At 35.2% G+C, this 1,015,741-nt stretch overlaps 5 protein-coding genes, 1 long non-coding RNA gene and 1 pseudogene across 21 annotated transcripts in view; 3 read left to right on the forward strand and 4 right to left on the reverse strand.

The window, feature by feature from the left end:
• Positions 1–107,494: 107,494 nt before the first annotated feature.
• mRpL37 (mitochondrial ribosomal protein L37) lies at positions 107,495–116,932 on the reverse strand. Its single transcript, XM_073956254.1, has 5 exons — positions 116,600–116,932; positions 116,203–116,544; positions 109,218–109,498; positions 108,984–109,150; positions 107,495–107,821 (listed from the first exon to the last, which is right to left on the reverse strand). Exons 1-5 carry the CDS (start codon positions 116,758–116,760, stop codon positions 107,567–107,569), a joined length of 1,206 nt encoding a protein of 401 aa, XP_073812355.1. The 5' UTR covers positions 116,761–116,932; the 3' UTR covers positions 107,495–107,566.
• A 206,361-nt stretch (positions 116,933–323,293) lies between these two features.
• Positions 323,294–448,959, forward strand: LOC141387151 (uncharacterized protein CG45078-like). 5 transcript variants are annotated; one of them, XM_073956376.1, is made up of 8 exons: positions 323,311–323,540; positions 328,013–328,039; positions 382,337–382,810; positions 382,903–383,015; positions 383,074–383,198; positions 411,871–412,069; positions 447,837–447,935; positions 447,990–448,959. In XM_073956376.1, exons 1-8 carry the CDS (start codon positions 323,466–323,468, stop codon positions 448,786–448,788), a joined length of 1,911 nt encoding a protein of 636 aa, XP_073812477.1. In that variant the 5' UTR covers positions 323,311–323,465; the 3' UTR covers positions 448,789–448,959. The 5 variants fall into 5 exon arrangements, with proteins under 5 accessions (XP_073812496.1, XP_073812477.1, XP_073812486.1 ...); XM_073956385.1 differs by having other exon boundaries at positions 447,837–447,932; XM_073956395.1 differs by lacking the exons at positions 411,871–412,069; positions 447,837–447,935; positions 447,990–448,959 and adding exons at positions 383,423–383,605; positions 385,842–386,104 and having other exon boundaries at positions 323,294–323,540.
• On the reverse strand, positions 436,660–857,449 carry tw (Protein O-mannosyl-transferase 2). 4 transcript variants are annotated; one of them, XM_073956337.1, is made up of 13 exons: positions 857,284–857,449; positions 857,136–857,219; positions 746,803–746,887; positions 655,728–655,832; positions 587,918–588,026; positions 587,588–587,862; positions 586,193–586,492; positions 545,103–545,303; positions 544,806–545,046; positions 495,739–495,887; positions 495,446–495,668; positions 495,234–495,380; positions 436,660–436,971 (listed from the first exon to the last, which is right to left on the reverse strand). In XM_073956337.1, exons 1-13 carry the CDS (start codon positions 857,352–857,354, stop codon positions 436,778–436,780), a joined length of 2,184 nt encoding a protein of 727 aa, XP_073812438.1. In that variant the 5' UTR covers positions 857,355–857,449; the 3' UTR covers positions 436,660–436,777. The 4 variants fall into 4 exon arrangements, with proteins under 4 accessions (XP_073812438.1, XP_073812430.1, XP_073812449.1 ...); XM_073956329.1 differs by having other exon boundaries at positions 495,234–495,389; positions 857,284–857,442; XM_073956348.1 differs by having other exon boundaries at positions 495,234–495,389; positions 857,124–857,219; positions 857,284–857,426.
• Positions 639,359–655,721, reverse strand: LOC141387167 (phosphoglycerate mutase 2 pseudogene; annotated as a pseudogene).
• A 6,974-nt stretch (positions 857,450–864,423) lies between the features above and the next one.
• On the reverse strand, positions 864,424–957,943 carry LOC141387119 (uncharacterized). 6 transcript variants are annotated; one of them, XR_012408484.1, is made up of 6 exons: positions 956,296–957,943; positions 955,270–955,469; positions 946,175–946,231; positions 945,717–946,094; positions 869,816–870,079; positions 864,424–864,811 (listed from the first exon to the last, which is right to left on the reverse strand). It is a non-coding gene; the product is annotated as an uncharacterized lncRNA (long non-coding RNA). The 6 variants fall into 6 exon arrangements; XR_012408487.1 differs by having other exon boundaries at positions 869,816–869,990; positions 956,296–957,940; XR_012408486.1 differs by lacking the exons at positions 864,424–864,811; positions 869,816–870,079 and having other exon boundaries at positions 945,585–946,094; positions 956,296–957,743; positions 957,824–957,881.
• Zip102B (Zinc/iron regulated transporter-related protein 102B) lies at positions 869,105–936,137 on the forward strand. 2 transcript variants are annotated; one of them, XM_073956277.1, is made up of 3 exons: positions 869,105–869,370; positions 869,424–869,745; positions 871,908–874,232. In XM_073956277.1, exons 1-3 carry the CDS (start codon positions 869,272–869,274, stop codon positions 871,913–871,915), a joined length of 429 nt encoding a protein of 142 aa, XP_073812378.1. In that variant the 5' UTR covers positions 869,105–869,271; the 3' UTR covers positions 871,916–874,232. The 2 variants fall into 2 exon arrangements, with proteins under 2 accessions (XP_073812378.1, XP_073812367.1); XM_073956266.1 differs by lacking the exon at positions 871,908–874,232 and adding an exon at positions 934,760–936,137 and having other exon boundaries at positions 869,110–869,370.
• A 44,689-nt stretch (positions 957,944–1,002,632) lies between the features above and the next one.
• Positions 1,002,633–1,015,741, forward strand: part of LOC141387172 (uncharacterized) — a 141,951-nt gene continuing 128,842 nt past the window's right edge. For all 3 annotated transcript variants that reach the window (XM_073956444.1, XM_073956429.1, XM_073956436.1), the window contains exons 1-2: positions 1,002,633–1,003,059; positions 1,003,115–1,003,264. In XM_073956444.1, the coding sequence (XP_073812545.1) occupies positions 1,002,917–1,003,059; positions 1,003,115–1,003,264 (293 nt within the window). In that variant the 5' untranslated portion in view covers positions 1,002,633–1,002,916. The remainder of the gene's footprint in view (positions 1,003,060–1,003,114; positions 1,003,265–1,015,741) is intronic.

Raw genomic sequence — 1,015,741 nt, forward strand, 5'->3', positions numbered from 1 at the left:
ACTAAATTTAGTACAATTTAGATTTGGGTGAACGTAAAGAGCTGGAAACCTGAAATTTGGAATTAAGGTTACTGTTGTAGTGTAGGATTGTGATATGAGGGTAGTTTTGGAAATTCGTGCTTATGTGTATGAAAAGTACTAAATGGTACTAAATTTGATACAATGGGGATTTGGGTGAACGGATAATAGCTGGAATCTCGATATTTGGAATTGAGATTACAGGTGGGGTGTAGGATTGAGGTAGTTTTGAAAATTCGTACTTATGGGTACGAAAAGTACTAAATGGTACTAAATTTAGTACAATTTGGATTTGAATGAACGGATAGAGCTGGAAACCTGAAATTTGGAATTAATATTACTGTTGAAGTGTAGGATTGAGATATGAGGGTAGTTTTGGAAATTAGTACTTATGTGTACGAAAAGTACTAAATAGTACTAAATTTGGTACAATAGGGATTTGGGTGAACGGATAGAGCTGGAATCCTGATATTTGGAATTGAGATTACTGTTGGAGTGTAGGATTGAAGAACTTTTGGAAATTCGTACTTATGTGTATGAAAAGTACTAAATGGTACTAAATTTGATACAATGGGGATTTGGGTGAACGGATAAAAGCTGGAATCTCGAAATTTGGAATTGAGATTACTGGTGGGGTGTAGGATTGAGGTAGTTTTGAAAATTCGTACTTATGGGTACGAAAAGTACTAAATGGTACTAAATTTAGTGCAATTTGGATTTGGGTGAACGTATGTATGTAGCTGGAAACCAGAAATTTGGAATTAAGATTACTGTGAAGTGTAGTACTGAGATATGAGGGTGGTTTTGGAAATTCGTACTTATGTGTTCGAAAAGTACTAAATTTGGTACAATAGGGATTCGAGTGAACGGACAGAGCTGGAATCCTGAAATTTGAAATTGAGATTATTGTTGGAGCATAGGATTGGGGAAATTTTGGAAATTCGTATTTATGTGTACGAATAGTACTAAATGGTACTAAATTTAGTACAATTTAGATTTGGGTGAAAGGAAAGAGCTGGAAACCTGAAATTTGGAATTAATATTACTGTTGAAGTGTAGGATTGAGATATGAGGGTGGTTTTGGAAATTAGTACTTATGTGTACGGAAAGTACTAAATGGAACTAAATTTTGTATAATGGGTATTTGGGTGAACGGATAGCTCTGGAATCTCGAAATTTGGAACTGAGATTACTGGTGGAGTTTAGTATTGTGGAAGTTTTGGAAATTCGTACATAGGGTACGAAAAATACTAAATAGCACTAAATTTGGTACAGTTTCGATTTGGGTGAACGGATAGAGTTTGATTCCTCAAATTTGGACTGAGGATCACTGATGAAGAGTAAGAAATATGCACCAAACGGTTTTTGGAAACTTGAGTGTACGAAAAGTACTAAATGGTACTAAATTTAGTACAATTTGGATTTGGGTGAACGTATAGAGCTGGATTCCTGAAATTTGGAATTGATATTACTGTTGGAGTGTAGGACTGGGGAAGTTTTGGAAATTCTTACTTATGTTAATGAGAAGTACTAAATTTGGGACAATGGGGATTTGGGTGAACGGATATAGTTGGAATCTCGAAATTTGGAATTGAGATTACTGGTGGGGTGTAGAATTGAGGTAGTTTTGAAAATTCGTACTTATGGGTACGAAAAGTACTAAATGATACTAAATTTAGTGCAATTTGGATTTGGGTGAACGTATGTATGTAGCTGGAAACCTGAAATTTGGAATTAAGATTACTGTGAAGTGTAGGACTGAGATATGAGGGTGGTTTTGGAAAGTCGTACTTATGTGTTCGAAAAGTACTAAATTTGGTACAATAGGGATTCGAGTGAACGGACAGAGCTGGAATCCTGAAATTTGAAATTGAGATTATTGTTGGAGCATAGGATTGGGGAAATTTTGGAAATTCGTATTTATGTGTACGAATAGTACTAAATGGTACTAAATTTATTACAATTTGGATTTGGGTGAACGGATAGAACTGGAATCCTGAATTTTAAGTATTTTAATTTTATTTATTTTAATTTAAAGTATGAATTTTAGTAAACGGAAAGAGTTAGAATTTGAAACCCGTTCGCGGTAGGCTATAGAGTAGAATTTGGATTTGGGTGACGGATAGTGTTTGAGTCCTGAAATTTGAAATTAGGATAACTATTGGAGTGTAGGACTGAGGTAGTAAGGGTACGAAAATTACTAAGTGGTACTACCTGTGATACAATTTGGAATCCTGGAATTCGGTCAGACTGCTGTTGGAGTATAAGATTGAGATGGAAGTAGTTTTTGAAATTCGTACTTATGGGTACGAAATGTACCAAATGGTACAACTTGGATTTGAGTGCACGGATAGCGCTGGAATCCTGTTATTTGGAATTATGGTTACTGTTTAAGTGAATGATTAAGGTTGTTTTGGAAAATCGAATTGTACAGAATTTGGTTCAATTTGTTTTTTTGTAAAGGGGTTTTTGGAAATTCGTCGTAGAAAGGTACGAAAAGTGCTAAAGTGTACTAAATATGGAATCCATTGTATTAGGCAAACGCGAAGAGCTAGAATTCTGAAATTTTGAACGAGTGGTCATTGGTGGAGAGTTAGGAAGATGTACCAAAGGGTATTTAGAAACTCGTCCTATAAGTGTACGAAAAGTACTAAAAGTTTCTAAATTTGGTACCAATTGCATATTTTTAATGGATAAAGTTAGAATCTTCAAATTTGGTATGGGAATCAAGGTTGGGGAATGGCGTTGAAATAAGGATATGGTTTTGGAAGTTCGTTTTTATGATTACGAGCAGTAATAAATTTGGATTTGGGTGAACGGATAGAGATGGAATCCTAAAGTTTTGAATTAAGATTACTGTAGGGGTGTAGTATTGAGATAGTTTTGGAAATTCGTACCTTTGGGTACGAAAAGTACTAAATGGTACTAAATTTGGTACAATTTGGATTTGGATGAACGGAACTAAGATTACTGCCGGACAGTAGAATTGAGGTAGTTTGGAAATTCGTACTTATGGGTACGAAAACCACTAAATTTGGTACAATTTGAATTTTAGTAAACGGATAGTGTTGGAATTAAGATTACTGTAGGAGTGTAGTATTGAGGAAATTTTGAAAAGTCGTACGTATGGGTACGAGAAGTACTAAATATGGTACAATATAGATTTGGGTGAACGTGTAGACCTGGAATCCTGAAAATTTGGGAATGAAATGGTACTAAATTTGATACAATTTGGATTCTGGTGAATTAATAGAGCTGGAATCCTGAAATTTGGAATTACGATTACAGTCGAAGAGTAGGATTCAGGTTGTTTTGAAAAAGCAAACTTATGGTACTAAATTTAATACAATTTGTATGTAGGTGAACGGATAGCGGTGGAATCCTGCAATTTGAAAGTATGATTATTGTAGCCCTGTTGCGTTGAGGAAGTTTTGAAAATTGGTACGAAAATTCTAAATTGTTCTAAATTTTGTACAATTTTAATTTGGTTTAAGGGATAGAGTTTGAATCCTGAAATTTGGAAGTAAGATTACTACTAAAGTGAAGGATTGAGGTAGTTTTGGAAAATCTTACTTATGGATACGAAGAGTTTGACTTGATACTAAGTTTGGTACAATTTGGAATTGGACGAACGGATACAGCTGGAATCTTGAGATTTGGAAATACTGTAATTATTATGGAATTTACTGTAATTATTTTGTATTATAGGCCGTTTACATATAACCGGGTTAACCCAGTGGGTCTGGGTTTCAAATGCCATTTCCATTGTGTATACTTCAAATAAATCCTCATAAAGAAGGTTAACCCTGCAAAAAACTATAATATAAACGCCGTATTAATGTCAGTGTATGGATGAGATATATCGTCGAAATACGTACCATAAGTATACGAAAATTATTTAATGGTACTCAATTTGTTTTTGGGTGTAGGGACAGTGCTGGAATTTTTATTTTTTGGAGTTAGGGTGTGTATTGGTGTGCAACGTTGATCTCGCTGTTAATGTGTAAGGGTGAGATACGGCTGATCTTTTTGAAAATAGAACTTAAAGGGTACGTACAGTACTAAGATAAAAATAAATATTGATTAAAATTGGTATTAGTGCGACCAAATTTTCAGTGTTTGTCATTTCCATATTATATATTGTTTATTTGTTTTTTATATGCTTTCCGCATACGAAGTAGCGGGCATTTTGCTAGTATATGTTTAAGCTTGATTGTATGGGTTTCCCATCAATATTCTTGTCATGGATACGTTCTTATTTACAGGACCGTACCCAAAGGGTTTCTTTTAATGATATTCTGTCAAAAAATATAACTCTGAATTCTGGTGTTCCTCAAGGTAGCCATTTAGGTCCATTACTTTTTGTACTCTACTTAAATGGCCTTCCATCTGCTATTCGTTACTCTAAAGTATTAATGTTTGCTGATAATGTTAAACTGTTTAGCAATCATAATTCTTATAATCAATCAATTAATCTTCTACATGATTTGTATTCTCTTTCCAACTGGTGTAGTGTCAACGGTATGTCATTAAACTTAAAAAATGTAAAAAATTGTCATTTTATAGATCTCGTCCTGATTCTTGCGATTAGTTCATAGGTTCGCACAAATTGGATAATGTAGATTCGTTTTTGGATCTTGGAGTTATTTTAGACAGTAAACAGCGTTTCAACTTACATATAGAGTCTTGTGTTAATAAAGCCAAGTCATTACTAGGCTTTATAAAACGCTGGTCTAAGGAATTTCACGATCCATAAGTGACCAAACGCTTATTCATTAGCCTTGTCCGACCAACATTAGAACACGGTTGTGTACTTTGGGGTCCTTTTTACAAATGTTATTCTGATAAGATAGAATCAGTACAAGTTCAATTTCTTTTATTTGCTCTTAAAGGCTTAGGGTGTAGCTCAAATGAATCTCTTCCACCATATGAAAACCGTCTAAAGTTAATTGACCTTCCAACATTGGGAAATGCTCAGATCTATATTCATTATAAAACTCTTGCGTGGACAAATTGAATCACAGTTTTTAATAGGCGAAATAAATTTTAATGTACCTTCACGTAGTACTCGAAACTACATACCACTTAAATTAACGTTAGCGAAATCTAATTATGAAATAAGTAATCCACTACGATCTTTATGTGATGAATATAACAAGTTATATAATAGGATGTCTTTATCCGAACCTCTGCTTGTCATAAAAAACTTTATCTTACGTCCTTAGAATTGTTGCAACAGTTGCCAGGCAATATGTTAGATTAGACCTATTTATTTTTTGATGTGTTTGTCTTTAAAATGTAACTTTCTAACCGGCTGATGTTTTGCTGTAACTGGTTTTCCCTAGTCTACTAACCCCCATATTTCGGAATATGAGGTGTACGCGCTCCCTACGTTAAGGGGAGGTGGCCCTCTCGGTCGGCAAGGGTGGGAAAGTGTAGTTAAATCTTATAAAGTATCATTTAGAAGTATTTCTATATATCATTTAGAAGTATTTTTGTCACACCTTCCCTTATAAGTGCCACCACTCTGCACTGTTATGAGAGTACTAATATGTGTAATATTACTAAAATGCTACACACCAAAATACTCATTCAACATGGTACAATAACAACCAGGTAAACCATTGCCCTTAGCTGGTTTATTTTTCCTGTTGGTGTCATTTACTTTAAAATCAAAACACACAATTTGTATATGTGTGCGTAGAATTAATACAAGATAGGAAAATATTTGAAAAATAAATAAATATACATGTATGCAAGGCACATTTATACAAGGTAGAAGTGACAATCAGCTGTATAATTACTTTTTTGTAAATTTAGTTTTCAACATATAATAGGGTCTACTCATGATATTTGGAACTTCGAAATTTGTTACCATAAAATACTGTTTTACATCCTAAAAGTGTAATAAAAATTACCTACGAGAGTTCTGAATGCGTTATATTTACATTTTGATTCAAATTTGTTCTTTTTTAGATGATTTTCAAAATGTATTTATGTTTTTCCTGAAAAAAATTTTGGAACGACCCTAATATTCAATATTTTCTTTTACAATTAATTTTCAATAACAACAATGTTGTTTTTGTAAATTTGTTAGTTGTTGTAATTCATGCACATACCTTATATGAATTTGCCTTGCATGTATGGTAGTACTGAATGGATTCCCAGCCAGCATTTTTGAAAATTTAATCAAATTCAAGTCTTTTCTGATCCCAAAACTCATTTGTCGGGAGAAAAACTTAACCTCGCGCGGCTCTTCTAAACAAATCACATATGAGCCTTCCTCTGCATTAATTTAGAGTCATTTTCTGATGGCTTTTTCGAGTCGCGTTTTAATCATTTATTGATGTTTTTGTCTTAATTTGTGACTTTTTTCGAGTATTTTTTGAGTTATGTTTATAATCGTTAGCGAGTCATTTATCAGATGAATCATATGAAAGATCTTTAGAAGAAGAAAATATCAAGAAAAAGTTAAAGGAATTTTCTTTTGTATTCTTCTTTTTGTTTCAGTCATTTCTTTTGTTTCTTCTTTCTTCCATTTGTTTTGTTTTGATTTTTTTGTTCTGCTTTGTTATGATATTTAATTATGCCTTTATGTTGCGGTGGTCTTCATTCACTTTCTTCATTTCACTTGGCAAAACCTGAATATTATACGTATAATATTATACGTGACATTTATATCAAACTTATGTAGAAAGTGTACGAGAATTATCGTATATGAGAATTACTAGCAAAATGCCCGCTACTTCGTATGCGGAAAGGATATAAAAAAACAAATAAACAATATATAATATGGAAATGACAAACACTGAAAATTTGGTCGCACTAATACCAATTTTAATCAATATTTATTTTTATCTTAGTACTGTACGTACCCCTTAAGTTCGTTTTTAAAAAAGATCAGCCGTATCTCACCCTTACACATTAACAGCGAGATCAACGTTGCACACCAATACACACCCTAACTCCAAAAAATAAAAATTCCAGCACTGTCCCTACACCCAAAAACAAATTGAGTACCATTAAGTAATTTTCGTATACTTATGGTACGTATTTCGACGACATATCTCAGCCATACACGGACATTAATACAAAATAATTACAGTAAATTCCATAATAATTACAGTATTTCCAAATCTCAAGATTCCAGCTGTATCCGTTCGTCCAATTCCAAATTGTACCAAACTTAGTATCAAGTCGAACTCTTCGTACCCATAAGAAAGATTTTCCAAAACTACCTCAATCCTTCACTTTAGTAGTAATTTTACTTCCAAATTTCAGGATTCAAACTCTATCCGTTAAACCAAATTAAAATTGTACTAAATTTAGAACAATTTAGAATTTTCGTACCAATTTTCAAAACTTCCTCAACGCAACAGGGCTACAATAATCATACTTTCAAATTGCAGGATTCCACCGCTATCCGTTCACCTACATACAAATTGTACTAAATTTAGTACCATTTAGTGCTTTTCGTAACCATAAGTTTGCTTTTTCAAAACAACCTGAATCCTACTCTTCGACTGTAATCGTAATTCCAAATTTCAGGATTCCAGCTCTATTAATTCACCCGAATCCAAATTGTATCAAATTTAGTACCATTTCTTTCCCAAACAAAAATTTCAGGATTCCAGCTCTACCCGTTCACCCAAATCCACATTGTACCATATTTAGTACCATTTAGTACTTCTCGTACGCACACGTACGACTTTTCAAAATTTCCTCAATACTACACTCCTACAGTAATCTTAATTCCTAATTCCAACACTATCCGTTTACTAAAATTCAAATTGTACCGAATTTAGTGCTTTCTGTACCCATAAGTACGAATTTCCAAAACTACCTAAATTCTACTGTCCGACAGTAATCTTAGTTCCAAATTTCAGAATTCCAGCTTTATCCGTTCATCCAAATCCAAATTGTACCAAATTTAGTACCATTTAGTACTTTTCGTACCCAAAGGTACGAATTTCTAAAACTATCTCAATCCTACACCCCTACAGTAATCTTAATTCAAAACTTTAGGATTCCAGCTCTATCCGTTCACCCAAATCCAAATTTAGTACTGCTCGTAATCATAAATACGAACTTCCAAAACCATTTCCTTATTTCAACGCCATTTCCCAACCTTGATACTTAAAATTCAGGATTGCAGTTCTATCCGTTCACCCAAATCCAAATTGTAATAAATTTAGTACCATTTATTACTTTTCGTACACATAAATACGAATTTCCAAAATTTCCCCAATCCTATGATCCAACAGTAATCTCAATTTCAAATTTCAGGATTCCAGCTCTGTCCGTTCACTCGAATCCCTATTGTACCAAATTTAGTACTTTTCGAACACATAAGTACGAATTTCCAAAACCACCCTCATATCTCAGTCCTACACTTCACAGTAATCTTAATTCCAAATTTCAGGTTTCCAGCTACATACATACGTTCACCCAAATCCAAATTGTACTAAATTTAGTACTTTTCGTACCCATAAGTACGAATTTTCAAAACTACCTCAATTCTACACCCCACCAGTAATCTCAATTCCAAATTTCGAGATTCCAACTATATCCGTTTACCCAAATCCCCATTGTCCCAAATTTAGTACCATTTAGTACTTTTCATTCACATAAGTAAGAATTTCCAAAACTTCCCCAGTCCTACACTCCAACAGTAATATAAATTCCAAATTTCAGGAATCCAGCTCTATCCGTTCACTCAAATCCAAATTGTACTAAATTTAGTACCAATTATTACTTTTCGTAGACTCAAGTTTCCAAAAACCCTTTGGTGCATCTTTCTTACTCTTCATCAGTGATCCTCAGTCCAAATTTGAGGAATCAAGCCCTATCCGTTAACCCAAATCGAAACTGTACCAAATTTAGTGCTATTTAGTATTTTTCGTACCCTATGTACGAATTTCCAAAACTTCCACAATATTAAACTCCACCAGTAATCTCAGTTCCAAATTTAGAGATTCCAGCGCTATCCGTTCACCCAAATCCCCATTATACAAAATTTAGTTCCATTTAGTACTTTCCGTACACATAAGTACTAATTTCCAAAACCACCTTCATATCTCAATCCTACACTTCAACAGTAATATTAATTCCAAATTTCAGGTTTCCAGCTCTATCCGTTCATTCAAATCCAAATTGTACTAAATTTAGCACCATTTAGTACTTTTCGTACCCATAAGTACGAATTTTCAAAACTACCTCAATCCTACACCCCACCAGTAATCTCAATTCCAAATTTCGAGATTCCAGCTATTATCCGTTCACCCAAATCCCCATTGTATCAAATTTAGTACCATTTAGTACTTCTCATACACATAAGTACGAATTTCCAAAAGTTCTTCAATCCTACACTCCAACAGTAATCTCAATTCCAAATATCAGGATTCCAGCTCTATCCGTTCACCCAAATCCCTATTGTACCAAATTTAGTACTATTTAGTACTTTTCGTACACATAAGCACGAATTTCCAAAACTACCCTCATATCTCAATCCTACACTACAACAGTAACCTTAATTCCAAATTTCAGGTTTCCAGCTCTTTACGTTCACCCAAATCTAAATTGTACTAAATTTAGTACTTTTCGTACACATGATTGGTAATTTTCCAAACCATTTCCTTTTAGAAGCACCACTTCCCAACCTTGATTTCCATACCAAATTCCTATATTCCTATATTCCTGGGGCCTATTATTGATTTCATTAATTATTTAGCGATTTCATCAAATTAGAGATTTTGAAATTGAAAATTGAATAGTTATGACTGTACATCTCCATATACGATAAAATTCTTAATTGCAAATAAATCGTGGTAATATGCACAATTCTATTGCACTTTCATTGATTTGCAAACATTTAGTTATTACCAAAAAGTCAGGTCCATACAGTTTTTAGTTGTTGTTATTTCTGGCCGATTTCTGAATTTATTCCCCTAATGTTGTCTTCAACAGCAACTCATTTGTTCATTTGCGTAATTGATGTTTATACACCATTATCACCAACTGCGACATCTGTTGCAATGGAAGATAACAAATGTCTTGTCTTTCTATTATTTAGTGGTTTACGATAAAATAAGTGCGCCTAGAAGTAAACTACAAAATTTGAAATTATGTGTGATCTCTTACGATATCAAGAAGTTATGGCATTGTTAATTTTACACATGTCTTGCAGAGGGCCAACTAAGTGAATAAGTACGTAATAGTAATGAAAAATAAGGATTTTTGTTGTTGTTATTTTTTGTGGTTCCAGGACGAATTTTCTTAAACCCGGCCTTATCTCGCACATTTGCATCAACAGTGACCCACTGGTAAAATTTCAAGCTCCTAGCTTTAGCCGTTTTGGCTGGGCGTTGATGATGAGTCAGTCAGTCAGTCAGTCAGTCAATCACTTATCACCAAGCTCATTTATATATATATATAGAGACTAGCAAAATGCCCGCTACTTCGTATGCGGAAAGCATATAAAAAACAAATAAACAATATATAATATGGAAATGACAAACACTGAAAATTTGGTCGCACTAATACCAATTTTAATCAATATTTATTTTTATCTTAGTACTGTACGTACCCTTTAAGTTCTATTTTCAAAAAGATCAGCCGTATCTCACCCTTACACATTAACAGCGAGATCAACGTTGCACACCAATACACACCCTAACTCCAAAAAATAAAAATTCCAGCACTGTCCCTACACCCAAAAACAAATTGAGTACCATTAAATAATTTTCGTATACTTATGGTACGTATTTCGACGATATATCTCATCCATACACTGACATTAATACAAAATAATTACAGTAAATTCCATAATAATTACAGTATTTCCAAATCTCAAGATTCCAGCTGTATCCATTCGTCCAATTCCAAATTGTACCAAACTTAGTATCAAGTCAAACTCTTCGTATCCATAAGTAAGATTTTCCAAAACTACCTCAATCCTTCACTTTAGTAGTAATCTTACTTCCAAATTTCAGGATTCAAACTCTATCCCTTAAACCAAATTAAAATTGTACAAAATTTAGAACAATTTAGAATTTTCGTACCAATTTTCAAAACTTCCTCAACGCAACAGGGCTACAATAATCATACTTTCAAATTGCAGGATTCCACCGCTATCCGTTCACCTACATACAAATTGTATTAAATTTAGTACCATAAGTTTGCTTTTTCAAAACAACCTGAATCCTACTCTTCGACTGTAATCGTAATTCCAAATTTCAGGATTCCAGCTCTATTAATTCACCAGAATCCAAATTGTATCAAATTTAGTACCATTTCATTCCCAAATTTTCAGGATTCCAGGTCTACACGTTCACCCAAATCTATATTGTACCATATTTAGTACTTCTCGTACCCATACGTACGACTTTTCAAAATTTCCTCAATACTACACTCCTACAGTAATCTTAATTCCAACACTATCCGTTTACTAAAATTCAAATTGTACCAAATTTAGTGGTTTTCGTACCCATAAGTACGAATTTCCAAACTACCTCAATTCTACTGTCCGGCAGTAATCTTAGTTCCGTTCATCCAAATCCAAATTGTACCAAATTTAGTACCATTTAGTACTTTTCGTACCCAAAGGTACGAATTTCCAAAACTATCTCAATACTACACCCCTACAGTAATCTTAATTCAAAACTTTAGGATTCCATCTCTATCCGTTCACCCAAATCCAAATTTATTACTGCTCGTAATCATAAAAACGAACTTCCAAAACCATATCCTTATTTCAACGCCATTCCCCAACCTTGATTCCCATACCAAATTTGAAGATTCTAACTTTATCCATTAAAAATATGCAATTGGTACCAAATTTAGAAACTTTTAGTACTTTTCGTACACTTATAGGACGAGTTTCTAAATACCCTTTGGTACATCTTCCTAACTCTCCACCAATGACCACTCGTTCAAAATTTCAGAATTCTAGCTCTTCGCGTTTGCCTAATACAATGGATTCCATATTTAGTACACTTTAGCACTTTTCGTACCTTTCTACGACGAATTTCCAAAAACCCCTTTACAAAAAAACAAATTGAACCAAATTCTGTACAATTCGATTTTCCAAAACAACCTTAATCATTCACTTAAACAGTAACCATAATTCCAAATAACAGGATTCCAGCGCTATCCGTGCACTCAAATCCAAGTTGTACCATTTGGTACATTTCGTACCCATAAGTACGAATTTCAAAAACTACTTCCATCTCAATCTTATACTCCAACAGCAGTCTGACCGAATTCCAGGATTCCAAATTGTATCACAGGTAGTACCACTTAGTAATTTTCGTACCCTTACTACCTCAGTCCTACACTCCAATAGTTATCCTAATTTCAAATTTCAGGACTCAAACACTATCCGTCACCCAAATCCAAATTCTACTCTATAGCCTACCGCGAACGGGTTTCAAATTCTAACTCTTTCCGTTTACTAAAATTCATACTTTAAATTAAAATAAATAAAATTAAAATACTTAAAATTCAGGATTCCAGTTCTATCCGTTCACCCAAATCCAAATTGTAATAAATTTAGTACCATTTAGTACTATTCGTACACATAAATACGAATTTCCAAAATTTCCCCAATCCTATGCTCCAACAATAATCTCAATTTCAAATTTCAGGATTCCAGCTCTGTCCGTTCACTCGAATCCCTATTGTACCAAATTTAGTACTTTTCGAACACATAAGTACGACTTTCCAAAACCACCCTCATATCTCAGTCCTACACTTCACAGTAATCTTAATTCCAAATTTCAGGTTTCCAGCTACATACATACGTTCACCCAAATCCAAATTGCACTAAATTTAGTATCATTTAGTACTTTTCGTACCCATAAGTACGAATTTTCAAAACTACCTCAATTCTACACCCCACCAGTAATCTCAATTCCAAATTTCGAGATTCCAACTATATCCGTTCACCCAAATCCCCATTGTCCCAAATTTAGTACTTCTCATTAACATAAGTAAGAATTTCCAAAACTTCCCCAGTCCTACACTCCAACAGTAATATCAATTCCAAATTTCAGGAATCCAGCTCTATACGTTCACCCAAATCCAAATTGTACTAAATTTAGTACCATTTAGTACTTTTCGTACACTCAAGTTTCCAAAAACCGTTTGGTGCATATTTCTTACTCTTCATCAGTGATCCTCAGTCCAAATTTGAGGAATCAAACTCTATCCGTTCACCCAAATCGAAACTGTACCAAATTTAGTGCTATTTAGTATTTTTCGTACCCTATGTACGAATTTCCAAAACTTCCACAATACTAAACTCCACCAGTAATCTCAGTTCCAAATTTCGAGATTCCAGAGCTATCCGTTCACCCAAATACCCATTATACAAAATTTAGTTCCATTTAGTACTTTCCGTACACATAAGTACTAATTTCCAAAACCACCCTCATATCTCAATCCTACACTTCAACAGTAATATTAATTCCAAATTTCAGGTTTCCAGCTCTTTCCTTTCACCCAAATCTAAATTGTACTAAATTTAGTACCATTTAGTACTATTCGTACACATAAATACGAATTTCCAAAATTTCCCCAATCCTATGCTCCAACAATAATCTCAATTTCAAATTTCAGGATTCCAGCTCTGTCCGTTCACTCGAATCCCTATTGTACCAAATTTAGTACTTTTCGAACACATAAGTACGAATTTCCAAAACCACCCTCATATCTCAGTACTACACTTCACAGTAATCTTAATTCCAAATTTCTGGTTTCCAGCTACATACATACGTTCACCCAAATCCAAATTGCACTAAATTTAGTACCATTTAGTACTTTTCGTACCCATAAGTACGAATTTTCAAAACTACCTCAATCCTACACCCCACCAGTAATCTCAATTCCAAATTTCGAGATTCCAGCTTTTATCCGTTCACCCAAATCCCCATTGTATCAAATTTAGTACCATTTAGTACTTTTCATACACATAAGTACGAATTTCCAAAAGTTCTTCAATCCTACACTCCAACAGTAATCTCAATTCCAAATATCAGGATTCCAGCTCTATCCGTTCACCCAAATCCCTATTGTACCAAATTTAGTACTATTTAGTACTTTTCGTACACATAAGTACTAATTTCCAAAACTACCCTCATATCTCAATCCTACACTTCAACAGTAATATTAATTCCAAATTTCAGGTTTCCAGCTCTATCCGTTCATTCAAATCCAAATTGTACTAAATTTAGTACCATTTAGTACTTTTCGTACCCATAAGTACGAATTTTCAAAACTACCTCAACCCTACACCCCACCTGTAATCTCAATTCCAAATATCGAGATTCCAGCTATTATCCGTTCACCCAAATCCCCATTGTATCAAATTTAGTACCATTTAGTACTTTTCATACACATAAGCACGAATTTCCAAAACTACCCTCATATCACAATCCTACACTACAACAGTAACCTTAATTCCAAATTTCAGGTTTCCAGCTCTTTACGTTCACCCAAATCTAAATTGTACTAAATTTAGTACCATTTAATACTTTTCGTACACATGATTGGTAATTTTCCAAACCATTTCCTTTTAGAAGCACCACTTCCCAACCTTGATTTCCATACCAAATTCCTATATTCCTGGGGCCTATTATTGATTTCATTAATTAGTTATCGATTTCTTCAAATTACAGATTTTGAAATTGAATAGTTATGACTGTACATCTCCATATACGATAAAATTCTTAATTGCAAATAAATAGTGGTAGTATGCACAATTTTATTGCACTTTCATTGATTTGCAAACATTTAGTTATTCACGACATCTGTTGCAATGGAAGCAGTGTTGCCGTTTTGGGCATTTCGGCCCAAATTTGGGCCGAATAAAAAATAATTTTTAATTTTGGGCCGATGGGCGGCCCAAATCCATTTTTGGCCGTTTTCATGCTAATAATTTTAAACAATATTTTATAAAATATCAAATATTAGTCTTTGGGCTACTATTACATGCTTACTTTTACTATTGGATGGATTTGAAAACGTAAAATAAAGCATTATAATTTTCACATTAAAACTTAATGCCTAGTAGTTTAATGGTCACTTTTAATTTTTAGTTACCCGGGTTTTGAAATTTATTTTTCATGATACTTAAGTATTTGGTAAAGATTCATGCATTGTGTTCATAAATAAAAAAAGTTCATAATAAATTGGTGGCAACGGAATCATGCCAAGCTAGAGGTTTTTTCTATTTTTGGCCTATATTTTACCTATAATTAAAAACCTTAAGAATGAATTTCAAGCATATAGTTCAGGTTTATCCTATTTATATCCGAGTGTCAACTCAAATTGTCCCTTTAAATAAAAAAATAATAAAAAAAATTTAATTAACAAAAATAAATCGTACCAGCTCGAAACTTCATAAATATTTGTAGGCACAAAAACAGACAATTACATTTATGCACACTTACTTAACAGAAAATGAAAAGTTTGAAATAAAATTTTCTGTTTTGGAGTTTTATATTTAATTACTAGATCAAAATAATAAGAGAATATACTATAACCCAAATACCCCATTTATTAGAACTCTTCTTTTGTTATAGTTTGGATTTTGCGTACAGATTTATAGCGTTTCGGCTAACTTAAAGTTGAAAGTAATGATTAAAATTGAAGGAGGACCTTCTTTGTATAAACGTTTAGTGTGAAAATGACATTTTTAATGCATCCGAGTTGGTTTTTCTTTTTGCGTTTTCAAATCCATCCAATAGTAAAAGAAAGGATGTTATATTGACCCTTAAACTACTAAAGACAATAACTCCATATAAGGTAACCTCAGACGAAGTTTTGTAGAATGTGACCCCTATTTAATAGTAACTGATTGGAATTTGCTAAGACTCGGTGAAACTATACTTTCTTTCATCTCAAATAGCACATCATATAATACGATTGGAATTTTTGTTCATGAAAAATAGTGCATATTCTTGAGGTAAATGGCTATCTGCGAAACCATCTTTTTGTAAAAGCGTTTTGCGGTGCCAACGATAGCTCGAAAACGGATGGGCCGATCATAGCATATTTTTGTAAGCGTTTTAGAAACCTCATAAAACAGAATTAAAAAAAAATATTTTTAAAAAAATTTTGAGCTGTCAAAATTTCGATTTTAACGAAAAAAATTGAGTGTTTTTGTCAAAAAATTGGACAAAATAATTGTTTTAATCTGTCTCCCTTAAAGGCAAGCGTTTTATGTATTTAATAAGCTCACATGGATAATATAATAAGGTCATATGAAGATCGGTAAATTTCTTTTAGAGCTATCGTTGGCACCTACTTCAAAAACGCAGTTTCGAGAAACACGCACTTAAAGTTTATATGCTACATTCAAATCACAATAAATTGTTGCCTTCCAATTATATCTCAGACAATTTTTTGCGACATACTACCTTTACGTAAAAATAGACAATATTTTTTGGATTTTTCTAAAAGTAATAAAAAGTAGGTATCTATGAGAAATATATATTTTTGTTTTAATTTTTAATGTTGGGCCGTTTTGGGCCGTTTTTAGGAAAATTTTGGGCCGAAAAATTTTTTTCGAACGGCAACACTGAATGGAAGATAACAAATGTCTTGTCTTTCTATTATTTAGTGGTTTACGGTAAAATAAGTGCGCCTAGAAGTAAACTACAAAATTTGAAATTATGTGTGATCGTTTACGGTATCATGAAGTTATAGCATTGTTAATTTGACACATGTCTTGCAGAGGGCCAACTAAGTGCATAAGTACGTAATAATAATGAAAAATAAGGATTTTTGTTGTTGTTATTTTTTGTGGTTCCAGGACGAATTTTCTAAAACCCGGCCTTATCTCGCACATTTGCATCAACAGTGACCCACTGGTAAAATTTCAAGCTCCTAGCTTTAGCCGTTTTGGCTGGGCGTTGATGATGAGTCAGTCAGTCAGTCAGTCAGTCAGTCAATCACTTATCACCAAGCTCATTTATATATATAGAGATATACAACCAAACTTAGATAAAAACCAAACAATCAGTGTTTAATCACATATCGTGTCAAAATATGGTCAAAAGATACATAATTATAATCACATTTCAAACACATGTATGATCTGTTGTCGATAAAGCATTTTTTCATCTTCAAAAGATGAAGATATGACAATATATTACGGAAATAAAAGTCACATTTTAAACGCTTCAATGATTTATTTGCGATTGCTATACATTTTGTTATTGTATTTTAATTGAATTCTTTTTACTCATTAGTAGGAGTCAGTTATTATCACGTGATTTTTGAAGAAAAAAAAAAACAATCTTAGAAATGCTGGATGGGTTACTATAATTCAGGACTGTGCACACAAATACATACATATTGTGTTTGTTTGAAAACGCAAACATTTCCCCTAGTTTCCAAACATACTATTTTGTGTAATTTTATGAAATAACAAAAAATATTTATAAACATATTCTTCTTCTACACAGTTATGCCAGTGATTACACATACAGCTGCGAAAATATAATAGGAATATGAAGGAATTTGCATTAGAAAACAGTTTGCCAAATTATACTGAAATTGGTTCAGATTTGGATATGGCTCCCATATATAGTTTGGCCCGATTTGAGGTATTTGGTGCACCAAACACGCAAATTATGTCTGATTTTGATGGAATTAGGAAAATATCATCGAATTGGGATTAGAAATAAGTTTGCCAAACTGTGTTGAAATCGATTCAGATTTAGATATAGCCCCCATATAAAATTTGGAATATATGACGGAATTTGCACTAAAAAACAGTTTGCCAAATGGCCCATTCCCTTTCCTATACGTGAGTCTTTCATGACAAAGGATGGCATATGAACTAATTTTTTCAAGAAAACCAAATTTTCTAATGTCCTTTAAAAAGATATTGGTTTTTATAGTGTGTCATTTCCAAAAAATTATTAAAAAAAAATAATTAGGAGGGTTGGCGTTTTTTATTTGGGATGACGACTTCTATTTTGTTTTTCAAAATAGTCAGGCTTATTATATTGGCCGTATCGTATAAATAAACATTTTGGTATTTTTATATGATTTTTGGATTCAAGTGACTTTAGCCCAAAGTTGTTTCAGGGGTCTGCCACTTAAGTTTGTGGTAAATATTGCTTTCTAAACTCGAAATAATATTAATTTATGAAATTATTTTTTTTGTTTTTCAAAATAGTCAGGCTTAATCCCATAGTCGTTGTATTAATATTTTATTAAAACAACTTTAATTTATTAGTGGGAAAAAATTGGCGATGTTTATTAAGGGGGTAAGGCAGGGAAGACTATAGTTTCAGATCTCGCCACAGATCTTCATCAGTTCCCTTGTTTCTTGTTTTTTCAACAAGAAACTTTTTATACCCAAGTGTCAATTGCCCGCTCAAATAGATAGGTGTGCAAAGAAACACTCTGATCGAGAATTTCTTTGGCCTACCTTTCCCACTAATAAATTAAAGTTGTTTTAATAAAATATTAAAACAACGACTATGGGATTAAGCCTGACTATTTTGAAAAACAAAATAGAAGTCGTCATCCCAAATAAAAAACGCCAACCCTCCTAATTGTGAGACCGGGCACCGTCAAAATGTTGTTTATTGCTGTAGTATGCATACCACAAAAATAGTTATGTGATTTTTCGTCGAGAAAAAGTGAAGTTGCTCGAGTTTAGGTAGGCCAAAGAAATTCTCGATCAGAGTGTTTCTTTGCACACGTATCTATTTGAGCGGGCAATTGACACTTTGGTATAAAATGTTTCTTGTTGAAAAACAAGAAACAAGGGAACTGATGAAGATCTGTGGCGAGATCTGAAACTATAGTCTTCCCTGCCTTACCCCCTTGGTAAACATCGCCAATTTTTCCCACTAATAAATTAAAGTTGTTTTATAAAATATTAATACAACGACTATGGGATTAAGCCTGACTATTTTGAAAAACAAAACAAAAAATTTCATAAATTATTATTATTTCGAGTTTAGAAAGCAATATTTACCACAAACTTAAGTGGCAGACCCCTGAAACAACTTTGGGCTAAAGTCACTTGAATCCAAAAATCATATAAAAATACCAAAATGTTTCTTTATACGATACGGCCAATAAATAAACCTTTAAACATTTTGAGAAGCTTAACATAAGACAAAATTTAACGCGACGAAGAAATGGACCTGGCCTTTGATAACAACTTTAAACCAAAAAACCATTGGTATCCTAACAATAACACATCTTGAGTGAAATTGATATAGGAGCATTTTTCATCATAATCCGACTGAAAAAGAGCTGTATTCTATTTTCAAATATATTCTTTTATGTTTTCTATCTTTAATTTAATGTTCCTCTACAAATTACATGCAATTTTTAGGATGTCTATGGCTTCTTTGTCTGAAGTACATTTTAAAAAAAACAATTTGTTATATTTTAAGCTTTAAAAAATTTCAAAAGGTATGTTTACAGCCAAAATAAAAATTTGGCGTTTTTGAATGCATTTTTGACTCAAATAATTCTTGCCCAAAGATGCCTCATGGGTCTGCCTTTGTAATTTGAGGTGGATTTGTTTTCTGTACACAAAATAAAGAAACAATTAAATAAATTATATATTAATTTTTAATTAGTTATTACAAATAATGTCCAATATTTTATATTATTAAACAATTTTTGTGCAAAACTTAATTTTTTTCAATATCATCTTAAAAATGAGGGTTTCTTGAAAAACACATTTCATATGCCATCCTATACCACTAAAGGATCACATGTAGGAGATTCTATTCCGTATAATAAAGTTGGGAAAATAATCCTTAAACTAAATACATTAGAAGACTTATGGAAGTTTCCATTGTTTTGCAGAAGCAGTTTTAGGTATGTTTTGCTGATATTGCATAAGTATTTATTTAAATTATTATTATTTCGCATTGAACTTTTATTTTATGCAACACTATGCACGAATATTTGACTTAGGAATAAATGTACTTCGTCAAAAATAATTATACTTAGTTTCAATGTTCAATGTTTCCATTGATATTTAAATAAATAAATAAAATACAACATTCATTGTATGGCTTCCATGACGTAGTCTTTGCAAGTTATGAGTTTGGCTCTGAACGCTAACACGCCGTAACAAAACTTTGTTCATGTGTTTTCCAAGGACTTGGGTTCAAACCCCAGCCTGGCTCAAGCTGATTTTTATTTAATATTAAAAATGATCTTTGCCTTAATGGGCCTACTTTTCAAATAAAAAATTTCAAATAAATTTATTTCAGGTTGGTATCCATTTGGAGGCTATTGAAGACAAGGTGGGCGAAAATTTGAAAAATACTGTCATCAATGACTAAGTTCAAGACAAAGACGTTATATACTCATCATCGACAAGCATTAAGACTATGTCGTTGAAGACAACGACACGATGTTTGCAACATTTGTGTTAAAATGTCGTCAATGATCACAAAGGGCCGAGCCGTCTTCATTTGGGATACCTTTGAAGACAATTTCCAACCGGGTTATTGTGTATGTGTGCATGTGTGATTGTGTATGCGCAGTAGAAAGTGTCTTTAAGACAACATTGATGACTCGTGCACGACATTTCCAATTCGTTCACGACTCTTTGCAGACATCCCTTTGGGATCGTTGACGACATTTTCACACAAGTGTCCCTGTATTCATGCACGACAACTTGGGCGGTAGGGTAAGCGAAGTTGTCGTCGACGACGATCTAGATGACTAAAATCCCCGTATTTCGTCGATGACTGTTTCACTGACCCTGTCTTGCTACTAGTCATCGATGACCCAACTTAAGACAATTTCGTTTATGTTGTCGTGTGTCAAATTTTTATTTTTATTTAATTTTAAAATATATGATTTTTACAAAATAAATTAGTTAAATAATTAACAATACTTAGCCCCCGTATGTTCTGCAATCCACCATTTTTTCCAGCTTCACCACGCCTTACACTTCTTACCCCAGCCTACCGAAAAGCGACCTCCCTTTATTTTTGGATTCTGCAAACAGAAATGATTTTAAATGAATATTGTCAATATCCCCTAAATATTCTAAAATCTTACCATATACCACAGGCGTTGTATTTCATAGTCGCTGGAATTTTCAATGTTCTTCAACCTAAATGCACCTATTCAAAAAATAACTACAATTAATTTAAAGTATTTAATTCCATTTATTCTAACGTACCGTACATAATTCAGTTTCTATAAATAAAAATTGTTTAACCAGTAACGCGGTTTCAGATTTGTGTGACTTTATAATTTTACATTTATTACAAATCAAAAATTTTATATTTGAATAAATATGTGTACAATTGTTTCAAAGCACACTTTTGAGCATTTTTCGGTTTGTTGCCAAGACCCAATGCAAGACATGGTCATGCAAGTTGTCGTATATGACAATTTCAGCATATTCGTCAACGAACCGTCGACGAAAATGTCATCGAAGACTCGATTTTCTATTGGGTGTATGATTGTGCAGTTGCAAAAACCAAAATTTTAGAAAGTTTCACATTAATCTTCATTTATGGCAACGAATTATGTAAAACTTATACGGCTTTTGTGCAAATCAATCAAAACAATACTGCGTCAAAATATGCAACGTTTTTTTTTTTTGCAATTTATAATAACTACGGCCACAAATAAGAATTACCTACTACTTCAAGCTACTTCAAGGTGTCAATAAAAGTATTTGTCTTTGTGAATTACCAAAGTTGTGTTCCTTAACGATTTGTCTTTACACTTTGGACATTCATTTGAGCTTTAATGAGCTTAGTTAACCCAAAATTAAGGCTCGGCATGTTACACTCAAAAGGTAGAAACACAATGAATTTTTCTTGATTGCGTGGCTTCATTTCTGGTAAAATAATAAAGAACAGCCAAGACGAATTTGAACTAGGTTGCGTTTTTCATTTATTATTTTACTAGAACAAAACAAGCTGATTGAGTTTTGCCCTTAAGGAGGATTTTTCCGGACAGCGAGAGAAGATGAAGAAAAACGCTTTTAGTTGGCGGGTAAGTTTCAACACAACTAAATTCATTTTATTACATCATTTTCTAAATCCTATTTTGTTTTCCTTACAGATAACTTAATGGAGATTTTACATACTACGTTAATTTGCATCTAAGGCATTCATATTAAGCTACGTTAACATTAAGGAAAAAAATCAAATCAAAATGTAAAAAAAAGATATCAATAAAGATAAATAAATTAACAAAAGTAACAAAATGAAAATTCAAAAAATAAAAACAATAATAAAAAAGAAAATTCAAAATTCAAAAATAAAAACCAAAACTAAATGTTCATCACGCTCCAACATATATTTTGACGGAATATTGTTTTGAGGACTAATAGCAAGAAAGTTGCACAAAAATCGTATAGTTTTTACATAATTTGTTGCCAAAAACAAACAATATACAATTTTCTACAATTTTAGTCTTTGCAATTCATTTATTGCCTAACTGTATGTAAATACACTTTATTTGTTTCTATTTGTTTCTAATCTCACCGTGAGTTTTTTTCATACTCGCCTCCTCCCTTATTATAAACTCACGCTCGTGAGAAAAGTAGCTATTATAAATGTCAAAAAACTGTTATAAATGTCAATTTTCTTCTGAGATAGCTGAAAGTAACTAATACTAAATAATTAGAAATTATTTTGGCATCCGTATTAGTCGGCCATTTAGAATGCTTTTGAAAATTTTTGGTAAAAAGCGTAATAAATTCTACATTGTTGTAATTTGCTTTTCTTTATAGTTTAAATCAGAATATGTCTGTTCCAGAACCTTAAATTAGATTAGTAGATTCTTGCAGTTCTGGAACAGACCAATTTGATCGACAACAAACATAATAATCAGGTGGGCTTATTGGCCGATCTTGTGTAGGCTTTGATATGTATCAATGAAGGAAGGAAGACCTAAATCGAGTTTAGCGTAATTTGGAGGCGGAGCTGATATCAGCGGGCCCATCATCCAAAATCATCGCAGAGTAGATGAAAGTACATTTTCAGGTATGGACCGATCAGAAAGGTACGTACTGCAGAGAGCGGCTCACAATCATAGGATGGCATCGGGAGGAAGACGCAAGCAGGAGCAACCCCTCTCTGCGATTGTTTTTACTAGATAGAATAATGTGCATATTAATTAAATGCTCAATTTAAAAAAGCCCATTTTTTGTTTCCGGTAAAATTTTAGTATAACTGTATTGTATGGTAGAACAAGAAAAGGTAGCAGCAATACCCAGCTGACTGGAATTGCCCGTAACGTTAGTGTCAAATTCGATATATCGTTTTGTCACTTTTGTTTTGTGTTTTTTGTCATCCAGTATATTACTTTTTTCAAAAAGTAAATATAACACAGAAATATAAATATTCAAATAGAATTTCTCAAACGTGTAACGTGCCGTTTCCACGGTACGTCGTTCGTTCTCTATTCGTTGTTCGACCCATAACTACGAATAAATTACTTATTTCCCCACACAAAATTCTATGAACGAAAGACGATTTTTCTACGTTGTTCGAGTAAAAATACTCTTTGAACGACGAATAAATATGTCCCATCCCTAACAAATGAGAGAATTTATCGAAAAAAACTAATTATGACATGTCTAAATTCAAAATTAAAAATTGAAAAATTTGTTGAAAACACAAAAATTTTTAGAAAAAAAAAGAAAAAGTTGTATGAAAATTAATGAACTAAAATTTGCATCTATATGCAGAAGGAAGAAGGTTGTGTTTCCTTCTTAAATCCACACCCATTTCCTGTCCATTAGTTCAAAATCGCGTAAAAAACAGAAACAAAAAAGAAACAAATAACTAAAAGACTGTATACAAAAACATTGTTTTGACATGTCTCTCTCTCTCTCTTTAATTTTGAAAATAGAAACATATAAAAATATATGGAAAATGCAAAATTATTCAGAATTTATGGAAAAAAAGAATGAAAAGTGTGTAGTTAAATATAGATGACACATTTGAAGGAAAATCTATTGCTTTTCCTGTTTATTTAATGTATATTTTATGTGTTTTTGGTTCAAATTTTAGTGAAAACAAGGAAACAAAAATGAAGGAAATTTTGTTTATGTTTCTGTTAATTACGAATGGTGTCGTGGAAACGGGTTAATTCGTGTACGTCGTTCGATAGGCGAACAGCGTAATCATGAATAATGCGCAATTCACATACTGAGGGTATACCTCTGTCGGCAAAGATGACTGATAGTTTTTTACTTGTTATATTCCTTTTTTGCCTCGGGCTCAAAACCGACAAAGTCGATTGCCTTGTTGATGATATCTTCGAAATTAGTGGCATATTAAGTCAAAGATCGCCTCTAACATGTTTGTTATGTATTGTGTGTAGGGTTTTGGGTAGGGAAATCCCGCACCGGGATTTCCCGGGAATTCTCGGTTTTTTGATTACGGGATTTTCCCGGGAAACGAAAACATATTTCCCGGGAAATCGGGAAATATCTTTTTAAATTTATCGCAACTAATATTGAATTAATGAATAAACTCTGTCCGTCTCTTTTATACCATAGAATCAGAATTCTATTAGATTTTACAGAATCAATAAATTACAAAATATTTGGAAATATCTTTAATCTACAAACCTGTTTTCAGGGATAAAGTTATAAGAGCCGCACCAAAAACATGGACTATAACGACGGATTTTTATTCTTTATTATTTTCTATTTTAAAGTCCCTCAGTCATTGGGCTAAAGAGGGTCCGGCTTGCTGGCTGGTGGCCACGATAACTTTTGAACTTTGAACGAAGCCACCGATAACGTCAAATATTTAGCATTCCCCACAAAAGTTCAACAATTATCGCTAAAATGGTGCGCACGATAACTCTCGAAGGGAATAACCGACCGATTCGGTTATAATTTTCATATGGTAATATTAGTTCCAGGCATAGATCGGGTTCCACACAAAATTCGAAAAAGTGAAGTTTTAGAGCTCCTCTCGGATCGATTTAAAATTTTTTTCAGCAATTTGTCTTTACGGTCCCCTTTACGTCGGTACAAATTTTGTCGGCGGCAAGTCCATACTTCCTGAGATAATGTCTTAAACCAAGAAACCTTGACGGCAACAACTAAAATGAAAAATTGGCATGATAACTCCTGCAGGAAGTTACTGATTGGTCCTAACTTTGCATATCGTATTATATCATCTAGTCATGTATGAGTTTGAAATATGGAATATATCGGTCCAGCCCTTCTGGTACCTCCAACACAAAATTTAGGAAAAGTGCAGTTTAACAGCTTATCTCGAATCGTTTTGAAATTCTTTCCAAAAAGTTTTACTTGAAGGCCCTGTTACTTTTGTTGGGAGGGCAAGTCCACTCTTCCTGAGGTAAAGGCACAAAATCTCAAAAAAGCCTGCCGATACCAACTACATTGTGTAGTACGTAAGATAACTGTCGAAGGGTGAAATCTCCCACACTCTCTCTTTTAAATGTTTGGCAACATGTTATGTGCCCTAGTTACAACGGTAAAAAAAAATTCGGGTCAAATCCACACTTCCTTAGGAAGTGGCTCGAAAACTCAAAAAGTCCCTAGAAACGTCAGAAGTATTGTGTTTGCTTCTTTTCTTTAGATCCGAGGCTGAGGGTATATCTCAGTCGGCACAGCTGACTGATACTTTCTTACTTTTTTCAAGCAATCTTAAGCATAAGAATAATAATACGATTTGGAATTTCTAATCAATAACTTAATTGTTTGAGCCAAATAACTTTCCATAAAGCGATTTCATTAGCTTTGAATAATGGAAATGGTCAGTGTGGGCAAAATCCGGGCAACATGGTGCATTTTTCCATATTTTTTCGATTTTAATCGATAGAGCGAAAACGTGTCCTCCATTTTTGATCCCGAAACTCTTTGAAAATATTGTATTTCATATAAGTTACGATGGAAAGATAAAAAATCACGAAAACATTGATCCACTCTGGTATTTTAAAATTTCCCGGGAAATCCCGGATTCCCGGGAATGGCGATTTTTGGTTTCCCGTTTCCCGGGAATGATAAAAACCGGGAAAACCCAAAACCCTAATTGTGTGAGATCGTCGGGGCAGCATGCTTTAATAAAAACACTAGTGATTGATGGAATTAGATGTGCTTGTAATCACTAAGGTACTTGCAATATCATTCTACAATTTTTCCAGAGATTTTCATTCGTTCGATCGAGTTGTATGGGAGAAAAAAAAATAAATTTCTTCAATTTTCTTCACATGTTTGTGTTTCAGAACAATTTCCTTCTTTGTCATCTTCGACGACCCTTTACATAATGCTACAGAACAGTTCCGCGTTCTTGGAGACAGTCGATGCTCGTGGAGTACAAGGTTTTAACTACAGGCCAAAAATATGATGTTCTTTTCCGGAATTAACCGCTGACTTTCTTTGTGCACGACGTGGGGACAAACAATTGAACATGCATTATATTTTAATTTATGTACAGCTTGCCGCGAAAACGGTTTAATATTTTTAGCTATTGCTTCTTTCTTACAAGATGCATGCGAACTATCGAATGTCACATCGACTGGATATCCATTCGGTTCTATAAAATATTTTATCATGTTCACTGTTTTTTGAGATCTACACTTACTGCATGTTATTTGTCTAAAATTCCGAAGGTTTGATACCATAAAAATTGCAAAATAAATGGTTTCTCATTCATTTTATGATTTACATTACAACAATATTTGAAATAATATTTATGAAAGTTCAAAATATATCTTGACATTTTGTATTTTGTTTACATTTTTTGAGCATTTGTCGATGACGCTAACGTTCCAAAACAAAAACAATTTTCCATGTGGTTGTTGTTGAGTTGTATTTGTTGTAGTATTTACTTTACCTGTTTTGTTCTACAATGACTGTATTGTAAATTAAATATTTTTCTATGCCATCTTAAAGAAAACTACAAAATTATATTTTAAATTGTTAAAAATCTCAACTCGTTTCGCAGTTATCAACGATTACATTTTTTATTTTATGTTGCATCATTTTCAGTGACAGTCACTGTACTTAGATATATGTTTTATACGTACATCCTAAGTTCCTCTACTACGTCGTCAAGAAGATTTTCTAGTACAATAGTGACGATATTGGGTGATAAAGGGTTTCCCATCGGCATAACATACGTCTGTTGGTAAAAATTGCCGTCATATTGAAAATAATTGTTTTCCATTAAACAAAATTTGAGGTTATTTAGAAATTTGTGCTTTGGTATCGAAGTATGTTTGTTAGGTTCTTCCCATTTTTCCAAAATATTTTTATTTGCGAGATAAATCGGTATATTCGTGAAGAGTGATATCACGTCAAATGAAAGTAGGATCTCGCCCTTTTCCAAAACTATGTTGTTTAAATTGTTTTTCAGTTCTTTGGAGTTTTTAATTGTATATGATGTTGAAATCAAATTCTGTAGGCTATTTCCAATGTATTTGGACATGTTATTTTGTGTATCTTTGGAAGACCATATAGTTCTGGTACTTCAGACGCATTACTTGTATATTATTATTCAATGTTTGAAGTTTTGTAGTAGGATCTATCCTTATGAGTTTGTACGTGTTTTATCATCCAATAAGTGATTCATTTTGTTCTTATTCTGTACACTGTGACAGTTTTATTACCTTTGTCCGCAGTCGTTAACATTATGTTGTTTTTGTGTTAATTCAGAATTCACTTTCGTGAACTCCCACAGCAAACCTCTCTATTTCGTTATTGAAGATGTTTCTACGATGATTCGCAACCCTCCCCGCTATTTTCGCCCTTGTAACCTCCCTTTCTTCGTCATTTTTTACAGTTTAAGTTAGAGAATCGCACTACAGAACTAGTTCTAAGCCGTGCTAGTACAAAATCGTCTCCCAAGTAATGCGAAGCGATCCAATTGACCCTTTTCTTATCACCAAGATGCCTATAGGACTTGTTGCGATGATGCTATGGCACGGCACGCATATGTCGCCAGCCTTGGTACTCGTCGATAGGGGTGGATTGTTGCCAAAGACTATCAAATATTCCTGCCAGCTAACAGCTTTAAATTTATAATGCGTGCGCATATCGAATAATAGGAAGATTGAAAACTGCACCATTGAAAATAGAGGAAAAGGTATCCATAGCCCTGAAAGAAGCTATTGAAGCAATCGATTCTAGACAAGGTTTGGTTAACACATGCGCAGGTGACAGTTGCATGTTGGCCCTACCATCCTGATCCCCTCATCACTCCTGCATTAGTGAAGTTCTTAATTTAGTTGGTGATCCTATATTCCTTTGGTCCTACAACCTTCCCCGACTCCTTACAAATCAAACATCAGACACGAATTAGCACATTTTAGAAAATTCAAACATATTTAATAAAAAATAATTCAATTTATATAATCATAATTAATTCAATTTATATAATTCCAAAGATATTAGATATTAGTCATTATTGAATAAATTCGTTGGTATCTCAACGAAAGTAAACTAAATAAACACTAAAATGTTTGCAATAAATATGAATGAGTTGTTATATCGGCTTATGTGCCGAAACTTAAATTAACATAGTTTATAATTTTTTTTTTTACAAATCTGTAATCTTATTTTACTAACAACAAACCTTCAATGAAAAGTAAGACCATAATAATAAAAAAATTTAAGAGGTTCTGAAATAAGTTGAAAAATCAATCAAACTCATGTACTGCAAATTCTAACTGCGGCTGTGGGGCATTGACCCCACAGGCACAGTTTGAATGGCTAATGAAGTTATTTCGATGATTTCAATGCAGTTTCTCTTAAGTAATAGCCAAGCATTATGCCAACAAAAATCGTACTAAATACAAAATAAAACTCTCACAACCAGAAGGTAAATGGATATGCTAAAGAAGGAATCAAAAGAGTGATAAACAAAAAAAAAAAAGATCAGCCGAAGCTTCCCAAACCTGGCGCTCTTTTGCAGTAAATAGTTGATACATACTGCAGGGTTTATGTTATCAATCACTCTTTAGCATGTCCATTTATTAGTGTGAGGGGTGATCAGACCAATACCAAGACCTCGAACTATTTAAGAGAGGTTAAATAAGACACCAAGTAATTTCAAATGAGACTGAATAAAAAAACAACTACTCTGTATCAAAAAAACAAATGTTGCACACTCAGGGAGAACTGACAAACATTCTTTCCCTCTGAAACTGGAGATTTCTCGGTACTGGTTTGATCCACGTTTATAAGAACGACACTTACTTTGACCTGGATGACGCTCCCTCGTAGAAAGGCCTTTCGCTGGGGTGAACTGCTGCATCCACTACAATTTCCAAATATAATTCCTTGAAGGTCAGATGCTTTAAACACACCAAATTAGCAAAGAAAAATTAATATTTGATCAAAGGTAGCTTTATGCTATGTTTTTTTTTCACGGCACAATCCAAAAACCATTAACAGCATTGATCTCTCGATTGTTTAGGCAACGTTGTTTCACTACCACCTGTTTCTTTCTTACGACACTGGTGGGGATGATCAAACAGAATTTTAAACACACAGCATGCAAATACTAATATCTGATCAGTAATATTAGAATTTTTCCACAATAAATATATCCGTTCGGCTATAAATAAATGGGGTATTTCAAACTTTTTCCACTTCCACTTTCCGCACGTTTAATTTGGATCCTCTACAGTGTTAAAGGGCCCCGGCAGGAAAATCCCCGATAAACTTTTTCTTTTAATGCAAAATCGTCAACCTTCCACTGAAACACGCAATGACAACTGAGCAGCCAGAATTCCTCGTACTGTATTTCTCTCTGATATTTAAAATTTATGAAGACAAATTCTTTGTTGTGTGGACGGATGGGTCTCCTGCGAGGAAAGAGGTAATGGTACAAAATGCCATTAGCTATGCATAATAAAGGGGAAAAAAACTTGCAAGCTTACCAATCATAATCCAATCACCTACATTTCAATACCACTGACAAAAAAAAAAACAACAGAACATTCGGAGCTTGGTCAAACATGACAGCTGGCAATCAAACTTCCTCAGAGTCTGAATAAGCTCAATACACCGATCAGTTTACGACACCATCCAATTACTATTCCAATATAACAATGGTGTAACCACTTTCATTGGGAAATTAAAATCTTTCAGTGCCAAACGAGATTCCTCCTGGGCAGTAGCAAGTTTATATCACTCCAACTGTAGGTTACAACTTTAAACGGTATTGATTGGGTAAAATACGGAAACCAAATCCAGTGAAGCAACGGTGCCAAGACTACGGATGAGAAAAAGCAATGTCTCCCCTGAAACCTCCTTTTGTAACCTCGGTGGAAGTAGAATCTAAATAGCTGAATAACAACCACCAATCCAATCTCGAAAAACTCAATATGGCTTCACTTGTACACCTAAACTTCACAGAAACTATGAAGATGTTAGTTTCCATACAGGAGCGGCGATTAGAAAGAAAAAAAAAAAAGAAAATGGCTATCAAGGGGAAATTCAATTTTCACCTCACCAAGGAGCAGGGGAAATTATAGCAGGTTTAAACCGATAAACCATACCAACACAGGCAACCAAAATACCAAATCGATCACCACAAAATAGGCACATGCATCAAATTATCAAAATATGCGTTAAATGCAAAAAACCGAATATCCATTTTAAAAGTATAAGACAATGAAAAGCCAATTGATAATTCCCTTCGCCGGGATGAAATCATGATATTGGTAGCGATCAGTAAATTTTGCAAGCTGTCAGTGCGTTTTGTAAACATTTTTCTCTGCAAAGAGGAAAGTGATGAAGTTAAGCCAATGGGGGAAACTCCAGACTTAGACAATCATATGATTGAATCTTCAACTAAAACAAAACAAACAAAAAACAGCGAAGGCTCGCGCAAAACGGAATTTTGTAAATAAAATTCCAACGACATACTCACAGGTAACTGTGTTGATGTTATTTCAACTTAACAGAAATCGATGATTTCTTAGTTGAATCGTGCTGTCAGCTTGCAAATATTTTGTTCTGGTGTTTTTTTGGGAAAGCCGAAAAGTGAGCATCATTCTCATTAACATGAGAATACTCGATGCTTAAAGAGTTCAGGTTTTCACTAAAAAATCATCATTTCAAAAACTGAAAAGCCAATTGATAATTCCCTTCGCCGGGATGAAATCATGATATTGGTAGCGATCAGTAAATTTTGCAAGCTGTCAGTGCGTTTTGTAAACATTTTTCTCTGCAAAGAGGAAAGTGATGAAGTTAAGCCAATGGAGGAAACTCCAGACTTAGACAATCATATGATTGAATCTTCAACTAAAACAAAACAAACAAAAAACAGCGAAGGCTCGCGCAAAACGGAATTTTGTAAATAAAATTCCAACGACATACTCACAGGTAACTGTGTTGATGTTATTTCAACTTAACAGAAATCGATGATTTCTTAGTTGAATCGTGCTGTCAGCTTGCAAATATTTTGTTCTGGTGTTTTTTTGGGAAAGCCGAAAAGTGAGCATCATTCTCATTAACATGAGAATACTCGATGCTTAAAGAGTTCAGGTTTTCACTAAAAAATCATCATTTCAAAAACTGAAAAGCCAATTGATAATTCCCTTCGCCGGGATGAAATCATGATATTGGTAGCGATCAGTAAATTTTGCAAGCTGTCAGTGCGTTTTGTAAACATTTTTCTCTGCAAAGAGGAAAGTGATGAAGTTAAGCCAATGGGGGAAACTCCAGACTTAGACAATCATAAGACAAAAAAAAATAGAAGAACTTCGGTTGAGATTCGAACCCGGAACTCACGACCAGACCACCACAACGTTATCCTCTGGGCTATCAAGCTTTGCATTTGGCTTCGATTAACATATCAAACTGATCAACTAATTCACACATCAGTATGATCGTAAACACAATGAACTGAACTGAAACAAGCTGTGCTGAAACGAAAGGGAAATGAAACAGATAGGCAATATCATCCTATGCGGCTGGTAAAACCAACTCTAAAAATAGATCCACCCTAAACAACACCTACTAGCAATACACAAGTATTAGCCACAATGAATTTGCCCTACATGCAAATACACATGCAAAACAGAGGTGTGGAAACATTAAGCGCAGGCGTGCCATTAAAATATGTAATTTTTTGCCTATCTACATGCGCCTCCGACATACTCTTAAATAAAATCCATCTCTTTTTTAAACAACAACAGAAGAGAGGAACAATACAACATACTGGTATATGATTGTAAACTTCGAACTAGTACAATATCACCCACAGCTAATGCATAGGAAATCAATTGGTTACCTCCTATGATATCCCCATGTTTAAGTTTACAGTTGATTGCACTGTGAGGGACCTAAAGTGGAACTAGTTACTGTAACCCTGAGAATCGACAAATTTCCGATACCGAACTAGTTCATCTTGCTAGCGGGCACTGTCCGCTATCAATATGATTGGCTTGAAGTCTTTTCGATGTATGGGTAAAGAGAATTGTTTCCCCACCCGCTAGCAACATGAACTAGTTCGGTATCGGAAAATCGTATATTCTCTGAGTTGCAGTAACTAGTTCCACTTAAGACCCCACAGAGTACAATTGACTGAAAACATTTACAAGGAGATCTCCGTAACCAATCGACTCTCAAAGAATTACCCGTAGATAGTACGGTACTAGTTCCTAGTTTACAATCATATACCAGCTTATTTAAAAAAGTGGTGGATTTAATTTAAGAGTAAATAGTCGCAACTGACGTCTCGTCGTTTACTTTGGGATATAAAGGAGTCAATTGGTTCCCTTAGCATTTCTTAGGGGTCAATTGTGTACTAGTACCGCTTAGAACTAGTTCTGGACTAATTAAATTGCGACAATTGGACTTTTTATTTCCAGTGGGCAGTGACAGAAGCCATTTCATTTCTCTGGTGATTTATACATTTGTATGATTTATGGACCAGTCTTCATTGAGTGTTAAGTTAATTTTCTCGCATTTTTGGTAGTTTTTCCATTTTGGGCAAGTGTGTCTTCTTTGTGTTTTTCTTAATATTTAAAGCTCTATTCCGTTTTTTCTTCTTAAATTGTGTCAGCCCTCTGTTTCGTTCAGCGTATTATTTATTTCTATTTCTATTCGCTCTGTCTCCTTTTTGGTTTCTCTAATTTCTATATTGAGTAGTTTAAGTTGGAAGTTGTATTCAATCTGTTCTATCTCTCTTATTATTTTTGCGGTATTGAAAAGTTTTGTGATTTGTTTTATTTTATAGTTTTTGAGTTTATTATTTGGTTGACTTCCCTATCGTCAGTTGCATTGTGTTTTTTAAACCTCGTCAAAATATTTTGTTTATCGCCGTGAAGGCGATGATTCTTGGCTTGCAAACTAGCTCTTTTCGTCTCAAACGGTCATGGGAACTCAACCCGCCGAATCCATCTCAGAGGACTAACACGATATTTGATCGATCCAGAATAACATGCCTTTTCACTCTTCATTAACACGGGGACCATGATTTTCCAGTCCCACACTGGGACGTACTTTCCATGGTCCGAAGGCTCCTAGAATTTCCTGTACGGACCACAAAAACCACACACTACGCTCCCACACTTGCCTCATTCAATCACCTTCCACGCAAATCGATTTAAACAACCATATTTATATACTTTCACAGAACATCAAACATAATTTTTTTTTATTGAAAAAGAAAAAGCAATTAATTTTATAGTTATTGGACAAATTCTTAAATCCTATGCTGTTAACAATCTTTCCAACTAGAAATAATACTATCTTTCGGAATATTTTCAATAATGACTCATTTGGAGTCAATCATAGATCCTAGAATTTCCTCTAGTCCTGCAAACTCGCCTTAATTTCTCGGCGCACTTTAATTACTCAACCTCGACTAATGAAACTCGATTAGACGGAACTGCAACCACTATGTTGTCAAACAGAATTTATCTGCAGTCCTAAAACTCTCCTATTTCTTTGATTCACTCAGCCGGTAAACTACTTCTATTTTTTGTGTAGTATTTTTCCCTTACAAAAATAAACAATTGATTTAAACGAACACTTAAACACTAAGATTACATTAGTTAGTATGGAATATATTGAATTTGTATTACCAATAACACTTTGTTATTTTCATTTTACTTTTAATATTATAATCATAACAAGCTTTGCAAGTGAGTATTTTTTCTCATCTTCTAATAAAGCCATTGAATTGAAAACAATTCTTCAGATTCTTCGTCTTCTTGCATTAGCTAAACCGATATTTAATAGGTTATGGGCCTATGCTAAAATCTTTTCGGAAAAAGAACATTAATCATCAAAGGAAAATTATAATAGAAAACTACAATATGGATTTAAAGCTAACATTTCACAAGCTAAATACCAACAACTCATGGTAGAACAAATATAAGGTAAAGTAAATACTACAACAAATACAACTCGAACAACAACCACAAAGGAATTTGTTTTTGTTTGTAACGTTACTGCCAGTTGTATTTGTAAACAAAACAAGGAAATGTCTATAAATTATTGGAATTTAAAAAACTAATAATTTTTCACATTTGGTTAAATAATTTGGAAAACATGAATGAAAATTCGTTACATTTTAAATTTTTATGTTTCCTCATCATTCCACTAAATGCATAAATTCTCGCAGAAAGTAGAATTCTTGCAGAAAAGTTTGGGGTCGCTGGAAATTCATAGAAAAAGGAGAAGCTGTTTCAATGTTTTGTTTTAGAAATCAAAGAAGCACATGTTTATTAGGGCTTTATTTTTTTAATTTTAACAAAATACCTCACATATTAACAAACGTTGTATCGCCTCTACAAGCGGGGATTTACTGCGCGGCTTATCGTTCGAACTTGGAGGAGGTTACATATCATTGATATGAAGAAGTCTTTCTGGGAAATGGTTTTTCCGAATGATATATTTTTTTTTTTCTCAAAAAATATATGTCCCTAATGTACATCGAAATAGAAATAAATGTATAAAATGTCATATGAAATTTGACACTAACGTTACAACCCAGTTCAATCAGCTGTGTATTGCTGCTACCTTTTCTTATTCTACCATGCCAACAACTACTATTCCTGGAAATTTAATGTTGAAATGGTTTTGCTGGAAAGGGAATTGTGGAATCACGTTTCGAACGCAATTTGTGAGAAGCCGGATGCAGCATGGACTCTAAAAGATGGTAAAGCTAGTGCTGTGATTGGTTTGTCCATAGAAGATTCGCAGAAAATTCATATAAGAAAGTTAAAAACGGCAAAAACATATTGTGATGCTCTCAAAACACAACATGAAAAGTCAAATTTGAGCAATCGGCAGCTATCATCGAAGCGAATGAACGAAAGCCAGTCGATGGAGAGTCACATCTCTGAATTCTTGGAAATTGTGAGTAAATTTGAGAATCTCGGGGAGGAATTTCCCGACCATAAGGTCGTGTCTTTCCTTCTTGGAAGCTTGCCGGAAGATTATAATACCTTGGTGTCAGCTTTGGAAGTTCGTGATTTAACGCTGGAAATGGTTAAAGAAAAATTAGTGCAAGAGGCAAAGCTAAGAAATGAGGCATTCGTCGGACAAGAAGCTGTGTTAAAACCAAAAGCAAGAAATCAGGTTATAACCCGAAATGTTATCAGTGTGGAAAGAATGACCATGTCAAAAGCGGATTCAAATGCGTGTTTTGTTGCCGCTTCATGTCGAAACAAAAATAGCTGGTTCATCGATTCTGCTGCTACTTGCCACATGACATGTAACGAAAGTTTTTTCACGGAGCTTGATCAAAATTGCTCTATTGATGTGTATCTGGCTGATGGTACGAATTTGAAGTCCAATGGAGTAGGCGATGGAATATTCTTTGGTTTACATAAGGAAATTAAGATGAAAAACGTTCTCTTTATTCCGGAATTGGAGGGAAGCTTGTTATCTGTCCCAAAGATGACAATTCAAGGTTTCTCAGTGAAATTCGAAGGCCAAAAGTGTTTGATTACTCTGAAAGGTGAGTTGTATGCTAGTGCTACATTAAACGGAATTCTTTTTGTTATGGAAGAGAAACATATGGCAATGATGACGTCATGTATTCATACCTGGCACCGTCGATTTGGATACCGTGATATGGGTGCAATAAAATCTGTTGTGAATAAGTCGCTCGTGAATGGGGTACAGTTGGAGAAATGCAATTGTGAAAGTAAGTGCGAAGTTTGCTTAAAAGGGAAGATGACCCGGAAGCCCTTTCCGAAAATTGCGGAAAATCGCGCAAACAGTACACTTGATTTAATACAGTGATTGGTGTGGTCCTATGCAAAATTGTACTCCAACTGGTAACCGCTATACTCTAATTGATGACAAGAGCAGATATTGTACAGTTTATTTTTTGAAAAACAAAAGCGAAGCAATAGATAAAAGGCCTCTTCGATAACTTTGCAAGTAAAAAGTATTTGCAAGTTCTTACAACTACTTGCAACTACTTCTCATTTCTCTTTTACTGACAAACAAACAAATTTGTACAAACTTTGAGTTATCGTACAGACCTAAAATCAAAGACTTTGTGGCATACGCTGAAACAAAATTTGGTAAGCGTATGAAAACGTTGCGTACAGACAGAGGCGGTGAATTTTTTAGCAAGTTTTTCTAAAAGGCAAAGGTATACATCATCAGCTAACTGCTCCGTGTATATGGGCAGAGCAGAATGGTGTAGCTGAAAGGAAAAACAAGAGTCGGATAGAAATGGCAAGATGCATGCTCTTTGACGCAGATATGGATTTTAAATACTGGGTAGAGGCAGTCGACACCGCAAATTATTTACAAATTCGACTACCATCGTCGGCAACGGTATGAGGAATGGCATTTGTAATAGCTAAGCATGAAGCATATCAAAATTTTCGGTTCTGTTGTACATGCTCTCATCACAAAGAAGAAGCGACAAAAGCTGGATGCTGTTGCAAGAAAATACATATTTGTTGGTTATTGTGATGAAACAAAAGGGTATCGTTTACTGGATCTCAGTAATAACAACATTATCATCAGCAGAGACGTTGTTTTTCTGGAGGAAGATAAGTCAAAGGTTGAATTTCTGGAAACTGCAGTCGAAGAACACTGTGAAATCGGAGAAACGTCAAATGACAACGAGGAGGTTATAGAAGATATACCATATAACACCGAAATTGTGTCAGGAGATGATGAAGATAGTCCAGCTTTCGAAACTGCAAGTGACTCAACTACTTCCGAAGAAGAAAATGCTGTTATCCCAATAAGAGTTTCATCAAGGTCTACAAAAGGTAAGAAGCCAAAGATTCGATTTAAATCTGACAACAGTGGAAACAGAACCTCAATCGTACGAAGAAGCTATGAACCATACAAAGAAAGACAAATGGATTCTTGCGATGAAAGATGAAATACAGTCTATGTACAGCAATAACACCTGGGACTTAGTAGAATTGCCAATAGGTAAAAAGGCTGCAATTTGTAAATGGATTTATAAAATAAAAATTTTGGCTGAAGGAGGAAGTCGGTATAATGCACGACTGGTAGCCAGAGGGTTTTCGCAGAAATATGTTCAAAACCATATTTTTGATCCGGTTGTTAAACACACAACATTTCGAATACTACTTGCAATTGCTTCATAAAAATTTGAAAGTTCACCACATTGATGTAAGAACGGCATTTCTTAATGGGAATATTGACAAAGAAATTTTTATCAAACAGCCAAAAGGTTTCATCGAGAAAGACAAAGACAATATGGTTTGCAAGTTAAACCGAAGTATTTACGGGCTTAAACAATCTGCTAGATGCTGGAATCAGAGAATTAATGATGTACTCACAAATTTCGGATTCAGAAGGGGAATAGCAGATAATTGTTTGTACGAAAAGGAGATGTCTGGTAATTACGTATATGTGCTAGTGTACGTAGCTGATATACTTGTGGCGGCCAACTCCGATGATGCTGTGCAAGAGGTTATATCTTATATATCGTCAAAATTCGAATGATATGGATATGGGAGAACTTAAATTGTATCTTGGAATGGAGGTATCAAGAGATGATAAAGGATTATTTTATATATCACAAACTAGATATGTTGACAAAATCGTAAGCCAGTATGGCATTGAAAAAGCAAAACCATCACTTATACCGCTATATACAGGCTACTTTAAAGATACGAAAGATGAAGATATATTGGAGAGTGACAACAAATATCGTATGGCAATTGGTTCGCTACTTTACTCGGCTGATAATTCTAGGCCAGATATTTCAGAAGCCCTTTCCATTTTATCGCGCAAAGTAAGCAACCCCACAAAAAAGGATTGGAATGAAGTGAAACGAGTGCTCAAATACCTAAAAGGGACTCGTTGTGAAAATCTTTGCACAGGCACGAAAGAGGCAATGTTAACAGGTTATGCAGATGCCGATTGGGCCGGCGACAACACAGATCGCAAGTCAACAAGTGTATATTTCTTCAAACTTGGTCAAGCTACTATTAGTTGTGCCAGCCGAAAGCAAAACATCGTGTCACTTTCATCAACTAAAGCGGAATTAGTTTCACTTGCAGAAGCAACACAAGAGTGTATATGGTTGCAGCAATTGCTAAAATTTCAATATTGATCTTGTTGAAATGCCACTTATATTTGAAGACAATCTGTGGTGTTATCGTTTTATTTATCGATAAACCCATCTACTGATCCCAAAAACATATCAACTGTTCAGAACTCAACACCTTTTAAACACCAGCTATTTAGAACTCAACAGATGTTTAGAACTGAACATCTGTTTATAAAAATGATTATTTTTAAGGATAACGTTTAAAAGAAAATAGAAAGTAAGGATACCGTTATGTTTTATATAAATATAAGAACATTTTAGAAAATAAATCAATTCAGTTTTTACTGCCGAATTATTGGCATAGTTTAAAAATAACTTCTTTTAATTTAGCACTGTTGAGTGCTCAAAAAAAGGGATTTGCTTTGGCGCTAGTGAGTGCCAGCAATAAAGGAAAAAACCTTTTAGTGCCAGTGGCATTTTAAAGCGCCGGCAACAACCTTAGGCAGGCCTTTCACCAACACCCAACTTACATCACATGGCGATCCTGCCAACCAATAGTGAAATTCCAGCTGAACCTGCTATTCCAGCCACTAGCCAACCTGGTCCCGCACGTCTGTCCATCAGGGAATATTTGGCTAGGCATATGAGAGCCCAAGAAGAAAGGCTTACCAGAATTCCAGCCACCGAAAAGCCAAACACAAACGAGGCGGAAAACTTGTCAGACTTCGCCGTCAGTTAGCTGATTTGAAAGCCCGCATTAACTCCGATCCTCCTCCACCATGGAACATCGCTTCGGAGCTGTGGATTTTAGTGCATGAAATTGAATCTCAAATGCCTCAAAAAAAAAAACACAAATGAACAATAAATAAAGAAGAAGAAAAACCAAGTTGTTTTCCATATTTTTTTTATTTCTTTTGAAATATATTTTATTTCACACAAAATCACACACTTAAAACTATAATATTTACAAACAATATGCTAAATCAAACAATATTTTGCTAGAAAAGTTAAAAATAATATTAAATATTTAATACACCACAAAAATATATAAACAAACGAATTAGAGAACACGAGCAGAGAGCGAAGCCGATCGGCTCGAAGCCGGCTCGCAGCCGCCGCCGACGTTTTGGGCCACATCTGAGCCGCCGCCGATGTGAGCGGCTTTCAACAGCTGTTATTAAGAGCCGACTACATCGGCTTAGTCGTTATTTTGGTATGTTGTTAGCATAAAAACAATAAAGTTCAAATGTTGATAAAAACATTTATCTTCAAACAACCACTAATTTTGTTAAACCCATTGAAGAATATATATTAAAAAATAATAACATTTTATATATGATATATTGACGATACATGGCAACCCTCTAAAAGTTACTAATTTTAAGTGAGATGGCAATCCCATCTTAAACCCGTTTTATTTACAATTGTGAGCTCAAGTGAGAAAAGGAAAAGTATTATTCTAATAATTTCAATAAAATGCCGCAACGAGATATTAGTAGCTATTTTATAGCTAAATCCGCACAACACTGGATTCAAGCAGACTCTGACTCCGATGAATCAGATAACAATATCCCAAATGTTTCGTTTCAAACAGATGTGTCCGAGTTTGAAGATCTCCTCAAAAAAAAAAAATGATTTGAAAAGAATGCTAAAAGTCGTTCTGAATGAAGCTGGTGTATCAGTATGTTGGAAATATTTTGGTGATGTTTACTTCAACAAAAAACATTTACTTCAGGAGTATAATTTTGCAAGGTCTGTTTAGAGGAAAAAGATAATTTAAAAAGGTAAGAACGCGTCGATTTTATTATAATAGATAACTTATTGTTATTCTTAAGTTTTGGGAAGAGGACAGCAACATCGAACTATTTAAATCATCTACGGGATGTGCACAACATGGATGTAAAATCTTTAAGCAGCAAAAAAACCACTATGATGACGAAAAATGCTTTGGAACCTCTGTCAAGTGGCAACAACAAATATAAAATTGCTCGTCGAGTTGCTGAAATGTGCTGCTGGGTTCAGCCGTTTAAAATTGTGGAAAGGCCTGGCTTTAAATTTGTTCATTGTTTAAACCCCAAAACGATACTTCCTACTGACAGAACTGCGGCCACTACTGCGTTAAATGATGTATACGATCTATACTTCGAAAATGTAAAAAATGCCTTGAAAATACACCAAAAAAATTGACGTTGGTTACGTATATGTGGTCCGATCGCTATAAACGTTTGTCATATATCAATATAAAAGTGCATTTCTGCAAAGATTTTAATATGACAAACAGGACGTTGAAAACTGAAATATTTCCGCGATCACATACTGGATTGGCAGTCATGGACAAAATTGAAAAGGCATTATCAGAGTTCAACATTCAAGACAACAAAATTTGCGCAGTAACAGATGGAGGATCAAACATTGTAGCAGCTTTGAAAATGAAAAATATTACCAGGTATGGATGTGTGGCGCATTCATTGCATCGATTTTTAATGCACGACGTACTAGAAAACGAGAGCTTCCAAAACGTTAAGCAAATAATGGCTAAATTAAAAAAGAAATTACGGAACTCTCGTTTATAGCCACGAGGAAATTTCAAACCTTCAAAATGTCGAGGAACAGGGCGCACTTTCTAAAATATTCTCTGAAGCAGAGACAATTTTGGAGAGCTTGGATTGTTCCGAACAATTTACAAGTGGAGATGACTATTTCAACGAAGAATACGAAACCTCTATTAATACTCCGCAACGCAAATCTTTAAAGAACTCTGTGCCAACAAGATGGAACTCTCTACTAGCTATGGTAGAAAGCTGCACTAAAAATATTTTTGTCATAAATGTAGCTCTGGTGAAGGCAAAAGAAGATGCGCTTATCATAGCAAAAATGGAGGGGGAACAAATAGAGGAATTTGGCAACTTTTTAAAAACATTTGAAGAGGCAACGAAGCATCTTCAGGGACAGGAATATCCAACGATATCATCATGCATATATTTTTTTTGAATGCATCTTATCTTTATTAACTAAAACCGAAGAAAAGTCATGCTTCAAGTTGTCAATAGATTTTTGCAATTTCGCCCTAGACAACTTAAAAAACAGATTTAAGAAATATCGAATATATGTAGTTGCAGCGTTAAAGGACCCCTCGCAAAAAAACTGGAAAGTTCTAAAAAAATATTTTAAAAAAATTCCGAAACAATCCCCGAATTCTATGCAACTTCTACATGATGTCCCGGATCCCTTAACAAAAGTAGCATTGATTCTGGAAGAAGTTGGCAAAAATAACAAGCAAGTCTGCCGAACAAGCCGCAAAAAACAGGTACATATTATGATGTATTTATTGGATGTTTTGACATTGTACTAAAATTATTGCTCTCGTAGAAATTATCAGTGAGCCGTCAAAGAATGTTGGAGTTCATGGGGTCATCAACTAATAGTTCTCAAAACGACATAGAATCCGAATTAAACAAATATTTAGAGACTAAAGGCCTGCGTACATAAGCTGCCTTGCCTGGTTACCTTGCTTTTCTGCTTCATTTCTGACATAATTAAAATAAAAGAATAAAGAAGGCCGAGCAAATTTCGAACTGGGTTGCCCTTTTCTTTTTTATTCTTTTATCAGAAGCAAGCAAGGTAAGCAGGCGAGGCAGCTTATGTACGCAGGCCTTAAAGTCGATGCTGTAGAGCCTTTAGATTGGTGGAGAGAAAACAAAGTTGTAAGTCGAAGATGAATATATTTGATCGCATTTATAATTTGTTGTTTTTTAGATCTTCCCGAATGTTGCATTAGTGGCAAATATGTGCTTTGGGATTCCAGCGTCATCATCATCATCCGAACAATCCTTTTCATTTTCCGGAAACTGTGTAAATGCAAAGAGGAGCCGGTTACACCCCGCAACAATTAAAAAGCAATTATTTATACATGATAACATGACTATAGTGGAATCTTTATTATAGGAACGTTTGAAAGTGCATTTATTTTTACCAATATAAATGTGATATATGTATAAAATACAATTTAATCACTATAAAATATAAAAAATAAAATGAAATTAAAGTTAAAGTAAAGTTTTTTCTGTAACAGCCGATTATTTCAGTCGATTTTTCGTAGCTGCTGCGAATATATCGGCTAAGCCGACGTCGAAAATCTTCCTCGGCTTAAGTCGACTTTTAGCCGCCGCCGGATGTTTGCATGGCAGCCGCCGCCAGCCGCGAATTGACATCGGCTTCGTTCTCTGAACACGAGTACTGAATCAACTGTTCTATACAAATACCAAGCCAGCAAATTATTCTTGACGGCGCCAAGATAAATGTACTACTGGAAATTAATGGGGTTCACACTCCATCATATGTTGATAGAATCAATAATTTGTGAAACCGTTAAATTTTGAAATTTTCAGTTGAAATTAAAGAGGGTTTACACCCAAAGATTTATTGAAGATTGTTATTTTAAACCATATCTAATGTCTTGAATTTTATAATTGAATTAATATAAATAGATGGAAAGATTTATATCGTTCATAAACGAATTAGATACACTTAAGTCGAATTTAAAGAAAAGTATAAACAAAACGTTTACACAAAAATACATAAACGACAAACTTGATAGATTAAGATTTATTAAAGATAAAATAAATGAATTCGTAAATATTGAAGAATTAACACAGTCAAGAGTAAAAATTGAAGCATATTGTACTGAAATAGAAGAAATTTTAAAGAAACAAAGAATTAAGGGTACGAAAGGAATTTCATCAAGTATGGCGCAATTTGATATATCGGTTGTGGGGAAAAACCTGCAAATATTCAAGGGTGCCTACAAATTTTTGGATGATTTTTTGGCACAGACTGAGTTACTGCATGATATGATAATTGAAACTGATAGAGACATTTTCATTAAGTACGTCTACAATTTCAAGTTGTCAAGCCAAATTAAGTACAATAGGACGGTCTAACAAACCAACTACGTTTGCTGAATTACGAGATAGTTTGATAGAGTCATACCCAAATCCGCGATCATTATAGCAAGTTTTATCGGAACTAGGATCAATAAAGCAAGGAAATTCGTCTGTCACAGATTTCAGGGAACAGATCTCAGAATTAGCTGATCAACTAAGCACATTTGAAATAAATAGTTTAATTAAGCCTAGTAAGGAAACTAAAGACGCAATTTGCAAGGTTAGCGAAAACATGGCTTTGAATGTATTTGTCAAGGGTATAAGGTCTGAATACCAGACTATTCTACAAGCCAATCCCCCAATGAGTATAAATGAAGCTACCCAAAGATGTTTAAATGCTGAGAAAAGCTTAGATCTCGAAGAAAAAAACGTGTACGCGGTAAATAAATACAATTTTGGTAAAAATAGAAGTACAGACTCAAATAGAGGCTTTAATAACAGATATAGAGATGAAATGGAATACAATAATGACAGGTACAATAACAGAATTAGAAATTATAATGGTGACAACAATAAATATAATAACAACAAAAGATATTACAATAAAGTCAGATATAATAATAATAATGAATTAAACAACAGATATGATAACAATGAATATAACGGAAATTATCGTAATAATAACAGAAGCACGACAAGGAGCAATGAACGTCAGTATAGTAGAAGAGAAAAAAAGAATGATGATTATAAAACATATGCATATGAAGAACAGGGAAACTTCGACGGCCAGGAGACAGAGGAATATGTCCCAGAAGGCCAAAAATAAGAATTTTCAAAATGAACATGAAATCGAGCGCATTTGTTACATTACAATGTAAAAATATAAATAAACAACTAACATTTTTAGTTGATACGGGTGCAGACGTATCAATATGCAAAAACAAAAACTTCAATAACATAAACATACATGAAACGGCAAGACTTACAGGTATAACGGAAAGTGCTGTAAATTGCTTAGGAACATCACAAATAACTCTGCAAACTGACTCGGTAGAGTTTACACATGGATTTTACATAGTTAATAATGATTTCCCAGTACCAACAGATGGAATAATTGGACGGGACATCTTAACAAAATATCTGTGTAGAATCGACTTTGAAACCTTCACCATTAATTTCACAATAAACGATAAAGAAATAATTATACCAATAAATACTAAGCGACAGTGTCATAGAGATATCATAATACCTCCAAGAACTGAAATAATTCTTCCTGTTAACATAGACACTGAGGAAGAGAGTTTGGTACTTAATAAGGAAATTATTAATGGAGTTTTCATCGCAAATTGCATTATACCACAACATGGTTTGAAACATGTGAAAATATTGAATACCAGAAACGAAACTGTACGATTGGATTCTATAAATTTAGAAACTCACAAGCTTAAAGAGTACTATGTTTTTCAGGCAATGCGTCAAGATGAGGAAAATACCGACAGAGTTCGAATGCTCCTAAATAACTTGGACATTGGAACAGGTGAACCCAATGCACGAGAATCAATAGTTTCAATTATAAAAGAGTTTCATGACATCTTCCATTTGCCTGGAGATAGACTAACAGTGAACAATTTCTATTCGCAACAAATACAAACAAATGACAACACTCCTGTATACATAAAGAACTACATTACCAGAAGTTCAGATGCAGGAAATCAATAAGCAAGTAAAAGAATTACTCGAAGACGACATTATTGAAAACTCTGTTAGTCCCTACAACTCACCATTGTTAGTGGTACCCAAAAAATCAAAGGATGATAAACAAAAATGGCGACTTGTAGTGGATTTCAGAAAGCTGAATACAAAAATTATAAACGATAAATTTCCTTTGTCTAGATTGGTAGATGTCTTGGATAGACTTGGACGTGCAAAATACTTTTCCACGTTAGATATGACTAGTTCTTTCCTCCAAATCAATCTCATAGACAAATCGAGACCACTCACAGCATTTTCAACAGGAAACGGTCATTACCAATTCAAACGCCTACCTTTTGGATCGAAAATATCGTCTAATAGTTTCCAGAGAATGTTAACCATAGCATTGAGCGGTTTAGATGCCTCCGCTTTCTTATATGTTGATGACATAATTGTATTTGGTTGCAGTTTGCAACACCACAATAACAACCTAATAAACGTGTTTTCACGATTGCGGAAATACAATCTCAAATTAAATGCAAGTAAATGTAGCTTCCTAAAACCCGAAGTAATTTACCTAGGTCACCTCATTACCGATAAAGGCATCACAACTGATTCCATGAATGATGATATCATCAGGAAATACCCAATCCCTAAGAATTCTGAAGAAGCTAGAAGATTTGTCGCGTTCTGCAACTACTACAGACGATTCATACCAGACTTCGCGAATATCGCGAGGGGCTTGAACGCATTATCTAAGAAAAATAAAACTTTTGAATGGACTTCAGAATGTCAGAATGCATTCGAACAATAGAAGAACAAACTATTATGTCCGCCAATTTTACAATACCGAGACTTCAAAAAACCGTTTCTATTAACAACTGACGCCTCAAATTACGCACTCGGAGCCGTTCTATCACAAGGGGACATTGGTTCGGATTTACCGATATCCTATGCGAGTACAACTTTATCGAAACATGCCAAGAACAAACCAATTATAGAAAAAGAATTGCTCGCAATACATTGGGGAATAAATTTCTTTAGACCTTACCTTTATGGTAGAAAGTTCACAGTGGTCACAGATCACCGACCACTAGTGTCCCTGTTTTCTCACAAGAATCCATCGTCAAAAATGACGCGAATAAGAATGGATCTTTCGGATTATGACCTTCAAATAGTATATAAAAAAGGAAAAATCAATACAAATGCAGATGCTCTTTCCAGAATCAACATAAATAGCGACATGCTGAAGGCCATGATTCCAAAAAGGGCTGATGAAAAGCGAATACTGGCAATTACTCGAAGCATGCAAGAAACTGTAGATGGTAATCAGAAACAACATGATACTAATCAAAATGAGACCAGCAGCCAAAAAGATCTGGATGATGTTGCCGTTTGGGAGTGCACCTCAATAAGAGACATCAAACATGCAAAGAAACTTTCATTCAGAACAGATAAAAACAATATAACTACTAGAGTAAAAATATTTCACAACGAAGCATTGTCAATTGCAACAATAATCCGTGCCAAATCAAGATAATTATGGAAAAGCTAATATATGAAATGCGTAAGTCGGGAACGAACGAGTTAGCATTGAGCTTAAAAGATGGAATCTTCAAACAAATCACCATTCACGAATTCACAAATCTTGTCTCGCATATTCAAAAGGACGCTGGGAAGAAAATCAGAATTCTGCTTTACAGAGAACCATTGCGAATATATAGCGAAGAGAAACAAGTGGAAATAATAAAAGAATTCCATAACTCTACTCATGGTGGACATTTAGGAGTCCGAAAAACTATACTTAAACTAAAACAAAGATTCATATGGAAGAATATGAACAAAATGGTAAAGCAGTATGTGCTAAACTGCAGAATGTGCAAATTAAATAAACAAATAAAACATACAAAAGAAAAATATACTTTGACCGATACGCCAAATACCAGCTTTAAAGTGGTATCCATTGATACCGTGGGTCCTTTGAGAATTTCAAATAATTATCGTTATATATTAACAATACAATGCGAGCTAACTAAGTATATTGTAGCATATCCCATGGAATCAAAAGATGCTAATACTGTAGCCAAAACTTTAGTAGAACAATTTATCCTTATATATGGCAATTTTAAGATACTCAAATCAGATAAAGGTACAGAATTTACAAACCAACTCATGTCAGAAATCTGTAGGTTACTTGATATAAAGCAAACTTTTAGCACCCCCTACCATCACGAAACTTTGGGCTCGATAGAACGGAATCATAGAGTACTCAATGAATTTCTATTAAATTACTCCGAAGATGATGAATGGCACTCTTGGATAAAGTATTTTGCATTTGCGTACAATACAACGCCAAATGTTGACATTGGCTACTCACCATACGATCTAATATTTGGAAAACTTCCTTACTTACCTAATGAAGAAATAAATAGCGAGAAACCATTTTACAATGTTGATGACTATGCGGCTGAATTAAAAGCCAGATTGATGTTCTCTTTAAGAAAAGCCAAACAGTTTTTGGAAATATGTTAAGTTAAGAGAAATCAACATCAAGGTTATTATAATCCACTAAACTTAAAAGTAGGAGATCAAGTTTTGTTGAGGGTAATAAATAAAAGGAAATTTCAAGCCCCATACCAAGGACCATATAAAATAGTAGAACAAGATGGTGTTAATTCTTCAATATTAATCAATGGGAAAGTAAAAAGCTTCCATAATAATATGTTAAAACAATGGAACATAGTTTAAGTATATAATACATTAATTGTCTAACAATAAAATACAGTTTTTTTAATTATAATAATTTTTATTGCATAAAAATTATTTTTTGAAAGGGAGAGGGTGTGTTGTTATCGTTTTATTTATCGATAAACCCATCTACTGATCCCAAAAACATATCAGCTGTTCAGAACTCAACACCTTTTTAAACACCAGCTGTTTAGAACTCAACAGATGTTTAGAACTGAACATCTGTTTATGAAAATGATTATTTTTAAGGATAACGTTTAAAAGAAAATAGAAAGTAAGGATACCGTTATGTTTTATATAAATATAAGAACATTTTAGAAAATAAAGCAATTCAGTTTTTACTGCCGAATTATTGGCATAGTTTAAAAATAACTTCTTTTAATTTAGCACTGTTGAGTGCTCAAAAAAAGGGATTTGCTTTGGCGCTAGTGAGTGCCAGCAATAAAGGAAAAAACCTTTTAGTGCCAGTGGCGTTTTAAAGCGCCGGCAACAACCTTAGGCAGGCCTTTCACCAACACCCAACTTACATCACAATCAAAGCTGTCTCAAAATACTAGACTCAGAGAAAATTAATCCACGCTGCAAACATATTGATGTGAAATACTTTTATATTAAAGATGTTAAGAATAGTACCAGTACTGTCCAACGGCTAATATGAATGCAGATATGTTGACTAAGCCATTGGGTAACATAAAATTGAAAACCCTCAAAGGACTTGCCGGTTTAATTAATAAAAAATTATTATGTTATTGAGAAGGGGTATTGAATTTGTATTAACAATAATATTTCATTTACTTTTACAATATTTTCATTTTACTTTAATATTATAATCATAATAAGCTTCGCAAGTGAATTCAAACATTATTCATACGTTTTTCATTTGTGAACATATTTTTTCTTTACTTCTAATAAAGCCTTTAAATTGGAAACAATTCTTCAGATTCTTCGTCTTCTTGCATTAGCTAACCCGATCTTTAATAGAATACTCCTTTTTTATAATAAAATGCTCATCTTTCATATCGACGCCTCCAAACAATAGTATGCTAAGTCGACTTAGCATGTTTTCAAGTTCTTTACATTTTTATATTTAACGTCCTTTAACTTAAATTCTGTCAAATTTTGGTAATAATCGGACAATCCGAACAGAAGTTATAAACAAATATTAACTTAGCATAGTACTGAAGGTCAAAGAAATTTCCAAACTTTTAGAGCTTGTCCTGCAAAACTCACTGTTCAGAATTAGCAAACTATTATTTGGAGGTGTCGAACGTCCTTTAACTTAAATTCTGTAAAATTTTGGTAATGATCGGTCAATCAGAACAGAAGTTATAAACAAATATTGACATAGCATAGTACTGAAGTTCAAAAAAATTTCCACACTTTGAGAGCTTCTCCTGCAAAACTCACTTTTTAGACTTAGCATACTATTATTTGGAGGTGTCGATATGTAAAAATATTATTTCCTCTTTCAAACAAATTTTTTTCTAATCGTTACTTTTTCTCTTTTTGCAGCTGAAATAAACGTTCCAGCTTGTTATACTCTTTCTACACGCGACCAACAAGGACGGATATACACATTAACAGTAAGACACCTTACCTTATAATCGCCTCTTTTGGTATACTGACTGGTTTGGGTTTTTATTTTTAGCGCAGGAGAGGCTATCACGTACGAATGGAGTGGTTCTTTTCTCGCACCATAAACTCCTCGGGCCAATAAATAATGCCTTCTCTCTGATCCTCACTCATAGATTGTAATTTTTATCTGCAGTCGAATAAACATCAACGGCCCAGATTCCTACAGGAAATACAGCTGTGCGGTCTCACGCATATGACGCTCTCTCGCTTTCTCCACAAACAGTGTGTGCGTTAATGAATTGCTAAAACTAAAAATCATTGAAACAAGCGACAGCAGAACCTTCTTCATTGACTTCTGAACGAAGACTGAGTGGTGGTTGTTCTGTTGTTATTCTCATCAAGGGCACGTGTGCCCCCTTTTGCCGGATGCTGGATTATGGTATGCGGTTAAAGTTTATGCACTGTCCTTTGTCAAAAACAATAAGAAGGCCAGTGCAACACCATATGTGTGTACGATAACTTTCCCAGCAATAATTACTCAGTCAGTTCCAGCAACCTCTCTCAGTGAATTTTTCTCTCTCAAGCAAGAAAAATTGCAGAAAGTTATCGAACAGCATTTTGCAAAAACTTGCAAGAAAGTCAGATGTTTCCGAAAATGTATGAAATTTGTTTTTGTTTCTTTTGATATTTTACACCAAACGGAACAAAAACATAAATTTTAAAATTGTAGTTTACTTATTTAATGCTTTAATCCAGTCCACAATGCTTTAGAATCTAAAAAAAGTGCAATTGTGAATTTTTTGGTCAAAAATGTTAACATTTCGAGTTGTTTACATCCCACCAAAAAATTTTTGGAAGTTGTGCAATTGGAGTTATGATTTCACAACATCTTTCGATGTAGTCCAACAGAGTTATGAAAAATGCACTCCGTTCGATACATTTTATAAGCAGTTGCTGTAGAGGTCACTACAGAAAAAACCAGTTGGTTGATCCCTACACATTTCTTCAAAAGAAAAACAAGAGTATACATTTCGGAGAATTTCTTATAAAATAAAGAAATAAAAACTTAAGTTGCGAACATTTTTGCGGTAATTCACGAGACGGAAATTTTTAATTGAGCGGAGTTGGAGTCCATGTCGAAAGCTGAACTAGTGATGGGAAGACAACATAAAAAACCTTATGGATGATGAAGCAAAATCAGATGCGCTTGTATTAAATTGAGAACGGAGGATGTAAGCTCAAATGTGATTGAATTTAATGGAAACTTTTTTTAAATTTGTGTTTATATAATAAATTTGTGTTTATATAATAAATATAATAAAGTTCTTTGAGTTATTGTTTTACACAAATAATAAATGCATTTTATTGGGATATTCCGCAAGGGCTTGAATTTTCATTGCATCTTTAGACTGACTAAAAATGCAATCCGAAAAGTGCCTTTAAATTCAATTCAAAACACTACATCAAAAACTGTGATTTGGATCGAATATGGAGTGCATCCTAGCTGTGTGCTGTGGAAGCAAAATTGAGTGCATCCCAGCTGCGCGCTCTCTTGTAAACTTCATAAGTGAATTCATAGGAAAATATGTACTCCAACGGCAATTGTACTGTACACTTGTACTGAGTAAACTGCATCCACGGATGCAAACTTTTTGCTGGGATTGAACAGGTGATTAAAAGTCAGCTGATCAGACAAATTTTCCCAGCAAAAAGCATTTCATTAGAGTGTAATTATTGAAATACTTACTCAACACAAATGTAAAAATATGTTATTTATACATGTATAATAGAGTAATATTACTTGATGAATCTTGAATTCAGTTGTAATAAATGGAAATAATAAAAAAAGCATTCAGTAAAAATTTGTACGAATTTTTACAATTTTTTGGGTTATCGTACAGACCTCATATCAGGAGTTCCACGGCAGATTAATAAAACGTTTATAATTTTGAACTCAACAATTTGTTTACTTTGTTATGTTATTGTCACTCTTGGTTATATATTTTTGGCTCTTATTAACACTGACGAGGATTTGTTATGTAACGTCCGCTGTTGCAAAATGACCGTTTGTCTATCTCTCGTCAGCTATTTATAAGGGTAGAATATTCCCGCCAAATGATATTTTTCCCGAGAAAAACATTTTTATTACCAATTTTCCTTTACCTTTTCTTTTCATTTAGAATTTTCATGGCGGTTTTCCATTTTTAATTGACATCAATTGTCAGTTTATTGTGAATGGTCAAGATACCCTCCATAAAACAAATGAAAAAAGTAACTGACTTCCAACAAATCGTACGGTTTCATTCGAATTTTCACTCTCATGCGCCTAACGTCTGCAATATATGATATTTGGTGAAAATTCTCTACTACGGAATTATTCCCATCATTACATGTATATTATTATTTTTATATATGTGGGAATTATCGCTTCTTTGCAGAAATTTCGCTTTTTCTAAAAAAACTATAATTATATTTATATACGCCTACGTTTAAGCCGCAATTCACGCCACGTTCCGCTTGAATTTAGAGTGTCCCTAGCATTTATAAGTACTCGTACACATAGAGTTGTATTTTTGAACGCACACGCAACGCGCACAGCTATAGGTTTGGCCCTAATACATATTCCCTTGGTACAGTTACCTAGGTAGATGCCTCAGCCCAGCTGATCGAATCTAAAACGTAAAAAACTAGAAATTCACCATGAAAAATCAAAACAAAAAGCATATGATTTGGTATGAGATAGAATGTGTTCGCTTTATAGACAAACATATGCGATAAAAAGAGACAACAAGAGACCATTTCGTCGGTGTCATGCTTAAGTGTTCCATACGCCATTTGCCTGTTTTGAGATAATCGCATTTTAATGTTTTGCGTCACAACTGTGTGGAGCTGGCTAAAGCAAATATTTATATTTTTGACTTGAAATATTAATAATAGTGTATAGAACATATTTGCAAAAATTTAGAGGAATATGTATTGGAATATGTGAAATATTGTAAATCACATGGAACAAAGTGACAAAAAAATTTCCAACTTTGCCTCAATAAATTAAATACTTCTAAAGCTGAAAACAGATACAACGTTTGATTTAAGTTTTGCGTTGGGCGTCGAGAAAAAAACAACAACAACAGGGCGACGACGAAACCAAAGTCCAGCGTTTGTCGTTTGGCCGTTGTGTCGTTTTGGCCGTTTTTACACTGTTGGGCATGATGCCGAAAAATTCAAATTCATTTGAAATATATGCCGGCAAACAGATAAACGCTGGACTTTGGTATCGTCGTCGCCCTGTTGTTGTTGTTTTTTTCTCGACGCCCAACGCAAAACTTTAATCAAACGTTGTATCTGTTTTCAGCTTAAATCGAAAATTAAAATTCTGATTTTTGAATTGTGTTTTTAAATGTGTAAGTTTTTAAAATATTAATTTTATAACTGAAAAAAGTTTATGCTTTCCCATCGAGGCGTGGATATCTCGGAACCTAGAGCAGATAGGAGAAAGCCGACTAGAAATTCAGAAAGAGCATACCGGAAAACCGTAGAAACCACCTGTATCTCAAAAAGTAAAAAATGGCGTATGGAACACTTAAACATGACACCGACGATTTGGCGAAATTTTTAAAAATTTTACATACGTTTTGGCCGTTTTTACACTGTTGGGCATGATGCCGAAAAATTCAAATTCATTTGAAATATATGCCGGCAAACAGATCAACGTTGGACTTTGGTGTCGGCGTCACCCTGTTTTTGTTTTTTTTTTCTCAACGCCCAACACAAAACTTTACTCAAACGTTGGATGTGTTTTCAGCTAAAGTAATTGTTCCATGCATATTCAACATCACTCTTTGTCAGAATTTTCTGGCCTCTTGGAACAATCAGCACGTGCAAAGTATTAATAAGAATTCTACAAACGATGCTAAGGGGTCGATTATGGATAGCAACTCAACTATAGTTGCTTTGCCAGATCTGGTAACTCTATACCATGCAGGAGTAAAAAATACAGCCGCTGACTATTTCGCGTTTTTTAAGTATATCTTTGAGTTGTATTGCACCTGTTTTGCATTTAATATCTCTAAATTTTGTATCCGGTGCTCGAAAAACATCGATTCATATTGTTTTTCGCAGACAAAAGCTATAAACTTATCAAACAAATTATCTGTGGCCGGCATTGCTTCGTTGCTGTTTTTTTCTTTGCATTCATTCATGTGTTGTCTTGTAACGTGGCTCCTTCAACAACAGCTGTATGCCCATCGTGTAGTGAGAGTGTAACAAAAACATCTGGTGGAGTTTGTTGCTATATTTGCAATGACTGGTATCATCGAGGCGACTGCTCTCAAGTATCAGATGAAACCTTTTATATTTTGGCAAAAAGCAACACATTAAAATGGAGGTGTAATGATTGTTCAGCCCTTAGCATTGTTAATGATGATGATAAAATGTGGAAGGCGATAGACCAACTACCCTCCAAGCTGGATGAATTTATTTCAACGTTGCCTAGAACTATTAAAAAAGAAATTGATACCAGTCTTCTTCAAATAAAGCAGGAGATTGGCAACAGTATATCTGTGTTAAAAGACGCTGTCGAAAATGAAGAAAAACATTGAGTTTCAAGCCGCTGTAGAACAAAAATTGGAAGCGTATGATGATGAAATTTATAGATCTGGATATCAACGTTGCAGAAATGACATATTAGTTAATCGTCTGCCCCCCACTACCGAACCTTTTTAAATGGCCTTAAACATATCAAAGGCGGTTTGGGGTGAACTTGGAGGTTTCCGATTAAAGACTAGCAAATGTGACATTGAATGAATTGTGATTTTTTTAACATACAGACTATGTTGTGCCAATCATGTGCTGAGTATTTAATAAACATAGACACACGACAACAGTACCCACTTTAATTGATGTGTGTCTCTGCTTAAGGGTTGTCCGTGACATGGCAAGACATGAAGATTTGCATGATGTTCTCCAAAAAGGCAAGAAGTCTACGATAACATGAAACCATGTCATGTAGCTGTCTTTTGTGTGCGTGTGTGCTGAAATTGAGGAAGTGTGTGCTGCTGTTGCGAAGATATGTTGCTGCAGTGTACAAATATTTCAAATATTATAAATTAAATTGAATTAGTAATAAAAATGTAGGAAACCGAAAAAATTACTATTGTAAACAATTGCCGGGAAATCTCAGAATTATCGTATCCTTTACTGATTTCATAAAAACAGGTATACATTTTCAGCCTGTTTTACTCTAGTGTTCCATTTTGGGAAACCATTGTCAACCATTTGAATCTATAATTACGGAAGCGCGTAGGGAAATCCAATTGTCATAAATACAGGTAATGTATTTAATGTATTTCGTGTAGAAATTATGAAAAGACTTCGGGAAATCTTACTTCAAAGGTGTCATTCAATATTTTTGTCAAAAAAACAGGTAAATTTTCCCGTTTTCATTATTTGCCAATTTGAAAATGTGTATTTTTTGCAAATTTCAATCTTTCAATCGTGTATAAGTGTTAAAAGGTCGTGTCCTTGTAGTTTCAATATTGAAAATTTCAGTTATATAAAAGATAACATAAAATGAGGAGAATATACGACAGTAAAAAGAGTGGCAAGAAGTAAAGTTTTTAACATATTTATGGACATAAAAGATGAAAATGGAATCGTTTTAAAAGATACAGTGGTTTGCAGCAGATGTAAGAACGTATGCAAGTGTAATATGAAGTGTACATCAAATGTATTGAGGCATAATTGCTATAAGAAATATAAAAAGGACGATGTATCCGATAATGTCAATGTGGACCCAGATAATGAACTACAGAAGAAATTAGTGGTGCAGTGGATTGTTGACAATTGTAGACCATTTAATACCGTATATGACCAAGGTCTACACAATTTTATTGAATTCGTGTTACAAACCGGTCACATATATAGTCAAAATATTGATATAAAGAAGCTACTCCCCCTTTCAACTACAGTTTCTAGAAATATTGCCTCTCTGTATAAAGAACCATCTTGGAATGGTGGGATTCTCATAAGAATGAATTTCCATAACTCCATAAGTTATGTGCGTTGATATTCGCTACACCTGCTAGTTCAGCACCATCAGAAAGAATATTTTCAAAAGCCCGTAATTTGCTATGTGAGAGGAGGTCAATTCTGGGAAAAGATAAGAATATTCTGTTTTTAAACGATAACATAAATGTACAAAGTGAAATTTATAGATCTGGATATCAACGTTGCAGAAATGACATATTAGTTAATCGTCTGCCCCCCACTACCGAACCTTTTTAAATGGCCTTAAACATATCAAAGGCGGTTTGGGGTGAACTTGGAGGTTTCCGATTAAAGACTAGCAAATGTGACATTGAATGAATTGTGATTTTTTTAACATACAGACTATGTTGTGCCAATCATGTGCTGAGTATTTAATAAACATAGACACACGACAACAGTACCCACTTTAATTGATGTGTGTCTCTGCTTAAGGGTTGTCCGTGACATGGCAAGACATGAAGATTTGCATGATGTTCTCCAAAAAGGCAAGAAGTCTACGATAACATGAAACCATGTCATGTAGCTGTCTTTTGTGTGCGTGTGTGCTGAAATTGAGGAAGTGTGTGCTGCTGTTGCGAAGATATGTTGCTGCAGTGTACAAATATTTCAAATATTATAAATTAAATTGAATTAGTAATAAAAATGTAGGAAACCGAAAAAATTACTATTGTAAACAATTGCCGGGAAATCTCAGAATTATCGTATCCTTTACTGATTTCATAAAAACAGGTATACATTTTCAGCCTGTTTTACTCTAGTGTTCCATTTTGGGAAACCATTGTCAACCATTTGAATCTATAATTACGGAAGCGCGTAGGGAAATCCAATTGTCATAAATACAGGTAATGTATTTAATGTATTTCGTGTAGAAATTATGAAAAGACTTCGGGAAATCTTACTTCAAAGGTGTCATTCAATATTTTTGTCAAAAAAACAGGTAAATTTTCCCGTTTTCATTATTTGCCAATTTGAAAATGTGTATTTTTTGCAAATTTCAATCTTTCAATCGTGTATAAGTGTTAAAAGGTCGTGTCCTTGTAGTTTCAATATTGAAAATTTCAGTTATATAAAAGATAACATAAAATGAGGAGAATATACGACAGTAAAAAGAGTGGCAAGAAGTAAAGTTTTTAACATATTTATGGACATAAAAGATGAAAATGGAATCGTTTTAAAAGATACAGTGGTTTGCAGCAGATGTAAGAACGTATGCAAGTGTAATATGAAGTGTACATCAAATGTATTGAGGCATAATTGCTATAAGAAATATAAAAAGGACGATGTATCCGATAATGTCAATGTGGACCCAGATAATGAACTACAGAAGAAATTAGTGGTGCAGTGGATTGTTGACAATTGTAGACCATTTAATACCGTATATGACCAAGGTCTACACAATTTTATTGAATTCGTGTTACAAACCGGTCACATATATAGTCAAAATATTGATATAAAGAAGCTACTCCCCCTTTCAACTACAGTTTCTAGAAATATTGCCTCTCTGTATAAAGAACCATCTTGGAATGGTGGGATTCTCATAAGAATGAATTTCCATAACTCCATAAGTTATGTGCGTTGATATTCGCTACACCTGCTAGTTCAGCACCATCAGAAAGAATATTTTCAAAAGCCCGTAATTTGCTATGTGAGAGGAGGTCAATTCTGGGAAAAGATAAGAATATTCTGTTTTTAAACGATAACATAAATGTACAAAGTGTTTCTGTTAAGCATTTAAATATTGATTTTTGATTTATTTTTTTTATTTTTTATATTATGTTTTTTTTAGTAAGTGAAATATTTTTGTTTGTTATTATTTAGTTTTACCATTTACATTTTTTAATTTAAACTTTCAATCAAAACTAAATGTTTCTGAATTAACGTATTTATTTATGTTTTACTATTATGTACTTTAAATGTATTTTTTCAGGTAAAAATGCTTAATTCACGCAAAATGTGTAAAAGTGGTAAAAATTGTAAAAACTTTTTAGTTCTGGAACAGAGCTATTGTTAGGCAGAACATATTTATTGACGCACCATTCAACATTCGTTTTGGGGATTAAATTCTTGTGCTGTTGCCGTGTTTAAGCTTACGCGACATGGCAAGGCAATGAGAATTTGGTTACACGTCACGCACTGTTATGTTGTTTGATACAACAGAACATAGCGTAGCATTTGTTTACGTGGAAAGGCATAAATACGGAAATATGTGACAATTGCAGATGTTTATTTCCGATGTGGATTGTTGTTTCTGGCTTGGCAAATCGAAGAAAACCATGCTTCTTAAATTCGGTTCTTCTATCAAAAGGGACGAAATTATGAAGAATTATATGTCGAAGAAGAATTTTAAGTTGAATCAAGTTGTGCCTACTGACATTGAGTCAAGGATTTTTCTCAATGACAATCTGCCACCTGCGGCAATGAAAATAAAGAATATGTGTCGCGAGTTGATGAGGAGAAAGGAAATTAAGGGCTTTCGCTTAGTCCCATCGGCACCTGCTGCTAATGTGTTTTTCGACATTGGTGAGAAATCGTTCTGTCGTTTGCGCCGTATTGAAGCTTTGATCCGTGATGGTGAAGGAGGCGATTTAATTCATCGCAGATTGGGTCGTAAAAGTAATTTGCAGACTGTTGCCCAAACGGTTACAGCAAGGTTTGGCACTCCTCATATTTTGTGATAAATAGCCTAATTGTTATGGATGGGTGGGTGGGTTAAGTGCTTAGCAATATAAATACATACGTATGTTAAGTACTTTATCCCTGCAACAATGCGCCGGATATACGTTTTAATTTAGGGTGGGTGGGTGAGTAATCGGATAAGATGGCTTCTGTCATCGAATCCGATTATTGCATTCTAGGTTCTTAACTCTTTTTGTTTTTTAGACAGCTATATTAATGTTAGTTTAAATGTTTTATATGTTAATACCGTTTGTCTTTCTAACGGAAATTTTTTTGATTATTCCTAATGACTTCGGGTAGTTGTATTGGTGAAATTGTCAGTGACGACTCTTATATTAAGAGGTTCTGTCCTACCCAGGCGAACCCAAATGTTGGTTTTTTTCAATGCACAATATTTAAAGCCTAGTAATTTGTGTACTAAATTTGATGAAATTAGCAGGTTATTGAGCAGTGGCATCTGAACATCGTTGGTTTGACTGAAACATGGCTAAAATCTTACGTGCCCAGCAGAGCCGTAAACATTCAAGGCTATATACAAGTCAAAACTCGATTCCGAATTTTAGATTCTTCCAATCAAAGAATCGAGGAATCGATTACTCGAAAATCGACTTGCGTATCCCTACTACTTTTAAGACGGAATTTACGCCACGTTCCGCTTGAATTTAGAGTGTCCCTAGCATTCATAAGTACTCGTACACATAGAGTAACCGGTACCTGAATTTCAATTAAGGGCCAAGCCTATAGCGTTGCGTGTGCGTTCAAAAATACAAAAACAAAATACATGTATTTCAATATGTATTTCAATTTGAAATACATGTATTTTGTTTTTGTATTTTTGAACGCACACGCAACGCGCACAGCCATAGGTTTGGCCCTAATACATATTCCCTTGGTACAGTTACCTAGGTAGATGCCTCAGCCCAGCTGATCGAATCTAAAACGTAAAAAAAACTAGGAAGTCACAATGAAAAATCAAAACAAAAGCCATATGATTTGGTATGAGATAGAATGTGTTCGCTTTATAGACAAACACATGCGATAAAAAGAGACAACAAGAGACCATTTGGCGAAATTTTTAACAATTTTACATTACAAAAAAAGTTGCTTTGTTGTAGCCATTCGCTGATGCATCTACCTAAAGCTAAAGTTTTGTGTCGTTTTGGCCGTTTTTACACTGTTGGGCATGATGCCGAAAAATTCAAATTCATTTGAAATATATGCCGGCAAACAGATCAACGCTGGACTTTGGTGTCGGCGTCACCCTGTTGTTGCTTTTTTTCTCAACGCCCAACACAAAACTTTACTCAAACGTTGGATGTGTTTTCAGCTAATTGTACCATGCATATTCAACATCACTCTTTGTCAGAATTTTCTGGCCTCTTGGAACACTCAGCACGTGCAAAGAATTGATAAGAATTCTACAAACGATGCTAAGCGGTCGATTATGGATAGCAACTCAACTATAGTTGCGTTGCCAGATCTGGTAACTCTATACCATGCAGGAGTAAAAAATACAGCCGCTGACTATTTCGCGTTTTTTAAGTATATCTTTGAGTTGTATTGCACCTGTTTTGTATTTAATATCTCTAAATTTTGTATCCGGTGCTCGAAAAACATCGATTCATATTGTTTTTCGCAGACAAAAGCTATAAACTTATCAAACAAATTATCTTTGGCCGGCATTGCTTCGTTGCTGTTTTTTCTTTGCATTCATTCATGTGTTGTCTTGTAACGTGGCTCCTTCAACAACAGCTGTATGCCCATCGTGTAGTGAGAGTGTAACAAAAACATCTGGTGGAGTTTGTTGCTATATTTGCAATGACTGGTATCATCGAGGCGACTGCTCTCAAGTATCAGATGAAACCTTTTATATTTTGGCAAAAAGCAACACATTAAATTGGAGGTGTAATGATTGTTCAGCCCTTAGCATTGTTAATGATGATGATAAAATGTGGAAGGCGATAGACCAACTACCCTCCAAGCTGGATGAATTTATTTCAACGTTGCCTAGAACTATTAAAAAAGAAATTGATACCAGTCTTCTTCAAATAAAGCAGGAGATTGGCAACAGTATATCTGTGTTAAAAGACGCTGTCGAAAATGATAAGAAAAACATTGAGTTTCAAGCCGCTGTAGAACAAAAATTGGAAGCGTATGATGATGAAATTTATAGATCTGGATATCAACGTTGCAGAAATGACATATTAGTTAATCGTCTGCCCCCCACTACCGAACCTTTTTAAATGGCCTTAAACATATCAAAGGCGGTTTGGGGTAAACTTGGCGGTTTCCGATTAAAGACTAGCAAATGTGACATTGAATGAATTGTGATTTTTTTAACATACAGACTATGTTGTGCCAATCATGTGCTGAGTATTTAATAAACATAGACACACGACAACAGTACCCACTTTAATTGATGTGTGTCTCTGCTTAAGGGTTGTCCGTGACATGGCAAGACATGAAGATTTGCATGATGTTCTCCAAAAAGGCAAGAAGTCTACGATAACATGAAACCATGTCATGTAGCTGTCTTTTGTGTGCGTGTGTGCTGAAATTGAGGAAGTGTGTGCTGCTGTTGCGAAGATATGTTGCTGCAGTGTACAAATATTTCAAATATTATAAATTAAATTGAATTAGTAATAAAAATGTAGGAAACCGAAAAAATTACTATTGTAAACAATTGCCGGGAAATCTCAGAATTATCGTATCCTTTACTGATTTCATAAAAACAGGTATACATTTTCAGCCTGTTTTACTCTAGTGTTCCATTTTGGGAAACCATTGTCAACCATTTGAATCTATAATTACGGAAGCGCGTAGGGAAATCCAATTGTCATAAATACAGGTAATGTATTTAATGTATTTCGTGTAGAAATTATGAAAAGACTTCGGGAAATCTTACTTCAAAGGTGTCATTCAATATTTTTGTCAAAAAAACAGGTAAATTTTCCCGTTTTCATTATTTGCCAATTTGAAAATGTGTATTTTTTGCAAATTTCAATCTTTCAATCGTGTATAAGTGTTAAAAGGTCGTGTCCTTGTAGTTTCAATATTGAAAATTTCAGTTATATAAAAGATAACATAAAATGAGGAGAATAAACGACAGTAAAAAGAGTGGCAAGAAGTAAAGTTTTTAACATATTTATGGACATAAAAGATGAAAATGGAATCGTTTTAAAAGATACAGTGGTTTGCAGCAGATGTAAGAACGTATGCAAGAGTAATATGAAGTGTACATCAAATGTATTGAGGCATAATTGCTATAAGAAATATAAAAAGGACGATGTATCCGATAATGTCAAAGTGGACCCAGATAATGAACTACAGAAGAAATTAGTGGTGCAGTGGATTGTTGACAATTGTAGACCATTAAATACCGTATATGACCAAGGTCTACACAATTTTATTGAATTCGTGTTACAAACCGGTCACATATATAGTCAAAATATTGATATAAAGAAGCTACTCCCCCTTTCAACTACAGTTTCTAGAAATATTGCCTCTCTGTATAAAGAACCATCTTGGAATGGTGAGATTCTCATAAGAATGAATTTCCATAACTCCATAAGTTATGTGCGTTGATATTCGCTACACCTGCTAGTTCAGCACCATCAGAAAGAATATTTTCAAAAGCCCGTAATTTGCTATGTGAGAGGAGGTCAATTCTGGGAAAAGATAAGAATATTCTGTTTTTAAACGATAACATAAATGTACAAAGTGTTTCTGTTAAGCATTTAAATATTGATTTTTGATTTATATTTTTTATTTTTTATATTATGTTTTTTTTAGTAAGTGAAATATTTTTGTTTGTTATTATTTATTTTTACCATTTACATTTTTTAATTTAAACTTTCAATTAAAACTAAATGTTTCTGAATTAACGTATTTATTTATGTTTTACTATTATGTACTTTAAATGTATTTTTTAGACTTATGCCCGATGTTATATGTTTATGTTTTGTTTGCCTTGAGAAAGCATTCAGTATTAAAAATGAATGAATAAATATTTTACCAAAAGTATAACCGTTTTTAATTTCATTTATTTTTACACCATAAAAATTAAATTTTTGAATTTAAACCCTTTAACTACATACAAAAAAGTACATCTTCAGGTAAAAATGCTTAATTCACGCAAAATGTGTAAAAGTGGTAAAAATTTTAAAAACTTTTTAGTTCTGGAACAGAGCTATTGTTAGGCAGAACATATTTATTGACGCACCATTCAACATTCGTTTTGGGGATTCAATTCTTGTGCTGTTGTCGTGTTTGAGCTTACGCGACATGGCTAGGCAATGAGAATTTGGTTACACGTCACGCACTGTTATGTTGTTTGATACAACAGAACATAGCGTAGCATTTGTTTACGTGGAAAGGCATAAATACGGAAATATGTGACAATTGCAGATGTTTATTTCCGATGTGGATTGTTGTTTCTGGCTTGGCAAATCGAAGAAAACCATGCTTCTTAAATTCGGTTCTTCTATCAAAAGGGACGAAATTATGAAGAATTATATGTCGAAGAAGAATTTTAAGTTGAATCAAGTTGTGCCTACTGACATTGAGTCAAGGATTTTTCTCAATGACAATCTGCCACCTGCGGCAATGAAAATAAAGAATATGTGCCGCGAGTTGATGAGGAGAAAGGAAATTAAGGGCTTTCGCTTAGTCCCATCGGCACCTGCTGCTAATGTGTTTTTCGACATTGGTGAGAAATCGTTCTGTCGTTTGCGCCGTATTGAAGCTTTGATCCGTGATGGTGAAGGAGGCCATTTAATTCATCGCAGATTGGGTCGTAAAAGTAATTTGCAGACTGTTGCCCAAACGGTTACAGCAAGGTTTGGCACTCCTCATATTTTGTGATAAATAGCCTAATTGTTATGGATGGGTGGGTGGGTTAAGTGCTTAGCAATATAAATACATACGTATGTTAAGTACTTTATCCCTGCAACAATGCGCCGGATATAAGTTTTAATTTAGGGTGGGTGGGTGAGTAATCGGATAAGAAGGCTTCTGTCATCGAATCCGATTATTGCATTCTAGGTTCTCAACTCTTTTTGTTTTTTAGACAGCTATATTAATGTTAGTTTAAATGTTTTATATGTTAATACCGTTTGTCTTTCTAACGGAAATTTTTTTGATTATTCCTAATGACTTCGGGTAGTTGTATTGGTGAAATTGTCAGTGACGACTCTTATATTAAGAGGTTCTGTCCTACCCAGGCGAACCCAAATGTTGGTTTTTTCAATGCACAATATTTAAAGCCTAGTAATTTGTGTACTAAATTTGATGAAATTAGCAGGTTATTGAGCAGTGGCATCTGAACATCGTTGGTTTGACTGAAACATGGCTAAAATCTTACGTGCCCAGCAGAGCCGTAAACATTCAAGGCTATATACAAGTCAAAACTCGATTCCGAATTTTAGATTCTTCCAATCAAAGAATCGAGGAATCGATTACTCGAAAATCGACTTGCGTATCCCTACTACTTTTAAGACGGAATTTACGCCACGTTCCGCTTGAATTTAGAGTGTCCCTAGCATTCATAAGTACTCGTACACATAGAGTAACCGGTACCTGAATTTCAATTAAGGGCCAAGCCTATAGCGTTGCGTGTGCGTTCAAAAATACAAAAACAAAATACATGTATTTCAATATGTATTTCAATTTGAAATACATGTATTTTGTTTTTGTATTTTTGAACGCACACGCAACGCGCACAGCCATAGGTTTGGCCCTAATACATATTCCCTTGGTACAGTTACCTAGGTAGATGCCTCAGCCCAGCTGATCGAATCTAAAACGTAAAAAAAACTAGGAAGTCACAATGAAAAATCAAAACAAAAGCCATATGATTTGGTATGAGATAGAATGTGTTCGCTTTATAGACAAACACATGCGATAAAAAGAGACAACAAGAGACCATTTGGCGACATTTTTAACAATTTTACATTACAAAAAAAGTTGCTTTGTTGTAGCCATTCGCTGATGCATCTACCTAAAGCTAAAGTTTTGTGTCGTTTTGGCCGTTTTTACACTGTTGGGCATGATGCAGAAAAATTCAAATTCATTTGAAATATATGCCGGCAAACAGATCAACGCTGGACTTTGGTGTCGGCGTCACCCTGTTGTTGCTTTTTTTCTCAACGCCCAACACAAAACTTTACTCAAACGTTGGATGTGTTTTCAGCTAATTGTACCATGCATATTCAACATCACTCTTTGTCAGAATTTTCTGGCCTCTTGGAACACTCAGCACGTGCAAAGAATTGATAAGAATTCTACAAACGATGCTAAGCGGTCGATTATGGATAGCAACTCAACTATAGTTGCGTTGCCAGATCTGGTAACTCTATACCATGCAGGAGTAAAAAATACAGCCGCTGACTATTTCGCGTTTTTTAAGTATATCTTTGAGTTGTATTGCACCTGTTTTGCATTTAATATCTCTAAATTTTGTATCCGGTGCTCGAAAAACATCGATTCATATTGTTTTTCGCAGACAAAAGCTATAAACTTATCAAACAAATTATCTTTGGCCGGCATTGCTTCGTTGCTGTTTTTTTCTTTGAATTCATTCATGTGTTGTCTTGTAACGTGGCTCCTTCAACAACAGCTGTATGCCCATCGTGTAGTGAGAGTGTAACAAAAACATCTGGTGGAGTTTGTTGCTATATTTGCAATGACTGGTATCATCGAGGCGACTGCTCTCAAGTATCAGATGAAACCTTTTATATTTTGGCAAAAAGCAACACATTAAAATGGAGGTGTAATGATTGTTCAGCCCTTAGCATTGTTAATGATGATGATAAAATGTGGAAGGCGATAGACCAACTACCCTCCAAGCTGGATGAATTTATTTCAACGTTGCCTAGAACTATTAAAAAAGAAATTGATACCAGTCTTCTTCAAATAAAGCAGGAGATTGGCAACAGTATATCTGTGTTAAAAGACGCTGTCGAAAATGATAAGAAGAAAAACATTGAGTTTCAAGCCGCTGTAGAACAAAAATTGGAAGCGTATGATGATGAAATTTATAGATCTGGATATCAACGTTGCAGAAATGACATATTAGTTAATCGTCTGCCCCCCTCTACCGAACCTTTGCAAATGGCCTTAAATATATCCAAGGCGGTTTGGGGTGAACTTGGCGGTTTCCGATTAAAGACTAGCAAATGTGACATTGAATGAATTGTGATTTTTTTAACATACAGACTATGTTGTGCCAATCATGTGCTGAGTATTTAATAAACATAGACACACGACAACAGTACCCACTTCAATTGATGTGTGTCTCTGCTTAAGGGTTGTCCGTGACATGGCAAGACATGAAGATTTGCATGATGTTCTCCAAAAAGGCAAGAAGTCTACGATAACATGAAACCATGTCATGTAGCTGTCTTTTGTGTGCGTGTGTGCTGAAATTGAGGAAGTGTGTGCTGCTGTTGCGAAGATATGTTGCTGCAGTGTACAAATATTTCAAATATTATAAATTAAATTGAATTAGTAATAAAAATGTAGGAAACCGAAAAAATTACTATTGTAAACAATTGCCGGGAAATCTCAGATTTATCGTATCCTTTACTGATTTCATAAAAACAGGTATACATTTTCAACCTGTTTTACTCTAGTGTTCCATTTTGGGAAACCATTGTCAACCATTTGAATCTATAATTACGGAAGCGCGTAGGGAAATCCAATTGTCATAAATACAGGTAATGTATTTAATGTATTTCGTGTAGAAATTATGAAAAGACTTCGGGAAATCTTACTTCAAAGGTGTCATTCAATATTTTTGTCAAAAAAACAGGTAAATTTTTCCCGTTTTCATTATTTGCCAATTTGAAAATGTGTATTTTTTGCAAATTTCAGTCTTTCAATCGTGTATAAGTGTTAAAAGGTCGTGTCCTTGTAGTTTCAATATTGAAAATTTCAGATATATAAAAGATAACATAAAATGTGGAGAATATACGACAGTAAAAAGAGTGTCAAGAAGTAAAGTTTTTAACATATTTATGGACATAAAAGATGAAAATAAAATCGTTTTAAAAGATACAGTGGTTTGCAGCAGATGTAAGAACGTATGCAAGTGTAATAAGAAGTGTACATCAAATGTATTGAGGCATAATTGCTATAAGAAATATAAAAAGGACGATGTATCCGATAATGTCAAAGTGGACCCAGATAATGAACTAAAGAAGAAATCCTTAGAATTAGTGGTGCAGTGGATTGTTGACAATTGTAGACCATTTAATATCGTATATGACCAAAGTCTACACAATTTTATTGAATTCGTGTTACAAACCGTTCACATATATAGTCAAAATATTGATATAAAGAAGCTACTCCCCCTTTCAACTACAGTTTCTAGAAATATTGCCTCTCTGTATAAAGAACCATCTTGGAATGGTGGGAGTCTCATAAGAATGAATTTCCACACCTCCATAAGTTATGTGCGTTGATATTCGCTACACCTGCTAGTTCAGCACCATCAGAAAGAATATTTTCAAAAGCCCGTAATTTGCTATGTGAGAGGAGGTCAATTCTGGGAAAAGATACTAAAAGTGTAGGCCATATTCTGTTTTTAAACGATAACATAAATGTACAAAGTGTTTCTGTTAAGCATGTAAACATTGATTTTTGACTTATTTTTGTTTTATTTTTTATATTATGTTTTTTTTAGTAAATTGAATTCCTATGAAGTGAAATATTTTTGTTTGTTATTATTTATTTTTACCATTTACATTTTTTAATTTAAACTTTCAATTAAAACTAAATGTTTCTGAATTAACGTATTTATTTATGTTTTACTATTATGTACTATAAATGTATTTTTTAGACTTATGCCCCATGTTATAAAGGGTGTTTTTTTAAGCCCGATAGAACTTGAAATTGTAAAAAATAACACAAAATATTAAATTGTAATCAAAATTTTTTTTTATTCGAAAGATCAATACGTGACATTACATTTGAAAATGATTTCGGGCATATGGGCACCGCGGCTGTTCTTGACGAAGTGCATTCTGGACGTCCAATTTTTGGCCACTTTTTCGAGCACTGCTGGCCGTATGTCAGGAATAACACGAACAATGCTGGCCTCCAAGGCATCAATTGTTGCTGGTTTATCAGCATAAACCAGTGACTTCACGTAGCCCCACAGGAAATAATCGAGAGGTGTCAAATCGCACGACCTTGGAGGCCAATTGACAGGTCCAACTTATCGCCAAATTTTGATTTCAATAAGTCGATGGTTGCGTTCGCCGTATGGCACGTAGCGCCATCCTGTTGAAACCACATCTCCTTCGGATCAATGTCATCCATATTTTCAAACAAAAAATCATTGATCATGGTGCGGTAACATTTTTGAAGAAATAAGGTCCGATGATGCCACCAGCGTGAAAACCGCATTTTTTTGGATGTAATGGAGTCTGTAGGGTCTTTTGTGGATTGGTCTCACTCTATATGCGGCAATTTTGCTTATTAACAAACCCGTTAAGCCAAAAATGCGCCTCATTGCTGAACGCCATACAAATGACGAAGTCGTCTATAAGTTGCGCGAATCGACGACAGATTTTCAAAGTAAATTTGGATAATTTCGTAGCGTTGTTCAAGCGTGACTCTATTCATGATGATTTGTCAGAGTATACTGAAACAAACAAAAAAAGTTTCATCAAAATTTAATTTTTTGTGTTACTTTTTACAATTTAAAGTTCTATCTAGCTTAAAAAAACACCCTTTATGTTTATGTTTTGTTTGCCTTGAGAAAGCATTCAGTATTAAAAATGAATGAATAAATAAATATTTTACCAAAAGTATAACCGTTTTTAATTTCATTTATTTTTACACCATAAAAATTAAATTTTTGAATTTAAACCCTTTAACTACATACAAAAAAGTACATCTTCAGGTAAAAATGCTTAATTCACGCTTTAAAGATGTATATTTTTCATTCGTTGGTGGTTGTTAGATTGAAATATTTGGCCTGTTCCCGTACTTTGTAAAGTGGTAAAAGTCGTAAACTATTTTCATATAAATTTTGTGTACGGGAAGGCAAAATGTGTAAAAGTGGTAAAAATTTTAAAAACTTTTTAGTTCTGGAATAGAGCTGTTGTTAGGCAGAACATATTTATTGACGCACCATTCAACATTCGTTTTGGGGATTCAATTCTTGTGCTGTTGTCGTGTTTAAGCTTACGCGACATGGCAAGGCAATGAGAATTTGGTTACACGTCACGCACTGTTATGTTGTTTGATACAACAGAACATAGCGTAGCATTTGTTTACGTGGAAAGGCATAAATACGGAAATATGTGACAATTGCAGATGTTTATTTCCGATGTGGATTGTTGTTTCTGGCTTGGCAAATCGAAGAAAACCATGCTTCTTAAATTCGGTTCTTCTATCAAAAGGGACAAAATTATGAAGAATTATATGTCGAAGAAGAATCTTAAGTTGAATCAAGTTGTGCCTACTGACATTGAGTCAAGGATTTTTCTCAATGGCAATCTGCCACCTGCGGCAATCAAAATAAAGAATATGTGCTGCGAGTTGATGAGGAGAAAGGAAATTAAGGGCTTTCGCTTAGTCCCATCGGCACCTGCTGCTAATGTATTTTTCGACATTGGTGAGAAATCGTTCTGTCGTTTGCGCCGTATTGAAGCTTTGATCCGTGATGGTGAAGGAGGCTATTTAATTCATCGCAGATTGGGTCGTAAAAGTAATTTGCTGACTGTTGCCCAAACGGTTACAGCAAGGTTTGGCACTCCTCATATTTTGTGATAAATAGCCTAATTGTTATGGATGGGTGGGTGGGTTAAGTGCTTAGCAATATAAATACATACGTATGTTAAGCACTTTATCCCAGCAACAATGCACCGGATATAATAATTTAGGGTGGGTGGGTGAGTAATCGGATAAGATGGCTTCTGTCATCGAATCCGATTATTGCATTCTAGGTTCTCAGCTCTTTTTGTTTTTTAGACAGCTATATTAATGTTAGTTTAAATGTTTTATATGTTAATACCGTTTGTATTTCTAAGGGAACATCTGAACATCGTTGGTTTGACTGAAACATGGCTAAAATCTTACGTGCCCAGCAGAGCCGTAAACATTCAAGGCTATATACAACCTGCGTGAAGTTAGCGACGTCGCCAACTTTCGATAACACAGAGTTATCGAAATTCACAGGGTGACACAGAACGTCAAAAATTCACATTTAGTACTATTTTTGCAACCCTGCTGACGAAAAAAGTTAGCGACGAATATTATAATTAATTAATTTTATAAAATTATGAATGAAAAACTCTAAAAACAATCCATCTTATTATAAATAATAAAATTTAAGTAATTTTCAAGAGTTAAATGTACGTCAATGTTACCAAACCATATCAAATAACGCATTGTTTTGAACCTAAAATTGACCGGTGGTCAGGACAGAGAATCACCTCTGGTATCTTTCCTATACAAACCTCGTCCAAACTGAATGCATGGAATGAAAGATAGAGTCCCAGAGAACATTTCCTCATACTAGGAATATTCAATTTCAGTTTTTTGTAGAACAAAGTTGTCGATTTTCCGTTTTCCAACTGGTGGTCAGGACAGAGAATCGCCTCTGGAATCTTCAATATACAAACCTCGTCCAAACTGAATACATGGAATGAAAGATAGAGTCCCAGAGAACATTTCCTCATACTAGGAATATTCAATTTCAGTTTTTTGTAGAACAAAGTTGTCCATTTTCCGTTTTCCAACTGGTGGTCAGGACAGAGAATCGCCTCTGGAATCTTCAATATACAAACCTCGTCCAAACTGAATACATGGAATGAAAGATAGAGTCCCAGAGAACATTTCCTCATACTAGGAATATTCAATTTCAGTTTTTTGTAGAACAAAGTTGTCCATTTTCCGTTTTCCAACTGGTGGTCAGGACAGAGAATCGCCTCTGGAATCTTCAATATACAAACCTCGTCCAAACTGAATGCATGGAATGAAAGATAGAGTCCCATAGAACATTTCCTCATACTAGGAATATTCAATTTCAGTTTTTTGTAGAACAAAGTTGTCCATTTTCCGTTTTCCAACTGGTGGTCAGGACAGAGAATCGCCTCTGGAATCTTCAATATACAAACCTCGTCCAAACTGAATACATGGAATGAAAGATAGAGTCCCAGAGAACATTTCCTCATACTAGGAATATTCAATTTCAGTTTTTTGTAGAACAAAGTTGTCCATTTTCCGTTTTCCAACTGGTGGTCAGGACAGAGAATCGCCTCTGGAATCTTCAATATACAAACCTCGTCCAAACTGAATGCATGGAATGAAAGATAGAGTCCCAGAGAACATTTCCTCATACTAGGAATATTCAATTTCAGTTTTTTGTAGAACAAAGTTGTCCATTTTCCGTTTTCCAACTGGTGGTCAGGACAGAGAATCGCCTCTGGAATCTTCAATATACAAACCTCGTCCAAACTGAATGCATGGAATGAAAGAAAGAGTCCCAGAGAACATTTCCTCATACTAGGAATATTCAATTTCAGTTTTTTGTAGAACAAAGTTGTCCATTTTCCGTTTTCCAACTGGTGGTCAGGACAGAGAATCGCCTCTGGAATCTTCAATATACAAACCTCGTCCAAACTGAATGCATGGAATGAAAGAAAGAGTCCCAGAGAACATTTCCTCATACTAGGAATATTCAATTTCAGTTTTTTGTAGAACAAAGTTGTCCATTTTCCGTTTTCCAACTGGTGGTCAGGACAGAGAATCGCCTCTGGAATCTTCAATATACAAACCTCGTCCAAACTGAATGCATGGAATGAAAGATAGAGTCCCATAGAACATTTCCTCATACTAGGAATATTCAATTTCAGTTTTTTGCAGAACAAAGTTGTCCATTTTCCGTTTTCCAACTGGTGGTCAGGACAGAGAATCGCCTCTGGAATCTTCAATATACAAACCTCGTCCAAACTGAATGCATGGAATGAAAGATAGAGTCCCATAGAACATTTCCTCATACTAGGAATATTCAATTTCAGTTTTTTGTAGAACAAAGTTGTCGATTTTCCGTTTTCCAACTGGTGGTCAGGACAGAGAATCGCCTCTGGAATCTTCAATATACAAACCTCGTCCAAACTGAATGCATGGAATGAAAGAAAGAGTCCTAGAGAACATTTCCTCATACTAGGAATATTCAATTTCAGTTTTTTGTAGAACAAAGTTGTCCATTTTCCGTTTTCCAACTGGTGGTCAGGACAGAGAATCGCCTCTGGAATCTTCAATATACAAACCTCGTCCAAACTGAATGCATGGAATGAAAGATAGAGTCCCATAGAACATTTCCTCATACTAGGAATATTCAATTTCAGTTTTTTGTAGAACAAAGTTGTCGATTTTCCGTTTTCCAACTGGTGGTCAGGACAGAGAATCGCCTCTGGAATCTTCAATATACAAACCTCGTCCAAACTGAATGCATGGAATGAAAGATAGAGTCCCATAGAACATTTCCTCATACTAGGAATATTCAATTTCAGTTTTTTGTAGAACAAAGTTGTCCATTTTCCGTTTTCCAACTGGTGGTCAGGACAGAGAATCGCCTCTGGAATCTTCAATATACAAACCTCGTCCAAACTGAATACATGGAATGAAAGATAGAGTCCCAGAGAACATTTCCTCATACTAGGAAGATTCAATTTCAGTTTTTTGTAGAACAAAGTTGTCCATTTTCCGTTTTCCAACTGGTGGTCAGGACAGAGAATCGCCTCTGGAATCTTCAATATACAAACCTCGTCCAAACTGAATGCATGGAATGAAAGAAAGAGTCCCAGAGAACATTTCCTCATACTAGGAATATTCAATTTCAGTTTTTTGTAGAACAAAGTTGTCCATTTTCCGTTTTCCAACTGGTGGTCAGGACAGAGAATCGCCTCTGGAATCTTCAATATACAAACCTCGTCCAAACTGAATGCATGGAATGAAAGATAGAGTCCCATAGAACATTTCCTCATACTAGGAATATTCAATTTCAGTTTTTTGCAGAACAAAGTTGTCCATTTTCCGTTTTCCAACTGGTGGTCAGGACAGAGAATCGCCTCTGGAATCTTCAATATACAAACCTCGTCCAAACTGAATGCATGGAATGAAAGATAGAGTCCCATAGAACATTTCCTCATACTAGGAATATTCAATTTCAGTTTTTTGCAGAACAAAGTTGTCCATTTTCCGTTTTCCAACTGGTGGTCAGGACAGAGAATCGCCTCTGGAATCTTCAATATACAAACCTCGTCCAAACTGAATGCATGGAATGAAAGATAGAGTCCTAGAGAACATTTCCTCATACTAGGAATATTCAATTTCAGTTTTTTGTAGAACAAAGTTGTCCATTTTCCGTTTTCCAACTGGTGGTCAGGACAGAGAATCGCCTCTGGAATCTTCAATATACAAACCTCGTCCAAACTGAATGCATGGAATGAAAGATAGAGTCCCATAGAACATTTCCTCATACTAGGAATATTCAATTTCAGTTTTTTGTAGAACAAAGTTGTCCATTTTCCGTTTTCCAACTGGTGGTCAGGACAGAGAATCGCCTCTGGAATCTTCAATATACAAACCTCGTCCAAACTGAATGCATGGAATGAAAGAAAGAGTCCCAGAGAACATTTCCTCATACTAGGAATATTCAATTTCAGTGTCAAGTTGGGGAAATTACAGCAAAAATAATTTTTTGTAAAGGGACTTGACACTTCATATTCGAACAGCTGGTGTGATACCAAAACCTGGTATTTGTGCCATGGTTTTTCCTAAGAAAAATGATGAACGGCATTACATTTTCAATAACAGCAGTGTTGTTATCCTCTAAAATAGAACAAATTTGAATCAGAATTTAAGTAATATAAAGCATTCAGAACTGTCGTAGGTCATTCTTATTAGATGAGAAGAAGTAATTTATGGTTTCAAATTTCATGAGTAGATCCTATTATTATTTGATGAATGTAAACCAGCTATAACTGACAACTGAAATCGAATTTATTTCGTAACTGTAAATGTACTAAAAGACATGAATCCGCGTCCTGGGTAATTCCCGGTCCACAATTTCTATGAAAAATTTTCATAAAAGTATGTGCTTTTATAGCCCGTTTACATATAACAGGGTTAACGCAGTGGGTTTGGGTTTCAAATGTCAATTCCATTAGGTATACGTCAACTAAATTCTCATAAAGAATGTTAACCCGGCAAAAAAGCTCTAGTGTGTACGGAGTTTTAGGTCGATCTCGATATAATAGCTGCTTTACATTACGAAATTGAATCTATTTCCAACTGTCAATTCCTTTGTCCAAACTTCAAATGTAATCGAATTGATTTCATTTGAATTTTCATTTGACGCAAAGGAAATGACAGTTTGAAATCGACTCGATTTCGTAATGTAAACCAGCTATAAGTTCCAGTCCACTCTAGAGTGTTTTCATTGAAAATAATTCATGAAATAATGTGTTCATGTGCTATGTTTACATTTACAACCACTCGATTTCAACTATCAATTCCATTGCTCAACGTCAAATGAAATCCAATCGGTTTCGGCTGAGTTTTCATTTGACGTATACGAAAAGGAATTGACAGATGAAATCGAATGGATTTCGTAAATGTAAACATAGCACATAGCACAGTAGGTTTATTAAATCTGTATAAATGAAAACGCGTTATTATTTCCATTTTATAAAAATATGTATGTATGTCATTATTTGTATAGTGATTTTCGAGTCCATAAATTACAAACAAACGTACAAACATTCTTCTCTTTTACAGATATAGATGAATGCCATTATTTTTATAAAATGGATTAATTTGTCGTCAGTCATAAGATTTAAATATATCACCCTTTAGCAATTATCTGGTTTTATTTGGCATATGCTATATGAAAATGACAACTTAAATCCACTAAATTTGCTAAATCCAGTATAGTCTAAATGAGGCATTATGTGTGTTCGTAAACATAAAATTTGTACAAATTATTACTGGGTGTTGTTCGTTTACTATAGTACAATGCAAAAGACATTTGAAGATTGCAAGAAATTACTGAACTTGTACAAATTGTTGAGTAAATCACATCTCGATTTCATTTGACGTTTATCCTATGGATATGACATTTGAAATCGAGTGGATTTCGTATATGTGAACATAGCATAAAACTGTGTATAGAAGATATGCATTAATTTGTCGTAAACATAAAATTTGTACAAATTATTACTGGGTGTTGTTCGTTTACTATAGTACAATGCAAAAGACATTTGAAGATTGCAAGAAATTACTGAACTTGTACAAATTGTTGAGTAAATCACATCTCGATTTCATTTGACGTTTATCCTATGGATATGACATTTGAAATCGAGTGGATTTCGTATATGTGAACATAGCATAAAACTGTGTATAGAAGATATGCATTAATTTGTCGTAAACATAAAATTTGTACAAATTATTACTGGGTGTTGTTCGTTTACTATAGTACAATGCAAAAGACCTTAGAAGATTGCAAGAAATTACTGAACTGGTACAAATTGTTGAGTAAATCACATCTCGATTTCATTTGACGTTTATCCTATGGATATGACATTTGAAATCGAGTGGATTTCGTATATGTGAACATAGCATAAAACTGTGTATAGAAGATATGCATTAATTTGTCGTAAACATAAAATTTGTACAAATTATTACTGGGTGTTGTTCGTTTACTATAGTACAATGCAAAAGACCTTAGAAGATTGCAAGAAATTACTGAACTGGTACAAATTGTTGAGTAAACGAACACACCTATTATAAGTAAGAAAATGTTAACAACGCGCAGTAAATGGTAAACAAGAACAAAGACATAAATACAACAAGATAAGACATTTCTTTTGCTATCATTCTTCAGTGAATGGCTTTTGAATTTAACATAATGTTATGTTACGATATGGTGATATAACATTTTTTTCTTTTATACATTTTTACGTATTTAACCGAATTTACCGATCCAATTGACATGGAATTATTCTTGAATAGATCCTAGAATATATAAATTTCGTTTCTGATACCATTACATGAAATGTTCCTCCTTGGTTGCGATTTTGAATTAACTGCAACCTGTTAAGGGTAATGTTTCTATACAAAGTATCGTAAACATTTTTTTGTTGCATGCATTTTGTCAGGTCTTTATTACTTTATGTCTTTGACAAGAAGACTTTGGCGCAAATGTTGACCATCACTTGGAAACCAGATAATTGGAAACATTGTTCTAGAAATAAAACATTCCTAGTATGAGGAAATGTTCTATGGGACTCTATCTTTCATTCCATGCATTCAGTTTGGACGAGGTTTGTATATTGAAGATTCCAGAGGCGATTCTCTGTCCTGACCACCAGTTGGAAAACGGAAAATGGACAACTTTGTTCTGCAAAAAACTGAAATTGAATATTCCTAGTATGAGGAAATGTTCTATGGGACTCTATCTTTCATTCCATGCATTCAGTTTGGACGAGGTTTGTATATTGAAGATTCCAGAGGCGATTCTCTGTCCTGACCACCAGTTGGAAAACGGAAAATGGACAACTTTGTTCTACAAAAAACTGAAATTGAATATTCCTAGTATGAGGAAATGTTCTCTGGGACTCTATCTTTCATTCCATGTATTCAGTTTGGACGAGGTTTGTATATTGAAGATTCCAGAGGCGATTCTCTGTCCTGACCACCAGTTGGAAAACGGAAAATGGACAACTTTGTTCTACAAAAAACTGAAATTGAATATTCCTAGTATGAGGAAATGTTCTATGGGACTCTATCTTTCATTCCATGCATTCAGTTTGGACGAGGTTTGTATATTGAAGATTCCAGAGGCGATTCTCTGTCCTGACCACCAGTTGGAAAACGGAAAATGGACAACTTTGTTCTACAAAAAACTGAAATTGAATATTCCTAGTATGAGGAAATGTTCTCTGGGACTCTATCTTTCATTCCATGTATTCAGTTTGGACGAGGTTTGTATATTGAAGATTCCAGAGGCGATTCTCTGTCCTGACCACCAGTTAGAAAACGGAAAATGGACAACTTTGTTCTACAAAGAACTGAAATTGAATATTCCTAGTATGAGGAAATGTTCTCTGGGACTCTTTCTTTCATTCCATGCATTCAGTTTGGACGAGGTTTGTATAGGGGAGATTCCAGAGGCGATTCTATGTCCTGACCACCAGTTGGAAAACGGAAAATGGACAACTTTGTTCTACAAAAAACTGAAATTGAATATTCCTAGTATGAGGAAATGTTCTCTGGGACTCTATCTTTCATTCCATGCATTCAGTTTGGACGAGGTTTGTATAGGAAAGATACCAGAGGTGATTCTCTGTCCTGACCACCGGTCAATTTTAGGTTCAAAACAATGCGTTATTTGATATGGTTTGGTAACATTGACGTACATTTAACTCTTGAAAATTACTTATATTTTATTATTTATAATAAGATGGATTGTTTTTAGAGTTTTTCATTCATAATTTTATAAAATTAATTAATTATAATATTCGTCGCTAACTTTTTTCGTCAGCAGGGTTGCAAAAATAGTACTAAATGTGAATTTTTGACGTTCTGTGTCACCCTGTGAATTTCGATAACTCTGTGTTATCGAAAGTTGGCGACGTCGCTAACTTCACGCAGGTCTATATACAAGTCAAAACTCCAATCAAAGAATCGAGGAATCGATTACTCGAAAATCGACTTGCGTATCCCTACTACGTTTAAGACGGAATTTACGCCACGTTTTCATTGAATTTAGAGTGTCCCTAGCATTCATAAGTACTCGTACACATAGAGTAACCGGTACCTGAATTTCAATTAAGGGCTAACCCTATAGCGTTGCGTGTGCGTTCAAAAATACAAAAACAAAATAGATGTATTTCAATATGTATTTCAATTTGAAAAACATGTATTTTGTTTTTGTATTTTTGAACGCACACGCAACGCGCACAGCCATAGGTTTGGCCCTAATACATATTCCCTTGGTACAGTTACCTAGGTAGATGCCTCAGCCCAGCTGATCGAATCTAAAACGTAAAAAAAACTAGGAAGTCACCATGAAAAATCAAAACAAAAGCCATATGATTTGGTATGAGATAGAATGTGCTCGCTTTATAGACAAACACATGCGATAAAAAGAGACAACAAGAGACCATTTGGCGAAATTTTTAACAATTTTACATTACAAAAAGGCAAGAAGTCTACGATAACATGAAACCATGGATAGGCAATGTGCGCTTGCTGAGAGCAAGTGAGCATACATTTCAATGCATTTTACATTGAAGTTTTCGCTCACTTGCTCTCAGTAAGCGCACATTGCCTGACCTGGCATGAAACCATGTCATGTAGCTGTCGTTTGTGTGCGTGTGTGCTGAAATTGAGGAAGTGTGTGCTGCTGTTGCGAAGATATGTTGCTGCAGTGTACAAATATTTCAAATATTATAAATTAAATTGAATTAGTAATAAAAATGTAGGAAACCGAAAAAATTACTATTGTAAACAATTTCATAAAATAAAATAACATAACATGTACATATGATATATATAAATGTAATGTATACTATTGTATGATCGCTTTATATCCGAATAACGGATCCGCAAATAAAGAAGAAGAAGAAGAAACAATTGCCGGGAAATCTCAGAATTATCGTATCCTTTACTGATTTCATAAAAACAGGTATACATTTTCAGACTGTTTTACTCTAGTGTTCCATTTTGGGAAACCATTGTCAACCATTTGAATCTATAATTACGGAAGCGCGTAGGGAAATCCAATTGCCATAAATACAGGTAATGTATTTCGTGTAGAAATTATGAAAAGACTTCGGGAAATCTTACGTTAAAGGTGTCATTCAATATTTTTGTCAAAAAACAGGTAAATTTTTCCCGTTTTCATTATTTGCCAATTTGAAAATGTGTATTTTTTGCAAATTTCAGTCATTCAATCGTGTATAAGTGTTTCAGTTAAAAGGTCGTGTCCTTGTAGTTTCAATATTGAAAATTTCAGTTATATAAAAGATAACATAAAATGTGGAGAATATACAACAGTAAAAAGAGTGTCTAGAAGTAAAGTTTTTAATATATTTATGGACATAAAAGATGAATATGGAATCGTTTTAAAAGATACAGTGGTTTGCAGCAGATGTAAGAACGTATGCAAGTGTAATAAGAAGTGTACATCAAATGTATTGAGGCATAACTGCTATAAGAAATATAAAAAGGACGATGTATCCGATAATGTCAAAGTGGACCCAGATAATGAACTAAAGAAGAAATGCTTAGAATTAGTGGTGCAGTGGATTGTTGACAATTGTAGACCATTTAATATCGTATATGACCAAGGTCTACACAATTTTATTGAATTCGTGTTACAAACCGGTCACATATATAGTCAAAATATTGATATAAAGAAGCTACTCCCCCTTTCAACTACAGTTTGGACGAGGTTTGTATATTGAAGATTCCAGAGGCGATTCTCTGTCCTGACCACCAGTTAGAAAACGGAAAATGGACAACTTTGTTCTACAAAGAACTGAAATTGAATATTCCTAGTATGAGGAAATGTTCTCTGGGACTCTTTCTTTCATTCCATGCATTCAGTTTGGACGAGGTTTGTATAGGGGAGATTCCAGAGGCGATTCTATGTCCTGACCACCAGTTGGAAAACGGAAAATGGACAACTTTGTTCTACAAAAAACTGAAATTGAATATTCCTAGTATGAGGAAATGTTCTCTGGGACTCTATCTTTCATTCCATGCATTCAGTTTGGACGAGGTTTGTATAGGAAAGATACCAGAGGTGATTCTCTGTCCTGACCACCGGTCAATTTTAGGTTCAAAACAATGCGTTATTTGATATGGTTTGGTAACATTGACGTACATTTAACTCTTGAAAATTACTTATATTTTATTATTTATAATAAGATGGATTGTTTTTAGAGTTTTTCATTCATAATTTTATAAAATTAATTAATTATAATATTCGTCGCTAACTTTTTTCGTCAGCAGGGTTGCAAAAATAGTACTAAATGTGAATTTTTGACGTTCTGTGTCACCCTGTGAATTTCGATAACTCTGTGTTATCGAAAGTTGGCGACGTCGCTAACTTCACGCAGGTCTATATACAAGTCAAAACTCCAATCAAAGAATCGAGGAATCGATTACTCGAAAATCGACTTGCGTATCCCTACTACGTTTAAGACGGAATTTACGCCACGTTTTGCTTGAATTTAGAGTGTCCCTAGCATTCATAAGTACTCGTACACATAGAGTAACCGGTACCTGAATTTCAATTAAGGGCTAACCCTATAGCGTTGCGTGTGCGTTCAAAAATACAAAAACAAAATAGATGTATTTCAATATGTATTTCAATTTGAAAAACATGTATTTTGTTTTTGTATTTTTGAACGCACACGCAACGCGCACAGCCATAGGTTTGGCCCTAATACATATTCCCTTGGTACAGTTACCTAGGTAGATGCCTCAGCCCAGCTGATCGAATCTAAAACGTAAAAAAAACTAGGAAGTCACCATGAAAAATCAAAACAAAAGCCATATGATTTGGTATGAGATAGAATGTGCTCGCTTTATAGACAAACACATGCGATAAAAAGAGACAACAAGAGACCATTTGGCGAAATTTTTAACAATTTTACATTACAAAAAGGCAAGAAGTCTACGATAACATGAAACCATGGATAGGCAATGTGCGCTTGCTGAGAGCAAGTGAGCATACATTTCAATGCATTTTACATTGAAGTTTTCGCTCACTTGCTCTCAGTAAGCGCACATTGCCTGACCTGGCATGAAACCATGTCATGTAGCTGTCGTTTGTGTGCGTGTGTGCTGAAATTGAGGAAGTGTGTGCTGCTGTTGCGAAGATATGTTGCTGCAGTGTACAAATATTTCAAATATTATAAATTAAATTGAATTAGTAATAAAAATGTAGGAAACCGAAAAAATTACTATTGTAAACAATTTCATAAAATAAAATAACATAACATGTACATATGATATATATAAATGTAATGTATACTATTGTATGATCGCTTTATATCCGAATAACGGATCCGCAAATAAAGAAGAAGAAGAAGAAACAATTGCCGGGAAATCTCAGAATTATCGTATCCTTTACTGATTTCATAAAAACAGGTATACATTTTCAGACTGTTTTACTCTAGTGTTCCATTTTGGGAAACCATTGTCAACCATTTGAATCTATAATTACGGAAGCGCGTAGGGAAATCCAATTGCCATAAATACAGGTAATGTATTTCGTGTAGAAATTATGAAAAGACTTCGGGAAATCTTACGTTAAAGGTGTCATTCAATATTTTTGTCAAAAAACAGGTAAATTTTTCCCGTTTTCATTATTTGCCAATTTGAAAATGTGTATTTTTTGCAAATTTCAGTCATTCAATCGTGTATAAGTGTTTCAGTTAAAAGGTCGTGTCCTTGTAGTTTCAATATTGAAAATTTCAGTTATATAAAAGATAACATAAAATGTGGAGAATATACAACAGTAAAAAGAGTGTCTAGAAGTAAAGTTTTTAATATATTTATGGACATAAAAGATGAATATGGAATCGTTTTAAAAGATACAGTGGTTTGCAGCAGATGTAAGAACGTATGCAAGTGTAATAAGAAGTGTACATCAAATGTATTGAGGCATAACTGCTATAAGAAATATAAAAAGGACGATGTATCCGATAATGTCAAAGTGGACCCAGATAATGAACTAAAGAAGAAATGCTTAGAATTAGTGGTGCAGTGGATTGTTGACAATTGTAGACCATTTAATATCGTATATGACCAAGGTCTACACAATTTTATTGAATTCGTGTTACAAACCGGTCACATATATAGTCAAAATATTGATATAAAGAAGCTACTCCCCCTTTCAACTACAGTTTCTAGAAATATTGCCTCTCTGTATAAAGATCCATCTTGGAATGGTGGGAGTCTCATAAGAATGAATTTCCATACCTCCATAAGTTATGTGGGTTGATATTCGCTACACCTGCTAGTTCAGCACCATCAGAAAGAATATTTTCAAAAGCCCGTAATTTGCTATGTGAGAGGAGGTCAATTCTGGGAAAAGATACTAAAAGTGTAGGCCATATTCTGTTTTTAAACGATAACATAAATGTACAAAGTGTTTCTGTTAAGCATTTAAACATTGATTTTTGATTTATTTTTTGTTTTTGTTTTATTTTTTATATTATGTTTTTTTAGTAAATTGAATTCCTATGAAGTGAAATATTTTTGTTTGTTATTATTTATTTTTACCTTTTACATTTTTTAATTTAAACTTTCAATTAAAACTAAATGTTTCTGCATTAACGTATTTATTTATGTTTTACTATTATGTACTATAAATGTATTTTTTAGACTTATGACCGATGTTATATGTTTATGTTTTGTTTGCCTTGAGAAAGCATTCAGTATTAAAAATGAATGAATAAATACAGTAGTTTTGATTTAGCTGCCTAAACAAGTTTTGCACGCATTTTGTGGCAGCAAAGCGAATTTCGCACTTATCTTTAATATTTTTAGCTGCCAAAAAGTGGCAGTTATCCGATTCGTTCACCTGTCAAAGAATTGGCTCTTCATGTAATATTCAGCTTCAGATTTCGTGATATCCGAAAACTATTTGGAGAGGAATAGTGAAAAAATAAAAACATATAATCAAAAAGCTTATTTTTCATCAGCTGAAAGAACCAAAATGGAATTAAATAACAATTACTATCGTTATATTTGCTTCCACATCTGTCATTCAATTTCAGTGTCACCTGCAGGTGACACAATAAATATGCCTTGAACTTGCAGATGCGATATGAGAGAATAATTAATAATAATTATTAATTATTATTAGATTCATATTGGCAGTTTTGTTGAGATGTGTATTATTTTATTTTTGTAATATAATTCCAGCACAATCTCGGGTTCTTCTTGTTTTTAAATTTTTAAAACAACAAGTTTTATTTAAAGTGGGATGTAGTTAGAATTGATTTAATTTTGGGAACGGCAAAGAATACTAATTTTGTCCAACGCCACTTGGACTCATCAGTTCTCTTAGTTCTTTGCATTGAAACAAAGAACTCTTCCCCAATTTTACCAGAGCTCAAGAATAAACGTAAATTGTTAAAATGCGAATTCATCAGAAACATTTAAAAAATCTCGTAGCCGCATATGTAAACCTAAATTAAATCGATTTTAACTACAACCCACTTTAAATAAAACTTGTTGTTTTAAAAATTTAAAAACAACAGAACCCGAGATACAGCTGGAATTATTTTACAACAATAAATTAATTATTATTATATGTTCGTAGAAAGAGTTCTAAAAAGCCTAATTATTTTTTTCCATAATATCATAGGTTAGCAACTGTCGCATGACTTGATTTTAGTTTTGGCTAGTAAATACAAATTTCTCTGTGAAAATGCGTTAGTTTTTCCAAATATTATTGGTAGTTAAATAAAATTCGCACTTAGATGATTAGCAGTTAAAAGTGTAATTTGCATTGAAAATTTGACAAAAATGCAAATATTTTAGTTTTTTGACAGGAAAATCAAATTCGCACTAAAACGATTGGCAGCAAAATCAAAACTACTGTAAATATTTTACCAAAAGTATAATCGTTTTTAATTTCATTTCTTTTTACACCATAAAAATTAAATTTTTGAATTTAAACCCTTTAACTACATACAAAAAAGTACATCTTCAGGTAAAAATGCTTAATTCACGCTTTAAAGCTGTACATTTTTCATTCGTTGGTGGTTGTTAGATTGAAATATTGTTAGGCAGAACATATGTATTTATTGCCGCACCATTCAACATTCGTTTTGGGGATTCAATTCTTGTGCTGTTGTCGTGTTTAAGCTTACACGACATGGCAAGGCAATGAGAATTTGGTTACACGTCACGCACTGTTATGTTGTTTGATACAACAGAACATAGCGTAGCATTTGTTCACGTGGAAAGGCATAAATACGGAAATATGTGACGATTGCAGATGTTTATTTCCGATGTGGATTGTTGTTTCTGGCTTGGCAAATCGAAGAAAACCACGCTTCTTAAATTAGGTTCTTCTATCAAAAGGGACGAAATTATGAAGAATTATATGTCGAAGAAGAATCTTAAGTTGAATCAAGTTGTGCCTACTGACATTGAGTCAAGGATTTTTTCAAAATAAAGAATACATATGTGCCGCGAGTTGATGAGAAGAAAGGAAATTAAGGGCCTTCGCTTAGTCCCATCGGCACCTGCTGCTAATGTATTTTTCGACAGTGGTGAGAAATCGTTCTGTCGTTTGCGCCGTATTGAAGCTTTGATCCGTGATGGTGAAGGAGGCGATTTAATTCATCGCAGATTGGGTCGTAGAAGTAATTTGCAGACTGTTGCCCAATCGGATACAGCAAGGTTTGGGACTCCTCATATTTTGTGATAAATAGCCTAATTGTTATGGGTGGGTGGGCGGATTAAGTACTTAGCAATATAAATACATACGTATGTTAAGCACTTTATCCCTGCAACAATGCGCCGGATATACGTTTTAATTTAAGGTGGGTGGGTGAGTAATCGGATAAGATGGCTTCTGTCATCGAATCCGATTATTGCATTCTAGGTTCTCAACTCTTTTTGCTTTTTAGACAGCTATATTAATGTTAGTTTAAATGTTTTATATGTTAATACCGTTTGTCTTTCTAACGGACATTTTTTTGATTATTCCTAATGACTTCGGGTAGTTGTATTGGTGAAATTGTCAGTGACGACTCTTATATTAAGAGATTCTGTCCTACCCAGGCGAACCCAAATGTTGGTTTTTTCAGTGCACAATATTTAAAGCCTAGTAATTTGTGTACTAAATTTGATGAAATTCGCAGGTTATTGAGCAATGGGCATCTGAACATCGTTGGTTTGACTGAAACATGGCTAAAATCTTACGTGACCAGCAGAGCCGTAAACATTCAAGGCTATAAGCTTTTTAGAAAATTCTAACATCTCAGTCTGACCTTTCTCTTTGCGAGTCTTTATTTCTTAAAGTCAGTTCGGGAAATTATTGCTTTGTATTTGGCGTTGTATATCTGCCTAAGGGAAATTTAGAAGCTTTAGAGGATCATATATCCGAGCTTTTTGTTAGGTACCCGGATGTAATTATCGTTGGTGATTTCAATTGTGATTTGTTGAATTCCAGGAAGTATTCGTCTCTTAAGCATTTGCTAACGCGCTGTAATTTGTCTGTCCTACATAATAATATGCCAACACACTTTGATTCGTTCCAAAATTCTGCTTCTCTTATTCACTATGCACTAGTTAGCTGTCCTACTTCAGTGTTGAGTAGTAGTCAATTTCACTTTCCAGCACTAAATTCCTCTCATGCTTTTATGTTATTGCAATATAACCTTCGTAATGAAACTTTTCGTGATTATAACTCAATTGCTATGCTCTTTTTAATCATATTTGTTTCGCTAATTTTGAGTAAATTTATTTAACCAACCGTTTTGAATAACATTTTGTATAGCCTCTTCGAATGTCAGGTTCCCTTAAGAAGTGTAATTATTAATCGCAATAGGCCTTGCTGGTATAATAATATAGCTTACCTCAAGCAATTATCAATAGAGATTTGGCTTATCCTGCTACTTTAGAAAACAACTGTGATAGCTATTCATAAAGCATATAGCTCAATAGCCCGAAGAACTCTTAGACGTGTAAAACGGTCTTATGGAACGCGAATGTTTGAGGGTGTTACTGACTCCAAGGAATTTTGGTCCAGGGTTAGATCGACTGGTGGGATGGATTCTTACAATGACTGTGATAGCAACTGTGATATTGATCCGGATTTACTAAATACTTATTATACCTCTGTTTCGTCCCCTTCCGTAATTGATGTGAGTTCTGACTCTTTTTCTGATATAAGATATAAAAGCTTTTCCTTTAGAAACTTCGATCTTTTTGACCTGCACAGTGCAATATTTAGGATTAAGTCAAATGCTCTAGGCAGTGATGGGATTCCTACCCGGTTCATTAAATTGATATCTCCCTATGTTCAGCAGCATATTCTTCACGTCTTCAATACTGTTTTAATGGTCAATACCTTCCCTCGCTCTTGGAAGTTGGCTAGAGTTACTCCCATCCGGAAAAAAGGTACTTCTGGACTTGATTGTTCTGATTTTCGTCCGATATCCATATTGCCAGCTCTATCGAAATCCTTCGAAATATTAGTCAAGGATCAGCTAACTGAACATTTAAATAGGTATTCCCTTATTGCACTCTGTCAATCGGGCTTCAGAAGGTATCACAGCACAACGTCTCTTATGATTAAATTAACTGACGATATTAGGCGTGCTATTGATCGCAGGAATCCCGGTTTACACGCCTCGCTTGATCTCAGCAAAGCTTTCGATTCCATTGATCATTGTATTTTCAGCTCTAAACTTCATCACCAATTTAACATATCTAGTTCTTCTTGTAAACTCATTGCATCATTTTTGTCTGATCGCTCTCAATATGTACTATGTAATGGCCGCTGTTCTGCAATTCGTTCGATTCTGGCAGTTGTTCCTCAGGGTTCCATTTTGGGCCCCATACTATTTATGTTGTATGTAAATCCCCCGCCGGGGATAACAATCTTGAAGCGATGCGAGGCCTAGACGTCACAATCTTCTCATTTAACTTCTTGTAGTGTTGAACTGGGAGGCTGTGATCGACCAAAGGTTATCCACTCTCTGTCACGCACCAATTTTAGTGCATTGGAATTCAAAGTGTATCTCCGGATTGAGTGACATATATTTGTTAGCGATCTCCTACCAAAGTAATTGTGAGATCCCCTAACACCGGGGTGTTACGCGACCTCGTGCTCATCGGTGTTCCCAAGGTTTGCAGTTAGGGTACCAACTGTATTCGAATGGAGCCTCGCTGATACCTGGGAACCTCAGCGAGTAGTTAGCGCCCTAGTCATGGTAGTGGAGGGCTATGCCATGTCTGTCCTCAGATCCCCCATAAACTCATCTACTTATGGATAAACAATTAAATACAAAAACAAAAAACCCCAATTCCGATTCACCCTCATCATCGACCATTGCTATGCACCCGGACAATGTTGCACCTCGTGCGTCCCTGGGCGGGGACGTTAATAGAACGACACTGGACAGTGTTAGCGACGCCATAAATAAGCAGAGCAGGGAATTGCTCGAGCTCCTGAGGGATAGCGATAGTCTACGACTAAGTCAGGAGAGCCCCCTCTATGGGACTGGGAGAGTTGGGAGGATGATGAGATGGATATTACAATTATCCCATCTCATACATCACCGCTACTCTCTCTCGTGCACTGGAGAGCTCCAACCTTACGGTCGGGGATCCGGCTCCCTCAGGGGCTGAAGTGTCGGTCGGTTCCGACAAACCCCCCCTAAACAGGCAGGATGCCTTGGTGGAGGATGCTGTGGAGGAGGATACGACGACGGCCTCCCCCATGTCCCCTCAACCAAAGCCAATAAATCTCGGCAGAAGAAAGATAGACACAACTATCGTAGAGCTATTTTCTACTGCCAGAGGTTTATTGGCAAAGACCCATCCGAGGTGACCCAGTCGGAATTTAGGGAAATTGGCCTGAAGATCCGATTTGTGAGGCGTTTCGAACGGAAATACCCTCACATTGAAAAAATCTTCTTGCCAATTGACCAAATTCCGACCCCTGTCGAGGCTGCAGTCTCCAGCTCAGCGGCTGAGATAAGGGCAACCTCTACAGGGAAAAATGTAAATCCGGTGCTGTCAAACTGCTCGAGCCCTTTGCGGACGTCTTTGACGACCGCGGTAGGATCGAGCAGGTTGGCTCCACTGGCCCGAAGACGACGGAACGCAAGGGAAACACTGGTGTGATCCCTTCCGTTTCGAAGTTGGCGCAGGGAAGGTCGCAGCCACAAGCTAGACAGCCGCCAAAGGTACCGCCTATGTCGACTGTCTCGTCGGTGGCTGCCATCGAACCTGCCGGGGTAAAGAAAGCTGCAGATCTAGTAGGGGCGACTGTGCAGAGGACTGGGCAACAGACCACTGTTAAGCCATCGTCACCTACTAGACCTCACCCTTCTGATGTGAAGGGCGGTGCTGGCACGGTGAAAGGCCGTGGGGTGGTGGCGGGAGATGGACCATCGACCTCTAAGCAGAGCGGATACTCAAGGACATCTGCGCAGGAATGCGTTAAGAGGGTCAGGTCCTCTGAGGATCCGCATCCTGTTGCCAAGAGGGTGGTGGATCGTCGACCGACCAACCAAATGGACCCGCACTCACAGGGGACCGGTCATATGAAGACAGTAGGGGCTCAACCAGGGAAGGCCAGTAAAGCTGACCCAGGTCTGATGCCCCCACGGTCTTCGAATGACAGGACACCGAAGCCAGCGAGCCTAGAAGGGGTGATCGCCCCGGAGAATCTCCGAGTGGCGATCGCCAATAAGGCTGATCTAGATGGGAGGATTAGCGATACGCACTGGATCGCAGTGGAACGCCTTCTCAGGAAGGCCATCACCTCCGATGAGGTAGACGCCAGTAAGACCGGCTTCGGCAGGGCGGTTATCCAAAGGGGAATCAGAATCCTCTATTGCCAGGATGAGGAGTCGAGAGACTTCCTCATCCAGTTAATAGAGAGTGCTGGTGACCTCTGGGACGGCTGCAGGCTGGCTGCTGTCCCTGTTGATGAGATACCCAGGAGGAGTGTAGCCACAACGTGGGTGCCTCCTCCTGACTCTGATGCAGGGGAAGTAGTCAAGATGCTGAGGAAGCAGAACCGGGGTCTTTCTGTGGACGGCTGGAGGCTCCTCAAGCATTTTAAGGAGAGAGACGGCATGGTGATGCGATTCACCATAGATGATGAGAGTGCGGACTACATCAGAGACTGTGGGGGAGTGCTGTTCTTCGGGTCTGGAGGACTTCGGTTCCGGCTCTCGAGGTCGCAGTAAGGTAGTTCAGCAGCATGGCCTTCGGATGCTGCAGATCAATCTGCATCACTGTAAGGCTGCGGCTGCTGAACTCCTTCTCTCCCTCACCGACTCTGCAGTAGATATTGCTTTGGTCCAGGAGCCCTATTTATATAAAAATAGGGTTTCTGGACTAAAAAATAAGCATTTCTCATTATTCTATACGAATAATGGAGACAAGGTAAGAATCTGTATTGTAGCTAGAAAAAGTCAACTCTACAATTACAGTGATGGTGATACGACTATAGTGAGGCTAGACGAAGTTACCGGTAGGGCTTTAGTTCTGGCCTCGGTCTACATGCCGTAGTGTGAATTTATGCTTTTCAATTGTAATAAATATTTGATGGAAAGTTGAATCAAAAATTCGAAAAAAAAAAATTCAGACCAAAAAATTGTTAATAAATTCGACCAAAATGAGTGAAGGGGAGAACTGGCAACGCTAGCGTTATGGGCTAGAACTTGATAACAAATAGCTTGCTCACTTCGTCTAATCGGAGTTGTAATAAAAATTGCGGATGAGGCACCCGACCCACCAAGCGGATTGGTGCGCAAACTAGTGGAGGAGACGACGGGCAGATGCAGGTTAGTGATGGGCTGTGATGCAAATGCCCATCACTTCCACTGGGGAAGCAGAGACACCAATGCGAGAGGTGAGTCCATATTCGATTTTATTTTAGCTAATAATCTACGAGTATGTAATAGGGGTAACACTGCCACCTTCCATAATAGGGTAAGGGAGGAGGTTATTGATCTCACCCTTACAAATATGAAAGATACAGCTGGACTGGAGAGTATCGGAGGAGTGCTCTTTTTCAGATCACAGAGCGATACACTTTCAAGTCCACCATGGAAGTAAAAGGCAACCGCCTCATAGGAATCCAAGGAGGACAAACTGGGAAAACTACAACTCCCTCGTTTCCTCGAGGTTGTGTGAGTTCCCTGAACCACGCACAACGGAGGAAATAGATGGCCAAGTTGCAGATCTCACGCGTGTCCTCCAGGGTTGTTATGAGAAGTCTTGCCCATTATCTTATCCTGGTAGGAGAACTCAACCAGTCTGGTGGAACAACGAGCTAGCAAAGCTTAGGAAAAATAGCAGGAAAGCTTTTAATAAAGCTAACAGCACCAAATCTGATACCGATTGGAACCTCTACAGAGAGAATTTCAATCGGTACAAAAGTGAAATCAGGAAAGCTAAAAGAGACTCCTGGAAAAGCTTTAGTGAATCCATAGAGGGGGTTAATGCAGCAGCGAGGTTCCGTAAGGTGATCTCGAAGGACCCTTAACCCTTTGGGAACATCAAACGGGATGACGGTACCTGGACTAACTCCGCTCTAGAGACTTTAGATCTGTTGACAGGAACACATTTCCCTGGAAGTGAGGATGCCTGCTCGAGTACACCTTGTGTGGACAAAAGCAGGACCCGCACTCCGGGGGAGGTGGCTCTTGTCAATAGATTAATAAGCTACCACAAAATCTCATGGGCGATTAGTACTTTTCAGCCATATAAGTCTCCTGGATCTGATGGAATCAATCCAGCGATGCTTCAGAACGCACCGACTGTTTTGACAACCATTCTTCAGAAGATTTTTAGGGCTTGTTTACTACTATCGCACATACCGGCACTGTGGAAAGAGGTAACAGTGACCTATATTCCCAAAGCTGGGAAACCAAGTCACTCACTGCCGAAGGACTATAGGCCGATTAGTCTTTCCTCCTTTCTCTTAAAGACTTTGGAAAGGTTGTTAGACTTACAAATTAGAACTTTCTTCAGACGAGACCTCATTAGCGAATCACAACACGCTTATATTAAAGGGAAATCAACTGAAACAGCGCTACATTGTGTCGTGGGTTATATAGAGAAGAATATGGTTGAATCGAATTTCACCTTGGCTGCCTTTCTGGATATAGAGGGTGCCTTTAACAACGTGAAACTCGAATCCATCCACTTCTCTCTTGCGGATGATGTGGTCATCCTGATTAGCGGGAAATTTCTGTCCACATTGTCTGATTTAATGCAAAGAGCACTTGCCAAACTCTCACGCTGGGCTCACACCAATGGACTTGGCGTGAATCCGGCAAAGACAGAGCTGGTGCTCTTTACCAGGAGAAGAAAGACCGCCGAGTTCGTTCCACCAACACTAGATGGAGTGCAGCTAAATCTCTCCACGGAGGCGAAGTACCTGGGAGTGATTCTTGACCATCAACTTAGATGGAAAAGGAACACGGAGGAGCGCACTAAGAGGGGTCTAATTGCACTCTATTCTTGCAAGAACTCAATAGGTAGGAGCTGGGGTCTGAGACCACATGTCATACACTGGTTGTTCTTGACAGTGATATGCCCCATTTTGACCTATGGGTGTCTTGTTTGGTGGTAGGCCCTGAACAGCAAGTCCAATTTGTCCAGGTTAGCTACTGTGCAAAGATCTGCTTCAGTTCTTATTACAGGAGCAGTGAGAAGCACACCTCAAGCAGCACTGAGTGCAATACTGAACATCCAGCCTCTGGACATTTCGGTTCAGTATCTAGCATCCCGTAGTGCCTTGAGGCTCAAGGAGCTTAATCTCTGGCGATCCTCTGGGTCTGGACATGCTAGTATTTTACACCAGCTTAGCGGTCTGATCGGACTCAGTGACGTAGGGAGTGTAACTAACTACATTTCGCCTTCGCTGGATTTCGATGCAGCGAAGGTCTCTATCCCTGACAGAAGTGAATGGAGCATAGCAGGCCACTACCCGGTAGCCTCTCCATCTTTACTGATGGTTCAAAGATGGCTGAAGGTACTGGAGCGGGGGTGTACTGTGAGGAGCTGAACATTAGGCGTTCATATAAGCTCAATACAAATTGCAGTGTTTTTCAAGCGGAAGTCTTCGCAGTATTGAAGGCCTTAGAATTGGTAGTAGGACTGACAAATCAAGTAGGTAGGACAGTCACAGTCTACGTAGATAGTCAGGCGCTTGGGTCATATACTATCAAATCTAGGATCGTTTAAAATTGTAGGTCCACCTTAAAAACATGTAATTTAAGCGTTAACCTCTGTTGGGTGCCAGGACACTGCAATGTTGAAGGAAACGAGATTGTTGACGAATTAGCAAGGCGTGGTTCCCAGTCCTCTGACCTTACGGTAGAGGACTATGGCAGGCCACCGCTCTGCCACTTCCTCGGCAAACTCAGCCAGTTCTATGCAGAGAAAACCGTAAGAATTTGGCAAGACGCACCTGGTTGGAAGGTGTCGATGTCAATCTGGCCGGCAATCTCAGGGCGTAGAACTGCGTCCCTTCTCTCACTTTGCAAGTCGGAAATCAGAATAGCTACAGGGGTCATAACTGGCCACTGTAGAATAAGATCTTTGACATGTAAGTGGGATCATAACAACATTGAGTACTGTAGGTTATGCGAGGATGAGGAGGAAACGGAGACAATCGAGCACCTTTTATGTAGATGTCCTAGACTGATGGTCAAAAGGCATAGACTATTTGGTGTACATGTGATTGACTCTCTATCTTACTTCTCCTCTATTGACCCTACCATCCTGGTGGTTTACTGCAAGAGTCTAAAGTGGCTCTGGGGCGGGTCAGAATAGGCTTAGCACAGTCTAGAAATGTAATCTCTTTCTTCTTAAAACAATCTTACTCTCCTCTACAATTACTCATTCTTCTTATTCTTGTCTCTTTTGTCTTATCACTTTCCCCTTCCCTCTTTCCAATCTTTTCTCTCCTCTACAATTACTCATTCTTCTTATTCTTGTCTCTTTTGTCTTATCACTTTCCCCTTCCCTCCTTCCAATCTTTCCAACCTAATCCACAATTTCCTCCCACATAGCTCACCATATCATCATAAACAGCCTTGCATCATCATCTGCAGGCCTACAGCACCATTCAGAATACAATCTGCAGTCTCGCAACATCATACAGAATCGCCCACAGCAAGAAACACATCACACCATCTGCACTCAAACACCACCATATACCCATCAGTCACACATCACCACAATCTGTAGTCACGCAACATTATACAGCCTCGCCCATAGCAAGAAACACATCACACTTTCCACTACACATTAACATCATTTGCACTCACACATCACCATATAGCTGCATCTAACATCATCTCATCCATAGTCTACAGTGAATCTTCTTTTCAACACCATCCATCCATAAAATCCACTTCCGCACACCTCATCATCATCAACAGCCTTGTATCAACATATGCAGACAAAAGGTACCATTCAGAATATACATCATAGCTCATGACTCTTGTACACCATCATCACCGTATGCACAAATCACCATACACCCATCATGCACACATCATCATCATTATCATCATCTACAGACACGTAACATAATATAACCTCATCCATAACACACAACATATCACACTTCTACTTCACATCATCACCATCTACATTCACACTTCACCATATAGCCGCATCTATAATCACTTCATCAATAGCCGACTTAAACCCCCATCATATCACAACAACATCATCACATACAACACATATACTTCAATAGTCAGGATGATCACAATGGACCTCAAGGTCTCCGAGTGGAGTGGCTGCCAGCACGGCAGCTGCGCATCCTAAACCTAAATGACATTTGTCTGTCCGTCCAACATGCAAACTTGGCGATTTATGCTGCTGATTTGCAGCTATTTAATACTTGCCTAATATTGACGACTGTATCTCTGAACTGGATGATGATATTGGTCGCATACATAAGTGAATGGGATCAGTGTAATACAGGTATGTGATGAATTCCGAATCGATTTGGTATGAAAACGATTTGCCCAAAACGAGTGAATCGTATTTAGATGTGATAGAAACCGCACCGAATTTCTATTCACGTTGTTTCAATTTCATTAAATTCCTCCAAACAAAAAACAGTCTAGTGACCCCAAATCCTCAGATGAAAGCGGCATAAAATATTTTTTTGTTGTGGCGAAGGCAAAAACCGAAATAAATTTAATGAAAAATAAGATAAATGTGTGTTCTTATTTAAATGGGCTTATATGGAAGCTTAGTGAGGGACTACTTGTGCTATTACATGATGAGAACTACAAACAGTGCATAACAACATATTAAGCTGGTGCCTTCACCAATTTGGAGAAAACGCAGATGTTAAACGTACATTTTTTGTTCTATGATTTTTTATCAAAATATCAAAAATTTTCTCAACAAAATATGCCAAAAGTAGGGAAAATAAATCTAAATTTATCTATTTTCTATCCGAGCTTACATTTCAATCCTTTTCTCGTAATAGTCTCTCAAAATTCATTACATCGTTTATAAATCGACCACAAAAATATGACTGTTTTCAAAACGAGAAAAATAAACGATTATCGGATTGCATCACACCCTTTTTTGATCAATTTTCCATAGAACACAATGGAATATGAAACCGATATCGAAAACAATTCGAGATCGAAAAATGTACATGCATCACACATACAGTCGTTTTCGACTCGTTTTGAAATCGAAATCGATTTTCATCACATACCTGTAGTGGGATTCTGTAACTCTCTACCGATGGAATTAACGACAAATGTCGATAGTTAGCGATATTTGTCGGTAAGTGCTATTCTGTATACAAATTCTACCGATTTTTATGTCGGTAATTATCGAAAATCATCGGTCAGTTACCGACGAAAAAAAAAGGAGTCGTTAAGTCTACCGACATAAAAGAATTTTCAAATTTTAAACAAAAAAATCAATAAAAATCAAAATTTTAAGAAATGATTTTGGAATATATATTATGCCAAATAAAAAGGTAAGCTGAGATATATTTTTCTTTACGCATAAAAAAGAAAATCCTGCGACATATGGTGGATCCTTTTAGTCTAATTAATAGGAAGCTTATGACACTTTACGAATTGGAAATGGATACATTTTATAAAATAATGGATGAAATTTGGTAACCTCTAGAATTGCGCGAAAAATTTCTGAGAAAATAATAACTATTTTCAGTACGAACAAAATATGTTTAAGGATATATTCCGTAACAGTTTCTACCCATATAAAAATTTGTTGGTGGTTTCGATTAGCATCACAATAAAAGAAAGAATATCACCATGGTCGTCATATTCCCTGATAATACGTAATTCTGAAATAACAGATCAATAAAGAAAATTTAAAAAATCCTGTTCAAAATACACGTATTAAATGTTAGAATTTTACATCTTCTTTTTCACTTTATTTTCGATCTAATTAAAAATACCCCGTCACATCATAAAAGTTCTGAAAACAAAAAACAATCAACCAATTTGCCGAATATTACACCACGTTTACATTAGAACTTGTCGGGTTATGAGAATTTATACGTATACCCAATGGATTTGACAATAAAAATCCACTGGAATAAATAAAAAAATAAAATAAATATAGTTATATGTAAACGTACATTTATAGTTTTAACTACGATTTTTAATTTTTAGTTTGAATTTTTCTACATGTAATTTGAAACATAATCATTTTATATACAATTGTGATTTAAATAATTTCATTAGAAATTTGAATTATGTAAATTTTGAATAAGCATTATGTCGTTTTCCATTTTGAAATGACCTGCATCTTCTTTAAAATTCCGTCATTCTACCGAAATTCGTCGGTAAAATTTTTGTATCGTTAACATTGAAATACAGAATAGCACTTTCGGTAATTCAACCGAAAATTTTCGTTAATTATCAATATCGGTTCGGTAGAAAAAAAAAGTTACAGAATCCCACTACTGATAGATTAACTTTAATGGGCCGATTCCGTACAGCGAGGCGAGTCGTGTCGCGTTGCCAGTTGCAATTTTTCCATTACGAATGGCAAAAGTCGCACGACGACGTCAAATTTTGTCGCCGTAATGTTCATTTTCCGGCGACAACAAATTAGCTGTCGCCGTTCATTTTTACTAACGAATAAAAATAAAATAAAAAAAATAAAAATAACTTGTTATCGACGATTATTTTCTATCGCTGTACGTAGTGCATTTTTTAAATTTTGTCGCAGAGACGATAGACGACGCGACATGACTCGCCTCGCTGTACGGAATCGGCCCATAAATATTGCTAAAACCAAGTTTGTTGTTTTTAATGGTTCACGACATCGTGATGCCGTTCATAACATAGTTGTTCAATGTAGTGTCATTAATTCCAGTAAGCAAATTACATCCCTTGGATTCACGGTTGATAATAGTCTCCAGTTCACTTCTGACATTGCTCCAAGCTAAACCTGATCCTGAAAAAGTTGTATTGCCTCAATGTACTTTTGCCAAAATCAAGTAAAGTATATGTTGGCACAGTCCCTGCTGATGCCTCACTTGCTGTACGGGATAGAGGTGTTTGCATATACTACCGGAAATAATATGCAGAAACTTACGTCCTGTTTTCATAAAATATTAAGGTTCGTCTACGGTAGGCATTGTCGAAGTACTTATTCGCGTTTTACTCTCCTATTTTTAGGTACTTCGTTTGAGAATTATCTTAACATGAGGTGCCTTTGTTTTCTTCTGCTGAAACGTGGAGAACCCTCATATATTCTCCCTTATTTCCAGTTTTTGTCTACATCAAGGAATACTCAAATATGTATGTATTGAGTCTTTTTGTCCAGTACTTTTAAGAATTCTTTCAAAATGCGAGTCGGAAGATTATGGAACTCCTTACCCTCGAGTGTCAAATCATTGTATGTCTCTGTACAGGCTTTTAAAACCAATTTGATTAATTACTTCAACAATCGCCGATGTTATCTTGCCAATTTTTATAATCGACATTGACAATATTCACCTTTTCACTTTCTTCATTAAATTGTATATTTATCATTATTCAAAAAAATTTGCGTTGGCTTGAATTTATATATATGACGAAAAGACAAAATTTTTTAGTTTTCCATAAAAAAAAAATTAAAAATTTTTTTTTAAGCTACATGAATGATTTTTGGTACATAGATTGGGAAAAAAATCCCATTCTTAAATCTGTTCGAGATACTAATTTTGGTTGTTGCGCGCAAAAGTTATGGCGGGTTCAATTCTGATAAAAAGAAAAAAATCTTTAAAAGACTCTAATCATTATATTGAGAAACTCTCTTAATTAGGGGCTCCATACATACTGTATGGTTACTGAGGTCCCATAACTTTAGTGAAAAAGTTGTAAATTTTCGCGGAAATTAGGAAAGCATTCAAAACAATTGGTAGTTTATAACTTGTTCTAATAAAATTCAAGCTGTTTATGCATCTGAAAAATATATAAAAAATATGTACGTAATCTAAACATCGCGAAGATTCAAATGAAACCAAAACTATACAAATACCTTTAGCGGTTTGCATATTATAGCAAAAAACAAAAAATATATTGAGGAAATTTTTTAAAATTTTTGTAAGAGAAAATATTTATTAAAATTTATTTTGTGAGTTAGTTGAACAAAATGTAAGAAAAATAGGTCGGAGTTTTTCTTCTATTTTAGTTAAATTTCACGCAAAAAATCACATTTTTTATTCTAATCACTTCTCGAAAACACGCTAACATCTAGCAGAAGATATGGATATCTTTCAAATAAATGTTGGGTTCCTTTAAATGGGGTATAATCATGAAATAAAATTGTATCGGGTAATGTTCATTTTGAAATGCGTGTAAATCGCGAAATCCTCAAAATCACTTGATGCGCATGCGGTTTACCAATACTGCGAATTCTTCTCTTTTAATTTGTACACATTTGCCAGGATTTACTTTGGCCGCTAAGATGTAGCATCGTCTGCAGTTTAGTGTGCAACAAACTGTTTTCCGCTTACATTTTGCACAAAGTGCATACACTTTTTATGCGCATCCGATTTCACTATCAACCGTGAAAAAATACATCGATCGAATCCTATTTCGATCAAATCCATCAAGAACCGTGGATGCAGCATCACACACTATTTTTGGGATAAATCGGATACAGCTCACATGCCACTAAATTTTTTAAACCGCTGTTTTCGCAAAACCGCGAATGATGTGTCAGTTTTTTCATTGACAAGAAAAAGATCCACAGAAAATGCGACTAAATCCGCGATATTTTCAAAAACATTTTTCGCACATTTTTCGGTTTTTGCAGTTGCTGTTTTCGCCGTTCTAGGGGATGGATTTTCACGATCTATGATTTATATGATCCGGACCGCCGAAAAACTAAAATATCGCGGGGTACCAACACACTCAAAAGGATATTGTAAATACTGTACCCAAAAAATAGGTTTTTTAGAAAAAATATCGCACTAAATTTTGGCCTTTGGCAGTAGATTACTCTGCTGCTGTGTGGGCTACATACTTAATATACATATCAGATTATGCGAAATCGCGAGTTCTTTATTCCTATAATTGGTTTTTCGAAATATCCGAATGCGCGTCCCAGTTACATAAAAAATACAAAAAACACCTGAAATCCGGCTTCAAAATGTCAGCATCCATAAAAGGTAGATGCAGTGGAAATTTTGGAAAGTGATATATTAGAAGTGTAATCTTCATTTTGTGTTCTCCAACTTTTACTTTGAACAGATGTCCGTCATTTGAATGGTTTAATCAGAAATCGAATAGCAATCTAAAAAACCTGTTTAGATTCAACGTGTTTTTACCTATGGTTTTTCCTTTACGCGGTCGTAACTACCACGTAAATTAATATTTTTTGCTAAATTTTTGAGCTTTGTACAAAAACATCTAAATTAATCCAGCAATAGTCATAGTTACTGGCAAACTACAATAGTTCGCGTATTATAATAGTGCAAACCTAAACCTTGGCTTCATGGAAACTAAAAAATTTTGACTTTTCCTCATATATACAGTGCTGTACATATCAATGGAAACTTTTTTCCGAAAACTATATATAATAATTTTTTAGAAACATTGTGGCGTTTTTTATTGGGATAGCGTTTGCAATTTTGTTTTTTCAAAATAGTCTGGTTTAATCCCATTGTTGTTGTTTTAATATTTTAAAACAACTTGTTTATTAGTAGAAAAGATTTGGCATTGTTCGCCAAGGGGTAAGGCAGGGAATACTATAGTTTCGATCCACGCCACTGGATCTCATCAGTTGCCTTATTTCTTGTTTGTGGATACTCTCCACCGAAGTTATTTTTCAATAACTTCTTCAACAAGAAACTTTTTATACCCAAACATCAATCGTCAGCTCGAAGTATCAAGGTAAGCAAAGAAAAACGTTCAATGAGAAGTTTTTCCTTGGCAATCTCATACAACTCCGACGAAAGTGTCTGCGAAACAATTCAAACCTCTTCCACTAGTATGTGTCGTCGAATTTCAACGAATGCACATACCAAAATTTGGTCGGTCTGCTTTACAGCAAAAACAACACACGTCGTGCCAGTGTCTTCTATTAGAAACATTGTGGCGTTTTTTATTGGGATAGCGTTTGCAATTTTGTTTTTTTTTTTTCAAAATAGTCTGGCTTAATCCTATTGTTGTTGTTTTAATATTTTAAAACAACTAGTTTATTAGTGGAAAAGATTTGGCATTGTTCGCCAAGGGGTAAGGCAGGGAATACTATAGTTTCCATCCACGCCACTGGATCTCATCAGTTCCCTTGTTTCTTGTTTGTGGATATTCTCCACCGAAGTTATTTTTCAATAACTTCTTCAACAAGAAACTTTTTATACCCAAACATCAATCGTCAGCTCGAAGTATAAAGGTAAGCAAAGAAAAAAGTTCAATGAGAAGTTTTTCCTTGGCAACCTCATACAACTCCGATGAAAGTGTCTGCGAAAACAATTCGAACCTCTTCCACTTGTATGTGTCGTCGAATTTTGACGAATGCACACACCAAAATTTGGTTGGTCTGCTTTACAGCAAAAACAACACACGTCGTGCCAGTGTCTTCAATTTGAAGCATTGTGGCGTTTTTTTTTATTGGGATAGCGTTTGGAATTTTGTTTTTTCAAAATAGTCTGGCTTAATCCCATTGTTGTTGTTTTAATATTTTAAAACAACTATTTTATTAGTGGAAAAGATTTGGCATTGTTCGCCAAGGGGTAAGGCAGGGAATACTATAGTTTCGATCCACGTCACTGGATCTCATCAGTTCCCTTGTTTCTTGTTTGTGGATACTCTCCACCGAAGTTATTTTTCAATAACTTCTTCAACAAGAAACTTTTTATACCCAAACATCAATCGTCAGCTCGAAGTATCAAGGTAAGCAAAGAAAAAAGTTCAATGAGAAGTTTTTCCTTGGCAATGTCATACAACTCCGACGAAAGTGTCTGCGAAACAATTCAAACCTCTTCCACTAGTATTTGTCGTCGAATTTCAACGAATGCACACACCAAAATTTGGTTGGTCTGCTTTACAGCAAAAACAACACACGTCGTGCCAGTGTCTTCTATTAGAAACATTGTGGCGTTTTTTATTGGGATAGCGTTTGCAATTTTGTTTTTTTTTTTTTTGTTTTCAAAATAGTCTGGCTTAATCCCATTGTTGTTGTTTTAATATTTTAAAACAACTAGTTTATTAGTGGAAAAGATTTGGCATTGTTCGCCAAGGGGTAAGGCAGGGAATACTATAGTTTCGATCCACGCCACTGGATCTCATCAGTTCCCTTGTTTCTTGTTTGTGGATACTCTCCACCGAAGTTATTTTTCAATAACTTCTTCAAAAAGAAACTTTTTATACCCAAACATCAATCGTCAGCTCGAAGTATCAAGGTAAGCAAAGAAAAAAGTTCAATGAGAAGTTTTTCCTTGGCAACCTCACACAACTCGGACGAAAGTGTCTGCGAAACAATTCAAACCTCTTCCACTAGTATGTGTCGTCGAATTTCAACGAATGCACACATATTAGTGGAAGAGGTTTGAATTGTTTCGCAGACACTTTAAGACAACGTTGATGAATCGTACACGACATTTTCAATTCGTTCACGACTCTTTGCAGACAGCCCTTTGTATTCACGCACGACATCATGGGCGACAAGGTAAGCGAAGCTGTCGTCGACGACTTCGAAGATAAAAACCCGTTATTTCGTTGACGACAGTTTTACAGACACTTTCTTGCTATTTGTTGTTAACGACCCTACTGAAGACAATTTCATTTTGTTGTCGTGTGTCAAATTTTTATTTTTTCTACATTAAAAATTGTATCTTGCATTAATAATAATTCGTTCCTGAATATTCTCCGATCCACCTATTTTTGAACTTATCCGCTTCTCATTTTTTTATCACAACCTATAGAGGGGCGACCTCCTTTATATTTGGATTCTGTAAAAGAAATCATTATGACTGTTGTATAATAAACACTAATATAATGTCTAATCTTACTACCGCATCTTTTAAAACGGCTGGAATTTTCGGAATTTCCCATGACTTCACTACATAGATGTATTAAAAAAATAACTTAAATTATTTTTAAAGTTCCTTAATATAATGAATGTTTCAGTTTTTTTGACCTTTTTATTGTTAATAAAAGAAGAGTTTTTTCGAGCTTGAGGCCTTTGTTGTTTTATTTATTTAATTTCCAATATTTCGAATTTCCAATATTTTTCTATGAATTTTATTTTCAGGGAAATGTTCTACAAGTAAAATAAAATAAATAAAGTACGACTTAATAATTATATCACAGTTTTCCCTAATACTAACAGGTAAATAAACACAGAAAAAGATCGCTTACGTGTAAATACTAAACATAATAAAAACTTAAAAACTACTGTAGTGTTCCTACTCCGTCAAGTTCTATTATTGCACTGTTTAGTATTTATTTATTGCACGATCTCTTCCCCCGTGTAAGCTGCCTGTAGCAATAGGCTGTGTTGTGCGTGTCGGTTTTGCTGTTTATTCTTGTTGTTGTTGGGAGACTGTTTATGTGGAGCATCTCTAGCGTTAGTCTCTTGTTGTAGTGATTCTCCGTCTGTAATAGTCTCACATCATCGATATTGGGTGTATGATTGTGTTTTTTACAGTGTTCGGACAATGCGGTTTTTTGTGTTATGTTAACATTTCTTAATTTTATGTCAGATTTATGTGCTGACATTCTAGTTTTTAATTTATTTTTTGTCGTACCGACATATAATTTTCCGCATTTCTCCTCACTGTTACCACCACATTCAATTTGCTAAATTACGTTATGTTTATCCATTTTCGGTATTTTACTACTTTTTAGTTTACTGAATATTGACTTTGTTGTGTTACAAGAGCTATGAGCAGTGGTGTATTTGTTTTTATCATATATGTCTGATTTTTCCAATCGTTCTGATATATTTGGCAAATATATCAGGGATTTGTATGTTTTCTTCGATTCCTCGTGTTTTGGTGTCGGTTTGGTTGGTTTGTATTCTCGTATTAATGAATTTATTATGTGTTTTGGAAAGCTGTTTCTGGTAAGAATGTCTTCGATTTTTAATTTGTTTTAAATATGAAATTGTTCATCGCTTATATTAAGTACACGATGTATTAAGTTTCTTGCTGTGTTGATAATTGTTCGTTTTGTGTGATTTGAGTGGTAATTTATTAACCTTCCTGAAGCAGTAGGCTTTTGGTACCAGTTTAAAAGGATTTTGTTGTGGTTTCTTATTATCAGTGTGTCTAAGTATGGGATCTTTCCATCTTTTTCTTCTTCCAGAGTGAATTTGATGGTTCTGTGTAGACTATTCAATGTTTTCAACGTTTCTTGGATAGAATCTTCCTCAATTATAGCGAATAAGTCGTCTACGTACTTTGTCAATATCTTTGGCTTTTTGGGCAATATATTTAAACAATCGTCAAGTAGGGATTCCATAACCAGATCTGCAATAATTGGGGATGCAGGTGAACCCATTGGCAATCCAACCTTTTGTCTGTATATTTTTTCTTCATATTTGAAGTATCTATTTTCTTTTATGCAGAATTTTACTATGTTCAGGAACAGCGTCTTTGGTATATTCGTATATCGTTGTATTTCTTCCCACCTTTCTTCAATTATCTTTAGTCCTAAATCTACTGGTATACTGGGAAAGAGTGATACTACATCGAATGAAACCATCTTTTCGTTGTCATTGACCGTCAAGTTTTTAACCTTATCCCTAAATTGCACAGCATCTTTTATATTGTAAGTAGAGTTTTTTGCCAAGTTTTTCAAAATGTTTACAATGTATTTGCACAGTTCTATAGATGGGGAATTTGTTGACGAACAGATCGGTCTAAGTGGGTATCCATCTTTATGTATCTTGGGTAATCCATATATTCTCGGAGCTGTTGCCACATCAGTTTTCATTCGTTTTCTTTCCATTGCTGATATTTTTTTTGTTTAAATAGTTCTTCTACAATTTCGTTATTTTCCTTTTGTAAATTTGTTGTGGGATCTTTGTTGATTCGTTGATATGTCATAATGTCTGTTAATATATTCGACATTCTATCTTGGTAATCCTTCTTATACATAGCAACAGTGACATTCCCTTTGTCAGCATTTAAGATTAGTACGTCTTGGTTATCTTTGAGGAATTTACGAGTTCGTTCCACTGTGGCATTTATGAACTTGTCTCTCCCGCTCTCTCTCATTTTATTCATGTGTGTTTCTATCATTGTTGTAAGTTTCATTCTTCCCATTTCTTGTTGTTCTTTGTCAGTATTGGTTTGTATCAAATCTTCAGCATCAGCAATGTATTTAAATAAAGGAAAGTCTGCTCTTCTAATGGGTAGGCAATGTTTGTCTCCTAATGAGAGTAACCAAGTTACATCTTCGGGGAATTTTTTGTATTTTCTATGTCGTTTAGTATATCTTCGTTATTTTTTAATTCTTCGTGTTTTTGTTTTATGATTAGATTAATGGGCCGATTCCGTACAGCGAGGCGAGTCGTGTCGCGTTGCCAAATGCAATTTTTAGATTCCGTACGGCAATATTCGCCTGACGCCGTCAAATTTTGTCGCCGTAATGCTCATTTTCCGGCGACAAAAAAAAAAAAAAAAAAACCAAAAATTGAATCGTAAGTAACATTTTCATTTATTTTAAGTGAATTTACTTAATATTATATACGTTTTTGGTGTTTCAGTACTTATAATGGTGAAAATTACTACAAGACAGCAATTTGAAATGCTGGTTCAAAACATCGCTGTACGTAGTGTATTTTTTAAATTTTGTCACAGAGACGATAGACGACGCGACATGACTCGCCTCGCTGTACGGAATCGGCCCATAAGTAATTTACCTTGAAATTGTTCCATGTATGATTTTAATGTAGATTGAATGTGGTGGTCGTTGAATTGGGTCTTGAATATTTTATGTACATTCTTTATTGAATTTTTTATAAAATTGGGTATTATCCCAGTTTTTCGGCATCGAATAAGAAATGTGATGGATGATTTGATTTGCGTAATTTTGACTCGTATGTTCTTATGTATGTTGATATTGTGTCGTACTTTTTGATTCGTTTTAATTTTGTTGTATATCATTTTGTTGTTGTTAATTACGGCGGGCTCTCCGTTATTGCAATAAATGTTTCAGTTTTTTCGACCTTTTTATTGTTAATAAAAGAAGAGTTTTTTCGAGCTTGAGACCTTTGTTGTTTTATTTATTTATTTAATTTCCAATATTTCGAAATTCTGTGAATTTCATCTTCAGGGAAATGTTCTACAAGTAAAATAAAATAAATAAAGTACGACCTAATACTAACAGGTAAATAAACACGGAAAAAGATCGCTTACGTGTAAATACTAAAAATAATAAAAACTTAAAAACTACTGTAGTGTTCCTACTCCGTCAAGTTCTATTATTGCACTGATCAATAAACTACAAAAACAACTAACCAAAGAACTGGACTTACAACACAATGAGAATTGGTTTGTTAACAAAACCACCAAAAAATTCCCCGAAGATGTAACTTGGTTACTCTCATTAGGAGACAAACATTGCCTACCCATTAGAAGAGCAGACCTTCCTTTATTTAAATACATTGCTGATGCTGAAGATTTGATACATACCAATACTGACAAAGAACAACAAGAAATGGGAAGAACGAAACTTACAACAATGATAGAAACACACATGAATAAAATGAGAGAGAGCGGGAGAGACAAGTTCATAAATGCCACAGTGGAACGAACTCGTAAATTCCTCAAAGATAACCAAGACGTACTAATCTTAAATGCTGACAAAGGGAATGTCACTGTTGCTATGTATAAGAAGGATTACCAAGATAGAATGTCGAATATATTAACAGACATTATGACATATCAACGAATCAACAAAGATCCCACAACAAATTTACAAAAGGAAAATAACGAAATTGTAGAAGAACTATTTAAACAAAAAAAATATCAGCAATGGAAAGAAAACGAATGAAAACTGATGTGGCAACAGCTCCGAGAATATATGGATTACCCAAGATACATAAAGATGGATACCCACTTAGACCGATCTGTTCGTCAACAAATTCCCCATCTATAGAACTGTGCAAATACATTGTAAACATTTTGAAAAACTTGGCAAAAAACTCTACTTACAATATAAAAGATGCTGTGCAATTTAGGGATAAGGTTAAAAACTTGACGGTCAATGACAACGAAAAGATGGTTTCATTCGATGTATTATCACTCTTTCCCAGTATACCAGTAGATTTAGGACTAAAGATAATTGAAGAAAGGTGGGAAGAAATACAACGATATACGAATATACCAAAGACGCTGTTCCTGAACATAGTAAAATTCTGCATAAAAGAAAATAGATACTTCAAATATGAAGAAAAAATATACAAACAAAAGGTTGGATTGCCAATGGGTTCACCTGCATCACCAATTATTGCAGATCTGGTTATGGAATCCCTACTTGACGATTGTTTAAATATATTGCCCAAAAAGCCAAAGATATTGACAAAGTACGTAGACGACTTATTCGCTATAATTGAGGAAGATTCTATCCAAGAAACGTTGAAAACATTGAATAGTCTACACAGAACCATCAAATTCACTCTGGAAGAAGAAAAAGATGGAAAGATCCCATACTTAGACACACTGATAATAAGAAACCACAACAAAATCCTTTTAAACTGGTACCAAAAGCCTACTGCTTCAGGAAGGTTAATAAATTACCACTCAAATCACACAAAACGAACAATTATCAACACAGCAAGAAACTTAATACATCGTGTACTTAATATAAGCGATGAACAATTTCATATTTAAAACAAATTAAAAATCGAAGACATTCTTACCAGAAACAGCTTTCCAAAACACATAATAAATTCATTAATACGAGAATACAAACCAACCAAACCGACACCAAAACACGAGGAATCGAAGAAAATATACAAATCCCTGATATATTTGCCAAATATATCAGAACGATTGGAAAAATCAGACATATATGATAAAAACAAATACACCACTGCTCATAGCTCTTGTAACACAACAAAGTCAATATTCAGTAAACTAAAAAGTAGTAAAATACCGAAAATGGATAAACATAACGTAATTTACCAAATTGAATGTGGTGGTAACAGTGAGGAGAAATGCGGAAAATTATATGTCGGTACGACCAAAAATAAATTAAAAACTAGAATGTCAGCACATAAAATTAAGAAATGTTAACATAACACAAAAAACCGCATTGTCCGAACACTGTAAAAAACACAATCATACACCCAATATCGATGATGTGAGACTATTACAGACGGAGAATCACTACAACAAGAGACTAACGCTAGAGATGCTCCACATAAACAGTCTCCCAACAACAACAAGAATAAACAGCAAAACCGACACGGACAACACAGCCTATTGCTACAGGCAGCTTACACGGGGGAAGAGATCGTGCAATAAATAAATACTAATCAGTGCAATAATATAACTTGACGGAGTAGGAACACTACAGTAGTTTTTAAGTTTTTATTATTTTTAGTATTTACACGTAAGCGATCTTTTTCTGTGTTTATTTACCTGTTAGTATTAGGGAAAACTGTGATATAAATATTAAGTCGTACTTTATTTATTTTATTTTACTTGTAGAACATTTCCCTGAAGATGAAATTCACAGAATTTCGAAATATTGGAAATTAAATAAATAAATAAAACAACAAAGGCCTCGAGCTCGAAAAAACTCTTCTTTGTTCCTTAATATAATTATTCTGACTTAGCGCTCTTTGGTTAAAGCACGTTGTTTTGTATTGACGTGATTTCAGAATTTGGAGATTTTATTATCTTACAATTATTCCAAATGAAAATTGTATATTTGAATCAATATGTGAACAGTTTGTTGCCACGACACATTGCAAGACATGGTCATGCATATTGTCGTACAAGACGCTTTCGGTAATTTCGTCAACGAATCGTCGAAGTCTATTGGGATTTAAAAATGTATTTGTGAAAAACGTTTGTATTTTTGCTATTGTCTTGCCAATACTGGCATTTGTAAACGCCGGGTAATGTAAATCTGAACGGGAATACCACGGTGCGCCTGAACAAACTTTAAATGAAAGGTCAAACGTCTCTGTTTCGCATTTGAAACGCAGAATACACACAATATAACCATCAGGTAGATAACTGATGCATTAGATAAAATTTGCAACGGTGTGTATTTTAAAATACTTTTACAATGCACGAGCAATACAGTCGGACCTCGATTATCCATCATGGTCGGGACCGGAGGCATTACGGATAATCGATTTTCCCGGATAATGGAGGCAGTGTTTTTATGCAGTTTTTGAAGACATTTTTAAGTAAAAATTGCATAGTATTATACAATAATAATAAATTATGCAATTTTTATAATATTTGTTAATGTAATCCACCAAATTTTAGAAGGATACATAATATCATCATCATCAGATTCATCTGAATTGACTTTGTCGTTTGTCACACCATTAATACACATTGTGTAATATGGGAGAATTTCCAGTTTACCTTTTGTTTGTTAATCAAATTAATTGGAAGGCGTGCTTTTACTCCGGGATAATGAAGTTTATAACGAAAAATAGAGGAAATGGGAAAAATACCAACATTTTTTTTTCTATCCCGGGTAATGGAGGTTCCCGGATAATCGAGGTTCAACTGTAACTGAAACAACGCAATTTTATGACGTTTCGAAAGTAAGGCAAATCAATTAAAAAGGCTGACTTTTTAAATGCAACATGATGAGTCACGTGATATCGTCTTGACTTCATAAACGCAGTATGTCTTTTTATAGACATCGTCGCGAGTTCATAAATGCAACAAGACGCGTCTCATTGCGCAGTAATTCCAAACAGTTAGAAATAGCGGATTTGTGGCATGTAAAAAACAATTAAATTTATATTCAGTAAAACAGAATTTTGTAAAAAGTAAAGAAGGTAAAGCAATGACTGCGTTCATAAATGCATTTAAATTACATGTCTTTTTTACAATGTTAGTGTTGCCACGCATGTTTACTTGTCAATACTTGCATTGCAAACATTGCATTTATGAAGTCAGTCATTCTTTTAAAAAGTGTAAAAGCGTGCTTTGGTTTTTGGGCTTTAATAAAACAATTTGGATACACATAATTACATATTTGTATTAGAAATTTCAGTTTTCTACAAATTATTATAAAACGCAACTATGTGTCTTAATACGTTTCTATTACATCCATCTAAGCGAGGCTGGCCTTTTAAATAACAACAAACCTTATATAGGTCCATATTTTCTCCCTGGAACCAATAATTTTTTAGATGGTTTCGTTCATCTATATTCAATGTATTCAGCTGGAACACTCCAAAATCAAATATACTACCATCCGTCTGAACACTTTGAATTACAATGGGCTTAGGCAGGGCTTCTAAGTCGGTATCCTGTAAAGAAAATTAAATTTAAATACAATGTAGAAAGTAACAGTCGGTCTTTCCGACAGAAATATACCCTCGACCTTGCTGACTTTCAAACGCATAAAAACAGAATAGTAATTACTTCGTTGCAATGTTGATAATGGCGTTTTGGAGTAACACATACTTCTTAAAGAAATCGATTGGCAATTGGTTTGCAATTTTTATTCTAAATGTATATTCAGAAGCAACAAAGTGCTTCCATAAATATTTTAAAGAATAGTTTGACACAAAAGACTACATTTTGAAACATGCCTGTATTTCGACAAATAAATTAATTTGATGTATCTGATTTGTAGCTTTTGTTTTGCGCAACCCACTACTTTCATTCGTATTGTTAATTTGTAATTGTTGTTCCATCGAATGTTGACGGTTGACAGATATCTATAGGACAAAGCCCGAGCACAGTGATATTTTAAAGCCACAAGTCGGTGAGAAATACCCAATTATGTATTCCTCGTCTCACTTCTATATTGGAGAAGTCTTTTCATGTGAGAGTTGCTCGAATTTTTAATACTTTACCATCGAGGTTAAAGTTGTTCAATACATCTCTAAAATTTTATAAGGAGCATTTATTTCAATATGTCAATGATCATGGATTTTAAGCTTGTTTTTTTCTTAATTTTTTTGTTTGCTTGTTTAAGTGTTGATAATGTCATTGCATAGGTGGTTCGGATAAATTGTGTTCAATTAAAAAAATTAAATTTTGCCTATCATAAATTTATATACATTATTATATTAGTTTTAAGTTTTCGTAGTAGTAACTTTATTGTTGTATTTGCAACCGTTTTGGCCCTGTGGGCAAGGTACTGTGTTTTTAATAAATAAATTGAATTGAAATACAAATCTATCGATATTGGTGCAGGCTACAAAAATTAAAATTTTAATCGATCGAATATTATAGGGAATGATATTTCGATACCAACTTTAGCTCCAGATACATTTGTCAACAAATTCAATTAATATTCACGACTTTCTCAATCTTTGTGTGAAATATTGCTCGAGGAAGTGTTAACTCATTGAACAAGAAATATACATGTTTAAACAGACTCAAAAATCCATTATATGAGATAAATTTTCTATCAATAAAGTCATAAGGCAAGGGTACTCCGGTTTCGTTATTTTTAGTTACCCCATACAACTGTTTTGCTCTTGTTGCTGCGACGGTAAAAGCACTCAGTAATGTACGGCTCTGAAACTGTGCTAATGATATTTCTGATCCATGCAGATTTTTTAAGCGTTCTTTGTCGAAAAAAGTTATAACAGTATGTGGATGTGAATATTTTTCATAGTTTAATGCTATAAATAAAAATTTATTAGTCAACGTGTATCAAAAATAAATGTATATAATTTAGATAATACGTACGATATTTTGTTTCAGTGTTATAGCAGTTTTCTTGTTGTAATGAGATCGTGCTTTTAGTGGGATATAAATCAGGCATCTGCGAATCGAATTTGCCTTTGAATGGTTCAAGAGGTTTAGAAGATGTTATAATTTTATCTGCTTTAAGATTCATTTGAAGGCTGCATTCATTGTTTGTCAATGTAACTTTAAAAGTTGGATTGTCAACAATTCTTCGTTGCGTTGATACCTCTGTACTTGCCAGTTTTTCGCATTCATTTATTAGCTTGTTTATTAAAATTCGGCTGTAAAAAATAATAATTAGTTACACTGCGCTACAAAAGTTGACCAACAATTATTCAGGAGTTCTCAGATTCACTTTGCCAGTTTTGTTGAGATGTGTATTATTTTATTGTTGTAAAATAATCCAGATTAATCTCGGGTTTTTGTTGTTTTTAAATTTTAAAAACAACAAGTTTCTTAAATTGGGATATAGTAAAAATTGATTTAATTTCGGGAAAGGCAAAGTATACCAACGCCACTTTGACTCATCAGTTCTCTTAGTTCTTTGTATAGAAACATAGAACTCTTCCCCAATTTTATGACGACCAGAGCTCAAGATTAAACGTAACCGATGAATTCGTTTAAATAAGAGTTCAACAGAAACATTTAAAAAATCTCGTAGCCGCATGTGTAAACCAAATAACTACTTCCCACTGTTATGGTCTTTGCATTGCAAAGAAACACCATAACAATTTTGATGGTTTGTTGTAAAGCAACAATAACCTATCTTTTACCGTGCTGTGTGTGTCTATTTTCAGATTCACTTTGACAGTTTTGTTGAGATGTGTATTATTTTATTGTTGTAAAATAATTCAGCTTGATCTCGGGTTTGTGTTTAGTAGATCTGCCAGGAATACACAAATTCATGTACCGCGTTTTGACCCCTTTGTTGGAAAAATTCTTTTTCGTACGGGTTCAATAGTTTACTGCAATATCTTAAGACATTCAGTGTTTTTGTTATTGTTATATTTTCTTTAATTACATCCTGTTAATGAATTTTAATGAATTTTAAGACTATTAGATTTAATGCATTGTTAGTTTTAAGCTTGTGGAGTAGTGTATGTTTTGTAGCTTTTGGGAACGCTCTTGGCCATATGGGCTAGGTTCGCATTTATGAAAATAAATTGAATTGATGAGATTTTTAAAATAAAAAACACTGATACAACAACAACAGTTATTATGTCGCTGTCCAATGCTCACGACGCACAGTGTTACCGCTTCCATACAAAAGTGGACAAAAATAGAAGGCGTTGACATAGATTGATGAATTTTGGATAAGTACTTATGAGGGCACAGGAATGAAAAATATCAACTTTAGTCCATATCGGCTCAGATTTGGATATAGCTCCCATATATATCTTTTCCCGATTTCGCTACAACTCGTTCAAATTTGATCGAATAGCTTATATCCCATGGACATTGGAAATCAATATATGTAAGTATGTACATGGGTTAAAAGTTTATATTTCTAAAAAAACTATGCATAAATATGCACCAGTTGTAGAGAAGTTTTAGATGACAAAAGTAATTAGCAAAAAATCATCTAAATTAGGCTGGAGAAATATAAGACGTAAATTTGGTAGCCAGGGAAGCTGCTTCCGGTCTTATATTTGCTTAATATGAATTTGTTTACCTTATATGTCAGGTTATTATCTAGTAAAAGTCCATTATTGATTTAAACGTACAAAATTATATGTAATCTATGACTTTGCATGTGAATGATATATCATTCACGTCATCCTACGTCACCATGAAAATGAATGCTATAGCATTCACGTCCGCGAACGTGTTAAAATAATCACTAGCGGTATTCACTCATTGTGGTAGATTTACAACTCTTGTTAATGTACTATATGTACCAGGGTTTTTTACAACGAAGTGTGAATGTCTTCTTTGTGAATATCGTAAACGAATCAAAGCATCTAAACGTCGTCGTAAGTCTATCTTTTAGTTTCAGTTTTATTACACTTTTTTCATAAAAAAATGTTTTTTCTTGGCCTCCATTCTTTTATTCGTTTTATTTTTCCCATTTTTCTACCAAAAAACAAAACTCCGACATAACAAAGACATAAATACAACAAGATAAGACATTTTTTTGCTATCATTCTTCAGTGAATGGCTTTTGAATTTAACATAATGTTATATCACGATATGGTGATATAACATTTTTTTCTTTTATACATTTTTACGTATTTAACCGAATTTACCGATCCAATTGACATAGAATTATTCTTGAATAGATCCTTGAATTCATAAATTTCGTTTCTGATACCATTACATGCAATGTTCCTCCTTGGTTGCGATTTTGAATTAACTGCAACCTGTTAAGGGTATTGTTTCTATACAAAGTTTCGTAAACATTTTTTTGTTGCATGCATTTTGTCTAGTCTTAGTTGTATTTATGTCTTTGGACATAAATAAAACTCACAACAAAGTGACGACACAGCAATCACCTGTTTTAACCCTTGTAAAAGTACAATGGAATGTTTACAATACCTTTAGGTCGAGTAAATTAACAACCCTGTGGTAAATTAAACTTTCATTTATTTTGTTGTTGTGGTATTGTAAACACTTGTAGATCTACAATATTAACAAGATGAACAAGATCTACAATACCACTTTACCAACATGAGTGAATACCGCTACTAATATTGTGAATAGTTTCAATATTTTCGTCCATATTCAGTTTTAAATCCCTTTCGTTTGGGAACAAGTTCCAGTCTGCTAGTTATACTCTCCACCAGTCTCCGAAATTTCAGTGTCAGAAGGGAATAATGTGGGGTACACCTTGGGTCCCAAGGACTGATGGAAATTTCAGTTTTTAGTGTTTTTTTTTATCGATTTTTTTCACATGTAAACAAATTCAATAAGGCAAGTAATTCATAGAAACATCAAATAAAACATCATATTCTTGTTCATCTTTGTAAATTTGCGAATAGTGGGATGTACCCACCAGAAGTGGGCATTTGTTAAGTCTGTTGGACAGAAACATTTTCATTAAAAAACTGTAATATAATGCTTTGAGCTATTGATTTAATAATTTCTTATCCATCTGGTTTGAATTTTACCGATATTATGTCGTGATGTTCGCCACGAAAAACCTATGTTCATCTCTATGGGACCTACGCAAATTTCAATAATTTTCTAAACATAAGGCAAATGGGAGATAGTCTAGTGAGACCGTAAGATAATATGTTTTCCGGAGCTTCAAACGATTAAATTTAAAATCAATAATCCAGAAAACATTTATCTTGAATAGTATATGCCTACTTTCATGGATTTTAACAAATTTCAGCAAACCTCAAAATCCTTTATTGTTAGGAAGGGGTTATACCTTTAAACATACTCATGTGCTACGTGTTAACCTAGTGCTTTATTGACAGTTTTGTAGTGATAGGTCTTTGGTCTTATTCAGACGTGTAATTTTGAATAACAAATGGTGTTATAAATTGATCCTTCTTCACATAAGGGTGCATTTTATTGATCTTCTTTCTATAAACCCCTTCCAAATCGAAAATTTTCTTAAATGAATCATCGACCTTAAACACTTTTTGAAAAGTGTTAGCACTTTATATTAAAATTTCGGTAATCGGTTAACAATTCAAATCATTTCAGATCCGATTGTACATTTGTTTTTAAAGTTTTGGCGACTTTCTGACGTTTAAGTGTACATTACGAAAATGGTCCGCTATTGGGATATATTTTGAGATTCCGGGGAGATAAATTATTTCTTCTTTCAAAAAATAATTTGTTCAAAACGTTTTGAATATGAATTAACTTCAATATAAATTAATTTTTGTATATTAATTGAATTAAATTAAAAAATCTTAGGGTGTGCTAATTATATATCCCCTTGATAATTTGGGCGTCTTCACAAAGCTTTTATTTTCAAAAAACCACTGATAATACTATTAACATACATCATTAAATCTGTTAAATACATTATAAAAAAGGATTTTGTTTACGAAAATATTTTAATTTGCCCTATCAAAACTCTTAGCTGACTGAAATCATTTTGCCCCAAAGGGGTGTGCTAATTCTGTGACCAACACTGTATATATGGGGCTGTAACCAAATCTGAACCGATATATCTCAGAAGGTTGCAGCAATGGGCAGAATGTTTTTACACATATCACTTCAGAAGATATGTCCAATTAATGGAAATCAATAGCCAAGGCGGCAATAAGTGGCAATCAAAAGATATCCTCTACAAAATATTAAGAATTTATATTTTTGTTTATCAAATTTAAATTTTTAATTCTTGGTAACGGTACTTTGGTTATTCCAGTTGATGTCAACTTTTTGTACTAAAATTTTATATTAATAGCCCACGCATCAAATCCCCATCCAAAACTTTTGTGAACATTGAAAAATTGGATTACCAAGCAGGACTATAGGAAAAGTTTGGAATTTCAATTAACTGACATAATTTCGCATATCGTCACCATAAATGCCCGAAGACGTAACCCACATGAAAATCGAAATTCGTTTTTTGATGAAATCCGATACATAAAGCTGAAATACATGCTCTTGCAAAATTTCAAGCTTCTACGTTCAAAAATAACGATCCTATTCAAGAAATTACATTTCGGAAAATGGGAAAACATTGCAGATATTGTTGTAATGGAGGATCCCCAAATCAAGCGCTTCAGCAGTTTGGTCTCACTACATATTCCCATTCCTACAGGATTGCTAATATCCAAATATTCGCCCTTATAAGATTGATATTTTATAAAACAGGTTTTCATTTTATAAGGTTTTTGCTTCTCCTGTAAAGTTTTGGATTTGTGAGTTACGTCTTCCGGCATTTATGGTGACGATATGCACTTATCTAATGAAGTGCGATATATATACTAGTTACCAAGCTTTGCCTTCGTCCGCCACAAAAACAACATCCTAATACGCCGGAAGATCGGCTTAACCAACGTTGAAACGTAGCGTAATGGTTGGATGCGTGGGACTTCGGTAGACTCCTAATTTTTCAATGTATTTCTTAGGTCATGAAAGCTCAACTCGAAAGAGAATTAATTAATAAAATAAAAAATTCACTATAAATGACCTTCGCCTTAATATGGCAAAAATAAAACAAAACTTTTAATATTAGCAACAAAATTTTCAGAAATAATTATTTTAGTGGTCGCCTAATTTTCATATGATTATCGCTGGGAAAATATTTTTTTTATATTTAAAGAGCTACAACTTCGTCATGGATGCACATATCGACAAAAATTCTTTCAGATTCGTCGTATCTGATGTCTTTACTATACCCAGCAAAATTTATTTGAAGTTGTTCTATGTGAAGTAGTGATTGAATAGCTTTTTTAGAAGCAGTCCACGCAGAGTCATGAAAAATGCATTCCGTTCTTCACATTTTGACAATGTCCGATTTGAATCCATTTCATAACATTTTCACATTTTAGCAATGCTTACATTTATAACTTTTTGCAAATAAAATTCTTAACAACGCAAGAAACAATTTATTTTATGGCATTTTAATTGCTCAGCAAAATGTATCCAAAAAGATAATCATTGGTGCATGAAATATCAGACTGCATATTTGTTTGTAGCCAAAAAAGTAGTTGAATCAAAAGTGCAAGTGACTATGTCTTTTTACGTGAAAGAAGTCAGGATGCAATCAATTTTAGATGTTTTTCACCTATTTTGCATGACTCTATTCAAGAAGGGTTTTAAGATGTTTTTGGGTATTTTTGAGCAATAAAAGCTATCTTTCTAGAATAAAGGTTGAAGCCAACAAGTTTTTTATGTTCCCTTCCGATTTCTGGCTTAACTCTACATTTTGTAGACCTATGCCCAAAGATGGAGAATACTCCATGGGCGACATGATACTAGTGTATTGTATTGTGTATTCCGTATTCTCAGTTGCTTTGTATTCGTGCATGAAACTAGGGGTTCTTAAATCGAGTTCCATACTAGACTAATTTTATGAAATTGCAGTAGTGGGGAAATCGATTTAAGAACCCCTTGTTTCATGCACGAATACAAAGCAACTGACAATACGGAATACACAATACAATACACTAGTATCATGTCGCCCATGGAGTATTCTCCATCTTTGGGCATAGGTCTACAAAATGTAGAGTTAAGCCAGAAATCGGAAGGGAACATAAAAAACTTGTTGGCTTCAACCCATTTTGACAAAGAAATAATGTTGAAAAAATTACGATCGCTTTAACCCTGTTTAGCATCTGTCCATAGGAGTCTTAAAACCCGGCCGAAGGCCGGTTATTTTCAACAAAAATTTAGTTTTTGAAAACTTTCTGTGGAAAAAGTTTCAAATCTAGTCACTATATTCAACTTGCTCCAAATCGGTTGTGCGCATATATACCCGTCTTGTTCCATTACAAGTGTGTCTCGTCCCCTTGAACACGCCTGTGTATAAGCACCTGAGGGCCTGATATTTCTTCATTTAACTTAAGGGCATATCTTTCCTTTACCGACAGTATTCGGACAAATATGATTTATTTTCCACAGATAGTGCTTTTTATGCTCATTCAAATGCTGTATAATTTTTGTTGGGGAAATGTATACTTCCCGAGATATGGGCCTCTGAAGTTCCGAAAATTCCCTTGTTTAAAGGCCGGCTACTTAGAGAAAAATTTTAATTTCAAAAAAAAAAAATGTTCACGTTCCCGAGATTGGATCCTGTCCATAGGAGGAAGTCTCAAATCTCCGACCGAATGCCTTCTATTAAAGAAACTTACGACTTTTGAAAAAAATTGCAAACTGCCGTTAAAGGAAATTTGTTCCAACTTAAGTCCATTTTAGTGGTTTTCGAGGCCTATATCCCGGGAAGTATACATTTCCTGACCAAAAGTACGTTGGAATCAGTTCAGAAAGGGCTACTTGTGGTGAAAATGCTGATTTTTCCCCAGATGCCGCTGAAAGAAAGCAGAGTTCCGTATCCTTATACTAACAGTGTACTTACTTACGCCGTTGATACGATGGTCCGAACATTCTGGGATATTTAAAAGCTGGACGGTCCATGTTTCGTATCCTGGGTAATAACGTTTGTTCTGCGTCAAAAATGCCTGCATTCATAACAGCAAACTGAAAGTTCCGCTCAACATTACTCTGAACCTTCATATTAGCGATTGAGTCCTGTAACACTTGAGGTAGTCCGGGAATTAGAACAGTGTTTGTCAAGCGCTGTGCTTGCGGCAATCCTTCCAGCAAAACGTTGTCGTTGCCATAAACATAACAGCTTTGACCATTCCACTGACTCGAATTTTTGTGACTATTTGGAAACATTTCCTTTACATATTTATACCTAATAATTACATTTTAGTAACATTTTAAGCATCGAAAATGACTTACATACATACCCCTCTCTAACAACATCTTCAGGACTCTTTACGTTTATTCCGAATTTTTCCAATTCCCTTGCAGCACCAGTGTCACTCGGAATGCGTTTGCCTTGAGTCTGCCAATGCTTCTTGAAAGTCCATCCCAAATGCTGTGCGTATAAACGGCTTGTAAATCGCATGGTGAAATCAATTTATTATTTAATAATATCCCAAGATGTACTATTGAGGTTAATAGTTAAAAGTTTGGTGCCAGTGGTTGTTGCATTTTAAAGCCGTTAGAAAAACCTTAAAATCGACGGTGCGTCAACGGCTGTACGTCCAAAGTGTTTTTCACCACAAAAACGTAGAACATATGTATTCTTAGTCTGTGTTTAGACACACAAATTTCTCGGGAAAGTAAATTGAGTTTATGGGAGAGAGCGGAGAGGAAAGAGCTCCTCAATACTCTTTCCTACCACCCATTGCCTAAAAACTGAATTTACTTTCCCGTGTGTCTAAACACGGACTTAAGCTGTAAACAGATACAACGTTTGGGTAAAGTTTTGTGTCGTTTTGGCCGTTTTTACACTGTTGGGCATGATGCCGAAAAATTCAAATTAATTTGAAATATATGCCGACAAACAGATAAACGCTGGACTTTGGTATCGTCGTCGCCCTGTTGTTGTTGTTTTTTCTCGACGCCCAACGCAAAACTTTAATCAAACGTTGTATCTGTTTTCAGCTTTACTTGCCGTTTACACCAGACCAAGGCACATTTAATAAGTCGATGGTCAGACTAGCACGGTTTCAACATGGCGACGTCAAGTTTATAGGCGAGGGGTATGAAGTAGTGAAACCCATGTACATGGTTTTCTGTGTTTGTTGTGTTGCCTCTTCTTGTTCTTCGTTGCAAGATTATTTCTTCAATTTTCTTTCATTTTTATTTTCTCAAGCAAACGTTAACAACAAAACAAACATAAATATATTTAATAAAAACATTTAATTAATGAAATAGTGAAAATTTAACTATTAATATTAATTTAATTATTAATGTTAATTATTTTGTTGTTGTTGTGTTTTTTTTTTTTTTGGTTCATTTATGTCTTTTTTTTGTTTTTATTGGTATGAGAAACAAAACAAACGCGAATGGTAAAATAAAGAGGACACGCAAAGATCATAAATTTCACGTTAACGTGTGTGGACATTAACGAAATTTGAAAAGAAACTTTAACGAAATTGGTTTCATGAAACCTTGCTAGTCTGACCATCGACTAAGTGACCCAATGATGCAGTAAAGGTAGAATTAGACGTGACATAGCCATAACGTCGTAACCATGGTGGAATAATAAGGTGTAACGCCAAAAACAGCTGATCTTCATACCAGTTGTCAAAATGCGTTATTGTGAATAAAATCACATACAAAATGTAAACAAGCAATTCACAGTAATGCATTATTGTGAGCAAATTTGACGTTTAAAATGATTTGATGTAACACCTTCTGATTCCACCATGGCCATAACCATAAAAGACCAAAACTTAATTGGTTTCTTATGGATATGGCTACGGCATTATGTTATATTACTACTAATTAAATACATTACATTCCATAGGTTTGGTTGAATCAGCTGATTGATATGGCCTTATGGCGTTATGGTTATGTCACGTCTAATTCTACCTTAAGTTGTGTTTTACATTAACGCGATTGCTCGTACGAGAATTCGTCCCTTCTTTGTTCATATTCGTAAATTTCACCACCCAAGCCCACCTTTTGTTAAAAATACCTAATGTAAAAAGAAGACATTTTAAAAAAATATTGTATAATTTTAAAATGCTTACAGAAAGTAATAATTTTATGCCAAGTTTACACTTACGCTCCAAAATCCACTGGATTTCACGAAATCCGTAAATACACCGCGGAGTTTACACTTATTTTTTGTTGATTTCAAACATATCACAATGATCAAGGTAGATGCATATGCGCAGCTGATCGAACATGAATTTTCAAAACAAGTTGTTGTAAATTGAATTAATCATCAAAAATATACGACAATATAGAACTTTACAACTTTATTTGGAAAATTATCCTAAAATTATCCATATATCGTATTAATTGTGTATAGTACTAACAAATGAAAAAAAAAAAAAAGATTTTATCGTTGAGACTTCGTTATAATAAATATTGATAGATAAAAGTTTTGCTCAGAACCTGCACAATATTAGCACAGTTTATACAGTTGGCCATTCAGCCCAAACTAGTTAGCCCTGACTATTTAGTTTGCTGTCAAATACATAAAATACAAAGGAAATCAAATCACAATAATGAACAATCTATTATGTTTGTTGTCAAATGTTGTTAGCAGAACTCTGAATGGCCAACTGTATAAACTGTGAATATTAGTATTTGCAGTAGTTTTCCCGTTTAGTGCTAAGAATGCGTTCCTGTACTCCGAAATCTAGCAAGACTTCCACTTCTCTTTAAACAAAAATAGCGCCGAATAACAAACACCCTCTTCTCCTGTTTTCTGCCATACAATTTGGCCTAGTAGAAAATAGCAGCAAGCATGTTCATTGGCATCTAAAAGCTGCTACGTTGATTTTGATATTTATGCTGGAGTTTTTGCAATTTCCGTCATTTTTCCGTTCCCGTATTTTTTAAGAAATTTGTATGGGGAAGCAATTTTTGACAATTCGCTCTTTTTTTCTAACATTACCATTAAAAAAGTACGGGAACACAATGAAAAATAGCATTGTAACAAAGTAATTAAATATTTTTTTTTTTTTTGCATGTTTACAAATTTTATACTAAATTTTTTTGTTGCAGCAATTGACCATCTACCTTATTTATTCTGATACGTGAAAAGTGTTGCAACTTTTGGTACTTTTTTAGGCAAAAACAGTGTTGTATATCATGTGTACTGTGATTTCGATGTTGATTTCGCTGAAATCACGAAATGAGAAGATTTCATTTTCGTATGCGAAATCATGAAACGCCTTCGAAATCACGAAAAGACGCCAAATGTAAACTAAGCATTAGTCATCAATATTAAGTCTGTCTGGTTACTTTCCCAGCAAGAATTGTCCAGCAAGAACTTTCTCAGAGAGTAAGGGGTTTTTATTCCCTTTTGCTAGAAAATTGTAAAAAGTAAACAGACACTTCCCAGCAAAAACCAGCAAGCAATCAGCTGGCTTGCCAAAACAGAACAATTTGTCCGCCAAAAAAGAAGCAAACACGTTGTATTTTATTAAAAATAGAAAAGAAATTGAAACAAGTATTTTTCCACAAATTTGTTCTCCATCATGGTAGAATGATAAAAGGTAATATCATGCTAACAGCTGATTAAAATTTTTTTCATATTTTGAATTTGAAGTACATTCATTGCCAAACAGATTCTGACAAACATTTGTTGTACATACATACACACATATGTATATAGAAATGTAAATACGTCAGTAATCTTTTAAATTGAATTGAAAATTTGAAATCAAAGTCAAAAGAAAATAAGACCTTAGCAATATCTTAAACGTTGTTCTGCATTTTGGATTACACTAATATGAAGAACAATCGGGGACGATTCGCGCTTTGTGTCCAAAGAAGGTGCTCAACATTTGCAGGATATGGAATTGGGTTTAAAAATTCATGTTAAGAATAGCTGTTACTGTCCATCATCAATTCGCTATCCGGGAGGAATAGGAAACACGCCACTTCAATTAAATCGTGGCGCGACTTTGAGCTAATTGTGGACGTTGAATATTTGCTAATTGTTTTTAGGCATCTTGGAACCTAAAACACCAAAATGTGTATTCTATTCACTAAAATCTCATATTTTTCAACATTATATGTAGATTCTGCACATAAGAAACAGCTCGAGCTTTTTTATAAAGATGTATATTATTATAAATTAAACTTTATTTTTTTTGAATAAAATATTGTTGGAAAAATCGTTGATTTAGATTTTGCTTTTAATCTAGTAAGGTCTCGTGCACGTGTATTTCTACCAGTCTCAAATACAGGTTTTAATCCACAAAACTGGACCTCCTATTTTCACAATGTTCTACAATTTAGACCTGTGAACAAAGAACAATATTTTAAATGATTTCATCTTCGAAACATGCATCTACATACACAAGCAGGAACACATCGTAAAGGAGTTTTCCAATATAAAATCAGATTTGCGGCAAGACAATTGAATCTGAAAGTCGCAAGCATGCCAAAGCTTCCTCCAAATGGTGTAGAAATACATATATTTTTCTTTTGTTTTGAAATACATATTTGGATTAATAGTTTTTATTGCTGGTATTTTCAAAAAAATAAATTCAAACAATTATATTTGTTTTTGTTATTAAATGTCATATATTTTTTGTTTGTTTTGTATTTGAGACGGTAACGTACAGGTGTACAGAGTTGCATTTACATACATTTTTGAGTTGATACTACCTTTTATCATTCTGCCATGGTTCTCCATAAAACAATACAATTATACTATGTTATTTCCACAAAAAAAATTGTTTTTAATTTTCACAAACATACATCAACCACAAATTAGAAACAGATGATTGATTGTTTTCAGGAAGAAGAAGAAGAATTGCTTTGCCAGTTGCTGCTAGAAGAAATTTGTCCAGCAAGAATTTGCAAGCTCTCAGTGAAAGAACTGTCAAAATGTCTCTCTCGAATCGCTCTCTTTTGCTGGTTTTTTGTGTTAACAGACGACTTCCAGCAACAATTGGTACAAATTGTTGCAAATTTTAGGGTAACCAGACAGAGCTAATATACCACAATATTGTTACGATTGTAACTGATAGGTTTAAGTTAATCCAGTAGAATTTCTGTTAATTTAAAATTTTGAATTGTGACGTAAAGTTTTATTACGCAGTTATTTTATTTAAGCAACAACAACTACCATGTAGAATTTTATAATCTTTCCAGTTCTTACTTTCCATGTTTATTTTGTTATTGTTTTACCTTTATCCAGTCAGTTATCGTTTAGTTTGCTATTTGCATGGTTTTGTTGTCATCTTTCTGTAGTTCAATTGCGTCGTCCCTGTCTGTTGTACTTCTATATACTTGTGTGCGTCTGTGTGTTCGTTGCACAGAATCCAGGAGTTGCAAGATGGTTATGGAGAATTCCCGAACAAGAAGATTTCGGTATATATATGAGAAGGTTGACAAGCAGTGATCAGTGATGAATTTAATCGCGAAGTGTAAACGACGGCTAGTAAAGAAGTAAAGTAAAGCTGTGTACTGTAGCTTGCATTGGTTAACAAGGGCTTAAATTGCTCCCTAGATGAATGATGTTGAAGATGAGTCAATTGGCTACACGCAGTTTCACCGGCCTTATTACTCGTGGATTGGGGTGGGGTCTTGCCATTGATCATCGACTAATTTTTGCAAACCTTCAGTTTTAAATTTCTTTATGCGTGCATATTAAAAGAGATAAAGTAGTGGAAAGTGAAGAAAATATCCATAGTCCCCAAAAGAGGTAGAATGACAGAGTTATTCCAAACATAGCGGGTTCAAAACATGCAAAGATGGAATGTGCATGGAAGCCCTCCCTACCTGTTTACTATTCTGTCCAAAAACAAACCACAGCATCCATAGTAAACCCATAACCAGTACCCTACCTTGTTTTTCCGACCCCCTTTAAATCAAACTCGAAAAAGCTCTTTAGTTCATACTAACAAAAGTAAACATTTTATTAGAAATTAATTTCATCGCAGAAAATATTATAAATGGTATTAAAACTATTTTAATAAACCCCATAAGAGGTGACAAAATCAGTACTAAGAAGCTAAGCTATACGCATGAAGAATTCATACCAATTGAAATAAAACAATTATTTGGGATTCAAAACAAATTCAGAAAGATACCCAAAATATATGTGTAAATCTTTTAAACATAAAATTTAAATTAAAAAAAAAAATATTGTTACGTATGTAACTGATAGGTTTAAGTTAGTTTAGTTTAATTTCCGTTAATTTAAAAATTTGAATTGTAACGTAAAGTTTTTATTACGCAGTTACTTTATTTAAGCAACAACAACTACCATGTAGAACTCTCTTCATTATTCTAGCTGTTACTTTACCTTTCATTAATGTGCTTTTATTTTGTTTTGCCTTAATCATGTAATTATTGTTTAGTTTGTTACTTCTTTGCACTTGTTTGTTGTTGTTACGTCATTACTGTGCCTCCCCATGTATGTATGTGAGTATGGTTGTTCGCTTAGTGCGAATGTGCGTCTGTGTGTTCGCTGCACAGATTCGAGATGTTGCCATATGTGTTCTGGAGGACTCTAGAACAGGGAGACTTTGGGTTATAAATACCGGGGAAATGGCAATGACGGAGTAGTTGTGTTTTAAGCGTTGAACTGAACAGATCGGTAAAAGAATAGCTGCGTGCTAACTAGAGACTTGCTGTGTGCTTAGTAATTAAAGTCGGTTCTGAATAAGTGTAATAAAGTAAATAAAGCATTGTAGAAACGTAATCTAAAACGAACCCTGTTTTATTTGGTACAAATCGTACTGGGGAATAAAACAACGTCTACACGGAGATTAGTTAAATCTAATTCCGTAACAATTGGTGTCAGCAGTGAGATTACGATCATCCTACAATGAAGTGGAAGACTTGAAGAAGGAGCTAAGTAAGTTGGAGTTGTGTTCTACTGGCAACAAGGCCGAACTACAAAAACGCTTGTTGGAAGAGTTCGAGCGCCGTGGAATGAACATCGATGAATATGAGTTCGACGGTAAGGAGGAAGTCGAGTTATCGGCAAAGGGCGAATCCAGCGTTGAGGAAGTTTCGTCGGTAGCTGCCAGGGGTGACGATTTGAAATCAATGCTGGCTATGATGATGCTGGAAATGAAATCTGACAACAGTAAAATGATGGAGAAATTATATGCTAAAATGGAAGAAAATTCCAGAAAGAGTGAAGAATATTCCAGAAAATTAGAGGAAAAGTTAGAAGAGAACTCTAGAAAAATCACCGAAAACTTAATGGCAGAGAATTCTAGGATGTTTGAAGAAAATTCAAGAAACTTAAAAGAGGAGTTGGAAGAGAATTCTAGAAAAATTAACGAGAAACTCGAGAACATCACGATGGTGATTGAAAAGAGAGTAGAAAACGTGGAGGTACAAATGAAAGAGTTGGATAAAAAGATTTTGTCTGTTGACGAGAAATTTCTGGCCCATGACGAGAAATTTGTGAACCTGGAGAAGAAAATGTCGGCACTGGAAATCAAAGGTGGTCCAGTGAGAGCTATTCATAACACGATAAAAATCAAGCCTCCAGTGTTCGACGGCTCTACCTCTTTAAATGTGTTCAAATTACAGTTCGAGACATTGGCTGCTAGAGGTTCTTGGAACGACAACGACAAGGCGGTATCACTCCTTATGGCATTGAAGGGTGATGCTGCTGACGTATTACAGAGTATTCCCGCCGCTTCTAGGAACAACTATGGAGATATAATGGCTGCTCTTGAACGTAAGTACGGTAGTGAACACAAGCAAGAGATCTACCGAATGGAACTGAGGGGAAGAGTCCAGAAGCCAAATGAGACCTTACAAGACTTTGCGGCTGATATAGAGCGGTTGGCGCAGTTGGCATATCCAGGAGAGACACATCCATTGGTGGACCGCATAAAGATTGAGACATTTGCAAGTGGTATTAGTGATCCAGAGATAAAATTTGCGACGTATGCGGCACCGATAGGAACATTTGCAGAAACCGTGTCATTTGCCCTGGCCCAAGAAACCGCGAGGACGCTGGTGAAACCTAAAGCTTACAACGTGAGGAGGCTGCAAGTTGAGGACAACAATTCCCAGACCGTTGTCGATCCGCTAAAAGATGCACTAATGCGTGTGAAACGAGGGGCTGGTAAAACGAGAAAGACTTGCTACAACTGTCGTAAAGCTGGACACATTGCACGAGAATGCATATTGCAACGACCAAGGCTCAGATCCACCTCACCGCCTTCAAAAAGCGACGACCAACCGGTGGCCAAAAATCTGGAAAGAGAGACATCAGGTGAATCAAATAAAATGAATTCCGTCAATCACGAGGCGCCGCTGGCAGAGGATGAAAACGATGGTCCCACAATTTCTATAGCCATAGTCCAGCAGGAGAACCACAACCTAACGGTTAAAGGCTTCGTCAATGGTATATTGCGTACCTTGACATTGGACACCGGTGCAACAAAGTCCATTATCAGACCGGATTTGGTAAAAGGGAAGGTATTGCCGTTAAATGGAGTCAAATTGCGAACGGCCACAGGCGAGACTACAACGGTGCATGGAAAGGCCTACCAAAGGCTGAGCATGGGTAGAAAATCGGTAAATTTCGATTTTATAGTGGCCGATATAGTGGACGAAGTTATACTTGGTGTAGACTTCATGATTGCCTTCGATATCAACCTGGACATAAAGCAACGTGTGATGACATGGTCCAATGTGGAAATACCGATAAGTGTGGGCTACAACGAGAAAAGCAAACATCGCCCAAAGGCAGAATCCGGCGAGATCGCTGTCGATGTCCGTACGCTGAAGGTGGAAGCCGCCGACAATTGGCCCGTAGGAAAGCGGAAAAATCCAGCAACGAGGACGAGAAAGCGAAGATGTACGTCGAGGAAAGGTCCATCGAAAAGCGGCCGTACAACAAGGAAGGACAAGTCCGATGACGACCAGGTGGCACTTAGGAGGGTGACCGAGAAAGAAGATATAACGTCACGATACCTGGAGAGAAAAGAGCGAAAGTCCAAAGCTAATGGCGTAGAGGGTACATCTAAATCAGTTGCTACCACTACGGAAAAAGAACTGTGTCTAGTCCAGAGGAACAGGCTTAAGCGGGAGGCAGTGTTACCAATGCCCATACCACAGAGAGGGAACTGTGCCTATTCGGGACGAACAGGCTTAAGCGGGAGGCAATGTTACGAATGTAACTGATAGGTTTAAGTTAGTTTAGTTTAATTTCCGTTAATTTAAAAATTTGAATTGTAACGTAAAGTTTTTATTACGCAGTTACTTTATTTAAGCAACAACAACTACCATGTAGAACTCTCTTCATTATTCTAGCTGTTACTTTACCTTTCATTAATGTGCTTTTATTTTGTTTTGCCTTAATCATGTAATTATTGTTTAGTTTGTTACTTCTTTGCACTTGTTTGTTGTTGTTACGTCATTACTGTGCCTCCCCATGTATGTATGTGAGTATGGTTGTTCGCTTAGTGCGAATGTGCGTCTGTGTGTTCGCTGCACAGATTCGAGATGTTGCCATATGTGTTCTGGAGGACTCTAGAACAGGGAGACTTTGGGTTATAAATACCGGGGAAATGGCAATGACGGAGTAGTTGTGTTTTAAGCGTTGAACTGAACAGATCGGTAAAAGAATAGCTGCGTGCTAACTAGAGACTTGCTGTGTGCTTAGTAATTAAAGTCGGTTCTGAATAAGTGTAATAAAGTAAATAAAGCATTGTAGAAACGTAATCTAAAACGAACCCTGTTTTATTTGGTACAAATCGTACTGGGGAATAAAACAACGTCTACACGGAGATTAGTTAAATCTAATTCCGTAACAATATATATAATTTTAACTATGCATTAGAATATTTGAAATATAACTAATACCAAAAATTTCAATATAAATGCAACACGGTTTTAGCTGAGAGAAAATATATTATGTTTAAGTTCACTTTTTTTCAGATTATGTATGTGTTCATTCATGGATATAAATGTAGAAACGGCCAGGAAATAGAATTTGCGATTTAAAGTATAGGTTTAGTTGTTGTTGTTTATTCGACCTTTTTGGTTTTATTAAAACAGTTCTATTTGTTGTTGACCTTTAGGCCATATTGTGTATTTTATTTACTTTCCAATATTTCGCAATTGATTAAATTGCATCTTCAGGGGATCTACAAAACATACTTAATATTAATATCACGGTTTTTTATTACTAAAGATACAAACACTACACACAAAGAAATCGCTTACATGTAAAACTTAATTTAGCGTCAAAATTACTTAAAAACTATGACAGACTTCACCGTCATCGTCGAGTGTAAATATTGCACTGAGTTGCTTTACATATTGCATGATCTCTTCTGTGTTAGGTGTCGGTAGCAATAGGCTGCATTATCAGTATCGCTCTTAAAATTAATTCTCTTTGATGTGTCTATGTTGTTTATATGCAGCATCTCCAACGTTAATCTTTTGTTGTAATTATTCTCTGTCTGGATTATTTTCACTTGTTCAAAGTTTGGTAAATGATTAGTTTTCTTGCAATGTTCAGCAAGAGCTGTTTTTTGTGTTGTATTCATGTTCCTATTTAATCACCGTAGTTCAAAGAAACTGTTTTTTTTACACACACACCATGTAGCAAATTATATCGAAAATTTTTAGATTTTCTTAAGGCAACCAAATTAAATTTATATCAAAGTAGCAAATAAATAGGAATATAATCTATAACTTTTCTTTACAAATCGAATGCTAACTAACTATATACACAATCTTTTGATTTTTCTTGACGTTTTCAAAGCAATTTCACAAAAATTCCCGTCGCAAACTGATTAGCAACTTCAGCAACGCGATCATCGACAACCACTAAACATTGTTGATGCTTGACAGCTCTCTCTGGGTACGACCAATAGCTTGTAGACTGAAGGGGAAACAATGGTAAGGAACCGGGAACAAGTGTGCTCTACAAACATAAGAATATAGAAGGTTCGAAAAGAAAATTAGCTCCCACATTTACAAAAGTATTCATGTGGATGATATGAGCTTACCAAACCAGAGATTTCCAAAGAAATTTGGACAACATCTATGGGGGAAATAAAACTCCAACAATCCTGGTACAGGATCACCAATATGAAACAGGAAAATCAGCCAAACAGGGAAAATCGTAACCCGCAAATCCTTAACAGGAAAGTGTCGTTTGTGTCAACCAAAAGCAGTTGCATAAATTCACAGCAAAAATGACTTGAACCATTATGTGGAAAGCCGAACAGACACTTTCTGGATTAAAGGCACGGGAAATATTTTGATAATGTGATATATTTCTTCCTTATCAAGGATTCCAGTCAACTAGTCACAAGCAAAAATTAAATTATGCAACCGGCAAAAGGATACACTTTTTATTCTCGAACAAAATGCAAAGAAATTTAGACACTTGGATGAAACACGTTCAAGGTTAAAACAAAATGATCGCTACATCCATTTCTAAACAAAATTTATAACCTCGGCTATTTCACGGGAGAAATGGCTGAATAACCAATACACTGTAATAATTTACAAAGAAATATGGCTTCCAAAAAAAAAACACAAAAAACCCAAATTTCACTCAACAGAATAATCACATAGTAGTATGTGTGTGGATCGCCATAAAAAATTTAGAAAATGGCAATCAAATAGAAAGCATTTTTCACCACACTCTGTTAGAAAGGGAAATTTTTATTTTGCTATTGATTTTTTCCTCAATCAAGTAAAAGTGGATTTTCACCATTTTCGTGCTGGTATTTCCGGTAGTTAACAAAAACTCCAAAAATATGTCGATATCAATTAGAAAAAGAAAAAGAATAAAAATAAATGATTAAAAACGAAGAAAAAAAATATACCAGCAACAGGGGTTGAACCCGGGTCCCATGATCCGTAACCCACAACACTCCCTCTAGGCTACCAAGAGCCTAGGAGATTCACTGACCTAGCGTACACAACATCCAAGTACACTGTGCTGTACTTACATGTTTACAACGTTACATACTGGAAGAAGAAGGAACAGACTGATCTAATTTTAAATGAGGTTCTGTAAATAAAAGGTAATGTAAGCGCATCTCTGTAACCATTAATGTAACTATTAATGTAATAACATTTTGGTAGAGTACAGATTCAAGCAGAGATGTCCAATATTCAATACGAGGGGTGCCAGAAAAAACTTTTTTTAAAGAAGTAAAATTTTTTTAAATAACGAAAATGCTCACATTATCGACAGGTGCCCCTACAGTACTTAGGGGTAGTTAACACTATATGTAAATGTCATATGACATGAAATTTTCCATCGTTATATATTCGCTAATATGTGGAATATTGGAAATTTTCCTTACGCCATTTACTCTGTGCGTCCACACCACCACAAATGTAAAAAACTACGTCTCCACATTGCTTCCGTGGGTAGATATGGAATATTTTTATTTCGTGTCATATGACATTTACATATAGTGTAAACTACCCCTTAGCTATAACAGTCGGTTCCGAATAAGTGTAATAAAGTAAATAAAGCATTGTAGAATTGTAATCTGAAACGAACCCCATTTTATTTGGTACAAATCGTATCGGGGAATAAAACAACGTCTACACGGAGATTTTTTTTCTTGTTTGCACGAATAAGCAATGTATTTTATTTATTTTGTGATATTTGGAATGGCTACGAGTGGACGACTTGAAGAAGGAGCTAAGTAAGTTGGAGTTGTCTTCTACTGGCAACAAGGCCGAACTACAAAAACGCTTGTTGGAAGAGTTCGAGCGCCGTGGATGGACATCGACGCATATGAGTTCGACAGTAAGGAGGAAGTCGAGTTATCTGCAAAGGGCGAATCCAGCGTTGAGGAAGTTTCGTCGGTAGCTGCCAGGGGTGACGATTTGAAATCAATGCTGGTTATGATGATGCTTGAAATGAATGAGAAAAATGAAGAAAATGCAAGAAGACTTATGGCGGAAATGAAATCTGACAACTGTAAGATGTTAGAAGAGATGTCTAGAAAGAATGAAGAAACTTCTAGACTTATGATGGAAATGAAGGCAGAAAATTGTAGAATGGTTAAAGAAAATTCCAGTAAGATATTAGAAGAGATGTCTAGAAAAAATGAAGAAACTTCTAGACCTATGATGGAGATGAAGGCAGAAAATTGTAGAATGGTTGAAGAAAATTCCAGTAAAATGTTGAAAGAGATGTCCAGAAAGAGTAAAGAAAATTCCAGGAAATTAGAGGAAAAATTAGAAGAGAGCTCTATAAAAATCGCTAAGAGCATGGAAGAGAAATTAGAGGTAAATTCTAGAACAATTAACGAGAAACTCGAGAACATGGTGATTGAAAATAGAGTAGAAAACGTGGAGGTACAAGTTAAAGATTTGGAGAAAAATATTCTGTCTGTTAATGAGAAATTTCTGGCTCAATGCCCGAGAAGATTCTGGGCATAGAAAAGAAAATGTCTGAACTGGAAATTAAAGGCGGCCCAGTGAGAGCTATTCATAACACGTTAAAAATCAAGCCTCCTGTGTTCGACGGCTCTACCTCTTTCAATGTGTTCAAATTACAGTTCGAGACAGTGGCTGCTAGAGATTCTTGGAACGACAGTGACAAGGCTGTATCACTAGTAATGGCATTGCAGGGCGGTGCTGCTGAGGTAATACAGACTATTCCTGCCGCTTCTAGAAACAGTTATGGAGATATAATGGCTGCTCTAGAACGTAAGTAGGGTGGCGAACATAAGCAAAACATCTACTTAATGGAATTAAGGGGAAGAATACAGAAGGGAAACGAGACATTACAGGACTTCCCAAAGGAGGTAGAACGTTTGGTGCTAATGACGTATCCAGGAGAAAACCATCCATTGTTGGACCGTATGAAAATCGAAAAATTTTTGAATGGTATACGTGACCCCGAGATCAAACGTGCAACGTATGCGTCACCAAAATCGTAATTTGCTGAAACCGTGTCGTACGCCCTTGCACAAGAGACGGCAAGAATAATCACGAATCCACAGACTCACAAGGTCCGCAAGCTGGATACCGAGTTTGATGAACCCAAACCTCTTGTTAACGAGATCGAGGCAGCAGTGAAGCGGGCATTAAAAGGAACTTATACGGCAGCACCAACTAAGGCCAGGGGTAAGTGTCACATTTGCGACAAAATGGTTCATTTTGCGCATGAATGTAGAGCGAAGCGCAAGCGATCGAGGTCATCGTCACCACCCCCGTCAAAAGAAAGTAAAAGAGTGGCTCAACGTTCTGCAAATGAGTCACCGTTAAACTAAATCGAGCCAGTCCAGCAGCGCGTGAACTGGCTCCCATCGACGACGGCCCACAATCTCCATAGCGATAGTACAACAGAAAAACCACAACCTTACAACAACTGGTTACATCAATGGCGACAAGCGAACCCTGACCTTGGATACAGGCGCATCAAAGTCCATCATCAGATCAGATCTGGCGAAGGGATAGATAACGCCACTAAATGGAGTCTGACTGTGCACAGTAACAGGTTAACATGGAAATATAACCGTGAGACTAACTATTGTCAATAAATCGGTCGATTACGAGTTTATAGTGGCTGATATCGTAGACGAAGTTATTATAGGCGCAGACTATATGGTTGCCTTTGGTCTTAATCTGGATATGAAAGAACGTGTGATGACATGGTCCAATGTGGAAATTCCATTAAATATGAGCTACGATGAAAACACACCTATTAGACGTCTGACTACAGAACATCCTGAGATAATACCGCCTTGTGCCGAAACATTGATATGGGGACCAATGAATGGAAGTCGGGAAATTGTGAGTGGTGGAACCAGCAGAAAACAAAAATAGTACCATCTTAATATCGAATGCCCTGGTGAAAAGCAACGATGCTGGATTGATTCCAGTTAGAGTTTTGAACCTGTCAGACAAACAAGAACAAATTTGCCAATTTTGCGACGTTGGACAATGTACACCAGCTGAAGCTGTAATCAATTTGGAAAATAACACCGAAAAATCAGCATCCATGGAAAAGAAGCACCTCGTTTGTTACATCAAAGAGTGGACACAGAACTTGTTACCTTCCGAGAAGAACAAGGCCAAACAGTTATTATGGAAACATGCCTCTACCTTTGCGTCTACAAAAGGGCATCAAGGAAGAACACCGGTGGTGAAACATGAAATAAACACGGCAGACGCAAGACCAATAAAACAGGCCCCAAGAAGCGTTCCACTGACAAAAAGGGACGAAGTCCAGAAGTTGATAGCGAAATGGAAGAGAGTGGTGTGATCGAACCGTCGTCGAGTCCCTGTAGTTCTGGTCAAGAAGAAAGATGGAAGTACCAGATTTTGTGTGGAATACAGAAAACTAAATGATGCCATAAAGAAAGATAGCTACCCGCTCCCAAGGATCGATGACACACTAGACACCTTAGCCGGGACATCATGGTTCTCTACCCTCGATCTGCAGAGTGGTTACTGGCAGGTACTGATCGCCGAAAAAGATAAGGAAAAGACAGCGTTTGGCGTTAACGGCGGTCTCTGGCAATTTAATGTCATGCCATTCGGTCTCTGCAACGCCCCGTCCATCTTTGAAAGGCTGATGGAGCGGGTGCTTAAAGGGTTGCAGTGGAAGTCGTGCCTTATATACTTGGATGACATCATAGTCATGGGACCATGAGACCTTCGACGAACACCTCACGAATTTAAGGAACGTACTCCAGCAGCTATCGTCTTCGGGTCTAAAACTTAACAAGAAGAAGTGTAGCCAGAGAGAAGTGAAGTTCCTGGGGCACCATGTGACGACGGAGGGCATATCGACGGATAGCGAGAAGATTAAAGTCGTCAGAGACTGGCCTCCATGAGCTGCGAAGTTTTCTAGGTCTCTGCACCTATTACCGTCGGTTTGTCCCCAATTTTGCCAGCATTGCTGCAAGCTTACACCGACTGACTCAAAAAGGGCAGAAATTTCTATGGAGCAATGACCAAGAATAGGCATTCCAAAAACTTAAAGACATGCTCTGCACGGCCCCTCTTTTGGCGTACCCTGTACCCGGCGGTAAGTTTGTGTTGGACACTGACGCCAGTGCATACGGCATCGGTGGTGTCCTTTCCCAGGAAATAGACGGCCCAGAAAAAGTCATCGGGTACTACAGCCGAGCATTGTCGGAGCCTGAGAGGAATTACTGTGTGACGAGGAGATAGCTGCTGGCAGTTGTGGAGAACGTCAAACACTATCACAAATACCTGTATGGACAGCATTTCCTGCTAAGGACCGATCATTCAGCTCTCCGATGGCTGTCCAAGTTTAAGAACCCGGAAGGTCAATTGGCCCGTTGGATCGAAAGGCTTCAGAGTTATGACCTAAGTATCGAACACAGAAAAGGTGGAAAACACGGTAATGCTGATGCCCTGTCTCGTCGGTCATGCAAAATTGAATGCAGACATTGCTCGAAGGCTGAAGGCAAAGCAAGTATCGTCGATGTCCGGCTGCTGCAGGTTGAGTCCGGCGAAGATTGGTAGGCGGAACAAAGAAAAGATCGCACCCTAGGCAAACTAATTTCTGCGCCCTAGCCGCACAGAAATAGCGCCCGAAAGCCCCCTTTTGAAATCTTATTGGGCCCAGTGGAACAGTCTTCTTCTAATAGATGGGTGCCTACATCGTAAGTGGGAGAGCGACGATAAAGAAAAGATGTCCTGTCAGAGTTTCACGATGGGCCAAGTGGAGGACACCTTGGTGTGACAAAGACTGCTGAAAAGATAAAGCAGAGGTTCTACTGGGTCGGCTGTCAGAAATCCATTGCAGACTGGATTGCCAATTGTGAGAGGTGTATAAGAGCTAAACCCAACCCGGAAAAGCCGAGGCTACATGCCACAGTATAATTCAGGAGCTCCATATGAGAGAATCACAATGGATGTGGCTGGACCGTTCCCAATAAGCAACTCTGGGAACCGGTATGTCTGGGTGGTCATGGACTACTTCAGCAAATGGCCCGAGGTTTATGCCATCCCAAACCAAGAAGCCAAGACAATAGTGGATGTGTTCAGCAAGAATTGGATTTGATTCAGCGATTTTCAAAGAAATGTGTGACACGTACGGAAACAAGAAAACCAGGACAACGCCTCTACATCCACAATCAGATGGCATGGTGGAAAGATTTAATCGCACCCTGGAAGAGCATCTACGGAAGGTGGTAGATAGCGGTCAAAGGGACTGGGATGAGCATATTCCAAAATTCTTACTGGCCTATAGATCGGCCATTCATGACTCCACATCTCGAACCCCAGCCAAAGTTCTGTTCGGAAATGAATTGAAGCTACCTGGTGACTTGATATTCGGTGCCAAATCAACCTCCGAAACTGATAACAATGAAAACAGTCAAAACTCTTTAAGTGAAGTCTACGATGCAGTACGCCATCGGATAAAAATGGTCAGCAACCGCATGAAAGCGAGGTACGATCGAGCGGCAAATACTGATGGGTTCCAAGAAGGGCAACTGGTACTATTGTTCAACACAAAACGAAAAAAAGGATTATGCCCCAAACTACAAACGCAGTGGGAAGGCCCCTACAAGGTAGTCACGAAAATAAATGACGTCATGTATCGCATACAGAAGAGCGATAGCCCTAGATCGAAAGTGAAGGTGGTACATGTAGAACGGTTGGCCCGCTCCGGAACGAAGTCTGTGCCAAGTCAGGAGGAACAGGCTTAAGCGGGAGGCAGTGTTACCAATGCACATACCACAGAGAGGGAACTGTGCCAATTCGGGACGAACAGGCTTAAGCGGGAGGCAATGTTACGATTGTAACTGATAGGTTTAAGATAATCCAGTTGAATTTCCGTTAATTTAAAATTTTGAATTGTAGCGTAAAGTTTTATTACGCAGTTATTTTATTTAAGCAACAACAACTTCCATGTAGAATTTTCATAATCTTTCCAGTTCTTACTTTCCATGTTTATTTTGTTATTGTTTTTCGTTTATCCAGTCAGTTATCGCTTAGTTTGCTATTTGCATTCTTTTGTTGTCATCTTTCTGTAGTTCAATTGCGTCATCACTGTCTGTTGTATTTATATATACTTGCGTGTTGTTGTTGTTCGCTAAGTGCGAATGTGCGTCTGTGTGTTCGTTGCACATATTCCAGGAGTTGCCAGATTGTTATGGAGAATTCCCGAACAAGAAGTTTTGGTATAAATATGAGAAGGTTCACTAGCAGTGATCAGTGATGAATTTTATCGCGAAGTGTAAACATCGACTAGTAAAGAAGTAAAGTAAAGCTGTGTACTTAGCTATAACAGTCGGTTCCGAAAAAGTGTAATAAAGTAAATAAAGCATTGTAGAAACGTAATCTGAAACGAACCCTGTTTTATTTGATACAAATCGTATCAGGGAATAAAACAACGTCTACACGGAGATTAGTTAAACCTAATTCCGTAACAACATAGAACTTAACTGCTTTGTTTCGAAAATTATCTATAAATCGTATTAATTGTGTATAATACTAACAAATGAAAAACTAAAAAAATATTTTATCGTTCAGACATTATAATAATAAATTTTGGTAGATAAAAGTTGTGTTCAGAACATGCAAAATATTACTTCTTGCAGTAGTTTTCCCGTTTAGTGCTAGAAATGCATTCCAGTACTCCGAAATCTAGCAAGACTTGCACATCTTTTTGAATAACATCCTCTTCTCCTGTTTTCTGCTATAAAAATTAGGCCTAGAAAAACTAGCAGCATTTTTATTTGCATCTGAATACGATGGCTGGTACGTTGATTTTGGCATTTTTGCTAGAGTTTTTGCAATTTCCGTCATTTTTCCGTTCCCGAATTTTTTTATGAAATTTGTATGGGAAAAAGCAATTTTTGACAATTATCTCATTTTTTTAACATAACCATTAAAACGCACGGAAATACAATGAAAAATAGCATTGTAACAAAGTAATTCAATATTTGTTTTCACATTGTTTACAAATTCTGATACTAAAATTTTTTTATTGCAGCAATTGACCATCTACCTTGTTTATTGTGATACGTGAAAAGTGTTGCAACTTTTGGTAATTGTTTAGGCAAAAACAGGGTTGTATATCACGATTAATATGATTTCGATGTTGATTTCGCTGAAATCACGAAATGAGATGATTTAATTTTTGTATGCGAAATCATGATAAATTTTGCTTGATTCCGTGCGAAATCATGATAAATTTTGCTTGATTCCGTGCGAAATCACGAAACGCCTTCGAAATCACGAAACGACGCCGAATATGAACCAAGCATTATGCTTTCAATAATTTTGTATGCACAAATTCGTTGCAAAACTTCATTTTGTTTCAGTTTCTCTTATAGTAAAGTCCAATTTACATATGCACATTAAATGATTTCGTTTTACGAAATCTTATGCTTGGTTTACATAGCTCAAACGTCAAATAAAATCTCATCTGGATTTCATTTGACGTTTAACCTATGGATTTGACAGTTGAAATCGAGTGGATTTCGTAAATGTAAACTTAGCACTAGAAACAAATTAAGTGTAATTACATCTGTTTTTTTGCGTCATTTGCTTATGCCAAGTTTACACTTGCTCTCCAAAATCCACTGGATTTCACGAAATCCTGAAATACACCCCGGTGTTTACACTTATTTTTTGTTGATTTCAAACATATCACAATAATCAAGGTAGATGCATATGCGCAGCTGATCTAACATGAATTTTCAAAACAAGTTGTTGTAAATTGAATTAATCATTAATAGACATCGGATTTTGCATATTTGCATATTTTTTAATATTAAAGATACGAAGATTCTGATTGGACCAAAATTCGTTTCAAAGAAATCTAAATTCAATGGCAGGGTCATATTTCGTATTTATTTTGCATATTTGCATATTTTGCATATGCACAAAATATGTAAAAATATGCAAAAAATATGCAAAATATGCAAAAAAATATACAAAATATGCAAACAGATTTTGATCGGAAATCGTCATAAAAGTTGTAAAATTGTCATTTAAAGTTGGAAAAACGATCAAAAAATACATAACAGTGTTCTAAACTAAGACTGTTAACCGTTTAACGTCGATTTTTTCAGCAGATTATTATGTTATTGAGACCATTTACGACAGTGTGGAGTAGGGTATAAAAATATGGTATCGTAATACCATTTTTTTATTATTAAACTATTTAAAAACATAAAATTTGATAAAATATCAAACGTTTTATGTAAAATTCAATATTTTCTTTGTCTTCATTTGTAGCATTGGGCTGGTTTTAACTCGAGGGATCAAATCGATCTCGGATTTTTTAGCCGGGGAGCCGCCTAAACCTTTAGTATTGTTAGATTTTAAGATTGCCTAAGTTTGAGCACAATTGGAATATGTTAAAACGTGCTACTGGGGCCTCGAAGTTATGAAAATCCAATTTTTTTGCTATTTGGCGACTTCGACGACCCATATATGTGGAACGGTTAAAGCTATTTGCCCGTATCATGCGTTCAAAGCCATTCTGTTCTTAACATTTCTTGCTGAACAACAAAGTACGTAAGTGTTTTGAATTCGAGATAATAAAGCCAATGTCCCGAAAACGGCCTTAGGGCAAAAATGGAGTCTATTAAAAAAAAATCTTCCTATATTATCAATTTTTGGGAATGAAAACGAATATATTTTACTTTATTTGAAAATGTTGTCTATTAGGGCGAATATCTATTTTAATTTTAATTTATTTCACGTTGGAGTCGAGCTTAATGACCGGTGATGTTTGCAAGTGAAAAAGGAAAGCCGAAGATTCAAACCCACACAACCACCATGTTTCGCCTTTTGTAGAGACTCATCAGACATATCGGCCGTGGAATGGCTATCCATCAAACATTTCCTTTTTCAAATGCAATTTTGTTTTTACAAAGATGGACATTTGTACATTCATTGTATGGCCTCAATGACAAACGCTTACATTTTGTTCATACATATTTAAATTTACATAAGGGACTGACATAATGTGGGTTTGGAGCCATCTGGGTACTGATGACAACTTGGTGATGAACTCGACTCCTTGCTATGTCGCTCACAATTTTCAAGTGGTTTTTTTGTATTAAACTCAATCTATTGTCTCTATTTTTTTCAACCTATTGATAATGTTTACCCAATATAACCTATATTATATCTATATAAACATTATCTTGTTCATTATACGTTTAGTAAAATCAATAACCCAAACTCTCACTTATAACACTCAGTTGTTGTCGTGTGGGATACCAAATAAATAAATAAAATAGAAAAAACATTCTAGGGGCATTAAACCAGTCTCGAACGATTTAAACGCAAGGTGCTTCCCTCTCAACAGTTTTTCTAACAAGTTTGTACAGTGGTACAGAAGTTCTCGACCTAATATCTGCTTGAGCTGTTGAGACCCCATTATTCTAGGCATTTGTACACTGTTAGTTCTTGTTTCTCCCATGAGCTACTGTCAGTTTCAGGAACGCCTAGGAGTTGTTCTTTACCTCCATGTGATACCAGAACAGCAACCGGTTTTTTCTTCTCTGTTTTGAGAATATCTGGTAATAGTTTTCCATGCCAGTGCACGCAAATAACCTCGTTCCTTGAAGTTGTTGCGTGTATTTTTCACGGTTTATACTCCGCTGTTCACGGATGAAGCTTATAGAGATCTTATATTTGTAGGATCCTCTCCGATAGCTTCTACTGTTGCCAAAATGATACTAGTAACGTTCCTGTACACCTTACAGTTCAGCACCAATGACTGTTTTATAGTTACGATTTTCTTGAATTCACGCTTGATTGTTTTCGGGACAAATGGTTCTTCAGACTCTACGATACGTTTAGCATCAAAACAAGACCTAGACCTCATTGAAAATGTATTTAAATATGAAAACATTGACACACAAATTTAAGAAAAATGAAATAACAACATGATTAATAATCTGTGGTATCTTAGTCCTGAACTTGCTGAGCTGGCATTGTTTGATCCAACGGTGCAAAACGCCATAAAGAGCCAAAAGGCGACAAAAATCTTAACAAAGCAAAGATTCCAATTTCTTCAGAAATATTCGATCCAAACTTCCAAAAGAGCTACTGCCAAATTTCATAAAAAAGGTTGCCATAATTCTTGTTGTTCAAGAGATTAAACATTAACTCCGAATTTCCAGGAGGCGCAAAGGATGATAAACAAATTAAAAATTGCGAACTACTTAGCAGATCGTTCTTCAAGTAGTCAGCTGTACCCAGATAGCTCCAAAACCACATGATGTCTGACTCTTGAACAAATTTAAATTTGAACAAAATGTAATGTTTTCATTCCAAAAATTGATAAAAAGGAAGAAAATTTTAAAAGACTCCATTTTCGCACAAGGCGTACATAGTCACGTTTTTCGGGACATTGCACAGTATATCCACTTGCATGGAGAAAGTGGCCAAAAATATTTAGATTGTAAAAATCAAGCCATTGTGCCGGTTACAGCTTTGTGCTGCTGCGAAGAGTGTTTTAAGAAACCACGAGCGTGGCATTCTCCCCCCTTTCCCCTCTGGAGGGGTATACGGTAAGAATTGTTTTATGTTATTAATACAAAATGACACGAACAAAGGTCCCGATTACCTTATGATGCAACAATAGGCTTGTGGAAACAAAAAAATCTCCAAAACAACATAAAATCCAACCAATTTAGCGGATTAAAAAAAATCAATATTTTTGTCTGAAAATTGCTAAAATTTTTAATATAGATCTTATAGCGTTCTTCCTGGAAGGCACGTACCGCCAACGCAAGACTAATTCTGAAAAAGATTTCTTCATCTTGGCACTGATGCCAATTACGTTTATGTAAGTTATCAGATAACAGAGTTATACGCTAATATATCTATTGAAACCTTTTTCTAAGGCAGCTTTAGTCAGCGACCCACCATTTATAGTCTGGCACTAGATGGCAGCTGATTTTAATACAGAATAATCTTAAACCCATGACCTACTTTGGAAAATTATTCCCGAGGTGGGCACTGGTGGGAATCATGACTAAAACCTTAGGTCAAATTTAAGTATATGATCGAATTGGCACTACAAAATACACTAAGAAAATATGCAGCTAACTAGAATGAAAATTAAGCTATTACCTCCTCCCTCCAAATCCACTATAATATTTTGCAATACGTATTAGTTTTGTAATATTTTTAATCTACATATTTACTTGCACTTAAAATATTGGTTGCACTCACAACAAAAAATATTAGTCAAATTTTCCGACGTTTGAAGCTATTCTTAAGAAGATCGCGTTCAAATGAAGCAAAATAAATAAATATATTTTTAAAAAGGTCCATGTCAGTTTCAGGAACGCCTAGGAGTTGTTCTTTACCTCCATGTGATACCAGAACAGCAACCGGTTTTTTCTTCTCTGTTTTGAGAATATCTGGTAATAGTTTTCCATGCCAGTGCACGCAAATAACCTCGTTCCTTGAAGTTGTTGCGTGTATTTTTCACGGTTTATACTCCGCTGTTCACGGATGAAGCTTATAGAGATCTTATATTTGTAGGATCCTCTCCGATAGCTTCTACTGTTGCCAAAATGATACTAGTAACGTTCCTGTACACCTTACAGTTCAGCACCAATGACTGTTTTATAGTTACGATTTTCTTGAATTCACGCTTGATTGTTTTCGGGACAAATGGTTCTTCAGACTCTACGATACGTTTAGCATCAAAACAAGACCTAGACCTCATTGAAAATGTATTTAAATATGAAAACATTGACACACAAATTTAAGAAAAATGAAATAACAACATGATTAATAACACTGGTCAACACGACTTTTGTTTCAACCGAAGTTGTTGTTGTTTCTAAATGAAATCGGCGAGCTATTTTCAAATCTGGTCATGGTTTTTCTCCATCAGCTCTTGTTCTTGAGATATAGCTCAAAATCGGTTTTTACGAGTTTTACCCAGAATTTCGTTATTTTCGGATACAAACAAATATTTTTTGCGGGTTTTTTGACACTAATATATTAAGAAGATGTTGTACGCTCGATACAAAACGTTTTTTGAAATAATTATGGCGAATATTTATCAAAAAATATAGAAAACATACGATGAATCTTGTTGAAATTGCATATTTTGAGTACTTTAAGCTGTAATTACGTCATCGGGGGAAGTCATAGTTTTGCCCAGAATTTGGTTATTTTCGGATACAAACAAATATTTTTTGCGGGTTTTTCGACACTAATATATTAAGTATATGTTGTACGCTCGATTCAAAACATTTTTTGAAATAATTATGGCGAATATTTATTAAAAAATATAGAAAACATACGATGAATCTTGTAAAAATTGCATATTTTGAGTACTTTAAGCTGTAATTACGTCATCAGGGGAAGTCATAGGAGCTTCATATGGCATTCCGGATATGCTCAGGGTGTCTGCTATATAGTCCTGTATTCAACTATTTAATATAAAGTTCATAGCGCCCACGATTCGCCCATAACCTAAAAATTGTCATGAAGACTGCATTGAAAAGTAAATGCCATATTTGGTAATGATATCACAGGTAAATGATTTCCCTTTAGCAGTCTTCATGACGATTTTTAGATTATGGGCGAATCGTGGGCGCTATGAACTTTATATTATATATTTGAATACAGGACTATATAGTAGACACCCTGAGCATATCCGGAATGTCATATGAAGCTCCTATGACTTCCCCTGATGACGTAATTACAGCTTAAAGTACTCAAAATATGCAATTTTTACAAGATTCATCGTATGTTTTCTATATTTTTTAATAAATATTCGCCATAATTATTTCAAAAAATGTTTTGAATCGAGCGTACAACATATACTTAATATATTAGTGTCGAAAAACCCGCAAAAAATATTTGTTTGTATCCGAAAATAACCAAATTCTGGGCAAAACTCGTAAAAACCGATTTTGAGCTATATCTCAGGAACAAGAGCTGATGGAGAAAAACCGTGACCAGATTTGAAAATAGCTCGCCGATTTCATTTAGAAACAACAACAACTTCGGTTGAAACATTCAACTTTTTCAATTTTGTTGAGCAGTGTAATCTGTGGTATCTTAGTCCTGAACTTGCTGAGCTGGCATTGTTTGATCCAACGGTGCAAAACGCCATAAAGAGCCAAAAGGCGACAAAAATCTTAACAAAGCAAAGATTCCAATTTCTTCAGAAATATTCGATCCAAACTTCCAAAAGAGCTACTGCCAAATTTCATAGAAAAAGGTTGCCATAATTCTTGTTGTTCAAGAGATTAAACATTAACTCCGAATTTCCAGGAGGCGCAAAGGATGATAAACAAATTAAAAATTGCGAACTACTTAGCAGATCGTTCTTCAAGTAGTCAGCTGTACCCAGATAGCTCCAAAACCACATGATGTCTGACTCTTGAACAAATTTAAATTTGAACAAAATGTAATGTTTTCATTCCAAAAATTGATAAAAAGGAAGAAAATTTTAAAAGACTCCATTTTCGCACAAGGCGTACATAGTCACGTTTTTCGGGACATTGCACAGTATATCCACTTGCATGGAGAAAGTGGCCAAAAATATTTAGATTGTAAAAATCAAGCCATTGTGCCGGTTACAGCTTTGTGCTGCTGCGAAGAGTGTTTTAAGAAACCACGAGCGTGGCATTCTCCCCCCTTTCCCCTCTGGAGGGGTATACGGTAAGAATTGTTTTATGTTATTAATACAAAATGACACGAACAAATTTCCCGATTACCTTATGATGCAACAATAGGCTTGTGGAAACAAAACAATCTCCAAAACAACATAAAATCCAACCAATTTAGCAGATTAAAAAAATCAATATTTTTGTCTGAAAATTGCTAAAATTTTTAATATAGATCTTATAGCGTTCTTCCTGGAAGGCACGTACCGCCAACGCAAGACTAATTCTGAAAAAGATTTCTTCATCTTGGCACTGATGCCAATTACGTTTATGTAAGTTATCAGATAACAGAGTTATACACTAATATATCTATTGAAACCTTTTTCTAAGGCAGCTTTAGTCAGCGACCCACCATTTATAGTCTGGCACTAGATGGCAGCTGATTTTAATACAGAATAATCTTAAACCCATGACCTACTTTGGAAAATTATTCCCGAGGTGGGCACTGGTGGGAATCATGACTAAAACCTTAGGTCAAATTTAAGTATATGATCGAATTGGCACTACAAAATACACTAAGAAAATATGCAGCTAACTAGAATGAAAATTAAGCTATTACCTCCTCCCTCCAAATCCACTATAATATTTTGCAATACGTATTAGTTTTGTAATATTTTTAATCTACATATTTACTTGCACTTAAAATATTGGTTGCACTCACAACAAAAAATATTAGTCAAATTTTCCGACGTTTGAAGCTATTCTTAAGAAGATCGCGTTCAAATGAAGCAAAATAAATAAATATATTTTTAAAAAGGTCCATGTAATAGCTGTCAGATTTGCCAAATGTTATACCAAAATTTGACATTAATTTTTTTAGTTTGGATCAACTGTGCATTGGCTTTATTATCTCGAATTCAGTAATACATAATTAGTTTGTTGTTCAGCAGGAAATGTTAAGAACAGAATGCCCTTTTATTTAATGCTTAATAGGGACTAAAAGTTTTAACCATTCCAGAGAAATGGCTCGCCGAAAATAGCCAAAAAATCGAGATTTTCATAACTTCGAGGCCCAGTGGCGCGTGTTAACATATTCCAATTGTGCTCAAACTTTGACAGTCTTAAAATCTGACCAAACTAAAAACTTTATGCGGGTGTCGTCTTAAAAAATCCGACATCGATTTGTTTCCTTTGAACAATAACCAGCCCAATGCTACAAATTATGACAAAGAAAATATTGAAGTTTACATAGAACGTTTGATATTTTATCAAATATTCTATTTTTACATAGTTTAATAATAAAAAAATGGTATTACGATACCATATTTTTATACCCTACACCACACTGTCGTAAATGACCTCAATAAAACAATAATCTGCTAAACACATCGACGTTAAACGGCCAACAGTCTTAATTTAGAACACTGTTATGTATTTTTTGATGGTTTTTCCAACTTTAAATGACAATTTTACGACTTTTATGACGATTTTCGGCCAAAATCTGTTTGCATATTTTGCATATTTTTTGCATATTCTGCATATTTTTTTGCATTTTTTGCATATTTTTTGCATATTTTGCATATTTTTTGCATATTTTGCATATTTTTTGGCATATTTTTTGCATATATTTTGCATATTTTTTGCATGTTTTTGATATGACCCCAAATATCGAAAAATTTACCCTTAAAACGCCTAGATCCAAAATTTGAGTCCAATCGAATGAGAAATAAAAAACATACAAAAATCCGATGTCTAATCATTAAAAATATACGACAATATAGAACTTTACCTTTTTTTTTTTTGGAAAATTATGGTATAATTATCTATATATCGTATTAATTGTGTATAGTACTAACAAACGTAAATAAAAAAATTATTTTATCGTTGAGACATCATAATAAAATATTTTGATAGATAAAAGTTGTGCTCAGAACCTGCACAATATTAGTACTTGCAGTAGTTTTCCCGTTTAGTGCTAAAAATGCGTTCCCGTATTCCGAAATCTAGCAAGACTTGCACTGGTCTTTAAACAAAAATAGCGCCGAGTAACAACCTCTCCTCCTGTTTTCTGCTATACAATTTTGGCCTAGTAGAAACTAGCAGCAAGCATGTTCATTGGCATCTAATATGATAGAGGACACGTTGATTTTGACATTTATGCTGGAGTTTTTGCAATTTCCGTAATTTTTCCATTCCGTATTTTTTAGAAATTTGTATGGGGAAGCAATTTTGGAAAATTCGCTCTTTTTTCTAACATTACCATTAAAAAATTAAAGGAACACAATGAAAAATAGCATTGTAACAAAGAATTTTAATATTTTTTCACATTGTTTACAAATTTTGATACTAAAATTTTTTGTTGCAGCAAATGCCCATCTACCTTGTTTATTGTGACACGTGAAAAGTGTTGCAACTTTTGGTACTTTTTTAGGCAACAACAGGGTTGTATATCATGTGTACTGTGATTTCGATGTTGATTTCGCAGAAATCACGAAATGAGATGATTTCATTTTTGTATGCGAAATCATAATAAATTTTGCTTGATTCCGCGCGAAATCACGAAACGCCTTCGAAATCACGAAACGACGCCGAATGTAAACTAAGCATTAGAATATATAAAACAATTTTTATTATAAATTTCGACATAGGTTTTAAAAATGATATGAGTTGAGAGACATAAGCTGTGTTCCAGAACTAAAAAGTTTTTACAATTTTTACGACTTTTACACATTTTACTCGAAAAAGCGTTCCCGTACACAAAAAAGTTGTAAAATGTTCACTTCTCTTTAAACAAAAATGGCGCTGAATGACGCTCTCTTTAAAAACTTTTTACACGACAAATTTGGGCGAGTAAAAAAATAGTAACATGGTTGCCGGCGTCTGATTGGCTGATACGCCGACTTTGACATTTGTTCCAGTTTTTTTGACGTATTTTCCATTTTTCCGTTCCCGAACTATTTCAAAAAACTTGTGTGTGACAACAAATTTTTCGCAGTTCTCTCTTTTACGAGTTTTACTATTAAAAAGTACGGGAACGAAGCTATAACGGGGTTTACTCTCATCCTCCGTATTGGTTGGTACTGTTTGTGTCTGGTTGGTATGAATAAAAGAGATTGAACACTTACTTTGCAATTGGCGCTACTCCCACGTTGAAAGGCCTTTCGAGGGGGTAAGGGTGAATGCATAAAATACCCACAGCAAGCTCCAGCCACTTAACAATTTGGTATTGCAATGTTTTAAATGCCCTTTTAAGCGAAATTTAACACTTGTTTTATGTTGTCAATTTAATATGTGATCATGAAGTGATTTAGTTTTACTTTAAGATTAATTTTCATTATTTTTTCATACAATATTTTTTTTTTTATTTTCGACCGTATTAAATGTTTCTCTCGCGTTTTGGAAATATCGCTTCAATTCTGACCGTTCCTATTTAATCACCGTAGTTCAAAGAAACTGTTTTTTTTACACACACACCATGTAGCAAATTATATCGAAAATTTTTAGATTTTCTTAAGGCAACCAAATTAAATTTATATCAAATTAGCAAATAAATAGGAATATAATCTATAACTTTTCTTTACAAATCGAATGCTAACTAACTATATACACAATCTTTTGATTTTTCTTGACGTTTTCAAAGCAATTTCACAAAAATTCCCGTCGCAAACTGATTAGCAACTTCAGCAACGCGATCATCGACAACCACTAAACATTGTTGATGCTTGACAGCTCTCTCTGGGTACGACCAATAGCTTGTAGACTGAAGGGGAAACAATGGTAAGGAACCGGGAACAAGTGTGCTCTACAAACATAAGAATATAGAAGGTTCGAAAAGAAAATTAGCTCCCACATTTACAAAAGTATTCATGTGGATGATATGAGCTTACCAAACCAGAGATTTCCAAAGAAATTTGGACAACATCTATGGGGGAAATAAAACTCCAACAATCCTGGTACAGGATCACCAATATGAAACAGGAAAATCAGCCAAACAGGGAAAATCGTAACCCGCAAATCCTTAACAGGAAAGTGTCGTTTGTGTCAACCAAAAGCAGTTGCATAAATTCACAGCAAAAATGACTTGAACCATTATGTGGAAAGCCGAACAGACACTTTCTGGATTAAAGGCACGGGAAATATTTTGATAATGTGATATATTTCTTCCTTATCAAGGATTCCAGTCAACTAGTCACAAGCAAAAATTAAATTATGCAACCGGCAAAAGGATACACTTTTTATTCTCGAACAAAATGCAAAGAAATTTAGACACTTGGATGAAACACGTTCAAGGTTAAAACAAAATGATCGCTACATCCATTTCTAAACAAAATTTATAACCTCGGCTATTTCACGGGAGAAATGGCTGAATAACCAATACACTGTAATAATTTACAAAGAAATATGGCTTCCAAAAAAAAAAACACAAAAAACCCAAATTTCACTCAACAGAATAATCACATAGTAGTATGTGTGTGGATCGCCATAAAAAATTTAGAAAATGGCAATCAAATAGAAAGCATTTTTCACCACACTCTGTTAGAAAGGGAAATTTTTATTTTGCTATTGATTTTTTCCTCAATCAAGTAAAAGTGGATTTTCACCATTTTCGTGCTGGTATTTCCGGTAGTTAACAAAAACTCCAAAAATATGTCGATATCAATTAGAAAAAGAAAAAGAATAAAAATAAATGATTAAAAACGAAGAAAAAAAATATACCAGCAACAGGGGTTGAACCCGGGTCCCATGATCCGTAACCCACAACACTCCCTCTAGGCTACCAAGAGCCTAGGAGATTCACTGACCTAGCGTACACAACATCCAAGTACACTGTGCTGTACTTACATGTTTACAACGTTACATACTGGAAGAAGAAGGAACAGACTGATCTAATTTTAAATGAGGTTCTGTAAATAAAAGGTAATGTAAGCGCATCTCTGTAACCATTAATGTAACTATTAATGTAATAACATTTTGGTAGAGTACAGATTCAAGCAGAGATGTCCAATATTCAATACGAGGGGTGCCAGAAAAAACTTTTTTTAAAGAAGTAAAATTTTTTTAAATAACGAAAATGCTCACATTATCGACAGGTGCCCCTACAGTACTTAGGGGTAGTTAACACTATATGTAAATGTCATATGACATGAAATTTTCCATCGTTATATATTCGCTAATATGTGGAATATTGGAAATTTTCCTTACGCCATTTACTCTGTGCGTCCACACCACCACAAATGTAAAAAACTACGTCTCCACATTGCTTCCGTGGGTAGATATGGAATATTTTTATTTCGTGTCATATGACATTTACATATAGTGTAAACTACCCCTTAGCTATAACAGTCGGTTCCGAATAAGTGTAATAAAGTAAATAAAGCATTGTAGAATTGTAATCTGAAACGAACCCTATTTTATTTGGTACAAATCGTATCGGGGAATAAAACAACGTCTACACGGAGATTTTTTTTCTTGTTTGCACGAATAAGCAATGTATTTTATTTATTTTGTGATATTTGGAATGGCTACGAGTGGACGACTTGAAGAAGGAGCTAAGTAAGTTGGAGTTGTCTTCTACTGGCAACAAGGCCGAACTACAAAAACGCTTGTTGGAAGAGTTCGAGCGCCGTGGATGGACATCGACGCATATGAGTTCGACAGTAAGGAGGAAGTCGAGTTATCTGCAAAGGGCGAATCCAGCGTTGAGGAAGTTTCGTCGGTAGCTGCCAGGGGTGACGATTTGAAATCAATGCTGGTTATGATGATGCTTGAAATGAATGAGAAAAATGAAGAAAATGCAAGAAGACTTATGGCGGAAATGAAATCTGACAACTGTAAGATGTTAGAAGAGATGTCTAGAAAGAATGAAGAAACTTCTAGACTTATGATGGAAATGAAGGCAGAAAATTGTAGAATGGTTAAAGAAAATTCCAGTAAGATATTAGAAGAGATGTCTAGAAAAAATGAAGAAACTTCTAGACCTATGATGGAGATGAAGGCAGAAAATTGTAGAATGGTTGAAGAAAATTCCAGTAAAATGTTGAAAGAGATGTCCAGAAAGAGTAAAGAAAATTCCAGGAAATTAGAGGAAAAATTAGAAGAGAGCTCTATAAAAATCGCTAAGAGCATGGAAGAGAAATTAGAGGTAAATTCTAGAACAATTAACGAGAAACTCGAGAACATGGTGATTGAAAATAGAGTAGAAAACGTGGAGGTACAAGTTAAAGATTTGGAGAAAAATATTCTGTCTGTTAATGAGAAATTTCTGGCTCAATGCCCGAGAAGATTCTGGGCATAGAAAAGAAAATGTCTGAACTGGAAATTAAAGGCGGCCCAGTGAGAGCTATTCATAACACGTTAAAAATCAAGCCTCCTGTGTTCGACGGCTCTACCTCTTTCAATGTGTTCAAATTACAGTTCGAGACAGTGGCTGCTAGAGATTCTTGGAACGACAGTGACAAGGCTGTATCACTAGTAATGGCATTGCAGGGCGGTGCTGCTGAGGTAATACAGACTATTCCTGCCGCTTCTAGAAACAGTTATGGAGATATAATGGCTGCTCTAGAACGTAAGTAGGGTGGCGAACATAAGCAAAACATCTACTTAATGGAATTAAGGGGAAGAATACAGAAGGGAAACGAGACATTACAGGACTTCCCAAAGGAGGTAGAACGTTTGGTGCTAATGACGTATCCAGGAGAAAACCATCCATTGTTGGACCGTATGAAAATCGAAAAATTTTTGAATGGTATACGTGACCCCGAGATCAAACGTGCAACGTATGCGTCACCAAAATCGTAATTTGCTGAAACCGTGTCGTACGCCCTTGCACAAGAGACGGCAAGAATAATCACGAATCCACAGACTCACAAGGTCCGCAAGCTGGATACCGAGTTTGATGAACCCAAACCTCTTGTTAACGAGATCGAGGCAGCAGTGAAGCGGGCATTAAAAGGAACTTATACGGCAGCACCAACTAAGGCCAGGGGTAAGTGTCACATTTGCGACAAAATGGTTCATTTTGCGCATGAATGTAGAGCGAAGCGCAAGCGATCGAGGTCATCGTCACCACCCCCGTCAAAAGAAAGTAAAAGAGTGGCTCAACGTTCTGCAAATGAGTCACCGTTAAACTAAATCGAGCCAGTCCAGCAGCGCGTGCACTGGCTCCCATCGACGACGGCCCACAATCTCCATAGCGATAGTACAACAGAAAAACCACAACCTTACAACAACTGGTTACATCAATGGCGACAAGCGAACCCTGACCTTGGATACAGGCGCATCAAAGTCCATCATCAGATCAGATCTGGCGAAGGGATAGATAACGCCACTAAATGGAGTCTGACTGTGCACAGTAACAGGTTAACATGGAAATATAACCGTGAGACTAACTATTGTCAATAAATCGGTCGATTACGAGTTTATAGTGGCTGATATCGTAGACGAAGTTATTATAGGCGCAGACTATATGGTTGCCTTTGGTCTTAATCTGGATATGAAAGAACGTGTGATGACATGGTCCAATGTGGAAATTCCATTAAATATGAGCTACGATGAAAACACACCTATTAGACGTCTGACTACAGAACATCCTGAGATAATACCGCCTTGTGCCGAAACATTGATATGGGGACCAATGAATGGAAGTCGGGAAATTGTGAGTGGTGGAACCAGCAGAAAACAAAAATAGTACCATCTTAATATCGAATGCCCTGGTGAAAAGCAACGATGCTGGATTGATTCCAGTTAGAGTTTTGAACCTGTCAGACAAACAAGAACAAATTTGCCAATTTTGCGACGTTGGACAATGTACACCAGCTGAAGCTGTAATCAATTTGGAAAATAACACCGAAAAATCAGCATCCATGGAAAAGAAGCACCTCGTTTGTTACATCAAAGAGTGGACACAGAACTTGTTACCTTCCGAGAAGAACAAGGCCAAACAGTTATTATGGAAACATGCCTCTACCTTTGCGTCTACAAAAGGGCATCAAGGAAGAACACCGGTGGTGAAACATGAAATAAACACGGCAGACGCAAGACCAATAAAACAGGCCCCAAGAAGCGTTCCACTGACAAAAAGGGACGAAGTCCAGAAGTTGATAGCGAAATGGAAGAGAGTGGTGTGATCGAACCGTCGTCGAGTCCCTGTAGTTCTGGTCAAGAAGAAAGATGGAAGTACCAGATTTTGTGTGGAATACAGAAAACTAAATGATGCCATAAAGAAAGATAGCTACCCGCTCCCAAGGATCGATGACACACTAGACACCTTAGCCGGGACATCATGGTTCTCTACCCTCGATCTGCAGAGTGGTTACTGGCAGGTACTGATCGCCGAAAAAGATAAGGAAAAGACAGCGTTTGGCGTTAACGGCGGTCTCTGGCAATTTAATGTCATGCCATTCGGTCTCTGCAACGCCCCGGCCATCTTTGAAAGGCTGATGGAGCGGGTGCTTAAAGGGTTGCAGTGGAAGTCGTGCCTTATATACTTGGATGACATCATAGTCATGGGACCATGAGACCTTCGACGAACACCTCACGAATTTAAGGAACGTACTCCAGCAGCTATCGTCTTCGGGTCTAAAACTTAACAAGAAGAAGTGTAGCCAGAGAGAAGTGAAGTTCCTGGGGCACCATGTTACGACGGAGGGCATATCGACGGATAGCGAGAAGATTAAAGTCGTCAGAGACTGGCCTCCATGAGCTGCGAAGTTTTCTAGGTCTCTGCACCTATTACCGTCGGTTTGTCCCCAATTTTGCCAGCATTGCTGCAAGCTTACACCGACTGACTCAAAAAGGGCAGAAATTTCTATGGAGCAATGACCAAGAATAGGCATTCCAAAAACTTAAAGACATGCTCTGCACGGCCCCTCTTTTGGCGTACCCTGTACCCGGCGGTAAGTTTGTGTTGGACACTGACGCCAGTGCATACGGCATCGGTGGTGTCCTTTCCCAGGAAATAGACGGCCCAGAAAAAGTCATCGGGTACTACAGCCGAGCATTGTCGGAGCCTGAGAGGAATTACTGTGTGACGAGGAGATAGCTGCTGGCAGTTGTGGAGAACGTCAAACACTATCACAAATACCTGTATGGACAGCATTTCCTGCTAAGGACCGATCATTCAGCTCTCCGATGGCTGTCCAAGTTTAAGAACCCGGAAGGTCAATTGGCCCGTTGGATCGAAAGGCTTCAGAGTTATGACCTAAGTATCGAACACAGAAAAGGTGGAAAACACGGTAATGCTGATGCCCTGTCTCGTCGGTCATGCAAAATTGAATGCAGACATTGCTCGAAGGCTGAAGGCAAAGCAAGTATCGTCGATGTCCGGCTGCTGCAGGTTGAGTCCGGCGAAGATTGGTAGGCGGAACAAAGAAAAGATCGCACCCTAGGCAAACTAATTTCTGCGCCCTAGCCGCACAGAAATAGCGCCCGAAAGCCCCCTTTTGAAATCTTATTGGGCCCAGTGGAACAGTCTTCTTCTAATTGATGGGTGCCTACATCGTAAGTGGGAGAGCGACGATAAAGAAAAGATGTCCTGTCAGAGTTTCACGATGGGCCAAGTGGAGGACACCTTGGTGTGACAAAGACTGCTGAAAAGATAAAGCAGAGGTTCTACTGGGTCGGCTGTCAGAAATCCATTGCAGACTGGATTGCCAATTGTGAGAGGTGTATAAGAGCTAAACCCAACCCGGAAAAGCCGAGGCTACATGCCACAGTATAATTCAGGAGCTCCATATGAGAGAATCACAATGGATGTGGCTGGACCGTTCCCAATAAGCAACTCTGGGAACCGGTATGTCTGGGTGGTCATGGACTACTTCAGCAAATGGCCCGAGGTTTATGCCATCCCAAACCAAGAAGCCAAGACAATAGTGGATGTGTTCAGCAAGAATTGGATTTGATTCAGCGATTTTCAAAGAAATGTGTGACACGTACGGAAACAAGAAAACCAGGACAACGCCTCTACATCCACAATCAGATGGCATGGTGGAAAGATTTAATCGCACCCTGGAAGAGCATCTACGGAAGGTGGTAGATAGCGGTCAAAGGGACTGGGATGAGCATATTCCAAAATTCTTACTGGCCTATAGATCGGCCATTCATGACTCCACATCTCGAACCCCAGCCAAAGTTCTGTTCGGAAATGAATTGAAGCTACCTGGTGACTTGATATTCGGTGCCAAATCAACCTCCGAAACTGATAACAATGAAAACAGTCAAAACTCTTTAAGTGAAGTCTACGATGCAGTACGCCATCGGATAAAAATGGTCAGCAACCGCATGAAAGCGAGGTACGATCGAGCGGCAAATACTGATGGGTTCCAAGAAGGGCAACTGGTACTATTGTTCAACACAAAACGAAAAAAAGGATTATGCCCCAAACTACAAACGCAGTGGGAAGGCCCCTACAAGGTAGTCACGAAAATAAATGACGTCATGTATCGCATACAGAAGAGCGATAGCCCTAGATCGAAAGTGAAGGTGGTACATGTAGAACGGTTGGCCCGCTCCGGAACGAAGTCTGTGCCAAGTCAGGAGGAACAGGCTTAAGCGGGAGGCAGTGTTACCAATGCACATACCACAGAGAGGGAACTGTGCCAATTCGGGACGAACAGGCTTAAGCGGGAGGCAATGTTACGATTGTAACTGATAGGTTTAAGATAATCCAGTTGAATTTCCGTTAATTTAAAATTTTGAATTGTAGCGTAAAGTTTTATTACGCAGTTATTTTATTTAAGCAACAACAACTTCCATGTAGAATTTTCATAATCTTTCCAGTTCTTACTTTCCATGTTTATTTTGTTATTGTTTTTCGTTTATCCAGTCAGTTATCGCTTAGTTTGCTATTTGCATTCTTTTGTTGTCATCTTTCTGTAGTTCAATTGCGTCATCACTGTCTGTTGTATTTATATATACTTGCGTGTTGTTGTTGTTCGCTAAGTGCGAATGTGCGTCTGTGTGTTCGTTGCACATATTCCAGGAGTTGCCAGATGGTTATGGAGAATTCCCGAACAAGAAGTTTTGGTATAAATATGAGAAGGTTCACTAGCAGTGATCAGTGATGAATTTTATCGCGAAGTGTAAACATCGACTAGTAAAGAAGTAAAGTAAAGCTGTGTACTTAGCTATAACAGTCGGTTCCGAAAAAGTGTAATAAAGTAAATAAAGCATTGTAGAAACGTAATCTGAAACGAACCCTGTTTTATTTGATACAAATCGTATCAGGGAATAAAACAACGTCTACACGGAGATTAGTTAAACCTAATTCCGTAACAACATAGAACTTAACTGCTTTGTTTCGAAAATTATCTATAAATCGTATTAATTGTGTATAATACTAACAAATGAAAAACTAAAAAAATATTTTATCGTTCAGACATTATAATAATAAATTTTGGTAGATAAAAGTTGTGTTCAGAACATGCAAAATATTACTTCTTGCAGTAGTTTTCCCGTTTAGTGCTAGAAATGCATTCCAGTACTCCGAAATCTAGCAAGACTTGCACATCTTTTTGAATAACATCCTCTTCTCCTGTTTTCTGCTATAAAAATTAGGCCTAGAAAAACTAGCAGCATTTTTATTTGCATCTGAATACTATGGCTGGTACGTTGATTTTGGCATTTTTGCTAGAGTTTTTGCAATTTCCGTCATTTTTCCGTTCCCGAATTTTTTTATGAAATTTGTATGGGAAAAAGCAATTTTTGACAATTATCTCATTTTTTTTAACATAACCATTAAAACGCACGGAAATACAATGAAAAATAGCATTGTAACAAAGTAATTCAATATTTGTTTTCACATTGTTTACAAATTCTGATACTAAATTTTTTTTATTGCAGCAATTGACCATCTACCTTGTTTATTGTGATACGTGAAAAGTGTTGCAACTTTTGGTACTTGATTAGGCAAAAACAGGGTTGTATATCCCGAGTAATGTGATTTCGATGTTGATTTCGCTGAAATCACGAAATGAGATGATTTAATTTTTGTATGCGAAATCATGATAAATTTTGCTTGATTCCGCGCGAAATCACGAAACGCCTTCGAAATCACGAAACGACGCCGAATATGAACCAAGCATTATGCTTTCAATAATTTTGTATGCACAAATTCGTTGCAAAACTACATTTTGTTTCAGTTTCTCTTATAGTAAATGATTTCGTTTTACGAAATCTTATGCTTGTGCTTGGTTTACATTCGGTGTCGTTTCGTGATTTCGAAGGTTGTAGTGTATTTTAATAGTTATTTCAAACACATGGCAACACTGTTTCTATGTTATAATTTCTCTTTCTTCTTTCTATCAAAGTATCTATGCATTGTACTAATTAGTATTCGTTACATTTTGGTAACTGCCATTTTGACTACTAGTTATGATTAGCTTGTTCACTTCGATTTCAACCATCAAATATATCAAAACGTTCGACTCCATTTTCAATAGATTTATATCTTTGTTGTTAGTTATTTATTAAATAAAGTATTATTTAAATATTATCAAACGCGTGCTTATTTTCAATATAAATACACAACAAATTGGCGACGAGGATAAACTCAAGTTCAAAGAGTTTTCAATAAGATTTTGTGCAAAAAAATAATTTTTTTTCAATTTCAACAACGCATAACCTAAAATGGATGCAACACAATTGGCAAAATTACTGGATGCCATTACAACAATGGCAACAGCAATGCAAAACCAGCAACAATCTTCAACATCAACAGCTACAAGTGTTCAAATCATAACCAACTTCGATGCCTTCGACCCAAAGAGGGAAAATTTTCAAACATACAAAGAACGCTTAGAGCTTCTCTTGCAGCTAAAAGGGGTATTTGACGACAAGGCTACCAGTGCAAAGCTTTTGTTGCAGTACATCGGTTCCCCGGTATATTCAACAATAACCACGTTAGCTGCACCAAGGAAGATCAGCGATTTAAATCGCGAGGAAATAATTCAAATGCTTAATTCCCATTTTTGTCCCAAAAAGAATATTTTGGTTGAACAACACAAGTTTCTGTGTGAAATTCAAAATGAAGATCAAAATATATCTGAGTTTGTTGTGCATGTATGTTTGTGTGTGAGTGCAAAAAGTCAGTGGCCGAAATATTTCTACGCTCTCAATTTATCAGAGGATTGAGAGATACTCACATACGAGAGCAAATATTACAAACACCAGAACTGACTTTCACACAAATTGTGCAAAAAGCAACAACAATCGAAGCAGCAAAAATCAACAATATGGTTATCTCTCAAAACACATCAACACAAATCAACCAAGTTCAAGAAAGCCGCCAAATCAACAAGATTCGAAGCCGCAATCAAACCCATCATAACAACCGAAGAACACAAAGTAAAATTAATTACAGCGAATTGGGACTTAATGGTATGTGTATGCGTTGTGGACAGACAAATCACTTCGCTAATGAGCGCAAAATCAACAAATTTACATTAAAATGTCGATTATGTGGGAGAGTCGGCCATGTACAACAAGTGTGCATACAAGCGAAAATCAATCAAAAAAAATCAACAAAATCAATCGATGAGTGCAACCAGGTGATCCGCTCTCCAAGTTATTCAAGTTTGTCACACGGAACATACCCCACCGATGACTGTTTTGGCATCACTAACGTTATTGACATTTATCAAAACAAACATAAACAAATATCAACAGCAGATGCTGAAAAATTTTTTGCTGAAGTACAAAATGAAAACAAAAAGCAAATTTTCGAAGTGGATTCGGGTGCGTGCCACACATTAATATCAAAAAATCAATTTCAAAAATTAAATTTGGAAAATCCAATAAGGAAACCGAAAATTACATTTCGGTCATACACCGGTGAAGTGATCGTGCCTGTGGGTGTTGTGGATGTGCAAGTGAGGTACAAAAACAAAACGACACTGGAAGAGATGTATATTGTATATATGCAGCTAACTAGAATGAAAATTAAGCTATTACCTCCTCCCTCCAAATCCACTATAATATTTTGCAATACGTATTAGTTTTGTAATATTTTTAATCTACATATTTACTTGCACTTAAACTATTGGTTGCACTCACAACAAAAAATATTAGTCAAATTTTCCGACGTTTGAAGCTATTCTTAAGAAGATCGCGTTCAAATGAAGCAAAATAAATAAATATATTTTTAAAAAGGTCCATGTAATAGCTGTCAGATTTGCCAAATGTTATACCAAAATTTGACATTAATTTTTTTAGTTTGAATCAACTGTGCATTGGCTTTATTATCTCGAATTCAGTAATACTTAATTAGTTTGTTGTTCAGCAGGAAATGTTAAGAACAGAATGCCCTTTTATTTAATGCTTAATAGGGACTAAAAGTTTTAACCATTCCAGAGAAATGGCTCGCCGAAAATAGCCAAAAAATCGAGATTTTCATAACTTCGAGGCCCAGTGGCGCGTGTTAACATATTCCAATTGTGCTCAAACTTTGACAGTCTTAAAATCTGACCAAACTAAAAACTTTATGCGGGTGTCGTCTTAAAAAATCCGACATCGATTTGTTTCCTTTGAACAATAACCAGCCCAATGCTACAAATTATGACAAAGAAAATATTGAAGTTTACATAGAACGTTTGATATTTTATCAAATATTCTATTTTTACATAGTTTAATAATAAAAAAATGGTATTACGATACCATATTTTTATACCCTACACCACACTGTCGTAAATGACCTCAATAAAATAATAATCTGCTAAAAACATCGACGTTAAACGGCCAACAGTCTTAATTTAGAACACTGTTATGTATTTTTTGATGGTTTTTCCAACTTTAAATGACAATTTTACGACTTGTATGACGATTTTCGGTCAAAATCTGTTTGCATATTTTTTGCATATTCTGCATATTTTTTGCATTTTTTGCATATTTTGCATATTTTTTGCATATTTTTTGGCATATTTTTTGCATATTTTTTGCATGTTTTTGATATGACCCCAAATATCGAAAAATTTACCCTTAAAACGCCTAGATCCAAAATTTGAGTCCAATCGAATGAGAAATAAAAAACATACAAAAATCCGATGTCTAATCATTAAAAATATACGACAATATAGAACTTTACCTTTTTTTTTTTTTTGGAAAATTATGGTATAATTATCTATATATCGTATTAATTGTGTATAGTACTAACAAACGTAAATAAAAAAATTATTTTATCGTTGAGACATCATAATAAAATATTTTGATAGATAAAAGTTGTGCTCAGAACCTGCACAATATTAGTACTTGCAGTAGTTTTCCCGTTTAGTGCTAAAAATGCGTTCCCGTATTCCGAAATCTAGCAAGACTTGCACTGGTCTTTAAACAAAAATAGCGCCGAGTAACAACCTCTCCTCCTGTTTTCTGCTATACAATTTTGGCCTAGTAGAAACTAGCAGCAAGCATGTTCATTGGCATCTAATATGATAGAGGACACGTTGATTTTGACATTTATGCTGGAGTTTTTGCAATTTCCGTAATTTTTCCATTCCGTATTTTTTAGAAATTTGTATGGGGAAGCAATTTTGGAAAATTCGCTCTTTTTTCTAACATTACCATTAAAAAATTAAAGGAACACAATGAAAAATAGCATTGTAACAAAGAATTTTAATATTTTTTTCACATTGTTTACAAATTTTGATACTAAAATTTTTTGTTGCAGCAAATGCCCATCTACCTTGTTTATTGTGACACGTGAAAAGTGTTGCAACTTTTGGTACTTTTTTAGGCAACAACAGGGTTGTATATCATGTGTACTGTGATTTCGATGTTGATTTCGCAGAAATCACGAAATGAGATGATTTCATTTTTGTATGCGAAATCATAATAAATTTTGCTTGATTCCGCGCGAAATCACGAAACGCCTTCGAAATCACGAAACGACGCCGAATGTAAACTAAGCATTAGAATATATAAAACAATTTTTATTATAAATTTCGACATAGGTTTTAAAAATGATATGAGTTGAGAGACATAACGGGGTTTACTCTCATCCTCCGTATTGGTTGGTACTGTTTGTGTCTGGTTGGTATGAATAAAAGAGATTGAACACTTACTTTGCAATTGGCGCTACTCCCACGTTGAAAGGCCTTTCGAGAGGGTAAGGGTGAATGCATAAAATACCCACAGCAAGCTCCAGCCACTTAACAATTTGGTATGGCAATGTTTTAAATGCCCTTTTAAGCGAAATTTAACACTTGTTTTATGTTGTCAATTTAATATGTGATCATGAAGTGATTTAGTTTTACTTTAAGATTAATTTTCATTATTTTTTCATACAATATTTTTTTATATTTTCGACCGTATTAAATGTTTCTCTCGCGTTTTGGAAATATCGCTTCAATTCTGACCGTTCCTATTTAATCACCGTAGTTCAAAGAAACTGTTTTTTTTTTACACACACACCATGTAGCAAATTATATCGAAAATTTTTAGATTTTCTTAAGGCAACCAAATTAAATTTATATCAAATTAGCAAATAAATAGGAATATAATCTATAACTTTTCTTCACAAATCGAATGCTAACTAACTATATACACAATCTTTTGATTTTTCTTGACGTTTTCAAAGCAATTTCACAAAAATTCCCGTCGCAAACTGATTAGCAACTTCAGCAACGCGATCATCGACAGTCACTAAACATTGTTGATGCTTGACAGCTCTCTCTGGGTACGACCAATAGCTTGTAGACTGAAGGGGAAACAATGGTAAGGAACCGGGAACAAGTGTGCTCTACAAACATAAGAATATAGAAGGTTCGAAAAGAAAATTAGCTCCCACATTTACAAAAGTATTCATGTGGATGATATGAGCTTACCAAACCAGAGATTTCCAAAGAAATTTGGACAACATCTATGGGGGAAATAAAACTCCAACACTCCTGGTACAGGATCACCAATATGAAACAGGAAAATCAGCCAAACAGGGAAAATCGTAACCCGCAAATCCTTAACAGGAAAGTGTCGTTTGTGTCAACCAAAAGCAGTTGCATAAATTCACAGCAAAAATGACTTGAACCATTATGTGGAAAGCCGAACAGACACTTTCTGGATTAAAGGCACGGGAAATATTTTGATAATGTGATATATTTCTTCCTTATCAAGGATTCCAGTCAACTAGTCACAAGCAAAAATTAAATTATGCAACCGGCAAAAGGATACACTTTTTATTCTCGAACAAAATGCAAAGAAATTTAGACACTTGGATGAAACACGTTCAAGGTTAAAACAAAATGATCTCTACATCCATTTCTAAACAAAATTTATAACCTCGGCTATTTCACGGGAGAAATGGCTGAATAACCAATACACTGTAATAATTTACAAAGAAATATGGCTTCCAAAAAAAAAAAAAACACAAAAAACCCAAATTTCACTCAACAGAATAATCACATAGTAGTATGTGTGTGGATCGCCATAAAAAATTTAGAAAATGGCAATCAAATAGAAAGCATTTTTCACCACACTCTGTTAGAAAGGGAAATTTTTATTTTGCTATTGATTTTTTCCTCAATCAAGTAAAAGTGGATTTTCACCATTTTCGTGCTGGTATTTCCGGTAGTTAACAAAAACTCCAAAAATATGTCGATATCAATTAGAAAAAGAAAAAGAATAAAAATAAATTATTAAAAACGAAGAAAAAAAATATACCAGCAACAGGGGTTGAACCCGGGTCCCATGATCCGTAACCCACAACACTCCCTCTAGGCTACCAAGAGCCTAGGAGATTCACTGACCTAGCCTACACAACATCCAAGTACACTGTGCTGTACTTACATGTTTACAACGTTACATACTGGAAGAAGAAGGAACAGACTGATCTAATTTTAAATGAGGTTCTGTAAATAAAAGGTAATGTAAGCGCATCTCTGTAACCATTAATGTAACTATTAATGTAATAACATTTTGGTAGAATACAGATTCAAGCAGAGATGTCCAATATTCAATACGAGGGGTGCCAGAAAAAACTTTTTTTAAAGAAGTAAAATTTTTTTAAATAACGAAAATGCTCACATTATCGACAGGTGCCCCTACAGTACTTAGGGGTAGTTAACACTATATGTAAATGTCATATGACATGAAATTTTCCATCGTTATATATTCGCTAATATGTGGAATATTGGAAATTTTCCTTACGCCATTTACTCTGTGCGTCCACACCACCACAAATGTAAAAAACTACGTCTCCACATTGCTTCCGTGGGTAGATACGGAATATTTTTATTTCGTGTCATATGACATTTACATATAGTGTAAACTACCCCTTAGCTATAACAGTCGGTTCCGAATAAGTGTAATAAAGTAAATAAAGCATTGTAGAATTGTAATCTGAAACGAACCCTATTTTATTTGGTACAAATCGTGTCGGGGAATAAAACAACGTCTACACGGAGATTTTTTTTCTTGTTTGCACGAATAAGCAATTTATTTTATTTATTTTGGGATATTTGGAATGGCTACGAGTGGACGACTTGAAGAAGGAGCTAAGTAAGTTGGAGTTGTCTTCTACTGGCAACAAGGCCGAACTACAAAAACGCTTGTTGGAAGAGTTCGAGCGCCGTGGATGGACATCGACGCATATGAGTTCGACAGTAAGGAGGAAGTCGAGTTATCTGCAAAGGGCGAATCCAGCGTTGAGGAAGTTTCGTCGGTAGCTGCCAGGGGTGACGATTTGAAATCAATGCTGGTTATGATGATGCTGGAAATGAATGAGAAAAATGAAGAAAATGCAAGAAGACTTATGGCGGAAATGAAATCTGACAACTGTAAGATGTTAGAAGAGATGTCTAGAAAGAATGAAGAAACTTCTAGACTTATGATGGAAATGAAGGCAGAAAATTGTAGAATGGTTAAAGAAAATTCCAGTAAGATGTTAGAAGAGATGTCTAGAAAAAATGAAGAAACTTCTAGACCTATGATGGAGATGAAGGCAGAAAATTGTAGAATGGTTGAAGAAAATTCCAGTAAAATGTTGAAAGAGATGTCCAGAAAGAGTAAAGAAAATTCCAGGAAATTAGAGGAAAAATTAGAAGAGAGCTCTATAAAAATCGCTAAGAGCATGGAAGAGAAATTAGAGGTAAATTCTAGAACAATTAACGAGAAACTCGAGAACATGGTGATTGAAAATAGAGTAGAAAACGTGGAGGTACAAGTTAAAGATTTGGAGAAAAATATTCTGTCTGTTAATGAGAAATTTCTGGCTCAATGCCCGAGAAGATTCTGGGCATAGAAAAGAAAATGTCTGAACTGGAAATTAAAGGCGGCCCAGTGAGAGCTATTCATAACACGTTAAAAATCAAGCCTCCTGTGTTCGACGGCTCTACCTCTTTCAATGTGTTCAAATTACAGTTCGAGACAGTGGCTGCTAGAGATTCTTGGAACGACAGTGACAAGGCTGTATCACTAGTAATGGCATTGCAGGGCGGTGCTGCTGAGGTAATACAGACTATTCCTGCCGCTTCTAGAAACAGTTATGGAGATATAATGGCTGCTCTAGAACGTAAGTAGGGTGGCGAACATAAGCAAAACATCTACTTAATGGAATTAAGGGGAAGAATACAGAAGGGAAACGAGACATTACAGGACTTCCCAAAGGAGGTAGAACGTTTGGTGCTAATGACGTATCTAGGAGAAAACCATCCATTGTTGGACCGTATGAAAATCGAAAAATTTTTGAATGGTATACGTGACCCCGAGATCAAACGTGCAACGTATGCGTCACCAAAATCGTAATTTGCTGAAACCGTGTCGTACGCCCTTGCACAAGAGACGGCAAGAATAATCACGAATCCACAGACTCACAAGGTCCGCAAGCTGGATACCGAGTTTGATGAACCCAAACCTCTTGTTAACGAGATCGAGGCAGCAGTGAAGCGGGCATTAAAAGGAACTTATACGGCAGCACCAACTAAGCCCAGGGGTAAGTGTCACATTTGCGACAAAATGGTTCATTTTGCGAATGAATGTAGAGCGAAGCGCAAGCGATCGAGGTCATCGTCACCACCCCCGTCAAAAGAAAGTAAAAGAGTGGCTCAACGTTCTGCAAATGAGTCACCGTTAAACTAAATCGAGCCAGTCCAGCAGCGCGTGAACTGGCTCCCATCGACGACGGCCCACAATCTCCATAGCGATAGTACAACAGAAAAACCACAACCTTACAACAACTGGTTACATCAATGGCGACAAGCGAACCCTGACCTTGGATACAGGCGCATCAAAGTCCATCATCAGATCAGATCTGGCGAAGGGATAGATAACGCCACTAAATGGAGTCTGACTGTGCACAGTAACAGGTTAACATGGAAATATAACCGTGAGACTAACTATTGTCAATAAATCGGTCGATTACAAGTTTATAGTGGCTGATATCGTAGACGAAGTTATTATAGGCGCAGACTATATGGTTGCCTTTGGTCTTAATCTGGATATGAAAGAACGTGTGATGACATGGTCCAATGTGGAAATTCCATTAAATATGAGCTACGATGAAAACACACCTATTAGACGTCTGACTACAGAACATCCTGAGATAATACCGCCTTGTGCCGAAACATTGATATGGGGACCAATGAATGGAGATTGTGGAGTCGGGAAATTGTGAGTGGTGGAACCAGCAGAAAACAAAAATAGTACCATCTTAATATCGAATGCCCTGGTGAAAAGCAACGATGCTGGATTGATTCCAGTTAGAGTTTTGAACCTGTCAGACAAACAAGAACAAATTTGCCAATTTTGCGACGTTGGACAATGTACACCAGCTGAATCTGTAATCAATTTGGAAAATAACACCGAAAAATCAGCATCCATGGAAAAGAAGCACCTCGTTTGTTACATCAAAGAGTGGACAAAGAGTGGACAAAAGCTGGCAACCCTACGTGTGTCAAGACGTGTTTTTCTCACAGTTCGATCGCTCTCTAATAAAACGACTTTTTAATTGGAAAATATAATACCATTTACACCGAGAATTACACCAGTGAATCAATAAACAAATTTTTTAAAAGAACTGCAAAAAAATGCCTGGAAAACAAAGAAAAAGCATTGCTAAACCTATAATATTTTGTGCCCATTGCAAATTACAAATACAACAAAATGATGATTCGATGCAATGTGACGTTTGTGAAAAGTTTCTCCATGCTCGTTGTACGAAGTTAGACGAGAAAAAAATCGATGCTCTCATTGAAGACCGATCTCTTGAGTACAAATGTTTTTTATGCATGCCTAGTGAAACGTCGTTGATGAGTGAATTGAGTGAAATAAAGTCTCAACTTACTCAATTACGCGAAATAAAAGAAACTATGCAATTTATGTCAACACAGTATGACGAAATATTAAAAGGAGTTCATAAGAACAATAAGAAAATAGAGAAGTTGGAAAAGGAGAATCAAAATTTGAGAGAAGAAGTTAACTGTCTCAAATCATCTGTTAAACTTTTAAATGACGTTCGTGTAAAGAATGATTGTGTTATAAATGGTTTGGTAAACAAAGAGAATGTTGAAGCTATCGACTTGTTGTTGGAAATCTCAAAGAAAGTTGAAGCAAACATAAATAAAGAAGATGTTGATGATGCATATTTTGTAAACAAAAATAAAAACACGGGAAATAAAACATCCATGATTGTCAAATTTGCAAATTCTAAATCGAAATCCAAACTGATGAATGAAAAATCAAAACTAAAAAATGTTGATGATTTGAAAGGAGTGTACGTCAACGATTTTTTGAGTCGTGAATCTCTACAACTATTTAATTACGCCAAGTCTTTGAAATCTGTGGGATTCAAATATGTTCATACCAAACATGGCAACGTTTTTGTTAAAAAAGATGAAAATTCTAAGCCGATCCGTTTAAACTCAATGAAAGATGTTGATAATATTTTGTGTAAAAGGGTTGGAATGAGATCTTGTCAACGAAAAATTCCTGTGGATGAAGATGAAATCAGTACTGAAGACGAATGTGAAGAAGATGGAACCTTTGAGTCACCAAATTAAAATAATCTAAAACATATAGTAATATTAAAGTTTTAAACATTAAAAAAATTAATGATTTTGAACTATTTTTATAACTTAAATTCTTTCAATGAGTATTCAATCAATAAATTAAATAAAAATTCAATGAATATATTGTCTTTCAATGTGAGAAGTATTTCATCGTTGAATAAATTTAATGAATTCAAAAGAGTTATAAGTGAGTTAAATTGCATACCTTCGATCATTGCTGTACAAGAAACATGGTTTGATCGGAAAATTACCAATATATATGCGATGGATAGCTTCAAAGCGATTCACTGCTGCAGGAAAGATTCGTATGGGGGAACAACCGTTTACATAACAGAAACTATTAAATATGATGTTTTACTTAACGAAAGTGACAATTTCGTTGATGTGATAGTTTTGTCTTTGCCAGACATAAAAATAAACGGTCAACCTGTAAAAATCTTTTCTATATACAGATCACTAAAATGTTCATATAACATTTTCTTACAAAAACTGGAAATCTGGAAATCTCTTGAAAATTAACAATTCACCTTGCATTGTCATGGGAGATTTAAATATAAACTTGCTTAATTTTAACAACCAAAAAAATGGCCTAATTGACCTATTTGCTGAATCAAAATTGGAATCATGTCACAATCTTGTTACACGGCCTTCTAGCAAATCTTGTTTGGATTGCGTTTTTAGTAATGTGTCTAGATGTTTATCCGTATATTCAATTGAGAATAATTTCGCTGATCACAACATGATTGTTTGTACAGTAGAGTTAACAGAACCAATGATTCAAACTACTTATGAAAAATGTTGCTTTATTAATTACGATGATGTCGGAAAATTCCTTGATATGCATTTATTGTTTGATGAAAGTATGACATGTTCTGTTTTAAGTAAGAATTTAATAGACATTTTGTCGACAGCGATAGATCAATGCACAACAATCTCTATATCGCATGTTAATAAAAAAAGAAAGATTAATCCGTGGATTAATGATGCTTTGGAACGTTTGATTGATTATAAAAATAATCTCTTATCTAAAAGAAGGAAGAATAGGCACAACAAGGAAATATCTGAAATACTTAAAAGAACGAGCAAAATTATAAAAAAGTGCAGTAGGTTTTTAATGGAAAATTATTATAAAAATAACTTGGAAAAATGCCGCGGTGACACAAAGAAAACGTGGAAATTTTTGAACAAGCATTTAGGGAAACAGCGTACAACTGTACCTGAAATTGTTACAGAAAATGGAGTTGTTTTATCATTAAACCAAGATAAAGTTGAGTACTTAAATAAATTCTTCTCAGATTCAATAGATAAATTACGTTCGGGAGTAGCAAGTTATGCCGATGATAATATTAATGTTTTTGGAACTTTGGTTCCAACTAACAAAAGCTTTAATCTTGAACCAGTTTCCTCTGATGTCATAGAAAGTATAATGGAAAAGTTACAGAGTCATAAAGCCCCTGGTTTTGATAAAATTACTTCGAAATTACTGCTAACAAGGAAATATGCAGTAGCACAGATTCTTTCTAATATTTTTAACTCAATGACAAACGAGTCAATTTTTCCAGACATATTGAAAATGCAGAAGATAGTGCCAATTCCTAAATGCTCCAATACACAATCGATTCAAAATTATCGACCGATTAATACGCTTTCTACTATAAGCAAAGTCATTGAAAAGGTTATGTTCAATCAACTGAGTGAATATCTTGAAAGTAATAAATTCATATATGAGCGTCAATATGGTTTTAAAAAGGGTTCAGGTACAAATGAATGTGTCGTAAATCTGATTGATTGTGTATGTAGTGGTTTAGATAGTGGACATAAGGGAGTGGCGGGAGTGTTTTTTGATCTTTCGAAGGCATTCGAATTAGTTGATCATGATATTCTAATTCAAAAACTTAAAATTATTGGTTTTTCTCCCAACACACTTATGTTATTTAAGAGCTACTTGACCATGAGAAAACAATACGTACAAATTGAAGATGATACCAGCAGTATACTTCCAGTCTTATGTGGGGTTCCGCAAGGAAGTGTACTTGGACCTCTACTGTTCAAAATATATATAGATGATATTAAAAATATTAACTTTTACGGCAAATTATTTATGTTTGCTGATGATATCAGCTTAATTTACAACTACAATTATTCGAGAGTATTACAAACACAAATCGAATATGATGCCTCCATACTTTGCGAATATTTGCGGATAAATAAACTCGTATTGAATTCAAATAAAACTAAATTTATACGTTTTCGACGGTATGCTTCTAAAAATGATGAGGTTGTGAGCATTCATGTGGATGGTAATGAGATTATTGAGTCGGACAGTGTAAAATATCTTGGAATGCACCTAAGTAGAAATTTGTTATGGGATGAGCACATCGGCAATCTTAAATCCAAGATGGCATCGGGAATAGGAATATTGTATAAGTTTAAAAACAAATTTGGTGTTGATCTGAAAATGATGCTATACCAGTCTTTAATTCATTCGCATTTAACGTATCTACCAATGATATATGCATCAAGGAATACGACAGCCTTAAGATCTGTGCAGGCAGCTCAAAGCTCAGCATTGAAAATTGTTTTTAACCTCCCCCGAAGATTTAGTACAATTGAACTTTTTAAAAATTATGCTAAAAACGTACTTCCAATAAAAGGTTTATACAAACAGCAAGTAAATATGTATGTATTTAAATGTTTGAGAGGGGTAGGATCACTAACTAATAACTTTATTACAAATTTAACTGTTACACACCGAATAACAAGGCAGTCAAGGAATTTAAACATCGCTCGTTGTCGCTTAGAACTTACTAAGCAACGCATCGCACATATTGGTCCCATGCAATATAACTTATTACCAGAAGAGCTAAAAGAAATCGTGGAATTTTCGAATTTTAAACGGAAGTTAAAGGATTACTTAATAGAAAATGTTGAAATACTTCTTCCATTGTAAATATCAAAAAACATAAAACTCCATTATTAGATAACATTTAATAAATTATTATTAAAATATATATATATATATATATATATATATATATATATATATATATTATTATGTAATTATGAATTGATAATATTGTTAATATTGCCAGCTAGCCTCTACAAAGCCATTTTGGCGCTGAGGCATTTGAAACTATTGTAAATATTTTTTGAGAAATAAAGGATTATATTAAAAAAAAAAACTTGTTACCTTCCGAGAAGAACAAGGCCAAACAGTTATTATGGAAACATGCCTCTACCTTTGCGTCTACAAAAGGGCATCAAGGAAGAACACCGGTGGTGAAACATGAAATAAACACGGCAGACGCAAGACCAATAAAACAGGCCCCAAGAAGCGTTCCACTGACAAAAAGGGACGAAGTCCAGAAGTTGATAGCGAAATGGAAGAGAGTGGTGTGATCGAACCGTCGTCGAGTCCCTGTAGTTCTGGTCAAGAAGAAAGATGGAAGTACCAGATTTTGTGTGGAATACAGAAAACTAAATGATGCCATAAAGAAAGATAGCTACCCGCTCCCAAGGATCGATGACACACTAGACACCTTAGCCGGGACATCATGGTTCTCTACCCTCGATCTGCAGAGTGGTTACTGGCAGGTACAGATCGCCGAAAAAGATAAGGAAAAGACAGCGTTTGGCGTTAACGGCGGTCTCTGGCAATTTAATGTCATGCCATTCGGTCTCTGCAACGCCCCGGCCATCTTTGAAAGGCTGATGGAGCGGGTGCTTAAAGGGTTGCAGTGGAAGTCGTGCCTTATATACTTGGATGACATCATAGTCATGGGACCATGAGACCTTCGACGAACACCTCACGAATTTAAGGAACGTACTCCAGCAGCTATCGTCTTCGGGTCTAAAACTTAACAAGAAGAAGTGTAGCCAGAGAGAAGTGAAGTTCCTGGGGCACCATGTGACGACGGAGGGCATATCGACGGATAGCGAGAAGATTAAAGTCGTCAGAGACTGGCCTCCATGAGCTGCGAAGTTTTCTAGGTCTCTGCACCTATTACCGTCGGTTTGTCCCCAATTTTGCCAGCATTGCTGCAAGCTTACACCGACTGACTCAAAAAGGGCAGAAATTTCTATGGAGCAATGACCAAGAATAGGCATTCCAAAAACTTAAAGACATGCTCTGCACGGCCCCTCTTTTGGCGTACCCTGTACCCGGCGGTAAGTTTGTGTTGGACACTGACGCCAGTGCATACGGCATCGGTGGTGTCCTTTCCCAGGAAATAGACGGCCCAGAAAAAGTCATCGGGTACTACAGCCGAGCATTGTCGGAGCCTGAGAGGAATTACTGTGTGACGAGGAGATAGCTGCTGGCAGTTGTGGAGAACGTCAAACACTATCACAAATACCTGTATGGACAGCATTTCCTGCTAAGGACCGATCATTCAGCTCTCCGATGGCTGTCCAAGTTTAAGAACCCGGAAGGTCAATTGGCCCGTTGGATCGAAAGGCTTCAGAGTTATGACCTAAGTATCGAACACAGAAAAGGTGGAAAACACGGTAATGCTGATGCCCTGTCTCGTCGGTCATGCAAAATTGAATGCAGACATTGCTCGAAGGCTGAAGGCAAAGCAAGTATCGTCGATGTCCGGCTGCTGCAGGTAGAGTCCGGCGAAGATTGGTAGGCGGAACAAAGAAAAGATCGCACCCTAGGCAAACTAATTTCTGCGCCCTATCCGCACAGAAATAGCGCCCGAAAGCCCCCTTTTGAAATCTTATTGGGCCCAGTGGAACAGTCTTCTTCTAATAGATGGGTGCCTACATCGTAAGTGGGAGAGCGACGATAAAGAAAAGATGTCCTGTCAGAGTTTCACGATGGGCCAAGTGGAGGACACCTTGGTGTGACAAAGACTGCTGAAAAGATAAAGCAGAGGTTCTACTGGGTCGGCTGTCAGAAATCCATTGCAGACTGGATTGCCAATTGTGAGAGGTGTATAAGAGCTAAACCCAACCCGGAAAAGCCGAGGCTACATGCCACAGTATAATTCAGGAGCTCCATATGAGAGAATCACAATGGATGTGGCTGGACCGTTCCCAATAAGCAACTCTGGGAACCGGTATGTCTGGGTGGTCATGGACTACTTCAGCAAATGGCCCGAGGTTTATGCCATCCCAAACCAAGAAGCCAAGACAATAGTGGATGTGTTCAGCAAGAATTGGATTTGTCGCTATGGTGTCCCATCCGAGGTTCATTCCGATCAAGGAAGAAATTTTGATTCAGCGATTTTCAAAGAAATGTGTGACACGTACGGAAACAAGAAAACCAGGACAACGCCTCTACATCCACAATCAGATGGCATGGTGGAAAGATTTAATCGCACCCTGGAAGAGCATCTACGGAAGGTGGTAGATAGCGGTCAAAGGGACTGGGATGAGCATATTCCAAAATTCTTACTGGCCTATAGATCGGCCATTCATGACTCCACATCTCGAACCCCAGCCAAAGTTCTGTTCGGAAATGAATTGAAGCTACCTGGTGACTTGATATTCGGTGCCAAATCAACCTCCGAAACTGATAACAATGAAAACAGTCAAAACTCTTTAAGTGAAGTCTACGATGCAGTACGCCATCGGATAAAAATGGTCAGCAACCGCATGAAAGCGAGGTACGATCGAGCGGCAAATACTGATGGGTTCCAAGAAGGGCAACTGGTACTATTGTTCAACAAAAAACGAAAAAAAGGATTATGCCCCAAACTACAAACGCAGTGGGAAGGCCCCTACAAGGTAGTCACGAAAATAAATGACGTCATGTATCGCATACAGAAGAGCGATAGCCCTAGATCGAAAGTGAAGGTGGTACATGTAGAACGGTTGGCCCGCTCCGGAACGAAGTCTGTGCCAAGTCAGGAGGAACAGGCTTAAGCGGGAGGCAGTGTTACCAATGCACATACCACAGAGAGGGAAATTGTGCCAATTCGGGACGAACAGGCTTAAGCGGGAGGCAATGTTACGACTGTAACTGATAGGTTTAAGATAATGCAGTTGAATTTCCGTTAATTTAAAATTTTGAATTGTAGCGTAAAGTTTTATTACGCAGTTATTTTATTTAAGCAACAACAACTTCCATGTAGAATTTTCATAATCTTTCCAGTTCTTACTTTCCATGTTTATTTTGTTATTGTTTTTCGTTTATCCAGTCAGTTATCGCTTAGTTTGCTATTTGCATTCTTTTGTTGTCATCTTTCTGTAGTTCAATTGCGTCATCACTGTCTGTTGTATTTATATATACTTGCGTGTTGTTGTTGTTCGCTAAGTGCGAATGTGCGTCTGTGTGTTCGTTGCACATATTCCAGGAGTTGCCAGATGGTTATGGAGAATTCCCGAACAAGAAGTTTTGGTATAAATATGAGAAGGTTCACTAGCAGTGATCAGTGATGAATTTTATCGCGAAGTGTAAACATCGACTAGTAAAGAAGTAAAGTAAAGCTGTGTACTTAGCTATAACAGTCGGTTCCGAAAAAGTGTAATAAAGTAAATAAAGCATTGTAGAAACGTAATCTGAAACGAACCCTGTTTTATTTGATACAAATCGTATCAGGGAATAAAACAACGTCTACACGGAGATTAGTTAAACCTAATTCCGTAACAACATAGAACTTAACTGCTTTGTTTCGAAAATTATCTATAAATCGTATTAATTGTGTATAATACTAACAAATGAAAAACTAAAAAAATATTTTATCGTTCAGACATTATAATAATAAATTTTGGTAGACAAAAGTTGTGTTCAGAACATGCAAAATATTACTTCTTGCAGTAGTTTTCCCGTTTAGTGCTAGAAATGCATTCCAGTACTCCGAAATCTAGCAAGACTTGCACATCTTTTTGAATAACATCCTCTTCTCCTGTTTTCTGCTATAAAAATTAGGCCTAGAAAAACTAGCAGCATTTTTATTTGCATCTGAATACGATGGCTGGTACGTTGATTTTGGCATTTTTGCTAGAGTTTTTGCAATTTCCGTCATTTTTCCGTTCCCGAATTTTTTTATGAAATTTGTATGGGAAAAAGCAATTTTTGACAATTACCTCATTTTTTTAACATAACCATTAAAACGCACGGAAATACAATGAAAAATAGCATTGTAACAAAGTAATTCAATATTTGTTTTCACATTGTTTACAAATTCTGATACTAAATTTTTTTTATTGCAGCAATTGACCATCTACCTTGTTTATTGTGATACGTGAAAAGTGTTGCAACTTTTGGTACTTGATTAGGCAAAAACAGGGTTGTATATCCCGAGTAATGTGATTTCGATGTTGATTTCGCTGAAATCACGAAATGAGATGATTTAATTTTTGTATGCGAAATCATGATAAATTTTGCTTGATTCCGCGCGAAATCACGAAACGCCTTCGAAATCACGAAACGACGCCGAATATGAACCAAGCATTATGCTTTCAATAATTTTGTATGCACAAATTCGTTGCAAAACTACATTTTGTTTCAGTTTCTCTTATAGTAAATGATTTCGTTTTACGAAATCTTATGCTTGTGCTTGGTTTACATTCGGTGTCGTTTCGTGATTTCGAAGGCTGTAGTGTATTTTAATAGTTATTTCAAACACATGGCAACACTGTTTCTATGTTATAATTTCTCTTTCTTCTTTCTATCAAAGTATCTATGCATTGTACTAATTAGTATTCGTTACATTTTGGTAACTGCCATTTTGACTACTAGTTATGATTAGCTTGTTCACTTCGATTTCAACCATCAAATATATCAAAACGTTCGACTCCATTTTCAATAGATTTATATCTTTGTTGTTAGTTATTTATTAAATAAAGTATTATTTAAATATTATCAAACGCGTGCTTATTTTCAATATAAATACACAACAAATTGGCGACGAGGATAAACTCAACTTCAAAGAGTTTTCAATAAGATTTTGTGCAAAAAAATAATTTTTTTTCAATTTCAACAACGCATAACCTAAAATGGATGCAACACAATTGGCAAAATTACTGGATGCCATTACAACAATGGCAACAGCAATGCAAAACCAGCAACAATCTTCAACATCAACAGCTACAAGTGTTCAAATCATAACCAACTTCGATGCCTTCGACCCAAAGAGGGAAAATTTTCAAACATACAAAGAACGCTTAGAGCTTCTCTTGCAGCTAAAAGGGGTATTTGACGACAAGGCTACCAGTGCAAAGCTTTTGTTGCAGTAAATCGGTTCCCCGGTATATTCAACAATAACCACGTTAGCTGCACCAAGGAAGATCAGCGATTTAAATCGCGAGGAAATAATTCAAATGCTTAATTCCCATTTTTGTCCCAAAAGGAATATTTTGGTTGAACAACACAAGTTTCTGTGTGAAATTCAAAATGAAGATCAAAATATATCTGAGTTTGTTGTGCATGTATGTTTGTGTGTGAGTGCAAAAAGTCAGTGGCCGAAATATTTCTACGCTCTCAATTTATCAGAGGATTGAGAGATACTCACATACGAGAGCAAATATTACAAACACCAGAACTGACTTTCACACAAATTGTGCAAAAAGCAACAACAATCGAAGCAGCAAAAATCAACAATATGGTTATCTCTCAAAACACATCAACACAAATCAACCAAGTTCAAGAAAGCCGCCAAATCAACAAGATTCGAAGCCGCAATCAAACCCATCATAACAACCGAAGAACACAAAGTAAAATTAATTACAGCGAATTGGGACTTAATGGTATGTGTATGCGTTGTGGACAGACAAATCACTTCGCTAATGAGCGCAAAATCAACAAATTTACATTAAAATGTCGATTATGTGGGAGAGTCGGCCATGTACAACAAGTGTGCATACAAGCGAAAATCAATCAAAAAAAATCAACAAAATCAATCGATGAGTGCAACCAGGTGATCCGCTCTCCAAGTTATTCAAGTTTGTCACACGGAACATAACCCACCGATGACTGTTTTGGCATCACTAACGTTATTGACATTTATCAAAACAAACATAAACATACATAAATAAGAACAGAATGCCCTTTTATTTAATGCTTAATAGGGACTAAAAGTTTTAACCATTCCAGAGAAATGGCTCGCCGAAAATAGCCAAAAAATCGAGATTTTCATAACTTCGAGGCCCAGTGGCGCGTGTTAACATATTCCAATTGTGCTCAAACTTTGACAGTCTTAAAATCTGACCAAACTAAAAACTTTATGCGGGTGTCGTCTTAAAAAATCCGACATCGATTTGTTTCCTTTGAACAATAACCAGCCCAATGCTACAAATTATGACAAAGAAAATATTGAAGTTTACATAGAACGTTTGATATTTTATCAAATATTCTATTTTTACATAGTTTAATAATAAAAAAATGGTATTACGATACCATATTTTTATACCCTACACCACACTGTCGTAAATGACCTCAATAAAATAATAATCTGCTAAAAACATCGACGTTAAACGGCCAACAGTCTTAATTTAGAACACTGTTATGTATTTTTTGATGGTTTTTCCAACTTTAAATGACAATTTTTTTTTCGGCCAAAATCTGTTTGCATATTTTGCATATTTTTTGCATATTCTGCATATTTTTTGCATTTTTTGCATATTTTGCATATTTTTTGCATATTTTGCATATTTTTTGGCATATTTTTTGCATATATTTTGCATATTTTTTGCATGTTTTTGATATGACCCCAAATATCGAAAAATTTACCCTTAAAACGCCTAAATCCAAAATTTGAGTCCAATCGAATGAGAAATAAAAAACATACAAAAATCCGATGTCTAATCATTAAAAATATACGACAATATAGAACTTTACCTTTTTTTTTTTTTGGAAAATTATGGTACAATTATCTATATATCGTATTAATTGTGTATAGTACTAACAAACGTAAATAAAAAAATTATTTTATCGTTGAGACATCATAATAAAATATTTTGATAGATAAAAGTTGTGCTCAGAACCTGCACAATATTAGTACTTGCAGTAGTTTTCCCGTTTAGTGCTAAAAATGCGTTCCCGTATTCCGAAATCTAGCAAGACTTGCACTGGTCTTTAAACAAAAATAGCGCCGAGTAACAACCTCTCCTCCTGTTTTCTGCTATACAATTTTGGCCTAGTAGAAACTAGCAGCAAGCATGTTCATTGGCATCTAATATGATAGAGGACACGTTGATTTTGACATTTATGCTGGAGTTTTTGCAATTTCCGTAATTTTTCCATTCCGTATTTTTTAGAAATTTGTATGGGGAAGCAATTTTGGAAAATTCGCTCTTTTTTCTAACATTACCATTAAAAAATTAAAGGAACACAATGAAAAATAGCATTGTAACAAAGAATTTTAATATTTTTTTCACATTGTTTACAAATTTTGATACTAAAATTTTTTGTTGCAGCAAATGCCCATCTACCTTGTTTATTGTGACACGTGAAAAGTGTTGCAACTTTTGGTACTTTTTTAGGCAACAACAGGGTTGTATATCATGTGTACTGTGATTTCGATGTTGATTTCGCAGAAATCACGAAATGAGATGATTTCATTTTTGTATGCGAAATCATAATAAATTTTGCTTGATTCCGCGCGAAATCACGAAACGCCTTCGAAATCACGAAACGACGCCGAATGTAAACTAAGCATTAGAATATATAAAACAATTTTTATTATAAATTTCGACATAGGTTTTAAAAATGATATGAGTTGAGAGACATAACGGGGTTTACTCTCATCCTCCGTATTGGTTGGTACTGTTTGTGTCTGGTTGGTATGAATAAAAGAGATTGAACACTTACTTTGCAATTGGCGCTACTCCCACGTTGAAAGGCCTTTCGAGGGGGTAAGGGTGAATGCATAAAATACCCACAGCAAGCTCCAGCCACTTAACAATTTGGTATTGCAATGTTTTAAATGCCCTTTTAAGCGAAATTTAACACTTGTTTTATGTTGTCAATTTAATATGTGATCATGAAGTGATTTAGTTTTACTTTAAGATTAATTTTCATTATTTTTTCATACAATATTTTTTTTTATTTTCGACCGTATTAAATGTTTCTCTCGCGTTTTGGAAATATCGCTTCAATTCTGACCGTTCCTATTTAATCACCGTAGTTCAAAGAAACTGTTTTTTTTTTACACACACACCATGTAGCAAATTATATCGAAAATTTTTAGATTTTCTTAAGGCAACCAAATTAAATTTATATCAAATTAGCAAATAAATAGGAATATAATCTATAACTTTTCTTCACAAATCGAATGCTAACTAACTATATACACAATCTTTTGATTTTTCTTGACGTTTTCAAAGCAATTTCACAAAAATTCCCGTCGCAAACTGATTAGCAACTTCAGCAACGCGATCATCGACAACCACTAAACATTGTTGATGCTTGACAGCTCTCTCTGGGTACGACCAATAGCTTGTAGACTGAAGGGGAAACAATGGTAAGGAACCGGGAACAAGTGTGCTCTACAAACATAAGAATATAGAAGGTTCGAAAAGAAAATTAGCTCCCACATTTACAAAAGTATTCATGTGGATGATATGAGCTTACCAAACCAGAGATTTCCAAAGAAATTTGGACAACATCTATGGGGGAAATAAAACTCCAACAATCCTGGTACAGGATAACCAATATGAAACAGGAAAATCAGCCAAACAGGGAAAATCGTAACCCGCAAATCCTTAACAGGAAAGTGTCGTTTGTGTCAACCAAAAGCAGTTGCATAAATTCACAGCAAAAATGACTTGAACCATTATGTGGAAAGCCGAACAGACACTTTCTGGATTAAAGGCACGGGAAATATTTTGATAATGTGATATATTTCTTCCTTATCAAGGATTCCAGTCAACTAGTCACAAGCAAAAATTAAATTATGCAACCGGCAAAAGGATACACTTTTTATTCTCGAACAAAATGCAAAGAAATTTAGACACTTGGATGAAACACGTTCAAGGTTAAAACAAAATGATCTCTACATCCATTTCTAAACAAAATTTATAACCTCGGCTATTTCACGGGAGAAATGGCTGAATAACCAATACACTGTAATAATTTACAAAAAAATATGCCTTCCAAAAAAAAACACAAAAAAACCCAATTTCACTCAACAGAATAATCACATAGTACTATGTGTGTGGATCGCCATAAAAAATTTAGAAAATGGCAATCAAATAGAAAGCATTTTTCACCACACTCTGTTAGAAAGGGAAATTTTTATTTTGCTATTGATTTTTTCCTCAATCAAGTAAAAGTGGATTTTCACCATTTTCGTGCTGGTATTTCCGGTAATTAACAAAAACTCCAAAAATATGTCGATATCAATTAGAAAAAGAAAAAGAATAAAAATAAATGATTAAAAACGAAGAAAAAAAATATACCAGCAACAGGGGTTGAACCCGGGTCCCATGATCCGTAACCCACAACACTCCCTCTAGGCTACCAAGAGCCTAGGAGATTCACTGACCTAGCCTACACAACATCCAAGTACACTGTGCTGTACTTACATGTTTACAACGTTACATACTGGAAGAAGAAGGAACAGACTGATCTAATTTTAAATGAGGTTCTGTAAATAAAAGGTAATGTAAGCGCATCTCTGTAACCATTAATGTAACTATTAATGTAATAACATTTTGGTAGAGTACAGATTCAAGCAGAGATGTCCAATATTCAATACGAGGGGTGCCAGAAAAAACTTTTTTTAAAGAAGTAAAATTTTTTTAAATAACGAAAATGCTCACATTATCGACAGGTGCCCCTACAGTACTTAGGGGTAGTTAACACTATATGTAAATGTCATATGACATGAAATTTTCCATCGTTATATATTCGCTAATATGTGGAATATTGGAAATTTTCCTTACGCCATTTACTCTGTGCGTCCACACCACCACAAATGTAAAAAACTACGTCTCCACATTGCTTCCGTGGGTAGATATGGAATATTTTTATTTCGTGTCATATGACATTTACATATAGTGTAAACTACCCCTTAGCTATAACAGTCGGTTCCGAATAAGTGTAATAAAGTAAATAAAGCATTGTAGAATTGTAATCTGAAACGAACCCTATTTTATTTGGTACAAATCGTATCGGGGAATAAAACAACGTCTACACGGAGATTTTTTTTCTTGTTTGCACGAATAAGCAATGTATTTTATTTATTTTGGGATATTTGGAATGGCTACGAGTGGACGACTTGAAGAAGGAGCTAAGTAAGTTGGAGTTGTCTTCTACTGGCAACAAGGCCGAACTACAAAAACGCTTGTTGGAAGAGTTCGAGCGCCGTGGATGGACATCGACGCATATGAGTTCGACAGTAAGGAGGAAGTCGAGTTATCTGCAAAGGGCGAATCCAGCGTTGAGGAAGTTTCGTCGGTAGCTGCCAGGGGTGACGATTTGAAATCAATGCTGGTTATGATGATGCTGGAAATGAATGAGAAAAATGAAGAAAATGCAAGAAGACTTATGGCGGAAATGAAATCTGACAACTGTAAGATGTTAGAAGAGATGTCTAGAAAGAATGAAGAAACTTCTAGACTTATGATGGAAATGAAGGCAGAAAATTGTAGAATGGTTAAAGAAAATTCCAGTAAGATGTTAGAAGAGATGTCTAGAAAAAATGAAGAAACTTCTAGACCTATGATGGAGATGAAGGCAGAAAATTGTAGAATGGTTGAAGAAAATTCCAGTAAAATGTTGAAAGAGATGTCCAGAAAGAGTAAAGAAAATTCCAGGAAATTAGAGGAAAAATTAGAAGAGAGCTCTATAAAAATCGCTAAGAGCATGGAAGAGAAATTAGAGGTAAATTCTAGAACAATTAACGAGAAACTCGAGAACATGGTGATTGAAAAATAGAGTAGAAAACGTGGAGGTACAATTTAAAGATTTGGAGAAAAATATTCTGTCTGTTAATGAGAAATTTCTGGCTCAATGCCCGAGAAGATTCTGGGCATAGAAAAGAAAATGTCTGAACTGGAAATTAAAGGCGGCCCAGTGAGAGCTATTCATAACACGTTAAAAATCAAGCCTCCTGTGTTCGACGGCTCTACCTCTTTCAATGTGTTCAAATTACAGTTCGAGACAGTGGCTGCTAGAGATTCTTGGAACGACAGTGACAAGGCTGTATCACTAGTAATGGCATTGCAGGGCGGTGCTGCTGAGGTAATACAGACTATTCCTGCCGCTTCTAGAAACAGTTATGGAGATATAATGGCTGCTCTAGAACGTAAGTAGGGTGGCGAACATAAGCAAAACATCTACTTAATGGAATTAAGGGGAAGAATACAGAAGGGAAACGAGACATTACAGGACTTCCCAAAGGAGGTAGAACGTTTGGTGCTAATGACGTATCTAGGAGAAAACCATCCATTGTTGGACCGTATGAAAATCGAAAAATTTTTGAATGGTATACGTGACCCCGAGATCAAACGTGCAACGTATGCGTCACCAAAATCGTAATTTGCTGAAACCGTGTCGTACGCCCTTGCACAAGAGACGGCAAGAATAATCACGAATCCACAGACTCACAAGGTCCGCAAGCTGGATACCGAGTTTGATGAACCCAAACCTCTTGTTAACGAGATCGAGGCAGCAGTGAAGCGGGCATTAAAAGGAACTTATACGGCAGCACCAACTAAGGCCAGGGGTAAGTGTCACATTTGCGACAAAATGGTTCATTTTGCGCATGAATGTAGAGCGAAGCGCAAGCGATCGATCAAAAGAAAGTAAAAGAGTGGCTCAACGTTCTGCAAATGAGTCACCGTTAAACTAAATCGAGCCAGTCCAGCAGCGCGTGAACTGGCTCCCATCGACGACGGCCCACAATCCCCATAGCGATAGTACAACAGAAAAACCACAACCTTACAACAACTGGTTACATCAATGGCGACAAGCGAACCCTGACCTTGGATACAGGCGCATCAAAGTCCATCATCAGATCAGATCTGGCGAAGGGATAGATAACGCCACTAAATGGAGTCTGACTGTGCACAGTAACAGGTTAACATGGAAATATAACCGTGAGACTAACTATTGTCAATAAATCGGTCGATTACGAGTTTATAGTGGCTGATATCGTAGACGAAGTTATTATAGGCGCAGACTATATGGTTGCCTTTGGTCTTAATCTGGATATGAAAGAACGTGTGATGACATGGTCCAATGTGGAAATTCCATTAAATATGAGCTACGATGAAAACACACCTATTAGACGTCTGACTACAGAACATCCTGAGATAATACCGCCTTGTGCCGAAACATTGATATGGGGACCAATGAATGGAAGTCGGGAAATTGTGAGTGGTGGAACCAGCAGAAAACAAAAATAGTACCATCTTAATATCGAATGCCCTGGTGAAAAGCAACGATGCTGGATTGATTCCAGTTAGAGTTTTGAACCTGTCAGACAAACAAGAACAAATTTGTCAATTTTGCGACGTTGGACAATGTACACCAGCTGAATCTGTAATCTTCTTCTTCTTCTTTATTTGCATATCCGTTGTTCGGATGTTAAGCGATCATACATTTTGTTACATTCTTATTGGAAATATTTATTTTATGTGGAAAGCGATAGTTGTCTGTTTTTAGCCGCTGTAAGAAGATTGAGTTCATCACGGTATCCGGTCCAGTCTTGAATATTTTTTAGCCAGGATAGTTCTCTTCGACCTCTACAACGTCTTCCTTCAACTTGGGATTTGAGAATTATCTGCAGTATCTTATATTTATTGTTCCTCATCAAATGTCCCAAATAAGAAATTTTTCGGGTTTTGATGGTTTTCATTAACTGTCGTTGTTCATTAATTCTTCTTAAGACTTCGGTATTTGACACTCGATCGGTCCATGGAATTTTGAGCACACGTCGGTATGTCCACATTTCAAAAGCTTCCAGTTTCTTCTCGTCTGCTGATTTTACAGTCCATGTTTCAGCACCGTATAATAGAACTGACCATACATAGCATTTGATAAACCGTTTTTTAAGTTCAATATTGACGTCGTGGCTGTTTAGTACTTTTCTGTACTTGAGAAACGCTTCTCTCGCCATTTCTATCCGACATCTTATTTCTTTAGAAGACTCCCATTGCTCATTTAATTGCACTCCCAAGTATTTATACGATTTTACTCTCTCTATTTCTGATTCACTGATTTTTAGTGAGGAGTCGTAAACATTGTTGCTTTTACTAATGATCATAAATTTTGTCTTATTGAGATTAATATGTAATCCGTACGAATTACTTGTTTCGTTGAGAGAATTAAGGAGATTTTGGAGGCCACCTAAAGAGCTCGCTACTATCATGGTGTCATCAGCGTATCGTATATTGTTAATGAATTGCCCATGTATTTTTATTCCAATCCTCTTTCCTTCTACACACTCTCGAAAAATCTGTTCCGCATATATATTAAATAATAATGGTGAGAGTATACACCCCTGTCGAACACCTTTGGATATTGTTATTTCATCGGATGTTTCACCGGATACTTCTACTGATGCTGTCTGGTTCCAGTAAAGATTTTTTATGCATCTTAGTTCTTTGGGTTCAATACCTATTGATGTTAAAATTTCAACCAGTTTGTCGTGTAGAACTGTGTCAAATGCCTTTTCGTAGTCCACGAAACAAATAAATATGTCTTTTTGGACATCGCGACACTTCTGGATGAGCACTTGAACACCAAGCAGTGCTTCCCGGGTTCCCATTCCCTCCTTAAATCCAAATTGGGTTTCTCCCATTGCTGCTTCACATTTAGTGTATATTCTTTTGTGAATTATACGTAGAAAAATTTTTAAGGCGTGACTCATTAGACTAATTATTCTATAATCGTTGCAATTCCTGGCATTTGCTTTCTTTGGTATGGGAACAAATGTAGATTTCAGCCAATCTCGTGGATATTGTCCTGTGTCGTATATATCGTTGAAGAGTTTCACAAACAGTTGTATATTATTTTCATCTATTAATTTGAGCAATTCAGCGGGAATTTCGTCTGGTCCCACAGCTTTTCTGTCCTTCAGGGTTTTTATTGCATAGACGACTTCTTCTTTGGTAATAGGATTTTCGCTTTCAAGGGAATTTTCATTGCGATTATAGTCTGATCTGTTCTGATCTGTAAACAATTTTGATATGTATTCCTTCCATACTTGCTTTTGTTTTGAGATTTCAAAAACGGGTTGGTTGTTATCGTCAAAGAGTATATTTGGCGGTTTTCTTCTGTATATTCCGGCTGTTTCTTTCAGCTTTTTGTGCAAATTAAAGTCGTCGTGGAGTGTTTGCAGGGCTTCAATTTCTTCACATTTACGTTTGATTTGTTCATTTTTAGCGATGCGCGTTGCGATTCTTATTTCTTTATTGACTTCCCAATATCTTTCAAAGTTTACGTTTTTGAATTTTTTCCTTTCTAATCGAAGTTCTCTGATTTCATCAGTCATCCACTCTTCATATTTTGGGGCTGGATCCTTTTTTAAAGTATTTCTCATAGTATTTTTGATAATATCCTTAACATCATTCCATACCGTTTCTATACCATCTTGCTGGATTATTCTGAGGTCGGTGTTAATAGTATCCGCAACTGCTCGTCTAATTATGGGATTGCTTAATTTATTGATATCGGGTTTCGCTACATTCTTTTTACGTCTAATTGTTGCCAGTTTTGTCCGAACATTTGCCATAAGAAGGTTGTGATCTGATGGTATATCCGCTCCAGGATATGTAGAGCATTTTGTTATACAGGAGCTAAAACGTCTGTTAATCAGAATATAATCTATTTGATTACGAACCACATTATTTATATGGTCCCGTGGGGATTTCCATGTATATAATCTTCTTGGATGGAGTTGAAATAGTGTATTTGATATTACAAAGTTGTGTTCTTGGCAGAACTGTACAAGTCTATTTCCCCTTTCGTTTCTCTCCCCCAATCCATGCTTTCCTGTGACGCCAGTTACATGTTCATTGCCAACTTTGGCATTGAAATCACCCTGTATGATGGTTAATTCGTGGGGTTTTGTCATTTTCAAAAGTTTTCCTATTTCGTCGTAAAATTGTTCAACTTCATCTGAACTTCCATCACATGTGGGCGCATAGACTTGAATTATATTCATGTTTATTGGTTTTCCATTTATTTTTACCAACATTGTTCTTTCAGACATTGGGACATATCCAGCTTCGCAATTAGCTATATGATTCTTCATTATAATACCCACGCCTTTTCTATGTACACCGTTTAGGTTTCCGGAGTGGTATACTTTTGTGTTTTCAAATCTAAAATCACCAGAGTCTGTCCACCAAGTTTCGCTGACTCCAAGTATGTCCATGTTTAATCTATTCATTTCACATACAGCATTGTTGAGTTTTCCAGTTTCATATAGGCTTCTTACATTCCATGTTCCAATATTTAGTTTTTGTTTTGTTTTACCTCCGGGGATTCTTAGCACCCTCCTTTCGCCGGAGACTGAGGGCCATTCATTCTGCGATGTGTTATTCATTTGTATGATTTTCAAGGAAAATTACTTCAGTGGTTTCCCGTTTCCTTCTGAAGGGTTTAAAGTTTTCCATCTACATATTCAGCCGCTCCAATGGAGTACAGACGCCGTTTGCTGCCGCTTATTGTAAGACAGACGCAGCTACCTGTTGGTCCGCGGGACGTATTTGATTTCCGTCCTACCACCCATATCTGGGAAGCATTCCCCTATCCGCCACCTGGGGACGCGCCCTATAGGGGTTACAGGCTCCCCCTAGGGGAATCTGTAATCAATTTGGAAAATAACACCGAAAAATCAGCATCCATGGAAAAGAAGCACCTCGTTTGTTACATCAAAGAGTGGACACAGAACTTGTTACCTTCCGAGAAGAACAAGGCCAAACAGTTATTATGGAAACATGCCTCTACCTTTGCGTCTACAAAAGGGCATCAAGGAAGAACACCGGTGGTGAAACATGAAATAAACACGGCAGACGCAAGACCAATAAAACAGGCCCCAAGAAGCGTTCCACTGACAAAAAGGGACGAAGTCCAGAAGTTGATAGCGAAATGGAAGAGAGTGGTGTGATCGAACCGTCGTCGAGTCCCTGTAGTTCTGGTCAAGAAGAAAGATGGAAGTACCAGATTTTGTGTGGAATACAGAAAACTAAATGATGCCATAAAGAAAGATAGCTACCCGCTCCCAAGGATCGATGACACACTAGACACCTTAGCCGGGACATCATGGTTCTCTACCCTCGATCTGCAGAGTGGTTACTGGCAGGTACAGATCGCCGAAAAAGATAAGGAAAAGACAGCGTTTGGCGTTAACGGCGGTCTCTGGCAATTTAATGTCATGCCATTCGGTCTCTGCAACGCCCCGGCCATCTTTGAAAGGCTGATGGAGCGGGTGCTTAAAGGGTTGCAGTGGAAGTCGTGCCTTATATACTTGGATGACATCATAGTCATGGGACCATGAGACCTTCGACGAACACCTCACGAATTTAAGGAACGTACTCCAGCAGCTATCGTCTTCGGGTCTAAAACTTAACAAGAAGAAGTGTAGCCAGAGAGAAGTGAAGTTCCTGGGGCACCATGTGACGACGGAGGGCATATCGACGGATAGCGAGAAGATTAAAGTCGTCAGAGACTGGCCTCCATGAGCTGCGAAGTTTTCTAGGTCTCTGCACCTATTACCGTCGGTTTGTCCCCAATTTTGCCAGCATTGCTGCAAGCTTACACCGACTGACTCAAAAAGGGCAGAATTTTCTATGGAGCAATGACCAAGAATAGGCATTCCAAAAACTTAAAGACATGCTCTGCACGGCCCCTCTTTTGGCGTACCCTGTACCCGGCGGTAAGTTTGTGTTGGACACTGACGCCAGTGCATACGGCATCGGTGGTGTCCTTTCCCAGGAAATAGACGGCCCAGAAAAAGTCATCGGGTACTACAGCCGAGCATTGTCGGAGCCTGAGAGGAATTACTGTGTGACGAGGAGATAGCTGCTGGCAGTTGTGGAGAACGTCAAACACTATCACAAATACCTGTATGGACAGCATTTCCTGCTAAGGACCGATCATTCAGCTCTCCGATGGCTGTCCAAGTTTAAGAACCCGGAAGGTCAATTGGCCCGTTGGATCGAAAGGCTTCAGAGTTATGACCTAAGTATCGAACACAGAAAAGGTGGAAAACACGGTAATGCTGATGCCCTGTCTCGTCGGTCATGCAAAATTGAATGCAGACATTGCTCGAAGGCTGAAGGCAAAGCAAGTATCGTCGATGTCCGGCTGCTGCAGGTAGAGTCCGGCGAAGATTGGTAGGCGGAACAAAGAAAAGATCGCACCCTAGGCAAACTAATTTCTGCGCCCTATCCGCACAGAAATAGCGCCCGAAAGCCCCCTTTTGAAATCTTATTGGGCCCAGTGGAACAGTCTTCTTCTAATAGATGGGTGCCTACATCGTAAGTGGGAGAGCGACGATAAAGAAAAGATGTCCTGTCAGAGTTTCACGATGGGCCAAGTGGAGGACACCTTGGTGTGACAAAGACTGCTGAAAAGATAAAGCAGAGGTTCTACTGGGTCGGCTGTCAGAAATCCATTGCAGACTGGATTGCCAATTGTGAGAGGTGTATAAGAGCTAAACCCAACCCGGAAAAGCCGAGGCTACATGCCACAGTATAATTCAGGAGCTCCATATGAGAGAATCACAATGGATGTGGCTGGACCGTTCCCAATAAGCAACTCTGGGAACCGGTATGTCTGGGTGGTCATGGACTACTTCAGCAAATGGCCCGAGGTTTATGCCATCCCAAACCAAGAAGCCAAGACAATAGTGGATGTGTTCAGCAAGAATTGGATTTGTCGCTATGGTGTCCCATCCGAGGTTCATTCCGATCAAGGAAGAAATTTTGATTCAGCGATTTTCAAAGAAATGTGTGACACGTACGGAAACAAGAAAACCAGGACAACGCCTCTACATCCACAATCAGATGGCATGGTGGAAAGATTTAATCGCACCCTGGAAGAGCATCTACGGAAGGTGGTAGATAGCGGTCAAAGGGACTGGGATGAGCATATTCCAAAATTCTTACTGGCCTATAGATCGGCCATTCATGACTCCACATCTCGAACCCCAGCCAAAGTTCTGTTCGGAAATGAATTGAAGCTACCTGGTGACTTGATATTCGGTGCCAAATCAACCTCCGAAACTGATAACAATGAAAACAGTCAAAACTCTTTAAGTGAAGTCTACGATGCAGTACGCCATCGGATAAAAATGGTCAGCAACCGCATGAAAGCGAGGTACCATCGAGCGGAAAATACTGATGGGTTCCAAGAAGGGCAACTGGTACTATTGTTCAACACAAAACGAAAAAAAGGATTATGCCCCAAACTACAAACGCAGTGGGAAGGCCCCTACAAGGTAGTCACGATAAATGACGTCATGTATCGCATACAGAAGAGCGATAGCCCTAGATCGAAGGTGAAGGTGGTACATGTAGAACGGTTGGCCCGCTCCGGAACGAAGTCTGTGCCAAGTCAGGAGGAACAGGCTTAAGCGGGAGGCAGTGTTACCAATGCACATACCACAGAGAGGGAACTGTGCCAATTCGGGACGAACAGGCTTAAGCGGGAGGCAATGTTACGATTGTAACTGATAGGTTTAAGATAATCCAGTTGAATTTCCATTAATTTAAAATTTTGAATTGTAGCGTAAAGTTTTATTACGCAGTTATTTTATTTAAGCAACAACAACTTCCATGTAGAATTTTCATAATCTTTCCAGTTCTTACTTTCCATGTTTATTTTGTTATTGTTTTTCGTTTATCCAGTCAGTTATCGCTTAGTTTGCTATTTGCATTCTTTTGTTGTCATCTTTCTGTAGTTCAATTGCGTCATCACTGTCTGTTGTATTTATATATACTTGCGTGTTGTTGTTGTTCGCTAAGTGCGAATGTGCGTCTGTGTGTTCGTTGCACATATTCCAGGAGTTGCCAGATGGTTATGGAGAATTCCCGAACAAGAAGTTTTGGTATAAATATGAGAAGGTTCACTAGCAGTGATCAGTGATGAATTTTATCGCGAAGTGTAAACATCGACTAGTAAAGAAGTAAAGTAAAGCTGTGTACTTAGCTATAACAGTCGGTTCCGAAAAAGTGTAATAAAGTAAATAAAGCATTGTAGAAACGTAATCTGAAACGAACCCTGTTTTATTTGATACAAATCGTATCAGGGAATAAAACAACGTCTACACGGAGATTAGTTAAACCTAATTCCGTAACAACATAGAACTTAACTGCTTTGTTTCGAAAATTATCTATAAATCGTATTAATTGTGTATAATACTAACAAATGAAAAACTAAAAAAATATTTTATCGTTCAGACATTATAATAATAAATTTTGGTAGATAAAAGTTGTGTTCAGAACATGCAAAATATTACTTCTTGCAGTAGTTTTCCGTTTAGTGCTAGAAATGCATTCCAGTACTCCGAAATCTAGCAAGACTTGCACATCTTTTTGAATAACATCCTCTTCTCCTGTTTTCTGCTGTAAAAATTAGGCCTAGAAAAACTAGCAGCATTTTTATTTGCATCTGAATACGATGGCTGGTACGTTGATTTTGGCATTTTTGCTAGAGTTTTTGCAATTTCCGTCATTTTTCCGTTCCCGAATTTTTTTATGAAATTTGTATGGGAAAAAGCAATTTTTGACAATTATCTCATTTTTTTAACATAACCATTAAAACGCACGGAAATACAATGAAAAATAGCATTGTAACAAAGTAATTCAATATTTGTTTTCACATTGTTTACAAATTCTGATACTAAATTTTTTTTATTGCAGCAATTGACCATCTACCTTGTTTATTGTGATACGTGAAAAGTGTTGCAACTTTTGGTACTTGATTAGGCAAAAACAGGGTTGTATATCCCGAGTAATGTGATTTCGATGTTGATTTCGCTGAAATCACGAAATGAGATGATTTAATTTTTGTATGCGAAATCATGATAAATTTTGCTTGATTCCGCGCGAAATCACGAAACGCCTTCGAAATCACGAAACGACGCCGAATATGAACCAAGCATTATGCTTTCAATAATTTTGTATGCACAAATTCGTTGCAAAACTACATTTTGTTTCAGTTTCTCTTATAGTAAATGATTTCGTTTTACGAAATCTTATGCTTGTGCTTGGTTTACATTCGGTGTCGTTTCGAGATTTCGAAGGCTGTAGTGTATTTTAATAGTTATTTCAAACACATGGCAACACTGTTTCTATGGTATAATTTCTCTTTCTTCTTTCTATCAAAGTATCTATGCATTGTACTAATTAGTATTCGTTACATTTTGGTAACTGCCATTTTGACTACTAGTTATGATTAGCTTGTTCACTTCGATTTCAACCATCAAATATATCAAAACGTTCGACTCCATTTTCAATAGATTTATATCTTTGTTGTTAGTTATTTATTAAATAAAGTATTATTTAAATATTATCAAACGCGTGCTTATTTTCAATATAAATACACAACAAATTGGCGACGAGGATAAACTCAAGTTCAAAGAGTTTTCAATAAGATTTTGTGCAAAAAAATATTTTTTTTTCAATTTCAACAACGCATAACCTAAAATGGATGCAACACAATTGGCAAAATTACTGGATGCCATTACAACAATGGCAACAGCAATGCAAAACCAGCAACAATCTTCAACATCAACAGCTACAAGTGTTCAAATCATAACCAACTTCGATGCCTTCGACCCAAAGAGGGAAAATTTTCAAACATACAAAGAACGCTTAGAGCTTCTCTTGCAGCTAAAAGGGGTATTTGACGACAAGGCTACCAGTGCAAAGCTTTTGTTGCAGTACATCGGTTCCCCGGTATATTCAACAATAACCACGTTAGCTGCACCAAGGAAGATCAGCGATTTAAATCGCGAGGAAATAATTCAAATGCTTAATTCCCATTTTTGTCCCAAAAAGAATATTTTGGTTGAACAACACAAGTTTCTGTGTGAAATTCAAAATGAAGATCAAAATATATCTGAGTTTGTTGTGCATGTATGTTTGTTTGTGAGTGCAAAAAGTCAGTGGCCGAAATATTTCTACGCTCTCAATTTATCAGAGGATTGAGAGATACTCACATACGAGAGCAAATATTACAAACACCAGAACTGACTTTCACACAAATTGTGCAAAAAGCAACAACAATCGAAGCAGCAAAAATCAACAATATGGTTATCTCTCAAAACACATCAACACAAATCAACCAAGTTCAAGAAAGCCGCCAAATCAACAAGATTCGAAGCCGCAATCAAACCCATCATAACAACCGAAGAACACAAAGTAAAATTAATTACAGCGAATTGGGACTTAATGGTATGTGTATGCGTTGTGGACAGACAAATCACTTCGCTAATGAGCGCAAAATCAACAAATTTACATTAAAATGTCGATTATGTGGGAGAGTCGGCCATGTACAACAAGTGTGCATACAAGCGAAAATCAATCAAAAAAAATCAACAAAATCAATCGATGAGTGCAACCAGGTGATCCGCTCTCCAAGTTATTCAAGTTTGTCACACGGAACATACCCCACCGATGACTGTTTTGGCATCACTAACGTTATTGACATTTATCAAAACAAACATAAACAAATATCAACAGCAGATGCTGAAAAATTTTTTGCTGAAGTACAAAATGAAAACAAAAAGCAAATTTTCGAAGTGGATTCGGGTGCGTGCCACACATTAATATCAAAAAATCAATTTCAAAAATTAAATTTGGAAAATCCAATAAGGAAACCGAAAATTACATTTCGGTCATACACCGGTGAAGTGATCGTGCCTGTGGGTGTTGTGGATGTGCAAGTGAGGTACAAAAACAAAACGACACTGGAAGAGATGTATATTGTCATTTCAAAATATCCAGTAGCAGTAGTGGGCCGTACTTGGATACGCCACTTAAATATCAATTTCAATGATGCCGATTTGGAACATTCAGTTTACAATCGAAACAAAAACAACAACATTTTCAGTCAAAATTGCAATAATTAATTCGGGGAGAAAGTGAGGAAGAAACCAAAATCAACACAACCAATTCAAAATCAGCATCATCAGCTAATCAAAGTTTCTTGTTGAAAAACAAGAAATAAGGGAACTGATGAAGATCTGTGGCGAGATCTGAAACTATAGTATTCCCTGCCTTACCCTTTGGTAAACACCGCCAATTTTTTCCCACTAATAAATTAAAGTTGTTTTAATAAAATATTAAAACAACGACTATGGGATTAAGCCTGACTATTTTGAAAAACAAAATAGGAGTCGTCATCCCAAACAAAAAACGCCAACCCTCCTAATTATATCTCAACGATAAAATCCATGGTAGAATAAGAAAAGGTAGCAGCAATACACAGCTGACTGAACTGGGTTGTAACGTTAGTGTCAAATTTCATATGACATTTTATACATTTATTTCTATTTCGATGTACATTAGGGACATATATTTTTTGAGAAACAAAATATATCATTCGAAAAAAAACCATTTCCCAGAAAGACTTCTTCATATCAATGATATGTAACCTCCTCCAAGTTGGAACAATAAACCGCGCAGTAAATCCCCGCTTGCAGAGGCGATACAACGTTTGTTAATATGTGAGGTATTTTGTTAAAATTTAAAAAATAAAGCCCTAATAAACATGTGCTTCTTTGATTTCTAAAACAAAACATTGAAACTGTTTCTCCTTTTTCTATGAATTTCCAGCGACCCCAAACTCTTCTGCAAGAATTCTACTTTCTGCGAGAATTTATGCATTTAGTGGAATGATGTGGAAACATAAAAATTTTAAATGTAACGAATTTTCATTAATGTTTTCCAAAATATTCAACCAAATTTGAAAAATTATTAGTTTTTTAAATTCCAATAATTTATACACATTTCCTTGTTTTGTTTGCAAATACAACTGGCAGTAAAGTTACAAACAAAAACAAATACCTTTGTGGTTGTTGTTCGAGTTGTATTTGTTGTAGTATTTACTTTATCTTATATTTGTTCTACCATGGATAAAATCATTTTTTTATTTTTTCATTTGTTAGTACTATACACAATTAATACAATTAATACGATGTATAAATAATTTTCCAAATAAAGTTGTAAAGTTCTATATTGTCGTATATTTTTGATGATTAATTCAATTTACAACAACTTGTTTTGAAGATTCATGTTCGATCAGCTGCGCATATGCATCTACCTTGATCATTGTGATATGTTTGAAATCAACAAAAAATAAGTGTAAACACCGGGGTGTATTTCAGGATTTCGTGAAATCCAGTGGATTTTGGAGCGCAAATGTAAACTTGGCATTGGTTTACATAGCTCAAACGTCAAATAAAATCTCATCTGGATTTCATTTGACGTTTAACCTATGGATTTGACAGTTGAAATCGAGTGGATTTCGTAAATGTAAACTTAGCACTAGAAACAAATGAATGTTTGGTTTACATTCGGCGTCGTTTCGTGATTTCGAAGCAGTTTCGTGATTTCGCGCGGAATCAAGCAAAATTTATCATGATTTCGCATAGGAAAATGAAATCATCTCATTTCGTGATTTAAGCGAAATCAACATCGAAATCACAGTACTCATGATATACAACCCTGTTTTTGCCTAAAAAAGTACCAAAAGTTGCAACACTTTTCACGTATCACAATAAACAAGGTAGATGGTCAATTCCTGCAACAAAAAATTTTAGTATTAAAATTTGTAAACAATGTGAAAAAAATATTAAATTACTTTGTTACAAGCTATTTTTCATTGTTTTTCCGGATTTTTTAATGGTAATATTAGAAAAAAGAGCGAATTGTCAAAAATTACTTTCCCATTCAAATTAGTTAAAAATATGAGAACGGCAAAATGACGGAAATTGTAAAAAAAAACAATAGAAATGCCAAAATCAACGTATTCAGATGCCAATAGACATGCTGTTAGTTTCTATTCTGCCAAATTTGTATAGCAGAACTACCAGGTAGTGGTATCACATCAGCTGATCGAATAAAAAAAGTCAAATCCCTTTATAAAAAAAATATTTTTGTTGTAATTTCCCCAACAACATAAAGAAAGTTTTGACATAACATATTCAACATTTTACGATGCCACTACCTGGGTAATTGTGCCATGCAGAAAATAGAAGATGGTGTTATTCAGAGAAGAGCAAGTTTTGCTAGATTTCGGAGTACGGGAACGCATTTCTAGCACTAAACGGGAAAACAACTGCAAGTAGCAATATTTTGCAGGTTCTGAACACCACTTTTATCTATCAAAATTTATTATTATTATGATATCTCAACGATAAAATAATTTTTTATTTGTTCATTTCATAGTATTATACACATTTAATACGATATATAGATAATTTTACGATAATTTTCGAAATAAAGCAGTAAAGTTCTATATTGTCGTATATTTTTAACAACTAATCCAATTTACAACAAATTGTTTTGCAAATTCATGTTCGGTCAGCTGCTCATATGCATCTACCTTGATTATTGTGATATGTATGAAATCAGCAAAAAAAAATAAGTGTAAACACCGGGGTGTATTTCAGGATTTCGTGAAATCCAGTGGATTTTGGAGCGTAAGTGTAAACTTGGCAGAAGTGTAATTACGTCTGTTTTTTTGCCTCATTTGCTTATGCCAAGTTTACACTTGCTCTCCAAAATCCACTGGATTGCACGAAATCCTGAAATACACCCCGGTGTTTACACTTATTTTTTGTTGATTTCAAACATATCACAATGATCAAGGAAGATGCATATGCGCAGCTGATCGAACATGGATTCTCAAAACATGTTGTTGTAAATTGAATTAATCGTCAAAAATATACGAAAATATAGAACTTTACAACTTAATTTCGAAAATTATCGTTAAATTATCTAATATCGTATTAATTGTGTATAATACTAACAAATGAAAAAATATAAAATGATTTTATCGTTGAGACATCATAATAATAAATTTTGATAGACAAAAGTTGTACTAAGAACCTGCAAAATATTACTACTTGCATTAGTTTTCCCATTTAGTGTGAAAATGCGTTCCGGTACTCCGAAATCTAGCAAGACTGGTATTCTCTTTAAACAAAAATAGCGCCAATAACACCCTCTTCTCCTGTTTTCTGCCATACAATTTTGGCCTAGTAGAAACTAGCAGCAAACATGATAGCTGATACGTAAATATGATAGTAAATATGAAATTAAACGTATCAATTTAACAATTCTGCTGGAGTTTTTGCAATTTCCGTCATTTTTGCGTTCCCGTATTTTTTAAGAAATTTGTATGGAAAAGCAATTTTTGACAATTCGCTCTTTTTTCTAGCATTACCATTAAAAAGTACGGGAACACATTGAAAAATAGCATTGTAACAAAGTAATTTAATATTTTTTTCACATTGTTTAACATTTTGATACTAAATTTTTTTGTTGCAGCAATTGACCATCTACCTTGTTTATTATACATTAAAAGTGTTGCAACTTTTGGTACTTTTTTAGGCAACAACAGGGTTGTATATCATGTGTACTGTGATTTCGATGTTGATTTCGCTGAAATCAGGAAATGAGAGGATTTCGTTTTTGTATGCGAAATCATGATAAATTTTGCTTGATTCCGCGCGAAATCACGAAACGCCTTCGAAATCACGAAACGACGCCGAATGTACTTTCCATGTTTATTTTGTTATTGTTTTTCGTTTATCCAGTCAGTTATCGCTTAGTTTGCTATTTGCATTCTTTTTTTGTCATCTTTCTGTAGTTCAATTGCGTAATCACTGTCTGTTGTATTTATATATACTTGTGTGTTGTTGTTCGCTCAGTGCGAATGTGCGTCTGTGTGTTCGTTGTACAGATTCCAGGAGTTGCCAGATGGTTATGGAGAATTCCTGAACAAGGAGTTTTGGTATAAATATGAGAAGGTTCACTAGCAGTGATCAGTGATGAATTTTATCGCGAAGTGTAAACATCGACTAGTAAAGAAGTAAAGTAAAGCTGTGTACTTAGCTATAACAGTCGGTTCCGAATAAGTGTAATAAAGTAAATAAAGCATTGTAGAAACGTAATCTGAAACGAACCATGTTTTATTTGGTACAAATCGTATCGGGGAATAAAACAACGTCTACACGGAGATTAGTTAAACCTAATTCCGTAACAATATAGAACTTAAAGGCTTTGTTTCGAAAATTATCTATAAATCGTATTAATTGTGTATAATACTAACAAATGAAAAACTAAAAAAATATTTTATTGTTCAGACATTATAAAAATGTGTTCAGAACATGCAAAATATTACTACTTGCAGTAGTTTTCCCGTTTAGTGCTAGAAATGCGTTCCAGTACTCCGAAATCTAGCAAGACCTGCACATATTTTTGAATAACACCCTCTTCTCCTGTTTTCTGCTATAAAAATTTGGCCTAGCAAAACTAGCAGCATTTTTATTTGCATCTAAATACGATGGCTGGTACGTTGATTTTGGCATTTTTGCTAGAGTTTTTGCAATTTCCGTCATTTTTCCGTTCCCGAATTTTTTTTATGAAATTTGTATGGAAAGCAATTTTTGACAATTATCTCCTTTTTTAACATTACCATTAAAACGTACGGAAATACAATGAAAAAAAGCATTGTAACAAAGTAATGCTAAGTTTACATTTACGAAATCCACCCGATTTCATCTGTCAATTCCATAGCTCAAACGTCAAATGAAATCTCATCTGAAATCCATTGGATTTCATTTGACGTTTAACCTATGGATTTGACAGATGAAATCGAGTGTATTTCGCAAATGTAAACATAGCATAATTCAATATTTGTTTTCACATTGTTTACAAATTCTGATACTAAATTTTTTTTATTGCAGCAATTGACCATCTACCTTGTTTATTGTGATACGTGAAAAGTGTTGCAACTTTTGGTAATTGTTTAGGCAAAAACAGGGTTGTATATCACGATTAATGTGATTTCGATGTTGATTTCGCTGATATCACGAAATGAGATGATTTAATTTTTGTATGCGAAATCATGATAAATTTTGCTTGATTCCGTGCGAAATCACGAAACGCCTTCGAAATCACGAAACGACGCCGAATATGAACCAAGCATTATGCTTTCAATAATTTTGTATGCACAAATTCGTTGCAAAACTACATTTTGTTTCAGTTTATCTTATAGTAAAGTCCAATTTACATATGCACATTAAATGATTTCGTTTTACGAAATCTTATGCTTGGTTTACATAGCTCAAACGTCAAATAAAATCTCATCTGGATTTCATTTGACGTTTAATGCTATGTTTACATTTGCGAAATCCACTCGATTTCATCTGTCAAATCCATAGGTTAAACGTCAAATGAAATCCAATGGATTTCAGATGAGATTTCATTTGACGTTTGAGCTATGGAATTGACACATGAAATCGGGTGGATTTCGTAAATGTAAACTTAGCATTACTTTGTTACAATGCTATTTTTCATTGTATTTCCGTACGTTTTAATGGTAATGTTAAAAAGGAGATAATTGTCAAAAATTGCTTTCCATACAAATTTCATAAAAAAAATTCGGGAACGGAAAAATGACGGAAATTGCAAAAACTCTAGCAAAAATGCCAAAATCAACGTACCAGCCATCGTATTTAGATGCAAATAAAAATGCTGCTAGTTTTGCTAGGCCAAATTTTTATAGCAGAAAACAGGAGAAGAGGGTGTTATTCAAAAAGATGTGCAGGTCTTGCTAGATTTCGGAGTACTGGAACGCATTTCTAGCACTAAACGAGAAAACTACTGCAAGTAGTAATATTTTGCATGTTCTGAACACATTTTTATAATGTCTGAACAATAAAATATTTTTTTAGTTTTTCATTTGTTAGTATTATACACAATTAATACGATTTATAGATAATTTTCGAAACAAAGCCTTTAAGTTCTATATTGTTACGGAATTAGGTTTAACTAATCTCCGTGTAGACGTTGTTTTATTCCCCGATACGATTTGTACCAAATAAAACATGGTTCGTTTCAGATTACGTTTCTACAATGCTTTATTTACTTTATTACACTTATTCGGAACCGACTGTTATAGCTAAGTACACAGCTTTACTTTACTTCTTTACTAGTCGATGTCTACACTTCGCGATAAAATTCATCACTGATCACTGCTAGTGAACCTTCTCATATTTATACCAAAACTTCTTGTTCAGGAATTCTCCATAACCATCTGGCAACTCCTGGAATCTGTACAACGAACACACAGACGCACATTCGCACTGAGCGAACAACAACACACAAGTATATATAAATACAACAGACAGTGATTACGCAATTGAACTACAGAAAGATGACAAAAAAAGAATGCAAATAGCAAACTAATGGGTACTTTACTCGATATGTTTTTTACATATGAGTTGTCACTTTGCATATACATTTTGTATGGGAGAAGTGACAACGCATATGTAAAAAACATATCGTGTAAAGTACCCATAAGCGATAACTGACTGGATAAACGAAAAACAATAACAAAATAAACATGGAAAGTACATTCGGCGTCGTTTCGTGATTTCGAAGGCGTTTCGTGATTTCGCGCGGATCAACATCGAAATCACAGTACACATGATATACAACCCTGTTGTTGCCTAAAAAAGTACCAAAAGTTGCAACACTTTTAATGTATAATAAACAAGGTAGATGGTCAATTGCTGCAACAAAAAAATTTAGTATCAAAATGTTAAACAATGTGAAAAAAATATTAAATTACTTTGTTACAATGCTATTTTTCAATGTGTTCCCGTACTTTTTAATGGTAATGCTAGAAAAAAGAGCGAATTGTCAAAAATTGCTTTTCCATACAAATTTCTTAAAAAATCCGGGAACGCAAAAATGACGGAAATTGCAAAAACTCCAGCAGAATTGTTAAATTAAACGTATCAGCTATCATATTTACGTATCAGCTATCATGTTTGCTGCTAGTTTCTACTAGGCCAACAATGTATGGCAGAAAACAGGAGAAGAGGGGGTTATTTGGCGCTATTTTTGTTTAAAGAGAATACAAGTCTTGCTAGATTTCGGAGTACCGGAACGCATTTTCACACTAAATGGGAAAACTAATGCAAGTAGTAATATTTTGCAGGTTCTGAGTACAACTTTTGTCTATCAAAATTTATTATTATGATGTCTCAACGATAAAATCATTTTATATTTTTTCATTTGTTAGTATTATACACAATTAATACGATATTAGATAATTTAACGATAATTTTCGAAATAAAGTTGTAAAGTTCTATATTGTCGTATATTTTTGACGATTAATTCAATTTACAACAACATGTTTTGAGAATCCATGCTCGATCAGCTGCGCATATGCATCTACCTTGATCATTGTGATATGTTTGAAATCAACAAAAAATAAGTGTAAACACCGGGGTGTATTTCAGGATTTCGTGAAATCCAGTGCATTTTGGAGCGCAAGTGTAAACTTGGCATAAGCAAATGACCAAAAAAAAAAAAACAGATGTAATTACACTTCATTTGTTTCTAGTGCTAAGTTTACATTTACGAAATCCACTCGATTTCAACTGTCAAATCCATAGGTTAAGTCCAATTTACATATGCACATTAAATGATTTCGTTTTACGAAATCTTATGCTTGGTTTACATAGCTCAAACGTCAAATAAAATCTCATCTGGATTTCATTTGACGTTTAACCTATGGATTTGACAGTTGAAATCGAGTGGATTTCGTAAATGTAAACTTAGCACTAGAAACAAATGAAGTGTAATTACATCTGTTTTTTTTTGCGTCATTTGCTTATGCCAAGTTTACACTTGCGCTCCAAAATCCACTGGATTTCACGAAATCCTGAAATACACCCCGGTGTTTACACTTATTTTTTGTTGATTTCAAACATATCACAATGATCAAGGAAGATGCATATGCGCAGCTGATCGAACATGGATTCTCAAAACATGTTGTTGTAAATTGAATTAATCGTCAAAAATATACGAAAATATAGAACTTTACAACTTAATTTCAAAAATTATCGTTAAATTATCTAATATCGTATTAATTGTGTATAATACTAACAAATGAAAAAATATAAAATGATTTTATCGTTGAGACATCATAACAATAAATTTTGATAGACAAAAGTTGTACTAAGAACCTGCAAAATATTACTACTTGCATTAGTTTTCCCATTTAGTGTGAAAATGCGTTCCGGTACTCCGAAATCTAGCAAGACTGGTATTCTCTTTAAACAAAAATAGCGCCAAATAACACCCTCTTCTCCATACAATTTTGGCCTAGTAGAAACTAGCAGCAAACATGATAGCTGATACGTAAATATGATAGTAAATATGAAATTAAACGTATCAATTTAACAATTCTGCTGGAGTTTTTGCAATTTCCGTCATTTTTGCGTTCCCGTATTTTTTAAGAAATTTGTATGGAAAAGCAATTTTTGACAATTCGCTCTTTTTTCTAGCATTACCATTAAAAAGTACGGGAACACATTGAAAAATAGCATTGTAACAAAGTAATTTAATATTTTTTTCACATTGTTTAACATTTTGATACTAAATTTTTTTGTTGCAGCAATTGACCATCTACCTTGTTTATTATACATTAAAAGTGTTGCAACTTTTGGTACTTTTTTAGGCAACAACAGGGTTGTATATCATGTGTACTGTGATTTCGATGTTGATTTCGCTGAAATCAGGAAATGAGAGGATTTCGTTTTTGTATGCGAAATCATGATAAATTTTGCTTGATTCCGCGCGAAATCACGAAACGCCTTCGAAATCACGAAACGACGCCGAATGTACTTTCCATGTTTATTTTGTTATTGTTTTTCGTTTATCCAGTCAGTTATCGCTTAGTTTGCTATTTGCATTCTTTTTTTGTCATCTTTCTGTAGTTCAATTGCGTAATCACTGTCTGTTGTATTTATATATACTTGTGTGTTGTTGTTCGCTCAGTGCGAATGTGCGTCTGTGTGTTCGTTGTACAGATTCCAGGAGTTGCCAGATGGTTATGGAGAATTCCTGAACAAGAAGTTTTGGTATAAAAATGAGAAGGTTCACTAGCAGTGATCAGTGATGAATTTTATCGCGAAGTGTAGACATCGACTAGTAAAGAAGTAAAGTAAAGCTGTGTACTTAGCTATAACAGTCGGTTCCGAATAAGTGTAATAAAGTAAATAAAGCATTGTAGAAACGTAATCTGAAACGAACCATGTTTTATTTGGTACAAATCGTATCGGGGAATAAAACAACGTCTACACGGAGATTAGTTAAACCTAATTCCGTAACAATATAGAACTTAAAGGCTTTGTTTCGAAAATTATCTATAAATCGTATTAATTGTGTATAATACTAACAAATGAAAAACTAAAAAAATATTTTATTGTTCAGACATTATAAAAATGTGTTCAGAACATGCAAAATATTACTACTTGCAGTAGTTTTCTCGTTTAGTGCTAGAAATGCGTTCCAGTACTCCGAAATCTAGCAAGACCTGCACATCTTTTTGAATAACACCCTCTTCTCCTGTTTTCTGCTATAAAAATTTGGCCTAGCAAAACTAGCAGCATTTTTATTTGCTTCTAAATACGACGGCTGGTACGTTGATTTTGACATTTTTGCTAGAGTTTTTGCAATTTCCGTCATTTTTCCGTTCCCGAATTTTTTTTATGAAATTTGTATGGAAAGCAATTTTTGACAATTATCTCCTTTTTTAACATTACCATTAAAACGTACGGAAATACAATGAAAAATAGCATTGTAACAAAGTAATGCTAAGTTTACATTTACGAAATCCACCCGATTTCATGTGTCAATTCCATAGCTCAAACGTCAAATGAAATCTCATCTGAAATCCATTGGATTTCATTTGACGTTTAACCTATGGATTTGACAGATGAAATCGAGTGGATTTCGCAAATGTAAACATAGCATAATTCAATATTTGTTTTCACATTGTTTACAAATTCTGATACTAAAATTTTTTTATTGCAGCAATTGACCATCTACCTTGTTTATTGTGATACGTGAAAAGTGTTGCAACTTTTGGTAATTGTTTAGGCAAAAACAGGGTTGTATATCACGATTAATATGATTTCGATGTTGATTTCGCTGAAATCACGAAATGAGATGATTTAATTTTTGTATGCGAAATCATGATAAATTTTGCTTGATTCCGTGCGAAATCACGAAACGCCTTCGAAATCACGAAACGACGCCGAATATGAACCAATAATTTCAATAATTTTGTATGCACAAATTCGTTGCAAAACTACATTTTGTTTCAGTTTCTCTTTTAGTAAAGTCCAATTTACATATGCACATTAAATGATTTCGTTTTACGAAATCTTATGCTTGGTTTACATAGCTCAAACGTCAAATAAAATCTCATCTGGATTTCATTTGACGTTTAACCTATGGATTTGACAGTTGAAATCGAGTGGATTTCGTAAATGTAAACTTAGCACTAGAAACAAATGAAGTGTAATTACATCTGTTTTTTTTGCGTCATTTGCTTATGCCAAGTTTACACTTGCGCTCCAAAATCCACTGGATTTCACGAAATCCTGAAATACACCCCGGTGTTTACACTTATTTTTTGTTGATTTCAAACATATCACAATGATCAAGGTAGATGCATATGCGCAGCTGATCGAGCATGGATTCTCAAAACATGTTGTTGTAAATTGAATTAATCGTCAAAAATATACGACAATATAGAACTTTACAACTTTATTTCGAAAATTATCGTTAAATTATCTAATATCGTATTAATTGTGTATAATACTAACAAATGAAAAAATATAAAATGATTTTATCGTTGAGACATCATAATAATAAATTTTGATAGACAAAAGTTGTACTCAGAACCTGCAAAATATTACTACTTGCATTAGTTTTCCCATTTAGTGTGAAAATGCGTTCCGGTACTCCGAAATCTAGCAAGACTTGTATTCTCTTTAAACAAAAATAGCGCCAAATAACCCCCTCTTCTCCTGTTTTCTGCCATACATTGTTGGCCTAGTAGAAACTAGCAGCAAACATGATAGCTGATACGTAAATATGATAGCTGATACGTTTAATTTAACAATTCTGCTGGAGTTTTTGCAATTTCCGTCATTTTTGCGTTCCCGTATTTTTTAAGAAATTTGTATGGAAAAGCAATTTTTGACAATTCGCTCTTTTTTCTAGCATTACCATTAAAAAGTACGGGAACACATTGAAAAATAGCATTGTAACAAAGTAATTTAATATTTTTTTCACATTGTTTAACATTTTGATACTAAATTTTTTTGTTGCAGCAATTGACCATCTACCTTGTTTATTATACATTAAAAGTGTTGCAACTTTTGGTACTTTTTTAGGCAACAACAGGGTTGTATATCATGTGTACTGTGATTTCGATGTTGATTTCGCTGAAATCAGGAAATGAGAGGATTTCGTTTTTGTATGCGAAATCATGATAAATTTTGCTTGATTCCGCGCGAAATCACGAAACGCCTTCGAAATCACGAAACGACGCCGAATGTACTTTCCATGTTTATTTTGTTATTGTTTTTCGTTTATCCAGTCAGTTATCGCTTAGTTTGCTATTTGCATTCTTTTTTTGTCATCTTTCTGTAGTTCAATTGCGTAATCACTGTCTGTTGTATTTATATATACTTGTGTGTTGTTGTTCGCTCAGTGCGAATGTGCGTCTGTGTGTTCGTTGTACAGATTTCAGGAGTTGCCAGATGGTTATGGAGAATTCCTGAACAAGAAGTTTTGGTATAAAAATGAGAAGGTTCACTAGCAGTGATCAGTGATGAATTTTATCGCGAAGTGTAGACATCGACTAGTAAAGAAGTAAAGTAAAGCTGTGTACTTAGCTATAACAGTCGGTTCCGAATAAGTGTAATAAAGTAAATAAAGCATTGTAGAAACGTAATCTGAAACGAACCATGTTTTATTTGGTACAAATCGTATCGGGGAATAAAACAACGTCTACACGGAGATTAGTTAAACCTAATTCCGTAACAATATAGAACTTAAAGGCTTTGTTTCGAAAATTATCTATAAATCGTATTAATTGTGTATAATACTAACAAATGAAAAACTAAAAAAATATTTTATTGTTCAGACATTATAAAAATGTGTTCAGAACATGCAAAATATTACTACTTGCAGTAGTTTTCCCGTTTAGTGCTAGAAATGCGTTCCAGTACTCCGAAATCTAGCAAGACCTGCACATATTTTTGAATAACACCCTCTTCTCCTGTTTTCTGCTATAAAAATTTGGCCTAGCAAAACTAGCAGCATTTTTATTTGCATCTAAATACGATGGCTGGTACGTTGATTTTGGCATTTTTGCTAGAGTTTTTGCAATTTCCGTCATTTTTCCGTTCCCGAATTTTTTTTTATGAAATTTGTATGGAAAGCAATTTTTGACAATTATCTCCTTTTTTAACATTACCATTAAAACGTACGGAAATACAATGAAAAAAAGCATTGTAACAAAGTAATGCTAAGTTTACATTTACGAAATCCACCCGATTTCATCTGTCAATTCCATAGCTCAAACGTCAAATGAAATCTCATCTGAAATCCATTGGATTTCATTTGACGTTTAACCTATGGATTTGACAGATGAAATCGAGTGTATTTCGCAAATGTAAACATAGCATAATTCAATATTTGTTTTCACATTGTTTACAAATTCTGATACTAAATTTTTTTTATTGCAGCAATTGACCATCTACCTTGTTTATTGTGATACGTGAAAAGTGTTGCAACTTTTGGTAATTGTTTAGGCAAAAACAGGGTTGTATATCACGATTAATGTGATTTCGATGTTGATTTCGCTGAAATCACGAAATGAGATGATTTAATTTTTGTATGCGAAATCATGATAAATTTTGCTTGATTCCGTGCGAAATCACGAAACGCCTTCGAAATCACGAAACGACGCCGAATATGAACCAAGCATTATGCTTTCAATAATTTTGTATGCACAAATTCGTTGCAAAACTACATTTTGTTTCAGTTTATCTTATAGTAAAGTCCAATTTACATATGCACATTAAATGATTTCGTTTTACGAAATCTTATGCTTGGTTTACATAGCTCAAACGTCAAATAAAATCTCATCTGGATTTCATTTGACGTTTAACCTATGGATTTGACAGTTGAAATCGAGTGGATTTCGTAAATGTAAACTTAGCACTAGAAACAAATGAAGTGTAATTACATCTGTTTTTTTTTGCGTCATTTGCTTATGCCAAGTTTACACTTGCGCTCCAAAATCCACTGGATTTCACGAAATCCTGAAATACACCCCGGTGTTTACACTTATTTTTTGTTGATTTCAAACATATCACAATGATCAAGGTAGATGCATATGCGCAGCTGATCGAGCATGGATTCTCAAAACATGTTGTTGTAAATTGAATTAATCGTCAAAAATATACGACAATATAGAACTTTACAACTTTATTTCGAAAATTATCGTTAAATTATCTAATATCGTATTAATTGTGTATAATACTAACAAATGAAAAAATATAAAATGATTTTATCGTTGAGACATCATAATAATAAATTTTGATAGACAAAAGTTGTACTCAGAACCTGCAAAATATTACTACTTGCATTAGTTTTCCCATTTAGTGTGAAAATGCGTTCCGGTACTCCGAAATCTAGCAAGACTTGTATTCTCTTTAAACAAAAATAGCGCCAAATAACCCCCTCTTCTCCTGTTTTCTGCCATACATTGTTGGCCTAGTAGAAACTAGCAGCAAACATGATAGCTGATACGTAAATATGATAGCTGATACGTTTAATTTAGCAATTCTGCTGGAGTTTTTGCAATTTCCGTCATTTTTGCGTTCCCGTATTTTTTAAGAAATTTGTATGGAAAAGCAATTTTTGACAATTCGCTCTTTTTTCTAGCATTACCATTAAAAAGTACGGGAACACATTGAAAAATAGCATTGTAACAAAGTAATTTAATATTTTTTTCACATTGTTTAACATTTTGATACTAAATTTTTTTGTTGCAGCAATTGACCATCTACCTTGTTTATTATACATTAAAAGTGTTGCAACTTTTGGTACTTTTTTAGGCAACAACAGGGTTGTATATCATGTGTACTGTGATTTCGATGTTGATTTCGCTGAAATCAGGAAATGAGAGGATTTCGTTTTTGTATGCGAAATCATGATAAATTTTGCTTGATTCCGCGCGAAATCACGAAACGCCTTCGAAATCACGAAACGACGCCGAATGTACTTTCCATGTTTATTTTGTTATTGTTTTTCGTTTATCCAGTCAGTTATCGCTTAGTTTGCTATTTGCATTCTTTTTTTGTCATCTTTCTGTAGTTCAATTGCGTAATCACTGTCTGTTGTATTTATATATACTTGTGTGTTGTTGTTCGCTCAGTGCGAATGTGCGTCTGTGTGTTCGTTGTACAGATTCCAGGAGTTGCCAGATGGTTATGGAGAATTCCTGAACAAGAAGTTTTGGTATAAAAATGAGAAGGTTCACTAGCAGTGATCAGTGATGAATTTTATCGCGAAGTGTAGACATCGACTAGTAAAGAAGTAAAGTAAAGCTGTGTACTTAGCTATAACAGTCGGTTCCGAATAAGTGTAATAAAGTAAATAAAGCATTGTAGAAACGTAATCTGAAACGAACCATGTTTTATTTGGTACAAATCGTATCGGGGAATAAAACAACGTCTACACGGAGATTAGTTAAACCTAATTCCGTAACAATATAGAACTTAAAGGCTTTGTTTCGAAAATTATCTATAAATCGTATTAATTGTGTATAATACTAACAAATGAAAAACTAAAAAAATATTTTATTGTTCAGACATTATAAAAATGTGTTCAGAACATGCAAAATATTACTACTTGCAGTAGTTTTCTCGTTTAGTGCTAGAAATGCGTTCCAGTACTCCGAAATCTAGCAAGACCTGCACATCTTTTTGAATAACACCCTCTTCTCCTGTTTTCTGCTATAAAAATTTGGCCTAGCAAAACTAGCAGCATTTTTATTTGCATCTAAATACGATGGCTGGTACGTTGATTTTGGCATTTTTGCTAGAGTTTTTGCAATTTCCGTCATTTTTCCGTTCCCGAATTTTTTTTATGAAATTTGTATGGAAAGCAATTTTTGACAATTATCTCCTTTTTTAACATTACCATTAAAACGTACGGAAATACAATGAAAAATAGCATTGTAACAAAGTAATGCTAAGTTTACATTTACGAAATCCACCCGATTTCATGTGTCAATTCCATAGCTCAAACGTCAAATGAAATCTCATCTGAAATCCATTGGATTTCATTTGACGTTTAACCTATGGATTTGACAGATGAAATCGAGTGGATTTCGCAAATGTAAACATAGCATAATTCAATATTTGTTTTCACATTGTTTACAAATTCTGATACTAAAATTTTTTTATTGCAGCAATTGACCATCTACCTTGTTTATTGTGATACGTGAAAAGTGTTGCAACTTTTGGTAATTGTTTAGGCAAAAACAGGGTTGTATATCACGATTAATATGATTTCGATGTTGATTTCGCTGAAATCACGAAATGAGATGATTTAATTTTTGTATGCGAAATCATGATAAATTTTGCTTGATTCCGTGCGAAATCACGAAACGCCTTCGAAATCACGAAACGACGCCGAATATGAACCAATAATTTCAATAATTTTGTATGCACAAATTCGTTGCAAAACTACATTTTGTTTCAGTTTCTCTTTTAGTAAAGTCCAATTTACATATGCACATTAAATGATTTCGTTTTACGAAATCTTATGCTTGGTTTACATAGCTCAAACGTCAAATAAAATCTCATCTGGATTTCATTTGACGTTTAACCTATGGATTTGACAGTTGAAATCGAGTGGATTTCGTAAATGTAAACTTAGCACTAGAAACAAATGAAGTGTAATTACATCTGTTTTTTTTGCGTCATTTGCTTATGCCAAGTTTACACTTGCGCTCCAAAATCCACTGGATTTCACGACATCCTGAAATACACCCCGGTGTTTACACTTATTTTTTGTTGATTTCAAACATATCACAATGATCAAGGAAGATGCATATGCGCAGCTGATCGAACATGGATTCTCAAAACATGTTGTTGTAAATTGAATTAATCGTCAAAAATATACGAAAATATAGAACTTTACAACTTAATTTCGAAAATTATCGTTAAATTATCTAATATCGTATTAATTGTGTATAATACTAACAAATGAAAAAATATAAAATGATTTTATCGTTGAGACATCATAATAATAAATTTTGATAGACAAAAGTTGTACTAAGAACCTGCAAAATATTACTACTTGCATTAGTTTTCCCATTTAGTGTGAAAATGCGTTCCGGTACTCCGAAATCTAGCAAGACTGGTATTCTCTTTAAACAAAAATAGCGCCAAATAACACCCTCTTCTCCTGTTTTCTGCCATACAATTTTGGCCTAGTAGAAACTAGCAGCAAACATGATAGCTGATACGTAAATATGATAGTAAATATGAAATTAAACGTATCAATTTAACAATTCTGCTGGAGTTTTTGCAATTTCCGTCATTTTTGCGTTCCCGTATTTTTTAAGAAATTTGTATGGAAAAGCAATTTTTGACAATTCGCTCTTTTTTCTAGCATTACCATTAAAAAGTACGGGAACACATTGAAAAATAGCATTGTAACAAAGTAATTTAATATTTTTTTCACATTGTTTAACATTTTGATACTAAATTTTTTTGTTGCAGCAATTGACCATCTACCTTGTTTATTATACATTAAAAGTGTTGCAACTTTTGGTACTTTTTTAGGCAACAACAGGGTTGTATATCATGTGTACTGTGATTTCGATGTTGATTTCGCTGAAATCAGGAAATGAGAGGATTTCGTTTTTGTATGCGAAATCATGATAAATTTTGCTTGATTCCGCGCGAAATCACGAAACGCCTTCGAAATCACGAAACGACGCCGAATGTACTTTCCATGTTTATTTTGTTATTGTTTTTCGTTTATCCAGTCAGTTATCGCTTAGTTTGCTATTTGCATTCTTTTTTGTCATCTTTCTGTAGTTCAATTGCGTAATCACTGTCTGTTGTATTTATATATACTTGTGTGTTGTTGTTCGCTCAGTGCGAATGTGCGTCTGTGTGTTCGTTGTACAGATTCCAGGAGTTGCCAGATGGTTATGGAGAATTCCTGAACAAGGAGTTTTGGTATAAATATGAGAAGGTTCACTAGCAGTGATCAGTGATGAATTTTATCGCGAAGTGTAAACATCGACTAGTAAAGAAGTAAAGTAAAGCTGTGTACTTAGCTATAACAGTCGGTTCCGAATAAGTGTAATAAAGTAAATAAAGCATTGTAGAAACGTAATCTGAAACGAACCATGTTTTATTTGGTACAAATCGTATCGGGGAATAAAACAACGTCTACACGGAGATTAGTTAAACCTAATTCCGTAACAATATAGAACTTAAAGGCTTTGTTTCGAAAATTATCTATAAATCGTATTAATTGTGTATAATACTAACAAATGAAAAACTAAAAAAATATTTTATTGTTCAGACATTATAAAAATGTGTTCAGAACATGCAAAATATTACTACTTGCAGTAGTTTTCCCGTTTAGTGCTAGAAATGCGTTCCAGTACTCCGAAATCTAGCAAGACCTCCACATATTTTTGAATAACACCCTCTTCTCCTGTTTTCTGCTATAAAAATTTGGCCTAGCAAAACTAGCAGCATTTTTATTTGCATCTAAATACGATGGCTGGTACGATGATTTTGGCATTTTTGCTAGAGTTTTTGCAATTTCCGTCATTTTTCCGTTCCCGAATTTTTTTTTTATGAAATTTGTATGGAAAGCAATTTTTGACAATTATCTCCTTTTTTAACATTACCATTAAAACGTACGGAAATACAATGAAAAAAAGCATTGTAACAAAGTAATGCTAAGTTTACATTTACGAAATCCACCCGATTTCATCTGTCAATTCCATAGCTCAAACGTCAAATGAAATCTCATCTGAAATCCATTGGATTTCATTTGACGTTTAACCTATGGATTTGACAGATGAAATCGAGTGGATTTCGCAAATGTAAACATAGCATAATTCAATATTTGTTTTCACATTGTTTACAAATTCTGATACTAAATTTTTTTTATTGCAGCAATTGACCATCTACCTTGTTTATTGTGATACGTGAAAAGTGTTGCAACTTTTGGTAATTGTTTAGGCAAAAACAGGGTTGTATATCACGATTAATGTGATTTCGATGTTGATTTCGCTGAAATCACGAAATGAGATGATTTAATTTTTGTATGCGAAATCATGATAAATTTTGCTTGATTCTGTGCGAAATCACGAAACGCCTTCGAAATCACGAAACGACGCCGAATATGAACCAAGCATTATGCTTTCAATAATTTTGTATGCACAAATTCGTTGCAAAACTACATTTTGTTTCAGTTTATCTTATAGTAAAGTCCAATTTACATATGCACATTAAATGATTTCGTTTTACGAAATCTTATGCTTGGTTTACATAGCTCAAACGTCAAATAAAATCTCATCTGGATTTCATTTGACGTTTAACCTATGGATTTGACAGTTGAAATCGAGTGGATTTCGTAAATGTAAACTTAGCACTAGAAACAAATGAAGTGTAATTACATCTGTTTTTTTTGCGTCATTTGCTTATGCCAAGTTTACACTTGCGCTCCAAAATCCACTGGATTTCACGAAATCCTGAAATACACCCCGGTGTTTACACTTATTTTTTGTTGATTTCAAACATATCACAATGATCAAGGTAGATGCATATGCGCAGCTGATCGAGCATGGATTCTCAAAACATGTTGTTGTAAATTGAATTAATCGTCAAAAATATACGACAATATAGAACTTTACAACTTTATTTCGAAAATTATCGTTAAAGAAGAACAAAACAAAATTAATTTAAAATGGTACTTGACTCTCCATTTAGCTATTATTTCCAGCAAAACATCTAGGTCCATCAACTTGGGCAAGCGTGGTATTGATGTTAAGCCTTCAACTCTAGCTAAAGGATGAGAGCGATTTTATTGAAATTTTGATTTACTTAAGTACTTAGGGTGAGAAGCGAATAGTATTAGTTGTACAAAATGGTATTAAGATCAAAGATGTAATTAATAGTAATGTTTACAAAATATGTACATGGTTGCATTTTTAGCTGTTAAATTGAAATATTTAAACATATGTTGCGTAATATTAATTGAATTAGTGAAAACGTATACGTAAAGTATTAACATAAAATATGTACATAAGAGAAATTATAATAATAAAAGTTGATCCGCTTCAGTCTCCCCCTTCTGATGCTCCAATCGTCCCGATTAAGCATCAGAAACAATGAGTTGTAGAATCTGCTGCGGTAAACTGCATTATTACTATGGGTTGTTGAATCGGGTATGTCCTCAATAATACTGCAATAATGGTGTGTAGATGGCGTTGTTGTTACATGTCCAAACTATGTAACGGACTGTCATCGAAATCTCCCCCTGGAGTAAAGCTGCGCAAGTCTTGTTGGTTCTCCAAACAAGCTGGTAAACTCCTCATAATCTCCTTCTAGAGTTATTTTGCTCCACGAATTGTTGGCTCTCCAAACAACCTGGTAAAACTCGTCGGAAAAAGCTATGATATGTTAAGGTCATCGGTTGGCAGTCAACAGAATCTTGAATAACAACTGCGAATCTTCTGGCTGCTAAGGTTGTCCAAATACAGCGATAATCTCTTCAACAGTAAGTACACAGTTACAATTGTCACAAATTGCCTGGATAAACATCTTTCTGCTGGGATCTTCTAATATTCGCGTTATTGATGTTCTGCTTGCAAACACAATATGCACGACAAACACAGCAAGCGTTGATTTTCTCGGCTGAACGTTACGCACATTTTGAGCTGATGTGTGCAGACGTTGTTGTTCTTGCTTGATGTGCGTCGGTTCACCATTGTGCGTTTTCTTCTTGATGATTTGTGTGTGGTTGTTGTAGTACCTCATCACACTGTTGTTTTTCAACCCTCATTTTCATACAGATGAATGTGCCTGCGTCGTCTTTGCTGCTTGCATTCATACTTGTACGTAAATGTGTTTTTGATCAATGCCTTTGCTTGATCGAAGGAGTTGACGTTCTTGTTTACGCCAATCCACAAATTTGCTGCGTAATCCGGATGATTGTCGATGGATGTTGTTCAAAACTGATACACAACAGAGACATCTCTATGTTTCTGGGATCGCCTAGTACAAAACGCATGGGATTGCCATCATAACGCATTGCCTGGATAAGTTTTGTAAACGTTGCCAACTGATCTTCACCAGATACGTACGCTTCGCATTCAATGTTGTTGTTGTCCTCGGCTGTTGATGATAGAGTGGTCGTGTTACATGGCCACGAGTTGGGCGTCAATAAAGAAGGACAAAACATCAAAATTAATTTAAAATGGTACTTGACTCTCCATTTAGCTATTATTTCCAGCAAAACATCTAGGTCCATCAACTTGGGCAAGCGTGGTATTGATGTTAAGCCTTCAACTCTAGCTAAAGGATGAGAGCGATTTTATTGAAATTTTGATTTACTTAAGTACTTAGGGTGAGAAGCGAATAGTATTAGTTGTACAAAATGGTATTAAGATCAAAGATGTAATTAATAGTAATGTTTACAAAATATGTACATGGTTGCATTTTTAGCTGTTAAATTGAAATATTTAAACATATGTTGCGTAATATTAATTGAATTAGTGAAAACGTATACGTAAAGTATTAACATAAAATATGTACATAAGAGAAATTATAATAATAAAAGTTGATCCGCTTCATCGTTAAATTATCTAATATCGTATTAATTGTGTATAATACTAACAAATGAAAAAATATAAAATGATTTTATCGTTGAGACATCATAATAATAAATTTTGATAGACAAAAGTTGTACTCAGAACCTGCAAAATATTACTACTTGCATTAGTTTTCCCATTTAGTGTGAAAATGCGTTCCGGTACTCCGAAATCTAGCAAGACTTGTATTCTCTTTAAACAAAAATAGCGCCAAATAACCCCCTCTTCTCCTGTTTTCTGCCATACATTGTTGGCCTAGTAGAAACTAGCAGCAAACATGATAGCTGATACGTAAATATGATAGCTGATACGTTTAATTTAACAATTCTGCTGGAGTTTTTGCAATTTCCGTCATTTTTGCGTTCCCGTATTTTTTAAGAAATTTGTATGGAAAAGCAATTTTCCGCGCGAAATTACGAAACGCCTTCGAAATCACGAAACGACGCCGAATGTACTTTCCATGTTTATTTTGTTATTGTTTTTCGTTTATCCAGTCAGTTATCGCTTAGTTTGCTATTTGCATTCTTTTTTTGTCATCTTTCTGTAGTTCAATTGCGTAATCACTGTCTGTTGTATTTATATATACTTGTGTGTTGTTGTTCGCTCAGTGCGAATGTGCGTCTGTGTGTTCGTTGTACAGATTCCAGGAGTTGCCAGATGGTTATGGAGAATTCCTGAACAAGAAGTTTTGGTATAAATATGAGAAGGTTCACTAGCAGTGATCAGTGATGAATTTTATCGCGAAGTGTAAACATCGACTAGTAAAGAAGTAAAGTAAAGCTGTGTACTTAGCTATAACAGTCGGTTCCGAATAAGTGTAATAAAGTAAATAAAGCATTGTAGAAACGTAATCTGAAACGAACCATGTTTTATTTGGTACAAATCGTATCGGGGAATAAAACAACGTCTACACGGAGATTAGTTAAACCTAATTCCGTAACAATATAGAACTTAAAGGCTTTGTTTCGAAAATTATCTATAAATCGTATTAATTGTGTATAATACTAACAAATGAAAAACTAAAAAAAATATTTTATTGTTCAGACATTATAAAAATGTGTTCAGAACATGCAAAATATTACTACTTGCAGTAGTTTTCCCGTTTAGTGCTAGAAATGCGTTCCAGTACTCCGAAATCTAGCAAGACCTGCACATATTTTTGAATAACACCCTCTTCTCCTGTTTTCTGCTATAAAAATTTGGCCTAGCAAAACTAGCAGCATTTTTATTTGCATCTAAATACGATGGCTGGTACGTTGATTTTGGCATTTTTGCTAGAGTTTTTGCAATTTCCGTCATTTTTCCGTTCCCGAATTTTTTTTATGAAATTTGTATGGAAAGCAATTTTTGACAATTATCTCCTTTTTTAACATTACCATTAAAACGTACGGAAATACAATGAAAAAAAGCATTGTAACAAAGTAATGCTAAGTTTACATTTACGAAATCCACCCGATTTCATCTGTCAATTCCATAGCTCAAACGTCAAATGAAATCTCATCTGAAATCCATTGGATTTCATTTGACGTTTAACCTATGGATTTGACAGATGAAATCGAGTGGATTTCGCAAATGTAAACATAGCATAATTCAATATTTGTTTTCACATTGTTTACAAATTCTGATACTAAATTTTTTTTATTGCAGCAATTGACCATCTACCTTGTTTATTGTGATACGTGAAAAGTGTTGCCACTTTTGGTAATTGTTTAGGCAAAAACAGGGTTGTATATCACGATTAATGTGATTTCGATGTTGATTTCGCTGAAATCACGAAATGAGATGATTTAATTTTTGTATGCGAAATCATGATAAATTTTGCTTGATTCTGTGCGAAATCACGAAACGCCTTCGAAATCACGAAACGACGCCGAATATGAACCAAGCATTATGCTTTCAATAATTTTGTATGCACAAATTCGTTGCAAAACTACATTTTGTTTCAGTTTATCTTATAGTAAAGTCCAATTTACATATGCACATTAAATGATTTCGTTTTACGAAATCTTATGCTTGGTTTACATAGATCAAACGTCAAATAAAATCTCATCTGGATTTCATTTGACGTTTAACCTATGGATTTGACAGTTGAAATCGAGTGGATTTCGTAAATGTAAACTTAGCACTAGAAACAAATGAAGTGTAATTACATCTGTTTTTTTGCGTCATTTGCTTATGCCAAGTTTACACTTGCGCTCCAAAATCCACTGGATTTCACGAAATCCTGAAATACACCCCGGTGTTTACACTTATTTTTTGTTGATTTCAAACATATCACAATGATCAAGGTAGATGCATATGCGCAGCTGATCGAGCATGGATTCTCAAAACATGTTGTTGTAAATTGAATTAATCGTCAAATATATACGACAATATAGAACTTTACAACTTTATTTCGAAAATTATCGTTAAATTATCTAATATCGTATTAATTGTGTATAATACTAACAAATGAAAAAATATAAAATGATTTTATCGTTGAGACATCATAATAATAAATTTTGATAGACAAAAGTTGTACTCAGAACCTGCAAAATATTACTACTTGCATTAGTTTTCCCATTTAGTGTGAAAATGCGTTCCGGTACTCCGAAATCTAGCAAGACTTGTATTCTCTTTAAACAAAAATAGCGCCAAATAACCCCCTCTTCTCCTGTTTTCTGCCATACACTGTTGGCCTAGTAGAAACTAGCAGCAAACATGATAGCTGATACGTAAATATGATAGCTGATACGTTTAATTTAACAATTCTGCTGGAGTTTTTGCAATTTCCGTCATTTTTGCGTTCCCGTATTTTTTAAGAAATTTGTATGGAAAAGCAATTTTCCGCGCGAAATTACGAAACGCCTTCGAAATCACGAAACGACGCCGAATGTACTTTCCATGTTTATTTTGTTATTGTTTTTCGTTTATCCAGTCAGTTATCGCTTAGTTTGATATTTGCATTCTTTTTTTGTCATCTTTCTGTAGTTCAATTGCGTAATCACTGTCTGTTGTATTTATATATACTTGTGTGTTGTTGTTCGCTCAGTGCGAATGTGCGTCTGTGTGTTCGTTGTACAGATTCCAGGAGTTGCCAGATGGTTATGGAGAATTCCTGAACAAGAAGTTTTGGTATAAATATGAGAAGGTTCACTAGCAGTGATCAGTGATGAATTTTATCGCGAAGTGTAAACATCGACTAGTAAAGAAGTAAAGTAAAGCTGTGTACTTAGCTATAACAGTCGGTTCCGAATAAGTGTAATAAAGTAAATAAAGCATTGTAGAAACGTAATCTGAAACGAACCATGTTTTATTTGGTACAAATCGTATCGGGGAATAAAACAACGTCTACACGGAGATTAGTTAAACCTAATTCCGTAACAATATAGAACTTAAAGGCTTTGTTTCGAAAATTATCTATAAATCGTATTAATTGTGTATAATACTAACAAATGAAAAACTAAAAAAATATTTTATTGTTCAGACATTATAAAAATGTGTTCAGAACATGCAAAATATTACTACTTGCAGTAGTTTTCTCGTTTAGTGCTAGAAATGCGTTCCAGTACTCCGAAATCTAGCAAGACCTGCACATCTTTTTGAATAACACCCTCTTCTCCTGTTTTCTGCTATAAAAATTTGGCCTAGCAAAACTAGCAGCATTTTTATTTGCATCTAAATATGATGGCTGGTACGTTGATTTTGGCATTTTTGCTAGAGTTTTTGCAATTTCCGTCATTTTTCCGTTCCCGAATTTTTTTTATGAAATTTGTATGGAAAGCAATTTTTGACAATTATCTCCTTTTTTAACATTACCATTAAAACGTACGGAAATACAATGAAAAATAGCATTGTAACAAAGTAATGCTAAGTTTACATTTACGAAATCCACCCGATTTCATGTGTCAATTCCATAGCTCAAACGTCAAATGAAATCTCATCTGAAATCCATTGGATTTCATTTGACGTTTAACCTATGGATTTGACAGATGAAATCGAGTGGATTTCGCAAATGTAAACATAGCATAATTCAATATTTGTTTTCACATTGTTTACAAATTCTGATACTAAAATTTTTTTATTGCAGCAATTGACCATCTACCTTGTTTATTGTGATACGTGAAAAGTGTTGCAACTTTTGGTAATTGTTTAGGCAAAAACAGGGTTGTATATCACGATTAATATGATTTCGATGTTGATTTCGCTGAAATCACGAAATGAGATGATTTAATTTTTGTATGCGAAATCATGATAAATTTTGCTTGATTCCGTGCGAAATCACGAAACGCCTTCGAAATCACGAAACGACGCCGAATATGAACCAAGCATTATGCTTTCAATAATTTTGTATGCACAAATTCGTTGCAAAACTACATTTTGTTTCAGTTTCTCTTTTAGTAAAGTCCAATTTACATATGCACATTAAATGATTTCGTTTTACGAAATCTTATGCTTGGTTTACATAGCTCAAACGTCAAATAAAATCTCATCTGGATTTCATTTGACGTTTAACCTATGGATTTGACAGTTGAAATCGAGTGGATTTCGTAAATGTAAACTTAGCACTAGAAACAAATGAAGTGTAATTACATCTGTTTTTTTTGCGTCATTTGCTTATGCCAAGTTTACACTTGCGCTCCAAAATCCACTGGATTTCACGAAATCCTGAAATACACCCCGGTGTTTACACTTATTTTTTGTTGATTTCAAACATATCACAATAATCAAGGTAGATGCATATGCGCAGCTGATCGAGCATGGATTCTCAAAACATGTTGTTGTAAATTGAATTAATCGTCAAAAATATACGACAATATAGAACTTTACAACTTTATTTCGAAAATTGTCGTTAAATTTTCTAATATCGTATTAATTGTGTATAATACTAACAAATGAGAAAACATAAAATGATTTTATCTTTGAGACATCATAATAATAAATTTTGATAGACAAAAGTTGTACTCAGAACCTGCAAAATATTACTACTTGCATTAGTTTTCCCATTTAGTGTGAAAATGCGTTCCGGTACTCCGAAATCTAGCAAGACTTGTATTCTCTTTAAACAAAAATAGCGCCAAATAACACCCTCTTCTCCTGTTTTCTGCCATACATTTTTGGCCTAGTAGAAACTAGCAGCAAACATGATAGCTGATACGTAAATATGATAGCTGATACGTTTAATTTAACAATTCTGGAGTTTTTGCAATTTCCGTCATTTTTGCGTTCCCGTATTTTTTAAGAAATTTGTATGGAAAAGCAATTTTTGACAATTCGCTCTTTTTTCTAGCATTACCATTAAAAAGTACGGGAACACATTGAAAAATAGCATTGTAACAAAGTAATTTAATCTTTTTTTTTACATTGTTTAACATTTTGATACTAAATTTTTTTGTTGCAGCAATTGACCATCTACCTTGTTTATTATACATTAAAAGTGTTGTAACTTTTGGTACTTTTTTAGGCAACAACAGGGTTGTATATCATGTGTACTGTGATTTCGATGTTGATTTCGCTGAAATCAGGAAATGAGATGATTTCCTTTTTGTATGCGAAATCATGATAAATTTTGCTTGATTCCGCGCGAAATCACGAAACGCCTTCGAAATCACGAAACGACGCCGAATGTACTTTCCATGTTTATTTTGTTATTGTTTTTCGTTTATCCAGTCAGTTATCGCTTAGTTTGCTATTTGCATTCTTTTTTTTGTCATCTTTCTGTAGTTCAATTGCGTAATCACTGTCTGTTGTATTTATATATACTTGTGTGTTGTTGTTCGCTCAGTGCGAATGTGCGTCTGTGTGTTCGTTGTACAGATTCCAGGAGTTGCCAGATGGTTATGGAGAATTTCTGAACAAGAAGTTTTGGTATAAATATGAGAAGGTTCACTAGCAGTGATCAGTGATGAATTTTATCGCGAAGTGTAAACATCGACTAGTAAAGAAGTAAAGTAAAGCTGTGTACTTAGCTATAACAGTCGGTTCCGAATAAGTGTAATAAAGTAAATGAAGCATTGTAGAAACGTAATCTGAAACGAACCATGTTTTATTTGGTACAAATCGTATCGGGGAATAAAACAACGTCTACACGGAGATTAGTTAAACCTAATTCCGTAACAATATAGAACTTAAAGGCTTTGTTTCGAAAATTATCTATAAATCGTATTAATTGTGTATAATACTAACAAATGAAAAACTAAAAAAATATTTTATTGTTCAGACATTATAAAAATGTGTTCAGAACATGCAAAATATTACTACTTGCAGTAGTTTTCTCGTTTAGTGCTAGAAATGCGTTCCAGTACTCCGAAATCTAGCAAGACCTGCACATCTTTTTGAATAACACCCTCTTCTCCTGTTTTCTGCTATAAAAATTTGGCCTAGCAAAACTAGCAGCATTTTTATTTGCATCTAAATACGATGGCTGGTACGTTGATTTTGGCATTTTTGCTAGAGTTTTTGCAATTTCCGTCATTTTTCCGTTCCCGAATTTTTTTTATGAAATTTGTATGGAAAGCAATTTCTGACAATTATCTCCTTTTTTAACATTACCATTAAAACGTACGGAAATACAATGAAAAATAGCATTGTAACAAAGTAATGCTAAGTTTACATTTACGAAATCCACCCGATTTCATGTGTCAATTCCATAGCTCAAACGTCAAATGAAATCTCATCTGAAATCCATTGGATTTCATTTGACGTTTAACCTATGGATTTGACAGATGAAATCGAGTGGATTTCGCAAATGTAAACATAGCATAATTCAATATTTGTTTTCACATTGTTTACAAATTCTGATACTAAATTTTTTTTATTGCAGCAATTGACCATCTACCTTGTTTATTGTGATACGTGAAAAGTGTTGCCACTTTTGGTAATTGTTTAGGCAAAAACAGGGTTGTATATCACGATTAATATGAATTCGATGTTGATTTCGCTGAAATCACGAAATGAGATGATTTAATTTTTGTATGCGAAATCATGATAAATTTTGCTTGATTCCGTGCGAAATCATGATAAATTTTGCTTGATTCCGTGCGAAATCACGAAACGCCTTCGAAATCACGAAACGACGCCGAATATGAACCAAGCATTATGCTTTCAATAATTTTGTATGCACAAATTCGTTGCAAAACTTCATTTTGTTTCAGTTTCTCTTATAGTAAAGTCCAATTTACATATGCACATTAAATGATTTCGTTTTACGAAATCTTATGCTTGGTTTACATAGCTCAAACGTCAAATAAAATCTCATCTGGATTTCATTTGACGTTTAACCTATGGATTTGACAGTTGAAATCGAGTGGATTTCGTAAATGTAAACTTAGCACTAGAAACAAATGAGTGTAATTACATCTGTTTTTTTTTTGCGTCATTTGCTTATGCCAAGTTTACACTTGCGCTCCAAAATCCACTGGATTTCACGAAATCCTGAAATACACCCCGGTGTTTACACTTATTTTTTGTTGATTTCAAACATATCACAATAATCAAGGTAGATGCATATGCGCAGCTGATCGAGCATGGATTCTCAAAACATGTTGTTGTAAATTGAATTAATCGTCAAAAATATACGACAATATAGAACTTTACAACTTTATTTCGAAAATTGTCGTTAAATTATCTAATATCGTATTAATTGTGTATAATACTAACAAATGAGAAAACATAAAATAATTTTATCTTTGAGACATCATAATAATAAATTTTGATAGACAAAAGTTGTACTCAGAACCTGCAAAATATTACTACTTGCATTAGTTTTCCCATTTAGTGTGAAAATGCGTTCCGGTACTCCGAAATCTAGCAAGACTTGTATTCTCTTTAAACAAAAATAGCGCCAAATAACACCCTCTTCTCCTGTTTTCTGCCATACATTTTTGGCCTAGTAGAAACTAGCAGCAAACATGATAGCTGATACGTAAATATGATAGCTGATACGTTTAATTTAACAATTCTAGAGTTTTTGCAATTTCCGTCATTTTTGCGTTCCCGTATTTTTTAAGAAATTTGTATGGAAAAGCAATTTTTGACAATTCGCTCTTTTTTCTAGCATTACCATTAAAAAGTACACATTGAAAAATAGCATTGTAACAAAGTAATTTAATATTTTTTTCACATTGTTTAACATTTTGATACTAAATTTTTTTGTTGCAGCAATTGACCATCTACCTTGTTTATTATACATTAAAAGTGTTGTAACTTTTGGTACGTTTTTAGGCAACAATAGGGTTGTATATCATGTGTACTGTGATTTCGATGTTGATTTCGCTGAAATCAGGAAATGAGATGATTTCGTTTTTGTATGCGAAATCATGATAAATTTTGCTTGATTCCGCGCGAAATCACGAAACGCCTTCGAAATCACGAAACGACGCCGAATGTACTTTCCATGTTTATTTTGTTATTGTTTTTTGTTTATCCAGTCAGTTATCGCTTAGTTTGATATTTGCATTCTTTTGTTGTCATCTTTCTGTAGTTCAATTGCGTCATCACTGTCTGTTGTATTTATATATACTTGTGTGTTGTTGTTCGCTCAGTGCGAATGTGCGTCTGTGTGTTCGTTGTACAGATTCCAGGAGTTGCCAGATGGTTATGGAGAATTCCCGAACAAGAAGTTTTGGTATAAATATGAGAATGTTCACTAGCAGTGATCAGTGATGAATTTTATCGCGAAGTGTAAACATCGACTAGTAAAGAAGTAAAGTAAAGCTGTGTACTTAGCTATAACAGTCGGTTCCGAATAAGTGTAATAAAGTAAATAAAGCATTGTAGAAACGTAATCTGAAACGAACCCTGTTTTATTTGGTACAAATCGTATCGGGGAATCAAACAACGTCTACACGGAGATTAGTTAAACCTAATTCCGTAACAATATAGAACTTAACTGCTTTGTTTCGAAAATGATCTATAAATCGTATTAATTGTGTATAATACTAACAAATGAAAAACTAAAAAATGATTTTATCGTTCAGACATTAGCTTCGTTCCCGTACTTTTTAATAGTAAAACTCGTAAAAGAGAGAACTGCAAAAAATTTGTTCTCACACACAAGTTTTTTGAAATAGTTCGGGAACGGAAAAATGGAAAATACGTCAAAAAAACTGGAACAAATGTCAAAGTCGGCGTATCAGCCAATCAGACGCCGGCAACCATGTTACTATTTTTTACACGCTCAAATTTGTCGTGTAAAAAGTTCTTAAAGAGAGCGTCATTCAGCGCCATTTTTGTTTAAAGAGAAGTGAACATTTTACAACTTTTTTGTGTACGGGAACGCATTTTCGAGTAAAATGTGTAAAAGTCGTAAAAATTGTAAAAACTTTTTAGTTCTGGAACACTGCTATTATAAAATTGTGTTCAGAACATGCAAAATATTACTACTTGCAGTAGTTTTCCCGTTTAGTGCCAGAAATGCGTTCCAGTACTCCGAAATCTAGCAAGACCTGCACATCTTTTTGAATAACACACTCTTCTCCTGTTTTCTGCTATAAAAATTTGGCCTAGCAAAACTAGCAGCATTTTTATTTGCATCTGAATACGATGGCTGGTACGTTGATTTTGGCATTTTTGCTAGATTTTTTGCAATTTCCGTCATTTTTCCGTTCCCGAATTTCTTTATTGAAATTTGTATGGGAAAGCAATTTTTGACAATTATCTCCTTTTTTTAACATTACCATTAAAACGCACGGAAATACAATGGAAAATAGCATTGTAACAAAGTAATTCAATATTTGTTTTCACATTGTTTACAAATTCTGATACTTACAGCCAGTTTCTGTATGTCGAAAGAAGAATGTGTGCGAATGAAACACGTCCAAACTCTTGTGTGTTTTTCATTTTTTTTTTTTTTTGTTTTGAAGCAAAAGCAAAGGTAAAATTATTTCGAAAACTAGTTTGGGCGTGTTTCATTCGCACACATTCTTCTTTCGACATACAGAAACAGGCTGTAAATTTTTTTATTGCAGCAATTGACCATCTACCTTGTTTATTGTGATACGTGAAAAGTGTTGCAACTTTTGGTAATTGTTTAGGCAAAAACAGGGTTGTATATCCCGAGTAATGTGATTTCGATGTTGATTTCGCTGAAATCACGAAATGAGATGATTTAATTTTTGTATGCGAAATCATGATAAATTTTGCTTGATTCCGTGCGAAATCACGAAACGCCTTCGAAATCACGATTAAATGATTTCGTTTTACGAAATCTTATGCTTGGTTTACATAGCTCAAACGTCAAATAAAATCTCATCTGGATTTCATTTGACGTTTAACCTATGGATTTGACAGTTGAAATCGAGTGGATTTCGTAAATGTAAACTTAGCACTAGAAACAAATGAAGTGTAATTACATCTGTTTTTTTTTTGCGTCATTTGCTTATGCCAAGTTTACACTTGCGCTCCAAAATCCACTGGATTTCACGAAATCCTGAAATGCACCCCGGTGTTTACACTTATTTTTCGTTGATTTCAAACATATCACAATGATCAAGGTAGATGCATATGCGCAGCTGATCGAACATGGATTCTCAAAACATGTTGTTGTAAATTGAATTAATCGTCAAAAATATACGACAATATAGAACTTTACAACTTTATTTCGAAAATTGTCGTTAAATTATCTAATATCGTATTAATTGTGTATAATACTAACAAATGAAAAAATATAAAATGATTTTATCGTTGAGACATCATAATAATAAATTTTGATAGACAAAAGTTGTACTCAGAACCTGCAAAATATTACTACTTGCATTAGTTTCCCCATTTAGTGTGAAAATGCGTTCCGGTACTCCGAAATCTAGCAAGACTTGTATTCTCTTTAAACAAAAATAGCGCCAAATAACACCATCTTCTCCTGTTTTCTGCCATACAATGTTGGCCTAGTAGAAACTAGCAGCAAACATGATAGCTGATACGTAAATATGATAGCTGATACGTTTAATTTAACAATTCTCCAGGAGTTTTTGCAATTTCCGTAATTTTTGCGTTCCCGTATTTTTTAAGAAATTTGTATGGAAGAGCAATTTTTGACAATTCGCTCTTTTTTCTAGCATTACCATTAAAAAGTACGGGAACACATTGAAAAATAGCATTGTAACAAAGTAATTTAATATTTTTTCACATTGTTTAACATTTTGATACAAAAATTTTTTTTCTGCAGCAATTGACCATCTACCTTGTTTATTACACATTAAAAGTGTTGCAACTTTTGGTACTTTTTTAGGCAACAACAGGGTTGTATATCATGTGTACTGTGATTTCGATGTTGATTTCGCTGAAATCAGGAAATGAGATGATTTCGTTTTTGTATGCGAAATCATGATAAATTTTGCTTGATTCCGCGCGAAATCACGAAACGCCTTCGAAATCACGAAACGACGCCGAGTGTACTTTCCATGTTTATTTTGTTATTGTTTTTCGTTTATCCAGTCAGTTATCGCTTAGTTTGCTATTTGCATTCTTTTGTTGTCATCTTTCTGTAGTTCAATTGCGTCATCACTGTCTGTTGTATTTATATATACTTGTGTGTTGTTGTTCGCTCAGTGCGAATGTGCGTCTGTGTGTTCGTTGTACAGATTCCAGGAGTTGCCAGATGGTTATGGAGAATTCCCGAATAAGAAGTTTTGGTATAAATATGAGAAGGTTCACTAGCAGTGATCAGTGATGAATTTTATCGCGAAGTGTAAACATCGACTAGTAAAGAAGTAAAGTAAAGCTGTGTACTTAGCTATAACAGTCGGTTCCGAATAAGTGTAAAAAGTAAATAAAGCATTGTAGAAACGTAATCTGAAACGAACCCTGTTTTATTTGGTACAAATCGTATCGGGGAATAAAACAACGTCTACACGGAGATTAGTTAAACCTAATTCAGTAACAATATAGAACTTAACTGCTTTGTTTTGAAAATTATCTATAAATCGTATTAATTGTGTATAATTGTTGGCGTTTTTATTGTTGGACTGCAGAATTTTACATCTTTGTGTTTATTTCAGCTTTAGTCCATATTTTGTTGTATTCAAGTATTTGAATAACAACAAAATGTTTTACAGTGGATATGAAATTGATTAGTTGCGGGCGGAGGGTCGGGAATACTATAGTTTCAGTTGTCACCAAACAACTTCATCAGTTCCCTTTTCCGCCGACTCTGTATCGATAAACAGGTCAATAAGCCCATCCAGCAAATTAAACAAAATGAGAAATTTGCTATATGGCCCTAAAACTGATTACCCTACAATTTGAGTCGAACTAAAGAATTTTATATCCACCACTGTTTTTATGTCGTCTTTGCATTGCAAAGAATACGAACATAGTGTGTTGCTTCAATAAGCGGGGGTAAAACAACGAGAAAGTTGTTGTTTTTGCATTACGCATTGATCAACAAGGCCGTGCTGATGCCTATTATTGTTGTTGGCGTTTTTATTGTTGGACTGCAGAATTTTACATCTTTGTGTTTATTTCAGCTTTAGTCCATATTTTGTTGTATTCAAGTATTTGAATAACAACAAAATGTTTTACAGTGGATATGAAATTGATTAGTTGCGGGCGGAGGGTCGGGAATACTATAGTTTCAGTTGTCACCAAACAACTTCATCAGTTCCCTTTTCCGCCGACTCTGTATCGATAAACAGGTCAATAAGCCCATCCAGCAAATTAAACAAAATGAGAAATTTGCTATATGGCCCTAAAACTGATTACCCTACAATTTGAGTCGAACTAAAGAATTTTATATCCACCACTGTTTTTATGTCGTCTTTGCATTGCAAAGAATACGAACATAGTGTGTTGCTTCAATAAGCGGGGGTAAAACAACGAGAAAGTTGTTGTTTTTGCATTACGCATTGATCAACAAGGCCGTGCTGATGCCTATTATTGTTGTTGGCGTTTTTATTGTTGGACTGCAGAATTTTACATCTTTGTGTTTATTTCAGCTTTAGTCCATATTTTGTTGTATTCAAGTATTTGAATAACAACAAAATGTTTTACAGTGGATATGAAATTGATTAGTTGCGGGCGGAGGGTCGGGAATACTATAGTTTCAGTTGTCACCAAACAACTTCATCAGTTCCCTTTTCCGCCGACTCTGTATCGATAAACAGGTCAATAAGCCCATCCAGCAAATTAAACAAAATGAGAAATTTGCTATATGGCCCTAAAACTGATTACCCTACAATTTGAGTCGAACTAAAGAATTTTATATCCACCACTGTTTTTATGTCGTCTTTGCATTGCAAAGAATACGAACATAGTGTGTTGCTTCAATAAGCGGGGGTAAAACAACGAGAAAGTTGTTGTTTTTGCATTACGCATTGATCAACAAGGCCGTGCTGATGCCTATTATTGTTGTTGGCGTTTTTATTGTTGGACTGCAGAATTTTACATCTTTGTGTTTATTTCAGCTTTAGTCCATATTTTGTTGTATTCAAGTATTTGAATAACAACAAAATGTTTTACAGTGGATATGAAATTGATTAGTTGCGGGCGGAGGGTCGGGAATACTATAGTTTCAGTTGTCACCAAACAACTTCATCAGTTCCCTTTTCCCCGACATAAAAACAGTGGTGGATATAAAATTCTTTAGTTCGACTCAAATTGTAGGGTAATCAGTTTTAGGGCCATATAGCAAATTTCTCATTTTGTTTAATTTGCTGGATGGGCTTATTGACCTGTTTATCGATACAGAGTCGGCGGAAAAGGGAACTGATGAAGTTGTTTGGTGACAACTGAAACTATAGTATTCCCGACCCTCCGCCAGCAACTAATCAATTTCATATCCACTGTAAAACATTTTGTTGTTATTCAAATACTTGAATACAACAAAATATGGACTAAAGCTGAAATAAACACAAAGATGTAAAATTCTGCAGTCCAACAATAAAAACGCCAACAACAATAATAGGCATCAGCACGGCCTTGTTGATCAATGCGTAATGCAAAAACAACAACTTTCTCGTTGTTTTACCCCCGCTTATTGAAGCAACACACTATGTTCGTATTCTTTGCAATGCAAAGACGACATAAAAACAGTGGTGGATATAAAATTCTTTAGTTCGACTCAAATTGTAGGGTAATCAGTTTTAGGGCCATATAGCAAATTTCTCATTTTGTTTAATTTGCTGGATGGGCTTATTGACCTGTTTATCGATACAGAGTCGGCGGAAAAGGGAACTGATGAAGTTGTTTGGTGACAACTGAAACTATAGTATTCCCGACCCTCCGCCCGCAACTAATCAATTTCATATCCACTGTAAAACATTTTGTTGTTATTCAAATACTTGAATACAACAAAATATGGACTAAAGCTGAAATAAACACAAAGATGTAAAATTCTGCAGTCCAACAATAAAAACGCCAACAACAATAATAGGCATCAGCACGGCCTTGTTGATCAATGCGTAATGCAAAAACAACAACTTTCTCGTTGTTTTACCCCCGCTTATTGAAGCAACACACTATGTTCGTATTCTTTGCAATGCAAAGACGACATAAAAACAGTGGTGGATATAAAATTCTTTAGTTCGACTCAAATTGTAGGGTAATCAGTTTTAGGGCCATATAGCAAATTTCTCATTTTGTTTAATTTGCTGGATGGGCTTATTGACCTGTTTATCGATACAGAGTCGGCGGAAAAGGGAACTGATGAAGTTGTTTGGTGACAACTGAAACTATAGTATTCCCGACCCTCCGCCCGCAACTAATCAATTTCATATCCACTGTAAAACATTTTGTTGTTATTCAAATACTTGAATACAACAAAATATGGACTAAAGCTGAAATAAACACAAAGATGTAAAATTGTGTATAATACTAACAAATGAAAAACTAAAAAATTATTTTATCGTTCAGACATTATAAAATTGTGTTCAGAACATGCAAAATATTACTACTTGCAGTAGTTTTCCCGTTTAGTGCTAGAAATGCGTTCCAGTACTCCGAAATCTAGCAAGACTTGCACATCTTTTTGAATAACAACCTCTTCTCCTGTTTTCTGCTATAAAAATTTGGCCTAGCAAAACTAGCAGCATTTTTATTTGCATCTGAATACGATGGCTGGTACGTTGATTTTGGCATTTTTGCTAGAGTTTTTGCAATTTCCGTCATTTTTCCGTTCCCGAATTTTTTTATGAAATTTGTATGGGAAAGCAATTTTTGACAATTATCTCCTTTTTTAACATTACCATTAAAACGCACGGAAATACAATGAAAAATAGCATTGTAACAAAGTAATTCAATATTTGTTTTCACATTGTTTACAAATTCGGATACTAAATTTTTTTTATTGCAGCAATTGACCATCTACCTTGTTTATTGTGATACGTGAAAAGTGTTGCAACTTTTGGTACTTGTTTAGGCAAAAACAGGATTGTATATCACGAGTAATGTGATTTCGATGTTGATTTCGCTGAAATCACGAAATGAGATGATTTAATTTTTGTATGCGAAATCATGATAAATTTTGCTTGATTCCGTGCGAAATCACGAAACGCCTTCGAAATCACGAAACGGCGCCGAATATGAACCATGCAATATGCTTTCAATAATTTTGTATGCACAAATTCGTTGCAAAACTACATTTTGTTTCAGTTTCTCTTATAGTAAAGTCCAATTTACATATGCACATTAAATGATTTCGTTTTACGAAATCTTATGCTTGGTTTACATAGCTCAAACGTCAAATAAAATCTCATCTGGATTTCATTTGACGTTTAACCTATGGATTTGACAGTTGAAATCGAGTGGATTTCGTAAATGTAAACTTAGCACTAGAAACAAATTAAGTGTAATTACATCTGTTTTTTTGCGTCATTTGCTTATGCCAAGTTTACACTTGCGCTCCAAAATCCACTGGATTTCACGAAATCCTGAAATACACCCCGGTGTTTACACTTATTTTTTGTTGATTTCAAACATATCACAATGATCAAGGTAGATGCATGTGCGCAGCTGATCGAACATGGATTCTCAAAACATGTTGTTGTAAATTGAATTAATCGTCAAAAATATACGAAAATATAGAACTTTACAACTTTATTTCGAAAATTGTCGTTAAATTATCTAATATCGTATTAATTGTGTATAATACTAACAAATGAAAAAATATAAAATGATTTCATCGTTGAGACATCATAATAATAAATTTTGATAGACAAAAGTTGTACTCAGAAACTGCAAAATATTACTACTTGCATTAGTTTTCCCATTTAGTGTGAAAATGCGTTCCGGTACTCCGAAATCTAGCAAGACTTGTATTCTCTTTAAACAAAAATAGCGCCAAATAACACCCTCTTCTCCTGTTTTCTGCCATACAATTTTGGCCTAGTAGAAACTAGCAGCAAACATGATAGCTGATACGTAAATATGATAGCTGATACGTTTAATTTAACAATTCTGGAGTTTTTGCAATTTCCGTCATTTTTGCGTTCCCGTATTTTTTAAGAAATTTGTATGGAAAAGCAATTTTTGACAATTCGCTCTTTTTTCTAGCATTACCATTAAAAAGTACGGGAACACATTGAAAAATAGCATTGTAACAAAGTAATTTAATATTTTTTTCACATTGTTTAACATTTTGATACGAAATTTTTTTGTTGCAGCAATTGACCATCTACCTTGTTTATTATACATTAAAAGTGTTGTAACTTTTGGTACTTTTTTAGGCAACAACAGGGTTGTATATCATGTGTACTGTGATTTCGATGTTGATTTCGCTGAAATCAGGAAATGAGATGATTTCGTTTTTGTATGCGAAATCATGATAAATTTTGCTTGATTCCGCGCGAAATCACGAAACGCCTTCGAAATCACGAAACGACGCCGAATGTACTTTCCATGTTTATTTTGTTATTGTTTTTCGTTTATCCAGTCAGTTATCGCTTAGTTTGATATTTGCATTCTTTTGTTGTCATCTTTCTGTAGTTCAATTGCGTCATTACTGTCTGTTGTATTTATATATACTTGTGTGTTGTTGTTCGCTCAGTGCGAATGTGCGTCTGTGTGTTCGTTGTACAGATTCCAGGAGTTGCCAGATGGTTATGGAGAATTCCCGAACAAGAAGTTTTGGTATAAATATGAGAAGGTTCACTAGCAGTGATCAGTGATGAATTTTATCGCGAAGTGTAAACATCGACTAGTAAAGAAGTAAAGTAAAGCTGTGTACTTAGCTATAGCAGTCGGTTCCGAATAAGTGTAATAAAGTAAATAAAGCATCTTTGTGTTTATTTCTGCTTTAGTCCATTTTTTGTTGTATTCAAGTATTTGAATAACAACAAAATGTTTTACAGTGGATATGAAATTGATTAGTTGCGGGCGGAGGGTAGGGAATACTATAGTTTCAGTTGTCACCAAACAACTTCATCAGTTCCCTTTTCCGCCGACTCTGTATCGATAAACAGGTCAATAAGCCCATCCAGCAAATTAAACAAAATGAGAAATTTGCTATATGGCCCTAAAGCTGATTACCCTACAATTTGAGTCGAACTAAAGAATTTTATATCCACCACTGTTTTTATGTCGTCTTTGCTTTGCAAAGAATACGAACATAGGATTGTTGCTTCAATAAGCGGGGGTAAAACAACGAGAAAGTTGTTGTTTTTGCATTACGCATTGATCAACAAGGCCGTGCTGATGCCTATTATTGTTGTTGGCGTTTTATATTGTTGGACTGCAGAATTTTACATCTTTGTGTTTATTTCAGCTTTAGTCCATTTTTTGTTGTATTCAAGTATTTGAATAACAACAAAATGTTTTACAGTGGATATGAAATTGATTAGTTGCGGGCGGAGGGTAGGGAATACTATAGTTTCAGTTGTCACCAAACAACTTCATCAGTTCCCTTTTCCGCCGACTCTGTATCGATAAACAGGTCAATAAGCCCATCCAGCAAATTAAACAAAATGAGAAATTTGCTATATGGCCCTAAAGCTGATTACCCTACAATTTGAGTCGAACTAAAGAATTTTATATCCACCACTGTTTTTATGTCGTCTTTGCTTTGCAAAGAATACGAACATAGGATTGTTGCTTCAATAAGCGGGGGTAAAACAACGAGAAAGTTGTTGTTTTTGCATTACGCATTGATCAACAAGGCCGTGCTGATGCCTATTATTGTTGTTGGCGTTTTTTATTGTTGGACTGCAGAATTTTACATCTTTGTGTTTATTTCAGCTTTAGTCCATTTTTTGTTGTATTCAAGTATTTGAATAACAACAAAATGTTTTACAGTGGATATGAAATTGATTAGTTGCGGGCGGAGGGTAGGGAATACTATAGTTTCAGTTGTCACCAAACAACTTCATCAGTTCCCTTTTCCGCCGACTCTGTATCGATAAACAGGTCAATAAGCCCATCCAGCAAATTAAACAAAATGAGAAATTTGCTATATGGCCCTAAAGCTGATTACCCTACAATTTGAGTCGAACTAAAGAATTTTATATCCACCACTGTTTTTATGTCGTCTTTGCTTTGCAAAGAATACGAACATAGGATTGTTGCTTCAATAAGCGGGGGTAAAACAACGAGAAAGTTGTTGTTTTTGCATTACGCATTGATCAACAAGGCCGTGCTGATGCCTATTATTGTTGTTGGCGTTTTTTATTGTTGGACTGCAGAATTTTACATCTTTGTGTTTATTTCAGCTTTAGTCCATTTTTTGTTGTATTCAAGTATTTGAATAACAACAAAATGTTTTACAGTGGATATGAAATTGATTAGTTGCGGGCGGAGGGTAGGGAATACTATAGTTTCAGTTGTCACCAAACAACTTCATCAGTTCCCTTTTCCGCCGACTCTGTATCGATAAACAGGTCAATAAGCCCATCCAGCAAATTAAACAAAATGAGAAATTTGCTATATGGCCCTAAAGCTGATTACCCTACAATTTGAGTCGAACTAAAGAATTTTATATCCACCACTGTTTTTATGTCGTCTTTGCTTTGCAAAGAATACGAACATAGGATTGTTGCTTCAATAAGCGGGGGTAAAACAACGAGAAAGTTGTTGTTTTTGCATTACGCATTGATCAACAAGGCCGTGCTGATGCCTATTATTGTTGTTGGCGTTTTTTATTGTTGGACTGCAGAATTTTACATCTTTGTGTTTATTTCAGCTTTAGTCCATTTTTTGTTGTATTCAAGTATTTGAATAACAACAAAATGTTTTACAGTGGATATGAAATTGATTAGTTGCGGGCGGAGGGTAGGGAATACTATAGTTTCAGTTGTCACCAAACAACTTCATCAGTTCCCTTTTCCGCCGACTCTGTATCGATAAACAGGTCAATAAGCCCATCCAGCAAATTAAACAAAATGAGAAATTTGCTATATGGCCCTAAAGCTGATTACCCTACAATTTGAGTCGAACTAAAGAATTTTATATCCACCACTGTTTTTATGTCGTCTTTGCTTTGCAAAGAATACGAACATAGGATTGTTGCTTCAATAAGCGGGGGTAAAACAACGAGAAAGTTGTTGTTTTTGCATTACGCATTGATCAACAAGGCCGTGCTGATGCCTATTATTGTTGTTGGCGTTTTTTATTGTTGGACTGCAGAATTTTACATCTTTGTGTTTATTTCAGCTTTAGTCCATTTTTTGTTGTATTCAAGTATTTGAATAACAACAAAATGTTTTACAGTGGATATGAAATTGATTAGTTGCGGGCGGAGGGTAGGGAATACTATAGTTTCAGTTGTCACCAAACAACTTCATCAGTTCCCTTTTCCGCCGACTCTGTATCGATAAACAGGTCAATAAGCCCATCCAGCAAATTAAACAAAATGAGAAATTTGCTATATGGCCCTAAAGCTGATTACCCTACAATTTGAGTCGAACTAAAGAATTTTATATCCACCACTGTTTTTATGTCGTCTTTGCTTTGCAAAGAATACGAACATAGGATTGTTGCTTCAATAAGCGGGGGTAAAACAACGAGAAAGTTGTTGTTTTTGCATTACGCATTGATCAACAAGGCCGTGCTGATGCCTATTATTGTTGTTGGCGTTTTTTATTGTTGGACTGCAGAATTTTACATCTTTGTGTTTATTTCAGCTTTAGTCCATTTTTTGTTGTATCCAAGTATTTGAATAACAACAAAATGTTTTACAGTGGATATGAAATTGATTAGTTGCGGGCGGAGGGTAGGGAATACTATAGTTTCAGTTGTCACCAAACAACTTCATCAGTTCCCTTTTCCGCCGACTCTGTATCGATAAACAGGTCAATAAGCCCATCCAGCAAATTAAACAAAATGAGAAATTTGCTATATGGCCCTAAAGCTGATTACCCTACAATTTGAGTCGAACTAAAGAATTTTATATCCACCACTGTTTTTATGTCGTCTTTGCTTTGCAAAGAATACGAACATAGGATTGTTGCTTCAATAAGCGGGGGTAAAACAACGAGAAAGTTGTTGTTTTTGCATTACGCATTGATCAACAAGGCCGTGCTGATGCCTATTATTGTTGTTGGCGTTTTTTATTGTTGGACTGCAGAATTTTACATCTTTGTGTTTATTTCAGCTTTAGTCCATTTTTTGTTGTATCCAAGTATTTGAATAACAGCAAAATGTTTTACAGTGGATATGAAATTGATTAGTTGCGGGCGGAGGGTAGGGAATACTATAGTTTCAGTTGTCACCAAACAACTTCATCAGTTCCCTTTTCCGCCGACTCTGTATCGATAAACAGGTCAATAAGCCCATCCAGCAAATTAAACAAAATGAGAAATTTGCTATATGGCCCTAAAGCTGATTACCCTACAATTTGAGTCGAACTAAAGAATTTTATATCCACCACTGTTTTTATGTCGTCTTTGCTTTGCAAAGAATACGAACATAGGATTGTTGCTTCAATAAGCGGGGGTAAAACAACGAGAAAGTTGTTGTTTTTGCATTACGCATTGATCAACAAGGCCGTGCTGATGCCTATTATTGTTGTTGGCGTTTTTTATTGTTGGACTGCAGAATTTTACATCTTTGTGTTTATTTCAGCTTTAGTCCATTTTTTGTTGTATCCAAGTATTTGAATAACAACAAAATGTTTTACAGTGGATATGAAATTGATTAGTTGCGGGCGGAGGGTAGGGAATACTATAGTTTCAGTTGTCACCAAACAACTTCATCAGTTCCCTTTTCCGCCGACTCTGTATCGATAAACAGGTCAATAAGCCCATCCAGCAAATTAAACAAAATGAGAAATTTGCTATATGGCCCTAAAGCTGATTACCCTACAATTTGAGTCGAACTAAAGAATTTTATATCCACCACTGTTTTTATGTCATCTTTGCTTTGCAAAGAATACGAACATAGGATTGTTGCTTCAATAAGCGGGGGTAAAACAACGAGAAAGTTGTTGTTTTTGCATTACGCATTGATCAACAAGGCCGTGCTGATGCCTATTATTGTTGTTGGCGTTTTTTATTGTTGGACTGCAGAATTTTACATCTTTGTGTTTATTTCAGCTTTAGTCCATTTTTTGTTGTATCCAAGTATTTGAATAACAGCAAAATGTTTTACAGTGGATATGAAATTGATTAGTTGCGGGCGGAGGGTAGGGAATACTATAGTTTCAGTTGTCACCAAACAACTTCATCAGTTCCCTTTTCCGCCGACTCTGTATCGATAAACAGGTCAATAAGCCCATCCAGCAAATTAAACAAAATGAGAAATTTGCTATATGGCCCTAAAGCTGATTACCCTACAATTTGAGTCGAACTAAAGAATTTTATATCCACCACTGTTTTTATGTCGTCTTTGCTTTGCAAAGAATACGAACATAGGATTGTTGCTTCAATAAGCGGGGGTAAAACAACGAGAAAGTTGTTGTTTTTGCATTACGCATTGACCAACAAGGCCGTGCTGATGCCTATTATTGTTGTTGGCGTTTTTTATTGTTGGACTGCAGAATTTTACATCTTTGTGTTTATTTCAGCTTTAGTCCATTTTTTGTTGTATTCAAGTATTTGAATAACAACAAAATGTTTTACAGTGGATATGAAATTGATTAGTTGCGGGCGGAGGGTAGGGAATACTATAGTTTCAGTTGTCACCAAACAACTTCATCAGTTCCCTTTTCCGCCGACTCTGTATCGATAAACAGGTCAATAAGCCCATCCAGCAAATTAAACAAAATGAGAAATTTGCTATATGGCCCTAAAGCTGATTACCCTACAATTTGAGTCGAACTAAAGAATTTTATATCCACCACTGTTTTTATGTCGTCTTTGCTTTGCAAAGAATACGAAAATGGACTAAAGCTGAAATAAACACAAAGATGTAAAATTCTGCAGTCCAACAATAAAAAACGCCAACAACAATAATAGGCATCAGCACGGCCTTGTTGATCAATGCGTAATGCAAAAACAACAACTTTCTCGTTGTTTTACCCCCGCTTATTGAAGCAACAATCCTATGTTCGTATTCTTTGCAAAGCAAAGACGACATAAAAACAGTGGTGGATATAAAATTCTTTAGTTCGACTCAAATTGTAGGGTAATCAGCTTTAGGGCCATATAGCAAATTTCTCATTTTGTTTAATTTGCTGGATGGGCTTATTGACCTGTTTATCGATACAGAGTCGGCGGAAAAGGGAACTGATGAAGTTGTTTGGTGACAACTGAAACTATAGTATTCCCTACCCTCCGCCCGCAACTAATCAATTTCATATCCACTGTAAAACATTTTGTTGTTATTCAAATACTTGGATACAACAAAAAATGGACTAAAGCTGAAATAAACACAAAGATGTAAAATTCTGCAGTCCAACAATAAAAAACGCCAACAACAATAATAGGCATCAGCACGGCCTTGTTGATCAATGCGTAATGCAAAAACAACAACTTTCTCGTTGTTTTACCCCCGCTTATTGAAGCAACAATCCTATGTTCGTATTCTTTGCAAAGCAAAGACGACATAAAAACAGTGGTGGATATAAAATTCTTTGGTTCGACTCAAATTGTAGGGTAATCAGCTTTAGGGCCATATAGCAAATTTCTCATTTTGCTTAATTTGCTGGATGGGCTTATTGACCTGTTTATCGATACAGAGTCGGCGGAAAAGGGAACTGATGAAGTTGTTTGGTGACAACTGAAACTATAGTATTCCCTACCCTCCGCCCGCAACTAATCAATTTCATATCCACTGTAAAACATTTTGTTGTTATTCAAATACTTGAATACAACAAAAAATGGACTAAAGCTGAAATAAACACAAAGATGTAAAATTCTGCAGTCCAACAATAAAAAACGACAACAACAATAATAGGCATCAGCACGGCCTTGTTGATCAATGCGTAATGCAAAAACAACAACTTTCTCGTTGTTTTACCCCCGCTTATTGAAGCAACAATCCTATGTTCGTATTCTTTGCAAAGCAAAGACGACATAAAAACAGTGGTGGATATAAAATTCTTTAGTTCGACTCAAATTGTAGGGTAATCAGCTTTAGGGCCATATAGCAAATTTCTCATTTTGTTTAATTTGCTGGATGGGCTTATTGACCTGTTTATCGATACAGAGTCGGCGGAAAAGGGAACTGATGAAGTTGTTTGGTGACAACTGAAACTATAGTATTCCCTACCCTCCGCCCGCAACTAATCAATTTCATATACACTGTAAAACATTTTGTTGTTATTCAAATACTTGAATACAACAAAAAATGGACTAAAGCTGAAATAAACACAAAGATGTAAAATTCTGCAGTCCAACAATAAAAAACGCCAACAACGTAAATAAAGCATTGTAGAAACGTAATCTGAAACGAACACTGTTTTATTTGGTACAAATCGTATCGGGGAATAAAACAACGTCTACACGGAGATTAGTTAAACCTAATATAGAATTTAACTGCTTTGTTTCGAAAATTATCTATAATTCGTATTAATTGTGTATAATACTAACAAATGAAAAACTAAAAAATGATTTTATCGTTCAGACATTATAAAATTGTGTTCAGAACATGCAAAATATTACTACTTGCAGTAGTTTTCCCGTTTAGTGCTAGAAATGCGTTCCAGTACTCCGAAATCTAGCAAGACTTGCACATCTTTTTGAATAACACCCTCTTCTCCTGTTTACTGCTATAAAAATTTGGCCTAGCAAAACTAGCAGCATTTTAACCCTTTCGGTGCTTCTTTTTTGTTTTTGATCTGAAAAATATATTTTTCCAATTTTATATATACTTAAGCCCACTATATGAATAATCAAAAATAATTTTTTAACATTTTGTTTGGAAAAGTGGTTTTTGGACACTATGCCATATGGCATAGAATGTATTTAAAGGAAAAAAAACAAATCTAAGATATTCAAGTTTTTAATTAAATTTCAGCTTATAGAAGACCAGGAGGCCTTATAGAAGAGGAAGAGGTCTTCTTATAGAAGAGCAGGACGTCTTCTCATAAAAGAGAAGAAGGTCCTCTCATAGAAGGGCAGGATGTCTTTTCCTGGAAGAGCAAAAGTTCGTCTCATAGAAGGACAGGATGTTTTCACATAGAAGAGCAGGACGTTTGCATATAGAAGGGCAGGAGGTCTCCTTATAGAAGAGCAGGAGATCCTCTCCTTGAAGAGCAGGAGTTCCTCTTCTTGAAGAGCAGGACGTCTTTTCATAGAAGAGCAGGACGTTTGCATATAGAAGGGCAGGACGTCTTCTGATAGAAGAGCAGGACGTCTTTTCATATAAGAGCAGGACGTTTGTATATAAAAGGGCAGGAGGTCTTCTTATAGAAGAGAAGGAGGACTTCTTATACAAGAGCAGGAGGTCTGCTCATAGAAGAGCAGGGCGTCTTCTCGTAGAAGGGAAGAACGTTTGCATATAGAAGGGCAGGATGTATTCTTATAGAAGAGAAGGAGGTCTTCTAATATAAGAGCAGGAGGTCTGCTCATAGAAGAGCAGGACGTTTGCATATAGAAGGCGGGAGGTATTCTTATAGAAGAGAAGGAGGTCTTCTTATACAAGAGCAGGAGGTCTGCTCATAGAAGAGCAGGACGTCTTCTCGTAGAAGAGAAGGACGTTTGCATATAGAAGGGCAGGAGTTATTCTTATAGAAGAGAAGGAGGTCTTCTTATATAAGAGCAGAAGGTCTGCTCATAGAAGAGCAGGACGTCTTCTCATAGAAGAGCAGGAGACCTTATTATAAAAAACCAGATGGTCTTCTCATAGAAGAGCAGGGGCCCTTCTTATAGAAAAGCATAAGATCTTCTCATTGAAGACCAGGAGGTCTACTTATAGAAGACATGAAGGTTTTTCATAGAATATCTGGAGGTCTACTATTAGAAGATTTGGGGGTCTTCACATAGAAGGTCTATTTATACAAGATCTGGAGGTCTTCTTATAGAAGATCTAGGAGTTTTACGATAGAAGATCTGGGAGTCAAACAAAGTGAAACATTTCCGTTGCGAAAAATCTATGCCATATGGCATAGTATGAAATATAAAAAATCTGGCAGCTCCATTGAACTATATTTCGGATCTTTTTTTCGTTTCAATTATTAAGGCAATGATTATCTACTAAATTAAATACAAAAAGTTAACAAAAAAAAATATTTTTGTTAATAAAATATATAAAATTATAAGATGGTATTTTCATGCAAATTTTAAATCGATCGAGGAGCGCTTGCTCTTTGAGACATAACAATGTATAGGGTCCACCAATCAAAAATTTTTGTCGAATTATTTTTAGATAACACTTCAGGGAAAAATACAAAATTATTAAAAAGAGAGTGCCCATAAGTATTTTGCCTTAAAGTGGGCTTCAAAAACGGGTTATGCCATATGGCATAGAATCACCGAAAGGGTTAATTTGCATCTGAATACGATGGCTGGTACGTTGATTTTGGCATTTTTGCTAGAGTTTTTGCAATTTCCGTCATTTTTCCGTTCTCGAATTTTTTTATGAAATTTGTATGGGAAAGCAATTTTTGACAATTATCTCCTTTTTTAACATTACCATTAAAACGCACGGAAATACAATGAAAAATAGCATTGTAACAAAGTAATTCAATATTTGTTTTCACATTGTTTACAAAGTCTGATACTAATTTTTTTTTACTGCAGCAATTGACCATCTACCTTGTTTATTGTGATACGTGAAAAGTGTTGCAACTTTTGGTACTTGTTTAGGCAAAAACAGGATATCACGAAATGAGATGATTGAATTTTTGTATGCGAAATCATGATAAATTTTGCTTGATTCCGCGCGAAATCACGAAACGCCTTCGAAATCACGAAACGACGCCGAATATGAACCAAGCATTATGCTTTCAATAATTTTGTATGCACAAATTCGTTGCAAAACTACATTTTGTTTCAGTTTCTCTTATAGTAAAGTCCAATTTACATATGCACATTAAATGATTTCGTTTTACGAAATCTTATGCTTGGTTTACATAGCTCAAACGTCAAATAAAATCTCATCTGGATTTCATTTGACGTTTAACCTATGGATATGACAATTGAAATCGAGTGGATTTCGTAAATGTAAACTTAGCACTAGAAACAAATGAAGTGTAATTACATCTGCCTTTTTTTTGCGTCATTTGCTTATGCCAAGTTTACACTTGCGCTCCAAAATCCACTGGATTTCACGAAATCCTGAAATACACCCCGGTGTTTTAACTTATTTTTTGTTGATTTCAAACATATCACAATGATCAAGGTAGATGCATATGCGCAGCTGATCGAACATGGATTCTCAAAACATGTTGTAAATTGAATTAATCGTCAAAAATATACGACAATATAGAACTTTACAACTTTATTTCGAAAATTATCGTTAAATTATCTAATATCGTATTAATTGTGTATAATACTAACAAATCAAAATATATAAAATGATTTTATCATTGAGATATCTTAATAATAAATTTTGATAAACAAAAGTTGTACTCAGAACCTGCAAAATATTACTACTTGCATTAGTTTTCCCATTTAGTGTAAAAATGCGTTCCGGTACTCCGAAATCTAGCAAGACTTGTATTCTCTTTAAACAAAAATAGCGCAAAATAATGCCAAGTTTACACTTGCGCTCGAAAATCCACGGGATTTCACGAAATCCTGAAATACACCCCGGTGTTTACACTTATTTTTTGTTGATTTCAAATATATCACAATGATCAAGGTAGATGCATATGCGCAGCTGATCGAACATGAATTTTCAAAACAAATTTTGTAAATTGAATTAATCATCAAAAATATACGACAATATAGAAGTTTACAACTTTATTTGAAAAATTATAGTAAAATTATCTATATATCGTATTAATTGTGTATAGTACTAAAAATGAAGAAATAAAAAAATGATTTTATCGTTGAGACGTCATAATAATAAATTTTGATAGATAAAAGTTGTGCTCAGAACCTGCACAATATTAGTACTTGCAGTAGTTTTCCCGTTTAGTGCTAAAATGCGTTCCCGTACTCCGAAATCTAGCAAGACTTGCACTTCTCTTTAAACAAAAATAGCGCCGAATAACACTCTCTTTTCCTGTTTTCTGCCATACAATTTTGGCCTAGTAGAAACTAGCAGCAATCATGTTCGATGGCATCTAATCATGATGAAATAATAAGGTGACGTAAAACGTCCAGCTGATTGGTTTCAATCTGTCAAATTTTTTGTTATTGTGAAAACGTAAACAAACATTTTGACATATTGAAGAATTTTCCGCCAAAGGTGAGTTGTTGTTGTGCTACTTACGTTACCTATTAAATAGATCTTGGCATCTAATATACGTTGATTTTGACATTTATGCTGGAATTTTTGCAATTTCCGTCATTTTTCCGTTCCCGTATTTTTTAAGAAATTTGTATGGGGAAGCAATTTTTGACAATTTGCTCTTTTTTCTAACAAAAATAGCATTGTAACAAATTCAATATTTTTTCACATTGTTTACAAATTTTTATACTAAAATTTTTTGTTGCAGCAATTGAACATCTACCTTGTTTATTGTGATACGTGAAAAGTGTTGCAACTTTTGGTACTTTTATAGGCAAAAACAGGGTTGTATATCATGTGTACTGTGATTTCGATGTTGATTTCGCTAAAATCACGAAATGAGATGATTTCATTTTTGTATGCGAAATCATGATAAATTTTGCTTGATTCCGCGCGAAATCACGAAACGCCTTCGAAATCACGAAACGACGCCGAATGTAAACCAAACATAACACCCTCTTCTCCTGTTTTCTGCCATACAATTTTGGCCTAGTAGAAACTAGCAACAAACATGATAGCTGATACGTAAGTATGATAGCTGATATGTTTAATTTAACAATTCTGCTGCGCGCATACACACGGATACAATAACATATACACACACAACAATTTTAATTCCGAAAAATAAGAATTTCACAACACTAATGTTTACCAAATAACTTGACTTAATTCAAAATTAAAAAAAAAATATAACTTTTGTAAGTTTTTTAATCATTTATTTACACTTTTGTCATCGTTTGAGCATTTTTGTTTTTCTACAACACACACAAACAAACAAAGACATCATAAAACAGTTGCATTTTTTGTAGTTTATGACGAAAAAGAAGGGTTGCCTATAATAGTATGGTGTTTTCGTGCGTTGTTTAGAATAAATGACGCAGCTATCATCATTTATTTTTGGATGGTAAATGACGCAAAATGTTGCCTGTTTTAGCAAATAAATGACGAAACAGCCCTAAATTGACCATCTACCTTGTTTATTGTGATACGTGAAAAGTGTTGCAACTTTTGGTATTTGTTTAGGCAAAAACAGGATTGTATATCACGAGTAATGTGATTTCGATGTTGATTTCGCTGAAATCACGAAATGAGATGATTTAATTTTTGTATGCGAAATCATGATAAATTTTGCTTAATTCCGCGCGAAATCACGAAACGCCTTCGAAATCACGAAACGACGCCGAATATGAACCAAGCATTATGCTTTCAATAATTTTGTATGCACAAATTCGTTGCAAAACTACATTTTGTTTCAGTTTCTCTTATAGTGTAACGACGGGTTTTCCCCCCTATGGCTAGAGTAGCTAGTCGGGGTCCAAGGATCCTTACAGAAAATTTATTTATTTGAGACAGAAAGGAAAAGACAGTTGTTACCGTTTAGTGCACTTTTATTGTGCTCGTAAATAGAGCGTTTCTCTTTAAAGTTAGCTTAATCTACTTAATATAAATAAAGTGATAATTCGGTCCTCAGTCCGCACAGGAATTCTAAGCCACCAAGTTCATCACTTCGAGACCTGGATAAGTACTCGATAAGCCAGGAGAGTCGGGGATTAATAGGCCAGAGACCTGGATAAGTACTCTGGATCTCCGGGATATGGGATGGATCGTCTAAGGCTACAGGATCAGCTGATATGCGAGAGACCTGGATAAGTCCTCACGCAGGACCTACAAGGATTTTCAAAGCTACGGCTGCAAGAGACCTTAATAAGTACTCAATCACTACAAGGATATACAAGGCTACGGTTGCGAGAGACCTTAATAAGTACTCCAGCACTACAAGGATAATCAAGGCTACGGTTGCAAGAGACCTTAATAAGTACTCAAGCACTACAAGGATATTCAAGTCTACGATTGCAAGAGACCTTAATAAGTACTCAAGCACTACAAGGATAATCAAGGCTACGGTTGCAAGAGACCTTAATAAGTACTCAAGCACTACAAGGATAATCAAAGACTACGGTGGCAAGAGACCTTAATAAGTACTCAAGCACTACAAGGATAATCAAGGCTACGATTGCAAGAGACCTTAATAAGTACTCAAGCACTACAAGGATAATCACGGCTACGGTTGCAAGAGACCTTAATAAGTACTCAAGCACTACAAGGATAATCAAAGGCTACGGTTGCAAGAGACCTTAATAAGTACTCAAGCACTACAAGGATAATCAAGGCTACGGTTGCAAGAGACCTTAATAAGTACTCAAGCACTACAAGGATAATCAAGGCTACGGTTGCAAGAGACCTTAATAAGTACTCAAGCACTACAAGGATAATCCAAGGCTACGGTTGCAAGAGACCTTAATAAGTACTCAAGCACTGCAAGGATAATCAAGGCTACGATTGCAAGAGACCTTAATAAGTACTCAAGCACTACAAGGATAATCAAGGTTACGGTTGCAAGAGACCTTAATAAGTACTCAAGCACTACAAGGATAATCAAAGGCTACGGTTGCAAGAGACCTTAATAAGTACTCAAGCACTACAAGGATAATCAAGGCTACGGTTGCAAGAGACCTTAATAAGTACTCAAGCACTACAAGGATATTCAAGTCTACGATTGCAAGAGACCTTAATAAGTACTCAAGCACTACAAGGATAATCAAAGGCTACGGTGGCAAGAGACCTTAATAAGTACTCAAGCACTACAAGGATATTCAAGTCTACGGTTGCAAGAGACCTTAATAAGTACTCAAGCACTACAAGGATATTCAAGGATCAAAGGATATGTAAGGATCAAAGGATACGCGTCGAATGATGTGCTCGCTTTGCTGGTCTGTTACTGACTCCCCAATTCTAGTTTTGGTCGCCCCTTTTATACTAGCTCCCACCACGTGTTTTCTTATTGGAGTAACGGGAACTTGTTTACTTCAATTTGTCATCACAACAACATAGCCAGTGATCATCTCCACCAATGGCAGTGATGAGCTGATGCTGTTGTGATGATGCTGTGGGACTCTACGCAGGAGTAACGGTAACTTGTTTACCAGAAACATTGTCACCACAACAACAACACTATTGATCATTACCACTAAAGGTAGTGATGACGACGGTGAGTTAGGGTTACCTCGTAGTGTGTCTACTCCCTTTAAAATAAAACGCAGGATATAAAGAGAGGACATGATTTTATTAAAGATTTATGGGCAGCGACAAAAGATCACACGATTGGTGTGGGTAAAAATGACCGTAGGGATTTTTGCCGTCACACTTCCCCCCTTCCTTGGGTGGGGTCTTTTAAGACCTTGGGATTACCACAACCTGTCCTTTTCGTCCAACGAGAATCCTGAATTTTTGGCCCTGGACCGCGACCACTCTCTTGTACTGCTCCCCGGGGCGGTGCAGTGCTACTGCCGTTTTTAGGTAGGGTTGCAGTTCCCGTTCAACCTGTGCTGGTAGCTCGATGTCACAAACAAAATCGACCGCTGTCTCCACCCTATCTGGTACAACTACCGCGCTCCGGATCTGTGGCCCCTTCTCCACCGGTTGTCTTGTCCGGGCTGAGCTCTGTGGATTTGGGGTTTCCTCCATGCAGTTGTCGATGAAGATGACGTCGCTCCCAGGACTACCGATTACGGTGCTACTAGGGGTAGCCAAATTTATGTTTCTTCCTGGGGTATTAGGAAGCCCGTTCGACTTAACTGAGGCTGGGCTCGGAATCATCCAGTCCCAGTCGCCGTGGGGTGCCAACTGGGGCCCCGATCTGTTTCTCGACATCGGTGATACCGTGGGCGATGGTGTTGCGGGTGCTTCACGGGCTCGTTTATTAGGCCTTGGTGGGGTGTAGGCTTCATCATCCGAAGATATCGTGATCACCTCTGAGACGGGTTCGGCCACAAGTCCCCTGCGTCTAAGGGTGTGTAAAGCCTCCCTGATTTCTTCTGGGCGGGGGCGCGAGGTGGTCTTTAACTCCTGCATAATTTGGATGATGCTCTGGGGAGTGAGTTTCACCAATGGTACCTTGCACGGCATTGTTGTTGGGAAATTGCCACCTTGCTTCATGGCTGCCTTGGTTCGTGGCATGGTCTTGTTGGATGGCATGGTTTTAAGGTTAACTGTGAAGGAGACAAAAGAAACGTGAATTAGCTTGAGGTGAATGGTTTTAGCTCGCTAAGATGAGCTACTTTGGTCGAGCGTTCGTCTTGTCCTTGCAACCTGACGATTACCGGGGAAATGAATTCAATGACAGAGAATGGCCCATCATACTTAGGAGCGAGTTTGGCTGCGAATTGGTCGATTGCCTTTGACTGTGGGTGCTGTTTCACCAAAACGCGTTCTCCGACAATAGGTTTCCAAGAACGGCGGCGAAGATTATAGTGCCTACGTTGTTCCACTGCGGCCCGGCTAAGCTGGTTCCGTACTATTTTAAATACCTCCTGTAGGTCAGATTCCCGTTCCTCCGGTGCCTTCTTTGTGTTTCCCGTACCAAGGACTGCTTCGTCATACAGAGTGGTAGGGAGTCTCGGTTCGCGACATTGAGTGAGATACGCTGGGCTATATCCTGTGGACTCTGAGGTGGCCGTGTTGATAGCAAGGGAGATTTCTGGAAGGAAGTCGTCCCACCTGTTGTGCTTGTTTTGGCTTATTTGAGCGATCATTGTTTTGATAGTCCTATTGGCTCTCTCAGTAGGGTTTTCTTGTGGACAGTACGGTGCCGTCAATTGGTGATGAACCCCTATCTCTCGCAAGTATTTCTTAAGTACCTTACTGGTGAACTGGCTCCCGTTGTCCGAGATGAGTACCTTCGGTGTACCAAACCGAGCGAGTATCCTCTCCCGAAATGCTTTCACAACTCCCTCCGCGGTGGCTCTCCTCTGTGGCACCAGTTCAACCCATTTGGAGAAACGATCAAAAAAAACCAAGAGCATCGTGTTTCCGTGTTTCGTCCTCGGCAGGGGCCCCACGTAGTCTGTACAAACTGTTGCCCATGGTTCTTCGGGTACAGATACCAGCATCTCTCCCGCTGGAGCGACCTGATAGGGTTTGAATTTTTGGCAGGATTCACAACTTCTCACAAATTTGGTTATGTCTCTCGACATGCCCGGCCAGTAATATCTGCTACAAATTCGGTTTATCGTTTTACGTATTCCCATGTGTCCTGCTGCTACCTGGCTATGGTTTTCCCGCAACACCCTCTCTCGTTGGGATGTGGGAACGCAGAGCTTCCAGGGTGCACAATCCTCGTCATGTTTGTTCCCTGCGATATGTCGGAACAACTGCTGATCCACCACGGCATAGTCGGAAAATTTTTCTGGATTGTCCTTCATGCCAGCCATCTTCTTCGCGATCCAGGGACAGTCGTTCGACTCCACGGTAGCCTTTCTAAGATATTCCAGAGGTTGGCGGGATAGTGCGTCGGCTATGATATTATTTCGTCCTTTGCGATACTGGATCGAGAATTTATATTGCTGGAGTTCAAGGGCCCATCGAGCCAGTCTTCCGGTAGGGTTCTCAATGGAGTTAAGCCACTTCAAGGAAAGGTGATCGGTGATCACATTGAAGTGGTAACCCTCCAGGTAGGGGCGCATCTTCCGTATTCCCCAAATAATTGCTAGGCACTCTTTCTCCGTAGCGGAGTAGTTTTTCTCGGCTCCATTTAGGACTCTGCTAGCGTACGCAATGACTCTTTCGCTCCCGTCGAGGACTTGTGTCAAAACGGCGCCTAATCCGTTGTCACTAGCATCGGTTTGCAGGGTGAATGGTACAGAAAAATCAGGACACGCTAAAACAGGTGCTTCAGTCAGTCGTAGTTTCAGGATTTCGAAGACCGTTTGTTGATCTTCCGTCCACCGCCAGTGTTTCCCTTTCTTTAGCATGGAGGTGAGAGGATGGGCTATTGTCGCGAATTCCGGGACGAATCGTCTGTACCATGAGACAATCCCGAGGAATCGACGAAGTTCCTTAAGGCTCGTTGGTGCTGGTAGCTCTCTTATCGCTGCTATCTTGTCAGGGTCTGTGTGGATACCCTGAGCGCTCACCACATGACCAAGATATTTTGTCTCCTTCTTAAAAAACTCGCACTTGTCTGGGTTGATTCTAAGGTTGACGCTTCTCAGTCTACGGAACACCTCTTTTAAGTTTTCCAGATGTTCCTCCAACGTCCGACCTATGACGATGATGTCGTCCAAGTAAGCAAAAGCGTGTGGTTCCATATCGGCCCCGATTACTGTGTCAAGTGCGCGCTGGAACGTTGCTGGAGCCGAGTGCAGGCCGAATGGCATTACACACCACTGGTACAATCCTCTACCAGGTACGGTAAATGCCGTGTATTTTCGGCTGGACATCTCCAACGGTATTTGCCAATACCCGTCCTTTAGATCTAGGCTACTCACATAGTTGGCTTCTCTTAGGCGGTCAAGAATGGACGAAATCCTGGGCAAGGGGTAGGCATCGGGACTCGACTTACTGTTCAGATGACGAAAATCCATACAGAGTCTCCACGTGCCGTTCTTCTTCCGTGCTAAGGTGATAGGGGAGTTACAAGGACTCCTCGATGGTTCAATAAAGCCTTTCGCCAGTAGTTCGTTGACCTTCTCGTGAATAATAGCTTGCATTGCCGGATTTCTCGCTGCGTATCGTAGCTTAAAAGGTCGATCGTCATTCATCACGATCCTATGAGTAGCGACTGTGGAAACACCGTGCAATTCACTGAATTTTTGGAGCTCTTCATTTAGGAAAGCATTTGCTCTCTCTTGATCGCTTATGTTCGAAACACTCACTGTGGGTGGTGGACTCTGCTGCTGTGTCTCGGCCGCTTCCGTGTTAGGGCTGTTCTTATCTTCATCTGACTCGGACTGATCGGATGTAATGGTGAGATGTCGATATCTTAAGATTCCTGGTGTTGTTTCTTCGGGGATCGGGAGGACACAGCTCAGTCCGGCGCATACTATTTTGGTTTGGCTCTGCAGAAGAAAATCCAGCCCCAGTATTATGTCCTCGCGTGCATCTGGTAATACTAAGAATTCAATGTTGAGACGGCACCTTCCGAATATTACCTCCACGAGCAGGCTTTGGTGGATTTGTCGTCTGGAACCGTCGGCTAAGCTAATGGTAGTGCTTCGGGTTGTCTTAACTCCATCGGGATCTATTGCGTGTGCACAGGATTCGCTGACAAAGCACTTCGTGGCTCCCGTATCGACCGTTGCTGACCAAAGGCGTTCTCTAATGGAGATATTCGCTACTAAGCGTGAGTCTTGGAATTCGAGAGTGGTCCCTCTGTGGTAGGATATCTTGTCTTGGAGCCCGCATTTCCTACCTCTCTGGGGGCTCGTTGTCCGTTTCCCGCTCGCTGCCGACAGCACTGGATCGTTCTGACACCTCTCCGACCGCATTCCCAACAAAAGAGTATCTGGGGATTACGACAGCCAGTGGCGAAGTGTCCCTCCTGTCCGCACCTTCGACAGGCCGTGGTAGGGTTAATTGCTTGCTCGGGGTTTCTCTTAGGGTTTTCTTGCTCAATTCTTCGGTGGTGGTCCCTGGGAACGCTTGGCATGGCTGGTATACTCTCCAGGTCTTCGGCCATTTCTAGTAGGCCTGCCAGGTCAGTGAAGTCCTTTCGCCGTATGTACCACATGTATTCTGGTGATGCGTTTTGGAAAATTCGTTCCACCTTCTGTTGTTCAGTGTGGCTACTGTGACGCATGAGGTCCTGCATGGCCAACATGTAGTCCTTGAATAATTCCCGGGGCTTCTGCTTTCGTTGCCGGATTTCATCCTCCAAATTCTCAAGGAATCTCGGTGGGAGAAAGAATTTCAGGAAGTCCCTTTTGAACGAATCCCAGGTCTGCCATGGCTTACGGTTATTTCTGAACCACATCAGCGCCCGTCCGTGGAGTACCTCCGGCATCATCTTGATCAAGTCTCTTTTAGGTATCATATACATTTCGGCCCGTTCTTCTAATCTCTCCACGAATTCGAAGGGCTTACTCTCACCGGTGAAACTAACGCCCCACTTCCGAACTTGCTCAGCTGTGCTCTGGAGGTCAAGTGTCTTTTTTGCTTTTGTGGTAGGCAGCTCTAAACGCGGGGCTTCAGCACCATCTGTCTCACTTAGCGTACGTGGGGATGCCACTTTCGACTCTTTCTCGTGGACGGCTTGGAGTTCTAGCAACCTTTTTGTGACTTCTGCGTCGTGTAATTGGCCAAGGAACGCGGCGAATCTCTTCCGTTGCTCTTCCACCGTTCCCTCTACTTCGCACTTGAATTCCGCCAGGTATTTATTGAGTTCTTCCTTGCGGAGGCTGTATGCCCAGGACACGCGGATCTCTAACGCCATATTATCTCTGTTTCACTTTGTTTACTCACTTTGTCACTTCACTTAACCACTTATCTCTACACACACTGTCTAAACCTTTCTGTCCCTGCTCGGGCGCCACTGTAACGACGGGTTTTCCCCCCTATGGCTAGAGTAGCTAGTCGGGGTCCAAGGATCCTTACAGAAAATTTATTTATTTGAGACAGAAAGGAAAAGACAGTTGTTACCGTTTAGTGCACTTTTATTGTGCTCGTAAATAGAGCGTTTCTCTTTAAAGTTAGCTTAATCTACTTAATATAAATAAAGTGATAATTCGGTCCTCAGTCCGCACAGGAATTCTAAGCCACCAAGTTCATCACTTCGAGACCTGGATAAGTACTCGATAAGCCAGGAGAGTCGGGGATTAATAGGCCAGAGACCTGGATAAGTACTCTGGATCTCCGGGATATGGGATGGATCGTCTAAGGCTACAGGATCAGCTGATATGCGAGAGACCTGGATAAGTCCTCACGCAGGACCTACAAGGATTTTCAAAGCTACGGCTGCAAGAGACCTTAATAAGTACTCAATCACTACAAGGATATACAAGGCTACGGTTGCGAGAGACCTTAATAAGTACTCCAGCACTACAAGGATAATCAAGGCTACGGTTGCAAGAGACCTTAATAAGTACTCAAGCACTACAAGGATATTCAAGTCTACGATTGCAAGAGACCTTAATAAGTACTCAAGCACTACAAGGATAATCAAGGCTACGGTTGCAAGAGACCTTAATAAGTACTCAAGCACTACAAGGATAATCAAAGACTACGGTGGCAAGAGACCTTAATAAGTACTCAAGCACTACAAGGATAATCAAGGCTACGATTGCAAGAGACCTTAATAAGTACTCAAGCACTACAAGGATAATCACGGCTACGGTTGCAAGAGACCTTAATAAGTACTCAAGCACTACAAGGATAATCAAAGGCTACGGTTGCAAGAGACCTTAATAAGTACTCAAGCACTACAAGGATAATCAAGGCTACGGTTGCAAGAGACCTTAATAAGTACTCAAGCACTACAAGGATAATCAAGGCTACGGTTGCAAGAGACCTTAATAAGTACTCAAGCACTACAAGGATAATCCAAGGCTACGGTTGCAAGAGACCTTAATAAGTACTCAAGCACTGCAAGGATAATCAAGGCTACGATTGCAAGAGACCTTAATAAGTACTCAAGCACTACAAGGATAATCAAGGTTACGGTTGCAAGAGACCTTAATAAGTACTCAAGCACTACAAGGATAATCAAAGGCTACGGTTGCAAGAGACCTTAATAAGTACTCAAGCACTACAAGGATAATCAAGGCTACGGTTGCAAGAGACCTTAATAAGTACTCAAGCACTACAAGGATATTCAAGTCTACGATTGCAAGAGACCTTAATAAGTACTCAAGCACTACAAGGATAATCAAAGGCTACGGTGGCAAGAGACCTTAATAAGTACTCAAGCACTACAAGGATATTCAAGTCTACGGTTGCAAGAGACCTTAATAAGTACTCAAGCACTACAAGGATATTCAAGGATCAAAGGATATGTAAGGATCAAAGGATACGCGTCGAATGATGTGCTCGCTTTGCTGGTCTGTTACTGACTCCCCAATTCTAGTTTTGGTCGCCCCTTTTATACTAGCTCCCACCACGTGTTTTCTTATTGGAGTAACGGGAACTTGTTTACTTCAATTTGTCATCACAACAACATAGCCAGTGATCATCTCCACCAATGGCAGTGATGAGCTGATGCTGTTGTGATGATGCTGTGGGACTCTACGCAGGAGTAACGGTAACTTGTTTACCAGAAACATTGTCACCACAACAACAACACTATTGATCATTACCACTAAAGGTAGTGATGACGACGGTGAGTTAGGGTTACCTCGTAGTGTGTCTACTCCCTTTAAAATAAAACGCAGGATATAAAGAGAGGACATGATTTTATTAAAGATTTATGGGCAGCGACAAAAGATCACACGATTGGTGTGGGTAAAAATGACCGTAGGGATTTTTGCCGTCACAATAGTAAAGTCCAATTTACATATGCACATTAAATGATTTCGTTTTACGAAATCTTATGCTTGGTTTACATATCTCAAACGTCAAATAAAATCTCATCTGGATTTCATTTGACGTTTAACCTATGGATATGACAGTTGAAATCGAGTGGATTTCGTAAATGTAAACTTAGCACTAGAAACAAATGAAGTGTAATTACATCTGTTTTTTTTGCGTCATTTGCTTATGCCAAGTTTACACTTGCGCTCCAAAATGCACTGGATTTCACGAAATCCTGAAATACACCCCGGTGTTTACACTTAATTTTTAGCTTTGTTCCTTTACTTTTTTAATGGTAAGAGTGGTAAAAGAGAAAAGTGTCAAAATTGTTCAAAATTGCTCTCTCATGAACATTTTTACCAGAAAAGTAAAGGAACGGAAAATTGGTAGAACCGGCAGCAATGTCAGAAACAAAACATAAAAAAATCAATTTTCGTCTTTTATTTCACAGTTTTTAATTTAGTGTTGCCAGTGTTCACTTTTTCTTCGGTTTTTCGTCCATTTTGTGAAATAATCGTCAACAAAAGTCGAAAAATCAGTTCTGCCATTTTCTACCTGCAGAAATTTTGCTGGTAGCCTGTGGTAGAAGAGAAAGCCATTTTCGCTCTCTCTCCCCTCTCACTCTCTTAAAAATTGCTTCCAGTTTTGCCACTTTTCGGGGTTAAGGAACGCTTTGCAGGTTAAAAATGGTAACAAATGGTTAAAATGGTAACCTCAGGTAAGTAAACGAACACAGCTTTTGTTGATTTCAAACATATCACAATGATCAAGGTAGATGCATATGCGCAGCTGATCGAACATGGATTCGAAACATCCGAAATCTAGCAAGATTTGTATTCTCTTTAAACAAAAATAGCGCCAAATAACACCCTCTTCTCCTGTTTTCTGCCATACAATTTTGGCCTAGTAGAAACTAGCAACAAACATGATAGCTGATACGTAAGTATGATAGCTGATAAGTTTAATTTAACAATGCTGCTGCGCACATACACACGGATACAATAACACATACACACACAACAATTTTAATTCCGAAAAATAAGAATTTCACAACATTAATGCTTACCAAATAACTTGACTTAATTCAAAATTAAAAAAATATAACTTTTGTAAGTTTTTTAACCATTTATTTACACTTTTGTCGTGTTTGAGCATTTTTGTTTTTCTACAACACACACAAACAAACAAAGACATCATAAAACAGTAGCATTTTTTTTGTAGTTTATGACGAAAAAGCAGGGTTGCCTATAATAGTATGGTGTTTTCGTGAGTTGTTTAGAATAAATGACGCAGCTATCGTCATTTATTTTTGTATGGTAAATGACGCAAAATGTTGCCTGTTTTAGCAAATAAATGACGAAACAGCCCTAAACCTGTTTTTCGTGCTAATGTAAAAACCCTATAAGTTTACATTTACGAAATCGACTCGATTTCAACTGTCAACTCCATTGATTAAACGTCAAACGAAATCCAATGGATTTCAGATGAGTTTTCATTTGACGTATACGCAAAGGAATTGACAGTGAAATCAAGTGGATTTCGTAAATATAAACCAAGCATTACTATGTTTTGCAACTCTGCTTAATAAGAATAAAAACACAAAGAGGAGACGAATTCTCGTACGAGCAATCACGTAAATGTAAAACACCACTAAGCAAGTAAAAACCTTTTTAGATTAGCACATTATATTATTTCGTTTTACGAAATCCTAGAAATAAATGAAGTTTATTTACATTCGTTTTTTGCGTCATTTGTTTACATATACTTACGCACGCAATTACACATACTCACGCATACAACACTCGTAAACAATAATTTTATTTGGGAAAAAATAGGAATTCCCTATAATAGTATGGTGTTTTCGTGCGTTGTTTAGAATAAATGACGCAGCTATAGTCATTTATTTTTGTGTGGTAAATGACGCAAAATGTTGCCTGTTTTAGCAAATAAATGACGAAACAGCCCTAAACCTGTTTTTCGTGCTAATGTAAAAACCCTATAAGTTTACATTTACGAAATCGACTCGATTTCAATTGTCAACTCCATTGATTAAACGTCAAAAGAAATCCAATGGATTTCAGATGAGTTTTCATTTGACGTATACGCAAAGGAATTGACAGTGAAATCAAGTGGATTTCGTAAATATAAACCAAACATTGCTATGTTTTGCAACTCTGCTTAATAAGAATAAAAACACAAAGAGGAGACGATTTCTCGTACGAGCAATCACGTAAATATAAAACACCACTACTTACTTACTTAGCTGGCCCATTACAGAACATTTGTTCTATAGGCCGAACTAAGAAGAGATCTCCATTCCTCTCTATTTGTTGCTTTGCACTCTGGAATACCGCGCCTTGTCATCTCATCATCCACTTGTTTGCGCCATCTATTCCTTGGCCTGCCAATTCTGCGTGCACCGCCATGTGGCATGTATTCATACGCCTTTTTAGCGGGTTCATCATCGCTCATTCTTATGATATGGCCTAGCCAACGCAATCGCTGCATCTCGATACGTTTAACAATATTGATGTCGTTGTATAGCGGATACAGCTCGTGGTTCATGCGACGTCGATATTCACCGTCAACGCAGATTGGTCCGTAGATCTTTCGAAGAATTTTTCTCTCAAACACACCAAGCACTGCCATGTCTGCTTGCGCAAGTACCCAGGCTTCGGAGCCATACATCAGCACGGGTAGTATCAGTGTTTTGTAGAGCGTTATTTTTGTTTGACGAGATGTGGCTTTGTTTTAAAACTGCTTACTTAATCCAAAGTAGCATCTGTTGGCCAATACAATTTTTCTTTTTATTTCACAACTGATGTCGTTTGTTGTGTTGACGGAGGTGCCGAGGTAGACGAAGTCTTTTACTACCTCAATATTATAGGAACCAACTTCCACAGTCGGTCCGAGCTCAATGGACGCATTGCGCGTCGACACCATCAACTTGGTCTTCTCACCGTTTACCGCCAGACCCACTTTAGCAGATTCTCCTTCGACCTTTATAAAGGTATCAGTTACTTCTTTTACTGATCGACCCATGATGTCTATATCATCAGCATAAGCAAGTAACATGTGACTATTGGTGTAGATTGTGCCACTTCTTTTGACGTTTGCCTCTCGTATAACCTTTTCTAGCAGGATGTTGAAGAGGTCACACGAAAGGCTGTCTCCTTGTCTGAAACCTCTTTTGGTACCAAACTCTTCGGAGAGGTTCTTTCCTATTTTAACTGAGGACCTCGTGTCAGTTAAAGTCATTTTACAAAGCCGGATGAGCTTTGCGGGAATACCAAATTCAGACATGGCTTGGAATACCTTTGAGCGCAGCGGACTGTCGAAGGCTGCTTTATAATCGACAAAAAGGTGGTAGGTGTCGATCTGCATCTCTTGGGTCTTCTCCAGGATTTGCCGCAGGGTAAATATCTGGTCAATGGTGGACTTGCCAGGTCTAAAGCCGCATTGGTATGGTCCAATAATCTCGTTGACCATTGGCTTTAGTCGTTCGCACAATATCCCTGACACGATCTTGTAGGCAATAGGGAGTAGACTTATGCCCCTATAGTTAGAGCATACAGTCTTATCTCCCTTCTTGTGGACGGGGCACAGGATACTCAGGTTCCAATCGTCGGGTACTCGTTCTTCCTGCCAGATGGTGCTAACTAGCTGATGAATACACCTTATCAGCGTGTCGCCTCCGGTTTTGAACAGCTCGGCTGGTAAGCCATCGGCCCCTGCTGCCTTATTATTCTTCAGCCGATTTATTGCTGTCTTTACCTCATCTTGGCTGGGCGGTATACATTCAATACCATCTTCTGGGATTGGGACTGTGGTATCTTCGTCGTCTTCGCTGCTATTGGATACCAACAGATTTGAAAAATGTTCTTTCCATATCCTGAGTACACTATCTGTATCAGTTACCAAATTACCTTGCTGGTCTCTACAGGAGGATGTGCCTGTACCAAAGCCATCAGTTTGATGCTTGACTCTTTGGTAGAATTTTCGGACTTCATTCTGGCTCCTGTACATCTCGATTTTTTCACACTCCCGCTTTTCCATCTCTCTCTTTTTCCTGCGGAAAAGACGTTTCTCCTCTCTCCTTTTCTCCCTGTATCTCTCTCGTGCGCTACGCGTTGCTACGGATTGTAAAGTAGCCTTATATGCCGCATTTTTCTCTTCGGTGGCAGCACGACACTCCTCATCATACCATGGATTCCTTGGTGGAGGTCTCTGGTATCCAAGTATGGATTTTGCGGCTGTTTGCATGGAGTGGGCAATGCTTTGCCATTGCGCTGATATGTTATCGGGATGAGGAGGGCTTTGATTAAGCAATTGGGCTAGTTGAGTGGAATATGCTGTGGCTATCTGTTGTGATTGCAGCTTACCGATGTCTAACTTTCGTGTTGTGTCTGTTCGTACTTTGTTTGCTACGTTTAAGCGGGTGCGTACCTTTGCTGCAACAAGGTAGTGGTCCGAATCAATGTTTGCGCCTCGGAACGATCGTACATCCAACACGCTCGATGAATGTCTTCCATCTATCACAACATGATCAATTTGGTTTCTTGTTTTCTGATCTGGAGACAGCCAGGTGCCCTTATGAATATCGAGATGATTAAATCTGGTACTGCTAACTACCATGTTTTTTGCAGCTGCAAAGTCTATCAGTCTCATACCATTGTCAGATGTTTCACTGTGGAGACTGAATTTCCCGACTGTTGGGCCAAAGATATTCTCCTTTCCAATTTTGGCATTAAAATCGCCTAGAATGATTTTAATGTCATGGGCAGGGCAACGGTCATATGTTTCTTCTAAGCGCTCGTAAAATATATCTTTGGTCTGTTCATCCTTTTCTTCAGTGGGAGCATGAGCGCAAATAAAGCTGATGTTGAAGAATTTAGCTTTTATTCGAATTGCAGCGAGTCTTTCATTCACTGGAGTGAAGCTGGATACAAGATGTTTTAGTCTCCGACTAACTACGAATCCACAACCAAACTCATGCTTTACGTCATGGCAGCTATAATACAGTGCGTCACCTTTAGGTGTTGTTGTGACGCCTTTCCCAATCCATCGTATTTCCTGTATGGCAGTAATATCGGTCTTGTACTTTTCAAGTACGTCTGCCAATGCGAAGACTGCACCTTCTTTATAAAGAGTGCGAACATTCCAGGTGCAGATTCGCAGATCATGGTCCTTAAAACGTTTGCGGGGTTCGTCAACTTTAGAGGGGTTTGTTTTTCTTTTCTTTCGTTTTTTCATAGTAGGCTGTTTTTTCTAGGGGAGGGTTACTAACCCGACGCCCAAACCCAAGTTTTTAACGTTCTTATGGGTGAACGCGCGGCACATGTTAGCTCACTACCTTTAACGGGTGTTAAAGGCAGTTCCCCAGGTGACACCACGGGGAGGTCAGTGTCCACTTGGGATGAAAGAGGGACCAAGATAAATCCTGGGCTTTGCCATGTTAAAACCGGTCAGGACCCTTCCTTGGTATCTTCTATCCCCTACGTCACCCATAAAACACCACTAAGCAAGTAAAAACCTTTTTAGATTATCACATTATATTATTTCGTTTTACGAAATCCTAGAAATAAATGAAGTTTATTTACATTCGTTTTTGGCGTCATTTATTCACATATACGCACGCACGCAATTACACATACACACGCACACAGCACTCGTAAACAATAATTTTATTTGGGAAAAAATAGGAATTTCACAAAACAAATGTTTCTCAAATAATTTGACTTAATTCAAAAACAAAAAACAAAATTTTTGCAAGTTTTTTTTTAACCAATTATTTTCACTTTTCTTATTGTTTGAGTATTTTCGTTTTTCTCCATCATACAACAACAACATAAAACAGTTGCATTTTCCGGTAGTTTATGGCAAAAACAGGATTGCTTATAACAGTATTGTGTTTTCGTGCGTTGTTTAAAATAAATGACGTAGCTATCGTCATTTATTTTTGTATGGTAAATGACGAAGCATTTTGAATGTTTTAGCAAATAAATGACGAGACACCCCTAAAACCTCATTTTTGTTCTAATGTAAAAAGCATATAAGTAATTTTTATTGAGACTTTTCTTCTTCATATATCGATAACATATGGTATGTATGGTTAAACTGATAACATGTAAATAGACAATGAATATCAAAGCCTAATTAAAAATTTTCTTTTATAATCTCTAAATAATACCGTAAATATTGTATTTCAAACGTTTTTAGCTAAATAAAAGTTGTTATTTGCCGGAAAATTGTCCTTAAAGTACGTTGACTGTCAGTTTTGACTGTTTGTGTGCTCCCCTTAAAGCGGTGTACACACGATCAGTTTTGACTGCCGATTTTTCGGAAATATCGATAAGTGTCAAACTGTCCAGCAACCACAAAATATTTTGTGGTTGCCTGATGACTGACAAAAATGAACGGCCACACTGGCAAGCAACCGATTATTTGAGCAAAACTGCTCAATTTCGGCTGTCAATTCCTTTGCGTATACGTCAAATGAAAACTCATCTGAAATCGATTGGATTTCATTTGACGTCTGAGCAATGGAATTGGCAGTTGAAATCGAGTGGATTTCGTAAATGTAAACGTTGTATTATCGTGTGTACCCCACTTAAAAAACAATGATAAAGTAATACCCAGCAAAAAATTTTGGAAGTTGTGCAATTGGAGTTATGATTTCGCAACATCTTTCGATGTAGTCCAACAGAGTTATGAAAAATGCACTACGTTCGATACATTTTATAAGCAGTTGCTGTAGAGATCCCTACAAAAAAAAAAAAAACAGTTGGTTGTTACCTACACATTTCTTCAAAAGATAAACAAGAGTGTATACATTTCGAAGAATTTGTTATAAAATAAAGAAATAACAACTTAATACCCCGGTTACACTATTGAAGGTTAACCCACTGGGTTTAATAGATCCAGTGGGTTAATCTTTGCTGGTTACACTTAGCTTTTCGAGGATATAAACTGTCAGCTGATGTTTGTTTACGTATACATACAAAATAACTAATAAAGTCGTGTGTTACACTTTTACGATTTCACGTATGAGATATCGTCCCCTCTTTGCTCATATTGGTATATTTTACATAGGGATACATTTTTGTATCATGGTATCAAGCGTACTTTTTGTTAAAAAAGTGTCTAATGAAAAAAAAAATAAATAATTTTATGATTTCCAAATAACTTTAGATTTACTAACTCCATAAAATCTCATACGACCAATCGTAAACGTGTAAAACACGACAAACTCTGTTGCAAAAACAGTTGCAACTTTTGGTACTTTTTGAGTAGAGTTGGATTTTTTTGCACAAATACCGAATACAACACTGTATTTTTGGTGGATTTGTGCCGGATTTAAAATAAACCCAGTCGTGAGAGGATTTAATTTTTGTATGGCAAATCTGGTCAGATTTGACCAGATTAAGTAATAAATCCTCATAATGTGGTTTAACCCGGCAAAAAACTGTAGTGTAACCGTACTATAAGTTGCTTACATTTTTGCGGTAATTCACGAGACGGAAATTTTTAATGGAGTGGAGTTGGAGTCCATGTCGAAAGCTTAACTAGTGATGGGAAGGCAATATAAAAAACTTTAGGATGATGAAATCAAATCAGATGCACTTGAATTAAATCGAGAACGGAGGAAGTAACCTCAAATGTGATTGAATTTAATGGACACTTATTTTTAATTTGTGTTTATATAATAAAGTTCTTTGTGTTCTTGTTTTACACAAATAATAAATGCATTTTATTTACTTTGGTATATTTCACAATGGCTTGCATTTTAATTGCATGTTTAGACTGATTAAAAATGCAATACGATGAATGCATATAAATTCAATCCAAAGCACTGCATCTTAATCCGTGATTTGGATCGAAAATGGAGTGCATCCTAGCTGTGTGCTGTGGAAGCAAAATGGAGTGCATCCTAGCTGCGCGCTCTCTTGTAATATTCATAAGTGAATTCATAGGAAAAGATGTACTCCAACGGCAAATGTACCGTTCACTTGTAGTGATTCAACTGCATCCGCGGATTGCAAACTTTTTGCTGGGTAGGTCTGTACGATAACTTTGCAAGTAAGTCCCGGTCCACACTAGAGTAAATTTCATTAAAAAATTTCATGAAATAAGGTGTTCTTAGGCCGAATTCCCTATTACAGCAATTTCATGATTTTACTCTACTATGGAACTCAATCTAGAGACTCATAATTGCATGTTAAAATTTCTGTGAAATTATTCCAGTGTGGCCCGGGACTAAAAAGTACTTGCAAGTACTCAGCAAGTTCTCAGTAACTTTTCTTCGCTAATTTTAATCTCTCGAAGCTAAAAATTTGCAGAAAGTTATCGAACAAAAATATGCAAAAACTTGCAAGAAGTCAGCCGATTTGACAAACAAAAAGTTTGGCGGATTGATTTAATTTAACAATCGAAGGTTGTTAACGAAATTTATTTGATTATCCATTGCTACAAAAATAATTCTCTTTCCATATCATTCCATATCCGTTAGAGCTGGCAAACTATCGATATCTGCCCCATTAGATTTTTTCGATATTTCCGTTTTAAACTATCGATAAAATCGATACTATCGTAGATTTGTCTCCCATATTTGTTAGAAGCCAAAATGGACAACAAACGTGTTTTGTTGACATTTCGTATGTCATTGAAATGCCGTTGTAAAATTCAATTTTAAACGTCGGTATTGTTACGGAATTAGGTTTAACTAATCTCCGTGTAGACGTTGTTTTATTTCCCGATACGATTTGCACCAAATAAAACAGGGTTCGTTTCAGATTACGTTTCTACAATGCTTTATTTAATTTATCACACTTATTCGGAGCTGACTGTTATAGCTACGTACACAGCTTTACTTTACTTCTTTACTAGTCGATGTTTACACTTCGGTATAAAATTCACAACTACTGCGTCATTGCCATTTCCCCGGTATTTATACCCCAAAGTCTCCCTGTTCTAGAGTCCTCCAGAACACATATGGCAACATCTCGAATCTGTGCAGCGAACACACAGACGCACATTCGCACTAAGCGAACAACCATACTCACATACATACATGGGGGAATACAATTGGACGACAAGCACAGTAATGACGTAACTACAACAACAAACAAGTGCAATAAAGAAGTAACAAACTAAACAATAATTACATGATTGTGGCAAAACAAAACAAAAGCACATTAATGAAAGGTTAAAGAACATCTAGAATAATGAAGATAATTCTACATGATAATTGTTGTTGCTTAAATAAAGTAACTGCGTAATAAAACTTTACGTTACAATTCAAATTTTTAAATTAACGGAAATTAAACTAAATTAACTTAAACCTATCAGTTCCATTCGTAACATTGCCTCCCGCTTAAGCCTGTTCGTCCCGAATAGGCACAGTTCCCTCTCTGTGGTATGGGCATTGGTAACACTGCCTCCCGCTTAAGCCTGTTCCTCATGACCTGGCACAGTTCTCGTTCCATAGCGGGCCAACCGTTCTAGATGTACCACCTTCATCTTTGATCTAGGGCTGTCGCTCTTCTATATGCGATACACGACGTCATTTATTTTCGTGACTACCTTGTAGGGGCCTTCCCAGTGCGTTTGTAATTTGGGGCATAGTCCTTTTTTCCGTTGTGGGTTAAACAATAGTACCAGTTGCCCTTCTTGGAACCCATCAGTATTTGCCGCTCGATCGTACCTCGCCTTCATGCGGTTGCTGACCATTTTTATCCGATGGCGTACTGCATCGTGGACTTCACTGAAAGAGTTTGGACTGTTTTCATCGTTATCAGTTTCGGGGTTTGGTGTGGCACCGAAGATCAAGTCACCAGGCAGCTTTAATTCATTCCCGAACAAAATCCTGGCTGGGGTTCGAGATGTGGAGTCATGAATGGCCGACCTATAGGCTAGTTGGAATTTTGGAATATGCTCATCCCAGTCTCTTTGGCCGCTATCTACCATCTTTCGTAGATGCTCTTCCAGGGTGCGATTAAATCTTTCTACCATGCCATCTGATTGTGGATGCAGGGGCGTTGTCCTCGTTTTCTTGATTCCGTAGGTGTCACACATTTCTTTGAAGATCGCTGACTCAAAATTTCTTCCTTGATCGGAATGAACCTCGGATGGGACACCATAGCGGCAAATCCAATTCTTGCTGAACACATCCACTATTGTCTTGGCTTCCTGGTTGGGAATGGCATAAACCTCTGGCCATTTGCTGAAGTAATCCATGACTACTAAGACATACCGGTTCCCAGAGTCGCTTATGGGAAACGGTCCAGCCACATCCATTGCGATTCTTTCAAATGGTGCTCCTGAATTATACTGTTGCATGTGGCCTCGACTCTTCCGGGTTGGACCTTTAGCTCTTATACATCTCTCACAATTGGCAATCCAGTCTGCAATGGATTTCTGACAGCCGACCCAGTAGAACCTCTGCTTTATCTTTTCAGCAGTCTTTGTTACACCAAGGTGTCCTCCACTTGGACCATCGTGAAACTCTGACAAGACATCTTTTATTTTGGAGTCTGGTACGACAATCAAGTTACGGTGAGTTTTTCCATCGTCGCTCTCCCACTTACGATGTAGGCACCCATCTATTAGAAGTAGACTGTTCCACTGGGCCCAATAAGATTTCAAAAGGGGGCTTTCGGGCGCTATTTCTTTGCGACTAGGGCGTTCGCCCATTTCCATAGCAGAAATTATTTTGCCTAGGGTGCGATCTTTCCTTTGCTCCGCCGACCAATCCTCGCCGGACTCAACCTGCAGCAGCCGGACATCGACGATGCTTGCTTTGATTTCAGCCTTCGAGCAATGTCTACATTCAATTTTGCATGGCCGACGAGACAGGGCATCAGCATTACCGTGTTTTCCGCCTTTTCTGTGCTCGATACTTAGGTCATAACTCTGAAGCCTCTCGATCCAACGGGCCAATTGACCTTCCGGGTTCTTAAACTGGAGCAGCCATCGCAGAGCGGAATGATCGGTTCTTAGCAGGAAGTGCTGTCCATACAGGTATTTGTGATAGTGTTTGATGCTCTCCACAACTGCCAGCAGCTCTCTCCTCGTCACACAGTAATTCCTCTCAGGCTTTGACAATGTTCGGCTGTAGTACCCGATGACTTTTTCTTGGCCGTCTATTTCCTGGGAAAGGACACCACCGATCCCGTATGCACTGGCGTCAGTGTCCAACACACACTTACCACCGGGTACAGGGTACGCCAAAAGAGGAGCTTTGCAGAGCATGTCTTTGAGTTTTTGGAATGCCTCTTCCTGGTCGTTGCTCCATAGAAATTTCTGCCCTTTTTGAGTCAGTCGGTGTAAGCTTGCGGCAATGTTGGCAAAATTGGGGACAAACCGACGGTAATAGGTGCAGAGACCCAGAAAGCTTCGCAGCTCATGGAGGTTTCGAGGCTGCGGCCAGTCTCTGACGGCTTTAATCTTCTCGCTATCCGTCGATATGCCCTCCGTCGTCACATGGTGCCCCAGGAACTTCACCTCTCGCTGGAAGAGGTTACACTTCTTCGGGTTAAGTTTTAGACCCGAAGACGATAGCTGCTGGAGTACATTCCTTAAATTCGTGAGGTGTTCGTCGAAGGTCTGTCCCATGACTATGATGTCATCCAAGTATATAAGGCACGACTTCCACTGCAACCCTTTCAGCACCCGCTCCATCAGCCTTTCAAAGGTGGCCGGGGCGTTGCAGAGCCCGAATGGCATGACATTAAATTGCCAGAGACCGCCGTTAACGCCAAACGCTGTCTTTTCCTTATCTTTTTCGGCTATCTCTACCTGCCAGTAACCACTCTGCAGATCGAGGGTAGAGAACCATGACGTCCCGGCTAAGGTGTCTAGTGTGTCATCGATTCTTGGGAGCGGGTAGCTATCTTTCTTGGTGACATCATTTAGTTTTCTGTAATCCACACAAAATCTGGTACTTCCATCTTTCTTCTTGACCAGTACTACTGGGGAACACCAGGGACTCGACGACGGTTCGATCACACCACTCTCCTCCATTTCGCTTATCAACTTCTGGACTTCGTCCCTTTTTGCCAGGGGAACGCTTCTTGGGGCCTGTTTTATTGGTCTTGCGTCTGCTGTGTTTATTTCATGTTTCACCACCGATGTTCTTCCTTGATGCCCTTTTGTAGACGCAAAGGTAGAGGCATGTTTCCATAATAACTGCTTGGCCTTGTTCTTCTCGGAAGGTGATAAGTTGTGTGTCCACTCTTTGATGTAACCATCGAGGTGCTTCTTTTCCGTGGCTGCTGATTTTTCGGTGTTATTTTTCAAATTGATTACAGCTTCGGCTGGTGTACATTGTCCAAAGTCGGAAAATTGGCAAATTTGTTCTTGCTTATCTGACAGGTTCAAAACTCTAACTGGAATCAATCCATCGTCGTTGCTTTTCACCAGGGCATTCGCTATTAAGATGTTACTATTTTTGTTCTCTGCTGGTTCCACCACCCACAATTTCCCGACTCCACAATCTCCATCCATTGGTACCCATATCAATGTTTCGGCACAAGGCGGTATAATCTCTGGATGTTCCATAGTCAGACGTCTAATAGGTGTGTTTTCCTCGTAACCCATATTTAATGGAATTTCCACATTGGACCATGTCATCACACGTTCTTTCATATCCAGATTAAGACCAAAGGCAATCATAAAATCTGCACCTATTATAACTTCGTCTACGATATCAGCAACTATAAACTCGTAATCGACCGATTTATTGACAATAGTTAGTCTCACGGTTATCTTTCCATGTACTGCCGCAGGCTCCCCTGTTGCTGTGCGCAGTCTGACTCCATTTAGTGGCGTTATCTTTCCCCTGGCCAGATCTGATCTGATGATGGACTTTGATGCGCCTGTATCCAAGGTCAGAATTCGCTTGTCGCCATTGATATAACCAGTTGTTGTAAGGTTGTGGTTTTTCCGTTGTACTATCGCTATGGAGATTGTGGGGCCGTCGTCGATGGGAGCCAGTGCACGCCCCGCTGGACTGGCTCGATTTAGTTTAACGGTGACTCATTTGCAGAACGTTGAGCCACTCTTTTACTTTCTTTTGACGGGGATGGTGACGATGACCTCGATCGCTTGCGCTTCGCTCTACATTCACGCGCAAAATGACCCATTTTGTCGCAATTGTGACACCTACCCTTGGCCTTAGTTGGTGCTGCCGTATACCTTCCTTGTAATACCCGCTTCATTGCTGCCTCGATCTCGTTAACACGATATTTGGGTTCGTCGAACTCGGTATCCAGTTGGCGGACCTTGTGAGTCTGGGGATTGGTGATTATTCTTGCGTCTCTTGTGTAAGGGCGTACGACACGGTTTCAGCAAATGACGATTTTGGTGACGCATACGTTGCACGTTTGATCTCGGCGTCACGTATACCATTCACAAATGTTTCGATTTTCATACGGTCCAACAATGGATGGTTTTCTCCTGGATACGTCATTAGAACCAAACGTTCTACTTCCGTTGCGAAGTCCTGTAAGGTCTCATTTGGCTTCTGTACTCTTCCCCTTAATTCCATTAGGTAGATGTTTTGCTTATGTTCGCCACCGTACTTGCGTTCAAGAGCAGCCATAATATCTCCATAACTGTTTCTAGAAGCGGCGGGAATAGTCTGTATTACCTCAGCAGCACCGCCCTGCAATGCCATTAGTAGTGATACAGCCTTGTCGTTGTCGTTCCAAGAATCTCTAGCAGCCACGGTCTCGAACTGTAATTTGAACACATTGAAAGAGGTTGAGCCGTCGAACACAGGAGGCTTGATTTTTAACGTGTTATGAATAGCTCTCACTGGGCCACCTTTGATTTCCAGTTCCGACATTTTCTTCTCAAGGTTCACAAATTTCTCATCATGGGCCAAAAATTTCTCGTCAACAGACAAAATCTTTTTATCCAACTCTTTAATTTGTACCTCCACGTTCTCTACTCTCTTTTCAATCACCATCGTGATGTTCTCGAGTTTCTCGTTAATTGTTCAAGAATTTACTTCTAATTTCTCTTCCATGCCCTTAGCGATTTTTCTAGAGTTCTCCTCTAATTTTTCCTCTATTTTTCTGGAATTTTCTTCGCTCATTCGATAATTTTCTGCTTTCATTTCCATCACAAGTCTGGAAGTTTCTTCGCTCATTCGACAGTTTTCTGCTTTCATTTCCGTCATAAGTCTGGAAGTTTCTTCGCTCTTTCTGGAATTTTCTTCCATTTTAGCATCTAATTTCTCCATCATCATAGCCAGCATTGATTTCAAATCGTCACCCCTGGCAGCTACCGACGAAACTTCCTCAACGCTGGATTCGCCCTTTGCCGATAACTCGGCTTCCTCTTTACTGTCGAACTCATATGCATCGATGTTCATTTCACGGCGCTCGAACTCTTCCAACAAGCGTTTTTGTAGTTCGGCCTTGTTGCCAGTAGAACACAACTCCAACTTACTTAGCTCCTTCTTCAAGTCTTCCACTCGTAGATCCTTAAACTTCATTGTAGGATGATCGTAATCTCACTGCTGACACCAATTGTTACGGAATTAGGTTTAACTAATCTCCGTGTAGACGTTGTTTTATTTCCCGATACGATTTGCACCAAATAAAACAGGGTTCGTTTCAGATTACGTTTCTACAATGCTTTATTTAATTTATCACACTTATTCGGGGCTGACTGTTATAGCTACGTACACAGCTTTACTTTACTTCTTTACTAGTCGATGTTTACACTTCGGTATAAAATTCACAACTACTGCGTCATTGCCATTTCCCCGGTATTTATACCCCAAAGTCTCCCTGTTCTAGAGTCCTCCAGAACACATATGGCAACATCTCGAATCTGTGCAGCGAACACACAGACGCACATTCGCACTAAGCGAACAACCATACTCACATACATACATGGGGTATACAATTGGACGACAAGCACAGTAATGACGTAACTACAACAACAAACAAGTGCAATAAAGAAGTAACAAACTAAACAATAATTACATGATTGTGGCAAAACAAAACAAAAGCACATTAATGAAAGGTTAAAGAACATCTAGAATAATGAAGATAATTCTACATGATAATTGTTGTTGCTTAAATAAAGTAACTGCGTAATAAAACTTTACGTTACAATTCAAATTTTTAAATTAACGGAAATTAAACTAAATTAACTTAAACCTATCAGTTCCATTCGTAACAGTATGTTACGTTTTCGTGCTCTCGAGGTGGATCTTGAGGAGATTCGTTCCAGCCCAATTTCACGAAATCATTTTGGAGAATATTGTTTCATTTTCTATTGTTAACCGCTAGCAATGAAAATTCCAATTGTCGCAATTTAATTAGTCCAGGGGCTGGATTCTTGTTCAACGAAAATTTGAGATTTTATATATATATTATTTAATTTTTTCATTTGGCAGTTTTCTCCTCTATACAAGTTTTTATTTCACATTTTCATAGAAACAAATTTAAGCCCCAGAACTAGTTCTAAGCGATACGACGAGACGTCAATTGCGAAATCCACCACTTTTTTAATCAAAAGAATTGAGAGCTGGTAAATAAACTGGTATATGACAGTAAACTTCGAATTAGTACAGTACCATCTACGGGTAATGCATAGGAATAAGCCCGCCCTTCATCTACTTGGTATGCTGTGTCCCGGTACCATGTGTTCCGACTCTGCTGAACCTTTCTTGCATACTTATGGAATTGGGTTTGTTTCCCAAAGTTTCATCTGGCTTGATTGTGCAATTGTTGACTGGTATCAAAATCATTAAAGTTGGTGACACTCCCAAGGATCGTGCTTTGTTCAATTGTGCGCAAAAACTCTATGGTATGATTATTATCATTGGTCATACCATTGTTTATGTCATGGCTGCAATGTATGGTGATCGATCTGAAATAGGTGTTGGTGTTTGCTTGTTGTAGAACAACATTTTATTATTTTCCGTCGCACAGAGGACGAAATCATTGATCTACCGGCGCGAAAGTCAAAAAATCAAAGTATAAAATTGCGAAATGTTTTCCATTATATCGATTACAGACACTCTGCTGACTAAGATTTTGTTTTTACTTTTTTGTTGTCAGTTATTCAGTGTCAAGTGCAAGAAATTTTGACGGATCAGATTTTAATAAAATTGTTGCTAAAAACCTGATCTCATATTTGTTTAATTGTTAAATAAATTCGTAATAAAACTAAACAAAGTTTATTTTTTATTGATAGGGGAGGGTTAAAGTTTAATTATTGATTTTGTTACTTTTGGATGAATTATTGCAAACGATTATGGCTTGGGTTCCGGTATTTGTCTTTTCATCGCCACCAACATTTGCGTAACCTATGTGTGGAAGGTCTTCTCACCAATCACCGGTTCAATCCGCGCCATTGTTTTACAGCTTCTAAAAAATGTCATGAATTCGTTTACACAAAAAGCTTGTATAATCAATTGCGTATTTTAGTCCCAGTCCACACTCGAGCGATTTCATTAAAAAAATATCATAAAATTAGGTGTTTTTAGATCGAGTTCCTCACAACAGCAATTTCATAATACATATTACTCTACTATGTCCGGTTCACACTAGAGTGAATTTCATTAAAAAAATTCATGAAATTAGGCGTTCTTTGACCGAATTTGTCACTACAGCAATTTCATGATTTTACTCTACTCTGTCCAGGTCGACACAAGAGCGATTTTATTGAAAAAAATTCATAAAATTATGCGTCGCTAAGTCGTGTTCCATTGTAGCGTAGCATGATGAAATTGCTCTAGTGGGGAACTCGATCTAAGAACGCTTTATTTCATGATTTTTTCAATGAAATTGCTTTAGTGTGGACTGTGGAACTCGATCTAGAAACGCTTTATTTCATGATTTTTTCTATGAAATCACTTTAGTGTGGACCGGGAATATGGAACTCGATCCAGGCACCCATAAGTTGATGAAATTTTGTCTATGAAATCACTCTAGTATGGACTGAGGTTTAACAATTTGTTTAAAAAAATCATGGCTATTGCTTCTACGGCTCTTATTCATGATGTCAAAGTTTTCGATAGTATCAATATAAAAACCTATTCATCGATATTTCCGTAAAAACCAAATTTTTTTAGTACTTTCTAGGTCGAATTTCCAAAAACCCAGCCTTATCTCACCGCTGCACACCAACAGCAACCCACACCCAAAATTTCAAGATTCTAGCTTCAGCGGTTTCGTCTGGGCGTTGATGAATCAATCACTTTGCACGTTTATTAAAATAGATATGTATTTTGAAATATTAATGAGCACAAAACGACTGGGGACACGCAACAGTAATGAGTATTTGCATTTTTTTCGATCGTTCCCAACGCCACACTTTCCCGCCCCTGCCGACCGAGAGGGCCACCTCCCCTTAACATAGGGAGCGCGTACACCTCATATTCCGAAATATGGGGGTTAGTAGACTAGGGAAAACCAGTTACAGCCGGTTAGAAAGTTACATTTTAAAGACAAACACATCAAAAAACAAATAGGTCTAATCTAATATATTGCCTGGCAACTGTTGCAACAATACTAAGAACGTAAGATAAAGTTTTTTATGACATGCAGAGGTTCGGATAAAGACATCCTATTATATAACTTGTTATATTCATCACATAAAGATCGGAGTGGATTACTTATTTCATAATTAGATTTCGCTAACGTTAATTTAAGTGGTATGTAGTTTCGAGTACTACGTGAAGGTACATTAAAATTTATTTCGCCTATTAAAAACTGTGATTCAATTTGTCCACGCAAGAGTTTAGTAATGAATATAGATCTGAGCATTAAACGTCTTTTCTCTAATGTTTGAAGGACAATTAACATTAGACGGTTTTCATATGGTGGAATAGATTCATTTGAGCTCCATACTAAGCCTCTAAGAGCAAATAAAAGAAATTTAACTTGTACTGATTCTATTTTATCAGAATAACATTTGTAAAAAGGACTCCAAAGTACACAACCGCATTCTAATGTTGGTCGGACAAGGCTAATGAATAAGCGTTTGGTCACGTATGGATCGTCAAATTCCTTAGACCAGCGTTTTATAAAGCCTAGTAACGACTTGGATTTATTGACACAAGACTCTATATGTAAGTTGAAACGTTGTTTACTGTCTAAAATAACTCCAAGATCCACAAATGACTCTACATTATCCAATTTGTGCGAACCTATGAAGTAATCGCAAGAATTACTAATTTTCTCGTTTAGAGTTAAGCTTGATGATCGAAAATTTTTTGCAAGTGAAAAAGGAAAGCCAAGGACTCGAACCCACACAGTCACCAAATTACGTGACCTGGTTTCGCTATTAGTTGAGTAGCTCTTCAGACATATCGACTGTGGGATGGTTTCTCTGTCCTAGAACTTTTGGTTTTTCAAATGCAAATGTGTTTTTATACATTCACGGATATGTGGCCGTTGAATAGTATTTCTTCAACACAAACGCTTTTTTTGAGCTGCATTTGAAGTTATGAGTTTGGCTTTGAACGCTAACACGCCGTGACAACATTTTTTCATATGTTTTCATTTTTTTAAGTTTTGTGACGTACCGTTGACACTGCACCAGTTGGAAAGAGAATACAAATCATGTTGCAGATTAATTGATTGATTATAAGAATCATGATTGCTAAATAGTTTAAGATCATCAGCAAACATTAGTACTTTAGAACAACGAATAACAGATGGAAGGTTATTTAAGTAAAGTACAAAAATTAATGGACCTAAATGGCTACCTTGAGGAACACCAGAATGCACAGTTATATTTTTTGACAGAATATCATTAAAAGAAACCCTTTGGGTACTGTCCTGTAAATATCGTATCCATGACAACAGTATTGATGGGAAACCCATACAATCAAGCTTATATATTAACAATTCGTGTACAACGGTGTCAAAGGCCTTACTGAAATCTGCGTATATAACGTCAGTTTGACATTTATTTACGAATCCATTGTGAACGTAACATGTAAGCTCCAATAAATATGTCAAAGTAGACCTACCCTTAACGAAACCATGTTGATAAGGTGATATTATAGATCTAGCGAAATGAGTTATTCGGCGTGAGACCAGAAGCTCAAAAAGTTTAGGAATTGCACTTAGTTTTGCAATACCTCTAAAGTTTTCAATCACACATCTACTATCAGATTTATGCAAAGGAATAATAAAGCTAGATCTCCAGACAAGAGGGAAATATCCCAATGTCAACGAGTCATTGAAAATAATTGTTAGGGGACGATACAGTTAATATGCACATGATTTTAAAATAGAAGTCGGTACACCATCTGGACCTGGTAAGTTTAAATGACAATAAACCATTTAATACTTCATCCTCGGTAAGAATAATGCGAGGAACCTGGTTAAGTTTATAAATATTATAAGGTAACTCCCTTAGTTGAAAATTTGGAGTAGGTAGTTTGAAAAAAGTCATTTGCTGATCAATGTCATTAGGGTCACATGATTCTCTACAACCAAGTCTCATGCTACTAGGAATTGAAATAGCAAAAATTCCCATAGAGCTGAATTTTGGTGGAGAGCTAGGGTTTGCCATTAGAAGCAACGTCCTAAAAGTCTACATCGATCCCATGTGTGCAAAAAAAATTATTCGGGGTCAAAGGTCAAAATTTAACGGTTTTTAGGTTTTCGGATTTATTTTTTGAAAACGGTTGATCTAATCAAAAAGTGACTAAAGTAAATATTGTTGACAGAAAAATTATCTACAAGTTTGACCCTTATAATTTTTTTCTTAGAAGGAACCATTCTTGAGATATAGCTGTTCTAAAAAACACATGATTTTTATGCACTTATAAGGGAAATATGCACATATTCAGACGAACCGGCTACAATAAGCGAAGTAATCGGGTCTGTCCCCCAAAAAATATATACATATTTTCTTGAAGAGCGAAATTATAGCTATCTTTTAAACAAATCCCAACAAAATCGGAGTGTGTTTAGTAGAGTTATTCAATGTTAGAGTAATTTTATGCAAAAATAGCCCATTTAACCCACATGTATTATCGAAAGCCCAACGGGAACGACCCCAACGAAAACTCTCCGATTTTTTTCAAGTTTTGTCCGAAGATAGGGTTTGTTGCGCTGATTACGGAAATGTATATAAATGTATATATTCAACGGTTGCGGATCCGATTAGCCGGTTATTTGACCCGAAAAGCCAAATTTAAAAACCGGGTTAGACCCGGTTCTACTGAACCGATTACTGCAAAGTGGATATCGTTTGAAAGCTTACGGAAGTATCGAACACATAGTGTCGTTACTTCATAATGTACTTACGCGGCTTTTTATTTGACCTTTAGATCGAGATATCTCGAAAATGGTAAGTCTTTTTTAAGAATCATAAAGACCAATCATGTAGACAATTATTGAATCTACAACTTTTACTTTAGCGGGCTTTTGCTAAGTATTACCGTTTTTGAGAAAAATTAAAAAAAAAAAAACTGAATAATGCCTCCAAAAATGACCTTTGACCCCGAATAACTTGTTTTGCACACATGGGATCGATGGGGACTTTTAGGACGTTGCTTCTAATGGCCAACCCTAGCTCTCCACCAAAATTCAGCTTTGTGGGAATTTTTGCTATTTCCCCTTATACGCATGTCTATTTTGACCGGACTAGAAATTCACGTACTTTTCTTTTAGAGTTTACGAAGTTATAAAAGTTTTTAGGATTTCTATGAAAATTATTTCGCATCTTAATTAAGTAATTTGAATAACACATTGAATTTTCTCTGTTGAACGAAATTCTACATTTTGCATAACATGGTAAAATTGGTAAAATTTAAAGTGGAATTACATCTTTTAAATTTTTTATACATTCTACTTTTCATATTGCGCAAACTCCTGAGATGTGGAGTAAACCAAGCACTGACTGATACTGTCAATGCATCATTAAGTACTTTATAAACATTTGAAATACGGGAATCAATGTTTCCATGAGATAACCAATTATTATTTGGTAAGATATAACGCAGTAGAACCACATTAGCCTTACCAAAATTTAGTTTACTTGACTTAGTTTGCGGTAAAGTTTTAGTAGTTTTGCCTTTAGAATTATAGACAGTTCTGTTGTTGAAAAGGTACATAATCTACTATGTTGTGGCCTGAGACCCATGTTAAGTTTGGAAAATTAAAATCACCAAGACAAATCAGTTCAGAATTTGATGAATGGCGTAATGAAACTTCTTTTATTAATTCGGAATGTTTAAGATAAATGTCTATGTCTGAGTTTGGGGCAATGTAGGAGCACGTTACAATAAAGGATTGATTTAAATATTTTATTTTAACACACACAAATTCAATATAAGGGTATTCAGTAAGCATAATTCGCTCTGATGCAATGGAATAATGAACTGCAATGAATACTATACTACAATACTACAATTTTGTTTAATCTATATTTTTTGTATACTTGGTGCTGATCTGACAAAATCTCAGTTTTACGAATACCTGGATTCTGCCAAGTTTCTGTAAAAAACTAGGATTTTGAGATCACAACCAAAAGATTTTAAGTAAATATTATTAAATTTAGTATTTAGACCTCTAACATTTTGGTAAAGTAAGGATAGTGAACTTATTAGTTTTTTGAAACAGACACGACTGAAGGAATAACTACAGGATTATTAGCATTAGTTTTCTCTCTGTATATATATTCTTCAACAAGTGTACTTTCTGGCTAAAATTATTTATTTTTATAACATATAAGAAAGATGATATGACACGTGGCGTTGACGAATTATATTTCATAGTTTTGCTGTCAGTAAATTATTCAGTCTAGCTTTTAGGTAATTACAAATGTTATCTACAGTTGTATTAGGATGTAGTCTGGAAATAAAAATACCTTTTCTGGGAGGAATTACGATTAGTTCATTACTACCCCCGGACCAAGAAGGATTTGAATTTAAACTTGGATCAGTTTCCTGAATTTGAAGTGTAATTGGAACAGAAGCATTAACATTTGAACAAGGTAGAATGTTTCATTTTAATTTTAGAGCCTCGTTAAAGGACATTTTGTTTTACTTATTACGTTTCAAATAATTTAAATTTTTCCAATATTTTGAATTCTAAATGCATCGGGACATTGATTAGTTTTATTTTTCTTATTAGTTTTATTTTTCCAATATTTCGACCCTCTCCGAAGGTCATCATCAGGGAAATTGACTTTAAAAGAACATGAACAATTATTATATAAATATTGTTACGGAATTAGGTTTAACTAATCTCCGTGTAGACGTTGTTTTATTTCCCGATACGATTTGCACCAAATAAAACAGGGTTCGTTTCAGATTACGTTTCTACAATGCTTTATTTAATTTATCACACTTATTCGGAGCTGACTGTTATAGCTAAGTACACAGCTTTACTTTACTTCTTTGCTAGTCGATGTTTACACTTCGGTATAAAGTTCACAACAACTCACTGTTTGCCCGGCATCTCATATTTATATGCCCACATTTGTCGTTTGGAAGTATCTAGAGCATGCATCTGGCAACATCGAGAAGCCAACTAACAACAAACACGCAGACGCACACTCGCACCTAGCGAACAACAACAACACACATATACGGGATACGAACACAGAATACAGACATGACGTAATGGACGAAGTAAAGTACAACAAAAACAAATACTGGGCGATAATTGAACGATTATGGCAAAACAAATGGAAACAAAGGCACATTAGTAACATGTAAAGAACTAGAATGATGAAGATAATTCTACATGGTAGTTGTTGTTGCTTAAATAAAGTAACTGCGTAATAAAACTTTACGTTACAATTCAAATTTTTAAATTAACGGAAATTAAACTAATTTAACATAAATCTATCAGTTACATTCGTAACATTGCCTCCCGCTTAAGCCTGTTCGTCCCGAATAGGCACAGTTCCCTCTCTGTGGTATGGGCATTGGTAACACACTGCCTCCCGCTTAAGCCTGTTCCTCATGACCTGGCACAGTTCTCGTTCCATAGCGGGCCAACCGTTCTAGATGTACCACCTTCATCTTCGATCTAGGGCTGTCGCTCTACACGACGTCATTTATTTTCGTGACTACCTTGTAGGGGCCTTCCCAGTGCGTTTGCAATTTGGGGCATAGTCCTTTTTTCCGTTGTGGGTTAAACAATAGTACCAGTTGCCCTTCTTGGAACCCATCGGTATTTGCCGCTCGATCGTACCTCGCCTTCATGCGGTTGCTGACCATTTTTATCCGACGGCGTACTGCATCGTGGACTTCACTGAAAGAGTTTTGACTGTTTTCATCGTTATCTATTTCGGGGTTTGGTGTGGCACCGAAGATCAGGTCACCAGGCAGCTTCAATTCATTGCCGAACAAAATTCTGGCTGGGGTTCGAGATGTGGAGTCATGAATGGCCGATCTATAGGCTAGTAGGAATTTTGGAATATGCTCATCCCAGTCTCTTTGGCCGCTATCTACCACCTTTCGTAGATGCTCTTCCAGGGTGCGATTAAATCTTTCCACCATGCCATCTGATTGTGGATGCAGGGGCGTTGTCCTCGTTTTCTTGATTCCGTGGGTGTCACACATTTCTTTGAAGATCGCTGACTCAAAATTTCTTCCTTGATCGGAATGAACCTCGGATGGGACACCATAGCGACAAATCCAATTCTTGCTGAACACATCCACTATTGTCTTGGCTTCCTGGTTGGGAATAGCATAAACCTCTGGCCATTTGCTGAAGTAATCCATGACCACTAAGACATACCGGTTCCCGGAGTCGCTTATTGGAAACGGTCCAGCCACATCCATTGCGATTCTTTCAAATGGAGCTCCTGAATTATACTGTTGCATGTGGCCTCGACTCTTCCAGGTTGGACCTTTAGCTCTTATACACCTCTCACAATTGGCAATCCAGTCTGCAATGGATTTCTGACAGCCGACCCAGTAGAACCTCTGCTTTATCTTTTCAGCAGTCTTTGTCACACCAAGGTGTCCTCCACTTGGCCCATCGTGAAACTCTGACAAGACATCTTTTATTTTGGAGTCTGGTACGACAATCAAGTTGCGGTGAGTTTTTCCATCGTCGCTCTCCCACTTACGATGTAGGCACCCATCTATTAGAAGTAGACTGTTCCACTGGGCCCAATAAGATTTCAAAAGGGGGCTTTCGGGCGCTATTTCTTTGCGACTAGGGCGTTCGCCCGTTTCCATGGCAGAAATTAGTTTGCCTAGGGTGCGATCTTTTCTTTGTTCCGCCGACCAATCCTCGCCGGACTCAACCTGCAGTAGCCGGACATCGACGATACTTGCTTTGCCTTCAGCCTTCGAGCAATGTCTGCATTCAATTTTACATGGCCGACGAGACAGTGCATCAGCATTACCGTGTTTTCCACCTTTTCTGTGCTCGATACTTAGGTCATAACTCTGAAGCCTTTCGATCCAACGGGCCAATTGACCTTCCGGGTTCTTAAACTGGAGCAGCCATCGCAGAGCGGAATGACCGGTTCTTAGCAGGAAGTGCTGTCCATACAGGTATTTGTGATAGTGTTTGATGCTCTCCACAACTGCCAGCAGCTCTCTCCTCGTCACACAGTAATTCCTCTCAGGCTTTGACAATGTTCGGCTGTAGTACCCGATGACTTTTTCTTGGCCGTCTATTTCCTGGGAAAGGACACCACCGATCCCGTATGCACTGGCGTCAGTGTCCAACACAAACTTACTACCGTGTACAGGGTACGCCAAAAGAGGAGCTTTGCAGAGCATGTCTTTGAGTTTTTGGAATGCCTCTTCCTGGTCGTTGCTCCATAGAAATTTCTGCCCTTTTTGAGTCAGTCGGTGTAAGCTTGCGGCAATGTTGGCAAAATTGGGGACAAACCGACGGTAATAGGTGCAGAGACCCAGAAAGCTTCGCAGCTCATGGAGGTTTCGAGGCTGCGGCCAGTCTCTGACGGCTTTAATCTTCTCGCTATCCGTCGATATGCCCTCCGTCGTCACATGGTGCCCCAGGAACTTCACCTCTCGCTGGAAGAGGTTACACTTCTTCGGGTTAAGTTTTAAACCCGAAGACGATAGCTGCTGGAGTACATTCCTTAAATTCCTGAGGTGTTCGTCGAAGGTCTGTCCCATGACTATGATGTCATCCAAGTATATAAGGCACGACTTCCACTGCAACCCTTTCAGCACCCGCTCCATCAGCCTTTCAAAGGTGGCCGGGGCGTTGCAGAGCCCGAATGGCATGACATTAAATTGCCAGAGACCGCCGTTAACGCCAAACGCTGTATTTTCCTTATCTTTTTCGGCTATCTCTACCTGCCAGTAACCACTCTGCAGATCGAGGGTAGAGAACCATGACGTCCCTGCTAAGGTGTCTAGTGTGTCATCGATTCTTGGGAGCGGGTAGCTATCTTTCTTGGTGACACCATTTAGTTTTCTGTAATCCACACAAAATCTGGTACTTCCATCTTTCTTCTTGACCAGTACTACTGGGGAACACCAGGGACTCGACGACGGTTCGATCACACCACTCTCCTCCATTTCGCTTATCAACTTCTGGACTTCGTCCCTTTTTGCCAGTGGAACGCTTCTTGGGGCCTGTTTTATTGGTCTTGCGTCTGCTGTGTTTATTTCATGTCTCACCACCGATGTTCTTCCTTGATGCCCTTTTGTAGACGCAAAGGTAGAGGCATGTTTCCATAATAACTGCTTGGCCTTGTTCTTCTCGGAAGGTGATAAGTTGTGTGTCCACTCTTTGATGTAACCATCGAGGTGCTTCTTTTCCGTGGCTGCTGATTTTTCGGTGTTATTTTCCAAATTGATTACAGCTTCGGCTGGTGTACATTGTCCATAGTCGGAAAATTGGCAAATTTGTTCTTGCTTATCTGACAGGTTCAAAACTCTAACTGGAATCAATCCATCGTCGTTGCTTTTCACCAGGGCATTCGCTATTAAGATGTTACTATTTTTGTTCTCTGCTGGTTCCACCACCCACAATTTCCCGACTCCACAATCTCCATCCATTGGTACCCATATCAATGTTTCGGCACAAGGCGGTATAATCTCTGGATGTTCCATAGTCAGACGTCTAATAGGTGTGTTTTCTTCGTAACCCATATTTAATGGAATTTCCACATTGGACCATGTCATCACACGTTCTTTCATATCCAGATTAAGACCAAAGGCAATCATAAAATCTGCACCTATTATAACTTCGTCTACGATATCAGCAACTATAAACTCGTAATCGACCGATTTATTGACAATAGTTAGTCTCACGGTTATCTTTCCATGTACTGCCGCAGGCTCCCCTGTTGCTGTGCGCAGTCTGACTCCATTTAGTGGCGTTATCTTCCCCCTGGCCAGATCTGATCTGATGATGGACTTTGATGCGCCTGTATCCAAGGTCAGAATTCGCTTGTCGCCATTGATATAACCAGTTGTTGTAAGGTTGTGGTTCTTCTGTTGTACTATCGCTATGGAGATTGTGGGGCCGTCGTCGATGGGAGCCAGTTCACGCCCCGCTGGACTGGCTCGATTTAGTTTAACGGTGACTCATTTGCAGAACGTTGAGCCACTCTTTTACTTTCTTTTGGCGGGGATGGTGACGATGACCTCGATCGCTTGCGCTTCGCTCTACATTCACGCGCAAAATGACCCATTTTGTCGCAATTGTGACACCTACCCTTGGCCTTAGTTGGTGCTGCCGTATACCTTCCTTGTAATACCCGCTTCATTGCTGCCTCGATCTCGTTAACATGATATTTGGGTTCATCGAACTCGGTATCCAGTTTGCGGACCTTGTGAGTCTGGGGATTGGTGATTATTCTTGCCGTCTCTTGTGTAAGGGCGTACGACACGGTTTCAGCAAATGACGATTTTGGTGACGCATACGTTGCACGTTTGATCTCGGCGTCACGTATACCATTCACAAATGTTTCGATTTTCATACGGTCCAACAATGGATGGTTTTCTCCTGGATACGTCATTAGCACCAAACGTTCTACTTCCGTTGCGAAGTCCTGTAAGGTCTCATTTGGCTTCTGTACTCTTCCCCTTAATTCCATTAGGTAGATGTTTTGCTTATGTTCGCCACCGTACTTACGTTCGAGAGCAGCCATTATATCCCCATAACTGTTTCTAGAAGCGGCGGGAATACTCTGTAATACGTCAGCAGCATCACCCTTCAATGCCATAAGGAGTGATACCGCCTTTTCGTTGTCGTTCCAAGAATCTCTAGCAGCCACTGTCTCGAACACTGGAGGCTTAATTTTTAACGCGTTATAGATAGCTCTCACTGGACCGCCTTTAATTTCCAGTTCCGACATTTTCTTTTCTATGCCCAGAATCTTCTCATCTTGAGCCAGAAATTTCTCGTCAACAGACAAAATCTTTTTATCCAACTCTTTAATTTGTACCTCCATGTTTTTTACTCTCTTTTCAATCACCATCGTGATGTTTTCGATTTTCTCGTTAATTGTTCTAGAATTTACCTCTAGTTTCTCTTCCATGCCCTTAGAGATTTTTCTAGAGTTCTCTTCTAATTTTTCCTCTAATTTTCTGGAATTTTCTTCGGTCTTTCTGGATATCTCTTCCAACATTTTACTGGAATTTTCTTCCATCATTCTACAATTTTCTGCCTTCATTTGCATCATAAGTCTGGAAGTTTCTTCGCTCTTTCTGGAATTTTCTTCCATTTTAGCATCTAATTTCTCCATCATCATAGCCAGCATTGATTTCAAATCGTCACCCCTGGCAGCTACCGACGAAACTTGCTCAACGCTGGATTCGCCCTTTGCCGATAACTCGACTTCCTCCTTCTCGAACTCATATTCATCGATGTTCATTCCACGGCGCTCGAACTCTTCCAACAAGCGTTTTTGTAGTTCGGCCTTGTTGCCAGTAGAACACAACTCCAACTTACTTAGCTCCTTCTTCAAGTCTTCCACTCGCAGATCCTTAAACTTCATTGTAGGATGATCGTAATCTCACTGCTGACACCAATTGTTACGGAATTAGGTTTAACTAATCTCCGTGTAGACGTTGTTTTATTTCCCGATACTATTTGCACCAAATAAAACAGGGTTCGTTTCAGATTACGTTTCTACAATGCTTTATTTAATTTATCACACTTATTCGGAGCTGACTGTTATAGCTAAGTACACAGCTTTACTTTACTTCTTTGCTAGTCGATGTTTACACTTCGGTATAAAGTTCACAACAAATCACTGTTTGCCCTGCATCTCATATTTATATGCCCACATTTGTCGTTTGGAAGTATCTAGAGCATGCATCTGGCAACATCGAGAAGCCAACTAACAACAAACACACAGACGCACATTCGCACTAAGCGAACAACCAGACTCACATACATGGGGGATGATCAATGACGTAATTACAACAACAAATAAATGCAAGAAAAGAAGTAACAAACTAAACGATAATTACATGATTTTGGCAAAACAAACAAAAGAACATTAACAAAAGGTAATGTAACGACTAGAATGATGAAGATAATTCTACATGGTAGTTGTTGTTGCTTAAATAAAGTAACTGCGTAATAAAACTTTACGTTACAATTCAAATTTTTAAATTAACGGAAATTAAACTAATTTAACATAAATCTATCAGTTACATTCGTAACAATATTAAAAAAATGTGTATAACAAAAATTACATTTTGTTTTTCTTTTCTTAGCGACAGTTAAATATCCATATCTTATTTTTTGCACGAGTATTTTACAACCAAACGAAAGCTTTTTTGTTTCTCTATTGCATTTTGTAGTTTATACGATTTTTCACTGGCATATTTATGTGGAGCTCCGATTTGCTAGTTTTTACTCGCGAGTGGGATTACTCGAAGAGTACGAGTTTTAAAAGAAGTTTACTCTCCCCTCTTTTGTTTTATTTGCGAGCACTCGCGAGTACTCCTGGTTTAAAAATAAGAGTGGGAGTGAAAATACTCGAAATAGAGTACGAGAGTAAAGTTGAAAAATGAATTCTAGCGTTATATCACAACACACATTCAATGTGCTTGGTGGTTGCCAAAGCTGTTCAGGGGTATTTTGAATGTTAATTAATGGCTAGAAGACAAAGGCTGATTTTGATAACTTCTATTTATACAAACATTTTTACAAATTTGTAGAAATGAAGTATTTTATTGAAGTCTTTTTTCTTTATTAAGTTCCCAGCTAGCATTTGGAAGATTGTTTTTTCAAAAATCACATTGCGGAGTCTTTTTAGAGTCCCTTTGGTGATCAAAAATTGATTAAGTCGCTTGTATGATCAGAAAGGGACTCGAAAGTGACTCCCTGTAATGATTAAAAAGAGTTCAATTTAAAATACAACAACTAATGTGTAGCAATCACAAATGAATAATTGAGGCGTTTAAAATGTGACTATTTTTTCCTTATTTATTGTCACATTTTGATCTTCATGAAAATTGAAAAATGCTTAATCATAAAAGGGTCATGCAGGTGTTTGAAAAGTGATTATAATTATGTATCTTCTGATCATATTTTGAACAGATAGGTGATTAAAAACTGATTGTCTTGTTTTATTTTTGTTTGGTTGTAAATAATTCTCATATACACTTTCTATAAAACTTTGATATAAATGTAACGTATAATATTAAGTGTATAGACAAACACAACACATGTTCAGGTTTTGCCAAGTGAAATGAAGAAACAGTATACTAACCACCGCGCAACGTAAAGGATAATCAAAAGACATAACAAAGCAGAAAAGACAATAAAACAAAGAAAAGAAACAAAAAAGAATAACAAGAAAATTCTTTTAACTTATTTCGTCTAATAAAAAGACTCATAAATGACTCCCTAAAGACTCATAAACGATTATAAACATGACTCAAAAAAGACTCGAAAAAGAGTCCCAAATTAATCTACAAATCACCAATAAATGATTGAAATACGACTCGACAAAGACTTTATATACCATCAGAAAATCGGCAAAAATGACTCGAAACTAATGCAGAGGAAGACTCATTTGTGATTTGTTTAAAAGTGTCGCCTGAGGTTACGTTTTCCTTCCGACAAAGGAGTCATTTATGATCAGAAAATGAGTTCATATTCCAGCTTTTTAATCGTTCAGTCGGATCAAAAAAGACTCGAATTTGATTAAAATTTTCAAAAAATGCTGGCTGGGTCACCCTAGTGTCTTGTATAGAAATAAATTTCTTAATACATACACATGTACAATCGAAGAGGGTTTTCCTTCATGAATTGCAATGCCTACTTTTTCAGTAGTTATGACAGATTGGGTGTGGCCTAGAGCGCTAAGACCTCGACAATATTGTCTATTTGTTGGAGAGGACCCAGGTTCAAACCTCAGCCGGGGCAGCCGGGCTCTGTTGTGAATTTTTATTTTATTATTGTCTTTTTAGGTCCTTAGGGTAATTGGTTGAATGTGTGTTGTGGTATAACGCTAGAATTAATTTTTCAATACAAAACTCCTTAGGCCATGTTAGCTCGATTAATCTATAAATAATAAACTTTCATAAATAATTGGCCTTCGTCCTAAAAAGACAATAATAAAATAGAAATGTATTTATTTTTTACCATTTTTGTGTTCGTGTGTGTGGTAGCGAACAGTTTTTGATATTGCTGTGGACTGAAGGTAGAAAGGGCAAGTTGTTCGGAGATTCGGAGGAGGGTGGTCGTAAGTCCGGAGGATGTTGGAAGGAGGTTCGGTGGAGGGCGGTCGGCGGTCACTACGTTTGTAACTACTCGTAATAATCACTGTAGACCCCACAAACTATATTCTTGATCAGCGTGCAATTCTACATCGATTTAGCCATGTCCGTCCGTCTGTCCGTCTGTGGAAATCACTCTAGCGTCCGAACGGATTGACGTAGGTGGATGAAATTTTGGGAAAATCTATTATTTGTACGTAGGACTTTTGGTATTGAAAGCGGATTATGTAGGTCCACGCTTTCGTATAGCCCCCATACAAAATGACGCGTGACGCGTCGTCGTTTTAAGGAATTTTTAAGATATTTGTCCCATTTTACCACCGAATTGGTTGTAATTTGGTATTTTGTGTCTCCAGAGGCCAAAAAACATTCCTACCAAAGTTGGTTTATATAGGTCCACGTTTTGGTATAGCCCCCATATAACGCCCCATATAAAGTACGCGTCATTTTAATATATTTTGAATGTATTAGTCCCATTTGACAACAGAATCGGTTGCAACTTTGTATTTTGTGTTTCCAGAGTCTAAGAAATATTTCTACCATAAAATGTTTATATAGGTCCACGTTTTGATATAGCCCCCATAGGACGATATCTCCCGATTTTCCGTATTTTGAAGGTTGTGGCCACATTTATCCACCGAAATGGCTGAAATTTGTGGTGGAGGGTATAAAAAGTTCGGCCCGACCGAACTTAATGCTTTTCCCACTTGTTTCTACTCGCGCGAGTACTCCCGCTCGAATTTCACTCGCGAGTATCTTACCTGTGCCAATATTTCAACGTATTTAAAATTCGGCGTGTCCTGTGGTTGTACAGTGTGCTGCAATGGCTGTTTTTTTTTTATTTGTTACAAATATCTAAATATAGGTTGGAAATAAATATATTTAACAAAGGTTCATTTTGACCATGGGACGATTATGAATTCTCTCCATCTTCTTCTATCATTATTCTTGATTTGGTTCCATGTTTTGTTGTTGGCTTTGTATTCCTGTTTGACCGTTCTTATCCAGCCTTGAGGATTCCAATGTAATGCTGCTTTTGTCACGTCATCGTCAGGCCTTTGGAGAATATGACCGATCCATGTCCATTTGCGCTTCTTTATTTCTTTCTCAACTGAAAATTCGGAGTTTAGTTTTACGGCTTATGATATTGGATTGTCATATTTTGTGGAGCGCTTTTTGTTACGGTAGTTTCTTTCTATTCTTCTGGTCTGACTAGTAACCACATATTCTAATTTTCAATTTGTTTTTTGTTGTGCCAACATATATCTGAGGGCATACGTTGGATGAGTACCCATTTTATGTTATATACGACGTCCGAGTTTTCGTCTTTTGGGACCTTCGTTTTGGTCCTACTAAAGAAATTATTAGCATTGTTCCAGAACTAGCAAGTTTTTAAAATTTTTACGACTTTTACTCATTCTACCCGAAAACCCGTTCCCGTACACAAAAAAGTTGTAAAATGTTCACTTCTCTTTAAACAAAAATGGCGCTGAATGACGCTCTCTTTAAAAACTTTTTACTCGACAAATTTGAGCGTGTAAAAAATAGAAACATGGATGCCGGCGTCTGATTGGCTGGTACGCCGACTTTGACATTTGTTCCAGCTTTTTTGAAGTTTTTTCCATCTTTGCGTTCCCGAACTTTTTGAAAAAACTTTTGTGTGACAATTTTTTTCTCTTTCTCTCTTTTACGAGTTTTACTATTAAAAAGTACGGGAACAAAGCTATTATTTTTGTGTTGTGGCTTTTTAAGACTAATTGGTATTGTTTGTTATTAGTCGAAGGTCACACTAGAGTGGTTTCATTGAAACTTTTATAATAATAATTGTTCCACAAACACCCCAGATGGGACAAGGGAGACTTCTCTCAATCAATGAGTGCACCCCGATTCATATTAGCTCAATGATATGGGACCTACTGTTTATTGCAGAGTCCGAACGGCGTGTCCTAAGACACCACTTGTAGAGAAGTTTTACAAGGCTGAAATACTCAGGAAATGTCGCCAACATCACTGAGGGGTATTTTGCCACCGTTGAAAATTTGATGTTGTTTGGCCTGGGAATCGAACCCACGACCTTTAGCGTGCAAGGCGGGTGTGCATACCATTGCACCACGGTGGCACCCAAACTTTTAGGGGTTCTTAAATCGTGTTCCCCACAACAGCAACTTCATGATTTTACTCTAGTATGGAACCCTGGATTTCATGAAATTGTTTCAATGAAACCATCTAGTGTGACCAAGGACTTATATAGGTTTGAGTGTGAAAACCTTTCTTAAAAACCATGCACATTACTGAATCTTTTATATATTTTGTCTTCTCTTTGTTTTTTGTCCACATTTCTTGTGTTTGTTACGTGTTTGATTAATTCGTGGATCGTGTTGGGAGGGAAATCATTCGTTTTTAAGATATTTCTAATTTTGGTTTTGTTTTTGGCATGAAACTGTTGGTCGCTAATGTTTAAAATTGTTCTTATGAAGTTTGTTGCAGTAGTGATTTTTATCCCTCGGGGGTGTTTGACTGAAATTTATCAGTCTGCCCGAGGCTGTTGGCTTCTGATATCAATCTAAGAAAAGCATGCTACCTTTTCTATGTACAATGGAATTTATGTATGGTAAGCAATTGTCGGTTTCACTCTCCATTGTGAACTTTAATTGTTTGTTAGATGTGCTATAATTGGTGAGATGGGGAGCCCATTGGCATTACTTTGGCCGAAAGACGTTGAAATATTGGAAAGGAAAGAAACTACAAATGAAGATTTATGCTGGAGATGCTTCATATAATAAATGTGCCTACAAAATGGATTGGGAACAATGCAATAGAGAAACAAAAAAGGCTTTAGTTTAGTTGTAAAATACTCGTGCAAAAATAAGATGTGTATATTTAACTGTCGCTAAGAAAAGAAAAATAAGATGTAACTATTGTTATACATATTTTTGTTAAATATTTATATAACAATTGTTCTTTTAAAGTCAATTTCCCTGATGATGACCTTCGGGTAGGGTTCAAATATTGAAAAAATAAAACTAAAATAAAAAAAAAAAAACAAAATCCTTTAGTTTTAATTTTCTGAACTAAAGCCAAACAAATCAAGAAGTAAATTTTAAAATTTCTATACAAAGCACAATATAAAAGTACCTTGCTCTGTTCCAGAACGGAATCTACTATTATTGAAATTTTGACTATTTGTTGCTATAATGTTATATATATATATAAAGTTGACAAAAATATTAGAATTTTTAACGTTCTGGAGAAGAGCAATTATATGTTTTGATTGTTTCAATTGGATTTAGTTTTATTTTATTTTGGAATTTTTATTTATGATTTTTTAAGACTTCCGACGATTATTTTCCCTAATTCAATGGTGATTTTTGACTTGTTGTAGTAATTGTTTAAAGCTTGATTTCTCGATTTCCTCCCTTTTTATAATGTCAAAAATTAAATTTTATTTATTTTTTTTTTTTTGTCAAGATCATTTATTATTTGCGTCTTTTACTTTAGCGGGCTTTTGCTAAGTATTACCGTTTTTGAGAAAAATTAAAAAAAAAACTGAATAATGCCTCCAAAAATGACCTTTGACCCCGAATAACTTGTTTTGCACACATGGGATCGATGGGGACTTTTAGGACGTTGCTTCTAATGGCCAACCCTAGCTCTCCACCAAAATTCAGCTTTGTGGGAATTTTTGCTATTTCCCCTTATACGCATGTCTATTTTGACCGGACTAGAAATTCACGTACTTTTCTTTTAGAGTTTACGAAGTTATAAAAGTTTTTAGGATTTCTATGAAAATTATTTCGCATCTTAATTAAGTAATTTGAATAACACATTGAATTTTCTCTGTTGAACGAAATTCTACATTTTGCATAACATGGTAAAATTGGTAAAATTTAAAATAGAATTACATCTTTTAAATTTTTTATACATTCTTCTTTTCATATTGCGCAAACTCCTGAGATGTGGAGTAAACCAAGCACTGACTGATACTGTCAATGCATCATTAAGTACTTTATAAACATTTGAAATACGGGAATCAATGTTTCCATGAGGTAACCAATTATTATTTGGTAAGATATAACGCAGTAGAACCACATTAGCCTTACCAAAATTTAGTTTACTTGACTTAGTTTGCGGTAAAGTTTTAGTAGTTGAAATCTTATTGAGTTCAAGAGTTACCATAAGGGTAGGATAATACATATCTTCAGGTTCTGAGAATGGAGAACTTGCACATACAGAAGAGTTTATGGTTAAAGAAAGCACTAAGTCTAAAATTGTGCCTTTAGAATTATAGACAGTTCTGTTGTTGAAAAGGTACATAATCTTCTATGTTGTGGCCTGAGACCCATGTTAAGTTTGGAAAATTAAAATCACCAAGACAAATCAGTTCAGAATTTGATGAATGGCGTAATGAAACTTCTTTTATTAATTCGGAATGTTTAAGATAAATGTCTATGTCTCAGTTTGGGGCAATGTAGGAGCACGTTACAATAAAGGATTGATTTAAATATTTTATTTTAACACACACAAATTCAATATAAGGGTATTCAGTAAGCATAATTCGCTCTGATGCAATGGAATAATGAACTGCAATGAATACTATACTACAATACTACAATTTTGTTTAATCTATATTTTTTGTATACTTGGTGCTGATCTGACAAAATCTCAGTTTTATCTCAGTGGATTCAGCCAAATTTCTGTAAAAAATTAGGATTTTGAGATCACAACCAAAAGATTTTAAGTAAATATTTGCTCTGTTCCAGAACCTGCAAGAAGCTACTATTTTTTACTACGATAACATTTTTTCCTTTATGGTATCGGAAAAAATAGTAAATATTAGTAGATTCTTGCAGTACTGGAACATACCAATTATTAAATTTAGTATTTAGACCTCTTGTATAAGTTCCGTTCCAGGCGAAAGGACTTATAAGGTTCCAGAAAAATAAAGATATTTCAGGAACCAAGATTGACTTGTTGTTGTACGGCGCGACAAACAACAAATTGAAATTCTAGGTACAAAGCACAAGTACACACACAACACAAGTATACTGGAGATACTTACGTGTTGTTTATTGTTATTCAAGAAAAAGAGAATTTATTTCAATTCAACACTTTGACGCTGGCGGTCAACAATTTATTTCAAAACAAAACAATTCAAAGAAAAAATATATAAATTTTGATCAGTCGATCACTTCACCACTTAATCCTTTTACTTTTTATTCAAAAGTGATGATAAAAAATATCGATGATTTATTAATCGATTTTTAGGGCATTCATGTCGATATCTTCCGCCGACTTCTTTCCCCGATTATCGACATTCCGGGCCCCTTGCACTAGTGCAACTGTTAGTGTTTCAGCTAGCACCTCTAATTTTGAAATTGCGCTCATAAACAATTCCTTTGGATCTACATCGGTTTCCTTTCTCTGTTCTTTTACCCCTTCTTCTTTTGGTAATGGAATTAGTTGTTGTTGTTGTAGTGACTGATGTTGTTGTTGCTGTTGTTGTGTTTGTTCTTGCAGTTGTGGTTGTTGCTGTTGAGCCAATGGTTGTTGTTGAAGCAATTGTTGTTGTTGAAGCAATTGTTGTTGTTGAAGCAATGGTTGTGGCTCCAGTATCTGTTGTTGCTCTACTAATGGTTGCGGCTGGGATATTAGTTGTTGTTGTTCTTGTGGTAACGGTTGTTGTTGTAGCATTGGGAGTAGTTGCTGCTGTAATATTTGTTGTGGATGCTGTTGTAGTATTAGCTGCGGCTGCTGTTGCAACATAAGATGTGGCTGCTGTTGCAGAATTGATTGGTTGATTGGCAGTGTGTGCGGCTGTAATGGATACTGCTGTAGAGGTTGTTGTAGTTGTTGCCTTTTTATTGCCCTTCGTGCTTTCGAGTTGAGTCTCGTAGGATTAGTTGGATACAAATTCGCATTTAGATTCTGATACTGAAGTTCATGCTGTTGTTTCACCCTCGTATATAAATCAGCCCTTGGTCTGTTATTGCCATACATTCCTACCGTGTTACTTACAGCAATCTTTGGTGTTGGCGTTGGATGCAGCATAGTGTGATGGCGCATTCCACAAACTTCACAATTTCTTTGAGAAGAACACGAGCGTACGAAGTGTGATTTCCCCAAGCAATTTATGCAATACTTATGCACTCTAACTACGTATTCTCTCTGAACGGGGGTCATTTGTTTAAACGTTGGACACATTCGTAATGGATGATTATTAAAACATAGCATGCAAAGTTCTACTGATCCAGCATTCATATTGCGTACTTCTTAAGTCGACATGAAAATAGAAAAAGAAAGAGGAGAGAACAGCCCACATTCGCGGGTGTATTGTAATAAATATAATTTATATTACTCTCATACACGTGTATCAATTAAGAACTACTACTGACAGGAAGCACACAAAGCTTAACTATAGGTCGATATATATTACCTGTAGATGTCTTTATTTTTACCACTCTTACATGACAATCATTTCCTCTATTAACGTCGATGACTCGTCCCATCTTCCATTCATTTGGTGGTAGTTGATCTTCTTTTATTAGTACGAAATCGCCTTCTTTTACATCACCTTTTGGATTTTGCCACTTGTATCTTTTATGTAATTCATGAAGGTATTCGGTTTTCCATCTCCTGCTAAAGTTTTGATGAAGAATCTTTAACTTTTCCCATCTATTTATTATTGATAAATTATCGTCTGGGAATTCCGGTGCAAATATTAAGGATCCACCGCGAAGAAAATGTCCAGGCGTCAAAGCTTCCAAATCATCAGGATCTTCAGATAGTGGTGTTATTGGTCTTGAATTTAAAACACTTTCAATTCTAACTAGAAGTGTACTAAATTCCTCAAAGTTGAATTTATGTTCCCCAATAACCTTTTTAAAATGCAATTTAAAACTTTTAACACCTGCCTCCCATAAGCCACCCATGTGTGGAGCTCCTGGTGGTATAAATTTCCATTCAAAACCATGCGCTGAGTATTTTTTACAGATTTCTTCGGACGAACTCTTTAAAAAATGAATATATTCAGACTTCAATTGACGATTAGCGCCTACAAAATTAGTACCGTTGTCTGACATAATTTTTTTTGGTAAGCCTCGTCTTCCTACAAATCGTATAAAAGCCGCCAAAAATGCATCTGATGATAAATTGGAGCAGGCTTCTAAGTGGATTGCTTTTGTTGAAAAACAAACAAATACAGAAGTATATGCTTTCTGATATGGTGAATTTCGCAAAGTTCCACTTTTTATCTGGAATGGACCAGCAAAATCTACCCCTACATAAGTAAATGGCAATGTTAATGAAGATCTTTCAACTGGCAACGCCGACATAATCTGTGATTTTAAATTTAGTTTGTATCGGGCACATACTACACAGTTATGAACATACTTTTTTATAGTTCGTTTTAATCTTGGAATATAAAACTGTGTTCTTACGGTTGCCATCATGAGTGATATGTCTCCGTGTAATAGTGTTTTATGAACAAAATCGAGAAAAATATTACAGAAATGTGATGAATTTGGAATTATTATTGGAAATCGTTCATCGTATGTCATCTCTGTGTTAGCCAGCCGACCATACACTCTAATTACTTTGTTCTTATCTAAAAATGGGTTTAGAGATCTTAACGTGCTATGTTTTGAAACATTTCTAGAATTAATTAAATCATCATATTCTTGTGAAAAGTAAGACCTCTGTGTCAATCGAACAAGAAGCATTTTTCCTTGGTTTAGTTCTTCGTGGGAAAGCATTTTTTTAATTTTATCCCATTCTTCTTTTGTATATAACTTGTCATTTTCATTCTGTAATTGTAAATTTGGTTGTCTGTCTATACAAATGGACGATTTGTTTTTTAAAGATCTATTTAAAAATCGACTTATATAACCTGCCACCCACAGCGCCTTGTTATAAGAAGAATACCTCGATACTAGTTCACTTTCAACAATAGTAGTATTAAACACCGCAGTGTTTTTCATTTCCGGTGGCTCTGGTAAAGTTAAATTAGATTCTGGCCACTTATCTTCAGGACTTAATAACCATACTGGACCATTCCACCATAGCGAATTGTTTACTAAATCCTTTGCACTACTGCCTCTAGTACCAAGGTCAGCAGGATTACATTTTGATGAAACGTGCTTCCATTTTGCATTTTCAACATTCTGAAATATCATTGTTGTTCTATTTGCAACATATGTATTCCAGGAGGATGGGTGCTTTTTTAACCATGCTAATACTATGGTTGAATCTGTCCATAAATATATGGAATTTACATTGAATTTTCCGTTTAACATTACACTCTTTATTAAAGAAGAAAGTAATACAGCCCCACATAACTCTAACCTTGGCAAACTTATCTTTTTTAATGGTGCCACTTTACTTTTAGCCACTAACAAATGCACATGACATCGTTGCTTATTTTCTGAACGTATGTATAATGTAGCACAGTATGCTTTCTCAGACGCGTCGCAGAAACCGTGTATCTGAACGTTGTTTTCTGGACTAAAACATACCCATCTTTGTATCTTTATTAAGTGTATATCTTCGAATTCTTTTACGAAAGTTCTCCACTTCAAAAAAATGGAAGGCGATACTTCTTCGTCCCATTTTATTCCGTCCAGCCATAAATCTTGTAAAAGGATTTTCGCCTGTATAATTAGAGGTGATAACCAACCTGCAGGATCGAATAATTTTGATACTGCAGATAGTATTTTTCTTTTCGTTATAGAATTTTCCAGCTCAAATTTATCAATATTGTATGAAAACGTATCTGTAACTGCATTCCACTGAATGCCTAACGTTTTTGCCGAACTCATATCTTCTATTTTTAAAAAATCAGAATTTAATAAATTTTCCTCAGGTATTTGAGATAAAAGAACTTGATTATTCGCTGTAATTTTTTTTAGCGGAAATCCAGCTGTCTTTAATGTCAATAAAAGCTGATTTCGCGCGTCCAATGCAGACTCAAGGGTATGACCGCCAGTCAAAATATCATCAACATAAGTTTCATTTCTAAGTATTTGTGCTGCAAGGGGTTTATCAACTTCTTCTTCAGAAGCTAGCTGCAATAATGTTCTTATCGCTAGATACGGTGCACAATTTATCCCAAATGTTACTCTGTTCAATTCATAATCTTCTATTTCATTCGTAACACTGTCTCTGAATAATATTCTTTGAAATGGTCTATCAGATTTATGAAGTATTATTTGACGGTACATTTTTTCAATGTCTCCGTTAAATACATATTGATACATACGCCAATTTAAAAGTACGGACGTTAGATCATTTTGTAAAATTGGGCCTGTATGTAACACATCATTTAAGGAATATGAGCTTCTTGTTTTCCGCGAACCGTTGAACACAACTCTCACTTTTGTGCTAACACTATCAGGTTTAAAAACTGCATGGTGAGGTAAGTAATAAGAATAATACTTTCCATCATTCTTAAATTCTTTCGAACTAACTCTGTCCATATGGCCGAGTGATAAATATTCATTTAAAACCTCATTGTATGTAATTTTCAAATCACTATTCTTTTGTAATTTTTTTCCATATTTTCATACTGACGCTTTGCTATGAATCTGGATGAATCCAAAAATATTGCGTTAGGGAATTCTTCCTTAAAGGGCAACCTAACAACATATCTACCGTCCTGCCTACGATAAGTTGTTCGAGTATAATATCTCTCGCAATATTCGTCAGCTTCTGATAAAATTTGGGGTGAATGTATTTCCTCCTGTTCCCAGAATTTCTTAAGCAGTTCTATAATATTTTCTGACTCCTCTGATATTTCTATTGTTGTTAAGGAATGTTCTTGGCGTATAATTGGACCATAAATGTACCAACCGTAAACAGAGTTCTGGGCCACCATATTTCCTAAAATATTCCTTTTTACACCATCTAATATAATGTATGGTATTACGTCACTCCCTATCAGCATATCAACCTGAGCAGAAATTAAGAACCCTGGATCTGCTAGTTTTAGATTTTGAATATCTGTTAAATCTGACAACATAACGGTTTCGGAGGGTAAAAGACTTGTTAAATGCTTTACTACTATTACTTGCGTTTTCAGTTCAAAATTACTTTTATTATTACATAACCTAATTCTACATACTTTATCTGCGTTAGCCACCACTGTTCCACCTAGCCCACTCACTTTGAAATTTGCGCTTTCAGTTTGTATATTAATACGCTTCACTATTCTGTGCGTCAAAAACGTTCTTTTTGAAGCCGAATCTATAAGTGCTCTGATCGTAAAGATTTCCCCCGCATGTTTAAGTTGTACAAGTGCAGTTGGCAACATAACATCATCTTGACTCAGAGATACATGAGTGTCTACATTGGAGTGTTGATCTAACACATTTGATGAACCAGGTATATCATCATTCGTTATATGTGTACTAGTCTGATGTTCCGTACTAGAACGTGAATAATGCAAGTCCTTTGGTACCGATCCTGATTGCGATGTCATATTCGATATGTGCAATTTTGTGTGGTGTTTTCTCTTGCAGTATAGACATCTATGCATACTGGTACATTCTTGTGATATGTGTCCACTTGCTAGGCAGTTATTACACAAATGTTTCTCACGGACTATTTCCATTCTTTGACTGACAGAAAAATTGTTAAATCTTTGACAGTTTTTTAAAATGTGGTTTTTTCCACATAAAACGCATCTATTCGTATGTGTGTAATTTAAACTATGTTGTCCTGAATAATCAGAATTTACGTTTTGTAGAAGCATTTTTCCTCTAAGACTATCTATTCTTTCAAGAACTTGGTGTCTGTTTATCAAAAAATCTTCCATTTGGGACCAAAGAGGCAAATCTGAGTGAGACTCTAACGATTGTTCCCATAATGTTAGAGTTTCTACTGGTAGTTTTGTGGAACACAAATATATTATGATTGGATCCCATTGCTCTACCTTTACCCCATGTGCTTTTAGAATAGCCAAACAATCGGTAACTGTTGATTGAATTCTTTTGATGTCTTGACTGTTCTCTGTTTTTGCGGTAGAAATATTAAACAGAATTTTCAATTGATTGTCTACGAGGACCCTTTTATTTTCATACCTCATCTTTAAGGCTTCCCAGGCTAGTGAAAAGTTTTGATCAGAAAGTGGATACCTTTCTACTATTTTTGCTGCTTCACCTTTTGTTTTGTTTCTCAGGTGGTACAACTTTTGTGCCGATGTTAATTGACGATGACTACCATAAATTGCTGTGAATAAGTCCCGAAACGCTGGCCATTCTTCATAACTTCCATAGAAGTCGGGTGTATCACACGGAGGCACTTTTATGCAAATTTCTGACATGTCAAAAGTAGTATTGTGAGGGTACATTGCTGAACTATGAAAAAGTGATGGGTTTGTAAAATCACCAGCTGTATTGTTAGAAGACGAAGCTTTGCGCTTCTTTAAAATTTCCATGAGATTCGCTTTTGTTGTTTGATATTTTTCCCTTGTTATCTCAAACTCCTCTTTAGCCGTTTTCTTAAAAACTGTATCTACCAATTTGTCTTCAGCAAAGTAGACACTTTCAAACGAATTTTTTACACTAACCCAATCTTCGTCTAAAGCTTCTATTTTTGTTTCAATTAATGAATCAGAAAAATCTGTCTCGGCAGTATTCAAAATTTTTTGACACATTTGACGCATGTTGTCATTTTCGTATTCAAATCTAGTACAAATTGCAGAACCCATATTTCCTTTTTATTTAATTAATTATTTATTTATGTTTAATATTTATTACTCGCAATAACTTCAAAGATTTATTTATTGTAAAATAAAGTGGAGTTATTAAAAAATATTTTTGTTTTATTTAATGTATTTTTATTTATAATTATTTTTATTTATATATATATTTTTTTTACTTTATTCTTTGTTTCAATATAAGTTTATTTAAAAAACTTATACGAAATCGTTTATTAATATTTTTTTTTTTATTTTAGTATTCTTTTAATTCTGCAAATGAAATGAAATTATGTGTAATCCAATTTGCAGTTTTCTCTACGGGTATTGCGTTACTTTACGATTACGTTACGGATTTTACGTTACTGCGTCACTAATTAAACTTCAATTTATGTGATGTTGGTAAATGAGTACCCACAACAAGTAATCGAGTAGTTATTGAATGTAGCGCACTAATATAATAGAAATTACAAATGTAATGTAAACAACAACAATTTAAGTGAGAGGGTGTTTTTTTTTCAATTATCGTTTTTTGTTATGTTTATGACCTTTGACAAAAACATTAAACGTATAAAATGATGTTATATATTTTATGATCAGTGACAGTGTTTCGAATTACTAATTTATATTTACGTGAAGCGTTCAAGTACTTTTCAGCACAATTCAAACAACTACAACAACAAAATAACTAGAGATGCTTCTTCTTTCCAATACAAAAAATTAGTAAAAATTTCTTTTCAGAAATTGCAATTATCCTAATTTCTTAGGGTTTTTCGCTTTCTTGGCTCGAAGGACCATGTATAAGTTCCGTTCCAGGCGAAAGGACTTATAAGGTTCCAGAAAAATAAAGATATTTCAGGAACCAAGATTGACTTGTTGTTGTACGGCGCGACAAACAACAAATTGAAATTCTAGGTACAAAGCACAAGTACACACACAACACAAGTATACTGGAGATACTTACGTGTTGTTTATTGTTATTCAAGAAAAAGAGAATTTATTTCAATTCAACACTTTGACGCTGGCGGTCAACAATTTATTTCAAAACAAAACAATTCAAAGAAAAAATATATAAATTTTGATCAGTCGATCACTTCACCACTTAATCCTTTTACTTTTTATTCAAAAGTGATGATAAAAAATATCGATGATTTATTAATCGATTTTTAGGGCATTCATGTCGATATCTTCCGCCGACTTCTTTCCCCGATTATCGACACCTCTAACATTTTGGTAAAGTAAGGATAGTGAACTTATTAGTTTTTTGAAACAGACACGACTGAAGGAATAACTACAGGATTATTAGCATTAGATTTCTCTCTGTATATATATTCTTCAACAAGTGTACTTTCTGGCCAAAATTATTTATTTAATATAACATATAAGAAAGATGATATGACACGTGGCGTTGACGAATTATATTTCATAGTTTTGCAGTCAGTAAATTATTCAGTCTAGCTTTTAGGTAATTACAAATGTTATCTACAGTTGTATTAGGATGTAGTCTGGAAATAAAAATACTTTTTCTGGGAGGAATTACGATTAGTTCATTACTACCCCCGGACCAAGAAGGATTTCAATTTAAAGTTGGATCAGTTTCCTGAATTTGAGGTGTAATTGGAACAGAAGCATTAACATTTGAACAAGGTAGAATGTTTCATTTTAATTTTAGAGCCTCGTTAAAGGACATTTTGTTTTACTTATTACGTTTCAAATAATTTAAATTTTTCCAATATTTTGAATTCTAAATGCATCGGGACATTTATTAGTTTTATTTTTCTTATTAGTTTTATTTTTCCAATATTTCGACCCTCTCCGAAGGTCATCATCAGGGAAATTGACTTTAAAAGAACATGAACAATTATTATATAAATATTAACAAAATGTGTATAACAAAAATTACATTTTGTTTTTCTTTTCTTAGCGACAGTTAAATATCCATATCTTATTTTTTGCACGAGTATTTTACAACTAAACGTTTCTCTATTGCATTTCAGTAAATTTGTGCACAGTTTTCCGTACCCATTTTGTAGTTTATACGATTTTTCACTGGCATATTTATGTGGAGCTCCGATTTGCTAGTTTTTACTCGCTAGTGGGATTACTCGAAGAGTACGAGTTTTAAAAGAAGTTTACTCTCCCCTCTTTTGTTTTATTTGCGAGCACTCGCAAGTACTCCTGGTTTAAAAATAAGAGTGGGAGTGAAAATACTCGAAATAGAGTACGAGTTTTCTCAAAGAGTAAAGTTGAGTAGGAGAAATGTATTTATTATTTATGGATTAATCGAGCTAACATGGCCTAAGGAGTTTTGTATTGAAAAATGAATTCTAGCGTTATATCACAACACACATTCAATGTGCTTGGTGGTTGCCAAAGCTCGTCAGGGGTATTTTGAATGTTAATTAATGGCTAGAAGACAAAGGCTGATTTTGATAACTTCTATTTATACAAACATTTTTACAAATTTGTAGATATGAAGTATTTTATTGAAGTCTTTTTTCTTTTTCAAGTCCCCAGCTAGCATTTGGAAGATTGTTTTTTTCAAAAATCACATTGCGGAGTCTTTTTAGAGTCCCTTTGGTGATCAAAAATTGATTAAGTCGCTTGTATGATCAGAAAGGGACTCGAAAGTGACTCCCTGTAATGATTAAAAAGAGTTCAATTTAAAATACAACAACTAATGTGTAGCAATCACAAATGAATAATTGAGGCGTTTAAAATGTGACTATTTTTTCCTTATTTATTGTCACATTTTGATCTTCATGAAAATTGAAAAATGCTTAATCATAAAAGGGTCATGCAGGTGTTTGAAAAGTGATTATAATTATGTATCTTCTGATCATATTTTGAACAGATAGGTGATTAAAAACTGATTGTCTTGTTTTATTTTTGTTTGGTTGTAAATAATTCTCATATACACTTTCTATAAAACTTTGATATAAATGTAACGTATAATATTAAGTGTATAGACAAACACAACACATGTTCAGGTTTTGCCAAGTGAAATGAAGAAACAGTATACTAACCACCGCGCAACGTAAAGGATAATCAAAAGACATAACAAAGCAGAAAAGACAATAAAACAAAGAAAAGAAACAAAAAAGAATAACAAGAAAATTCTTTTAACTTATTTCGTCTAATAAAAAGACTCATAAATGACTCCCTAAAGACTCATAAACGATTATAAACATGACTCAAAAAAGACTCGAAAAAGAGTCCCAAATTAATCTACAAATCACCAATAAATGATTGAAATACGACTCGACAAAGACTTTATATACCATCAGAAAATCGGCAAAAATGACTCGAAACTAATGCAGAGGAAGACTCATCTGTGATTTGTTTAAAATAGTCGCCTGAGGTTACGTTTTCCTTCCGACAAAGGAGTCATTTATGATCAGAAAATGAGTTCATATTCCACCTTTTTAATCGTTCAGTCGGATCAAAAAAGACTCGAATTTGATTAAAATTTTCAAAAAATGCTGGCTGGGTCACCCTAGTGTCTTGTCTAGAAATCAATTTCTCAATACATACACATGTACAATCGAAGAGGGTTTTCCTTCATGAATTGCAATGCCTACTTTTTCAGTAGTTATGACAGATTGGCTGTGGCCTAGAGCGCTAGGACCTCGACAATATTGTCTATTTGTTGGAGAGGACCCAAGTTCAAACCTCAGCCCTGGCAGCCGGGCTCTGTTGTGAATTTTTATTTTATTATTGTCTTTTTAGGTCCTTAGGGTAATTGGTTGAATGTGTGTTGTGGTAACGCTAGAATTAATTTTTCAATACAAAACTCCTTAGGCCATGTTAGCTCGATTAATCTATAAATAATAAACTTTCATAAATAATTGGCCTTCGTCCTAAAAAGACAATAATAAAATAGAAATGTATTTATTTTTTACCATTTTTGTGTTCGTGTGTTTGGTAGCTAACAGTTTTTGATATTGCTGTGGACTGAAGGTAGAAAGGGCAAGTTGTTCGGAGATTCGGAGGAGGGTGGTCGTAAGTCCGGAGGATGTTGGAAGGAGGTTCGGTGGAGGGCGGTCGGCGGTGACTACGTTTGTAACTACTCGAAATAATCACTGTAGACCCCACAAACTATATTCTTGATCAGCGTGCAATTCTACATCGATTTAGCCATGTCCGTCCGTCTGTGGAAATCACTCTAGCGTCCGAACGGATTGACGTAGGTGGATGAAATTTTGGGAAAATCTATTATTTGTACGTAGGACTTTTGGTATTGAAAGCGGATTATGTAGGTCCACGCTTTCGTATAGCCCCCATACAAAATGACGCGTGACGCGTCGTCGTTTTAAGGAATTTTTAAGATATTCGTCCCATTTCACCACCGAATTGGTTGTAGTTTGGTATTTTGTGTCTCCAGAGGCCAAAAACATTCCTACCAAAGTTGGTTTATATAGGTCCACGTTTTGGTATAGCCCCCATATAATGCCCCATATTAAGTACGCGTCATTTTAATATATTTTGAATGTATTAGTCCCATTTGACAACAGAATCGGTTGCAACTTTGTATTTTGTGTTTCCAGAGGCTAAGAAATATTTCTACCATAAAATGTTTATATAGGTCCACGTTTTGATATAGCCCCCATAGGACGATATCTCCCGATTTTCGGTATTTTGAAGGTTTTGGCCTCATTATCACACCGAGATGGGTGACGTAGGGGATGGAAGATACCAAGGAACGGTCCTGACCGGTTTTAACATGGCAAAGCCCAGGATTTATCTTGGTCCCTCTTTCATCCCAAGTGGACACTGACCTCCCCGTGGTGTCACCTGGGGAACTGCCTTTAACACCCGTTAAAGGTAGTGAGCTAACATGTGCCGCGCGTTCACCCATAAGAACGTTAAAAACTTGGGTTTGGGCGTCGGGTTAGTAACCCTCCCCTAGAAAAAACAGCCTACTATGAAAAAACGAAAGAAAAGAAAAACAAACCCCTCTAAAGTTGACGAACCCCGCAAACGTTTTAAGGACCATGATCTGCGAATCTGCACCTGGAATGTTCGCACTCTTTATAGAGAAGGTGCAGTCTTCGCATTGGCAGTCGTACTTGAAAAGTACAAGACCGATATTACTGCCATACAGGAAATACGATGGATTGGGAAAGGCGTCACAACAACACCTAAAGGTGACGCACTGTATTATAGCTGCCATGACGTAAAGCATGAGTTTGGTTGTGGATTCGTAGTTAGTCGGAGACTAAAACATCTTGTATCCAGCTTCACTCCAGTGAATGAAAGACTTGCTGCAATTCGAATAAAAGCTAAATTCTTCAACATCAGCTTTATTTGCGCTCATGCTCCCACTGAAGAAAAGGATGAACAGACCAAAGATATATTTTACGAACGCTTAGAAGAAACATATGACCGTTGCCCTGCCCATGACATTAAAATCATTCTAGGCGATTTTAATGCCAAAATTGGAAAGGAGAATATCTTTGGCCCAACAGTCCGGAAATTCAGTCTCCACAGTGAAACATCTGACAATGGTATGAGACTGATAGACTTTGCAGCTGCAAAAAACATGGTAGTTAGCAGTACCAGATTTAATCATCTCGATATTCATAAGGGCACCTGGCTGTCTCCAGATCAGAAAACAAGAAACTAAATTGATCATGTTGTGATAGATGGAAGACATTCATCGAGCGTGTTGGATGTACGATCGTTCCGAGGCGCAAACATTGATTCGGACCACTACCTTGTTGCAGCAAAGGTACGCACCCGCTTAAACGTAGCAAACAAAGTACGAACAGACACAACACGAAAGTTAGACATCGGTAAGCTGCAATCACAACAGATAGCCACAGCATATTCCACTCAACTAGCCCAATTGCTTAATCAAAGCCCTCCTCATCCCGATAACATATCAGCGCAATGGCAAAGCATTGCCCACTCCATGCAAACAGCCGCAAAATCCATACTTGGATACCAAAGACCTCCACCAAGGAATCCATGGTATGATGAGGAGTGTCGTGCTGCCACCGAAGAGAAAAATGCGGCATATAAGGCTACTTTACAATCCGTAGCAACGCGTAGCGCACGAGAGAGATACAGGGAGAAAAGGAGAGAGGAGAAACGTCTTTTCCGCAGGAAAAAGAGAGAGATGGAAAAGCGGGAGTGTGAAAAAATCGAGATGTACAGGAGCCAGAATGAAGTCCGAAAATTCTACCAAAGAGTCAAGCATCAAACTGATGGCTTTGGTACAGGCACATCCTCCTGTAGAGACCAGCAAGGTAATTTGGTAACTGATACAGATAGTGTACTCAGGATATGGAAAGAACATTTTTCAAATCTGTTGGTATCCAATAGCAGCGAAGACGACGAAGATACCACAGTCCCAATCCCAGAAGATGGTATTGAATGTATACCGCCCAGCCAAGATGAGGTAAAGACATCAATAAATCGGCTGAAGAATAATAAGGCAGCAGGGGCCGATGGCTTACCAGCCGAGCTGTTCAAAACCGGAGGCGACACGCTGATAAGGTGTATTCATCAGCTAGTTAGCACCATCTGGCAGGAAGAACGAGTACCCGACGATTGGAACCTGAGTATCCTGTGCCCCGTCCACAAGAAGGGAGATAAGACTGTATGCTCTAACTATAGGGGCATAAGTCTACTCCCTATTGCCTACAAGATCGTGTCAGGGATATTGTGCGAACGACTAAAGCCAATGGTCAACGAGATTATTGGACCATACCAATGCGGCTTTAGACCTGGCAAGTCCACCATTGACCAGATATTTACCCTGCGGCAAATCCTGGAGAAGACCCAAGAGATGCAGATCGACACCTACCACCTTTTTGTCGATTATAAAGCAGCCTTCGACAGTCCGCTGCGCTCAAAGGTATTCCAAGCCATGTCTGAATTTGGTATTCCCGCAAAGCTCATCCGGCTTTGTAAAATGACTTTAACTGACACGAGGTCCTCAGTTAAAATAGGAAAGAACCTCTCCGAAGAGTTTGGTACCAAAAGAGGTTTCAGACAAGGAGACAGCCTTTCGTGTGACCTCTTCAACATCCTGCTAGAAAAGGTTATACGAGAGGCAAACGTCAAAAGAAGTGGCACAATCTACACCAATAGTCACATGTTACTTGCTTATGCTGATGATATAGACATCATGGGTCGATCAGTAAAAGAAGTAACTGATACCTTTATAAAGGTCGAAGGAGAATCTGCTAAAGTGGGTCTGGCGGTAAACGGTGAGAAGACCAAGTTGATGGTGTCGACGCGCAATGCGTCCATTGAGCTCGGACCGACTGTGGAAGTTGGTTCCTATAATATTGAGGTAGTAAAAGACTTCGTCTACCTCGGCACCTCCGTCAACACAACAAACGACATCAGTTGTGAAATAAAAAGAAGAATTGTATTGGCCAACAGATGCTACTTTGGATTAAGTAAGCAGTTTAAAAACAAAGCCACATCTCGTCAAACAAAAATAACGCTCTACAAAACACTGATACTACCCGTGCTGATGTATGGCTCCGAAGCCTGGGTACTTGCGCAAGCAGACATGGCAGTGCTTGGTGTGTTTGAGAGAAAAATTCTTCGAAAGATCTACGGACCAATCTGCGTTGACGGTGAATATCGACGTCGCATGAACCACGAGCTGTATCTGCTATACAACGACATCAATATTGTTAAACGTATCGAGATGCAGCGATTGCGTTGGCTAGGCCATATCATAAGAATGAGCGATGATGAACCCGCTAAAAAGGCGTATGAATACATGCCACATGGCGGTGCACGCAGAATTGGCAGGCCAAGGAATAGATGGCGCAAACAAGTGGATGATGAGATGACAAGGCGCGGTATTCCAGAGTGCAAAGCAACAAATAGAGAGGAATGGAGATCTCTTCTTAGTTCGGCCTATAGAACAAATGTTCTGTAATGGGCCAGCTAAGTAAGTAAGTAAGTATCACACCGAGATGGCTGAAATTTGTTATTTAGTCTTCGTTGGGGGTATAAAACTCCCCCCCAGAAATTTGTAGGTATAGGTCCGCGCATATATCCCCCATAGAACGGTAACTTCCGATTTTCCGTATTTTGAAGGTTGTGGCCACATTAATCCACCGAAATGGCTGAAATTTGTGGTGGAGGGTATAAAAAGTTCGGCCCGACCGAACTTAACGCTTTTCCCACTTGTTTCTACTCGCGCGAGTACTCCCGCTCGAATTTCACTCGCGAGTATCTTACCTGTGCCAATATTTCAACGTATTTAAAATTCGACGTGTCCTGTGGTTGTACAGTGTGCTGCAAGGGCTGTTTTTTTATTTTTTATTTGTTACAAATATCTAAATATAGGTTGGAAATAAATATATTTAACAAAGGTTCATTTTGACCATGGGACGATTATGAATTCTCTCCATCTTCTTCTATCATTATTCTTGATTTGGTTCCATGTTTTGTTGTTGGCTTTGTATTCCTGTTTGACCGTTCTTATCCAGCCTTGAGGATTCCAATGTAATGCTGCTTTTGTCACGTCATCGTCAGGCCTTTGGAGAATATGACCGATCCATGTCCATTTGCGCTTCTTTATTTCTTTCTCAACTGAAAATTCGGAGTTTAGTTTTACGGCTTATGATATTGGATTGTCATATTTTGTGGAGCGCTTTTTGTTACGGTAGTTTCTTTCTATTCTTCTGGTCTGACTAGTAACCACATATTCTAATTTTCAATTTGTTTTTTGTTGTGCCAACATATATCTGAGGGCATACGTTGGATGAGTACCCATTTTATGTTATATACGACGTCCGAGTTTTCGTCTTTTGGGACCTTCGTTTTGGTCCTACTAAAGAAATTATTAGCATTGTTCCAGAACTAACAAGTTTTTAAAATTTTTACGACTTTTACTCATTTTACCCGAAAACCCGTTCCCGTACACAAAAAAGTTGTAAAATGTTCACTTCTCTTTAAACAAAAATGGCGCTGAATGACGCTCTCTTTATAAACTTTTTACTCGACAAATTTGAGCGTGTAAAAAATAGAAACGTAGATGCCGGCGTCTGATTGGCTGGTACGCCGACTTTGACATTTGTTCCAGCTTTTTTGAAGTTTTTTTCCATCTTTGCGTTCCCGAACTTTTTGAAAAAACTTTTGTGTGACAACAATTTTTTTCTCTTTCTCTCTTTTACGAGTTTTACTATTAAAAAGTACGGGAACAAAGCTATTATTTTGTGTTGTGGCTTTTTATTAGTCGAAGGTCACACTAGAGTGGTTTCATTGAAACTTTTATAATAATAATTGTTCCACAAACATCCCAGATGGGACAAGGGAGACTTCTCTCATATCAATGAGTGCACCCCGATTCATATTAGCTCAATGATATGGGACCTACTGTTTATTGCCGAGTCCGAACGGCGTGTCCTAAGACACCACTTGTAGAGAAGTTTTACAAGGCTGAAATACTCAGGAAATGTCGCCAACATCACTAAGGGGTATTTTGCCACCGTTGAAAATTTGATGTTGTTTGGCCTGGGAATCGAACCCACGACCTTTAGCGTGCAAGGCGGGTGTGCATACCATTGCACCACGGTGGCACCCAAACTTTTAGGGGTTCTTAAATCGTGTTCCCCACAACAGCAACTTCATGATTTTACTCTAGTATGGAACCCTGGATTTCATGAAATTGTTTCAATGAAACCATCTAGTGTGACCAAGGACTTATATAGGTTTGAGTGTGAAAACCTTTCTTAAAAACCATGCACATTACTGAATCTTTTATATATTTTGTCTTCTCTTTGTTTTTTGTCCACATTTCTTGTGTTTGTTACGTGTTTGATTAATTCGTGGATCGTGTTGGGAGGGAAATCATTCGTTTTTAAGATATTTCTAATTTTGGTTTTGTTTTTGGCATGAAACTGTTGGTCCCTAATGTTTAAAACTGTTCTTATGAAGTTTGTTGCAGTAGTGATTTTTATCCCTCGGGGGTGTTTGACTGAAATTTATCAGTCTGCCCGAGGCTGTTGGCTTCTGATATCAATCTAAGAAAAGCATGCTACCTTTTCTATGTACAATGGAATTTATGTATGGTAAGCAATTGTCGGTTTCACTCTCCATTGTGAACTTTAATTGTTTGTTAGATGTGCTATAATTGGTGAGATGGGGAGCCCATTGGCATTACTTTGGCCGAAAGACGTTGAAATATTGGAAAGGAAAGAAACTACAAATGAAGATTTATGCTGGAGATGCTTCATATAATAAATGTGCCTACAAAATGGATTGGGAACAATGCAATAGAGAAACAAAAAAGGCTTTAGTTTAGTTGTAAAATACTCATGCAAAAATAAGATGTGTATATTTAACTGTCGCTAAGAAAAGAAAAATAAGATGTAACTATTGTTATACATATTTTTGTTAAATATTTATATAATAATTGTTCTTTTAAAGTAAATTTCCCTGATGATGACCTTCGGATAGGGTTCAAATATTGAAAAAATAAAACTAAAATAAAAAAAAAAAAAACAAAATCCTTTAGTTTTAATTTTCTGAACTAAAGCCAAACAAATCAAGAAGTTAATTATAAAATTTCTATACAAAGCATAATATAAAAGTACCTTACTCTGTTCCAGAACGGAATCTACTATTATTGAAATTTTGACTATTTGTTGCTATAACTGCTATATAAAGTTGACAAAAATATTAGAATTTTTAAGGTTCTGGAGTAGAGCAATTATATATTTTGATTGTTTCAATTGGATTTAGTTATATTTTATTTTGGAATTTTTATTTATGATTTTTTAAGACTTCCGACGATTATTTTCTTCTACTTCAATGGTGATTTTTGACTTGTTGTAGTAATTGTTTAAAGCATGATTTCTCGATTTCCTCCCTTTTTATAATGTCAAAAATTAAATTTTTTTTATTTTTTTTTTTTTTTTTGTCAAGATCATCTATTATTTGCGTCAAGGGGGTGTCGAGGACTATATCGGCAATTGTTGAGGATAGCGGATTTCCCATTGGCATCCCCAAACTTGAGGTGGAAGTCTCCGTCATACATAAAGTAATAAAATAAAGTACAGTATAATCTCGATAATCCGGACACCACATGTTTCGGCGGTGTCCGGATTATCGAATTGTCCGGATTACCGAGTAGCTATAAAAACACACATGTTTTTGTGTTTTAATTATAAATTAATTTAAAAATTATTCAATAAAAACATTTTATTTAACATAAAGGAGTTCTTACATAAATTAAATGCATAAGTTACCAAAAAATAGAATTTGAAAATATATACAGTATATTAAGATTTTGACTATTTGAAGCCTAAGAACAATGACATCATCGGAATCATTTATTTCTATTGACAATAAGGTGTAAAAGTTACTTTCTCTGGAAAAGTACGGCGTAATCTGCAGGAAAAATATAACACCGTGCAACCGTAGTGCAATTGTAAGTTTCCCGCCTTCCACACTTTATACCCGGGAATAATAAATTAAAGGGGAAATTGGACCTTGATGATTTTGATGAGGTTGAATGGATTTTATGTGTTCACAATTATTATTCTTTAATTCTTTGAGTAAACCCAAATTCTTAGCGGTTAAGAAGATATGTGCCTGACAAAATTTTCCCTTTTGACATCAAGGCCTCTGGTCTTTGGGAAAGTTGAAGTGATAGGGAAAAATGCCGGGACATGTGTCTTCTTATTTTTGGTTTTCTATCCGGCTGTGGTGTCAGAATTTGGTTAATCGGGTATGTTCTGAGACACACTTCAGCTCTCATTTCACGACTAAAGCTAATAAGGTGAAAAAATGCTTGAGACGTGAAGTGAGAGGTGAAGTGTGTCTCAGAACATACTCGAATAATTTTTGTGTCGCACAGTGATATAATATTCTCATCTGTCACATTTTTTTAAATTTTAGAATAAGTGGTTGGACAGAAGTACCCTTCGGACGCTTTTCTATTGCCCAACTTTCTATTGCAATTACAACCCAAAAACTCAGAAAAGGAGCTTGTATTGAAAAAGTGAATTCTACCGATCGTTTTGCTGGTGGTTTAATTCAGCTCATCAGGCACATCGGATGTGAATGGCTAGAAGACAAAGGCTGATTTTGATAACATGTATTTATACAACCATTATTAAAAATTTGCAGATATGAAGTATTTTTGAAGCCTTTTTTACCAAGTCAACCTAGTGTCTAGTCTAGATTCATTTCAATACAAAATCCTTAGGTCATGTTAGCTCGATTAAAATTCAATAAATTACAAACCTTCATAAATAATGATCTACGTCCTAATTAGACAACAATAAATAAAAATTATTTTCCTTTTGCCTTTTAAGCCAGTTGCAATCAAATCTTATCAGCACTTCGAGTTATTTTACGTTTGCCAATACCACTCTTCGAGCCCAGCTTCAACAAATATAAATTATTTTTGCTTACAACGAATTAATTTTTCATATAATATCTATTTTATCAATAAAACACCAAATTACTACTCTAAACTATAAAATAAGTAACTTAAATGACTCAATGTAGAAGAAAACGAATGAGTGTCCGGATTATCGAGTTAAAAAAATTGCCGTGTGTCCGGATTACTGAATCTGCAGTGTAAATATTTTCAGTGTCCGGATTACCGCGTTGTCCTGATTAACGAGTGTCCGGATTATCGAGACTATACTGTAAATGTTTTCATTGAGGCAGAATTATAGGATTTTTAAAAATTTTGATTTTGGTATTTGTGTGTGTTTCTCAATGTTTCCCCACTGTTGTTTATGACTAAATGTATGGGTATATTTGTGAATAATCACACCACGTCAAATGATACTAAGATATCTTTATCGTCGAGAGTTTTTCATCCAGTTTTTCATTTAGTTTGAAGGAATTTTTAATATTATATTCTTCATTACCATATTTTTTAGAAGATTTCCAACGTGCTTTGATAATTTCAGCCTGTTTTTGTAAAAAGTTTTTGCACATTCGTTCGTCGATTTCATGTACATCCGTTTCTTCATATTATCACAATTTTTTGGACAAAATTTGTTTACATTTTTTTTTATTTTTTGTTTGTCATCTATTTATCGGGGTTGCCATCAAGTAACACATATTACGTACAGATGCCTATGCTATATTCACAAAATATGTAAGTATTATGGAAACCCTGAAATATAAAAGCTTTTCTGAAATATACGAAAGCTTTTAGATAAAAACGAATGGTTCGTAAAATTTTACAAGAACCAAATTCTTGAACGTATGCGTTTTAGTACGAACGGTTCGGGTGACAGGCAAGCATTTTTATCACGGTACTTCTACCGAAGACGATATAGCTCTAGAGGCATGTTTTCCTTGAGTTTGAGTTCCTCCAGGGTTGTTATATGGTAACATGGGGCGCCTTCGCCACTGGGGCGGCTACGCCATCGCCGATTTTCTCGCAAACTACTAATGATAGAAAAATCCGTTAAAGGAAAAATTGTGAGTTTAATGTAGATCTATCATCTCCCAAAAGTTGACAGTTGTGTCATAGGTACGATAGCGGACGCATATGGTTTTGTGTTTTCAGGGTATTGGGAAAAATAATTATTGTAGGTATTTTTTGTGATATCTTCTTTACCTTTTGTGATATCAAAAACACATTTTATGCCGTTAGAAGACAACTACCATGGCACAATTACCCAGGTAGTGGCATCGTAAAATTTTGAATATTTTATGTCAAAAGTTTCTTTATGTTGTTGGGGAAATTACAACAAAAATAATTTTTTATAAAGGGATTTGACTTTTCATATTCGAACAGCTGGTGTGATACCACTACCTTGTAGTTCTGCCATGACAACTACTGAAGAATATAAATCCCAATAATTCGCATGAAAAAAGCAATTGCAATTGTCAATATATTAATATTATGAAATATGTAAGGGGTGGGGCGCCTACGCCATGATAGGGACGTGGTGGGTTAATGTTAGAAATTTGTCATGTTTAACTTAAATTCTTTATACCAAACATATCCCACACTATAATGTGAAGTTTAAATCAAATATTATGCTAAAGGTATCTTGTTTTAGTTATATTATGATTTTTGTACCTAAATTCAAGGTACCTACTTCAATTAACCGCTAGAATCGGTTACTTTTTGTGAATTTTAAAATCATTTTTGATTATTCGATAGAAAACACGTTCTTTTTTGCATAATGTTGATACTTAAGGAAGAAGTGTGGTAAATTACAGTTTAGAGTCCGTTGGAGAATGTTCAATATCGATGGCGAAGCTGCCCCATGGGTGGGGAGGCTTCGCCACTTTTTAGACATTTTGTATATTCTCAAAAATAATATTTTAAAAACAAAAATATAACTCTTTATATATCAAAACTTATAGTCAAGATATGCTAATATTTGTACCAAAAATAATATTTGAAAAAACTTTAACGATTTTGAACAAAAACGTGGCGAAGGCGCCCCATGTTACCATATATGTAGTTTAGTTTGTGTAAGTGTATGAAAAATTTATTGTTTTTCCTCCGCAATTTTTGTGTTGTATCCGTGCGCATTTTCTTGAAGGATCGTCTAGGAGAACATTTATTCCTTTTTTGTAGGTTTCTCTGTACATCACTACAGTTTTGTTACCCTTGTCAGCTTTTGGGATAATACGTCGTGTTTATACTTCTTTACAAAATTCTTCGTTTCTTCAAGACTTTTGCTGTTCTTTTATGGCCACATGCTTTCTTTACCGAATTCAATATTAGTTTTATTTATAAACCACAATTGTAACCCACTTTTTTCCATATATATATATATTTTTTTTTTTTGTAGAATAAATTTTGTATATAAGGTATTGGTATCAGCACTAGCGAGTGACTTCAAAACATTCTGAGATTCCCCATAAGTGGGGAAAGGACATCCCACTTTTCTAAAAATTTGCCATATTAGCCTGGCTAGCTAATTAGGCACATTAGTAGTAAAATCAACTTAATGTTAATTGGAACACACTTTTATACCAGAATTGTTTGTATGTAGTTAGTTAATAGCGCATTAAGATGATTTCATGCTGTACCCCACCGCAAGTCCTTGAAAGGACCGACGTATTTTTTAATCTATAATAATGTGATTTTGATAATGTTCTTATTTTCCATTAATGCACCACGAATATGCAGATTTTTTTGGCTCTTTAAACAAAAATGATATTTCTAGTAACCCCAGACATCATTCCGATCCATACACTGCAATTACCGCTCCATACTGATACTGGGTGTACATTTATCCTTAAATTACTTGTTAAAAAGTTTGAATGAGTTGCTAGAATGAAAATCCTATTTTAAGGACGAGATATGAGGCTTTTTTAAATCAAAAAATATGCTAATCTGATCATTAGCACGATGACATAATGTGTTAAAAATGTTTTACATTTATTTCAACAACTGGAGTTTTTCGGCATGGCTCTTTAAATAAAAATGATATTTCTAGTAACCCCAGACATCATTCCGATCCATACACTGCAATTACCGCTCCATACTGATACTGGGTGTACATTTATCCTTAAATTACTTGTTAACAAGATTGAATGAGTTACTAGAATGAAAATCATATTTTAAGGACGAGATATGAGGATTTTTTAAATCAAAAAATATGCTAATCTGATCATTAGCACGTTGACATAATGTGTTAAAAATGTTTTACATTTATTTCAACAACTGGAGTTTTTCGGCATGGAAGAAAATTTGTGTGTGCCATTTTAAAACAATACAATTAAATCAACTTTTTGTTTATATGCACCGGATAATTTTTTCAGCAATATAAACTTCTTTTCCTACAAAAATGTGTATTATTGATTGGTTTCGATATGAAAATGTAATTTGTTCCATACAAAAGCTAACAGAAGGATCCCTGGGGCTTCCATCAATGTTGGGTGTTTTTCAGCCTTTGTAGAGGCAAAATATTTTTTTACATTATGACGGCATGCTAGTGACCAGATAACCATATTTTGTTGCCTTAAAAAATCCCTATAGCTCATCCTTCAAATAGGATTTTCAGCCTAATGACTCGTCCAAAATTGTTAATACGTAATTTAAGGGAAAATCTACATCCAGTATGGAGCGGTAATTGCAGTTTATGGCTTGGAATATTGTCTGGGGTTACTAAAAATATAATTTTGTTTGGTGCATTAACGGAAAATAATATTAGGGATTATAGTAATACTTCGACCCCTTAAAGGACTTGCGGTGGGTGTAAAGCATGAAATCAGTTGAATACACTATAAACTAACAAATACAGTCAATTGTTGTACAAAAATGTGCATCAGTTAACATTAAAGTTGATGTTACTACTAATGTCGCTTTAGAATAAAACTTTGACTTTTTCTCCAAATAAATTTTCTGACCATTCCGACCCATGAATATTATCCAACCATCACCAAAATCAGGCTTCTTCCCCTCCGGGAACCCCATCAACAACAAACATTTGGTGACGATCCGAACCAAATTGCCGTGGTTACTTTAGGGACAGCGAAAAAATTGAACTTTGAACTTATTTTGTATTTTGTTCTGCTCTAAATTAAATGTTTGTTCTAAATTTTGAGTCATATTTTTAATAACTTTGGTTCTGGAACGTTTTATATACATATTATTGGTCTGTTCCAGTACTGCAAGAATCTACTAATTTTTACTATTTTTTTCGGTAACGTAAAGGAAAAAATGTTATCGTAGTAAAAATAGTAGCTTCTAGCAGGTTCTGGAACAGAGCATATGCCATTCGTTTGAGGGCATCATATTAGAGATGGCAAACCATCGTTGAAAATATCGATATTATCGATACTTATTTTTTTACGGAAATATGATGAATAGTTACTACTATCAAAAATTTTGACATCACTAAATAAGAGCCGTAGATGAAATAGCCAGGATTTTTTTAAAAAAATTGTTATTCAAGCTTGATTATACAAGCTTTTTGTGTAAACGAATAAAACGAATTCATGACATTTTTTAGATGCTGCAAGAAAAAGGCGCGGATTGAACCGGTGATTGGTGAGAAGACCTTCTACACATAGGTTTCGCAAATGTTGGTGGCGATGAAGAGACAAATACCGGAACCCAAGCCATAATCTTTTGCAATAATTCATACAAAAGTAACAAAATAAAACCGACGGCAAATAATAAAATGTTGTGCTACAACAAGCAAACACTAACACCTGTTTGCGTAGCAAAAAAGAAATGCTTAACCACCAAATGAAAATAAATAAAAACAAAAGAAATTTTCAGCAGTATTTTGTCCAATAGAAATATTGGCGATTTATTTAATTATGTATATATATTGTTGTAAACAATATTTACCATTTTCAACAAGAGAGTTAAAGTCGCTGTTAAGTGGACGAAATCCAGAAAACAAGTGACGTTTAAAAACAACGAGTAAGTGAAGGTGTTGCAAAGTGGCGCTAAACATGATTGTCACTCGTTAGAATTTGACAACACAAATTTGTGACGAAATCACGGTTTAGCGGTTTTTGAGTCTATAAGGCACAAACAAACAAACGTACAAACAAATTTCAATTTTATATATCACCAATATTTTTGAAAATTTAACATAGCTGAAGCCAAGGTTTACCCTTTTAGAACACGCGACAAATTAAATATTTTTGGATAAAATGAATGTTTTTGGACGTGGCAAAAAATATTGGCCTTAAAAGATAATTTGCGTGGAAGCTGTGGCTATATTTATGTTAAAAAATGGTTAAAAATGGGTTGAAGCCAACATGTCTTTTTTCGTTTTCTGTCGATTTGTGAGTAAACCACACTTCTCTCGATTTTCCTGTCAAAGTAAAAGTAGAAGCAAACTTAATAAGGATCATCTCACTAATGTATTAATTTTCAAAATTTGAGCTGCTTCTACCATTAAATGATGCTGACATTTTGAAGCCAGATTTACAGTGTTTTTTTTTGAAATTTTCTTCTAATTTCATTCCACAAACAGGTTTTTCAAATAGCATATACACTACACCCCGCTTATTTACCTCTCTGCTTAACTGCCTTTCCCGTTTAATTGAATCTGAATCCCCAAAGTTTTTCATATAAATGAGTTCAAACTGTCCCGCTTAACTACTTTTCTATAAGTACCCAATTCGGATATTTGCCCGTCAAATATTTCCCCAAAAAGAACAGGTAATAATGTTTTTCTCGGTTTATTACCCGCACTTGTGTATTTATGAGAAAATCAATTTCGACGACTACGTGAATTGTGATGAAGATGTCCAGTGTTATGTTATGGTGTTATGCTCACTGATGACTAAATTTCTTATTGATTAAATAATATAACTTATATATTTTTAGACTTTTTACTATAGACCGTTTTATATTTTTTTGGCGATTATGTTCTAATTGTTGTCATTTTTTGTAAGGATGAGATGAGATTTTTGTAACTACCCACATGAGGTAGTTATGCGGGATTTTCGTAACTGCCTTTCCCGCATAACTGCCTCATTTTTTGGAAATTTTATGAAAGGTAGTTAACCGGGGTGCAGTGTATAGGATTGTAGAACTCGCGATTCTGAGTTATTTGATATATGTGTCGTGAATGTAGTCTACACAGCTTCATAGAAATCTGCATCCAAATGCGGAAATTTTGTGTGAACATTTTTCGAAAAATCATATTTTTCGGGTCTAATATTTGCAATTGTCTTTAAAATACCTCGTACTCCATTGTACATTTTAGTTTCTAACGTTCCGGATCCAATAAATCATTCCTCGTGAAAATCCATCTACTAGAAAGCATGTTACGAGAAAATCCAAAGTAAAAAAATCACCTAAAATTGGTTTTAAAATATCGCGTTATGCACTTTGCGCAAATTAGCGATATTTTATAGGTTTTTTAATGCTAAGATGCAGCCGATGCTACATCTTAGAGTCCAAATTATATTTCGAAAAATATATACAATTTAATAGATATGGTCTTGCTGTACATGAAAATCACATGCGGACAAAATGATTTTGATAATTACGCGATTTACACGTATTTTAAAATGCATATAAATTAAAATGGGTTATTTGACCTCTATTTCCATTTCAGAAGCTTTGAGATATATCCTTATCAACCCAATTACCTTCCCTAATGGTAAAGCTTTAATATGAATGTCAATAAAGCAAAATCCGTCTATTTTATTGGGAGGTTTAAGCAAAATGAAGGAAGTATTCCTATAGATTTTTACAACATTTTCTACTACACAATGCATGTGAAAAAATATTTTTTCAAGCAAAAAAATATTTTTTGACCAAAATACTCGTATGTGCTTATTTTGGCTGTAACATCGAAACTATAACACCAATCTGTGTGATTGTAGTCTCATTTGGTTCGCCGTGAAGTTTGGATCCACAACAAATTTTTATGTAATTTTATGACCACTAAATGGGCCTTAATTTTGAAAAAAGTTGACTTATATTTAATATTTTATCAATTTTATGTACATTCCGCGAACTCTGTGTAACATTTTGCAGGTATTGTGCAATCTACTCGCTGAAGTCACTTCGAGAGAACTTTTTTGTAACAATTGTGCTCATTAAAATAATTAGCGTTTTTAACTTCAGCGACATAACTGCAGTTACTCGATATACTGGGTAGTTTGCGGAATACATGAACGCTTTATTAGACGATAGTGACCCAGCTAACATTTTTTTCGATTTGTTTCCGAATAAGAGCGAGATGCTACGTCCATGGTTCTTAAAGGTAAATAGATTTTTTTATTCTTTAAATAACATAAAACTTATTATATATTATGAAGATGTAGTAAATAACGATAACATGTTGTATTTAAACTTGATTAAAAAAGAAATAAATTAATAACAAGAATGCAAATAAACATTTCGCATAACGGCATTTTAACAAATATTATTGCACAATTTTACGTATAGTGCCATAAACAAGGTGAACAACAATACAACAAAATAATGGACCAATCGAATTTGGCAGCTTGGAGTAAATCAGCTGGTCTTGCTGTTCCACCTTGTGTATTCCACTATGATTTTAAGTATCGGCCATAGAGTACGATTACACTAGAGCCTACCATCTTGGTATAGGTTCTATCTTCATTTGTTTGACTGGTGTTTTCATTCATTTGATTTCAAACAAATTGATATAGAGTAGTTTATCATCATAATTAGCGGGATGTTTATGTGATAAAAAAATTACTTTAAATATGTATTACGGTCGATGTTCAACTTCATTTCATGTATTTCGCGCAACTGCTTGTTTCGGCCAGCCTGTAATATAAGGTCCTGGAAGGATCCATATTCGGAGTTATGGAACTTTTTGCCGGAAACTCCCAAGTCCATCTCATCTTCATAAAGATTTTCATATAAATAATCTTGATCAGGGTCTGATGTTATTTCTATATAATCGTCGTTTTCATCATCCTCATGAACTTCATCATTAAGTTCATACTTTTGATTGAATGCATTCAATAAATCGTCTATAGATGGTAAATCCGAAAATAAAGCAGCGGATTTTTTTCTTCTTCCTAGATTAAAAATAGAAGTGTCCTTGTCATCTGCTTTCAAATACACATCTTTCTTAAAATATTTCCGATAATGAAATCTATTTTGGAAATTATCCATTGAATTTTCATAGCTTTTGCCATTTTCCAAATCCGGATCTAAATGCAGAATTCTAATTAAAATTTAATAACAATAAACAATAATTAATTTTACGTACCGTTTTCTAAGAGAGTCGATTTCTCCATTCGTGCGTTCCTCATGTTCTGATAGTTTTGAAAATTCCTGTCCACCTTGATATACATAGCACAGGTAGCATGGAGCACAGTCATATATGCTACTACACAGAAAACAAAGGATGTCATTTTCAAATCAAATATACAAATTTTAAATGTTCTATTCAAATTGTGACGTTTACACCTAGCCCGCTTGAATGTAAATGAAAGTAACTCATAGCCAATATTGTTTTTATACTAAAACTACTTACATATGCCGGTACTCTAAACCTACACTTAGATACGTCATGCACACATACATATGTACAGATACTTCATTAGAGAGAAGATAATATGTATATGACTTTCTACCAAATATGTCGAAAAATAACTTCTAATTTATTACCAAAAGTTCTATAATCAAAGAATCCTGTAAATTTCGAGATATTTAAATTTTATTAGATTCAAACAATTATTACGAATAAAATATCTAATTGTCTATTACCAGTAGTAAGTCACCACTATTTAATTGCATTCTTTTGTAAATTGAAAAGTGACGTGCTGTCAAAATAACACATCTGGCAATCGTTATTTTTTTCTGCATAGCTTGAAGGCAAACAGGTAGTAAGTATGTGTATTGATGAGTATAAGCCACTGGCAACTCGGAATGTTCCTTCGCTTTCGTTTCATCGTTATGCACAGGTCATATAAGAATCAAATTGTAATTTTCGTGTGCACCGCAATTTAGGGCACTGTACTCTTTAATTAGGGTTTAAGTGGTTTTAACATTTCATTAATAGAATGCTTGTAGACAGGTAGATTATCTTCTTCGTTAAAATAAACATGTCTATATGCTGTCGCTTAACACATGTAAAACGAAATGATTTTTAATCTCAACGTCAGTGGCTACATAATATTTACGGATCATTGTTGTGATGGTTCTTAATTGTTAGGACAGTGTTATGATTAGCAGACGGAATTTTCTTAATGATGAAATGTTGTATGGCTTTAAACAAATTTAAATTAAGATAAAATATCGTGTTTCCTTGGCGAACTACATATATGTATGTATACCAGACGGTCCTCGTCACACGACCGACTAAGATAAATATATTTTAATTTACTGCAATAAGTTTCAATCTTGATAGTGGAGATGAAGTCGGCTTTAAGAATAAGTGTCAGGTAATATAAAAGAACTTTGTGTTCCTTTTAAAATTAAAAGTGCGCAGGAGGGTATGCTACACAAAAACAAGAACATTTTGACAGCAAATTCAAATCAACCAATCTGAGTGAACTTGAAATATACTGTTTTTTGCATTAAAATTGTGATTCAATATAACATTCATTGTTAATGGAAGATGTAATAATGGATCCCTGACAATGCTAACTTCATTTCTTACTTAAGGTATAACAAAAAATGAACTTTAAAGAAACGATATAAGAACGGCCTTTACCCTATTTCGTCATATAGGAGATATACATCACTGAAAAGAGTTTAAGTAAGAAATACACCAAGTTTGAGTACTTTAGAAGTACGAATAATTACAATTTCTCTCGTATTATTATCTTATGGGAGTAATATTTCCCAAGTTTGCTGGAGTCGGAATCTGAGTAGAAAAAAATAACTCGACTCCGACACGGGGCAAATTTTTTCTACTTTATAGAAATACTAGCTGAACCCGGTGCGCTTTGCTACCCCAACTAAGATAAAATATAATGGAATGCTATAATTATATAATTTTTTTTAATATTTTAACGTATACCTATAGGAGATATGAAGGTGTTCACTACCCATTCAGGACTGTTATGGAGCTACTATGGTATTTATGCATGTTTCAGGAGGTAACACTCCTCCTAAAGCCTTTTCGACTATAAGTATTCCTACGTAGGATATATACTCTTACGCTATTAATGTCTCTTTATTTCTACAGATTGGACTTGGAGTGAATTTAATTAAGATAGTTGTAATTTATTTTATACATGGGATTTTTTTCCAGGTCATATAAATATTAACATATTGTGATATCTTAAATTTATCTTAGGATAACTCCCACTGGTATTGATAATTTTTACTCAAATACTGATTTAGATATATCGTAATAACACATAATTCTTAAGAAGTCGCTCAAAGATATGATATTTAATAGCTGTAGCCTTGGTAAATTCCTTCTCAACTATAAGTACTTGTGTACATAATGATGACTTCTTCCCGTCTCACATTCCAAATTTCATTGAAATTGAAAATACATAGCGTGTTTGATGCATAAAATACAGGAAATCGGGAGCAATATCCAAATTTGAACCGATTACGATATAATTTGGCACATTTATTTCTAGACCAAGTTCTGTAACACATTCCAAATTTCAGCGAAATTGGATATACATAGCGTGTTTGGTGCATCAAACACTGGGAATCGGCCGAAAATATATATGGGAGCTATGTATATTCAAATCTGAACCTATTTCTTTTGTTGCGTTTACGGAGGTGCGAGGTAGACGAAGTCTTTTACTACCTCAAAATTATAGGAACCAACTTCCACAGTTGGTCCGAGCTCAATGGACGCATTGCGCGTCGACACCATCAGCTTGGTCTTCTCACCGTTTACCGCCAGATCCACTTTAGCAGATTCTCCTTCGACCTTCATAAAGGTATCGGTTACTTCTTTTACTGATCGTCCCATGATGTCAATATCATCAGCATAAGCAAGTAACATGTGGCTATTGGTGTAGATTGTGCCACTTATTTTGACGTTTGCCTCTCGAATAACCTTTTCCAGCAGGATGTTGAAGAGATCCCACGAGAGGCTGTCTCCTTGCCTGAAACCTCTTTTGGTAGAAATTTCTTCGGAGAGGTTATTTTCTATTTTAACTGAGGATCTCGTGTCCGTTAAAGTCATTTTACAAAGCCGAACGAGCTTTGCGGGGATACCAAATTCAGACATGGCCTGGAATACCTTTGAACGTAATGGGCTTTAGAAGGCTGCTTTATAATCGACAAAAAGGTGATAGGTGTCGATCTGCATCTCTTGTGTCTTCTCCAGGATTTGCCGCATGGTAAATATCTGGTCAATGGTGGACTTACAAAGCCGCATTGGTATGGTCCAATTATCTCGTTGACCATAGGCTTTAGTCGTTCGCACAATATCCCTGACACGATCTTGTAGGCAATGCAATAGGGAGTACACTTATGCCCCTATAGTTAAAGCATACAGTCTTATCTCCTTTCCTGCTGCCTTATTATTCTTCAGCCGATTTATTGCTGTCTTTACCTCATCTTGGCTGGGCGGTATACATTCAATTCCATCTTCTGGGATTGGGTCTGTGGTATCTTCGTCGTCTTCGCTGCTATTGGATACCAACAGTTTTGAAAAATGTTCTTTCCATGTCCTGAGCACACTATCTGTATCAGTTACCAAATTACCTTGCTGGTATCTACAGGGGACCAAACACGCTATGTATGTCCATTTTCAATGAAATTTAAAACGTGTGACGGAACTTGGTCTAGAAATAAATGTGCCTATAAAGTATATATATTATTGATCAGCATAAAATTCTATGTCGATTTAACCATGTCCGTCTGTCCGTCCGTCTGTCTGTTAAAATCAAGATACAGCTCGCAATTTTAAAGATAGAGAGTCAGTATTTGGTACAGAAGTTTTTATTACTTGCAGGATGGTTGGTATTGAAAATGGGATATATCGGTCCACGTTTTGATATAGCCCCCATAGAACGGTATCTCCCGATTTTCGGTATTTTTAAGGTTTTAGCTTCATTATCGTACCAAAATGGCTGAAATTTGGTACGTAGTCTTCTTTAGGGGTACAAAACTTTCTCACAGAATTTTTTCGGTATCTGTCCACGCCTTCATATAGCCCCCATAGAACATACCTCCCGATTGTCGGTATTTTGAAGGATTTAGCTTCATTATCACACCGAAATGGCTACAATTTGGTACTTAGTCTACGTTGGTGGTATAAAACTTTCCCCCAGAACTTTGTCGGTATCGGTCCATGCTTTCATATAGCCCCCAGAGAACGGTACCTCCCGATTTTCGGTATTTTGAACGTTGTGGCCTCAAAATTCCACCGAAATGGCTGAAATTTGGTATTTAGACTTCGTTGGGGGTAGTCAAACTTCCTCTTTAAATTTGTTGGTATAGGTCCAAGCCTTCATATAGCCCCCATGGAAAGGTACCTCCCGATTTTCCGTATTTTGAAGGTTGTGGCTTCAATATTCCACCAAAATGGCTGAAATTTGGTATTTTGTCTTCAATGTGGTATAAAACTGTTCGCCAGAAATTTGTCTGTACAGGTCAACGCTTTCATATTGCCCCATTTCCGACTAAAATTCGTCGGTATAGGTCCACGTTTCGATATAGCCCCCTTAGAACGGTGCCCCACGATTTTCGTAATATTGAAGATTGTGACGTCAATATCCCACCGAAATGGCTGAAATTCGTTATTTAGTCTTCCAAGAGTTATAAAATATTCCAGAAGACTATTATCAGCATAGGTCTACGTCTTCCTATATCCCCATAGAAGCGTACTTATTGATTTTCGCTATTTTTTAAGTTTTAGCCGCATTCTCTTACCGAAATATAGGAAATTTGGTACTTAGTCTTCTTTGAGTCTGAAAACTTTCCGTCAGAAATTTGTCGGTATAGATCGACGTTTTGAAATAGCCCCCATAGAACGGTGCCTCACATTGTTTTACCGAAATTGCTGAAATTTAGTACAGTCGAAATCGCTTATAACGTCGTTGTTTATAACGTCATATCGCTTATAACGACGAAATCCAAAAGTCCCGAATTTCTGTCCTTTATATTCCACAGAAATACATATTGCTTATAACGTCATCGCTTATAGCGTCATATCGTTTGTAACGTCGGATTTTTGTGAAATATTTGAATTTTGCTATCGGTTATAACGTCGAACCTTACGAGGATAGACAACTGAATTACGACTGTCATGTAGGCTGTTTTAAGTCAATAAAGCTTAACTCTTTACCACCCAATGCTACATCTGTTTAATAAAATCATTAAAATACATTAACGGGATCGACAGATACCCACTATCTTGGCAAGAATAGAAAAGGATGAAAGTACGAAATCAAATGTGTTGGATGCAGTGTTATTATTAGATAAACCCTGGAAAAATTTAGTGTCTTCTGTCATTGCAAATTGTTTTCATTATGAGGGATTAATGGTCCTTTGAACAATTCTGAAGGTATTTGTCTCCATTCTCATTTCTCCAAACACGTAGAAGATATTGATGAATTGGTTGTCATCAATGCCATGTATAACGACGACATAATATTGGAAGTTTTGGATGAAGGAAATTCTAGCGAAGAAATTGAGGATACTACGGCACCAGAATTTCAATTACCGCCAGTGTCAGAGGCATGCCTAGGAGTATAAACTCTTTAAAAATGTATTTACTCAGAAGGTGTTACAAGAAAGAAAACTAAGATCTGAGTTAAATTTAAACTTTTGAATTCCAAAAAAGCCAAAACTAAAATAACAGGCTATTTTAAATAAAAATATATTAACGTAATATAGGAGAATGAATTTAATGTCCTTATTATGTGTATGTATTTATTTATGTATACAGAATGAAAAAGTACAAAAATTGAATTGAATTTATATATTTACTGAATAAAACAACGTATTTATACCCAAAAGTCACTATGCATAATATAATTTGACCTCTTTTATTAATATCGTTTATAAGGACTATCGCTTATAACGTCCGATTTTAGCCGGTCCCTTGACCGACGTTATAAGCGATTTCGACTGTATTAAGTCTTCTTCATACACGAAAGGAAACTAATTATTCCATTTTACTTCAATACAACTTGTGGTGGAGGGTATAACAAGTTCGGCCCGGCCGAACTTAACGGCGTTCTTACTTGTTGTAGTTGTAGTCTGGTCTTACATGCATTCCGCTGTTTTCTTGTGCTTAGCTGATCGCCTATACTTAGGTCGTAGGTGTATTTCGAACTTCGAAGTCGATGTATGTACATCACGGATTTGGTGCTAAAGATTAAAAGTTCTGATACACAGCATTGTAAATACAAAACAGTCAAATTAATTTGACAAATTAATTATCGTTTAATATGTATAGGGATACAATTCACAACCTCTTAAAATACATATTCGTGGTTACTTGCTTAGGTGGCCCTACACAGAACATTTGTCACATCATCCCATGAAATAGATCTTCATTCTGTCTAATTTCTGCCTTCTTTTCCAATTTTGAAAACCTTGAATACCACGTTTTTCTATTTCGTTAATTATCGTTTAATATGTATAGGGATAAAATTCACAACCTCTTAAAATACATATTCGTGCTTACTAGCTTAGGTGGCCCTATACAGAACATTTGTCACATCATCCCATGAAATAGATCTTTATTCCGTCTAATTTCTGCCTTCTCTTCCAATTTTGAATACCTTGAATACCACTTTTTTCTATTTCGTTGGTAATGTTTTCGTTAAATCAGAGTACTTATCTTCTCTTCAGTATATACCTTGTAAAACTCAAATTTCATACCTCAAATATATTCACCGTTGATCTTTTGAAAATGTTTTTATTTATGATTTAAAACTATTAATGCCACAACACTATTTTCATTGAAATTGGTTCCAACAAACCATACCCTTTTGATTTTTCAAATAATCTATCAATACTGTCGATTTTGCGATTTATTCCTCCAATTTTTAATAACATGTTTTGCGATGTCATTTTCGTATGTTGTGTATTGTATTTGCTTTTCTGATGGGACTTTCTTTGGGCTAAACTCTCTCCTTTTAAGCAAATGTGCGGTTTTAATTGTTTAAAAAACGTTTAAATAATATACAAATACAATGAAAATCAAATTGATTGTAAATAACATTCATTTTTCTATACAACTTTCAAAAAATGACAAAACAGAGGCATGCAAATCACTAACACAGGTAGGGAAAATAAAATTTTCGCAAAAAAGTGTCACGATATACTCCAAACGCAAAGATAGAAAAATGTGAAAAATGGGCATTCTTCGAAATATTTTTTTTGCAATTTTTTCACAGATTTGTGCGTTTTTTAGGTTTTATCTTTTCTGCCATGAGACCATTCAGAATTGGTGCGAATTATCAAAATTAGTTCAGCGGTTCTTGATTTATAAAGGCCCGAACAGAATCAATCGTCGCTAGCTTTGCTTGCTTCCCAAATGTCAAATTATAAAGGAATGCCAGAGCCTCGTAAAGGAGAACGCAGGCGGATTTGCAAAGAGGCTCTGGCATTCCTTTATAATTTGACATTTGGGGAAGCAAGCAAAGCAAGCGACGATTGATTCTGCTCTGGCCTTAAGCGTAGTAACTACACCATTTCCTTTTATATATATGGATGTATGTATAGATATACATATTTATTTTAAAATATTAATGAATATCAGCGTTTTTTAAGCACAAAACGATTTTGGGACCCAATTTTAATGACTATTGGCATCGTGCGGCCACATTTTTTCATATAAATATGTAGAATATTTTATTTTGATTTTCGAGCCACGTTAAAGGACTTTTTGTTTTACTTAATCCGTTTCTAAGAATTTACATTTTTCAATGGTTTTAACCCTAAATGCGTCGAGACACAGAAACCATTCTTTTGGAATATTCACCTACATATGTGTTCTGGCTGTATAGTTATTAAAATGCTTAACCATAACCGAAATCTCCCCCTATATTGACGATGTTTTTACAAGTATTTAATCTCTTCAGAACGCACGAAAAACATAACATTTTACTGTACCTCTATATGGGGGCTATACCAAAACCTTGACCTATATTGACCATTTTTCTCAAGATGAATTTTAGCACTTAAAACTACGGGCTATTATTATATGTGTTCTTTTACTATCTGATGGATTTGAAAACGCTAAATAAACCAAGTTGGAGGCATTAGAAAAATAATTTGTACATTGAAAGTTAATTCCGAGAAGGTCCTCCTTGAAATTTAATGATCACTTTTAACTTTAAGTTAACCGGAACGCTATAAATCCGTTCGGAAAATCCAAACTATAACATATTAAGGGCCATTATTATATGTGTTATTTTACTATCTGATGAATTTGAAAACGCAAAATAAACCAATTTGGAGGCATTAAAAATATAATTTTTACATTGAAAGTTAATGCCAAGAAGCTCCTCCTTGAAATTCAATTATCACTTTTAACTTTAAGTTAAGCAGAACGCTCTAAATCTGTTCGGTAAATCCAAAATATAACAAAAGAAGACTTGTAATAATGGGGGTAAGACTTATAATAATATTGGGGTATAAATTGTAATTAAAACACATAATGTACTGATTCCGACCACAAACTACCCCAAAGTATTGGGTGTAACGTTCGATATCGTGTTTAAGTTGTCCACTCAACCCAAATAGCTGTGGCGATAAGATCAGAAGTAGGAACATGTTTATCAAGTCGCTGTCCGGCAGCACAAAAAAACACTGTTGACCTCTTACAGAGAAATAGGCTGGTCTTTGATAACATATGCCGAGTGGTATACAAATGTTAGTATGCCGCCCTGAGGACTGCAACAGGGTGCGTCCTAATGACACCAGTGTCAAATTTTCATTAAATAAACCAAGTTGGAGGCATTAGAAAAATAATTTGTACATTGAAAGTTAATTCCGAGAAGGTCCTCCTTGAAATTTAATGATCACTTTTAACTTTAAGTTAACCGGAACGCTATAAATCCGTTCGGAAAATCCAAACTATAACATATTAAGGGCCATTATTATATGTGTTATTTTACTATCTGATGAATTTGAAAACGCAAAATAAACCAATTTGGAGGCATTAAAAATATAATTTTTACATTGAAAGTTAATGCCAAGAAGCTCCTCCTTGAAATTCAATTATCACTTTTAACTTTAAGTTAAGCAGAACGCTCTAAATCTGTTCGGTAAATCCAAAATATAACAAAAGAAGACTTGTAATAATGGGGGTAAGACTTATAATAATATTGGGGTATAAATTGTAATTAAAACACATAATGTACTGATTCCGACCACAAACTACCCCAAAGTATTGGGTGTAACGTTCGATATCGTGTTTAAGTTGTCCACTCAACCCAAATAGCTGTGGCGATAAGATCAGAAGTAGGAACATGTTTATCAAGTCGCTGTCCGGCAGCACAAAAAAACACTGTTGACCTCTTACAGAGAAATAGGCTGGTCTTTGATAACATATGCCGAGTGGTATACAAATGTTAGTATGCCGCCCTGAGGACTGCAACAGGGTGCGTCCTAATGACACCAGTGTCAAATTTTCATGTTGACAAACTCAACGAGTTACAGCTCATTTACTACGAGTTTGGCATAATTCAACAAAAATGTTTTTTGAGTTTATGAAGCACTAAAACACTTCAAATCAAGCTCTAGCAGTGATTTTGGCTAGCTGTTTACAAAATGTGGTCTTTTTAATTTGGGAAGTCAAATTTCAATCGCGAACTTATAACGCATTTTTCTCGGAAATAAATTTTTTGTGATGTGTTAATGAGCGATATGTTCCCATTCCCTTCTCTCTTATCAATGAGTGCACGCCGATTCATATTAGCTCAACGATATGGGGACTTACTTTTTATCGACGAGTCCGAACGGCTTTTATATGAAATACTGGAATACTTAGGAAATGTCGCCTAAACTACATTACGGGGAAAATGTTGGAAGCTGATGTTTTTGCTCGGCCTGGGAATCGAATCGCAGACCTTATGAGTGCAAGGCAAACTTATTTACCATGGAACTAAGGTGGCACCTAAACAATGCCAAAACATCCTAGACGTAATATAAACTTCTGTACAAAATTATATTGTTCTATCACAAATATTTTAACTGTCAAAATCTTTATGTTCAACAACTGAGAGATTGTTGCATACATTTCATACAAATTTACAAGTGACATGAATTACACTACTGAAACGACTTCGTCGAAATAATAAACGTGCGATTGCGAAACTTGTTACCATGGGTTACTTTACTCCTTTTGAATATATTTATATATTTTACAAAGACAAGTAAAAAAGTATCAGCCGACAGAGATATACCCTCAGCCTGTGCAAATTGAAACACTTTTTTCACAAAAAACTTATGTATTTAGGGGGTTTCAAAATGTTGGTCGTATGAACCGACAAAAATGTTGATTAGGATTAAAGTTCAAAAATGTTGCGGAAAAGGTACTTAAAGGAATGGACCGACATAGACCATGGGGGTGCCATAGGGGGTTTTTACACCCTTCGGGCTGTTTTCTCAAGAAGTATGGACTTGCCCCTGAAACAACTTTTACCATCGTAATTGAGGCAGCGAATGTAAGTTGCTTCAACAAAAATCAAAGTGATTCAATAGCAGGTCTTAAAGTGAATTTATCCAAAATTTTGTGTGGGATATACGGGATGGAGTGGACAAATATAGTCTATATTCGAACCTGATCTATATCTGGTAGATATTATGAGAATGTGTAAAGTATGGACCAAATCGGTCACTCCCATCAAGAGTTATCGTGCGCACAATTTTTCCGAATATTTTTGAACATTTGTGGTACCTGAAGAAGTGGACCCATATGGCTTATCTACGAACTTAAACTAAGTTTGGAAACAATATTACGAAGGCCAAATTTTGGCCGGAATCTTAATTTCCGTTCGAGAATTATCTTGCGCTTCCACCCATAAACATGGTGTCATATGGTTTGTTTTTCAACTTTCAGGCTATTTTTTCAGGAAGTATGGACTTGCCCCTGAGGAAACTTGTACCTTCGTATAGGGAACAGTGAATACAAGATGTTACAACAAAAACCAAGGCGATTCGAGAGCAGGTCCTAAACTGAACTTTTCCGAAATTTTGTGTGGGAGGTACTCGAAGGAGTTTACAGATTGAGTCCACATTGGAACCTCATCTAAGTCTGGTAGAAATTTCATAATGTGCAAAGTATGGATCAAATCGGTTACTTCCTTCAACAGTTATCGTACGCACAAATTTTCAGAACATTTTCGAACTTTTGTGGGGGAGGTACCGGAAGGAGTGAACTTGAACTAAGTTTGGACAAAATATTACGAAAGCCAAATTTTGGATCGAATCGGCAGATCCGTTCGAGAGTTATCTTGCGCTCCAATCACTACACACGGTGTCATAGGGGTTTTTGTAACTTTCAGGCTATTTTCTCAGGAAGTATGGACTTTCCCCTAATGAAACTTACAGCGTCGTATAGAGGACAGCGAAAACAACTTTCGTAAACAAAAATCAAAGCGATTCGAGACCAGGTCCTAAACTGAACTTTTCCGAAATTTTGTGTGGGAGGTACCCGAAGGAGTGAACCAATTGAGTCCATATTGGAACCTCATCTAAGTTTGGTAGAAATTACACGATGTGCAAAGTATGGACCAAATCGGTTGTTCCCTACAAGAGTTATCGTGCGCACAAGTTTTGCGACAATTTTCGAACATTTGTGGGGGAGGTACCTGAAGAAGTGGACCTATATGGCCCATCTTCGAACTTAAATCGAATCTGGACAAAATATTTCGATACCCAAAATTTGAACCGAATCGATTGTTCCGTTCGAGAGTTATCGTGCGCACCAGCCAGCCAGACAGACAGACGGACGGACATTGCTAGATCTACTCAAAATTGTCTGAAACGGATATCGTACAAACATACTTGGGGTCTAAAACCATTATTTCGATGAGGCACATTTTTGGTCGTATCGAAGTGTAAATACCCTCTTTAGCCTAAAGGCTGAGGGTATAAAAATCACAAAAGGGAAACACTTTAACAATCGGTTTTAATGCAGCCATAACGTATTAGTGCTGAAAGTCAAACTCATAACTCCTCAATGTTGCGCTAAAAACATTTTGTCCTGGCAGCTATAGTGAACCGATAATATAAAACGCTTGTCGGTACAAACGATTAATTGTAGACTAAACTAACTTAGTCCTAACAGGTACAAAATGAAACATTTTTTCCTCAATGAATGATACAGTAAATTTTCAAGGCTGTCAGACGTTTTCTAAACATTACTCTCTATGAAGTTAAGCCATTGGGGTAATACTCCAGACTTAAGCAATCAGTGATACAACTATTGAGTATGAAATTTCTGTTGCTGTATTTTTTACTATATTTCCCCTCATTATTTATGGAAAGACCCCCTTTGATACAAACAATTTCGGAACTTGTGTAACTTTTCTTAATATACACATCATTTTACAACCTACCGCATTTTTATTAATTTAACGATTGGCCTTTAAAAACACAATGACACAAATACGTCTCTTTACATCTCCCAATTTATAATGTGTATATGTCAGCCATTTCAATAATTTTGAGAATAAAGGTCACAAAAGAGAGAGTGAGAGTACAAAAGGAAAAATATAGATTCACTCCCACGCCACGTACTTTTCTATGTGAATTGTGAGCGGAAGCCGTATAACACAATTCCTATTTGTATTCCAAAAATAATTCAGCAATGAGAGACTCTCAATATGAGATCTCATCATGAAATGTATTGCTGACAAGAAATATAAAAACATTTTCATTGTAAAACAATTTTCAGAAGATATCGAACGGGCGTTAAGCACACACACGAGACGAGCGAATCATCCTTAAAGTACATCTAGTAAATACATAAATTCAATTTGGAATATTTGTTATATTTTTTACTAAATAATTAATTCGAACGAAAATGGTTTACGAAAGTGGATTTACTACCCGCAGAACATACAGTTCCAGGCCAGTTGTGTCCTCATACTCTGTTTCGGTAAGAATCTCTTAATTGTTATTTACAAATACTGCAAACAAGGAAGCTACTATTCATAGGAAAGATTGGATATTTTAATATATAATTATATACATTAAAGAATAATATATTATATTAAGATGATTGTGTAGTGTGGTTTTAATCTACAGCATGAATACTACCCATAAAATCGTTATAACATGAATATGAAATATGTGTTAATATCTGTTCCTCTACTTTTTAAAATGGTAAAAGTGGCAAAAAATTGTGAACTGTTCTCATGTAAATTGTATACTTTTCGAGTAATAAGTGGTAAAAAGTGTAAGACTATCACACGCAAAGGATCGAGCTATAGTGAACAACGAGCAGAGAAGGTTGAGTGTACATAACCTTGAACGTTGTGTTTTGTTTATGGTTTAACAATAATGATTCCAATAAAGAGTCAATATGAATGTACACTCTCATTGATATATGTATACATGTTTGTATATATTTTTGGATTTTAACACAGATTTCATATCCATGTACGTAACTTATGTAAATGCTTTTATTATATTTAACTCACAGATCGGAATTGAAACACGTTTGAAAGTACATTTTAAATAATAAATTTGAACTCAACTGAAATAAGATCGCATTGTCATGAAAAGGCCACAAGGCATAGTAAACTTCCTTCGATATGCGCTGTTTGAATGTGTGCTTACATAGCTAATATAAATAAACAAACTGTAAAATATTACTCACTATTTTGAAGACATTAATCCGTATCCGTTATAAACTCATGAATCTTATTTTCATATTTTACCCCTTTTCTTTTAAACGATTCACAGCGCAATAAGTTTTCATTTTAATTTAATAATGAAAGGTACACGGTTCAAACTGGTTAAATTATTAGACTCATATTAGTGTTTATATGTATTTATCGGAAGGTGTATTTAAAAAATTCCTATAATAGAAATAGAAAAATAGAAAACTAAGTTGTGACATGTCAATAATTTGAAGGAAAAAGTTGATTAACCTCCACGATAGGCAAAGTTTAAGAGGCTATAAAAATTTATTTGAGTTTTTCCTTAAAAATTCATTATGATCCTTTTTTTAAGAACGAAGTAATTTGTTGTAAAATAAACTCAAATAATTTGAACTGTTGTTTACAGAAGAATGCACTATATATGCCCTTACATATGTTAAATTGCAATATTAAAATTAAAAAATGCATTTAACATTTTTTGTTTGGTCCTGCTATTTTATATTATAAATGTGAAAACAGCGGCATATTTTTTGGTTTATTGTTGTTATTATTAGATCACGGTGTCACGTAAAACCTCCGAAGGCCAAACTGTTCATAAGAATATTTTTATAATAAAAATATAAAAATAGATGTCTTACGTAATTCATGTTTGCTAGAATAACTGAGAGGGGGAAACCAAATGTAAACAAAAAATTAGCGTGGATATTATTTTATATGTTTGTATATGTCTTATCCACAGTGTCAAGAAATAACATAAACTTGTATGTACAATGTAGATAAAAAATAAATACATTATATTGGACATAAATAGGTGCTATCATATTTGAACCTATCTGGAAAATTTACAATTTTACTTTTTTATTTTAATTCAACAAATAAAAAATTATTATTAAATACAGCAAAACCATTTCAATTTGAACAATTCCAGTCGAAAATGATAATGGAAACAATAAAAATTTCATTAAAGAATGTTTTCGCATTGCGCAAGTATTTATATGTAAACATAAACATATTTTGCGTACATGAGTATTTATATATGTATGCATCATGGTATTTATACTCATAACACATCACTGTGTTCTTATACATTTGGTAATGTAAGATGCGCGCGCATTTGCAATCACATGTCTATAAATAACATTTTGGAAATTGTTTGTTCCGATGTTCGGCAATGTTATAATATTAAAGGCATTGAATATGATCATTGATCATTCAACGCCTCCATGCTAGCTAGACCCAGAATAAAACAGTGCCAAATATTTTCCATCTATATGAATGACTAATAAATGCTTATTTAAGTGCATCTATAGATGGGTGCATGTTTGTATATTAAATATGTGCATAATTGAATTATTTGAATAAACAGATATACATACAATACTGCGCAAAACAAAAGCAGCCAGTCAAGAACATTAAATTATTTAAATTTTGAAAGTTTGAACGTGGAAAGGATTAAAGTTTGATGATTGAAAATGGGGCGTGCAAAACAAAATCTATTATGTAGAGGTTGAGAGTAATATTTGTAAGAATTAACAGCATTTTTTGAGTTAATTTTGCATTATACATAATTGCAAATAATGTTTGCTCTGACTTTAAAATTGCAACTTTTTATTAATATAAAAATGGAAGTTCCACAATGTTCTTTCGGCAAATAGTTTAGTATAACGTCTCCTAAAGTTTGGTGTGAACAAGAGCCCAGGTTGTAAAAATTCTATTCCTATCCCGTTAGTAAAGTTTTCTTTAATAAAATTGCCGCAAAATAGATTAAAATTTACATATTTGTAAATGACATTCTGTCTGTCGTCAATACCAGCAGTTTGCAATTACATATTCCTTGGATCAATAGTACAAAGAATTTTGATGAACATATGCTCCATTTCTAATCTTACGATTTCGTTAGGGTTCGCAACATTGACGGATTTATTCTACAACAATAAATAACCGTTTGAAATGCTGACCATAAACCATACATCAAATCGGGAAGGACCGTCAATCTCTCTATATGCTTCTAAGTGGCATATACCAATAACAAAGCTCACAACCTGAAACCTAATAAATGTATTACTCACCCCCACACTACTACTTGCTTCAGTTTTGAGTGCACCTTCCACTTTGCCCTAACGATATTGCATTATGAAGCGGTTTAGCATAAACTGCTTCAAATGAATTGTAAATATATGTACATAAATGCACTGCTATGATTTTGTGAATGCAGGAGTTCAAAGCCTAAATATATAGATATATGTTTATATGTATATGAAGAAAAATATGAAAGCCATGACAAAAATGTTAAATTTCAAATGTATGGGCATTGCAGAGATATACTCCATCTTCTATTGACTGGGAAAAGTGTCCGTTTGTTCCGAGGCCATCATTAATTTCGGACCCAATAACAGCTTTTGGCCGTCGTGAGCCCGAGCATCTAAAACAACGAAATTCTATATTGGATCCTATCAACAAAGCAGCTATCAAGCCCAATTATAGGGTACTAAGTGAACCGATCCAACCTTATGTGCCTGCACGCGATAAAAACCGCGATCGCATTCTCAATATGGTACGAAGGCACATAGACACAGTAGAGGCTGGTGGTAACACAGCTGCTCGAACCTCGAACGACAGCTTAGATACTGTTTTACCAAGGGTCCATCGGGCAGTTTCCGAATCACTTCCTGTTCGACGCGAAACTTATCGCAATGACAAATCTGGTGCAATGGTTACCAGATACATATATTAAACCAGCTGGAAAAATGAGATTAGCCTAAACTCTTACGAACTAATATATATTTTTTAAATCTGTTTATACTGATTATTTTATATTGCTATTCCATGTAACTCAAGTTTGCCTTAGTTCGTGCAACAATGCTTTAATTCATTATGTGGCTAGTACTGCCATAACCAATGTAAATTCAAACCTGTTTCAATTACAATCAAATTTTGTGTTTTTCGAAAAAAAATATGGCATAAAAGATTTAACATTTTATGTATATTTCGACCTAATGCTACTGTGTTGTATTAAACCAATAGAAATGGTAAACTTTTACTGAATTTTACTCACAAATTCGCAGACTCCACGTTATGATTTGGTAAGAGCTGCCCCTGGCACTCATCGTTCTCGTGGATCCAGTGATTATTCTTACTCATACAAATCATCCGTCGAGAAGTCCAATTACGATTCCAGCAATCCTTATAGCAGACCAGAACGTTATGAATCTAGCTACGAAACTACATCTCGCAGCGGACCTGGCGGCTATAACTACTCCACTGAACGTTCAAGTACTCTTGGAGGGGGGCCTGGTGGATACAGCTATTCTTCTACCACATCTGGCGTTTTGCCCGGTGGTTCCCGTTACCGCCATTTCTCGTATCGCGTTTGAATTTCCAGCATATTTATCGCCAAATGTTAAATGAAATTATACTAACACCATTATTATTCACGAAATTTATACATATGGACATTTTTACTAGACTAAATGATGAACAAGTATTGACTTACATAACATATTGTCATATATCTTATTTTTAAAATAAACGTTTACTACTTTTATCAACTGCAATTTCTAGAGCTATTTTTTGTTTCTATTACTTTTTTATTGTTTAGATAAAATGATAATGCGATATTAAATAGTTTTGTTACAATTCTTCAATTTCATTCCGATCAACAGAGTTGTATTGTCTTATATGTGCATATTCAAACAATTTATATATGTATGTATAAGTAATTGTTTTTGTTCATCCTGATTTTCAGTATCCGAGTGTGACTAAGACTACACGAGTAAGTATTAACACTGTGCTCCGTAAGTAATCTATCATTATTAGCATATTTTTTATTTAATTAATTTTGATGTTTTTATTGATTTTTATCAATACTATACAGAGTTTTTAAGATTTCACATAAATTAGCATATAAATACAATTAGATATATACATATATGGGGAAAAATTCTAATATCGAATTTTCCATTTTAAAAGAAATCCAAAAAAATTTGATGCCACATCAAAGATTTTTGGTTCATATATTAAGAAAAATTGTCATTGCAAATATGTTTTTGTAACTAACCTTGATTGTTGCGCGCACAAGATATGTCCGTTTTTTAGTATTTAGAAACAATTCTAAAAAATCGCGGATTGATATAAATATATCTTATTACCGTTAACTAATTTCGAGCCGTTTGATGTAAAAATACTCCTCAAATGTCTCCATGGAAAAATCAAATTTATTAAAAAATTTTACGTATTATTTGAAAAAATAGCGCTTAAGTTAAAAAAAAATACAACAGCATCCAGCATCGAAGCTAAAACATTCATGTTATTTTCAAAAATATGAGGAAAAAATAAAAGTTATTATTGTTGTTGGCTTTGTATTGTTGGACTGCAAAATAATACTTGTTGTGTATTTATTTCAGCTAAAGTCCATATTTTGTTGCTTCAAAATTTGAAGAAACAAAATGTTTAACAGTGGGTAATGAAATTGATTACTACGAGCGGAGGCAGAGAAGACTATAGTTTCGGAAGCAGCCAAACTTCCTCATCAGTTCTCTTAACCGCTGACTCTGTATCGATAAACAGGTCTGATGAGGAAGTTTGGCTGCTTCCGAAACTATAGTCTTCTCTGCCTCCGCTCGTAGTAATCAATTTCATTACCCACTGTTAAACATTTTGTTTCTTCAAATTTTGAAGCAACAAAATATGGACTTTAGCTGAAATAAATACACAACAAGTATTATTTTGCAGTCCAACAATACAAAGCCAACAACAATAACAGGCAATCAGCACGGCCTTACTTGTTGACTACGCATGAAGCAAAAACAACATTTTGTTGTGATCTCTGCTTACTGCAAACAACACTACTTATGCTTGTCTTCTTTGCGATGCAAAGACAGCATTAAAAAACAGTAGTGGGTATATGATTTTGATTATTCTGACTCAATTGTGCGGTCAACAGATTTAGGAGGATACAGAAAATTTCTCGTTCTGTTTAATTTTCTGGTCACTCTTATTGACCTGTTTATCGATACAGAGTCAGCGGTTAAGAGAACTGATGAGGAAGTTTGGCTGCTTCCGAAACTATAGTCTTCTCTGCCTCCGCTCGTAGTAATCAATTTCATTACCCACTGTTAAAGATTTTGTTTCTTCAAATTTTGAAGCAACAAAATATGGACTTTAGCTGAAATAAATACACAACAAGTAAAAATTATTATATTATTTTAATTTTGTTATTTTATAGTTTTATAGAAAAAAGTTGAAAAAAAATTTTAGAGTACTTTCTCTATCCGTTTCTGTTGCAACTAATTTTTGTCTTATAGTTTTCCTGTTGGCGAACATTGTCAGATCATTATATTAATTTACATGGACTTCCAATTGTAGCATAAAATTGAAATAAAGTTTTTTATTATATTACTTTAAGCGCATCCGCATAATTTTCACGAAGTACATTTACACTCAATTAAAAAATCTATTATATCTACGGTTTGGAGATAGTTTATATATATATATATATATATATATATATATATATATATATACATATATATATATATATATATATATATATATATTAGCACCTTTTATTTAAGCAGAAATGACAGATACAAATCTCATTTTATTGCGCGATATTTTCATAAACATTTTTTGCAAATTTTCGAAATTTGAGGGTATCATATCCGGCGATCTAGTGGGTGGATTTGTACGCGCCATGGATTATTAGATTCAAGACTTGGATGACAGTTGTGAATTTATGATCCTAAAAACAGTTTTTTTAGAAAAATTTACGAACTAAAATTGTGACTTTGGGTGCAATTGTTGTGATCCTATGAAGATTACGCGTTCAAATCTAGTTGCGCGTTCGAATTAGACCAAAAATTCAAAAACCCTATATTTTTGCTTCAAAATGTCAACATCCTGTTACAGTGAAAATTCAAAAAATTATAGTACATATATTGCAAACTTAATTAATGTTTGATGTGTATTCTCATTCATTCTCTTTGGACAATAACAGACGAAAACCTGTTTCCGTATGTTTTACCTTAAAGTTTCCGCGCAAATAATTATTTTAACCACTCGTTAAATCGTATTAAGACAGTTAATTATATCGAAACGCGTTTAAAGTTTGTGTTGCAGAACAACATTTCACGCATTACAATACTCAAATATACTCAAACATACATATATTAAATTTCTACGTAATTGCCCATATGTATAATTATTTAAATTAATTATGCAATATTGCTTGTTTTTTTCGTATGCATTCTTTTCTTCTGTATCTTTTCTGGAATACTATTGTTTTCAAGAAATTCCAATAGAATACTAAATCCTTCTATTGCTTGAGAAAATACATATGTATGTATGTCAACTTTAGATACAATAGTATCGGCCGCGATATCATCATCATATCATATCATCATCATATTGGCGGTATTACAATGTCAGATTGTATAACAGCGGCAGACTTCCGAAACGTCAGTTGCTTTGTAGCAGTGTTCGAAAATAAACAGTACACTAAAATAACGTACCGCTCCAGGTACCGTATCACTAAAAAATATTTTAGTGTATCGTATAGGAGCAGAGCGAAAATCGTAGTGTACCGCAGTCGGTACACTAAAAAATCGTTGTGCACCGCTAATGTGCCACACATGTGTGTTTTGTGATTTATGGGGAAATATGAATTCTTTTATATGTTTTCTTGGCAAAAAGGCAAGTATAATAAGTAAAATACAAGATTATTTAAATTTATCAATCTTTAAATTGAGCAAATTAGTAGAAAATATAATGTTGGTTACCTGATCAGGCACTTAGACATATATAACTTGTAAAAAAGGGTGAACATTCTTGAATTATAAAATCACTAGCATGAACGAGATTAATTTTACATGTTCCAACAAAAAATCACAGTCGGAGTACTAAAAAGTAAAAAGTCGTTATTTATACTCTCCACCATAAAATAGTCTTAATTAAAATGGAATAATTAGTGTCCTTTCACAATTTAAGGTGGAAAATTTTTTCGACCATGGATAGATACTCCCTTTGCCTTAATTATCTAATCTAATCTAAAAAATGTGTTCAGTCAGGTGAAAGGTACCACCTACGGGGCTATATCAAAGCGTCAACCTATCTTTATAATTTTTGGTGGAAAGTTTTATAATTGCACGGAACCACAAAAAGTCAAATTGAGGGTAGTTCCATCAAACAATGTAGACCCTCAAAATACTGAAAATTTATAGGAACAGTTATATGGGAGCTATGCCAAAAAAAAAAAATTGACCTATGTTGATGATTTTTAGTGAAGTACATAGTTTCGTGACCACTGATAATTCAAATGTCAAATTACAGCTATGTAGTTCGGTAAAAATTTTAGGTAAAACCCTCAAAATACCGAAAATCGGGAGGTACCGTTATATGGGATGGAGAAGTTTCGTGGCCACTGAGGACCTCAAATGTCAAATTATAGCTAGTTCGGTTAAAAAATATAGCGAAAATCCTCAAAGTACCGAAAATCGGGAGGTACTGTTATTTGGGCGCTACATCAAAACATTAACCTATATTGACGATTTTTAGTGGAGAAGTTTCGGGCCCACTGAGAACCTTATATGTCAAATTACAGTTAGTTCGGTTAAAAATTATAGCTAAAATCGTCAAAATATTGTTATATGGGGGCTGTACCAAAACATGGACTGATATTGACAATTTTTGTTGAGTAGATTTCGTGACCACTGGGAACCTCACATGTTCTAGCTAGTTCGGTTAAAAATTGTAGTTAAAATTCTAAAAATACCGAAAATCGGGAGGTGGCGTTATATGGGGGCTATACAAAATCATGGACCTATGTTGAGGATTTTTTGTGGATAACTTTCATGACCATTGAGAACTTTTAATGTCAAATTACAGCTAGTTCGGCTAAAAATTGTAGCTAAAATTCTAAAAATCGGTAGGTACCGTTATATGGGGCCAATACCAAAACATGGACCTATGTTGACGATGTTTGGTGGAGAAGTTTGATGGCCACTGAGAACTTCAAATGTCAAATTACAGCTAGTTCGGGTAAAAATTGTAGCTAAAATTCTCAAAATACCGAAAATTCGGAGGTACCGTTAATGTGGGCTATACCAAAACATGGACCTATGCCCATATCCTTTGGAATATAGGTTTGTTGGTCACTAGGAACCCTAAATGTCAAATTATAGCTATTTCCGTTTGAAAATGTGACTGTGTCAAAATACCTGAAATCGGGCGGTACCGTTATATGGGGGCTACTCCAAAACGTGGACCGATATAGCCCACTTGACCTGCCTGCAAACAAATTACGCATCTTCCCAAAATTTCAGCGTTCTATCACCATTTTTGTGGATGCTAGAGTGATTATCACAGACGGACAGACATGTAGATCGACTCAGAATTTTACGCTGATCAAGAATATACATATATACTTTATGGGGTCGCAAATGATTATTTCAATGCGTTACAAACGGAAAAACAAACTTAGTATACCCTCCATACTATGGTGGAGGATATAAAAATCGTACTGTTTCGCAGTCGAAGAAAATGTTAACATACTTAATTAAATCCATGCTTATATAAATTAAGTGCATGAATGTGTAATATCCATCCATCTGAAACGGCATTTCTATTAAATGTTTGAAGTAAACAGCAACCGTCGGTTGAAATCAGGAAATAGCTCTCAATATTTAAGATAGAGCTTAATAATTTGTAAAAACGTTTTTATATAGCCCCCGATTTTCGGTATTTTGAAGGTTTCAGCGTCATTATCAAACAGAAATGGACGAAATTTGGTATTAAGTCTTCGATGGTGGTATACAACTTTTCTCCCGAAATTTATCAGTACAGGTTCACGTTTTGATATATGTACATAGCCACTACAGAACGGTACCTCCCGATTTTGCTGATTTTGAAGGTTTTAGCCACATTATCTTATTGAAGTTGCTACAATTTAGTATTTAGTCTCCATTGGTAGTATGAAACACTCTTGCGGAGAATCGTCCGTATAGTTCTACGTTTTGATATAGAATGGTACTGTTTTGTTGTTTCAAAAGGTTTTAGCCAAATTATCCTACGATGTAGCTGAACATGTCTTTAAAGAATTGTCGATATAGTTCTTCGGTATTTTGAAGTATTTTACCAAATAATCGCACCAGCGTGGCTTAAATTTAATACTTAGTCTTCCCTACGGGTATAAAACTTGTCCACAAGGAATTTTCGGTAGAAAACTATTTAATATAGTCCCCATATAATGTTACTACACTATTTTCGGTATTATAAAAGTTTTAGCCACATTATCCTACCGAAATGACTAAAATTTGGTATTTAGTCTTCGATATGAGAATACAGCATATCTACGGACAATTATGGGCGTAGATGCAATTTTAATACAGCCCCTCTATACGAGATACACCCGATTTGTGGAATTTTTTGGAAGATTTTTACCAATTTGAGGACTCTAACCTGTTTTTCATACAGAAAATAGTAGTATTGTTAAAATTAAATGTTTCAGGAGGTCAGACGAACAATTTTAGCTATATTTTCACATATTGGTATTACCCCCATATCACGGTACTTCACGATTTTGGTAACTTTGAAAGCTTTATTTACATTTTCCGGCCAAAATAGCACTATGCAACACTGAAAATGCAAACAACTTCTAGTATGCATTTTTTAAAAGTACATATTGAGGCTACAAAAACCCTAGTAGGGTTTTGTCCTGTCATGTCCAGTTCGGGTTAAAACTACAGTTTTTTGCATTTATCGGGCCTTTATCTCAAAAACCAATAGGAATTTAGCCCAGCTGTCATTGGCAATATTGTAGCCCTAAAGAGGTAGAACTTATCTGCTTAACATATAGTACAAGAAAAACTCGATATAGGACATCAAAATCAATAAAATATAGAAAATTTTACATAATTTCTGGAATTCTGGCCAGTAGCTGCTAACATGTTGGGAGTTGGAGCAAGTAACCTGTTGCAAAAATCGTCCAAATAATGTTCTCAACAATTCTTCGGAACATTCTGAAACTATAAAATGCTTATTTCATATTGTTTCAGTGGTATTTTGTATCATATATTTTACAACACGTATTTCAAACACAGTTCACACCAACAGTTTATATATGCAAAAACCTTATATATGCAATTTTATGACGATCGGTTAAAGTTAACAGGTGTCAACCGGGCGATCTTTGTTTCCATAGTAATTTGTATGCGGCCAAAGGCGAATTTTCACGAAAATTCTCTAAAACCCGCATGGTCCAATCGATGAAATCCACATTTTCTCAAATTTTTCAACTGATTTAGAAATACATGAATATAACATTTTCATAACGCATTAAATCTTAAATTTTGTTTTCATGTGTGATACGTTTTTTCTAGTTTGCATTTTCTTTCATTATTGTACAAAAAATTATCTGTAAAAATTAATAGTAAACATATACATGTGTCTATTTAATTTCTATAGAATTTTAATTTAATTTCTATAAGCAATATCGCCTTAGTACTGCCTTTGCATGATCACACGAGAAAATGAGTGTGAAGAAGAATCAGAAAATTGACACAAACATTATTTGCGTGTATAAACTGGAAGGAAATTTTAACAGAAATTGAGAAGAAAATTTTCCATTCCAGTTTGAACGTATAAACACGGACCTATAACACGATAGTATTAGCCTAATTCTACTGTACCGCAGTCGGTACAGTACGATTTTCGTTGTGCTCCGGTACAGTATAACTAAAATATTTTTTAGTGTTTGTGTTCCGGAGCGGACATTATCGTAGTGTACCTATCCACCTTGGTACGGTACAGAACGGTACGGTACAATACCATAGTATTTATTTTCGAACGCTGCTTTGTAGTCTTGCATGCAACTAGGGGTTCTTAAATCGAGTTCCCCACTACTCCATTTTCGTAAAATTACTCTAGTATAGAACTCGATTTAAGAACCCTTGGTTTCATGCACGACTACAATGTAACTGACGTTTCGGAAGCCACCCAGCATTATAATTCTTATCTTCATCATCTAGGGAAAGCAGGATATTCCAAACATTACGTAACTCCTAAGGTGTTACATTGTCCCAAGATATAGCAGCAGTTCACGAAACTGTGTAGATATTCAAAAACTTGGCGAAATCGTGTCTACTACCTGCAGCCAACAGTTTTTGGATGAATAATTCACGATAATTGCATTTGCCCTTGATTCAAAGACTGAATTAGGTAATTATGTAGAAGAAATTTTACTGTTAGGTTTTCAGATGTCAAAACATGTTCATCTGGGTGTGTTGGGCAATTATCTAGAAGCTAAAGCATTTTGTACTTCTTATGAAGTCTATGTTTTGTAGATGTTATCTTACTTCTGACACATACATACTCGTAGTTGTTTTTGATCCACTCGGAAAATAGTTCGAATGTTACCCAGGCTCTCTTATTAGATTTATAAACTACTGGAAGGTTGTAAGCATTTTTTAATGCTCTCGGATTGCCACTTTCGTATTACCATCAACAGCAAAACTGTTAATCTTTCCTTGGATGTATTGTACCCTTCGATGCATAATTCATAACCAGTAACTAGAAGTCTGAGGCAAACACTTCCAAAATAGCCTTATTCGTCGACGTTATAAATTTGTTCAGCTGACAGATTTTGACTTTGAATATTCTTGTAAGTAAAGTAATCTGCACATTATTTTTCCCATATTGTTTGAGCTTATGAAGCGCGGATAATGTAGGTGAAGCACGGTTAATAGATGTCGAAACCAAAAAGCACACCATGATATTAGAGCACGAATAAAAGATGTTCAAATGTATTATATAGGATTTGTAACTCGAACCTTGATTTTTAAACGAAATTTTTATATCTATAAAACTAATTGCTAGGTAAATTGTAAGCATGATATGTACAATAATATAGTTCTGCCAAGGATATTGAAAGTTTACAAACTTTTCAGTCGGATGCCCTTTATTTAAAAAAAACCATCCTACCATTCACTAATATTTTCTTATGTTCCAATGCGCTGTCGCACAGTGGATGCGCTCAGCGACAAAAATCGAAAAAGTCATATCATCATTTTAAAAATTTAAAGATGCAAATTGCTTCTAGACATTCCAAAATTTTCGAACTAAAAATATTTTTGCCATTTTTCGCGGTACTTAAGGAGAAAACAGCTTTCAAACGTAAGTAATTTTGGAGAAAAAATTTTTAAATGAGAAATAATAAAACTAATAAAAAAAGTTGAGTTACAGTGTTTTATTTATAAATGCACTAAAAACTAGAAAATAATTCTTCTCTTAGCCTCAATAAGTATATTCTTTATGATGGGATCTCTCAAATAGAACGCTTGCCTTTAATTGTCATTTAATTTTGTCACCATTTTTAATTTAATGCAAGCGTTTTATTTGAGAGGAATATCATGAAGAATATAATTATTGAGGCTAAGAGAAAATTTATTTTCTAGTTTTTAGTGCATTTATAAATAAAACACTGTAACTTAATTTTTTAATTATTTTTTATTTTTAAGTTTTAGTAAATAGATTTTACTATTCCGCGAACAAACTCCATCGAATAACCTCATCCGAATTAACTAGACCTTTCCACCTTCAACCAAATTGCAGTCAATTTAGGATGAAAATGTGTTTTTATTTACCTGAAATCGGGTGGTACCGTTATGTGAGGGCTAAACCAAAACCTGGAAAATTTTTGGTGGGGAAATTTCTGTACCATTCGGAACTCCAAATGCCAGGTTACAGTCAACTCGGGAAAAAAATTAAGATAAAAAATCGGGTGGTACCGCTATATGTTGGCTATAGGAAAAAATGGACCCATATTGGTTTCATATTCATGTATTGTCATCCAAATCTGAAAAGGGTTTTAGTTCGATTGGTCAACTGCTAATGTGTGGAAAATGAGTTACTAGATTTGAACTAAAACTTTATTATAAGCGAGATTCTGAAACGAAGGACTATAAATCAAGCCTTAACTTATGATGAATGGTTTAGCAAATTTCTTAAGCTTCGTTTTCCCATTTATAACAATTCCTCTAATTTTCAGGGGTGCCAAATATTTGTGTTATGATATATATTGGTCAATATTAATATATTTAATATACATGTATGGAATTCCTCAAAGTTTTAATTACTTTCTAAGCATCTTTCCACGATTCTTTCCACTAGTATCAAAATTAAGCCAAGGGTCTGTAGATTTCAAAACTGTTCAGCCTTTTTGCGTACATCTGCGGTTTGAAGAGTTATGACCAAAAGTTTAATTCGGTTTTAGGTGCTGAATTTATATTTTTTGGAATATTTTTAAGTAGTTTTATTATCCTTTCTTATATGTATGTTCAATATAATGTTTTTTTTGTGATATTAGCGATTTGTTTTGTGATGGTAGCTTAGAGCCGTACTGAAAACAACTGAAGGAAAAAGTTTTTTTGGGGTATTCACTTTAATAAATAACTTCTTGGGGACACCCTCATGGTGGACCCCGCCAAAACGCGGAGATTTCCCCCAAAAATACAGTGTTACAGGTAATTCTACAGAAAAAGGTAATTAAATCGTATAAAGTACGGAAAAGTGGATGGTGACCCTATATGGAGGTTGTGGTCAAAAGTGGGCCAATATCACATTTCTGTATGAGTTCATTATTAACTCTGAGTTCATTATTAAAACCCATTCCTTTTGAGTATTTGTTTAACATTTGCCGAAATAAATCGAGATGCAAATCATTTATGGAGTATACCAACAACTCATGGAGAAATTCGGACAATTTTTCGCGAGGTAGTTAGTTATGAAATAAGGTTACTTAAATAACGTCAACGTTGTTTCCAATAAAGTAAGATTATCTCATTTTGAATCGAATGCAATATCGAAATGAGATACCCTCACATGGTTTAAAATAACAACTAAAGATGTTCATCGATGTCTATGATCAATATATCATTATTTTTCATTTTTTCCGTTTTGGATTTATGTGAATTAAAAAAAAATATTTTTTTACAAAAAATAAAATTTTGAGTGGAATAAAATTTATTTTAGCCGTTAATAGACAAACGTCTATCCCATTACACATCGAATCTCTCGAATAACTCATAATAAAATAGAGTTTGTGGAAACATAACATATAAAGCAGAAAAGATAAATAACAGAAGAAACAGTAAGGTAAGTCAAAGATAAAGTTAATTCTGTCAAGATACAAAACTCAACAAAAATGTTTTTTCACCGCAATATCGAAAAATTGCCTACTCGAATTCTTTCGCCAAAAATATTATTAACTATACTTCGAAAACGAAGTATTTACTACCACAAACTGAGCGATGTATGAATCGTGTTTAATTCATTCTCGTGTGTCATTTTTGAACAAAATATCAGTAAAACCATTGAGAAACGATATTGTTTTCGATAACAATGGTACGGTGGGAATATATGTACATTAGGCCGGGGCGATTTGTGTGGAAGGAAAAAAACCTTAATGGGCCCTTCGCGTTTCTGATTCCTGGGATTGAACTGATCAAAAAAGTCTACTGGACCATATGTCAAGCGCGAAAATCGAGCCTCCTGATTTTGACTTTAACTTTTTATTGGCGTTTTTTGGATATTTTGGCATATAACAGCCAAACCATTGAGAATAAGCTATTATTTGTTCAAATCGGTTAATAAATGGCAAAATTATAGTGGTTGATTAATACCAATACAATTACTGTGTACTTAATCTGAATTTCTCATAATTTTCAAAATTAGTATTGAACAAAACAAAAAACAGTTAAAGTACTAAGTAATTGTATTGGAATGAATCAACCACTATAATTTTTCCATTTATTAACCGATTTGAATAAATAATAGCTTATTCGGAAGATATTATTCACCCCTTTCTGGTCAACTTTTGTAGCACAATGTCATTTATCGATATTTGCCGACAAATGTGCACTTTATCAAGGCCAAAACTGCCTGAAGGAGAATTCCAGTAATTTCGCGATGTACTAGAGAGTTCTTAACTATTGTGTTGGCTACAATTTCGGCCTTTGTGTTGGGTCGCAAATCTCAATGGTTTGGCTGTTATATGCCAAAAATATCCAAAAAATGCAAATAAAAAACTTAAAGTCAAAATCGGGAGGCTCGATTTTTGCGGTAGACATATGGTCCAGTAGACTTTTTTGCTCACTTCAATCCCAGGAATCAGAAACGCGAAGGGCCCATTAAGGTTTTCAAATCGCCCCGGCCTAATGTACATACATACATAGTTTAGCCCTGTCCAGAACTAAAAAGTTTTTACAATGCACTATGGGCCTAATGACAGGTTTTTGAGGCAACAAGTCACTGGAAGCAGCTGGAGCTTTCAAATTTCGTTCCGATGTTTATAATGAGCATAAAAATACGTCTGCAAAATTCTTCAGTCCTGTCATGATGTTCGAAGTACAACTCCTCTGAAATGGCTGGACCGAATTTCATAAATTTGTTTGTAGATTCGTTAGGTCTGAGAATAGATCATAAGGTAGTTTTTATATCGGGGGACCTCCCCCACAACGGGTTTTAGCCAAACGTGAAATCTCAGAGATTATTAGACGTATTGGTATAGAAAACAATAGTAATTGTGATTTCTGCGATGGCGTCCGATTTTTTAAAAATTTATAATTACAGGTTAAGGTCTCTAAATTTAGTAGGTGTTTGTAGTCCCAGTTACTAAATTTGGAGATCTCGAACATAAAAGATTTCAATGCTTGGTATGACTCGTATAAGATTACTATCAAATTTGACTACTTGTGTCATATTGACAAGTACAACTCCCCGCCCAGCCCAATACTTAAAAATATCCAAATGTTTAAGTGTAACGCTATCTATTAATAGATTATAGGTTTTCGTGGCCATACGTGGATAATTTTTTTACACATGTAGTACTCAATACTACCTTCTACCACATATATGTATATAATTTCGCGGATACGTCGCGATTCCGTGAGTTCTATTCCAAAAAACATATAAACTACAGTACACACTACACAAAAAATACATCACATGTCTACACCTACAATTTCTTATCACATCTAACTTAATTCTTTATCACAATCTTAATAAGCATACCCTTCACGTATTTTCCATTTAAAAAACGTTAATTAAACTGTACAACAAAATTAAACTTTTTTTAAAATTACAAGAAACTCCGCACAGATTATGAAAGAGTACCGAAAAAAGAAGACACGTGTATCGGCGATTTGAAAGTTTACGTCGGGAAGTAACTTAAATAGGTGCGGCAAATTCCGCCCATTTTTACAGGTTTCGAAATATTCGACATCTTATTCCTTGGAATCCTTGCATTTTAGGTATAAAGTGTCTTTGGCAATATTACTGACAACAATGCGGGGTATCTTTTTACGAAAAAATTAACCCTCATGCGAGTCACTAAACGGGTCTTTTTGATCATTTTTTTAACATTTTATTAAGTTTTGTCACACAAAACTTCATTCTAGATAGAAGACGTCAAAGTCAAAAATATTCTCCATCAAATTTCAATATAAGTCGCTGAATAAATGAAATATGTATATCATGAAAATATATACATCAATTTTACCAACAAAACACCCAAATATTTTTTGAATAAATTTGTTTTGCTCTTTTTTCGAGTTGATGCATGAAAGTAACATGAAATTTAGTTTTAGACGAAAGGTGTTAAAAGAAGAAATATTCAACACAAAATTTCACTGCAAGTCCCAGAACATACTACATATCTAAGTAAAATACTTTGTTAAGAAAATGACGTTACAAAATTAGATATTATAGGTAGAAATTATTTGTTAAACTTTTAAACTCTTAATTAAAATTTATTCCATACTGAGTCAAAATCTCCTAAAATACTTCACTTTTTGGGGATTGTGTCAAAAGAAGAAATGTTCCAAATCAAATTTCATTATGAGTCACTTAACAAAAGAAATTTGTAGCTATAGTATTTAACATCTCTAGAAGCTTTCGCTTCTTATATATGATTTAGGACCATATTCTACCCTTTTTATTCACATTTTCGTTATCTGCGGTCACAAAATATATTTTGTTGATGTTTTTTCATAATAAATTCTTTCAGAAGATTATGTGTGCTCGATCCAAACTGTTTTTAGAATATCTATGGTGAATATATGTATATAGGGAACAAATAATATAAATAAATAAATAACCCAGATCGGACTTTGTAAAATTACGTATTTTAGTACTATAAACCAAAATAACGTCATCAGGATAAGTCATATGTTCCAGATATTGTATGTGAAAATGCGGGGATAGTCTACGGATATACTCCCTATTTCATGTATTTTGAAGATTTTATCGACATTTTCGGCCCGAATTGGTTGTAATTTGCCATTTGGAGTTCTCAATGATCAAAAACCTTCTGCGCCAAAAATTGTGGTCTTAGGTCCAGTTTTCGGTATAGCCCTCATATTACGGCACCTCCCGATTCCGATTTCAGGTATTTTGAAGATTTCGTCAACATTTTCGGCCCGAATTGGTTGTAATTTGCCATTTTGAGTTCACAATGATCAAAAACTTTTTCCGCGTCAAAAATTCTGGTCTTAGGTCCAGGTTTCGGTATAGCCCTCATATTACGGTACCTCCCGATTTCAGGTATTTTGAAGATTGTATCAACATTTTCGGCCCGAATTGGTTGTAATTTGCCATTTGGAGTTCTTAGTGGTCAAAAAACGTCTCCGACTGGTATCGTGGACAGGAAAGTAAACAAATTATTCCATTTGAGGTCAGAATATTTCATGGTAGGGGATATAATAAAGTTCGGTGCTACCGAACTTTACATTTTTATATGTTTTTCATATTATATGTAGCATCATAAATATATCAAAAATATACAAATGTAAAAATGCACTCATAAGTAGATCGCTAAACAAAAATGTCCAAATCTTTAGAGAAAAAAAACCAAAACAAACAATTAAAACACAAAACAAAGAAAAAACTTAGAATACAGTAAAACGGCATATTCACTGAAACGGTCATAGGCATCGTCAGTATTTTTAATGTCACACATGGAAATGCAAATATATGCAGCTGGAACCAAATTTTTTGTAAAATTTACACTATTTCCAACATTCTTCAAAAAATTTGGAGAGTGGCGAAGGATGGCGAAGTTAGTAAAACTCAACTTCAATTTTTAGGACTTGGAAAAAAATCCACAAAAAAGTATTATAAAAAATGTGATTTCCAGCATTTTTTATGCGAATAATGTTTACAAATTTTTATGTAAAAGTAATTAGAAAAATAAAACTTCCATTTCGAAAAAAATAATTTTATCCTTTCAATTTTGAGATACTTGCCTTGTAAGAAGTCACAACCTTACTGATGTTTTTAATGTTTTTAAGAGATCATACGTAAATGTCAACATATTCTGCTTTGTTTTGTTAAATACCGTTATAAATTACAAAAACAGTGCCGGAATTTTAAAATATGATATGTTTAGAGACAATTTGCTGAATTGTCGCAGAAATTTGCTGATATCGATTTTTGTCGCAGGTTGGGACCAGTGTGCAATGGTTCAATTAGAAAGGTTGGGTAAAGTTTTGTGCCAGTTTAATTTTGGATTTCGAGTGTTCCTAAAACTTCAAAACAATATACACAATCTGTATATGTTTGAATAATATGCCAAACAATTTTAAAAAGATTTTTAGAACATTTGTATGGAAGAAATTCTTCAGTTTTACATAGGAATAAATGTTTATTCATATCCACAACTTATTATTTTCCACGTTTTTTATGCTCAAAAAACTTATATAAACAAACCCACTTATTGCTCTTGCATTTAGGTTAGGTTGAAAAGAGGGGTGATGCAGGACCGTGTGGCCTGTTGTGCGCTCTGATTTGAGGTCAGGATGAGGTTGTATAATTAAGTATATGAATTCATTAGTTAAATTCCTGTTTATTTTATTGACGTTTGTCTAGGATTTCTTTCATATTGACATAGTCTCATAATTTTTTGAGCTCAATTGTCCTGATTTGTTCGAGTACTTGTATTATGCGCTCCTTAGTAGCTGGGTTCTTGGGTTTGTGAAGGCCTGGCAATAACAGAGGTAGTGTTCCAACGTTTCGTCGTCCTCTCCGCATGCTCTGCATTCGCTGTTTTCTGCACAACATATTTTGTGCAGATGCGCTTGTAGCCCCAGGTGTCCTGTGAGGATGCCCGCCAGTCTACTAACATTTTTTTTTACTTAGTAAAAGTAGTCCCTTTTTTTGTCCTCGTCTAGGTTCCCCTATAGGATTATTGTGTTTTTTCCCTTATATTCTCTACTCCAGAGGGATATATGTACATTTGCCCATGCCTGTAGCTCTATACGCGTCGCTTTTAAGGGATTGGCGTTTTCTAGGCTCACTGTAGGTTGCTCCCTGGCTTGTTCTGCCAAAGAGTTTACTATTTCATTACCCCTAATCCCTATATGCCCTGGTACCCATATAATGTTTACAGTGCTATGTTGGGAGTATTTGTTTATAGATTGTATACATTCCAAGACAGTTCTAGATTTCACTGTATTGGTTGTTATAGCCATGATGGCTGCTTTGCTGTCCGAAAGGATGTTTGCAGTGGTTGGCTTTGTGTGAGTGTCAAACCAGTTCAGACACTCTGTTATCGCTCGGATTTCCGCCTGAAGAATCGTATTGTAATCCGGCAGTCGGAGGGAGATTTTCGTTTCCGGTTCCATGATATATAGATCCAGTCCGGTTCTCCCCTCTAGCACAGCCCCATCCGTAAACTAGTTTCAGAATGCGGTCTGATACTATTTGGTTTATAGGTATGTTTTGCTGGTATGTTTGGTGGTCTCTACCGATCCACTCGCTCATCGACTTTAGCATTGTAAACAAAATTTTTTCTAAAGCCCTAAATTGTTACATTGCCCCGCTAATGCTTAAGCAACATGTTCTTTGGACTTTTTGCAATATCCTCACCTTTCATTTTTTGTCCATAGCTGTCCACCATACCACAGACGCGTATGTTAGGATTGGTCTACGCCTCTGTATAGCCAGTGTGTCATCCTAGCATTTATTGTCTTACTAGCAGACCCGGGTCCGTGTTGCTGGTCCGTCGTATTGAGTTTTAATGTCAACTTTTTATGGACTTTATGATTTCCAATTCAAAAATGGGGGGTTGCTACCTCATTTCTTTGGGTCTATTGTCAAACCAAGTTATTCATTAAGGATTTTAAATTTATCAACAGATTTTGCTGTAATCTTTCTTTTCTCTTACGGACTTTGTCGGATGTTCGTCTAATTATAAAAGTTTAAAAATGGTAAACTCGAATTATCCCATTTGTTGAGACATATATGTTTTTAGTTTTTCATGGCTGATGGACTGTTGAACTCCCCATTAAAGACATTTGTAAAAATATAGAGTTTTTCTTAATAGGGGAGATGACGCGCCACCTCCGAAATTCATGACTACATGTACCATGGCATATTCCACATAATTTCATGAAAATAGTTTCCTTAGTTTTCGAGATATAACGTACTTAAAAAGTGGTCGGGATTTCGGTCACCAAGAAAGAACGGAGACGCAACCACCGTTGTCTCGAAAATTAATTTGCAAGTCGATGCACTCATGAGTTTAGCAAATATAGCGATTATAAAACGATAGGCCCCTGAAATTCGTCTACAAATATATAGCATTTTTGACCTCTGGACATTCCTGAACATTCTCTTAAAATTTCATGAAATTAAGTTCGATAGTTTTGGAGAAATTATATATTGAAAAGAATTGTCGTGGTCCTCAGTTTTCAAGATATAACATATTTAAAAAAGTATTCCGGGATTTTGGCTCCAAATATGTACCTGGGATTGGAGACTCCCAAAATCAATGCTGAAACCGATATAATCATAAGTTTTGCATATACATATAGCGTTTAAAAGGAAGGTATCCCGCATCCTCCGTAATTCATAAAATAAAATAAAACCTTAAGCACTTGCTGCACATTTTATGGAAATCGGTTTAGTAGTTTTGGAGATATAACACATTTAAAAACAGTAGGCGTGGTCGTATGTTTAGGCCCCGATATGATAAAGATATGGCATATTTTTTTAAAAATGGTATATGGGAGATACTCCACCCGCTTAAATAAGGGCGGAGATACAACCACAATTGTCTCGTAAATTAATTTCCAAACCGATACATTCGTAATTATTGTAAAAATATCATTTTTAAAGAAATAGAGTAGAGGGTAAGTACCCCGCCCCTTCCGAAATTCAACAAAATATGTTGCATATTTTCTCCGATGGTCATCGCTGTACATTCCCTGACAATTTCAGGTTCAGTAGTTTTTGTAGACGTAGGGGATGAATGATACCAAGCAACGGTCTTGACCGGCTTTAACATGGCAAAGCCCAGGATTTATCTTGGTCCCTCTTTCATCTCAAGTGGACACTGACCTCCCCGTGGTGTCACCTGGGGAACTGTCTTTAACACCCGTTAAAGGTAGTGAGCTAACATGTGCCGCGCGTTCACCCATAAAAACGATAAAAACTTGGGTTTGGGCGTCGGGTTAGTAACCCACCCCTCGAAAAAACATCCTACTATGAAAAAACGAAAGAAAAGAAAAACAAACCCCTCTAAAGTTGACGAACCCCGCAAACGTTTTAAGGACCATGATCTGCGAATCTGCACCTGGAATGTTCGCACTCTTTACAGAGAAGGTGCAGTCTTCGCATTGGCAGACGTACTTGAAAAGTACAAGGCCGATATTACTGCCATACAGGAAATACGATGGATTGGGAAAGGCGTCACGACAACACCTAAAGGTGACGCACTGTATTATAGCTGCCATGACGTAAAGCATGAGTTTAGTTGCGGATTCGTAGTTAGTCGGAGACTAAAACATCTGGTATCCAGCTTCACCCCAGTGAATGAAAGACTGGCTGCAATTCGAATAAAAGCTAAATTCTTCAACATCAGCTTTATTTGTGATCATGCTCCCACTGAAGAAAAGGACGAACAGACCAAAGATATATTTTACGAGCGCCTAGAAAAAACATATGACCGTTGCCCTGCCCATGACATTAAAATCATTCTAGGCGATTTTAATGCCAACATTGGAAAGGAGAATATCTTTGGCCCAACAGTCGGGAAATTCAGTCTCCACAGTGAAACATCTGACAATGGTATGAGGCTGATAGACTTTGCAGCTGCAAAAAAAATGTTAGTAAGCAGTACCAGATTTAATCATCTCGATATTCATAAGGGCACCTGGCTGTCTCCAGATCAAAGAACAAGTAATCAAATTGATCATGTTGTGATAGATGGAAGACATTCATCCAGCGTGTTGAATGTACGATCGTTCCGAGGCGCAAACATTGATTCAGACCATTACCTTGTTGCAGCAAAGGTACGTACCCGTCTAAACGTTGCAAATAAAGCACGAACAGACTCAACCCGGAAGTTGGACATCGATAGGCTGCAAACACAACAGATAGCCACAGCATATTCCACTCAACTAGCCCAATTGCTTAACGCGAGCACTCCTTGTCCCGATAACATAACAACACAATGGCAACATATTGCCCACTCCATGCAAACAGCCGCAAAATCCATACTTGGATTCCAGAGACATCCACAAAGGAATTCATGGTATGACCAGGAGTGTCGTGCTGCTACCGAAGAGAAAAATGCGGCATATAGAGCTACTTTACAATCAGTAGCAACGCGTAGCGCACGAGAGAGATATCGGGAGAAAAGGAGAGAAGAGAAACGGCTTTTCCGCAAGAAAAAGAGAGAAATGGAAAAGCGGGAGTGTGAAAAAATCGAGATGTACAGGAGCCAGAATGAAGTCCGAAAATTCTACCAAAGAGTGAAACATCAAACAGATGGTACAGGCACATCCTCCTGTAGAGACCAGCAAGGTAATCTGGTAACAGATACAGATAGCGTGCTCAGGATATGGAAGGAACATTTCTCCAATCTGCTGGTATCCAATAGTAGCGAAGACGATGATACCACAGATCCAATCCCAGAAGATGGTATAGAATGTATACCGCCCGGCCAAGAAGAGGTAAAAACAGCAATCAACCGGCTGAAGAATAATAAAGCAGCAGGAGCCGATGGCTTACCAGCCGAGCTGTTTAAAACCGGAGGCGACGCGCTGATAAGGTGTATGCATCAGCTAGTTAGCGCCATATGGCAGGAAGAACGCGTACCCGACGATTGGAACCTGAGCATCCTATGTCCCGTCAACAAGAAAGGAGATAAGACTGTATGCTCAAACTATAGGGGCATAAGTCTTCTCCCTATTGCCTATAAGATAGTGTCAGGGATATTGTGCGAACGACTAAAGCCAATGGTCAACGAAATAATTGGACCATACCAATGTGGCTTTAGACCTGGCAAGTCCACCATTGACCAGATATTTACCCTGCGGCAAATCCTAGAGAAGACCCAAGAGATGCAGATCGACATATTTCACCTTTTTGTCGATTATAAAGCAGCATTCGACAGTCCCCTCCGATCAAAGGTATTCCACGCAATGTCTGAATTTGGTATCCCCGCAAAGCTCATCCGGCTTTGTAAGATGACTTTAACTGATACTAGGTCCTCAGTTAAAATTGGAAAGAACCTCTCCGAAGAATTTTGTACTAAAAGAGGTTTCAGACAAGGAGACAGCCTTTCGTGTGACCTATTCAACATTTTGCTGGAAAAGGTAATACGAGATGCAAATGTCAAAAGAAATGGCACAATTTACACCAATAGCCACATGTTACTTGCCTATGCTGATGACATAGACATCATGGGACGATCAGTAAAGGAAGTAACTGATACCTTTAGGAAGGTCGAGGCAGAATCTGCGAAAGTGGGTCTGGCGGTAAACAGCGAAAAGACCAAATTAATGGTGTCGACGCGCAAAGCGTCCATAGAGCTCGGACCAACTGTAGAAGTTGATACCTACAATTTTGAGGTAGTTAAAGACTTCGTCTACCTCGGCACTGTCATAAACACAACAAACAACATCAGTTGTGAAATAAGAAGAAGAATTGTATTGGCCAACAGATGCTACTATGGTCTAAGTAAGCAATTTAAAAACAAAGCCACATCTCGTCAAACAAAAATAACACTATACAAAACGCTGATACTACCCGTGCTAATGTATGGCTCTGAAGCATGGGTACTTGCGCAAGCAGATAAGGCAGTGCTTGGTGTGTTTGAGAGGAAAATTCTTCGAAAGATCTACGGGCCGATTTGCGTTGACGGTGAATATCGACGTCGTATGAACCACGAGCTATATAAGCTATACAAAGACATGAATATAGTTAAACGTATCGAGATGCAACGATTGCGTTGGCTAGGCCATATCATGAGAATGAGCGCTGATGAACCCGCTAAAAAGGCGTATGAATACATGCCACATGGCGGTGCACGCAGAATCGGCAGGCCTAAGCTTCGATGGAGCAAACAAGTGGATGAAGAAATGGAAAGGCGCGGTATTCCAAAAAGTAAAGCGAAAAACAGAGAGGAATGGAGATCTTTTCTTAGTTCGGTCTATGGAACAAAAGTTCTGTAATGGGCAAACTAAGTAAGTAAGTAAGTTTTTGTAGAAATTTTCTTTGCATAAAAACCCAAGTCGGGTTATGGCGCACATTTTACAGAAAAAATTATCCAAATCGGTCCAGCCGTTCTCAACTGATGCCATTACCAACGAACGACATTTGATTTTTATTTATATAAATTTAGGAAAACTGGTTCCTCGAATTTTCCCACTTTCGTTTTCCCAGTGAATAGACATATTTCAGTTTTTTCCGGGTTGGCGTTCAGACCTCTCGGTCTGGCCCAGTTGTATGCAATTTTGAGAGCCGTTTCTGCTCTTCTGCAAAGTATGTTCAGATTATTTCTCCTTAAAAGTATTATAACGTCTGGGTCAAATCCTTCCTCGGTTAAGATCCTTAAGAGACTGTTTATGGTAGCAACTCACAAAAGAGGTGCTAGTATCCCTCCCTTGTCCGACTTTGTTTCTTATTTTGACGTCATATAGCCCGCAGCTTATCCATCTATTCCTTAGCATATGGTTAATCCAGTTCCTTAGGGCCCTGCCTACCTGAAACTCGTCTAAAGAGTGGGTCAACGTCTCGGTGCTGACGTTGTTAAAAGCGCCTTCGGTATCAATGCATACAGCAAGTGTATACATCTTCATTTCAAAGGTTCTCTCTATAAGGTGTACCACCTTCTGTAAAGCGGTTTCCACTGATCTGTCTTTAACGTATGCGTGTTGTTTGTATTTAAGCATATCGTTAGAGATTCTACTCTTTATCAAGGTGTCGACCGTCCTTTCCATTGTCTTGAGTAAGAATGAAGTTAAACTTATCGGGCGATAAGCTTTTGGTATTGCGTAGCTTACCTTTCCAGATTTGGGGATAAAAACTACCCTTGCTTCTTGCCATGGTAGAGGGGTGTAGGCAAATTTTAAACAAGCGTTGAAGATTCCGACCAGTTTGGATGCAATAAGGTCCACTTCCCTCTGTAGTAGGGCCGGAAAGATCTGGTCTGGTTCAGTTGCTTTGTATGGTGAAAAGATCGTGATGGCTCCTATGACCATAGGGCTGTCGATTTCAGGTGCATCTTCTAATGAGTAACCCCACTTAGTCGATGCCACAGTGCTAGCCGTGGTGTTCGACGGGAAGTGCATTTTTATCAGAACGCCTAGAGTTTCTTCGGTTTTTTCCGTCCTTTTTCCATGTTCATCGACCATTTGCTCGGTCTGTGTATGGGTTTTGGACACAAACTTCTTAATTTTCGAAACGTCGTTAACGCTATCCACCTGTTCGCAGAATAGTTTCCAGGAGTTTCGTTTGGCGTTCCTTGTAATTTTGTTGTATTCCTTCAGTTTTGTCTGGTAGTTGTCCGAGAATACAGCTGATTTTTTACGTTTTGCCCTATTATAAAGTCTACGGACCTGTTTGCCCTTGTTTCGAATTTCCCTGTCATCCAGCGGTTTTCGTAGGCGAAATTCCTCTCTCGAAGGGGACAACTTTCTTCGAATGACTTTACTAGTGCCTTGGTTAACTTGTGTACATTTCTATCTATGTCCTTCTTACTTATGCATTTCTCATCTGCTTGCCCTAGTCTTTATTTTACTCGTTTTCCGACCTCAGTCCAATTTGTTTTGGATTTGTTTCGGAAGGTTATCGGGTTTGGTGGTGGCCTCGCTATTTTAAATCTAATATACCTATGGTCTGAGAAGGAGATTGCCTCAAAACCCTCCACTCATGTACCTCGTTTATTAGATTTTCTGAACATATCGTTATATCTAGCACTCCCCCCCTAACTATTAACAAAGGTAGGTGTATTTCCTGTGTTAAGTGTAATCAGGACGTTAGTATTTAAGTAGTCTATAAGTGCTTGACCCCTTTTGTTTGTGTTAGTACTACCCCACGAGATGTGGTGTGAGTTAGCATCGCCACCTAATAGTACTTCGTTACCTGTTTGCTGATAATTCTCACCAGTTGCTGCAATTCCGACGAAGATGGTAATGTCGGGGAGTCGAATGGCAGGTATAGTGATGCTAGGTATATATTTCCATTCTCCTGCTCCAATACTGTGACGTCCGACGATGACAACTCTGGAAAAAAAGAAAGCATAAGTTTTTGGGGCATATAATGCAGGTCCTCGGGCGGGATCCCGTAGTTGCGAAAAAACCAAGGTTCAAGGTTCTTGGACTAAACCAATATGTATATTACCTTTAGTTATTTTTTCCATCAGGGCTCGCTCCGATGGAGGTTGATCTGGATGACCTCAGTCATTGGTCCTCCAGTATGTTGGCAGTTGCGAAAAAAACAAGGTTCAAGGTTCTTGGACTAAACCAATATGTATATTACCTTTAGTTTTTTTCCCATCAGGGCTAGTGTTGCCGTCTCTGGAACTGGATGACCTCAGTCATTGTTCCTCCAGTATGTTGGCTTCCTTGGAGTCGCTGATTTCTTCATCTGCTCCTCCCTCCTTAAAGTCTTTTGGTGGTAAGACTGGGTGGGTGGGCTGGGTGGTTGTTTTCGCATTCTCTTCATCGCCCACTCCTGCCTTTCCAATCTTGAAGTACACCTTTTTCAGATGTACGAATTACAACTAAAATGATTCGAATTACATTTGAAAAAGGTGTAAAATGATTCGAATTACATCTGTAAAAGGTGTAGTTGTAATTCGAAAATTCCATTTGTAATTCGTAACATTTTATTTGTAATTCGAGAATTCCACTTGTAATTCGAAACATTTCAATAGTAATTCGAATTATTCCATTTGTAATTTGCATCATTCTTTTTGTAATTCGAATTATTCTATTTGTTTTTCGAATTATTCCATTTGTAATTTGAATTATTCCATTTGAAATTCGAATTGTTCTATTCGTAATTCGAATGATTCTATTTGTAATTCGTATTATTTTATTTGTAATTCGAATTGTTTTAGTTGTATTTCGAATTATTCCATTTGAAATTCGAATTATTCCATTTGTAATTCGAATTATTCCATTTGTAATTTCAATTGGAATAATTCGAATTACAAGTGGAATAATTCGAATTACACATAAAAAAATTCAAATTACAAATAGAATAATTCGAATTACAAATAGAATAATTCGAATTTCAAATGGAATAATTCGAATTACAAATGGAATAATTCGAATTTCAAGTGGAATAATTCGAATTACAAATGGAATAATTCGAATTACAAATAAAATAATTCGAATTACAAATAAAATGTTACGAATTACAAATAGAATAATCGAATTACAAATGAAATGTTACGAATTACAACTGGAATGTTTCGAATTACATGTGAAATAGGTGTACACCTTTTTCAGATGTAATTCGAATAATTTTATTTGTAATTCGAGAATTCCACTTGTAATTCGAAACATTTCAATAGTATTTCGAATTATTCCATTTGTAATTCGAATTATTCTATTTGTTTTTCGAATTATTCCATTTGTAATTTGAATTATTCCATTTGAAATTCGAATTATTACATTTGTAATTCGAATTATTCCATTTGAAATTCGAATTATTCTATTTGTAATTCGAATTATTCTATTTGTAATTTGAATTTTTTTATGTGTAATTCGAATTATTCCACTTGTAATTCGAATTATTCCAATTGAAATTACAAATGGAATAATTCGAATTACAAATGGAATAATTCGAATTTCAAATGGAATAATTCGAAATACAACTAAAACAATTCGAATTACAAATAAAATAATACGAATTACAAATAGAATCATTCGAATTTCAAATGGAATAATTCGAATTACAAATGTAATAATTCGAATTTCAAATGGAATAATTCAAATTACAAATGGAATAATTCGAAAAACAAATAGAATAATTCGAATTACAAATGGAATAATTCGAAATACTAATGTAATGTTTCGAATTACAAGTGGAATTCTCGAATTACAAATAAAATTATTCGAATTACATCTGAAAAAGGTGTACACCTTTTTCACATGTAATTCGAAACATTCCAGTTGTAATTCGTAACATTTCATTTGTAATTCGATTATTCTATTTGTAATTCGTAACATTTTATTTGTAATTCGAATTATTTTATTTGTAATTCGAATTATTCCATTTGTAATTCGAATTATTCCACTTGAAATTCGAATTATTCCATTTGTAATTCGAATTATTCCATTTGAAATTCGAATTATTCTATTTGTAATTCGAATTATTCTATTTGTAATTTGAATTTTTTTATGTGTAATTCGAATTATTCCACTTGTAATTCGAATTATTCCAATTGAAATTACAAATGGAATAATTCGAATTACAAATGGAATAATTCGAATTACAAATAGAATAATTCGAATTTCAAATGGAATAATTCGAATTACAAATGGAATAATTCGAATTACAAATAAAATAATTCGAATTACAAATAAAATGTTACGAATTACAAATAGAATAATCGAATTACAAATGAAATGTTACGAATTACAACTGGAATGTTTCGAATTACATCTGAAAAAGGTGTACACCTTTTTCACATGTAATTCGAAACATTCCAGTTGTAATTCGTAACATTTCATTTGTAATTCGATTATTCTATTTGTAATTCGTAACATTTTATTTGTAATTCGAGAATTCCATTTGTAATTCGAATTATTCCATTTGTAATTTGAATTATTCCATTTGAAATTCGAATTGTTCTATTCGTAATTCGAATGATTCTATTTTTAATTCGTATTATTTTATTTGTAATTCGAATTGTTTTAGTTGTATTTCGAATTATTCCATTTGAAATTCGAATTATTCCATTTGTAATTCGAATTATTCTATTTGTAATTTCAATTGGAATAATTTGAATTACAAGTGGAATAATTCGAATTACAAATAAAATAATTCGAATTACACATAAAAAAATTCAAATTACAAATAGAATAATTCGAATTACAAATAGAATAATTCGAATTTCAAATGGAATAATTCGAATTACAAATGGAATAATTCGAATTTCAAGTGGAATAATTCGAATTACAAATGGAATAATTCGAATTACAAATGGAATAATTCGAATTACAAATAAAATAATTCGAATTACAAATGGAATAATTCGAATTACAAATGGAATTCTCGAATTACAAATAAAATGTTACGAATTACAAATAGAATAATCGAATTACAAATGAAATGTTACGAATTACAACTGGAATGTTTCGAATTACATGTGAAAAAGGTGTAGACTGAGTTCGAGACTAAATACGCCTTTCCCTTAGTCTTGGCGAGCCCGGCAAGTGAGAGGTCGTCGATCCGCATCACAAGGAGAGTGCCGTCTTCTTGCTCCTCCCTGTGGAAGACCTCCCTCCTCTTCACTTTCAAGGTCTCATTTTGGACACCAAGGACTTCGAGTATGCGCTCCGTCTCGAGCTTGCAGCCGTACCCCTTGAAGTACACCGACGCTTTGGATGAGGAATTTCGTCTTTCCTCACCAGCTATGCTCCTGACTACCTCCCCGAGAGCTGCAGAGTTTGTGTGTAGGTCCAAGTGGTACAATAGGAGATCCCCCTGGGCTCACAGCAGTCGATTTTAATTGAGACACGCCCTTGCAGGATTTGTTCCAGTTTTTTGTCGTTAATCAATTTCTCGATCTCCGACAAATGGTCCTTGTGTAACCTTCTAGATCCTTTGCTGGTGTCGAATACTGCATAGCACAGTCGCTCATTTCTTCTTCTGCTCCTCCCTCCTTAGAGTCTTTTGGTGGTTTGACCGCCTGGGTGGTTGTTTTCGCATTCTCTTCATCGCTCACTCTTGCCTTTCCAATCTTGAAGTAGACTGAGTTCGAGACTAAATACGCCTTTCCCTTAGTCTTGACGAGCCCGGCAAGTGAGAGGTCGTCGATCCCCACCACAAGGAGAGTGCCGTCTTCTTTTTCCTCCCTGTGGAAGACCTCCCACCTCTTCACTTCCAAGGTCTCATTATGGACACGAAGGACTTCGAGTATGCGCTCCGTCTCGAGCTTGCAGCCGTACCCCTTGGCGTACACGGACGCTTTGGTCAGATGAGGAATTTCGTCTTTCCTCACCAGCTTTAGTCTGCCACCTTCCCATGGAATAGTCTATGCTGCTGACTACCTCCCCGAGAGCTGCAGAGTTTGTGTGTAGGTCCAAGTGGTGCAATAGGAGATCCCCCCTGGGCTCACAGCAGTCGATTTTAATTGAGACACGCCCTTGCAGGATTTGTTCCAGTTTTTTGTCGTTAATCAATTTCTCGATCTTCGACAAATGGTCCTAGTGCAGCCTTCCAGATCCTGTGCTGGTGTCGATTACTGCATAGCACAGATCGTCCCTGTAGTACTTCTTAGCTACTTTGGCGTAAGGCGATGGCAGAAGATTCCGACGTCGCGCTCAACCTCTTCGTGTCCGAACTCGCCTCAACAGGTGAAGGATACTTTTGGCAGTATCCTCTGCGTTGGTCCTGATGAGGTTTGTCTTGGGCATTTGAAGGTGGGAAGTCCTTTTTCTTTATACTGGGTTTAACGGTGTTCTGCTTCTCAGAGACCTTATCCTCTTTGCAGCTTCCGAAGAAGTGGACGGAGTGTTTGTGAAGCCTTTGAAGGATCCCGCTGTTGCTCTCTTTTTAGTCGGGCCTGGTTCCTCTTGTATTTACGTCTCTGAGCCCCTGACCACTGTGCTCTCTTCGTTGTTAACATTGCGATACTCTTGGTTACTTCCTCCACCATCTTGTGGACTTCCTCTTCTATGGGGTTTTCCACAACAGTGATGTTGGTTTTGCCGCAGCTGTCGGATTCGGATTCAGGGTCGCTGCCATCCTCAGATGGTTGGGTCAAGTTAAATCTCTCTCTGTGCTGTCCTTTATCCTCCTCCGTTGTAACTCGAGGTTGTGTGCTAGTAGGATTACCTTCGACCACAGATGCCAAGGCACCCACATATGTGGGAGATACTTGCTCACGATCGCATGTTATCGACGAGGTGTGACTCGTAGGCAGATCACCGGTCCCCGCCGGTACTGGGTTTATTAGGCCTGCACCGTAACATTTTCATTCGTTTTTCCTCCTTCCATATTTGATTTTGTTTTAGGGGAACACCCCCGTAATCAGTTTTTTGTCCGCGGGAAACTCGAGGTTTCTAGAGGTGGATTATCCCACCACTCTGTCCCAGAATCGCCATGCAACAAATATTGGAAAGAGTGGTACGACCATCCACCTCCCCCTATCCGCCAAAATTTTTACTTTTACCATAGTTTTTAAAAATTTTGCGTTCCCCTTCACACAATTTACAAGAAATTATTTTACTATTTAATAAAATACGGGAGAAAGCCTCTTGCAAGGCGAATTTAACAAGGTGATCCAATAGTTGACGTTAGGTTGTAGTCTTCATTTGCTGTCAATTTTTTTTTGCGCGAAATATCCACAAAAGTTAGAAGAAAACGTTAAAATATTATTCGCGAAGCTTAAACAAAGATGTTGTACACAGATATTTTTTATAGAAGCGTAATATTTGTTATTTATTTTTTGAATAAAAATAGGTTTTGACAGCAAATGAAGACATAGGTTGCTATTATTGTATCACCTTCTTTCTTACACCATGGCCTCTTGTATGTACATAAAAACTGTTTATGAAAAAAAAAAAAAATAAATAAACAAATAAACATTTATCATTCATAACGTTCATTGTTTATAAAACGCTGAAGACATTCTAAATAAAAACAAGTAAGAACGGCGGCCAGTGGTTCAGAATCGTTTTTTGCTAGTGAAAGCTCTGTAACTTTTGAACGGATAGGGATATTTTCATAATTTTAGTTCGACAGATGAGTCGTTCAGTGCACACATCGATTAACTCCACTTTTTGAAAAATCTTAAATTTAAGTGTCAAATCCCTTGATATAGTCATAACTTTTTATACTTATAATAACTTTCCTGAATAATAAAGATTAGAACATTTAAATTAGAAATAAGCAGTGGTAAATATACCGATACTAGCTGAACCCGGTGCGCTTCGCTACCCCGACCAAGATAAAATATAATGGAATGCTATACTTATATTCTTTAAAATATTTTAATGCATAAATATAGCAGATATGAAGGCTTTCTCTACACATTCAGTGCCGTGTATGGAGCTTATGTTATGGTATTTTTTGAATGGTACAGGTAGTAAGACTCCTGCTAAATCATTTCCTACTATAACTACACCTAAGTGTGTGACATTTGCAAATGTCATATCGTTACCATAAATGTCACCTTTAAAGAAGAGAATTAAATTAGGAATAACGTTAAGATTGAGACCGTTTTCCAAGGGCATATGTATATCAAGCTGTTGTGACCAGGGCTTTGGAGTCGAGGTAAAAATTGGCCGACTCCGACTTCGGAGTCGACTCCGAAAAAGACAAAATTGCAGTAAAAGGATTTCTAAATATGGGATCCCTCTCGATCTGTTAAAGGATTATTTATAGGTAAATATGTGTGGAATGTGTGTTTTGTATTTGTTTAGATTTCTCTACTTGTCTCCTTCAGTACATGTAAACTGTTTACGGAGAGATATGTATGTATGCCAATATAAGGCAGGGCCTCCCTTGTGCTCTTTATTCGCGCTCACAACCTATACATTGATGTATGTACTTAACTAGAATAGTTACCACTGATCTATCAAATAAAAAGGTAAATTTTGCCCAACATTTTGCTCTGCATCAACATATCAAAAAAAGTAAAGATGTTAAATAACTCAAAAATAGGAAATGCATTCGGAGTCGCAGTCGAGCTTTTTTTACGACTCCGACTCTGACTCCAGCAAAATTTGCTAGACTCCGACTCCAGACTCCGACTCCAAAGCCCTGGTTGTGACACCATAAATTACTATTAGGGTAACTCCCACTTGCATTGACAATTTTTAATCCAATAATAATAATGAGGATAAGGACATGTCTTAAGTAAATATAGGTAACTGTTTCCCCTTCGCCCATCCCACCTAAGAAGTCTCTCAGATATATGATATTTAATAATTTTAGCCTTGATTTTCTCAAACTAAAAGTACACGCATACTATAATGATGACTTCTACTGACTTCAAAGACACTTCCTTAAATAATGAATCAGAGATTCACTATTTTATTATTATTCCTTATCTCTACTCATGTGATATATTTTAACAAAAGGATGACATGAAATCTGAACGGTTTTCAAAATATTTTTTCGAAAATTTTTTAGTCCAAATTCTGCACACAATTTACAAATCTCGGCCGATTTCAATATAATTAATATATAGTCCCAATTCCTTCACACTTAAAAACTTCATTGAAATTGGACATTCATAGTGTGTTGGAGCATCAGATACCTCAAATCGGCCAATATTTTATATGGGAGCTACATCCAAATCTGGACCGATTTCGATGTATTTTGGCACATTTATTTGTAGGCAAAATTCCGTAAGCAAATTCCAAAATTTATTGCAATCGGGCATATATTGCATGTTTGGTGCGTCAAATAGATCAAATAGATAAAAAGACTTATATTCAATAAAATATAGCTTTTTTAAGAACGACTTTTTGCCGTAATGACGAAATTAAAGAAATAACTGCTTTTTTACACCGCTATGTTGTATTTTCGATATTTGTAAAATATGTATGACCCTAGTTCACATATTTTTAATCAGCATAAAATGCCAATTCGATGTCCCTCAGTCTGCCCGTCTGTAGAAAAGTAGACAAAGCTCTCAACATTTTTGATGGAGTTTTTAATGAAAATTATACAGCTCCTAAAACTTTGGACGGGTCTGCTAGAGGGACGAAGTCTTTTGAAAGCCGCCAGAAACCGAAGGCTTTCGATAATTGAATAAAAATGTATTTAAATAATTTTAACAATTACTTAAGTTAATTATAGTAATACGAAATTGTAATTGTATAATCGGGAACATCCGAATACAAATTGGCAGATGAAGAAGAAGAGGTGATTTTGTTATTGAAGATGATTTTATCGGTCGTTGTTTTAAAATAGACTCCATAGAGCAATACTACATTTTCGGTATTTTGAAGGTTCGTAAATTAGATGTATATCACTATGTTGTAGAAAATTGTTGGTATAGACCCATAGTGTCCGTAAAACAATAACTACATTTTTTTTCGATATTTTGTTGGTGTTAGGCACATTGTACATTAAAAGCGGGTGCAATTTTTATCTTGGTGTTCGGTCGAGGTACAAACATTTCTTGTCGAAAATGTTCGGCGAAGCTCCACGTTTCGGCATAGTACCCATAGAACGACACCGCCCGAAAGCGGTATTTTTGGAGTTGAGCATCAATCACTGCGCTGTCGGTATTATTGATCACCTATATACCATTGATTGTGGTAATTTCGAATTTTCAGACTCGTGGTACCGGAATATGAACACAACCGCATAAAAAATGGTTTGTCGCTACTTACGGTTACAAAATTAACACCGGAATGTATTTGCTTTCCCAAATAATAAAAAAAAAAAAATTAAACTTGAATTAGAGTTTGGGAATTCCCGGGAAATCGGGGATGAAAATTTCTCATTCCCGGGAACCCGGGAATTCCCGGGACTATGGTAAATCGAATTCGTGGGGCATAGACGTGACAGAGAGTAAGCAAACATGAAATACCTACTCCCCACGGTGCGCCTTAACTAACTTTAAATAAAAGGTGCTTACACCTGGGAAGTTTTTGCGGATTCTGAAAATACAATGTTCATAGATAAGAGACATCAACGAAAAAATCGCCGGAGGGATTTGCAAATAAATCACGCTCAAAGCTCAAATTTTTAGAGCTTTATTATGTTTTGAAAATTTTGCTCGAAAGCCGAAAACCCTATCGAAATGATATTACAGCAAATATTGTAGCAGTGAAAATAATCAACATGATTGATCTTATTTCCGTAGGTTTTACCATTTTTGAGATATAGAATTTCAAATTGGGACAATGAACTGGCTGTATCGTCTCCTTATAAAACAATGTCATGAAGGGTGCACCTTAATTAACTTTAAATGAAAACCGCTTACACCTGAGTAGGTTTTGCGGATTCTGAAACAGCAATGTTCATAGATGAGAGAAATCCAAAAACTAGACAAAATCGCTGGACGGATTTTTAAATAAATCGCGGTCAAAGACCACATTATTAGGGTTATTTTAGGTTTTCAGGATTTTGCTTGGAAGCGGAGAATGAATGAAAATTTAGACTAGAACAACCGTGACTAACTAAAAATTAAGAATTATGTGAGGTTATACAGACTTCGAATTTCAGAAAAAAAAAAAACACCAATTATTGAGAGCACCAAAATGTACATACGTATTTTGTACGAATTATAGCGATTTTTACAATGGACCAGCAAATACGAGTAATCCGGGCACGAATTATCGCTATTCTACTATATTTCCAATAATAAATAACTATAAGGCAAATAATATATGACTTATACATAAAAATACAAATACCCGTATTCCCGGGAATTTAAAAAAAATTTCCCGGGAAATCCCGTACAAAAAATTTCTTACGGTCACAAAATTAACACCGAAATATATTTACTTTCGGAAATGTAGGTATTTTCTTACTAAGCCAATAATAATAATAATTGCCTCTCTCGAAACAACTAATAACACTGGTCAACACGACTTTTGTTTCAACCGAAGTTGCGGTTGTTTCTAGATGAAATCGGCGAGTTATTTTCAAATCCGGTCCCGGTTTTTCCCCATCAGCTCTTGTTTTTGAGATATAGTTCAAAATCGGTTTTTACGAGTTTAACCCAGACTTTCGTTATTTTCGGATACAAACAAATATTTTTTGTGGGTTTTTCGACATTAATATATTAAGGAGATGTTGTACGCTCGATACAAATCGTTTTTGAAGTAGTTATGGTGAGTATATATCAAAAAATATAGAAAATATACGACGGACCTTGTAAAAATTGCATATTTTGAGTACTTTAAGCTGTAATTACGACATCGGGGGAAGTCATAGGATCTTCATATGGCAATGCGGATATGCTTAGGGTGTCTACTATATAGTCCTGTATTCAAATATATAATATAAAGTTCATAGCGCCCTTGTTTCGGCCATAACCTAAAAATCGCTATGAAGACTGCTAAAGGGAAATCATTTACCAGTGATATCATTACCACATAAGCCATTTACTTTTCAATGGCATTCTTCATGATGGTTTTTAGGTTATGGCGGAATCATGGACGCTATGAACTTTATATTATACATTTGAATTCTGGATTATATAGTAAACACCCTAAGCATATCCGGAGTACCATATGAAGATCCTATGACTTCCCCTGATGACGTAATTACAGCTTAAAGTATTCAAAATATGCAATTTTTACAAGGTCCGTCGTATATTTTCTATATTTTTTGATATGTACTCACCATAATTATTTCAAAAACGATTTGTATCGAGCGTACAACATCTCCTTAATATATTAGTGCCGAAAAACCCGCAAAAAATATTTGTTTGTATCCGAAAATAACGAAGTTCTGGGTAAAACTCATAAAAACAGATTTTGAGCTATATCTCAAGAACATGAGCTGATGGAGAAAAACCGCGAAAGGATTTGAGAATAACTCGCCGATTTCATCTAGAAACAACTGCAACTTCGTCTGAAACATTCAACTTTTTCAATTTTGTTGAGCAGTGTAATCGTTGACAATTTGTATCTTTTTAATTTCCCTTAAATAAATTCAATGCAAATTAAATTGATTGTCGTAAATAAAACATTTTAGAACTTTCAAATATTGATAAAACTAAAATATGAAATGTCACAATTTTTGCATATTAGAAAAAGTCAGAATTGTTTAATATTCCATTTGAATTCTTTTTATTTATTCTTTTTATTTGCAATCTATTTACAAGAAGCATTCAGCAAATTTAAGAATTACTACAATATAACAGAATTGGTAAACCCCAGTGGATTTAACAATAAATACATATTACAATTCTAATTTCAGATTACATATTTTATGAAACTCATTAAATAAATGGGAGGTCTAAAACATGTCTTCGTATTAGTCTTCTAATTTCTTCTGTGTCATCTAATAGATTAATTGCTAAGAAATTCGAATGGTTACTTAATCTGTTAAGATACGTAGTACTAATTTTTTTAATTTCATCTGTAATTTTATTTATGTTTAAATCTCTATGAATCGCCTTATTATTAAGAAACCAAGGAACACCCATAATCAATCTAAGCGTCTTTGATTGATATCGTTGAAGTATCTTAATATTGGAATTGCTGGCTGTTCCCCATAGTTGTACTCCGTATGTCCAAATAGGCTTAAGAATGGTCTTATACAGTAGTAATTTGTTATTCAGGTTTAGTTTTGATTTTGGACCAAGAAGCCAGAACATTATTTTAGTCTTCAGGTCTAGTTGCTGTCTCTTATATGTTATATGATTTTTTGCAGTTAAGTTTTCTATCAAGGTGCAGACCGAGATATTTAACACAATCCGCAGAAGGAATTGTAATTTTGGAGAAGGACAGTTTCCTTTCCTTAAGGAAAATGTAACATGCACCGATTTTTCAGTATTGACTCCAATATTCCAGTTATTAAACCATTCCTCGATATCATTCAGATGTGTTTGGAGTAAGTCAGTAGCTGAAGAAGGATCATCGTTAATAGCAAGAACGGCAGTATCATCTGCATAAGTAGTAATCATAGTCTCATTTCTTACGGGCATATCTGCTGTATAAAGCGTATATATAACAGGACCTAAACACTACCTTGTGGCACACCAGCTTTGTTGACGCCAAAATTAGATTCTTTATCATTGATGTGTACATAAAATGTTCTTCCATTCAGATATGAATTTAATAATAAATAAAAAGGAGCAGGTAATAACAAGTTTAGTTTATATAACAAGCCTTGATGCCAAACCCTATCAAACGCCTGTTTGACATCCAGAAAGGCAGCAGAACAGAACTGCTTACATTCCAAACAATCTCTTATAACCTTCACTAGTCTATGACACTGCTCAGGTGTCCCGTAATTTTCTCTGAATCGAAACTGATGATCTTGCATAACATTTATATTATTTAAAATCGGAAAAAGTCGCTTTCGCAGCCTAGAGCACGAGAAAAGCATTTTCCTGTTTTTTATTGTGTTTTTGTCACACTTAAATCACTATAATTTAACCATTTGTTACCCGATTTTTAAAAATTATGGCATGTTCAAAAGGTTGATTTTCACATTTTAAATAAAAATAAGCTGTAAAACTCCGATGTGGAAAAAAGAAGAAGAAAAATTATTACTTGTTCAAAAGGCATGATATTCACCTTTTAAATAAAAAATAAGCTGTAAAAGTCCGTTGTGGAAAAAAAGAAGTTATGTCCGCTTTAAGTTGAAAATCCAAGAAACCCCGTTTTTCACTACATTTACCGTTATAAAATCAAAAAAAAAGTGACCCAAAGAAACCAAAGTTATTTTCATCATCCATGGACTCACACAAAACTTAATATATGCATCAGAACCCCTTCGAAAAAATGTTGTCAACTTTTGTAGCACAGTGTAACTGTTTCTGCATCTTCTTCTTTTTTATTTGCAAATTCGGTATTCGAATATAAGTGACCATACAATTGTAGCATATTTCATTGCAATTACATAGATTACAAATGTGATATTTTTTCATGACATTTATAAATTATTGATAATTCTTTCAAAACTGCTTCTATTTCTTGATATACTGAGAAGATTAGCCGTGTTGTTGATATTTGTCCAGTCTTCTATGTTTTTTTTTATCCAAGTCATCTCTTTTCTGCCTCTGGTACGGCGTCCTTCAATGGTCATTTTTAATATTGCCTGCAGGAGCTTATACTTTCCATGTCGTATGATGTGTCCTAAGTATGCCGTTTTTCGTTTTTTGATGACAGATACAAGTTCTCTCCGTTGGTTCATTTTTGTCAGTTCTTCGAGATTTGTGACGTGTGCAGTCCAAGGTATTTTTAATACTCTTCGATAAATCCACATTTCGAAAGCTTCTAGTCTTTTTATGTCAGCAGCTTTAATGGTCCAGACTTCTGCAGCGTATAATAAGACTGACCATACATAACATTTAATAAATCGTACTTTTGTCTCAATGTTTATATCATGGTTGGTCAAAATTTTTTATATTTGAAGAATGCATCTCTTGCCATTTCTATACAACATCTTATTTCCTTTGAGGGATCCCATTGGTCATTAATTAGAACCCCGAGGTATTTAAAACTTTGTACTCTTTCGACGTGTGCGTTGTTTATTTTTAACATTGTTTCATTGTGCGAATTTTTCTTACTAACAATCATCAGTTTTGTTTTGTGTGTGTTAATTTTAAGACCATATGATTCGCTGCGTGAAGTGAGTTCATTTACTAGTTTTTGAAGTCCGGATATACTATCGGCTAATACAGTGCTGTCATCTGCATATCGGATGTTGTTAATATAAGTACCGTTTAGTTTTATTCCTTATTTTATATTTTTGACGGATTCTTGGAAAATTCTCTCTAAGTATATGTTAAACAGCAACGGAGATAAGATACAGCCTTGCCTGACCCCTCTTGATATCGGTATATCGTCGGTAAGATTGCCGTTGACATCAATCTGTGCAGTTTCATGCCAGTCATCTATCCCAATTGACGAAAGTATTTCCATTAATTTGTCATGGTTCACTGTGTCAAATGCTTTCTCATAGTCGATGAAGAAGAAAAATGTCCTTGTTAGCCTCCCGACATTTTTGAATAAGGACCTGAACACATGCTTCCCTCGTCCCCATGCCTTCTTAGAAGCCGAATTGATTTACACCCATAGCTTGTTCACATTTTTTATAAATTCTGTTGTGTATAATTTTAAGGAATATATTAAGAGCGTGGCTCATTAAGCTGATGAGTCGGTGTTCACCACAGTGTTTCGCATGACTTTTCTTAGGAATTGCTTTAAAAGTTGATTTTAGCCAGTCTTGAGGGTAGTGTCCTGTATTATATACATGATTCATTAACCAATATTATTTTCATCTATGAGTTTTAGCATTTCTGAAGGAATTTCATCCGGTCCTGTTGCTTTCCTATTTTTCAGAGATGTGATCGCAGATTCTAACTCGCTCTTAGTAATGTTTGTTCCAGTCATCGCTTGTGCTGATTGGGTAATAAAACTTGATCTGTTGACGTCTGTAAATAGGCTTTGAATGTAGTTCTTCCAAATTGGTTGTTTCTCTGCATTCTCAAAAGCTGGTTCATTATTATTGTTATACAGAACTGGCGACATAGTTCTATGATATATACCAGCTGCTTCTTTCAATTTCTTGTGTAAATTAAAATCATCGTGTAAGTTTTGTAATTTTTCGATCTCCTGGCATTGGCTATTAATATGTCTGATTTTTGCAGCTCGAATTTTCATTTGATTCTCCCTGTTTAATTCCCAATACATTTCGTAATTCGAGTTTTTGTATCGTCGTCTTTCGCTAAGGAGTTCTTGTGTTTTGATCTTTTGTAATTTCCCAGATTGTTTTGTCCTATGGTTTGAAGAGTATTTTTGACTTCGCCCCAAATATGTTCCACATAATTCCTATTAACGTTATTCAATTCTAAGTTTATGAGGTCTCTTATGCTTGATTTAGTAGCTGGGTCGTCAAGTTTCCCAATGTCAAGTTTACGGTGTTGGTTTTTCTTCACTGGTGCACTAAGTTTGGTGTATATGTTTGCCATAAGAAGATTGTGATCTGATGGTACGTCTGCTCCAGGATATGTTGATGTTTTCGCAATTGAAGTAGCGTAGCGTTTATTAACAATAATAAAGTCAATTTGGTTTCTTATTATATTTCCATTTCTGTCCTGGGGGGATTTCCAGGTGTAGAGTCTTCTAAGTGGTAAGCAAAACAGGGTATTTGCTATTTTCATTTTAAATTCCTGACAGAATTGGATTAGCCTGTCGCCTCTCTCATTCCTTTCTCCTAATCCATATTGTCCAGTAACACCGGCCACTACTTCTCGTCCAACCTTTGCGTTAAAGTCGCCTTGTATAATGGTTATCTCATGCTGTTTTGTTAGTTGTAGCAATTCTTCGATTTCATCGTAAAATGCTTCGACTTCTTCGTTACTTTTGTCCGACGTTAGCGCGTAAACTTGGATAACATTAATTGTAATTGGCTTGGCATCAATTCTTATCATCATGGTTCTGTCTGATTTTGGTACAAATCCTGTAACACATTTTGCTATACGGTCTGTTACAATTATTCCAACCCCATTCCTATGGGTTTTGTTGAGATTGCCTGAGTAAAACATTTTCGAGTTTTGCGATATAAATTCTCCACAATCTGGCCACCACGTTTCGCATATTCCAAGTATATCAATTTGGAGTCTGTGCATTTCAGTTAAGGATTAGCTAGTTTTCCAGCTTCGTAAAGACTGCGTACATTCCATGTACCAATATTAAGTTTTGTTTTAGTTTTACCTCAGGGGATTCTTAGCACCCTTGTATTGCCGGAGACTAAGGGCCGTGTATTTTGGTTTGTGTTCATAATTGTATGGTTTTCCAGGGAGATTACTTCAGTGGTTTCCCGTTGCCTTCTGAAGGGTTGAGAATTTTCCTTTTCTATATCCAGCCGCTCCTCCTGGAGTTCAGACGCTGTTTGTGACCGCTCAATATGAGACAGCCGTCGCATTGTTGTGATCAGTTCATCCGCCGCAGTTACATATAACTTGTACCGTTGACTTCCCACGTTGTGGATTGTTCTTAGCTTCAGCGTTCACCATCGACCTTACCGACATGGGTGGCCCTACCAGTAGCTACGCTACCGCCGGTATCGCTCTTAGGATTTTCACGCTTACTAGACCTCCCCATCGCACTTGAGATGACAATCCATCGAGGAGGTCTGCATCTTCACTCTTAGTTTATTTTGATACATCTCGCTTTCATAGGTATCTTTTATGACAACTCAAATTTCAATGGTGAAAAACCACATGATGCGAACGTTTGCGGACCATAATATCTTTTGATGTTTTTTGCGCTTTAATCTCGAAGATCAGATTCACGTAAAATACTTTACGCATAGTTGCGCCAATCTGAAATAATCACATTTTTCTCAACTGAAATCATTAAAACCTTTAAATTTGTTTCTGCAGTAAAATTGGAATACTTTATGTAAAACTATTTAAAAAAATTAAAACAAATATTTTGGCAACGTTTGCCAACAGTAATTTTTGATTTTTCTTATAGTCGAGACTCTTATTTACCAGACCAAATCAAAACTTTTGATAAATGTTTGCGAAATTCGGAAAAATCATGTGTTTTGCTGAAGTAAAATTGGAATAATTTATGGAAAACAATTTTGCCAAATGTAATTTTTAAACTTTCTTTATTTATTTATTTAGTCTAAGAACAATATTCCTTACAGACTAAAGAAATCATATTTACTAATTGCAAATATTATTATATTCAGGAATTCAAAAGTTGTATTAAAATATTTTTAAAATTGGCTTTAGAAGTATTAAAATCAAGCAACTGATTATTGGACAAAGAATTTAAATAATTTAAAGCCCGAGTTAAAGGTGCATTTAATATATAGTTCCTTTGATGCAATCCAACATAGAAAATATTTCTGTGCCTTAGAGAAAGTCTACCTGGTACTACTAATTGCAAATATTATTATATTCAGGAATTCAAAAGTTGTATTAAAATATTTTTAAAATTGGCTTTAGAAGTATTAAAATCAAGCAACTGATTATTGGACAAAGAATTTAAATAATTTAAAGCCCGAGTTAAAGGTGCATTTAATATATAGTTCCTTTGATGCAATCCAACATAGAAAATATTTCTGTGCCTTAGAGAAAGTCTACCTGGTACACTAAACGGGATTTTGCTTAAAAGGTCTGGGCAATCTACAAAACCATTTATCAAATCATAAACAAATAACATAGATTGTAATTTGCGTCTTATTTCTAATGACATCATCCCTAGATGTGCACAATAAATTTTATACGACGGCCTCGGTTCCATGTGATGTAAATGAGGCAATGCAAAACGGATAAAAGATTTTTGAATTCGTTCAATTCTTGCAATATGGATATTGCAGTGGGGACTCCAGATAAAAGATCCATATTCAAGTTTGGATCTAACAAATGCACAGTACAATGATTTCAATGTGTATGGATCAGTGAAGTCTTTAGCATTTCGTTTAATAAATGCAAGTGTGGAGTATACTTTAGGAATTAATTGGTCCAAGTGAGGTTTAAAAGAGAATTTTGAATCAAACAGAATGCCCAAATCCATTGCTTCATTCACTTTGTTCAAAGAGGAATTACACAAAACATATGTGGTTTGTAAAGGAGTCCTCAATCGAGAGTATGTTACTTGGGAACATTTATTTAAATTGACTTTTAGGTTGTTATTTAGGCACCAATTATCAAAATTGATAAGGTCGTTCTGCAGTGCAATTACATCGGCAGAAGATTTTATTTTTGAAAATATTTTCAAGTCATCTGCATACATTAGAAAGTTTGCAAATTTAAAGCAATTGGATACGTCATTTATATAAATATCGAAAAGAAGGGGACCGAGGATGCTTCCCTGAGGAACCCCAGATGTCTGAATATAAGGCGGAGAGCTATATTTATCAATCCGAACAACACAAATTCTGTTTTGTAGATATGACGAAAACCAGTTAAGAACCATTGAGTGAATACCCAATGAGAACAATTTAGAAAGTAATATAGTGTGTGAAATTTTGTCAAATGCTTTTGAAAAATCAGTGTATATTACATCAACTTGCATACCTGATTCCATAGCTGACAAGCAATAGTCCGAAAAGACAGAGAGATTGGACACCGTTGACTTATTTTTACGAAATCCATGCTGTTGCGGAACTATTATAGATTTGGTGTTGAAATAAAGGATATCAAATATAGCATGCTCAAATATTTTAGAAATTGTCGACAGTTTGGAAATTGATCTGTAATTGGAAACCTCATTACGTTTTCCAGATTTAAAAATAGGACAAATAGAAGCCATCTTCCACCTATCGGCAAATACTCCATTTAAAAGAGACTGGTTGAAAATCATCAAAATTGGATGGGCCAACGACTGAGCACAGTTCTTGATAAGAAATGGGCATAAGCCATCTGCATCGGTCTTTGTAGAATTTTTAACCTTATTAATTGCATTTAGAACGTCGCATGTACTAAGTTGAATTAGACCCATGTTTAAATCATATGAAAAATCACAGCTGAATCCGCTAGCGTTTGTGTTTTCAAAATTAGATTTGAAAAAGTTTGCAAAAAAGTTAACAATAATCTCTGCTTTATCAGATGATTCATTTTTAAAAATCATTGAAGATGGAATGTCTGTTGAACGCTTTTTTGAACGAATGAAGGACCAAAAATGGTTTGGATAAGTATTAATTGTGTTTTCAATATTGAGCAAGTATTGCTTGTATAAAAATTTGTTTAAAAAATTAAACTCTTTTGAGCACAGTTTATATTGGAGAAGAACTTCATTTGAGGCAGTTTCTAAATAACGCTTATGCAGTTTGTTTCTTTTATTTTTTAACTTTTTTAAGCCTGTAGTGTACCAGGGATGAGAAATGGAAACTTTTTTCTTTAAAGGCACATGTTTGCCGCAGACATCCAAAATAACTTTGAGAAAAGCTTCATTTGAAGAATTAATGCATTTATGTGTGAGTAAATCTTCCCAGACAATATTATCAAATAAGGCATTTAATGACATAAAATTACAGTGCTTGAAATCATACTCCTTTACACTAGAGCAACTTGATTGTTTGATGAAATTAAATGATTCAAGTTCGACTATTAAAGCATTATGATGAATGCTCGATGGAGAAAATGGGATCAGACATTCATAAATTTTACTCTTAAAATCCGCTTGAACAAAAACTAGGTCCAGCAATTTATTTAATTTATTGAAGCAGTGATTGATCTGAAAAAGACCCATTTCAAAAAATGTGTCAATTAAGTTAATTTCTATTTCCTTATTGACATTGAATGGAACAAAGTCATTATTAAATTCAACCCAGAGTAGTTCTGATAGATTGAAATCACCAAGTATTACAAATTTAGCGTTTGATCCCATTTTCTCATAAAGCAAATGAATGTTGTTAACATGAGAAGCATATAAATCACTAGTACTACCAGGTGGAACATATGATACACAAATACATAGTACGCAATCCCGCATTTGAATAACAATAAACAGTTGATCCAACAGGTCATCAATTATTACTTCATTGCAGATACTTGAATTCAGCTCCTTTCTTACTGCAAACAACACACCACCTCCACGAGTAAGGTTTAATCTTTCATAATTTCTGTCCTTTCTATAGACATTATATAAATTCAAATCGAAAAATTCAGCATCAAAAAAGTCCTGGTTGAGCCAGGTTTCGACAATTACAAATATGTCAATTTCGGACGAAGTAGAGAATTGATACAGCTGGTCACTTTTAGTGTGCATTCCAGAAACATTTTGGAAATAAAATTTCAATTTAGAGGAATTTCTCTTAGTTAGTTCGCATTTTGTAGCTCCACAGGTTTTCTGGGAAAAAAGGGACTCTTGTTTATCAGACCAAATCAAAACTTTTGATAAATGTTTGCACCATTTCGAAAAATCACAGTTTATTCTCAAGTAAACTTAGAATAAATGATGTAAAAAACATTAATATGATATTTTGGCAATGTTTGCCAACACTAATTTTGTTCTGCCTTATAACAAATTTGTGCGTAAATTTGTGATAAAACCCTATTTTTTGATTCAAATTTTGCAAAATTCATACGATTTTCGCGGAAACCCGCGTGAATTTAGTTTTTATTGGCATTCTGAATATATGGCGCGTCAAAATCCTTCAATTAGGTCGGCGGATATGATACCCCTCAAATTTGGAAAATTTGCAAAACATGTTTTTGAAAATGTTTGCAAATAAGTAAAATTTTGTCATAGATTTGATTTTTTCGCGAATCCATTTTGACATTTCGGGATTAGTTTTGCGTCATCGCAAAGAGTACGAATTCAGTTAACAATAATGATATATGTATAACGGCTTATTATATCAAGCCGCGATTTTTTAGAATTTTTTTGAGAAGATGTTGTTGTCATCTGAAAGCTCACTTTCGGAATTTGTATTGTTGGATAATATTGCGCAGTGTTCTGACAAATGACCGCCTACGAAACACTGTTTTTAATGAAGCAGTTTGTGGTGCCCACTGTAGCTCCAAAACGATCAGCATATTTTTTTTGGGATCATTAAGAACCTAATAATCTTGTCCCGTTTATGCCGTTTAGGATTTATTATCGCCCATGTCCCCGGTCTTTATCCTTCAGCGATCTAATTATAAAAGTTAATCAATGGTTAAGTAGAATTCTCCCGCTTATTGAGACTTATATGTTTTAGTTTTTGAAGGCTGATGCACCGTTGAACCTCACCATTTAGGGAAATTTCAAAATATATCGTTTTTCTTGATAGGGGCGCAACCACCGTTGTCTTGAAAATTAATTTGCATGCCGATACACTCAAATTTTTTGCAAACATAGCGATTATAAAGCAATAGGCCCCCGAATTTCGTCTACGAATATATAACATTTTGGACCACGGGATATTTTTTGAAAATTGCATGAAATTAGGTTCAGTAGTTTAGGAATAATAATGTATTGAAAAGAGAGGGCGTGGTCATCAGCTTTCAAGATACAACATAGTTAAAAAAGTGGGTGTGGTTCGGTATTTTGGCTCCAAATATGTACCTAGGGTACATACAACCGAATTGCCTCTCAAAACTTATGCTGAAACCGATATAATCATAAGTTTGGCTTATACTAGGGATTGCGATCCCGAATCCCGAAAACTCTCGGTTTCTCGGTATTAGTGAAATCCCGAATAACGGGATTTATTTCTTTCGGGTCCCGGGATTTTTAAAATTACTTTTTAATAGGATTTTATCCACATATGGAAAATATTAATATTTCAAATATATTACGCCGCGATGGGTATAATTTTCAATAAATTTATAAATGTTCCGTAAAGAAATATGTCAAAGATTTATCAGGGTTCAAGAAAGATGGTGATACAATAATACCAACTGATGTCTTCATTTGCTGTCAAAAAACATTGTTTAATCAAAAATAAATAACAAATATGTATTTCTCTTCTACCAAGAATATCTGTGTACAACATCTTTATTTAAGCTTCGCGAAGAATATTTTACCGTTTTCTTCTAGCTTTTGTGGATATTTCACGCAAAAAATTTGAACAGCAAATGTAAATTACGGTCTTTTGGATCACCTGCTTAAATTCGCTTGATATGTATGTAGTTTAAATTTTAAAGAAAATTTAATTTTTCAAACAAAATCAGAAATGAGGGGGAACGCAACTGACGTACTTATCTTCAATTGTAAAGCTATTAGCATCTAAGACATCCACTAATACAGGTCATCGAAAATGCTATTCTTAAGCGATCCGCATAATAACCCCAGACCAGGTGATGGAAAATTCAGTACAATATTACTTTTTTCAGTACCATTTCAATATAAAAAGTACCGAAGTACCCCCGCGGCCAATTCAGTACCATTTCAAATACTCTTTGCTTCCAAGATTAAAATTGTTATATGTATATGCAAAATGTATGTACCTTCATATTGGGAATATACCAAAATATGAACCTTTATTGATAATTTTCTTCGTGGAGATCTTCTACTCATTGACAAACCGAAATACAAAGTAACAGTCACTGAAGTAGTCTAGCCATTTAAAAGACTTCACATCGAGCGGTATCGTAGTACCTTCCAATCTGAGAAGTTGCAATACCTCTTCTATGGGCTACATTAGTTCTCGTAAACTATCGATAGTCCGACTATCGCTTTGATTACTGACGTAATGTAAAAATGTATGTACCTTCATATTGGGAATATACCAAAATATGAACCTTTATTGATAATTTTCTTCGTGGAGATCTTCTACTCATTGACAAACCGAAATACAAAGTAACAGTCACTGAAGTAGTCTAGCCATTTAAAAGACTTCACATCGAGCGGTATCGTAGTACCTTCCAATCTGAGAAGTTGCAATACCTCTTCTATGGGCTACATTAGTTCTCGTAAACTATCGATAGTCCGACTATCGCTTTGATTACTGACGTAAAACAAAGTTAACATCGACCACCAAGACATGGGCTATCTCTTAAGAATTTTTTCAAAAATAATTTGAATAGAGTTCAATATAAACGATTTACGACAGCGATCAAAACGAAAGTTGAACTATCGATAGTTTGCCAGCACTAGCCTATATTAAAACATGCATCTATACCCACCATTTTCTATGGAATGTTTATACCCATATCGAATACAAAATAGTTATTTCGATGGCATAATGAGCCTATACCTTTAAAATGCCGAAAATCGGATATCAAATTTCTGGTAGTGAGTTTTGTAACCCCAACGAAGACTAAATACCAAATTTCAACAATTTTGGTATTAGAATATGGATCAAACTTTCAAAATATCAAAAATCGTGCGGAACGGTAGAGTCTCCGACGAATATTTTGATGTGTTAGAAAGGGAAACATTTGCGATTTTGCAACATTCTTCAATTTTCATGATATAAGCTTTTTCGTTATTTTTTTTAATTTTTGTTGTTTTCCGTAAATTTTTAAACCGATACATGTGTAATTTTTGCAAATATAGCGTGTTTTAAAAATATCGCATAGGGGAGGTACCCCGCCCTCTCTGGAATTCAATAAAATATGTAGCCTGTTTTCGGGGGCTATCCCTGTATGTTGGTGTATGTGTGCGTTTGATTGACCGGCTATGATCCGAATGATTGGACTGGATAGTGAACTACGAACTAGATTACTGAACTAGTTCAGTTAAAAGAGCTGAACTATTGAACTAGATCTTTCAAATGAACTAGATTGTACAACTCTAATGTGAATGTCTCGAAAAGCTGAGACGATCTGGCTATGCTCTCCGTCTAAATCTTGTCATCATGCTACAGGTTGCAATTTGGTCAGGCTTACTCATGACCGGATGATGGACGAGGATCGGAATCGGCAAACATAATTTTTCTATTTACAAGCTACTATCTGCGCTTATATTATTATTCCAAAATAAAAACCTTTCAGTGACCGTAGAATATCTCACCATCACATTTATGCTGTAGATTGGCGTAGGTCGTCAAATGTATCGCAATAGGCAATCCCATTCTTCTATTTTTTTGGCATTTTTTGTTTTGACATTACAACAATGTCGAATAATTGATTGAAAGTAATTAAGGTCTTATATTAAAAAAAAAATAACACAATAGTTTTTGGAGGATTTTCAACCCTTAATTAATGCAGATTTTGTTGAAATTATTGGTACAGGTCCATGAATTTACTGCATATTTGATGTACATTTTTGAAAGTATCTGAAATTCGGAGTTGTGGACTCTAATTATTTTGTTTCAGTTAGCCTTAAGTCGGCATTTGTGTGACGACGGAAATCTTCTTTTCAAAAGTATTTTGCAAATACTTATTATCTTGAAATAATAACTTTGGTTATTCTCTAAAAGGACTTTTGAACCTTTGAAACTTATACACAGTTCGCTCCCGTCCCGACTTTTAATACCAGATGACGCTATCGATATTAACCCAGATATGCCGTACACCTGCAGTACACCTATTATTTGTAGGTTTCTGTGATTATTTTATGTTAAGTTTTATAATAAACGTACTGAGGATCTTCAAAACATAACGGTGAACACAGCGTACTTTGATAAATTTTGTTAGTGTAATTTCTTGTGCGTATTATTTTGGATCAAAGATTTCAGTTTTGTTAAATTTGGAAAGGTGTAAAAGATGTCAGGTAATCGCTGCGAAAAAGTGTTATATGCATATTTTATTATTATTATTATTTTTTTTTTGATATATGTTGTTGATTTTCTGTGTTTTTTTTTTAATTACACTGTGCAACATTTTTAAGGTGATCTTGTGCAAACAATTCGAACTCAGGATTTTTTGAAAGTACAGACCCAAACGACAAGAAACCCTAGTTTGGTTTTGTTGTGTCAGATCCAGCTCGGATTTTATGGCCCCATCTTAACATGGTTAAATATTGAGTTTTTAAAGAAATTCGGGGCTATATCTCTGAAACCAATGCTAATCTTTTTCTGACCTCTGAAGCAAATTTGTAGATAAGGACAAGAATAAAATATTTGGAGAAATAATAAACTCGAAAAACTACATTTATTGCCTCAAATTTCAAAATATATGCAAAAAATACAAAAATTTTTATACATTTCGCACCGTATCTCCAAAACCGTTAATTTTTTCTGAATATTTTCTTTTGGAAAAATATTCCCTGGAATGTTATACACAACATGTCATTGTTGTAAAATGCCTCTATGCCGTTGTTTTCAGTACATTTTTCAACGACGATTTAATAAGAATGCCAATAATGTAGAAAAACCCGAAATGCGAGAAAAAACTGTTGATGTGAACTGAGTTTGAAATACGTGTTGTAAAAGATAAGATGCAAAATACCGCTTAAACAACAGGAAGTAAGCATTTTAGAGTTTCAGAATGTTCTAAAGAATTGTTGAGAACTTTATTTGGAAGATTTTTGCAAAGGTTACTTGGTTCAACTCCCAATAGTTTAGCCGATACTGACCAGAATTTCAGCAATTATATAAATTTTTCTATATTTTATAGATTTTGATACCCTAGATGGAGTTTTTCTTATGTGGTTTTCGCAAAAGATAAGTTCTACTAGATTAGGGCTACAATATTGCTAAAGACAGCAAGGCCAAATTCTTATTCGTTTCTGAGATAAAGGCCTGATAAATGCAAAAAAGTGTAGATTTAGCCCGGTTTAGATGAGGCCATAAAATCCGAACTGGATCTGACAGGACAAAACCCTACCAGGGTTTTTATAGTCTAAATATGTACTTTCAAAAAATGCACACGAGAAGTTGTTTGCATTTTCAGTGTTGCATAGTGTTATAACAGTTGTAAAAACCAATACGTAGCAAAAGTATATAAAAGAAAAACTTATTATATGTCATTTTAGTTGATATGTTTTCTAATGTACTACATGTTCGGCATTAGTGTGTAAAAAATAAAAAAAAATATTTTTTTACAGATTTCTAACATTTTTAACATTAAATTATAGAAGAACGATTTGAATAGTTTTTGAAAGATTCTAATGATATCGCAATTGTACCCGTCGATGGTGTGAATTATTGCAGTGCAAATAAAGATTCTGGAGAAGATGAAGAAAATTTTAAAAATTTACCACCTCCTTTATAAAATGATGATGCTAAGCTTTTTCCAAATTGTTGTTCCACTGTTTCAGATATCGAAGGCGAGATTGCACTTGCGTTATTATAACAGGCAAATGTGTCAAGCCGTCAGGAAATGGGTAAAGCAAGATCTGGTAGATATCGAGCCTATTATTTCAGCATAAGATCAGAAAATTTTACCTAAATGGTGATTTGGTGCATGTTACTATTCAATACTCCATGGACTATGCACCCAAATATAATAAAACTGGAATTGTATTTGTATACATACATATATGCCCAGTAGTACGGTCTAAAAATCCAATTTAGAAAATATTTTTTTATTATTTTTTCTTCAGTTTTGTAATACTATCAGTCAGAATAACGCTATTTTGGAAAACTGGGAAAATTGATGCACTAGTTTGCCCGTCGGCATATCTAGGTTAAGGTATATTCATAAATGGACATAGATTACTTAAAAGATTTCATATAGAAAACTCAAAGAACTGGACCAACAATATAGACACAATCTGTATTATATTGAAGATGGAAGTCCTCTTAGAACTACGACTAAAGAATGTAAACTTGACGAAATTGAATGTCTAGTTGTTTGATGTTTAACGTTTTTCCTCGAATTTATCAAATAAAATGCAATTAATAAATTATAGACAGTATAATGAGCAACGCGTTGTGATAGCAAAGAGATCGACCCGGCTCTTCTAGAAATTCATGTTGGTATATATAAAGGTTGGTCTACGACCATTATTATAATACCATCTGGTGGTGTAGGGTACAAAAAAAACCAAATATATAGTTATAAATCTTTAAGTACAACAGTACTGAAATAACCCAACAATTGATGTCAGAACAAAATTAAGTAGTGTCGGGTCTTTGTAACGCTTGTGTTTTTAAACTTAGGGCCTGTTTATGTATGTCGATAAGAAAATGAATACGCAAGAAAAACTAACAAATTTGAGTGTGCTTTTCAAATTTGTTTTTTGTTTTGAATCCAAAGCAACGGAAATAATATTTCCAAAACTAAGGTTTGGGTGTGTTTCATGCGCACACATTTTCGTTTCGAAATGCATAAACTGGGGGTTAAAGTAATGATAGATACATATGTATGTATGTAAATATACACTAATCTTTATACCGCGGTACAAGAAAAATCGGTGATTTCATGTTAGCTTGAAAGATTTAGTCTTTTTGGATTTGATATAGCGTTACGTAAATAAAATATTTTGTATTCTAAAATTAGATATTTTCCTTTATCTAGATCACACTCCAGAGCACAATTTTTCAAAATTTCCAGTAATGTTTTTATCCCTCCATCTTATGATTATGGTTTGTTATTCCGCTTGTAACACATGGTTTTATTCGTCGGAGATCCCTAATGCATTTATGTATATTCTTGATGTCGTTTGACTGTTGGAATCCAGAATTTTTGTTATTTAAAATGGAATATATATATATATATATATTTTTTTTTTCACATTTTTATATAGCCCTGATACATCGGTACCTACCAATTTACGGTATTGTGAAGGAAACTTTTGCCTTTAGCGGTTGGGGCAACTTATCTTCACAACAACAAAAAAAATCGAATGTGGGGTGAATTTGTCAAAAAATCCTACTACCAATTGATTAGATTTCAAAAATTCACAATTTTTGTTGTTTTACCCCACTGTGCTACACCAACAACGGAAAAAAACACAAGCGACGCAAGGAGGTTTGTGATGGACGATCTATGCAACAAATAAACCAACGGTGCGAGAAATGTGTGTTGTTATTGTATATTTGCCAATGCAAATTCTCAACTAAAGGGCTTCGTCAGAAAAGACCTTGGGAAATAATAAGAGCAACAGTTGCGAAAAAAATAATAGCACCACAATGAAGAACTTTGGAACAATGTTTTATGTAGATGTGGGGCTAAATATTTATGTTTGGAGAAAAATATTTTCTTTTCTCAGTTATGTATATGTTCTCAAATATGTACATAAGTAGACACTAGCTTCTATTGTTGTACTTCTATTCATTTTCTACAATTTTACAAGAACTTTTTAATAATGGTGCTGTTATTTTTCGTCAAATTTTTGAGGTTTTTGTGAGAATGGTTTAAATTTTAAAACAGGTTTCGAAGTAAACTGTGATTTTTGTTATGTTTGTTAAATCTGTTCATGTAAATAAGATTGCCTGCAAAATATTTTTGTAGAAGGTGGTGCTATTATTTTTTTTTCGCAGCTGTATATATGTATATATAAAAATTTTATTATGGTACTTGATTTGTTGCTTTTGTATTGCACAACACTGTACATCCAAATTTTTATCAAAATCGGTAAAACTGATCAAGGGCCTATGAAAATATCGCGTATTATATTTAAAGGTTATTCAATTAAAATTGACCGAGTTATATCAAAATCCGGGAAATATATGTATATATGGTGGTTATGGTGGTTGGAATCTTTTATTCCTATGTACATGTACACAAATTCATCAACCTACGTCAACTCCTTCTATTTTTGTCCACGTTTAAAAGGAATCAAACACATTGTGCGAAGTCGGGTGATCAGTACAAAAAAAAAAAAAAAAAAAAAACAAGTAAGAAAAGTCTATAGTCGGACGGAGCCGACCATGGGATACCCTATACCACTATCCCTGGACAATCGCTCACCACGGAACTTCTTTTCAATGATTGTGAAAATTTAATTATCAAATATCAGAGATGTTATGTATAATACTTATGACCAAAACCAAAAAGACATTTTGTAGCAGGAAAGGAAAATTTAGTTCACACAAACTAAAATGTAATGAAACCCAATTATGTAGTACTACTACTTCCGTTGTTTAACCGCTACGTTATTGAAATTTTTACCAATTTCACACAAAAGATTCATTCCAATTAACCCGCTAAGTATTATCTGATCTTCACGTTGGTTTGTATTGTACGCTTCTTCATCATAAACTCAAACTTTGTTTAAAATTTTCCGGGTTATTATTTTGATCTACAGAGCCGCTACAAAATTGGGTAAAATGTTGTTTTTGGTCCATTTCATCCCCTGAACATTTCACGATCATCACCAAAAACTAGTCATTTCCATTCTGGCCCGAACCCAACCTCCTTAAAAATCGTTACAATCGGTCTATAATTGCGGCCTTAAGCTTGTTTACAATAATGGACGGACACACATCGCTAAATCGCTTTATCTCGTCGAGATATGAATTTTGGCATACCAAATATGGGGTCTAGGACGAATATTTCGTGGTGTTACATAAACTTTTGGAGAGACAATATGTAACATGGGATAAAAATGTGGTTCTCTACACAGAACCCATTATATATTAGGCAGTAGGCCCGTTATCTAGCAAACACTTTATTGCAATTTACATCAGAGGAAAGGTCAGTAGTTTTTTCCCATATGTAGGCTACTTTGCGAAATATATATGTCTTCAAGGAATTAAAATATCGACCAAAAATTAATTTTTTATATTTTTCATACAAAAGTAGTGGTCCATTTCACCCGCTAAATAATATCAGATCATCATTCAAAAGTGTAGGCATCTTTTTCGACCTATACTCTTACCCGGTGCAAAATTTCGCAACTATTGATGTATAATTGCGACTTCTAGCGAGTTTATTATTACACTACAAACAAATAACGGAATATATTAGGCTGTAACTCTGTTATCTGATCATGCACACCAACATAATTGGCATCAATTGAAAGGTCAAGCGTTCCACTTTCAAGTATATCTCACTTGTCCGGAATGTCACTTCCAGGAATTAAGATATAAGCTGTATATTAAAAATTTTCACAATTTTCACACAAAAGTTTTGGTCCATTTAACCCTCTAAATATTATCCGAGCCATCTCATATTGCAAGCTTCTCCTTTGTGATATACTCTTACCTTATATAAAATTACGCGTGAGACCTACAGAGCCGCTAGAAAATTGGATAAATATTATGTTATTGGTCCATTTCACCCGCTAAATATTTCACGATCATCACCAATAAGAAAAGGGATCTATTCTGATCTGAACCCGACCTCCATACAAAATTTCGTGACGATCGGTCCATAATTGCGGCCTGAAGCGTGTTTACAATTTATAATGGATCGCTTTATCTCGACGAGATATGAAGATTGGTATTCGTCTCCGACGAATATTTCGCGGTGTTACATGAATTTTTACCAAAACAAACTTATAATACCCTTTTCCACATTGTGGTATAGGGTATAAAAATAAAATAAAACAGTTTTGAGTAGAAAAACGAACTAATCTCGTAGTGTCTATAATAGTTGATCAGGATTATGATTTGTATGATCACCGCAACTTCGGGCGATTAATAAAACAACGAATTCAATAAAACTTGTGTGGACTGTATAATGGGGACTATTGCAAGGAAACTAATTCGCTCGCGAAGGGTGATTGAATTTCGTCTAATGATTTTTAATGTTCAAATTAGTAACCGACAGCGAAACAAAAAATGTAATTCTGGGTTTACGTACATGGTGTTTGGTTTGTTGTTAGGGTGATGATATGATGCAAAATTGTCCAATATTTTGTCCTTCATCTACAAAACTATTGAACGGATTTTCATGAAATTCGCAGACAATGTTCAACGTTGCCCTCTGGTGAAAATAGAAAATAAATTTTGATGATTTTCATAGGAGGATGCCCCTCTCTTTGCACTATTTATGTGTACCATACACCACAGTGTGGGTGTATTATTTTTGGTGCATTAGTTTGTAAAATGAAAAAGGAAACGAGATACAACCATAGTTCCTTTTAGAAATATACATAGAATCACTATCTGAGTCGATTTACGTATGGCCGTCTGTCCATACATCCGTCTATCTGCCCATATATTTTGTAAACAAAGAACAGTTCGCATTTATTGGCCGATTCGCAAGAAAATTTGGGAAGATAATTTTTTAGCCAAAGGATTTTCGCGGCACCAAAACAAAAAAATAATAATAGCTCGTTTGGCATCTGCACTCTACGGTGTCCGCAAATGTGTGTAGGGTATTATATAGTCGACCTCGCGCGACCTTGATCTTTTCCTTACTGGTTTTAGAACGCTATAATGTAAAAAAATGTGGACGTATCGGCTTGAAAATTAATTATATCTACAAAACCACTGAACCGTTGCCGGTTAGAAAAAAAAAATAATTAATTTGAATTTGAATATTTTGCTAATCCACTCGGTTGATAAGGCATAGATACAAAAATTGTCAATAAGATTTTCAATAAAAATCATGTACACCGCACAGTCATTGTGGCAGAGCATATTGTGGACTGATAAAAATTTATTTGAACATAATTCATCTTAAAATATACTTTTCAGTAAGCTTGAGTCAAAAAACCGCCAAAAAGTTGGGTATCTTTGTGAAATAAATGTCCTTCTGATGCTATATCCAAGCCCAAATGCTCCCAGGAATCAGAATAGGCTGATCCATCATTTAAAATACTGCGATATTTAACTTTTATCGTTAATGCTGTGGACTATAATGAATATTTTGGCACTTTGAACGATATTTCATAACAAGATGGTAGTAAACTGATCGAAGTGTTATGTATTCAGTTGCAGAACACTGCTACTATGATAAGGCTGAATTTTGTGGAGCACGTTTGGAGCGTATTTCGTGTTCAAACTTAAAGTAATTTCGTTCAAATAAATCTCTTGAATATCCCTATATCCTTTAAATATCGATCCGTAAATGGGTCCATAATGGTACAGATGTGGGTGAAATATATTATTTTTACATTAGCTCAAACGGCGTAAGAAAGCAGAAGCTTTTCTCTTTAAATGTAATCTTTGTGTTATAATTGTTATTATCAAATTGTAAATGATTGTTCTTTTTGTAGTTTATCCCTGAAGATGGTTGACGAAGTCAACCGAAATATTGGAACAAAAATAAAAATTTAAAACTAAACACAAACAACGTTTTTTCACTGACCTTTAGCCGAAATATACATCAAATATAAATTACCATACAACAGGTCAACAATAAATAACAACAATTAACTGATAATAATCAAAAATATAAGTAATGCAGTTTTAATTGTTGAGGTCTAAAAATCAATAAATCAATTTTGTCAAAATACTTATGCCATGCAGTGAAATTTTATTTCCATTACAAAAGTGCAAGCGTGTATTTGAATTGATAAAATTTATTGCTAGTTATAAGTATTCTAGTAAAGGATTAGCCAGAATATTTTTCATATTTTTGTAGAAGACTAATCCGGTAACAAACAAAACACATCATTTTTCAAACTTGTCAAAATAATTATGCCATGCACTGTATATATGTATATAGTATATGTGTTATTTCTTGTTTATCTAAATATAAATTTAACTAATTTTCATATACCTTATTTCGAATATGTTTATTTAGGTTTACAAAACAAGTTATCCCATCTACTCAACGTCAACATACACTCGTGGTTCCCGTGTAATAACTTCGCCCGTTCGAATTATTTCTTCGCCGAGTCGTATTGTTACTCGTATTGTTCGATCACCTTCTCCAGTTCGTGTTGTTCGATCAACTACCACTCGCGTAATAACATCACCAGAAAGAGTGACCTCATACAGTTATACGACCCCATCGGTATACCTTCCTTCCACATATACATCGACGTACCTACCGTCATCATACACATCATATAAGTCGTATCCATCGTATTATTCATCATCGTATCTAACTCCCTCATACTATTATACACCGATAAGTCGCATATATACCCGATCTTTGTCACCAGTAAGAGTAATTACATCCCCTGTACGTGATGTCCCAGTATATTCGAAAAGATATATGCCTGGTTATGGGGACCGTGCCTTAACATCCTACTTAACCAATGAGCCATTCACGGTAAGGTTACAGTTCTTTAGCTCAGGTCCCGACAAGCCTGTTACAATTTTAATTGTTGAATACCTACTACATGTGATTATTGTGTTTTGTAGACTTTCCGTGAAGAAACTGGTAGAATACGACACAGGGCCCAATCTCTTATTCGCGATTTGCATACTCCTGTTCCACGTCGCAACCGCAGCTGCACTCCGTTTCCAGTTTGCGGGTATGTTTGGCAGACACATTTTAAAAAAATAATAATCCTTGACAATTAATTGCTTTAGATATGAGCCGGCGTCCGAATTAGCCCTTGATTCATATGTCTCCCGCATAACAAACCCTGTTCGTCACATTGCCAAGGAAGTACACCGAATGTCTATGTATCCCGAACAACCTCGCAAATATGTTGGTATGTATATATTATTAAAATGATTTTTTGTATGGTACCCCGGTATTTATATTGACTAAATTCATTGTTTTGTTTGTTCGAGATAATTATTCCAAAACTATTGCGGATTATAAAAATTCTCTATTTTAATCTACACATACATATATTATGTATTTCACTATTTTAATCAACATATGCATACATATATTATGCACATTTTCTTATAAAATTAAATAAAACTAAAGGTAAAAGCCACCTCGCATCGGTACGAATCTGTGGTAATAAGGCTTATGATATCCGAAGACCTATGTATGATTCAAGTAAGGTTCGCACTGATATTAATCTTTTGTCTTGGTACTTAAGGGATAAACACCAACAAGAAAAATCCAAGCAATCGCTCGAAACAGCATCAAAAAGTGTAGATACAGGTAAGTGCTTTGGCGGCTTTTCGAAAGATAGCAACGATTCATTCATTTCATTTTCATATGACAAATTTCCCAGAATATTACTTCCTTTCGCTGAATATTCTTATTTATGCATTGTCAATTAACAATATTTTACTATTTCTATGACTAGACATCTGGACTAACTACCAGTTTACTTAGAACTGGTTGTGTCTGGTTCCAGATCGCCACGGAAATAATGCCATGAAGAAAATATACCTGAAGAAAACAGATGTTTTTTCACATTAGATATGAAAAACTTCGTAGTTTGATTATCCGACGTTCGATCAGAAAGATGAGTATTTTAAAATTATAAAAATGAATTTAGTGTCCCTAATTAGCAGGCCACCAATCTATATGCAGAATAAATTTCAATTCAAGATACAGTGTAAGAAGTAGGGCCAAAAAATCTCATGTTGTTTGTTGTCATGAGTTTTGGTATTTTCTTGTCGTATTTTAACACTTCAATACATTATTGTAAGGTTGTTTGTTGTCATGAGATTTTTTGGCCATACTTCCTACACTGTATCTTGAATTGAAATGTATGCAGCGTATAGATTGGTGGCCTGCTAACCCAGATATGCCCAATGTCCTATATATGTATAGTACACACAAAATTACTGATGACATGATACGTTACATTCATAGAAGTACCGTTTTTTATGTTGGCACACTCAGTATTCATCAATACCTCGTGGGAGATTTACTGATCCCATTATTTGTTGCTACTATTGTTGCGTTATTGAATAATTAATTAGCGATATTTTCAAAATGAGTGAATATGGGACCACGTTTACACGGTACGTAAATTTTGACAGATTTACAAGTGAGTAAATACTATATCTTCTACCGATTTTTTTTATAAAGAATTGCTTGAGTGTTATATATAAAGATTTAGCACGGTGCTCCTGAAGCAATTTTAAATGGAAGGCGCTTACACCTGGGAAGTATAACGAACTTACCGGTAACGAATGTTTTCTTTATAACGAATACTTCTCTGTAACGAAGAGAGCTTTCTACAGTAAACCTAGGTAATGCTAAGCCTTTAAAAGTGGCGCGTCTAGAGTTAAAGGCGTGGACAATCAGAAAACCCTGATAAGGACAAAACTATTAGTGAATATAAGTTACATTAGTAGACTGGCAGGCATCCTTAAAGGACACCTGGGGCTACAAGCGTACCTAAACAAAATAGCATGTATAGATAATAGTAAATACAGAGCATGTGCAGAGGACGACGAAACGTTTGAACACTATCTCTGTCATTACCCAGCTTTCACGACCATAATTCAATTCTTGGGAAGCGACACAATATTAAAACTCAACCAAATTAGGACAAACGAGTTTGAAAACTTAAGGGTTTCTGTCAAAAGCGCAGAATATATAAAAGAATGTTATTAATAATATAATTTAATTATAACCCCTCCAGACTCCACGCTAGAGATTCACAGGTCTATTCTAGCTAAGTGTATGTCCATGCGAACATGTCGCGATTTTGCGCCATCCATCTTCTCAGCCTAACCTAACACAATATGACTGAGTAGTTTGACCTATTAATGAATCTTAGGTTCTATGTATAATCACCAAGGCGTTTCATCACCAAAAGAAATGCCCCACATCCACACTTGCGCTCGATTTTGTTGTTCGTTATTGAAACTATAAATCAAAAAATGTTAAAATGTGGATGAATACTAATACTAATCGTATGAAGTAAATTGAATATGCTCTATATGATGATTATGATCTGTATGGGAAAATATGAGTCTGAGACTAATATTTAGAGATGTGCATACTCTAATAATATCATTATATTTTATAACGTAGTTTTTTGGTACAAGAGAATTAATTAGTTCCTTTTCCCAGAGTTGTGTCTGTTATGTTAAACTGAACTGAAACAAATTTGCCTTGTATATATCTTAAGTATTTCCTAATATGCAAAATAAGCTCCAAATTCGTATATTTATGTACGTATGTATCTCATATATCAATTAATGCAAACGTGATTAGATATGTAACAATGGGTAGGATATGATTAAATCGGCACCACTAAAAGTTCATTGGCAAACCTCAATAGGTATAAAGTCTTGCTGCCCAACTAATAAATTCATTCACATCCACATTCATAGTAATAATCTCATTGCTTATTTGAAGTACATTTCGAAGATTTTTATGTTCTGTTTTAACTGTTTTTTCTTTCTCTTTTTTATAATTTATAAATTTGCAGTATGCGCTGCTGAGACAGAGGCCTGAAACAATTTCAGAAAGCATGTACACCTCTCCAAATCTTGCATCACCACTATTCTGATGTCTTTGTAATCCATTTCGAGACAACGTATATTTCTAAGTTTGTTTCTTAAATGTATCTAACACGTGTAACTCTTACGAAACCCTTTATAACTAATTTTTATATTTTTTGTTGAAAACATACACAAAACAAAGTAAAACCTAATAATATACTTTTGAACGATCTTTTGTAATTCCTTTAAATATGTGTTTTTCATTTAAATACCGTCTATGCGGATTTGCCTTAATGGTAGCAAAAGGTGGGGTTACTAACACACGGTAATATAAATAAACAACTAACTAATAACATAAGTAGTATTGTTATAAAGCATTGAAAGAAAAACTGTCCTTAACAATTAAGCCGTTAATTAACCATGAGCATAATAATCCTAATATCCACTGGCACCTAATCAAGAGTTTTGGAAAATACGTCATTTATATATTTGAGAGATAATCAAAAAAAGGGAAAACTTAAATGACGCGTTTTATTAAAACCCTTTCGATGAAAAATGCGCTATTATGCTAATAATGCTATATATATAAATTATTTCAAACACACTCTATGCTTCGGCAATAATATGTTGACATATTTGTAATTTTGCCTGTTAGGGCGAAGATGATTTTATTTTATATTTACATCTTTGTGTTTATTTCAGCTTTAGTCCATATTTTGTTGTATTCAAGTATTTGAATAACAACAAAATGTTTTACAGTGGATATGAAATTGATTAGTTGCGGGCGGAGGGTCGGGAATACTATAGTTTCAGTTGTCACCAAACAACTTCATCAGTTCCCTTTTCCGCCGACTCTGTATCGATAAACAGGTCAATAAGCCCATCCAGCAAATTAAACAAAATGAGAAATTTGCTATATGGCCCTAAAACTGATTACCCTACAATTTGAGTCGAACTAAAGAATTTTATATCCACCACTGTTTTTATGTCGTCTTTGCTTATATTTTATTAATTTCTTGGAGTAGACCTGAATGATCTAAGATTTTGTTGCATATGAAAACAGTTCTATAAACTTATCACGGAGAATTGCTATGACGAGCTGATGTAATACCGAAAATGTAAGATCTTCAAATAAAACATGTGTGAAAAATTCATTTTGTGGCTGAAAACATTTGGTGAGTATGTTAAGAAATTTAAAGGAAAATTTCGCTATAAATCAAGTTTCTGAGTTTTTACTTTTCTGATGGACTGTAAACTGCTGTGTGAAACAATTACAAGTTCAAATATTTGCTTTGGTTATGCCACCATAATATGGAGGGTATAATTACATTTGTCATTCCGTTTGTAACACAACGAAATATTCGTCGAGACCCTATAAATGATAAATTCTTATATATTGGCCGCTCCCTTGGATTACGAATTAACGAGATTCTACTGTAGTAGTATTTTTTTATTCATCAATAACTATCATGTCCCCTTCAAAGTAATCCCCCTTAGATATAATACACTTATGACAGAGTTTCTTCCAATTCTCGAAACACTTCTGAAACGTGCTTTTTAGTATACCCAGCAGCTCCTGTTTCGTTTCCTGTTGTTTTATCTCCTTAATCGTACCAAAACGCCTCCCTTTTCATCGGTGTCTTCAGTTTTCGGAAGAGGGAATAGTCAGGTGGGGCCAAGTCCGGTGAATACGATGTTTAAGGCATGATAACGGTTTAATCGATGTGTGAGCTGGTGCATTATCATGATGCGAAATATATGATTGGTTTTCGCGCAAACGGCGCATAACTTGAAGGTGGTATTCATGATGCACCACGCCATTGCAGTCAAAGAAAACAGTGAGCAAAACCTTCACATTTAATCGAACTTGACATGCTTTTTCGGTCATCTCAGCCGCCTTTCTTAAACCGGTTATACCACAATTGAACTGGTGCTCTGATATAGTAGACTCGCCAAACACAACAGTCGACATTTCAAATGTCCTTGCGCATTTAATTTAATTTTTTACACAAAACCTTATACAGTTTCTTGGATCCATTTTTTCGAATAGTTAAAAATTTAAGAGCACACCAAAAAACAACTAAGCATTTTATCTGTGAAAACCAAACTGACAATCCAAAATGGCTGATATAATACGAAAATCGAACATATATAACTCACGAAATTTGAAAATAACGGTTTATTTTTTATGAGACCTGGTATAGTCTTGATCAGCATACAATTCTAAGTCGATAAAACCATGTGCATCTGTTATTTGTTCGGAAAATCGGAATATAACATAAGAAAAATAAAAAATACAAAAAAAATTGTTTCTCTTTGAACCAATATTAAAGAAGTTATGAGTATTTCTTTGCATATAGTTAAAGTATTCGACTTTTTCAAGGCGCGATATCTCTAGAACCTTTAACCAATAAAAATCTGGAACCTTTAGTAAAAGAAAAAAAGGAAATCAGAAACCTCATTTTTAAAAAGTGTCCGATTTCACTCAGAAATCTCCATATACATACATTCTAATGCATTATAAGATGACAATATGGCCAGTTATTCCCAATTGTATATACATATGTACATGTGTATATTTACTTGTGTCATAGCAAAGAAAGCTTTACGTAATGAAAGGTTAATGAGGAATTGCTACAAAAAAATTTATATTTCCACCTATGTACATTCTGTGTAGAAAAAAATTCATTTTATTTTTTATTTAACATTTTATTCATTATTATATTATTGTTCATTTAAATTTATTGTTCAAATGTTGACTGTGGCGTTTGGCGAGTCTACTATGAGCAGAACACATGTTCAATTGTGGCATAATCGGTTTAAGGAAGGCCGAGAAAATTACTGAAAAAACACGTCAAGTTCCGTCAAATGTGGCGGCTAAGATGCACTGTCGTCTGCATTTTAGAGTGCAAGCACTGTATAACGCTTATAATTTGCATAAAGTACATAGACTTTTATGCGCACCTGATTTCATATCAATCAAGGACCGTGGATGTTTCTCAATCTAGTTTTGGGATAAATCGGATACAGCTCTAATACCACTAATTCTTTTAAATTTCTGTTTCCGCCAGTTTCTTTATTGAAAAGAAAACTATCCACAGAAAACGCTATTAAAATCGCGATATTTTCAAAAACATATTTCGCACATTTTTTCCGTTTTCGCAATAGCCGTTGTTAGTGGATGGATTTTTAAGTATCACTACTTTATACGATCAAAAAAATGATATTGGGCTTTTAGAAAAAAATATTTTTTAGTCACATTCTTGAGCTTTGTTCAAACACATCTCGTTTGGTCCAACTATAGTCATCACCCTTATTACGGTAGGCGTAGTCGTAGGCATTCAAGTGTCGTATGCGTAGTCGTAGTTTACATTTTTATGTGATGAAAAATTATATACTACGAAATTTTTTATATTTTATAGCATCTTAGATCCATAAAACATCGAAAGAAACAGATTCATCATTCCCTGGATTTCTTGGGTTATAAATAACATTTATTTTTTTTGAGACGACAAATCGGTATCACGTATGGCGTTGAAATACGAGAAAAGAGTCATGACCGATTCTGTTAACGACAGCATATAAAAATAAAAACAAATCAATTTCAAAAGAATTTTTTGGCAATGATTAACGAAATATATTGGAAAATAACTAAAATAAATTAAAATTTTACTACTTTTTGTTCATTTTCGTATGACAAATTTCGTGTTTATATCAGGTGACAAACTTTCTATTGAAAATCGGAGTCCTCGTATAACGATTCAAGCAATGCAAATTTCTTAGTTCTTGTTCAAAAGATGATTTCGAATGAACTATTATACAATTAAAAAAATTGATATTTCTGCAAAAATTGATATGTATTTCTGAACAAATCGTGATATTATAGAAAATGTGAAAAAGCTTCTAGTCATGTGAGCTCGTTCTTCGAACTTTCCTCTCTTAGATATTTTGTGTAACTCTCTTCTTACCACAAACACAAGTAAAAATTGCCGGACCGAACTTTTATACACTCCACCACAAATTGTATTAAAGTAAAATGGAATTATTAGGTTTCTTTCGTTTATGAAGGTACTAAGCTCTTTCGCCAGGTCTGAGCTTATTAGTAGGAGAAGTAGAATATGTTACACTGTTTAAAGTCTATAAGACCTCAGAGTTTTCTGCGCAGTAATAATTCGAAATATTAAATTACAGTGATTCCAGTGTCAAAACTTCCAAATACGTTAAATCGGGAGGTACCGTCACCAGAACATGTAAATACATATATTTACAATTTTCAAAATTTGACTTTTGTACCCACTGAGACCAACAATAACAATTTACTACAAATGCATAATATCATAATATGAAATACAGTAAAATGGGTCGTACCGTTACACAGTGGTAGTATCAATAAGTGGATCTATACCAAGAATCCTCTGAACAAATATTTTCTTTGTAGGTATATTTTGTACATCTAGCGAAAACTAAATACCAGCAACTTAAGTTGGATATTGTGTCTAGCACCTTAAAAATGCCTAAAATCAAGGGGTACAGTTCTATGAGGGTTATATCAAAAAGTGGACGATGTAACTCTTTTTCAATACCAAACATTCAAGATGTACATAATATAACCTTCCGTACCAAATTATATGACTTCAACTGACTGTTAGGGATAAAAGGCAGGTCAAGTAGTTTCCGGATTTTGAATATTCCAAAACAAAATAGGTTTATTGAGCAAATGCACTTATATTAAAATTCCTAAAACACAAAAAACAAATATTTAAAAATTGACATAAAATTACACAAATAAGGTCAGTCTTTATGGTATAGAGACCACTATCTTGTTAACACAGCAATTGAACTTTGATAACCACGTTAATTGCAAGACAAAATGATTTTTAAAGAAAATGGCGAACATTTTGAGACTCTCTTTGACATTAAAGAATTTCGTTAAGTTAATTTTAGTAATACATTAATTCTAATACAAATATTAAATACTGCCAGATTAATTAATTTTAGATGATTTTGGTGTTGGCGATGAGTTTTTTTAGATTCACTTTTGGCAGTTTTGTTGAGATGTGTATTATTTTATTGTTGTAAAATAATTTCAGTTTTATCTCGGTTTTTGTTGTTTTTAAATTTTTAAAACAACAAGTTTTATTTAAAGTGGTATGTAGTTAAAATTGATTTAATTTCGGGAAAGGCAAAGAATATACTAGTTTCGTCCAACGCCACTTGGACTCATCAGTTCTCTTCACTGAAACAAAGAACTCTTCCCCAATTTTATGACGACCAGAGCTCAAGAATAAACGTAACCGATGAATTCGTTTAAATGAGAATTCATCAGAAACATTTTTTAATATACAAATACTTTCTGACAAAAAGCGCCATAGGCGAAATGTAAAAATGAGAATTCGTTTAAATGAGAATTCATCAGAAACATTTTTTAATATACAAATACTTTCTGACAAAAAGCGCCATAGGCGAAAATATTTTTGAAAAATCGCACAATTTTTTACAAAAATATTTTCACTATTTAAGAAAACAAAAAATTTTCGGTATAAATATGCAAATACTTTCTGAAAAAGATAACCGCCGCAGGCGAAAATATTAAAAAAAAACCCACGATACTTTACAAAAGTACTTTCACTATTTAAGAAACAACAAAATTTTGTGAAAATTTGCAAATATCCAGAAAAAAAGTCATTGTCGAGTAATAACTTTATTAAATTAAATATTCAGTAAATATTGACAGTAATAACTAGTTACAAATTGACCGTAAAAGTAATGATTTTTACATGGGGATATCATATGAAGGAAGTACTTTCTCAAAGATGTTTTTTAAATGAATATACATATAAACACATATGGATAATCGAAAGCGGAAAGCGGTAAAACATACGTTGCATTTTTAGAACAAATTTTTGTTGTTTTTCTATTACTTTGCTCTGCTGGTTTTGACCACACGAACTTCTGATTTGTAGCCAAACACACAACAGACTATGCCACTCGTGCGAATGTAAAGGGTTGTTTAAACATAGGCATGTACATCAATATTTCTTCGTAATTTTGCTGACAAAAGACTACCGTGCCCGGTGAGCTTTGAACACACAACACTAGGATTTGTATTCGGACACACAATCTCTGGTAAAACAACCTACTTTGCATCATTGTAAAGGTGAACTTTTCTTCTTCCATTGAAAGGCTTTGCTTTCGGAATACTTCTACTATAAGCGGAGACATTCACATAAGAATAAAACCAAGGCGAATTTAGGAAGGTGATCCAAAAGGCGAATTAATGACTTCATTTGCTGTCAAAACAAATTTTTTAATAAAAAATAAATAACAAATATTTCAGTTCTATCCATAATATATGTGTACAACATCTTTATTTAAGCTTCGCGAATAATATTTTATCGTTTCCTTTATTCTTTGGTGGATTATTCGCACAAAAATGTTTGACAGCAAATGAAGAGGTCTGAATTTGCCTTCTGGATAACATTACTAAAGGCCTCGTCACATAAGAGGATTTCTGGCTTAATTCATTAAGTTGCATGTTCTTCCGGCTTTAAATCAAAAGTCAAAGTATACGAAAATCGTGTTTCAGCACACATTCAGCGGCGTTGAGTTGCCGCATCTCTACGCGGCTGAATGCGTGCTGAAACACGATTTTCGTATGCTTTGACTTTTGACTTAAAGCGGGGAGAAGAACAGGCAACTTAATGAATTAAACCAGAAATCCTCTTATGTGACGAGGCCTTAAATCAGCCTTGAATTTCCCCGCATAAGTTTTGTGCCTATTCCGACCCCTGAATTTTATCCGACCGTAATCAAAATCAATAGACTTCTTTCCCTCTGGGAACCCCATCAACACGCAAAATATCGTGACGATCCGATCAATATTGCGACCTGCAGCGTAATTATGAGATGCATTACCAACTATTGTGATATCTCCGTTATTTGACCACTTTATATCATTGCAAAGGTGTGATTTTCTACTTTCATTGTCTGTGTTTGCTTTTGGAAAGTCCCCAACCAAAGCTTTGATGTTTGTCATTACAATTAAAATCCCAAAAATTAAACATTGGGTTGGATTAGATACTATTGTGATATCTTCGTTGTCCACCTACGCCAACCTACTTTGCATTGTTGTAAAGGTCTAAGTTTCGGAGTCGAGGTATTTTTGGCTCGACTCCGACTCTAGACCAATTTTTTTCACGACTCCGACCCAGACTCCGGAGTCGACTCCGAGCACAAAATACTATATCACTAAAAATTAATTAAATGTGCACACATTTTTAGCTTCTTCCTATATTTGGGTCCATATAGGGTAATCAGTTGGTTTTCCTAACATATATTTTAGAAAGGACCTTCGTTCGAATTTTATACTCAACTGCAGAACATAAATATGAAGTAAAATGCATATCTGTATTGTTTCTTCTGAATCTTACATTGACAAATAGCCACAAAATACATGTTAGAAAGTTTTTGTCGGGGCGAACCTCAGTTGAAACCCACATTAAGAGGCATTTTTAATGATAATTTTCCAAGAAAACTACGAAACTTTTTTGGTAGATTTTTTTTCATATAAGAAAACAACTTAATCTGCTTTCTGAATTTTTTTGTTGGAAAATATTACAAAGTTTTGTGGCAAATGACCGTCTACGAAACCCTGTTTTTATTAAAGCGTTTTGCGTTGCCAACCCTAGCTCGAAAACTAATATACTTATTGTCATACATTTTTGTGAGCTTTTTACGGACATCAAAATCTAGTACTTCATAGATCGATTTTGTAGAAAAATATTAGATTTTACGGAAATGGTGGACAGAAAAAACGGACAAAAAAGTTTTGAAAAATAAAATCGATCGATGAATTACTAGATTTTAATGTCCTTCTAGATTTTTATCGAATCACCTAATAATGAAGGTTTTATTTAATCTTATGTAGAAGCTCATCAAAATATGACACAGGGATGTGAGGTTTTAAAAAAGTCATAACCCTAGTAAACATCCGAATTTCATACATAGTCAAATTATACGAAATGTACCGTAATACATAAACATACGGGGTTTTTGAAAAAGGTGCGGGTAAAACTGTTAAAGTATAATGCAAACGTGGTAATATCGATTTATTGGATGAAGCGAGCCTACATAAAATTTTCGTAGGAACATTTTTGTAAAATTTTTTCATGTAGAAAACCTGATCTCGTGGTACTTTTTCAGTTCATGAACAAAAAGGACATGGAACGAACTGAGCTAGAACGACGAAATATTCTACAATAATAATCCTCATTCTATTTAATTGAAAATATGTCATCTCAAAATAAAGGAGCAATAACGCCAAACAAAGACATAAGGCTATTTTCTCAAACATTATTGGAAGCCAATCAAAAAACCTTTACATCATAACTCAGAAACTTCAACTATGGAATCCTTTGGAGTTCTTAATATACTCAATAGGGGCTTTCATTCCCAAAGAAAAAATTCCTCCTCCCAGACCTGGACTTTCATTTTGTGTCACAGGGTAATCAGTGGGATTTCCCATAGAGAACACAATGTCTTTCATAGTAGCCCAACAGGTCCTTTAATAGAAGACAAGGATGACTCTCACAAAAGGCAAGTCGAGCAGACCAGTAGGTCTTCTGTCAGAAGACTTGTGCAATGCCCAATTATAATTCGTTTGTCATGGAACTTCACGTTTGCTTGCAAAAAATTAAAGGATGAATTGGACCAACAAATATTCTCGACATATATTTCATAATCAAAGTAGACACGAAAAGACTTGACTGGAAAGGATAGTAAATATCCTGTAAATCACCCCCTAACTTAGTATAATATATCGTTTGCTTATGTTATATTTCTATAATGTAAAAAAATTTGTCCGGAGTCGATCTCAGACTCCGACTCCAGCAAACTTGCTCGACTCCGAAACCCTGGTAAAGAGGAAGTTTTCTACTTTCATTGTCAGGCTTTGCTTTTGGAATACTCTTAACAGAATTTGCCCATTCCGACCTCTGAATATGATCCTACCATAAACAAAATCAATGGGCTTCTTCCCCTCCAGGACACCAATCAACCCCCAAAATTTCGTGACGACCAGATCGAATTTGCGACCTGTAGCGTGATTACAAAAAAATGGGATGTATTATCGACTATTGCGATATCTCCGTTGTTTGACCACCTGGTTGGGATTTTCTACTTTCATTGCCAGGCTTTGCTTTTGGTATGCACCAAGGCGAATATAACAAGTTGATCCGAAAGGGTATAATATTATACCCTACACCACTATGTGGGACGGGTATTATAAGTTGGTTTTGGCCAACAAGTATGTAACACATCGAAATAATGTTAGTAGACCTATACGCCTTTCGGATCACCTTGTCATATTCGCCTTGGTGCATACCAAAAGCAAAGCCTGGCAATGAAAGTAGCAAATCCCACCAGGTGGTCAAACAACGGAGATATCGCAATAGTCGATAATACATCCCATTTTTTTGTAATCACGCTACAGGTCGCAAATTTGATCTGATCGTCACGAAATTTTGGTGGTTGATAGGGGTCCTGGAGGGGAAGAAGCCTATTGATTTTGCTGATGGTAGGATCATATTTAGAGGTCACAATGGGCAAATTCTGTTAAGATTATTCCAAAAGCAAAGCCTGACAATGAAAGTAACAAACTTCACCTTTACCAGGGTTTCGGAGTCGAGCAAGTTTGCTGGAGTCGGAGTCTGAGATCGACTCCGGACAACTTTTTTTACATTATAGAAATATAACATAAGCAAACGATATATTATCTATCTATATATTATATAAAATAGAAAAATGCTTGTATGTTTGCTTGTGCCTTAATAACTGAAAAACCGCTGGACAGATTTTCCTGAAATTTTGAGAGTATATGTTAACATCGCCTGAAAGTAACATAGGCTATATAGATTTTTGAAAATTATCTGGAATCTAGAGATATGGCATCAGAATCGGAGGTACCTCCAAAAAATGTATTTTTTTTTATTTATTGCAACTAGTTACATTTAACTAACAAGCAATTTTAAACAAACTAACAATACATAGACTTTTATTTTTTAATGTAATGACGAAATATTGACATTTAAGTATTTAGGTTACATCAGAACTTCTAACTAGGTCGAAAGGCTTCCTTCTCTTAAGTCTGCGTTCCGAACCAATCTGTTCAGCTAGGGATAGAGTTTGGGAATTCCCGACTTTTTTTCATTCCCGGGACTATGGTAAGTCGAATTCGTGGGGCATAGACGTGACAGAGAGTAAGCAAACTTGAAGTAACTACTCCCCACGGTGCGCCTTAACTAACTTTAAATGAAAGGTGCTTACACCTGGGAAGTTTTTGCGGATTCTGAAACTACAATGTTCATAGATGAGAGACATCAACGAAAAAATCGCCGGAGGGATTTTCAAATAAATCACGCTCAAAGTTCAAATTTTTAGAGCTTTATTATGTTTTGACAATTTTGCTCGAAAGCCGAAAACCCTATCGAAATGATATTAGAGCAAATATTGTAGCAGTGAAAATTATCAACATGATTGATCTTAATGTTATTTTCGTAGGTTTTACCATTTTTGAGATATAGAATTTCAAATTGGGACAAAGAACTGGCTGTATCGTCTCATTATAAAACAATGTCATGAAGGGTGCACCTTAATTAACTTTAAATGAAAACCGCTTACACCTGAGTAGGTTTTGCGGATTCTGAAACAGCAATGTTCATAGATGAGAGAAATCCAAAAACAAGAAAAAATCGCTGGACGGATTTTTAAATAAATCGCGGTCAAAGACCACATTTTTTGGGTTATTTTAGGTTTTCAGGATTTTGCTTGGAAACGGAGAATGAATGCAACCAATAAAAATTTAGACTAAAACAATCGTGACTAGCTAAAAATAAAGAATTATGTGAGGTTATACAGACTTCGAATTTCAGAAAAAAACACCAATTATTGAGAGCACCAAAATGTACATATGTATATTGTACGAATTATACCGATTTTTACAATAGACCAGCAATTACGAATAATCGGGGCACGAATTATCGCTATTCTACTATATTTCCAATAATAAATAACTATAAGGCAAATATATATGACTTATACATAAAAATACAAATACCCGTATTCCCGGGAATTTCAGGAAATCCCGTTCAAAAAATTTCGGGAATTCCCGACCAGAAACTCTAGTTGAATATTTGTGTTAATTTAGTAATTATATTGTTTGGTAGTTGTCTAAGAACTTCGGATGTAATTAGATCAAATCCTGGACATTTTTTTTTCCTTTAAGATCGTTGTGTATGATTTGCAGAACTTCGTGTGTCTTTACATATTGAATAGCGGCATCATTAACATAATTAAGATTCATATCATCTGTACTAGCAGGCAAATTTGAATCACAGGAAAATACTTCAGCTAAGCGAATAGAGAATAAATCTGCTTTTTGAATATCGGTTTTGGCCCAACTGCCGTCTGGCATATGTAATGGGGGGACCTGTGATGTTGGCCGTTTTAAGTATTTCATCGATTTCCATAGAGAGTAATCCGTCGTTTTATCATTACTGAGAGATTGTAAATTCCTGTTGAAGTTTCGATTTTTAAATCTTTTAATTTCTAAGCTCAGCTCTTGAGTTAGTTTATTTAGCCTAGTTTTGTTTGGTGGGAATCGAGATTGATGCCATCTTTTCCGTAGCTTACGTTTATTTGATATCATTACCCTAATATAAGGGGGGTATGGTACAGTACTTTGTATTTCAGGAATGTCTGAAGTGCTACTCCATGCGGCAGTTTGAATGGGGTTGGTGACATGGGCAATTGTTTCTTCAACTTCATCGATTGAACTCGGTTCTGGATACTGTATATTAGAGTTTTCTAGCAAGAACTTAAAAAAATGTAAATTTAATATGCGAATATCTAAAGAACGGTAACCGATATAGTCTTTAGATTTTGTCACCATTAGCGGGAAGTATGTGCACGTCATCTCTTACAAAATAAGCGGGGTGGGGTCAAGGGGAGCAGTCTCCCTTTGTGCTGCTAATATCAAATATCATCAATTTGAATCACTATAAGCTTGAAATGCTTTAAACTCATAAGAAGTTATGGTCAAACGAATCTAATGTGCCACGAGCAAAAAAATCATGTTAGGAATTGGCGGGGAAGTAACCCCATTGGACTAAACAACAAAAATTAATATGTCCGCCTTATTATCGAGAATTGGCAAATATCAACACTCATCACAACGTTATAGTTTGTAATGTTATAGTTTATAATAATGATAAAGTAAGAGAGTAGCGGCATGGGGAGCGTACCCCATACTGCATTAAAATAATAAATGTAACATATCAGACACACTTTATGTTTGAGAAATATCAACCTCGGTAAGGATCAATCTTATAGTCGCGAAAAAGCCTCAGGGTAATAACAAAGAACCCAAATATCAAATTTGGCACCTTTTATTCATCGCTGTATTAAGTTTGATATACACAATTCAAATACTTAATATTATATTTATTAAGCACTATTTTCGCAGAATCATTCATAGTTGTTAGAGGTTGTCCCTTCACCAATTACAGTTTTAGGAAAATATAATAAGGAAGAAATATCCTAAATAGATATGATTCAAATATAAATCATTATTAGTTTCAGAGAGTTTTAGAGTGTTTAAACTTATTAGAATTAATGCAAAAAGCAATCTTATGTGTCACAAATAAAAACGACGAGACAAGTAACACCAATAGCATACAAGTAACTACAGTTTTATAGTGGATTCGAAACAAAATTTGGTATATAGGGATAGATTATAAGGTTAGGGTAAGTTGGACACCACATCAGACTCACTATAAGTGTGAGAACTCTTACAGGTTAAGAGTTTTTAGAATTTTATCCGCGTCGTCCTTATTGATTATAGCTAAAATATCAGGTTCCATTTTTCCATTATTATTTTAACTGCAGTGTGTATAGGGATGTTTGTGAAAAGCGAGACAACATCAAATGAGACTAAAATTGCAGAATCGTTCAGAATTTTTAATGTTGTAGTCCGTAGATACTATGTTTTTTTAATGCTAATGCTCCCAGAATTTATGGAGTCAAATACAAAAAAAAAAACATAGTATCTACGGACTACAACATTAACAATTCTGAATAATTGAAACAATATATGAAGAATACACACTGCAGTTAAAATATAAGAATGGAAAAATGGAACCAGATAACAAAGCACACAGAAATCACTAAGAAATTATTTCCCCAAATACTTCAATTTTGAATCAAAGACAATTATTATTTCATATTTGAAGACAAGATTTATAACCAAATCTTCGGAAAGCCCATGGGGAACCCACTTTCACCGACAATAAACGATATTGTCTTAGATAACCTACTTGACGACGCAATAACAGAACTTAAACAAAATGACATAAGTATTAAATATATAGAAAAATATGTAGATGATATTTTAGCTATAATAAACAAGGACGACGCGGATAAAATTCGGAAAACACATAACCAATATCATAACAAGATACAATTCACAATAAAAATGGAAGGTGGAAACTCCATACCATATTTGGACGTAAAACTGAAGAGAGATAACAACAAAATAGCATTCGATTGGTACTCCAAAGACACTTCATCAGGAAGACTTATTAATTATCATGCCACACAACCAAAATCTCAAATTCTCAATACGGCAACAAATCTAATTCTTCGAGTTTAAATATAAGTGACGAACAATTTCACCACAAAAACACATTATTCCTAACACAACAATAGTTTCCCAGTTACACATACGAACATTAAAGCCTTTTTAGATTAGCACATTACATGATTTCGTTTTACGAAATCATTTGTTTACATATACACACGAACGCAATAACACATACCCACGCATAGACTCACACAACCCATGTACGAGGGCGGTTCGGAAACTTCTTAGCCTATCAATGAAGGAGAATAGTTAGTTTTTCATAAATATTTTTATTTTTCAATATAATCTCCTGAAACTTCAATACACTTAGTCCAACGCTTTTCTAGCAATTTTATCCCTTGATTAAAATAGTTTTCCTCAAGGTCTTCAAAATAGTGGTTTACAACTGTAATTGCATCTTCATTTGAGGTAAAACGCTTGCCAGCAAGGAATTTTTTTAGATTTGGGAACAAGTAAAAGTCACTGGGAGCTAAATCAGGAGAATAAGGTGGGTGGTCAAGCAACTCGTACTTTAATTCGTTGATTTTAGCCATTGTTAAAACACTCTTGTGCGCTGGTGCGTTGTCTTGATGAAAAATTATTTTTTTGTGTTGTAAGCCAGGACGTTTTTCTCGAATTTGTACATTTAATTGATCCAAAAGGTTGCAATAGTACTCTGAATTTATTGTTTTACCCTTTTGCAGATAGTCAATCAATAAAATACCTTTGAAGTCCCAAAAAACCGTTGCCATAACCTTACCAGCCGATTGAATTGTTTTTGCCTTCTTCCTCCAGCTTCAGTCCATTGTTTGGATTGTTCTTTTGTCTCTGGAGTATAGTGGTGGATCCATGTCTCATCAACAGTTCGCTTAAAACGATCCAAACAAGCTTGAGAAATGTTCATTCTTATGCGTTTTTGATCGACTGTTAACAAATGCGGCACCCATCTTGCAGAAAGCTTTTTCATCTGTAGTTCTTCATGCAAAATTAAATGGACTCGATCATTTGAGGTGCCCATGATATTAGCAATTTCACGCACTTTTATTCGTCGATCATTTAATACCATATCATGCACTTTGGCTACAATTTCTGTTGTTGTTGCTGTTTTTGGACGTCCACTACGTGGTTTATCTTCAATGCTTGTACGACCACGTTTAAATTCAGCAACCCAATGTTTACTGCATATGAAGGAGCACTTTCACCTAACACATTCACCATATTATTATGAATTTCTTGTCCCGATAAACCTTTTTTATGTAAATATTTAATGACAGCAGGCATTTCTAATTTTTCCATTGTAAAAAAATTGCGGATGCGTCTTTTTCGAACACCTGTTTCTATATGAAGGAGTTGCCAGATCGAAACAAAATTTAACATGTGTTCATAACAGAGGTGGAAGTTTCCAAAACAGTTAACTTTTTTCTGTTTATACCGCGCTTTTTGTGCTAGGTTAAGAAGTTTCCGAACTGCCCTCGTACACAATAATTTTAATTCTAGAAAAAAGCGAATTTCACAACATAAATGTTTACTAACTAATTTGACTAAATTCATAAACCAAAAACATAATTTTTGCAAGTTTTTTAACCATTTATTTTCACTTTTGTAATTGTTTGAGTATTTTTGTTTCAACGTAAAACAGTTGCATTCTTCGTGCATTGCATTGTTTTTTATTTCTTATCTGATTTGACTCAAATTTTGGATGTAGGCGTTTTGAGGGTGAATTTTTCAATATTTGGGGCATATCAAAAATATGCAAAAAATATGTAAAATATGCAAACATTTTTTAGTCGAAAACTTCATAAAAGTCGTAAAATTGTCAATTAAAGTTGGAAAACACATAAAAATCTTCAAAGTGTTCTAAATTAATATTTTTGGTCATTTAATGTCGATTTTTTAGCAGATTATTATATTATTGAAATTTCATACGACAGTCTGGTGTAGGGTATAAAAATATGGTATTGTAGTACCATTTTTTTATTATTAAAATATAAAATGTGATAAAATATCGCGCATTTCATGTAAAGTTTAATATTTTCTTCTTTGTCTTAATTTGTAGCATTAGGCTCAAAGGGAACAAGTCGATGTCGAATTTTTTTTTTCGAGATTAGAGGCCCTATGCTCTCCAAGGAGTTAAGCGGAAAAGAAGATGACTGAATTCGAGATAATAAAGCCAATGTCCTGAAAAACGTGACTATGTACGCATTAGGGCGAAAATGGAGTCTATTTAAAAAAATACATTTTCTTCCTTTTCATCAATTTTAGGAATGAAACCAAATGCCTTTTACATTTTATTATTATTTAAATTTATCATCACACATCATGTGGTTTTGGAGCTATCTGGGTACAGCTGACTTATTGGAGAACGCATTGTTTTAATTGTTCGTCCTTTGTAATTAATTGGTTATAATCCTTGATGAGCTGGACTCCTCGCTCTGCTATGTCGTTTACAACTTTCAAGTTGTTTACCATCCTTTGCGGCTCCTGGAAATTCGGAGTTAATGTTTAATCTCTTGAATAACAAGAGGTCCCACTTATAAGTACGCCAGGTAAACCTTTTTCTAGAAATTTTGGCAGTTTATCCTCCGAATGTCTAGAATAATGGGGTCTCACCAGGTCGACAAGATGTTAGGTCGAGTGATTCTATACATGCGTACAGACTTATTAGAAGTATTGTTGAGAGGGATTTTTGACTGCAAGTTTGGAAGCACATGCGGACATCAAGCAAACATATTCATGCGATTTGTGAAAGAATAGCCTGCGATTGACAAATCCAAGTTCGATGTAGGCAAGAATGTTTTAAAACTACTTCCCAGCTGATTTCCCAAGAACAAGAGGCCGTAGAAACACTTTGTGTTTTCATCTTTCGAGCCTGGTTTAATGCCTCCAGAACGTATACATATACCCTGTGTGGATAGAAATACTTTTTTCTCCAAAAAAAAAAAAACTTATGTATTTAGGGGGGTTTTCAAAATTTTGGCCCTATGCACCGACAAAGTATGGATAGGACTAAAGCTCAAAAATTTGCGGGGATATTGATAGATACGGATTTTTTATCACACTAGCCTGCGAAAAACATAACACAGCTATATTCGGTAATATATTCAGTTCGAGCCCTGCAGCCACTACATATGGTGCCATAGGGTGTTTTACAACTTTCGGGCTGTTTTCTCAAGAAGTATGGACTTGCCCCTGAAAAAACTTTTACTGCCCTAATTGAGGCAGCGAATGCAAGTTGCTTCAAGAAAAATCAAAGTGATTCGAGAGCAGGTCTTAAAGTGAATTTATTCAAAATTTTGTGTGGGAGGTACCCGAAGGAGTGGACAAATGTCCATATTCGAACGGTCACTCCCATCAAGAGTTATCGTGTGCACAATTTTTCCGAACATTTTTGAACTTTTGTGGAGGAGGACCTGAAGGAGTGGACCGATATGGCTTATCTTCGAACTTAAACCAAGTTAGCACAAAATATTACAAAAACCAAATTGTGGACCGAATCGGCAGATCCGTTCGAGAGTTATCTTGCGCTCCAACCACTACACAGGGTGTCATACGGCTTTTTTGAAACTTTCAGGCTATTATCTCAGGAAGTATGGACTTGCCCCTTGTAAAGCTTATACCGTTATATGGGGGGCAGTTGCTATAACAAAAATCAAAGCGATTCGTGAACAGGTCCTAAACTGAACTTTTCCCAAATTTTGCGTGGGAGGTACCCGAAGGAATTGACCGATTGAGTACATATTGGAACCTCATCTAAGTCTTGTAGAAATTTCACGATGTGCAAAGTATGGACCAAATCGGTTATTTCCTTCAAGAGTTATCGTGCGCACAAAGTTTCCGAACATTTCCGAGCTTTTGTGGGGGAGGTACCGGAAGGAGTGGACCGATATAACCCACCTTCGAACTTATACTAAGTTTGGACAAAATATTGCGAAAGCCAAATTTTGGACCAAATCGGTTCATCCGTTCGAGAGTTATCGTGCGCACCAGCCAGACAGACAGACGGACGGACATTGCTAAATCGACTTCAAATTGTCTGAAACCCATTTCGCCCAAACATACTTGGGGTCTAAAACCATTATTTCGATGAGGCACATTTTGCCCGTATGAAAGTGTATATGGGCAATATTATTGAAAATTTAACATCGTTGAAGCCAAGGTTTACGCCTTTATAACTCGCGAATAGTGGTTGTATATTGTACAATTAAATGCTTTTGGATAAAATGAAATGTTTTTAGACTTGGCAAAAAATATTGCCCTTCAAAGTTGATTTGCGTGGAAGCGGTGGCTATATTTATGTTAAAAAAATGGGTAAAAATGGGTTGAAGCCAACGTGACCTTTTTTGTTTTCTCTCGATTTGTGATTAAACCACATTTTTCCCGATTTTCCTGTCAAAGTGAAAGTAGAAGCCAACTAAATAAGGATCATCCCACCAATGTATAACTTTTCAAAATTTGATCTGCGTCTACCATTAAATGATGCTGACATTTTGAAGCCACATTTTAAGTGTTTTTTGAAATTTTCTTATAATTTCGTTTCGCAAACAGGTTTTTCAAAAAATCATATGTAGGAATGAAGAACTCACGATTCTGATTTATTTGATATATTTGTCGTGAATGTAGCCTACACAGCTTCAGAGAAATCTGTATCCAAATACGAAAATTTTGTGCGAAAGCCGATGATACATCTTAGCGTCCAAATTATATTTCGAAAAATATATACAAATTAAAAGATATGGTATTGCTGTACGAGAAAATCACATGCGGACAAAACGATTTTGATAATTACGCGATTGACACATATTTTAATAATGCATATAAGTTAAAGCGATTAATTTGAACTCTATTTCCGTTTAAGAAGTCTAATGATTTATTTCAACAACCCGATAACTTTCCTCAATGGGAAACCTTCTACGTGAATGTAGATAAAGCAAAATCCGCCCATTTTCTTGGGAGTTTGAAGAAAAATAAAAGAAGTACTCCTATAGAATTTTTCCAATATTTTCAACTCTAGAATGCATGTGAAAACTATTATTCGAAACCAAAATTTGTTTTTTGTAACACCAATATTTGCTAATTTTGTCTATAATATCCTAACTACTATCCCTATGATTATAAGTTTGGTCTCATTTGATTCCCCGTGAAGTCTTTCCTTAAAACTGTTACTTTTTATATATATATTCAAAAAATTTGAATTACATTTAAAATTTTTCCAATTTTTTGTAAATTCCGCGAATGCTGAGTAACATTTTACAAATATTATGCAATCTACTTAATGACGTCACTTCGTGATAACTTTTTAGTGACAATTGTGCTCAATAAAATAATTAGCGTTTTTATAATAATTTTTTCTTAAAAGCAGAAGTTTAACCGCGATAACATTTGTCCGCAACAACCAAAAATTTGCTCTCGAGCGGATTTGTACTGGGGAATTTTTCTTAACCTATGTACCAAAAATCGTTAATGTAGCGCGAAAAGAAAAAAGTCAATTTTTTGGAAATGGAATATGAAATAATTGGCAACATTTCCCATATACCCTCATTAGCATAAATGCTGATGGTATAAAAATAGTGAAAATGATATTCAGAAATATTTTTCAGGTCCAAAACAAGAACTAAACCGCTTTGAAGATCTACTGAAATACGAAAGGCATTCACAAACAAATATCAGATAAAGGAAATAACAAAATGATAAATCATCTGTGGTATCTTAGTCCTGAACTTGTTGGCCTAATCTGATAGTTCAAACCACCGTAAAGAGCAAAATGCGACAAAAATCTTAACAAAGCAAGGATGATGGAAAAAACCAAACTAACAAAAGAACAACTGCCGAAATTTCCAGAAAAAGTCTGCCAGGAGTAATTACAGGGTTTACTTACTTGTTGTTCAAGAGATTAAGCATTAACTCCGAATTTCTTGAAAAAGATCCTGCAACTTGACCACAGAACATCAATTACCAGGAAGGGTAAGGATGGAAAACAACTTGAAAGTTGTGAACGACATAGCAGAGCAAGGAGTTGAGTTCATCATCAAGTAGTCATCTGTACCCAGATGGCTCCAAAACAACTTTATGTCCCTTGATTAAATTTAATTATGAAAAAGATGTTAAAGGCATTTGTTGTCATTCCCAAAAATTCATAATATAGGAAGAAAAATAAGTTTTTCACAATAGACTCCATTTTCGCCCTAAGGCGTTTTTTCGGGACATTGACCTTATTATCTCGAATTCAGTAATACTTATGTAAGTATTTTGTTGCTCAGAAAAAATATTAAGAACAGAATGGCCTTTAATTTAATGCATAATACGGGCAAATAGCTTTAACCAGTCAAATATCCAAAAAATCGAGATTTTCATAACTTCGAAGCCCCAGTTACACGTGTTAACATATTTCAATTGTTCTCAAACTTTAACTAAACTAAACACTTTACGGAGATGCCGCATAAAAAATCCGAAATCGATTTTTTCCTTTGAGTTAAAAACAGCCTAATGCAACAAATTAAGTCAAAGAGAATATTGAATTTTACATAAAATATTTGACAATTTAACAAATTTTATATTTTTGCATAATTTAACAATAAACAAGTAAGAGAAGGCTATAGTTGATCGGGGCCGACCATGAGATATCCTACTCCACTAACCCTGAATACTATAATAATATAATTGTTCCACAGACATCCCAGATGGGACAAGGAAGACTTCTCTCATAGCAATGAGTGCACCCCGATTCATATTAGCTCAATGATATGGGACCTACAGTTTATCGCCGAGTCCGAACGGCGTGTCTTAAGACACCACTTGTAGAGAAGTTTTACATGGCTGAAATACTCAGGAAATGTCGCAAACATTACTGAGGGGTATTTTGCCACCGTTGAAAATTGAAATGATAACTAGGCTGGTTTTAACTCAAAGGGAAAAATCGATGTCGGATTTAGGCGGCACCAATATAAAATTAATAGTTTTGTTGGATTTTAAGATTACCAAAGTTGAGCACAATAACATGTTAACACGTGCCACTGGGGCCTCAAAGTTTCAATAATATTTTGTATGCGGCCAACGGTGAATTGTCATGAAATTGCCGTCCAATCGATGAGAAGTAATCCAACCAACAATATCATAGGGCCCAAATTTCCTAAAATCTGTCAAATATACCATTGGAGCAATATCAAAATCTTTGTAGCCACAGCAATGAATTGGTAAAAATTTCTCATCGATTGGACAATAAATGGGGCCTTTAGGGCAATTTCGTGTGAATTCACCTTTGGTCCCATACAAGTGACCCAGTGGCACTTGTTAACATCTTCCAAACTTTGGCAATCTGAAAATCCAATATGACCAGGGGTGTGCCGCCTAAAAAATTTAACATCGATTTTTTAAAGCCACCCTAATGATAACATACCAGAGAAATAGCACCATTACTGGAAACGTTAGATGGTATTTTCTTTATTTTATAGGGGTTAGAAGGATTGCATGGTTAAAAAATAAAATGTATTATATTAAAATTTATTAAGAAAAAGACCTTTATAACAGTTTTCTGCGATTTTTACGGAACCGACCAATACAAAAACGACTAATATTTCTTTGTATTATATTACTTTTGCCCATTATATTACATGCAAGATGACGAAAAAAAAGAAACAAGTAAGAAAAGCGTTAAGTTCGGTCGGGACGAACTTTTTATACCCTCCACCACAAATTTCAGCCATTTCGGTGGATTAATGTGGCCACAACCTTCAAAATACCGAAATTCGGAAGGTACCGTTCTATGGGGGCTATATGATGGCGTGGACCTATACCTACAAATTTCTGGGGGAAAGTTTTATACGCCTAAAGAAGACCAAATACCAAATTTCAGCCATATCGGTGTGATAATGAGGCTAAAACGTTCAAAATATCGAAAATCGGGAGATATTGTATTATGGGGGCTATATATCAACACGTGGACCTATATAAACATTTTATGGTAGAAATGTTTCTTAGCCTCTGGAAACACAAAATACAAAGTTACAACCGATTCTTTGGTCAAATGGGTCTAATACATTCAAAATATATTAAAATGACGCGTACTTTATAAGGGGTCTTATGTGGGGACTATACCAAAACGTGGACCTATATAACCCAACTTTGGTAGGAATGTTTTCTGGCCTCTGAAGACACAAAATACCAAATTACAACCAATTCTGTGGTCAAATGGGTCTAATACATTCAAAATATATTAAAATGACGCGTACTTTATATGGGGGCTATACCAAAACGTGGTCCTATATAACCCAACTTTGGTAGGAATATTTTTTGGCCTCTGGAGACACAAAGTACCAAATTACAAACAATTCGGTGGTAAAATGGGCCAAATATCTTAAAAATTCCTTAAAACGACGACGCGTCACGCGTCATTTTGTATGGGGGCTATACGAAAGCGTGGACCTACATAGCCCGCTTTCAATACCAAAAGTCCTACGTAAATATAACATATTTTCCCAAAATTTCATCCACCTACGTCAATCCGTTTGGAAGCTAGCGTGATTTCCACAGACGGACGGACATGGCTATATCGATGTAGAATTGCACACTGATCAAGAATATATGTAGTTTGTGAGGTCTACAATGATTATTTCGAGTAGTTACAAACGGAATGACAAACTTAATATACCTCCATCCTATGGTGGAGGGTATAAAAAATTAACCCATGTAGTACAACAAAAGTAATGTGAAGCAATAACTACATGTAATGCACGCTGTCAAATGAATATTTTTGAAATGTAATTGAGGTTCCAAACGTTTTCGGTAAACACTTGAAAATGATGATATTTTATGAATTTATTCTTGCAATAGAATTAACTGCTAACAATCAACGTAAATTTGAGGCATACAATATCCCTACTAGGTGGAACATGGACCAAGGGAGTACCAGATCATGATAGATGAAAACAATGCCCAATAGGTCTCAAACCTGGAATATCTGTAAACTAAAGGCCTGCGTACATAAGCTGCCTTGCCTTCATTTCTGACATAATAAAAATAAAAGAATAAAGAGGGCCGAGCAAATTTCGAACTGGGTTGCCCTTTTCTTTTTTATTCTTTTATCAGAAGCAAGCAAGGCAGCTTATGTACTCACCCCTTAAGACGTTTTGTGAGGTTTTTATTTCACAAGGATGGGCTGGCATCTATTACAATAAATATTACCTACAGTATATCTCGATTAGGAGGGTTGCCAGATCGACTAAAAATTACTAGGATATATAAAATATAAACGAGATCACCTGTCAAAACAGGCCACCGAAGTTTTTTGTTTGCAAATTTAACTACGTATTCTACGTTTGATAGTTCTCTGTGTAGAGCTTAAAAAATCTACGGAAGGCCTTCCGCGTTTGTTACTTTCAATGCCACACACAATACTTTAAATGCAGTGTATCTTTCAAAAATAATATTTTTATAGCAAGCCAATTTGCATGATATGTATTTATAAATTGTGTTTCTTGCTCTCTTGTTTTGTATCCAGATTTTTAAAATTCTTTTGCAGATATAGTATATACGATCTGACAACTTCTGTCAGAATTACCACAACTGAATATGCAACAGGTTGTACTGTTTATTTGATATTTTGGATCATTAACTAAAAACGCGAAAAATGAATTGGAGGCTAAGTTTTCTTTACAGAGTTAGCTTCTGTATATGTTCAAAAGTTTGTTTTATCACAATGTTGTAATAAATATAAATAATAAATGTTGTAATAACAATTTTCATTTCGACTGAATTGTAATATGTATAAAATATTTTGCATATTTTTCAAAACCATACACAATTTGTGTATACTGATTTGAAAGAATAAGCAAACCAATAGAAAAAAATTGTAATCAGCTGTTTGCTATGCCCTACCTTGTAATGATTCTACCATGGTTAAACCTAAACACACATCTTTATATTATACATAGGTATAAAGTAGAGAAATGTTTGTACGTTTGTTTGTTAGTTTGAAGTTTATGGACTCAAAAACTGCTGAACCGATCTTCCTGAAAATTTCAGAGTATATCACCACATGGCCTGAAAGTAACATAGGCTATAAAAATTTCTGAAATTCCGCGTTGATCCGGAGATATAACATCAGAATCGGATGTACCTCCAAAAAATTTAGATTTTTTATGCAAATATCTATAAAATAGTAACAGGTAATGTCTCGAAATTTTGGACGTTTGAAGGAATTTGGTCTAGAAATAAATTTGCCAAATTATATTGAAATCGGTTCAGATTTGGATATAGCTCCCATATATATGTCGGCCGATTATATGTATTTTATGCATTAAACACGCTATGTATGTCCAATTTCTATGAAATTTTGAATGTTTGACGGAATTGGGCCTAGAAATAGATTTGCAAAATTATATTGAAATCAGTTCAGATTTGGATATAGATCCCATATATATTTTCGTCCCATTTCATGTATTTTATGCACCAAAGACGCTACATATACCCGATTTTAATGAAAGTTGGAATGTGTGACGAATATTGGGCAACAAATAAATGTATCAAAATATATTTTACCTTATTCGGGGTAGCGAAGCACACCGGGTTCAGGTAGTTTTTTTATAAAATAAGATCAAACAAAATGCAAAAACAACAACACAGACAGGACCTCCCGGTCTGTTCGATAACTTCGCAAAACAAGTTTATTATCGAACAGGATTTTGTAAAAGTTTGTACAAATATTTGGGTTATCGAATGTTTAAAAAATAATTGTAGAAATTGAGCCATCTATCATTTTCACCAGCGATAAAATATCTTGATGAGATAACACATTTTTATAAAAGTAGCGTATTCTAGCTCTGGATTTCTTTATAAGTAACTAGTTGAAACCGATGCTTACCCCAGCCACGACTCGAGATTAAATATAAATGAATAAAGCTTAAACATTATTTTCTAATGTCGCCATTTTTATGCATAAGAGGTGTCCTCGAATCGTTCAGTGGCTGTGTATGCAGCTTTGGATAAGTTATGTGGATATGTTGCAGGAAGTAGCACTCCTCTTAAGCATGTAAGTAGGTCACATTTGCCTACTCTCACACAATTTCGTCAGATGGGAGGTACATATACTCTGCCCTATAAAGAGAAGTATTCAAGTAGGAATGACATTAAGTTTCAGTACTTAAACCGAGAATAATTTTTATTTCTTTCATAACAACGTATGTACATCAGCAAAACCGATCGAAAATGTCTTTTTTGTATTCTGTTGGTACTTTTCGATGTAAGATACAGCAGAAACAATATGAATATGAATTTTAAATTATCAGGAATGGCACAGGAAGGAATTCCGATCGAAAGTGGAATTAATTCCATATTTTGCTTCTTTAGAAAACCAAAAACAAAATAATTTTTCGGAATAAAAACACTTTTAATTTTGCAAGTGGAATTGTTTTTTTTATGGAAACTTGTCACTTTTAAACACTCTAAAAACTCTTTAAAATAATAAATATATTGTTTAAATAACAAATACACATTTAAATTTACATGTTTTTGCATTTTTATTTAAAAAATCCCAAATTGTAGCTATTTCCCACTTATTAACAAAGTGTTCCTACATAATTAGTTTTTTCATGTAAACCACAAAATTTAATCATTTGTAAAAACTAAACAATCAGCGTTACGAATGACAAATTAACGAAAAGATAAGAACGAAACAAAATGTACTCAAACAAGGCATTTTGTACAAAATGTAAGTCTGTATTTCGAAGTGTTAATTAGCGTTTTAATCATTTAGGGTCCAAAACAGAAATTCACACTGCACAGGGATAGGACAAAGGGCCCGAAGTATCTCTCACATTTCTCCGGCCTATTTTTGTTAATATGATGTTGTTTACTTTGCGCCTCAATTACAGAAACAACAGAAACTCCCGGCATTGTGTAAAAATTTCTTTCTTTTTGCACAAAAAACTTTCTTTAAACAGAATATTTTTACAATTCCCACTTCTACAGTGTTTTCTTGATTCCTCTAATGTTGCCATACTATATAATGAAGTTTTCGGAATTCACCAAATCACTCGAAATTTGAAGAAATTAAAAAAAACGATGGAAATGTTTGTTTTACCTCTTATTAGAGGATTCATCCAGTGAAGACGAGTGATTGGACTCAGATGAAGATGACCAATTTGAAATTATCGAAATTGTATTAAAGTTATTTTTTTTGGTTTTCTTTTCTCTTTCACAACTTTTACCACTAAAAAAGTACGGGAACGAAGCTAATATTAGTCGGATGTTTTGATTGCTTGATAATTTCTATCTGATGTGTGAATATTATTATTTTTACCGCAGCTGTTTATACATAGGACTGATGTAATGGAGTTTTTTTATTTCAGATCCCGATTTGGATCCTAATCGCCCATCAAGGAAGTTCTCATCGCCTAAGCAGTTGGAAGATTCTAATGAGGAAGCCGATATGATTAATGAAAAAAAACGTTTGCGACAAGAACGTTTAAATACTGTTATAGAAGACTGTGTTGATGGTGTCTCTTTGGAAAATAAAGTGGATAAAATACGCAGTAAACGTGATACTAAGTAAGTTTTCTGTATGTAGAATTCATCATATGAAACTGAACATATCGCACCTGTTGATGCATAAGTACTTACTCTGAATACATAACGGTCTTTTTGAGGAAAGAAAGATTACGCCAAATAATAAGAATTTTTACAATGAAAAGTGAGAATTTCAAACTTTTGAATTAATACCCTTTTGTTGAACATGTGCTGTACAACGTACACTGTTATGGATACATGAACTAAATGGAATTGAATACCTTACATTTAAAATTCTCCTGTCACGGTGTTAGAACAAACAATATTCCGAAAAACTTATAAATTTGATAAAATTTTGTACCAAGATTCTGTAGACCTGAGCATAGATTGTAAGCTTATTTTATTACGCTTAATGGAGGGACGGAGGATCTCCCCCACGTCACATCAAAAACCCAAAATCTCAGAAAATAATAAATTAATTGTTTTAAAAATGTATATACAATGCTCTGGTAATTGTGGTCGCGATTCTGAATGGCTGTTTTATCCGGTCTCACCAATTTGTTAATATATACTCGTATTTTAATGATAAACTACTTAAATTTAGTAAGTGTGGTTCGCATAGCGTCGTAAGCTATTCTTGAAGTCCTAAACTGTGGTAGCGATTACGATCTAACTAAATTTCCTTCTTGATAAAAGTAAATTATTACGCAGTTTGGCGTCTTCTACGCAGCCTAGAGCACGAGGGAAAGCTTTTTCCTGTTTTTTAATGCGTTTTTGTCACACTTAAATCGCTATAACATAACCATTTGTTACCTGATTTTTAAAAATTATGATTTGTTCGAAAGACATGATTTTCACCTTTTAAATTAAAAATAAGCTGTAAAAGTCTGTTGTGAAAAAACGAAGTTATGTCCGTTTTAAGTTGAAAATCCAAGAAACCCCGTTTTTCACTACATTTACTGTTGTAAAATCAAAAAACGAAGTGACCCAAAGAAACCAAAGGTATTTTCGTCTTCCATAGACTCCCACAATACCGAATTTATACATCAGAACCCCTGCATTTTCACTGTTGCACAGTGCTATTTTAAGAAACCATCTTTCCCCTCTGGAGAGGGCATACGGTATGAATTGTTTTATGATGTTGATACTAAATGTCATGAACAAATGTACCGGTTATCTTATGATGCAGAAATATCCATGAGAAAACATAACTATATCCAAAACAACTCAAAAACCAACCAATTTAGCGGGTTAAACAGACCAATATTTTTGTCTGAAAAATGGTACAAGTTTTAATATAGATTTGATAGCTTCTTCCTGGATGATATGTACTGCCCACGTAACTCATATTTGGCAGAAGATTTCTTGATCTCTCCATTGATGTCAATTATGTTAATTTGCGTGGTCAGATACCTATACCCTAATATATCCATAGTATATGATCGAATTGGCATTATGCCAAAAAAAAATTAAGCTATTACCTCCTCCGTTAAAATCCATTATAATACTTTGCAATACGTTTAATTTCGTGATATTTAGAATATATTTACCTGCACGTAAACCAAAATCTATTGGTAAAATGCTCCGACTTTTTGAGATATTCTTAAAGAGGACGCGTTCGAATGAAACAAAAACTAATACATTTTTAAAAAGTTCCATGCCATAGCTGTCAGTGTTGCCAGTTGTTGTTGGACAATGGCTGGAACAACTGCGAAACTGTTGAAACCATCGAATTCAAATTAAAGTGGTTGTTATGACTTTGCACCTCGGTTCATTGCTATCAATGTCAGACGAATCACCTAAATTTTTACAAATATTCCTTATGGGTTTTAAAAGTGCAAACGCGCTGTGAATATCATAACCTGGACACAGTTTTTGAACGAAGAAGCGTCAGCAAACTGAATGCTCTATTACAATGAGTTGTTGGAAATATCCAAATTACATATTCACAAGTAAGCTTTGTTCCCCTACTTTTTAATAGTAAAACTCGTAAAAGAGAGAAAAATTGTTTTCACACAAAAGCTTTTTCGAAAAGTTTGGGAACGCAAAAATGGAAAAAAACGTCAAAAAAGAGAAAAATTGTTTTCACACAAAAGTTTTTTCGAAAAGTTTGGGAACGCAAAAATGGAAAAAACGTCAAAAAAGCTGGAACAAATGTCAAAGTCAACGTATCAGCCAATCAGACGCCGGCAACCTTTACTATTTTTTACACGTCGAGTAAAAAGTTTTTAAAGAGAGCGTCATTCAGCGCCATTTTTGTTTAAAGAGAAATCAACATTTTAAAATTTTTTGTGTACGGGAACGGGTTTTCGGGTAAAATGTGTAAAAGTCGTAAAAATTGTAAAGACTTTTTAGTTCTGGAACAAAGCTGTAATACGTACATTACACTACGAGTATATATATTTTTTATATGTATGACATCAGCCATCTCCTACAAAAATGAAATTTTGCTGACCGTTTCATGCGTTTTTAGAACTAATCGACTCCAAAGAATTTATTTTTATAGAATAATTTCATGTTATCTACAATTGCATTCCACCTATTCCATAAAAATTTCAAGAGTTTAAGGTTTAACCTTTTTTTTCTTAACTATTATACATTACATACACTGTGCAACATTTTTAAGGTGATCTTGTGCAAACAATTTGAACTGAGGATTTTTTGAAAGCACAGACCCAAACGACAAGAAACCCTAGTTGGGTTTTGTTGTGTCAGATCCAGCTCGGATTTTATGGCCCCATCTTAACATGGTTAAATATTGAGTTTTTAAAGAAATTCGGGGCTATATCTCTGAAACCAATGCGAATCTTCGTCTGACCTCTGAATCAAACTTGTAGATAAGGACAAGAATAAAATATTTGGAGAAATAATGAACTCGAAAAACTACATTTATTGCCTCAACTTTCAAAATATATGCAAAAATTCCACAATTTTTATACATTTCGCACCGTATCTCCAAAACCGGTATTTTTTTCTGAATATTTTCTTTTGGAAAAATATTCCCTGGAATGTACTACACAACTCTTCAGAACATGTCATTGTTGTAAAATGTCTCTATGCCGTTGTTTTCAGCACATTTTTCAACGACGATTTAATAAAAATGTCAATAATGTAGTGAAATCCGAAATGCAAGAATAAACTGTTGGTGTGAACTGTGTTTGAAATACGTGCTGTAAAAGATATGATGCAAAATACCGCTGAAACAACGCGAAGCAAGCATTTTAGAGTTTCAGAATGTTCTAAAGAATTGTTGAGAACTTTATTTGGAAGATTTTTGCAAAAGGTTACTTGGTTCAACTCCCAATAGTTTAGCCGATACTGACTAGAATTTCAGCAATTATGTAAAATTTTCTATATTTTATAGAATTTGATGCCCCAGATGGAGTTTTTCTTATGTGGTTTTTTCAAAAGATAAGTTCTACTATCTTAGGGCTACAACATTGCTAAAGACAGCAAGGCCATATTCCTATTCGTTTCTGAGATAAAGGCCTGATAAATGCAAAAAAGTGTAGATTTAGCCCGGTTTAGATGAGGCCATAAAATCCGAACTGGATTTGACAGGACAAAACCCTACTAGGGTTTTTGTAGTCTAAATATGTACTTTCAAAAAATGCATGCAAATGTGATATTGAATATATACTGTTTTGACTTAATATATAAAATTAAGGAAAAAATATAACAAAAACCTTTATGAATTTATTTTTATGAAGTAATTTTATAAAATCTCTTAAAAACTAATATAACTTATGAGACTGATTCTAAGACATGGTTATGTTGTGAATAGGAACATTTGATGTTAAAAGCGTCTATTATTTGGTTTAATTTGGCTTCTACGAGATCGATATTTGCAATATTGTGTAATCGGGATGTGGAGTAATATCGTGGCAAGCTATGTATTAATTTCAAAATTTTATTTTGAAGGACTTGAAGTCACTTTATGTGACACTTGGAAGCAGTCCCCCATACAGGAGCTGCATAAAATATTACAGCCTGAAAAATTACTTTAAATATTAATATTTTGTTACTTAAATTTAACGCTGAAGATCTGTTTATAAAAGGATATAATGTCCTAATCAGTATATTACATTTATTTATGATGTGTGAAATGTGGTTTTTGTAGCTAAGCTTTGTATCTAGAATTAATCCTAAGTATTTTACATTATTATCCAATTTAATTTCTCCATTGATAGCTATTATGTCATTTTGAGGAATGAAGCATTCTTTTCTCTTCCTTGTAAAGTAAATACCTTACTCTTATCACAATTTACAGAAATTTCCTATTTAGAGAAATAATTATGTAATGTATTTAGACCAGTTTGTAAGTTGTTTATAACTTCAGAAGCGAGTTTGTTACAGCTTAATATGCACCGATCCAATATTGGAAGATCTGAAGTATATACAGTCGAAATCGCTTATAACGTCAGTCAAGGGACCGACGAAATTCGGAAGCTACAATCGATAGTCGTTATAAACGATATGATTAAATGAGGCGAGGTTGATCTATATACTGATTTCTGGGTATAAATATATTGGTTTTTAATTAAATAAATTGTCGCCTTAAATGCAATTCCCCACCATTTAGTATAAATGACTTATAGGCATTCATAAGTTTTTATTTTAACTCAGATGTGAGTTTTCGAAGGCTTTTTGAAACACTTTGCTTGCAACATCTCCTGAGTTTATATGGTTCTGAAGTGTTTCTACAGCTAGACATGAATCTGACATAGATGGTACATGAAATTCGGCTTATGCACTATTTGCTATAATTAGCAAAATCTTCGCTAAAAATCATTTAATTAAAAACACCTTCATTTCACAAGATTTTGTGTTGAACTGAATTGCGATTTCAGTTTCTCAGCTTGAAAAATGCAACAAAAAGTAGAGCAAAATGTTTTTTCTTTGAATGGTTTGACGTTATAACTGAAAGCAAAATCCAAATGTTTCACAGAAAGACGACGTTACAACCGATATGTTGTTACAAACGATGTCGTTGCAAGCGATATTTATTTGTGTGGGGCATAAAGGGCAGAAATTCGGGACTTTTGGATTTCGTCGTTATAAGCGATATGACGTTATAAAAGACGACGTTATAAGCGATTTCGACTGTATATTATAAAGGACTGGCGACAGACAAGAACCCTGTGGGCAACTCGGAGAAAGTGGTAATAACTCGGGAAATAACTAATTTTGAGGCAACTATTTATAAAATAAACAAGGAATTGTATTCCTTTCTTAGGGTGTGCCTTAAGACAAGTGTTGTTTATTCCATCTAGTCCAGGTGATTTTTTTGCTTTTAAATTTTTAATTATAGAACAAACAGTACTGTAAGTGGTAGGTGTAAAACTGTGATTTTCTTCTGAATTAAACACATTTATTGTCTGTCTAACGAGATTTTCCGTTAAAGGATCTGAATTTCTTGACATGACCTGGTTATCCCTAAATGTTTTTCCAAGAACATTACACTTTTCAGCAGTTGTGACGAATCGAGTATCATCTTGTTTTAAAATTGGAATGTTTTTTGAAGTTTTCTTCAATATTTTTGTTACCTTCCAAAATGGAGGAGACCCTATAGCTAAGGAAGATAACAGATGATTCCATGATTTGTTTCGTAATTCACTATTTCTGTATTTTATTATAGAGTTTCACACCTTAAATTCATAGTAATCGTGTGTATCTCGATAATGTAGCCATCGTCTTCTGAAATATTTTATATTTTCTGGTAATGGTCTGTTGATGCTTTTGGCTCTTTTTCAGAATTTGTTTCCACATCTTCGCTTGAAAGAACAATATTTCTTCTTATGTAATTAGCGAAAAGCCTCCAATTAGCATTTTTGAAATCAAAACATTGTTTTGTATTCGATTCAGCATTTTTAAGTAAAGTTACTTTCACAGGTAGATGGTCTGAGCCCAAATCATTTATTACTTCAGGAAAAGATAAACAGTCTACAATATTTGTAATGTAAAGGTCTAAAACGGAGCTTTGGCGATTCAATTGTGATGGTATACGAGTATGTGTGCTTTCTGTAGGAACCCTGTAGGAAGCATGGGGACATGTGTCGACATTAGGGATATAACTTTTTGCACTTTTTTGCAGATATCGAAAATACCACCACATAGCCGCGTAGAGCATGAAAAACTATTATGAAATAAGGTGTAATTTTTTCTCTATCGCGAAAAAAGTTTCCGCACCAAATGCATTGAAGTTCAGTGATGCATTTTTTAATTTTATCTGTTATAACAACATGTTTGCTTTTCATTAAAATTTTTATTTTTTTGTAATCTAATTTAAAATCATTATCAAACCGTTCTGGACCAATTTGTTCTCAAATCGCGCCATTTCGGAGCATATTAAGATTTTTTGACACTATTGCAATTTTTGGTTTTTCTTTATAAACTCGTGAATTTTATGTTTATATTTTTTTAACCTATCGGACAAGAGAATATGGAGTCATTTGCAACTAATTCGCGAAAGTTACAGGCTGTTTTTGTTGACTTTGCCTGTGAGAATTGTATTTTTTCTATAAATATTTATTCAAACAAAGCAAATTTAAAATTATTAGTAGAAGAAATATCAAAAGGGTTTTAGTAATTGCGGTCGCTGCTGAAACTTTTTTCATCGAATCGATCTTAGAAACACGTTTTCATTATTAGGACAAAATTCTCCACATGGTACTGGTGTTGTATTTTTGTAGAAAACAAATACAATTCTCACAGGCAAGGTCAACAAAAACAGCCTGTAACTTTCGCGAATTCGTTGCAAATGACCCCAAATTCTCTTGTCCGATAGGTACAAAAAATATAAACATAAAATTCACGAGTTTATAAAGAAAAACCAAAAATTGCAATAGTGTCAAAAGTTCCTAATATGCTCCGAAATGGCGCGATTTGAGAACAAATTGGTCCAGAACGCTTTGATAATGATTTTAAATTAGACTACAAAAAAATAAAAATTTTAATGAAAAGCAAATATGTTGTTATGACAGATAAAATTAAAAAATGCATTTCTGAACTTCCATGCATTTGGTGCTGAAACTTTTTTCGCGATAGAGAAAAATTGACACCGTATTTCATAATAGTTTTCCATGCTCTACACGGCTATGTGGTGGTATTTTTTTGGTTATATCCCTAGTCGACATGTTACCACTTTGTCTACTATTATGGCGACAAAGTCAACACTTTGTCAACAGGTTGTCAACAATTGATACTTTTACCTTAGTAAGAAGAAGCATTGTTTATATCGAAAACTGATAGCTCAACGAAGCATCTTCTTATTTTTTCTTCATTTTCTTATTTGTTTGGCATAAAATAATGTGTTTTGAAAAGTCAATAAAATATATAATTTTAATAACAACAAGTATGAGCAAAGGAAATTATGAAAAGAAAATAACAGACAAGTGAAAAAATAGACAATTCTATATCAAAATACAAGTTCTGAGGCGCCTGACAACATTTGTGGTGAAACTTCGACAATTAGACATTTTATGGAATCATTAGAGAAGATTGTGGAGCCTGACAAATATATTGTCCCGTCTCTCTGGAAATGATGGACGCAACTTACATCTGATATTTTGACTCGGCATAATAATGAGTTAGAATGTTGAAGGGGTTTTTGGCAAAAATCGATTGCGAGATTTTTCCAATGTTTATACAACTGTAATAGTTTAAGGACATTTTGTTTATTTATGCATATTTATACATGTTTATTCTTTTCAGTTGCTAGATGTTATATCAATATTCAGCGAATCGCCTGTTAAAACGTTAAGTGCAACAGAAGAAGAAACATTTTAAGCAGATAAATCACACCAATTCCTATTGTCAAGAAAATAAAAACGCGATGATATTTCTGACAATGAAAACGATTTTTTATTATTGGTTAGCCAGCCTTGAAAAAATTGGCTTTATTTACTAATTTTGTGCTTATGTGGAATCTTGGGCTTAACCCTTTATAAAGATACAAAAGACTGTACTACACAATTTGTACTTTTTAGTATTTTCATAATTATATGTTTTTCTTTAATAAAATATACTACTTAAACAAAAGTATAAGTTCATCGTCTCATAAAACAGACTATATACCTTTTAAATCTAAAAAAGTTCCAGATAGGCCAAAAAACTAATTAGTGAACAATTTGGTACCAATGTCTCCATATGACCCCTTATGTACATTGACTCACTACTTCCAATGTCTCTACTGACTTACTACCTACAATGTCTATACTGACTCACTACCTCCAATGTCAACACATGGTTCCTCAGCAACTACTGACATACTAGTTCCAATGTCAGTAATGACTTTCGAATGACACGTTCATACAAAATGTCTATAGGAAATTACATTAGTTGTCTACAGTTTGTCAGTAGTACTGTTGACAATGTCAGTAGTAAGTCAGTATAGATTCACTATTGACATTTCCTACAGGGAAATAATATATTAAAGTTATAGGAATGTTGTTGTTTTTCAAACAGAACATTTCCCCAACTATTTGCCCTAGAGCAACCCCATGTATGATGACGGGAGTTAAAATCCCCTCCTAGAACAAATTGTTCACTTCTTGTGAGTTTGTAAATGTCTGTAGCGAACACTCTTTTGCGATCTCCGCCAATACCAACTAATTTCTTAAATTTTGTATTAGTTCCTGAGTTAATTTTTGCATCTCTTGCATAGAGAACATATCTGAAGTATTTTGTGTGTCCCGACCAGGAACGCTGGTATAGTTTGGATTTGGTATTCAATTCCATATGCTTGCTGCATTCGGCATAGATTGAAGCAATGTATTTGGGAAACTGTTGTTGTTTACCAATGGTGAAATTGGTTTGGTTGCTTGTCTATTGTTAGACTTGTATCGTTGTTTGATATTCAAGTATTGGGTTTTACTCGGACAATTGTCATCTGCGGATTTGTGTGGCCCTTGGCAGTTGGCACATTTGATTAAATTTTCATTGCATTCAGCTGTGTTGCGGTGACCAGCGCAGTTTGCACAAAACGTCTTCACTCTGCAACGGCTAGATCCGTGGCCGAACATGTGGCAATTATGACATTGCGTTATACGAGTCTTATTAGAAGTTTGAAAGTCCCATGTGACATTTACGAGATCAATAATTGAATGATTTTGTCGTAGTTCTTTCATTGTAATAGTTTTTCTCTTGAAATAAACCACGTATATTACAATTTGACCATACTTTGTATTTTTATGTACAATTTTGACGTCTGGTTCTTTAGTTTCCAGCCCAAAAAGTAGGGTTTTATAAGGGTTTTCGTCTTTAGTCACATATGTAAAGAATTCGTATTTCTCGTGTAATATATTACACATATCATCAAAGTCTTTTTTTGTAAGGCAATACAATTTTAAGCCAATTGAAATTTTTCTAATAGCGTAGTCTTTTATTTTGGTAATTTTACAAATTTCATGCAGTTCATCGATTTTACATTTTAAAATTGTTATTGGTGGAATGTGTGGTTTCACTTCACTTTGCTCTTGCACATCATCAACCGTTTGTAATGGGGCATAATAATTGTTGTCCGCATTAGTCGCGGTATTATTGGTTTTGGGTTTTTTACCAATCGTTGTTGTTCGATGTGAATTTGCATCATCACGGTCGCGAGTGCGTTTAATGTTGTTGTTGTATTTTATGACTTTTGGTTGGTTAAGTCTGTAAATTCTTGTTTGCAAAAACAATGCCATGTTTTAGTCTTTTACACGAGAAACGAAAGAAATGAATATACGCAGTCAAGCAGTTGGAGAAAACACGTCCGTCAGTGACAAAAACTGAACAACGACTATGTAAAGAACAACAAAAATCATAATTATTTTTCGACACTTTTGCCGAATTCCGTATTGTCAGTTGCTTTGTTTTCGTTCATGAAACTAGGGGTTCTTAAATCGATTTCCCCACTACTAAAATTTCATAAAATTACTCTAGTATGGAACTCGATTTAAGAACTCCTAGTTTCATGCGAGTATACAAAGAAACTGACAATACGGAAGTCAGCCTTTTTAAAAAAAATAAACCAATTTTTACAAAAACACCAAAAAGTGGACGAAAAAAATAATAGAACCACCATTAAAAATGATAGAAATTGGACAAATGTTTAGACTTTATCACTCAAGAATAGTAGTGAATCAAGAAAAACAAACGCCTATTGATTTACTGTTAAGTTTAATTCGATAGTAACGCATCGGGATAGGCTTGGTATCGGACAAGCGGATTCTGGTATTGGTTGCAGGATTCTTCTTAACTGTCCAAAATCAAATCAGGCGGCTACAAATCAAATCAGTCGATATAAAAATTTATTACAGTCTACGACATCAACAAAAAAGTATGCTATGAATGGTTTCAATAAAGAAAATCTATCAAAAAGAAGGAAAAATAAAACAAAAGAATGAAACGTCAGAACGACAGAAGTAAACACAAAGCACTACAAAGATAGAGTAATGAAAATTCACAAATTCACAATTTAAACGAACAATGGTTATAGATACAAATTAAAAATAGGTATTGCTCGTTAGCTGTGTTCTACTGTTCCGCAAAGGGAGTTGTAGATATATGTACATGTGCCGAGCTGTAGGGTTCTAAACAGGCACAAGGAGCTTACAAAACAATAGATTCTAAACTAAGTTACTAACAATTTAAAGATTACTTTAAAGATGATTGGCAACCTGTTTGTTTATACATTATGAATGCAATACTAATTTTTTAAAATATGTAATGGTTCAGTTATAGATATCGTATTATAAATGTTATTATATATATCACACATGAACGTAATGGGTTATTAGATTCATAATTAGTTTCCACAGTTGACAAATTAATTGGCAAGAAATTAGGGTTATACGTGAAGGAACATCTAATCTTATTTCTCCGATCAAGTACGGACAGTCAATTAAGCCACGTGACAATTTAATAAAAATAGCACTCTTAAGCTGAAAACAGATACAACGTTTAATTAAAGTTTTGTGTCGTTGTGTGTCGTTTTGGCCGTTTTTACACTGTTGGGCATGATGCCGAAAAATTCAAATTCATTTGAAAAATAAGCCGACAAACAGATAAACGCTGGACTTTGGTATCGTCGTCGCCCTGTTGTTGTTGTTTTTTTCTCGACGCCCAACGCAATACTTTAATCAAACGTTGTATCTGTTTTCAGCTTTAGCGTAAATCTTCTTTTTTCAAGAGTAGGAAGATCAATTAACATTAAGCGGCTTCCATAAGTTGGGATTAGCACCGTCGTGTCCCAATGTGGACCACACAGGGCAAACAGATGGAATAGCATTTGAACCGACTCAATCTTATCAGAGTATGATTTGTAATAAGGGCTCCATAGAATGCACCCATATTCAAGAACTGGGCGGACAAGGCTAACAATAAACGTTTCATATTTTTGGCACGTATGTATTAGCCCAGGCTGAATTTTGGGGAGAGCTAATGTTTGCCATAAGAAGCAATGTCCTAAAAGTCGGCATCAGCCCCATGTGTGCAAAAAAAGTTATTCGGCCCATAGACATACCCAATAATACCATTAGTTTAAGACGTCTCTGACAGTCACAATGAGCAAACATACAGCAGTCGTGGTACCAAATATGTTTTGGCCAGTAGACAACGTATGCTTAGAGGCATAAAGGAATGGGTTAGCCATAAAGTGTGAATTTGTGCAAATGTCTGCCCAACAACAGTATTGACGTGGTTTGAGCAGCTTCATGAAGAGTTAAACATTACTCCGAAGTTTTTGGCAGAAGAAACTTGCTCAATCTATTCATTATTGATACGTATATTGATGTTCTGAAAAAATTATCTTTTGTTTTTGTGGATGATTAGGCACTTAGACTTGTTGGGATTAAGGAAAAGTTCATTAGCTTTGGCCCACTCGTGTACCTGACGTAGGTCGTCGTTGATTTTTTCGACACAGTAGTTGATATTATTAATATGATTACTCAAAAAGAGTTGTACGTCATCGGCATACAAACGTATACGACAGTTCTTTAATTGTTGCGGAAGGTCTTTGCGTACATGGAGAATAGAAGAGGACCAATTATTGACCCTGCAGGACACCTGTGGGCCCGGTAAGGGTTCAGAAATTTTTGCTCGTGTGTACACTTATTGCGAGCGGTTCGCAAGATATGACCTTATAAGATTAGCAGATGTAATTGAAAAATTGAAAGGTTGTAACAAAGATTATTATGGTCAACGGTGTCGAACGCCTTCCAATGGTCGAGAAGAATGAGGAAACAGACTATCAGTAACAGCTGTGGCCAGCACGACATCCAGATTGCACTTCGGTTAGCAACGATTTACGATTTAAATATTCACTAGTTTGGCTATGGATGATCTCAAATATTTTGGAAAGATAGCAAAGAATTGCGATCGGGCGAAACTCACTATTTGTCTCGGGAACGGGTATTATTTTAGGGTATTTATTTTTTATAATGAAATTGGTGAACTCTTTAATCTGACAAAACACATGAAATAACCATTGTTCAGGGAGACTTTAACGCGAAGGTAGGATGCAGCGCTGCCCCAGGAATAAGTGGACAGTATGGATTGGGAAATAGAAATGAAAGAGGTGACAGACTGATAGAATTCTGCCAAGAATACCGAATGAAAGTAGCGAACACACATTTCTGCCTACCGCCCAGACGACTGTACATTGATTTCATTCTCATAGATACGCGTCACTGTACGTCTATAACGAAGGCCTCGACATACCCAGGAGCAGATGTTCCTTCTGATCATAATCTTCTTATGGCAAATATGTGCACATATATCGAAGTCAAAAAAAAAAAAATAAATAAATAAATAAAAACATTGTAAAAAACTTGATATTGGAAAACTGGCAAATCCCCTCATTAAAAATAATATAACACATTTAATATAATAATATAACACATTTAAATTTACATCTGAACACAATTAATTCGGATGAGGTTGAAAGTATATGGCAAAGAGTTAAAACTACAATAAATACCATATCTCAACATGGTCTGGGAAATTCTACAACTTATGGATGAACGGCGAACGGAGCTCAATAGAGAAATTCAAACAGCCATACGAGCTGCAAAAACCGCTTATTTAAATAATCGGTGCGAAGAAATAGAAAGATTGACAAATCCTACACGATGATTACACAAGAAATTAAAGAAAGCTGCTGGTGTATATCGTAAAACAACTTCTGCTGTACTATACAATGATAGCAATGAAATAGTGACTGAGATTAGCGTAAAAAAGATAAAAGATCATTCTACGAAAATCAACCCACGCAAATATTGTCTGAAACGAGTATAACGGACTCTGAAGTAGAATGGGCCATTAAGTTTTTGAGGGACAAAAAAGCAACTGGACCTGACGAGATCCCTTTCGAAATATTAAAACTCATTGATGGAAGCAACCTACAACTATTTACCAAACTTTTCACCATACATATATGACACAGGACAATTTCCACAAGACTGGTTGAAGTCCACGTTTATAGCAATACCGAAGAAGAGCTATGCCAAACGATTTAAAGTCAACGTAGGGGAGTTAGTAATACGTCCGTTTGCTCTCATAATGCCCTTGTCGTCAATAAATGGGTTTAATGTCAAAAGTGGACTGGTTTTAGGTAAATGTTTCTTCTGTGATAATAAGGTGTATTCTTCTTGGAAAAAGTGTGCCTGGGTAAGCAGGATGAGTTTAGATTTGCCTGTCCGAACTTCTTCGAAGAGAATATCGCTTGCAGATCCTTGAGGGTTAAATCCGTGTATTATTCGTATGGTTCTCGCTACGTATGCAAAAGAGCGATATGCCCTTGATAAGGTAGAAAAGTTTCTTAACGGATCAATTTTCTTCAGATCGTTAATTGAAGGAGTTATGAATGTCTTAACGTGTTTTCGTTCCAATAAAGTATCATCTATTGGTCGAGGTCGGGGCCAACATTCAGTTGGTTCCTGAAGCCACGTCGGTCCGTGCATCCCCTAGTTGCAATATCAGCTGGATTGTCGGATGAATCCATGTGATTCCAGTTAGCTGTTCCAATTTTATCTATGATGTCCGATACTCGATTGCCCACGAAGGTATTCCACGCACATGGTGGGTTTTTAAGCCAGGCAAGGACTATTGTTGAATCTGTCCAAAAAAAATGTATTATGTCGTTTTAGATTAAGGTTTGGTACGACGGAGAATGTCAACCTTGCCAATTAGGCAGCTCCACATAGTTCTAACCTAGGAAGTGACATTTTCTTTACAGGAGCAACTCGATTCTTTGGGATTAGAAGATATGTATGTACTTCGTTGTTTTCCTCTAATCTAATAAATAAAGTCGCTGCATATGCCTTCTCAGAATAATCGCAGAAGCCGTGTATATCGATTTTACACGATGGAGTATACTGTATCCATCTCGGGACTTTTTGATGTTGAACTTCTGGACAGTTCCGGACGAAATTAGCCCATGCGAATGACGTCAAAGGTCTAAGTGCCTTGTTGTTTGTACAATGTGAATACGATCGTTGACTTGTCTAGCCAAAAATTTAGGGCAATTTTCAGTAAGTGCATTTCCTTACACTATGGACACTGATTTTTATTAAGACCGTCACGGACTTTAGAATTCGCATCAACATTTGTTTGAAACGAGCTAATATTTCTCTCCCGTTGAAATATCGAATTTTCCTTTGAAGTAGATGGCTGAAAATTGCCTACGGACTCTAAAGTCTTAAATAGCTGCGTAAGGAAATAGTCAAAGTCAATCCATTGTGGAATAATTGAGCTATCGTCCAAGGTATTTTCGAAGTCCTGTAAGTAAGTTCGGGGCATCTTTTGGGAGCAGAGGTAGATGATAATCGGATCCCATGTGGAAATGTCAACTTCTAAGGACTTTAGCGTTTCAAGGCAGCCAATAACTGATCTTTGCAATGACTTCAGTGATGAGCTTGAGTCTACAGTTACAACAGGTAAATTGAACAAAGTCCTCAACTGTTCGTTTACTTGCATGCGTTTGTTCTCATACCTGTCATTTAAGTTTTTCCACGCGATGTCAAATCGGTCATGCGTAAGTAGAACACAAGCTATGATGTCCTTGGTTTCGCCTCCAGTTTTCTGGGTAAGGAGATACAACTTTTCTACCTTGCTAATACTCGAATTTTTTATGTTAATTGCGGTGAAAAGGTCCCTAAAGGTAGGCCAGGTTTTATAACTGCCGTAAACTTCCGTATCACATGGAGGAAGCTTTAGGGAATAGTGGGTGGCGTAGTTTGTCACGCATTTATCTAGATGCTCGGTGGATTTGGTGGTAAGAACGTCTATTTCTGCATTAATTGATCCAAGTGTTGATTTGTATGTCGTGATGGCATTTCTAAAAGTTGATCGCAGCTTCGTTAAGTCCACGGGAGCTTCCCCTTCCTTAGATATATAGTCCCGGCAATCTTCGTAACAGCGCCTTCTTCTTCTTCTTTATTTGCAAATCCGTTATCCGGATATAAGCGATCATACAATAGAATTATTAATGTGTTAATATAAGTTCATATTTATATTATAATGATTATTCAGGCATAAACAGCTCTCTATTTCTTTCAGCCGCAATCACATTTCCTTCATCTTGGCAGCCTGTCCAGTCTTGGATATTTTTCAGCCAGTTCAGTTCTCTTCTACCTCTTCCTCTTTTTCCTTCTATTTTACCTTTTATAATGGTTTGCAGAAACTTATATTTGTCATTTCTCATGAGATGTCCTAGGTATGCAATTTTTCGAGATTTGGCATGTTGCAGCAGTTGTCTTTCTAATCCCATTCTTCTTAGAACGTCCTGGTTTGATACATGGTCGGTCCAGGGTATCTTTAAAATCCTTCGATAGACCCATATTTCGAAGGATTCAAGCTTTTTCTCATCGGTAATTTTGATGGTCCACGTCTCAACTGCGTAGAGTAGTACAGACCATATATAGCATTTCACAAATCTGGCTTTTGTTGAGAGGCTTATGTCGTGGTTTGTTAATACTTGTTTATACTTGAAAAAGGCATCTCTGGCCATCTCTATACGTCGTTTAATTTCGTTTGACGAATCCCATTTTTCGTTTAATAATACCCCAAGATATGTAAAATTTGTGACTCGTTCAATATTATTATTTTTAATTTTTAGGGTGGTGTTATATTGATCGTTCTTCCTACTCACAACCATGTATTTGGTTTTTTTAATGTTTATTTTTAGGCCATACATTTCGCTCACACAAGTAACTTTGTCTATGAGCTTTTGTAGACCAGATATGCTGGCAGCTATTATTGCAGTGTCATCTGCATAGCGTATGTTGTTGATTATTATACCATGTACTTTTATTACTATTCGTTCGCTTTCAATGGCTTCCTTAAATATTTTCTGGGAATAAATGTTGAACAGCAAAGGGGACAATATGCATCCCTGTCTCACTCCTCTTGAAATTTCAATTTCGTCTGTTGGTTCACTGTTTATCTCCATCCGAGCTTTTTGATTCCAATACAAGTTTTTTATGCATCTTATTTCTTTTTCCCCAACTCCAATGTCCTTCAATATTTTGATTAACTTGTCGTGCTGAACGGTGTCAAACGCCTTTTCGTAATCTATGAAGCAGAGGAAAGCATCTTTTTGGACATCTCTGCATTTCTGCACCAGTATCAGCATGGACAGCAAAGCTTCTCTCGTCCCCATGCCTTCTTTGAACCCAAACTGTGAGTCTCCCATAGCTTTTTCACATGCAGGATATATTCTTGTGTGTATTATTCTAAGAAATATTTTTAGAATGTGGCACATAAGACTAATGAGTCTGTACTCACTGCATTTCTTTGCATTAGTCTTCTTTGGTATCGCTACAAAGGTCGATAGTAGCCAGTCATGTGGGTATTGACCAGTGTCATATACATAATTAAAAAGTTTTACTATTATTGGTATATTGCGTCCATCTACTAGTTTCAGCATTTCGGACGGGATTTGATCAGGTCCTGTCGATTTCTTGTCCTTTAGTGTTATAATTGCTTGTTCTACTTCAGACTCCGTTATTGGATTTCCAGCAATATCCATATTAACGTTTTCATTGCACGATCTGCTTTCATCAGTAAATAATTCTTTAATGTATTCTTTCCAATGGTTTTTTGTTTGTTCCATCTCAAAAATTGGCTGGTTGTTATCATCTAAAAGCGTGGTTGTGGTGGATTTTCTATAAATTCCGGCCGCTTCTTTCAATTTTCTATGAAGATTAAAATCATCATGTAAACTATGTAGATGCTCAATTTCACGACATTTTCTATTTATAAGAGTATTTTTGGCAGCACGGGTTGCTGCTCGAATTTCTTTGTTGACTTCCCAGTATTTCTCATAATCCACATTTCTAAATTTACTGCGTTCTGCTCGAAGCTGTAAAATTTCATCCGTCATCCATTCTTCATTATTTTCTCTAGTACAGTTTCCAAGCGAGTTTTCTGTTATTTTGTATATTGTACCTTTCACATTATGCCAAAGAGTTTCCACATCGTTCAAGTCGATTCTCTCAAGTTCCTTATTTAGATTATCCTTCACTTGGTTTTTAATCATTGGATCATTAAGTTTTTCACAATTAATTCGGAGCCGTTTCTTTTTTTTTTTTTTTTTGAATTGTTGCAAGTTTTGTACGAATGTTCAGCATCAGAAGGTTGTGATCCGATGGCACATCTGCTCCTGGATATGTTGAGCATTTAGTCACGCAGGTCCTATATCTTTTATTAATCATAATATAGTCTATTTGATTACGCACTATATTATTTCTGTTATCCTGCGGCGATTTCCACGTATAAAGCCTTCTAGGATGTAATTGGAATAATGTATTGGCGATAGTAAATCCATTTTCTTGACAAAATTGAATTAATCTGTCACCTCTTTCATTTCATTGATATGAGAGAAGTCTCCCTTGTCCCGTATGGGATGTTGTGGAACAATGTTTTTGTTGTTTTTTTATGTGATTTCGTCATTTTTAGCAGCTTATTGATTTCATCGTAGAATTTTTCCACCTCGTCTGTGTTTCCATCACATGTGGGAGCGTAAACTTGAATAATGTTTAAGTTAAGTGGTTTTCCTTTTATTTTGACCATCATAGTCCTGTCGGACATTGGAACAAATCCAGCAACAGAACCAGCAACATGTTTGCTAACAATGATACCTACACCTTTTCTGCGTGTCCCTTCCATATTTCCTGAGGAGTATATCGACGCATTTTGGGATTTAAATGTGTGACATTCCGTCCACCATGTTTCACTGACGCCTAATATATCAATGTTTAATCTATTCATTTCATTGATAGTATTGTTTAATTTTCCAGACTCATACAAGCTTCGGACATTCCATGTTCCAATGTTTAGAGTTTTCTTGTTTTTACCTCCGGGGATTCTTAGCACCCTCGTTTGGCCGGAGACTGAGGGCCGTGTATTTTGTTCATTGTTCATATTGTACAATTTTCCAGGGATAATACATCAGCGGTTTCCCGTTGCCTTCTGATGGGTATATAGTTTTCCTTCTAGAATTCAGCCGCTCCACTGGAGTACAGACGCTGTTTGTAGCCGCCCAATATGGGATGAGACACTACCACATCACTTTTTTTTTTTGTTCGCCCCGCATATTTTATTTTTGCGGTACCCACCATACTGATGAGCGTTCCCCTATCCACCACCTGGGGAGGCGTCCGATGGGAGAAAAAGAAACGTGAAGAAGAAAAACAACTCCGCACGGAAACAGCGCCTTAAGTGTCTCCAAATGTGGTCTAGATGAACTCGTAGGGCTTCCAAAGCATGAACATTGTCCTCTGCTTTGCTACCAACTTGAAGGTCACTGAAGTCCATTAAGTCGTTATATACGTTCGTAAATTCTTGGGTGACGTCCATGATGAGAGGATCCCAAAATATTTTTTTCGAATTAGGCTAAATTATCATGAATGCTTCGAATGTTTAGACTAGCAAGTCTACACAAAAAATCGTTAGCAAATTCCAAAACAAGGGTGACCTTTACTGTTCACTATCAGCTCGTAGCGAAAACGTCCATGTCAAAACACATATACACACAAAAGCCCTATATGTATATGTAAAAAATTTCGGTGTCACTTGTTGGTAATGTTGAATAATGGTAATTCAGCAAAATTCCCAAAAAACTAAAGATGTCAAAAACCCAGGGGTTTGAAAGATTATCACAGATGTATGCCCTGTTTCAAAGCCCCACCAAAGCGAATCGAGTGCGCAAATCCAAATAATAAGTATGGTATAACTGTTTGAATTAGAATCCTCAAACCGAAATTAAAAGCTCATAGCAAAATTCCGAACGCAGTATAAGAAAGTAGGTCTCAATGTTTTCCAAATCTCAGCAAATATGGAAAATAGCAATGTCTATCGAGTTTTTTAAATCCCAATAAGTCAAAAGGTACTTGCGTTTAAATGTTTCGCAGAAAACATCAAAAATAGATAGACACGGTTACTCTATGCATGAGAAATATAGAATTTGTATATAAGGTCTACTGCGATTAACTCTCTTAATGAGAAATGTAACAGATGATATAAATATGTGGCTATGTACTTACTGCCTTATGTACTTGCTTTTTTTTGGTTTTTGATATCTCCTTTGCTCTGCGCTGTGTTTAGTTTAGTTTAATTGTTGAGACTTAAATGAAAGAGAACACTTGGTTTGGTATTTGTTCAAAGTTCTGATTAATTGTCCGTTATATAACAGTCTTTTTTTTTTTTTGCAAGTTGACTTGGTCACAAAAAATGTTCAGTATTTTAAACGAGAAATTACGTATATTTCCCCTTTCTTTTGTTTTTGTTAAAGTCTCTAGATCTTCACTTTATTTGCAATGATTTTTGTTATCAACTTCTCTGGTTTGTCTAGTTATGGTTTAGGTCACTACACTTTATAATGACTTAATTTTTAATTGATGTTAATTTTAGTTTTGTTTTTAAATTTATGCCTTTTTTTTAAAAAAAAAAACACCATCCGGCTCGAAGTACCAAAATGTTTACTATCGGGCGTGCTGGTTCTATAAATTTAATGACACAAACCTATGTTTATTTCGTATGTCCAATTTTGTAACCCTTTACCAGGGTTTCGGAGTCGAGCCATTTTTCCTTCGACTCCGACTCCAGGCCAGTTTTTTTTCACGACTCCGACTCCGGAGTCGACTCCGAGGGTAATTTCCTATACCACTAAAAATTAATAAAATTTGCTAAATTTTTCAACTTTTCCTATACTAGGACCCTATATGCTTATCTGTTCTTTTCTCTAAGACAATTTGTAATGCAATGCGATGTAAAATTGATGTTCCTTATTGAATCCGCTGTATCTTATATCAAAAAGAACAACAACAGCAGAAAGAATTTAGAAAGTTTCAGTTGATTTTGCCGAAATATATGTACGAGTATACCCTCAGATTATCAATTTAAAACAAAAACAAGTAAAAAAGTGTCAGTCGGCTTTGCCTCAGCCTGTATATATTGAAATAATTTTTCCCAAAAAACGTATGTAAATCTGTACTTAGTTCGGCTTATGTAATAATAGGTTCTATTTAGAATAATATCCATCTAAGTAAGAAATGAGAGTTTTAAGTAACCATCATTCATTGTAAGTTTGATTTGTACATATTTAAACTTCCATGAGAAACAATGTCACATTCCAATGATAATTAATATACATACATATTCAATGTCAGCATTTAGTAATTCAAATATTATAGCATTTTTCTAAGTTGTTCTAATTCAGTATTAATGTGTTAAGACAAGGCATTCAAAACGTACTTCAATGTAAGCAATTATCACAAAACAAGTAAAAAAGTATCAGTCGGCTATGCCGACAGAGATATACCATCAGCCTGTGTATATTGAAAAAATTTTTTCCAAAATAATTATTTAGGGGTTTTAAAAATATTGGGAATTTGAATCGACAAAAATGTTCATTAGGATTAGAGATCAAAAGTTTTGCGGGGGAGATACTAAAAGGAATGGATCTACATTGACCATTATGGAAGTGGATTTCCAGCCACTACATATGGTGCCATAGGGGGCTTTTACACCCTTCGGGATGTTTGCTCAAGAAGTATGGACTTGCTTCTGAAAAACGTTTACGATCATAATTGAGGCAGCGAATGGAAGTTGCTTCAACAAAATTCAAAGTGATTCGATAGCAGGTCATAAAGTGAACTTATCCGAAATTTTGTGTGGGAGGTACCCGAAGGGGTGGACCGATTGAGTCAATTTTGGAGCCTCATCTAAGTCTGGTAGAAATTGCAGGATGTGCAAAGTATGGATCAAATCGGTAACTTCCTTCAAGAGTTATCGTGCGCAGAAATTTTCCGAACATTTTCGAACTTTTGTGGGGGAGGTACCGGAAGGAGTGGACCGATATAGCCCATCTTCGAACTTAAACTAAGTTTCGACAAAATATTACGAAAGACAAATTTTGGATCGAATCGGTTGATCCGTTCGAGAGTTATCGTGCGCTCCAGCCAGCCAGACAGACAGACGGACGGACATTGCTGAATCGACTCCAAACTGTCTGAAACACATTTGGTCCAAACATACCTGGGGTCTAAAACCATTATTTCGATGAGGCACATTTTGCCCGTATGAAAGTGTATATACCCTCGTTAGAATAAATGCTGTGGGTATAACAAGTAGAACTGCCGCGTTTGAATAATTTTTTTTTGTACGTCACCGTCACATATCTTTTTCGTTTTATTTTGTCGAAATATGAAGATGGGTATACCAACAGTAATTTGTTACTTACAGATTTTACGAAAGCGAAAATTTTTTGCTGACTCATTTTAAAGTACATGTAGAATAGAATATGTCGAACGGATAAAAATTAGCTGAGATATGAGCGTTAGAAAGAGAAAATTCATTGTGATTTGTATGTAACATCGAAGTTTGAAACACGGTTTTCTCAAAATAGCATTTTGGGATTATTATACGTATAAAAAGATTGTACTTAAGCAAGAGAATTTTTAAAAAAAATTTTGACTGATTTATGGCGAAAAAACTCTCAACTTTTTTAGGTAAAATCGAAATTTTGACTTCTACAGTTCACATTTTTCTTAAATGCATATTTTTTTATTCGTTTCGCTTAAGTACACGATTATTATGTTCTTATGATCCCACAAAAACATATGCTGATCGGTTTATTCGTTTTCGAGCTACAGTGGTCACCGCAAACTGCTTTAGTAAAAACAGTGTTTCGTAGGTGGCCATTTGTCAGAAAACTGTGCAATATTTTTCAACAAAAAAATAAATTCTGAAAGTAGCTCAAGTTATTATAAATCAGATGAAAACAATATCCTTTGGAAAAATTGGTAGATTACTTGTAAAAATTCATGAAAAATTTCATTTTTCGTGCACAATAAGTGACCATAACCCCTTAATTGTGGACAAAATAAACTTATAATACTTTTTCCACATTACATTGTGAAGTATAAATAGGTGAGATCTAAAACTAGTATTCCAGAGTGTATATAAGTATGTCATAAATGTGATGGTATGTTAAGAAGTTGATTCATATTGAAAGATGCTATTATAATTCTATTGTTATGGAACATTACTGAATATAATAAATCCTTTGCTTACAAGTTTACTCATAGATTTCCTATAAAATGAATCAACGATTTATCAAAATTTTAATAAAGTTAATCTCTCTATCATAAAAAATAAAAACTCTTTTGAAAAATGTAGAAAAAACATTTTGCCCGGAGTCGGAGTCGAGCTTTTTTTCACGACTCTAGACTCCGACTCCGACTCCAGCAAAATTTGCTAGACTCCGACTCCGACTCCGAAGCCCTGCCCTTTACTAAATTTGTATGGTGAGTTCAGAGAAAAAATTTTGGGGTTAGACTTCAAGATCCGTTTTGTTATAGAATGTTTCAATAAATTTATTGGTTTTGCGTTTTGCACAAATTAGGGTTGTAATTCTTGTTTCAATTTCAATGTTTTAGTTTTAAGATTAAGTTTGACTCTTTTTTCTTTTACTTCAGTTTATGTGGTTTTGTTTATTTTATATAGTTGTAATATACAAAATATAAATTTATTAAATTCGTATTTGTTGATTTATAACTTTAATTCACGAACTTCACATAAATTCGCTTTCTTTGATAAAACAATTTCAATTATTATAGATTTAATTTTCTTTTTCACTTTTGTAGTTTCTTCCTTTTATTTGGTTGCTTGTAAGAATTTTGGTGTTCTTATTTAGTCGAAGTTAAAAACCAACTGATTAATTCTCTGTCCTTTTGTCTGTTCAAAGCCAGCGAAAGAAGTTGCAAATTATACATAACAACAACAACCGTTACTTATGCTTCTTCATTCTAAGTGTTGAGATTTGTGTGATTGTTGTTATATTGGTTCTCACTTGAGAGACAATTAGACAAATGGATATAAGAGATTGTGCAGAAGGGAGAAACCACGAAAAGGAGAAATAATAAAATGCAATAAATAGGTCAAATATGCCTAGTATATGTGTACATACAATTATGGGGCTTTCCTAAGTATATTTTACTTATGGCAATAATCAAAATAAAAAACAATTCAATATGTATTTTTGAATGATCATATATGTAGAAATAGTTCAATGTTGGCCGACATTGAACAGTCAGTATTGCTATATGCAGTGGAAATTTGGACCATTAAAACTGTAGACAATAAAAGGCTCGAGGCATTTGAGATATGGGTTTACAGAAGAATACTAAAAATACCCTGGACAGCTCACATATCCAACAAAGAGGTTCTCAGAAGAATGAACCGCACCCGAGAACTAATAAACCATATCAAAAAGCACAAGATGAGGAATCCCAAATATAAACAACTTCAAGAAATTCTCCAAGAAAAAATGGAAGGTAGAAATTTCAAAGGTAGAAAAGAAACAACTTGGCTCAAAAACATACAGCAAAAACTCAGACTACATTATCAACACATTACGAAATAGAGAACTCTTTAGTCAAATCATAAATAACATTTAATGAATATAGAAACTATGTAATTGTATGATCGCTAATATTCGAAAATCGAATAAGCAAATAAAGAAGAAGATCTTACAAAAGTTTTCCGCACACATTTGTCAGTATATGTCCACGTTTTGATATAGCCCACATATAACGGAACCTCCCAAGTTTCCATATTTTGAAAATTTGTAGCTATTTGTCAACGTTTTGATATATACCCCATAGAACTGTACCTCCCGACTTTCGGTATTTAAAAGTGGCTGAAATGTTGTGTTTAGTTTTTGATAGTCGATTGTCAGATTGAAAGTTAAACGATATCGTACGATGTGAAGTCTTTAAATGGATATTTCTACTGAAATGGTTGTAACTTGGCATTTCGGGTTCTAAATGGACAGAAAACATTGATATCTCGTTGGTATTAAATCTTGTTTAAACGAAATTGATATTTTTATTAGCATATTCCACTTCTACTAGGAATAAGCCTTAACATGACGGAAGAGCTAAGTACTTTTATAAATGATAGGAAACTTATTTTTCAGTTTTGCTTCAATGCAACTCGTTTTAAAAATTGGCTCGACCGAACTTACCCCTTCCCTACGTGTTCAAATTTATTTATTGTTTATTCTACATTTTTATTGCCAAACTGATATGATATTTTCTGTTCACCTTTGTGGAGAAATACTTACCATCGTAAATAAAAAAACGTATTGATTGCAGGCGTTTAAAATGTATGTTTATTTAAGTATAAAAGTGAATGGAATGTATTAGGAAATTTATTCGAGTTCGACAAATGTTTTTACACATATGTATTTTCCTCAAAGTAGGCGGCTTAGAATTCCCAGGATGATAACCATCTTAAGCCGTACATAGTGGAGTTGGAATATGTAGCTAGTGGTCCCTTCATTCCGTACGAAAGCGGGGAGAATAAAATAAAGCTATAAACCGTTATACAAAGCATTATACTTAGTATAGGTAAACGAATAATACGTGGAAGACTATTTGCGATATAATGGAAGATTACACCTGTAATAGAAGAAGGTAATTTCAATCAAAGCATTGTATTAACTGATATAAATATTAATTAACTAAAGCTTTAATACAGCAATGTGCACCATCACAAGTAAAGATTAAATATTGTGCCTGTAGGATTCGTTTTTAGCCACAACAATTAACTGTTACAAACTGTTCATCGATTGGACCATCAATACGGATTTTTAGAGAATTTTTGTGAAAATGTACCAGGGATCTTAAGATATTCCAGGTTAGAATCTGAGACAATTTTTTAAGTCCAAAAGATAAAAAAAATTTTCTTTTTCACAAAAATTTTAAATAATTTTATATTATACTAGTGGAGCCGGCAAACTTCGTCTCGCAGACATGGATTAAATTTAATAATTTGAATTCAAATTTTTTTAGAGAATTTTCGTGAAAATGTACCAGGGATCTTAAGATATTCCAGGTTAGAATCTGAGAATTTTGTTTAAGTCCAAAAGATAAAAAATGTTCTTTGCACAAACATTTTAAATAATTTTATATTATACTAGTGGACCCGGCGAACTTCGTCTCGCAGACATGGATTAAATTTAATAATTTGAGTTCAAATTTCTATTCCTTGAAATCACGTTGCAGAGATCAATAGCATTTGGGAATTGAATCTTTGATTGTAAATTTTTAAGACGAAGTATAATGTACACTAATATATATGGCGAAAACCAAAAATGTTTTAAAATCGATGAATACAAGTTTCACCCATTCAGAATTTGCGAACTGTTAACATATCCTATATAGTATGATATACATTCTTTAAAATTAAGTGTTTTAGGAGGAATCCCATAAGGTCACCCATTAAAATTAATTTACGTGGAAGCTGTGTTGGCATCAATGTAGAAAAATAGGTAATAATGGGTTGATGCCAACAAGTTGTTTTATGCCCAAAGAAAGACTCAAAGAATACTTCATGGGCAATATGATACTAGTGTATCATTTTGCGATATATCCACTCCATCCACCTAAAATTGATGCTGACATCTTGAAGCCGGTTTTTTTGAATTTCTTTAATAATTCGGACGCGCAAAAAGATAATATTTAAAGCTCATAATAGGATTATAAAGCTCGTGATTTTACGTCGTTTAATGCATATCTCAGGAGTGTGTTCCTTACAGTATCCTAGTAATTGGAGTCTAAAGGCCAATATTTGATGCTATAACTTTTGCGCGCATCGTCCAATTTTGTGAACGCGTACAGATTTGAAACCAGAATTTTTTTTATCCTCTATGCCAAAAATTGTAGATGTGCTTGCAAAAAAAATTTTTAATTTTCTTCCAATGGAATTGCGAAGGATTTTTGGTTTTCGCCATATTTCGAGTAAACTGTGCAGAATGAATTTATAGTAATATCTTCTCGTCCTCATATGTTTAAGATCTTTCATCTTAAACTGAAGTAATCGTAGCTACTGTGAGTAGCAATTATGTGCGGAACTTCGTTGATGTAAAATTTTTCGTTGAAATTAAATTATTAACCCTTTTCAGGAGCGAAATTTGTACATTTGTTGTGTCTAAAGAAAAGATTTTTATTTAAAATCCCCGTGCGTCTTTTGAAATGCAAATAAAGCTCGCAACATTGATAATTAAGGACCTATTAATGAACTCCTAGCGTGTTTGGTATTGATCCATTATATCAGTCAACGTTTTATTATTTTTCGATTAGGACAACAATTTTATATAGACCGTAAAGAAAGATACATACATCAATTTTTTAGGTATTTTTATTCCCTCCACTATAAGATGGAGGGTATAATTAACTATGTCATTCTGTTTGTAACACATCAAAATATTAATCGGATACCATATAAAGTAGAATATTATTGACCAGTAGTGCGATTCTCTGACTTATTTCGGTAATTAACGATATTATTCGGTAAGTTAGTGACTAATAAAAAGTAGTAGTAAAGTTCTGCCGATAGCAACAGTGTTGTCAACATTTATTTGAATTTTCATTCATAAAATTGAGGTTTAATTTAAAATATGTTAGAGAATCGCACCACAGCATAAAACTGTCCGTTGGAATCAAGATAGAGCAGGCAATATTTAAGATAGTCTTTTATAATTTGTACTGATCCACGTTTCGGCATGGCCTCCCGATTTTCGGTATTTTTAAAGCTTTCGATTCATTATCCCAGCGAAAAAAGTTTTTGGTGCATGTCCACGTTTTTATATAACCAACACAGAGCGGTACCAGCCGATTTTCTGAATTTTTCAAGTTTTAGCAACATTATCCAACCGTAAAGGCTGAAATCTGGTTTCAATATAATTTATGGTGTAGGATATACAAATTCTGCCCAGTCGCCTTTTCTACTTGTTTTAGCGTATACAATAGAAAGGAAAAAAATTTGATAGTTGGTCTTCGGTAGAGGTACAAACCTTTCTTACACCTTTCGATAAAGCACCGATAGAACGACACCGTCCGATATTCGTTATTTTGGGTTTGTCCACCAAACTTTTGTTTTGTCTGTTTCCTTTTTTGCAGACAATTGTTGGTAAAGTTTAATGTTTTAATGCCCAAAGTATGGCTGTTTCAACATGGCGCTGCACGGTGGACGAAAGCACTGATCTAGCGGCGCGAAATTAATAACTTGCAAACGAATTGAGATACGTCACTGAAATTTTGCACAAACTCAGCTTATACCTGTGGGTAATAATGGGCGAAGTATGAACAATATCGGCTAATGTTTTGGTATAGCCCCCATATAACGGTACCTTCCGATTTTCGGTATTTTGAGGATTGAAGCCACAATTTCGTAGCAGTAATTTGGTACTTAGGGTTCCTAGTGGTCACAAAATATTGTAATTTCGCATTCCCTGTTCTCACTGCGTATTAAATCTTCTTACAAAACATTTTCAATACGGATTTATGTTTCGATGTAGCCCCTTTTATGGTAACCCCGATTCGTTAAATTTTTACTTGTTATCCCATATTTAATAACATATTTAGCTATAATATGGTATTATAGTGTCTCCGGGGGTAAAACTCCTCCTTGCAAACATTTTTCAAGATAGGTCCAGATTTTGATTTAGCTCCCATACTAATGCACAGCTAAATTTGTATGAATTTCATGCAAATCCCTTATTTTAAAAGTGCAGTCATCAAAAGAGTTGCAAATATTTCCAGCCCTAATGTGGTTATTCCTTATCCAGAGAGTCCAATTTCATTCCCCAAAAAATAATGGAACACAAGTTCGGCCGCGTTTACAAGATGCCCTCTATGGAACAAGCGCGTACAACCCATAAAAACACTAAAAATTGAATTTTTTGAAAATTTACCGCTATATAACTAAGTACCTCCAGACCCCAAACTAATTTTTATAATTTAAATCATACCCTCTGCTATTAATTAAAAACAAATATGAAGTTAATTTTTTGCTACAATTTTTTAAAATCTGATGCAACAAAAACTCTTGTATTTGATAGTGAATAACTTAGTGAATGTTTACAATAACAAAAATAAAAAAAAAATAAAAACAAAATCTTTGCCTGCAAAGTGTCGGTAATCGATACAATGGAAAATATTTCGCAATTTTATAGTTCGATTTTTTTACTTTCGCGCCGTTAGATCAGTGGTTTCGACCAGTGTGCCCTGTGCATATTCTTGGTTACTTATATACAGTTGATAGGATTTAATCGAATCTTCTCGTGGCACTGGAATATGTGAAAACATATCACAACCACATCAAAAGCATTTCTGTCGTTACTCACGGTTACAATGAATCTAGCTTCCCAAAATAATTCTCTAAAAAATTGTTGGACACGGTGTAACAATCGTTTACAATTTGGGTCTTTTTTCATTTCATTCAAATAATTTCAAAGTATATCAAATGTACTTACTTACTTAGCTGGCCCATTACAGAACATTTGTTCCATAGGCCGAACTAAGAAAAGATCTCCAATTCTCTCTATTTGTCGCTTCGCACTCTGGAATACCGTGCCTTTTCATCTCATCATCCACTTGTTTGCGCCATCTATTCCTTGGCCTGCCAATTCTGCGTGCACCGCCAAGCGGTCCGTATTTATACACCTTTTTAGCGGGTTCATAATCGCTCATTCTTATGATATGGCCTACCCAACGCGATCGCTGCATCTCGATACGTTTAACGATATTGATGTCGTTGTATAGCAGATGCAGCTCGTGGTTCATGCGACGTCGATATTCACCGTCAACGCAGATTGGTCCGTAGATCTTGCGAAGAATTTTTCTCTCAAACACACCAAACACTGCCATGTCTGCTTGCGCAAGTACCCAGGCTTCGGAGCCATACATCAGCACGGGTAGTATCAGTGTTTTGTAGAGCGTTATTTTTGTTTGACGAGATGTGGCTTTGTTTTTAAACTGCTTACTTAAACCAAAGTAGCATCTGTTGGCCAATACAATTCTTCTTTTTATTTCACAACTGATGTCGTTTGTTGTGTTTACGGAGGTGCCGAGGTAGACGAAGTCTTTTACTACCTCAATATTATAGGAACCAACTTCAATAGTCGGTCCGAGCTCAAAGGACGCATTGCGCGTCGACACCATCAACTTGGTCTTCTCACCGTTTACCGCCAGACCCACTTTAGCTTTTACTGATCGGCCTATGATGTCTATATCATCAGCATAAGCAAGTAACATGTGACTATTGGTGTAGATTGTGCCACTTCTTTTGACGTTTGCCTCTCGTATAACCTTTTTCAGCAGGATGTTAAAGAGATCACACGACATGCTGTCTCCTTGTCTGAAACCTCTTTTAGTACCAAACTCTTCGGAGAGGTTCTTTCCTACTTTAACTGAGGACCTCGTGTCAGTTAAAGTCATTTTGTAAAGCCGGATGAGCTTTGCGGGGATACCAAATTCAGACATGTCTTGGAATACCTTTGAACGCAGCGGTCTGTCGAAGGCTGCTTTATAATCGACAAAAAGGTGGTAGGTGTCGATCTGCATCTCTTGGGTCTTCTCCAGGATTTGCCGCAGGGTAAATATCTGGTCGATGGTGGACTTGCCAGGTCTAAAGCCGCATTGGTATGGTCCTTTTATCTCGTTGACCATAGGCTTTAGTCGTTCGCACAATATCCCTGACACGACCTTGAAGGCAAAAGGGAGTAGACTTATGCCCCTATAGTTAGAGCATACAGTCTTATCTCCCTTCTTGTGGACGGGGCACAGGATACTCAGGTTCCAATCGTCGGGTACTCGTTCTTCCTGCCAGATGGTGCTAACTAGATGATGAATACACCTTATCAGCGTGTCGCCCCCGGTTTTGAACAGCTCGGCTGGTAAGATATCGGCTCCTGCTGCCTTATTATTCTTCAGCCGATTTATTGCTATCTTTACCTCATCTTGGCTGGGCGGTATACATTCAATACCATCTTCTGGGATTGAGACTGTGGCATCTTCGTCGTCTTCGCTGCTATTGGATACCAACAGTTTTGAAAAATGTTCTTTCCATATCCTGAGTACACTATCTGTCCGTTACCAAATTACCTTGCTGGTCTCTGCAGGAGGATGTGCCTGTACCAAAGCCATCAGTTTGATGCTTGACTCTTTGGTAGAATTTTCGGACTTTATTCTGGCTCCTGTAGAAATGTATATCAAATGTATTGTAGTAAAAAATAGTTTTGATTTTGCTTCCAATCGTTATATATAGGAGGACGCACTTCGCTGCGTTGCGGCGGTTCCATTCTAATGATGACCTTGCTATTTCTAATGGTGGTCGCCTATGCGTATGTATGTGGCATCACTTTAACTCTGAAATTATGTTTTCAAATTATGGAATTTTTAGATATATAAAATTTGAGGCAATAAATGCAGTTTTTCCTTTTCCAAATATTTTCTTTTGATTTTTCAGTTTTTTAATTTAGCTTGTTGACCTTTTGTACTGTTGGCAAATAAAACACAAGATTTTACTGCATTGCTTCCCGACGTTTCGTCACTTTTTTGGCGACTTCTTCAGGGGAGGTTCGTCTATTTAAATAAAACATAATATTCTTAAAATCAATCACAATTATGAGCATATTAATTACTTACAATATTTCTTTAAGTAGTGTTACATGGATTTTATATTTGTAAATATATAATGACAATTATTATATATTATATTTACAAATATAAAATCCATGTAACACTACTTAAAGAAATATTGTAAGTAATTAATATGCTCATAATTGTGATTGATTTTAAGAATATTATGTTTTATTTAAATAGACGAACCTCCCCTGAAGAAGTCGCCAAAAAAGTGACGAAACGTCGGGAAGCAATGCAGTAAAATCTTGTGTTTTATTTGCCAACAGTACAAAAGGTCAACAAGCTAAATTAAAAAACTGAAAAATCAACAAATAAACACTTGACCAAACGAAAATACAAAATCATATTTTCTTTTTAGTCAAAATAGACGTGCGTATACTGGGAAATAGCAAAAATTTCCACTAAGCTGAATTTTGGTGGCAAGCTAGAGTTTGCCATTAGAAGTAACGTCCTAAAAGTCCCCATCCCATTTGTGCAAACGAAGTTATTCAGGTTCAAAGGTAATTTTTTGTGGCGTTAGTCAATTTTTTTTTTTTGAATTTTCTCAAAAACGGTAAGACCTATCAGAAATCGACTAAAGTAAAAGTTGTAGGCTTTAAAAATTGTCCACAAGAATGATCTTTATGACTTTTCAATAGGAATCACCATTCTTGAGATATCGTGATATAAGTGTCAAATTACGCATGAGAAGAAGTAAGCTACGTAAGAACATCATGTGGCGTACGTGTTAAAATAACAGCGCCATGTGTTAGGTACTTCCACAAGCTTTCAAACGATACCCACTTTGCGGTAATCGGTTCAGTTGAACCTGGTATAGCCCGGTTTTAAATCTGGATTTTCAGGTCAAATAACCGGCGAACCGGATCCGCCGCCCATTTAAATTACACATTTCCGTAATCAGAGCAACAAACCCTAACTTCTGACAAAAAATCAAAAAAATCGGAGAGTTTTCGTTGGGATCCTACTCGTTGGGCTTTCGATTACACATGTAGGCTATTTTTGCATAAAGTGACTCTAATGGAATAACTCTACTAAATACGCTCCGATTTTGCTGGAATTTTTAAAAGATAGGTATAATTTCGCTCTGCAAGGAAACATATATATTTTTGGGGGTTATTTTAGCCGTTTCACCTGAATATATGTGTATTTCCCTTATAACTGCATATAAATAAGGTGTTTTTTTAGAACGGCTATATCTCAAGAATGGTTCCTTTTAAGAAAAAGATTACGAATACCAAGCTATTCCCGGCTACGCCCATGGCTATATCAAGTTCTAATTTGATTAGACTATTTTGCATTTACTAGGCAGTGTGTCTTCAAATACAACTCTGATTTACTAACACATATCGACAATCTTCATTCATAATTTTACAACTGTTTTTGCAGTTGTCTGGACGCCTACGTCACACTGGCAAGTTTTGGGTTTTTGGCAATCAATACATGAACTCAACTGTCCTGTCATGTGTAATTGCAGGGTTATCTACAAGTTTGCTGGAAATGTCAAAACAGGATTCCTATTGGTTTCAGAGATATATACCCCATTTGCTTTAAAAGGTTAATATTTAACCATGTTTAAAATCTGAACCCTATATAAGAAAACAAAGCCGAAATAAGGTTTTTCTCTATTGGGCCTCTAGTTTCATAAAGTGATTGACAGAAGTTGGTTGCACACGATTAGTTAAAAAATGTTGCACAGCGTTATTTTATTAATTTAATTACTTGGTAAGAATATTTGGAAACATTTATGTATGTGACATCACTTTAAAATTTTACTTGGAATTGTGGTCACAAAATCGCAAAAACTTCTGAATTTCATAAGATTTTACATCAGAATTTGGACATTACAAATGTCGTTAAAATAATCAGAAATCCACAGGATACTTCGCTATAACCGATCCGGCACCAATGATTACTTCCTGCATTACCAAGCAAAGAGAGCTCATTACTCTCCGCAGTATTATGCAGGTTCATCTCCGGTTCATCTGAATAGAACCAACCAATATTTGTTTACAAATACCGTTATATCTGACGAAAGGAGAGGAATTGTAAATTATAATTTTGTGGACATGTAGAGTATATAGTAGCCGATATTTTCAATACCTAACATGTTGCACATATGCGTTATAACGGCACATATGCGTTATAACGGCACATATGCGTTATAACGGTACTTTTTACTCGCTTTATGAAAAAATTTCAAAATATTAGCATTCTTTAATGGTTCACCAGGATAGAAACACCCTAAGAATTTACACAAATCCTTTGTTAGATGTGGTAAACTTTAACAAAAAACTATTTATAATTATAAATAAATGCCGTTAGTGTTGATTGCCAACAAATATTGTGCAAACATTTGTATTAGGGTCTTGAAATTTGATGAAAATCGAGGCTTAGAGCTCTAAAAAATATTTTTATGAAGAAATCGGTAGAAAAAATTTATAGAGACAAAATTTTATACTGAATTATGTTCAAAATTTTCTATACTACAAGTTACATTTGATAGGTTTATGAGTCCGAAACAGAGGAAATATGGTAAAGATAATTCAAAATTCTACCTTTCCAATCCAAAATTTGATATTTTATCTCAAGAAAGTGAATGCAAATCGATGGGTTCCACCCAGTTTCGTTGGCTGTGGACTAAAAATAAAGACAATTCCACCGCCGAAGGCTCCATCTCACCATCAAGTCCTTGGAATTTCAAAAGGTTCTAAGAAATTTGATGTGAAGAAACAGCTTAGCGATAGGGAAAGGCAGACGTTAATTTTTTCGAAAGGAGGGGTTTAATTTTGATGGTTATGATGTTCACACATCTTTTCGTCATAGTATAAGTACCGAAAAAATATTTCTGATCCGTTATTACACAAAAAATAGCGCCTATGTTTCTGTGTTTTCCTTGTCATGCGATATCTTCTAAATCAAAGCCCTTGATGTTGACATGAAGCGTTCGGCGGTGGGATTTTCTTTATTTTTTGGATCTGTAGATGCTCACAGCCAACAAAACTGAGTGGAACCCATCGATTTGCATTCACTTTCCTGAGATAAAATGTCAAATTTTGGATTGGAAAGGTAGAATTTTGAATTATCTTTACCATATTTCCTCTGTTTCGGACTCATAAACCTATCAAATGTAACTTTTTTGTAATTTTATTGTAGTAAAGAAAATTTTGAACATAATTCAGTACAAAATTTTGTCTTTGTAAATTGTTTCTACCGATTTCTTCATAAAAATATTTTTTGGAGCTCTAAGCCTCGATTTTCATCAAATTTCCAGACCCTAATACAAATGTTTGCACAATATTTGTTGGCAATGAACACTAGCGGCATTTGTTTATAATTATAAATAGTTTTTTGTTAAAGTTTACCACATCTAACAAAGGATTTGTGTAAATTCTTAGGGTGGTTCTATTCTGGTGAACCATTAAAAAATGCTAATATTTTGACATTTTTTCATAAAGCGAGTAAATAGTACCGTTATAACGTATATGTGAAACATGTTAGGTATTGAAAATATCGGCTACTATATACTCTACATGTCCACAAAATTATAATTTACAATTCCTCTCCTTTCGTCAGATATAATGGTATTTGTAGACAAATATTGGCGGGTTCTATTCAGATGAACCGGAGTGTATATAATTGCTTACACATAATTCCTCTTATAATAACATATAATACTTATTTTCCATGGTCATAGCCAGAGAAATACAAAATATTTGTTGTACAACGTTACATTCTAAATGTTTTTTTTTATTTCTGGCTATTTTACTGGTTACCTGTAATAAATAAATACGTAGTTATTTGAAAGACGTATGTATGCTGGGTTGTAGGTACTTATTTTATTTGTTCTGTTTATGCTGTAAATTATGTACTTATTTTGGACGACCCAGTTAATGTAATTTTAAGTGGTTATTTATGGACATTTTGTATACTTAAAATAAGTGGTTAAATATGTAAGGAAGTATTTCTTTCCTATGACATCCTCTTATAAAAATAATGGGACGGACGGTCGATTTGTATGCAGTTACTCTGCCAATTACTGAATAAAGTAAGTAATATGAGTTATTTTTCTAGGGAAAAAATATCGTCAAAATGCCCGTGACCCCTACTTCACAACCCAGCAAAAATGTCATTACAAAATAACGGGTTTTATAATAATTTTCAGTAGTCGTAACTACTTCAAAATCAACTTACTAGCCCTCTATTTTAACAAAGGCATATTGCACTGAATAACTAGTTATTCCAAGGCTAAAATAAACTAAAAACATGTTGCTGGTTTACTCAAAGAGTGTCACACCTCAAAAACACAGTTTCGAGGAAAACGCGTTTTAAGTTGACTATTGAAATTTGACTTCCCAACTTAAAATGATTATTACACCAAAAATAAAGTAACTACTTTGGCCATCTTTTGTCGATGGCCACACTAGAGCGTTTTAATTGAAGCGTTTTTCTTCAATTCCCTTTTAAAGCTTCATTAGTGTCCACACACAAAGGCAGTTTCATTGAAATTTTAAGTTTGGCACGAGTATTCTTATAGGATAACAATCTACGAATAATCAAACAAAGCAATATTTCAAACACAGAAAACAACGTACAGGGGTTTCATTACTTCATACCCCTCGCCTATAAACTTGAAGTCGCCATGTAGAAAGAGCGCTAGTGTGAGCAACGACTTTGCACAGAGCTGGCCAGATGATCTGTACAAGATCAACCATGATTTGAGGTGTTTAGTCCATACGTTCAAAAAACGGTTTTTGTTGATTAAGTCAAACTCCTAGTAAATAAGCTGAAACCCATGTGTCATCAAAGATTTTGTAATTTTCTTGTAATTTTCTTTTTAGCGGAAAAACTAACAATAGTGAAGAGGAACTGCATCGTTTGGCCGAATTGGAGAAAGATGCTGAGGAGGCTCTTAAATTAGCCCAGCTACAAGAAAAGTTGTAATAATCTTGCAATAAGTAAAAAAATATAAAATTTAATATCAATCTTTTCAGGAAACTTGAGAAAGAATCTAAACAGAAAGCTAAATTTGATGAAGAAAAACGACTTGCTGAAGAAGCTAAATTGGCAGAGGAAGCTAAATTGGCAGAAGAAGCTAGATTAGCCGAAGAAGCCAGGTTGGCTGAGGAAGCCAAGTTAGCAGAAGAAGCCAGGTTGGCAGAGGAAGCCAAGCTAGCAGAAGAAGCTAGATTGGCAGAAGAAGCCAGATTAGCAGAAGAAGCCAGGTTGGCAGAAGAAGCCAAGTTAGCAGAAGAGGCCAGATTAGCAGAAGAAGCCAGATTAGCAGAAGAAGCCAGATTAGCAGAAGAAGCCAGATTAGCAGAAGAAGCCAGAGTAGCAGAAGAAGCCAGGTTAGCAGAAGAAGCCAGATTAGCAGAGGAAGCCAGGTTGGCAGAGGAAGCCAAATTAGCAGAAGAAGCTAGATTGGCAGAAGAAGCCAGATTATCAGAAGAAACCAGGTTGGCAGAGGAAGCCAAGTTACCAGAAGAAACCAGGTTAGCAGAAGAAGCCAGACTAATGGAAGAGACCGAATTGGCTGAAGAACCTAAATTGGATAAAGAAGAAACACTACTGGAAGAAACCAGTAAGGACGAAGAAGCAAAAATTGCAATGGAAGATAATATCGAAAATGCCAGTCAAGTTGTAACGGAAGATTTACAAAATAATGAACCTACCCATGAGCAGACTGCTGAGAATAATACTGATCAAGCACCCACTATTCTCTTAAACATAAGTACATCCAATGAAGATTGTATTGAAACTGCCACTGATGAAGAATCCGAGGAAGAATAATAGAAAACGAAGTTTGACTTAATTTTTAAATAGGCAAAATGCCACATGGGACCTTTTTTATAATACAAAACGTGGATTTATTGGAGATGAAATGTAATAAAATGCTAAGAATTTCGTGTCTTCTTGTTGATGTGAATAACAAATAAATAAAATCATTGCATAAAATCAAAACTAGGAGCACGCTCCCTTTTTTTGGGAATACAATATTCCATAACAGCCAAATAAAATTAGGAAGTATATATATATATATATATATATATATATATATATATATTTATATTTATTTCTATATATAACAAAATATTATTGTAGTTAAGTTTAAATAAAAACTCTAGTAATAGCAAAAAAAAAATTGGAATTCTAAGGAGACAATTTTTAGGAAATGTGCACTTCTCTAACACAAACATGGAAGGAAATACTTTTTAAATAAAGCTGCATCTACGTTTTACTACGAGGAAATCATCCTATGTGTTTGCGGAGGTAGTAAATGAAAATAAACCAAAGGAAAAACAAAACAACTGCAGTATAATGTTCGTTGTAAAAATATGTAATTCCTTCATTAAATATTGTTCATATAAACAATATTTTTACCTATGAATTTACAGTGTTGTTGTTGTCAACTTTTTATTTGCAAGAGAGAGAATAAACAAACGATAGACACATTCTCATTAGAATTTGACATCTATGCGAATACACAAAGTTCCACTTCTACTAAATGGTCAAATTCTAAAGAAAGAAAAGTAACATAATTTGTATTGTGAATAATTTACTTTGTAATTAAAAATTGCCGGACACCTTGAAATATCCAGCGACTTTAAATTCTATCTATTTTATTAGGAATACAATATGTGAGCATTTTATCATTTTCTTTCTTTTTGTAACATTTCTTATAATAAGATTGGTTCGGAAATCCCAAGTAGTCCAGAAGACCAATGCCAATTTCCATTAGCGCTACAACGACTAATACTTAGTACTGAAGCGTAGTGCAACATCCCGGATAGATCGAAACTATCACATTTTCTATATAGAAACAAAAAACGAAGATTTTTTAAATCTTCCGGATAAGAGCAACTTGGTTTTATTTCCCCAGAAGGACGCTACCGACCAGTAAATTCTTAACTCCCGGATAGGAGCCACTACTAAGTGTTTCTTTTACCTAAAAACTAAGAACTATTAAATCTCCCTGATATGAGCGACTTCGTTTTATTTCGCCAAAAGGGCGCTACCGACTACAAAGAATCTACAGGTTGTTTACAAATATTTATACATATTTACTCGTCAGTCCAGTAATAGGTGTGAGTGGGTTGTTTTATTCACGTTTTCTACTAATGAAAAAAGGAAGATACCAGTTTAAATTCAACACCAAAAATTTCACTTTGACCAGTAAAAAAATCGCGATTCAAGTTGACATTTTTAAGTGTTTTTTCGGTTTATTTATTTATTTACGATTATTCACGATTTTGCTTAGAAACCGCAAGTCCTTACGAAATGAGACTAAAGAAAATGTTGTAACTATAAAAACTCTCTACAAGATAGACTTTTATGATATCTTCGTAGTTTTTACAGTTATTGAGATACAGAAGTTCAAATTAGGACAATGGATTGGCTGTATTGCCTCCTTGTAAAACAATGTCATGTACGGTGCGCTTTAACCAACTTTGAATAAAAACCGCTTACACCAGGGAAGTTTTTGCGGATTTTGAAACTGCAATGTTTATAGGTGAGAAAAATACAAAAACAAAAAAAATCGCTGGATTTATTTTTTAATAAATCGCGATCAACGCTCACATTTTTAGGTTTCACGATCTTACTTGGAAACCACAAGTCGTATTGAAATGGGACTAAAGAAAATGTTATAGCAGTAAAAATTCTGTACAAGACTGGCTGAATGAAGTTTTCCTTGGTTTTACCATTTTTGAGATATAGTGGTTCAGATCAAACTTTCAGATTTTTTTCTTAGTTCTTTAGGATTTAGCTTGAAAACGGCAAGTCGTTTCGTAATGGGACTAAAGAATATGTTGTTGCTGTAAGAATATGTTGTTGCTTCTCTACAAGATTGGCTATCGTAATTTTTTTCTAGGTTGTACCGTTTTTGAGGTATATAAGTTTAAGTTGGGAAATTGCAGTCATGACATTGTTTTATAAGGAAGCGATACAGTCAATCCATTGTCCTAATTTGAACTTCCCCAGCAATAATTTGGATCCGGTAGTCATTACGTAACCCTTTACAAAGTAATGTAAACAAGCTTCTTTTCGCATTACAAGTAATCTGAAAAGTAATGGGTTACTTCTTAAAAAAATTTACAAGGTAAACCTACTTACTTTACTCCTCACTAAGTAATGACTATATGACTATAAATTCTACGGTTGTGTGTTCAACGCTCACCGTCGGCACGCGAGTTTTTTTTTAAATTAAAAAATAACATTTCGTGGTGCACATGTGTACTGCTCATTTAAGTTCTTAAGCAACCCTTAATATTCGTGTGCGTGACATAGTGTCTTTGGCTAGAAATCAGAGGGTTCGTGGGTTCAATTCGGGCAGACAGCCAAATAAAATAAAGTAAAAAAAAAGTAAGAAGTGTGATGAAATTAAAAACAAATTCTTTACATCAACTGTTCTAAAAATAGAATTTTTGTCACCTTACTTTGCAACTTCTAGTAGCCACAGAATAACTAGTTATTCTAGTGGTCATAAAATGACTACAAACTGAGTGCGACATGCCCTTGTAAAAATAATGGGGAAGAAAGGGGGTTTGAGAGTAGTTACGGCTGCCAAAAATCCCTTACGAAACCCAAGATTTTGGGAGGACTTTTTTTGCTGGGTCTATATCTCAATAACGGTAAAAACTACGAAAATATCAAAAAGCTCAATCTTGTAGAGAATTTTCATAGCTACAACATTTTCTTTAGTCTCATTTCGTAATGACTTGCGGTTTCCAAGCAAAATCGTAAAAACCGAAAAAACCCTTAAAAATGTCAACTTGAATCGCGATTTATTTAAAAAGCGCTCCGGCTTTTTAGTTTTTTGATTTTTCTCATCTATGAATATTGTAGTTTAGAATCCGCTAAAACTTCCCAGGTGTAAGCACCTTCCAACTAAATTTGATTCAAGAGCACTGTGCGTATGCTTATATGAACATGTGAAAAAAATAACTTCAAATATTTCTTCTCCTATCAGAAATACGTTTACAACTTTGATTTTCCTCAGGCTTACCGTACTTCTCTACAGTGGAATATACTTTTATACTTGAAGAAAATGGACAACCGAAAAGTGCATTTTGAACAATCAAAAAAATCAAAATATTAAATTCAATTCCCTCTAAAATAATTTTTCTGTATACATCAGCACCAATTGGAATATCTAATGGCCTACAGTCGAATAACTGTAGGTCAGCCAAACGAACATTTGTAAGACGCGAATATAATCCAGTACCGATGGGAGTTGTCGAAATTCTAGGAACTACTAAAGTCGTTAGTTCTATGCGAAACTAATTCTTGATTGAGGAACTAATATAGAATGAGCACATCTTGTTTTATCTCCATGAAACGGTCTGGTTAATTAGACCTGATATAGTTGCAGATGCAGATATAGTAACTTATTTACTTTAGAATGTTCACGTTTTGTCGTGAATTCGATTCCTCTAATATCCCGAAGACACGTAAGTATCAGAATACTTTCCAAAAGAAAAGCGTCTAAGTCTTTCCAAGAAGATAGGAACCATTTGTTTTTAAAATTTTGTTTCCACTACTGAACAGTGGTTGTGGGCAATGTTTGTATGCACACAAAAACCCCAATCATTGGAAATTCATAAATGTTCATAGCTGATATGCAACTATTTATTGCTCTTTGAAGGTTTGTTAATCCCGAGCATGCCTCTATATCGAGGACCGGAAGCTCGAATAATAACTTAAGTTGATTGTTATCAATAAACAATGCAGAAAATAGATCCATACACTTAGGCCATGAAAGAAAATCACCATTAAAATGTCAATATCACACGGTGGAAGGTTTAAGCTATGGAAAAGAGTAGCATTGTGTAAAGCGGATACTACAGCTGACGACCTCGTTTGCAAACTTTCGAAAAAATAGAACATTTCGCCAGAAATAGGAAATCCTGTTTGAGAAATATTAGTAGGACATTTTTCGGAGTCCATCTATTTTGCGATTGATCAGCGCAATACTGTTTATAAAGTCTTTTAATGCAACTTGATATTTACTTTCTCCCGAAGTAATGTCTTAAGGTACAGGCTTATCAACTGTTTTTAAATAATTTAGACATTCGACAAACATTTTTTTTTTACTTTTTTTCCACATTTCTCTTAATTCAGCAGCCTAAGTTTCCAGAATATAGTTATTCATATCTTCATATCGGAGGCAATTGAATTTGGAATCAAACGCAATGAGAGCATATGTAGCTCTGATGAAACAGTCTGGAGAAGTAACCAAGATTACGATGAAAAATCGGTGTGATGATTCTTAAAAAATGCAAAACTCAATATACATATGTATCAAAAAATACTCAACTTCATTTTTAATGTATCCAAAAATAAATAAATCTTTAAATCTCAAGATTTAAATTTGTAGCGGCCCGTTTATTCGACCTTATTTATAATTAGTAGTCTTATTATATGAGAACATAATTTTATTGCATTTTACTTAACATCATTACTATTTTACTTGCTTATGTTATTTTACATTTTATGTTAAATTTATGTTACGGAACTATAATGCAATTTTCACTCGAAGGAGCAACCGATAAATTACAATATACATATGTGCTTCTTCCTTCTTTTAACGAACAAGTTATTATCATTGTTATTTTATTACTCTCGCCAATACTTTCGTGTTCGCTCGTAATATAAAACTTAACGACAAATCAATTCATTTGTTACTCATTTAGTCCAATCAAATTAGACATTGTAATAGCAAAAATTCCCACAAATTTTGGTGGAGTGCTAGGGTTTGCCAGCAAATATTGTAGACAGAAAAATAATCTACAAGTTTGATCTTCATAATCTTTATCCTAGAAGAACCATTCTTGAGATATAGCGGATCTAAAAAACACATCTTTTATATGCACTTATAAGGGAAATACGCACGTATACAGATGAAACTGCTAAAATAACAGGAGTAACCGGGTCTGTCACCCAAAAATATATGTTTCCTTGAAGAGAGAAATTATAGCTACATTTAAAAAAAAAAAACAAGTAAGTACGTATCAGTCAGCTGTGCTGACGGAGAAATACCCTCAGCCACTGACCAAGAAAAAAACAACAAAACCAAACACAATAATTATGCCGTATATAAAATATATTGATTTGTTTGAGATCTTTATTGTGTAATATCAAGTTAAAGACTATATGTAAAGAGTAAAATAAATATTTCATAAGGGTTGACATAAGATTAATTCAAACTTCTATCAAACGCATGCATGTTGCATGGCGGATACAAACTTCAATACTCCTCCTCAACATGGACGTATTTTTACACTAAAAACAAAATAAACCAATTTATTTATTTCATATTCATAAGTTGTACAAAATATGTATGTTTCTGCTTTGACAATTTCTTCGTCATAATATCTGTCACCATCTCGCTTATTGGACAATACATCAATTGGATTTCGTCCTTCCGTACAACTTCTCTCACATGGTGGTATTTTATATCGATGTGCTTTGTGCGGTTGTGGTATACTGGATTCAACGCTAGCTTTATTGCTCCCTGGTTGTCCACGTTAAGTGTTACTGACATGTCGCTGAGTACACCTATCTCTGCTAACAGACGACGAATATATGTTGCTTCCTTCGATGCGTTCGACATTGACATGTATTCTGCCTCTGTTTTAATCAACTGCAACTGTTTGTTGTTTCTTTGACTCCCACGATACCAAACATTGACCAATATAAAAGAGATAACCGTTGTATGATTTTCTGTCGATCGAACTGCTGCCCCAGTCAGCATCAGCAAATCCTGTTATCTTCATCTCAGATCGTTTATATACTAAACATAAATCTTGTGATCCTTTCAGATATCTTGGTACGTGTTTACATCAAAATGTTCGTTGTGAGGATCTGAATTGAATTGAGACAATTTAGAAATAGTATGCATTATGTCTGGTCTCGTTGTTACAGACAAATACGTTAATGCACCTATAATGGACTGATACTCCTCCTTCTTCACATGTTTGCAATCACCTGAACAATTTTCCAAGAAACCGGTAGTAAGTGGGACGGACGCTGGTTTACTATCTGACATTCCATATTGTTGCAAAATGTGATTTATATAAATCTTCTGGCATATTCTAATTGAACCCAATTCTCCATCTCTAGTGACTTTCATTCACAAAAAATGACTGAGTACTCCTTTATCTGTCACTTCAAACTCTTCAGATAATTTTATCTTGAACTCTTCAATTTCCTCCTTGCCTTTACACGCAATAATACCGTTTAAATCTTTCTTATAGAGACATGGTTCGATGTCACATGCATTAAAACGAATTCGCCGAAGCACTCCATCAAGCCGTTCGTTCCAATTTCTACCTGATTGTTTCAGCCCATAAATAGCCTTGGTGGATTTTTTTCTATAAAACCCTCAGGTTGAACCATGTAAATTTCATCATTAAGTTTACTGTTGAGGTATGCGGTACTGATGTCTACTTGATGAACATAAATTTCTTGTTCCACAGCTACTGCTAATAACGTACGTACTGTTGCATATCGCACAACTGACGAGAAAGTCTCCTTATAGTCAACACCTTTGCAACCAAACGTGCCATGTACGTTTCAATGTTGCCGCCTTGGTCTCTTTTCAGAGCAAATACACACTTATTTCTAATCGGTTTCCAACCTGCTGGTAAATCGACCAAACTCCAAGTATCATTTTTCTTTAATTTCAGCTCCCATAGCTGTTTTCCAAGTACTTGCCTCTGCACAAGATGTTGCTTCATATACACTTTCAGGAATTTTGCTGTCGATAATTGTATACAATTGATTTTTAACTTTTCTCGGCCTGCCAATTTGTCCATTTCTTATTATTCGGCGTCTTCCCACACCATATTTTGGGTGTTGAATTTGATCGTCACTGCTTGTTTCTTCTTGCTCGTTGCTCTCTTCACTAGCCGTATCAAACTCATCAATTTCATCAGGATGTTCTGCCTGTTCATCATTGTTGTTGTCATTGCCGCCGAAACACAAACCATCATCGTTACTTTCATTGTTGATGTCATTGCCGCCGACGCACAAACCATCATCGTTACTTTCATTGTTGTTGTCATTGCCGCTGACCAGGGATGGAAAATTCAGTACAATAGTACTTTTTTCAGTACCATTTTACTATAAAAAGTACAGAAGTACCCCCGCGGCCAATTCAGTACCATTTCTAGAACAATTTCGATAGTTTGCCATCTCTAGGCTATAGTAATACGTGCAGTTAAATACCTTTAATAATAATTGTTCCACAAACATCCTAGAAGGCACAAGGGAGACTTCTCTCATATCAATGAGTGCACCCCGATTCATATTAGCTCATTGACATGGGACCTACAGTTTATCGCCGAGTCCGAACGGCGTGTCCTAAGACACCACTTGCAGAGAAGTTTTACATGGCTGAAATACTCAGGAAATGTCGCCAACATTACTGAGGGGTATTTTGCCACCGTTGAAAAATGTTCGATGTTATCGGAAATCTGGAGGTACCGTTGTATGGGGGCTATAACGAAACGTGAACCGATAGAGCCCATTTTCAATACCAAATATCCTATGAGTAATTCATTTAAATATTGCGAGCTGTATCTTGATTCCAACAGACAGACGACATGGTTATTTACTTTATAGGATTTCCGACAAATATTTCGATGTGTTACAAAGCCTTCGTCCACCCACTAAAAAAACATTCTAAAATGCCTGATGATCGGACTTAGCCACCAGTGAAACGTAGCATTATAGTGAATCGGTGGATTCCTAATTTTTCAATGTACCTCTTAGGTCATAACAGCACAACTCAAAACAGAATTAATTCAAATATCACTATAAAAAGAGCTTCGCCTTAATAAGGCAAAACAAAAAAAATATTTTTTTTATAAAAAAATAATAAAAAGTACCTTTTTAAAGAAAAAAAGTACCATTACTTTTTTAAATTTTTAATTTTCCATCCCTGCCTCTGACACACAAATCATCCACCTTTTTCTCGTCCGATGAAGTTAACACATACTCACTTACATCAATACGATCAACCGCTTGCTCGCTCTCGTTGCAACCACCACCACCAAGTTTGATCTCATCAAATATGACGTCACGTCATTCGACTACATTATGTGCATGCTTGTCATATAAGCGGTATGCCGTTCTTTGGTATTGTTGAAGTTACGAAGTTTTTTGTCAATTCACACACACACACACGGCCCGAATGCAACGAAAGAGCACACAAAAGAGAGTAAATGTTTTGATTTGTTTTTGTTTTGCAGCATGCGTGTATACAACCTTACTAACACACTGTCAAAAGTTGCTAATATTTAGAATTTTGTGTGCCCTCTTTTTGGTCGGCAGTGCTTTAGACCAGCGTCGCCCTTAATATTTCCATCAATACTACAGCATATGTGTATGCATTGGTGAAAAAAACAACAACCACATGATATTCATCGTTTGTTTATTTACACGTACACTGTACGTGAGAGAGAGAAGCAAATGCAAAAACAACTCAGTGGGCGCTCTCACTATACTTCTTTGCAAAGACAGCGCGTCTCTGCTTTAGACACATTAGAGTAACCAACCATAATGTATTGTTGTCCTCGAGTATCGAACTTTTTCTTCTGTTTTTTATTTAACGCAACTGCTACAGAACCAAATGTGCGTAAATGGTTAACGTTCGGTTTTTGTCCATACCAAACCTCGTATGGCGTAATATTCCCAAGAATGCTTGTTGGGCTTCTGTTTCGTAGATAAACAGCTGTGTTAATCGCCTCTGCCCACAATGACTATGGCACACCAGCGTGTAACATCATGGACCGCGCCATTTCAACCATTGTTCTGTTGGCTCGTTCTGCCACACCGTTCTGTTGAGGCGTGTACGGTGCCGTCAATTATCGCTGAATACCACATTCATTCAGAAACTCGTTAAATTCAAAATTAACGTATTCTTTGCCGTTGTCGCTGCGAAGAGTTTTTATCTTTTTTTCCTGTCTGTCGCTCTACTTGAGATTTGAACATCTTGAATTTCTCAAAAACCTCAGACTTATGCTTGAGAAAATATACGAAAATACGACGTGACTTGTCGTCTATAAATGTTAGAAAATACTTCGACCCACCAACAGAGTTAACATTTATTGGTCCGCACACGTCACTGTGCACCAGCTCTAATATTTCTGTCGTCTGAGTTGAACTTTCTTTCGGAAAGGGTAGTGTGTGTAGTTTGCTAATTATGCAAGTTCTACATTTTTCTTGAATTTCACCATTCGAAACTATCATGCCCTTTACCATCCCTTGCTTAGATAACATGTCGAGGCTCTTACCGTTGAGATGACCATACTGATGATGCCATTTGAAGTCTATAGCCAAAAGCTACTCTGAAACACCGTCAACCACAAACAGACCATTCTCCTTGTTGCTTTGAGGTAATTTACACGAGGAAACAATGTTTCCTCTAAAACGTGTGTTCCGTTTTGATTCTCATTCGTAATTGCATTTTCAGGGTTGCGCTGTTTAACAAGCGTACCTTTTGAACGGTAGACGTACGTTTTTACATAAAGTTACCAAAAATGATTATCTACATATTGTACATGAATATTCAAAAAACAATTCTTTGGAAAACTACAAAAACAGGTAAAAAGAAAGGGTTAATAATATAAATAACCATTCATGAACAATTCCGTAAAAAGTATGACACATGAGGGTAAAAAATACCTGTATTACCTGTCGTAAATTGTTAAAAAATGGGTATCAATTCATTAAGTAGTGAAATACCTTACTATAACAATTACAAGAAACATTTTTTTACAACACAAAATAAATAAATTATTATGAAATTATTATTTATTTCTTGCACATATCCATCCAAAAGTGCCTTTTGTACGTTTTTGTACAATCATTTCTACATTTGTTCCCAACACTGACCAATTTTGCGAATGAGAATCAAAACGGAACACACGTTTTAGATGAAACAAGGAAACATTGTTTCCTCGTGTAAATTACCTCTTTGAGTATGACGCTGTTGTTCTCTGTTATGTATGCAGCCGTGTTGTTAAACCAGCCAAGATCATCCATATACGTTAACGTATGTGAGAATAACAATCAGTCGTCGTTGAGCAGCCGACAAGTAAACATGTGCATGGATATACGCATAATTTTAGTGGGGACACTGAACAAAACCGCACACACCCGTCACATGTTTACTGGTCACATGTCTAGCAACCACTAAATGTTGATACACATTTTCTTGTGATTCTCTCACTACTTTACTCTCTTTTTTATTTTGAGCATCGATGTGTTAAACTTTTAACTGCTTTGCTAACAGAGATAAAATTTCCTTGCAACTCGGGAGAGAACAAAACGTTCCGGAGAATAACATCCTACTTGCTGGATTTCAATCGAACATCTCCCCTTCCAACATCAGTTATGAAGTTGTCTCCAGCCAAACTGATTTTCTCTTTGAAGTTTTCAAAACTAGCAAACATGTTCCGATTGTTACACATGTGTGCTGTGGCGCCTGAGTCGACAAACCATTGAGTTCTGTGCAAAGAATCAGTCAGCGCAAGCACAGAGAACGATTTTTGTTGTTCTTGTTTTTTATGTTCTTTCCTTTTGTCGCATTTGCTGGCGTAATGACCTACCATACCACAAACAAAGCATTTCCCCTTAAATTTTTACTTTTCTTTCTTGTGATGCGTTTTAATAGCAAATGCCTGTTGAGCGCTGTTGTCTTTTTAATTTTTTCTGCGTTCGCCATCCTCTAGGAGTTTTTGCTTCAACTCATTTAATGATGGCAAACTGTCCCCCGCTTCCATAGCAATCACGAAGTTTTCGAAATGTTGTGGCAGACTAGAAAGCAATATAATGCTCAGCAACTCTTCTTGCATTTCGATTCCAATCTCCGACAATTTCTCGGCAATTTCCGTGAATGTGTTTATATGCTTCGTCATATCGTCTGTGTCCATTGACAAATTGAGAAGTTTATTATACAGGGTTACCTTCCGTATTGGTCCTCGGGGTTTATAGACTTCTTCCAATGCCGTCCAAGCTTGACGCGATGTCTTACTGTTTTTGATGCAACTTAACTGTGATGCCTTAACACTTAGACAAATCGTAGCAAGTGCCTTTTCATCTTCCCACTCGAAATTTGCTTTAGCCTTAGCTTCTGCAATTGATTCCGCCTTTGTTGATCCGTTGACAATATGCCATTGTCCACTGTGTATCAATACACTTTTCATTTGGATCGCCCATGAATCATAATTACTTCCATCGAGTTTATCGATTTGATATAGAGATGAACTCATCCTTTCCACGATTCAATTTAAATTTCAATCAAAAAACACTTAAACTTTTTTCTATGTTAAGCACTCTGGGCGCATTACTTGTTTGAGATCTTTATTGTGTAATATCAAGTTGAATACTAAATGTACAGAGTAAAGTAAGTATTTCATAAGGGTTGAACATAAGATTAACTCAAACTTCTATCAAACACATACATGTTGCATGGCGGATACAAACTTCAATATGATTTTATATCACGCGTACCATAACTTGGGCTTATAACAAATCATTGACATATACCAAACATTTTTGGCAACAAAACTTCCTCATAAAGGACTCAAAATATTAAATTATGTTAAAATAAGTTAGTCGAATAATAACTTAAGTTGATTGTTTACGAGAATTCGTAAGTTATCCTACGTGTCCTTTAAAGCCCTCCATTGTAAATTTAAACAATATCGTTGCCTTCGCCAATAGTTTTATTCAGTAAGTGAGTAAGTGTTATCAATAAACAATGCAGAAAAAAGATCCATACACTTAGGCCATGAAAGAAAATCACCATTAAAATGTCGATATCACACGGTGGAAGGTTTAAATTATGGAAAACAGTAGCATTGTGTAAAGCGGATACTTCAGCTGACGACCTCGGTTGCAAACTTTCGAAAAAATAGAACATTTCGCCAGAACTAGGAAATCCTGTTTGAGAAATACTAGTAGGACATTTTTCGGAGTTCATCTAGTTTGCGATTGATCAGCGCAATACTGTTTATAAAGGCTTTTAAAGCTACTTGATATTTACTTTCTCCCGAAGTAATGTCTTAAGGTACAGGCTTATCAACTGTTTTTAAATAATTTGGACATTCGACAAACATTTTTTTTTACTTTTTTCCACATTTCTCTTAATTCAGCAGCCTAAGTTTCCAGAATATAGTTATTCATATCTTCATATCGGAGACAATTGAATTTGGAATCAAACGCAATGAGAGCATATGTAGCTCTGATGAAACAGTCTGGAGAAGTAACCAAGATTACGATGAAAAATCGGTGTGATGATTCTTAAAAAATTCAAAACTCAATATACATATGTATCAAAAAATACCCAACTTCATTTTTAATGTATCCAAAAATAAATAAATCTTTAAATCTCAAGATTTAAATTTGTAGCGGCCCGTTTATTCAACCTTATTTATAATTAGTAGTCTTATTATATGAGAACATAATTTTACTTAACATCATTACTATTTTACTTGCTCATGTTATTTTACATTTTATGTTAAATTTATGTTACGGAACTATAATGTAATTTTCACTCGAAGGAACAACCGATAAATTACTTTCTCATATGATTCTCCTACTATTAACGAACACGTTATTATCATTGTTATTTTATTACTCTCGCCAATACTTTCGTGTTCGCTCGTAATATAAAACTTAACGACAAATCAATTCATTTGTTATTCTTTTAGTCCAATCAAATTAGACATTGTAATAGCAAAAATTCCCACAAAGCTGAATTTTGGTGGAGTGCTAGGGTTTGCCAGCAAAAATTGTAGACAGAAAAATAATCTACAAGTTTGGTCTTCATAATCTTTATCCTAGAAGAACCATTCTTGAGATATAGCGGATCAAAAAACACATCTTTTATATGCACTTATAAGGGAAATACGCACGTATACAGATGAAACTGCTAAAATAACCGGAGTAACCGGGTCTGTCCCCCAAAAATATATGTTGCCTTGAAGAGAGAAATTATACCAACATATAAAAAAAAAACAAGTATGTATGTATCAGTCAGCTGTGCTGACGGAGAAATACCCTCAGCCACTGACCAAGAAAAAAAACAACAACAAAACCAAACACAATAATTATGCCGTATATAAAATATATTGATTTTATATCACGCGTACCGCAACGTGGGCTTATACCAAATCATTGACATACATATACCAAACATTTTTGGCAACCAAACTTCCTCATAAAGGACTCAAAATATAAAATTATGTTAAAATAAGTTTGAAAGAAATTTTTGAAAAAGTTGTAGAGTTATCTTGCGCAATATCCGACAGGGTTTTGAAGCTTTTGGACCATTATCTTAGGAAGTATTGACTTACTACGGAACAAAATGTATCATTGTAAATTAGGCTTCTCCAACAATCTACTGAAAAAGAGTCAAAAAGATGCGAGAGGAGCTCCTAAACTTCACTTTATCCGAATTTTTTGTGGGAGGTACTCGAAGGAGTGGACCGAAACAATCCATATTCCAACCTGATACATGACTGGATGAAATAATACGATGTGCAAAGCCTGCACCAATCAGAAATTCCATGCGAGGATTATCTTGCGACTTTGCCAATTTGGTTGGTGCCGTCAGGGTTTCTTGGAGCTTATAGGCCAATATCTCAGGAAGTATGCACTTCCGCAAGAACAAAATTGTACCGTCATAAAAAATTTTACCGTCAAGGAAAACTTACTGAAAAAAATGCAAAACCATCCTAGAGGAGCCCTTAAACTTCACTTTATCCGAATTTTGTATGGGAGGTACCCGAAGGAGTGGACAGATATAGTTCATATTCATATTCGAACCATCTATATCTGGAAGGAATAATACGATGTGCATAGTTTTGACCTGCCTTCGAGAGTTATCATTCAGACCATTTTACAGAAAAATTTTGAACTTTTGTGGGGGAGGTACCAGAAGGAGTGGACTGATATGGCCCATCTTCGAACTTAAACTAAGTTTGGACAAAATATTACGATACCCATAATTTGGTTCGAGAGTTATCGTGCGCACAAGCCAGACAGACAGACATTTTTCGTATCAAAGTGTATATACCCTTCTAGCCTAAAGGCTGAGGCTATAAAAATTCCAACAAAATCCTAACGTAGAGTAATTCCATGTTAGAGTAATTTAATGCAAAAATATCCCATTTAACCACATGTGTAATCGACAGCCCAACAGGAACGACCCCCAACGAAAACTCTCCGATTTTTTTGAACTTTTATCAAAAGCTAGGGTTTGTTGCGCTGTTTACGGAAATGTATAATTTTCATGGGCGGCGGTTCGCCGGTTATTTGGCCCGAAAGGCCAGATTAATAAAAATAGGTAAAAAACTTTTTAAGTTAAACGGTTTTATGTTAAACATACATTGAAATGTATGTTTTTTTAAGATAAATGTACTAAAAACCAAAAAATAATAAAATAGATACAGTCGTGGGAATTATAAACATATGCATAGACTAGACTAAAATAAAACCGTGGGGCACGTCAATTGTCTACAATCGTTGATTAAAATGTTTGTTTTGTAATGTTACACTATAATTAGGAAGTTGTTCAACCGACAACGATGGACGTGTGATAAGTAGGGCTAGAATGTGCCCCACGGTTTTATTTTAGTCTAGTCTATGCATATGTTTATAATTCCCACGACTGTATCTATTTTATTATTTTTTGGTTTTTAGTACATTTATCTTAAAGGGATGGGGACGTTTACGACGTTACTTTTAATGGCAAACCCGAGGTTTCCAACAAATTTCAGCTTTGTGGAAATTTTTGTCATTCTCCCCTTAATCATAGTAACCCTGACCAACAAAACTGACAGTCATCGAGGTAGGTTATGTTAATATCAAGCTTAACTGAATAATCTCTAGATAATACGTTATATATTATATTTCAAACATTTTTAGCTAAACATAAGTTTTTATTTGCTAGAAAATTGACCCAACAGAACGTTGACTGTCAGTTTTGAATGACTGCCGCTTTTTACGAATTTCTATTCTGACTGGACTATTCTACTCAATTCTGTTTCGGTAATATCAAACTTTAGCTGAATAATTACTTCCCTAATCTGTATACGCATAGAAAAAACAAAAGTATGAATTTTTTACTAATTCCGTTCATAATTTTTTTTTGTCCATTATTTGAACGCACCTCTTTTAAAGTGAATGGACAAATTTGTGTATTTATGTACACAATACTATTCTTGCAAAAGTATGAATGCTTTTCTAAAATACAAAAATAAATTTTCTAGCTTCCCCTACATTCACCATTATTTTTTTTCTGGCAATACGAGGGGAGTTCGGCAACTTCTTAGCCTAGCACAAAAAGCGCGGTATAAACAGAAAAAAGTTAAGTATTTTGGAAACTTCCATCTCTGTTATGAACAAATGTTAAATTTTGTTTCGATCTGGCAACTCCTTCATATAGAAAGAGGTGTTCAAAATAAAACGCATCCGCAATTTTTTTACAATGGAAAAATTAGAAATGCGTGCTGTCATTAAATATTTACATAAAAAAGGTTTATCGGGACAAGAAATTCATAATGATATGGTGAATGTGTTAGGTGAAAGTGCTCCTTCATATGCAACAGTAAAAAATTGCGTTGCTGAATTTAAACGTGGTCGTACAAGCATTGAAGATGAACCACGTAGTGGACGTCCAAAAACAGAAACAACAACAGAAATTGCAGCCAAAGTGCATGATATGGTATTTAATGATCGACGAATAATAGTGCGTGAAGTTGCTAGTATCATGGGCATCTCAAATGATCGAGTCCATTTAATTTTGCATGAAGAACTACGGATGAAAAAGCTTTCTGCAAGATGTGTGCCGCATTTGTTAACAGTCGATCAAAAATGCATAAGAATGAACATTTCTCAAGCTTGTTTGGATCGTTTTAAGCGAAATAAAATGGATTTTAAGCGTCGTTTCATAACTGTTGATGAGACATGGATCCACCACTATACTCCAGAGACAAAAGAACAATCCAAACAATGGGCTGAAGCCGGAGGAAGTGCCCCAACGAAGGCAAAAACAGTTCAATCGGCTGGTAAGGTTATGGCAACGGTTTTTTGGGACTTCAAAGGTATTTTATTGATTGACTATCTGCAAAAGGGTAAAACAATTAATTCAGAGTACTATTGCAACCTTGTGGATCAATTAAATTTACAAATTCGAGAAAAACGTCCTGGCTTACAACACAAAAAATTAATTTTTCATCAAGACAACGTTTTAAGCGAAATAAAATGGATTTTAAGCGTCGTTTCATAACTGTTGATGAGACATGGATCCACCACTATACTCCAGACACAAAAGAACAATCCAAACAATAGGCTGAAGCCGGAGGAAGTGCCCCAACGAAGGCAAAAACAATTCAATCGGCTGGTAAGGTTATGGCAACGGATTTTTGGGACTTCAAAGGTATTTTATTAATTGACTATCTGCAAAAGGGTAAAACAATAAATTCAGAGTACTATTGCAACCTTTTGGATCAATTAAATTTACAAATTCGAGAAAAACGTCCTGGCTTACAACACAAAAATAATTTTTCATCAAGACAACGCACCAGCGCACAAGAGTGTTTTAACAATGGATAAAATCAACGAAATAAAGTACGAGTTGCTTGACCACCCACCTTATTCTCCTGATTTAGCTCCCAGTGACGTTTACTTGTTCCCAAATCTAAAAAAATTCCTTGCTGGCAAGCGTTTTACCTCAAATGAAGATGCAATTACAGTTGTAAACCACTATTTTGAAGACCTAGAGGAAAACTATTTTAATCAAGGGATAGAATTGCTAGAAAAGCGTTGGATGAAGTTTCAGGAGATTATATTGAAAAATAAAAATATTTTTGAAAAACTAACTATTCTCTTTCATTGATAGGCTAAGAAGTTTCCGAACCGCCCTCGTAACTGGTTTTTGTGCTTTGCCTATAAAGATGTTGTGGTTTTGCTTTTTGTCTTTCCTCCCCTCCATCGTATCTACACGCACATTGACTCCGTGCCAACAAAGCACAACAGCCTAAACAACCACCACTACCAAACTAATAAACCAAACAGGTTTGTTGTCAGAAAACACTCACTATATCAATATATATATATATATATATATATATATATATATATATATATATATTATTTCGCATATACAATTTTTTGAATTTCTTTAATATATATGCAACATCTAATAACTCAAGCTAGTGCTGATGGACTCAATATGTACATATTGTACATATGGTTCACATTGTTCTGATTTACAAGATACATAATTCATTAGGGAAAATCAATTAGAAGAGAAACGTTTAAAAAACAATACTTACAAAATTAAATAAACCAAGTAAAAAAGTATCAGTCAGCTTCGCCGACAGAGATATATCATCAGCCTGTGTATATTGAAACTAAAAATTTTATTCTTTCGGAAACACATGTTGAAGAAAGTAAAAAAGAAATGTACGAAAACAAATTTCAAAATTTCTAAACATATTGGAGATCTGCCAGTAGGAACAGTACTAGGGGGAGATGTATTGGGGGAGAGGTATATGGAGTGCGAAATGGTCTAGAAAGAAATGGGGTTAAACATGACATACTTCAGTGTGAGTTTAACAGTTGTCGTTTTGAGATATTACCGGTGTATCTGAGAGGAGCTAATTGGGAAGATTTCGAAAAACTGAAACGGGGTGCGGAGAACAATGGAAATATGAAAATCGCTATGGGTGATCACAATATTCGGATAGGAGAGTAACAAGAATTGCCACAAGAACTCCCATACAACTTCTATTCCACAAGATATTCATATGACAAAAACATTAATGCAAATTTTTGGAGTTTTGTGATAATAGTGGTCTGATTGTTTTAAACGGAAGAACACAAGGAGATGAAGAAGGTAGATTCACATTTACAAATAAAAAGGTTAACTCAGTGATAGACCTATTTTCGGTATCGCTGTAAATGCTAAGCTATGTAAAATCTCTTCGAGTTGAAGATCAAATCTGGTCGGATCATTTTCCATTAGTCTTAACTTTGCATCTACCTAGCAGAAATCTGTCGTTGCCTAGAAATTTCAAACTTCCGCACAAAACTAAAATGGAAAGAGACAAACAAAGAGCTATACCAAACATCACTAAATCAAAACCTTTCAGTTTTACTATCCGCCTTCCAGCTTACCGATTTAATTACAGCGATAATTCAGTCGTATCCGAAAGATACAAAATCCGATACGAATTGTTTTAAGAACAAATGGTTCGACTACGAGAGCTTAAAACATAGAAAAAAGACAATGGGTATGCCCAGAAAACTAAGAAAATCGGAAAATCAGTATGATAGAAACGCTTACGTAGAGCAGAAGAAATTCTATGACCAATTAAATCAAAGAAGGTTTCTTACTACAAAAACATGGAGCAACAACTTGACTCTATCACTGATAGCAAATCTTGGTGGGCACTAGCGAAAGCAATCAAGCATGTAGATCAAGATATTAGCAGTGACATACCTGTAGAAAGTCTCAAGAATTACTTAAAAGGTCTTCTAAATCCGATAAGTATTACTGCACAGATCCTTTATGCTCCGAATTACATTACTAATCCAATTCTGGATAGAGAATTCACTCTTGATGGAATAAAAGACCAATTGAAAAAGGTGCGCAGATATGGGGTAACTCATATTACAACTACGGTGAGAAACTGTGTCGGTTCATTATAAAGAAAATGCTACACCTTATGAACCGGGATATATATACACACACTCCCTTCATATCCAGTACTTGGCAAAAGTTCTATTCGATTTAAGTAATACCCGGCTACCATATATACTTCCCCAAAAACTTGCCAACAAAAATCTGGCTTGGTTCAAGGATCATGCAGACCAATTATCAATATTTAACATTGATAATAGCAATATATTGAGGAACAAAACATACTGGATGGAATCAGGTCACAGACTTCTCATAGAAATTAGATCAAAAGCCTATAACACTTTTCCTTAAAACGCAAGCCAAAGTGAGAATCGTATATATAGATACCTTGATCCCAATATCGGAGCCATGTACTGTAATGAAAAATATTATGAAGACCAAATTTCTATGATAATGAAAGCTAGAGGTGACCTTTTCTGGCTAAACTTTAAGAAATATAGGACGCCGGAGGAGCAAAAGTGCTCGTTGTGCAACCTGGGTGAAGCGGAAACAATTTCGCATTTCATAGGACGATGTCTTGTTTTGAATAGTACTCGTATGAAATACTTCAATATGACTTCATTGTCTCAAAATGAGATTATTAATATTTTAAATTGTAGTGAAGATTTTTGCTGGTCTCGATTCATTGCAATCATTGCAATATAGAAAACAAGTGAGAAAAGGCTATAGTCGGTACTGGGCCGACTATGTGATACCCTACACCACTACCTCTGTGCATAATCTTTTCACTAGAAAACATTTCTTTTAGGGAGATACGAAAGTTTTCACCTATCTGGCTTTTATACCAAATGACTTAAGGCGAACAGAACCAAAATAATTAATATTTAATTTTATATTGGATTTCTATCGACATCACCAACATCAATATTCTTCTATCTCTGTGAGAAAATTTCGTGATGATCCGATCAAAATTCCGACTTGTAGGGTGATTGCAGAAAAAGTGGAAAAAAGGGATGTATTACCGATTATTGCGATATCTCTATTATTTGACCACCTACGCCAACCTACTTTGCATAATTTTAAAGATGGGATTTTCTACTTTCTTAGTCGGGCTTTGCTTTTAGATGGTCCCCAGCCAAAGGTGTGATATGCGTTATTATAACTAAAATCGCAAAAATGAAAAGTTGGGTTCTATTAGCGACTATTGCGATATCTTCGTTGTGTGACCGCCTACGACAACCTACGTTACATCGTTTCAAAGGCGATATTTTCTACTTTCATTGCCAAGTTTTTCTTTTTATATACCCCTTATAGACGCTGAGATATTTGCTATGGAATAAAATGTAGACATTTTCTCCAAATAACTTTTTTGCTCATTTCGACCCGTAATTATTATCCGACCATCACCAAAATCAATAGGCTTCTTCCCCTCCGGGATCCCCATCAACACCCAACATTTCGTGACGATCCGATCAAAATTGCGGCCTGTAGCGTGATTTCGAAAAAAGGGAAAAATGGGATGTATTACCGACTATTGCAATATCTTCGTTATTTGGTCACCTATGCCGACCTAGTTTGCATCGTTGTAAAGATGGGATCTTCTACATTCATAGTCAGGCTTTGCTTTTGAAAAGTCCTTAACCAAAGCTGTGATATTCGTCATTATAATTAAAATCGCAAGAATGAAAATTTGGGTTTTATTTGCCACTATTGTAATATCTCCGTTGTTTGATCACCTACGAGAACTTACTTTACACCATTAGAAAAGTGATATTTTTACTACTTTTATTCTCAGGTCTTGCTTTTTGTATACCCCATATAGAAGCTGAGATATTCGCTTTGGAAAAAAACGTTGTCTTTTTATCCACATAAGTTTTTTGCCCATTCCGACCCCTGAACATTATCCGACCATCACCAAAATCAATAGGCTTCTTCCCATCTGAGACCCTCATCAACACCCAAAATTTCGTGACGATCCGATCAAAATTGCGACCTGTAGCGTGATTACAAGGTTTAGATGGACAGACGGACGGACGGACTGACGGACGGACACACATGGCCAGATCGACTCAGCTCTTCGAGACATTCATTTTGGTATATATAAGTATGGGTCTACGACCATTATTTCGATGCGTTACAAACTTTTTGGGCAAAACCAACTTATAATACCCTCCCGACATAGTGGTGTAGGGTATAAATACTCATTGATGAATTCAATAATAAGATGAAGTAATATACTTAATACTCAATTTCCGGCAGACGGTTTTACAAAAACCATGCTGTAAGTTTCTTTATTTGTATAAAACTCTGTAAAATCTAAATATCTTTTATAACGTTATCAGAAAATAAAGAAAATTGAATTGAATTGAAAATTGAACTAAAAATGTTGGGCGTATGAACCGACAAAAATGTTAATTAGGATTAAAAATCAAATGTTTTGCGGAGGAGATACTTAAAGGGATGGATCGACATAGACAATTATGGAAGTGGATCTCCACTCCCTTCAAGAGTTACCGTACGAACAATTTTTCCGAACATTTTTGAACTTTTGTGGGGGAGGTACCTGAAGTAGTGGACCGATATGGCTTATCTTCGATCTTAAACTATGTTTGGACAAAATATTAGTAATGCCAAATTTTGGACCGAAACGGCAGATCCGTTTGATTGATCTTGCGCTCCAACCACTACACACTGTGGCATAGGCGTTTTTTTGCAACAGTCATGCTATTTTCTCGGGAAGTATGGACTTGCCCCTGATGAAAGTTGTGTCAAAGCGATTCAAGACCAGGTCATTAACTGAACTTATCCGAAATTTTGTGTGGGAGGTACCCGAAGGAGTAGACCGATTAAGTCCATATTGGAACCTCATCTAAGTCTAGTAGACATTTCACAATATGCAAAGTGTGGACCAAATTGGTTACACTCTTCAAAAGTTATCGTACGTACAATTTTTCCGAACATTTTTGAACTTTTGTGGGGGAGGTACCTGAAGTAGTGGACCGATATAACCCATCTTCGAACTTAAACTAAGCTTGGACAAAATATTACGAAAGCCAAATTTTGGATCGAATCAGTTGATCCATTCGAGAGTTATCGTGCGCTCCAGCCAGACAGACAGGCGGACGGACGTGGCTAAATCGACTCCAAATTGCCTGAAACACATTTCGTCCAAACATACTTGGGGTCTAAAACCATTATTTCGATGAGGCACATTTTTCCCATATGAAAGTGTATATAGCCTCGTTAGCATAAATGCTAAGGGTATAAAAAACTAATTTCAAAATAAAAAAAAAAAACAAAATTTTATAGAAAAAATAATTTTTTTTTGATTGCTTTTGATTGCTGGCGTATTTCCCCAATGGCTTAACATCATTTATTACCCTCTATTACAGAGAGTAATGTTTTTCAAAACGAACTGACAGTGTTGCAAAATTTTACTGATCGCCACCAATATAACGATTTCATCCCGGCGAAGGGAATTATCAATTGGCTTTTCAGCTTTTTGAAATGACCGAACTCTTTAAGTGTCTAGTATTCTCAAATAAATGAGAATCACACTCACTTTTCGGCTTTTCCAAAAAACATCAGAACAAAAATATTTGCAAGCAACTATCAGCACGTATCAACTAAGAACTCATTGATTTCTGTAAGTTGAAAAACATCATCACAGTTGCCTGTGAGTGATTGTTATTGGAATTTTGAATTTTTTACAAACTCCCTTGCGCGTGCCATTCGTTGTTTTGTTTTGTTTATTGCTGAAGATTCAATTTCATTTGATTGTTAAGCTGGAGTATTCCCCCAATGGCATAACTTCATTTATTACCAGCTTAAGCAATCAAATGAGATTGAATTTTCTTTTATTAAAATTATAACTCGTTAAAATCACGATATTTAATTGATTTTTCACAAAAACACGAACCGCAAAAATTATTTTACACCAAACAATAAGGAAGGTTATTCGTACGATGTCGTTCTTCGAGTACGGACGTGTTTTAAGCCGCTCGCGAAGAAATAATATAAACATAGTAGGTGAAAATGAAAAAATAATAATTAAGCGATTGGACGCTTCAAAACATATTTGTTGGCTTACGCCAAAGAAAATAAAAATATAAATTTATTTTAAGCTGAGTTCTACAGAAAATAATCAATACTTAGTGGTAGTGAGACAAATAGAAAAAAAATAAATCAAAAAATACCAGGTGTTTGACCTTATGGAACGTACACTTAGAAGTGGCAATGGGAAAAATGCTTACACTACAATAATAGCAGCACTGGAAAGCTCTGCCGCAACCAATCAAACAAGACGTCGTGATGACAGCGCCTATTTAACAGCTAAACCTACTATCCGCTCATACTCGTGTTCTCCGAAGTTGTTAAACATGACACCGACCAATATTAATGCCATTGAACCTGCCGAAAAAAAAAAAACAAAAGCTGACGGCCACAGCGAACCCGGAAAAACTGTTTCTACCTCTGAAACTGCAACAACTACAATAACAGAAACGAATGCAAAACAAGAAATACAAACTGGTATGGATAGATATATTACAGTGACTAAGCGAACAGCAAGTTCAAGGTCACCAAGAAAGGAACCCGACCCAAAAATGGCAAGAAGCCAAGTTGAAAGCAACCGCTTCTCAATATTGAGTACTACCGAGGAGCCTGAAAATTAAAATCAACCAGCAAGAATACAGAAACCGCCTCCAATATATCTACGTAAGCAAGCATCGAATTCAGTGGTCAACTCACTTTAAAAAACTTTGGGTAGAGGTAACTTTTACGTTAGGTCATTGAGAAAAGGAAATCTGAATGAAACAAAAATCCAGACCTATACTGAGGAAAATTATAAAAAACTTGTGAGTTTTCTAGATTTGGAGCATCCTATATATAATTTAAGATTCCTGTGTGAACACTGGATTACTGTCGAAGAACCATTAAAACGCAAAGGGCCACCGCAATGTACCAACTGCCAAGAATTTGGACACACGAAAACATACTGCAAACTACCATCTGTCTGCGTCAGATGTGGGGATATCCACAAATCCGCCAATTCCCACATCCAAAAGATGTACCCAGTTACAAGAAATTTGTAACTGTGGAGAAAACCACACTGCTAATTACAGAGGATGCACTGTGTTTAAACATGTCAAAAAAAAACTACCATTGCAAACAGGAAGCCAATCCCGATTGAAATTAAACCCGTTTGAAATTAACCCAAAACAATCTATCCCGATAGAATTCAACCCACAACAAACATCATTTCCAGCTATTAACACAAGAGGAGCGTCCCAAGAAAATGCTCCTCCTACTATCAAAAATAACGCAACTATTACAAATATATTCCATAAAAACAATCAACCCACACCCAATCATAATACAGTTGAAACAGCTATCGAAAAGCTTGTAGACACAATGAATTCATTCATGATGAACATTCAAAGCATGATGCAAGTAATGATGCGAAAGCAAAGCATCTTAGTGTAAATTGGCACAGGCAACTGTGATGATGTTTTTCAACTTACATAACTCGACGAGTTCTTAGTTGATACGTGCTTATAGTTGTTTGCAAATATTTTTGTTCTGATGTTTTTTGGAAAAGTCGAAAAGTGAGTGTGATTCTCATTTATTTGAGAATACTAGACACTTAAAGAGTTCGGTTTTTCGCTAAAAAAGGCATCATTTCAAAAAGCTGAAAAGCCAATTGATAATTCCCTTCGCCGGGATGAAATCATGAAATTGGTAGCGATCAGTAAAATTTTGCAACACTGTCAGTTCGTTTTGAAAAACATTACTCTCTGTAATAGAGGGTAATAAATGAAGTTAAGTCATTGGGGGAATACTCCAGCTAAAGCAATCAAATGAGATTGAATCTTCAACAATAAACAAAACAAATTAAAAAATTAATTTATAAAAAATATAAACAGAGATTACACTGTGAATAATCCTCATTCGATACGACTGAAGACATGTCATCTCACAAATAAGCTAAAGCAACAGTGAACAAAGATATAACGCTAATTCCTGATGGTTTGCAGGTTCTCTGGCAAAAACTTCATCACGCCATATCGCAGAAGTTCGACTCACGGCGGATCTGTCCTTCGGGGTTCTTAATATACTCACCAAGGCCTTTTTTCCCAACAGGAATTTTCCGTGCCCCAGACTTTCACCTCCATTTTGTTGCACAGTGTTATTTTAAAATGAATGAATTGGTTCATATTTTGCAAAAGAGAATAGACATATATCCCATGTTTATGTTTCATTCAAAAAACAGGAATTTTCCGTGCACCAGACTTTCAGTTTTAATCGATGTAAATGCTTATAATGATGTCCAGCTGGTCATGGAAATGATTTTTATTCTTTCTATTCTGATCGAGCTGCGAATCAATAAAGTTGGTAAATTGGAAAATGTTTGGTTTTATTTGGCGCAAAACTAATAATACGCAAGTAATGATGCGAAACCAAAGCATCTTAGTGTAAATTGGCACAGGCAACTGTGATGATGTTTTTCAACTTACAGAAGTCGACGAGTTCTTAGTTAATACGTGCTGATAGTTGTTTGCAAATATTTTTGTTCTGATGTTTTTTGGAAAAGCCGAAAAGTGAGTGTGATTCTCATTTATTTGAGAATACTAGACAATTAAAGAGTTCGGTCATTTCAAAAAGCTGAAAAGCCAATTGATAGTTCCCTTCTCCGGGATGAAATCATGAAATTGGTAGCGATCAGTAAAATTTTGCAACACTGTCAGTTCGTTTTGAAAAACATTACTCTCTGTAATAGAGGGTAATAAATGAAGTTAAGCCATTGGGGGAATACTCCAGCTTAAGCAATCAAATTAGATTGAATCTTCAACAATAAACAAAACAAACGAAAAAATAAATTTATAAAAAATATAAACAGAGATTACACTGTGAACTCAAATTTTGGGACAAAATCGATTAGTTGTCAATGAGAGCCGTTCCTAAAATTTTCTGAGCGACATTTTTGCAGAACATTTCGAAGCTGAAAAACGTCATCTTGTGGTACTTTTATAGCGGCTCTTATATAATAAAGGACGAAAAGGACATTGAAGGAAGCGAGTTAGAACGTCGAAGTGCTCTACGAAAATAATCCTCATTCGATTCGACTGAAGACATGTCATCTCACAAATAAGCTAAAGCAACAGTGAACAAAGATATAACGCTAATTCCTGATGGTTTACAGGTTATCTGGCAAAAACTTCATCACGCCATATCGCAGAAGTTCGACTCACGGCGGATCTGTCCTTCGGGGTTCTGAATATACTCACCAAGGCCTTTTTTCCCCAACAGGAATATTCCGTGCCCCAGACTTTCACCTCCATTTTGTTGCACAGTGTTATTTTAAAATGAATGAATTGGTTCATATTTTGCAAAAGAGAATAGACATATATCCCATGTTTATGTTTCATTCAAAAAAACAGGAATTTTCCGTGCACCACACTTTCACCTCCATTTTGTTGCACAGTGTTATTTTAAAATCAATGAATTAGTTCATATTTTGCAAAAGAGAATAGACATATATCCCATGTTTATGTTTCATTCAAAAAAGAAACCAGTATTTATTGATTAATGAATTAGGTTCATACAATGTAAAAATCTGAACATTGGAAACAATTTTTGAACACTATTCATAAATTGAATAAATTTGTTTTTTTTTTCTGTGTAATACTTTATGTATTGTATTTCAAAAATTTTTAGACAAACACAAGTTTTTATTTGGTGGAAAATTGGCCCAACAGTACGATGACTGTCAGTTTTGAATGATGGCGTGTAGCCCGCTTTATACGAATTTCTATTTTGACTGGACTATTTTACTCAATTCAATCTCGTATACCCAATAACTATGCAGATTGGATATGATTGCAACTAATAGTGACTCAATATTATGTAGTAGATAAGTTTTAATCGATGTAAATGCTTCTAATGATGTCCAGCTGGTCATGGAACTGATTTTTATTCTTTCTATTCTGATCGAGCTGCGAATCAATAAAGTTGGTAAATTGGAAAATGTTTGATTTTATTTGGCGGAAAACCAATAATATATAAAACATAATTTTCTCTAGGACTTTGGAAGCTTGAGGCTACAATTGCAAAGAAAAGACTGATGACAAATACTGCTTGACTTATTCTGTCCCAGTATAAATACCCTGTAGGAATCATGGGGTCATGTGGCGACATGTAATCACTTTGTCTACTATTAAGGTGTGAACAGAATGAAATACGCCGCTTTTTTCACGCTCAGTTTCATGTCATAGATTAAAGGCCAAGTACTACCTAATTCAAATGCTGTCTAATTAATTTGAATTAAGTAGTACTTTGCCTTTAGTCTTTTATATGAAACTGAGCGTGGTAAAGCGGCGTATTTCATTGTGTTTCTACCTTTGTCAACATGTTGTCAACAATTGATACTTTTACCTTAATAAGAAGAAGCGTTGTTTACATTGACAGCTGATAGCCAAACGAAGCATCTTCTTAGATTTTTTCATTTTCTTAATTGTTTTTTTTTTTCAACTACGTGTTTACTATTGAATCTTTCATTGAATGAAAATTACAATAAGTATTAAAATCTTAAACTAAATATATTTATTGAAGAGATGTATTTATTGAAGAAACGGGCTTACAAATTGGAGAAATAATTTGTAAGCACGTTTTATTTATTTCATTCCTCATATGCTGAGAGTATCCCTAAGTTTTAGACGGCTGTGTCCTTCGAATAGTAATAGCTGGCGAGCAAGATTATTTGAGTGTGTGCGTAGTTTGGCTTTATAGTATTGGCAGTACTTCTTGATTTCTTCTTCAACTGTTTGCACGTTGAGGTCTTTATGTAAATTTGAGTTTCTTATGTACCATGGAGCATCTGAAATCATACGAAGAATATTCGACTGTCTTCTTTGTAATTTACTTAAATTTGAGGCAATTCCTGCACCCCAGAGTTGGATTCCGTACGACAAAATTGGTTTTATTGTTGTTTTATATAAAAGTACTTTGTATGTTAAGTCGAGGGTAGATCGTTGTCCAATAAGCCACTGGATTTGAAAGCATTTTAACTTCATTTGTGTTAATTTTGATTCAATATGAAATTTCCACGTAAGCCTTCGATCTAAGTGAATACCAAGGTATCTACATGTTCTGTTTGTGGTACTGGCACGTTAAAGATTTTAATGGGGGGGGGGCATGAATCTCTTCTAAGTGTGAATGGAGTATGTGTACATTTGGTCCCATTTAGCGCTATTCTCCATTTTTCAGCCAATTTTCAAGAGAACTTATATGCGATTGTAACTGGTGAGTTGCAATTACGCGGTCTACGTGGATACTAACGAACGCAGTATCGTCTGCCAACGTAGATGTGTGTGTGCAATTTGTTGTAGGCATATCCGATGTGAATATAACGTAAAGTATGGGACCAAGTACGCTTCCCTGAGGAACCCCAGCCTTTATCTTTTTAGGGGTTGAAAGTATACCTTTATCTTTTACTTCAAATGTGCGATCAGTTAGGTAATTTCGAAATAGTTTGTGAGTGTTTTTTGGTAGAAACTCGCATATTTTGTGTGAAAGTCCTTCATGCCATACCTTATCGAAGGCTTGAGAAATATCTATGAATATAGCCGTACAGTACTGCTTCTTTTCGAAAGCTTCCCTGCACCTGTTGTATTGTATTGTGCAATAAAAGGGTTGATTTAAACAATTTTGATAATATCGACAGAAGAGTTTGGACGGTAAGATTTTACTTGTGTTGGTTTTTTTTTCCAGGTTTTAGTATCATGACTATTTGCGATTTCTTCTTCCCGTTCGAAATATACTATTGAATATGAACAAAATCGTTTCTACTGCAGAATATGGAAGTTCTTTAAGCATTTTTGTAGTAATTTTGTCATTTCCTGCAGAGTTTTTTGCCTTCAGGTCCTTTATGGTCTTTTCAACATCCTTGATTGATAGACGTATTGGGTTTGTAATAATATTATCTAACACCGGTTCGTTTATTTCTGATGAACCGCTGTTTGGAGTAAATACTGATTCTAGATACGTAGCAAAGGTGTTCAATTTTTTTTTTTCATTTGTATTTTTTGCCCAATTTCCATTAGGAAGACGAATGGGCGATTCACGTTGAATGGGTCCCTGCATATAGTAAGTAGCTTTCCACAAGCTGTAATCAGATCTTTCAGTTGGATCTAAGTTTTCCAAGTAATTCTTAAGGTTTCGCTCTTCGAAGGCTTTCAAAAAATTATTCAGTCATCTTTGGCAATTTTTAAAATTGCTTTTGAGACCTGGGGATCAATGTTGTTGCCACTGGCTTTTAGCATTTCTTTTCTCCGTTATAAGCCTTTGAATGTCCAAGGGGAATGATGATGTGTTGCCATTATTTTGATAGTTTGAAGGGTTTGACGGGGCTGCCGTAGCAGCAGTTGCTGCATTGTTAACTAGCATAGTGAATCTTTCCACTACAGAGTCGATTTCTTCCTCAGATCGCAAGGACATACCTTCTGCCAAATGTGAACTAACGTATTTCTTATATCAGCCAGTTTATGCGCTTGTGATTTAAAGTTTCGGACAAATTGCACTGCGATGTAATATTCATTGATAATATCGTTGGCGAAAGGTCCGATGACAAGTCGAATGATAGAAGTGATGATATTTTTCACGCTTTAAATTCTTTATTATTGCAAAATCTATTAAATCAGGAATTTTGTTGAGGTCAGAGGGCCAATAGGTTGGATGGCCACTGGAAACAACGTTCAATTTTTCGGATGTTATAGCATTTAATAATTGTCTTCCTTTGGGAGTAATAAACCAAGAACCCCAATATATATGTTTGCCGTTGATGATATTGTAGCTAGGGGGGCAGTATACCGCCACATTGTTCCGGTAATAACGATTGAAGTCGGGAAAAAATTGACGATGTTTACCAAGGGGTAAGGCAGGAAAGACTATAGTTTCAGATCTCGCCACAGATCTTCATCAGTTCCCTTGTTTCTTGTTTTTCAACAAGCAACTTTTTATACCCAAGCGTCAATTGCCCGCTCAAATAGATACGTGTGCAAAGAAACACTTTGATCGAGAATTTCTTTGGCACTACCTAAACTCGAGCAACTTCACTTGCAAACAAAACCAAATCTTCTCCCACTACTATGCGTTCGTCGATTCTCGACGAAAAAACACATAACTAATTTGTTGGTGTTGCATACTACAGCAATAAAAAACATTTTGACGGTGCCCGGCCTCACAATTAGGAGGGATGGCGTTTTTTATTTGGGATGACGACTTCTATTTTGTTTCAAAATAGCCAGGCTTAATCCCATAGCCGTTGTTTTAATATTTTATTAAAACAACTTTAATTTATTAGTGTACTAAAATAATTTTGTTTTAGTACAATTTTCATTAAGATGCTTTGGTTTCGCATCATTACTTGCATCATGCTTTGCATGTTCATCATGAATGAATTCATTGTATCTACAAGCTTTTCGATAGATGTTTCAACTGTATTATAATTGGGTGTGGGTTGATTTTTTTTTTAGAATATTAGCGTATTGAGTTTTTGTAATAGTTGCGTTATTTTTGGTAGTAGGAGGAGCATTTTCTTGGGGCGCTCCTCTTGTGTTAATAGCTGGAAATGATGTTTGTTGCGGGTTGAATTCCATCGGGATAGATTGTTGCGGTTAATTTCAATCGGGGTTGGTTGTTGCGCTTCCTGTTTGCAATGATAGTTTTTTTTGACATGTTTAAACACAGCGCATCCTCCGTAATTAGCAGTGTGGTTTTCTCCACAGTTACAAAATTTTTTGTAACTGGGTACATCTTTTTTTTTGGATGTGGGAATTGGCGGATTTGTGGATATCCCCACATCTGACGCAGACAGATGGTAGTTTACAGTATGTTTTCGTGTGTCCAAATTCTTGGCAGTTGGTACATTGCGGTGGCCCTTTGGTTTTCATGGTTCTTCGACAGTAATACAGCGTTCACACAGGAATCTTAAATTATATATAGGATGCGTTTCTCCCTTTTTCTTGATTTTGGAAGATTCATAGGTTAAACATTGGTTGCGGAACTTTGTTCCTGTTGAAAATATTGAATATCGATTTTACCTCATAACCTTGCGCTTCCAATTCGCTTCTTATGTACTCTTGGGGTACAGAGCTGTCAATGCTTTATAGCACTACCACCAAACCTCTAGAGCTTTTTAGTTGGTAGGTGTAATAACTACTTTTCTCCGAATCTAGATAACTCACAAGTTTTTCATAATTTTCCTCAGTATAGGTCTGGATTTTTGTTTCATTCAGATTTCCTTTCTCAATGACCTAACGTAAAAGTTTCCTCTACCCAAAGTTTTTTAAAGTGAATTAACCACTGAATTCGATGCTTGCTTACGTAGATATATTGGAGGCGGTTTCTGTATTCTTGCTGGTTGATTTTCATTTTCAGGCTCCTCGGTAGTACTCAATATTGAGAAGCGGTTGTTTTCAACTTGGCTTCTTGCCATTTTTGGGTCGGGTTCCTCTCTTGTTGACCTTGAACTTGCTTTTCGCTTAGTCACTGTAATATATCTATCCATACCAGTTTGTATTTCTTGTTTTGCATTCGTTTCTGTTATTGTAGTTGTTACAGTTTCAGAGGTAGAAACAGTTTTCCGGGTTCGCTGTGGCCGTCAGCTTTTGTTTTTTTCGGCAGGTTCAATTGCATTAATATTGCTCGGTGTCATGTTTATCAACTTCGGAGAACACGATTATGAGCGGATAGTTGGTTTAGCTGTTAAATAGGCGCTGTCATCACGACTTCTTGTTTGATTGGTTGCGGCAGAGCTTTCCGGTGCTGCTATTATTGTAGTGTAAGCATTTTTCCCATTGCCACTTCTAAGTGTACGTTCCATAAGGTCAAACACCTGGTATTTTTTTGATTTATTTTTTCTTTTTGTCTCACTACCACTAAGTATTGATTATTTTCTGTAGAACTCAGCTTAAAATTAATTTATATTTTTATTTTCATTGGCGTAAGCCAACAAATATCTTTTGAAGCGTCCAATCGTTTAATTATTATTTTTTTTTTATTTCACTTCTCCTATGTTTATATTATTTCTTCGCGAGCTGCTTAAAAACACGTCCGTACTCCGAGAACGACATCGTACGAACAACCTTCTTAATTGTTTGGTGTAAAATAATTTTTGCGGTTCGTGTTTTTGTGAAAAATCAATTAAATATCGTGTTTTTAACGAGTTATAATTTTCATAAAAGAAAGAAAGAGAGAAAGTATAAAACACATGTGAAAAATTGACAATTCTATATCAAAATGCTAATTCGGAGGTGGCTGACAACATCTGTGGTGAAACTGCGACAATTATACATTTTGTGGAACCTTTAGAGAAGATTGTGAAGGTGACGAATATATTGTCCGGTCTCGGAAATTCTGAACGCAACTTACATCTGATATTTGGACTCAACATAATAATGAGTTACAATATTGAAGGATTATTTGGCAAAAATCGATTGTGAGATTTTTCCAATGTTTATACAGCTGTAACAGGCAAGCAAATTAAAGGAAATTTTGTTTATTTATACATGTTTATTATTTTCAATTCCTAGATGTTATATCAACATTCCGCCAATCGCCTGATAAAACGTTAAGTGCAAAAGAAGAACAAATATTTTAAGCAGACAAGTCACACCAAGTCTTATAGCCAAGAAAATATAATGGAAACGTGTTTTTTATTATTTAAATTTTAAAATGTTTAGCATTGGCTTTAGTTACTAATTGTGTGCTTATGTTGAATATTTGGTTTAGCCATTTATAAAGATAAAAAGGCTGTAATACGAAATTTGTACTTTTTTAGCATTTTCAATATTATGTTTTTTTTCTTTAATAAAATATACTATTTAACCAAAAGTGTAAGTTCATTGCCTTATTAAACTTACTGTGTATATTGCTTTTTAATCTATGAAAAGTTCCAGATAGGCCAAAAAAGTTAGTAGTGAAAATCTGGAGCTATTGACTCACTACCTCCAATGTCTCTATAGACTCACGACTTCCAATGTCTCTACTGACTCACTACATCCCATGTCTATACTGACTTACTCAACACATGGTCCCTCAACAACTACTGACATACTAGTTCCAATGTCACTACTGACTTTCGAATGACACGTTCATACAAAATGTCTATAGGAAATTACATGAGTTGTCTACCGTTTGTCAGTAGTACTGTTGACAATGTAAATAGTAAGTCAGTATAGATTCACTATTGACATTTCCAACAGGGTATTTACCAAGATTTACTTTACAATGATTGCGATTTACCAATACAACGAATTATTTTCTTTTTATTTTGTTAAATCCAAAGACTGAGACTGCTTTTACTTCAATTCAGTTGTTTAATGTTTATTTACAAGAAGTTAACTTAAGACTAAAAAAGGCAGTTTTATTCAAAAGTAGAAAAGATTGTTCATATATGGTTGCCATATATTATGAATGTCAAAAACACAAAACAAAGTATAGAGTTGACATACTAATACTATTAGACACATTTATAAGGTAATACATAACATTTCCTCCCCCTTGTGTATGTTTATTATGGAGAGAATAGGATTCTTTGTCGTCTTGGCCTTAACGATCTCCGTGGTAAAACAACATGTTCTCCTTCAGACGTATTCGAAGTAGGTTCCATGTCAACAGATGCGAATCCATGAAAATCGGACTGCGGTGTAGAGAATCCGTCATTGTTGTTCGGCTCTTCCGATTCACTCTCTGCTATAGGACCATAATTTACCGCGATGTTTCCGCCATCCGAATTAGAACTTGACCGTTGTGGCGTTGAACCTAACCGAGGAGGTGTTGGGCATCGGATGACATTCCTTGACTCGGCAGGTGCTCGGTTCCCGTTTGCATTATCCTGGACTCTGGTTCTAATCTGGTCAACATGTCGTCTGACTTCCTTCATGCAAAATTTCATAATGCAAGTCGCCTGTTCGCCGTATTATTATACCTTTAAGCCATTTATCCAACCTCTTGTTGTTTGATAGAAAGTATACATCTTGCATTGGCTCAAATACGCGATATGACGGGGTGAACTTGATATACTGCTTTTCAGACATGCTAAATTGTAGTTCATCGGGTTTCAACAGATCGAGTCGTGTTCTCAGTTTTCTTCCAAGAAATAATGAATCGGGAGATTTGCCAGTGGTTGCATGAGGGGCAATTCTGTAATGTCGTAAATACTGATTTAACCGCAGTTGTAGGTTTTCCTTGTTCGCACCCAACGTTTTCATGGCCGCTTTAATGGTTTGCACTGATCTTTCGGCTTGCCCGTTCGTAGCCGGGTGATAGGGGGCAGAGAATTTGTGGTATTTGACTCCAATTTTTGTCAGATAATCTTTGAATTCTTCAGATGCAAATCCCGTACCATTGTCTGATACAACTGTTATCGGAATTCCATAACTCGCAAAAAGCTCATCCAAGGCATTAATCGTAGCTGCTGACGAAGTTGATGATGTAATCTTAACTTCAATCCATTTACTGTAAGCATCAGTATCAACCAGCAACATTCTTCCCACAAAGGGACCGGCGTAATCAATGTGGATACGTTCCCATGACCCATTTGGGTATTGCCAATGATGTCCTCCAAATTTCGCTGGTTCGTTTGCGAACTGTCCACATTCCTCACAAGCCTTCGCCACATCTTCTATATCCTTGTCTAGCCCTGGCCAGTATACAAAGGATCTGGCAGCACCTTTCATTTTCACCATGCCCAGGTGAGCAGCATGAAGGTCCTTAAGTACCTTGTGTCTGAGTTTCTGTGGAATTACAACACGATGTTCAAATACTAAGCAGTTACCGGACAGTTTGTAATTTACAAGTGGTGATTTGTAACCATGCGATTTTAGACATTTCCCCTCTTCTAAGAGTCTCACAATCTTACCCAACTCGCTCTATTTGTCCTATAACAAAACCATCAAAATCGTCATATTCATCTTCGATTTTGCCAATCATGTTTGTATCAATTGCCCTTGAACAGAAATCTGCCTTAACATTCGCCTTAGTATCTCTGAAAATGACCTCAAAATCAAAATTAGACAAGTAGTCCGCATAATTCGCCATTCGGCTAATACATAACGTAGGGAGACTCTTTTCAGGGTGCAAGATCTGGGTCAATGGTTTATGGTCTGTTATCAACGTGAAATGTCTTGCATACAAATACAGGAAAAATTTCTGTGTCGCCCACACAATGGCCAAAGCCTCCTTATCAATCTGGGGGTATTTCTGTTCAGTGGCCGACAATGTCCGACTAGCATATGCTATCGGCCTCTCTTTTCCATCCTCCATTATATGCGACAGCACCGCGCCGAGGCCTGTCTTACTTGCATCGGTTGCCAGTACCAGAGGCAACTGAGGATCGTATGGTATCAGCACTTGGTCTGAAATCAAGGTACTCTTCAAATCCTTATATGCCATTTCAGCTTCGGCAGTCCAATGAAATGGTTTCTTAGAGAGCACTTCTCTTAACGGTCTAGCTCTAGACGACAAATTTGGAATAAACGACCCGTAATATGTGGCCTTCCCCAGGAAAAGTTGCAGCTCATCATATGTTTTGGGTTTTGGCGCATCCCTAATAGCTTGAATGTGCATGTCCGACTTGTGTATACCTTCTCCGTCAATTCGATGACCCAGAAATTCGACTGATGACGCTGCAAATACACACTTCGACCGATTAAGACGTAGCCCCTTCTGCCGCAGTCGCTCCAATGTCGCTTTGTGCGCAATCATAAGTTTTTCAAACGTTTCTGCATATACGAGTATATCGTCGAAGAAATTGCACACATTGGGAACGCCGTGAAGAACAGCTTCCATAGCTCGTTGCCAAACCGCAGGGATATTTGCAGCTCCGTATACTGCTCTCATTGGCCGAATCAACCCGTGGGTGGGAGTGTTCAGTGTTAATGCATGGGCCAGTTCGTCATCAATTTGTAAGTGCGAGTACGCATCAGTAATGTCCAACAGACAAAATAATTTGGCCCCTTTCATTTTATTAAATAGAAATTCCGGTTTCGGAATTGGATGTTCATCTATGATAATTAGACATCGGATTTTGCATATTTGCATATTTTTTATTAATAAAGATACGAAAATTCTGATTGGACCAAAATTTGTTTTGAAGAAAACTGAATGCAATGACAGGCTCATATTTTTTATTTTTTTGCATATTTGCATATTTTGCATATGCACAAAATATGCAAAAAATATGCAAAATATGCAAAAAATATGCAAAATATGCAACTAATTTTTTCGACGAAAATCGTCAAATTAAATTTGGAAAGTCATCAAAGGGTGTTCTAAATTAAGTTTATTGTCGTTAAACGTCGATTTCTTAACCGATTATTATGTTATTAATTATTATTCCGCCACAGCAATAAATCTGGACTAAAAGACTTAGAAAATTTCCTATAACCCAGCCTTCTTATTACAACATAAGTTGCTTTCTAATACAAATTTGTTCAAAAATTCAATCAGAAATGTCAAAATGAACGTATCCAAATATGTTGATAGTTTCTGCTCGGCCAAATTGTGTGACAGAATAACAAATGAGCTAGAAATTAAGACTAAGACAATATTGAATATTACATAAAATCTTTCATATTTTACTAAAAACATATAACATATAAAAACATATAACATATACATGAATATTTCCGTCCGAATTTTCCGCACGGAAAATAATTTTAGAAAGTGAAACTCTTTTAAAATAAATATTTGTTAAAATTTGAAAGCTACTAGATTCGCTTCATGATGGCATATTCTAGTCGAATCGACTAGAAACATTCTATTCTAGTCGAATCGAAAGAAACAAATTATGCACTGAATTTTTATTCATGATTGCACTGATAACTATATTTTAATACCCTAAGGTATTTTGTCTTAGTGAATGAGTTTGCAACATGCAAAAGGAAACGAAGTAGACCCACAGTTCCTTTTGATGATCTGCATAGATTCGCACTTATCCATCTGGTCAGGTCTTTTTGAAAACAAAGTACAGGTCACATTTATAGACCAATTCGCATAAAAATTGGAGATTTTTTGGCCCTAGGGCGATCCCTGTTTATTTTAGTAAGAATCGATTCAGATTTGGATATTGAACCTATATATACAGTATAATCTCGATAATCCCTACACCAGAGGTTTTGGCGGTGTCCGAATTATCAAATTGTCCGGATTAACGAATAGTAAAGAAAATAAATTATTTTCTATGATTAAATAACTCGTGGTAGTTATATAATACTCTACGTGCTCTAAGTGTTAAAAATAGTGAGATTTTTCTATACGACAATCCGGACATTTTTATTGGCATTGCCCGTATTTGTTCCTTTCCTTACTTTTTACCAATTTACCATGCAACAAGACTCAATTTCCCAAATTACAGAAAACGCCAATCAGATTGTGAAAGTAGAGCTAGAAATATGACGTTTTTAAAGTATACATCAGGATGTAAGCAAAACACGGACAAGTGTGAAATTTAATTTTTTTGAAAATTATGATTCCTTGAAATCTTTGCCTTTTAGGTGTATAGTGCCTTTGGCAACTTTAATGACAATATTGCGGCGAACATTTTTCTTAGTATATTTATTTATATCCTAGACAACAAGACTAATGTGTTACAAAATGTGCTATATCCTTGTACTCGATTACTTTTCTAAATGTTTCTGAAAAAAAATTTACAGCAACTCCTCCATTAAACAACTGTCCAAATTCGAAATATTTGTAATAATTAGTTCAAATTATCGAGTACACGGTCAGGTATAAGTTAATTAATTGTATATTTTCTTTTTGACTGTGTTATCAAAATTGTTTTCCTGTAGCAGGAATGAAAAAACTATATTTTTTTAGCATTCCAAATGCTTTTCTAGCAGAAATATGTGAGTGGTTTTGCCATGTTAAAGATAATTCCAAGGGTTTGACTTATTTTACCACTACCACGCTATTGTGTGGTTTTTCTGAGTGATGTCATTTTGAACTAATCATTTGGTGTTCTTCGCATCAATTTTAACTATATCCCAATTAAATAAAACTTGTTGTTTTTAAAAATTTGAAAACAACAAAACCCGAGATTAAGCTGAAATTATTTTACATCAATAATAAATACACATCTCAACAAAACTGGCAAAAGTGAATCTAAAAATAATGCATTACTTTTCGCCGAGGAGTGAACATTTCCCAATTCTGCATTAAGCGGTTGTATACTTAAAATATACATATAAAATTATGTATTTTTAGTGCATTAAACTAAAACCATGTCATCAATATTAAAGCTGCAGTTAGAGCATTTTTCCAAAGAAACTTTTTGACCACAAATATAGGACTAAACACTATAAAATATATTAAAATCTATAGGTGGATATTCAAAACGTATACTTCTAATTATAGTTATATTCCAGAACCTGGAATCGTAAATGGTACTTTAGTACTTTTTCCCATTTTGCGCTAAAAAACGAACCCTTTTTCCAAAAACTAGAAAAAATTGCGCTTTTATCTAAAGAAGAATAGCGATGACTAACTCTAGCTCTTTTTTTTTGCTAGACAATTTTGGCCGATTAGACTATCACCATATTTGGACATGTTGATTTTGACATTTCTGATTGAGTTTTTGAAATTATTCCATTATCTATCTACATTTGTATAGAAGGCAAATTATGTTGTAATAGGAATGCTGGGTTATTTGACATTTTCTCACCTTGTGAAAACTGATTTAAGTCTTGTTAGTCTAGATTTATTGCTGTGGCGGAATATCTGGAGAGTCTCAATAACATAATAATCTGCAAAAAAACTATGTTAAACGTCAAAAAACTTAATTTAGAATGCGTTTTTGATGATTTTCTAGATATAATTAACGATTTTTGTCAAAAAAACACCTGCATATTTAGCATATTTTTTGCATATTTTGCATATTTTTTGCATATATTTTGCATATTTTTTGCATGTATTTTGCATATTTTTTGCATATTTTTGATATGACCCCAAATATCGAAAAATTGACCCTCACAACGCCTAGATCCAAAATTTGAGTCCAATCTGATAAGAAATAAAAAACATGCTAAAATCCGATGTCTAATGATAATTCTTGGGTTTACCGTAGGTTTATAGTTACCTGTGATTCTTATCTTGCCGTTCTTTTTAACTACTACATGGGTTGTCGACGCCCATTCGGAAAATTCGACTCTCTTGTAAAGTCCCGCTTTCAATTTATTGTCTATTTCTGCCGCATATTTATCTCTCAAGGCTATTGGTACTTCACGGGCACGTGCGAATACTGGCTTGGCTCCAGGTAGAAAGTTTGCTTTAACAGGTGGCATATCTAACTTTCCTGCAACATCACCGAAGACATCCTCGTATTGACCTAGTACATGCCGTAAAGCGTCATTCTCTTTTTCACTTAATTCTTTATTTGTCGTTTTAATTGAATTGACACCATCCGTAGACCCAAATACCGCTTTGAAATCAATTTCATCAACAAAATGTGTGATCCACTCTCTTCCCAGCAACGAATCACATTTGCCTTTGACGATATATAAGTTCAATTTCTTTGCTTTGGAACCAATTTGTGCATTGACTACTATACGGCCAAGACATTGCGCCTTGTGACCACTATAACTTGTAAATTGCCTTTCCGTCTTGATTATTTTGGCATTCTTCTTTATTTTTGACAGGGTGTCTTCGCTCACAATTCCACACGGAGACCCTGTGTCTAACTCCATTGGGATAATCACATCTTCTATCCGTACATTTAAAACGTGCTTCTTTACCTTACCATTCTTTTGAAGCATGTGATTTAAACTCTGCACAGCATCCAAATCGTCGGATTTGTCTTCAGCATCCACCTGATATGTCTTGGATTTGCACACTTTTGAGATATGGCCTTTCTTTCTACAGGCAAAACACACTGCATTCCGGAATTTACAATTTTCTCTTTGGTGCGGTCCACCACAACCCTGGCATTTCTTATCTATTGGACTCGATGTCTTTTCGCTCCGCTTGAACTTGACGTTGCTGAATCCTACCTTAAGCGTTGCTTCTTCTCCGGCATCATGGTGGTTGTTTGCTTTCATTTCATTCGCCGATTTGTGTGAAGCTTCTAACCTTACAGCAATATCATATGCATCATTAAATGTGGTAGGCTCTTTTGCAATTATTTCATCACATATATTCCGTGCCTCAAGGCCACAAAGAAATTGTCCCGTCAACATCCTGTCTAAAAATTCACCATACTCACAATGTGCTGTTCCTTGCCGTAGACGTAATGTGTAGGCCGATATTGTTTCCTCCTTTGATTGTATGATGTTTCGAAAATTAATGCTTTCTGCATATTTGTTTTTCTTGCCATCAAAATGGTCACACAGCTTCCGCTTCATTTCATCATATTCGACTTCAGTTGGTGACTTAGGACTTACCAACGTCCTGAGAGCGTTATTAAGTTCTGGTCCCATGTGAACTAACAAAAACTTCTTGTATTCACTCGTTGGCACACGCCCCAACTGCAGTGCCCATTCACATCTTTCGAAATAATCTTTCACCAATGTTCCTTCTGAACTTTTGTACTGCGAGATGGATACAGCCGCATTTGCTGTTCTTGATCCATCGCCACTGGTTGGCTTTGTCGGTGTTGAACCAACAGATTGTTGCAGAGCTTCAGCAATCAACTTTGCAAGCTGCTTATAATCGTCGTTGTCCAACGGCATTATCCCACTTCTGACAACATATGTTAAATCCAAAGAATGAGACTGCTTTTACTTCAATTCAGTTGTTTAATGTTTATTTACAAGAAGTTAACTTAAGACTAAAAAAGGCAGTTTTATTCAAAAGTAGAAAAAATTGTTCATATATGGTTGCCATATATTATGAATGTCAAAAACACAAACAAAAGTATAGAGTTGCCATACTAATACTATTAGACACATTTATAAGGTAATACATAACATAAGCTTTGTTCCTTTACTTTTTTAATGGTAAGAGTGGTAAAAGAGAAAAGTGTCAAAATTGTTCAAAATTGCTCTCTCATGAACATTTTTACCAGAAAAGTAAAGGAACGGAAAATGGTAGATCCGGCAGCAATGTCAGAAAAAACATAAAAGAATCAATTTTCGTCTTTTATTTCACAGTTTTTAATTTAGTGTTGTCAGTGTTCGACTTTTTCATCGTTTTTTCGTCCATTTTGTGAAATAATCGCCGAAAAATCAGTTCTGCCATTTTCTACCTGCAGAAATTTTGCTGGTAGCCTGTGGTAGAAGAGAAAGCCATTTTCGCTCTCTCTCCCCTCTCACTCTCTTAAAAATTGCTTCCAGTTTTGCCACATTTCGGGGTTAAGGAACGCTTTGCAGGTTAAAAATGGTAACAAATGGTTAAAATGGTAACCTCAGGTAAGTAAAGGAACACAGCTATATTTGAATATATTTACCAAGATTTAGTGTGTAAAAGACTGTACAACGCTTATAATTTGGACAAAATGCATGCACTTTTAATGCGCATCCGATTTCACCATCAACCATGAAAAAATACAACGATCTAAACGAATTTCATTAACCCTTTTTGGCCCGATGTTGTTTCCACGCCGTTTGAGATATTCATATATACTAAGTGATATTTTTAAAAACATTGTTCGAGCAGCTTTCTATTTTTGCAGTAGCAGCGGATGGATTTTCACAACTAATAGGCCATAAAAAACGAACTAACACATCTTGGGGTCCCAGCACACTCAAAAGATATTTGAACAAATTATTCCACTAAATATTGGACTTTGGCAGTAGATTACTGTGGTGTTGTGTGGTTACATAGTCAATCTACATATAAATTATGCGTATTTTAAAAACGGCATATGCAAATGTATTTGTATTGTCAATTAATTGCAACATGACTGTATAATTCCAATATATATCTATATATATAAATGAGCTTGGTGATAAGTGATTGACTGACTGACTGACTCATCATCAACGCCCAGCCAAAACGGCTAAAGCTAGGAGCTCGAAATTTTACCAGTGGGTCACTGTTGATGCAAATGTGCGAGATAAGGCCGGGTTTTAGAAAATTCGTCCTGGAACCACAAAAAATAACAACAACAAAAATCCTTATTTTTCATTATTATTACGTACTTATGCACTTAGTTGGCCCTCTGCAAGACATGTGTCAAATTAACAATGCTATAACTTCATGATACCGTAAACGATCACACATAACTTCAAATTTTGTAGTTTACTTCTAGGCGCACTTATTTTATCGTAAACCACTAAATAATAGAAAGACAAGACATTTGTTATCTTCCATTGCAACAGATGTCGTGAATAACTAACTGTTTGCAAATCAATGAAAGTGCAATAAAATTGTGCATATTAACACTATTTATTTGCCATTAAGAATTTTATCGTATATGGAGATGTACAGTCATAGCTATTCAATTTCAAAATCTGTAATTTGAAGAAATCGCTAAATAATTAATGAAATCAATAATAGGCCCCAGGAATATAGGAATTTGGTATGGAAATCAAGGTTGGGAAGTGGTGCTTCTAAAAGGAAATGGTTTGGAAAATTACCAATCATGTATACGAAAAGTACTAAATGGTACTAAATTTAGTACAATTTAGATTTGGGTGAACGTAAAGAGCTGGAAACCTGAAACTCGGAATTAAGGTTACTGTTGTAGTGTAGGATTGAGATATGAGGGTAGTTTTGGAAATTCGTGCTTATGTGTACGAAAAGTACTAAATAGTACTAAATTTGGTACAATAGGGATTTGGGTGAACGGATAGAGCTGGAATCCTGATATTTGGAATTGAGATTACTGTTGGAGTGTAGGATTGAAGAACTTTTGGAAATTCGTACTTATGTGTATGAAAAGTACTAAATGGTACTAAATTTGATACAATGGGGATTTGGGTGAACGGATAAAAGCTGGAATCTCGAAATTTGGAATTGAGATTACTGGTGGGGTGTAGGATTGAGGTAGTTTTGAAAATTCGTACTTATGCGTACGAAAAGCACTAAATGGTACTAAATTTAGTACCATTTGGATTTGAATGAACGGAAAGAGCTGGAAACCTGAAATTTGGAATTAATATTACTGTTGAAGTGTAGGATTTAGATATGAGGGTGGTTTTGGAAATTAGTACTTATGTGTACGGAAAGTACTAAATGGAACTAAATTTTGTATAATGGGTATTTGGGTGAACGGATAGCTCTGGAATCTCGAAATTTGGAACTGAGATTACTGGTGGAGTTTAGTATTGTGGAAGTTTTAGAAATTCGTACATAGGGTACGAAAAATACTAAATAGCACTAAATTTGGTACAGTTTCGATTTGGGTGAACGGATAGAGTTTGATTCCTCAAATTTGGACTGAGGATCACTGATGAAGAGTAAGAAAGATGCACCAAAGGGTTTTTGGAATCTTGAGTGTACGAAAAGTACTAAATGGTACTAAATTTAGTACAATTTGGATTTGGGTGAACGGATAGAGCTGGATTCCTGAAATTTGGAATTGATATTACTGTTGGAGTGTAGGACTGGGAAAGTTTTGGAAATTCTTACTTATGTGAATGAAGAGTACTAAATGGTACTAAATTTGGGACAATGGGGATTTGGGTGAACGGATATAGTTGGAATCTCGAAATTTGGAATTGAGATTACTGGTGGGGTGTAGAATTGAGGTAGTTTTGAAAATTCGTACTTATGGGTACGCAAAGTATTAAATGGTACTACATTTAGTACAATCTGGATTTGGGTGAACGTATGTATGTAGCTGGAAACCTGAAATTTGGGATTAAGATTACTGTGAAGTGTAGGACTGAGATATGGGGGTGGTTTTGGAAATTCGTACTTATGTGTTCGAAAAGTACTAAATTTGGTACAATAGGGATTCGAGTGAACGGACAGAGCTGGAATCCTGAAATATGAAATTGAGATTATTGTTGGAGCATAGGATTGGGGAAATTTTGGAAAATCGTATTTATGTGTACGAAAAGTACTAAATGGTACTAAATTTATTACAATTTGGATTTGGGTGAACGGATAGAACTGGAATCCTGAATTTTAAGTATTTTAATTTTATTTATTTTAATTTAAAGTATGAATTTTAGTAAACGGAAAGAGTTAGAATTTGCAACCCGCTCGCGGTAGGCTATAGAGGTAGAATTTGGATTTGGGTGACGGATAGTGTTTGAGTCCTGAAATTTGAAATTAGGATTACTATTGGAGTGTAGGACTGAGGTAGTAAGGGTACGAAAATTACTAAGTGGTACTACCTGTGGTACAATTTGGATTTGGGGGAACGGATAGAGCTGGAATCCTGGAATTTGGTCCGACTGTTGTTGGATTATAGGATTGAGATGGAAGTAGTTTTTGAAATTCGTACTTATAGGTACGAAATGTACCAAATTGCACAACTTGGATTTAAGCGCACGGATAGTGCTGGAATCCTGTTATTTGGAATTATGGTTACTGTTGAAGTGAAGGATTAAGGTTGTTTTGGAAAATCGAATTGTGCAGAATTTGGTACAATTTGTTTTTGTATAAAGGGGTTTTTGGAAATTCGTCGTAGAAAGGTACGAAAAGTGCTAAAGTGTACTAAATATGGAATCCATTGTATTAGGCGAACGCGAAGAGCTAGAAATCTGAAATTTTGAACGAGTGGTCATTGATGGAGAGTTAGGAAGATGTACCAAAGGGTATTTAGAAACTCGACCTATAAGTGTACGAAAAGTACTAAAAGTTTCTAAATTTGGTACCAATTGCATATTTTAATGGATAAAGCTAGAATCTTCAAATTTGGTATGGGAATCAAGGTTGGGAAATGGCGTTGAAATAAGGATATGGTTTTGGAAGTTCGTATTTATGAATACGAGCAGTAATAAATTTGGATTTGGGTGAACGGATAGAGCTGGAATCCTAAAGTTTTGAATTAAGATTACTGTAGGGGTATAGGATTGAGATAGTTTTGGAAATTCGTACCTTTGGGTACGAAAAGTACTAAATGGTACTAAATTTGGTACAATTTGGATTTGGATGAACGAATAGAGCTGGAATTCTGAAATTTGGAACTAAAATTACTGGCGGACAGTAGAATTGAGTTTTGGAAATTCGTACTTATGGGTACAGAAAGCACTAAATTTGGTACAATTTGAATTTTAGTAAACGGATAGTGTTGGAATTAGGAATTAAGATTACTGTAGGAGTGTAGTATTGAGGAAATTTTGAAAAGTCGTACGTATGGGTACGAGAAGTACTAAATGATACTAAATATGGTACAATATGGATTTGGGTGAACGGGTAGAGCTCGAATCCTGAAATTTTTGTTTGGGAAGGAAATGGTACTAAATTTTATACAATTTGGATTCGGGTGAATTAATAGAGCTGGAATCCTGAAATTTGGAATTGCAGTCGAAGAGTAGGATTCAGGTTGTTTTGAAAAAGCAAACTTAAGGTTACGAAAAGCACTAAATGGTACTAAATTTAGTACAATTTGTATGTAGGTGAACGGATAGCGGTGGAATCCTGCAATTTGAAAGTATGATTATTGTAGCCCTGATGCGTTGCGGAAGTTTTGAAAATTGGTTCGAAAATTCTAAATTGTTCTAAATTTAGTACAATTTTAATTTGGTTTAAGAGATAGAGTTTGAATCCTGAAATTAGGAAGTAAGATTACTACTAAAGTGAAGGATTGAGGTAGTTTTGGAAAATCTTACTTATGGGTACGAAGAGTTCGACTTGATACTTAGTTTGGTACAATTTGGAATTGGACGAACGGATACAGCTGGAATCTTGAGATTTGGAATTACTGTAATTATTATGGAATTTACTGTAATTATTTTGTATTAATGTCCGTGTATGGCTGAGATATGTCGTCGAAATACGTACCAAAGTATACGAAAATTACTTAATGGAACTCAATTTGTTTTTGGGTGTAGGGACAGTGCTGGAATTTTTATTTTTTGGAGTTAGGGTGTGTATTGGTGTCCAACGTTGATCTCGCTGTTAATGTGTAAGGGTGATATACGGCTGACCTTTTTGAAAATCGAACTTAAGGGGTACGTACAGTACTAAGATAAAAATAAATATTGATTAAAATTGGTATTAGTGCGACCAAATTTTCAGTGTTTGTCATTTCCATATTATATATTGTTTATTTGTTTTTTATATGCTTTCCGCATACGAAGTAGCGGGCATTTTGCTATTTAAAATAAAATTAATATAAATTAGAATAATACTTTACATAATTAAAATTGTTTTTGAAATTATGAATATTTAAAATAAAATTAACTTTTAAACAAATGTTAGAGAATAAATATTAGTAAGCGATACTTTGTAAGGAACATGTTTGCCATAAACGAAATAAAGAAATAAAATAATTTCTATTAAATAAAATAGTTTTAATGTTGAGACTTTCTTTATAATGTGTCACTTCCGCTAACGAAGTAGCGGGCACATGCTAGTATATATATATATATATATATATATATATACATATATATAGGGAACTGCCTAAAGTACATCAGAAAATAAAGAGAACTATACAAAGTCTATAGTTTATATACATATTTACCTGTGAGCATTGAATTAAAAACCAGTGCCGGAAAATAATGGTGGAAATACAACACTCTGCCCATTATCCAAAAGGGACAGTAGTGAATTGCCCATCCAAGGTATAACCACATTGCAGCATTAAGGAGAGGCCGATCCAAATTGTCATCTGCAATAACTTTTATGTAAGTGCTATGTATTTTTCATATTCATTAACTAGATTAAATTAGCTACCTTTAGCCGCACACAATTTATATGAAGAGTGCGAATAGATTTGTTTAACACTTTTGTAGTGAGTGTTTAAATTTGTTTTAATTTTACCCTCTTGTCGTCTTTGCTTGATTTTATTTTTTAGAAACACGAACACGAAGAAATTCAAAAAGCAAATATTACACCACCATATTATAGGATTACCCAACAAATATATGCGATATTCATTTCCAGAAAAATATTGCCCCTGGCCAATAAAATAATAATGTTAGTTAATTTTTGTAAAGTGATGATGTAAAGTGATAGTTTATTAATACCTTGTAGTTTATAGGCCACTGCCATGGCCGACTTGTTGATTCTCCTTCCTTTGGTTTAAGACCAGAATTTCCTTGGAACATTACAGCGTGTGCCTCCATGAATCTAGAAAAAAATCCGGGGGCATATACGCTGAAGTTTTCTGCAGTTACTGAAAAAGTAATAAGACTAGTGTTAACTAATATATATATACATATATACAAAATTATAATGCATATTCTATTAGAGTAATCAGTTTTTCTTTACTATCCATTTTCAATCATTTATAAATTATAATCTAGTATAAACAGAATGGGGGATCACCTAAATAGATGCATCCGGAAATAAAAAGAAATAATTGAAAAAATTAAGTTACAGTGTTTTATTTGCAAATGTACCAAAAACTAGAAAATAATTTTTCTCTTAGTCCCAATAAGTATATTCTTCTTCATGATTTTATATGAAATATAACCACAAGCGCACAAAGTATATGCATTTAATACAGATTGTCCACAATATTTTAAATATTATTTTTGGAATTTTGGTACAGATTACAATATATTAGTCCTTTGATATTTAGAATTGAAAATAATCCGTTCGTCGGTACAGTTCTCATACAAAAGTTCCGCCGATTTTAGGTATTTGCAAGTTTTTAACCAAATTCTCCAACAGAATTGACGCAAAAACTAAAAAATATAAAAAAATACCTATATACGTTCACGTTTTGGAATACCCCAGATTTTTCATCCACATTAGTTCTCATTTGGCATTTTGGGTTCTAATTCCCACAGAAAATTGCCAATAGTAGTATTAGCTTATTTTTATTAATATTTTGAAAACAATTTATTGTTAAAGCAATATCGTCGGTGTCATGCTTAAGTGTTCCATACGCCATTTTTGACATTTTGAGATAAAGGTACCTTACAAGGTTTTGAACCATGCTCTTTCTGATTTTTTGGTCGGTTTTTCTCTATCTCCTACAGTTTCAGAGATATTCAGATGCCAGTATGTTCCATATCCGCTTTGTGACCCAAAAAATCTTGTCATTTTGTTCCATATCCATAAAGCCTGGCGTATGGAACAAAACAACTTTGAACTTTTTAGTTCCATATCCATGTCGTTTGGCGTATGGAACAAAAAGAGACAAAAACGAATTGTTCCGCACCAAAAATGATGGCGTATGGAACAAAAAATTGCCCATTTTTGCGAAGTTACGAATAATGTGGCGTATGGAACAAATTGTTTTAAAGGACTTGGTTTAAAGACTGAAGAATAATAGTTTCTAAATCCAAATATTTTTGAATATTGTATTGTTATATGAAAACGAAAATTTATTAATCGTTTAAACAAAAAATCCCTAGTTTAAAAACAAAATTTTGATGTAAGTACACAAAAATATACAGTATCGGACAAAACATTTGCAACAGACACATACAATTTAGTTTTAGCGCTATAATATTTGTAAAAATCAACATTTTGTTCCATTTTTCAGCATTAAAGTGTTCTTCATACTCCAAAGGAAACACCCACAATTAGTTTTTGTACCTTATAACGGTGTTCCACTTTTAATAGCGCACTTAAAAGAAATATCCCATATTTCAGCAAGACAAAACAATTGCAACTCTCTCCGCTGCTATATAAATAAGGCTCAAATTATGATTTTTTACATCAATTTTGGGTCACATTCAGATTTTTATTAGTTAAGGGTCTCTTTAAGATTGAATACACCAATTTATAAAGTTAGAAAAGTTACATAATGAATAGAAACATAATATTGTAATTTAATTTTTATTTGGCACTTGACACGTTTGGAAAAGGATAAGGCCTAGAAAATCGTATAACGGGGGAATATAATCTAGTATTATCCCTTAAAATACCTTATAGTTGAATACGAAGTCCACTCAATATAAATGAAATGCATTTTTCACGTTTTTGTGTGATTTAGTCCGCTGAAGTCCATATAACGAGGGCCTGATGTGAATAACGGCCCATATGGGGCCCAATCTTGATCCTAGTTGATCCTAGCTCACTGTCTAAGTTCCAAAAAGTATGTGTAATGTAAAAATGGCGTGTGAAATTACCTATACGCAGTTTTTTCATACATACGATGTGGATGATTGGAACTGCGTAGTGAACTAGATCGTTCTACTGAAATAGACTGACACAATTCCAGTCTGTATATCGTCCAAATGTTATTATATTATCGTAATGTTTTTTTCTAAGTTTAATTCCGATACAAACACAACATTTGTCACTTCTGTCGTTTTAAGGAACCTCCATAAATGGGCCCGGTATGGGGCCGTTATTCACATCAGGCCCTCGTTATATAGACTTCAGCGGACTAAATCACACAAAAGCGTGAAAAAATGCATTTCATTTATTTTGAGTGGACTCCGTATTAAACTATAAGGTATTTTGAGGGATAATAGTAGATTATATTCCCCCGTTATAAGATTTTCTAGCACTTATCCAAACGTGACAAGTGCCAAATAAAAATTAAATTAAAATATTATGTTTCTATTCATTATGTAACTTTTCTAACTTTATAAATTGGTGTATTCAATCTTAAAGAGACCCTTAACTAATGAAAATCTGAATGTGACCAAAAATTAATGCAAAAAATCATAATTTGAGCCTTATTTATATAGCAGCGGAGTGAGTTGCAAATGTTTTGTCTTGCTGAAATATGGAATATTTCTTTTAAGTGCGCTATTAAAAGTGGAACACCGTTATACGGTATAAAAACTAATTGTGGGTGTTTCCGTTGGAGTATAAAGAACGCCTTAATGCTGACAAATTGAACAAAAAGTTGATTTTTACAAATATTATAGCGCTAAAACTAAATTGTATGTGTCTGTTGCAAATGTTTTGTCCGATACTGTACTTAAAAACGTCCATTCGACTTGAAGCTAGTATGAACACTAGGGTTATGACTTTTTTACAACCTCATATCCCTGTATCATAGCGTGATGAGTTTTGCCATAAGATTACATAAAATCTTAATTGTAAGGTGATTCGGTGAAAAAACCTCACGCACAAAATGATTTTAAAATTTGAATTTATCAAAATTATGGACAATTTTTTGAAGTCACTGAAAACAGATATATAATTGAAAATAAACTTTAGAGCCACATGAGATAATTAAAATGACATAAAATTTATTTCTAACTATTTTTATTCAATTCTGAGAATCGTAAAAATGTCGTAACCGCTTTTAATCAAAAATATAATTTTGTAACAAAAAACAAAAAATTTAAAATTTTTTCAAAGTGACTTTTTTCGCGGCTTTTTTATTATTTGAACGAAATAAACGTTATTATAGTTATTAGTAGGCTTATATTTATTCATTCGTGCAACAAAAAATAATTTTTTGAAAAAAAAAATTTTTTCGTTTCATATATTTTTTCAAAAAATTATTTTTTTAAAATCGATTTGTGCGTGAACTTTTTTTATATTTCAATGGAATAAACGATAGCATAGTGATTAATAGGTAAAAGTTCATTCATCCCTGCTACAGGAAATCATTTTTGAGGAAAAATTTCAAAAAGTCATAACCCTAATGAACACCGACTATAAAAATGGTATTATAAGAAAAACACGTTTAAATGTTTTATGTTACCTTAGAAATGCAAAATATCAATCGGTTTTGTCCGATCGCAATTTTTACCACAAAAAAATAGTGATAAGTTGAGGCAATCCCTTAAATAAATGATAAGGAAACCTATAATAATGGTCTTTATTGTATTTATATAAGAAAAATAAATATTTCATTTAAAGTCCTGCTTTTTAAACTCCACAGTTGCACTTCGGTGGAACACGATTGATAAAAAGTGTTTTGGTTGAAATGTGACAAAACGTGTTCCATGTGACACAAACGGCCAAAAACATGAAAAAAGATTCCTTGGAACAATTCAGCAACCTTTTACAATTATAAAAATTGGCCATAACTTCTAGACTATCACAGATATCTGACTAAAATAAACTACTGGTATATTCTATGAGTTTAGTTAAGTAGAACTGAGCTCTTAAGGTATTGGATTATTGCACCATTTTTATCCTGTATGGCCTTAAACATTAACTTTAGTTTTTCTCGAATCAGGCAAATGGCGTATGGAACACTTAAGCATGACACCGACGATATATCGTCTGCTATGCACGAAAAGGTCGTTAATCCAGTTTTACACATTTTACATTTTTACCGCTTTCTGTATTAAAGATTTTATTATTGCGCTAATAGCAGTATTCTTCGTTTATTTTATGTATATTACGACCTTTTCCTCGAATAGTTCTGAAATTGTGTTGGGACTTACGACCATTTCCTTTATTTTTTTATTTTTTTTAAGTAAGATATTTATTCATTACTATACAATATTGAAAAGGTATTATAAGTTTGTTTTGTCCAATATTAATTTAACATCGCGAAATATTCATCGCAGATCCCCGTTGCCATTATTCATATCTCCACGAGATAAAGCGATCTAACCATGTGTGTCAGTTCGTCCATTAAAATTTTAAAAAAATATATACCGATCGGCACCTATTTTTGTGGGAAGGTTAAGTTCCGACCAGAAGAGACCCCATTATTTGTTGGTGAAGATCGTAAGGGGTGAATGGACCAAAACAAAATTTGTATCTTATGTTGCAGCGGCTCTGGAGGTCGCAATGGCCGTCTGATCGGCCCGAAATTTTAGGAAATGTTTGAGTTTACGACAAAGAAGGGCTTGCGATTTAACATGATGATCAGATATTACTTAGCGGGTAAAATGGACCGAAACTTTTGTGTGAAAATTGGCAAAATTTTAAGTATAATGACTATTTCTTTATTCCTGGAAGATATGTTCCATCCACATAAGTTGTATGTAGAAGAAAAACTCTTGACCTTTCCATTGATGCCAAATATGTTGATAACAGATTTTCAGCCAAATATATATCGGGATCCACAGTTTTATTTGTTTGTAGTGGAACCATTTTATTTTAAATATATGGAAAAGAACTATGACCTTTCCATTGATGCAAATTAAAGTAGAGGTTAAATAACGGAATGCCAAATATATGTGGGTTAGAACTTCAATGCACTTATTCCCTTATTAATTTTTTGAGGTAAATTCTTCCGCTGATCCGAAAATTTCATTTCAAACCATTGATCTCAAGTTGACATGTATTTAAACCCACACAGATCCGTCACGTTTGCATCATACTCCAGATCGAATTGGTTTAAAGAATGGAGCGTTTTTAAAACTTTAAAAAATTTATGATTCAAGTACATACAAATGTATGATCATACGGCAGGGATTATGACAGACAGCGGAAACATCAATATTTTTATTTGTAAAGCACAAAGGACCTATTACATATTACATATACATACATAGAATACTTGATTTTGTTCATAATGTTAAGTAAGACATACGACAAAAAACAGTAAAAAATTGATTTTTTACAAATTTTGCAATATGCGTGATATTTGAAAGCACATCATCATCATTGGCATCAATCAAAATGCCAGGAGTCCACCTTTCGTAATCCGTGCGCTTATAAAGCAAAATAGCTGTCTAGTGTAAATTTTCGTTGCAAAATTAATAATTAAATTATTAAATATAAATTATCAGATTTTTGTGCAAAGGCGCGGTCTTTTGGCTCCGCCAAATATCATCCGATTATCGTCCAAAGTTGTAGGCTGCTTCTTTGCAATGTACCCCAACCATGGGTGACGTTTGTCATTATGTCTGAACATCATTAGCTGTAGTATTAACTCAAAATATAGTGTTTCCTGTGAACTTACGACCTTTTCATACTCAAATTTCCACACTTTGTGGACTTACGACCATTTCCGACAGGCGGAAAGCAAATAGAAAAACGCGACACAATACCGTTTTTTTTTTTTTTTTGTTTATATCATACGACGTGTTTTGACTTGTAATGATAGTACAAAAACGCGATTTCCAAGAAGTGAACTTACGACCTTTTCTTGCGTAGCAGACAATATGTAAGAATTAAAAAAAAAAAATAAGAACCGACTGCCTAATGTTGAAAGATATATCATATCATTATGAAATTTACCATTATTGCACTGGCTACAGTTTACAATATGACCATTTAAGATGTACAGTCAAACTTCTCTATAACGTAGCTGTTGGGGACCGACAAATTACTACATTATAGAGAAAATTCGTTATAGAGAAACAGGGGCAAAATGGCAAATCAGTCATTTGAAGCTTGAAGCAATTAAATGAAACTATGCATAGTTGTCATTGGAAATTGTACGTATTTTGAATCAATTTTTATTTCAAGAGCGTTTATAAATGAGTTTTGCGTCTCCTTTTAGGGTGAACTTCAATAAAAAAAAGGCTGATGACTGTGTTTTGTTTCACATTTATTGTTTTTCAAAAATTCGTTATAGAGAGATATATGTGTGCGAATTTTCACTTGTGCATTAAAAAAACTTCGTTATAGAGAATTATTCGTTATAGGGAAGTTCATTATACAGAGGTTAAAATAGGTGCAATTGTGTCGGAAAAATTTGTGTTTTCAATTTTTATTCGTTATAAAGAAAAATTAGTTATAGGGAATTTCGTTATAGAGAAGTTCGACTGTATATTAGTTCTTCTTCGGTAAGCAAAACCTGTTGGAAGATTATGAATCTGAATTCTTTTAACGATTGACAACGACATAGAAAATGCTATAGTTGGCAAACTATCGATATTATCAACATTAGATATTATCGCTATTTTGTCTTCATCATTAATTTGGAAATAAAAATGACGGTTTTGTTTTTGTTGACATTTTACACAAATACATCACAGAAATACAAAAGACAAAAATAATCGCTTTTGTATATTAGAAAGACACAACAAATTAAATAAAACCTCTTTATTTTACAAAAGTACTACTACTGCTCTTCACAACTACTTTCTCACATCAACAATACAATAATTTCTATTCATTTGAATAGATTTTAGGCTAGGGGTTTTTATTCCGATAATATCGATGGACAAAACTACCTATCGATATTGAATTTTAAAAAAGAATCGATAGCACCATCGATTTTCCCCAGTTCTAGAAAATGCTGCCGGCTTTCAACTTTCATCATATTGCATAGCGAACATAGAGCTTTTCTATTAGGTTCATACATAATACTGTAGAGCCTAAGCGTATGCTTCTTGCTTTAAAACTCCACAGTTTTCTTCAGCCTTTAAACTTGATGAAATATGTGTCCGGCTTGTAGAACCAATCGTGCGTTTTGCGGGAAAATGTGCAACTTAGTACTCAAATATATGAGTACTAAGTTGCACATTTTCCCGGAATTAAGAAAGAATTCAAAATAACTGGAACTTGTTTTAATAAAGTACAAATTGTTTATGTATCTTGGATTTTTGAAAAATAGATCCACAATCACTATCCTTATGGAATTTGTTTGTCATATTCATAAAGGTTTTATTAAAAAACATCAGACTGATGTAATATATACTGATTTTAGTACGGCATTTGATACGGTAGTGCATAAGCATTTACTTTATAAATTAGATGTTATGGGGTTCCCATCGTCTCTCTTATCTTGGTTAGCTTCATATTTAGAAGGTCGAACACAAAAAGTATTATTCAATGATTTTCTGTCCAGAGACATAATAGTGTCTTCAGGAGTTCCCCAAGGTAGTCATCTTGGCCCACTCCTTTTTGTCCTGTATCTTAATGATCTTCCACAGGCGATACGATTTTCGAACATTTTAATGTACGCTGATGACGTAAAGCTGTTTTCTCAAATAAATTCCATAAATCAATCCTCTAATTTACAATACGATTTACATTCTCTAACGAATTGGTGTTCTGCAAATGGTATGACCCTAAACCTTAAAAAATGCAAAAGTTGTAATTTTTCAGGTCACAACAAATTCATTCTGATTATTTTATAGGCTCTTACAAACTGGAAAATGTTGAATCATTTGTTGACCTGGGCATTATCCTAGATCCTAAACTACGCTTTCACTTACACATAGAATCTGTTAATAAAGCCAAATCATTGTTAGGTTTCTTAAAACGCTGGTCTAAAGAATTTGATGATCCATACGTTACCAAACGTTTATTTGTGAGTTTAGTCCGTCCAGTTTTAGAATATGGTTGCGTTTTATGGAGTCAATTTTATAAATGCCACTCTGATAAGATTGAGTCAGTTCAAATTCAATTTCTGTTGTTTGCGCTACGTGGATTACGTTGGGATACTTCAGTATCATTGCCGCTTTACGAAAGTCGTTTGATGTTAATAGATCTTCCTTCTCTAGAAAGAAGACGGTTTATGTTAAGAGCGCTATTTATAATAAAAGTTATACGTGGTCTGATTGATTCGCCATTTTTAGTCGGTGAAATAATGTTCAATGTACCCTCACGTTTAACACGTAACTTCCTCCCTATAAAGTTATCTCTAGTGAAAACTAATTATGAAGCAAGTAACCCACTTAGATCTTTATGTGAAATATATAATAACATTTTTAACACGGTAGATCTAACCAGTCTAACACATGTAATAAAAAATGCTATCTTACGCATGTAATATCATGATCAGCAGGTTTGCCAGAAGTATTATTAGTCCTATTGTAGTGTTATAGTGTAATTTTATTATATACATACATTGTTATACTGGCATCTTATCTACAACTCCTCTTAAGGAACAGTAGAATTATGCAGTAATCTTGCGTGCCGTTTCCTGTTTTTTATTTTATTATTTAAACTCTGCAATTAATTTAACTTCTTGAGCTCAGTTAATCGGCGTATCTACAACTCCTTATGCGGAAATAGTAGAAATTTGCCTACGAGCGAGGTTGTTCATTAATTGCAAATAAATCTTAATTGAATTCTTAAATATATATTGTCGGCTGATGATTCCTCTGTAGCTGACATTTATAACCACTACTAACCCGCCATGGTCCGGTCTATGGTGTGTACGCGCTCCCTACGAATGGGGAGGTGGCCCCCTCGGTCGGCAGGGGCGGGTGTTAGAGGCGTGGGACCGAACGTAAAAAAAAACAAAAAAAAATATTTACGTACTGTACCTAATCTAAACGTTGCGAAGATTCAAATGAAACCAAATCTATACAAATCTAATGCGGTTTGCAAATTTTAGCAAAACAATAAATATATTGAGCAAATTTATAAACATTTTTGTAAGAAAATAATATTTAACAAATTTATTTTGTGAGGTAGTTAAAAAAAATTTAAGAAAAATAATTCGGAGTTATTCTTCTATTTTAGTTAAATTTCACGCAAAAACGCACATATGTATATTATTGCAATCACTTATCGAATACACACTAGCATCTTGCGGTTGTGCAAATAAGTCTAGTTTTCCTTTAAATGGGAAATAATCCTGAAATAAAACTGTATCGGGTAATATACATTTTGAAATGCGTGTAAATCCGCGATATTTTCAAAATCATGCTTCGCACATTTTTCTATTTTTGCAGTAGCCGTTTCCGCCTTTCTAGTGAATGGATTTTTACTATCTTTGATTTATATGATCCGGGCCGTCAAAAAACTAAAATATCTTGGGCCCAAGCACACTCAAAAGAATATTGCAAATAATTGACAAAATTATAATAACTATCATATAAGTCCAATTAAAAAAGGATAATTCATAACACATTTGAACCTGCACTATAATTATAAGATTATATATCTTGTTGTGTAGGTTAAATAAATAAATAAATAAATAAATAAATAAATAAACAACAAAGAGATTACCTTTTGTAATCGGTGGTAGTGGCGACAGAGGCCTTTAAGTAATAACGCGTAGACGTTATTCTTCGACTACTGACTAATGACAAGTGAACGCAGAGGATCCCATGTCATATACTAATACAATTACAAGTTATTCCAGTGAGAGCAAAGTGTAACAAAGTGAGCAAACTGACAACAACCGATGCCCAGCGGCGATCTGCACACTACGGTATCCGCAGAGGGAATTGTAGAGGAGATGCCAGTGAGCCAATTAGCATCCGTGATTGATCGAGCAGGGGAAGTTGAGCGACAAAGTATCTAACTTATGCAGTGACCTTACCTTTACTTACTTAGCTGTCACATTTGTTCCATAGACCGAACTAAGAAAAGATCTCCAATTCTTCTGTTTAGTGCTTCGCTTTCTGAAATAACGCGCCTTGTCATCTCTACACTTGTTTGCGCCATCTATTCTTTGGCCTGCCAATTCTGCGTGCACCGCGTTATTTTTGTTTGACGAGTTGTGGCTTTGTTTTTAAAGTGCTTACTTAAGCCAAAGTAACAACAGTTGGCCTATACAATTCTTCTTGTTTTTTCACAACTGACGTCGTTTGTTGTGTCTACGGCGGTGCCGAGGTATACGAAGACTTTTACTACCTCAAAATTATAGGAATCAACTTCAACAGTTGGTTCAAGCTCAATGGACGCATTGCGCGTCGACACCATCAGCTTGGTCTTCTAGCCGTTTACCGCCAGACCCACTTTAGCAGATTCTTCTTCGACCTTCATAAAGGTATCGGTTACTTCTTTACTGATCGTCCCATGATGTCTATATCATCAGCATAAGCATGTAACATGTGGCTATTGGTGTAGATTGTGCCACTTCTTTTGTCGTTTGCCTCACTTATAACCTTTTATAGCAGGATGTTGAAAAGATCACACGAAAGGCTGACTCCTTGCCTGAAACCATTTTTTTGTACGAAACTCTTCGGAGAGGATCTTTCCTATTTTAACTGAAGATCTTGTGTCAGTTATAGTCATTTTACAAAGCCGAATGAGCTTTGCGGGGATATCCAATTCAGGCATGGCTTGGAATACCTTTGAACGTAGCGGGCTGTCGAAGGCTGCTTTATAATCGACAAAAAGGTGATAGCTGTCGATCCGCATCTCTTGGGTCTTTGCCGCAGAGTAAATATCTGGTCGATGGTGGACTTGCCAGGTCTAAAGACGCATTGGTAAGGTCCAATTATTTCGTTGACCATGGGTTTAGTCGTTCGGTATCTTCGTCTGGGATTGGATCTGTGGTATCTTCGCTACTATTGAATACCAACGGTTTGGAAAAATTATCTTTCCATATCCTTAGCACACTATCTGTATCAGTTACTAAATTACCTTGCTGGTCTCTACAGGAGGATGTGCCAGTGCCAGTGCCAAAGCCATCAGTTTGATGTTTCCCTCTTTGGTAGAATTTTCTGACTTCATTCTGTCTCCTGTACATCTCGATTTGTTCACACTCCCGCTTTTCCATCTCTCTCTCTCTTTTTCCTGCGGAAAAGACGTTTCGCATCTCTCATTTTCTCCCGATACCTCTCTCGTGCGCTACGCGTTGCTACTGATTGTAAAGTAGCCCTATATGCCGCTTTTTTCTCTTCGGTAGCAGCACGACACTCCATGGATTCCTTGGTGAAGGTCTTTGGTATCCAAGTACTGATTTTGCGGCTGTTTGCATGAAGTGGACAATGTTTTGCCATTGTCCTGATATGTTATCGGGATGAGGAGTGCTCTGATTAAGCAATTGGACCAGTTTAGTGGAATATGCTGTGGCTATCGGTTGTAATTGTGGCTTACCGATATTCAACTTCCGTGTTGTGTCTGTTCGCACTTTGTTTGCCACGTTTAATCTGGTACGTACCTTTGCTGCAACAAGGTAGTGGTCCGAGTATATGTTTGCACCTCGAAACGATCGTACATGCAACACGCTCGATGCATGTCGTTCATCTATCACAACGTGTTTTTTGATCTGGCGACAGCCAGGTGCCCTTATGAATATCGAGATGCTTAAATCTGGTACTGCTATCAGTCTATCAGCCTCATACCATTGTCAGATGTATCGCTGTGGAGACTGAATTTCCCGACTGTTGGGCCAAAGATAATCTCCTTTCCAATTTTGGCATTAAAATCGTCTAGTTTTAATGTCATGGGCAGGGCAACGGTCATAAGTTTCTTCTAAGCGCTCGTAAAATATATCTTTGGTCTGTTCGTCCTTGTCTTCAGTGGGAGCATGAGCGCAAATAAAACTGCTTTTAATCGAATTGCAGCGAGTCTTTCATTCAGTAGTGTGAATACAAGATGTTTTAACCCCCGACCAACTACAAATCCGCTACCAAACTTATACTTTGGTTCATGGCAGCTATAATACAGTGCGTCACCTTTAGGTGTTGTTGTGAGGCCTTTCCCAATCCATCTTATATCCTGTATGGCAGTAATGTCGGCCTTGTACTTTTCAAGTACATCTGCCAATGGGTAAACTGCACCTTCTATAAAGTGTGCGAACATTCCAGATGTAGATTCGCAGATCATTGTCCTTAAAACGTTTGCGGGGTTCGTCAACTTTATAAATATAAAAAAGTCAAACGTTTTCAGTTTTCCATACTAATTTTTGTTATTGCCACCAAACGTATGGAGGTTTCAATTTTGACAGTAAAAAAAATATTAAAAAACGCTACTCATTATATTGATCAGAAGTGTTAATATTTACTACATGCTATAGGAGTACTGAGGACCCGTAATTACAGTGCAAAAGTTGTACGTTTTCGCGGAAAATAAAAAAGATTCGCATATTATAGCAGAAGAAAAAAAGATTTTTTTTTTATTTTTGCCTTATTAAGGCGAAGGTTATTTATGGTGATATTTAATTAATTCTCTTTCGAGTTGAGCTTATTAGACCTATTATATACATTGAAAAATTAGGAGTTTACCGAAGTTCCACACATTCAACCATTACGCTACGTTTCACGGGTGGTTAAGCCGATCTTCAGGCGTATTGAATGTTGTTTTTGTGGCAGACGAAGGCAAAGCTTGGGAACTAGTATATATATCGCACTTCAATAGATAAATGCATATGCGAAATTATGTCAGTTGATTGAATCTCCAAACTTTTCCTATAGTCCTGCTTGGTAATCCCATTTTTCAATGTTCACAAATACTATGGTAAGTTTTATTCCTACAACATTAGTAATTGCTCTCCTATATCAGAAGATTTTTGATCATCAATTATTATCTACTAAAGTTTTGACAAGTTGATGGTTTGCTCATTTTGATACATAGGAGAGACTGTTCTCCCACTGAAATAATTGTACTTGTATTAGTAATAAACGAAGATCCTCTGCGATCAACACGATCCTCTGCGATCACTAAGATCCTCTGCGAGCCACGTGAACCTCTGCGTTCACTTTTGTTTTATCTTTAGAAGCGAAAGCACCAAGGTCTCTGCGCCAACCCCAGATTACAAAAGGTAATCTTTGTTGTAGAAAGAAAAGAAACACAATAAACAGCAATCATATTTATATAAAGAATTAATACTGGTTGTTTTTATTTCACTTGTTCTTTTCTCCCTCCACTGCTCATCATATACGGTAACTGAGATACATAACCTATGGATCACCCCTCCCTCACCTCAACATTTTATCCTATCGAAATGGAGAATTTGTTGTTGGCCAACTAAACAAGTTTCTTTAATAAAAGTTTGACAATACAGAAGTAATGTCATAATACATAATTTATATCGTTTTGAGTTTTAAATTATTTTTTCATAGTTTGTGTTCACATCGCCATGTCGTTTAAAAACAGTTGCAATAATGTCCAAAAAAACAGTGATAACTGGGTCAAAAATTTTAAAGCAAAAGACCGAATGAAATAGATAAGCTGTTTTGCCGCTATACCATTTACAATTGCATTTTGTGGTAAAGTAAAAACGCAATTCTGCTTATTTTTGCCTGCCCTATATGCTATTTCCACAGATTTTGAATCTAAAAAAAATGACTAACCCTAATATACATATGAAACGTTAGGATTCTACATCTTCGGTTTCACTCTCAGGGCAAACATGAATATTTCCCTCGGAATTTTCCGCACAGAAAATAATTTTAAAAAGTGAAATTCTTTTAAAATCAATAGGTGTGTCTTTTTACTTACTAGCATTTTTCTAATATTTTTCAGCAACTTTTCCTTGATACAACTGTCAAAATCTGCAACATTAGTAATAATTATTACTAATTATCACTTAAAAAGACACAGCTTATATTTTAAACCTTTGAAAACTGCTTGAATCACTTAATTATGGAATATTCTCACCGAATCGGGAGAATATCGAAATAAAAGATTGTGTAATTGGGTGCCACCGTGGTGCAATGGTATGCACACCCGCCTTGCACGCAGAAGGTCGGGGGTTCGATTCCCCGGCCAGTCAACATCAAACATTTTTCAACGGTGGCAAAATACCCCTCAGTAATGCTGGCGACATTTCCTGAGTATTTCAGCCTTGAAAAACTTCTCCACAAGTGGTGTCTTAAGACACGCCGTTCGGACTCGGCGATAAACAGTAGGTCCCATATCATTGAGCTAAATATGAATCGGGGTGCACTCATTGATATGAGAGAAGTCTCCCTTGTCCCGTATGGGATGTTGTGGAACAATGTTTGTTGTTGTATGTAATTGGAGAAAAGGAAGGATTTCCGCACGGAATTTTTATTCATGATTACCCTGTATATTCGATCGAATTAAAAATACCCCTCCACATCATAAAAATTGTGAAAAGGAATAATTCAACCATGTTTACATTAGAGCTTTTCGGGTTAACATCGTTTACGAGAATTTATACGCAATGGATTTGACAATGAAAATCCACTGGATTTACTAAATATATATATATATATATAAGTTAACGTAAGTTAACGTATGTTAATAATTATTAACTCTAATTATTTAGCCCTACCTCGTAGTAATAACACGCGCAGACAATTCGCGCATCATATTTCATCACGCCACTACCTGGTCGTTGAAATGCTGATGCGCTTATTAGTGGTGCGGGTATTCGACCAGTAAATATTCATTTTTGCTGGAAGAATGCAAGGTAAGCATTTTCACACACTTCTGTCAAATTATATTAAACCACAAAATGAAAGAATAAAATCAGATTGTATTTACACGTCCACATAAGTGGACAGCAATCCCGAAAAATCGTTGTTTTACTAATTCAACATATCACCATAGGTGATAAGCGGTAAAAACGTTAACTGGCGCCCAACAGTGAGATTTTATGAAGAAATCGCAAAAACCAAAGTGAACATCGTTTATAAGATTTTGTAAAAAATCGGAAAAGAAGGTGTAAATCGGTTATAAGATTTTATGAAAAAAATCTCGGAAAATAAATTAAGTCTAAGTGTGGAAAACTAAAAAATAAGATTTCATAGAAATCGACTAAACAGAGTGAAACACGAACGACAATATAATAAACCAAAAGAATTTTAAGTCTAGTGTGGAAAACTAAAAAATAAGATTTCATAGAAATCGACTAAACAGAGTGAAACACAAAAGACAATATAATTAATCAAAAAGAATTTTAAATCTAGTGTGGAAAACTAAAAAATAAGATTTCATAGAAATCGACTAAACAGAGTGAAACACAAAAGACAATATAATAAACCAAAAAGAATTTTAAGTCTCGTGTGGAAAACTAAATGATAAGATTTCATAGAAATCGACTAAACAGAGTGAAACACGAAAGACAAAGTAATACACCAACAAAAGTGTTATTTTTTTTTTTTGGAGATTTTTTACTAAAAAAAATCTTAACTAAAACAAAAATCAAATAAAAGAAAAGTCGGTCGGACTTTCAAAGTAAAGTCGGACAGACTTTAAAGAGAAAAGCCGGACGGGCTTTAAGGTAAAGTCGGACGGACTTTAAACAAAACCGGGAGTTATCAACTCAACAAAGCAGATACTATCAACTCAACAAAGCAGATACTATCAACTCAACAAAGCAGATACTATCAACTCAACAACGCAGATACTATCAACTCAACAAAGCAGATAATATGATGAAATTAATGTAAGTACCACTTCATTTTCAAGAAACCGGCATTATTAAGTTATTTGTCTTAAACAAAAGATACTTATTTTTAATTGTTTGTTAAAAAAAGACTCAATAAAAGTTGAACTGAAATTGGAAATCTGATAAATTTAAATTTGGCTTAAATAGAAAAAAATGGCTACTAGAGACGAAATCATAGGGTTAGTCACGGCTACTGTCGATGTTATGACAGAGGAACTTAAGGCTCAACTAAATATTATAGCGAGCCAACTTCAACAGTTGCAAATAAAAAAAGTAGAGACATACGAGCCAGTTTCATTAGGCGGTGCTACGGGAACGTCATTAGATTTGATTAAATCTCTCCCAGAATTTAAAGGGGACCTAGCAGCTTACCCTGCCTGGCGAGAAGCCGCCCATTTTGCCATTAGCTACTACCAAGAGAATACTGAACCGTACTACATAGCCATGGGTATATTTCGAAATAAAATAGTTGGAACGGCAAACGACAAGTTATCTGCCTTCAACACTATTTTAAATTTCAAAGCGATAATCGCTCGCCTTGATCAGTGTTTTGCTGATAAGAGATCGGTCCAGGTTTTAGAGAATGAACTGAGCATTTTAAGACAAGGTAAACTGTCAATTAATGAATTTTATGATGAAGTTGATAAACACCTGACATTAATAATAAATAAAAATAAAATGACTTACTCCAACAATGAGGAGATAAGCAAAGCTTTAAATGAGAGGGTCAGAGAAAATGCTCTTAGAGTATTCATATCGGGACTAAGAAAGCCACTTAGTGATATCTTGTTCTCGACAAAACCCGTAGATTTGCCAACTGCATTGGCAACAGCTCAGGAGTTAGAGTCGGACAATCGCAGACAGGAGTTTGCGAGAGTTTTCGCGGAGGGCAGCATTGCGAACAAGTCGAAACCTAGTTATTCGCAGAATAGTCATCCAACTTTCCGGCGCACAGCGCCAAATGCTCATAGATCTGAGACAAATAAACAAGATATCGTACAGATGGAAGTGGACCCAGGGTCATCAATGTTTAGACGTCCCACTGCTTTTAATTCAAATAACAACCGCAATGCGTATCAAAATAATACAAAGCGGGAGCGGGAAGTGGATTCTGGAAGAAGTGCGCCTCTCCAGAAACAGCAGAGAGTAAATCATATTAATGCGGAGGAAGAATCAGAGGACTCAACCTTTGAGGAGGATTTCCCTCAGGATGAGGACGACGAAGATCATGTTGTGGAAGAGTTGCATTTTTTAGAGTAAAACCGCTCCTACCTTTTATAATAAAGACTATAAACGGAAGGGAGCTAAAATTGCTAATAGACACTGGTTCATCAAAAAATTTCATTAAACCATTAGACGGACAAATTAATGCAGTACATTTGAGTAAACCCTTTAATGTCAAAACACTAAATGGCACGAATACCATCGAAAAAAAATACACTATGGTTTTATTCGGACATATCACGACATTTTATTTGATTGACACACTAAAGACTTTTGACGGAATAATAGGATATGAGTTTTTGAAGCAAATCAATTGCAAATTGGACACTGGAAACGACACTCTGACATATGACAAAAATAAAACAGCTATATCAAAAAATTGTGAGCAAATAAACTTTCACGCTATAGATCAGGAATCCGTACCTGACTCTGTGGTGGAGGATTTTAGCAGGGTTATTAGGGCTAATGCCAATGCCTTTGCAGATCCAAACCGGGCACTACCCTACAACACAAGCGTTGAAGCAACCATAAAAACAAAAACTGAAGAACCAATTTACTCGAGATCCTATCCATACCCAGTACAAATGGCGGATTTCGTAAACAAAGAAATTGAATCGCTTCTAAGCGATGGAATTATTAGGAAATCATTTTCCGCATATAATTCCCCGGTACTGGTTGTGAGAAAAAAGGGTACCGACGACAATGGGAACCCTAACCACAGGTTAGTGATTGACTTCAGGAAACTAAATGAACAAACTGACAACGACAAATATCCCATGCCTGAAATTCCGGCATTACTATCTACGTTAGGAAGATCGTCGTACTTCACGACACTAGATCTTAAATCAGGATACCACCAGATTCGACTAGCTGAACGCGACAGAAGTAAAACAGCGTTTAGTGTCAATAACGGCAAATATGAATTTTGTAGACTACCATTTGGTCTAAAAAATGCGCCGAGTATTTTTCAGCGCACGATAGATGATATATTGCGAGAACATATTGGGAAAATATGTCAAGTTTATATGGACGATATTATTATTTTCTCACCTGATGAAAGGAGTCATTTAGAACATATTAACATAATAATGAAAAAAATTAGTGAAGCAGGAATGAGGATATCTGCTTCGAAATCTAAATTCTTTAGACAAGAAGTAGAGTTTCTCGGTTACATTGTAACCAGGGAAGGAATCAGGACATGTCCAGATAAAGTTAGAGCTATTAAGGAATTTCCAAAACCTGAAAATTTGAAAAGCCTCCGATCGTTCTTAGGCCTTTCAGGTTTCTATAGGAGATTTATAAAGGATTATGCAGTTATTGCTAAACCTCTAACTAGATTGTTAGAGGGCGAAAATGGTAACATCTCGGCGAAGAAATCGAAGGGTGTAAGAATAGATTTGAAAGAAGATGCATTAGCAGCATTCGAAAAATTAAAACAAATTCTTTCATCAGAAGATGTTATTCTAGCATATCCTGACTTTGAAAAGAAGTTCGAACTAACAACGGACGCTTCTGCAATCGCTCTTGGAGCAGTTTTAGCACAAGATGGTAGACCAATAACCATGATATCTAGGACTTTGTCTGCAACCGAAGCAAACTATGCTGCAAACGAACGAGAGTTACTCGCAATCGTCTGGGCATTGAAAGATTTAAGGCATTACCTATACGGTGTCTCAGAAGTTCATATTTTCACAGATCACCAACCATTGACATTTTCTATGTCAGATAAGAATCCGAACTCAAAAATGAAAAGATGGCGATCTTTTATAGAAGAATTTTCCCCGACATTTTTCTATAAACCTGGCAAAGAGAATGTTGTCGCGGACGCACTCTCCAGGCAGTACGTAAACCATACTCAAGACGAGTCGGATGATGGAACAGCTCACAGCGAAATTTCTTTATCGCAAGTTATAACTTCTGTTAAATACCCAGTAAACCAATATAAAACGCAGATAATATTATCTAAGGAGCAGTCAGCCTCTAAGACAAGAAAGATTTTATTCCAGCGTTTTTTAAGACATACCATAACATATGATACTGTGGAAAATTTGATAACTCTTCTCTTGGAAATCATTAATCCAGGGACGGTAAATGCAATTTGTTGTGACCTTTCAGTTCTTGCTGAAATACAGAATTGCATAAAGACCAAATTTCCATCAGCTAAATTCATTCATACAGAAAAACTGGTCATGGATGTTATCCGGGAAGATGATCAATGGGATATAATAACGACAGAACATAATCGGGCACACCGATCGTTACAAGAAAATTATGAACAAATTATTAATGAATATTATTTTCCGGGAATAAAGAAAATGTTAAAAATGGTGATAGCTAATTGTAAGATTTGCAAAGAAAATAAATACCAGAGAAAACCGGAAAATACAGTAATATCCCCTACTCCAATACCTGAATATCCTGGTCATATCCTGCACATTGACATACTAATAACAAATAAAAGTAATTTTTTGACAGCAATAGACAAATTTTCGAAATTTGCGATTATTGTCCCAATTGCATCCAGGAATGCAATCGATATCAAAACGGCTCTTTCCCAAATACTAAACAGATTTGGAAACGTGAGACTTATTGTATCGGACAATGAGAAATCGTTCAAATCAAGTCTAATTGGTACCTTTCTCAGAGACTATTACGGTGCGGAACAACATTTTGTACCTCCAATGCACAGTCAGAGTAATGGCCAAGTTGAAAGATTCCACTCCACTTTATTAGAAATTGCCAGATGTGTTAAAGCACAGCAAAATGTAGAAGATACAGTCGAACTGCTGCTTTTGTCCACATTTAAATACAACAATACCATCCACTCTGTAACAGGAAGAAAACCAATAGACATTATTAACTTAATTCCTAACAAAGATCTAGAAGAAATTAAAGGAAAATTGAACGTTGCTCAGGAAAAAACTCTAAGGATTCATAACGAAAACGCCTCGTTTAAAGTTTACCATCCAGGTGAAAAAGTGTTCGTTAGGAGAAATCGTAGGCTTGGGAATAAATTTGATAAATGGTACGTCGAAGGGACAATTGAACAAGACCTAGGCTCGACAGTGTTGATTAATGGAAGAAAAGTTCATAAAAGTAATTTACGGTAATCTTTTTTTTTTTGTTTAATTTTTTTTCTTCTCTACTAGACTTCTAATGACATGGACAATACTGACATCGGAAACAATACTGGACTACACGGACTCTTACTTCATAGCTGTAAAAGATGGAGACGTAGCAATTTATAATGACCACAAATACATTCTGCACAGGACAAATTTAACGGAGTACGAAACGATTTTGGAAGAAACAAATGGGTTATTAAAAAATTTTTCAGACAGAAGGGAAATTGACTTTGTAACGGACCAGATGAGACAGATCCAGCGGTTGCTGCGAACACTATCGGTACATGGCCGACACGCACGCTCACTGGATTTTATAGGATCAACTCTTAAGTTCATAGCCGGAACACCAGACCGTGCTGACTTTGAGTTACTAACAACAGAAGACAATATGATTATACGTGACATCAATAAACAGACAATTATCAACTCGGCCCTTCAAGACAAAATCAACGAACTGGCGGAAAGAATAAACGAACTGCAAAAACTATCCAGGACATCCAATTCCATTAATGTTGATGAGCTAGTATTTCTTGAACTTTTGAGTGCCAGGAATAGCGAAATTATTTTCTTTTTGAGCCAAATGTCTTTATCAATAACTCTCGCTAAGGCTAACATTGTAAATCCTATTATACTTGACAATGCCGAAGTAAGTTATATTCTCGAGAATGGAATGGTACCGTTAAGTATAAATAATCTACTTAAGGCTAGTGATGTAAGCATTTACGAAAGTAATAACACTATTTACTACACTATTAAGTTGCCCCTAATTGAGCGAAAATGTAATTTTGTAAGAATTTTTCCAGTCATTCACAACAACACTATTATCCAACTAAGTGTAAAGACCTCAGCGGATTGTAACAAACAACATATCCCTGTAACTGATTGTATAAATGTGGGGAACACAAATATTTGCAAAAGTATAGATAACGAATGTCTATCTCAAATTTTAAATTCGAATTTTGCAACTTGCCCTACTGAGCCTGCTGATAACATTCCGCAAATTCAAATGATATCAGAGGGTTCAATATTACTGAATAATGTTAAAAATACTAAAGTGGTTGATATAAAACCAATGATGATTGAGGGAACCGCGTTAATACGCTTTGCAGAGAATGTTACTATAAATAACACTGTTTATCTTAACAAACGTCGTCAAATTGATTTTACTGAGCCACACCCACCAACAATTTTAAATATAACAACATCAGCTCACAACGTAAATCTTTCTTTGCCGTATCTTCATAGAATTTATTTGGATAATACTAATTTACTGCAAATAATAGAAGTTAAGATATCACACCATAAACTGTTATTCATACTTACTTTAATTTTCGTTTTATCAATTACTATTGGAATTTTCTGTTATAAATTAATTAAGAAGCAAAAACCAATTGACATAGACGACATTGTTAAGAAAATACAAAGTCGGAGTAGAGACTCTCCGATTTCAAACGGGGGGGCAGTTAACGTAAGTTAACGTATGTTAATAATTATTAACTCTAATTATTTAGCCCTACCTCGTAGTAATAACACGCGCAGACAATTCGCGCATCATATTTCATCACGCCACTACCTGGTCGTTGAAATGCTGATGCGCTTATTAGTGGTGCGGGTATTCGACCAGTAAATATTCATTTTTGCTGGAAGAATGCAAGGTAAGCATTTTCACACACTTCTGTCAAATTATATTAAACCACAAAATGAAAGAATAAAATCAGATTGTATTTACACGTCCACATAAGTGGACAGCAATCCCGAAAAATCGTTGTTTTACTAATTCAACATATCACCATAGGTGATAAGCGGTAAAAACGTTAACTTATATATAGTTTTAACTACGATTTTTTTTAATTTTTAGGTTGAATTTTTCTACATGTAATTTGAACCATAATCATTTTATATACAATATGTAGTAAATTAATAATTTCATTAGAAATTTGAAATTATGTTAACTTTGAATGCGCATTATTCTATTCAAAGTGTAATTTTCTTCCATTTCTCCTAAAAATAACAAGAAACGTTTAAAAAATTAGAAAAATATATGTACTTCTTATGGGCTATTCATTTTGCAATGACGTGCATCCTCCTTAAAATTCCGTCATTCTACCGATATTCGTCGTTAAAAATGTTGTATTGATAACTGTGAGTTACAGAATAGCACTTTCGGTATTTCAACCGATCATTTTCGTTAACTAACGATATCGGTTCTGTAGAAAAAAAATTACAGAATCCCACTACAGGAGTGAAAAAACACCGCGCGCATTGTGAAATTCGAGCCAACAGAAAAGTGATTTTCTTTCAATAAAAACAACAAGATGAGCGATGGCCGTTACAACAAACAAGCGAACAGTCAACGAACAAACAAACAGCTACCACCGTTGCAGCTACAATTAGACGAACAAGAAGTAAACGTGCATACACCACGAGCACACCGGCCTGTCTACTTAGCCTCCTTCTCCTCTGCGGCGGTGGCATCGAAATCAGTCCAGGTTCAGTGCAATTTGCCCTTGGCGATTCAGGGAATAGCAATCTCATCCGGAGAAAATGAAATAAAAATTCTCAATATTTACATCCTCCCAGACTCCGCCTGGCAAACAGTCTACAAACCAGTCATTATTCCTTACCTCCAGGATGAGAATACAATCGTCATGGGAGACCGAAATGCGCACCACGATATCTGGCACTCTGAGCTAGGCTCTGACACAGAGGAAACATCATAGCAGAACAGGTAGATGACAAAAATTTCTGCTCCATAAACGAGGAGCATCCTACCCGCATTACTGCTACCTGCCGTAGTTCCCCTGACGTGACATTAGTGAGTGCAAATTTAGTTGCTAACACCACCTGGCATGTGGACATTGCATTGAACTCGGACCACCTCCCTAACACAGTAAAAGTATGCACAACTGGAACAACTACCACATCTGAGAATAGAACTTTTGTCAACTTTAACAAAGCTGACTGGTCACTATTTACCACACTGACAGAAGCCGAGTTTGCACAAGTTGACAACTGGGCGGATTAAAAACATAAGGCCAAATTTCCCGACCGAAGCCACAAAACTTGCTGACTATCAGGAAAACAAACTCGTCGGAGGCCAGAATTCAAGGTGTTGAAGCGAGTTCAACAAACATGAAAAGTTTATTCCATATTTAATTTAAATAAATATATTTTTAGTCTGGTAACCTTTTATACAAAGAGCTTTCGCTCTACGTATAAAAGGTCCCCACTTCCATTTCATTCCCGCATAAAATCACAGAACAAATATAACTGCAAATGTCTGCAGCAATTAGATTCTAACCACTTGTACCAAAACCGCCAACACAGCAGGAGCAAATAAACTCTGCCGCATCTTTAACATCATCTTTACAAGGAAATACAAAGTGTTTTATTTTGTCTAGCTCAGCCGCATATTTCAAATTGAAGAAGTTGCCACCTCATAAGTCAACCGCTTTACAGTCCACTCTCGGCAACTATCTCTCAATTGAGCATGGTCCATTCGAGCCTCTAAGAACTGTAGAGTGAATTTCATTTCTGGATTACGTCCTCCGCCTATACTTGGAAATTTCTTAGAAGGATACATCTTGAGCAGAAGGTATGTAAAGTGATGTTACAGTTATGTGAGCATTGAGGGGTATTTTTTGTTCCTATTCCATAAGCTCTAGTCAAGTCGCAAAACAAAAATTATATGTAAACGTACATACATACATACAAATGTATTCAACCAAAAACAATACCTCAAAATTTCGCAACAAAAAAGTCAAGGAAAAGCAAAGGTTAATTAACTTTGCATTGCCATTGGTTCTCCATCTAATTATCTCCTTAAATATTATTCCGCAAATCGATTTGTTTGTGCCTTAATACACGACAAATCATCAAAACACTCAAAGAGAAATGACATTACTTGTAAAAAGAGTTTCTCTTTACTTGACAATAATATTGTCTATCCTTTTCGGCGACAAACAGCGTACCGCAAAAAACCAAGGAAAATACTTCACAAAAGAAAATACCCACCAGTAACTAGGCACTGGAAATCGCCGTAGCCTGCAAACAGAATACACATAATTTTCAAAATCTACTTAATTTTCATAATCTTAACCATTAACAGCCATTAACACAGCGGGATGTTAGGCAACTCATCATTAACAGTCATCGACTGTTATTCAGATAGTTTGCCCTTTTTTCGTTGGTTCCTTCCTATACCTAACTTACTTAATAGTATCGATTGACAGCCGTTCACAATACGCAACCAAGAAACATAAGCTCTTTTACATTGTCAACAACAAAGCTGACAGTCTGTAAGCAGCCGCCAGAGTCCACAGTCCACAGCACCCATCGACGCATGATGCCGTTGACACTCTTTCTTTGAATAAACAGCAGAGAAAATGATAATGTTACAGAGAACTCTGTACATATGCTCATGCTCTTACAATTCATCACATGCACCGATAGTGCTCGTCTCTTACTGATCTAACATCTGTCTGTCATTCCAGCATCAAGAAGAAAGAGGAATAGAAAAACAAAAATTAAAATCCTCAGTTAAATTTGACTAAGGTGGGAGAAGCATCGGGCACAAAAACAGGAACACATTTGCTACAAAAAAAAAAAGAAATAATGGAATAAAACAAAAAAAAGTCGAGACGCGACCTTCATTTTTGGTTACTGTGTTTTCCAGCATAAAAACATGTATTTCCTTAGAAACCATGTAAAGAAGTTACTAATATAAAGGAAGCAAAACATCTCCTCTCCAAGAAAAAAAAAACGCGGCGAAACTAAAAACAAACGTAACAAAAATTAGCATAGCGCAGATTTCCCCCTTTTAACAAAAAAAGGAGCGAGATTTCATTTCAAAATGACAACAAAGAAATATTTACATACGTAAAATGATGTACAGGAGACAAAAACAAACATGAATATCAGCTGTTCAAATAATACAAAAACAAAAATGTGGACCAGCATTTTTTAATACCCTCGCATCATTTGCATTATCCGCGTATTATATTTTCCCAGACCTTAGACAATGATAATAATAGTAGCTTTGTGATTGATACATGTGATGATACAGGTGCTAATTTGGGTCAGCCACAACCATTTGCAGTTTTAGGCTTAGCCACACATGCAGAAACTGGAGCAATTGGTGCGACATCAACACTTCCAAAGGCTGTACAAACGATAAAAGCAAAAATCTTTACCGACGACGGGTAATTGGTAGTCAGTAGAGTTGGGTCATCTAGTTCCTAGTTCCTGGTACTAGTTCCAAGACGTATGAGTAACATCATTAAATATAACGTGTGATAGTAAGTATACGCAGTTTGTTCAAAGAAAAAAGGTGGGCCATTGGAACTGCGAAGTGAACGAGATAGTTCCATATAGTTCCTTTGGCACAACTCTAGTAGTCAGTCTCATATGAGAGGTCTCATGTTGGCCTCGATACCTTCAAGAGTGTCATCATTATCAACAACGTAACATGAGATGAGGGTTTTTGGTTCCGGTATTATAAATCCTCTAAAACGATGATAAATCCTTACATAAGGGCAGCTATTCCCAACAACCAACTGCCAATAAACTCCTTATCCACCTCTTCATCCTCTGCACTAACTGACAATTCTGTCAATTAATTAAGTACCAGTACGGCACCATTACTACAGCAACTGCATCAGTATCCAACATCAATGGCCAACAGTGGAATCTGCCGCATTTGATCAAAATAAATCAATGTCTTCGTTGTTTGACAGCAGTGTACAACCAAAATGTTTCACAACAGAGGCCTCAATCAACTGCAGCCACAGCCCCCTTCTAAAAATATTGCAACAACTGAGGAACGTTTGGAGCAATAAATCAAAAATATTTACATACATCAATATCATTACCCACGTGTGTAACCTCCACCACCACCCCCACAGGCTTTTACCTTATGGTGCAACAACACATGTACATTATCATGAACATCGTACGTATATATGTTGCCGAACAATATGACAGGGATTCCCAGTCTCCATTCAACACATCCAACTAGTGGTGGATCATATATAGGTCCATCATTATGTGGTAAACATCCACTCTCCCGCCATACACCGCTACAACAGCAGCAACAATTGAAAAATCAACAGCAACAACAGTAGACAAAAGCTAGCTTTTTTACGTATGAATATATCTTCATAAATCGATGTCAACTAAGTATTTAAGAAAAATTCATAGATGTCATTGTTATTTGCAATTGACCGGCCTTGTTTCTAGGGGCATTTCCTGTATGGTCAGAGATTGATGACCCTTCTAAACAGACAAAATAAATTGTCGTCTTAATCATTGTGGTATTAACAGAGCTGGACGACATGGCATCAAACAAAATCGTTTTTAACTGTTTTCAAGCCCTGCTCACACGTAATAATCACTTTACATTACCTTTATTTTCAGCTGCTTTACCTTACAGAACTATCCGAAGAATGCTCATCGCCCGAAATTTGACATTCAGTTGCACTACTGCAAGAGGGCCCGGCATGTTGAAGCGAGTTCAACAAACATGAAAAGTTTATTCCATATTTAATTTAAATAAATATATTTTTAGTCTGGTAACCTTTTATACAAAGAGCTTTCGCTCTACGTATAAAAGGTCCCCACTTCCATTTCATTCCCACATAAAATCACAGAACAAATATAACTGCAAATGTCTGCAGCAATTAGAATCTAACCACTTGTACCAAAACCGCCAACACAGCAGGAGCAAATAAACTCTGCCGCATCTTTAACATCATCTTTACAAGGAAATACAAAGTGTTTTATTTTGTCTAGCTCAGCCGCATATTTCAAATTGAAGAAGTTGCCACCTCATAAGTCAGCCGCTTTACAGTCCACTCTCGGCAACTATCTCTCAATTGAACACAAGGCGTCAATAAAGAAATAAATAAACTGGTATCCAACCACAAAAAAGAAATATGGCGGAAACACATTGAGTAATCGGATCCAGACACAAAACGCCTCTGGAATACGATCCCAAACCTCTCCAACCCCAGGCGTTCCGACAACATAAATGCTGAAACACATTGGTCAACATGGTGCAAATTACCTTGCATGCACCTTTAACCTTTGTCTCAGCACCTTCGAGGTCACTGACACATGGAAGGTCGGAAAGATAGTACCAGTTCCAAAACCGGGTAATCCATCGCACATAGGCAGCTTCTACCGACCCATTACCCTCCTATCGCCGGTCGTGATGATCCTCGAGTCCATCCTCATACCGCCTGGCCGAACACCAACATGGCTTCAGAGCTGGAAGAAGCACGACAACAGCATTCAGTGAAGTCACGACTAGGATCACGGAAGGACTATATAGCAGAACACCTCACAAAAGAACGAAATTAGTGGCTCTGCACCTGTCGAAGGCCTTTGATACAGCAGCTATCTGCCCCTAAGTCCTCAGCTACTATCCTCATGGGCGTAGCCAGCTATGGGGGCAGCTGCCCCCCCCCTAGAGACGTCAAAAAAGTTTGAAAAATTATAAAAAAAAACTGCAGTTGTTCTGATATACTATTTTTTAAATTTAATAACGGCAAATGGACGACTAATATTTTTCGAATAAGCTATATTTTTTTAAAAGCGGTTAACAAATGTTTGGTTTATAGTCATAGAAGTGTAGAAACACATTAAAAATAGGAAAATGCTTTTCCTCCTGCTCTAGGCTGCTTAGAAGATACCAAACATAATTTATTATTTCTAAGTAAACTTTGAATTCTGTTGAAAAATACATGAGATATGCAATTTTTAATTTAAAACTTCTCTACAAGTGGTGCCATAGACACGACGTTCGGACTCGGCGATAAACAGTAGTTCCCATATCATTGAGCTAATATGAATCGGGGTGCACTCTTTGATATGAGAGAAGTCGCCCTTGTCCCTTCTGGCATGTTTTTGGAACAATTATTATTATGCAATTTTTATACCCTCCACCATAGAATGGATGCTATATTTTTCCGTTTGTCACGCATTAAAATACTTATTTGCAACCCTATAAAGTATAGATATTTGTTATCAGGATAAAATTCTGAGTCGATATAGTATAGATTGACTGATATAGTCTATCAAAATTAAAAATTTGTTAAAGAAGTTTTTATTATATCGGTCCAAAATTAGTTTATTTTCGAAGAGGGCCATATCGCACTGTGCTTCCGGCCGTGGACAAAAATCGAACATTTATGGCAACAAATTTGATTTCGATTGAAATAAATATTACCTAAACACATCAAATGGTTTATATGCAGTACAATTTTTGCCAATTTACAGCAAAAATGTTATGAGTGAAAAAATGTACAATTTCCAGATTTAAACTTATAGTTGATAGCATTGACAATGTTTTTACGTAAAAAGATATTCATACATAGTTTTCTAACTTCCTTAAAAATAAATTCTTTGTAAATAAATTTTCTGGTACTTTTGAAATCAGTGCTATAAATTTATGTTGAGTTTTACTAATGTTGGGAATATTTGGGAGACTCCGTGTTTTTAAAAAAATACACCTTTATATGGAGCTATACCTAAACGTGGACCTATATTGAAAATTTTTTGCGAGAATGTGAAATTTCAACCAAATCAATTGGAACTTCAAAATACCAAAAGGCAGGCATTACCTTTACAAGGGGACTATACCTAAATGTGGACCTACATCCACTCAAATTTTTTTATCATCTTGCTTTGTTGTTAAACTTTGTTTAAAATTTCGAGGCGGTAGCTCGATTAGAACTATTTTTGGCACTCCTTTCAATACAAGTGAGACCGCCTCTTAATTGGTTGTGATGTCAAAATGCAAAGTACATATGTTTGACCGATCTATGTCGCTTAAAAATATTACGATGTGCAAAGTATGGACCAAAGTGAACGAAAAAATGATTAAGGAGTAGTATAGAGTCTTCTTTGAGCCTACAAAACTTTCCCCCGGAAATGTGTCAGTGCTGGTTCACATTTTGGATTACCCCTACTAAACTTCTATCCAGAAATTTGTGAGCACTGGTTCATGTTTTATGTAGCCAAACTAGAACGGTACCTCCCGATTTTAGGGGTTTTCAGGATGTTGTAGGATAGTACGGCTATCCTACAGAAATTACTGAAATTTAATATTTAGTCTTCTATGGGGCTATAATAACTCTTCCCCCTAATTTGTCCATACATTTCCACGTTTTGATATAGCCACTGACATTTATGACAATTTCGAACAGTCAACTTTGCACATATGTAAAGTCCTGCTTGTTCATCTAAATCATCTTCTTTATGTTTTGTGAAACGGTTTTATGTATTGGTAATAATTCACCATGATTACTTTTTCAATTTCATGTCTTTTTTTAATTTTTTTAAATTAATTTAAAAAAGTATCCAAAAATACAGGCTTCGAAAATGCACCCCTACCATCGAGGTGGAGGGGAAGTTTTCAAGGGAAGATTTTTTTATTTGCTGACAGAGAAGACTTAATATACATACTAAAAGTTGTTTAAAACTTTACCTTTTTCATCCATAAAATTGTTTTACTGTTCGAAAAATCGAACACCAATTACGACGAAATGGGTTAAACAGATAAACAGAGACATCACGCATTCTTAGCGTGTTTCGATTCAAATCGTCTTTTGGATAATTCACCATGACATTACGTTATAAACAATGTCATTTTAAGCGATTTCGTGTGTACGATAAATTAAATATTATTAACATATTTTTGGTATGCTATATGTATCTGTTAAGAAATTACTATGCTCGAAACACAAGAGGATGTGCATCCAATGCCATGTGAACGAAAACTCTCGAAGGGAGCAATGGATTTGGTCCAAAATTTGCAAATCGTATTACAATATTTCATCAATAGTCCATATAAATCCAGTCCTTCGGGTACCTCCCATTCAAAATTTTTATTTTTATTTACAATTTCTCTCTAAATTGGGTGCAATTTAGCATTAAGTGTTCGTAGTGATCAAAACACTTCTCCGCCAATAGTTGCAGAAATAGGTCCACATTTTGGTATACCCCTAAACAACGATACCGCCAAATTTCAAGTAATTGGTTTACGCAATTCACCTAAAATCGTGGCCAACAGAACTTTCATAACGGAAATAAATCTAAATATTCCACATAATGGGGTAAAGACAAAGAGACCATTCTGACCACCTATAAAGCCATAGGTCGGCAGTCATGGACTACGCAGCCCCGATATGGTCTCCAGGACTAAGCTACACACAATGAAGAAATCTTCAAAGGGCCCAAAACATTGCGCTGCGCATCGCTACCGGGTGCCACTCCAAGGCCCCCGAAAACCATCTACACCACGAAGCAAAGCTTCTCACGGTGCAAGCACACTGCAGCCTATTAACAAGGCAACATGCAATAAAATGCGCGCAACAAGACCACCCAAATAACGCCACCTGCAGTAGACTTCTCTGTGAATGAGATGAGCCTATCCGACAAGACTTCCGTGAAGATCTCCCAAACCTTCCCCAAATTCCCTCAAACCCAACAAACGATGACATCCAAGAGTATTAGAAGACCATATCTTATCCTACACAAGCAGTGTAGTGCTAGGTGGGAGACTCCCACCCATACATGAAAATTATAATGGAAATTTGGAAAATTATAATGTGATACAAAAGTTGAAAAAAAAAAAATTGCAGGTGTTCTGATGTACTATTTTTTTATTTTATAACGGAAAATGGGCGACTAATATCTTTCGAATAAGCTATATTTTTTTTTTTTAAAAGCGGTTAACAAATGGATAGTTTCCCAGCAAAAAAAGTCCTCCCAAAATCATGGGTTTTGTAAGGGATTTTTGGCAGCCGTAACTACTCGCAAACCCCCTTTCTTATCCATTATTTTTACAAGGGCATGTCGCACTCAGTTTGTAGTTATTTTATGACCACTAGAATAACTAGTTATTCTGTGGCTACTAGAAGTTGAAAAGTAAGTTGAAAAAAATTCTATGTTTAGAACAGTTAATATAGAGATTTTTTTAATTTCATCACACTTCTTACTTTTATTTTACTTTATTTTAGTTCGCTCGCTGTGCGAGTTGAACACACGAACCCTCTGATTTCTAGCCAAAGACACTACATACTATGCCACGCACACGAACATTAAGGGTTGCTTAAGAACTTAAATGTGCAGTGCACATGTGCACCACGAACTGTTATTTTTTAATTAAAAAAACTCGCGTGCCGACAGTGAGCGTTGAACACACAACCCTAGGATTTATAGTCGGACACACACTCACTGTGCCACCGTCCTCATTACTTAGTGAGGAGCAAAGTAAGTAGGTTTGCCTTGTAATTTTTTTAAGAAGTATCCCATTACTTTTCAGATTACTTGTAATGGGAAAAGAAGCTTGTTTACATTACTTTGTAATGGGTTACGTAATGACTAATGGATCCGAATTTTTGCTGGGTTATAGTGGTTGAAGTGTATAAAACGCATTAAAAACAGGAAAATGCTATTCCTCGTGCTCAAGGCTGCTTAGAACATACCAAACAGTATCATTTATCTCTTCCTTATAATATTTAATTTATTATTTGTAAGTAAGCTTTCGAAAATTTGAAAAACCAATGAATTCGGTTGAAAAATAGATGGGATATGCAATTTTTATACCCGCCACCATAGAATGGAGTGCGTATTAAGTTTGTTTGTTTTTTTTTTTTTTGTAACGCCTTGAAATCCTTATTTGCAACCCTATAATGTATAAATATTTTTGATCAGGATAAAATTCTGAGTCCATATATTCATGTCAGTCAGTCTGTCGAAACCAAGATACAGCTTTAAATTTTTAAGACAGATCTTTATAATTTGGTATAAAAGTTTTATTATATCGGTCCAAACTTAGTTTATGTTTGAAGAGGACCATATCGGTCCACCTCTCAATCCCAGCAAAATGTTCGATGCCAAAGATGACATTCAATCATGGGTGCAAGTGATCTAGCATGTCATCTTTTTAGCATCTTCATCGATGAATTTTATATGAGCGTGGACCCCAAAAGATGACGTTCTTTTCTGGATCCTAAGCATGTCATTTTTACCAATGCGTTGACATGTCATTTCCACCAATGCTTTGTCATGTCATTTCCACCAATGATTTGACATGTCATTTTCACCAATGCTTTGACACGTCATTTTCACCCATGCTTTGACATGTCATTTTAACCAATGCTTTGGCATGTCATTTTCACCAACCCCTTGGCATGAAATTTTCATGTCTTGTTTGGAAAATGGAAATGCTGTATTGAAATATGGTTTTCATGAAAAACAAAGCTCTTTATTAATTCAAACGAATTCATGAAATAGCTACAATTAATTTATCAGTTTAGTTTTTCAAAAGTTTACATCCAAAATTGCAATGTAATCACCACCGCTGCAACGCAAAAGATTGCTTCCTCCGTTCTCCGCAACTGATATTCTTTCATCTTACAAAAGGTTTTTTCAATTATCTTCCCATCACCAGTTCAGATTTCAACATGGACTCCAAATGCACTCCTTTAAGTATTTTTATTTCGTAAATTACTTTTATTTTATAATTTTGTTATTTTATAACAACATTTTGGTAATTTATACTCTTTTGTTTAGTGACGGAAATATGTAGGGATCTACAACCCGGCTTGCTTTAGGGATCTCTAAGAACAAAATGTAACGAACGGGGAGGAGAGACTTTTTATGGAAAATACCATTTATGATTAATTAATTAATTTATTTTTAATTGTTTCTTTCCAAAAGTAGTTTCTTCTTTATTTTCAGATTCTTGTTCCTTTTCGTTTCGGACTTTTTTTTCAAATTCCAAGAAGCGAGATTTGATTGATTTCATTCTATGTCAGATTTAGAACAGACAAGGGAACTTTTAAAAGAGCAATGTGTGCAGTCCGATTCTATTTTTAACTCGATGGTTTGGACTTCATATAATACCAATTGTTTAGAAGTTTTAGTTGTTTGATATGCAGGAAATGTAAGACAACATCACGACGACAGTTCTAACAACTTTGGTCTGTTCCAGAAACTGCAAGAATCTACTTATTTTTACTACGATAACAATTTTTTCTTTATGTTATCGGAAAAAATTAGTAGATTTTTGCAGTACTGGAACATACCAAAATGAAAATAAACAGGTGTGTAAATAAAAACACAAACATCATCTCTATTGGATCGATGGAATGTGTACAAATGCTGATGAAAAGATCGGACCTTTCACGACTTTCTTTGCATTGGTTCAAATCCTAATGAAAAGATCGGATCTTTCACGACTTCCTTTGAACCAATGCAAAAGATGACATGAAATCACGTCATCGCAAAGAACCCCTTCCGTCAAATTTTGCTGGGATTATTTGTGATGTCAAAATGTGTTGTGCCACTTTTAAATAGATATTTTGGTTCAATAACTGAAAACGGTTTTATTCAAGAACGCATAGGCGAAATTGTTTAAAGTATGTTTGGACAATCTATGTCTCGTCAAAATATTACGATGTGCAAAGCATGGACCAGAGTTGAGGTGCGAGTGATTTTAGCGAAAAGTTTTTAACGTGTATGGGGGAGTTAGCTGAAGGAGTGGACTGATATGGTTTATCTTCGAACTTAAACTATGTTTGGACAAATATTACGAAGGCAAAATTTTTGATCGAACCGGTTGATCCGTTCGATATTTGTTGTGCGCCCAGCCAGCCAGACGGAAGTACATTGCTAAAACGACTCCAAATTGTCTGAACTAGATTTCGTCCAAATTTAATTGGGGTCTAAAATAATTATGTCGATATTGCACATTTTGATCGTATGAAAGTGTATACAACCTCGTTAGCCTAAAGGCTGAGGGTATAAATTGCCATACCAAAACGTGGACCTATGTTCGCAATTTTGAAGGGGATATTGTCTATAATTCGGCGGATACATTTTTTGACCACCTTGAACTTAGAATGCAAAATTTCAACCTTAACCCTAACTTCAAAATTAAAGCAAATATAGATGTAGATAATATCTTGAAAATAACTGAAATCATCTCACTGAGCGCTTTAACTAATTTTAAATGAAAGGTACTTACACCTGGGAAGTTTTTGCGGATTTTGAAACTACAATGTTCATGACGAGAAAAATAAAAAAAAACAAGAAACGACAGAGGGATTTTCAAATAAATCGAGGTCAAAGTTCACACTATGCTTGGAAACCGTAAGTCCTATCGTAAACGGACTAAAGAAAATGTTGTAGCAGTGAAATATCTCTAAAAGATTGACGGTAAAGGTTTTACCAATTTTGAGATATAGAAATTCAAATTTGGACAATGCACAATGGCCTCCATATAAAACAATGTCAAGTACGGTGCGCCTTAACTAACTTTGAATGAATACCGCTTACACCTGGGAAGTTTTTGCGGATTCTAAAACAGCAATGTTCATAGATGAGAAAAATCCAAAAAACAAGAAAAAATCGCTTTAAATAAATCGCGGTCAAAGTTCACAATTTTAGGTTTATCTTAGGTTTTCAGGATTTTGCTTGGAAGCAGCAAGTCCTATCGAAATTACACTAAAAAATGTTGTAGCAGTGAAAGTCCTCTATAAAATTTGCTTTAGTCCCATTTCGATAGGATTTGCTGCATCCAAACAAAATCCTGAATACCTAAGATAAACCTAAACTTGTGAACTTTGACCCTCTGGCGATTTTTTGTTTTTTATTTTTCTTATCTATGAACCTTATAGTTTCAAAATCCGCAAAAGCTTCTCAGGTGTAAGTACCTTTCATTTAAAGTTAGTTAAGGCCCACCGTGATCTGTTAAGAAATTACTATGGTCGAACAACAAGAGGATGTGCTTCCAATGTCATTAGCAGTATATTTTGCTTGTTTCGCAATATATTCTCTAAAATGGTGTGAACGATAACTCTTTCATTATTTCATCCAGTCTTGACAAATCAATCCCGTCCTACTTGTACCTCCCATTCTAAATTTGGGAAAAGTGTAGTTTGAGGATTCGTCGGGGATCAGTTTGATATTTGTCAGAAGGTTGTTTTCACGGTCCATTTTACAATGGTAAATTTGTTTCCGGATTAAGTCCATACTTCTTGAGATAATGGCCCAAAAGCACCAAAAAACCCTGCAGAGACATTCTAAATTAAGTAGTATGCAAGATAACTCTCAATATATTTAGTTCAACTTAATTTAATATTTCGAGTTCTATGTGAATCAGAACATTGCTTACTAAAAATTTTTTAGACTTTTATATGTCAATGATTTAGTGTGGCTCAACGGTACAGATTCCACATACGAGTATTTTGAAACAAACTCGTGATCAATATATTTTGTATATGGCATAATTATAGATTTTGCTTCTTTTTCAGAGGCTATAGGGTGTAGAGGAGATACACCCTCCGTTGTCAGCACAGCTGACTGACTTTCTTACTTTTTATATAAATTTTCTGTTTAAATTGGGTGCAATTTAGCATTAAGGGTTCGTAGTGACGAAAAGACTTCTCCGACAATAGTTATGGACATAGGTGATTTGGTTAGGTGATAGGTAATTGGTTTACTCAGAAAATCCACCTAAAATTGTGGGCAATGTTACTTCTTCCGTAACGGAAAGAAAACTAGTTCAGAATATTTCATGGTGTACGTTTTTACTTGTTTTTCATTAGGTAAGTACCTCATACACAACCATACTCATCACCAAAAAAAAGGTGCCCCCCCTCCTAAATTTGATCCTGGCTACGCCCTTGTCACTCGACACCTCTTCGCATGTCCTGCAAACCCGACGGACCTGACTTCGAAGTCACTGTGGACACATCCAGTCTTAGCGGCTCGCTTTCTAGGTCTGGATGTGGATGCTTAGATGTCAATCTACTAATTTCAAATTTTCTTCTCTTTCTTTTCTGTTTACAACTTTACCTGTAGGGGTTACAACAACAACACAGCGGATGACGAAATGGACCACATTGAACGTTACTTACAGAAACAGATAAGAATTTTAAAGTTAAAATAAGAGATTACACTATGTGTAATTTTTTGAGACATGTTTTATTAACCATATTCTGACTTCACAGTGTGATAGAAGACCAAAAAAGAGACGACACGTGTCTCGCCGTTTTTCCCTATCTCATCAACTTTCGCGGTTATATGCCTCCAAAGGTCTGAGGCTTTGATGTAAAAAGGGGTCAGTTTGTCAAGACTATATCTTCCAAACCATTAGGAATTTTGACTTTATGTCAGAGCCAGAGTTGTAGATCTTGTCTTAGAGAACAAAAATTGTGAACACATATAATCCATCAAACTTCATCTGCAAGGTCAAGATCACCAAGGTCAACTTTTTTAAAAAATTTTCCCGGTTTTTGGTCTTCAGCTATCAAACCGATCAAATTTGAAGCAAACAACCAACTACAAAAATGTACCTCAGATCTCAATAAACATCTTTCTAGAACATACGAACTCTGCATAGAGGCCGAAATAGCAAAGCAAATGGGATTTGTGTCCTGTTTTCTCTGGTTTTGGTCCACAGATACTAAACTGTTCAATATTCAAGAAAACAGCCAACTGCGATAATGTAGCAAAGACATCAGTGAACAACTTTGTGGGACATGCGAAATGTCTATGAACGGTTCTTAAAGGTGAAAATAGCAAAAACTTTTGAAAATATTCAGTTTTTACACTTTTCTCTCCTATTCTGGTCCACAGATACCGAACCGCCCAAAAATTCAGGATACAGTCAGCTACAAAATTCAAGGTACATTTTTGTATTTGAATGTAACTTTAATTATTGGGCGGTTCGGTATCTGTGGACCAAAATCGAAGAAAAAAGTATAAATATTGAATATTTTCCAAAGTTTTTTGCTATTTTCACCTTTAAGATCCGTTCGTAGACATTTCCCATGTTCCATAAAGTTGTTCACTGATGTCTTTGCTACATTATAGTAGTTGGTTGTTTTCTTGAATATTGGACGGTTTAGTATCTATTGACCAGAACCAGAGAAAACAGGATAAATATCCAATTTGCTTTGTTATTTTGACCTTTAAGAACCGTCTATACAGAGTTCGTATGTTCTAGAAAGATGTTTATTGAGATCCGAGGTACATTTTTGTAGTTGGTTGTTTCCTTCAAATTTGATCGGTTTGATAGCTGCAGACGAAAACCCGAGAAAAATTTTTAAAAGAAATTTGACCTTGGTGATTTTATCCTTGCAGATGAAGTTTGATGGATTATATGTGTTCTCAATTTTTGTTCTTTAACACAAGAGCTAAAACTTTGCCTCTGAGATAAATTAAAAATTCCTAACGGTTTGGAAGATATAGTCTTGACAAACTGACCCCTTTTTACATCAAAGCCTCAGACTTTTGGAGGCCTATAACCGCGAAAGTTGATGAGATAGGAAAAAATGACGAAACACATGTCCTCTCCTTTTTGGTCTTCTAACAATCTGCGGTGTCAGAATGTGGTTAATAATTTTCGTGTTGCACAGTGTTATCAAACTGGAAATAAACATGGAGAAGGGAAGGGTTGCCACGTTCGCAGAAGTGCAGTTATCCGCTGTTTTAATTGCCAGCAACCGGGCCACTACGCAATAATCTGTAAGAAGGAGAAGCGGCCAGCGCGAAGATGCTTTACATGCGGACGACCAGGTCACATAAAGATGCAATGCCCACTCCGGGCAGTAGCTATGGTTCCCCAAGAGGAAGAGGTGATGATGTGATTCAATCCGTGTGCCCGAGACCCGCTATAGGAAAGAGAAGGTTTTCAAAATACAAGGGGTTGGAAGGGAGAAAGTTTAAAATATGCGGACAAACAACGGCATCTTAGAATTCGGAGGAATCAGGAAGAAAATCAAATTCATAATTTTACCCAGTACAGCCTCATGCACATTGGTGCTCTGGCGTGATTTTTTTTTTATGCTTCAGAAAAGGGAACCCGGTCCCAAGTGGATTGAAACACGAAATTGGAAAGAAATGTATAACACTATTTTTGAAGGCGGACTCTAAACCTGGAGTAGAAAAAATAAATGAAAAAAGAAAACTGAAGTAAATGAGGGTCTTTTTAAAAAGGAAGGTATGGGAAAAATGGAAATAAATGGGGAAGATGATAGACGGGAGGAAAATTTTGACCCAGTAGTAACTGAAATAAAGGGTGAGGAAAATTTTAACCACCTGCAGACAGTGTGTGGAATAAACACTGAGGAGGAATGGAACTTTAACCCAAGTATGAATACATACGAGAGAAACAAGGTACAAGTTTTAATTAGAAAACAAGTAAAAAAGCATTAAGTTCGGCCGGGCCGAACTTTTCATACCCTCCACCATAAAATATTCTGAACTAAAATGGAATAATTAGTTTTCATTCCTGTTCCCAACTTTAAGTGGGTACGTTAAAATGGCAGATAATGTACATAAAATCGGGAGACCCTTTTTTATGGTGCCTATATCTAACTATGTATGTTGACAATTTTTGGTGGGCTAGAAATTGGGAGTTACCGTTATATAGGTGTTATAATAAAACAGGGGCCTATGTTGACAGTTTTTGAGCCTTTAATGTCAAATAACTCCTAATTCGGTTAAAAATTGTAGCTAGAATCCTCAAAATACCGAAAATCGGTAATATTATAACTAATTGGGTCTAGAAATGTGACTTAAAACGTCAAAATACCTGAAATCGGGCGGTAACGTTATATGGGGGCTATTCCAAAACATGGACCTATGTCCACTAGTTATATAAGTTTATTGACACTTAAGAACCCTAAATGTGAATTTATAGCTAAATCGGTCTGAAAATGTATATAAAAACGTCGAAATACCGTAAATCGGGGGGGGGGGGGGGGGTACCGTTCTATGGGGGCTATACCAAAACGTGGACCTATGTCCACAACTTTTGTTATATAAGTTTATTGATACTTAAGAACCCTAAATGTCAAATTATAGCTAAATCGGTCTAAAAATGTAGCTAAAAACGTCAAAATACCGTAAATCGGGGGTACCGTTATATGGGGGCTATACCAAAACGTGGACCTATGTCCACAAGTTTTGTCATATAAGTTTATTGACATTTAAGAACTTTAAATGTCAAATTATAGCTACATCGGTCTGAAAATGTAGCTAAAAACGTCAAAATACCGTAAATCGGGGGGTACCGTTATATGGGGGCTATACAAAACGTGGACCTATGTCCACAAGTTTTGTCATATAAGTTTATTGACATTTAAGAACTTTAAATGTCAAATTATAGCTACATCGGTCTGAAAATGTAGCTAAAAACGTCCAAATACCGTAAATCGGGGGTTTTATGGGGGCTATACCAAAACGTGGACCTATGTCCACAACTTTTGTTATATAAGTTTATTGATACTTAAGAACCCTAAATGTCAAATTATAGCTAAATCGGTCTGAAAATGTAGCTAAAACCTTCAAAATACCGTAAATCGGGGGGTAGCGTTATATGGGGGCTATACCAAAACGTGGACCTATGTCCACAACTTTTGTTATATAAGTTTATTGACATTTAAGAACCCTAACTGTCAAATTATAGCTACATCGGTCTGAAAATGTAGCTAAAAACGTCAAAATACCGCAAATCGGGGGGTACCGTTATATGGGGGCTATACCAAAACTTGGACCGATATAGCCCATCTTCGAACTTGATCTTCCGACGGCTAAAAAAATGGTATTCCCCAATTTTCAGCGAAATCGGTCAACAAATGCGACCTGTATGTTGCGAACGGACGGACGGACGGACGGACATGCATAAATCGACTCAGAAAGTGATTCTATGTATATCCCTAGAAGGAACTATGGGTCTATCTCGCTTCCTTTTGTATGTTACATACAAATACACTAACACATAATACCCCTTACCACATAGTGGTGTAGGGTATAAAAACTATTTCGAAAAACTTGAAGGTGGGCCAAAGACATTTGATTTTGAGGCCTCTATTTTAGTGACCTCGGGTAACGCGACCTACTGTTCGCCTAGAAGGCTTTCGTTCGCAGAGAAGCAAGAGGTGGGCAAAATTATAGCGGACTTGTTAGAAAAGGGAATCATACGACCAAGTAACTCACCCTACTCGTCACCTATTGTACTAACAAAGAAAAAAAGTGGAGAGACTAGAATGTGAGTGGACTATAGGTCCCTTAACAAAATAATAGTGCGGGATAATTACCCCCTCCCACTAACTGATTGTTTGTAGTACCTTGAGGGAAAGTCATGATTCACCATAATGGACCTTAAGTCAGGCTTCTACCTCGTAAGGTTAGAAGAAGATTCGGTTAAGTACACCTCATTCGTGGTACCAAACGGTCAATTTGAGTTCCTAAGGTTACCATTCGGACTGAAAAATGCACCAGCGGTGTTTCAAAGATTCATTGCGGGAATCTTTTAAGACTTTTTAAAGAAAAAATGAAATGGTAATATCTATATATATATATATATATATATATATATATATATATATATATATATTTATATTTATATATGGATGATATTGTTATAGCGTCGAAGACCTTAGAGGAGCACAAGCAGCTATTGGGAAGGGTAATGGAACGGTTACTATGTACGGACTGTAGATCTAAATACAAAAATGCAAATTCGCATATAACAAAATTGAGTATTTGGGATATAAAGTCTCAGAAAAGGGTATTGAACCATTGGACGGACATGTTGATGCGATCGGGAATTACCAGATGCCTAAAAATGTGAAAGAGATGCAGGCGTTTCTGGCCTTGTGCTCATACTTTCGGAAGTTCGTGAAAGGGTTCTCCTTGATAGCAAAACCACTATACAATTAACGAAAGATTGAGTTAAATATGTGGTCACGGACGAATGTAGGGAAGCTTATTCTTGCCTATTCTTGCGAACTACAACCCAAGTAGAGAAACGGAATTGCATTGCGATCCAATTGCAATAGGATTTGGGTCGATTCTGTTGCAAAAGCAGGACGATGGCGTGTTCCATCCGGTAGCCTACTTCTCTAAGAGGATGCAGAGACGGGGTACAATAGCTTCGAATTAGAAACTCTTGTGATCATTTATTCCTTGCGGAGATTTTGGGCCTATTTAGAAGACATACAATTCAAGATATACATATTAGCTCAATGATATGGGACCTACAGTTTATCGCCGAGTCCGAACGGCGTGTCTAAGACACCACTTTTGTAGAGAAGTTTTACATGGCTGAAATACTCAGGAAATGTCGCCAACATTACAAAGGTTTTTTTTTTTGCCACCGTTGAAAAGTGTTTTGATGTTGCCTGGCCGGGGAATCGAACCCACGACCTTATGTGTGCAAAGCGGGTTTGCATACCATTGCAACACGGTAGCACCTCACTCTAACATTGGCGAAGAGAAATATTAATAGCCGTATAGTGCGATGGGCATTAGGGTTAGAGAATTACAATTACACCATAGTGCATAGACCTGAAGCAAAGATGGCTCACATGACGCACTATCTAGGGTAGAGCAAACTGATAGTGCCGAAGTAGTGGCAACCATAGGAGTGGAGGATCGCCACTCGTAACACAGTTAATCTGTTCGCCTTACTACTTTCCCCTTACTTATAAGTATTTATTTAGTTATTTACTCATTAAAGCTTCTGGTTTTTATCGAATCAGAAACAAAAACGTTTGTGTTTTTATTTATTTTTGGATTGTTTTGTTTTTTTCTAATTGGTTTTCGTGTTATTTGTCGAGCCGTTTTTGGTCAGACTCCGTCTCCAGTCCAATTTTTTTCACGACTATGACAATAATTATTTAATTTCAATCGGTCAAAATGTATTAAATATTTACCAATCAGTTGGGTTTACCTCGCTGTTGTCTACCCAGTGATAATACAAAATCCAAATTTCTGTCATTCCAGTGTGAAACCATCTAGATACGTCACATCGGGAGTTGTGTCAAAACATGGGCCTATATTGTTCGTTTTCTTCGCGGAGGTTTTCTATCCGTTGGGAATCCGGAATTCAGACTAACACCCACTTCAGTATGAATATTGCTGCATATTCAAGATAACTATATCGTTATAAGGTTTCTCCACCAAAACAAAGACCTACCATTATATTTCCAATTTTCCGGATTTGACTTATGTACCCAATGACACCCGAAATACCAAATTATCGTAATTACTTTCCGATAACATTGTTTGTAATTTTTTGGGTCATGGAAAATTAACTATATTCTAACAACGCGGCGTGATAGAACACCAAAAAGGAGACACTGTCTTGCCGCATTTCCCCTACACATGCACTTTCGCGGTTATGGAAACCAATTGAGGCCTTATGTCAAAAGGTTGTAGCAGTTGTAGCTCTCCATCTTCAAGGTCAAAATAGCCGAGGTCATGTCCCTATATAAATTTGTTTGGGGTTTGTTCTGTAGAAAGGGTTCTAAATGTCAAAATAACTAAATAACATTAAACAGATACTATTTGTTATAATTTTTTCTCGGGTTCTGGTCCGTCCATAGATACTAAGGTTTTTCATATACTTTAGGAATATTTTGCTGTTATAATAAATCGTAAACCTATATATACCAACAACTCTTTGCAGGAATGTTTTATAGCCCTAGCGAAGGCTATATAACAAATTTAAGGCATGTCGAACATCAGTCGGTACCGTGTATAGGGTTATATCAAAACATAGGACCGATGTAACCCATTTTAAATGCCAAACTTCTTAAAAGTAAGGTAAATTTCTGTACCAATTTATATGCTGCGAGCTCTGTCCTGATTGCAACAGATAGATTGTTGGGAATTGACCCAACCCTCTTGAAGACATGGATGTGGATCTTATCGAACTCTATCAGTCTTTATCATCGTCCCTACTCTCATCTCTAGCAAGGGAAAATCACTCTTTGTCTTGACGTTTAAAAGTGCAGATCGCCAGATTGGTTTTTTTTATAAAAAACTGACCGTCAGTGTCATTAAAGTAGAAAAACGATTTCGATATATTTTGGCGCATTTATTTGTAGGTCAACTTCCGTCACGCATTCCAAATCAAATTGGACATACATACCGTGTTTGGTACATAAAATACATGAAGCAGCCGGAATCTGAATCGATTTCAATATATGTAGTTTGCAAAATTTATTTCTAGACCCAATTCCGTCACAAATTCCAAATTTCATTGAGATTGGACATACATAGCGTGTTTGGTGCATAAAATACATGAATTCGGCCGAAAATATATATGGGAGCTTTATCCAAGTCTGAACCGATTTCAACATAATTTGGAAAATTTATTTCTAGATCAAATTCCTTCACACATCCAAAATTTGGAGACATTATCTATTACCATTCTATAAATATTTGCATACAAAATCTAACTTTTTGGAGATACTTACGATTCTGATGCTATATCTCCTGATCAACGCCGAATTCCAAAAATATGTAGCAATATACTCTGACGATATATATATATATATATATATATAGATTTCTTATGATATGACCAAGGTAGACTGTTTTTCGTCTCTTGATGTTTATCATGATCTCTCTCTATTTCGATTCATTTCGCATTACTTCATTGTTTGTAAGTAAGGCAGTCCACATAATTTTAAAATTCCGCGGTAGAATTCTTGCAGATGTGACATAATGTCAGCTAACATTGTAGTAGCATTAGCATATCGTATGTTATTGATGTATCTACAACCAATAAATATGCCATTAGACGTTTTGTTGATGGATTTTTTCGGAGAATATATTGAATGACAATGGAGACAATATACATCCTTGTCTAACGTCTCTTGATATTAAGGTAGGTTCTGTTATATCTCCATCAATTTCAATTTGTACGAATTGATGCCAATATAAATTTTTGATACATCTGATTTCCTTACTTTCAATACCAATTGAGATAAGGATATCAATTAGTTTGTCGTGTTGTACTTTGTCGAACGCTTTTTCATAGTCGACAAAACATAAAAAATCTTTCTGCACTTCTCGACAGACTTCTAATAAAAAAACCAGAGAAGAGAAGACCAGTAAATCTTCTAGAAATTTTTTCCTAAGAAAAGGAAGGATACGGAACCATTACTCCAAAAACATTTCCGATATGCATTTTTTAATCAACATAGATATTAAAAGGTTTGTATTTAAATTATGGTCATTTAACGGATTTACAGAATTTTTTATTTAAAAAAATTTTGATAAACGCAGAGCAAGTTGTTGTTTTTTTTTTTCACGACTCCGACTCCAGGAAAATTTCCTAGACTCCGACTCCGAAACATCATTATCATCCTCAAAACATCAACAAACCAACAGGTGAGTACAGTGTTTCATTACTTGTGAGCTCGCGTAGTGGAAAAAGGTAACAAAAAATATAAACAAATTAAAATAATATCCATCGTCCAACAATTCTTTTCATTTTCTTTACAACAAAAACGTATGACTTTTTTGTTTCTAACGTTTTCGGTGTTATTATCAAACAGTGAAAACAAATAAAAATTAATTTTGGTTGCAAAAATTTTAGTCAAAAACTGTGTATTTTTCAATTAGTGTGGTGGTGTAATTGTTAATAAAATTTAATTAACGATCATGTTAAATTTTGATAATTTTATTAACGTAAATAAAGACTTTATTTTTCGAAATTTAATTACTTAAATATTTCCATCGGGTTACCACTGTGTAGTTGTGTCTAACCAAAAGAAAAAAACACAGAAAAAATACATCAAATTATTTTTTGAATATACGTATTAATATAATACACAATACATAAGCATACATACGCTATAGAGTTATATACATAATTCATGAAGGAACTAGTTCAATTGAACGATTCATTGAAAAGAGCGCATGACTAGATCAGTCGTTATATAGCTCGCTGAGCGCCGACCGAAAGATCCATGAAGAACAATCAACGAACGATTCACAATCGAGTTCAGTATGTCATTCAGATATGAATAAAGTGACACCTTTTGTGCTAAGTGATGCCTTCGTAGTGTAATGAGTTTTGTTTATGTTTTGGATCAATGTGAAGTGTAAAACCCCCATTGTGTAATTTCTACATTAAGAACGTTTTTGACATAGCTTATAGCGTCGTCGTTTATAACGTCATACCGCTTATAGCGACGAAATCCAAAAGTCTCGAATTTCTGCCCTTTATATTCCACAAAAATAAATATCGCTTATAACGTCATATTGGGTGTAACGTCGGTTTTTTGTGAAATATTTGAATTTTCCTATCGGTTATAACGTCGATGAAGGAAATTTTCTCTCAATAATTTGTTCTATGTATATTTTTTTTCAAACTCAAACAACAACAGAATACCAAATTTATGCACAACATGTTCGAATATGGCGGTCTCAACTCAATTAAGGTTGAGTTTTTGCCACCCAATGTCACATCTGTTTTACAACCCATGGACCAAGGTGGAATAAAATCATTAAAATCGCATTGCCGGATCGGCCAATATCCGCTATCCTGGCAAGAATAGAAAAGGATCAAAGTACGAAATTAAATGTGTTGGAGGCCGTGTTATTGTTAGATGAATCATGGAAAAATATAACTTTGGTAATTGTTTTCATTTAATATCGTTATTTTTATTATTTTGTTTTTAGTCATTTATACTTAGGTATATAGAAAATAAAAGTAAAAATTGAATTGAGTTCATTTACTTAATAAAACAACGTATTTATACCCAAAAGTCACTATACATAATGTAATTTTACCTCTTTTATAAATATCGTTTATAACGACTATCGCTTATAGCGTCCGATTTTGGCCGGTCCCTTGACCGACGTTATAAGCGATTTCGACTGACTTATTTAATGTGCCTTGTCGTGGATAAAATAAAAAAACATACACACACAAAGCTTTTTTCACAGTGATAATTTCTACACACAACATAAGATTTTTTTGTCAGCCACTTAAATGAAATTCTAATTAACTTTTTTTTCCGAAGGACGTTTTTTCTAAACTTAGTGAAAACATAATCTTTCTTTATGAATGGAATAAAAATCTCTATATGTAAAATTTTTGTAGTTTAAATACACTGTGCAACATTTTTAAGGTAATCTTGTGCAAACAATTTGAGCTTAGGATTTTTTGAAAGCACAGACCCAAACGACAAAAACCCTAGGTGGATTTTGTTGTGTCAGATCGAGCTTCGATTTTATGGCCCCATATAAACTTGGTTAAATATTGAATTTTTAAAGAAATTCTGGGCTATATCTCTGAAACCTATGTGAATCTTTATCTGACCTCTGAAGCAAATTTGTATATAAGGGCAAAAATAAAATTTTTGGAGAAATAACGAACTCGAAAAACTACAATTATTGCCTAAAATTTTACTTAAACCTCAAAAATTTTTCAATAGTTTAGCTGCTACTGACCAGAATTTAAGCAATTATGTAAAATGTTCTATATTTTATCGGTTTTGATACGCTAGATGGAGTTTTTCTTATGTAGTCTGTTGAAAAGATAAGTTCAACTAGTTTAGGGCTATAATACTGCCAAAGACAGCAAAGCCAAATTCCTAAACGTTTCTGAGATAAAGGCGCGATAAATCCAAAAACTATAGTTTTAGCCCGGTTTAGATGAGGGCATAAAATCCAAACTGGATCTAACAGGAAAAAACCCTACTAGGGCTTTTATAGTCTCAATATGTACTTTCAAAAAATGCATACCAGAAGTTGTTTGCATTTTCAGTGTTGCATAGTGTTATAATATTCTAATGTTTGTTCCTATTTGGAGTATGCATGTCCATCAAGCGAGCGATTAAGAGCCCGTAAACGATTGTGATCCGAATGATTGAACGGGTTAGTGAATGATGAATGATATTTGAACTAGATATTACAAATGAACTAGGTTACACAACTCTAATACGCTAGTGACATATTTACGTTGCGTAGTCAGTTGGTCGTCGGTCTATTGATTGTTATATACACACACATCATTACATTCATACCATTGGTATAGGCAGCCGTGGCTAGCCTATTGCAACCCTGCAAGAAGTCACCCTGAAGTGACCTCAGTTGTGAAGAAATGAATCACGCCCGCGTCTAGAAGATCATTTCCGCGATAGTTCTTTGAATTAATAAAAAAATATTTTTTTCTATTTATTTTTTATTTTTTCAAAGTACGCTTATAGAGAAATAGGAGTTTTTTGCCCATGTTAATTTTGCCAGCTTAAATTTTGTTTTGTTGTCTGGCTTGGGAATCGAACCCGGACCGTAGATGGTCTGTCGGAAATTATGACGTATATGACATACATTTCTGACGTATATTACATACGTCAGAAACGTCGTAAACCTTCCCAAAAAACAAGGTTTTTGACAGCATAAACAATAGAATTTTATAACCTAAAAATCGTTGTTTTTCATAATAACAAAACTCATTTTATTATTTCTTTTGAGATCCTGTTTTAATAAAAAAGAAGCAAACAGAAATAGAGTTCATTGAAAAATTATGAATTTAATGTGTATTTTTATATTATATGGGCATTATATGTTTGTTTATAATATGCCTGTTCCAGAACCTGCAAGACTCTAAAATTTTTTATTACGATAAAAATTTTTCCTTTATGTTATAAAAAATATATATATTTTAATTTAGTAGATTTTTGCAGTTCTGGAAAATACCATATTTCACCAGCAAATTCTTTGAATCGCGTGTAGTGTTCAGAATGTATTGTAGATGGCGTGTTAATCCAATTTTGTGTTCAATCATTTCAGTTATTTTAAAAAATAAAATATTAAGAAAAATGTGTTTAAATTTCCAAAAAAGTACGTAGGCTCTTCAATAATAAAGACAGGCTTTTATGGTGGTAACATAAATTTTTGAGGTTTATGACGTTTACTGCTTTTTATACGTTTTCTACGGGTATATGACGTTTTCGACGTTTACAACTTTCTGACCGTCGAAAACCTAAAAAATCATCATACAGACCATCTCTGACCCGGACCTTCAGAGTGCAAAGTGAGCATGCTTACCACTGCACCAACGAGACATATAATCATCAGATAGAAAAATGACCCAAATTTGTTCAAAGGTGTTGAATTCTTAAATAAATTTAAATAATCGTGTCTGCACACGGGATAAAAGACAATCATAATAATGTTGTAGGCATTGTTTGTGTAATTCACCAACTATCGTCTTTTATCTCCCTTGGCGTGTCTCCTGAGTGACGTCTTAGACGAGGGAGTGAGAAACTCACTTCCAAATGCTGGTAGGGAAATAATATTTTTTCGTTTCTCTTATGTTTGCGTGTACACTAGGGTTATGACTTTTTGAAATTTTTCCTCAAAAATGATTTCCTGTAGCAGGGATGAATGAACTTTTACCTATTAATCACTATGCTATCGTTTATTCCATTGAAATATAAAAAAAGTTCACGCACAAATCGATTTTAAAAAAATAATTTTTTGAAAAAATATATGAAACGAAAAAAAATTTGTTTTCAAAAAATTATTTTTTGTTGCACGAATGAATAAATATAAGCCTACTAATAACTATAATAACGTTTATTTCGTTCAAATAATAAAAAAGCCGCGAAAAAAGTCACTTTGAAAAAATTTTAAATTTTTTGTTTTTTGTTACAAAATTATATTTTTGATTAAAAGCGGTTACGACATTTTTACGATTCTCAGAATTGAATAAAAATAGTTAGAAATAAATTTTATGTCATTTTAATTATCTCATGTGGCTCTAAAGTTTATTTTCAATTATATATCTGTTTTCAGTGACTTCAAAAAATTGTCCATAATTTTGATAAATTCAAATTTTAAAATCATTTTGTGCGTGAGGTTTTTTCACCGAATCACCTTACAATTAAGATTTTATGTAATCTTATGGCAAAACTCATCACGCTATGATACAGGGATATGAGGTTGTAAAAAAGTCATAACCCTACTGACTACCGTTTCGTCAATTGCTTTGTGTTGTTTAAATTACAAAAACTACAAAACAAATCTAAATCAATCTTATTAATAGCAACGACAAACCGGCACAATTAGAATATAATAAATTTGTATTAATACTTACAATTGGCGTGTTTATTGTCTTCAATATTCCACCTTGCATTAGAATCCCGTACATTAGAATTGCATATTACTTCTTGTTGCTCAAATCCCCATTTTGGGAGTTGTTTTCCAGACGAAGATAAGGCACATCCTTGTAAAAAATGTATAAGCATGAATTTCGTTGTAACTGTATTTACAACTTCATTTGGTTTGCCTCCAACAATAACGATTTTCCAGATGTCATTTATGTCTCCGATGCCATTCTGTGAAATGAAAACAAAAAGTATTATACAGCTCCAGTTAACCTTTTAATACGCACCTCTCCGTATCCAGTCACCTGCATTTGTGTTTTAGAAATGGGGGCAGGCTCATCATGAGAATGAAGATTTCGCCGTGTCTGTACGTGTTCTAGACGAATTAAATCTCCATGTTTTAGCAACTTTAATTTTTCAGTGAATTCTTCATCGTGAGGTTTAATTATCCAGGCATTGTTTTCGTCTTTGTGAGTATATGACGTCACCTAGATACATTTGAACATGTGAGAATTTACCTTAATAGTTAAGAAGCATTTGGAACTACATTATTCATACTTATCACGCATCATTGAAAGTGACATTTATTGATCTTGTATTTATGGTAGCATGGGGAGGGTGTGCCACGTTTTTGTTCAAAATGTTCTAATATCAACACCGTTTTTTCAAATATTTTTGGAAAAAATATAAGCATATCATGGCTATAAGTTTTGATATATAAATGTTTATAATTTTGTTTTTAAAAATATAATCTTTGAGAATTTACAAAATGCCTAAAAAGTGGCTAAGCCGCCCCACCTATGAGGCAGCTCTGCCACCGACGTGGATGCCTACGCCAAGGGACTCTAAATATTCATTTACCATACTTCTTCCTTAAATATCAAAATTTAAACATAAAGGGTCGTTTTATCTATTGAATAATCAAAAATTATACTAAAATTGACAAAAGGAAATAGATCCTAGCATTCAATTGAAGTTGGTATGTTGAATTTAGATACAAAAGATATAATATTACGTCAATACGATACGTTTAGCGTAATATTTGATTTTGACTTCACATTATAGTGTGTTATATCTATAACATAAACAATATAAGTTAATCCCGACAAATTTCTCACATTAACCCACCCCATCCTGGCAAAGACGCCCCACCCCAACCTGTTTCATAATATTAATAATCTTGGCATTTATAATATTTTAATACAAAATTATTTGGATTTCTATTCTTTAGGAGTTGCCTTTTAACGGTATAAAATGTATTTTGGATATCACCAAAGGCAAACCAGATGTAACAAAATATACCTACCATGAACTTTTTTCGCTATACCCTGAAAAACACAAAACTGCTTGCATCCTCAATCATATATTTGATACAAATGCCAGCTTTTGGGATATGATAGATCTTCGTTAAACTCACAATTTTCCTTTTAACGGGTTTTTCGTAGCATTTGTAGTTTTCAAGAAAATCTGCGGTGGCAAAGCCGCCCCATGTTACCATATATTTAGATTAAAATACTGTACCAAAAAGTTATTAAAATGATTTGGGAGAAGTGATTCGGGCTGTGCCAAAGTAACTACAAATGTGGAATTTTAATTAGCGATGCAAATTGGAATTCTTGTATGTGATTTTTTTGGAATTTGGGATCATATTAATTTTTATGCGATAAATATTAATTCAAGGACGGATTTCACCGGCCTAATATACGCCTTAATCGTATGTGTATTTATTTTCGAAGTACACAACAACATGACGCGTTTGTTTTATTTTTTTCTGTTATATGCAAGCATTTAATATCGCTTGAGAAACAAAAAGGTCACTTGAAGGCGATTGTTGTATGGTCTCGAAAAGTCGCAATCTTATCCAAAAAGATAAAGACTGTGGTCCCAACCAGCGGCAAAAATCGAAGAACCGTTAGCAGAAAATGTCTTTGTTATCTCAACATAAACATATCAAATTTTCACGAACCAGCATTATTTTCATATTAGAGTGTAGTTATTAGCAATATAAAGCATATAAGTTAACGATAGTTACCCAGCAAAATTTATTTGAAGTTGTTTTTGAAGCAGTTCATGCGGAGTCGTGAAAAGTGCACTCCATTTACTACATTTTAGAAGCCATAGCGTAGAGATCCCTACCCGTTTTTCAATCCCTATCCGTTTTTCAATCCCTACAAACAACGACTTAATTTTTATTTCTTCACAAGATAAAAAAGAGTGTCTACATTTCTAACATTTTATTATAAATTAAAAAATACAAACAGTTAAGTTAATTAAAAGTTGGGAACCTTTTTGCGGTAAACCACGAGAGTAGAATGTTTGGAGTGGATTTGTAGTCCTTGCCGAAAGCTGAGCTGGTGATAAGAAGACAAAATAAAAAGACATTTTGGATTGGCGGAACATGATGACGGAGAGCAGAGGAAGTAAACACAATAGCGGTTGAATTTAATGCATACTTTTTATAATTATTATATAAAATAATAAAGTTCTTAATACTCTTTTTTACACAAATAATAAATGCATTTTATTTATTGTTTATTGTTGCATGCTTAAACTGATTAAAAACACTTTCCTAAGAATGTATCTAAATTCAATCAAAAGCACTCAATCAAAAGACGTGCCGTGAATCGAAAATGAAGTGCATCTTAGACGTTTGCTGTGGAAGCAAAATGGAATGTATCCTCGCTGCACCATGCCCTGTAAAAATCATGACTTCTTTCACATAAAAAGATGTAGTCCGAAATCACTTGCACTCATGATTCATATACTTCTTTGGCTACAAACATTTTGCTGGATAATAATATTAAATAGAAATCTTAAATGTTATTCATAATTACTAATGTTAACAATTACAATAAGGTGCTGGCATAGATGTCAATGCCCTAATTGCAACGATAAGAATATTTAATACGGCAATAAGGCGCTAACTTAAATATCAATGCCCGAATTGTCGTAATGTGTACCCTCTTCAATAAAAAATAGTCAGCAAAAAGATTATTTTGTGCTTTTTTGAAAAGAAGAAATAAATAATTAACTACAATAGTTCAAACATTTAAAAAATGTGACAATAATTTTGTATATCCGCGTAAGTGATATCATTAAGTGAGAGTAGTTATTGTATAGCTCATGGCCCTATGGGCTAGATTACTGTGTTTGTCAAATAAAATAAAAAAATTAAATTAAAAAATAACTAAAATAGTGATTTTTCGGCTAATTTTTAAATTGGTTATGATTTTTTTTATAAAAGTTTCATCCTTAAGTTTCCAGGATGAATAATAGAATAAATGGATATAATCGGGTTACAGAAAGTGAAAACTCTGTAACTTTTGAGCGCATAGATTTCTTTTCACAATTCTTTTTTTGTTCGACATAAAACACTTTTAGCTTTCCGACTAGCCCCCAAATTAGGTCAAGCGGTTGCAGAGGAATTCGAGGTCAAAGTTAAAACTATAAGTTTTTTTATATTTTGCATCAAAATATGAGTGTTTTCGAGATTTTCATATGTTCTAACTACCCTGTAGGAAGTATGGGATTATGTGTCGACATGTCACCACTTTGTCTACTATTATGGTGACAAAGTCAACACTTTGTCAACATGTTGTCAACAATTAATACTTTTACCTTAATAAGAAGAAGCCTTGTTTATATTGACAGCTGATGGCCCAACGAAGCATCTTCTTATTATACCCTCCACAATAATATGGAGGGTATAATTTAATTCGTCATTCCGTTTGTAACACAACGAAATATTCATATAAAGTATATATATTAGGGTTATGACTTTTTTACAACCTCATATCCCTGTATCATAGCGTGATGAGTTTTGCCATAAGATTACATAAAATCTTAATTGTAAGGTGATTCGGTGAAAAAACCTCACGCACAAAATGATTTTAAAATTTGAATTTATCAAAAGTATGGACAATTTTTTGAAGTCACTGAAAACAGATATATAATTGAAAATAAACTTTAGAGCCACATGAGATAATTAAAATGACATAAAATTTATTTCTAACTATTTTTATTCAATTCTGAGAATCGTAAAAATGTCGTAACCGCTTTTAATCAAAAATATAATTTTGTAACAAAAAACAAAAAATTTAAAATTTTTTCAAAGTGACTTTTTTCGCGGCTTTTTTATTATTTGAACGAAATAAACGTTATTATAGTTATTAGTAGGCTTATATTTATTCATTCGTGCAACAAAAAATAATTTTTTGAAAACAAATTTTTTTTCGTTTCATATATTTTTTCAAAAAATTATTTTTTTAAAATCGATTTGTGCGTGAACTTTTTTTATATTTCAATGGAATAAACGATAGCATAGTGATTAATAGGTAAAAGTTCATTCATCCCTGCTACAGGAAATCATTTTTGAGGAAAAATTTCAAAAAGTCATAACCCTAATATATATATATTCTTGATCAGGGTAAAATTCTAGGTCGATAACCAGTCCGACTGTCCGTCCGTCCATCCGTCTGTTGAAATCAAGATACAGCTCGCAACTATTAAAATAGAGCTTTGGTATAGGAGTTTCTATTACTCCTAGGATGTTTGGTATTGCAAATGGGCTATATCGGTCTACGTTTTGATATAGCCCCCATAGAACGGTATTTGAAGGTTTTAGTCTCATAACCACACCGAAATGGCTGAAATTTGTATTTAGTATTCGTTGGGGGTATAAATAAAATAAATAAATAATTGATCTATTTTACTTCAATACAACTCATGGTGGAGGGTAGAACAAGTTCTGTCTGGCAGAACTTAACCCAGTTCTTACTTTTTCTTAATTTTCTTAAATAATAAAAACAACATATTTTTGGCGGTTCGTGAAAAAAGTGTTTTTGTGAAAAATCAATAAAATATTGTGAATTTAACGATTGATTACACTTAAGGTATATAATTGGTGCCACCGTGGTGCAATATTATGCACACCCGCCTTGCACTCAGAAGGCCTGCGGTTCGATTACCAGGCCGATCAACATCAAATTTTCGACGGTGTCAAAATACCCCTCAGTAATGTTGGCGACATTTTCTGAGTATTTCAGCCATGCAAATCTTCTCTGCAAGTGGTGTCTTAAGACACGCCGTTCGAACTCGGCGATAAACAGTAGGTCCCATATCATTGAGCAAATATGATTCGGGGTGCACTCATTGATATAAGAGAAGTCTCCCTTGTCCCTCCGGGGATGTTAGTGGAATAATTATTATTATATAATTTTAATAACAACAAGTATGAGCAAAAGAAGTTATAAAAGACAAGTGAAAAAATAGGTAATTCTATATCAAAATGCAAATTCTGAGGCGACTGACAACATTTGAGGTGAAACTTTAACAATTAGACGTTTTGTGTAACCTTTAGAGAAGATTGTGGAACCTGACGAAAATATTGTCCCATCTCGCTGGAAATGCTGAACGCAACTTACATCTCATATTTGGACACGACATAATAATGAGTTACAGTGTTGAAGGATTTTTTGGCAAAAATCGATTGCGAGATTTTTCCAATGTTTATACAGCTGTAATAGGTAAGCAAATTTAAGGACATTTTGTTTATTTATACGGATTTATTCTTTTCAGGCGAATCTCTTGATAAAACGTTAAATGCAGCAGAAGAAGAAATATTTTAAACAGACAAGTCGCACCAAGTCTTATGGCCAGAAAAATAAAAAATGAAAGCGATTTTGTTATTATACCCTACACCGCTATGTGGGGTGGGCAATATAAATTGCCTTTGGTCAAAAAATTTGAAATTTTGGGTGTTGCTGAGGGTTCCGGAGGGAAAAAGCCTTTTGATTTTGGTGATGGTCGGATAATATTCAGGGCTCGGTATGGGCAAACAACTTATTTGGAGAAAAAGTCAACGTTTTATTTCAAAGCGAATATCTCCGCTTCTATGTATAAGGGGTATATTAACATGAAAGTAGAAAATATCACCTTTGCAACGATGAAATGTAGGTTGTCGTAGGTGATCAAACAACGAAGGTATCGCAATAGCCGCTAATAGAACACAACTTTTCAGTTTTGCGATTTTAATAGTAATGACGAATATCACAGCTTTGGTTGGGGACCTTCCAACAGCAAAGTATGACTATGAAAGTAGAAAATCCCATCGTTACAATGATGCAAAGTAGGTTGGCGTAGGTGGCCAAATAATGGAGATATCGCAATAGTCGGTAATACATCCCATTTTTCCATTTTTTGTAATCACGCTAGAGGTCGCAATTTTGATCGGATCCTCACGAAATTTTGAGGGTTGATGGTGGTCTCACAGAGAAAGAAGCCTCTTGATTCTGGTGATGGTCGAATAATATGCAGGGGTCGGAATGGGCAAAAAACTTATTTGGAGAAAATGTCAACGTTTTATTTCAAAGCGAATGTCTCTGCTTCTGTAAGAGGTATATCGAAAGCAAAACCAGGCAAGGAAATTATAAAATATCACCTTTACAACGATGCAATGTAGGTTGTCGAAGGTGGTCAAAGAACGATGCAAAGTAGGTTGTCGAAGGTGGTCAAACAACAGAGATATAGCAATAGTCGCTAATGCATCCCTTTTTCCATTTTTTGTGCAATCACACTACAGGTCGGAATTTTGATCGGATCGTCACGAAAGAAGCATATTGATGGTTGGCGTACATCCCACTTTACCATTTTTTATTTGTCAAAAGCAGGGTTTAAAATGCTGATGCTATTTGATATTGTCGCTAAAATAAAAAAGCATCGGATACGCATACTCATATTTTGAAGCACACATGATCAACACATATCAGAAAAGAGAATAAGCAACAAAGTTTCAGCGGCTTAGCCATGTTTTCAGCAAACAAATGTTTTTGAGATCAGGTTTATCCGTGAAATTCATTAAAAATCACGATATAATTATTTCCACTTTTTCGTTCAAAGGATATGTGAATTTTTGGTGAAAGAATTAGTATTCTTTAGGTTCTACCATGGTAGAACAAATATAAGGTAAAGTAAATACTACAATTAATGCAACTCAACAACAACCACATTGAAATTTGTTTTTGTTTGCAAACCTTAGTGTCAACGTACATGTAAACAAAACAAGGAAATGTCTATAAATTATTGGAATTTAAAAAACTAATAACTTTTCACATTTGATTAAATATTTTGAAAAACATGAATGAAAACTCGTTAGATTTTCAATTTGAATGTTTCCATATCATTCCACTAAATGCATAATCTCTCGCAGAAAGTAGAATACTTGCAAAAATGTTTCGGGTCGCTGGTAATTCATTGAAAAAAGAGAAGCTGTTTCAATCGTTTGCTTTTGAAAACAAAAAAGCACATGTTTATTAGGGCTTTATTCTTTTCAAGTTTAACAAAATACCACACATATTAACAAATATTGTACCGCCTCTATAAGCGGTGTTTCAGTGTGCGGCATGTCGTTCGGACCTGGAGGAGCTTACATGTCAATGATATGAAGCCGTCTTTATGGGAAATAGTTTTTTTTCTGATGAATAAATTTGTTCTTCAAAAATATATATCCCTAATAAACATCGAACACAGAAATAAATACATAAAATTACGTATGGAATTTGGCACTAACACTACAACCAAGTTCAGTCAGCTGGAATTTGCTGCTACCTTTTCTTGTTCTACCATGAGGTTCTACCATATGATGGGGGCATTTTGACATTAAATGACACCTTTTTTATTACTGCGTTGGCAACCCTAGTCATAAAAAACACTCTCTGCGGCTAATTCGCTGCGAATATTGTGTAGCAGTTGAAGTGTACAGCTAATGCTAATGTTTTTAGATGCTGGCTTTTAAACCCTGGTCAAAAGCATATGCAGAGGGGTAGTGATGTACCCTACATCACATAGTCGGCCCCGTCCCGACTATAGCCTTGGCTCACTTGTTTCTTTAATAAAATATACTATTTAAACAAAAGTGTAAACGTATTAAACGTGATATAAAGCTTTTTAATATATAAAAAGTTCCAAATAGGTATGGAAAACAGTATGGAAAACACACATTTTTACCCATGTAATTTAAAAAAATCTAAAAAAGTGTTAAACGGACGGAATTCGACGTGTACAAAAGCATATTTGGGCTGAAAGAGGACACTCTTGGGAATCATTCTGTGGAAACGGTATGTTAATTTATTAAAACGACACATAAAGACAACAATCTAAGTTTTGATGTTACATGACCGGGGAATACGAACCCATGACCTTCAGCGTGCAAGGCGGGTGTGCATGCCATTGCACCAAGGTGGCCACCTTCCAATATTTTGATCTAATTTTTTGCTTTCCTTAGTTTCAATATTTTTCCTTTCGAAACCCATATAGAAATTAACAATTGGTGACAAAAATGGGAGTTCGGCCAGGAAAATCGATTTCTGAACCACTGTGAGGCCGTTAGGAAATTCAATTTGGCTACAGTAATACCTCGATATAAAGACCTGGGTACATAGGCTGCCTCACCTTCTTGCCTTGCTTTCCTGCTTCATTTCTGACATAATAAAAATAAAAGAATAAAGAATGCCGAGGGCAAATTTCGAACTAAGTTTCCCTCTTCGTTTTTATTCGTTAGCAAGCAAGGCAAACAGGCAAGGCAGCTTATGTTCCCAGGCCTTAAGTTAGCGATTGTTAATAATATTAAATGCAAATGGTAAATATTATGTTTATTAAGCATTTCTTTCATAATTACTAATAAATGTTAACAGGTACAATAAGATGCTGGCGTAGATGTCAATGCGCTAATTGTAATAAGATGCTGACTTAATATCAATGCCCGAATTGCCGTAAGATGATTACTTACCAATTAAGTTTGGTGACCTCGTTAATACAAAATAGTCTCCAAAAAATTAAAAAAATAAATAATACTATTTGTATGTAAGTCGAGCTTAATCTCATATTTGTTGTTTTCAAATTTAAAAACAACTAGTTTAAAGTGGGATGTAGTTAAAATTGATTACTTTTGGGGATGGCAGAGAAGACTAGTTTCGTCCAACGCTACTTTGACTCATCAGTTCTCTTAGTTCTTTGTGTTGAAACAAAGAACCCTTCCCCAATTTTATGACGACTCGAGCTCAAGAGTAAGTGTGATTGATGAATTCGTTTAAATGCGAATTCAACCGAAACACCTAAAAACTCTCGTAGCCGCATATGTAAACCAAATTAACTACTCCCACTGTCATGTGTCTCCACATTGCAGAGAATGCACATAACTATTTTGATAGTTGCCGAAAAATAACAACAACCAATCGTCCACGGTGCCCTGTGTCTATTTTTAGATTCACTTTGGCAGTTTTCTTGAGATGTGTCTTTTACTTACTATTTGTATGTAAGTCGAGCTTAATCTCATATTTGTTATTTTCAAATTTAAAAACAACAAGTTTAAAGTGGGATGTAGTTAAAATTGATTACTTTTGGGGATGGCAGAGAAGACTAGTTTCGTCCTACGCCACTTGGACTCATCAGTTCTCTTAGTTCTTTGTGTTGAAACAAAGAACCCTTCCCCAATTTTATGACGACTCGAGCTCACGAATAAATGTGACTGATGAATTCGTTTAAATGCGAATTCAACCGAAACACCTAAAAACTCTCGTAGCCACATATGTAAACCAAATTAACTACTCCCACTGTCATGTGTCTCTACATTGCAGAGAATGCACATAACTATTTTGATAGTTGTCGAAAAATAACAACAACCAATCGTCCACGGTGCTATGTGTCTATTTTTAGATTCACTTTGGCAGTGCAGTAGTTAAAATGAGTCCAAGTGGCGTTGGACGAAACTAGTCTTCTCTGCCATCCCCAAAAGTAATAAATTTTAACTAAATCCCACTCTAAACTTGTTGTTTTTAAATTTGAAAATAACAAATATGAGATTAAGCTCGACTTACATACAAATAGTAAGTAAAAGACACATCTCAACAAAACTGCCAAAGTGAATCTAAAAATAGACACATAGCACCGTGGACGATTGGTTGTTGTTATTTTTCGACAACTATCAAAATAGTTATGTGCATTCCCTGCAATGTGGAGACACATGACAGTGGGAGTAGTTAATTTGGTTTGCGGCTACGAGAGTTTTTAGGTATTTGGGTTGAATTCGCATTTAAACGAATTCATCAGTCACACTTATTCTTGAGCTCGAGTCGTCATAAAATTGGGGAAGGGTTCTTTGTTTCAACACAAAGAAGTAAAAGAACTGATGTGTCCAAGTGGCGTTGGACGAAACTAGTCTTCTTTGCCATCCCCAAAAGTAATCAAATTTGACTACATCCCACACTTGCTGTTTTTAAATTTGAAAACAACAAATATGAGATCAAGCTCGACTTACATGCAAATAGTAAGTAAAAGACACATCTCAACAAAACTGCCAAAGTGAATCAAAAATAAATAATAATAATAAAAAACTACAATAGTTAAAACATTAAAAAATGTGACAATAATTTTGCATATCTGCGTACGTGATTTTTAGGGTGATTTTTAAATTGGTTAAGATTTTTCTTTCATGAAAGTTTCATCCTAATTTACTCGTCCATCATTAAATAAATGGATATAATCGAGTTTCAATCCGTCCATTTACGAATAACTTAAATAAAATTAAATTCATTCCTATCAAATTATTTTTTCTAAACTATCGTCACATTATGCGAATGATTCATAGAATTTCTCCAAAATTTATTATTTGTTGGTTGAATTAATTTTTTGGTAAAAAAATCCTTTTTTATTGCATCTTATATAGCCTTTTTGGCCTTGTCGCTGTGATTTTCCTAAGCTAAAAAAACTAAACAAATATAATTCCCAAGTTAACTAGGGGAAAAATTTCAATTCAATTAAATGAACATTTGAAATGCTAACAAAACGTGCGGAACACTTCATAATCGATCTTTTTCGGCAATATTAGTTTATATTTTAATAAATGTGAATAGAACCTTTGTTCCTGTGTGTAAAAATATTATTTAAATATGAATGGATGAGGAAAAATACAACCATAAAAATAAGAGTGAATATCGTATAAATAAAATACAAAAGTAGTATTGGAAGTGTAACAATGCAAATATTTACATACCTGAATATGCTGTAAGATGTATTCATATAAGTACCTGTACCTATTGTAGAATTATCATCAGTTGTGAATAAACCACCAAAGTGTACAAAAGTGTTCTTGTGTTTTTCCTCGTGTATACCCAACAAGTAGCTACATTTATATTTAACCAGTAAATATGAAAACATTTATTTATTTTATAAAAACTTAACAAATATATAAAGGTCTGGGTACATAGGCTGCTTTGCCTGGTTGACTTGCCACGGTGCCCTTGAAACAATTTTAAATGGAAGGTGCTTACACCTCGGAAGTTTTTGCGGATTCTGAAACTACAATGTTTATAGATGAGAAAAATCAAAAAACAAAAAAAAAAATAGCCGGAGCGCTTTTTAAATAAATCGCGATTTAAGTTGAAATTTTTAGGGGTTGTTTAGGTTTTCACGATTTTGCTTAGAAACCGCAAGTCCTATCACAATGGGACTAAAGAAAATGTTGTAGCCATGAAAATTATCTACAAGATCGACCTGTATGGTATTTTCGTAGTTTTTACCATTTTTGAGATATAGCAGTTCAAATTGGAACAATGCACTGACTGTATCGCCCCCTTATAAAACAATGTCATGAAGGGTGCGCCTTAACTAACTTTTGATGAAAACCGCTTACACTGGGAAAGTTTTTGTGAATTCTGAAACAGCAGTGTTCATAGATGAGAAAAATCCAAAAACAAAAAAAAAATCGCTGTAGGGATTTTTAAATAAATCGCGGTCAAAATTCACATTTTTAGGCGTTTTTTAGGTTTTCACGATTTTACTTGAAAACCGCAAGTCCAATCTAAATGGAGCTAAAGAAAATGTTGTAGCTGTGGAAATTCTCTAGAAGATTGACATTTATCATTTGCTCCCAGCTTGTATCATTTTTGAGATAAAGAGGCTCAGTTTACATTTTTAGGTTTTTTTGTTAGGGTTTCGCGATTTTGCTTGAATACGGTAAGTCTTATCGATATGGGACCTGAGAAAATCTTAAAGCTGAGAAAATCCTCTACAAGACTGGCTTATGTAATTCTCCCTAGGTTGTACCATTTTTTAGATATATAAGTTTAAATTGGGAATTTGCAGTCATGACATTGTTTTATAATAAAAACAAAATATTTTTGGCGGTTCGTGAAAAAAGTGTTTTTGTGAAAAATCAATAAAATATTGTGAATTTAACGATTGATTACACTTAAGGTATATAATTGGTGCCACCGTGGTGCAATATTATGCACACCCGCCTTGCACTCAGAAGGCCTGCGTTTCGATTACCAGGCCGATCAACATCAAATTTTCGACGGTGTCAAAATACCCCTCAGTAATGTTGGCGACATTTTCTGAGTATTTCAGCCATGCAAATCTTCTCTGCAAGTGGTGTCTTAAGACACGCCGTTCGAACTCGGCGATAAACAGTAGGTCCCATATCATTGAGCAAATATGATTCGGGGTGCACTCATTGATATAAGAGAAGTCTCCCTTGTCCCTCCGGGGATGTTAGTGGAATAATTATTATTATATAATTTTAATAACAACAAGTATGAGCAAAAGAAGTTATAAAAGACAAGTGAAAAAATAGGTAATTCTATATCAAAATGCAAATTCTGAGGCGACTGACAACATTTGAGGTGAAACTTTAACAATTAGACGTTTTGTGTAACCTTTAGAGAAGATTGTGGAACCTGACGAAAATATTGTCCCATCTCGCTGGAAATGCTGAACGCAACTTACATCTCATATTTGGACACGACATAATAATGAGTTACAGTGTTGAAGGATTTTTTGGCAAAAATCGATTGCGAGATTTTTCCAATGTTTATACAGCTGTAATAGGTAAGCAAATTTAAGGACATTTTGTTTATTTATACGGATTTATTCTTTTCAGGCGAATCTCTTGATAAAACGTTAAATGCAGCAGAAGAAGAAATATTTTAAACAGACAAGTCGCAGCAAGTCTTATGGCCAGAAAAATAAAAAATGAAAGCGATTTTGTTATTATACCCTACACCGCTATGTAGGGTGGGCAATATAAATTGACTTTGGTCAAAAAATTTGAAATTTTGGGTGTTGCTGAGGGTTCCGGAGGGAAAAAGCCTTTTGATTTTGGTGATGGTCGATAAGGGGTATATTAACATGAAAGTAGAAAATATCACCTTTGCAACGATGAAATGTAGGTTGTCGTAGGTGGTCAAACAACGAAGGTATCGCAATAGCCGCTAATAGAACACAACTTTTCAGTTTTGCGATTTTAATAGTAATGACGAATATCACAGCTTTGGTTGGGGACCTTCCAACAGCAAAGTATGACTATGAAAGTAGAAAATCCCATCGTTACAATGATGCAAAGTAGGTGGCCAAATAATGGAGATATCGCAATAGTCGGTAATACATCCCATTTTTCCATTTTTTGTAATCACGCTAGAGGTCGCAATTTTGATCGGATCCTCACGAAATTTTGAGGGTTGATGGTGGTCTCACAGAGAAAGAAGCCTCTTGATTCTGGTGATGGTCGAATAATATGCAGGGGTCGGAATGGGCAAAAAACTTATTTGGAGAAAATGTCAACGTTTTATTTCAAAGCGAATGTCTCTGCTTCTGTAAGAGGTATATCGAAAGCAAAACCAGGCAAGGAAATTATAAAATATCACCTTTACAACGATGCAATGTAGGTTGTCGAAGGTGGTCAAAGAACGATGCAAAGTAGGTTGTCGAAGGTGGTCAAACAACAGAGATATAGCAATAGTCGCTAATGCATCCCTTTTTCCATTTTTTGTGCAATCACACTACAGGTCGGAATTTTGATCGGATCGTCACGAAAGAAGCATATTGATGGTTGGCGTACATCCCACTTTACCATTTTTTATTTGTCAAAAGCAGGGTTTAAAATGCTGATGCTATTTGATATTGTCGCTATAATAAAAAAGCATCGGATACGCATACTCATATTTTGAAGCACACATGATCAACACATATCAGAAAAGAGAATAAGCAACAAAGTTTCAGCGGCTTAGCCATGTTTTCAGCAAACAAATGTTTTTGAGATCAGGTTTATCCGTGAAATTCATTAAAAATCACGATATAATTATTTCCACTTTTTCGTTCAAAGGATATGTGAATTTTTGGTGAAAGAATTAGTATTCTTTAGGTTCTACCATGGTAGAACAAATATAAGGTAAAGTAAATACTACAATTAATGCAACTCAACAACAACCACATTGAAATTTGTTTTTGTTTGCAAACCTTAGTGTCAACGTACATGTAAACAAAACAAGGAAATGTCTATAAATTATTGGAATTTAAAAAACTAATAACTTTTCACATTTGATTAAATATTTTGAAAAACATGAATGAAAACTCGTTAGATTTTCAATTTGAATGTTTCCATATCATTCCACTAAATGCATAATTTCTCGCAGAAAGTAGAATACTTGCAAAAATGTTTCGGGTCGCTGGTAATTCATTGAAAAAAGAGAAGCTGTTTCAATCGTTTGCTTTTGAAAACAAAAAAGCACATGTTTATTAGGGCTTTATTCTTTTCAAGTTTAACAAAATACCACACATATTAACAAATATTGTACCGCCTCTATAAGCGGTGTTTCAGTGTGCGGCATGTCGTTCGGACCTGGAGGAGCTTACATGTCAATGATATGAAGCCGTCCTTATGGGAAATAGTTTTTTTTCTGATGAATAAATTTGTTCTTCAAAAATATATATCCCTAATATACATCGAACACAGAAATAAATACATAAAATTACGTATGGAATTTGGCACTAATACTACAACCAAGTTCAGTCAGCTGGGATTTGCTGCTACCTTTTCTTGTTCTACCATGAGGTTCTACCATATGATGGGGGCATTTTGACATTAAATGACACCTTTTTTATTACTGCGTTGGCAACCCTAGTCATAAAAAACACTCTCTGCGGCTAATTCGCTGCGAATATTGTGTAGCAGTTGAAGTGTACAGCTAATGCTAATGTTTTTAGATGCTGGCTTTTAAACCCTGGTCAAAAGCATATGCAGAGGGGTAGTGATGTACCCTACATCACATAGTCGGCCCCGTCCCGACTATAGCCTTGGCTCACTTGTTTCTTTAATAAAATATACTATTTAAACAAAAGTGTAAACGTATTAAACGTGATATAAAGCTTTTTAATATATAAAAAGTTCCAAATAGGTATGGAAAACAGTATGGAAAACACACATTTTTACCCATGTAATTTAAAAAAAATCTAAAAAAGTGTTAAACGGACGGAATTCGACGTGTACAAAAGAATATTTGGGCTGAAAGAGGACACTCTTGGGCATCATTCTGTGGAAACGGTATGTTAATTTATTAAAACGACACATAAAGACAACAATCTAAGTTTTGATGTTACATGACCGGGGAATACGAACCCATGACCTTCAGCGTGCAAGGCGGGTGTGCATGCCATTGCACCAAGGTGGCCACCTTCCAATATTTTGATCTAATTTTTTGCTTTCCTTAGTTTCAATATTTTTCCTTTCGAAACCCATATAGAAATTAACAATTGGTGACAAAAATGGGAGTTCGGCCAGGAAAATCGATTTCTGAACCACTGTGAGGCCGTTAGGAAATTCAATTTGGCTACAGTAATACCTCGATATAATGACCTGGGTACATAGGCTGCCTCACCTTCTTGCCTTGCTTTCCTGCTTCATTTCTGACATAATAAAAATAAAAGAATAAAGAATGCCGAAGGCAAATTTCGAACTAAGTTTCCCTCTTCGTTTTTATTCGTTAGCAAGCAAGGCAAACAGGCAAGGCAGCTTATGTTCCCAGGCCTTAAGTTAGCGATTGTTAATAATATTAAATGCAAATGGTAAATATTATGTTTATTATGCATTTCTTTCATAATTACTAATAAATGTTAACAGGTACAATAAGATGCTGGCGTAGATGTCAATGCGCTAATTGTAATAAGATGCTGACTTAATATCAATACCCGAATTGCCGTAAGATGATTACTTACCAATTAAGTTTGGTGACCTCGTTAATACAAAATAGTCTCCAAAAAATTAAAAAAATAAATAATACTATTTGTATGTAAGTCGAGCTTAATCTCATATTTGTTGTTTTCAAATTTAAAAACAACTAGTTTAAAGTGGGATGTAGTTAAAATTGATTACTTTTGGGGATGGCAGAGAAGACTAGTTTCGTCCAACGCTACTTTGACTCATCAGTTCTCTTAGTTCTTTGTGTTGAAACAAAGAACCCTTCCCCAATTTTATGACGACTCGAGCTCAAGAGTAAGTGTGATTGATGAATTCGTTTAAATGCGAATTCAACCGAAACACCTAAAAACTCTCGTAGCCGCATATGTAAACCAAATTAACTACTCCCACTGTCATGTGTCTCCACATTGCAGAGAATGCACATAACTATTTTGATAGTTGCCGAAAAATAACAACAACCAATCGTCCACGGTGCCCTGTGTCTATTTTTAGATTCACTTTGGCAGTTTTGTTGAGATGTGTCTTTTACTTACTATTTGTATGTAAGTCGAGCTTAATCTCATATTTGTTATTTTCAAATTTAAAAACAACAAGTTTAAAGTGGGATGTAGTTAAAATTGATTACTTTTGGGGATGGCAGAGAAGACTAGTTTCGTCCTACGCCACTTGGACTCATCAGTTCTCTTAGTTCTTTGTGTTGAAACAAAGAACCCTTCCCCAATTTTATGACGACTCGAGCTCACGAATAAATGTGACTGATGAATTCGTTTAAATGCGAATTCAACCGAAACACCTAAAAACTCTCGTAGCCACATATGTAAACCAAATTAACTACTCCCACTGTCATGTGTCTCTACATTGCAGAGAATGCACATAACTATTTTGATAGTTGTCGAAAAATAACAACAACCAATCGTCCACGGTGCTATGTGTCTATTTTTAGATTCACTTTGGCAGTGCAGTAGTTAAAATGAGTCCAAGTGGCGTTGGACGAAACTAGTCTTCTCTGCCATCCCCAAAAGTAATCAATTTTAACTAAATCCCACTCTAAACTTGTTGTTTTTAAATTTGAAAATAACAAATATGAGATTAAGCTCGACTTACATACAAATAGTAAGTAAAAGACACATCTCAACAAAACTGCCAAAGTGAATCTAAAAATAGACACATAGCACCGTGGACGATTGGTTGTTGTTATTTTTCGACAACTATCAAAATAGTTATGTGCATTCCCTGCAATGTGGAGACACATGACAGTGGGAGTAGTTAATTTGGTTTGCGGCTACGAGAGTTTTTAGGTATTTGGGTTGAATTCGCATTTAAACGAATTCATCAGTCACACTTATTCTTGAGCTCGAGTCGTCATAAAATTGGGGAAGGGTTCTTTGTTTCAACACAAAGAAGTAAAAGAACTGATGTGTCCAAGTGGCGTTGGACGAAACTAGTCTTCTTTGCCATCCCCAAAAGTAATCAATTTTGACTACATCCCACACTTGCTGTTTTTAAATTTGAAAACAACAAATATGAGATCAAGCTCGACTTACATGCAAATAGTAAGTAAAAGACACATCTCAACAAAACTGCCAAAGTGAATCAAAAATAAATAATAATAATAAAAAACTACAATAGTTAAAACATTATAAAATGTGACAATAATTTTGCATATCTGCGTACGTGATTTTTAGGGTGATTTTTAAATTGGTTAAGATTTTTCTTTCATGAAAGTTTCATCCTAATTTACTCGTCCATCATTAAATAAATGGATATAATCGAGTTTCAATCCGTCCATTTACGAATAACTTAAATAAAATTAAATTCATTCCTATCAAATTATTTTTTCTAAACTATCGTCACATTATGCGAATGATTCATAGAATTTCTCCAAAATTTATTATTTGTTGGTTGAATTAATTTTTTGGTAAAAAAATCCTTTTTTATTGCATCTTATATAGCCTTTTTGGCCTTGTCGCTGTGATTTTCCTAAGCTAAAAAAGCTAAACAAATAGAATTCCCAAGTTAACTAGGGGAAAAATTTCAATTCAATCAAATGAACATTTGAAATGCTAACAAAACGTGCGGAACACTTCATAATCGATCTTTTTCGGCAATATTAGTTTATATTTTAATAAATGTGAATAGAACCTTTGTTCCTGTGTGTAAAAATATTATTTAAATATGAATGGATGAGGAAAAATACAACCATAAAAATAAGAGTGAATATCGTATAAATAAAATACAAAAGTAGTATTGGAAGTGTAACAATGCAAATATTTACATACCTGAATATGTTGTAAGATGTATTCATATAAGTACCTGTACCTATTGTAGAATTATCATCAGTTGTGAATAAACCACCAAAGTGTACAAAAGTGTTCTTGTGTTTTTCCTCGTGTATACCCAACAAGTAGCTACATTTATATTTAACCAGTAAATATGAAAACATTTATTTATTTTATAAAAACTTAACAAATATATAAAGGTCTGGGTACATAGGCTGCTTTGCCTGGTTGCCTTGCTTTACTGCTCCATTTTTGACATAATAAAAATAAAGGAGGCCGAGCAAATTTCGGAACTGGGTTGCCCTTTTCTTTTTTATTCTTTTATCAGAAGCAAGCAAGGCAACCAGGCGAGGCAGCTTATGTACGTAGGCCTTAAAAGTTTCACATGTGAAAACATATGTAACAGATTATATAAAATACTACAAAATTTTGAATTTGACAGGAGAAAGCTCAACTTTCATAATTGAAATACCCTTTGACTTTTACCATTAATATATGTTCAAGCTTTATTGCTGACATGTGGTTGCCCTGATCAGATAGAATGTACTTCATAGCAGAAAATAAACGTTCCACGCTAACTTGGGTTGACGGTATTGCCTGTACAATATTAGCAATCTCGCTGATGATGGTTTTCCGAGCGTTTTGGTTGCATGTGGTCTGCTTGTTGATGGGGTTTCCTCTTATGATTTCAGATAATAAAAATAGGTAAAAAAAACATTTTAAGTTAAACATACATTGAAATGTTTAAGATAAATGTACTAAAAACCAAAAAATAATAAAATAGATACAGTCGTGGGAATTATAAACATATGCATAGACTAGACTAAAATAAAACCGTGGGCACGTCAATTGTCTACAATCGTTGATTAAAATGTTTGTTTTGTAATGTTACACTATAATTAGGCAGTTGTTCAACCGACAACGATGGACGTGTGATAAGTAGGGCTAGAATGTGCCCCACGGTTTTATTTTAGTCTAGTCTATGCATATGTTTATAATTCCCACGACTGTATCTATTTTATTATTTTTTGGTTTTTAGTACATTTATCTTAAACATTTCAATCTATGTTTAACATAAAACCGTTTAACTTAAAAAGTTTTTTTACCTATTTTTATTTTCTAGTTTTTAGTTTTTATTTCGCATTCTGTTTAATTCGTTTAGTGCTTCATTATTGCAAGGTTTCTTGCCCGTTAGTTTATTGCAGTCCAACTCCTCTATACGTAGTCCCTGCAAAGATCTTACTCTACTAAGAGCCACGTAGGCTTGACCTTCTTCAAACAGTTTCGCACCTAAGTATACGACTGCGTGATCCACAGTGCTGCCCTGCATTTTATGTATAGTAGAAGCCCATGATAGTATTAAAGGCAACATTCTTCTTTCAGCCGTCCCGTAATTGTACTTAGCTGGAAACTGTATGGCTTTCGGGTGTATAAGATGTACTGTATAGTGCACTGTATTCTTCTTGTCAAGCCCTTTTATTTGATACCCATATTGGTGGGATTGATAAAAAATTGTTATCAGCCATTTTGTAGCGGCCGCCATCTTGGATTTCAATTTTTTATAGTATATTGTATTCTGCTAGTTGAGCCCTTTCATTTGATACCCATATTGATGGGATTGATAAAACCTACGTTATCCGCCATTTTGTAGCGGCCGCCATCTTGGATTTAAATTTTTTATAGTATATTGTATTCTGCTTGTTGAGCCCTTTCATTTGATACCCATATTGATGGGATTGATAAAACCTACGTTATCCGCCATTTTGTAGCGGCCGCCATCTTGGATTTAAATTTTTTATAGTATATTGTATTCTGCTTGTTGAGCTCTTTCATTTGATACCCATATTGATGGGATTGATAAAACCTACGTTATCCGCCATTTTGTAGCGGCCGCCATCTTGCATTTCAATTTTTTATATTATATTGTATTCTGTTTGTTGAGCCCTTTCATTTGATACCCATATTGATGGGATTGATAAAACCTACGTTATCCGCCATTTTGTAGCGGCCGCCATCTTGGATTTAAATTTTTTATAGTATATTGTATTCTGCTTGTAGAGCCCTTTCATTTGATACCCATATTGATGGGATTGATAAAACCTACGTAATCCGCCATTTTGTAGCGGCCGCCATCTTGGATTTAAATTTTTTATAGTATATTGTATTCTGCTTGTTGAGCTCTTTCATTTGATATCCATATTGATGGGATTGATAAAACCTACGTTATCCGCCATTTTGTAGCGGCCGCCATCTTGGATTTAAATGTTTTATAGTATATTGTATTCTGCTTGTTGAGCCCTTTCATTTGATACCCATATTGATGGGATTGATAAAACCTACGTTATCCGCCATTTTGTAGCGGCCGCCATCTTGGATTTCAATTTTTTATAGTATATTGTATTCTGCTTGTTGAGCTCTTTCATTTGATACCCATATTGATGGGATTGATAAAACCTACGCTATCCGCCATTTTGTAGCGGCCGCCATCTTGAATTTATAATGATAATGAATAAACATAATTGTATTGTCACCAAAATCCAAAGTGTATACAAAATTTCAGATTAATCGGTTGACAGGAAGAGGGTGAAATTTGAATTACTAAATTTGACCCAAGAATAAATAAAAAAAAAACAAACGGGGTGAGCTAAATAAAACCATTTAAAAACGATCAGGTACTTTATAGTTTTAGTGGGAATTGTTACTTATACAAACATCTCCATGGTAGATGCATGAATTACAACAACTAACAACATTGGTGTTATTAAAAATTAAATGTAAAAGAATAAATTGAATAATAGGGTCGTACTAAAAATTTTCTTAGGAAAAACATAAATATATTTTGAAAATCCTTTATGATAGAACAAATTTGAACCAAAATGTAGTGCATATAAGGCATTCAGAACTGTCGTAGTCATTTTATTACACGTTTAGGACGGAAAGAAGTATTTTATGGTAGCAAATTTCGAAGTTTCAAATTTCATGATTTTTGAAAACGAAATTTACAAAAAAGTAAAAATGCAGCTGATTGTCACTTCTACCTTTTATAAATGTGCCTTGTTTCTACCTACTTTTCGATGATTTTCAAACTATACCTATACAATAAACTGTAAAAATAGAGCAGACCCAAAGAACGGATGATGAATTCATCGCTAGGTATCAGTCCTTGAGTACATCAACGGCAATTCATAATTTGGAAAAACACAAAAAAGTAATTCTTATAGTGATTTAGAATTTATTTCTATTCTGAGATAATAAAACAACAAAATATTTTATTATATTAGTGTATTAGTATCAAACTTAAAATAAATTATTTCCAACTTTTCTTCTTGGCATTGCTAAAAAATATTAAAAATAAAACAATTTGCCAATTGGAATACATGCAAAACGTCGGACAATATGTATAAGAATATTTTGTAATTATGGTTCCACTTGTTTTCACAATACAAATGGAACAATTTTAACCCAGATATGCCCATTGCTTGATCGTGATCATTTTAAAAGTATTTTTATATTATTTTAGAAGCAAATGTGACATAATAACAGTATATTTTTTGAAAAAAGTGGTTTTTGAGGCCACTTTTGGACACAGGGTTTTATCATATAACTAGGAGTTATGGGACACAAAACATTTGACATATAGTCCAAAGACACCTTTTCGGCATCTAGTTAACGTTTTTTCGTAGTAGGCTCCACATCGTGTATGTTTTCGTTATAAAATTACCCAATAATTAATCGGTCATAACGCAAATCACTGCAAAAACTAAGCGATCGGTGGCAACTTCGATGAACTAGACCTCAAAACTCAAAAATAGTAGCTCAAAATAGTGGAATCACATAATATCCCAAGAGCTACAGATGTGTACTGAGTATATCACCAAAATAAACGGTACTTTGATAAACATAACATATCAAATTAGCAAGAATTTTGTGTGTCCTAGGACGCTGGGCATATCTGGGTTAATACTCTTCGTACCCTTAAAGTTCAAATCGTCAAAAATATACCTCTATCACCCATAGCAACCATTTTACAAATTGTTAAGATTTTAAAAATTAGATAGGAGCGTTTTGCTTAGGCATTACTAAATTCTTCCATGTGTATTTATGACATTTAAATAATGTCATTATAGTCCCAATAAATAGAAGATAAATATTCATTTATATTTAATTATAATTTTTTTTGTATTTATTCCACAAAAAAAATAAACCTAATATTTTCTAATAATTTATTAACCAAACAAATGTAAGTGCACCCTACCACCACTTCCTTTCTAAAGGTACATTATGATGTACACTACATGGTTTTTTAATGTAGGCGCTTCTGTACCCAACCATTTCGGTTGGGTACGTGGTTGTTAGATTACGATCATGGTGGAATAAGAAGAAGAATGATGTAACACCATCAAATCATACCAAACGTCAAATTTGACCGCAATAATGCATTGCTGTGAATTGCTTATTTACATTTTGTATGAGATTTTATTCACAATAATGCATTTTGACAACTAGTCGGACAATCAGCTGTTTTTGGCGCTGTACCTTATTATTGTGCCATTATTACGATGGTGGTTGCGTACCAAATATGTGTGTTTGACGAACTTTTCGATTCTCGTGGGGTACATGTACATAAACGCTAAAATGGATTTTTAAAGTTTGTGTACGTGTACATAAATTTTATAATTTTTTTAGTGTTTCTGTAACATGTACGGTAACTTATGATAACGTACTGTTTGTTTCCGAACACTGCTTTGAATTATTAATTATGTTGTTCTGTTTTCTTCAGTTTTCTAAATACAATCGTTGAGTAAAGACGGTAAAGTGAGTGTTTTGGCTTTCTTAAAGAAATAATGCTTTTTAGTAAATTAAATGCCCAATACATTTTAAATATTATATGAAATATTTTATTAGACAAGAAAGAAATAGCATTTAATATTGGCAATTACATCAATACATTTTTCATATACATACATACATATGTATATATGAAATATGGATGTATCTATTTGTTACGTTATATAATCATTTGATTACAGATTTTTACTTTATCCAAAAATTTTTAAATTTTGTATTTTTTGTGACAAATTGTACGTATGAATAAAAGGATTTAATATCATTTTAAATTGTGAACGTTGAGTTCTGTCAAGGGAAAATTTATGAAGGAAGTGTAATCATATGTTTACATGACTCTACCTATATTATTGTGCCTTGGATAAAATTCAGCAACTTAATTTTTTAATTATTTCTTTTTTTGACAAACGAAACACACATTCTGCTTTTTGTGTCAAATGCTGTTTGTTCGTGTGCGATAAACAAACGAAACTTTTGGTTTTCATAACAAAAATGCAAACGAAAACGTCCAAAAAACGATTAAACGAACCCAATGTTTTGGGCTGAAATTTTGTTTTTTTCGAATTTCGCTGGAAACGCATGTTTATGATGGAAAGTTGATTTATATATACATATATGTAAAAAGCGCCATTCAGGCCAAATATCATCATCTTTCAAAAAGGTTTTTGACATTTTCTGAAAATTATTTTCAAAATTTGTCGTATATTGAATATTTTTGGGATTGCCACAAGGAAAACAATTTTCAATGAAAACAATTCAAAACATGCATAATGGAAACACTGCGGCCTAAATATGTGAATCGATATCGAGTTGTTTCGAACCGAATACTCAAAGTTGGGATGACAACATTCGTTATCGAGTTGTAGCTAAATTGCCTATCGTAAACAAGTAAAAAGGAAAACTTCTTTCTTATTGTCTTTTTGTTTAAAATGTAAAAATTGTTGTTTGTTGTCGGTTTATAGAAGAAAAATATAAAATTAGTCAATAAATGCCAGCATTTTCTTAAACAGAATGACAAGAGAAATTGAAAAGTCCTTTGTAGTCGTTTGAGAAATATTAATAAAATTAGAATTAAAATAAATATACAAATGTATTTACTCAAATACAAATGTATTTACTCAAATACAAATGTATTTAGCCAAAATTTAATGTTTGAAGTCGTTAAAAAATAAGCTGAAAAAAGTAATCATTTCTGAAAAAAATAATTAATATTATGTGTGTTACTCAACAGTTTGTATAAATTTGTACAAGTCCAGTAACTTATTGTAAACGACTAAAGTATTTCGCATTGTACTGTAAAGTAAACGAACAACATCAAGTAACAATATGTACAAATTTTGAGTAAACGAACACACATATTAGGTCTGTTCGATAACTTCGCAAGTAAAAAGTACTTGCAAGTACTCAGCAAATTCTTAGTAGCTTCTCCCAATGACTTTTACTCTCTCGAAGCTAAAAATTTGCAGAATGTTGTCGAACAACAATTTGCAATCACTTGCAAGAAGTCAGCTGATTTGACAAAGAAGTTTGGCGAAAAAAATTTAACAATTGAAGGTTGTTAACGAAAACTATTTGATTTTCCACTGAAAATTAAATAAATATTAGCAACAAAAGAAAACAGATCTAGTGTTTTCTCCAGGGACGTCTACATGGTGTTCCGCATTTTGTAAAAGTTTGTACAAAAATTTGTACAAACTTTTGGGTTATCGAACATTATCTAACATTTATTTTAAAGGTGGACAACATTTAATAGAATAAATTTTAAACATCTGTTCCACATTAGCTTATCAAAGAAAGACTCTCTCGGAGAGGCTAATGCAAAAAAAAAAACACCAAATCCTCTCATTTATTTTGAGAGAAAATTATTAAGGCAGATGTATTAGCAATATGTTAAAACAATGTCAAAAAGGTTTTGTAAACATAAATTATTTTCTCATTTTCTTAGCACAACTTCATTCCGAAATTATTACGAGGGCTGCACGAAAACTATCTGACCTAAGCAACACCGCGTATTGCCAGGCGCAATTTGAAATTTTTGGAAAGTTCGACAGTGTTGTGTTGTTTACAGTGACTTGAAAAAATCACTTTGTTGGGCATACACGAGAAAAACACAAGAACACTTTTGTACACTTTGGTGGTTTATTCACAACTGATGATTTTTCGTCATTCGGTACATTTACTTATATGTGTACAGATAACTACATTGATTATTTCTTACGTACTACGGACTATCAATTACTAATACTCCTCCTCAATGGAAATATTTACATTTCTTTACTTTTACATATTAAGACTATTTGCATACATTTACATTCGTAACATTTTCTTCGAGCCAAAACTCCATTTGCATCCTATTGATCGTTCTGCTCCAGGTAGATTATCGTTGCTAGCCAATTCTCCGTAATCGGCGTCAGGATTAATTACACCACCAGGGCACATACAATTTACTGTGTTCTAAACCTTTGTCGGTCTGCCTGGTCACCCACTTCGCACAATACAATTCTTGGTCGTCCAGGCCCTATTTTACTTGTGGCATCTTCAACGGCGTTATATTCGTTTTCACTTTCGTTGGCTGACTCATAATCACTTTCATCGTTGTGTTGTTGAATAATCTGGCTCACATTGTCCTTTAGCTGCTGCACCGGCTTCGGCAATATTTCAACTTGTACGTGTAGCTTCTCTTCTTTTCCTTCTTGGTGCTCAATTTGCTACTCTGTTTCTATTTGCTTCGATGTTGTTGGCAATAACTCAAATTGCACATATTCACTCTGTTCTGCCTCAACGAAATATACGTCTCTGCTTACGATTATTCTCCCTGTTGACTTCTCATACAGGTCATAGGCTTTTGACGTATCTTTTCCCTTTGGCTTGAATTTGCTGTGTTGTTTCTTGTCAAGGGCTATAGCTGTTGATCCAAACACTCGCATATGCAGGCTTCCGCTGGAACCACATTTCATAGGGCGTAACATCTTCCAATGCCTTTGTTGGTGCTCTATTCCTGTATTGATTGGCCCACTCACATCAGTATGCACGATTTCTAACAGCTCTTTCGCTCGGTTCTCTGATGATTAGAACGGCCTTACTGTGCATTTGCTCTGCATACAAATGGTACAATTGATGTCTTCTGGTTTATAATGATAATGAATAAACATAATTGTATTGTCACCAAAATCCAAAGTGTATACAAAATTTCAGATTAATCGGTTGACAGGAAGAGGGTGAAATTTGAATTACTAAATTTGACCCAAGAATAAAGAATAAATAAAAAAAAAAAAAAAACAAACGGGGTGAGCTAAATAAAACCATTTAAAAACGATCAGGTACTTTATAGTTTTAGTGGGAATTGTTACTTATACAAACATCTCCATGGTAGATGCATGAATTACAACAACTAACAACATTGGTGTTATTAAAAATTAAATGTAAAAGAATAAATTGAATAATAGGGTCGTACTAAAATTTCCTTAGGTGTAAACGTATTAAACGTGATATAAAGCTTTTTAATATATAAAAAGTTCCAAATAGGTATGGAAAACAGTATGGAAAACACACATTTTTACCCATGTAATTTAAAAAAAATCTAAAAAAGTGTTAAACGGACGGAATTCGACGTGTACAAAAGTATATTTGGGCTGAAAGAGGACACTCTTGGGCATCATTCTGTGGAAACGGTATGTTAATTTATTAAAACGACACATAAAGACAACAATCTAAGTTTTGATGTTACATGACCGGGGAATACGAACCCATGACCTTCAGCGTGCAAGGCGGGTGTGCATGCCATTGCACCAAGGTGGCCACCTTCCAATATTTTGATCTAATTTTTTGCTTTCCTTAGTTTCAATATTTTTTCTTTCGAAACCCATATAGAAATTAACAATTGGTGACAAAAATGGGAGTTCGGCCAGGAAAATCGATTTCTGAACCACTGTGAGGCCGTTAGGAAATTCAATTTGGCTACAGTAATACCTCGATATAAAGACCTGGGTACATAGGCTGCCTCACCTTCTTGCCTTGCTTTCCTGCTTCATTTCTGACATAATAAAAATAAAAGAATAAAGAATGCCGAAGGCAAATTTCGAACTAAGTTTCCCTCTTCGTTTTTATTCGTTAGCAAGCAAGGCAAACAGGCAAGGCAGCTTATGTTCCCAGGCCTTAAGTTAGCGATTGTTAATAATATTAAATGCAAATGGTAAATATTATGTTTATTATGCATTTCTTTCATAATTACTAATAAATGTTAACAGGTACAATAAGATGCTGGCGTAGATGTCAATGCGCTAATTGTAATAAGATGCTGACTTAATATCAATGCCCGAATTGCCGTAAGATAATTACTTACCAATTAAGTTTGGTGACCTCGTTAATACAAAATAGTCTCCAAAAAATTAAAAAAATAAATAATACTATTTGTAAATTTAATAATAATTTAAAAACAACTAGTTTAAAGTGGGATGTAGTTAAAATTGATTACTTTTGGGGATGGCAGAGAAGACTAGTTTCGTCCAACGCTACTTTGACTCATCAGTTCTCTTAGTTCTTTGTGTTGAAACAAAGAACCCTTCCCCAATTTTATGACGACTCGAGCTCAAGAGTAAGTGTGATTGATGAATTCGTTTAAATGCGAATTCAACCGAAACACCTAAAAACTCTCGTAGCCGCATACGTAAACCAAATTAACTACTCCCACTGTCATGTGTCTCCACATTGCAGAGAATGCACATAACTATTTTGATAGTTGCCGAAAAATAACAACAACCAATCGTCCACGGTGCTCTGTGTCTATTTTTAGATTCACTTTGGCAGTTTTGTTGAGATGTGTCTTTTACTTACTATTTGTATGTAAGTCGAGCTTAATCTCATATTTGTTATTTTCAAATTTAAAAACAACAAGTTTAAAGTGGGATGTAGTTAAAATTGATTACTTTTGGGGATGGCAGAGAAGACTAGTTTCGTCCAACGCCACTTGGACTCATCAGTTCTCTTAGTTCTTTGTGTTGAAACAAAGAACCCTTCCCCAATTTTATGACGACTCGAGCTCACGAATAAATGTGACTGATGAATTCGTTTAAATGCGAATTCAACCGAAACACCTAAAAACTCTCGTAGCCACATATGTAAACCAAATTAACTACTCCCACTGTCATGTGTCTCTACATTGCAGAGAATGCACATAACTATTTTGATAGTTGTCGAAAAATAACAACAACCAATCGTCCACGGTGCTATGTGTCTATTTTTAGATTCACTTTGGCAGTGCAGTAGTTAAAATGAGTCCAAGTGGCGTTGGACGAAACTAGTCTTCTCTGCCATCCCCAAAAGTAATCAATTTTAACTAAATCCCACTCTAAACTTGTTGTTTTTAAATTTGAAAATAACAAATATGAGATTAAGCTCGACTTACATACAAATAGTAAGTAAAAGACACATCTCAACAAAACTGCCAAAGTGAATCTAAAAATAGACACATAGCACCGTGGACGATTGGTTGTTGTTATTTTTCGACAACTATCAAAATAGTTATGTGCATTCCCTGCAATGTGGAGACACATGACAGTGGGAGTAGTTAATTTGGTTTGCGGCTACGAGAGTTTTTAGGTATTTGGGTTGAATTCGCATTTAAACGAATTCATCAGTCACACTTATTCTTGAGCTCGAGTCGTCATAAAATTGGGGAAGGGTTCTTTGTTTCAACACAAAGAAGTAAAAGAACTGATGTGTCCAAGTGGCGTTGGACGAAACTAGTCTTCTTTGCCATCCCCAAAAGTAATCAATTTTGACTACATCCCACACTTGCTGTTTTTAAATTTGAAAACAACAAATATGAGATCAAGCTCGACTTACATGCAAATAGTAAGTAAAAGACACATCTCAACAAAACTGCCAAAGTGAATCAAAAATAAATAATAATAATAAAAAACTACAATAGTTAAAACATTATAAAATGTGACAATAATTTTGCATATCTGCGTACGTGATTTTTAGGGTGATTTTTAAATTGGTTAAGATTTTTCTTTCATGAAAGTTTCATCCTAATTTACTCGTCCATCATTAAATAAATGGATATAATCGAGTTTCAATCCGTCCATTTACGAATAACTTAAATAAAATTAAATTCATTCCTATCAAATTATTTTTTCTAAACTATCGTCACATTATGCGAATGATTCATAGAATTTCTCCAAAATTTATTATTTGTTGGTTGAATTAATTTTTTGGTAAAAAAATCCTTTTTTATTGCATCTTATATAGCCTTTTTGGCCTTGTCGCTGTGATTTTCCTAAGCTAAAAAAGCTAAACAAATAGAATTCCCAAGTTAACTAGGGGAAAAATTTCAATTCAATCAAATGAACATTTGAAATGCTAACAAAACGTGCGGAACACTTCATAATCGATCTTTTTCGGCAATATTAGTTTATATTTTAATAAATGTGAATAGAACCTTTGTTCCTGTGTGTAAAAATATTATTTAAATATGAATGGATGAGGAAAAATACAACCATAAAAATAAGAGTGAATATCGTATAAATAAAATACAAAAGTAGTATTGGAAGTGTAACAATGCAAATATTTACATACCTGAATATGTTGTAAGATGTATTCATATAAGTACCTGTACCTATTGTAGAATTATCATCAGTTGTGAATAAACCACCAAAGTGTACAAAAGTGTTCTTGTGTTTTTCCTCGTGTATACCCAACAAGTAGCTACATTTATATTTAACCAGTAAATATGAAAACATTTATTTATTTTATAAAAACTTAACAAATATATAAAGGTCTGGGTACATAGGCTGCTTTGCCTGGTTGCCTTGCTTTACTGCTCCATTTTTGACATAATAAAAATAAAGGAGGCCGAGCAAATTTCGGAACTGGGTTGCCCTTTTCTTTTTTATTCTTTTATCAGAAGCAAGCAAGGCAACCAGGCGAGGCAGCTTATGTACGTAGGCCTTAAAAGTTTCACATGTGAAAACATATGTAACAGATTATATAAAATACTACAAAATTTTGAATTTGACAGGAGAAAGCTCAACTTTCATAATTGAAATACCCTTTGACTTTTACCATTAATATATGTTCAAGCTTTATTGCTGACATGTGGTTGCCCTGATCAGATGGAATGTACTTCATAGCAGAAAATAAACGTTCCACGCTAACTTGGGTTGACGGTATTGCCTGTACAATATTAGCAATCTCGCTGATGATGGTTTTCCGAGCGTTTTGGTTGCATGTGGTCTGCTTGTTGATGGGGTTTCCTCTTATGATTTCAGATAATAAAAATAGGTAAAAAAACTTTTTAAGTTAAACATACATTGAAATGTTTAAGATAAATGTACTAAAAACCAAAAAATAATAAAATAGATACAGTCGTGGGAATTATAAACATATGCATAGACTAGACTAAAATAAAACCGTGGGCACGTCAATTGTCTACAATCGTTGATTAAAATGTTTGTTTTGTAATGTTACACTATAATTAGGCAGTTGTTCAACCGACAACGATGGACGTGTGATAAGTAGGGCTAGAATGTGCCCCACGGTTTTATTTTAGTCTAGTCTATGCATATGTTTATAATTCCCACGACTGTATCTATTTTATTATTTTTTGGTTTTTAGTACATTTATCTTAAACATTTCAATCTATGTTTAACATAAAACCGTTTAACTTAAAAAGTTTTTTTACCTATTTTTATTTTCTAGTTTTTAGTTTTTATTTCGCATTCTGTTTAATTCGTTTAGTGCTTCATTATTGCAAGGTTTCTTGCCCGTTAGTTTATTGCAGTCCAACTCCTCTATACGTAGTCCCTGCAAAGATCTTACTCTACTAAGAGCCACGTAGGCTTGACCTTCTTCAAACAGTTTCGCACCTAAGTATACGACTGCGTGATCCACAGTGCTGCCCTGCATTTTATGTATAGTAGAAGCCCATGATAGTATTAAAGGCAACATTCTTCTTTCAGCCGTCCCGTAATTGTACTTAGCTGGAAACTGTATGGCTTTCGGGTGTATAAGATGTACTGTATAGTGCACTGTATTCTTCTTGTCAAGCCCTTTTATTTGATACCCATATTGGTGGGATTGATAAAAAATTGTTATCAGCCATTTTGTAGCGGCCGCCATCTTGGATTTCAATTTTTTATAGTATATTGTATTCTGCTAGTTGAGCCCTTTCATTTGATACCCATATTGATGGGATTGATAAAACCTACGTTATCCGCCATTTTGTAGCGGCCGCCATCTTGGATTTAAATTTTTTATAGTATATTGTATTCTGCTTGTTGAGCCCTTTCATTTGATACCCATATTGATGGGATTGATAAAACCTACGTTATCCGCCATTTTGTAGCGGCCGCCATCTTGGATTTAAATTTTTTATAGTATATTGTATTCTGCTTGTTGAGCTCTTTCATTTGATACCCATATTGATGGGATTGATAAAACCTACGTTATCCGCCATTTTGTAGCGGCCGCCATCTTGCATTTCAATTTTTTATATTATATTGTATTCTGTTTGTTGAGCCCTTTCATTTGATACCCATATTGATGGGATTGATAAAACCTACGTTATCCGCCATTTTGTAGCGGCCGCCATCTTGGATTTAAATTTTTTATAGTATATTGTATTCTGCTTGTAGAGCCCTTTCATTTGATACCCATATTGATGGGATTGATAAAACCTACGTAATCCGCCATTTTGTAGCGGCCGCCATCTTGGATTTAAATTTTTTATAGTATATTGTATTCTGCTTGTTGAGCTCTTTCATTTGATATCCATATTGATGGGATTGATAAAACCTACGTTATCCGCCATTTTGTAGCGGCCGCCATCTTGGATTTAAATGTTTTATAGTATATTGTATTCTGCTTGTTGAGCCCTTTCATTTGATACCCATATTGATGGGATTGATAAAACCTACGTTATCCGCCATTTTGTAGCGGCCGCCATCTTGGATTTCAATTTTTTATAGTATATTGTATTCTGCTTGTTGAGCTCTTTCATTTGATACCCATATTGATGGGATTGATAAAACCTACGCTATCCGCCATTTTGTAGCGGCCGCCATCTTGAATTTATAATGATAATGAATAAACATAATTGTATTGTCACCAAAATCCAAAGTGTATACAAAATTTCAGATTAATCGGTTGACAGGAAGAGGGTGAAATTTGAATTACTAAATTTGACCCAAGAATAAATAAAAAAAAACAAACGGGGTGAGCTAAATAAAACCATTTAAAAACGATCAGGTACTTTATAGTTTTAGTGGGAATTGTTACTTATACAAACATCTCCATGGTAGATGCATGAATTACAACAACTAACAACATTGGTGTTATTAAAAATTAAATGTAAAAGAATAAATTGAATAATAGGGTCGTACTAAAAATTTTCTTAGGAAAAACATAAATATATTTTGAAAATCCTTTATGATAGAACAAATTTGAACCAAAATGTAGTGCATATAAGGCATTCAGAACTGTCGTAGTCATTTTATTACACGTTTAGGACGGAAAGAAGTATTTTATGGTAGCAAATTTCGAAGTTTCAAATTTCATGATTTTTGAAAACGAAATTTACAAAAAGTAAAAATGCAGCTGATTGTCACTTCTACCTTTTATAAATGTGCCTTGTTTCTACCTACTTTTCGATGATTTTCAAACTATACCTATACAATAAACTGTAAAAATAGAGCAGACCCAAAGAACGGATGATGAATTCATCGGTAGGTATCAGTCCTTGAGTACATCAACGGCAATTCATAATTTGGAAAAACACAAAAAAGTAATTCTTATAGTGATTTAGAATTTATTTCTATTCTGAGATAATAAAACAACAAAATATTTTATTATATTAGTGTATTAGTATCAAACTTAAAATAAATTATTTCCAACTTTTCTTCTTGGCATTGCTAAAAAATATTAAAAATAAAACAATTTGCCAATTGGAATACATGCAAAACGTCGGACAATATGTATAAGAATATTTTGTAATTATGGTTCCACTTGTTTTCACAATACAAATGGAACAATTTTAACCCAGATATGCCCATTGCTTGATCGTGATCATTTTAAAAGTATTTTTATATTATTTTAGAAGCAAATGTGACATAATAACAGTATATTTTTTGAAAAAAGTGGTTTTTGAGGCCACTTTTGGACACAGGGTTTTATCATATAACTAGGAGTTATGGGACACAAAACATTTGACATATAGTCCAAAGACACCTTTTCGGCATCTAGTTAACGTTTTTTCGTAGTAGGCTCCACATCGTGTATGTTTTCGTTATAAAATTACCCAATAATTAATCGGTCATAACGCAAATCATTGCAAAAACTAAGCGATCGGTGGCAACTTCGATGAACTAGACCTCAAAACTCAAAAATAGTAGCTCAAAATAGTGGAATCACATAATATCCCAAGAGCTACAGATGTGTACTGAGTATATCACCAAAATAAACGGTACTTTGATAAACATAACATATCAAATTAGCAAGAATTTTGTGTGTCCTAGGACGCTGGGCATATCTGGGTTAATACTCTTCGTACCCTTAAAGTTCAAATCGTCAAAAATATACCTCTATCACCCATAGCAACCATTTTACAAATTGTTAAGATTTTAAAAATTAGATAGGAGCGTTTTGCTTAGGCATTACTAAATTCTTCCATGTGTATTTATGACATTTAAATAATGTCATTATAGTCCCAATAAATAGAAGATAAATATTCATTTATATTTAATTATAATTTTTTTTGTATTTATTCCACAAAAAAAATAAACCTAATATTTTCTAATAATTTATTAACCAAACAAATGTAAGTGCACCCTACCACCACTTCCTTTCTAAAGGTACATTATGATGTACACTACATGGTTTTTTAATGTAGGCGCTTCTGTACCCAACCATTTCGGTTGGGTACGTGGTTGTTAGATTACGATCATGGTGGAATAAGAAGAAGAATGATGTAACACCATCAAATCATACCAAACGTCAAATTTGACCGCAATAATGCATTGCTGTGAATTGCTTATTTACATTTTGTATGAGATTTTATTCACAATAATGCATTTTGACAACTAGTCGGACAATCAGCTGTTTTTGGCGCTGTACCTTATTATTGTGCCATTATTACGATGGTGGTTGCGTACCAAATATGTGTGTTTGACGAACTTTTCGATTCTCGTGGGGTACATGTACATAAACGCTAAAATGGATTTTTAAAGTTTGTGTACGTGTACATAAATTTTATAATTTTTTTAGTGTTTCTGTAACATGTACGGTAACTTATGATAACGTACTGTTTGTTTCCGAACACTGCTTTGAATTATTAATTATGTTGTTCTGTTTTCTTCAGTTTTCTAAATACAATCGTTGAGTAAAGACGGTAAAGTGAGTGTTTTGGCTTTCTTAAAGAAATAATGCTTTTTAGTAAATTAAATGCCCAATACATTTTAAATATTATATGAAATATTTTATTAGACAAGAAAGAAATAGCATTTAATATTGGCAATTACATCAATACATTTTTCATATACATACATACATATGTATATATGAAATATGGATGTATCTATTTGTTACGTTATATAATCATTTGATTACAGATTTTTACTTTATCCAAAAATTTTTAAATTTTGTATTTTTTGTGACAAATTGTACGTATGAATAAAAGGATTTAATATCATTTTAAATTGTGAACGTTGAGTTCTGTCAAGGGAAAATTTATGAAGGAAGTGTAATCATATGTTTACATGACTCTACCTATATTATTGTGCCTTGGATAAAATTCAGCAACTTAATTTTTTAATTATTTCTTTTTTTGACAAACGAAACACACATTCTGCTTTTTGTGTCAAATGCTGTTTGTTCGTGTGCGATAAACAAACGAAACTTTTGGTTTTCATAACAAAAATGCAAACGAAAACGTCCAAAAAACGATTAAACGAACCCAATGTTTTGGGCTGAAATTTTGTTTTTTTCGAATTTCGCTTGAAACGCATGTTTATGATGGAAAGTTGATTTATATATACATATATGTAAAAAGCGCCATTCAGGCCAAATATCATCATCTTTCAAAAAGGTTTTTGACATTTTCTGAAAATTATTTTCAAAATTTGTCGTATATTGAATATTTTTGGGATTGCCACAAGGAAAACAATTTTCAATGAAAACAATTCAAAACATGCATAATGGAAACACTGCGGCCTAAATATGTGAATCGATATCGAGTTGTTTCGAACCGAATACTCAAAGTTGGGATGACAACATTCGTTATCGAGTTGTAGCTAAATTGCCTATCGTAAACAAGTAAAAAGGAAAACTTCTTTCTTATTGTCTTTTTGTTTAAAATGTAAAAATTGTTGTTTGTTGTCGGTTTATAGAAGAAAAATATAAAATTAGTCAATAAATGCCAGCATTTTCTTAAACAGAATGACAAGAGAAATTGAAAAGTCCTTTGTAGTCGTTTGAGAAATATTAATAAAATTAGAATTAAAATAAATATACAAATGTATTTACTCAAATACAAATGTATTTACTCAAATACAAATGTATTTAGCCAAAATTTAATGTTTGAAGTCGTTAAAAAATAAGCTGAAAAAAGTAATCATTTCTGAAAAAAATAATTAATATTATGTGTGTTACTCAACAGTTTGTATAAATTTGTACAAGTCCAGTAACTTCTTGTAAACGACTAAAGTATTTCGCATTGTACTGTAAAGTAAACGAACAACATCAAGTAACAATATGTACAAATTTTGAGTAAACGAACACACATATTAGGTCTGTTCGATAACTTCGCAAGTAAAAAGTACTTGCAAGTACTCAGCAAATTCTCAGTAGCTTCTCCCAATGACTTTTACTCTCTCGAAGCTAAAAATTTGCAGAATGTTGTCGAACAACAATTTGCAATCACTTGCAAGAAGTCAGCTGATTTGACAAAGAAGTTTGGCGAAAAAAAATTTAACAATTGAAGGTTGTTAACGAAAACTATTTGATTTTCCACTGAAAATTAAATAAATATTAGCAACAAAAGAAAACAGATCTAGTGTTTTCTCCAGGGACGTCTACATGGTGTTCCGCATTTTGTAAAAGTTTGTACAAAAATTTGTACAAACTTTTGGGTTATCGAACATTATCTAACATTTATTTTAAAGGTGGACAACATTTAATAGAATAAATTTTAAACATCTGTTCCACATTAGCTTATCAAAGAAAGACTCTCTCGGAGAGGCTAATGCAAAAAAAAAAACACCAAATCCTCTCATTTATTTTGAGAGAAAATTATTAAGGTAGATGTATTAGCAATATGTTAAAACAATGTCAAAAAGGTTTTGTAAACATAAATTATTTTCTCATTTTCTTAGCACAACTTCATTCCGAAATTATTACGAGGGCTGCACGAAAACTATCTGACCTAAGCAACACCGCGTATTGCCAGGCGCAATTTGAAATTTTTGGAAAGTTCGACAGTTTTGTGTTGTTTACAGTGACTTGAAAAAATCACTTTGTTGGGCATACACGAGAAAAACACAAGAACACTTTTGTACACTTTGGTGGTTTATTCACAACTGATGATTTTTCGTCATTCGGTACATTTACTTATATGTGTACAGATAACTACATTGATTATTTCTTACGTACTACGGACTATCAATTACTAATACTCCTTCTCAATGGAAATATTTGCATTTCTTTACTTTTACATATTAAGACTATTTGCATACATTTACATTCGTAACTTTTTCTTCGAGCCAAAACTCCATTTGCATCCTATTGATCGTTCTGCTCCAGGTAGATTATCGTTGCTAGCCAATTCTCCGTAATCGGCGTCAGGATTAATTACACCACCAGGGCACATACAATTTACTGTGTTGTAAACCTTTGTCGGTCTGCCTGGTCACCCACTTCGCACAATACAATTCTTGGTCGTCCAGGCCCTATTTTACTTGTGGCATCTTCAACGGCGTTATCTTCGTTTTCACTTTCGTTGGCTGACTCATAATCACTTTCATCGTTGTGTTGTTGAATAATCTGGCTCACATTGTCCTTTAGCTGCTGCACCGGCTTCGGCAATATTTCAACTTGTACGTGTAGCTTCTCTTCTTTTCCTTCTTGGTGCTCAATTTGCTACTCTGTTTCTATTTGCTTCGATGTTGTTGGCAATAACTCAAATTGCACATATTAACTCTGTTCTGCCTCAACGAAATATACGTCTCTGCTTACGATTATTCTCCCTGTTGACTTCTCATACAGGTCATAGGCTTTTGACGTATCTTTTCCCTTTGGCTTGAATTTGCTGTGTTGTTTCTTGTCAAGGGCTATAGCTGTTGATCCAAACACTCGCATATGCAGGCTTCCGCTGGAACCACATTTCATAGGGCGTAACATCTTCCAATGCCTTTGTTGGTGCTCTATTCCTGTATTGATTGGCCCACTCACATCAGTATGCACGATTTCTAACAGCTCTTTCGCTCGGTTCTCTGATGATTAGAACGGCCTTACTGTGCATTTGCTCTGCATACAAATGGTACAATTGATGTCTTCTGGTACGTACAATTTCAGATCTTTCACCATTTGTTTGTTCGCCAACTGCCGTAGACTTGTAAAATTTAGATGACCATACCATTCCATGACGTCATCACTCGCATTACAGGCAAAGAACATTTCCTTGTTTGCAGCACCATATAAAAACAAGTTGCCTACTTTTTTCGCTTCGAGCATACGGATTTTTCCTTTTTTGATGGTCACCTTCTTGTTTTCGAATGTTACAACGCAACCATTGCTTACCGCCTTTCCAACAGAGATGAAGTTAGATTGTAGACACGGTATGTAGAGGACGTCTTTTAGCGTGATGTCTGCTTGCCTGATGTGCACATCTCCTTTACCGGTTGACTGGATACGGTCTCTCGAGCATAATTTCTTCCTTGTGTTCCTCAAAACTGCTGAACCAGGTTCGGTCACAACATAAGTGAGCCGTCGCTCCACTATCAACACACCATACATCTCCGTTGATTGCCCTTTCCGTCATTGAAAACGCTCTATTTTGCTCTCTGCTGTATTACCTTTTGCATCTCGTTCTCTACATTGTGCGGCGTAATGTCCAGGACGTCCACAATTGAAGCATTTGAAGTTGCGATGTTTTTCTGCGTACTGGTATCTGTGCCATTACTTCTGCCCTTGTTGCTGTTGTTGGGAGGCTTGCTGTTTCTGCTTGTGCGTGCCATAAAATCTGGACATCGTCATCTCCTTGTGCGCTGTTGTTGTTGACTTTTCGACGATCGCATTCTTCACCCAATTTGATCTTCAGGGTACTTAATGTCGGCAGCTCATCTCTCGCTTTCAGTGCAACAACAAGATTTTCGTATGATTGTGGCAGGCTCGCTAACAGCATTATCACATACACCTCCCGTAGAGCTATTCCCGTTTCCGCCAATTTTTCCACAATGGTCACAAATTTGCAAATGTACTCATGTACATCTCAACCATCTGCCATGCGCATCTGAAGTAGTTGCTTGAACAGCGTGACTTTTCGTACCGGTCCCTTTGGCCGAAATACCTCTTTCAACGCTTCCCACGTCTCTTTGGCTGTTGTGCAGTTCTTAATATGAGCAATCTGCATCGGTGTTGCACTCAATATGATGGTTGCTGTAGCCTGTTCGTCTTTGCGCTTCCATGCTGCAAGCTCGTTGGCATTCTTTTCATCTGGCACATGCTTTTTCATATCTCCGTTACCTACCGACCACAAGTCTTGATGAATCAGGACACTTCTCACTTGTATAGAGTATACATGAGTCATAGTTGGTATCATCCAATTTAGCAATATTGCACAACGAGTTCATTTTTCTTGCTGTTTCACTTTTGCGTACAATTCAACTTTTTAGAATTCAAATATTGTTCTTTGCACAGTTTTCTTGTTGTCCTTATTTTTCACTTTGTTTGAACACACAGACTTTATTGCTGGCTGGGCCCATAACCTGTTGGACATACACGAGAAAAACACAATAACACTTTTGTACACTTTGGTGGTTTATTCACAACTGATGATTATTCGTCATTTGGTACAGGTACTTATATGTGTACAGATAACTACAACTTCAAGTAAATATTTGCATTGTCTTACATTGATTATTTCTTACGTACTACGGACTATCAATTACTAATACACTTTGCAAAAAAAAAATATAGAATTTACTTGTGAACATTTCGTCGGATCATTTTTCACAACCTTCGACGTAGATGATAACGGCAAGAGTGCATCAATCAAATCAAATCTTTGTATGTTTAATGAATTCAATCGTGGCCGACACTCGCCAATAAACGAAGGTCATGAGGGTCGTCCAAGAACGGCCGTTGTGACAGAAAAAGATTAAGCCTTGCGTGAATGGATAATGCAAGATGGCGATGTTATATACCGTGATATAGAGGCATCCTTGGGCATTTCTTCTACCACCTAACCTTTGATATTGCATGAACACATGGCCGCAAAAATAGTTTTTCTCGTTAGATCCAGCAAAATTGGACAATCGCTCAAAAAAGGCTCTTATGGATTGGAGCAAAGAAATTGTGAATAAAAACGATTGCGGTGCTTCAAACGACGTTTATAAGATCGTCACAGATGACGAATCTTAGATCTATACTTAGGAGCCCGAAACAAAACAGGAATCGGCCGTTTAGCTGTTCGAAACCGAGCCAAATCCAACGAAAGCTGGCAAAACAGACCGAGTGGTGACTATACAGCTTGATAAATGTAGGGCGGTTAATTCTGAGTGGTATATTACAATTTGTTTGCCTGAAGTCTCCCGACAAATCCCAAAAACGAACTAGAGAACACGAATCATTCTGCATCATGACAATTCGAGCTCCCACACATCGATTCAAACCAGCCCCTGTTTGACCGGACAAAACGTAGAATTGATGGGTCATCCGCCGTACAGCCTGACTGGGGATCCAATGACTTCATTTGCTGCCAACATATTAAGAAAAAAAGCGTGGTCGACGATTTTCGTCGCAAGAAGACGCAGTTGTAACGTTCAAAACCCATGTTTTCGACGTTTCTCAACCGGAGTGGAAAATGTGCTTGAACAAATGGTTTGAGCGCATGAAAAAGTGTATAAATCATGCTGGATACTACGTAAGAAAACGATAAAACTATTTTTATGGTAAATATTCGCGTTTTCATTGTTAGGACAGGTATTTTTTATTCATAATTTTGTTTTTAGCTTTTGTTTTAAAACAAACACATTTTTGGCATTTACCTTCATAATGTTGCTTGAAGAACACAAAGGTTTCCAGTACTGCAAGAATCTACTATTTTTTTACTACGATATTTTTATCGTAGTAAAAAATAGTAGCTCCCTGCAGGTTCTGGAAAAGGCTTATAGTTCGATTACTGGTTACTATCGAAAAAGTCGAAACATTGTTTGAACGATTTTGATCGAGTCTTAAGCGTAGTACACGTTGACGCACAAAACTGACAGTCATCGAGGCCTTTTTCTTTAATATCAAAGTTTAGCTGATTACTTTCCTAATCCCTAAATAAAACTTTTCATATTGTATTTCAAAAAAATTTAGCTAAACAAAAGTTTTTATTGAGCTGATGGCCTTTGTAGCTAATGCTCTTGTACTCCTTTTTGTAATTATCCTTATATTAGCTTTAAGTATAATTCTAAATAAATAAATAAGTTTTTATTTGAAAGAAAACTGTCGTAAAAGTACGTTGACTGTCAGTTTTGAATGATGGTGTGTACTACCCTTTATCATGCCGATTTTTTAACTTAAACTTATTTACGAGCAAATTCTCGATTGTTGACACGAAAGCGATTGTTGAATCGTCTGCAAAATTCCCAAAAAGCTAAAGGTAGAACTATGCAACGTTCGCGGTACAACTTGTGCGTGTCGCTTTCGTCACTACAAGATATTACTTAAGCCACTCAGAAGTAGTATCGCTGAAGTTAAACCTTTCCACCGGTGGTCTTTATATTTTTGGTTAAGAATGCGACTGTTGCAGGCCATTTTATTTTCATCTTCAAGTAACTTTTTGGTTAGCTAAACCAAAGTAAATTATCATTAATTATCAAAAATTTAAACCGTTTAAAAGAATTGTTGTTGCCAATCGTTTTGTAAACATAATGCATCATCAATTTTACTTTCTAAAAACTAATTTCCAAATGCTTGCATGGTTCATTTTCGCAATGGAAATATTTGTATATGGATATTGACATACCTGTTGTTGTTGCGGTCCTACACCTTTGGGATATAAATGCAAATGTGAATGTAAATAGCCACCTCCGGTTTTGTGGTTCTTTATGGAAACTATACTGCCAAATGCCACATCGCGCGGCATTGTTGCATTGTAAAGGGAATTGCCAACTAGGCGAGATTGGAATTCCGAACTGTAAAATCCGTCACCATTTCCACTGCGATTCAAAATATGTAAATGGATATAAAATAATGCCAAGTATAAGCATATGGGCCATAGAATTAAGGCTATTGAACGACTCCCCAGTTGTTTAAATGTCTCTTTCTGAAATGAAAAAATTACACTGGTCAACACGACTTTTGTTTCAACCGAAGTTGCGGTTGTTTCTAGATGAAATCGGCGAGTTATTTTCAAATCCGGTCCCGGTTTTTCTCCATCAGCTCTTGTTTTTGAGATATAGCTCAAAATCGGTTTTTACGAGTTTAACCCAGACTTTCGTTATTTTCGGATACAAACAAATATTTTTTGTGGGTTTTTCGACATTAATATATTAAGAAGATGTTGTACGCTCGATATAAATCGTTTTTGAAGTAGTTATGGTGAGTATATATCAAAAAATATAGAAAATATACGACGGACCTTGTAAAAATTGCATATTTTGAGTACTTTAAGTTGTAATTACGTCATCGGGGGAAGTCATAGGATCTTCATATGGCAATGCGGATATGCTTAGGGTGTCTACTATATTGTCCAGTATTCAAATATATAATATAAAGTTCATAGCGCCCATGATTCGGCCATAACCTAAAAATCGCCATGAAGACTGCTAAAGGGAAATCATTTACCAGTGATATCATTACCACATAAGCCATTTACTTTTCAATGGCAGTCTTCATGATGGTTTTTAGGTTATGGCGGAATCATGGGCGCTATGAACTTTATATTATACATTTGAATACTGGATTATATAGTAGACACCCTAAGCATATCCGGAGTACCATATGAAGATCCCATGACTTCCCCTGCTGACGTAATTACAGCTTAAAGTACTCAAAATAAGCAATTTTTACAAGGTCCTTCGTATATTTTCTATATTTTTTGATATATACTCACCATAACTATTTCAAAAACGATTTGTACCGAGCGTACAACATCTCCTTAATATATTAATGTCGAAAAACCCACAAAAAATATTTGTTTGTATCCGAAAATAACGAAAGTCTGGGTAAAACTCGTAAAAACCGATTTTGAGCTATATCTCAAAAACAAGAGCTGATGGAGAAAACCCGGGACCGGATTTGAAAATAACTCGCCGATTTCATCTAGAAACAACTGCAACTTCGTCTGAAACATTCAACTTTTTCAATTTTGTTGAGCAGTGTTATGCATTGATTTTCGAAGTAAATCTTTTCAACTTACTATAGGTATGGTTAAGTCTCCCAATATGCACCATATTTCAGTAATCGTATAGAGACCAACTAGCAGAATAACAAAGAGTCCAACAAATTTTACACTAATGGTGCATGCTAACGCCGTCCCCGTGAAAAACAGACAACTCCACCATTTCACGGAGTACGATCGTCCGGCAAAAGTCAGTTTTGAGACCTTTACCATTCCCCAAACTGAGGAAACCATGAAAAAAAGTAGAATTGGATCCAATAGAATGTATTGGTTTAGCGTCAAAATTCCAACGTCTGAAAATATTAGAACATACTTTAATTTGCTTCAGTAAAATCCAATTTTTCTTACCAAATATAAGATAAAATGCTGCCACTGTAGCTGCTTCGAGAGATTGGGTCATGTCATGGACTGTATCGAAAGCCATTGGTATAATTATAGCCCCCAGAGTTGTACAAAACTAAAAAGATCAAATATATGGATACATTTATGATTAAAGATTATTTGTACAGTAATTCAACTTAGTCACCGCTTTCTTCTAAATTTAAAGCAAATAGTTTTTTTAAGTGGGAAGAAGTTAAATAGATTTTATATCGGAAAGGATACATATGTGGATGTATCCGAAAACATGCTCGTCTCTCCCTTTCCCGAAAGCAAATTAATTTACTAAAAACGCAAAATACCAGTGAAATTATTTTAAAAATATGCGTAAAAAGAAAAAATATTTCAAATACGGGTATACCCTTATATGGGGCTATACCAAAAAGTGGAACGTATAATGTACCATGACTCTATAAGCAATTAAAAGGTCTCTTTCAATTATTTTATCATTTGATCCAAAAACCTTATATATAACTTTATGGTGATCGGCTAAGGTTAACCCGTGCCACCGGAGAGATCTTTGTTTCCATAGTAATTTCTATGGGTCCAAACGTAAATTTTCACGAAAATGCTCTAAAGGCGGCATTTATGTTGCATTCGATGAAAAACTTTACCAGTTCATTGTTGTGGCTAAGAAACAATTTCTACAAAAATTGATGATATAGTCAGATCAAAACGTTTTTTATGTTCTCAAGTCATAAAACAAACATACAAGAATGGACTACAGATGTGCTATGTCAGTATAAAAGTCAGTGTTATCATACCCTTTGTTTAAAATTTTAACTAACAATTTCGATGCTATTTGTCGCCTAAGAGGCATTCTTCCTGACCAATTTTCGAGCATTTATGATACATGTGGTCAACTGTTGTGGAGTTCTGAGCATTCTAACGCTTAAACGTAGTATAAGGAGGATAGTTAAATTATGCAAATTGAGCCAAAATATTTCCAATGACCTTTGTAGTTTATCAATCCTAATATTATGGCTAACACTTTGTATTGGCTCTCAGACAATTTTCAAAGCTTAGGAGGGGTCTTACGAAATCAAAAAGTCATTCAAAGCTGTCGTTAGGATATATCTTGATTTTATATATAAGTTCGTGGTAAATTTTCCAGGTTCAGATTTGAAATTACCTTCCTAATAAAGTGGGTCAAACTTTTTAGGATTTACCGGAATATTTCATTTTACTAAATTAAAGGAAGAACTGAGCAAAATTTGCATTGGCAGTATCTTTTATCAATTTTATTTGATTAGATGTTCAGATGAGCCAAAAAATTGAGCACTTTTTGGTCCATTTTTATTATAACGGGGATATTTTCCATATATATGGCAACACCGTTATGATTTTTCATGTGAATGTTGGCACAGTATAGGATCATAGACTAATTAATGTATAGACGGAGAAATTCTCATATTATACAATCAACCAAAAAAGTCTACATACACCCTTTAAATCTCGAGTTTTAAGGGTAAGAAGCATTTTTATGAAAATTCAGGTACATAGGTCTATTTCATATCCCTAATAAACAATATTACATACAACAAAAATATATTCCATAATACGAATAACGGTAAATTCTATAAACATTAAAAAATTAATAGGGAAAATGTGTACATACACCCAATGAAATATTAAGATTACCGTAAAATGTATGGAATAAGCAATACAAATTTTACATTTTATTGTCTTATCGAATGTCTCTGGTTGTCTATGATATATTTTAGACGAAATAGGAACATATTTGTGCTTTAATTGACGTTATTTAAGGTCAGACTTCGCGTATAGCTCGGTAAGGCGGATCCTTGCAGATATCTTTGAGTTTTTCAGTCTGGTAGTTTATGAAACCCAGGAAATACAGTGGGACTAACTATTTTGAGATCCTAGAACGCTTTGAAGTTGTTCTTATGGATAATATATGCTCCTGAGCTTCGCTAAATATGCGAATTCCTGAGTTTTTCATAAATTTTATAGTTTTCACAGCATTCCAAGGGTCAAATTACAAGCAAGAACCTTGGAATTACCTTGTAATACATTTTTGGACCTTAACTCAATCAGAAATGTACAACATTATTATACAAACCCGCTCCTAAAGTTTCCAAAGTATCAAAATAAAAGCACCACCAAAGAATGCATGCAATTTGTATGAAATTTACATTGTTAACTAGTATGCTCTCGTATTATGATCGTTAGGGTCACGTGAAGCGCTTTAAATCTCGGATACTTTTACATTGCTTATTCAATGGATACTCGAGGATTGTACCAGACCTTATTACGAGGTAATTCGAAGGCTTCTGCATGTAATTTGCCCCTTGGAATGTTGTGAAAACTATAAAATTTATGAGAAACCTCAGGAATTCGTATATTTAGCGAAGCTCAGGAGCATATATTATCCACAAGAAAAACTTCATAGCGCTCTTGGATCCCAAAATTGTTAGTCCCACTGTATTTTCTGGGGTTTCATAAACTACCAGACTGAAAAACTCAAAGAAATCTGCAAGGGTCCGCCTTAACGAGCCATACGCGAAGTCTGACATTAAATAACGGCAATTAATCCACAAATATGTTCCTATTTTGTCTAAAATATATCATAGACAATCAGAGACATTCGATAAAGCAATAAAATGTAAAATTTGTATTGCTTACTCCATAAATTTTAAGGTAATCTTAATATTTCATTGGGTGTATGTACACTTTTTCCCTATTATTTTTTTAATTTTTATAGAATTTACCGTTAATCGTATTATGGAATATATTTCTGTTGTATGTAATACTGTTTATTAGGGATATGAGATAGAACTATGTACTTGGATTTTCATAAAAATGCTTCCTTACCCTTAAAACCCGAGATTTATAGGGTGTATGTAGACTTTTTTGGTTGACTGTATATAAAAAACATAAAATATCGAATATAAAATACTAGCTGAACCCGGTGCGCTTCGCTACCCCGACCAAGATAAAATATAATGGAATGCTATACTTTTATTGAAATTATTCTTTAAAATATTTTAATGCATAAATATAGCAGATATGAAGGCTTTCTCTACACATTCAGTGCCGTGTATGGAGCTTATGTTATGGTATTTTTGTATGGTGCAGGTAGTAAGACTCCTGCTAAATCATTTCCTACTATAACTACACCTAAGTGGGTGACATTTGCAAATGTCATATCGTCACCATAAATGTCACATTTAAAGAAGAGAATTAAATTAGGAATAATGTTGAGATTGAGACCGTTCTTCCAAGGGCATATATCAAGCTGTTGTGACACCATAAATTACTATTAGGGTATCTCCCACTTGCATTGACAATTTTTAATCCAATAATAATAATGAGGATAAAGACATGTCTTAAGTGAATATAGGTAACTGTTTCCCCTTCGCCCATCCCACCTAAGAAGTCTCTCAGATATATGATATTTAATAACTTTAGCCTTGATTTTCTCCAACTAAAAGTACACGCATACTATAATGATGACTTCTACTGACTTCAAAGACACTTCCTTAAATAATGAATCAGAGATTCAATATTTTATTATTATTCCTTATATCTACTCATGTGATATTTTATAACAAAAAGAATGACCTGAAATCTGAACGTGTTTCAAAATATTTATTCGAAAATTTTTTAGTCCAAATTCTGCACACAATTCACAAATCTCGACAGATTTCAATATAATTAATATATAGTCCCAATTCCTTCACACTTAAAAACTTCATTGAAATTGGACATTCATAGCGTGTTGGTGCATCAGATACCTCAAATCGGCCAAAATTTTATATGGGAACATCCAAATCTGGACCGATTTCGATATATTTTGGCACATTTATTTGTAGGCAAAATTCCGTAACAAATTCCAAAATTTATTGCAATCGGGCATATATTGCATGCTTGGCGCGTCAAATAGATTAAAAGACTTATATTCAATAAAATATAGCTTTTTTAAGAACGACTTTTTTCCGTAATGGCGAAATGAAAGAAATAACTACTTTTTTACACCGCTATGTTGTATTTTCGATATTTCGATCTGCATAAAATGCCAATTCGATGTCCCTCAGTCTGCCCGTCTGTTGAAAAGTAGACAAAGCTCTCAACATTTTTGATGGAGTTTTTAATGAAAATTATACAGCTCCTAAGACTTTGGACGGGTCTGCAAGAGGAACGAAGTCTTTTGAAAACCGCCAGAAACCGAAGGCTTTCGATAATTGAATAAAAATGTATTTAACTAATTTTAACAATTACTTAAGTTAATTATAGTAACACGAAATTGTAATTGTATAATCGGGAACATCCGAATACAAATTGGCAGATGAAGAAGAAGAGGTGATTTTGTTATTGAAGATGATTTTATCGGCCATTGTTTTAAAATAGACTCCATAGAACAATACCGTATTTTCGGTATTTTGAAGGTTCGTAAATTAGATTTATACAACTATGTTGTAGAAAATTCTTGGTATAGACCCATAGTGTCCGTAAAACAATAACTACATATTTTCGATACTTTGTTGGTGTTAGGCACATTGTACAATAAAAGCGTGTGCAATTTTTATCTTGGTCTTCGGTCGAGGTACAAACATTTCTTGCAGAAAATGTTCGGCGAAGCTCCACGTTTCGGCATAGTACCCATAGAACGACACCGCCCGAAAGCGGTATTTTTGGATTTGAGCATCAATCACTGCGCTGTGGATATTCTTGATCACCTATATACCATTGATTGCGGTAATTTCGAATTTTCAGACTCGTGGTACCGGAATATGAACACAAGCGCATAAAATATGTTTTGTCACTTATTACGGTTACAAAATTAACACCGGAATGTATTTGCTTTCCCAAATAATAAAAAAAACAAAAAAAAAATAAACTTGAATATAAACATTTTAAGACAATCGCGAAACAAAACAGTTGTAAATGGGTCGAATTTTTGACCCATGTACGAACGACATTTGAGTTTTATATAATAGAAGTCGCGGCACTGAAATATGATAGAACATGTAGCAAGCACATTGTTGGAGATTGTGCATGAAATGCAACCATGCACAATAAGCAACACATATATTAGCGCCATCTGTTTATTTAATGTAAAACTATATGGATAGTTTTACATCGATTATGCAAAACTTCTTAGTATCGATATGTAGTAATTAGATATTCTGTTATCGATAGAAAGTTCTAGAGTAAGAACGTTTTGTAATATAAGCGCCTGTAAAGAGGCATAAGTCGCCAGTTGAATAAAGTAAGAGTTGCTGCTAACATCCCCTCAAGACTAAAGTGTTTCATTCCTGGTGGTAATACTCCGCCAAACAAAAATACTTCCAATACACATAATAAGCTTTTGTCGCTACTTACGGTCACAAAATTAACACCGAAATATATTTACTTTCGGAAATATAGGTATTTTCTTACTAAACCAATAATAATAATAATTGCCTCTCTCGAAACCACTAATAATCGTTGACAATTTGTATCTTTTTAATTTCCTTTAAATAATTTCAATGCAAATTAAATTGATTGTCGTAAATAAAACATTTTAGAACTTTCAAATATTGATAAAACTAAAACATGAAATGTCACAATTTGTGCATATTAGGAAAAATCAGAATTTTTTAATATTCCATTTGAAAAAATTAAAAAAAAAAATTGTTTGACGCTACATGAACGATTTTTGGTACATGGATTGAGGAAAAATTCCCATTCTCAAATCTGATCGATATACTAATTTTGGATATTGCTCACAAAAGTTATGGCGATTACAATTATGATTATTAGAAAAAATCTTATAAAAAACGCTATTCATTATATCGAGAAACATTGTTAATTTATGGGTTCCTACATACTATATGTTTACTGAGGTCCCATAACTTGTGGTGAACTTTGTTCGGGTACACTTTGTCACTAACCGTACTTCACAATGTTTACTGGGATAATACTGTTCCCAACTCCATTTTTAGATCGACTTCCATTTTATTCCAATTTTAATTTGGAATAATTCTCCTTAATTGGAAATTGTTTCCCCTCAAACCATTTGTTACTACACCCAATTGCCAAATAAGCAGCCAAGATCCCGATCGTGCTGTAGCCTAGAGCTAGTGTTCTTGGCTGTGGTGCGAAGCGGTCCGGGTTCGAGTCCAGTATCTGGCGTTACTTTTTTTGTTTATTTTTTTAATTTTTCCTTTGTTCAATAATATTTTTCCTTATTATTTTAGCCCAATCCTCTAGATTTTTTTTAAGAAACAAAAAAAGAGAATTATAGATGAAAAAAAAAAATTAAAATCCCTAGTTTTCGAAAGATACAGTTTCCTTGGTTAAGAGTTGAACTTGGGTCTCTTGAGTAAAATTTGCTGAATTGATTAGCCAATCAGTATGCAGTTTTTTCTTATAACCCTCTCATTTGTAGTTTCGTTCGGAACTCTCACGATGCAATCGACAAACCAATGCACGGAACCTCTGGTATGCAATGACAAAAATGTTTCTTTCTTTCCTATTTTGATTGGCCGGCGAACAGAACATAAGTTGTGAACAAACTCAACTGCATATAAAAAAATTCTTTGAACAAATACTTTCAATTAAAGTTTTGAATAATTTCTATTTTGGCAAACTGTCTTTCGATAATATTTTAAGCCATTGAGTGGCCTAAGAAATTTCTATTCTCAAAAGAACAAAAAGAAAGAACAAATTTGGTAAGAAAATGTGAACTATAAAATATAATTTTTAGTGATTGTGGAAAAAAATTATTACAGAGTCCAAAGAAAAGCACGGAAAATTCGATAATTTTTAAATCCTCATTTGCGGGAATTTCCAATTACCCGTAAATGAGGTCTTCCTTTGATGATTGTCAACGTAATTATACAAATTATATTCCGCATCGATATTATCAAGATAATTGAGAGAAGCTCAGGTTGAGTCAAAGAAAGTGTCCGTAAAGCTATCAACCACAGTGTAACCTCCAGACGGATTATCCACGTGGTTTCTGTCCCCTCCTTTCCAATGAGAACCAAGACGACACGGTTGTAAATGGAACCCAGCTTTTCTCCTCTTTCATGTATTAAAGCCTAGACGCATAGGAACGATTATTATACCTCTATTGACAACCTCACTTCAATACCTGCTATAGCCCAGTGGGGCGAACGGCCGTCATAGCAACTGCTGCCAATCTAGCATCCCAGGTTCAATCCCTAACGCCATCGATGGAAAACTTCTAAAGTATTAGAATTGATTTTTAAAATATTTAAACAATTCACCAAATAACCAAAAGCAACGAAAACACAAATAAGTATAACAACGAACAAAATAACATAACCAGTATCGTAAAGAGTCAAATTTACTCCTAACCCTAGAAATATGCAAAGTTTTATTAATAATTGAATCTTTCCCCCCAAAATAGCATAAAACAACATTATTCACACACACACACAACACAGCCAATTTACTATAACGAACCGATCCTTGACACACACACTGTAGTGTTTAATCCACAACTAAACATAACTGCAAGGATAATGATCCTGAGGCCTCGGCGAACATCATCTCTCTGCTGTACTGCAAAAGGACAATGAGTAAAGTAAATCTGGATTGTGGTAAGAAACAAGAAGACGTGTAAGTTAATCCTTCGAAAGATCTTTTATTCATTTAAAATTTTGCATATCGAGGTTTTTTTTTGTTATTTTTTTTTAAATCCAGTTATTTTCCTAAATTAGACGCTAGCAATTCATCTAATTTACTATAACTATATGATCTGTCCTGTTATGTCCGTCCAAATGGGAACTCGTTCCCCACCCATTAACCCCATTTTCTACTCATTTTATGATAACCTTTGAATTGCTCAGGAGTTAAGTTAATATCCTAGAATTGTTATTGTAACCGTATAGTTATGATTAGTTTCCTATTCAAAAAAAAAAAAAAAAACATATACATATATTTTGAACTAAGTCACAAAAGAATACGAGTATATCATACTACTTATCAATATTTCATTATCTGAACTATTTGTTGAATAAATATTCTATCAATATGAACTGCTAATTTTATAATTCGGCTTACGTGGTGACGTAATAAAAAAGTAGGTATGGAAGTAGAGATTTTAGTAATCGATGTGCCACTAAAATCATGGTTGGGCAGGGTAATGAGGCAGGGATTTCCAAACAGCTAGAAATCCACTTCGTTAGATGATGACTCAATCTTATTCATAACTTATATTATTTCCCAGTTAATTGTAGGGGTTTTTCTCATGACTGGATCAGTTTTTGTTCTCTCCATTTCAACTTGTAATTTCTTAGGGAGTCTGTAATAAATTTTGTTTATGTACGATGGAATGGTCAAGAGTTCAAGATAGACCCGAACCCCCCGCCCGGCTGAAGCTAGCGTTTCAATGGCTCCCGTTTATCTATCTTGTCCTTGTCAATCTTTACTTCCCTTCCCACCTTACCATCCATTCGTAGTCAAAAGTGTAGCCTGCATAGTTAGTCACTGCTTTTGGACATTACAAACTTTAGTGAAAAAGTTGTAAATTTTCGCGGAAATTAGGAAATAATTCACAACAATTGGTAGTTTGCAAATTGTTTTAATAAAATTCAAGCTGTTTATGCATCCGAAAAATATATAAAAATATGTAAATAATCTAATCATAGCGAAAATTCAAATGAAAATAAAAACTATACAAATCCGTTTAGTGGTTTGCATATTATAGCAAAAACAAAAAAATATATTGAGGAAATTTATAAAATTTTTGTAAGAGAAATTTATTTTGTGAGTTGAAGAAAATTTAGTAAAAAGAGGTCGGATTTACTCTTCTATTTTAGTAAAATTTCAGCAAAAAATCACATTTTTTATTATATTCACTTCTCGAATACACGCTAACATCTAACGGAAGATCAAGTTCAAATAGATTTTGGGTTCCTTTAAATGGGGTATAATCTTGAAATAAAACTCTATCGGGTAATGTTCATTTTGAAATGCATTTGAATCGCGAAATCCTCAATACACCGAATTTTTCTCTTTTAATTTGTACACATTTGCCAGGATTTACATTGGCCGATAAGATGTAGCATTGCCTGCAGCGTGATGTGCAAAAAACGGTATAACGCTAATAATTTGCACAAAGTGCAGACACTTTTTATGCGCATCCGATGTCACTATCATTCAAGAAAAAATGCATCGAGCTAAACCTATTTCGATAAAATCCATCAAGAACCGTGGATGTAGCATCACACACTATTTTTGGGATAAATCGGATACAGTTCCCATGGCACTAAATTTGTTAAACCGCTGTTTTCGCAAAAACGCGAGTGATGTGTCAATTTCTTCATTGAAAAGGAAACGATCCACAGAAAACGCGACTCGCGAATCCGCGAGATTTTTTCAAAAACATTTTACGCACATTTTTCGGTTTTTGCAATTGCTGTTTTCGCCGTTCGGATAATATAAATAATAAATCGTGAAAGTCCATCCACTAGGGATTTTCACGATTTATTATTTATATTATCCGGACCGCCAAAAAACTAAAATATCTTATGGTCCCAGCGCAATCAAACGGATATTGTAAATACTGTACCCCAAAAATAGGGGTTTTCGAAAAAATATCCCACTAAATTTTAGCCTTTGGCAGTGGATTACTCTGATGCTGTCTGGGCTACATGGTCAATATACATATCAAATTATGCGTAAGGGGGATGCAGTGGAAAATTCGAAATGTGATACATTAGATACATACTTTAGACAGATATCCGTAATTTAAAAGGTATAACCGTCAATCGGATAACAACGTAAAAAACCCGTTTGCTTCAACGTGATTTTACCATTTACGTGTTTTTATTCATTTACGCGGTCATAGCGTCCGCGAAAATTAACTTTTTAGATGTTTGAGCGTTGATTAAAAACACTTCGTTTGATGCAACTATGGTCATATTTCGTGGTACACTGCAATATTTCGCGAATTATAACAGTGCAAACCTTGGCTTCATCAATGCAAAATTTTTTTGACTTTTCGTCATATACACTTTTCGCTAAAAATTTGAAAAAGGTGGAAATAAGCAAGTCGACAGCAAATGCCTCCAACAAAATGTGAGGAAACAATTAACTTTCTTCAAAATATATTTTTGCAAATTTTTGCGGATTTTTCGCCTAAAATATTTAAAAAAGGTGGAAATAAGCAAGTCGACAACAAAAGCCTCCAACGAAATGTGAGGAAACAATTAACTTTCTTCAAAATATATTTTTGCAAATTTTCGCGAATTCTTCGCGATATCTCAAAATAAAATATGTCAGATCCTTCCTTGGATAAATGCTAAAATTTTAAGACAAACGAACATTTTATTACAAACGCGAGACAAATCGGTTGAAAATTGGTCGAGTTTTTGATTCACGTACGAACGCCATTTGAGTTTTATATAATAGAAGAAGAAGATAAAATGTCAAATATATAATATTAGCTGAAACCGGTGCGCTTCGCTGCCCCGAATAGGGTAAAATATATTTTGATACAACTTTCATTAAAATCGGGTATATATAGCGTGTTTGGTGCATCAAATACATAAAATCGGAAAATATATATGGGAGTTATATCCAAATCTGAACCGATTTCAATATAATTTGGCATTTTTTTTTCTATACCCAATTCCGGCACACATTCCAAATTTCATTGAAATTGGACATACATAGCGTGTTTAATGCATAAAATATATGAAATCGGCCGAAAATATATATGGGAGCTATATCCAAATCTGCCCCGATTTCAATATAATTTGGAAAATTTATTTCTAGACCCAATTCCGTCTCACATTCCAAATTTCATTGAAATTGGTCATACATCGGCCGAAAATATATATGGAAGCTATATCCAAATCTGAACCGATTTCAATATAATTTGGCAAATTTATTTCTAGACCAAATTCCTTCACACATCCAAAATTTGGAGACATTATCTGTTACCATTCTGTAGATATTTGCATACAAAAATCAAATTTTTTCGGAGGTACATACCTCCGATTCTGATGCTGTATGTATCTCCGGATCAACACGGAACTTCAGAAATTTGTTTAACCTCTGCTACTTTCATGCAATGTAGTGATTTCAGGAAGATCGGTTCAGCGGTTTTTGTGCCCATAAACTTCAAACAAACAAACGTACAAACATTTTTCTGCTTTATATATATATATATATAGATAAAGTATAAGTGAGTGGCATGTATGTATGTACATATATCATCGCCCAGACGAATCCGCTGAAGCTAGAAACGTACAAACATTTTTCTGCTTTATATATATAGATAAAGTTAAAATATAAAATATAGAATATAAAATATCATATATAAAATCTATATATATAAAAATGGTGTAAAAAATGTATAGTAATTCATAAAATGAGAACGGCTAGGCCGATTTCTGTAAAATTTTTTGTCAGTTATTCGTATTTTCGAGTAGAAGGTCTTTACGGAAGAAAATTTTGGAAAATCTCTCTGGAAAAGTCGGTAAATTGGAAAAATCGAAAATTGAGTTTTTGTATGAAATTTTATTCCTTAATAGCGAGACGAAGTTCGCCGGGTCCGCTAGTGTAAAATAAAAAACATAAATTGTAAAATATGAAATATAAAGTAGTAAAGAGTAAAGTAAAAGAGTAGAGTTGGGCAATTTAACGACCTAGTTCACTGTCCTAGTTCAAAAACGTATGAGTAACATCATACAAACTAACGTGAGATATTAATTATACCCATTTTGTTCATACAAACAACCGATGCCCAATGGACTAGATTGTGAACTAGGTTGTTCAATTGCCCAACTCTATAAAAGAGCTTAGTGATAAGTGAGTGAGTGACATGTACATATATTAGAGTTGGGCAATCTCCTTCAATTGAACGATCCGGATCACTGTCCTAATTCAAAGACGAATGAGCAACATCATAAAAACCAACGTGTGATATTAAGTATACGCGGTTTTGCCAAAGAAATTACCGGTGTCCATTGAACGAGATAGTGATCCGGATCTTTCAATTGAACGATATTGCCCAACTCTAACATATATCATTGCCCAGACGAATCCGCTAAAGCTAGAAAGCTGACATTTTGACTGTGAGTTGCGTGGTTTTTGGAAATTCGACCTAGAAGGGTACGAAAAGTACTAAAAGGTACTAAATATGGTACCCTTTGTATTAGGCAAAAGGGGAAAAACTAGAATTCTGAAACTTGGAATGAGGGTAACTGATGGAGAGTTAGAAAGATGTACCAAAGGGTTTTTTGGAAATTCGACCTCTAAGTGTACGAAGAGTACTAAATTGAATACCAATTGTATATTTTGAACGGATTTAGCTAGAAACTTGGAATTGTATATTTTGAACGGATTTAGCTAGAAACTTGGAATTTGGTATGGAAATGGAGATTGGGAAGTGGTGTTTATAAAAGGAAATGGTTTGAGAAATTCATACTCATGTGTACGAAATGCACTAAATGGTACTAAATTTAGTACAATTTGGATTTGGGCGAAAAGATAGAACTGGAAACCTGAAATTTGGAATTAAGATTACTTACGGAGTATAGGATTGAGAAATGGGGGTAGTTTTGGAAATTCGTACTTATTTGTACAAAAAGTACTAAGTGGTACTAAATATAGTACAGCTTGGATTTGGGTGAACGGATAGAGCAAGAAACCTGAAATTTGGAATTAAGATTACTGATGGAGTATAAGATCGCGATATAGGGGTAGTTTTCGAAATTCGTACTTATGTGTAAGACAAGTTCTAAATGGTACTAAATTTTGTACAACTTGGATTTGGGTGAATGGATGGAGCTGGAAACTTGAAGTTTGGAATTAAGATAACTGTTGAAGTGTACGATTGATATATGGGGAAGCTTTAGTAATTATGTTTACGAAAAGTACTAAATGGTACTACATTTTGAAAAAATTGGATTTGGGTAGAGCTAGAAACCTGAAATTTGGAATTAAGATTACTGACGGTGTATATGATTGTCATATGGGGGTAGTTTTCGAAATTCGTACTTATGGGTACGGAAAGTACAAAATGGTAATAAATTTGGTACAATTTGAATTTGGGTACGGAATTCTGTGGTACTAAATTTTGTACATAAACTATAAAATATTTGTGTGATCGGATAGAGCTGGAATCCTGAAATTTGGAATTAAGTGTGGGGTTAATATATGGAGGTATTTTCGGAAAATCGTAATTATGTGTATGAAAAGTTATAAGTGGAACTAAATTTGGAACCGTTTGTTAATAAGGAACTGGAGTTTTGAATTTTAGTATTCGGATCAGTGTTGGTGTGTAGAATGGAGATAAGAAAGACATTTCGGAAATTGGTGCTTATGTGTACGAAAAGTACTAAATAGTACTAAGTTTTATGTTGTGTTAAGGAATAGAGTTGGGATTCGAAAATTTGGTATTAAAGTCGCTGTTGGTGCGCTGGAATTTTAAAATTTGGTATTAGAGTCCCTGTTCTTTTGTGGGGTTTTAATATCGAGGAGGTAGAGGTGTAGGGTTGAGATATGGAGGTTTTGGAAATTCAATAAGTACTAAAGGAGTTGAGCTTCAAATTTGGGATAGCAGTTGGTGTATAGAGTGGAAATAAGGAAGTTTTGTACCTATGAGTACTAAATGGTACTAAATTTGGTACAGTTTGGATTTGCGAGAACGGAAAGAGCTCGAATGCTGAAATTTGTACTTAAGGAAAGTACTGAATGGTACAGAAATTTGTATAGTTTGTTTTTTTGTGTGAACTTTCCTGAAAGCCGTTGAACGAATCAGACGTGTTTTTAAACTTACGGAAAAGTACTAAATCAATTTTTAAAAAATAAAGAATCTGAGCAAATTTTATTTCAAATCTTGAAATGGATTTGAATTCATTAGGCAGTGTCGCTCGCGATCCTGCTGAAAGCATACCTCCTGATAAAGGCAACCAGATATCGAAATCAAAATCTAGAATAGGTACGCTTTTGCATGCAGCTTGTTTCAATGAATATGTTGTAATACAAGTTGCAATCAACAATGATTGCACACAATCGAATTAGGCCTATACACATCGAAGTTAGCATTTAGATATGTATATATAATTTTGTATTTGAGAAACATGTCATTCTAAAAAAACCATACTTCGAATAAAACCTATTTTTCCTTTGCTTAAAAATATTTCCTTCATAAATCCGTGTGTGTGTTTTCAATTACAAGAGGTTATGGGCGATACAAATGAAACACATGGAATTCCTCAATTTAAAAGAGAGGATTTTGACGACTGGCAGTTCCGGGTGAAAATACATCTGGACTCGATGAATTTAATGGACGTTCTAACCGGCTATCCACCATCTGAAGCGTCTGCCAGAACGGAATTTATGAAAAAGGATAAGAGAGCTATGGAAAGGATTGTAAGTTCTGTACATTCTGACTGCTTAAATTATATGTATACGAGAAAAGGAAACTGCAAAGGATATGTGGAGCAGATTACAGAAAACGTTTGCCAAGAAATCGGTAGTTAATCAGTTGGTCTTGAGGAAGAAATTGGCCAAACTGCGAATGGACGATAGTGACAGCATTGTGACTCATTTTCTAACGTTTGATAATCTGGTAAGGCAATCGAAACTGGCTGGGGCTACAATGGAAGACTCCTATGTCTTGGCCCAACTGTTTCTAACACTTCCAGAGAAATACGATCCGCTTGTAACTGCATTGCAAAACATGGACGGCGGAAAAGTAGATATGAATTTGGTCAAAGAACGTCTAATAGCAGAAGAGACCAAATTAATGGATCGGAGCGATGGAGTTGTGGATGATAAGAAGGCTTTTTCAACTGGAGCAAGTGATCACATGGTTAAGGATAATTCGTGTTTCCCTTCGATGAAGTTATTGCCGAACAGCGTTGAAATCAATGTAGCAAAAGATAACGAATCAATACATACAAATCAAATTGGATATATAAATGCCACTACAAATAAAGGTGTTGATGTTTATATCAAAGATGTTTTATATACTCCAGAAATTAGAGACAATCTGATGTCAATGCGGAAACTCGCAGAATCAGGATTAGCAGTGAAATTTAATGGGAATGTTGTATCGATTGTAAAAGGCACTCAACAAATTGCTACTGCTTTCCTTCATGGTAATTTGTACGAACTAAAATTAAGGAAAAGTAATTTTTCAGCTTTGTCAACTAATAAAAATGAAACTGAATTATGGCACAAACGGCTTGGACACATTGATAGTTCGGGACTTGAAAGTCTTAAACGATTTGGCAACATACGGCCCAAAGAGCAAAGTTTCTGCGATGTCTGTGCAGAGGGGAAGCAATCAAGGGATCCTTTTTCGGCGGTAGACCACGAGCGACAAGAATCCTTGAAAGAATACATTCAGATGTGTGTGGGCCGATATCCCCTGGTTCCTGGGATGGATGCTAGTACTTTGTATCATTTATTGATGATTATACCCATTTTGCGGTTATATACTGTATTAAGACAAAATCTCAGGTCTGTAACAAATTTAAGGAATATGAAGCAATGGTGACTGCAGTGTTTCCTGCGTCAAAGATATCCAGTTTAACTATTGATCAGGGCAGCGAATATCTGTCAAATAATCAAAAACAATGGTACAAGGAGAAAGGAATACAAGTGGAAACAACTATCGCCTTTGCCCCTCAACAAAGCGGTGTTTCTGAACGATTTAATAGGACTGTTGCTGACAAAGTGCGATCAATGCTAATTGAATCAAATGCTCCGAAGTACCTATGGAACGAAGCGGCTTTATCTGCGGTGTATGTAATAAATCGATGTCCAACAAAGGCTGTTGAGAGTGGTTCAACACCTGCTGATTTATGGTTTGGTAAGCAACAGAATCTCCAGAAAATACGAATTTTTGGATGCAAAGCTTTTGCGTGGGTACCAAAAACAAAAAGTCAGAAGCTTGACCCTAAAGGAAAGAAAATGGTAATGGTAGGATATGCTCCTAATGGCTACCGTTTGTGGGATTTAGAAACTAAGAAAGTAGTATTGGCTCGTGATATACAATTTGACGAAACTTCCTACCCTTTTGCGGTCCAATGCGATACGCAAGAAACAACAAAAGTAGTAATACCAACCAGCCACCAGCAAGAGGGGGAAGAAGAAGAAGAGTGTGATGCTGTCTAATTTGAACGAATATCTGAACATTGGCTCTCAAACTGAAAACAGTTTTTCTCAAAATCTCTGAAGGTGATAATGTTGTACAAGATTTGCCCACCTTGACCAAAAATCATGAAAATTTAAAATGTTGTGTAGCGTTACGGAAGGCTGTTTTAAAGGTTGTTATTTGATTTTGTATGAAATATTGGTACAAAGTATTTAAATTCAATAGAGTTCACAATATTTACATACAAAATTGTACAGAGTATAAAATATAATCGGACCACTTTCTGTATAGTCGCCATGTAAAAGTTACGTCCCGTTTTCAGTATTTTAAAGTTTTTAATCATATAGGACCACGTTATGGTATATCCCAGAATTTTACAACTACAGAGAATTATACAGATTTGTGATTCCTTTTATTTGGAGAACCTCCATGCAGAAAGTGGTCGAACAGAGTTATACAGGGGTTTGATGTGTTATGTTTGACCCGAACATAACGCCCTTTTTCTTCTTTATCGAGACACATAAAGGACTTCTATGAACTAACTTTAAATGACAAATGCTTACACCTGGGACGTTTTTTGCGGGATCTGAAACGACAATGTTTATAGATAAAAAAACATAAATCACCGGAGCTATTTTTAAATAAATCGCAATCAAAGTTGACAATTTATGGGTTTTTACGATTTTGCTTGAAAACCTATGGAAATTTTATGAGATCCTACCGATATAGGGACTAAAGAAAATGTTGTAGAGAATTTTCACTGCTATAACATTTTGTTTAGTCCCATTTCGATAGGGCTTGCGGTTTCCATGCAAAATCCTGAAAACCTAAAAACCCCTAAAATGTGACCTTTGGACGCGATTTATTTTAAAATCCCTTCGGCGATTTTTTTTATGTTTCTCATCTATGAAAATTGAGGTATTGTCCCTCAGTCTGCCCGTCTGTTGAAAAGTAGGCAAAGCTCTCAACATTTTTGATGGAGTTTTTAATGAAAATTATACAGCTCCTAAGACTTTGGACGGGTCTGCAAGAGGAACGAAGTCTTTTGAAAACCGCCAGAAACCGAAGGCTTTCGATAATTGAATAAAAATGTATTTAACTAATTTTAACAATTACTTAAGTTAATTATAGTAACACGAAATTGTAATTGTATAATCGGGAACATCCGAATACAAATTGGCAGATGAAGAAGAAGAGGTGATTTTGTTATTGAAGATGATTTTATCGGCCATTGTTTTAAAATAGACTCCATAGAACAATACCGTATTTTCGGTATTTTGAAGGTTCGTAAATTAGATTTATACAACTATGTTGTAGAAAATTCTTGGTATAGACCCATAGTGTCCGTAAAACAATAACTACATATTTTCGATACTTTGTTGGTGTTAGGCACATTGTACAATAAAAGCGTGTGCAATTTTTATCTTGGTCTTCGGTCGAGGTACAAACATTTCTTGCAGAAAATGTTCGGCGAAGCTCCACGTTTCGGCATAGTACCCATAGAACGACACCGCCCGAAAGCGGTATTTTTGGATTTGAGCATCAATCACTGCGCTGTGGGTATTCTTGATCACCTATATACCATTGATTGCGGTAATTTCGAATTTTCAGACTCGTGGTACCGGAATATGAACACAAGCGCATAAAATATGTTTTGTCGCTTATTACGGTTACAAAATTAACACCGGAATGTATTTGCTTTCCCAAATAATAAAAAAAACAAAAAAAAAATAAACTTGAATATAAACATTTTAAGACAATCGCGAAACAAAACAGTTGTAAATGGGTCGAATTTTTGACCCATGTACGAACGACATTTGAGTTTTATATAATAGAAGTCGCGGCACTGAAATATGATAGAACATGTAGCAAGCACATTGTTGGAGATTGTGCATGAAATGCAACCATGCACAATAAGCAACACATATATTAGCGCCATCTGTTTATTTAATGTAAAACTATATGGATAGTTTTACATCGATTATGCAAAACTTCTTAGTATCGATATGTAGTAATTAGATATTCTGTTATCGATAGAAAGTTCTAGAGTAAGAACGTTTTGTAATATAAGCGCCTGTAAAGAGGCATAAGTCGCCAGTTGAATAAAGTAAGAGTTGCTGCTAACATCCCCTCAAGACTAAAGTGTTTCATTCCTGGTGGTAATACTCCGCCAAACAAAAATACTTCCAATACACATAATAAGCTTTTGTCGCTACTTACGGTCACAAAATTAACACCGAAATATATTTACTTTCGGAAATATAGGTATTTTCTTACTAAACCAATAATAATAATAATTGCCTCTCTCGAAACCACTAATAATCGTTGACAATTTGTATCTTTTTAATTTCCTTTAAATAATTTCAATGCAAATTAAATTGATTGTCGTAAATAAAACATTTTAGAACTTTCAAATATTGATAAAACTAAAACATGAAATGTCACAATTTGTGCATATTAGGAAAAATCAGAATTTTTTAATATTCCATTTGAAAAAATTAAAAAAAAAAAATTGTTTGACGCTACATGAACGATTTTTGGTACATGGATTGAGGAAAAATTCCCATTCTCAAATCTGATCGATATACTAATTTTGGATATTGCTCACAAAAGTTATGGCGATTACAATTATGATTATTAGAAAAAATCTTATAAAAAACGCTATTCATTATATCGAGAAACATTGTTAATTTATGGGTTCCTACATACTATATGTTTACTGAGGTCCCATAACTTGTGGTGAACTTTGTTCGGGTACACTTTGTCACTAACCGTACTTCACAATGTTTACTGGGATAATACTGTTCCCAACTCCATTTTTAGATCGACTTCCATTTTATTCCAATTTTAATTTGGAATAATTCTCCTTAATTGGAAATTGTTTCCCCTCAAACCATTTGTTACTACACCCAATTGCCAAATAAGCAGCCAAGATCCCGATCGTGCTGTAGCCTAGAGCTAGTGTTCTTGGCTGTGGTGCGAAGCGGTCCGGGTTCGAGTCCAGTATCTGGCGTTACTTTTTTTGTTTATTTTTTTAATTTTTCCTTTGTTCAATAATATTTTTCCTTATTATTTTAGCCCAATCCTCTAGATTTTTTTTAAGAAACAAAAAAAGAGAATTATAGATGAAAAAAAAAAAATTAAAATCCCTAGTTTTCGAAAGATACAGTTTCCTTGGTTAAGAGTTGAACTTGGGTCTCTTGAGTAAAATTTGCTGAATTGATTAGCCAATCAGTATGCAGTTTTTTCTTATAACCCTCTCATTTGTAGTTTCGTTCGGAACTCTCACGATGCAATCGACAAACCAATGCACGGAACCTCTGGTATGCAATGACAAAAATGTTTCTTTCTTTCCTATTTTGATTGGCCGGCGAACAGAACATAAGTTGTGAACAAACTCAACTGCATATAAAAAAATTCTTTGAACAAATACTTTCAATTAAAGTGTTGAATAATTTCTATTTTGGCAAACTGTCTTTCGATAATATTTTAAGCCATTGAGTGGCCTAAGAAATTTCTATTCTCAAAAGAACAAAAAGAAAGAACAAATTTGGTAAGAAAATGTGAACTATAAAATATAATTTTTAGTGATTGTGGAAAAAAATTATTACAGAGTCCAAAGAAAAGCACGGAAAATTCGATAATTTTTAAATCCTCATTTGCGGGAATTTCCAATTACCCGTAAATGAGGTCTTCCTTTGATGATTGTCAACGTAATTATACAAATTATATTCCGCATCGATATTATCAAGATAATTGAGAGAAGCTCAGGTTGAGTCAAAGAAAGTGTCCGTAAAGCTATCAACCACAGTGTAACCTCCAGACGGATTATCCACGTGGTTTCTGTCCCCTCCTTTCCAATGAGAACCAAGACGACACGGTTGTAAATGGAACCCAGCTTTTCTCCTCTTTCATGTATTAAAGCCTAGACGCATAGGAACGATTATTATACCTCTATTGACAACCTCACTTCAATACCTGCTATAGCCCAGTGGGGCGAACGGCCGTCATAGCAACTGCTGCCAATCTAGCATCCCAGGTTCAATCCCTAACGCCATCGATGGAAAACTTCTAAAGTATTAGAATTGATTTTTAAAATATTTAAACAATTCACCAAATAACCAAAAGCAACGAAAACACAAATAAGTATAACAACGAACAAAATAACATAACCAGTATCGTAAAGAGTCAAATTTACTCCTAACCCTAGAAATATGCAAAGTTTTATTAATAATTGAATCTTTCCCCCCAAAATAGCATAAAACAACATTATTCACACACACACACAACACAGCCAATTTACTATAACGAACCGATCCTTGACACACACACTGTAGTGTTTAATCCACAACTAAACATAACTGCAAGGATAATGATCCTGAGGCCTCGGCGAACATCATCTCTCTGCTGTACTGCAAAAGGACAATGAGTAAAGTAAATCTGGATTGTGGTAAAAAACAAGAAGACGTGTAAGTTAATCCTTCGAAAGATCCTTTATTCATTTAAAATTTTGCATATCGAGGTTTTTTTTTGTTATTTTTTTTTAAATCCAGTTATTTTCCTAAATTAGACGCTAGCAATTCATCAAATTTACTATAACTATATGATCTGTCCTGTTATGTCCGTCCAAATGGGAACTCGTTCCCCACCCATTAACCCCATTTTCTACTCATTTTATGATAACCTTTGAATTGCTCAGGAGTTAAGTTTATATCCTAGAATTGTTATTGTAACCGTATACTTATGATTAGTTTCCTATTCAAAAAAAAAAAAAAAAAACATATACATATATTTTGAACTAAGTCACAAAAGAATACGAGTATATCATACTACTTATCAATATTTCATTATCTGAACTATTTGTTGAATAAATATTCTATCAATATGAACTGCTAATTTTATAATTCGGCTTACGTGGTGACGTAATAAAAAAGTAGGTATGGAAGTAGGGATTTTAGTAATCGATGTGCCACTAAAATCATGGTTGGGCAGGGTAATGAGGCAGGGATTTCCAAACAGCTAGAAATCCACTTCGTTAGATGATGACTCAATCTTATTCATAACTTATATTATTTCCCAGTTAATTGTAGGGGTTTTTCTCATGACTGGATCAGTTTTTGTTCTCTCCATTTCAACTTGTAATTTCTTAGGGAGTCTGTAATAAATTTTGTTTATGTACGATGGAATGGTCAAGAGTTCAAGATAGACCCGAACCCCCCGCCCGGCTGAAGCTAGCGTTTCAATGGCTCCCGTTTATCTATCTTGTCCTTGTCAATCTTTACTTCCCTTCCCACCTTACCATCCATTCGTAGTCAAAAGTGTAGCCTGCATAGTTAGTCACTGCTTTTGGACATTACAAACTTTAGTGAAAAAGTTGTAAATTTTCGCGGAAATTAGGAAATAATTCACAACAATTGGTAGTTTGCAAATTGTTTTAATAAAATTCAAGCTGTTTATGCATCCGAAAAATATATAAAAATATGTAAATAATCTAATCATAGCGAAAATTCAAATGAAAATAAAAACTATACAAATCCGTTTAGTGGTTTGCATATTATAGCAAAAACAAAAAAATATATTGAGGAAATTTATAAAATTTTTGTAAGAGAAATTTATTTTGTGAGTTGAAGAAAATTTAGTAAAAAGAGGTCGGATTTACTCTTCTATTTTAGTAAAATTTCAGCAAAAAATCAAATTTTTTATTATATTCACTTCTCGAATACACGCTAACATCTAACGGAAGATCAAGTTCAAATAGATTTTGGGTTCCTTTAAATGGGGTATAATCTTGAAATAAAACTCTATCGGGTAATGTTCATTTTGAAATGCATTTGAATCGCGAAATCCTCAATACACCGAATTTTTCTCTTTTAATTTGTACACATTTGCCAGGATTTACATTGGCCGATAAGATGTAGCATTGCCTGCAGCGTGATGTGCAAAAAACGGTATAACGCTAATAATTTGCACAAAGTGCAGACACTTTTTATGCGCATCCGATGTCACTATCATTCAAGAAAAAATGCATCGAGCTAAACCTATTTCGATAAAATCCATCAAGAACCGTGGATGTAGCATCACACACTATTTTTGGGATAAATCGGATACAGTTCCCATGGCACTAAATTTGTGAAACCGCTGTTTTCGCAAAAACGCGAGTGATGTGTCAATTTCTTCATTGAAAAGGAAACGATCCACAGAAAACGCGACTCGCGAATCCGCGAGATTTTTTCAAAAACATTTTACGCACATTTTTCGGTTTTTGCAATTGCTGTTTTCGCCGTTCGGATAATATAAATAATAAATCGTGAAAGTCCATCCACTAGGGATTTTCACGATTTATTATTTATATTATCCGGACCGCCAAAAAACTAAAATATCTTATGGTCCCAGCGCAATCAAACGGATATTGTAAATACTGTACCCCAAAAATAGGGGTTTTCGAAAAAATATCCCACTAAATTTTAGCCTTTGGCAGTGGATTACTCTGATGCTGTCTGGGCTACATGGTCAATATACATATCAAATTATGCGTAAGGGGGATGCAGTGGAAAATTCGAAATGTGATACATTAGATACATACTTTAGACAGATATCCGTAATTTAAAAGGTATAACCGTCAATCGGATAACAACGTAAAAAACCCGTTTGCTTCAACGTGATTTTACCATTTACGTGTTTTTATTCATTTACGCGGTCATAGCGTCCGCGAAAATTAACTTTTTAGATGTTTGAGCGTTGATTAAAAACACTTCGTTTGATGCAACTATGGTCATATTTCGTGGTACACTGCAATATTTCGCGAATTATAACAGTGCAAACCTTGGCTTCATCAATGCAAAATTTTTTTGACTTTTCGTCATATACACTTTTCGCTAAAAATTTGAAAAAAGGTGGAAATAAGCAAGTCGACAGCAAATGCCTCCAACAAAATGTGAGGAAACAATTAACTTTCTTCAAAATATATTTTTGCAAATTTTTGCGGATTTTTCGCCTAAAATATTTAAAAAAGGTGGAAATAAGCAAGTCGACAACAAAAGCCTCCAACGAAATGTGAGGAAACAATTAACTTTCTTCAAAATATATTTTTGCAAATTTTCGCGAATTCTTCGCGATATCTCAAAATAAAATATGTCAGATCCTTCCTTGGATAAATGCTAAAATTTTAAGACAAACGAACATTTTATTACAAACGCGAGACAAATCGGTTGAAAATTGGTCGAGTTTTTGATTCACGTACGAACGCCATTTGAGTTTTATATAATAGAAGAAGAAGATAAAATGTCAAATATATAATATTAGCTGAAACCGGTGCGCTTCGCTGCCCCGAATAGGGTAAAATATATTTTGATACAACTTTCATTAAAATCGGGTATATATAGCGTGTTTGGTGCATCAAATACATAAAATCGGAAAATATATATGGGAGTTATATCCAAATCTGAACCGATTTCAATATAATTTGGCATTTTTTTTTTCTATACCCAATTCCGGCACACATTCCAAATTTCATTGAAATTGGACATACATAGCGTGTTTAATGCATAAAATATATGAAATCGGCCGAAAATATATATGGGAGCTATATCCAAATCTGCCCCGATTTCAATATAATTTGGAAAATTTATTTCTAGACCCAATTCCGTCTCACATTCCAAATTTCATTGAAATTGGTCATACATCGGCCGAAAATATATATGGAAGCTATATCCAAATCTGAACCGATTTCAATATAATTTGGCAAATTTATTTCTAGACCAAATTCCTTCACACATCCAAAATTTGGAGACATTATCTGTTACCATTCTGTAGATATTTGCATACAAAAATCAAATTTTTTCGGAGGTACATACCTCCGATTCTGATGCTGTATGTATCTCCGGATCAACACGGAACTTCAGAAATTTGTTTAACCTCTGCTACTTTCATGCAATGTAGTGATTTCAGGAAGATCGGTTCAGCGGTTTTTGTGCCCATAAACTTCAAACAAACAAACGTACAAACATTTTTCTGCTTTATATATATATATATAGATAAAGTATAAGTGAGTGGCATGTATGTATGTACATATATCATCGCCCAGACGAATCCGCTGAAGCTAGAAACGTACAAACATTTTTCTGCTTTATATATATAGATAAAGTTAAAATATAAAATATAGAATATAAAATATCATATATAAAATCTATATATATAAAAATGGTGTAAAAAATGTATAGTAATTCATAAAATGAGAACGGCTAGGCCGATTTCTGTAAAATTTTTTGTCAGTTATTCGTATTTTCGAGTAGAAGGTCTTTACGGAAGAAAATTTTGGAAAATCTCTCTGGAAAAGTCGGTAAATTGGAAAAATCGAAAATTGAGTTTTTGTATGAAATTTTATTCCTTAATAGCGAGACGAAGTTCGCCGGGTCCGCTAGTGTAAAATAAAAAACATAAATTGTAAAATATGAAATATAAAGTAGTAAAGAGTAAAGTAAAAGAGTAGAGTTGGGCAATTTAACGACCTAGTTCACTGTCCTAGTTCAAAAACGTATGAGTAACATCATACAAACTAACGTGAGATATTAATTATACCCATTTTGTTCATACAAACAACCGATGCCCAATGGACTAGATTGTGAACTAGGTTGTTCAATTGCCCAACTCTATAAAAGAGCTTAGTGATAAGTGAGTGAGTGACATGTACATATATTAGAGTTGGGCAATCTCCTTCAATTGAACGATCCGGATCACTGTCCTAATTCAAAGACGAATAAGCAACATCATAAAAACCAACGTGTGATATTAAGTATACGCGGTTTTGCCAAAGAAATTACCGGTGTCCATTGAACGAGATAGTGATCCGGATCTTTCAATTGAACGATATTGCCCAACTCTAACATATATCATTGCCCAGACGAATCCGCTAAAGCTAGAAAGCTGACATTTTGACTGTGAGTTGCGTGGTTTTTGGAAATTCGACCTAGAAGGGTACGAAAAGTACTAAAAGGTACTAAATATGGTACCCTTTGTATTAGGCAAAAGGGGAAAAACTAGAATTCTGAAACTTGGAATGAGGGTAACTGATGGAGAGTTAGAAAGATGTACCAAAGGGTTTTTTGGAAATTCGACCTCTAAGTGTACGAAGAGTACTAAATTGAATACCAATTGTATATTTTGAACGGATTTAGCTAGAGACTTGGAATTGTATATTTTGAACGGATTTAGCTAGAAACTTGGAATTTGGTATGGAAATGGAGATTGGGAAGTGGTGTTTATAAAAGGAAATGGTTTGAGAAATTCATACTCATGTGTACGAAATGCACTAAATGGTACTAAATTTAGTACAATTTGGATTTGGGCGAAAAGATAGAACTGGAAACCTGAAATTTGGAATTAAGATTACTGACGGAGTATAGGATTGAGAAATGGGGGTAGTTTTGGAAATTCGTACTTATTTGTACAAAAAGTACTAAGTGGTACTAAATATAGTACAGCTTGGATTTGGGTGAACGGATAGAGCAAGAAACCTGAAATTTGGAATTAAGATTACTGATGGAGTATAAGATCGCGATATAGGGGTAGTTTTCGAAATTCGTACTTATGTGTAAGACAAGTTCTAAATGGTACTAAATTTTGTACAACTTGGATTTGGGTGAATGGATGGAGCTGGAAACTTGAAGTTTGGAATTAAGATAACTGTTGAAGTGTACGATTGATATATGGGGAAGCTTTAGTAATTATGTTTACGAAAAGTACTAAATGGTACTACATTTTGAAAAAATTGGATTTGGGTAGAGCTAGAAACCTGAAATTTGGAATTAAGATTACTGACGGTGTATATGATTGTCATATGGGGGTAGTTTTCGAAATTCGTACTTATGGGTACGGAAAGTACAAAATGGTAATAAATTTGGTACAATTTGAATTTGGGTACGGAATTCTGTGGTACTAAATTTTGTACATAAACTATAAAATATTTGTGTGATCGGATAGAGCTGGAATCCTGAAATTTGGAATTAAGTGTGGGGTTAATATATGGAGGTATTTTCGGAAAATCGTAATTATGTGTATGAAAAGTTATAAGTGGAACTAAATTTGGAACCGTTTGTTAATAAGGAACTGGAGTTTTGAATTTTAGTATTCGGATCAGTGTTGGTGTGTAGAATGGAGATAAGAAAGACATTTCGGAAATTGGTGCTTATGTGTACGAAAAGTACTAAATAGTACTAAGTTTTATGTTGTGTTAAGGAATAGAGTTGGGATTCGAAAATTTGGTATTAAAGTCGCTGTTGGTGCGCTGGAATTTTAAAATTTGGTATTAGAGTCCCTGTTCTTTTGTGGGGTTTTGATATCGAGGAGGTAGAGGTGTAGGGTTGAGATATGGAGGTTTTGGAAATTCAATAAGTACTAAAGGAGTTGAGCTTCAAATTTGGGATAGCAGTTGGTGTATAGAGTGGAAATAAGGAAGTTTTGTACCTATGAGTACTAAATGGTACTAAATTTGGTACAGTTTGGATTTGCGAGAACGGAAAGAGCTCGAATGCTGAAATTTGTACTTAAGGAAAGTACTGAATGGTACAGAAATTTGTATAGTTTGTTTTTTTGTGTGAACTTTCCTGAAAGCCGTTGAACGAATCAGACGTGTTTTTAAACTTACGGAAAAGTACTAAATCAATTTTTAAAAAATAAAGAATCTGAGCAAATTTTATTTCAAATCTTGAAATGGATTTGAATTCATTAGGCAGTGTCGCTCGCGATCCTGCTGAAAGCATACCTCCTGATAAAGGCAACCAGATATCGAAATCAAAATCTAGAATAGGTACGCTTTTGCATGCAGCTTGTTTCAATGAATATGTTGTAATACAAGTTGCAATCAACAATGATTGCACACAATCGAATTAGGCCTATACACATCGAAGTTAGCATTTAGATATGTATATATAATTTTGTATTTGAGAAACATGTCATTCTAAAAAAGCCATACTTCGAATAAAATCTATTTTCCTTTGCTTAAAAATATTTCCTTCATAAATCCGTGTGTGTGTTTTCAATTACAAGAGGTTATGGGCGATACAAAGGAAACACATGGAATTCCTCAATTTAAAAGAGAGGATTTTGACGACTGGCAGTTCCGGGTGAAAATACATCTGGACTCGATGAATTTAATGGACGTTCTAACCGGCTATCCACCATCTGAAGCGTCTGCCAGAACGGAATTTATGAAAAAGGATAAGAGAGCTATGGAAAGGATTGTAAGTTCTGTACATTCTGACTGCTTAAATTATATGTATACGAGAAAAGGAAACTGCAAAGGATATGTGGAGCAGATTACAGAAAACGTTTGCCAAGAAATCGGTAGTTAATCAGTTGGTCTTGAGGAAGAAATTGGCCAAACTGCGAATGGACGATAGTGACAGCATTGTGACTCATTTTCTAACGTTTGATAATCTGGTAAGGCAATCGAAACTGGCTGGGGCTACAATGGAAGACTCCTATGTCTTGGCCCAACTGTTTCTAACACTTCCAGAGAAATACGATCCGCTTGTAACTGCATTGCAAAACATGGACGGCGGAAAAGTAGATATGAATTTGGTCAAAGAACGTCTAATAGCAGAAGAGACCAAATTAATGGATCGGAGCGATGGAGTTGTGGATGATAAGAAGGCTTTTTCAACTGGAGCAAGTGATCACATGGTTAAGGATAATTCGTGTTTCCCTTCGATGAAGTTATTGCCGAACAGCGTTGAAATCAATGTAGCAAAAGATAACGAATCAATACATACAAATCAAATTGGATATATAAATGCCACTACAAATAAAGGTGTTGATGTTTATATCAAAGATGTTTTATATACTCCAGAAATTAGAGACAATCTGATGTCAATGCGGAAACTCGCAGAATCAGGATTAGCAGTGAAATTTAATGGGAATGTTGTATCGATTGTAAAAGGCACTCAACAAATTGCTACTGCTTTCCTTCATGGTAATTTGTACGAACTAAAATTAAGGAAAAGTAATTTTTCAGCTTTGTCAACTAATAAAAATGAAACTGAATTATGGCACAAACGGCTTGGACACATTGATAGTTCGGGACTTGAAAGTCTTAAACGATTTGGTAGGATAAGTGGCAACATACGGCCCAAAGAGCAAAGTTTCTGCGATGTCTGTGCAGAGGGGAAGCAATCAAGGGATCCTTTTTCGGCGGTAGACCACGAGCGACAAGAATCCTTGAAAGAATACATTCAGATGTGTGTGGGCCGATATCCCCTGGTTCCTGGGATGGATGCTAGTACTTTGTATCATTTATTGATGATTATACCCATTTTGCGGTTATATACTGTATTAAGACAAAATCTCAGGTCTGTAACAAATTTAAGGAATATGAAGCAATGGTGACTGCAGTGTTTCCTGCGTCAAAGATATCCAGTTTAACTATTGATCAGGGCAGCGAATATCTGTCAAATAATCAAAAACAATGGTACAAGGAGAATGGAATACAAGTGGAAACAACTATCGCCTTTGCCCCTCAACAAAGCGGTGTTTCTGAACGATTTAATAGGACTGTTGCTGACAAAGTGCGATCAATGCTAATTGAATCAAATGCTCCGAAGTACCTATGGAACGAAGCGGCTTTATCTGCGGTGTATATAATAAATCGATGTCCAACAAAGGCTGTTGAGAGTGGTTCAACACCTGCTGATTTATGGTTTGGTAAGCAACAGAATCTCCAGAAAATACGAATTTTTGGATGCAAAGCTTTTGCGTGGGTACCAAAAACAAAAAGTCAGATGCTTGACCCTAAAGGAAAGAAAATGGTAATGGTAGGATATGCTCCTAATGGCTACCGTTTGTGGGATTTAGAAACTAAGAAAGTAGTATTGGCTCGTGATATACAATTTGACGAAACTTCCTACCCTTTTGCGGTCCAATGCGATACGCAAGAAACAACAAAAGTAGTAATACCAACCAGCCACCAGCAAGAGGGGGAAGAAGAAGAAGAGTGTGATGCTGTCTAATTTGAACGAATATCTGAACATTGGCTCTCAAACTGAAAACAGTTTTTCTCAAAATCTCTGAAGGTGATAATGTTGTACAAGATTTGCCCACCTTGACCAAAAATCATGAAAATTTAAAATGTTGTGTAGCGTTACGGAAGGCTGTTTTAAAGGTTGTTATTTGATTTTGTATGAAATATTGGTACAAAGTATTTAAATTCAATAGAGTTCACAATATTTACATACAAAATTGTACAGAGTATAAAATATAATCGGACCACTTTCTGTATAGTCGCCATGTAAAAGTTACGTCCCGTTTTCAGTATTTTAAAGTTTTTAATCATATAGGACCACGTTATGGTATATCCCAGAATTTTACAACTACAGAGAATTATACAGATTTGTGATTCCTTTTATTTGGAGAACCTCCATGCAGAAAGTGGTCGAACAGAGTTATACAGGGGTTTGATGTGTTATGTTTGACCCGAACATAACGCCCTTTTTCTTCTTTATCGAGACACATAAAGGACTTCTATGAACTAACTTTAAATGACAAATGCTTACACCTGGGACGTTTTTTGCGGGATCGGAAACGACAATGTTTATAGATAAAAAAACATAAATCACCGGAGCTATTTTTAAATAAATCGCAATCAAAGTTGACAATTTATGGGTTTTTACGATTTTGCTTGAAAACCTATGGAAATTTTATGAGATCCTACCGATATAGGGACTAAAGAAAATGTTGTAGAGAATTTTCACTGCTATAACATTTTGTTTAGTCCCATTTCGATAGGGCTTGCGGTTTCCATGCAAAATCCTGAAAACCTAAAAACCCCTAAAATGTGACCTTTGGACGCGATTTATTTTAAAATCCCTTCGGCGATTTTTTTTATGTTTCTCATCTATGAAAATTGTAGTTTAGAATCCGTAAAAACTTCCCATGTGTAAGCACCTTCCATTCAAAATTAGTTCAGCCGCACCGGGTGAATTAAATAATTCTCAACAGAAAAAATAACTCGAATTAGGGAGTGCAGATTGGACTTGTATACCAGCTATTGTCTCGATAACCTAAGAATATAATATTCTTTTATGTCATAAAAACGCTACTTCCTTTCCAAATGTGATAGAGTCTGTGCACTTTAATTAAAAACTTCAGAAATTTAAAATGCGACTCATAGACTCCGAATCCTTCAGGTAGTTCTGCTTGAGACTACAAAAATGATGTTTGGGCTTTGCCAAAGCATGGTCGAACACGGAAACCAATCTGTAAACTCTTATCTAAATACTTACAAAACACTATAGGTAGGAAAAATGTCATGATTGTTGTTCCAGCTGTATTCTCTGCTTTTGATATAACGTTACGAAAGAAGCTCTATATTTTTTTAATTGTACGAGTAGAAGTTTTTGGACTCAATAGCATTAAATACTTTGCTGGACTCTGTTTGTGCAACTTATTGGAAATAGAATAAATGTCCTGTTTCACTAAGGCGGGTCGAATTAAAATTCGTTCGAACTACAACCAAACTTCAGATTTTTGAAAAATATTTTATTTATTTTTGTTTTTGATCAAACAAAAATTGTCTACAATAATAAATAACATTACTTTGGTAGTAAATTTAACATGCATAAAATAATACGAGATCCAAAACTAGTACCAAATCGGTTTATCTGTTCGACTGTTATCATACGGTCCACCCTGCCAGAAAAACAGAGATTCAGACGGACCGACTGTGCTAAGTAATTCCAGCTTGTCTGAAACGAATTTCGTCCAAACACATGTGGAGTCTAAAATCATTACTTCGATGAGGCAGATTTGTATCGTATCAAAGTGTATATAACTTCGCAACACTAAAGACTGAGGCTTCAATTATACTTCGTTGATGATAAGAAAACAATTGAAGTGGGTATTCTACATATAACAGGTTTTAGCAGTTTTTGACGCACAAAAATTATTTTTTATTTATTTTTTCTACTACTGTTTAAAAAAAATTGTCTAAAATAGAATAACAACGTTTTGGCGAAGGCAATGAAACAAATTTCTTGGCTTTCAAAATATAAACCACGAAGAATAACCAAGAAGAATATGACATAACAAACATGGAGTATATTCATTACGAAATTAGTATTTGATAGTGGAATGATATGACATGAAGAAATAATTCAGACTTTCAGAAAAATTTTAAAATATTTGTTAATAAAGTGCATATTCTGTGTAGAAACATCAGAAAAATATAAGTTTTTATTTGAAATCTCCAAACATACAACATTTTTTTAAGAATGAAAAATGTAGTAATTTGTTACAGTAGCTTAAGAAATTTTGCTCGAGCAAACCATTTCGCCGGGGGCCGGGCCCCCACCCTGCGTACGTCCCTGGTTGGAACGATAAGTTTAATAATTTTATAATTTCCCTGGGGTTCATACGATCAAAGCACGATTATTGCCTTTACGTCAAAGTCGATAAAATTGCAGGGATTGTAATATATCTAGTCTTGTACGTAGATGACTTACTTGTTTTTTTGGGAATAATTCAGATTGCAGTAATGACTTAAAATTATGTCTTGCAACACTTTGAGATATCCGATTGTGGTCCCCTAAAATACTTTCTGGGAATGAAGCTAGTGCTTGAAAACGAAATTCTCACGCTATCTCAGGAAAGCAGCATAAAGAAATTATTAGAAAAGTTTGGGTTAAATGAATGCAACCCAGTCAAAACGCCTATGGAGTAAGGTTTGCAACTTCAAGAGAATGAAGAAAACCAAGAGCAAAATTTGCCATATCGTGAGCTGTTGGGTAGTCTAATGTACATAATGTTATGTGCAAGGCCTGACATCTTCTATCATGTTGGCTATCTTAGCAGATTCCAACAAAATCCATCAGAAAATCATTGGCAGCACTTGAAGAAAATAGCAATATATATAATAGCAACAATGTCAATAAAACTACAATTCAAGAAAGAGGACTCTGAACCGATTGTTGGCTACGCCGATGCTGACTGGGCCTCCGATTTGTCCGATAGGAAGTCAGTTAGCGGATATATAATTAAAGATTACGGAAACACAGTCTCCTGGAGCAGCAAAAAGCAGCAAACGGTGGCAACATCTTCTTCCGAAGCGGAGTACGTTGCACTCAGTTTAGCTACAACCGAATCAATCTGGATTAGAGGAATCATGCACGACTTACATGAAATTGATGATCCATATACAGTTAACATTTTTGAAGATAACAGAGGATGCATTGGAATAGCTAATAACTTGGAAAGCAAACGCGTTAAACATATTGACATTAAACACCATTTCGTTAGAGATAATGTCATGAAAGGAGTTATAAAGTTAGAGCCAATTAAAACAGATTTACAACTTGCAGACATTTTTGCAAAATCTACTTCCTCAAGATACGCAAGAAAATAGGATTGATTGATTGAGAGGGGGTGTTGTAATACAAGTTACAATAAACAACGATTGTACACAATCGAAAAAGGCCTATACCCATCGAAGTTAGCATTTAGATATGTATATATAATTTTGTATTTGAGAAACATGTCATTCTGAAAATAACCATACTTGGAATAAAACCTATTTTTCTTTTGCTTAAAAATATCTCCTTCATGAAAAATAAAAGAAACCATATTCTAATAAAACCTATTTTTCCTTTGCTTAAAAATATTTCCTTCATAAATCCGTGTGTGTGTTTTCAATTACAAGAGAACATGTGTCGCCAAAACCTGAATCTATTGATGAGGATTAAACGCATCCGAACTCTGCAGCCAAGAATTCAAGACGCAATGAGGAAAATTTCACGAATCTAATAAGTGTGGAAAATTTGCCTTCAATTGATACAAAGAATTTGCAAAACCCAGATTCTATGCAAGACCCGTCAACAAGAATTTCGTCATTAGACGTTGATAGCAACATGGAACACGAAGAATTGAACTTACCTAATGATAACGATGATTTCCAACGCGTGCAAAAAAAAAACCAAAATCGCAATTAGCAATAGAAAGGCTAATGTTAAATTTAACACTACTGTTCACGACGGATTTTCCCAACCGGCAACCTTAACTTTCATTTTCCTACATGCTGAAATATTTGCATTAAGCATCTCTAGTTTCACTCAGAATTGTGCCATGTACACTCTCGTTCTCTCGCATCTCTTCGCATACTTTCCTTTGTAATTTACTTTTAATAAACACTTGTTAACTAAGCATCAACCAGTACTGTTGTCCTTGGTAAGCGGTCGTTCCTGTTTCACACATTCAATAAAGAAGAACCATTACTGTTCTTATTCCAAACCTCTCATACATCGCATTTTCTTTCCTTTTTTCCATTTCCATATTTCCTTGGTGGATGAATCTTGAGGAAAATATTTCCACTATTGAAATATTTTCGAGGCTCACATCAAGAAACCAACCGCCCTTCATTTCTAGTGAGAGCACCCACAATTGGCGTTTTGATTTTGGTCCTAATCGAGCCGGATTGCGAGTTTTTGTTGCTGAGATTTCATCAAGTTCATCCATACTTTCATCTCCATTCTTTTCCATCTTCAATTTCATCGATAAAAAGGTAAGTTTGTGCTTTGTATATTCGATTCCCTAAAGTGAAACAATAGTGCATGCAAGAAGTGTTATTCAAGTCCAAAGTTCAAGTGCGTTTTGCCGTCGGCAATTTGATTTTTCAATTTTATTTCGCGCACAGTGTTCCGAAATCTCTTTCCAATTTCCTCCAAGAAGTTCAATTTATTCCATGCAATTAAATTCGAACATTTAATTATTCTTCCAATTCTCAATTAATTTGTTAATTTTAAGTGGTTCGAAAATTATTATTTTTTCCTATTGAAATAATAATTTTATTAAATTCCATTCTCCTATTTTATTCTAACTATTCAAATATTCAATTCATTTTTTCGACTCGAAACAGTGTGTTCTCTGCATTGCATTTTTTCCGTCCGCTTTGTCGCGAGAATATTTCGTTCGCATGTTGCATTTTTTTCCTGCTCCTTTTCAATTAATTTGTTGGTGTGTTCATTCCTACCCATCCACAATGTCTGACCTCATTACAACAGTAGTTGTTGTTGTTAGAGACCCAACCAGCATTGCAGTCCCTTTACCAGCAGCACTGCTTTTCATATAAACACCCACACCTACATTCATTTCATTTATTCTCGTTGACCGCTGTTGACGCGTTTACTCGTTCAGCCATCAAGCAGTGATCGATTTTGTGTTTTCACTCAACAGTGATCAATAAATTCTCATTGATATTCACTTCGTTTATACGTGCACCCTACAGCAAGTCCGTTTCCATGGTCGCACAATAACTTGTGCCCAACGTCCGCAAGGGGTCGCTTATAGTAAAAAACTGATCTATATAAAGTCTATTGTCCCATTACTGAACGAACCAGGAGAACCTGGTTATTCGATATTTTTCAGATCCTTTTCCGATATTTCTCCTTCTAAGACACAAAGATTCTTTTTTCCGAAGAAAAATTTCTACGATTTCTGTTTCCAAGTTTCGATTGGAAAACGAGTACACTACATTTTCTTGTTTCCCTTTCCTACTCACATAATATATCGACATCGCGTCACTAAGCTTACTTCTACTTACTTCCTCCGATACGATTTCCACAGTTTTCAATCCTACTCCTAATATTTTCCTAATCAAAAATGGCCAATCCTAAATTAATAAGCTCCATTAGTCGACTTCTACATTTGAATTCCTGTGTCAGTAGTGGCATTATTCCACTCACTTCATCCCACCTGGTGCGAATCCACATAACCGAGTTGGAATCAACATGGGCTGACATAAAATCCTCCTATGATGAATGTGTGCAAGGACATTCTAATAATTCTCTGAAGTTAAGTCGACTTAACGAGAAATTCCAGAACGCATCGGCCACTTATTCCAAATGCTCTGCGAAATTGAAGGAAGCCATGGATCATTTTCCGAATCCAAACATTCCATCTGCCTTACGTATCATTCCAGATGAGACGACTCCATGCACTTCAATTATTTCTATTCCTACTAAGAGCAAATGCTCTACTCCAAAATATCGCTTATGTTCCTTAGCTTCCCACACAATCCGAAAGTGTCCCACATTTATTTCCTTGGATCCACGACAACGTTCGGCAAAGATTAGACAGTTAAGTCTTTGCTGCAACTGTTTCTCCAAAACTCATCGAGTGAAAAATTGTCTATCCACATGTACCACTGTCAGAAGCGACATCATGTCATTCTCCATGATGATTCTAGTAACACCTATTCACCAAGTCAGCTACATAGCAGAAGTTCCGATCCTGCTTTGAATGTCGACTCCACTCAAATTTCTGATTCTCCAATACAGTCCACTTCTTCAAGTGGAGGCATTCAAACATGTATTCCAAATTCCGAAGGTGCTCTGGTAGGCTCTGATTTGGTGAAAGATGTTCATTCCAGTGTTTCTTCTCCAGTTTCTACACCTATTTGGTTCAATCCCAAGGAACCCTCCACTTCCGAGAGGTTTCTTTGTACATCCAATCTTTTGTTCCTGAAAAGTTTTCCTGGCAGTGTTCCTTTTCCAGTTCCTGCATTCATTGATTCCAATCCAAATGAGCCCTCCACTTCCGAGAGGTCTCCTTGCACATCCATTTTTCCATTCCAGGATGAGTTTCCTTCCGGTGTTACTCATCCAGTTCCTGTACTTCGTGATTACGATGCAGAGCGGCCCTCCATTTCCGAGAGGTCCTCTTATGCATCCGTTGTTCCATCCCAGGATGAGTTTCCTTCCCGTGTCACTCATCAAGTTCCGGTATTCCATGATTCAAATCCAAAGAAGCCCTCCACTTCCGAGAGGCTTCTTCGTGCATCCATTATTCCGTTCCAGAACATGAATTTGTCTGGCATGGTGGAATATAATGAATCTATTTTCCAATTCATTGATCCAAACAATGAAATTCCAATCCAGAGGTATTCTAAATATTTTCCAATACTTATCTATTTCAAAGATAAGATTCATATCCTGCACTATTCAGAATATGATAACCTAATTTTAGTATTTATTTGACTACAAGAGATATTTCCGATCCGAACTTCCAATTCGAATAAAAGAAACTCAGTGCTGACATTCGCCAATACTCCGAATTTTCCAGCAAATATATACCGACTGATTCCAAACTTGAATTTGGTTCTTTCTGGCAATCAGACTCCAAATTTGAGTCTATTGCGGGATTCGAGATTTCAAAGCCATCATCTAAAATTGAGGTTCATCCGAGACAAATTATTCATCCACAATTATACTCCGTCCCAGATAATTTATTATAGCAACCACCCAATTGGCGCAATTCATGAATTCCAGTTACTAACCGACACATTATTTGTCGTTGGTAGCCCGTACTGGGCTACTCGCATTTCCTTATAATCATTCGATGATGTTCCATTCCTACATCCTGGTTCAAGCAGTACTCTGTGTGATGTACTCTATAATACACATTCTGACGAAGCTGCAATTCTAATCGAACCTCTTATCAATGGTGTATTATTATCAGCTACATTTTCATTCCGAATGTATCATCTGACTCCAGGTGGGGTCAGAATTCGAAACCATAACAGTTCCTCATCATATAGTGATGTACAGTCTTTCGACTTCGTCCAAGATCTGAGAACCTCGTTCAATATTACTTTCAATTTGCGAATAGCTAAATGCACTTCCTTATCCATTCACTTGGGTTATTCCAATGTAAGTGTTGCTCCAGTGGAAACACTGTCCGTTCCTGAAATAAATCATGCATTAATTCCATACAGATGCAAGTTTTCTTCTTCCTTTTTGTTGTACTAGCTGCAAAGTACGACTCCAGAATTCAATTTCAGAGAAAGATTTTCGTATTGTTGTATTATTTCCGAAGTACAACTTCAAAATTATCCCTCCATTATCCATTCTCTATACATTTGTACTCACTCCGAGGTACAAATTCGACATATTCTATGGAAGCATATTCCGTATTGTTGTACCAAAGTACAAATTCAAGTTTTCAACGAGGACTTCCTATGCTTTTGCACTCATTCCGCGGTACACATTCGAAATACTATTCCAAAATACTATCACTTCATCCAATGCGTCGTAAGTACTATTGTATTTTTCTCCCTACAAAGCACAAACATCCTTTACAGATACCTACATACGCAATATTCCGAAGCAGAGCTGCCAATCGATGCTGCGATGGACCTCTTTACCCTGGAATCGCCATGGCAGATTGTTTTTACTTTCATTTCATTAGTTTTATGTTCAAAATTCTAATAATTTATTGTTTCATTTATTTATTACGCATTGGGAGCATCAAGGGAGTACACGGTACAATTACAGCATTTGTATTGCAGTGATACTGCAAGGGGCCCACGAAGTTCACGCCGGATTTTCCCAACCGGCAACCTTAACTTTAATTTTCCTACATGCTGAAATATTTGCATTAAGCATCTCTAGTTTCACTCAGAATTGTGCCATGTACACTCTCGTTCTCTCGCATCTCTTCGCATACTTTCCTTTGTAATTTACTTTTAATAAACACTTGTTAACTAAGCATCAACCAGTACTGTTGTCCATGGTAAGCGGTCGTTCCTGTTTCACACATTCAATAAAGAAGAACCATTACTGTTCTTATTCCAAACCTCTCATACATCGCATTTTCTTTCCTTTTTTCGATTTCCATATTTCCTTGGTGGATGAATCTTAAGGAAAATATTTCCACTATTGAAATATTTTCGAGGCTCACATCAAGAAACCAACCGCCCTTCATTTCTAGTGAGAGCACCCACAATTGGCGTTTTCATTTTGGTCCTAATCGAGCCGGATTGTTGCTGAGACTTCATCAAGTTCATCCATACTTTCATCTCCATTCTTTTCCATCTTCAATTTCATCGATAAAAAGGTAAGTTTGTGCTTTGTATATTCGATTTCCTAAAGTGAAACAATAGTGCATGCAAGAAGTGATATTCAAGTCCAAAGTTCAAGTGCGTTTTGCCGTCGGCAATTTGATTTTTCAATTTTATTTTGCGCACAGTGTTCCAAAATCTATTTCCCATTTTCTCCACGAAGTTCAATTTATTCCATGCTATTAAATTCGAACATTTAATTATTCTTCCAATTCTCAATTAATTTCTTAATTTTAAGTGGTTCGAAAATTATTATTTTTTCCTATTGAAATAATAATTTTATTAAATTCCATTCTCCTATTCCTATTTTATTCTAACTATTCAGATATTCAATTCATTTTTTCGACACGGAACAGTGTGTTCTCTGCATTGCATTTTTTCCGTCCACTTTGTCGCGAGAATATTTCGTTCGCATATTGCATTTTTTTCCTACTCCTTTTCTATTAATTTGTTGGTGTGTTCATTCCTACCCATCCACAATGACTGACCTCATTACAACAGTAGTTGTTGTTGTTAGAGACCCAACCAGCATTGCAGTCCCTTTACCAGCAGCACTGCTTTTCATATAAACACCCACACCGACATTCATTTCATTTATTCTCGTTGACCGCTGTTGAGTCGTTTACTCGTTCAGCCATCAAGCAGTGATCGATTTTGTGTTTTCACTCAACAGTGATCAATAAATTCTCATTGATATTCACTTCGTTTATACGTGCACGCTACAGCAAGTCCGTTTCCATGGTCGCACAATAACTTGTTTGTGACACATATATATTATTATATATTAAGTTGTATATACAAGTGAGGGGTCGAGACACGTCATTGCTACCCAGTTATAGTTCGCCATATTGCCGCTGGGGGGCGCTTTTTATATACGAAGATATCTGGAAAATATTATTGTTTTCATATTTTTTCCAACTCTTTCGGGGTTTTCGAAATTATTTCAGGCTCTTTGGAGTTATTATCCAATTCGACAACTCACCGTTACGCTTATCTCTATTTTCCGCCGATAGGTGGCGCTCCAAAAATAACCAAATACCTCCAAAGAACGCATTTTCTATTATCTTTTCAATTTCTCGGAAATTTTGCTAATTCTTTCGAAAGTTCTACCCAACTGAGACGTAATGCCGCATACCGTCGCTAGAGGTCGCCTTAAACTTTATTAAAATAAGCGAAAAATCTTTATTTTTAATTATTTTCTAAACTTTTGGAGATTTTCCCTATTCTATTCAGCATTTCCATCCAGTGCTCCATTCTTCCGCTAGGTGGCGCTATATAAATACCTAAATAACTGAAAAACTTTAATTTTTAAAATTTTTCGTGATTTTTCCCCACTTTTTTCGAAGAAATTTTTGTCTTTGCAATTTCTGTGACTTGTTGCGAATTTATAGTGTGCCCAACGTCCGCAAGGGGTCGCTTATAGTAAAAAACTGGTCTATATAAAGTCTATTGTCCCATTACTGAACGATTTTCTCCTGGTTATTCGATATTTTTCAGATCCTTTTCCGATATTTCTCCTTCTAAGACACAAAGATTCTTTTTTCCGAAGAAAAATTTCTACGATTTCTGTTTCCAAGTTTCGATTGGAAAACGAGTACACTACATTTTCTTGTTTCCCTTTCCTACTCACATAATATATCGACATCGCGTCACTAAGCTTACTTCTACTTACTTCCTCCGATACTATTTCCACAGTTTTTAATCCTACTCGTAATATTTTCCTAATCAAAAATGGCCAATCCTAAATTAATAAGCTCCATTAGTCGACTTCTACATTTGAATTCCTGTGTCAGTAGTGGCATTATTCCACTCACTTCATCCCACCTGGTGCGAATCCACATAACCGAGTTGGAATCAACATGGGCTGACATAAAATCCTCCTATGATGAATGTGTGCAAGGACATTCTAATAATTCTCTGAAGTTAAGTCGACTTAACGAGAAATTCCAGAACGCATCGGCCACTTATTCCAAATGCTCTGCGAAATTGAAGGAAGTCATGGATCATTTTCCGAATCCAAACATTCCATCTGCCTTACGTATCATTCCAGATGAGACGACTCCATGCACTTCAATTATTTCTATTCCTACTAAGAGCAAATGCTCTACTCCAAAATATCGCTTATGTTCCTCAGCTTCCCACACAATCCGAAAGTGTCCCACATTTATTTCCTTGGATCCACGACAACGTTCGGCAAAGATTAGACAGTTAAGTCTTTGCTGCAACTGTTTCTCCAAAACTCATCGAGTGAAAAATTGTCTATCCACATGTACCACTGTCAGAAGCGACATCATGTCATTCTCCATGATGATTCTAGTAACACCTATTCACCAAGTCAGCTACATAGCAGAAGTTCCGATCCTGCTTTGAATGTCGACTCCACTCAAATTTCTGATTCTCCAATACAGTCCACTTCTTCAAGTGGAGGCATTCAAACATGTATTCCAAATTCCGAAGGTGCTCTGGTAGGCTCTGATTTGGTGAAAGATGTTCATTCCAGTGTTTCTTCTCCAGTTTCTACACCTATTTGGTTCAATCCCAAGGAACCCTCCACTTCCGAGAGGTTTCTTTGTACATCCAATCTTTTGTTCCTGAAAAGTTTTCCTGGCAGTGTTCCTTTTCCAGTTCCTGCATTCATTGATTCCAATCCAAATGAGCCCTCCACTTCCGAGAGGTCTCCTTGCACATCCATTTTTCCATTCCAGGATGAGTTTCCTTCCGGTGTTACTCATCCAGTTCCTGTACTTCGTGATTACGATGCAGAGCGGCCCTCCATTTCCGAGAGGTCCTCTTATGCATCCGTTGTTCCATCCCAGGATGAGTTTCCTTCCCGTGTCACTCATCAAGTTCCGGTATTCCATGATTCAAATCCAAAGAAGCCCTCCACTTCCGAGAGGCTTCTTCGTGCATCCATTATTCCGTTCCAGAACATGAATTTGTCTGGCATGGTGGAATATAATGAATCTATTTTCCAATTCATTGATCCAAACAATGAAATTCCAATCCAGAGGTATTCTAAATATTTTCCAATACTTATCTATTTCAAAGATAAGATTCATATCCTGCACTATTCAGAATATGATAACCTAATTTTAGTATTTATTTGACTACAAGAGATATTTCCGATCCGAACTTCCAATTCGAATAAAAGAAACTCAGTGCTGACATTCGCCAATACTCCGAATTTTCCAGCAAATATATACCGACTGATTCCAAACTTGAATTTGGTTCTTTCTGGCAATCAGACTCCAAATTTGAGTCTATTGCGGGATTCGAGATTTCAAAGCCATCATCTAAAATTGAGGTTCATCCGAGACAAATTATTCATCCACAATTATACTCCGTCCCAGATAATTTATTATAGCAACCACCCAATTGGCGCAATTCATGAATTCCAGTTACTAACCGACACATTATTTGTCGTTGGTAGCCCGTACTGGGCTACTCGCATTTCCTTACAATCATTCGATGATGTTCCATTCCTACATCCTGGTTCAAGCAGTACTCTGTGTGATGTACTCTATAATACACATTCTGACGAAGCTGCAATTCTAATCGAACCTCTTATCAATGGTGTATTATTATCAGCTACATTTTCATTCCGAATGTATCATCTGACTCCAGGTGGGGTCAGAATTCGAAACCATAACAGTTCCTCATCATATAGTGATGTACAGTCTTTCGACTTCGTCCAAGATCTGAGAACCTCGTTCAATATTACTTTCAGTTTGCGAATAGCTAAATGCACTTCCTTATCCATTCACTTGGGTTATTCCAATGTAAGTGTTGCTCCAGTGGAAACACTGTCCGTTCCTGAAATAAATCATGCATTAATTCCATACAGATGCAAGTTTTCTTCTTCCTTTTTGTTGTACTAGCTGCAAAGTACGACTCCAGAATTCAATTTCAGAGAAAGATTTTCGTATTGTTGTATTATTTCCGAAGTACAACTTCAAAATTATCCCTCCATTATCCATTCTCTATACATTTGTACTCACTCCGAGGTACAAATTCGACATATTCTATGGAAGCATATTCCGTATTGTTGTACCAAAGTACAAATTCAAGTTTTCAACGAGGACTTCCTATGCTTTTGCACTCATTCCGCGGTACACATTCGAAATACTATTCCAAAATACTATCACTTCATCCAATGCGTCGTAAGTACTATTGTATTTTTCTCCCTACAAAGCACAAACATCCTTTACAGATACCTACATACGCAATATTCCGAAGCAGAGCTGCCAATCGATGCTGCGATGGACCCCTTTACCCTGGAATCGCCATGGCAGATTGTTTTTACTTTCATTTCATTAGTTTTAAGTTCAAAATTCTAATAATTTATTGTTTCATTTATTTATTACGCATTGGGAGCATCAAGGGAGTACACGGTACAATTACAGCATTTTTTATTGCAAGGGGCCCAGGATGTTCACGCCGGACTTTCCCAACCGGCAACCCTAACTTTCATTTTCCTACATGCTGAAATATTTGCATTAAGCATCTCTAGTTTTACTCAGAATTGTGCCATGTACACTCTCGTTCTCTCGCATCTCTTCGCATACTTTCCTTTGTAATTTACTTTTAATAAACACTTGTTAACTAAGCATCAACCAGTACTGTTGTCCATGGTAAGCGGTCGTTCCTGTTTCACACATTCAATAAAGAAGAACCATTACTGTTCTTATTCCAAACCTCTCATACATCGCATTTTCTTTCCTTTTTTCCATTTCCATATTTCCTTGGTGGATGAATCTTAAGGAAAATATTTCCACTATTGAAATATTTTCGAGGCTCACATCAAGAAACCAACCGCCCTTCATTTCTAGTGAGAGCACCCACAATTGGCGTTTTCATTTTGGTCCTAATCGAGCCGGATTGCGAGTTTTTGTTGCTGAGACTTCATCAAGTTCATCCATACTTTCATCTCCATTCTTTTCCATCTTCAATTTCATCGATAAAAAGGTAAGTTTGTGCTTTGTATATTCGATTTCCTAAAGTGAAACAATAGTGCATGCAAGAAGTGATATTCAAGTCCAAAGTTCAAGTGCGTTTTGCCGTCGGCAATTTGATTTTTCAATTTTATTTTGCGCACAGTGTTCCAAAATCTATTTCCCATTTTCTCCAAGAAGTTCAATTTATTCCATGCAATTAAATTCGAACATTTAATTATTCTTCCAATTCTCAATTAATTTCTTAATTTTAAGTGGTTCGAAAATTATTATTTTTTCCTATTGAAATAATAATTTTATTAAATTCCATTCTCCTATTCCTATTTTATTCTAACTATTCAGATATTCAATTAATTTTTTCGACACGGAACAGTGTGATCTCTGCATTGCATTTTTTCCGTCCACTTTGTCGCGAGAATATTTCGTTCGCATATTGCATTTTTTTCCTACTCCTTTTCTATTAATTTGTTGGTGTGTTCATTCCTACCCATCCACAATGACTAACCTCATTACAACAGTAGTTGTTGTTGTTAGAGACCCAACCAGCATTGCAGTCCCTTTACCAGCAGCACTGCTTTTCATATAAACACCCACACCGACATTCATTTCATTTATTCTCGTTGACTGCTGTTTGTGTTTTCACTCAACAGTGATCAATAAATTCTCATTGATATTCACTTCGTTTATACGTGCACCCTACAGCAAGTCCGTTTCCATGGTCGCACAATAACTTGTTTGTGACACATATATATTATTATATATTAAGGTGTATATACAAGTGAGGGGTCGAGACACGTCATTGCTACCCAGTTATAGTTCGCCATATTGCCGCTGGGGGCGCTTTTTATATACGAAGATATCTGGAAAATATTATTGTTTTCATCTTTTTCCAACTCTTTCGTGGTTTTCGAAATTATTTCAGGTTCTTTGGAGTTATTATCCAATTCGACAACTCACCGTTACGCTTATCTCTATTTTCCGCCGATAGGTGGCGCTCCAAAAATAACCAAATACCTCCAAAGAACGCATTTTCCATTATCTTTTCAATTTCTCGGAAATTTTGCTAATTCTTTCGAAAGTTCTACCTACCAACTACCAACTGTCAACTAGATTTGTTTTTCCAGAGACGTAATGCCGCATACCGCCGCTAGAGGTCGCCTTAAACTTTATTAAAATAAGCGAAAAATCTTTATTTTTAATTATTTTCTAAACTTTTGGAGATTTTCCCTATTCTATTCAGCATTTCCATCCAGTGCTCCATTCTTCCGCTAGGTGGCGCTATATAAATACCTAAATAACTGAAAAACTTTAATTTTTAAAATTTTTCGTGATTTTTCCCCACTTTTTTCGAAGAAATTTTTGTCTTTGCAATTTCTGTGACTTGTTGCGAATTTATAGTGTGCCCAACGTCCGCAAGGGGTCGCTTATAGTAAAAAACTGGTCTATATAAAGTCTATTGTCCCATTACTGAACGATTTTCTCCTGGTTATTCGATATTTTTCAGATCCTTTTCCGATATTTCTCCTTCTAAGACACAAAGATTCTTTTTTCCGAAGAAAAATTTCTACGATTTCTGTTTCCAAGTTTCGATTGGAAAACGAGTACACTACATTTTCTTGTTTCCCTTTCCTACTCACATAATACATCGACATCGCGTCACTAAGCTTACTTCTACTTACTTCCTCCGATACGATTTCCACAGTTTTCAATCCTACTCGTAATATTTTCCTAATCGAAAATGGCCAATCCTAAATTAATAAGCTCCATTAGTCGACTTCTACATTTGAATTCCTGTGTCAGTAGTGGCATTATTTCACTCACTTCATCCCACCTGGTGCGAATCCACATAACCGAGTTGGAATCAACATGGGCTGACATAAAATCCTCCTATGATGAATGTGTGCAAGGACATTCTAATAATTCTCTGAAGTTAAGTCGACTTAACGAGAAATTCCAGAACGCATCGGCCACTTATTCCAAATGCTCTGCGAAATTGAAGGAAGCCATGGATCATTTTCCGAATCCAAACATTCCATCTGCCTTACGTATCATTCCAGATGAGACGACTCCATGCACTTCAATTATTTCTATTCCTACTAAGAGCAAATGCTCTACTCCAAAATATCGCTTATGTTCCTCAGCTTCCCACACAATCCGAAAGTGTCCCACATTTATTTCCTTGGATCCACGACAACGTTCGGCAAAGATTAGACAGTTAAGTCTTTGCTGCAACAGTTTCTCCAAAACTCATCGAGTGAAAAATTGTCTATCCACATGTACCACTGTCAGAAGCGACATCATGTCATGCTCCATGAAGATTCTAGTAACACCTATTCATCAAGTCAGCTACATAGCACAAGTTCCGATCCTGCTTTGAATGTCGACTCCACTCAAATTTCTGATTCTCCAATACAGTCCACTTCTTCAAGTGGAGGCATTCAAACATGTATTCCAAATTCCGAAGGTGCTCTGGTAGGCTCTGACTTGGTGAAAGATGTTCATTCCAGTGTTTCTTCTCCAGTTTCTACACCTATTTGGTTCAATCCCAAGGAACCCTCCACTTCCGAGAGGTTTCTTTGTACATCCAATCTTTTGTTCCTGAAAAGTTTTCCTGGCAGTGTTCCTTTTCCAGTTCCTGCATTCATTGATCCCAATCCAAATGAGCCCTCCACTTCCGAGAGGTCTCCTTGCACATCCATTTTTCCATTCCAGGATGAGTTTCCTTCCGGTGTTACTCATCCAGTTCCTGTACTTCGTGATTACGATGCAGAGCGGCCCTCCATTTCCGAGAGGTCCTCTTATGCATCCGTTGTTCCATCCCAGGATGAGTTTCCTTCCCGTGTCACTCATCAAGTTCCGGTATTCCATGATTCAAATCCAAAGAAGCCCTCCACTTCCGAGAGGCTTCTTCGTGCATCCATTATTCCGTTCCAGAACATGAATTTGTCTGGCATGGTGGAGTATAATGAATCTATTTTCCAATTCATTGATCCAAACAATGAAATTCCAATCCAGAGGTATTCTAAATATTTTCCAATACTTATCTATTTCAAAGATAAGATTCATATCCTGCACTATTCAGAATATGATAACCTAATTTTAGTATTTATTTGACTACAAGAGATATTTCCGATCCGAACTTCCAATTCGAATAAAGGAAGCTCAGTGCTGACAGTTGCCAATACTCCGAATTTTCCAGCAAATATATACCGACTGATTCCAAACTTGAATTTGGTTCTTTCTGGCAATCAGACTCCAAATTTGAGTCTATTGCGGGATTCGAGATTTCAAAGCCATCATCTAAAATTGAGGTTCATCCGAGACAAATTATTCATCCACAATTATACTCCGTCCCAGATAATTTATTATAGCAACCACCCAATTGGCGCAATTCATGAATTCCAGTTACTAACCGACACATTATTTGTCGTTGGTAGCCCGTACTGGGCTATTCGCATTTCCTTACAATCATTCGATGATGTTCCATTCCTACATCCTGGTTCAGGCAGCACTCTGTGTGATGTACTCTATAATACACATTCTGACGAAGCTGCAATTCTAATCGAACCTCTTATCAGTGGTGTATTATTATCAGCTACATTTTCATTACGAATGTATCATCTGACTCCAGGTGGGGTCAGAATTCGAAACCATAACAGTTCCTCATCATATAGTGATGTACAGTCTTTCGACTTCGTCCAAGATCTGAGAACCTCGTTCAATATTACTTTCAATTTGCAAATAGCTAAATGCACGTCCTTATCCATTCACTTGGGTTATTCCAATGTTAGTGTTGCTCCAGTGGAAACACTGTCCGTTCCTGAAATAAATCATGCATTAATTCCATACAGATGCAAGTTTTCTTCTTCCTTTTTGTTGCACTAGTTGCAAAGTACGACTCCAGAATTCAATTTCAGAGAAAGATTTTCGTATTGTTGTATTATTTCCGAAGTACAACTTCAAAATTATCCCTCCATTATCCATTCTCTATACATTTGTACTCACTCCGAGGTACAAATTCGACATATTCTAAGGAAGCATATTCCGTATTGTTGTACCAAAGTACAAATTCAAGTTTTCAACGAGGACTTCCTATGCTTTTGCACTCATTCCGCGGTACACATTCGAAATTCTATTCCAAAATACTATCACTTCATCCAATGCGTCGTAAGTACTATTGTATTTTTCTCCCTACAAAGCACAAACATCCTTTACAGATACCTACATACGCAATATTCCGAAGCAGAGCTGCCAATCGATGCTGCGATGGACCCCTTTACCCTGGAATCGCCATGGCAGATTGTTTTTACTTTCATTTCATTAGTTTTAAGTTCAAAGTTCTAATAATTTATTGTTTCATTTATTTATTACGCATTGGGAGCATCAAGGGAGTACACGGTACAATTACAGCATTTTTATTGCCGTGATACTGCAAGGGGCCCACGATGTTCACGCCGGATTTTCCCAACCGGCAACCCTAACTTTAATTTTCCTACATGCTGAAATATTTGCATTAAGCATCTCTAGTTTCACTCAGAATTGTGCCATGTACACTCTCGTTCTCTCGCATCTCTTCGCATACTTTCCTTTGTAATTTACTTTTAATAAACACTTGTTAACTAAGCATCAACCAGTACTGTTGTCCTTGGTAAGCGGTCGTTCCTGTTTCACACATTCAATAAAGAAGAACCATTACTGTTCTTATTCCAAACCTCTCATACATCGCATTTTCTTTCCTTTTTTCCATTTCCATATTTCCTTGGTGGATGAATCTTGAGGAAAATATTTCCACTATTGAAATATTTTCGAGGCTCACATCAAGAAACCAACCGCCCTTCATTTCTAGTGAGAGCACCCACAATTGGCGTTCTCAACTACTAAAAACGCAGCCGGTCAATCGACCGTGTCATCAAATACATTCGCATTATTAGGCCAACTTGATGTAAGATCAAGTAACACGTTTCAAAACAAAGTTTCACTGAAGGGCACATTGGATGTAGAGAAGCAATAAAAAACCTTTCTGACCCCCAATTTTTCTTTTTGGTGTAGATGTCCATAGTCTGATCAAAGATTTAAAATCGAGAAATATTGCATTTAAGGTAGTAAACAAAAGCAGAGTTAAAAGTAAGCTTTATTTACTAGACACACAAGTACATACTAAATTAATGAATCTCCTCCGCGAAAAAAATTAGACTCGTACTCTTTCACACGTAACGAGTTAAAACGGCAATACATTGTTTTGCGTGGCCTTTTGCATGAAACAGCTATTGATGATATTAAAGCGGTTATGAATATGTTGGTACCTGGTAGAGTTCAAAATGTCTCCAGGTTCACTTCTTCATTCTCGAGGAAAAACGATATAGACACGGGTCTCTATCTTGTAACTTTGCTTCCTGGTAAATCGGTATCAGAATTAAAATGTTTCTGGTATGTACTAGAGCAAAGAGTATATTGGGAATTGCCTAGGAAAAACTTGGGTGATGTGCAATGCCAAAAATGGGGACATATGTCTAACAATTGTAATAGGGAACCCGCTTGCGTAAAATGCGGAAAAAAAACATGCGAAAGGAGAATGTCAATTTGTAAAAACTGCGGAAAATTTACCATTTTGCGTAAACCGTGGCAATCATGGTCGTCCGGCAAGTTTTAGAGGTTGCCCTGGGTATAAGTATGTTGAGCTAAAGCAGTTGCACTAAAGAGGACAGAACAAGTTAACAATAATGTCGTAAACTCTTTTATTAAGCCATGTATATTCTTTTCGGATGCCTCTCGTGGAATTGTTAATCCTCTCAAATTTCCTTAACAAAACCCAAGAATTTTTAAAGATTGCAAAAGAAATTTGCCCACCTAAAGTAATATCATTAGAAGACAAGATATCTAAATTTATAAGAGAATTTAATTCATTTTCAAAGGATGAGGCTGTGCACCAATGTGTCAGTCTCCAACGCTAAGTAAACGAAGTTTATGGTCCATAATTTTCTCAATTTAATAACTTTTAGGTCACTAATTGAGTATGACCGTAGATTCGAACTATATAGTCTAATCAACAAGTTTGATGCTGTTATTGCTTTCCTTCAAGAAACGTTTCGAGGATTGTAAACTTCTCCGGGACAACAGTTCACAAGGTGTTGCCATAGTGCTTAGGCAAAATTACAAATTTAAAATAGAAGTTATTTCCGATTTCTGTTTACCTAGTCTTTTTGTCTCTATTGATGTTTCTATTAATGGGGTTCCTAGACAAATATTGCTAGGCTCTACTAATATCCCTGGGACTTCAAATCGTTCTCAAATAGTAATGGTTAATGTGTTTAGGTAATTATTTAAGAAGTTTTGATTTCACCATTGTTGGTGGTGATTTCAATGCCAAGCATGTTTCATGGGGGGATTCTATGAATAATTCAAACGGCATTCAGTTGCATGATTTTCTTGAACAACAACCGTATCTTTTTACTGGAATTTCTTCATCTAGTCTAACTTTTCCAAATGGTACGTCTTACTTGGATAATTTTATCTTCAATTCAAATGCATCGGACTTACCCAACCCATCCTATTCCATCTCAACTTTGCCCACATTTTCAGACCACTTCCCTCTTAAACTTAATATCACTTAGCAAACGAGGAAATTGACCAGCATATCGAAAAGTTTACTTCAGTCGTATGCTCAGTCTCAGAATCTCATTCGGAAAAATTGAAATGGGAAGACGAAAGTTTTTAATTCCTGATAGAATTAAAAACCTTTACAAAATAAAGTAAGATTGGCAAAAGGAACTTAAAAGAATTCATCAAAGTTCGAGTGATAGACATAATTCGGAATATCGCATGTTATCGAAGCAGATTCAATTGTTGGCAGGTTGAAATGGAACAGACCGCAATTTTCAGAGAAAAATTGGTCATCGGAAGAGTCTCCCTTTACAAAAATTATCTGTTGATGGCATAATGATAACTAATGAGTCGGAATGTCGTGCTCGTTTAAGATTGTTTTTTTTTTCAGGTTTATATAATAGTCCTGTTCGTCAACCTTCTGAAGAAGCGCTTATAAATAGCTACTTTGTCAACCTTCCACAACATAGTATTGCTTTTCAAATGACGTAGATTCCAGAAATCCAGAAGGGTGTGAAAGTCTTACAACTATGGATGACTGAAATTAAGAATAAAAAATCGGCCGTTCTCGACGGACTATCTACATTTATTATACGTAAGCTTCGTGCAAAGCGTTTGAATTTTTAACCATAATTTGTAATAATTGTATTGACCTATCTCTTTGCTTTCAAATTTAGGTAAACTTTTTGAGATAGTTATACGGAAAAGAATGGATTTCGGAGTATCGTTACAATATATTCCAAATTCACAGTTTGGTTTCCAAAAGGGTGATTCAACAGTTAATGCTATGACATAATTCCACAATGATATAGTCTTGAATTTAAGAGATAAAAAATATACTGTCGCTGTCTTTCTTGACGTTAAAAAATCTTTTGATCATGCTTCTCACCATGGGATATTAGCAAAATGATAACCATTGGATATATTCCTCAGATCATAAGGCTGATTAAAAGCTTTTTCGCAAACAGACAGTTCTGTGCGCAATTTAAAAATAAGTTGTCCGATTTATCGTATGTTCACTGTGGTGTCCCCCAGGGATCAGTTCTAGCGCCCCATTTGTACAACATTTTTATGTACGATTATGAAATCTCTTCAAGTATTTTATATGCTGACGATTCTTTGCTATACTCTCACCACGAATCACCAGTTATTGCTTTAACCCTCAATGAGGTACATCAGTATTTCAATAATTGGGGTATCAAAATTAACACGTCAAAATGTGAAGCCATTTGCATAAGAAAGTAAAACTTTAAAGCTAGTTTTAAACGGCACTGAAATTCCATTTAAAGACAAAGTAATATATTTATTTGTTGAGTTTAATAAATTTTTTAAGTTTATTGCCAGAAAGGCGCGTAATAAGGCTCAAGGTGTCTTTGTTTCTTTTCTAAAAATTCTAAGTAACAAATATTTACCAGTTAATACGAAATTTTTATTGTTCAAAACTTGCATAAAACCCATTATTCTTTATGCGTTCCCAATTTGGTTTAATATTTAGCCGACGGTAATGAAGGAGCTTGAGATACTTGAGAGAACATTTTAAGGTATTGTATCGGGAAGAACTTTATTTCTACCAATAAAAGGTAATACAATAATTTTATTTATGACAATTCTAATGTGAAGCGGCTTTCCAAATATGTTTTTGACATTTTGGACAAGTTCAACTTAAGATTGAAAAGTCATGAAAATGCACATATGATAGAAGTAGTAAACAGACAGGCAAACTTTGGATTGTCGAACATGCAATATCTGTCTCTCTTAGGTTATGCAAATGAGGATCTTTCCGGTATTACCGGAATTATCGATAACACCACACCGCCATTTTGTGTTTTTTCTCACTGATAAAATGTTTTTCTTTTCCTCCTTGGTAGCTCCATTTAAGACGAGAAGGTTATAGTCATCACAAAGTTGTATAAGCTAAGTTCCTTTATATTTTTTTATTTTTCGTTTTATTTTCCAATAATTTAAACTGCATACGTCTATAAGTGTGAATTTCCCTCTATATATGTAATGCGATTCCGTAACTACAATAACTGCTAATTTGAAGGTCTGAAACTTCGACAATTAAATTTATGCTTCAACATACATAAATACTTTCTTATTCAATACGTAATGGACAATTAAGGAATCGCATTTTTTGCATCCTCAGACATATTGTCTAAATGTTTAACAATACCACGCAAGCTGTTACCGTGAGCAGCAATCATGACAGTTTTTCCCTCCTTAAGTTGTGGAATAACGACGTCGTTCCAGTGAGGCAATGTACGTTCAAGAGTTATTTTCAGTGATTCGAACATGGGGAATTTTTCCTTTTTGGGTTCGTTAGCATAGCGAGGATCGTTGACAATGGCATAGTAGTAAGATTGTCCAGGCTCCATTGGTCGTGGGGGAGTATCGAAGCTACGATCCCAGATTTTGTCTTGTTCCTCACCGTACTTTGCAGCAGTTTCAGCCTTGTTTATACCAGTCAGACCACCATAGTCTTAAAAACGGGAATACCGCTTTGGCCACTTTTCTCGAGGATGGTGTTAAGAGTAATTTGTGTTCGCTTTAATACCGATGTGTAGGCCACATAGAATTTCAGTCCGGCAGCTTTAACAGCTTCTCCTTCTTCCCGTTCTTCTCTTCCTACCTTTGGATCTAGCATTCTTTTACACCAAAAAATATATGCGTTCTTTTAGAAAAGATTATATTAATACCGGGTTTAGTTTATGGTTGCGAAATATTGGAAACTGTAATTCATCGAGTTTGAGAAAATTAAACGTTACATTCAATAGTATAGAACGTTAGGTATATGCTATAAACAGACCTCACCACACTTCACAACTTTCACACACTCTATACGGATTCAGTCTTAACACTCATCTTAAAACAAATTGCCTTATATTTTTGAACAAAATTATTATTAATTATTATAAATTAATTTGCTCAATCTAACACAAGAAGGAAATACCGAAATACTGAAATACCGTTTTATATAGGAACCATACGCCTTTGGAATAATCTACCTAATGAAATACAAATCATCAGCAACGCGCAATTTTAAAAAAAAAATATCTTAAGATTTTTTACAAATCAATAAAGTTATTTTCTATTGTCTAAAGTTTTGCAAATTTATTATTACTTAAACTTATATTTATTTTTGAAAATATTGTTTTTTACCAATGTTGTTTTTTTCGACCTTTACCAAATTTATTAAAATAAATAAGAGTTTTTTTGAGCTTGAGGCCAGACTGTTTTTGTTTTTATTGTTTTCCGATATTTCGTAATGGATTACATTGCATCTTCAGGAAATCTACAAAAATACATGTTTTTAATTTATTAGCACAGCATATGTATAAATTTATCCATAATCAAAGACTTCAACAGTAAACACAGAAAATATAAATATTTCGCTTACATGAAAAACTAAAAACTAAGTGTCAAGAGTTGCTTAAAACTACGATAGAACTTCACTATCATCGTCTACTGTAAATATTGCACTGAGTTGCTTTACATATTGCACGATCTATTTGTTTTTCTGTGTGAAATGCCGGTAGCAGTAAGCAGCATTGTAGGTGTCGCTCTTAAATTTTATTCTCCTTGTTGTTGGTAGGTTGGGTGCCACCGGTATGCACGCCCGCCTTGCACGTAGATGGTCGGGGGTTCGATTCCCCGGCCAGGCAACATCAAACATTTTTCAACGGTGGCAAAATACCCCTCAGTAATGTTGGCGACATTTCCTGAGTATTTCAGCCTTGAAAAACTTCTCCACAAGTGGTGTCTTATGACACGCCGTTCGGACTCGGCGATAAACAGTAGGCCCCATATCATTGAGCTAAATATGAATCGGGGTGCACTCATTGATATGAGAGAAGTCTCCCTTGTCCCGTATGGGATGTTGTGGAACAATGTTTTTTTTTGTTTGTTTGTTGTTGGTAGGTTGTTGATGTGAAACATTTCTAAAGTTAGTCTCTTATTATAATTGTTCTCTGTTTGGAGTATTTTAACATTTTCAAAGTTTGGTAGGTGATTATTTCTCTTGTGCTGACATTCTTGTCTTTAATTTATTTTTTGTTGTCCCTACGTACATACCATCGCATTCCTTCTTGTATATTACATTATGTTTATCTTCGTTTTGTATTTTGTTTTTGGTGTTACTAAATAGTTTTTTAGAGTGTTGTTACTTTTCTGGGATATTGTAATTTTGTTTTTGTCATATAAGTTTGATTTTTAGAACTTTCGGATATGTGTGGTATATAAATCATTGATTTGTATGTTTTTTCTAAGTTTTCTTCTCTTCGCAGTTTGTTTCTGTATTCAATAAGGTTGTTAGTCACTCTTAGTGGAAAGCCGTTCATTGTAAGTACCTCTCTTATCTTGTTTTTGTTTTGGGTATGGAATTTTTCCTCACTTATGCTCAATACTCTATGTATACAATTCTTTGCAGTGTTTAGTATCATTTGCTTCGGATGTTTTGAGTAGAAGTTTATGATTCTACCCGAAGCTGTTGGTTTTTGATACCAAACTACTTCCAACTTGTCGTTGTTTCTGTATATTAATGTATCCAAATAGGGTATACATCTATCGCATTCCTCCTCCATTGTAAATGTTATGTTGTCGCTAAAGCTGTTTAACATTGTCAAAGTATCTTGTATTGCACTTGTTTCAAGAATCACAAAAAGATCGTCAACCTCAAAGTCTTCTGTCAATCATACGGACGTGCTTTAAAATCGCTCTCAATAAAACGAGAAATTATCGCTGTTCTACTATACAAAAAAATATAAAAAGCTAAGAAATAAACTTGCATAGTGTGTCTACATAAAAGTGTTTTCGAATTCATCTTTATTTCACACCACAAACTGTGTTTTGGCAAAACGAACTATCATCAATATCATATTGTTTACATTTTATTTTTTTTTTTGTTATTCTTTGTGCTATATTCGTAACAAAGATAAAATAATACAAACACTGAGTGATAAAAAGCTTTTTTCTGACATTGTCAAAGAACATTACGTCAAGCTTATTTCGATCTTCGTTGATTATCGACATTCTTAAAGCTTTGTTTCGTTAAATATATACTGGTTGTTGTACCCGCTAAACTTTCTATATTTGGTTGTGAAATTGGCTATTTGAACTAACCGACATAACCCAAAGCTATATCAGAAACAGTGAAACCTGCTCAACACTTTCTCTTTAAAACTTATAAACATTATTACGATAAGGATTAATCTCCCGCTATGAAGTGCTCACAAATAAATTGCAATAACACTCTGCCTGATAGTCCCATGATATGCTGCTGGCTTTGTCTGGATTCATACCATTCTAAATGCATAGATTTAGCTGCACGTACCGTCGATAATTTAAAGGAAGATAAAGGATTACGCTGGTGTTGTATTAAATGCCGAGCATATGATGTAGAATTCTATTCATTTTTCAAAAGTACTCGGACTGAGTTCTATAATATTGGCCGTGAGTTAAATGAATTAGTACAAAGATTTTTGAAATACAAGGAACTCTTAGACACAACATCTTGCTTGGACCAATTCATTCAATCACCATCTGATCCTATTCGGAAAAGAAAGAAGACATCTAGTGATAAATCCGTTAATATTCAAGTTGAAGAAAGAAATATCCCTTTAAAAATACCCAGTATAACTATTCAAGACACGCCATCAAATAATGTTTCTAAAGAAGCTGAAACCAACAGTTTATCAAACTTTCTTACTCCCTCAGGATCCAAACAATTTTATTCACCATCAACCACTCCTAAGTCACCAGACCGCCTTCAAACCCCGAATATAGCAACTCCTAATTTACAAGTTGTTACACCGAAAAAAACCATTTTTGCAGCACGTTTTGCTGCTAGCACATCCGAAGACGATATGTCAGCATATATTAAGAGTAAATTAAAAGCTAATATCGATATAAACGTATTTAAATACACATATGCACGAAGTCGCAGTAAGACATCATTCAAAATTGTTGTTCCGGAAGAATTTTTGACCAAATTGTGAATCCATCTTTTTGGCCCGATAAAGCAATTATTCGTGAATATATATATAGGGACATTCCAAGATCAGATATTGCGCGTTTACCAAATATAGTGCCAAAAAACTAATAATCACTCCTTCTGTTAATAAAATTTCTGCAATATATCAAAATGTTAGAGGCTTAAGCACATAGTTAACTTCTCTATTTATAAATAGTTTTGATTGTAATTACGATATTATTGCCCTTTCTGAAACATGGCTAAATTATAATATATATGATTTTGAAATACTATGTGAAAAGTACCAAATTTTTCGGCGCGACCGTATAGATTGTATAAAAAGGAGAGGCGGCGGGGTTCTCATTGCTGTTGCTTCCCAATTTCCATCAGAAAACATATCTTTCCCATTAAGTACTGAAATTGAAATGGTAGCTGTTAAAATTCGCTTAAATCATTTCTCTATTTTCATAACTTGTTCATATATTCCTCCTCGATCAAGTATAGATATATACAAGAAACATACATTCTCAATCCTTAAAATTTGTCAGTCCGCAAAACCAAACGACATTTTGGTAGTTCTAGGCGATTTTAATTTACCAAACATTCAATGGCGTCATAATCCTGAAATGGATAATCTTTTACCAACCACAACAAGTGAAATTATGGAACAATGCATTGGCCCTTTATTTAGCACCGATCTATCCCAAATTAACAACATTTATAATACATCTGGAAAACTTCTTGACCTCGTATTTGTAAATAATCCAAAAGAGATCTCGATTTCTCCTTGCGATCCTCTAACCTGTCCCGAAGATAAACACCACCCTCCTATAAATATAGAGTTCCCTCTAAATTCAAAAACAATAGAAAAACCTTATCCTAATAGAACTAATAAATACTGTTTTTCGCGAACGAATTATCATCAATTAAATTTATTTCTGAGTACTGTTGATTGGTCTATATTTCAATCATTCAATTCATTAGATATTATGATAAATATGTTTTATGATATTTTAGAAAAAGGCATATGCAAATCTGTCCCAAAAACAAAAATTGTTGAGAAAAGCGGACCTCCATGGAATTCCCCTATCTTATCAAAATTAAAAAACAAGAAAAATAAGTTGTATAAAAAATTTAAGAAAAGCGGTACCCATCCGATTACCTAAATTACGCTGTCATAAGATCACAGTACACTACAGTTAACAAACAGCAATACAACAACTATATAAAGAAAATGAAGAATGATCTACTTTCTAACCCAAAATCCTTCTGCCGTTTCATAAACTCTAAACGTCAAACCAAAGCTTTTCCTAAGACTGTACAATTTGGGTCAGCATTTGCAGATGATGACTTTGGATGGTAATTTTGAATATCCTTACCCAATCTCCGAAGGTACGCCCATAAACATTTCGCATATAAATGTTTCTACGGTACTATCAAATTTAAAATCCCTTAAAAATATTACCACCCCTGGTCCAGATGGAATACCATCTTGTATTCTAAAGCATTGCGCTGAAAATCTTGCACTTCCGCTTACAATTTTGTTCAATAAATCAATGAGTACTGGATATTTTCCATCAATATGGAAGGAATCATTTATCGTACCTCTATATAAATCTGGCAGTAGAATTGATGTATGTAACTATAGAGGAATAGCTAAGTTAAATACTATTCCCAAGCTATTTGAGAAAATAGTAACCGAGGAATTGTCTTTTCAAGTAAAATCTCAGTTATCTAAACACCAACATGGTTTTCGAAAAAATCGATCTACAATAACAAATATTTTAGAGCTAACGACTAGAGTAAATTATGGATTCAGGCACCGTTATCAAACAGACTGTATCTACACAGACTTCAGTAAAGCGTTTGATAAAGTCAATCACAAGCTTTTATTATTGAAATTGCATCATATCGGGTTTTCTCCTTTACTTTTACAATGGATAAAATCATATTTAATTGATAGGTCACAAATGGTAAAATTTGGAAACTGTATTTCTGAAAAAATCCATGTCCCATCTGGTGTCCCACAGGGAAGCCACCTAGGTCCAGTCTTATTTACACTTTTTATAAATGATTTACCAATAGTAATACATCAGTCGAATGTGTTAATGTTTGCAGACGATGGAAAAATATTTTATTCGTTCAAAGAGGAAGCAAATCAAGCCGTACTTCAGTCCGATCTAAATAATTTCTGTCAATGGTGTAATACTAATCTATTGGAGCTCAACATTCTAAAATGTAAGCACATGTCCTTTTTTAGATTGAAAAAGATCGATTCATGTTACTTTTTAAATAATCGCAAAGTTGAATCCGTTATTTCGATGAATGATTTAGGAATTCTATTAGACCATCGTTTAAGTTTCAGAGAACATATATCTTTAACTATTAATAAAGCTTATAAAAGCCTTGGATTTATCAAACGGTGGAGCAAGGAATTCGTAGATCCTGGAATAACAAAACAACTCTATATATCTTTTGTCCGCTGCATTCTGGAATATGGTTCTATTGTCTGGGATCCTGTTTACACAATACACATTAATTTAATCGAATCAGTTCAAAAACAATTTCTTTTGTTCTGTCTCCGAGGACGTGGTTGGAGTTCGCAATCCTTACCTTCATATACGCATAGGTTAAACCTCATAAAATTACCCACTCTAAAAAGTAGACGATCAATGTTAAATACAACATTTATTTTAAATGTTTTACAGGGCAAAATATTCTCTGAATATATTCTGGAAAAAATTTGTATAAACGTTCCATGTAGACCATCCCGTAATTATCAGCTACTTGTAATTCCGTATTTTACACGCAATTACGCAAATGACCCATTACGCCGCCTCCTTGTAGAATTTAATAAATACTACCATCTCTTAGATCTTTCTGATACCCGAGGAGAAGCAAAAAGAAAAGTAATATTATATCTAAATACTACTGTTTGCGGAGGCAATAAAAGAAAAAAACCAAAAAGAAAACAAAACAACAGCAGTATCAATTTCGTTATAATAAAAATAATTAATCCTTTATTTAATAATATTGTTCGGAAAACAATATCTGTACCTTTTGTTTACAAAGTTGTTGTGTGGACGAAAATCCAATAGTGGACGAAAATCCAAGTTATTACTTCAATCGACGAAAATCGACTGACGACTCTTTATTTAGCCAAAGAGAGAATAAAAACAAACGATGGACACTGCAAAGTGGCGCCAATTTTTAGTACATTCTCATTAGAATTTGACATCTTTCACTTTGTGCGAAAACTCAAAGTTGCACTTCTGCTAAATGGTCAAGTTCTAACGGAAGAAATGAAACATCATAATTTGAAAAGATAATGAAACTATTCGTAATTAAACATTGCCGGCCACCTTGAAATATCCAGCGATGTTTCAACTTAATTTCTAGTTCTTTAGTTATGAGTACATATTTTACATTAAACGGCGGAACCGTCAATAGTGAGCATTTTAGAAATTTCTTTCCTTTTTGTACATTTCTTATAATATAAATGGCTCGGAAAGCCCATGTGGTCCGGAGGACCCATGCCAATTTCCATTGGCGCTACATCCACTACTACTTAGTACCGAAGCGTTGTTCAACCTCCCGGATAGGAGCGATTCGATACAATAACATTTTTTTTGTAACTGAAAGAAACGAAAAGTTGTTAAATCTCCCGGATAGGAGCCTCTTCGTTCTATTTCGCCAGAAGGGCGCTACCGACCAGCTAAATTAAAATCAAAAACGAAGAATTGTTAAATATCCCGGATAGGAAAGTCTTCGTTTTATTTCGCCTGAAGGGCGCTATCGACCAGCAAATTCTAAACTCCCGAATAGGAGCCACTACTAAGAATCTGCTTCCAACTACATGTGGTTTATAAATATTCGTACATTTTTACTCGTCAGACTAGTAATAGCTGAGAGTAGGTTGTCTTATACAATTTTTCTTCTATATGAAAAAAGAAAGAAACCAATTTATGTTCATCACGAACAATTCATTTTAATTAGAATGATTAACTAATTTCTTCGTCGTCCTACAACACCGTGTTACTTTTGCACGAATTGAAGACCACGGTTAACGCCCGAAAAAACGTTTTATATTAAACGACTCATTTACACGAAGTGCGAGAATTGTCCGATCAGAAGAACCACGAAATCGTCCATTTGAATATCGTGTACCGATAACAACTGTATGTCCTTTTGAATATTTCATTCAAATACTATTCCACCTCTAGGAGATAGTATTGGTATAACAGCATGAATGTTTTCAGTTGTGAAATTGGTAAACGACAGACAAGGAGATTCAAGATTATGTTGGAGCAGATTTGTAGCAAAGTACTTTAACGTAGTCAATAGCACTAAATTCAAAAAACGGCGAATGCTTCACATGAACGTCTGAGAAAATGAATTCAAATATTTCTTTTCCTATAAGAATTGCATTTCGAACTTTTATTTTCCTCATGATTTGCATATCTCACTACTGCAGAATATACTCTTATACTTGGAGAAAGTGGACCAGTAATGATCCAACCGAAAACTGTATTTTGAGCAACCAAAGAACCCAAAATATTAAACATAATTCCTTGTAAAAGAATATGTGGATATAGATCAGCACCAATTAGAATGTCTACTGGCCTACAGTCGAATAACTGAGAGTCAGCCAAACGAATATTTGGAAGACACGAATATAATCCCTTACCAATGGGAGACGAAGGCAAATTTCCTGAAATGCTAGGAACTACCAATGCATTAAGCTTTATGCGAAACATTTCATCGCTTGTGAAAGCAATATCGAACGAGCAGCACTTGTTGGATCTAGCGGAAATAGTTTGGTCAACCCTGAAATAGTAGCCGCTATTGATGTGGTAGAAATACCAATTTTTTGTTGTAACTCCTCAGTAATGAAGGAGGCTTCTGATGCAGGGTCAATAAGGGCACGAACTGGGTGTGAAACTCCCTGGTGAACAATATTTACCATAGCCGTTCCTAACACGACATTCCTATTTTCTGCAACATGAAACACTTGTCTATTTGTCGAAGACGTACCAGACGAAGAAGTGGAAGTATCTTGGTTCCGAACTGAAGAATACCGCGAGGATACAGGCGTGCTCGAACTAGAATGTGACGAAGTCGTAGATTTTGAAGAACCTATTTGTGAAGACATTTCACGATGTAACAGCGTGTGATGTCGCCTGTTACATTTGGAACAGTTATGTTTGCTGCGGCATTTATATGCTTCATGACCTGTAGCTAGACAATTCATACAACAATGATGACGTCGAAGTGCCGAAAAGCGACAATCGATCGAGGATTTTAAGAATTTGGGACAGAATCTTAAGGGATGAACTAACTTAGGGCAGATAATACAAAATCGACCTGAAGAGGTGGATGAGGAAATGGAAAGACCCCGTTTGGAAAACTTGCTTTCATGTTTATTATTGGATTCAATTCCCCTAATGTCACGAAGACACGTAAGTGTCTGAATTCTTTCTGTAAGAATGGAATCTAAATCTTTCCATGAAGATAGGACCGATTTATTTTGAACATTTTGTTCCCACAATTGAACGGTGTTTGTGGGTAATCTTTGGATGCAACTGAAAACAAGAATCGGATCCCAATCGTTGGTCGAAACATCATAAATTTCCATAGCAGAAATGCAACTATTTATACCCCGCTGTAATTGTTTCAATCCTGAACATGATTCTATATCAATGACCGGAAGGTCGAACAATAACTTTAATTGGTTATTCACCAGAATTCGTACATTGTCGTACGTCTCCTTCAAAGCATTCCAAGCCAAATTAAAACTCCTATTCGTCAAAGGGAATTTTGAAACAATATCTTTCGCTTCGCCACTAGTTTTCTTCAATAAGTGACATAGCCTTTCTATGTCACTCAAGCGCTTGTTGTCAATAAACAATGCAGAAAAAAGATCCCTAAACTTAGGCCATGAAAGAAAATCGCCATTGAAAATGTCAATATCACATGGTGGAAGGTTTAAACTATGGAAAACATTATCATTGTATGAAGCGGATACTTCAGCTGATGATCTAGTTATATTCAAACCTTCAGGAACAAAAAATCTTTCGCCAGAAGTGGGAGAAGAATTCATCGACCTAGCTCTATGTTCATCAATTTTCCGATTGATCATTGCAATTGTATTTATATAGGCCTTGAAAGCTAGCTGATATTTACACTCTGCTGATGTAATGCCATTGGGATCGGGTTTATCAGCAGTTTTTAGGAAATTAAGACATTCGTCAAACATCTCTTTTACTTTTTTCCACATTACTTTAAATTCGGCGGCCTGAGCTTCAAGAATATAGATATCCAGATCTTCATCTCGGAGAGAAGTAAAGTTGGAATCAAACGTAATAAGAGCATCTGTAGCTCTGATGAAACAGTCTAGAGGAGTAACCGACATTGCGATGAAAATCGAAATAAAATTTGAATGAAATCGAAAAATTTCCTTTCCAAAATGTACGAAAACAACCTGACTTCAAGAAGTAGAATCACAATGCACGAAAATGCTATAATATATTAACTTGTGAACTAAAGTTTAGCAAGCCAACGTCGAAAATCTAGGTCTGCCAAATTCAAAGTGTTTGTAAAATTTGTATCGAAAAATACACTCTTTTTTATTTTTATGTATCGAAAAATACAATAAAACGTACCAAATTACCAATGTAAAACGAAAAATAGTAGAAACTTCTCAAAAATTCCAAAAAAAAATTTGATATAAACCAACAATTGTGAAAATCGGTATCGAAAAATACCCAACTTTATTTTTAATGTATCGAAAAATACACCAAAATCCAAAAAAACTGCAAAATATTCTTTTCCAAGTGTATCGAAAAGTCACTAAATTTTGTTTAGTACACAAATGTATCGAAAATACACTATTTTTAATTTATTGTACCGAAAAATACAATAAAAAGAACAAAATTGACAAGAAACATAAAATTTTTATTTTTCGCTGTGTACTGAAAGCCTTAAAAATTTCTCTCAGTGCACTAAATTTCGGATATGTGTATCGAATAATACACAAACAAATTATTTCTCAAGAGAAACACAAACGAATAATCAAAACTTTCCAAAAATTTAAATAAATGGATGAAAATCCACAAATTTTGAATAATGTTTAACCTATTGTTGGGTGCACGGACTGTAAGATGCACACTAATTACCAACAATAACAAGAAACAATTATTTTGTAAAAAATAATAGAATAGAAATTTCATTAAAATATTCAGAATGAATAATAGAACTTTTCATGCACCCCTCGTATATTTACCTATTGGCGCGGACCTCGTATATTAATAACACGTGTATGTGTATATCGATCGAACGATCAACAGAACAGATGACTGCAGTGATGGGTATTTGTTGTTACAACTCAACGGATAGTGGTCAGAAGAGTTGTTAGTGTTTTTTCTTCTTTCTTTATTTCTTTTATTTGGCAATTTGAATATGCATTGAAGAAACACTAACAACGATATGAATGTTTTTTCTCGAATAGAAAATAATGCCTACAAATACGAATCACTGCACTCTTTAATTATTTTGAGTACCCGAAAAAGAAATGTAGTTATTCTTGGAGAGAATAACAACAAAAACTATAACGTCGCAACGGCGTTGTAGGGCGAATGTTAGCAAAAAAATTAAACACTTTATTACATTTGTTGGAGAACAGAAACACTCGCGAATGCTCACTTACTTGACGGTACTCACCTTACTTAAAATAATGAAGTTGTTGATAATAATTAATATGAGGAATGATAATGGTTATTTATGACTTTGTTGGTAGCTGACGGAGTCAGAGCGCCTTTGTAAAACAACGAAAAAACCAATTGCTGTTGCTTCCCCAGTGAAAAGAATCCGAATCCTTTTGCTGGAAGCAATGTATTCGGCTCGATTGGACCAATGTGCAATCGAGGCTCAAAAAAAATCAATGTTTATCCGGTTCGAAGCGACCAATGTTTGCGGAGGCAATAAAAGAAAAAAACCAAAAAGAAAACAAAACAACAGCAGTATCAATTTCGTTATAATAAAAATAATTAATCCTTTATTTAATAATATTGTTCGGAAAACAATATCTGTACCTTTTGTTTACAAAGTTGTTGTGTGGACGAAAATCCAATAGTGGACGAAAATCCAAGTTATTACTTCAATCGACGAAAATCGACTGACGACTCTTTATTTAGCCAAAGAGAGAATAAAAACAAACGATGGACACTGCAAAGTGGCGCCAATTTTTAGTACATTCTCATTAGAATTTGACATCTTTCACTTTGTGCGAAAACTCAAAGTTGCACTTCTGCTAAATGGTCAAGTTCTAACGGAAGAAATGAAACATCATAATTTGAAAAGAGAATGAAACTATTCGTAATTAAACAACTACAATACTACAATTTTGTCTCGCATTTGTAAATATGTATATTTTAGTCTGTAAGGATTATTGTTAAGACAAATAAAAAAAAAAAAACATATTTCGTCAAAATCATCGGTTTCGTCGTAAGTTTATCCAAAAAGGTGTCAAGTAGTTTCTCCATTACCAAATCGGCTAAAATCTGAGAAGCCGGTTAACCCATGGGTAGTCATCTTTTTGGTTTGTATACTTTGTCGTCATATTTAAAATAGCGGTTGTCCTTGATGCAGAAAGTAGGAATACTGAAAAATAAGCCCTTTATCATATTAGTGTATTCTTTAATTTCATCCCATCTATCTTCTATTATTCTTATTCATAGATCTACGGGAACGCTTGGAAATAGGGATACAACATCAAAAGAAACCATTCTTTCAGTTTTATTGTTGGTAACTTGTAGTATTTTGTTCTTGAATCCAATAGAGTCTTTGACATTATACTTGGAGTTGTTGGTTAGATTTTTTTAAAATATTTACAAAATATTAATAAAAATATTTATCGAGGAACAAATTGGTCTTAATGGGTAATCTTACTTGTGGATTTTAGGAAGTCCGCATAATCTCGGAGCTGTGGCCACGTCAGTTTTTAGCTTTTTTCTTTCTGTTTGTGAAATAATCCCATTTTTGAAGAGTTATTCCACATCTTCACATATCCGAAAGGTTCCAAAAATCAAACTTATATGACAAAAACAAAATTACAATAGCCAAGAAAAGTAACAACACTATAAAACAAACTATTTAGTAACACCAAAAACAAAATACAAAACGAAGATAAAAATAATGTAATATACAAGATAGAATGCGATGGTAATAGCAATGACAACAAAAAATAAATTAAAAACGAGAATGTCAGCACACAAATCGAATATAAAACTGAGAAAACAAAATATTGCACAAACAACAGCTCTTGCAGATCATTGCAAGAGAAATAATCACCTATCAAACTTTGAAAATGTTAAAATACTCCAAACAGAGAACAATTATAATAAGAGACTAACTTTAGAAATGCTTCACATCAACAACCTACCAACAACAACAGGAAGAATAAACTTTAAGAGCGACACGGACAATGCTGCTTACTGCTACCGGCATCTCACACAGAAAAACTAATAGATCGTTCAATATGTAAAGCAGGTATCGGCACTAATACAAACGCATTGTTTGCGGACTCACGCATACGACTCTCGCTCTTTCCACAAACAGCGTGTGCGTTAATGCATTGCTAAAATTAAAAATCATTGAAACAAGCGACAGCAGAACCTTCTTCATTGACTTCTGAACGAAAACTGAGTGGTGGTTGCTCTGTTGTTATTCTCATAAAGGGTACGTGTGCTCCTTTTTGCCGGATGTTGATGTAAAGCAACTCAGTGCAATATTTACAGTAGACGATGATAGTGAAGTTCTATCGTAGTTTTAAGCAACTCTTGAACTTAGTTTTTGATCTTACCTGTAAGCGAAATATTTATATTTTCTGTGTTTATTGTTGATGTCTTTGATTATGGATAAATTTATTCCCTGAAGATACCTGTACTTATCACTTTCAAAAAATGGGAAAAAAAATTATTGGCTTATTTTTAAATACAGGAGTATGACACAAAAGTCGATAAGAGCAAAATTGGCTGCGATATGAGCATTAGAATGGAACAATTTGTTACGATTTGTATGTAGCATAGAAACTTTAAGCGCTTGTTTCTCGAAATGACATTTTTAATGTCGGTGCCAACTATAGCTCGAAAACGAATTAACCGACCTTCATATGGTTTGGTAAGCTCATTAAATTTATAAAAAGCTTGCCTTAAAGCGTGACAGTTTTTTTTTAATTTTTTGTCGGATTTTTTTTTTTTGACAAAAAATTTTAATTTTATCGTTAAAATCGAAATTTTGATTTGCAGTTCACAATTTTTTAAATAGATTTTTTTTTAAATTCGGTTTAGCTTAAAGACAAGATCGGCCCATCCGTTTTCGAGCTATCGCTGGCACCGCAGGCAGCCGTTTACCACAAGACTATGCAATATTATTCAACAACAAAAATTCCAAAAATAGTATAACATGTGTTCTTTGTGGAAGGTGGGCAGGGTAGTCTCGCTACTGAAGCCTGGAAAGGATGCCAGCAGGGGTGAATCGTACAGGCCGATTCCAATATGCAATATTCAACACGATGAGAAAAAGATTTCCAGTTGCCCAACATCAAAATGGATGTTGAAAAATGATAGTACTACGCCAGCATTAGAAGCCATATCCACACATATCAGTAGAGGACTGACCCAGAAAAGGCAGTGTGACCGAACAGTCAACCATTCCAAGCTGTTCGAGGATATAGAGAAGACTACTCTCCAGCCGTGTTTTAAACGCTGGGTGATCAACTATATGTGCGGACTCCAGTCGTTTGTGGAATTCAGAGACAAACCCCGTAGAGTGAAACAGGGAGTTCCGCAAGGACTTGTGATATCTCCGGAACTGTTTAACCTCATCCTCTATGAAATTCCAAACCCTCCAGACGCCATGGAGATCGTAATGTATACGGATGATTGTACGATCTTTGCCCAGTTAAGATCCGGACGATGCAGCAGCTTCAATTCGTATTGGGCCCGAATTGATGCCACGATACCCAACACATGCCCGGCATGTGAATTGGGACCACACACTGCATTTTTTTAGCTGCCCAGCTAACCACACTCACCTGTTTCCTGATTCTTTATGGACGCAACCAGTCCAGGTTGCAGAATTTTTGAGTCTGGATGCAGAGGAACCAGAAATTGATAACTGAAATAATACACGATCGAACATATGTATATGCGTTGCTACAACAAGAATAGGTTGCTGTTCAACTCTAAGAATCGTTCGTTCTAGGAGAAAAATCGCGAAGACAATTTGTAGAGAAATTTTCAAACCAGAACATTTATTATAGTCACTTTTTATTTTATAGTCACGTTTTTCAAGAAAACTTCCTAAAAGCCTTCTAAATTTGACCTTTTCCCCAAATAACTAACAAATGCGATCGATATGGCTTTTAAAACATTGCTTCTAATTGGAAATAGACATACACATACAGAAATTGATTATAATACCCTTACTAATCTATGGTCGGTAGCGATATTTACCTTATTTATAAACGTATTAAGAATGTGTCATTAAAAGAATTGTTTGCAAATTGTCCCATTTACGACATGGTAGAACAAACCAGGTAAAGTAACTACTACAACAAATACAACTCAACAACAACCACATAGAAATTTGTTTTTGTTTGTAAACGTTAGTGTCAACGTACATGTAAACAAAATAAGGAAATGTCTACAAATTATTGGAATTTAAAAAACTAATAATTTTTCACATTTGATTGAATATTTTGAAAAACACGAATGAAAATTCGTTAGATTTTCAATTTGAATGATTACATATCATTCCACTAAAGCCATAATTTCTCGCAGAAAGTAGAATTCTTGCAAAAATGCTGTTTCAATCGTTTGCTTTTTAAAACAAAAAACACATGTTTATTAGAGCTTTATTCTTTTTAAGTTTAAAAAAATACCACACATATTAAAAAATTTTGTACCGCCTCTATAACCAGTGTTTTAGTGTGCGGCATGTCGTTCGGACCTGGAGGAGGTTACATGTCAATGATATGAAGGAGTCTTTATGGGAAATAGTTTTTTGTGATGAATAAATTTGTTCTTCAAAAAATGTATATCCCTAATATACATCGAACATAGAAATAAATATGTATATAAAATGTCGTATGGAATTTGACACTAACATTACATCCCAGTTCAGTCAGCTGGGTATTGCTGCTACCTTTTATTGTTCTACCATGCATTTACGAAGTCAAATATTTAAAACTTTAATTGAGAATGACGAACTTATTCTTTGTGTTTCATACATACGTATCGCATTCCTTCATAGTTAGTATCGTTATATTTATCGCCCGGTTTTTCGAATTGAAATGTTCCATCGTATCCTGTTAAATATCCTGACAAGGCAATCAGCATCTGAAAATAGAAGAAACCATAAATTATATCCAAGTGAAAAAGATCTTAAGACAGGAACAAAGTATTCTCAAATGAAATATTTTCAACTTTTCTCGTCGCCGCTCCATTTGTTATGATATTCATAAAAGGTATGCTTTGTGGAATTCCTATGAAATTAGGATCGTGCAACCTCCTGGAGCATGTTAGGTCGAGAGCTCCTGCACGTAGAGTGCCGACACCACTTTTTAGAATGATTTATTAGAACCAATATTTTCGAAGGATTTATTGCATTTAAGACGTAGAAAATTATTTTCTGAACTTCAACAAACCTGATGTATTTTCCTTCAGGATTCTGTACATTCTGTACCAGATACCTGTGAGATCTGGTTCGCAAGACTTTGGCTGAAAATGTCTTAAGTGTTGTATTTCATAACGCCGCAATACTTAACAAATACGAAGCTATTACTGACTTCATAAATGCAGCATGAGGAGTCACGTGATATCGTCTTGACTTCATAAATGAAGTATGTCTTTTTATAGACATCGTCGCGACTGCATTAATGCAACAAAACGCATCACATTGCGAAGCAATTCCCAAATTTGAGGAGCATTACCATTTGTGTTGTGCTGGCAATTGACATTTATTTAGTACAGTTAAGCCAACAGACATTTTGAGAAGAAAAAACACATAAAAACAATTAGAAATGGAATATATACAGTATAGTCTCGATAATTCGGACACTCGTTAATCCGGACAACGCGGTAATCCGGACACTAGAATTTTTTACATTGTAGACTCTGTAATCCGGACATCAAATTTTTTTCATACCTCGATAATCCGGACACCAAAATTTTTTCCTATCTTGAGCATTAGATTCTTATTTATTTCATTGACGTTTTCGTTCTTAGCAATAGCAATTGGTGTATACATAAGAAAAATTAATTTTTTCAAAGTTTTCAGTCAAAAACTTGACTTTCTAGATAGCCACTGTTAACTCAGTTATACAGTCAATGTGTGATTAACTATCTGAATCTGACAAATGATTTTCACATCGTTCAACCATTGATGAGTGGCTATGATAAGCAACAGTATTTTAAAGCTAGTGTTGGGTAGTCTAGTTCCCCTAAAATTTGATGTTGCCTGTTCCTTTCCTGTAAAGGAATTAGTTCATTATCCCTCAAATCAGGGAGAAAGTTCTTTGGAGCATGTAATGTATTCCAAGAATATTTTACTTAGAAATGATTAAATTATTTAACGAGCTGGGAATAGTTCAGTTTTTACTGGGATTTGTAGCTAAACGTGGAAACGAGTAGAGACCTAATATAGACATTTCAATAAAGTATTGCTATATTGCATTCTCGTAGCTATGCAACTAATATATACAACTTCAATTTTATTTTGTTCGTAAGCCATAACAAATCTCTTTTTGGTTTCGTCAACAAGATGAAACAATTTGTCGATGTTAATAGAAATGGCTAAATATTCACCATAATGAGATGAGTGCATTTGAATTCTGAAGTTCTATCGCGAGTCGTAAAAGGCTCATGTAACATGGACAAGGTAAATCAATATATTTAAATGGACTACCAAGTTTATGTCCTTAAAAAAACTATGAATAAATTACACCAGTTTTACATGACAAAAATACTCAGCAAATGTCACCTAAAATACGCTGAAAGAATAAAATAAAATTTGGTAGCCAGGGAAGCTGCACCCGGCCTTAAAGTGGCCGCAACCCGTGATATTTGCTAAACATTAATTCGTTTACTTTATATGTGAGGTTATTACCTAGTGAAAGTCAGTTAATGATTTAAACGTACAAATTTATATGTTTTTGTTGCTACTCGGTAATCCGGACAATTCGGTAATCCGGACACCCCCCAACATGTGGTGTCCGGATTATCGAGATTATACTGTATATATATATATATATATATATATATATATATATATATATATATATATATATATATATATATATATATCACCAATATTTTTGAAAATTTAACATGGCTAAAGCCAAGGTTTACCCTTTTAGAACACGCGACTTGTGATTGTATATTGTACAAATTAAATGTTTTTGGCTAAAATGAGATGTTTTTGGACGTGGCAAAAAATATTGGCATCAAAAGTTAATTTGCGTGGAAGCTGTGGCTATATTTATGTTAAAAAATAGGTAAAAATGGGTTGAAGCCAACGTGTCTTTTTTTGTTTTCTCTTGATTTGTGAGTAAATCACACTTCTCTCAATTTTCCTGTCAAAGTAAAAGTAGAAGCAAACTAAATAAGGATAATCTCACTAATGTATTACTTTTCAAAATTGGGTCTGCTTCTACCATTAAATGATGCTGACATTTTGAAGCCAGATTTACAGTGTTTTTTGAAATGTTCTTCTAATTTCATTCACTCAAAAAGGTTTTTCAAAAAATCGTATATAGGATTGTATAACTCGCGATTCTGAGTTATTTGATATATGTGCCGTGAATGTAGTCTACACAGCTTCATAGAAATCTGCATCCAAATACGGAAATTTTGTGTGAACATTTTTCTAAATTTTTACAATTGCCATTCGAATTCCTTGTACTTGATTGCACATTTTAGTTTTTTACGTTCCGGATCCAATAAATCATTCCCCGTGAAAATCCATCTACTAAAACGCGAGTTACGATAAATTCCAATGTAGAAAAATCACCTAAAAATGTTTTTGAAAATATCGCGTATTTTATCGCGTTTTCTGCGGTTCGTTTCCACTGCAATGAAACAACTAGTACAGCATCTTCGTTTTAGCGAAAACAGAGATTTGAAAACTTCAATGATAAGGGAGCTACATTCATTTTATCCCAAAAAATAGTGTGGGATGCTACATCCACGGTTCCTGACTGATCGCCTTGAAATATATATATATCGATGTAGATTTTCATGGTGGACATTGAAATCGGATGCGGCCAAAAATTGTATTCACTTTGCGCAAATTAGCGATATTTTAAAGGTTTTTAGTGCTAAGATGCAGCCGATGCTACATCTTAGCCTCCAAATTAAATTTCGAAAAATATATACAAATTAAAAGATATGGTCTTCTGTACATGAAAATCACATGCGGACAACATGATTTTGATAATTAGGCGATTTACACGTATTTAAAAATGCATAGAAATTAAAATTGGTTATGTGACCCCTATTTCCATTTCAGAAGCCTTGAGATATATCCTCAGCAACCCAATTATCTTCCTCAATAGAAAAGCTTTTATATTAATGTCTATAAAGCAAAATCCGTATATTTTAATTGGAGATTTAAGCAAAATGAAGGAAGTATTCCTATAGATTTTTCCAAAATTTTATACTACATAATGAATGTGAAAAAATATTTTTTCAAACAAAAATTATTTTTTTATTATTTTAACCAAAATATGTGTTTATTTTGGCTGTGACATCGAAACTATAATACCAATTTGTATGATTTTAGTCTCATTTGATTCGCCGTGAAGTTTTGCTCCCATACGATTTTTTTTCGTAATTTTATAGTGGGTAAATGGACCTTTATTTTGAAAAATGTTGACTTACATTCAATAATTTATCAATTTATTATACATTTCGCGAATACTGAGTAACATTTAACAAATATTATGCAATCTACTAACTCAATCCACTTCCAGATAACTTTTTAGTAGCAATTGCTTGCGGTAAAATAATTAGCGTTTTTATAATAATTTTTTCTTTAAAACGAAAATAAAACCGCCATAACTTTTGTCCGCATCAACAAAAAACAGGTTCGCGAGCGGATTCGTACTGAGAATTTGTTTCTTAACCTATGTACCAAAAATCTTTGATGTAGCGCAAAAAAAAATTTAACATTTTTTTAGAAATGGAATATGAAATATTTGACAACATTCGTGATATATATATATATATATATATATATATATATATATATATATATATATATATACAGTCGAAATCGCTTATAACGAAATGCCGAAAAGCCGTTTCTTGAATAGCATCGTTGTTTTTGAACGTAGAAGCTTGAAATTTTGCCAGATCATGTGTTTTAGCTTTATGTATCAGATTACGTCAAGAAACGAACTTCGATTTTCATGTCGGTTTCGTCTTTGGGCATTTATGGTGACGATATACATACGTATGAATGACTCAATACAAAATAATAAAAAATGACGATATTAAATACATTCGTCAGCATATATACTACGTAAATATAGCAACATGTAACATCTTCTGTGTAAATAAATTGTTGAAGAGTTTCTGCAGCTAGACACGCCTCTGACACTGATGGTAATTGAAGTAATTGTAGTATCCTCAATTTCTTCGTTAGAATTGCCTTCATCTTCAATGAACGGAAACAAACAAAACGATTCCCGTACCAATCACACAAAGCCACAAACTTTTCAGCTTCTCTGAATCGTTTCATTCTCACAACCAAAACAAAAACACAAACTTTTCAATGTAAAAAAGATGGAAACCGTATGATTACTGAAATGTAACTTCGGCTATGCTTTGCCGAGTTGTTTCATTCACCACCGAAACAAAAAGTATTTTTGGGAAACATTTGCCGTGCGTATTGTCAATGACACACTCGGCCACACACACATGTGATTGCTTAACAACCCTATAAGTTAGCATCAGCATACCACAGTGAATTTTATCAACCACCATTCAGCATACCACAGTGAATTTTATCAGCCACCAAACGTTTTTGATTTATTCACATGTGTTTAGTACTATTCCGTTTTCTATCTGCTCTTGTGGAGTTGAGTACAGGGTTGCCCATATTCGACGGACCCATCTGGCAACGCCATAACTTTTGACAGAGATGTCACATCGCTTAATGACATACCGCGTTTGAAGCGTCAGTCCAAGCAGATTTTTACCATGAACCAATACACGCCACGCGAGCGCTCTGAAATAGTTGAAATTTACATTCAACAGAAGAAGTCAATTGTGAAAACTCAACGTGCTTTTAAAACATTAAAAAATGTGAGAAGTGCGCCTTCTAAGAACACCATTAAGCGTTTATACGAAAAATTTTCGACTGGTAAGGCTCTTTCTAATCCGAAGAGGCCAAATAAAAGTCGACCAAGGCGATCGGCCGAGAATATCGCTTTTCGTTTTGTTCGCACTCACGAATGTAAACAAAACTAAACTAGACAGCGAGCTCGGCCAACGTGGGTTATGTTTCGTTTTGTATTGTTCCTATGGAAAATACGAAACGAAACTATTGGAAATGTTATTAAAAGTATTTTTACGTACGCTGTTTATCTTCCAACACTATGTCGTCATTATACGTGGTAGATGTGAACACCTTGTCATCGGTGGCAACTTATTCATCAACATCTTCTAAGTATTGGGAGAAATGAGAATGAAGATAAATGTCTTCAGAATTAGCAATGACAGAGGACTTTACATTTTTCCACGCTTTATCTAACAATAACACGGCATCCAACACATTTAATTTCGTACTTTGATCCTTTTCTATTCTAGCCAGGATAGTGGATATATTCCGATTCCGGCAATGTGGTTATATTACACCTTGGTCCATGTGACATTGTGGGTGGCAAAAATTCAAGCTTAATTGACTTGAGAGCGGCTCCATGTGAGTCGTAATTCAGTTGTCCAACCCCATCTTCGAACTTATTGCGCATATGTTTGGTATTTTGTTGTTGTTTGAGTTTAAAAAATATACATACAACAAAAAATTGAGAGAAATTGTTCTTCTTCGTATGGTTCGACGTTATAACCGATAGCAAAATTCAAATATTTCACAAAAAACCGAAGTTACAACCGATATGACGTTATAAGCGATATTTATTTGTGTGGAATATAAAGGGCAGAAATTCGGGACTTTTGAATTTCGTCGTTATAAGCGATATGACGTTATAAACGACGGCGTTATAAGCGATTTCGACTTATATATTTTTTCAACAAAGCCCGAAGTTTAAAACAGTAAAGCCATGGCTGAGTTCATAAACGCTGATATTGTCAATATTTGCAATGTATATATTGCATTTATTAAGTCAGCCTTTGTACTTTAAAACTTCACAATTGCGCATTTTCAACGCAGGTAAAAAGCGAACATGTTTTCGAGGAACAATGCATAACTGTGCAACTGAAAAATTTTGCCGAAGTTTAAAAACTACAAAGCATCTGAAGATACGGAACTTAACTAATGGAACTTAACTGATGATCAGATGTGACAGAAGCCACAGTCATCACCGAAAAAATTTAAAGGAACTAATGTGTTAATTCCTCGGATTTGTATGATATCAACAGACTTATCATTCAATTTCCTATTCGCCTTTAATTTGCGATGACGTTTGAACTTCGAAAATACTTACTTTTCTCGCAGACCAATTCATATACACACTTGCTCAAAATAATAGACACACCTTGTACATTTTTCTTGAAAGTTCAAAAGAAGGGTTATATTTATTTAAAGAAATTGAGAACGCGCTTCTTCCTACACCTCAATGTCATAAAAAGCTAGCAATCAACAACCAACGTAAATTTGATTTTAAATTAACGGGTTACGGCCACTTACAAATTTTACAAAATAGAAAATTTTTCTATTTGCTCATTTTTAAGTACAGATAGAATAGAATATTTTGCAAAAATGTCGGGACGATCGGACAAAAATTAGCTGAGATATGAGCGCTAGAAAGAGAAAATTCATTGCGATTTGTATGTAACATCGAAGTTTGAAACGCGGTTTTCTCAAAATGGCATTTTGGAATGCAGCTCGAAAACGGATGATCCGACCTTCATATATTTTTGTGGGATTATTATACATATAAAAATTTTGTACTTTAGCGAGAGACTTTTTTAAATTTTTTTTTGACGGATTTATCGAAAAAATATCTCACATTTTTTAGTTAAAATTGAGTTCACATTTTTTAATGGATATTTGTTAATTCCGTTTCGCTTAAGTACAAGATTATTATTAGGTTCACCACAAACAGCTTAAGAAAAAACAGTGTTTCTTAGGCGGCCATTTGTCAGAACATATGCAATGTTTTTCAACAAAAAAAAGAAAAAAAATCCGAAGGTAGCTCAAGGTGTGATCCACCAGATGAATACAATATCTTTTGAAAAAAATTATTTATTTATTTAATTATTAATTTTTTTATCTATTTATTTATTTATTCTATAATGTAATATCAAAGCCTTGTTAGGCCATAACAATGTATTACATAAACATTTAAATTAAACTTAATAAATATTCATATAATATCAACAATTTTTAAAATGGATTAAAAATGTTATAAATATGTCTATAACAATGTTTGGTTCCCCAACCAATAAAAAAAGAAACAAAGAAGAAAAAAATATTTCCCATTTAGTAACAATTTATTAAATTAAACACATTTATGAGTGGAGATAGAAACTTGTATTTTTTTCCGAAATGCGTTATTCGAGTAGGAGAAAATTGGCAATTCAAGCGGAAGGTTGTTCCAATTCCTTTCAACTCGAACTACAAAAGATCTTTCAAAAAAACAGAACATGTAATTCTAGGAATAACTATGTTAGGATTCTTAGATGATATAGAAAATTTGAAAAATTTACGAAAAATATTTGGAACACCACACTTTATCATTTTATAGACAAATTGCAAGTTGCATCTATCAATACGAGTATATTGAACAAAAGAAACGCCCACAAATCACCGGACATATTCCGTAATATGGTCACGTCTCCTCACATTAAACACATACCGAACCACAGCGTTAACTAATCGTTTCAATTTGTGTATATACATAAGTGGAGAAAGTTCCAGACGCAACCTCAAGACCATAGCGTATTTTTGGTATAAGTAGGAAATGAGACAATCTTAGTTTCACCTAAGAAGGAATAAAAACACTATTAGAATAAATCCTACGCAAGGTACTATAAAGTAGGACACCTAGGCACATGTGTCTATCAACAAAGTCTACCCTATTTCGACCCAAAAATATATTAAGACAGACATCAGAGCTTTCAAATACAATTTCTTTTGTTTTCGTCGGGTTAATTATAAATGAGTTTGCATTCGTCCATGTCATTGTTCTTGCTAAACAAAAATATATTTTAGTTTGCAGAATATCAGGACCATCTCTTTGTGCACTAACAAGCAGAAATATATGATCCAACTGCTGAGAAAAATTGGAATCTATACCCCTGAAATGCTTCTCATAGTATCTCATACTTTCCCTTCTTATGACAGACTTGCACTTATTCCCATATTTACAATAAACTTTTCAACACCTAGCCGAACGGTCACTTAAAAATGGACTATGCACCAACTCCCTTAACGAAAGAAAAAAGCGCACATCATTAATAAATTCAAAACGTCGATCCAGTACATGTACAAGTCCCTTTAAATTTTGCTCTGAAGTAGCTGATGATGACACCTCAATTAGCAATATGTTTTTAAGATTGTTAAAGTTTGAGCATAATTGGAATATGTTAACACATGCCACTGGGGCCTCGACATTATGAAAATCTCGATTTTTTTGGCTATTTGACGACTTCAGTGACCCATATCTGTGGGAGACCTCTCGGAAATGGATGTCTCCTCCGGATTGGAATAATGAAGCACAGGAATTGGACGTACAAGGAAACCTCTCGGAAGTGGAGGGTTCTTTGGAAAATATATTTGAATGTCTTCACTAGAAAAACTCGAGTCGACATTTAAACCAGGATCGGAACTTGCTAGGTAACTGATTTGATGGACAGGTGTTATCAGAATCATCATGGAGCATGGTAATATACAAAACGCAGTGGTTCGGTATGTATGTATGTATAATGTGAGGAGACGTGATCATATTACGGAATATGTCCGGTGCTTTTTGGACGTTTCTTTTGTTCAATATATTGATAGATACAACTGTCTATAATTTGTCTATAAAATGATAAAGAGTGGTGTTCCAAATATTTTTCGTAAATTTTTCAAATTTTCTAGATCATCTAGGAATCCTAACATAGTTATTCCTAGAATTACATGTTCTGTTTTTTTTTTTTTTTTTTTTTTGAAAGATCTTTTGTAGTTCGAATTGAAAGGAATTGGAACCAGCTTCCGCTTGAATTGCGAATTTTCTCCTACTCGAATAACTCATTTCGGAAAAATACAAGTTTCTTTCTCCACTTATAAATGTGTTTAATTCAATAAATTGTTACTAATTGACATATTTTTTTCTTCTTTGTTTCTTTTTTTATTGGTTGGGGAACCAAACATTGTTATAGGCATTTTTATAGAATTTTTAATCCATTTTAAAAATTGTTGATATTATATGAATATGGCCGCTTAAGAAACACTGTTTTTTCTTAAGCTGTTTGTGGTGAACCTAATAATAATCTTGTACTTAAGCGAAACGGAATTAAATACCCATTAAAAATGTGAACTCAATTTTAACTAAAAACAAGTAAGCAAAGGCTATAGTCGGACGGGGCCGACCATGTGATTCCCTACACCACAACCTGTAGGAATTAGCTATGTGTAACCGCCTTGCACGCTGAATGTCCGGGTTCAAGTCTCATCAAATTGTCAACGGTGGCAAAATACCCCTTAGTAATGTTAGCGATATTTCCTGAGTATTTCAGCCATGAAAAACGTCTCTACAAGTGGCAACTTAGGACACGCCGTTCGGACTCGGCGATAAAAACTAGGTCACATATCAATAACTTAATATGAATCCATGGATATAAGAGAAGCCTCCCTTGTCTTTACTGGGATGTTTGTGTAATGATATATAAATTATACATTTTTAAAAAATATTCGAAAATTGGAAAATTCACATTGATTAGCCCCTCCTGCTACATCTGCAAATTGTCTAAGAATATCAGGTTTCTTTTTGGAATACACCTAAAATAAATAAATATATATACCATGCAATTTGGTATATTTGATAATTGGGAAAATTGCGAGTTTATTGAAGATTTATCGTCCAAAATTGTGCACTTGTACCTCACATATGCTTCGAAAACCGTTCATTGTGGGCATATATTGTGATATCTAAAATATATTTTATACTGGTAGAAATAACGAACATTGAATAGAAATTCCAAAATTTTGCATGCAAACAAATTTATAAATCCCAAATTATTCACATTCAATTACACAGCAAAGAAGATAGTATAAGTCAGCTGAGCTTCTGAGTTTTGGAAAAGTTTGAGAATTATTTTTTCAGATATGTAATTTTAGTTGAAGCCGGCAGGGGTTTTTGGAACTTCACTACTATTATCTCAGGAAGTATGACTTAACCCGGAAAAGGGAACCAGAATAGGGACCGTGAAAACAACCTTCTTCAAAAATTAAATAAAAATAATAATAAACAAATAGATCCGATACGGGCCCTCAAACTGCACTTTTCCCAAATTTTGGGTGGGAGGTACTCGAAGGACAGATGAAATAATACGATGTGTAAAGTTTTGACCAATCAGAAGATCCCCTTGAGAGTTATCATGCGGATTTGCGCGCAAGTACAATCTGCTGAAAACAAATCAAAACTATTCGAGAGTCAATTTTAGTAAGCTAACTTCTGAGTTTGAGAATTATTTTTTCAGATTTGTAATTTTAGTTGGAGCCGGCAGGGGTTTTTGGAACTTCGGGACTATTATATCAGGAAGTATGACTTACCCCGAAAAAGGGAACCAGAATAGGGACCGTGAAAACAACCTTCTTCAAAAAAAAAAAAAATAATAAATAAAATAAAATAAAAATAATAATAATCAAATAGATCCGATACGGGTCCTCAAACTGCACTTTTCCCAAATTTTGGGTGGGAGGTACTCGAAGGACAGACCGATCGATGACTGGATGAAATAATACGATGTGTAAAGTTTTGACCAATCAGAAGATCCCCTTGAGAGTAATCATGCGGAAATGCGCGCAGGTGCAATCTGCTGAAAAAAATCAAAACTAATCGAAAGTCAATTTTAGTAAGCTAACTTCTGAGTTTTGGAAAAGTTTGAGAATTATTTTTTCAGATTTGTAATTTTAGTTGGAGCCGGCAGGGGTTTTTGGAACATCTGGACTATTATCTCAGGAAGTATGACTTATCTCGGAAAAGGGAGCCAGAATAGGGACCGTGAAAACAACCTTCTTCAAAAAAAAAAAAAATAAAATAAAATAAAAATAATAATAATCAAATAGATCCGATACGGGTCCTCAAACTGCACTTTTCCCAAATTTTGGGTGGGAGGTACTCGAAGGATAGACCGGTGACTGGATGAAATAATACGATGTGTAAAGGTTTGATCAATCAGAATGATACTCTTGAGAGTTATCTTGCGGATTTGCGGCGCAAGTACGATTTGAAAACGATTTGAGAGGGCTCTTAAATTTCCCTATTCCGAAATTTGTGGGGGAGGTACCCTAAGGTGTGAACCGATATAGTCTTATCCGATCTCTATCTGGAAGGAATAATAATATATGGAGAGTTTGGAGCAAATCGATTGCTCACTTCGCCAGTTATCGTTCACACAATTTTTCTAAAACAATTTTGAACTTTTTTGGGGGAGATGTGGACCGACATAGCCTACATTCCGACTTAAACAAAGTTGGCGCAAAATATTGCGATGTATAAAATTTGGTTCTAATCGGAAGATCCGTTCGAGGGTTATCGTGCGCACCAGCCAGCTAGACATTAAGAGAGACAGATGAACGGACAGGGCTAAATAGACTGCAAATTGTCTGAAACGAAATTCGTCCAAACATACTTGGGATCTAAAACCAATATTTCGATGAGACACATCTTTGGTCGTATTTTGTTTGTATCACCTTTACACTAAATCCTGAGGTATAAAATAGGTGGGTCGTTGCAATATTTGTATAAAAAATCCAATTTGACAACTGAACTGAACATTTCTCTGTCATGATAGAGACAATTTGTAGCATGGAGGAAATTGTGGTTCTCTACACAAAACCCATTATGTATTAGGCAGAAGACCCGTTATCTAGCAGACACATTATTGCAATTTGCATCAGGAGAAAGGTCAGTAGTTATTTTCCCATATGTAGGCTACTTTGCCGGTATATGCCCTCCAGGAATTAAAATATGGACTAAAAACAAAATTTGTATATTTTTCATACAAAAGTAATGGTCTATGTCACCCGCTAAATAATATCAGTTCATCATGCAAAGTTATACACATTTTCTTCTACCTAAACTCTTACCTCGTGCAAAATTTCGTGACTATTGAGCTATAATTGCGAACTCTAGACTGGATATATTAGGCTGTAGCTCTGTTATCTGATCACGTACATCAACGTAATCGACATCAGTGCAAAGGTCAAGAGATCGTCTTCCAAATATAACTCACAAAGGAAGAATGTGTCTTTTAGGAACAAAGATATAGGCTGTATATTAAAATTTTTCACAATTTTCACACAAAAGTTGTTGTCCATTTAACCCTCTAAATATTATCTGATCGGCATATTATCTGATGGTCCATTTCACCCGATAATATTTCAAGATACTCTCTAACAAAAATATCGATCTATTCTGGTCTGAGCCCGACCTCCATGCAAAATTTCGTGACGAGCGGTCCATAATTGCGGCCTGGAGTTTGTTTACACTTTATAATGTACAGACGGACGGACGGACGGACACACATCTCAAAATCGATTTATCTCGTCGAGATATGAAGATTGGTATACCACATTGGGGGTCTCCGACGAATATTTCGCGGTGTTACATGAATTTTTACCAAAACAAACTTATAATACCCTTCCCACATAGTGGTGTAGGGTATAAGAATTGAGAGATTTTTTCCATAAATCCGTCAAAAAAATTTAAAAAAAGTCCTCGCTAAAGTACAAGTTTTTATATGTATAATAATCCCACAAAAACATATGAAGGTCGGATCATCCGTTTTCGAGCTACAGTGGGCACTGCATTCCAAAATGCCATTCTGAGAAAACCGCGTTTCAAACTTCGATGTTACATACAAATCGCAATGAATTTTCTCTTTCTAGCGCTCATATCTCAGCTAATTTTTGTCCGATCGTCCCGCCATTTTTGCAAAATATTCTATTCTATCTGTACTTAAAAATGAGCAAATAGAAAAATTTTCTATTTTGTAAAATTTGTAAGTGGCCGTAACCCGTTAATTTAAAATCAAATTTACGTTGGTTGTTGATTGCTAGCTTTTTATGACATTGAGGTGTAGGAAGAAGCATATTCTCAATTTCTTTAAATAAATATAACCCTTCTTTTGAACTTTCAAGAAAAATATCAGTGTTCGAAAATAAACACTATGGCATCGTACCGTACCGTTCTGTACCGTACCAAGGTGGATTGGTACACTACGATAGTGTACCGCTCCGGAACACAAACACTAAAAAATATTTTAGTGATACTGTACCGGAACACAACGATAATCGTAGTGTACCGCATGCCGGAGCACTAAAAATCGTAGTGCTCCGACTGCGGAGGACTAAAAATCGTAGTATTCCGACTGCGGAGCACTAAAAATTTTTGTGTTCCGACTGTCGGAGCACTAAAAATTTTAGTGTTCCGACTGCCGATTCACTAAAAACCATAGTGCACCACGTGTTGGAACACTAAAAAATAATAAAGGTATTATGTTTTCTTAGGAAAATTAAATATTTGGTTAAGTTTGATCAAATAGAAATTAAGAGAAACTGTTACATCCATGTATGTTTAAATTAGTTAAACACATTGCGAAATTTGGTCAAAATTATGAAAAAACAATATTTAGTTTTTGTGGAATGAAGCACAAAGATCGTCGTGCCGAAGCACTAAAAATCGTTTTGTACCACGTTTTGAAACTATAAGGTAATAAACCATACATGAATGTATTATGATTTCTGAGGAAATTAAATATTTATATATATATTTTTTAATAAATAAAAATTAAAAGGAAATGTGAAAAACATCTGATTTGGTTTTTGGACAATGGAGCACTAAAAATCGTTATGTTCGTCTGCGGAACACTAAAAATCGTAGCGGACCACCAGCCGAAACGCTAAAAATAATGTTAAGATAATCGTCTGTTTATTATGATTTATGAGGGAAATTAAATATTTTATGTTTTTAGGATAAATAAATATGTATTTATTTATTATTTAATAAATTATTTATTAAATTATTATTTAAAAAATAAAAATTAGAAGAAAATGTGTAAAACATCTGATTTGATTTTTAGACAATGGAGCACTAAAAATCGTAGTGTTCGACTGTGGAGCACTAAAAATTTTAGTGTTCCGACTGCTGGATCACTAAAAATCGTAGTGCACCACGTGTTGGAACACTAAAAAATAACAAAGGAATTATGTTTTCTTAGGAAAATGAGATATTTGGTTAAATTTGATTAATAAAAATTAAGATAAAATGTTACATCCATGCATGTTTGGTTTGCTTTTTGGACAATGGAGCACTAAAAACCGTAGTGTTCGACTGCAGAACATTAAACATCGTAGTGTTCCGACAGTCGGAGCACTAAAAATCGTAGCGTACCACGAGCCGAAACGCAAAAATAACGTTAAGGTAATCGTCTGTTTATTATGATTTATGAGGGGAATTAAATATTTTATGTTGTTAGGATAAATAAATACATATTAATAAATAAAAAAAAATTAGAAGTAAATGTCCGTGCGGAGTTTTTTTTCCACTTTTTTCTCCCATCGGACGCCTCCCCAGGTGGTGGATAGGGGAACGCTCATCAGATATGATGGGTACCGCAAAAATAAAATATGCGGGGCGAACCAAAAAACAAAGGGAAAATGGCAGCGTTTGACCAAAAATTGGCGGCAGCAAACAGCGTCTGTACTCCATTGGAGCGGCTGAATTTGTAGACGGAAAACTTTAAACCCTTCAGAAGGCAACGGGAAACCACTGAAGTAAGATCCCTTGTAAACCATGCATCTATGAATATGAACAACAATATACGGCCCTCATTCTCCGGAAACGAGAGGGTGCTAAGAATCCCCGGAGGTAAAACAATAAATACTTTAAATATCGGAACATGGAATATACGAAGTCTATATGAATCTGGCAAATTAGCAAACACAATATCTGAAATGAAAAAACTGAATATAGATATACTAGGAGTGTGCGAAACTTGGTGGCCTGATAGTGGAGATTTCACTTCGCAAAACATGAAAATCTTTTATTCTGGAAATCTGGATAGAAACCATAGGAATGGAGTAGGAATAATCATGAAGGAAAGTATAGCAAGATTCGTAACAGATTACATACCGAAATCGGACCGAACTATGTTTATACAACTTGACACAAAACCAGTAAAAATAAATATAATTCAAGTATATGCTCCCACTGCTGACAAAAGCAAAGATGAAATAGAAAACTTTTATAAAGAAATCAACGACTTACTAAGATTAACAAAATCTCACGAAATTACCATTATTCAAGGTGATTTTAATGCGAAAGTGGGAAAACACATTGTTCCTGGAATTACGGGTCAATACGGTTTAGGATCAAGAAACGAAAGAGGTGACAGACTTGTGCAATTCTGTCAAGAATACAAAATGATAATAACTAACACCTTGTTTAGCTTGCCTGCAAGACGTCTTTATACATGGAAATCGCCACTTGACAGAAATGACAATGTTATTAGAAATCAGATCGATTATATTCTTATAAACAAGCGCTTTAGCTCAAGCATAAAAAAGACGTCGACATACCCGGGGGCGGACGTGCCATCGGATCATAACCTATTAATGTCTAAATTACGAATTAAAATTTCTGCATATGCTAAGCGGACCAAACAAAAGAAAAAGATTGATATACAGAAACTACAGGATCAAACAGTTCGAGCCAATGTGAAACAACTTTTAAGCCACGAACTAACCTCAGTCAACAATGAAAATGTAGAAAATATTTGGGAATCCATAAAATGCGCCATTAAAACTATTGCTGACAATAATCTGTCCTATACAGAAAAGCCACAAAGAAAAGATTGGATGACCAAACAAATACTGGACTTAATGGAAGAACGGCGAAAATATAAGAATACGAATTACGAACTGTACTACGAAATAAATAGAGAAATACAGATTAATATACGCCATGCCAAAAATGAATATCTTAATGATCAATGCAGAGAAATAGAGAGATTGCAACAATTACATGACGACTTCAATCTTCATAAAAAAATTAAGGAAGCTGCTGGAATATACAACAGAGGAATACCTAAAGTACTATACAATGAACATAATGAACCTGTTTTGGATACTATAGACAAGAAAAACATATGGAGCAAGTATATAAAAATCCTTTTTACTGACGAAAATCGGTCCATCTACGAAAGGCCGGTAGATCAACAATTATCTGGGACATCTATCACAAGATCGGAGGTTGAAACAGCAGTAAAGGCGCTAAAAGATAAAAAAGCATGTGGACCAGACGAGATTCCTTCCGAATTGTTGAAGTTAATTGATGGTGAAAACATTAACCTTCTGACGAAACTTTTTAATTATGTTTACGAAACTAGTAAATATCCCAAAGATTGGCTCACATCCATTTTTATAACCATTCCTAAGAAAACCCGTCCAAAATTTTGTAATGACTATCGATTAATTAGTCTAATGAGCCACGCACTCAAAATATTTCTAAAGATTATTCACTCCAGAATTTACCGGAAATGTGAAAATGCAATGGGGACCACCCAGTTTGGTTTTAAAGATGGGATGGGAACCCGCGAAGCTTTATTCGCCTTACAAGCGTTAGTTCAAAAATGCCGAAATTCGCAGAAGGACGTGTTCATATGCTTTATTGATTATGAAAAAGCATTTGACACGGTCCAACATGACAAAATGATAGAGATTTTATTGTCCATTGGAGTAGAAGGCAAGGAGCTTGAATGCATAAAAAGTTTGTACTGGCACCAAACAGTGCAAGTCAACGTCAATGGTGAACTGACTGAAAATATTAATATTTCTAGAGGTGTTAGACAAGGTTGTGTCCTGTCCCCTCTACTTTTCAATATATACGCTGAACGAATATTCAAAGAATCAATAAATGATATCCGGAAAGGAATATATGTAAATGGAACGTTCATTAACAACATAAGGTATGCCGATGACACCACTCTTATAGCTGATAATATGTCAGGACTTCAAGAACTCGTCAACAGGCTGACCACTTGCAGCGAAAAATACGGTCTTAAAATTAATATCAACAAAACGAAATACATGGTCATCAGTAAACGCCATACATATACTAATGCGGCCCCATTAAAAATTAATGAAATAAATGTGGAAAGAGTCCAAAGCTTTAAATATCTGGGAGTTATAATCAACAACGAATGGGACATTTCTAAAGAAATAGCCTGCAGGATTGAAATGGCTAGAGACACATTCTTTAAATATAAAAAAGTCTTTACAAGCCATAATGTAAACTTAAAAACTAAAATAAGATATATTAAAACATATGTATGGTCTGTCCTATTATATGGCGTGGAAACATGGACCTTAAAATCCGTAGATATGAAAAAACTCGAAGCCTTTGAGATGTGGACATATCGACGCATCCTAAAAATATCGTGGACACACTTCATATCAAATAATGAAGTTCTCAGAAGATTACACAGAGAAAAAGAGCTGTTGAATAACATAAAGAGACGAAAAACATCATACTTGGGACACGTTATGAGAAATCAAAAATACAAACTGCTGCAAAGTATTATCCGCTGCAAAGTAAACTTTGAAGGAAGGCCGACAAGAGGGAGGAAACAACTTCTGTGGATCAACAACATCCAAGAATGGACCGGCATACGTGACGTCATAAACCTGCTAAGCGAAGCTAGAAACAGAGAGACTTTTGCCGATATTATAAACAATATTTAATAATTCAAACTATTGTAATATTATACTTATATTTGCATTTTGGTCGCCAACATTCGAAAATCGAATAGGCAAATAAAGAAGAAGAAGAAGAAGTAAATGTGTAAAATATCTGATTTGATTTTTGGACAATGGAGCACTAAATCGTAGTATTCGACTGTGGAGCACTAAAAATCGTAGTGTTCCTACTGCCGGATCACTAAAAATCGTAGTGTGCCGACTGCCGGATAACTAAAAATCGTAGTGTACCACGTGCAATACAATAAGGTAATGTACCACACATGAGTTTATTATGATTCGTGAGGAAAATTTAATATTTTATGTTTTTTTTTTTAATAAATACAAATTAAGAAATAAAAATTAGTAGGAAATGTGAAAATTAAAGTAAAAATTTTACTGTTCGACGTTTAGGTAATCATCTGTTTATTATGAGTTATGAGGAAAATTAAATATTTGACGGCTTTTGGGTCAAGTAAAAATTAATTAATACAAATTAAGATGAGCATGTTATATCCATGTACTTAAAATTAGTTACAAAATTTGAGAACGTTAGTAGAAAATATGACAAGATGTATGCGGTACAAATTTTTATAAAACACTATTTATTAAATTTTTTGTTACATATAATCTAAATTATTACACGTTACTGTGGTTGCACATTTAGACGCTCAGTATGTACGTATCAGAATAACAATACTTAGTGTCGTATAAAAATTAACAGCGTTTCGATTTTTAGAGATCCGGCAGTCGGATCACTAAAATTTTTAGTGATCCGGCAGTCGGAACACTACGATTGATCAATTGTTTCGATTTTAAGAGATCCGACAGTCGGAACACTACAATTTTTAGTGATCCGGCAGTGGGAACACTACGATTTTTAGTGATCCGGCTGTCGGAACACTACGATTTTTAGTGCTCCGCAGCCGAACACTACGATTTTTATTGTTCCATTGTTTCGATTTTTAGATATCCGGCAGTCGGAACACTAAAATTTTTAGTGATCCGGCAGTCGGAACACTACGATTTGTAGTGCTCCGCAGCCGAACACTACGATTTTTATTGATCTATTGTCCAAAAAATTTTATTTTTAATTTGTATTTATTAAAAAAATTATAAAATATTTAATTTTCCTCACAAATCATAATAAATTCTTGTATCCACGGTCAGAACACTACAATTTGTAGTGCGCCATTGTACAACAACCGAATCAATGTTTTTCATATTTTCACAACGTTATTAATTAATATGTATACATAAATGGATTTAAGAGGTGTATCTGTCTTAATTTGTACTTATCTCAAAAATTATAAATATTTAATTTTCCTCGCAAATCATAATAAACTCGTGTGTGGTACATTATCATTACGTTATTTTTTAGTGTTCCTACATGTGGTACACAACGATTTTTTAGTGCTCCGACTGCGGAACACTACGATTTTTAGTGCTCCGACTGCGGAGCACTACGATTTTTAGTGTTCCGACTACGGAGCACTACGATTTTTAGTGTTCCGACAGCGGAGCACTACGATTTTTAGTGCTCCGACTGCGGAGCACTACGACTTTTAGTGTTCCGACTGCGGTACCCAACGTTTTTAGTGTACCAAAATGTGGTACACTACGTTTATCGTTGTGCTCCGGAACAGTATCACTAAAATATTTTTTAGTGTTTGTGTTCCGGAACACTAACGCTAAAAATGTTTTAGTGATACTGTACTCGGAGCGGTACACTATATTAGTGTACTGTTTATTTTCGAACTCTGAAAAATATACAAGGTTTGTCTATTATTTTGAGCAAGTGTGTATATGAATTGGTCTGTGAGAACAGTAAGTATTTTCTAAGTTCAAACATCATAGCAAATTAAAGGCGAATAGGAAATTGAATTCTTTTTAAATTGAATGATAAGTCTGTGGATATCATACAAATCCGAGGAATTAACACATTAGTATCTTTAAATTTTTTTCGGTGATGACTGTGGCTTCTGTCACATCTAATCGTCAGTTAAGTTCCATTAGAAAGGCCGACTTCCGTATCGTCAGATGCTTTGTAGTTTTTAAACTTCGTCAAAATTTTTCAATTGCACAGTTATGCATCGTTCCTCGAAAATGCAACTAAATGCAACAGAAATAAATATAATACAGGTTCGCTTTTTACCTGCGTTGAAAATGCGCAATTGTAAAGTTTTAAAGTACATAGGCTGACTTAATAAATGGAATATATCACCAATATTTTTGAAAATTTAACATAGCTGAAGCCAAGGTTTGCCCTTTTATAACACGCGACTCGTGATTGTATATTGTACAAATTAAATACTTTTGGATAAAATGAAATGTTTTTGGACGTGGAAAAAAATATTGGCCTTAAAAGATAATTTGCGTGGAAGCTGTGGCTATATTTATGTTAAAAAATTGGTGAAAATGGGTTGAAGCCACCATGTCTTTTTTTGTTATCTCTCGATTTGTGAGTAAACCACACTTCTCTCGATTTTGCTGTCAAAGTAAAAGCAGAAGCAAACTAAATAAGGATCATCTCACTAATGTATTACTTTTCAAAATTTGATCTGCTTCTACCATTAAATGATGCTGACATTTTGAAGCCAGATTTACAGTGTTTTTTGAAATTTTCTTCTAATTTCAGTCCGCAAAAAGGTATTTCAGAAAACCATATATAGGATTGTAGTACTCACGATTCAGAGTTATTTGGTACGAATGTTGTGATCGTAGTCTCCATAGCTTCTTAGAAATCTGCATCCAAATGGGAAAATTTTGTGCGAACATTTTTCTAAAAATCATATTTTTCGGGTCTAATATTTGCAATTGTCTCTAGGATACCTTGTACTCCATTGCACATTTTAGTTTTTTACGTTCCGGATCCAATAAATCATTCCTCGTGAAAATGCATCTACTAAAACGCGAGTTACGAGAAATTCCAAAGTAGAAAAATCACCTAAAATTGTTTTTGAAAATATCGCGTATTTTATCGCGTTTTCTGCGGATCGTTTCCACTGCAAGGAAAAAACTAGTGCAGCATCTTCGTTTTAGCGGAAACTGAGATTTGAAAACTTCACTGATAAGGAAGCTACATTCATTTTATCCCAAAAAAATAGTGTGCGATGCTACATTCACGGTTCTTCATTGATCGCCTTGAAATAGATATATATCGATGTAGATTTTCATGGTGGACACTGAAATCGGATGCGGACAAAATTATATGCACTTTCCCCAAATTAGCGATATTTTATAGGGTTTTTAATGCTAAGATGCAGCCGATGCTACATCTTATGCCATGTTCATACTAGAATTTGAATCACGTAGTTCGTTCTCATAATTACGTTCACGAATTAACCCGTTCATACGACATGGTACACAATTCATAGCAACATGATTCATATTTTCATACTTTTTATTTTCTGATTTTAAAGAAAGTTTCGTCCAAAAGACGAGTAAAATTAATTGATATGAACTGAAAAACTATTTGTCCTTCTTTCAGATATCTATTTAATATTTAATGACATTATTTTCATTCATCTTTTCTATTTTTTCTCACAATTTTGGTGTTTTCAGCAAATAAAAATATTTTTCTATTTTCAAAATTAACGAGAGAGAGACCTGCCAAAATAACTTTTTGGTAGACAGACTTTCTGGCAGGCATTTGATTTTTGTTTTTAAATTTGTACGCGAATTTGAAACGATGGACAAGAAATGCAACTGCAATAAACGAAAATAGAAAATTTGCTATGATTTGAATGTTTATTAGTCCTTAAACCGTTTACTTTTCATTCAGGTTTTGCAGTTTTACTACAAAATTTTGCGTTTTCAATAAATTTAAAATTTTATATTTTTCCTGTCATAATTAATTTATTTCAATAAATTTTCTCATTTGTTAGAGATGGGACATATTTTATCGTCGTTCTGAGAGTAATTTAAATTGAACAAAGTACACAAATCGTTGTTCGTTCTCAAAATTTTGTATGGGAAATGAAGTAATTATATCATAATTTGGGGTCGAACAACGAATAGAGAACGAATTACCGTCAGTCTGAACAAGGCATTAGAGTCCAACTTATATTTCGAAAAATATATACAACTTAATAGATATGGTCTTGCTGTACATGAAAATCACATGCGGACAAAATGATTTTGATAAGTACGCGATTTGTACGTATTTTAAAATGCATATAAATTAAAATGTGTTATTTGACCTCTATTTCCATTTCAGAAGCTTCGGATTTATCCTCAGCAACCCAATTGTCTTCCTCAATAGGAAAGCTTTTATATGAATGTCTATAAAGCAAAATCCGTATATTTTAATGGGAGATTTAAGCAAAATGAAGGAAGTATTCCTATAGATTTTTCCAAAATTTTATACTACATAATGAATGTGAAAAATATTTTTTCAAACAAAAAATTATTTTTTTAACCAAAATATGTGTTTATTTTGGCTGTGACATCGAAACTATAATACCAATCTGCATCATTTTAGTCTCATTTGATTCGCCGTGAAGTTTTGCTCCCATACGAATTTTTTCGTAATTTTATAGCGGGTAAATGGACCTTTATTTTGAAAAAAGTTGACTTACATTCAATAATTTATCAATTTATTATTCATTTCGCGAGTACTGAGTAACATTTAACAAATATTATGCAATCTACTAACTCAAGCCACTTCCAGATAACTTTTTAGTAGCAATTGCTCGCGGTAAAATAAATAGACTTTTTAATAATAATTTTTTCTTTAAAACGAAAATAAAACCGCCATAACTTTTGTCCGCATCAACAAAAAACTGGCTCGCGAGCGGATTCGTACTGGGAATTTCTTTCTTAACCTATGTACCAAAAGTCTTTGATGTAGCGCGAAAAAAAATTAACATTTTTTTTGAAATGGAATATGAAATATTTGACAACATTCGTGATATACATTTCAAATATTGACAATATCATATGAAGACAAGTGACGAGACATGTCATTTTACTGCGTTTATGAACTCAGCCATGGCTTTACTTTTTTTGTTGTATGTATATTTTTTAAACTCAAACAACAACAAAATACCAAACATATGCGCAACAAGTTCGAAGATGGGGTTGGGCAACTGAATTACGACTCACATGGAGGCGCTATCAAGTCAATTAAGCTTGAATTTTTGCCACCAACAATGTCACATCTGTTTTACAACCCATGGACCGAGGTGTAATAAAATCACATTGCCGGAATCGGAATATATCCACTATCCTGGTTAGAATAGAAAAGGATCAAAGTACGAAATTAAATGTGTTGGATGACGTGTTATTATTAGATGAAGCGTGGAAAAATGTAAAGTCCTCTGTCATTTCTAATTCTGAAGACATTTATCTTCATTCTCATTTCTCCCAATACTTAAAAGATGAATAAGTTACCACCGATGACAAGGTGTTCACATCTACCACGTATAATGACGACATAGTGTTGGAAGATGAAGGCAATTCTAACGAAGAAATTCAGGATACTACAGAACCAGAATTTCAATTACCATCAGTGTCAGAGGCGTGCCTAGCTGCAGAAACTCTTCAAAAATTTATTTACACAGAAGATGTTACATGTTGCTATATTTACGTAGTATATATCGTCACCTGAAATGCCCAAAGACGTAACCCTCAAAGGGTTACGTCTTTGGGCATTTCAGGTGACGATATGCTGAAGAATGTATTTAATATCGTTATTTTTTATTATTTTGTATTAAGTCATTCATAAGTATGTATATCGTCACCATAAATGCCCAAAGACGTAACCGACATGAAAATCGAAGTTCGTTTTTTGACGTAATCTGATACATAAAGCTAAAACACATGTTCTGTCATTCTTCTACGTTCAAAAACAACGATGTTATTCAAGAAATGGCATTTCGGAAAATGGGATATTATTGCAGATTTTGTTGTAATGGACCAGCGGTTTTGGTTTCACTACTAATTCCCCTTCGTATATTATCGATAATATCCCATATACTCGCCTTCATAAGATTAATATTCCATAAAACAGTTTTTAACTACCGACGTTCTAAGCGATGCCATACTATTCTTAATATTTCTTGCCGAAACCCCCTTTTTAAGTGGTTTTATTTAGCTCACCCCGTTTGTTTTATTTATTATTCTTGGGTCAAATTTAGTAATTCAAATTTCACCCTCTTCCTGTCAACCGATTAATCTGAAATTTTGTATACACTTTGGATTTTGGTGACAATACAATTATATTTATTCATTATCATTATAAATTCAAGATGGCGGCCGCTACAAAATGGCGGATAACGTAGGTTTTATCAATCCCATCAATATGGGTATCAAATGAAAGGGCTCAACAAGCTCAACAACAATATACTATAAAAATTTAAATCCAAGATGGCGGCCGCTACAAAATGGCGGATAACGTAGGTTTTATCAATCCCATCAATATGGGTATCAAATGAAAGTGCTCAGCAAGCAGAATACAATATACTATAAACAAGTGAGCAAAGGCTATAGTCGGGACGGGGCCGACCATGTGATACCCTACACCACTACCCCTGTGCATAAGCTTTTCACTGGTAAACATTTATTTTAGGGAACATAATCCGACTACCACCCAACATATTTTGGATTTTAATCAAAAAAATATGCCTCTTTCTCTCTGGGACCCCCATAAGCAACCAAAATTTTGTGACCATCCAAAATTTCGACCTGTAGAATGGAAGAATTGGATGCATTACCGACTATTGTGGTATATCCCTTGTTTGACCACCTTTGTCAACCTACTTTACACCAATGTAGAGGTAATATTTTCTTCTTCCATTGACAGGCTTTGCCGTTGAAATAACCCTACTAGAAATCGATATATTCACAAAGAATAAAATTTTGAATTTGTCTCCACATGAGTTTTTCCCCATTTCGATCCCAAAATATTATCCGACTATCACCAAAATCAATAGGCATCTTCCTCTGTGGGGCCCCCATCAACCCCCAAAAATTCGTGACTATCCGATCAAAATTCCAACCTGTAGCGTGATTACAAAAAATTAAAAAATTGGATATATTATATTTTATAATATATTTTGCGATATCTCGGTTCTTTGCCCACTTACGCCAACATACTTTGCGTCAATGTAAAGGACATCTTTTCTTCTTCCATTGGCGGGCTTTCCTTTTGGAATACTCCTACTAGAAGCGGAAATATTCGCATAAGAAAAAAAAACGTTGACTTTTCTCCACATAAGCTTTTCGCTCATTCCGAGTCCTGAATATTATCCGACCATCACCAATATAAATAGGCTTCTTCCTCTGTGGGACCCCCATTAACCCCAAAATTTCGTGACGATCCGATCAAAATTGCGACCTGTACCGTGATTACAAAAAAATCGGAAAATGGGATGCATTATCGACTATTGCCATATCTCTGCTATTTTACCACCTACGACAACCTACTTTACGTCGTTGTAAAAGTGATATTTATTACTTTCCTTGCCAGGTTTTGCTTTCGATATACTTCTTACAGAAGAGAGATATTCATTTTGAAATAAAACGTTGTCCTTTTCTCCAAATAAGTTTTTTTTTGTCACATTCCGACCCTTGAATAATATCCGACCATTATCAAAAATCAAAAGATTTTTTCCTCTGTGGGACCCCCAATAACAACCAAAATTTCGTGACGATCCAGTTAAAATTGCGACCTGTAGCGTGATTTCCAAAAAAGTGGAAAAATAGGATGTATTACCGACTATTGCGATATCTCCGTTATTTGGATACCTACGCCAACCTGCTTTACATCATTGTAATGATGGGATTTTTTACTTTCATTGTCAGACTTTGCTTTTGGAAGGTCCCGAAACAAAGCTTTGATATTCGTCATTATTATTAAAATCGCAAAAATTAAAAGTTGTGTTCTATGTGGCTTTTGCGATATCTTCGTTGTTTGACCACCTACGACAACCTACGTAACATCGTTGCAAAGGTGATATTTTCTACTTTCATTAGCAGGTTTTGCTTTGGATATACCCCTTTTAGAAGCGGAGATAAATAAAATGTTGACTTTTTCTCCAAATAAGTTTTTTGCCCATTCCGACCCCTGAATATTATCCGACCACCACCAAAATCAATAGGCGTCTTTCTCTGTAGGATCCCCATTAGCCCCCAAAATTTCGTGACGATCCGATCAAAATTGCGACCTTTAGCGTAATTACAAGGTTTAGATGGACAGACGGACGGACTGATGGACGGACACACATAACCAGATCGACTCAGCTCGTCGAGACATTCAATATACTATAAAAAATTTAAATCCAAGATGGCGGCCGCTACAAAATGGCGGATAACCTAGGTTTTATCAATCCCATCAATATGGGTATCAAATGAAAGGGCTCAACAAGCAGAATACAATATACTATAAAAAATTGAAATCCAAGATGACGGCCGCTACAAAATGGCGGATAACGTAGGTTTTATCAATCCCATCAATATGGGTATCAAATGAAAGGGCTCAACAAGCAGAATACAATATACTATAAAAAATTGAAATCCAAGATGGCGGTTAACGTAGGTTTTATCAATCCCATCAATATGGGTATCAAATGAAAGGGCTCAGCAAGCAGAACACAATATGCTATAAAAAATTGAAATCCATGATGGCGGATAACATAGGTTTTATCAATCCCATCAATATGGGTATCAAATGAAAGGGCTCAACAAGCAGAATACAATATACTATAAAAAATTGAAATCCAAGATGGCGGATAACGTAGGTTTTATCAATCCCATCAATATGGATATCAAATGAAAGGGCTCAACAAGCAGAACACAATATACTATAAAAAATTTAAATCCAAGATGGCGGCCACTACAAAATGGCGGATAACGTAGGTTTTATCAATCCCATCAATATGGGTATCAAATGAAAGGGCTCAACAAGCAGAATACAATATACTATAAAAAATTGAAATCCAAGATAGCGGCCGCTACAAAATGGCGGATAACGTAGGTTTTATCAATCCCATCAATATGGGTGTCAAATGAAAGTGCTCAACCAGTAGAATACAGTGTACTATATAAAATTAAAATCTAAGATGGCGGCCTCTACAAAATGGCGTATAACTTAGGTTTTATCAATCCCCTCAAAATGGGTATCAAATGAAAGGTCTCAACAAGTAGAATACAATTTACTATGCAAAATTGAAATCTAAGATGGCGGCCGCTACCAAATGGCTGATAACAATTTTTTATCAATCCCAACAATATGGGTATCAAATAAAAGGGCTTGACAAGAAGAATACAGTGCACTATACAGTACATCTTATACACCCGAAAGCCATACAGTTTCCAGCTAAGTACAATTACGGGACGGCTGAAAGAAGAATGTTGCCTTTAATACTATCATGGGCTTCTACTGTACATAAAATGCAGGGCAGCACTGTGGATCACGCAGTCGTATACTTAGGTGCGAAACTGTTTGAAGAAGGTCAAGCCTACGTGGCTCTTAGTAGATTAAGATCTTTGCAGGGACTACGTATAGAGGAGTTGGACTGCAATAAACTAACGGGCAAGAAACCTTGCAATAATGAAGCACTAAACGAATTAAACAGAATGCGAAATAAAAACTAAAAACTAGAAAATAAAAATAGGTAAAAAACTTTTTAAGTTAAACGGTTTTATGTTAAAAATACATTGCAATGTTTAAGATAAATGTACTAAAAACCAAAAAATAATAAAATAGATACAGACGTGGGAATTATAAACATATGCATAGACTAGACTAAAATAAAACCGTGGGGCACGTCAATTGTCTACAAATTATCGACTTAATGTGCGATAGAAGAATCGTTTAATTCGTCGTTAGGCAGTTGGCCCGCAGACGGTGAGGAAATTACTTACTATTTCTTGCTCATGGAAATTCCAATAGTTATACACTCCATGTAAATAAAAGAGATGTTTCAACTAGTTTATCGTTGGACATTCACACTGCTGCCTGGCGAGGAAGCGTTTCACTGCTCGTAGTTTGTCTTTAATCGACAAAGTACTACTCGCTCACCACTATGAAACCCTAAAACTCGCTTATAATCGAGTTTGCTAGCTTGTTTCCACATTCTAGCCCTACTTATCACACGAGTAATGTAATTGATGGTCAATCCAATAATAAAAATCCTTTATAATTCGTTTTGTATCTTTTATTGAAATTGAATATTTTTTGGAATTCAAATTATAATTGTTTTATAGAACAACTTATTTATTCAAAGGCAAATTCAAAATTGACAAAATAGAAAAAATGTTTGAACAGGAAATGAAAATTATAAATAACAGTAAATTCAAATATGTTGTTAAGAGAAATTATACAAAGTATTAATATTATAATAAAGAGAAAAATAAATCATAAATTAATCAATTTAATACAAATATGTGTTAAGCTAATATAAAAAAATATTGAATAAATGGAGGAAATGGGGAAGAGGGAATGATATTTTAGCTAATAAAAATTCTAAGATAATATATTATATTGGTAATGATAATACTATCATTACTTCTCCCCCACTAAACAATAATGTAATGTTGTTGTTTTTAGGTTTACAGTATTAAATTGAGTTTAAAAACATTTGTCTATAAGGTTAGATATTTAGAATTAAGTGAAGAACATGTGATAACAATAATAAGTAAATGAGAGTAACAATAATAATAGTATTCGCAGTAGTGATGAAAAATGTTAATTATATAAATAAATAATGGCGAGAAGGAATGATTTAGAGTTTTTTATAAAAAATTATGGTAATTTAAGGATTATAATAATTAGGATTAAAATGAAAATATAAAATCGTTACTTCTCCCATTAGATAGCATTATATGTTACAATTATTTCCGATAACTTTGTGTTTTTCAAAAAATGTGTATTGTAAACTATGTACAATATGAACCTTGCGATTATTTATCATAAATTACATAATAATTATTGGACATATTGAGATGGTTTTACTAATCCATTATATTTGGCTTCCCGTTTAATATTATTATTGTGAACATTATTTAAATCACTGAATCTGAATTTAGGTTCTTCCTTATGTCTGTTAGATTTATAATTTTTTATGAATCCCATTTCTCGGTTTTAAATTATAAATTTCCCTGTTTACGTTTTTCTTCTCAATATTACTTTTCTTATATTTTAAAATATTTTTGTAGATATCTTTTTTATGACACTGTCCAAATTCAATTGCAAAAGGCTGCTCTTTAGTGACTGAATGAAAGCTCTTGTTGTAATATTCTATTGCTTTACTCATTTTGTCTTTTATGGTTAACGATTTTTCTTCTAAATATAACACCCTAATTTTCTCGGAAAGAGTTATGTAAACGTTCTATGTCGCCATTTCCTGTATGTGTATTTGATTTAACTAAATGCAATTCTATTCCTTCGTCTTTCAAGAATTCTTTAATGTTCACACTTTTGAACTCATTATCCGTTATCAGTTTTTTAATAAATCCTTTTTGAGACTTATACTGTCTTATTTTTTCAATTATTGTTTGATTTGCTCTATCTTCTAAGTAATAAGCTGTTGCGAATTTGGAAAATCTGTCTATGAATGTTAAAAAGTTTGACTTTGAATTTGTATAAATGTCCATATGTATTATTTGACCTATATCTGTTGGGGTTTCCGTGAACTTAAATTTTTCTTTAATAGGCTTTCTATCAAATTTTGATTGATTACAAATATCACAGTTGTTTACATATTTTTGAATAAATGTTTTCAAGTTGGGAAAATATATTTTTCTTTTAAGACCCTCATAGTTTTCAGTAATTCCAGTATGCCCTGTTTCATGTCTGTGATAGTGATGGATTTGCTGATATGTTTCATCTTCAGAGTTTAAATCCTTTGCAAAGTAGGCACATCTGACAAATTTAATAGAATTATTCCCTTCAAACAATTCCTTTAATTTTTTCTGCAAAATATTATATTTATGATCATCTAACTCAGTATAAATTCCCACTTTCCCTTTATCAATATTTTCATTTAAAATTGTTTCAATATTGTTCACTAGATCGTTAGAAGATATATAAATACGTTTATTACCATGTGTTGTTTCAATGTTGTTATGTTTATTATCTGTTAAAATAATTTGGAGTTTAAAACGATTAACGACCGTATCTAATATCCCGATATAATCTGACTCGCCTTCTAGTTGTGAGTGTACTGTCTATGAATCAGAATCATTATTGTTGTACATTGAGCTAGCATCATCATCAAGATGATTTATTTCTCCAGTATTGCTATTAATCCTGCTAAGAAAATCCGCAACGTTATTATCCCTCCCTTTTATGTAATTAACATTTATGTTGAACTCGCTGAGTTTCAACATCCATCTGAAAAGTCGTGGATTTAAATCCCTACTTTGTGCTTTAACAAAGAGCCACCTTAAGGGCTGATGATCTGAAAGGACTTCGAATTTTACACCATAAAGATAAGGACGAAAATATTTCGTAGCCCAAACGATCGCCAAAAGCTCTTTTTCAGTAGCTGAATAATTAAGTTCGTGCTGGTTTAATGTTCTACTGGCATAGCAGATTGCTATATATATAATTGCTAGCATCTGTCGATAATTGAAAAGGCTTCTCAAAGTCCGGATACTTAAGCACCGGTGCTTGAGTTAGTATATTTTTTAATTATACCCTACACCACTATGTGGGGAGGGTATTATAAGTTGGTTTTGGCCAAAAAGTTTGTAACGCATCGAAATAATGGTCGTAGACCCATACTTATATATACAAAAATGAATGTCTCGACGAGCTGAGTCTGGCTATGTGTGTCCGTCCGTCCGTCTGTCCGTCTGTCCATCTAAACCTTGTAATCACGCTACAGGTCGCAATTTTGATCGGATCTTCACGAAATTTTGCATGTTGATGGGGGTCCCGGAGGGGAAGAAGCCTATTGATTTTGGTGATGGTCGGATAATATTTAGGGGTCGGAAAGGGCAAAAAACTTAGGTGGATAAAAAGACAACGTTTTTTTCCAAAGCGAATATCTCAGCTTCTATATGGGGTATACCAAAAGCAAAACCTGACAATTAAAGTAGAAAATATCACCTTTCTAATGATGTAAAGTAGGTGCTCGTAGGTGATCAAACAACGAAGATATCACAATATTAGCAAATAAAACCACAATTTTCATTTTTGCGATTTTAATTATATTGACGAATATCACAGCTTTAGTTGTAAAATTTCAAAAAGCAAGCCTGACTATGAAAGTAGAAGATTCCGTCTTTACAATGATGCAAACCAGGTCGGCGTAGGTAACCAAATGACGGAGATATCGCAATAGTCGATAATGCATCCCATTTTCCGATTTTTTTGTAATCACGCTACCGGTCGCAATTTTGATCGGATCGCCACGAAATTTTGGGGGTTAATGGGGGTCCCAAAAAGAAAGAAGCCTATTGATTTTGATGATGGTCGGATAATATTCTGGGGTTGAAATGGGCAAACACTTATTTGGGGAAAGGTCAACGTTTTATTTCAAAGCCAATATCTCTGTTTCTTTTAGAGGTATATCAAAAGCAAGGAAAGTAGAAAATATCACCTTTACAACGATGTAAAGTAGGTTGCCATAGCTGCTCAAACAACAGAGATATCGCAATAGTCGGTAATGCATCCCATTTTCTGATTTGCTTGTAGTCACGCTACAGGTCGCAATTTTGATCGGATCGTCACGAGTTTTTTGGGAGTGGATGCGGGTCCCACAGAGGAAGAAGCCAATTTAGTTTGGTGATGGTCGGATAATATTCAGGAGTCGGAATAAGCGAAAAGTTTATGTGGAGGAAAGTCAACGTTTTTTTTCTTATGCGAAAATCTCCGCTTCTGGTTGGAGTATTCCAACAGGAATACCCGTCAATGGAAGAAGAAAAGATCTCGTTTATATTGATGCAAAGTATTGTCCAATTTACATTAGCAGCTTTTTCGTCATTTAGAGCTGTTTCGTCACTTATTTGCTAAAACAGGCAACATTTTGCGTCATTTACCATACAAAAATAAATGACGATAGCTACGTCATTTATTCTAAACAACGCACGAAAACACCATACTATTATAAGCAACCCTGCGTTTTTGTCATATACTACCGAAAAATGCAACTGTTTTATGTTGTTGTTGTATGATGGAGAAAATCAAAAAAATACTCAAACAATAACAAAAGTGAAAATAAATAGTTAAAAACACTTGCAAAAATTATGTTTTTTTGTTTTTGAACTAAGTCAAATTAGTTGATAAACATTTGTGTTGTGAAATTCCTATTTCTTCCGAATAAAAAATATTGTGTACGTGTGTTGTATGATTGTGTGCGCGTGTATGTGTTATTGAGTGCGTGTGTATATGTGAACAAATGACGCAAAAAAAACAGATGTAAATACACTTCATTTGTTTCTAGGATTTCGTAAAACGAAATCATTTAATGTGCATATGTAAATTGGACTTATGTTGGCGTAAGTGAGCAAACCGAGATATTGCAAAATTCAGTAATAAACCCAATTTTTCCATTTTTTGTAATCACGCTACAAGTTGGAATTTGGATCGGATGGTGACGAAATTTTGGGGGTAGATGGGGGCCCCACAGAGGAAGAAGCCTATTGATTTTGGCAATAGTCGGATAATATTTATGGGTCGTAATGGGGAAAAACTCATTTGGAGACAAATTCAAAGTTTTATTCTTTGTGAATATATCGGCTTCTAGTAGTGGTATTCCAACGGCAAAGCCTGTAAATGGAAGAAGAAAATATTACGTTTACATTGGTGCAAAGTAGGTTGGCGAAGGTGGTCAAACAAGGGAGATACAACAATAGTCGATAATGCATCGAATTCTTTTGATCGAATGGTCACGAAATTTTGGTTGCTTATAGGGGTCCCAGAGAGAAAGAGGCATATTATTTTTGGTGGTAGTCGGATTATATTCCCTAAAAGAAATGTTTAGCAGTGAAAAGCTTATGCAAAGGGGTAGTGGTGTAGGGTATCACATGGTCGGCCCCATGCCGACTATAGCCTTTACTCACTTGTTTTTCAAATGCATTGATGTAGTTGGGATCGTTTATATCAAGTTTTACTCCTTTTCTAAGATATCTAATCATAGGAAAAGCTACTTTGGAAAAGTCTTTAATAAATTTTCTATAATAGCCAGCCATACTTAGAAATGACTTTATTCCTTTTACATTTTGGGGTAATTGAAGTTTTAAAATACTATCAATTTTTAATGGGTTTGGCTTTACGCCGTCCGTTGTTAATAAATGTCTCAATTACATTGTCTCTTTGGAGAAAAATGTACATTTATTTATTTGAATCTTCAGATTCGCTTCTCTTAATTTTTGAAATATCAAATTTATGTTTGTTATATGTTCCTGGAAGCTAGTAGAGAATACGAGAATATCGTCTAAATATACAACACAAATCTTATTTATAAATTCACGAAGAACATTATTAATTAAACGTTGAAAGGTTGCTGGCGCATTTTTTAAACCAAACGGCATTCTTATAAATTCATAATGTCCATTAGGCGTAGAAAAGACAGTTTTACATCTATCTTCCGGCTTAACTAATATTTGATGGAACCCCTTTGCCAAATCGATGGTAGAAAAATATTGAGCTCTGCCCAATTTGTCTAAAATATTTTCTATATTTGGTATTGGGAATTTATCATCTACCGTAATTTCATTTAATTTGCGATAATCTATGATTAAACGAAACTTCTTTTCCCCGGATTAATCACCAAAAACTTTACTGGCGCAGTCGGTAGGATGAACCTTAATTTCAAGAAGCTTAAGCTGTCGTGAAAGTATCAAGAAAATATCAAACATTTTGAATTTTTGGAGGGAAGCAATATAAACAATTTTATGAACCTTTAATTCAAGAAGCTGAAGCTTTCAAGATGAAAGGAACGTATCTTTATTTAAAAAGCCTAATCCTTTTTTGAGAATTAAACTATATAGGTTATATATTTTCAGTTTTTCAATATCAATTTTGGAGGGAAAAGAATCAATCAATCAATTTTCAAAATTTTGGAGGGAAATGTCATATACCAAGAAATCAATCAATTTCCATCTTTTCAAATCTGTGTACCAAAACACGAATTAATAAATTTTCAATTATTAAATTTTTGGCGGAAAAAGAAAATAGATTTATCAAAAAATGGAATCATCCACGAATCAAAATAATAATAGCAATATCCAACCACCGTTCTTTCTCACAATAAATGATGTTCTCAAAGATGCACAACGAATACATGAATTTAGAGGTGATAATTCTTATGCTCTCACCTCATTTCTAAGGGAAGTTGACACTATTTTTGGATTAGTCGAATCTAATGTTGAAAAACGGGATTATATATTCAGGAGAATTATTCTTAACGAATTACAAGGCGATGCTCTTGGTGTTCTAAGATCGCTGGGGCCAAATCCAACTTGGATTGATACAAAACAGGCATTAATTGCAAATTTCGGAATAAAAGAATCATATCACGAGCTTTACCAAGAGGCATTTGGAGCAAGAAATAACGGTATTGTTGACTACTATAAACGTTTATTATCAATTCTATGCAAGTTACACGAGAAGTATGAATACGATTCAGAAAAGCCTATAGAGTTTAGTCCTGAAAACACAGAGAAAATAATTTTAAGAACTTTTATTAATAATATAGATGTAAATTTGGCTTCAGTTGTTATAAACAGAAACGTATTGAAATTAAGAGATGCTTATAATTTATTAGAACAACAAGGTCTAATTAGGTTCAGCACTCAGAAGATATACAAAGGCAATTCTCATTATGTAAGACATTCATCAGAAATATATAGAAATACACAATTGATACCACAAATTAATAGTCAAACAAAAAATAATAATTTTATAAATTCAAATTTAGGATTTAGATCCAATTATCGAAATAGAAATATACAAGGAAACTATCAACAATTTGCAAGTATGAATATTCCCAATTCTAAAAACCATAGTTCTAATTTTAATAACCAGTACCGAAATCAGAATGTACCAGCAAATTCAAATGTTTTCGATGGTAATAATACAAATTACAATAACAATAATCAACATCACATCATACAAAGTCGTAGTTCTGAAACAAATCTCCAACATTTTTCAAATAATTATAACTACAATAATTATAACTACAATCCCACAAAAAATTTTAACAATCATAATAATTCAAAATACCATAATAGAAATAATGGTCCAAATGTTAACAGCCAATATCTTAACCCTCAAATGAGTTCAGCAAATCTTTCAAATACGAAATCTAGCCCAAATGTTAGTAATTTTACTAAGACTTTGAACAAAAAACAACATACTTCTTATAACGATAAAAGCGGACAATATAGCAATTCCAATAGTTCTGAAATGGAGATTGACAACTTAAATGCAGTGGTGCATTGTCCTGAGGAGGAAAATCCTTTAAATTTTCATTTAATGCCTCATATAAATTACATTGACATCAGTTCATTATATAATAATGATGATTCTTCGCCTGAAGGTAAGATAACTGAATTTCCTGACACTATTACTTCATCTGAAGTTAAAGAGAGTGAAGTTCTTGACACTGCTTCTTTCTCTGAAGATAAAGCAACGGAACTTCTTGAAACTGTTTCTTTCTCGGACGACAAAGGATCTAAACTTACGGACGATGTTTCTCCATCTGAAGATAAAAAAACTGAACTTTCTTCCCTTGAAGGCAACTGTAGTGAAACATTTGACGAGATTTCTAAAATCCCAGAAACCGAAAACATCTATAAAGGAAACATTATTAAGGAAATTGTTTTCATATCTAAAGAAACCGATAAAAATACTTCAACTAATGAAGAAAACGGCACAGCTGAAAAACATGTTGAAGACATTGTTGAATGTCTAGATATTAAATCGATTTCTTACCAAGAAATTATAGAAGTAAAGGATGTGAAACAAAATGAAAAGGAACAAGAAAATAATGTTACAAACACACCTTCTAATACACGTAATGCAGATATAGAAAGATTATATAACAACCATTCAGGAAAAATTAGAATATTTTATATAAAAGAAAAGCCATTAGATATTGATGATGAAATGAATAAAGCAATGGAATATAATAATAGCTTTAACTCAGTTAATAAATATAAATCTTTAGCAATTGAATTCAGACAGTGTAATAAAAAATACATCCATCAAAATATGTTTAATTATTGGAACAAATATGTTGAGAAGAAAAATTTAAATATGGAAATTTACAAGAATTTTTAGAATTATAAATCTGTTAGATATAAGGAAGGGCCAAAATGTAGGTCGTCTAGTGATTTATGGAATATTCTTAACAACAAAAAAAAAACGTGAAGCCAAATATAAAAGAATAGTAAACATCCCTCAATATGTTGAAATTTAATTTATGAAAAATAATATCAATATTTATGTTATATATATTTAAAAATTATCTTATTGTAAATAGGTTTCTTCCTGTTGTCATATATTTACAACTTAATTGTATATTGTACTACAAAACAAACTACAACGTTATAATATTGTTTAATGGGGGAGAAGTAATGATAGTATTATCAATACGAATATAATAATTATATTTATTTAATTAATAATTTCATTTAATAATTTTAATAACAAAATATCATTCCTTCTTCCCACTTCATTTAATTTACCCAATATCTGTTTACTAAATACCTATTATTATCATGTAATCAATATCTGTTTATAATTCTCTCAACACATATTTGTATTACAATTGATAATTATTGATTTTGTACTCCATATTATTATAACACTACCCAGCAAAATGTTCGATGCCAAAGATGCTATTCAAGAATGGGTGAAAGTGAAATGGAATGTCATTTTTTCAGCATATTCACTCATTCTTTTTACAAGAGCGTGACCCCCAAAAGATGCAATTCATTTTCAGATCCTAAGCATGTCATCTTTACTAACTCGATGAAATGGCATCTTCAACAATTCTTTGGAATGGCATCTATACCAATCCTTTGGCATGCCATCTTAACCAATTCCCAAGAATAACATTTTCACTAATCTTTGGCATGTCATTTTCACCAACCCTTTGGCATGTAATTTTCACCTCTTGTTCGGAAAATGGAAAATGCTGCATTGAAAAATGATTTTATTTTTTTTTATTTTATTAATTCAAAGGAGTTTATGAAATAACTATAATTTATTTATCATCATAAAGTTTACATCTAGATTTGCAGTTTGTTCTTGTTGTTGTAACAGTAGTTAATATGTTTGTATTCTAATTTTTCTGCTTAATCTGACTCTTGGTCTATCAGTCGTAAGAATGTGGCTATTTCGCTATTTATATGGTTTGTAACCACAAAGCTGCAAATTTAAGTTTCTTAGCAGGATTGGCAGGGCAATTGAAAAGGAGCAGTGTGTCGTGGGGGCCTGTGCTGTATGCTGGGCAGATGTTTTCCACGGTGTCATCAGTACTTGCCCTATAGGAATTTTGACGGCTGCACCATCCCGAGCGTATTGACCCAAAACTACTCTGGTTTGTCCTGACAGCTGGCGCTTCTCAGCTGCGATAGATGGTGGATGTTCTCCAAGGACCGCATTCACACGATAACAGTTTACTGCATCTGCGACTGCATTCGTGTGAATGCTACTTAAACCTGGTTGAAAGGCTTGTTGATCTAGAGGTTCTCTCTTGTAACGTTAGACTTCTCTTTCTAGATTATGAAGACCCCCTGGCTGCCTGGGTCTGTGGTCTGAATTCTGCTATCATCGACCATGACATTCAACTCCATTGTTCCCAACTCGGCCGCCCAGGTATTGAACAGAGAAACCGTAGATTTATTGGCTGGTATTTGCATATTCCTCGCGTGGAAAAAATGGTAAGATCAGACAAAAAGGAGCTCAGTCTTTCACAAATGTCGTCAGGGAAGGCACCTGACGCCAAGATAGTACAATCATCCGCATACGTTACGTTCTCAATGCCGTCTGCAGCGTTTGGAATTCAGAAGAGGTTTTCTTCACTCTACGGGTCTTGGACTTCTTGATGGTAAATTCTACGTACTACTGTCATCCACACTTAAAATTTATTATCCAACGTTTCAAACTTGGACAGTGCGTAGTCTGCTCGATGACATCAAACAACGAGGGTGCTTGACAATATCAAAGGGCTTTGTTAAATCAAGTGTCACTATCACTGTTCTATCGCACAGCTTGCTCTGAGTGAGTCTTCGGCTAATATGGAGATGGCCTTCAGCGCAGTTGTTGTGCTGCTTATGGATATCTTATGCTTTTGATCGGCAACTCGAAAGTTATTTCTGTTGTTGGAAGAACTAAAGCCACAAGGGTCCTTGCTACGGGGGACAAAATCGGCCTGTAAGATTCAACTTTGCTGGCATCCTTTTCGGGCTTCAGTAACTGGCCTATTTTCCAGACTTCGGGAACGATGTGTTTGGCAAGCGACAGGTTGTAAATTTAAGTGAGAAACTTGACTTCCGGCTGTCCCAGCTGTGGCAGTCTAAACACCGCCGCTGCACCGCAACAGAGTTTACTTCGTCCACTCTCAGCCACTGATTTTGTTTCATCTTACAAAAGCTTTTCTATTATCTTCTCATCACCAGTTCAGATTTCGACATGGACTCCCACAGCACTCCTTTAAGAATTTCTGTTCGTGAACCTACATTTAACTTGTAATTTTATAATAAAATTGTTGGAAATGTATACTCCTTTTTTTTTTTGATGTCGCTACATGTAGGGATGTACAAATCGATTTTTTTTGTAGTGATCTGTAAAAATGATTGAAATGTTGATGAAAAGATCGGATCTTTCGCGACTTCTTTTGCATGGGTTTAAATGCTAATGAAAAGATCGGATCTATCACGACTTCATTTGAACCAATGCAAAAGATCCAGTGAAATCATGGCATCTCATTGAACCACTTCCATAAAATTTTGCTGGGTAATACTTTATATAATTCTTCATATCGACATATTTGAATTTACGGTTATTTTCATTTCCTGTAAAACATATTTTTCATATTTCGTCACTTTTATATTACCCTTCAAATAAATAAGTTCTTGTTTCTGAAAATATATTTGAAAATATTGAATTTGAATAAAATATTTAAAAAACTATTAACAAACGGATTTATAATTTGGATTAATCATCAAAAACTTTACTCACGTCCATCGTTGTCGGTTGAACAACTGCCTAATTATAGTGTAACATTACAAAACAAACATTTTAATCAACGATTGTAGACAATTGACGTGCCCCACGGTTTTATTTTAGTCTAGTCTATGCATGTGTTTATAATTCCCACGACTGTATCTATTTTATTATTTTTTGCTTTTTAGTACATTTATCTTAAACATTGCAATGTATGTTGAACATAAAACCGTTTAACTTAAAAAGTTTTTTTACCTATTTTTATTACAGTGTTTTATTTAACTTGCTTTGGTGTCTGTTTAGTTCAAATCTAGTAACTTATTTTCCACACAGTTGCAGGTGACCAATCGAACTAAAACTTTGCACACTTTTCAGACTTGTGTGACAATACATGAATATGAAACCAAAACCAATATTGACCATTTTTTCTTAGAGGCCCCATATAGCGGTACCACCCGATTTAAAGTATTTTAAGGATTCTATCTTAATTTTTAGACCGAATTGGCCATAACTTGGCATTTGGGGTTGTTGGACTCAGGTCGAGGTATTGGTATAGCCCCTATATAACGGTACCACACGATTTCAGGTATTTTAAAGTTTTTATCTACATTTTCGGCCTAAATTGGATATAATTTTTATGAGGTTCTCAGTGGTCAATAAAATTAATTGCTAAAAAGTAAAAATACAAAATAATTAAAAAAATAAGTTACAGTGTTTTATTTATAAATGCACTTAAAACTAGAAAATAATTTTTAATGATGAAATCTCTCAAATAAAACGCTTGCATTTGAATTAAAATATGTGACTATATTAAACGGAAAGCGTTTTATTTGAGAGAATCCATCATTAAAAATTATTTTCTAGTTTTAAGTGCATTTATAAATAAAACATTGTAAGTTAAATTGTTTAATTATTTTTTTATTTTTCCCCATATTATCATTTTTTTTTTTGGGAATGAAAACAAATGTCTTTTACATTTTATTCATATTTAAATTTATTTAAGGGTCTGATATATTGTGGTTTGGAGCCATCTGGGTAAAGATGACTACTTGGTGATGAACTCGACTGCCGTCGATCACAACTTTCAAGGTGTTTACCAACCTTTGCCCCTCCTGGTAATTGATGTTCTGTGGCCAAGTTGAAGGATATTTTTCAAGAAATTTGGAGTTACTGCTTAATCTCTTGAACAGCAAGTAAGTATCCCCTGTAATTACGTCTAGTAGACTTTTTTTTAGGAATTTCGACTGTTTGTTGGTAGTTCAGTTTTTTCCATCTTCTTCTGCTTTCTTTGTTAAGATTTTTGTCGCACTTGGCTATTTATGGTGGTTTGAACTATCAGATTAAACAGGCCAACAAGAGACAATAGATTGAGTTTAATACAAAAAATAGTGAAAACGAAATTTAGAAATATTTTTTAGGTCCAAAATAAGACCTGAACCGCATTGAAGACTTATTGAAATACGAAACCAATATCAAATAAAGAAAATAACAAATGATAAATCACCTCTGGTATCTAAGTCCTGAAGTTGTAGGCTTGGCATTGTTTGATCCGACAGTGCAAAACACCGTAAAGAGTCAAATGGCGATGGAAATCTTAACAAAGCGATGATGGAAACTTCTCCGGAAATATTCGACCCAAACTTACAAAATAACAACTATCGAAATTCTTAAAAAGGTCTACCTGGCGTAATTAAAAGTGGGACTCTTGTTGCTCAAGAAATTAAACCTTAACTCCGAATCGAGCTCACCACATATTACAACCAATTAATTGCAAAGGACGAACAACTAAAACAATGCGTCCTCCAAGTAGTCGGCTGTACCCAGATAGGCTCCATTTTCGCGTACGAAGTCACGTTTTTCGGTACACGGGCTTTCTATCTCGAATTCAGTAATACTTACGTAGTTTGTTTTAAAACATAAAATGAACAGAATGGCCTTTAATTTATTGCATAATATGGGGAAATAACTTTAAACGTTTCACAGATATGGGTCGCCGAGAGAGACAGGATTTTCATAACTTCGGGCCCCAGTAGTACGTGTTAACTTATTCCAATTGTCCTCAATTGACAATCTTAGAATCTAATCTAAGTAAACAGTTTAGGCGGCACCCCCCACCTGAAATAATCCGACATCGATTTCTTCCCTTTGAACCAACCTAAAGCTACAAATTAAGACAAAGAAAACATTTTTATCAAATTTTATATTTTTGAAGAGTTTAATAATAGAAAATTGTATTACAGTACCATATTATTATACCCTACACCACACTGTCGTAAGAGTTCTCAATAACATAATAATCTGCTAAAAATTCGACGCCAGATGGCCAACAATCTTAATTTATGACATTTTGAAGTTTTCTGATGATGTTTTCCAACTTTAATTGTCATTTTACGACTTTTATGACGATTTGCGGGCAAAAACTGTTTGCACATTTTGCATATTTGTTGGCATATTTTTGATGTGACCCCAAATATCGAAAAATTGGCACTTAATATGCCTAGATCCAAAATTTGAGTCTTTTCGGATAAGAAATAAAAAACATGCAAAAATCCGATGTCTAGTGATGAATATATCGCTCATTTACTCAAAGAGTGGCATAACTCAAAAAATGCGTTTTCTGAGTTAGCAATTTTCATGCTGATATCTCTAAAACTCATCGAGTTACAGCTCATTTACTACGAGTTTGGCATAATTCAACAAAACAGATTTTTGAGTTTATGAGGCACTAAAACACTTCAAATCATGCTTGATCATGCACAGATATTTAGCACTGATATCTGGCTAGCTGTTTGCAAAATATGGTCCAAGCGGTTATTCTATTTTTGTGCAATAAAAATTTTAAGTTGGACAGTCAAATTTGAATCGTCAACTTAAAACGCGTTTTTCTCGAAACTGGATTTTTTGAAATGTGTCACTCTTTGAGTAAACCAGCGATATGTCAAAAACGACATCATACCATGCTACACGTAGATTCTGATAACACCTGTCCATCAAATCAGTCACCTAGCAAGTTCCGATCCTGGTTAAAATGTCGACTCGAGTTTTTCTAGTAAAGATATTCAAACATATTTTCCAAATTCCGAATGTGCTCTGGTCTCATTCCGGTGTTAGTTTTTCAGTTCCTACATCTCTTTGTCTCAATCCAAAGGAACCCTCCACTTCCGAGAGGTTTCCTTGTACGTCCAAATCCTGTGCATTATTCCAATCCGGAGGAGACATCCATTTCCGAGAGGTCTCCCACTGTATCTATTGTTCCGTTCCAGAACATGAATTTTTCTGTCGTGATGGAGTATGATAAATGAATTTCCAAATACATTGATCCACATGATAAAATTTCAATTCGTTTGTACTATAAATCTGTTCCGACACACTTCTATTGCAAAGATAAAATTCATATTGTGGAATGTACAGAATATGATAACCTAATTCCAGAACTTATTCGACTACCAGAGATATTTGCGGTCCAAGCTCCCAGTTCGAATAAAAACTACTCCTTACTAATTAAAATATTCCATCAATTACATACCGACTGGTTTCAAATTTGCATTTGTTTAATGTCTGCAATCAGACTCCAAATTTGAGTCTATTGCGGGATTCTAGATTTCCAAGTCATCCTCAAAAATAGAGTTTCAGCAGAAACAAGTTCTTTGTTCACATACGCAACGCTCCTCACTCCAATTATCTTCCGTTCCAGATAATTATATTATAGCAACGACCCAGGTGACACAATTCATGCCTTCCAGTTACAGACCGACACATTACTTGTCGTTTGTAACCCGTTCTTGGTTATTCACATGTTCTTTCAATTAGCTGGTAATATTTCATTCCTATATCCTGGTGCAAGCAAGATTCTGTTTGATGTACTTTGGAGTACACATTTGGATGAAGCTGCAATCAAATCTGAACGGTATACTAATCCTGTTTTCCCAAAAGCTTTATGGGTACATCATCTGGCTCCAGATTGGGTCAAAATTCGTAACCACTACTATAGTTATACTCTATCCAGTAATGTACAGAATTTCGGCTTCTTCCAAGTTCCAAAAGCCTCATCCATTATTACATCCGATCTACAAATAGCTACATGTACGTCCGTATCCAGTCACCTGGGTTATTCCGAAGAAAGTGTTGCTCCAGTGGAAACACTGTCAAATCCAAAAAGTACTCATGCATTAATTGCATCCCAACGCACAATCCGTCCTTCCATCTTGTTGTATTACTTCCAAAATGGAATTTTTTACATTTCGAAGAAACTTTTACCTTATAATTATTAAAAAATTATCTTTCCAGTATTCATATTGTATACTTTTGTACTCGTTCCGAGGTACTAATACGAAATTATATTTCAAAGAAACATTTTCCGAATTGTACTATTTTCAAAGTACAAATCCAAGTCAATGTTTCCAAAAACCCTTTTCTTTACTGTTATACCATTTCCGAAATATAAATTCCATATTACATACAAATATCATATTACTTCATCCAACACTTCGAAAGCACTACTGTATTTTCTTCCCCTCAAAGCACAAACTTCCTTTTCAGATTCCTGCATATGCGATATTCCGAAAGAGAGCTGCCAATCGATGCTACAATTTATGGCCTAACCTTGGAAGTTTAGTCTTAAGTACAAAATTTCAATGCTTCATTGTTTTATTAACAATTCCTTCATTTTTTACTACGGAATGAAAGCAGTGAGAGATAAAACGGGCACAATTTCAGCGTATGTTATTGCTGTTGTACTGCAAATGGGGCCCGGGATGTTCACGCCGAACTTCCCAAATTAGCAACGCTATTTCTATTTTTCAATATTCCGAAATACAGTAGTTTTGATTTTGCTGCCAATCGTTTTAGTGCGAATTTGATTTTTCTGCCAAAAAAATAAAATATTTGCATTTTTATTAAATTTTCAATGCAAATTACACTTTTAACTGCCAATCCTATAACTGCGAATTGTATTTAACTACCAATAATATTTGGAAACAATAATCAAATTTCATTGAAAATTTTGTATTTACCAGCCTCTAACTGGGTTTTTGAGTTACCGACAAAAATCGGTAACTTTAAAACGTAAAATTATGAATGAAATTTTCAAATAAAAGTTGAATATATATCAAAGAAAATATCACTTAAGCCATTGCAACGGAGTGTTGTAGTTTGTCTGCTGTGGTGTTTATTGACATTTGTATTCTCTCTTGAATACGTAATCTCTTCAATGTATATCGTTTGTTTTCATTATTCCTTTTATCTAATATCTTGACGTCGAATTTCATTAACATGCAGTGCATACGCTCTTTTGCATTATTCCTTTTCATTCCCCTTACATGTTATTTCATATAAGACGTTATTGCTTAAAATTAGATATCACAGTGCGTAGGAAAACACTACTAAAATATCGCTAATGAATAAATTAAGTTCGTGATGTCCTTATCTTCTTTTCTATTTATTGCGTGTTCCAGTTTTTGCTGTACTCGTAAGCTCTCAAACATGAATATTGAAAAGAGGGGCGGGTAATCGCCACATGCCCTGGAGGACATACACTTAAGCAAGAGTAGGCCGGTTGTGCACTCTAGACTAGATTTTTGAAGAAGGGAACTCTGTCGTATTTAACTTAAGCAATTCTGTGCACCTAACAAAATCATTTAATTGTACCAGGTTATATACCATTACTTGATTAAGATCTGGTAATGTGTCGTTCCCTAAAAACTGGGATCTGATATTTGTGAAAGAGTGGAATTGGCAGAGAAAATGTTCAGTAAAAGTTTGGAGGGTAAGAGGCAACCCTGCTTTACACCCTTATTGGTTGAGAACGGTAACCTTTCTTTGCCGTTGAAACGGATGGATATTTCGGCGGTTCTACAAAATTCCCTGATTAGGGATACAATTTTAGGTGGGAGGCCTTTATTTATGAGCGCGTTCCACATAGCATCTCGGTAAACGGTATCTAAAGCTCGCTCGAAATCCACGAATAATATATACAGAGAAGAGTTTAATTCAACAGACTGATCAATAATGATTAGTAAGTAGTTGATGTGATCTGCATACGATCGACCAGGGCGAAAGGCCGCCAGTTCCTTCCGTAAAATTGCATCGAGCACAGGAGATATGAGGTGTAGTATAAGTTGTGCCATTGCTTTGCTTATTGCATTTAATAATTACTTTTTTGGGATTGTAACAATGGTGCCATTGCCACTCGTTGGTACAGTCCTTTGTCTCACACATGTCTCTTATATATAATAAAAAATATACCAAAAGAGTGCTAATTTTTTTTTTTGCTAATCTGAGTAGGTTTGAATCAAATAAAGTTGAAAAATGGTATTACCTCTGCAAATGTTGGCTAGTTTTTTGCTTTAATTTACTAAAATGTAACATTCCGCTAAATCATACAAAAAGTTTGACCTACTTTGTTAGTTATGTGGTTTTAAATTCAACCTGGAAAAGTTAACAAGAACTTTCATATACACAGGTACTACAGCATTATAAAAGCTGAGGATGTCATACCCCTTTATGTTGAATCTGAATTACAGTTTTCTACGTTATTTATCGGCAGAGAAGCATTCTTCCAGGTCGATTTTCGAGCATTCATGATACATGTGATAAAGTGTGGGGGACAGCAAGTTTAGTTAAATGATGAAACCTAAGCCAAAATACCAAGTATTTTCAATGACCTTTGTACTTTATCCACCCTATTATTATGGCTAACACTTGGTATTTGCTCTCTGATAATTTTAGAAGTTGAGATTCGAAATCCAAGTACCTAATAAAGAGGGTCAAAGTTTTACCGGAATGTTCCATTTTACTAAATTAAACCAAAAAAACTGGACAAAATTTGGTACATTTTAATTATAACAGGGATATTTTCCGAAAATATGGCAACATCGTTATGATTTTTCTTGTGAATGTTGGCATAGTATAGGAATTTCAAAAACTATAGTATGGAACTATAAAAGGAATACATTTTAAACCTATTCACATGAGCGGGAGTGTATAATATTTAAAAGTAAGCTAAAATGAATGAGTTTTACACACGAAGACGTTTATAACGAACGCCGAAAAAAGCAACCAATTGTGTTGTTCCTAATCCCCTATTCTTATTTTACCTTTTGTACAAATGAGCTAATGCGTCTGCGGATTAAAAAGTGGACTGTAGTTAGCGGTTTGTATTAGCCTCACTTGGATTTATGGAAAAACCTTCTCCATTTCATGTACATGAAAATAAAAAGAAACAAAAAAGGGTTTTTTGCTTAGATTTCGGCAATGTCCGGTTTATTTAAAGAGCTGCTTACCGTTAAGATGCTTTGATACAAGTGCTCTTTCTTTAGGACAAAAGGCGAAACAAATAATATGAAAAAAAAACTCCTTATCCACTGAGTAAAAGCTTCAGGTTCTAGTGGATAAGTGTTACCATACTTTGGCGTTAACGTTTACATTTGAATTCAGTTAGATTTTAAATAGATTAATTTAATTCATGTTGTATCTTATGCTATGTTGTTGAAGTTGCTTCAACATGCCGGCCCCTTTGCTATGCTGCAACTCAGTACGTGTAACCTCCCGAAATGATCCAACCGAATATGGAACTCTTAGCGAAAGGCATGCTGGAGGATGTTTGGATGAGTCCAGCCCGAAGAATTCTTGGGATTTGGTCGTTGGCAAGCATGACCTCGATGTTGGTAGGATTAAAGAAATGCGGATCAGCTAAGTTATTCAGGTGATCATAGGTTGCTTGAAGTTTTTTCACATCGTTAGATTCAGGAAAGGTGGTGTTTAATTGGCTCCTAACCTCCCCGCTGATTTGAACCTTGGCTGATTGATCATAGAACGACTGCTGCCTCTTCGAGTTGTCTTCAGCTTTAGACGCTCCACCAAAGAGGCCAGGATAACTGTCTGTGCTGCACCAGTGTTTATTATTAGTCTCGCCTTGTAACGACCATCGTGGGCAGAAAAATGTGTGTATTTGAGCGGACACTAAGTCTATCGTGTTTAGCTGAGCTCTGACTTGTTGTGGATGTTGATGAACGCGAACGTGTGATGGTTTCTCGGTTTGGGGAGCGTTTGGTAGTTCTTCTCTGATGTTGTTTTGGTGGTTCTGGACTGGAGCTGCATGATGTGGATACTCGGCGTTTGAAGGTCTGGAAGGTTTCGTTGAACGTTTTCCGTCCTCGACCACATGGAGCATTTGGTAGTTCTGCTCTGATGTTGTTTTGGTGGTTCTGGACTGGAGCTGCGTGATGTGGATACTCATATTCCTGCTTGGGCACCACTCGCGTTTGTGGGAAGTTCATAGGCAATTAAAACAAACCCCTTTTTGTTGGGCCTCTATTTTCATCTTGGTTGCAGGCATGGTTTGAAATTTCGTGCAATATTTAAGGAAGTGTCGTTCGTTACAGATCCGACATTTTGGAGTACTAGAGGAGTTAAAGGAACTAATTCGGAAGGATCTTCGGTAATGGGTGATAAGGGTATGAATTTAAGATACTTTCGATCGTACCAGTAGTGTTGAAAACTCTTCATAAGTGAATTTGGTATTGCCGGCGACTTTCCTTAGATGAGCTTTCATACTCTTTACAGCTGCTTCCGCATGCGGAGGGATAAAGTGCCAAGAAAAGCCATGCAAACTGTATTTGTCGATAATGGCTCTTTCAGCAGATTTTAAGAATTTTTTGTAGTCATTGGTGATAGTTCGATTTGCACCTACAAAGTTTGTTCCATTGTCGGAAAAGATTTTGCTAGAAAACCTCTACGACCAACGAATCTTGAAAAAGTAGCCAGGAATGCCTCCGATGAAAATTCGGAACAAACTTCTAGATGAATTGCTCTAGCAGACAAACAAACGAAAACAGCTGGGGTTACTTTGGCGTTTCGAAGTCGTGACGTTTTCAAGTCGAAAGGTCCTGCAAAGTCGATTCCGGTATTAGTGAATGTAAGAGAAAATGTACAGCGTTCTGGTGGCAACGCTGCCATAATTTGGTTTCAAACACGGTGTTTAAAAATTGTACAGGTTCGGCAGCTGCGTATACATTGTCGGATCTTGCTTTTAAGACGAATGACGTAATATTCTTGTCGAATAACGTGTAACATACTCTGGTGTTCTGCATGTGGTAATATTCAAAAATGTTTTACAATCGTTGAAGTTGAGGTTTACCATTTAATATGTCGCGAACTGACAATATATTTTATACAATATGAATATACATATTAATATTAATTGAAGTGTTTTAGCCGGAGTCGCATAAAATGAACCATAACAAATAATTTATGTGGAAGCTGTGTTGGTGGTAATATTAAAAAATGGGTAAAAATGTGTTGAAGTTTATAAGTTTTTTGTGTTCTTTCTTGATTTCTTGTCAAACCACGGAAAATTCAGACCTGAGCACAAAGAAAGAATTGAAGAATACCCCTTGGGCAACATGGTCTTTTCGATATATACACTGCATCCCCCTAAAATCGATGCTGACATTTTGAAGTTTTGAAATCTGGGTTTTTGAATTTTTCTTATAATTGGAGGGTGCAACCAGATAATTACCCAAACTATTTATTGGATTGTAGAACTCGTGATTCCACGTCGTTTGATGTATATCTCACGAGTGTGCTTTATACAGCTCCTTAGTAATAGGAGTCCAAAATCGAAATTTTGGTGCGTAAATTTTCTTTAAAAACATATTTTTTGGATTCAAAATTTACAACTGTGACTCAGGTACACTTGAACCCCGCGTGATTTTAGTTTTTTTACGCGCCGGATCTAATGAACCCTTCCGCTTTCAAATCCATCCTCTAAAACGGCGGTTAAAGATACCTTGAAAGTTGGAAATTCTGCAAAATTATATTTTGATGATTCCGCGCAGTGAACCGCTATCTTCTTTGGTTATTTTTACATAAATGGAATCCTTTATACGCGATTATATTATTTTCCAAAACCGTGTGGCATAAATTACCGAGATTCTTGAGTAATATCCGTATTTCGTATATAATAGAATTTGGTAGCACATTCGCGGTTCTTGACGAATTTTTACCCACATAAAGGTTTTTTTGAACAGTAAAATGCAGCTGACGGCACACTTTGGTCGCTGAATGAAAAGTGGAAAAATCGCTACATATTGATAGAAATGCACTTGCTGTATCTGAAAAGCGCATGCGCCTCAACTGATATTAACGAATTCGCGAATTATACGTTTTTTAACTTTTATGTTTTTTCTTTGGTTGTAATTTCAATATTACTTTCTATTTCATGATCCTATTGTTTATCAATGTAAGCAAATACAATTTAGGGTTTGTCATCGCATTTTCCTTGAAGAAGTCTCAGCGAAGTCCGTCCCTGCATCGAAATTTAGCGAAATAGTAGAATAACTCCCAAAAATGTTTTTTCTTTTTTTCGTATTAAACAAAAAAATATATTTTTGAAATAATATTCCAGCAATAAGTTTTCGTCTTTTGTTGTTGCTGTAATAAGGCAGTTATAAAACCTATCGTTAAAATTTTGGTCTCATATTTTTCTACGCGTTGTCTAGAATCTGTACGTATTTATAATTTATTTTTTCGAGTTTTATTGGGACTCTAAATTAGAATAAATTAAATTTACTCCAAGATTTTTAGAGCAAAAATGGAATTTTTAAATATTTGTTCTTTATAAGGGAATAAACCCCCCCCCCCCCCCCCATAAATTTGGAGCGCAACATTCAATTTTGTGAACGCGAACAGATTTGAAACCACGACTTTTTTCTTAATCTATGTTCTTAAAATTGCGGATGTGCTCGCAAAATTTTTTTTAACATTTCTTCCAATGGAATTGCAAAAGAAATTTGAAATTTACCATGTAGGAGCTCTTCTTGAGTATGTTCTATCAATAGTTTACACAGGCGGGAGTTTTCGGGAAGGATTATTGGATGTCTTTCTTTGAATCTCATATCAGAGTTTGCTAAACGCCCATTTAATCGCATTAGTCGATTCTCGTCAAGGAATGGATTCAATGTTATTAGTTTGCTTTTGGAATGTACCTGTTGATTTGTGGCTAAAGCTTCATATTTCGACGGAAAATGGGACATTTGAGCATATCTGAAAAGTCCATATTTTCCAATTAACAGCCTGGAAGTTTTCGAGTTTTGTAAATAAAGCGTAACACATAACATAAACACGAACGGCTCTAGTAAACTTGGAATACTTTTCAAGAAAATCTTCAATTGAAAGTTGTGTTTCCAATGTTGCGACCTTTACTTCAATAGTTGGCTCTTTAAGGTCGGATTGTTTTGGCCAATGTTCTTGAGATTTCTGCAACCAATTTGGACCATGCCACCAAAGTTTGCTCTCTTGTAATTCCAAAGCTGTGCAACCTCTGGTTCCCATATCAGCAGGGTTTTCTCCAGACGAAACATGCCTCCAATTTGCGTTGCCCGCGTTGTCTAAAACCTGAGAAACCTTGTTTGCAACGAATGTCTTCCAATGAAAAGGCGGTTTTCTAAGCCAGGCTAAGTTTATGGTGGACTCGCTCCATAAGTAACCTCCATAAATAACCGATTTCAGAAGTTTTCCCAAAAGTGCAGCTCCACATCACTCGAGTCTTGGTAAACTGACAGTTTTTAATGGTGCAACTTTACTTTTTGATACCAGTAAGTGAGAGTCTACCATACTTTTTGAAGATGAACGAATATATAGGCATGCGCAATAAGCCTTCTCCGAGGCGTCACAGAATCCATGTGTATGTATATCACATTCCGGTGAGTATCTAATCCATCGAGGAATTCGTATGTCTTCAATGTCGTGGAAGTTCGAAATAAATGCTTTCCATTGCTCTAAAGAATTTGGTGTTATCTCGTCATCCCAGTTTGTGCCTTCTATCCACAATTGTTGCATCAAGACTTTTGCTACTACAATAATGGGTGATATCCAACCAGCAGGATCGAACAATTTTGCCACTACTGACAAAATTTTTCTTTTAGTTAAAGGAGAATCGGATATAGACATTTTTTACACCTTATACAAGAATTGATCTGCCATAGCATTCCATCGAATGCCAAGCGTTTTTGTTTCACTAACATCCTCTAATTTGAGAAAATCTTCGTCAAGAAGATCTTCCCGCGGCAAAAGTTGAAGAATATGAGAATGGTTTGCGGTCAACTTTTTTAAAGGGAACCCAGCGGTGTTTAGAAGATCAATTAGTTCTAGGACATTTGATTTGGCTTCCGATAACGTATGAGCTCCTGAAAGAATATCATCCACATAAATTTGGTTTTGTAAAATAGAAGATTCGGTTGGATGAGATTCTTTCCCGTCTTTGCTCAATTATAGTAATGTGCTAAATACGGAGCACAATTTACAGCAAAGGTGACTGTTTTTAAGCAAAAGTCTTGAATATTTGTGTGAGAATTTGTTCGAAATAGTATTCTTTGAAATTTTTGATCATCTTCGTGAACAAAGATCTGTCGGTACATCTTTTGTATGTCTCAATTGAACACATACTTAAAGAATCGCCATCGTAATATAACGTTCATTAATTCATTTTCAAGCGTTGGGCCAGTGTGTAAAATATCGTTCAAAGAATATCCGCTTTCGGTTTTCTTGGATGCATTGAAAACTACCCGTACATTGGTAGTGGTTCGCTCTGGTTTGATTACCGCATGATGCGGTAGGTAAAAGGAAGTGTAATGTCCGTTTTTTGATATTTCATTACTTGTAGTTTGCCTTGACGCTCCTAAGAAAACTTCAGGCGGTAAGTTTTGTTGGAAAGGCAATCTGACAATGTACTTGCCATCAGATCTTCGTTCAACAGTGTCTTCATAGAACTTTTCACACCAAATATCAGATTCGGTCCGAGGTTTTTCATCGGGAATATTTTCTAATTCCCAAAATCGTCGAAGCTGGTCGCTAATAGGATCTGATGGTGCTGTCCAGGAGGCGAAAGAAGTAACCGACCTTACAGTAGGATTGCCACTGACAATCCATCCAAACTCAGTCTCTTGAGCGAGGAGATTTTCATGTATATTCTTTTGGATACCCGGTTTTATAATAAATGGGAGAATGTCACTTCCCAATAACATGTCAATGGGAGCTGGTTTGAAGTATTCTGGATCAGCTAGGTACAAATCGTTCAACTCGGTCCAATCAGAGATTACAACAGGAGCCGAAGGCGTGAAATGGTTCAAATTTGAGACTACTATAACCGAGGAATCGATTTTGAAATTTGATTTTCTTGACTTTAGAGTCAGGTTACATTATTTTGTAGAATTCTCCAGAACTTTTCCACCAAGACCAGAAATCGTCGTAAACGATTTCCTAGTAGGAATTGAAAAGCGTTGAATGATGCGGTTAGAAACGAATGATTCCTGTGAACCTTGGTCAATGAAAGCCCGAAGTGTGAATGTAATTCCTTGATGGTCGATATTGATTAAAGCGGTGGGTAGAATAGTTCTTTCTCTTGACTCAGTGTAGTTTGATATAATGTACGACGTGTCCACGTGAGTCGAAGCCGACGTTGCAGCTGCGTTATTATGTTGAAACTCAATATGATATGCGGGTTGAACCTTGTTCGGATATGCGGTAGCTGACGTAGTCGGCTATTCATCATATTGGGTTTCTAGATGAAATGATGCGGTTGACTGAGAGTCAGGATGCAAGGAAGTATGATGTGGGCTTTGACACTTTTGACAAACATTTTCACTTCTGCATTTTTGAACAACATGTCCATATTATCCCCTCTTTTGCTATTAACCCGAAGGGATAAGACAAATCTTCGCAAACCTACATTCTCTAGAAGAATTATATTCGTATAGAATCTGCCGAAAATTAAAATGTGAGCAGCAGTTCTCGTTTAAATATCTTGGTATAATTGTTTCGCTATTGAATGCATTGAACTGAACACTTGATTTTTCTACTGAGAACTATGAATTACCCTGCTCTCATCATTGTTTATGAATCCCTGACTCCTTCCTATTTTCCCCCGGTTCTAAAAAATGCATGTTTATTAGTGGATCCAACGTGATTAATAATGTTTTAATACAAGACACGCTCGTAATAAATCTTTCATTTGCATGAACTATTTAATCATTCTTCTTGAAACCCTATTAAAACAGTTACATTTTTAAAAATTGTGATGACCATCGAGATTCTGTCTTATAGCATTATGTTTACGACTGCATCATTAGTATTCACTTGCGCAACTGGACCAGTGAAAATTTTGGCACCTTTATATCTATCAATATCATCTCCCCATCTCGGCATTGGAACAGCTTTCCTATTCAGATATCTGAAATCTATGCCATTCTGTATTCGCAATTCTTCTTTTAAACCAAAAGACTATGGCTCGAATACGAAGATGATGAGTCCTAATAAGGTACATAGGTCAACATTCCTTAATTTTTCAACCATTTCCTGTATTCACTTGCTCATCTGGACTAGTCAGAATCATTCAAACTTATAACTTCTCACCGAAAAATTGGTATTTTACCATTATCAGAACAATATGTCTACTATTCTCTTTTATGTTCGGATTGTTTATACTTAGTATTTCGGTAAAGACATCCACTTCTAACTGAATTAGGTGAAACATACAAAAATACAATTCTATTAGGAAAGTAGTCATGATCTATCGAAATTTGATATCATTCACCTGCGCAGCTGGACCAGTGAATGGCGGCATTGGAAGAAGTTGTCATTCTCTAAAAGTTGATAATATTCACTTGCGCAGCTGGACCAGTGAACATCTTTAGCCTTTTGTATCTATCAATTTCATCTCCCAATCTCGGCATTGGAATATCTTTCCTTCTCAGATCTCTGAAATCTATGCCATTCTGCATTCGCCATCCTTCTTTTAACTAAAAGATTGTGGCTAGAATGCGAGGATGATGAGTCTTGAATAAGGCCAACATTCTTAAACTCTTTTACCATTCTGAGAACAACTTTTCTTCCCTCTAAATACATTTTACATAGCTCTGCTCTACATAACTCTGCTACCTCAAAATGAACATTTTGATTTGCTAATCCCTAAATGTGGGCTATCATTAGCAAATCTATATTTGGGTACTGGTATCAATTACATTATCGTGTAAAAACCAGAAGTTATCAATATATTCGTGTTCATGCAAATATAAATACACAGCCCTTCTTTTCAAAAATAAGTAACAAAACGCAGTGCATGTCATCAAAATCTTAAATAATTTTCAACACAATAATTTAAGGACATGCCATTATTTACAAAAATAGATTTCATCGTTTGATTGTTCATCAAACACTCTGGTTTAGACAACAACATTGTAATCATGGAAGCTCAAGCATATTTTGAGTACAGCTGCACTCAATTCTACATCTAATTCCAAAGAGGCTTTTATACAGCTAATAACAGCTGCAACTGACCTTCCACTTTCTGCACATAGCACAACTAACACATCCAATGAACAAAACATCATGACTTTGCGATGTTATACCACGAGACAATGATCGTATATTTAAAGTTTCCCACTAAATTAAATTTTTGTGAAGTACATGCCTATTGATCCTTCCATTGTGTTATAGAACTTATTCTTGCGTTTATAGAATCCAATTTTCTTTTCTCAATTACCTGCCCTTCAGTCATTCATTTAACTTCCTTTGATCTTTCTTCACTTGAGTTGATATCCAATTCACAATCAGCATGATTTTAATTTATCGCTAAGAGATTCCAATGCAAAATTGAACTTCCGGTAAGATATTCTGTTCTTTTCACATAGCATTTGTTTTTAGTTATTTTCCAAACGTTTATTCGAATCAGCGTTATATCAAATCTTTCAACCGTCCATTCTTTGAAACAATTCGCCATTTGTTTTAAATATACATATGTATGTACATATATCATTACTAATCCAAATTAGCCTCAGCCCAAATTTTCCTTTTTGGCAGCTGATATTTGTTTCAGGATCACAAATAGAACGAGACTCCAAATCTAAATTGTTGCTTCTTGATATTCAGTATCTGTTCTATGCGTATATTGTTTTTTGCGGATCCCATCGCTGCTTTATAAGATTAATAATAAAAAGACTTCTTTATGTTTCAACAATCCAAGATAGAATAATATATTTTTCCAATTTGTCATATTATTATAATTGCTAAGCCTTCCATTCAGAAGACGTATGTTTTATATGTTCCTATAAACACAGTGCTTACAATATGAAAGACAATTTTCGCAAATTTTATTTGTGGCTATGTATTTTCTTTTTTCAGAGAGAGAGACCATGATTTGAACTTCGCGCAGAATCGGAGCGGATGATTTTGTTTACAGACTTTACACAGCTTATGACTGGAATCAGTATTGGTATTGAGCGAATTTGATTTTGCGGATGTTGTAGAATGATGGTTGGATGGTTTTCTCATGTCAGAAATGGATTTCAACATGTCAAGTCTTTTGGTAATAAACTCATCTATCTGAGCCCAAGATGGCATCTCTTTTTGATCAGTTAATGAATTTTCCCATGCGGTTAAAGTTTTTTCTGGCATTTTAGGAGAAACCCAGTATACAAGAATTGGATCCCAGTAAATCACAGAGATGTTATATGTACGCAAAATAGATAAGCAATTATTTATTGTGTACTGAAGATTCCATAACGCTTTCCCTTTTTAAGTTGGCACACTATCTATTTCAAACATCTTTCTTAATTGGTGGTTTATGAGAATTCGTTTATTTTCATATCGTTGCCGCAATACTTCCCAAGCAGGGGCAAAATTGTCGTCTGTTAAAGGAAATCTCTTCACTATTTGATTTGCTTCCCCTCTTGTTTTAGACCTTAGGTGAAAAAGCTTTTGTGCGGAGGACAGCTTTTAAAGTTCTATGTAAATGGCTGTAAACATGTCGCGAAAACTTGGCCATTTATCATAACCTCCATTGAAAAGCTCTGTGTCACATGGAGGTAGTTTTAACGAAAAACCACTCTCTTCGGAACCATTGCCTTCCGATTTAGTAGTTGACTGCGACTTTTCAAGCTTTTGTTTTTCAATCTAGAGTCAATCTAAAATAGATGCCTTGCAACCCTTGTAAGATTTGCAAGACTCTGTAAATTTTGAGAAAATAGATTCTCTAACCGATTCTGTTAATTGTGGATCATCGGAAGTCATCCCAGCTTCATATATATGGACCAATTGTCGCCAACGTCGTTGCAAATCGTCAAGTTCGACTTGTAGACTGGATAGAGTATGATCATCTACTGGCATACCTTCGAACGTAGCGCAAAATGTGAGTACCTGGTCCGAAAAGAATATAAGCTTTTGAGAACTCATTCTGTGTGCACTCAATTTACAAACATCTCTCTAAAATTTCCAATTGACCAGGAAAGAATTAAGCAGTAAACCAAATATTCTCCAATGAATATAAGAATACGACAATTCTTTCACAAATATTATCGATTAATGAAAATTTCAGTAAAAAACCCAATAAATTTTCTAATTAGTATAATTATTTATTCAAATAATTGTACTGCTAGAAAATTTGTGAATATGAGAGATTTTAGCTGTGTCTAATCTACCCCTCGATTAAACAAGCCTTCAAGAAAATGAGTTCACTTTCGAAATTGTTTCAAATACTTGATGAATACAGTTTTCAGTTAGTAACATCAAAATGTGCGAGCATTTGATTAAAAATTTCCTGTACGACTTGCAGATACAAACACCACGAATCGAGTATTGTCAGTGTTGTTCACTCTCAGAGAGAAACTGTATTCCACTAATATATGACCGCTATCGAGATGTATTGTTTTTAAATCAGAGTCTTTTGCAAAAACAAAAAAATGTATAAACTCTTTGTATTTACAAATAAACAAGAAAATTTGGAGTTGAAAACACAAACCGTATGTTTGTCTTTACCTTTACTAAATATTGCTGAACAAATTTCCTCAGCAGTATTTAGCAACTTACCACTTATAAATTATCCAAAATGTTTGAGTTATAAAAGTAGTATTCAGAAACTTTTTGTAATTATCACTACAATGATCAAGTACACTGGCACCATGAATTGTAAAAAGGGTTATTCAAACGTGTGTATTGAGCTTTTTGTTGACTAGCACTGGTATATAAAACTGGTGGATACGTTTGCAAATAAACAACGACAATATGAAAGCTTAATTGTTGTGGAGCACACTGTCGTTAACTGAACAACATTTAGTGCCAATAGCAGCGTACAAGAAATTATATTCTTAACCAGTGGAGGTAAACAGACAAACAATTCCCGTACCAATCACAAAAAGTCACAAACTTTTCAATGTGAGAAGAACGAAACTGTACGACTCCTGAAATGTACTTCTTCTATTCTTTGTCGAGTTTATATGTTTACAAACGTAACGAAAATGAAGCGTTTGAAAAAGTTTGCAGTGCGAAATGTACAATGACACATTCAGACACACTTACGCATCACCACACAAAGCACCATCAACAAGCAAACGTGGGGAGTACAATCAACATGCAATGATTCCAAACGTTTACTATGTGTATTGTGCTGTTTAGTTTTCTATGAGTTGTTGTGTTGTACAGCGAGTTCGGTCAACTTGTATAACGTTTTGTTTAGTTTTATGTCTATGGAAATACGAAACGTTTGCAATCGTTTCATCAAATTTATTTTCCAACTCTGATGTCAAGAACCTACAACTGTTGAATTAGAAGGGTTAGTTAATTTTTGCAATACTTCTTTCCCGGTAACCCGATACCATCAAATCTATTCCAATAATTTGTGTACTATTTAAAGATATTTCAATCAATTTTGAAAGCAATTGAATTCGATGATTTGTAATAGCCTGTTTATACCAGTTTTTCTGTAGGGCTAACTTTATTTATCGGGATTTATTTTAGGTGTATGTAATGAAATTGGTATGTGAACCCCAATGGATTTTAAGTTGTATGGAAACGTACTATAAGATCGGTTTTGGAACATCGTTATAATGGAAGTTCTTCAGGTTTACTTTAACTCAAACGTTTAGTCACATACATAAATTGGTTTTGTCGGAAAATCTAGGCACTTCATTCATTGTTCGTGTTTTGTGATAAGATTTTCTAATGAACCATACACAGAAGGCCACCTGTTGGTTTTGTGTTTAGGAAGACTGAAATTATGTGATTCCGTATGAAACAGGGGTGTTACTAAATTTTACTGACTTGCTCCACCAAGTCTCAATCAAATAACTTCTTCGAAACCGTCTTAAGTTATAATTAAAGTTTTTTGTAAACACTTAACGTATTAATCGAGATTTAACTCCCTTTGTGAGCTTGTTGTAATTTGCCCCGTCTATCCCCCAACGAAGACAACAATATCATGAGGCAGACAAACTAATGCGATTGACTTTTTTGTTTTGTTATGATCTTTTTTTCCAGATTTTATGTTTGCCGTTTCTTTTTGTTGATGAACTCACTTGTACTATTTTTTCCTTTGTTTTATTGCGTTTTTATTCTATTTTGTTAACGAAAGTAGACTTCTGCATGTAGGAGCTCTTCATGACACCGACGTAGTCAGAAATGATTTTAGTTCCCATAGGATATTAGGTTATGTTACACATTTTTTAATTTTTGAGTAAAATTTTAAACGGTTTTAAATTGTTCAAGAAATATGTAAAGTAGTTGGAAGTATTACAGAGAATTATTGAACTACATTGGTATACTTATTGTCCAACATCTTTGAAAATATAAAAATAATGAACAAGTAAGACTTTTTGAGCAATTTTATGCGTAGTTCTTGTTAAGTTTTAATGTGTTGTTTAAGCGTTAAATAGAAATTTTGGGCTAACTGTAAGTGTTACTGAGTTCAGAAAAAAAACGTTTATTTGTATTCATTGAACGTTTGTAACATATTACGTCCATGACTTTGGCTTATAAACAACATCCAGAAAAAACATTTTGGCGATATTTTGTTTTTGAAATTTTTTATAAGAGCAATTCAACAATCTATACTAATAAAAGAGTAAAGTGATTGACTCACTGACTGACTTTATGATTTATCAACGCTCAGACGAAACGGCTGAAGCTAGAATCCTGAAATTTTGAATTAAGATGGATTGTAGGATTGAGATATTGAGGTAGTTTGGAAATTCATACCGAACGAAAGGTACAACATAGTACTAAATTTTGTCAAATTTGTATTTTGGTGAACGGATAGAGCTTCAATCCTGAAATTTGGAATTAAAATTACTATTGGATTGTAGGTTTGGAAAGTTTTGGAAATTCGTATTTATGGATACGAAAAGTATAAAATTTTACTAAATTTGGTGCAAGTTGGATTTGGGTGAAGGGGTAGAGCTGGAATCCTGAGATTTGGAATTAAGATCACTGTTGAAGTGTAAGTTGTAGATATGGAGGTATTTTTGGAAACTCGCATATATGGATACCAAGAGCACAAAATGGTACTAAATTTGGGACAACATGGATGAATGAATGGAGGTTACTGTTGGAGTAAGGGGTTGGGACTTGGAGTTAGTTTTGGAAGTTCTTATTTATGTGTACTAAATGGTACTAAATTTTGTAAAATGTGAATAGAACTAGAATCCTGAAATTTGGAATTAAGATTATTGTTGAAGCTTGGGGTTGAAATATGGAGGTAATTTTGGAAATTCGTACTTATGTGTGCGGAAAGTACTAAGGGTTCTAAATTTAGTATTGGTGGTAAGGAACTACATTTTGCGTAGCGTAGAGAAATGGAGTTGGTTTTGGAAATACGTACAGAAAATACATGAAAGTACTATATGAGCCTTATTTTCGTAATTCTGATATTTGGAATGAAGATCGCTTGCGTATTGTTGATATGTGGAGATGGTTCATTTTGGGACTACATCTTATTTTGGGCGTCATTCCTTTTAAAAGATATTGCGCCCACCAGTCATTTCAGTTCGCCACAGTATAATTTTCACCTTTTGACCCTTATGTCAGGAAATATGGACTTGCCCACGAAAAACACAACACCACTCTAAACACAAGGAATACCTTCAGTAAAAATGTCTAAAGATCCTCAAATAGACCTTAAAGTGCACTTAAACAACTATTTTGAAGGTTTGTGAGGAAGGTACCCCAGTATGGCCCATTTTCGAGCAAAAACAAAGTTTGGAAAAAATATTACTAAATCCAAAGTTTGGACCAAATCTGTTGCTCCGTTCAAGAAAACTCGCGCATACCACTTTAGCTAAAATTCTTAAAATTTGGGGGGAAAATACCAGAAGAAGTAGACCGAAAAGCACCATCTTCGAATTTTGTATATCTAAGGTTCGCTAAATGATTGCGATAAATAAAGTTTGGACCAACGCAGTATCCGGTTCGAAAGTTGTCGTGCGCACTAGCCACTACACATGATTACCTTAGGTGTTATTTACAGCTTCCGGGCCATTTTCTCTGGAAGTATAGACTTGCCTCTGAAAAACTTGTTCTGTGGTAATAGGGGCCCCGAGAACACTTGTTGCAAAAAAGCAAAGCGTTTCCAGAGAGTTCTTTTTATTTATTTCATATTTTTACTTATAACTAAATTATAAGCATTAAGGAAGTGAAGCCATGACCATTGAGGTCTTAAGCTTACACAGCTTATTCAGGGAGGTCTTAAAATTCACTTCGCTGAAAATTTTTGAAATACTCTGTGAAAGTTTGCCGAAAGAGTAGATCGATATGGCCCATCTTCGAAGTTGATCAAAATATCACGTAGGCCAAATTTTGGACAGAATCGGTTGATCTGTTTGAGAATTATCGTGCTCTCCATGCAGATACCCAGACGAACGGACATAGCTAAGTCGACTCCAAGTTTTCTGAAACAGATTTCTTCCAAACACACATTATTTCGATGATGCACATTTTGGCTAAAGGCGGAGAGTATATTTATTTATTTATTTCAAATATTTATCATAATAAAAAGTTACAATAAAATTATATAAAAAATAGCACTAGCATCTAAGGCTATCAAACGCGGAGAGTATAAAAAATGTAGATTGGGAAAAATTGTGTTTATGGATTTTTGCTAAAAGAATGTATACAGGTATAGACCTTGGATTGGGCGACATAATTTCATTTTAAAAGAATTTAAGACTGGATTCCAGAGTTTCCCTTGATCCTGATCAATTTATAAGAAGATCCAGGATAGGAAACCAGAATTTCTATAAGTGAAGTACGACGATTGGACGCCAAAACTAGTCTATTGACAGATGCATGTTTTGGAGACAGAATTTATCATTTACATAACCGCGATTATGTGCTTGATGGATAGACTAACTATTGCTCAGCATTAGTTCTGGGCCTTCAGAAATTCTTTGGGATAAGTGGACATTGGATTTTTGCATATTTTTGAAAATTATAATGTTAAGAGATTTGAAAATTAAATGTTATGATATCACTATGCAACACTGAAAATGCAAACAGCTTCTAGTATGAATTTTTTTAAAGTACATATTTAGACTACAAAAACCCTAGTAGGTTTTTGTCCTGTCAGATCCAGTTCGGATTTTATGGCCTCATCTAAACCGGGCTAAATCTACACTTTTTTGCATTTATCAGGCCTTTATCTCAGAAATGAATAGGAATTTGGCCTTGCTGTCTTTAGCAATATTGTAGCCCTAAACTAGTAGAACTTATCTTTTGAAAAACCGCATAAGAAAAACTCCATCTAGGGCAGGGACGAGCTTCTTTGCTTAGATCGTATAGTGAGGGCGCCCACTGAGTTGTTTTTGCATTTGCTTCTCTCTCTCACGTACAGTGTAAATAAATGAAAACAAACAAAAACATAATGTGGTTGTTGCTTTTTTCACTCATACTTTCATACATGTCTTCGCTTTGGTTGTATTTCTGTGGTCGTCGCTGATCTAGGGCATCAAAATCTATAAAATATAGAAAATTTTACATAATTGCTGAAATTCTGGTCAGTATCGGCTAAACTATTAGGAGTTGAACCAAGTAACCTTTGGCAAAAATCTTCCAAATAAAGTTCTAAACAATTCTTTAGAATATTCTGAAACTCTAAAATGCATTCTTCATATTGTTACAGCGGTATTTTGCATCATATCTTTTACAACACGTATTTCAAACACAGTTCACACCAACAGTTTATTCTCGCATTTCGGATTTCACTACATTATTGACATTTTTATTAAATCGTCGTTGAAAAATGTACTGAAAACAACGGCATAGAGGCATTTTACAACAATGACATGCTCTGGAGAGTTGTGTATTACATTCCAGGGAATACTTTTCCAAAAGAAAATATTCAGAAAAAATTAACGGTTTTGGAGATACCGTGCGAAATGTATAAAAATTGTGGAATTTTTGCATATATTTTGAAATTTGAGGCAATAAATGTAGTTTTTCGAGTTGATTATGTCTCCAAATATTTTATTCTTGTCCTTATCTACAAATTTCCTTCAGAGGTCAGAAGAAGATTCGCATTGGTTTCAGAGATATAGCCCCGAATTTCTTTAAAAACTCAATATTTAAACATGTTTAGATGGGGCCATAAAATCCGTGCTGGATCTGACACAACAAAACCCAACTAGGGTTTCTTGTCGCTTGGGTCTGTACTTTCAAAAAATCCTCAGTTCGAATTGTTTGCACAAGATCACCTTAAAAATGTTGCACAGTGTATTTCTAAGCTTTTCCCATTGTATTCGCTTTCTTTTGGTCTTACCGAAGTGAATTAAAAAATAGTAATGACAATTATTTCATCAGTGAAATAAGTTTAAAATAAAGTTTACATCTTTGCTAAATAAGACATTTTCGAACCTTCAAAATTTTGGTCAGGTGGAATGAATCTGTTGATTTGTGGCTAAAGCTTCATATTTCGACGGAAAATGGGACATTTGAGCATATCTGAAAAGTCCATATACAGTCAGAGTCAAAAGAAAGTTTACACCTCACAAAAAGTTGTTAATAGCATAATTACACAGGTATAATGATATAATAAATATAAAACACAAATACAATTTTTTTAAGTGTTTAGTGTTGAATTAAAATCCACAAAATATTACGCCTTGTATAAGCTTAATTATGAAATAAATGAAGATTGATAAAATAACCCAACATTTCAAGAGTCAAAAGAAAGTTTACACTGTTGCCAAAAGTAAGACATTTTTTAATTATTTAGCTTGACATGCCTTTATTTTGGCTTTTTAGCTTATTTTGATTCTATTCGAGTGTCTAAATAATAAATCCACCAGTATTTTGGTGAAATTCGGTGATAATACCCCATTGGACCCGAGTTACAGCTTTCGGACAATTTTGGCACAAAATGGGGCTTTATTTAACATTCTTTTGGATTTTTTCGGTAAGTACGTAATGGATTTGAGGTCTAGTAACTACAATGAGTGATCCTAGATGCATGGGAGTAAAACATAGAAATATGTTATCCATAAATATGGGCGAAGCATTCATATCCCTGCTCAAATGTCCGATCCCCCTTTGATATAAGCCCCATTTCAGTTCACTAGGATCTGTAATCTCGTGTCAATATGAGTATATGATACCGTTCTTGTATCCTTGAACCCATACAAACTATTTCTTTGAAGCCTGCATCTGTCAGGCACCCGATGAACATGTATAGGACACACCATCACGTTTGATTTTGTATACAACATTTTCACCGTTAAAAGCTTCGTTCATATTTTTCCACAGGTTTGGCATTTTTTCACCAAAAATAGTTTGGGAAAATATATTTTTATATTGTCATAACCATTTTCACATATTTGGTCGCAAAATATGCCATAACTGTCGAAAAATGTGAAAGAAGCTTTTAACGGTGAAAATGTTGTATACAAGATCAAACTTGATGGAGTGTCCTATACATGTTCATCGGGTGTCTGACAGATGCGGGCTTCAAAGAAATAGTTTGTATGGGTTCAAAGATACAAGAACAATATCATATACTCATATTGGCACGAGATTACAGATCCTGGTGAACTGAAATGGGGCATATATCAAAGGGGGATCTGTCATTTGGGCAGGGATATGAAGGCTTCGAACATATTTATGGATATCATATTGCTATGTTTTACACCCATGCATCTAGGATCACTCATTGTAGTCTCTAGACATCAAATCCATTGAGTACTTACCAAAAAAAAATCCAAAAGAATGTTAAATAAAGCCCCATTTTGTGCCAAAATTGTTTGAAAGCTTTAATTCGGGTCCAATGGGGTATTATCACCGGATTTCAACAAAATACTGGTGGATTTATTATTTAGACACTCGAATAAAATCAAAATTAGCTAAAAAGCCAAAATAGAGGCATGTCAAGCTAAAGAATTAAAAAAATGTCTTACTTTTGGCAAGAGTGTAAACTTTCTTTTGACTCTTGAAATTTTGGGTTATTTTATCAATCTTCATTTATTTCATAATTAAGCTTATACAAGGCCTAATATTTTATGGATTTTAATTCAACACCAAACACTTAAAAAAATTGTATTTGTGTTTTATATTTATTATAACATTATACCTGTGTAATTATGCTATTAACAACTTTTTGTGAGGTGTAAACTTTCTTTTGACTCTGACTGTATTCTAATCAACAGTTCTTCAGCCGTTAACGATTATATTTGTACTGTATGGCCTGGAAGTTTTCGAGTTTTGTAAATAAAGCGTAACACATAACCATAAACACGAACGGCTCTAGTAAACTTGGAATACTTCTCAAGAAAATTTTCAATTGAAAGTTGTGTTTCCAATTTTGCGACCTTTACTTCAATAGTTGGCTCTTTGAGGTCGGATTGTTTTGGCCAATGTTCTTGAGATTTCTGCAACCAATTTGGACCATGCCACCAAAGTTTGCTCTCTTGTAATTCCAAAGCTGTGCAACCTCTGGTTCCCATATCAGCAGGGTTTTCTCCAGACAAAACATGCCTCCAATTTGCGTTGCCCGCGTTGTCTAAACCTCAGAAAACTTGTTTGCAACGAATGTCTTCCAATGAAAAGGCGGTTTTCTAAGCCAGGCTAAGGTTATGGTGGAGTCGCTCCATAAGTATATTTTCTGTGCGGGAACTTGGAGATTCATGCAAACCGATTTCAGAAGTTTTGCAGCTCCACATAACTCGAGTCTTGGTAAACTGACACTTTTTAATCCGCAGACGCATTAGCTCATTCGTACACCTTTTTTATTCATTACAATGCAATGTACGCGGCTAAAACGAAAACAAGGTTATAACGAACTAAAATATTGATTCACCAAAAGATTTTTATAAACACTGATACACAGAAAAAATACTTCAAGAATTTTTACATATTCTCGTTCGGGATGCAATTTTTTCATACTGTACAGGTTACCTCACATAAGATACATGTGCAGTTTCGTATATCCATCTGAAAGCCACTATTTTTTTTTTTTTTCAAAAATATGTAAGATTTTCATGAGATGCTAAATCACTTTCCTATTTGTTCTACATTCCCATTATTTGCACTCATATTTCCTCTCTTGATTAGTAAATGCTTTCAACTTTGTTCTCTTTTTCTTTTGAATGGCCTCATCGTCTCACCATCACATTGACACTGCTTAAAAAAACCACAACACAACAACCGAACAGAAATACAGCTAAACGTAGTTTTTCCTCCCAACCATTGTCTCACCATCACATTGAGACTATATCAACAAACCATAACAACACACAACCTAACTGAAATACATACAACTAAAAGCTTTACGCTAAACTATCACGGTCGTAACAACTGATAAACCAAACAATTAAAGTGGGTTTGGTGTCGAAACAACAAAGTGATTGGCTGTACAATATAGTTCTAAAATTTTTTTAAATTCTTTTAGATAAAGGCAACATCTAATGTCTCAACCTAGTGCAAAAACTGCTTCTTTCAGTCTATCAGAATAAACCAGTATTTTTTGCTTTATGAATGGCGTTCATGAGATGCAGAAAATTGAACCTCGGCAAGAATTTTTGGACACTTCTAAAATGCAGTAATTTTTTTCTGTGTATGTTAAAAATTTTGATTCACGAAGAGATCTGTATAAACATTTCATGTTTAAACAGACCAAATGAATATGAAATATTTAGAACGTAGTACCGCTACAATTAACAAAAATGTTGACCACGACAGGTCTGTCAATTTTTACACCAAGTGGTAAATGTTTCTTTAAAGAAAATGTCAAAGAAAATGTCTTTTTAGTCCAACGTGGATGCGTTTTTGTGTCTAATATTTGCTTCACCAAACCAAAAATTAGAAAAAAAATATTTTTTTCTGCTAGGAGGGCACCTACAAAAATGTGATATAACTCAAAAACAGCAAAAAATCGCATCTTGGTATATTATGTAGTTGATTCAGATAATATTCCGGGTGGTAGAATTTCGGATAAAGGCAGACAATTTTGTAAAAGTCTAAAATATGAAAACTATAATTTTGTAGCAAAAAAAATCTTAGGTTGTATCCCATATGCCGATTTTTTCACAATAACAAACATTTTAAAGAAAAATATACCTTGAAATAGAAAGCACACTGACCATTCTACTGAATAAAATATACATATATCGCTCATTTACTCATTCACTAAAAGTTTCGCATAATTCAACACAAAAGTTTTTTGAGTTTATGAAGCACTGAAACAATTCAAATCATGCTTGATTATGCACAGAAATTTAGCGCTGATATCTGGCTATCTGGTTGCAAAATATGGCCCAAGTAGTTATTTTAGTTTTAGTGTAATAATATTTTTAAGTTGGGAAGTCAAATTTCAATCGCCAACTTAATACGCGTTTTTCTCGAAACTTGATTTTTCGAGATGTGCCACTCTTTCAGTAAATGAGCGATATGTATTTGGTTATTGCCAAACTCTTACAAATCGCGTTTAAATTCTGCTCTGAGTTTTAATATTTTTTAATTGGCCTTCGAAATTTCGGCTACGACTTCAAATTATAGCGCGAGTTTCTTCAAAACAAATTAGAAAACTCGCGTTATCAAAAGTGTAAAAATCTAATTTTTGCCTAAAAACCTATCCAAATGACCTACAGTGCAGTTGTCTATTTGCTCATCAGGGCTCATAAATTCACGTCCGTTTTCGACCTTGATTGTTGCTATAGGCCTAATATTGTTACCACTCATTTTGTCAATGGCTTAATATACACTTTGTTCAGCTAACTTGTTATATAAACGTTTATCTCTACGGGCTAAACGGTAGTTAGCTTTGGCCTGGTTGTTGTCGGTTGTTGGGTATCGTGGCATCAATTCGGGCCCAATACGAATTGAGGCGGCTGCATCGTCCGGGTCTTAACTGGGCTAAAACCACTCGTGTTTGCCTTGGCAGCTGGCGTTCTTCTGGTCCCCAAGTACGGCATTCACATTGTATCTCTGTACTGTACACGTTTGCGCGTGTCAGTGTGAATGCTGCCCAAACCTGCCTGATAGGTTCGTTGGTCTAGAAGTTATATTTTATACCACCCCACGCCTGGGTGGGGGAAGCCTGTCCATTAAATCGTGACAGGGATACTCACTGCGACTTGAGAACCTTGTTCCTACTTTTGATCTTATCGCATATAGCTGTGGCTTGCGTGGACAACTTAAACATGCTCGAACGTTACACTAAATACAGCCGTCCAAGTGGTGAACAGCGTGGCTGTGGATTTAGCGGCGGATATTTTCATATTCCTCGGATGGAAGAACTGCACTAAGTCAGCTATGTGGGCATTTAACCTATCACATATGTCATCGACGATAGGATCCGCATACATTATGATCTTTATGCCGACTGGGGGGGTGTGGAATTTCAGAGAGGCAGAAGTTAAACAGTTCCGGAGTATCACCCCTTCTTGGAGAACTCCGTGTTTCCCTCTACGGGGTTTGGAGCTCTTATCTCAGAATTCCACAAACGACTGGCGTCCGCATATATATTTGATCACCCAACGCTTAAAACACGGCTGGAAAGTAGTCATCTCTATATCCTCGAACAGCTTGGCATGGTCGACGGTATTGAAGATTTGACCATTGCCCACAATTTACATAATTCTGTGCCAATGTTGCATCGCTTCAGGTGGTCTAGCCACTTTTTCCGCTTATGTTCGCCTGCTGTTGACTTCAAGAGTAAGCTCTTTCCGGGCTTCAGGGCTCGTCCGACGAAGCTTATCACACTCACGAAGCTTATCATCGCCTTTGCTGGGAAATTCGGGTATGCCACCAGCAGGTATGTAGCGAGCGGCTGCTGCAGTGATCAGAGGGAATGGGCACGGCCGGTTTTATGCACCGGATCGGCTCTTCGTGTATTTTTCCCCAACAACGCCACAAGTTGTTCAACGGTGTTTTTGTTTCGTTTGTTTTGACTTGCAGTGTTTTATTGCTTCGAAGGTCCTACTCATGGCAGAATAAGAAGGTAATCTCATTTGAAAAAACCGTCCTTGAGCTGCCAAATACAACCCTACATTCCAAACAATATGAAAGTTCTAGTTGTTGTATGTCAATGACAACAATAACAAAATATTGTTTGTTTACATTTTATCTAGTATAAAATTTTTTGGAACAAATACATCTCAATTATTAATTTATTTAAATTAGCCAAGCGACGTAACATCATCTTTGGCACTATTGCGAGAGATAGTGTGTTCCTTTTCGTGATTCATTTAATTAGTGTAATTCTGGACTGCAGATGCAATAACTGAGCGAAAAATTGCCAAGGAAGATGGCAAGCAATATGCCTCAAGACACCAAAGTTAATTGATGAATTATGAAATACAACGTGGAAAATGTACTAACTTGGATGTTTTTTACTAGTATTTGTGTTATTGCAGATATTAGCTGGTATCTCGTATATTGGGAAAATGATGAATCAAGTTTAAGGAAGCCATTGTCCTTGATGTCTTCAACGATATTCATCAATTGATGGCCGTAACTAGCGTATAACTTATTTCGTTGTCAGCGAAAAAGCTGGTAATTGAATTAGAGCGCTGATGTATGGAATTATGTGTTTATATATAGAATGTGTGTTGCTTGTTACAGGTCACCAAACAGCCGAATCACAGTGTACTAGTCGTGCTGTTGCTTTTATTCCCCGTGTTCGTGGTGGTTGTTGTCGTAGTCATCGCTCTTGTCAGTTGCTTTGTGACCGCCACGCATGTTCGCTCCTATTAAGACTTCCCCAAGGTCATGTAAACCAACTACTAAACCAGCTACGCTTTGGTATCTGCCATCGCTGCTTCCGGCTTGACAACCTTTGTCCAATCTAAGGGTCACAACATTGATGACATATTTATAGGTCATTGGTCGTTTCTGATGAAGTATAAATGTTGCAAAAGACCAAATGTGTAACGCTTCCGTGCTGACTGTGGAACCATGCCCGACCGTCGTCGCATTGCCTGCTGTGGACCCTTCATCGTATGTTGCGTAGACGAATCCTTTAGTCAACCCAAGATGGCTAATACCTATCTATCTCGCCTTAGTAGACTGAAACAATCAGCAAGCTTGTCCGTGATCCACGCATCAAGGTCTTCCCTCATGTCCGCCGTCTCAAGATCTCGATGAGAACAACGTTGAATGGGTTAAGAACCACTTTTCTGTTGTTTCCATTATTTGTAATATAGGCTGAATTCTGTAACGTCAGATGCTTGGCAAATGACTGCAAATGTCTGAAGTATTGTGTTTCATAATGCCGTAATATTTAACAAATGCGAAGCTACGTAGTTCAGAACGTCACAACTGCGCATTTTTAACGCAGGTAAAAACCAAACATGTATCATTTATATTTCTAATGCATTTATTGAAATATGTTGACGAAGTTTAAAAACAACATAGCATCTGACGATACGGAAGTCTGCCCTAGTCTTCTGCCTTTTCATTAGAATCTCTTCTACGGCTATACACAAAATAATAAAGGCTGAAAATGTCCTCATAAAAAAATAATAAATAGCATTTTATGCGTTTGTGGGGTAGGTATTAAAAACAAAAAAAAAACCTTAGTGCGAGAGAAGGAGTGACCCTAAATATTGTGTAATTTCGGGTCCATAACTCAGAATATGTTAATTTCCCCCAGCACAAAATAATATAATCTTATAGCCATGATAACTTTCCAATTATTTATTAAGCATCAATGAAGCAAAAATGCATATCATCTTAATAAGGCAAATATACACATACATTAACAAGTGCTGTAGTCATGATTACCAATACGCGCCATAAAATTTTCGACACGCCTTAGTCCATCTTGCAACTTGATCTATTTTTGGGAGACATTTCTCTCGATAGTTATCGTGCCAAAAAGCCATTTTAGTTAGTTACCGTAGGATTTTTTGAGCTTTGGCTCATGTCAGGAAGCAAGGACTTGCCAATGTTTGAAAGAAAGTTTGGACAAATATCAGTAATTTTTAATTATTGTGACCACCAGCCAGTTATATAGGTCACTGTAGGATATTTTTTAAAGTTTTTCGACAAATATGGAGCATTGACTTAACCACAAAACACAAAACACTGTAAACAGGACCACAAAGAATGCGATTGGTAAAATAAACTGTCCGCGAACAGCCCTTACACTGCACTTAAGCAATCAAGGATTGGAACGATATAGTCCGTATCTGATCTAGGCCCGAAAGAAATGTTACGAGCAACAATTTTTGGACCAAAGCAGTTTATCCGTTCTAGAGTTAACGTGCGCACCATTTTAGCGAAAATGTTTGAGGTTTTGTTGGGCTGTTACAGGAGGAGTGGGTATATGGTCCATCCACGAACTTGATCAATGTTTGGACATAATACTACCATGACCAACATTTGGACCACATCGGCTGATCCGTTCAACAGTTATCCTCCAGTCAGACGGAAGTACAGAGCTAGATAGACTCCCAATTGTCTGAAAGTTTTAAATTTAAAAACTTTAGATTAAATTGGTTTAGAATTTGAAATAATAAATAAATAATAAATGAATAAATCTAACATATGTATGTATATTTTAACATATACCCCCCATACCATTGCTATCGCAAACGATTCGTTTTCGAATGTTTTTCGATAGCTTTGCGGATATTTTCTTCGAAACACACGAGAACGAATTGAAAACTATTCATTCGTTGCTCAGTTTGTGGCAGGAAAACCTTCGAATTCGAATATCGTTAATAATATTATTAGCGAATGAAAGATGATAGTTTTTACGATAGTGGCGAAAAACATTGTTGTGGAGTTTCTTGATATTTCTGTTATGTACCTTTTCCGTTTTTATTTCTTTATGTTTGCGACTCGATATGTAACTGTTGATAAACATTGTTGTCTTGTGTTTGGCAACCTACCCAAATGTTGTCTTTATCAACACTTATTGTCTATATTATACGTAGCATTTATATCGAAATTATTTGAAAAAAGCAAATGGGAATTTTTTACAAACAATATAAATTTTTTTTTTAAACAAAAAAATTTTCAAAGTAAAAAATGTTTCTCGAAACAATTTTTCTTGTGAAGAAAAAACATTCGCCAAATGTTCGAAAACGATATCGTTTTTAAACTTTTGACGAACAAAAGAACAACGTGTTTGTGTACACCCGAAAAACATTTGCCAATTCTTCGAATGTGATATCGTTTTCAAAAGTTGTGCCGAACATTCGAATAATATCCGCAATTGGTACAAGGGGTACATACAAAGTTTGTCAAAATCATTTTGTCAATGAAGGGACGGCAAAGCGAATACAACTCTGTGAGTTCTGAGCGTGAGGTTACCTTGCATCATTGTATCATGGGCCCTACTATTAATCCATGGCTTTGGAGTTTGCTTTGCAGTTCCAATGACGGTGGTCGCTACTTCTCTGTACGTTGTTGCTATATTATCCCGTGTGTTTGAGTTCTTTCCTTGGAATCTTTCTGTTAGTATTAGTTTCTATCTGTCCGCGACTTCTGGGGTTTGCAGTTGCACAATATTTAGCTTATTGCGCCTTGATGTTGACGGGCGTAAACGTAGAGTAGCAACAACTACCAGCATGTGGTGGCAATTGATATCGCCTCCGCGTCTCGTTTTTATATCCATCAGCGAGACCAGGAAAAGTTTTCTAATGAGAATATGGTACGATTTGATTACGAGTGTGACCATCTGGGGATTCCCATGTGTATTTATGGTAATTTTTATGTGCGAACTTTGTGGCCCCCTTCTGCAATAAATAGACGGTTTCTACCACAGTAGTCAACCCTTATCGTGTCTTTTTGATATTAATGCAACCCACTTTGGTGTTAAAAATCACCGATAATAAGCTTGATGTCTCCCTTCGGTATAGAGTTTATAGCTGCATCTAGCTGGGAGTAAAATAGATCTTTTGATTCTTCATAGTTTGGTTCCGTTGGGGAGTACCACTGTATGATAGATATACTGCGGGCGCCACCGTTGGCCATTCCATTAGCTCCTTCGCAGCTGGATCGCATCATTATCAAGCAAGGAGTCGAGGAAAGAACTCCAGTTGAAAGTACTGTAAGTATTTCTTCCCAGAGCTTCGTTTGCGTGAACAGAGGACACTAAGTCTCAGTGGGTGAGGTTGACCGAGCCATGCTGCTCTTCATTCTTCAATGAAGAGACCCAGTTCCGTTCTCCCACCCAGCATGGAGCCGTCTGTATAACAACAGCTTCCTGTGGGCATTTGTGCTAGAGTCCCGTCGATCCACGAGTCCATGGTAGGGCCTCTTCTGCAAAATTTGGATTCTTAACCCTCAGAAACATTATAAGGTCGTCTGCATAGTAGACTAGTTCAAATCCCTCGATGGTTAAAGTCCTTAAATGGCTAATTGTGGTGGTTTTCCCCTTCGGCGTTCTTTGACTAACTTTATCCCGTATTGTTACATCATGTATCCTGTCCCTAAGGGCCCGGTCACCTGAAATTTATCTCAGGATTGGGTAAGGGTTTCGGTGCTGACGTTATAGAAAGGACCCTCGATTTCAATGCATACCGCTAGTGTATACATCAGAGCTGCTCATTTTTGAAATGAAAGTATACTCAGCGATCCCACTGAGTTGTCCTTGCATTTGCTTTTCTCCCTCACGTACACTATGCGTGAACAAAAACAAAAAAACAGCATCTGGTTGTAGTTTTTTTCACTTATACATTAACACATGCACTCGTTTTGTTTGTATTCCTGTGGTCGCCCCTGGTATACATTGTCCTGTCGAATGTGCTCTCGATGTGGTGTATAACCTCATGTAATCGTAGATGTTTTAAGTATCTTGAATATCTTTTTTGTGATCTTTGCTCGCACCCTCTTTGTGAGCATAAGAAAATCAATTTGTTGATAAGACTTGAAAACAAAACTTAATGTAATTGAGTACAAAAAAACGGCTTGCCGAGTTCCTCAATCACGTCAAGTAGTTTATAGAGTACTGTTGTTAGCGTAAGCAAATAAAAATTATGAAACCTTACAATTGTAAAGCCTTTTACGCTTACCAGCAATTTAAGTTACAATGAATGTATAATGAAAATTATATGAAAAATTTGACGTTTGAAAGATTTCCCAAAATAAAACCAATGTCTGCTTTGTGAAATTATAAACATAATTCTATAGTTTTAATTCAATACAGTAAATAAATAACATCCCGGCCCCGTCAAGCTACTACGCACGCAGAGAAAAAATATTTTTAACTGGTAGTGGGCAACATTTTATTTTGGCTGGCACCAAATAATTTTTGTGCGCACATTTTATTTTAAAGGCGATAATGTATATTGCCAATTTTGATTCTGTTCACCATATAAAACAGCAACAAATCACAAAATCATGATATATGGTAATATTTTCATAATTATCTGATGGTCAGTCCAACCATAATCTGCATAACATCTTTTAAAAACTAGGAACTTTGCCCGATGCACGTACAACAGCTGTTCGCTGCCACAAGCAAATATTCTCTCATTAGTTGTTCTGTCGTTGAGTGAAAAGGTTCTAAATTTTGTTTAATTTTCATTTAAAAGAATGGTGTAAAATTAGTAATAACAGATTCCAAACAAAAAATTAAATAGTTCGAGTATTTGTTGACGGTATTACTGACTACAATTTATTTGCGAATGAAGATATGAGCGTGTATAGAAAGAAAAATCTAAAAGTGACAAAAATATATCAGTGCCTGAGTTGTGTTTCATTTTCTTTCACTTCTTTAATAAAAAGAATGTCCGAATGTTTCGTGCCAATTTTGTCATTATTTCATTTTGTAATTAATAAGTAATAGAAATCGTATCCAAGTGATCAAAATAACTAGAAAAAGAATGTGTGTATAACATAAACATCTGTTGTTGTTTCATAATGTTCTCCAACATAAATATGTCGTCGGTATAAGTATGGAACAAACGGAGAGACAACAGGGAGAACTGCATATTGTTTGTTATATTATACTTATTTATTCTATTATATACAAATTGTTCTTAAATAAATAAAATTTTATTTTAAATATATATACAGTATAATTCCAATAAACAAAACACTGATACTACCCGTGCTGATGTATGGCTCCGAAGCCTGGGTACTTGCGCAAGCAGACATGGCAGTGCTTGGTGTGTTTGAGAGAAAAATTCTTCGAAAGATCTACGGACCAATCTGCGTTGACGGTGAATATCGACGTCGCATGAACCACGAGCTGTATCTGAGGTACAACGACATCAATATTGTTAAACGTATCGAGATGCAGCGATTGCGTTGGCTAGGCCATATCATAAGAATGAGCGATGATGACCCCGCTAAAAAGGTGTATAAACACGGACAGCTTGGCGGTGCACGCAGAATTGGCAGGCCAAGGAATAGATGGCGCAAACAAGTCGATGATGAGATGAAAATGCGCGGTATTCCAGAAAGCGAAGCAACAAATAGAGAGAATTGGAGATCTTTTCTTAGTTCGGCCTATAGAACAAATGTTCTGTAATGGGCCAGCTAAGTAAGTAAGTAAGTAATTCCAATAAAAATACTACTTATTAGAGGTAACCAAAACATGTTTTCGGCGGCTACCACCGTTTTATAATATTTCAAAAATTGTATTATTAGAATATGAAAACGCCAATTGTGGGTGTTCTCACTAGAATGAAGGGCGGTTGGTTTCTTGCCGCGAGCCTCGTAAATATTTCAATAGTGGAAATATTTTCCTCAAGATTCACCCACCAAGGAATAATGAAATGGAAAAAAAGGAAAGAAAATGCGATGTATTAGAGGTTTGGAATAAGAACAGTAATGGTTCTTCTTTATTGAATTCTGTGAACAGGAACGACCGCTTACCAATGACAACAGTATTGGTTGATGCTCAGATAACAAGTGTTTATTGAAAGACAATTAGAAAGGAAAATTCAGTAATGGAATCCAAAGAGAAAATGAGAGCATACAAGGCACAATTCTGAGCAGAATTAGGGATGCCGAATACGACTATTTCGGAATATTGGAAAATAAATATAGGGTTGCCAGTTGCCCTTGCAGTATCACGGCAATAAAATATGCATCGATTGTACCGTGAATTCCCTCATTGCATAATATAAATGAAAAGAATTATAAAGATCAAAATGAATTAAAAAATTGAACTTAAAACTAAAGAACTTAAAGTAGAATGCTCTGCCATGGTGCTTCCAAGTTAAGGTGATGAATTGCAGCATCGATTGGCAGCTCTCCTTCGGAATATAGCATATGTAGGTATCTTGAAAGGCCGTTTGTGCTTTGTAGGGAGGAAAATACAATAGTGCTTACGAAGTACTGGATGAAGTGATAGTAGTTTAGAAAATAATTTCGAATTTGTACCTCGGAATGAGTACAAACGTAAAGAAAATCGATAGTGGAAGGATAATTTTGAAGTTGTACTCCGGAAATAGTGCAACAGTATGGAAAATCTTTTTCTGAAATAGAATTCTGGAGTCGTACTTTGGAAGTAGTACAACAAAAGGGAAGAAGGAAACTTGCATCTGTATGGAATTAATGCATGAATTATTTCAGGAACGGACAGTGTTTCCCCTGGAGCAACACTTACATTGGAATAACCCTGGTGAGTGACTACGGACGTACATAAAGATATTCGCATATAGAACGTTATAATGAACGAGGTTCTCGCGCCTTGACAAAGACCGTAGAACTGAACATCAGTGGATGGAGAATAACCATAGTAGTAGTCAGGGATTTTGACGCAGTCTGGAGCTAGATGATATTCTCGCCAAGATGACGGTGATATGAGACTAGTATATTGTATGAATAGGATTTCAGTCTCATCAGAATGTGTACTGCAAAGTACATCACACGGAGTTCTGCTTGCATAGAATATTATAAATGGAAAATTATCTGATAACTGGAAAAAAGTACGAATAGCCAAGTACGGGTTACCAACGACAAATAATGTGTCGATTAGTAACTGAAATGCATGAATTGCGTCACCTGGGTGGTTGCTATAATGAAATATCTGGGATGGAGTATGATTGGAGTGACGAACATTGGGTATGTGGATGAATAATTGGTCTCTGATGAACCTCAATTTTGGAGGAAGTTTGGAGAACTTGAATCACGCAAGAGACTGATTTTTGGAATCTGACTGCCGGAAAGGAACAAATACAACATGGAGATCAGTCGATGTGTATTTGACAGAATATTCGCATTAGTGGCGACTTTTCGTAAGAAGTAATTCTTTATGGGACAGAGAGGCTTAGTTGGAAATGCCTCTGTCAATCGAATACATTTTGGAATTAGTTTGTCATATTCCGTATAGTGCAGAATATGAACGTTATCTTCGAAATAAACAAGTATTGGGACTGATTTATAATACCCGTGGATTGAAATTTCATATTGTGGACCAATGTATTTGGATATGGTTTTATCATACTCCATCAAGCCAGAAAAATTCATATTCTGGAACGGAAGAAACCTCTCGGAAGCGGAGGACTTCTCTGCATTGGAAGCATGGAGTACATGAATTAGATGAGTAACACCGGAAGGAAACTCATCCTGGAATGAAAGAATTGGTGTACCAGGAGACCTCTCGGAAATGAAGGGCTGCTCTGGATTGGAACCATGAAGTGGAAGAACTGGATGAGTAACACTGGAAGGAAACTCATCATGTAATGGAAGAATGGATGTATCAGGAGGCCTCTCGGAAATGGAGTGCTCCTTGGGATAGGAATTAATAAATGGAAGAACTGAATAGGTAACACCGCCAGGAAAATTATTCACCAAATTAGAACCTAACCGACCACATTTGGAATTTGGAGAACATGCTTGAATGCTTTCGGAGGAATAAGTAGACTGTACGGAAGAATTGGAACATTGAATGGAGTCCACATTCAAACCAGGATTGGAAGTTGTGGTAGGTGACTGAGTCGGTGAACAGGTGCTACCAGAATCATCGTGGAGCAGAGCATAATGTCGCTTTTGGCAATGGACACATGTACTCTTGGAAGCACAATTGCTCACGCGATGCGTCTTGGAGAAACAGTTACAGCAAAGACCAAATTCTTTTATCTTTGCCGAACGTTGTCGTGGATCTAAGGAAATGAATTTAGGACACTTCCGGATTGTGTGTGAGGCTGAGGCACATAGGCGACATTTTGGAGTAGAACTTTTGCTCTTAGAAGGAGTGGAAATGGTTGAAGTGGATGGAGTTGCCTCATCTGTAATGCAGCGTAATGCAGATGAGATGTTTGGATTCGGAAAGTGATCCTTGACTACTTTCAATTTCGCCGAACATGTGAAATAAATTGTGGAAGCTTTTTGCATTTTCTCTTGAAGTCTATCCACCTTCAGAGAATTATCAGGCCTCGCATCTGTATGTTCCCGAACACATTCGTCAAAGGCGGATTTTATGTCGGCCCATGTGGATTCCAACTCGGATATGTGAATCCTCACCAGCTGCGATGAAGTGAGTGGAATAATGCCACTATTCATGGAGGAATCGAATTGAACGAGCCGCCTGAAGGAACCCAAGAATTTATGAAAAGCCATTTTGTGAATGCTTAGGAAATGAATTAGTAAAAGGGAATCGTATCGATGGAAATAAATAGAAGTAACCAATAAATATTGCGAATGGAAAAGTAAACGAAAAAAGTACTGTTCTCGTTTTCAAATGGAAGCTTCGAAACTGGAATTAAAAGTATGAAATAAGAGAATCCGCAATGTATCGAAGAACCGGAAGAAATTCGTTCAATAATGGAACAACTTACGCTGTTAACTATTTTCTTTATAAAGCGACCCCTAGTGGAAGTTGGGTGCAATATAAGTCTGCAGCAGTCGGAAGTAATTGGAAATATTTAATTGTTTCGACAAAAGCAGGAACCAATCACAAAACGTTTGAAAAATTAAAGTTTTTCAGCTATTTAGGTATTTATGTAGCGCCGGGAGAATGAAGCACTACTGATCAGGAACAGTGAGCATAAATGGAAATGTTGAACGTTGTGCAGATAAAATAGGGAAATATACCCAAATGTTTGGAAAATAATTAAAAATAAAGATTTTTCGCTTATTTTAATAAAATTTAAGGCGACCTCTAGCGATGGTATGCGACACTACGTCTCCGGAAAAGCAAATCTAGTCGACAGTTAGCTAGAACTTTCGAAAGAATTAGCAAAATTCCCGAAAAATTGGAACAGATAATCGAAAATGCGTTCTTTGGATGTATTTTGTTATTTTTGTAGCGCCACCTTTCGGCGGAAAACGGAGATAAAGATTACGTTGAGTTGGGGGGGAATTGGATAATAGTTCCAAAGAACCTGAAATAGTATCGGGAAACCACGAAAAATTGGAACAAATAAGAAAACAAGAATATTTTCCAGGTATCTTCGTATATAAACAGCGCCCTCTAGCGGGAATATGGTGAACTGTGAATTGGCAGGAATGACGTGTCTCGACCTCTCACTTGTATATACGCTAATACATAATAATATGTATATGTCGCCAACAGGTTCTATTTCGACCATGTAAAAGGGCTTGCTGTAGGGTGTACGTGCAAACGAAGAGAACAGCAGTGAGAATATATTGATCACTGTTGAGTGAAAACACAAATCGATCACTACTTGTTGGCTGAACGAGTAAACGACTCTACAGAAACCAACGAGAAATAATGGAACAATTAAAACGTCTTACTGGAATAAGTTCCTGTCTCCTAATCCCCCTGGCATAGCCTTTATCTTAATATTCTTGTATTTTCTCACAATATTCTTACGCAAATATTTCATTCTTTTCCGTTTTTTCTTACCGCCGTTAAAAGCCGCTTGAACGCCATATCATATGATTCAGGAAGAGTAACGTTATCACTTTTCCAAAGCAATCCAAACTCAAATCGCTCACCTTTTTGGACCGACGCTTTATTTAAAATTTCCAATGCTATTTGGTCATCTTTAGATATTAAATTATTTACAGATAATTTGATACCAAAATTTTACGAAACCAAAATAACTTTTCATCGTTTCATCCCGTTCTCTTAACTTTTCCACTTCTTCCTTATATCCTCGATAGTGAAAGGAGTAGCAGTTTCCCTTTTTATTTTGAGTTGTTCCATAAATAATCCAGCCCAATCTAGATTTTGAGGTGTTCATGGGTATAATTTCAAGAAGTCCCAAAATGTTCGATATCGGATATTAATTTCGGTACCTTTCATTCCCCGGTAGCCGCTTGTTCCCAGCTTTTATAGTTTTCGAACTGTGAGTCCAATTGTTTATGGGTGTAATTTCAAGAAGTCCCAAAATTGTCGATATCGGAAATTGATTTCGAATATGGACTCTATATATATTGTTATCTACTTGAGGTACCTTTCATCCTCCGGTAGCCGCTTGCTCCCAGCTTTTATAGTTTTCGAACTGTGAGTCCAACTGTTTATGGGTATAATTTCAAGAAGTCCCAAAAATGCCGATATCGGGAATTGATTTCGGACATGGACCTTGCACATTTAGATAACCACTTAAGGTACCTTTCATTCCCCGGTTGCCGATTGTTCCCAGATTTTATAGTTTTAAACTGTGGGCCCAACTGTTCATGTGTATAATTTAAAGAAGTCCCAACATTTTAAATATCTGAAATTGATTTCCGATATGGACCATATGCATTTTGATACCCAGTTGAGTGCCTTCATTCCGCGGTAGCCGCTTGTTCCTAGGTTTTATAGTTCTTAAACTGTGTGTCCAACTGTTCGTGGGCCTTTCATTCCCCAGTAGCCGCTTGTTCCCAGGTTTTACAGTTTTCAAACTGTGTGTCCAATTTTATTTTATTTAGTTTTATTAATTACTCCTGTACAACAAGATAAACTAATCTTATAATTTCAAGTACAGGATCATTGCTGAAGATACATGTCCTTTTATGATTAAAATATAAAGTTTAAAATTTATAAAAGAAAATACAATAATATTAATAACAAGTGAGCAAAGGTTATAGTCGGGACGGGACCTACACCACTCCCCCTGTGCATAAGATGTTGACTAGTAAAATTCAAAATTTGGGATAGCTAAGCGCATTTTGCAATAACTCTGATATTTTAGCATCAATGCCACATTTTGTGTTTTTCTTTGTTTCTCCACATAAGTTTTTTGCGCATTCCGACCCCTGAATATTATTCGACCATCACCAAACTCAATGTGATTCTTTCTCTCTAGTACCCCCATTAGTGACGATCCGAAAAAAAATGGAAAAATGGGGTGCAAAACTGACTACTGCGATTTCTCCGTGTTTGCAAATGTTATCGTTTCTACCTCCATTGACAGGCTTTGTCGTTGGAATACCCATACTAAAAGCCGAGATATTCGCAAAAGAATAAAACTTTGAATTTTCTCCACACACGTTTTTGCCCATTTCGACCCCTGAATATTATCCGACCATCGCCAACATCAAAAGGCTTCTTTCTCTGCGAGACTCCCATCAAACCCCAAAATTTCGTTACGATCCGATCAAAATTGCGACCTGTAGCGTGATTACAAAAAAACTGGAAAAATGGGATGTATTGCCGACTATTGCGATATCTCCGTTGTTTGTCCACCTACGCCAACCTACTTTGCAAACTTTTTGTCCAAAATCAACTTTAATACCCTCCCTACATAGTGTTGTAAGGTATAAACATTAAACCTTTTGCCACACAAGATGTAAAAGTTTAGTTTTAAAAGTATGAACGTTGCTGATGCATTGCCAATGACTTGGTAGGGAATTCCACAAATGTATGGTACCAAAAACAAATTGCCAATCAGATACCAAGCTACGGCGTATTAGGGGTAGTATTTTTCTGTCTCTATTAGATCTGGCGAATTTTAATCTTTTAAATAGGTATATGGGTTTTTGTTTGACTATGACCTTGTGTAGGAACATTAAAACTTTTATGTTTAAAAAATGATTGCAGCTAACACCGTAAGCAGAACGAGTAAAATGTTTGTTTGACTATGACCTTGTGTAGGAACATTAAAACTTTTATGTTTAAAAAATGATTGCAGCTAACACCGTAAGCAGAACGAGTAAAATGTGACACATGTTCTGCAAACCCCGTGAACAATGCTGTTATAAGCTACATTTAATTTGCGTTTGCTCGGTGCGTCACAATTTGCAAAGAGCTCGGAGCCTTAAGTTACACCAGTAGGCCTATTCTGTAAATTTTTAACAATCCGCCAACGTTGTCGACACTAAAAATTGTTTGCAATAACGATTGTGCTATTCTGTAAAATGTAGACAAATTGTCTATAAATACTTTCAATTTGAATGTATTCATAAATAAAACATACACAAAAACCAAAGGCAAATCCAATATTGAAAATTTTTGTAGATTGTAGATTTCAACAACGACTATTTTTGTATTGTTTTCATAACGACATTTTTAACAAAAGTTGTTAAAATTTGTTTACAGAATACTAGGGTTGTTAATTATTTTGTTAAAATGAGTTTCCCAAAAAAATAACAATATCGAGTGTCGTTAAAAAGTTACAGAATAGGCCCACAGGTACCGGGAAGGGTTTTGCTAGGAGAACATGTATATGAGGTGGAGTGAACGAATGAGTTAGACACAGGACACGCAATGTAGCATAAGTTTGTCCTACTGCAACATTTATATGATTTCCCCCGCTTAGAGTTCAGTTAAAAATTACCCCCACATTTTTGGCTGGATGCAATTTCAATTTTTTGTTGATCCAGTAGCATATCCACGTTTTGCAAAGAAATGATTTTATTTTTACGAGAAATAATGCATTTGAACTTATGTGAATTTAATAAAAGGCCATTTGCAGTGGCCCACTTAAAAATATTTTTGAGGCCATCATTTAATTTCCGTATGCACTGTGCAATATCGTTCAAAGGGCAGGTTATGTAGACTTGTACGTCATCAGCATACATATGTGTTTTGCTATGTACCAATTGGAGTGGAATGTGATTGACATAAAATGTTAAAAGGAGAGGCCCCAAAAAGGTTGGAATGAAAAGTGTCAAATGCTTTAGAATGATCGAGGAGAACAAGAAAGCAAAGTTTGTTACCATCGATCGCACATCTTATAGATTTTGAAATTTCTATTAATGCACTGACACAGCTATGATCGGCCTGGAAACCCGATTGTGTACCAATTATCAAAGAATTACGGTGGATATAGTCAGTTCTTTGCTTGTGCAGTATTTTTTCGAATATTTTAGATAGGAGTAAATAGGACAGTATTACTATGGGGATATATTCCATATTTGACTTTAAGACTGGGATAATCTTTGCATGTTTCCACTGCATAGGATATGAGCGGGTTGTGAGAATAGTGTTGAAAAGGTGAGTAAAAAAACAGAAGAAGACAAGGGAGAAGTATCCGTATGAACATTGGGTCGAGTACGTCTGGACCGATTGCGTTAGATTTGCCGAGGCACTGTAAAACATCATCTGCAGTGACGTTTCTAAACTCGAAATGTCCATCACTTAGTCTTCCATCGGCTAAGCGTCGTGGTTACTATAAAACGAAGAGTCGGCACGAAGAGAGGGTATATTGATGAACGTTTTATTCACTTCATCGACGTCACCTTGAAAGGTGGAAGGAGCCTCTGTTTTCCCAAGGCCAATGTTATTAATTCTTCGTAACGTAATGTCATTAATTCTTCGTAACGTTCTGGTAATCTCTGTCTGAACTAGCGATAAACGTCATGATTAAGGATATACTGATTAGAGAAAAATGTATCAGCAGCGTTCAAAAAGGAGTTGGGTGATATTATTTTAAATATGATTGGTATAAATTTAATAGCAAAATAGCAATTGTAATTAAAGTTATTTAAGGGATTTAGGATAAAATAATTAATACTGAATAGCGACTACATGTAAATAAGAGCAGAAAAAATAATACTCATGATGGACCAAATGATAATGTAGTTATTGCGTGAGTTGAGTGTGATTCATTAATCTATCGGTTAGTTTAGCGAAACGTTCATCCAGCATTTGCATAAGTCTGAAGGGGAATTGGTCATGCGTGGTGTTTTCGGAGAATTACCAATGAGACCTTGAGTAAAGCTCTCTCTATGGCGTTTAGGTGCCCTAGATTCTTTTACTACCGACACGTAATCTATAGACAAATTCGCCTGTGTAGTTTCTAGTTCGTTTAAATCACTCATTATTGGGTGTGAATATGTTTATAGATTTTTAAAAATAACTGTGTGTGTCGTGTGAAGAATTGTACTTTCCTACGATTTTATATCAGACTACTTTTGGCGCGTTTAAAACTTCACACAGGGTGACTCGGTAATAAGTGAATAAAATAAAGTATACTTTTAGGCGTAAGATTGAAACCTTGTATTTTAAAATTTTTGCAATTAATCGTATTGAATTTAACGGATAGATTAATTTATATTTTGATTATTTGATTTGTGGAAACGAGCGCTTTTGTTAAGTTATGACAAAGAGAGATATTTTTGACATGCACTCACATCGATTGTTTTTGCTCACTTGCTCTGTAGTTGTCCGTTTATTTTCTCAATTTTTTATTCGTTTTTTGTCTAATTTGCATGAAAATTGACTTTTTGAAATAATGCAACACGAACTTTGAACAGGACTTATTTTGTTATTTCTGAACACAGGGTGCACTGATTAAATAAATAGATGTCTTTTTTTATTACAATGGCATGTTTAAACGACTATAATTATGACTTTTTGGAGGTTTTACAAACACGTACGCTCGCGGTTGATCTCTGGAACTGTTCATGGGTATAATGTCATGAAGTCCCCAAATTTTCGATATAGGAAATTGATTTTGGATATGGATATATTTATATATTTTGGTAGCTACCTGTGATACTTTTCATTCCCCGGTAGCCGCTTGTTCCCAGGTTTTATACTTTTTGAACTGTGGGTACAACTGTTCATGGGTATAATTTCAAGAAGCCCTCCAATGTACCTTTTGTTCGCCGGTAGCCGCTTGTTCTCAGGAATTATAGTTTTCGAAATGCGGGTCCAACTGTTCATGGGTAAAATTTCAAGAATTCCCAAAATGTTTATTATAATAATAATTTAGATTATTTATCTAAATATAATTATTTTTTATTAAAACGTAATCAAAAGTTATTAAAAAAGCCATTAAAAGTAGTTAAAAAGTTTATATCGTCTTTCTGTTAACGCTATTTATAAAACCTGTTTAACTTAAAATAACTATTTAACTACAACTATTTATCTTATGTAGCGAATCATATGGACTAAAAATTAATACTAACAAAACAAAGCTAATGATTGTTAGTAAGAAAAATCAACATAATGAAGCTAAATTAAAAATAAATAATGCATATGTCGAGAGAGTACATACCTTCAAATACCTGGGTGTACTTATTAATGACCAATGGGATTGCTCGAAGGAAATACGATGTCGGATAGAGATGGCAAGAGATGCATTTTTTAAATATAAGAAAATCCTTGTCAATCATGATATAAACATCGAAACAAAAGCAAGGTTTATAAAATGCTACATCTGGTCAGTTCTACTGTATGCCGTGGAGACGTGGACTATTAAAGCTGCTGATATACGACGATTGGAAGCCTTCGAAATGTGGGTCTACCGCAGAGTTTTAAAAATACCATGGACTGCGCAAGTGACAAATGCCGAAGTATTGACAAGAATGAATCAAAGAAGAGAACTCATAGCTACAATCAAAAAACGAAAAACCTCATATCTGGGACACATCATGAGAAATGTAAAATATAGATTATTACAAAAAATCCTGAAAGCAACAGTTGAAGGTCGGCGTACCAGAGGCCGAAAAGAGATGACCTGGCTAAAGAACATAGAAGAATGGACAAAATATAATAATTCGGCAAACCTTCTAAATGCGGCAAGAAATAGAAACACTTTTGAGATAATTGTTAATAATTTATAAATATATAGTACTAAATAATATCAAATTTAATATGTATATAAATAAGTAAATGAAATGTACCTCGATATGTATTGTATTATATGGTCGCTTACATTCGAAAATCGAATTAGCAAATAAAGAAGAAGATTTATCTTAAAACGGTTTGTTCCAGAGTCTGTAGAGCTTGAATTCGTTCCTCCAACGGGGTTTGAAAAGGATGAAATTATCATATGTGGAAGCATATTTAGTGCAGGTGTTGACTGTTGGTTTGTAACGTTGGCATTTAGCAAGTTATTGGATCTTTCCATAGAAGCTAAAGATTCACCGATTTTAATACTGCTTGTCTCCGCTATTGACTGAATAGCACTCATTTGACGAGCTATAGAGATTTGCATTTCTTCAAATTGTCTAACAAAACGTTGGGTTACCTGTTCTACGCTACTAAATGCTGTGTAAGCCCTTTGCGAACCTAACGGTTTGATCGTTGTTATATTGGATGTACTTTGTTCGATTTGGTCGTTATCAGGATGTGCATTTGTTTCTTCAGCACATTCGAAATGCATTGGTGTTGGCGGAGAGCGATGTAGCGGCATTTTGGCAGACGTAATTCTACCACCACGTAAAATCATACCATATTCATATAATTTTTTTTCTGGGCTTGAATAAAAATATTCGGCACAAAATCCAAAACAGACAATCGAGTTAATTCGCTACGTATTTCACCTAGCAAAGAAAGACCGACAATACTTCGCTGTGTCTTTCAACAGGCAAAAAGACCGACAATTACTATTGATTCCAAAATATCTTTCTTTTATCATGAAAATGCACGAACCAAGATGGGAAGCAAATTCGATATCCAATTATTCTAATTTGAATAAAGAAAATGTTGTTAGCGTAAGAAAAACACGTAAGGGCCTTTGACAAACATGTGATATTGGTCAGGTTATTCACTAAAATTACAATTATAAATCAAATAAATGAAAATGACAATATTGTAAAAACTTACAATTGTAGGCCATTTTCTACGCTATCCAACAATGTATATATGTATGTATACTGAATGTATAATGAAAATTTTACGAAAAAAATTTAAATTTGAAAGGTTTTACAAAATGAAGAACAATACCAGCTTAGTGAAATTTTAAAAATGATTCTATAGTTTTAATTCAATACAGTATATAAATAATAAGTACTATATTGGCCTTCGTTGCCTGAAAACCTATAGTGATTTGGATACGGTGTCTGTGAAAATATGTCCCGCAACATAACAAACAATAATACATTTCTATGTTGTTGTGATAGCTTAATTCTAAAAATTGCAACATGGCCTGGTACATACTTCGATGAATACTCGCATATTTTTCAGAATGGCTGAGTTCCGTATCGTCAGATGCTTTGCAAATATCCGAAAGTATATTAAGTATTGTATTTGAATGGTATGAACACCCACCTTGCACGTAGAAGGTCGTGGGTTCGATTCCCCGGCCAGGCAACATCAACACTTTCAACGGTGACAAAATACCCCTCAGTAAAGTTGGCGACATTTCCTGAGTATTTCAGCCATGTAAAACTTCTCTACAAGTGGTGTCTTAAGACACGCCGTTCGGACTCGGCGATAATCAGTAGGTCCCATATCATTGAGCTAATATGAATCTGGGTGTACTCATTGATATGAGAGAAGTCACCCTTCTCCCGCCTGGGATGTTTGTGGAACAATTACACTGTACAACACAAAAAATAATTACAAGATAATTCGGCCACATTATGAAAGAGGACCGAAAAAAAGAAGACACGTGTATCGGCGTTTTGAAAGTTTACGTCGGGAAGTAACCTAAATAGGCGTGGCAAATTCCGCCCATTTCACAATTGCGCATTTTTAACTCAGGTAAAAAGCTAACATGTATTATTGTTATTTCTGGTGCATTTAGTTGCATTTTCGATTAACAATGCAAAAATGTGAAACTGAAATATTTTGACGAAGTCTAAAAAATTTCGAAGGGCGTGTCTCACGAAACCACTTATAAAGATTTGTTACAGGCTGAGAGGTATATTGCTACCGTTTGAACATACGATGTTTTTTATGACCCGAGCATGCAGAGCGCAAGGAGGATGTGCTTACCATTGTACCACGGTGGCACCCAATTTTTGTTATAACAAACTGATTAACCAATCATCATCGTTATTATTTTTGTAATGAAAACATAGGACCAGCGCACAGTGGAAAAAAGTACCGATTTAGCGCGCCAAAAGTAAAAGTCTATGTTTTATTGTATGTTTGTCCATAAATTCGATATGAACAGCTATAAATTGACAATTTTACTTCATTTATTAATATATTTGGTAAATTTGTATTTTTACCGTAGAATGGTACCTATCGATTTTCGGTATTTTAAAGATTTCTACCACATTATCCAACCGAAACGGCTAGGATTTGGTATTTAGTCTCCGTGGGGGTTATGCATACACTCCTATAAACATTTTCGGTATAGGACCATGTTTTCATATAGCCCCCATAGACCGGTACCACCGATTTCGGTAATTTTGGAGGTTTTAGCCATATTATCCAACCGATATAGCTGAAAGTTGACATTTAGTCTTCGTTGGTGGTATAAAATATTACGACGGAGAATTTTCGGCACAGGTACACGCATTGATATGGCCCCCATAGAAAGGTACCGTTCTTATTTCAGCATTTTTACATAAAAAATGATATTAATACAAATACTAATAAAATAAAATGTTGCAGTTTGTTGCAGCTAAAATTTTACAAATTAGTTAAGAACTATGTGTACTAAAAATAAAATAAAAAATCTACGCGCCATCCCGCGACACTCCTTAGTAATAGCTTTAACAAAGTGCTCAATTTGGAAAAAAATCGGATGTCACATGTTTTAAGTGTAAAATCCGAATTGCAATAAATAACATCTTATATTCAACATTTTTTAAATCACCTGCTTCACGAAATGTTAAATTCAATAAAGCTTTAAAATTACTTTGTAGGAAGAGTGCGTGCGACGATCACAAATTTACTACTAAACTATATTATGAAAACTAGTTAAAAAAATATCAACCAAAAACGGGCCGTTATTCCGCTTAGACTGATGCAAAACAAATTATTTTAAATGCCGTTGCATTCTGTGGACACCTTAGATTAATACTGCAACAACCATTTTTAAATTGGCGTATGTGATTTTTTGACTTTTGGCGCGCTAGATAGGTATTTTTTTCCACTGTGCAGCGTGACCACTGGAAAATTTTAAAAAGTGTCACAAAAAGTATCATTTCTGAAAAAAGTGACACATGTCTTTCGAAAAAGTGTCACAAGAAGCAGCACACTTTTTTCTTATTATTAAGAACTGACAATCATATAAAAGATTAACAGAAAGAATTCGTATATAACTGGTAATATATAATAGCTGTGTTCCTTTACGTTAAAGATTCTTAAGATTTTACCAGTTTTACCATTTTTAAGTCGGAAAGAGTTCCTTGCCCCAAAAAGGGGCAAAAAAGGAAGCAAAAATGCCAAAATGGCTTTCTCTTTTACTACTTTCTGCTCGACAAATTTTGTGGTGTAAAAAGTGGAAAATCTCTCAAAGATTTGTTACAGGCTGAGAGGTATATTGCTACCGTTTGAACATACGATGTTTTTTATGACCCGAGCATGCAGAGCGCAAGGAGGATGTGCTTACCATTGTACCACGGTGGCACCCAATTTTTATTATAATAAACTGATTAACCAATCATCATCGTTATTATTTTTGGAATGAAAACATAGGACCAGCGTGACCGCTGGAAAATTTCAAAAAGTGTCACAAAAAGTATCATTTCTGAAAAAAGTGACACATGTCTTTCGAAAAGTGTCACAAGAAGCAGCACACTTTTTTCTTATTATTAAGAACTGAAAATCATATAAAAGATTAACAGAAACAATTCGTATATAACTGGTAATATATAATAGCTGTGTTCCTTTACGTTAAAGATTCTTAAGATTTTACCAGTTTTACCATTTTTAAGTCGGAAAGAGTTCCTTGCCCCAAAAAGGGGCAAAAAAGGAAGCAAAAATGCCAAAATGGCTTTCTCTTTTACTACTTTCTGCTCGACAAATTTTGTGGTGTAAAAAGTGGAAAATCTCTCAAAGTGCTGATTTGACATTTATTTGACAATTAAGGCAAAAAACGAGCAATGGCAAAACAAAATAAAAAGAAACGGCGTAAAAAATTAATACCAGCGAAATAAATCATTACTTTTGGGCAAAACTTGTTACGTTAGAGCAATTTTGATAGTTTGATCTTTTGCTACTTTTACTATTAAAAAAGTAAAGGAACAAAGCTAATGTAATAAAAAATATATCACATTTTCTTTGAATTTCTAATAACCTAAAAATAATATTGAATCGCATTTCTTGTCCGTTATTACAGGGTGTTTTTTTAAGCCCGATAGAACTTGAAATTGTAAAAAATAACACAAAAAATTAAATTGTAATCAATTTTTTTTTATTCGAAAGATCAATACGTGACATTAACATTTGAAAATGATTTCGGGCATATGGGCACCGCGGCTGTTCTTGACGAAGTGCATTCTGGATCAAAGTCATCCATATTTTCAAACAAAAAATCATTGATCATGGTGCGGTAACGATCTCCATTGACCGTAACGCGAGCTCCGGCCTCACTTTTGAAGAAATAAGGTCCGATGATGCCACCAGCGTGAAAACCGCACCATACGGTGCATTTTTCTGGATGTAGTGGAGTCTGTAGGGTCTCTTGTGGATTGGTCTCACTCCATATGCGGCAATTTTGCTTATTAACAAACCCGTTAAGCCAAAAATGCGCCTCATCGCTGAACACAATTTTGCGATAAAACAACGTCTATAAGTTGCGCGAATCGACGACTGATTTTCAAAGTAAATTTGGATAATTTCGTAGCGTTGTTCAAGCGTGAGTCTATTCATGATGATTTGTCAGAGTATACTGAAACAAATAAAAAAAAAAAGTTTCATCAAAATTTAATTTTTTGTGTTACTTTTTACAATTTAAAGTTCTATCTAGCTTAAAAAACACCCTTTATAACCTTTCAGTAGTTAAAGGTTGGCCTGTATTGGACAGATAACATTTTTTTATTCTTACAAGTTTGCTATAAATGTTGCATAACATAAGAGGAACTTTGCATTCCTTTCAAAAATTAAAGTGCGCCCGAGAATGTGATACACCAAGAACCAAGGAAAATTTGACAGCAAATTCAAATGAAACAATCAGATTTAAGTACACTGGCTTTTTAGCTCGATATTGTCGTATTTTCTTATAATATAATATTAATGTTAAACGGAAGATGTTATAACATAACTTTATTTCTTACTTTTCTTAAAGTAAGGGATAACAAAAGATACGATATTAAAACAGCAAAAAAAGTACTATCCGCAGGAATTCCCACAAAATTCTTCCACGGAAAGTTATGCCATTCTAATGTAGATAGAATGAAATTGCAAATATCCTTACTTGATAAGAATAAAGAGTCTTAAGTGTAGCCGTTACGCCGATTAATCTGTCTGACTACCATTACCAAACATTTTCTTTCATTCCTAAAATTCGAAATATTTTTTTTACAAATGCAAAAATCACTTAAAAGTAACCTAATAGGAAAACATGCCCTGTGTTACATCAGCTCACTAATTCAAAATCATGTAGTTCGAAAATTGTTTACTGTTCTTTGTGATTTAATGAGAGAGTTTACATTACAATGTATTTAATTTAAAAATAGTGGCACAAGGTATGAAAAAGTGACAAATAGTTTCAAAAAGTGGCACATTTGGAATCAATATAAAAAACTGTCAGAGAAGTATCAAAGCCCAAAAAAGTGTCAAAATTGATACTTTAGTGGCACAATGGATGACTGAAATCAAACATCGTTAATGTTAAAAGAATTCACAATTACCATAACAACTAGCGTGTTAATAAGATACTTACTTTTCCAAGAGGTGGGTGAACATCAAAGAAGAATGTTCGATTTATGTACCAACTGGCCATTTTTCCAAAGTGTGTTTCGTCCCAGCTGTGTAGAAAAAAGTAAGTGTTAATGAAAAGTTATTTAACGTTTGAATGTACGCTAATATCTCGATATGCGTTGTTTCGATTTGCGTCGACCAAAAATATAAGTAATAGAGAGTTTTTTTCAAAGAACGCTGCGAATCAGACGCCTCATTGGACAATAGTTAAGCAAAAAATGTCTTATAATGTACAATTGTATACAAAATAATATAAGTGTCCATACACAAAATGGAACGTTCCAAAAAACCATGGATAAACTTCTCCATTTTAGCCAATTTTGTATTTTTTATAAAATTATTGACATCCCAACCGTCAATTCATTATCAGAAATGTGGCAATTTGTTTTAAATTATTTACTGCTTACACCAACATTATAAGTCGTCTTAAAATTTTTTTGTTCAAAAAATAGGAGTGTGAAAGAAAAAGGACAATAAAAATATTTTTAGTGGAATTTACGACCAAAACTGAAAATATTTTGGTTGATAGTAGTAAATCCAATAGATTTGAAGTTTGTTTGAAAACAAAAATCGTTTGGTGGTAGCCAAAAACAGGCAATTGTCCTTGTGGCGATTTTTCCCATAACTTGAGCAATTATTGGGCAATTCAATGGATTTTATAGGCAAAACCTTAAGTGATTAGAATTGCTTAACACTCTGGCTATTACATCGAACAATATATAATTATAAGTATACCATTAATTTGTGTATTTGGTCCTTGAGCCCAGGTTAAGCCAATTTCCATTATAACTCTACGTAAAGATCAGCCAAAAAAGCGTATATATAAGGCATATATTCCTCGACCAAATAATATTTTCAGGTCCTCAACATCTAATCTTGACGCAAAACAATTAGTTTCTTCATATTTGAAAAATTGGATGATTGACAGATATGATAAATTTTTTACACGCTTTCCTAAGAAGCAAGATTTAAAGAATTACTTTTGAAGTTGCTATACGAATACGTTTATTAGGTTTTGCATCGTATAAAACATAGTTTTCTAATAGAACTAATCTAAATGAAGTATTTTTGAATGAAAAACGTAAGTTTATGTAGAAAAAGATAGTACGGTGTATACCAACCATAGTGTAATCAAATCCTGCCTATCACAAAATGGTGTAAAACTACATTTCAACTCATCATGCTTTAACAATTTTATTCAATAGAAGCGAAATTGATTGTATACTATAGTTAATATCCTGAGGACCTCAACATATAGGTTTTGCTTATAAAATCCATTGAATTGCACAATAATTGCTCAATTTATGGGAAAAATCGCCACAAGGACAATTGCCTGTTTTTGGATTTTTGTTTTCAAACAAACTTCAAATCTATTGGATTTACTACTACATATATACAAAAATATTTACAGTTTTGGTCGTAAATTCCACTAAAAATATTTTAATTGTCCTTTTTCTTTCAACTCCTATTTTTTGAACAAAAAATTTTAAGACGATTTATAATAGCTTCGTTCCCGTAATTTTTAATAATTTAAACTCGTAAGAGAACTGCAAAAAATTTGTTCTCACACACAAGTTTTTTGAAATAGTTCGGGAACGGAAAAATGGAAAATACGTCAAAAAAACTGGAACAAATGTCAAAGTCGGGGTATTAGCCAATCAGACGCCGGCAACCATGTTACTATTTTTTTACTCGCCCAAATTTGTCGTGTAAAAAGTTTTTAAAGAGAGCGTCATTCAGCGCCATTTTTGTTTAAAGAGAAGTGAACATTTTACAACTTTTTTGTGTACGGGAAGGCCTTTTCGAGTAAAATGTGTAAAAGTCGTAAAAATTGTAAAAACTTTTTAGTTCTGGAACACAGCTAATGTTTGTGTAAACAGTAAATAATTTAAAAGTTGCCACACTTCTGTTAATGAATTGACAGTTGGGATGTCAGCAATAGGTCTGTTCGATAACCCAAAAGTTTGTACAAATTTGTACAAACTTTTACAAAATGCTGTTCGATAACAAACTTGTTCAGTAAAAGAGAACTGAGAAGTACTTGCAAATAGTTTCAAGAACTTGCTACTTCTTTTTACTTGCGAAGTTATCGAACAGTCCTAATGTTAAACAAATACAAAATTGGCCAAAATGGAGAGGTTTAACCATGTTTTTTGGACCATTAAATTTTGTGTATGGGCACTCCTATTATTTTGAACATACACCTGTGTTTGTATTTATAGTATAGCTGATTAAAATGTTTTATATGTTAATAATTATATAATATATAGCATTTTAATGTGATATTGCCAAATATTATTGTTGGAACCAATTAAGGAAGTTTTTATACAAATGTATTAGAACATGTGATTCGAATGGCGTTGCATTTCACAACTATTAACGCAAATCGAGGTATAAGTGTATAGTCAAAGATATAAAAGTATAAAGAAGAGACAACTCTATTGTCAAAAATTTTAAACAGATGTTGATGTCATAACAACGTTTTATGTGATAATTTGCAACATGTATTACGAATTGCTGTTTCTTTACACAAAAGTTCAGTAAAAGAGATCGAAATGAGTGAACAATTTTGACAGTTGTTTAGTTTGAACTTGCTAAAGGTTACTTGAAGATTTTTTCCCAGCAAAATTTAGCAAGCTTGATCAGTTATTTTTCAATCATCTGTAAATGCTCAGCCGTTCAATGTTTATTTAATTCTTTTTTTTTTTTGAGAAATACAGTATAGTCTCGATAATCCGGACACCACATGTTTCCGCGGTGTCCGGATTATCGAATTGTCCGGATTACCGAATAGTAACAAAAATATATAATTTTGTACGGTATAATCGTTAATAAGGGACTTTTACTACGTAACGAACTGACATGTAAGGCAAACAAATTCATATTAAGTAAATATCACGGGTTGCGACCATTTTATGACCCGGAACAACTTCCCTGGCTACCAAATTTACTTCTTATATTTATCCAGCATAATTTAAGTGGCTTTTGAGAGGATTTTTTCATCTTAAACTTCTCTACAACTGGTGTATATTTATTCATAGTTTTTTTAAGGATATAAGCTTCGTCGTCCACGTACATTTATTGATTTCGCTTGTCCATGGGACATGAGGCTCGTATGACTAGCGATAGAACTGTAGAACTCAAATGCACTCATCTCATTTTAGTCATTTAGCCATTTCATTTTCGAGAATGCTATACAAAAATCCTTAGTTACGGGTGATTTAGAATGTCAAAGAAAGAAAATAAAAGAGGACATGCGTTTTTTTTTTTTAATTTATTGAAATTCCTATATAAGGTCTCTCTAGTCGTTTCCTCCTTTAGCTAAAAATCCCAATAAAAACTTAACTATTAATCCCAAATACTTTAAAGAATTTAAATATTTCTTGGTAAAATATCTAATTCCTTTAGTGGAAACGAACACGCCACATCGAATTTTCAGGGAACAGTAGTGGCAATCTCTAACTCATTTTTTGAGTTACCGACAAAAATCGGTAAAAATTAAAACGCAAAATTTTGAATGAAAAATATCATTAAAAGTTAACAACTCTTTTGCTATCGGTACGACTTAGCGACAGCTTTATTTTGGTTATTAACTTATCAAAAATGTTAATTACCGAAATTAAAAGCATTTTAATTTTACCGATTTTTGTCCGTTACTCAAAAAACGAGTTACAGAATTCCATTATTGGTTTACCTAACACTATTGGTCTGTTCCAGTACTGCAAGAATCTACTAATTTTTACTATTTTTTCCGATAACATAAAGGAAAAAATGTTATCGTAGTAAAAAATAGCAGCTTCTTGCAGGTTCTGGAACACAGCATATGTTTTAAATATTGTTGTTTATCAAAGCCAGTCATCAATGATTGAACGGTAGGAAAATCATTTGACAGATTCAAATAGTTAATTCCATATTGAGTCTATATCTGAGTTAACAGTGACTATCTTGAAAGTCGAGATTTGGACCAAAAACCTTGAAAAACTTATTTTTTCTTATTTGTACACCAATTGCTATTGTTAAGAACGAAAATGCCAATGAAATAAATAAGAATCTAATGTGCTATATAAGAAAAAATTATTGATGTCCGGATTATCGAGGTAAGAAAAATATATGATGTCCGGATTACAGAGTCTACAAAGTAAAAAAATTCTGGTGTCCGGATTACCGCGTTGTCCGGATTAACGAGTGTCCGGATTATCGAGACTATACTGTACTACAAATATTGGAAGTCTTATACATTTCTTAATTATTTTATTAACCAATTATTTATTTATTATAATTGTTTTTTATTTATTGATTTTAAACAACCCATGTAGTAAGTTCGATATTAACACAATGTTTATAATACAGTTTGAGAATAAAAAATATATAAACTTAAACCCTATCAGTCTAACGCAAACTTCTTTGAACCAAAGGCAATTTTTCGATTATAAAAATTAGCAAATTAATATGTGTGACTGCTAAAGCTGCTAGCACCATCTGCTTTTACGTCTGTTCTATAACATTTTGTATTCATATGTAGTTCTTTATGTAGATAGCAATTTTAAATTTTATCAAAAAAAATGTTTTGTTTATGTTGTACAGATGAAAGTAGAACGCACTCTAAACGAAAAACGCTATTTTAGTTAAAGCGATCCAAAATTTTCCTGATTAGCTTATTTCTTCACTAGGCCGCTTATTTCTAGGTATCACACATCGAAGCGTAAAATTCATGGGCGCTATAAACATAATTATTTCAATATATCAAAAAAATCAAGTTTATAATTGGTCTGTTCCAGATCTGCAAGAATCTACACGGTGCTCTTTAAACAATTTTAAATGGAAGGTGCTTACACCTCGGAAGTTTTTGCGGATTCTCAAACTACAATGTTTATAGATGAGAAAAATCAAAAAACAAAAAAAAAATCGCCGGTGCGCTTTTCAAATAAATCGCGATTTAAGTTGGCATTTTTAGGGGTTGTTTAGCTTTTCACGATTTTGCTTAGAAACCGCAAGTCCTATCAAAATGGGACTAAAAAAAATGTTGTAGTTATGAAAATTCTGTACAAGATTAAACTTTATGGTACTCTCGTCGGTTTTGCCGTTTTTGAGATATAAAAGTTCAAATTGGGACAATTCAAATTCAATTCAATTCTGTATCGCCCCCTTATATCTAAAAAAATGTTACAACTTAGGATAAGTTACTTAAGCCAGTCTTGTAGAGAATTTTCACAGCTTTAAGATTTTCTCGGGTCCCATATAGATAAGACTTACCGTATTCAAGCAAAATCGCGAAACCCTAACAAAAAAAACCAAAAAATGTAAACTGAGCTTCTTTATCTCAAAAATGGCACAGACTTGGAACATATAATAAACGTCAATCCTCTAGAGAATTTTCACAGCTACAACATGTTCTTTAGCTCCATTTCGATTGGACTTGCGGTTTCCCAGCAAAATCGTGAAAACCTAAAAAACACCTAAAAATGTGAATTTTGACCGCAATTTATTTAAAAATCCCTACAGCGATTTTTTCTTGTTTTTGGATTTTTCTCATCTATGAACACTGCTGTTTCAGAATTCACAAAAACTTTCCCTGTGTAAGCGGTTTTTCATCAAAAGTTAGTTAAGGCGCACCCTTCATGATATTGTTTTATAAAGGAGCGATACAGTCAGTGCATTGTCCCAATTTGAACTTCTATATCTCAAAAATGGTAAAAACTACTAAAATACCATAAAGGTCGATCTTGTAGAGAATTTTCATAGCTACAACATTTTCTTTAGTCCCATTTTGATAGGACTTGCGGTTTCTAAACAAAATCGTGAAAAGCTAAACAACCCCTAAAAATGTCAACTTAAATCGCGATTTATTTAAAAAGCGCTCCGGGGATTTTTTTGGTTTTTTTTTTTTTTTTTATTTTTCTCATCTATGAACATTGTAGTTTCAGAATCCGCAAAAACTTCCAAGGTGTAAGCACCTTCCATTTTTAAAATTGTTTCAAGAGCACCGTGTCTACTAATTTTTAATATTTTTTCCGACAACATAAACATAAAGGAAAAAATGTTATCGTAGTAAAAAATAGTAGTTTCTTGCAGGTTCTGGAACAGATCAAATATGAATTGTTCATAAATAATTAGTACCGAACATAAAAATTACAGCCAAATTCTATTTTTCAGATTGAACACGTGTTTACATCAAATTGAATGTCGAAACGAAATGTCAACAATTTTCCACTTTGTGGCCTGAAGCCTTGCTTCGTTGTGGTCTCTCCCATTGAAAACAGTACAATTTCACATTTGCGCTTTGAAGCTAGGCGGGAAAAATAAGCAACCTTTAGGCATTTTACTAACTACGCTCGGTATTGAATATTTAGGGGTCAAAATTTAACAATTTTTTTTTTTTGTATGGAATTCGGGAAATTTTTACCCTTTGAATAATATCTTTGTTTCTTGACGGAGTTTTAAGAGAAGAGAATCCAACAGCTATCCAAAGTTTCGATTTAGCTACACACATCTCCAAGATATGGCCTACTGAAGACGGGTGTCAAAATTAAAAAAAAAAAAAAAATTTGGACAGTTATCTTCTAGAGACCACTATAGTTATGGCAACTCCTGAAGTATCCAGTGTATCTTTGAGAAATGAATTGATTTGAAAGAGTGGATAACTGCCTTTACAATGATAAAATGCTAAATTTCCCCATTTTGACCAAAATTTTCCCCAAAATATTGAAAAAAAAGTTTCTCGAAACGTTGTATTTTCATACGATCTCAGATGTACGGTGACGGTTCAACTCATAAGGTCTTACCCCGAACGAGTATCGCAATTTAAATGACAGTGTTTGAAAGAGGATTTCGATCCCTTTAAGACTAAGCGTCAGGATAAATTCAATTCTGAAAAAGCTTACCTTTAATGGATCTTTCTGCTCGCATATTTTTAACTTACGTTTTTTCTCGCATGTAGGGAAGTACATTTTGTCCTTAAATTTGTACTATTATTAAACGTATTTGTCTTAAAATTGATATATTTAGAAGAAAAAAATCCTTTTGAAATTCCATATTGCAAAATTTTAATTATTTCTTGCGAGCACATCTACTATTGGTTTTTGGTATAGAGGTTAAGAAAAAAATCTGCTTTCAAGACTACTCGAGATCACAAACACGAAACGCGCAATAGTTAAAATAGCTTTTATTATCTTATAAAGAAATTATTAATATATATTTTTTCGCGGAAAATAAGAAAATTAAAAAATCGGTGAGCAAATCTAAAATATGATACTAAAATCAATAAGATTGGTTTTATAATATGCATATTGCAGCAACAATAAAAGGGGAAATCTTATTGTTGGAATTTGTTCTAAATGCAGTATAGTGTCGATAATCCGGACACTCGTTATTCCGGACAACGCGGTAATCCGGAAGCAAGAATTTTCTACATTGTGGACTCGGTAATCCGGACATCACATATTTTTCCTACCTCTATAACATTCGGACATTAATATTTTTTCCTATCGTGAGCATTAGATTCTTATTAATTGCATTGACGTTTTCGTTCTTAACAATGACAATTGGTGTATAATAAAAAAATTTAAGTTTTTCAAAGTTTTCAGTCCAAATCTCGACTTATAGATATCCACTGTCAACTCAGTTATACAGTCAATATTGAACTAACTATCTGAATCTGTTAAATAATTTTCATATCGTTCAACCATTGATGACTGGCTATGATAAGCAACAGTATTTAAAACCTATGGTTGGGTAGTCTGTTGCCTGAAAAATCGATGTTGAGTGGTCCCTTTCTCTAAAGGAATTAATTCATTAGCCCTATTAGTGAAAAAGCCCCTTGGGGGCATGTAATGTATTTAAAGGATATTTTACCTAGAAAAGCTTAAACCATTTAAATAGTTGGGATTAATAGGTTTGTTTTCATTGTGATTTATAGCTAAAAGATTAAATAAATAAATTTAAAACAAAGTAGTATTACCCTTTTATTTTCGTTTTTTGACATTCAAAATCACCGGTAACTAAGGATTCTTGTATTGCATTCTCGTAATTATGCAACTAATAGATTTAAATTAAATTTTTTCTTATTCGTAAGCTATAACATTTATATGAAACAATATTTCTTTTTAATTCCGTCGACGTGATTGTTGTTGTTGTAGCAGCATGTAACCTACATACGTAGAAGAAAGGGAAGCTCCTTGCGGTCTTATAATGGTCGCAGCCCATAATATTTGCTTAATACAAATTTGTTTACCTTATATGTCATGTTACTATCTAGTAAAAGTACATTATCCATTTAAACGCACAAAATATACGTTTTTGTTATTACTCGGAAATCCGGACAATTCGATAATCCGGACACCGCCGCAACATGTGGTGTCCGGATTATCGACTCCAAGATGAAATGTGGAGTCTTCTCAAATGAAGCAAACGTATATACATCCACAAAGCTACATGTAGGCCTATTCTGTAACTTTAAACGATTTAAAAGTTGTTAAAATTCCTTTCGCTTTTGTAACAACTACAAAACAAAAATATGAAATTGTTGTAAAATAAACAATGAGTAAAGTTGTTAAAAAGTTACAGAACAGTGCAGTGTTTTTCAGGCGGAGATACTGGCCACAAAGGAAGCTATTACAACTCCAAACACCAAACTGAATAGGAATGTTTGTCGACAGTCAAGCGGCGATCCTTGCACTAAAATCAAACTCTGTCACAGTGAAATATTGTAAAGAAAAAATTGCCAAACTAGAGCATCTAACAAGAGTAACTCTCACTTGGATCCCAGGCCTAGGGGACTTGTTGAGGACGAAAAAGCGGACGAACTAGGTAGAGAAGGATGCCCCTCTAACAAAATCCCAAAGGCGTCAGTCGCAACACCAATGGAAGTAATTAAAGGAGATATCTTCAAATACTATCCATCGTTGCAGGAGAGTAGATGGGACAAAACTGAAACATGCTGAATATCAAAAACCAAATGGCCTCAATACAACGCTAAACGCACAAACTTCCTGATCAGGTAACGATGCAATGAGCTTAAATCTACCACACAACCACCACTGTCTTGAAATGAGAAAGAAGAGGAAACCTCCTCTGTTCCTGCGCTGCATAAATACAACGACGACTTAAAGCTTTAAAACGACCGTTCCTTCATGATATCGCCGAGATAGCCGAAATACATATGTTTGGGAGACCTTCTGCGATTTCTGAATTCATCAGGCTGGATCGATTTGAACGAGTGGTGTGGTTTTCAAAACGGTATTTCTTACATACTAATTGAGATTATAAAGTATAACCACCACCTAAACCGACCAAGTGTTGAAATTGAAAACAAATTCCACCTCAACTGTTCAAACAATATAATATTTTAAGCTTATTTTTCAACTTGTAGTGGTCACAGAATAACTATCTATTCTAGTGGACATAGAATAACTAGTAAATCAGCGCGACATGCCCTTGTTAAAATAATGGGTTTGTAGGGGGTTTTGAACGTAGTTACGACTATCAAAAAGTACTATAAAACCCATTATTTAGTAAGGCTTTTTTGCTGGGTAGCTAAATTCCTGTAAAAGAAATCCCATGGGATTTGCACAAAAAGTATTGAAACCAGAACGATCTCGAAGAAACACGCTGTAGGCCTCAAAAGACAACAACAACAATAATCGATAGTCCCATTGTAGCTCTCGCTAAAGAAACCCATTAAATTCATGCAGGGTAATTTCTGCTGACTTAGGAAATGTTATATTCCTGCGAACGGATCGAAGAAGGCTAGAAAGATTAACAAATAGTTCTACTGCTTCGGAAAAGAATTAAATTAGCATTTGATGAAGTAATTTTAATTTTAATTTTTACTGATCTCACTTTTAGAGGCTTCTTATACTAACGGAGTTGTTGGCTTCTTTATCAGAATGCTACTAATGTGCCCTTTAGACATCGACGTGATGGTTGCTTGCTGATACATACAGGTTTACTGCTGTGCACAAAAGAAATGATGATATTCTCAATTAATAAGAGATCAATTATGCAAGCTGGTGTATTTCTTCATGCATAACTGCACCTCTCCTGTACACTCCACATAAAGGCAAGGTAATAGAAATAATTGAAATCAAATTTTTGTTTAGATCTTCCATGCAAATCAAATGCAAATTAAGAGGCGATTTGCAAGTGTGAGCCTCTTTCCATGCGAAATTATAATAAATAATTAAAAGGTTGACAATGATTGTGTGCTGAGTAATTATGTTCGCGAATTATTTTGTAAGGCAATCGAAAATCCTGATCATTTTTTTAATCCAACCCATTTTCACTGAGAAAGAAACAAATTGAAAACACAGTTGTTATGAAAATTACAATTAGATTTAACTCATCACAGATTGGAAATACCTGCACACAATCGATATAAGCAGCGAAATTACCAAAATACTCTGGTATTAAATTCAGGTATTGAAATCTGTACTTTAATAAATGTATTCGATTAAATCTCTGATCTTACTTCTTGGACTGTCTTGGCGGAAAAGGAAGAGATGGTTCGAATTTGACATGGCTATGTTTGGATTTTCTTTAGCTCACCAAGGTTGTATTGCTGGAATATTCCTCGCTTAAAACATATGTTTTCAGCATTACCATATTCTTCCAAGTTTAACTAAAGGAAAATTACAATTATCGCATGCGATATTTTTCCTTATTGCTAAATGGAAATTGAGATAACCGTTAAATTGAAAACAAGAATATTTGAATATTTTTTCCGAGGCTTCAGTAAATAGGAATTGAGTTCGAAGGTCCACCACAAAACCGAATAATTTTAACTCGTTGAGTAACAAAATTAGTCGGAAAAAGGACCTTTACGGACGAATGTCCTTCGCATGGTATGTTCCGGTTGTTTTGCCGCTTAAATCCTGCAAGACGTAATAGTGGTTCCCCATCTTTTCTACGATTTTGGATTTAATAAATACGGTGCTAATTTGGCGTCAAATCCCTTTTCAGCACAGCTTTGTGCGAAATTGCGACGAAACAGTAGATCTCCTACCTTAACCTGTGGAATGCGTGTACGTAAATTGTACGATTCTTTATTCCTCTCATACGCTTGTTTGATGTGGCCCTTTATGAAGAATTGATGATACGAGTTTCGTAGAACACATGTTATCGAACTCAGGTTCTCATCCCAAAGTTTGTGCTCCTTCTTTAGAAAGGCTCTAATCCCCGCAATCAATGACCTATTCTCCCTCTCTGATGCGTTAGCTTGAGGGGAATAGTAGGCGGTATAGGTATGATTTATGCCATAGGTGGTTAAAAGGACATTAAATTCTCCTGATTTGAACTGACTCCCGTTGTCGCTGATCACGACTTCAGGGACTCCATAAATGTGGAAAATCTTTTTTTCTAGAAACTCACTTATAACGGAAGTCGTGAACTTTTTTAAGGGACATACCCAGGGAAATTTAGAAAAATGATCTAAAACAATTAACAACCTTATGTAACCATTTCTACTCCTTGGATACGGTCCCAGAAGGTCTGTGCACAACGTCTGGAATGGGCGGTCAGAAGGAACATGACTTCCCATCGGAGGTTTCAGCAAATTAATTCCAATGTTTTGGAAATTCCACCATGAGTGGATATGGGATGGTCATGGAATGTTTTCATAATATCGTTTCTTAGAGCGACAGGTATCCACAGTTTCCAGGATTCTTGTTCCTGTTGTTCGTTTCCCGAATAATACTCGGTGCGGATATATATAAATTGATCTACCAACTTAATGTCGGGATACTGACTACTATTATTTTGCACCTTTTCTCTTAATTGTAGATAGTCTATCATTGAAATGGGGTGAAGTCAAATCAACCTCAGGCTAGATATCAGTTAGAGAGCAAATTTCTGATTTAGGAATTCTAGAGAGGACGGCTGGGTCAAGTCAATATTGTCCTTACCTTTACTGTGGCTAATGCTAAATTTATAAGCCTGTAGGTGTAACGCCAATCGGGCTAGTCGACCTGACAGGTTTGGTTGTCGCATTAGCCACACAAGCCTCGCGTGATCCGTGATCACCTCGAATTCTTGCATCTCTAAGTAACATCTAAATTTTTTAACAGCTTCAAGAGCAGCCAAGCATTTACGCTCAGTAACACTATAGTTTCTCTGAGTCGTGTTAAGCTTCCTGCTCATGAAGGCTATTGGTCGTTCTTGATTATCTCATCTAGTTGCACTAAAACGGCTCCTATACCACAATCACTGGCATCACAGTGTAAATAGAATTTCTTCTGAAAATCCGGATTGATTAGCACAGGCGCTGTGGTAAGGAGAGTTTTAATGCGTTCGAATGCGGCCTGGGCTTCATATGTCCATACTTCTTCTTCGTCGATACAACTTCCGTAATTGGAAAGACCACTGTGGCAAAGTTGTCGATAAAAGGACGGTACCACCCGGCGATGCCAAGAAATCCTCGTACCTGCCGAAGATTTTTAGGTGCTGGCCAAAGGATTCGTTATCGATTACCAAATCGTCCAGATAACCAAACACACAGTGGCGTAGGTCAGCTGGTATGATTTGGTCCATCAACCTGCACATAGTTTGCGGCGCGTTGCACAGTCCGAAGGGCTTCACAACGAACTGATACAACGACCTTCCTAAAACTGTAAATGCAGTTAATGCCTTTGAGTTCTCGTCCAAAGCAATTTACCAATAAGCATCTTTTAAGTCGAGCTTTGTTATCAAATTTGCTTTGGGGAGACGAGAGAAAATACCTTCGATAGAAGGCAGAGGATATGCATCCTTCTTTGTGACGTGATTGACCTTTCTTGCATCTAAGCAAAGCCTTATCTTATGGGGTTTTACAAACAGCCTCATCGGAGAGTTCCAAGAAGAGGACGAGGGTTCTATAACACCAGGAGCTAACATCCGATCTATCTCCCTAAACATAAGCTTATCTATAGCCGGCGACACGGGATAATATCTTCGCTTAATAGGAGAGGCTCCACCAACGTCTATTTTATGAGTAATCAATTTAGTTCGCCCCAAACCCTGTTTTTGGAAATATAGAAACAACTGCATCTAACTGTGTTTGCTGGGATGTAGTTAGAGGGTAGAAAGTATCATCGTTATCTGGGTTATTGTTCAATTCCGAATTTTCATTTGTTTCAGGCATAATTGGCTGAAATTCCATGGAGCTATTTAGTTGCAGTACATCCACGGATCCAATTATGTTCTGAAACAAGTTAAATTGTTTGCAAAAATCCACCCCTAAAATTAGGCGCACAGAAATGGAAGGCATAAGGAAGAATTTCAATCGCCTGTTTGGTCTTTAAAAGTGACATCGATGTCTAATTACAAACGATTACAAACGATTTACAAGTGCTGAAACTGGGAATTTTGCAGAAATCGTTACGAGCCAGATCCGATCCTAAGTAACTTATATTTGCTCCGGTGTCTAATAATCCCAGTTCTGAAAAGTTTAAAAGAGTAATTTTGGCGTAATACCGCATATCACTGGGGTTGGATATAATGGTCAATACGAGAAATTTCTTTGACAGCTTCCGCAATTCGAAGTAGCGCCTTAAACGTACTCAGCCAACAATTTTTGCCGAGATCGTACCGAATTCGGATGTATTTTTTGCACAAGTTTTCATTTCTTATGCCGTAATCGCATGCAAAACAGGTCCGAATTTGTGTGAAGCGGTTCGCAGAATTCGGAACGTTTTGTCGAGGGAAATTCGGAAAGAACATTCTACTTTCTACACGAATTCGTTTAGAATTCGAAAGATTTTCTGATAACACTCTGAAGAAATATTCGAAAATCTCACGAAAACAGAATTCTTTTCGGAGATTTGTTTCGAGATTCCGAAAATTTTCGGAACAAATTCTAGAAAAATTCTAGATATTTTATCCGTAAATCGGAAACTATTCTGATGTTTTATTAGATATTCTGAATATTTTCTCCCAAAATTCTCAATGTTTATTAGGAAACGATTCGAATTTCTCATTGATTAAATTGGAACTTTATTTAAAATATTTGTTGAACTTTTTATTATTACAATGTTGATGAAATAGTATTCGTCGCTGCTGCCCACTGAATTGCACATTTATAAAATCATAAAGCACAGTCCTTGCGAACAAAATTTCCATTTGATTTACATATCTAAAATAGAAATAACAATATTATAAACAACGTTTTAGAAAATGTGTATACAATCTTACACTTCCATTTATTGTAAAACATGTGTCAATTTTATCACAAAATAACTTGTTCTGTTACGTCTTATTCACTTAACAGCTGCAAAATAACTAAAAAACAAGCAATATCGTGAAGACACAAAAAATCTCTCCCTTGCCTTTAAATCAACTCTCGATGAATGTTCGGCAATTTTGTTCCCGAGAGAGAATCAAAATTTCCCATTAGAGTATGTGCAGATTACTCGCAACATTTTCGAAAACAAGCGCACGAAAGTGTGCAGAAATTCTTAAACGAAATCTTGCTGAAGATCACTTCAATTTCTGAGGGAAAACTTTGGAAAACCTCTTAAAAGAATCTAATATATAATAATTCTTTGTGTAATATTTTGGTAAGGGTTTTAGAAGATATAATACTTTCTACTGTATAGTCTATATTGGTAGGTGTTGGTATGGGTTGGGAAATAATTGGTTGTTTTAATGTTGCTCCTTCATCGGAGCCAAAGAATGAAAGTTTATAGGATTATTTTTTGAAGTAGCCTTACATTTCAAGCAGTTAGGCTTGTACACCTTTTTTTGTTCCACACCCATAACAAAAGATTTGACGATCTTTAATGCAATCATGCCAATGATGTCCATTGCCATCACAATTCCAGCATACAGAAGCGCTATTATGAAGAGCATTAACCAAACTTTCTGGTTCTAACTTGGCATAGAATTCATCTGTTAATTCATTGCCTTCGATTTCAGCGACCTATTTGCGTTGAAGGGTTTGTTTATTTAGGAATCCCATACTGCGACGAACGTAGTCATCATTCAGAAAATTTTCGCGCTTATGAACAAGCTGTCCCAAGTGGGATACCGATTTTACCGGTATATGTATATAGTAAATTCTGTCTAATTTCCGGCCTGAGATTCCTAGTTAGAGTTTCTACAGCTTCGGACTTAGACATCGGAACATCTAAGCGGTCTATTATGGCGGAGATGGCATCAAAGAATACGTCAAAGGATTCACCCGATTTTTGCTTTCGGTTGCGAATCTCTTCAGCAGATCAGATGATGTTTGAAGTCTCCATATTGAGATCTGATGGCCTTACAAAAATCCTGCCATTGAATTTCAGTTACTTGTTTACGGTAGCGCCATTGCCATTATTCGGCTCTACCATTAAACAACACTTGCAAGTTCTTACAGACAATGCTAAAGTCTCCGTTGAAATAGTCTTCAGTCAGAGATTTTACCCTATATAAGAATTCATCGACACTTAGTCCATTCGGCGGACCATCAAATTTTAGGTTCCATCCTTGTATGATAGCTGAAATTTTATCTACTGTAAATGGTATATGCAATGAAGGTGTCTGATTGTTAGAATGGGGAAGACCATCAGGAGAATACGGAATTGGAGGTAAGGTAGGTAACGGAGGGAAGCTATGATCATTTGGATTTCGGAATTGTGAAGGGTTCTCAGTTTTTTTAGTTTTGTTGTTGTTGTTGTAACAGTGTTTTTGTTATGTTTATTTGTTCGTTCCTCTGTTCAATCTGGCTCTGGGTCTATCTCCAGTTCAAGAAAAGTGGCTGCTAAGATGGGATGTAGCCATAGATCCACTGGAGTTAGATGGGTAGGTTTGGCGGGGCAGTTAAAAAGGTGTTGTGTGTCGTGCGGGCCCATGCCGCATACTGGGCAGATGTCTTGCACGGTGCGATCGATTTCCGCCCAATAAGAATTTAGGCGACTGCAATATCCCGAGCGTAGTTGGGCCAAAACTACTCTAGTTTGTCGTGGCAGCTGACGCTCCTCAGCTGCGATAGATGGAGGATGTACTCCAAGTACTTTATTCACACTATAATTGCTTAAGTCCTTGGCAACTGCGTCCGTGTGAATGCTATTCAATCCTGCTTGATATGCTTGTTGATCTAGGGGTTCTCTGCTGTATCGTTGGACCTCTCCCTCTAGAGCATGGATATCCTTCCTGATCTCCCTGAATGGGCCGGGCCTACCCACAAGATGGTGATTGGGATGGCTCACACGATAACATCCAAGCAGGTACTGCAACGAAAGCATCTCATTGTGTTGCTTTACAGGAAGAATTTTTGCCTCCTCATGTAGATGGTCCACTGAAGATTTGAGGAGGCACCCTGTCGCTGTTCTCAGGGCTGCATTTTGGCAAGTTTGAATCTTTTTCCAGTTCGAATCACACAATCTCGGGGACCAGACTGGAGCCGCATAGCTTACCACAGACCGACCTATCGCGTTATATGTGGTCAACAAGGTTTCTTTATCTGCACCCCAAGTGCTGCCGGCCAGGGACTTGAGGACCTTGTTCCTACTTTTCAACTTGTCGCAGATAGCTGTGGCGTGTGCGCACGACGTGAATGTAGTGTCGAATGTGACCCCTAAAATTTTAGGGCAGTTTGTGGTCGGAATTCTGCTACCGTCGACCACGACATTCAACTCACGTCCAAACTGCGCTGTCCATGTGGTGAACAGAGTGGCTGTAGATTTTGTGGGGGAAATCTGCATATTCCTCGAATGGAAAAAGGTGGTAAGATCAGTTAAATAGTTGTTCAGTCTCTCACAGATGTCATCAGGATAGGTACCCGACGCCAAGATCGTGCAATCATCCGCATACGTCACGATCTCAATGCCGTGGAATACAGGAGAGGTAGAGGTTAAACAGTTCCGGAGATATCACCCCACCTTGGGGAACTCCCTGTTTCACTCTACGGGGTTTGGACTTCTTATTCCTGAATTCCACGTACGACTGGCGTCCACACATATAGTTGACTATCCAACGTTTCAAGCTTGGCCGGATGGTTGTCTGCTCAATGTCCTCAAACAGCGTGGAGTGCCTGACTGTATCAAAGGCTTTTGATAAGTCAAGAGCCACCATCACTGTTCTATCGCACGGCCGTCTCTGGTTGAGTCCTTTACAGATATATGTGGTAACGGCGTGCAGCGCTGTTGTCGTGCTGTGCTGCTTACGGAATCCATGTTGATGATCGGCAACTTGATAGCTATTTCTGATACTGGGGAGGATCAAGGCCTCAAGTGTCTTTGCTACGGGCGACAAAAGCGAAATCGGTCTGTACGATTCACTTTTGCTGGCATCCTTGCCTGGCTTCCGTAATGGGACCACCCTGCCCATTTTCCAGACTTCGGGAACAACGAGGGTGGCTAGCGACAAGTTGAAGACTTTGGTGAGATACTCGACTCCCGGCTCATCCAGCTGCTTCAACATTACCATGGAGATTCCATCAGGGCCCAACGCTTTGGATGATTTAGCGTTCCTGATGGCATTGGCAACATCATCCATTGTAAATTGTGGTGGTTCATCCTCGGCAGGAAGAGATCTGATGCGACGTAATACTCTTCTCTTCGCCCTGTCACTCTCGGGATGCTCGACAAACTGTCGATTGAAATTACTTCGGGTCAGTCAACGTAACGTCGCCAAACGTGACTGAGGTCCTATCTTCCCTTCTTCCAGGGTTCGAGAGTGACTTAACCGTTGCCCACAATTCACCTATACCGGCTCCAATGTTGCAGCTCTTCAGATGATTTAACCATTTGTTCCGCTTATGCTCGCCGACCAGCCTGTTAACTTCCCGTGTCAGCTCCCTGACTCTGGGGTCATTGGGGTTGATACGACGAAGCTCATCACGCTCGTTTGCTAATCCCGTCGCCTCTGCTGGGAAATTTGGTCTTACTTCGGGTATTCGACCAGCAGGGATATGGCGAGCGGCTGCAGCAGTGATGATGTCCCGGAACGTCCTTTCCGCTACCCGAACATCAGAAGGATTGGGCAATTCTCTGAAGCGGTGATTGGTGAACTCTCTGAAACTCGGCCAATCAGCTTTTTTATGACTGACGAACGTGCGGCGTTCAGAGGTGATGAAGTCGGGTGGTCTGCTAATGGAGACAATTATGGGGAGATGGTCTGATTCAAGGGAAATGGCGGGTTGCCAGGTAACGTCATTTGTCAGACCAGGTGACACGATGGTTATGTCAGGCGAACTGTGACACTCTCCTCTAATTATGGTAGGGGCGTCCTCATTGACCGTGCAAAACGTAGAGCTATCAATCTGCTCAGCCAGCGCTGTACCTCTCTGGTCGTTTCCGAGGGCCAAATGCCACATCTCATGATGCGCATTAAAATCCCCCAGGACCAGACGATTATGACATTGCAAGAGCGGGCTAATGTCAGGCCTATAATCATGGATACAGCTATTTCTCGGCGGGATGTATACATTCAGCAACTCTATCTCGGCAGCTCCACACCTGACTGCTACCCCCATACATTCCATGTATGGGTCATTAGAGACAGGCTCAAGCGAGATAGGTCTGTATTGGACAGACTGGTGCAATAGGAAAGCCAATCCCCCACCTCCACTTCTGGTGCGATCTTTCCTCAGAACATTGTAACCATCGCAATGCTCTAAGCTGTGGTTGTTGTTCAGCTTGGTTTCCTGCACCGCCGCGACCTTGATGTTCTTCCGACTCATAAAATCTACTATCTCCTCGATCTTACCTCGGAGTCCATTGCAATTCAATTGCAAAAAGGCTGCATTTTCGGGGATTGGGACAACAACGGCTGGTGTTAAAGGCTGCGTGTGTGGTTGTTGTCGAGGGGACTGCGGGGGAGTTTCGTAGTCAGACGACGAGGGAGTCTCGTAATCCGACGACGACTCACTGGGAACTGTGTTCACACAGCATGCAGCAACATAGTCCCTGTCGTAGTCCCTCACGTGGACGAGTCCAGAGCAACCCCTTAGATGCACCCACTCCTGACATCTATTGCATCTCACCGAAGATTGGATGTGGGTGAAGATGCGAATGTGACAAACTGAGCACAGATATATTGGTCCTGGGTTTTCTTCCGTCCCGGCTCGGACCAATAGAATTCGGAGCAGGCATTCCGGGATATGCTGCTCCCAACACAGAAAAACGAAACAAATACGAACATGTACACACTGAGGTGGCAGCCGCTGGCCGGAACATTGGTTTTGTGTTGTTCCGGGTCAATCCGGTGCGAAAGAACCCGCTGCCGTGGGATTGATTGAGTTTTGTTGTTGGGCTTGTTCTTCTGTCTGTTATTAGAAGAGTAGTGGGGGTTACCCTGAGGTATGATATGTAATGAACTAAGCATTTTGGTCATTGTGTTTTCAATCATTTGATAAATATATTGGTAATCAACAACATTACCAGTAGGTTTATGAGATTATGTAGGACTATAGGGCTTTTGAGATTTGTCCACTATTGTCTGTTCAAATTTAGTATGGGATGTTTCATTATTAGAATTTACAAATTCTGAGAGTCACCATACTGAGCGTTACTTCTTGTATTATAAACTTTACCACCTCGACCACGGGCCTTATAAGATGTTGGTTGAAGTGGCAAAGCATTGTTATTGTTTTTCCACCCTGAATTAATCTTTGGGGAGTCGGTAACTGAAATAGTTTTCGTGGATAAATTAAAGTTTTGAACTTCTGACATTAGGCAGATTTTCTGACATAATGGGCATGCCATTGAAGTGTCTAATGCTGTTTCAAGGAAACCTCTGTGAAAGGTGTGGGAGCATCCTTGAATAATCAGACAACTCTGATCTACTTGTAATAATTCACAACAAATTGAACATACACTGACGGGATCTAGTTTTAGTCCCCCGCTTGGAGTACCTGGCGGTGTACGTTCTAAAGACATTTTTTCGTATTGTTCTAACCAAATGCTTTTTAAAAGTTACTAATATACAAAGCTTAGTTGGTAAGGGATATGATCAAAGAATTAATTTTGTACCGTAGTTCTTAAAAGTTTTGTCATATAAAAAATATAAAAGAATAATGATTAGACATCGGATTTTTGCATGTTTTTTACTTCTCATCTGATTGGACTCAAATTTTGGATCTAGGCGTTTTAAGGGTCAACTTTTCGATATTTGGGGTCATATCAAAAACATGCAAAAAATATGCAAAATATATGCAAAAAATATGCAAAAAATATGCCAAAAAATATGCAAAATATGCAAAAAAAATATGCAAAATATGCAAAAAATATGCAAAATATGCAAAAAATATGCAGAATATGCAAAAAATATGCAAAATATGCAAACAGTTTTTGGCCGAAAATCGTCACAAAAGTCGTAAAATTGTCAATTAATTTTGATTTTTCAAAATAGTCTGGCTTAATCCCTTTTGTTGTTTTAATATTTAAAACAACAAGTTTATTAGTGGAGAAGGTTTGGCATTGTTCGCCAAGGGGTAAGGCAAGGAAGACTAGTTTCGATCCACGCCACTGGATCTCATCAGTTCCCTTTGTTTCTTGTTTGTGGATATTCTCCACCTTGCCTTACCCCTTGGCGAACAATGCCAAACCTTCTCCACTAATAAACTTGTTGTTTTAAATATTAAAACAACAAAAGGGATTAAGCCAGACTATTTTGAAAAATCAAAATTGTAACAGCTATCCCAATTAAATAAACGCCACCAATGTTCTATTTGAGAAACACTGGCACGGTTTTGTGTGTTGTTGGTATATAAGCTACCAAACAGCATTTGGGTATGTGCATTTGTTGAAAAATCAACGACACATACGAGTGGAAGAAGGTTTGCTTTGTTTCGTAAACACTTTCGTCGGAGTTGTGTTAGGTTACCAAAGAAAAACTTCTCATTGAAGGTTTTTCTTTGTTTACGTTTATACTTCGAGCTGACGATTGATGTTTGGGTATAAAAAGTTCCTTGTTGAAGAAGTTATTGAAAAATAACTTCGGTGGAGAATATCCACAAACAAGAAACAAAGGGAACTGATGAGATCCAGTGGCGTGGATCGAAACTAGTCTTCCTTGCCTTACCCCTTGGCGAACAATGCCAAACCTTCTCCACTAATAAACTTGTTGTTTTAAATATTAAAACAACAAAAGGGATTAAGCCAGACTATTTTGAAAAATCAAAATTGTAACAGCTATCCCAATTAAATAAACGCCACCAATGTTCTATTTGAGAAACACTGGCACGGTTTTGTGTGTTGTTGGTATATAAGCTACCAAACAGCATTTGGGTATGTGCATTTGTTGAAAAATCAACGACACATACGAGTGGAAGAAGGTTTGCTTTGTTTCGTAAACACTTTCGTCGGAGTTGTGTTAGGTTACCAAAGAAAAACTTCTCATTGAAGGTTTTTCTTTGTTTACGTTTATACTTCGAGCTGACGATTGATGTTTGGGTATAAAAAGTTCCTTGTTGAAGAAGTTATTGAAAAATAACTTCGGTGGAGAATATCCACAAACAAGAAACAAAGGGAACTGATGAGATCCAGTGGCGTGGATCGAAACTAGTCTTCCTTGCCTTACCCCTTGGCGAACAATGCCAAACCTTCTCCACTAATAAACTTGTTGTTTTAAATATTAAAACAACAAAAGGGATTAAGCCAGACTATTTTGAAAAATCAAAATTGTAACAGCTATCCCAATTAAATAAACGCCACCAATGTTCTATTTGAGAAACACTGGCACGGTTTTGTGTGTTGTTGGTATATAAGCTACCAAACAGCATTTGGGTATGTGCATTTGTTGAAAAATCAACGACACATACGAGTGGAAGAAGGTTTGCTTTGTTTCGTAAACACTTTCGTCGGAGTTGTGTTAGGTTACCAAAGAAAAACTTCTCATTGAAGGTTTTTCTTTGTTTACGTTTATACTTCGAGCTGACGATTGATGTTTGGGTATAAAAAGTTCCTTGTTGAAGAAGTTATTGAAAAATAACTTCGGTGGAGAATATCCACAAACAAGAAACAAAGGGAACTGATGAGATCCAGTGGCGTGGATCGAAACTAGTCTTCCTTGCCTTACCCCTTGGCGAACAATGCCAAACCTTCTCCACTAATAAACTTGTTGTTTTAAATATTAAAACAACAAAAGGGATTAAGCCAGACTATTTTGAAAAATCAAAATTGTAACAGCTATCCCAATTAAATAAACGCCACCAATGTTCTATTTGAGAAACACTGGCACGGTTTTGTGTGTTGTTGGTATATAAGCTACCAAACAGCATTTGGGTATGTGCATTTGTTGAAAAATCAACGACACATACGAGTGGAAGAAGGTTTGCTTTGTTTCGTAAACACTTTCGTCGGAGTTGTGTTAGGTTACCAAAGAAAAACTTCTCATTGAAGGTTTTTCTTTGTTTACGTTTATACTTCGAGCTGACGATTGATGTTTGGGTATAAAAAGTTCCTTGTTGAAGAAGTTATTGAAAAATAACTTCGGTGGAGAATATCCACAAACAAGAAACAAAGGGAACTGATGAGATCCAGTGGCGTGGATCGAAACTAGTCTTCCTTGCCTTACCCCTTGGCGAACAATGCCAAACCTTCTCCACTAATAAACTTGTTGTTTTAAATATTAAAACAACAAAAGGGATTAAGCCAGACTATTTTGAAAAATCAAAATTGTAACAGCTATCCCAATTAAATAAACGCCACCAATGTTCTATTGTCAATTAATGTTAGAAAAATCGTCAAAAATCTTCAAAGTGTTCTATATTAAGATAGTTGGCCGCTTAACGTCAATTTTTTAGCAGATTATTGTGTTATCGAGACCCCTTACGACAGTGTGGTGTAGGGTATAAAAGAATGGTATTGCAATACAATTTGTTAACTATGCAAAAATATAAAATTTGATAAAATATCAAACGTTCTATGTAAAATTCAATATTTTCTTTGTCATAATTTGTAGCGTTGGACTGGTTATTGTTCAAAGGGAACAAATCGATGACGGATTTTTTAAGGCGGCAACCGCATAAAGGTTTTAGTTTGGTCAGATTTTAAGACTGTCAAAGTTTGAGCACAATTGGAATATGTTAACATGTGCCACTGGGGCCTCGACATTATGAAAATCTCAATTTTTTGGCTATTTAGTGATTTCGGCGACCCATTTCTCTGGAATGGTTAAAGCTTTTTGTCCATATTAAGCATTAAATTAAAGGCCATTCTGTTCTTAACATTTCTTGCTGAACAACAAAATAGAAGTATATATAATAACTCTAATACTAAATAGGTATTACAGAATTCGAGATAATAAAGCCAATGTCCCGAAAAACTTGACTAGGTACGCCTTTGTGCGAAAATGGAGACTATTAAAAAAACATTATCTTCATTTTTATCAATTTTTGGAATGAAAAAAAATGTCTTTTACATTTTGTTCTAAATTAAATTTATTCGAGAGTCAGACATCATGTGGTTTTGGAGCTATCTGGGTTAGAGGTGGGCGCGTGTCGTGCCGTGAGTAGTGAGTGTTCGTGCCTTCTCGAAAAACGCCGTGTTTGTGCGTGTCGTGCCGGAATACATTTTTGGCCGTGCGTGATCGTTTTTTTTTTTTTTTGTTCGACACGGTTTTGCACGACACGACTAAACACGATCTGCACTATGTGACACGATCGTGCTAAATTTTTGGTCTGTCTTTAGAAGTCGTGCAAGTGACCATACTAAACACGAAAATAGTACAAGAATATAAAACCGACCAAAAAATGACTAGTCTGGTTTTTATTACCCTTTTGTTATGTAGAGGCCAGGGTATGAGTAAAAAAATATGATGTTTGTTTGCAATTTGTTTTGTTCATGAGAGAAACAAACACAACAACTACCCAGAGGGTTAACGCAATATACTCTCTTTGCAAATCAGATGTTTATCTGACTGTTATCTGTTATGGATGGTGTTATTGAAAAACATCCTCTTCCCGAATTGGGAAAACTGATTGACTGTCCAAAAAACCTTGTAAGATATTTTAAACATGCTTGAGAGCATATACCAAGCCCACAATGAGATTAAGAGTATTTTCCTACAAAAGAATGAGGTGGATCGTATATCTGAGTTAAAGTTTGCTAGAACCACTATTAGGTTTTCATAAAATATTCAAAGAGTGTTCCGAAAAATTAAGCTCGGAAAAGTACCCTACTACGCACATATTTGCCCTTTGGTCTAAAAAACTTTTGAAAGTCTGCTCAATTGATACCATTGACTCAATTCATGAAAGATTTGAAAACTAAAACTAAACAATAGCTTTGTTCCAGAACTAAAAAGTTTTTACAATTTTTACGACTTTTTCACATTTTACCCGAAAAACCGTTCCCGTACGCAAAAAATTGTAAAAAGTTCACTTCTCTTTGAACAAAAACGGCGCTAAATGGCGCTCTTTTTAAAAACGTTTTACTCGACAAATTTAAGCGTGTAAAAAATAGTAACATGGTTGCCGGCGTCTGATTGGCTGATACGCCGACTTTGACATTTGTTCCAGTTTTTTTGACGTATTTTCCATTTTTCCGTTCCCGAACTATTTCAAAAAACGTTTGTGTGAGAAAAAATTTTTTAGAGTTCTCTCTTTTACGAGTTTTACTATTAAAAAGTACGGGAACGAAGCTAATCATTTCTTAAACGATTTGTACCAACAATGGCACATCTTATAGGGACATTTTTATTTCCGCCATCTAAGGAGACGAATTTTTTATTAGCTAATGTAAAAGCAATGGTTCTTGATATACAAAGTGAGAACATAGAGTTTTCTAATGATGAGCAGGAAATTACAATGTCACATTTACACGAATTTTCAGAGTTTTTGGATCAAAATGGCAAAAATACGAAAAATGAAAAAGTCTCCAATTGATACGGAAATTGGTACATATTATAGAGTGGCGTATCTAGCCACTGATGTTTTAAACTTTAGGAAACAGTCTAATCTAAAATATTTAAAAGAATTAGCCAAGAAATTGTTGGCTATACCCGTCAGCTCAGCAACAAGCGGGAGATTTTTCCACATATATTCACAACGAAATGCGTAAAGATATAATAATGTTTTTAAATAAGAATAGAAATTAAATAAGATTAGAAAAATTAGAAGTGCATATGGGGATTTCTGAGTGAAATCGGACAATTTTTCAATAAGAGGTTTTTTATTTCCTTTATTTTTTGATGTGGTGATGCTGATCATCAACAAAACATTTCAGTATATCTTCTGATTTTTTTCGACAAACGGCCCCAGGGATTTCGCGCCTTAAAAAGGTCAAATTCTATGAAAACTATATGCAAAGAAATACTCATAACTTCTTTAATATTGGTCCAATTTGAAATGTTTAATAAAAAATGGAGAACAATTTGGCACCGTTGACTTGGATGCAAAAAACAAATTGCATTTGAAAGAGAAAAATAAGAGGTTTTTAATTTCCTTTATTTTTTGATGTGGTGATGCTGATCATCAACAAAACATTTCAGTATATCTTCTGATTTTTTTCGACAAACGGCCCCAGGGATTTCGCGCCTTAAAAAGGTCGAATTCTATGAAAACCATATGCAAAGAAATACTCATAACTTCTTTAATATTGGTCCAATTTGAAATGTTTAACAAAAAATGGAGAACAATTTGGCACCGTTGACTTGGATGCAAAAAAAACAAATTGCATTTGAAAGAGGAAAAGTTAGATGATAGCGAAGCCGTCCCACATCCTATATGTGTGAGGAGCCTTTACAAGAGGCGAAACAGGCCAAGTCATGGGTCCGAATCGTCGGACGTCCTTTTTCACTTGCATTATTTATCATCTAGCTTGAATTCAACGAGAAATTAATCAAAAAATTAATACTAAAAATGATCTTCACATCAAAAAGCCAAAATTTTCGGAAAAATTATGTTGACAAATTCTAAAAAATTAAGAAAAAATAGTTATCATTCGAATCCCACTACCAAATAGGACATACAATTTTTGTAATTGATCGTAGTTTTACACAAAAAATGTCAAGAAAGTCGAAGGGGTCATTGTTATAAATTGATTTTAAATATTAAATCGCGAAAATTTAATCCAATTACACTGTGCCAAATTGTTTTCTATTTTTTATTAAATTCAACAAAACATACAAGAAAAATTTTTTCAAATTGGGCCAATATTAAAGAAGTTATGAGTATTTCTTTGCATATAGTTTTCATAGAATTCAACATTTTCAAGGCGTTGGTCGAAAAAATCAGAAAATATACTGAAATATTTTGTTGATGAGCAGCATCACCACAGCATAAAATAAAGGAAATCAAAAACCTCATATTGAAAAAGTGTCCGATTTCACTCAGAAAACCCCATATGAATATTTTTTGAACAAAAATTGTACACCCATATCGATTTCTCTTTTTTTTGTAATTTCGTGCGTGAGTGTGCGTGTTCGTGCCTTCTCGAAAAACGCCGTGTGTTTGTGCGTGAATGTGCATAAAAATTTTGGTCGGTGTTCGTGCATGTTCGTGCCTAATTTTTTAGGCACGCGCCCATCTCTAATCTGGGTACAGCTGACTACTTGAAGAACGCTCTGCTATGTAGTTCGCAACTTAAGTTGTTTACCATCCTTTGCGCCTCCTGGAAATTCGGAGTTAATGTTTAATCTCTCGAACAACAAGAATTATGCCATACCTTTTTCTAGGATTTTCGGCATTTCCTCTTTTGCACCGTTGGATCAAACAATGCCAGGTCAGCAAGTTCAGGACTAAGATAACACAGATTATTAATTATGTTGTTATTTCCTTTTTCGGAAATTTGTGTGTCAATGTTTTCATATTTCAATACATTTTCAAGGAGGTCTAGGTCTTGTTTTGATGCTAAACGTATCGTAGAATCTGAAGAACCATCTGTCCCGAATACAATCAAGCGTGGCTTCAATAAAAAATCGTAACTATGCAATTGTCATTGGTGTTGGAACCCTGTAAGGTGTATATGAACGTTACTAGTATCACTATGGCTACAGTAGAAGCTATCGGAGATGATCCCTACAAATATAAGATCTCTAGAAGCTTTATCCGTGAACAGCGGAGAATAAACCGTGAAAAATAAACGCAACAGCTTCAAGGAACGAGGCTATTTGTGTACACTGGCATGGAAAACTATTACCAGATATTCTCAAAACAGGGAAGAAAAAACGGGTTGCTGTTCTGGTATCACATGGGGGTAAAGAACAACTCCTAGGTGTTCCTGCAACTGACAGTAGCTCATGGGAGAAACAAGAACCAGCAGTGTACAAATGCCTAGAAAAATGGGGTCTCACGAGCTCGAGCAGATCTTGTATGATAGCTGAAATTTTATCTACTGTAAATGGTATATGCAATGAAGGTGTCTGATTGTTAGAATGGGGAAGACCATCAGGAGAATACGGAATTGGAGGTAAGGTAGGTAACGGAGGGAAGCTATGATCATTTGGATTTCGGAATTGTGAAGGGTTCTCAGTTTTTTTTTTAGTTTTGTTGTTGGGCTTGTTCTTCTGTCTGTCATTAGAAGACGAGTGGGGGTTACCCTGAGGTATGATATGTAATGAACTAAGCATTTTGGTCATTGTGTTTTCAATCATTTGATAAATATATTGGTAATCAACAACATTACCAGTAGATTTATGAGATTATGTAGGACTATAGGGCTTTTGAGATTTGTCCACTATTATCTGTTCAAATTTAGTATGGGATGTTTCATTAGTAGAATTTACAAATTCTGAGAGTCACCATACTGAGCGTTACTTCTTGTATTATAAACTTTACCACCTCGACCACGGGCCTTATAAGATGTTGGTTGAAGTGGCAAAGCATTGTTATTGTTTTTCCACCCTGAATTAATCTTTGGGGAGTCGGTAACTGAAATAGTTTTCGTGGATAAATTAAAGTTTTGAACTTCTGACATTAGGCAGATTTTCTTACATAATGGGCATGCCATTGAAGTGTCTAATGCTGTTTCAAGGAAACCTCTGTGAAAGGTGTGGGAGCATCCTTGAATAATCAGACAACTCTGATCTACTTGTAATAATTCACAACAAATTGAACATACACTGACGGGATCTAGTTTTAGTCCCCCGCTTGGAGTACCTGACGGTGTACGTTCTAAAGACATTTTTTCGTATTGTTCTAACCAAATGCTATTTAAAAGTTACTAATATACAAAGCTTAGTTGGTAAGGGATATGATCAAAGAATTAATTTTGTACCGTAGTTCTTAAAAGTTTTGTCATATAAAAAATATAAAAGAATAATGATTAGACATCGGATTTTTGCATGTTTTTTATTTCTCATCTGATTGGACTCAAATTTTGGATCTAGGCGTTTTAAGGGTCAACTTTTCGATATTTGGGGTCATATCAAAAACATGCAAAAAATATGCAAAATATATGCAAAAAATATGAAAAAATATGCCAAAAAATATGCAAAATATGCAAAAAAATATGCAAAAAAAATATGCAAAATATGCAAAAAATATGCAAAATATGCAAAAAATATGCAAAATATGCAAAAAATATGCAAAATATGCAAACAGTTTTTGGCCGAAAATCGTCACAAAAGTCGTAAAATTGTCAATTAATGTTAGAAAAATCGTCAAAAATCTTCAAAGTGTTCTAAATTAAGATAGTTGGCCGCTTAACGTCAATTTTTTAGCAGATTATTGTGTTATCGAGACCCCTTACGACAGTGTGGTGTAGGGTATAAAAGAATGGTATTGCAATACAATTTGTTATTATTAAACTATGCAAAAATATAAAATTTGATAAAATATCAAACGTTCTATGTAAAATTCAATATTTTCTTTGTCATAATTTGTAGCGTTGGACTGGTTATTGTTCAAAGGGAACAAATCGATGACGGATTTTTTAAGGCGGCAACCGCATAAAGGTTTTAGTTTGGTCAGATTTTAAGACTGTCAAAGTTTGAGCACAATTGGAATATGTTAACATGTGCCACTGGGGCCTCGACATTATGAAAATCTCAATTTTTTTGCTATTTAGTGATTTCAGCGACACATTTCTCTGGAATGGTTAAAGCTTTTTGTCCATATTAAGCATTAAATTAAAGGCCATTCTGTTCTTAACATTTCTTGCTGAACAACAAAATAGAAGTATATATAATAACTCTAATACTAAATAGGTATTACAGAATTCGAGATAATAAAGCCAATGTCCCGAAAAACTTGACTAGGTACGCCTTTGTGCGAAAATGGAGACTATTAAAAAAACATTATCTTCATTTTTATCAATTTTTGGAATGAAAAAAAATGTCTTTTACATTTTGTTCTAAATTAAATTTATTCGAGAGTCAGACATCATGTGGTTTTCGAGCTATCTGGGTACAGCTGACTACTTGAAGAACGCTCTGCTATGTAGTTCGCAACTTAAGTTGTTTACCATCCTTTGCGCCTCCTGGAAATTCGGAGTTAATGTTTAATCTCTCGAACAACAAGAATTTTGTTCTATTTTATTTCTTTATTTGGTATCCCACACGACAACAACTGAGTGTTATAAGTGAGAGTTTGGGTTATTGATTTTAGAAAACGTATAATGAACAAGATAATGTTTATATAGATATAATATAGGATATATTGGGTAAACATTATCAATAGGTTAAAAAGAAATAGAGACAATAGATTGAGTATAATACAAAAAAAAGTGAAAACGATATTCAGAAATATTTTTAGGTCCAAGACAAGACCTAAGCCGCATTGAAGATTTACTTAATACGAAAGACATTCACAAACAAATATCAGATAAGGGAAATAACAAAATCATAGGTGGTACCTTAGTCCTGAATTTATTGGTCTGGCATTGTTTGATCTGATAGTGCAAAACACCGTAAAGATCCAAAACACGACAAAAATCTTAACAAAGCAAAGATAGAAATTTCTCCAGAAATAATCGATCCAAACTTACAAAAATCAACTGCCGAAATTCCTAGAGATTAAACTTTAACTCTGAATTTCTTGAAAAAGATAATGCAACTTGACCACAGAGCATCAATTACCAGGAGGGGTAAAGGATGGCAAATATCTTGAAAATTGTGAGCGACATAGCAAGGAATCGAGTTCGTCACCAAGTTGTCATCTGTACCCAGATGGCTCCAAGACTACATTATGTCAGTCCCTTAATGCCCGTAATTTCAAGACGTAGATATCTATGAGTTCACAGATATCTCCCATGTAAGCAACATTTTATAATTTCAATGCATAGGTAACGTTACCGAGTCAAAAACGGCCGTGTTACTTACACCAAGGATTTTGCGAAATCATGAATGAAAATCACCAATATTACCATATGATTTCAAAATTTAAACGCCTCGGTAAATGGCATGTAGAAATTACCAAACGCGTAGGTAAAGATAACTAATAGGTAGCTACCTACTTGTTTACCCAGACGTTGAAATTACGGGCATAAGTAAATTAAAATATGTATGAACAAAATGTAAGCGTTTGTCATTGAAGCCATACAATGAATGTACAAATGTCCATCTTTGTAAAAACAAAATTACATTTGAAAAAGGAAATGTTTGATGGATAGCGATGCCATTCCACGGCCGATATGTCTGATGAGCCTCTACAAAAGGCGAAACATGTCACATAATGGTGGTTGTGGAGGTTCGAATCTTCAGCTTTCCTTTTTACTTGCAAACATCATCGGTCATTAAGCTCGACTCCAACGAGAAATGAATAGAAAAAATAGACCTTCGCCCTAATAGGCAACATTTTCAAATAAAGTAAAATATATTCGTTTTCATTTGCAAAAATTTGATAATATAGGAAGAAAAAAGTTGTTTTTTTTTTTTAAAATAGACTCCATTTTTTCCCTAAGGCCTTTTTCGGGACATTGGGTGTATTATCTCGAATTCAGTAAAACTTACGTACTTTGTTGTTCAGCAAGAAATGTTAAGAACAGAATAGCTTTTAGTTAAACGCGTAATACGGGCAAGTAACCGTTAACCGTTCCACATGTATGGGCCGTCGAAGTCGCCAAATAGCACAAAAAAATAGATTTTCATAACTTCGAGGCCCCAGTACCACGTTTTAACATATTCGAATTGTGCTCAAACTTTGGCAATCTTAAAATCTAACGATACTAAAAGGTTTAGGCGGCTCCCCGGCTAAAAAATCCGATATCGATTTGGTCCTTTGAGTTAAAACCAGCCCAATGCTACAAATTAAATTAAGATGCTACAAAAAAGAAAATATTGAATTTTACATAAAACGTTTGATATTTTATCAAGTTTTATATTTTTACATAGTTTAATAATAAAAAAATGGTATTACGATACCATATTTTTATACCCTACACCACACTGTCGTAAATGGTCTCAATAACATAATAATCTGCTGAAAAAATCGACGTTATACGGTCAACAGTCTTAGTTTAGAACACTGTTATGTATTTTTTGATGATTTTTCCAACTTTAAATGACAATTTAACGCTTTTTATGACGATTTTCGGCCAAAATCTGTTTGCATATTTTGCATATTTTTTGCATATTTTGCATATTTTTTGGATATTTTGCATATTTTTTGCATATTTTGCATATTTTTTGCATATTTTGCATATTTTGTGCATATGCAAAATATGCAAATATGCAAAATAAATACGAAATATGACCCTACCATTGAATTTAGATTTCTTTGAAACGAATTTAGGTCCAATCAGAATCTTCGTATCTTTAATATTAAAAAATATGCAAATATGCAAAATCCGATGTCTAATGATGATATTCGAAGTGGAATTGGTCAGCACCAGGGTTTCGGAGTCGGAGTCTACGAGTCGGAGTCGAGCAATTTTGCTGGAGTCGGAGTCGAAAAAAATAACTCGACTCCGACTCCGAGCAAAATTTTTTCCAAACATAAAATTTATTTTAAAAGAAATGTATAAGAAAACATATGTGCAAACGGGGCGATTCACAGTATATTTGCTATCCTCTGAAGTGTAGTCTATTCATCCCTATTTTGTTGATCCAATTGATTCTTTACATTTTTGCAAACAAAAGTAATGCTCTATGACAATCGAATTAAGATTGGACCTGTAACCTCTTTCGTCAGAAGTCTTACAGCTCTTCTCCCAAAGGTCTATTGGTATTCTCATCCAGTTTTCTATGAGAAGTCATCCTTGTCTTCTATTAAATACAGTGTGGTCTCTATGGGAAATCTTACTGAATACCCTGTGGCACAAAATGGAATTCAAGATCTAGGGGTGGAAAAATTCCTTTTCGGAATGAAAGCCCCAATTGAGAACCCCAAAGGATCCCATAGCTGAAATTTCTGAGTTATGACATAATGCATTTTTTTATTGACCCCCATCCATCATTGAGAAAATAGCTTTACATCTCAGTTTGGAGACATTGTTTCATCATTTTTAGATGACCTGTTTTCCGTGAGGAACCTTTCTTTCTATATACTCGATGAGGGCTTTAGATGTAGACATTCAAATAACCGGATCTGTCCGCCAGGAACAGATATAGTTCATGTGTATCCGAGTTTTCTACACAATCACATACGAAATTCAATGAAATATATAATCATAGTTTTCATGAGAAAGGATCGGGTAAAAGTGATAAAGAAGTGAAAACATGGCAATATCGATTTCTTGTTCTAGTGGACCGACCCTACATAAAATTTTCCTAGCAAAATTTTTGTAGAATATTTTCATGCACGAAATCTCATCGTGTGCTAATTTTTCAGTTCCCGAAAACTTCCATCTGCCTACGTGCTGGGTAGAATACACACTATATCTCAAATATTTCCACACCAATGTTCAAAATGTGTGTAAATTTCAGAAAAAAGTAGAATGTAGAATCATAATAGAATCACATACGAAATTCAATGAAATATACAATCATAGTTTTCATGAGAAAGGATCGGGTAAAAGTGATAAAGAAGTGAAAACATGGCAATATCGATTTCTTGTCCTAGTGGACCGACCCTACATAAAATTTTTACTAGCAACATTTTTGTAGAATATTTTCATGCACGAAATCTCATCGTGTGCTAATTTTTCAGTTCCCGAAAACTTCTATCTGCCTACGTGCTGGGTAGAATACACACTATATCTCAAATATTTCCACACCAATGTTCAAAATGTGTATAAATTTCAGAAAAAAGTAGAATGTATAAATATCATAGAATAGGTAGTCAAATTTTTAAGTCGATCGGAACAATACTGCCTTAGTGCGAGCGTTGGATTGGAACAATTTATATTGTTTTGTTTGCAGCATAAACTGTGTTTTTCTCGAAATCGGCCACAAAAATATATGAAAATGCCGGTAGTGGGTATTTCTGTAGGGAAGAATGCTGGATTTACTGCTGTGTTTTGGATAGAAAAATACTCCGTGGATTTCGAAATATTTTCTTCCGGTTGCAGTTTTGGCAGGAGTGGAAGAAAAAGAAATAAAACACGGGCGTATCAGTGGTTTGAAAGAACAGTAATGGTTCTTTATTTTGTTTATTCAAATTTGGATATTTGAATAAAGCGCTTACCGAAATGAACAACAATAGTGGTTGACGATTTGGTAACAAGTGTTTATTAAAATGCAATTACAAAGGCAATTAGAAAATGCAATGAGAGAAAGAGAGTGTACATTTAGTTAGAAAATTTAGACGGAGGACATACAAGAGACAACTCTGAACAGAATTAGGGATGTCGAATTAAAATATAGAAAAAAATAGAATTAGGGTTGCCAGTTGGGGAAATCCGGCGTGAACATCCCGGGCCCCTTGCAGTACCACTGCAATAAAATATGCTGTTATAGGATCTTGTATTTTCTCCTTGCGTAATATAAATGGAAAGAATTTAAAATAATACAATTAACTATTAAAATCTTAAAACTAAAGAATTTTAATTTAAACCGCCCTGTCATGGTGCTGGCAGGGTGGGAAGATCCATCGCGGAGTTGATTGGCAGCTCTCATGCGGAATATTGTGTACGTGGATACATCTGGAAAGGAAGTTTGTGCTTTGTAGGAAAGAAAATAAAATAGTGCTTTCGAAGTGTTGGATGAAGTAATATTAGTTTGGAACATAATTTCGAAATTGTACCTCGGAATGAGTACAAACGTATAGAAAATGGATATTGGAAAGATAACTTCGGAAATAGTACAACGATATGGAAAACGCTTTATTGGAATGGAATATTTTAGTTGTATTTTGGAAGAAATACAACAAGTTGGAAGGAAGAATCATGCATACGGATGGAATTAATGCATGAACAATTGTTAAATTGGACAGTGTTTCCACTGGAGCAACACTTACTTTGGAATAACCCAAGTGTCTGGATACGGACGTACCTGTAGCTATTCGCATATAGAACGTTATAACGGATGAGGTTCTCGGAACTTGGAAGTAGTCAAAATGATGTACAACAGGGTATGGAGAATAACTGCCATGGTTACGAATTTTGACCCCGTCTGGTACGAATCGGGTTGCAGCTACGTCCGAGTGTGCACTACAAAGTACATAACGCAGAGCTTTGCTTGCATCAGGAATCATGAATGGAACATTATCAGCTAGACCATGGAAAATGCGAATAGAGCAGTACGGGTTACAAACGACAAGTAATGTGCCGGTTTGTAACTGGAATTCACGAATTGCGTCACCTAGGTGGTTGCTAAATTGAATTATTTGGGATGGAGTATGATTGGAGTGACGAATGTTGGGTATGTGGATAAAGAATTTGCTTCGTCTGAACCTCAATTTTGGAGGATGGTTTGGAAATCTTGAAGCGTGCAAGAGACTCAGTTTTGGAGTCCGATTGCCGGAAAGTAACAAATACAAGCTTGAAATCAGATGGTTTGTATATGAGGGAATATTCGCAGTAGTGGCGACTGTCTGTAAGGAATAATTCTTTCCGAGCACAGAGGCTGAAACGGAAATGTATCTTTAACTGGAATAAATTCTGGAATTAGTTTATCACATTCCCAATAGTGGAGAATGTGAGTTGTATCTTTGGAATATATGTGTATCAGAATGGAGCTATGATACACACGAATTGAAATGTTATCTCTTGGACTAATGTATTTGGAAATGGTCTTATCATACTCCATCAAGCCAGAAAAATTCACGTTCTGGAACGGAATAATGGAAACACAAGGAGATCTCTCGGAAGTGGATGGCTCCTTCGGATTGTAACCATGGGGTGCAAGAACTGGATAACTAACACCGACATGGAAGTCATTCAGGAACGGAAGAATGGATACACTGGGGGACCTCTCGGAAATGGAGGGCCCCTCTGGATTAGAAGTATGGAGTACAGGAACTAGAAGAGTAACACTGGAAGGAAACTCGTCTCGTAGTGGAAGAATGGATGTATTAGGAAGCCTCTCGGATATGGAGGGCTCCTTTGGATAGGAATTAGTATGTGGAAGAACTGGATATGTAACACCGCCAGGAAAATCGTTCACCAACACAGAAACGAACAGACCACCTTTGGAAGTTGGAGAACATGTTTGAATGCCTTCAGCGGAGCAATTGGACTGTATGGAAGAACATTGAGTGGAGTTGACATTCAAATCAGGTTTAGGAGTTGTGGTCGGTGACTGAGTCGGTGAACAAGTGTTACCAGAACCATCATGGAGCATAACATGATGTCGCTTTGAACAGTAGACACATGTATTTTTGGATGGGCAATTGCTCACACGATGCGTTTTTGAGAAACAATTGCAGCAAAGACCAAATTTATTAATCTTTGCCGAACGTTGTTGTGGACTCATAGAAATGAAGGCAGGACACTTTCGGATGGTGTGCAAAGATGAGGCGCATAGCCGACATTTTTGAAAAGAACAATTGCTTTTAGTAGGTGCCGAAGTATTTGGAATCATCTCATCTGGAATACTACTTAAGATTGATGAGACGTCTGTATTATGAAAACGGACCATGACTTCTGTCAATCCCGCCATGCATGTGGAATAAACGAATTATGCATTTAGGAATTTCTCGTGAAGTCTTGTTAACTTCAGAGATTTATCAGATCTTGTATCTGTATGTTCTCGAACACATGTATCGAAGGCGGATTTTATGTCAGCCCATGTGGATTCTAACTCGTTCATGTGAATTCTCACCAGCAGAGGTGAGGTGAGTGGAATAATGCCACTATTTATGGAAGAATTGAATTGAACGAGGCGACTGACGGAATTCAGAAATTTATGAAAAGTCATTTTCATTATTACTGGAAATGGTATCGGAGGGAGTAAATGGAAATACGCCCTGTGAGACGAAGTCGACAAATTATATGAAGTGGAAAAGGAAACGAGAAAAAGTAATGTTCTCGTTATCAAATGGAAACTTCACACGGAAATAGAAATAATAAGCCAACTTTCCCACAAGAGCAGTAACTGCTTCCTTGAAAATAATAAAAAGTAATAAGTAGCACTTCGGAAAAAAATCACACGGAATTAATGATACTTTCCAGAAAGTAGCTAAATCCAGGAATGAATCGGAAAAATATTGAAGGAATTACGTCTTTATAAGTACTTCCTTGTATGGAAAGTGCCCTCTAGCGGTCGCTGTATGCAATACAAGACAATAGAAGTGCAGGAATTCACAAATATTGGAAAATATGGAAAGTATAGAAGAACCGGAAGAAATTCGTTCAGTAATGGAACAATTGACGTTCTTCTAGCTAATTTCGTTTTGTAGAGCGACGCCTAGCGGAAGTATGGAGCACTATAAATCAAGCGAAAGTTAGGAGACTTGAAAATGTTGAAGATGGTGCCGATAAAAAACCGAAAAGTCCGAATAATTTGGAAGAAATATTGAAAATCAAGAATTCTCGGCTATTTCGGTTGTATGAGGAGCGACACCTAGCGGCGAAACCCAAGCCGACGATATCGAAGAATTTTCAGAAGAATTATTAAAAATCCCGAAGAGATATGAAAAACCGTGGAAAAATAAGGTTTTTGAAGAATTTTACTTTTTACGGGCGACACCTAGTGGCGGTAAAAGGCACTACAGGTGACGGCGAGTAGCGGATAATGGATAACTACTCCAAAGGGTCCGGAATAATAGGAAAATTACGGAAAAATTGGAAAAAGTAGTGGAAAAAATAAGATTTATCAGCTCTTTTTGTATATCGAAAGCGCCCCCTAACGGCAATATGGTGTACTATAAAGTTGCGGGAAGGAAGTATCTCAATACACCACTTCTGTATATATGTCAATATACGATAATATATATGTGTCGCAAACCAGTTACAGTCCGACCATATAAAAGGGCTTGGTGTAGGGTACACTTTTAATAAAGAGCACAACGAGCAGAATAACAATAAAGAGTTCGATCACTGTTGAGTGGAAATCACCAACAAACACTGTGTTGGCTGAGTGGACGAACGACTCAAAAGCGACCAACAAGAAATAATATGTATGTGTGTTTATATGTGGATCAGTGGTTATGTTGTTGAAGAGACTAGTCGGCAGTGGATATTTCTCTAACAACAACAACAACTGCAGTGGAATAAAGCGGTGGTGGATAATAGGAATAAACACACAAACCAATAGAAATGTATAGAAAATATTTTCGCGGTAAGAAAATAATAGAAAGGTATGCAGAGAAGCACACTGTCGCGAATGGAAAAAATAAAATAAATGTTATAATTGCAAACAAATAAATGCAAATGGAAAATAAAATGCAAATAATTGCAATTATAAAATAAATGAAAATATTAATTAAATTATTTTAATTAAATTATTCACTTCAGAATATGGAAAAGTTTGGAAATTAATTTACGTTAATTAGCACAAAGAAAAAGGTGAAACTAATTAAGCAAATTGGAACACTGTGCGTTGGATAAACGAAAAAAGGAAAAAATCAATTTGCCGACGGCAAAACGCACTTTGACTTTAACACTTTGAAATTGATATGCACTATTGTATTTTCACTTGGATAATAAAAGCACAAACTTACCTCGTTTTTTGGATGAAAATGGATGAATTCAATGAGGATGGATGGAAAAAATCGCACAGCAATAAAATCCGGTTCGATGAGAACCAATGAAAATGTAGGTAGTGGGTATTTCTTTAGGGAAGAATGCTGGATTTACTGCTGTGTTTTGGATAGAAAAATACTCCGTGGATTTCGAAATATTTTCTTCCGGTTGCAGTTTTGGCAGGAGTGGAAGAAAAAGAAATAAAACACGGGCGTATCAGTGGTTTGAAAGAACAGTAATGGTTCTTTATTTTGTTTATTCAAATTTGGATATTTGAATAAAGCGCTTACCGAAATGAACAACAATAGTGGTTGACGATTTGGTAACAAGTGTTTATTAAAATGCAATTACAAAGGCAATTAGAAAATGCAATGAGAGAAAGAGAGTGTACATTTAGTTAGAAAATTTAGACGAAGGACATACAAGAGACAACTATGAACAGAATTAGGGATGTCGAATAAAAATATAGAAAAAAATAGAATTAGGGTTGCCAGTTAGGGAAATCCGGCGTGAACAATATATGACAATTGGTTTATTAGTTTTCGAGCTAAAGTTGGCACCCCACAATGCTTTAATAAAAACAGGGTTTCGTAGACGGCCTCAAAAATTCGTAATATTTTTCTCTTTCAGATGAAGAAAACAAAACTGCCAAAAAGTTACGTAGTTTTCTCGGAAAAAATCAAGAAAAATGGCTGTTATTGAGCTTTACAACTGAAGGCCTCCTTTTGTGGCTAAGCACACTAAAATATTGGCTTACATCCAGTTTGAAACTTGGTCATGAATTGCATATAATTGTTTTGCATGCAGTCCTTATGATTTGTATTGCTCCTTCATTTTCACTTATTTTGAAAGCTTAACGATTTTCTCACGCGGAAGAATTCAGTCCAGAATATACTCGTGCAAAAAAGGAAAACCGACAAAAACGTTCTAACTTTGCTATTTTTCAATGTAAGATTCGGCAGAAACAATATTGATATGTCCGAATGTATTCGAACGAATGTCCTTTCTAATGAATATGTAAGGAAAAACTAACACATTCGCCTATATAGGCCAACATATAGGAACAATTAACAATTTGTGCAAATTTTATTCATTTTTAGTAGTATAGAATTTTACTCTAGGAGTCGATCCGGAGTCGGAGCCGGAGTCGTGAAAAAAACTCGTCTGGAGTCGGAGTCGAGCCAAAAATACCTCGACTCCGAAACCCTGGTCAGCACTCCCGAAAATCTTAGCAAAAAGTTATGTAAGTTTATGAATAAGAATAATATGAAAAATCGATTTTTCTTTCTGACGAGATGCTTGAAAAAGTAGGTGAAGGCAAACAATCCACCGGCTAACTAAACCCATCTATGGAATTTTTAATGCGTAAAAAAGGCGAAAAATGATTACAATCTGTAAACGTTCATTATCCTATGTACATTTCATACCTTATTAAAAGTGACCTTGTTTAAAACAATTTTTCACTCCGAAAACTACATCGAAAAATTTTATAAATAATGACTGGATACCAAGATTTTGATCTGATTTTGAAGAAATGAAATCTATACATTTTATGGTTAGCTAATCCGTTAAGTCACCTACAGATTGCTAAAAAAGTCCTATAAAAGTTCAGAAGTTATTCAAACAACAATCTTCAGAAATCCAAGTAGTCTAGCAATTATATAGTCAATTGAAATCTACAGATTACAAAAAAACAGAGCCTTTCGGCCCCACGTTGGGTGCCAATTATTGTAATGAACAACAAGTATATTTGAAAAATATTCAAAGAATATTTATTTTCTTTGTAATTAAAAGTTTAATTTCACTCTCTGGAAGACAATACCGAAGAGGACTGCGGGGGCCTTCATATGCTACCTATTAAGTCAGGTTGGCGGAGTAAGGTCCTTTCCGTATTATTCTCAAATTTTAACACTATAATAATAATAATAATAATAATAATAATAATATATAGACTCCCTATTTATTACTTTAAATGCTGTTACTCTAAGGAAAATGAACAACTACTGCGAAATTCAAATAAACAAAAGAAAAACCCCTTAGCAGTAGTTAAATATGCCAATAAATTATATAATTTACCATGTTGATTGTTACGCTGTCATATGCAACTCCAAGTTGGTATTAGGTGTTCCACGCCCCTAAGCCCTCCCAACTCAATGCTCTTTTGGCGACATTTTTATTTTTGAGCCCCTTACATAAACTACATACTCGTCATCAAAGAAAACTCAAGGATGATCTTTACAGGTGAATACTCATTTTTCTATTGTCAGAAATTTTCAACATTATATTTAGCTTAATACTGTATTCTATATAATTATGTACATATCTAATTCACATTTCAGTACTTAATCTAGATTTAATCTTACATTAATTTGCAGCATTACTCTTTATCAATGTTATAATTGATTATGCTGGGCAATTCCCAAACCTAAAATACAAATCGTAAAACAAAGATTGAAGATTTTTGTTTTGTTTTGATAAGACGAAGTGAAAGCAAAATAGAATTTTTACTTTGATCAAAAAGAGCAAGGAACTTTCTCCAAAGCAACACCTACAAAATTTTCAAATACCAATCGTTCCTATCTTAATGAATGTAACAATTCTCACTCTGTCTTTCTTTTTCAATTTTTGTACTTTTCCCCCTAGAAACTATCAATAGGCAAAGCAAATAAAATAACAAATTTGTACACTTACCACCGCAGTGTAGGAGTTGAAGAGGCCTTTTCTACTTCCATTGGTCAGGTGGATATGATGATCATAATAATGATGTTTCTGAAATGTTAAAGCGTTGCATTTGCATACGCACTGAAAGCGACACTATTAACCTCTATCGCTTTGACAATTATTCTGTGGTAATATTATTTTATTTTAACTCACTTAGTTATTCATGATTTTACTTTGTTTTGAAGTCTTATAATGAATTATTCTGCATTAAGAAAAAAAAAACGCATATATTTGTTGCGAAAATTAATTCTAATTTAAACATGGAATAACGCTATGGTAAAAATGCATTATGGCTCTGGATTTACAACCAAGCATTTTATGTAAATTATTTACTTTGTACTAGAACTTTGCAGAATATTTCACTCAATAGACACTTCGTTTGCTTAGCTTAACACTATTTTATATTCCAAATTATAAACACAAATATCATTTTCTTTTAAAATTTTGGTTGAAATGTCTGGATTTGATAATATGTTTTTTTTTTTAAGATTCACGTGGCAGTTTTTTTTTTTTTAATTTTTACTGATCTCACTTTTAGAGGCTTCTTACACTAACGGAGTTGTTGGCTTCTTTATAGGAATGCTACTAATGAGCCCTTTAGACATCGACTTGATGGTTGTTTGCTGATACATACAGGTTTACTGCTGTGCACAAAAGAAATGATGATAATCTCAATTAATAAGAGATCAATTATGCAAACTGGTGTATTTCTTCATGCATAACTGCACCTCTCCTTTTCACTCCACATAAAGGCAAGGTAATAGAAATAATTGAAATCAAATTTTTGTTTAGATCTTCCATGCAAATTAAGAGGCGATTTGCAAGTGTGGGCCTCTTTCCAGGCGAAATCCTGGATAATTAAAAGGTTGACAATGATTGTGTGCTGAGTAATTATGTTCGCGGATTATTTTGGAAGGCAATCAAAAATCCAGATCATTTTTTTTTTTGTTTAATCCAAACAATTTTCACTGAGAAAGAAACAAATTGAAAACTGATTTGTTATAAAAATTACAATTAGATTTAACTCATCACAGATTGGAAATACCTGCACACAATCGATATAAGCACCGAAATAACCAAAATATTCTGGTATTAAATTCAGATATTGAAGTCCGTACTTTAATAAATGTATTCGATTAAATCTCTGATCTTACTTCTTGGACTGTCTTGGCGGAAAAGGAAGAGATGGATCGAATTTGACATGGCTATGTTTGGATTTTCTTTAGCTCACCAAGGTTGTATTGCTGGAATATTCCTCGCTTAAAACATATGTTTTCCACCTTACCATATTCTTCTAGGTTTAACTAAAGGAAAATTACAATTATCGCATGCGATATTTCTCCTTATTGCTAAATGGAAATTGGGATAAACGTTAAATTGATAACAAGAATATTTGAATATTTTTTCGAGGCTTCAGTAAATAGAAATTGAGTTCGAAGGTCCACCACAGATATTGTCCTTTCTAATGAATATGTGAGGAAAAACTAACACATTCGCCTATATAGGTCAAAATATAGGAAAAAATTAACAATTTGTGCAAATTTTATTCATTTTTAGTGGTATAGAATTTTACTCTCGGAGTCGACCCGGAGTCGGAGCCGGAGTCGTGAAAAAAACTCGTCTGGATTCGGAGTCGAGCCAAAAATACCTCGACTCCGAAACCCTGGTCAGCACTCCCGAAAATCTTAGCAAAAAGTTATGTAAGTTTATGAATAAGAATAATATGAAAAATCGATTTTTCTTTCTGACGAGATGCTTGAAAAAGTAGGTGAAGGCAAACAATCAACCGGCTAACTAAACCCATCTATGGAATTTTTAATGCGTAAAAGAGGCGAAAAATGATTACAATCGGTAAACGTTCATTATCCTATGTACATTTCATACCTTATTAAAAGTGACCTTGTTTAAAACAATTTTTCACTCCGAAAACTACATCGAAAAATTTTATAAATAATGACTGGATACCAAGATTTTGATCTGATTTTGAAGAAATGAAATCTATACATTTTATGGTTAGCTAATCCGTTAAGTCACCTACAGACTGCTAAAAAAGTCCTATAAAAGTTCAGAAGTTATTCAAACAACAATCTTCAGAAATCCAAGTAGTCTAGCAATTATATAGTCAATTGAAATCTACAGATTACAAAAAAACAGAGCCTTTCGGCCCCACGTTGGGTGCCAATTATTGTAATGAACAACAAGTATATTTGAAAAATATTCAAAGAATATTTATTTTCTTTGGAATTAAAAGTTTAATTTCACTCTCTGGAAGACAATACCGAAGAGGACTGCGGGGGCCTTCATATGCTACCTATTAAGTCAGGTTGGCGGAGTAAGGTCCTTTCCGTATTATTCTCAAATTTTAACACTATAATAATAATAGTAATAATAATAATAATAATATATAGACTCCCTATTTATTACTTTAAACGCTGTTACTCTAAAGAAAATGAACAACTACTGCGAAATTCAAATAAACAAAAGAAAAACCCCTTAGCAGTAGTTAAATATGCCAATAAATTATATCATTTACCATGTTGATTGTTACGCTGTCATATGCAACTCCAAGTTGGTATTAGGTGTTCCACGCCCCTAAGCCCTCCCACCTCAATGCTCTTTTGGCGACATTTTTATTTTTGAGCCCCTTACATAAACGATATAGATGTTACCTACTTTGTCTACATACTCGTCATCAAAGAAAACTCAAGGATGATCTTTACAGGTGAATACTCATTTTTCTATTGTCAGAAATTTTCAACATTATATTTAGCTTAATACTGTATTCTATATAATTATGTACATATCTAATTCACATTTCAGTACTTAATCTAGATTTAATCTTACATTAATTTGCAGCATTACTCTTTATCAATGTTATAATTGATTATGCTGGGCAATTCCCAAACCTAAAATACAAATCGTAAAACAAAGATTGAAGATTTTTGTTTTGTTTTGATAAGACGAAGTGAAAGCAAAAGAGAATTTTTACTTTGATCAAAAAGAGCAAGGAACTTTCTCCAAAGCAACACCTTCAAAAGTTTCAAATACCGATCGTTCCTATCTTAATGAATGTAATAATTCTCACTCTGTCTTTCTTTTTCAATTTTTGTACTTGTCCCCCTAGAAACTATCAATAGGCAAAGCAAATAAAATAACAAATTTGTACACTTACCACCGCATTGTAGGAGTTGAAGAGGCCTTTTCTACTTCCATTGGTCAGGTGGATATGATGATCATAATAATGATGTTTCTGAAATGTTAAAGCGTTGCAATTGCATACGCACTGAAAGCGACACTATTAACCTCTATCGCTTTGACAATTATTCTGTGGTAATATTATTTTATTTTAACTCACTTAGTTGTTCATGATTTTACTTTGTTTTGAAGTCTTATAATGAATTATTCTGCATTAAGAAAAAAAACGCATATATTTGTTGCGAAAATTAATTCTAATTTAAACATGGAATAACGCTATGGTAAAAATGCATTATGGCTCTGGATTTACAACCAAGCATTTTATGTAAATTATTTACTTTGTACTAGAACTTTGCAGAATATTTCACTCAATAGACACTTCGTTTGCTTAGCTTAAAACTATTTTATATTCCAAATTATAAACACAAATATCATTTTCTTTTAAAATTTTGGTTGAAATGTCTGGATTTGATAATATGTTTTTTTTTAAGATTCACGTGGCAGTTTTTTTTTTAATTTTTACTGATCTCACTTTTAGAGGCTTCTTACACTAACGGAGTTGTTGGCTTCTTTATAGGAATGCTACTAATGAGCCCTTTAGACATCGACGTGATGGTTGTTTGCTGATACATACAGGTTTACTGCCGTGCACAAAAGAAATGATGATAATCTCAATTAATAAGAGATCAATTATGCAAACTGGTGTATTTCTTCATGCATAACTGCACCTCTCCTTTTCACTCCACATAAAGGCAAGGTAATAGAAATAATTGAAATCAAATTTTTGTTTAGATCTTCCATGCAAATTAAGAGGCGATTTGCAAGTGTGGGCCTCTTTCCAGGCGAAATGCTGGATAATTAAAAGGTTGACAATGATTGTGTGCTGAGTAATTATGTTCGTAGATTATTTTTGAAGGCAATCAAAAATCCCGATCATTTTTTTTTGTTTAATCCAAACAATTTTCACTGAGAAAGAAACAAATTGAAAACTGATTTGTTATAAAAATTACAATTAGATTTAACTCATCACAGATTGGAAATACCTGCACACAATCGATATAAGCACCGAAATAACCAAAATATTCTGGTATTAAATTCAGATATTGAAGTCCGTACTTTAATAAATGTATTCGATTAAATCTCTGATCTTACTTCTTGGACTGTCTTGGCGGAAAAGGAAGAGATGGTTCGAATTTGACATGGCTATGTTTGGATTTTCTTTAGCTCACCAAGGTTGTATTGCTGGAATATTCCTCGCTTAAAACATATGTTTTCCACCTTACCATATTCTTCTAGGTTTAACTAAAGGAAAATTACAATTATCGCATGCGATATTTCTCCTTATTGCTAAATGGAAATTGGGATAAACGTTAAATTGATAACAAGAATATTTGAATATTTTTTCGAGGCTTCAGTAAATAGGAATTGAGTTCGAAGGTCCACCACAGATATTGTCCTTTCTAATGAATATGTAAGGAAAAACTAACACATTCGCCTATATAGGCCAAAATATAGGAAAAAATTAACAATTTGTGCAAATTTTATTCATTTTTAGTGGTATAGAATTTTACTCTCGGAGTCGACCCGGAGTCGTGAAAAAAACTCGTCTGGAGTCGGAGTCGAGCCAAAAATACCTCGACTCCGAAACCCTGGTCAGCACTCCCGAAAATCTTAGCAAAAAGTTATGTAAGTTTATGAATAAGAATAAAAAGTAGGTGAAGGCAAACAATCAACCGGCTAACTAAACCCATCTATGGAATTTTTAATGCGTAAAAAAGGCGAAAAATGATTACAATCGGTAAACGTTCATTATCCTATGTACATTTCATACCTAATTAAAAGTGACCTTGTTTAAAACAATTTTTCACTCCGAAAACTACATCGAAAAATTTTTTAAATTTTTTAAATAATGACTGGATACCAAGATTTTGATCTGATTTTGAAGAAATGAAATCTATACATTTTATGGTTAGCTAATCCGTTAAGTCACCTACAGATTGCTAAAAAAGTCCTATAAAAGTTCAGAAGTTATTCAAACAACAATCTTCAGAAATCCAAGTAGTCTAGCAATTATATAGTCAATTGAAATCTACAGATTACAAAAAAACAGAGCCTTTCGGCCCCACGTTGGGTGCCAATTATTGTAATGAACAACAAGTATATTTGAAAAATATTCAAAGAATATTTATTTTCTTTGGAATTAAAAGTTTAATTTCACTCTCTGGAAGACAATACCGAAGAGGACTGCGGGGGCCTTCATATGCTACCTATTAAGTCAGGTTGGCGGAGTAAGGTCCTTTCCGTATTATTCTCAAATTTTAACACTATAATAATAATAATAATAATAATAATAATATATAGACTCCCTATTTATTACTTTAAACGCTGTTACTCTAAGGAAAATGAACGACTACTGCGAAATTCAAATAAACAAAAGAAAAACCCCTTAGCAGTAGTTAAATATGCCAATAAATTATATCATTTACCATGTTGATTGTTACGCTGTCATATGCAACTCCAAGTTGGTATTAGGTGTTCCACGCCCCTAAGCCCTCCCAACTCAATGCTCTTTTGGCGACATTTTTATTTTTGAGCCCCTTACATAAACGATATAGATGTTACCTACTTTGTCTACATACTCGTCATCAAAGAAAACTCAAGGATGATCTTTACAGGTGAATACTCATTTTTCTATTGTCAGAAATTTTCAACATTATATTTAGCTTAATACTGTATTCTATATAATTATGTACATATCTAATTCACATTTCAGTACTTAATCTAGATTTAATCTTACATTAATTTGCAGCATTACTCTTTATCAATGTTATAATTGATTATGCTGGGCAATTCCCAAACCTAAAATACAAATCGTAAAACAAAGATTGAAGATTTTTGTTTTGTTTTGATAAGACGAAGTGAAAGCAAAATAGAATTTTTACTTTGATCAAAAAGAGCAAGGAACTTTCTCCAAAGCAAAAATACCGATCGTTCCTATCTTAATGAATGTAACAATTCTCACTCTGTCTTTCTTTTTCAATTTTTGTACTTGTCCCCCTAGAAACTATCAATAGGCAAAGCAAATAAAATAACAAATTTGTACACTTACCACCGCATTGTAGGAGTTGAAGAGGCCTTTTCTACTTCCATTGGTCAGGTGGATATGATGATCATAATAATGATGTTTCTGAAATGTTAAAGCGTTGCATTTGCATACGCACTGAAAGCGACACTATTAACCTCTATCGCTTTGACAATTATTCTGTGGTAATATTATTTTATTTTAACTCACTTAGTTATTCATGATTTTACTTTGTTTTGAAGTCTTATAATGAATTATTCTGCATTAAGAAAAAAACGCATATATTTGTTGCGAAAATTAATTCTAATTTAAACATGGAATAACGCTATGGTAAAAATGCATTATGGCTCTGGATTTACAACCAAGCATTTTATGTAAATTATTTACTTTGTACTAGAACTCTGCAGAATATTTCACTCAATAGCAGAGTTCGAAAATAAACAGTACACTAACATAGTGTACCGCTCCGAGTACAGTATCACTAAAATATTTTTAGCGTTAGTGTTCCGGAACACAAACACTAAAAAATATTTTAGTGATACTGTTCCGGAGCACAACGATAAACGTAGTGTACCACATTTTGGTACACTAAAAACGTTGGGTACCGCAGTCGGAACACTAAAAGTCGTAGTGCTCCGCAGTCGGAGCACTAAAAATCGTAGTGCTCCGCTGTCGGAACACTAAAAATCGTAGTGTTCCGCAGTCGGAGCACTAAAAAATCGTTGTGTACCACATGTAGGAACACTAAAAAATAACGTAATGATAATGTACCACACACGAGTTTATTATGATTTGCGAGGAAAATTAAATATTTATAATTTTTGAGATAAGTACAAATTAAGACAGATACACCTCTTAAATCCATTTATGTATACATATTAATTAATAACGTTGTGAAAATATGAAAAACATTGATTCGGTTGTTGTACAATGGCGCACTACAAATTGTAGTGTTCCGACTGCCGGATCACTAAAAATTTTAGTGTTCCGACTGCCGGATATCTAAAAATCGGAACAATGGAACAATAAAAATCGTAGTGTTCGGCTGCGGAGCACTAAAAATCGTAGTGTTCCGACTGCCGGATCACTAAAAATCGTAGTGTTCCCACTGCCGGATCACTAAAAATTGTAGTGTTCCGACTGTCGGATCTCTTAAAATCGAAACAATTGATCAATCGTAGTGTTCCGACTGCCGGATCACTAAAAATTTTAGTGATCCGACTGCCGGATCTCTAAAAATCGAAACGCTGTTAATTTTTATACGACACTAAGTATTGTTATTCTGATACGTACATACTGAGCGTCTAAATGTGCAACCACAGTAACGTGTAATAATTTAGATTATATGTAACAAAAAATTTAATAAATAGTGTTTTATAAAAATGTGTACCGCATACATCTTGTCATATTTTCTACTAACGTTCTCAAATTTTGTAACTAATTTTAAGTACATGGATATAACATGCTCATCTTAATTTGTATTAATTAATTTTTACTTGACCCAAAAGCCGTCAAATATTTAATTTTCCTCATAACTCATAATAAACAGATGATTACCTAAACGTCGAACAGTAAAATTTTTACTTTAATTTTCACATTTCCTACTAATTTTTATTTCTTAATTTGTATTTATTAAAAAAAAAACATAAAATATTAAATTTTCCTCACGAATCATAATAAACTCATGTGTGGTACATTACCTTATTGTATTGCACGTGGTACACTACGATTTTTAGTTATCCGGCAGTCGGCACACTACGATTTTTAGTGATCCGGCAGTAGGAACACTACGATTTTTAGTGCTCCACAACCGAACACTACGATTTTTAGTGCTCCACAGTCGAATACTACGATTTAGTGCTCCATTGTCCAAAAATCAAATCAGATATTTTACACATTTACTTCTAATTTTTTTTATTTATTAATATGTATTTATTTATCCTAACAACATAAAATATTTAATTTCCCTCATAAATCATAATAAACAGACGATTACCTTAACGTTATTTTTGCGTTTCGGCTCGTGGTACGCTACGATTTTTAGTGCTCCGACAGTCGGAACACAAAAATTTTTAGTGCTCCGCAGTCGGAACACTACGATTTTTAGTCCTCCGCAGTCGGAGCACTACGATTTTTAGTGCTCCGGCATGCGGTACACTACGATTATCGTTGTGTTCCGGTACAGTATAACTAAAATATTTTTTAGTGTTTGTGTTCCGGAGCGGTACACTATCGTAGTGTACCAATCCACCTTGGTACGGTACAGAACGGTACGGTACGATGCCATAGTGTTTATTTTCGAACACTGCTCAATAGACACTTCGTTCGCTTAGCTTAACACTATTTTATATTCCAAATTATAAACACAAATATCATTTTCTTTTAAAATTTTGGTTGAAATGTCTGGATTTGATAATAATATGTTTTTTTTTTTAAGATTCACGTGGCAGTTTTTTTTTTTAATTTTTACTGATCTCACTTTTAGAGGCTTCTTACACTAACGGAGTTGTTGGCTTCTTTATAGGAATGCTACTAATGAGCCCTTTAGACATCGACGTGATGGTTGTTTGCTGATACGTACAGGTTTACTGCTGTGCACAAAAGAAATGATGATAATCTCAATTAATAAGAGATCAATTATGCAAACTGGTGTATTTCTTCATGCATAACTGCACCTCTCCTTTTCACTCCACATAAAGGCAAGGTAATAGAAATAATTGAAATCAAATTTTTGTTTAGATCTTCCATGCAAATTAAGATGCGATTTGCAAGTGTGGGCCCCTTTCCAGGCGAAATGCTGCATAATTAAAAGGTTGACAATGATTGTGTGCTGAGTAATTATGTTCGTGGATTATTTTGGAAGGCAATCAAAAATCCAGATCATTTTTTTTTTTTTGTTTAATCCAAACAATTTTCACTGAGAAAGAAACAAATTGAAAACTGATTTGTTATAAAAATTACAATTAGATTTAACTCATCACAGATTGGAAATACCTGCACACAATCGATATAAGCACCGAAATAACCAAAATATTCTGGTATTAAATTCAGATATTGAAGTCCGTACTTTAATAAATGTATTCGATTAAATCTCTGATCTTACTTCTTGGACTGTCTTGGCGGAAAAGGAAGAGATGGTTCGAATTTGACATGGCTATGTTTGGATTTTCTTTAGCTCACCAAGGTTGTATTGCTGGAATATTCCTCGCTTAAAACATATGTTTTCCACCTTACCATATTCTTCTAGGTTTAACTAAAGGAAAATTACAATTATCGCATGCGATATTTCTCCTTATTGCTAAATGGAAATTGGGATAAACGTTAAATTGATAACAAGAATATTTGAATATTTTTTCGAGTTCGAAGGTCCACCACAGATATTGCCGTAAAATTTATGGAGCAGGCAATAAAAGTTTTACATTTTATTAAATGGTTTTATTTAGCTCACCCCGTTTGTTTTATTTATTATTTATTCTTGGGTCAAATTTAGTAATTCAAATTTCACCCTCTTCCTGTCAACCGATTAATCTGAAATTTTGTATACACTTTGGATTTTGGTGACAATACAATTATATTTATTCATTATCATTATAAATTCAAGATGGCGGCCGCTACAAAATGGCGGATAACGTAGGTTTTATCAATCCCATCAATATGGGTATCAAATGAAAGGGCTCAACAAGCTCAACAACAATATACTATAAAAATTTAAATCCAAGATGGCGGCCGCTACAAAATGGCGGATAACGTAGGTTTTATCAATCCCATCAATATGGGTATCAAATGAAAGGGCTCAACAAGCAGAATACAATATACTATAAAAAATTGAAATCCAAGATGGCGGCCGCTACAAAATGGCGGATAACGTAGGTTTTATCAATCCCATCAATATGGGTATCAAATGAAAGGGCTCGACAAGCAGAATACAATATACTATAAAAAATTGAAATCCAAGATGGCGGATAACGTAGGTTTTATCAATCCCATCAATATGGGTATCAAATGAAAGGGTTCAACAAGCAGAACACAATATACTATAAAAAATTGAAATCCAAGATGGCGGATAACGTAGGTTTTATCAATCCCATCAATATGGGTATCACATGAAAGGGCTCAACAAGCAGAACACAATATACTATAAAAAATTGAAATCCAAGATGGCGGATAACGTAGGTTTTATCAATCCCATCAATATGGGTATTAAATGAAAGGGCTCAACAAGCAGAATACAATATACTATAAAAAATTGAAATCCAGGATGGCGGCCGCTATAAAATGGCGGATAACGTAGGTTTTATCAATCCCATCAATATGGGTATAAAATGAAAGGGCTCAACAAGCAGAATACAATATACTATAAAAAATTTAAATCCAAGATGGCGGCCGCTACAAAATGGCGGATAACGTATGTTTTATCAATCCCATCAATATGGGTATCAAATGAAAGGGCTCAACAAGCAGAATACAATATACTATAAAAAATTGAAATCCAAGATAGCGGCCGCTACAAAATGGCGGATAACGTAGGTTTTATCAATCCCATCAATATGGGTGTCAAATGAAAGTGCTCAACCAGTAGAATACAATGTACTATATAAAATTAAAATCTAAGATGGCGGCCTCTACAAAATGGCGTATAACTTAGGTTTTATCAATCCCCTCAAAATGGGTATCAAATGAAAGTTCTCAACAAGTAGAATACAATTTACTGTAATTTAGGTATCTGATTAATCCAGCCTGAATCCACCACCCAAGTCAAGATTTTTTATCGTGTTGAGGACTTTGTGGCGTTAGGGTGGCTAAAAATGATACGTCGTTAGCCGTACAGCACCCAAGTTAAGGTGAAAGGTTAAAACGCGCCGAGAACTGTATGGCATTAGGGTGGATAAAAATGATATGTCGTTAGCGTTTTCCCCTCAAGACTCAGGCGCTTCTTGTTGTACATAGCCTTGCCCCTTTATTGGACCTCTGGGGGGTCGACCGTTTAAATGTCCATTACTCGTGGGAACAAAATGGTAAAAAAATATATAAAAAATACAAACACAAATAAAACAGAAACTGCAACACAACGTAAACGAAGGCTTCAAAAAGCGAAAGAAAAAGTATAAAGCAAAACGAGCTAAAGAAAGTGAAGGTGATAGAAATAGTCGATTACAGAAGCGACGGGAACAATTAGCGTCAAAAAATCTGAGCAATATGAGGCCAGGTTAAAAAAGCAACGTCAGCGATATACACAAATGACGGCGTCAGAAACGCCTGAAGAATATGAAGCCAGGTTAACAAAGCAACGTGAGCGGTACACGCAGATGATAGCGTCAGAAACGCCTGAAGAATATGAAGCCAGGTTAACAAAACAACAGGAGCGATACACACAGATGTGTGTTGCCTTTAATACTATCATGAGCTTCTACTATACATAAAATGCAGGGCAGCACTGTGGATCACGCAGTCGTATACTTAGGTGCGAAACTGTTTGAAGGAGGTCAAGCCTACGTGGCTCTTAGTAGAGTAAGATCTTTGCAGGGACTACGTATAGAGGAGTTGGACTGCAATAAACTAACGGGCAAGAAACCTTGCAATAATGAAGCACTAAACGAATTAAACAGAATGCGAAATAAAAACTAAAAACTAGAAAATAAAAATAGGTAAAAAAACTTTTTAAGTTAAACGGTTTTATGTTAAATATGCATTGCAATGTTTAAGATAAATGTACTAAAAACCAAAAAATAATAAAATACAGTCGTGGGAATTATAAACATATGGATAGACTAGACTAAAATAAAACCATGGGGCACGTCAATTGTCTACAATCGTTGATTAAAATGTTTGTTTTGTAATGTTACACTATAATTAGGCAGTTGTTCAACCGACCTATTTTTATTGTTTTTGGAAATGTATCTGGTTCAGACAAAATAAAACCGTATTTGAGGATTAATTTCCGTTATTTAAGGATAGTTAAAAAATGAAACTAGAGCTAAAATACCAACTATTTTCAATGACCTTTCTAATTTATCGATCCTAATAATATGGCTATCACTTGGTATTTGCTTTCAGACAATTTTCGAAGCTCAGAAGGGATCTTACAAAATCAAAAATCCACTTAAATCACGTTTATAAAACGTTTTTGTTCGAATATTACTTGATTTTATCTGAAAGTTCTTGGTTTAGAATTGAACTCACGTTCCTAATAAAGCGGGTCAAATTTGTTGTAGGATTTATCAGAATGTTCCATTTTACTAAACTAAAAAAACTGCACAATACTTGCATGGGTATTTGATTCAAACCTTTTCGGATGATCTCAAAAATTGGGCACTTTTTTGTAAATTTTTTAATATAATTGGGATATGGCAACACCGTTATGTTTTTCTTATGAATATTGACAAGGCATATTTATACAAGGTAAAAGTGACAATCAGCTGTATTCTTACTTTTTTGTAAATTTAGTTTTCAAAATGTAATAGGGTCTACTCATGAAATTTGAAACTTCGAAATTTGCTACCATAAAATATTGCTTTTCATCCTAAACGTGTAATAAAAATTACCTACAAGAGTTCTGAATGCTTTATATTTACATTTTGATTCAAAATTGTTCTATTTGTTTCATTTTTTCAAAATTTATTTTTTGTTTTTCTTAAAACAATTTTTGGAACGACCCTATTATTCTATATTTTCTTTGACAATTAATTTTTAATAACAACAATGTTGTTATTAGTTGCTGTAATTCATGCATTTACCTTATATAAATTTGCCTTGAATATTGGCATAGCATAGGACTAAAAAAACTAAATAATATGGATCTGTAATACGAACACATCAGAAGATATCTTAACATATACATAAAAAGAAACAATTTCAAACCTATTCAGATGATCGCGAGTGTATGAGAATGAAATAGAACTACAGTCAAACCTCAATTATTCGGCAATCGATTATCCATAAAACTCCATTATTCGGGAAAGGAAAATACAAAATTTGTTGCTCATTTTCACCGAGTAACCGTAATCAGATATTATGATTCATTCGACCAAATTTCAATGAAAAAAAGAGTGCACAAAGAATTATTTTAGGACAGTTTTGATCTTTTAAACTTTAGTTTTAGTTCAAAATTGCTCTTATAATATTTGCAGGAACGCATATTTTTATTTATTTTTATTAAAACTATATAAGAAACAGTGTTAGTCCATTATCCGGAAAAATCGATTATCCCTATTGCCTCCGGTCCCGACCATTACGGATAATCGAGGTCCGACTGTATGTTCTTGTTTTTTCATAAAAATGTTACCCTAACCAGATGATTACACATGCAAGTAACTTGTATAAATTACGAGTTTATTATATTTTAATAATTTTATTAAAGTTAGGGTTTACAATGTCTTCATTGTTTAAATGTGAGTTTAACCCCCATTATTATAAGTCTTCTTTTGTTAAAGTTTGGATTTAGCGAACAGATTTATAGCGTTCCGGTTAACTTAAAGTTAAAAGTGATAATTGAATTTCAAGGAGGAGCTTCAAGTCATTAACTTTCAATGTGAAAATTATATTTTTAATGCCTCCAAATTAGTTTATTTTGCATTTTCAAATCCATCAGTTAGTAAAAGAACACATATAATAATGGCCCTAAAACTAACAAGTAAAATAGCGTTAAGTTCGGCCGGGCCGAACTTTTCATACCCTCCACCATAAAATATTCTGAACTAAAATGGAATAATTAGCTTTCATTCTTGTCCCCAACTTTTAGTGGGTACGTTAAAATGTCAGATAATGTACATAAAATGCTTCATTCGGGAGGCCCTTTTTTATGGTGCCTATATCTAACTATGTATGTTGACAATTTTTGGTGGGCTAGAAATTGGGAGGTACCGTTATATAGGGGTTATAATAAAACATGGACCTATTTTGACAGTTTTTGATGGGAGCCTTTAATGTCAAATGACTCCTAATTCGGTCAAAAATTGTACACGCAGAAAAATTTATGTTAGAAATATGTTTGGATCCAAACAAATATATGTTTGGGACCGGTTGCAAACAAATATATGTTTGCAACATTTTGTAACATATCTCAATTTGATATGTTTGGGTAAAACATACTTTTTATGTTAGAACATTTTTTTCATGGGTGGAGAGAGGATGTTTGTCAACGAGAGTAATAACAGTGCTCTCGCGGCTGTGGAATGCTGCTTTATAATAAAGAGTTGTGTGTATTGTATAGTAGAAGACGTAGAAGCGAAGAAGGGGGCTTTGGTGGCATGTATGCGTCAAACTCGTGTGTTTCTTGTTTTGTTGTTGTTAACCAACGAAGAAGAAAAGAAGAAATGATATGAATTATATTTTTTTTCTTTCTTCAGTGTTTTAGTTGCCTTTGTAGAGTCAAGACGGTAAAGTAAGTGAATAAATCAGTGTTTTGTGTTTTCTTAAAGAAATTGTGTTTTTAGTAAATTAAATGCCCAATACATTTTATAATTATTATTAATATTGGTAATTACATACATACTTATGTATATTTGAAATATGGCATATCCATATTTATTTATTACATTACATAATCATTTGATTCTAGATGCCGATTCCCCGCTGATGATTTCAACTAAGAGGACAATTTGTTTTATTTCACAACTAAGGAGAAGCGTTCAACTACGTTTCTATATATTTTTCCTTTTTAAAAGTGTGACTACAAATTATTTTAATCAGTTTTTCTTTTATTAAAGTGTGTTACGTATTTCTTTGGAATTTTGTATGTACCTATGTGTTTGTTGTTCTTTTGCCTTTTAATAAAAAAACACAACATTAGTGTGTATACTATAGAGATAGCCAGTGCGCTCTTACTGAGAGCAAGTGAGCATACATTTTAAAGTGTTTTACATTGAATTTTACGCTCCCTTGCTCTCAGTAAGCGCCCACTGGTGCATGTGTTTGTTTTTTTTTTGTGCCTTTTGGGTTTGTATTTTTTTGCACCCAAACATATAAAATGTTTGCACCCAAACATAAAATTGTTTCCACCCAAACATATCTTTGTTTGCACCCAAACATATATATCTTTGCACCCAAACATATATATGTTTGCACCCAAACATATATTTGTTTCCACCCAAACATATATATGTTTGCAGACCCAAACATATATTATGTTTGGGACTGTTGCAAACATATATATGTTTGCTGCAAAATATGTTTGGGACATATGTTAGAGAGGCCGATTTTTTTGCGTGTAGCTAGAATCCACAAAATACCGAAAATCGGTACATAACGTGGGAACTTCAAATGTAATTAACAGCTAGTTCGGAGGTATGTGGGCTATACGAAAATATGAACTTAAATGAAAAAGTTTTGTTACAGAATTTTTGATGGCTTTTAAATTTCAAATTACGGAAAGTTCGTTCAAAAATAAAGCTAAGGTGCGGAAAATTGGGAGGTTTGTTTTGGGGATAAACCATAACATGGACCTACGTTCGGTTAAAAATTTTAAGTAAAATATTGGGGCTATGTTGAAAATTGTTGATGCAGATGTGTGGTGACCACTACAACCTTCAAATGTCAAATGTTCAAATTACAGCTAATTCGGTTAAAAATTGTAGGTACAAATCTCAAAATACCGAAAATCGGGAGGTACCGTTATATGGGGCTATTCCAAACCATGTAACTATGTTCATAATTTTTTCGAATATACTAAATATCAAATTATAGCTAATTCGGTCTAGAAATGTGATTTAAAACGTCAAAATACCTGAAATCGGGCGGTAACGTTATATGGGGGCTATTCCAAAACATGGACCTATGTCCACTAGTTTTGTTATATAAGTTTATTGACACTTAAGAACCCTAAATGCTAATTTATAGCTAAATCGGTCTGAAAATGTAGCTAAAAACGTCAAAATACCGTAAGTCGGGGGGTACCGTTATATGGGGGCTATACCAAAACGTGTAACTATGTCCACAAGTTTTGTTATATAAGTTTATTGACACTTAAGAGCCCTAAATGTCAAATTCTAGCTATATCGGTCTGAAAATGTAGCTAAAAACGTCAAAATACCGTAAATCGGGGGGTACCGTTATATGGGGGCTATACCAAAACGTGGACCGATATAGCCCATCATCGAACTTGACCTGCCTGCAAACAAAAGACGCATTTTCCCAAAATTTCAGCCTTCTATCTCAATTTTTGTGGATGCTAGAGTGATTACCACTGACGGACGGACGTGCACAGATCGACTCAGAATTTTACCCTAATCAAGAATATATATACTTTATAGGGTCGCAAATGAGTATTTCAATGCGTTACAAACGGAAAAACAAACTTAATATACCCTCCATACTATGGTGGAGGGTATAAAAACTATTTTTCAAATTCATAATAACTAAACATATTATCTGTACCTGCGTCGCCGTTGCTCCGCCGCTATGCTGCTTCCGTTCTGCCAGCCTTGTTTGTTGAATCGGTGACTCTTGTATCAACAGGTAGCGTTGGAAGATATGTTTGTTGTACGTTGACAGTGAATATGTGTAAGTGTTTTGGTATTTTTCGAACTGTCAGTTGCATTTGTAAACGGGGGGTTAAAACTCGAGATTTATAAAATTATAACGCAGTTCGGTAGAACTTTGCCAGTACTTTTTATTCGTCGCTAACTTACCGAAAAACTTCCTTTATTACAGAAATTTTATGCATTTCAGTTTTGCCGATTTTTTTTTCGGTAACTCAAAAAAAGACTGAATATAGATATTCTAGGTGTTTGCGAAACCTGGTGGCCGAATGTTTCGGAATTCGTATCCCATGGTGCCAAAATCTTCTTCTCTGGAAATTCGAACAAGAATCATAGGAATGGTGTTGAGATTATCAGAGAAGTAGAAATGTTTTATGATGAAATAGAAAGTCTTGTTAATCTTACAAAACCACATGATATAAATATCATCCAAGGTGATTTTAATGCAAAAGTAGGGAGAGGTGAAGTGACTGGTGTTACAGGTGTTAAAGATTACGAAAAGTACTGGGAACTAAATAGAGAAATTCAAAGGGAGATACCTACGTAACGCAAAAAATAGTCACCTAAATACTCAATGTCAGGAAATTGAAAGACTTATAAGCCTACATGAAGATTTCAACCTGCATAAGAAATTGAAAGAAGCATCTGGACAATATAGGAATACAAATCCATCTATCCTTTTCAATAACAACAATGAACCGGTCTTTGAAATTGCAGAAAAGAAACATATCTGGAAAGAATATATCCAAACACTATTTAAGGATGATAACAGATCAAGCTACGTTAACAATGCATCAGATTATATGACAGGAAACATCATCACAAATAATGAAGTAGAATCAGCAATAAAATCCCTTCGAGATGGAAAAGTTACAGGGCCTGATGAAATTTCAATTGAATTATTAAAAATTGTAAATAACAGCAACATTGAGCTACTGACAAAACTGTTTAACTACATCTACGATACTGGTATATACCCACAGGAGTGGCTAAAATCCACCTTCATAACAATACCAAAAAAACCCCATGCCAAAAAATGCAATGACTATCGTCTCATTAGTTTAATGAGTCATGCTCTTAAAATTTTTCTTAAAATTATCCAGAAGAGAATATATGAGAAATGTGAAATGCTTTATAGATTACGAGAAAGCATTCGACACTGTGCAGCATGATAAGCTCATGGAAATTCTCACAGCAATTGGAATCGATGAGAAAGAGATAAGGTGTATTAAAAGCTTGTACTGGCACCAGACTGCCCAAGTCAACATAAATGGAGATTTAACTGAAGATGTAGCAATATCTAAAGGAGTTCGTCAAGGATGCATTTTATCTCCACTACTCTTCAACATTTACTCCCAAAAATTTTTCAGAAGCAGTGGATGGCATCCAAGAAGGTATATTGATAAACAACAATTACCTTAATAATATCAGATATGCATATCAGGCCTACAAAATCTTGTTGATAGACTAACATCAAGTAGTGAGTTGTATGGGCTAAAAATAAACACCCTCAAAACAAAATTTATGGTAATATGTAGCTACAACGCTCACAACGAGTTGATTTTAAAAATACAAAATTTACATATTGAGAGAGTACAAAGTTTCAAATATCTGGGAGTTTTGCTAAATGATCAATGGGACTACTCAAAAGAAATCAAATGTCACATAGAAATGGCAAGAGATGCATTTCGTAAATATAAAAAAGTCCTAATAAGCCATGATATAAATGTTGCAACAAAATCTCGTTTCATAAAAGCGTATATATGGCCAGTCTTGTTATATTCAGTCGAAGTTTGGACGTTAAAAGCGGCAGATATCAAACGACTCGAAGCATTTGAGATGTACGGCATATCTAGGGCACATTATGCGAAACCGTAAATACATCATTCTCCAGGAAATACTGCAAGCAAACATAGAAGAAAGACGTACCAGAGTAAGAAAAGAGATGTCATGGATTCAAAATATCCAACAATGGACAGACTTCCAGAACCCCGAAAATTTAATAAGCATAGCGAGAAATAGAGATATATTTTCCTATTTTGTTAACAATTTATAAAAACATAAATATGTAATTTTTTTGACAATTGTAATATGATCGCTAACATTCGAAAATCGAATACGCAATTAAGAAGAAGAAGATGTACATTAGGATGTGCTCTTTCTTTTTCTCCTTCAGATGAAAAAAGTGTACCAAAAAAGTTTCGTAGTTTTCTTGGAAAAAATTCATTATTTTTTTGGGCTTGACAACTGGGGTTACTCTTTAATTAAGCACTTAAGCAAATAAACAATAGGCATTGACATTATTTATTTTTATTCCTGGTAGCATTTGCTCTAGCAATATTGTTTCAAATATATTAAAAAATACACACCTACTACCATCAGCTCAAGAACACGACCGGAAACGACGATCTTTGATGATGTGATTGCTTTTTCTAAGCAGGATTTATGCTGATTATGGAGCATGTTGAATGTTTGGACTGGATTCGGATCGATCTGAAATTTTTACCACAGGTAGGGCTTGCAATGCTGATCACGCCAATATATATACAGTCAACCAAAAAAGTCTATATAGTTTTAAGGGTAAGGAAACTTTTTTATGAAAATCCAAATACATAGCTCTATTACATATCCCTAATGAACAAAATTAAATACAACAAATATATATTCCATAATACGAATAACGGTAAATTCTATATAAAATTAAAAAATTAATAGGAAAAAAGTGTACATACACCCCAATGAAATATTGAGATAACCGGAAAATTTATGGAATAAGCAATACAAATTTTACATTTTATTGCTTTATCGAACGTCTTTGGTTGTCCATGATATCGTTTTGACAAAATAGGAACATATTTATGTATTAATTGCATTATTTAAGGTCAGACTTCGCGTATAGGTCGTTAAAGCGGACCCTTGCGGATTTCTTTGAGTTTTTCAGTCTGGTAGTTTATAAAACCCCAGAAAATACAGTGAGACTAATAATAATTTTTAGATTCTAGAGAGCTTTGAAGTTGTTCTTTTTTTCTCATAAGTCCTGAGTTTTCTCATAAATTTTATAGTTTTCACAGCATCCAAGGGGCAAATTTCATGCAAAAGCCTTGGAATTACCTTGTAATAAGGTCTGATATAATTTTTGGTCTTTAACTCAATCAGAAATGTACAACAAAAAGTAAAGTTTCCAAAGCATCAAAATAAAAGCATCACCAAAAATGAATGAAATTTGTATGAAATTTACACTGTTAACTACTATGCTCTCGTATTATGATCGTTAGGATCACTTAAAGCGCTATAAATGTCGGATAATTTTGCATTGCAGATTCAATGGATGCTCGAGGATTGTACCGGACCTTACTACAAGATAATTCCAAGGCTTCTGCATGTAATTTGCCCCTTGGAATGTTGTGAAACCTATAAACTTTATGCGAAAAGTCGGGAATTCGTACATTTTGCGAAGTTCAGGAGCATATAATGTCCACAAGGACAACTTCAAAGCGCACTAGAATCTCAAAATTATCAGTCCCACTGTATTTTCTGGGGTTTTATAAAGTACCAAAATTAAAAACTTAAAGAAATCTGCAAAGCTCTACTTTAACGTGCTATACGCAAAATTTTGCCTAAAAGATATCATGGACAATCAGAGGCATTCGCTAAAGCAAGAAAATGTAAAATGTGTATTGGTTATTCAATAAATTTTACGGTAATATCCATATTTCATTGGGGTATATGTACACTTTTCCCTTATTATTTTTTTAATTTTTATAGAATTTACCGTTATGTGTATTATGGAAATTTTGTTGTATTTAATTTTGTTTAATAGAGATATGAAATAGAACTATGTACTTGGATTTTAATAAAAATGCTTCCTAAGGCGGGGTACACACGATCAGTTTTGACTGTCGATTTTTCGGAAATATCGATAAATGCCAAACTGTCCAGCAACCACAAAATATTTTGTGGTTGCCTCATGACTGACAAAAATAAACGGTCACACTGCACAGTGTCCGATTTTCCGAAAAACCTGGCCAAAACTCTAAAAATGAATGGATTTTGACCTAACCTTTGGTTCATACGTTTTTCGGGCCGCTGATTACATTTTTGATATTATTTAACCCTCACGCGGTCATTTAAGGGGTCTCTTTGGTCCCTCCTCCTATAAAATGTGATCTTATCGGATCAAAATATTCTACAAATTTCTTCGCCATCAATTTTTACTATAGGTCCTAGAATACACCAAAACTCTATATCTTACCTTAACTCCAGAAATATGCAAATTAGAAAAACATTTTAGGGTTAATGTCGTACTTCATCAAAGTTTTGGCAAAATTGTCATACAAAGCATCATTTTAGAAGAATGGCGTCAAAGACAAAAATGTTCTCAGCTAAATTTCACTATAAGTCACCAAAGAAATGAAATCTCTATTTGCATTACATACCAAGGAAATATCAGTATCAATTTTGCCAAAAAACCAAGAAACTAAAATAGGGGTGCAGGCTTCCACAATTTCTACAGTTTTGGAAATATTTGAGTTAAGATCACTTGGAATCCTTGCACTTTAGGTGTATAATATCTTTGGCAACTTTACTGACAAGAATGCAAGGAATATTTGTCTTAAAAAAATTAACCCTCGTGCTAGTCCTTTTGGTCCATTTTTCCACAAATCTTAAAATCTCCTACAAAATGTGGTCGGATCAGACCAAAATATTCTAGAAATTTGTTCGCCATAAAATTATACTTTAGGTCTTAAAATATATCAAAACTCTAAATTATGCCCAAACGCCAGAAAGTGACCCTATACTATATTCTGACATTCTAAATGAAAGAAAATCTGTACATACCTGCAAGACAAAATATCACATAAAAACGAAAAGTGCAAATATGTGCAGGATGTTTCGATGGAAATTGGTAAAAACCCTTCCTTTTTTATGAAATGATAAATTACACGGCCCAACTCGATCTTACTCACAACTATTTTCATAATTTATTGTGAAAATTAATTTTGAAAAAAAATTAACAAGTACGGATATCAATTATTAAAGAACGCACAATTCAATGGCGACACTGAACATCTTAAATACGTTTCACATACCTTTCATTACAATTACAAAAAGAAAATATTTAATAACCGTTGTTTATTTTGCATATTATCATAGATTTATAAACAACTTAAATATAATATTGCTTTTATACCCACTTATTAAACAATAAATGTATATATTTTTTGGCCAGGTTTTTTGGAAAATCGGACACCGTGCACTGGCAAGCAACCAATTATTTGAGCAAAACTGGCAGTCAAAACTGATCGTGTGTACCCCTCTTTACCCTTATAACTCGAGATTTACACGGTGTAGTTAGACTTTTTTGGTTGACTGTATATATACAGTTGCGACCAGCTAATTGGGCACAACAAATTCAGTTTTATAGATTACTCGATTTAATTTAAAAATGTGAAGATTTTTATGAAATAAATTATGTATATAATGTATTGGTATATGCACTATCGAATGATGTCAAAACATACTGAGATTCCCCATATGTGCGTGTAGGATATGCCACTTTTCTAAAAATGGTCCATATTAGCCGGCCAGCTAATTAGGGACACTACCCTGCAAAATAAATTGGAAGTAGTATAATGTAGGCTAGTTCTTTCACGGCATGTTTTGATGCGGTTCAAACGGAGTCGTGAAAGAGGCACTCCAATTCCTTACATTTAAACAGCATTTGGATGCAATCCAACGCTTGATGAAGCAAAAACATTTCAGCTAGGATTAAATGGAGAACGAGCGAAACAAACTCAGTTGCGATTTAATGAAGAAATGTCATAATCTGTGTTAATGTAATAAAGTTCTTATTATTCTTGTTTTACACAAACAATAAATTCTTTTTATTATTTTGGGAAAGTTTGCACTGGCTTGCATTTTTATTGCATCTTTGAACTGCATAAAAACACATTCCGAAGAGTGCCTTTAAATTCAATCCAAAGCACTGCGAATACGTGCTTTGGATGCAAATTGGACTGCATCCTATTCTACCCTAAAGTGTTAGTTAAAATGCGAGGATAGTTAAAACGCAGTGCCGAAGGGTTAGTTAAATTGCAGTGCCAATGGAGTGCACCTTTCAGTAGTCACACTCTTGTAAAAATCATGAGTGAAAATGCATAATTTGAAGCACTTCAAAATCACTTGTACATATGATTTAACTGCATCTTTGGAGGCAAACATTTAGCTGGGTAATAGTAAAATCAACTTTAACGTTCTTTTATGCACACTTTTATATAAGAATTGTCTGCATTTGTTTGTTTATAGTGTATAGAACTGATTCCATGCTTTATTATTATTATTCTCTAATATTTATACAATTCAACTCTTAAACTAAATTAGTTACTATGAAATAAGAATAAAGCTATATATTACATATATGAAATTAATGCCTCAGCGTCATATACACATTATAGAGGCAATAGCTGGCACATAATACAACGTTTAATTAAGCAAAATTAAGTAATAGATATGTATATTAATTTACATATGTAGGTACAAAAAATTGTATATTACACAAATACTTGACGTTTCAGTTTATCTTTCATACAAATATATTTTTAATTTCTTTTTAAAACTCGATATTCTTGTTATATTTTATAATTCAAGTGGTAACTGATTAAATTCAAAAGCGCCAATATACAAAATATTCTGTTTGGTAAGCTCAAGCCTACACCTAGCTACCCTTAAATTTGTGTCATTTCTTGTATTGAAACTATTGGTCTGTTCCAGTACTGCAAGAATCTACAAATTTTTACTATTTTTTTCGATAACATAAAGGAAAAAATGTTATCGTAGTAAAAAATAGTAGCTTCTTGCAGGTTCTGGAACAGAGCATATGTTGATTAATATTGAAATGAATGGTACGATGTCCAATGTTATTAATTCTCTTATATATGTCCATACATTAAGATCTGCATTTTGTAAATGTTACAAAGAGGTAAAACAGAGGGAAATACTTCTTTATATAGCAGGTTTGTAGGATACGTAATGGGGAGATTAGCTGCACATTTTAAAGCGTTGTTCTGTAATCTAGACAGTACTTTGAACTCAACGCTTTTTTATAACCATACAACAAAGTCAAATAACTTAGGTTTCGCATCAGAGTTAAAATTATTTTTAAATTTGTAGAGAAGTCCAAGAGCTCCTGACACTTTATTCTTTACAAACCGTATGTGATTATCCTAACGCAAATTACTTTGTAAACGAAGCCCTAGATAATTCAAGGAATTTGGTTCTACAATTGAGGTTCCATTTATGTTTATGCTAAAGCTACTATTGAAATCTGTGTGAGCCTTAAAGCGTATTATCTTTGCTTTGCTTGCATTTTTTAACAGCTTATTTATTCCCACATATTCATTAATAAAAGCTGCATCACGTTCCATATGAATCCTAGCGACTGTCTCATGCTTATAATGATATATAAGACATATGTCATCAGCGTACAAAAACATTTTCCCAGTCAAACCTAAATTAGTGATGTCATTATATAATTGTTCCACAAACACCCCATACGGGCAGTGTTGCCGAATTTGACGATTTATCGTCATTTTGACGATTTTTTTCGACCAAAATTGAAAAATGACGATTTGACGATTTTATGGTCCAAAATGACGATTTTTCAGTGAGCTAGAAATGCATGAAATAAAAGACGATAACTACATTTTGACACAAATTTTACGAAAGACTTTAAGGAAAACCATGTTCCAAACTCGATTTTTGACCTGTTTTAATGTTTTATAGCAGTTTTTAGACGGATTAGCTATATTTGGCACATATCTGGAATACAGGTATTTTCATAGTTTTTGCCCCACATTCAAATTCCATCAGCTAAAAATTTTCGTTTAGTCTGGTTAATGGATGAAAATCGTCCTTAAAAAGTTTTCGAGATTAAATATTTATTATATATATTTTGTTGTAAAGAATATGAATCCGGCTTTATTAACTTCCAACTAATGCCCTCTCTAAACTGTCAGCCAGTTTTGAATGATTTTTTTATCGATTTACGACTGCCAAACAACTAAAATGTACGTGTACCGACAAACATTGACGGCCACAATCGAGCGATATTTAAGCTAAGCTGTCATTCAAAATGACCATGTGTACCCAGCTTTACCATGCTGCATTACTGTAAACTCGATAACCATAGGAAAACCATCATCTTCTGAGATCTGTTTTTTTGGCGGTATTTAAGTGATATTGGGTAAGATTTATTGCTGAGTGTTGTATATCTTATGTTGTCTGTCTCATTCACAAAAATATCAGAGGGAAAAATCGCATTAAACGGTAGCCAAAACGAGTTTTGGACCATGTTGACGATTTTTTGACGATTTTCCAAATTTCGTTGACGATTTGACGATTTTTTTGACGATTTCCGATCAAAAACTGTCGGCAACGCTGCATACGGGACAAGGGAGACTTTTCTCATATCAATGAGTGCACCCAGATTCACATTAGCTCAATGATATGGGACCTGAAGTTTATCGCCGAGCCGAACGGCGTGTCTAAGACACCACTTTTGTAGAGAAGTTTTACATGGCTGAAATACTCAGGAAATGTCGCCAACATTACTGAGGGGTATTTTTGCCACCGCTAAAAAGTGTTTTGATGTTGCCTGGCCGGGGAATCGAACCCACGACCTTATGTGTGCAAGGCGGACGTGCATACCATTGCACCACGGTGGCACCCTTGTATACTTATAATTTAAAACAGTAACGGTCCAAGGACACTACCCTGGGGAACTCCGTAGATTACACGAGACTCTGAACTTCTTTGATTGCTTATCTGAACAAACTGCCTCCTATTTTCCAAATAACTTTTCAGTAACTTTACAGTATTTCCTGAAAAACCATAATACGCCATATTATTCAACAAAATGGTGTGATCGACGAGATCGAAAGCTTTTTAGAAGTCATAAAATATTGCTGAATATCATCCTACTCTTTGCGTATCTATGCTTCACAATCAACCATTAATAAGTATCAATACTGATAGTTCTTTAAAAACTGTTTTCAATTTTAAAAAAGCTAATTTTCGTAAATTGAATTCTCTTTTTTCGAAAATCGATTGGGCAGCAGTGTTAGTGTGTACTTCTTCTTCTTCTTTATTTGCCAATCCTTATTCGGACGTTAGCGATCATACAATTACAATTTAGTGTTACCAAATTTAACTTAACTAATTGTTTATATTATTATACAATCAAATGACATGTTTTATTCAATTATCAAAAGGCTTCGGTTTCTGGCGGCATTCAGAAGACTTCGTTCTTCTTGCAGACCCGTCCATTCTTTAATGTTATTTATCCATGTTGTTTCTTTCCTTCCTCTGGGTCTTTTTCCTTCGATATTAGTTTGAATAATGGTTTGGAGAAGCTTATATTTTTCATTTCTCATTAAATGACCCAAATAGGATGTTTTTCTGGTCTTTATCGTACGTGTAACTTGAAGTTCGGCATTCATGCGTCTAAGCACTTCCTCATTTGAGAGACGATCGGTCCAGCGAATTTTTAAAATGCGACGATATATCCACATTTCAAGCGAATTTATTCTTTTTTGATCTGATGCCTTTATGGTCCAGTTTTCGGCTGAATATAGTAGTACTGGCCATATGTAACATTTAACAAAACACATTTTTGTTGGTAAGCTTATATCGTGACTGGTAAGCGTTTTTTTGTATTTAAAAAATGAATTTCGTGCCATTTCAATTCTGCACTTTATTTCTTTCGACATATCCCACTCATCGTTAATCTGGACATCAAGGTATTTTAATGTTTTTACTCTTTCTATTTCCGTATTATTTATTAACATAGGTGCATTTGTATCCACATTCTTTCTGCTACAATCATAAATTTGGTCTTTTTTATGTTAATACGTAGTCCATATACCTCACTTGTTTTCGTGAGTGCATCCAATAATCGTTGTAGCCCCGCAAAACTACTTGCTAATAATGTTGTATCGTCGGCGTAACGAATGTTATTAATAAGCGTGTTGTTTACAGCAATACCAATGTTATTTTTAGCTATGGATTCTGCAAATATTTGTTCTGAATATATATTGAATAAAAGGGGAGACAGAACGCATCCTTGTCTTACTCCCTTTGAAATTTGAACATTGTCAGTTGTCTCATCATCCACTTTAATATTTGATAACTGATTCCAATATAAATTTTTGATGCATCTTATATCCCATTCGTCCAGCCCAATAGAAGTCAAGATATTCATCAGTTTGTCATGCTTCACCGTCTCAAACGCCTTCTCATAATCCACGAAGCAAAGAAATACGTTCTTTTGAACTTCGCGACATTTTTGTATTAATACGTTCAGTCCAAGTAATGCTTCACGAGTTTCCATGCCTTCATTGAATCCAAATTGCGTCTGGCCCATATGTGCCTCACATAGTGGGTATATTCTTCTATGTATTATTTTTAGAAATATTTTCAGGGCATGACTCATTAAACTAATTAATCTGAAGTCACCACACGCCTTCGCATTATTTTTCTTGGGTATTGGTATAAACGTTGATTGGAGCCAATCTTGCGGATATTCCCCTGTAATATAAATTTGGTTAAACAACTTCAATAACAGTTGTTTATTGTTGCCTTCTATTAGTTTGAGTATTTCGACAGGTATATCATCAGTAGACTGCGGAATCCTATGCAAATGCATATATGGTTAGGATGGTCGTAGAGAAAATCTGATTAGACAGAAACTCGTTTTATTACAAAATAAAACGAATTAGGCCCAGAAATTTTTGCATATTTTGCATATTCTGCATATCGTGCATATTTTGACATATTTGTACATATCTGCATAAAAAGAGCATATGCAAAACCATATGCAAAAATATATTCAAGGATTTGTGATCTAAATATCCTACCAAAATGGCTAAAATTTGGTATTAAGTCTTCGTTAGGGGTATGCAACTTTACAACTGAAATCTGTCCGCATAGGTCCACGTCTTCATATAGGTCCCATAAAACGGTACCTACCGATATTCGGTATTTTGAAAGTTGTAGCTTCAATATCCCACCGAAATGACTGAAAATTGGTATTTAGTCTTCGTTGGGGGTATAACACACTCCACCTGAAATTTGTCGGCATAGGTCCACGTCTTCATATAGCCCCCATAGAATGGGACCTCCCGATTTTCGGTATTTTGAAGGTTGTGGCCTCAATATCCCACCGAAATGACTAAAAATTTGGTATTTGGGTTTCGTTGGGGGTATAAAACTTCCCACCAGAAATTTCTCGGTATAGGTCCACGTTTTCATATAGCCCCCCTAGAACGGTACCTACCGATATTCGGTATTTTGAAAATTTTAGCCTTAATATCCCACCGAAATGACTGAAAATTGGTATTTAGTCTTCGTTGTAGGTATAAAACTTTCCACCTGAAATTTGTCGGTATAAGTCCACGTCTTCATATAGCCCCCATAGATGGGTACCTCCCGATTTTCGGAATTTTGAAGGTTGTGGCCTTAATATTACACCGAAATGGCTGAAATTTAGTACTTAGTCTTCATTTGCAGTATTAAACTTTCTCCCAGGATTTTTTCGGTATAGGTCCACGTCTTCATATAGCCCCCATAGAACGGTACCTCAGGATTTCTGGTATTTTGAAGGATGTGCCCTCAATATCCACCCGAAATGGCTGAAATTCGGTATTAAGTCTTCGTTGTGGGTATAAAACTTTCCACCTAAAATTTGTCGGCTTAGGTTCAGGCCTTCATATAGCCCCCATAGAACGATACCTCCCGATTTTCGGTATTTTGAAGGTTGTGGCTGTGGTTATACATTTCTCTATTTTATTGACTTGTCTGAAGAGAATTTTAAACAGAAAAATTGTACACATAGACATTTTTGTACCTATTATTGAAATATTTGTTGCATAAGAAAATATGTAAATTTTGCATATGCAAAAATTTATGCATTTTGCATAATTTTGCATATGTCATATGTTTCGATTGCAATGTAATCAGAACCAAAAAATATGCCCAGTCCCAAAATTTGTCATGAATCGGACCAGAAATAGGGGTTGCATAAAATTCCGCTGTCTAATCATCAGGGCCCGGTGCCTTTTTGTCTTTCATAGATTTTATTATCGATTCTTCTTCTTCGTCATTGATTATTCTTTCTGGAAAGCCGATTTGGTGAGTATTGTTTAGGAGCTGAGTTCGACTTTCGTCTGTGAATAAAGTTCTGATATATATTTCCCATACTTTTTTCTTATCCTGGGGCTCAATTCTGTTTCTATGAAAATATGAAATGAAAACTTTTATAAAGGAAAAAACTGTCAAATGAAAAAAATATATAAGGGAAATATTTTTCATTTCAAATTTTCATAGACCTTCGTAGTGGGCTACGTTATTATCATCGCAAATAAATGTGGACGTTCTTTTTGTGTAAATACCGGATGCCTCTTTAATTTTTTTGTGGAGATTGAAATCGTCGTGAAGAAGTTGTAATCTTTCAATTTCCTGGCATTCCTTGTTTATTTGTGCATTTTTTGCGGCACGGGTTGCGGTTTTGATTTCTTGATTCAATTCCCAATATTTTTCAAAGTTAATATTTTTATATTTGCTTCGTTCTTCGCGAAGTGTCCGTATTTCTTCAGTTATCCAGACGTTCTTCTTACATCTAGTTGTTGTTGTACCTAATACAACTTTTGACACGTTGTTGATGGATTCTTTTAAACTGTTCCATTGCTGTTCAATGTTATTTCCAACGATGTTTAGATTGTCGTTTATTTGATTTTTCATTGTTTGACATGTAGAAGGGTCTCTAAGCCTTTCAAAATTGATTTTCTTCTGGGGATTTATCTTGCGTGTTATCGCCAGTTTTAAACGTATTTTACAAATTAGAAGGATGTGATCTGAGGGAACGTCAGCAGCGGGATATGTGGAACATCTACTCACACACGAGGAATATCATTTATTTATTTATATGTAGTCAATTTGATTTCTGACTATGTTATTATTGTTGTCTTGTGGCGACTTCCAAGTATATAATCGTCTCGGATGGAGACTAAACATAGTGTTATTAATTTTAAACTTATGTTCTTGGCAAAATTGGATTAGCCTTTCTCCTCTTTCGTTACGTTGGCCTAATCCAAATTTACCTGTAACATCAGTTGTATCTTCCTTTCCAACTTTCGCATTAAAATCCCCCTGTATTATTGTGATATCATGGGGTTTTGTCATTGTCAATACTTTTTCCACATCACTGTAAAATTGTTCTACTTCCTCATTGTCGCCATCACATGTGGGTGCATAAACTTGTATTACGTTCAAGTTAACCGGTTTTCCGGATATTTTGATCATCATCACTCTATCCGAAATCGGGAAATATCCTGTCACAATGGGTGCAATATTATAGTGTGTACTAATGAAGATGAATTAGAAATCGCTATTGATATATTCTATCATATCTTAAACAATATTCTCTCTAAATGTGTATCAAAAATTCGAATAAGTTACCCTGGATCACATCCGATTTAACAGCTCTTAAAAATTCAAAAAATAAACTTTTTAAGAAATTTAAAAAATATGGCTCTACAATAGATTATTCTAATTACTCCATTACTAGATCCAAATTTACAATTGAGTCTCGTAGATGTTATCAAATGTATCTAGATAAAATTAAAAATAATTTTAAAACGGATCCAAAATCCTTTTATGAGTTTGTTAATATGAAAAGGAAGTCATCAACAAAGCCACGATTATTAAAATTTAACAATTCTGTTTTTGTCGGCGCAAAGAAATAGCTGAATGCTTTGCTGATTTTTTTGCATCAACTTATTCTCAAAAAGAATGCCAGTTAAATACTCCATACCCTTATCAATTATAGCGATTAGATCATATTTCTTTGCCATATCTTCAAACCGATGATATCTCTAAAAACTTATGGAAACTTAAGGCAATTAAAACTTCTGTTCCCGATGGTGTGCCTAGCATAGTACTCAAACATTGTCATACTACCCTGGCCACGCCTTTGTCTTTGCTATTTAACTATTCTTTAAAATTAGGTCATTTTCCATCATATTGGAAAAAATCTTATTTAGTTCCCCTCCATAAGTCTGGCAGTATAAGCGATGTCTCAAATTACAGAGGTATAGCAAAATTAAGTGCTATACCGAAGTTATTTGAAAAACTAATCACTGATATTATTTCTCATAGAATTCAATCTATTCTGAGTCCATGTCAGCATGGATTTCGCAAGGGACTATCAACTATTACAAATCTTATACAATTTTGATCTGATATTATTAAAGGGTTTAAAGAACGTAAACATACTACTTCATACACTACATCTACTTCAAAACGATCTAAATAGCTTCGCTCTGTGGTGTGATTTTAACAACATGGATTTAAACCTAAAAAAATTTAAACATATGTGCTTTACCAGGAATTATCCAATTATTATTATTGTTATTATAACATTAATGGGACAGATTTGATGTCCGTAGTATCGTTTATTGATCTCGGCATTTTAATGGATCCAAAATTAGATTTTAATAATTACATTATATCAATGGTGAATAAAGCAAATGGTGTATTAGGTTTTATAAAACGATGGGCTAAGGAATTTTCAGACCCATATGTTACTAAGCAATTATTTGTTTCCCTTGTTAGGCCCATATTAGAATATGGAATTTATTCCGATAAAATAGAATCTGTTCAAAAACAGTTCTTACTTTTTGCCTTGAGAAGTTTTCATTGGAATAGTGACTTTGTCCTTCCTCCATACACTAGCAGGCTAAAATTAGTACGATTACCCACATTAAAAAGCAGACGCATAATGATGAACTCTATTTTTGTACTTAAAATTTTAAATGGCAATATACCTTCAGACTTCCTTATTTCTTATATTAGATTAAATGTTCCTATTAGATGTAGTAGAAACTATCAAATATTGTATACTGAATTATTGTCTTGTGAACCTGTAAGTAGAATGTGCAGTGATTTCAATTTTTTGTATAGTAACATAGACTTTGGCATGAATATTGACATCATTAAGTCTAGACTAATTTCTTACTTGAACCCATAAGTTCTTAATCTTAGTAATTATATAAACTAACCGGCTGTTGGAAATATATAATCTGTAGCTGGTATTCAATGATCACTTAGCATCCACCATTATCCGGATTTTGGTGTGTACGCGATCCCTACGTTCAAAGGGAAGTTACCCCCTTGGTTCGGTAGGGGTGGGAATGAGTGGCGTTGGGAACAATCGAAAAAAAAACACCTTTAGCTCCTTCATCCAATCCAGCAGCTTCCACAGTATTTTCTGAATCCATACTGATATTCATTAAGGATATTATCTTCCAAATAATTAGATATTTGTTTGAATAATATTTTTTCATAAATCTTATTAAAAACACACTTAATTTGGATATGACGTCCTTTACTTCAGCTACAGTAGTGGGATTTAGGATTAGGCTACAATTCATTCGACAAAGGTTTCGCATAGAATTCCAATCATCGTAATTAGTTTGTTCAATACAAAATACTTATTCATTACATCAGCCTTTTCGCGATCATAGTAAAGCATGTCACCATTACTAATTCTGACTTTAATTGACTTATTAGGAGATGATCTGCCCAACGTTTCATTTAAAAATCTCCAACGGTTGCTTGGTTTACTTCGAAGATTTTCAAGGTTTGAAATATAAAAATTGTTTCTTGATTCCCTACTGGAAATTCTAATAATGTTATGGAGTGGAGTGACCTTATACCTCCCTGACCTCGCATAGATTTTAGTAGATTTGGATTCCTCTGAACATTGCTGAACGAGATTAACCAAACAATTCATGTCAATTGAAGGATCGCCGGTTAATCTCAGCAACGGTTCGTTCTACGCTATTAATATAAATCCCTTGATTTATAAATGAAAACTTTTCAATACTTTGAGTTTGTTCCTCAATGGTATTTCCAAGACTACAGTACACAATATTATGATCCGACAAACAACAATCCACTGGAAACAATCCCTGCAATACCCTCAAAGTTCACATATAGTCCGGTCAAAATAGACATGCGTATAAGGGGGAAATAGCAAAAATTCACACAAAGCTGAATTTTGGTGGCGAGCTAGGGTTGGCCATTAGAAGCAACGTCCTAAAAGTCCCCATCGATCCCATGTGTGCAAAACAAGTTATTCGGGGTCAAAGGTCATTTTTGGAGGCATTATTCAGTTTTTTTAATTTTTCTCAAAAACGGTAAGACTTAGCAAAAGCCGACTAAAGTAAAAGTTGTAGATTCAATAATTGTCCACAAGAGTGGTCTTTATGATTCTTAAAAAAGACTTACCATTTTCGAGATATCGTGATCTAAAGGTCAAATAAAAAATTAGCCGCGTAAGTACATTGTGAGGCGAACCGGTTAAAGTAACGACACTATGTGTTAGATACTTCCGAAAGCTTTCAAACGATATCTACTTTGCAGTAATCGGTTCAGTAGAACCGGGTCTAACCCGGTTTTTAAATTTGGCCTTTCTGGTCGAATAACCGGCGAACCGGATCCGCAACCGTTGAAAATTATACATTTCCGTAATCAGCGCAACAATCCCTACCTTCGGACAAAACTTGAAAAAAATCGGAGAGTTTTCGTTGGGGTCGTTCCCGTTGGGCTTTCGATTATACATGTGGGTTAAATGGGCTATTTTTGCATAAAATGACTCTAACATTGAATAACTCTACTAACAAGTAAAAAAAGTATCAGTCGGCTTGGTCGACAGAGATATACCCTCAGCCTGTGTATATTGAAACAATTTTTTCCCATAAAACGTAGGTATTTTAAACGTAGGTAGTTTAAAATTTTTGAACGCATGAACCGACAAATATGTTGATTAGATTAAAGAGCAGAAGTTTTGCGGGGGAATTACTTAAAATAATGGATCGACATTGACCATTATGGAAGTCGATCTCCAGCCACTACATACGTTGCCATAGGGGGGTTTTACTCCCTTTGGGCTGTCTGCTTAAGAAGTGTGGTTTTGCCCCTGAAAAAACTTTTACCATCATATTTGAGGCAGCGAATGCAAGTTGCTTCAACAAAAATAAAAGTGATTCGATAGCAGGTCTTAAAGTGAACTTATCCGAAATTTTGTTTGGGAGGTACTGGATGAAGTGGACAAATATAGTCCATATTTGGACCTGATCTATATCTCGTAGATATATTAAGATGTGTTAAGTATGGACCAATTCGGCCACTCCCTTCAAAAGTTACCGTACGAATAATTTTTCCGAACATTTTTGAAATTTTGTGGGGGAGGCACCTGAAGGAGTGGACCGATATGGCTTATCTTCGAACTTAAACTATGTTTGGACAAAATATTACTAAGGCCAAAATTTGGACCCAATCAGCAGATCCGTTGGAGAGTTATCTTGCGCTCCAACCACCCCACACGGTGTCATAGGGGTTTTGTGAAACTTTCAAGCTATTTTCTCAGGAAGTTTGGACTTGCCCCTGCTGAAACTTGTACCGTCGTATGGGGGGGCAGTGAATACAAGTTGCTAAAAGAAAAACCAAAGTGATTCGAGAGCAGGTCCTAAACTGAACTTATCCGAAATTTTGTGTGGGAGGTAGCCGAAGGAGTAGACCTATTGAGTCCATATTGGAACCTCATCTAAGTCTGGTACATATTTGACGATGAGCAAAGTATGAACCAAATCGGTTACCCCCTTAAAGAGTTATCGTGCGCACAAATTTTCCGAACTTTTTCGAACTTTTGTGGGGGAGGGACCGGAAGGAGGGGACCGATATAGCCCATCTTCGAACTTAAACTAAGTTTGGGCAAAATATTACGAAAGCCAAAATTTGAACCGAATCGGTTCATCGGTTCGAGAGTTATCGTGCGCTCCAGCCAGCAGGACAGACAGACAGACAGACAGACGGACGGACATGGCTAGATCGACTCCAAATTGTCTGAAACACATTTCGTCCAAACATACTTGGGGTCTAAAACCATTATTTCGATGAGGCACATTTTCATCGTATCAAAGTGTATATGAAGAAAAGACAAAATTTTTTAGTTTTCCATAAAAAAAAAAATTAAAAAATTTTTTTTAAGCTACATGAAAGATTTTTGGTACATAGACTGGGAAAAAAATCCCATTTTTAAATCTGTTCGAGATACTAATTTTGGTTGTTGCGCGCAAAAGTTATGGCGGTTTCAATTATGATAAAAAGAAAAAAATCTTTAAAAGACTCTAATCATTACATTGAGAAACTCTCTTAATTAGGGGCTCCCTACATACTATATGTTTACTGAGGTCCCATAACTTTAGCGAAAAAGTTGTAAATTTTCGCGGAAATTAGGAAAGCATTCAAAACAATTGGTAGTTTACAACTTGTTCTAATAAAATTCAAGCTGTTTATGCATCTGAAAAATATATAAAAAATATGTACGTAATCTAAACATCGCGAAGATTCAAATGAAACCAAAACTATACAAATCCGTTTAGCGGTTTGCATATTATAGCAAAAAACAAAAAATATATTGAGGAAATTTATAAAATTTTTGTAAGAGAAAATATTTATTAAAATTTATTTTGTTAGTTAGTTGAACAAAATGTAAGAAAAATAGGTCGGAGTTTTTCTTCTATTTTAGTTAAATTTCACGCAAAAAATCACATTTTTTATTCTAATCACTTCTCGAAAACACGCTAACATCTAGCAGAAGATATGGATATCTTTCAAATAAATGTTGGGTTCCTTTAAATGGGGTATAATCTTGAAATAAAATTGTATCGGGTAATGTTCATTTTGAAATGCGTGTAAATCGCGAAATCCTCAAAATCACTTGATGCGCATGCGGTTTACCAATACAGCGAATTCTTCTCTTTTAATTTGTACACATTTGCCAGGATTTACTTTGGCGGCTAAGATGTAGCATCGCCTGCAGCGTAGTGTGCAAAAAACGGTATAACGCTTATAATTTGCACAAAGTGCATACACTTTTTATGCGCATCCGATTTCACTATCAACCGTGAATAAATACATCGATCTAAACCTATTTCGATAAAATCCATTAAGAACCGTGGATGTAGCATCACACACTATTTTTGGGATAAATCGGATAAAGCTCCCATGGCACTAAATTTTTTAAACCACTTTTTTCGCAAAAACTCGAGTGATGTGTCAGTTTCTGCATTGAAAAGGAAACGATCCACAGAAAACGCGATTTAATCCGCGATATTTTCAGAAACATTTTTCGCAAATTTTTCAATTTTTGCAGTAGCCATTTCCGCCGTTCTAGTAGATGGATTTTTACGATCTGTGATTCATATGATCCGGATGGTCGAAAAACTAAAATATCGCGGGGTACCAGCACACTCAAAACGATATTGTAAATACTGTACCCAAAAAATAGGTTTTTTAGAAAAAATATCGCACTAAATTTTGGCCTTTGGCAGTAGATTACTCTGCTGCTGTGTGGGCTACATACTCAATATACATATCAGATTATGCGAAATCGCGAGTTCTTTAATCCTATAATTGGTTTTTCGAAATATCCGAATGCGCGTCCCAGTTACATAAAAAATACAAAAAACACCTGAAATCCGGCTTCAAAATGTCAGCATTCATAAAAGGTGGATGCAGTGGAAATTTTGGAAAGTGATACATTAGAAGTGTAATCTTCATTTTGTATTCTCCTACTTTTACTTTGGACAGATGTCCGTCATTTGAATGGTTTAATCAGAAATCGAATAGCAATGTAAAAAACCTGTTTAGATTCAACGTGTTTTACCTATGTTTTTTCCTTTACGCGGTCGTAACTACCACGTGAATTATTTTTTTTTTTTTTTTGCTAAATTTTTGAGCTTTGTACGAAAACATCTAAATTAATCCAGCAATAGTCATAGTTACTGGTAAATTACAATAGTTCGCGTATTATAATAGTGCAAACCTTGGCTTCATGGAAACTAAAAAATTTTGACTTTTCCTCATATACCCTCCTTAGCCTAAAGGCTGAGGGTATAAACACGCTCCGTTTTTGTTGGATTTTTTTAGAAGATAGCTTTAATTGCGCTCTTCAAAAGAATATATTTTGTTTTGGGGTCTCAGACCCGATTACTTTGCTTATTTTAGCCGCTTCGTCTGAATACAGTGGCGGCCATATAATTAAGAACGACATCGTATTAAAAAGTATTTGACTTGCTAAGTTCCAAATATTTGAATATTTACATGGAACAAAATTTGTAAATAAAGTACACGGTAAGCACTTTCAAATAAAGCCAAAACATGTTTTAATTCTCCCTCGTTTATACGAAAGAAACCATGATTTATTAAAATAGTCATAAATCGACCTGGCCACATAATTAAGAACGATATAAGTAAAGGTTACTTTAAGGTAATTTTCATACACAATATGTGAATATATCGTTATGTATCTTAGAAATCGGTTACTTTGATTCATTTTTAGTATCAAATGTCCTTCAATGGTACATATTATTGAGTCTACGTTTGATAATTAGGGCATAACTAAGGTTTTCCAAAATTTGCCCATAATTTGACGAATTTATTTTATTTTTGGAATCTAAAGCCACAGTTTTGGCTTCCTCTCATTCCCTGGACGACGCTCTGTACGATACCCTGAGATTGTCGTTCCATAATCGGCGCTTATTTACCCTTAAATTGACTTTTATCCCACTTGTTTGAGTTCTTTACGAGGGAATTGTCTGGGAAATAGTTTCGTATGAGCCATTTCCACCTTATAAATTTTCTACAATATTTACTTTAGTCACTTTTTGATTAGATCAACCGTTTTCAAAAAATAAATCCGAAAACCTAAAAACCCTTAAAATTTGACCTTTGACCCCGAATAATTTTTTTTGCACACATGGGATCGATGGGGACTTTTAGGACATTGCTTCTAATGGCAAACCCTAGCTCTCCACCAAAATTCAGCTCTGTGGGAATTCTTGCTATTTCAATGTCTATTTTGACCGGACTAATAAACATAATCAATCGATGAGCCACTTATTGGTCGTGTTATCAAAGTGTGACAATTGTTAAACCCATAAAAACCATAAACCAAGGTATTTAGAAGTATTTCTGATTATTATCTAATAAATCTATATAAGAATACATGGATTTCTTCAACAATTAGCAAACATTTCCTCTATAAAAGAAAGAAATGAGTAAACCAAACATTTTTGTGATCTGTAAAACGATACCAATTTTATTGATTTTCCACACCATTTCACATTATCCAGATTTATTTGAATGTAATCAATAAAATGTCTACTTTCACTCAACAAAACATCAAAATGTATATCATTTCTGCCATATCCACCTGCTCTACAACAATGTACTGCTCTGTAACCAGCAATAAAGTAAATTAGAGAAACATCTTCTTTAAACCATGTTTCCTGTACAGAAATAACACACGGCAACTTAGGCAAACTTGAGAGTAGTGTCTTAAACCTATTAATAGAAGATAAGCTGCGCATATTTATTGAAGCTACACTGATATCTGTGTCTTTAATAGTCTTTATATAACTCCTAAATAATGAAAATTCAGTATAATATGTATTCATCATTAAAGGGGATAAATATAAATATATTTACAAAAACAATATAAACGCATACATAAATTACGATGAAATGTACGTTTACTCATCATCTTCTGCATTGGTATTATCTTCGTATCTAGATATATGAGCTTTATTTGTTGTTGCCTCAATCAACAATTTATTAACATCTTCCTCACACCATATGACTCATGGCTTTGATGATTCACTTCTCCTGACAAACACTTTTCCACCAATAGCATATACAGAACGAAATCCAACTTTCCTAAGTGTTTTCGCATGATTTAATAAGTGCATAGTTTCGCGGCTTAAAGTCATTTATGAAAATGTGTTTAGTTTCATAGTTCGTACCTTTTGTTAAAAATGCCTAATGTAAACAGGAGGTATTTTACAGAAATACATATATTAGCGGTATTCACTGATGGTGTAGATTTACAACTCTTGTTAATGTACTATATGTACCAGGGTTTTTTACAACGATGTGTAAATGTCTTTTTTGTGAATATTGTAAACAAGTCCAAACATCTTAACATCAGCATCAGTCTATCTTTTGTTTCAATTTTATTACACTTTTTCATAAAAGCTTGTTTTTTCTTGGCCTCCATTCTTCTATTCTTTTTATTTTTCCCATTTTCTACCAAAAAACAAAACTCCGACATAAAATAAAACTCACAACAAAATGACGGCACAACAATCAGCTGTTCTACACCCTTGTAAAAGTACAATGGAATGTTTACAATAGCGGTATTCACTCATTGTGGTAGATTTACAACTCTTGTTAATATACTATATCGACACCTCCAAATAATAGTATGCTAAGTCTAAAAAGTGAGTTTTGCAGGAGAAGCTCTCAAAGTTTGGAAATTTTTTTGAACTTCAGTACTATGCTAAGTAAATATTTGTTAATAACTTCTGTTCGGATTGTCCGATCATTACCAAAATTTGACAGAATTTAAGTTAAAGGACGTTAAATATAAAAATGTAAAGAACTTGAAAACATGCTAAGTCGACTTAGCATACTATTATTTGGAGGCGTCGATATGTACCAGGGTTTTTTACAACGAAGTGTGAATGTCTTTTTTGTGAATATCGTAAACAAATCAAAGCATCTTAACGTCGTCGTAAGTCTATCTTTTAGTTTCTGTTTTATTACACTTTTTTCATAAGAAATTGTTTTTTTCTTGGCCTCCATTATTTTTTTTTTATCCTTTATTCTTTTTATTTTTCCCATTTTTCCACCAAAAAACAAAACTCCGACATGAAATAAAACTCACAACAAAGTGACGGCACAACAATCAGCTGTTCTAACCCTTGTAAAAGTACAATGGAATGTTTACAATACTTTTAGGTCGAGTAAATTAACAACCCTGTGGTAAATTAAACTTTAATGTATTTTGTTGTTGTGGTATTGTAAACACTTGTAGATCTACAATATTAACAAGATGTACAAGATCTACAATGCCACTTTACCAACATGAGTGAATACCGCTAGTACTTTTAGGTCGAGTAAATTAACAACCCTGTGGTAAATTAAACTTTCATGTATTTTGTTGTTGTGGTGTTGTAAACAGTTGTAGATCTACAATATTAACAAGATCTACAATGCCACTTTACCAACATGAGTGAATACCGCTATTATAATAATATTAAAATGCTTACAAAAAATAATAATGTTATGCATTTAATAATTTTTTATGCACAAATTCGTTGCAAAACTACATTTTGTTTCAGTTTCTCTTACTATGTTTTGCAACTCTGCTTAATAAGAATAACAAACACAAAGAGGAGACGATTTCTCGTACGAGCAATCGCGTAAATGTAAAACACCACATTGTTTCATGCATAGCTGTTATTTGATCAAGTTTTTTTAGTTCTCTCTTTATCAGAATTAACTCAGATTCAATACTGCCGCTGCTCTCACTGCAGAGATGACAACAGAATTTTTGACTCTTATTTTTTAAGAGATTTTCAAATTCTCGTTTATTTTATTTTGTACACCTCACATGAAGTACTACTCCACATTTGTCACATTCGATTGAGTCTTCTTCTTCATCCACAATTTCCTCATCCGCAATTTTAAGTCAACAAAATACGGTAATCTGCTCATTCGCATGCTGAAATGAAATGACCAGATTACCGTATTTTGTTGACTTAAAATTGCCTTATAACTTATCCTTCGAATAGGATTTTCACCCTAATGACTCATCCATAGTCGTTAATAAGTAATTTAAGGATAAATTTACAAGCAGTATGGAGCGGTATTTGCAGCGTTTGGTTCGGAATGTTATCTGGGGTTATCAAAGATATCATTTTTTTATAAAGACCCAAATAAATATGAATATTTTTTGTGCACCAATGGAAAATAAGGACTATAGCACTTTATTCGGGATTATTATAATTAATTACATATTATACAAAAATCCCTTGGTTTTGACAAAAATTTTTCATATATAGCCAGCCTTCGATCGGGGATTTAAGACTTCTCCTATGGACAGGGGAAATTGACACTCAGGTAGAAGGTCTCACAAAGATTCTTAAAGATTGCTATGAGAAGACCTGCCCATTAACGTATCCTGGTAGGAGATCTCAGCCAGTCTGGTGGAATAAGAATTTAGCCAATCTAAGGAAAACCAGTAGGAGGGCTTACAACAAAGCTAGTAGGACCAAACTAGATACTGGTTGGAATATCTATAGGGATACCTTCAATAAGTATAAGAATGAGGTTAGGAAGGCCAAGAGGAATTCTTGGATAAGCTTTAGTGAAACTATGGAGGGAGTCAGCGCAGCTGCAAGATTCCGCAGGGTGATCTCAAAGAATCCGAAAACCATTGGGAGCATCAAGAGGAATGAGGGCACCTGGACTAACTCAGCTCTGGAGACTCTAAACCTGCTGGCAAGCACATACTTTCCAGGCTGCAAGGACGCTAGCTCGTGTCAATCCATGAGAGATGCGAGCAGAAGCTACACCACAGCGGAGAGTGAACTTGTCGACGGTTTAACAAGTAATCGTAAAACTTCATGGGCGATCAGCACTTTTCAGCCCTACAAATCACCCGGGCCTGACGGTATCATTCCAGCGATGCTTCAACACGCGTCGCATGTTTTGATATCAACGCCAAGGCAGATCTTTAGGGCATGCATTCTGCTATCGCACATACCGGCGCTATGGAAGGAGGTAACTGTGACCTACATTCCCAAAGCTGGGAAACCAAGTCACACGCTGCCGAAAGACTCCTTTCTTCAATTTCAATTTCAATTTTCAATTTATTAATTAAAAACACAGTACCTAGCCCACAGGGCCAAAACGGTTGCAAATACAACAATAAAGTTACTACTCCGAAAACTTAAAACTAATATAACAATGTATATAAATTTAAGATAGGCAAAATTTAATTTTATATCACACTAGAAAAAATATAATTGAAAAAAGTAGAAATAAATAAAAATTTAATTAATTGAACCTAATTTATCCGAACCAGCTATGCAATGACGTTATCAACACTTAAACAAGCAAACAAAAAAAAAATAAGAAAAAAACAACTTTAAGCTCGATGGTAATGTATTAAAAATTCGAGCAACTCTCACATGAAAAGACTTCTCCAATATAGGAGTGAGACGAGGTATACATAATTGGATATTTCTCACCGATCTACTAAAAGTGAATAGTTCAAACACAGAGATAGGAGTCTGCATTTTAACTATTTTATAAAAGAACAGCATAGATCTTATGCTAACATAATCAACAAAAGAACAACCAAGAAATGCATTAACATAAGGAGAAATATGCTCACGACGATGAACACAAAACACATAGCGCAGTACTCTATTAAAAAGAAGTCGCAATTTACGCAGTATCAAACCGCAACAACCCCCAAATACTTCAATACCATATAAAAAGTGTGGCATTATAAGCGCATAAACTAATTGCATTCTTATAGTCCTAGGAAGACACAAATCCGTAGAGTATAACTTTCTTAACATAAAGTTAACTTTGGACACTAAAGAATTCACATGCACATCAAATACCAAACCACTATCAAGCAACAAACCAAGACATCTCAACGAGCTTACAAAATCTATAGCTGTACTATAAATAGAAACATTAACTGAGTCAGACTGTACATTGCCAAAGAACATAGCTTTAGTTTTGTTGATGATATTGATTGAGAGACGATTGCTGTTTAACCACGAGACTAACAGATTCACATTAAAATCAATTGAAGATTGCAGCACATCCATAAAAACATATTCTCCATGAAACAAAATTTGGATATCGTCTGCAAAAGCAAATGACATACAATTTCTACTATTAATAACACTGAACAAATCATTAACATACATAACAAACAGAAGAGGGCCAAGCACTGAGCCTTGAGGAACTCCACTACTCACAGGAAGCATAGTGGAAATACGGTTCTTACAACTAACATACTGTTTCCGTTTAAACAGATATGAAAAAATTAATCTGCAAGCCGATGTCGAAAAATTAAAATAACGATGCAATTTACATATCAAAATTGCATGGTTGATCCTGTCAAAGGCTTTTTGCATATCCAAGGACAACAACCACCACCTCCACCAACAGTCTTCCGAACACTATCAGTTAACCCAACTAGAAGTGATGTTGTGCTACGATTTCTCCTAAACCCATATTGACTATCATACAATAAAGATAGACTATCAATATGACCAAGCATTTGATCCTTCATCTTCTTCTAAAGACTTTAGAAAGGCTACTAGATTTGGAAATCAGATCATATATAAAACATGACCTTGTAAGTAACTCTCAACATGCTTACGTAAAAGGAAAATCAACAGCCACCGCGGTACACGAGGTTTTGGGCTGTATAGAGAAGAATATGGATGATTCAAGTTTCACCTTAGCTGCCTTCTTAGACATAGAGGGCGCTTTTAATAACGTGAACCTTGAATCAATTCACTCTGCTCTAGAAACACTAGGTGTCCCCTCAATTCTAAGCTTAGGAGAGAGTTCTATAAAGAAGTCGGTCACCAGAGGAACGCCACAGGGAGGAGTTTTATCACCCCTGTTGTGGCTTCTGGTACTGAAGGGATACTTATGGAGTTTGATAAGCTAAAAACCAAGGTGGTCGCGTATGTGGATGACGTAGTCATTCTAATCAGCGGAAAATTTTTATCTACGCTATCTGAACTTATGCAGGGTGCTTTAGTGAAGCTCTCACGTTGGGCCCACCATAATGGACTTGGGGTGAATCCGGCGAAGACAGAGCTGGTACTTTTCACCAGGAAGAGAAAGATTGCTGCTTTCGTTCCACCAACTCTAGATGGTGTGCAACTAAGCCTCTCCAAGAAAGCAAAATATCTTGGTGTGGTCCTCGACCACAAGCTTTGTTGGAAGAGGAATACCGGGGAGCGAACAAAGAGGGGGTTTATTGCATTATATTCTTGCAAGAACACCATAGGTAAGAGCTGGGGTATCAAACCACATGTGATACACTGGCTGTATAGGACTGTGGTTCGTCCTATCCTAACCTATGGTTGTCTTGTTTGGTGGCACGCACTCTGCAATAAATCAAATCATTCTAAGCTAAGTAGTGTGCAATGTGCCGCGTCAATTCTTATTACAGGAGCTATTAAAAGCACACCTCAGGCGGCGCTGAATGCTGTTTTAAATATCCAAACTCTGGATATTTTGGTACAGTATCAGGCCTCCAGGTGTGCCTTGAGGCTTAGGGAACTTGACATGTGGCGTTGCTCACTACTTGGTCATGCAAACGTTCTACAGCGGTTCTACAGTCTAGGATCGTTCGAGATTGTAGGTCTATCTTAGAAACCTGTGGTATGTCAGTAAGATTTTGTTGGGTACCTGGGTAATGACATTGTGGATGAACTGGCGAGGCGGGGCTCACAATCAATCAACATGCAAGTGGAGGTTGGTGTGAAACCTCCGCTTTGTTACTTCATGGATAAACTCACCAGGTTCTACGTTGAGAAAACCAAAAGAATTTGGCTAGATGCTCCTGGATGTCGGGTTGCTAAGTCAATCTGGCCGGTAATCTCAGCGCGTAGAACTGTTTCCCTTCTCTCGTTGTGCAAGTCGGAGATCAGAGTATATTGAATATGGATGATTCAAGTTTCACCTTAGCTGCCTTCTTAGACATAGAGGGCGCTTTTAATAACGTGAACCTTGAATCAATTCACTCTGCTCTAGAAACACTAGGTGTCCCCTCAATTCTAAGCTTAGGAGAGAGTTCTATAAAGAAGTCGGTCACCAGAGGAACGCCACAGGGAGGAGTTTTATCACCCCTGTTGTGGCTTCTGGTACTGAAGTGATACTTATGGAGTTTGATAAGCTAAAAACCAAGGTGGTCGCGTATGTGGATGACGTAGTCATTCTAATCAGCGGAAAATTTTTATCTACGCTATCTGAACTTATGCAGGGTGCTTTAGTGAAGCTCTCACGTTGGGCCCACCATAATGGACTTGGGGTGAATCCGGCGAAGACAGAGCTGGTACTTTTCACCAGGAAGAGAAAGATTGCTGCTTTCGTTCCACCAACTCTAGATGGTGTGCAACTAAGCCTCTCCAAGAAAGCAAAATATCTTGGTGTGGTCCTCGACCACAAGCTTTGTTGGAAGAGGAATACCGGGGAGCGAACAAAGAGGGGGTTTATTGCATTATATTCTTGCAAGAACACCATAGGTAAGAGCTGGGGTATCAAACCACATGTGATACACTGGCTGTATAGGACTGTGGTTCGTCCTATCCTAACCTATGGTTGTCTTGTTTGGTGGCACGCACTCTGCAATAAATCAAATCATTCTAAGCTAAGTAGTGTGCAATGTGCCGCGTCAATTCTTATTACAGGAGCTATTAAAAGCACACCTCAGGCGGCGCTGAATGCTGTTTTAAATATCCAAACTCTGGATATTTTGGTACAGTATCAGGCCTCCAGGTGTGCCTTGAGGCTTAGGGAACTTGACATGTGGCGTTGCTCACTACTTGGTCATGCAAACGTTCTACAGCGGTTCTACAGTCTAGGATCGTTCGAGATTGTAGGTCTATCTTAGAAACCTGTGGTATGTCAGTAAGATTTTGTTGGGTACCTGGGTAATGACATTGTGGATGAACTGGCGAGGCGGGGCTCACAATCAATCAACATGCAAGTGGAGGTTGGTGTGAAACCTCCGCTTTGTTACTTCATGGATAAACTCACCAGGTTCTACGTTGAGAAAACCAAAAGAATTTGGCTAGATGCTCCTGGATGTCGGGTTGCTAAGTCAATCTGGCCGGTAATCTCAGCGCGTAGAACTGTTTCCCTTCTCTCGTTGTGCAAGTCGGAGATCAGAGTTGTTGTCGGGATCATTACTGGTCACTGCAACATTAGATCTATGACTTGCAAATGGGATAACAGCAGCAGTGTGTGAGGGCGTGGAGAAGACGGAGACAATTGAACATCTTCTCTGTCTGTGTCCAAGACTGAGGGCCAAAAGACACAGGCTTTTGGCGTTCACACTTCTCCTCTTCCGACCCCATAGTCTGGCTAGCATACTGCAGAGGCCTTAAATGGCTATGGGGCGGGTTAACCTAAATATACTAGTTAATCACATACACATACATATGTTCCCACAACATCCCCGAAGGACAAGGGAGACTTCTCTCATATCAATGAGTGCACGCCGATTCATATTGGCTCAATGATATGGGACCTACTTTTTATCGCCGAGTCCGAACGGCGTGTCTTACGACACTACTTGTAGAGAAGTTTTTCATGGCTGAAATACTCAGGAAATGTCGCCAGCATTACTGAGGGGGAATTAATCTACCTTAATTAAATTAATCTACCTTCTAAATATTATCTGTTTCCTCTCCTTCACTCTCTTATCATCCCTCTACTCTCCCCTGTCTCATTATCTTCCATCTACTTTCACCTATCCATAACTAATCTCCATCTCCATAGCATCTCTTCTTTCCATCACCAGCACTCATCATCACCACAACCGGATCCGCAACTATCTTACACAAATTCTTCAAATACAACCAATAAACACACATAAATTTTTCAACACTTTCAACACCCAGGATGATCACAATGGACCACAAGGTCTCCGAGTGGAGTGGCTGCAACCTATAGCAGCTGCACATCCTATAACCTATGGACTGGAACAAATCTCCGCTAACGTGAATAAAATTTGTTGATTGATCCGAATCCAGTCCAAACATTCTACTTATACCACATACATACAGATATTTAATTAGGAATTACTATAAGAAATTTTTTTCAATCAAGGCAAATTTATAGAAGGTAAATGCATGAATTACAACAACTAACAAATTTACAAAAACAACATTGTTGGTATTGAAAATTAATTGTCAAAGATAAATATTGAATAATAGGGTCGTTCCAAAAATTATTTTAGGAAAAACATAAATACATTTTGAAAATCCTCTAAAATAGAACAAATTTGAATCAAAATGTAAATGTAAAGCATTCAGAGCTCTCGTAGGTAATTTTTATTACACGTTTACGATATAAATAAGTATTTTATGGTAGCAAATTTCATTTTGAAAACTAAATTTACAAAAAAAAGTAAGAATATAGCTGATTGTCACTTCTACCTTGTATAAATATGCCTTGCTTTCAATAATGCTGGCCTTTTTGTAAATATCTGTTTATTTACTTGTTAATGACAACATCAAGCCAATAAATGCATAAATCGGTCGGAAATAACAAAAACGACGGGCAAAATAGATAGGTACCTGGTTTTTGTGGTGTCAACTAAACACAGCAAAATGTTCGATGCCAAAGATGCCATTTAATCATGGGTGAAAGTGATCTGGCATGTCATCTTTTTAGCATCTTCATCGATGAATTTGAGATGAATGAGCGTGGACCCCAAAAGATGCTATTCATTTTTGGATCCAAAGCATGTCATTTACACCAATACTTTGTTTACATGTCTTTTTCACCAATGCTTTGGCATTTCATTTCCACCAATGCACGATGGGGCCAATAGCAGGTTTTCGAGGCAAAAAGTCAATTTTTGAAGTGAACAATTTGCAAAAAATAATAACGGATTTCGATTGCCAACACTCTGAATCACTAAAAACAAAAAAAAATAAATCAATCTGGTAACATCACATAGCGACATACTGATCTGGCAATGGTGACATATTTTCTTATGCATCATTTTCCGACATTCATTATAAATAAGTAGTGAAAGCATTTTAGGTGCCAAAAAGAACATTTCAACATTTTTATATTTTTTAAACATGGAAAGCTCTTCAATGGGTGTGTAAAATATGATAGTGTTAACAAATAATAAAAATGTTATGTGTGGTAAATGTATTTTTGAGTTAAGATGTTATGTCTTTTTTGGAGTATTTTGCTTTGTTATCCATGTGTTCTCTGGGTATAACTTTTGAGATCTAGGTAGATCTAGGATATTATATATATATGTGGTGAAAGATATTAATGTGTACTATCATTTTGTGAAAAAATTAGCTGCGCCTATCTGCGCCTTTTCATAAAAATCTGATTTCAGATGTCGTAATACTTAAAAATATGGACATTTGTATGTTTTGGTTGGCGAATAATCGGAAACCCATTAATGTTACCAATTGGATTTCGGAAAAATTTAATAGACGTATATAATAATAATAATAATAATAATAATAATAATAATAATAATAATAATAATAATAATAATAATAATAATAATATATAATTTCAAAGATATCGCAAAAATTGGCTTTTGTGGCGGAATCTTAGCCGATTTTTACTAAATTTGGAACCTTTTTTATTAACTTATAACAAACCACAGACAAAACCATGAAATTTGAACATATGTTGATAGGGGAGCTGTTTCTATATCTGAACCGATTTCAATATAACTTGACAAACTTATTTGTAGTCCGAATTCCGTAACATTTTCCAAATTTTATTGTAATCTGATGGAATTTACATGCTTGGTAAATCATTTTTCTGAAATCGGGCGAACATATATATGGGAGCTATATCCAATTCTGAACCGATTTCAATATGATTTGCCAAAAATGTTTCTAGACCAAAATCCGTCACACATTTCAAATTTCATCAAGATTGGACATACATAGCGGGATTGGTGCACCAAATACCTAAAATCGGGCGAAAATATATATGGGAGCAATATCAAAATCTGAACCGATTTCAATATAACTTGGCAAACTTATTTGTAGTCCTAATTTCGTGGTATTTTCCAAATCGCATAAAAATTGGGCAGAATTTGTGTGTTTGGTCCATCAATTGCTTGAAATCGGGCGAACATTATACGGCAGCTATATGTATATATGAACCGATATGAACCAAATTTGGCATATTAGTTTCTAAGCCCATTATAAACATCTGTACAACATTTGGAAGGTCTAGCTTGCCCCAGTGATTTGTTGCCTCGAAAACCTGTCATTGGCCCCATCGTGCAATGCTTTGGCATGTCATTTTCACCAACCCTTTACAATGGCATTATCATTACGACGAGAGTTTTAACAACGTTGGTTGTGATTTCAGTCTCCGACAACATCAAGCCTATTGTAAATAGTTAATCTTATATATTTAGAAATTGTGTATAAATAAAAACACAAAATTCATCTCTAGACATCGGATTTTTGCAGGTTTTTTTTTCTCATTCGATTGGACTCAAATTTTGGATCTAGGCGTTTTAAGGGTCAATTTTTCGATATTTGGGGTCATATCATTATTATTATTTTATTGAGGTCATTTACGACAGTGTGGTGTAGGGTATAAAAATATGGTATCGTAATACCATTTTTTTATGATTAAACTATGTAAAAATATAATATTTGATAAAATATCAAACGTTCTATGTAAACTTCAATATTTTCTTTGTCATAATTTGTAGCATTGGGCTGGTTATTGTTCAAAGGAAACAAATCGATGTAGAATTTTTTAAGACGACACCCGCATAAAGTTTTTAGTTTGGTCAGATTTTAAGACTGTCAAAGTTTGAGCACAATTGGAATATGTTAACACGCGCCACTCGCCGAGCCATTTCTCTGGAATGGTTAAACATTTTAGTCCCTATTAAGCATTAAATAAAAGGTCATTCTGTTCTCTTCTCCGATCTTCTTAAGAATAGCTTCAAACGTCGGAAAATTTGACTAATATTTTTTGTTGTGAGTGCAACCAATATTTTAAGTGCAAGTAAATATGTAGATTAAAAATATCACAAAACTAATACGTATTGCAAAATATTATAGTGGATTTGGTGGGAGGAGGTAATAGCTTAATTTTCATTCTAGTTAGCTGCATATTTTCTTAGTGTATTTTGTAGTGCCAATTCGATCATATACTTAAATTTGACCTAAGGTTTTAGTCATGATTCCCACCAGTGCCCACCTCGGGAATAATTTTCCAAAGTAGATCATGGGTTTAAGATTATTCTGTATTAAAATCAGCTGCCATCTAGTGCCAGACTATAAATGGTGGGTCGCTGACTAAAGCTGCCTTAGAATAAGGTTTCAATAGATATATTAGCGTATAACTCTGTTATCTGATAACTTACATAAACGTAATTGGCAACAGTGCCAAGATGAAGAAATCTTCTTCCGAATTAGTCTTGCGTTGGCGGTACGTGCCTCCCAGGAAGAACGCTATAAGATCTATATTAAAAATTTTAGAAATTTTCAGACAAAAATATTGATTTTTTTCAATCCACTAAATTGGTTGCATTTTATGTTGTTTTGGAGATTGTTTTGTTTCCCCAAGCCTATTGTTGCATCATAAGATAATCGGGACCTTTGTTCGTGTCATTTTGTATTAATAACATAAAACAATTCTTACCGTATACCCCCTCCAGAGGGAAAAGGGGGGAGAATGCCACGCTCGTGGTTTCTTAAAACACTCTTCGCAGCAGCACAAAGCTGTAACCGGCACGATGGCTTGATTTTTACAATCTAAATATTTTTGGCCACTATCTCCATGCAAGTGGATATACTGTGCAATGTCCCGAAAAACGTGACTACGTACGCCTTGTGCGAAAATGGAGTCTTTTAAAATGTTCTTCCTTTTTATCAATTTTTGGAATGAAAACATTACATTTTGTTCTAATTTAAATTTATTCAAGAGTCAGACATCATGTGGTTTTGGAGCTATCTGGGTACAGATGACTACTTGAAGAACGCTCTGCTATGTAGTTCGCAATTTTCAATTTTGTTTTTTCAAAATAGTCTGGCTTAATCCCATTGTTGTTGTTTTAATATTTTAAAACAACTATTTTATTAGTGGAAAAGATTTGACATTGTTCGCCAAGGGGTAAGGCAGGGAATACTATAGTTTCGATCCACGCCACTGGATCTCATCAGTTCCCTTGTTTCTTGTTTGTGGATATTCTCCACCGAAGTTATTTTTCAATAACTTCTTCAACAAGAAACTTTTTATACCCAAACATCAATCGTCAGCTCGAAGTATAAAGGTAAGCAAAGAAAAAAGTTCAATGAGAAGTTTTTCCTTGGCAACCTCATACAACTCCGACGAAAGTGTCTGCGAAAACAATTCAAACCTCTTCCACTTGTATGTGTCGTCGAATTTTGACGAATGCACACACCAAAATTTGGTTGGTCTGCTTTACAGCAAAAATAACACACGTCGTGCCAGTGTCTTCAATTTGAAGCATTGTGGCGTTTTTTTTATTGGGATAGCGTTTGCAATTTTGTTTTTTTTTTTCAAAATAGTCTGGCTTAATCCCTTTGTTGTTGTTTTAATATTTTAAAACAACTATTTTATTAGTGGAAAAGATTTGGCATTGTTCGCCAAGGTGTAAGGCAGGGAATACTATAGTTTCGATCCACGCCACTGGATCTCATCAGTTCCCTTGTTTCTTGTTTGTGGATATTCTCCACCGAAGTTATTTTTTAATAACTTCTTCAACAAGAAACTTTTTATACCCAAACATCAATCGTCAGCTCGAAGTATAAAGGTAAGCAAAGAAAAAAGTTCAATGAGAAGTTTTTCCTTGGCAACCTCATACAACTCCGACGAAAGTGTCTGCGAAAACAATTCAAACCTCTTCCACTTGTATGTGTCGTCGAATTTTGACGAATGCACACACCAAAATTTGGTTGGTCTGCTTCACAGCAAAAACAACACACGTCGTGCCAGTGTCTTCAATTTGAAGCATTGTGGCGCTTTTTTATTGGGATAGCGTTTGCAATTTTGTTTGTCTGGCTTAATCCCATTGTTGTTTTTTTAATATTTTAAAACAACTATTTTATTAGTGGAAAAGATTTGGCATTGTTCGCCAAGGGGTAAGGCAGGGAATAATATAGTTTCGATCTCATCCCACTGGATCTCATCAGTTCCCTTGTTTCTTGTTTGTGGATATTCTCCACCGAAGTTATTTTTCAATAACTTCTTCAACAAGAAACTTTTTATACCCAAACATCAATCGTCAGCTCGAAGTATAAAGGTAAGCAAAGAAAAAAGTTCAATGAGAGGTTTGAATTGTTTTCGCAGACACTTTCGTCGGAGTTGTATGAGGTTGCCAAGGAAAAACTTCTCATTGAACTTTTTTCTTTGCTTACCTTTATACTTCGAGCTGACGATTGATGTTTGGGTATAAAAAGTTTCTTGTTGAAGAAGTTATTGAAAAATAACTTCGGTGGAGAATATCCACAAACAAGAAACAAGGGAACTGATGAGATCCAGTGGCGTGGATCGAAACTATAGTATTCCCTGCCTTACCCCTTGGCGAACAATGCCAAATCTTTTCCACTAATAAAATAGTTGTTTTAAAATATTGAAACAACAACAATGGGATTAAGCCAGACTATTTTGAAAAAACAAAATTGCAAACGCTATCCCAATAAAAAAAAGAAGAAAAAAACGCCAGAATGCATCAAATTTTCAATTTGTTTACCATCCTTAGCGCCTCCTGGAAATTCGGAGTTAATGTTTAATCTCTTGAACAACAAGAATTATGGCACACCTTTTTCTAGGAAATTTGGCAGTAGCTCTTTTGGAAGTTTGGATCGAATATTTCTGAAGAAATTGGAATCTTTGCTTTGTTAAGATTTTTGTCGCCTTTTGGCTCTTTATGGCGTTTTGCACCGTTGGATCAAACAATGCCAGCTTAGCAAGTTCAGGACTAAGATACCACAGATTATTAATCATGTTGTTATTTCCTTTTTCTGAAATTTGTGTGTCAATGTTTTCATATTTCAATACATTTTCAATGAGGTCTAGGTCTTGTTTTGATGCTAAACGTATCGTAGAGTCTGAAGAACCATTTGTCCCGAAAACAATCAAGCGTGAATTCAAGAAAATCGTAACTATAAAACAGTCATTGGTGCTGAACCCCTGTAAGGTGTACAGGAACGTTACTAGTATCATTTTGGCAACAGTAGAAATTATCGGAGAGGATCCTACAAATATAAGATCTCTATAAGCTTCATCCGTGAACAGCGGAGTATAAACCGTGAAAAATACACGCAACAACTTTAAGGAACGAGGCTATTTGCGTGCACTGGCATGGAAAACTATTACCAGATATTCTCAAAACAGAGAAGAAAAAACCGGTTGCTGTTCTGGTATCACATGGAGGTAAAGAACAACTCCTAGGCATTCCTGAAACTGACAGTAGCTCATGGGAGAAATAAGAACTAGCAGTGTACAGATGCCTAGAATAATGGGGTCTCAACAGCTCAAGCAGATATTAGGTCGAGAACTTCTGTACCACTGTACAAACTTGTTAGAGAGGGAGAGGGAAGCACCTTGCGTTTAAATCGTTCGACACTGGTTTAATGCCCCTAGAAAGTTTTTTCTATTTTATTTATTTATTTGGTATCCCACACGACAACAACTGAGTGTTATAAGTGAGAGTTTGGGTTAATGATTTTACTAAACGTATAGTGAACAAGATAATGTTTATATAGATATAATATAGGTTATATTGGGTAAACATTATCAATAGGTTGAAAAGAAATAGAGACAATAGATTGAGTTTAATACAAAAAAACCACTTGAAAATTGTGAGCGACATAGCAAGGAGTCGAGTTCATCACCAAGTTGTCATCAGTACCCAGATGGCTCCAAACCCACATTATGTCAGTCCCTTATGTAAATTTAAATATGTATGAACAAAATGTAAGCGTTTGTCATTGAGGCCATACAATGAATGTACAAATGTCCATCTTTGTAAAAACAAAATTGCATTTGAAAAAGGAAATGTTTGATGGATAGCCATTCCACGGCCGATATGTCTGATGAGTCTCTACAAAAGGTGAAACTGGTGGTTGTGTGGGTTCGAATCTTCGGCTTTCCTTTTTCACTTGCAAACATCACCGGTCATTAAGCTCGACTCCAACGTGAAATAAATTAAAATTAAAATAGATATTCGCCCTAATAGACAATATTTTCAAATAAAGTAAAATATATTCGTTTTCATTCCCAAAAATTGATAATATAGGAAGAATTTTTTTTAATAGACTCCATTTTTGCCCTAAGGTCTTTTACGGGACATTGGCTTTATTATCTCGAATTCAGAACACTTACGTACTTTGTTGTTCAGCAAGAAATGTTAAGAACAGAATGGCCTTTAATTGAACGCATAATACGGGCAAATAGCTTGAACCGTTCCACATATATGGGTCGTCGAAGTCGCCAAATAGCAAAAAAAAAAATGGATTTTCATAACTTCGAGGCCCCAGTAGCACGTTTTAACATATTCCAATTGTGCTCAAACTTAGGCAATCTTAAAATCTAACAATACTAAAGGTTTAGGCGGCTCCCCGGCTAAAAAAATCCGAGATCGATTTGATCCTTCGAGTTAAAACCAGCCCAATGCTTCAAATGAAGACAAACATCAATCGTCAGCTCGAAGTATAAAGGTAAGCAAAGAAAAAAGTTCAATGAGAGGTTTGAATTGTTTTCGCAGACACTTTCGTCGGAGTTGTATGAGGTTGCCAAGGAAAAACTTCTCATTGAACTTTTTTCTTTGCTTACCTTTATACTTCGAGCTGACGATTTATGTTTGGAATAAAAAGTTTCTTGTTGAAGAAGTTATTGAAAAATAACTTCGGTGGAGAATATCCACAAACAAGAAACAAGGGAACTGATGAGATCCAGTGACGTGGATCGAAACTGTAGTATTCCCTGCCTTACCCCTTGGCGAACAATGCCAAATCTTTTCCACTAATAAAATAGTTGTTTTAAAATATTAAAACAACAACAATGGGATTAAGCCAGACTATTTTGAAAAAACAAAATTGCAAACGCTATCCCAATAAAAAAAAAAACGCCACAATGCTTCAAATTGAAGACACTGGCACGACGTGTGTTGTTTTTGCTGTAAAGCAGACCAACCAAATTTTGGTGTGTGCATTCGTCAAAATTCGACGACACATACAAGTGGAAGAGGTTTGAATTGTTTTCGCAGACACTTTCGTCGGAGTTGTATGAGGTTGCCAAGGAAAAACTTCTCATTGAACTTTTTTCTTTGCTTACCTTTATACTTCGAGCTGACGATTGATGTTTGGGTATAAAAAGTTTCTTGTTGAAGAAGTTATTGAAAAATAACTTCGGTGGAGAATATCCACAAACAAGCAACAAGGGAACTGATGAGATCCAGTGGCGTGGATCGAAACTATAGTATTCCCTGCCTTACCCCTTGGCGAACAATACCAAATCTTTTCCACTAATAAAATAGTTGTTTTAAAATATTAAAACAACAACAATGGGATTAAGCCAGACTATTTTGAAAAAAACAAAATTGCAAACGCTATCCCAATAAAAAAAAACGCCACAATGCACGATGGGGCCAATAGTAGGTTTTCGAGGCAAAAAGTCAATTTTTGAAGTGAACAATTTGCAAAAAATAATAACGGATTTCGATTGCCAACACTCTGAATCACTAAAAATAAAAATAAATCAATCTGGTAACATCACATTGCGACATACTGATCTGGTAATGGTGACATATTTTCTTATGAATAATTTTCCGACATTCATTATAAATAAGTAGTGAAAGCATTTTAGGCGCCAAAAAGAACATTTCAACATTTTTATATTTTATAAACATGGAAAGCTCTTCAATGGGTATGTAAAATAAGATAGTGTTAACAAATAATAAAAATGTTATGTGCGGTAAATGTATTTTTGAGTTAAGATGTTATGTCTTTTTTGGAGTATTTTGCTTTGTTATCCATGTGTTCTCTGGAGTATAACTTTTGAGATCTAGGTAGATCTAGGATATTATATATATTTGGTGAAAGGTATTAATGTGTACTATCATTTTGTGAAAAAATTAGCTGCGCCTATCTGCGCCTTTTCATAAAAATCTGATTTCAGATGTCGTAATACTTAAAAATATGGACATTTTTATGTTTTGGTTGGAGAATAATCAGAAACCCATTAATGTTATCAATTGGATTTCGGAAAAATTTAATAGACGTATATAATAATAATATATAATTTCAAAGATATCGCAGACAAAATTGGCTTTTGTGGCGGAATCTTAGCCGATTTTTACTAAATTTGGAACCTTTTTTATTAACTTATAACAGACCACAGACAAAACCATGAAATTTGAACATATGTATATAAGGGAGCTATTTCTATATCTGAACCGATTTCAATATAACTTGACAAACTTATTTGTAGTCCGAATTCCGTAACATTTTCCAAATTTTATTGTAATTTGATGGAATTTGCATGCATGGTCAATCATTTGCCTGAAATCGCGCGAACATATATATGGGAGCTATATCCAATTCTAAACCGATTTCAATATCATTTGCCAATAATGTTTCTAGACCAAAATCCGTCACACATTTCAAATTTCATCAAGATTGGACATACATAGCGGGATTGGTGCCCAAATACCTAAAATCGGGCGAAAATATATATGGTAGCAATATCAAAATCTGAACCGATTTCAATATAACTTGGCAAACTTATTTGTAGTCCTGATTTCGTGGTATTTTCCAAATCGCATAAAAATTGGGCAGAATTTGCGTGTTTGGTCCATCAATTGCTTGAAATCGGGCGAACATATATACGGGAGCTATATGTATATATGAACCGATATGAACCAAATTTGGCATATTAGTTTCTAAGCCTATTATAAACATCTGTACAAAATTTGGAAGGTCTAGCTTGCCCCAGTGATTTGTTGCCTCGCAAACCTGTCATTGGCCCCATCGTGCAATGCTTCAAATTGAAGACACTGGCACGACGTGTGTTGTTTTTGCTGTGAAGCAGACCAACCAAATTTTGGTGTGTGCATTCGTCAAAATTCGACGACACATACAAGTGGAAGAGGTTTGAATTGTTTTCGCAGACACTTTCGTCGGAGTTGTATGAGGTTGCCAAGGAAAAACTTCTCATTGAACTTTTTTCTTTGCTTACCTTTATACTTCGAGCTGACGATTGATGTTTGGGTATAAAAAGTTTCTTGTTGAAGAAGTTATTGAAAAATAACTTCGGTGGAGAATATCCACAAACAAGAAACAAGGGAACTGATGAGATCCAGTGGCGTGGATCGAAACTATAGTATTCCCTGCCTTACACCTTGGCGAACAATGCCAAATCTTTTCCACTAATAAAATAGTTGTTTTAAAATATTAAAACAACAACAATGGGATTAAGCGAGACTATTTTGAAAAAAACAAAATTGCAAACGCTATCCCAATAAAAAAAAAACGCCACAATGCTTCAAATTGAAGACACTGGCACGACGTGTGTTGTTTTTGCTGTGAAGCAGACCAACCAAATTTTGGTGTGTGCATTCGTCAAAATTCGACGACACATACAAGTGGAAGAGGTTTGAATTGTTTTCGCAGACACTTTCGTCGGAGTTGTATGAGGTTGCCAAGGAAAAACTTCTCATTGAACTTTTTTCTTTGCTTACCTTTATACTTCGAGCTGACGATTGATGTTTGGGTATAAAAAGTTTCTTGTTGAAGAAGTTATTGAAAAATAACTTCGGTGGAGAATATCCACAAACAAGAAACAAGGGAACTGATGAGATCCAGTGGCGTGGATCGAAACTATAGTATTCCCTGCCTTACACCTTGGCGAACAATGCCAAATCTTTTCCACTAATAAAATAGTTGTTTTAAAATATTAAAACAACAACAATGGGATTAAGCGAGACTATTTTGAAAAAAACAAAATTGCAAACGCTATCCCAATAAAAAAAAAAACGCCACAATGCTTCAAATTGAAGACACTGGCACGACGTGTGTTGTTTTTGCTGTAAAGCAGACCAACCAAATTTTGGTGTGTGCATTCGTCAAAATTCGACGACACATACAAGTGGAAGAGGTTTGAATTGTTTTCGCAGACACTTTCGTCGGAGTTGTATGAGGTTGCCAAGGAAAAACTTCTCATTGAACTTTTTTCTTTGCTTACCTTTATACTTCGAGCTGACGATTGATGTTTGGGTATAAAAAGTTTCTTGTTGAAGAAGTTATTGAAAAATAACTTCGGTGGAGAATATCCACAAACAAGAAACAAGGGAACTGATGAGATCCAGTGGCGTGGATCGAAACTATAGTATTCCCTGCCTTACCCCTTGGCGAACAATGCCAAATCTTTTCCACTAATAAAATAGTTGTTTTAAAATATTGAAACAACAACAATGGGATTAAGCCAGACTATTTTGAAAAAACAAAATTGCAAACGCTATCCCAATCAGTGTTGTCAGTATTGGGGATTTTTCCCCAAATTGGGGAATTTTTATTTGAAATGGGGAAAAAAATTTCGACTTGGGGAATTGGGAAAATGTTGAGGAAATCTGAAAAATATTTTTGGGGAATTCCTTTTTTGCCTAATTACTTCAGAATATCTTTTAATTTCAGTACGTGAATAGCAGCAGCGCACGCGTGACGCACAAATAACATGCATCATATACTAACTGGTCGCAGCTGTAATAATTTATGAAAGATTTGAAGTGTTATCATGCGGTTCGACGACTGACAGCGTACTAGAACAGTGGGTTGAATTGAAATAACATTTTCCATCATTTCTACTGCTGAAGGGGACTTAACTGCAGATAACCTGATTTTTTAATCCTACAAGTTTGCTTTAATAATACGTGTCAGATAAATTAAAGGGAACTTTGTGCTGCTTTTAAAATTTAAAGTGCGCCCAAAAACAAGAACAATTTGAGAGCAAATTCAAATTAACCAACGCCTTGTAATGCGAACTTTATTCCTCATTTTTTTAAAGTAAAGTATAACAAAAAGGGATTTTAAAGAAAAGATGTAAGAACGGGCCTTAATCTAAGTTTTCAAACCGATGCACATTGCTAAAATGCATTTTTCCCTGTGCACTCGAATATTGAAACCATTTATAAAAAAAGTAAGAAGATATTGAAGAAATAGTGGAATCGATCGAAAACGACTTGGCATATTTACCATCAGGAGACGTGGACATAAGCTTTAATTTTGACTTGTACCTTTTTTGAGTAAGCAATTATTAAAGTTAAACAGACCAGTGCGGAATATCTTAAACGCTTTTAATACAAATGCTGAAACCGATGCCTACAAATATGCAATTTTTAAACTTACAAGCAGTTTTACCCCAATATTTGCAGCAATTCACTGGGTCAACACAATTTTAGCTCTATACAAACCTTTTTGGAACCAGTTGTCAACACAATAATCTCCACTATTGTTTACGAATCGCAATGGAGAAAGTTATCATTCGTAAATTGGAGATGGTATTAAATATGCTTTCCGTTGCAAAAAGTGAAGGCCTGGGTACATAAGCTGCCTCGCCTGCTTACCTTGCGAGGCAGCTTATGTACCCAGGCTTTAATTCGGAAGTGGGAAGAGTCTTCTATTTTGAACCATATTCAGATATAAAATGCAGTACGAGTTACTAGAATAAATAATCAATTTTCTAACAACTCTATTCGTTGTAGAATTTTTGGCCCACCTAAAGAAATGTTACAACTCTTTCATTATACAAATTTATATTAATCCAATGAGACTAATGATTCTGAATCACTTGAAAGTGAAGTTTTGAATATCGTTAATGTAATTCATATATAAATGTATAGAATACTTTACAAGTTTAATGATATAAATTTTAATAGTAAAATAAAACTAATTTTGATTTTTTGTAATTATTTGTTAAAAAAATTTTGGGGATTTTTTTGAGGAAATTCAATAAAATCTGGGGAATTTTGGGGAAAAGTTTTGGACAAGTTGGGGAAAAGAGTCTAAAAAATACTGGCAACGCTGATCCCAATAAAAAAAAGAAAGAAAAAAAAAAACGCCAGAATGCTTCAAATTTTCAATTTGTTTACCATCCTTAGCGCCTCCTGGAAATTCGGAGTTAATGTTTAATCTCTTGAACAACAAGAATTATGGCACACCTTTTTCTAGGAAATTTGGCAGTAGCTCTTTTGGAAGTTTGGATCGAATATTTCTGAAGAAATTGGAATCTTTGCTTTGTTAAGATTTTTGTCGCCTTTTGGCTCTTTATGGCGTTTTGCACCGTTGGATCAAACAATGCCAGCTCAGCAAGTTCAGGACTAAGATACCACAGATTATTAATCATGTTGTTATTTCCTTTTTCTGAAATTTGTGTGTCAATGTTTTCATATTTCAATACATTTTCAATGAGGTCTAGGTCTTGTTTTGATGCTAAACGTATCGTAGAGTCTGAAGAACCATTTGTCCCGAAAACAATCAAGCGTGAATTCAAGAAAATCGTAACTATAAAACAGTCATTGGTGCTGAACCCCTGTAAGGTGTACAGGAACGTTACTAGTATCATTTTGGCAACAGTAGAAGCTATCGGAGAGGATCCTACAAATATAAGATCTCTATAAGCTTCATCCGTGAACAGCGGAGTTTAAACCGTGAAAAATACACGCAACAACTTCAAGGAACGAGGCTATTTGCGTGCACTGGCATGGAAAACTATTACCAGATATTCTCAAAACAGAGAAGAAAAAACCGGTTGCTGTTCTGGTATCACATGGAGGTAAAGAACAACTCCTAGGTATTCCTGAAACTGACAGTAGCTCATGGGAGAAATAAGAACTAGCAGTGTACAGATGCCTAGAATAATGGGGTCTCAACAGCTCAAGCAGATATTAGGTCGAGAACTTCTGTACCACTGTACAAACTTGTTAGAGAGGGAGAGGGAAGCACCTTGCGTTTAAATTGTTCGAGACTGGTTTAATGCCCCTAGAAAGTTTTTTTCTATTTTATTTATTTATTTGGTATCCCACACGACAACAACTGAGTGTTATAAGTGAGAGTTTGGGTTAATGATTTTACTAAACGTATAGTGAACAAGATAATGTTTATATAGATATAATATAGGTTATATTGGGTAAACATTATCAATAGGTTGAAAAGAAATAGAGACAATAGATTGAGTTTAATACAAAAAAACCACTTGAAAATTGTGAGCGACATAGCAAGGAGTCGAGTTCATCACCAAGTTGTCATCAGTACCCAGATGGCTCCAAACCCACATTATGTCAGTCCCTTATGTAAATTTAAATATGTATGAACAAAATGTAAGCGTTTGTCATTGAGGCCATACAATGAATGTACAAATGTCCATCTTTGTAAAAACAAAATTGCATTTGAAAAAGGAAATGTTTGATGGATAGCCATTCCACGGCCGATATGTCTGATGAGTCTCTACAAAAGGTAAACTGGTGGTTGTGTGGGTTCGAATCTTCGGCTTTCCTTTTTCACTTGCAAACATCACCGGTCATTAAGCTCGACTCCAACGTGAAATAAATTAAAATTAAAATAGATATTCGCCCTAATAGACAACATTTTCAAATAAAGTAAAATATATTCGTTTTCATTCCCAAAAATTGATAATATAGGAAGAATTTTTTTTAATAGACTCCATTTTTGCCCTAAGGCCTTTTACGGGACATTGGCTTTATTATCTCGAATTCAGAACACTTACGTACTTTGTTGTTCAGCAAGAAATGTTCTTAACAATGGCCTTTTTTTTTTTTTTTTTTTTATTTTTGCCTTATTAAGGCGAAGGCCATTTATAGTGATATTTAATTAATTCTCTTTCGAGTTGAGCTGTTAGGCCTTTAGAGATACATTGAAAAATTAGGAGTCTACCGAAGTCCCACGCATCCAACCATTACACTACGTTTCACGGGTGGTAAATCCGATCTTCAGGTGTATTAGGATGTTGTTTTTGTGGCAGACGAAGGCAAAGCTTGGTAACTGGTATATATATCGAACTTCATTAGATAAATGTATATGCGAAATTATGTCAGTTAATTGAAACTCCAAACTTTTCCTATAGTCCTGCTTGGTAATCCCATTTTTCAATGTTCACAAATACTATGGTAAGTTTTATTCCTACATCATTAGTAATTGCTCTTCTATATCAGAAGATTTTATTTTTTGATCATCAATTATTGTCTACTAAAGTTTTGACAAGTTGATGGTGGCTTAGAACGCTAAGACGCCGGCAACCTTGACACTCAGTTGTCGGAGACCCAGGTTCGAATCCCAGCCTGGCTCATGCTGAAATTATTTTTTATTTTTGCCTTATTAAGGCGAAGGCCATTTATAGTGATATTTAATTAATTCTCTTTCGAGTTGAGCTGTTAGGCCTTTAGAGATACATTGAAAAATTAGGAGTCTACCGAAGTCCCACGCATTGAACTTTTTTCTTTGCTTACCTTTATACTTCGAGCTGACGATTTATGTTTGGAATAAAAAGTTTCTTGTTGAAGAAGTTATTGAAAAATAACTTCGGTGGAGAATATCCACAAACAAGAAACAAGGGAACTGATGAGATCCAGTGACGTGGATCGAAACTATAGTATTCCCTGCCTTACCCCTTGGCGAACAATGCCAAATCTTTTCCACTAATAAAATAGTTGTTTTAAAATATTAAAACAACAACAATGGGATTAAGCCAGACTATTTTGAAAAAACAAAATTGCAAACGCTATCCCAATAAAAAAAAAACGCCACAATGCTTCAAATTGAAGACACTGGCACGACGTGTGTTGTTTTTGCTGTAAAGCAGACCAACCAAATTTTGGAGTGTGCATTCGTCAAAATTCGACGACACATACAAGTGGAAGAGGTTTGAATTGTTTTCGCAGACACTTTCGTCGGAGTTGTATGAGGTTGCCAAGGAAAAACTTCTCATTGAACTTTTTTCTTTGCTTACCTTTATACTTCGAGCTGACGATTGATGTTTGGGTATAAAAAGTTTCTTGTTGAAGAAGTTATTGAAAAATAACTTCGGTGGAGAATATCCACAAACAAGAAACAAGGGAACTGATGAGATCCAGTGGCGTGGATCGAAACTATAGTATTCCCTGCCTTACCCCTTGGCGAACAATGCCAAATCTTTTCCACTAATAAAATAGTTGTTTTAAAATATTAAAACAACAACAATGGGATTAAGCCAGACTATTTTGAAAAAACAAAATTGCAAAAGCTATCCCAATAAAAAAAAAAAAAAAAAAAAAACGCCACAATGCACTGTGGTTTAGCTTGTATGGGAGAGAGCGACAAAAATATTTCTAATCAAGATATCGATTTGAAAATTTGACCGTAAACTCGTAGTGACTAGAAGATAATTTTTCCCAAAAATCGTCAGTATTGGTCCACTCCTAGGTATAGACCCCCATTACGGTACTTCCAGTTTTTTATTAATTTCAAGATTTTGGCTTTATTTTCGAAGTGAATTCGCTGTAATTGGACATTTTGTGTTCTTTGGTGGTATCAAACATCTTGCGTATGTCTATGGTCTATAAAGTACATGTTTTGGTATATCCCCCGTATAGACGAACCTCCCGTTTTTTATAATTTAACGATTTTGGACATATTTTCCAACTGATTGTGCTGCAATTTGACATTTCGAGTTTGTAATCTGTATAATACATTCTTGTCAAAATTCATCAATATATGTCCACATGTTTGTATAGTCCTATATCATGTTAAACCCCGATATTTGGCATATTAAAGTATTTGGCCTAAATTTCCTACAAAAACGTTTGTAAAAATCATGACATTTTATGAATTTCATTCTTGACAAAGATTAACTGGTAACAAGTATCAACAAAATGAGGCACAGAATATTCTTACTAGGTGGGTTAACATATGGACCAAGGGCGTACCAGATTATATAAGATGTAAACAATGACCTATAGGTCTCAAACAGGGAATATCTGGAAACTAAGATGTTTTATGAAATTTTTTATTCGGGAGGATTGGCATCTATTACTATAAATTGCAATAAATACTAGCTACAGGATATCTCGATTAGAAGAGTTACCAGATAGACTGAAAATGTACCAGGATATATAAACAGTAAACAAGACCACGCCTGTGGTCCTGCTTGCCGATTTAACCATTCTACGTTGTTTATTTTTTTGTGTGGAGCTTAAATCTACGTCAGGTATGCGAATTTGCATGATGTTTATAAATTTTTTTGTTCTCTTGTTCTGTATCCAGATTTTTTAAAATTCCTTTGCAGACATCCCGCAACATCCACCTGAAGGTTTGCCATAATTTCTTCGAATACCGTCTGTCGCATGCTGGCATTGACAAAGTTTTTTGAACACTATATTTCAAAAACATACAAATGTGAAAACACTCATTCATACTGTAATCCTAAAAACATAATTTTTTATAAAATAAGATCGAAACAAAATACAAAACAACAACACCGATTGCTTTAAAACACCCAAAAACCCTTTACTAAACATTCACAAAATTCCATTATACTCAGTATAATGAAAACTGAATACCGTTCGGCAACTGTCGGCAGACGAGATCATTTTTTCCTAATTCTGGACACTTCCACGAACATTTAAATAAAAATAACGTGAGGATGCGAGAGGATCCAAGGTACTAAAAGTCTATTTCTTTTCACAATATTAAATAAAAACCACTCACAATAATACATTTCAAAAGGGATAAATTTTACTACAAAATAAAGATACAATTTTATGATGTTATCAATTTAAAATAATAAAAATACCATCAACTTTATCTTCCATTTCTTACTATAGTAATTTTACACATTACGTTTTTATGATATCACTAGCAACTTGTCACTACGTTAAAGGAAATTTCAATGTCTCAATTTCTTCAAATGGAAATGCTAACTTCTGTGGCTCTGCTTTCGCTAGTATCGTTAGAAGTTGTAAAAAGAAAGCCGGATTACTAAAATTTGATGTGTCTACGATAGATTTGAATAGTTACAATCATAATTTGTAGACATCGATTTTTGTATTTTTGTCGCTGGCTGGGACCACAGTGCAATGCATCAAATTTTCAATTTGTTTACCATCCTTAGCGCCTCCTGGAAATTCGGAGTTAATGTTTAATCTCTTGAACAAGAATTATGGCACACATTTTCTAGGAAATTTGGCAGTAGCTCTTTTGGAAGTTTGGATCGAATATTTCTGAAGAAATTGGAATCTTTGCTTTGTTAAGATTTTTGTCGCCTTTTGGCTCTTTATGGCGTTTTGCACCGTTGGATCAAACAATGCCAGCTCAGCAAGTTCAGGACTAAGATACCACAGATTATTAATCATGTTGTTATTTCCTTTTTCTGAAATTTGTGTGTCAATGTTTTCATATTTCAATACATTTTCAATGAGGTCTAGGTCTTGTTTTGATGCTAAACGTATCGTAGAGTCTGAAGAACCATTTGTCCCGAAAACAATCAAGCGTGAATTCAAGAAAATCGTAACTATAAAACATTCATTGGTGCTGAACCCCTGTAAGGTGTACAGGAAAGTTACTAGTATCATTTTGGCAACAGTAGAAGCTATCGGAGAGGATCCTACAAATATAAGATCTCTATAAGCTTCATCCGTGAACAGCGGAGTTTAAACCGTGAAAAATACACGCAACAACTTCAAGGAACGAGGCTATTTGCGTGCACTGGCATGGAAAACTATTACCAGATATTCTCAAAACAGAGAAGAAAAAACCGGTTGCTGTTCTGGTATCACATGGAGGTAAAGAACAACTCCTAGGCATTCCTGAAACTGACAGTAGCTCATGGGAGAAACAAGAACTAGCAGTGTACAGATGCCTAGAATAATGGGGTCTCAACAGCTCAAGCAGATATTAGGTCGAGAACTTCTGTACCACTGTACAAACTTGTTAGAGAGGGAGAGGGAAGCACCTTGCGTTTAAATCGTTCGAGACTGGTTTAATGCCCCTAGAATGTTTTTTCTATTTTATTTATTTATTTGGTATCCCACACGACAACAACTGAGTGTTATAAGTGAGAGTTTGGGTTAATGATTTTACTAAACGTATAATGAACAAGATAATGTTTATATAGATATAATATAGGTTATATTGGGTAAACATTATCAATAGGTTGAAAAGAAATAGAGACAATAGATTGAGTTTAATACAAAAAAACCACTTGAAAATTGTGAGCGACATAGCAAGGAGTCGAGTTCATCACCAAGTTGTCATCAGTACCCAGATGGCTCCAAACCCACATTATGTCAGTCCCTTATGTAAATTTAAATATGTATGAACAAAATGTAAGCGTTTGTCATTGAGGCCATACAATGAATGTACAAATGTCCATCTTTGTAAAAACAAAATTGCATTTGAAAAAGGAAATGTTTGATGGATAGCCATTCCACGGCCGATATGTCTGATGAGTCTCTACAAAAGGTGAAACTGGTGGTTGTGTGGCTTCGAATCTTCGGCTTTCCTTTTTCACTTGCAAACATCACCGGTCATTAAGCTCGACTCCAACGTGAAATAAATTAAAATTAAAATAGATATTCGCCCTAATAGACAACATTTTCAAATAAAGTAAAACATATTCGTTTTCATTCCCAAAAATTGATAATATAGGAAGAATTTTTTTTAATAGACTCCATTTTTGCCCTAAGGCCTTTTACGGGACATTGGCTTTATTATCTCGAATTCAGAACACTTACGTACTTTGTTGTTCAGCAAGAAATGTTAAGAACAGAATGGCCTTTGATTGAACGCATAATACGGGCAAATAGCTTTAACCGTTCCACATAGATGGGTCGTCGAAGTCGCCAAATAGCAAAAAAATTGGATTTTCATAACTTCGAGGCCCCAGTAGCACGTTTTAACATATTCCAATTGTGCTCAAACTTAGGCAATCTTAAAATCTAACAATACTAAAGGTTTAGGCGGCTCCCCGGCTAAAAAAATCCGAGATCGATTTGATCCTTCGAGTTAAAACCAGCCCAATGCTACAAATGAAGACAAAGAAAATATTGAATTTTACATAAAACGTTTGATATTTTATCAAATTTTATGTTTTTACATACATAGTTTAATAATAAAAAAAAATGGTATTACGATACCATATTTTTATACCCTACTCCACACTGTCGTAAATGGTCTCAATAACATAATAATCTGCTGAAAAAATCGACGTTAAACGGTTAACAGTCTTAGTTTAGAACACTGTTATGTATTTTTGATGATTTTTCCAACTTTAAATGACAATTTTTACAACTTTTATGACGATTTCCGATCAAAATCTGTTTGCATATTTTGCATATTTTTTGCATATTTTGCATATTTTGTGCATATGCAAAATAAATACGAAATATGACCCTGCCATTGAATTTAGATTTCTTTGAAACGAATTTTGGTCCAATCAGAATCTTCGTATCTTTAATATTAAAAAATATGCAAATATGCAAAATCCGATGTCTATTCATCTCTATTGGATCGATGGAATGGTTTCAAATTCTGATGAAAAGATCGGATCTTTCACGACTTCCTTTGCTTGGGTACAAATGCTGATGAAAAGATCGGATCTTTCACGACGTCCTTTGCATTGGTTCAAATGCTAATGAAAAGGTAGGATCTTTCACGACTTCGTTTGAACCAATGCTAAAGATGTCATGAAATCACGTCATCGCATGGAACCCCTTCCTTCAAATTTTGCTGGGAATAATTGCAAAAAGAATGAATGTGCAATAAAATCGTGCGATTTTCGAATTTAGGGTTTTTATGACTTTTATGGTATGTGGACATGTAGATCCATAATTTTTGATCATAAATTCATTTTTGTGTGTGTAACATTGACAGTATATTCAGAAAAGAGAAAGTCCGGTAAACGGTTTCGGAAAATATGCTACATTTGGTCTATTCCAATTATAATAATGGTAAATCCGAAAGAGAAATCCTTAAAGTCACCTTTCGTAAGCAGACAAGTGTATACAACATCATTTACCACACGGAGAAAGAAGCCAGCCTGAAACTGAAGTCGTTACTTGGCAGACCCAAAATAGTAACCACACGAATTGGCAGGAAAACGATTAAAAAAATGAACGAAAAAGCCCAAAGCAGCACCAGAAATTGATTTTTTTAATTAAAAATGATTTTGGAGTAAGCGTGTCACATGGAAAAGTGCTTCATAATAACAAGCACTCATCACGAGTGACTAGGTAAGAAACATTGCCCTCCCAGCACAATATATAGAAACAATTCAGACTTGTTACAGACAACTTTTCACGCCATCTTTAGTATCGGCATGTCGTTATATTTTCTAATGAGACTAAAATTATGCTGTACTATCATGATGGGTTTCAAAAAGTGTTGCGAAACCCCCATGGAAAACAAAAAATTAATACATACCGTAAAGATCGGAAAACTGTCATTTATGGTATGGAGTTGTATACCAAGCAGTGACGTTGGTAACATCCAGAAAGATTTTGGAGGAAACAATGAGAGAGGAAGTATATTTAGATGTTTCAAAACGTGATGTAACCAAAAGCGTAAATAAATTTAGGCCAGTTGGCCCTGAAAATTCAAAAAAATGTCAATATAAGCACGACCAAGACAACGCCCCTAAGCATAAATCTAATTTATGTAGGACTTGGTTGTTATATAACTGTACCAAAGTCATTTACACTCCCTTCCAATGTCTAGATATTAACCCCATCGACAGTTCATGGGAACAACTGAAGGAAATAGTCAAGAATAGGCCACCCACTAACCTGGGGGACTAAATAGAATGAAATAAAGAAGAATGACAAAAAATACGATTGGAATGTGACAATACGAAACTGATTTATTAAATTCAGATACGTTTACAAGCTGTTTTTGATGCCAAAGGTAGGCATACGGATATTAGAACCAACTTTTCGAAAAATACCGTAAAAGACTGAAAGGATTTTGAATTGTGCAATACTTTAGTTGACAGTGCAAATAATGTGTTTTCATTTTTGTTAATTTTAAGAAAATGTTTAGTGAAATTTAGCTACTTTTTTATTTTATTATATTAATAAACATTTGTAAGAATTACCTATACTGTTAACAAAAATATTAAAATTGGTATTTATTTATACCAAAAAAATGATGTTTTATTTTAAATTTTGTAATAATTTTGGTTTTGCAATAATTAAGTTGACTAACTGTATATTAGGTCAGTTTATTAGGTCGGTACGATAACTTCGCAAGTGAAAAGTACTTGCAAGTACTCAGCAAGTTCTCAGTAACGTCTCTCCAACAATTTTACTCTCTCGAAGCTAAAAATTTGAAGATTGTTATCGAACAGCAATTTGGAAAAACATGCAAGAAGTCAGGTGATTTGAAGAAGTTGGCGGAAAAGATTAAATAAATGGAACAAGTTGAGTTGACGCACTATGCTCAAAATTTTTTTATTTTTAAATTGTATTTTTTTAAGTTGCCGGCCTTCGGCCTGGGATTTAAAACTTTCTCCTATGGACAGGTGCAAATCTAGGGCACGGGAACAACTTTTTTTTAAATTTAAACTTTTTTGTTATCAGCTGGCCTTTAACAAAGGAATTTTTGGAACTTCAAAGGCCCATATCTCTGGAAGTATGGACTTCCGCAACAAATGTTATATATATTTGTGATCAGGGTGAAGAGATCTACCTGCGATAAAAATTTCATTTCGACCCGAGCATTGTTCGCCAGCTCGTCTTATGCCAAATAAATAAATAACAAAATAAAAAAGAAGTCACCACAAACTACAAAATAAGTTATTTTATTTACATTATCGTTTCCCATAATTTATTTAATAATTTTTCCCTTTTTATTTCTATTTATTTTAATAACCAAACGTTTATGTTTTTTGCCAAGAAGTCCGCCACAAAATATTCGAATTTAAATCAGCTGATCAAACTTGCAAATTCTTTTTTTTTTTTTTTTGAAATCTAAGCGATTCCCTAGCAATCAGGGAAGTATATAGCGATCCTCAGGATACAAAACGCCAGGTTGACCGTCCAAACGTCTCTAAATCTTGCAAATTCTTACAAGAAAAATTTTCATTGCAAAAACTTGTAAACAAAACTCTCTCACTATTGTCTCCAAATTCGCTCTCTCTTTTACTTTACAAGTTTGTTATCGAACAGCATTTTGTAAAAGTTTGTGCAAATTTGTACAAACTTTTGGGTCATCGTACATACCTATTAACTTACCAAACATGATCAGGCTCAGTAACTTTATAATATCTTGTACACAAAGTTAGAACAACAACTGTCGAAAATATCAACCACCACGACCTTCATTAAATAAAATTAGGAAATTACATATTATGAGATAATCTGCAAAATCAATAAAACTTACGTTTTAGGCGCATGTAATACATTATCCGAATTTGTTTTTAATTTTAAGTTAGCACCAGAAGATTTTTCCATTCCAGAACTAATTTAGTATCGTATATTAGTGTGGTTGTTTAGTTCACGAACGAAGTAGTTTAATCGAACTATTCATTGGAAAGAGCGTAGAAACTAAGTCAGTCGATATATTTCAATATACATATGGTCTGTTCCTTTACTTTTGAAAGTGGTAAAACCGGCAAAAGTAGCAAAAGTTGTAAACTGCTCGCATATGAATTGTATGGTCTATGAAGTAAAGGAACGCTTTTCGAGTAAAAAGTGGTAAAACTTGAAGATTCTTGCACGTAAAGGAACAGAGCTATAGTTCACTAAACTACGATCAGTAGAGCTGGCAAACAATCGATGATATTATCGATACTTTATTTTAAAAGTCAATAGGTCTGTACCATGGTGGAATAATAAGGTGTAACGCCAAAAACAACCAGTTGTCAAAATGCGTGAATAAAATCACATATAAAATGTAAACAAGCAATTCACAGTAATGCATAGTAGTAGTAGTAGATTTATTCGAGACTTCTTTCTTTTATAATACAGTGAATTGATAACATTGGTATGATATACATTAAGAACTATTATAGCCCGTTTAGACTATACCCTTATACGATGATTAAGGGCATTATCTCGATTTAAGTGCTTAATCCACCGAAATCCACCCTGATTTACCATACAAAATTAAATCAACTCAAAACTTGGATTTGTTTTAAATCAAATGTTAAATCGAAATATTTTGATATACAACACTGCTTTTTGCTCCTAAAAATGCAACTATTGCAGTCTGTACCAAAATTGGCAACTATGTTCATGTGTCGTTTATTTACTAGGGTTATGACTTTTTGACTTTTTTTATCAAAAATGATTTCCTGTAGCGAGAGTGAATGAACTTTTGCCTATTAAAAATTTGTTCCAAAATTTTTTTCCTGTTGCACCCATAAATTACATTTTGCCTATTAATAACCAACATAATTTTTATTCCATTTTAATATTGAAAAAGGTCCCGCACAAAGCACTTTCAATTTATGTTATACATGGAACAAGATCTATTTAACAGGTCACGTAAGTAGCACAAATACAACTCTGTTTTTGCTAAAAATTCTTCAATATGTCAAAACGTTTGTTTACGTTTTCATACAATTTATTCACAATAACAAAAAAAAAATTGACAGATTGAAACCAATCATCTGGTCATTTTACGCCACCTTATTATTTCATCATGACATGGAATAAAGCTACATATATATGATATAAAATGATATATATGTAATAATATTACGATAAAATTGGTGAGAAACAAAAGCTTATGTCATTCTGGATATGTCCTGTGGCTTTTGTTTTGATTTTATTTATGTGCTTAAAGTGACTCCAAATTTTTTTTCCAAAAAAGCTCGTCTATAAAAACTTTAAAAGCTTTTTGTGCGTGAGCTTTTTTCTATCGAATCACCTTGTAATTAAGATTTTATCTGATCTTATGCAAAAGCTCATCAAAATATGACACAGGGATGTGAGGTTGTAAACAAGTCATAACCCTATTATTTACATTTTTCAAATAACTGTAAACACAAACACACAAAGCCAAACAGAAGCGGTAAAATAGAAAAAATATTAAATAAAAATAAAATGGATGTAGCTTTAATTTAATATAAATTGTAAACAACATATTTAATAGCAATTTGTCAGATTATTTTTTGCATTATTCCATTCCATTTTTAATTTTCAAGCAATTGTTTTTGCAAATTCGCGTATGTATACGTAAACAAAAATCAGCTGACTGGCATCTTATATCATTTTAGACTAGTCTAAACAACTAGGATTTGAAAGTTGGATTTAGAAATCGAGTCGATTTAAAATGACTAGTCTAAACGGGCTATTAAGTCTTATTCTAACCACAGTGGTAAGTAACTCTTATGTTACACGCTAAAACTTTCATACGAAACTTTCCCATTATTTTGGCGTTCATAGATCGAGTTCCATACAAAAGTAATTTTATGAAATTACTGTAATGGGGAACTCGACCTAAGAACGCCAAAATAATGGGAAAGTTTCGTATGAAAGTTTCAGCGTGTAACATAAGAGTAAGGCGCGACCCAGCAAAAAGTTTGCATCCGCGGAAGCAGTTAAATCACTAGAACAATTGCCGCTGGAGTACATCTTTTCCTATGAATTTTACAAGAGAGCGCGCAGGTAGGATGCACTCCATTTTGCTTCCACAGCACACAGCTAGGATGCACTCCATTTTCGATCCAAATCACAGCCTTTGATGTAGTGTTTTGGATTGAATTCAGTCTAAAGATGCTATAAAATGCAAGCCATTGCAAATATCCCAAAATAAATAAAATACGTTGCTTATTCGTGTAAACAAGAATATAAACTTTATTACACTAATACAAATTATAAAAACTCTCCATTAAATTTGATCATAACTGAGTTTACTTGCTCTGCTTTTTGTGACACCGCAACTGATATTGCTTCATCTTCCAAATGGTTTTTCATTTTTCCTCCAACTCTAGTTCAGATTTCAAAAAAATCTAACTCCACTTCAAAAATAATTTGCGTCTCGTGAATTACAGCAATGTTCGTATCTTCAGTTTGTATATCTTTATTTTTTTTTAAAAAAAAATTCTTTTAATTTTAGACACTCTTTCTTGTGTTCAGAAAAAAAGACTGCGACTTTAGGGATCAAAAAATTGGCTTGCTTGGCTAGGGATCTTTAAGCGAGTGCTTCCAAAATATATCGAGCGGAGTGCATTTTCGTAACTCCGTGTGGATGGCATCGAAAGATGTATTGAAATCATAACTCTGCATTACACTACTTCCAAACATTGTTGCTGGGTACGTGCATGTAAATGACAGCTGATATACAACATAAGGAGAAAATGAATGAGAGAAAAGGCTTGCTCCCGGCCTTTACTGTAACGAACAGAGCATTCTTGTCTGTTTATAAACAACTTAAAACTAGATAACACTTAGAACCATGGTACAATAATAAAAGCTCTGTTCCTTTACGTGCAAGAATCTTGAAGTTTTACCACTTTTTACTCGAAAAGCGTTCCTTTACTTCAGACACCATGCTAGTCATATGGGAGCAGTTTACAACTTTTACCACTTTTGCCGGTTTTACCATTTTCAAAAGTAAAGGAACACACCAAAAGTTACAACGGCAAAAACAGCTGATTATCGCATTAGTTGTCAAAAAGCATTATTGTGAATAAAATTACATACATAAGGTAAACAAGCAATTCACAGTAATGCGTTATTTTGACGTTTGGAGTGGTAAATGGCCCGATTATTCCCAGCAAAAAAGTTTGGAAGTAGTGCAATGCAGAGTTATGATTTCAATACATCTTTCGATACAGTCCACACGGAGTTATGAAAATGCACTGCGCTCGATACATTTTGGAATCACTCGCCTAAAGATCCCTAGCCAACCAAGCCAATTTTTTGATCCCTACAGTCGCAGTCTTTTTTCTGAACACAAGAAAGAGTGTTAAAATTCTAAGAATTTGTTTTATAAAAAATAAAGAAATACAAACTAAAGTTATGAGCATTGCTGTAATTCACGAGACGCAAATTATTTTTGAAGTGGAGTTGGAATTTGTTTTGTTTTTTGTTGAAGTTCAATCTCATTTTCGATTGTTTGAGTGGAGTATTCCCCCATTGGCTCAACTTCATTTATTACCCTCTATTACAGAGAGTAATACGGCGTTTATATTATAGTTTTTTGCAGGGTTAACCTTCTTTATGAGGATTTGTTTGAAGTATATACAATGGAAATGACATTTGAAACCCAGACCCACTGGGTTAACCTTGTTATATATAAACGGCCTATAATGTTTTTCAAAACGAACTGACAGTGTTGCAAAATTTTACTGATCGCTACCAATGGGGGAATACTCCACTCAAACAATCGAAAATGAGATTGAACTTCAACAAAAAACAAAACAAACAAAAAACAGCCGAGGCATGGGCGAATTGGAGCTTTGTTAAAAACAAAAAAACAAAATTCCAATAAACAACCTCACAGGCAACTGTGTTGGTGTTCTTTTCAACTCACAGAATTCGAAGAATTCTTAGTTGATACGTGCTGACATGTTGCAAAATATTTTGATTTTGGTGTTTCTTTGGAAAAGCCGAAAAGTGAGTGTGATTCTCATTCATATGGGAATACTAGACACTTAAAGAGTTCGGTTTTTCGCTAAAAAAGGCATCATTTCAAAAACTGAGAAGCCAATTGATAATTCCCTTCGCCGGGATGAAATCATGATATTAGTAGCGATCAGTAAAATTTTGCAACACTGTCAGTTCGTTTTGAAAAACATTACTCTCTGTAATAGAGGGTAATAAATGAAGTTGAGCCAATGGGGGAATACTCCACTCAAACAATCGAAAATGAGATTGAACTTCAACAAAAAACAAAACAAACAAAAAACAGCCGAGGCACGGGCGAATTGGAGCTTTGTTAAAAACAAAAAAACAAAATTCCAATAAACAACCTCACAGGCAACTGTGTTGGTGTTCTTTTCAACTCACAGAATTCGAAGAATTCTTAGTTGATACGTGCTGACATGTTGCAAAATATTTTGATTTTGGTGTTTCTTTGGAAAAGCCGAAAAGTGAGTGTGATTCTCATTCATATGGGAATACTAGACACTTAAAGAGTTCGGTTTTTCGCTAAAAAAGGCATAATTTCAAAAACTGAGAAGCCAATTGATAATTCCCTTCGCCGGGATGAAATCATGATATTGGTAGCGATCAGTAAAATTTTGCAACACTGTCAGTTCGTTTTGAAAAACATTACTCTCTGTAATAGAGGGTAATAAATGAAGTTGAGCCAATGGGGGAATACTCCACTCAAACAATCGAAAATGAGATTGAACTTCAACAAAAAACAAAACAAACAAAAAACAGCCGAGGAACGGGCGAATTGGAGCTTTGTTAAAAACAAAAAAACAAAATTCCAATAAACAACCTCACAGGCAACTGTGTTGGTGTTCTTTTCAACTCACAGAATTCGAAGAATTCTTAGTTGATACGTGCTGACATGTTGCAAAATATTTTGATTTTGGTGTTTCTTTGGAAAAGCCGAAAAGTGAGTGTGATTCTCATTCATATGGGAATACTAGACACTTAAAGAGTTCGGTTTTTCGCTAAAAAAAGGCATCATTTCAAAAACTGAGAAGCCAATTGATAATTTCCTTCGCCGGGATGAAATCATGTTATTGGTAGCGATCAGTAAAATTTTGCAACACTGACAGTTCGTTTTGAAAAACATTACTCTCTGTAATAGAGGGTAATAAATGAAGTTGAGCCAATGGGGGCATACTCCACTCAAACAATCGAAAATGAGATTGAACTTCAACAAAAAAACAAAACAAACAAAAAACAGCCGAGGCACGGGCGAATTGGAGCTTTGTTAACAAAAAACAAAAATCCAATAAACAACCTCACAGGCAACTGTGTTGGTGTTCTTTTCAACTCACAGAATTCGAAGAATTCTTAGTTGATACGTGCTGACATGTTGCAAAATATTTTGATTTTGGTGTTTCTTTGGAAAAGCCGAAAAGTGAGTGTGATTCTCATTCATATGGGAATACTAGACACTTAAAGAGTTCGTTTTTTCGCTAAAAAAGGCATCATTTCAAAAACTGAGAAGCCAATTGATAATTCCCTTCGCCGGGATGAAATCATGATATTGGTAGCGATCAGTAAAATTTTGCAACACTGTCAGTTCGTTCTGAAAAACATTACTCTCTGTAATAGAGGGTAATAAATGAAGTTGAGCCAATGGGGAAATACTCCACTCAAACAATCAAAAAAAAGTGGAGTTGGAATTTTTTTGGAAATCTGAACTGAAGTAGGACGAAAAATGAAAAACCATTTGGATGATGAAGCAATATCAATTTCGATGTCATAAAAAGCAGAGTAGATGAAGTAAACTTAGTTACGATCAAATTTAATGGAGAGTTTTTATAATTTGCGTTAATGTAATAAAGTTAATAATCTTGTTTTACACGAATAAACAATGTATTTTATTTATTTTGGGATATTTGCAATGGCTTGCATTTTATAACATCTTTAGACTGCATTTAAATTCAATCCAAAACACTACATCAAATGCTGTGATTTGAATCGAAAATGGAGTGCGTCCTAGCTGTGTGCCGTGGAAGCAAAATGGAGTGCATCCTAGCTGCGCGCTCTCTTGTAAAATTCATAGGTGAATTCATAGGAAAAGATGTACTCCAGAGGCAATTGTTCTAGTGATTTAACTGCATCCGCGGATGCAAACTTTTTGCTAGGTTGTTATCGATGTAACACCTTCTTATTCCGCCATGCTTAGAACTAATCAATAAGAATCTGTTATTACAGTGACACAGAGTGTTTAAAATTAAATAAACAAAATAAATGAAAATATCACAGATAATTATTTGATAAAGCGAATGTTCAGGTATTGAACGTTTGTTTTGAATAGTTAAAAGGTACGATAAGATTGAATATAGTACATATTTTTATATATGTATTTAAAATCAGCCTCTGTTTTTTCCAGGTTCTGTTCGTTGGTAAAATTGAGGCATGGAATAATGATCTAATCCATAGTCGATTACTTCATTGATGATTCCTATGGGAGATAGGTTGTTGCGGGCCTCAATAGAAATTTATATTTTTTAATGTTTTTTTAACTTTTTGGATGACAGCATTAATAACCTGAATGCACCAGCCGACAATAAAGAAATAAACCGGATACAGTTTGCTGGTAGCACTGGTGATTGAGAAAATAGCGTTGCCAGTAGCAATCATTCATAGGTTAGTGAACAAGTAACGCAACCTAAGAAATACAACCCGGCCTCATATAGGGCTTTATAGTTGAAAATGACCAACAAAGGCCAATAAATGTAAGAAAATGGGAAAACAAAGAAAAAGAGGGAAATTCAGCGTCGTTTTCCTCCATATAAAAGCACAGAAGTCGGCAAAGAAAGCTTCTTTTACAAAGTGGTGCCGGTAATATAAACCGTAAAGGTGATATAAGTAGCCGTTGAGATCAATAAACTAAAAAAAAAAAAAACAACCAACCAAAAACCCATTGAAACAACAATAATTTTGCTTTGTTTGAAGACATTGAAGTCTACTTTTTATTTATGTTCTGGGCGTTATTAATATTCGTAAGTGTTAATGACAAATTGTGTAGCGTCTGTAATTCTATAGTTGCATTTTGTGTTTTATTTTATTTGAAGTGTACGCCAAACTGTAAAAGCCAGACGTTCACTGACCTCCTCAGCTGTTATCAAGGAGGGGGTCAGCATTTAATTATTGATGAGAAAAAGCGAGGCAAAAATTTTAATCGAAGAGCGGAAGATGTCATTTCACAAAACGCTTGACTTATTGAATTGATGACCATGCCAATATATAGCCGCTTGATGAGTGTCAAACGACTGATGTTTCTTTTGAATTTGCGAGTAATGCACCCAAAAGCAACGGCCATGCACCTGTAAAAGAGAAAAGAAATCAACTATGAGAAAATTTTGCTAAGTACAACAAAAAAATACTAAACAAAGAAAAAAATATAATTATTGAAAACTAACAAAAACTAGGTTAAGTTGTGTTGTCCTAAATGTTGTCAAGATATTAAAATTTTAAAAAGACTATTTAATTGTGAGGAAAGTTAACGCCAAGTTTTAAAAGTGAGTGTAGGGTTGCCCTTTTTTAGCGTTTATTCGAGAGATATTTAATTGTTTTTTTTTTATGGGAGTCAACATTTGAATAAGTCCCAAGAAACCGCTAACAGAGCTCTTTTAGGCAGGTCTAAGAGTAATATTTGTCGGCCCTGGTTGGCCTCGAAAGGTAACTAATATAAACGTAAGGAAGGTGATCTGAGTATTGACTCAAAAGAAAGAGGAAGTTATATAATTGGTGTTAGTTTTTCAAATTAATGTTTGTTTGTTAGATTTAAGTATGAAAGACTTTATAATAAATATTTCCTATGTTTAAATGTAAAAGAATATGATGTGCTAATTGTTTTGTAAAGGGGGGATAACAAAAGGTAAATTGTGAAGTAGGTGTGTGTGGGAAACGGGGCCTTTCTGAAAGATATGAAAACAAAGGATTGAAGGGTCAAGGTTGGGCGGGCTATGAGTGGGTGCAAATGTCATCAAGCACCTTTGTCACGGGGTATTTTGTGTTTGTTGTTTGTTTTTGTGTATGTCTCTGTGTTCACTCCCTTTTATTGTGCATTCCCTTAGGCTGATGGTTTCAGGGTTGGAACCGCCTTGAGAGCAGCTCCCCTGAGTTAGTTGGACCCTCCACCACAGTGCCGCACAAGCGAGAATGTAACAAGGTATGCTGAATCCGACCAAGAGATAAACTTTTCTGAATTGTATATATCTTTCATAAGATCGTTTTCGTGAAATTCCAGTTTGTCAGCAAACTTCTTCATGTGGTGCAATACATAAGAGTAAAAGGGCTGAACTTCAGCCGACTCGTAAATGCAATTGGTGGAGTATTTTTTTAACTCTGTTTACGTAGTGTTTGTTGACAAACTTGCGTTCAAAAATTTTCAAATCTTTAGCTACTATAGGAGATATAGTGAACCAGATTGGAAATCCGTAGACTAAGAGAGATCTGATAGTCACCCTATATAAAAGCTTTGTTCCTTTACTTTTTTAATGGTTAGGGTGGTAAAAGAGAAAAATTTCAAAATTGCTCTCTCATGAACATTTTTACCAGAAAAGTATAGGAACGGAAAAATGGTAGATGTGGCAGCAATGTCAAAAAGAAACATACAAAAATCAATTTTCGTCTTTTATTTCACAGTTTTTCATTTAGTTTTGTCAGCGTTCGACTCAAAAGTCGAAAAATCAGTTCTGCCATTTTTTACCTGCAGAAATTTTGCTGGTAGTCTGTGGTAGAAGAGAAAGCCATTTTCGCTCTCTCTCCACTCTCTTAAAAATTGCTTCCAGTTTTGCCACTTTTCGGGGTTAAGGAACGCTTTGCAGGTTAAAAATGGTAACAAATGGCAAAAATGGTAACCTCAGGTAAGTAAAGGAACACAGCTAAAAGAAGTTTGTTTTTTGTGGAAGGTGCGGCTGTTAAATAGATATGTGAAAGATGCAGCAACGTTCCTCGCCTTTCAAGTGTGTAACGTGCGTGGTAGTTAAATTTCAGTAAGTAATAAAATTGTAAGCCCAGGTACTTGATATTGTTGGAGAATGGAATATCTACACCATCTAGCACTAATTTCAGTGATTTACTTTCCGGGATTACCTTTTTTGGGCATTTCCCTGAAGCATTTCTGATGCACATTGCTTTAGATTTGGCGGCATTTATTTGAATTCCCCAGGTTTTATAATAATTGCTTTGTTCCAGAGCCTGCAAGAAGCTACTATTTTTTACTACGATAACAATTGTCCCTTTATGTTATCGGAAAAAATAGTAAAAATTAGTAGATTCTTGCAGTTCTGGAACAGACCAAATTATGGATTATTCTAAGATTTGCAGCAGCTTTATCCATTGCCCGTGAGGGTGAAATATCGTGGGCAAAAACTAAGCAGTCGTCTGCGTACAATATGGCCTCTGAGTCCTGCGTCATATGAGTGAAATCATTTAAAAACACGTTGCATTATTGTGAGCAAATTTGACGTTTGACATGATTTGATGTAACACCTTCTTATTCCACCATGGTCTGTACGATAACTCAAAAGTTACAAAATTTGTACAAACTTTTTCAAAATGCTGTTCGATAACAAACTTGTTCAGTAAAAGAGAAATGAGAAGTATTTGCAAAAACTTGCAAATACTTTTTACTCATGAAGTTATCGAACAGGCCTACTATTGATTGATTTTTCTATCGACGTTATTGGAGGAAAATGTTGTATGTGAAGCCGAGAACACATCCAACCATGGTTTAATTATAAAGCTTAGCTAAAGCTTTCTGTCTGTTTAAATTTTATCTTTCGAGTGTTCTTAAAACTTTAAAGCAATATACACTAGAGCTGGCAAACCATCGATATTCCCAACATTAGATATTTTCGATATAATGTTTTAAAATATCGATTGCACGAGTAGTTCACAGAAATGTGAGGGAGAATAAACAATTGCTTTTATTTTATAAAAAATAAAAAAAAATACATTTTACTTTACCGAAAAATGTGTACGTGTGACTAGGGGCTTACTTTCTCACACACACATAACCGAAAAGTAGCGAAATTTCTATTTATTTCAATGAATTTCAGGTTAGGGGTTTTTATTCCGATAATATCGATACGTAAAACTATCTATCGATATTGAATTTTTAAATAACAATCGATAGTGGCATCGATTTTTTGCCAGCTCTGCTCTCGAAGCTACAAATTTGCAGAATGTTATCGAACAACAATTTGCAATCACTTGCAAGAAGTCAGCTGATTTGACAAACAAGAAGTTTTGCGGATAAGATTTATAGTACGTTTATATATAATCGGATTTAACAAACCACTGTGTTTCAAATGTCAATTCCTTTGCGTATACGTCAAATAAATCCTCATTAAGAAGGTTAACCCTGCAAAAGGCTATAATATAAACATGGCCTTAAGTTAACAATCGAAGGTTGTTTACGAAAATTATTTGATTATCCATTGCTACAAAAATAATTATCTTTCCATATCATAAATTAACGGCTGGCCGTCCACATAGTGTTCCTCCTACTCCATGGATGCGCCGCTTTTTGCAGGGATTTGATACCTCAAAAAACAAACAGTCATCACAAACTACAAAAAAAGTTACATATTTTACAAAATAAGTCGTTTTCCATAATTTATTTAGTTATCTCTTCTCTTTTTTATATTGCAATTATTTTAATAACCAAACGTTTGTTAATGTTTTTGCCAAGAATTGCAAAGTCCGCCACAAAACATACGAATTTAAATCAGCAGATCAAACTTGCAAATTCTTACAAGGAAAATTTTGCTTGCAAGATCTTGTAAGTTCTCAGTAACAAAAGTCTCCAAAACTCTCCAAAATTCTCTCCAAATTCGCTCTCATTTACTTTACAAGTTTGTTATCGAACAGCATTTTGTAAAAGTTTTTACAAATTTGTACAAACTTTTGGGTTATCGTACAGACCTTATGTATCTACCTGAATTGACAGAAAAGAAATTCGCCTCAAAAATTTTTTCGCCTCTGTTTATGAATTTTGACATTTAAAATCTTTGTTTTTCTTTGAATTCGCTTTCTGGAGGACCCTGTAATTGGGCGGCCATGGAGGTATCGATAGCTTGCCATCTCTTGGCTGAATGCATGGCACAATTACTCAGGTAGTGGCATCGTAAAATTTTGAATATGTTATGTCAAAACTTTCTTTATGTTGTTGGGGAAATTACAACAAAAATATTTTTTATAAAGGGATTTGACTTTTCATATTCGATCAGCTGGTGTGATACCACTACCTGGTAGTTCTGCCATGGCTGAATGCTCAAAAATAAGTGGCGGCGGCGCGCCGCCGACTGACATCCACTCGTTTCCATCTCTACGCCCATGGTACAATTACAAAGGTAGATGCCTCAGCCCAGCTGATCGAATTTAAAACGTCAAAAAACTAGGAATTCGCCATGAAAAATCAAAACCAAAAACCATATGATTCGGTAAGAAAGAGATAGCATGTCTGCACTTTATAGACAAACACAAGCGATAAAAAGAGACAAAAAGAGACCATTTGGCGAGAATTTTGACAGTTTACATTACAAAAAAAGTTGCTTTGTTGTAGCATTTCGCCGATGCATCTACCTTTCTAATTGTACCATGTCTGCGCCCATAGTAAACAAGATATTTCATGCCGTCCATGAAGTTTATTTCGTTGAAATATCCACGTATACTGTTTTGAGGGTTTCATTACCCAACTTAAACAATAAATGATGCACATTTTTCAACATATGTAGATATATTTATTAGGAATAGAATAGTTTATTTTTCAAAAATGACGGACGAAACTTTCGTTTTATTAATATTGTGTTTAGTGATGCTTATTGGCTCTTATTTCGCTGGTAACATACCTTTGGTGATGAAACTGAGTGAAGTATGGAACAAATTTTATAACAAACAATTTTTGAAACAAGTAACTTTTTTAAGGAAAAATTGAAATTGGTGACTGTTTTTGGAGCTGGACTACTCGTCGGCACTGCCTTATCAGTAATAATTCCGGAGGGAATCAGGTCCTTGTACATGAATTTGGAAGATGAGTTTGTTACTGCGATGAAAGCTGCAGATAAAGGCGAAGACAATGCTCACTCGCATAAAATGCCTGACCATTCCGGTAAAATTGGTCTATCATTAGTTTTGGGATTTGTGTTTATGATGCTGGTGGACCAGATTTCACAGAAACGGAACATTAACAGGAATTCAACCGATAAGAATATAACAGCTACCATTGGTTTAGTGGTACATGCAGCAGGTAATTCTATATAATTATATATAACCGCGCTTATAGTCGGATGTAAATATATTAAAAAATCGGTACTTACCCCAAATCGCGGGAACTTTGGACCTCAGCAATACAAAAATTATATCGTTAAAAAGGGAAACCCGCCACACAACAGATAGCTCTTTCAATCCTGATTCCAACGATGTATAGGGCAAGTGCACCAGTAGTCGGCACTTTAAGGATTCTCGTATCTTCAGCCGTATGTAATTCCGAGTCTAAATGTCCAATCGAATTGAATTTAAGTTATGATTCGTTATTTTGTGTAATTTTAGATGATACATATAAACATTTTTTTTGATTATTTCTGTTCAACATGCAAAAATTAAAATTTTAGTGAAATAATGTTTTTTCACCAGAAGTCGGCACCATTACCCAATAGTCGGCATGATATGATCCAGTAGTCAGCATGTTAAATTTAAATAAAGAAAAAATGCATACTTTATATTTTTTCTTAAATATTTGAAAGAACTATAGCTTAAGCCTATTTACTTATACATTTCTAGTTTATTTGTATACATTTCTACTGATTTTACTTCAAAAAACAAGGAAATTTAAACATATTGTTTAAATAAATTAGGGTAAGTGCACCAGTAGTCGGCACTTTAAGGATTATCGCATCTTTAGCCGTATGTAATTCCGAGTCTAAATGTCCAATCAAATTGAATTTAAGTTGTTATGATTCGTTATTTTGTGTAGTTTTAGAATATGTAAACAATTTTTTTGATTATTTCTGTTCAACATGCAAAAATTACAATTTTAGTGAAATAATGCTTTTTCACCAGTAGTCGGCACCATTACCCAATAGTCGGCATGATATGATCCAGTAGTCGGCATGTTATATTTAAACAAAGAACAAATGTATACTTTATATTTTTCTTAAATATTTGAAAGAACAATAGCTTAAGGATTAGTTATTTAGACGTTTCTAGTTTATTATATACATTTCTATTGATTTTACTTCAAAAAATAAGGAAATTTAAACATATTGTTTAAAAGAATTAGTTCGTACCAATAGTCGGCATCTATTACCCAGTTGTCGGCACCCCACAACGTACGTACTTCAAATCATGACTAAAGTTCCTTTCAAATTGAAACAATTTCTTATTAATTAGCCTTTAAAGTATTTATTTAGTATTTTCTATAATTTCTAGATAAAAGTAATCGATAAAAACCAATGTTTACAACCCCATGCCGACTTCAGGCAAAGTTTATATTTTTTTGTCCCTAAAGTCGGCATCAGCAAAAATTGCACAATTATAAATATTTTTTAAAAATTTCTTTTCCTAAAGTGTTCTTTTAACTGTTCTCTACCTATACAACAAAAATGTTGTGGAACATTTCTTCATTTTAATATAATTACAGAGCTTATAAGGTTAACATCTCCACAATTTTTTTCTTAAGAAACATGCATTTTCGGTTGTAGTGAAAACCCTTCACTGACAAAAACTTAAATTTCGATATAAAAATTGGTCCTAGCTCAATGAAATTTTATATAAAGTTAGCTGAAAATATTGTTGAAGCATTTTTAAGATTATTTTCCTATTTTGTTTTCTTAATTTTCAGTTATTTGACTTCAAATTCAAAAGGTGCCGACTACTGGTACATGCCGACATTAGGTGCACTTACCCTAGTTCGTACAAATAGGCTGATATTGCTTGAAATCGCTAAAGTTCCTTTCAAATTGAAACAAATTAATTAGCCTTTAAATTATTTGTTTAGTATTTTTTTATAATTTTTAGCTAAAAGTAATCGATAAAAACCAATGTTTATAACCCCATGCCGACTTCAGGCAAATTTTATATTTTTTTTGTCCCTAAAGTCGGCATCAGCAAAAATTGCACAGTTATAAATATTTTTTAAAAATTTCTTTTTCTAAAGTGTTCTTTTAACAAAATGTTGTGGAAAATTTCTTCATTTTAATATAATTACAGAGCTTATAAGGTTAATATCTCGACAATTTTTTTCTTAAGAAACATGAATTTTCGGTTGTGGTGAAAACCCTTCACTGACAAAAACTTAAATTCGATATAAAAATTGGTCCTAGCTCAATGAAATTTTTATGTAAAGTTAGCTGACAATATTGTTAAAGCATTTTTAAGATTATTTTCCTATTTTGTTTTCTTAATTTTCAGTTATTTGAGTTCAAATTCAAAAGGTGTCGACTACTGGTACATGCCGACATTAGGTGCACTACTTACCCTACTTCCCGAGATATACAGTTACTCCCAGCTTATTGGATTCAGGTACAATTTATTAAGTAAAGTTGCAATAGGTATTTCGGCTCAACTGAGAGTGAAATAAACTGATATTTTGTAAAAGGCATGCTTACATGTATTGGAATATGTTAAAATATCTACCCCTTGGGAAATGAAAAGTAAAAGATTGATACTACCTACCCCAAAAATCCTACTCACAGCTTAAATAATGCACCCTATTTACATTAGTCCTTAATAATAAATAATGCCACATTTTATTAAATTAATCATATTTAGAACTTCACGGGGTCTCAGTTTTTAACCAAAATAGCAATTAAGCCTGATATAAGCACTTAATAGTATAGCTACGAATAGGTCTATAATAGTCCATATGACCCCACACTTCAAGAAGTGCACTGTTGAGGTCTGGGGGATGTGAAATATCGCGAGTTTTTATATTTGTCATTCGCGTATACCATATATGTTCAATAAAATGAAAATCTGGATCAGTTTGTGGAACTTCCCAACAGTGTTAATGTATCCAGAACTTCACAACGTCCGGTGAGGGTTAGGATCAACACCGTGATAATATCTTATTGACAACGTGTAACAACGCTTGTCATATTTTGCGCACTAATACCTGTGTTGGGGACTTCTCCATATCAGGAATTGTCTGTTGTACTTAAACAACAACAATATTAATAAATATCAGCAATTTTAATATAAAAAGTCTCTCAAGAGAAATTGTCTTTGCTTTAATTCTCGTCAGAAAACAAAGTTTACCGTTTTGGTACTTTTGGGATTTACCACAGGCCTATTATAAGAAGTACCAACATCAAATTTCGAATTTCGCAAGTTAACGTTTATGAGTACAATATAATCTGAATTTTGCATCCATTTCGCAACCATAACTGAAGATATCATTGTCCAAAGATCTCATTCATTTTGGATTTGTTTCATGAGCTCGCGCATTCCTGCGACTTAAGATATTATTTTAGGTTGTTACTATCCCGATTTTCAGCCATTTATTTATCGGGGTTTCTTTACTTGATTTGATTAGATATCTACCCAGCAAAATGTTTGTAGCCAAAGAAGTAGTTAAATCATGAGTGCAAGTGATTCCGGACTACATCTTTTTACGTGAAAGAAGTCATGATTTTTACAAGTGCATGGTGCAGTGAGGATACTGTCTAATTTACTTCTTAAGCACACATTTTGCATTAGTTCTTTGTAGTGAATAAATCACAACAACATATGATTCAACTACTTCTTTGGCTACAAACAAAGATGTAGTTCGAAATCACTTTTATTATTTTTTGTATACAAATTACTTTTTATGGATGCAAACATATTGCTGTTATTATAATTAACAAGAAACAAATTAAGTTCTTTGTCTTTTTAAGTTTTTTTTTTTTTGCAAAATTTTGAAATGTCTAAAATGTGAAAAATTTATGAAATAGATTCAAATCGGACATTGTCAAAATGTGAAGAACGGACTGCATTTTTCATGACTCTGCGTGGACTGCTTCAAAAAAAGCTATTCAATCACTACTTCACAAGGAACAACTTCAAATAAATTTTGCTGGGTAACTACATAAATTAAAGAGCCCCTCAATTTATCATTGATGTTTTTCATACAAATATTGCCAAATTATATAATTTTCCCTTTTCACCGAAGCTGCGCTAACACATGATGGAATTTCGCGGTCAAATTAATTCGCACTGGACGAATATATCGTAATTTCACCTTAAAAGTGTGGCCAACGCCATTTTTGGTCAAAATTTGACCATATCTTCCATTCCAATCACTCCTATATACCTGGTTCTTGCAGTGCATTATTTAAGTTGTGAGTAGGATTTTTGGAGTAGTACGAATCTTTCGATTTTAATTTCCCAAGGATGTAGAATTTTTAACATATTCCGATATATGTATGTTTCATCCATAAGCATACCCTTTCACTCACTCTCGGTTCAAAACAAGACGAAATATTGCAACTTTTCATAATAAGTTGTACATGCATCAAATAAGCTGGGAGTAACTGTATGTCCCGAAAGTTTTGCAAAAACCCTAAAGTGGACACAAGTTAAACGCATTACTAAACTCAAATCGTGTCGACATGTGAGCAATGTGTGGAACGGATGTCCATACTACAAGAGAAAACAGCCTTCCGACGTTTTAAAAATTGCCTTGTTGATATATTCGCTATTTTCGAAGGGATAATGATAATATGGATATCATTGTATTATTATATTTTCTGAAAAAATCGGATACAATTCTGATGCTGACGCCACGTGTCGTACTGTACAGAACAAACCGCACTCAGAGACAATTTTCTTTCAATGTGCTATTTATGGAAGATTCTAAGTTCAAACTTTCTAATGATTTTGCCTGTTGTTATCATTTTATGATTAACAGTAGAACAAGTATACTTCTCCATATTTGTTGAAGCTATCAACACTAGCTTGAATAATTATATGTAGCATTTATATTAAAAAAATTTTAAAATTGTATATGCGAATTTTATGACCGGCCATTTTGTTCTTCGACATCAAACGAAAAAAATTGACTTAGAAATTCCATTAGAAATCGGAACGAATTCGGAATGACGATTCTTAAGATTCTTTAGAAAATGTGCAGAGATTCTAAAAATAAACTTATAGAAAATCGGTAAAATTTCTGAGAAAATATTAGAGAAATCGGCCACAATTCTAACAAATATTCAGAAAATCTCAGAAAAAATCTGATATCAGAGCCCTCGGAAAAAATTGTTAGCTGGGAACTAACAACCTCACTGCCGACAAAATTTCCTTGTCAGTAATCAATGTAAGTGCTTTGAAAGTAACTTCAATTTTTTTCCGAACGTTTACACATGCAAGTGTCAGTTCGAAAAAATGAAGTTTCGACTATAATATGTATACACAACTGTCTGCAAGTTACTTGCATGTGTAATCATTTGGTAAAGGAGACAGCACGCTTCCAAAAATAAATTTGTTGAATGAAAAAAGCAAGCTCTGTTGGGCATTACACCTGATTATTTAAAGAATCCTTGGCATAGCAAGATATACGGGTGTATCCTTAATCAGGTGGTGGTAGGTTGATGAATTTTTGTACAAGTACTTATGATGGTCAATATCGGTTCAGATTTGGATATAGCCCCCATATATATTTTCCCGATTTTGTTATAACTCTGTAAATTTGTATCGAATAACCTTCAAATTTGATGTGTGATATTTTAATAGACCCCTTAGTAGTTTTACCGATCTTCACCAAAAACGGTTCAGATTTGGATATGGCCCCCATATATATCTTTCCCCGATTGTGCTTGATTTGTCGAGCAATGTTGATTACCAATGGATTTGTTTTAATGCGTGTCTTAGTATGTTACTTTCAGAGTTTCCAGTCAAACGGAGGAAATTATTCAGTAATACTGATAATGATTGGAATAGAGCACCTGAGATATCCTATTACAACTCGATTAGGGATTTGAAGTCCAGAAAATATTTGCGTACAAAGATTGGAGCGTATTGGAAGAGTTTTTGCAAAGCAAGGAATAAGGCGAAGTCTGTGGTCAGGAAGCCGGTTGTTAGCACATTCTTCGTTGTTTGAAGGTCTACGGAGTAGTAAGGAGTTGTGAAGTGCTCTTAAATCCAATAATTTCTCTTTAGACAAATCTTACGAGCTTACGGGAAGTGTTGATCACTTGAATTTTAATTTTGCTCAGAACCAGCTTGTTGGCCAGAGCGCCTTAAGTGACTTGAGTGGTGCTGCCTTCAGTGAAAAAGGTTTCTATTTTCGGTGCGTGGATTTTACAGAACTGGAAAGCGCGTTTGTTGCGATTAAATCCAATACGCCAGGTTTGGGCGGGTATTCTCTTAGATTTTTGAAGATTGTGATTGTTCGCATTTCCTTCATTTGGTGAACACTATATTAACCACATATGTTTTTCTTGTAGGCTGGAAATTGGCTAAAATATATATATATATATATACTATTTCTATACTGCCCACCTGCTCCAAGGTTGTTGAACATGCCATGAAGGCACAGATAACTTCTTATTTGCAGGAGAACAGTTTGCTGAATGATGCACAGTGTGGTTTCGGGAGGAGTGTCGCTGGCTGCGACCTGAGTTTCTCCTGGGAGGGATAGCGAATTTAACAAATCCCTGTGAGCCACCAATCCCCACCAACCAAATAAAAACACCTTCATAAACTTATATGTATGTGTATATGTGGGTATTTAGTAGCACACGTAGCGAGCGTTTATTTCTAATAAAAATACGCAGTCTTTATCCCTCACGAACTCAATTTATTAAAAAAAGGGGCGACAATAATAAACCACAGAATTCTACTGCATTGCAAATTTCTAACGGTTTTGTTCCAACAAAAAACCTGTTTGAGTGACAATCAATGCAGTAGAATATGAGGAGAAAAGGATTGCGGTTAACAAAAAACATAACAAAGGCTCAATGATCAATTAAGAGAACGACTCAAAACAAAATAATATCAAAAACATAGAAACACACACACATGCGAACATATGGATGGTCATGTCAATGACGTCACACCATCATCCATATGTTGCTGTGTGAAACTGAGATCAACAAAAATGTAAACAAAAATAAAACATATGAGCGGCAGCGACATCCCCGCCCCCGTGAATCGACCCGATTCACTATTCAACATCTAAGACGGCAAGTTTTGAGACGGGGCGCTTCAAGACTCCAGTCGATGTAGCAATGTCAGCTTGTCGGACTACACCATCTTTGCCTTTATAAACCTCTTGCACTCGACCTCTTCTCCATTCACGACGAGAGACATCAGGATCACAAATCAATACCAAGTCACCTGGGGCTACGGGCTTTGTGTACTGGCACCATTTAGCTCTTCTTGTCATTGTGGGCAAATATTCGGCGATCCACCTTTTCCAAAAGTGGTCACGAAGCTGTCGTGAGATACGCCACTGTTTCTTCAACACAGCTGGTTTGTCGACAATTGTTCCGGCTGGAGTTTCTGGCTTATTTGGATGGCCCAACAAAAAATGATTCGGCGTTAATGGTTCTTCTTCATCGGGACCAACAGGCAGATGGGTTAAAGGGCGTGAATTGACTATATTTTCCGCTTCAATGAGAAAACTATGTAACGTGTACTCTCTGGGGGCGACTTCCTTCAACGTTACACGCAATACCTTTTTGACACATTGAACCATCCGTTCCCAAATGCCTCCTTCTGATGGATTATATGGGCAATTGAACTGCCAGTCAATGCCCTTTGTAGACAACTCATCCTTCACTCGGACCACATCGAAAACTTCTTCAAATCTCTTGGCTTCTTGGTCTGCTCCAACAAAATTCTTGCCATTGTCACTCCGTATTCTTATGGGGGTTCCTCTGCGATTTATAAAATTGCGTATAGCTAAAATGCAGGCATCGGTTGACAGATCAAAGGCAATCTCCAAATGTATGGCTCTTATCGTCAAACATGTAAATAGAGCCACCCATCGTTTTTCATGACGTCGACCAATGGTGATGGTAATTGGGCCAAAATAATCTAGCCCGGTATAGGCAAATGGACGGACATTTGGAGTTAATCTGTCGCTAGGCAGGGAACCCATAAATGGCGGCATTGGAGAGACACTGCGTAACCTGCAGACATTACATTTGGAGATACAGCTTTTTAATAGTTTTCGAAGTCGAGGAATCCAATAACGTCTTCTTATGGCGGCAATAGTGGCTTCAAAATTTTGGTGTTTCATAAGTTTATGCTCATGGACAACAATAAGTTCGGCTAGGCGATGCTTTGGCGATTTAATGGGGCGTCTGGTTTCAATAGGCAAATAACTGGCAGCATCAATACGTCCATATACTCGCATCAAATTATTCTCATCAATATAGGGCGACAGCGTGTACAACTCGCTGCTTTTCGGAATGGAACCACCAGACTTTAAAATGTCTAATTCGAATTCGAAACTTTCGCGTTGAGATAGGCGGCAAAGAACAGTTTCGGCATCCTTCAATTCCGCGACTGTTAGACAAGTTTCTCCGTCTCCAATTTTCTTCTTCAAATATCGTTCGACAAATCTCAGGACATAACCCATTGTACGTTTTATCCTGAGAAAAGAAGAGAAACGATTAAAATCAATAACAACATTTGTACTGACCGTTAAAACAAATTTCGAACGAAGCTCTTCTTCAGGCGGCTCATCATTGGGGGTTGAAATCATTTCGGGCCAATCATCATCTGGCTGATGCAAAAATTGTGGACCTTGGTACCAGCGAGAATTAAAAGAGAAATCCATATTTCTTTTCGCTCTTGTTGTTTCATCGGCAACATTTAAATTAGTGGGCAACCATTTCCAATCAGTAGGACGTGTGGAATCCAAAATCTCTGTGATTCTATGGGCGACAAACGGCTTATATCTTCTGTTGTCAGAATTTATCCAATTGATGACAGTTGAAGAATCACTCCAGCAAATTCGTCGGGAAACCTTGACCGAATGTTCCTTCTCGATGGTGCACAGCAAACGAGTTCCCAATACGGCAGCTTGAAGTTCAAGTCTGGGAATAGACATTGATTTCAACGGAGCACATTTGATTTTTGAGGTAATAAACGAGACTTCAATCTCACCATCTGACTTTATAGACCTCCAATACGACACGGCACCAAATGCGTCTTCGCTGGCATCGACGAAAATGTGCAACTCGACTGTTTCAGGCAATCCAATTCTAAAGTAGTATCTAGGAACACTCACTTGGGCCACATTCTTCAACTCATCACGCCAATTATTCCATATGTCAAACAGTTCATTTGGGATATCTTCGTCCCACCGAATATCGTATCTCCAGACTTCTCTCAATAACAATTTAGCAGTTACCATGAAGTGACTTAATAAGCCCAAGGGATCGTATACCGACATAACAACACTCAATAATTCTCTTTTTGTCGGACACCTTTCTCCACTGATGATGTCTGGTTTGACTCGATGGAATTTCAGCTCAAACTTAAATGCGTCGTCACCAGGATTCCAATACATGCCTAGAATCTTTTCTGTGGAAAACTGAACATCGGCTAAATCATCACAGAAGTTGAAATTTCTTCCCAAATTACCCTCCAGAGCCACGACAACCTCTTTTGAATTCGATGTGAAATTGCGCAATTCGAAACCGGCTGACTTATGTATTTCACGCACTTGCATCGATATCTCTATGGCTTTCGCTGAAGTTTCGAAGCTGTCGACAAAATCATCAATATAATGGTTGTCGATAATTGCCTTCACTGCTCTGGGGTAACGATCACGAAATTCTAGGGCATTGGTCCCTTTCACATACTGGGCAATACAAGGCGAGCAAGCGGCTCCAAACGTCATTACAGTCATCTCATAAACATCTGGGGGGCAACATTCATTTTCACGCCAAAGAAATCTTTGAGAACACCTATCTTCTTCGGCAATAATAATTTGGTGAAACATCTCTTTGATATCTGCGCAGACAGCGACTTTCCCCATTCGAAAATTAAACAAGACGGCAGGCAGTGGTCTATACTGTTGAGGGCCCTTCAATAATTTCGAATTTAGAGAAACTCCTTCGACTTTGGCGGCAGCATCAAACACGAGGCGAAGTTTCCCAGGCTTCAGGGGATTCAACACTCCAAAATGTGGCAGATACCAAGTTCTCGGGCTACAAATAGATATTTCGGATGATGTTAACTTTCGTACATACCCTTTGTTGACATAATCTTGAATGATTCTTTTATAGTCGGCACCAAAATCAGGATTCTTCTTCATTTTCCGCTCAATTCCAACAAGTCGATTAAAGGCCATGGAATAGCTATCCGGCAGGACTACATTTTCATCACGCCATAGTAGTCTGGATTGAAATCTTCCGGCAACCTTTATCGTAAAATCCTTGAGCAACTGTCTAGCACGAACATCATCCTTAGCCTCTATTGTCGGCAGGGCCTTCACACCAAAATTTTCTGTTTCGAAGTAACTTGACACCAAATCATATAAATTTTGCTCTGGCTGAGCTGTCAGCAAACATGTGTGGGATGTAGGCGGTCTTCCACACACCTGACCAAAAACTACCCATCCTAGGGGTGTATTTGCTGCATAAGGTCCACCTTCTTCTAATGGCACAACTTCATCTGGCAACCCCAAATGACAATGATCAAGGCCGATGAGCATCTTAGGCGTCACGTTCCTGTATGGCTTCACTGGCACCTCATAATGCTTATTTGACTTCATGTTGAAACTTTGAGTGGGCAATTTCACACACATACACATTTTTCAAAGCATACTTCCTCTTCTTAGAAGTTCCACTCACATGAAGATCAACCACAATTGCACTTTCTTGAGACGACTTACCACCATACCAGCTTAAATTCAACTTGCTTTGACGGCCACTAAGTCCAAGTTGCCTCACCAAGGAACTGTCTATCATTGTCACCGACGAACCTTCATCCAACAAGGCAAACGTTTCAACAACACAGTTCGGACCATAAAGTTTCACCGGCAGCACTCGGAACAACAAGTTTGATTTCTCACAAATACTGGAAACACAACTCAACACTGGTTCGGCATCTTGATCATTCCGGGCAACAACACTATTTGAATTATTTTCACCAACATCTTTTGATTTGTCATGCAGCAATTTGTTATGTTTTCTTTGGCAACCATTTACATGACATTCTTTTCTACGGCGGCAATTTCTAGTAGAATGTCCACTACCAAAACAAGAAAAACATAACCTTAACTTCTTCACTTCATTCCATCTATTCGGCACTGACATGGAATGGAATTTCTTACAATCAAACAAATTGTGTTGTCCTCGGCATATTCGGCACTCTTCTTCTTTATCTTGCTCATCAGATGCATATAGAACTACTTTTTTCTTTATTTCACCAGTTGGACGACTTGTTGTTGTAAGCTGAACACTCCGGATCAAATTGGCAACACCTTTCAACCAATTGTTAAAATCCAAAACTGTAGGCCACGATTCCAAATTCGATGAATACTGAGCCCATTCCAACCTCTTACTCATGGGCAACTTTTGAATTAACTCATCCATTAGTGTAGGGTTTGATAAATGTTGATGACCATTTGCTGTTTCCAAAAAGGCGGCAAGATTTTGTACTTTAATTGCAAATGGCACCAACTTCTCCACGGCATTTTCGCTAATGGACGGAATTTCCCTCACCTGCTTCAACTGCCCTCGTATCAACAATTCAGGTCGGCCATATTGGAATTTCAGTTGCTCCATCACTGTGTTCACATTGTCGGGATGTATGAGCAACGACTTCACACATTCTCTGGCATCACCCTTCAACGCTTTCTGCAGTCGCAAACAATTTTCAAAATTATTATATTGGTACGCTGCCGTTGAATGTTCAAACGCTGTTGAGAACATTGGCCAGTCTTCAGGGACACCACTAAAATTTGGCAAGTCATACAACTTTTTTGGCAATGGCGGCATCAAAAAGTTGTTATAATATGGCGGCTGTTGAACTGCATTAAACGGCTGCGTCAAGGGCGACTGAGATGCAGGCAGAGAAGCTGGCAGCGACGGTTGGGCAACGGACGACGGAGCAGGTTGCAGAGGTGGCAGCTGACTATGACGGGAGACTGTAGGCTGATCACTGGTTACGTAAGATTGTGGTGTGACACTTTGGCGATTTATGTCTACTTCAGACTGGACACTGCAGGAACCACCACCATACTCACTTAAAATATTACCAGTAACCACTTGTGTTGAACTTGGTATTGATGCAGCTTTCAGTGCGCGCTGCGAATTCGCCAGTTGTAGCTGCAATACGTCAATTTGTTTCCTTAAACTTTCCATCTCTACTTGGGAAACACTTTGCATTGCTGCTGTTGTAATCGGCTGCGTGATAACACCTGTTGTTGTTGTACTAGAAGCTCCAGCAGTGGTAGGCATATTTGACCCCCCGGCTGAAGTGGAGGCACCAACTGAAACACTTTTAGTACAACTCGCATTTGTTTTTGTTGTATTTGGTGGCGATCTCGGCATCATCTTTACAGCACACACACAAACCAATCAAAGGCAGCACAGATTTCAAAAAATAAAAAATGTCGCAAAAATTGTTCACACAAATTTTCTCCAAGTTTTACGGCGGTAAACAACAATTTTTGAAAATGGCAGCAAATTCACACAAATGGCTCCAATTGTCACCAAAAATTTCAGCAAATTTCACTCCAAAATGGCCACAGAATTATTTTTTTAAAATTTCAGCACAACAAACTTTAAAATCCAAAAGAGCCACAAATTGCAAAACGGCACACTTGTTTCTTGAAACACCAATTCTTTCTCGAAACAGCAAACAATTTTCCAATTATTAACGACGGGCCACACAAATTATCAAAACAGCAATGGTACACAAATTTTTCCAAATAAAATTTTTGACAAAGTTCGCTCCAGATTGCACAATAAATTTTTTCCAAAATTGTTAGTAATCGCAACAAGAAATGCGAAATAAAGTTTGTCGCTGGCTGCGACCTGAGTTTCTCCTGGGAGGGATAGCGAATTTAACAAATCCCTGTGAGCCACCAATCCCCACCAACCAAATAAAAACACCTTCATAAACTTATATGTATGTGTATATGTGGGTATTTAGTAGCACACGTAGCGAGCGTTTATTTCTAATAAAAATACGCAGTCTTTATCCCTCACGAACTCAATTTATTAAAAAAAGGGGCGACAATAATAAACCACAGAATTCTACTGCATTGCAAATTTCTAACGGTTTTGTTCCAACAAAAAACCTGTTTGAGTGACAATCAATGCAGTAGAATATGAGGAGAAAAGGATTGCGGTTAACAAAAAACATAACAAAGGCTCAATGATCAATTAAGAGAACGACTCAAAACAAAATAATATCAAAAACATAGAAACACACACACATGCGAACATATGGATGGTCATGTCAATGACGTCACACCATCATCCATATGTTGCTGTGTGAAACTGAGATCAACAAAAATGTAAACAAAAATAAAACATATGAGCGGCAGCGACAAGGAGTAAGAGTACTTCGTCTCTGTAGTTGGGGCTGACCGACTCAATTCGTTCTACTTTCGGTTACACCAAATGTTGTGTACTCTTATAGCTTGAATTGAAGAAGGCTTTTGATAGGGTTGACCATATTAAGGTGGTGCATAAATTACATTCCTTGTATGGGTTTTCGCGTAGTGCGTGCGCCCTTATGCTGTCCTACCTTTTAGATAGAAGCCAAATGGTCTGTACTGACAACAGTTGTAGTTCAGTCTTATCTGTTAGAAGTGTCGTACCGCAGAGCTCTGTTTTGGGGCCACTTCTCTTCATAATTCTCCTAAATGACCTTTTTCCTGAATTGCTTTTTAAAGGAGACTGTCGCTACTCATCTATGATTGATTGTGCCATTAGAGCGGTTTATGGGTGGATGGTTCATAATTCTCTCTCCATTAATACATCTAAGATAAAGGCGTTGTTTTTCGCGACTTTCACTAATTGCTGTGTGTCTATCGTTTACAATAATGCGAGTATTGATTTTGTATCGGAGTTGTTGTGCTTGAGTGTACTGCTTGATGACAAACTTTAATATGGTTATATTCCGGATTAATTTTTCTCTGCGTTCGATTTATGCCACGGATTTAACGCTGTCGTTTTTTATTAAGAGTCGTTTGGCTCATGCCTTAGTCTTGCCAGTGTTACTGTGCTGTACTGAGGTATATTCGGGAGCAACCTGCATCTATCTGATTCAATTAGCAGTCAACGAGTTTTACGTTTTGTATTTATGTTACACCTCCGTTTTCTTATGGCACCTTATGTGGTTGAGTTTTTTTGGCTGTTCTTTTTAGTCCTATATTGATTCGCGTTTGCTTCTGATTTTTTTATGTTCAAATGTTTCAATGTCCCTTATTTTTAGGAAACGAATTTGTTTTTTGCTCGTCTACTAGGCACAATCAGATTCTAATTCCAATTGTTCACCATCTGATGGATGGTTCGTTTCTGGTTCGTGTGGCACGGTTGTACAAAATGCTACGCAGTGCTCTAAAGAATTTTAGTATAACCCCTAGCATATTCTATAAACGACTTGTTCGCCACCTTGAGTAATGCTCTGTATGCATGGGTATAATATAGCTTTAACAAAGCTTTAATCGCAATAAATGAATAAATAAATAAATAATATATTCCACTGTTCTAAAAAAAGCTTCAGGTTGCACCTTATGGTGAAGGTAGGGATGTTTACATTAATTACGAGTTTATTGATGTCAGATTCTAGTATTTTCTTACTTTGGACATGCTAAATATGTACTTTTGTTAGAGTAGTAGTTCACTATGTGATGCATGGTGTGTTTCTTTTATGCTATATGCGTTTAATTTTTAATAATTCAAGTTGTTTATATATCATATATTAAGTTTTTACATCATTAATTTAGAAATTGCTTTTAGTATGGACGTTATATCATTTTTTGGAGCCGTGAGTCACCTTTTTAAGCATAGTGTATTTCATTTATAGGCCTTCAGGCTTTGTTATACATGTAAAAATTTATAAATAAAACAATAAACAAAAATTAATCGTTCAAGTTTAATTGTATATCCTTCCAATTTAAATATAAACAAAAATTAACTCGTTCAAGTTTAATTGTATATCCTTCCAATTTAAATATTTGCTCAGGCCCCTAATCAGTTTTGCCGATTTTGACAAAAATCGCTTCAGATTTATCAATGAATCGGTCAATTTTTGATAAATGTCCTTCAAATTCAACATGGGAAGTTTTCTTAGGCCCTTTATCAGTTTTACCGATATTGACAAATCTATTTGGATTATGATAAAGCTCTAATATATTTTCGCCCGATTTTACAGTGCAAATCATATGCCTATATCACATTTAAACTATTTTTAGGGACATTCTGCGTTTTGAAATATATGTATTTGTAAATATGTATACATACATATTTACATACATACCCAGTTCTTCGGGTAACTAGGGAATAACTATCAATCTTCGGAAAGCCACTTGTCCCCTCATTGCATTACCAGTAAGCAGTTAATTCGGTAGTCAGAAATGATAGACAAAATCACTAGTAAGTTGTAATCAGTATACCGGTTTAAACAATATCGTGTGAAGGCAATTGTCTCTTCATTGCATTACCAGTAACCAGTCAATTCGATAGTCTTCGGAAAGCCACTTGTCCCCTCATTGCATTACCAGTAAGCAGTTAATTCGGTAGTCAGAAATGATAGACAAAATCACTAGTAAGTTGTAATCAGTATACCGGTTTAATCAATGTAAATATAACAGTTAATCTGTATATTTCGTATATGCGCTAACCACGCTTTATTTAATTATATGATGTGTATATACATACATATATCACAAAGGACAATTTAATGTTCATCTTTAAGTTCCTAGATATTGAAGCTTGTGTGTGAATCCTTGATACTGGAGCTAATGTTTATTTGGTCCTGGGAATGTGCATCTCATGTGTGCTTCAGATTCAGAATTCAGAAGTACCTGAAATAAAATGTATAAAAGTATAATGAGATAATGAAATAAAAATAGGTAAAAACTTTTTAAGTTAAACGGTTTTATGTTAAACATGCATTGCAATGTTTAAGATAAATGTACTAAAAACCAAAAAATAATAAAATAGATACAGTCCTGGGAATTATAAACATATGCATAGACTAGACTAAAATAAAACCGTGAGGCACGTCAATTGTCTACAAATTATCGACTTAATGTGCGATAGAAGAATCGTTTAATTCGTCGTTAGGCAGTTGGCCCGCAGACGGTGAGGAAATTACTTACTATTTTCTTGCTCATGGAAATTCCAATAGTTATACACTCCATGTAAATAAAAGAGATGTCTCAACTAGTTTATCGTTGGACATTCACACTGCTGGCTGGCGAGAAATCGTTTCACTGCTCGTAGTTTGTCTTTAATCGACAAAGTACTACTCGCTCACCACTATGAAACCCTAAAACTCGCTTATAATCGAGCTTGCTAGCTTGTTTCCACATTCTAGCCCTACTTATCACAAGTCCATCGTTGTCGGTTGAACAACTGCCTTATTATGCTCTAACATTACAAAACAAACATTTTAATCAACGATTGTAGACAATTGACGTGCCCCACGGTTTTATTTTAGTCTATGCATATGTTTATAATTCCCACGACTGTATCTATTTTATTATTTTTTGGTTTTTAGTACATTTATCTTAAACATTGCAATGCATGTTTAACATAAAACCGTTTAACTTAAAAAGTTTTTTTTACCTATTTTTATTTTCTAGTTTTTAGTTTTTACTTCGCATTCTGTTTAATTCATTTAGTGCTTCATTATTGCAAAGTTCTTCAAACAGTTTCGCACCTAAGTATACGACTGCGTGATCTACAGTGCTGGCCTGCATTTTATGTATTGTAGAAGCCCATGATAGTATTAAAGGCAACACACATCTGTGTGTATCGCTCCCATTGTTTTGTTAACCTGGCTTCATGTTCTTCAGGCGTTTCTGACGCTATCATCTGTGTGTACCGCTCACGTTGCTTTGTTAACCTGGCTTCATATTCTTCAGGCGTTTCTGACGCCGTCATTTGTGTATATCGCTGACGTTGCTTTTTTAACCTGGCCTCATATTGCTCAGATGTTTTTGACGCTAATTGTTCCCATCGTTTCTGTAATCGACTATTTCTATCACCTTCACTTTCTTTAGCTTGTTTTGCTTTATACTTTTTCTTTCGCTTTTTGAAGCCTTCGTTTACGTTGTGTTGCAGTTTCTGTTTTATTTGTGTTTGTATTTTTTATATATTTTTTTACCATTTTGTTCCCACGAGTAATGGACATTTAAACGGTCGACCACCCAGAGGTCCAATAAAGGGGCAAGGCTATGTACAACAAGATGCGCCTGAGTCTTGAGGGGAAAACGCTAACGACATATCATTTTTATCCACCCTAATGCCATACAGTTCTAGGCGCGTTTTAACCTTTCACCTTAACTTGGGTGCTGTACGGCTAACGACGTATCATTTTTAGCCACCCTAACGCCACAAAGTCCTCAACACGATAAAAAATCTTGACTTGGGTGGTGGATTGCAGGCTGGATTAATCAGATACCTAAATTACAGATTCAATTTCTAAATTTAAATCTTAATTGAGGTTGCATAGAGCACTGTATTTTTCTTGTCAAGCCCTTTTATTTGATACCCATATTGGTGGGATTGATAAAAATTGTTATCAGCCATTTGGTAGCGGCGGCCATCTTAGATTTCAATTTTGCATAGTAAATTGTATTCTACTTGTAGAGACCTTTCATTTGATACCCATGTTGATGGGATTGATAAAACCTAAGTTATTCGCCATTTTGTAGAGGCCGCCATCTTGGATTTTAATTTTATATAATACATTGTATTCTACTGCTTGAGCACTTTCATATGGTACCCATATTGATAAGATTGTTAAAACCTACGTTATCCGCCATTTTGTAGCGGACGCCATCTTGAATTTCAAGTTTTTATAGTATATTGTATTCTGCTTGTTGAGCCCTTTCATTTGATACCCATATTGATGGGGTTGATAAAACCTACGTTATCCGCCATTTTGTAGCGGCGGCCATCTTGAATTTATAATGATAATGAATAAACATAATTGTATTGTCACCAAAATCCAAAGTGTATACAAAATTTCAGATTAATCGGTTGACAGGAAGAGGGTGAAATTTGAATTACTACATTTGACCCAAGAATAAATAATAAATAAAACAAACGGGGTGAGCTAAATAAAACCATTTAAAAAAATATTTTCCCAGAAAAGTTTCTATACTTTCCAAATATTCTTCTGAAAATATTCATCCTTTTATAATTTAGGTGAACAACACGTTTCTTGCTTCTTTATATAACAATAAGTTTTTGCTCATGAAACGCATCAATTTTTTTATAACTCCGAATAAAAAATAAATTTTAAACAAAATGACAAAACATTTATTCTATTTTGTTTTCCAAAAGAGAAATTATGTTGGAAAGAGATTTCGAGAGAGAAACATTGTATATTCCGCTATCCATCAGTAGTCTATAAAACAGGGCTGCCAAGTTGGTGGTTTTCCCGCTACTTGTGGTGATTTTTGACGTACAAAAACCACTGTTTAAGCAGGAATGTCAACTGTTATAAGGTAAAAATCGCTACAGACCTATGGTGCGTATGTGGCTGTAGCGATTTTTGCCTCGGAGCTGTTGGCATACTTGCTATAAAATAGTCAATATATTACATGCCGCATTACCTGTAACTAGTGAATTGACATGATAGGCAGGAAAGCCCATTTCCAGTGGCAAAAACAGGTTATAGGTTATTTTGTGTGTCATTTTTGGGTGTAAAGTTACTAGGATCAATGAGAAACTAGTTACATAACTATGTCCAAGTAGACAATTGCTTTTTATTGAACAACTGGGTACATATACATACTATATGTATATTAGGGCTGCTCAAAGGGCACACTTCTGCTGTCGGTGTGTGTCAATTTGCTCACTCACACAATTGAAAAAGAGAGCTTTTGTTTTTGAAATGAAAATTTTCAATACACACATTTTTTTCGTACACAAGGCAACACAACAAACCAACATTACTCGAACAAAACATCATATTTGAATTATAAATTCTTGTGTAGCCACTGGAGAATTAACGAAACTTGATTCTCTTGAAAATAATGAATGTGTATTCTAATTATTAGCTTATCCGTGTAATTGTAGAATGTATTTATACGAACTGTTTTTGGTAAATTTTATAAAATCAGACTGAATGATATATTGGGAAACTATCAAAATGTTTTTGTTTCAAAACCAACACAATAACAAAATATTTTTGTAGTTGTATGAGCAGCCCTAATGTACATATATGTAGGTATTTATTTTTGTAAATTGATTTTTATGTTACAAAAATGTGTGAAATGTCGAAGGATAACGTGTTTTAGCCTGCTCAAAATATTTGCATTTGTATTGATTGGCATAATTTTGATATTAGTCAAAGCTTTCATGTGGAATACATTTTACCCCGCCTATGTTTAATTTTGACAGACAACTATGCCGAAAACAAGACATGTCAAATTAAAAAAAAAACAAGTTATGGCCCGAAATTCGTATCAATGATTTGCAAAAATTTTTATTTTTGAAAATTGTGGATCCAACGGAGTCCAAAAATAAATATATGGACATTGCAATATTTAAAATTGAGCTGGATACCGCGTAAAAAGTCTAAAATCGCTATAAGAGAAGAAGCTGAATGGACAACTACAGTGTTGTGCATATCAAAAGCAACAAATCCAGGATTTTGCAGTACTTTAATTTTTGGATCCGTTACAATTTTGAAAAATGTAATATATTGTGGCCAGTTGTTCTTTATTATGTACAGAGAGCTTCCAACAAGTTGTTTTTGTACTTTGTCGTTGGATGGGATAACAACAACAATAATATTGGCCGATCCTCTAGAACGGGGATTGCAAAACAAAAGCAACAATATAATATTATTAAAAATTGTAGTGTCATCGGTGTTAATCAACTGTACTTTTGACTTAAATTTGCCTTTTGGGGCATGGTAGTGTCATTTTAGAAAGGATTTGCATTTGTTATCCTAACAGGGTTGCCACTTTCTACCACTTTTCCCATGGTCTGGGGAAAATCTCATAATACCCTCAAATCAAAATTTTTTCACTCATACAAACATTTAAATTTTAAAATATTCATTCGGAAAGTGGATTAATATCAACCGTTCTTTTGTTTGCCGCATAATAAAAAAGTTAAACAACCGAATAGTGGTAAATACGGTACATCCTGGTGTAAACCCCTTAAGGCCATGGCCACATTTTGGCAGAAAACGTTGGGGAAACTTTAAAAATAACGCTAATAGGAACTTCCAAGAATTAGTTGGGGCTCTTATTTCCAATATATGAACTAGAGTACTTCGCAGAAGAAGTTTTGAAAACAATTTGAAAAGTTATACACGGGCCAAGAAACCATTGACATACCCAAAGGAAGACAATTTATGAAACACTGGTAGAAAATGCAATGTTTTATATGGTTTAAGCGACCCAATAAGATTTTTTTATTTTATTTTCAATAAATTATTTTAAAAATAAGATTTAATAACAAAAAATATAAAAAACCTGTATTATTTAGCCATATGAGGATATTTTACTCACTGTTGGTTGAAACAATGGGTTCTTGACCGTTGTGTTGTTTGAGTTGGGAGCTGTATAACTTCTCAAATTGGTTTCAAAACTTCCTCTGCGAAGTACTCTGGGCCATGTATCGGAAATAAGAGCGCCAACTAATACTTGGGTGTTTCTATTCGCATTATTTTTAAAGTTTCCCCAACGTTTCTAGCCACAACGTGCCAATGGCCTCAAGGGGTTTACACCAGGATGTATCGTATTTACCACTATTCGGTTGTTTAACTTTTTTATTATGCGGCAAACAAAAGAACGGTTGATATTAATCCACTTTCCGAATGAATATTTTAAAATTTAAATGTTTGTATGAGGGAAAAAATTTTTTGATTTGAGGGTATTATGAGATTTTCCCCAGACCATGGGAAAAGTGGTAGAAAGTGGCAACCCTGTTAGGATAACAAATGCAAATTCTTTTTTAAAATGACACTACCATTCCCCAAAAGACAAATTTCAGTCAAATGTACAGTTAATTTACACTGATGACACTGCCATTATTAATAATATTCTATTGTTGCTTTTGTTTTGCAATCCCCGTTCTCGAGGATCAGCCATTATTATTGTTGTTGTTATCCCATCCAACGACAAAGTACAGAAACAACTTGTTGGAAGCTCTCTGTACATAATAAAGAACAACTGGCCACAATATATTACATTTTTAAAAATTGTAACGGATCCAAAAATTGAATTACTGCAAAATCCTAGATTTGTGCTTTTGATATGCACAACACTGTATATCTAGTCCAGGGGATAATCATATTATGCGAATTATTAAACGGACGTTAAATAAAGACTTACAGTGTGTTTTTGTAAAAATGCTTGCCTGTCACACGAACCGTTCGTACTTAAACGTATACGTTCAAAATTTGGTTCTTGTAAAATTTTACGAACCATTCGTTTTTATCTGAAAGCTTTCGTCTATTTCATAAAAGCTTTTATATTTCAGGGTTTCCATGATACTTATTTTGTGAATTTTGCATAGGCATCTGCACGTAAAATGTGTTACTTGATGGCAACCCCGATAAACAGATGAAAAACAAAAAATAAGAAAAAAATGTAATCAAATTTGTCCAAAAATAATTGTGAAAATATGAACAAACCGATGTACATATACGCGCGTGCTTCTATGAAAATGAATAAAATTGCATTCCCTTCCAGTTTTCGTGTGTTTTGTGCCATTAATTACTCAAATTATTTAATTTACATTCAAAACGATGGGTCTATTCCATTCGTTTATTTTTGACGTATTCGTTCGTTTGATTTTGTTACGAAAACTAAAAAAATTACGAAAATAAAAAGCTTTCATTTGTTTGTCACACGAATACAAACGTCAACCGCTATGAAAACCAAATTGTGTCTTCGTTCATGAAATCGACGAACGAATGGGCAAAAACTTTTTACAAAAACACGCTGTTAATACCGATAAATCTATACAAAACCCTCCGATACATTCTACGGATAAAGGTGCACCAATATATGCAAATTTTTGGAAAATATAAATATAAATTGTTAAAAAATGTTAGGAATTCTTATTGAAGTTGTAAAAGCGAGTTCTTTTCGTCGACTAACAGGGTGTTTTTGTAAAAATGCTTGCCTGTCACACGAACCGTTCGTACTAAAACGTATACGTTCAAAATTTGGTTCTTGTAAAATTTTACGAACCATTCGTTTTTATCTGAAAGCTTTCGTCTATTTTATAAAAGCTTTTATATTTCAGGGTTTCCATGATACTTATTTTGTGAATTTTGCATAGGCATCTGCACGTAAAATGTGTTACTTGATGGCAACCCCGATACACAGATGTCAAACAAAAAATAAGAAAAAATGTAATCAAATTTGTCCAAAAATAATTGTGATAATATGAAGAAACAGATGTACATATACGCGTGTGCTTCTATGGAAATAAATAAAATTGCATTCCTTTCCAGTTTTCGTGTGTTTTGTGCCATTAATTACTCAAATTATTTAATTTTCTTTCAAAACTATGGGTCTTTTCCATTCGCTTATTTTTGACGTATTCGTTCGTCTGATTTTGTTACGAAAACCAAAAAAATTACGAAAATAAAAAGCTTTCATTTGATTGTCACACGAATACAAACGTCAACCGCTATGAAAACCAAATTGTGTCTTCGTTCATGAAATCGACGAACGAATGGGCAAAAACTTTTTACAAAAACACGCTGTTAATTCAATATTTTTGAGTTATAAAACTTGAAAAAATGTACTTGATCACCAGGTCGAAAGATAATAGAATTTGTCCCCTTATACAAAAAGTTGACCCAAACCGTAGAAGGTGTTTTATATTGATCTGAGGCTATTTTTATGGAATGATATGGTACTGGAGGCATGAGGTCGAGATATTTATTATATTTATAAAAATATATTTATAAATAAGCCAACATGGCCAATAGCTTATATTAACTTACTACAGATACCCTTAAAACAAGAGTTTTTAAGCATTAAAACTAAACAATAAAAAAATGAACAATATGCAAACTCATAAAAGGAAACAAGGATATATAAACTAAACCTACCCTCACATATGTATCTAAACCAGAGTATAGAAAAATCAGTAAGAATAGGAAGTATTAATCCTTTCAAGAAAATGCTATTATCCAGTCTATATATATATAAAATACTAGCAAAATGCCCGCTACTTCGTATGCGGAAAGCATATAAAAAAGGAATAAACAATATATAATATGGAAATGACAAACACTGAAAATTTGGTCGCACTAATACCAATTTTAATCAATATTTATTTTTATCTTAGTACTGTACGTACCCCTTAAGTTCGATTTTCAAAAAGATCAGCCGTATCTCACCCTTACACATTAACAGCGAGATCAACGTTGCACACCAATACACACCCTAACTCCAAAAAATAAAAATTCCAGCACTGTCCCTACACCCAAAAACAAATTGAGTACCATTAAGTAATTTTGCTATACTTATGGTACGCATTTCGACGACATATCTCAGCCATACACGGACATTAATACAAAATAATTACAGTAAATCTATCTATATATATAAATGAGCTTGGTGATAAGTGATTGACTGACTGACTGACTGACTCATCATCAACGCCCAGCCAAAACGGCTAAAGCTAGGAGCTTGAAATTTTACCAGTGGGTCACTGTTGATGCAAATGTGCGAGATAAGGCCGGGTTTTAGAAAATTCCTCCTGGAACCACAAAAAATAACAACAACAAAAATCCTTATTTTTCATTATTATTACGTACTTATGCACTTAGTTGGCCCTCTGCAAGACATGTGTCAAATTAACCCTTCGTTGGACACCAATATTGTTTGTCATATTCGTAACACATGAGTCTGGCCAGACCCATATAATTATATTTATTTTTTTAGGAAACTTATTTAACATTTTCATATAAAAAGTTGTAGAATATGTTTAAAGGACCCTAATCTTTAATAAATAATCCTTATTTGTCAAAAAACATGCCGAAAAACTATACATTTAAATGATATTATCAAGTTAGTAAAACAGGACATATGGCTACGAAGTAAAAAATTCGTAGTTTTCTTGTCTCTATGCTCGAAAATCCTATTTATATTTCATTTTAAAGTACTATATTTTAGTTTTGGCCTATTATTCAGAATGAAGAGTGTCTATTTTATAACTTTACAGCTTATTCCAGTGCAATATGATGATATCAAGAGGTAAATAAAGGCATATATCCTAAGGATTTTCTTATAATTCATGTGGAGAATCCTATATTTGGAACAATCCACCCCACAAAAAGAGCAGAAAAGCTAAGTAATGGGTTTTATTAGTCCAGTTACGTGTATAGTTGTCTAGAATACAAGTGTAACCTTATTTGCAAGGGATTTTTTTAGGTTGTGGTATATTCACTGATTTCAAACCCATATCCTGCTTTGCTATCTTTTTATGTGCAATTTTGAAGACATGGTAGGGTGAAATGCGACAAGTTTCATAAAAGGGTATTCATTTTGTCAAATAATGTAGGAAAAATAAAATTTTATGTACAATTTCGGAAAATTTTCAATAAAATATGGGTGGGGTCTGACCAGACTCATGTGTTACGAATGTGATATGTAATTCAAAAAATCCTTGTAGCTCCTTTTCTGGTGATCCTTTTGACTTCATGTTTCCTTCATTTGAAATGTAAGAAAATTTCATGAAGCTAGCTGGAATCTTAGGTTCATAGCTTTATCGTAACCCAGTTTAAAATACAAAATAAAATTAAAAAGGCCTGGCCAGACTCTGGTGTCCAACGGAGGGTTAACAATGCTATAACTTCATGATACCGTAAACGATCACACATAATTTCAAATTTTGTAGTTTACTTCTAGGCGCACTTATTTTACCGTAAACCACTAAATAATAGAAAGACAAGACATTTGTTATCTTCCATTGCAACAGATGTCGTGAATAACTAAATGTTTGCAAATCAATGAAAGTGCAATAAAATTGTGCATACTACCACTATTTATTTGCAATTAAGAATTTTATCGTATATGGAGATGTACAGTCATAACTATTCAATTTCAAAATCTGTAATTTGAAGAAATCGATAACTAATTAATGAAATCAATAATAGGCCCCAGGAATATAGGAATTTGGTATGGAAATCAAGGTTGGGAAGTGGTGCTTCTAAAACGAAATGGTTTGGAAAATTACCAATCATGTGTACGAAAAGTATTAAATGGTACTAAATTTAGTACAATTTAGATTTGGGTGAACGTAAAGAGCTGGAAACCTGAAATTTGGAATTAAGGTTACTGTTGTAGTGTAGGATTGTGATATGAGGGTAGTTTTGGAAATTCGTGCTTATGTGTATGAAAAGTACTAAATGGTACCCCAGTAAAATGTTCGATGCCAAAGATGCCATTCAATCATGGGTGCAAGTGATCTGGCATGTCATTTTTTTAGCATCTTCATCGATGAATTTTATATGAGCGTGGACCCTAAAAGATGCTATTCATTTTTGGATCCAAAGCATGTCATTTACACCAATGCTTTGACATGTAATTTTCACCAATGCTTTGACATGTCATTTCCACTAATGCTTTGGCATGTCATTTTCACCAACCCTTTACAATTAAATTACCATTACGACGAGAGTTTCAACAACGTTGGTTGTGATTTCGAGTCTCCGACAACATCAAGCCTATTGTAAATAATTTATCTTATATATTTAGAAAAATGTATATAAATAAAAACACAAAATTCATCTCTATTGGATCGATGGAATCGGTTCAAATGCTGATGAATAGATCGGATCTTTCACGACTTCCTTTGCATGGGTTCAAATGCTAATGAAACGATCGGATCTTTCACGACTTCCTTTGCATTGGTTCAAATGCTAATGAAAAGATCGGATCTTTCACGACTTCGTTTGAACCAATGCAAAAGATGCCATGAAATCACGTCATCGCATGGAACCCCTTCCTTCAAATTTTGCTGGGACTAAATTTGATACAATGGGGATTTGGGTGAACGGATAATAGCTGGAATCTCGATATTTGGAATTGAGATTACAGGTGGGGTGTAGGATTGAGGTAGTTTTGAAAATTCGTACTTATGGGTACGAAAAGTACTAAATGGTACTAAATTTAGTACAATTTGGATTTGAATGAACGGATAGAGCTGGAAACCTGAAATTTGGAATTAATATTACTGTTGAAGTGTAGGATTGAGATATGAGGGTAGTTTTGGAAATTAGTACTTATGTGTACGAAAAGTACTAAATAGTACTAAATTTGGTACAATAGGGATTTGGGTGAACGGATAGAGCTGGAATCCTGATATTTGGAATTGAGATTACTGTTGGAGTGTAGGATTGAAGAACTTTTGGAAATTCGTACTTATGTGTATGAAAAGTACTAAATGGTACTAAATTTGATACAATGGGGATTTGGGTGAACGGATAAAAGCTGGAATCTCGAAATTTGGAACTGAGATTACTGGTGGGGTGTAGGATTGAGGTAGTTTTGAAAATTCGTACTTATGGGTACGAAAAGTACTAAATGGTACTAAATTTAGTGCAATTTGGATTTGGGTGAACGTATGTATGTAGCTGGAAACCTGAAATTTGGAATTAAGATTACTGTGAAGTGTAGGACTGAGATATGAGGGTGGTTTTGGAAATTCGTACTTATGTGTTCGAAAAGTACTAAATTTGGTACAATAGGGATTCGAGTGAACGGACAGAGCTGGAATCCTGAAATTTGAAATTGAGATTATTGTTGGAGCATAGGATTGGGGAAATTTTGGAAATTCGTATTTATGTGTACGAATAGTACTAAATGGTACTAAATTTAGTACAATTTAGATTTGGGTGAAAGGAAAGAGCTGGAAACCTGAAATTTGGAATTAATATTACTGTTGAAGTCTAGGATTGAGATATGAGGGTGGTTTTGGAAATTAGTACTTATGTGTACGGAAAGTACTAAATGGAACTAAATTTTGTATAATGGGTATTTGGGTGAACGGATAGCTCTGGAATCTCGAAATTTGGAACTGAGATTACTGGTGGAGTTTAGTATTGTGGAAGTTTTGGAAATTCGTACATAGGGTACGAAAAATACTAAATAGCACTAAATTTGGTACAGTTTCGATTTGGGTGAACGGATAGAGTTTGATTCCTCAAATTTGGACTGAGGATCACTGATGAAGAGTAAGAAATATGCACCAAACGGTTTTTGGAAACTTGAGTGTACGAAAAGTACTAAATGGTACTAAATTTAGTACAATTTGGATTTGGGTGAACGTATAGAGCTGGATTCCTGAAATTTGGAATTGATATTACTGTTGTAGTGTAGGACTGGGGAAGTTTTGGAAATTCTTACTTATGTTAATGAGAAGTACTAAATTTGGGACAATGGGGATTTGGGTGAACGGATATAGTTGGAATCTCGAAATTTGGAATTGAGATTACTGGTGGGGTGTAGAATTGAGGTAGTTTTGAAAATTCGTACTTATGGGTACGAAAAGTACTAAATGATACTAAATTTAGTGCAATTTGGATTTGGGTGAACGTATGTATGTAGCTGGAAACCTGAAATTTGGAATTAAGATTACTGTGAAGTGTAGGACTGAGATATGAGGGTGGTTTTGGAAAGTCGTACTTATGTGTTCGAAAAGTACTAAATTTGGTACAATAGGGATTCGAGTGAACGGACAGAGCTGGAATCCTGAAATTTGAAATTGAGATTATTGTTGGAGCATAGGATTGGGGAAATTTTGGAAATTCGTATTTATGTGTACGAATAGTACTAAATGGTACTAAATTTATTACAATTTGGATTTGGGTGAACGGATAGAACTGGAATCCTGAATTTTAAGTATTTTAATTTTATTTATTTTAATTTAAAGTATGAATTTTAGTAAACGGAAAGAGTTAGAATTTGAAACCCGTTCGCGGTAGGCTATAGAGTAGAATTTAAATTTGGGTGACGGATAGTGTTTGAGTCCTGAAATTTGAAATTAGGATAACTATTGGAGTGTAGGACTGAGGTAGTAAGGGTACGAAAATTACTAAGTGGTACTACCTGTGATACAATTTGGAATCCTGGAATTCGGTCAGACTGCTGTTGGAGTATAAGATTGAGATGGAAGTAGTTTTTGAAATTCGAACTTATGGGTACGAAATGTACCAAATGGTACAACTTGGATTTGAGTGCACGGATAGCGCTGGAATCCTGTTATTTGGAATTATGGTTACTGTTTAAGTGAATGATTAAGGTTGTTTTGGAAAATCGAATTGTACAGAATTTGGTACAATTTGTTTTTTTGTAAAGGGGTTTTTGGAAATTCGTCGTAGAAAGGTACGAAAAGTGCTAAAGTGTACTAAATATGGAATCCATTGTATTAGGCAAACGCGAAGAGCTAGAATTCTGAAATTTTGAACGAGTGGTCATTGGTGGAGAGTTAGGAAGATGTACCAAAGGGTATTTAGAAACTCGACCTATAAGTGTACGAAAAGTACTAAAAGTTTCTAAATTTGGTACCAATTGCATATTTTTAATGGATAAAGTTAGAATCTTCAAATTTGGTATGGGAATCAAGGTTGGGGAATGGCGTTGAAATAAGGATATGGTTTTGGAAGTTCGTTTTTATGATTACGAGCAGTAATAAATTTGGATTTGGGTGAACGGATAGAGATGGAATCCTAAAGTTTTGAATTAAGATTACTGTAGGGGTGTAGTATTGAGATAGTTTTGGAAATTCGTACCTTTGGGTACGAAAAGTACTAAATGGTACTAAATTTGGTACAATTTGGATTTGGATGAACGGAACTAAGATTACTGCCGGACAGTAGAATTGAGGTAGTTTGGAAATTCGTACTTATGGGTACGAAAACCACTAAATTTGGTACAATTTGAATTTTAGTAAACGGATAGTGTTGGAATTAAGATTACTGTAGGAGTGTAGTATTGAGGAAATTTTGAAAAGTCGTACGTATGGGTACGAGAAGTACTAAATATGGTACAATATAGATTTGGGTGAACGTGTAGACCTGGAATCCTGAAAATTTGGGAATGAAATGGTACTAAATTTGATACAATTTGGATTCTGGTGAATTAATAGAGCTGGAATCCTGAAATTTGGAATTACGATTACAGTCGAAGAGTAGGATTCTGGTTGTTTTGAAAAAGCAAACTTATGGTACTAAATTTAATACAATTTGTATGTAGGTGAACGGATAGCGGTGGAATCCTGCAATTTGAAAGTATGATTATTGTAGCCCTGTTGCGTTGAGGAAGTTTTGAAAATTGGTACGAAAATTCTAAATTGTTCTAAATTTTGTACAATTTTAATTTGGTTTAAGGGATAGAGTTTGAATCCTGAAATTTGGAAGTAAGATTACTACTAAAGTGAAGGATTGAGGTAGTTTTGGAAAATCTTACTTATGGATACGAAGAGTTTGACTTGATACTAAGTTTGGTACAATTTGGAATTGGACGAACGGATACAGCTGGAATCTTGAGATTTGGAAATACTGTAATTATTATGGAATTTACTGTAATTATTTTGTATTAATGTCTGTGTATGGATGAGATATATCGTCGAAATACGTACCATAAGTATACGAAAATTATTTAATGGTACTCAATTTGTTTTTGGGTGTAGGGACAGTGCTGGAATTTTTATTTTTTGGAGTTAGGGTGTGTATTGGTGTGCAACGTTGATCTCGCTGTTAATGTGTAAGGGTGAGATACGGCTGATCTTTTTGAAAATAGAACTTAAAGGGTACGTACAGTACTAAGATAAAAATAAATATTGATTAAAATTGGTATTAGTGCGACCAAATTTTCAGTGTTTGTCATTTCCATATTATATATTGTTTATTTGTTTTTTATATGCTTTCCGCTTACGAAGTAGCGGGCATTTTGCTAGTTCCATAATAATTACAGTAATTCCAAATCTCAAGATTCCAGCTGTATCCGTTCGTCCAATTCCAAATTGTACCAAACTTAGTATCAAGTCGAACTCTTCGTATCCATAAGTAAGATTTTCCAAAACTACCTCAATCCTTCACTTTAGTAGTAATCTTACTTCCAAATTTCAGGATTCAAACTCTATCCGTTAAACCAAATTAAAATTGTAAAAAAATTTAGAACAATTTAGAATTTTCGTACCAATTTTCAAAACTTCCTCAACGCAACATGGCTACAATAATCATACTTTCAAATTGCAGGATTCCACCGCTATCCGTTCACCTACATACAAATTGTATTAAATTTAGTACCATAAGTTTGCTTTTTCAAAACAACCTGAATCCTACTTTTCGATTGTAATCGTAATTCCAAATTTCAGGATTCCAGCTCTATTAATTCACCCGAATCCAAATTGTATCAAATTTAGTACCATTTCTTTCCCAAACAAAAATTTCAGGATTCCAGGTCTACCCGTTCACCCAAATCCATATTGTACCATATTTAGTACCATTTAGTACTTCTCGTACCCATACGTACGACTTTTCAAAATTTCCTCAATACTACACTCCTGCAGTAATCTTAACTCCTAATTCCAACACTATCCGTTTACTAAAATTCAAATTGTACCAAATTTAGTGGTTTTCTTACCCATAAGTACGAATTTCCAAAACTACCTCAATTCTACTGTCCGGCAGTAATCTTAGTTCCGTTCATCCAAATCCAAATTGTACCAAATTTAGTACCATTTAGTACTTTTCGTACCCAAAGGTACGAATTTCCAAAACTATCTCAATCCTACACCTCTACAGTAATCTTAATTCAAAACTTTAGGATTCCACCTTTATCCGTTCACCCAAATCCAAATTTATTACTGCTCGTAATCATAAATACGAACTTCCAAAACCATATCCTTATTTCAACGCCATTTCCCTACCTTGATTCCCATACCAAATTTGAAGATTCAACTTTATCCATTAAAAATATGCAATTGGTTCCAAATTTAGAAAGTTTTAGTACCTTTCGTACACTTATAGGTCGAGTTTCTAAATACCCTTTGGTACATCTTCCTAACTCTCCATCAATGACCACTCGTTCAAAATTTCAGAATTCTAGCTCTTCGCGTTTGCCTAATACAATGGATTCCATATTTAGTACACTTTAGCACTTTTCGTACCTTTCTACGACGAATTTCCAAAAACCCCTTTACACAAAAACAAATTGTACCAAATTCTGTACAATTCGATTTTCCAAAACAACTTTAATCCTTCACTTAAACAGTAACCATAATTCCAAATAACAGGATTCCAGCGCTATCCGTGCACTCAAATCCAAGTTGTACCATTTGGTACATTTCGTACCCATAAGTACGAATTTCAAAAACTACTTCCATCTCAATCTTATACTCCAACAGCAGTCTGACCGAATTCCAGGATTCCAGCTCTATCCGTTCCCCCAAAACCAAATTGTATCACAGGTAGCACCACTTAGTAATTTTCGTACCCTTACTACCTCAGTCCTACACTCCAATAGTTATCTTAATTTCAAATTTCAGGACTCAAACACTATCCGTCACCCTAATCCAAATTCTACCTCTATAGCCTACCGCGAACGGGTTGCAAATTCTAACTCTTTCCGTTTACTAAAATTCATACTTTAAATTAAAATAAATAAAATTAAAATACTTAAAATTCAGGATTCCAGTTCTATCCGTTCACCCAAATCCAAATTGTAATAAATTTAGTACCATTTAGTACTATTCGTACACATAAATACGAATTTCCAAAATTTCCCCAATCCTATGCTCCAACAATAATCTCAATTTCAAATTTCAGGATTCCAGCTCTGTCCGTTCACTCGAATCCCTATTGTACCAAATTTAGTGCTTTTCGAACACATAAGTACGAATTTCCAAAACCACCCTCATATCTCAGTCCTACACTTCACAGTAATCTTAATTCCAAATTTCAGGTTTCCAGCTACATTTAGTACTTTTCGTACCCATAAGTACGAATTTTCAAAACTACCTCAATTCTACACCCCACCAGTAATCTCAATTCCAAATTTCGAGATTCCAACTATATCCGTTCACCCAAATCCCCATTGTCCCAAATTTAGTACCATTTAGTACTTTTCATTCACATAAGTAAGAAATTCCAAAACTTCCCCAGTCCTACACTCCAACAGTAATATAAATTCCAAATTTAAGGAATCCAGCTCTATCCGTTCACCCAAATCCAAATTGTACTAAATTTAGTACCATTTAGTACTTTTCGTACACTCAAGTTTCCAAAAACCCTTTAGTGCATCTTTCTTACTCTTCATCTGTGATCCTCAGTCCAAATTTGAGGAATCAAACTCTATCCGTTCACCCAAATCGAAACTGTACCAAATTTAGTGCTATTTAGTATTTTTCGTACCCTATGTACGAATTTCCAAAACTTCCACAATACTAAACTCCACCAGTAATCTCAGTTCCAAATTTCGAGATTCCAGAGCTATCCGTTCACCCAAATACCCATTATACAAAATTTAGTTCCATTTAGTACTTTCCGTACACATAATTACTAATTTCCAAAACCACCCTCATATCTCAATCCTACACTTCAACAGTAATATTAATTCCAAATTTCAGGTTTCCAGCTCTTTCCGTTCATTCAAATCCAAATGGTACTAAATTTAGTACCATTTAGTGCTTTTCGTACGCATAAGTACGAATTTTCAAAACTACCTCAATCCTACACCCCACCAGTAATCTCAATTCCAAATTTCGAGATTCCAGCTTTTATCCGTTCACACAAATCCCCATTGTATCAAATTTAGTACCATTTAGTACTTTTCATACACATAAGTACGAATTTCCAAAAGTTCTTCAATCCTACACTCCAACAGTAATCTCAATTCCAAATATCAGGATTCCAGCTCTATCTGTTCACCCAAATCCCTATTGTACCAAATTTAGTACTATTTAGTACTTTTCGTACACATAAGCACGAATTTCCAAAACTACCCTCATATCTCAATCCTACACTACAACAGTAACCTTAATTCCGAATTTCAGGTTTCCAGCTCCTTACGTTCACCCAAATCTAAATTGTACTACATTTAGTACCATTTAGTACTTTTCGTATACATGATTGGTAATTTTCCAAACCATTTCCTTTTAGAAGCACCACTTCCCAACGTTGATTTCCATACCAAATTCCTATATTCCTGGGGCCTATTATTGATTTCATTAATTATTTAGCGATTTCTTCAAATTACAGATGTTGAAATTGAACAGTTATGACTTTCATTGATTTGCAAACATTTAGTTATTCACGACATCTGTTGCAATGGAAGATAACAAATGTCTTGTCTTTCTATTATTTAGTGGTTTACGATAAAATAAGTGCGCCTAGAAGTAAACTACAAAATTTGAAATTATGTGTGATCGTTTACGGTATCATGAAGTTATAGCATTGTTAATTTGACACATGTCGTGCAGAGGGCCAACTAAGTGCATAAGTACGTAAAAATAATGAAAAATAAGGATTTTTGTTGTTGTTATTTTTTGTGGTTCCAGGACGAATTTTCTAAAACCCGGCCTTATCTCGCACATTTGCATCAACAGTGACCCACTGGTAAAATTTCAAGGTCCTAGCTTTAGCGGTTTTGGCTGGGCGTTGATGATGAGTCAGTCAGTCAGTCAGTCAGTCAATCACTTATCACCAAGCTCATTTATATATATAGATAAAAGGCTCCCCAGCCTCAAAGAAAAATGACAAAAATAAAAAAAGGGAAACCCATATCAAGCAATACGCAAAAAGCACAAGAAAATCATTTAGGAACTAGCCTGCAGAAACTCAAAGCACTTCCCTTTGTATAAATATGTAGGAAATGTAAATTTTCGTAAGGACAGAGGGAGCTGGTTCCACAACCTAGCAACCCTTACAACAAACGACCTCTCACCAATCAATGACGTGAATCTAGGGTAAGTTATCTGGGGATTACGAAAGGAACTACAATATAAATATATATACCGCTAAAAAAATAAAAATAAATAAACGTATATACAACCACGTAAAACTTGTATTTTTTTGCAAATATTTTTTGTGTTCTTATCGGACCCGATCAGCTTAAGTGATCTAAATTCATATATGAGGTTCCGGGACCCTAAAATGGACACTACACTGTTATATATCGAATGAAACCTTGGTGTTTAACAGTTATGCTTAGAGACAGGATTCCAAAGGATATATTAATTTATTTAGTTAACTGGATACCTTTATGATGTGTCCAGATAATAAATAAAAGGTTAAACTCACAATATATTATCAAAACAAAAATAATTTCTTTAGATTTTGAATCAAAAGTGAGTTGTGTATATTTTTGTAAAATAAGTGCAATTATTGCAAATTATTTTTTAAATCTTTAAAAAGGCGTCAAAAAATATCTGTTTTTCAAATCCATAAATTATTCCGAACTATATAATTGCATCAAAATCGGTATAGCAGAGCAAATATTGCATATTAAATTTGAAGGTTATTTAATCAAAATTGACCGAGTTATAGCGAAATCGGTGAAAGATATATATGGGGGTTACATCCAAATCTGAAGCGATATGGACCAAAATTTGAATTTTTTATTCCTGTGCCCTCATAGTACTTGTACACAAATTCGTCAACCTAAGTCAACTCCCTCTATTTTAAAATGAAGCTGCAAAACAGTCATTAAATAAAAGGTATAGCTTTTCATAAATATCAAATTGACCATTCATTAAAATTTGGATATATCTCAGAAAGTTGCAGGTAGAGTTGTACAATCTAGTTCACTTGAAAGATCTAGTTCAATAGCTCAGCTCTTTTAACTGAACTAGTTCAGTAATTCATAGTTCATAGTTCACTATCCAGTTCAATAATTTGGATCAGAATCGTTCACGGACTCTTAATCCTTCGCTTGATGAAAACACACACATACACCAAATAGGAAAACACATTAGAATAGTATAATTAAACATTTAGATATTTTTATTCCACTCATAAAGAAAGTTTGCATTAAGTTTAGAAAAAACGTGCTTCGGAAAAAATTGTAATTAGAATTTCATTTAAGTGGCTGGCAAAAAAATTGTATGTTGTGTGTGTGTAGAAATTTTCACTGCGAAAAAAGCTTTGTTTATGTATGTTTTTTTTTTATTTTTTCCTTTTTCTATCCAAAACAATGCACATTAAATAGTTAATAGATTCGATATATTGGGATATGTTATGTCAACAATTTTCTTTATGTAGAAATTACTTTTATTACAATGGGGGTTGACACTTCACATTGGTCCAAAACATAAACGAAGGCATTACATTACGAAGGCATCACTTAGCACAGAAGACGGCGCACAGTGTTGCCGCTTCCATACAAAAGTGGACAAAAATAGAAGGAGTTGACCTAAGTTGATGAATTTTTGCACAAGTACTTGCAAGGGCATAGGAATGAAAAATTTCAACTTTGGTCCATAACGGTTCAGATTTGGATATAGCCCCCATATATATCTTTCTCCGATTTTGCTATAACTCGGTCAATTTTGATCGAATAGCCTTCAAATTTAATATGTAATATTTTCTTAGGCCCCTGAGTAGCTCTACCGATTTTCACAAAAATCGGTTCAGATTTGGATATAGCCCCCGTATATACCTTTCCCCGATCTTGCTATAACTCGGTAAATTTTGATCGAATAGCCAAAGATATATATGGGGGCTATATCCAAATCTGAACCGATTTCTTTGAAAATCGGTAGAGCTACTCAGGGGCCTAAGAAAATATTACATATTAAATTTGAAGGCTATTTGATAAAAATTGACCGAGTTATAGCAAAATCGGGGAAAGATATATATGGGGGGTATATCCAAATCTGAACCGATTTTTGTGAAAATCGGTAGAGCTACTCAGGGGCCTAAGGAAATATTACATGTTAAATTTGAAGGCTATTCATCAAAAATTGACCGAAGTATAGCAAAATCGGGGAAAGATATATATAGGGGCTATATCCAAATCTGAACCGATTTTTGCTAAAATCGGTGAAACTACTCAGGAGCCTAAGAAAATAACACATACTAAATTTGAAGGCTATTCGATCAAAATTGAACGAGTTGTAGCAAAATTGGGAAAAGATATATATGGGGGCTATATAAAATCTGAACCGATATATCTCAGAAGGTTGCAAGGATGGGCAGAATGTTTTTACACATTTTGATTTGGAAGCTATGTCCAATTAACGGAAAACAGGAGCCAAGGTGGCAATAGGTGGCAATCAAAAGATCTGCTCTACTAAATATTAAGAGTTTTGAATTTTTTTTATCAAATTTAAATTTTGATTTCTTGATAACGGTACATTGCCCATGTGCAGTTAATGTCAACTTTTTGTACTAAAACGTTATATTTATTGCCCACTCATCAAATCCCCATCCAAAACTTTGAGTATTATCAACAATTTTTTCAGAAAATGTTATTTTAAATGTCGCATTATTTTCATATGATTATCGCCTTAGATTACCTGGGAAATATTTTTCATATTTAAAGAGCTATAACTTCATTATGGATGCACATATCGACAAAATTCTTTCAGATACCTTTTATCGGATGTCTTTACTGTAAGAAAAAAACATAAACATATGTAAAAGTTAACATCACATTTTTTGATTTTTGTCCACGCGGCAACACTGTGCGGTGCACAGTGTCACGACCGTGGCAAAAAATGGTAGAAACTAAATACTTCGTTGAACAAATTTATTGATGGGGAGTGATAGAAAACATATTAATTAAGAAGAATCTGTTTTGTGCCATTAATTACTCAAATTATTTAATTTTCTTTCAAAACGATGGGTCTTTTCCATTCGTTTATTTTTGACGTATTCGTTCGTCTAATTTTGTTACGAAAACCAAAAAAATTACGAAAATAAAAAGCTTTCATTTGTTTGTCACACGAATACAAACGTCAACCGCTATGAAAACCAAATTGTGTCTTCGTTCATGAAATCGACGAACGAATGGGCAAAAACTTTTTACAAAAACACGCTGTTAATTCAATATTTTTGAGTTATAAAACTTGAAAAAATGTACTTGATCACCAGGTCGAAAGATAATAGAATTTGTCCCCTTATACAAAAAGTTGACCCAAACCGTAGAAGGTGTTTTATATTGATCTGAGGCTATTTTTATGGAATGATATGGTACTGGAGGCATGAGGTCGAGATATTTATTATATTTATAAAAATATATTTATAAATAAGCCAACATGGCCAATAGCTTATATTAACTTACTACAGATACCCTTAAAACAAGAGTTTTTAAGCATTAAAACTAAACAATAAAAAAATGAACAATATGCAACCCCATAAAAGGAAACAAGGATATATAAACTAAACCTACCCTCACATATGTATCTAAACCAGAGTATAGAAAAATCAGTAAGAATAGGAAGTATTAATCCTTTCAAGAAAATGCTATTATCCAGTCTATATATATATAAAATATAAAAGGCTCCCCAGCCTCAAAGAAAAATGACAAAAATAAAAAAGGGAAACCCATATCAAGCAATACGCAAAAAGCACAAGAAAATCATTTAGGAACTAGCCTGCAGAAACTCAAAGCACTTCCCTTTGTATAAATATGTAGGAAATGTAAATTTTCGTAAGGACAGAGGGAGCTGGTTCCACAACCTAGCAACCCTTACAACAAACGACCTCTCACCAATCAATGACGTGAATCTAGGGTAAGTTATCTGGGGATTACGAAAGGAACTACAATATAAATATATATACCGCTAAAAAAATAAAAATAAATAAACGTATATACAACCACGTAAAACTTGTATTTTTTTGCAAATATTTTTTGTGTTCTTATCGGACCCGATCAGCTTAAGTGATCTAAATTCATATATGAGGTTCCGGGAACCTAAAATGGACACTACACTGTTATATATCGAATGAAACCTTGGTGTTTAACAGTTATGCTTAGAGACAGGATTCCAAAGGATATATTAATTTATTTAGTTAACTGGATACCTTTATGATGTGTCCAGATAATAAATAAAAGGTTAAACTCACAATATATTATCAAAACAAAAATAATTTCTTTAGATTTTGAATCAAAAGTGAGTTGTGTATATTTTTGTAAAATAAGTGCAATTATTGCAAATTATTTTTTAAATCTTTAAAAAGGCGTCAAAAAATATCTGTTTTTCAAATCCATAAATTATTCCGAACTATATAATTGCATCAAAATCGGTATAGCAGAGCAAATATTGCATATTAAATTTGAAGGTTATTTAATCAAAATTGACCGAGTTATAGCGAAATCGGTGAAAGATATATATGGGGGTTACATCCAAATCTGAAGCGATATGGACCAAAATTTGAATTTTTTATTCCTGTGCCCTCATAGTACTTGTACACAAATTCGTCAACCTAAGTCAACTCCCTCTATTTTAAAATGAAGCTGCAAAACAGTCATTAAATAAAAGGTATAGCTTTTCATAAATATCAAATTGACCATTCATTAAAATTTGGATATATCTCAGAAAGTTGCAGGTAGAGTTGTACAATCTAGTGCACTTGAAAGATCTAGTTCAATAGCTCAGCTCTTTTAACTGAACTAGTTCAGTAATTCATAGTTCATAGTTCACTATCCAGTTCAATAATTTGGATCAGAATCGTTCACGGACTCTTAATCCTTCGCTTGATGAAAACACACACATACACCAAATAGGAAAACACATTAGAATAGTATAATTAAACATTTAGATATTTTTATTCCACTCATAAAGAAAGTTTGCATTAAGTTTAGAAAAAACGTGCTTCGGAAAAAATTGTAATTAGAATTTCATTTAAGTGGCTGGCAAAAAAATTGTATGTTGTGTGTGTGTAGAAATTTTCACTGCGAAAAAAAGCTTTGTTTATGTATGTTTTTTTTTTATTTTTTCCTTTTTTAAATCCAAAACAATGCACATTAAATAGTTAATAGATTCGATATATTGGGATATGTTATGTCAACAATTTTCTTTATGTAGAAATTACTTTTATTACAATGGGGGTTGACACTTCACATTGGTCCAAAACATAAACGAAGGCATTACATTACGAAGGCATCACTTAGCACAGAAGACGGCGCACAGTGTTGCCGCTTCCATACAAAAGTGGACAAAAATAGAAGGAGTTGACCTAAGTTGATGAATTTTTGCACAAGTACTTGCAAGGGCATAGGAATGAAAAATTTCAACTTTGGTCCATAACGGTTCAGATTTGGATATAGCCCCCATATATATCTTTCTCCGATTTTGCTATAACTCGGTCAATTTTGATCGAATAGCCTTCAAATTTAATATGTAATATTTTCTTAGGCCCCTGAGTAGCTCTACCGATTTTCACAAAAATCGGTTCAGATTTGGATATAGCCCCCGTATATACCTTTCCCCGATCTTGCTATAACTCGGTAAATTTTGATCGAATAGCCAAATCTGAACCGATTTTTACGAAAATCGGTGAACCTATTCAGACCTAAGAAAATATCACATATCAAATTTGAAGGCTATTCGATTAAAATTGAAGAAGTTATAGCAAAATCGGGGAAAGATATATATGGGGGCTATATCCAAATCTGAACCGATTTCTTTGAAAATCGGTAGAGCTACTCAGGGGCCTAAGAAAATATTACATATTAAATTTGAAGGCTATTTGATAAAAATTGACCGAGTTATAGCAAAATCGGGGAAAGATATATATGGGGGGTATATCCAAATCTGAACCGATTTTTGTGAAAATCGGTAGAGCTACTCAGGGGCCTAAGGAAATATTACATGTTAAATTTGAAGGCTATTCATCAAAAATTGACCGAAGTATAGCAAAATCGGGGAAAGATATATATAGGGGCTATATCCAAATCTGAACCGATTTTTGCTAAAATCGGTGAAACTACTCAGGAGCCTAAGAAAATAACACATACTAAATTTGAAGGCTATTCGATAAAAATTGAACGAGTTGTAGCAAAATTGGGAAAAGATATATATGGGGGCTATATAAAATCTGAACCGATATATCTCAGAAGGTTGCAAGGATGGGCAGAATGTTTTTACACATTTTGATTTGGAAGCTATGTCCAATTAACGGAAAACAGGAGCCAAGGTGGCAATAGGGCTCTACTAAATATTAAGAGTTTTGAATTTTTTTTATCAAATTTAAATTTTGATTTCTTGATAACGGTACATTGCCCATGTGCAGTTAATGTCAACTTTTTGTACTAAAACGTTATATTTATTGCCCACTCATCAAATCCCCATCCAAAACTTTGAGTATTATCAACAATTTTTTCAGAAAATGTTATTTTAAATGTCGCATTATTTTCATATGATTATCGCCTTAGATTACCTGGGAAATATTTTTCATATTTAAAGAGCTATAACTTCATTATGGATGCACATATCGACAAAATTCTTTCAGATACCTTTTATCGGATGTCTTTACTGTAAGAAAAAAACATAAACATATGTAAAAGTTAACATCACATTTTTTGATTTTTGTCCACGCGGCAACACTGTGCGGCGCACAGTGTCACGACCGTGGCAAAAAATGGTAGAAACTAAATACTTCGTTGAACAAATTTATTGATGGGGAGTGATAGAAAACATATTAATTAAGAAGAATCTGTTTTGTGCCATTAATTACTCAAATTATTTAATTTTCTTTCAAAACGATGGTCTTTTCCATTCGTTTATTTTTGACGTATTCGTTCGTCTAATTTTGTTACGAAAACCAAAAAAATTACGAAAATAAAAAGCTTTCATTTGTTTGTCACACGAATACAAACGTCAACCGCTATGAAAACCAAATTGTGTCTTCGTTCATGAAATCGACGAACGAATGGGCAAAAACTTTTTACAAAAACACGCTGTTAATTCAATATTTTTGAGTTATAAAACTTGAAAAAATGTACTTGATCACCAGGTCGAAAGATAATAGAATTTGTCCCCTTATACAAAAAGTTGACCCAAACCGTAGAAGGTGTTTTATATTGATCTGAGGCTATTTTTATGGAATGATATGGTACTGGAGGCATGAGGTCGAGATATTTATTATATTTATAAAAATATATTTATAAATAAGCCAACATGGCCAATAGCTTATATTAACTTACTACAGATACCCTTAAAACAAGAGTTTTTAAGCATTAAAACTAAACAATAAAAAAATGAACAATATGCAACCCCATAAAAGGAAACAAGGATATATAAACTAAACCTACCCTCACATATGTATCTAAACCAGAGTATAGAAAAATCAGTAAGAATAGGAAGTATTAATCCTTTCAAGAAAATGCTATTATCCAGTCTATATATATAAAATATAAAAGGCTCCCCAGCCTCAAAGAAAAATGACAAAAATAAAAAAAGGGAAACCCATATCAAGCAATACGCAAAAAGCACAAGAAAATCATTTAGGAACTAGCCTGCAGAAACTCAAAGCACTTCCCTTTTTATAAATATGTAGGAAATGTAAATTTTCGTAAGGACAGAGGGAGCTGGTTCCACAACCTAGCAACCCTTACAACAAACGACCTCTCACCAATCAATGACGTGAATCTAGGGTAAGTTATCTGGGGATTACGAAAGGAACTACAATATAAATATATATACCGCTAAAAAAATAAAAATAAATAAACGTATATACAACCACGTAAAACTTGTATTTTTTTGCAAATATTTTTTGTGTTCTTATCGGACCCGATCAGCTTAAGTGATCTAAATTCATATATGAGGTTCCGGGACCCTAAAATGGACACTACACTGTTATATATCGAATGAAACCTTGGTGTTTAACAGTTATGCTTAGAGACAGGATTCCAAAGGATATATTAATTTATTTAGTTAACTGGATACCTTTATGATGTGTCCAGATAATAAATAAAAGGTTAAACTCACAATATATTATCAAAACAAAAATAATTTCTTTAGATTTTGAATCAAAAGTGAGTTGTGTATATTTTTGTAAAATAAGTGCAATTATTGCAAATTATTTTTTAAATCTTTAAAAAGGCGTCAAAAAATATCTGTTTTTCAAATCCATAAATTATTCCGAACTATATAATTGCATCAAAATCGGTATAGCAGAGCAAATATTGCATATTAAATTTGAAGGTTATTTAATCAAAATTGACCGAGTTATAGCGAAATCGGTGAAAGATATATATGGGGGTTACATCCAAATCTGAAGCGATATGGACCAAAATTTGAATTTTTTATTCCTGTGCCCTCATAGTACTTGTACACAAATTCGTCAACCTAAGTCAACTCCCTCTATTTTAAAATGAAGCTGCAAAACAGTCATTAAATAAAAGGTATAGCTTTTCATAAATATCAAATTGACCATTCATTAAAATTTGGATATATCTCAGAAAGTTGCAGGTAGAGTTGTACAATCTAGTGCACTTGAAAGATCTAGTTCAATAGCTCAGCTCTTTTAACTGAACTAGTTCAGTAATTCATAGTTCATAGTTCACTATCCAGTTCAATAATTTGGATCAGAATCGTTCACGGACTCTTAATCCTTCGCTTGATGAAAACACACACATACACCAAATAGGAAAACACATTAGAATAGTATAATTAAACATTTAGATATTTTTATTCCACTCATAAAGAAAGTTTGCATTAAGTTTAGAAAAAACGTGCTTCGGAAAAAATTGTAATTAGAATTTCATTTAAGTGGCTGGCAAAAAAATTGTATGTTGTGTGTGTGTAGAAATTTTCACTGCGAAAAAAGCTTTGTTTATGTATGTTTTTTTTTTTATTTTTTCCTGTTTCTATCCAAAACAATGCACATTAAATAGTTAATAGATTCGATATATTGGGATATGTTATGTCAACAATTTTCTTTATGTAGAAATTACTTTTATTACAATGGGGGTTGACACTTCACATTGGTCCAAAACATAAACGAAGGCATTACATTACGAAGGCATCACTTAGCACAGAAGACGGCGCACAGTGTTGCCGCTTCCATACAAAAGTGGACAAAAATAGAAGGAGTTGACCTAAGTTGATGAATTTTTGCACAAGTACTTGCAAGGGCATAGGAATGAAAAATTTCAACTTTGGTCCATAACGGTTCAGATTTGGATATAGCCCCCATATATATCTTTCTCCGATTTTGCTATAACTCGGTCAATTTTGATCGAATAGCCTTCAAATTTAATATGTAATATTTTCTTAGGCCCCTGAGTAGCTCTACCGATTTTCACAAAAATCGGTTCAGATTTGGATATAGCCCCCGTATATACCTTTCCCCGATCTTGCTATAACTCGGTAAATTTTGATCGAATAGCCAAATCTGAACCGATTTTTACGAAAATCGGTGAACCTATTCAGACCTAAGAAAATATCACATATCAAATTTGAAGGCTATTCGATTAAAATTGAAGAAGTTATAGCAAAATCGGGGAAAGATATATATGGGGGCTATATCCAAATCTGAACCGATTTCTTTGAAAATCGGTAGAGCTACTCAGGGGCCTAAGAAAATACTACATATTAAATTTGAAGGCTATTTGATAAAAATTGACCGAGTTGTAGCAAAATCGGGGAAAGATATATATGGGGGGTATATCCAAATCTGAACCGATTTTTGTGAAAATCGGTAGAGCTACTCAGGGGCCTAAGGAAATATTACATGTTAAATTTGAAGGCTATTCATCAAAAATTGACCGAAGTATAGCAAAATCGGGGAAAGATATATATAGGGGCTATATCCAAATCTGAACCGATTTTTGCTAAAATCGGTGAAACTACTCAGGAGCCTAAGAAAATAACACATACTAAATTTGAAGGCTATTCGATCAAAATTGAACGAGTTGTAGCAAAATTGGGAAAAGATATATATGGGGGCTATATAAAATCTGAACCGATATATCTCAGAAGGTTGCAAGGATGGGCAGAATGTTTTTACACATTTTGATTTGGAAGCTATGTCCAATTAACGGAAAACAGGAGCCAAGGTGGCAATAGGTGGCAATCAAAAGATCTGCTCTGCTAAATATTAAGAGTTTTGAATTTTTTTTATCAAATTAAAATTTTGATTTCTTGATAACGGTACATTGCCCATGTGCAGTTAATGTCAACTTTTTGTACTAAAACGTTATATTTATTGCCCACTCATCAAATCCCCATCCAAAACTTTGAGTATTATCAACAATTTTTTCAGAAAATGTTATTTTAAATGTCGCATTATTTTCATATGATTATCGCCTTAGATTACCTGGGAAATATTTTTCATATTTAAAGAGCTATAACTTCATTATGGATGCACATATCGACAAAATTCTTTCAGATACCTTTTATCGGATGTCTTTACTGTAAGAAAAAAACATAAACATATGTAAAAGTTAACATCACATTTTTTGGTAGAAACTAAATACTTCGTTGAACAAATTTATTGATGGGGAGTGATAGAAAACATATTAATTAAGAAGAATCTGTTTTGTGCCATTAATTACTCAAATTATTTAATTTTCTTTCAAAACGATGGGTCTTTTCCATTCGTTAATTTTTGACGTATTCGTTCGTCTAATTTTGTTACGAAAACCAAAAAAATTACGAAAATAAAAAGCTTTCATTTGTTTGTCACACGAATACAAACGTCAACCGCTATGAAAACCAAATTGTGTCTTCGTTCATGAAATCGACGAACGAATGGGCAAAAACTTTTTACAAAAACACGCTGTTAATTCAATATTTTTGAGTTATAAAACTTGAAAAAATGTACTTGATCACCAGGTCGAAAGATAATAGAATTTGTCCCCTTATATAAAAAGTTGACCCAAACCGTAGAAGGTGTTTTATATTGATCTGAGGCTATTTTTATGGAATGATATGGTACTGGAGGCATGAGGTCGAGATATTTATTATATTTATAAAAATATATTTATAAATAAGCCAACATGGCCAATAGCTTATATTAACTTACTACAGATACCCTTAAAACAAGAGTTTTTAAGCATTAAAACTAAACAATAAAAAAATGAACAATATGCAACCCCATAAAAGGAAACAAGGATATATAAACTAAACCTACCCTCACATATGTATCTAAACCAGAGTATAGAAAAATCAGTAAGAATAGGAAGTATTAATCCTTTCAAGAAAATGCTATTATCCAGTCTATATATATATAAAATATAAAAGGCTCCCCAGCCTCAAAGAAAAATGACAAAAATAAAAAAGGGAAACCCATATCAAGCAATACGCAAAAAGCACAAGAAAATCATTTAGGAACTAGCCTGCAGAAACTCAAAGCACTTCCCTTTGTATAAATATGTAGGAAATGTAAATTTTCGTAAGGACAGAGGGAGCTGGTTCCACAACCTAGCAACCCTTACAACAAACGACCTCTCACCAATCAATGACGTGAATCTAGGGTAAGTTATCTGGGGATTACGAAAGGAACTACAATATAAATATATATACCGCTAAAAAAATAAAAATAAATAAACGTATATACAACCACGTAAAACTTGTATTTTTTTGCAAATATTTTTTGTGTTCTTATCGGACCCGATCAGCTTAAGTGATCTAAATTCATATATGAGGTTCCGGGAACCTAAAATGGACACTACACTGTTATATATCGAATGAAACCTTGGTGTTTAACAGTTATGCTTAGAGACAGGATTCCAAAGGATATATTAATTTATTTAGTTAACTGGATACCTTTATGATGTGTCCAGATAATAAATAAAAGGTTAAACTCACAATATATTATCAAAACAAAAATAATTTCTTCAGATTTTGAATCAAAAGTGAGTTGTGTATATTTTTGTAAAATAAGTGCAATTATTGCAAATTATTTTTTAAATCTTTAAAAAGGCGTCAAAAAATATCTGTTTTTCAAATCCATAAATTATTCCGAACTATATAATTGCATCAAAATCGGTATAGCAGAGCAAATATTGCATATTAAATTTGAAGGTTATTTAATCAAAATTGACCGAGTTATAGCGAAATCGGTGAAAGATATATATGGGGGTTACATCCAAATCTGAAGCGATATGGACCAAAATTTGAATTTTTTATTCCTGTGCCCTCATAGTACTTGTACACAAATTCGTCAACCTAAGTCAACTCCCTCTATTTTAAAATGAAGCTGCAAAACAGTCATTAAATAAAAGGTATAGCTTTTCATAAATATCAAATTGACCATTCATTAAAATTTGGATATATCTCAGAAAGTTGCAGGTAGAGTTGTACAATCTAGTGCACTTGAAAGATCTAGTTCAATAGCTCAGCTCTTTTAACTGAACTAGTTCAGTAATTCATAGTTCATAGTTCACTATCCAGTTCAATAATTTGGATCAGAATCGTTCACGGACTCTTAATCCTTCGCTTGATGAAAACACACACATACACCAAATAGGAAAACACATTAGAATAGTATAATTAAACATTTAGATATTTTTATTCCACTCATAAAGAAAGTTTGCATTAAGTTTAGAAAAAACGTGCTTCGGAAAAAATTGTAATTAGAATTTCATTTAAGTGGCTGGCAAAAAAATTGTATGTTGTGTGTGTGTAGAAATTTTCACTGCGAAAAAAAGCTTTGTTTATGTATGTTTTTTTTTTATTTTTTCCTTTTTCTATCCAAAACAATGCACATTAAATAGTTAATAGATTCGATATATTGGGATATGTTATGTCAACAATTTTCTTTATGTAGAAATTACTTTTATTACAATGGGGGTTGACACTTCACATTGGTCCAAAACATAAACGAAGGCATTACATTACGAAGGCTTCACTTAGCACAGAAGACGGCGCACAGTGTTGCCGCTTCCATACAAAAGTGGACAAAAATAGAAGGAGTTGACCTAAGTTGATGAATTTTTGCACAAGTACTTGCAAGGGCATAGGAATGAAAAATTTCAACTTTGGTCCATAACGGTTCAGATTTGGATATAGCCCCCATATATATCTTTCTCCGATTTTGCTATAACTCGGTCAATTTTGATCGAATAGCCTTCAAATTTAATATGTAATATTTTCTTAGGCCCCTGAGTAGCTCTACCGATTTTCACAAAAATCGGTTCAGATTTGGATATAGCCCCCGTATATACCTTTCCCCGATCTTGCTATAACTCGGTAAATTTTGATCGAATAGCCAAATCTGAACCGATTTTTACGAAAATCGGTGAACCTATTCAGACCTAAGAAAATATCACATATCAAATTTGAAGGCTATGCGATTAAAATTGAAGAAGTTATAGCAAAATCGGGGAAAGATATATATGGGGGCTATATCCAAATCTGAACCGATTTCTTTGAAAATCGGTAGAGCTACTCAGGGGCCTAAGAAAATATTACATATTAAATTTGAAGGCTATTTGATAAAAATTGACCGAGTTATAGCAAAATCGGGGAAAGATATATATGGGGGTTATATCCAAATCTGAACCGATTTTTGTGAAAATCGGTAGAGCTACTCAGGGGCCTAAGGAAATATTACATGTTAAATTTGAAGGCTATTCATCAAAAATTGACCGAAGTATAGAAAAATCGGGGAAAGATATATATAGGGGCTATATCCAAATCTGAACCGATTTTTGCTAAAATCGGTGAAACTACTCAGGAGCCTAAGAAAATAACACATACTAAATTTGAAGGCTATTCGATCAAAATTGAACGAGTTGTAGCAAAATTGGGAAAAGATATATATGGGGGCTATATAAAATCTGAACCGATATATCTCAGAAGGTTGCAAGGATGGGCAGAATGTTTTTACACATTTTGATTTGGAAGCTATGTCCAATTAACGGAAAACAGGAGCCAAGGTGGCAATAGGTGGCAATCAAAAGATCTGCTCTACTAAATATTAAGAGTTTTGAATTTTTTTTTTATCAAATTTAAATTTTGATTTCTTGATAACGGTACATTGCCCATGTGCAGTTAATGTCAACTTTTTGTACTAAAACGTTATATTTATTGCCCACTCATCAAATCCCCATCCAAAACTTTGAGTATTATCAACAATTTTTTCAGAAAATGTTATTTTAAATGTCGCATTATTTTCATATGATTATCGCCTTAGATTACCTGGGAAATATTTTTCATATTTAAAGAGCTATAACTTCATTATGGATGCACATATCGACAAAATTCTTTCAGATACCTTTTATCGGATGTCTTTACTGTAAGAAAAAAACATATACATATGTAAAAGTTAACATCACATTTTTGATTTTTGTCCACGCGGCAACACTGTGCGGCGCACAGTGTCACGACCGTGGCAAAAAATGGTAGAAACTAAATACTTCGTTGAACAAATTTATTGATGGGGAGTGATAGAAAACATATTAATTAAGAAGAATCTGAATTTTGGTACTGATACGTGAAGTAGCTTTTGCTATATGAGGATTTAAATCCGACTATTTTAGTTAATACGTATTTTTGTGTGTTTTTTTTTTCTAAAATTAATAAATTGTGTTATGCGTTAATATTTAAAATTTAAAAGTAACGGTCGCTGCAAAAATTGTTCCTAAATTCTCTTGAGATGTAATAAACTTGGCTACACTTTTGTTTGCATGTAAATATTAATCATATGGTGTTTACATTTACCCAAACTTGTATTACTAAGTTTATTAATTTTCTGAAGCAAATTTTAAATTGAGTGGAGTGGGAAAAAAATGGTATAAAAAGGTATATCGATATTTTTTGCTGTATGAGTAGCAAAAAGTGAGTACTTCAAATATATAAAGGTCCCAGCTGCAGAGGTTTGCAGACGAAGGTGTCATTTCTCTTTTTCAGCGACCACCTCGCTGAGAGGATACCCCCTTTTTTAACAAATCGTTTTGTGGTGTTGGCTATAGCGCGAAAACAAATGAACCGATCATCATATATTTTTGTGGGCTTATTAAGTACCTTATAATCTTGCTATAAAACGAGAGAATTTTAAAAATATCAATTTTTAAAAAAATTGTGAACAGCGAAAATCAAAATTCGATTTTTTACAAAAAATTGACCGTTATTGACCACAATCGGTCAAAAAAATTTTTAAAGGAAATTTCTCATATATAAAGACAAGAGTTTGATATATTCAATATGCTCACAAACAATTTGAAGACTGAACACCAAATTTCACTCATATCGGGTGGATATTGAGGCTACAACACTCAAAATATGAGGAGGCACGGTTCTATGGGGGCTATAGGAAGATGAGGACCTATACCGACATATTTCTGGCGGAAGGTTATAAGTCCCCCAACGGAGACTTAATACCAATTTTTAGCCACTTCGGTGTGATAATCAGGCTAAAACCACCAAAATACCGAAAATCGGGAGGTACCGTCCTATGGGGGCTATATGAAGGCGTGGACCTATGCAGACAAAGGTGAAGGTATAATGCCCCCTACGAATACTAAATACCAAATTTCAGCAATTTCGGTGTAATAATGAGGCTAAAATCTTCAAAATACCGATAATCGGGAGGTACCGTTGTATAGGGGCTATATCAAAACGTGGACTTAAGCCCACAATTCTCTGTTGGAATGTTTGATACCTCTGCCGAAGACTAACCATAAAATTAGAATCATTGTGTCTAAAACATTCAAAATACCGAAAATCGGGAGGTACGGTTCTATGGGGGCTATATCAAAACGTGGACCGACCAACCCAATTTTTTGTCCTGAAGATTGTAAGTCAATAGTAGGTACGTGTACCAAAATAGATGCACCTACGGCAAATCCTTCTATTTTTGGCCACAGTTAATATGAACTCGCGACATTGTGCGGCGTCACTTTATTCATATGTGAATGACATGCTGAACTAGGTTTTGAATCGTTGATCGTTCTTCGTGAATGTTTCGGTCGGCGCTCAGTGAACTACTGAGCTATAATGAACTATATCGACTGATCTAGTTCATACGCTCTTTTCAATGAATCGTTCAATTGAACTAGTTCGTTCATGAACTATACAACTCTAGTTGCAGGAATGGGCAGAAAGTATTTACACATTTCGCTTCGGAAGAGAAGTCCAATTATTGGAAACCAAGAACCAAGGTGGCACTCAAAAGATCTACTCTACGAAATATTAAGAATTACTTTTTTTGTTAAATTTTTATTTCTTGATAACGGTACTATGCCCATGTCCAGTTGATGTCAACTTATTGTACTAAAATTTTATATTTATAATCCACCCATCAAATCCCCATTAAAAATGTTTAATGTTATCAACAAAATTTTCGCCTATAGTTATTTTAAAGATCGTCTAATTGTCATATGATTATCGCTTTAGATTACCTGGGAAATATTTTTCATATTTAAAGAGCTATAACTTCATTATGGATGTGCTTGAAGGTTTTTTGAATAGTAAGATGCAACTGATGGCACACTTTGGCCGCTGAATGAAACATGGGAAAATCCATGCATATTGATAGACATGGACTCCCTGTATCCGAAAAGCACATGCACCTCAACCGACTTAAACCAATTCGACAATTATACGGTTTTTAACTTCTATGTTTTTTCTGTAATTTCAATATTACTCTACACTTCTTATTTCTATTGCTTATCACAGAAAGCAATTATACTTTCACGATGACTAATTACTTTTCTCGTAGAAGTTTAAGCAAAATACTTCAGGATTTGGATCGAAATTTAGCGAAATAATAGAATAACTCCCAACATTTATTTTTCAAATTTTTCGTATTTAACCAAAAATATATTTTTGAAATAATTTCCAACAATAAGTTTCCGTTCTTTGTTGTTGCTATAATATTTTCACATTTTTCTACGCGTTGTCTAGATTCTAAACGTATTTTTAAATAATTTTTTTTTTTGAGATTTTTTGGACTCTGATTTAGAATAAATAAAATTTATTCCAAGATTTCTTCAACATTTTTTGATTTTCCGCGAAAATAAAAATAAATTTAACAACTATTTTAGGATCTACGGATAGATATCAAATGCTGCTAACGATTCATATATTCATGTTCTTATTACAACACAATAGGAATTTTTTAAATATATAATAACTTTTGAGTGCAGCATCCAATTTTGTGAACGCGAACTGATTTGAAACCATGATTTTTTTCGTAACCCATGTACCAAAAATCGCGGATGTGCTCGCCAAAAAAGTTTTTAATTTTTTTTCTATGTAATTGTAAAGGAAATTTGAAATTTACCATATATATATATATATATATATATATATATATATATATATATATATATATATATAGTCTTGATAATCCGGACACCACATGTTTCGGCGATGTCCGGATTATCGAATTGTCCTGATTACCGAGTAGTCACAAAAACACATAATTTTGTAAGTTAAAATCATAAATATCGAACGTTTACTAGATAATACCTGACATTTTAAGTAAACAAATTCATATTAAGCAAATATCACGAGTTGCGACCATTTTGAGCAGCTTTTCTGGCTACAAAATTTACTTTTTAATTTTACTCCTCCAGCGTAATTTATAATTGGTGTTAATTTTTTTAAAGTTTTTTTTTCAAGGATATAAACTTTGTAGCCCATGTTCACATATTGATTTTCCGCGCCAAGGGACAATAGCTTCATTCAAATGCACTCATCTCAATATGGTGAATATATTTTTGCCATTTCTATGAACATCAGCAACTGACTTTATCTCGTCGTAGAAACCAAAAAAAGAACTATTTATAATTATAAATAAAGACCGTGAGTGTTGATTGCCAACAAAAAATGTGCAAAAAAATGTTTTAGGGTCTTGGAATTTGATGAAAATCGATGCTCAGAGCTCCACAAAATATTCATATGAAGAAATCGGTAGAAACAATTTATAAAGTAACGGATAAGAAATATTTTTTCAGTACTTATAGGTCTGTTCCAGTACTGCAAGAATCTACTATTTTTTTACTATTTTTTCCGATAACATAAAGGAAAAAATGTTATCGCAGTAAAAAATTGTAGCTTCTTGCAGGTTCTGGAACAGAGCATATACTATGAGTAACAAAATGTGTGAACACTATATTCATCAAAATTAAACCCATTTCTTTCGAAAAAATTAACGTCTGCCTTCCCCTATCGCTAAGTTGTTTCTTCACATTAAATGTCTTAGAACCTTTTGAAATTCCAAGGACTTGATGGTGACATGGAACGTTCGGCGGTGGGATTTTCTTAATTTTTTGGACTTATAGATGTCCACAGCTAACGAAACTGGGTGGAACCCATCGATTTGCATTGACTTTCACGAGATAAAATATTAATTTTTGGAATGGAAAGGTAGAAATTTGAGTTATCTTTACCATAATTGCTCTGTTTTGGACTCACTAAGCTATCAAATGTGACTTTTTTGTAATTTTATTGTAGTCTTGAACATTTTAAACATAATTTTTGCAGGGTTAACCCACTTCACTAAGATTTATTTGACGTTTGCCCTATCGAATTGACATTTGAAACCCAAACCAACCCAGTGGGGTATTAGACAATGGAATTTAAATCTATTGGTGGTATAATTACAAAAATACAATACATCAAGCCATAGTTTCCGGTGACTTTGCCGGTATATCAAAGATTGAAAATAATAATAATAGTTTATTGACATTTCTATACAAGAAATGCGATTCTCTATTTTTTTTTGCGTTACCGAAAGAAATCGTTAACATAAAATTGTTTATAATTTTTTTGCTTATAATTTTTTTCAGTAAGTAGCGACCAAAAAGTGGTCGTTAAGTTTCCCTATGCAAGAGTGCTGTCAAATTTTATATAAACTTTTCATTTATCATTTTGCTTTTTATTTTTACGGATTTTTGTCGGTAACTCAAAAAATTAATTTGAGAATCTAAAAAATATAAATCTTAAAACTAATCTATTTAATCCCAACGCTTTAAATGTTTTAAAAATGTCTAGGTATAATATCATTGAAATACATTACACAGTTCCAAGGGACTTTTTCACTAATCGGAGGCCTAATAAACTAATTCCTTTAGAGGAAAGGAACACCCAACATCGCTTTTTAAAGGAACTAGGGTACTTAGCGTTAGGTTTAAAATACTGTTGCTTATCATAGTCATCCATCGATGGTTGAAGGGTAGAAAATCATTCGACTGATTCAAATAATTAATTCCATATTGACGGTATAACTGAGTCAAAAGTGGCTAGCCAGAAAGACGAGATGTGGACCGAAAAATTTTAAAAAACTCAATTTTTCTTATTTATGCACCTATTGCTAAGAACTAAACGTCAAATAAATAAATAAAAATCTAATGTTCAAGATAGGAAAAAATATTGATGTCCGGATTATCGAGGTACGAAAAATATGAGATGTCCGGATTACCGAGTCTACAATGTAAAAAATTCTAGTGTCCAGATTACCGCGTTGTCCGGATTAATGAGTGTCCGGATTATCGAGACTATACTATATATATATATATATATATATATATAAGTGAACATCACATTTTTCGTTTTTTGTCCACTGCGGCAACACTGTGCGGAACAGGTGGCCAAGTTGGTGGTTTTCCTGCTACTTGTGGTGATTTTTTTATTTTTATTTATTTGTTTAACAATAATGCCCATTATTATTATTATTCATTAAATTCCCACAAACATAAAACAGACTCAGGGGCGTACGCAGGATTTCATTTTGGGGGGGCCAACTTGACCAAAAATCATGAAATCTTAAATGTTGTGTAGCGTTACGAAAATCTACTTTAAGGTGTTATTAGTTGATTATACCCTCAGCCTTTAGGCTAGAAAGGGTATATACACTTTGATACGACCAAAAATGTGCCTTATCGAAATAACGGTTTTAGAACTCAAGTATGTTTGGACGAAATTCGTTTCAGACAATTTGGAGTCGATTTAGCCATATCTGCCCGTCTGTCTGTCTGTCTGGCTGGCTGGTGCGCACGATAACTCTCGAACGGATTAACCGATTCGGACGAAATTTTGGGTATCGAAATATTTTGTCTAAACTTAGTTTAAGTTCGAACATTGGCCATATCGGTCCACTCCTTCGAGTACCTCCCCCGCAAAAGTTCAAAATTTGTCTGTAGCAATCGATTTAGTCCAAACTTTGCACATCGTATTATTCCTTCCAGATATAGATCGGGTTCGGGTACCTCCCACACAAAATTGGGATAAAGTGAAGTTTAAGGGCTCCTCTCGGTTTTTCCGTAAGTATCTATATACTCAATTTTTGTGTTTAGTTATCATTTGATGAGCTTTCTAAAACTTTTAAAGTTTATAGAATCCAAAATTTCCAATGATGCTGCCCGTTATAACTTCAACACATCAGTATCCATCATTCTGATATGGACCAAATCCCTACGATCATATGTTTTTCAAGACCCAAACTTCTGGCTTTTGCAAATAAATGATGCAGCTGCACTCTAAACGTTGAATTTTATTAAATTTACAACTGAAAAGTGAAGAAATTTCCATTAGTTTCGAAAATTTTGACCCTTGGACCCATATCCATGCTTCTCCCGTACGACCCGCCACTCCCCCGAAGAAGTACGTATGACTGATATCAGTTTCAAAATTTTATTCACTTTTAATTTTCACAACACAAATACAAATGATTTGAATCATACAAAAAAATTATATTTTACAATATATTGAAGATGTTTGCATCGGATTTGGTTCAGTTGCATATGTTTTGACCATTAAATTTTAAGGTGTGTTACCTATTTTCATATTTTTTCAATTTTTTGTTGTATAACGTGTCAAAACTTTTTATATTCTTATATTTGAGACAACGAACTATAAATAATTGCAAAAAATACTTAATTTTACTTAAAAAAAATATTTTAAATAAAATTTCCTAAAACGTGCAATTTTGTTGCAAATGTATTGGCCACCACTGTATACCTCTGCCCATTATATATATGGCGAAAAACAAAAATGTTTTACAATCGATGAATCCGAGTTTCACCCATTCAGAACTATTAAAATATTATATATAGAGTATGATATACATTTTTTAAAATGAAGTGTTTTAGGAGGAATCCCATAAGGTCGACCATTAAAATTAATTTACGTGGAAGCTGTGTTGGCATCAATGTTGAAAAATAGGTAAAAATGGGCTGAAGCCAGCAAGTTTTTTATGCTCCCCTCCGATTTCTGGCTTAACCTTACATTTTATAGACATATGCCCAAAGAAAGACTCAAAGAATACTTCATGGGCAATGATACTAGTGTATCATTTTTCGATATATCCACTGCATCCACCTAAAATTGATGCTGACATTTTGAAGCCGGAATTTCGGGGTTTTTTGAATTGTTTTAAAAATTCGTACGCGCAACAAGATAATACTCAAAACTCATAATAGGATTATAAAACTCGTGATTTTACGTCGTTTAATGCATATCTCAAGAGTGTGCTCCTTACAGCATCCTAGTAATTGGAGTCTAAAGGCCAATATTTGACGCGTGCATTTTTTTAAAAAACCTATTTTTTGCGTTTAAAATTTACAAGTGCCATTCAATTTCCTTTGTACCCCGCGTGAATTTAGTTTTTTTTTACGCGAAGGATCTAATGAGCCCATCCGCGATCGATTCCATCCACTAAAACCGCGGATACAGATACCCCGAAAATAGGAAAATCAGCAAAAATTTATTTTGACAAATTCGCGTACTAAACCGCGATTTTCTTTAAAATTTTTTACATAAATGGAATCCTTTATACGCGATTATAATATGTGCGAAAACGCGTGTCATAAATTACAGAGATTCGCGAGTAATATGGGTTTTTTACCAAAAATAGAATGTGGAGGCACATCCGCGGTTCTTGAAGAATTTATTTGAAATATGTGTATATAGACGTATTTTTGATGGGTGCTACTGAAACCGGATTCGCATCAAAATCGTATGCAAATTGCGCGATTTTTACCCACTTTAAGGTTTTTTGCATTGTGTGATGCAACTGGCGGCACACTTTGACCGCTGAGTGAAACATCAAAATATGCATAAATATTGAAAGAGATTTATTCGCTGTATCCAAAGACAGATGCGTATCAACAGTATGCGATAAGAGTACAATTTGGTACTCTGTATCACTAACGCAAACGCTTTCGCAAAATAAATCCAAAATAAGGCAACACTGGCACCACAAAGTAAACAATAACGAAGAATGAAAAAACGAAATGTCTAAAAATTTTAAATAAAAACATTTTAAACATGTTTAAAAGGTACGTATGTTTTTAAAACTTTTAAACATTTATTAACGAAAAATAAATAACTATGGTTTCGAGGCGTTATGGTTTGAGGACGAAATTGAACATATTATTATATTAATTAATATTCTCTCCCTAAATGACCACGGATAAGAAAATAGAACTACAAATTTTGCGCACAATTTTTTCAAACATTTCATTTTCACAGATTCATACAAAATTTTCGTCCCAATAAATATGCGTTTATGCTTGTAATAAACGCTGTTAATGACGACCTCATCGTTCTAAATAGATCCACTGCAATTCCAACTCCAATAAAAGTGGCCGCTCCTTTGAAATTGCTTGGGCTAGGTGGTTATTAACACCAAATTGGCCAAGACCATATTTTAGTATTATCACAGCAATCTATGTCGCGTTGCTTAAAAGAAGTTTGCGAGGTGATTGAGTAAATACAAGCACATACAATTTGAGGTAACTGCGGAAGAGGAAATTGAAATAAAAAAGAGTGGTTTTCCTGGGGTGTTTGGGGTAGTTGATGGCACTCATATACAAATAATTCGACCGGCCAGGAATGAAAAGCCATACTTCAAGAGAAAAATAAAGCACAGTATAAACGCTATGGTGATATGTTAGTGTTGGATCATAAAATCTACCAAGGTTTTGAACTGCCGTTGCAGAGTATGTAACATTTTTGACCTTTTCCTAAAAGAATAAACATAATAAATATAAGCATTAAATTGTGCTTACGTACATGTTTCATTTCCTTTGCGTTTGCTATTTTGTTAGCGCAAGATATTTGCGCTTAACGCACGATTTTGACATACGATTTTGTTTTACAGAGTGCGGTGATGCTAGATTTGCGTAAATTGGTTGCGAAAGGAGATACGAAAACGAATTAGAGAGTACCAATTATTTAATCCGGTACAATTTTTCTTACGAATCGCAATACAGAGTAACCCCCAGGATCTTTCTCGGTTTCATTTGTACTCATGCAAAAGAACCAGTGAAATCATGATATACACAAATTTTTAGCGCACATGCTATTCAGTGAGGAACCACTTAGTAAAATGTGTGTCGATTTTAATTCGCTGTGCTGTATGTGGACTATGGCATTGGGTTCGAAACTAAATTTTGCATGGTTCAATAATTAAATTAAATAATTATAACAATTGTATTGCAAAAAAACAAAATTGTAGAAAATTACATATTAATTGTTCGTTTATGGCAACAAATTATGTAAAAACTATACGTTTTTTTTGTACAAATCTCTTGCTCTTGATCATCTAAACATTGTTCCGTCAAAACATGTAAAGTTTGTTAGCGATTTATAACAAATACGGTCAAAAATAAGAATTGTCTATTACATGGAGGTGACAATAAATGATTTCCAAAAATTACCAAATCTATGATTTCTTGGAGAATTACCAAAGTTGAGTTCCTTAATGAGTTGTCTATCCACTTTGAATATTCATTTGAGCTTAGTAAACCAAAAAATACGGCTCGTCATGTAACACTCTAAGGGTACTGGTTCCCCAATTTTTAGTAAATCTTGATCCTTCGTTGGAGGATCTTTTTCGAGGTTTTCTCTTGAACTGGACGCAAAAATTTTATTAGTGTTGATATCAGGATATTGGACCGAGGTATTTATCAGTTTAGTTTTGTTATATTACATCAGCAACTTACACAAGTAAGATTAATATGTCATGATCTGGCCTTTAAAATGGTGGTAGTTGAACTTATTCGAGCTTTCTGGATCCCTTTTACTGACTTTCGGAATAATGACTATTAAATATTTCCTAATGCTGTCAGTTGGGTTGTCTTCCCGATTATTATTATATCCATGAACCCGATTTCGCATATTTATACCCTACACCACTATGTGGTAAGGGGTATTATGTGTTAGTGCATTTGTATGTAACATACAAAAGGAAGCGAGATAGACCCATAGTTCCTTCTAGGGATATACATAGAATCACTTTCTGAGTCGATTTATGCATGTCCGTCCGTCCGTCCGTCCGTCCGTCCGTTCGCAACATACAGGTCGCATTTGTTGACCGATTTCGCTGAAAATTGGGGAATACCATTTTTTTAGCCGTCGGAAGATCAAGTTCGAAGATGGGCTATATCGGTCCAAGTTTTGGTATAGCCCCCATATATATTTTCGGCCGATTTCACGTATTTTCTGTAACACACACGCTATATATGTCCGATTTTAATGAAATTTGGAATGTTTGACTGAATTTGGTATAGAAATAAGTGTGCCAAATTATATAGAAATCGGTTCAGATTTGGATATAGCTCCCATATATATTTTCGGCCGATTTCACGTATTTTCTGTACCAAACACGCTATATATTTCCGATTTCGATGAAATTTGGAATGTGTGACTGAATTCAGTCTAGAAATAAATGTGTCAAATTATATCAAAATCGGTTTAGATCTGGATATAGCTCCGATTTATATTTTACATATTCACAGTGGTGTAGGGTATCATATAGTCGGCCCCGCCCGACTTTGATCCTTTCCTTACTGGTTTTTTGCTTGGTAACGAATATACTACCCAAAAATTTGGTATTCCAGCTTTTCCAGAAGGGGTATAATTTCCATATTTGATGGGTTTTATTAGATTTGACGCACTTTTTGGGATTTATTATGAAGGCTGTTGGCGTGATACCAGTGTGAGAAACCCAAAAAGAAAAGAAATAAAAACAATTTGTGTATGTAATTTTGTTGTATGTTTATTTTCAAATCTTTGTTGTAAAGTTGGTGGGTTTCAAAGAAACAAAACTTTACCTTTAGTACGTGTGTTGACGACAAGAGCGAAATAACAAGTGAAGTTGCAAGTGGGCAGTATAACGATAATAAGGCCGTGACAATCAACTACGACCCCAGCATTGGAAAGCGCCCCTCTGCATCCGAAATATGCGAATAAAGCTAGGCGAATAAGGCTCCTGGAAGAAGTCCAGAGAAGATTTCCCCATAGAGCTCGAAAGAGCGGCCAATTAACGTAGTTAATTGGAATGCTGGGAAGGGGAACCAAAGTATCGAACATATACATTGGCGTAACCAATGTATCGAACATATACATTTGCCGCCCACCTTGACGCGCTATCTGCAAGGCAACAGGGTTAGACTAATTCGCGAGCAAACTTAAACTAGAGTTGGTAGTAGAGTATGTTGCAAGTGAGAGGTGTCGTAGTTCAGTTTCTATTGAGCATTTTAAGTGTAATTAAAATTTTACTTAATTCGACTAGCATGATTTTTTTCAATTTAGGGATGTACTGCGACTGAAATAACACAGGAAAACAAAGTATATTGTGAGGTGGGTAAACAAGGATGAGCCATGACGCGCGATTTTGCATTTTACACGACATTGGAAGGATATTGATTGTTCGTTGTGCGAAGATATTCGTAGATCTTGAATGAATTTTCAATGACACGAGAAATTCCGACGAAATGGTCCCTTTATTAGAAAACAATGTCCTAGGGCAACCACGATGACAATAAAACCGAAAGATGCCAGAAGTGAAGCAGCAGACAGGTCAGATGTGGCTTCTAAGTGAACTGCTTTAGTTAAAAAACAGGTGAAGACAAGTACGTAACCTTTGTACGTAATTCGACACGCTTTACCCGTAAATGTCTTCATATCATATCAAGAGGATCCCAATATGCGATACGAAGTATAGGAAACATTAACTGATTTCCACCATGAATGGAAATAGCGTGAATTCTGCAAGAAGACGAACAAATCGACAACAATACGGAGATAAAATCGGGTGGCGCTCAGTGTAGGACGGTGTTGGAAACTTAACAAGGCTTTTATTAAGACGCAAACGAGGGTCTTAGTCCAAACGAGGGTTTAGTGAAGAGAGTGAGCTTTTAGAAGGCAATGTAAACTGGTCTAATAAACTTATGTTCCGCAGCAAAATATAATTGTTGGGCCAGAATTACTATACGGAGTTTGGTCGCTTTTATTTCGAAAGTATCTAGAGAATAAAAGTTTGTGATACATCCATCGATGAATAATGTGAGTTTCGAGTGAATAATGAGACTGAGTGTCATCTGCTAATTAACAAGGTGTACGAATGACGAGGAAAGGCGCGCAGTGTATCCCACATGTGACCGTTTGCAACTTAAATTTGAGATAGGTTCGGAAGGAAAAGGTCTACGCAAAATGATTTGGAAAGGAAAATGCTTGGGATCGACGCTACCTATAGAACTACATCTACCTGAATAGTTGGAAGAAGATCATTCAAACTAATACCCTTGGACGAATTGTTGAAAAAAATAGAATACTACAAGAAGTTTTGTGGTCGATTTGTCAAGGTTAATGACAGGATGATGTGGAGGGTAGAAAGCGAGTGAATTGGAATTGGATTTGGGGGGTAAGTAACATAGGCGATTTTTTTTTACCGAGGTCTTCGAAGAAGAGGATTTTCTGCCGACAAAACTGTTTCGAAACGTTTCTACAAGAATATCCCAGTTGCAATGTTTGCGGAAATCCGGATTTAAAGGGAAGCGTTACTACGTAACGACCCTCCGAATCTCGCACGGTAGTGGTACGATAATTCCTCTCACGAAACATGTCCGATGGTGACCGGAGTAGTGTTTCGTTGAGAGATTCATCCTCAGCTATATTCAACACAGTCGTAAAGACCTGGACTGAGGAAGAAGGCATGGGGGCAGTCAGAATCCAGCCAAATATCGTGTTTTGGGCTAACATGGAAGCCAGAATGTTTCTTTGCGTCCCTTCCCGCAAAATCTATGGATGCAAATCTGCCCCCAACAATAAATCGACAGGTCGTGAATCAAAAAGACGATCATCGGCTAAACTAATATTAGGCAATCGAGAAGTGATGTTTGAATTGAGGGGACATGAGGGAAGGCTTCTGGAAATGTTTGGAAGAACAAACGCACAAGTTTCTACAATTAAGGAGGAATCGAAACGAGAACCAATGCGAAGCGAACAATAGCAGTGATTGACTGGGTGGGCAATTTAAGGCGCTTTTGCAAACGTTCAGTAATAAAAGAAGCTTCTGAAACTGGGTCTATAAGAGCCCGAGCAGGATACGGAACTCCTAAATGAACAATGTTGACTATCGCAGTACCTAGCAAGACATTCCGATTTTGGGATGTATGGAACACTTGACTGTTCATGGCTCTAGGATTAACGCCGGTGGAGGTAGAAGCTATGTTTCCATCTACTTGTGGAGGATGGCTAGGTGAAGGAGATGAAGAAGCCCTATGCAACAGTGTATGATGGCGACCTTTGCAAATATTACAGTTGTGGGTACTAGAGCAGTCTTTGACTGAATGTCCCACTGAAAGGCAATTGAGACAACACCCCTGCTTTTTAGCAGCTTCAAATCTTTTTTTACATGACAGCGCCCTAAATTTAGGACAAGAACGCAATTAGGAGCTTGAGGTGGTTATGGACCTGAATACATTTATTATCATACGTATCCTTTAACGACTTTTTGTTGTTTGCACCAAGTGACAAAGCCTTTCAATGTCACTTTGCCCAGCGTAATTAATAAACATGGCCGAAAAAAGGTCCCGGAAAGTGGGCCACGATAAGAAGTCACCATGGAAATCTTCAATGTAATATAATAATTGTTCCACAAACATCCCATAAGGGACAAGGGAGACTTCTCTCATATCAATGAGTGCATCCCGATTCATTTTAGCTCAATGATATGGGACCTACAGCTTATTGCCGAGTCCGAACGGCGTGTCTAAGACACCACTTTTGTAGAGAAGTTTTACATGGCTGAAATACTCAGGAAATGTCGCCTACATTACTGAGGGGTATTTTGCCACCGTTGAAAAGTGTTTTGATGTTGCATGGACGGGGAATCGAACCCACGTCCTTATGTGTGCAAGGCGGGTGTGCATACCATTGCACCACGGTGGCACCCATCTTCAATGTCACATGGTGGTAAATGGAGATGATTCATGTTATTTGAAACATATGGAGGTAAACTCCAATTAGCAATAGAAATGTCCGAAGAGTTTTGGACATCTGGAAGAGCAGTATTCGACAAATGCGGAGGAATTGAACGATGAATAGAGATATTGCCACCATTAGAAGCTGGTGGTTGACCAATGTTAGATCCACGAATCGCAGAATCGAAATGTTGACTATGTTGAGATGGACTGTTTTGAGAAGTACTAACGAGCAAGGCAGATAGGGAAGCAGGGGGAGACTTTACAGACTTAAGCTCCTGCTATTTTTCATTAATTGCCCACAAACAAGAGACATAGCTTTCGCAAGTGGTTTGATATTTTGCATCAGCCGAATAAATGTCATTTGAACTAATACCCTCTACGGAAATAAGATGATCCAGATACTTATCATAAGTATCCTTCACTTTCTTCCACAAATCTTGAAGTTCCGTGATACGAATCTCAAGATTGAAAAAGGTGTGATTTTCTGGCCTAATCAGATTAAAACCAGCAATGAATTTGACAACATTGTCAGAAGCACGAATGAATTGTGTGACAGGAATGACCGACAAGATTTGAGACAAGAAAAACCCAAGAAGTATAGACAGAAAATTCCAAAAATCTCAAAAAACATACGTTTTAACTACTTCAGAAAGTCAACTAGAACCGAATGTAGGGTGCATTTGGTCTCATTTGCAGAAAAATATCGAGAGAAATAAGCACGATGGCCAATAGCAACGAAAAGCGAGAGAAATTTAGGTAAAATTTCGAAAAAAAAACACAAGTTTTTGACAAATTAATGATAAAATCGTGTATTACCTACAGCAGGGAGCACGTCACACTATGTGGTAAAAACGAATTAATTCCAAAAAATATTTCGAAAAAAATGAGAATTGAATTTATAAGTAAGTATTTATAAATAATTGCAATAAAATGAATAAAATGCGAATTTAATATATAAATATTATCAATAATGCCGATTGTAAGGTGCTTTATCCGAAAAATATCACGAACAATCAATATTGACTCGCGACACGAAATTATATTAGAGAAAAATAACAAAAAAAAAATTATTAAAAATTAATCAAAAAAAAAAAAAATATTTTTTTTGCACTTGTGGCCACTGTGCGACAGCCAGCAACGAAAACGAATAAAAGAAAATAAAACACAAGTAGCGTCGAGTCGGCAGAGCGATCAACGTATGTTAGTAGTTAAATACCACACACAAACCAACTAACGACAAGAGAGTTGGAAAAAATGAAATAAATTGTTGCTAGCTTGTAGGATGCTGGAATTTTTGGGTATTTTTGTCGTTGAGATTACACGACAAAACCCCAAACGACAGATGAGATTAGAAAATTGTTGGTAGTTTTTAGAAATGCAAAGAAAAGGGCACGATGGAGATTAGTAGTGTTGTTATTGTTTTTTCTCACTAGTGGCTGACAAATTCGACGATTAAGGGAATGTTTGTATGTAAGCCATTAGGTAGGAATAATAAACAAGCACTACAGAATTGATCACCAGCAAACAAATTAAAGCAATAGAATGAGAAAAAATGCAAATTAAGCTGAAATTAGATTGGAATAATTTCTATTTTTGTTATTTTAATACGATTATTTAGCAAATTGTGCGACGATAATTGGACTGTATGATGTTTTCTATGTTATAACACACGCGTTAAGGCAATTGTAAGGCGACCAATACGCGACGTAGCGAACGAAATAAAAATGTCACTTTTTTAAAACCGAAAAAATATAAAAGAAACTGAACTACGTACCGTTTAGTAAATTATGTCGTTTGTGGAAGTGCGACGATGAGCACTGATGAGGGGGGATGATGATTTTGTTGATTTTTCTCCTTTTGAAATAGGGGAAAAAACAAAATTAGCAACAACTTCACACGAATGTGGGTTATTGATCCGGTTCGATTCGATCAAAATGTTGGCGTGATGCCAGTGTGAGAAACCCAAAGAGAAAAGAAATAAAAACAATTTGTGTATGTAATTTTTTGTGTTTTTTATCAAACCTTTGTTGTAAAGTTGTTGGGTTTCAAAGAAACAAAACTTTACCTTTGGTACGTGTGTTGACGATAAGAGCGAAATAACAAGTGAAGTTGCAGGTGGGCAGTATAACGATAATAAGGCCGTGACAATCAACTACGACCGCAGCATTGGAAAGCGACCCTCTGCATACGAATTATGCGAATCAAGCTTTCCAGGAGAGGTAGTTGAAAAGAGCGAACTCTCTCCTACAATCCGAACTAGGCTCCTGGAAGAAGTGCAGAGAAGATTTCCCCATAGAGCTAGAAAGAGCGGCCAATTAACGTAGTTAATTGGAATGCTGGGAAGGGGAAACGAAAGTATCGAACATATACATTGGCGTAACCAATGTATCGAACATATACAAAGGCAGAGGATAATATCTATCCATTTAGTAAAAATGAAGTCATTCCAATACTATTAAGAGAGGAAATAGAGCTCTGGTGTAGGTCGTTTCAAGATACTACACTGAGGGTCTATTTTTTTCCTGTAGTTTCCAGAGGTATTTTGATGTTTTCAAAGTCAAGATCGGACTGTTTTACATTGGTCCATTATCCGACAATACATATTGAGTCAAATATTCATTCTTTCAATACTTGTCTGTAGCCAATTCGTCATTGTTTATTGTTAATATGGTCTCATGCGTTTTTACCTGTCTGAAGATGGCTTTTATTATCATTGAACTTTATCATTTTCAATAGTGTTTGTCCATTTTTAGCCGCAAAAGTCATAAAATTACATAATGACAACAAAAATTTGCAAAAATGATTAGTTTTATAGTACTGCTTTTCCCGTTGCAATACATTTATTGCCACTCCCATATAGTAGGTAATTCTTATTTTTGGTGACAAAATATTATAACCCTACGAAGGAATTTTTTATTAAATATTCATAATAGTACAATATGGTATTTTTACGAAATCAATGAATAATTAGTGATATTTTAATATAAGAAATTCAAAATTAATTTTTGGAATGTGTATATTTTTTTTGTTTCAGTGGATGGAGTTGCATTAGGTGCAGCAGCAACTACTAGTCATCAAGACGTCGAAATTATAGTATTTCTTGCTATAATGTTACATAAAGCTCCAGCAGCTTTTGGTCTTGTAAGTTTTTTGCTACATGAAAAAATTGAGCGCCACCAAATCCGTAAACACTTGGGAATATTTTGTCTCTCCGCCCCTCTATTAACACTATTAACTTATTTTGGCATTGGACAAGAGCAGAAAGATACATTAAACGCAGTAAATGCAACTGGGATAGCTATGCTCTTTTCTGCTGGAACGTTTCTTTATGTTGCTACGGTGCACGTTTTACCAGAGCTAACACAAAGTGTTCATGATGGACACTCCTCGCAATCTCAATACGATTATAGACCTTTGGAAATTTCTATATCCAATCCGCAACAAAATGCTACATCATCCATTGGGGGGTTAAAGTACAGTGAACTTATCATAATGATATGTGGAGCTCTTTTGCCTCTGGTAATTACGCTTGGACATCAGCACTAACAATTAGATTCATCAATAGTGTTAAAATTAGTTCGAATCTATAGAAAAGTTTTTGTACAAATTGAATTATTGAACTATGAGTGGTTTGGGAAATATCCTTAAATCCACTCATTTACTTCATTTTTGTTAATAATTCTTCCAATTAAACAAGGAAAACTTTAATAATTAATATAATTTTAAATTGTTCTTGACTAAATATCATATCTATCTTTATGTTTTGGTGATAATTATTTAAGACTTCTTTCAAGTGTTAACCGTGATGGTGCATTCCTTATACATACTAATTCCCAAATAAAACAAATTTTTGACAAGACAACGTTATTTTAAAAATTCGTATGAATAATGTGTTTTAATCTATTTTAATATTTTTACTTTTATTTATTTGCTTTGAAGCCATATCACAATTTTGAGGCCAATTTATATAATTACAAAGAATCCACCTAAATACCATAGCTACTCTAAAAGCTATTTCATATATATAATTCATCTTAAATCTAGAAAGTTGAGATCAATTATTTTGGTAACAATTATGTTCTTTCATTTTTAGAAAATTCTTCATTACATCATAGCTACTCCAATGTTACAGCGACTCGTAAATTGAATACAAATTAATAATAAATATATCGTATAAGTTATGAGTTAAATTATGAAATGGTAATTAACAGATATATGATGTGGTATGTAAATGATAATCAATTTACGCGCAGAAAAAAAAAAACAAGTTGAAGCTAGTGTAAGCACTGTATTTATGTACATGGAAAATGTATAAATATATTGATATAGAAGCCTTAGAAATAATTATAATGATATTAGAAAACAATTGAAAAATAAAATATTCATTCTAGTTTGGATTGTTGGAATATAAAGAAGGATTTTATTGATCTTATAAAGCAGCGGTGGGATCCACAAAAACCAATAAACGGAAAGAAGAAATTTTAAATACCAAGAGAAAATTATATTTATATACATATGTATGTGGAATCCCCTTATATTTGTGACCCTGAAATGGAATATATGGACAGAAGCTAATCTGGATTAAATTGATTCGTTGAAGGATTTCAATGTCGCTGATTTTAATAAATATTTGAATTTGAGCTAATGCACTGCCATGCCATAAACAAATGAATAGCTTTGCGGAATATCAATATTGTGTTGAATCCTCACACAGGAAACTCAAATCATGCTGAACGTAGATTGGGTCAACTCAATTGTATCAAATCAATATGAAATAATTCAAGATGATGATGCAATTGTTTAAACGCAATTGTTTGTATGGTATGTGTCATATATTTGCAATGGGTATATCCAACACAAGAAAGTTCAAAGGCAATAGGTATGTATGTATGTCATATAAATTGAATGTTGTGGGAAACGAAAAACTAGAAATTTTACTCTTGATATAACATCGTAGACTTGTGCTGTTATCATTCATACATTGGCTATCGCAGTTGTGTTATGGGTAATATGTTGTGGGTCAGTTGCACCTGGTATTTCCTGATTAAAATTCCCTTTGGAATAAGGTGTAGTTTTGGATGCAGCTATAGTCATAATATATGTTAGTGTCTAAGTCAGAAGGCTTTGTAAACAAAACGTTGAAGGTTAGTGGTATAAATAATGACAAGCCCTTCAAATTATTATGCTGAAAATGTTTTAAATATTTATGAAATGCCAACATTCATGATATATATTGCTACATTTTGTGGCTTATTTTTGAAAAGAAGGGCTATGTATTTTTTTATATTTGCATGAATAGATTTCGTGATATCTTCTGCTTTGGACACAATAATGTAATTGATAGCAGTAGATAAATATTTTTAATGGTAATGGTACCCCACAGTTGCGGATCATAAATGATTCGAAAATGAAATGTAGGTGGAAATACCAAAGTCGTGCAACCTATATCCAATGTTTTTAGAGGGAAGAAAAGTTGTTCTCAGAATGGTAAAATAATTTATGAATGGTGACCTTATTCAAGACTCATCATCCTCGTATTCTAGCCATAATCTTTTAGTCAAAAGAAGGATGGCGAATACAGAATGGCATAGATTTCAGAGATCTGAAAAGGAAAGATATTCCAATGCCGAGATGGGAAGATGAAATTGATAGATAAAAAGGCTAAAGATGTTCACTGGTCCAGTTGCGCAAGTGAATATTACCAAATCTTAGAGAATGACTACTTCTTCCAATGGCGAAATGTGGAAATGAAATTGGTAAATTAAGAGGTTGCATAGACCCTGCCAGCAATTGGAAGTGAGTTTTATCTAATTTTATAAATGAGGATCTTTTTGGTGTCTAATTTTCTGTAAAAATGCGACATTTGTCTAATATACAATAACAATTGCATTGTTATCCCATTTGTATCGTATCCAGTCACCATTTAGAAAAGAATACGATAGACAAATAACAACAATAACATATGTATCTAAAAATAAATGTAAGCTATCTCATGTATACCCCAATGACGGATGGATATTAGATAGACATATCTATTTTCCATCCTTTATTTGGATACAAATTAGACAGCTTACATTTATTTTTAGAATTGTTGTAAGTTGAACAAATAAGACTTTTGTACACAGATGTTTATATACGCAGGTGGTGCAATGGTAAGCATGCTCGCTTTGCAATCTGAATGTCCGGGGTTCGATTACCAGGTCAGGCGACATCACGTTTTTCAAATGACAAAATTAATATAAGCGACAATTCCTGAAACAATTATAAAAATTAATGAATTAAATTAAATAATAAAAAACCAAAAAGTTAAAAATAACCCAAACAAAAGATTAACGACACAACAACAACAATAAAACAAAACATAAAATAAAAAGGAATTAAATTAAGTTAAAAAGAAAATCAAAATAAAATTTTGTTCTTTTTTATTTATTATTATTTTAATCAAGTTTTTAGATATATTAATGTTTTATAGTTAAAAAAAAAGATTTGTCAATAAAAAAATGTCGACTGGCCTGGGAATCGAACCCGGGCATTCAGATTGCAAAGCGAGCATGCTTACCACTGCTCCACCGATATTATCGTTTTAATAACTTTCTGAAGTGTCCAATTAGACACTCAAAAAAGTATCTAATGAGTGGAACAGTTCTTCCCGAGAGCATGACCTTTTTGGATAAGAATGCGACTATCGCATTCGTTTGTGCAATCTAATTGAAGTGACTCATTGGACAATAAACAGATAGCAAATGTTGGCAGGGGACATTCACTGGTCCAGTTGCGCAGGTGAATGATATAAATTTTGGTCACATCATGACTACTTTCCTAATAAAATTGTTTTATATCTGTTTCTCATGATCCAAAAAGAGGTGAAAGTCTTTGACGGAATAACAAGTATAAACCATCGGAAGATTAAATTACACATATTATTATTCTTATAATAGCTAATTACCAATTTAAAAAAAAATATAATATTGACCGGCAGTCCCCGTTATAAACCTTGTTTTTGTGGAAAAATGGTTTTTACTCGTTGAGTGCAGTTTACTGAAATGGACGGGAAGATATGTTCTTCGTAGAGTAGTAAGATGAGTTTTAGAATTCTACCCTGTTCAACACTCATTAAATTCGTATTCCAGTCATTTTCTCTTAGTTAAAAGAAAAATTACGAATCCAGAAAGACATAGATTTCAGAAATTTGAAACAAAAAGTTGTTCCATCCCGAGATGGGGAAATTAAATTGATAGATACAAATATTAATGATTTTCACTGGTCCATTTGTGCATGTGAATATATACCCAACCATGACGAAGACATAATGTCAGAAGACTGAATTTACTTGGTCATCAGGAATTTTTAAGAATGTCATTGTTTTTGTGGGATTTCGATGGAGATTAATAAACCAGTTAATGAAAATTAAAAACTTAGTATGGTCAGGTCTTGTATACAAAAATATTCATTTCATTCATTTTTAACAAGCGGGGGAAGGGCATTTTTAGAACTGGGGGAGAGGTTTTGATAAATTGGTAGAAGTTATGCTGTAGATGATACTATCGAGAACAGGCCAAAATACATATAGCAAAGAACCAGGGAGGATAATTTTGAATGAGAAACTACAACTGTACAGTTCATTGAACTCGAACTGCTGTACGCATTTCTATTTTCGGCAGATGGTAATGGAGAAGTGATATATGTTCAGAATTTTTTTTTTTTTTTTTGAGAATGTAATAATCGTCAAAGTTTATAGACCTTGAATTATTCATTAGTTTTTCTTTGCATGTAGTTTTTGCCAGTGCAAGTAGTTGTTAGGAACTGTGGTTATGTCAATTTAATAATGCATTTTACGAACATTTATAATATCCTTTCATTAAGTTGAAACGAAGAATATAGAAGTACATAGATTTCCATAATCATTTTGTTAAAAGGAAGATTACATGGAATAAATATATTAAAGCGTTTAGATCAAATGATATACAATGATATGCGATACCGATGTTAGGAATGAATAATAGGTCAAAAATAAAATATTCACTGGTCTTGATTTGCAAGTGAATATAACATCATCGAAGTTGATATCAGTATTTTAAAAAGAACAGGTAGTTCTCAAATTGATTCCTTGAATTGATGCTTAATTTATATTTATACATACATATGCATTTTAAGGATGTAGAGTATTATAGAAAACCTGTGCAGATCTCTGTCAAATTAAAACTGGAATTGGAGATGCCCACGAGGACGTGTGCAAGGGAGCGTGGCCGAGCTGTAAGCACTGTATTTATGTACATGGAGAATGTAAAAATATATTGATATAGAAGCCTTAGAAATAATTATAATGATATTAGAAAACAATTGAAAAATAAAATATTCATTCTAGTTTGGATTGTTGGAATATAAAGAAGGATTTTATTGATCTTATACTAGATATTGGTGATCTAATTATTTTGACTACAGTTATGCTCTTTCATTTTTTTAGAAAACTCTTTATTACATCACAGCTACTCCAATGTTAATGCAACTCGTTTAATACAAATTAATAATAAAATATAACAATTTAATATTAATGATAATTAACAGATATATGATGTGGTATGTAAATGATAATCAATTTTAGCGCAGAGAAAAAAAAACTCGTTAAAGCTTGATATTGGAGATCTGATTATTTTGATTACAATTATACTCTTGCATCTTTTCTAGAAATTTCTTCATTACATCATAGCTACTCCAATGTCAAAACAACTCGTATATCGAATACAAACTATGGTGTGGTATATAAATGATAATCAATTATCCCACAGAGAAATAAAAAATCGGTTAAAGCTATAAAGCTTCGGAAAAGTGTTGAAGCAGTTTTTTCTTGAAAAGTATAAGAGTAACAAAAAACGTTTAAGTTATTTGGGAGTACATTCAACAACCGAGCGAATCTAAATAGTATAGACATATATCTGGCATGAATGCCCGAATACACCCCTGAACAGTATAGGATGTTAAGGATAACAAGAGCTTGAACTAGACTTTTTTTTGATATGACGTGGTAAGACTAAGCCAGTGTGAAAACGCCAATTGTGGGTGTTCTCACTAGAAAGAAGGGCGGTTGATTTCTTGCCGTGAGCCTCAAAAATATTTCAATAATGGAAATATTTTCCTCAAGATTCGTCCACAAGGAATTATAGAAATGGAAAAGAGGGAAGATAAATGCAATGTATTAGGATTTGAAAGCAAGAACAATAATGGTTCTTTATTGAATTCTTTGAACAGGAACGACCGCTTAACAAGGACAACAGTATTGGTTGATGCTCAGTTAACAAGTGTTTATTATGAAGAAAAATACAATGTAAGTTTAGTAAGAAAGTTCAGAGAGAGAAAATGAGAGCATACAGGTAAAATTCTGAACAGAATTAGGGATGCCGAATGCAAATTTTTCGGAGCATAGCAAAATGCGAATTAGGGTTGCCGATTGGGGAAATCCGGCGTGAGCATCCCGGGCCCCATTGCAGTACCACTGCAATAAAATATGTCTCGGTTGTACCGTGTATTCTTTCATTGCGTAATATAAATTTAAAGAATTATAAAGATCAAAATAAATTATGAGATTAATTAAAAATTTGAACTTAAAACTAAAGAATTTAAATTAGAAATGCTCTGCCATGGTGCTTCCAAGGTAAGGGGATGAATTGCAGCATCGATTGGCAGCTCTCCTTCGGAATATAGAATAGGTAGGTATGTATCTTGAAAGGAAGTTTGTGCTTTGTAGGGAGGAACATACAATAGTGCTTACGAAGTATTGGATGAAAAGAAGAACATTTGGAACATGAACTTGTATCCCGGAAAGAGTAAAACTTTGGAAAACTATGTTCTTAAAACATACAGGTATGTGATGAATTTCGAATCGATTTGCAATGAAAACGATTTTCCCAAAACGAGTGAATTGTTTTTTGATGTGAAGGGATCCGCATCGAATTTCAATTCCACGTTGTTTCAATTTCATTAAATTCCTACAAACAAAAAACGGACTGGTGATCCCTAATCTGCAGTTTAAAGAAGAAAAATAGAAATAAAACCCACTTTTTAGTCTTGGCGATGGAAAAAGCCTAAAAAATTTAATAAGAAATAAAATAAATTTGTGTTCTTGTTTAAATTGGCCTATATGGAGATTTAGTGTGGAAATTCTTGTCCAATTACATGAGAAGAACTTTATAAACAGTGCAAACAACATATTAAGCAGATGTCTTCACTAATCTAGAGGAAAGAAACGTGTTCAAAGTAGATTTTTTGATCCGTGTTTTTTATCGAAATATTAAATATTTTCTCAACAAAATAGTTGTTTCTAGATGAAATCGGCGATTTATTTTCAAATCCGGTCCCGGTTTTTCTCCATCAGCTCTTGTTTTTGAGATATAGCTCGAAATCGGTTTTTACGAGTTTAACCCTGACTTTCGTTATTTTCGGATACAAACAAATATTTTTTGCGGGTTTTTCGACATTATTATATTAAGTAGATGTTGTACGGTCGATACAAATCGTTTTTGAAATAGTTTTGGTGAGTATATATGAACAAAATATAGAAAATATACGACGGACTTTGTAAAAATTGCTTATTTTGAGTACTTTAAGCTGTAATTACGTCATCGGGGGAAGTCATAGGATCTCCATATGGTACTCCGAATATGCTTAGGGTGTCTACTATATAATCCAGTATTTAAATGTATAATATAAAGTTCATAGCCCCCATGATTCGCCATAAACTAAAAATCGCCATTAAGACTGCTAAAGGGAAATGATTTACCAGTAATATCATTACCAAATAAGCCATTTACTTTTCAATGGCAGTCTTCATGATGATTTTTAGGTTATGGCCGAATCATGGGCGCTATGAACTTTATATTATATATTTGAATACTGGACTATATAGTAGACACCCTAAGCATATCCGCATTGCCATATGAAGATCCTATGACTTCCACCGATGACGTAATTACAGCTTAAAGTACTCAAAATAAGCAATTTTTACAATGTCCGTCGTATATTTTCTATATTTTTTGATATATACTCACCATAACTATTTCAAAACCGATTTGTATCGAGCGTACAACATCTCCCTTAATATATTAGTGCCGAAAAACCCACAATAAAATATTTGTTTGTATCCGAAAATAACGAAAGTCTGGGTTAAACTCGTAAAAACCGATTTTGAGCTATATCTCAAAAACAAGAGCTGATGGAGAAAAACCGGGACCGGATTTGAAAATAACTCGCCTATTTCATCTAAAAACAGCTGCAACTTCATCTGAAACATTCAACTTTTTCAATTTTATTGAGCAGTGTTATCGAATTGCATCATCTTTTTGATCAATTTTTCCATAGAACAAAATGGAATATGAAACCGATATCGAAAACAATTCGATGTCGGAAAATGTACATGCATCACACCTATATTCGTTTTCGACTCGTTCTGAGCTCGAAATCGATTTCCATCACATACCTGATAATTTCGAATTTGTTTCTCGGAATGAGTACAAACGTATGGGAAATGGGTAATGGCAAGATAATTTTGAAGTTGTACTACGAAAATAGTACAACAATATGGAAACTCTTTCTCGGAAATAGCATTCTGGAGTTGTACTTTGGAGATAGTACAACGATACGGAAAACATTTCGTTGGAATGGATTTTGCACTCGGATAGAATGAACTGGATGAAGTATAACCATAGTAGTGGTTACGAATTTTGACCCAATCAGGAGTCAGGCGACGTACCCATAAAGCTGATGGTAAAACGGGATTAGTATATGGTTCGAATTGGATGGCAGCTTCATCAGAACGTGTACTACAATGTACATCACGCAGAGTCCTGCTTGCAACAGGATGTAGAAATGGATCATTATAGGATAATCGGAAGAAAATGCGAATAGCCCAGTACGGTTACAACGACAAATAATGTGTCGGTTAGTAACTGAAATTCATGAATGGCGTCACCAGGGTGGCTGAACGAGTAAACGACTCAACGGCGGTCAACGAGAATAAGTGGAATGAATGTCGGTGTGGGTGTTTATATGGAAAACAGTGCTTCTGGTAAAGAGACTGCAATGCTGTTTGGGTCTCTAGCAACAAAGCTAAAACTCATAACTTCAAAGGCAGCGTAAAATAGCGTTTGTCATGAAGAAATACATTTCAACAGCCAAATAACCGTTAATGTATAAAAACACATTTGCATTTGAAAAACGAAAAGTTGTAGGAAAGAGAAGCCATTCCACAGTCGATACGTTTGAAGAGCTGCTCAACTAACAGCGAAACCAGGTCACGTAATTTGGTGACTGTGGGTTAGAGACCTTGGCTTTCCTTTTTCACTTGCAAAAAATTCCCGATCATCAAACTTAAATCTAAACGAGAAAATTAATCATTCATTCAAATCATTAACAATGATCTTCGCCCTAACAGGCAAAATTTAAAAAAAACCACAACTACTGTTGTAATGACTGACCGATTGTGGGTGGGTAGGAGTAAACACACCAATAAACCAATAGAAATTGAATTGAAATGCTCTCGCGACAAAGCGGAAAGAAGAAATGTTATGCAGACAGCACACTGTCACGAGTCAAAAAATGAATTGAATATTTAAATTGTATTGGATGCAAGGAAATATAAAAATGAAAAGCAAAAAATTAATATTTCAATAGGAAAAAAATAATAATTTTCGAACCAATTTAATTGAAAGCTGAATGAATATTTAAATGTTCGAATATAATTGCACGGAATAAATTGAAAGTTTTTTTGAGAAATTTGGAAATGGATTTCAGAACACTGTGCGCGTAATAAAATTAAAAAAATCAAATTACCGACGGCAAAACGCACTTGAACTTTGGACTTGAAATTATCACTTCTTGTATGCACTATTGTTTCACTTAATGGAATCGAATATACAAAGCATAAACTTACCTTTTTATCGATGAAATTGGATTAAGAATGGAATAATTATGAATTTGATGAAATCTCAGCAAGAAACCGGCTTGACTAGGACCAAACGAAAATGCCAGAATTGTGTATTTCTAGAGGGAAAAAGGCTGGATTTACTGCTGTGTTTTGGATAAGAAATTATTCCGTGGATTTCGAAATATTTTCCTCTCGATTGCAGTTATGGCAGGAATAGACAGAAAGAAATAAAACGAGCGTATAAGTTGGTTGGAAAAGAACAGTAATGTTTCTTTATTTTGTATTCAAATTTGGATATTTGAATAGCAGCGCTTACCGAATTTAACAACAATACTGGTTGAAGATTTGGTAACATGTGTTTATTTACAGGAAAACTTATTAAGGCAAATGCAGTAAGAAATCTCAAAGATAGAAAATCAGATGATACATGGGACAGATTTGAGTAGAATTAGAGATGCGTGAACACAAGGCCGGGGCGATTTGTATGGAAGGAAAAAAGTGTTATCGGGCGCCTGGAGTTTCTGATTCTTGGGATTGTACTGAGCAAAAAAGTCAACTAGACCATATGTCTGTCCTGTGCGACTTTAATCCGAAAAAGCGCCATCTATTGACCCATAGCCGAAGGCCAACAGCTGACATACTGCAGTTTGACATTCGGACTAAGTTGTTTATTTACTCACTCATTGGAATAGTCAATGTTTGATGCCTTGAGGATAACCTAAATGGCAGGTATCCTAAGGTAAATCTTCCCTTTTAATTTTTGACTGTTTAAGCAGCCGGAGGTGAGACCTGTAAGAACAAAACGATTGAAGCTGAACATCATCGTCAACAACAAAATACACGGCGAAAATCCTAAGTGGAAGACATACCAGCCAACGTAGCTTTATTAACAAAAGGGTGTCACCGTTTCATCCCAAAGAAAAACACCAAAAAAAAAACTCAATTTTTCGGTTTCCATTTATTTTAAATTTATTAAGAAATTTGAAGAAAATAAAAAAAAGTATTTTTCTTTGCTTAAACCTTTCGTCAATAACAACAAACATACAAGTACATAAACCTAAATAAAGCTAATTACCTAAAATTTTAAGCCAACAACATCGGCTCACCTCCTCTGCTACATCGTGGGAACTGCAGCACAGCACTTGCCTCCGCGATGCCCAGGTGAAATGCACACAAACTAAACCAAAACTGTACGCGTATAGACATACGGACGGACGAGCAACTGTGTAAATCTGTAAAAGAAGAATAAAAAGTGTTAATATCATTTTGAAGGGTAGGCATCGTTGCTTTAGATACTCTCCTTTTTTTAACCATCTCTAACTCCATGGTTCCAAACCCAACCCGATTAGGTTGAGCTCGATCTAGGCAGGTAGGGAATCCTTAAAATATAGGGTATTTTGCCCGAGTGTCGATAGTGGATGCTGTCCCTTATTGGCGCATAGATTAGCCTAAACTGAAATAAAAAAAGAAACATAGCAAAACGCTTTTATAGATTTAACATTACATACGTAAAACGTACTTACTTGCACTTACCTAAACCAGACGTAAACGGCATATCCTGGGCATCTGAAATATATTCACGGCAGCATCCTGAAAAGAATATGGATATCCCTGATCTTTCAAAAAATGCCTCTTTATACCAATGAATTTCTTTGATTGACGTAACTTTCGCAAAGATAACAATAATAAGAAACTGTTTTACTATGTTTAACTCTTGATTTGTTTAAAATGAACTAAAATTAAAATGTACATCTTTTATACGAAGATTTATAATAAATATCAAAAATGAATTTTGTAACGTATTTCTGCTGGACTTTGTTTTGCTTGATCATGTAGATCTAGCAGAGTAATGGAGATAGGAGGGGGGGGTAGAATAAAGAAGAGGTAGGTATGGGGCAACTGAAGTGAAGTTGCTATGGTGGAACATTAGTTCCAGAGGGTGGGATATATCTCATCAGAACACCAGATGAGCTTTCATTATACAGGAACGTGTGGTGCGAAAATGCTTAAAGCTTGATAGTTTTTTTTTTCCTTTTTTGGGGTCCTTGAACCTATCATTATTTTCTTTTAGTAGACTGGCATGTTTTTTTTTTGCCTGTCCTACAGTTCCAGCTGTCGCAAGAACCCCGCCATCCGGCGAGCTTAAGTCGAGCGAAAAGCCATCATGCCAGCAAGGCGACACCTGGGGCATAAAACTGACACTCAAGGTTTAATCCTTCCACCTGGACGGGACAAAATGGCGCCCAGAACGTGGGGCCCGAAAAGGGAATTTTTTCATTTAGTTTTAGTAGCCAGTACTAGGTGGTCTTTGGGCGCATAGGAACATGTTTTAGTGTTTCAGTGCTTGCCATGGATGCAGCTAGTGTGGTGAGATGAGGAAAATAGTTCTTTAACAGTCTACGACTCACTACAATGCCCTTAAGTAAGCAAGGAGTGATGAATATAGATTAGTTGGGAATTTACGTTTAATAGTAGTTCGTTTTAGATAATAGTTATGTGCTAACTAGGGGTTTTTGCTGATCGTGAGGAAATATCAAGGTCCCGGTATAAGTTCCTAGGAACTGTTACGCGTAGCCTGGGGTTTTTTACGGTTAGCAGGGGACTCCTAGGTAGCATGTTACCTTGGCTAAGCAACCCACATTTTAAGGCTTAGTTTACATACGGTACAAGTGGGAGCTAATAGCTTAAGGTTTAGTGGTTGTTTAGCAAGCCATTTATTTGTAATAGTCACAAATAGTCCAAGAGTATCTTGATGGACAGACAGGGGGTTTTCGGTCCCTAGGGATGGCTTCAGGCTATACTTGAGCAGCCGCTTCATAAGTCTGTAAATCCAGTCAGGATATTTCCATAGTACAAGTAATTATAGCACCCATTACCTGTATGGAAAGGAATATTAGTAGTAAAGTTCCTGTATGGGGACTTTACGTCGTTAAAACTTACTCTTCTTTTTACTATCCTCTGAAAATCCTATCTCCAATAAGTTGCAGAAGTCAAAAAAATCTATTGATCCTTACATATTTTGCGTCATCATCCGTTTATTTTTAGATACACCGAACTAATACATATATCTATCTTTATCATAGGAACTATTGGACACTTGATTCTTGTAACTGATAGTGTGGAATTTTGTACTGAGTTTCAGCTTTGTTCGCAGGTGAAGGCTTAGTTTTTGCATTGAGTGTGTAAGTGTGTGGTTTTATTGTTTTCTCTGTTTGTCTGATTAATAAACTGGCGGGGTGGTTTGACACATAGGTGAGGAGAAAGTCTATTCAGAGCATTGGGAAGTAAGCGAAGATGGAAGCTAATGGGGTACCTCCGGCAATAGAAGAAAACACGCGGCAAGTCACTGGGATCGTAGTTGGGGCAGCGGCCACAACAACTCCCACCAACGTAACACCCACGGGTCGGATTAACGCGGCACCAGCATCGTCAGAGGCACCTCCAGTGTCGAGCGATGTGTCCTTGAGCTCGGACGCCTTCAACAACACGATTAACTCTCCGGACTTCGCTAGCCAGACCGCACAATATATCAGGGAGGATTACAGGAGAAACAACCCTACAGCGGAGTCTATGCACAACTCTGATTTTCAGGAAATTGTAGCTACGATTGGTCTGTTACAGGCCGAGTTAATGAAAAGCCTAGAGGAAATGAGATGTTGGAGAGCTGGGGTACAACAGGAGTCCTCAGCGGCTAACCAAAAGGATCCCGCTATTCAGCCTCCACCACCATTAAACGCTCAAAGACCAAATACGGAGTTAAATAGTGGTGGTTTGCCCGCTCTGCCTCCACCTACACGCTTCGGAGGAGGTCATGGAACGGATCAGCTTTCGAATAGACAGAAACCGACACCTTTCCCTGCAGCGGATGCGACGTCACAGAATAACGGCAAGCAACCACCGCACTATGCGAGCTCTCAGCACACAGGGGACCAGGGTGGGCAACATTACGGGAATACAGTACATTCCCATGCTTCCACTATGCAGTCGAGAATGGATTTAAAGAAATGGGGAGTTACATTTGATGGTAGCAGTAGAACCATGGAGGCAGAAGACTTTATGTTCCGGATAGAAGCCATGAGACTAGACTACGCCTATCCATTTGAAGAGCTTCTAAGAGGTTTCCCGCAACTATTAGAAGGGGCTGCTCTGGATTGGTACTGGCAGCAGAGACGGATTCAGCCGTTTCAAACCTGGAGCGAGCTAAGGATGGCGTTTTTGAGTCAGTTTCGGCGGTTTGAATCCGAGTTCCAAATCCAAAAGAAGATCATGGACCGCAGGCAACAGCCCCAAGAATCTTTCGAGGATTTCTTTAATGCAGTGCTCAAGTTAAGGAATCAGCAGCGAGAGCCTTACTCGGAACGAGACTTAGTAGAGATTATGAAAGGCAATCTCAAGTCCTCTCTAGCCACGCTGATCTTCCCGATTAGGATTCAAGGGTTAAACCACTTTATGCAAGAGGTAAAGCGAGCGGAGCACATGCTATCAAACCAGCGTCAATCATACCAGTCGAGATCCTATCCCCAACCAAAAGTCCATGAGCTTTATTATGAGGAGAATGAGGAGGTCACAGCAAGCAATCCCAACATGGAATTAGAGGCCATCAAGGATATGACTAAATATACGTGCTGGAATCGTCGGAAGCCTGGTCACAGCTACATCGAATGTCCGATTCCAGTTAGCCGTGTGTTTTGCTTTCGTTGTGGTAGAGAGGGAGTTGTTACACCGAAATGCCCCAAATGTCAGGGAAACTTGCAGCGGAGCGTGCCTCGTACTGCGGAAGCACGTTCTACTCAGACACAAACTCTGCCGCAGTAGAAACCTCCATTTCCAACTCATCAAAAACACAAATCCTAACCAACACCACTAGAAAGCCAATATGTGCAGAACCTAAGGTCAGAGAAATAAAGCCCTTACATATCCGAAAGCAGGAGTACGAAGAGGCACGAAATAGGATTTTTGGAACGGTATCCCCGAAAATCAAAAGGGCTCGAGAACGTTATAAGCGCAGAAAGCAGTTACGTCGTGAAATTGCCTCAGCGGCGTTATATGAAGGCGAGGATACCAGGTTTTATACGAGAATCAACATTCAGGGTGTCGATGTTGAGGGCTTGATAGATAGCGGGGCTACTGTTAGCTGTTTGGGTAAGGGTTGTGTTGAACTTGTTGAAAAAGTTGGCTTAGAAACTAAATATTTTTATTCTTTTATAAAGACGGCAGACGGAAGCCCACACAGAATAGTGGGAAAGGTTAGTGTATCAGTAACCTTTAATAACAAGACGAAGGACATAACGTTCTATCTAGTCCCAACCCTTAATCGGCAGCTATTCCTCGGTGTCGACTTTATGCGATGTTTTGGCCTGTTTGCTTCACTGGAGAGCCTCACCACCAACAATGTCAGCCTGTGTGATGAAGCCGACGCGGGTACCGATGATGACAAAACTGTCCACAACCTATCTGATCCACAGCGGAAACGTTTGGAAATGATAGTTTCGAAATTCCGAAGGTTTGGGTAGGACAAAGTCTGAGGTCCATACCATCGACACTGGAAATGCAGTGCCAGTCAAAAGTAAACATTACCCAGTCTCACCAGCTGTGCAAAAGCTGATGTACGCGGAGTTGGACCGTATGCTTTCCCTGGGAGTCATTGAGCCAAGTGATAGTCCCTGGAGTCATCCAGTAACTCTTGTCCGTAAGGGTGAGAAAAATCGTTTATGCTTGGATGCACGGAAGCTCAATGCTCTCACGGTAAAGGATGCTTATCCGCTCCCGCACATCGAGGGATTGCTCAGTCGGCTGGGTGATACATACTTTATATCGAGTGTCGATCTGAAAGACGCGTTCTGGCAGATACCCTTAGATCGTTCAAGTAGGGAGAAGACCGCATTTACAGTGCCAGGAAGACCTCTCTACCATTTTACGGTCATGCCTTTCGGGTTGTGTAATGCAGCCCAAAGGTTATGCCGTCTAATGGATAGAGTGATCCCCTCGGCTATACGTGATCGCGTCTTCGTCTACTTGGACGATTTATTGATTGTATCTCCAGACTTCGACACTCATCTGGAACTGTTGGGGCGTGTGGCAGAACTCTTGGACGAAGCCGGATTAACTATTAATGTAGCTAAGTCCAAGTTCTGTTTTAAGGAGCTTCGGTATCTAGGATACATTGTTGGTGGGGGAGAACTCAAGCCTGATCCAAGCAAGGTGGATACCATCCAACGCTTTTGCTACCCTAAGACAGCCAAACAGGTACGCAGTTTTACCGGAGCCACTGGCTGGTACAGGAGGTTCATTCCTAATTACGCTACCATAGCCGCTCCGATATTTGAAACGTTAAAAAAGGGCAAAAACTTCCGATTTACCGATGAGGCTAAGCTGGCATTTGACAAGTTGAAGGAAGCTTTAGTGTCAATCCCTGCCTCGCATCCCGATTTCAAAAAGCATTTCTTTGTCCAGTGCGATGCCTCCGACCTCGGCATAGGGGCCGTTCTCTTCCAGAAAGATGACGAGGGCGGAGAGCATCCAATCGCCTATTTCTCGCAGAAATTGACATCGGCGCAAAGAAATTATTCTGTGACGGAACGGCGGTAGTAATGGCGGTGAAAAAGTTTCGCCCTTACATCGAACTGATGTCATTCACCATTATTACGGACCATAGCAGCCTAAAATGGCTCATGGCACATAAGGACCTTAGTGGGCGCTTAGCCAGATGGAGCCTGCATCTGCAGTCCTTTGCCTTTGAAATCGAGCATAGACAGGGTGCCAAAAATGTCGTACCGGATACTTTATCTCGATATGACATGGAAGAGTTGACAGCTGATTTGAATTCGTTAGTAGATTTGTCCTCAGAAGCCTTCAAATCCGAAAATTATACCGAACTCATCGATACCATTTCAAGAAACGCTGAAAACTTGCCCGATATCAAGGTCGTACACAGTTACGTGTATAAGAGAACGCAGCCTTACGATGGTGTACCCATTCATGAGGATTTTTCGTGGAAGCTCTGGATTCCGCAAGAGCTGACGGAAGATATTTTGAAAAAAACACACTGTCCACCCCAAATGGCACATGGTGGCTTTCGTAAAACCTTGAGTAGAATAAGGGAATATTTTTATTGGCCAAATATGACCACACAAGTCAGAGAATTTGTGCAGAAATGCGAGGTCTGTAAGTCTTCCAAGCCCGCAAATATGACTCTTCGTCCTCCAATGGGCAAAGAAACAACGGTAGAACGTCCTTTCCAAAGAATTTATATTGATTTTCTAGGACCTTACCCGCGCTCAAAGAACGGAAACTCCTACATCTTCATTGTGCTAGATCATTTCATCAAATTTGTCTTACTTAAGGCCTTGGCTAAAGCCAGTGCAAAAAACGTCATTAAATTTCTGGTGTCCGAGGTGTTCCACAAGTTTGGGACTCCAGAAACCGTAGTCTCCGACAATGGGCAACAGTTCATAAGTAAGGAGTTCCAAGAGCTGATTAGGAATTTCGGGGTAAATCATCTGAAGACGGCTACTCACTCTCCCCAAGCAAATGCTTCGGAGAGAGTGAACCAATCCATCCTATCAGCTATACGCTCATACCTAGGTGAAAATCAGCAAGAGTGGGACAAATATTTATCGGAAGTAGAATACTCTTTACGGTCGTCCATACATACTTCGATCGGCGTCACTCCATATTTTGCGCTTTTCGGAATGAACATGATTAGTCACGGAAGCGTATATGCGCTAGCGAGGAAACTTAAAACCCTAAACGACCCGGAAAGCACCACAATCCCCAATTCGGTAAAGATGGAGTTGACCAGGAGGAAGATTCAAGAGAGCCTCCATAAAGCTCATCTAAACAATGAGAGAAAGTACAATACCAGAGTGAGGAAAGTGAAGTTTATTCCTGGACAGGAAGTATATAGGAGAAGTTTCCAGCAAAGCGATTTCAAAAACAATTTTAATGCCAAGCTAGGCCAAAAATTTCACAAATGCCGAATTGTAAAACCAGTGGGGAATTGTCTCTATGAGATCGAAGATCTCAAAGGTAAACCATTAGGGGTATATCATATGAAGGACTTAAAGCAATAAGGATGCCGTTAGTGTTAGAGGGATCCAGGATTAGTGGGATGAGGGTATGAAGGGTGTTGCTGAAGGGTAATTGTTTTGCTTCTCTTAGAAGTGCTGAAGTGAATTGTAGGAATCGGCCTCTACTACTTCTAGGATTCCAATCCCATAGACCTTACCCGCAGACATCAGGAGTATTAGCCAGAGTACGAAAATAAGCATCCCCAGTTTACAGACTCTAGTAGGACGTTTGCGCTTCAGGAGCAGTCACGTGGTGACACGTCTTTGACCTTTAGTGCAGAACCCCTTTGTCGTTTGCATCCATGGCACGGACAGGGGAACTGTTGTACACCCGGTCGCAGATCAGTCCTTCACTCGCCTTATGCTACTAGAGTCTGAAAGTAAGGGAGACAATAGCAAACACACCTCAGTGCATTTGCAAACCATCGTATCTAACAGCCTGAGGAAAACGGTGATCCAGTTGATGGTAATCCTTTGGAAGAGATGATTTCCCAAGGGTAGAAGGACTCCGTGATTACCATAGGTATGAAGTAATATTGATTCATGTCGACGGGAAAATGTCGAAAGAACAATGTAATACCATATGAGTTTGCAAAGGAAGAAGACATAATGACTGTTCCCCCCAAAGCGACCAATAAAGATATATACTCAGCAATCGTTCATACGTTTAGCTTTTTCCTCATACGTAAATAACATCCCAGCCAGAGATATGTATCGCATTTAAATTCGTTTAGTTTCTTTGTTTCACTAAATAAATCTTGTTTTTACCTTGCAGTTTATGAGATAAGACCGTAAGACAAAACCAATGGGAGAGAATAATTGCCAATAATAATAACTTCAAGCTGTTAATTACCGTCTTCGAGCAATGGCAAAGGTAAATGTGTTACAGGAACTAATCATATATTTAGTCGAAAGGCAATTCGCTTAACAACTTGTGTAAAAACGAAATAAAAAGGAGTTAATCTCTGCTTCCCCATTTGGAAAAAAAGGCTTTCGGTCAGGAACAATAGGCTGGTACCTTTTATTTAGTATGCCTGGTCAATCGATCTGACAGTATCATAAATTGCAGACTATGTTTCAGAAATGTTACAAATTTTTAAGAGTTCCGCGTCTTAAGCAATCTTCTATTTGGAATTTATAGATGATTTCTGGTATTTTATATATATGTGATGTAGCATTGCATAAAGAGTTGTTGCCGATATAAAAGTACACAACATCGTGAAAAGGAATCACTCTATTGCTTCTAGGAAAAGGAGTGACACTTGCCCATATCATCTAACAAAGTTCGTGTTTTTCAATTTCCTTTGTATTTTTTTTCCCTTGATGACTCCACTTTTTGTTTTAGCTGTGTTTATAGCTAAAATTTCATTCGGTTTACTGCAGCCAACAGATGCAAATTCCACCTTAGTAAGGGCAAGCAACTTGGGTCAAAAGAGAAAACCTATTGGAATGGCTATGAATCATCGCACTTCTCAAAATGATAGCTCGATTGCACTTCACAACGGTGGGATAAAAAGGGTGTTTTAATTGACCGTAATCCTTTGAGAGTAAGGAGGTAGGATCTCCAGAACTAGAAAGTTTCAGCGAATACTATAACTAGCGAAATAAATTGGCATAAGAAAATAACTCCTTTAGCCCATCACGTAGATGTTGGTCGATGTCAAAACCGGTATAATATATACATCTATTGTCGGGTAAGCACAAGCAGTAGGACAAACTTAGAATGTCTAGGGCAATGCTAAAGGGATAATCCTCAATACTTGCAATGGTTTTATATGGAGAATTCGGTCAAAATGTATAATCTGTGTATCCTGAACACTTCAGCAAAACCTACAAGCTTGGAACACAGCACTTCGTCTAGCGATATGTATTCTCCTCTGAAATCAGTTAACATCCTAGTTCAGATTCCTTTATGGATAGGCTCAAGCATTTAGTTTCAACAATTTCTAAATTCATCATGAAAAATTCAAATGTTTACCTAGCCTATCGCTTTTGTATATTGACCAACGACTTTCGATTCTAGACAAGAAGTCTGAGAATTTACGCCCTATTCTGGTTTTAAATACAAGGCTGTGGTACTAAATACTATCAAAACCAAAAGATTATTACTGGACACTATCCATAAGTAATATCCAGGGCCATCATGTTAGTCTCTCCACACTCTCTCTACACTCAGGCGCGTATGATTCCAAATCAATGCAATGTTCTTATATACATTTGCAAATCTTGTCATTAAATTCTCACTACGCTACATCTTAAGGAATAATACTCGCCAGTGATGGAAGATAAATTGTAACAAATTGCCTTTTGGTTTTGGTGGCAAATAGCTGGCCGCTAGGGGAATCAGCTGGCTAAAGCCTGCCTCTATCCCAGTATCTCAACTTAGTACTGCCAGGAGAGCGTATATTTCAAGCAGACGTTTACTTAGTCATTCCTAATCCTTACATATAGCGATAATTCCGCCCAGTTAAGATAGAAAGACATCATAGATTATTTAGAAAATCCTAATGGAATCATCTAGGACAATTTATAATGGATAAGGCGTAAAGAAGTACTCACCATCCGATAGACAATAACACATTCACTTGCAGTTAGTCTCCTCCGAGTGGTATCACGCTCTATTCTTGAAGTAGTAGCAATGGTTTTGCTTATATGGAATGAGTATTAGGTCACTAGAAGTGCAGGTTTAGCTTGGTGGTTGCACTGTCTTGGAACAAATCGGCCTCTGTCAACCCATTTCTCCCACAGCTGTATCGATGCTGAAAAGAAAACAAAGTGTCAGAAGGCAACGACACTGAAAACAAATCATACTTATTAAGAGGTAAACTATGTGGGAAATAAAGCCAGATCTCTAAAAGGGCACATCCGCCGTTTGTGGTGGCATTAGATGCAAATGCGCCACTCTATATTATCTTGCTCTTATCTACCTTCTCTCCAGACACACGAGGCTTTCTGTATTCGGAGACGAGTCCTCTTTACATATGCCTGTATTCATCTCATGTCGTATTATAATAATGATATCATGATCTAACCAAGATTTTTTTAGCGATGACAAACCGAACTGGTTGTGTAGGGAATTAATGGATGGGCATCTTGGAATGTTCCTACGAACTTGGTGCCATAAAAGATAGATCGAGTGGTCATCGAGGAGTAGACAAGTTATTTTATGTAGTTACCAGGAATATATGGAATTTTAAGAAGCTCTTCTAAATTTCTAATTTACTCACTCCCTCTTTGATACTCTGTCATGGAATTCTTCATAAAATCTTCTGGATATGGCGATACCTTTCCTATATCCACATGCCTTATGGTCTTTTGAATTTTTGTCAATGCTTCTTTGGGGGTTATTAATTCTACATGCTTATTGGTTTGTAGTTGCTTCTACGAAGTGACGGGGGATAACTAATTTTGTAACGGCCTATGAGTCTAATGAATTCTGTACTAAAAATGGTTTCTGGTCATACACCAAAACTTCTTCAATGAAGGTCACCTTTACCAACACACCTACCCGAGTGTTTAACATTGACCACTGTATTCGCCTCTAATGATCATTTACATACTTTTGCAAGCGACAATTATACTCACCATCATTACCAATAACCATTGTTGTTGTTCTCCACAAAACTCGTTTTGGGAAACGTTGCTGTTCTAACACGCACACACAAACACAAGAATGCATTCTTTCGCATTTTTCTTATTAATTGCCATGAATCTTGCTCATTTGTTTTATGAATGAAATTAATTAAAACTATATTCACATTTTTATTTTTCGTTTCTATATTATTATACTTTGACATCTAACTTGTAACCAACCACTGATTTCCTTTATTTATTTTTATTTTACACAAATATTTATGTTTTTTTTTCGACACTAATTCAGCATTTGTTTTGTTATATTCAACCGACGCTATTTTCGGTAGACTGTTTTTTTCTGTAGTAATAGTGATGAATTATTGCAGTATACTGATAGCATGAATGAACTCAAATAGTCGGATAACAACAGGGTGGTTCATGAATGAATATTATACGGTAATGATCCCTAATATAAAAGCGGTGGCACGATACTTTATAACCGCAAAAATTTGAAATGATGAGCGCACCTTTTTCCCTCCCATCCTTTGATAAGGATATCAGCAGGATGGTTGGGTTTGTCCTGTGCGACTTTAATCCGAAAAAGCGCCATCTATTGACCCATAGCCGAAGGCCAACAGCTGACATACTGCAGTTTGACATTCGGACTAAATTGTTTATTTACCTTTTTGAATGTCAACAAAATCACTCATTGGAATAGTCAATGTTTGATGGCTTGAGGATAACCTAAATGGCAGGTATCCTAAGGTAAATCTTCCCTTTTAATTTTTGACTGTTTAAGCAGCCGGAGGTGAGACCTGGAAGAACAAAACGATTGAAGCTGAACATCATCGTCAACAACAAAATACACGGCGAAAATCCTAAGTGGAAGACATACCAGCCAACGTAGCTTTATTAACAGAAGGGTGTCACCGTTTCATCCCAAAGAAAAACACCAAAAAAAAACTCAATTTTTCGGTTTCCATTTATTTTAAATTTATTAAGAAATTTGAAGAAAATAAAAAAAAGAATTTTTCTTTGCTTAAACCTTTCGTCAATAACAACAAACATAAAAGTACATAAACCTAAATAAAGCTAATTACCTAAAATTTTAAGCCAACAACATCGGCTCACCTCCTCTGCTACATCGTGGGAACTGCAGCACAGCACTTGCCTCCGCGGTGCCCAGGTGAAATGCACACAAACTAAACCCAAACTGTACGCGGATAGACATACGGACGGACGAGCAACTGTGTAAATCTGTAAAAGAAGAATAAAAAGTGTTAATATCATTTTGAAGGGTAGGCATCGTTGCTTTAGATACTCTCCTTTTTAACCATCCAAACCCAACCCGATTAGGTTGAGCTCGATCTAGGCAGGTAGAGAATCCTTAAAATATAGGGTATTTTGCCCGAGTGTCGATAGTGGATGCTGTCCCTTATTGGCGCATAGATTAGCCTAAACTGAAATAAAAAAAGAAACATAGCAAAACGCTTTTATAGATTTAACATTACATACGTAAAACGTACTTACTTGCACTTACCTAAACCAGACGTAAACGGCATATCCTGGGCATCTGAAATATATTCACGGCAGCATCCTGAAAAGAATATGGATATCCCTGATCTTTCAAAAAATGCCTCTTTATATCAATGAATTTCTTTGATTGACGTAACTTTCGCAAAGATAACAATAATAAGAAACTTTTTTACTATGTTTAACTCTTGATTTGTTTAAAATGAACTAAAATTAAAATGTACATCTTTTATACGAAGATTTATAATAAATATCAAAAATGAATTTTGTAACGTATTTCTGCTGGACTTTGTTTTGCTTGATTATGTAGATCTAGTAGAGTAATGGAGATAGGAGGGGGGGGGGGGGGGGGGTAGAATAAAGAAGAGGTAGGTATGGGGCAACTGAAGTGAAGTTGCTATGGTGGAACATTAGTTCCAGAGGGTGGGATATATCTCATCAGAACACCAGATGAGCTTTCATTATACAGGAACGTGTGGTGCGAAAATGCTTAAAGCTTGATAGTTTTTTTTTCCTTTTTTGGGGTCCTTGAACCTATCATTATTTTCTTTTAGTAGACTGGCATGTTTTTTTTTTGCCTGTCCTACAGTTCCAGCTGTCGCAAGAACCCCGCCATCCGGCGAGCTTAAGTCGAGCGAAAAGCCATCATGCCAGCAAGGCGACACCTGGGGCATAAAACTGACACTCAAGGTTTAATCCTTCCACCTGGACGGGACATGTCTACGGTGAAAATCGAGCCCCCGGATTTTGACTTGAAGTTTTTTTTCAAGGATTTTTGGATACTTTGGCATATATCAACCAAACCACTGAGATTTTCTATCCAACACAAAGACAACAATTGTAGCCAAGACAATAATAAAGAACTCTCTGGTACATCGCAAAAGCATTGGAACGCTCCTTCAGGCAGTTATGGCCTCGAGAAAGTGCACATTTTTCGGAAAATATCGATAAATGACACTGTGCTACAAAATGGGACTCAAATTCAGTGGGTGGAAAATCCCTTTTGAAGATGAAAGCCCTGGGTGAGTGTACTAAGAACCCAAAAGGAAATGTTCACCATAGATCAAGTTTCCGAGATATTGCGTGATTAATGGTTTGATTTTGGCCCCTTAATTTATGAGAAAATAGCTTTATATCTCACTAATGGGTTATTGTAGCTTCATTTTGATATTACATGTCTTCAGTCAAATCGAATGGTGAATCTTTTTGTAGAATATTTCATCCCTCTAACTCCATTCATTTTATGTCCTTTTCGTCCTTTATTTTTTGAACCGTAGTAAAAGTACCAGAAGACGAGATTTTACAGCATCCAAATATTCTACAAAAATATTGTTCAGAAGATATTAGGTACGGTTCTGATTGATGACCAATCGATATTTCCCCGTTTTCATGGTCCTTTTTGACATTTACCCGGTTTTTGTTCAGAAAACTATGTTTTGTTTTTATGTATATTCGTTACTGGTATGTGGTGCTTTTGAAATACTTACCATAAATAGCTCTTGTAATGACGAACACGTTAATAACAAATTTTATTGAAGGATAGATCCGGTTATCTCAATTTTTGAAACGGTTATTCTGATATCAAAATCGATTTTGGAACCGGTTTTAAGTAACCGATTAACCGTATATGTATATCATTAGAAAGCTAATAAAATGGTCAATCAAATGACAGCAAGTAGCTGATTACAACTTTGTTGGTTCCGAAGCTAGAACAAAAAACCGCTTTCTTAAACCGATTTTGATGTAAAATATCACTGGGTTCAAAAATTCGTTTTGGCGATGAAAGTCGATTAAGATAGTATTATAACACTGGAAAGACAGTTATGCCATAGGTAAAACTTCTGAGCTATGGTGAGATGAATTTGTGTTATGTTGTTTGTTTTTTTTTGCCATGCACTTAAAGTTCATCAAGAATGAATTTATTCCTCATAACTCCGAAGTTTGAACCACGTCAACCCAGTGATATTTTACATTTTTTTTCTAGCTTCGAAACCAACAAAGTTGTAATCAGCTGCTTGCTGTCATTTGATTGACCATTTTATTAGCTTTCTAATGATATACATATACGGTTAATCGGTTACTTAAAACCGGTTCCGAAATCGGTTTTGATATCAGAATAACCGTTTCAAAAATTGAGATAACCGGATCTATCCTTCAATAAAATTTGTTATTAACGTGTTCGTCATTACAAGAGCTATTTATGGTAAGTATTTCAAAAGCACCACATACCAGTAACGAATATACATAAAAACAAAACATAGTTTTCTGAACAAAAACCGGGTAAATGTCAAAAAGGACCATGAAAACGGGGAAATATCGATTGGTCATCAATCAGAACCGTACCTAAAATCTTCTGAACAACATTTTTGTAGAATATTTGGATGCTGTAAAATCTCGTCTTCTGGTACTTTTACTACGGTTCAAAAAATAAAGGACGAAAAAGACATAAAAGGAATGGAGTTAGAGGGATGAAATATTCTACAAAAAGATTCACCATTCGATTTGACTGAAGACATGTAATATCAAAATGAAGCTACAATAACCCATTAGTGAGATATAAAGCCATTTTCTCATAAATTAAGGGACCAAAATCAAACCATTAATCACGCAATATCTCGGAAACTTGATCTATGGTGAACATTTCCTTTTGGGTTCTTAGTACACTCACCGAAGGCTTTCATCTTCAAAAGGGATTTTCCACCCACTGAATTTGAGTCCCATTTTGTAGCACAGTGTCATTTATCGATATTTTCCGAAAAATGTGCACTTTCTCGAGGCCATAACTGCCTGAAGGAGCGTTCCAATGCTTTTGCGATGTACCAGAGAGTTCTTTATTATTGTCTTGGCTACAATTGTTGTCTTTGTGTTGGATAGAAAATCTCAGTGGTTTGGTTGATATATGCCAAAGTATCCAAAAATCCTTGAAAAAAAACTTCAAGTCAAAATCCGGGGGCTCGATTTTCACCGTAGACATATGGTCTAGTTGACTTTTTTGCTCAGTACAATCCCAAGAATCAGAAACTGCAGGCGCCCGTGGTGGTGTTCAAATCGCCCCACTCTAGTGAACACAGTGTGATAAAATGCATTAATGTGAGATTCAAATGTAAGTTTGTCGTCCAATACAACGCCCAAACATTTCATATTGTGTACAATGTTAATATTTACTCCTTGGTATGTCAAATGGAAATTAGAGACATTCATATTTTTAAATAGCATTGCATTAGTTTTGGAAGCGTTAACACAAAGTCGATTGACCGATATCCAATCAGTTAAAATTTGTTATTAAATTTATTTATCATTTAATATTTAATTTTGAATAATACAAATATTCTTTGCAATTAGAGCTAATCTATAAATAAAATTTCTTATAAATTAAATCAACGTGAAGACAAAATACTTGATCATTAGCAGAAAAAATCACCATGCCGCTGTGAAGTTAAAAGTACAAAGTACAGAAATAGAAAGAGTTGGAACATTTAAATATCTTTGGATGTTAATAAACGACCAATAGGATCCCTCGAAAGAGATAAAAATAGCGATCATGAATACTCACGTAGGGAGCTTCTCACGAGTGAGTTGCAGCTCACTTCCCACTTCTTGACCTATCACAAATGACAAGGGAGGAGCGAAAAAAGTGAAGAAGGGTTCACAAGTTGGAAAAGTGAAAATAGTGCCGCATTTTGCGAACCCTTGAAAATATAATTTGTGTTGCCATATCGTTATTTTATTTACATATAATTTTGCAATCACTAAATTCGTAATTTTTTTTATAAAACACAACTTTATTTAAAATTAAATTAATATTTCTAAAACGAAAAATACTTTTTATCAACAATCCACTTTAAAAATATTTGGTATTTTATAAAAATATTAAATGTTTGATATGTGGCAACATCTTAACAGCTGTTTTTTTTTTTTTTGGCACATATGTAAAAATTGCAATTTGCAAAAAAAAAAGGGAACAAATATCGTTTAAAGGTCATTAAATGGCAAAAAGAAATTAAAATGTTTAATATTGCATTTTGGATGATGGCCGAAACGACAAACGCTGAGGAATACAAAGAAAACCATGCAAAATTTTGTGGAAGTTGTTCCATGCGATGCCAATATCTCACTGGATCTTTTGCATTGGTTAAAATGAAGTTGAAGATCCCATCTTCAGCATTTGAAGGAATTTCAAGAATTGTAAATAAATACAATACGTGATACATCCGATCTTTTCTCCAGCATTAGGACCAATTTTAGGAATGCTAAGTACAATTCAATTAAATTCCTTTCTTCAACATTTGAACCAATTTCATAATGTTATCTTTTTTAAATGGTTTTATTAAGCTCACCCCGTTTGTTTTATTTATTATTTATTCTTGGGTCAAATTTAGTAATTCAAATTTCACCCTCTTCCTGTCAACCGATTAATCTGAAATTTTGTATACACTTTGGATTTTGGTGACAATACAATTATGTTTATTCATTATCATTATAAATTCAAGATGGCCGCCGCTACAAAATGGCGGATAACGTAGGTTTTATCAATCCCATCAATATGGGTATCAAATGAAAGGGCTCAACAAGCAGAATACAATATACTATAAAAAATTGAAATCCAAGATGGCGGCCGCTACAAAATGGCGGATAACGTAGGTTTTATCAATCCCATCAATATGGGTATCAAATGAAAGGGCTCAACAAGCAGAATACAATATACTATAAAAACTTGAAATCCAAGATGTCGGCCGCTACAAAATGGCGGATAACGTAGGTTTTAACAATCTTATCAATATGGGTATCATATGGAAGTGCTCAACCAGTAGAATACAATGTACTATATAAAATTAAAATCCAAGATGGCGGCCTCTACAAAATGGCGGATAACTTAGGTTTTATCAATCCCATCAACATGGGTATCAAATGAAAGGTCTCTACAAGTAGAATACAATTTACTATGCAAAATTGAAATCTAAGATGGCCGCCGCTACCAAATGGCTGATAACAATTTTTTATCAATCCCACCAATATGGGTATCAAATAAAAGGGCTTGACAAGAAAAATACAGTGCACTATGCAACCTCAATTAAGATTTAAATTTAGAAATTGAATCTGTAATTTAGGTATCTGATTAATCCAGCCTGAATCCACCACCCAAGTCAAGATTTTTTATCGTGTTGAGGACTTTGTGGCGTTAGGGTGGCTAAAAATGATACGTCGTTAGCCGTACAGCACCCAAGTTAAGGTGAAAGGTTAAAACGCGCCGAGAACTGTATGGCATTAGGGTGGATAAAAATGATATGTCGTTAGCGTTTTCCCCTCAAGACTCAGGCGCTTCTTGTTGTACATAGCCTTGCCCCTTTATTGGACCTCTGGGGGGTCGACCGTTTAAATGTCCATTACTCGTGGGAACAAAATGGTAAAAAAATATATAAAAAATACAAACACAAATAAAACAGAAACTGCAACACAACGTAAACGAAGGCTTCAAAAAGCGAAAGAAAAAGTATAAAGCAAAACGAGCTAAAGAAAGTGAAGGTGATAGAAATAGTCGATTACAGAAGCGACGGGAACAATTAGCGTCAAAAAATCTGAGCAATATGAGGCCAGGTTAAAAAAGCAACGTCAGCGATATACACAAATGACGGCGTCAGAAACGCCTGAAGAATATGAAGCCAGGTTAACAAAGCAACGTGAGCGGTACACGCAGATGATAGCGTCAGAAACGCCTGAAGAATATGAAGCCAGGTTAACAAAACAACAGGAGCGATACACACAGATGTGTGTTGCCTTTAATACTATCATGAGCTTCTACAATACATAAAATGCAGGCCAGCACTGTGGATCACGCAGTCGTATACTTAGGTGCGAAACTGTTTGAAGAACCTTGCAATAATGAAGCACTAAATGAATTAAACAGAATGCAAAATAAAAACTAAAAACTAGAAAATAAAAATAGGTAAAAAAACTTTTTAAGTTAAACGGTTTTATGTTAAACATGCATTGCAATGTTTAATATAAATGTACTAAAAACCAAAAAAATAATAAAATAGATACAGTCGTGGGAATTATAAACATATGCATAGACTAGACTAAAATAAAACCGTGGGGCACGTCAATTGTCTACAATCGTTGATTAAAATGTTTGTTTTGTAATGTTAGAGCATAATTAGGCAGTTGTTCAACCGACAACGATGGACGTGTGATAAGTAGGGCTAGAATGTGGAAACAAGCTAGCAAGCTCGATTATAAGCGAGTTTTAGGGTTTCATAGTGGTGAGCGAGTAGTACTTTGTCGATTAAAGACAAACTACGAGCAGTGAAACGATATCTCGCCAGCCAGCAGTGTGAATGTCCAACGATAAACTAGTTGAAACATCTCTTATTTACATGGAGTGTATAACTATTGGAATTTCCATGAGCAAGAAAATAGTAAGTAATTTCCTCACCGTCTGCGGGCCAACTGCCTAACGACGAATTAAACGATTCTTCTATCGCACATTAAGTCGATAATTTGTAGACAATTGACGTGCCCCACGGTTTTATTTTAGTCTAGTCTATGCATATGTTTATAAGTCCCACGACTGTATCTATTTTATTATTTTTTGGTTTTTAGTACATTTATCTTAAACATTGCAATGCATGTTTAACATAAAACCGTTTAACATAAAACCGTTTAACTTAAAAAGTTTTTTTTTACCTATTTTTATTTGTTATGTTTTTATTTATATTTTACTTTATGAATTTAATCCTTCATATTTTGTTCGCGGCATACGAAATGCCAAGCGTTAGTGATGCCATGCCAAACTTTTGGTATAGATGACATACCAAGTTGTTGGTTAAGAAAGATACCATTCCACTGGTTTATTGAAGATACCATCCAAAATGATTTGGATCTTTTGGGGGTTACGGTCTTGTAAAAAGAATGGGCGAAGGTGGTAAAAAGGTGACATGCCACTTGCATACATGCTTGAATAGCATCTTTGGCATCGAATATTTTGCTGGGAACCTTAGCGAACAAAGAACAATTCAAAGGCACTTACGATATGTCACATATTATCTTGAGTTGCAGCAAAGTTTATAAGTACCTACATATGTATGTACATTAAGTAATATGCACATTGTTCTATCGAGGAACAACAATTGCAGAAAGGGGTTGCTCCTATGATTCTGAACCGCTTCCCATATCTGAAAAATATTGGCTAACTTCAACTCCGCCTCCAAATTACGCCAAACTCGATTGAGGTCTTGCTTTCTTCATTAAAACACGGATGAACATGTACAGTTGCCAAAATAATTTCTAATTGTTTTTTATTTGTTACTTTCAACGTAAAACACAAATAAATACAATTAATTACCATTACAAATGCAAGATATTAATTTTCGTCGATTTTTTCTTTAAAAAATTTCCATATTTACATTTTTTTGTTCAACTCACCTTGTTTTCTATAGTGAGAGAAAATTGCCTCACATTCTCACTTTTTTGACATTTATGATAGCTACTTTTCTCACGAACGTGGGTTTTGTTCTCCCTTATTATGTTTACAAGCAATTTTAAAAGGAAAAACTTAAGGAAGGCATGCTAGAGGAAGGAGAGAAACATCCTGGCTCAAAAACATTATGGACTGGAGAGGTTATAACAATGAAACTGATCTGCTGAATGCTGCACGTCACAGAGAGCTGTCAACCTTTATACAATAAGATAACTATAATGCGATATCCGGATAACGAATTAGAAAATAAAGAAATCTACATAAATTGTAAAGGCGCCGAAATTGCGTTTTGAAAAATAAAAGAAATAAAACAAGAGCCTTTTAGTTTGAAATTCAATATTAAGCAGAAGCTTTATTGAGTAAAGTAAAGTATCTCCGCCAGGGATAACAATCATGACGCGTTGCGGGGGTTTAACGCACGGTCTCCCTCTTTCAACATTCTGGAAATGTTGAACGGGGGTAGCCGTGACCGACCAAAGGTTATCCACGTAGTGATCTCCTACGAATTTTTGAGATCCCCTAACGCCGTGGTGTAAGGCGAACGTGTGCCTATCGGAGTTCCAAGGTTTGCAGTTAGGGTACTAACTGTATTAGAACGGAGCCTCATTGAAAACCTGGGCGTCTCAATGAAGTGTACACTTTGATTAAGTTAGAAACTCTTTATTGGTATTTTCACTACAAATCTCCAGGGAGCCTTTGTTCGCCTAGTTCGGATCGCACAGAGACCTCCCTTCCTTCAGTGTTCTCTACGAACCCTCTGAGAAACTATGTTCGCTTACGGCGGACCGTAGGGTGATATTTCCAATCATTGCCCTACAAATCTTCTCAGAGACTATGTTCGCTCCGTGCGGATCGTAGAGAGTACTCTCTCGGTAGTGGAATTTCTCTGCAATTTCTCCCTGGAACTCTATTCGCTCAGTTTGTAACGCGTCTCACCCAATACAAGGTAAAGTCATCAGTACTTTTCGCCTTAATAAATCACCCTGCACACCATTATTATTATTATACCAACTAAAAACCTTTGTGTTTTATTTTCTCCTTATTTACTTATCGGTTACGCTCGGGTTTGTATCACTTGCTCATCTCCATAAACAACAACTATTCTCTGCGGACTTTATGAGCTACACCTAAACATACTTAGTTGTCAAGTAGTTACCATGGTATTGGAGGGCTATGCCTTGGTTGACCTCCATTCCCCCACAAATCCAATGACATACGGATTCTACAAAATTAAATAAAAACAACACAAACACACCTAAAACTAATGATGGCAACTCTGCAACGCCCACAGTTAATGAATTGGAAAAACCCAAGACTGGGGACACCCAGCCAACGGTTGACGGGACCGTAGTTTCGGGTGAGGGCCGACAAGATACACCCTGTCTAGAAGTTGTCAAGGATAGTTTTACTGAACAAAGTCGACAAATTCTAGCACTACTGGAACAGACTCTGGCTCTGAGCCTCAGTCAGGATGGTGCTTCCACTGGGGCCGAGGACAGCTCATCGGATGATGAAGTGGACACCACAGTCATTTCAGCGAGTGTGGTCGTCGATGGGCTGGCCTCTACCTCGGCGGGCCGGCTCCTTGGGGCCGGGATCATCGGAATTTGCAACTAACCGAATATCGGCCGTAGACGATAAAATAAGTCTACAGAGGCAAGATGCTATTGAGGAGGGAACCCCGACCAAAACCGTGGTCGAAAAGGCTCCCACCGATATAGAAATCTTTCACGGTGATTTCTTATCGTGGCCGACTTTCCGAGACCTTTTCACCGCGATATATGTAAATAATTCTGGTCTTAGTGACATTGCGAGACTCTGTCATTTAGTTAGAAAGACAGACGGCGAAGCTAAAGAAATTGTATCCAAGTTCCCAATAACTCACCGTAGCTTCGTCTTAGCATGGACAGCTCTCAAAAATCCGTTTGACAATAAACGGGTTATTGTCAATAGTCACTTGAAGCTTCTTTTTGATCTTCCATATATCGATCGTGAAACTAGTTCGGGATTGAAAACCCTTCAGCGCGGAATAAATAGTTGTTTATCTGCTATGGCCGTATATGATATCACCACAGTACATTGGGATCCTATCATAGTCTTCATTGGTATTCAGCGTTTACCGTGAATAACTGTCACTCTTTGGGAACAGAGTGTTAGAGACAAATCGGCTTTGTCTTCTTGGGAAGACTTGGATTCATTTATTTCCGAAAGAATCCAGACACTTGACTGTTTGCGTGATATCAAAGACCCTGAACCCAATAAAAAGTCTTCTTCGAAAGAATTTAAATCACCAATCACCAACAATTCGGTTTATAAAAAATTCAAATCACCAACCACGATAACTTGTCTTCTATGTCCTTCGGAAATTCATTCTTTGTAATCTTGTCCAAAGTTTAAACAATTGTTCTTTGACCAAAAATCTTCAACGGCGAAGAAACAAGGCAGTTGTTGGAACTGTCTTTCACGGGGCCATACAATTAAAACTTGTACTAGTGCCCCTAATTGCAATATGTGTCGTGGAAGACATCACACCCTCCTCCACCGTTCTACTAATTCATCTCCCTCAACTCCTTCATCAAATTCTACACCTTCCTCTTCCCGTCATTCTGTAGTTCACCACAATGACAACATAGCTTCCACCTCCACTGGTGCCAATCCAACTATAGCAAATCAACAAGTTTTCCATACATCACAGAATCGTAGTGTTCTTCTGGGAACTGTTATAGTGAACCTTCTTCATAATGATAAAGAATATACAGTTCGGGCTCTGATCGACCCAGCATCAGAGGGTTCTTTTATCTCAGACACCATAAGAAAACGGTTAAATTTGCCTACTTGCTCTGCTCTAGCTCGTATTTCAGGAGTAGCGGGAACGGTATCAGCTAATACTCAGAAGAGTTGTTCTCTGAAAATCGGTTCAAGAATCAATTCTTCGTTGGTACTTCAAACAGAAGCATTTATTCTCCCTCGGATATCGGATGATCTTCCATCTTTCTCAATAGATCCCGATATAACACATCGTTTACCAAACATTCGGTTAGCTGATCCACACTTTTTTGATAGTAGACCCGTAGAACTATTGATTGGAGCTGATTTATACCCAAAAATCCTTCTAGACGGAATTCACCAAAATATACTCGGTTCACTTCTTGCACAATTCAGACGACACCGCAGCTGTGTCGACCAATCAAACACCCTGCGGATAATAATCGAACAGTCGGTCGAATGGCGCTCACCTCTATACTTGTGCTTCGTTGATTTCAAAAAAGCATTCGACACGATCAAACGTAGTGCAATATGGAAAGCACTGGGAGATAAAGGAGTACCTATAAAGATAATAAAGATCATAAAAGCGATGTACGACAACTCCACTTTACAGGTTCGCCATGACGGTTTATATAGTGACGCATTTAAAACCAATAGTGGAGTAAAACAAGGCTGTCCTCTCTCCCCTCTACCGTTTGCAGTTACCCTCGACAGCATAATGTCCGAAATCTGCAAAAAGAAAAGAGGAATCGTTTGGGGTCTCCAGCAACAGCTCGAGGATCTAGACTTTGCAGACGATATATGCCTCATATCACATAAGCACCAAGACATGCAAAACAAATTAAACGACTTGGTACTACTTGCTAAGAATAGTGGACTGCATATTAATATCCAAAAAAACAAAAGCGATGAGGATAAACAATCAAAATAACAACAAACTATATGTAGAAAGCAAAGAAGTAGAATACTTAAATAGCTTCTGCTACCTTGGATGTATTATGTCTGTAAACGGAGGAAGACGTCAAATACAAGCTAGCTAAAGCCCGAGAGACTTTTGGACGACTAAACAAGATTTGGAGATCGCCGCAAATCACACTGCATACAAAACTGCGGTTATTCAATGCATGTGTGAAAACAACACTTTTTATATGGAAGCGAGACATGGTTAATAAACGATTCCACTATAAAAGCAATTCAAACCCAAATTAATAAGTTCTTGCGCATTATATGTCGAGTCTTCTGGCCTAACACTATTACAAATGCAGACTTATGGCAAAAAACAAACGAAGAGCCTATTGTCAAACAGATAACAAGGAAAAAATGGAGATGGATAGGTCACACTCATCGGAAAACTCCAGCCAGCATCACAAGATACGCCCTTGAATGGAACCCCCAAGGAAGCAGAAGACGTGGCCGTCCAAGAAATACCTGGCGCCGTACAACCATAGCAGATGTCGGTAGAATTAACATTTCATGGGAAGAAATAAAATCACTCTGTCCTGATAAATCAAACTATAACATTATTGTAGAAACCCTATGTTCCACATTGGAATAAATAAAGGAAAAAAAAACTTCTTGCACAAAATACGGTATTCGGATGGATCCTAACTGGTCCAATGTCCTCTTCTCCTCATCATTCGAATTAATTACGTTCAAACGACTCCACCACCAGACAGCCAAAAACCGTGAATACTTCTTTATTCTCACCAGGATGTGTTTCCTATCGGTTTCACTCCGTCTTTCCTATCGGTTTCTCCTCGCCAACATAAGATTTATCTTCACCTTCGCCATTTTTATTAGTTACGCAACGGCTATCGCATTATTACAGTCCAGAATTAAGAAATGGAAAGTTTGAAATCGGAAAAGCTCACCTAACTGAATTTACATACTTGGATTCCTAGTTGTAAGTTACTTTAAGTTCACCCGTTTGATGTTGAAACACCCCTATGTGTTTCAAGGCTGGCGGCTAATGTTTAAGTTAGAAACACTTTATTGGTATTTTCACTACAAATCTCCAGGGAGCCTTTGTTCCCCCAGTTCGGATCGCAGAGAGGCCTCCCTTTCTTAAGTGTTGTCTACAAACCCTTTGAGAAGCTATGTTCGCTTACGGCGGACCGTAGGGTGATATTTCCAATCATTGCCCTACAAATCTTCTCAGAGACTATGTTCGCTCCGTGCGGATCGTAGAGAGTACTCCGGTAGTGGAATTTATCTGCAATTTCTCCCTGGAACTATATTCGCTCAGTTCGGATCGTAGTGAGAACTTTCCAATAAGCAGTGATTGCCACAGCCTTGATTCACTCTCGGTTGTTATACACAAATCACTTATTAGTCATCTCTTCACCAGTACGGAAGTACTTTTCTGTTTATTGTAACGCGTCTCACCCAATACAAGGTAAAGTCATCAGTACTTTTCGCCTTAATAAATCACCTTACACACCATTATTATTATACCAACTAAAAACCTTTGTGTTTTATTTTCTCCTTTTTTACTTATCGGTTACACTCGGGTTTGTATCACTTGCTCATCTCCATAAACAACAACTATTCTCTGCGGACTTTATGAGCTACAACTAAACATACTTAGTTGTCAAGTAGTTACCATGGTACTGGAGGGCTATGCCATGGTTGACCTCCATTCCCACACAAATCCAATGACCTATGTATTCTACAAAATTAAATAAAAACAAGTAAGAAAAGTCTATAGTCGGACGGAGCCGACCATGGGATACCCTATACCACTATCCCTGGACAATCGGTCTCCACGGAACTTCTTTTCAATGATTGTGAAAATTTAATTATCAAATATCAGAGATGTAATGTATAATACTTATGACCAAAACCAAAAAGTTATCTAGCATGACAAAGACATTTTTGTAGCAGGAAAGGAAAATTTAGTTCACACAAACTAAAATGTAATGAAACCCACTTATGTAGTACTACTACTTCCGTTGTTTAACCGCTACGTTATTGAAATGTTTACCAATTTCACACAAAAGTTTCAGTCCATTTAACCCTCTAAGTATTATCTGATCTTCACGTTGGTTTGTACGCTTCTTCTTCATCATAAACTCAAACTCTGTTTAAAATTTTGCTGGTTATTATTTTGACCTACAGAGCCGCTACAAAATTGGTTAAAATTTTGTTTTTGGTCCATTTCATCAACTGAACATTTCACGATCATCACCAAAAACTTATCACTTCTATTCTGGCCCGAACCCAACCTCCTTAAAAAATTCGTTACAATCTGTCCATAATTGCGGCCTTAAGCTTATTTACAATTTTTTAATGGACGGACACGCATCGCTAAATCGCTTTATCTCGTCGAGATATGAATTTTGGCATACCAAATAAGGGGTATAGGACGAATATTTCGTGGTGTTACATAAACTTTTGGAGAGACAATATGCAGCATGGGATAAAAATGTGGTTTTCTACACAGAACCCATTATATATTAGGCAGTAGACCCGTTATCTAGCAAACACTTTATTGCAATTTACATCAGAGGAAAGGACAGTAGTTTTTCCGTATGTAGGCTACTTTGCGAACTATATATGTTCTCAAGGAATTAAAATATCGACCAAAAATAAAATTTTTATATTTTTCATACAAAAGTAATGGTCCATTTCACCTGCTAAAGAATATCAGATCATCATTCAAAATTGTAGGCATCTTTTTCGTCTTACCCGGTGCAAAATTTCGTGACTATTGATGTATAATTGCGACTGCTAGCGAGTTTATTATTACACTACAAACAAATAACGGAATATATTAGGCTGTAACTCTGTTATCTGATCATGCACACCAACATAATTGGCATCAATTGAAAGATCAAGCATTCCACTTTCAAGTGTATCTCACTTGTCCGGAATGTCACTTCCAGGAATTAAGATATAAGCTGTGTATTAAACATTTTCAGAATTTTCACACAAAAGTTCTGGTCCATTTAACCCTCTAAATATTATCCGATCACCATCTCAAATTGCAAGCTTCATCGGACTATTATTGAGACCTACAGAGCCGCTAGAAAATTGGATAAATATTATGATTTTGGTCCATTTCACCCGCTAAATATTTCACGATCATCACCAATAAGAATAGGGATCTATTCTGATCTGAACCCGACCGATAATTGCGGCCTGGAGCGTGTTTACAATTTATAATGGACAGACGGATGGACACACATCTCAAAATCGCTTTATCTCGTCGAGATATGAAGATTGGTATACCACATTAGGGTCTCCGACGAATATTTCGCGGTGTTACATGAATTTTTACCAAAACAAACTTATAATACCCTTTTCCACATTGTGGTATAGGGTATAACAACACAAACACATCTAAAACTAATGATGGCAACTCTGCAACGCCCATGGTTAATGAATTGGAAAAACCCAAGACTGGGGACGAGACCGTAGTTTCGGGTGATGGCCGACAAGATACACCCTGTCCAGAAGTTGCCAAGGATAGTTTTATTGAACAAAGTCGACAAATTCTAGCACTACTGGAACAGACGCTGGCTCTGATCCTCAGTCAGAATGGTGCTTCCACTGGGGCCGAGGACAGCTCATCGGATGATGAAGTGGACACCACAGTCATTCCAGCGAGTGTGGTCGTCGATGGGCTGGCCTCTACCTCGGCGGGCCGGCTCCTTCGGGCCGGGATCATCGGAATTTCCAACTAACCGAATATCGGCCGTAGACGATAAAATAAGTCTACCGAGGCAAGATGCTATTGAGGAGGGAACACCGACCAAAACCGTTGTCGAAAAGGCTCCCAGCGCCTCAATCAGCTATGAGATTCTCTCGGGTAAGGAGAAGAGAGGTTATCGCAGAGTGATAAATTACCTCAAGAAGTTTATCGGTAGGGAACCTTCGTCCATCTCGGTGAAGGAAATTAAGCTAATCAGGATCAATCTCAGAGTGGTGAACAAGATTGAAAGGAAGCATTCTCACCTACACAGGAGAAATCCTAAGCCAAGCTGGGCTCAACACTAACATCGTTAGGTCAACGGAGGACCTCACCCCAAGGTCAAGAGGCCCATCCCGAGCCTAGACCCTAAGCCTTCTACATCCTCTGCCAGATACCCAAAGGAGTGCAGGAAAGACACCGCAGCTAAGTCAACCTCTCAAATTAACTTCCAGACTTCGGGAACAATGAGGGTGGCTAGAGACAGGTTGAGCACTTTAGTGAGATACTCCACCCCCGGCTAATCCAGCTGTTTTAACATTACCATGGAAATTCCGTCAGGGCCCAACGCTTTGTATGATTTAGCGTTCCTGATGGCATTCGCAACATCATCGGACAACAACATCGCAACAACGGATACAGTTGCCCAGGCCATAAACAATTATTGTGTGAATGCAGTCATCGGAGTACATCCCCCATCTATCGCAGCTGAAGAGCTTCAGCTGCCACGACAGAGTAGTTTTGGCACAATTACGCTCGGGATATTGCAGTCGCCTAAATTCCTATTGGGCGGGAATCGATCGCACCGTGCAAGACATCTGCCCAGTATGCGGCATGGGCCCGCACGATACAAATCACCTATTCAACTGCCCCGCCAAACCTGCTCATCTAACTCCAGCGAACATACAAACATAATAATAAAACACTGTTACAACAACAACTCAAACTAACTTAAGCCAACGGGTGTCTTCCGGTTCCTCTCTTACGGGAAACGGTGCTGGGAAGAAGATATCTAGACCATTGGTGCCGGATGAGCTGCGAATAGGAGTCATTGACAGATCTGACCCTGACAAGATCAGCGATAGCCGATGGCTACTGGTTGAGGATCGTCTGCGGTACGTTGTGTTTGCAGGCGACGGGGAACCGCCCAAACATACGCAGTTCGGTAGCGCTGCACTTACGGTGGAATCAAGGTTAACTGCTGTGAAAACAAGGAATCTCTAAACTTCCTTGTAAACACGGTGGACGGGCTTGGCGAACTGTGAGAAGGGTGCCAACTAGCGACTGTTAGTTTAAAGAAGATCCTCAACAGAAGAGTATTGTCAGCATGGGTGCCACCGCCCCCTGTGGACCCCGCACGCGTGCTGACAATACTCGGTAGACAAAATCCAATTTCAAGACTAACTCACTAAAACTCGTCAGTCACCGTCCGGAAAATGGAGGCCTTACGATATGGGTGTCAATAAAAACACAAGGCCAAGAATACCCGAGAAATCGTGATGGCAAACTGCATTTCGGACTAGGATGGATAAGGTTTCGTCTAGGTCGGATTCAGTAAAGGAACGTAAGCGACAGCCGCTTCGCCCAATGCAGATTAATCTGCTTCACTGCAAAGCGGTTGCCGCTGAACTTCTACTTGCCCTCACGAAGACAGAAATTGACATAGCCCTAGTCCAGGAACCCTATTTACACAAAAACAGGGTTGCTGGGCTGAACGACGGCAACTATACCACCTTTGCCACAACCAATGGAGACAAGGTAAGAACTCGTATAGTTGCCAAAAAGAGTCTAAAATTAATGTATCTCTCTAATTTTAGCGGAGGAGATACCACTGCATTAAAGATGGAAGGTGGTTCACACCAAGCAACCATTTTCTCATCCATCTATATGCCATACGAAAGCCCTAATCCCCCAGGTCAAGATGTGGAAGGGCTCGCGGGGAGATGGGGAGCGCATGTCTCATAATGTTGGGATGTGATGCCAATGCTCACCATTTATCGATTCACGTACCTACAGATCCCTATAGATCCCCACTTGATCAGCTGTTGCAACAGCTGTTTCATCAACAGATGTTTTATTTGTTTATGTTTTACTGTATACATTTAAGGATAATAGTTCAAAAGAAAATATGATTAAGTAAATCCCGTTACTTTTTATATATATGTAGGACAAATTTCCTAAAAAAATTAATCAAGTTTTTACTGCCGACTTATTGGCAACTAATAAAAACTTAGTTTCATTTAGCACTCTGGAAGTGCTGACTAAATAGTTGTATTGGCATTTTTGAGTGCCTACAACCAACCAACAGAATACCAGTGGCGTTTGTAAGCGCCGGTATAACAAGTCAGGCAGGAAATCTAATAAAACTTCCTAAAAATAAATCCACCAATACTACACAGCGATACAAATGCCAGGGTTGAGTACATATTTGATTTTATTTTGAAATATAATCTTAGAATTTGTAACAGGGGTAATGAGAGTATTTTTAAAAATAGAACTAGGGAGGAAGTCATTGATATATAAATCTCATTAACAAATATGAATCCCTCATTACTGACTGCATATTATCTCAAGAGTGCTCCTTTTCGGATCACCGCAAGATACACTTCCAGATCTCTATTGATGGCATTCGCCACGGAAGACTGATTGGAACAAATTCGCTGAGCAAGTAAACTCCAAGCTGGGGGTATCTTGTGGATATCTATGAGACCGCCTGCCCGCTTACTCACCCAGGCAGAAGATGTCAACCGGGCTGGTGGTCAAAAGATCTAGCAAATCTTAGGAAGATCAGTAGAAAGCTTTACAATAAAGCAAACAAAACCAAATTGTCTACTGATTGGGAGAACTACAGGGTGTCTTTCAATAAGTACAACAGTGAAATAAAGAAGGCTAAGCGCAGATCTTGGATCTTTAGCGAGTCGATAGAGGGAGTAAAGGACGTAACCAGGTTCCGTTGAGTACTTTCGAAGGGCCCCAAATCCATTGGCAGTATCAAACGGGATGATGGCACATGGACTAACTCCGGTCTATAAACTCTGGATCTCCTATCCAATACCCACTTCCCCAACTGCTTGGATGCACCAGAGCGCTCTAGCCCTCCAATCGTAAGCTACCAAGCCAACGGTGTTATTAGAGTCATCGAGGAGATTACAAGTCGTCCGAAGATAGCCTGGGCGATAAATACATTCAAGCTCTTTAAATCACCTGGTCCAGATGATATCTTTCCTGCAATGCTACAAAATGCACTGGAGTCATAGATTCCTCACCTGGAAAACATTTTCAGAGCTTGTCTACGCCTATCGCCCACACCGGCTCTATGGCGAGAGCTCAAAGCGGGGAAGTCGAGTCACACACATCCTAAAAGCTATAGACTGATCAGCCTATCTTCCTTTCTACTAAAAACCTTAGAAAGACTGCTGGACCTTGGAATCAGGGCCAGCCTTCCAAGTACTGCTATAAGTCCTGCCCAACATACCTATATCAAAGGAAAATCGGTGGAGACAGCACTGAATGACGTCGTAGAACATTCTAGTTTCTACACGAATTTGTTTAGAACTCGAAAGATTTTCTGATAACACTCTGAAGAAATATTCGAAAATCTGAAGAAAAAAGAATTCTTTTCGGAGATTTGTTTCGAGATTCTGAAAATTTTCCGAACAAATTCTAAAAAAAATTCTAGATATTTTCTCCGTAAATCGGAAACTATTCTGATGTTTTATTAGAAATTCTGAATATTTTCTCCCAAAATTCTCAATGGTTATTAGGATACGATTCGAATTTCTCATCGATTAAATTGGAACTTTATTTAAAATATTTGTTGAACTTTTTATTATTACAATGATTATGAAATAGTATTCGTCGCTGCTGCCCACTGAATTGCACATTTATAAAATCATAAAGTACAGTCCTTGCGAACAAATTTTCCATTTGATTTATCTAAAATAGAAATAACAATATTATAAACAACGTTTTAGAAAATGTGTATACAATCTTACACTTTCATTTATTGTAAAACATGTGCCAATTTCATCACAAAATAACTTGTTCCGTTACGTCTTATTCACTTAACAGCTGAAAAATAACTAAAAAACAAACAATATCGTGAAGACACAAAAAATCTCCCCTTTTCTTTAAATCAACTCTCGACGAATGTTCGGCAATTTTGTTCCCGAGAGAGAGAGAAACGAATCAAAATTTCCCATTAGAGTATGTGCAGATTACTCGCAACACTTTCGAAAACAAGCGCACGAAAGTGTGCAGAAATTCTTAAACGAAATCTTGCTGAAGATCACTTCAATTTCTGAGGGAAATTTTGAGAATTTTCTGAACAAACTTTGGAAAACCTCTTAAAAGAATCTAATATCAGAGCGCTCGGCAACAATTGTTTACTGGGCAGTGATTACATATCACCACAACTACACTTCGACGAGGTTAGAGTACAAATACCCCACAGACATGTCTGGACCCACAACTCCCCACCTCTGCCCGGTATAGGAGTATATCTTCAACTGGAATGCACAAAGACGTAACCCTCGTAAGCGGCCCTCAAATCACTTAAATCCCACTCTATCGGTTCTCTTGCGGTTTTAGACTGTAGGAAAGCCTTGGAGGCGGTAAAATTAATCGTTACCCTGCACTATAGGCCCAATGGCAGGTTTCTGAGACAAAAAGTCTATTTTTGATGTCATATATTTGGATAAAATAGTAACGCGATTAGATTCTTAATACTTTGAGCCACTTAGAAACAAAATAATTTCAACCTGGCAACGCTTCATGACCATATACCGGGCTGTCAAAGATATTGCATCTTACATTGTAAATTTTTATAAAATTCTATGAAACGAAGAACAAATTTTTTTCGCTCGACAATTAAAAACCGCTAACATAATAAACAGTTTTTTAATGGATAACACGTGTAAAGGTATGTAAATTAATATTCTGATTAAGAATTAGCAAAAGTTAAATATGGTAAGGAATATTTGATGTAGACGTGTGGTGTATTTTTTGTGTAGTTTACATGGTTTTTGGAATAGAACTCTCGACGTATTCGCAAAACTATATATGTGTGGTAGAAGGTAATAGTGAGTACTATATGTGTAGAAATTTTTATCGCTGTATGGATCCGTAACTGGGACTACAAACACCTACTTACTTACTTAGTTGGCCCATTACAGAACATTTGTTCCATAGACCGAACTAAGAAAAGATCTCCATTCCTCTCTGTTTTTCGCTTGACTTTTTGGAATACCTCGCCTTTTCATTTCTTCATCCACTTGTATGTTCCATCGAAGCTTAGGCCTGTCGATTCTGCATGCACCGCCATGTGGCATGTATTCATACGCCTTTTTAGCGGGTTCATCATCGCTCATTCTTATGATATGGCCTAGCCAACGCAATCGTTGCATCTCGATACGTTTAGCTATATTTATGTCTTTGTATAGCTTATATAGGTCGTGTTTCATACGACGTCGATATTCACCGTCAACGCAAATCGGCCCGTAGATCTTTCGAAGAATTTTCCTCTCAAACACACCAAGCACTGCCTTATCTGCTTGCGCAAGTACCCATGCTTCGGAGCCATACATTAGCACGGGTAGTATCAGCGTTTGGTATAGTGTTATTTTTGTTTGACGAGATGTGGCTTTGTTTTTAAATTGCTTACTTAAACCATAGTAGCATCTGTTGGCCAATACAATTCTTCTTCTTATTTCACAACTGATGTTGTTTGTTGTGTTTATGGCAGTGCCGAGGTAGACGAAGTCTTTAACTACCTCAAAATTGTAAGTACCAACTTCCACAGTTGGTCCGAGCTCTATGGACGCTTTGCGCGTCGACACCATCAATTTGGTCTTTTCGCCGTTTACCGCCAGACCCACTTTCGCAGATTCTGCTTCGACCTTCCTAAAGGTATCAGTTACTTCCTTTACTGATCGTCCCATGATGTCTATGTCATCAGCATAAGCAAGTAACATGTGGCTATTGGTGTAAATTGTGCCATTTCTTTTGACATTTGCATCTCGTATTACCTTTTCCAGCAAAATGTTGAATAGGTCACACGAAAGGCTGTCTCCTTGTCTGAAACCTCTTTTGGTACAAAAGAGAGGCTCTTTCCAATTTTAACTGAGGACCTAGTATCAGTTAAAGTCATCTTACAAAGTCGGATGAGCTTTGCGGGTATACCAAATTCAGACGTTGCATGGAATAACTTTGATCGGAGGGGACTGTCGAATGCTGCTTTATAATCGACAAAAAGGTGTGTTTAAGTTAGAATTGATCATATTGTTTTATTTGGCCCTATGAATCGCATAGGCATATTCGTTGAAATTTCCTCATTCCCATTTATTACACCCCTGTAATAGTATGAGAGATTTCAACGAATATTCTCTTGACAACCGCCCTCTTGAAGCACCTATGCAGATGTCAACATAAACTAATAAACAAATAGACAGAGAGATCGATCGACAGCTTGACTTGCAAGCAACACCCGCGCTTTATTGTAAGCCTGTACATATCGTTGTACATTAATTAAAAGGTAATATTGTTTACCATCAATAAATACGGCAATCGAGCCAAACCTTTTATTAAAACTATTGTGTTTTATTTATTTCTATTTCTTTTTATATCGACGGCCAAACGTACGCATTGGGCGTACTGGCTCCATTGGGGAGCCTCGATAACACTTGTTCCCCCCAGTCCCTATAGTGCGGACTAAACATTTGGTCGCTTCGGGCTAAATAAACATTTGGTCAATTCGAGCCAGATTGGAATTGGAATCAATCATCCTATTGAAATACAGTCCACTACCCCCTTGGATCTCACTATTTTATTGGTACGTATAGTGCAAAGTGAGCATCAAAATAAATAAATATACAAGTGTTCGTTTGTTTGTTTGGTCGTTTTACAACGTCATCAATTCCCTTTGTTGTCGGTCGGTCAAAGTCCAAATCGTGGACAGACGTATATACATACGGGAATAAGAAAGTCAAAACAAAAATACTAGAGATATTTTTGGTCACAAATATCGCATTATTTTTCGTTCTTTTTCTCTAATTCGTCGTTGTAAAATTCTTTTACTTATTGCTTTGTTGTTGCAAAATTGGTTCAAAAAATATTCCCTAAAAATAACATTGATTTGCATTGATCTGTGTTCGCTAGCTTTAGCAGTGTAAATATACAAACATACTTTCATAAATACATCGTTTACATATTTACACTGCACGGCCTATTCGTGGTCCCTTCTGCGTTGATACACATACGCTCGTATATCTACGTACTCCAGCATCGTCGCTTTGTCGTACCGTCTAGTCGGTCAGTAAGTGGCTTGCATGCAAATATATACACACACGCATGTACGCATAAATATTGCATTTTTGGGCATTCCTCTTTCTGTCGTGTCCGTTTTTATTGCACAGTCTCCCGCCGGTGTATTATTACACAGTACCCGGTCAGTAAATTAGTACTGTGACACATATTATTATATTTTATAGTATATATAATAAATCGGTGTCAGGGAACTTTTTAATAATATTTTTGGACATTTTGGAATTACGTGAACCCTACAATCGGTCGATTGGACCTTTTCTCTTGTAGGGAGTTATTTAAAAATATTTATAGCGATTTGTATATATTTTGGAATTTCAATATAGTTTGAAATTTTTGTTGCATTATTGGACACAAATACACTACATTCGGTGGTTATTTGTATAAATTTAATATTGCATGCACCCTACAACCGGTCAATTGGACTTTTTCTTGTGTAGAGTGTATTTTAGAAATTATTTGTGCTAATTTTGTAATTATTTTTCTGGAATTTTGATACCGTTCGAATTTCCCCTTGCAGTTTTGGACAAATATACACTACGTTCGGTAGTTATTTTGGTCGATAGTTGGATATTATTTGTTGGTTTTTACACATATTTTTGCGAATTTTATAATTTTTTGGAATTCTGATATAGTTCGAATTTCCAGTTATATTTTTTGGCACAAATACACTACAATCGGTAGTTAGTTCGTGTCATTTTGGTCGAAAGCAGATATTTATTATTGGCTTTTAATGCAAATTCATATCGCCTCGTACCGTTTTTGGTAATAATCTCGTAAATTAAATGGTAATTTACAAATTATACAAACTTTTTTGAATCTAACTATTGATTTTAAATTTCCCATTGTTGTTCTTAGACAAATTTGTTGTTCTTAGACCCTTAGAGTTGTCAATTCTATTTTTAGTTGCTTTTCGCTTGCAAAATTTAGAGACTTTTTGGAATTTTGAATACTGTTTTAAAATTTCTCATTGCAATTTTTAGATAGACGCTACAATTGGTAGTTTGAGAATTTATCCTTTTGTTGAAAATAATATATTTTAGTGTACATTTTACCGATTTAAATATAGTTTTAAATATTCTTTCTGAAAGTTTCGCTACAATAGGTAGCTTGAACATTTCTGGTTTTGTGAAAAATAATATATTTTATTTTCATTATATTTACTTATTTGTACTTTTGTGTCATTCGCCATTTTGTTGGTTTGTTTTTCCTAGTTTTCACTAATACGGCTTTCACTCCTCCACATTTATTAATTCGTGCTTCCAAGTCTATCGTGACATTCGCTGAACACTTCAGTACATTAAACGAAGACGAACTTGACTTTTATGGCCTCGAAGTTTATTGTGAGGAAATTGAAAAATTGTGGAAAACCTTTCAGGAAACTTTTCAAAAATGCCTCTCTCGTATAGAAAGTACCGAGAAAATTCAGTCCATTCATGAGGAGTCGTATCAAACATATATTAATTGTTCTTCAAAAATAAATTGTTTGTTGTCAAAGTTTAGTAGTTCATCTAAATTGTCCCTGAACTCATTGAAAAATAGTTCGGTAGATTCCTTAACGGAACATCCAGGCGATATTTCTTCGGAAAAACAGTCTTGTGATATAAATGTTAAAAACAAGAGTTCGCCGCATCACACCTCTCAAGATGTTGGCACGCAAGCGACTAGTTCCACAATATTTGGTATTGGGAATCCTAGATTAGGCTCGAGCTTTGTTGATGATCTCCCAAAATTTGATTGCATTCATAATCTTGCGTTACCTCCTTTGGATATTGAAGTGTTCGATGGAAACATTCTTAATTGGCCCACTTTTAGAGACTTGTTTAGTGCGGTTTATATAAATAACTCCCAGGTGACAGATATTGAACGCTTGTGTCATCTGGTGAGTAAAACTAGTGGTGAGGCTCGAGAAATTGTCTCGAAGTTTCCTTTAACTCATCGGAGTTTCGATCTTGCGTGGAATGAATTGAATTCCACCTACAATAATCCACGGTTGCTGGTGCACAGCCAATTAAAATCATTATTTTCGCTTCCTGTTTTGGATCAGGAAACCAGTCCGGGCTAAAGTCAATACAGCGTGGAATAAATAGTTGCCTGTCGGCAATGGCAATTTATGAAATACCTACGGATAATTGGGATCCGATTGTGGTTTTCATTTGTTTACAAAAATTGCCTAAGATTACACATGCTTTATGGGAGCAGAGTGTGAAAAATAAGTCTCGTCTTTCAACTTGGAAAGAGTTAGATGCATTCTTGACAGAGAGAATTCGTACTCTTCTGTGTTTGCATGAGATGAGAAGTGTTGGCACTTGCTATAAATCGAATAGTGAAGTGTCTCCTAAATATTGTACTTCCTCTCCTCACACTTCTCCCAGTCCCAAAAACTATTCGACACCTCTTCGTTCGTTTCTTAATTCTTGTTGCGTTCTTTGTTCAGAGCAACAACACAAATTAAATGTTTGTCAGCGGTTTGTAAATTGTACACCGTTGGAGAGATACAAATTGCTCAAAAGGCATCGTTTGTGTGTGAATTGCCTTCAGAAGGGACACGAAGTCAAAAATTGTGCTAGTCGTTGTTGTCGAAAGTGCAATCAGAGACATCATACTCTATTGCACAGAGATCGCTCTATTGTGAGCAGTCCGAGACAAATTGTGACTCCCAGAAGTTCGAAGTTGTCTGCTTCAGCTTCCACTTTTCGGCCTGGAACTTTAAATAGTAGCAGTAATTCTTCGTCTACATCTAGCGTTCCATCGGTAGTTTGGAAAACATTCCACGTTACGCAGGAAAGAAAAATTCTATTGGGAACAGCGCTGGTGAATATCGTTCATCAGGGTGCTTCTTTTCCTGCTAGGGCGTTGATCGACCCCGCTTCTGAGTCGTCTCTCGTTTCGGAACGACTTCAGAAGGATCTGGGACTCCAGGTCCACTCCAATAAGTCGTCCATATCTGGAGTAAATAATACTGTCGCAGCTACATGTCGTAAAAGTTGTACATTGAAACTTCGTAGTTGTGGTGACAGGTCGTCTATTTATGAAATTTCGGCGTTAGTTGTAGATTCGATATCGGGAAATCTTACCACATTTTCGGTCACTTCGGACCTTAAGTCGGATTTGTCGAATATAGTTTTGGCAGATCCTCAATTCGGCGAATCGCGCCCATTGGATTTTTTAATAGGAGCAGATTTGTACCCGAAGATAATTCAAAATCATACTCTTCGACTTTCGTCCGGTTCGCTGCTCGCTCAAAATACATCATTTGGATGGATTGTTACGGGTCCTGTCACTTAAATTTGGTTTTTCGTAAATCGTACGGAAAAATAGTTGTAAAGCGGCCCCAACCAAACAAGGCGAACATTAGCTCACGATGCACTATCGTTCGCAGGGTCCCTAATGGCCCTTTCGTTAGCCAGGTCTATAGTGATCTGCACAACAGCTGGGTCCCTAATGGCCCAGTCGCTTGAATTGTCCCTTGTGACCATATTTACCGCGGGGTCCCTAATGGCCATATTTACCGCGGGGTCCCTAATGGCCCGGGTCCCTCATGGCCCATCGTTTAGCATGTAAGAATGTTTTTGAAAAAATGAAATGCTAAAAACAAAAAAAAAAATCAAAATTATTTGAAAGAAAAGATGTAAAAGTTTAATGCTCACGCCTGCACTGTACTAGTACCTAATTACATACTTATAATGATTGCTCATTTATCGAATTTGTTAAAACATTTGGATGTTTCAAGGGAGGCGGCAAATGTTTAAGTTAGAATTGATCATATTGTTTTATTTGGCCCTATGAATCGCATAGGCATATTCGTTGAAATTTCCTCAATCCCATTTATTACACCCCTGTAATAGTATGAGAGATTTCAACGAATATTATCTTGACAACCGCCCTCTTGAAGCATCTATGCAGATGTCAACATAAACTAATAAACAAATAGACAGAGAGATCGATCGACAGCTTGACTTGCAAGCAACACCCGCGCTTTATTGTAAGCCTGTACATATCGTTGTACATTAATTAAAAGGTAATATTGTTTACCATCAATAAATACGGCAATCGAGCCAAACCTTTTATTAAAACTATTGTGTTTTATTTATTTCTATTTCTTTTTATATCGACGGCCAAACGTACGCATTGGGCGTACTGGCTCCATTGGGGAGCCTCGATAACACTTGTTCCCCCCAGTCCCTATAGTGCGGACTAAACATTTGGTCGCTTCGGGCTAAATAAACAGGTGAAATGTGTCGATCTGCATTTCCTGGGTCTTCTCTAGGATTTGCCGCAGGGTAAATATCTGGTCAATAGTGGACTTGCCAGGTCTAAAGCCACATTGGTATGGTCCAATTATTTCGTTGACCATTGGCTTTAGTCGTTCGCACAATATCCCTGACACTATCTTATAGGCAATAGGGAGAAGACTTATGCCCCTATAGTTGGAGCATACAGTCTTATCTCCTTTCTTGTGGACGGGACATAGGATGCTCAGGTTCCAATCATCGGGTACGCGTTCTTCCTGCCAGATGGTGCTAACTAGCTGAGGCATACACCTTATCAGCGCGTCGCCTCCGGTTTTAAACAGCTCGGCTGGTAAGCCATCGGCTCCTGGTGCTTTATTATTCTTCAGCCGGTTGATTGCTGTTTTTACCTCATCTTGGCCGGGCGGTATACATTCTATACCATCTTCTGACATTGGATCTGTGGTATCATCGTCTTCGCTACTATTGGATACCAGCAGATTGGAGAAATGTTCCTTCCATATCCTTAGCACGCTATCTGTATCTGTTACCAGATTACCTTGCTGGTCTCTACAGGAGGATGTGCCTGTACCAAAGCCATCTGTTTGATGTTTCACTCTTTGGTAGAATTTTCGGACTTCATTCTTCATTCGTACATCCAACACGCTGGATGAATGTCTTCCATCTATCACAACATGATCAATTTGATTACTTGTTCTTTGATCTGGAGACAGTCAGGTGCCCTTATAAATATCGATATGATTAAATCTGGTACTGCTAACTACCATGTTTTTGCAGCTGCAAAGTCTATCAGCCTCATACCATTGTCAGATGTTTTACTGTGGAGACTGAATTTCCCGACTGTTGGGCCAAAGATATTCTCCTTTCCAATTTTGGCATTAAAATCGCCTAGAATGATTTTAATGTCATGGGCAGGGCAACGGTCATATGTTTCTTCTAAGCGCTCGTAAAATATATCTTTGGTCTGTTCGTCCTTTTCTTCAGTGGGAGCATGAGCGCAAATAAAGCTGATGTTGAAGAATTTAGCTTTTATTCGAATTGCAGCAAGTCTTTCATTCACTGGGGTGAAGCTGGATACCAGATGTTTTAGTCTCCGACTAACTACGAATCCGCAACCAAACTCATGCTTTACGTCATGGCAGCTATAATACCCTTATGTGTTGTTGTGACGCCTTTCCCAATCCATCGTATTTCCTGTATGGCAGTAATATCGGCCTTGTACTTTTCAAGTACGTCTGCCAATGCGAAGACTGCATCTTCTCTATAAAGAGTGCGAACATTCCAGGTGCAGATTCCCAGATCATGGTCCTTAAAACGTTTGCGGGGTTCGTCAACTTTAGAAGGGTTTGTTTTTCTTTTCTTTAGTTTTTTTCATAGTAGGCTGTTTTTTTCTAGGGGAGGGTTACTAACCCGACGCCCAAACTTATAGGTGAACGCGCGGCACATGTTAGCTCACTACCTTTAACCCATTTCGTACTTGGTGTTCGATTTTTCGAACAGTAAAATCACTTTTTTTCAAAAAAATATTTAAGGATGAAACAGGCAAAATTTTAAACAAGTTTTGGTACATATGGTAAGTCTCATCTGTCAGCAAATAAAAAATTAAATCACCCCTTGAAAACCCCCCTCCCCCTCGTTTTTGTAACCCATATTTTTGGATACTTTTTAAAATAATTTTAAAAAATAAAAATAATAATAAAATTAAAAAAGTAGTCATAGGGAATTATAGCCAATAGATGTAACTGTTTCACAAAAAAGACAAAACTTGATTTGCTTGCATAAGCACGGCGTTGCAGATGTGTAAACTTGACTGTTCGAAATTTCGAACGCTGGTACTTATCCTACATTTGACATTTGTGTTTTTGTGACACGCATTGGTTTTGGAAATACCGTTAGTTTTTATATTTTTGTTTTGCCTCGTGGTTATACATTTGATAAATACAGTGTGTAAAGAAAATGTGAATATTTCATATAAAACGGACAAGTTAATAGAAATTTTCTAGTTTTTGTTAGTGATTTGTGTTTTATAGAAGTAAGTATGAGTACCCGTAAGAAGTTTTTTTCTATGAAGGAGTTGGGTGATATAATGGATAATTGGAGTGATGATGACGGCGAAATCAATTGTGTAAATATACTTCCGCCTGATCGAGTGGATGTCTTTTCGGATGAAGAGACATTAAATGATGATGAAATGGTTTTACACGAAGAACCAAATCCAATGAACGAGGTTGCCGATGTCGTTGATATTGAAACTGAAAGAAATGAAAATGATGACAGTTGCTATCCTGAATTCGACGAAGAAATGGGACCTCAACATCGAAGAAGCCTCGATTTGAATATAAGCCTCTCAGTTCTTTTGGAAAACCTAAATGGACTAAGTGAAACCGAAAGGAATACCATTTCGACATTGCTCCAAACCCAGCCCCGCTGACTGAACTGAAAGAAAATATTTGCTCAAGACTGAATAACTATTCTCCATTGCAATTATTCCACCTATTTTACGATGACGAAGTCCTTGATCACATTATTCAAGAAACAAATACATATGCGGGTCAAAATAATACACTGTTTAATTTGAATGAAGTGATGCTTAAACGGTTCATTGGTATATTATTATTATCAGGATATCACACTCTGCCATCTGTTCCTGATTATTGGTCTTCAAAACCATCACAATGGTAAAACAGACCATGACCCGAACAACTTTTCAGCGAATAAAAGCAAATATACATTTTGCCAACAATTATAGTTTAGACAAGGCTGATAAAATGGCTAAGGTATGTACGATTAATTATATTAACTATTGTTTTATTTATATTCGTAGTTCCTTAGTTACGTCCTTTATTCGATATTCTAAATCGGAAATTTATTCAATTTGGTGTTTGGGACGAAAAGTTATCTATAAATGAACAAATGGTTCCATATTTTGGAAGACATAGCTGTAAAATGTTCATTAGAGGGAAGCCAATTCGATTTGGATATAAATTTTGGTGTCTATGCTCATCTTCAGGTATCAAATCTATCATATTCTGATAATTATTTTATGTTGGTAAACATATTATTTTCTTTGTTTATAGGTTACCTATACAGTTTTTTACCATACTGTGGATCTGCAGACCAATACAACAATGTTGTTGGATTGGGAGCTGATGTGGTTATGCGTTTGCTTTCCAATGTTGAACATCCAATGCGACATGAAGTTTATTTTGATAACTTCTTCACGTCATACCACTTGCTTTGTTTGCTGTCTGATAAAGGGTTTTGTGCTTCGGGAACCGTTCGTTCCCATCGACTGGCTGGTGGATCTGATAAATTAAAAACCGGTAAAAATTTACCAAGAGGTGATTATGATTGTACATTTGATCTCAACCAAAAAATATTGCTATGTAGATGGCAGGACAACAAAGAAGTCACCATCGCAAAAAATTTCGATCAAGTCTTTCCTTTGCACAATGTACAACGTTGGAAAAAGCATCGATATCCAAAAAGAATCCGGAAGCTGGTAATTACGTCACTTATGGTCAGCCAGCCATGTTACACACTTATAACCCGGGCATGGGTGGCGTTGATTTGCACGACAATGCAATCCACAACTACCGAATTAATATACGTGGAAAAAAAATGGTATTGGCCATTGTGGTGTACAACTTTAAATTCTGCAGTTGTGAATGCGTGGAAATTGAATTGCCTGATTGCATACCACAATAAAGAGAAGGCTATGAGCCAAAAGGAATTCAAAATATATGTGACAGAAGCTCTACTTCTGACCGAAAGAAAAGAAACCGATGATGTCGACGAAGAGGAATATCGACCACCAAATCTTCCAAAAATTGTGGGAGAACACATTGTAGTCCGAAATCCAGAGGGAAAACATCGTCGTTGTCAGCTGAAGGGTTGTGGAAAGCCCACAATATTTATGTGCGGCAAATGCAATATCCATTTGCACACAAAATGTTTTAAGCAAAAACATGAGTAATTTGTTCAAAACTTTTATTTCAAATATTTTTTTTAAGATTTTTATGAAATAATAAAAACATGAATTTATAATAATTTTTCACTGAATTTAATAACTTTTGTACCTTTTCATTCAAAAATAATAAAATAAATCAATAAAACAACAAATAAATGAAAAAAAAATTTCCTTACAAAGCTGTTAAGGCCTGCGTACATAAGCTGCCTTGCCTGCTTACCTTGCTTACATCTGATAAAAGAATAAAAAAGAAAAGGGCAACCCAGTTCGAAATTTCCTCGGCCTTCTTTATTCTTTTATTTTTATTATGTCAAAAATGAAGCAGGAAAGCAAGGCAATCAGGCAGAGCAGCTTATGTACGCAGGCCTTTAAGTACCAGTGTTCGAAATTTCGAACACCACTTTCCTGGAAAACGAAAAATCGTAAAAATTTTTTGAGTAGATTTTTGACATCAGCGGGTCCTAATTACCCTAAAAAAGTATTTTTTTTTTCAAAAAATAAAAAAAAAATTTCTCGGTACGATATGGGTTAACGGATGTTAAAGGCAGTTCCCCAGGTGACACCACGGGGAGGTCAGTGTCCACTTGAGATGAAAGAGGGACCAAGATAAATCCTGGGCTTTGCCATGTTAAAACCGGTCAGGACCGTTCCTTGGTATCTTCCATCCCCTACGTCACCCAACTACAAACACCTTCTAAATTTAAAAATCGTAACCTGTAATTATAAAGTATTCAAAAATCGGGCGCGATCGCAGTTTTCTACTTCCAAATCATCAATTAATGATGCAGGTCACAATTAATATTGTATTGTATACCAATACGTCTAATAATCTTTGAGATTTCGCGTTTGGCTAAAATCCGTTATGGGGGAGGTCCCCCGCCTCCTACATTTTTCGGTATAAAAACTACCTTACGATCAATTCTAAGACCTAAAGTTTTATCAAATTCGGTCCAGCCATTTCAGAGGATTTATATTCAGGCAGACCTGAATAATTTTCTATATATATCTAGATATATATACCGGAACCGATCAGAACCAACATTTCAGGACGTGATTCTAAATTGAACAGGAATTACCATATCAAATGTTAAAGCGATCGGATGCAAATTGTGACCTTAGTGCGCCTTAAATATGAAATCGGATAAAATCGGTTGAAACATATATATGAAAGCTATACCTATATCTGAATCGATTCCTTCCAAATTTTGCAGATGTATTTTTATGCTCATTAAACATCGCGGCTAAACTTGAAAGGTCCAGCAGCTTCCAGTGACTTGTTGCCTCAAAAACCTGTCACTGGGCCCATAGTGCCCTGTGTTGGGTCCCCGGTCATTGCAACATCGAAGAAAATGAAAAAACTGATGAACTGGCGCGTTGCGGATGGGAGTCAACCGACATTGAAGTCGACAACTCGATCAAGCCATCCTTGTACCACTTCATGCGACAATTGGAACAAAAATATCGAGACAATGCTAGCCAGATTTGGCACCACGAACCTGGTTGTAAGGTTTCCAAGTCAATCTGGACTATCCTCTCCAAACGAAGAACTACATCCTTTTGGTTGGAATCATCACGGGTCATTGCAGAATAAGATATATGTCCTGCAAATGGGGAAGAGACAGTGATGTCGACTACTGCAGGCTGTGCGAAGATGAATAGGAAACAGAAACAATCGAACATTTATTATTATTTATTTTAACCTAACCTAACTTAAAGTAAATACACATACCAAGTAAAAAGTCATTAAGTTCGGCTGGGCCGAATTTTTATACCCTCCACCATAAAACTGTATTAATTAAATTGGAATAATTATTTTCCTTTCACAATTTTAGGTGGAAAAATGTTTCGACCATGTATACCCCAAATGTCTAAATTATCTAATCAAAAAAGTGTGTTCAGCCAGATGAAAGGTACCACCTGCAGGGAACTTCAAAAGTCAAATTACGGGTACTTCCGTAAACAATGTAGCTAAGTCTGTCAAAATTCCGAAAATCGGGAGGTACAGTTACATGGGAGCTACATATGTTAACGATTTTTAGTGAAGAAGTTTCGTGACCACAGAGAACCTCAAATTACAGCTGTTAAACATTGTAGCAAAAACCCTCAAAATACCGAAAATGGGGTGGTACCGTTATAAGGGAGTTGTTCGATTTTTGATGGAGAAGTTTCGTGACCCCAGAGAACCTCAAATGTCAAATTACAGGTAGTTCGGTTAAAAATTTTAGCTGAAACCCTTAAAATGCCGAAATTTGGGAGTTATGTGCTTTTTACATTAGTACGAAAAACATGTTTCAGGGCTGTTTCGTCATTTATTCGCTAAAACAGGCAACACTTTGCACCATTAACCATACAAAAATAAATGACTATACCGGCGTCATTTATTCTAAACAACGCCAAACACCATACAATTATACGCAACCCTGCTTTTTCGTCATAAACTACCAAAAAATGCAACTGTTTTATGATGTTTTTGTTTGTTTGTGTGTGTTATAGAAAAACAAAAATACTCAAACGATAACAAAAGTGTAAATAAATGGCTAAAAAACTTGCAAAAGTTATATTTTTTTTAATTTTGAATTAAGTCAAATTACCCTGTAGGGACTGTGGCCGATTTAAAGCTCACATAAAGCTAGCTTTTTTTTAAACATAAGTGGCATTTTATCGATAATTTTGCCTTATGCCAACTGACTAATTTTACAAGGCGATGAGCGCCTGAGTAGTCAGTATTGTCCAACGCCAGATAACTTTTCGACTGATAATAAACTAACTTTTTTTTGCCTATTTTTAGTCAGTTTAAAACATAATGTGAAAAAAAACAATTTTTGTTTCTGTGTTTTTTTATTTTTGACTTTTCATATTCTCTCTCCCCCTCTCTTTGTCTCTCTCTCTTTTTTTGTTAGAGAGAAGAAGGGGCAAATTTGTATATTTCCTTTGTGTTCCTTTTTAATTCCAGAATAATATGAGTAATATGTACGAATATGTTCAGTCCATCAACACTGTATTCTATAACTGGATGCTGCATTTATACGAAGAATATTAAGAAAAAGCAAGTGCGAATTATTTATACATCTGTGCCTTATTTCTTCGACAAACACAAATACTTTGCAGACGGTACATGTTTCTGTTTTCAGAGTGGTTAATCTCTAGATAACTTTTCGACTAACTTTATATTGGTCGAAAAGTTATCTAGACATGGACAATTGCCGAAAATTGTTTCTGTTCAAAGTGGTTCATCTCTAGATAACTTTTCAGCCAGTTTTTAGTCAGTTTAAAAATTATCGATCTATTATCAATCATTTTATCAACTGGTTAATAAAAGTCCGACAGGGTAGTTGGTAAACATTAGTGTTGTGAAATTCTTATTTTTCGGAATTAAAAATATTGTGTGCGTGTGTATGTGTTATTGTATCCGTGTGTATGTGCGATTGTGTGCGTAAGCAAATGACGCAAATAACAGATGTAAATACACTTCATTTGTTTCTAGGATTTCGTAAAACGAAATCATTTAATGTGCATATGTAAATTGGACTTTACACTAACACATGGACATTAGGGCTATAACCAAAAAAATACCACCACATAGCCGTGTAGAGCATGGAAAACTATTATGAAACACGGTGTCAATTTTTCTCTATCGCGAAAAAAGTTTCCGCACCAAATGCATTGAAGTTCTGTAATGCATTTTTTAATTTTATCTGTCATAACATATTTGCTTTTCATTAAAATTTGTATTTTTTTGTAATCTAATTTAAAATCATTATCAAAGCCTTTTGGACCAATTTGTTCTCAAATCGCGCAATTTCGGACCATATTAGGACCATAAACTCGTGAATTTTATGTTTATATTTTTTAACCTATCGGACAAGAGAATATGGTGTCATTTGCAACGAATTCGCGAAGGTTACAGGCTGTTTTTGTTGACTTTGCTTGTGAGAATCGTATTTGTTTTTTACAAAAATACAACACCAGTACCATGTGGGGAATTTTGTCCTAATAATGAAAACGCGTTTCTAAGATCGATTCGGTGAAAAAAGTCTCCGCACCAACTTTGATTACTAAAACCCTTTTGATGCTTTTTCTACTTATAATTTTAAATTTGCTTTGTTTGAATAAATATTTATAGAAAAAAATACAATTCTCACGGGCAAAGTCAACAAAAACAGCCTGTAACTTTCGCGAATTAGTTGCAAATGACCCCATATTCTCTTGTCCGATAGGTTAAAAAATATAAACATAAAATTCACAATTTTATAAAGAAAAACCAAAAATTTCAGTAGTGTCAATAAATCCTAATATGGTCCGAAATGGCGCGATTTGAAAACAAATTGGTCCAGAACGCTTTGATAATGATTTTAAATTAGATTACAAAAAAATAAAAATTTTAATGAAAAGCAAATATGTTATTATGGCAGATAAAATTGAAAAATGCATTACAGAACTTCAATGCATTTGGTGCGGAAACTTTTTTCGCGGTAGAGAAAAATTGACACCGTATTTCATAATAGTTTTTCATGCTCTACACGGCTATGTGGTGGTATTTTTGATATTTGCAAAAAAGTGCAAAAAGTTATATCCCTATTGTACATAGGTTTCAATCAGGAAATTTTTGGCCAAAGCCCTATTTTTGAAGTTTCGAAATTTTAATTATTTTTTTCGCAGAATAATAAAAAATACATCAAGCCATCTAAAAAGAATTAGTTTTTGTAAATAACGTTAGTATTCGTTGATTGGCGCAGTACCAAAATCGACACTTTTTTATGTAAAAATAAAACAGACTTTGTGCTGTAAATTATACAATTATTATTGTATTGCGTCGCTGCATAAATATACAGAAGTGAGACCAAAGTTATTATGAATCGGGAAGCTGTTAATGAGTACTTTCATAATATTTACAAAAAGAATGATGAAATTTGTAAAATTAGCGTAAAATCAATGTTTATATATATATATATATATATATATATATATATATATATATATATATATATATATATTAAAAATTATTTTTTACAAATATTTTTTAAATATACTTAAACTTTTTAAAAAATGTCCAAATATGTCCACCTCCAAATAGAATTTGAAAGATAGCAGTGGGTCTGTACTAATAAATTCAGTGGATTTTTCTATTTTAAGATGGGAGGATTTTTTGTAAATACCTGTTGTGACTGTACGTAGTATCCAACTGAAATAGAAAGGTAATACCCACATTTATCAACCGATTTTCCTTAAATTTCATATTTAAGTGTTTCAGAGTGTAGAAAACAAGTATGTATAATTTTTTTGAAAATAGGTCAATTTTTTGTCATAGCCCCCACATAAAAGTACCGTCCGATTTTAGATATTTTGTGGATTTTAGCGACACTTTATGACCGATTCGGCTGAAATTTGGTATTTTGACCTCATGGAAGATATGAATCCTTCGTACCACAAATTATAAACATAGGTCAATGTTTTGGTTTAGACCCCACACAACAGGACCAACACTGTTCAACAAATTTTGGCAGTTTTTGGTCATTTTAGTCGATAAAGCGTAAGAATTGCTGTTTGTACACATTTCTTATAAATAATAATTAATTTCAATACAAAATGGACGTTGTAATTGTTTTGGCCAGAAAATTTGGATTTGGGACCATTGTGCATTGACTCAATTCATGAAAGATTTGAAAGCTAAAACTAAGCAATCATTTCTTAAACGATTTGTACTAACAATGAATGACACATCTTATAGGGACATTTTTATTTCCGCCATCTAAGGAGATGCATTTTTTATTAGCTAATGTAAAAGCAATGTTACTTGATATACAAAATGAGAACATAGAGTTTTCTAATGATGAGCAGGAAATTACAATGCCACATTTACTCGAATTTTCAGAGTTTTTGGATCAAAATGGCAAAGAGACGAAAAATGAAAACTGTGTGCATAGAAATACTCATAACTTCTTTAAAATTGGTCCAATTTGAAAAAATCTTTTTTAGTATGTTTTGTTGTTTTATCACCCATTTAATAAAAAAATAGAAAAAAAATTGGCACAGTTGGCTTGGATGCAATTTTCGCGATTTAATACTTACCCAGCAAAATGTTCGATGCCAAAGATGACATTCAATCATGGGTGCAAGTGATCTAGCATGTCATCTTTTTAGCATCTTCATCGATGAATTTTATATGAGCGTGGACCCCAAAAGCTGACGTTCTTTTCTGGATCCTAAGCATGTCATTTTAACCAATGCGTTGATATGTCATTTCCACCAATGCTTTGGCATGTCATTTCCACCAATGATTTGACATGTCATTTTCACCAATGCTTTGACACGTCATTTTCACCCATGCTTTGACATGTCATTTTAACCAATGCTTTGGCATGTCATTTTCACCAACCCCTTGGCATGAAATTTTCATATTGTTTGGAAAATGGAAATGCTGTATTGAAATATGGTTTTCATGAAAAACAAAACACTTTATTAATTCAAATGAATTCATGAAATAACTACAATTAATTTATCAGTTTAGTTTTTCAAAAGTTTACATCCAAAATTGCAATGTAATCACCACCGCTGCAACGCAAAAGATTACTTCCTCCGTTCTCCGCTGATATTCTTTCATCTTACAAAAGGTTTTTTCAATTATCTTCCCATCATCAGTTCAGATTTCGACATGGACTCCAAATGCACTCCTTTAAGTATTTTTATTTCGTAAATTACTTTTATTTTATAATTTTGTTATTTTATAACAACATTTTATACTCTTTTGTTTAGTGACGGAAATATGTAGGGATCTACAACCCGGCTTGCTTTAGGGATCTCTAAGAACAAAATGTAACGAACGGGGAGGAGAGACTTGTATGGAAAATACCATTTATGCTTAATTAATTTATTTTTAATTGTTTCTTTCCAGAAGTAGTTTCTTCTTTATTTTGAGATTCTTGTTCCTTTTCGTTTCGGACTTTTTTTTCAAATTCCAAGAAGCGAGATTTGATTGATTTCATTCTATGTCAGATTTAGAACAGACAAGGGAACTTTTAAAATAGCAATGTGTGCAATCCGATTCTATTTTTAGCTCGATGGTTGGGACTTCATATAATACCAATTGTTTAGAAGTTTTAGTTGTTTGATATGCAGGAAATGTAAGACAACATCACGACGACAGTTCTAACAACTTTGGTCTGTTCCAGAAACTGCAAGAATCTACTTATTTTTACTACGAAAACAATTTTTCCTTTATGTTATCGGAAAAAATAGTAAAAATTAGTAGATTTTTGCAGTACTGGAACATACCAAAATGAAAATAAACAGGTGTGTAAATAAAAACACAAACATCATCTCTATTGGATCGATGGAATGGGTACAAATGCTGATGAAAAGATCGGATCTTTCACGACTTCCTTTGCATTGGTTCAAATCCTAATGAAAAGATCGGATCTTCCACGACTTCCTTTGAACCAATGCAAAAGATGACATGAAATCACGTCATCGCAAAGAACCCCTTCCGTCAAAATTTGCTGGGTTAAACTCAATTTTTATCAATGATTGACCCCTACGATTGTTTGAAAATTTTTTGTATAGAACTACAATCAATTACAAAAATTTTAAGTCATACTTGGTAGTGGGATTCGATTAACAACTATTTTTTCCATTTTTCCACTGTGCAAAATATGTTATTTTACCCAAAACATCCCAGAAAAATGTGCGATGCCAAAGATGTCATTCTGGCATGTCATCATTTTAGCATCTTCATCGATGAATTTTATATGAGCGTGGACCCCAAAAGATGCTATTCATTTTTGGATCCAAAGCATGTCATTTACACCAATGCTTTGACATGTCATTTTCACCAATGCTTTGGCATGTCATTTCCGCCAATGCTTTCGCATATCATTTTAACCAACTCCTTGCAATGACATTAACATTACGACGAGAGTTTTAAAAACGTTGGTTGTGATTTCGAGTCTCCGACAACATCAAGCCTATTGTAAATAATTAATTTTATATATTTAGAAATATGTGTATAAATAAAAACACAAATTTCATCTCTATTGGATCGATGGAATAGGTTCAAACGCTGATGAAAAGATCGGATCATTCACGACTTCCATTGTATGGGTTCAAATGCTGATGAAAAGATCGGATCTTTCACGACTTCCTTTGCATTGGTACAAATGCTTCACACAGTGTCACGACCGTGGCCAAAAATGGTAAAAACTAAATACTTCGTTGAACAAATTTATTGATAGGGAGTGATAGAAAACATATTAATTAAGAAGAATCTGAATTTTGGTACTGATACGTGAAGTAGTTTTTGCTATATGATGATTTAAATCCGACAATTTTAGTTAATACGTATTTTTGTGTTTTTTTTTCTAAAATTAATAAATTATATTATGCGTTAATATTTAAAATTTAAAAGTAACGGTTGCTGCAAAAATGGGTCCCAAGTTCTCTTGGGATGTAATAAACTTGGCTACACTTTTGTTTGCATGTAAATATTAATCATATGGTGTTTACATTTACCCAAACATGTATTACTAAGTTTATTAATTTTCTGAAGAATTTTAAATTGAGTGGAGTGGGGAAAAATTGTATAAAAGTGTATATCGATATGTTTTGCTGTATGAGTCGTAAAAAGTGAGTACTTCAAATATATAAAGGTCCCAGCTGCAGAGGTTTGCAGACGAATGTGTCATTTCTCTTTTTCAGCGACCACCTCACCTTTTTTAACGAATCGTTTTGCGGTGTTGGCTATAGCGTGAAAACGTATAAACCGATCATCATATATTTTTGTGGGCTTATTAAGTACCTAATAATCTTGCTTTGAAACGAGAGAATTTTAAAAATACCAATTTTTAAATAAATTATGAACAGCGAAAATCAAAATTCGATTTTTTACAAAAAATTGACCGTTTTTTGACCACTAATCGGTCAAAAAAAATTTTTAAAGGAAATTGCTCATATATAAAGGCAAGAGTTTGATATATTTAATATGCTCACAAACAATATGAAGACTAAACACCAAATTTCAGTCATATCGGGTGGATATTGAGGCCACAACACTCAAAATACGGAGGCACGGTTCTATGGGGGCTATTGGAAGACGAGGACTTATACCGACATATTTCTGGTGGAAGGTTATAAGTCCCCCAACGGAGACTTAATACCAATTTTCAGCCATTTCGGTGTGATAATCAGGCTAAAACGTCCAAAATACCGAAAATCGGGAGGTACCGTCCTATTGGGGCTATATGAAGGCGTGGACCTATGCAGACAAATTTCAATGTGAAGGTATAATGCCCCCTACGAAGACTAAATACCAAATTTCAGCAATTTCGGTGTAATAATGAGGCTAAAATCTTCAAAATACCGATAATCGGGAGGTACCGTTGTATGGGGGCTATATCAAAACGTGGACCTAAGCCCACAATTCTCTGTTGGAATGTTTGATACCTCTGTCGAAGACTAACCACATAATTTGAATTCTTTCGGTTGGTCATTGTGTCTAAAACATTCAAAATACCGAAAATCGGGAGGTACGGTTCTAAGGGGGCTATATCAAAACGTGGACCGACCAACCCAATTTTTTGTCCTGAAGATTGTAAGTCAATAATAGGTACGTGTACCAAAATTGATGCACCTACGACAACTCCTTCTATTTTTGGCCACAGTTAATATGAACTCGCGACATTGTGCGTCATCGCATGGAACCCCTTCCCTCAAATTTTGCTGGGATAATACGTTGCATTTATTTACATTTGTGTTGGTGTTTTATTTAGGAATTTATCGTAAAAATCTTAAAAACATCTTTATTTTGCGATTTTAAGAATGGTTTAAATATTGGTGTACCAGCATTAGTGGGTATTACTGAATGAATTTTTTTTTGCCCGCGATATGTTTAAACATTAAATATTTCATATTCAAATCCTCTTTCGTATCTGAATAATAATCTTCTGGCAAAAAAATTCCTTTAATATTTGGTAGATAACTTGGCTCGGATGCTCAGTCATAGTTATTTGATCATCAGCTTAGTTAGTTTATTGTCCGGCTGGTACAATAATTGCTAATCTATTTTCAAAATCTAAAAATAACTCTGTTTTTACGATGTCTAAGATAAATTCCAAAATAAAAAAACAAAACTAATGTTAAAAAAATATTGTTTAATTTTTTTTGTAAAATAACAATTGTTTCACACTGGTATAAATGGAAAATTATATTGACAAATTTTAAAAAATTAAGAACAAATAGTAATCATTCGAATCCCACTACCAAATAGGACTTTGCAATTGATCATAGTTTTATACAAAAAAATTTGAAGAAAATCGAAGGGGTCATTGTTAAAAATTGATTTTAAATATAAAATCGCGAAAATTGAATCCAATATTAAAGAAGTTATGAGTATTTCTTTGCATGTAGTTTTTACAGAATTCGACTTTTTTAAAGCGCGATATGTCTGGAGCCGCTGAAATGTTTTGTGGATGAGCAGCATCACCACAGCAAAAAAAAAAAAAAAAGAAATCAAAAACCTCATATTCAAAAAGTGTCCGATTTCACTTAGAAAACTTCATATGAATATTTTTTGAACATATAAATGTACACCTATATCGATTTCTCTTTTTTGTAATTTCGAGCGTGAGTGTGCGTGTTCGTGCCTTCTCGAAAAACGCCGTGTTTGTGCGTGAATGTGCATAAAAATTATAGTGCGTGTTCGTGCCTATCTTTTTAGGCACGCGCCCATCTGTAGAGGAGAGTGAGCAGATACTAACCCGTGCAAACCGATAAATAATGGAAACAGAAAAATAAAAACACAAATGTGTATAAAATAATAAGGGTAAATAGGGTGATTTATTTGTTCAGGCGAAAAGTGCCGATGACTTTACCTTGTATTGGGGAGACGCGTGCTTACAGCTGGCGATTATGACGACAAGTCAAGATTTGTTTTAGACAGCGAAAGTGAAACAAGGCTGAGGCAATCAATGCTTATTGGAATATTAATATTTTAAGCTCATGCTCGATTACAGTTGAGTTACACTTTATACCCGGCCGTCTTAAAATTATACAAAACGAACTTGTCGACCAGGCTGCAAAAAAATGCGCCAATCAATGGTACCCCAATCGACATTGCGCTGCCAGTTGCGGATGCTATATATTATTATATATATTATTCAAAATTGAATTTGGGATGAATGGTCCATTGAATACACAGCCATTGCAAGTCAAGGGAACTCGCATTACTACAAGATCTTTCCCACTCCAGTAAGAAACCTTGGTTTGGAAATAGTAAGCTGCATCAAACCATAGTTTTAGTAAGAGCACACTTGCTAAAATGAATGCCGTGCCTTCTGGGATCTGCCAAGAATGTAATGAAGATGAAACAGTCTCGCACATACTTTTCCATTGCTCCAAATTCAATATTATTATGGAATCCTCACAGTGGAGGATTTGATAGGAAAATATAAATTCCAACATATATACGGCATTGCAAAATTCGTAAGAGAGACAAAAGCGTCAGTGTAAACACTCAAGTAGGTCAAGCCTACGCAATTGGTCATGGTGTTAAACCTCTTGTTTGAACAAGAGATGGACCAAGTAACTCCTTTACAGAGCAAAGGCAACTTAATTCTAAAAAAAGTGTAAACAACGGGGTGTATTTCAGTAGTGCGATTCTGTAACTCTTTACCGATGGAATTAACGACAAATGTCGATAATTAGCGATATTTTTAAGAATAGTTTTAGTAAGAGCACACTTGCTAAAATGAATGCCGTGCCTTCTGGGATCTGCCAAGAATGTAATGAAGATGAAACAGTCTAGCACATAGTTTTCCGTTGCTCCAAATTCAATATTATTAGAATGCGATACTTTTCTCTTAATGGAATCCTCACAGTGGAGGATTTCATAGGAAAATATAAATTCCAACATATATACGACATTGAAAAATTCGTAAGAGAGACAAAAGCGTCAGTGTAAACACTCAAGTAGGTCAAGCCTACGCAATTGGTCATGATGTTAAACCTCTTGTTTAAACAAGTGATGGACCAAGTAACTCCTTTACAGAGCAAAGGCAACTTAATTCTAAAAAAAAGTGTAAACAACGGGGTGTATTTCAGTAGTGCGATTCTGTAACTCTTTACCGATGGAATTAACGACAAATGTCGATAATTAGCGATATTTTTAAGAATAGTTTTAGTAAGAGCACACTAGCTAAAATGAATGCCGTGCCTTCTGGGATCTGCCAAGAATGTAATAAAGATGAAACAGTCTCGCACATACTTTTCCATTGCTCCAAATTCAATATTATTAGAATGCGATACCCTTCTCTTAATGGAATCCTCACAGTGGAGGATTTCATAGGAAAATATAAATTCCAACATACATATATACGACATTGCAAAATTCGTAAGAGAGACAAAAGCGTCAGTGTAAACACTCAAGTAGGTCAAGCCTACGCAATTGGTCATGGTGTTAAACCTCTTGTTTGAACAAGAGATGGACCAAGTAACTCCTTTACAGAGCAAAGGCAACTTAATTCTAAAAAAAAGTGTAAACAACGGGGTGTATTTCAGTAGTGCGATTCTGTAACTCTTTACCGATGGAATTAACGAGAAATGTCGGTAATTAGCGATATTTGTCAGTAAGTGCTATTCTGTATACAAATTTTACCGATTTTTATGTCGGTAATTATCGAAAATCATCGGTCAGTTACCGACGTAAAAAATGAGTCGTTAAGTCTACCGACATAAAATAATATATTTGTCAAATCTCACAGCTCAGCGACAAGATTTGTAGTGCAATGATTGGCAGTATCACTCCGTCTTAAGCGAATAATGAAAGTAGCTCTCTCTGCGAACTAAGCGAACAAAGGCTCCCTGAAGATTTGTAGTGAAAATACCAATAGAGAGTTTCTAACTTAAACAGTAGTCAACGGATTTATTTTATTTAAAGCAATTTGTTATTTAGCTATAATCCTATCATTATATATCTTAAGCCCCTAATAGTTTTAGCAAGGCCTACAGAAGGTCGGCCATTCAGAATACTATTAACAACATTTGACAACAAACATAATAGAAAGTAGCTCTCTCTTTTAAATCACAGTAATATTTTTGACATCAAACATAATAATCAGCTGGGTTTATTGGCCGACTTTATGTATGCCTTGAGTTTTAGTTTTGGTCTTGCTGCAATAAGCACGCTAAATTCCCTCAAAAATTTCGGTTCTGTCTTTTTTTGTGAATAACCCTATATTTCCCCGCACAATAACAAATTATAAGCAATTGTCTTTAAAATTACAATAGTGAACAGAATAAAACTTAAATAATGGCAATGTGTGAACTCTGTTCAAAATAAAGATTAAATTTTAAAAACATTCTGACTGACTTCCATATCTTCAGTTGCTTTACAAATGATTTCAAATCTGCGAAGTATTATGTTTCTTTACGCCGTTGTACTTAACAACTGCGAAGCTACGTGTTCCAGGCCCATACCTATATACATCTGTATACCCAGGGCGTGTGTGGTGAAAAAAGTAGAACACATGTATTCTTATGAGAACTACCGAAATACGTCGAGCGTATACTTTTTGTAAGTTGAACAATTTCAACTATGACAGAACGTTTTGTATGCATGTATGTGTGTGTTTTGTATTTTGAAAACAAAAGCAAAAAAAAAAAACCTGAAATCCAATTAATTGCAAAGGAAAATTATTTATGTTACGAATGAAAACATTTAAATAAGTTTTGGTCGCGGATTTGGTGTTTTAAATGTGATTTTGTACTCAACGTATTTGGGTAATACGGATGCTCAGAGAGCGTTGTTGTGGTAGAAAGGTGAAATATTTGTGTACGTCCCGTCGTTATTTAGGTTTAGCAGTCAAACGCCAAAATACGCATTTTCATTTTTATTTCCAATGCATTTAGTTGCATTTTCTAGGAACAGTGTATGAGTGTGCAACTGAAATATTTTGACGAAGTTTAAACAACACACAGCAACTGACGACACGGAAGTCAGCCTCTGCGCACATATTTGCTTTTAAATTATATACATAGATATGTACGTATATTATTTCCCATGACTACGGAGACTCCTCTCATAAAATGAGTGCAGACTAGCTCAGTGAGATGGGACATCTTTTTCAGAGCCCGAACAGCATGTCTAACGACACCACTTGTAGATACGTTTTACCGTTAACACAGAAGGTGGTGTTTTCTGCCCTATTTATAGTTGTGTTCCAGAACTAAAAAGTTTTTACAATTTTTGCACATTTTGCGTTTCCTTACACCAAAACACAATTTAGGAGTATATGTACGTTAGCCATTCACCACTTTTGTCATTAAATAAAGAACGCGAACAGACCCTATATTCCCTTCTAAATATGGAAACAACTTTTTCGTCGATATGGGCTGTTTCCTTCTGATAGCCTTCAATAATTCCTCTTTAAGAGAGAAAAAATATCGTAGTGGTACAGTCCTAAATTTGGAAAAATTACACTTATATACATATATTTGTTTATGTATGTACAAAATAGTGTTACTTAGCAACTGCAGTAGAAATTGTTTATTTGTTTCTCAAATAATTAGTTCTTTTTCATTCATGCAATCCAGCACACATACACATTTTTAATAAAATATTTTAAATACGACAAGTTATGGAAAAATCAAAAGCATATCTTATGAATAATAGTACTTCGTCTTCAGAGACTAGTGAATCTCATAGTATTGAGGAATCCCAAACCATTGATAACATAGAAAGGAAAAATTTAACGTCACCAAATCATAACTTGTCTAATAGGTATAAATCACTGTTACTTGTATAATTATTGATGATATAGCAGTAATATGTTTAGGTTATCCACGTTGAGGAAGAGAATGAAGGAGTCAAGTAATAAAAAAAATGGAGAGTCTTCGCGACCGCCTTGGCGTGCAGTGAGTTTTTCCACTCTACCAAAACCGGACAAAAATGCTTTGCTGCGAGCGAAACTCTTGGACGCCTCAAGGTAGGTTAAATTCCTATAACTTGTTTTGAAAAATTAATACATACATATTAGGGTGGGGCGATTTGTGTGGAATGAAAAAAAAAAACCTTAATGGGCCCTTCGCGTTTCTGATTCCTGGGATTGAACTGGGCAAAAAAGTCCACTGGACCATATATCTACCGTGAAAATCGAGCCTCCCGATTTTGACTTTAAGTTTTTTATTGACGTTTTTTGGCTTTATAACTATGACTGAATTTCTCATAATTTTCAAAAATATTATGTTGTTTTGCTTTGTTCAATATTTATTATGAAAATTGTGAGAAATTCAGTTATAGTTCTTTTGTGGGGTTCTTCAGACTTAAACCACTATAACTTAGCCATTTGTTAACCGATTTAAAAAAATAATAATTTGTTTGAAAGATATTATTCGCCTCTTGAAAAATAAGAAGGATCAATAGAAATTTGTTGTGAGAAAAGGAAGATATGTCCGTTTAAATTTAAAAATGTAAGAAACACAGATTTTCAATACTTTTACCGTTATAAAAAATAAAACGAAGTGGCCCAAACGAACTAAGGGCATTTTGGTTGCCCATGGATCCCAACACGATAGAATTTGGCATCAGAACGCTTGAAAAATTTTCTGGTCAAATTTTATGGTACAATGCCATTTATCGACATTTTCCGAAAAGTTTGCACATTCTCAAGCCAAAAACTGTCTGAAGGAGCGTTCCAATGCTTTTGCAATGTATTAGAGAGTTTTTAACTACTGTCTTGGCTACAATTTTTGTCTTTGTGGTGGATCAAAAATCTCTATGGTTTGGCTGTTATATGCCAAAATATCCAAAAAACGTCAACAAAAAACTTAAAGTCAAAATCGGGAGGGTCGATTTTCACGGTAGATATATGGTACAGTGGACTTTTTTGCTCAGTTCAATTCCAGGAATCAGAAACGCGAAGGGCTCATGAAGGTTTTCAAATCGGCCCGGCCTAATACATATGTATATGTATGCAGCACATATAATCACATTTGGTATCAATGAGTTTCTGTAGCGAAAAAGTTACCGCATTAACAATGCGTAATGCATTTTGTTTTTATAAAGACTACTTCGTTTTCTTGATACCTACCTACGTTTTCTTGATACCTAATTACATTTGATACATCTTTCGAAATATGTGTAAAAAACGACATTCAGTAGCATTTCGTAACAAGTATTAAAAATTATCAAGTAAATAAATCTAATCCCTATTTTGGTAACTAATTTTTTGTTCGTTCGTCTATATTCGTAATAATTTAGACATCCATAGCTCAGCCCCCAACAGACATACATACCTAATTTTTCGTATACCCGTTCTATATATCGTTAAGAATTCCTCATTAAAAAAATCGGCGTTCTAATTTTGCGCTAAAGCGAGAAAATCGATCTACAAAATTTGAAAATTCGTGTGAAAACAATAATTTGTTTACAAATGCAGAGGGTAATTGACTCGTCCATATAAAACTACATACATACTACTTATAAATCACAATGAATTAACTTAGCAGTTTTGTTGAGATATGCATTACTAATTATTTTAAAGTAATTCAGCTTAACATCGGTCTTGTTATTATTTTTTTTTAATTTTAAGCACAACATGTTTTCAAAGTTGAAGGTAGTTAAAATTAATTTGCTTTCGGGAAAAGAAGATTTTTTTTGGAAAGTTTGACAGTTTTTAGCTTAAACGTACTCAGGACAGTTTGTCATACGACCATGTTTTACGTTGTTTACAGTGTGTACAATCTTGAGCACTATGAAAAACTGGTTTAATGAAATCCATCGGGGCCGACACTCGCCCACAAACGAAGGTCGTCCAAAATCGGCCGTTGTGCCAGAAAAAAAATTGAGCCGTGCGTTATATACCGTGAGATAGAGGCATCCTTGGGCATTTTTCAACGAACTTACATTTGATGTTTCATGAACATATGGCCGCTAAAATGAATTTTTGTCGTTAGATCCAGCAAAATTGGACAATCCCTCAAAAAAGGTTCTTGTGGGTTTTTGCAAAGATATTGTGAATAAAAACGATTGCGGTGCTTCAAACGACATTTATAAGATCGTCACAGACGTCGAACCCTGGATCTATGCTTAGGAACCCGAAACAAAAAAGGACAGTTCAAATTTCGAAAGCGAGCCAAATCCAACCGAAGTTGTTCATGTCAGAAGCACTTGGAAGCAAATGGTCGCCTGTTTCTTGGGCAAAAATGGCCGCGTGGCGACTAGACGAAATGTATCACGGTTAATTCTGAGTAGTACATTTCAATTTGTTTGCCTGAAGACTCCTGAGAATTCGAAAAACGAGCAAGAGAAGACGAATCATTCAGCATCATGACAATGCGAGCTCTCACAAATCTATTCAAACCAGCAACTGTTTAACCGAACAAAACGTGGAATTGATGGGTCATCCTACAGCACTGACTGGGGATCCAATGAATTCATTTGAGTTAAAAAAGTTTATATTTTCTTTGGATTTATTTGAACGGACTAATGAAAAATACAAATTTTCTATGTATGTATACAAAAACTATTAATTCATGGCATGCTATGACATAAAATAATTTCAAATAACAAAGTATTTGGTTTACAGTATAAAACATTTACAATAACACTCTCCCTAAATGTTATACTATAAACATTATAGAAACAAAAAAACTTAACATTAGTTTGGATAAATTGTAACATTCAACAAATCTCCTAATCTTTCAAAAAGGCTTAGGAAGAGATTTGGTCAAAATATCTGCGAATTGTTCCTCGGAAGTTACATATTTATGTTCGAATTCACTATTATTATATTTTTCACGTATGAAATGGTATTTTACATCAATGTGTTTAGTACGCTTATGGTATTCAGGATTCTTAATTATTTTAATTGCGCTCTTGTTGTCTAGCAATAAATAGTTTGCTTCTATTTTATTTGATACTTCTGCCATAAATCGCTTTGTCCACAATAAGTGTTTTACAGCCTCGGCTGCTGGTATGTACTCAGCTTCAGTTGTTGACAATGCGACAGTATGTTGTTGCTGCGATAACCATGAAACCGTACAATTCCCCAATTGTGTTACCATACCTCATGTTTATTTGCGATTGCTGATATCACTTGCAAAATCAGAGTCGGAATATGCTGTCATCGCTACCGGAATAAAGTAGTACATAAAGTAATTTTCCCATAAGATATCGTAATATACGTTTGGCAGCATTGATATGTATTTGAGAAGGATTTTGCATAAATCTACTTAAGTATCCCACTGCATAAGCAATATCCGGGCGACTAATAACCGATAGGTATAACAAAGATCCAATCACATTTTTATAAGGATAATTGTCAGTCACATTTTCTTTTGGGAAACTATTTGCCAAACCCGACTCCATGGGTGTTGACACACTATTGCAGTCCATCATTCCAAATCTAGATAATACCTTTTCATTATATTGCCGTTGATGCAGAAATATTGATCCATTTTCTAACATTTTGATTGAAAAACCAAGAAATTCGTATATTTTGCATTCCTTCATTTCAAAATTTTACTTTAAATGTGTAATCAAAACATCGGCTAGTTTTTCATCATTGTATATTAACAAACCATCATCAACATACATGGCTAGTATGATTTTTAATCCCTTCACGTTTTTAATATATACGCAGGAATCAGCACTACTTATTTTTATATTGAATTTTTCCATTATATTTGAAAACTTCTCACTGAAACACTTCGGAGCTTGTTTGAGTCCATATCAGCATACAAACTTTATTGTTGTCCGTTTCGTACCCAGGTGGCTGGCTCATACAAATTTCTTCTTGGAGTTCACCGTACAATAAAGCTGTCTTTCTGTCAAATTGTTTTCCTGACAATCCTTCAGCAAATACTGTAGATAATAGCATTCTTATTGAGTCATACTTTACCACGGGACTAAAAGTTTCTTCATAGTCATCAACATACATGGCTAGTATGGTTTTTGATCCCTTCACGTTTTTAACCCTCTCGTACCCAATTTTTTTTCCTTGCGCCAATAGTTATTTTGAAAACATAGGATTAAAGTAAGTATATGTCAAAAGTAAGTTATAACATAAAGTGCGGGGCGTTACTCTACCTGTTTCGGAAGATACAGTACATTATTTCTGAAATTTATTTGGCCATTATTTTGTGGAATTGTGTAAATAAAATGTTTTAATCGTTCAGGAGTGTTCTTTAATCTTACTTTTGAAGAATCAAAACTAAAATTAAACATGAAACTCATATATTTTGATTCAGAAAAGATTATAATAATTTGGACTGTACACAACTCATTTTAATTTGCATTGGTGTTCTAGACTTCACACTGAATAATGTACCGTAATTATTTTGATCGACACACAACTGATATTTTTTGTTGTTACAAGGTTAATTAGACTCATGTCTATACTTTGAGAAAGATTCAAATTAGAATATGTAAAATAGCGGTACGTAGCCGCTCATAAAGGCAATGTTGCATATATGCGACATCGGGCATGAGAGGGTTAATATATGCGCAGGAATCCGCACTACTTATCTTCATATTGAATTTGTCCATTATATTTGAAAACTTCTCACTGAAACACCTCGGAGCTTGTTTGAGTCTATATCAACTGCGTTTCAGCATACAAACATTATTGTTGTCCTTTTCGTACCCAGGTGGCTGGCTCATAAAAATTTCTTCTTGGATTTCACCGTACAAGAAAGCTGTCTTTCTGTCAAATTGTTGTACTGACAGTCCTTCAGCAAATACTGTAGATAATAGCATTCTTATTAAGTCATACTTTACCACGGGACTAAAAGTTTCTTCATAGTCCAAACCATACTGTTGAGTAAATCCCCTTGCCACCAGTCGAGCTTTGTAGCGGTGAATAGAACCATCTGAATTTGTCTTGATTGTGTAAACCCAACGACAATCTATTAATTTTCTATTGGGAGGTAAATCACAAAGAACCCATGTGTTATTTTTAACCAACGATGAGTATTCTTCATCTATGGCATCCTTCCATTTACTTGTGTCATCGGCTTTTAAAGCTTCTTCGTACGTCCTTGGTTCTCTTTCCTCCATTACGGATAACAATAGTTCATCAATATTTATTTTCTGCCTTGGGTTCTGTCGCAAATTATATCTTGTGCGCTCATCTCTGGAGACTGCATTACTATTCTCAACTATTTCCAAAGATGAAGACAATTCTGAATTATTGGAAACCAATTCAGCCTCTGTTGAACTGCTCTCGCCAATATTATCTAAACATTCTGCCCCTTGAACAACATGCTCTGGAAAAGATTCAATTTCATCTTGATTAACTTTTCTTTCCTGATTATTAGATTGTGTTGAAATATAATTTTGATTTGCTATTGCTGAGCTGCATTCACTTGAATTCTCAAATGTTATTGACAACATCTGAAATGTCGTTTTCTACCTCCTTTTGTCTTAAGTTCAATTCATTACAAAAAATTGCATCTCTGTAAACTGCAACTTTCCTTTCATTTGCAAAATAAACACGTACACTTTTAACATTGTCATCGTAACCAACGAATATCCTTTTCTTGCTTTTGCATCCCATTTATTTCTTGATTGCTTCGGAATATGTTCAAAAATTTCAGTTCCAAATACCTTAAGATCTCGAATGGCTACATTTGGCTTACTTTTGTTCTACAATTCACATGGTTATTTATTCTTCACTGAGTTTGGTCCAGTTCTGTTTAAGACATAAAGCACATGATGCACAGCTTCGGCCCAAAGGACTTTATACAATTGTTTAGATTGAAGTAAAGTTCTTGCCAATTCGAATTTCCCATTCCGCAGATTCATTTTGTTCAGGTGTACAAGGAACTGATTTTTGGTGTTCTATGCCATATTTCTTGAATATCATCTGAACATTTCTATTAACGGATTGTGTTCCATTGTCTGTTCTAAACTTCCTTATAGTAATTTTCTGATTTTCGACCATGTTGAGAAAATCCTTTATTCACTCCGAAACTTCAGATTTATTTTTAGGGAAATATACCCATTTGTGACGAGAAAAATCATCCTTCAATAGTAAGAAATATCTGGATCCACCTACAGATGCTTGTTCCATAGGACCTCATACATCGGCATGAATAGTTTCTCCAAGGACACTTGCTCTGTTTGTGCTTGAATAAAATTATAGTCGATGTTGTTTACCAAAGCAACATCCTTCACATATCTCATTTGGTACATCAGAATAATTAATATTACTTGCATTTAACAAGCTGGGCCTTTATATAGCTAATATTAAAATCAGAGCCGAATATCACAATTTTTGTAGGATTAGTTTTTTTAGCCACTACAAAGAACTGGTAAACAGTTTTCATTGATTGGTCAATAAATGTGGTTTGTAGAAAATTCGCCTTTGGCCCCATACAAATTACTATGGAAACTTCAAAGCCCCAGTGGTACGTGTTAATATACTCCGATTGAGCTCAAACTTTGGCAATCTTAATTTTTAACAAAACTAAACATTTTAGGACGGTATCGCATAAAAAATCCGACATCGATTTTTTAAAACCGCTCTAGTATGTATATTATTTTTGTTTATTTTCTCCATCAGGGCTTCAGTTGCCGTTTCATAAATGCATTAGTTGAATCTGTGAATGATATTTGCGCAGTGTACCAAGAGATCCTAAATCTTGTCGAAGAATTTGTAGTGGAAGACGTAACGTGGTCGGATCATTTGCCAATAAGTTTGCGAATAAAAATAACAACAGAATGTACTGACTATAAATGGTATGGAATAAAAACAGTATAAATCACGTCAGCGACACAAAGCAATGGTGGCAAGCAGTGAAAGAAATGAGAAACCAAACATTCCAAACAAGCTCATTGATATCTTCAGATACATTTAAGCATTACTTCCAAGAGCTCTTAAATCCTGAACAGAACGCACAGCATTTGATTTCTTTCAACTGAACCTACTGTCTCATGATGGTAAGGTGTAGAGAACTTCTGTTCTATATCTAAGAGTTTACACATCTCATCCATCAGTTCATTTATAAATTCAGTACCTCTGTCAGATTTTAGATTCTTGAATATTCCATACTTCAATATTAAATGTTCATTCAAATTTCTAGCTATTGATTTGGCTTCCTTTGTCTCCATTGGTACAGCTATTATGTATTTAGTTAATTCACATTGCATAGTTAGTATATATCTATAATTATCTGAGGGTCTTAAGGGTCCTACAGTGTCAATTACTACTGTATCAAAGCTACTTAATGGTGTATCTGTCTTCATTAACGGTTCTTTGGTATGTCTAGTCTGTTTATTTCTTTGGCATAAATCACATGTAGATACGTATTTCTTTACCATCTTGCACATATTCTTCCATATATATTTTTGTTTAAGTTTTAATAATGTTTTCCATACTCCAAAATGACCTCCGCATGGTGTATCATGATATAATTTTATCAATTCATATTTTTCTTTTTCATTAAATATTTTTCGAGGATTTTCGTATAAAAGAATTCTGACGTCACAATTTTTTAAGTATTTATTTACTTTTTCTTTAAATTTCCCATGGGTTATTATTTCAAATATATCGTCACTTTTACTAAGTGCGATATTCTTAATACTCAATCTGCTTAACTCAGATGATAGCTTCTCCAAAATATTATCTAGATAATAAGGATTATCACTACATCTTATGGCCAATTCGTTCACAGAATGATTATCAAGAAAAGTGAATTCTTTTGTCGACTCATCAATTATTAATTTTAATTTTTTAGCTAGCTTTATATCTTTAATGGATGTACATTCCGCTACTTTGAGTTGATCAGGCTCATCGGGATATGTCATCTCATTATCTTTATTCATATTGCGCAATTTATTTTTCATTCCTCGTGTTATCACCAGCGATTTCTTAACTTTTTCGTCAATATTCTGAGGTATCATTGTTTTTAATATATTGGAGTCTATTTTAATACGAGAAAGTGCATCAGCATTAGTATTATTAATTCCTTTCTTATACACAATTTCAAAATCATAGTCTGATAGTTCTAATCTAATTCTTGTCAATTTGGAACTTGGATTCTTATGAGAAAACAATGAGACTAGTGGACGATGATCCGTAACCACTATAAATTTCCTACCATAAAGATAAGGATGGAAAAACTGAATTCCCCAATGTATACCCAATAATTCCTTTTCAATGGCCGGCTTATTTTTCTCATGTTTATTCAAAGAGCGGCTTGCATAAGATATTGGTCTATCATTTCCTATTTCTCCTTGCGATAGTATTGCACCTAGAGCAAAATCAGAAGCATCTGTAGTTAGTATAAAAGGTTTATCAAAATCTGGATACTGTAAAATTGGTGGTGTTATTAACCTATTTTTAAGTTTCTCAAATGCTTTTTGACATTCTTCTGTCCATTCAAATTTAGTATTCTTCTTAGATAATGAGTTTAAACATGTAGTTATTTCCGCAAAATTTTTAATGAATCGTCTATAGTAATTACAAAATGCTACGAATCTTCTAACGTCATCTGCGTTTTTTGGAACTGGATATTTGGTTATTGCATCGTATTTTGAAGGATCTGGCTTAATTCCATTAGGAGTTATTAAATAACCTAAATAAACTACCTCTGGTTTCAAGAAACAACATTTATTTAAATACATTTATTTCAAATTGTACCTATTCAGTCTATCTAGTACCTTAATGAGATTCTCATTGTGGTGTTTGAAACTACATCCAAAAACTATTATGTCATCCACATAAAGAAATGCTTCAGACTCCAAACCAGATAAAGCTATTGTCAACATACGTTGAAAACTATTAGATGATATTTTAAGACCAAAAGGTAACCTGACTTTTTTGCAAAGCAAGCGGCTACAGTTGGCTGTGTAATTCCTGCTTTTTTATCCCTGAAAGATGCTCACTCTTCTATATTCGAATTACTATGGAATGAATGGGTCAATCACTACAAAGCACTATCGACTACCAAAGGCACCTACTTCTCGCAATTCTTTCCATCACCGCCAAGAACTCATTGGTATTCTGAATCATCACTCTCACCTGGAGAAATCAAATTAATAAACCGTCTTCTGGCTGGCCACACATTTTCAAAGACGTACCTGTATCAAATAAATAGAGCTGACACCAATTTATGTGATATCTGCAATGTTCCAGAGACTGAAAATCACCTCATATTTTCCTGTACAAAATATAACCATATAAGAAGCAACTTTGAATTTTTCAAATCCTACACAAACCTACCTGAACTTCTAAAGCAACGCACAGACAAATCTCTTCGAGAGCTATGTAAATTTATACATACGGCCAGTATTCAACTGTAAAAATCATCATACAAATTTCAAATTTATCGAAACACATCCAAGAATAAACCACCAGATGAAAACAATAACGTACAAAATTAGCAGAACCGACTACTTGTCAATAAAAAACAGCTGTAAATCTTAACGAATAACCAGTAGTGGTAATGAGTACGACTGGGCACCTTTACCAAGAACAACCATATTCCAAAAAAAAAAAAAGATGGTGTAATACAAACAAAGAATTACAGAAAATACATCATGCATGACAACACGATCACAGGCGACAAATGTAGAAGATGCGGAGGAGCCCCAGAAACCATACCACATTTGTTAAATATTTGCACCGTACTAACCCATAATCACTACACAACAAGGCACAACAATATAGGGAAAATAATACACATAAACATACTCAAATCGCTAAAAGTTATCGAAACTACACCATATTATTACAAATACTACCCAAAGCCCGTAATAGAAACAAATGATTTTACAATATATTGGGATAGATCAATCCTAGTAAACAATCCACCCGACATAACAATACCAAATAGACCGGATATGATAATTGTAGACAAAAGAAACCATACTGCCAAAATAATAGACTTTGCTGTACCACTAGATTCCAATATAATTGAAACAATTAACACCAAAAAAAAACGAAATACCAACCATTATCACAATACCTGAAGAATACACTATCATTGCAGAAAATAGACATTCTTCCAATAGTCATAAGATCTCTAGGAACAATTCCTAAGGAAACCACAAAAAACATAGAGCAACTAAACTTAAGAAGCAAAATTCTAATAATAATAATAATAATAATAATAATAATAATAATAATAATAATAATAATAATAATAATAATAATAATAACAATAACAATAATAATAATAATAATAATAATAATAATAATAATAATAATAATAATAATAATAATAATAATAATAATAACAATAATAATAATAATAATAATAATAATAATAATAATAATAATAATAATAATAATAATTATAATAATTATATAATTGTTCCACAAACATCCCAGGAGGGACAGGGGAGACTTCTCTCATATCAATGATTGCACCCCGATTCATATTAGCTCAATGATATGGGACCTACTGTTTATCGCCGAGTCCGAACGGCGTGTCTAAGACACCACTTGTAGAGAAGTTGTACAAGGCTGAAATACTCAGAAAATGTCGCCAACATTACTGAGGGGTATTTTGCCACCGTTGAAAAGTGTTTGATGTTGACTGGCCGGGGAATCGAACCCACGACCTTCAGCGTGCAAGGCGGGTGTGCATACCATTGCACCACGGTGGCACCCTATAATAATTATAATAATAATTATAATAATAATTATAATAATAATAATAATCATAATAATAATAATAATAGTAATGATAATAATACTTACTTACTTAGCTGGCCTTTTACAGAACATTTGTTCCATAAGCCGAACTAAGAAAAAATCTCCAATCCTCTCTGTTTGCTGCTGTATTTTCCCAATCTGGGATATGTAGCTTTGTGATATCTCGTTTCACTTGTTCGCTCCAACGAAGCTTTGGCCTTCCAGATCTGCGAGAACCTCCATGCGGCCCGTATTTATACGCCTTTTTAGCGGGTTCATCATCACTCATTCTTATAACATGGCCTAGCCATCGCAATCGTTGTATCTCGATTCGTTCAACTATATTGATGTCATTGTATAGTTGATACAGCTCGATGTTCATACGACGCCGATATTCGCCGTCAACACAGATTGGCCCGTAGATCTTTCGAAGAATTTTTCTCTCAAACACACAAAGCACTGCCTTATCTGCTTGAGCAAGTACCCATGCTTCGGAACCATACATTAGCACGGGTAGTATCAGTGTTTTGTACAGTGTTATTTTTGTTTGACGAGAGGTGGCTTTATTCCTAAACTGCTTACTCAGCCCAAAGTAGCATCTGTTAGCCAACACTATTCTTCTTCGTATTTCACAACTGATGTTATTTGTTGTGTTTATGGCGGTGCCGAGGTAGACGAAGTCCTTTACTACCTCAAAATTATAGGTACCAACATTCACAGATGGTGCGGTGTTTATGGACATATTACGCGTCGATACCATCAACTTGGTTTTTACGCCGTTTACTGCCAGACCAACTTTAGCAGATTCTCTTTCGACTTTTGCAAAGGTGTCAGTTACTTCCTTTACCGATCGACCCATGATGTCAATGTCGTCGGCATAAGCCAGTAACATGTGGCTGTTCGTGTATATCGTTCCATTTCTTTTGACCTTCGCGTCTCGTATGACCTTTTCCAGCAGGATGTTGAATAGATCACACGACAGGCCGTCTCCTTGTCTGAAACCTCTTTTGGTAGTAAACTCTTCGGAGAGGTTCTTTCCAATTTTAACTGAGGATCTCGTCTCAGTTAATGTCATTCTACAAAGTCGAATGAGCTTTGCAGGAATACCAAAATCAGACATGGCTTGGAACACCTTTGAACGTATAGGGCTGTCGAATGCTGCTTTATATTCGACGAAAAGATGGAAGGTGTCGATCTGCATTTCTTGGGTCTTTTCCAGGATTTGTCTCAAGGTAAATATCTGGTCAATGGTGGATTTGCCAGGTCTAAAGCCGCACTGATAGGGTCCAATAATTTCATTGACCATAGGCTTTAGTCTCTCACACAATATGCCAGATACTATCTTATATGCAATAGGGAGCAGACTTATGCCCCTATAATTGGAGCACACAGTCTTATCACCCTTCTTGTGGACTGGACATAGGATGCTCACGTTCCAATCGTCGGGTACGCGTTCTTCCTGCCAGATGGTGCTAACTAGCTGATGCATACACCTTATCAGCGTGTCGCCTCCGGTTTTGAACAGCTCGGCTGGTAGGCCATCTGCTCCTGCCGCCTTATTATTCTTCAGCCGGTTTATTGCTGTCCTTACCTCATCTTGGCTGGGCGGTATACATTCAATACCATCATCTGGGATTGGATCTGTGGTATCTTCGCCGTCTTCACTGCTATCGGATACCAACAGTTTGGAAAAATGTTCTTTCCATATCCTGAGCACACTATCTGTATCAGTTACCAAATTACCTTGTTGATCTCTACAGGACGATATTCCTGTACCAAAGCCATCAGTTTGATGCTTCACTCTTTGGTAGAATTTTCGGA

Source organism: Musca autumnalis, unplaced genomic scaffold (genome assembly GCF_047663935.1).
Source record: "Musca autumnalis isolate F117 unplaced genomic scaffold, ASM4766393v1 scaffold_1, whole genome shotgun sequence".
Lineage (NCBI taxonomy): Eukaryota > Metazoa > Arthropoda > Insecta > Diptera > Muscidae > Musca > Musca autumnalis.

Coding starts and splice junctions, on each gene's coding strand:
- mRpL37 (XM_073956254.1), bottom strand. CDS start 116,760: ATGCGATTTACAAGCCGTTTATACGCACAGCATTTGGGATGGACTTTC. Junction 116,545..116,599: donor GAAGATGTTGTTAGAGAGGG/GTATGTATGTAA, acceptor TGTAATTATTAG/GTATAAATATGTAAAGGAAA. Junction 109,499..116,202: donor CCATCGTATCAACGGCGTAA/GTAAGTACACTG, acceptor TATTTTTTACAG/CCGAATTTTAATAAACAAGC.
- LOC141387151 (XM_073956376.1), top strand. CDS start 323,466: ATGGTTTACGAAAGTGGATTTACTACCCGCAGAACATACAGTTCCAGG. Junction 383,016..383,073: donor ACTCCGTTTCCAGTTTGCGG/GTATGTTTGGCA, acceptor TAATTGCTTTAG/ATATGAGCCGGCGTCCGAAT. Junction 412,070..447,836: donor CGCAGTAAACGTGATACTAA/GTAAGTTTTCTG, acceptor TTTTCTTTTTAG/CGGAAAAACTAACAATAGTG.
- tw (XM_073956329.1), bottom strand. CDS start 857,354: ATGGAAAAATCTTCTGGTGCTAACTTAAAATTAAAAACAAATTCGGAT. Junction 587,863..587,917: donor AGCATTTTATCTTATATTTG/GTAAGAAAAATT, acceptor TAATATTTTCAG/ACGTTGGAATTTTGACGCTA. Junction 586,493..587,587: donor GAGACTTAACCATACCTATA/GTAAGTTGAAAA, acceptor TTTTCATTTCAG/AAAGAGACATTTAAACAACT.
- Zip102B (XM_073956266.1), top strand. CDS start 869,272: ATGACGGACGAAACTTTCGTTTTATTAATATTGTGTTTAGTGATGCTT. Junction 869,371..869,423: donor TGGTGATGAAACTGAGTGAA/GTATGGAACAAA, acceptor AACTTTTTTAAG/GAAAAATTGAAATTGGTGAC. Junction 869,746..934,759: donor TTTAGTGGTACATGCAGCAG/GTAATTCTATAT, acceptor TTTTTGTTTCAG/TGGATGGAGTTGCATTAGGT.